Below are 902720 nucleotides of genomic sequence, written 5' to 3' on the forward strand. Positions count from 1 at the left end.
ACCAGAGATCAACCTAGACTCGAACTGGGGGTCTTCAACAATATGGGCAGAATCGTCTAAAAATAAGTAAATAATCAATTCTTGAATAAAATGGTTAAGGAGGCAACAAGAAAGTATAGACACTCGTATCAGGATGTTAAAGCCGATAAGCATCCTTCATGTTTGTCACACAGATTGCAGAGAGATTTGTACACTTTGAGGATGATATTTGCTGTTTGACTATTTAAGTGGTATCTCATAAGAGGAAGATTATTAGCTCCTTTGTGTATTATCAAATTGTTTGCCAGGATTAGGCTTAATTTATTGGTTAAATTGTCCCAAATGTGTGAATCATCATTATTAGAAGCATAGATGTTAACAATGTAAAACTTGTAGGATATTTCACCTGCCATCATAATCTGTTTTGTTAGGAATGACTGCAATATTACCTCTTCTTGCAAAAAAGGGTGACAACTCATTTTTTTGGGATTTCACAGGGAGTAGAATATTGCATTATCAAAACCACCACTTAGGGCTAATTCTTCTTTCTCAACAGGTTTGGTTTCTGAGAATAGAATTATAGTACCTGTGAGTTTGAAATCATTGCCTTAATATTTTTAACATCATGTTTACTGCCCTTTACATTACAGGAAGCAATTTTGCTATGTGTTTTTTTTTATTACAACATTACGTGTTACGTATCGTGATGCTGCTTCTAAATTGACTTAGTTTACAAAAACAAGGGTATAGCGTACGAATGATTGCCAGGTTGAGTAACAAAAGAAGATCTAGTGACTTGTAATAAATCAGATGAAACAGCATCAGCAATTTCTCATGCAAATGGCATGCCAATATCAACATTAACATGCTGGAACATGGATCCAACAAAATAAGAATAGAAAAGAGAACATGAGAGAACATAAAAGAGAGAGAAAACAATGAAAAAAACAGGTAAAATATGTAATACCCGTACAACCACTGTCATTTTTAAATGGTAAAACATGAACACAAACAGGAGAAAGTATAAACCCTCAATCAATTTTTTTTCACGCTATTTTTCATTATTCACTAGGCAAATGCACATTAGGTACAGTTCTACCTCTGAGTGATTAATAGGAACTTGTTCTTGAAATAAACTTTTTAACCCAATGCAGGGGGATCATGTGGAAGGCAGAAACTTGTCAATCACCATTTACGGTCAATAGACTGTATGTTTTACTGTTGGGTTACCCCAATGGGACAATCACTGTGCCTACTAAGAGCTAAATTCAGCTTTCTTTCTTGATCCCTTCATCTTCCCTTTAGTATCAAGGCTAGAGACATTGTGTCCCACAGGTTTTAAGTCAGCTTGGTAGTGGACCTCATTCTACACTTTACTAGTTGTCACATAACTTTATACCCCAGTGTAGGAAGTTGGCTCTGTATGCACTATTTCAAAGTAAGGAATAGTATGCACAGAATCCAAGGGTTCCCCTTAGAGGTAAGATAGTGGCAAAAAGAGATAATACTAATGCTCTATTTTGTGGTAGTGTGGTCGAGCAGTAGGCTTATCAAAGGAGTAGTGTTAAGCATTTGTTGTACATACACACAGGCAATAAATGAGGAACACACACTCAGAGACAATTCCAGGCCAATAGGTTTTTGTATAGAAAAATATATTTTCTTAGTTTATTTTAAGAACCACAGGTTCAAATTTTACATGTAATATCTCAAATGAAAGGTATTGCAGGTAAGTACTTTAGGAATTTTGAATAATCACAATAGCATATATACTTTTCAAATAAAACACATATAGCTATTTTAAAACTAGACACAGTGCAATTTTCACAGTTTCTAGGGGAGGTAAGTAATTGTTAGTTCTTGCAGGTAAGTAAACCACCTACGGGGTTCAAGTTTGGGTCCAAGGTAGCCCACAGTTGGGGGTTCAGAGCAACCCCAAAGTTACCACACCAGCAGCTCAGGGCCGGTCAGGTGCAGAGTTCAAAGTGGTGCCCAAAACGCATAGGCTTCAATGGAGAAGGGGGTGCCCCGGTTCCAGTCTGCCAGCAGGTAAGTACCCGTGTCTTCGGGGGGCAGACCAGGGGGGTTTTGTAGGGCACCGGGGGGGACACAAGTTAGCACAGAAAGTACACCCTCAGCAGCACAGGGGCGGCCGGGTGCAGTGTGCAAACACACGTCGGGTTTTCAATTGGAATCAATGGGAGACCAAGGGGTCTTTTCAGCGATGCAGGCAGGCAAGGGGGGGGCTCCTCGGGGTAGCCACCACCTAGGCAAGGGAGAGGGCCTCCTGGGGGTCACTCCTGCACTGGAGTTCCGATCCTTCCGGTCCTGGGGGCTGCGGGTGCAGGGTCTTTTCCAGGCGTCAGGATCTGAGAGTCAGGCAGTCGCGGTCAGGGGGAGCCTCGGGATACCCTCTGCAGGCGTCGCTGTGGGGGCACAGGGGGGACAACTTTGGTTACTCACAGTCTCGGAGTCGCTGGGGAGTCCTCCCTGAAGTGTTGTTTCTCCACAAGTCGAGCCGTGGGCATCGGTTGCAGAGTTGCAAGTCTCACGCTTCTGGCGGGAAACGCAGTCGTTTTAAAGTTGCTCCTTTGGAAACAAAGTTGCAGTCTTGGGTGAACACGGCTGCTGTTCTCGGGAGTTTCTTGGTCCTTCTAGAGCAGGGCAGTCCTCTGAGGATTCAGAGGTCGCTGGTCCTGGGGAAAGCGTCGCTGGAGCAGTGTCTTTTCGAAGTGGGGAGACAGGCCGGTAGAGCTGGGGCCAAAGCAGTTGGTGTCTCCGTCTTCTCTGCAGGGGTTTTCAGCTCAGCAGTCCTCTTCTTCTTAGGTTGCAGGAATCTAGTTTCCTAGGTTCTGGGAGCCCCTAAATACTCGATTTAGGGGTGTGTTTAGGTCTGGGAGGGCAGTAGCCAATGGCTACTGTCCTTGAGGGTGGCTACACCCTCTTTGTGCCTCCTCCCTGAGGGGAGGGGGGCACATCCCTATTCCTATTGGGGGAATCTTCCATCTGCAAGATGGAGGATTTCTAAAAGTCAGAGTCACCTCAGCTCAGGACACCTTCGGGGCTGTCCTGACTGGCCAGTGACTCCTCCTTGTTTTTCTCATTATCTCTCCTGAACTTTCGCCAAAAGTGGGGGCTGTGTCCAGGGGGCGGGCATCTCCACTAGCTGGAGTGCCCTGGGGCATTGTAACACGAAGCTTGAGCCTTTGAAGCTCACTGCTAGGTGTTACAGTTCCTGCAGGGGGGAGGTGTGAAGCACCTCCACCCAGAGCAGGCTTTGTTTCTGTCTTCAGAGAGCACAAAGGCTCTCACCCCATGGGGTCAGAAACTCGTCTCTCAGCAGCAGGCTGGCACAGACCAGTCAGTCCTGCACTGAACAATTGGGTAAAATACAGGGGGCATCTCTATGATGCCCTCTGTGTGCATTTTTGTAATAAATCCAACACTGGCATCAGTGTGGGTTTATTATTCTGAGAAGTTTGGTACCAAACTTCCCAGTATTCAGTGTAGCCATTATGGAGCTGTGGAGTTCGTTTTTGACAGACTCCCAGACCATACACTCTTATGGCTACCCTGCATTTACAATGTCTAAGGTTTTGCTTAGACACTGTAGGGGCATAGTGCTCATGCACATATGCCCTCACCTGTGGTATAGTGCACCCTGCCTTAGGGCTGTAAGGCCTGCTAGAGGGGTGACTTACCTATGCCACAAGCAGTGTGAGGTTGGCATGGCACCCTGAGGGGAGTGCCATGTCAACTTAGTCATTTTCTCCCCACCAGCACACACAAGCTGGCAAGCAGTGTGTCTGTGCTGAGTGAGGGGTCCCTAGGGTGGCATAAGACATGCTGCAGCCCTTAGAGACCTTCCCTGGCATCAGGGCCCTTGGTACCAGGGGTACCAGTTACAAGGGACTTACCTAGGTGCCAGGGTTGTGCCAATTGTGGAAACAATGGTACATTTTATGTGAAAGAACACTGGTGCTGGGGCCTGGTTAGCAGGGTCCCAGCACACTTCTCAGTCAAGTCAGCATCAGTATCAGGCAAAAAGTGGGGGGTAACTGCAACAGGGAGCCATTTCTTTACACCCAGCTAAAGTGACTCCTTTATTATTAAGAGAAGCCAAACCATGTGACATGACACTACCCTTGGGTGAGCAGTATGCCCACCGGTAAAGCATGCCACCCCAGAGTGGGTAAGAACCCAAAGTCCTTTTACAATAATACCCCTTCCTGAACACACAACCACACACTTAGGATTCATGACACTTGTTAGATCATACAGGATCTAATGTTCTCTTTTGTACAGTAATATTTGTTATGCAGTTCATGGGAGAATTTACTGTAGTTGACTCTCTATCCTCTAGAGGTACTATCATATCCCCGTGGAACCCACCTCCAGAAGCATTTGTAGCCTCTCCTAGGGAAACACCTGAGCAGTCTGCCACTGAAACGTGATTGCATTTTCAGGGTCCTCTGGATAAGCATCACTCCTTGAGAAGCATGGCAGAGCCAGGCTTGGATAATTGGCAACGGGTCCTATGCTCAGGGAGACAACTACCAGATCATCAAAGCGACTGTTATTTTGTTTTTCATGGATAAAGAAATAGTGAGCAGACAGCCAGGGCATGGCCTCCCACCCAACATTTTTTTCTGACCAAAGTGCTTTTTCTGTGTCATGCAAAGTATGTCTTAAATGACCCCAAATTTAACAGATCACTTTAAATAGAGCAGGTGGTCTGCTGCAGGGTTGTTGGCGGCAGTTACCATTAGTCAGGCTCCCAAGACGGACCACCCTCTGGGGTCTAAATTATTTTCCAGTGTCCTTGCAGGTAAAGAGAAAGGCAAAGAGCAAGAATGAAATGGATGGTCTTTCTCAATTCACAAGGTGGTAATGATATCTTTGATGGTAACATTCACCTGATATTTTGTGATGAGATTCTCATTAAAAATAACATCCTGGTGCCTAACTTTCTGAGTTGGAGTTTTTTTCATTCTCAACCTATGCGTGTCTCTCTCATCTACTGGCATACCTGTGAAAGTTCAAGTAGATATTTAAATACAGGCATGTGCATGCCGGTACCACGTGTGCATGCATTCATCCTATGCACATGCCACCATCAATTAGGGTATGCGTGACGTGGATCAGAACTTTCTTTCCTTTTAGCGCTGTTGAGTGTACGGGTGCTATATATAGTGTCCTGCTGGACACATTCTAGTGTTTCCACCAGCCACTCTGCTGAAGGCTGGCTTCCACACTCACCCCACACCCATCCATCACAGGCGTCACCAGTCAGGGGATCCTGCTAATAAAAGGGGCCGGGCGCACGTGCCCTGGGCTTGTTGTACCAACCCTAACTATGAGAGCCTAGAGCCCCCAACAGTACAATGGCGACGAGTGGGTCAGACCCCACCTGTGCGCTGGCAGCAACTCTGCCGTTCTTCCTGGGGGGAGGTGGTGCCTACGCCTAAGGCACCCCCGTACCCACTGCCAGAAAGACACTGTCACCGGTGCAGGGCGACAAGACGGCCACCCAGCAATAACACTGGCGTCCCCGGTGAGGTCCCTGCAGCCGCTCGCCTGTGGCGCGGTAGCTCGCTGACTGATGCTACCCCCCAGGCCCTGAAGTAGAGAAGCCGTCTGTTGCCTTGCATGCCGCCATCTGGTCCTGGTGGCAAAAGGTGGGAGGAGTGGCCTCCCAAGAAAGCGCAGCCCGCAACCAACTTGCACTGCCGACCCACAGGACTACATCGGCTATCTGCGGTGCTGTGCTAGCAATAGAGAACATAGTCTACAGAGAAGTGGCCCAGCTGTGGAGAAACTGGGTACAAGCCACTCTGATATCGTGCAGATCCTTACCGGCCAAGTGGTGAGTCTCCCCCACTCTGACGCTGTGGGCCCCACTGCTGCTGTCTTTCCAGGTGAGACCATGTTCTGGTGGCTGCCTTCAAAGTTTGGAGCACGGTGCTCCCTGCCACCTACAGGCCAGTTGCTATGCTCCACCGGCATCCCCAGCAGCTTGCGACCCACGCAGCACCCGCACTAGCATTCAGAGTGGCCCACGGCATCAGGGAAGCACAGTGCCACCTAGTGGCTGCCCTCCCGCACAGCACCCAGACCAGGGAACAGCACTGCTGCAACAGAGAGAGCAGAAGCGAGAGAAGAGTGTGCCCTCGACACCTTCCTGCTGACACGGAGACTGGCATGCCTTATATGCCACAGTCGCAGTGCCCTGAGGAGAGACAAGCGACACCCGTATGACAACTGCAATGCCAGCAGTTCAAGAAAGCTGCAGCGGTCTCCTGCAATGCCTGCGAAGGGCAGCACAGCCCTGCACCACCAGTAAGGGTGCTGGGGCCCCTAATAAAAGAAGACTGTGAGTGACACATGTGGAACAAAAATAAATAAATAAACTCACCAAGGCGCATACATTTTGCATTACCCTGCACAAATGGAGCCACTCCCCCACCTCCCATGGTTTAGAGGAGAGTGGACCTGAGACCGATACAGAGGATGCGGCACACCCCTGGGGGTGAATGGCTGTCACCACATGCTGCAACGAGGGGAGAAATGATGGACCTGTCTCCACCCTAGAGGGTTTTGATGAATATTGGCAGAGTGGAGAGGCCACACATGGAGAAGAGACAGGTTGGGCTTTGCCTCCCTGACCAAGGGATGAGAATCAGCAGCAACAGAGGCTGCCCACCCTTGCAGAGATCGGGGCCAGGCTCACCAATCTTCCCGAGCACAGCCAAGAAATGAAGCCAAAGGTAGCCAAAGCAACAAAGCCTAAGAAAAGTCAGTGCCTGAGAGGAGAACACTAAAGACCGCTTGGAAGTCATGAGCAGAACTGAGCGCGAAACCCCAGCGACAGTCGAACGTCAGCGGAAGTGAGAAGTTAGTGCTGCATGCACCCAGCAGTAAATGGCCACCACCGTAGGCCCAGAGAATGGGCATTTCAGGTGCCAGAAAAGGGCGCCCATGGACAGAGACACAATGTCAGAGGTGCGCAGAGGGCTGCACCTGCGAACCTGATAACACGGGCAGGAGCCCGAGAGAAAGACAGAGCCCTCTGAGAGCAAGGTGCAATGCCAGTAAGATGAGGCTGCCCCAGCCGGCCACACCAGAGCATCAGATGGCTACCGTTGGCCCATCGTTGAGCAGGTCACAAGGAGTGACCGACCCTGCAAAGCAACCGGACGGAGGCAGGAGCAAGCACTGCAACTGGAAGATCCCAGAAGGGACCAGACCTGCGAGAGGTCCGCAAGGAGAACAAATCAAGTCCTACAGACAGGACTAAGCCAACAAGTGGACCATGTGGTGCAACATGCGACCTGTGGCGCAACGCCACATCAAGAATGGAAACGGAGAGAAGAGGGGAACGTGGCACGATGCCACGACGTGAAGGTGTGAGGAAGAGAAGGGTGTGACAGACTGGTCACATGAAAGATCAGGAACACCGCAAGAGAGAAGAGCGACAAGACTGAGGACTCGTGCCACCATATAAGAGGGCATCCATCCCCACAAGCCACGCACCCGGGTGAACAGACATCACTGGAGACAGCTCAGCGGGTGGACCAACTGTAAGCCGCCAGCATGCACAAACCGCGTCCAAGCCCCTTCTCAGTGCAACCGTCATGCCACCTGTCTCCGGCTGCTTGACATCGATGGCATACCTGCACACTCCAAGCCATGATCTCACATGGCCACGAAGTCCCTCAAGTCATCCCTTCTCCAAGAAAGACACTGCCACCTGTTGATCTAAACAAATAGATGGTAAGATCTAAAGCTGCTCTACCAGTGGATGTTATGATGCACCAAGGCCTTCAAAGACAACGCCTTTTCATCCAGGTTATCCCCAGTCTTTGGAGGTTGGCTATCCCTGGAGCCTGAATTCCTTCCTAGAGATCCTTGAAGTGGACTCCCCACTGCTCCTGATGCACCCACATTGAACTTTGTAAATAGACTCCCACACTGTGAGCCCAGGTGGGACAGGACCTACAGTGCCCGAGTGCATTGTGATGTCATGGACAGGCGATTAAAGTATCCGGACTTCATCAACACTGCCATTTGTGTCCAGAGCAGTCCAGTTAAACTAAAGAGGCGTGAGGTGATGCAGAGTACCCCCAGCTGTACCCATCCACTCAGCATGTCCGGTGGACTGCCTGGAGAGACTCAGGCCCTCATTACAACTTTGGCGGTTTCCAGGCAAGATCGCCATGCAGAATACCACCACCATACCGTCAGTGCTGGCGGTACAGTGACCGACGTATTACGAGTGAAAAGTGAAAACTGCCCAAATACAGCAACAAATTCATGACCGCCAGGCTGACCGATGGCGAAAGAGTGACTGTCCGACCACTAGCCCCGCCACACCGACACCATTCTGTCCGCCCTATTACGTGTCATTTTTCTGCGTTGCGCACCACTGCGGTTGAAAAAGGTACCACCAATAGTAGGCAACACCACATTGGACAGTTTGAATACCCCACACCTGAGACACATACACAAACCACACACACCTGCTCACGGCACTATAAAACACCCCACACACACACCCACAATCCCTTACGATTCCTACGAACAGCAAACATAGCGACAAGCATTTCACACAGTTCCCATACACCACAGGCACCTTTACACTGCACACTCAGCACACAACACACAACTGCACGTATTGCACTAGGCACACATCACACACCAACACCAACACCACTACCCACCTGCACCCACATTCAAACACCCCCACCCCACCAACCACCTCACACTGCACCCTACATGCATTACACCCCCCAACACACAACATGGCACGTCACTGACAATGAGTTGCGGGTGATGGTGAATGAAATCGTCAGGGTAGAGTCACACCTGTTCGGAGCCCAGGTCCAGCAAACATAGTTGGCAAGGAAATAGTTGGCAAGTTATGGCAGGGGATCGTTGACAGTGCCATCAGGAAGAAGTGGAACGACCTCAGGGGGAAGGTGCGTTCCATGGCGTCCAGGCACCAGATCGCCCTGAACAAGATTGGCGGTGGGCCCCCACCTCCACTCCTTGAGTTAACATTCTGGGAGGAAAAGGTCTTGGACATCATGCATCCTGAGGGCCTGGCTGGAATCATTGGAGGGCTCGACTCTGGTAAGTCAACAACACCCCCCAGGCACCAACCACCCCTGCTCAGCATGCGTCCCCACCACCCATCCCTCCCCAATCCATCCCATCATTCTGCACTCCCCAGACACCCCAAACCCGTCCCCTGCATGCCACACCACCCTCTGCCACCATCCCCACACAGTCACCCCCTAATGCACTGATGCCAAGCACAATGGCAAGCACCACAACTCCCACAATGCATCACTCTCTATACATCAGAGGATCACAGTCCCACATCACAGTGGAACACCTGCATGGAAAACCATACCTCATGCCACACCAACTGGTTGCCTCGACTGTGTTCCAACACATGGCAGTGACAGCAATGCGATCCACTATCCTCAACCCTCAATGGCACATGAAAACAATGGCATAATCCGCATTCTCCAAACAATATCTGCAGTACTGTAGCTGTCATTGCCATCACTGTGAAGTAAGTCAGGCTACACCATGGATCACACGATGATGCCAACAATTACATCTCTAAAATGTAACTCTCTCCCTTTCCTTCCACAGGTCCCGCTGCCACTGTCTACCGCCAGCGGATGCCAGGGTCAGACAGCCCTCCCAGGATGAAGCCCCCAGTGGATGTCTGGACAATGATGACTTGCCTGGCCTATCTGGGACGACTGGTCAGTCCACACCCAGCAGCCCCACCTTGGACACACCGGACTCCCCCTCCCATGTGGCAACTACACCGCAGCCAGCCTTTCGTCCCCAAACCAGTGCCCCAGGGACAGGTCAATCAGAAGTGTGCCCAACAGTACAGGGGCCAGAGTCAAGGGCACACACCTAAGACAATGAAGGTCCTTGTGCTACTGGGAGTGGGCACACTGTGCCAGGTGCACAGGCACAGGGGGACAGGGAGGCAGGGGTAATGGGAGGGGACCAGTGGTCCAAGGGTCGGGCAGCCACAACAACAGACTGGCCAGGTGGCCCTCTCCCAAGTTCTGGGTGGATACCACCAAACCAAGGACACAATGGGCCAGATCCTCGCGACCGTGCAGGAAAACCAGAGGCTGCAGATAGAACACCATCAGGAGGCCATGCAGCAGTGGCAGGCCCTCAGTGCCACCATGGCCTCCATTGCAGGGTTGCAGAAGGAACTGACCAGCATCCTGTGTAAGTCCTCCGTCCACTATCAGGCCACTATCAGGCCCCTTCCACTAGCCACATCCCAACAGAGCCCTCCACTTCAGCGGCAGCTAGTGGAACGGAGGCCCTGCTAGAGGACCCGCAGACCACCAGCACCCCTCCCCCTGTAGCTGAGGAATGCCCACGCAAGCGAGGACGTCCAACCAGACATCAGGAACTGATGCCAAGACCAACACCACCGCCAGGAAGTGACCCTCTCCTAAACATTATCCCTTGCGTGCCACTGAGACACCATGTTGACTCTCCACTGTCATCTCTGTTTTCCCATGGCCCCCTATACTGGACCAGGACTACCCACAGCTGGGCTAACTACACTAAAGATTTTACCCACCATGACCCCACACATCACCCTTTGCACTTGTCAGTCACAAATAAACACTATTGAGCACAGATAATGCCTACATGTTTTATTGTAAGAAATACCATTTACTCTGGCATAACATGTTTATCTGTCAACCCATTGTCCTGCAAAGGTTTGTGAGAGTGACAGAAGGGGGAGCAATATGCTGCAAGGATGATAATGGAGCAGGCAGAGGCTGGAGACATGTGTCAAGGGAGGCAACAGGTGATGCAGGAACCAGAGTGCACCACACAAATGCCCTGCAAGTAGAACAAGACAGGGACAACAATCACTATAGGAGTCAAATATGCCCATACAACACACATGCACTACAAGTACAAAGTCCCTATGGTGAGATGGTAAGTGTCAGCTCTAACCATCTGCCCATGCCCATATGGCTAGAGCTGATACTTGCCATCTCACCCTAGGGACTTTGCACTTGTAGTGCATGTGTGTTGTATGGGCATATTTGACTACTCTTTACCGTCAGACCATCATGGAGCTGGTGACCCCGTTGGAGCCTGGTCTGTTGCCTGCCATCAGTCATCTGAATGCCATCCCTCTCAAAGTACATTTGTCCCATGCCCATGTTAGACCCACATTCCTAAAACAACCATCCCCAATGGTCCTTCCATCATAGCAGACAAAGCTAAACTTAAGGCATGTTCCACAGTCAGAAACAGTAATGTAGCAGTGCCTCCCAATGTGGACTCCCAGGATAGGTAGCAATACTGTTGACACCACAATGTTTAGCACACATATTGCAGTTGAAATGGCAGTTCAAGGCACAATGGAAATGCACAAACATGTCACAAGTTAAGCAACACAGCAAGGTGAGAATTGCACTGAAATGTGCACAGTAACAACTCCACTGATGGGCAAAAGTGACCCGCCCTTCCCCAACCCCACCCAGAGGCACAGCTGCTCCCAATACCACCCGTGCTAACAGACACCAGGAGGATCAATGCCACAATGCAGATAGGAGTACAGGTCACGTACCATACATCTGACACATACCTGTAACTCAGTGGAAGTATTGTCGTATTGACTCTGCTCTAGTCTGCTGCATCCTTATCATCTTCTTCCTCATCACTCCCTATGTCCCCTTCATCAGCCACTGAACCAGCTGCCACCTCCTCTGCATCCAGCATTGGGATGTGACATATCAGGGCCAGGTTGTGTAGCATGCAGCAGGCAACAACAATCTGGTACACTTTCAGTGGTTTGTAGAGTAGGGCACCTCCAGAGATGTGTAGACACCGGAATATGGCCTTCAGTAGCCCAAAGGTTCTCTCAATCGGTTTTCAGCATCTGTTGTCGGATGTCTCACAGGTGTCAGTAGCCAGGGAAGGTTGGGATAGCCAAAGTCACCTGTTTGCACAGAGGTAGGACACATGTCAAGACCGGGAGGGAGATAGGGCAGGGTGTGAAGAGAGTTGAGTGTTCCGGGGCACACATACGAATGGATACATACCGATGAGCCAGGCCCAGTCCCTCTGTAGTGGTGCCATCATGTGTGGGACTTTGCTGTTCCGCAGAATGAGGGAGTCATGCACAGAACCAGGGAACTTGGCCGTCACTTGGGAGATACATTGGTCAGTGAGTCACACCACCAGCACATTGATAGAATGAAAGTTTTTTCTGTTCCTGAACACTTGTTCATTTGTCTTGGATGGCACCAAGGCAATGTGTGTGCCATCCATGGACCCTATCACATGAGGGACATGTGCCAAATCGTAGAAGGCAGTTTTGACAGTGGCTAAATCAGCACGTTGGGGGAACCTGATGTAGCAAGGCAGATGTCTTAGCAGGGCACACAGTACATCCCTCAAAACATTACTGAACATCAGCTGTGACATCCCTGCTGCCAAGCCCACTGTCATCAGGAACGACCCTGTGGCAAGAAAGTGGAGGACTGACTACAACTGTATTATGGGAGGGATGGCATTGGGATGACTGATGGCAGGCAGCAGATCAGGCTCCAACTGGGTCACCAGCTCCATGATGTTCTGACTGTTCAGACGATACGTCTGAATGATGTGTTGCTCTTCCAGGGTGGCAAGGTCGACTAGGGGCTGGTACGCAGGAGCATGTCTCATCCTCAACATTGCACCGTATCTGGGAATAGGAGAGAGGAGAAGTCACAAGAATCTGCATTGACTGTGTGGACACAGTAAAGCTGTGCAATAGTCACCAAATGTTACCCATGATGCACGTAACATTCATCCACTATTCACTAAATACATGTAAAATGGAAGCCGCCTGTCCTGCATGCACAGGACAGATAGAAGTGACCTCATACCGCCGGCGTTTGTCATCATGGCGGTAGGCGGTCGCATCTGCTGTGCAACTCCTCATTGGATAACATGGTTATCAATGGGAGACTGGAGCCAATGGTGATCTCCGCCGGTGGTGACGCTGATGTCCGCGGTGGCCGTGACCACCGTTTCATGTGGTAATGCTCAGCTGACTCCTGACACTCCTGCACACAAGACCTCCACTGCGTGTGCTGCTGTGTTCTGACTCTGGTAGCCAAGATGCCACATCCTGCTGGAGACAGGGCCCCAGCCTTCACCCAGGAAGAACTTGAGAAGCTTGTGGACGGGGTCCTACCGCTGTATGGACAGTTGTATGGGGCACCAGAGCAGCAGGTAAGTCTAATGTCACTGTCCTGTCTGATAGGGATGTGTATGGGGATGAAAGGCTTTGGGACGAGGCAGATAGAGTGGATGCATTGAGATGGGTGAAGAGTCTGAGTGTAAGTGGCGTGAAGACATGTGAGTGTGGGCTTGAGATGTGTGCTGTCCAATTCTGTCCCTGTGATGCCACTCTACATGATTTTGTCCTTCTGTCTGTGTCACCCATGCAGGTCAGGGCCCATCTGAAGAAGGGGATTTAGCGTGCCATCACCAAGCAAGTGCGGACCCTGGGGGTCCATGCTTGCAGAGCACCCACTGCAGAAAGAGGTGGGAAGACCTGAGATGCTGGGCCCAGAAGACCGCAGAGGCCCAGCTGGGGACGTCCTCCTAACAAGGGAGGGGTGTCCGTCAGACCCTGACCCCCCTAATGGCCCGCATTTTGGCGGTGACCTACCCTGAGGTGGATGGGCGCTCAGGAGCCACAAGGGGGTAAGTACACACTGTCATCTCGTTAATGTGTTGCTTAGGTGGGTTTGGGTTGAGTATTATTTCGAAGCTGTAGCAAAGGTACTAGGAAGATGCCTGTCCACTATGGGTATCAGCCACCCTGGCAGGATTGGTATCACAGATGTGTGCCCATACCATGCAGACAGTGACTTATGAGGGCAATTAGTTCCAATGTGTAATTTGTGTAGTCACACTCAACCAAGTTTGGGAACCCAGCTCCTGCCAACAGCATCAGTACACCTGAGGTGTCAGGGCATTGTCATCTGTATTTGTCTACCACTGTGCCAGAGGAGATAAGTGTAACACTCTGGGGGTCATTCAGACCCCGGCGAGCGGCGGAAGCCGCCCGCCTGGCGGGAACCGCCGAATGACCGCACCGCGGTCAAAAGACCGCGGCGGCCATTCTGTGTTTCCCGCTGGGCTGGCGGGCGACCGCCAGAAGGCCGCCGGCCAGCCCAGCGGGAAACCCCTTCCCACGAGGAAGCCGGCTCCGAATGGAGCCGGCGGAGTGGGAAGGGTGTACGACGGGTGCAGTGGCACCCGTCGCGAATTTCAGTGTCTGCTATGCAGACACTGAAATTCAAAGTGGGGCCCGCTTACGGGGGCCCCTGCAGTGCCCATGCCATTGGCATGGGCACTGCAGGGGCCCCCAGGGGCCCCATGACACCCCTTACCGCCATCCTGTTCCTGGCGGTCGGAACCGCCAGGAACAGGATGGCGGTGAGGGGGTCGGAATCCCCCATGGGATTCCTCAGGGCAGCGGAAAACCGGCGGGAGACCGCCGGTTTTCCTGTTCTGACCGCGGCCAAACCGCCGCGGTCAGAATGCCCTGCGGGGCACCGCCAGCCTGTTGGCGGTGCTCCCGCCGACCCCGGCCCCGGCCGTCAATGACAGCCGGGGTCGGAATGACCCTCTCTGTGTTCTGAAATAATGGAATGTTTTTGGAATTGTGTGTGTAAGATATTGGGATAGTGGTTTAGGAGGGTAAAACTCAAGCAGCAACCACAATTCTTGTCAGAGTGAGGTCATAAGAAAAACCCACATTAACCTGTGCTCAGCACCCTGTTAGCTTGGCACAGAGCAGTCAGCCGCACAAGAAACATTACACAAATTTAGAAAAATGGAATACAATTTAATAAATAAATCAAGACCAAAACAATAAAAATTCTACTTAACAACAAAACAGTAAAGGTAATTTCTTAGTGAGCAAATACTTAGCAGCAAAGTAGAAAAAAGCGACAAAAAACAAAGTGCCATATAGTGGAAGAGTGTTGGAGGCGGCATGTTCTGGTTGGCTGACGCAGGACCCTACTCAAGCAGAACCCGCTACTCCCGTCAAGGAGTACACTTACTGTTTAACTTGTGCTCACCCTTGAGTAGCTAGGCACGGAACAGTCAGGTTTATCACAGAGGCAATGTGTAAAGCAAAGACACAGCACTTTCCCACCACACCCACACTGCGCAGCACAAAGGAGACTTCACACACAGTGTATGTAGAAAAAGATTGTATTCAACACACATCTGCTCAACACAGTACAGGTATAATGTAACTCCGGGCCTTGGCCCCGATTTGCAATGGAAGACACAATATGAGACCCAGTTGTGTTAACCACTACTACTGTATGTACACATGAGGAAAATTATACATTCCCTCTCCACACCCACAAGATGCCAAACGTTGTCAGCACAAGACCCACCCTAGAATTATCCACAATCAGTGTAACACATAAAATCAGGGTCCACGCCGGTTCCCAACATTACCAGCAAAATGTACATACAAGGTTTACGACACTTTCGCATAGCACTGCGGCAGCAGCCTTAATAGTAAGATGTAATGCCAACTGTACGAACTTCCTGACAGGATAAATGTAACCAGCAGCACCATGGTACTTCCTTCGCATTCACCTGCACTCACTCCTGCACATCCACTATGCTCCACCATGCAGTGCATGGGTATTCAACGGCGTATGCACAGACTCACTCATTCGCACTCCCTCCCAGCACCCTAATGTGGTGCCCTGATACCAGATAGTGGATGCCACTGTGTTTGCGAACGGCCTAGGTCCCAAACCACCCTTCAGCCACCAACCAGCTTCAGCTTTCCGACCCCTCCACGAGCCAAAGATTGCATCAACCTTTCCCGGGTAACAGGACTGCTTGCGGCTTGTCACCAGTCTCAGTGTTCTGGGGTCAAGGTGGGGGAAAGGAAAGAAAACAGGCAGTAAACAATTAAGGATGAGACATTTGGAGGTTCACTGAGAGGTCTGCAAAACACAGGTGGACGGTCACTGGGGCCACCGTTAGATACCAAGGTGCCCATCCCAGCCAGACAGTTCAATGTTACCAAAAAGTTGCCAATTTCAGCACCTCCAGAACAGAGAGGCTCCATTGGAGCTTGTTGACATGAGTCGCCCTCGACATTTGCAGCTGCACATGACAAGTTACTGAACCCGCAACTCCTGTACCAGGAGATGCCGCTTCTGGGGCACGAAGACTCCAGTGACCCCAGCCAGTTGCGATTCCACATGAAAGGTGCTCAGTGCTTTACCTCTGCAAAAAGGAGGCACAACGTCAGGGGTCCAATTATCTGAGTCGCCCTGACTGTAGGTTCACTCACAAGCCAATTGCCAATGTGGCACATCCTCAGGCCAGGCAGAGGCACTAGACTGGTGAATGATGACTTAAACCACACCAGACAGTCCTGGGCTCTCCCATGAAGTATGTAAATCCTGCACCCCTCCGAAGGCAAGCATGTGATGACTTGAGTCACACTAGTCCCTCTGGTCACACTCAGAATTAGGTTTCCATACCTCTCTGGAATGAGTCACGCTGTCTAGTGGGCAATGACTTTAGACGCACCAGACTTCCTGGTCACACACTTTGACACAAGTTCAGCTGTGCAATACAAGGCCAAGTACAGCACAACTCAGGTTGCACCATCACCTCCGAGGGTCACAGCCAATGAACAGGGCACCATACACAATGATCATGCAGCTGAGGTTCACACGAGCTAAATGCGACACACTCGACAATAGCTGGCCCCGCAGGGTCCCACACTGGTGATCCTGTTCAAACCAACAAGATATTTTGTTGTGCAGTGCTCCCCAAGAAGAAGAGCCACTCCCCTGAAATGCGGGCAGTCCTTGGCAAGCTCTGCACCAGGCAATTCCAGTCTCCAGACACAATACTTAGGCCATGCTAACGCCGTTGCTACCAGGTGAAGTCTAGAATACGAGGTAGGCGCAGCAGAGGCACTGCTCCCCAGATGTTACCGGTCGTCAATGTAAGTCCCTCCCAGGAGGTCTTTGATGTCTCTGAGACCTCATCCAAGAACAGGGGGCAAGCTAACGTGCCCTTGGAGAGTTACCCTTTGGGATGCAGTCAGCCCCAGGCCAGTCTCTGAGCAGGAAGTGGAGCGCAGATACCCTCCTTGGACAGTTATCCTCCTTGGAACAACAGATTTCTCAGGCAGTGTACCCTGCAGTCTAGCAGCACTGGTCCAGCATCGCAGGCGTTGAGTACAGCTAGTTATGCTTGATGGTTCCTTTGAAGTTGGAGGTGGTCAAAGGATTCTCCTTTGAACCGCAGATGTCTCCCCTGAATTTCCTCCCTGTCCGCCCTGAGGCTCTGGAATGTAGATCTTTATCTTTAATGGGGCCATGCCCTGTCTTTGAGAGGCCAAGTGCAACAAACCTCTCCCCATCTATCTATCCAGACCCCAAATGGCAGGGATCTGTCGTTCTGAATGCCTGTGTTTTCTAGCGGTCAATTGGGGAATGCACAGATATGCTCTACCCCCGTGAACCATACAATGAAGCCTAATTTACAGGACACCAGAACCATTTCAAGGAACCTAGAAATGCCCACTTCCTAGAAGTGGCATTTCTAGGGTATCGATGACAGAACCACCTTCACCATAAGAAGGGGTTTGTCATCTTGAGTCCAATAATACTAAACATTCTGAGGCTGCTCCTCTGCAATCCACCAGACTTAATAAGACTCATTCTCCCAATTTAACTTATTGGTAGAGCAGCGCTTATATGGAGTGGGAACACACATGGGTGTTCAGCACTTCCTGGGCACATATCCTATGGCACACACGCATGCCCACCGAACATGTGGAACACTTTTGTTAAAGTCACCCCAAAGGTGCAGGTGTGCTCATTGTGGCCTGTTCTGCCAGGCTCAGTTTGTATCTTAGATTACCGGTGAGCAAATGTGTATACTGTGGCAAGTAATGCCAGCTCCACTACCTAAATAGGAAAACCATTAGGGTGCAAGTTGCACAGCCAGGGGAGTGTTACTTCTCTTTTATGCATTTGTCACCCTGGTGCAAGTATGCACCTCAAGGCCAGCAGTGCCATGCTCCCCCATATATATGAGCTCCCACATGCACATGGGCACGGAGAGGTCCTCTGGGCCTCGTTCATTACATGATCTGGTGCACCTTGACAAGGGTGCCCCTATTGGCAAGCTGTGCCAGGCTCAACATATATGAAATCCCCCATCGTGTAAGTGTGCACCCACGGGCCTGGTATGCCAGGCTTAGTACCTTGAAGGCCCATTGGCCTCAGCGCACACCCTGGTCCCTGCCAGGGTGGGACTCACACACATTGGCCTAGGACATGGTTAACAGGGTCTCCTAGGGGGTGGCACACCGAGTTCATGTTCCTCTAGTAGCCAGGCCCATGCCCGCCCCAGGTATGTGGCATACCTGTTTCATAGGTCCCTTCTGGGTACAGCACCTCAGCCATGTCCCTACTTCCCCCGGCATGCCCACTTTCTCACTTCCAGACAGTGGGGAAGTGACCAGGGTCCTAAGGTCACACACAGAGAGTCAGCAAAGAGTGGGAGAAAAAAGCAAAACGTTTCAGGAAAATTCCCTCAGCAGTGCCATGTCCAACAAGAGAGAAAGTGCAAAGTGCGGAAACAGCATTTGTTATAATTGGCTTAAGCATTCCACATAGTATTCATTTTGAAGACCGAAGCGGATATGGAAAAGGCATATGCAAAGACCGGCCAAAGTTGTCCCAAGGTTGCTGCTGATGTATGATGTTTAGTGATGGTGCTGAAATGATGTCCTGCATAGCATTCCTCTTGAGGCCTCAGGCAAAAAGAAAGTAATAAGTGTGTTGAATCCCTGGGATGCCCCAAATATTTAATAGCATCTGTGAAATGAGGAGGACAGTTGTAAAGACCGAGTTCTGCAGCAAGGATCGTGTTTGGGGAGCCCAGTTTCACTGCAGCCATGTGGAAGAATTTAACTTTTTTGACATATAGGGGGTCATTATGACCCTGGGGTAGGTGTTAAGGTGGCAGTAGTACCGCCAACAGACTGGCGGTACATACTGCCACATTATGACATTGGTGGGTTGGCTGCAGCCAACCTGACAATCTACCATTCAAACCGCCAGGGTGGTATGAGCCGCTGGGCCGGGGATGTGAATCCACAGCCTGGCGGCCGACAGAGTACCGCCCCTGGCATTTGGAGCCAGGCTACTGCCATGTTTTCTGTGGCGTTAGCAACACCACGAAAACCATGGCGGTAGGCCCTACCGGTGACAGGGAACTCCTTCCCTGTCACCAGTAAGTGGCTCCCCCACCCCCCAACACTCACCTGACACCCCCACCCGACATCCAAACTCAGCCCCCACCCACCCCTCCATACACACACTAACCCCTCCACCCCGACATCAAAACTCAGCCCCCACCCACCCCTCCAAACACACACTAATCCCCCATCCCCTGACATCCAAACTCAGCCCACCACCCCCTCCGATCCTCACACTCACTGCCACTCCCCTAACATGCACACACCCGCAGACACGTACCATGCATACACCCAATCTCTCACACTGGCATACACGCATTCATACACACACTCACACATTCATGCCCACACTCAGACACACGCACACACAACAACCCCCCTCTCCTGTCGGAAGTCCAATTTACCTTGTCCGAGGAGGTCCTCCGGCAGGGAACGGGAAAGGGAGCTGCTACCACCACCAGCGCCTGCCAGGCCGTATCACAGGTCATGATACGGCTGGCAGCGTTCTACTGGCGTGGCGGTGCTGGTGGTAGCAGGGCCACCTTACCACCGTCCGCCAGTATGACCACTGCCAGATGTCTGCACTTATTGTGGCGGACTTCCAGCAGTGGTCATAATCTGGCGGACGGATGATAGACGCGGTGGCGGTATTTTGGCGGCCGTCACCACAGCGGTAGGTGTTTTTTACCGCCATTGTCAAAATGAGGCCCTTAGTGTGGTATTCTCCGGGTTCAGGCTAGTGATTACAGCCTGACGAGAGGTTCCCTCCCAAGTGAACAAAGTCTCTGCGAAGTCGATGTTTTCGTAACTGTAGCAAAGAAGGGCAGAGGCATAATAGATACATTCTGAGGGTGATTCATCAAGCAGCAATGGTGATTCACCCATTCTGTGGGAGATGTGCCATGCTTCAAAGGAGATGTGTCAGTTCTGCTGGATCCACAGATGGGCTGGCAGAACACCTTCAGGTCCACTACTAAGGGTCCAGGACTGGGGTGGCACATCTTGAGAGGGCAGGACTCACAGATGACATAGTCCAGGTGCTGAGTTCAAGGTTGATGGAAGCCTATTATGTCCCTGAGGCTTCCGATCATGAGGCCAGCCCTTGGAGTGTCAGGCATCCCCTTCCTCCCTGTTCTGGCCCCAGCTTGTCTGTGGTCACAAAAGACTAGTGACAAATTCTTTGTGAGAGTGCTCAGGCAGAGGCTTTGTGATGTGCAAGTGTGGTAGTTAATTGCTCCTCCCCCTCGTTAACTCAGAGTGGCCCATCCTGCCAACACCTATCTTCCATTTGTCTCACAGTCTGGGAGCATTACACAGAGGCCAGCCGACAACTACACCTATTCATGTGACCCAGGAACAGGCTGCAGGCACCAAATGGTTAGGACAAGAAAATGCCAACTTTCTAAAAATTGGCATTTTCAGAATTGTGACTAAAAATCCTACTTTACCATTAAAGAGGGCTTTTTAATTACAATTGTGTTGTGGCCTCTTGCTATCTTATGCATTCTCCCCACTATCTTAATGTTCCCTGCTGCTCAGCCAGTGAGTGAGGTCATTGTATGGTTGGGATGTTGACAGTGTTTGTGCTTGGATGAGTGGACAGTTGGAGGGAGAAGGGCTGAGCGGCAGGATGCTGCTCCTGGTGGGGCTTTATCTGTAACCTACAACTAAGCTAATAAACCTACTTCTTTTATAACCTACGAGTATCCATCATTAATTACAACACATTCTTTAGATGCCAAACTTAATTTGTCCACCTGCAACCAATTGGAAGTTATCACTTAAATGTAATAAGGTAACTCAATGTATTCTATAGGAGAGGTAGGCCAGGCACTGGTGAAGAACTAATTTAAGAGTTTTTCACAACCAGGAAATGAAAAACTTAAAGTACATGTCCTACCTTTTAAATAAACTGCTTCCTGCCCTCTTGGCAGTTTAGGGCCTACCCTAGGAGTGACTTATGTGTATTAAAAAGGAACGTTTGGGCCTGGCAAACGTTGTATTATGCCAGGTTGATATGGCAGTTTAAAAACTACACACACAAGCTGCAATGTCAGGCCTGAGACATGTTTAAGGGCTACTTACGTGGGTGGCACAATATGTGCTGCAGGGCCACCTGTAGCATTTAATGTTCAGGCCGTGGGTACATGTAGTACTACTTTACTAGGAACTTACAAGTAAATTAAATAGGCCAGTTGGATGTAAGCCAATTCTACCATGTTTAAGGAGCGCGCACAAGCACTTTCGTACTCGTTAGCAGTGTTAAGATGTGCAGAGGACTAAAACCAGCAAAAACGTAGTCAGGAAAAACAGGAGGGTTAAAGACAAAAAGTTGATGTTTCATGTTGGTATAAGAAATTAGTGGTTGGGGGAAAGTGGAAGCCCCACTTAGGCAACAACCACAATCTTTGTCAGGGTGAATCACAAAGGTATCTAAATTAACCTATGCTTAACCTTCTGATAGCTTGGCACAAAGCAATCAGGCTTAATTTACAGGCCACGGGTAAAGTATTACTCATCACACGAAACAGTGTGCCACTTGCGTGGGACCAGGTTAGCATAGCTGGAAAATTTTCCTTCTCAAAGCCTGGCACAAAGAGTTCCTTTCACAGTGGAGGAGGCTGCGAGGAGCAGGGAGAGCATTGCAGATTATAGGTGGTCATTACAACCCTGGCGGTCGGTGTTAAAGCGGCGGTAAGACCGCCAACAGGCCGGCGGTAAAACAAATGGAATTACGACCGTGGCGGAAACCGCCAACATAGACAGCCACTTTAACACTCCGACCGCCACGGCGGTACAAACAAACAGCGCAACGGTCACTGCCAACAGACAGGCGGAAGACAATGTACCGCCCACAGTATCACAACCTACCAATCCGCCACCTTTTCCGGGGCGGATTTACCGCGAACAAAAACAAGGCGGAAACAGGACTTCAAAGGGAAAACGCTCACCTCAACACACCCCACAAGGAACCAGGACACCATAGAACCAGAGCTTCACATTTTCCCAGCTTTCATCTTCTTGCTCCTCTACCAGGAGCACGAACGCCGGTGGCAAAAACCACGGTGAGTACTGCACCTACGACACAGGGGAGGGAAAAAACAGGTACACCCACACGCAACACGCCAACACCCCCACCCCCACCCTCACCCACGACAACACACACACTAATACATATTGATACATCACAGTTGCACCCCCCAATCCGCCCGGAAGAATACAAAGACAAAAGGAAATGAGTGTAACCATTGTAATCTAATAAAATCCAGTACGCAAAAATATATATACACTATTAACAAATATATACACCAAGAATAGAAGTCCAGGTATTGCTCCATTTAAGTCCATGGAACACTGGGCCCACACTGCATGGGCGAGGCCCACACAAGGTCCTGGGGAGTGCAAACCCACAGTCTCTCAAGTCTCTACAGTGGGTGGTTTGCCCACTGTTCAAACCTGGGGAGTGCAAAGCCACAGTCTCTCAAGTCTCTACAGTGGGTGGTTTGCCCACTGTTCAATCCTGGGGAGTGCAAAGCCATGGTCTCTCAAGTCTCTACAGTGGGTGGGTTGCCCACTGTTCAAACCTGGGGAGTGCAAAGCCACAGTCTCTCAAGTCTCTACAGCGGGTGGTTTGCCCACTGTTCACTCCTGGGGAGTGCAAAGCCACAGTCTCTCAAGTGGATAACAGTCTCCACTGGTTCTGGAGGGGGCTTTGTGCCCAGAGTGCTTCATCCTGCCAAGGACAGAGGTAGTGGATGTAAATCTCCACTGGTTCTGGAGGGGGCTTTGTGCCCAGAGTGCTTGATCCTGCCAAGGACAGAGGTAGTGGATGTAAATCTCCACTGGTTCTGGAGGGGGTTTTGTGCCCAGAGTGCTTCATCCTGCTTGTGGCGGACTCAATAGCGTCAGTGCTCTTGGCGCTCATGGGCCAGTGGTGCTTGTGGCGGCGGTGTCCATTGCAGCGGTGCTTGTGGCAGCGGTGTCCTTGGCAGCGGTGCTTGTGGCGGCAGTGTCCATTGCAGCGGTTCTTGTAGCGGCGGTGTCCTTGGCAGCGACTCAGCTGCTGGCGGTCCTGTCTGGGCCTGCGGGGCTGCTGCTGGCAGTCCTGTCTGGGCCTGCGGGGCTGCTGCTGGCGGTCCTGTCTGGGCCAGCAGGGCTGCTGCTGGGGATCCTGTCTGGGCCTGCAGGGCTGGTGCTGGCGGTCCTGTCTGGGCCAGCGGGCTGGTGCTGGCGGTCACATCCTGGCCAGCGGAGCTGGTGCTGGCGGTCGCCTCCTGGGCAGCGGGGCTGGTGCTGGCGGTCGCCTCCTGGGCACCGGGGCTGATGGCGGTCGCCTCCTGGGCAGCGGGGCTGGGGCTGGTGGTTGCCTCCTGGGCAGCGGGGCTGAAGGCGGTCGCCTCCTGGGCAGCGGGGCTGAAGGCGTTCACCTCCTGGGCAGCGGGGCTGATGGCGGTCGCCTCCTGGGCAGCGGGGCTGATGGCGGTCGCCTCCTGGGCAGCGGGGCTGATGGCGGTCGCCTCCTGGGCAGCGGGGCTGATGGCAGTCTTCTCCTCCGTGCCGATCTTCTCATACTTGCCGGGTTTCTTGTGCCCCTTCCCCACCTTGGAAGGAGTCGCAGCTGACTCCACACTCCCACCTGTCGCCCCTGGGAGCGGCTTTGGTGGCTGGTGTCTTCCCCCTCTCCCGCCGGGCACTGGCCAACTTTTGATGCTTGACAGGTGGGGGACTGTCGGTGCTGTGGTTCCTTGCCACACTGGCTGCCCTGCTGCCTGGTGCACTCCAGAATCCGGTGACTACTGGCACCACTGATCCCGCCGATGTCGTGGCTGAGGTGCTAGGTTAGGACCTGGAGAGCCGGGCCCTAGGAGACTGACGGGGTGGGGGGGGTGAGGGAAAGAGGTCAAGGGTGGACAGGAAAAGTTTCTTGGGAACACTGGGACGGGTAGCTGGAGGGGGTTTGGGAGTGGAGGAAGAGGTTGTGGTTGTAGGAGGTGTACGTTTGGTAACTTTGGGTGAAGGTGCATGTGCCGGAGGCTGTCGTGAGGTGGATGGCTGTTGGGTGGGTGTGTGCCTGCGTTTGTGTACCTTAGGAGGTGGCGTCACAGACACACTGGGAGAGGACACAGGGGATGTGTGAATTGTAGTGGGGGTGGTGACTGAACGTGAGCGGGGTGATGGAAGTAGTGGCTGTAGATGTAGTGCATGCAGGTGTGAGTGGAGACGAGACTGGGAGGGAGGAGGGAGACGAGGAGGAGGGGGACACAGTGGAGGCAGTGGATGCTGCTATGTCTGCATGTGTGTGATGTTTGCGTGAGTGCCTGTGGGATGTGTGGTGCTTATGTTTGCCTGAGTTTCCTTTGTGTGTTGGGGTGTGTGCATGCTGGTCTGATGGTGTGCTTGGGGTAGGCTGAGGTACAGGGGTGTGGGTCTGGGTAGAGGAAGTTGGAGGGGGGAGGCTAGAGACAGGGACAATGGCTGCCATCAGTGCTGAGGCCAGAGTCTGAAAAGCTTGCTGAAGGGCTGCCTGACCAGAATGAATGCCCTCCAGGAATGCATTTGTGTGTTGCAACTCCCTTTCTACACCCTGGATGGCATTCAAAATGGTAGACTGCCCAACAGTGAGGGACCTGAGGAGGCCAATGGCCTCCTCACTGAGGGCAGCAGGGGTGACTGGAGCATGGCCTGAGGTGCCTGGGGCGAAGGTGATGCCCACCCTCCTGGGTGAGCGGGCACGGCGCAAAGGCTGAGGGGCTGCTGGGAGGGCGGTGCTGGAAGGGGGGGTGGCGGCTGTACCTGTAAATGAGGGGGGCACAGATGGGCCCGCCACCACAAGGGAGCTCCCATAAGAGGACGAGTCCGTATCACTGGTCTCAGCTCCTGTCCCCGCCGTGGAGCTCCCCTCGCCCTCCGTCCCACTGGTGAAATCCGACTCCGTAGTGTCGCCCTCCAGGGCCATGTGGGATGCAGCTCCCTCCTGCTCCGGTGCCACTGCTCCTCCGCCTGATGATGCTAATGCACACAAGAACAGGGAGTACACAAAAAGGGGGACGACGACAGAAGAAAGACATGTTGAGTGCATCCATTACCGCTACCGTTGGCGGACACGACAGACACAGTAGCCCCCTGCACTACGCCGTGCACTTGGGGTCCACTATTCAATCCCTGGGACATGGCCTACAAGGCTATGGCCGGCATCTGCACACATGGGTGTCACAGGAGCCTGACTAGGTGTAGTTGGCACTGTACCCAGGTGAGGTGGGGTGCCACAGGGCCTGCCTGAAAAAGGAGACCTAACTAGCACACTCGCCCTGGCCTAGGGGAACCCACAGCCCCTTGTTGCTGCTGTGATGCCCTCAAGCGCCCATCCAACTCCGGGTACGCCACCGCCAGGATCCTGGACATCAGGGGGGTCATGGTGCGACGGGCACCCCTCCTACGTTGGGAGGCCACCCCCAGCTGGGCCTCCGCTGTCTTCTTGCTCCAGCGGCGAATGTCCTCCCATCACTTACGGCAGTGGGTGCTCCGTCTGTGATAGACCCCCAGGGTCCGGACGTCCTTGGCGATGGCACGCCAAATATCCTTCTTCTGGTGGGCGCTGACCTACAGGAATTGTACAGGGGAAAAAGAGAAGTTATTTCCAACTGCACCGTCACAGTCATTGGCCCGCATCCCTACCCTTGCCATGTGGCACATGCACTCACCGTCGTTTCATGCACGCCTCATTCTCCCCCCCCCCTATCTTTCATCCACCCCACTCCACACAGGCATAGCCCATACATCATGCTCCCAGTGTACTTACCTGTTTGTCTGGAGTACAAATTGAAAGAGAGACAGGGACCAGGGCACTCAAATGTCTTTATAATGAAAATGCTGTCCAAAAACAGTAGAGTTGCAAAAGGTGTTTAATCCAAGATCAGAAAACAGCCAACACGTGTTTCGTCCTAGCGGACTTTTTCAAGGCTCATAAATTTAAGCTTGGATGAAGAGTAGTCCTACTAGGGCTGTTGTAGCCCCTAAAGTATAACATTGGCTCCACTATTTAAGAAAGGTATTGCCATAAATTCTGGCAAGTATTCCTGTCTTTGACACAATGCGGATTGCCGAGTTAGTGGATATCTTGCATCTGGTGTATCCGTAGTTGCATGTAAAAAATGGGGTCCCAATAGGCCCAAACTTTCTTTTACGAGTCACTGTACGGTAGATCGAGTGTGCAAAAGTACAAGTACAATCCGCATTGTGTCAAAGACAGGAATACTTGCCAGAATTTATGGCAATACCTTTCTTAAATATTGGAGCCAATGTTATACTTTAGGGGCTACAACAGCCCTAGTAGGACTACTCTTCATCCAAGCTTAAATTTATGAGCCTTGAAAAAGTCCGCTAGGACGAAACACGTGTTGGCTGTTTTCTGATCTTGGATTAAACACCTTCAACTCTACTGTTTTTGGACAGCATTTTCATTATAAAGACATTTGAGTGCCCTGGTCCCTGTCTCTCTTTCAATTTGTATTTCACAGCACAGTACATAGGTGGTCCTTTTCGGGGTTCCATTTGTGAAATCTGTGCATCTTCAAAACCCTTGGTGGTTGGGTTTTTCTGACCAGGCTGGCACCGTGCTTAAATACATGCTACGCGACTTTAAATTTGATTGGCAACAGATGTGCGACAATAGCATTAACCACCTCCTCTATATGAATGTGTACTAAATACTGTTTGTCTGGAGGACCGTAGAGTAGCGTGTACTGGGGGAGGACCCCATCCACGAGTTTCTCAAACTCCTCCGATGTGAAGGCAGGGGCCCTTTCCCCAGACGCACGTGCCATTGTCTCTTCCAGACTGAGGTCACAGCAGCACTTGCAGTGTAGGTCCTCTCCTTTCGAAGATCAGGTATCAAGTGATTGAACAGATAGAAAATGGCGGTCACGTCCGCGGCGGTGCGTACCGTCACCCCCGGCGTACAACGTCATTGGCTCCTGGGACCCATAGGGTCCAATGTTAACCAATGCAGAATTGCGCCACGGTCTTCGACCGCCTACCGACGGTGTACAACGCCAGCGCAGTTACCTCATATCCCATTGTCCCACTTTACAGGTCAGGCAGTCGCCATTTCAGGGGCCCACATGGCTCTATTTTTAACTGCGTCACACATAACTAGGCCTTGCCTCAACACTCATATGCTTATTTCGGATTATGAATCATGTTCTGTGTAAGCTGTGTGTACGTACCTCTGAGTTGGTTGACTCTGTGCTCGCTGTTGTCCTTCATAGGCACCGTCTGCTGGGACATGTGAGGAGATGGCGGCATCCTCCGGTGTACAGACCGCTGGTGGACCTGTCGACAATGGAGGGAAGACATGTAATCATCACATACAGGCTAGATCGTGCCTCAATCCTGGAACTGTGTGCCCAGTTGGGGCCAGACCTGATGTCAGCTATCTGCCATCCCACAGGAATCCCCCCTCAAGTGCAGGTGCTGTCAGTACTCCATTTCCTTGCAAGTGGGTCATTTCAAACAACAGTGGCCATAGCATCAGGGATGTCCCAGCCTATGTTTTCCAACGTGTTGTCCAGAGTGTTGTCTACCCTGCTGAAACACATGCGGAGCTACATCGTTTTCCCTCAGGTGGAGGATTTGCCTACAGTGAAAGGTGACTTCTATGCCCTGGGACATATATCCAACATCATAGGTGCCACTGATGGGACACATGTGGCCTTGGTCCCCCCGCAGGAGTGAACAGGTGTACAGAAACCGGAAGAGTTATCATTCAATGAATGTGCAGATAGTGTGTTTGGCAGACGAGTACATCTCCCATGTGAATGCCAAATTCCCTGGCTCAGTGCATGACGCTTACATCCTGCGGAATAGCAGCATCCCTTATGTGATGGGGCAACTCCAGAGGCACCGGGTGTGGCTATTAGGTGAGCACCTGGAACCAAATCAGTGGGAATAGTCGCCTGGGTCGGGGGATATCCCTACAGGTTAGTGTGTGTCTAACAGTTGTCCCTCGCCTTTTTCAGGTGACTCTGGTTACCCCAACCTGTCAAGGCTACTGACCCCAGTGAGGAATCCCAGGACAAGGGCAGAGGAACGCTACAATGAGGCCCATGGGCGAACTAGGAGGATTATAGAGCGGACCTTCGGCCTCCTGAAGGCCAGGTTCAGGTGCCTCCATATGACAGGTGGTTCCCTATTCTACTCACCAAAGAAGGTGTGCCAGATCATCGTTGCCTGCTGTATGCTTCACAACTTAGCTTTGCGACGACAGGTGCCTTTTCTGCAGGAGGATGGTCCAGATGGAGGTGCTGTGGCAGCTGTGGAGCCTGTGGACAGTGAAGACGAGGAAGCAGAAGAAGAGGACATCGACAACAGGAACTCTGTTATCCTGCAATACTTCCAGTGAGACACAGGTAAGAAGACAAACCTGCCTACTACATGTAATGTGACACTACTACCTCTCTACTGTCTGTCCTTTTCACCCAGTGTATGGTCACTGAGTTTTCACTTTCCCTTACGATTTCACAGATGTGGGTCCCACTGTGTGACATCTGCTTTGTTTCCTCATGGACTAGAGCTGTGTGACATAGGTATGTTGACATTACAATTGTAAGAGCATTTTGTCACTGTAATTGCTAATACACTATTTCAAAATCACAGACAGACTCCAGATTGTTTTGTGCCTTAAGGGTGTTTATTTAAGTGCTCAATATTGGAGGGTACTGTAAAATGGGGAGGGGTGATGGTGGAGGAATGTCCATGGCAGAGTCCAGTCTATCAGTCTCACAGGTGCATTGTCCAAAGGGGCATAGGAAGTGGAGCTCGGGCAGTTTGAGGATGGACAGGGTGACAAGGTGGGACAAAAGGATGACATTCAGGGTGGTCTCATTTCTTGGCGGGGGTCTTGGCATCGTTCTCTGTCTTTGTCCTGGATCTCAGGGACCGTTTGCAGGGTGGTTCTCCATCTGCAGGGGGTGGGGTGCTGGTGTGGTGGTCCTGTGGCGGTGCCTCCTGTCCACTAGCGCCGGCGGAGGTGGTGGGCAGTTCATCATCCAGGCTAGTGTCAGGGGCCCCTTGTTGTGCCACAGTGTCCCTCCTGGTGGTGAGGACTTCCTTCAGCACCCCTACGATGGTGCCCAGGGTGGAATTGATGGATCTGAGTTCCTCCCTGAAGCCCAAATACTGTTCCTCCTGCAGCCGCTGGGTCTCCTGAAACCTGGCCAGTACCGTTGCCATAGTCTCCTGGGAATGATGGGACGCTCCCATGATGTTGGAGAGGGCCTCGTGGAGAGTGGGTTCCCTGGGCCTGTCCCCCCCCCTGTCGCACAGCAGCCCTCCCAGTTCCCCCTGTGTTACTGGGCCACTGTCCCCTGAATGGTGTGCCCACTGCCACTGCCCCCAGATCCCTGTTGTTGTTGGGGTGGTGGGTTAGCCTGGGTTCCCTGTAGTGGTGGACACACTGCTACTTGACGTGTCCTGGGGACAGAGGTATGGGCCCGCTGGGTGGGTGCTGTGCTGGTGTTTCCAGAGGGGGGAAGCTCTGTGGTGGCCTGTGACTGTGTGAGGGGAACCGACTGTCCCGAGGTCCCAGATGGGCCAGGCTGGTCATCTAGATCCAGTTGGACAGAGCTGCTGTCATCACTGTGGGCCTCTTCTGTTGGTGGTGTGGACATGTGTGGACCCTCCTGTGCGGTGACTTTGGGTAGGGGTCCTGCAGGGGTGTAAAAGCATGATTATTGCATCTGTGTGTACCATGGTGTGCAATGGGTGGGTGACCGTGTACCCCAGTGCTTGCATTCCTGTGTGGGACCTTGTGTGATGATGGTTTAGGGGGGTGTATGGGTATGTCCCGTGGCCATGCATTGGTGATGGGTGTCCATGCTTTGGTGTTGCATGCAGGGCTTGGTGTTGGGATGTGTGGTTTGTGATAGTGGGACATGTGTGAGGAGTTGGAGTGATGGGGGTGAGGGCGAGGGTGGGGGTATGTGATGGCGTGCAGGTAGGGTGGGGGTTGTAATGGTTAAGGTTTGACTTATCAGAGTCCATTCCTCCAGCTACTCCTTCGAGGCCCTCAGGATGCAGAATCGCCAAGACTTGCTCCTCCCATGTTGTTAGTTGTGGGGGAGGAGGCGGGGATCTGTACCGCAAGGTGGTGTCTGGATACCACGGAACGCACCTTCCCCGTAGGTCGTTCCACCTCTTCCTGATGTCATCCCTATTTCTTGGGTGCTGTCCCACTGCTTTGATCCATGTCCACTATTCTGCGCCATAGCTCCATCTTCCTAGCTATGGAGGTGTGCTGCACCTGTGATCCGAATAGCTGTGGCTCTACCCGGATGATTTCCCCCACCATGACCCTGAGCTCCTCCTCAGAGAACCTGGGGTGTCTTTGCCGTGCCATGGGGTGGTGTGGGTGATGTGTGGGGTGGTGTGTGTTGTGATATGTGGGGTGATATTTAGTGGTGTGTTGTGTGGGGTGGATGGATGTTATGTGGGTGATGGTGTTCTGTGCCTATGGATGCCTGGTTATAGATTGTGGTATCTCTCGCTGGCTTTCTATCGCAATTGTGGTCGGAAGGGTTTGTGGGTGATGTGGGTGTGTGTTTTATATTGGATTGGGTGTGTGGGAGTGGTGTGTGTATGTGTATCAGGCGTGTGTATTTCGAATTGTCCAATGTGGCTGTGTTTTGTAAATGTGTGTGTATTTTGAGCGCAGCGGTGTGTACTGCCAATGGAATACCGCGGTTGAAAGACCGCTGCATGGATTCGTGGGTCGTGATAGTGTGGGCGTATTTCTGTTGGTGTGACGGTGGAGGTTTTGTTTTCGCCAGTTTATCACTGACCTTTGGTGTGGCAGACTTGTGTGGGTGTCTGAATTTTGGCGGATTCCGAGCTGTGGGTCATAATAGCTGTGGCGGATTTCCACTGCGGTGTTGGGGGTCTTCTGCACGGCGGTAAGCGGCTTTTACCGCCAATGTTGTAATGACCCCCATAATCTCTGTAGCACAAAGAGCAGGCCTGGCATCGAGGACTTTCAACACTGTAGCACAAAGAGCCGATTGGGCATTGCAGACGGGCGTTGTTGAAGCTTCATATTAGCAGTCACTGCAGGCTATCGGCTGTAGCGGAAAGTGCAGAAAATAGTTCCTAGCTCTATTGGATCAAAAGTTACTAAAAAAATGCAAACGTGTCACAAATGTGGCTGTGCAGTGACAGGCCTTTTACAATGGTTGAATTGTCACCTTTTCTTTGCTGATTGGTAGATTTGGGTGATAAACTGGTACTAATGATGTGAAACCTTTCCCCAAACAGTATTAATGTGTGTTAATATGACAAAGAGTGAAATACAATTGCAACAGAATGTAATAGATTATGCTACATAATTTGCTTTTTCTTGTTGCATTATTCAGTCAGCTCTGCCACATAATTTGGTACTCTGTTGCAGCATAATCCCAGTGGCTTTATCTATACTTCCTTACCCTAAAGTACTAGGAACAAGATGAAATTAAGGTCGGAGTTTGCTTAGTGGGTTTAAAATTGGTTACCAAATTCTAAGTTGGAAACAGCATGTTTTGGGATTCTCTTCCAAAATGTGGGGGGTGCAGTGGACTAGTCCAACTCTCTCTGACGTTTTACAAGATGGAAAACAATTACATTTCTAGAGCAGTCCAACCACTTTTAGTGCCTAGGTTTTCAGTACATGTGACCAATTGAATCAAACAAACAATAACTCATAAAGCAGCTGCATAGTTTGTATTACGACTGTTAATATTTTTTGCAGCCATTTTTATATATTTGTTGTGTTTTCACAGTCTCATAAACAGAAAAAATGACATGACAATTTTCCTAATTCTCAATATCAGTTGACTGTTCAGCTGCCACTAAATGAATGTATTCCTTGATTTACCACAAGGATGCTGTAATTTCAGATTAAATTAAACATATGCTCCTCCTACCACCTAATTCACTACAGGACTTGTAGGGGTGCTCTGGTCCTTCAGCCCTAATATGATGCTGCTCATGTCTCTGGCGACTGCATATAAATACTAATATGAATCAAATTACCACGTTTGGGAGAGATTCACAAATAATTGCACTGGAAGAACATAGGTCATGTCTGGAGCATTTTGGGATAATGACTTGCGCAGGGGCAACTCAGCAGATGTCTGGTTTTCAACTAGACCGGATCACACACACTTGAGAAGTGTGGGGGATTGACTGTTGGTGGTGTACATGTTGTGCGCTGGCCTATGTGTGTGCCAATGGTGATGGAATTGGGTATGGTGGGCCATTTGTGTGACAGGCTGGACTGCTTGTTTAATGGAGTTCTCCTGTTTGTATTACCTCTGCAGGTCAGTGCCCATCAAAAGAAGGCATTATGGCGTGTCATCACCAAGGACGTGCGGACCCTGGGTGTCTATGGCAGCTGGAGCACCCACTGCTGGAAACGGTGGGAGGACCTGAGACGCTGGACACGGAAGACCGTGGAGGCCCAGCTGGGGATGGCCTCCCAACGAGGAAGGGGTGCCTGTCAGACCCTGACACCCCTGATGGCCCGCATAATGGCAGTGGCCTACCGTGAGCTGGATGGGCACTTGAAGGCATCACAGCAGCCACAAGGGGGTGAGTACAGTGGGTTTCCCACTTGAGAGAGTGTTGCCCCCTCCAGAACCAATGGAGAAGTTCCCGTATTCGGCTGAGGTGCCCTCCCCACCCCATCCCCCTGAGGTGCCCTCTCACTTGCAGACTGATGCCCCTGCAGTGTTCTCTCCGGATGTGTCAGGATACAAGTTGGGCCTTGGACTGTGGCCTTGTGTGCCCTTATGACTCTAGACTGGGCATTGGCCCTTTATGAACATTTGTATATATTTGGTTTGTGTGGTGTGTTTTGCTCTGCTAATACATTGACAGTACTTCAACAATCTGGTCTGTGTTTTATTATGCTGTGTGTTGTGTGCCATTGCTTTACGTGTGCAGCTGGTTGTGTGTATGGTGTGTGTGTTGTGCGTGTGTGTGGCACTCTCGTTTTCCTCCCTCCCTTGTGTGTTAGGCGGCTGTACTTACCGTCGTCGTCTTCGTTGGCGTTGGTGTTCCAGGTGGAGCATAAGGTAGAAGATCATCGGGAAGACTTGCAGTTCGGGTTCCATGGCGGCGTTGTTCTTCACTGTCTCTCCAATGGTGAGTCCTTTCACTTCTGAGCTCTGTTTCCGCCAGGCTTTTGTTGGCGTTGCTTCCGCCCCGGAAAAGGTGGCGGTTTCCGGTGTCTCAATATGGTGGGCGGTTCTTTGTCTTTCACCTGGCTGTTGGCAGCTACCGCCGTGGAGAGTGTTGTTTCCGCCCTGGCGGTTGGTGTGGTACATTGGCTGTCTATGGGAGTTATCACCGCCATGGTCATAATTTGGCGGTACTTACCGCTAGCCTGTTGGCGGTATTACCACTACTTTATCACTCACCGCCAGGGTCGTAATGAGGGCCTAAGTCTTCCCTATCTGAATTAGCCAAAGCAGGTGGGCTTTGTGACAGTTAGGTAAGGACAAGATAATATACTGGAAATTGGCAATTTAGAGAAAGTGCAGATGAAGAAATTCCCAACTCTCTTAGTGGTCACAGAGCTGTAAAAGTGTTTTACAGGGTTAGCTGGGAATTCTTTTTGGCAACCCTTAATCAACTTCAGTTAAGCTCACAAATGGAAGGCTTCATACGTTCCATCAGACAGATTTGACCTCAAACCAGATATTAATGAGTCCCCCCGGGCCATCAAGATCCTATCCTTGTTCTTGGGTAGACAGGAAAATCACATTCCTTGCGCTATAAGGAAAGATGTTCAAGGATTTTTTGCAGAGTGATAGCAGAAAGGGAGTGGGGATCACTGGAAAGACATCTGCAAATGCTTTAGAAACAGTGCACTTAGGGAAGCAGCCCACAAGCTAATGTTTCACTAGTAAGTCTCACACTGCACCACCTTAGATATTCCCTGTGCTAAAGAGAAATGCTAGCACTGCAGTTGGTTCACAGGCATTACCATGCACGTTAGAGGCCATAATATTCATAGGTCTCACAGACTCACACAACAGGACAGTAATATTGTTATAATTATCTTATATTTTCTCTTTTAGGTATTCCCCCTTTTGAATCATAAATGCTAATTTTTGTAGCTTTCATATATCAATGCACACTTATTAATTTTGTCATTAATTGCAATGTGATAATTCAGCTTACTTGAATATATATTCATGGTTTTCTGTACTGTTTTTTAATTGTCTTTCCAATGATTGTTTATGAATAATGAACAAGGCTTCATAGAAATTGATATCTTGACTTCTCACGTGTTGCTTTCAAACAATGAGCGAGGTTTCACAGAATGTTAATAAATGATTGTTATTAGTAATTGTTTACTTTGAAAGTGTTTAGTAATGTTCAGACAGAATATATACACTAGAACAGAGCGTTAAGAGCATGAGGGGAACCTTAGCACCGGGGATGTGAGACCGAGGGTCATCCAGAGCCGTAATCACGTTGCCTTGCTGAAGGTTACAAAGAAAGCGCATCCTGCCTTTACCTGGCTTATCAGCTGACTTGCAGACGTAGACGTAGATGGAGAGAGTAGCAGCTGTTTCTTTGCTGTTCTATTGCTCTGAAAAGGTATACAGGTGTGAACCATCTAAGAAACTCAAAATAGGCCTCTTTTGGTGCTAAGCCGTGGCAGAAGAGGGGTTGGGGAAACTAAATGTAAAGAAGCTATATGGTGGTGTCCCAAGGTTACATATTTTCTGTTACTCTGCCTCCGGACAATTATCATTGCCATTATCTAGTTTATTTTTATAATAGCTGCTAATAATACTGTGTGCACTAGGATAGGATGTTGATTTTAATAACTCTTGAAAATATGTCCCTGGTTTCCTGCTATGCCAATTCGTGATGAAAGAGGCTTTAAGGTTCCACTAATTATCCCTGTGAAATCTCACAGGACTGATCATTAAATAGAGCACACCTCACTCAAGTTGTGCTCAGTGGCTTTTGGCATGGTTGCAGTCCACTAGGTTTTTTGTGTCAGGTTGTTATATTGACCTAGTCCTTAGTGCCAGAGGGTCTAGAAAACCAATTTTCCAGGTTTGTTCTGGAGAGAAGTCCAGAAAAATGTATCACCATTACAGTTAGCATGCTGCTCCCAGTGCAGCTGCAAATATGTGATTGCCCTGGGGCAGCACATTACTGGTGGATTGCCTAGCTGTTTGAACCAGTTGGTCTGCCTTTTACTGTGCAGGCGGCAACCGGGCTGCAATTTAAAGGATCCGTTTGTAAACAGGAGCAGTGAAGGGCACCTCTTTGCATCTGGGCCTTTGTCTGTAATACAGTGAGGTTTCATAGGCAAAGTGTTTCCTCATTTGCATGTCAAAGCCCACTGCCATCAATTGCAGAAATGAATAATATCTGAGCAAGTGTTTAACCTCAATAGTATCTGTTTACTACCTGACTGTAATAACCAACATCTGAAAAGTGATCAGTTGACCTTTGCAAAGTCTGCCACTGTGCTGCAACATAAGAGTAGAGTTCCTTTAGCAAGTTTGCATTATTTTGAGGTAGACACATTTTGTTTATTAAATCCACAAATTATCCAACAGACGGTTAAGTGAATTCTTAATTTGCCACACAATCATATTTTCTCACTGGCCCTGTCTAAAACAATTAGTTATTATTAAGCTCGCACTTATACTTTAATTCTTTATTTAACTTAGGGGTTTTATAAACTGAAGTGGACCTCCTTACTGTTATTTCAGAATGCTGATGTCATTAACTAGTAAGATACCTCAGTGTGCTAGGCACTTGCTGCTGCAACCTTCAAGCAACATAGTGGTCACTGGTTTGAATCCTTACAATGCTTACTCAGAACAGATTAAATCCTTTTAACTACTTCCATTTATATCCATCTAGAAAACATATCTACAAGAACTATCAAGTATTTGCATGTATCATCCTTCTATGTAATGGGACCCATTATATCCAGAACAACTTCCTTCCACGGTACATCTGGACACCCTAATGACGACACAGGTGGATTTAATGTTTTCTTAGCTCTAATTACTCATCTCACAATCCACACAGTTACGTACAAATCTCTCAACATCTTAATCAACTTTAGGCCACCAATACAAATTCCTTATTCCTTTCTTTGTATGGGTTTTTCCTGAATATCATTCATGGCTAATAGCTCTCAAATCTTGCCTAACACCACAAGGAGGAATAACTTTCCCACTTCTGCATACAAAAGTTTCCTCAACACCCAGTTTATTCCTCACTTCCCAATATGCTTTCAATTCCTCCTTCATTTTTGATTTCCCACATTCTTCCCATACGTTCACAATCTTGTTTCTTACTTCTTTCAACACTACATCTTTCTCATACTCTTCCATCCATACATCTTTTTGTAAACTTGTTCCAACCCCATCTGTGAAAATTCCAGCTACACACCACTCATTCCAGGGATCCTGATCTAATTGTTTTAGAGGTAATGACATTCTACTAAGAAAATCCGCAGTCACATTTTTTTTTCCTCATACGTTTCGTACTTCATAAAGGAAATCTTGCACTCACATAGACAACCTTGCAATTCTTGCAGAAGCTCTACACAAACCCTCCGTCGTTAAAAGGTTAGTAAGCGGTTTATGATCAGATCTTACAGTGCATTTCCTGCTCCAAACAAAAGTGTGAAAATGTTCCAGCGCCCACACACATGCTAATGTCTCTCTCACTATAACAGAATACCTCTCCTCACTAGGTGATTGTGACCGAGAAGCGAATGCAACAACATACTCCTTTCCATCTTTATTCTTTTGCGTTAAAACTCCACCCAGTCCCTTACTGCTTGCATCACTGGTGACAATTGCTTGTGCCTCCGGGTTAAAACCCTGCAAAAGTGGAGCTTTTATAATCGCCTCCTTTATTCCTTCAAAACTTTTTTGACAATTATCACTCCGTCCAAACTTTGCTTTGTTCTTCAATAACAACCTCATTTCATGCATTTTGTGAGAAAACATTTCTACAAATTTCAGGTAAAACTCTGCTAAGCCTAAAAAAGATCTTAAATCATCCTTCGATTTAGGAGAGGGTGCATTTACAATGGCTTCAATTAATTTCTTTTTAGGTAGAACCCCTCTGTGGTTAATTTCATGACCTAAATATGTAACACTCTTCTGAGCAAACTTACACTTATTACTTTCTGCTGTTATACCAATTTCTTCCAAAATGGATACAACTTTCCTTAAAACCTCATCATGTTTTTTTCTATGTTTTCCCATTACTAAGATGTCAGCCTGAAAGAAAGTTACTTCAGGTATATGCCCAAATAGTTGTGTCATCAGTCCCTGGATACTGCTGCCGCTAAACCAAACGGCATGCTCTTGAATTGGAAATATCCAAAAGGTGTACAAAAGGTTGTAAGATGTCTACTTGGTGGTCAGCTACAGACAAGTCATGTGTAGAACCACCTGGCTTGCCTAGTTAACTATAGCATTTCATCGATCCTAGGTAATGGAAGATGATCTACAATGATGTTGTTGTTTAACTGCCTCAAATCCACACATAAACCTTTCCATTCGATTTCCGTGCTGCCACCATAGGTGAAACCCATTCAGACGCTTCCACAGGTTCAATTACATCAAGTTTAAGCAACTTCTCTAATTCTTTTTTTTACTTCCTCTCTTATTATCAAATGAATATTCCTAGCCTTATGAATTTCTGGTGTGGCTCCTTCCTTCAGCTGAATGCTATGAGTGAAACCTTTGAGTCTCCCAATACCTTCTTTAAAAACGTTAGGAAACTCTTGGAAAACCCACACTTGACTAGCTTCTTCTTCGCACATAACTAAGACTTGTTCTGTGTTATTTGGGTCTAAAATTATATTCAACAACTTTTGATACTTCCAACCTAAAACAGAAGGTCCATTTTTGGCCACATGCAGTTTACCTACTGCAACTCTGTCCTTGAATTTAAAAACTAGTTCTCTGAACCCTAGTATATCTATTCTATACCTAGTATAACTTTCTGGGGAAATATCTGGGAATTCTAGATACTCTCCTAACTTGTTAATGAACAAATTGTGCCATATATTCTCTGATGGTGTATGGACAACCTGAATAAAGCAGCAACTTGTACAGATACTCCTCCAAATGATACCCAACACAATGGCTTAGTACCTTTTTCCCCAGCTATAGTCAACAGTACTTTACTACTTCTTTTGTATTTGGCCATTTCATCATCTTCCTCACTCTCTCCTGACAACTCCTCTTCATCACTTTCCTTAACATGCAACCTTCTTATCACCACTCTTCTTTAACTTCTGTTTAAATACTCTGGCAAAGTGTCCAGTTAAGCCACACTCAATACACTTTCCATTTCTCGCTGGGCATTTTTCAAATCTCCCCAAATGAAACGTGCTACCACATTGATAACAACTTCCGTTAAAGGTATTAAGGCCCATATTTATACCTTTTTAGTGCCGCATTTGCGCCGCTTTTTGACGCAAAAGAGGCACAAACTTACAATTTACAATTGTATTTTGTAAGTTTGCGCCGCTTTTGCATAAAATAATTACGCAAATGCGGCGCTAAAAAAAGTATAAATATGGGCCTAAAACTTTTAACTTGACTTGTGTTGTCTCCCTTTTCTTTAACATCAACATCACGTCCTCCAGTAGGCTTATAATTTTGTCTTCCGGCCGAAACCTAGTTTACCATTTCTAAAAAAAAATCTCTTGTGCTAAAGTGGCTTTAGCGCAACAATCCCACAATTCTGCTTTTTTACCATTGCAATAATGACATTAAGATTTGCTTACCCTTGTACCCATAACCTTTCTTGTATAGCTTTGTTTTCAGTATACATAATATCTGGTCCCGTACTAATTCATCATTCAAATTTCCAAATCTACATGATCTTGCTAACTTCTTTAAAGAGAAAACATAGACCCTCATTATGACATTGGCAGTATTTTCCAATTACTGCCGTGATGACGGCTGCCAACATACCGCCGCGGAGATGAAAATCCGTCCGCCAGATTATGACATACACACACATAACTGACAGAAACCAGCCACAACCACAAATCCGCCAGACCCAATGAACGAGGTAAGCTGTTGGAACTAGCACCCTTAATGTTATGCCAGCAAAACAACGCCCTCCAAATAATGACCCACGAATCACAACAGCAGACATTCAGTGGCGGTAAACTATCGGCAGTGCAGACTGCCACAGCGGAAATGGCCACCCAAAAACAAAACAAGACAACATAGGCCAGTCCAAAAACCCACACCTGACACAAATATACACACCCCACACACCCACCAACAGCACTATAAAACACCCCCCCACATCACCCACAATCTTTTGCAAACAAGAGAAGACGGCTGCACCTTGCCAGGCCAATCCCAGAGATAACTGCACACACACACCACAACTACCCATTCATCCGTCACGCACCACACACCACACACCCCACCACATCACTCAACACCCTCTATACAACACACACACCACACAATATCCATGTCCCCACAAAGACACCCCTGTTTCACTGATGAGGAGTTGCAGGCGATGGTGGATGAAATAGTCAGGGTAGAGCCACAGCTGTTTGGAGCACAGGTACAGCAGATCTCCATTGCCAGGAAGATGGAGCTATGGTGAAGGGTCATGGACAGGGTGAACGCCGTGGGAACAAACCCACACACAAGGGACGACATAAGGAAGAGGTGGAAAGACTTACAGGGGAAGGTGCATTCCATTGTAGCAAGGCACCAGCTCGCCATCAGGAGGACTGGCGGTGGATCCCCACCTCCTTCCCTACAGTTGACAGCATGGGAAGAGAATGTCTTTACAATGCTGCATCCTGAGGGCCTCACTAGAGAATCCGGAGGACTGGACACTGGTGAGTCACCATTACCAACCTACCACCCCCCATACCTGCATGCCATGTCACACCATTACCCTGACTCCCTTCACCCCACTCCATCCCACACAGTGCACCATCCCAATTACCACACCTAAATGTCTACCCCTGCATGCCATACCCACTGCAAGCACACCCCTCCCAGCTCTGCATGCACAACAAGCAGCAAGGCATGGACAGCATGTATTAATACCAATCCCACAATCCATCACCATACACTACCACAGGTGGGAGGACAACACCAATATCATTGAGAAAGGTGGAAATGCAGAATATGTGACAGACAATCACCCTAACAAATCATCTACATCCTCACAGGTGCACCAGCCAATGTCAGCGGCGAGGAGGTGCCACAGCAACCCAGTCCACCACCAGAAGATGCCCTCAGTGATGACAGCAACTATGGAGGACTTGATTTGGATGAACTCCCTGGCCCATCTGGGACCACAGGTCAGTTGGCTACCACATCCTACAGCCAGTCCACCATAGGACCCCCCCTCAGACTCAAACACCACATCAGCCATCCAACACACCCAAACCTCTTTCCCCAGGACATGTCAATCAGTAGTGTGCCCACCTGTACAGGGACCCGAGTCAACACCACACAGACAAGACGATGAAGATCCTGGGGTAAGGGGGAGTGGGCACAATGTTTAGGAGACTGTTGGAAATGGCCTTTCTGCAGGGTCCTGCCTACTACATGTACTTTTACACTACTACCTCTCTCCTGTCTGTCGTTTTCACCTAGTGTATGGTCACTGAGTTGTCACTTTTCCTTACGGTTTCACAGATGTGGGTCCCACTGTGTGACATCTGCTTAGATTCCTCATGGACTAGAGCTGTGTGACATAGGTATGTTGACATTACTATTTCAAAAACATTTTGTCACTGTAATTGCTAATACACTATTCTGAAATCACAGACAGACTCCAGCTCATTTTGTGCTTTAGGTGTGTTTATTTAAATGCAAAATATTGGAGGGGGTAGTGAAATGGTAAGGGGTGATGGCGGAAGAGTGTCCATTGCAGAGTCCAGTCTATTAGTCTCACAGGTGCATTGCTCATATAGGCATTGGAAGTGGAGCTGGGGCAGTTTAATTATGGACAGGGTGACAAAGTGGGACAGTAGGATGACAATCAGGGTGGTCTCATTTCTTGGCGGGGGTCTTGGCATCGTTCTCTGTCTTGTTCCTGGATCTCAGGGACCGTTTGTGGGGTGGTTCTCCCTCTGCAGGGGGTGGGGTGCTGGTGTGGTGGTCCTGTGGCGAGGCGTCCTGTCCACTAGCGCCGGTGGAGGTGGTGGGCATTTCATCATCCATGCTAGTGTCAGGGGCTCCTTGTAGTGCCACAGTGTCCCTCCTGGTGTTGAGTACTTCCTTCAGCACCCCTACGATGGTGCCCAGGGTGGAGCTGATGGTTCTGAGTTCCTCCCTGAAGCCCATATACTGTTCCTCCTGCATGCGCTGGGTCTCCTGAAACTTGGCCAGTACTGTTGCCATCGTCTCCTGGGAGTGGTGGTATGCTCCCATGATGGAGGAGAGGGCCTCGTGGAGAGTGGGTTCCCTTGGCCTTTCCACCCCCTGTCGCACGGCAGCCCTCCCAGTTCCCCTGTGTTCCACTGCCACTGCCCCCAGGTCCCTCTTGTTGTTGGGGTGGTGGGTTATCCTGGATCCCTGTAGTGGTGGACACACAGCTGATTGATGTGTCCTGGGGACGGAGGTATGGGCCCGCTGGGTGGGTGCTGTGCTGGTGTTTCCAGAGGGGGGAAGGTCTGTGGTGGCCTGTGCCTGTGTGAGGGGAACCGACTGTCCAGAGGTCCCGATGGTCCGGGCTGGTCATCTAGATCCAGTTGGACAGAGGTGCTGTCATCACTGTGGGCCTCTTCTGTTGGTGGTGTGGACATGTGTGGACCCTCCTGTCGGGTGACGTTGGGTAGGGGTCCTGCAGGGGTATAAAAGGATGTTTGTTAAATCTGTGTGTGTAATGGTGTGCAATGGGTGGGTGACCGTGTACCCCAGTGCTAGCATTCCTGTGTGGGAGCTTGTGTGATGGTGGTTTAGGGGGTGTATGGGTATGTGCAGTGGCCATGCTTTGGTGATGGGTGTCCATGGTTTGTAGTTGCATGCAGGGCTTGGTGTTGGGATGTGTGGTTTGTGATGTTGGGACATTTGTGAGGAGTTGGGGTGCTGGGGGTGAGGGTGGGGGTATGTGATGGCATGCAGGTAGGGTGGGGGATGTAATAGTTAAGGTTTGTCTTACCAGAGGCCATTCCTCCACCTACTCCTGCAAGGCCCTCAGGATGCAGAATCGCCAAGACCTGCTCCTCCCATGTTGTTAGTTGTGGGGGAGGAGGTGGGGATCCGCCGCCAGTCCGCTGAACCGCCAGGTGGTGTCTTGAGACCACGGAATGCACCTTCCCCCGGTGGGAGTGTGGAGTTAGCTGTGTCACCTCCCAAGGTGGGGAAGGGCCACAAGAAACCTGGCAAGTCTGGGAAGAGTTGCACGGCGGAGAAGACCGCCATCATCCCCGCTGTCTAAGAGGGCCCCGCCAGCCCCAGCCCAGCTGCCCAGGAGGGCCCCGCCAGCCCCAGCCCAGCTGCCCAGGAGGGCCCCGCCAGCCCCAGCCCAGCTACTCAGGAGGGCCTCGCAAGCCCCAGCCCAGCTGCCCAGGAGGCCCCTGCCAGCCCCAGCCCAGCTGCCCAGGAGGGCCCCGGCAGCCCCAGCCCAGCTGCCCAGGAGGGCTCCGCCAGCCCCAGCCCCGCTGATCCATGAAGGACCACCATCCCCAGCCCCGCTGGGCCATGAAGGGCCACCAGCACCAGCCCCGCTAGGCCATGAAGGACCGCCAGCACAAGCCCTGCTGGGCCATGAAGGACCGCCAGCACAAGCACCGCTGGGCCATGAAGGACCGCCAGCACAAGCACCGCTGGGCCGGGCACCGCCAACTCAAGCACCGCTGAACAGGGCACCGCCAACTCAAGCACCGCTGGGCCGGGCACCGCCAACTCAAGCACCGCTGAACAGGGCACCGCCAACTCAAGCACCGCTGAATAGGGCACCGCCAACTCAAGCACGGCTGAACAGGGCACAGCCAACTCAAGCACCGCTGAACAGGGCACCACCAACTCATGCACCGCTAGCCCATGAGCGGCAGGGCCACTGACACAACTGGGTCCGTCACGGGGTGAGTGATGCACTCTGGGCACCATTCCACCTCCAGAACCAGTGGAGAGATCCATCCACTACCTCTGTCCTTCACAGGATGAAGCACTCTGGGAGTGGAGTTCCGGTTCCATGGTGTCCTCGTTCCTTGGGTGTGTAGGTGAGCGTTTTCCCTTTGAAATTCCTGTTTCCGCCGTGTTTTTATCCGCGGTGAATCCGCCCTGGAAAAGGTGGCGGATTGGCCTGTCATAATAGTGTGGGCGGTACATTGTCTCCCGCCTGTCTGTTGGCGGTGACCGCCGCGCTGTTTGTTTGTACCGCTGTGGCAGTCTGAGTGTTGAAGTGGCTGTCTTTGTTGGCGGTTTCTGCCACGGCCGTAATTGCAATTTTTTTACCGCCGGCCTGTTGGTGGTCTTACCGCCGCTTTAACACCGTCCGCCAGGGTTGTAATGACCACCTTTATATCACATTTCAGTGTTATCTCAACATATACTTATTGCATTTTAATAGTTTTGACCTGCATCTTATCAGATATTATATATTTTTCTAAACACTCTGTGATGTATTTTTGTGGTGCTATATGGTGTAATTGTATGATTTATTGCACAAATACTTTACACATTGCCTTCTAAGTTAAGCCTGACTGCTCAGTGCCAAGCTACCAGAGGGTGGGCACAGGATAATTTGGATTGTGTGTGACTTAGTCTCACTAGAGTGAGGGTCCTTGCTTGGACGGGGTAACCTGACTGCCAACCAAAGACCCCATTTCTAACATTGGTGATCAGCGGTGAGGATAGAACTTGTATTTGTGCAGTGACATACAGTAGCTAAGTATTTCACTACCTACCACAGTTGAAGGTCAACTTGATTTTTTATCTCTTTTTGCAATTTAATTTTCCTGACAATTTTTAAACTAAAATCCTCACTCAACATGTCTCAGGCTGGGTCTCAAGCAGGAGATTTTGACCTAGCCCTGTTGGAGACATATACTGTCAAACAGCTAAAAGAGTTCTGCAGGGATATGGGAGTACCCACCCAAGGTGCCTCCAGAAAGAAGGAATTTCAAATGGCGCTGAGGGCCTGGGCAGAAGCCCATTCAGAGGAGGATGCTGAGGAGGAGGGTCCAGAGGAGGGCCCCTCAGGATTTTTTGCCATCAGTGGATAATGTTACCACTGCAATTGTGCCCCCTGCCAAACCAGGGAGCAGTGTCTCTGATCAAGGCCTGACCGCAGAGGAAAGGAGAGAGGAGAGAGAGTTTCAATTGCAGATGGCAAGGTTGAAAATTGAGGCTCAACAGGAGGAAAGGAGGGCAGCGAGAGAAGCCAAAGAAGCTGAGGCTGAAAGAGCAGCCAAGCAGATTGAAGCTCCGAGAGCCTTGGCTGAAAAAAAACTTTTGTTGGCTCATGAACTGAGTCTCAAGGAGCTGGAGATCAAGGCGAGACAGTCTGAGTCCATCAGTGATGGTTGCAGCATACATGCAGGACCTGCTGGAGAAAGAAAGGTTTGTATACCTAATAATGTTGTGCCCAGTTATGTGGTGGGAGGTGACATTGATAAGTGGCTGGCTGCGTATGAATTTGCACTAAGGGCTCATGTGGTTCCTGTAGAGCACTGGGGGGCAGCCTTCTGGTGGTATGTACCAGCTGTGGGGAGGGACACACTTGGGAGGGACACACTTCTTACACTGGATCCTAGGAATCAAAACATATATGCACCCATGAGAACCACTTTACTTGCCAAGTTTGGGCTGACTCCTGAGAAATACCGTCAGAGGTTCAGGGACAGCACCAAACTCTCCACACAAACTTGGGTAGACTGTTTTGATTTCTCTGGTAAGGCACTGAATGGATGGGTGCGGGCAGCAAAGTATTTGATTACACAGGGTTATTTAATTTAATTCTGAGAGAGCATATGCTCAGTCTTTGTTCTACAGAGTTGTGCCAGCACTTGGTTGACAGTAAACTGACTGATGCCAGGGAGCTTGCTGAGGAGGCAGACCTCTGGACTAGTACCAGAGTGTCCAAAAAGGTATCTGAGAGTGACCCCAAGAATGGTGGTTCCGGTTCCCCCCAACAGAGTGAGGGGGAGATTAGAGATGACCCAGACAAGTCCAAGGGTTAGGGGGGAAGAAAGGGTTCCCATGCCTCATCTGAGAAACAGGGTGGTGGTTCTGGTGGGCAGTGGCCCAAAGCATCCCATTCCCAACCCCGCTGCTTTGAGTGTTCCCAGGTAGGACACAGGAAAGGGGACTCTGTCTGTCCAAGGAAATCACCCACTATTGGGACCTCTACAGGGGTGGCCCATGTGGCCTTACGGAAAAGTAGTCCCTAGGGGCAGGTCGTAGACCATGTCTTCATCTCCTTTAGTTGGGAGGCGGACTCAGAGGGTAAACTGGTGATCCCTGAGAGTGGGAGTAGTCACTTCCACCAGGTGGGAGTGAATGGGGTCCCAGTCACCACTCTGAGAGACACAGGGGCTATTCTTACTATGATGCTGGAGAGACTAGTGTCACCAGAGCAGTACACCGGACAGGTGTGTAGAGTGACTCCAGCCATTGGAGAGGATTTCTTTCACCTCATGGCCCTGGTGTCCCTTGAGTGGGGTGGAGAGGTGACCCAGAGGCGGGCCATAGTTAGTCCCCAGCTGCCTATTGACTGCATTCTGGGGAATGAGTTACCCCTAGTGTCAGGAGAGTTGAGAGGGTTGACCCCTAGGGGCACCTTGACAGTTCAGATGTCTGGCAGTACCACTCCCCAGAGGAGGGTATATGAGCCCAGATGTGGAGGCACAGTGAGGAAGGACTCACCCTTGTCCTCTGTTCAGCCTCGGGGTACAGACCCTAGGCTGAGTGACCAGCATCAGGGACCCAGCCCTGAACTGGTGTGAATGGAGAAGGGGTGCAAGACCCCTGGGGCTACTGCCCCCCATTCTGGGATGTTTCAGGAGCCCCTTGGGCGCTCCCTACAAGCCCCCCAACTGGAGGAGAAGCTCATCCAACGGCCCCCATCAGGGTCTCCACTTAGCAGTGGATGGTCAGGGGCCTGGCTCTTGACACTGACAGCTGACAGTAGCATCTGTTGGTTTCTGTCCTTGTGGACAGAGTTTTCCCGGGTTGGGGACAGAAGTCAGACCCAAGGAATGACCCAACGGGCCACATCATTTCTTTGGCCATGATGGTACTGTCTGCATTCTGGGACGCATCTGTGAGCAAATTAAAGTTAGGAGCTTCACAGATGGTGTCTTCAGGTGATGAGAAGGGTTTCCCATGGGTCAGTTCAGTGGCCCCAGAGAGTATAGACAGAGAAGCCTCACTGAGTCAGAAAGATTTAGAACTGGCAAGTGCCCCCGAAGCAGTTGGCCATTGTCCGTGTTCTATCGCCTTAAGCAGGGAAGTCCATCAGAGTATTGATTAGTCTACCCTGGCTTTAGGCTGGAATAGGGATATGTTGAAAATTGCCTTTCTGCAGGGTCACCCCTCAACTTTTTCTGACCTCATTTTTGCTGGCTTTAGGACTCTGTGCACTTTACCACTGCTAATCAGTGCTAAAGTGCATATGCTGTCTCCTTAAAACATGATGACATTGGCTCATACCCAATTGGACTATTTAATTTACCTCTAAGTCCCTAGTAGAGTGCACTATATGTGCCCAGGGCCTATAGATTAAATGCTACTAGTGGGCCTGCAGCACTGGTTGTGCAACCTACTTAAGTAGCCCCTTAACCTTGTCTATGGCCTGCCATTGCAAGGCTGTGTGTGCAGTTTCACTGCCAATTCGACTTGGTATTTAAAAGTACTTGCCAAACCTAAAACTCCCTTTTGTCTACATATAAGACACCCCTAAGGTGTGCCCTAGGTAACCCATAGGGCAGGGTGCTTTGTAGGCAAAAGGCAGGAAATGTACCTGTGTAGTTTACATGTCCTGGTAGTGTAAAACTCCTAAATTTGTTTTTACACTGCTGTGAGACATGCTCCCTTCATAGGCTAACTTTGGGGCAGCCCTCATACATTGTTTGAGGGGTAGCTGCTGATCTGAAAGGAGTAGGAAGGTCATATTTAGTATGGCCAGAATGGTGATATAGCATCCTGGTGACTGGTGAAGTTGGATTTAATATTACTATTTTAGAAATGCCACTTTTAGAAAGTGAGCATTTCTCTGCACTTAAATCTTTCTGTGCCTTACAATCCACGTCTGTCTGGGTTTAGTTGACAGCTCCATGTGCATTCACTCAGACACACCCCAAACGCAGGATACTCAGCCTCACTTGCATACATCTGCATTTTGAATGGGTCTTCCTGGGCAGGGAGGGTGGAGGGCCTGACACTTACATGTCAAAGGACAGTAGCCTGCCCTCACACAAAGGACTGCCACAACCCCTACTGGGACCCTGCCAGACAGGATTGAACTGAAAGGGGACCTTGTGAACTTCCAAGCCACTCTTTGAAGTCTACCCCACTTCAAAGGCACATTTGGGTATATAAACAGGGCCTCTGCCCCTACCAACTCAGACACTTCTTCGGGTAGACACTCTACCTCACAGACACTTCTGGATAAGAAACCTGCTGATGAAGAATCCCTGAACCAGACCTGCCAAGAGGAACTGCCTGGCTGCCCAAAGGACTCACTGGGACTGCTTTTCTGACAAGGACTGCTGCCTTACTGTTGCCCTGCTGCCTTGCTGCTCTATGGCTCTGCTGAGAAGTGATCTCCAAGGGCTTGGATAGAGCTTGCCTCCTGTTCCCTGAAGTCTCAGGACCAAAAAGACTTCACTCTTGCAACTGGACTCCTTGTGCAGCAAAAATTTTACACCCAGCCTGCTGAAAACAACGCACAGCCTGCCCCGTGGTGAGAAATTCCCCGCACGACGAACCAGAACGATGCAGCCCGACTTCGCAAGGAGAAGATCGAAGCAGCGCCTGCGTTGCGACTGGATTGTCAACGCACGGCCCACCGGATCGACGCACAGCCGACCCAGGACGACGCATCCCGACTTCCAGAGAGGAATCAATGCAGCGCCTGCCTTGCAGAAGACATTTCCACGCACCACCCACTGGATCGACGCATCGCTTGTGTCTTCGCTCCGCAAGCCAAGGATTCCACGTACAGTCCCTGGGGCGCCAGAAAACCCCGCAACCCGAAGAGGAACCAAGTCCGCGTGCCGGAAATTGATGCAAAGCCTTCCCCTGAGTGGAAAATAACAATGCAAGTTGGTGTGCGAAGGGGCGAAACCGACTCACTTCTACCCGTTTACCACACAACGCCTCCTCTGCGGTCCCTTGCAGAGATTTTGAATGCGAACCAGGTACTTTGTGCTTGCAAGAGACCTTTATTGTTTTTAAGAGGCATTTATTTATTTTGTAAAGACTTAAGACACTTTACTTCACTTTTCAGTGATATCTCAACATATACTTATTGCATTTTAATCGTTTTGATCTCCATCTTATCAGATAAATATTATATATTTTTCTAAACACTGTGTGGTGTATTTTGTGGTGCTATATGGTGGAATTGTATGATTGATTGCACAAATACTTTACACATTGCCTTTTAAGTTAAGCCTGACCGCTCAGTGCCAAGCTACCAGAGGGTGGGCACAGGATAATTTGGATTGTGTGTGACTCACCCTGACTAGAGTGAGGGTCCTTGCTTGGACACCGGGTAACCTGACTGCCAACCAAAGTCCCCATTTCTAACAGGCACAGGAGGCCAGGAACAGTGGGAGGACAACTGTGCGGCAGGGGGAGGCCAGGCCTGCCTCCACTGTCTCCCCTACCCCTCCTCCCTCACAGTCACATCAGCATTCACACCTGCAAGCACTGCATCAACAGTCCCAGATCCTGCCACCTGTACAGCCTTGCCTACAGTCACCACAACAGCAGACCCGCAGACATGCACCCCACACACCACATGCACAATCACTACCATCACCATCTTATGCAGCACACCCACCACACTTGCAGACACCACCACCACATACATCCACACATCCTGTTTGTCCTCTCCCACTCTGTCTGCCCCCCTCCAAAGACACATAAACGCTCCCACTCTGACACCCAACAGCCATCCACCTCACACACGCACACTGTCCATGCATCTGCACCCAAGTCCGGTACACCTCCTTCTCCTACAACCACTTCCTACCTGCACTCCCATTCCTCCTCCCACACCCACCCCACTTTGTACTAGGCAGTGGCCCTGCTTGAGGATATTTATATATTTATTTATTTGAATTTGATCTCATTATCCAACATGTTTACAGTGGTTGGACCAGAGGTATGTGTCCTAGCTTTATTTGCTCCTGGGTTCTGTTGCTGTTGATTTACGCTGCAGATTGTTCTGGGTGTGTGTATGGTGTGTGTTGTGCGTGTGTGTGTGTCACTCTCCCCTCTCTCCCTTGTGTGCTAGGCGGCTGTACTCACTGTTGTCATCTTCATCGACGTTGGTGCTCCTGGACGGCCATCGTGTGGTACAGCATCGGGATGACTTTCGGTTCTGGCTCCATGGCGGCCGTGGAGTCCTCTGTATCCCTGCAGGTGAGTATCTCCTTTTATATGATGTGTTTCTGCCAGACTTTTGATGGTGGTGCTAATGCCCCAGAAATCCTGGTAGTCTGCTATGTCATAATATGGAGGGCAGATCCTTGTCTTCCGCCTGCATGTAGGTGGCTATCGCCGTGGTCAGTGGTCGTACCGCAGTGGCGGTACATGGGCTTTATATGGGATGGGTCACCGCCATGGTCATAATTTGACCGTCATTATCGCCAGCCTGGCGACGGTGCTACTGCCATCTCCGGCGTGGCGTCACCTGACCGCAAATGTCATAATGAGGGCTATCACCATCAATGTTCTCATGCCTTTCCTGCCTTCGCTGAAAAAACGCATGACGTGTAACCGCAATGCATACAGCTGGTGAAAAATGTCCTTCAAGATCCTAAATAGCATTTGTAAAAACATCCAAAAAGAAAAAGGGAGCACACTGCCTTGCATTCAAGCGGAAAATAGCCCCAAGGCATCATGGTAAATGCAGTCATTTAAATATAAATAGCAAGAATTTTTCAAAAAATTATTCACCCTTAGTAGGTGCAGCAAGTGCCGTATCGCTGTAGAAAGTCTTTCACCTAAGGTAGGTGCAGCGAGTGCTGTATCTCTGGACACGTGTTTCTGGCTTTCGGCCGTCATCAGCAGAGAGCGTATGTAACTGAAGGGGTCGCTTGAAATGCCGCCAAACGTCTTTACAGGTTTTTGTACCACTCAGTAGGCACACAGGTGCATCGCCAGTGCTCGTCAGCAAGAGGCTCACGGGAGCCGTCATTTAGACATCCAAAAAGAAAAAGGGAGCACACTGCCTTGCATTCAAGCGGAAAATAGCCCCAAGGGATCATGGTAAATGCAGTCATTTAAATATAAATAGCAAGAATTTTTCAAAAAATTATTCACCCTTAGTAGGTGTAGCAAGTGCTGTATCGCTGTAGAAAGTCTTTCACCTAAGGTAGGTGCAGCGAGTGCCGTATCTCTGGACACGTGTTTCTGGCTTTCGGCCGTCATCAGCAGAGAGCGTATGTAACTGAAGGGGTCGCTTGAAATGCCGCCAAACGTCTTTACAGGTTTTTGTACCACTCAGTAGGCACACAGGTGCATCGCCAGTGCTCGTCAGCAAGAGGCTCACGGGAGCCGTCATTTAGACATCCAAAAAGAAAAAGGGAGCACACTGCCTTGCATTCAAGCGGAAAATAGCCCCAAGGCATCATGGTAAATGCAGTCATTTAAATATAAATAGCAAGAATTTTTCAAAAAATTATTCACCCTTAGTAGGTGCAGCAAGTGCCGTATCGCTGTAGAAAGTCTTTCACCTAAGGTAGGTGCAGCGAGTGCCGTATCTCTGGACACGTGTTTCTGGCTTTCGGCCGTCATCAGCAGAGAGCGTATGTAACTGAAGGGGTCGCTTGAAATGCCGCCAAACGTCTTTACAGGTTTTTGTACCACTCAGTAGGCACACAGGTGCATCGCCAGTGCTCGTCAGCAAGAGGCTCACGGGAGCCGTCATTTAGACATCCAAAAAGAAAAAGGGAGCACACTGCCTTGCATTCAAGCGGAAAATAGCCCCAAGGCATCATGGTAAATGCAGTCATTTAAATATAAATAGCAAGAATTTTTCAAAAAATTATTCACCCTTAGTAGGTGCAGCAAGTGCTGTATCGCTGTAGAAAGTCTTTCACCTAAGGTAGGTGCAGCGAGTGCCGTATCTCTGGACACGTGTTTCTGACTTTCGGCCGTCATCAGCAGAGAGCGTATGTAACTGAAGGGGTCGCTTGAAATGCCGCCAAACGTCTTTACAGGTTTTTGTACCACTCAGTAGCCACATCGCCAGTGCTCGTCAGCAAGAGGCTCACGGGAGCCGTCATTTAGACATGCAAAAAGAAAAAGGGAGCACACTGCCTTGCATTCAAGCGGAAAATAGCCCCAAGGCATCATGGTAAATGCAGTCATTTAAATATAAATAGCAAGAATTTTTCAAAAAATTATTCACCCTTAGTAGGTGCAGCAAGTGCCGTATCGCTGTAGAAAGTCTTTCACCTAAGGTAGGTGCAGCGAGTGCCGTATCTCTGGACACGTGTTTCTGGCTTTCGGCCGTCATCAGCAGAGAGCGTATGTAACTGAAGGGGTCGCTTGAAATGCCGCCAAACGTCTTTACAGGTTTTTGTACCACTCAGTAGGCACACAGGTGCATCGCCAGTGCTCGTCAGCAAGAGGCTCACGGGAGCCGTCATTTAGACATCCAAAAAGAAAAAGGGAGCACACTGCCTTGCATTCAAGCGGAAAATAGCCCCAAGGCATCATGGTAAATGCAGTCATTTAAATATAAATAGCAAGAATTTTTCAAAAAATTATTCACCCTTAGTAGGTGCAGCAAGTGCCGTATCGCTGTAGAAAGTCTTTCACCTAAGGTAGGTGCAGCGAGTGCCGTATCTCTGGACACGTGTTTCTGGCTTTCGGCCGTCATCAGCAGAGAGCGTATGTAACTGAAGGGGTCGCTTGAAATGCCGCCAAACGTCTTTACAGGTTTTTGTACCACTCAGTAGGCACACAGGTGCATCGCCAGTGCTCGTCAGCAAGAGGCTCACGGGAGCCGTCATTTAGACATCCAAAAAGAAAAAGGGAGCACACTGCCTTGCATTCAAGCGGAAAATAGCCCCAAGGCATCATGGTAAATGCAGTCATTTAAATATAAATAGCAAGAATTTTTCAAAAAATTATTCACCCTTAGTAGGTGCAGCAAGTGCTGTATCGCTGTAGAAAGTCTTTCACCTAAGGTAGGTGCAGCGAGTGCCGTATCTCTGGACACGTGTTTCTGACTTTCGGCCGTCATCAGCAGAGAGCGTATGTAACTGAAGGGGTCGCTTGAAATGCCGCCAAACGTCTTTACAGGTTTTTGTACCACTCAGTAGCCACATCGCCAGTGCTCGTCAGCAAGAGGCTCACGGGAGCCGTCATTTAGACATGCAAAAAGAAAAAGGGAGCACACTGCCTTGCATTCAAGCGGAAAATAGCCCCAAGGCATCATGGTAAATGCAGTCATTTAAATATAAATAGCAAGAATTTTTCAAAAAATTATTCACCCTTAGTAGGTGCAGCAAGTGCCGTATCGCTGTAGAAAGTCTTTCACCTAAGGTAGGTGCAGCGAGTGCCGTATCTCTGGACACGTGTTTCTGGCTTTCGGCCGTCATCAGCAGAGAGCGTATGTAACTGAAGGGGTCGCTTGAAATGCCGCCAAACGTCTTTACAGGTTTTTGTACCACTCAGTAGGCACACAGGTGCATCGCCAGTGCTCGTCAGCAAGAGGCTCACGGGAGCCGTCATTTAGACATCCAAAAAGAAAAAGGGAGCACACTGCCTTGCATTCAAGCGGAAAATAGCCCCAAGGCATCATGGTAAATGCAGTCATTTAAATATAAATAGCAAGAATTTTTCAAAAAATTATTCACCCTTAGTAGGTGCAGCAAGTGCTGTATCGCTGTAGAAAGTCTTTCACCTAAGGTAGGTGCAGCGAGTGCCGTATCTCTGGACACGTGTTTCTGGCTTTCGGCCGTCATCAGCAAAGAGCGTATGTAACTGAAGGGGTCGCTTGAAATACCGCCAAACGTCTTTACAGGTTTTTGTACCACTCAGTAGGCACACAGGTGCATCGCCAGTGCTCGTCAGCAAGAGGCTCACAGGAGCCGTCATTTAGACATCCAAAAAGAAAAAGGGAGCACACTGCCTTGCATTCAAGCGGAAAACAGCCCCAAGGCATCATGGTAAATGCAGTCATTTAAATATAAATAGCAAGAATTTTTCAAAAAATTATTCACCCTTAGTAGGTGCAGCAAGTGCTGTATCGCTGTAGAAAGTCTTTCACCTAAGGTAGGTGCAGCGAGTGCCGTATCTCTGGACACGTGTTTCTGGCTTTCGGCCGTCATCAGCAGAGAGCGTATGTAACTGAAGGGGTCGCTTGAAATGCCGCCAAACGTCTTTACAGGTTTTTGTACCACTCAGTAGGCACACAGGTGCATCGCCAGTGCTCGTCAGCAAGAGGCTCACGGGAGCCGTCATTTAGACATCCAAAAAGAAAAAGGGAGCACACTGCCTTGCATTCAAGCGGAAAAGAGCCCCAAGGCATCATGGTAAATGCAGTCATTTAAATATAAATAGCAAGAATTTTTCAAAAAATTATTCACCCTTAGTAGGTGCAGCAAGTGCCGTATCGCTGTAGAAAGTCTTTCACCTAAGGTAGGTGCAGCGAGTGCCGTATCTCTGGACACGTGTTTCTGGCTTTCGGCCGTCATCAGCAGAGAGCGTATGTAACTGAAGGGGTCGCTTGAAATGCCGCCAAACGTCTTTACAGGTTTTTGTACCACTCAGTAGGCACACAGGTGCATCGCCAGTGCTCGTCAGCAAGAGGCTCACGGGAGCCGTCATTTAGACATTCAAAAAGAAAAAGGGAGCACACTGCCTTGCATTCAAGCGGAAAATAGCCCCAAGGCATCATGGTAAATGCAGTCATTTAAATATAAATAGCAAGAATATTTCAAAAAATTATTCACCCTTAGTAGGTGCAGCAAGTGCCGTATCGCTGTAGAAAGTCTTTCACCTAAGGTAGGTGCAGCGAGTGCTGTATCTCTGGACACGTGTTTCTGGCTTTCGGCCGTCATCAGCAGAGAGCGTATGTAACTGAAGGGGTCGCTTGAAATGCCGCCAAACGTCTTTACAGGTTTTTGTACCACTCAGTAGGCCCACAGGTGCATCGCCAGTGCTCGTCAGCAAGAGGCTCACGGGAGCCGTCATTTAGACATCCAAAAAGAAAAAGGGAGCACACTGCCTTGCATTCAAGCGGAAAATAGCCCCAAGGGATCATGGTAAATGCAGTCATTTAAATATAAATAGCAAGAATTTTTCAAAAAATTATTCACCCTTAGTAGGTGCAGCAAGTGCTGTATCGCTGTAGAAAGTCTTTCACCTAAGGTAGGTGCAGCGAGTGCCGTATCTCTGGACACGTGTTTCTGGCTTTCGGCCGTCATCAGCAGAGAGCGTATGTAACTGAAGGGGTCGCTTGAAATGCCGCCAAACGTCTTTACAGGTTTTTGTACCACTCAGTAGGCACACAGGTGCATCGCCAGTGCTCGTCAGCAAGAGGCTCACGGGAGCCGTCATTTAGACATCCAAAAAGAAAAAGGGAGCACACTGCCTTGCATTCAAGCGGAAAATAGCCCCAAGGCATCATGGTAAGTGCAGTCATTTAAATATAAATAGCAAGAATTTTTCAAAAAATTATTCACCCTTAGTAGGTGCAGCAAGTGCCGTATCGCTGTAGAAAGTCTTTCACCTAAGGTAGGTGCAGCGAGTGCCGTATCTCTGGACACGTGTTTCTGGCTTTCGGCCGTCATCAGCAGAGAGCGTATGTAACTGAAGGGGTCGCTTGAAATGCCGCCAAACGTCTTTACAGGTTTTTGTACCACTCAGTAGGCACACAGGTGCATCGCCAGTGCTCGTCAGCAAGAGGCTCACGGGAGCCGTCATTTAGACATCCAAAAAGAAAAAGGGAGCACACTGCCTTGCATTCAAGCGGAAAATAGCCCCAAGGCATCATGGTAAATGCAGTCATTTAAATATAAATAGCAAGAATTTTTCAAAAAATTATTCACCCTTAGTAGGTGCAGCAAGTGCTGTATCGCTGTAGAAAGTCTTTCACCTAAGGTAGGTGCAGCGAGTGCCGTATCTCTGGACACGTGTTTCTGACTTTCGGCCGTCATCAGCAGAGAGCGTATGTAACTGAAGGGGTCGCTTGAAATGCCGCCAAACGTCTTTACAGGTTTTTGTACCACTCAGTAGGCACATCGCCAGTGCTCGTCAGCAAGAGGCTCACGGGAGCCGTCATTTAGACATGCAAAAAGAAAAAGGGAGCACACTGCCTTGCATTCAAGCGGAAAATAGCCCCAAGGCATCATGGTAAATGCAGTCATTTAAATATAAATAGCAAGAATTTTTCAAAAAATTATTCACCCTTAGTAGGTGCAGCAAGTGCCGTATCGCTGTAGAAAGTCTTTCACCTAAGGTAGGTGCAGCGAGTGCCGTATCTCTGGACACGTGTTTCTGGCTTTCGGCCGTCATCAGCAGAGAGCGTATGTAACTGAAGGGGTCGCTTGAAATGCCGCCAAACGTCTTTACAGGTTTTTGTACCACTCAGTAGGCACACAGGTGCATCGCCAGTGCTCGTCAGCAAGAGGCTCACGGGAGCCGTCATTTAGACATCCAAAAAGAAAAAGGGAGCACACTGCCTTGCATTCAAGCGGAAAATAGCCCCAAGGCATCATGGTAAATGCAGTCATTTAAATATAAATAGCAAGAATTTTTCAAAAAATTATTCACCCTTAGTAGGTGCAGCAAGTGCTGTATCGCTGTAGAAAGTCTTTCACCTAAGGTAGGTGCAGCGAGTGCCGTATCTCTGGACACGTGTTTCTGGCTTTCGGCCGTCATCAGCAGAGAGCGTATGTAACTCAAGGGGTCGCTTGAAATGCCGCCAAACGTCTTTACAGGTTTTTGTACCACTCAGTAGGCACACAGGTGCATCGCCAGTGCTCGTCAGCAAGAGGCTCACGGGAGCCGTCATTTAGACATCCAAAAAGAAAAAGGGAGCACACTGCCTTGCATTCAAGCGGAAAAGAGCCCCAAGGCATCATGGTAAATGCAGTCATTTAAATATAAATAGCAAGAATTTTTCAAAAAATTATTCACCCTTAGTAGGTGCAGCAAGTGCCGTATCGCTGTAGAAAGTCTTTCACCTAAGGTAGGTGCAGCGAGTGCCGTATCTCTGGACACGTGTTTCTGGCTTTCGGCCGTCATCAGCAGAGAGCGTATGTAACTGAAGGGGTCGCTTGAAATGCCGCCAAACGTCTTTACAGGTTTTTGTACCACTCAGTAGGCACACAGGTGCATCGCCAGTGCTCGTCAGCAAGAGGCTCACGGGAGCCGTCATTTAGACATTCAAAAAGAAAAAGGGAGCACACTGCCTTGCATTCAAGCGGAAAATAGCCCCAAGGCATCATGGTAAATGCAGTCATTTAAATATAAATAGCAAGAATTTTTCAAAAAATTATTCACCCTTAGTAGGTGCAGCAAGTGCCGTATCGCTGTAGAAAGTCTTTCACCTAAGGTAGGTGCAGCGAGTGCTGTATCTCTGGACACGTGTTTCTGGCTTTCGGCCGTCATCAGCAGAGAGCGTATGTAACTGAAGGGTTCGCTTGAAATGCCGCCAAACATCTTTACAGGTTTTTGTACCACTCAGTAGGCACACAGGTGCATCGCCAGTGCTCGTCAGCAAGAGGCTCACGGTAGCCGTCATTTAGACATCCAAAAAGAAAAAGGGAGCACACTGCCTTGCATTCAAGCGGAAAATAGCCCCAAGGCATCATGGTAAATGCAGTCATTTAAATATAAATAGCAAGAATTTTTCAAAAAATTATTCACCCTTAGTAGGTGCAGCAAGTGCTGTATCGCTGTAGAAAGTCTTTCACCTAAGGTAGGTGCAGCGAGTGCCGTATCTCTGGACACGTGTTTCTGGCTTTCGGCCGTCATCAGCAGAGAGCGTATGTAACTGAAAGGGTCGCTTGAAATGCCGCCAAACGTCTTTACAGGTTTTTGTACCACTCAGTAGGCACACAGGTGCATCGCCAGTGCCCGTCAGCAAGGGGCTCACGGGAGCCATCATTTAGACATCCAAAAAGAAAAAGGGAGCACACTGCCTTGCATTCAAGCGGAAAATAGCCCCAAGGCATCATGGTAAATGCAGTCATTTAAATATAAATAGCAAGAATTTTTCAAAAAATCATTCACCCTTAGTAGGTGCAGCAAGTGCCGTATCGCTGTAGAAAGTCTTTCACCTAAGGTAGGTGCAGCGAGTGCCGTATCTCTGGACACGTGTTTCTGGCTTTCGGCCGTCATCAGCAGAGAGCGTATGTAACTGAAGGGGTCGCTTGAAATGCCGCCAAACGTCTTTACAGGTTTTTGTACCACTCAGTAGGCACACAGGTGCATCGCCAGTGCTCGTCAGCAAGAGGCTCACAGGAGCCGTCATTTAGACATCCAAAAAGAAAAAGGGAGCACACTGCCTTGCATTCAAGCGGAAAATAGCCCCAAGGCATCATGGTAAATGCAGTCATTTAAATATAAATAGCAAGATTTTTTCAAAAAATTATTCACCCTTAGTAGGTGCAGCAAGTGCCGTATCGCTGTAGAAAGTCTTTCACCTAAGGTAGGTGCAGCGAGTGCCGTATCTCTGGACACGTGTTTCTGGCTTTCGGCCGTCATCAGCAGAGAGCGTATGTAACTGAAGGGGTCGCTTGAAATGCCGCCAAACGTCTTTACAGGTTTTTGTACCACTCAGTAGGCACACAGGTGCATCGCCAGTGCTCGTCAGCAAGAGGCTCACGGGAGCCGTCATTTAGACATCCAAAAAGAAAAAGGGAGCACACTGCCTTGCATTCAAGCGGAAAATAGCCCCAAGGCATCATGGTAAATGCAGTCATTTAAATATAAATAGCAAGAATTTTTCAAAACATTATTCACCCTTAGTAGGTGCAGCAAGTGCCGTATCACTGTAGAAAGTCTTTCACCTAAGGTAGGTGCAGCGAGTGCCGTATCTCTGGACACGTGTTTCTGGCTTTCGGCCGTCATCAGCAGAGAGCATATGTAACTGAAGGGGTCGCTTGAAATGCCGCCAAACGTCTTTACAGGTTTTTGTACCACTCAGTAGGCACACAGGTGCATCGCCAGTGCTCGTCAGCAAGAGGCTCACGGGAGCCGTCATTTAGACACCCAAAAAGAAAAAGGGAGCACACTGCCTTGCATTCAAGCGGAAAATAGCCCCAAGGCATCATGGTAAATGCAGTCATTTAAATATAAATAGCAAGAATTTTTCAAAAAATTATTCACCCTTAGTAGGTGCAGCAAGTGCCGTATCGCTGTAGAAAGTCTTTCACCTAAGGTAGGTGCAGCGAGTGCCGTATCTCTGGACACGTGTTTCTGGCTTTTGCCCGTCATCAGCAGAGAGTGTATGTAACTGAAGGGGTCGCTTGAAATGCCGCCAAACGTCTTTACAGGTTTTTGTACCACTCAGTAGGCACATCGCCAGTGCTCGTCAGCAAGAGGCTCACGGGAGCCGTCATTTAGACATCCAAAAAGAAAAAGGGAGCACACTGCCTTGCATTCAAGCGGAAAATAGCCCCAAGGCATCATGGTAAATGCAGTCATTTAAATATAAATAGCAAGAATTTTTCAAAACATTGTTCACCCTTAGTAGGTGCAGCAAGTGCCGTATCGCTGTAGAAAGTCTTTCACCTAAGGTAGGTGCAGCGAGTGCCGTATCTCTGGACACGTGTTTCTGGCTTTCGGCCGTCATCAGCAGAGAGCATATGTAACTGAAGGGGTCGCTTGAAATGCCGCCAAACGTCTTTACAGGTTTTTGTACCACTCAGTAGGCACACAGGTGCATCGCCAGTGCTCGTCAGCAAGAGGCTCACGGGAGCCGTCATTTAGACATCCAAAAAGAAAAAGGGAGCACACTGCCTTGCATTCAAGCGGAAAATAGCCCCAAGGCATCATGGTAAATGCAGTCATTTAAATATAAATAGCAAGAATTTTTCAAAAAATTATTCACCCTTAGTAGGTGCAGCAAGTGCCGTATCGCTGTAGAAAGTCTTTCACCTAAGGTAGGTGCAGCGAGTGCCGTATCTCTGGACACGTGTTTCTGGCTTTCGGCCGTCATCAGCAGAGAGCGTATGTAACTGAAGGGGTCGCTTGAAATGCCGCCAAACGTCTTTACAGGTTTTTGTACCACTCAGTAGGCACACAGGTGCATCGCCAGTGCTCATCAGCAAGAGGCTCACGGGAGCCGTCATTTAGACATCCAAAAAGAAAAAGGGAGCACACTGCCTTGCATTCAAGCGGAAAATAGCCCCAAGGCATCATGGTAAATGCAGTCATTTAAATATAAATAGCAAGAATTTTTCAAAAAATTATTCACCCTTAGTAGGTGCAGCAAGTGCTGTATCGCTGTAGAAAGTCTTTCACCTAAGGTACGTGCAGCGAGTGCCGTATCTCTGGACACGTGTTTCTGGCTTTCGGCCGTCATCAGCAGAGAGCGTATGTAACTGAAGGGGTCGCTTGAAATGCCGCCAAACGTCTTTACAGGTTTTTGTACCACTCAGTAGGCACACAGGTGCATCGCCAGTGCTCGTCAGCAAGAGGCTCACGGGAGCCGTCATTTAGACATCTAAAAAGAAAAAAGGAGCACACTGCCTTGCATTCAAGCGGAAAATAGCCCCAAGGCATCATGGTAAATGCAGTCATTTAAATATAAATAGCAAGAATTTTTCAAAAAATTATTCACCCTTAGTAGGTGCAGCAAGTGCCGTATCGCTGTAGAAAGTCTTTCACCTAAGGTAGGTGCAGCGAGTGCCGTATCTCTGGACACGTGTTTCTGGCTTTCGGCCGTCATCAGCAGAGAGCGTATGTAACTGAAGGGGTCGCTTGACATGCCGCCAAACGTCTTTACAGGTTTTTGTACCACTCAGTAGGCACACAGGTGCATCGCCAGTGCTCGTCAGCAAGAGGCTCACGGGAGCCGTCATTTAGACATCCAAAAAGAAAAAGGGAGCTCACTGCCTTGCATTCAAGCGGAAAATAGCCCCAAGGCATCATGGTAAATGCAGTCATTTAAATATAAATAGCAAGAATTTTTCAAAAAATTATTCACCCTTAGCAGGTGCAGCAAGTGCCGTATCGCTGTAGAAAGTCTTTCACCTAAGGTAGGTGCAGCGAGTGCCGTATCTCTGGACACGTGTTTCTGGCTTTTGCCCGTCATCAGCAGAGAGTGTATGTAACTGAAGGGGTCGCTTGAAATGCCGCCAAACGTCTTTACAGGTTTTTGTACCACTCAGTAGGCACATCGCCAGTGCTCGTCAGCAAGAGGCTCACGGGAGCCGTCATTTAGACATCCAAAAAGAAAAAGGGAGCACACTGCCTTGCATTCAAGCGGAAAATAGCCCCAAGGCATCATGGTAAATGCAGTCATTTAAATATAAATAGCAAGAATTTTTCAAAACATTATTCACCCTTAGTAGGTGCAGCAAGTGCCGTATCGCTGTAGAAAGTCTTTCACCTAAGGTAGGTGCAGCGAGTGCCGTATCTCTGGACACGTGTTTCTGGCTTTCGGCCGTCATCAGCAGAGAGCATATGTAACTGAAGGGGTCGCTTGAAATGCCGCCAAACGTCTTTACAGGTTTTTGTACCACTCAGTAGGCACACAGGTGCATCGCCAGTGCTCGTCAGCAAGAGGCTCACGGGAGCCGTCATTTAGTCATCCAAAAAGAAAAAGGGAGCACACTGCCTTGCATTCAAGCGGAAAATAGCCCCAAGGCATCATGGTAAATGCAGTCATTTAAATATAAATAGCAAGAATTTTTCAAAAAATTATTCACCCTTAGTAGGTGCAGCAAGTGCCGTATCGCTGTAGAAAGTCTTTCACCTAAGGTAGGTGCAGCGAGTGCCGTATCTCTGGACACGTGTTTCTGGCTTTCGGCCGTCATCAGCAGAGAGCGTATGTAACTGAAGGGGTCGCTTGAAATGACGCCAAACGTCTTTACAGGTTTTTGTACCACTCAGTAGGCACACAGGTGCATCGCCAGTGCTCATCAGCAAGAGGCTCACGGGAGCCGTCATTTAGACATCCAAAAAGAAAAAGGGAGCACACTGCCTTGCATTCAAGCGGAAAATAGCCCCAAGGCATCATGGTAAATGCAGTCATTTAAATATAAATAGCAAGAATTTTTCAAAAAATTATTCACCCTTAGTAGGTGCAGCAAGTGCCGTATCGCTGTAGAAAGTCTTTCACCTAAGGTAGGTGCAGCGAGTGCCGTATCTCTGGACACGTGTTTCTGGCTTTCGGCCGTCATCAGCAGAGAGCGTATGTAACTGAAGGGGTCGCTTGAAATGCCGCCAAACGTCTTTACAGGTTTTTGTACCACTCAGTAGGCACACAGGTGCATCGCCAGTGCTCGTCAGCAAGAGGCTCACGGGAGCCGTCATTTAGACATCCAAAAAGAAAAAAGGAGCACACTGCCTTGCATTCAAGCGGAAAATAGCCCCAAGGCATCATGGTAAGTGCAGTCATTTAAATATAAATAGCAAGAATTTTTCAAAAAATTATTCACCCTTAGTAGGTGCAGCAAGTGCCGTATCGCTGTAGAAAGTCTTTCACCTAAGGTAGGTGCAGCGAGTGCCGTATCTCTGGACACGTGTTTCTGGCTTTCGGCCGTCATCAGCAGAGAGCGTATGTAACTGAAGGGGTCGCTTGACATGCCGCCAAACGTCTTTACAGGTTTTTGTACCACTCAGTAGGCACACAGGTGCATCGCCAGTGCTCGTCAGCAAGAGGCTCACGGGAGCCGTCATTTAGACATCCAAAAAGAAAAAGGGAGCTCACTGCCTTGCATTCAAGCGGAAAATAGCCCCAAGGCATCATGGTAAATGCAGTCATTTAAATATAAATAGCAAGAATTTTTCAAAAAATTATTCACCCTTAGCAGGTGCAGCAAGTGCTGTATCGCTGTAGAAAGTCTTTCACCTAAGGTAGGTGCAGTGAGTGCCGTATCTCTGGACACGTGTTTCTGGCTTTCGGCCGTCATCAGCAGAGAGCGTATGTGACTGAAGGGGTCGCTTGAAATGCCGCCAAACGTCTTTACAGGTTTTTGTACCACTCAGTAGGCACACAGGTGCATCGCCAGTGCTCGTCAGCAAGAGGCTCACGGGAGCCGTTATTTAGACATCCAAAAAGAAAAAGGGAGCACACTGCTTTGCATTCAAGCGGAAAATAGCCCCAAGGCATCATGGTAAATGCAGTCATTTAAATATAAATAGCAAGAATTTTTCAAAAAATTATTCACCCTTAGTAGGTGCAGCAAGTGCCGTATCGCTGTAGAAAGTCTTTCACCTAAGGTAGGTGCAGCGAGTGCCGTATCTCTGGACACGTGTTTCTGGCTTTCGGCCGTCATCAGCAGAGAGCGTATGTAACTGAAGGGGTCGCTTGAAATCCCGCCAAACGTCTTTACAGGTTTTTGTACCACTCAGTAGGCACACAGGTGCATCGCCAGTGCTCGTCAGCAAGAGGCTCACGGGAGCCGTCATTTAGACATCCAAAAAGAAAAAGGGAGCACACTGCCTTGCATTCAAGCGGAAAATAGCCCCAAGGCATCATGGTAAATGCAGTCATTTAAATATAAATAGCAAGAATTTTTCAAAAAATTATTCACCCTTAGTAGGTGCAGCAAGTGCTGTATCGCTGTAGAAAGTCTTTCACCTAAGGTAGGTGCAGCGAGTGCCGTATCTCTGGACACGTGTTTCTGGCTTTCGGCTCTCCACCTCCTCTATCTTCTTCTTGTAGTTGGTTGCAAATATGTAAGCCTTCTGGTCCTAAGCAGTACATAAGAATCCTTTTTTTCCTTTCTGGTGTGAGTGGACCATTGCAATCCTCCAGGTTATCGAAATAGTTTAGGAAATACTCCTTCCACTCACTCCACTGCACCGCTGGTTCATCTGGAATTGCCAAACATTCCTTCGGTGAATTCAATGTAGTTGTGCCAAGCCACTACTAGGTGGGTCTCCACTAGTTGATATGTTGTTCCAGAAGGAAAAAAAAAACAGCAATAACAAAATTGTAAATAGTGTGTCACTGTAAATATTCCTGTACTCACTTGAAGTGCTCACCAACAAACAAAAATAATAAAAATAAGACTTGTTTATTTAAAGTAAATGCAAACACCCACAAATTAATATTAATAGGTAGCATTTACTTCCACATTAGGTCGTGAGTGTTTCAAGATGGCGGACGAAAATAACAAGACTGAAAAAAAAACTGTTTTTGTAGGTGGTGGGGCTTGTTTTGAAATGTGCTGAGCGGCAATACATGCTTTAAACATGCTGTGCGTCTACACACGATTAGGTCCTGAGACCCGTCCTCCCCAGCAACAGCAGTGTGAGAAAGTAGCCTCTTTCTAGCCTTGTTACCCCCACTTTTTGCCTGTTTGTGAGTGTATGTCAGGGTGTTTTCACTGTCTCACTGGGATCCTGCTAGCCAGGGCCCAGTGCTCATAGTGAAAACCCTATGTTTTCAGTATGTTTGTTATGTGTCACTGGGACCCTGCTAGTCAGGACCCCAGTGCTCATAAGTTTGTGGCCTATATGTATGTGTTCCCTGTGTGGTGCCTAACTGTCTCACTGAGGCTCTGCTAATCAGAACCTCAGTGGTTATGCTCTCTCTGTACAAATTGTCACTAACAGGCTAGTGACCAATTTTACCAATTTACATTGGCATACTGGAACACCCTTATAATTCCCTAGTATTATGGTACTGAGGTACCCAGGGTATTGGGGTTCCAGGAGATCCCTATGGGCTGCAGCATTTCTTTTGCCACCCATAGGGAGCTCTGACAATTCTTACACAGGCCTGCCACTGCAGCCTGAGTGAAATAACATCCACGTTATTTCACAGCCATTTTACACTGCACTTAAGTAACTTATAAGTCACCTATATTTCTAACCTTTACCTGGTAAAGGTTAGGTGCAAAGTTACTTAGTGTGAGGGCACCCTGGCACTAGCCAAGGTGCCCCCACATTGTTCAGGGCCAATTCCCCGGACTTTGTGAGTGCGGGGACACCATTACACGCGTGCACTACATATAGGTCACTACCTATATGTAGCTTCACAATGGTAACTCCGAATATGGCCATGTAACATGTCTATGATCATGGAATTGCCCCCTCTATGCCATCCTGGCATAGTTGGCACAATCCCATGATCCCAGTGGCCTGTAGCACAGACCCTGGTACTGCCAAACTGCCTTTCCCGGGGTTTCACTGCAGCTGCTGCTGCTGCCAACCCCTCAGACAGGCTTCTGCCCTCCTGGGGTCCAGCCAGGCCTGGCCCAGGATGGCAGAACAAAGGACTTCCTCTGAGAGAGGGTGTTACACCCTCTCCCTTTGGAAAATGGTGTGAAGGCAGGGGAGGAGTAGCCTCCCCCAGCCTCTGGAAATGCTTTCATGGGCACATTTGGTGCCCATTTCTGCATAAGCCAGTCTACACCGGTTCAGGGACCCCTTAGCCCTGCTCTGGCGCGAAACTGGACAAAGGAAAGGGGAGTGACCACTCCCCTGACCTGTACCTCCCCTGGGAGGTGCCCAGAGCTCCTCCAGTGTGCTCCAGACCTCTGCCATCTTGGAAACAGAGGTGCTGCTTGCACACTGGACTGCTCTGAGTGGCCAGTGCCATCAGGTGACGTCAGAGACTCCTTCTGATAGGCTCCTTCAGGTGTTGCTAGCCTATCCTCTCTCCTAGGTAGCCAAACCCTCTTTTCTGGCTATTTAGGGTCTCTGTCTCTTGGGATTCCTTAGATAACGAATGCAAGAGCTCATCCGAGTTCCTCTGCATCTCTCTCTTCACCTTCTGCCAAGGAATCAACTGCTGACCGCGCTGGAAGCCTGCAAAACTGCAACATAGTAGCAAAGACGACTACTGCAACTCTGTAACGCTGATCCTGCCGTCTTCTCGACTGTTTTCCTGGTAGTGCATGCTGTGGGGGTAGTCTGCCTCCTCTCTGCACTAGAAGCTCCGAAGAAATCTCCCGTGGGTTGACGGAATCGTCCCCCTGCAACCGCAGGCACCACAGAACTGCATCACCGGTACATTGGGTCTCCTCTCAGCACAACGAGCGAGGTCCCTTGAATCCAGCAACTCTGTCCAAGTGACTCCCACAGTCCAGTGACTCTTCAGTCCAAGTTTGGTGGAGGTAAGTCCTTGCCTCCCCACGCCAGACTGCATTGCTGGGAACCGCGACTTTTGCAGCTACTCCGGCCTCCGTGCACTTCCGGCGGAAATCCTTTGTGCACAGTCCAGTCTGGGTCCATGGCACTCTAACCTGCATTGCACGAACTCCTAAGTTGTTCTCCGGCGACGTGGGAGTCCTTTGTGCGACTTCGGGTGAGCACCGTTTCACGCATCCTTGTAGTGCCTGTTTCTGGCACTTCTGCGGGTGCTGTCTGCTGCTGAGAGGGCTCCTTGTCTTGCTCGACGCCCCCTCTGTCCCCTGATGCAATTGGCGACATCCTGGTCCCTCGTGGGCCACAGCAGCATCCAAAAACACTAACTGCACGATTTGCAGCTAGCAAGGCTTGTTGGCGGTCTTTCGGCAGGAAAACACTTCTGCACGACTCTCCACGGCGTTCAGGATCCGTCCTCCAAAGGGGAAGTCTCTAGCCCTTGTCGTTCTTGCAGAAACCTACGCTTCTACTGTCCAGTAGCAGCATCTTTGCACCCACAGCTGGCATTTCCTGGGCATCTGCCCATCTCCGACTTGCTTGTGACTTTTGGACTTGGTCCCCTTGTTCCACAGGTACCCTCGACTGGAAATCCATTGTTGTTGCATTGCTGGTTTGTGTCTTTCCTGCAGAATTCCCCTATCACGACTTCTATGTCCTTTGGGGAACTTTAGTGCACTTTGCACTCACTTTTCAGGGTCTTGGGGTGGGCTATTTTTCTAACCCTTACTATTTTCTAATAGTCCCAGCGACCCTCTACAAGGTCACATAGGTTTGGGGTCCATTCGTGGTTCGCATTCCACTTTTGGAGTATATGGTTTGTGTTGCCCCTATCCCTATGTGTCCCCATTGCATCCTATTGTAACTATACATTGTTTGCACTGTTTTCTAATACTATTACTGCATATTTTGGTATTGTGTACATATATCTTGTGTATATTTGCTATCCTCATACTGAGGGTACTCACTGAGATACTTTTGGCATATTGTCATAAAAATAAAGTACCTTTATTTTTAGTATATCTGTGTATTGTGTTTTCTTATGATATTGTGCATATGACACTAAGTTGTACTGTAGGAGCTTCACTCGTCTCCTAGTTCAGCCTAAGCTGCTCTGCTAAGCTACCATTATCTATCAGCCTATGCTGCTAGACACCCTATACACTAATAAGGGATAATTGGGCCTGGTGCAAGGTGTAAGTACCCCTTGGTACTCACTACAAGCCAGTCCAGCCTCCTACATTGGTTGTGCAGCGGTGGGATAAGTGCTTTGAGACTACTTACCACTCTTGTCATTGTACTTTTCATAAGAGAAAAATATACAAAACAAGTTCAGTGTATGTACACATAACCAAAAAGTTTTGCATTTCCTCTTTTCACTCTTTTCTAAAGTGCTGAAAAGTACTTCTAAACTTTCTAAAAGTTCTTAAAAGTTTTAAAAGTTTTTTTTTCTGTCTTTCTAAAAGCTCTAAAAAGTTTTTCTCACTTTTTCTGTCACTTAAACTCTTTCTAAAATGTCTGGCACAGGCCAAAATGTTGATCTGTCCAAACTTGCATATGACCACCTTAGCTGGAAAGGAGCAAGGAGTCTCTGTATAGAAAGAGATTTGAGTGTAGGGAAGAATCCTTCCTTGGAATTATTGCTTAACATGCTTAGAGAACAAGATAAGGCCAGAAGGGCCCCATCTGTTGAAAAAGCAGCTAATGGTTCCCAATCTGATCCAGGGACCCCCCTAGCAAAAGATTCAGGAAAGAAAATTCAGAGCCTGCCCATTACTAGACAGTCTAGCATAGTTGGTACTGATGTAGAGTCACACCACACAGATAGTGTTGTCTCACATCATAGCAAGAGCATTCATTCTCACCACAGTAGAAGTGATGTTTCTGTTAACCAAGCTGTTAGGGTGCCTTCTGTAAGGGACAGGTCTCCTTCTGTCCATTCTCACCATACTTCTGTTTCAAGGCATGTCCCTCCCACCCACCCTGATGACAGATTGTTAGAAAGGGAGCTCAATAGATTGAGAGTGGAACAAACCAGACTGAAGCTCAAGAAGCAACAGCTGGATTTGGATAGACAGACCTTAGAAGTAGAGAAGGAGAGACAGAAGTTGGGTTTAGAAACCCATGGTGGCAGCAGCAGTATTCCCCATAGTCATCCTGCAAAAGAGCATGATTCCAGGAATCTGCACAAGATAGTTCCCCCTTATAAGGAGGGGGATGACATTAAAAAGTGGTTTGCTGCACTTGAGAGGGCCTGTGCTGTACAGGATGTCCCTCAAAGGCAGTAGGCTGCTATCCTATGGCTATCATTTAATGGAAAAGGTAGGGATAGGCTCCTTACTGTGAAAGAAAGTGAAGCCAATGATTACAAAGTTCTTAAGAATACACTCCTGGATGGTTATGGCTTAACCACTGAACAATACAGGATAAAGTTCAGAGAGACCAAAAAGGTCTCATTGACCATTCAGTGAAGGCCTTGCAGGGGTGGTTACATGGCAGTAAAGTTACTGATTATAACAGCCTGTATAACTTGATCCTGAGAGAGCATATTCTTAATAATTGTGTGTCTGATTTGTTGCACCAGTACCTGGTGGACTCTGATCTGACCTCTCCCCAAGAATTGGGAAAGAAGGCAGACAAATGGGTCAGAACAAGGGTGAACAGAAAATTTCATACAGGGGGTGACAAAGAGAACAATAAGAAGAAAGATGGTGAAAAATCTCAAGATAAGCATGGGGATAAGGGTAAAACCAAAGATCCCACTTCAAATCTTAAACACTCTTCAGGGGGTGGGGATAAAACAAATTCTTCCTCTTCTTCTCAACCTACACAATTTAAAAAGCCTTGGTGCTATGTGTGTAAAAACAAAGGCCATAGGCCAGGGGATAAGTCCTGTCCAGGTAAACCCCCTGAGCCTACCACCACTAATACATCAAGCTCTAGTGCCCCTAGCAGTAGTGGTAGTAGTGGTGGGACTGCTGGCAACAGTCAAGTTAAGGGTGTAGTTGGGTTCACTTATGGGTCCATAATAGAAACTGGGGTAGTCAGTCCCAAGAGAGTTTCTGTCACACCTAGTGGCATTGGCCTTGCCACACTGGCTGCTTGTCCCCTTACAATGGATAAGTACAGGCAGACAGTTTCAATAAATGGTGTGGAGGCCTTGGCCTACAGGGACACAGGTGCCAGTATCACTTTGGTGACTGAAAACCTAGTGCACCCTGATCAACACATCATTGGACAACAGTATAAGATTATTGATGTCCATAACTCCACTAAGTTTCTTCCCTTAGCTATAATTCAGTTTAGTTGGGGTGGAGTTACTGGCCCTAAGCAGGTGCTGGTATCACCTAGCTTACCTGTAGACTGTCTCTTAGGTAATGACGTAGAGGCCTCAGGTTGGGCTGATGTAGAGTTTTATGCCCATGCAGCCATGCTGGGCATCCCAGAGGAATTGTTCCCTCTCATTTCTACTGAAATGAAAAAGCAAAGGAGAGAAGGCCTGAAAACTCAGGATCCCTCTCCATCAACAGGTAAAAAGGGTATCACAGTATCCGCTAACCACCCTGCCATTCAGGATACCATTCCTGTGGTGGGAGAAACCTCTCCTGGGGTGGCACCTGTTCCAAGGGAAACATCAGCTGGCAAAGCTGTACTCCCTGAGGTAGAAGTACCTCTCTGGGGGATAACTAACATTGGTGAGAAAAAGAGCACCATTTTAGTTAACATGGAGCATCCCTCTAACCCTCCCAGAGTAACTTTAGTGCAGAAACCCTGCACTGCCTCACAACACTTAGGACAGCATCCCTGCCCTAGTGTGGAGCTCATAGGACAGCATCCCTGCCCTGCTCCAACTCAAGAGAAACAGCATCCCTGTTCTCTCTTCCAGCCATATGGACAAAGATTTTGCCCAGCTATGGCTTTTCTGAGACAGCATCTCTGTCTGGCATTTCCATCACTACAAATAGGTTCAGTGGACAATTCCCACTGCTCTAAACTAAAACTTACTGATAGAAACTCTGAAAATATATCTTCACATTGTTGCTTAGCTAAAAAACTTCAAACAGTGTGGTTTACATCCCCACAGGGAGGTAACCATATAGTAGATGATAAAGGGAGTAACCAGTCTATTTCAGAGCTACTCTCTACTTATCACCACTTAGACAATAAAGTCTCAACTGGCCAAGGTTAGCCTTATTGTCCTTCGTTTGGGGGGGGGGTTGTGTGAGAAAGTAGCCTCTTTCTAGCCTTGTTACCCCCACTTTTGGCCTGTTTGTGAGTGTATGTCAGGGTGTTTTCACTGTCTCACTGGGATCCTTCTAGCCAGGGCCCAGTGCTCATAGTGAAAACCCTATGTTTTCAGTATGTTTGTTATGTGTCACTGGGACCCTGCTAGTCAGGACCCCAGTGCTCATAAGTTTGTGGCCTATATGTATGTGTTCCCTGTGTGGTGCCTAACTGTCTCACTGAGGCTCTGCTAATCAGAACCTCAGTGGTTATGCTCTCTCTGTACAAATTGTCACTAACAGGCTAGTGACCAATTTTACCAATTTACATTGGCATACTGGAACACCCTTATAATTCCCTAGTATTATGGTACTGAGGTACCCAGGATATTGGGGTTCCAGGAGATCCCTATGGGCTGCAGCATTTCTTTTGCCACCCATAGGGAGCTCTGACAATTCTTACACAGGCCTGCCACTGCAGCCTGAGTGAAATAACGTCCACGTTATTTCACAGCCATTTTACACTGCATTTAAGTAACTTATAAGTCACCTATATGTCTACCCTTTACCTGGTAAAGGTTAGGTGCAAAGTTACTTAGTGTGAGGGCACCCTGGCACTAGCCAAGGTGCCCCCACATTGTTCAGGGCCAATTCCCCGGACTTTGTGAGTGCGGGGACACCATTACACGCGTGCACTACATATAGGTCACTACCTATATGTAGCTTCACAATGGTAACTCCGAATATGGCCATGTAACATGTCTATGATCATGGAATTGCCCCCTCTATGCCATCCTGGCATAGTTGGCACAATCCCATGATCCCAGTGGCCTGTAGCACAGACCCTGGTACTGCCAAACTGCCTTTCCCGGGGTTTCACTGCAGCTGCTGCTGCTGCCAACCCCTCAGACAGGCTTCTGCCCTCCTGGGGTCCAGCCAGGCCTGGCCCAGGATGGCAGAACAAAGGACTTCCTCTGAGAGAGGGTGTTACACCCTCTCCCTTTGGAAAATGGTGTGAAGGCAGGGGAGGAGTAGCCTCCCCCAGCCTCTGGAAATGCTTTCATGGGCACATTTGGTGCCCATTTCTGCATAAGCCAGTCTACACCGGTTCAGGGACCCCTTAGCCCTGCTCTGGCGCGAAACTGGACAAAGGAAAGGGGAGTGACCACTCCCCTGACCTGTACCTCCCCTGGGAGGTGCCCAGAGCTCCTCCAGTGTGCTCCAGACCTCTGCCATCTTGGAAACAGAGGTGCTGCTTGCACACTGGACTGCTCTGAGTGGCCAGTGCCATCAGGTGACGTCAGAGACTCCTTCTGATAGGCTCCTTCAGGTGTTGCTAGCCTATCCTCTCTCCTAGGTAGCCAAACCATCTTTTCTGGCTATTTAGGGTCTCTGTCTCTTGGGATTCCTTAGATAACGAATGCAAGAGCTCATCCGAGTTCCTCTGCATCTCTCTCTTCACCTTCTGCCAAGGAATCGACTGCTGACCGCGCTGGAAGCCTGCAAAACTGCAACATAGTAGCAAAGACGACTACTGCAACTCTGTAACGCTGATCCTGCCGCCTTCTCGACTGTTTTCCTGGTGGTGCATGCTGTGGGGGTAGTCTGCCTCCTCTCTGCACTAGAAGCTCCGAAGAAATCTCCTGTGGGTCGACGGAATCGCCCCCCTGCAACCGCAGGCACCAAAGAACTGCATCACCGGTACCTTGGGTCTCCTCTCAGCACGACGAGCGAGGTCCCTTGAATCCAGCAACTATGTCCAAGTGACTCCCACAGTCCAGTGACTCTTCAGTCCAAGTTTGGTGGAGGTAAGTCCTTGCCTCCCCACGCCAGACTGCATTGCTGGGAACCGCGACTTTTGCAGCTACTCCGGCCTCCGTGCACTTCCGGCGGAAATCCTTTGTGCACAGTCCAGCCTGGGTCCACGGCACTCTAACCTGCATTGCACAACCTCCTAAGTTGTTCTCCGGCGACTCCTTTGTGCGACTTCGGGTGAGCACCGTTTCACGCATCCTCATAGTGCCTGTTTCTGGCACTTCTGCGGGTGCTGCCTGCTGCTGAGAGGGCTCCTTGTCTTGCTCGACGCCCCCTCTGTCCCCTGACGCAATTGGCGACATCCTGGTCCCTCCTGGGCCACAGCAGCATCCAAAAACACTAACCGCACAATTTGCAGCTAGCAAGGCTTGTTGGCGGTCTTTCGGCGGGAAAACACTTTTGCACAACTCTCCACGGCGTGAGGGATCCGTCCTCCAAAGGGGAAGTCTCTAGCCCTTGTCGTTCTTGCAGAAACCTACGCTTCTACTGTCCAGTAGCAGCATCTTTGCACCCACAGCTGGCATTTCCTGGGCATCTGCCCATCTCCGACTTGCTTGTGACTTTTGGACTTGGTCCCCTTGTTCCACAGGTACCCTCTACTGGAAATCCATTGTTGGCATTGCTGGCTTGTGTCTTTCCTGCAGAATTCCCCTATCACGACTTCTATGTCCTTTGGGGAACTTTAGTGCTCTTTGCACTCACTTTTCAGGGTCTTGGGGTGGGCTATTTTTCTAACCCTTACTATTTTCTAATAGTCCCAGCGACCCTCTACAAGGTCACATAGGTTTGGGGTCCATTCGTGGTTCGCATTCCACTTTTGGAGTATATGGTTTGTGTTGCCCCTATCCCTATGTGTCCCCATTGCATCCTATTGTAACTATGCATTGTTTTCACTGTTTTCTAATACTATTACTGCATATTTTGGTATTGTGTACATATATCTTGTGTATATTTGCTATCCTCATACTGAGGGTACTCACTGAGATACTTTTGGCATATTGTCATAAAAATAAAGTACCTTTATTTTTAGTATATCTGTGTATTGTGTTTTCTTATGATATTGTGCATATGACACTAAGTGGTACTGTAGGAGCTTCACTCGTCTCCTAGTTCAGCCTAAGCTGCTCTGCTAAGCTACCATTATCTATCAGCCTATGCTGCTAGACACCCTATACACTAATAAGGGATAACTGGGCCTGGTTCAAGGTGTAAGTACCCCTTGGTACTCACTACAAGCCAGTCCAGCCTCCTACAAGCAGCCGTTACACAAACGTCGCAGCACACAAAGAAAGCTGCAATGACAGCAAGCGCACATTGACCATTAAAGGATGCAGTACAAGTAAGCCCTTCGGTTTTCAGTCTTCAGTTTTATATGTCAGTATTAAACATTGCAGGCAAAATAAAAAATAAAACTCACGATCTGGTCCAAGAAATTCTTCAAGGTCCTCGTTTTTGTTTAAAATTGCTGAACATCCACCACCTGCTAATATTCCTCATTAAGTTCATCGTCCTCGCTCGTCGCCAAAACAGTGTAGTAAATCCTTACACCATCAAGTTGCTCAATTCCTTCTTTATTTGTACAGGATATATACAGAGTTGTAACTGCATTTCCGCACCTCTAGTAGAGTGAATCATAACATTCTCCTCCACCCTTCTCATCCCCCACATCGGAAGGGGGGTTGGGAGCACACTGCCACTGTTTTTGGCAGCATTTGCAGCAACCCAAGATGATTTGTCTTTGTTCTCTACTCTCTACTGATGAAGGTCTAAACCCAGAAACACGTGTTTAGAGATATACAGCAATGTCTGCATCAACTTTGGTGAAAAACTACAGATAATTTTCAAGTAAGTGCTAACTGTGAACTGCATTTACCAGGATGCAAAGTGGCGAACTGTGCTGGGATGTGAGACAGTGTGCTCCCAACCCCCCTTCCTGTTTAAAAGTCTCCCTTGAGCCAGTGAGCTGACGAGCTTTGGAGATGCACCTGTGTGTCTGTGAATGGTACTTGACCTGAGAGGATTTTGGCAGCATTTCCAGCAACCCCAGATGAATTTTCTTTGTTCTCTACTCTCTACTGATGAAGGGCTAAACCCAGAAACATGTGTCTAGAGATATACAACAATGTCTGCACCACCTTTGGTGAAAAACTACAGATAATTTTCAAGTAAACGCTAACTGTGAACTGCATTTACCAGAATGCAAAGGGGCAAACTGTGCTGGGATGTGAGGCAGTGTACTCCCAACCCCCCTTCCTGTTTAAAAGGCTCCCTTGAGCCAGTGAGCTGACGAGCTTTGGAGATGCACCTGTGTGCCTGTGAGTGGTACTTGACCTGAGAGGATTTTGGCAGCATTTCCAGCAACCCCAGATTAATTTTCTTTGTTCTCTACTCTCTACTGATGAAAGGCTAAACCCAGAAACACGTGTCTAGAGATATACAGCAATGCCAGCACCAACATTGGTGAAAAACTACAGATAATTTTCCTTGGGCGAGGTCTCATTTAAAGCTGATTGTGAATAACATTCTTAGTCACTGGGATCCCAGCTCCGGGGACTACAGGATAATGATTCTGAGATCAGGCTTCTCAGGATCTGTTCTGGTGGTTGATCATGGACAATCAGTTGAAGGGGGTTCTATTTCAGCTCCCTCCCACAGTTCTTTTGACAAAGGGTGCCAGCGAGTTGGGTTGGGGGGCTGTGTTCGATCACCTGGATAGGGTGTCTCCTTGGTCTCCTTTGGAGAGTTAGCAGTCATCGAATAACAGGGAATCCACAGTAGTGATGACAGGTTGGTTGTTTTTTAGGAGCATCTGAAAGGTCAGAATGTGGTGGTACCAACAGACAACCAGGTTGCCAGAGCTTACCTGAACAGTCAAGGGGGGCACGCGATGCAGGTCTCTCAATCAGGTTGCATCTCCGATTTGTGAATGGGCAGAGGTGAATGTTCGGGGCCTGGGGGCAATGATTATCCAGGGGTCGAGATGAATTTCTGGGAAGACAGGCTCAGCAGGAACTTGCCATCCACAGTGATGTATACCTGGCACGGCCCCTGTTCCTCAAGGTGTGTTGACGGTTCAGGGATCCTTGGCTGGATATGTTTGCCTCTCCAGACAATGCCCAATGCCTTCACTTTTGCACAAACTTCCATGTCTGCAGGCTTGGACATTGGATGCTCTCTCAATCCCATGGCCAATAGGGTTGCTGTATGCTTTTCTTCCAATCCCTCTCCTGCCTTGGGTGCTGCAGAGAGTCAGAACGGAGCAGGTTCATGTGATCCTCATTACAGTGGAGGCTGCTACCAATCAAGAGTACTGGGGCAGGGCAGTACTGTTGATCGGGAGGGGTAGTAAACTTACCTTCCTGCCGTTCCTGGCTGCCTCCGGTGCTCCTCTCTTCACGGCAGTCACTGGGGCACAGGCTTCCAATACAGACGCAGCTCTCATGCTATATGAAGCATGAGAGCAGCACTGAGATTGGCCTGAACGGGATAGTTTGACACAGCCGGGTTAGAGAAATGTAAGTCTGCATGTCGGTTTGGCCATCTTAAGATGGCCGGCCAAACCGATATGTGCACTTTACAGTACCCACCACTCCTAGGGGCCAGATGTAGAAAGCGTTTTGCATGGTGCAAACTGCGAATTTCGCTGTTTGCGCCATGCAAAACGCACATCGCGATGCTCATTCCCATTTTGCGAGTCGGTAACCTGGTTACCGACTCGCAAAATGGGAATGCGACTCGCAAATAGGGAGGGGTGTTCCCCTTCCTATTTGCGATTCGCATCGCGATATAGAATTGCTCTGTGACCGTGAACGCGGTCGCAAAGCAATTCGCCCATTCGCAAAAGGGAAGGGGTCCCCATGGGACCGCTTCCCCTTTGTGAATGGCTCTGAAAACATTTTTCGTTTCATTTTTTCGTGTATATTGCAACTCGTTTTCCTTTAAGGAAAACGGGCTGCAATACAAAAAAAAAACTGCTTTATTAAAAAGCAGTCACAGACATGGTGGTCTGCTGTCTCCAGCAGGCCACCATCCCTGTGAGTGCTGCGAATCGCAAGGGGGTCGCAAATTGCGACCCACCTCATGAATATTCATGAGGTGGGTCTTTGCGACCCCCTTGTGATTCGCAGATGGTGTCAGGGACACCATCCTGCATCCGGCATTGCGAGTCGCCAATTGCGAGTCGCCCAGACTCGCAATGCCGGTTTAACCTACATTTGGCCCCTACTCCCTATGGCCCGGACCTGCCCTAGACATGCATGGCTCAGTCAGGCAGTGACAAATAAAATGATAGTAAAATTATTTTGTTATCTTATTATTTGTCTCTGCCTGACTGAGCAGGGTGGCGATGCTCCCCTGCAATTACGGAGGAGCCGCCCCACCCCCATTGCCCGTTACTGGCCCCGCTGTCAGTGATTTTCAGGGAATCCCTTCTGGCACTGATAGGGGTTGTAGGAAAGTACCATCTTGCCTGGCATGTCACCCCCATATTTCACTGTATATATGTTGTTTTAGTCTATGTGTCACTGGGACCCTGCCAGGCAGGGCCCCAGTGCTCATAAGTGTGCCCTGTATGTGTTCCCTGTGTGATGACTAACTGTCTCACTGAGGCTCTGCTAACCAGAACCTTAGTGGTTATGCTCTCTCTGCTTTCTAAATTGTCACTAACAGGCTAGTGACCAATTTCACCAATTCACATTGGCATACTGGAACACCCTTATACTTCCCTAGTATATGGTACTGAGGTACCCAGGGTATTGGGGTTCCAGGAGATCCCTATGGGCTGCAGCATTTCTTTTGCCACCCATAGGGAGCTCTGACAATTCTTACACAGGCCTGCCACTGCAGCCTGAGTGAAATAACGTCCACGTTATTTCACAGCCATTTACCACTGCACTTAAGTAACTTATAAGTCACCTATATGTCTAACCTTCACCTGGTGAAGGTTGGGTGCTAAGTTACTTAGTGTGTGGGCACCCTGGCACTAGCCAAGGTGCCCCCACATAGTTCAGGGCAAATTCCCTGGACTTTGTGAGTGCAGGGACACCATTACACGCGTGCACTATACATAGGTCACTACCTATGTATAGCGTCACAATGGTAACTCCGAACATGGCCATGTAACATGTCTAAGATCATGGAATTGTCACCCCAATGCCATTCTGGCATTGGGGAGACAATTCCATGATCCCCCGAGTCTCTAGCACAGACCCGGGTACTGCCAAACTGCCTTTCCCGGAGTTTCACTGCAGCTGCTGCTGCTGCCAACCCCTCAGACAGGTTTCTGCCCTCCTGGGGTCCAGCCAGGCTTGGCCCAGGAAGGCAGAACAAAGGACTTCCTCAGAGAGAGGGTGTTACACCCTCTCCCTTTGGAAAAAGGTGTCAGGGCTGGGGAGGAGTAGCCTCCCCCAGCCTCTGGAAATGCTTTGATGGGCACAGATGGTGCCCATCTCTGCATAAGCCAGTCTACACCGGTTCAGGGATCCCCGAGCCCTGCTCTGGCGCGAAACTGGACAAAGGAAAGGGGAGTGACCACTCCCCTGACCTGCACCTCCCAGGGGAGGTGCCCAGAGCTCCTCCAGCGTGCCCCAGACCTCTGCCATCTTGGATTCAGAGGTGTGCTGGCACACTGGACTGCTCTGAGTGGCCAAGGCCAGCAGGTGACGTCAGAGACTCCTTCTGATAGGCTCTTACCTGTGTTACTAGCCTATCCTCCTTCCTAGGTAGCCAAACCTCCTTTTCTGGCTATTTAGGGTCTCTGCTTTGGGGAATTCTTCAGATACCGAATGCAAGAGCTCACGAGAGTTCCTCTGCACTTCTCTCTTCACCTTCTGCCAAAGGATCGACCGCTGACTGCTCAGGACGCCTGCAAAACCGCAACAAAGTAGCAAAGACGACTACTGCAACCTTGTATCGCTTCATCCTGCTCGCTTTCTCGCCTGTTTCCTGGTGGTGCATGCTCTGGGGGTAGCCTGCCTCCTTTTTGCACCAGGAGCTCTGAAGAAATCTCCCATGGGTCGACAGAATCTTCCCCCTGCAACTGCAGGCAACAAAAGACTGCATCACCGGTCCTCTGGGTCCCCTCTCAGCACAACGAGCGTGGTCCCTGGAACTCAGCAACTCTGTCCAAGTGACTCCCACAGTCCAGTGACTCTTCAGTCCAAGTTTGGTGGAGGTAAGTCCTTGCCTCCCCACGCTAGACTACATTGCTGGGTACCGCATGATTTGCAGCTGCTCCGGCTCCTGTGCACTCTTCCAGGATTTCCTTCGTGCACAGCCAAGCCTGGGTCCCCGACACTCTAACCTGCAGTGCACAACCTTCTGAGTTGTCCTCTGGCGTCGTGGGACTCCCTTTTGTGTCTTCGGGTGGACTCTGGTTCACTCCTCTTCCAAGTGCCTGTTCTGGTACTTCTGCGGGTGCTGCCTGCTTCTGTGAGGGCTCCCTGACTTGCTGCCCCCCCCCCCTCTGTCTCCTCATCCAAGTGGCGACATCCTGGTCCCTCCTGGGCCACAGCAGCATCCAAAAACCCTAACCGCGACCCTTGCAGCTAGCAAGGCTTGTTTGCGATCTTTCTGCGTGGGAACACCTCTGCAAGCTTCTTCACGACGTGGGACATCCATCCTCCAAAGGGGAAGTTTCTAGCCCTCTTCGTTCTTGCAGAATCCACAGCTTTTACCATCCGGTGGCTGCTTCTTTGCGCCCTCAGCTGGCATTTCCTGTGCATCTGCCCACTCTCGACATTGTCGCGACTCTTGGACTTGGTCCTCTTGTTTCACAGGTACTCAGGTCCGGAAATCCACTGTTGTTGCTTTGCTGGTGTTGGTCTTCCTTGCAGAAACCCCATATCACGCCTTCTGTGCTCTCTGGGGGTTATAGGTGCACTTTACACCTACTTTTCAGGGTCTTGGGGTGGGCTATTTTTCTAACCCTCACTGTTTTCTTACAGTCCCAGTGACCCTCTACAAGCTCACAAAGGTTTGGGGTCCATTCGTGGTTCGGATTCCACTTTTGGAGTATATGGTTTGTGTTGCCCCTATACCTATGTGCTCCTATTGCAATCTATTGTAACTTCACACTGCTTGCATTACTTCCTTTGCTATTACTGCATATTTTTGGTATTGTGTACATATATCTTGTGTATATTTGGCATCCTCATACTGAGGGTACTCACTGAGATACTTTTGCCATATTGTCATAAAAATAAAGTACCTTTATTTTTAGTATATCTGTGTATTGTGTTTTCTTATGATATTGTGCATATGACACCAGTGGTATAGTAGGAGCTTTGCATGTCTCATAGTTCAGCCTAAGCTGCTCTGCTATAGCTACCTTCTATCAGCCTAAGCTGCTAGAAACACCTCTTCTACACTAATAAGGGATAACTGGACCTGGTACAGAGTGTAAGTACCCCTTGGTACCCCCTACAAGCCAGGCCAGCCTCCTACATTGGTTGGGCAGCGGTGGGATAAGTACTTGCAACTACTTACCACTTTGTCATTGTGTACTTTTCATAAGAGAATAATATACAAAAAAAGTTCAGTGTATGCACACCTAACCAAAAAGTTTTGCTTTTCTTCTCTTACACTATCTGCTAAGTGCTGAAAAGTACTCCTAAACTTTCAAAAGGTTTCAAAAAGTTGAAAACGTTTTTTTCTCTGTTCCTTAAAAAGTCCTGAAACTTTTTCTCTCTTTTATCTGTCTCTAAACCTTTTTCTATCATGTCTGATGTAGGAACCCCTCTTAATTTGGTCAATACTACTTATGACCACCTTAACTTTAAGAGCCTAAGGAGTCTCTGCATTGATAGAGGTTTAGTAGTAGGTAAGAACCCTTCTAGAGAGCTACTGTCTAATATGCTTATTGAGAATGATAAGGCCCAGGGTGGCACCTCATCTGAAAAGTTGATAGATAGCTCACACTCTGACTCAGGGGAGCCCCCAGTAGGAGTGTTGCAGGGTTCCCTTCTTAATTTGCCACCTAGCATTGCTGGTAGTAATAGAAGCTCCCATCATAGTAGGGATGTTTTTATTCCTGGAGGCCAGGTTGTTAGGGTGCCAACTGTTAGGGACATTTCTCCCTCTGCTCATTCAGATCTTTCTTCTGTGTCAAAACATTCCCAACCCACCCACCCTGATGACAAGATGTTAGAAAGGGAACTCAATAAGTTGAGAGTGGAAGAGACCAGGCTGAAGCTTAAACAGCAACAGCTGGCTCTAGACAGGGAATCTCTAGACTTAGAAAAAGAGAGACAGAGGTTGGGGTTTGGACCCCATGGTGGCAGCAGCAGTATTCCAGATAGCAATCCTGTGAGAGAACATGATTCTAGGGGGCATATTTATACTCTGTTTGCGCCAAATGTGCGTCAAAGATTTTGACGCACAATCAGCGCAAACCCTGCCCCATATTTATACTTTGACGTCCGACCCCGCGGGCGTCAAAATTCCACCATGTGCGTCATTTTTTGGAAGGGGGAACCAGCCTTGCGTTAATTATATGCAAGGTAGGCGTTCCCTTCCAAAAAATGACTTTAAGGCCTGTGCCCCATTTTTATACTCTGACGTCTTTTTGACGCACAGGAGGGGGTGGGCCTTAAAAAACGACGCACAGCCTGATGGGCGCCGTTTTTTAACGCCTGGGTCAGGGCAGGCGTTAAGGGACCTGTGGGCTCGGAAGGAGCCCAGAGGTGCCCTCCCCTGCCCCCAGGGACACCCCCTGCCACCCTTGCCCAGCCCAGGAGGACACCCAAGGATGAAGGGACCCATCCCAGGGAAGTAAAGGTAAGTTTGGGTAAGTATTTTTTTCCGTTTTTTTTTTGTGGCATAGGGGGGCCTGATTTGGGCACCCTACATGCCACTATGCCCAATGAACATGCCCAGGAGACATAAGTCCCCTGGGCATGGTCATTGGGCAAGGGGGCATGACTCCTGTCTTTGCTAAGACAGGAGTCATGTCAATGGAGGTTGGGCGTCAAAAAAATGGCGCAAATCCGGTTTGAGGCCTGAATTTTGCCTCAGACCTGACTTGCCCCATTTTTTGACACACAACCCCCATTTTCCCATACGCCGGCGCTGCCTGGTGTCAGTCATTTTTTTTGACGCACACCAGTCCGCAGCGCAGGCGAACGTCATTCCATAAATAAGGCGCCCGCATGGCGCGTTGGAATGGCGTTAGCCGGCGGTAAAAGTTTTGACGCACAACTGCGTTGGCACAGTTGTGCGTCAAAAAGTATAAATATGGGCCTAGGAATCTGCATAAGATAGTTCCCCCTTACAAGGAGGGAGATGACATTAACAAGTGGTCTGCTGCACATGAGAGGGCCTGTATGGTACAGGGGGTCCCTCAAAGGTAGTGGGTTGCTATCCTATGGCTATCTTTCAGTAGAAAGGGTAGGGATAGGCTCCTTACTTTGAAGGAAAGTGATGCCAATAATTTTACAGTTTTGAAGAATGCACTCTTGGATGGATTTGGTTTAACCACTGAACAATATAGGATTAAGTTCAGAGAAACCAGAAAAGAGTCCTCACAAGACTGGGTAGACTTTGTTGACTATTCAGTGATGGCCTTGGAGGGGTGGTTACATGGCAGTAAAGTTTCTGACTATGAAAGCCTGTACAATCTAATCTTGAGAGAGCATATTCTGAATAACTGTGTGTCTGATTTGTTACACCAATATCTAGTGGACTCAGATCTGACCTCTCCCCAAGAATTGGGAAAGAAGGCAGACAAATGGGTCAGAACAAGAGTGAACAGAAAAGTTCATACAGGGGTTGACAAGGATGGCAAGAAGAAGGATGGTAAGTCTTCAGACAAGGGTGGGGACAAATCTAAAAATGAGTCTTCATCAGGCCCACAAAAACACTCTGGTGGGGGTGGTGGGTCCAAATCCTCTTCTAATCAAGTAAAGAAAACATGGTGTTATTTATGTAAAGTAAAAGGCCATTGGACGACTGATGCCAGTTGTCCAAAGAAAAGCACCAAGCCTCCCACTACCACAACCCCTACTGCAACCTCTAGTGCCCCTAGTAATAGCAGTGGTGGTGGGAGCAAACCTACTAATAGTCAATCCAAGGGAGTAGCTGGGCTCACTTTTGGTAATTTAGTTGGGGTTGGTCTTGTTAGGGAGACCACAGAGGCTGTGTTAGTCTCTGAAGGTGCCATTGATTTGGCCACCTTGGTTGCTTGTCCCCTTAATATGGATAAGTACAAGCAACTTCCCCTAATAAATGGTGTTGAGGTTCAGGCCTACAGGGACACAGGTGCCAGTGTTACCATGGTAATAGAGAAACTGGTACACCCTGAACAACACCTACTTGGTCACCAGTACCAAGTGACAGACGCTCATAACAACACTCTTAGCCACCCCATGGCTGTTGTGAATCTCAACTGGGGGGGGGGGTTACTGGTCCAAAGAAAGTTGGGGTTGCTTCAGATTTACCTGTAGACTGTCTACTAGGAAATGATTTAGAGACATCAGCTTGGGCAGAAGTGGAGTTGGAGGCTCATGCAGCAATGCTGGGCAGTCCTGGGCATATTTTTGCTTTGACCAGGGCTCAGGCCAAAAAGCAAAAAGGACAGGGTGACTTGGATCCTGGAACAATGGACCAAGTGCTCCCTAAAGCTAGGGTTAGTAAGGGTAAATCCCTACCCACTATCCCTCCCTCTACAGATGATTCAACTTCTGAGGAAGAAGAATTTCCCCTCTGTGCAGAACCTTCACCAGAGGAGCTGGCAGCAGACACTGCTGAGCTTTTGGGTGGAGGGGGGCCTGCCAGGGAGGAGCTGAGTGTGGCACAGCAAACCTGTCCCACATTAGAGGGTCTAAGACAGCAAGCTGTCAAACAACAAAATGGAGATGTCAGTGACTCACATAGAATTTACTGGGAGGACAACCTCTTGTACACAGAGGCAAGGGACCCAAAACCTGGAGCAGCCAGGAGATTGGTCATTCCCCTGCAGTACAGAGAGTTCCTCCTAACTCTGGCACACGACATTCCCTTGGCTGGACATTTGGGTCAGATTAAAACATGGGAAAGGCTTGTCCCCCTGTTTCACTGGCCTAGGATGTCAGAGGACACAAAAGACTTTTGCAAGTCCTGTGTGACCTGCCAAGCCAGTGGCAAGACTGGCGGCACTCCAAAGGCTCCCCTTATTCCACTGCCTGTGGTTGGGGTTCCCTTTGAAAGGGTAGGGGTTGACATAGTTGGCCCCCTTGACCCTCCTACTGCTTCAGGCAATAGGTTTATCTTGCTGGTAGTGGACCACAAGATATCCTGAAGCTATTCCTCTAAGGACCACTACAGCTCCTGCAGTGGCAAAAGCCCTCCTGGGAATCTTTTCCAGGGTGGGCTTCCCAAAAGAGGTTGTATCAGACAGGGGTAGCAACTTTATGTCTGCATACTTGAAGGCCATGTGGAAGGAATGTGGTGTAACATACAAATTCACCACACCTTATCATCCACAAACAAACGGACTGGTAGAGAGGTTTAATAAAACTCTCAAAGAAATGATAATGGGACTCCCTGAAAAACTCAGGAGGAGATGGGATGTCCTGTTACCTTGCCTCCTTTTTGCTTACAGGGAGGTACCCCAGAAAGGAGTGGGCTTCAGCCCCTTTGAACTCCTCTTTGGACACCCTGTAAGAGGTCCCCTAACACTTGTGAAGGAGGGTTGGGAACAACCTTTAAAAACTCCCAAGCAAGACATAGTAGACTGTGTACTCGGCCTAAGATCCAGAATGGCTGAGTACATGAAAAAGGCCAGTAAAAACCTTCAGGCCAGCCAAGAGCTCCAAAAGCAATGGCATGACCAGAAGGCTGTTCTGATTCAGTACCAACCAGGACAGAAGGTGTGGGTATTGGAGCCTGTGGCCCCAAGAGCACTCCAAGACAAATGGAGTGGACCCCACATCATTGTTGAAAAGAAGGGAGAGGTCATCTATTTAGTTGACCTGGGCACTGCCAGGAGTCCCCTTAGGGTTCTCCATGTCAATCGCCTTAAACCCTACTATGACAGGACTGATCTCACCCTGCTCATGGCAACAGATGAAGGACAGGAAGAAGAGAGTGACCCTCTCCCTCATCTTTTCTCTTCCACAGAACAAGATGCTCTAGTGGAAGGTATAGTTTTGGCAGACTGTACTGCTGAGCAGAAAGGCAACTGCATAAATCTCCTAGGTCAGTTTTCTGAACTCTTTTCTACTGTGCCAGGCACCACTTCTTGGTGTGAGCACACTATAGATACTGGAGACAGCATGCCTGTCAAAAGTAAGATCTATAGGCAGCCTGACCATGTCAGAGACTGCATAAAACAAGAAGTTCAGAAAATGCTTGAACTAGGAGTGGTTGACATTCTGAAAGCCCATGGGCCTTTTCTGTGGTGCTTGTACCAAGGCCTCACTCAAAAGATGGGAAAAGAGAGATGAGGTTTTGTGTAGATTACAGAGGTCTCAACCAGGTAACTAAAACTGATGCTCACCCTATACCCAGGGCAGATGAGCTCATAGATACACTGGCTTCTGCCAAGTATCTAAGCACCTTTGATTTGACTGCAGCGTATTGGCAGATCAAGTTATCAGAGGATGCTAAAGCAAAAACTGAATTTTCGACTATTGGAGGGCACTACCAATTCACAGTAATGCCCTTTGGTTTGAAAAATGCACCTGCCACTTTTCAGAGGTTGGTGAATACAGTCCTGCAAAGGTTGGAGGCTTTCAGTGCAGCATATCTAGATGATATAGCTGTCTTTAGCTCCACCTGGGATGATCACCTGGTCCACCTGTGGAAAGTTTTGGAGGCCCTGCAAAAGGCAGGCCTCACTATCAAGGCTTCAAAGTGCCAGATAGGGCAGGGGAAAGTGGTTTATCTGGGACACCGATAGGTGGAGAACAGATTGCACCACTTCAGGGTAAAATCCAAACTATCATAGATTGAGTTCCCCCTACAACTCAGACCCAGGTGAGAGCCTTCTTAGGCCTCACTGGGTATTACAGGAGGTTCATTAAAAACTATGGCTCCATTGCAGCCCCACTTAATGACCTCACTTCCAAGAAAATGCCTAAAAAGGTATTGTGGACAGCTAGCTGTCAGAAAGCTTTTGAGGAGTTGAAACAGGCCATGTGCACTGCACCTGTCCTACAAATCCCATGTTACTCCAAGAAATTCATTGTTCAAACTGATGTATCTGAATTAGGGGTAGGGGCAGTCTTATCACTCAATTCTGAGGGCCAGGATCAACCTGTTGCTTTTATCAGCAGGAGGTTGACCCCTAAAGAAAAGCGTTGGTCTGCCATAGAGAGGGAGGCCTTTGCTGTGGTCTGGGCACTGAAGAAGTTGAGGCCATACCTGTGTGGCACTCACTTCATTGTTCACAGTAAGTACCCCCCCCCGCCCAGCCCCTCGCCCTGCCCCGCGCTATTCACCTCCTCTCCTGCTTCTTTCTTCATCTTTGATCTTCCTCTGTGCTCTTCTTCTGTATTCTTCATCTGTGCTCTTCTTTCTTCCCTGCACCCCGTCCTGCGTGTTCTTTCTTCTGTCTTCATCTGTGTTTTTCTTCTGTGTACTTCATCTGTGCTTCTTTCTTTCTCTCTCTTCTGCACCGCGACCTGCGTGTGCTTTCTTCTTCTTTGTCCTTCTTCTAGGCTCTTCTCTCCTCTGCTCCTCTTCTTCTTCACCGTCTTCTTGGCTCTTCTCTCTTCTGCTCCTCGCTCCTCTTCTTCTTTTCCTTCTCCTTGGCTCTTCTCTCGTCTGCTCTTCGCTCCTCTTCTTCTCCACCGTCTTCTTGGCTCTTCTCTCGTCTGCTCTTCTGCTCCTCTTTTTCTTTACCTTCTTCTTGGATCTTCTCTCTTCTGCTCCTCGCTCCTCTTCTTCTTTTTCCTTCTCCTTGCATCTTCTCTCTTCTGCCCTCCTGCTCCTGACTCTTCTCTCTGACCTCCCTCACTCGCCACCTCCTCTGTAACCCCCTATCTTCCTATCTTTCTATCTTTCTCCCTCACTCGCCACCTCCTCTGTAACCCCCTATCTTCCTATCTTTCTGTCTTTCTATCTCTCTCCCTCACTCGCCACCACCTCTGTAACTCCCCCTCCCCTATCTTCCTATCTTTCTTCCTAAACTCCCCGCCACCCTTAACCCCCCCTCCCCTATCTTTTCTCCCCTCTACCTGACCCCCCCTCCCTCCGCTTTCCCGCCGCCACCTCCTGCTCGCCCCCACCCCCCCTGCTCCCATTCGTCGTCCCACTCCTGTCCCCCGCCCCCAGCTGACCCCTCCCCCCCCTCCTCCCTCTTATGGCGGCCGCTGCGCGACAGAGTTAGCGACCCTTGACCCAAGGGTAGGTCGCTCCCCCTGCCGCTCCAGCTCCACCAGCCCAGGCTCCTGAAACCTCCAAGCAAGTCCTGCGAAATCACAGTAAGTACCCCCCCCCCCGCCCAGCCCCTCGCCCTGCCCCGCGCTACTCACCTCCTCTCCTGCTTCTTTCTTCATCTTTGATCTTCCTCTGTGCTCTTCTTCTGTATTCTTCATCTGTGCTCTTCTTTCTTCCCTGCACCCCGTCCTGCGTGTTCTTTCTTCTGTCTTCATCTGTGTTCTTCTTCTGTGTACTTCATCTGTGCTTCTTTCTCTCTCTTCTGCTCCGCGACCTGCGTGTGCTTTCTTCTTCTTTGTCCTTCTTCTAGGCTCTTCTCTCCTCTGCTCCTCTTCTTCTTCACCGTCTTCTTGGCTCTTCTCTCTTCTGCTCCTTGCTCCTCTTCTTCTTTTACTTCTCCTTGGCTCTTCTCTCGTCTGCTCTTCGTTCCTCTTCTTCTCCAGCGTCTTCTTGGCTCTTCTCTCGTCTGCTTTTCTGCTCCTCTTCTTCTTTACCTTCTTCTTGGATCTTCTCTCTTCTGCTCCTCGCTCCTCTTCTTCTTTTCCTTCTCCTTGGATCTTCTCTCGTCTGCCCTCCTGCTCCTGACTCTTCTCTCTGACCTCCCTCACTCGCCACCTCCTCTGTAACCCCCCCTATCTTCCTATCTTTCTCCCTCACTCGCCACCACCTCTGTAACCCCCCTATCTTCCTATCTTTCTATCTTTCTATCTCTCTACCTCACTCGCCACCACCTCTGTAACCCCCTTCCCCTATCTTCCTATCTTTCTTCCTAAACTCCCCGCCACCCTTAACCCCCCTCCCCATCTTTTCTCCCCTCTACTTGACCCCCCTCCCTCCGCTTTCCCGCCGCCACCTCCTGCTCGCCCCCGCCCCCGCCCCCCTGCTCCCATTCGTCACCCCACTCCCGTCCCCCGCCCCCAGCTGACCCCTCCGCCCCCCTCCTCCCTTTTATGGCAGCCGCGCCAAAGGCAAGCCCGTCTGCACCTGGCCCGCGCCCAGCGCCACGTCCCCTGGCCCCCACCACTCCCAAACCCCGCTGCACCACTACGACCCCATCACCCTCCACGCCCTCATCCCGGGGCGCTCCAGCACCTGCTTCTAAGCCAACCCGAAACGTACCCACGGACCCTTCATATGTCACACCTGCAAACTTACCTTCCACCACGAAAACACCACGTCCGCCAGCCCACGCGCCATCAACCACCTCAAATGCATCCTGATCAACGCACGCTCTGTCCACAAGCACGCCGTTGAACTCAGGACCTCCTGGACTCCACCGCACCAGACGTCGCCTTTATCACTGAGACCTGGATGAACGCCTCCTCGGCCCCCGACATCGCCATAGCCATCCCCGAAGGCTACAAGATTTCCAGGAAAGACCGCATCAACCAAGTAGGAGGAGGAATCGCCATCGTCTTCAAGGACTCCATCAACGTCACCACCTCCACCGAAGACACCCCCCTCGCCGCCGAACACATGCACTTCCAGATTCACACAGACCCCAGGACTACCCTCAGAGGATCTCTCATCTACCGTCCCCCCGGACCGCGCGCCCTCTTCAGCGACTCCATCACCGACTTCATCTCCCCGCACACCCTTGCCTCGCCGGACTACATCCTCCTCGGCGACCTCAACTTCCATCTGGACCAGAACAACGACCCCAACACCACCGCCCTGCTCGACAACCTCGCCAACCTCGGTCTCAAGCAACTTGTGAACACCCCCACCCACATCGCCGGACACACGCTCGACCCCATCTTCTCCGCCAGCAACCACGTATCCTTCAGCCACTCCTCCGCTCTACACTGGACCGACCACAGATGTGTCCACTTCACCTTCCGACGCAAGACTCGCCACCTCCACACACAACCCATCCCACGTCGACAGTGGAACAAAATCCCCGAAGAACAGCTTCTCTCCACTCTCATCGACAACCAACCCACCTTCTCCTCCGACCCCAACGACGCAGCCCTCAGCCTCACAAATTGGATCACCAACTGCGCAGACAACCTCGCTCCCCTCAGACGCCTCCCAAGACAGACCAACACCAAAAAACCTCTCTGGTTCACTGACACCCTTAAGGAATCAAAGAAAACCTGCCGCGCTCTCGAGAAAGCCTGGCGTAAGGACCACACCGCAGATAACATGACTGCCCTCAAGAACGCTACCCGCGAACACCACCACCTGATCCGCGCCGCCAAAAGGAATTTCTTCACAGACAGACTGGACAAAAACAGCCACAACAGCAGAGAACTCTTCAACATCGTCAAAGAGCTCTCCAACCCCAACGCCAACGCCATCACACCCTCACAAGACCTTTGCAACTCCCTCGCCACCTTCTTCCATCGTAAGATCACCAACCTACACGACAGCTTCGGACACCAGACCCAGCCGACCACCACAGAACCCACAACCCCAGCCATCACCCTCAACGCCTGGACCCACATCAACACAAAAGAGACCAAAGCCACCATGAACTCCATCCACTCTGGTGTCCCCTCAGACCCCTGCCCACACTTCATCTTCGACAAAGCCGACGACATCATCGCCCCGCACCTCCAGACCATCATCAGCAGCTCCTTTTCGTCTGCTACCTTCCCCGAGAGCTGGAAACACGCTGAAGTCAACGCCCTACTGAAGAAACCTACGGCGGACCCAAGCGACCTGAAGAACTTCCGCCCCATCTCGCTCCTCCCCTTCCCTGCCAAAGTCATAGAGAAGACCGTCAACAAGCAGCTTACCAACTTCCTTGAAGACAACAACCTTCTCGACACCTCTCAGTCTGGATTCCGAGCCAACCACAGCACAGAAACTGCCCTCATCTCAGTCACAGACGACATCAGAACCCTGATGGACAACGGAGAAACGGTCGCCCTCATCCTCCTCGACCTCTCGGCTGCCTTCGACACCGTCTGACACCGCACCCTAATAACCCGCCTCCGCTCCACCGGGATCCAAGGACAGGCCCTAGACTGGATCACCTCTTTCCTCTCCAACCGCTCCCAAAGAGTCTACCTCCCACCTTTCCGCTCAAACCCCACCGAGAACATCTGCGGCGTCCCACAAGGCTCCTCGCTCAGCCCGACTCTCTTCAATGTCTACATGAGCCCCCTCGCCGACATCGTACGCAAACACAGCATCATCATCACCTCCTACGCCGACGACACCCAGCTGATACTTTCCCTCACCAAGGACCCCACCAGCGCCAAGACCAACCTGCAAGACGGAATGAAAGACGTCGCAGACTGGATGAAACTCAGCCATCTGAAACTGAACTCAGACAAAACGGAAGTCCTCATCCTCGGAAACACCCCGACCTCCTGGGACGACTCCAGGTGGCCCATGGCCCTTGGCACCGCACCGACCCCCTCAGACCACGCACGCAACCTCGGTTTCATCCTGGACCCACTTCTCACCATGACCAAACAAGTCAACGCCGTATCATCCTCCTGCTTCCTCACCCTCCGCATGCTCCGAAAGACCTTCCGTTGGATCCCCGCCGACACCAGAAAGACCGTGACCCACGCCCTCGTCACGAGCCGCCTGGACTACGGCAACACCCTATACGCAGGAACCACCGCTAAACTCCAGAAACGTCTGCAACAAATTCAAAACGCCTCCGCCCGCCTCATCCTCAACATACCCCGCAACAGCCACATCTCCGCACACCTGAGACACCTGCACTGGCTTCCCGTCAGCAAAAGGATCACCTTCCGACTCCTCACCCACGCACACAAAGCCCTCCACAACAAGGGACCAGAATACCTCAACCGCCGCCTCAGCTTCTACGCATCCACCAGCCTCGCTCTCGCCGCCGTCCCTCGCATCCGCCGCTCCACGGCGGGTGGGAGGTCCTTCTCCTACCTGGCAGCCATGACTTGGAACTCCCTCCCCACCATCCTCAGGACCACCCAGGACCACTCCGCATTCCGGAGACTACTCAAGACCTGGCTTTTCGAGCAGCAGTAACCCCTTCCCCCTAGCGCCTTGAGACCCGCACAGGTGAGTAGCGCGCTTCATAAATGTTTATGATTTGATTACTTCCTTTTGCTATTACTGCATATTTTTGGTATTGTGTACATATATCTTGTGTATATTTGGCATCCTCATACTGAGGGTACTCACTGAGATACTTTTGACATATTGTCATAAAAATAAAGTACCTTTATTTTTAGTATATCTGTGTATTGTGTTTTCTTATGATATTGTGCATATGACACCAGTGGTATAGTAGGAGCTTTGCATGTCTCCTAGTTCAGCCTAAGCTGCTCTGCTATAGCTACCTTCTATCAGCCTAAGCTGCTAGAAACACCTCTTCTACACTAATAAGGGATAACTGGACCTGGTACAGAGTGTAAGTACCCCTTGGTACCCCCTACAAGCCAGGCCAGCCTCCTACAGGGGTCTCCCCTGGCCCCCTCCCCCTCCCCAGAGTCCTCCCTCACCTTCCCTCTCCCGACCCTCCGCACATTTACACATATTCACACACATACATACACACCCATACACACATGCATACACACATTCACCCATGCATTCCTACACACTCACAGCAACACTCACGAACATACATCCAGGCACACATGCAATATTACGACACAACATGCACGTACACTCACACCCACTCATGCACACACGCATTACACACGCATGCACGCATTCACACACAGTCACACACACCCCCGCACACAACACCCCTCGACCCCTCTCCTGTCGCAGAACCCGACTTACCTGCTTGCAGGGGGTCCTCCGGCAGGAGATGGGACGCGGTGCTGCTGTTAGCAGCAGCGTCCGCCAGCAAAACACCGCCAGGCGGTATCATGGAACACCTTACCTCCATCTGCCGCCATGACTGTAGACGGAATCCCGCCAGCCTTCTGGCGGTATTCCGTCTACGGTCATAATGCCAAGGACGGTGGGTAGCCACTGCGACGGTATGTTAGCTGCTGTCGCCATGGCGGTAGGTGACATTTGCCGCCAAGGTCCTAATGAGGGCCTCAGTCTTCTCGGAAGCAGTCTACCCTGAATCTTATAAGAAGCATTGCATGACTTTCTCTACTTGGTCCAAAGCCCGGTCTGCGGATCCTGCTCGTATTGATCCCTTTAAGATCCTGTTCTTTTTGCAAGATGTTTTTTTTTAAAGGATTAACCACTAGCACTCTTTCAGTGCAGTGGGCTGCTATTCAAGTTTGTTGTTCCTTTTCTGATTACTTCTCTACCTTCTCTCCCCTGGTGCTGAGGTTACTTAGATGTTTCAGGTTACAGTGGCCCCTTGGTTCCTTCTTGGGACTTGTCCATTGTTTTGCTGGTGTTGCAAAGTGCTTCGTTTGAGCCATTGGAAGAAACTGAGTTGGTCTGCCTGTCAGCTAAAGTGATTTTCCTGGTGGCTATAACCCCAGCCAGGCATTTTGGGGGAATTAGAGGCTCTGCTTGCTGTTTTTCCCTACTTTAAGTTTTTCCGAGATCGGGTGGTTCTCAAGTTGGACCCAAAGTTTGTCCCTAAGGCTTCTTGCTCTTTTCATTTTACACAGGAAGTTGTTGTGCCTGTTTTTCCTGATTCTTCCTCTTTCCTTCCTTCTACCCTGGATTTCTGAGGGCTATTTCGGTTTATTGGGATTCTTCTAAATCATTTAGGTTGTTTCAGCCTTTGTTTGTGGCTTATGGTTCTGTTTTTAAGGGACAGAAGGTTTCCTCCCAGACTCTTGATAGGTGGGTGAGGCATGCTATTGCCCATGCTTTTGCTGCAGTGAGAGAGTCTCTCCCGGGGGATGTCCAGGGAAAGGCAACAAGGATGGTGTCCACTTCCTGGGCAGAAGCTGGGGGGTGTTTCCCTCTTGCAAATTAGCTGGGTGGCCACCTGGTCTCCCCTTATATCCCTTTCTCATTACCGTCTCTCAGTTTGTGAAGAACTTGATGGACATTTTGGTCTGCTGTTTTGTCTACTTCTACTAACTGATTCTGGTTTGTTTTCAGTAAATAATCATTGTTTACAGACTGCTTTTTTCCTTTGTGCTTTGTTTCTTCCTCAGTTGTTGGGACTGGGAAGAGGAGGATCCCATGAGAGGGTAATGTTCAGTTACTTACTAGTAATCTTCATTACCCCCAAATAGGGGTCCTCCTAGTCCCAGTCCTCTTCCCTTCCTCCCTTCCTGCTGCACCTTTATTGGCACGGCTTGTTAAAATACAGGAGGAGGCATGGGGGAGCAGATATTTTAAAAAAGGTAACAACAGAAGAAGGACTTCAGTGCTACACCTGCCGTCTGAGGGATCAAACCTCAGTTGCTAGGACTGGGACAAGGAGAACCCCTAATCGGGGTTATGAAGATTACCAGTAAGTAACTGAACATTAAGCAACATGATGGGCTATATGATGTGCTATACAAATCGTTTTAAAGTAATATTTATTGGTTTCAACTTAAAAAGTACATTCAGTGCTTTAAATCATCAATGAATATTTTCCACAGCGATAACAAATCACCACCTCATTGAACTCTACATAACACATTTATGCACCTTGGCATCCATGGAGAACCCAACAAATAGGCACACAACACAAAAGTACAATATTTCAGACTATCAAACAGAGGGTGTTTCCTGTGCCTGGTTGAATAGACATCAATCATCAGGACGACTGACGTATATTGTAGCCATAAGGTACTCATTATTTCAAGTTGGGAATTCATCTGGTCATTGCAGTAAGCCTTGTAGAAAAGAATGCCAGCCTGTTAGAGCATCTGCCAACTTGTTATCTGTTCAGGATGTATCCATATGTATCTATTCTGACATTGCCCATTCTAGGACATCTCTAGCTCAGTCTTTCATTTTAGGTGCCAGATCAGAGAGCCAACTTATCCTTCCCTTTGTCAATAATAAGACAAACTGTGCATCATTACCTTTAGTTATAAATCAGGATATCCCCAGCAGGCTATCTTCTAGCCTCCTGTATCAGACGTTTATTATGATTAAATCTATCTGCCCCTAATATTGTACTGTCCTGCCAGACTGTTGCTTATTGTAAGCAGGTGCTTCTAGAGTGCATAGCACGAAAACAGGGTAAAACAAAAACTGAAGACCATCTCAAAACATAACTCGGACACACAGTAAAAAAGTGTTGCACCTCTTATCACATACATGGTGCTTGGGTGGTCTTCTTTATTGCTAAGTGCAATACTGTGTTTGGGCTGGCTTTAGGTGGGGGGGTGACTGGTGCAGTCGCACTGGCGCTGACCTGGAGGGGGACACCGACAGTAGGTTGGCTGCTGTGTTTAGCAATAAGTTATGATCAGATAACTCCTTTTTTTTTTTTTGTATATTTTTTATTGATTTTATATTTCAAAATATAATACAAATTGTTCAGTTTTCAATCACAGGATAAACCAATACAATAACTAATATCTAGGTCATTTAACAATCACACACCCCCCCATTATGCACTTCACGGAACACTTCTAGTTTTACAGTATCATTTCTGGCTGCACCCTCTATGGGTTTATCCTTTATTATTTATTTTATGTAGGCATTCGCTCATGACCAGTGTGGGCCTTGTTTTGCATGCATGGATTCCCTGGCTGCCTGATGAGGGCGCCATCCGGATTAATGTATGCAGATAGCACCCCTTATTTCCTGCTCCTCACGTGTCGGTGGTACTTTGGTGGCGAAGGTTTGATAGACAATTATTACTAGAAAGATGGAAAGAAGTGATATACATGCGCTGTGGTGCCTGAGTGCCCTATGGGTTTTGTTTCCGTAGCGGGGGATGCAGGGGGATTTATGCCGTGGTTCTCGCGAGTATATGTACCCCAATTCAAGGAGGCATCTCATCGTTTTTGGCCTCCAATTTTGTTACCAAATCCTCCCAGGTGGAGCATCCTGTGTGTTGTCGCCCTTCACGCACCATTCTTTTTAGTACCTGGTATTCAGTGCGAGCCCAATGTATTATTAGAGAATACCAGGATTTCAGATCGGGAGCTTTGGGGGCTTTCCAATGCATTGCTATTAATCTTTTGTACATTAAAAAGGCCAAGTCTATAAATTTGTGCAGATGTCTCTGTTTTTTGGGTCTCTTTCTCAGCCCCAGCAGGCAGGACCCAGGGTCTGCTAACAGTGCAAGACCCGCTAGCCCAGATACCTCCCCTACCACCTCCGCCCAGACCGTTTGTATATTAGGGCAATCCCATACCACATGGTAGAAGGGGGCTGACGGTGTTTTGCATCTGGGGCATATTGGTACTGAATCAGGGAACATGCGCTTTATTCTGGCTGGGGAAAGATATGTTTGATGCGTGTAATTGAATTGGGTATATCTAAATCTGGGATTCCTTGACACACCTCAAATGTGAGACAAGGCCTTAGGCCAGTCTTTCAGTGGGATCGGGGTGGGGAGGACTGCATTCCATCTACCCCATGCCTTCCCTGCCTGTACCTCAGGCGTCTTGTTGAGGATTCTATATAAATTGGATATTATTTTTGTTTGATCACTGTGTTGTAGTAGCTGGTGGAGCACTGGGGAGGTCTCTGGTTCCGAAGTGCCTATTCCCCATATTTTTCTGATTTCATGACATATGGCATGATATGTCAGGAACTGACCCGGATTTATCTCCGTAAGGGCCTGGAGAGCCTCGAACGTCATTAATTTGCCGTCTTCAAAGCAATCTCCTACTGTCTGTATTCCTGCTTCACTCCACAGCTTTACAGCTTGCATTCCTGCTGCAGTCCCCGCCAATAGATAATTTAGCGGTATGTGTGGGGAGTAAGGAAGCTTATCCGCTCCTTTTTGCACATATTTAGCCCAACACGCATGCGCGGCTGCGAGCAAAGGGTTGAACAGTACCACTTTGGGGGGCTTAGACGTCAGCCAGTTTATGAGGGGGGTCCCATTCCGCCGAGGCTCTAGACTCATGGGCTCCGCTTGCTCTGGTCTGTGGATCCAATATTGGACCCACTGAAGTTGTGCGGCTGCATAGTATCTTTAAAAATTCGGAGTTCCCAGGCCACCATTGTCTAGCGGGCATTGCAATGTGGTTAGTGCCACTCGTGCTCTGCCACCTCCCCAGATGAGCCGCAGCAGTGCTGTATTTAAATTGCCCAAAAAACTTTTGGGAATGGTTATCGGCAGGGCCGCAAAGTAATATAAGAGCCTAGGTAGAATCAACATATTGGCAATCGCCACCTTACCGGGTGGCGAGAGCGGGAGCTTGTTCCAGAATTGTAGGGAGCCTTTAATGGAAGTTAGCGCCTTCCCCAGGTTCCCGTCTCTTAAGTCTTCTGTGGCATGATATATGTTTATCCCAAGATACTTAAATGTTGTCGGGCACCACTTTAGGTGCCCTACCTCTGGGGGATCCTGATTGTTGGAGGCCCTTTCTGCCAGGGGGAACACACAGGACTTCTCCCAGTTTACCACAAGGCCAGACAGGCCTCCAAATTCAGCCAATAAAGATATTACAGGTGGAATAGCTGCACAACCATTCCTGATATATATCAAAGCATCATCTGCGTATAGTGAAATCGTGTGATATAACCCATTCCTAATAATTCCCCATTTGCGTTCCATGAGGCGTATTTTTGCCGCTAACGGTTCCATTGCTATGGCAAACAGTAGCGGGGATAGGGGACATCCCTGCTGTGTCCCCCTGGAGATTGGGAAACTATCAGAAATCACCCCGCCTGACTTCACCCTCGCACTTGGATTAGAATACAATGTCCGGACCCAGCGTATGTAATTAAGGCCTATTCCCATACGGGCCATCGTGGCCATCAGGAAGTCCCATTCCAGCGTATCAAAGGCCTTTTCTATGTCTAGTGAGAGCACCATTTCCTCCTGTGCATTCTTGGGGGTGTCTCCTATTATACTCAGCAATCTGCGGATATTTAGGAAGGTGTTACGCTTTGGGATGAAGCCATTTTGATCTACATGGATCAATAAGTGCATGAGGGGAGCCAACCTATTTGCTAATATTTTGCCTAATATTTTGCAGTCCGTATTTAACAGCGATAGTGGTCTATAAGATTTAACATCCGTACGGTCTCGACCCTGTTTAGGGAGTACCACTATCATAGCTTCCCTTTGAGATATAGGTAAGCTTTCTTTAGTCCACGCCTCTTGGAACACTCCTAGCAGATGGGATTTCAGACTGGGTAAATAGGCTTTATAATACTCTGAGGGAAGGCCATCTGCACCCGGCGCTTTGTTCCTGGGCAGCTGTGCAAGGGCTAGTTCTATTTCTTCTATTGTTATGGGGGTTTCAATTCCATCTCTATCTGTTTGTGGTAGTTGGGGTAGGAGGGAGTCCGCCAGAAAAGCCTCAAGTTGTGTAACTGTGCACGAGGTACGTTTAGTGTATACGTTTGAGTAGTAATTCCTAAACGTCTCGTTTATTTCTACTTGTGTAGTAGCCATCTCACGCGCGCCCACCCGGATAGCACCTATTGGAGCTTGCTGTCTGTCTTCACGGAGTAGCCATGCTAGCATTCTACTTGATCTATCTCCTTCCGTTTGCAACCTAGTTAAGTAGTAGTTGTAGTCGTGGCAGCGGAGCCTGCTATCTGCCTCATTGTATTTTGAACGCTTTTCTTTGAGGACAGTGCTAGAGATTTCCCCCAACGCTACCGCTTTTTCCGCAATCCTTAGCTCCTTGTCTAGTTTGCTAATTTCCACCTGTAAAGAGCGTCTCACACCCCACATAGTGGACATGCATACTCCGCGTGCTACTACCTTGTGGGCATCCCATTCTATCGCCCGAGTTGTTACAGTCATAGCGTTTCTTTCCCAGTATTGGCCTATAGATTTTCCCAATATTGCGGCGAATGCTTGATCTCGTAGAGCCTCCGCCTAGAATCTCCAAGTGGGAATTGCCTGATGTGTCCTGCCCCAATTCAGTGTTACTCTCAGAGGCGCATGATCCGAGACTGTCTTTGCTAGGTATTCAGATTCAGTGACCAGCGCCCCTATTTCGCGGGTACCCCATACTATGTCTATTCTAGTGTGGGTGTTATGTGGGACCGAATAAAATGAATATTCTTTTTGCTCTGGATGGCCTAATCGCCATACGTCATGAAGTCCCATAACATTTGCCCATTCTTGCAGGGGACTTACGGGCTTCCTACTAGTTGGTGCGCTCGGGTTGGCACTGGTTCTGTCCATTGCTGCTGATGGGGTACTATTAAAATCCCCGCCCCAGATAGTTAGGGGCATGGGGTGGGACAGCAACGTTGGGGTGAGAGTGGTAAGAAAGCCCGTGATGCCACTATTTGGGGCGTATACCCCGACCACCGCCATTTGTCTGCCGTCTAGTCTGCCCTCCACCACTACGTACCTCCCTCCCTGGTCTATCTTGTGTGATGACATGAGGAATGGAACTCCTGCCGCTATCCAGATCAACACCCCTCTTGCAAAGGCCGAGCATGTTGTGCCTATCAACTGGCCTCCCCACTTCGTGCGCAAGTCGCGTAGGTCCCCCTCTAGCATGTGTGTCTCTTGCAAAATAGCGATATGCACTCCTAGTCTTTTAAGTCGAGCGTACACTCTAGCCCGTTTGCTCAGCGCCCCGAGGCCCCTGATATTCCATGTTAATGTAATATACTGGTTTTTCATATTATTTCGGGAAGACATCATATGGGGTCCTGGGGATGTGTTGCTGTGTTGTGGGTCTGGGCTTTAGTGGTGGCCCACCTGGTCTCTACCTTTTTGTAGCTGAAATTTAAATATAGCGGGTGCAGGTCTATTTTTTGTGTATTAAGTAGTTCCGGTCCTTGCATTTCTACTAAACTGTTAGTCCCCTCCCCCCTAGTTAAACCCCCTATACTATTTACAACTACAGTGAAACTACAAAACTTAAAAGTGTGAAATAGTTCTTATCCGGTTGGATTTGCATGGAGGGATTCTCATATCGTATAGATGTGGCTCTTGTAAGGGGCTCACATCGTGCCGCAGACTTAGTCTGCCAATATCGTCAGGCGCCCCCCCTTGGCATAAATCTGTTCCCTCTGGCCCCGCCCATCAGCTATGTACCGCCTTCTTATGCCCCCAATCACTTAGCTTAGCATTTATATCAAAGATGCAAATTGTTGAAGGCTCTTTGTCCCCACGTCTCGGCAGTGCCGCAAAGTCTCTGCAGATCTTCAAGTTACAGGCATCATCCCTGGTAGTCTCAGTGGGCCTGTATGAATAGTTTAAAGTTCGTCAGCGGTTCTTGGAGTGACCTTCGGCCCACCTAGTTCTCCTGTTACCGTGGATGCGGAGCTGGCCGTGTCTGAATCCGATCCCAGCTCTGGAAGATCACTCGCAATTGTACTGCGACTTTGCATGTGTATTGGCGTCTCTTTTAGCACTTTTGCTCTTTCCTCTGCTGCTTGACAGTCATTGGGCTGGCCTCTGGTGCGCCGTTTGGATCTCTTCCCTGCAGCGGGTTTTTGCCATTTCTCGTCCCCCTCGTCGTCCTCCCGGGGATGTGCAAAGCCCTTGGCGTGGAGCCATGTCCAGGCATCTTCGGAGTTGGTGAATATATGGGTACGGTCCTCCATCACTACCCTTAGCTTGGCTGGGAAGAGCAAGGCATATTTTATGTTCTGTTCCCGTAAGCGTTGCTTGATTTTAACAAAAGAATTGCGTTGGTTCTGCACCTCTTGCGTAAAGTCTGGGTAAGCGTTAATGTTTGAGTCTTCATACTTGAACGGGCCCTTACTGCGGAATTGTTGCAATATTGCGTCTCGGTCTCTGTAGTTCAAAAACCTGGCAATCAATGGCCTGGGGGACTGGCCGGGGGCCGGAGGTCTGCCCGGGATTCTGTAAGCCCTTTCAATTGAGAAAAACTTGGATGGAGCCCCATTTAACACCTCCTTGATTAGCCACTGCTCTAGGGAAATTTCTGATTCCGGTTGACGCATACTTTCCGGAAAGCCCAGAAACCTCACGTTGTTTCGGCGTGCCCTACTCTCCATTTCCCCCGATCTTCTCCAAAGTATCTTCAGCTCCTCATCCATGCGCTGAATCTGTTTTTGGTTCCCTTGCACTATTGGAGTTAGGTCGGCAATTTTAGCTTCAGTTGTTTTCACTTTTTCGGCTAGGCTACGATGATCCACTCGTAATAGGTTCAAGTCTTGCGCAACTGCATCGATTCTGCCTTCCAGAGATGACTTAGTGTCCAGTATTGCCTGCAATACTTTCTCGAACTGAGCAGAGTGCGCAAGAAGTGTGCTTTCCAGTGACTGTAGGGATGGGCCAGATAGTTGGTCGGTGGGCGTTATCACTTGGGTGATACGGTCTGGATTCTTGGTTGATTTGGCTCTGCCGGCCATTTTGGCTGTTCTGAGATTACCTCCCAATCTGCAGTGATTATGCTCTTTGAATCTTCCTGATTCGTTGTTTTAAACTTTTACTGAGTGACCTGGTGTAGGAAAGTACCATCTTGCCTGGCATGTTACCCCCATCTTTCACTGTATATATGTTGTTTTAGTTGTATGTGTCACTGGGACCCTGGTAACCCAGGGCCCCAGTGCTCATAAGTGTGCCTGAATGTGTTACCTGTGTAGTGACTAACTGTCTCACTGAGGCTCTGCTAATCAGAACCTCAGTGGTTATGCTCTCTCATTTCTTTCCAAATTGTCACTAACAGGCTAGTGACCATTTTTACCAATTTACATTGGCTTACTGGAACACCCTTATAATTCCCTAGTATATGGTACTGAGGTACCCAGGGTATTGGGGTTCCAGGAGATCCCTATGGGCTGCAGCATTTCTTTTGCCACCCATAGGGAGCTCTGACAAATCTTACACAGGCCTGCCACTGCAGCCTGAGTGAAATAACGTCCACGTTATTTCACAGCCATTTTACACTGCACTTAAGTAACTTATAAGTCACCTATATGTCTAACCTTTACCTGGTAAAGGTTAGGTGCAAAGTTACTTAGTGTGAGGGCACCCTGGCACTAGCCAAGGTGCCCCCACATTGTTCAGAGCCAATTCCCTGAACTTTGTGAGTGCGGGGACACCATTACACGCGTGCACTACATATAGGTCACTACCTATATGTAGCTTCACAATGGTAACTCCGAATATGGCCATGTAACATGTCTATGATCATGGAATTACCCCCTCTATGCCATCCTGGCATAGTTGGCACAATCCCATGATCCCAGTGGTCTGTAGCACAGACCCTGGTACTGCCAAACTGCCCTTCCTGGGGTTTCACTGCAGCTGCTGCTGCTGCCAACCCCTCAGACAGGCAGCTGCCCTCCTGGGGTCCAGCCAGGCCTGGCCCAGGATGGCAGAACAAAGAACTTCCTCTGAGAGAGGGTGTGACGCCCTCTCCCTTTGGAAAATGGTGTGAAGGCAGGGGAGGAGTAGCCTCCCCCAGCCTCTGGAAATGCTTTGTTGGGCACAGATGTGCCCAATTCTGCATAAGCCAGTCTACACCGGTTCAGGGACCCCTTAGCCCCTGCTCTGGCGCGAAACTGGACAAAGGAAAGGGGAGTGACCACTCCCCTGACCTGCACCTCCCCTGGGAGGTGTCCAGAGCTCCTCCAGGGTGCTCCAGACCTCTGCCATCTTGGAAACAGAGGTGCTGCTGGCACACTGGACTGCTCTGAGTGGCCAGTGCCACCAGGTGACGTCAGAGACTCCTTGTGATAGGCTCCTTCAGGTGTTGCTAGCCTATCCTCTCTCCTAGGTAGCCAAACCCTCTTTTCTGGCTATTTAGGGTCTCTGTCTCTGGGGAAACTTTAGATAACGAATGCAAGAGCTCATCCGAGTTCCTCTGCATCTCTCTCTTCACCTTCTGATAAGGAATCGACTGCTGACCGCGCTGGAAGCCTGCAAACCTGCCACATAGTAGCAAAGACGACTACTGCAACTCTGTAACGCTGATCCTGCCGCCTTCTCGACTGTTTTCCTGCTTGTGCATGCTGTGGGGGTAGCCTGCCTCCTCTCTGCACCAGAAGCTCCGAAGAAATCTCCCGTGGGTCGACGGAATCTTCCCCCTGCAACCGCAGGCACCAAAAAGCTGCATTACCGGTCCCCTGGGTCTCCTCTCAGAACGACGAGCGAGGTCCCTCGAATCCAGCGACTCTGTCCAAGTGACCCCACAGTCCAGTGACTCTTCAGCCCAAGTTTGGTGGAGGTAAGTCCTTGCCTCACCTCGCTGGGCTGCATTGCTGGGAACTGCGACTTTGCAGCTACTCCGGCCCCTGTGCACTTCCGGCAGAAATCCTTTGTGCACAGCCAAGCCTGGGTCCACGGCACTCTAACCTGCATTGCACGACTTTCTAAGTTGGTCTCCGGCGACGTGGGACTCCTTTGTGCAACTTCGGCGAGCACCGTTTCACGCATCCTTGTAGTGCCTGTTTCTGGCACTTCTCCAGGTGCTACCTCCTTCAGTGAGGGCTTTTTGTCTTGCTCGACGTCCCCTCTCTCTTCAGGTCCAATTTGCGACCTCCTGGTCCCTCCTGGGCCCCAGCAGCGTCCAAAAACGCCAAACGCACAATTTGCAACTAGCAAGGCTTGTTGGCGTCCTTCCAGCGAGAAAACACTTCTGCACAACTTTCCAAGGCAAGAGGGATCCGTCCACCAAAGGGAAAGTCTCTAGCCCTTTTCGTTCCTGCAGAAACCTCAGCTTCTTCTGTCCAGTTGAAGCTTCTTTGCACCCGCAGCTGGCATTTCCTGGGCATCTGCCCATCTCCGACTTGCTTGTGACTTTTGGACTTGGTCCCCTTGTTCCACAGGTACCCTAGATTGGAAATCCACAGTTGTTGCATTGCTGGTTTGTGTCTTTCCTGCATTATTCCTCTAACACGACTTCTTTGTCCTTAGGGGAACTTTAGTGCACTTTGCACTCACTTTTCAGGGTCTTGGGGAGGGTTATTTTTCTAACTCTCACTATTTTCTAATAGTCCCAGCGACCCTCTACAAGGTCACATAGGTTTGGGGTCCATTCGTGGTTCGCATTCCACTTTTGGAGTATATGGTTTGTGTTGCCCCTATCCCTATGTTTCCCCATTGCATCCTATTGTAACTATACATTGTTTGCACTGTTTTCTAAGACTATACTGCATATTTTTGTTATTGTGTATATATATCTTGTGTATATTTCCTATCCTCTCACTGAGGGTACACTCTAAGATACTTTGGCATATTGTCATAAAAATAAAGTACCTTTATTTTTAGTATAACTGTGTATTGTGTTTTCTTATGATATTGTGCATATGACACTAAGTGGTACTGTAGTAGCTTCACACGTCTCCTAGTTCAGCCTAAGCTGCTCTGCTAAGCTACCATTATCTATCAGCCTAAGCTGCTAGACACCCTATACACTAATAAGGGATAACTGGGCCTGGTGCAAGGTGCAAGTACCCCTTGGTACTCACTACAAGCCAGTCCAGCCTCCTACATTGGTTGTGCAGTGGTGGGATAAGTGCTTGAGACTACTTACCACTCTTGTCATTGTACTTTTCATAAGAGAAAAATATGCAAAACAAGGTCAGGGTATATACACATAGCCAAAAAGTTTTGCATTTCCTCTTTTCACTCTTTTCTAAGTGCTGAAAAGTACTTCTAAACTTTCAAAAAGTTCTTAAAAGTTTAAAAAGTTTTTTTCTGTCTTTCCAAAAAGTTCTGAAAACTTTTTTCTCTTTTTCTATCACTTTAACTCTCTCTAACAAATGTCTGGCACAGGCCAAAGTGTTGATCTGTCCAAACTTGCATATGACAACCTTAGCTGGAAAAGAGCAAGGAGTCTCTGTATAGAGAGAGGTTTGAGTGTAGGGAAGAATCCTTCCTTGGAACTGTTACTTAACATGCTTAGAGAACAGGATAAGGCCATAGGTGCCCCATCTGTTGAAAAAGTACCTAATAGTTCTCAATCTGATTCAGGGACTCCCCCAGGAAAAGATTCAGGAAAGAAACTTCCTAGCCTGCCCATTACTAGACAATCTAGCATAGATGGTAATGATGATGAGCCACACCAAATAAATAGTGTTGTCTCACATCATAGCAAAAGCATTTATTCTCACCATACTGGTAGTAATGTTTCTGTAAACCAAGCTGTTAGGGTGGCTTCTGTAAGGGACAGGTCTCCTTCTGTTCATTCCCATCATAGCTCTGTTTCTAGAAATGTCCCTCCCACCAACCCTGATGACAGAATGTTAGAGAGGGAACTCAATAAGTTGAGGGTGGAACAAACCAGACTGAAGCTTAAAAAGCAACAGCTGGATTTGGATAGACAGTCTTTTGAATTAGAGAAGGAAAGACAGAAGTTGGGTTTAGATACCCATGGTGGCAGCAGCAGTATTCCCCATAGTCATCCTGCAAAAGAGCATGAGTCCAGGAATCTGCACAAGATAGTTCCCCCTTATAAGGAGGGGGATGACATTAACAAGTGGTTTGCTGCACTTGAGAGGGCCTGTGTTGTACAGGATGTCCCTCAAAGGCAGTGGGCTGCTATCCTATGGCTATCATTTAGTGGAAAAGGTAGGGATAGGCTCCTTACTGTGAAAGAAAATGATGCTAATAATTTCCAAGTTCTTAAGAATGCACTCCTGGATGGTTATGGCTTAACCACTGAACAGTACAGGATAAAGTTCAGAGAGACCAAAAAGGAGTCTTCACAAGACTGGGTTGATTTCATTGACCATTCAGTGAAGGCCTTGGAGGGGTGGTTACATGGCAGTAAAGTTACTGATTATGACAGCCTGTATAACTTAATCCTGAGAGAGCATATTCTTAATAATTGTGTGTCTGATTTGTTGCACCAGTACTTGGTGGACTCTGATCTGACCTCTCTAAAGAATTGGGAAAGAAGACAGACAAATGGGTCAGAGCAAGAGTGAACAGAAAAGTTCATACAGGGGGTGACAAAGATGGCAACAAAAAGAAGGATGGTAAGTCTTCTGACAAGGGTGGGGACAAATCTAAAAATGAGTCTTCATCAGGCCCACAAAAACACTCTGGTGGGGGTGGTGGGTCCAAATCCTCGTTTAATCAGAACAAGGAAAAGAAACCATGGTGCTATTTATGTAAAATAAAAGGCCATTGGACAACAGATCCCAGTTGTCCAAAGAAAGGCACCACAGCTCCTACCACTACAACCCCTACTGCTACACCTAGTGTCCCTACTAATAGCAGTGGTGGTGGGAGCAAACCTACTAATAGCCAATCCAAGGGAGTAGCTGGGCTCACTTTTGGTAATTTAGTTGGGGTTGGTCTGATTAGGGAGACCACAGAGGCTACTTTAGTCTCTGAAGGGGCTATTGATTTAGCCACTTTGGTTGCTTGCCCCCATAACTTGCAGAAGTACAAGCAACTAACCCTAATAAATGGTGTTGAGGTCCAGGCCTACAGGGACACAGGTGCCAGTGTCACAATGGTGATTGAGAAACTGGTGCACCCTGAACAACACATACTTGGACACCAGTACCAAGTAACCGATGCTCACAACATAACACAAAGCCACCCCATGGCTGTTGTAAATCTCAACTGGGGGGGGGGTAACTGGTCCAAAGAAAGTTGTGGTAGCTTCAGATTTACCTGTAGACTGTCTATTAGGGAATGATTTGGAGACATCAGCTTGGTCAGATGTGGAGTTGGAGGCCCATGCAGCAATGCTCGGCATCCCAGGGCATATTTTTGCTTTGACGAGGGCTCAGGCCAAAAAGCAAAAAGGACAGGGAAGCTTGGATCCTGGAACAATGGACCAAGTGCTCCCTAAAGCTAGGGCTAGTAGAAGCAAACCACTTCCTACTATCCCTCCCTCTACAGTGGATTCAACTTCTGAGGACGAAGAATTCCCTCCCTGTGCAGAACCTACACCAGAGGAGCTGGAAGCAGACACTGCTGAGCTTTTGGGTGAAGGGGGGCCTGCCAGAGAGGAGCTGAGTGTGGCACAGCAAACCTGTCCCACATTAGAGGGTCTCAGACAGCAAGCTGTCAAACAGGCTAATGGGGATGTCAGTGACTCTCACAGAGTTTACTGGGAGGACAACCTCTTGTACACTGAGCATAGGGATCCTAAACCTGGAGCTGCCAGGAGATTAGTGATTCCTCAGGAGTACAGAAAGTTCCTCCTAACACTGGCACATGACATTCCCTTAGCTGGGCATCTAGGACAAATGAAAACTTGGGACAGGCTTGTTCCCCTGTTTCATTGGCCTAGGATGTCTGAGGACACAAAAGAATTTTGTAAGTCCTGTGAAACCTGTCAAGCCAGTGGCAAGACAGGTGGCACCCCAAAGGCACCCCTTATCCCACTGCCTGTGGTTGGGGTTCCCTTTGAGAGGGTAGGGGTTGACATAGTTGGCCCCCTTGACCCTCCTACTGCTTCAGGCAATAGGTTTATCTTGGTGGTAGTGGACCATGCCACAAGATATCCTGAAGCAATTCCTTTAAGGACCACTACAGCACCTGCAGTGGCAAAGGCCCTCCTGGGAATATTTTCCAGGGTGGGCTTCCCAACGGAAGTAGTATCAGACAGAGGAAGCAATTTCATGTCTGCATACTTAAAGGCCATGTGGAAGGAGTGTGGTGTAACGTACAAGTTCACAACACCCTATCATCCACAAACAAATGGACTGGTGGAGAGATTTAATAAAACTCTCAAAGGCATGATTATGGGTCTCCCTGAAAAACTCCGCAGGAGATGGGATATCCTTCTACCATGCCTCCTTTTTGCCTACAGGGAGGTACCCCAGAAAGGAGTGGGCTTCAGCCCCTTTGAACTTCTTTTTGGACACCCTGTTAGGGGTCCACTCACACTTGTAAAGGAGGGTTGGGAACAACCTTTAAAAGCTCCTAAGCAGGATATTGTGGATTATGTACTTGGCCTCAGATCAAGGATGGCTGAGTACATGAAAAAGGCCAGTAAAAACCTTCAGGCCAGCCAAGAGCTCCAGAAGCAATGGCATGATCAGAAGGCTGTTTTGGTTCAGTACCAACCAGGGCAGAAAGTGTGGGTCTTGGAGCCTGTGGCCCCAAGAGCACTCCAAGATAAATGGAGTGGTCCCCACACAATTGTTGAAAAGAAGGGAGAAGTCACCTACTTGGTTGACTTAGGCACTGCCAGGAGTCCCCTTAGGGTGCTCCATGTCAACCGCCTGAAACCCTACTATGACAGGGCTGATCTCACCCTGCTCATGGCAACTGATGAGGGACAGGAAGAAGACAGTGATCCTCTACCTGATCTCTTCTCTTCCACAGAACAAGATGCTCTTGTGGAAGGTGTAGTTTTGGCAGATTGTCTTACTGCTGAGCAGAAAGACCATTGCATAAATCTCCTAGGACAATTTTCAGAACTCTTCTCTACTGTGCCAGGCACCACTTCTTGGTGTGAGCACACTATAGATACTGGAGACAGTTTACCTGTCAAAAGTAAGATCTATAGGCAGCCTGACCATGTCAGGGACTGCATAAAGCAAGAAGTTCAGAAAATGTTGGAACTAGGAGTGGTTGAGCACTCTGACAGTCCATGGGCTTCCCCTGTGGTACTGGTACCAAAACCCAATTCTAAAGATGGAAAGAAGGAAATGCGGTTTTGTGTAGACTATAGAGGTCTCAACTTGGTAACCAAAACTGATGCTCACCCTATACCCAGGGCAGATGAGCTTATAGATACACTGGCATCTGCCAAGTATCTAAGCACTTTTGATTTGACTGCAGGGTATTGGCAGATCAAATTATCAGAAGATGCTAAATCTAAGACTGCATTTTCTACCATTGGAGGACATTACCAGTTTACTGTAATGCCTTTTGGTTTGAAAAATGCACCTGCCACTTTTCAGAGGTTGGTGAACACAGTCCTGCAAGGGCTGGAAGCTTTCAGTGCAGCATATTTGGACGATATAGCTGTCTTTAGCTCCAGCTGGGATGATCACCTGGTCCACCTATGGAAAGTTTTGGAGGCCCTGCAAAAGGCAGGCCTCACTATCAAGGCTTCAAAGTGCCAGATAGGGCAGGGTAAGGTGGTTTGTCTGGGACACCTTGTTGGTGGGGAACAGATTGCACCACTTCAGGGGAAAATCCAAACAATTATTGATTGGGTTCCCCCTACCACTCAGACTCAGGTGAGAGCCTTCCTAGGCCTCACTGGGTACTACAGGAGGTTCATTAAGAACTATGGCTCCATTGCAGCCCCTCTTAATGACCTCACATCCAAGAAAATGCCTAAAAAGATATTATGGACAGCAAACTGTCAGAAAGCTTTTGAGGAGCTGAAGCAGGCCATGTGCTCTGCACCTGTCCTGAAAAGCCCTTGTTACTCTAAAAAATTCTATGTCCAAACTGATGCATCTGAATTAGGAGTAGGGGCAGTCCTATCACAACTTAATTCTGAGGGCCAGGATCAACCTGTTGCTTTTATTAGTAGGAGGTTGACCCCTAGAGAAAAGCGTTGGTCTGCCATTGAGAGGGAGGCCATTGCTGTGGTCTGGGCTCTGAAGAAGTTGAGGCCATACCTGTTTGGCACTCACTTCATTGTTCAGACAGACCACAAACCTCTACTTTGGCTAAAACAAATGAAAGGTGAAAATCCTAAATTGTTGAGGTGGTCCATATCCCTACAGGGAATGGACTATACAGTGGAACATAGACCTGGGAGTAGCCACTCCAATGCAGATGGACTCTCCAGATATTTCCACTTAGACAATGAAGACTCATCAGGTCATGGCTAGTCTTATTGTCCTTTGTTTGGGGGGGGGGTTGTGTAGGAAAGTACCATCTTGCCTGGCATGTTACCCCCATCTTTCACTGTATATATGTTGTTTTAGTTGTATGTGTCACTGGGACCCTGGTAACCCAGGGCCCCAGTGCTCATAAGTGTGCCTGAATGTGTTAACTGTGTAGTGACTAACTGTCTCACTGAGGCTCTGCTAATCAGAACCTCAGTGGTTATGCTCTCTCATTTCTTTCCAAATTGTCACTGACAGGCTAGTGACCATTTTTACCAATTTACATTGGCTTACTGGAACACCCTTATAATTCCCTAGTATATGGTACTGAGGTACCCAGGGTATTGGGGTTCCAGGAGATCCCTATGGGCTGCAGCATTTCTTTTGCCACCCATAGGGAGCTCTGACAAATCTTACACAGGCCTGCCACTGCAGCCTGAGTGAAATAACGTCCACGTTATTTCACAGCCATTTTACACTGCACTTAAGTAACTTATAAGTCACCTATATGTCTAACCTTTACCTGGTAAAGGTTAGGTGCAAAGTTACTTAGTGTGAGAGCACCCTGGCACTAGCCAAGGTGCCCCCACATTGTTCAGAGCCAATTCCCTGAACTTTGTGAGTGCGGGGACACCATTACACGCGTGCACTACATATAGGTCACTACCTATATGTAGCTTCACAATGGTAACTCCGAATATGGCCATGTAACATGTCTATGATCATGGAATTACCCCCTCTATGCCATCCTGGCATAGTTGGCACAATCCCATGATCCCAGTGGTCTGTAGCACAGACCCTGGTACTGCCAAACTGCCCTTCCTGGGGTTTCACTGCAGCTGCTGCTGCTGCCAACCCCTCAGACAGGCAGCTGCCCTCCTGGGGTCCAGCCAGGCCTGGCCCAGGATGGCAGAACAAAGAACTTCCTCTGAGAGAGGGTGTGACACCCTCTCCCTTTGGAAAATGGTGTGAAGGCAGGGGAGGAGTAGCCTCCCCCAGCCTCTAGAAATGCTTTGTTGGGCACAGATGTGCCCAATTCTGCATAAGCCAGTCTACACCGGTTCAGGGACCCCTTAGCCCCTGCTCTGGCACGAAACTGGACAAAGGAAAGGGGAGTGACCACTCCCCTGACCTGCACCTCCCCTGGGAGGTGTCCAGAGCTCCTCCAGGGTGCTCCAGACCTCTGCCATCTTGGAAACAGAGGTGCTGCTGGCACACTGGACTGCTCTGAGTGGCCAGTGCCACCAGGTGACGTCAGAGACTCCTTGTGATAGGCTCCTTCAGGTGTTGCTAGCCTATCCTCTCTCCTAGGTAGCCAAACCCTCTTTTCTGGCTATTTAGGGTCTCTGTCTCTGGGGAAACTTTAGATAACGAATGCAAGAGCTCATCCGTGTTCCTCTGCATCTCTCTCTTCACCTTCTGATAAGGAATCGACTGCTGACCGCGCTGGAAGCCTGCAAACCTGCAACATAGTAGCAAAGACGACTACTGCAACTCTGTAACGCTGATCCTGCCGCCTTCTCGACTGTTTTCCTGCTTGTGCATGCTGTGGGGGTAGCCTGCCTCCTCTCTGCACCAGAAGCTCCGAAGAAATCTCCCGTGGGTCGACGGAATCTTCCCCCTGCAACCGCAGGCACCAAAAAGCTGCATTACCGGTCCCTTGGGTCTCCTCTCAGAACGACAAGCGAGGTCCCTCGAATCCAGCGACTCTGTCCAAGTGACCCCCACAGTCCAGTGACTCTTCAGCCCAAGTTTGGTGGAGGTAAGTCCTTGCCTCACCTCGCTGGGCTGCATTGCTGGGAACCGCGACTATGCAGCTACTCCGGCCCCTGTGCACTTCCGGCGGAAATCCTTTGTGCACAGCCAAGCCTGGGTCCACGGCACTCTAACCTGCATTGCACGACTTTCTAAGTTGGTCTCCGGCGACGTGGGACTCCTTTGTGCAACTTCAGCAAGCACCGTTTCACGCATCCTCGTAGTGCCTGTTTCTGGCACTTCTCCGGGTGCTACCTGCTTCAGTGAGGGCTCTTTGTCTTGCTCGACGTCCCCTCTCTCTTCAGGTCCAATTTGCGACCTCCTGGTCCCTCCTGGGCCCCAGCAGCGTCCAAAAACGCCAAACGCACGATTTGAAACTAGCAAGGCTTGTTGGCGTCCTTCCGGCGGGAAAACACTTCTGCACAACTCTCCAAGGCAAGAGGGATCCGTCCACCAAAGGGGAAGTCTCTAGCCCTTTTCGTTCCTGCAGAAACCTCAGCTTCTTCTGTCCAGTCGAAGCTTCTTTGCACCCGCAGCTGGCATTTCCTGGGCATCTGCCCATCTCCGACTTGCTTGTGACTTTTGGACTTGGTCCCCTTGTTCCACAGGTACCCTAGATTGGAAATCCACAGTTGTTGCATTGCTGGTTTGTGTCTTTCCTGCATTATTCCTCTAACACGACTTCTTTGTCCTTAGGGGAACTTTAGTGCACTTTGCACTCACTTTTCAGGGTCTTGGGGAGGGTTATTTTTCTAACTCTCACTATTTTCTAATAGTCCCAGCGACCCTCTACAAGGTCACATAGGTTTGGGGTCCATTCGTGGTTCGCATTCCACTTTTGGAGTATATGGTTTGTGTTGCCCCTATCCCTATGTTTCCCCATTGCATCCTATTGTAACTATACATTGTTTGCACTGTTTTCTAAGACTATACTGCATATTTTTGCTATTGTGTATATATATCTTGTGTATATTTCCTATCCTCTCACTGAGGGTACACTCTAAGATACTTTGGCATATTGTCATAAAAATAAAGTACCTTTATTTTTAGTATAACTGTGTATTGTGTTTTCTTATGATATTGTGCATATGACACTAAGTGGTACTGTAGTAGCTTCACACGTCTCCTAGTTCAGCCTAAGCTGCTCTGCTAAGCTACCATTATCTATCAGCCTAAGCTGCTAGACACCCTATACACTAATAAGGGATAACTGGGCCTGGTGCAAGGTGCAAGTACCCCTTGGTACTCACTACAAGCCAGTCCAGCCTCCTACACCTGGGCATGGAGTGCACATCCGGCGTTAAGAGCGTGAGATTGGGCAGCAAAGCAAATGGACATTTAGTCTTATTCAGGCTTATTGTGGCCTGGATATTCAATGACAAATGCTGCAGTCATTAATGAATTCAATGTTCCAGCTTTGGGTTCTAGTGGGGCTGTTCTCCGGGCCCACTGGAGTATGCGAAGGGTGTAAAAGCTGGGGGGGGAATCACTCGCTTCCTCCTTTATGATGGGATGGCTTGGTGCCAGAGGCTTCCTCAGATAGAGGGGAGAAATACTTGACGGCCGGGAGGGGCGGCGACACTCGGGAGAGATCGCGGGTCAGAGCGATCGCAGGGTGCCGCAGATAGGCTTTGTGCAGCTAGGGACAGTCGCGGCAGGGACCCACTGCAGGGGAGTCCAGGGCGGGCCACACGTCCGCGGTCCAACCCAGCCGTCCATTCTGCGCTGGTTGATTAGTCCGAGCTCACAGGAGCACGCGGTCCACATCAATCTTGCCCTCTTGCGTTAATGGAGTGGCGAGGTGAGGGGGGGGTTGCCCGACGTTCCAGGAGTCTTTCCCCACAGCTTAGTTTTGGTGTTCCCCCCCCCGCGGGTGCCCTCCTTACCTCGTTCCTTTGGCACTGCACCTGAACCCCCGCAGCTTGCTGGGCCGCCGCCGCTGTGCGTCTTCTTTGCCGGGCTGGAGTGCCCCTTCTTTGTTCTTCTGCGGCTTACACACGCGGCTACTGCTGCGGCGAAATTCAAGATGGCGCCCCAGCTCCTCAGGCCGGTACCAGCTTCACGCGCCCCGGGGCGCCCAGCGAAATTTGTCGTGCGGTCCACTTCTGGCCGCGGCTGTATAGCTCCCTCGGCCACGAGCAGGCTTGGAAGCGGGAGGCGGCCGCGCCAGGCAAGAGCGCGAGCGGGGCCATAGTCGCAGCTCCTCCCTCTCAGCGCCTCACCCGGCGCAGACTCGCGAGTCTCAACCCCGCTTCGCCTGCGCACCGAGGGGCGCTCGCGGCCCAAATTGGATGCCCCAGTCTCCCCCCGGTCGGGCCGCTGTCCCGGCCGTCGATACCAGGCCGCGGGGGGCGCCTTCCAGGATGTTTCGAGGTAGCCGGGAACGGAGCGCTCAAATCAAGCGACCGTCACGGCCGCCATTTTGGCTCCTCCCCTCATGATCAGATAACTCCTGATGCAGAGTTCCTTGTGTGTCCAGCTTTCAAGCAGCAATAAAAATGTCAAGAGATTGGAGTTTAGTCTTCTAGTGGCAGTTTTGACTTGCCACAAACTAGACAGAGGGTTAATATGCCTGCAGCAAAGAACACATCTGTATTTTATGTGCATAACTAAGTGGATTAGTAAAGCAAGCCTTTACTTGCACTTTAAAACAAAGGAAATGTATGTAAGAGATGGCCTATGGAGAGATAAGTGGCACTTTTGCTGGGTGGCACTGAGAGAATCCGAGGAGGTGGTCATGGGGGGGGGGCAAAAAAGATTGTTGCACTGGGCACCACCAGCGCTAAAGCCGGCCCTGTGTGTTTCACACAAACTATTTCACTCTGGAAATTAGAAGGAAAAATATTAATAAAATGGGGTTCTTGTGATTCGTTGAAGACAAATGCATTAGTTGTTGCTGAATAAGATGTTCAATAGGCTCTGAGAGCGTGAATATTTGAGAAACCTCTGTACTTTCTAATGCATTTCAGTGCTGCTGGAACAATTGTCAGAGTGTGGACGCCGCCATCAATGTTACATCACTGAAGCCGTAGGGCCTGTGAAAATTGCAAGCATCACACACATTGAGCAAGATAGTGTAAGTGTGTACCTTGTAACTGGTGGTGCTTTTTGGAGAACACTGTCACAAACATATTACTAAAACATGTTGTGGTGCTGCTCTGTCATTTACAGACAGCACATTTCCCATTGAAATTGCACTAAATTTGCTAAGATATACAGGTTTTTATCAATTATTATGTATTTTGACCCTATTAAAATCCTTGTTACTATCACACTTCAGAATTTCACTGAAATTGTGCTCCATTTGTGCTTCCCAAATTTATGATATAGCCTGAAACATGTACAGTTCATTTACAGGTATTTAAACTTTATTATGTGCTTAAAAAAATGACAACTACTGTACCCCCTGCAAAACTGCCAAATAGTTCACTTTACAAAATAATCTCACTTTGCAGTTAGAGAAAGTAAACACCAATATCCATGATAAAAGAAGAAACAGCTGGTGGAGCATTTTTATCCTTCAGAGGAATCAATGGTCATCAAGGTTGACGGACCTTTGGACTCAGCTATAGAGTGTGGTAGAACCATACAACAAAATTTCAATACAGACCAATACAACAGTATGACCCATTTGGCCATACAAGGAAAACTCCAGTCAGGAATAAAGATAAGGAGATTTATTACAATCTCAAGCTTTAAGTCATGTAAAAGTCATGTAAATTATTCTCAGGAAAAAATTATAAAGATATAGTATCACCAGGGGTTGCCCAAGGTGACGAAATACGTTTAATCGAACTAACATTAATAAGACTAAGAATTCAATAGCAAATACCCAAAACATTAACAGAATCATCTGAGATATTGTAGTGAATCCTAGTTTGTTTTAGTAGGAAACAAGAGTTAGCTTAGTCTTTTGCTTGCAGACTTGTGCCCCCGTCACCTAGTGACTTTTACCCTACTTAGCTTGCTCTGTTTTAGCTCATTTATTTAATTATATATTTTAAGATGGCTGCCTTGTTTTTAGTAAGGCTTATGTTTTAGTTTCACGTTATCAGTGCCAACGCGCTAAGGCGTGAATATCAAGCAACAAAGATAAACAAACTGTAGGTGTTCACATTAGGTACTTTCCCTCTTCACGCCTTCGAGGGAATTGTTCCTATAAATTACTGTCCCAAGCATGTCTTGTTATCTATTGTTTGGGAACGGACCTACGTTTGGGGTCCAAGCAGATCTGTATAAATGCACCTCACTTAGACAGATAGTCAGAGGGATTCCGACCAGATGCCATTGCTGCTATTGATGTTGCACTTCGCCTTGACGCTGACCCAGTCTTCATGTCCTTACGTAGTCTGAGCTAGAGACCTCATTCCAAGGTAGCAAGGGTTGGGGGCTCTTCTCATGGACAGTGCATTGGCAGATTAGGTTTAACACACCTAGCTCTCTTTTAGGTTAGAGATTAGGTACATCATATTAGGGTATTAGGACATGTCTCATACTTTATGTCATTTCATGTTATTGCAAAATGGTTGAGGTCTTTGTATTAATAAATCTTGTCTATACCATTCTATTTCTTGAATTATTCATCATCCTAATCATTGCAGCCCATGTAATTTATCGTAGATTGCAGTTTTGTTAACCCCTTCGCTGCCAGGCCTTTTCCCCCTCCTGTGCCCGGCCTTTTTTTGGCTATTTGGGGCAGTTCGCGCTTAGGCCCTATTACTTTTTGTCCACATAAGCTAGCCAAGCCAAGTTTGCGTCCTTGTTTTCCAACATCCTAGGGATTCTAGAGGTACCCAGACTTTGTGGGTTCCCCTTAAGGAGGCCAAGAAATTAGCCAAAATACAGTGAAAATGTTGTGGCTGCAGAAGAAGGCTCGTGGTTTTTTCCCTGAAAATGGCATCAACAAAGGGTTTGCGGTGCTAAAATCACCAGCTTCCCAGCTTTCAGGAACAGGCAGACTTGAATCAGAAAACCCAATTTTTCAACACAAATTTGGCATTTTACTGGGACATACCCCATTTTTACGATTTTTTGTGCTTTCACCCTCCTTCCAGTCATTGACAGAAATGGGAGTGAAACCAATGCTGGATCCCAGACACCTAAACATTTCTGAAAAGTAGACAAAATTCTAAATTCAACAAGGGGTAATTTGTGTAGATCCTACAAGCGTTTCCTACAGAAAATAACAACTGAAAAAATAAATATTTAAATTGAGGTGAAAAAAACAGCAATTTTTCTCTACGTTTTACTCTGTAACTTTTTCCTGCAATGTCAGATTTTCTAAAGCAATATACCGTTACGTCTTCGGGACTCTTCTGGTTGCGGGGATATATAGGGCTTGTAGGTTTGTCAAGAATCCTAGGTACCCAGAGCCAATAAATGAGCTGCACTCTGCAGTGGGTTTTCATTCTATACCGGGTATACAGCAATTCATTTGTTGAAATATAAAGAGTGAAAAATAGCTATCAAGAAAACCTTTGTATTTCCAAAATGGGCACAAGATAATGTGTTGAGGAGAAGTGGTTATTTGCACATCTCTGAATTCCGGGGTGCCCATACTAGCATGTGAATTACAGGGCATTTCTCAAATAGACGTCTTTTTTACACACTCTCTTATATTTGGAAGGAAAAAAATGTAGAGAAAGACAAGGGGCAATAACACTTGTTTTGCCATTCTATGTTCCACCAAGTCTCCCGATAAAAATGATACCTCACTTGTGTGGGTAGGCCTAGCGCCCGCGACAGGAAATGCCCCAAAACACAACGTGGACACATCCCATTTTTTGACAGAAAACAGAGGTGTTTTTTGCAAAGTGCCTACCTGTAGATTTTGGCCTCTAGCTCAGCCGGCACCTAGGGAAACCTACCAAACCTGTGCGTTTTTGAAAACTAGAGACCTAGGGGTATCCAGGATGGGGTGACTTGTGGGGCTCTGACCAGGTTCTGTTACCCAGAATCCTTTGCAAACCTCAAAATTTGGCTAAAAAAACACATTTTCCTCACATTTCGGTGACAGAAAGTTCTGGAATCTGAGAGGAGCCACAAATTTCCTCCCACCCAGCGTTCCCCCAAGTCTCCTGATAAAAATGATACCTCACTTGTGTGGGTAGGCCTAGCACCTGCGACAGGAAATGCCCCAAAACCCAACGTGGACACATCCCATTTTTTGACAGAAAACAGAGGTGTTTTTTGCAAAGTGCCTACCTGTAGATTTTGGCCTCTAGCTCAGCCAGCACCTAGGGAAACCTACCAAACCTGTGCATTTTTGAAAACTAGAGACCTAGGGGAATCCAGGACGGGGTGACTTGTGGGGCTCTGACCAGGTTCTGTTACCCAGAATCCTTTGCAAACCTCAAAATTTGCCTAAAAAAACACATTTTAGTCACATTTTGGTGACAGAAAGTTCTGGAATCTGAGAGGAGCCACAAATTTCCTCCCACCCAGCGTTCCCCCAAGTCTCCCTATAAAAATGATACCTCACTTGTGTGGATGGGCCAGGTGCCTGCAACAGAATAAGGCCAAAAACTTGTAGAGATAGAAGGGATAGCACAGCGAGTTGATAAGGACATATTCTTCTTTTATACATCTTTAGGCTGACTCTGCTTTGGGGACCCACACAAGTGAGGTGTCATTTTACTTGGGAGACTGAGGAGAATGCTGGGGAGTAGGAATTTTGTGCTGGAGCTGTGATCGTACAAACGAAAGTCAGGAAAATATGCTTTTTTAAGCAAATTTTGAGGTTTGCAGAGGAGTCTGGGTAAGAAAATGTTGGGGGATCCACACAAGCCACACCTCCCTGGACTCCTTGGGGTGTCTAGTTTAAAAAAATGTCTGGGTTTGGTAGGTTTCCCTAGATGAAGGCCACACCCAGGACCAAAAACATAGGTGCCCCCTCCCCCCAAACACAGGTAGTTTTGTAATATATCATTTTGATGTGTCCACATACATCTGATGTGCCCAACACTAAAATTGTGAAAAGAAACGCACTTAGGTTATGTGAGAAAGACCCCTCACCCACCAACCAAGTTGGTGGCATGCTTCATCATCGGGGTCCCACCTAAGACACCTAGCGTGTCTCAAGTGTGCTGCGACGCCTGATTACAGCGGAGCAGGTTTTGTCATTTGTACCACACATATTAGTTGGATTTGGCACGAGGGTGAGTGATGGTTCAGTAGATCACATTTTATTAACAAGAGATTTCACAAAAGTGAAATGCACTGTTAATAACTGAAAGGCCAAAAAACTGAACCAATGACTCACAGCTCGTGAGCTGTAAAGCCACGGCAAGGCACCAACCGCTTTACAGTCCATTCACACACCTTTCATACATGACATGCACAAGACCATTCACGCCGCCAGCCATGGGCCCAGCACATTACAACACTCGCATCGACAGACAGCACCAGTCAAGGGCCCATCACTTTCATACGCCCACATGCCTGATACAGCAATCAAACCAGCTGATGAGTGTGTGGACTGGCGTTTGGCTGGCATCGCTAGGCAAGCACCACCCCACCCATACCGCCAGCCAAGCGCCACCCCAAGCACACCGCCAGCCAAGCGCCACCCCAAGCACACCGCCAGCCAAGCGCCACCGCACCCATACATCCAGCCAAGCGCCACCCCACCCATACTGCCAGCCAAGCACCACCCCACACACACCGCCTTCATTTTTTTTTTGTTTATAAACAACAAAGAAACCACTAACTACTTATAAAATAAGTACAAAACTACAAACACAAAAGCTCTAACTAAATACATGACAGTAATGCCAACCGTGAAACCGAACATATGAAAATATAAAATAGGCAGTTTACGCTCACGGTATTTCCCAAAAGTTTTTCCTTGTGTGGTAACTTCTAAAACAGCTGGGCACACACAGCCCAGGCTTTGAAGGGCATTCGGGGCAGTACATCCGGCTCTCCCTCCGGATTGATCTCCGGGCATATACTCTACATTTCTTTGTGGGCAAGTCTTTTTTGGGAGTGGGAGGAATGTGATCTGGAAAGTGGCGATCTTTCAATCTAGCCACATCCTCCACCACTTCTACTCTAGGAACTGTTGCCCGTTCCACCACAATAAGGCTCTCTATCACTGACTCCTGAAATTTAACAAATGTCATCCTTGACTCAGGTGAACAATCCTTGAACACAATAAAAGCATTAAAAGTTGCCAAATGAAATAAATGTAGGGCCAACTTTTTATACCACACGTAAGACTTACGAAGAGCAGTGTAAGGTTCCAACCTCTGATCTACTCTATCAACACCACCCATGTGCCTATTGTAGTCCAAAATGCACGCAGGTTTGCGCACTTCCACAAACTGACCCCAAACAGTCACAGGGGAAGTACTCTCATCATGGATGGTAGATAGTATGTACACATCCCTCCTGTCTGAAAATTTCAGAGCTAGCAGCTCATTATTCCGCAAGGCACTGAACTGTCCCCTCTCAAGTTTTTTACAGACAAGCTCCCTTGGATAGCCTTTCCGGTTAGAAGGGATTGTGCCACAAACAACAGTGTCCACTCTAAACAACTCCTTGAACAACTGCACTCCAGTGTAGAAATTATCTACGTACAAATGGTGACCTTTGTTAAACAGTTGTCTACCAAGTTCCCACACAATTTTTTCGCTAACTCCAAAAGTGGCCGGACAACCAGGAGGGTCAATACTGGAATCCCTACCAGTGTAGACCCGGAAATTATACACATATCCTGTACTGCTTTCTGACAGCATATACAATTTAATCCCATACTGTGCCCTCTTACTAGGAATGTACCGCTTAAAAACTAAACGCCCCTTGAAAAGAACCAAAGACTCCTCCACACTTATCTCTTTGCCTGGAACATAGACCTCTGAAAACTGATCTACAAAATGATCAAGGACAGGCCTACTCTTAAAAAGACGGTCACAATCAGGGTGATCTCGTGGCAAGGCTAAAGCATTGTCTACAAAATGCAGCATACGAAGAAGAAGCAAATAGCGATTACGTGTCATAGTTGCAGGAAATGTAGCCGTTGCCATCAAGGGTCTAGTAGACCAATAAGAAGCTAGTGACGGCTTCATGATCAACCCCATCAAAAAAGTCAAACCTAAAAACTTTTTCATCTCTTCCAGATATGTGGGAACCCACTGAGTAGCTCTAGACTGAGGCTTAAGTCTGGCAGCGTTGTCCCGCAAATATTGCTCTGCATACAAATTAGTCTGCTCCACAATCTCTTCCAAAAATACATCGTCCATAAACAAGTGAAAGAAATGGACAGGCAAAAAGTTTTCCGTATTGACTCTAAACCCTGGGAGACCAGTAAATGCAGGTAACTGTGGCTGCTCCATGTTTGGGGCAATCCAGGTGTCAGGTCTTCTAATGGGAAACCCTTCGGCCCCAGGCTGCTGCACTCTTGGCACATCAATGTCCTCCTCTACAACAGGCCCTTCATCTGCACTGAGAGCAGCTTCCTCATCAGAAGAATACTCTCGGACAGAAAACTCACTGCCAGAATCTCTCACTTCCGCCTCAGATGCAGAGTCAGTCTCGTAATCATGGTCTGAATACGACTCAAAGAGCATGCCAACAACCTGCTGAGCGGTCACTCTGCGGCTAGCCATGATCCTCACTAACAACAAATGGATTGCCAACAACAACTAGCACTAAAATAAGTAATAAACAAAGTGTAGCTTTATCACAAAGAGTTATGTACTAAAAAACTATACCACTCACTTGCCTGAAAAAGCTACTCACCAGCAACTACTCTGCACAGACACAGAAATCACCAATGATATCTCACTAAAAAGAAAAAAGAAAAAAGCAAATTAGACATAAGACAACACAAATAACATTGTGCTCAAATCTAAGGAAATTTCACACACAATACTGCATTTAGTACACCACCTATAAACATGTCATTCATGCATGTCAACAATACTCCTTTGGAGTAAATTGCTTTATCTTATCTAAAACATGCAACTGTGCAAACCGCAGGACAACTACTGCCAAAACCGCAAGGATCCACAGCAAAGGAAGCAAAAGCTTTGAACTAGAACAAAAAGAAGAAATATACTGTTATAATCACAAATACAAATACTTCGCCAGTTGACAAACACCCCACCACCAAGAACTTAGAAATTGTCCCTGAGGCCTAAGTGGCTTCTGCCCCATTAGGAGGCAGATGGGCCTAAAAAAAAAATAGGCCGATCTGCCCCCGGGGGGGCGAAATAAGAAAAACAATTAGGCCCCAATGGGAGCGACCCTTGCCCAAGGGGTCGCTCCCAAACAATATGCAGAAAATAAAACATCCCTGGTGTCTAGGGTTTTTTTGACCCCCCCCTGGGGTCAGATCGGCCAAAAAATCGGCCGATCTGACCCCGGGGGGCCAAAAAAGAAAACAAATGCCCCCCAATGGGAGCGACCCTTGCCCAAGGGGTCGCTCCCAAACAATCTGCAGTAAATAAAACATCCCTGGAGTCTAGTGGTTTTTTGACCCCCCCTGGGGGCAGATCGGCCGAAAAATCAGCCGATCTGCCCCGAGGGGGGGCCGAAAAAGGAAAAAAATGCCCCCCAATGGGAAAGACCCTTGCCCAAGGGGTCGCTCCCAAACAATAAGCAGAAAATAAAACATCCCTGGTGTCTAGTGGTTTTTCGACCCCCCCTGGGGGCAGATCGGCCGAAAAATCAGCCGATCTGCCCCCAGGGGGTCCGAATTAGGAAAAAAATGCCCCCCAATTGGAGCGACCCTTGCCCAAGGGGTCGCTCCCCAAAACAACCAACAGAAGGAAATCCAGGAAATCCCTGGTGCCTAGTGGGGATTTCTGCTCCAGGATCGCGGGCCCTGCCCGCGATCCTGGAGCAGGAATCCACAGAAAACAGGCACCGAGGGAAAGGAAAAGCCCTTTCCTTTCCCACCGTGTCTGTTTTCCCCCCACCCCCAAAGAAGAAAGGACTCACCTTGTTGATCCTTTCTCCTGGACACGCTGGAAGCAAATGGCTTCCAGCACGTCCCTCAGCAATATTTGATGACGTCGCCCGCTGTACGCGCTGACATCATCGGATTGCCGAGGGGGAGGTCGGGGTGGAAGGGGAAGGGCTTCCCCTTCCATCCACGACCCGGGGGGGTGGGTGGGAAGCCCAAGGGGGAGCGCTAGTGCTCCCCCCAGTTCCCGGGTGCAGGAAGAGGTGTTCTCGCCCAAGGCACCTGGGAACAGGTGCCTTGGACGAGATCACCTCGTCCAAGGCACCCTAGGGGTTAAATAAAACCTATTGAAACCTTACTGCATCTCTGTGTTTGATTGAGACATGTTGTTCATGTGAGAAAGGGGTACTCTCCGTTTAACCACGATACTCCCTGAGATGTCACACTCTTGAGTCCATGTGTAAAGGCTGCCACAAATCACCTTTTACTGTTTGGGTTTTTGGTGAGGTGCTGCTTGTAAGCCGGGAGGGTTGGAACGACAGTTGCGATCTGTTGTATGATTAGCATAGTCGCCTACAAATATAAGTACTGTCATCCATGAACCAGCAGTCTTGCCTAGAGCAAGAATCAAACTACGACAATATAGAAAGTAAGTGTTGCTCAGGATTAGCAAGCATCAATTAAGTTCAAAATCGTTAAATTATAGTTTCAGCTGAGCAAAAGATTAAAAAAATCCTATCATGGCCGAATTAGGGATTAACATGTGTGGGGCAGAAAAGACAAAAAGGATAAAAACAATTTGGAAAAGAAAGCTCAGGAAGCAAGGTTCTAACTAAAGTGGACAGAAAGATTGGTCAAAAGAGAAATTGTCAGCATATCAGAAGCTCGGTCCAGAGTCTTCTGAAAGCTGTTAGGAAAATTCTCTAAGTTTACAGGGACAATGCAGAGAGTAAGATACTTCTCTAAGGGACTCAGCAGGCAGGTTTCAGGAACTCCAAAGATCTGCAATCTGACTAAGGTCGAACTTGTCATCGGTATATTAAAGTTCATAAAGCAATTTGGTTCACTCTGGGAAGCAGTCCATATGATGCTGAAGAGGCATCATCCAATAATAATTGATCACAAAACTCTAAGTTGATACTTTAAGGAATCTTCCCAGCTCTTTCCTGGGAACATATTCCATCTGTGTGATTCCATGTAAGTTTGAAACAATTGCATACAATGGCAGTCCATGTTCCACAAGGTTCTTTGCTCAAGGACGCTATAATACATTCTCTCTTTGTCTAAACAATAGGGTCTGTTACTAAAATCCAGTCTTCTCATGGGAACGAAGTCTGAATGAAAGCTCATGTTATAAAAAATGAATCAGCATTTCCTGCACAGTCATGAAATACAAGCTTAGCGGGCCTCACTTAGGCTAACGGAAGAGAATTATAGCCATACATTTAATTAACACTATTTAATAAAACACATTTAATTTGCAACTTATGAGTTCATCAATATTAGTGCTTTAATAATAGGCATGTTACATTCATTTTAAACGGGGAAAGAAATCTGTTTCCACATTTCAATAGATATAATGGAGACCTACATTTCTTCTATTTTTGCACACGTATTTAAATCGTGAATCATCCAAAATTCAATATTCTTTTAATATATTATGCTAATGTAGAGTCTAAATAACATTTTAATATCAGTTTAATCCTGTTAACATTTGATTTAATTCAAATACCACCTATGTCGAACAATACATTATAAATGAATCCACATTGATAAAAATGTGTCAGTGCAATTTCTACTTTCAAACTATTAGCACTTTAATTAACATAAGGCATGAGCTGTCACATATTGATGACGTTTATGACATGAGAGACACCACTAAAATTTCAGCTATATCACAGCCATTTGCCAGGATTTATTGAATGGCATTTGACTACTGTCTTTGAAGCACAACAAATGTTACCAGATAAAAACAAAACTTTGCTCTTTCATCTGCAGCACCCTGGGCACCTCCAGGGACATAGCTTCAGGGGGGTGTTTAGGGTGTTACAACACCCTAATAAATGTATTTTCTGATAGTTGAGTACAGGTGCTTTCAGTCGGGTGTGGTCAGATGTCTGTGGGATTTCACCAGGAATCTGTACGCACACATCCAAAAATGTACCTCTCTCCCACTCTGTTTTGAAAGTCCTAAAAAATTTTGGTTATTTTACAAATTACTCTGTTTTGTCACGTTACTACTCCTACCAATCAGCATTCCTCTCTCCTTTTCCACCGCCCCTAAGCCCCTCCCATGTACCCTGCTTGTCGTATAATGTATTTTAACACTATGTTCCAGCATGATTGTTGGAAAATCTGAAGCTTACCGCCCCTGTCTCCCCCCCTCCAAACTTACTGACCATGCCGCGCCCTGGGCATCTCTATTTCCAGTGGGAATTAAGTATTTGGGATATTTCTCGCATCAATATGTTTTAAAGTGGCAGAATAGTGAAGTAATACAATTAGGGTGACCAGATTTTGAAAAGAAAAAATGGGACAGATTAGACATAAAAGTAAAACTAACTTTTATATCTGGCATGTTATGTAAAAGTGTGTGTGTGAATGTATACACACACACACACACACAATCAAGGGAGCAAGCAGCAGACAGGCAGAAACCAATAAATTACTGTAGGAAAGTACCATCTTGCCTGGCATGTTACCCCCATTTTTCACTGTATATATGTTGTTTTAGTTGTATGTGTCACTGGGACCCTGGTAACCCAGGGCCCCAGTGCTCATAAGTGTGCCTGAATGTGTTACCTGTGTAGTGACTAACTGTCTCACTGAGGCTCTGCTAATCAGAACCTCAGTGGTTATGCTCTCTCATTTCTTTCCAAATTGTCACTGACAGGCTAGTGACCATTTTTACCAATTTACATTGGCTTACTGGAACACCCTTATAATTCCCTAGTATATGGTACTGAGGTACCCAGGGTATTGGGGTTCCAGGAGATCCCTATGGGCTGCAGCATTTCTTTTGCCACCCATAGGGAGCTCTGACAATTCTTACACAGGCCTGCCACTGCAGCCTGAGTGAAATAACGTCCACGTTATTTCACAGCCATTTTACACTGCACTTAAGTAACTTATAAGTCACCTATATGTCTAACCTTTACCTGGTAAAGGTTAGGTGCAAAGTTACTTAGTGTGAGGGCACCCTGGCACTAGCCAAGGTGCCCCCACATTGTTCAGAGCCAATTCACTGAACTTTGTGAGTGCGGGGACACCATTACACGCGTGCACTACATATAGGTCACTACCTATATGTAGCTTCACCATGGTAACTCCGAATATGGCCATGTAACATGTCTATGATCATGGAATTGCCCCCTCTATGCCATCCTGGCATTGTTGGTACAATTCCATGATCCCAGTGGTCTGTAGCACAGACCCTGGTACTGCCAGACTGCCCTTCCTGGGGTTTCTCTGCAGCTGCTGCTGCTGCCAACCCCTCAGACAGGCAGCTGCCCTCCTGGGGTCCAGCCAGGCCTGGCCCAGGATGGCAGAACAAAGAACTTCCTCTGAGAGAGGGTGTGACACCCTCTCCCTTTGGAAAATGGTGTGAAGGCAGGGGAGGAGTAGCCTCCCCCAGCCTCTGGAAATGCTTTGTTGGGCACAGATGTGCCCAATTCTGCATAAGCCAGTCTACACCGGTTCAGGGACCCCTTAGCCCCTGCTCTGGCGTGAAACTGGACAAAGGAAAGGGCAGTGACCACTCCCCTGACCTGCACCTCCCCTGGGAGGTGTCCAGAGCTCCTCCAGTGTGCTCCAGACCTCTGCCATCTTGGAAACAGAGGTGCTGCTGGCACACTGGACTGCTCTGAGTGGCCAGTGCCACCAGGTGACGTCAGAGACTCCTTGTGATAGGCTCCTTCAGGTGTTAGTAGCCTTTCCTCTCTCCTAGGTAGCCAAACCCTCTTTTCTGGCTATTTAGGGTCTCTGTCTCTGGGGAAACTTTAGATAACGAATGCATGAGCTCAGCCGAGTTCCTCTGCATCTCCCTCTTCACCTTCTGATAAGGAATCGACCGCTGACCGCGCTGGAAGCCTGCAAACCTGCAACATAGTAGCAAAGACGACTACTGCAACTCTGTAACGCTGATCCTGCCGCCTTCTCGACTGTTTTCCTGCTTGTGCATGCTGTGGGGGTAGTCTGCCTCCTCTCTGCACCAGAAGCTCCGAAGAAATCTCCCGTGGGTCGACGGAATCTTCCCCCTGCAACCGCAGGCACCAAAAAGCTGCATTACCGGTCCCTTGGGTCTCCTCTCAGCACGACGAGCGAGGTCCCTCGAATCCAGCGACACCGTCCAAGTGACCCCCACAGTCCAGTGACTCTTCAGCCCAAGTTTGGTGGAGGTAAGTCCTTGCCTCACCTCGCTGGGCTGCATTGCTGGGGACCGCGACTTTGCAAGCTACTCCGGCCCCTGTGCACTTCCGGCGGAAATCCTTCGTGCACAGCCAAGCCTGGGTCCACGGCACTCTAACCTGCATTGCACGACTTTCTAAGTTGGTCTCCGGCGACGTGGGACTCCTTTGTGCAACTTCGGCGAGCACCGTTTCACGCATCCTCGTAGTGCCTGTTTCTGGCACTTCTCCGGGTGCTACCTGCTTCAGTGAGGGCTCTTTGTCTTGCTCGACGTCCCCTCTCTCTGCAGGTCCAATTTGCGACCTCCTGGTCCCTCCTGGGCCCCAGCAGCGTCCAAAAACGCCAAACGCCCGATTTGCGTGTAGCAAGGCTTGTTGGCGTCCATCCGGCGGGAAAACACTTCTGCACGACTCTCCAAGGCGTGGGGGATCCATCCTCCAAAGGGGAAGTCTCTAGCCCTTGTCGTTCCTGCAGTATTCACAGTTCTTCAGCCTAGTAAGAGCTTCTTTGCACCAACCGCTGGCATTTCTTGGGCATCTACCCATCTCCGAGTTGCTTGTGACTTTTGGACTTGGTCCCCTTGTTCCACAGGTACCCTCAGTCAGGAATCCATCGTTGTTGCATTGCTGATTTGTGTTTTCCTTGCATTTTCCCTCTAACACGACTATTTTGTCCTTAGGGGAACTTTAGTGCACTTTGCACTCACTTTTCAGGGTCTTGGGGAGGGTTATTTTTCTAACTCTCACTATTTTCTAATAGTCCCAGCGACCCTCTACAAGGTCACATAGGTTTGGGGTCCATTCGTGGTTCGCATTCCACTTTTGGAGTATATGGTTTGTGTTGCCCCTATCCCTATGTTTCCCCATTGCATCCTATTGTAACTATACATTGTTTGCACTGTTTTCTAAGACTATACTGCATATTTTTGCTATTGTGTATATATATCTTGTGTATATTTCCTATCCTCTCACTGAGGGTACACTCTAAGATACTTTGGCATATTGTCATAAAAATAAAGTACCTTTATTTTTAGTATAACTGTGTATTGTGTTTTCTTATGATATTGTGCATATGACACTAAGTGGTACTGTAGTAGCTTCACACGTCTCCTAGTTCAGCCTGAGCTGCTTTGCTAAGCTACCATTATCTATCAGCCTAAGCTGCTAGACACCCTATACACTAATAAGGGATAACTGGGCCTGGTGCAAGGTGCAAGTACCCCTTGGTACTCACTACAAGCCAGTCCAGCCTCCTACATTGGTTGTGCAGCGGTGGGATAAGTGCTTTGAGACTACTTACCACTCTTGTCATTGTACTTTTCATAAGAGAAAAATATACAAAACAAGGTCAGTGTATATACACATAGCCAAAAAGTTTTGCATTTCCTCTTTTCACTCTTTTCTAAGTGCTGAAAAGTACTTCTAAACTTTCAAAAAGTTCTTAAAAGTTTAAAAAGTTTTTTTTCTGTCTTTCCAAAAAGTTCTGAAAACTTTTTTCTCTTTGTCTATCACTTTAACTCTCTCTAAAAATGTCTGGCACAGGCCAAAAAGTTGAACTGTCCAAACTTGCATATGATCACCTTAGCTGGAAAGGAGCAAGGAGTCTCTGCATAGAGAGAGGTTTGAGTGTAGGGAAGAATCCTTCCTTAGAACTGTTAATTAATATGCTTAGAGTACAGGATAAGGCCATAAGTGCCCAATCTGTAGAAAAAGTAGCTAATGGTTCTCAATCTGATCCAGGGACTCCCCCAGGAAAAGGTTCAGGAAAGAAACTTCTCAGCCTGCCCATTACTAGACAGTCTAGCATAGTTGGTACAGAGGTTGAATCACATCATACTGATGATGTGCTCTCACATTATGCTGGTAGCCAAGCTGTTAGGGTGCCCTCTGTAAGGGACAGGTCTCCTTCTGTTCATTCCCATCATACCTCTGTATCTAGAAATGTCCCTCCCACCCACCCTGATGACAGATTGTTAGAAAGGGAGCTCAATAGATTGAGAGTGGAGCAAACCAGACTGAAGCTCAAGAAGCAACAGCTGGATTTGGATAGACAGTCTTTAGAAATAGAGAGGGAAAGACAGAAAATGGGTTTAGATACCCATGGTGGCAGCAGCAGTATTCCCCATAGTCATCCTGCAAAAGAGCATGATTCCAGGAATCTGCATAAGATAGTTCCCCCTTACAAGGAGGGGGATGACATTAACAAGTGGTTTGCTGCACTTGAGAGGGCCTGTGCTGTACAGGATGTCCCTCAAAAGCAGTGGGCTGCTATCCTATGGCTATCATTTACTGGAAAAGGTAGGGATAGGCTCCTTACTGTAAAAGAAAATGATGCTAACAATTTCCAAGTTCTTAAGAATGCACTCCTGGATGGTTATGGCTTAACCACTGAACAGTACAGGATAAAGTTCAGAGATACCAAAAAGGAGTCTTCACAAGACTGGGTTGATTTCATTGACCAGGCAGTGAAGGCCTTGGAGGGGTGGTTACATGGCAGTAAAGTTACTGATTATGACAGCCTGTATAACTTGATCCTGAGAGAGCATATTCTTAATAATTGTGTGTCTGATTTGTTGCACCAGTACTTGGTGGACTCTGATCTGACCTCTTCCCAAGAATTGGGAAAGAAGGCAGACAAATGGGTCAGAACAAGAGTGAACAGAAAAGTTCATACAGGGGGTGACAAAGATGGCAACAAAAAGAAGGATGGTAAGTCTTCTGACAAGGGTGGGGACAAATCTAAAAATGAGTCTTCATCAGGCCCACAAAAACACTCTGGTGGGGGTGGTGGGCCCAAATCCTCCTTTAATCAGAACAAGGAAAAGAAACCATGGTGCTATTTATGTAAGATAAAAGGCCATTGGACAACAGATCCCAGTTGTCCAAAGAAAGGCACCACAGCTCCTACCACTACAACCCCTACTGCTACACCTAGTGTCCCTACTAATAGCAGTGGTGGTGGGAGCAAACCTACTAATAGCCAATCCAAGGGAGTAGCTGGGCTCACTTTTGGTAATTTAGTTGGGGTTGGTCTGATTAGGGAGACCACAGAGGCTACTTTAGTCTCTGAAGGGGCTATTGACTTAGCCACTTTGGTTGCTTGCCCCCATAACTTGGAGAAGTACAAGCAACTAACCCTAATAAATGGTGTTGAGGTCCAGGCCTACAGGGACACAGGTGCCAGTGTCACAATGGTGATTGAGAAACTGGTGCACCCTGAACAACACATACTTGGACACCAGTACCAAGTAACCGATGCTCACAACATAACACAAAGCCACCCCATGGCTGTTGTAAATCTCAACTGGGGGGGGGTATCTGGTCCAAAGAAAGTTGTGGTAGCTTCAGATTTACCTGTAGACTGTCTATTAGGGAACGATTTGGAGACATCAGCTTGGTCAGATGTGGAGTTGGAGGCCCATGCAGCAATGCTGGGCATCCCAGGGCATATTTTTGCTTTGACAAGGGCTCAGGCCAAAAAGCAAAAAGGACAGGGAAGCTTGGATCCTGGAACAATGGACCAAGTGCTCCCTAAAGCTAGGGCTAGTAGAAGCAAACCACTTCCTACTATCCCTCCCTCTACAGTGGATTCTACTTCTGAGGAAGAAGAATTCCCTCCCTGTGCAGAACCTACACCAGAGGAGCTGGAAGCAGACACTGCTGAGCTTTTGGGTGAAGGGGGGCCTGCCAGAGAGGAGCTGAGTGTGGCACAGCAAACCTGTCCCACATTAGAGGGTCTCAGACAGCAAGCTGTCAAACAGGCTAATGGGGATGTCAGTGACTCTCACAGAGTTTACTGGGAGGACAACCTCTTGTACACTGAGCATAGGGATCCTAAACCTGGAGCTGCCAGGAGATTAGTGATTCCTCAGGAGTACAGAAAGTTCCTCCTAACACTGGCACATGACATTCCCTTAGCTGGGCACCTGGGTCAAATGAAAACTTGGGACAGATTGGTACCACTGTTTCATTGGCCTAGGATGTCTGAGGACACAAAAGAATTTTGTAAGTCCTGTGAAACCTGTCAAGCCAGTGGCAAGACAGGTGGCACTCCAAAAGCACCCCTTATCCCACTGCCTGTGGTTGGGGTTCCCTTTGAAAGGGTAGGGGTTGACATAGTTGGCCCCCTTGACCCTCCTACTGCTTCAGGCAATAGGTTTATCTTGGTGGTAGTGGACCATGCCACAAGATATCCTGAAGCAATTCCTTTAAGGACCACTACAGCTCCTGCAGTGGCAAAGGCCCTCCTGGGAATATTTTCCAGGGTGGGCTTCCCAAAGGAAGTAGTATCAGACAGAGGAAGCAATTTCATGTCTGCATACTTAAAGGCCATGTGGAAGGAGTGTGGTGTAACTTACAAGTTCACAACACCCTATCATCCACAAACAAATGGACTGGTGGAGAGATTTAATAAAACTCTCAAAGGCATGATTATGGGACTCCCTGAAAAACTCCGCAGGAGATGGGATATCCTTCTACCATGCCTCCTTTTTGCCTACAGGGAGGTACCCCAGAAAGGAGTGGGCTTCAGCCCCTTTGAACTTCTTTTTGGACACCCTGTTAGGGGTCCACTCACACTTGTAAAGGAGGGTTGGGAACAACCTTTAAAAGCTCCTAAGCAGGATATTGTGGATTATGTACTTGGCCTCAGATCAAGGATGGCTGAGTACATGAAAAAGGCCAGTAAAAACCTTCAGGCCAGCCAAGAGCTCCAGAAGCAATGGCATGATCAGAAGGCTGTTTTGGTTCAGTACCAACCAGGGCAGAAAGTGTGGGTCTTGGAGCCTGTGGCCCCAAGAGCACTCCAAGATAAATGGAGTGGACCCCACACAATTGTTGAAAAGAAGGGTGAAGTCACCTACTTGGTTGACTTAGGCACTGCCAGGAGTCCCCTTAGGGTGCTCCATGTCAACCGCCTGAAACCCTACTATGACAGGGCTGATCTCACCCTGCTCATGGCAACAGATGAGGGACAGGAAGAAGACAGTGATCCTCTACCTGATCTCTTCTCTTCCACAGAACAAGATGCTCTTGTGGAAGGTGTAGTTTTGGCTGATTGTCTTACTGCTGAGCAGAAAGATAATTGCATAAATCTCCTAGGACAATTTTCAGAACTCTTCTCCATTGTGCCAGGCACCACTTCTTGGTGTGAGCACACTATAGATACTGGAGACAGTTTACCTGTCAAAAGTAAGATCTATAGGCAGCCTGACCATGTCAGGGACTGCATAAAGCAAGAAGTTCAGAAGATGTTGGAACTAGGAGTGGTTGAGCACTCTGACAGTCCATGGGCTTCTCCTGTGGTACTGGTACCAAAACCCAATTCTAAAGATGGAAAGAAGGAAATGAGGTTTTGTGTAGACTATAGAGGTCTCAACTTGGTAACCAAAACTGATGCTCACCCTATACCCAGGGCAGATGAGCTAATAGATACACTGGCATCTGCCAAGTATCTAAGCACTTTTGATTTGACTGCAGGGTATTGGCAGATCAAAATGTCAGAAGATGCTAAACCTAAGACTGCATTTTCTACCATTGGAGGACATTACCAGTTTACTGTAATGCCTTTTGGTTTGAAAAATGCACCTGCCACTTTTCAGAGGTTGGTGAACACAGTCCTGCAAGGGCTGGAAGCTTTCAGTGCAGCATATTTGGATGATATAGCTGTCTTTAGCTCCAGCTGGGATGACCACCTGGTCCACCTTTGGAAAGTTTTGGAGGCCCTGCAAAAGGCAGGCCTCACTATCAAGGCTTCAAAGTGCCAGATAGGGCAGGGTAAGGTGGTTTATCTGGGACACCTTGTTGGTGGGGAACAGATTGCACCACTACAGGGGAAAATCCAAACTATTATTGATTGGGTTCCCCCTACCACTCAGACTCAGGTGAGAGCCTTCCTAGGCCTCACTGGGTATTACAGGAGGTTCATTAAGAACTATGGCTCCATTGCAGCCCCTCTTAATGACCTCACATCCAAGAAAATGCCTAAAAAGGTATTATGGACAGCAAACTGTCAGAAAGCTTTTGAGGAGCTGAAGCAGGCCATGTGCTCTGCACCTGTCCTGAAAAGCCCTTGTTACTCTAAAAAATTCTATGTCCAAACTGATGCATCTGAATTAGGAGTAGGGGCAGTCCTATCACAACTTAATTCTGAGGGCCAGGATCAACCTGTTGCTTTTATTAGTAGAAGGTTGACCCCTAGAGAAAAGCGTTGGTCTGCCATTGAGAGGGAGGCCATTGCTGTGGTCTGGGCTCTGAAGAAGTTGAGGCCATACCTGTTTGGCACTCACTTCATTGTTCAGACAGACCACAAACCTCTACTTTGGCTAAAACAAATGAAAGGTGAAAATCCTAAATTGTTGAGGTGGTCCATATCCCTACAGGGAATGGACTATACAGTGGAACATAGACCTGGGAGTAGCCACTCCAATGCAGATGGACTCTCCAGATATTTCCACTTAGACAATGAAGACTCATCAGGTAATAGCTAGTCTTATTGTCCTTCGTTTGGGGGGGGCTGTGTAGGAAAGTACCATCTTGCCTGGCATGTTACCCCCATTTTTCACTGTATATATGTTGTTTTAGTTGTATGTGTCACTGGGACCCTGGTAACCCAGGGCCCCAGTGCTCATAAGTGTGCCTGAATGTGTTACCTGTGTAGTGACTAACTGTCTCACTGAGGCTCTGCTAATCAGAACCTCAGTGGTTATGCTCTCTCATTTCTTTCCAAATTGTCACTGACAGGCTAGTGACCATTTTTACCAATTTACATTGGCTTACTGGAACACCCTTATAATTCCCTAGTATATGGTACTGAGGTACCCAGGGTATTGGGGTTCCAGGAGATCCCTATGGGCTGCAGCATTTCTTTTGCCACCCATAGGGAGCTCTGACAATTCTTACACAGGCCTGCCACTGCAGCCTGAGTGAAATAACGTCCACGTTATTTCACAGCCATTTTACACTGCACTTAAGTAACTTATAAGTCACCTATATGTCTAACCTTTACCTGGTAAAGGTTAGGTGCAAAGTTACTTAGTGTGAGGGCACCCTGGCACTAGCCAAGGTGCCCCCACATTGTTCAGAGCCAATTCACTGAACTTTGTGAGTGCGGGGACACCATTACACGCGTGCACTACATATAGGTCACTACCTATATGTAGCTTCACCATGGTAACTCCGAATATGGCCATGTAACATGTCTATGATCATGGAATTGCCCCCTCTATGCCATCCTGGCATTGTTGGTACAATTCCATGATCCCAGTGGTCTGTAGCACAGACCCTGGTACTGCCAGACTGCCCTTCCTGGGGTTTCTCTGCAGCTGCTGCTGCTGCCAACCCCTCAGACAGGCAGCTGCCCTCCTGGGGTCCAGCCAGGCCTGGCCCAGGATGGCAGAACAAAGAACTTCCTCTGAGAGAGGGTGTGACACCCTCTCCCTTTGGAAAATGGTGTGAAGGCAGGGGAGGAGTAGCCTCCCCCAGCCTCTGGAAATGCTTTGTTGGGCACAGATGTGCCCAATTCTGCATAAGCCAGTCTACACCGGTTCAGGGACCCCTTAGCCCCTGCTCTGGCGCGAAACTGGACAAAGGAAAGGGGAGTGACCACTCCCCTGACCTGCACCTCCCCTGGGAGGTGTCCAGAGCTCCTCCAGTGTGCTCCAGACCTCTGCCATCTTGGAAACAGAGGTGCTGCTGGCACACTGGACTGCTCTGAGTGGCCAGTGCCACCAGGTGACGTCAGAGACTCCTTGTGATAGGCTCCTTCAGGTGTTAGTAGCCTTTCCTCTCTCCTAGGTAGCCAAACCCTCTTTTCTGGCTATTTAGGGTCTCTGTCTCTGGGGAAACTTTAGATAACGAATGCATGAGCTCAGCCGAGTTCCTCTGCATCTCCCTCTTCACCTTCTGATAAGGAATCGACCGCTGACCGCGCTGGAAGCCTGCAAACCTGCAACATAGTAGCAAAGACGACTACTGCAACTCTGTAACGCTGATCCTGCCGCCTTCTCGACTGTTTTCCTGCTTGTGCATGCTGTGGGGGTAGTCTGCCTCCTCTCTGCACCAGAAGCTCCGAAGAAATCTCCCGTGGGTCGACGGAATCTTCCCCCTGCAACCGCAGGCACCAAAAAGCTGCATTACCAGTCCCTTGGGTCTCCTCTCAGCACGACGAGCGAGGTCCCTCGAATCCAGCGACACCGTCCAAGTGACCCCCACAGTCCAGTGACTCTTCAGCCCAAGTTTGGTGGAGGTAAGTCCTTGCCTCACCTCGCTGGGCTGCATTGCTGGGGACCGCGACTTTGCAAGCTACTCCGGCCCCTGTGCACTTCCGGCGGAAATCCTTCGTGCACAGCCAAGCCTGGGTCCACGGCACTCTAACCTGCATTGCACGACTTTCTAAGTTGGTCTCCGGCGACGTGGGACTCCTTTGTGCAACTTCGGCGAGCACCGTTTCACGCATCCTCGTAGTGCCTGTTTCTGGCACTTCTCTGGGTGCTACCTGCTTCAGTGAGGGCTCTTTGTCTTGCTCGATGTCCCTTCTCTCTGCAGGTCCAATTTGCGACCTCCTGGTCCCTCCTGGGCCCCAGCAGCGTCCAAAAACGCCAAATGCCCGATTTGCATGTAGCAAGGCTTGTTGGCGTCCATCCGGCGGGAAAACACTTCTGCACGACTCTCCAAGGCGTGGGGGATCCATCCTCCAAAGGGGAAGTCTCTAGCCCTTGTCGTTCCTGCAGTATTCACAGTTCTTCAGCCTAGTAAGAGCTTCTTTGCACCAACCGCTGGCATTTCTTGGGCATCTACCCATCTCCGAGTTGCTTGTGACTTTTGGACTTGGTCCCCTTGTTCCACAGGTACCCTCAGTCAGGAATCCATCGTTGTTGCATTGCTGATTTGTGTTTTCCTTGCATTTTCCCTCTAACACGACTATTTTGTCCTTAGGGGAACTTTAGTGCACTTTGCACTCACTTTTCAGGGTCTTGGGGAGGGTTATTTTTCTAACTCTCACTATTTTCTAATAGTCCCAGCGACCCTCTACAAAGTCACATAGGTTTGGGGTCCATTCGTGGTTCGCATTCCACTTTTGGAGTATATGGTTTGTGTTGCCCCTATCCCTATGTTTCCCCATTGCATCCTATTGTAACTATACATTGTTTGCACTGTTTTCTAAGACTATACTGCATATTTTTGCTATTGTGTATATATATCTTGTGTATATTTCCTATCCTCTCACTGAGGGTACACTCTAAGATACTTTGGCATATTGTCATAAAAATAAAGTACCTTTATTTTTAGTATAACTGTGTATTGTGTTTTCTTATGATATTGTGCATATGACACTAAGTGGTACTGTAGTAGCCTCACACGTCTCCTAGTTCAGCCTGAGCTGCTTTGCTAAGCTACCATTATCTATCAGCCTAAGCTGCTAGACACCCTATACACTAATAAGGGATAACTGGGCCTGGTGCAAGGTGCAAGTACCCCTTGGTACTCACTACAAGCCAGTCCAGCCTCCTACAATTACTTCTTCAATTATTTAAGACTCTAGAGGTGTAGGAAAGTACCATATTGCCTGGCATGTTACCCCCATATTTCACTGTATATATGTTGTTTTAGTCTATGAGTCACTGGGACCCTGCCAGGCAGGGTCCCAGTGCTCATACGTATGTGCCCTGTATGTGTTCCCTGTGTGATGACTAACTGTCTCACTGTGCTCTGCTAACCAGAACCTCAGTGGTTATGCTCTCTCTGCTTTCCAAATTTGTCACTAACAGGCTAGTGACTAAATTTACCAATTCACATTGGCATACTGGTACACCCGTATAATTCCCTTGTAAATGGTACTGAGGTACCCAGGGTATTGGGTTCCAGGAGATCCCTATGGGCTGCAGCATTTCTTTTGCCACCCATAGGGAGCTCTGACAATTCTTACACAGGCCTGCCACTGCAGCCTGAGTGAAATAAAGTCCACATTATTTCACAGCCATTTACCACTGCACATAAGTAACTTATAAGTTTCCTATATGTCTAACCTTCACTTAGTGAAGGTTGGGTGCCAAGTTACTTAGTGTGTGGGCACCCTGGCACTAGCCAAGGTGCCCCCACATTGTTCAGGGCAACTTCCCCGGACTTTGTGAGTGTGGGGACACCATTACACGCGTGCACTATACATAGGTTACTACCTATGTATAGTGTCACAATGGTAACTCCGAACATGGCCATGTAACATGTCTAAGATCAAGGAATTGTCACCCCAATACCATTATGGTATTGGGGTGACAATTCCATGATCCTGTGGGTCTCTAGCACGGAACCCGGTACTGCCAAACTGCCTTTCCGGGGTCTCCACTGCAGCTGCTGCTGCTGCCAACCCCTCAGACAGGTTTCTGCCCTCCTGGGGTCCAGGCAGCCCTGGCCCAGGAAGGCAGAACAAAGGATTTCCTCTGAGAGAGGGTGTAACACCCTCTCCCTTTGGAAATAGGTGTGAAGGGCTGGGGAGGAGTAGCCTCCCCCAGCCTCTGGAAATGCTTTGATGGGCACAGATGGTACCCATCTCTGCATAAGCCAGTCTACACCGGTTCAGGGATCCCACAGCCCTGCTCTGGTGCGAAACTGGACAAAGGAAAGGGGAGTGACCACTCCCCTGACCAGTACCTCCCAGGGGAGGTGCCCAGAGCTCCTCCAGTGTGTCCCAGACCTCTGCCATCTTGGAAACAGAGATGTTGGGGGCACACTGGACTGCTCTGAGTGGCCAGTGCCAGCAGGTGACGTCAGAGGCTCCTTCTGATAGGCTCTTACCTCTCTTGGTAGCCAATCCTTCTAACTTGGTAGCCAAACCTCCTTTTCTGGCTATTTAGGGTCTCTGCTTTGGGGAAGTCTTCAGATAACGAATGCAAGAGCTCACCAGAGTTCCTCTGCATCTCCCTCTTCACTTTCTACCAAAGGATCGACCGCTGACTGCTCCAGGATGCCTGCAAAACCGCAACAAAGTAGCAAGAGGACTACCAGCAACATTGTAGCGCCTAATCCTGCCAGCTTTCTCGACTGTTTCCAGGTGGTGCATGCTCTGGGGGTACCCTGCCTTCACCCTGCACCAGAAGCTCCGAAGAAATCTCTTGTGGGTCGACGGAATCTTCCCCCTGCTAACGCAGGCACCAAAAGACTGCAACATTTCAGTCCAAGTTTGGTGGAGGTAAGTCCTTGCCTCCCCACGCTAGACTGCAAAGCTGTATACCGCGTGATTTGGAGCTGCTCCGGCTCCTGTGCACTCTTCCAGGATTTCCTTCGTGCACAGCCAAGCCTGGGTCCCCAGCACTCCGTCCTGCAGTGCACAACCTTCTGAGTTGTCCTCCTGCGTCGTGGGACTCTCTTTTGTGACTTTGCGTCGACTATGGTTCACTTTTCTTCTAAGTGCCTGTTGGGGTACTTCTGCGGGTGCTGCCTGCTTCTGTGAGGGCTCTCTGAGTTGCTGAGCGCCCCCTCTGTCTCCTCCTCCACAGCAGCACCCAAAAACCTCTACTACGACCCTTGCAGCTAGCAAGGCTTGTTTGTGGTCTTTCTGCGTGGGAATACCTCTGCAAGCTTCATCGCAATGTGGGACATCCGTCTTCCAAAGGAGAAGTTCCTAGTCCTCTTCTTTCTTGCAGAACTCCAAGCTTCTTCCAACCGGTGGCAGCTTCCTTGCACCTTCACCTGGCATTTCCTGGGCTCCCGCCCACTCTCGACACTGTTGCGACTATTGGACTTGGTCCCCTTGTCTTACAGGTGCTCAGGTCCGGAAATCCGTTGTCAGTGCACTGCTGCTGTTTGTTCTTCCTGCAGAATCCCCCTATCACGACTTCTGTGCTCTCTGGGGGTAGTAGGTGTACTTTACTCCTACTTTTCAGGGTCTTGGGGTGGGGTATTTTTCTAACCCTTACTGTTTTCTTACAGTCCCAGCGACCCTCTACGAGCTCACTGAGGTCTGGGGTCCATTTGTGGTTCGCATTCCACTTTTGGAGTATATGGTTTGTGTTGCCCCTATCCCTATGTGCTCCTATTGCAATCTATTGTAATTCTACACTGTTTGCATTACTTTTCTTGCTCTTACTTACCTAATTTTGGTTTGTGTACATATAACTTGTGTATAGTACTTACCTTCTTACTGAGGGTACTCACTGAGATACTTTTGGCATATTGTCATAAAAATAAAGTACCTTTATTTTTAGTAACTCTCTGTATTGTGTTTTCTTATGATATTGTGCATATGATATAAGTGGTATAGTAGGAGCTTTGCATGTCTCCTAGTTCAGCCTAAGCTGCTTTGCCATAGCTACCTTCTATCGGTCTAAGCTGCTAGAAACACCTCTTCTACACTAATAAGGGATAACTGGACCTGGCACAAGGTGCAAGTACCTCTGGTACCCACTACAAGCCAGGCCAGCCTCCTACAAGAGGTACATACCTTTCACTTCTGATTCTCAGGTTGACCTGACCTGCGTCACATAAAAAGGGACATTTACTTAAAATTAACATAAGCGTTTGCAAGTTGACCCGACTTTGCCCTAAAATCCAGGCATTTATTTAAAACGAACAAAAGCATCTGGACACCATAACAGTCCTCTAACAAGCATTTACAATGCAACGGGTCTCGCGTTTGCTCATGTTAGAGCTGATCGCGTTGTAAACGCCTAACCCGACTTTTCACCTATTGGGCAAAAGTGCATTTATGTACATAACCCGAAAAAGTGAAATTAACTATGTAAAGCGCTCGACTTCTGCCAAGCGAGATCGCGCTCGTAAATTAGAGAAAAAGAAGTCCATTAGCCCGATGGAAAACAGCGAGCCTCGCATGTTTTCTGTACTTGGTTGCTGCGCTCGAGGAGGGCTAGCCACCGGAAAAGGCATGACGTATGCGTGCCTTCGACTAATGAAAGCAAGCATATTTTATTAGGCAAGCCCACGAACCAATAAAAAACACTGACGTGAAGTTGACAGGGCTCCGAGCCCTTTTCTAAATACAAAAGCATCTTGCTGCGATATGCGTGCGCGAGCGCATGCAACGCAGGCTCGACCCTAAAAACAGGGACTGTCCGAGAAAAGCCGGGACGTCTGCTCACTCTAAGTACAATGGACTGCATACATTGCCCTTTCTTCTGGCATAATTTAGTTTTAGTTATTTTTAGGGTCACCAGGCATCCTGGATTTGCAGTAACAGTCCCGGTTTTTCACCAGCTGTTCAGGCAGATTTCGGGAAATTTAGCTTACAGAATATTTCCTAAAAACGGTGGGAGGTTATTTTTTGTTTTGTTTTCCAAAGCAGAGACGTTAGAGGTGTTATCAGAAAGCAGTAATGATGTAATCCTATGCTGATGACCTCTGTCATTCTGTGCCCTTGGTTGAAGTAAAATTGTAGCCCTATTTTAGGCTTTAAAATTCTGGTCACCCTACTTATTCTGCATAGTTCCAGTGGCCCTGATTCAAGTTCCTGTTTCTACTTAACTTGTACAATTCACCAGTCTTTTTTCCGGCTTGTGGCAACCTGTGTCTAAGAGTGCACCTGGCCAGCTGGAACGCCACCTTAGGGATGTGCTCTTAAGGCGCATGGTCAGCGGCTTCCCCTCGCAGCACTATGTGGCAGTGACTCAAGGGTGGGTCGCCCAGCCCTCGTGCAGCGGGGAGCCTCGATCTGAGCCGGGGCAGTGACGTAACGTGCAAGCCTCGGCCTCCCCGGCGAGGGGGCGTGGCCGTCCCAGGCTGGCTCTTTGTGCAGGGAGATGAGCAGCGGAGCGGGGCAGGGATGGAGCCGGCGTCCGTAGGCGGTGGCGGCCGCAGCCCGGGCAGGGTGGGCGCAGCACCAGCAGCGGCGCCTCCGCTCGGGGTCTAGCGGGCACCAGCTGCAGGTAGGCGCTATGCATCCCATGCAATGTCTCATCCTGCTGATGATCCTGTGCATTATTCACATGCCAGGGAAAAACAGCTGATTGTGGCTCAAGCTGTGATCTTTAAGGATAAAACAGGGCGTGGGATCGGAACGTGCAAGGTTGAAGCTTGTTTTTTTGTTTGTGAATGTGTCTTTTTAAACATCTGGCATGCCCTTGATTAAAAACCGGCTGCATCTAAAAGCATCACGGATGCTGGTGTTCTGGATGGTGGCCAGGCTGGGATATTTCCCAGCCGCGCTGCCTGGGAAATAGATTATTTTTGTTCTGTTTCAGGAAGCCGCAAACAGATGATTTTCTGCCTGCACGGATATCAGTTGCATTTATAATGTCATTCACGTTTTATTCTATGACGAGTGCTAGATTAAATGCAAAACATATTGATTATGGAAAAAGAAAAAAAAACACAATTTCTGTCTTTCCTGGCACCTATACCGTTTGTCGCAGTGGTGTCAGTGTTCCATCCTGTTTGTCGCCCCCCACCCCCGGATGCAGCCATCAGATGTCCCCTTTGATGGCTGAGCCTGGGGCGGAAAGGCTCTGTGGATGGTGAATGGGCACGCTATGCAGCTATATTAATCAGGACCGCTGTGCCTGTCACAGACCCACCCAGCAGCTGCCAGTAACAGGAAGGGGTATTTTTTCCTACACGCCAGCCCACCCCCTCGGCTTCCTCCCTCCTGCTCGCCCCATGGCCTCGTCTATTTCTGGAGTCATTCTTCCCATTTTGCAGCAAGCTTGGATGCCTTCTGAGTTTTCTGCAAGATGAGGCAGGCTTTGAAAATAACCCCTCGTTCCATGTCATTTGTGTTAAAGTATACAAAATATCATTTTGATCAGATTATTTATTAAAGTGGGTACTCATTTTTCATTTGTAAAGACTGTTTTTTATCGTGCAGTAGAACATTTGTGTGCCAATTATACTGCCCACTCAAAAATTGTACCAATTTCATCGCCTTCTGGCTACCGAGAGGCGAAGCCACACTGCCGAGATTAGAATGCCCGGGTAAACTCAGCAGTGAAATTCTCAGGAGTATGTCAAATTACTTCTCTTTGCTTCTTACAGTTGCAACAAGCATTGGTAAATGCAATAGGTCTCGCCTATGTGATTAATAGTGATTAATATAAATTTTTTGTTGTTATACGTTTTAGTTTGGTAAGCAGTTGTGCAATAGAATTTACTGAAACTCCACAAAAGTGTGGTGACTTCTTTATTGAGAAAGCCAATATATTGTGCAGTAACTGGTGGTAATATAATGTGGGGGAGATTAGGTAAAGGGTGGAGGACAAAGGAATAAAAACATGCGGCGACCAAGCATGCTGAGAGCATTTTTTGTTGCAACCTTTCAACCTTGGTAGGAGTGGTAGAGGAAAGTGTATCAGTTTTGAGACAGGTCTCAGGTGTTAACAAAGGCTTACGTTACAAAACACAAGTTTATATGGTGTCGGTAACACCAGTAGGGAGGCGTAAGGTTAAAATCTCCGCAGTTCAATCTAAGCTGGTACTCTCAGTGTCCTCGTAAAGCTCAATGACTGAGATGACAATGGCAGGCTCTGAGCCTTGTGACCCACCTGGCACCAAGATGTCAGCAGTAAGTGCTTAACCCACTGATGTTTTGTTTAAATGGCTTCAGTACTAAGGTCTAACACTTGAAACTGGAGGTAACCAGATATATAACCATATCCATTTGTGCTATGTGACTATATGACATAAGAGCGTTATGTAATACGTTCACTTTGCATTGCGTTAAAACAGGAGTTAGATTGGTGACATGCTTAGTATCTGAGAAAATGACATCAGACCTTGTGCACTGACTATGATGTAGACCCTATAATATTTAGGGACTTGCAGAACCCAGTAAAAGCTATGAGTTGAAGGCTTGATAGCCACCAAAAATTCCACATGGGACCTCCAGAGCAACTCATTAAACTGTGCACGCTGTATTTCTCACTCGTCATAAACAAGTGACCCATGGGAAGACGAGAGCACCACCTTGGTCACTCACACACGACACAAGTATTTCCCACGCAGGCCTCATTGCACGTACAACTCCCTTCCAATCAAGCAGTCCCCCAAACTGTAGCGTGCTACCTGCCTATACTGCACCTCACAATGGTGTATGACACGCTATAGAAATAAAATTTTAAAATCATGCATCTTCACTCTGTATCTAATTCAGTCCTTTTCAAGCAGAAGCGGCCAAAGGTGGCTAATTTGTGCATACAGTGTGTACATTTCTGTTTTAAAAAAAACATGCAAACTACAAGCTCTCTTGAAATGCGTGCAGCCAATGAGAGATTAGGAACACGTAAGTAAAGTAAACAAAAAACACGGTGCAGATGAAACCGAATAAAAGAAGTTCCACCCACCAAATTGGATGAGAATGAGTACTTGGTCCCCGAGACACTAAAACACACAAGGAACAATAGAAAACAGCATGCTAGAACCAATAGGAATGGAGGAAAAGTAAGTGGCAAGCACAGGAACCAATGAAAAGCAAGGGCAGGATGTAGACCCTTTTAAGATTTAAATTAAATACAATAGATTTCACAAGCACAGCGTAGGAGCTGTGCAGGCAAAAACAATGTACTGTAGTATTTTTGTAGCACTCGCAGCACTCTAAAGCACTGCAAATTGAATGTGTTCTTATTATTTTAGCTGCGTTGTATCAACATATGAATGATGAAAAACATAGTGGAATAGCTGAGATTCTAAGCTATGTTTTGGCTTTCAGGTTGTACAGTTCTAATAGTAGGTGCTTAGCTCACGATGCTATTTTGTTGGCCTTCACAACTTACGTGTCTTAGTTCTTGATATGACCCAAAGGCACCCCTCATGTAAATAAATTAAATCTGTTTTACTCCTCATTTTCTCAGCAAAATCACCTCTTCCGGTACAATCCAGGATAGACACACTCAACATCCTTGTAAGCGCACTCAAATCTCCGGAATCATCCTTGATAAAAGGCTCACCTTACATTCACAAATCAACACTATGGCCAGAAATGTGAAATATCACTTGCGTCTTCCCTGGGGAATTCGCTGTTTCATTCCAGAGCAAGTTCTGAAAACTCTTGTTCAATCACTGGTGCTTTGCAGAATCGGCCACTGTCGCGCTCTCTTAACTGGTCTCCCCAAGACTCAGCTCAAAGCTCCTAAATCAATCCTACATTAAGCAGCATGTTTCATCTCTGGGGCCAAATGGATGACCACATTTAACCGATGCTGGTTACACCCTGCTGGCTTCCCATGACAGCTTTGCATCACTTGTGAGACTCTACCCATAAACACTCCACCTTGCCACACTGACAAACCTAAGCTATCTGGGGGAACTAGACCATTGCCAAATGCAAAAACACTGCTGCTAGCACCACCGACCTTTAAGAAGGAATGACTTATGGCTCAATGCTTCTCAAGAAGTGTGCTCAGAATATGGAACTCCTTACTCCGAGCTGAACGCCCTTCTTTTTCAAAGACATTTTTGCTAACCTCTCCTTACCTGATTTGACCTCTGTGGTTCAGTCTCGGCCCTGAGATTTAGTGCACTACTTTCATTTCATTAGACTCCATCTTGGAGTGGCACCAGTCGACATCTTGTTGCATGCATTTTATGACTGTTGCAACATACATTATACTCCAATGTTCATGGTTTTCTGTATGATGTAATTTCATGCCTTATGTAATGATGTGCTCATATACTCTAATTTATTTATAAATATTTTCGGATTATGTAAACAGGTACCTTCTGTAATGATCCATTTCTATTGTAAAGGGCTCTAGTGCCTTCAGGTAAGGTCCATGCTATATAAAAAAGCATAAGTGAATACATTTATACACATACGTACCCACACTCACATATCCACGCTCTATAACTTAAATGTGAAAGGTTGTATTTAAGTAAATGGAATCCTACTGTTAGACCCGATTTGATCGTAGTTATGTTTTTTTTAAATTAGTGATTTAAAAGTTTTGTAAAGCGCTCTCACCCCGGTGAGGCAGTTCCGTTTGCGCCAGCAGCTGAAGCCAGGGATTGAATTGTTGATGCCGGCGGGTGCCATCAATAGTAATCATTACAGAGTTCATTGAAGCCCTATAGCCAGGTCTGAAATTGTAGCCCAGGTGATTTTGACGTTGGTTGTCAGAGCATAGCAGGTGTATTGTCAAGCTGTTCAGATCTTTCTAAGGTCTGGTTCCAGGCTGAGGGGACGTGGAAGAGAGTCCCACAGCGTGACGCCTTGGGTGCATTCCGATCACCCCCTAAAACCTTTGCATGCCATGTTATGAAGGGACAGCAGATTCAGGAATGTCAACCGTAGGTGTCCTTTGCGACTGACGGAGTAGGAACACTGAAGATAGGTGGCCTGGTTCCAGGCTGTGAAGAGCTCCAGCCATCAGGGACTGGGGTTTTTAAGTTGTCGCTAACCAGATCTGGCACTTTATTTTTATAGTCTCATGTGTGAAAGAATTAAAGTCAAACATTAATCATGTGGCAATACTTTGTGCCCTCTGCTGGGAGCTCCACACAGCCACTGTTGCAACAATCTAGGCGGGTTAATATTGCCCTTGCTGCAAGAACAATAGGAAACAATTCAGTACCAAACCACGCTTTGCAATACAATTGACCTCCAGCATCAATGAAAGAGTGAGGGTGGCTCCCAAATAGCCAAGTGATGCTTAAGGAAGTCGGCCAGCAAAACAAGAGAGAGGACAGATATGGTGGACCTAGGAGTAAGATCTCAGTCCTTTCCTTAAAGGGTGCAGTGACAGCCACTAGGTATGGATGAGACAGACTGTGCGTTACATTAGGTTTTAGTAACCTAATTAGCAAGGTACAGTAGTTATCACAGTAGGTAAACTTCTCGGGCTGCAACACAGAAACCACCTCAGCAGAATGGGTGTGTAACAGTAAAGTAGTTGGCCTCTGACACCATGTACTAATTTCAGGTGTACTGGCTTCATTTACATCCAGGAGATGAGTTGGCAGGTGCCAATGAGATGCGTCCGGCGCTATAAACAGGTTGAATAGTGTTGGTCATAGGCTCAAACCTGCAGTCCTCCTCACCCGTTCATAGTCAATAAGGGTAGAAGATGGTATCAGTGAACAGAAATATTTTGAAATTACTTCCAGGCTCTTCTATTGTTTCCTTCTTAAGTTTGATGAAAGATATTGTCTAATGTGACATTAATTGAAGCATTTCATCCATCACCTGGCATGTGGCATATTCATAAACAGATCAAAAAGGAATGGTGTGTCACTGGACGAGAGCAGCTCTTTCTCGATGCTCAAGATTGTGGTTTCTGTGCCGTGGCCAGAATGCAATTCTAATTGGTATTGACTAAGTTTGGTCTCGTGGTAGGAGAAGTGGGAAAAGATAGCACATCAAGGGACGGGACAACACAGGGTAACCCAGCTAGTAGTTTACCAGACCTGCATCTGGATCTTGCTTCTTCATGATGTCCATGATGATTGCCAGCTCTCCGATGGTTTTGAAGAGTGCTTTTGGAGGTGTTGTCAGCCTCTGACTTTTCTTTGCCTGGATGACGGTATTTGCAGCACACAAAAGTGGGGGATGTTATCAAATATCTACTTGTCCAAGGGACATGATGCTTCAGAAATGTACTTGTCCTGGATACAAATATCACTTATCCCTTTGGGTGCCATGCAGTGAGGTGACAAATTATAGCCGCATTCTTACATCTGAGCTCTGACGATACCCTCTCATAATTTGTCTGGAGACTACACCAAACTCTATAAATACCAGTTTTCTATTTACATCAAATCTTTTAAGTGTGACTAGCTTGGTTTGTGATTGGGGTCTGTTTAGGTGAGCTTTCTGATTGCGACAGAGCTCTGATCCTGCCAGCCCGCTGTGCAGAGTTCCTATCCAAGACCAGCTCAGGATATATCAGTGTTCTCATTGTACCACTATTCCATCTCTTACTTTAGTTTCTTAGTAGGCATCTTGTGAGCTGCTCAGAGAAGTGTTTACTTCCAAGCATTCACTCAGCTGTAAATAAACCCAAATTATATTTGCCATCCCTCCCCTGCCTTCATTGCTAATGGAGGATCAATATGGCTTCTCGCAGACCGACTTTGTCCACTTGACCACATTGGGTAATTCTTGGGCAAGCCACTTAATTTCACTGTGTCCCCTTGCTTGCCATAATTCTGAGCATAAACCAAGCGCTAGGCCGAAGACTGGTTAATGGACTCTGCAATGTCCTGTGGAGTCAAAGTGTTATGGGCCGGATTTTAAAAGCCATTTACGCATGTGAGTTTGGCGTAAACGTGCAATACTTGGTTTTGCTTTCTTTTAAGGATTTTCTTGCATAAAGATGTGGGTACACATCTTACAGAGGCCGGAAGTAGAAAGCAATTTGTAGTTCCAGGGCTGAGAGTTTGCCTCAGTCACAAACTTCCATGTTAAAGGGTACTTATCTCTCAAACCCATTCCTACAGTGAAAACATGGAAATTTACTCCTGACAAGAGCTTGGGTAAGAAATGTTTGTTTTTTTGTTTTTACAGAAGGGGACAGGATCCACCTCAAATAAAAAGGTGGAGGTGTAGAGAAAGCAATTTCCACTTGAATGGAACATATTTTCCTCTGAAGAAAAATTTCAAAACGTTTAGCAAGTAAATTTGCTTTGCTCTGCAGATTTTGCCTAGAGTCGGTATGCCCTTGTATTTTTCCTCATGCGAACAAGCAGTTTAATAGGAGTATGACTTCTAGACCTAAATCTGTAATAGAACTGCATGCACATGTGTGACTTTTATTAAGGACAAGGCCCCTAATTTATTTGTGTTTTTTACATGTTCCCTATGATGATGCTGTTCATGGTTTTAGACTGATTTAGCATTATTATTTTCTAAAACACAGATGTATATAAAACATGTTTTATTATGACATGATGCCTTAAGAGAAACTGTATTTTAATTTTTCTTAACAATTGCACATTTGTTTGGTAAAACTGTCTATAACATTCACCTTTTTTCCAAAATATTAATAGTATTTGGTACTTTTTTAACAATCACCAATCTTGCTTCTGTTCTTATGCATCTATTTGCTTATAAACAAGAACCATTCTAGGAATATTATAAATAGCCACAAATTGTTAAACTTTGCAAAAGCCTATTCGTTTTATATTGGACTGCTCTCAGTAATGCAAGCCAAGCTTAAGGTTCATTGTATGTTCTTAGAGTGCTTGCATAAAGAGTAAATGCTTTTCAGTAATGAACAAAATATACATTTCTGAACATATATATATGCATGCACACATACTTATCCTAATCCAAGGGAGTAGCCAGATATTGAAAATACCTCCCACTTAAAAATGCCTCTAATCCAAATGAGCACACAAACCAGGCAATCACGACCTTCTTTACAAGACTTTCTTCCACCCTTTATCTTCCTTCCATGATCCACCTATGCATTCATCTATTGACCCTTCATCTAATCACCCATCCATCTGTCCATCTCTTCACCTTAGCATACACGCATTCCCAGCGTCTATACATCAATCCTCTCCACGGCCATCCTTTCAGCCACCTTCAATTTATTCATGATCCATCCATCTGTCTTTTAACCCAGTAATGAGTTCACCTTTCTCCATTTATTCATTCATCCTTTCTTCTATCCCGCCATTCATTCCTTCATCCAACCTGTTACTCATCCATCTACCAATCCTTTCACCTTTCCATCCATTCTCCCTCTTCCACCCTACCTTTCTTTCCTTCTTTCCTCTCATGTTTCCTTCCTTCCTGTGACCTTTCCTTCCTCCTCCTTTTCTTTGCCTTTCCTAGCAACCCATCTTTTTCCCTCATCCTTACTATTTCTTTCTTACCTGTTGCTCTTATGCTAATTTATTCTATTCATGCAACTCTCTTTTTTCTGCTATTTCACTTATTTTTCTTTCTATTTTCTCCTCTGTGCATGCCAGCCCATGACCTAAAACCCTCTTTTATGTATTCCCCAACAGTGATTTTTATAAGCATGTTCTCTGCATATCTGCAGGTAGAGAAGGCTTTTAAACAAGTAATTCACCATCCCACGTGGCCTAGTGGCAGCCCATCTGAAGCTGTTAAAGTGGGGGCTTCCTTACACCTCTGAAATAGTCGGCCAAAGGTTTTGTGCCGCAGCATGTTGGGCCTACTTGTCCAGTGGACAAAATAAACATGAAAGCTAGTTATCCTTGACCCCTAACAGGGTGTCGGGCAATAGAAATTCTACATCCCTGAGCTCATAATGAGAATGCACCATGATCTTCAGTTTAGGGTGGCCAGCTAAGCTTTTTTGAAGAAAAGATCACTCCTTGTGTCAACAGTTCATTAGTCATTAGCATATCAGGACGAGTCTTACTACATACCAGCAAGGAAAAAGAACACGTGTAACATAATGAAAAACACTTGATCACAGACAGCAACTGGATTGGGAACAAAGATGGGTGAATATTGTGGAGTTGCTGGATTTAGAATTCATCTCCGATAATTAGAATCAATCAAAGGATGACAAGAGACAGGTTGAGGAGCACACAGCAACATAAATGAGCTGCTTTTATAGTGTGCGACTGGAAGTACCCAAAGTTTTCTTGGAAAGATGCCACTGATCTTCTCCACATGCGTTGGGTATTCAGTGGTACTGTGACTGCTGTACTATTCTGTACATGCTCAAAGATCCGCTGGGATATGGTGATATGATATGGAGACATATCTATATCCTCGATGAATGCTCAGTCGCGGTAGTCATCTTCTTGTTGACCCAACTGTACCCTGCTGTACTGAGCTAAAAGCACTAAAAAGACCTGAAAAACAACTCAGGAACCACTGCAGTAATCAAATAAAGACTGTATTATAGTAGATATGGTATATTTTTCACTTTTTACACAATTAGTAATCTTTCCACAAATTTGCCAATTCCGATACAGTTTGTGGTCTTGCTACAAGTCTCCCAACATGGGCCACACAACCTATACAATGAGTTTGTTACTTCCTCAATACAGAAAATTATATAAGCGACTTGTCAATAAATAGTTGAAATTATAAGGCATCCTCAGAACTCTTAAATTCACTTTTTTTGCAACTGCAGAGTCAAGTGTTCCCTGTCCCAGTATCCTCAAGTGTGTTCTTTCAGATAGTTTTGTCATCAGGCATTTACATTCGTAAATGTAACATTTCTTCATAACATGGATCCTTCCCAGGTAATCACCACATAGAATCTTGGGTATAATGGCTGAAGATACATTCCTGGAGTGGGCCTCAAACAATTTTTACTTTTTCCTAATAGAAAATTCACTACTCATTCAACTGTGGATTGCCACAGGGACGTGCCAACACAGATAAGCAGCAGAAATAGCCAATAGCATCAATGCCAACCTCTCTACTCCAATGTCTATGACTTACGTTTGCAGTGAAGTATGCATTTCATTAACACCGCTAACTCAGGGGTGATCTTGAATTCAGCTCATGGACATGCGCATGTTCTCAAGGCCATTAGAAGTCAAAGACGCTCCAGTGTGTGCAGTAGGAGGACTTGTCAGAACCTGCTGACACCAGCAAGCAATAATTTCTGTAGCGAAAGGGTTCTTGGGAGGCAACGCATATTAATGACCAAGACACAAGCCCTCGGCTCTACACCTGGCCTATCTCTGCAAGAGTGGGGGTTGCTCTTGCAGCCTGATCTTGGGATAAGGATCACTTTAAGGCAGTATTTTTATCAACCACTGCCCTAGATTTGAGCTAGATTATAAACTCGGCTTGCTAGTAGAGTCCCATTAATTAAAAAGATATACAGCTAATAAACACACTTCAGGCGCGGGTACCTTTATCAGCCAGTCTGTCACATCAAATTGCATTTTGTGGATTTTGTAAAAGTGTCTGGCCATTTCTTTATGTTCTGTTCCTGTACCTAAGCGCACCTTAAAATTTAGCTCAAACCCACCGGGTCCCTCTTCTTAATCGATCCTTAAATTTATGTCAGATTTCTCTACAAACCACCCTTCTTCAGACCGCCTTGCTTAATAATTCAGCGCCCACAGTACAGCGCTTTCCTTCTCTCAGTGAGTGTGCGGTGTTTCTAATGCACCATTTAAAGCTTCTTGAGTTAAAACATGCTCACTGGGTAGCCTAATGTTCACTTCTCTGTGCCACTCCCTCCTTGGATCAGTGCTTCTGGTTTCATTGACCGTAGGGGCATTGAACATTTGTCTGTTCTACTGATCTATAAGAGAGTTGAAAAGTTTGTCTGTTCTGCTGAGATGTGCTACCAGAAAACCAGATGAAAACAGTGTACTGAAGGAGACGTCAAGTGTGCATGAAAGTTCGGAGCCCCTGTAAATTAAGTTGGCTTTTGGGTCACCACCTGTCAACTACTCAAATTCTGTACATTGGCTGCAAACATTTCTGGAAAAAGTACCAATTTCACCTGAAGAATAAAATAACGTACATAAGAATATCAGACTGAACAGCTTAGAACCTGTTAACTATGAATTGTTTTCCAGCTCCAAAACCTGGACTCCTTCCCTCCCAACCAGAGGCATACATACCAACATGTTAGAGCAGGCAAGTGGGAGATTTAAAAAAAATAGTCAAGAGAAAGGAATTTCTTCATTGACTTGGACTGAAGCAGAGACAATCTGTCTGAATCGGTGTATTGTCATGTATGGTGATGGACAATCAGCAAAACATTTTTGCAGTCTAATAACATAGCGCAAACAAAAACAGAGTTCTGAATCCCCCCCCCCCCTTTTTAGGTTGCGCACGCAAGCGATTTGACCTGTTGTAATCTCTCTATGGGCTTTTAACCACGCCCACCGCACGCCCATCACTTTCACTCGTTCCTGGGCTTGCTTTAAAAAAATCCTTTGTTATCGTTGGTAAATGCTTTATGTTTGCCCCTCCTTGGGGATGTTTTGTTACCACCTTGCAGACTGACCCTGTTACATGGATAATTGCACATTTGCTGATACGTTTGACTGTAAGCAAACTTCTTTTTCTTTTTGTGTCTCTCCTTCGCACTCATGGCGGCCGTGGCACTTTGAATGGGCTCGCTTATGTCAACTGTTTTACTTTTAATTTTCAATTTAAATGGCAAGAAGAGTCCAGTTAGGAATTTGCAATGCTAATAGCTCTAACTCAAGCAAACGCGAGACCCACTGCATGCAAATGCTTGTTTTTTTTGCATGTGCTATGTAAAACTGTCAAAAATTAAATGTAGAGGCCTGTCACACTCTCTGATCACTCCATCCAAAAATTAAGGGCAAAGCGTTCTGACTCAGGATATATATTTCCGAGCTCAAGCTGCCTGGTTTCCAGCAGATCATGATTCGGATATCTGAATTGGGTTTTTGCATGCAGGAATTGGGAGGTGGAGACTACCATTGAAATCAGTATTCACCCACATGAATCGGGAGGGTTGGCATGTTTGCAGAGGTGACTGGTTATCAGTGAAGGAGCTCCGGTCTTAATGATAGAGCCGTAATGTATCAAGGAAACGAGTTGAGTAAGCTGCAATGGGATTAGGTGTTTATAGAAAAATATTTATTTTTAAAGAAAGGAGCCCGTCCACAGGAGCACGGATTACTAAACACGTTATGGGGCGGTGTTAGGCTCGAACCGTACTGGAGGAAGGTGCTTTCATGCCTGGGACAGTACTGGGTTGCAGCATGCCTCAGGACCCAAAACTGGTCCTCTGGCATATCCCTACAGACCTCGAAGAAGATCAGCTCACGCTGACACTGCTAAGGCTGGTCTTGACAGTGGCTAAGAGAGATATAACTCATTGATGGATGTATAGTGATCCCCGCTCCATCGAGGAATGGCACAGGGGGTTTGACTGGTACATGAGCAGAGAGAAAACAATATATGAGGCCAGGAGCTGTCCCCAAAAGTGTGTAAAAATCTGGAAGAGATGGGCAGATTATCGGGGTATTGCTGTAGAGTCGGGGGAATCACAAGCCAAGACACTATACATGGAAATTTGGACATACACAGGGTGAATGCACCTGGTCGGAACTGGAGAGACTGAGATACTCATAGTGGTAGGGAAAAGCCTGGGTAAGAGATGCAGAGGGAGGGTAAGGAAGAGAGAGCTATTGAACATTGAGGAAGAAGCGCCTATGTTATATTGTTGCCATCACAGTGATGCAACCTTCTGCATTAAACACAAAAAAAATATACTAAAATGTTTTATTAAAGAAAAAGTATATCGCTAGGTAGCTGAAGATTGTGCAGGCAGTTCTGAGAGAGAATTCGTGAAATATTCAAGCATGGTAGGATCTACCACAGTATAGATTTAAATTTGATTTTATTTGTGTTTAAATTAAAATTACTTTTAGTCATTGACTTATTTACACTTAAAAGTTGAAAGGCATGGCTTCTCTATATCAAGTTACCTGATGCACTGAGTTACAAATACTTAACATTAGCCAAAAAAGTTGATCCTGTAATGTTTGTTGTCAGATATTGCCATACCACTAAAGGAGAGCTTCATTCAGCATCAGCTGGGATTAGTACATTGTCTCATCATGCTCATCGAAGTCTGCAGCAGGATACATAATTTTGATCCCTCATTAATTATTGTGCAGTCCAGTGCAGTGGTATTCAAGTTAGAGGTCACGCCTCTGTCCCTTATTTAGAGAAGATGATCAGCTAATCCAGGTGAAGGCCCTTTCATATATAGGTGTAATACAACACAGGTTTGTCCAAATAAATAATTGGTTCCATTAAAATCTCTCAGAGTGCATTATGGATGTACTGAGAATTGAGTTTTAGATGTACTGAGAATAGGATGTACTAGGAAAAAGTACTGAAAATGTGAAAGTTTGCATGAAGTAGAACAGGGATACATAGGCAATAAGACTGAAAAACACAACAAAGCCAATCTCATCAGTCTGTTTGCATAAATAAGGCAACAACAAATAATTGTGAGAGTTGTCTTTACTTCCACAATCTAGATACTCTGCAGTGTCTATTTGAATTCTGATACGTCTTTTTCCCCAGTGATGAATATGTTAAACACGCCTTCGTTGCAGACAAACCTGTTTTCTTTCTGGTGATTCTTCACTTTCTCCATCCCACGGTCAACAGATATCTTTGTTTTAGAACCACATTGCTGCTGTTTAAGAATACATCATCAGCTGTACTTATAGACTTGGGTATTATTTCATGCTTTTAACATATCTTGTGTCTCCCCCAAAGAAGAGGAATTATAACTGTGGTCGGGAAAGAAGTCTTTCCAGTACCATTCTGTTGACACTACAACTGGTCACCTTGTTTAAAATCAGTGTGGGATATAAGCATGGTGATCTCCAAGAACTCAAACAGAATGGTACTCTGGGACAAAAGAAGGTGGATGCTAGAGCTAAGCCAACCTGTGCCATCATATAATTGACTGCACTTCATATCGTATCTCTGCAACGAAGGCAGAGGAGCTTTAGTCCACGCCTTTGCCATAGTTTCTCCATATTGAATTTCCTGTCACTTGGTTTGTGGACCAAGAGATTGAAATTACAGAGTGTGGAAGTTCCAGCAAAAAAACCAGCAGCCCCCTCCCCACTGCTGTTATTCATGTTAACACCACTATTTCTGTTATTTTGTTGAAAATTGAAGTGTTTTGGTAGGCCCATCTGTTCGAAAGTGGACATCTCTTTGCAGGCATCCCTCCATCTGTTGCCCTCGTGTGAACTACTGGGTGATGGTTTTTTGACTCTGACAGTGCACTGAAGCCTGCTAACCAGGCTTCTGTGTCTGTGTTCTTTCCCCTAAAAATGAACCAGTTGTAACCCAATTGTCAAGGACTTTATCACCTTTGAACAACTGGAAATAGGAAACTCAGAGTCCTTATTGTCCAAGGAGTTAGAGAAAGAACCTTCCTTTTTTGCCAACCATCCAGAAGCCATGGTAGTGTACTTTATTCATCTGGTGTCCTGATGGACTAATGCATCCGCTCCAGGGATCTGTGTTTCACCTCATGGCCCACAGTTCAAATCCCAGGAGGTCTATATATTTTCAATTTTATTTTGATTTGATTTTAATTGCACATAACATTATAGGGGGGGGAGAAGCCTTGCTCCTTCTTAATTTTGGTCTACATTGGTAGAATTTCTTTTGTTTTTTAATTCTTTTGCAATTATTTCAAACTCCTTTTTTACAAAGGCCAAGATGTACTAAAGTTTTAACAGTCACAGTCATTTGGTTCACAAGCATTTTTGGATTTACGAAACCCATTTAACGATTTGGAAAATTATTTCTGTATGTCAAGTCGGTTTTCAGTTGTAAAAGCTTCAAGTTGTGAATAGTCACTTTAGTAGTTATTTGTGTATGTTTTATCTATGCGATCTAGAAATGGACTACGATCTACAGTTTGTAAGAGCTTGCCTGTGGCGTCCCTTCCAAACTGCAGTTTGTACTCTGATGTACCAGTGGTTTGCAACCTGAATTTCGACTGGAAACCTTTTTAAGACCTATTTCATTGGAGAATATCAGACTGCTTTAAAAAATATTTTCAATTTTTAAAATGCAAAGAAAGACATAATGGTCTGTTGAGCCTTGCAGGCCACCATCCTTCCTGTTGTAGGCAATCAGAGAGAGTCAGGATTCGCGACCTGCCTAATTAGTATTCATTCGTCAGGCCATTTTGCAACCCAATCTGATTCCTTATTTGGCGACCTGGGCATTTGTACATAGGTCCATTCACAGAACAAGTTACAGGTCTGTTTTGCTTTCACTAATGACCGAGCTGACAGCAATCTCTGGAATGCACTTCTTAGTTTAAAGAAGACATTTATTATTACTTCACCACGAGGTTCCTGAGAGAGGAGATTAGGAGGTTAGAGGCACACGTTTAAAAATTGTCACAGCAATGAAAGGAAAATATATCAAAGTGATTCTCAATTGCAATGTACACAGCAAATATATGTGATTATATTATAGCATAACTTCAAAGCAAAGAATAAAAGTCAAAATTCCTCACCGTAGGACCTGTCACTGCTCGTCATATTTCTCATGCCGGCAAGTTGATGAGTCCTGTTCAACTGCGAGAAAGAGATTTTCCACCTTTACGGGACAGGTCAGGCAGCTGATGTTCACTCCTGACTGAAGTCTCTGAAAATCCCCCTCGCTGCTGCCCAGGGACACCTTTTATAGATTAATTAATGAAAAAGCTTGCTGAAAGGCCCTTCCCTCTAATAGTCAAAACATGCTGGCTACTGTGGTCAGAGTTGGAAGAAAACAAGCGTTGAAAGTTGGCCAAGTTTTCAAGGCTGTCTTTCCCAAGGCTGCACTAGAGAAAAACACAAAATATGCGCTTCCTTATCATGCTAGTGTTCGGTGAGAGAAAATACGAAAAACACAAGCTTGGTTTATCATGTGGAAAAACACAGTTCATCTGCAATGTCTCAACTGCAATGTCTAACGCCACGTTAAAGCCAATAGGCAGCTAAACTGAATACAAAATGTAATGTGCTACTGGTGAACATTGAACAACTAATATTCGCAGTGGTGAAACACAAAGTCAGTGCCCAAACATAATTATTTTCACTACAAGGTCGCAAAACGTTGGTGCACAGTTTGCAACCGCTTTACTAAATCTGTCCCTAAGAGCCTTGTGACAAAATGTCAAAGAATCTGTGACTTGTTAATACATGATGATGTGCTTTGATATCCATTGCACTGGTTTTATAAAGTTCAGATGATAGTGGTTCTAGTAATGCAAATCTTTATCAAATGAAAAGAAAATTGTATTGGCACCATAGTACTTCATTTTTCCAACTTAGCAGTTGACGTAAATATGTTGCGGCACATTGTACAAGTTACACAGTGTATTACCATATCTTGTGAGAGCAACAGCGGTCAATAACGGAACGTGAACCAATAACCATTCCAGTGAAAGGTCAGTTCTTCCTCTAAGCCAAGCCCTGTTTCCAGTCTTGACATCATGGCAGAAGGCTACAACACTCAACTACTTCTCTTAACATGTTTGTGAATTGTTGCATACTTTAGTCTCGTGTGTTAGGACAATGAAAAACAAAGGTAATTCTTAGCTTGATTTGAAAAAATTGAGAGACTTTATTGTTCATTAGTTAGAAGAAGGGGCAGATATTACCTTTCATGTGCAGACATTAGGGCTAAAGTTACCGGTTCAATATTTTCTTCTAAATTATAAAATGTATGTTCAGGATTATTTTTGTTTAATGCAAAATGTAAGTAAAATAATGTTGACAGTAGTAGACCATGGGCGTTTTCATAGTGCTGCACTGTATTCCAAAAATACTTCAGACAATTGTGGGGAGGGGGGAATCCCTCTGTGGATTACCCCTACTCCAGTCACTCTTTTCTGCACCATCCACTATGTGTCCAGCAATCGTAGTGTCACACTCAATACACTGCTTATGTATATATAAACAATGCAATATAATTCTTTTTTGTCCCTAATTGCCCTTCCTGACACTAAGCCCTACCTATTGATGTCTACAGATGTCCACTCAATGCGTCACCACGCCACCACCTGAGCATTTGTCCAACTAGGCAGCCAGCGACCATACCTAATCAAGCATCTCCCTCATACTGAGAACGTAGCCCAGAAATGCACCCAGCAATAGCCCATGGACCACAACTGAAAGTATAGTCATAGATGCAATGATTGTACGTGGAGCAGGCATGTCATTTATGGAATCAAAGGACATCAGATTTCTAAAAATGTATGGGACATATTTTTTAAAGCAGGGAAGCCCAACATAGGACCAGGATGGCTGGATCCGCTCCAGATTGTCAGATAACCCAATAATGCCTAGATGATTTTTGCTCAGGTTCATTGTATGTGCATTTATCATTTGTGGATATCATGAACGTCTGGCACAGATCCACCCCTTTTGGAGCACACTGGGGTAACTGGACAAGCACCACATCGAGACAAGAAGATTCCAAGTTGGATTTGATTAGCACGCTGCATCAGTAGTTTGGGGAAATATTGCAAATACAATTATCCACCAGGAAAAAAACTCTGTTCTATAATTCATAAAACATTGGGATGTTAAAATGCACATGCAAAATTCTGAAATGGGCTTAAGGTAGGTTTAGGTGGAGGGTGAACGTGTATTCAGGAGGCATTGAGAGGATGGTCATGGTCTTTTTGCTTACCATGCGACAAATATCCGAGTTTACTAGATGCTTTCCCTGTCTTCTTTTATTCCCATTCCTCTGTCTCTTCTTTCTATTTTGTCTGAAGTTGCAGAGTAGATAAGAGCAGCTGCCTCTGAGTCAGCCCCATATTTGCCAACAGATTAGGTCAGTAACAATAGTGTTAATTACACTCTCAAGAGTAGATTATTGATTCAGTTTCAGAGTCTGTTATTTAACTCCCACTCTCCATTGTGCCCCTTAAGTTGTCACCTTAACAATTACCGAGCTGCTACTGGGTTTTCCAGACTTTCTTCTTTCTCACACATTCTCCGTCTTATTTGGTGCCTCATTTATTTTTATTTTGTTTCCACTTTTCTCCCCTTTTTCTTTCTTTCTCTCTTCCTGTCTTACTATATTTCTTTTAATATCTTTTCCTCTTTCTGTTTCATTTTGTTCTTGTTTCCATCTGTCTTTACTTCTTTCTTCCTTCTTTTTTCTATCAACCCTTTGATTACAGCATTCTTTTTATTTCCCTTTCCTTCCTTCCTTTACTGTGCTATTTTCTTTTTTGTTATTTTTCCTTTCTTCTTTCATTGCTTCTTTTTTCTCTACTCATATTTATTATAAACTTTCCTTATTTACTTCATTCCATGTTTGTTTCCGTCTTTCCTTCTTTTGTTTTCCCCTCTCTTCTGCTTTTGATTATTTCTGCTCTGTTCTCTCCAGCACAGAGTACTGCCTTGGAATCCATTGACCCCACCCCTTAGTTCTGTGTTCCATTCTCTTTGCATATTCATGAGCTTCAGTGCAGAGATCTTTGGATCTCCTATCAAATTCAAGGCCATAAATAGCAACTAAATCATTTAATTTCACAGAACAATAGAGACTCTTTGTTATTTTGACAGAACACCAGTCACAACCCCCCATCCACCGCTGCATCTGCTAAAGTGGGTGGTTCACGAGGCCATTAATTTGCTGCTATTCTTCTTTGTGGCAAAAGCATGTGGCTGGTGTAAAACATGTTCATCTGTTAACGACGGACTGTTATTTTTGGTCAATAGGTCCATCTCCATCACCCAAAATATACCTAATGGAACATAACGACCGACTACCACAAAATGTGCTGCATGGCTGAATACTTATAAGGTCCCAAATGCAAGACCAGTTGGCTATGCTAATTCTTGTTTTCATGTGACTGTGAATGCCGAATGAATGAGACACGCATCATTTTCACACCAACCTTGATTACGCACACAGTCGCAACGTGCCACTCTGCATAATGATCACTAGAAATTAATTGATCTACTGACAGATCATATAATAAGGGTGTTTTTCTCACCAGGGTCAATACGTACCCACTACATTGGGACATAACATCAAAATAGATGGCATCCTAAGCCCTGAGGAAGTTATAGGGGTATGCTCTTCTGCCGAAACATATGTTGGTTAGACCCAGATAACCTGTGAAGAACATAATAAAGATTTGTGTTTGTCGAATGGAACTATATTCTTTAGTCTTTTTTTATGTGCTTGCAGGGACAATTTGGATGCTTTGGGACTTTCTTCCCAACCCTGGCAAGAATTGGTGTGGCTGAGCACCCTGTCTAGACTGTCTATCACGTGACTGTCTGAGATTAAGTACTGTTTGGCTGAGGAGCGTGCCAACATAACATCGGGGATGCTGTACTGCATCACTAGAAGCCATTGGCAAAGCCAATAGGTCCCAAAGGTGAGACGTATTGTATTTGCCAATGTTTCTTTTTTATGTCCGGGCCTTTCTCCCAGTATCCCTCAGACTAAAGCTTACTCTTTTTTCCACGCGTATTGGTCATGCCTTTATCATGCATTTGGAATTGTGTGCTTCTTGCTTATTGTGTTGCTCTGTGAAGAGTGATCCGATATCTGGCAAGCATCTGATTGTATGCCCCCTTTCTTTGTCAGTGGATGCCCTGAGCATCATATCTAAAGTGGAATATTTGCTGTGTCAACGTAAGTTGCATGGATATTCTCTGCCTCTCTTACTTACACTATGCATATCTGTTTGATACTTTTGTTGATCCAATAAATGTCATCACTGCCAGTAGCATAAACCCAATCAGCTGGATTTTCTAAAATGTGCCTCTATGGGATTATGCCTATGTTCAGAGAAAATATTCAACTTTTCAGGGATACACAAAGAATTCCTGGAGTACCTGTGCAAAGCTACGAATACTCACATATGTAAAATGTATGGATTTTGAATTTCAAGGTAGAAAGTGCTGCATATGGAAATCTGATGCAAATTTCTAGGACATGTTAGTGTTTTCTTTCTTTACAGGAACACATTTTTCCCTGTGGAAGAATGCCTTTCCGTGAAGATGAGGGTTTTCACTTCCCAGTCCCATGCTGGAAAGCCACCATTGGCATTGACAATTGTACATTTGCACGTGCATCAGGGTGTGAACATCACAAACATATAAGCTTGTGAGTGTAGGACCACACAGGAACGCCCCAAAACCCACCCCTAAGTTTAAATTTGAGTGAAAAAATCTGCCAACCCTCGTGCTTCGAGGGATTTTGCTTGTGTGAGTAGATTTATTTGTGTAAATACCATTGTGAATTAAGCCCTTAATTTGAAAGGAATGGTGTTTGTTTGACGAGGGTGCAGGTGCTTCCCGACCCTCTCCTTTTAAAAGGCAATAGATAGGCCTTGACATCCTGAGTCACTGTGTGATCTTTAGCAAATCTCTTTCACCTCCATGTCTTCAGAAGTGTAAATACAAATCCTTTCAGCAGTGGTCCCTCTGCAAACAGAGACTTGCGAGAAGCAGAGTGGACTGTGTTGGTTGAGTATTTAAACAGGAAATGGCTAAGATTATCAGTTTTGCTGAAACCAGACCCAGGGTGCTTAATATAAGGGAAAAATACACATTTCTCAGTACATAAAGCACCGTGTTTGATAGCAGCACAATGTTTCTGAGCTGAAAGCAGCACAACAATGTTTCATTAAACGCAGCCAGTTTACTGTTTTTGCTCTGGGGCTTTGGCTCCTGCCGAAATATCTGCAGACAGAAATGAAACCCATGTCTGTCTGTGTTTTGATGACAGAGATGGTAGGTAACACCATGTGTTTAGATAGATATGTTATTTAATTGCTATATTTGGATGTCTGCAGTCGCGGCTGGCGACTTGTCAAAGTGGTGGGGCGGGGGAAACAAAACAAAAATAATAAAAAAAATGTACATTAAAAAAAATAAACTTACCTTAAAGTTGCTGCCGCCGCTGCTGCCAGCCTACCCTGCGCCAATCATGACACTGCTCAAAGCAGCGTTATGATTGGCTGGCGTGCCCTGGCTGGGTGCTGTAATGCAGACTGGGAGCCTGTGCGGGCTCTCTCCAACTCAGCTACACAGTGCCTGGTTGGAGAGAGCACTTGTGCGCATGTGTGTTTGGCCGGCCCGAGACGCACTAAAGGGAGTGTTCTTTGCACTCCCCTCACTGCTCGTCACCCGATGGCTTCGCCCCTTTAGAAATAAAACGATAATAAACAGCGTTTATTATCGTTTTAATTCTAAAGTTTTGCAGCTCCTGCTGGCGGTGAGGGTGGTGCTCCTTAGCCCTAACAGAGGAGCCGCCCCTGGATGTCAGGCCTAGAAAGTCTCCCCAGTATGTTGTAAGCTCAAAAGTAAAGTAGTAGATTGCTACAAATTAGGCAGTATCAACATGTGGCCCTTGTAGTGTTTTGCAACAGCAGGATGATTGTGGGAGGTGCCGCGTTTGCCCTTGGAAGAAGATTGAGCTTCAGAGGGGGCTGAAGAGGTGTTGGGCATTTGCGGGTGTGACTGGGTTCTTGAGACTGCACCTGGTTTGCTGTGTGACGGATGACTGACAGTCATGGAAGCACCCAAATAGCTGGCAACTAAAATAAACATGTATCTGCACAAGCAGCTTTTTAGTTTTCTTCTTAGGCTTCCACTTATTGTTTGATATTGCACTGATGTCTTTGACTTCCCTTGCTGTGATGTTCAGCAGCGGCAGCTGCAAATCTCAATGGGAGGGGCAGGTGGGTGTGAAGAGGGATGGGGAAATAAAATAATACGTTTAAAAAAGCAGACCTTTGTTGCTGCTGGCTCGCTCCACTTCCCTCGATGGTGTTGGTGTCCCAGCAGCAGGCTCCCCACGCAATCCTGGTGCTGCTCTTATGCTATACCTAGCATGAGAGCAGCGTCAGGATTGGTCTGAGTGGCTTGTTCTACCGCTCAGACAACAAATGAGAGTCTGTGCAGTTTCTCCAACCCAGCTGTGCAACACAGCAAGGTTGGAGAAACCTAAGTGCGCATGTCAGTTTGGCCAACCTAGATTGCCGGCCAAACTGACATGCGCACTAAGCGCACTCACTCCACTCCTCCTCCTTCCCTTCCCATGGCCCAGCCCCCCCTCTCCCTGCACATGCTGTCTGAGCCAGCAGCTAAAAAATGAAACAATAGTAATAGATTGTTTTATTTTTCAGCAGCTGGCTCAGCCCGTGGGGCGACGCTCCTTCACCATTGTGAAGGAGCCACCCCTGGTGATGTTGAAGGTTAAATGTCATGTGATATGATAGCACTCCAAATGTTATCAATGCAAATGCTAGTAATGTCACTTTGGCTACCCCTTGGCATTTGAGTGAATCGATGTCTAAGTGCAAAGGCCACAATGAATGCTGCCTAGTTGTTAGTTTTGTCATCTCTTCTTTCACACAGGTCTCAGGCTTTGAGAACTGATTTGCATATTTCATGATATCACATGAGGTAATGCCACGTTAATGGGAAATTACAGTAATATTATAGTAATATGATAATAGATTAAAAGAACTTTCAAGCTAAAAAACATTACACAAGGTAGTAAGTAGATCTTTATTGTGCGACTAGACAGCTCCTCATACAATGCCTACCTGAGCTATGGGCATCCACTTTGCTGACCACGTCAACACTTCACTCTAGGATGGATTCTTGGGTCAAATTACTACACTTACCAAAGGAAGACTGATGGCACTATATACTACAGTGGAGCAGCACACTAACGGGGCCAAAGTGGCCCCTCCTATCAACTGAATCGGTCTGTATCTGGGCTTCTTACATGATTCCTGCACCTCCAACCCATATGTCTCCTAAGTGGCTCTGCACACAGCAGAGTCCTCAACTGAGTCACATGTAAAGTTTAGGTTTTACCCCTTCTCACCAAATGTGACATTTACTCTATTATAAGTGACAGCTCATTCCACGTGTCAAATGTGTGAGGCTCACTCACAATGAGTGTGACTTGAAGTCTCTATATTCATGTATCTTTGAAAGATTTGGTTAAAACATATGTTGAATAATTATGATGCAAAAAGTTTAAAGCCTGCTTACCTGCTATTTAAGTCCACCATAAGTTTCCAATTATTTGATGTGGCCTCCAAAACATTGTTTCTTCTTGGAAAAAGTATCGCAGGTATCACACATTAAAATAGCACAAGGCTTCTAGCACTATACTTGTAAACAATAATTCTGTTTAAGTCTTTTCTTGCTGTCCATGTGAAAAGAAACACTGTGTCAAGGAATGAACACTTTTCAATGAGATCTGCATATATTTCCACATGAAAGTTACTTTTTTTTTAAGATGAAGGGAAAAAAGTTTATTCAGCCAAATGGGACAACCACCCCCATAGTTAACCAATTTAGAATATTACCCCAAATTGCTACAACCAATAACCAATTATCCATGTACTCACTTTATGAAAGTGCTCATAAGTCCATATTTGATTTATAGATTTTTGTTGCCGATTTTTAACCACTTTGCAGTTTCTTTACTTTAGTATAAATACAACTATATTTGCACATGATGGTCTTGACAATAATTTTGTATGCTTTATGTGTAAATGCACTTTGTTGAAAATCCAAGTAGTGTTGATGACTTATAAGAACTGAAAACATGCATATTTCAACACTTAGCATCTATTTTATGAACACCTAGTTTGGTAATTATATTTTAATACAGAATTTAAAAATGCCTTTGTAACTTATGATAAGTTTTTATATACGATATGTGTTGCTAGAGCTGTTTCATAAGAAGGCATCACTCAAAATGTAGTTAATTTTGATTGATCAATGATTGAATATCATTTATGCCATAAGACTGTCTGAATATGCAACACATTCACATGTGCACTATTTTTAGTAAAGTTTAGCATGTGTTCAAAGTGCTATTTGTTGCACATAGAAGTGTAACTAGATGTTTGTCTTCTTGTTTTTCACGTTAGGTTAAAAGTGGATCATTTAAAGACTTCAGGGCTGAGAGTTATTCAGCGATAACAAGCTGTAAGTTTCCATGTATATGGCGCCGGAGCCAAGTGCCTAAAATTGAGATACCGTGGACAGATGCAGGGCGATAACCAAGAAAACCGGAGCAGGATGGAGGAACCTGTGCAAAAGGGGAACAGGAGCGCCCCCCAGAGCCCTCACCGTGGGTCCCTGCGCAGGGCCGCTGCGGCCTCCGCGGCTGTGAATTTTGATGGCGAGGCCACCGTGGAGAGAAAAAAGAGGAAAAAGAAGGAGCCCAGGCCTGAGTCCATAATAGTCTACCGGACAGAGAGCGACAAGGTGGAGGAGGAGCCAGTGGACCAGGAAGGTGTGGAAAAAAGTGCAGAGGAAGGATCAAGGTTCCTGGGCACCCCCGTAGGAGAAGGTTTGTATCCTTTTGTAATGTTAAAGCTGGGACTTTTAAGTCTTATGGCTGATGGAAATTGGTGTGGTCTTCTGACAAAAGGTGATGGAAAACCAAGCGCCAGCATAGCCTTATTGCTTTAGATCAGGGTCAAGGCTATAATTATTAATATATATTGATAATGACAGTGACTAAGAAGCTACTGAACCATTTGTAGAATATGATCCAGTGGCACAGAACGTCACCTCTAAATAAATAACCATGGAAAAGTCATTACTGGTATATGCTTTCTATTGCTCTTGCTGCAAATAGATCTTTCCACAAAGTCACCAGTGTAGTGATTAATCCTTTCTTGTTCTGCTTTCACTCGTTTCAAGGGATGATTGCAGTGGATCTTTTAAGGGGGCTTCTAGAGGAGGTGAGGCAGGGCTCTGAAATGAAAGTCTACTCCAGTGTGCTGGGACTTGGGGGAAGATGTAAGAGTTACAATTCTTCACAGTTATTTTCCCTTGAGGGGCCCTCCCCAGATTCATAAGTGTTAGAAATGGGTCTTTTGTTGGCAGTCAGGGTACCCCCTGTCCAAGCAAGGACCCTCTCTCTAGTCAGGGTAAGTCGCACACAATCCAAGTTATCCTGTGCCCACCCTCTGGTAGCTTGGCACTGAGCAGTCAGGTTTAACTTAGAAGGCAATGTGTAAAGTATTTGTGCAATAAATCATGCAATAACACAGTATAACACCACAGAAATACACCACACAGGTGTAGAAAAATATATAATATTTATCTGATTAAATACAGGTCAAAACGATCAAGATTTGTTCACGTAGAAATATCACTTTAGGAAAAGATAAAAATAGTCTTAAGTTCTTAAAAGCAACAAGTGTCTCTTGCAAACACAAAGTACCTGGTTTGCGTCTAAATTATCCGGAAGGGGCCCCAGAGGAGGAGATGCGTGGAAAATGGGGAGATGTGCGTCGGTTTCTCCGGGCGCACACAGATGATGCGTCAATATTTTTCACGCGGCCAGGGCCTTGCATCGATTTTCGGTGCATGGACGTGGATCCTCTTCGGGTTGCAGGGTTTTCAGATGCCTCAGGGACGATGCTGAGAAATCCTGGGCGGGCGGAATGAAGTCACAGGAGCTGCATCGATCCGGTGGGCGATGCGGGTAAATTTCTGTTGCACAGCAGGTGCTGCGTCAATTCTTCCTCACAGGAAGTCAGGCTGCGTCATTCCAGCTCAGCAATGCGTCGATCCAGTGGGGCGTGCGTCGAAGTTCTGGTCACAACGCTGGCGCTGCATCGATCTCCACTCAGGGAGCCGGGCTTGGTCGTTCTGGTTCGGCATGTGGGGATTTTCTCACCGTGATGCAGGCTGTGTGTTGTTTCTGGCAGGCTGTGCGTCAAATTTTCGCCGCACAAGGAGTTCTTTGCAGAGATTACGTCTTTTTGGTCCTGAGACTTCAAGGAACAGGAGGTAAGCTCTATCCAAGCCCTTGGAGAGCACTTCTTAGCAGAGGCAGCAAGGCAGCAGGGCAAGAGCAGCTTCTCTTGGCAGGTTGCAGGTTCTGGTGCAGAGTTTCTTTCCCAGGAAGTGTCTGAGTTGGTAGGGTCAGAGGCCCTGTTTGAATACCCAAATGTGCCTTTGATGTGGAGGAGACTTCACAGAGTGGCTTAGAAGTGCACAAGATCCCCTTTCAGTTCCATCCTGTCTGCCAGGGTCCCAGTAGGGGGTTTGGCAGTCCATTATGTGAGGGCAGGCCACTGTCCTTTGACATGTAGGTGTCAGGCCGTCCACCCTTCCAGCCCAGGAAGACCCATTCAGTATGCAGATGTGTGCAGGTGTGACTGAGTATCCTGTGTTTGGGGTTGTCTGAGTGAAATGCACAAGGGAGCTGTCAGGTAACCCAGCCAGATGTGGATTGTAAAGCACAGAAGGATTTAAGTGCAGAGAAATGCTCACTTTCTAAAAGTGGCATTTCAAAAATAATAATATTAAATCCAACTTCACCAGTCAGCAGGATTTTGTATTACCATTCTGGCCCTACTAAATATGACCTTGTTACTCCTTTCAGATCAGAATCTACCACTCAAAAAGTATATGAGGGTAGCCCTAATGTTAGAAGATGAAAGGAGCAGGCCTCACAGCAGTGCAAAAACGAATTTATGAGTTTTACACTACCAGGACCTATAAACTACACAGGTACATGTCTTGCCTTTTGTCTACATAACACCCTGCCCTGTGGGTAACCTAGGGCCTACCTTAGGGGTGACTTATATGTAGAAAAAGGGGAGTTTTAGACTTAGCAAGTACTTTTAAATGCCAAGTCGAATTGGCAGTGAAACTGCACACACAGGCCTTGCAATGGCAGGCCTGAGACATGGGTAAGGGGCTACTTATGTGGGTCGCACAATCAGTGCTGCAGGCCCACTAGTAGCATTTAATCTACAGGCCCTGGGCACATATAGTGCACTTTACTAGGGACCGATAAGTAAATTAAATAAGCCAAATGGGTATGATCCAAAGTCACCATGTTTTAAGGGAGCGAGCATATGCACTTTAGCACTGGTTAGCAGTGGTAAAGTGCGCCGAGTCCTAAAATCAGCAAAAACACTGTCAAAAAGTGGAGGGAGGCAGGCAGAAAGTTGAGGGTCACCACCCTAAGGCTCTCAGGTCTAACAATAAGTTTATAGTAATTCCTGAATGGGGAGAATTCGCTGCTGAAGAAGCAGCTGTCCCCTCAGGTAATGCAGCTGGATGACAGTGCCTTTTATTATAGATTATTGAAAGTTTAGATAAATTGCATAATTATATATAAACCAAAAGCTTCTCCCATATCTATCTATAATTTCAGTATAAAAATAGCTACATAGTGACAATATCAACAGTAATCTCTGTTACTATGCACCAGTGGTTCTTAACCTTTTGGCTTCTGTGGATCTCCCGTAATCATCACTAAAACCAGAGGATCCCCACTGAATCATTATTAGAGTCAAGGGATCCCCAATTACTCATTACTGCAAGCCGGGGACCTCAGCTTAGCCAATATCGGCAATATAAACAGCAAAACAATACACAATGGCGATCCGCAGCATATTGTGATTAGCATCTAACATTATGGATCCCCCTCCTGGCATTATGCTGGGTTAAGCATTATGGTGGATTTTGGAAGAATACTCTGGGTATGCCCTGGCATTAAGGGACATATAAACTTGCCCAACCTCTGCATATTTTGGGCAGAGCTTGGCTTTATAGAGCACACTCCTAGTGTATGCTTATTTTGTGGAGGCAGTTCTTGGCAGATTTTGAGTATCCTTTGGTTTTATAAAACTAACTCATGGCATGTTGGTGACAACTCTCAGAACATTGTGGGCCTTTCTTTGGGCTTTAGGAAGCACACGCCTGGGATATTGCTGGTGCTGGCAAAATGGTGGCTTTTTTGTGCATATTGTGGACATGCACTGCATTATGGGCCCCAACCGTGGGTTTGTAATCACTATTAAAAGATTCTACAAGTACTAAATATGACACTTGCATAAATGCACTTTCATGGCAACTGAGATCAATTAACCCCATTGTCGGTGAGCAAATCCTCAGCTATTCCTTCCCTTGCAAAAAATATCTTGGAAAAATCGTATGCCATTGTCTGTGGTAAGTTCTGTTACACTTTTAACTTACACCCATCTTGGTAAATGATGAATCAAAATGATGACGTAACATATATGTCTGAATGGATACACTCATTGCCACATCACATTTGCGGAGCCACGGGGCAAGCAGGGGATACTAGGTCCTGGCATGGGATCGTCTGCCTCGGATGCCATGGGGCCTGCCCTGCTATGGCTCTGGAACCTAAGCCAAGTACAACCCCTTCAGCACATGCCTCTCAGCGGCAGCCATGATAAGCACCTACAGGCTTCTCAGGAAGGTTAGTGTGGGGTTGCAGTAATCGCACCACTCCACAAAAACCCAACAGTGTAATAACTTGATTGTCCAGCCCTGTGCCTATGTTTGCAAAAGAAGAATTTTAATGCACAATAAAACTCAATACTACACACTACACATTATTTCAGTACTTAAAGTCTCTGGTGTTGGACAGCTGCATTCTGGTGAGGATATCCCTTTGCCTCCGACAAACCTCCTTTATCTTAAAGTTAGCCCTGTGTGAGTACTAGGCAGTGCTCCCCCCCATCTGCTAGACAATAGGAGACACTCAGTGTAGGAAGTTGGCTCTGTATGTGCTATTTCAAAGTAAGGAATAGCATGCACAGAGTCCAAGGGTTCCCCTTAGAGGTAAAATAGTGGTAAAAATAGATAATACTAATGCTCTATTTTGTGGTAGTGTGGTCGAGCAGTAGGCTTATCCAAGGAGTAGTGTTAAGCATTTGTTGTACATACACATAGACAATAAATGAGGTACACACACTCAGAGACAAATCCAGCCAATAGGTTTTTATATAGAAAAATATCTTTTCTTAGTTTATTTTAAGAACCACAGGTTCAAATTCTACATGTAATATCTCATTCGAAAGGTATTGCAGGTAAGTACTTTAGGAACTTCAAATCATCAAAATTGCATGTATACTTTTCAAGTTATTGACAAATAGCTGTTTTAAAAGTGGACACTTAGTGCAATTTTCACAGTTCCTAGGGGAGGTAAGTATTTGTTAGGTTAACCAGGTAAGTAAGACACTTACAGGGCTTAGTTCTTGGCCCAAGGTAGCCCACCGTTGGGGGTTCAGAGCAACCCCAAAGTTACCACACCAGCAGCTCAGGGCCGGTCAGGTGCAGAGTTCAAAGTGGTGCCCAAAACACATAGGCTAGAATGGAGAGAAGGGGGTGCCCCGGTTCCGGTCTGCTTGCAGGTAAGTACCCACGTCTTCGGAGGGCAGACCAGGGGGGTTTTGTAGGGCACCGGGGGGGACACAAGCCCACACAGAAATTTCACCCTCAGCGGCGCGGGGGCGGCCGGGTGCAGTGTAGAAACAAGCGTCGGGTTCGCAATGTTAGTCTATGAGAGATCTCGGGATCTCTTCAGCGCTGCAGGCAGGCAAGGGGGGGGTTCCTCGGGGAAACCTCCACTTGATCAAGGGAGAGGGACTCCTGGGGGTCACTCCTCCAGTGAAAGTCCGGTCCTTCAGGTCCTGGGGGCTGCGGGTGCAGGGTCTCTTCCAGGTGTCGGGACTTTGGATTCAAAGAGTCGCGGTCAGGGGAAGCCTCGGGATTCCCTCTGCAGGCGGCGCTGTGGGGGCTCAGGGGGGACAGGTTTTTGTACTCACAGTCTTAGAGTAGTCCTGGGGTCCCTCCTGAGGTGTTGGATCGCCACCAGCCGCGTCGGGGTCGCCGGGTGCAGTGTTGCAAGTCTCACGCTTCTTGCGGGGAGCTTGCAGGGTTCTTTAAAGCTGCTGGAAACAAAGTTGCAGCTTTTCTTGGAGCAGGTCCGCTGTCCTCGGGAGTTTCTTGTCTTTTCGAAGCAGGGGCAGTCCTCAGAGGATGTCGAGGTCGCTGGTCCCTTTGGAAGGCGTCGCTGGAGCAGGATCTTTGGAAGGCAGGAGACAGGCCGGTGAGTTTCTGGAGCCAAGGCAGTTGTCGTCTTCTGGTCTTCCTCTGCAGGGGTTTTCAGCTAGGCAGTCCTTCTTCTTGTAGTTGCAGGAATCTAATTTTCTAGGGTTCAGGGTAGCCCTTAAATACTAAATTTAAGGGCGTGTTTAGGTCTGGGGGGTTAGTAGCCAATGGCTACTAGCCCTGAGGGTGGGTACACCCTCTTTGTGCCTCCTCCCAAGGGGAGGGGGTCACAATCCTAACCCTATTGGGGGAATCCTCCATCTGCAAGATGGAGGATTTCTAAAAGTTAGAGTCACTTCAGCTCAGGACACCTTAGGGCTGTCCTGACTGGCCAGTGACTCCTCCTTGTTGCTTTCTTTGTTCCCTCCAGCCTTGCCGCCAAAAGTGGGGGCCGTGGCCGGAGGGGGCGGGCAACTCCACTAAGCTGGAGTGCCCTGCTGGGCTGTGACAAAGGGGTGAGCCTTTGAGGCTCACCGCCAGGTGTCACAGCTCCTGCCTGGGGGAGGTGTTAGCATCTCCACCCAGTGCAGGCTTTGTTACTGGCCTCAGAGTGACAAAGGCACTCTCCCCATGGGGCCAGCAACATGTCTCTAGTGTGGCAGGCTGCTGGAACCAGTCAGCCTACACAGATAGTTGGTTAAGTTTCAGGGGGCACCTCTAAGGTGCCCTCTGTGGTGTATTTTACAATAAAATGTACACTGGCATCAGTGTGCATTTATTTTGCTGAGAAGTTTGATACCAAACTTCCCAGTTTTCAGTGTAGCCATTATGGTGCTGTGGAGTTCGTGTAAAACAGACTCCCAGACCATATACTCTTATGGCTACCCTGCACTTACAATGTCTAAGGTTTTGCTTAGACACTGTAGGGGCACAGTGCTCAAGCACTGGTACCCTCACCTATGGTATAGTGCACCCTGCCTTAGGGCTGTAAGGCCTGCTAGAGGGGTGTCTTACCTATACTGCATAGGCAGTGAGAGGCTGGCATGGCACCCTGAGGGGAGTGCCATGTCGACTTACTCGTTTTGTCCTCACTAGCACACACAAGCTGGCAAGCAGTGTGTCTGTGCTGAGTGAGAGGTCTCCAGGGTGGCATAAGACATGCTGCAGCCCTTAGAGACCTTCCTTGGCATCAGGGCCCTTGGTACTAGAAGTACCAGTTACAAGGGACTTATCTGGATGCCAGGGTCTGCCAATTGTGGATACAAAAGTACATTTTAGGTGAAGGAACACTGGTGCTGGGGCCTGGTTAGCAGGGTCCCAGCACTCTTCTCAGTCAAGTCAGCATCAGTATCAGGCAAAAAGTGGGGGGTAACTGCAACAGGGAGCCATTTCTTTACACAAGCCCCCCCCAGCCCACAGGCCAGGAGACTCAGCCCAAGCTGGGAGAGTCTTCCTAGTCTGTCAGGCGAGGAAGAGTAGGAGAAATAGGCTGGTTAGTTGCAGGGCCTACTCTGCCTTACATCCTTCTGTTCAGGTCATTCCCTTTGGGGAACTGACCTACTTCCACAGTGATAGGACCTAGTCTGAATTGCCTCTTGTCTGCCTCTTCAATGTCTCCACCCATTCTTTCTATTTTGGTCTTAGAGGTATCCACCTCTGCTAACTTTATCTTGGCCAGGGTTACCCCTAGCTTACCCAGAGAGGTTACCCAGAGCTGGAGTAACCCCACCATGACCAATAGGGTCAGGGGGCCTAACTTGCTATTTGGCATGGGGTCAGACCACCATGCTAAGGATAGTGCAGCCATAAAGGCTAACACCCAGCAGAGGCCACTGACAGCTGTCAGTGCCCAGAACCACACCTTTAGCTCTTCACCTAAAGGGGAAGGGGCTAAGTTACAGGCCTCTTTGGGTTCAGGTTGCCTGTCTGCTGTATTAGAGTGGGGGGTTACCACATCTTGTAGTAAACACCCTTCTTCCACTCTTTCTTCTGTTAGCTGAGGAGCCACCCACTCAGGTTTAACAGTTGCCTGACTAGCCAGGACTTCTTGTGGGTCAGGTTGGACTTTATCAGGGCCATTTTTGGAGTTCTCCCCTACTGGAGCAGAATCTCCTTGGCTTGCTGTAACCTTGGCTAAAGGTTGTCCACCCCTCCTACTCTGTTTTCTTTTCTTCTTCTTCTGGGGCCTGCTTGCATTTACTGCACAGGCAGGATTTCCAGAATCCTTGGGAGAGGACTGGCACTGGACCAGTTCCTCTCTTGGGCTCTGACTAACCGCTGGGCAGTCATTTCCAAGGAGACAATCAAGGGGGAGGTCTGTACTGACTACTACCCTTCTCCAGCTAAGAGTGCCACCCACTTCTATGGGCACTAAAGCCACAGGCCTCTTAGTGACCCTGTCTAGGCTAACTCTTACCCTGGCAGTCTCACCTGGGATGTACTGGTTTGAGAGCACCAGCCTGTCATGCACAATAGTGTGACTGGCACAAGTGTCTCTCAGGGCAGTGGTTGGGATTCCATTCACCAGTAGGTGGTGGAAGTGTCTACTTCCCTCTGGAATCTCCAACTCACCTGTTGGGCCCTGTTTCCAGTTGAAGGCTAGGAAGACCTCCTCATCTGAGGAGTCATCTCCCATGGCTACACTGGTTACCCCAGGAATTTTGTTCTGGGGTTTGTTTTTGGGACAAGAAGTGTCCTTGGTGTGGTGCCCAGACTGTTTACAGTTGTGGCACCATGCCTTAGTGGCATCCCAGTTCTTACCCTGGTACCCACCTTTGTTTTGGGTTGTGTCTTGGGGCCCACCCACCTGTTCTGGTTTTTGGGGGCCTACAGAGGACTCTTTTTCTTTGTTTCTAGTGTCACCCACTTTCTCCTGGGGAGTTTTTGTAACCCCTTTCTTTTGGTCACCCCCAGTGGAAGTTTTGGTTACCCTAGTCTTGACCCAGTGGTCTGCCTTCTTTCCCAATTCTTGGGGAGAAATTGGACCTAGGTCTACCAGATACTGATGCAACTTTTCATTGAAGCAGTTACTTAAAATGTGTTCTTTCATAAACAAATTATAAAGCCCAACATAGTCACACACTTCATTTCCAGTTAACCAACCATCTAGTGTTTTTACTGAGTAGTCTACAAAATCAACCCAGGTCTGGCTCGAGGATTTTTGAGCCCCCCTGAATCTAATTCTATACTCCTCAGTGGAGAATCCAAAGCCCTCAATCAGGGTACCCTTCATGAGGTCATAAGATTCTGCATCTTTTCCAGAGAGTGTGAGGAGTCTATCCCTACACTTTCCAGTGAACATTTCCCAAAGGAGAGCACCCCAGTGAGATCTGTTTACTTTTCTGGTTACACAAGCCCTCTCAAAAGCTGTGAACCATTTGGTGATGTCATCACCATCTTCATATTTTGTTACAATCCCTTTGGGGATTTTTAGGATGTCAGGAGAATCTCTGACCCTATTTAAGTTGCTGCCACCATCGATGGGACCTAGGCCCATCTCTTTTCTTTCCCTTTCTATGGCTAGGAGCTGCTTTTCCAAAGCCAATCTTTTGACCATCCTGGCTAACAGGGGGTCATCTTCACTGGAGTTATCCTCAGTGATTTCAGAGGTGTTGGTCTCTCCTGTGAGGGAACCAGCATCTCTGACTATTATTTTTGGAGTCAGGGTTTGAGGGACCCTGTTCTCCCTAGATAGGACTGGTAGGGGGGAATTTTCCTCCAAGTCACTATCCTCTTCCTCTGAGTTGCCACCCTCAGAGGGGTTGGCCTTTTCAAACTCTGCCAAAAGCTCCTGGAGCTGTATTTTGGTAGGTTTGGGGCCCATTGTTATTTTCTTTATTTTACAGAGTGACCTTAGCTCCCTCATCTTAAGATGGAGGTAAGGTGTGGTGTCGAGTTCCACCACAGTCACATCTGTGCTAGACATTTTGCTTCTAAAAGTTGGAATACTTTTTAAGAATCTACAACTGGTTCTAGAATCTAATTCAAACTTTTACAAACTTTTAAACTCTAAAAGAAATGCTAAACAGGATCTAACACAAGGCCCTAGCAGGTCTTTTAAGAATTTAGAAAACTTTTCAAATTGCAAAAATCAATTTCTAATGACAATTTTGGAATTTGTCGTGTGATCAGGTATTGGCTGAGTAGTCCAGCAAATGCAAAGTCTTGTACCCCACCGCTGATCCACCAATGTAGGAAGTTGGCTCTGTATGTGCTATTTCAAAGTAAGGAATAGCATGCACAGAGTCCAAGGGTTCCCCTTAGAGGTAAAATAGTGGTAAAAATAGATAATACTAATGCTCTATTTTGTGGTAGTGTGGTCGAGCAGTAGGCTTATCCAAGGAGTAGTGTTAAGCATTTGTTGTACATACACATAGACAATAAATGAGGTACACACACTCAGAGACAAATCCAGCCAATAGGTTTTTATATAGAAAAATATCTTTTCTTAGTTTATTTTAAGAACCACAGGTTCAAATTCTACATGTAATATCTCATTCGAAAGGTATTGCAGGTAAGTACTTTAGGAACTTCAAATCATCAAAATTGCATGTATACTTTTCAAGTTATTGACAAATAGCTGTTTTAAAAGTGGACACTTAGTGCAATTTTCACAGTTCCTAGGGGAGGTAAGTATTTGTTAGGTTAACCAGGTAAGTAAGACACTTACAGGGCTTAGTTCTTGGCCCAAGGTAGCCCACCGTTGGGGGTTCAGAGCAACCCCAAAGTTACCACACCAGCAGCTCAGGGCCGGTCAGGTGCAGAGTTCAAAGTGGTGCCCAAAACACATAGGCTAGAATGGAGAGAAGGGGGTGCCCCGGTTCCGGTCTGCTTGCAGGTAAGTACCCACGTCTTCGGAGGGCAGACCAGGGGGGTTTTGTAGGGCACCGGGGGGGACACAAGCCCACACAGAAATTTCACCCTCAGCGGCGCGGGGGCGGCCGGGTGCAGTGTAGAAACAAGCGTCGGGTTCGCAATGTTAGTCTATGAGAGATCTCGGGATCTCTTCAGCGCTGCAGGCAGGCAAGGGGGGGGTTCCTCGGGGAAACCTCCACTTGATCAAGGGAGAGGGACTCCTGGGGGTCACTCCTCCAGTGAAAGTCCGGTCCTTCAGGTCCTGGGGGCTGCGGGTGCAGGGTCTCTCCCAGGTGTCGGGACTTTGGATTCAAAGAGTCGCGGTCAGGGGAAGCCTCGGGATTCCCTCTGCAGGCGGCGCTGTGGGGGCTCAGGGGGGACAGGTTTTTGTACTCACAGTCTTAGAGTAGTCCTGGGGTCCCTCCTGAGGTGTTGGATCGCCACCAGCCGCGTCGGGGTCGCCGGGTGCAGTGTTGCAAGTCTCACGCTTCTTGCGGGGAGCTTGCAGGGTTCTTTAAAGCTGCTGGAAACAAAGTTGCAGCTTTTCTTGGAGCAGGTCCGCTGTCCTCGGGAGTTTCTTGTCTTTTCGAAGCAGGGGCAGTCCTCAGAGGATGTCGAGGTCGCTGGTCCCTTTGGAAGGCGTCGCTGGAGCAGGATCTTTGGAAGGCAGGAGACAGGCCGGTGAGTTTCTGGAGCCAAGGCAGTTGTCGTCTTCTGGTCTTCCTCTGCAGGGGTTTTCAGCTAGGCAGTCCTTCTTCTTGTAGTTGCAGGAATCTAATTTTCTAGGGTTCAGGGTAGCCCTTAAATACTAAATTTAAGGGCGTGTTTAGGTCTGGGGGGTTAGTAGCCAATGGCTACTAGCCCTGAGGGTGGGTACACCCTCTTTGTGCCTCCTCCCAAGGGGAGGGGGTCACAATCCTAACCCTATTGGGGGAATCCTCCATCTGCAAGATGGAGGATTTCTAAAAGTTAGAGTCACTTCAGCTCAGGACACCTTAGGGCTGTCCTGACTGGCCAGTGACTCCTCCTTGTTGCTTTCTTTGTTCCCTCCAGCCTTGCCGCCAAAAGTGGGGGCCGTGGCCGGAGGGGGCGGGCAACTCCACTAAGCTGGAGTGCCCTGCTGGGCTGTGACAAAGGGGTGAGCCTTTGAGGCTCACCGCCAGGTGTCACAGCTCCTGCCTGGGGGAGGTGTTAGCATCTCCACCCAGTGCAGGCTTTGTTACTGGCCTCAGAGTGACAAAGGCACTCTCCCCATGGGGCCAGCAACATGTCTCTAGTGTGGCAGGCTGCTGGAACCAGTCAGCCTACACAGATAGTTGGTTAAGTTTCAGGGGGCACCTCTAAGGTGCCCTCTGTGGTGTATTTTACAATAAAATGTACACTGGCATCAGTGTGCATTTATTTTGCTGAGAAGTTTGATACCAAACTTCCCAGTTTTCAGTGTAGCCATTATGGTGCTGTGGAGTTCGTGTAAAACAGACTCCCAGACCATATACTCTTATGGCTACCCTGCACTTACAATGTCTAAGGTTTTGCTTAGACACTGTAGGGGCACAGTGCTCAAGCACTGGTACCCTCACCTATGGTATAGTGCACCCTGCCTTAGGGCTGTAAGGCCTGCTAGAGGGGTGTCTTACCTATACTGCATAGGCAGTGAGAGGCTGGCATGGCACCCTGAGGGGAGTGCCATGTCGACTTACTCGTTTTGTCCTCACTAGCACACACAAGCTGGCAAGCAGTGTGTCTGTGCTGAGTGAGAGGTCTCCAGGGTGGCATAAGACATGCTGCAGCCCTTAGAGACCTTCCTTGGCATCAGGGCCCTTGGTACTAGAAGTACCAGTTACAAGGGACTTATCTGGATGCCAGGGTCTGCCAATTGTGGATACAAAAGTACATTTTAGGTGAAGGAACACTGGTGCTGGGGCCTGGTTAGCAGGGTCCCAGCACTCTTCTCAGTCAAGTCAGCATCAGTATCAGGCAAAAAGTGGGGGGTAACTGCAACAGGGAGCCATTTCTTTACACTCAGTTTCTGTCTTTGGTCAGTGCCCACTTCTGGGCACACGGTTTTGGCTGAAGATTTCAGGCTTCAGCAAGGTCCCCTTCCACATGGAGTGACCAGTGAGTCAGCGATTCAGCTGACCCGGCCTCCTGCAGTCAGATCACCAAAGCGGTCTGTTTCTGGTCTCCAGTGTGCGTGGTGGACCCCAATGGGGTCTTTGGTTGACAGTCAGTTTGCCCCCTGTTCAAGCAAGGACCCTCACTCTAGTCAGGGTAAAAGAGAATCACCCTCAGCTAACCCCTGCTTACCCCCTTGGTAGCTTGGCAGAGCAATAGGCTTAACTTCAGAGTGGTAGGTGTAAAGTATTTGTACCAACACACACAGTAACTTAATGAAAACACTACAAAATGACACAACACCAGTTTAGAAAAATAGGAAATATTTATCTAAACAAAACAAGACCAAAATGACAAAAATGCGACATACACAAGTCAAGGTAGGAATTTTTAAAGATTAAACTCAAAAATAGCACTTAGAAACACAAAATGGTTCGATGAGGTGTTAACACGGCGTTGTGACGGAGTCGTTCCCAACAAGCCGACACCAGCGGCACCGGACACAGAGTCGCGTAGACCCCCAAGTACAGCACCTTTGGTGAAGAATGAAAACAAGTCGATGCCGAAGTCGGGGATTGGGGCGTCTGTGCAAAACGTTGAATCCGTGCACTTCGAGTGGCGTCGGTCACGATGTGGTGCGGCGACTTCCACAGAGTCGCGGACTTCAGTGGGGCTGCAGCAGCGTCGGGCCTGCGAAGAGCGTTGCGTTCCAGCAAAGGTCACGGTGTCGGGTGCAGGCGGCATCACCGGATTCAGCAGTGGCGTCGGTCCGGAGTCGTCCGAAGTTGATTTCCTTGGATTTCCACCAGCTTTCCTTTCAAGGGCCCAGGGACTGGATAGGGCACCACTTGTCAGAGCAGGAGTCTCTCCAGAGACTCCAGGTGCTGGCAGAGAGAAGTCTTTGCTGTCCCTGAGACTTCAAACAACAGGAGGCAAGCTCTAAATCAAGCCCTTGGAGATTTCTTCACAAGATGAAAGGCACACAAAGTCCAGTCTTTGCCCTCTTACTCAGGCAGAAGCAGCAACTGCAGGATAGCTCCACAAAGCACAGGCAGGGCAGCACGTCTCCTCAGCTCTTCAGCTCTTCTCCAGGCAGAGGTTCCTCTTGTTTCCAGAAGTGTTCTAAAGTCTGTGGTTTTGGGTGCCCTTCTTATACCCAATTTCTCCTTTGAAGTAGGCCTACTTCAAAGCAAAGTCTCTAGTGAATGTGAAATCCTGCCTTGCCCAGGCCGGGCCCCAGACACTCACCAGGGGGTCGGAGACTGCACTGTGTGAGGACAGGCACAGCCCTTTCAGGTGTAAGTGACCACTCCTCCTCTCCCTCCTAGCACAGATGGCTCATCAGGAAATGCAGACTACACCCCAGCTCCTTTTGTGTCACTGTCTAGTGTGAGGTGCAACCAGCCCAACTGTCAAACTGACCCAGGCAGGGAATCCACAAACAGGCAGAGTCACAGAAATGGTATGAGCAAGAAAATGCTCACTTTCTAAAAGTGGCATTTTCAAACACACAATCTTAAAATCAACTTTACTAAAAGATGTATTTTTAAATTGTGTGCTCAGAGACCCCAAACTCCACATGTCCATCCGCTCCCAAAGGGAATCTACATTTTAATCAGATTTAAAGGTAGCCCCCATGTTAACCTATGAGAGGGACAGGCCTTGCAACAGTGAAAAACGAATTTAGCAATATTTCACTGTCAGGACATATAAAAACACATTACTATATGTCCTACCTTAACCATACACTGCACCCTGCCCTTGGGGCCACCTAGGGGCTACCTTAGGGGTGTCTGACATGTAAGAAAAGGGAAGGTTTAGGCCTGGCAAGTGGGTACACTTGCCAAGTCGAATTTACAGGTAAAACTACACACACAGACACTGCAATGGCAGGTCTGAGTCATGATTACAGAGCTACTTATGTGGGTGGCACAACCAGTGCTGCAGACCCACTAGTAGCATTTCATTTACAGGCCCTGGCACCTCTAGTTTACTTTACTAGGGACTTACAAGTAAATCAGATATGCCAATCATGGATAAACCAATCACATACACATTTTGTAAAGGAGCACTTGCACTTTAGCACTGGTTAGCAGTGGTAAAGTGCCCAGAGTAACAAAAACAGCAAAATCAGAGTCCAGCACACATCAACAACCTGGGAACAGAGGCAAAAAGTTAAGGGAGACCACGCCAAGGATGAAAAGTCTAACAGTCAGGATAAATATAAATGTCTCCTACATTGAACTTACACAAGCCAATAATGACCCAGAAAAATACAAATTCTGTACAATATTCTGTACAATGCTTACAATTAGGAAATGGAAGAAATTGGCTAATCAGTTGAAATGCGAGAACAATCAATTTGTATGTCCACCCAAACAAACTCCCAATACAGCAATTAGGATACGTTGTTAAAATTCATTGTGTTTTTCTAATTTTGGTATTTTTTAAAATCTTTATTACGTGTAGTTTTGTATAATAGACATTAACTGGTAATAAAATAATCTACAGATGAATGCATGACACTGTGCTCTTGATTGTTAGTGTATTAGTGTTGAAACTGGAATGACCACTCCATGAACATTTATTTCCCCTGCAGGTCTGAGTAAGTGTGCATGCATTCCAGCTTTTTTAGAGTTTAGTTTGGCTGTGCCACATTCTGCCAGGGCACCAAAGTGTAGTGAATCCTAGTTTGTTTTAACGGGATAACAGGAGTTAGCTTAGCCGTAGGCTTGTAAACTCGTGCCCCCGTCACCCAGTGACTTTTAACCTACTTAGCTTGCTCTGTCTTAGTCCATTTAATTATTTATTTCCTTTAAGATGGCGGCCTTGTTTATAGTTAGGCCACTTGTTATGGGTTCTATTATCAGTGTCACTGCGCCAAGGCGTCAAGATCAAGCATGAAAGACAAACATACAGTAGGTATTCACACTTAGGGATTTTCCCTCTCTATACTTTCGAGGGACTGTTGATATTAATTGCCGTCCCAAGCATGCCTGTTATCTACTGTTATGAATAACACTTATGTCAGGGGACCTTGTAGATCTGTATAAATACAACACACTTTAGACAGATAATCAGAGGGATTCCGACCAGAGGGCATCGCCACCATCGCTGATACCGAGGCTGCAGTCATCTTGACGCTGACCCAGTCTTCATGTCCCTGCGGAGTCTGAGATAGAGACCTCATTCCAAGGTAACGAGGGTTGGGGGTTCCTCTCATGGACACAGCTTTGGCAGATTAGGTTTAACGAACCCAGCTCTCCTTTTAGGTAGGAGGTTAGACCTATTCTCCTTAGGGTATTAGGGCATATTCCATCTTATACATATACATATATTTCTTTTATATATTGCACAATGGTGGGGGTCTTTATAACAATGACTCTCTTCTTCACAATACTGTTGCTTGGTATATTCATTATCCTAATCATTGCAGTTCATGCAACTTATCACAAATTGCAGTTATGTTGAATAAAAACTATTATAATTTCACTGCATCTGTGTTATTGCCAATGGTTTGTATGAGACATAATCAATCTGTGAGAAAAGGGTAGTTTCCGTTTAACCACGACAACTCTGAGAGATCTTACTTTGAGTCCATGCGTAAGTGACTGCTACAAATCACCTTTTACTATTGTGTTTCTGGTGAGGTACTGCTAGTAAGCCGGTAAGCTTTGGACAACAGTTACAACTAGTTGTAGGAAGAGACTTAGGGGGTCATTCTGACCCCTGGCGGTCCAACGACCGCGGAAGCACCGCCAACAGGCTGGCGGTGCTTCTGGGGCTATTCTGACCGCGGCGGTAAAGCCGCGGTCAGAAAAGGGAAGCCAGCGGTTTCCCGCCGGTTTCCCGCTGCCCCTGTGAATCCTCCACAGCGGCGCTGCAAGCAGCGCCGCCATGGGGATTCCGACCCCCTTCCTGCCAGCCTGGTTCTGGCGGTTTTCACCGCCAGAACCAGGCTGGCGGGAACGGGTGTCGTGGGGCCCCTGGGGGCCCCTGCAGTGCCCATGTCACTGGCATGGGCACTGCAGGGGCCCCCTAACAGGGCCCCACATTGATTTTCAGTGTCTGCCTAGCAGACACTGAAAATCGCGACTGGTGCAACTGCACCTGTCGCACACCAGCAACTCCGCCGGCTCCATTCGGAGCCGGCATCCTCGTTTCTGGTGCTTTCCCGCTGGGCCGGCGGGCGGCCTTTTGGCGGTCGCCCGCCGGCCCAGCGGGAAAGCCAGAATGACCCCTGCGGTCTTTTGACCGCGGTGCGGTCTTCTGGCGGGTGAACTTTGGCGGGCGGCCTCCGCCGCCCGCCGAAGTTGGAATGACCCCCTTAGTCACCTACAAACTAAAGTACTGTCATCCTGAGACCAGCAGTCTTGCTCAGAGCAAGAGTCCAAACTACGACATGGCGCCACCAACGATGGTGTTTAGGCACTAATTTACGGTTACCCTGACTATCACTGTCTCACAGACAACAGGTACCCTCAGTACCATTATACGGAGACGTCCGTGGTCTTTGGGAGAATCCTCCTCAGCCAAACAGGTAACACCTAATTAGGCTGTAGGTTGTTCGAGCTCGAACTCACAAAAGGAAAAACTTCCCCTATTTTGGTGTTCCGTTTCTCTAAACAACTATGGCTAATACCATAGACATTCCTGCGAATGCTAGACATGCACTTACACAACATTTATTAGCGCATGGCCTTACAGAAGAGGGCGGGGATGTTACTCTGATTATAGAAGCGACTGAAGCTTACCAGACAGAAACGTTTTACTGTTGGGTTGCCTTTCCTGAGGCTGACCAACGAACGCACACATTTCACACTTATGACATTGCGAACGTACCCGTAAGATACGAAGCATACCAGTCTCATGAAATATCGCTCACATATCAAGAGCATCAGAACTGGTTTGAAGGCGCCCTACTGCATGTACTACGACGGGTGAGGCTAGGTCCTTTAAGTAATGAAGGGCCTACATGGCCCATGTTTGCCACATATACACCTCACCCGGGCATACAGACTATGCCGCTCGCAGATTTAGGAATATTATATAATGAATTAGTGGCATTATATAGACGATTGGTTCAGTTCGTAATGCGAACATTGAACACTACACCAGCGCGTCCAGCACCACCAGTACCTGGTGGATATCAATTGGCTACTGGGATTAATCCACAAACAGTGCATACTATTATGGGTAAAGTGCCCACGGAACGGGAAAAAATACCGTTCTGGATTGCTCAGAAAACAAATCAGCTGGAAGCTGTGTTCCCCCATACGGGGCCACAGGAGAAACATAGATTGCTCACTATGTGCTTGCCGTTCGGGATTGTTCCCTCGGTGGATGAATGTGCCACTTGGGGTACAGTCTTCGCTGCCGTTTATACTACCACACATGGTACCCCTACACTTGCCAATTTACCGGAAGTGTTAAAACAAATACAAAATGAGCATGGGGCTGCACCGGCCCTGGATCTGGGGATGAAATTGATGCGTAACTTTGACGCCGTCTCCTCGATAATACTAAGTAATATTAAATGGGAAGCGGTGGCACTGGCAATACGCCAGCGTCTCCGGGAAACTCCAGATATGGAACAAGAGAGACAGCTACCGAAAATAATCTCCGATACCTATACTAGTATAGGACGGGACGGTTTGGGAGCCAAACCTAAAAAATTGGACATACCGAGTACCGCCCATAAGGAAGGTACAAAACAAGCACAAGAGGGCTCTAAAAAGCGCTGGGACAAACAAAAAGATTTCAAAGACAGGAGACATAAAAGAGCTGATTCTCCACATCCGGAGTACTCCGAAAGTAGGTATAATCTCAGGAATAGGGATAACGTTAGAACTCCAGACAGATATACTGATTCACGTCCTTCTCGTTCCTTTCAGGACGCACTGGATAAACGTAGCGAGAGAGGGGGCCGTCAAGATCGACGTCCGGAATACGTGAAAGAAAAGAAAGACTTGACACAGTCTACCATTAAAAAAGAAGAAAAGACTCCTCAGCAAAAGCCACAATTTAAAAAGAAGAAAGTGGCAGCACTGACCGTTAAAAATGCCAGTAGTATTGCGAACACTGTTGAGGAACAAGAGGTGGGCAGTGACTCTGTTGGACAGCGCGGCAGAGGTCACGATATGTCGCCAGAGTCTGAAAGAACATCTGGATGCGACAGCAACTAGCGATTACATCGCAGTTGAGACGGCGGATGGCTGCGTTCTCCCACCCGATCGGGTTTATGATTTAACAATTCAGATAGAGGGAGATGTGGAACGCATTATTAGTGTAATATTTTGGGATGAACTTACTAGTGATATCCTGTTGGCCGAGAGAGACTGGCCACCTGAACATGTCCGCAAGCTCCCACATGGGGAAGATGTAATTTTGCCTTCTTTCTCCGATCTTGTTCCGGAGGCAGACAAAAGAGCCTATGCTGCTGAATGGGCTTTAGCGCAGGCACCTGCATTATACCGTAATCATGTAGGTTGGGATAAGGACTCTCCTTGTCATGTTATTCCCGTTAGGTCTACTCCCCACCCGCAGCCACAATACCCTGTTAAGCATGAAGCAAAAGCTCCGGTGACGGAGATCCTGTCACAACTTGAATATCAGGGAGTGATTGATCCTTGTACATCGGCCATGAATAATCCATTATTTCCCGTTGCGAAACCAGATCATTCATATAGAATAGTGGTTGATTATAGACATTTAAATAGTCATACTCGCACATATGCTATACAAAATTCACACAGCACAGCACTGATAAACAATATAGTGCGTAAAAAATATAAAACTACATTGGATATATCTAATGGGTTTTTCTGTCAGAATTTAGCACATGAAAGTCGGGACCTAAGTGCATTTTCATTTGGCTCTCAGAAGCGCTTTTGTCGTTTACCCCAAGGCTATAAAAATAGCCCAGGACTGTTTTCAGCCCGTGTGACATCGATTTTGCACGAGCTTGATTCCGATGCATTGTCCTATGTGGATGATATCTATCTCACTGACTGACAACGCCCTCGACATTCATCTTGCGAGGGTCGATCGGATCATTTTGGGATTTGCAGAATTCGGTTATAAATTTAACTTTAAGAAAAGCAAGATAGCCTTTCTTAGTGTATTGTTCCTGGGATATGAGCTATCGAACGAGGGGAAGAGCCTGGCCCCGCACTTCCTAGAAAGATGTGCTCAGTTACAGCCTCCGAACACACTTAAGAAATTACAGTCATTACTGGGTTTCTTTAATTTTGGCAGAACATACATTCCAGATTATGCGGAACGCATCAAACCACTTTATGACTTAATTCAGCCCAACTTTTCCAGCAGACGATGGACGATTGAACACACACACATCCTTAGGGACATACAACGGGACATGCTAGAAGCTAGACACTTATACACACGGGACAATAAAACAAATTTGGTCATCAGAATAATTGCTGGAGTCCTTGGGTTTACCTATGTCACCTTTAATGAGGGTGACACAGTGCCGATAGCATACAAATCACACTTATACTCCAATGCTGAGAAACGTTTTGCACCTACAGAAAAGATTCTGACAGCAGTTCAGATGGCCATCATAAAGGAGAGGCCACTTGCCCAGGGGAAACAAATTATTGTTGTCTCCCCGGTGCCGGCCCTAGAGGCTGTCACTAAAGCAAGCGTTCCAAACGCTAAGGCATTACATCCACGTTGGATTCAAGTGGCAACGTCTCTGACCGCCACTGATGTTGATTATGTGTTTGACCCGAGACTTCAGACACAAGAATTTCTCCAGTATGAACAGGAGTACCCCGCTCCTCTACATATCTTGCCAATAGACAGTTATAATACCATCATTTGTACTGACGGGTCGGCACAACCGGCTGTAGGTACTAAACATCAATACTCGGCGGCTTGCGCAGCCGTGTGCGGGACGATGGAAGACGGAGTTTTCCATCCTCACAATACCTACACGCAGACCTTAGGGGACTGCACAGCCCAGTTGGCCGAACTTAAGGCTCTTCTTCTAGCGCTCGAACATACTGAGCCAGGAACCCGGACTTTGATAGTCTGTGATTCATATTACTGCGTCCAGTCATACAATGATTATCTCAATCATTGGAAACTGAATGGGTTTAGAGATTCTAAAGGGAACACCATTAAACACAAAATGTTGTGGGGAAGGGTGGCTGATCTTAAGGAGAAGCTACCATGTGTCCATGTAGTTCATACATTAGGACACCAACATGTAGGAATACACGTTGCCGGCAATACATTGGCTGATGAAGCGGCCAAAGCATCAGTAGCTACGGCTTCTGTGGCTGCAGTGACTCGTTCTCGGACGAGGTTGGATAATGAAATACTGATTGCCGTTAAAGCTTCGGCTGCAGGCAAGACCCTTCCGAAAGGATACCCTACGAACTATACTTATCATATCAGACAGAATGTTGCTTTTGCAACAATTCCTGAGGTAGGTGATCGAGTGATCCCCAATGAAGACCAAAGATTAGAGCTGATAAGAGCTGCACATGAGGGTGTCGCTTCTGCACATGCTGGTATACAGGCCACTATCACCATTCTACAACAACGGTACTGGTGGCCTGGTCTATGCAGACGGACTAAACAGTATGGTGGTCATTCTGACCGTGGCGGTCGGTGGTCGCCGCCCGCCAAGCGGTTCCCGCCGAAAGACCGCGGCGGCCATTCCGGCTTTCCCGCGGGGCCGGCGGGCGACCGCCAGAAGACCGCCGGCCGGCCCAGCGGAACAGCCCCTTCAACAATGAAGCCGGCTCGGAATGGAGCCGGCGGAGTTGAAGGGCTGCGACGGGTGCAGTGGCACCCGTCGCGATTTTCACTGTCTGCTAAGCAGACAGTGAAAATCTCTGTGGGGCCCTGTTAGGGGGCCCCTGCACTGCCCATGCCAGTGGCATGGGCAGTGCAGGGGCCCCCAGGGGCCCCACGGCACCCGTTCCCGCCATCCTGGTTCTGGCGGTGGACACCGCCAGAAACAGGCTGGCGGGAAGGGGGTCGGAATCCCCATGGCGGTCCTGCAAGCAGCGCCGCCATGGCGGGTTCCCTGGGCCAGCGGGAAACCGGCGGGAAACTGCCGGCTCCCCTTTTCCGACCGCGGCTTTACCACTGCGGTCAGAATCGCCCAGGAAGCACCGCCAGCCTGTTGTCGGTGCTTCCGCTGCACTCCGCCATGGCGGTCATGGACCGCCAAGGTCAGAATGACCCCCTATGTCCTTTGCTGTGACATTTGTCTGCAGATTAAGGGCTCAAATATCAAACGCCCTCCGCAGACATCTCTCTTAGTGTCAGACAAGCCACTCCATTGTGTGTACCTGGACCATTGTGGTCCCTTGCAGCCTGATGGTGCATATAAATACATTTTAGTGGCTGTAGATTCCTGTTCTAGATTCCTGTGGGTATGGCCACAGCGGTCGGCTGACGCCCGGACTGTTATAAAAGATTTGCTGATCTTTATCGGTACATATGCGGTTGCAGCATTCCATTCGGACCAGGGCCCTGCATTTGCCTCTAAAGCTTTCAGGGACACCATGAGAACGATGGGTGTTGAACTCCATTACTCCTCACCATACCATCCCGAGGGAAATTCGGTCGTGGAGAGGCGGAATCGTGATCTAAAACAGTCCTTAACAGCTCGAGTATTAGGTTCAGGCCGCAGTTGGTTACATCACCTATATGGGGTCCAGAGAGCACTGAATAATCTGCCAAGACGGTCCTTGGGGGGAAGGTCTCCACATGAGGTACTCTTTGGGACACCTATGTATGTCCCCGATCTTGATGCCCCTGGTATGGTGGCAGCAGAAACACCATTTGACATAAAAGAACGTCTCGCTGTTTTACAGGAGCTTCAACAATTCCGTGATGATAAATCATCTACAAGTGCTGCCACCTTGGGAATAAGGGAATTGGCGAAAACTTCGACTGGCTGGATTCCTAACGTTGGGGATCTGGTTTGTGAGAAGATCGCTGTGAAAAAAGAGTTTGGTCCATCATACAGAGCACCTGTACCGGTCTTGGGGATAAAAGGCAACAGGACTGTCATCCTTCCACCATTGTCTGGTTCCAAATCAAACAGATTCATCTCCATTGATGACATCAAATTACACCATGTGGCCGATTCTTCACAGTAGACCAGGAGGTCCCTTGGGTAGTTCCCGATCCCCTCTCACTACCCAACAGGACATCCATCTACATAGTAGGATGAATATCACTACTACTGACTATGCAACTATGTCAACTGCTGTTCCGAACACTTCCCCGACCATGGGGAGGGCGGAAAATGAACTTTTGTTGGTCCCAGTAACAACTTCGGAGACCACCCCGCTTCAGGATTTGGCTGTGTTTTACACGAACACTTCCACGGCGAATGACGTTGTCTATCAAGAACTTCCACGAGCAATGGATGAGAATTCGACGGGTCCTGTGTTTTCAGAGACTTCCTCTGGCTATTTTGTAGACATTGATGATTTTTCTTCGGATTCATCCTCAACTGAGTCTGACAAACTTTCGAGAAGTAGCAAATTCTATTAATGGCTTAAGGAGAACTATTTGATATATCCATGGAACTATCTCTGGTTCTGTTTGACATTCATTGCATTATTTTTATGGATTGGTTTTGTGACTGTTTTCTTTTTACTAATTAATGGTCACTATATCGCTGATCGCTCCTCTGTGGAGCCTGTTGATGAAATTTTAACACCACATCATTCTTCACATAAGGTCCGACGTGATTTGTCCCCTGTCAATATTACAGCTATACCAATTACTGATGGGATTGTGTGGGACAAAGTTCCGCTCGATATATATGGGCCTACAGAGATTATTCAAATACCGTATGTGTTCAAAATTTCAATGTCTGATGTTATTACACCTAATGTTGTCTCTGATGATTGGGATGTCCAAACAGTTGATTCAATGCTGACTGAAATGAAGGACTATTCCGCTTTTGGAAGTGATGATGTATATGATTATACAATGAATTATGGGGAAATGTTCTGCTATAACAATTGGGGACATCACTACCGACACCGTGCAACTAGATATAGGCCTCTCTTGAATTGTACACAATGAGAACATTGTTCGACACCACAGGTGGGGAGTCCGAAGTATTACAGTGAAAAATTTACATACTTTTCTGGGCATGATACAAAAAAAGCAGAGTCGTATTATTTTAAATTACCTCCGCCACCAATTAGAAAACTGCAGCTAACAGATACGAAACTGATTTATTCAGATCCCTTTGTTTCCCGGCTCTCGATTGAGGGTTACGAAAATTGGAAAGATACTATTGATTTGAAAAGTGTATGAGGGACACAAGATTGGCAGATACAGGGTAGGGAGGCTTTGTTTCGAGCTTGCCTGATTCCTGTGCAAATGATTTTCTTAAATGACACTATTGAGCAGACGTCATGTCTGGGGCTAGCGAAAATCAAAGACCTGAACACGCCCAGTATCCCTACTCCGACAAAATTTAAGGATTGGCAACACTTTCTCAATGTCTCAGAAGACAGGCTAGATGCAATGGTTAAGGCTGGTGCCTATAATTCTTCACTTTCCCGACCCGGCGGGTGGTTGGTTTGGCCCTCCAACACTGATGAGTGTCAAAAGCGTTTCTTAAATTCTTCAGGGGGTTTTTCCATTAACAGGCCTGACCCTTGCTTTATATCAGGTCAACATACAGGTATAATTACAACATACAGTGTGGGTAAGCTGTGCCAGCAATGGGTGCAGACGAACACGTTAACAGCGGTTAAGCAACACCTGAACACTCTTTCTGACAGTGTAGACTTGCAGGATTTCCTGTTAGGTCCTAGGAAACAACGCTCGAAACGTTTTTTATATGCTATGTATAATGAAATTTTGAAACTTTCCCAAATTGAGGCTGCTGCACGTTTAAGGCAACTAGATAAGGAGAATTTGGAAAAAACATTAGCTGTTGTCGACAATGGCATGAACACGCTGTCCAACAGGATTTATTCACTATCAAACATAGTGTCGTCTGCTAGTGATATCACTCGACTGACTGACTTGTCCCGGTTATATCATGGGCAAACGCAGCTACGTTCCATCATACAGCTGGGTTGGACATTACAGACACTGAAAAGTGGCCACATTCCATGGAAGTACATTAATGGGAGTGAACTATTCGCTGCTTTTAATTTTTCCAGGGAACAAGAGACAATGGCTAAAAGGGAGGCTCGTTTCACCCTGCTTCAAGTGGAGAAATTGGATAAGTTGCCCTCCACGGTAGCAGAGAGTGCTTCAACTATCTGGCTCTTGCACGGCATTATTAATTTACCGATTTCAACCTTTCGTTTCTCGAGCTGCCTGAAACATCTTGCGGTGGGATGATATGAGCAGCTAGGAGATAGCTTTATTAAGGAAGAGTGGGAGTTGCCCTTTGACTACAAATGTCTGAACGGTGAACAGGAGGTCTTTCTTAGCGGAAGTGAATGTGAGACTGCTGTTTGTCATTCTATGATATGCAAACAGGTCTTTGCAATGCGGGGGTCGCAAATTTGGCCTGTTTTCTGAAGGGTACTCCCGTCCCCTTGATTTGTCCAGTGTTTCATGTACTTTCCAATGGAAGTTATGTTCTACTGAACGACGAAAGCTGTTGCGGCTTGCGACCTGGAATTGCCTACGCAATTTCAGTCACGAAGGTCGTTACGTGTTGTGGACATGTTTTGTTTCCCCCCACACGAGAGATACAAGTATCTGAAATGTGGCCCCATATAGATACTATTAATATGAACTATGACAAGTTGAGTAGACTAAAGGTGCTATTGTTTCAGAAACAGGTCGCCTTGACATCCGCAAAAGAGACGTATGCTCTCCAGATTGCGAGATCATCAGCCGAGATACAATCCCTTTTAAATACCGATTTCCCCAAACACTTTGGAGAGCTGGTATCCAGAATATTCAATGCTTCAAGCACAACTGGGATTGTTCATTTCTTTAAGGCTGTCGGGTCTGGTTTTGTGTCCATCTTCCAGACTGTCTTCGGAGTCATCCCATCAGCCATCCATTCTCTCTTTTCCAGTGTGTTTGGTGGCTTTCCAATTATTTTGGCTTTAATTGACTACTACTGCTATTTCTTCTGATTCGCAGTGGTTGTTTCTTTCCAGCAACACAGAGCAATGGAGCCTCTCCCGTCAACCCCACTGTGCCGTGAACGCATGGTTCGGATCTTCGGTACACCTTTGCTGGTGGAACTGGAGTTTGACTGCTCAATGTCATTCCGGCCGCTACTCTGGTATGTACAGCCGGTCTTCCGCTGCATATGGTGCCTCTTTGAACATCTGCCTATGGTCTGTCTTGCTGTTGCTCCGACATCTCCTGTGGACCACGAACTGCTGATGTCCCCGATGAGGGTTCATTCACGGTCATGCCCCTTGAGACTGAGGTTGCTCCGCGAGGCCACCTATGAACTTTCTGTTGTAAGATCTGATATGGATGAGGGCGCTGCAGCGAGTGTCGATACACCGATGAATGTGTCTCACTTCTGCTCTGTGGATCCGTTTGTCCGTCCAGCTCTCGATTTCACTTCAGACGATGTTGACTCGTTTTTAAGATCCTTAAATGGTGACTTCGATGACATTCTTCAAGATCCTGCATATAACACATGATTTGATGAATTTGCTTACCAGTTCCCGGTTCTAAAATAAGCGATTATACTAAAAGTTTGCTATACTTGTCATGGTTGATATTAACATCTCTGTATGTTTTTTAAACAAATTTTAACACACAGCAATTATTTTGTCATTAAGTACATTTTTTAGCTTGAGTTTTTGTTTTTTGTTTTTTTGTTCAGTAGCAGCTTTTTTAGCGTTTGGATTGCTTTACCTTCATCATACCTGTTACGGCAATGGGGAGGGTGTAGTGAATCCTAGTTTGTTTTAACGGGATAACAGGAGTTAGCTTAGCCGTAGGCTTGTAAACTTGTGCCCCCGTCACCCAGTGACTTTTAACCTACTTAGCTTGCTCTGTCTTAGTCCATTTAATTATTTATTTCCTTTAAGATGGCGGCCTTGTTTATAGTTAGGCCACTTGTTATGGGTTCTATTATCAGTGTCACTGCGCCAAGGCGTCAAGATCAAGCACGAAAGACAAACATACAGTAGGTATTCACACTTAGGGATTTTCCCTCTTTATACTATGCAGCGCCGCCATGGGGATTCCGACCCCCTTCCCGCCAGCTTGTTCCTGGCGGTAAAACCCGCCAGGAACAGGATGGCGGGAACGGGTGTCGTGGGGCCACAAGAGAAGAAAATGAGCTCTAGATGTGAAGAAAGTGTTTATAGAAGTGGCTCTGATTTGAGAGCAGTGGCTTATAAAAATGTTTAGGGCAATGGTTCCCAACCTTTTGATTTCTGTGGACCCCCATTTTAACATTAATGGAACCCAGGGACCCCCACTAAATCATCATTGGAATCCGGGGACCCCCACCTGAGTCATTACTGGAAGCTGGGGACCTAATTTGTCAATATTTGCTAATATTTTTTAATGTTCTATGCAGTCGCGGACCCCCTGAGAAGGCTTCCCAGGGGTCCCCGGACCACAGGTTGTGAACCATTGGTTCAGGGAATTGGGGCTGATAATGTAAATGAGGACTTGTAGGGCATTCTTACTGCAGTTAACACTGAGGATATTCAGTAGGTTGCGCTGTATGTTCCTGTAGAGGATAAAGCCCTCTGAAGGGTTTTGAAAAGGATACAAGCATTGGATCCTACCTAGTGCACAACAGATGGAATTTGGAGGTAGGGAAGTCTGGGCCCCATCCACAAAACATGTAAACCAATAAAAAATCATTGTATGGTCATCCGAGAGTGTACAGAGATCATTAATAAATTCAGAACAGTCGATTCTGGGGTCGTGGAGATGAATGGTAGAAGAGGATGGTAGCAGAGTTGACGGTCATGGAAATGAGACCGCAATCATATGTTGAAGGTTTAGGTGAGTAGGGGTGAGAGGAGTTGGTCTGGGACAGTGGTTTAGTTCTTCTGGTAATGTGGTAATAAGCCTGTTTAAGCTAGTGCAACTTTATGAGTGTTTGGTTGACCTTGATGAAGGCAGAATGTTGCATTGAGGTACAGTAGTGATCTACACATTAAGTAGCATCAGGGTTGGGGATGTGTGAGAGACTGCAAACATCTGTTCTCTGCCAAGCAGAGTGAGTAGGCAAAGAGGGAGAAACTCTAGCTTTACATCAGGGTGTCAGCTGGCGCAAAGGCTGAGCCTTAGCCTTAGTGCCATTTACTTTAGAGCCTAATAGACTGAACCTGTAGTGTGTGCTGTGTTTTGTGTAGGCGGAAGCTATGTGATGATCTGCATAGAGGGAAGAGGCCTTTACTGTTTTAAAATTCATTTTTTAGTATTGGGGTGTCAAATAGGCAACTATCTTAGGAACTCAACCCTGGGCCACTGACTGATGCCCCAATATTACAGGGTTTGGTTGTTACACATGTGCATTATGAAGTTTGCAGAGGACCTTTGAACTTGAGCAAGAAGAAATGTTTAAAATCATTAGGTGCTGTGACCTTTTTGCTATTTCCTAGGTTTCGGGAGTTAGGGCATGTGGGCAATGCACCAAGGCTTTCAGAGTGTTAGGTCAGTTAGGTGGCAGAGTGAGGTACTCCCTGGCGAGATTGTGGTGCCTTTGTTCAAGACTTTGCTGGGTACAGGCAAGAGCACACTTCAATCACTAGTGGATATCTAGTACTCAAGGGCACCTATGAGCAGTGTTTGCAAAGTTCAGTGCCTTATTATGTGTAATATATTTACATAATGTCCAAAGAGAGAAATATAACCATTACAGACACTAGAATATCAATAACAGACCACTTGTCAGATACATGAGAATAGACAAAAGGCCTACAATGTGGAAGAGAAAGATATGTTGAACAAGAAGCTCGACAGAAAGTTTAATGGAGGTTGACATACAGATTAAAAGAATTGGTACCGTATGGAAGAGAACGCGCAGGAATAGCTGTAAGCACAAAGGTAGTTGCTGCTGGGCTGTACCCCGGCTGGAAAAGTATAAGTGGAACTTTACAGTCTATAATGGAAATGCATTCAGGCATATCGTAAGATAACCCTTCCCTTAGTGTATTGACTTACAGTGGTTATGCAATGTGTGCAGGACGTATCTTCTGTGCAGGTTTACTCTACATAGTTCTGCAAATATAGTAGTGTGTGGTATACATTCAGCATTCCTTACATAGCCATACCTTACTGACTCCCTCAGTTTAGAAATTGACAGATGTGTAGAGGACACACAAATAATGCAGTGTCTCCCCTTACAGGTGGATGGAACATGCCGTTGGACAGCAGGTACGTGACTCTGACTGGCACCATCACCCGAGGCAAAAAGAAGGGCCAGATGGTGGACATCCATGTGACACTTACTGAAAAGGAACTCCAGGAGCTGGCCAGGTCCAGGGAGCCTCTGAAGGATGACACACAAGAGGGGAAGAAGAGGTGCGCTGTTGGCTTGGACAAGGGTCCCCAGATCCTCCTGTGGAGTATCGCCTGCCTCCCAGTCATCTTTGTTCTCTCCTTCGTCCTGTCATTCTACTATGGCACCATCACGTGGTACAACATCTTCTTAGTTTACAACGAAGAGAGAACATTTTGGCACAAGATTACCATCTGCCCCTTTCTGATGATCTTCTACCCCATCATCATTGTTTCTGTGTCCTTCTCCCTGGGACTCTACACCGCCGTCACACAGATTTCCTGGTCATTCAGTGAGTGGTGGCGCGCAGTAAGGGATATGGAGAAAGGGTTCTGTGGCTGGCTGTGCAGTAAGCTGGGGCTGGAAGACTGCTCCCCTTACAGCATTGTAGAGTTACTAGACTCAGATAACGTCTCAGGCAGCCTGTCTGGGAAAGGCTCGGCTCAGGGAGTGGACACCTCTACAGTTTGAGGATTGGATTCATTCTAACTCAGATTTAAGGTCAGATTAAGGTCACTGGTAACTTTCCTGGTTTTAGGCATTTTACCGCAGGTGAACATTGACAACAGTAGTCCTCTGCACGATATTCGGACCTTTCACTACAATACTACTTATGTTCCTGTATTATTTTATATACTGTGACATATTAGCTGCTGATCATGTTTAAAAGTGTTGCGTTTTAGCAAGACTGCACTGCTGTAGTGGGAACCATCATAAACATTTGCAGGGACTGACACAATTGCTCCTTGCAATATGTGTATGCATGTGCCAAAAGGCAGTTGTGTGGATCACTTCTGCTGCTCTGAAGACTACTTCAGGATCTCGCCTCCAAATAATGTTTTTGCCCTCTAGCATTTGAGTTTGTGAAAGCACTTTTGGAATGCATTTGATAGCAGCAGTACTTCTAGAAATCCTGAGAAGATCAAGTTGTTTGTTTGATCTTTTAGGTCATTCTGGGTTCCTCTTTCAGATCTGCCTTTAATTCTTATTTCATACATTACCTGGGCTATTAGTCCTCTTTTAGCCCTAGTTGGGGTTCCTGTTTCAAACTCAGCCCGATTCCCACATGATTCTCCTCTCCTAATCCATTTTGTTAAAAACGAATAAAACGTATTTATTTCTTGGCCGCACCTTTTGTATCTTTGAATCTTCCAGAGGTTGCTTCTATTGGTGGTCCAGAATCATTCACACTTCAATGAGACTGGCATACTAGCAGAGATAACAAATGGGAACCAGCACAGCAGCTCTAAGATGTAACTCAATCTGCAGTACTTGGAGCACCAACTTCCAAATAGTTTAAGGTCCCATTATGTATAGAAATGCCATATGAAAATAGATGGGCATAGTCATGTTTTCTAGGGGTCTGTGATACTTGGGAAACGTAAACCTCCCTTGTTATGAAGCCATTACAGGACATGCTCAGTCCCATGATGCCTCACTTCAGTCTGTAATGCTGCCTGGTGCTAATCCTAATAATGCTATTAATGGGACTGATTTGTATAGCACACACTGTATTGCCTTTTGTCGCTTAAACTATATGTGACTTAATAGTATTCCTTTTATCAAACTCAGAAAGGTTTGAAGGCTGAGTAGGCCTCTCCTCCAAGATTTTAAGACTGGAGGCGTACAATGATTCTGCAGCAGATGTGCATCTGACTGAGTTATCTTGCCACTTTATGTTTGCAACATGTACATTGCTCACCACTATTAACGTGTTTTTTTCCTTTTTCTGCTTCTTTCATTCTCCATTGGTTTTTCAATATTTAAGGACCTTTCATCTTTGTTTTATTTTTCACAGATATTGTTTCCTCCTTTTTGGTATTTTTTTTTTACACTTTATGATTTAAAAATGTTATCAGTCATTAAGGACCGATTTGATTTCTGAAACTCTTGTACTCAGTCAGGTGTATCATCATGGTGTATTTAATCGATTAGCTGTAAAGTCTACGGATCCCACCAAAGCTTGCTAATCTGTGGCCCCCTCCAGGTACAGATGCCTTCCAGGTCGGTGTTCAGGTGTTTAGCACATTAACAGGTGTTTGCTCTGGCAAGTCTTGTACAGTGTCAGGTGCTAGTTAAGAATATTGTAGCTTGCTTTGCAGCACACTGTATGTATGGTGAAAAAGTCCATGGCCCATCAGTTTTGTTTTGTTACACAGCACACCCTGTGAATTTGTCACCACAGTCAACGCATGGATTGTGTTATTTTCCATACTCTACAAGCATCCTCTGTTGTCTAGCAAACAAACTGTACCATACTATATTTGTAAAGTTGGCTTTAATTAAAAAAAAGACAATGTTGTATGTTGTGGGACGTAGACAATGATGCGATGCCAGTCATTGCGTGATGTTATAATCTTTTACCTGGTGGGCATTGGACTGCTTGTTTGCACTTGTAAATAGAGGAATGTTCTGTACATCTGACTTGTTGCAGTTTTCTCTGAGGGTTGCACATGTTGGGTTAAGCACGATGCCAGCCTGTTGAGATGCAAGACACTGGAAAAGCATGTTTGGCTGGTTTTGTATGACACTGATTAAATATGTATATGAGAGCCCAAGGCTGCGTGTTGTTATTCTTCAGAGTCTATAAACAGTGCTCTTTGGTGTCCAGCAGAGTCTGGTTAATGGGGGCACCTTATATCACCTCCTTTCCATTCACATGGTATTGCTGAGCCCAAATATTGCTTTCTTGTTTGTTTTATATATATCTTCTAGTCCCAGAAAGCCTTTATCTCTAATGCATGCTCAAACAACATTCACATCCATATTCATCAAGGCTGGCATAAGGAACTAGTTACTTCAATATTATTTGCAATAAGCTAGTTTCTGACTTTTGTGTATGATGATTTAAATTTAGGGAACCGCCATTCTAATGGTGTGAAGGATCAAAGAAAACTCAGGGGTGCTGACCCAGACATCAGCATTAAGGTGATATTTGTATTCATGTTCAAAAGCCTAAGGTAGAAAGTTGCACGCATTTTAAAAAGGGCTAATATTTTCATTTTGTATTGGTCACTGTTGTGCCCACTTGATTTAACACTGTGCTAAAAAGATTTCCATGCTGCCATAGTATATTTTAGATACTAGAGAAATTCCTAGTCTTGAAACTAATTATTAATTATAGTGTTTATTGTGTGATGTGTGAGCTTAAAAAGACGTGCGCAGAAAAATAAATGCACTTCTTTGTCATATTTAACATGATGCCTTAATACAGTTTTCAATATTAAATGAAATGTATTATTTTCTTTTTGCTAAGATATGTTTAATGTTGAAATTATAGGTTTTAATATTATACATGTTTATTAACTGAATTATTAATGCGTCCATATTGCATATGTTAGCAGTCATGTAAAAAGTGCTGAATCATTCTTCTTTCTCTAACATTATTTTTTCCATTAGGTTGTTTCTTGTGAATAGCAAAGGGTCCCATTGTTCAATGTACAAGCTAAATGACCTTGATTCTGGAACATTTAGGCCGGTGGACTAAATGTTGAAGGCATTCATATGGTTGACAGGAATGTTCACATAAGAACTGATGAAAACATCATACACCATGGGAAGAATTTGTATTGTATCAAGTAATGTACAAAATTGTAATTGACGTGGATTCACACAGAAAAAAGAGATGACTTCAGCCAAACCAAAGAACTATTTGCTCTGTTGCAACTTCGATTTGTTTTCAAACTCTAATTGGACATTGCCCCTTTTGTGTGAGGTGGGGCCACTGCACTGGGGAATCAGGAACTGGTATTCTTTTGATTTAGTGATTGGATTTTGTAAGTTTCAGTCAATTGTCCCGACTTCTTCTTCTGTTGCCCTCGTGTTGTGCTCCTGTTGTCCCCGAGAAATGTTCTCTGTGCAGCCTGTGTTCCGCACTCCCCTGATGATGCTCCTAACAGATTTTGCTGATGGTCTACATGCGTTGCTGATGAAACACTCTTGAATGTTGTCCCTAGGAGAGGTATATTTTTCTGGTAATGCTGTGTTTCCCCTGATTTGTCTTTTCTAATAGAAGTTAGCATGCTGACACCTACCTATTTTATTTTCCTAGTCAGTCTTACTTGCCGGAGATTGGCTTTCCAAATTATTTTTGTCTCTTTTATATTTTTTCCGCATGTGGTAATCCGTTCCCACACATGCATATCCTAATTTGGATAGTTGTAGGGACAACCTATGTCCAAACCCCGATTCTGTTAATTTGATTTGACAAATGCTATCACAGTCTGATTTGAGATATGTTTCTGTTGCCCAGGTCATCTCTTTAATTATTTGTATTCTTCTTCTTAATTGCTTTATGGTATTGATGATAATTAGATTAAATTTATTTCGCTGTTTTGGGAAACCAGTGGTGTTGGTTTATCTTTACAACTTGATTCTGCGCACAGTTTATACTATTTTGGCTTTGTGGTTATAGAATAATGCTTTGAAACTTTCACTGATTGGAGTTTTCCTTCTGTGACCACATTGGTCATGGTGTTTAAATTTGTTGGTTAGCTTGAAATGATGTGTATGGTCAACCACACTCCTTACTGGGTCAAAAGATCCTTAGATCTCGGTAAGCTTTTGATTCCTGCAAAGGATGCAAAACACGTTAACAGATTTGGTAGTAGAGTGACAGTTGTGTCCTATGGGAGGAGTAACCATATTTTTTGTTCAATATTAAGGTGCCAAATTTGATAATAGAGTGGTGGTTAAGTCCCAGAATTTGCCCACACTGTAAGTTGTTTTATGGTTAGTTGAGAAGTTGATGAAGTTCCAGCGTTTTGCCTACAAGTTTGATGTGTTTGCGGAGTTGTGGCGCTTTGTGCTCACAAATTGTCTGTGGTTGTTGTTGATGGGTCAGTCGAGGCCTAAGATCCCGGAATAAAGCACAAGTGTAAGAAGACACTTGGTTAATTTATTGTCTGCAGTGAGGTACATGTCATGAGGCGCCATTGACAGTGCAATTAGTTTTCCTTGGGTGAGTGTGAGTTGTTGGTTTGTATCAGGTGAATCCTGAGTGCATGTGGAGGATCCGTATCAACCAGGTTGAGATTTGCTGGCCAAGTTTCACTTCTGTGCAATTGTGAAAGCCACAGTCAGAAGAAGTAGCCATACAGCTTTCAAAGCATTTGAGTCCTAACCATAGTGTGCAGACAGGTTTTGGGTTGCTGAAGTGCTTGCAATATTTTTCATTTTGTGTATGTGTGAGTAATTGTCTGAGAGACAATCGCAAAGCGACTGCAGCTGCTGAGTGAAGTCAGTGTGACGTCATTTGTACGGCACTGGGATAGGTCGGTCAGTGAGAAAGCCACACTTGTATTGGTGGACAATTCTGCATTGCCATTGGTTGAGAACAGCTTGTAAAAAGGATGTGTGATTGAATTTACTTCCTAGTTTCATTGAAAGTCGTTATTGATTGAAATTGTGTGAAAATGAAATTTGTCAGGACTTTAAGAATTGTGCTGAGAGGAGATGTGTTTATTCCAGTTAGGGAGGGTGAACAGGCAGCACCCGAGAGAACACCTGCATATGAAGTGGCAGAGGCAAGAGGGAGTTTCAGCATACATTTGGGTTAAACAGTGGTTTAAGATCACCAAGAACGAAGGTTCATTGGCTTTTCCATGTTACAGAACCTTCAGTTTGAGTATATTAGAAAATTTGAGGAGGGTATTGTGCGAATTAAAGGCTCCTCCAAGACCCTCACAATTTGAAGGCCTTGCTATTTCGGAACTTGTTGCTAGACAAAAAGAGAAAGCAAAATTTGAGAACAGAATGAGGAAAACAGCAAAAACACTAGCAGAAACGAGATCGGATGAGGAACATAAGATATGGAGAGCCAAAATGTTAGACAGAGTGAGAATGTTTCCAGCTATCACAGAAGAAGGTCATGAGAGTACAAAGCCTAAAACAAAAAGGAAGCAGACAAAAAAGACAGAGCAGACAGTGGATGAGGGTGAAAAAACAGCGATACATAAAAGTGACTCATTAGATGAGTTTATAAATCCACCTTTAATGAATCATCCCCTTCCATATAATTTAGTTGAGAGAGCATTGCAGAATGTACCCCAAGTATTCCACCAGTTCCACTTTCACAAAGCCCGATTCAGCTAGCTCCAAGTACATCTGCAAGTTCAGTGACACAGTTGCCTGCAATCTATCCACCAGTTCCAGTTGTGAGTACAGCACAGCACAGCACAGCACATTACAATCCCCGTAGTGAATCAGGTTGTGCCAAGTACAAAAATGAATCGGATGGAGTCTACACCTAATGTGACAGCATCTGTGCACAACTTTAACTGGCTGAAAAATATGATGAGGATTTGGAAAAATTAAAGCCCTTAAGAAGGAGTTACAAGTTAGAATTCAGTATCAAAGACATTGTAAGCATGAGATCACCCAGCATGAGAATGCACATTAAAGAATTTATTACAAACATTCAAACATGGAGAGCATTAGCTAAATGGGAAAGCAGATGGCCCAAAAGAAAGCAAAGTAGAATTTGCCTCTCGCTGTAGCAAATTAAGCTGAGTGTAAAAATACTGCTAATGAGAGAGATTCCAGGTGGATGTTAGGTACATGTCCCGTGGAGCAGAAGTGACATACTGTCATTCACAAAGGATTACCCAAGATTAAGGGAGAAGCCAGTGGAGTTGTATAAGCAAACAGAGAGATTTGTGAAACTTTCAAAATGTATGCGGGAAGATTTGAACACATTATTTGACATTGTGAATCCAGGTGATTTGTGGGTCGAGCCCAAGCGGAATCTTGATTGGCCAACTCGTGAACTGCCAAGAAATCCAGTAACAGGCGGGTCGTCTGAAGAGGTGATGAAATGGTAATATAAAGTGATTGAGTTTCTGAAAAACAAAGTTGGGACCTTTCACTACAATACTACTTATGTTCCTGTATTATTTTATATACTGTGACATATTAGCTGCTGATCATGTTTAAAAGTGTTGCGTTTTAGCAAGACTGCACTGCTGTAGTGGGAACCATCATAAACATTTGCAGGGACTGACACAATCGTTCCTTGCAATATGTGTATGCATGTGCCAAAAGGCAGTTGTGTGGATCACTTCAGCTGCTCTGAAGACTACTTCAGGATTATGTGCAATTAGACATTTTTTATGTTTAATTCTATCTCGCCTCCAAATAATGTTTTTGCCCTCTAGCATTTGAGTTTGTGAAAGCACTTTTGAAGTCCATTTGATAGCAGCAGTACTTCGAGAAATCTTGAGGAGATCAAGTTGTTTGTTTGATCTTTTAGGTCATTCTGGGTTCCTCTTTCAGATCTGCCTTTAATTCTTATTTCATACATTACCTGGGCTATTAGTCCTCTTTCAGCCCTAGTTGGGGTTCCTGTTTCAAACTCAGCCCGATTCCCACATGATTCTCCTCTCCTAATCCATTTTGTTAAAAACGAATAAAACGTATTTATTTCTTGGCCGCACCTTTTGTATCTTTGAATCTTCCAGAGGTTGCTTCTATTGGTGGTCCAGAATCATTCACACTTCAATGAGACTGGCATACTAGCAGAGATAACAAATGGGAACCAGCACAGCAGCTCTAAGATGTAACTCAATCTGCAGTACTGGGAGCACCAACTTCCAAATAGTTTAAGGTCCCATTATGTATAGAAATGCCATATGAAAATAGATGGGCATAGTCATGTTTTCTAGGGGTCTGTGATATTTGGGAAACGTAAACCTCCCTTGTTATGAAGCCATTACAGGACATGCTCAGTCCCATGATGCCTCACTTCAGTCTGTAATGCTGCCTGGTGCTAATCCTAATAATGCTATTAATGGGACTGATTTGTATAGCACACACTGTATTGCCTTTTGTCGCTTAAACTATATGTGACTTAATAGTATTCCTTTTATCAAACTGAGAAAGGTTTGAAGGCTGAGTAGGCCTCTCCTCCAAGATTTTAAGACTGGAGGCGTACAATGATTCTGCAGCAGATGTGCATCTGACTGAGTTATCTTGCCACTTTATGTTTGCAACATGTACATTGCTCACCACTATTAACGTGTTTTTTTCCTTTTTCAGCTTCTTTCATTCTCCATTGGTTTTTCAATATTTAAGGACCTTTCATCTTTGTTTTATTTTTCACAGATATTGTTTCCTCCTTTTTGGTATTTTTTTTTTACACTTTATGATTTAAAAATGTTATCAGTCATTAAGGACCGATTTGATTTCTGAAACTCTTGTACTCAGTCAGGTGTATCATCATGGTGTATTTAATCGATTAGCTGTAAAGTCTACGGATCCCACCAAAGCTTGCTAATCTGTGGCCCCCTCCAGGTACAGATGCCTTCCAGGTCGGTGTTCAGGTGTTTAGCACATTAACAGGTGTTTGCTCTGGCAAGTCTTGTACAGTGTCAGGTGCTAGTTAAGAATATTGTAGCTTGCTTTGCAGCACACTGTATGTATGGTGAAAAAGTCCATGGCCCATCAGTTTTGTTTTGTTACACAGCACACCCTGTGAATTTGTCACCACAGTCAACGCATGGATTGTGTTATTTTCCATACTCTACAAGCATCCTCTGTTGTCTAGCAAACAAACTGTACCATACTATATTTGTAAAGTTGGCTTTAATTAAAAAAAAGACAATGTTGTATGTTGTGGGACGTAGACAATGATGCGATGCCAGTCATTGCGTGATGTTATAATCTTTTACCTGGTGGGCATTGGACTGCTTGTTTGCACTTGTAAATAGAGGAATGTTCTGTACATCTGACTTGTTGCAGTTTTCTCTGAGGGTTGCACATGTTGGGTTAAGCACGATGCCAGCCTGTTGAGATGCAAGACACTGGAAAAGCATGTTTGGCTGGTTTTGTATGACACTGATTAAATATGTATATGAGAGCCCAAGGCTGCGTGTTGTTATTCTTCAGAGTCTATAAACAGTGCTCTTTGGTGTCCAGCAGAGTCTGGTTAATGGGGGCACCTTATATCACCTCCTTTCCATTCACATGGTATTGCTGAGCCCAAATATTGCTTTCTTGTTTGTTTTATATATATCTTCTAGTCCCAGAAAGTCTTTATCTCTAATGCATGCTCAAACAACATTCACATCCATATTCATCAAGGCTGGCATAAGGAACTAGTTACTTCAATATTATTTGCAATAAGCTAGTTTCTGACTTTTGTGTATGATGATTTAAATTTAGGGAACCGCCATTCTAATGGTGTGAAGGATCAAAGAAAACTCAGGGGTGCTGACCCAGACATCAGCATTAAGGTGATATTTGTATTCATGTTCAAAAGCCTAAGGTAGAAAGTTGCACGCATTTTAAAAAGGGCTAATATTTTCATTTTGTATTGGTCACTGTTGTACCCACTTGATTTAACACTGTGCTAACAAGATTTCCATGCTGCCACAGTATATTTTAGATACTAGAGAAATTCCTAGTCTTGAAACTAATTATTAATTATAGTGTTTATTGTGTGATGTGTGAGCTTAAAAAGACGTGCGCAGAAAAATAAATGCACTTCTTTGTCATATTTAACATGATGCCTTAACACAGTTTTCAATATTAAATGAAATGTATTATTTTCTTTTTGCTAAGATATGTTTAATGTTTAAATTATAGGTTTTAATATTATACATGTTTATTAACTGAATTATTAATGCGTCCATATTGCATATGTTAGCAGTCATGTAAAAAGTGCTGAATCATTCTTCTTTCTCTAACATTATTTTTTCCATTAGGTTGTTTCTTGTGAATAGCAAAGGGTCCCATTGTTCAATGTACAAGCTAAATGACCTTGATTCTGGAACATTTAGGCCGGTGGACTAAATGTTGAAGGCATTCATATGGTTGACAGGAATGTTCACATAAGAACTGATGAAAACATCATACACCATGGGAAGAATTTGTATTGTATCAAGTAATGTACAAAATTGTAATTGACGTGGATTCACACAGAAAAAAGAGATGACTTCAGACCAAACCAAAGAACTATTTGCTCTGTTGCAACTTCGATTTGTTTTCAAACTCTAATTGGACATTGCCCCTTTTGTGTGAGGTGGGGCCACTGCAGTGGGGAATCAGGAACTGGTATTCTTTTGATTTAGTGATTGGATTTTGTAAGTTTCAGTCAATTGTCCCGACTTCTTCTTCTGTTGCCCTCGTGTTGTGCTCCTGTTGTCCCCGAGAAATGTTCTCTGTGCAGCCTGTGTTCCGCACTCCCCTGATGATGCTCCTAACAGATTTTGCTGATGGTCTACATGCGTTGCTGATGAAACACTCTTGAATGTTGTCCCTAGGAGAGGTATATTTTTCTGGTAATGCTGTGTTTCCCCTGATTTGTCTTTTCTAATAGAAGTTAGCATGCTGACACCTACCTATTTTATTTTCCTAGTCAGTCTTACTTGCCAGAGATTGGCTTTCCAAATTATTTTTGTCTCTTTTATATTTTTTCCGCATGTGGTAATCCGTTCCCACACATGCATATCCTAATTTGGATAGTTGTAGGGACAACCTATGTCCAAACCCCGATTCTGTTAATTTGATTTGACAAATGCTATCACAGTCTGATTTGAGATATGTTTCTGTTGCCCAGGTCATCTCTTTAATTATTTGTATTCTTCTTCTTGAATGCTTTATGGTATTGATGATAATTAGATTAAATTTATTTCGCTGTTTTGGGAAACCAGTGGTGTTGATTTATCTTTACAACTTGATTCTGTGCACAGTTTATACTATTTTGGCTTTGTGGTTATAGAATAATGCTTTGAAACTTTCACTGATTGGAGTTTTCCTTCTGTGACCACATTGGTCATGGTGTTTAAATTTGTTGGTTAGCTTGAAATGATGTATATGGTCAACCACACTCCTTACTGGGTCAAAAGATCCTTAGATCTCGGTAAGCTTTTGATTCCTGCAAAGGATGCAAAACACGTTAACAGATTTGGTAGTAGAGTGACAGTTGTGTCCTATGGGAGGAGTAACCATATTTTTTGTTCAATATTAAGGTGCCAAATTTTATAATAGAGTGGTGGTTAAGTCCCAGAATTTGCCCACACTGTAAGTTGTTTTATGGTTAGTTGAGAAGTTGATGAAGTTCCAGCGTTTTGCCTACAAGTTTGATGTGTTTGCGGAGTTGTGGCGCTTTGTGCTCACAAATTGTCTGTGGTTGTTGTTGATGGGTCCGTCGAGGCCTAAGATCCCGGAATAATGCACAAGTGTAAGAAGACACTTGGTTAATTTATTGTCTGCAGTGAGGTACATGTCATGAGGCGCCATTGACAGTGCAATTAGTTTTCCTTGGGTGAGTGTGAGTTGTTGGTTGGTATCAGGTGAATCCTGAGTGCATGTGGAGGATCCGTATCAACCAGGTTGAGATTTGCTGGCCAAGTTTCACTTCTGTGCAATTGTGAAAGCCACAGTCAGAAGAAGTAGCCATACAGCTTTCAAAGCATTTGAGTCCTAACCATAGTGTGCAGACAGGTTTTGGGTTGCTGAAGTGCTTGCAATATTTTTCATTTTGTGTATGTGTGAGTAATTGTCTGAGAGACAATCGCAAAGCGACTGCAGCTGCTGAGTGAAGTCAGTGTGACGTCATTTGTACGCACTGGGATAGGTCGGTCAGTGAGAAAGCCACACTTGTATTGGTGGACAATTCTGCATTGCCATTGGTTGAGAACAGCTTGTAAAAAGGATGTGGGATTGAATTTACTTCCTAGTTTCATTGAAAGTCGTTATTGATTGAAATTGTGTGAAAATGAAATTTGTCAGGACTTTAAGAATTGTGCTGAGAGGAGATGTGTTTATTCCAGTTAGGGAGGGTGAACAGGCAGCACCCGAGAGAACACCTGCATATGAAGTGGCAGAGGCAAGAGGGAGTTTCAGCATACATTTGGGTTAAACAGTGGTTTAAGATCACCAAGAAGGAAGGTTCATTGGCTTTTCCATGTTACGGAACCTTCAGTTTGAGTATATTAGAAAATTTGAGGAGGGTATTGTGCGAATTAAAGGCTCCTCCAAGACCCTCACAATTTGAAGGCCTTGCTATTTCGGAACTTGTTGCTAGACAAAAAGAGAAAGCAAAATTTGAGAACAGAATGAGGAAAACAGCAAAAACACTAGCAGAAACGAGATCGGATGAGGAACATAAGATATGGAGAGCCAAAATGTTAGACAGAGTGAGAATGTTTCCAGCTATCACAGAAGAAGGTCATGAGAGTACAAAGCCTAAAACAAAAAGGAAGCAGACAAAAAAGACAGAGCAGACAGTGGATGAGGGTGAAAAAACAGCGATACATGAAAGTGACTCATTAGATGAGTTTATAAATCCACCTTTAATGAATCATCCCCTTCCATATAATTTAGTTGAGAGAGCATTGCAGAATGTACCCCAAGTATTCCACCAGTTCCACTTTCACAAAGCCCGATTCAGGTAGCTCCAAGTACATCTGCAAGTTCAGTGACACAGGTGTCTGCAATCTATCCACCAGTTCCAGTTGTGAGTACAGCACAGCACAGCACAGCACATTACAATCCCCGTTGTGAATCAGGTTGTGCCAAGTACAAAAATGAATCGGATGGAGTCTACACCTAATGTGACAGCATCTGTGCACAACTTTAACTGGCTGAAAAATATGATGAGGATTTGGAAAAATTAAAGCCCTTAAGAAGGAGTTACAAGTTAGAATTCAGTATCAAAGACATTGTAAGCATGAGATCACCCAGCATGAGAATGCATATTAAAGAATTTATTACAAACATTCAAACATGGAGAGCATTAGCTAAATGGGAAAGCAGATGGCCCAAAAGAAAGCAAAGTAGAATTTGCCTCTCGCTGTAGCAAATTAAGCTGAGTGTAAAAATACTGCTAATGAGAGAGATTCCAGGTGGATGTTAGGTACATGTCCCGTGGAGCAGAAGTGACATACTGTCATTCACAAAGGATTACCCAAGATTAAGGGAGAAGCCAGTGGAGTTGTATAAGCAAACAGAGAGATTTGTGAAACTTTCAAAATGTATGCGGGAAGATTTGAACACATTATTTGACATTGTGAATCCAGGTGATTTGTGGGTCGAGCCCAAGCGGAATCTTGATTGGCCAACTCGTGAACTGCCAAGAAATCCAGTAACTGGCGGGTCGTCTGAAGAGGTGATGAAATGGTAATATAAAGTGATTTAGTTTCTGAAAAACAAAGTTGGGACCTTTCACTACAATACTACTTATGTTCCTGTATTATTTTATATACTGTGACATATTAGCTGCTGATCATGTTTAAAAGTGTTGCGTTTTAGCAAGACTGCACTGCTGTAGTGGGAACCATCATAAACATTTGCAGGGACTGACACAATCGTTCCTTGCAATATGTGTATGCATGTGCCAAAAGGCAGTTGTGTGGATCACTTCAGCTGCTCTGAAGACTACTTCAGGATTATGTGCAATTAGACATTTTTTATGTTTAATTCTATCTCGCCTCCAAATAATGTTTTTGCCCTCTAGCATTTGAGTTTGTGAAAGCACTTTTGAAGTCCATTTGATAGCAGCAGTACTTCGAGAAATCTTGAGGAGATCAAGTTGTTTGTTTGATCTTTTAGGTCATTCTGGGTTCCTCTTTCAGATCTGCCTTTAATTCTTATTTCATACATTACCTGGGCTATTAGTCCTCTTTCAGCCCTAGTTGGGGTTCCTGTTTCAAACTCAGCCCGATTCCCATATGATTCTCCTCTCCTAATCCATTTTGTTAAAAACTAATAAAACGTATTTATTTCTTGGCCGCACCTTTTGTATCTTTGAATCTTCCAGAGGTTGCTTCTATTGGTGGTCCAGAATCATTCACACTTCAATGAGACTGGCATACTAGCAGAGATAACAAATGGGAACCAGCACAGCAGCTCTAAGATGTAACTCAATCTGCAGTACTTGGAGCACCAACTTCCAAATAGTTTAAGGTCCCATTATGTATAGAAATGCCATATGAAAATAGATGGGCATAGTCATGTTTTCTAGGGGTCTGTGATATTTGGGAAACGTAAACCTCCCTTGGTATGAAGCCATTACAGGACATGCTCAGTCCCATGATGCCTCACTTCAGTCTGTAATGCTGCCTGGTGCTAATCCTAATAATGCTATTAATGGGACTGATTTGTATAGCACACACTGTATTGCCTTTTGTCGCTTAAACTATATGTGACTTAATAGTATTCCTTTTATCAAACTGAGAAAGGTTTGAAGGCTGAGTAGGCCTCTCCTCCAAGATTTTAAGACTGGAGGCGTACAATGATTCTGCAGCAGATGTGCATCTGACTGAGTTATCTTGCCACTTTATGTTTGCATCATGTACATTGCTCACCACTATTAACGTGTTTTTTTCCTTTTTCTGCTTCTTTCATTCTCCATTGGTTTTCAATATTTAAGGACCTTTAATCTTTGTTTTATTTTTCACAAATATTGTTTCCTCCTTTTTGGTATTTTTTTTGACACTTTATGATTTAAAAATGTTATCAGTCATTAAGGACCGATTTGATTTCTGAAACTCTTGTACTCAGTCAGGTGTATCATCATGGTGTATTTAATCGATTAGCTGTAAAGTCTACGGATCCCACCAAAGCTTGCTAATCTGTGGCCCCCTCCAGGTACAGATGCCTTCCAGGTCGGTGTTCAGGTGTTTAGCACATTAACAGGTGTTTGCTCTGGCAAGTCTTGTACAGTGTCAGGTGCTAGTTAAGAATATTGTAGCTTGCTTTGCAGCACACTGTATGTATGGTGAAAAAGTCCATGGCCCATCAGTTTTGTTTTGTTACACAGCACACCCTGTGAATTTGTCACCACAGTCAACGCATGGATTGTGTTATTTTCCATACTCTACAAGCATCCTCTGTTGTCTAGCAAACAAACTGTACCATACTATATTTGTAAAGTTGGCTTTAATTAAAAAAAAGACAACGTTGTATGTTGTGGGACGTAGACAATGATGCGATGCCAGTCATTGCGTGATGTTATAATCTTTTACCTGGTGGGCATTGGACTGCTTGTTTGCACTTGTAAATAGAGGAATGTTCTGTACATCTGACTTGTTGCAGTTTTCTCTGAGGGTTGCACATGTTGGGTTAAGCACGATGCCAGCCTGTTGAGATGCAAGACACTGGAAAAGCATGTTTGGCTGGTTTTGTATGACACTGATTAAATATGTATATGAGAGCCCAAGGCTGCGTGTTGTTATTCTTCAGAGTCTATAAACAGTGCTCTTTGGTGTCCAGCAGAGTCTGGTTAACGGGGGCACCTTCTAACACCTCCTTTCCATTCACATGGTATTGCTGAGCCCAAATATTCCTTTCTTGTTTGTTTTATATATATCTTCTAGTCCCAGAAAGCCTTTATCTCTAATGCATGCTCAAACAACATTCACATCCATATTCATCAAGGCTGGCATAAGGAACTAGTTAATTCAATGTTATTTGCAATAAGCTAGTTTCTGACTTTTGTGTATGATGATTTAAATTTAGGGAACCGCCATTCTAATGGTGTGAAGGATCAAAGAAAACTCGGGGGTGCTGACCCAGACATCAGCATTAAGGTGATATTTGTATTCATGTTCAAAAGCCTAAGGTAGAAAGTTGCACGCATTTTAAAAAGGGCTAATATTTTCATTTTGTATTGGTCACTGTTGTGCCCACTTGATTTAACACTGTGCTAACAAGATTTCCATGCTGCCATAGTATATTTTAGACACTAGAGAAATTCCTAGTCTTGAAACTAATTATTAATTATAGTGTTTATTGTGTGATGTGTGAGCTTAAAAAGACGTGCGCAGAAAAATAAATGCACTTCTTTGTCATATTTAACATGATGCCTTAACACAGTTTTCAATATTAAATGAAATGTATTATTTTCTTTTTGCTAAGATATGTTTAATGTTGAAATTATAGGTTTTAATATTATACATGTTTATTAACTGAATTATTAATGCGTCCATATTTCATATGTTAGCAGTCATGTAAAAAGTGCTGAATCATTCTTCTTTCTCTAACATTATTTTTTCCATTAGGTTGTTTCTTGTGAATAGCAAAGGGTCCCATTGTTCAATGTACAAGCTAAATGACCTCAATTCTGGAACATTTAGGCCGGTGGACTAAATGTTGAAGGCATTCATATGGTTGATAGGAACGTTCACATGAGAACTGAAGAAAACATCATACACCATGGGAAGAATTTGTATTATATCAAGTAATGTACAAAATTGTAAATGACGTGGATTCACACAGAAAAAGGAGATGACTTCAGACCAAACCAAAGAACTCTTTGCTCTGTTGCAACTTCGATTTGTTTTCAAACTCTAATTGGATATTGCCCCTTTTGTGTGATGTGGGGCCACTGCACTGGGGAATCAGGAACTGTTATTCTTTTGATTTAGTGATTGGATTTCGTAAGTTTCAGTCAATTGTCCCGACTTCTTCTTCTGTTGCCCTCGTGTTGTGCTCCTGTTGTCCCCGAGAAATGTTCTCTGTGCAGCCTGTGTTCCGCACTCCCCTGATGATGCTCCTAACAGATTTTGCTGATGGTCTACATGCGTTGCTAATGAAACACTCTTGAATGTTGTCCCTAGGAGAGGTATATTTTTCTGGTAATGCTGTGTTTCCCCTGATTTGTCTTTTCTAATAGAAGTTAGCATGCTGACACCTACCTATTTTATTTTCCTAGTCAGTCTTACTTGCCAGAGATTGGCTTTCCAAATTATTTTTGTCTCTTTTATATTTTTTCCGCATGTGGTAATCCGTTCCCACACATGCATATCCTAATTTGGATAGTTGTAGGGACAACCTATGTCCAAACCCCGATTCTGTTAATTTGATTTGACAAATGCTATCACAGTCTGATTTGAGATATGTTTCTGTTGCCCAGGTCATCTCTTTAATTATTTGTATTATTCTTCTTGAATGCTTTATGGTATTGATGATAATTAGATTAAATTTATTTCGCTGTTTTGGGAAACCAGTGGTGTCGATTTATCTTTACAACTTGATTCTGCGCACAGTTTATACTATTTTGGCTTTGTGGTTATAGAATAATGCTTTGAAACTTTCACTGATTGGAGTTTTCCTTCTGTGACCACATTGGTCATGGTGTTTAAATTTGTTGGTTAGCTTGAAATGATGTGTATGGTCAACCACACTCCTTACTGGGTCAAAAGATCCTTAGATCTCGGTAAGCTTTTGATTCCTGCAAAGGATGCAAAACACGTTAACAGATTTGGTAGTAGAGTGACAGTTGTGTCCTATGGGAGGAGTAACCATATTTTTTGTTTAATATTAAGGTGCCAAATTTGATAATAGAGTGGTGGTTAAGTCCCAGAATTTGCCCACACTGTAAGTTGTTTTATGGTTAGTTGAGAAGTTGATGAAGTTCCAGCGTTTTGCCTACAAGTTTGATGTGTTTGCGGAGTTGTGGCGCTTTGTGCTCACAAATTGTCTGTGGTTGTTGTTGATGGGTCCGTCGAGGCCTAAGATCCCGGAATAATGCACAAGTGTAAGAAGACACTTGGTTAATTTATTGTCTGCAGTGAGGTACATGTCATGAGGCGCCATTGACAGTGCAATTAGTTTTCCTTGTGTGAGTGTGAGTTGTTGGTTGGTATCAGGTGAATCCTGAGTGCATGTGGAGGATCTGTATCAACCAGGTTGAGATTTGCTGGCCAAGTTTCACTTCTGTGCAATTGTGAAAGCCACAGTCAGAAGAAGTAGCCATACAGCTTTCAAAGCATTTGAGTCCTAACCATAGTGTGCAGACAGGTTTTGGGTTTCTGAAGTGCTTGCAATATTTTTCATTTTGTGTATGTGTGAGTAATTGCCTGAGAGACAATCGCAAAGCGACTGCAGCTGCTGAGTGAAGTCAGTGTGACGTCATTTGTACGGTACTGGGATAGGTCGGTCAGTGAGAAAGCCACACTTGTATTGGTGGACAATTCTGCATTGCCACTGGTTGAGAACAGCTTGTAAAAAGGATGTGGGATTGAATTTACTTCCTAGTTTCATTGAAAGTCGTTATTGATTGAAATTGTGTGAAAATGAAATTTGTCAGGACTTTAAGAATTGTGCTGAGAGGAGATGTGTTTATTCCAGTTAGGGAGGGTGAACAGGCAGCACCCGAGAGAACACCTGCATATGAAGTGGCAGAGGCAAGAGGGAGTTTCAGCATACATTTGGGTTAAACAGTGGTTTAAGATCACCAAGAAGGAAGGTTCATTGGCTTTTCCATGTTACGGAACCTTCAGTTTGAGTATATTAGAAAATTTGAGGAGGGTATTGTGCGAATTAAAGGCTCCTCCAAGACCCTCACAATTTGAAGGCCTTGCTATTTCGGAACTTGTTGCTAGACAAAAAGAGAAAGCAAAATTTGAGAACAGAATGAGGAAAACAGCAAAAACACTAGCAGAAACAAGATCGGATGAGGAACATAAGATATGGAGAGCCAAAATGTTAGACGGAGTGAGAATGTTTCCAGCTATCACAGAAGAAGGTCATGAGAGTACAAAGCCTAAAACAAAAAGGAAGCAGACAGAAAAGACAGAGCAGACAGTGGATGAGGGTGAAAAAACAGCGATACATGAAAGTGACTCATTAGATGAGTTTATAAATCCACCTTTAATGAATCATCCCCTTCCATATAATTTAGTTGAGAGAGCATTGCAGAATGTACCCCAAGTATTCCACCAGCTCCACTTTCACAAAGCCCGATTCAGGTAGCTCCAAGTACATCTGCAAGTTCAGTGACACAGGTGCCTGCAATCTATCCACCAGTTCCAGTTGTGAGTACAGCACAGCAGAGCACATTACAATCCCCGTTGTGAATCAGGTTGTGCCAAGTACAAAAATGAATCGGATGGAGTCTACACCTAATGTGACAGCATCTGTGCACAACTTTAACTGGCTGAAAAATATGATGAGGATTTGGAAAAATGAAAGCCCTTAAGAAGGAGTTACAAGTTAGAATTCAGTATCAAAGACATTGTAAGCATGAGAATGCACATTAAAGAATTTATTACAAACATTCAAACATGGAGAGCATTAGCTAAATGGGAAAGCAGATGGCCCAAAAGAAAGCAAAGTAGAATTTGCCTCTCGCTGTAGCAAATTAAGCTGAGTGTAAAAATACTGCTAATGAGAAAGATTCCAGGTGGATGTTAGGTACATGTCCCATGGAGCAGAAGTGACATACTGTCATTCACAAAGGATTACCCAAGATTAAGGGAGAAGCCAGTGGAGTGGTATAAGCAAACAGAGAGATTTGTGAAACTTTCAAAATGTATGCGGGAAGATTTGAACACATTATTTGACATTGTGAATCCAGGTGATTTGTAGGTCGAGCCCAAGCGGAATCTTGATTGGCCAACTCGTGAACTGCCAAGAAATCCAGTAACAGGCGGGTCGTCTGAAGAGGTGATGAAATGGTATTATAAAGTGATTGAGTTTCTGAAAAACAAAGTTTCCCCAAAAGATGTTGATTGGCAAAAAATTGACAGGACAGCGCAGGAAACAAAGGAGTCAATTCATGCCTATTATGAGAGAGCGAAAAGACATGAGTCATTTTGTGTCTAGATTTGTTCAAGGATTGAAACCTGAGATTAGCACAATGATCCAGCAGCATTTGATTTGTTAGCAGAATAAACCAATTGATCAAGTACTGCAGTATGCAAGGTACTGTATTGATGAAACTGAATTGAAACATAAAAACTTGAAAGAGAAATTGATGGTGATGAAAATAAAATCTGCTCAGACAGGAAATCAGAGCCCTTGAATGATGGTGAACACTAGTGGAATGCAAGATGTGCAACAGCAGGTTAACAACGTGCCTGCGTTTAAAGGTAGAGGAGGTGGTGTTCGGATAGGTCAGAGTGGTAATGTGAAGTCAATAAAGAAAATTCTGCCATGTCATGCATGCGGCAACTTTGGGCACTGGAGATGGGAGTGTCCGTACAGTAATGTGAATAATTTGATGCAGAATGGTGGTGTTAGTCAGACTGTTGACAGTGGTCAAATTCAAATTCAGAAAATCCAAAGACCCAAATTCAAAATGTAGCTGTTCCTACAAGAGTACAACAGATGAAGGTCCCCCAACAGATTGAAGTCCCTCAGCCAATGTAAGCAGGATTGCATGTTAGTCCCATCCTTAGAGATAGATCAAAGTGGCCCCTATGTAAATGCCAATGTTATGGGCATTTACATAATTCCTGGTCGACACTGGAGCTACACATTCCACAGTCAGAACTGCAGAAGTACCAAATGTGCCCTTGCTGGAAGAAAGGTTTAGGTGGTAGGAGTAGCAAAACAGCATTTAACTGATCTGATTACAGAACATATTCCAGTCAAAATAGGTCGTTTGAGGACCCGCACCAATTTGTGGTTTGCGATTTAAGACCTGTGAGCCTGTTAGATTGTGATTTATTATGTAAGCTAAATTGTTCTATTAGCTTCATCCACAAGGGAATAGCCTTTCAGACAAATAGCAATGATGAAACGTCCAGCACAATTGATGAAATGTACCCTCTTATTTTATTGTTCCCAATGTTGAGAGTTTATGATTTACCCAAGGAGTTGCAAGGAACAGTTATGGTGAAAGTTTGGGAGTTTTAGTGCTAGGACTCATAAGAGGAGTTGAGCCAGTTAATCTTCGTGCAGTCCGCACGATCACACTCCACTGGCGATCACCAGTCCCACCCCCAGTGTAGTTCTGCAGGGGAGCCATAATTAAATGGGGTGGAAGAGGAGGAGGCCCTGCGCTGGGTGCTGCTTTTGCATTTTTCGATTTTTGATTTTAATTTTACTTTTTAATTTGATATCTTGGTCTGACTCTAGACAAGCCATGGGATTGGATCAGGGCTAATGGAGTAAATGTAAGTATGTGTGTATAGGATTAGCAATAGTGTGCATGGTTGTGAATATATTGTTGATTGCTGGATTGGGAGTGTCAGTGAGAGATAAAGTTGAGAGCACAGTTACACCAGTGCTGGAAGAGTCACATACAGAACACAAGCCCCAGTATGATGATGAGATTACTTCATCTTGATGACTCAAGAGGAGTTTTGTCTTCAAATGTATACTACAGGTTATTTTATGAATACATTAAAACTATGGAGGTGCGTGATTGTTATGTTTGCACACAGATCCCTTCATCAGTACAGGAAGGAATCACTTATCACAGCTTGCCACTAACCTACCAAATTTTTTGTAGCCTGTCTAACCCAATTGTATAACCAAGAGTGTATATACAATATTTTTATTCTAATTATGATGTGTTTTCTTTCGTCCCTATAAATTAGTACTTGAAAAGTATTGCTAAAGCAAAAAACATTGACATTATGGGAGGTTTCTTTGAACCGGCCCTGATTTTTGGAACTGCATACGCACAGAAAAACAATTTAACATGCATGCTCACATCAGCTACATCAACAATCAGCACATTACAGGTAGTAATACACAAGAACACTGAGCTTTAGATTGGCAGCATGTAGGAAAGCTGTGTATATAGAGACCTTAATCAAAAACAGATACAAAATATGTAGAGAATAGTGAATGTAGACGTGTTTTTGTTTAAAGGTGTTTGAGATTGTATGCTTAATGGACATGACCCTGTCATACCAGGTGTTTATTTCATTAGTGGTAAGAATGCCTATTACAAGCTGCCGAAAGGCTGATATGGTAAATGTTATTTAGGGGTAGTTTTTTCAAAAATCTACCATGTGGACAATTTTGACAATCCAGTCTGGAAAGAGAAACCGAATTCCAGAGTGAGGAGAGTAGCTAGTGCAGCAGAGATTACACGTGATATATTAGGTGCTGTTATTCCATCAGTTGGTGTAATATTGAATGATCTCAAGATTACAAAGTTGTGAACTATAGTGGACAAAATGTATACTGATTATGCTAGAGGTATGCTTCCAATAGATACAGAGATGGCTGCTGTGAGATCAATGGTTTTGCAAAATCGTCTTGCGTTAGACATATTACTGGTGAAGGAAGGTGGATTCTGTGAAGTTTTACAGGTGCAACATTGTTGTACCTTCATACCTGACAATAGTAAGAAGATAAGGAAGTGTATCTCTAACGTGACAAATCTGAAAAATGACCTGGAAGTCTTAAAGAAGACAAATGCCTGGGAAACAATAAGTGAAGGATTTCCAAACATTGGATCATGGTTTGGAGACTTGGGAACGGGAGTAAGGATGATCGTGAGACCTGTGTTAATTGTGGCTTTGTGTGACTTGATTGTAGTTGGAGTTTACAAGCTATACAAAATTTGGAAAGTTTAAAGAGCTAAGAGTAAACAGAGGAGGAAAAAAATCGAAATGGAGAAAATGAGGAGCGCTTACTACAAGAACTTGAAGAGAATTGAGAGTTTCAGTAGACCAAGACCCATAAGTTATTAAACCACAAGGCTTTGAGTTGTCTCATTGAAATAAGTGCCCTTTTTGCAACAGGATAGATTGACGTTAGAGGAGGGATTGTTGGAGCCAAACATTTTGGTAATGCTTTTAGTGACCCTCACATAAGCATTAAGTGACATTTGTATTCATGTTCAAAAGCCTAAAATGGAGAGTTGCACTGACACGCATTTTTTAAAAAGTGCTAATGTTTTCATTTCTTATCGGTCACATTTGTGCCCACTTGATTGAACAATGTGCTAACAAGATTTACATGATGCCAAAGAATATTTTAGACACTAGAGAAATTGCTAGTCTTAAAACAAATTAATAATTATAATGTTTAATGTGTGATTTGTGAGCTTAAATAGACATCAGCAGAAAAATAAATGCACTTCTTTGTCATATTTAATGTGATGCGTTAAGACAGTTTGCAATATTAAGTTAAATGTATTATTTTCTTTTTGCTAATATATTTTTAACGTTGAAATTATAGGTTTGATGTTTATTAACTGAATTATTAATGGGTCCATGTTTCTTACATTAGCATAACTAGACCTGCAGACCTCGTATTTGCAGTCATGTAAAAAGTGATGAATCATTCTTCTTTCTTTAACATGACATTTTCCATTAGGTTGTTTCTTGTGAATAGCAAAGGGTCCCATTGTTCAATGTACAAGCTAAATTACCTTGATTCTGGAACATTTAGGCCTGTAGAGTAAACGTTGAAGGAATTGATGCTGTTTAACACTGTGCTAACAAGATTTCCATGCTGCCATAGTATATTTTAGACACTAGAGAAATTCCTAGTCTTGAAACTAATTATTAATTATAGTGTTTATTGTGTGATGTGTGAGCTTAAAAAGACGTGCGCAGAAAAATAAATGCACTTCTTTGTCATATTTAACATGATGCCTTAACACAGTTTTCAATATTAAATGAAATGTATTATTTTCTTTTTGCTAAGATATGTTTAATGTTGAAATTATAGGTTTTAATATTATACATGTTTATTAACTGAATTATTAATGCGTCCATATTTCATATGTTAGCAGTCATGTAAAAAGTGCTGAATCATTCTTCTTTCTCTAACATTATTTTTTCCATTAGGTTGTTTCTTGTGAATAGCAAAGGGTCCCATTGTTCAATGTACAAGCTAAATGACCTCAATTCTGGAACATTTAGGCCGGTGGACTAAATGTTGAAGGCATTCATATGGTTGATAGGAACGTTCACATGAGAACTGAAGAAAACATCATACACCATGGGAAGAATTTGTATTATATCAAGTAATGTACAAAATTGTAAATGATGTGGATTCACACAGAAAAAGGAGATGACTTCAGACCAAACCAAAGAACTCTTTGCTCTGTTGCAACTTCGATTTGTTTTCAAACTCTAATTGGATATTGCCCCTTTTGTGTGATGTGGGGCCACTGCACTGGGGAATCAGGAACTGTTATTCTTTTGATTTAGTGATTGGATTTCGTAAGTTTCAGTCAATTGTCCCGACTTCTTCTTCTGTTGCCCTCGTGTTGTGCTCCTGTTGTCCCTGAGAAATGTTCTCTGTGCAGCCTGTGTTCCGCACTCCCCTGATGATGCTCCTAACAGATTTTGCTGATGGTCTACATGCGTTGCTGATGAAACACTCTTGAATGTTGTCCCTAGGAGAGGTATATTTTTCTGGTAATGCTGTGTTTCCCCTGATTTGTCTTTTCTAATAGAAGTTAGCATGCTGACACCTACCTATTTTATTTTCCTAGTCAGTCTTACTTGCCAGAGATTGGCTTTCCAAATTATTTTTGTCTCTTTTATATTTTTTCCGCATGTGGTAATCCGTTCCCACACATGCATATCCTAATTTGGATAGTTGTAGGGACAACCTATGTCCAAACCCCGATTCTGTTAATTTGATTTGACAAATGCTATCACAGTCTGATTTGAGATATGTTTCTGTTGCCCAGGTCATCTCTTTAATTATTTGTATTATTCTTCTTGAATGCTTTATGGTATTGATGATAATTAGATTACATTTATTTCGCTGTTTTGGGAAACCAGTGGTGTTGATTTATCTTTACAACTTGATTCTGCGCACAGTTTATACTATTTTGGCTTTGTGGTTATAGAATAATGCTTTGAAACTTTCACTGATTGGAGTTTTCCTTCTGTGACCACATTGGTCATGGTGTTTAAATTTGTTGGTTAGCTTGAAATGATGTGTATGGTCAACCACACTCCTTACTGGGTCAAAAGATCCTTAGATCTCAGTAAGCTTTTGATTCCTGCAAAGGATGCAAAACACGTTAACAGATTTGGTAGTAGAGTGACAGTTGTGTCCTATGGGAGGAGTAACCATATTTTTTGTTCAATATTAAGGTGCCAAATTTGATAATAGAGTGGTGGTTAAGTCCCAGAATTTGCCCACACTGTAAGTTGTTTTATGGTTAGTTGAGAAGTTGATGAAGTTCCAGCGTTTTGCCTACAAGTTTGATGTGTTTGCGGAGTTGTGGCGCTTTGTGCTCACAAATTGTCTGTGGTTGTTGTTGATGGGTCCGTCGAGGCCTAAGATCCCGGAATAATGCACAAGTGTAAGAAGACACTTGGTTAATTTATTGTCTGCAGTGAGGTACATGTCATGAGGCGCCATTGACAGTGCAATTAGTTTTCCTTGGGTGAGTGTGAGTTGTTGGTTGGTATCAGGTGAATCCTGAGTGCATGTGGAGGATCCGTATCAACCAGGTTGAGATTTGCTGGCCAAGTTTCACTTCTGTGCAATTGTGAAAGCCACAGTCAGAAGAAGTAGCCATACAGCTTTCAAAGCATTTGAGTCCTAACCATAGTGTGCAGACAGGTTTTGGGTTGCTGAAGTGCTTGCAATATTTTTCATTTTGTGTATGTGTGAGTAATTGTCTGAGAGACAATCGCAAAGCGACTGCAGCTGCTGAGTGAAGTCAGTGTGACGTCATTTGTACGGCACTGGGATAGGTCGGTCAGTGAGAAAGCCACACTTGTATTGGTGGACAATTCTGCATTGCCATTGGTTGAGAACAGCTTGTAAAAAGGATGTGGGATTGAATTTACTTCCTAGTTTCATTGAAAGTCGTTATTGATTGAAATTGTGTGAAAATGAAATTTGTCAGGACTTTAAGAATTGTGCTGAGAGGAGATGTGTTTATTCCAGTTAGGGAGGGTGAACAGGCAGCACCCGAGAGAACACCTGCATATGAAGTGGCAGAGGCAAGAGGGAGTTTCAGCATACATTTGGGTTAAACAGTGGTTTAAGATCACCAAGAAGGAAGGTTCATTGGCTTTTCCATGTTACGGAACCTTCAGTTTGAGTATATTAGAAAATTTGAGGAGGGTATTGTGCGAATTAAAGGCTCCTCCAAGACCCTCACAATTTGAAGGCCTTGCTATTTCGGAACTTGTTGCTAGACAAAAAGAGAAAGCAAAATTTGAGAACATAATGAGGAAAACAGCAAAAACACTAGCAGAAACGAGATCGGGATGAGGAACATAAGATATGGAGAGCCAAAATGTTAGACGGAGTGAGAATGTTTCCAGCTATCACAGAAGAAGGTCATGAGAGTACAAAGCCTAAAACAAAAAGAAGGCAGACTGAAAAGACAGAGCAGACAGTGGATGAGGGTGAAAAAACAGCGATACATGTAAGTGACTCATTAGATGAGTTTATAAATCCACCTTTAATGAATCATCCCCTTCCATATAATTTAGTTGAGAGAGCATTGCAGAATGTACCCCAAGTATTCCACCAGCTCCACTTTCACAAAGCCCGATTCAGGTAGCTCCAAGTACATCTGCAAGTTCAGTGACACAGGTGCCTGCAATCTATCCACCAGTTCCAGTTGTGAGTACAGCACAGCACAGCACATTACAATCCCCGTTGTGAATCAGGTTGTGCCAAGTACAAAAATGAATCGGATGGAGTCTACACCTAATGTGACAGCATCTGTGCAAAACTTTAACTGGCTGAAAAATATGATGAGGATTTGGAAAAATTAAAGCCCTTAAGAAGGAGTTACAAGTTAGAATTCAGTATCAAAGACATTGTAAGCATGAGATCACCCAGCATGAGAATGCACATTAAAGAATTTATTACAAACATTCAAACATGGAGAGCATTAGCTAAATGGGAAAGCAGATGGTCCAAAAGAAAGCAAAGTAGAATTTGCCTCTCGCTGTAGCAAATTAAGCTGAGTGTAAAAATACTGCTAATGAGAGAGATTCCAGGTGGATGTTAGGTACATGTCCCGTGGAGCAGAAGTGACATACTGTCATTCACAAAGGATTACCCAAGATTAAGGGAGAAGCCAGTGGAGTGGTATAAGCAAACAGAGAGATTTGTGAAACTTTCAAAATGTATGCAGGAAGATTTGAACACATTATTTGACATTGTGAATCCAGGTGATTTGTGGGTCGAGCCGAAGCGGAATCTTGATTGGCCAACTCCTGAACTGCCAAGAAATCCAGTAACAGGCGGGTCGTCTGAAGAGGTGATGAAATGGTATTATAAAGTGATTGAGTTTCTGAAAAACAAAGTTTCCCCAAAAGATGTTGATTGGCAAAAAATTGACAGGACAGCGCAGGAAACAAAGGAGTCAATTCATGCCTATTATGAGAGAGCGAAAAGACATGAGTCATTTTGTGTCTAGATTTGTTCAAGGATTGAAACCTGAGATTAGTACAATGATCCAGCAGCATTTGATTTGTTGGCAGAATAAACCAATTGATGAAGTACTGCAGTATGCAAGGTACTGTATTGATGAAACTGAATTGAAACATAAAAACTTGAAAGAGAAATTGATGGTGATGAAAATAAAATCTGCTCAGACAGGAAATCAGAGCCCTTGAATGATGGTGAACACTAGTGGAATGCAAGATGTGCAACAGCAGGTTAACAATGTGCCTCCGTTTAAAGGTAGAGGAGATGGTGTTCGGATAGGTCAGAGTGGTAATGTGAAGTCAATAAAGAAAATTCTGCCATGTCATGCATGCGGCAACTTTGGGCACTGGAGATGGGAGTGTCCGTACAGTAATGTGAATAATTTGATGCAGAATGGTGGTGTTAGTCAGACTGTTGACAGTGATCAAATTCAAATTCAGAAAGTCCAAAGACCCGAATTCAAAATGTAGCTGTTCCTACAAGAGTACAACAGATGAAGGTCCCCCAACAGATTGAAGTCCCTCAGCCAATGTAAGCAGGATTGCATGTTAGTCCCATCCTTAGAGATAGATCAAAGTGGTCCCTATGTAAATGCCAATGTTATGGGCATTTACATAATTCCTGGTCGACACTGGAGCTACACATTCCACTGTCAGAACTGCAGAAGTACCAAATGTGCCCTTGCTGGAAGAAAGGTTTAGGTGGTAGGAGTAGCAAAACAGCAGTTAACTGATCTGATTACAGAACATATTCCAGTCAAAATAGGTCGTTTGAGGACCCGCACCAATTTGTGGTTTGCGATTTAAGTCCTGTGAGCCTGTTAGATTGTGATTTATTATGTAAGCTAAATTGTTCTATTAGCTGCATCCACAAGGGAATAGCCCTTCAGACAAATAGCAATGATGAAACGTCCAGCACAATTGATGAAATGTACCCTCTTATTTTATTGTTCCCAATGTTGAGAGTTTATGATTTACCCAAGGAGTTGCAAGGAACAGTTATGGTGAAAGTTTGGGAGTTTTAGTGCTAGGACTCATAAGAGGAGTTGAGCCAGTTAATCTTCATGCAGTCCGCACAATCACACTCCACTGGCGATCACCAGTCCCACCCCCAGTGTAGTTCTGCAGGGGAGCCATAATTAAATGGGGTGGCAGAGGAAGAGGCCCTGCGCTGGGTGCTGCTTTTGCATTTTTCGATTTTTGATTTTTGATTTTAATTTTATTTTTTTATTTGATATCTTGGTCTGACTCTAGACAAGCCATGGGATTGGATCAGGGCTAATGGAGTAAATGTAAGTATGTGTGTATAGGATTAGCAATAGTGTGCATGGTTGTGAGTATATTGTTGATTGCTGGATTGGGAGTGTCAGTGAGGGACAAAGTTGAGAGCACAGTTACCCCAGTGCTGGAAGAGTCACATACAGAACACAATCCCCAGTATGATGATGAGATTACTTCATCTTGATGACTCAAGAGGAGTTTTGTCTTCAAATGTATACTACAGGTTATTGTTTGAATACATTAAAACTATGGAGGTGCGTGATTGTTATGTTTGCACACAGATCCCTTCATCAGTACAGGAAGGAATCACTTATCACAGCTTGCCACTAACCTACCAAATTTTTTGTAGCCTGTCTAACCCAATTGTATAACCAAGAGTGTATATACAATAGTTTTATTCTAATTATGATGTGTTTTCTTTCGTCCCTATAAATTAGTACTTGAAAAGTATTGCTAAAGCAAAAAACATTGACATTATGGGAGGTTTCTTTGAACCGGCCCTGATTTTTGGAACTGCATACGCACACAAAAACAATTTAACATGCATGCTCACATCAGCTACATCAACAATCAGCACATTACAGGTAGTAATACACAAGAACACTGAGCTTTAGATTGGCAACATGTAGGAAAGCTGCGTATATAGAGACCTCAATCAAAAACAGATACAAAATTTGTAGAGAATAGTGAATGTAGACGTGTTTTTGTTTAAAAGTGTTTGAGATTGTATGCTTAATGGACAGGACCCTGTCATACCAGGTGTTTATTTCATTAGTGGTAAGAATGCCTATTACAATCTGCTGAAAGGCTGATATGGTAAATGTTATTCGGGGTAGTTTTTTCAAAAATCTACCATGTGGACAATTTTGACAATCCAGTCTGGAAAGAGAAACCGAATTCCAGAGTGAGGAGAGAAGCTAGTGCAGCAGAGATTACAGGTGATATATTAGGTGCTGTTATTCCATCAGTTGGTGTAATCTTGAATGATATAAAGATTACAAAGTTGTGAACTATAGTGGACAAAATGTATACTGATTATGCTAGAGGTATGCTTCCAGTGGATACGGAGATGGCTGCTGTGAGATCAATGGTTTTGCAAAATCGTCTTGCGTTAGACATATTACTGGTGAAGGAAGGTGGATTCTGTAAAGTTTTACAGGTGCAACATTGTTGTACCTTCATACCTGACAATAGTAAGAAGATAAGGAAGTGTATCTCTAACGTGACAAATCTGAAAAATGACCTGGAAGACTTAAAGAAGACAAATGCCTGGGAAACAATAAGTAAAGGATTTCCAAACATTGGATCATGGTTTCGAGACTTGGGAAAGGGAGTAAGGATGATCGTGAGACCTGTGTTAATTGTGGCTTTGTGTGACTTGATTGTAGTTGGAGTTTACAAGCTATACAAAATTTGGAAAGTGTAAAGAGCTAAGAGTAAACAGGAGGGAAAAAATAGAAATGGAGAAAATGAAGAGCGCTTATTACAAGAACTTGAAGAGAATTGAGAGTTTCAGTAGACCAAGACCCATAAGTTATTAAACCACAAGGCTTTGAGTTGTCTCATTGAAATAAGTGCCCTTTTTGCAACAGGATAGATTGACGTTAGAGGAGGGATTGTTGGAGCCAAACATTTTGGTAATGCTTTTAGTGACCCTCACATAAGCATTAGGTGACATTTGTATTCATGTTCAAAAGCCTAAAATGGAGAGTTGCACTGACACGCATTTTTTAAAAAGTGCTAATGTTTTCATTTCTTATTGGTCACATTTGTGCCCACTTGATTGAACAATGTGCTAACAAGATTTACATGATGCCAAAGAATATTTTAGACACTAGAGAAATTGCTAGTCTTGAAACAAATTAAAAATTATAATGTTTAATGTGTGATTTGTGAGCTTAAATAGACATCAGCAGAAAAATAAATGCACTTCTTTGTGATATTTAATGTGATGCGTTAAGACAGTTTGCAATATTAAATGAAATGTATTATTTTCTTTTTGCTACTATATTTTTAACATTGAAATTATAGGTTTGATGTTTATTAACTGAATTATTAATGGGTCCATGTTTCTTACGTTAGCATAACTAGACCTGCAGACCTCGTATTTGCAGTCATGTAAAAAGTGATGAATCATTCTTCTTTCTTTAACATGACATTTTCCATTAGGTTGTTTCTCGTGAATAGCAAAGGGTCCCATTGTTCAATGTACAAGCTAAATTACCTTTATTCTGGAACATTTAGGCCTGTAGAGTAAACGTTGAAGGAATTGATGCTGTTGACATGAACATTCACAGGAGAACTGATGAAAACATTGTACACCCTTGGAAGAATTTGTAATATACAAAATTGTAGTTGACTGTTGGATTCAAACAGAAAGAGGAGATGACTGCAGAACTGGTGAACCAGGAACTGTTATTCTTTTGATTTAGGGATTGGACTTTGTAAGTTTCAGTTAGTTGTCCCCGACTTCTTCTTCTGCATCCCTTGCGTTGTGCTCCTGTGGTCCCCAAGAACTTTTTTCTGTGCAAACCGTGTTCTGAACTTCCTTGATGGTGCTCCTAATGGATTTTGCTGATGATCTACATACTTTGCTGACAAAACACTCCTGAATGCTGTTCCTAGGAGAGGTATATTTTTCTGGTAATGCTATGTTTGCCCTGATTTGTCTTTTCTATTAGGAGTTAGCATGCTGACACTTATCTATTATATTTTGCCTAGTTAGTCTTAGATCAGTGGTTTTCCAAATTATTTTTGTCTCTTTTATATGTTGTCCGCATGTGTTAATCCGTTACCACACATGCATGTCCCAATTTGATTAGTTGTAAGGACAACCTATGCCCAAACCCCGAATTGTGTATTCTGTTAATTTGATATGACAAATGCTATCACAGTCTCATTTGAGATATGTTTATGTTGCCCAGGGCATATCTTTAATGATATGTATTATTGTTCTTGAATGCTTAGTTGTGTTGATGCTAATTCGATTAAATTTGTTTCACTGTTTTGGGCAACCAGTGGTGTTGATTTAGGTTTACAATTTGATTCCGCGCACAGTTTATGACTTTAGCTTTGTGGTTATAGAATAAAACTTTGAAACTTTCACTGACTGGAGTTTCCCTTCTGTGGCCACATTTGTCATGGTGCTTAAATTTTTAGGAGAGCTTGAAATGATTGTGCATGATAAATCACACTCCTTACTGGATCAAAAGATCCTTAGACCGCGGTAAGCGTTTGATTCCTGCGCAGGATGAGAAAATGCGTTTACAGAGTTTTTATCTCACATTCAGCTTTTCTGCCTCTAGCCCCCTTTGGCCTCTGTCCACCCACCAGTGTGTTCTACTTTTGCCTAATTATACACACTGTCCATTGTAACACAGAAGGAATTGTGGTACCTTTGAAGTGCTCACTAGTGCAATATTGGGATTCCTATTGGATTTCAATTGGGCATTGTGCATTTCTTACTACTAATTATATTGCAAGTTTGCAATTGAAATTTTCTCTGCTACTGTGTGCACCTCTTTATCTTTTTTATCAGTCTCTACCTGTATCTCTAACTCAGGGGTGTCCCAGTGCTTGACAACATCAGGTGTTGCAGGTGAAAATGTCCAATAGAATCTGGCAGATCTAGCACAGCAAGGGACACATGACCAGGTTTTTTGTGTAATTCCAAACCGGCTAGCATAAGGATGAGTGTGGCAGAGGCCTGATGGTTTATGCTCTTTTTCCCACCCCTGTTCTTTCATCGACCCCGGTAGGTGTTTTAGCTTTCTGGGAGGATGCAGGTTTCATGTTGCTTCCTGCTTGGTAATACATGATCCTAGAAATGTATGCATAAATGCCAATTCACCAATATGCCAGGGTTAGCGGAAGTGACATCACATGTCCTTTGACCATTAATTTCACTCAAACACACATGCTTACACATCCACATTATCTTTCATGTAAACAAACACTCAGAAGCGCACACTCAACATACATTTAAAAGCATTTTTTTTACTTCCCTCAACTCCTCGGAAAAATCATATTCCAGCTAATTGTACTCCATTTTCTATTACACTAATTACACTAGTAATGAAGCGTTACTCACTACTAATGTAATTTTAAAAAATGAGAGAAAACAAAGCGGATGAAGCCACAAACAACGTACATAAGGACGAGCTGCCACTGTGTTCCTGGCACTGATTTTGCAACCTCTGAGGCCAGGGGTCACAATGGCTTTGTCAGGTGTTCCAGGGGTCGCAAGAAGCAAGCCAGGGGACACCGTTGCAACCCCTGGCAACCCCTAAATGACATCCATGTGTTTGTGGCTTTTGCTGTTAAGTGATTTATTGAAAAGACATAGGGGGTTATTCTAACTTTGGAGGAGTGTTAATCCGTCCCAAAAGTGACGGTAAAGTGACGGATATACCACCAGCCGTATTACGAGTTCCATAGGATATAATGGACTCGTAATACGGCTGGTGGTAAATCCGTCACTTTTCCGTCACTTTTGGGACGGATTAACACCTCCTCCAAAGTTAGAATAACCCCCATAGTAATTTAAATTGTTTTCTGTATGCCAGTGGTAGCAAATATCTCATTTTAAGTATGGGTCTGCTATTTACAAATTGTTGACTATTTTACAAAAAAGATCCAATTTACTTAACAGTTGTGTCAAAACCTTATAGTTCCTGACACTATATTAGAACTGAAGCCCTTTCTCCATGGATAAAAACGCTATTTCAAATCATAAGGTTACATGCAGTCCAAATCTACATGTAGCTTAGGTTCCACTCTATTTTATTAATTAAAAGTGTACCATAGAGATCATCTTAAAAATTCACTTGTTTCAACACATTTTGTCCTTGGGAGTCTCTAGTCCTTTTTCAAGTTCAAGAATATTACTTTGTGTCACTGAACCTAATTAAAGGGCATGTCTCACCTCCTATTCAGTTTACCTCTAAGCCCACAGTGTATCCCACATCCTGGATTTTTAACCCAATTTTCAGTATATACACATTAAGTTTGATAACCTCCCTAACACTAGAATACAATATGTTTACTTCACTAATGCCAATCCAGTGAATATGTGCATACATATAGTTTTTTCTCACTGAATAGCATTGATAAGCTAATGGTATCAGCCACTAATCTTTAGCCATGACACTGTCCTTGAAGCTGAGTTCATCACTTTATAGAGTCCTTCTATGCTTTTCTTACACATGCTGTTTAGGGGAGACAGTGAAAAGAGTGACTGCATATGGTTTGTGGAAACCTTCACTTCTAGACCTCCTAAGGCATGTGCAACCGTGGCCTTTGTTGTATTGCAAATTCCTTGATTCCATCTCTCTGTGAAGCAAAAAATCATAGTAAATATTGGAAATGGGGTCTTTGGTTGGCAGTCAGGTTTCCCCCTGTCCAAGCAAGGACCCTCACTCTAGTCAGGGTAAGGAGAATCACCCTCAGTTAACCCCCACTCACCCCCTTAGTAGCTTGGCATGAGAGGGCAGGCTTAACTTCAGAAGCAATGTGTAAAGTATTTATACCAACACACACAGTAACTCAGTGAAAACACTACATAGTGACACAACACAAGTTTAGATAAATAGGTAATATTTATCTAAACAAAACAAGACCAAAATGACAAAACTACAACACACACAAGTCACGTTATGAATTTTTAAAGAATAAAACTCTTAAATCCTTTAGAAAACAGTTAGAACACTGTTAGCGTGAAAAAGTACCTGGGTTGCATCAAAATAACACCACACTGGCGAGTGTGTGTCGGAAAAGGCCAGCGATGCATCGATTTCTCACTCGCAAGCGAGACCGTGCGTCGTTCCTCCTCTGGTCTGGTCGGCGTGCGTCGTTTTTCTTCCCTGCAAGAGAGCGATACATCGATTCAGACAGGCACCTCGGGTCCGGGCAGGCTTTGAGTTGATTTTCCGTGCCCAGCGATGTTGCATCGAAATCTGGTCGCACAGTGTCAAGAAACCGCGCTGTATGGGGCTTGCGTCATTAACAGCAGCCACTGCAGGTGTTATGTGTTGTTTCCCCAGCCACGTTGCGTCGATCTCCCAGCCGCGATGCAGGAGCGACGATTATAGCCGCGAGGCCGGCAGCGCATCATTTTTCAGCCGCAAAGTGGGTGGTGCAGCGAAAGTTTCCCCGCACGGCGGTCTTTGCGTGGATTTCTGTCCTTTTCCACCAGCTGCGCCTTTCAAGGGCCCAGAGACAGGTTAGGGCACCACTTGGCAGGCAGGACTCTAAGCAGAAAGCCCAAGTGCTGGCAGACAGAAGTCTTTGCTGTCCCTGAGACTTCAACAACAGGAGGCAAGCTCAGTTTCAAGCCCTTGGAGATTCTTCACCAGTGGGCAGTCACACAAAAGTCAGTCTTTGTCCACTCTCAGGTAGAAGCAGCTACTGCAGGCCACCCCAGCAAAGCACAGTCACAGGGCCAGCACTCTTCCTCCAGCTTCTCCAGGTCTTTTCCTTGGCAGATGTTTCTCTTGGTTTCAGAAGTAATCTAATTTCCAGGGGGTTAGATGCTCTTCTTAAACCCATTACTGCCTTTGAAGTAGGCCTACTTCAAAGAAAAGTCTCTGTTGTTTTCAAGATCCTGCCTTGCCCAGGCCAGGCCCCAGACACACACCAGGGGGCTGGAGACTGCATTGTATGAGGGCAGGCACAGCCCTTTCAGGTGTAAGTGACCACACCTCCCCTCCCCTTAGCCCAGATGGCTCATCAGGATATGCAGACTACACCCCAGCTCCCTTTGTGCCACTGTCTAGAGGAGAGGTGCAAATAGCCCAACTTGTCAAACTGACCCAGACAGGGAATCCACAAACAAGCAGACTCACAGAATGGTTTAAGCAAGGAAATGCCTACTTTCTAAAAGTGGCATTTTCAAATACACAATCCAAAAACCAACTTCACTAAAATATGTATTTTTAAATTGTGAGTTCAGAGAACCCAAACTCCAAATGCAATCTGCTCCCAAAGGGAATCTACACTTTAATCATATTTAAATGCAGTCCCCATGTTAACCTAGCAGAGAGATATTTCTTGCAACAGTGAAAACTGAATTTGGCAGTATTTTACTGTCAGGACATATAGGCCCTCATTACAACATTGGCGGTAAATGTTGCTGATTGCCGTGCTGACGGCCGCCAATATACCACTACGGGTATTATGACCCACACTGAGAAATCCTCTACAATAGAGACACCCACACAAGTCTGCCACACCAAAGGTCAGTGATAAATTGGCGGAACCAAAACCCACACCATCACGCCAACAGGAATACGCCCACACTATCACGACCCATGAATCAACACGGCAGTCTTTCAACCACGGCAAAACATTGGCGGTACACACCGCCGCACTCAACATACACACACACTTACAAAACACAACCACATTGGACAATTCTAAATACACACACCTGACACACATACACATACCACGCCCACACACCCAATCCAATATAAAACACACACCCACATTACCCACAACCCCTTACACTGAAAAATGTTGATGAAGCAGAGAGAGAGAAAAGCAAAGACCACACTCATACACCATCCACGCACAAAACACCGCACACCCCAAACCATCACCCCACACATCACATCTAACATCATCTCACACATCACTCACACCACATCATGGCACCTCAAAGACACCCCAGGTTTTCTGAGGAGGAGCTCAGGGTCATGGTGGAGGAAATCATCCGGGTAGAGCCACAGCTGTTCGGATCACAGGTGCAGCAGACGTCCATTGCAAGGAAGATGGAGCTATGGTGGAGAATTGTCGACAGGGTCAACACAGTGGGACAGCATCCAAGAACACGGGATGACATCAGGAAGAGGTGGAACGACCTACGAGGGAAGATACGTTCCGTGGTATCCAGACACCAGGTAGCCGTACAGAGGACTGGCAGTGGACCCCCACCTCCTCCCCCACAACCAACCACATGGGAGGAGCAAGTCTTGGCAATTATGCATCCTGAGGGCCTTGCAGGTGTATCAGGAGGACTGGACTCTGGTATGTCAAATCTTTACTACTATATTCCCCACCCTACCTGCATGCCATAACAAACTCCTACCCCTACTCTCACCCCCATCACTCCACCACCTCACATATACTCCACTACCATAACCCACCCATCCCATTACTAAGCCCTGCATGCAACACCAATGCATGGACACCTATCACAGACCTGCATGGACACCCATCACCAAAGAATGTCCGAGAGAGAGTCACCCAGGGCACACAATCACCACTCTCACAGGGGCCAAGGCGTAATTGCAAGCACAGTAATAGAGGGAAACACACCCATTGCACAAGATGGCACACACAGATAAAATAACAATGCATTTACAACCCAACAGGACCCCTACCCAACGTCACTGGACAGGAGGTTCCAGCCATATCCAGTCCTCCCACAGAGAGGCCTACAGTGATGATAGCAGCTCTGCACGCCTGGATCAAGATGACCAGCCTGGCCCATCAGGGACCTCTGGACAGTCGGTTCCCCTGCCACAGTCCCAACCCACCACAGAACCTCCCCCCTCAGGAAATACCACCACAGCACCCACCCAGTGGGCCCATGCTACTGTCCCCAGGACACATCAATCAGCAGTGTGTCTACCACTACAGGGACCCCAGGAAAACCCACTAACCCAAGCAAATCAGGGACATGGGGTCAGTGGGCACACAGTTCAGGGGACGGAGGCACAGGACAACAGGGAAGCTGGAAGGACTGCTGTGCGACAGGGGGAGGACAGGACAAGGGAACCCACTCTCCACGAAGCACTCTCAAACATCATGGGAGCATACCACCATTCCAGGAGACAACGGGCACGGTACTGGCCAAATTTCAGGAGACCCAGCGGCTGCAGAGGGAGAGTACCTGGGGATCAGGGAGGACTTGATGTCCATTAACACCACCCTGGTCACTATTGCAGGGGTGCTGGCAGACATGGCCAACACCATGAGGGAGACAATGGCATACCACCGGGCCCTTGACACCAGCCCAACCGATGAACAGCCTTCCACGTCCACCGGCGCTAGTGGACGGGAGGCCCTGCCACAGGACCAACAGGCCACCAGCACCCCCTGCAGAAGGAGAACCACCCCGCACACGGTCCCAGTGATCCAGGCAGAAGACAGAGAACATTGCCAAGACCCCCGCCAGGAAATAAGACTCTCCTGAATGTCACCCTCCTGTCCCACTCTGTCACCCTGTCCATCCTGGAGCTGACATTGCTCCCCTTCCTATGCCCCCTTGGACAATGCACCTGTGCTACCAAGAGACTGGACTCTACTATGGACGTTCCTCCACCATCACCCCAGCCCCTTCCACATACCCCTATACACATTAGCCCATAAATAAACACCCTTGAATCACAAACCAATCTGGAGTCAGTCTGTTCTTTCATAAATGTATAATTACAACACATCCACTAATATCAATGTAAATGTTAATTTTCTCATACCAATGTATGACAGTTGTTGGGCAGCAGTAAATATAGCAGAAGGCAGAATGAGGTACCCAGATCTGTGAAATGGAAAGCCAAAGTGAACTGTCAGTGTCCATAGACAGAGGTTAAGAGGCTGAATTATACAATGTCCTACAGTAGTCAGATATGAGAGGTGCAGTGGCAGTCTCTTACCTGTGTGTTACTGGAAGTAAGGCATGATGATGTTAGTTCGGTTGTCAATATCTTCTTCCTCTGCCTCCTCTTCCTCACTTTCCGTGGCTCCACAGCTGCCACAAGACCATCATCAGGCCCATCCTCCTGCAGAAAAGGCACCTGGCGTTCCAATGCCAGGTTGTGCAACATACAGCATGCCACGATTATCTGGCACACCTTCTTTGGTGAGTAGTATAGGGAGCCACCTGTTAGATGTAGGCACCAGAATCTGGCCTTCAGGAGGCCGAACGTCCTCCCAATAATACGCCTAGTTCGCCCATGTGCCTCGTAGCGTTCCACTGCCCTTGATCTGGCATTCCTCACTGGGGTCAGTAGCCATGAGAGGCTGGGGTAACCAGTGTCAACGTCCAAATGTCGAGGGATATCTGTTAGACACACCCTTAACACTTAGGGACTACCCCATGCCCAGACACCTATTCATACTGTGTGGGGACCTTGGGCTCACCTATTAGGGATACTGCTATTCCTCAAAATGTAAGTGTCCTGCACAGAGCCAGGATACTTGGCATTCACATGAGAGATGTACGGGTCTGCCAAACACACCATCTGCACATTCATAGAATGGTAGCTTTTTCGATTTCTGTACACTTGTTCATTTCTGTGGGGGGACAAATGCCACATGTGTACCATCAATGGCACCAATGATGTTGAGGATATGTCCCGGGGCATAAAAGTCAGCCTTCACTGTGGGCAAATCCTCCACCTGGGGGAAAACGATGTAGCTGCGCATGTGTTTCAGCAGGGCTGGCAACACTCTGGTCAACACGTTAGAAAACATTGGCTGAGACCTCCCTGACGCCATGGCCACCGTAGTTTGAAAGAAGCCACTTGCCAGGAAATGGAGCACTGACAGGACCTGCAATAGAGGGGGTATTCCTGTGGGATGGCGGATAGCTGACATCAGGTCTGGCTCCAATTGTGCACACAGTTCTTGGATTGTGGAACAATCAAGTCTGTAGGTGATAATGATGTGTCTGTCTTCCATTATCGACAGGTCAACCAGGGGTCTTTGCACTGGAGGATGACGCTATCTCATCATCTGCCCCAGCGGATGGACCATATGGAGGAGAATGGTGAGCAGAGGGTCATGTACCACATAGTTTGCACAAGTGTGTTTTCAGTAATGTGAGTAAATCCGTGTGTGGCGTTGTTTGTCCGTATATCTGCCAAATAGTGCTGTGACGCAGTTAGGTGCCATGCCATGTGTCCCCCTGAAATGGCGGCTGCCTGACCTGTAAGGAGGGACAAGGGGAAATTAGGTAACTGCGCTGGCGTTGTGCAGCGTCGCGGTAGGTGGTAGAAGACTGCAGCGCAATTTAGCATTGGTTATCATTGGGCCCTATGGGTTCCAGTAGCCAATGACGGTGTGCCATCGCCAAGGAAGTGCGGATCCTGGTAGTCTATCATAGACGGAGTTCCCACCGCTGCAAGAGATGGGAGGACCTGCGCCGCTGGAGCAAGAAGATGGCGGAGGCCCAGCTGGCGCTGGCCTCCCAACGTGGAAGGGGTGCCCGTCACACCATGACCCCCCTGATGTTCCGGATCCTGGCAGTGGCATATCTGGAGTGGGATGGGCGCTTGAGGGCATCACAGCAGCCACAAGGGGGTGAGTACAGTGTCATTCAGCTCACTCTGCGCGCTTTAAGTGTCTGGGTGGGGGATGTGGGCTGTAGGATAGGTCCCTTGTTAGGCAGGCTCTATTGGCACTCCAACCCCAATAGTGTTAGTGGGCATCTACAACTAGACAGGCTCCTGTGGGTTCCAGGTGTGCAGCAAATGGTGTTAGGCATAGTACCCCATGGGCAGGTGATTTTCCTACTAACTGCTAGTGCATGGCCTAGTGCATGGGGCTGCTCCCTGTGTGTTGTGTTCGCCAACGGTAGTGGTGTTGCTGGCATTGACCATGTGTCTCCTCTGTCTTTCCCCCCCTTCTTCTTTTGTCACCCTGTCCTTGTGTGCATTAGCATCATCTGGCGGAGGAGCAGAGGCACCGGCGATGGAGGGAGCTGCATCTCACATGGCCCATGAGGGTGAATCTACGGAGTCTGAAGGCACCAGTGGGACGGAGGGCGAGGGGAACTCCACGACGGGGACAGGAGGGGACACCAGCGACAGCGACTCCTCCTCTGATGGGAGCTCCCTTGCGGTGGCGGGCATCTCTGTGCCCACTGCAACAACAGGTACAGCCGCCACTCCCCCCCCCTACCAGCACCGCCCTCCCAGCAGCTCCTCAGCGTGTTTCCCGTGCCCACTCACCGAGGAGGGTGGGCATCTCCTTCGCCCCAGGCACCTCAGGCCCTGCCCCAGTCAGCTCTGCTGCCCTCAGTGAGGAGGCTATTGACCGCCTGAGATCCCTCCCTGTTGGGCAGTCAACCATTCTGAATGCCATCCAGGGTGTCGAGAGGCATTTGTAGCAAACAAATGCATACCTGGAGGGCATTCATTCTGGCGTGGCGGCCCAACAGAGAGCATTTCAGGCACTGGCCTCAGCACTGATGGCAGCCACTGTCCCTGCCTCCCCCCTCCAACTTCCACTACCCAGACCCAATCCCCTCTACCTCAGCCTATCCCAAGCACACAATCAGACCAGCATGCACACACATCAACACACAAAAGTGGTTCAGGAAAACATAAGCACCACACATCCCACAGACACTCACACAAGCACCATACCCATGCAGACACACCAGCATCCACTGCCTCCACTGTGTCCCCCTCCTCCACGTGTGCCACCTCCCTCCCAGTCTCGTCTCCACTCACACCTGCATGCACTACATCCTCAGCCACTACCTCCATCACCAGCACGCCCATCACTACACACCTCTCGCAGTGTGTCTGTAAGCCTTCCTCCCAAAGTACACAAATGCAGGCACATACCCACTCAACAGCCATCCACCTCACAACAGCCTCCAACCCATGCACCTTTACCCAAACTCAGCAGACCTACACCTTCTACAACCACTACCTCTTCCTCCACTCCCAAACCCCCTCCATCTTCCCGTCCCAGTGTGTCTCCAAAACTTTTCCTAGCTAACTTTGACCTCTTCTCTACACCTCCCCCCTGTCCTTCCCCTAGGGCCAGGATGTCTAGATCACAGCCCAGCACCTCAGCCCCCACATCTGCATCCGCTGTGGTCCGTGCTACTCCAGTACGGTACAGAGCTGCAAGTGTGCCACTGACAGAAAAGAATGACCATCCTATTCCACCACCCTCAAAGGTCAAAAAGGGGCCGGCTTCCAGCAGGGGACAGTCACACCACCCACCCAGCTAGGCCTCGCACAAACACCGAGTGGACAGTACCAAGGTCCCTGCAGCGACTGTCAAGATGGGGAAGGGCCACAAGCCAAAGGGCACATCACCTCTGGGCACGGTGTCACCTGGTTAGGGGCTGGTGACCACCAAATCATCAGGGATGGCAGCCACATGCACCACAGTCACCACTGCCGCTCCAACCGCCACCTGCACCGCTGCAGCCACAACGTCAGTTGGCAGCATCCTCCCCAAGGATCAGCCATTTGAGGCTGCCGGAGACGGTATGGTGTCTCCATCCACCGCAACAGTCACTGCACCATGGCCAGCACTGGCAGCATCTCCGCCGCGTCCACCGCCACCTGCACCACCATCAGCACTGCCACGTGTACAGCCAATGCCACTCTGTCGGACGTCAGCAGCATCCCCAGTGTGCAGCCGTCAGAGTCTGCAGGTAACGTCCTGGACCCTGGACACGCCACTTGAGACAACAACTCCAGCACTGACATGAACCAGCAATTGGCAGCCTAAGTCGCCGCAGGGTGGAGTGTGGGTCTGCCTCCATGGAGTATCATGCTACCTGTTCCAGTTACATCGCGTGGCTGAGACACCCAGTTGAGACGAAGTCAACTGCCACACCCCTGGTTCAATATCACTGGGCACAAAACCCCCTCCAGAACCAGTGGAGAAAAGCATCCACTAACCCAGTCCTTGGCAGGATGAAGCACTCTGGTCACAAAGCCCCCTCCAGAACCAGTGGAGAAAAGCATCCACTAACCCAGTCCTTGGCAGGATGAAGCACTCTGGGCACAAATCCCCCTCCAGAACCAGTGGAGAAAAGCATCCACTAACACAGTCCTTGGCAGGATGAAGCACTCTGGTCCCAAAGCCCCCTCCAGAACCAGTGGAGAAAAGCATCCACTAACACAGCCCTTGGCAGGATGAAGCACTCTAGGCACAAAGCCCCCACCCGAACCAGTGGAGAAGGCATCCACTAACACAGTCCTTGGCAGGATGAAGCACTCTGGGCACAAAGCCCCCTCCAAATGCAGTGGAGAAAAGCATCCACTAGAGAGACTGTGGCTTTGCACTCCCCAGGGCCAAACAGTTGGCAAACCACCCACTTAAGAGAATTGAGAGACTGTGTCTTTACACTCCCCAGGACCAAGCAGTGGGCATCCCACCCACTTGAGAGACTTGAGAGACTGTGGCATTGCACTCCCAGGACCAAGCAGTGGGCAACCCACCCACTTGAGAGACTTGAGAGACTGTGGCTTTGCACTCCCCAGGACCAAGCCATGGGCATTGAGCCCCCTCTAGGAGCAGTGGCATCGTACCATCATCTGGCTGTGGTGCCCCCCCTCCCTTTCCCCCTGAGGTGCCTGTTATTTTTTTCGACCTGATGCCCCTGCAGTGTTCGCTCTGTTTTGAGGCAGGTGTCATGTGTGGGCTTTGCACATGCTTTTTGGGACCACTAGTCCACGGACTTTTCATGGGGCAATGTACAGACTTGTGTACTTGCTGTGAATATTTATGTATACTGATTATTTGCTGTTCTCTTGAGCTATCTGATTGTTTGAATATTATACTAGTTAAACTCATTTAGTTTTGTCCTTGTTTTCTTCCAGGGGGTGACGGGTGTATCTGTGATGTTTTTGGATATGTGTGTGCATGTGTTGTTGTGGGTGGGGGTGGTGCATTTTGCAGTACTCACCGTCGTCGTCGCCACCTTCTTTCCACTTCGTGGTGTATTAATAGTTACAGCAACATATGCAGGACCTGTAACTCAGGTTCCATGGCAGCCTGGTTCTACGCTGAGTGTCGAGAGGTGAGTGGTTTCCCTTCTGTGTACTGTTTCCGCCGTGCTTTTGATGGCGTTGGTACCGCCCCGGAAAACTGGCGTATTGGTGCCTTGTGATAGTGTGGGCGGTACATTGTCTTCCACCTGTCTGTTGGCGGTGACCGCCGCAGTGTTTGTTGCTACCGCCGTGGCAGTCGGAGTGTTAAAGTGGCTATCTGTGTTGGTAGTTTCCGCCACGGTCGTGATTCTATTTTTTTAACCGCCGGCCTGTTAGCGGTATTACCGCCACTTTAACACCGACCGCCAGGGTTGTAATGAGGGCCATAAAACACATTAGTATATGCCCTACCTTAAACATATACTGCACCCTGCCCATGGGGCTACACAGTTCCTACCTTAGGTGTGTCTTACATGAAAGAAAAGGGAAGGTTTAGGCCTGGCAAGTGGGTACACTTGCCAAGTCGAATTGGCAGTTAAAACTGCAAGCACAGACACTGCAGTGGCAGGTCTGGACCATGTTTACAGAGCTACTAATGTGGGTGGCACAACCAGTGCTGCAGGCCCAATAGTAGCATTTGATTTACAGGCCCATGGCACCCCTAGTGCACTTTACTAGGGACTTACTAGTAAATCAAATATGCCAATCAGGGAGAAGCTAGTGTACACATATAATTTACACAGGGAATACTTACACTTTAGCACTGGTCAGCAGTGGTAAAGTGTCCAGAGCAAACAAAACAGCAAAAATGGAGCCCAGCACACAGGAACAACCTGGGAAGTAGAGGCAAAATGTTAGGGGAGACCATGCCAATGATGCCAAGTCTAACAGTAAAGAACAAAAGCACAGTGTGTTAGGTGCACTTAAGACATTTCATTCTTTGATATTTACATACAATATAAGGGTTGCTGCCCACTATGTTGCATGGTAAGTTTAAGAAAATTGATTTTGAGTTAAGAATCCTGAATATATATATACCAGCCTTGTGATATGGTGGTAGGCGAGGTAATGATTATGATATTTTTGTAAGTTGATATTGTAGACCTCAATATAATGGCATAAGAACTCTTCGCCTGATGCAAAGTTATTCTGGAACATAATTCAAAGCACACACTACTCCAATTACAAAATGTATAAAATGTAAGAGAAGTGTAGACGGGTCGCGGAGACCGCGTCTTACTTACCCCGAATCCGCCATTACTCGGCAGGCTCCCCGGAGACGACGTTGCGTTCCCCTGGCAACGAGGGGACGCCATGCTGTAACAGCTCCGACGACTTCCGGGTTCCGGCAGAAGAAAAGAAAAAGGACAACGATCCAGGGAAGAGGGAGAACGCAACGGAGAAGCAGAACGAGAAGGAGAGAATGCCGACCGGGAGACCAGAGTCACCAGCAACCCCATCGAGGAAGCAGGAATCAGACCGCAGAAGAAGTGAAGAAACGCGGGAAACGGCGAAAGGAGAGACGCCGGAGACGTGAGAATGCTGCCATGACCCCGGAGGGTCGTGGCTTAACAAGGTACGGTCCCTCCTAGGGACAGGAGGGTTACGGGGAATCACGGGCACTGGGGAAAGGCCTCAGGGAGGCGGGAGGAAGGACGGGGAGGGTGAATAAGTCACAAGGGAAGGGGAAGGAAGGGAACCAGGCACTATACGAACACCAGGAGCCCTAAACCCCACCCTTGACCACCCCCTCACGGACCTACCCTGCTTGCTACCCTTTCCCTCACGAGCACAATAAACAGCCCGTTCCCGCAGAAGGACTTACCTGTTCCTTTCTTTTCTCTTCATGCCCGGAATCCGAGAGAGACGCCCACATCCTTCACAACCGGGATAGACCAAGAGGGAGAGGAAACCTAAGAAAGAGAGAAAGAAAGAAATTGAGAAGAGCAGAAAACCCGAGGCTTACCAAATATCTATAAACATTGAATAAGTGAATATCTTGTGAATAAAACAGAGAATAAAACTTCAAGCCTAAAACGCATATACCACTTCTCTGACTCTACTTGATCCGCTCGTATAGCAGCCTACCACAGTGGTGTCAGAAGTGGGATTTAATTCCCAGGTGGGCTTACAAGAGTGCTTCATCATGAGTGAATCCCCATCCCTCGAGGATATGATTAAGCAACTGGCAGAAGGACAAAGACATCTGCAGTTGGTGTGGGAAGCACACCAAAGAGATGCCAAGGAAGACCGGGAGGCCTTACAATCGGCCTTAAAAAGTCAGGCTACAATCTTAGCCAATAACCAACTAGTACATGAGACCGCATTACAAAAGTTAACCGATACAATAGCGACCAGTAAGGTGCATCCAAACGTTCCCAGTTCGGTCCTACAAAAGTACAAGGAAGGGGAAGACCCAGACTCGTTTTTTACTAACTTTGAGAGGGTAGCCTCGTCTGCTCAATGGCCAGAGGACCGCTGGGGTCAGTATGTGGCACCCCTGCTTACTGGATTCCTACAGACTGCATACCAGTCCGCCAACCCTGACGGTACTACCCCTTACAAAGATATAAAAAAAAGTATCCTGGGGCGAGTCGGACATGATACGGAATATTATCGTTTAAAATTTATAAAAATAAAGTGGAGTACGAACGAAGACCCTCGCTCCTTCTACTTTCGGGTGAAAGACTTGGCTCTAAAATGGTTGGGACCCATAGGGACAACCCGGGAAGATGTCATTAAGACAATTACTTTAGAACAGTATTTAGATTCCCTGCCCCCTAGTACTAAGAACTGGATCCGTCAACACCCAAAGGTGGACACTGAGGTTGCTATTGATTTGGCTTGTGCTTTCCATCGTTCCGCAGAAATTAAACCCTTGTCTCCGAGACCTTTCCAAAAACCTCCCACCCCTTCATCAAAACCAGTTCCCAGGTATTTCCCAGAAGAAACCCGGTTCCCTAAACCTGTAGAACATCACCCTATGCAGTCCCCACAATGTTTCCACTGTGGAGAGTGGGGCCATATTGCAAGAATATGTCCAAGGAAAGCTGAAGGACCAGAACCCATGGAAATTGGGGTCACACGACGTAGAGTTCTATGTACAGGAAAAGGGAATGAGAAATTTAGATACGCTGTCACCATAAATGGACAGGTCATTTCGGCATTAATTGATTCAGGATGCAGCCAATCTGTAATCCGGAAGGGTCTAATCCATCTTGATACTTCCGTTACCGACAGCTGGGTCTCCATCTGTTGTATACATGGAGACAAAGGAAGTTATCCGCTCACAATGGTTAAAATTGAGTGGGGTCTCTTTCAGGATATGGTTTCGATAGGGGTTATGGATCGATTAATCAAGGACTGCATTATAGGGACTGATTATACTCGATTCTATGACCTATTAGACCAAGTCCGCGGACCCACTGTGACTCCCGAGTGGTGGACCGAAGCCCCTTTTCCCGATTCCTCCATTGAAGTTCCACCCCACCGAAAGAAACTCACACGAAATGAGAAAAGACTTGAGAGAAAACAATATCAGGAAGCCCGAAAGATGAAGGAAGTTCCTAAACTAGTAGCAGAAATTAGCAGCAGGCCCATCTCCTTCCAAACCAGCCAGAGAGAAGATCCTACCCTTTCCCACGCCTGGAGCTCGGCTAAAACAGAGATCACCAATGAGGTGGGTCCCTATTTTCTTGTCAAGAAAAACCTCCTATACCGAATAACTATAACTGTTACGGGAGAAACCAAGCAACAATTAGTAGTCCCTGAACCATTTCGAGCCCAAGTACTGTTTTTAGCCCATAATCAACCCGGGGGAGGTCATTATGGTCGGGAAAAAACAGAAGAATATCTTATGCGAAAATTCTATCGGCCCGGAGTGTATGCTCAGATACGCAGATACTGTTCCCAATGTCCTAGATGTCAATTAACTGAACCAGGAATGCCCCGGAAAGCACCACTATACCCTTTACCCATTATTGATATCCCTTTTAAACGGGTGGGTATGGACCTCGTAGGGCCTCTACTTCCCTCTTCTAAAGGACATACCTACATTTTAGTCATAGTTGACTATGCGACTAGATACCCCGAAGCCATACCCCTCTCCAGCATGACAACCAAAACAATAGCACAAGCCATGATAACAGTGTTCTCCCGAATAGGTTTTCCCCAGGAAATACTGACAGATCAAGGTACACCCTTTATGTCAAAACTCATGAAACAGATATGTCAGATATTAGGGATCACCCAACTACGGACCTCGGTCTATCACCCCCAGACAGACGGGTTGGTAGAACGATATAACCGCACTATAAAGACATTGCTGCGGAAAACTGTGGACGAGTCCGGTCGCAACTGGGATCAGAAGCTTCCCTTGGTCCTGTATGCCATACGAACCCACGAACAGTCTTCTACGGGACACAGTCCCTTTGAATTGGTTTTCGGGAGACAACCTCGTTGTCTCCTGGATATGGCCGCCGAGACGTGGGAGGAAGAACAGGAAGAAGGGAAACCCCTGATTGACTATACCCACCAACTCAAAAGTCAGTTACAGACCCTCTCGGACGACGTCCATAGTCATTTAGTCACGGCTCAAAAACAACAAAAATCATACTATGACAAGGGAAGCAAAATACGTTCTTTTCTCCCCAATGATCAGGTCCTCATCATGCGACCTACATCTGATCATAAACTGATTGCTAAATGGCAAGGACCCTATAGGGTTATTAGAGCAGTCTCTCCTGTTACTTACCTATTAGAGATAAACACCTGCCAGAGGAAAACCCAAATTTACCATATAAATTTATTAAAACAATGGAGACCTTCAGAAGAGACTGAGGAACAAACAGACACTGGTTGTTTTGTCTCCTCTACCAAAGAACGGGAACTAGATCTATGCCCTTTAAGAATAACACATCCAGAAGAGAAACCCAGTATTAATAAGGAGCTAACCTAAACTGAAAAAAAACAATTATACACCCTAATCGAACAACATCCCCATTTCTTCTCAGAAATACCGGGAAAAACTTCATTGATATATCATCACATTAAAACACCTGGAGGACATGTAGTGCGTTTTCGTCCTTATCGCATCCCTGAAGCACGAAAACCCATCATTGAAACCGAAGTCGAAACAATGTTAGTGTTAGGGGTCATTGAACCCTCTAACAGTCCCTGGAATTCCCCGGTAGTGTTGGTTCCTAAACCAGACGGATCGATTAGATTTTGTATTGATTTTCGCAAACTTAATGAGATCTCCCTGTTCGACACCTACCCTATCCCCAGAGTGGATGACATCTTAGAGAAATTAGGGAAGGCTTGTTACTTATCCACCCTTGACTTAACCAAGGGGTATTGGCAGATACCCCTCCACCCCGATGCCAAAGAAAAAACAGCCTTTTCAACCTCCTCCGGTCTTTATCAATTCACGGTTTTACCTTTTGGTCTTCACGGCGCTCCCGTGACTTTCCAGCGCCTGATGGATCGAATCTTAAAACCCTTCCTGACCTTTACCGCAGCCTACCTAGACGACATTGTCATCTTTAGTGAAACTTGGCAAGATCACTTATTGCATCTGCATACAACCTTCTCCGCCTTAACTGAGGCCGGTTTAACTGCCAACCCTAAGAAATGTTTACTAGGAAGCACTGAAGTCTCATATCTAGGTTATGTCATAGGGAGCGGCACTCTACAACCGCAGAAAAGCAAAGTTGAGGCCATACTCCAAGCAGCTAAACCAAGAACGAAGAAAGACCTACGATCATTCCTAGGCTTAGTAGGATACTACCGCCGATTTATCCCCAATTATTCTACCATTGCTGCCCCTCTGACTGACCTCCTGACTAAACAAAACCCCACGAAACTGGCCCCATTTACCAACCCCCAACAGAGTAGTTTTGATCGATTAAAACATTCCCTTACCACAGACCCAATACTAAAATGTCCCGATTTCTCAACCAGTTTTCACTTATATACTGATGCTTCGGACGTCGGTCTCGGAGCTGTACTCACCCAGCCCGATGGAGAGGGTTTTGACCACCCTGTGGTTTTTCTAAGTAGAAAACTGTTTCCGCGAGAGACCCATTACCCAACTATCGAAAAAGAATGTCTTGCCATCAAATGGGCTGTGGACTCCTTGCAGTATTATCTTTTAGGCAGGTCCTTCGTTTTATTTACTGACCATGCCCCTCTCACCTGGCTTGCCTCTCGCAAAGACACTAACTCCAGAATCTTGAGATGGTTCCTAGAACTGCAACCATTTACGTTCCAGGTACGCCACATCCCTGTTTCCCAACAAGGTCCTGCCGACTACCTCTCCCGGTTTCCTCCTTCGCCCTCCTCGGTCCTCGAGCAGTCCCGATCATGGGTAGGGGACTGTAGACGGGTCGTGGAGACCGCGTCTTACTTACCCCGAATCCGCCATTACTCGGCAGGCTCCCCGGAGACGACGTTGCGTTCCCCTGGCAACGAGGGGACGCCACGCCGTAACAGCTACGACGACTTCCGGGTTCCAGCAGAAGAAAAGAAAAAGGACAACGATCCAGGGAAGAGGGAGAACGCGACGGAGAAGCAGAACGAGACGGAGAGAACGCCGACCGGGAGACCAGAGTCACCAGCAACCCCATCGAGGAAGCAGGAATCAGACCGCAGAAGAAGTGAAGAAACGCGGGAAACGGCGAAAGGAGAGACGCCGGAGACGCGAGAATGCCGCCACGACCCCGGAGGGTCGTGGCTAAACAAGGTACGGTCCCTCCTAGGGACAGGAGGGTTACGGGGAATCACGGGCACTGGGGAAAGGCCTCAGAGAGGCGGGAGGAAGGACGGGGAGGGTGAATAAGTCACAAGGGAAGGGGAAGGAAGGGAACCAGGCACTATACAAACACCAGGAGCCCTAAACCCCACCTCTGACCACCCCCTCACAGACCTACCCTGCTTGCTACCCTTTCCCTCACGAGCACAATAAACAGCCCATTCCCGCAGAAGGACTTACCTGTTCCTTTCTTTTCTCTTCATGCCCGGAATCCGAGAGAGACGCCCACATCCTTCACAACCGGGATAGACCAGAGGGAGAGGAAACCTAAGAAAGAGAGAAAGAAAGAAATTGAGAAGAGCAGAAAACCCGAGGCTTACCAAATATCTATAAACATTGAATAAGTGAATATCTTGTGAATAAAACAGAGAACTACTTGATCCGCTCGTATAGCAGCCTACCACAAGAAGGTATAAGCGTTAGAGTCAAGAATATAGGTGGGTGTAGAGATGCTTAAAAAAGATGGGAAGTTTTAATATCTGCCTGCACATTTAGCAAATCCACACTACCAACTTGCACAGTATCGTCAAGGTGAGTAGATGTGGAGTTAGAACAGTAAATCCGTACCACTCTATAACCAAGATAGTGGTAGTTGATATATGCAGGTCTGATATAAAAATTGCGACACACAGCCATGTGACAAAGGCTGACACTAATAACATCATGGCCATTATATTTAGTTACTGATTGAAACAGTGAAGCAAAAAGGTTAGAAAAACTTAAGACAATATGTTAGACCTGACAGCCTTAGGGTGGTCACCCCTAACTTTTTGCCTGCCTCACTCCACTCTTGAGAAACTGTTTTTGCTGATTTTTAGACTCTGCACACTTTAACACTGCTAACCAGTGCTAAAGTGCATATGCTCTCTCCCTTTAAACATATACCCAATTGGGCTATTTAATTTACTTATAAGTCCTTAGTAGAGTGCACTATATGTGCCCAGGGCCTGTGGATTAAATGCTACTGGTGGGCCTGCAGCACTGATTGTGCCACCCACTTCAGTAGCCCCTGAACCTTGTCTCAGGCCTGCCATTGCAAGGCCTGTGTGTGCAGTTTCACTGCCAATTCGACTTGGCATTTAAAAGTACTTGCCAAGCCTAAAACTCCCCTTTTTCTACATATAAGTCACCCCTAAGGTGTGCCCTGGGCAACCCATAGGGCAGGGTGCTGTGTAGGCAAAAGGCAGGACATGTACCTATGTAGTTTACATGTCCTGGTAGTGTAAAACTCCTAAATTCGTGTTTACACTGCTGTGAGGCCTGCTCCCTTCATAGGCTAACATTGGGGCTGCCCTCATACATTGTTTGAGTGGTAGCTGCTGATCTGAAAGAAGTAGGAAGGTCATATTTAGTATGGCCAGAATGGTAATACAAAATCCTGCTGACTGGAGAAGTTGGAGTTAATATTACTGTTTTAGAAATGCCACTTTTTGAAAGTGAGCAATTCTCTTCACTTAAATCTTTCTGTGCCTTACAATCCATGTCTGGCTGGGCTAAGTTGACAGCTCCCTTGTGCATTCACTCAGACAAACCCCAAATACAGGATACTCAGCCTCACTTGCATACATCTGCGTTTTGAATGGGTCTTCCTGGGCTGGGAGGGTGGAGGGCCTGACACTTGCATGTCAAAGGACAGTAGCCTGCCCTCACACAAGGTACTGCCACACCCCCTACTGGGACCCTGGAAGACAGGATTGGACTGAAAGGGGACCTTGTGCAGTTCTAAGCCACTCTGAAGTCTCCCCCACTGCAAAGGCACATTTGGGTACTCAAACAGAGCCTCTGCCCCTACCAACTCAGACACTTCTTGGGGTAGACACTCTACCTCACAGACACTTCTGGACAAGAAACCTGCTGGTGAAGAATCCCTGAACCAGACCTGCCAAGAGGAACTCCCTGGCTGCCCAAAGGACTCACTGGGACTGCTTTTCTGACAAGGACTGCTGCCTTGCTGTTGCCCTGCTGCCTTTCTGCTCCTTTGCTGTTCCTGCCCCGTGGTGAGAAATTCACCGCACGCCGAACCGGGACGACGCAGCACGACTTCACAAGAAGAAGATCGATGCGGCACCTGCGTTGCGACTGGAGCTTCAACGCACTGCCCACTGGATCGACGCACAGCCGACCCGGACGATGCAGCCCGACTTCCAGAGAGGAATCGACGCAGAACCTGCCGTGCGGGAAATATTTCCACGCAACGCCCACTGTATCAACACAGCGCTTGTGACTTTGCTCCACAAGCCCAGGATTCCACGCACAGGCCCCAGGGCGCCAGAAAACCCGGCAATCCTAAGAGGCACCAAGTCCACGCGCCGGACATCGATGCAAAGCCTTCTGGTGCATGAAAAATAACAACGCAAGTCAGTGTTCGAAGGGGCGAAACCGACGCACACCTCCCCGTTTTCCAAGCATCGCCTCCTCTGCTGTCCCTAGCAGAGATTTTGAACGCGAACCAGGTACTTTGTGCTTGCAAGAGACCTTTATTGTTTTTAGGAAACATTTACTTGTTTTTAAAAGACTTAAGACACTTTGGGGGTCATTCTAACTTTGGCGGGCGGCGGAGGCCGCCCGCCAAAGTTCCCCCGGCAGAATACTGCTGCGCGGTCAAATGACCGCCACGGTAATGCTGAGTTTCCCGCTGGGCGGGCGACCGCCAAAAGGCCGCCCGCCCAGCGGGAAACCCCCTTCCACGAGGATGCCGGCTCCGAATGGAGCCGGCGGAGTGGAAGGGGTGCGACGGGTGCAGTTGCACCCGTCGCGATTTTCAGTGTCTGCTATGCAGACACTGAATATCTTTGTGGGGCCCTGTTAGGGGGCCCCTGCAGTGCCCATGCCATTGGCATGGGCACTGCAGGGGCCCCCAGGGGCCCCACGACACCCGTTCCCGCCAGCAAGGTTCTGGCGGTCAAAACCGCCAGAACCAGGCTGGCGGGAAGGGGGTCGGAATCCCCATGGCGGCACTGCCTGCAGCGCGGCCATGGAGGATTCCTCAGGCCAGGGGAAAACCGGCGGGAAACCACCGGTTTCCCTTTTCTGACCACGGCTTTACCGCCACGGTCAGAATTGGCCTGGATGCACCGCCAGCCTGTTGGCGGTGCATCCGCGGTCCCCGACCCCCTTTATGTCACTTTTACAGTGATATCTCAACATCTACTTATTGCATTTTAATCGTTTTGACCTGCATCTTATCAGATAAATATTATATATTTTTCTAAACACTGTTGGTTATATTTTTGTGGTGCTATATGGTGTTATTGTATGATTTATTGCACAAATACGTTACACATTGCCTTCTAAGTTAAGCCTGACTGCTCAGTGCCAAGCTACCAGAGGGTGGGCACAGGATAATTTGGATTGTGTGTGACTTATCCTGACTAGAGTGAGGGTCCTTGCTTGGACAGGGGGTAACCTGACTGCCAACCAAGACCCCATTTCTAACACAATGTAACCAAACTTTATTAGCATTCTACACAGTGATAGAGGACAGGCAGCGATGCATACAAAGATGATCATAACAACATAGACATCAATGGGTGTACTGTCCGCCCTAGCAGGTAATAACAAACAAGTCATCTACAAATACCCAATCTGGGGTATGCATATCAGGGAGTAGTGTTCTCCTCATAGCTGTAGAAAGTCTACAAGATTACCATCCTGGTAGTAACAAAAACAAGGATTTGCAATGCAATAGGTCTCGCATTTGCTTGAGTTAGAGTTATTGGTGTTGTAAATGCATAACTGGACTTTTCTTGCCACATAAATTGGTGAACCCTGCTGCATAATTTGGTCCTCTCTGCCTCATAATTCCAGTGGCCCTGCATATAATTAAACCACTTCCATTTACCTTCATCTGCAGGAAAAAAAAGAAAATATTACCTTTATTATATTTTTTTATATTATTATTTTGGGATGACCTAGACAGAAAGAGCAGGTCATGCAGTGGGTTATAGGCAAAAATGCTTTGTAAAAGGAATGCCCTGCAAAGCATTATGGGACAAGCACTCACACCGCTCCTCTGGGGAGTCCCAGAGCACAGCCATCCACAGCACTGCTGCCTGATGGCAGAGGGCGCGCCTTCAGCAGTATTGTGCAGGTCCACCAGAGCCACGCAGCTGTATTGGGTGTTGGGGGGGCTGCTTAATGTGGCAAGCTCCAGTGGCACTCTCCAGTCAGCGTCCTCCATAGCGAGGTATCGGTGAGCAGACCTCGCAGCGCTCCCATGGCTGGGCCACATAACGGGTTGAGGAAAGTCACTGTGCGCCCCCCAAGCAAACATGGGGTAGATAAACCAATGCCGGTGGGCACCGAGGTCTCCTGCGCTAATAGTGATGGCAATTCACGCCAGGTCTGGGCCAGATGCAGGAGCACCGCCAAGAGCTTCTGTAGACTGCATCCTAATCCATCAGCATCAAGTCACACCCCCTCTTTACACTATGTTAATACATATATTTATTATATAGTAATGCTGCTAATAAGATCTGCTCAATCTTTCACTCCAGGTTGCAGTATATTCATTACTCAATTTTAGGTCATGATGTTTTAAGTCATAATGTTTTAGCCATAACAAAGAACCTATTGATAGCATTACAAACCCAAGAACCCATTGTATTTAACCCCTCAGGTATAAAAAATACACCCTAACTTACGTGGCCAATCAAAGCGTGACTTGGAGCTCATCTAGTGTCCCTAGAATCAGGACCTCTTTGGGCAACTGGAAATACCACGTTGGAATTGTGACAAGAATCTCTGAGTCGGGAAGGAAGCAATGGATGTTAGTATGTTTTTTTTGGTTTGGATACATTTGTTTGAAAATTATTTGTGCTGAAAAAAAGTCCTAGAATTGATACAAGGAACGTTGTCTGGCCGAAACATGCTTGTTGTAAAATGTCTGAAGGACATTAAATGACCTATTTCCAACAAAAAGTTCAAATGAGAGAAACCGTCACTGTTTTATAGAAGCACCCCTTTCTATGTACCTTGACATAATTAAAAATGCTTATTTGGTTTCAGACAATGTTTATTGAACATTCAGTTCAAGCACAGGTTACATTCAGATAGACTGTACGCTTTTAACAAGTTGACACATGGATCGTGCAGCTTCAAAATGGTTTTTAAACAACACATAATTGCCAAAAGTCTTTTTAAATTCAAAGTCGTTTTTTTAAAGTGTACTAAAGATTTTATTGTTTTATTTGCCTCAATGATTAAATAAATCTATCGTCGAGCCATCGGAATTATGCATCTTTAGAAGCCATAGGGCCTGATTTAGAACTTGGCGGACAGGTGATTCCGTCACAACGGTGGATAATGGGATTCAGATTTCAGCGGACAGGACATCCATCATCATTGAGAAGGAGTAACCCTTCCACCAAGATCTAAATCAGGCCCTTAGTTATGTGGCAAACTAGACTGAAATATTGACAAGAGAAGACAAAATAGGCAGCAAATTATGTAATTTATGGAAATCTATGATACCACGCTGCAGCATCATGATATAGTTATTGTGCTATTTTAACATGCATCGCTATTGATACAAAATGGATCCCATTGATTTAGAAAAGCCAGAGGTTTGTTAAGAAAGAACACTTGTATTTCATGTACTATTCACAATGTAATTTTCCAACAAAAACAATACAGACATCACATTTTCCATTTATTGCCATGTAATGTGCAGACCTGCATTTTTAGCTAAAACTATGGGGCATATTTACAACAAAGTCGCACAGCACAGCACTGCCCCAAAATTATCAGCGCCACACTGTATCATTTCAGAAACGCAGGGATGTGCCATATTTGCAAAAATAGGGCACACCCCTGTGTTTCCCCTAGCATTGTTTCAGAAACGCAGGGATGCGCTGTATTTACAAAAATGGGGCACACCTCTGCGTTTCCCCTAGCAATGGTGCTCAATTTAGCTGCCTAGCACTAATGCAGGCACCCTTGCACCCTAGTGCAAGGGTGCCTGCGTTGCAGGGAATTATTGTTTATGTGCAGGAAGGTGTCCTTCCTGCACATAACGCATAGGTGTAGCAAATCATCATTATTTAAAGATTGTTTATGTGCATGAAGGAGCACCTTCCTGATCATAGACAATGCAGAATGCAGCACACACAGAAGAAGCAAAATCAAGGAGAAATAAAAGTATTTCTCCTCGTTGTGCCATGCTAACTCCACTTTTGGGATGGCATTAGCTTTTTGCCGCTGCCTCAGATTTACGTTTCCTTCTAAACCTGGGGTGCGCCCACAGCAACACCCATTCCACACCCCTCCGTCGCAGAAAACTGCTGGGGCGGCCAATAGGGACTTGTATATATTCCCCTATATAGGGCACAAACAATAAATAATGTGATCGATTCAGTGAGCATCATTTGTGCATCACCATGTAAAGTGCCTTGATCATATTGAAATCTATATTTCTATCACACTTCAGAATTATAAAAAATAGTGCTTCAGTTGTGCTTTCCTGACTGTTGAAATATTTTCAAATATGTGAACAGTTTATTTACAGGTATTTCAATTTTGTTGTGTTAGTGAAAAAATTGACATTCTACAGCCTTTCCTTTCACGCTCTCTGCCACATGGTACACTTTACAAAATGCTCGCAGGGCCTAAAAAGACAAACAAAAGTAAACACTAAACTCCATGTTAAAAAAATAGACAGCAATTTGTCAGAAGACATAGCCTTACATTTGACTTGCAAATGTGACAAGATAAAAACAATGGACCAGATATATGATTGGATTGCGTTGTTCTTGCGTCACGCAAGGTGACGCATGGGCAATGCAATCCAAAATTCAGATTTACCAAGGTCTTCCTTCCTGCACAAAACAACTGTGCCTGCAAAGCAGGCATCCTTGTGTCATGGTGCAACGGTGCATACATTGGTGCTTGGCTGCACGTATGCGTCAATGCAGGCAGAGTGCCGGAAAGCACCATATGTTAATAAATAATAGATATGGCACATTCCTGCCCTCTCCCTGTCACGCAGCGCAGCAAGGTGTCTTGTTGCATTGCATTGCATGAAAAAATGATAAATCAGGGCCAAAATTTTAAAGCATCTTTACAGCTCATTCACCTTCTGAATTCTCGCATGGTTATTTTGGGGGTTCTGCAGCACTCCCAGAGTCTAAGCATGGAAGCACAAAAAAATCTGTTGTCAATCATTTTTAACTCCTAGAGAGTAGATTAGTTTGTTTAAAATGTATTCAAGGTTGAACTCTGCATATCACTCTTCTACCTTGAATACTCTGCATATCATCAACATACATGTGCACACCGTGTCTAGAAACGTGCGCCTGTTTTAGTCCAGGGGGTGGTTCCTGCTGTGTTTGAACATGTGTGTAATGGAGGTCAGTGATGGGTTTATTGTGTGTTCATACTGTGAGATTGGCTACAGGCATCGGATTTGCAGAAGACTACTGTACATGTTTAATATTTAAGTGCCTGGCAATGAGGTATGTTACATCTCACGATATTAGAACTTTCCTAATGCCATCATGAAAGGGTACCGCTTGGGCAACACAGAGGCCCATGTTTATACTTTTTTAGCGCTGCATTTGCGTCATTTTTTTACTCAAAAGCAGCGCAAATCTGCAAAATACAATTGTATTTTGTAAGTTTGCGCCGCTTTTGCGTCAAAAAGCGGCACAAATGAGGTGCTAAAAAAGTATAAATATGGGCCACAGTGTGAATAAAAATTGACATCAAATGTGAAGGATTAAAAGCAGTTTAGCTGGACGTGGATGAGACTTGGATTGAGGAAACAACAGTGTAATGAAGCAACCTACCAAACCAGTTGGAAGCTGTAAAATTCTGAACTATCCAGATGTCAAACTCTTCTAATCGCATTGCATCATAGCAACTCCCTTATTGTGAGTGTGACTCTTGGCCGCGTTCTGTGCAAGATGCTTTTTTTGGTCAACTATGTAGTTATAAAAATTAATGACACAGTTGCATCACTCATAGTCATTTAAATGTTAATTATTAGTAATAACATGGTTTTCATGACAAAATGAGCTTCAGTGGTGCAGAAGGGAAACAGCTTACTGCCTGTTTTCCAAGTTATGTTGTCTGCAGTGTTTGTTAGTTGCCATTGTTAGGGCATGAATTGCCAATAGACTGATGTTCTTAACCAGCATCAGCAAAGCCAATAGGTCTTGTTGACCTACTATCTTTGCAATTTTTTTCGGGGCTGGGGTACAAAAAAAAGAGAAAAGAAAAAACAAAGGCACGATGATGCAGCTGCTGTTGATGGTCGTGCAATTCTGTATACGTGCACAAATGTGAATATGTATGTGTCCCTATGTATGCACACTCATATTTTTTTTTATTTACAAATCCAATATAGCTGACAGCAATTGGACCAGTAAATAACAAGAAATTACATTTTACTTGTTCAGCACTGCTTTTTGGAATGTGGAGCAGCCCAGCAGTAAATGACAGCTGCCAAGCCTTCCAAAGAAATTCAGTTGACACTTTGGTGATGGAGGAGCATGTGAGGAGGGGTGCCTGAGGGGGAGTGCAGCAGCCGAGAGAGCAAGAAAACACTCATTGAGTGCCTAATGAAAAAGAAAAAAAGAATTTCCCTGAATATGAGCACTGGAAGGATGAATGGCAGCTAATCAAAAGGATTTTAAAGTTTTAAAGAGGCTGTGCTCTAGGAGTGAGAAAACACAGGAAGAGGAAGGCCAGCTGTGGCATGTGGCTGGAATACGGATTGATAGAATGTGTGTGTGGACAACTAGGAAAGTTCTGTTGGAGTTAGAAGACTGTGGGCCTAATTACGACCCCAGCGGTCTGACCACCGCCAAAGCGGTGGTCTAACCACTTTGGCGGCGGTCTGAGTGCCACATTACGACCGTGGCTGTTGCGCCACGATCGGACCGCCAGCACTGCCAGTTTCCCTCCACAGGAGGGGCTGGCGGTGCTGGCGCTCCTAATCTGCCAGGGCAGCGCTGCATGCAGCGCCTCCCTGGGGATTATGACACCCCTCTCGCCAGCTTTTACATGGTGGTAGCACCGCCATGTAAAGGCTAGCAGAGATGGGGTGCAGGAGGCCCTGGGGGGCCCCTGCCCTTGGCATAGGTGGTCCAGGGGCCCCCATGGCCAGCTCCGTGGAGCAATTCTCTGTCTGCATTGCAGACAGTGAACTGCGCGACAGGTGCTGGCGAACCCTGTGCACCACAACATTGCCGCCGGCTCAATTATGAACCAACGTCAATGTTGTAGGCTGTTCCCCTCTGAGCCAGCGGGGAACTCATAATGGAGCCCGCGGGAAGGCGGCTGCACTGGCGACAACCACTGAAGTTTGGTAGTTGGAAAACGCTGTCCGCCAAACTCGGAATGACCCCCTGTGTGTGTGTTTCAAAGGGAAGGCAGTTGTAGGTGAGGAGGGGTGGTAACAGCTACATTGGTTGCTCTCATAGTTGGATCTTAAAATAAAGACTCACAACCAACTCCTCAATGTGCATCCTACTTTACAATAATGGTGATGCTTGGGAAGAACCATTGTGCACCCAGGCTGCGTGTCCTATACCACCATTTTATCTCAGTCTCATCTTCCTTAAAGGATTCTTTTAAGGCTTGAAGTTTGCACCAGTTTTGATGGTGTTGTCTTGCTGGTGGTGATTAGTGAGGAATCTGAAATTGGATACCCGAAGGTTGGTGTGGCCAAATTGACTATTGGTGCACAAGAAACCATTGATAAATGTATAGGCACAGGGAGGGGTTAGATCAGTGACACCCTGATTGGCATTTATAGTACAATTTTGTCACTAGGCTATGGAATATCTGCCAAGAGAGTTGAATGTGCTGGCAAATATATTATCCTGGTGGCCATTGCAAGTGTATGATGAATCCAATGAGGAAGGAGAGGAGTGTTAATTTGCTGCGACTTCTAAGAACGTGGAGGAGAGTCAGAATGGTAGGAAGCAATGAAGAAGGATTGTGCTATATCCTTGACGAAGGCATTTAGTGGCAGGGCGACCATCTGAAAAGAAGATGTATGGTGAATGGGTTGCATGCAGCAAATTTAACAATTAATTGATGTTTAGAGGAAACATTGCAGAGTGGCTTGCTTCAAGAGGAACACAATAGAATATTTCTGGTGGCCCGGAGATGAAATAAGGATCATCAGGAGAAGGAGGAGCTGCCAAATGTGTGGATGTAGTAATAAATCTGTCTGTGAGTTGTGTGTCCCTGTGTGTGCTGTAGAGTTGCGAAATAGTCTGCAGGGGGAGCTGGCTATTGATATAATGGGCCCATTGGCAGTTTTATCTCAGAAAGAATCTTATGCATAGTTGTTGACTGATTATTTTTCAAAATGGCCAGAGGTATGTATGGTGGGCAGCGTAACAACGGAAGTTGTTGTAGGTGTTTTAGAAGACGTATTTTGTCTGGAAGGTATTTCTGATAATAGAGTGAAATTTACTCAGGATACGATGCAAATGTTTTTGCATTTGAGTAGTAGAATGCATACAAGCCTAGCTTTCTATCATCCTGAAGTGTGTGGTGGATACAGGAGTGGATACAGTTTGTGCTCAAGCTAGGGTTCTGTGGAAGGCAACCTTCAAAAGCCACCTTGTTGTCATATAGGGTAACTCTGAGTTCAGTTGCTGGAAGGTCGCATTTTGAATTGTTGGGAGGATGGAAACCAAATGTGTTCTTTGGTGGCTGATGCATCCATAGGAAATGAGGACAAACTTTGCTGATGATGTGGAAATGAAGGAAAGAGTGAAGAAGTATCTAGAGAAGATGAAATGGTTGATGGGTGAGAAGTGAGGCTGCAATGGTGGATCTTCCATTGCGTATGCTGATCTCTGATGAAGTGGAGAACCATGATGAACTATTCTAATGTCAGTGGCGTATCGAAGGACCCCGCAGCCTCCGCGGTGCAGGAGGCCCCTGAGTTCCAGGGGAACCCCTCAGCACAGTACCCTGTGCACGGGTGGGAGACCCCTGACTGAGTTCAGGGTATAGGAGGCCCCATCAAGGTTCTTGCGGGGGGGTCCCCTCAAGTTTAGTTACGCCACTGTATAACGTCCAAATGGTGGGTCAAATTCAATTGGTAATTTATCACAGAAGATAAAGAATGTATACCAGTGACTCAGGTCCTTATTTATTTTTAGGCAGGTGGCCCGTTTCTCTGCCAGTGAGATGGAGTAAATTGCTTTGTCATCCTGATGGAGGTACTGCCTGCTAAATTGTGAAATGACAGCCAAGCAGGTGGCCATTTCCTAAAGCATTGGCACTGTCACGGCGGTTCCAGTCAATGCTTTTGAAGTTTGGTGCACAGCTCCGTAAATATGACAGAGTCCTGCACTAAACTGTTTTCTATTTTATTTAAAAAAAGAAAATGCTCCCCTTGTCATGGGAGACATCTCTCATAACCAGGGAAGCATTTACATGCCGCCAGAGTTTTCCTGGAAGTGACAGGCAGTGAAAACTGCCCTCTATTTCCATCCTTTTAATTTAGGTCCGCAGGGGCTACGGAGGGATTTAAGCACAGCAGAGACAGAGTAGTCTCTGCCGTGGTTAAACCAAAAGTCCACCCACTTTTCATATTTGGTAGGCAAACCACAGTCTTAGTGGTATGTATACTCTGTCACAACGGAGTAAAAATACCGTCAAGATTTAAATCAGGCCCTCTTTCTGGAACCATGGCTGTGGTGGGACACGCCTGTGCCTGGACTCCTGACTGGTTACCAAAAACACAAGGAGAAGGGCAGCCTGCTGAGGAATGACCTAACTTAGGGGCACACTATGGGCCTGATTTAAAAGCAGCGCCACGTTCCTTGCACCCTTTACCACCTCCCCCCTAATGCCACCATATGTGCGCTGTATCTGAGATACGGTGCACCATGGCGGTAGTAAGGGAAACTAGCATCAAAATCTTTGACGCTAGTTAAGAAAAAATGTGATGCTAATCCTGCAAAGCTCATTCAGGCCCACTGAAAACAATGGTGGGCCTCTTTTAAACGCCTACCCTGAGCAGACATTTAAAGTGCTGAAAAAAAAGACGCAAAGAAATCTCCCAGATTTCTTTGCACCATTTTTTGGGCCCCCCCTAATGGTGGAACGCTCCCTTTGCATACATTATGCCTGGCGCAGGCATAATGTAGCACAATGGGTTACAAAGTAGCGCAATGCATGCATTGCACCATTTTGTTAATTTGCCGCCGCGATTTTGTCCTCGTTGGGCCACATTAGCTTAAAAAAAATGACACTAATGTGGCGCAAAGAGGCGCTAGGGGCTCCCCTATATGTCCGAGCATCCACCTGCTAAGGGCTAGACTACACTTACCACAGATCTCGAATACTAACTATTCTATTTGACTGTAACCTGCACTCATATGCCCATACTCAGCATTTTTAATGTCAGGAAACTAAATTGTGTATGTAATGTAGCTGTTCTCTTGTAAAACGCTCTGTCGCCCATTCGGGACACGTTTGGGCAAATTAAAACTACAAAGGAGAAATATAAAAATAAGGCAGGCAGTTCCTCGTGCCTGTGACAGGGCAGTTTATATTTAATCTCCCTCCTTTTCCTGTGCCAAGCACTCACTCATACATTACCCCTCTGTTCTGAGGAAGGGGTGATGGATTCATAGGATGTACCTCTGTTTCTGTAGATTGCTTCTTTATTAACTGACGGAATGATTGATCACTAAGTCAGTCTCTCCATAAAGAATTGAGGGTCAAGTGTCTTATTTATTAATTGGTCTCTCCCTCCTCACAAGGGCAGGGTGACTGATGGATGAACTCCCTCTGCTACTGAGTCACGCAGTGTCTGTGTATCACACCTGGTATTTTAGTCTTATGTAGCACTTCTGCACCGACAGAATATTTTGACGCTATGCGGGTAATTCATTAGCACATGCGTAAGTGAAAAGAGAGTTAATGTTGAAAACGGGATATGCAAATGTGATAATATAGTTGCGTAAAGGGAGTGTCGTAGAGCAACGACAGAGTAAACCAGCCTCGTGGTGTCCAAGGGAAAGTTGCCAGGCGTGCCCAATTGTCTTCTGAAGGTAACAAGCATTGGCAAAGCCAATAGGTCTCGCCTATGTAAAAGCCATTGGCTTTATTAATGACTTTTAACCATGTTGTAAGGCAGAATGGCCATAAGCAAAGTTTGAAAAAAATTCCAAGTACCCCCACAGGCACAAGCACCACCGTCTTTGCTATAGATTGGTGTGTGCTTCACCAACATGTACATAATTCAAGCATCCTCCCTGTGTCTACCACCTCAACCTTCCTGTTGACTTCTGTAGCCATGGAAGGTCCAATAATCTCTGATGTCCCCTTTTTTCACCACCCTCGGTTTTTTCACCCAACCACCACTTATTCATCTTGATGTGTATCTGATCACACCATCCTGGTACATCTTCTGGTGTTCCACAATTCTACAACTTGTGCCAGACTTCTCAGATAAACACTTCTTTTCCCATGATTTTAGGCATGAAGGATTCAGCTTGCTTCCAGCCGAATGTCCCTCTAAAATTTCAAAGGGCAACACTCCCCTCACACTGTGAGGTGTCGTTTTAAGTTCCTGTAACTCTTTCCTCAACACAACACAGCCATCAATGACCTTCAACCTCACGGCCCTAGCACCACCCTTGATAGGTCTGTTCTTACTGGCCACTGGCTTGCCTGTTGGTACCCATGGACTTGCGCTTGCTACATCTAGCCTGGGGTCACAGCCACAGAAGCAGGGCTCTGCTTGGCCTTCCTTCAGGCCCCACGTGAACAAATAGGAGGATGCAGAATAGACAGTGGGATGGAGGACGACCTATGATGTCAGAGGTCACAATGTCACTTCCTGTGCTCTCGGAATTTGTGGCACTTCACAAATAAGCGAGAGTACGCACGATTAAATCAACTTGCAAGATGGAAATAACAAACCTTAATATTATGCTTTTAGGTAGAATTTGTGGGTCCCAGTTAATCAGAACGTAGGTTCATGCAGAGCTCTCTAATGAATCTGCCGCTCCCCTAGCAGCATTCATCTGCACGGTATTTTACTCGGGTCCTTAAAGTCTAAGATTAAAGCCCGCTTTGAATCTTCTTTTTTTAAGGACAGGAGGAGCCCACAAATAGGTCATTGCTCACTGAAGCGCTCTGAGTTATCACGAGTCCCCTCACCGCAGACACAGACCTGTCAACCAGATTCGCCGGGACCTGGAGATTCGGGGCCTGGCACTGAGCCAAAGTGAAAGACATCAGCATCTTCGGAGACGTGCCAGGAGGGAGATGCTGTCCACCGAGGGATGCTGCGTGACGTCACAGGCAGGCAGCGCCAACCTCGAGCTGCCCGGGATCGTCCCCCAGCAATCTGCAAAACATCTGTGCAATTCAATGGTGTCTAAATCTCTACAAATCCAGGCCGCCCCCTCCCCCCACTTGCACAGCTGGTGCACAGGAAAACCCCTGAACCCCGGAAAGATGGAAGCCTGAATGAATCAGCATTGCCACGACTGGAACTCATTACCTGCAGATTACCACGTCTGTCAGAGGCAATCGTGCATCTCACTGAGTTCTTTCCGGCTATCGGAGCCTGGCATCACATGAACAATACTCCCTCAGTCAAAACTCCTCCTCGCTAGGCATCGCACAGCTGAACCCAGGGTCGGTCTGACGGCCTTTCGGGCACAGTGGCCCGGCCAGTTTTGCCAGTGTGTTTTGATATCCTGGGCCGTAATGGGACCAAAAACACAGCCCTCACACTGGCCCATCTGGCATTGCCACAGTGCCCGAAAGGCCAGTCCAGCACTGGCAGAACCAGATAGGTATTTTAAAGGGTAGGTGCTTGACTGGTGATGGGTTCAAGGGCACCGTCTGATCTCAGCTGCGGCTCGGGTACTGCTCCAGGTGAATCACAGATTCTGTAGTTAACTAAAGCCTCGTAAAATACATTTATTTTACCGGAGATGGTATTGGGATGTTTAGCTAGAGGGCAAGGAGACATTTGCATCCATCGGCCAAGGGATGCACGTTCCCTACACCGTTTCAGCAATTTTAATTCTGACCTAAAGACAGCTTTGACTGTTTTGCCAGCCTCATATTTAAAAAAAAAAAAACTCATGCTAATAATTCATGCATAGTACCTTGCAGAGACTTTCATTCAGCTCTTTTCATCCATTAGTATATTCGACTGTCATTCACATTTTGCAGACACCCACAACAGGATACAGATTAGAGCAATGCCTCAGCCCATTGCAGCCATCGTCTCTCTTCACTGTGACTAATGCCATTTTGACAGAAGTCACTTTTGCCAGGGATGGTGGGGCAATCTCTACTGTGTTTTCATGTTTTTACGATATTTTTAAATTGGCATTTTTAAACTTTTTTTGCAACAGCACTATTAGGTTGAGCCATTTTTACCTTTTACCGCAGTGTAGGCTTCCAAAGACCAGGGATGTTGGGTTTGCAAAGGCTTGTTTATGTGGTAATCCACTTATTTTTCAGGAGAAACAAGAATATAAAAAAAATGCTCATGGGGACAGCAGAAAGAATCATGGATTCACCTTAGTAAAACGCTACCCAACTCTCTAATGTCTCTTTGAATGCAATGTCCAAATCAATGCTTATTTCGTGCCTCTTTCTTCCACCTCCCTACACCTCCTGTCTCTTTATCTCACTCTTGCAGGATCTTTTTCATCCCTGCTGTCTTCCCTTTTCATATCATTCCTATCAGTCACCTCCACCTCTCAGTCCCCAGAACCCAGGGCCTCTAATGGAGGATAATTCAACTGGGATCTTTCTCCAAACTGAGAAATCACCTCCATTCCGGGCAGAGCATGAGAAATGCCAGGCCTCCTTCCATTCTGTCTCACTTGATCCATCACCCAGCCTTCTCTGAAGAGGACTGGGGTACTCAAGACCAGTGTGGTGCAATGGGCAGTATCTCTTGCATCCCCTCCCCATCGTGCCCCCAATGAAGAAATATCAAATAATAGAGCTGGTGAGGCAGTAAAGCACCAATAAAAGATGCACATTCAATGTCTTGAGAAAAATATTTTCTCAGATGAGAGATTGCTTTAAGGCAGCCATATTGCAAGCATCCAAACTAATGGCCGGATTTACATCTTGGCAGAGGGGAATACTCCATCACAAACGTGACAGATATCCCATCTGCAGTATTACAATCCCATTATAGCCTATGGAGTTGGTAATACAGCGGATGTATCTCTGTCACGACTGATTTACATAAAAACCCCAATACGAAGGAATCCCCATCTGCCCCAGTCCACCAGTTTAGGGTTGTATTTACAAGGCCCTGTTGTGCAGGGCAGCAAGTGCCTTGCTGCACCGTCCTGCGCCACTGGTAAAGGGTGGAAATGTGCTGTATCTACAAGACACAGAGCATTTCTGTCCTCTCCCCCTGCACTGGTGCACAAATTGCTGCCATGCACCAGTGCAGGCACCCTTGCATCATGGTGCAAGGGTGCTTGCGTTGCAGCATGCAGCACACAAAGAGAGAGGAAAAAACGGGGAGAAATAAAGATGTTTCTCCCCGTTGCGTCACTCTTACATCACCCCTGGGGTGGTGTAGGCTTTTGACGCATTCCCAGGTTTACTAAACCTTTATCGTGTAAATCTGGGAATGTGTCAAAATCCATGGATGTTGCGTGAGAACAGCCACGCAACATCCATGGAAACGCCTCCGTGGCGCAAAGTAAAGCAACTCAACAACTTGCACTGCGGTGCCTTACTCCATATCTACAAGGCCATGAAAAGACACGCAGAGTGGTTTTACATGGCCGTGTAGATATGGGTCAGCATCCTCTGTTGCCGGTGCGTCACTGAAAGTGACTTACCGGCAACACAAGCTGCTTGTAAATATGGGCCTTAATGTACAAGGGGAGGGCAGTAGACCTCACAACTGGATGCAGCTAGGCACCCCTTTAAAGTATAATGATGATTCCATCTAAGGAGTATACCAAGGGGGTGGAGGGATCTACCTGGGCATGGGGGAGGGGGCAGGTGAAAAGAGTGCGATCCTTCTCATGGTCTATCAAAATTATGATATCTCTGTGAAGTGCTAGATTAGCAATTTAAAGGGTCTCCGGATTGCGAGCCGCACAAACAGTTTTCAAAACAAACATACAGAGAGAATTGCAAGTGACAAAGAAAACAAGCTTTGGCAAAGCCAACAGGTCTGGGTTTTATGTGCTAATGCTTCTTGCATTAGTACACTAGAGAAAGATAAATATGAGAGATCTAGCAGGAGCATACAGACTGGGCTGTAGCTGTAAAGTAGTCCCTCATGCAGTTCGATACAGCAGCCAGTTGGAGATGGAATGATACTTCCAAATATCTAATAGCATTAGGTGAGAGATGCATTCTCGATTGGTCTGAGCAAAGATATGACTGACAACGTTTCAAGCCAATGGTTGAAATAGACAGGTCAAAGAATGTCAATGATTGAAAGGGATGGACACACAACCCACTGTATGGATATTATAATTTTGGAAGGGATGTTACTGCTGCACAGATGTTTGGGGACTTTGGGGGTTATTACAACTTTGGAGGAGGTGTTAATCCGTCCCAAATGTGACGGATATACCACCAGCCGTATTACGAGTTCCATAGGACATAATGGACACGTAATACGGCTGGTGGTATATCCGTCACTTTACCGTCACTTTTGGGACGGATTAACACCTTCTCCAAAGTTGTAATAACCCCCTAAGTTCCTACAGCTGGCCTTACCAAACTTCTGAAGTACAGAAATACAGCCAGTCAAGTGCTTTGTGGTAAGCAGAATAAAACAACTGTCACACATGGTAAAACATCTGAGGGCATATTTACTAAGATTTCCCGCAACGCAGTGCAGCATGGTAAGGTTGCTGCACTACGTTGTGTGAACGGGAGGGAGCTGAACTGTGCCATATTTACGATAATATGGCGCAGTTCAGTTCCTTCCTAGCTCTGGAGAACTTGTGGTTACCTGGCGCCAAAGCAGTCATCTTTACGCCATGGCACAAGGTTGCCTGCACTATGGGCCGGATAGTTTTCTGCGAGAAGGGATACTTTCCTGAAGGAAAACAATCCTCCGAGGTGTATTGTTCGTTCTTTATGGAAAGAGGAAAAAAGTAGGAAAATAAAGATATTTCTCCTCGTTGCGTCTCAGTGGTAGGCACACCATTTTGACACAATCCCTAGTTTACTGTTTTTAGTAAATCTGGGACTGCATCAAATTCCTCAGGTGGATGCACTGGAACGGCCATGCTCCATCCAGGAAGCATGGGCGAAACCCGCTGCGTTGTGCTACATTTCTTCACCCTTGTGTGGCATTGTAAATTCCTTTTAAGGACTTGTGTTGCCTTGTGACAACTTGGCACACAAATCCCTAGTAAATCTAACCCTCTGTATAAACCATGTACAACTGTGGATTGTCCATGAACAAAAGCAACAGAGTGAATAAGTTTCACCAATTGGTATGTTTTTCACGATGGTCTACAACCTGGGCATTGCAGTAGTCAAGATGTGATATTGTTATTGGTTTGAGAATATTTTACCTTCCTTTAAGCAGAAAGGGGGATATTACTTCCCATTCTTACTGTGTACAAGAGTCACAGGCTTTTGTGCATTTAAGTTTAACATGAGTGTGAAAGAGGAATTAACGCTCGGGTTTCCAATTTCAAAATGCACTTATGAGGCCGGGAAATCCATGAGTATTGTGGATTTTCATCTGTTATAAATCTAAGGGGGCCTGGGGGGGTTGGGTAAGAGGCATTCAAGAGGCGGGGCCAGACTAAACGCAATGATTCAAGTTATGGATATTCACCAACACTTTACAGATAATGTACGTCACTAGAAATGTGCCTGAAGGTATTCCAGGTTTAGCTGCCTTTCCATAGGAGGAAAGGGAAAGTTACACGTGTATATTTAGATAGAGATGATTTGCTTGAAAGAAAATTAGAGATGAATGTATTGATTTGTAAGCTAGAACTTATGCAGTGCTCAATCCCTCTGGCAAGGTATCACACGACCTCTTTGTGCTGGAAAGTCTGCGTGTGTAAGGGTCAGATGTATCAAAGGGTTTTACCCATTCTGTGTCTATGGGAAAATGTGTTGGTACATATGGCCCTAAATCTTTAGGGTGGGCGAGCCACTTACTACTCGAGCCAGGGCCCTGGCTAAGCTCGGGGTCATCATGGAGCCGGAGGCCCCATAGGCACTGGAAGTAGAGATGCGCAGAGCGCCACAGCACCCCCAAAATAACCATGCTGGATTTCAGAATGTGAATGGGTAATAAAAATGTTCACTTCAGGGGACCCCCAAACTTTCAGCGATCACCCTAGGCCAATTTATCTAAATGGAGGACCCAGGGCCCCTCATCACATTCTGCATCATCTTGCCTTATGGCACTGCCAACATGATGTGGAGCCTGTGAAGAAAGATGGGGTGCATAGCCTAGCGAGGCACTGCTGCACCTTCGTAGAGTGCCTGGCGAGGCAGTGCAACACATTTATAGAGGCCTGGCCAGGCACTGTAGCACATTCATACAGTGCCTGGTGAGGGACTGCAGCACATTCATACAGGCCTGGTGAGGCACTGCAGCACATTCATATCGTACCTGGCGAGGCACTGCAACACATTCATGCAGGCTTTTGTGCATTTAAGTTTAACATGAGTGTGAAAGAGGAATTAACGCTCGGGTTTCCAATTTCAAAATGCACTTATGAGGCCGGGAAATCCATGAGTATTGTGGATTTTCATCTGTTATAAATCTAAGGGGGCCTGGGGGGGTTGGGTAAGAGGCATTCAAGAGGCGGGGCCAGACTAAACGCAATGATTCAAGTTATGGATATTCACCAACACTTTACAGATAATGTACGTCACTAGAAATGTGCCTGAAGGTATTCCAGGTTTAGCTGCCTTTCCATAGGAGGAAAGGGAAAGTTACACGTGTATATTTAGATAGAGATGATTTGCTTGAAAGAAAATGAGAGATGAATGTATTGATTTGTAAGCTAGAACTTATGCAGTGCTCAATCCCTCTGGCAAGGTATCACACGACCTCTTTGTGCTGGAAAGTCTGCGTGTGTAAGGGTCAGATGTATCAAAGGGTCTTACCCATTCTGGGTCTATGGGAAAATGTGTTGGTACATATGGCCCTAAATCTTTAGGGTGGGCGAGCCACTTACTACTCGAGCCAGGGCCCTGGCTAAGCTCGGGGTCATCATGGAGCCGGAGGCCCCATAGGCACTGGAAGTAGAGATGCGCAGAGCGCCACAGCACCCCCAAAATAACCATGCTGGATTTCAGAATGTGAATGGGTAATAAAAATGTTCACTTCAGGGGACCCCCAAACTTTCAGCGATCACCCTAGGCCAATTTATCTAAAATGGAGGACCCAGGGCCCCTCATCACATTCTGCATCATCTTGCCTTATGGCACTGCCAACATGATGTGGAGCCTGTGAAGAAAGATGGGGTGCATAGCCTAGCGAGGCACTGCTGCACCTTCGTAGAGTGCCTGGCGAGGCAGTGCAACACATTTATAGAGGCCTGGCCAGGCACTGTAGCACATTCATACAGTGCCTGGTGAGGGACTGCAGCACATTCATACAGGCCTGGTGAGGCACTGCAGCACATTCATATCGTACCTGGCGAGGCACTGCAACACATTCATGCAGGCCTGCCCAGACACTACAACACATTCATACAGAGCCTGGGGAGGCAGTGCAACACATTCATAGAGTGCCTAGTGAGACCCTGCAGCACATTCATAGAGTGCCTGGTGAGACCTTGGTAAGACCTTGCAGCACAATCATAGGGTGCCTGGTGAGACCCTGCATCACATTCAGAGAGTGTCTGGGAGGCACCCATCACATTCATAGAGTGCCTGGGAGGCACCCATCACATTCATAGAGTGCCTGGTGAGACCCTGCAGCACATTCATAGAGCGCCTGGTGAGACCCTGCAGCACATTCATAGAGTGCATGGGACGCACTGAAGCACATTTATAGAGTGCCTGGGAGGCACTGCATCACATTCATAGAGTGCCTGGGAGGCACTGCATCACATTCAGAGAGTGCCTGGGAGGCACTGCATCACATTCATAGAGTGAGCTCTCGTCAAGCGGTCTGCGGCTGGTTCACAGCGCTCCAAGGACACCCTTCACAGCAGAAATATAATGATATTCAGACGATGTCAGGGAGCACAGGCGACCTTCAGAAAACTGCATCTTATTCTGCAACGTGGAGACTGGCCCGAGCCCAGGAAACTCGTGACTGGATGCAGTCAGTTCCAAAGCACGTGAAAACGTAGGCAGAGCTGCAAAAAAAAAAAAAAAAAAAACATTGGCAATGCCAGACGTGTTGGTCTTGGTAAAGTGGTGCGATGGTAAATATATATTTACTTTTTATTGCAAGCATATGCCTTAAAAAAGGGAAAAAGGAAACACACCCACCTTACACGTGAAAGCCAAAGCCTTGCAATACAAATTGAACATATAAAAATAAATTAGGTATCGCATACATTTTTTATTGAAGTTTACCTATAGGAAGTATGTAAACATTTTTTAGTTCGTGCACAATACAGAAACATATGATTCCTAATGGTGCTACGAAAATGTGTGCTATTTATTTTGCATCAGTGAAGATATAGCTGACACACCCGAGTGACTAAAGAAACAACCATTTGAAATGCAATAGGTCTCGCATTTACGAGAGTTAGAGCTATTGACATTGTAAATGCATAATTTGACTTTTTTGCCACATGTACAGTATTGGTCAACTCTGCCTCATAATTTTGTCCTTTCCTGCCACATAATTCCACTGAGCAAGCAGCCTCTGCAAGACAATGCGTGATAAAAGGGACATTTTAATGAGAAACAGTAAAACAAGAATTGGTATGGATAGAGCATCATAGCGCTATACAATCATGAAGAAAATGAAATTGCTTAACTATAGTTAAACAAGCTTGGCACTGTAATTTTGTAAGCTGTGTGCAAATAGGATGCACTAACTTCTCCTTAACTGTAACATCAGGTAACTAAGAAACAATGTGAAGTAACTGGCACTCATGCAAAGCGCTACAATACTGCCCATTGTGCTGTGTAAAACTTGAAAGCGCCATGGCCGCCAAGAGGGTGAACGAAAAACAAATTAAACAATGAGAAGTAACTGGTCGTCATGCAATGCGCTCCAATACTGCCAATCATGTTTGCGCTGTGTTAAACTTGAAAGCGCCATGGCCGCTATGAGTGTGAATGAAAACAAAATAATCAATGAGAAGTAACTGGTAGTCATGCAAAGTGCTCCAATATTGCCCATTGCACTGTGTAAAATGTGAAAGCGCCCTGGCTGCCATGAGTGGGAATGAAAAAGTAAACCACAAGAAGTAACTTGTAGTTATGTAAAGCTTAGCCGCCACGACCGCGAATGAAAAACAAAGTTAACAATGAGAAGTAAGTGATAGTCAGGAAAAGAGCTCCAATACTGCAGATCGAGTTTGCACTGTGTAAAATGTGAAAGCTCCATGGAATGCAAAGAGGAGACAGTACATAAAAAAGTCATTGGCTCACAGTAAAACATATCAGCAATTATCCCTGTAACAGGGTCGGTGTCCAAGGTGGTAACAAAACCGCCCCAAGACGGGACAAACGTAAAGGATGTAGCTATGACATCAAGGGATTTTTGAAAGGCAAGCTGACGAATGAACGAAAGTGATGGGAGTGAGATGGGTGTGGTTAAAGCCCACAGAATAGAATACAACAAGTCTGAAGTGCTTGCACGCTGGACCTAATAAAAATTATTTCAACAGAGGAGAGAAAAAACATTGGTAAAATAAAGTGCTGAATCAAACAAAGGAAAGGGAGCAACTGTGGACAACTCCACCGCTATCCCTGAATCGCCTTTCAGTAATTTACAGATTAGTTGTCACCTCGCTGGAGTGGTTGCCAGGGCACACAAATATTATTACATAAAAATACTCGTTTATAAGCCCAAGAGGAACTAATAAGGAACTTAAAGTCCATTAACTTTCGTGGAAAGCGACTTCACACATTTCTCAACAAACTTTATCCTTTTCTCCATTGAGGAGTGTTTGACCATGTTATGCCAACTAACACATTTTTTACATAACAAAAATGTGTCCAGGTTGCAAATTACAATAACATAAGTACCATTTTTAAAAAAGGCCACTTAAACTATGGGACTGTGCAGACCCTTATATTAAAATCATAACTCCAGGTTACGGATACCTTAACTTAATATATACAAATGTAATACGCCATGTGGACATCATAGTAATAAGAAACAGCGTGTACTTAGTTATATCAAATATATTCACAAACATGAAGCCTTTCAATTCATTGTTCATCTTGAATAAATCATAAGAGTTCTTACGACTAACATCATTATTCAGGATTACACAATGCTTCCTCACGGTCAATTGTTGGACCATTTCACAAAACATTTAGGCCCTCATTACAACCCTGGTGGATGGTGCAAAAAGGGTGGTAGGACCGCAAACAGGCCGGTGGTCATTACCGCCCCAATATGACATTGGTGGTTTGGCATATGCCAAACTGCCAATGTCCCGCACCGCCCGCCACGGCGGTAACGACCGCTAGGCTGGAGACAACGGTCTCCAGCCAAGCGGCCGTCACTAGTCTGCCTGAGGTATCAGGACCCCGCATACCGTCATGGATTTTGTGGCATTTTCAACCGCCACAAAATCCATAGCGGTATGCACCATCAGTGCCAGGGAATTCATTCCCTGGCACTGATTGGGGTCTCTCCCTCCACCCACCCCCTCCCCTGAGTCCACCCCCAACACCTACTACCCCCCTACCACCCCCACAGGTAGTAGGACCCCCTCCCCACCTCGACCCCCATAGAACCCCCCCAAACATACCCCCCACACACCCTTCACGCACACACCACTCACACACATACACGCGCACATACATGCACACATACATACACGTTACATTTCCCCTACACACATTACACTCCCCGCATACATACACGCACTCACACAACCCCTCTAAACACTCACATGCACACCCCCATGCACGCACACAACACCCCTCACCCCCTCCCCTAATGGACGATCACCTTACCTGTTCCGGTGATCCTCCGGGAGGGAGCGGGATCCACGGGGGCTGCTCCGCCGCCAGCACCCCGTCACCAGAACACCACCACGCCGAACACTGAGTCGTATTACGGTGGGCAATGTTCTGATGACGTGGCGGTGACGGAGGAGCAGCCTCCACTACAACTCTGACCGCCAATATGGCTGCTGGCGGCTCTCCATCCAAAAAAGGGCAGAGGGTCGTCAGCAGTCATAATATGGTTGGCGGAAGACCACCAACACTGGCGGTCTTCGGCCCGGTGGAACCTCAGCGGTCGTTGAAATGAGGGCCTTAATGTCATTTTAGTGTCGAACCTAAGCAAGGTAGAAGAATAACAGCTGGAAATCTCACCTACCTTTTAATGCCTCTCCGTTCGGGTCTCCACAGACCAAATGAAGGTGGAGGAACACAGGCGATAACTTCCTGTTCTGAGACACAGGGAGACAAGAAGCTCCAGGGGTATCCCTACAACTGCCCAGCTGACCTGCTGTGCTTGATCTGCTTGGACCTGCAACTGGACCTGCTTGAGCCCTGCTGGCCTCTGTTGGAGACACTTCCTAATTTCCAAGAGGGGCCCCACAGGCACTGGACCCTTGGTGTTGCATCAGTGGAGCTTCTCCTAGAAGAAAGTGAGAAATCCTAAAGTTGTGGGCTCTTCAGGACTGCGAACAGGCCCATTTCTACAAAGACCTTGCCACCTGGCCCAACCACCATCACAAAGCTTGGGTGAACCTGGCTCTTTGTGCTACAGCAACCGCCAGTGATGGCTGGCAATGCAAGATCTGCACTTCGCTCTACAGCAGTGACAGCCTGTGGTGACCGCCAAAGCTCCAGCAACAACTGATTACAATGCCTGACTGCATGTTCCTGCTATAGCAATGGCCATCAGTGACGCCTGGCCTGCTCTTCGTGCTACAGTGATGACCATCTGCGAAGCTCTCCCTGCTCCTCTCAACCTTCTCCACTGCAAACAGAACTCTTCACGCTGAACTTTAGAAGGTAACATTTTCAGCTGGTCTTATCTGGTCTCTTTATCCGGCCCATGCTCCATCAAGGTAAGCCTTAACTTGTGTCTTTCACCTTGTCTTGCACGACCAGATTAACTGTGAGTGGCGCTTTGTGCTTTTAGGCGCTGTACTTACCTTAAACCTTTGAAATTGCAAATCTCTGGATCTGCTGATTGGAGTTTTGTCATTTTGTTGTCATTTTATTTATTAAATCTTACTCTGTTTTTCTAACTTAGTGTGGGATTTGTCTTGTGCTGTTTTTTAAAAACTTTATTACTGTATGCGTTCTGCATAAATACTTTACACATTGCCCCTAAATTAAGCCTTTCTGCTTTTGTGCCAAGCTATCAGAGGGTTAAGCACAAGTGAATTTAGTGACTTTTGTGATTCACCCTAACAAGGATTGTGGCTGTTGCTTGAGAAAGGCTCACACCCCCATGAAGACTGTAATGAAACAATATATGGCATATGTAGTTTCTGCTATTTCGTTGAATACAAGTGGGACACCATGGTGGCAGAATACATTGGGTACTAATAAATGTGCCAGAAGCACTTGAGGCCAAGAGAGCAGAGTTCCTCACTGGGCCTTGAGGGAGTGATATTTCAATAAAGGCATAAGCACTATCTATGGTAGATGTCTTAAACTTGGGCCCGTATTTATACTTTTTTTAGCGCCGCATTTGCGCCGCTTTTTGACGCACAACGGCGCAAACCTACAAAATACAATGGTATTTTGCAAGTTTGCGCCGTTTTTGCGTCAAAAAACGACGCAAATGCGGCTCAAAAAAAGTATAAATACAGGCCTTGGTTTATACCTACTCTTAATGGCAGATCCAAAACGTTTTCTGACAATTGGACAGATTATACGTAACGCCCGGATGTACTGCATAATTTATGTTTATGGAATCAGTCTTTTTCTGCTGTTGATAACTTCTTCTTCACACATCCAAATTGCATGGATTCCTTACTAGTCTCTTGGAAGCTGGAGCTACAGTGGGTTTAGTAGGATACTCAGTACAACCAACCTCAAATTGTCTCTCTTTTCTCCTGCGTGCATGCTGGTAGTTGTTCGGTAACACTACATCAATGACAGCTAACTAGGTTAACAACCAATGACTGCATTCTTAAGATACTAATGTAGGCCCCTAAGGATTGGTGCTCTTAGCCATTAGACTGCTGCTTGTTCGTTGGTCCAGGAAATCTCCAAATACACGTTCTTATTTATGTAGTAGTTGTGTCGCTTTTGCACCCCACAGCAAGGTGCAAGCGCAACGCAACGACTAAATGTGATTTATTAAGACACGAAAGGCCACCTTGCTTGGCCCTGAGTGGTTTGATAAATCCAGATTAACGCAAAGCAGCAAAAATCACTGTGTTGCGTTACTCTGCCCCACAGAGGCGTACCATGGGTGGTGCATGGGTGTTCCCACGCAAAAACCACAGATTTTGACACACACTTTCTGAGATTTACCATATGTAGTAGACTTGGGAATGAGCCAAAACAGCAATGCCTCCCCAGGTGAGGCCTAACAAGGAGCAATATGTTTATTTATCCTCGTTTGTTCCTCTTTCTAAGTGTGCTGCATGTGTAAAGTGCCTCAAGAGAATATTTTTGTGCAGGAAAGCCCCCCTTCCCACACAAAAACAATCCTGGTCACAACACAGGCACAATACTAATACCAGGAAAAGGCATTGTCAAAAGTGCTGGTGTCAGCCTACTTTGATATACCTGGTCCTATAAATGTGCAAATTCCATCCTAGCATTTTTCGTATCTATTTATATTTTGGATTGCTTGAGACAATGCCAATAGGCGATTAGTTGCAGTATCATTACAGCCTGCAAACTGTCAGGAACCAGGGATATGAGAAGTGAACACCAAAGGTAACCCAGAGTTTCCCAGCAGTCACACCTTTCCCAGGAAAAATATTCCCTGTATGAAGCAATGAAAGAACCTCCCGAGTGTGTGAATGTCTACTTTCTCTAGCAGTGCTATTAGCCTCTTCCAGCAGCAATTGGAGCAACTGAGTTATCAATACACCACTATGAAGGATCACATGGCATCTTCAACCTATATTTTGCTGCCATTTTCTTCCAGGCCCAGCCTGCCACCTCCCATACATTTATCTCTGAATGATGCAATGCACTCTTGCTCACGATAGTCCCTTCATCAGAATCTGGAGAAGCCAAGGCTCTATGTTATTGTACACATAGTAGAACCCACCCCTCAGGAAACCAGACTGAGGCTTGACCTGCTTGAGTCACCAGATAACATGTTTGCAAGATGGAAGCTACCAGCCCCAACTAATGGTATGGGAGTGTAAATGTTCCCCATCTCACCATTTATCTCAAGCCTTGGCACAAACTAGCCTGGACTCTGACTAACTTTAGTGAAGACCTCAGCAGGAAGTTGCAATAGAATACCCATGAACAGTTAGGGAAAATTGGAGTTATCAAGAGGAGACAGATGTAGCCTACCACTAAGGTCTCTAATCTGCCTAGAGCAGTGGTTTTCAAACTTTTTAATGCTGCGCCCCCCAGAGGAAAAAAATAATTATTGCCCTCACTCAGAATTTTTCACAATTATTCTATTAGGTTGGCAGTTTAAATATGTCTAGACTTATTTAAACATTGAAGTTAAGTCCTGTTACCTTTTTAAAAATACAATACAGATACACTGTTTCTGCTTAAAACAAAGCACTGTTATCTGCATTGGCCAGAACCTGGCAGCCCCCTCTGTTGGTCGGTTTACAACAGTGGGACAACCCTCTCCCAATGTCAGGCACATTATTGGGCCTCCCAGCTCCAAGTAATAAATGATTGGACCTATGCCCCAAGAGATGACCCCGCAGTGCGCCTGAATAGGTGCTCCATGGAACGCCCCATTGGAGACACCTCTTTTACAGTGACAATGGCAGATCTGAGATACAGGCCCATATCAACCAGTGCTGTTTGCCTGGGACAGGACTAAGGCCCATGTAGGATGGAGAAGAAGGGTGACTAAAGCTGCACCTCTGTGGGAGGGTGGTATGCTCCAGGAGATCAGGAAGCTCCACAGCTTTGGTTACTGGGATCTGATAGGCATCTCCACCCGTGGGGATACGATTGAGACTGTGAAACTTGAGAGTCTACAAAAGGAATATGACCTGGCAGCCATGCGGTACTACAAATATGCACAACTCGCCCTGATGGCGGAAGAAATAGACTGGTTGGACCTCCTGGACATGTCTCCTCTGGACAGCCCCACTAGATGTCCCACTAGGGCAGGGAGCTGTCTTTGTCACCTACAGAGTAATTATCAACCTTATCCCTGACAATCTTTGGTAACCTTAGGAGCCACTGGGAGAGCGACATGGAGGGCATAGTTTGGGAGGGGGCCGTGATGCACCCCAATGAGGTGGCAATCAGGGCCCGTTCTGACTGATACAAATGAAAATTCTCCACAAGGTATACCTAGCTAGGGACAGACTACATAAAATGGAGAAATTCTGAGAGCAGGCTACCTACGATGTGAAGCCCTTAAAGGTCCTTTTTCTTGCATATGATATGGGAATGCCGAGCATCCGTGCATATTGGCACAACATCCTGGAGGAACTAGGAAACATATTGAAGGAGTGGATCTCACTAAACTTGCATTTGATCCTCCTGCAGATCCCGGGGGACATCAATGTACCCCTCATAAAATTGGTGTTATGTTCCCTGGGTCTAATGGTCCCTAAGGGAGATATTCCACAGGTATTGAAGGTAAGAACACTGCAGAATAAAGACCAATGGATAGTAGTAATGGTTGTGTGCATGGAGGCAGAAAAAGAGGTGCATGCTGCCAGAGGATGTCCTCAGAAATTTACGAAACTTTGGAGGCAAAGGAAGTCGTACTATGGACCGGGATGAGATGATCCTCCGTCAAATCAGGCCGAGACACTGGACTTGATTCCATCAACCTCAGAATCTGAGAATGGGCTTTGTCATTGGTCTTCTCCTCTCCCAGGTCCTCCTCTTCCACCACTGGTACCCCTCCTGAAACCCTTCTGATCACCTTAGAAGTGTTGTCTCAAATGAGTTCACAGTGGCGCCATGTTTTATACCTGCTCTGCTTGTTTTTGGCTGTGTTAAGTAAAAAAAATGCAAATAATAAATAAATTAGAAAAAATAATAGTGACCACTGGGTGGTAGGATTTATTTTTGCAGAGCAGATCCCACCTTTTTAGGAAACCGATACATTTTGAACATTTTCCTAATTTGAAGCATGCAGGTCAGAAGGATGCTAACCGGAGAGCTGGGATGCTTGGACTCTGAAGCCTCTTCCTCCATTGTGGGTTTTGGTGAATGTCTGAGACAAAGTTTCCTTCAGCCATGTTAGGGGCTACACTTTGAAGAATGAGCACCACCCAAATGAAATCAGTTCTGTTCATGTATTCAGCACCGTGCACATCAAAAACAAACACTCACTGCAATCAGAAATTGATTTGCCTCCAGCCATTGCATTCCATCTACATAATAAAAAGATAAACCACGGATGGATCAATCACTGCCCTTTGTTTAATAAGCCTCTTTCTGGAACGCAAAACAAGCACTAACGATTCTGAGCTATCAGGGGCCCATTGTTAGCCCAACATCGCAAAGAGCAGCTGCAGAATCCAGCGATTCAGTCTCTAAACTGTGCTGTCTGGACAGACAAGCTAATATCCCCGGGGCTTCCACTTCTTCCAAAAGTCATGTTTTGTATTCTTTTTATCACAAATTAGAAATTGTAGAACATGCAGTTTAGCACTTTCAATGGGCATGCTCCTGTTTAAAGAATAATAACACTCTCTGTTCAAACTAAACATAGAATATTACTAAATGTGTAATGTAGGATGCAAGATTTCCAACACCCGAAACTGATCAGGAATAAACACAGAAGTAGGACTACAACGTGGCAGCGATCGTGGGCATACAAGGCGGCGATTAACACAGACCAGTGGAAACGGAGCCTTTGTACAGCAATCATAAGGAAAAAAAATGAAATGGCGTCTGATTTTATATTTGCATATTGTGTGCTTTTAATAGTTTGCAGAATTGCTCCGCCCTGACACCTGGGGGCGGGTGCGCTTACCAGGTGCACAGAGATCAGTCCGATGGGTGACAGTCACATTGCTACAGGTGAGGTGGAGAGACCTGTTTTCATCACGTGACCTTGTCGTGCTCACATCGGGTGCAGGCAGCGCTGCCTCTAGCAGGTGACTGCGGACCCCCTGCCTGTCCCGGGCACTGTCACATGTTACCTGCTGAGAGCGGAGACACGCATGCCTGTACCGGGGCCAGGGCTGTGTGCGAGAACATCGACTGCAAGAAAGTTCTGCTACAAAACCATCGTAGCAGAAAAGATAGTAAAACGTGGACTTATCTGCCTTTACCAACCTTGCTAGTATGATAGACATCAGTATTTTTGTACCACAATATGGAGTACTTGATATTCTGGTACCATCTCATATAGAGGCGATTTACTCACCTGCCGTGCCGGGAGTAACCTGGACAGGCAGAGTGTCCTTCCGTACAGAAAAGTTCGGGATGCCCAGGCAGACAGCCAATAAAAAGTACTGTCCTGGAAAATGTGGGATGTCTGACCAATTATTGGCCCATTAATGCACTTTCTGAGCTCTGGTGACGTCTACAAATACTCAAAATGAATTACCATGGCATTGTAACACCTTCGGACCACCTTATTGGACCACAAAACGCAGGTACCTGTCATTTACTATCACGACTATTGAGGCACAGCTATCAGTAGTGCAGCAGCTGCAGTAACACCGGGGCCCAGGTGTGTCAGGGTCCCTTTTACACCCGAGTTTTGACTGTATTTTAGAACTCGGTGGTGTGCAGAGCGCCTATTTTCTGTGCTTGCATTATGGCTCCGTGAACACTTACTCTGTCATCAAGCCTGGCAAACAGTGTCTCTACTGACGAGAAGGCTGTGCAAACGAAGGGTCGGACTGTGGGAGGCTTTGAGCCTGGGCAGGTAATGCAGGCCCTACGACCGCGGGCTCTTTAAGAAGCACTGAGCCTGTGAGCCTGGGCAGGTGATGCTGGCCCTGTGGTTTGGGGCTCTTTAAGAAGCATTGAACCTGTGAGCCTGGGCAGGTGATGCTGGCCCTGTGGCTGGGGCTCTTTAAGAAGCATTGAGCCTGTGAGCCTGGGCATGTGATGCTGGCCCTGGGGCTTCGGGCTTTGTAAGAAGCATTGGCGCCTGGGCAGGTGATGCAGGCCCTACGACCGCATGCTCTTTAAGAAGCACTGAGCCTGTGAGCCTGAGCAGGTGATGCTGACCCTGTGGCTTGGGGCTCTTTAGGAAGCATTGAGCCTGTGAGTCTGGCCAGGTGATGCTGGCCCTGGGGCTGAGGGCTCTTTAAGAAGCATTGAGCCTGTGAGCTTGGGTGACAACCCGTCCGTAAATTTCACGGACTGCCCGTAATTTCGCCCTGCCGTCTGTTGTCCGTGAAGAAAGCCTTAACGGATGGCATTTGTCCATCATTTTTGCGTTTCACCAAAAGGACACCGAAGGCAGGGCGAAATTAGGGGTAGATTTGTTTCCCCAGCTGGATTGAAAGGCAGGGAGTCTCCTGTGCTCGGAGGGAGGGGCAGACATATAAGAAAAGGCCTTCTTGCCAGGGGGTCTCCTTCCCTAAAGAAATGCAAATGTGCAAACTGGTAAATCTGCAAATGTAAAGGGGCTTGAAAACCTGCACTGACTTTAAACAAAGGAGTCACCTAAAGCTTTCTGATGGCAAAGATTTTTTCTTTTAGAGAGGTACCTTAAGGGTGTTCCAAGGTGAGCTGTGGAGTGTGTGGTTTTATTGGAGTGTTATAAAAAAAAGTTAGTACTAGGTATAAACTGTATTTTCCTGTCTTTCTTTTTCTTCCTGTCTCTCGGAGAGCGGAAAGCGAAAGCGGAGTCAGGAATCGGAAGCGGAATCAGAGCGCGGGCGGCGGCCAGTGCTCGTGCAGCGTTCCGCAGCGTTGGCTCTGGATTGTTAGAGCTGGCAACCAGCAACCTGGCAACCCGGCATCCCGGCAACCCGGCAATCTGAGGGCCAGGAGCCGGTTTCAGCAGCCCAAGCCTGGTCGGAGCGGTTGAGGCTTTGCAGCGGCCTGCCCGGCCGAAAAGCTTTGGAGAGTCTGGGCATTGGAGACGCTGACCTCCTCATAGGCCTCGGGCTCCTCCCCCCCTGGATCCACCAAGTGAGGCCCTGCCGGGTCAAGGGCGAGAGCAGATGGCGACAGTGAGAGTCAGGTGGCATTCTGGCCCCAAGGAAGCGGTAAGAGGACTAGGAGCAGCACAGAGCCGATCACAGTGCACAGTGCCGACACTCTGACGACAGGAGGAGTGAGGCGGGGGCGAGGGAAGTGTGAAGCGGAGCATAAGTGGAGTATCAAGGAGGCGTTGTGGAGGCATTCGCCTCTCCTTTAGTGTGGCAAGGGGGAAAAACAGTGCAGCTAGCAGCAGTGGCGGTGGCGCAAGGAATACGCCGCAGGGCATAACAGCATGAGTAAGGATTGGAATGAAGTGGGGAAGGAGAGGCTTTTGCACGAGTGAGCCTGGGATACATCTCTCATATACTGTATGTGTTCCAAACACAACGGCTGCAAGCTAAGAGGCAGAGGAGGAGCGGAGGAGTTCTGCGTTTGTTGTGGGCCGTGACATGGCCGTGAGATTCTACCCACCAGCACCTCCAGATCCCGACGATCCCGCAGGGCAGTCTCCGTGCCTGGACCCCTACCACTACAAGCTCTGAAAACTACAAAAGTATATTCCTAGCAAAGGTACTGAAGTACTGAAGTAGTACAACTATTCCGCTCACATCTGATACAGTTCATGCGATGTCACGGAGGTGCGCAAGGCAAGGCACATCCGGTTCCCAGGTCACCAGGCACCCGCAGACTGCAAAGCCTAGATTTCCTGGGACAAAGACCACACAACAAACACAGTGAATCTTAGTGCCTGTGTTGGAACTGGCAAACTAGCAGCAAGCCAGTGATCACGAGTCTCCTAAAGCACTTGGCGGCACGCCGCCTTTTCAGCGCTGAAGCAGCCAGAAATAGATCATCGTGATTCGCACACACATAATCTAAAATCAATCACCAGTTGAAAGCACTCAGATATTGCCTGTTAACCCAGGGGTAGCAGCAAGGATGACATTAACACGTGGAAGGAAAAAAGTAGCAAAGAGGTAAAGGCAAGACTCCCCAGGGGAAAGCAAGCACAAGCTAAGAAATTAATCTACAGAAAGAAAAGTACTCCCAAATCCGGCACAAAGAAATCGCCTTGCAAATCTCCAAGCCAGGGAAAAAAAGCAGGATACAAAATCACAGACTTCTTGCTTACCAAGAAGGAATCGAACCCCACCAGCGCCTTAACGGGTATGGCTCTTGCTAACGACCCCGAGACAACATGTGCAGCTGACGCGAAGACTGCGCTGGACATTGAAAGGACCTGTGCAGATGTGGGAAAAATCAACATACCAACTCCCAGTCAAATAAAACCAGTGTAAAGATCAGCGCAGAAATTCACAGATGTTACCTCGATGATACTTTTTCCACTTTAAACCTCAGTAATTGGAACAACTGGGGTGAGAGCCTGTGCCACACTCCTCTTCCTAAACAATCTTTGCAAGTAGAGAACGACACAGACTGTATCATAATTGAGGAATTTCCGCTGATAGATCTTTCAGACACTTGCTCAGATACACCTTAGGGCATTCAGATCGCAAACAACAAAACAAAAATGAGATCTACCTGTAGTACAATCTCACCACGAAAAGATCTTTCATCTTGTAATATAACAACTACAACAACATTCGACACGCATGTATCCCCAGCTGTCATGGCAATGGAGCAACCAGAGCTTCTAGATTTACTTGAAGACTCATTAGACCATACAACTGGGGCTAAAGTAAATGCAGCACCATCAACATCTGGAGACTCGTGGAAGGCCTTGTTAGCAACAATGGACGCGATATCAGAAGCCATCCAATTTCAAGCAGACAAGCAAGACACTCAGGTAGACTTACTTAACATCCTGGCCATCCACATTGTGAGCATCGACAACAAGCTACAATCCTTGAATGATCTGATAAAGATGGCTCAAACCCACTCATATACCCAGCAGGTGACATGTCAGTGCTCCGTCACAGGTGATAACTCACAAAGATCCCTGGTTATCCTAAATGACATCTTGAAGTAGGTAAAAATCCAGACCCTTAGAACTGAAGAGCATCTTAGTAGCAGTGGCGAGAAGATCCCCAAAAACCTAGCGAACAAGGAAAACCCACAAAACGTAAAGAATTCCCATGAGAAAAGCAATAACATCAAGGATATTCATTTATCCGGACAGGGAATGTCTCAGAGCTACACAGAGGGCAGATCATGCCTTAGTACACAAGAAATGGGACCCCCCACAGGCGGATTAAAGGATATAATTCCCAAGAACTCAATAGCGGAGAAATCATCCCTCACAAAACTGGAAAAGAAACGAAAAAGGAAGGCACGGAAAAAAACAAAGGGGGTCCAGCAAAGCTGTATATGGAAATCGTTTGCTAAATCAAATGGTACGCAGTCTAAGGAATCAGATAACACTGAAAACAGAAATAAGATCTTCCACTCTAGACAGATCAGGTCAGAATGGCCAGCCAGCGAGGAAAGTTCCACGGGCGAACCAAGTGCTTTAGTTAATCAATCAACATCGCAGCAACAGTCTCCGAAAACCCCCCGTTCTAGTATCAAGCAGGGTAGCAGCTTACAGCACGGAGAGATGGCCTTAAGAGAATTCCAGGGAAATAGAATAATCATCAGGCAGTGCCCAGAACAGGCAACTCAGCGGTCTACTGACAGGCAGGAAACTGGCAAACCCTTTGAGTATAACCCTCAATGCACAAACACCGCACACAACACGACTGTAACAAATCAACCTGTAGGTAACAACAAACAGACTCCAGATCATGGTTACCATCCTCGGTCAGACGACTGCACAAACAGTGCGGCACAAAAAAGAATCACAGGACACCAGATTACGCAGGACAATGCGGCCTCAGAGAAAAATAAATTACTTTTCATTTCTTGCTATAACTCGAAGAGGGCTTTTGACATTCTAAATAGAGGCACCATACTGAAGTTAATAAATGCGATTTTGCCCCTGGCTCACATTTCAACAACAGAACTGATGACTGTGGAGTTTACTCCACATCCAAACAATAAAGACAAAGAGGCAACGCTGACATCCTGGGCTACGTCCGCCATCATTGATCAAATTCTAGTACATGAAGATATGTTTAGTGCATGGGGCATCGTCCTGCAAAAACCAGAACTGCCCAGATACCCTAGCCTTCTGGTACTGCAACAAAAGAAGGGCGGCTCAGTCTTAAAAGGGCCGTGGGAGTAGAAACCTCCCCAAGCAGTTGGGACCATATAACAATCCGTGTCGCATGCACCAACAGATCTTTATTGACACTTCCTCAACAGTCAAACAGGCTGGAAGGCAATACTTAAAAGACAACAATCATAAATGGTCCTGACGAAAACCCAGAATATATCCACATTTGCTCCTGGAATACTCACGGTTTAAAAAATCTGGTCACCGACAGGGTGGCCCTGAATTTCCTTCAGCAGTTTGAAATTGTCATGTTGCAGGAAACATGGTGCATGGAGCCGATACAAATTTCGGGTTATTCTGGGATAGACGTCTCTGCCAAACAAGCTCAAAAACATAGACACCCCAAGGGGGGACTTACAACGTACTGCTCCACAAAAATCAACTGGGTGATCAACAGATTGACCTGGGAATTGACTGGCTGCTACCAATAAAATTAGAACATCGGGCGCCATCAGGCAACAACAGAACTTTACTATTGATCAACGTATATATACATCCTAACAAAACCCAAAACAGTGAAAACATTGAAACATACCTTAAATATGCTGCAGAAGCAAAACAAGGACGCAATACTCATTTTGTCTGGCGACTTCAACTTTGATTTGATAAAAGGCAGCACAAAACACCCTAACAGAACATGCACATATACTAAGTTTGAAACCCTGGGTTTGCGCTGCCTATCACCTCTCCTGATGACGCCACATCCGCACAAGTAACCTTTTCAAGCGGCACAAAAAAATCCAATATTGACTTTACATTAATAAACTAAATCGCATTGCCACTGGTCTCAGCATATAAGATCCAACAACGCACAGAGAGTGATCACTTTCCACAACTTATTAAGATCCGGAATGAACGGGATCGGCTCCCCCGCCAATATCCTAATTTCAGCCCCAGTGACTTATGATACCAAAAAATTTAAATGGAAGGGGCCAGGCCTAGACAAAGTAATGGAAGTAGTGTATCGCAGTGCAGGCACAACAAAAGAGCTCAAAGAATCGCTAAGAGTGCAGGAACTAGTAGACCACCCCCTGGGAGAGCGAGTGATCGCTTGGACGTACTTGTGTGATTCCCTAATAAATACATTTTCCATAAAAAAACGTCTCCCAATTTCAGTCACAGAGTCAAAAAACAAAGTAAAGAGTTGCATAGGAGAAAAGCCATGGTTCAATGGGACACTGCGTAATCAGAAAAATCAAGTCTCGAGAGAACTAAAAAAAGTCTTAAAGGACGTACACCGGGGGAGGCACTCTGATGACGCAAGGCTTTCTAAATTAAGAGCCAAATATAAGAAAAACTGCTGGATGGCAAAACAGAGTTACTACGAGGATCTGTGGGCCAAGTTGCTTATGTCCAACAAACAGAAAAATAATAAAAAGCTCTGGGAGCTAATAAACGGACTAACTAAGGGAAACAATCGACACACGAATGCAGGTATCGATGCAGCCACATGGAAAGCCCACATACAGGCAATTTTCTCACTCCCAGAGCAACATGTGAAGGAGGAGGCCACAGAGATAGCCAATGACTTAAGCAAGATTAATTTTGGCTTCCGAGTGACAACGCAAACTGACTTACTTCCAAACGGAAACGAAGGAAAGCACGCACTAATGACCATTGATATAGAAATGCTGACAGGCCTTATTAAGAAACTTAAAATGGAAGGGGCAACCAGTCACAACGGTATTCCGAACGCCTTGTTTAGAGGAGACCCTTCATTCTGGGCGTATTATTTGGCACTGCTTTTCAACGATCTCCGAGGCACTACAGGTCTCCCAGGCGCATGGAAAGGCAGCATAATTCACCCCATATATAAAGCAGGAAACCCTGCAAATCCCTCAAACTACAGGCTAATTGCATTGATAGATGTGGAAGCAAAACTCTACGCATCCTGTCTACTGCAACAACTAGTAGAATGGATTCATGACAGACAATTGATTCCATAATGCCAGACAGGTTTTAGAGCTGGTATGGGTGCTTCCACCAACCTGGCAACCCTGGCCTTGCTGGGAAACAAAGCCAGGCTTAAGAAAAAAAGGCTATTTGCCTGCTTCAGTGATCTAAAGGCAGCTTTTGATTGCATACCAAGAAACTGTCTATGGGAGAAACTGAAAGGTTGGGGCTTACCATGCAGCCTTCTTGGCGCAATGATGACTTGTACACAGGTACTTGGGCGCAAGTAAAAATCGGAGAGGGCAGCCACCTCACCAACAGAACATTAACAGCAAAAGGACTTAAACAAGGGTGTGTATTGGCCCCCACGCTGTTCAACTCATATCTTGCAGACCTAGCCGAGGCTCTAGCTCCTGTAAATAGCCACCCGCCAGTCTTGGCCAAGAAAGGAATTGCATGGCTACAGTACGCAGACAACATAGTTTTACTCAGCCAAACACCTGTTGGGCTACAGCATAGCATCAATGCATTTTATACATACATAACAATGCAAGGCCTAGAATTTAATTTGAGTAAAACTAAGGTTGTCCGTCTAGTTGACAGGAAGTTTAAATCTGCTTCATGGTTCATAAACGGATCCCGGGTGGAGGTTGCACCCACATATAAGTACTTGGGATTCACTATGGACCGTCTCTTGACTTTTAAGCCGCAGCTTGCAGTCGCTTAAGCAAAAGCCGTCTCACTGACCTATGGTTTTAAAGTTCTAAAACAAAAACTGAGCTGCCCTTCATACAGTCACCTGCTTGCTGTTATGGCAGCGCGGCTAATGGTGCACCTATGGTGCCGAAATCATGCTGGGGAAGGAGGCAGTTTTTCTCAATCAAGTCCAGACGAAGGCCTACAAAACTGTTTTTCGGATATCACGATCAGCATCTCCAGCTCAGGTCCGTTTGGAATTGGGTCTGAAAAACTATGACTATCAGAGTATCTGTGCCTTCATTAAACTATGCTGGAGGATGCGTGCAGCTGAGACTGGTACTCTAAACAACCTATGTTGGATGGAAATTGAGGAGCAACAGCGTCACAATGACAAAAGCACCTGGGGTCATCACTTAAACAACTGCATTAATGAACTAGGTCTTCTAGAAGCCTGGTACCGGAACCCGGACAAAAAGGAGTTTCTTCAGAAGGCAAACGCTGTCACCAAGAAGAAATCTTTAAATTCTGAAAAACAGAAATTGGCAAGCAGACAGCACGCCTGGACTATAATAACATCATACAAAACTTTACGGGCACAGGAATATCTAGCAGCAACCTTCAACCAGTCGCTGAAACATCGGTTCATGCTCTTCTGCTTTGGGTCGATGGAAACGAAGAATATGATCCCTTCATGGAAACAGCAGGACCCAACACTTTCCTGTCGACTGTGTGGGTACAGAAAAGAGTCATTAGAACACATTTTTTGTGTGTGCCCGGCTTTGCTAAGCCACAGGACATTATATTTGAAAAAAATTTTTAAGACACTGAACTTACGCTCATGCAGACCGGCCATCATTAGCTGGCTTAGCGGACTTTTTATCCCGTTTTCATGTCGAGGGACTAAATTCATGGTACAGGCACAGAAAGAATTAGTGAACAAAGTCGAAGCCGAGTGTGTAAGGGCCACTACTTAGGATTCTCACTCGGCTTTACTCATTTACTATTATTGTGTTCGCAAGGGAGCAAGAAAGTCCTAAAGTTAAGTTCAAGATCAAGGTTGGAAGTAGGGGAGAACATTTTACATTGCACAACTCTTTAATTATGATGTTTTAGTTTTAATAAGCTTTTATGTTTTTTATTATGGCTCTCCACCAACATATTGAATAGGCAAAGTATTTCTATTATTATGCATTTTAGAATTGTGATGGTTTTAATTAACCGTGTCAATAAACTTACTTACTTACTTACTTAAACTGTATATTATTCAAATCTGTATTTGAGAAGAACTTTTTAATATTTAACCGAAATGTATTTGTGCATTTTGTAGCAGCCTATATTATGATGTAATTGTATTTATATAGCGCTTACTATCTCTGACGAAGCGTCAAATGCATGTTTAAAATAAGGACTTACACATTCACAGTTCTTCCAGGGGGCTCGGTACCTCATAGTACTAACAAACACTGGCAAAGCCAATAGGTCTCATCTGCGCAAGAGTTATTGGCTTTGCCAATGTGTTTTAGCCATATTATACATCAGAGTGGCTGCTGTACATGGCTAAAAGTTAATGGCATAGTGGTGTGGAGTGGAGTAGAGCGGCATAGGAGCAGTGGTGTAGAGCTCAGTGTTGCAGGGTACAGTGCAGGTTTTTAGAGTGCATTGGCGTTAAGTGCAGTGGTTTAGAGTGGAGTGGCGTGGGACAGAGTAGAGTGGAATAGAGTGCAGTGGAGTAGAGTGGCATACAATAGAGTGGCAGAGAGTGCAGTAGTGTAGAGTGGTGCAGTGGCATAGAGTGCAGAGTAGACTCGTGGCAGAGAGTGCAGTGGCGTAATGTAGAGTGGTGCAGTGCAGAGTATAGTGCTGTAGAGTGCAGTCGCGTAGAGTGGAGTAAAGCAGAGAAGGGTAGCATAGAGTGCAGTGGCATTGAGTGCAGTAGTACAGAGTGGATTGGTGTACAGTGCAGTGGCGGAGAGTGCAATGTTGCAGAGTAGAATCAGTGCAGTGATGTAGTGTGGAGTAGAGTGGCACAGAGAGCAGTGGCATAGAGTGCAGTGGTGAAGAGTAGAGGGCAGTGGCGTACAGTGCAGTTGTTAAGAGTGCATTGGCACAGAGTGCAGTGGCATAGAGTGGTATGAGGTAGAGTAGCATAGAGTGCAGTGGAGTGGAGTGGCATACAATAGAGTGGCAGAGAGTGCAGTAGTGCAGAGTGGTGCAGTGTCAGAGTGCAGAGTAGACAGAGTAGACAGAGTAGAATGTAGAGTCCCAGGCATACACTCTAGTGCTGTGTGACTACAGACAAGTTGTGGCTTCCTCACATCCTGACATTAGGTGTGAGACTGTCGGCCACACCATCTGCCCTGCCTCCTTATAGTTTTTTTTGATTGAAAATCCATGGGTGGTTGGGGTAAGCCAGATGTTTATGTTCAATGTGTTTAAACTTACATAAGGTTAATTACCTTAATGTTTCCCAAACTGTTTGCCAGGAGTTTTAAAACGTTCAGAAACATTATAAAAAATTTGCTGTTACTTTCTCCTCAAGAAAGATTGGGTAGATTTGGGTAGGGGTGGTGGCCTTGCCGCAGTACTGAAGGGCATTAATTTACTACTGAACAAGGACGTAATGTGACACCTGAATGTAGCATACCAGGAGGCAATCACAAAAAGATCACAGTGAATAAATAGTGCTATGTTAAAAAGTAAATAAATTCACTGACAACATAGTGAGGCATGGCCTCCCTTGCGTGTGTCTGTAAAATTGACATTTGTTCTTGAATTTGTGTCCTGAATTTTGACCCTTTGTCCTGAGTTTTTGTCCTGAATTTTGACCCTTTGTCCTGAATTTTTTACAGTCCTGTCCAGAATTTCCATCAATGCCAGGTGGTCACCCTACTGTGAGTCTGGGCAGGTGATGCTGTCCCTGTGGCTTGGGGCTCTTTAAAAAGCATTGAGCCTGTGAGCCTGGGCAGGTGATGCTGGCTCTGTGGCTTGGGGCTTTTTAAGAAGCATTGAGCCTGTGAGCCTGGGCAGGTGATGCAGGCCCTATGGTTTGGGGCTCTTTAGGAAGCACTGAGCTTGTGAGCCTGGGCAGGTGATGCTGGCCCTCTGTCCTGGCGCCTGGGCAGATGATGCTGGCCGTGTGGCTGGGGGCTCTTTAAGAAGCATTGGCGCCTGGGCAGGTGATGCAGGCCCTATGGTTTGGGGCTCTTTAGGAAGCACTGAGCTTGTGAGCCTGGGCAGGTGATGCTGGCCCTCTGTCCTGGCGCCTGGGCAGATGATGCTGGCCGTGTGGCTGGGGGCTCTTTAAGAAGCATTGGCGCCTGGGCAGGTGATGCAGGCCCTGTGGTTTGGGGCTCTTTAAGAAGCATTGGCGCCTGGGCAGGTGATGCTGACCCTGTGGCTGGGGGCTCTTTAAGAAGCATGGCGTTGTGTGATTTTCGCAGACTGTGGGGACAGGCCTTGGGGCGAGGCACACACTGGCTTCTTTCACCGTGACGTCACTGGATAATGCAGCTGCAGCCCAGACAAACTGACCCTTGTGAGAAGACAGAGGACAATTATCCGGCTTCTCATTTCTGCTCCTGGCGCATGAGCCCTTTGCTGTAGTGGTTTTCGGTTAGAGGGCACTGCTTCTGAATTTATAGTCTGTTATTAAAAGCCAATGACTTAATATCAAATTAAACCATTTTGAATAGCTAAAAAATCCAGAGGCTTCTAGAGAAAGGGGAGCTCTCAACGACTGAGATAAGCTTTGTAGGAAATGGAAGCGTCATCTTTTTTTATCGTTTTGTTTTACAATTATGCTTTACACAGGATGCGCCTGGTGAGCCATGTGAAGGAATAGCTGTCAAACCTTGCGTTAGAAGTGTAGATTGAGTCAATAGCGCACCCTAGTGGCTAGAAATATGTGTGTTTAAATACGCCAGGTAGGTAAACGAATAAAGTCACACAGCTCAATGCACGATTGCAAGGTATTCACAAAAATGGCGTGCACTCGCAAATGTTATTCAGGTCATATGTCGTATATTTATTTACCCACTATGGTGCATTATTGCACATAAGTAAATCCGCTCCTTGCCTATGGTAGGTTGGCTAATAGAAAAGCCAAGTCTTCAGCTTCTTGTGGAATTCAAGGGAGGAGGAGGGTCCGATGTGGGGTAGTTGGTTCTTCCATGATTTATGAGCAATGTAAGATAATGCCCGTCCTCCTGATATGGTTCTTTGTATGCTTGAGATGTGTGCAAGTAGGAATCCTGCAGAGCCCAGGTGTCTAGGTGGGCTGGTGGAAGGAGATGCAACCTTTCAGGTAGGGCCTGAGTTGTGCAGAGCCTTGAATATGTGTATGAGGAGTTTATGTCTCAGGATCCAGTTTTGTTCACTGAGGTGTGATATAAGTTCTGTGTGGGAGGCTGAGGATGAGTCTGGCTGCAGAGTTCTGGACAGTTTGTAGTCCCTTATTGAGTTGCATCGTAATCCGGGTGTGGAGGGTGTTTCCGTAGTCCAACTTGCTGGTGAATAGGACGAGTGACAATTTTCCTAGTGTTGCTTCTGAGCTATTTGAAGATCTTCCTCAGCATCTTCAGGGTGTGGAGGCAGGATGTAACGGCGTTGACTTGCGTAGTCATGTCCAGTTTGCTGCTGCTGATTATTCCGAGGCTCCTGGTGTGGATTTTCGCTGTGTATATGTGTCCGAGTTTATCCGGCCACCATTTGGAGTTCTACGGTAAGGTGTTCTTGCAGAAGATGACTACTTCTGTCTTGTTGGTGTTGAGCTTGAGATACGTATTGTTCATCCAGTTAGCGACTTCTGTCCTGCAGCTATTAAACTTGTTTCTTGTGTTCGCGTTCTTGTCCAAGAGGGAGAGTATGAGTTTCATTTCATCTGCGTAGGAGAGGATGTTGACGTCATGTGCCCGCATTACATTTGCCAGTGGGATTATGTATGTACTGAAGAGGATGGGGCTGAGCGATGAACCTTAAGGCCCTGCACAATTGAGTTTGCAGGCATCCGACGAGTAAGGTGCCAGGCTGCCAGCTTGTGCGCTATCTGTAAAAAAGGAGCACAGTCAGTGAAGACCAGGTCCTTGGATGCCAATCTGTTGCAGGTGCCTGATTCAGAAATGCTGCGGAAAGGTCCAGAAGAACGAGTGTTGCCTTGTCTCCTCTGGGAAGGATCATGCAGACGTCATCAGTGGTCACAACGAGGGCTGTTTCTGTACTTTGGTTGGGCCTGAATCTGAACTGCATGGTGCAGAAGAGTTGGTGGTTGCTGAGGTGGTCAGAGTGAATTAGTTTCTCTAAGACTTTTGGCGGGTATAGTAGGAGGCAGATGGGTCTGAAGTGGGAAAGCATGGGTGGGCCAGCCAATGGTTTCTTGAGCAGATACCTGGTGGTGCCATGTTTCCAAGTGTCTGGGAATGTGGCTGAGTTGATGGAGGCATTGAGGATGGGTGTTAGTGCTTCACTGATCAGTAGGAGCCCTCAGGTGTGGTAGGGACAATGGTCAGATGGCCCGCCGAGTGGATGGTCATCATGGGAGCAGCGATTTCAATGGTGGTGACTGAAGGCCACGAGGTCAGGGTTCATTCATCAGTCGTGATGGGAAGTTGGGTTGTGACAGAGTCCAGTTGACGGTCAAAGTTGTGTTATATGGGGATTTTATTACAGAAGAATTCCGAGAGCCTCTTGCAAAGGTCTTGTGAATGGGGAACATTTCTAGAGGCAGCAGGAGGCATGGTGAAAAGTTTGATGATGGTGAATATTTCCGTGCTGCTGTTCGTGATGGTGTCAATGCGATCTGCAAGAGCTGTGCACTTGGTGTTCCGTATCTGCTGGTGGTAGTTGTCTTCTGTTAAGAATTTTAAACCATGGAACAGAGATCCTCAAGAAAGTCAGGAAAATCACAAGATATGTCCAGCAAGGCCAGGTCATCAAATCAGCGCTCCTGACTATACCAGTCCTCCAGCATTGGAACCTGTGGAAGGAAGGATCAAGGATTTTTACCAAACTTGGCAAACTTCTACCATGGATCAATGAGTGTTGAGCATCGTTCAAAATGGCTACTTTGTAGAATTCCACTCACAGCCTCCGAATTTGGGGTGCATTGTGGTCAGCGATAAAAGCCTTACTTCGAGGGAGGAGCTAAAATGGATGGCCGGGACGGACGCCTGAGAGAGCGCTCTGTCCAGGGCCCGCCTGACAATATCCTGTAGGGCGCCCCCCTGGGCCACCACACCTGGAACATGCGGGGCGGACCGCTCTGGGACCACCGAGGCGCCCTTTGGGGGTATCGCGCTGGCCGCATGTAGGCTGCGGCGCCGCCACCCATCAACGAACAGGGAGGCCGCGAGGCGGTATCCGTTGCCCGGCCGGGGCAACGAGGCTGGGGGGAGGCCGAGCCGCGCCGCCCGCATCGGACGCGCTGAAGATTGGAGGCGCGCCTCCGTGCCTGCTGCTCGCCCTCCTTCTTCTGGTCGCCTGGGTGCGCCTCCGACCGGGATTTGCCACGCGGCCGCGGCTATCTGGGAGCTGCGCTCGGCGCTCCCGATTCAGGAGAGGCGCCAGTGGGATAGGACGCAGGGGGCCCAATCGGTTATCCTGGGTCCGACGACCAAGGCAAAGGCACAACTGCCAACACCCTACAAGGCTGTTCTGCCCTGGAGGAGGGACCGCACCAAGGGCAGAGGCCACATATACGGGCCCACAAGGCATAACTCTACAAAGTGTGCGCAGCTGTCTCTTGCTCTATTAGAGTATTGCTAACGTTTTTAAAGGCGCACCCGGATTCCGGCCAGAACCCAAACATTTGCTTTTTCCTTGGTGGTTCGCCCGGCCACACATCCCGTATCTTGCTGCAAACCCCCCCCCCCACGTCCCACGCACACAGTAATAATCCACTAGTCTACCCCTAATCAGCCATAATGGCTGGCAGGGCTAAGTCATCCAAGAACTCGGACCGCAGTACTCTCGGAACAACACCCAATGACCAGCAGACAAATCTGTCCCTACAGTTCTTGGAGAACACCCTCACATCACATTCAGCACAGTTTGAGAAAGTCTTACAGGCAATCATGGACACTAAGGCGGTCATTCCGCCGCTCGCCATGCGGTCACCGCCATCTGGCCGCACCGCGGTCAAAAGACCGCGGCGGCCATTCTGGCTTTCCCGCTGGGTCGGCGGGCGCCCGCCAAGGAGCGCCCACCGGCCCAGCGGGAAAGGCCCTGCAACACAGAGGCCGGCTCCGAATGGAGCCGGCGGTGTTGCAGGGGTGCGACGGGTGCAGTTGCACCCGTCGCGATTTTCACTGTCTGCTAAGCAGACAGTGAAAATCATGCTGGGGCCCTGTTAGGGGGCCCCTGCACTGCCCATGCCAGTGGCATGGGCAGTGCAGGGGCCCCCAGGGGCCCCACGACACCCGTTCCCGCCATCCTGTTCCTGGCGGTAAAAACCGCCAGAAACAGGGTGGCGGGAAGGGGGTCGGAATCTCCATGGCGGCGCTGCTTGCAGCGCCGCCATGGAGATTCAGCCCAGACAGGGGAAATCCGGCGGGAAACCGCCGGATCCCCTTTTCTGACGGCGGCTTTACCGCCGCAGTCAGAATGGGCAGGGAAGCACCGCCAGCCTGTTGGCGGTGCTTCCGTGGTCATCCACCCTGGCGGTCGATGACCGCCAGGGTTGGAATGACCCCCTAAGTCCTCATTGGAAAACAGGATAGATGCAGTCTCACAAGACTTGAATCTCCTACGTGTGGATCACCGCAGCTTAGTGGATAGAGTTAAAACCACTTCAGGAAGGGCTGTCCGATATAACCCCCATGTCTCAAGATAACCGAAAACAAATACAGCGCATGGACGCAGAGTTGAGAGTACCATGGAGGAGATCGGAGGAGATGGAGAGTAGAGCGCGTCGCAACAACGTGCGTTTTCTAGGGTTCCCGGAAACCATGCGACAACCCGACTCGGAAATTGCTCTGGAACAATGGCTCATCAAAGAGGTGTTGAATGGAACCTCAACTAAGTTTTTCTCTGTAGAGCGGGCGTACAGGGTACCGGGTAGACCCCCGGCCCCAGGTCAATCACCTAGACCTTTAATTGCTAGATTTCTTAACTACAGGGATCGAGACGCAATATTACAACAGTTCCGCAACAAAGGCCCATACAAATACGAGGACTCGACTATTAATGCCTACCCTGACTTCACACAGGAGGTGCAGAACCAACGGAACTCATTCGCAAAAATTAAATTACGCATGCGGGAACACAATATAAAGTACGCCTTAGTCCCTGTGAAATTAAGTGTGATATCGGAGGACCGCACCCATATTTTCACCACTCCTGAAGACGCCTGGACCTGGCTGCATGCCAAGGGACTTGCCCGCCTAAGGGAAGACACGGAAGGGGATGAGGAATGGCAAACATCTACCTCGAGAAAGCGGACCAAGAGGCGCACAAGAGGTCAACCCAACGTCCAACAAGTAGCAGAAGAAAGAGCAAGAGTACTAAAAGAAACTCCTTTACTCACGCAGAGCAATTTCGCGCTGGTTAGGAAGCTGCCTGAGATGGGCACGGAATCGGACACGGCCAGCTCCATATCCACAATAACGAGCAAGCTAGGAGGACCGAAGATTACCCCCAGAGCTGCGGACGAACTTTAATCGAACTCACCCGCTCCCATGGACTAATGCCACTAATATCAGCAGATAAATGCAGATGCAGGGGATTCTGAGGCGGGGGCAGGAGTTCAGGCGAATGCACCACCAGCAAAGGGCACCCTAGGTGCAAATGAACAATCAACCACGGCGGGCGACGTGGGGGGCGACAGGCGGGGGGGGACCGGGGCTTAGAGCGCACATAATGCTGGGGGGCGCCCAAACAGCATTGGCAGACTCAGTCTGCGGAAAGATGTGAGCCCTGCAAAAGAGCCACATCTGGTAGAAATGATCACTTCACCATTGAAATCCAACCGGATACGGGTTTGTTTCCACTATTATAGTTTTAGTATTTGTACACTAGTTGTTAGGGGGGTTGAGGATCCACTTGGGGGTGTTGGGGTTAGTAGATTAGTAAATTCACACACGCCGGAATCACTCAAAGCACAGTTTAAACTACTGCGCATGCCCCATCTAACAATTAGCTATGCCAAAGGGGCAATGACCAAGCTTGTCAAATTCAGGGACCGGGACCCATGCATAGTAGGACACCCCAAATACTCTAATGGCGCCACGCGGGAGGAATAATGTAAATCAGTTTACCATAGTGACATGGAATGTGAGGGGACTAGGTACATCGAGTAAGCGGTCCAGAGTACATGCACGCCTCAGGCGTATAGGAGCACACATTGTCATCCTGCAAGAAACACATATAGTAGAGGCGGACCTAAGGGAGCTGCGCGCGAGATGGGGGGGCCAGATTATAGGCACTACATACTCAGCCTTCGCGAGGGGGGTGCTGATCTGGATCGCAGCGGGGGTCCCATTTTCCCTGTCAGCGCACAAGATAGACCAAGGAGGAAGGTATGTGATAGTGGAAGGCCGACTGGATGGCAGACAGCTGGCTGTAGTTGGAGTATACGCTCCAAACACTGGGATCGCAGGATTTCTGGGCTCTCTCACACCTACATTATTGACTAACCCTATGACTCCGGCCCTCTGGGGCGGAGACTTTAATAGCTCCCCAATGGCAACGCTGAACAGATCTCACGCTCAAAAGTCCTCAGGGGTAAATAGGAATACCCCAGGCCCACTGCAGGAATGGGCAGGAGCTATGAGACTATATGATCTATGGCGCTTGGGGCATCCGCATCAGAGGGAATATTCATTCTACTCAGTCCCACACAAAAACCACTCCAGGATAGACATATTATGGGGCACTCAGGAAATGGGAGCATTGCTCGGCGAGTCAGAATACTTAGCGAAAACACTGTCTGATCATGCACCACTGAGAGTAACATTGAACTGGGGCAGGACGAGACAGGCGGTTCCTACTTGGCGCTTACAGGTGGAAGCCCTGCGAGACCAAGCATTTGCAGATACACTGAAATCCACACTAAGTCAGTTTTGGGAGGCAAATGCCATGACAGCTTCGACGCAAGCTATTGAGTGGGATGCACACAAGGTAGTGATTCGTGGTTTATGCATATCCTCCACGTGGGGAGTAAGACGCACGCTACAGACGGAAATTGGCAAGTTAGAAAAGGAGCTTAGGGCGGCGGAGACGGCAGTAGCGAGAGGAGAAATCCACTACGCAGTCCTAAAAGAAAGGCGCCTAAAATATAATGACACGGATAGCAAACTCCGCTGCCATGATTATAACTACCATTTAATGCGCCTGCAGACTGAAGGAGACAGGTCGAGTAGAATGCTGGCGTGGTTGTTGCGCGAGGATAGACAGCAGTCCCCAATTGGGGCCATCCGTACTGACGCACATGGCATGGTCACCACACAGGCGGAGATAAACGAAACGTTTAGAGAATACTACTCAAATTTGTACACCAAGCGCACTCATGCACCCCCATGCAACTAAATTTTTTTCTCGCAGAATCCCAACTACCACAGCTGGCACAGACCGATAAGGAAGCAATAGAAGCCCCCCTGACAATGGGGGAAATAGAATTAGCCCTAGCTCAGATGCCCAGGAATAAAGCGCCTGGCTCAGATGGCCTGCCAGTAGAGTATTACGCTGCATACTCGGCTTGCCTAGGACCCCATCTCATGAGGGTGTTCGAAGAAGCATGGGTTAATGAATACCTACCCACATCACAGAGAGAAGCAATGATAGTGGTGCTCCCTAAACAGGGTCGTGATCCCACAGATGTCAAATCCTATAGACCACTGTCACTCCTGAACTTAGATTGCAAAATACTGGGCAAAATACTGGCAAATAGACTAGCCCCTGTCATGCACACTATAATACATGATGATCAAAACGGCTTTATACCAAGGCGCAACACCTTCTTAAATATTCGCAGATTACTGTGCATAATGGGAGACACGCCCCCAGACGCACACGAAGAAATGGTACTCTTGCTGGATATTGAAAAGGCGTTCGATACGCTCGAGTGGGACTACCTGCTCTCTACAATGCACCGAGTAGGGATAGGCCCCAACTTCATACGCTGGGTCCGGACATTGTATTCTGGCCCACAGGCCAGGGTGAAGACGGGTGGGGTGATCTCAGACAGTTTTTCGATTTCTAGAGGCACGAGACAGGGATGCCCACTATCCCCGCTATTGTTTGCAATAGCAATGGAACCATTAGCGGCGAGAGTGTGCTCCATGGAACAAAGCTGGGGTATAGTCAGGGGAGGGGTCCATCATACAATCTCACTTTATGCAGATGATGCATTAATATATATCCGGAAAGGCCACATGCTTGTCCCATCAGTAGTATCCCTTTTTGCCAAATTTGGTGCCCTGTCAGGCTTGGTGGTGAACTGGGAAAAGTCTTGTGCGTTTCCGCTTGTCAAGCGGCCACTTGAAAGACAGGGGGCCCCTTCGATGGGGCACCTGAAATGGTGCTTTGAAACATTCAAGTACCTCGGGATAAACATATACCATAATATAGAGGACCTCAGAGACGGGAACCTGGGCAGGGCGTTGGCTGCTATAAAAGGCTCGCTGCAGTTCTGGAATAATCTGCAGCTCTCTCCGCCAGGGAAGGTGGCAATTGCGAACATGTTGATCTTGCCCAGGCTGTTATACTACTTCGCGGCTTTGCCGATCATTGTCCCCAAAAGTTTATTCGGCAACTTGAACACAGCACTCCTGCAGCTCATCTGGGGAGGGGGCAGAGCTCGGGTGGCTCTGGCCATGCTGCAGCGGCCAGTAGACATGGGCGGCCTGGGGGCCCCAAACTTTGAATGCTATTATGCAGCCGCACAGTTACAGTGGGTTCAGAATTGGATCCACAGACCGGCCCAGACGGAAGCCATGCAGTTAAGGACCTGGCTAAAAGGAACCCCCCTGTTAATGTGGCTGTCGTCTAGGCACTCAAAGGCAGAGAAGGTTGTCCCGCTGCTGACAGTGGCGCAGGCCTGCTGGGTTAAATATGTGCAGGGCGGGAGCTTCAAGCTCCCTTACACCCGATACATACCGCTGGACCACCTACCAGGGTGGACTTGGGCACGCACGCAGGCACTGGCGGTGTGGACGGAAGCAGGGATGCAGACAGTGGGCGATTGCTTTGAGGACGGTAAGCTGATGTCTTTTGAGGCCTTACAGGCCCTATCCGATATAAATCCTGGTCAATTCCTGACATATCACGCCATATGTCACGCAATTAAAAAAGCATGGGAGACAGGCACCACAGAACCAGAATTTTCCCCAGTAATTCACCATATATTACAATATGACGCCCAATCAAAAGTAATATCAAACCTATACAAAATCCTAAATAAGCCCCCCGAGCCGCATGCGGAGAAAGCCAGGGAGAGATGGAACGCCGTTCTCCCAGTCCCGATCGCACTAGCCGAGTGGCCGAACGCTCTGCAACACGTACGTGGAGTGTCAAGGAATCCCAGATTCAGGTACACCCAGTTCAACTACACGCATCAAACATACTTGTCACCTGCTAGGTTAAAAAGCATGTTCCCAGACTCCGACCCGGTATGCCCTAGATGTAAAGCGCCGCTAGCACACTTCTATCACATGGTCTGGGAGTGCCCTAACATACAAAAAGCTTGGATAGAGGTGGTACAGGAGATCTCTGAACTAACGGGGCTGGCACTGGAGGCAGAACCCAAATCCTGTTTGCTGGGACTCAGGTCAAGATCTAAAAAACAAAGACACTTGCACAAATTTGCAGACCTAGCCTGCTTAATGTACAAAAGATTAATAGCTATGCACTGGAAGGCACCCACAGCACCCATCCAGAAAGCTTGGAGCACCCTAACATTACGCTGGGCTCGAACGGAATACCAGGTATTAAAGAAGCTGGCACGGGAGGGACAACAGCACACAGGGTGTACCGCTTGGGAAACACTGGTAACTAAACTCGAGGCAAAAAATTATGATAACCCCCCATGAACCGGGGAATGCACGGACTGAAAAACCAGCTTATATCCCTTAGTGCACCTACCACAGGAGTACAACTCAACGTGCAATACATCAGCGTTAATTAGGCCAGCACACTCCCTCACAGGTACACAGTCAGCACACTAACTCACCGGCATAGGCACAATTATAACACACAGGGTTAACACCTAATTCCTGTTAGCATCTATACTTGCAGGACCCATAGAGAGCCCCTTACAGGCGACAGGCAATACAGTTCCAGCAGCAAGAGGGCTCACACTATACATACGCGAGATCCCCTAGCAGGCACCGTGCAGGAGCTAAAGTTTTCAGCTAATGCAGTATATAAAGATACTGAAGGATAAATAGCGATCCGAGACGTGTTTGTTGGGTGTGGTTTGGGGTTATTAGATGTTTTCTTTTAAGCAGTTAAGTGGAATCCTGTGGGCACTAATTGTATTGCATGTTATGTGATTCGGATATAAAAAATCAATAAAATAAAATAAAAAAATAAAAAAAGCCTTACTTCTGAAGAAAGCAAACATATCTGCTAGCAGGGTCCCAGTGACACATAACAAACATACTGAAAACATAGGGCCTTCACTATGAACACTGGGCCCTGGCTAGCAGGATCCCAGTGAGACAGTGAAAACACCCTGACATACACTCACAAACAGGCCAAAAGTGGGGGTAACAAGTCTAGAAAGAGGCTACTTTCTCAGAGCCCTAGAGAGGGCACACATTCAGCAGGCACGCAGAATGGTTAAGTCATAGCAGCCTGTGTGGGCTACCCGCTTCGGGGTAAGTAGGAGGGTCCAAAGGTCCTGTGAGCCAAGGGGCTCAGTCAGGCGCTGTAACACCGGAGCCTGCCACCACGGAAACCAGACCGCAGCCCGTTGTAAATGGAATGTTAAACAGTATAGGTAAAAATTAGGTGCATTCGTACTGTCATCTGTTGTTGCACGTTGTACTTTAACTAAGGCTTTACGGTGGCGAACTTTGTTCCATATGAGATCAGCCAGGATGGAGTCTAGGTCACGGAACGTCACATGCGGGATCACCAATGGGAGTACTGCAAAAACGTACAGGAGGTGGGGTAGTGCCACAATCTTAGGCACCACTATGCGGCATGCAACCAAAAGGGGAAGGGTCTTCTAGAACCTCACACTGTGATGCAGGGCCGGGGCATCCCCATTGGTTCCCACCGAATATCCCCTAGTTCTGAGGGTCTCTCTGTGCTGTCGCTCATTGGGAATACATTTGTTTTAAGCTAATTAACCCTCAAGGATGGAGGCCTCCCCAAAGGACGAAAGGAGGTGGATTATTTTTGCCGCCTCCGTATGCAGATCATGAGGGAAGATCACCATGTTAAATAGGTCATTCCCAGGGTGTGCACCCCTGCAAAAGGTAAGCCACTGCGCGCCCTACATGCCAATGGCTCAATAGCAAGGGCGAAAAACAAGGGCAACAATGGGCAACTCTGCCTGGTGCCTCAGCCCACTATGCACTGAGCAGAAATAGTGCTTCCCATGTGTATCCTGGCTATAGGGTCAGTGTATAACAGAAAGGTCCACGCCACAAGTCGTGGGACAATCCCTAAATGCAGCACAACTACACTGAGAACGATCCAGTCCAAGCTGTCAAATGTTTTCTCTATATCAACAAACATGCAACCCGCCCTGTCTGGGAGTCTTGCGCCATGCCGGGAGCCACTGAATATTAAGGGCCATGCTGCGGCCAGGTATGAAACTGGATTGGTCACGATGAATCAATTTGTTCACATAGGGGAGCAGGCATTACGCCAGAATTCCAATTAGAATTTTTCCCCAGCCGCAAGTGCAGCTTAATATAAGTCTACTAAGCAGGGGCAAGACTGAATAGGTGGCATTGAACTCCACCGGCAGGCCATCTGTTCCCGGGGACCTTCCCATGGGCCATGTGGCGGATCTCAGTACGGATCTCTCCCTCAGTGATTTCTGCCCCCAGTGACTCTACATCTTCCCGGGTTAACTGATCCCGTGGGAGAGTAGTGAGCCAGCCTCTATTTTGTCAGCAGGTGGGAGTGGTCACACCGCATATAGTTGGGAATAGAAATCTGCGAAGGAGGCATTAATGTCTCTCTGTGTGTAGAGGTGGGTGTGACCAGGGTTAAGCAGCTCTAAGATTGGGGACCCATGACAGGAGGGGTTGTCCATCCAGGCCAGTAATGGGCCAGATTTGTCCCCCTCAGTGTGCGCCGGTACCATATAGGCCTTGTGACCAAAGCGGCAGAGATGCTCCACCTGTTCCGCCACCTTCTCCCTGACCTCCAATAGGTTGTGCTGCAAGTCTGGGCGCTCAGGGCGTCGACACTCAAGGTTCATGGACAATAATGTCTTGGAGCAGCGATTTCTGTATACATGCTGATTCAGAAAGACACCTCCCCGGAGAACAATCTTGAATGCCTCCCACTCCACCAGAGAGGAGAAGGCTGTGCCAGTGTTCTCCAAAAATATCCTTGGATACCTGTTCGGATCAAATCCCGAAACACTGAGAGGGTTATTTTGACCCGAGCGGGCGGCGGGCACCGCCCGCCTGGCGGGAACCGCCAAATGGCCGCCCCGCGGTCAAAAGACCGCGGGGGCCATTCTGACTTTCCCGCTGGGGTGGCGGGCGCCCGCCAAGGGAGCGCCCGCCGGCCCAGCGGGAAAGGGCCTGCAACACAGAAGCCGGCTCCGAATGGAGCCGGCGGTGTTGCAGGTGTGCGACGGGTGCAGTAGCACCCGTCGCGATTTTCACTGTCTGCTATGCAGACAGTGAAAATCATGCTGGGGCCCTGTTAGGGGGTCCCTGCAATGCCCATGCCAGTGTCATGGGCAGTGCAGGGGCCCCCAGGGGCCCCACGACACCCGTTCCCGCCATCCTGTTCCTGGCGGTAAAAACCGCCAGAAACAGGCTGGCGGGAAGGGGGTCGGAATCCCCATGGCGGCGCTGCTTGCAGCGCCGCCATGGAGGTTCAGCCTAGCCAGGGGAAATCCGGCGGGAAACCGCCGGATCCCCTTTTCTGACCGCGGCTTTACCGCCGTGGTCAGAATGGGCAATGAAGCACCGCCAGCCTGTTGGCGGTGCTTCCGTTGCCCGCGGCCCTGGCGGTCTTGGACCGCCAGGGTCGGAATGAGGGCCTGAGTCTTCCAAGGTCAATACTCTTCATTTCCAGCTAGGAATACGAGTGTCCCCCCCCCCACATCAACGTCATCAGCAAGAGGTTGTGCTCTGATACTGCGCGTACAAGATATTCAATAGCAGTGACGGCTGTTGACATTTGAAAGTGGTGGGGCGTAATAGTCTGGGTACGACTTTTATGTAGCGAGCAAGCTCAGTGGACAAACCTGGAGTCCAGGGTGGGTCCTCCACCCAAGAAAAAATAGAAAAAAGATTGACAAGTGGTCCATTTGAAAGGAAATAAATTTAGTGAGAAAGTAAGGCTTATAAAGCAGTGGGATTGTATAGTCTTGAAATATTAAACACATATCTTACTGCATTAATACGTTCACCCTTTACTTTAATGTGCAAATTGTACACTGCAACAACTTCAGGCCCTTTAAAGTGTGTGTTTAGCCACTGTCTTGCACTCCATGCAGCATCAACTTTGGAAGAATATGTTCTAACCAGGCATCAGGAAGCACACACAACTGCTGGCTGCAACCAGTCATACAGAAATATGTGCAGACAGGTCTTTAAGTGGGATGAAAAAAGTGGGGGCTCTCTAAAAGGGAAAATGCAAAATAAGATGTTATTACATCCAGAAATATAACACAACAATTGACATCACGTAAAGCCTGTCAGTACAGTTGACTTTGTCAATGGTTGCTAGCTGTGGAAGATAAATGAGTAACAACAATGATTAGTTATAAATAATAAACATTGAAAATGTTTCAATTCTGAAATTGTGAGACTATGAATTAAATATTGTTGAGGCCTGCGGAAGGAGTAGGGCCTTCAGTTATTTGTTCTTTAATGTTAGATATGTTTGCCATATTTCTCTTCACATCTCATCCATCTGCACATTTTCATCCTCCTCTCTCCTCTTCAGCACCCTCTTTTCACTCTCCCCTGAATGCACTCCCTGCATCTCCCTCATTTTACCACCCCAAACATACATTGCACTCATTCACATATAAGCACTTTATTTCCTTTTGCTTTTGTCTTCTAAATATTATGACCTCTGTGCATCCTCTTCACACACATTTCCACTAAGGGCCAGATGTATCAAGGTTTTTTGCATTCGCAAGCGGTGCGAATGCTGGTTTGCGAATGCAAAAAGCCAGTTTAGAATGTAAGAAAGACATTTTGGAAATGCAAAAAATTCGCAGATATGGGCCATCAGGCCCATAGGTGCGAATGGGGCCGGTATCGCAATTTGCGATTCGGTAATAGCATTTGCGATTTTTAAGAAATCGCTATTACCGATTCGCAAATGTGATACATGCCATTTTGCGAGTCGGAAATAGCGATTTCTTAAAAATCGCTATTTCCGTATCGCAAAAGGCCTTCATGATTCATCTGGCCCTAAATGTAAAATGTAACTGGAAAACGTGACCATTGTTCTGTGTGCTTTGTGAAGACGCCATCACACTGACAGGCACTTTGCTTTACCTTCAGCCTCAGCACCAGCACTCTCAATGAAAGCCCCTCATAAACACCTGGCACGAATCAAAGTGTGCACTAGGCAAGACAGGAACAGATCATGATGAAACAGTTAACTCTCTTGGTGAAAGCAACATTAATTAAAACATGTGAAATAAGAGTAACTAAATCACTTTTTAATATTCATTGTTTGCATATCAATTCATGTTTTTGGCATTAATGCTAAGGGCATGATGATAGGGACAGTTTTAAGGCCATACAGCAGAGAAATTCCTTTACTGTAAGCACATATTTCTCCCTGCTCGTCTTTTGGATCAATTTCATGAGGGAACAAATGCAGCACCTCCACTTCTAAAGGCGCCAGCGATTTGCATCCAGGGCCTGGGGCGTCACAGTGGGGGAGGTTAGTGTGGCAAGGGGTCTCAGTACCATAAAGATAACATAAGATTAGCATTATAACACTTACCATTACCCAAGACAAGACACCAAGTTACTCATGCTTGCATCCACTTCTACTGCGTGAGGAATGGGGGAAAGAGTGGGCTCTATGTCAGTGAATGTTAGACGGCTGGGATGAAGAAGTTTCAGTGATCAAAGGTACACGTTTATTTGAGCTGCGGATTACATGTTTAATATGACATATCAAGTGCAGAAAAATAAAACGAGCATAACTAGCCATGATAAATTACTGGAACCATTACTGCCTTTGAGAGATGAAATCACCTACAGAGGCAGTGAAAGGAGAGGAGAGCTGAGAGAACAGATTTCTTTCTTATTGTCTATAAAAAAAAGATAGAGCTCCAACTTACTTGTGTGCAGGGTTGTCTTTGGCATATTTATGACTTGAGGTCTTCAGGTCACACTCCTGTCTCCCAGAGAGCCCTGGATGGAGTTATTTATTGTATTTATTCCATTTCTCTGCCACAGACTGCTTGTAATGCAGGAAAAGGGGATTTTCTTTGCGCAATGCCACATTCTTTTAATATAATGTGACCTCTGGTATGTAGACCCTTCTGATCACACCCCACCTTTTGAGTAAATAGGAAAGGGTAGATAATAATATCGGAGTGACATGAAGTTTTCAGAAACCCGGGCTGAACAAAACACGCTCCAGGCTGTTTACTATCAGGGCTTCTGGTGGAGGAGGAGATAAGCCAGGGACGTCACTGCGTTCTGAGAAAACGTAAGGGCTTTGCGTGGGCAAGCCCTGTCAGCCCTACTGTGCAGCTTTCAGCCACATACTGACGCAGGCGCAGTGGGGCTTTTCAAAGTGCACAACTTTCACTCGGAAAATGTTGTGCAGAAAATGTTTTACTTTCATCATGTAATTAAATATCTGCTTCACTAGAGAGGCCAGAAAAGGCTAGGGGCGCAGCCCCTTAGCCCATAAATGCCAGCCGCCCCTGTTCAATAAATGAAAGAGCAGTAATAATATCTGGGGGCAGAGGAATGAGTCAAGTCTCACATACAGGGAGTGCATGGTGGAGTGAAAGGAGTAGTCTTGCCCCATGGGATGGTGGTGCCGCCAGCTATCAATCAGGCCCCAGTAGCCCTGCCATGCAGTAAAATGCTGGGCCAGCTGGAACGCAGGGGAGTCGCGGAGTGGCGGGTGCAAGAGATCAAAGTCAATGCAGGGATGTGGAATTCCTATCGCCAGACGCCCGGGACATATTGTTTGGGGTCAAGGGCAACAAGTTTTCATGTTTATTTTGCCCTTGGGACAAGTAGGCCCAACCCCCGCAGCACAAACCCTTTGGCTGTCAGTTTACAGACAAGGGAACGATCTGCAGTTGAGGTAATATGTGTCCATATGGTAATGCTGTTCGAACTTGTATGTATGGTTCATTAATGAAAAGCCTTCACACTGCACTACTGACAGTGGTTCCAGTAAAAAAAAAAAGAAAAAGTGTACACATGTTTGAAAAGTTTAACAAAATGAGGCTAAGTATAATGCTCCCGCAATGCTCTCTGATTAGATGCAAAGTTTGCAGAAGCTTGTAAGCAAGAGTGATGATTCTTTGCTTTCAAAATAAAAGGTTCAGAAAAATAATAAGTAGAAAAAAAAACACGTTTCGCTACTACGAAATTTAAGGTGCTATTTCTTTGAAGCGTCATTTAGTAAAATGTGTTGATGCATGCTAGTATTTTAAAAAAATATTCCTAATGGAAAATCACTGTACCCCTTTTCAACAAGATTATGGGAAGCATGAAAATAAACAAGCACTGGCAAAGCTAACCAATCCGACTTTTTTATTTTCTTTTTGAGTCTTTTGGTTTCGTCAATGCGTGTCTTGTTTTGACATGGCTTTTGTAACACTTTACTGAAATGGGAGCTGCCAGCCCCTCACCATTGTAGCAAACACTGGCAAAAAGCAAAAAACGTTTTTGGTCTCAAAAAGCACACACGGTCACCAGGGGGGCGCTCTCAGCACAGCACCTGCCCTGAGTGAGTCTGGCGGGTGGTAGCCTCCATGTTCGTTGCAGGGGGCCCCCTCCAGTTTCATTACGCCACAGATTGCCACAGTAGTTCCTGGCACTGAACAAAACTATTTTGTGTGCCAATATGCTCCGTGTGGAAGAGCAGAATGTGATCACTCACAGTAAAGCCAGCCGACAGATAGAGAGAGAAATAGAAGTTGTATAAAAAAACTAAACGTCTTTGTTAAAGCCAGACCTAATTAGGGGGCCAATTCTTAAAGAAAGATACAAAAGTGCACCCATGGTATTTGTGTTTGAATTAGTGGCTTTCATGAATTCACAAGAACTTACAGAAGTAGACCAGGAAATCGTACTCCTAGAAAATATTTGTGAACTGTATTTTAGCATGAGCACATATGCCTGTGTAGCTGTGCTCAGGTGAAAATCTGTTGAGCGTTTACAAGTTCACTTTCCCTCCACTTTTTTCCCAACCCTGGAAGAATTTTCACTTCTGCCATTGTCAGGAGTAAATTTCCAACCTTTCTTATTATGGGAAAAGATTAGAGAAGAGCTGGTGAAAATCCTTAACACATGCAGGTTAGTAGGATTGCAGACTCAAAGGCATTCCAGCCCTAGAACTATTGCTCACTGCTTCCTCCAGCCCCTGTGCATAGCTCTGTGAAAAAGTGGCAAAAGAAGGAAATTGCTGTAGTAGGGATTGAAATTACAAGTATTCAAGCCCTACAATAGTATTCCTGGCATAATCAGAGCTCTTATATAATGGGATTGCTGCCATAATGTGTGGCGGCACTACATGGCACCAAAGGGACAAGTAGATTTTTCTACAGGACAAGTAGATTTAAGAAGCAACGTGTCCCATGGACAAGTAGATATTTTAATAAATTCCACCCTCCTGCAATGTTAACTGCACAGTTAAAATCTCCTCCAATTATGAGTGCATGTGGCAATAGTGGGGTCAACACCCGGGACAGTGTGTCCAGAAATATGACCTGGTCTGTATTGGGGGTGTATACGTTGACCAGGGAGCTATCACTGCCATCTAACCGGCCTGTCCGCACTGAGTATCACCCATCCACATCCACCAGGCTATTGGTAAGCTGGAATGGTACCCCATGTTTCACCCATTTAAATGTCCCTCGTGCAAAGGCTGAGTAGATAGTCTAAACGCCCTATCCTCGCCCTCCACAGCATTTAAATGGGTTTCTTGTAGTAAAGGGATATGTATCCCCCTGCGTTTTAGGTAAGCCAACACCTTAAATCGCTTTTGCATACTATGCAGGTGCCTGACATTCCATGTGAGATTTTTATAGGTGTTATGGCTATCCCACACTAAGAAACAGTGAAAGTCCAATCAGCCCAAGGGGGGAAGCAAATCAAGGTAGGTGGTCTCTGGATTGAAAGCACATGCGTGGGGGATGGGAGGGAGCAGTCGAATTTAACAAAACAACCCTGAAAACAATTAAAACTACCCAGAACCCCTTCCATAGGACAGTTAGGTAACATCCCCTCATACAAACTACCACTTAACTAAGTGACTGAGTAGGTCAAGTTATACCTACGTACTAACTGGTGGGCCGGTGGGAGTGAGATACAGTACCCCAAAGTAGGGGTTGAGAGCCCCGGCGGGCGTCCAGCGCAGGACCCTCAGTGAATGTGACAATAAAACCTCCATGGTTATGATGACTGAAGCAGTATAAGACCAAAGGGGCTTGGTCGGCCCACTTCCCCCACTCTCCGTGTGCGAGTATAGTAACCAGCTAAATAGGTTGAGCATAACGTCAGAGGACGTAGGAAGAAATAGTCAAGAAGAGAGACAAAGCATGGAAAAAAATAATCATGGGGATAAAAGTATAGGACTAGGGATCCAAAACATCAAGCGAGAAGGTCCGCTGTCTGAGGCGTGATCTCTAGCTGGGCCCAGATTTGCAGTGAATTCGGAGTGGCATCAGAATCTGAGTCCACATCCGGGTCACCAGATGAGTCCTGTTCTGCAGGTGTGAGACGTTCTGGGCTAGGCACTGAAAGTTTAGCAGCCATTTCCACAGCACTTGGGCAATACTCATGTATTTGTTTGAAAGAGGGGACAACTGGTTTCCCCTGCCTATGCCGTGGTTTGCTTCTGGGCTTCTGGGGTCAACCCCGTGTTTCAGGGGACAATCCAAGCCAATTCCACGCTTCCTCCAGTTCCATAAATAATTTTGTGCCCTGTTTGGTAATGACCCACAGCTTTGCAGGATAAAGCACGGTGTACTGAGTATTAAGGTCACAAAGTTTCCAGTTAACCTTCAAAAATGAGGTTCTCTGCTTTTGAACAGCAACAGTGAAGTCAGGAAATAATATTACCCGGCTGTTGTCCAGCATGAGTTCCCCAGTGTTCCTGCTGCATTGTAGGATATGGTCCCTATCCTCAAAGTGGAGGAAACAGGACACTATTGGCCAGGGTGGAGCACCAGGTGGTGGTGCGCGGGCCGGCACTCTGTGAGCCCTTTCAAATGCAAAGAAGGGAGACAAGCCTTCAGGAGCCACCTTTTCCCGCAATCAAGTTTCCAGGAAGGCTACTATGTCCTCTTCTTCTGTTTTCTTGGGCATGCCAACCATCCTTATATTGTTCCTACGAGGACGGCCCTAGGCATCTTCAGCTTGGGCTTCAAGGACCTGAATTCGCCCTAGGACATCATGCATCTGCGTAGAGAGGGTTGTAGTTACAGGTGTCAGTTCATGCAATGTAAGTTCACTCATGGTAATATGTTCCCCCAGCTTGCGGTGGCCCACTCTGAGTAAGCCTAGGTCTATCACCACTGTATCACTCTTATGTTCAAGGATGTCCTTGGTATCCTTAATGGCTAGAAGGATGAAATCGACTTCATCTAGTGGGATCAATGCAGAGTCAGCATGAGAGCAGGTACCCTCTGGTGATACAATAGGTGCCCCCTGGCCCAGGCTCCGTGTTTCCTTTCCTTGGGTAGAGCGAGACATGATGGGGTGTGCCAAGCAGCTGGGGGACAAATGTTTTAATTCATGACGCACATTTGTCGCATTTATTGTAGAGTGGGCACACCTCTGAGTTTCAAGGGTCTTTCACTGTTATAGCGCAGGTTGCCCCGGGAACAGTAGCTGGTATAGGTGAGCACGCTTCAAGGCATCATGGAGGCATCAGGATCCTACTTCATCCATCGATTGCCTGAGCAGTGTGAGGGAGCCGGGACAGGGGGGTATGGGCTCAGTGCAGGGTGCTCTTGGGTAGGGCGCTATGGGCCCCCTCCGTGAAACAAGTGACAATAGTCTTGGGGATCTCAACAACTATGGGTAAGTGGTATTTCCCCCTGGTTCCTTCACAGTTGTCTGCAATGTGGCGTATTTATGGTATCTCCCCGCAGCTCCCCCTGAGTTACTCACAGGTGTGCCAATCAAAGCTCAAGAAGTCCAAGGCTTTCGTCGTGCCTTGGTGTCTGCCAGACACTTGCTCAGATTCAGGAGAGTAGTGCTGATGGCATGGGCCAGGTAAGGCCTGCAATGGCAGCGGGCACATAGCAGCATCGCTGCCTCTTCAGTCTGAGCAGATGCCTCTGTGGTGCAGACGATCGAGTGGGTCCATTTAGGCAGGGCTGGGACCCACAAGGCAGCACTTCCGGTAAGAGCCCCCGGTGTAGGGGTAACTAGACACCGACCCGGCCTCCACAGGGATTCACAAGGCCCTCAACTAATCTCGGGCCATCCCCCCTTGCAGCGGCTTGCAGTCAGGCCCGCATCTGCAGCAGGCTGCCAGAGGCGCAGGTGGGTTTTGGCAGGGAAGGCCGCTGCCGGCATCCAGCTCCTACCCGTGACAGACTCCATCTTTGTGCCTGCGCAGGAGCTCCCTAGGGCAGAGGCACTCTGCTAGCACCACCACACCAGGGTCTTCATTGCTAGTGTTTGGCACAGCTCACGGCAGGGGTAGCAGCTCAGTGCTGCAGGTAGCCGCCATCTTGGGTCCGCACAGCCTGTGCATCGGGTGGATTTCGACAGCAGCAGGATGTTTCCAGCTGGTTGTGGGTCATGGTGTCCCCAGGGTGCCAAGTCAAGATTGGGTTTGTCAACCACCGGGGGTGCAGGATGTCAGCATGATTTGTTTGGGCAGGAGGACCCTGCCGGGAGCTCAGAGAGAACATCTCTCACTCCATCAGCTGAAGGCCACACCCCGTCTAACTTCTGATATTTATCTGTCTCCGTGGACTTCACTGCTTGATTTTGCTCATGAGAAAGTATCACTGAAAGGGCTTGATTAAGATCTCAGTGGAGGGGTTGCCACAGTGGCGGATATCCTGTCTGCCAAAATCTAAATACCATTGTTTTCTATGGTATTTATATTTCGGCGGACGGTATAGCTGTCACCGTTGCGACGGAGTAACCCCTCTGCCAGGATCTAAATCACTCCATAGGGGTCACAAATTTGGTCATTGAATGACACTCATAAGTACACTGAAACTATGAAAATGTCACACACAGACAATGTGAAACCTTGGCAGCTTGTAGAGCTGAATTGTAACTGGTTCCGCTTGTTCATTCCCTTCACTTTATTCTGAGCACAATGCTGTTATACACATAGCTGCCAAGGACTGAGATTGCACTTGTGCGACATTTTCATGATTTCAGTGTACTCGTGAGTGACATTCAATGTGACACTGGAAGTGACACTTTCTTGTGAGCAAAACTAAGCCGTGAAGTCCATTACACATCCTCTACATCATTGCGCTTGATTTTACACCTCCTTTGACCACTACAGATGAGCTGCTTGCAGTATCATGGGCAATTAATAACATTCATTGGTTTCTGCGAACAGACAGTGTAAAATTGCCAGGCCATTGTAATTTGGCTGCATAAAAATCTTTTATCACAATTTAGAAGTTATAAATCCAACCCCTGTCCTATGTCTATACAGTACTACCACATTAGTATGCTATCAATCTCAAACAGCACAATGGCATACATCACTGACTCACTCTCTAAGGGCTGGGATTAGCACTGGTGGTTCCCGGTGCTACAATGACCACCTTCACAACAGATTCCCTCACTAACATGCTCCAACAGTGCCCTTGATCTCCTCACAGCCCCTCTATCACATTCAATTAATTTATTTTATAGTGATACCCATACCAGTGTTGGGTGTCAGAGCACTTTACTTCACACACACAGTATGCACAGACAATGAATTATTAATGCGTAAATCAGTGCAGGAAATGGTACATAACACAAAGAGGACTACAAGGTGTAGGAATCTAATGTCATCCATACTAGTAGACAATATTTTAAGAGTGTTTGACTGGAGAAGCAGAAGTGCAGGATTTAATACCAACCACAATGGTTGGCATTGGCTATGCTAATAGGAATGCATTTCTACCCAAGCAAACCCCTTTTAGTAGCATTAGGATAACGAAAGACTGAGGAAAAACATAACATTCTAACCTAAACCAAGCAATATACATACAGATGAGCACTTTAGTGACAGTTTAGGTCACTGTGTTATTAGGTGATTGTAACTAATGAATTGTATGTATTAAAAGGATCTCTGTGACAAAAGCAGTAACCCACTGCATTATTCACATAAAATACAGTTCCATCTGCAAGGTACACATTCTGCATCAGGCATTTAATGAACATATGTGTGCTAGTTTATCAGGAGCTAAAACTGCCACTAAAACTCTGATCTCTCTACAGTAGGAGCCATAATCACAACAGTTGTCTGAGCTATCTCATTCTTCCCTGGACATTGTTATTGTTGCCTGGAAACTGTTGGACACACAAGGGATCTCTGCAGAGAGTGCTTCCCACAGCAGCACTTTCAACAGCAGTACCTCCTAGCTCAGTGCCAGGTGCAGCTGCACACCACCGGTCTGATCGCCCTTAAAAGTCGACCCCTGCACAGCAATAATAGTGCTGCCTTGCCCTGCGACCAGCACTTGGTAGTTTGAACTACTCTTTGTCCAGTAAAGTTAACTGGCTTCAGTTAGACTTTCATTAACACTTAGCAACATTAAAGTGCAACAGTGAAAGAGCTCCTGGCGCTCGCCTCTAGCCTCCGGTCATCACCTCCTCCAGTACACACGGAGTACGGCAAGAAAAACAAAACTGCTGCCCGCCGCCTCAGTGTCTGCTCTCGGCCAATCCCACAGTATAGTCACATTGAGTCAGACACCTTGGCATAATGGTATATTATCATCAGGCACACCCCTGGATCCATGTGCCGGCCAAAGCACTGTCTCTGCTGGCAGGGCTGATTGTATTCTTGACTGAGAGACCACATGATACTCTCTTTAGCTGGGAATGGCTGCTCACGACATAAAACTGCTTCAACTGAATAAACAAAGCTGCTCTCCCTGAGAGTTTGCAAAGATGCAGCAAACTGCTTGTGCCTGTCACGTGGGCCCCAAATTGATTGAAAGCAGTCTGCAGTAATATATGTGGAGTCAAAGCCCTACTCCAGCTCATACACAGACATTGAAGAAGTTGAAGGCCCAGCAGAGGAGCACATTTTAAAAGCCTGCCAAAACCCGCTGGTAAGGCTGAAAGAACAGATACTGCTCTTCGCCATAACACAGAGCCATCATCAATACAAAGTAAACTCTAAAGGCAGTGACAACCAGGAAGAAAAACAGAATCTTACTGCCACAAGCGAGTGCATTTCTATACCACCTTGAAAAATCAGATGAGACGACCAGGCCCAAGCAACAGGGTGTTGCGTGAAGAGGTTACCGGTCCTGCTTTGCAACAAGAACGCTGCCTGAACAGCACATGGCCTCAATGGTGACAGGAGGGAGCGCAAAGTTAAAGGTGAAATGTCGCCCCATAACCTTCATTATAGACAGTGGTGCATCGATTAACTTCATGCCAGTAGAAAAGTTCAACAGCCAATCTCCTGTTCCACGACTTACTCCATCAAACATGAAAGTATACAAGAGGCTGCTTCTAACTCGTTACAGAGTCAAGGGTCATTTACAGCAATCTTACGACATAAAACGATGTTAGTGCAAGTACCAATTCAATTGAAAGCATGCACAACAGGTTGAATAACTCAGCTAATAACATCCTGAAATATCTCCGCAGCGGAAAATACTCCTAAAAACGCTGCTACATCACCACAGTTTGACATCAAAAGTGGCGGAAGAGTATCTTAACTTCATTGTGAGGTTCAGCACGCCAGGAGCTCTATCCATTGAACAGATTATTGCTGCTACCATAGCAGAAAACATGCTCATCCTCAGATACCTCACTACAATGCAATCTTGGAAGAAAAGTATTTGATCTTTTTCTGATGATGTTGAATTCCAAAAATTCAAAAATGTGCAGGATGAACTACCCATCACCCAAGAGGGTATCATATTGAGAGGCTTGAGAATTGTCACACTTGAGAAAGCAAGTAATTGAGCTAGCCCATAAAGGACTTTGTGGCATTGTAGCCAGCAAAAGAGCCCTAAGGGACCCAGTGTGGTTCCCTCGCCTAGATGAACGAGGTAAGAGCTAAAAGCAAGCCACCTTTGTCACTGTTTATCCTCCAAGGTGATGCAGCACCTATTGAGAATGTCTGACCTTGGGAAAAAGTTGCAGTTGATTTCTTTAGGCTTCTAGAAAATGGCCATTATCTCATGGTAGTCATTGATGAATACTTGTGTTTTGTTTTGGTGGAACACTTATCATCGGCAACCAACGATAAAGTTATTGAGCGGCTTGATGTTATCTTTGCAGCATGGGGCATCCCTGCTAATCTCAAATCTGATAATGGCCCGCCTGCCAGTAACAAAGAATTCAGGGAGTTTCTAATTCTACTCAATGTCAAGCATCAACAGAAAACACCTTCCTAGCCCCAAGCCAATGGTGTTTTATAACAATTTATGGGCATCTGTAAGAGGGTAATTCAGCGAGTGTCGATGGTGGGAATTGATCTAAACCAAGCCCTGTGCCAAGCCCCTCGTGCCTATCGATCAACTCCTCACTCCACAACTGGTGAGAGCACTGCCACCTTGCTGTTTGGCAGAGCCATCAGTACCACACTACCACAATGGACATCGGATTGATCAATAAATGCCGATAAGGTTTGTGTCACAGATACTTCTCAAAAGAGCAAAATGAAAACATATGCCAATTGTGAAAGCTGAATTATTTATTAATAAATTTGTATTAATAAAGGGGTTAAGAATTTGCATAGAATTAGGCTAACAAAGAGAAATAATGTGTGACTTGGATAATGTTCCCACTTGAGTGGCCACCACAAATTACACGTTGTTATTCGTAAATGCATATTAATTAAGTTAATGTGTACGTGTAGAGAAAATGTATTAGTACACCATATTAGTGAGTTCATGCTAGGTATGTGCTTTAATTAACATTTAGGACATCAGTTGGCGAGGTTTTGTCCTGATTTGTAAAACCTCATATCAAACTGCAATGTTTAATAAGATGTTAGAAAGAGTGTTGTAAGCCTAGAGAATTAATTCTTTCATTGTTCACACTGTGATGACCAAGTGATTTGCAAATTTCCTAAACTGTCTCATGAGAACTGCTTGTGTAGATGTGCTGTACTAGAAGTTGTTACAATGTGTATTCGAAGCGTGAGACAGAGACTTTCTCAGGCTTGAACAATGGCCATACTGACTGGAGTATGGATTGCAACAAAAGAGTTACCTGACGAGTCTGACGATGGGAACAGGAGAAGAGGAGCCAATCATCAACATGTGAAAGACAGTTTGCTATGTTTTAGATATAGGTTTTAGTTTCTAATGGATCTACCGTAAACATATGATTTTCTGACCAATGACGTTGTGAGAAAATACTTTATGCAAGTTTAATTTAGCCTGATCGCTTTTAGGCAAGTCAGACCCTTTTCTGATGCCTTAGAGTTCTTTTCCTGATTCCTTCGAGTCCCATCTTTCCTATTACTGTTAGAGTCCTTATGTGGAGCACCGCAGTTCCATGTATTCTTCTAATTGCGAAATGCTGATTCCTTAGTTTAATGCCTTTAAATTGGTTCAGCTAACTTAGAGCACCACCGTGGCTGAGCCATCCCCTTTGACTGTCCCATTGCTGACGCTGACCAGACAGATGTCCAGCTGACAAAGAGAAAATCGCAGTTTGCTGATCCCTTGAGGAGAGGTATAATGAAATGCCATTATTTCAGTTGTAGATCTTATTTTTCTTTTAGGTACCAACCGCTATGTTGATAGAGCCATAGTTAGATGTTTTTCCAAAATAACTTCTGAGTAAAATTTAGTTTTGCATGAAGCCCAAACATGCGATTCTAATTGAACGGTTAGTTAGCATGCATGAAGGGATTGATAAATATTATTAATGAGAATTGATTTTGTTCAACTGTTGAAATCTAGATGTATGCTATTTCTGTTGCTCATTTATTGATTTTATTAGTTTGCACTGTGACTCTTGAATGCTTGATCAAAAAAGCATCAGTCACGTTGAGATTATTTCTACGCTTTGGTCAGCAAGTGCTGTTTATATGTGTCTATCATTTAGTATTAAGACTAATTTACGTGATATTAGCATTGTTAATATAGGGAAAGAAAATTTCTAACTTTAACAAGAGGTGTAGTTATTCATGGCCAAATGGGTCATGGTGTGTGAAGATTACTGACTCAAAGCTTTGATAATTAATGATGTTGGTTATATTATGTTGATGTTGAATAAGTCATGACTAGAGATTTGATGTATGGCGGAATCACTCTAAGCGCAGTCAAAAGGTCCACTGAACCTCTAACGCGTCCCATTATCAATTAATTATAAAAGACCAAATAGGGCCAGACGTGCTAACACAATCAGCGCTGACGCTGATAGGAAACAGTCTTTGACAAAGGGGACTGGGCACTGGCCAAACAGAAATAGAAGCGGAAAACGGACACTCCGTTGGCTTTCAACCTTTTGTAGGTCGTGACTTGCAAAGAATACATGGTGATAGAGCATTGTCCTGGAAAATTCCGGAACTCGTCCCGCTTTAAACACCTACCTCAATGTTCGTCAGTTCCAGAGATCATGAGTAAGGCAATCTCCGCCTGAACATCCAGATTGCACATCTGATCCTATGTCACTGATACATAATGAGAGTGCATCTCAACTACATCATACCCATAGCTGCCAACTTACCCAGGTCCATGCATGATGTATTGCTCCAGGTCAGGTTTTCTGAATTCTGGGACTTAAAGTCCTGTTTTATAATGGAAGGAACAAAACTACAAGTCAGATTTCCAAGAAAGTACCTGGACTCGAGCTGCATGCCAGGCTTGGACCTGGGAAGCTTGGCAGGATCCTATACCACCAATCTAGCAGACCGGTGCGAGTGCCTGGGCGACTCATTGAGGAAATTTGATGCTAATGTTGTTTGTACATTTTGTTTACAAAGGGGGAGATGTAGTGTCCTTGATATCATGCGCACTAGCATCCTTGCAGTCCTGGGTGGATTCTAGACAGGAATTACATAATCTGATGGGAGGTGTTATGGTGTGGTTATGAAATTTAGGACGTAATGCATGCAGAGTGTGATAGTATGGTGAAGAATAAAGATGCCTGTTACAGAGCTCCGTGTGTGGCGTGTTCATTGGTAGCTCCTGGGCTGGGTAAGATACAAAGTTTAATTTTAACTTTTTGCTTTGTCTTCATTGTAATGCCTAATGTACTTAACTCTATGTAAATTGCATTGAAATTTCTTCAGCAGGTCCAGCTGAGGAGCAATAAAATCCTTAGGGAGCTATCTTCTTTATCAGCCTATTAGCTGCACTTTACATTCAGAAAAAGCGACATCTGGATCTTCTGGATAATATGGCACTCTCTATTCAAGTTTTGGATTGTCTTTTACGTGCTACATTTTAATCTTTATATGTTTAACAATTATGGCAAGTTTGAAAAATAATTGACTAAATGAGAAGCAAAGTAGTGAGCTGCTCTCCATACTTGACCAAGATGGCCGCCCCCTTTACCCGACGCTCCATTTGTGTCCTTCTTTCCTTTCCATACCTTGCCTGTCCCGTCCCACGCGCGCAAGAACTGGTTCCGCTGCCGGGACCAAGTTACACTTCTGACATCTGCCCGGGCGGGTTAGAGGGGGCGGGCCGGGTGCAGGAGCTGTCCGGGCGGGGATCCTTGATCGTGGACCATGGCGCGCGCAGCCAAGGTGAGGGGAGGGACGGTACGGGCAAGAAGGGAAGCACACCGTGCCCCGGGGGGAGGGGGGGGGGGGGCATCAGAGGCTCTGGGGTTAGAGGCCATGTGGTGGTATTGGTTAAACACTGTGGCATTGGGGGTGGGCAGTAAAGGGGCACAGTAAGCCATGGGAACCAACAAGGGTAATAAGTGACGGCGAGATAATCCAGGAAGCGTATTGTAGTGTCCACTGAAAGTAAATTAAATTTTACTTGGAGCACGCGTTTACGGTTTAGGGCTGCATTTGTAGCACAAATAACTGATTTTCGGATAACTATCGTTAATGTTACTGATTTGTAGAGAAGAATCAGCAAAACTTTGTAGTGCGCCTGTATCGACATGAGAAGGATTAAACGGTGAGTCAGCCCTGGAGGTTTAAACCTGCGATTAGATCTGCAGGTTTCTACAGACTGAGTACTAACCCTGCAGCCCTGTTACAAAGTCGCGCAGTGCCACATGCATCATTTGAGAACACGCACGAAGGGAAAAGTAATAGTGAAAAGGAGCATAATTATTCAAAAGTGCAAGTACTCAAACTATTGGGTGAAGCGTTCAGCCAGTCCTGCCTGTCACATATAACCTCAATCAATCAATCAATCAATGACACTTATAAAGCGCGCTACATACCCGTAGGGTCTCAAGGCGCTGGGGGGGGGGGGTGCCGCTACTGCTCGAATAGCCAGGTCTTCAGCTTCTTCCTGAAGGAGAGGTGGTCTTGGGTCAGGCGCAGGTCGGTCGGGAGGGAGTTCCAGTTCTTGGCGGCCAGGTAGGAGAAGGACCTTCCTCCTGTAGTCGCTCTTCGGATGCGGGGGACGGCGGCGAGGGCGTGGTTGGCTGATCGGAGGTGGCGCGTGGGAGCGTAGAAGTTGACTCGGCTGTTGAGGTAGCTCGGGCCTTGGTCGTGTAGGGCTTTGTGTGCGTGGGTGAGGAGGCGGAAGGTGATTCTCTTGTTGACGGGGAGCCAGTGCAGGTCTCTCAGATGTCCGGAGATGTGGCTGGATCGTGGGATGTCGAGGATGAGTCTGGCTGAGGCGTTCTGGATCCGCTGGAGTCTCTTCTGGAGCTTGGCGGTGGTACCGGCGTAGAGGGCGTTACCGTAGTCCAGTCGGCTGGTGACGAGGGCCTGGGTGACGGTCCTCCTGGTCTCGGTGGGGATCCACCAGAAGATCTTCCGAAGTGTGCGTAGGATGTTGAAGCACGCCGAGGAGACGTTGTTGACCTGCCTGGTCATGGAGAGGGAGGAGTCCAGGATGAAGCCCAGGTTGCGTGCATGGTCTGTCGGTTTGGGTGCGGTGCCCAGGGCGGGAGGCCACCAGGAGTCGTCCCAGGCGGAGGGTGAAGAGCCCAGGATGAGAACCTCCGTCTTGTCCGAGTTCAGTTTCAGGCGGCTGGTCGTCATCCACTCGGCTACCTCTTTCATCCCTTCGTGCAGGTTGGCTCTGGCGGCGGCGGGGTCGTTGGTCAGGGAGAGGATCAGCTGGGTGTCGTCGGCGTAGGAGATTATGCTGAGGTTGTGTTTGCGTACGATGGCCGCGAGGGGGCTCATGTAGACGTTGAAGAGGGTGGGGCTCAGAGATGATCCTTGTGGGACGCCGCAGATGACTTTGGAGGCCTCTGACTTGTACGGTGGTAGGCGGACTCTCTGTGTTCTTCCGTCGAGGAAGGAGATGATCCATTCCAGCGCCTTGTCCTTGATTCCGATGTTGCTGAGGCGCCGTACTAGGGTGCGGTGGCAGACCGTGTCGAATGCCGCGGAGAGGTCTAGGAGGATGAGGGCCGCTGTTTCTCCATTGTCCATCAGGGCTCGGATGTCATCGGTGGCGGCGATGAGGGCGGTCTCGGTGCTGTGGTTGGCTCGGAAGCCGGACTGTGAGGGGTCGAGGGATCCGTTCGTCTCGAGGAAGGCGGCCATCTGCTTGTTGACGGTCTTCTCGATGACTTTGGCTGGAAACGGGAGAAGCGAGATGGGGCGGTGATTCTTGAGGTCGGTGGGGTCCGCTGTTGGTTTCTTGAGTAGAGCGCTGAGTTCGGCGTGTTTCCAGCTCTCGGGGAAGATGGTGGTGTCGAAGGATGTGTTGATGATGTCTCGCAGGTGGGGTGCGATGACAGCGTCGGCCTTGTTGAAGACGTGGTGAGGGCAGGGGTCGGTCGGTGATCCGGAGTGGATGGAGTTCATCGTGCGGATGGTGTCTTCGGTGCTGATCGGGGTCCAGGCGTGGAGGGTGGTGGTGGGGGGTGGTTGTTCGGTCATGGTGTGCGTTGGTTGGTTGTTGAAGCTGTTGTGTATGTCCGCGATCTTGTTGTGGAAGTATGAAGCGAGGGAGTTGCAGAGGTCTTGTGATGGGGTGATTTCGTTGTTTCCTGCGCTGGGGTTGGAGAGCTCATTCACGATGTTGAAGAGTTCCTTGCTGTTGTGTGCGTTGTTGTCCAACCGGTCCTTGAATGCTGTTTTCTTGGCGGCGCGGATCAGCTGGTGGTGTTTCCGGGTGGCAAGTTTGTAGGAGGTCCTGTTGTCCGGTGTTGGTTCCCTTTTCCAGACTTTCTCGAGGGCTCGGAGGTTCTTCTTGGAGCACTTGAGTTCGTCGGTGAACCATGGGGCCTTCTTGCTGCCGGGTCTGCTAGGCGGGGTCCTCAGCGGGGCGAGCTCGTCCGCGCAGTTGCTGATCCACTTCGTGAGGTTGTCGGCGGCCTGGCTGGGGTTCGCTGAGCTGGCAGGAGGGTGCTGGCTCAGGGAGGTGGCGAGCTGGTCTGCTGTGATCTTGTTCCAGCTTCTGTGGGCGGCTTGTTGCTGGTGTTGGTGGGTCGTCGTTCTCTTGAAGGTGAAGTGGACACCTGAAGGTGAACCTCAATATACTGGAGAGCATTACCTCGGTTTGGCAACTGAATTGTAATGATGAAACTAGAAAAATATGGAAAATAACATTTTAAGTAAAAAAAATCGACCATCTCAGTAGAAAAAGTGGCATATGTAAAACTAAGAACAGGAATGTTGTTATATCACTTAATTGGAGAACGTTGATTTTACAGCCAACCTTAGGCACAGTGATCTTTGTAGCCACAATCATAGCACCTTACCTTTCAGAAAGCAAACCTCGACCCTGCTGTCAGTGAAGGAGGGTGACATAATTGTTGAGCCTCTTGCCCTAGACAGAGACCCTGCTCATAGTTCATCTGTGAACCTGCTAACCACTGTAGAACAAGCTGCAATAAACAGTGAGCTGAAGCCACATGATGGGGTGGGGGAGCAGAAGTAGGTCCACAGCCTTTGTGGATGGTTAAAAGGGCATAAGTGGCTTATCATGTCCCGAGTGGGTTACAGTGGGAGAGTCCATTACTGAAAAGGGCTTATAGGTACAGGATGCACCTAAACCGCTTTAAAACTAAAGGGCGTAAAACAAGTAAATGTGTAGGAAAATAAAGTGTTTTAGCGTTTTTACTGAAAAGAAAACATTTCCTTTGGAGGACTTTAAGTGGTTGAGGTCCTTTTTAACTGAAAATCGGAAACCATAAGTATACTCGAGATAATACGGTAGCCAATTAAGTCAGTATAGACATGGTGTATTTTTTATATAGCATTTACTATCTCTTAGGAATCTCTGGAGTTCTTTTTGCAGACAGGCAGCATGCTACTCTGTGGAGACCCAATATTAGAGATTTTACTTGTAAAGAAATATGTAGTCATGCTGTGATTTGATATTAGCAGTTGATTTCATGCAGGTTTCTCAAGTTTGAGCGGGTTCCATCGCTGTGTGTTAGATAATGCAGTAGGTTTAGGAGAGGGAAGTTATTACTTTGGGAAGATTATTAGAAGAAGGGGTTATTATTAGCTTTCGAGTTAGTGTCAGTAGAATGGGATAAGTATTATAAGATAAGTATTTCACGTGAGTGGTTTGTTTCTCGTGCACGGTATGGGTTTATGGTAGTTAATTATGATAATTTGCATCAGGCAAGCCTAATGATTATAGTGTTCTAATTTGATAATCTTTCCATAAAGAAAGTTGTGTTAGTATTTGTTTTTGGAGGGAAAGTTTTTTTGGGGGAGCTGATGCTCTTGATTGTAATCTGTTAGTGGTGGCTTAGTGGAGAAATCTGTAGACTCTACTAGGAACAACCCGTGTTCATAAGAGAGAACTCAATTTCTTAGCAATGATGTACCACTAATGATTAATAGACTGCAGTGCGGTCAAATAGGAAAGAGGCAGGTCCTCATTGAATTACAGGTGGTTTGAGATACTTCATGACTTTCTGGAAGTGAGTTTCATATTTTTGCAGCTTTGACAGAGAAAGAAGTGCCACTGTTTATTTCTTATATAAAGGACTGGGTAGCTGTGCTGCTAATAGTGATTTTATGAGCTTTCTGTGAAAGAAAGTCTTGATTTTATTAAAGACACGGAGGAGGATTTTATGCAATCTTCTCTTGCTTTTAACTCAATAGCAGCCAAGATACCACTACAACTCCCAGCATTCCTAGCTGGAAAACTATAAAACATGTCATAATGAAACAAACCAATCAGCACACAAAATGAGTATAAATGTCTTGACTTGAGAGCAGCAAGTCCTCTTTTCTTGCAAAAGCAATTAATAAACTCTGAATAAAGGAAAAATAAGCATAAAAATGGAAAAAGCAAATACAATCGTAAAAAAGCTCTCTAGACGATTGATAACTTTGAAAGTCTTTACGTCGAAGTCCGGAACCATGGAAATATCCTTGTGCCCATCCATGAATGACGGCTTGTGAGCAGTCGCAGCCAAACCCGGAAGAGGACTGAGGCGAGGATGGAGATCCTTCCTAAGACATCTGGTTAGGAGTAACGGTTGTACCTGATAAGACAAAGGGAGGGTTAATGAAAAGTGGAGGTATAATACTCGCCTCCGTGTCTTTAATAAAGTCAAGACTTTCTTTCACTGAAAGCTAAGATAATCTCCATTTTATTACAAGGCACGGAGGCTCCTACTATGCTAGTTCAAAGCATAGAAACTAACAAACTGGCTATGTGAGAGACTGGTTTGCAATAAAACATTCTAAAAGTTGCAACATTTGACCAATCAGCCGTTTTGAGAATGTCAGCTAAACTCAATCCTGCCCAAAAGGCCTTGGATGCTATAGCGCCTCTGGTAGAATGTGCCCCAAAACGGAAATGTCAATACCCACGAGATTCATGATCCTTTTCACCCAGCGGGCAAGAGTGGTAGAAGAAACAGAGTTTTGCAGGGTTTTGAAGGAGACTAGGAGTTGAGGTTCAGTTGACTTTCTCAAATCTTTTGTTCCAGAAATATATTCTCTTAAACAGCTTCCAACACACAGATTTGGATGATCCGGAAAATACAGATAAAATACAGACATCAAATTTGTTTTTGTTCTTCTTCGAACCTGAAAGAAGACACCTGCAGCAGTATACTATACTGAGGAGACGTCTAGAGCTCTAACATCTGAAATGCGTTTTAGAGATACTAGGCAGAGGAGCATAGTCCATTTTGCAGAAAGGAATTTCAGGGACAAGAGGGAATTAGGTTGTTCTTTAGAAAAAACTGTAAAATAGCATTAACATCCCACATAGAAGTATACTTAGGTAAAGGAGGTTTAGAAAATCTTACTCCCTTTAAAAGACAGCATATTAGTAGATGTTCTCCAGCCGGTTTATCATTAACTCGAGCATGTTCAGCAGAAATTGCTGACCTTTATGTATTAACAGTTCTATACACTCTACCCTGAGGGGCTAAGGGAGACAAAATATTGACTATCAAAATTATATCCGCTGAAAAGGGATCGGCACCCCTGTCAATACACCAACTATGCCACACTCCCCAGGCTGACTTGAAAGCCTTGGTCGTTCCAGGAGCCCAGGCTTGATATATGAAGCTTGCAGCTTCCTGCGAAATTCCTGGGGTTCTCCAGGAAGACCCGAAACCATCCATGCTACCAGCCAAAGCGATTGGTCAACTATTAGATTGTGGGTCGCTCCTAGAGGGTTCAGAAGAAGGGAAGGAAATTGTGGGAGAAGGACTGGAAAGTCTGTTGACGATTCCAGAGCTGACAGGAACCACGGTTGACCCTGCCAAAATGGGGTGATTAGCAAAATCTTCGTGGCTTGGTGTCTGATCTGCGCCAAAACTCTGGATATCATACTTAAAGGAGGAAAAGCATAATTTGTTTGATTGGACCAATCTTGTAGAAATGCGTTGGTAGCTAAGGCTTGAGGGTCCGGTCTCCAACTGTAAAAACAAGGGAGTTGGGTGTTCAAGCAGGAGGCAAAGAAAATGACAGAAAAGGGACCAGTCTATCATGTTCATGTTTCCCGGAAGGTATTCTGCTTGAAGGGAAATCTGATTCTGGAGGCAAAATTTCCAGAGACTCTTTGCTAATTCGGCTAAAGGTTTGGATCTTGTGCCTCCTAAATGATTTATATACGGAACCGCTGATAAGTTGTCCATTCGGAGGAGTATAGAACAACTTACCTTGTCTTTGGCAAATGTTTGGATCGCAAAGGAACCTGCAAGAATCTCTAAACAGTTTATATGCAATGATAACTCCTCTTTTGACAATACCCCTCCAGTCGAGAACTGACCACATCTTGCGCCCCAACCAGTCCGACTTGCATCGGATTGTAATACAAGATCTGGTGCTGTAGAGAAAATTGCTCTCCCGTTCCAGGCTTCCAGATGATCTAGCCAGCACTGGAGTTCGATGTGTGATTCTTGATCTAGGAAGACTAGGACTTCGGAACCGCGACCCTTGCAAAGATGGTGAATTTTTTGACGTTGAAGAGCTAGATAATGGAGCGGACCCGGAAAGATAGCCTGAATGGAAGAGGCTAGAAGACCTACTATGCGCGCTAAACACTTGAGCGTAAGCACAGACTTGTTCAAAACATAGAGAATCTCTTTCCTTATGGGTGAAATTTTCTGTGCCGGAAGCTGAAGAATGGATTTGTCTGAATCTATAAGGAATCCTAGAAATTCCATCTGACGAGAAGGGTTGAGATCCGACTTCTCTTTGTTTATGAGAAATCCCAGACTCTGCAAGAAGGATATAAAACTCGTCAGGACGGCCCTGTCCTGATGCAAAATAAGAAAATCGTCTAGTTAAACCAGAAGTCTGACTCCCTGAGCTCTCATATGTGTTACAACTGGCTTCAGAACCTTGGTAAAACACCATGGAGCTGAAGGAAGACCGAAGGGAAGGATTTTGAAATGGAAGAACTGGTCCTTCCATTGAAATTGAAGGAACTTTCTGAAAGACTGGTGGATTGTTATAGAAAGATACGCATCCTGGAGGTCTAAATGAACCATCCAATCTTTTGCCAACGACGAGTCCCTGAGACGTGGGATAGTTTCCATCTTGAAATGGTGATATACTACAAAATTGTTGAACAATTTCAAATTTGTTACCGGACAATATTTTTTGTTGTTTTTTTGGATTAGAAATAAAGTACTGACAAATCCTAAAGGATGAGGGAAGCATATTTCTATTGCCTGTTTGTGAATTAGGGACTTGATCTCTTGAAAGAGAAGCTTTGCCTGTTCTTTGGAAAACACCAGCGGTTTTGGAAAGCACTGTTGCACAGGAGCGGAGTAAAGCTCTATGCAATAACCTGAAACCATTTGCAGCACCCTCGGATCTGCAATTATCTTTGCCAATTTGATAGAAACAAACATGTCTGCCCCCCACTAACAACGGGCCAGAACACTGATCTCTTACCTGAATTTTGGAATCCTCTAGCTCTGTATCCACGTTGTCTGAACTACTAGTTCCTTCGTGGGTAGAATTGTGGCTTGAAATCCTGCTAGGATCCAAAGGAGCCTCTGGTCAGATTGACCGCACCTCTGTGGCCAACTCGGCCGGCAAAGCGGCTCCTACCTTTGCCGGCCCTGCCAAAAACACGAGAATGGAAACATTTTTGTATTGAAGATTGCGCCTTGTCAATGGACACAAAAGTGGCCACATATTTGCTGAGCTCCTTGATAAAGGAGTCTCCAAAAAGCAATCCATTAGCATCCTGACCAATCTCTAGGTTGCTTAATTTGGGATCAATTTTCAAAAGGAGGCTCTTCCGTCTCTCCTGCGCCATAGCCGCACTAGTATTACCTAAAAGACAAATAGCCCTCTGAGCCCAATTTGATAATATGACAGGGTTGACTTTGGTGCCCTCCATTCTGGCTTCTTCTGCTAAGTCTAAAATCCTTGTGAGAGGACCAGAAAGATCCAACAATCTGTCCTGGCAATTTGTCCAGGCTCTGTCCACCCCTTTTTTGGGGTCTGTGCCAAACTTGGTAAAGAACATTAACATATTCAGATCAATGACAGGAGTGGCTGAAATGTTATTAGCTAAGGAAGGACGGTCTAGGACATTCTGATTTTAGTCTATTATTTGACAATTTATCCAAAGGTTGACGTAATTTATTGGAGACATAAGTGGCAACATGATCACAAAGTATCCACTCAGTGGAATTTGGGTGACGGATAAGCACAGGATCAAACATCAGTTGACCTGAAAAGTCTAAAATAGATTCATTAGTATTAGAAACTTTCAAGGACTCTCCCAGTTCAGAAAAATAAGTTTTATGCCTCTTCTCCACAGGCCCTGACCAGATCATTATGCCTGGATCATCCTTCTCCTTGTCATCATCCATGTCTACCAATAGAGTAATATGTAGGGAAAAACTAAGGTTAGAGGATGTACCAGGCTCAGAGAAAGACAAATTTGAAGAAGAGTCAATATTTGTAGCCAAATTATCTGCCAATCTTTTCTTGGGCTTTTTAGAACCAGTACCAGTGGTATCTAATATTAGTAATTTTTTTTACAGAAGCCTCAAAAGATGTAGTAAAATCTGACATAGAGTTTGATATAGCTTTTTGGACAGAGTCCTTAATAAAGGAATCCAAATTGTCCTTATCAATTTGTGCCTCTTCTTCTTCAGAAAAATTCTCCATATTTATTAATTTATTCAAATTATCAAAATTCAACTTTTAAGGAAAAATGCGAGCACAAAAGAGTCAACCGGCTGAACTAAATAGAAAGAATAACCCACCGGACTAAGAAGGGTTAACTTTCTAAGACGCCCAAGGCGGAAGAATTTCTGTCACGAAAAAAGAAAAGTGGGTGTGAACTAGCACTCCGGAGCAGACGGAGAGACACCACCTAAGCCGGTGAAGAAAATACAAAATACCGGCTATTTTAAAGTTCCTGAACAAGGAAGGAGCCACAGCTGCCTTCACTTAACGCGACAGGCAAAAGCCGGGAAGAGCGCTACCGTTGGGGATAACGGCAGAGGAAGCGCGCGCAGCCAGACGACGACGCTTGTTATAGAACGTTGCGTTCTATAACGAGCAGAAGCAATTAAAGTGAACAGATAGAAACTACATTGATACAAAACATAACTGTAATAATAAATATAACTATAAAACATTAAATACTGCAAAACAGACGTAATATAAACAGTAGAAAAGTGGTACTTATCTTGACTGCGAGCAGCAAGAAAAGAGGACTTGTTGCTCTCAGTCAAGACGTTTATACTCATTTTGTGTGCTGATTGGTTCGTTTCATTATGACATGTTTTGTAGTTTTACGGCTAGGAATGCTGGGCGTTGTAGTGGTATCTTGGCTGCTATTGAATTAAAAGCAAGAGAAGATAGCATAATAGGAGCCTCCGTGCCTTGTAATAAAATCTGGAATGCATCTTACTTTTCCGGGAGTACCTCTTGATCTTGATTTGCAGGAAGACTTGACCCTTTCCATTTATAGCCTAGTAGATAGCACAAAGAATTTTGATAGTGGTTCGTCTTTTTGATACAGATCCAGTAGAGGGCCTTGAGAGCAGGAGAGATATTACCTCATATGTTTACATTTAGAAGTTATCTTACTTCTGTATTCATGATTGGTTGACACTCCTTGGTATAAACAATTTGCATAGTCCTTTTGTGATATGACAAGGCGGGTCATTGCTTGAAATTCATGTGGGAATCGTAGGTGTGCAAAGGTACGTGTTAGTGTTGTTATGTGAGTTCCGGCAGTGGTTTTATCTACAGGTTGAATAGAAGTGGTGAAATGATGGTGCATTGAGGAGCTCCTGCCTTAATGGTGTATAACGTGGATGTGAATGCCTGATGTTAGTAACTCGTCAGGGTGCAGGAGCATCTGAATGCTTCCAGTGACACACGACAAATAGTGCAGTGCAGCTTTATTGGCAGCACCTATAAGTAAATGTTAAGCATAACCTCAGTACATATATATTAGTATTGTTCTATCCACAGAGCACCGACCCAATTAGGTATACAGGTGCATGTCTTCAGATTCACATGGTTAACCGTGGTGTGCTTGGTTATCAACAGCATAAACACACAAGCAATACTCGAGCCCACCTTTACTGCACAATTCAGGTCAAATAAGTTATCCTGGTCCCTCCGCCTCCTGATTGGTTACGGTATTTCAGACTCTGCGCAATGGTATCAGGTTTTCTTTTTTGAGGATATAGATATGCAACACTGTTGTGTGTTTTTTTTTTTTTTTTTTTTTTTTTTAATATATTTTTTTAAATATATATAACCAATTTTATTTTATTTAAGCACGAGAACCGAAAGAAAATGCAAAACAAAGACATGACAGTGAGTACATGATAACACCATTGAATGAGGCAGGGCAATACTGTTCCCACGAATGACAACCCTCCCCTTCTCACCAAACAAGACATAATAATACTGTTCAAACATGCAGCCACTGGTGTGCCTGCCATTTCCCCCAGATTTTTTTCATATTTTTGGGGACTGCCCCACACCTCATAAATTGGCTTTTCTAGTTGAGAGTACCAGTTCACTCCGGCTCGCCATTTCAAAATTGACGGCACCACTGGGGTTCTACAGAGCTGTGCAGTGCCTCTTTTGTCCACCAGGCAGGCAAACCTTATGAATATTCGGTCAGCTCTCAGTCCTCCCCCCCCAGCTCCTCCAGATGGCCCAACAGCGGAACCCTCACACTCAACCCAATGGAACACCCAAGGACCTCCAAGATCTCCAGCTCCACCCCCACCCAGAAGGGACGCATCTCCTGACACTCCCATGCTACGTGCAGCAGATGCGAAGCCAGCTGACCACATCTCAGGCAATCACGGGGGTTGCAGGGCGTATGTGTCGCAGTCGCCACGGGGACAGGTATGTCATATGAAAGTAATTTATCTGGACCATTCTTAACCTGGCGGAAATGGCCAGTTCCCTGGGTGCTAGGTAGGCCTCTCTCCAATCATCCTTGTCCACCTCTCCCACCCAGGCCACCCACCTGCCCTGCAGCCTGGCAAAGCCATCGGGTGCCTTTGTAAGCAAGGAACGGTTGATATGGATAATGGCACCCTTCCCCAAGCTCCCCAACAACAGTTTCACCTCGAGCGGGGTATAATCAGTGAGAGAGAAATTGGATGACAGGTGAGCCCGCAGGGCGTTGGCGCATCTGGTGGAAGCAAAAAAAACTGGAAGTTGGATAGGGCATAATGCTCCCTCAGCTGCTGAAAGGCCATCAGATTGTCACCAGTGCAAACGTCTCCCAGGTAGGTAATTCCAATGGCGTCCCATTGCCTAAAGCCGTCCAATCGGGACACCTGCTGCCATTACGTTCCATGCCACAAGGGTGTCAGCTTGGTCCTAGCTTGTTACATGACAGTAATTGGATTTAGAAATTAACTCACTTTTCCTTTACATAACTCTGTGGTAGATTTGTGCTACTTTTCTCCAAACCTTGGAAGTAACTAGGTGAAGAAAAAATATAGTCACAGCAAAATTTCTCTTTCATTGTGTGATTTCTTGTCCATTAACCCTGATATTCTTGGGAATTTTTATTTAGAGTGCGGTGGTGCTGTGCATGGATGTTGGCCATGGCATGAGCAATGCTGTCCCTGGGGAAGAGTCTCCTTTTGAGCAGGCTAAGAAGGTGATGGTGAGCTTCGTTCAGAGACAGGTATGTCCACTCTTCGGTTTGATGACATTTAGGTAATATTTGAGCGTTTAGCGACAATCATGTTAAATTAAAACAGATGTATGTTCAGATTTACTACATGGGAAAAGTATATAGTGTGTTATTATGTTGTCTGAGTGTACGGCTTTGAGGTCCTTCTTTCGCAATATGTGATTTATTAATTTTCTTGGTGCTCGAAGCATCATCCTAGGTCCACGTGCTGTTGAAAAAAAAATAGTTTTAGAAATCTAAAATGTGTCTTTCCATCACGGAGTTTCAGAAAAGCAAAGTGCTTGTCTTTAATTTTGCTGAAGTGACACCACAAGAGCATATGATCTGCTTTTTGCAGCAGACGAAGATGGAGTACAGCTAACTAGAGGGCTGACAAACATCCAGTCTCCTTCGACCCGATATTTCAGCTGCCCCCTTTAGAACTCCACTTATGGTCCTCTGTTAAACTAAATGCTTTAGAAGGAAGCCTACAAAATTGTGCAAGATAGGGAAAGCAGTTAAGTCGTTGCTGAATCAGCTGTGATTAATTGTTGCTATGTAGAGGAAATGGAACCACATCTTGGGTGAAACAGAGTGCCACTAAATACACAATGTAGAAAATAACTTTAAGGGAATTGAGTCTAGAAAACAATTAACATTCCCTTGTAAGAATATGAGTAAAACTTAAAACTGGATGGGATTGTGGTAGATCAGAGATGTGAGATTGTGTTGGTAAGTTGTTTGAGACCATGAAATTGAGAAGTTCTTCAGGCCTTCATTGGGCAGTTGATCTGAGGTGGGTTTCTGAGTTCCTTAGGTAAAAAGGCTGTTTTTACTCTTGTTTTTCTTGCTTGATGTATGTCCAAGGTGAGGCTTGATGTTGCTCTGCCTGGAACCCCCAACTGTTACTAGATTATCCTTCGAACAAGATGGACTGTATAGCAGATACAGCAACCCTAGAAGTAATAGTTGTTGCTACAGTAAGCCAGTGAAAGTTGCAGTCAAAGGAGTGATGTTGCATCACTTGTTTCTTTTTAATCTTGACTCCAAGAACTAGTCATGTAGCAGATCGAATGATCACTTTGATGGTGTGATGTTTGAAGACTATTAATTGTATTTATCACGATCAGCGGGCAAAAGGTCCAAAGGTTGTACCACTGGCCTTTAATGCACCTGCTGGTGTGGTGCAGGTTGATACTCCTGATTCACTGGAGTTACAAAATGTAGTTTTTGAGTCCTGGCTTTGGGAGGGAGGCGAATAGACCTCTACCGTTAGGGCCAAATAGACTGTGTTTGGTGGTGGGGGAATTCTTTGTTTCATTTGGACCAAAAGCGAGATTCTCTTTTTCACCAAGCTGACGTTTATTGTCACCTGGAGCAAAACTCAGTTAGCTGACATCCACAGATTGGGTAACTGGAAAGACCTCGTGTTTGCACCTCCAACAAGACTAAGCCCTTCTCTTAGAAGTTGCACTTCTTTCTACCTCCACATGCCCTGGGTGCGGTCTGAGGTGGGAAGATGGCACCTGCAGACAATGTTCAGGGGTACAGCTGTTCCTCACACCCTGCTGGACTTGGAATAAATTTAGTGGGGAGGACATGGGAGGTGGTAAGTTATTATTCAGTAATGCGACCATACATTGGTCTCTAGGCTGCTTTTTTGCATGGGAACATTGACACTTCTGTCATAGCCCAACCTCAGAAAGGGAGTCGTCCTTGCATGAGTGGTCAGTGGTGTCGGGTACAGGTGGCAACTGCTAGCTCTGGTTTGCCGTTAAGTCCTGCTACTGTCCTTGCTGTGTGTTGTCTGCGGGGTCATAAAGGCATCAGCAAGTACAGAAAGAAAATAGTTCCACTCATTTCCTTCCGTAGTGAGAGGGGTCTAAGGACGGAACAAGGTATCAACCCCTTTGATGTTATTGGCTGTCGTAGAATGCATGATCTCATTTCTTATACCCGCTATCCATTGGATTTTGTGAATGGACATTGATGTGTGTAGGCATCATTTACACTCTTTTGGACACAACACAGCACATGACATTTCACATGCTTGCGTGGAATTTACTTTTACTTTTAAAAATCTGTTGATGTAAGCAAAGAGAATATTTTGAGCCTTGATTATTTTCTGGAACGGTAGCATAACATGAATGAGTTTAAAAAAAAAAAAACATTCTCAAATTGAAATCTCATATGATTTAGGATGAATGATAACATCCTGTGGTTCATTGAAACCTCTGCATGTGTACTTATCAACCACATTTTCATGATGGACAATAAAAAATAACTGTCAAGTTTTTACTGTGTGTGTGCTTACCATTTACTGACTACACTAGCGTGCATGCTAATCAACTATGAAACGGTGCAGAGATATATGTCTAAGGAAAGTTTAGGCTGCAATCCATGCATAGAGCACCCAAGGCTAGGAAAGTCAACAAATTAACATGACCCACAAGTTAAGCAATCTACTGGCCGAGTTCTCCCACCCTGATTTTACTGGAGGAAGATTTTTCTAAGTTGATATTTATGTTAATTTGTCGAATTTGCTTGATATTTAGTTTCCAGCATGCAACGCAGAAGGCTAGGGCATACTCGGTCACATTTAGGATGCCTGACAAATTGAACGACTCTTCACTAGCCACTTGTCTCTCTCATCAGTCAGTCTATCATGTGAACACATTTTTCTCCAGCTCTGTGGGCCCTTCAGGTACTTCATGGGAGGCAAATCAAAGATATTCTTCACCTCTTCTTGTAATGTGATGCTGATTTAAGTACTGAGATCTTGAGTACCTACAGAGCCTGGTTGGCTTCAGCTTCTGTGTCAGAACCATAACTGATAGAGGGTTGGTTAACAGAACAAGCAACCAAGGCAAAATCTTAAGTGACTTCACTTAAAGGTTTCGGTCTTTTATGTCTCTAAAAATGTTTTTATGGTGCTGTGATAAGCCTCAGTGTAGGTATTTTTAATCTTTTTGTTGAGTGAATGATCAGGTGGTTCATCCTCGAGCTATAAAATGATATGGTGGATAAATCCACTTGACTGAAGAGTGTATGGTGTCTGATAAAAAGACATCCGCACATGAAGTCTCCACTCTGTTAGGACAGTTGCGATTTGATGTCTGAAGAGTATGGATGTGACCTCCCTCCCATGCCCAATGCCTAGGAGTCTTGGTGCTTGAGGTTGCTGCTACATTGTCTGCCGGAAAGACATCTACAATCCCTCTCTGTTCCAAAGGGTTTAGTTTTGTGTTTTGTTTCTTATCAGGTGTTTGCTGAGAGCAAGGAGGAGATTGCTGTTGTCCTGTTTGGCACGGATGGCACAAATAATAACCTTGCTCGTGGAGATCAATACCAGAACATAACCGTGCACCGGCACCTCATCCTGCCAGATTTCGATCTGCTAGAAGAAATTCAAAATGAAATTCAACCTGGATCTGAACAAGCCGACTGTATCTTTTATTGGCTGTTGGAGTGAAAGCCTGCTTGCTGTGGTCATTAAATGTATGTGTGTAAGTATGCAGTATTTGTATGGCGCAAACCTAGCTGGAGGGCAGTGAAGTGCTATACAGGTTGACATGTGAAGATGTAGTCAGTATGTGATTGGAGGGGTAGCAGACTTCGAAGCACAAAAGTGGACTGGTCCTACATCATGATGTAGTTCTCTTTAAAGAGTTAACTTTTCAGCTCTTTCCTACATCACTGGAGCAGGGCTGGGCTAATCCTGGTGCACATGGGATGTTATTCTATACCCTGGAGGCATAGATGAAGAGGGCCTGTTGCCTGTTTTTTTTGTTTTTATTAACACTGTTTGACTTTAGTCTGATGGCTTCCTGGCTGTGTATGTGACGAGAGCTGCTGGAGGTTGAGAGCTTGTCAGCCAGCAGTGCAAGGGTGCAAGTTGTGACGGCTTTGTAAATAATGCAGCTGGTTATGAAGATTATGCAGTCGGCCAGCGTGGTGGTGATGTCACATTTTTTGTAGTAACGCTTTAGTGCCAGCAGAGCAATTCAATGAAAACGTTTCCAAAAACTTACATTTTCCCCAAACCCTTGTTTATGTAGTCAGTGCTCTGAATCTGTCGCCTGATGAGATGCCACGCGTCTCTGTGGTACCTCCCTAGCTTCACGGTTCTACATCACGGCAACTTCTGCTCACTTGGCTTACAAATAAATTTTTAACTAAAAGCCACATTTTGAGGAAGACAAAAATACAATCTCTTTGGTTCACTAGCTCAAATCAAACGTCCTCTCGAGTTTAGTCAGAAATACTGATAGTGTCTTTACTGGGTCTGTAGACTGTGAGGCCAATGTTACATGGTTGCTGTAGTATGTTGTTCAGTCAGACTTTATTTTAATATGCACAGTCTAGAGTTTATACTTGTGTTATGTGCATACAGTTTTACTAATGGTTTATGCTGCTCCCATGCATACGTTATACAATTTGTTTTGGTCTTTACTGTCACTGTGTACTGTTGATAATTGATGCTTTTGCTACTTGGTTACTGTTTTGTTTTTGCTTTGCATGTTAGTGCCTTTAATCTCTTTTGATATATTTAACTATTTTACTTTATTTAACTTTAGTACTGTTTCTTCGTTCCTTTCCTTGATTCCTTTCCTCCTCTCTTTAGTTTCATTTTACTCTTTTTGTTCGCCTCTTTTTCCTTTCACAACATGAGTCCATTGCTCCTTGTTAGCACCTTAGTTAATTAGATTCTTGACAGACATAATGCTTTCCTATTACTGGCGGTGCTGTGCTGGTAGGTAATAGTAAAAGCAATGCCTGCCTCTAGGAGGACTCCATGCCATCTTCTAAGGGGCCAGAGGGGTGGGCTTTTGTTGATTTGACATGGCACCTGTGTGGTAAGCTGGCAGATGCATGGTGCAAAAAGGCCTTCTATAGCAGCCAGGAGAGTTCAGTTTGACCTTTTTTTTAATGTTTCGTCAAAGATGTTACCAGTGGTTAGAAGTGATGAGCTCGTTGGTGTGTCGTGGAAAACCTACTTGGATCATCTTGGAGCCTTGAGTGTTTTTGCAACAGTAGGAGTAGAGCTGTGACTCACAGGGCTCTCCTCGAGCTTCCCACCAGCCAGTTGATCCTCCCAGGCAGGGAATGGACTTTGGCTGGACTGAGGTGCCATCTGTCTGATATGTTGTAGTGGCTGGCAGGGTTTCTGGAAATCCACTGACTACCTGTGACCAAAGTAGTAAGTATCTGTGCCTAAAGGAGAGAGCCACAGACCGTGGGTGTTTCCTTGATCAATCTGCCAGCCACCACGGTTTCTGCCTGTGAGCCCAGCGGGAAAGTGGCAGTAGCCTTGTGGCCTGCTTGTAATCGAGCCAGAGGCAATGGCATCCTGAGGGTGCCGGGCAGGAGGACCCCCTACACTGCCCATGCCAAGTGCATGGGCAGTGCAGGGGCCCCCTTTTGGTCCCCTGCACCTGTTCTCCGCTGGCCTTTTCATGGTGGTGATACTGCCATGAAGAGGCTGACAGAGAGCCAGGTCGTAATCCCCAGAGCGGGACTATATGCAGCTGATTCTGACCTCCGCCACTGTCAGCCCGTCAGGATCACTGATCCCGGTGGAGATGGCAGTGCCCTGGCGGTCTGACCGCCATGGTCTTAATGTGGCGGTCAGACTGCCACAGCAGTGGTCCTGACTGCCACCTCAAGGCTGGCGGTCACAAGATGTAATCAGGCCCTTAATGGCAGAAAAATTTAAATAAAGCAATACATTTTATGACAGAGCCTTCTAATTGCAGATCTGCACATTTAGAATATTCCCAGGTGCCATACTGAACCAGTTTTTTTTTTTTTTTTTTAAACCAGTAGTCACAGAAAGGAGCCACATATAAGCTCCCAACATGTTTGTCTTCTGTCATCTTTGAAATTTATAAGACAGTGTACTAAGGAAGGAAATGTTTAAGTACAAAACAGGATTCAAGCAGTGCCACAACTGCGGGAAGCAGATTTTGGCCGTGGATATCCACAACGTGTGCCTCTGATGTTTGGGATCCGGTCGTAACTCATTTATTAGAAATGCACACCCAGATGCTCCAGAAAGTGATCAGTGAGTGAGAAGCAAAGTTATCCACTGCAGAAAATACAACAAGAGCACTTTCTAAGCAGCAGTCCCATTCCTGCTCCAAGTTTCGTAGTAGCTTTCCGCCAAATCCCAGTCCTGCCTGAGGCCCTTTGATAAGTAAAAACCTAAGGCACAATTGCAAGAACACCTCGCCTTCACCACTCCAAGTCAGATGCCAAACCATGCAGTTGGCATTTTAAGGACACTTTCTCAGATGCCGAGCCCATACAGATGCTGTTCCTGGCACATTCTGAGTTCCCTGGTCTGTTGTTTACCCCACAGCAGTTAAAGGCCTTTAAGGAGGCCATCCTGTAAATTTTAAGATGTTGTTTATTCTTTCTGCAGTGCCGTTGAGACCCACAGAGCCGCAAGACCACTAGTTACACTTCTGGTGGGCCTTCCCTGACACTGCAGGGCCAATGCCCAGGTCTATGCTGAAATTATCCATACTTCCACTCCGGTATTCAGGCCCACACTGGTCCTCCATCAGTGCTCAACCCGGTTCTTAATCCGATGCCAGTGTCTGACCTGAGCCAATGTCTGCGTGCACCAGGACTATGCTGCCAAAGCACTGACAACCATAACTGAACTTGGCTCCTAGGCACTACTATCGGAGGTTGGAGGCCCTGTTCAGCTCTGATTCCGACGCCATCCGAGGCTTACAGCATGTTCTCCGTGACTTCACTGATGAAGAAGTGGACAGATTGTCCATTGTCATTATACTGATAAAGGCCTTCATTTCAACCTACCCAATGGATTAGATACCTCTCAAGAAAGTTAGAGGGAACCCCTTACATGGTACTGCAGTGGGAAAAAGTGCTTATTTTGAAGTTATGGTCACACTGCAGCGAAAGTCCTTGATATTCATCTGCCCACTATGCTAACATAATCCCGTCCAGTCTTCCAATTAGGGCCGGCCTCTACAGAAGCTCTGTTTCCCTTCAGTGAGGGACTTCGGATGCTCTCATAACCAATTGGACAAAAAACATACTTGACTGCTGTAGCCAGTGTGCTTGTGGCAATGGAGGCACAGACTGGCTTTTGTTGACTGCCATTTTTCACTCAGCTCCAGAAAGCCTTGTGGTGCAAGATTCGACCAGCAGTGTGTTGTTGAATTCACAAAGCTTTTTTTCCTCGACGATCCTGGCCTTTGTCCCTCTGAATGCAGCTTTTTTTAGATTGTGTGGTTTGTACCTTGGGCACCAGCATTGTGCTTAGGCAACGCACTTAGATGTGCTCAGCAGGATTTTTGGGGCATGTCCTGGCATCCCTGATGGACAAGCCCTTCGATGGTGCCAGACTTTTTTGGGAAAAGGCGTTGGAAAGATTTAAAGGCAGTAGGGTGATGGCCCATTCCGTAGGGTTGCTCTTGCTGGCCCACCAATTTCATGTACAGCTCAGGAAATTCAGGGGCTACTTGTGACCCCTCGTATAGAGTCAGTGCAGTAAACGACCCAGGCCTTTTGCGGCTCTAAGGAACATGGTGGCTGCTGAAGCTACTTAGATCAGCAGGGTCAGCAGTCTTATACCTCCGTGTCTCCTGCCACATTGGCCACCAGCCCCTCTGAATCTCCGTTAGAGAGCCACAGGCAGCCGGTAGGTGGTAGGATCTGATTTTCCCCAAGACATTCAGGATATGAACCTAATGTTTGGGGCTCAGTCCTTGGTCTTGGTGAGGATAGTTCTGACGCTTCTTGTGCTACTGGCTTCGGGCATCCGCTGTGACCCATCAGCCACACGACATAAGTGGCCTTAAAGTGTGTGGTTTCAGTGACTCAGCATCAGGGCAGTCTACCCAGCACCTTCTTTATCTGAGAGGAGACACCCTGACCCCGTTGGTGGTGGCAAGAGGATACTAACTAACCTGTGACTTGCTGCTTTCCCTGCCTAGCCCAGAGCCCACAGTGGTCTCTCTGGGTTAAGAAGGCCACCAGGGAGAAGTAGAAAGCGGAGGTATGTGGTCTACAGTTGAGCATTGGCTCCACCTTAGCCTATTGGAGCTTCAGGCTCAGAAAGCCTTCCTGCCAACCATCAAAGAGAGGCTTGTGCAGGTTCTCACCCACAAAGCAACATGCGGTACTGTCACAAGTAGGGTGGAGTGGGCTCCTGGATCCGGTGCCAGTAGGTTCTGCCTCTTTTGAGCTGGGTCAATCTAAAGGGAATTTTCATGGTGCCCACTCACCTGGCTGGGTCTCACAATATCAGAACAGGCCAGTTGAGCAGATCTCAAAAAGCATCTTCACCTTGGGATGGCTCAAGACAACTCCATAAGTAGAGAGATTTCCTGTTAGTGCTGTAAATGGAAAATAAATATATTCCATGGGGTTTCACGATCACTAAAGGCAAGGTTTTCACTTTTTGAGAGTAGGGTGTTTTGTTATCTGGAAGCTGATTAGCTGTGAAGGAAAATTCACTTCCACAGTCATTCGTGCTATCATCATATTAGTGCTAGCACATCTCAAAAATGCCTACTATACTTTTCAGTACAATGCCCCCACTTCTCAGTGGAGTTTATATTTTTATAGGCCAATATATACATGCAAATGTTTCTCAGCACTGCTGTCATCATTATTTTTTAGAGAATGACAACACCACTCTGCACGGATTTAATACTTCTATTGGAAGACATTAGCAGTTCTCATGAAAGAGTTTGTTCATTCATTCATTGGACCGTGCAAATATGTTTTGCTGTCATTCTCAGCAGGAAAACCTTCTCAGTAGGGCATCCATACACCTAGACATCTGTACCAGCAGGCCTCTCCTAACTAATGCGACTCCACCTTTCCTCAGCAAAACCGCCATACCTAGGACGGCAGTAGCACTGCTTTTTGTCAGGGCAGCCGCGCTTCTAATGAAGAGTCAAAAAGGCTTCCAAGGCTCCCCATGTATTTATTTGGTAAGACCAACACTTCTGAGCAAGGCTGCGGTATACTTTAATTTACAGTGCAATAAAGGTACTATTGTTTTTATAGATGGTGCCAACACTTCTCACCGTGGCCGCAATATCTTGATAGAAAACATCTGAGCAGTACTGTAAAACGTTTAATGAACCATACTATCGGTTCTCCACAGAGCTACCATCCACTTACTGAACTTTGCCAATATCCTCCAGTTAGGCTTCAGGGCTTTTACAGGTACAGCAGTTCTAACAAGGATTTCTATAGCATTTATGGAGAGTGCAAAAATTAACTTTGCCAACAGTGCCAGTGTGATTATTATGCTGTAATTTGGCACCTCAAAACAAGTCTAAGAAGGACTGCCAAAACTTTATGAAACAGTACCAACCTGAATGTTTGACATTGTTCAGCGTTCCGTCCATCATCTGTTCTTTTTACATTTGTTGCCGTAAGTGCCCAGGGTGTGCCCAGGCTCACTGTGTCACTGGATTCAAGCTAGCCTGGCTGATGAGGAGTGATACCCCGAAACCAGCCCCACAATGCTTGTTTCGGGTCCAGGGAGGACCTGGCTGGGCAGTTCGGGCTGGACTGTTCCCATGAGGAGCAGGGTCAAGACTGATTTGTATATGGCTAGGTCCTAACTAGGGTGGGCAAAAAATGATGGATTTATCCCCAGATCTCCGACTGGGGGTAAATGTTTGACGTTGTTCTGCATTCTGTCCATCATCTGCTCTTTTTGCAGTACCAACATCTCGCGGTTATGCATTTCATGGCTCAGGTCTTAACGTTTCAGCATAGCTGACATATATTTATTAGACAGCACCAACAGTTCTCAGCAAGGCTTCTGGCACTGTTATATATAGGGACAAAAACTAATCACCAGGACTGCTTTGCTTTTTGCAGAACAGTGGCAAAATTTGTAATATCTTCTAAGTGGGCAGTTATACTTTATATAGGCGGTACTAATATTTCTCAGCAAGGCTTCATATAAATGTACTATGTAAATAAGACAATTGTTAGTATTATTAAATAATGTTTAAAGGTAAAATGCTGCTAATGTATTCATTCCTCCCGGTCTTGTAGTTTATAATAGCAGGAAAAAGAACAGAGAGCCCAGTGTTCGGTTTAGTTTTTTCTATTACAATTGGTTACAATCTAAACAGCATATTTTGTGCAGAGAGCATACTCAGTGCTACTAAGAAATGGTCTCTTGGCCTGCTAAGGATAGTTACTACGAGAGATAGTGAGCAGTCTTATGGATGTGGCCAATAGGGTTACTGGGTGACTAAGAGTGAGAAAGCGATGATGCTTTATTCTTTGTAGAGCTGAAGAATCCATGATGTGATTTCATCTCCACCGGTCTACGGTGCAGGACATGCATGGGTTGTTGTAACCAGAAGCCCCCTAGGCTGCTGTGCTCCTGGGTTGAGAGGTTTTCTAATGTGATGCACTCTGCTGGTTCATGTTTGGGTAGATGCTAAAATACAGTGTAAGGTGAACATGTAGGGTCTTACTCACAAAGCGGGTGTAAGTTATGAAATGTGTAGGGTGGGCCAGTGCATGGTTATCATTTACATTTGTTGGGTTAATCCTCGATGCATTCAAACCTAGGCTTGTTTAATGTATGCACATACTAAATATCAGATTTGGGTCATGAAATTCATGAAAACAACCTTCCCCTTGTTTTCCCAAACCTACTTGTGTCTATCCTGTGTATTGCATAGGCTACCCTTTATTGTTGTTAGTAAATGAGGAAAGCACTCTGTTTAATTATTTATTTCTCACCCATTTTCCTTGCCTGCTCATCTTTTCAAAAGTAGAGAAATTGCAATCAGTGTCCAAAGTTTCAGCTTTGATCCTCCAAGCTGGATGAAGTTGACAACTTTTGCACAGTCTGCAGAGTTTTCTGAGATTGTCACCTTAAGTTATGAGTGAGATGTTTGGTGCAAAATGAAACTGTTTGGTGGGAAAATGTTATCAAAATAACGTCTGTTAGAGAATTCCTAAGTTAAAATTAGATTGTGTTGAGTTTTCTCTACAGACCTGATTTTGGTGGACGCTTCCTTGATTTATGTTATTGTTTTTCTTATCTTGTGGACTTTGTGAAGTTCTCAAAGATTGAGACGAATAAAAGGAACCTAAGAACATCAGTGAGGAAAATGTTTAAACTCCCTGTGTCTTTAATAATTGCGCCCCCCCTCCTCCCATCCGGTCGCCCACCCTCCAATTGTTGCAGCCTTTACACTTCTGTCTAACTAAGATGTTCTGAAAAGTGTTGGTAATTCCCTTTTGCAAATGTCTCCATCATCACTAGGTTCAGACTGTGTGTGAATGTTGATATGGAGTGTAACATAAGCTGGAGTATATTGATACTTTCAGGGCTTGATGGGCTGAGGGATGCATATTCCATTCAGCCCTGAAAGAGAGCCACACAGTGTTGGTACAGTGAGACACTTGCTGCTGATGTCTTCCATACTGTGCCACAGTGAAAATTATTGGAATATTTCACAAATTGCAGTGTAAACCCTTCAACATTTTGACAATATATCAGAAACATTTGGCTGTAAAGTGCATTGTTTGATCATTTTTAAAAACATTTCTAAATTCTCTAAAAGAGGGTCGGACACACTCTCCATGCATGAAGGATTGGTGCAGTATCGCGTTAGTATTACAATATTTTCCAGTGCTACTTTTCGCTCCACATCCTACATTAAACTGAGGCATGTTTTACCCCTATGCAGCATTTTCATTGTACCATGCTTTGACGTCCATCTCATCATTTCCATTTAATATCTGTGATTATGCTAATAAGATGGTCTTAATTAAAGAGAAGTTTCCTCACCTTGGAGTGTTTAACAATGCAGAGCATGTTTTTCACCTTCACTCGCACGCTATCCTTATTTTGACATAAACGAAGCTTGGACATGACCAGAGATGTTAAATTAAAAAGTCACCCTGCCAGTCTTCCTGTCATGAGCGAATTGTAAAGAGGCTCAGCAAAAATGGTGGCTGGCCCTGTCCTTTCAGGTTCCCCAGACACATAGCTAATGCCATGAGCGATTGGCTTTGGATCTTGGATTGGACCTGTGGTGGGAGCAGGCTGTGTCCCAAAGATGCAGGAGTAGAGACTGCGGAGGTTGTGGTGGGCATCGGCAGAGGCTGGGCTTTTGCCACCACTAGCTCTGTCAGGTCTTCCTTGAATATCTGACACCTTAGGCTGCTCTACTGAGGGAGGATGATAGTGAGATGAGGCGATTGGGTCCTGCACTGTGGCCTGCTACATTGGTCTGGATGAAAGGCAGTGTGGTATGGTGCGACATTTTGAAAGTCAGGCGTTTAGTGTTAAGAAGTCCTCGCTCCCTCTGCCTGGGGGTCTTTTGCTGCTAGGTATGCTTCCTGAGTTGTTCAGTTATGCTGAGAGTTGCAACATTTGAAAGCACGGTGCAGAACAGCTCACATTCTGGTAATTGTTTTTGACCACTTTCCTTATCTTAGTTTAGACTGCCCGGGATGCGTTTAAACCCTGGACGGAGAGCGCACTAAGCAAAGGTGGCTTCTTTGCAGGTTGTCTCCTGCTCCCCCTTCCCAAAATCTCATTCCAGGGTTTCTGTCTTAAATCCTCCTTAATTATACCTTGCCACGAAAATGTTGGATGGTGCTGCGTTCTTAAAATAGGATACAGTTGTGTCTTTGTACTGTGAAAGCAAAATATTGTATATTTCAGCAGAAAGTCCTTAACTCTTCTAGTCTTGGATGCCCTGGTGGTCTGCATGGACCTTCTGCAAAATGAAACCCTGTAAGTATTGCTCTTTCTGTGCACGCTTGAGTTCTGATGTATTCCCTTGCCTTTCACCCTCTTGTTACATTTAGAAGGTGTTTCCTCCAAAGTCACTACATGATTTCTACAGATATGAAGCCAGCACACAGTGACTGTGCAGCAAGAAATGAACGTGGTGGAAAGTAAATGCTTCTTAAAGCGGGATTCAAAAGAACATCGGCTGGGGGTGAAGTGGTAACGAGGGGAAAGAGAGTCCCATATCTTTGATGTCAGAGCAAAGGAGTAAAAACAAGTACAAGTGTGAAATGAATGAGAAGTTGAAAATGGATCCCAACGTTTATTTTAAACAAAATTGTTTTTTTTAAATATATTTATAATAATGGGTTATTTACAAATGTTTCATTGGAACAGCAATAATATACCATCAATATGTTAGCTATTTTACAATCGGTTAATTTTCAACCCGTTCTTTGTCGGAATTACACTGGTCCCTTGGTCTCATGGTTCTTTAAATCTACACTGTGACAGTTGTAGGACATAAATCAACAAAAACTGCATTAACCTCACTTGGTATTGTCTCTCAGTTCTGTTTGTGTGCTTGCATTCTTGGTGCTGATTGCCCCTCCTGCTCTGAGCAGGGGCCAGAGACTGCCTGCCTATCTGTGGGTGTACTCCTGATAGCTCTTGTTAGATCATACTCGGGTTGCATTTTTACTTCCTCTGCGCCTAATGGTGTAGTTTAATTATCTTTCCACCATCATTGTGCCATATGCCTGTTCTTGTATTTTCTAAGTCCCCTTTTTGTCTCCATGTGTAGCAGAGTGCTTTTGCATTCTTCTCATTCCAGTGTTTACCACTGCCATTTCATTCTGTGGAGTTCATCGTTTGCATTCCGTTGTATTGCTAACTGGCTTTTAGCCAATCCTAAGGTGAGGTCTATTAATCTGTCGATGGCCTTTTTATTTCCAGGATGTGGATAGGAGCCTAGAGAACATACCTCTGGAGTGTAGGTTTTCTGTCTGTCTGTGAAGTTGATCTATGATTGATCACCATATTGCTCTCAGATTTAAAAATCCACCCCTATCTTTCAGAAGCCAGGGCAGCCAGCGGGTCCCCTTGACAGAATCTGTTGAGTCTCTTGGATGTAAATGATGCCCGATGTAGATAACTAAGATGTATTGGCTTGAATTTAGTGTTTGTTGAAATCTGAGGTGCAGAGATATGTCTCTAGTCCACATCTCATAGGGGCATCCCAAAGTCCAAAGCCCATTTGTCTTTTGTCTAATTTAATATTCCTTAAGCTTTGCCTCACTACGCAATATGAATCTGTAGGTGGCCTTTTTATTTCTAGGATGTGGGTAAGAGCCTAGAGAACATACCTCTCCTGTGCAGTATTGCAATGATACTGCTCTCTGATGACCTGTATTTGTGCCTGTCCATTGTAATCCCTTATGTGTAGGTGGTTCTGAGCATCCTGACTTTCACGCTCTTTGGATCGTGCCCCGTACAGTAGGAAATGTCTGTTAGGTGTCCCATAATCACTAAGTCACGGAAATGTATAAGTCATCTATTTGTATCATCCATTCCTCTTCCCATTGTTTGAGCCCCCACCTAAACTCTTGCAATCCCTGTAATGAGATCATAGGAGTGCATGGGATCTTTATCTTTGTATCTGGAAGCACTAATTCCAAATGTATATGAAAAGGTCTAACAATTGTGGCTGTTTCTCCGCCCCTTTTTGTATCATTACTCTGTTGTTCGGTCCAGTAGAGTTTTTTTATGTTTCCAAAACCTGCTAATCTTTCATTCCTCCACCTTGCTACCCCCTGCAGTTATGTAATATATTTTGTAGCCTGGGACAGCTAAACCGCTGTCACTGGCACTTTTAAGTTTAATGCCACCCTCCCATCCTCCGTCTTTTTTAACCCCATGTTAATTCTAACAGTATTTGGTTCTGTGAAATGTTTCTTTGGGGATCCTTATTGGCAAGGTAACGAAGTAATATATAATTACAAGAGTATCCCATCTTGCAGTTGGGTAAGATATAAATTTTTCCAGCCACTGAATGTGGTAGTGTCTTCGAGAAATCAATTCCCACTTTGCTCTCAATACTGATCTTATACTGATCTTATAGTTCTGTTTAGAGGTTGTTTTCGTTTCCATATATTTGTTTCCCTAAGTAACATATCATTGTTGACTCTTATTGCAGCCTATGGACTGCTTTGTGTATTGGTTAGCAAAGGCCCCCCCCAAGGTTTGGGGGGAGGAGGGGGGAGCTCCGTGGGGTGGGGGAGCCCCAGCACAGTACACTACATACGGGCGGCAGGTCCCTCACTGGGTCTAGAGGGGACGATCCCCCTACAGGCACTTTGCAGGGAAGGCCTCTTAAGTTTGGTTACACCACTGATGTACTGGAGTTTACTTTAAGGCCAGATGTTGCACTAAAGCTTTCTCACTCTTTGATTGCATGCTCTATATCAGCCTGCAGGTTGTCCGAGAATAGTTTACTGTCATTGGCATATCACGCTATGTAATAGATCTTATTGCTCACATATATTCCTTTTAAAGGCACTTGACTTAGCTGATTTGCAAATGTCCCCATTGCAGTTGCAAAGAGGAATGGAGACAAGGGGCACGTCTGCTTCATTCCTCTGCTCGTTGGGTCTGAACTTTCTCTCCCTATCTGGGTTCTTGCTATTGGGATTTTGTATTTTAGAGATGTCCAGTCCTGAAACTGATTCCCAGTCTCATTCCAACCGTCATTGCATTAAGGTATGTCCAGTCAGGTGTCTTGTGCTTTTTCGCCTCTGTGCATAATATTACTGTATGGGCAAGGGGTCTGCTTCTTCACTCAGTGCTCATGATGTACATTGCCATGTTACAGCATTGGATAAACCCGTTTTGATCTGAGTGAATTAAGTGTTGCATGTATCACAGTTCTGCTCTCACAGGAGTTTACTTAGAATTTGCAGACCTCCAGGTTTTTGTTTCTCTGATGTTTCCTAGAGTTCCGATATTTTACTGGGTGAGTCTTGTCAGTCTTGTAATTTGCGTCTTTCCTTTTCCAATTCAACTAAGGTCCTGATTTAGAGTTTGGCGGAGGGGCTACTCCATCAAGGCCTGACGGATATCCCGTCTGCCTTATTACAAGTTCCATAAGCTATATTGTACTTGTAATAGGGTGGACGGGATATCCTTCACGTTTGTGAGGGAGTAAAACAAGGGGGGGCAAACTCTCCATCAGGCCCTAAGTGTATGCCTGAATAATGCTTTGCAAAAGCTTAATTGATTTCTGTCTGTGAGTGAACTATGCTTCACAGTTTTCTTTTTATGCTCTTTGGTAGATGGTCAACTTTTTAATTTATCTTTATTTGTTTTATTTCAGTCGGACGATCATCGCATATGAAGGGGGGGTGACTTTTGTGGCTGGGCTGTCCTGGTGATACATGCGTGTTATATATATATATAAATCAGACCTTAATGCATGCCAACATGAAGAGCACTAATGCTTTACAGTGTGTAGGTATGAGGCTTAGAACCTACAAAACTAATGAATGCTAATGTTAGCTAACAAGTGTTGTATTATTTTAGCAGCAGATTGACATTAGTTGCACTAATGAAAAACCCAGAATTATAGTGGAGAGTAATCTTCCATTCTGCTGTTCAGAGGCCTGCATGTAGTGATAAGCATTTCAAGTCCATCCGTCCTCTCGTTGAACAAGTTCGAAGAAAAGAGGATGCAAAATTCATTTTAGTTACTTGCCTTATTAAATGTATGAAGAGCCACATAGCAGTTCTCCCTCCGCTCTTCATAGAGAATGAAAGATTTCCTAGCTGTCTTATCGGAAAGTTTCAATTCTATTAAGGACATTAAGGCGAGGATTAGGATGTCTCTCTCCGCTTTATTTTTAACCAGCAGCCTTCCAACAATATAAGAAAAAACAACTTTAACAATAAAACTGCAAGTCCCATGAATCTTCACTCAGGTCAACCAATCCGATGTCTGCATGACCCTCAAGAGCCTCTCCTGATTACCTCTTCTTCCTCTTTCTTCCTGTGACCTCAGCCGAACTTCATTATTTATTCCCGTTTTCCAGATTCCATTCCTGAAATTTGAAAATAAGTCAATATTTACCTTCTTACATTTACCTTGATAACATTTTCAGTATTCTATAAACAACTAAATCCCCTTTCTAATGTCCTTATGTTTTTGTTATTCTCAATTTGATACATCAAGATATACCAACATGCAATTATCTAGAACAATCAACAATGTCAAGTTACTTACATATAACTCGAAATATTTCAGAATCTTAATCCTCCATTGGGTGGGTATAACATTTATGGCGGGGAACTAATTCTCGCTTCCGTGTCCTTAATAGAATTGAGACTTTCCATTATGATAGCTAGGAAATTTTTCATTCTATTTCGGGGCGAGGATTAGGTTGGTCTAAAGCTTGTCCACTACCAAAGCTGCTAGATTTTGTACCAGCTTAAAATAGAATCTCTTAAACGTAGAATCCGAGGACTAGTCCACCGCATTGAGAGTGTCCTCTAGGCGGGCTCCTAAGTCAAAGGCTTTTGAGGCCACAGCTTCCCTCACCGAATGATCTCCAAAAATGGAAGTATCAATTCCAGCTTCCTGTGATACCCATCTGGCTATGGTAGGAGAAGACACCGCTCTGTGTGGTTTAGTCAGAGCTATCAGGAGTTGCCGTTCCCCGTGGGGACGGACTTCCTCCATCATGGATTCATATGCTTTCAAAGCCCGAACCACGCACAACTTCGGATTTGTGTTAAAACTTGGGTGGGAAACGATTTTTGAATTGCACTTTGTTCGTCTTGAGATGTGAAATGTCACTCCATCCGGGGCAAAGATTCTGCCTTCGATATCTAGCGCATGGACATCGGAAACCCGACGACAAGATATCAAACATAGCAGGGTAGCCAGCTTTGCCAACATCTGTTTCCTCAATAGATACTTGTTAGCTGGCCATGATTTAAATAGGTGGAGGACTTTGTTTACATCCTAAAGAGTAGAATTTCTTGGACCCGGAGGAAGGGCCTCTGAGAAGTTTGTAGACAAATGGATGTTCTCCAATTTGTCCACCGGGATATAGCCCGCTGAGATGGCCTAACGGAAGGTACTGATTGATACGTAAGCTAGACCCTCACATGCCAAAAAATTCAGTATATGGACAATGTCTGCCCCCATGGGATCAAGCTGCCAGATAAGATACCAACCCAACCATCTTCTCCAGGCTGATCTTTATCTTTATTGTTACTATCCACCCAAAACTTTGCGAGTAGGATTGCAGCCTCTCGCAAAATGCCCAGGATTTTCCATCTTCTCCGGCGATCCTCCAGGCCATGAGGTGGAGACGCCCCTCCATCACCAGGTGGTGGCGATTCCCTAGTGGATCGAGAAGGAGATCCGGAAACGGGGGTAGACTGAATTGGAAAATCCCAAGAAAGTTCCATCAGAACTGGAAACCAGACTTGAGATCTCCACAAGGGCATGACCATCACTAGGTCCGCCCTCTGCCCCCGAGCTTGAGCCGCGAGCCTCTTGATCATCTTGAACGGGGGAAACGCATATCCCCTCTCTTGGCTCCAATCCTGTAGGAGGTCATCTGTCGCCATCGCCAATGGGTCCGGTTTCCATTTGCAATACCTAGGTAGCTGGTGGTCCAGACGCGAGGCAAACCAGTCCATCGAAAAGGGACCCCAATGGGATTTCATCCCCTGAAACACCTGTGGATGAAGCCGCAACAGGCTGACATCCTTCCAGTGACGTGAATTCCAGTCTGCCACCTGATTTGACTTCCCTGGGAGGTGTTCCGCCACCAAGATTTGGTTGTCTAGACAGTAAGCCCAGAATTCGCGTGCCAGATTCGCCAGGGTCTCTGACTTGGTTACCCCCAGATGGTTTATATAACGGACTGCCGCTACGTTGTCCATTTTTAGCAGTACGCATCACTGGGCTTTGTCCTTGGTCTAGCATTTCACTACAAAGGACCTCGCCATGAGTTCCAAGCAGTTGATGTGCAGTCCTCTCTCTTCGGACGACCAGCTTCCTCCTGTAGAATACTCGCCGCATCGGGCTTCCCAGCCCGTCCTGCTGGGTCCGGTTCGATGACCATGTCCAGTTGGAAGCCAAAAATGGGCCAGCCATCCATATGCGAGATCCACCATCTCAGTTCCTCTTTGGCTTCTTCCGACAGGGGCAGCAATTGATAATATGTGAGGCCCTTTCTCAGGTGAGAGATCTTGAGTCTCTGGAGGGCTCGAGAGTGGAAAGGGCCCGGGAACATTGTCTATATCAAGGATGAGAGGAGCCCAAAAATACAAGCGGTCTTAGATCTGGTCAGAGTCCTTTTTAACTCCTGCTTGAGTTTGGACAGTTTCCACGACGGCAGGCTGAGGGTGGCTTGGACCGACTCCACCATAAAGCCCAGGAATTGTATGGATTAGGCTGGGTAAAGAGCTGATTTGGATTCATTGGTCACAAATCCGAGGGATTCCAGCAAGGACACAGCCTGTTGCAGGTACTCCACCAGCCTCATGGGGCACTGGTCTAGCAAAAGGCTAACGTCTAGATAAACGAGCATCCTTATCCCTTGAGTTCTGAGGTGTTTGTTTTGCTTTACTGCTGTCCGAGCCAAAATACACACACTCTGAAAAGAGTCAAAAAGAATCTCTGGAATGTACATCTTAATCTTAAGAAGACATTTATTAAATCACTTCGGAAGGTTCGTAAAGGAAGGTCAGTAGAACTGAAAGTGCACGTTTAAAATGTGCTCAACAATAAAGTGAGAACATGTACAAAGAATCTTAAATATATAAACAGCAAATATATACATGCAAAGGTACAGATACCTATATTTATTTATTTTTATATATATTCATACACAATGCACAACAAATAATTAGTAAAAATGAATCACTGAAGGGCCTATCTGGTGCTTCATCTTTCTCTCAGTAACTTCAAGCCGTGGACTTCGAGATCGTCCGCGGGTGAGAGATTTATCTACCCTCATGGGGTGTCAGGCATTCGATGTCAAAATCCTGACCCAAGTTTCTGAATCTCCCACTGTCAATCCTGGGTCTCTTATATACCGTAAACAAGCCAGAGGGGACAGTTCTAGAACCCCCCTCTCTTCTTGTTATTCTAAGCTACTTCAGGTCAGCGTTGAAAGAAACGTGTTGTAACCGGCCAGTTTCCCAAGGTGTCCCTCCCAAAACTAAACCGTTCCCTGCCGTACCATAAACATCATCCTAGTACATCCTTATCTTGCTGACTCCTCCACGTTATGTCCTAGCCCTTGGTGAGAAAGAACACGCAGCCATGCGGAATAAAAACATGAACGAGAAAAAACACATTGTATAATGTGGGTGTGGAAAAATACTTGCAGCTTTTAACGTGGTGGTGGCTAATGCTAAAATAAAGACAATAGGCAAAATTAAGCTGGTGGTCACTAATGTGACGGTGTACTGCTAGGCTAAGTGCAACGTGGAGCCAGTGGTCAAAACACAAATATCATTACAGTGTTCCACCTCCGACTTCAAGACCTTTGTGAAGCACCCGAAAGGAAGGGAGGTGAAATTGAAGATTTGTCTCCTCCATTTGAATTGGAGAAACTAGCTGTGGAAGTGGTGGGGGGGGGAATGGGAATTGTGAGGTCAGCATCCTTTAGATCGAGCCGCACCATCCAATCGTTCACCTCTAGGAGGTCTCTGAGGAGGTGAAACCCTTCCATTTTGAAGTGGCAAATAACCAGCCACTCATTACATTCTTATAGGTTTATTACCGGGCGTTGTCCCCATCTCAGGAAGAGGTTGCTACGAAACCCAAAGGGGTGTTCACAGGACTGGACAATGGCCCCTTTCTTCAGAAGTTGGGTTATTTCTGTATCCACCAAAGACGCCTGGAGGGGAGAAAAATGTAGAGGGCGTTGTTGTGACATCTGAACCGGGGAACCATAAAATTCTATGTGGAACCCTTGGACTGTCTGTAAAACTCAGGCATCTGTCTTCAGTTGCTCCCAGTTGTGGAGAAACTCTGCCAACCTGCCCCCCCAATCTGAGTCCTGCCGGGACATGAATGCTCACCTTGGGTAAACTTGTTGGAGGCTCCGTTCTTGAAGCCCTTCCTGGCACCTCATTGGCATGGCTACCCCCAGATGGGGTAAAAAGTCCTGAAACGAGCAAGATCCTGCAATTGTCCTTGACGAGGCCCTTGACTGGAGGCTTGGAAGGTGCCTCTGCCGATCGTGAGCCCCCACCATGACCAGCTGAGCCAAAAACACGGGGAGTGAAAACCTGCTTCATAGACATCTGGGCCTTGTCTAGGGAAGTGAAAGTGTTAACAAACTTCCCTAGCTCCAGGATTAAGGGTTCCCCAAACAAACCACCTTGGGCCACACGGCTGGCCTCCGAGAACGCCAGATCCCCCCAGCTTGGGGTTGACCTTGATCAGTAGGTAGCGTCGCCTTTCCATGGAAATGGCACAATTTGCATTCCCCAAGAAGATAATTGGGCCGAACTGCGCAAAGCCTCAGTGAAAATAAGGGATCCAGAGGCCTTGGCATCCCCCCGCTATGTCCAAAATTTTTGTAAGTGTCCCTGTGACATCCAATAATTTCTCTTGGCGGGAGCGCCAGGATCAGTCAATCCCTTTTTTTTAGGATCCCATATAAATTTTGCTAAGAAGGTGGCCATCTTGGGGTCTATGTCCAGGGTGGCTGCGACCTTACCCTCCAAGGATGGGCGGGGCCATTCCGTCCTTAGGCAGCTCTGGACTTCTTTGTCTAGGTCTTTCAAAAGTCTCCCTGCCACATAGGCCACAATCTTTGGGGTTGGCGGCCAGTGGGAAGAGTGAGGATGTAGGAGATCACCCGGATCTAGCAGGCCCACAGGTGGAACGGACAACTCTTTTCGGCTTTTAGGTCTTCCCCAGCAGAGGAAGTGGTAGCCGAAAGGAACTAGGATCTGGAAAGTTCCCAATCCCCCCTCCCCATCTGTAGCTGAGAGAGAATCCGAACCGTCTCACATCTGGAAAAGGTCATTCGAGGTAGAGGGAAGGGGAGAGGGAGATCTTGGGGAGGGGTGAGACTCCATAAATGCTCTTTTGAGCCGCAAAAATGCACCCAGGCCCACACCTGGTTCACAAGGGTGTTTGCGTGCCACCTCTAATGATGCTCAGGGCTGCCCTGGAGATGATGGGGCCAGAGGCCCAGAGGTGTCTTTCCTCCCGGAGAGGGGTTGTAGGCATCTATGCTGTAGATTAAGGAGTTTCCTTTTCAAGGGTGCCACATCCTGCAAGACTGCTGTATATATGGACATAGCCATAATATGCCAGAACTCGCAGGCTATGGGGAGGTTTGTAACTTCCTCCTCCTCTAGGCACTCCTGGGAGTCGTCACTCAGGTATTCTGCAGGGTCCTGCATAGTAATGGTGGCACAATGCCGTCAAGAGGGCAATAGATTATGCCAAAAGCACCTAATCGATCGTAAAGGCCTCAAGGCCTGCGGGACACTAGCACACCGTTGATTACTAAGGGGTTAATGTTGTTTGCCTGGGTCGTGTCTCTTTATTTATTTCTTTGTTCGTTCTATCTGTTAATTCACATGGGTGTTCAGACTCCAGGCGGGTCCAAAGAATACAAATCTGACAGCCCCCGATCTGCTTGTTAGCAACCTGCATCTCTTTCACTCTGAATCTGACAAGTGAAACAGACTCTGGACACGTGGGGGTAGTGTGCGACCCTCTTGCGGTTGGCTGACCGCATCATGCCTGAGGACCGATTGTGTTCAGAATTAGCAGTTGCGAAGGAGCTTTGAGCGTTCCCACGGCCGCGCTGTGTAAAGAAAACACTAACAATCAAAATTAACGGCGCGTAGAGCACTTATCTGATGGCTGCTGGAGCAGCGAAGAAAGAGTAATAAGGTCAGGAGAGGCTCTTGAGGGGCATGCTGACACTGGATTGTTTGACCTGAGTGAAGACTCATGGAACTTGCAGTTTTATAGTCAATCGTTTTTTCTTATATTGTTGAAAGGCTGCTTGTTAAAAATAAAGCGGAGAGACAGCCTAATCCTCGCCTCCAGTCCTGACATAGAATCATTTGAGAGAAAGGTATAAAGAGACCCGGAAATTTTGGAGGAGCAGACATGAAGACTGATTGCTAGAGAGGACATGCCAGAGTGCTCTGTGGCTGTAGATTCAATATGCTCTGTGATCTGGTGTTGGCCCTGGATGTTTGCAACTTGATCTTCCAAGATGCTTCAATCACAGGAACTATTGCGACTCTACCCTTGGTCCACAATGCACCAGGTCACCAACTCTACCAAAGACTGTTTTCTGTCACCATCAGGCTCGGATGTGCAAGAATGCAGCTCTGGGGAAATGCATATTCTCTGCTGGATTCATTGGTGCCAGATATTCGGGCTTTCATCCTCGTGACTGGAAAACATCACCCTGGACTTATTTCCTGAATTATTTGCTGACAGACATTGACCGTTATCCCTCAATGTATTACGCCGGCCTTCGACAACCCTTAATCCATCTTGAGTCACGTCTTTGAGAATGCACGTAAGGCAAGGTAATGGTAGACACTTTCCAATTTTGCCTTGGGTGTAGCATGTGGTACCCTGGAGGGATCACCACAGCGTCTGTAATCTTTGCCTATTGCCAACACATGATGAAGGCTCCTGTGACGTGTTCTGTGCCTCCTGCTACAAGAAGACTCTCCGATACAAGATAATATGTGGTGGGCTCATCACAGGATACAGAGGCAAGCACCCACCAAAATTCCCAACATCTTCGGAGCCAAAAACCTGTTTGGGATTGAAGGCTGTCCTGGCCATCCAAGGAGGTGAGAGTCCCAAAGCCCAGTTCTTGGAAGAAATGAAGCAGAAGAAGATGAGCATGAACACATGGTAGGGCAGAGACTGCACCAGACAGTGGATACAAAACAAGACTGACCGTGCCTCAAATGCCACAAGGTGTATTTTGACACCCAGAGCACCCTCTGCCCAAGGTGGAGCACTGCTCCCGGGGGAGTCTGACTTTGAGCCCAGAGTCAAGTTGAATGGGGCACAAGCCTTTGGGCCCAGCTCAGCTGACTGGCACTCCCTCATATCGAGAGATGCCTGGCCAGGCTCTGCCATAAAGGTGTATTTAAAGCCAAAATCAACATCAAAAGCTCCACCGGCATTGAAACTAGTGAGTGCTGAAGCCGCCTTTGATGGTGAGATCGGACATCATCGAGGGATCCTTCATATAGAGACTATAATATCCCACCAGCTTCTAATCGCAAAGAAGTGCCGACCTGCCTTCGAGGAGAAACCGTGCCTTCGAGGAGAAAACATGTTTCTAGTCTCCATAGTACCTCCCCTGAAGATGGTTAGAGTCTTGGCTATGAGCCTTCCACTCTTCCAACCCTTGCCTCCACTACCATCCTCATCCTCACCCTCACCCCCTCACAAGCTGCAGGACACTGACCTGGGCCCTGGCAATTTCAGGCTAGGTACTAGAAAATGTTACTTACTCTGTAACCATCTTTGGTGCTGTAGATTCCCCAGAAGCCAGCAGCGATAACAGATGTTTCAGCACTGCACTCACTTATTCTATACACCTGCTGAGTGGACAACAACCCCAGGGGATTAGTTGGTGTCCTAGTGCATTGTGGACCAAGAGTGGAGTTGCAACAGGTCTTGTGACCCAAACTTCTTTGAAGATAAACACGTTGCATATGCCTGGGGTCCAAAGCTAAATGGCAGGAGTATGCAGGCCAAGTTAATCTACAGCTCTACACTCTCTGAACACTTGGTGTTATGGTGAGTAACATATATATATATATATATATATATATATATATATATCTTGGTGTTATGGTGAGTAATATATGTTCGATGGCATGTGTAGCTGCAGATACACATCTAGTGTTGGGCTCGGAGTGTTACAAGGTGTTTTTCTTCGAAGAAGTCTTTTCGAGTCACAAGACTGAGGGACTCCTCCCTTTCGGCTCCATTGCGCTTGGGCGTCGACTCCATCTTAGATTGTTTTCTTTCCGCCATCGGGTTCGGACGTGTTCCTCTTCGCTCCGTGTTTCGGTTCCAAAAAGATAGTTATCCATCGGAAAATTTGACGGTATTGTTTGTGCTCGGTACCGGGTTAGTGCTAGCACATCGACACCGAAGAAAGAAGAGCTCCGGCACCCTTCGGGGCTTCCACTCCTCGGCGGGGCCTGGTCGGCCCGACCGCGTCCATCTTCAAAGCTCATGGAACGGACCCCCTTCCGCTTCTGCCCCAACTGCCACGCTAAGTATCCTTATACAGACCAACACTTGGTTTGTAATCAGTGTTTGTCCCCCGAACACAAAGAGGATACTTGCGAGGCCTGTCGGGCATTTCGATCCAAGAAGACACTGCGGGATCGTAGAGCTCGAAGACTTCATATGGCGTCGACACCGGCCGGACACACCGACGTCGAAGAAGAGAAGACATTCTCCATTCGAGACTCTGACGAGTCCGAGAGTGAGCAGCCGAAGACGCAGCAAACTGTGAGTAAACCGGCAAAAACTCACTCAAAAATCATGAAGGCAAAGGGGACGCCACTGCCGACAGGCCATGGCTTTACCCGAAAACACGGTGACAAAACATCGGCACTGAAAAAGGCCTACCAGCAGCCGAAGACATCCGACTCCGGTCGAGATACCGGCTCTGAACATACTCGGCACTGAGATACCGGCTCCGACCAGACTCGGCACCGACAGATTGGCACCCCGAAAGCCAAAAAGGTTTCCTCAGAACTGAAAAAGACTGCCGAAAAGGTTTCGGTGCCAAAACATGCAGCCTCGGAGCCGAAACACAGCTCCTATACAGACGAACAAGGTCTTTCCACACAATTACAAGGCCACAGGTTTGAACAAGAACTGGGCATGGGAGAGCCAGACCATACCCAGAGGAGGCTCCATATACAAAAAGACACGGGGAAAATTAGAACTCTTCCTCCAATTAAGATGAAGCGGAAGCTCGCATTCCATGAGGCGGAAATGCAGCCAAAAGCAAAAGTGGCTAAAGAAAAAACACCACACATCACCACCGCACTTGCCACATCTGTCCCCTGTAGCAACACCCCCAATGATGCAGTCACCAACGCACACAGGGATGAGCCAAGATGACCCGGATGCATGGGATTTGTATGATGCACCGGTCTCAGATAATAGTCCGGATTGCTACCCGGCAAGGCCATCACCACCTGAGGACAGTACTGCTTACATGCAGGTGGTTTCCAGGGCAGCTACTTTTCATAATGTAGCATTGCATGCAGAGCCCATAGAAGATGACTTCTTGTTCAACACCCTGTCATCTACGCACAGCCAATACCAAAGTTTGCCAGTGTTACCAGGAATGTTACAACGCGCCAAACAGGTGTTTCAAGACCCAGTCAAGAGCAGAGCCATCACACCTAGGGTGGAGAAGAAATATAAACCTCCCCCTACGGACCCTGTATACATTACACAACAGTTAACTCCTGATTTGGTGGTAGTAGGAGCAGCCCGGAAAAGGGCAAACTCACAAACGTCTGGAGACGCACCACCGCCCGACAAAGAAAGTCAGAAATTCGATGCAGCAGGCAAGAGGGTGGCAGCACAGGCAGCCAATCAATGGCGAATTACCAATTCGCAAGCTCTACTGGCAAGATACGGCAGGGCACATTGGGATAAAATGCAACATCTCATTCAACACCTTCCCAAAGAGTTCCCTAAACGTGCACAACAGGTTGTCGAGGAGGGCCAAACTATCTCCAACAACCAAATAAGGTTGGCTATGGACTCATCAGACACGGCAGCCAGGACAGTAAACACGGTAACCATTCGGAGACACGCGTGGCTACGGACCTCCGGATTTAAGACAGAAATCCAGCAGGCTGTGCTGAATATGCCTTTCGACGGACAACAATTGTTTGGGCCGGAGGTGGATACAGCGATAGACAAACTGAAGAAAGACACTGACACAGCCAAAGCCATGGGCGCGTTCTACTCCCCACAGAGCAAAGGCACTTTTAGGAAGCCGCACTTTAGAGGGGGGTTTCGGGCCCAGACCACAGAGCCTTCCACCTCACAAGTCAGACCCACATATCGGGGCCAATATCCGAGAGGAGATTTTCGAGGACAATATAGGGGTGGACAGTTCCCTAAAACGAGGGAAATTCCAGAGCCCAAATACCCCACAAACTGAACAGTGACTTCAACGTCACAAACCCCCACCACGCAACACCAGTGCGGGGGAGACTCACAGATTATTACCACAACTGGGAACACATAACTACGGATGCGTGGGTCCTAGCCATTATCCAACATGGCTATTGCATAGAATTCCTACATTTGCCACCACATGTGCCTCCAAGAGCACACAACATGTCCAAACAACACTTAGATCTGTTGCAACTAGAAGTCCAAGCATTGTTACAAAAAAAAGCAATAGAACTAGTACCCAACCATCAAAAAGGAACAGGTGTTTACTCCCTGTATTTCCTAATTCCAAAAAAGGACGAAACACTGAGACCCATATTAGACCTCAGAACACTAAATCTTTACATCAAGTCAGATCACTTTCACATGGTGACACTTCAAGACGTGATTCCCGTGCTCAAACAACAGGACTACATGTCAACATTAGATCTCAAGGATGCTTATTTCCACATACCCATACATCCTTCCCACAGGAAATACTTGAGGTTTGTAATCCAAGGCGTGCTTTACCAATTCAGTGTTACCGTTCGGCATAACAGCAGCCCCAAGGGTATTCACAAAATGCCTTGCAGTAGTAGCTGCTCACATCAGGAGGCAGCACATGCACGTATTCCCTTACTTAGACGATTGGTTAATAAAAACCAACACTCAGCAACAGTGTATTCTACACACAAAATATGTCATAGAAACCCTTCACAAACTAGGGTTCTCTATAAACTACCAAAAATCACATCTACAACCGTGTCAAATACAACAATACTTAGGAGCAACAATCAACACACAAAAAGGGATTGCCACTCCAAGTCCACAAAGGGTACAAGCCTTCCAAAATGTAATACTAAACATGCACACAAAACAACACTATCAAGTGAGGTTTGTGATGAAACTCCTAGGCATGATGTCTTCCTGCATAGCCATTGTCCCAACGCAAGACTACACATGCAGCCCTTACAACAATGCCTAGCAGCACAGTGGACACAAGCACAGGGTCAACTTCAAGATCTAGTGTTGATAGACCGCCAAACACACTCCTCGCTTCAATGGTGGAATCCTATAAATTTAAACCAAGGGCGGCCATTCCAAGACCCAGTGCCTCAATACGTGATCACAACAGATGCTTCCATGATAGGGTCGGGAGCACACCTCAACCGGCACAGTATACAGGGACAATGGGACGTTCAACAAAGGCAACTCCATATAAATCATCTAGAGCTGTTAGCAGTGTTTCTAGCATTGAAAGCATTTCAACCGCTAATAGCCCACAAACACATTCTTGTCAAAACAGACAACATGACAACAATGTATTACCTAAACAAACAGGAAGGGACACACTCATCACATCTGTGTCTCTTAGCACAAAAGATTTGGCATTGGGCGATTCACAATCACATTCGCCTAATAGCGCAGTATATCCCAGGGATTCAAAACCAGTTAGCCGACAATCTCAGTCGAGATCACCAACAAACACACGAATGGGAAATTCATCCCCAGATACTAAAACTTACTTTCTACGTTGGGGAATACCAGAAATAGACCTATTTGCAACAAAAGAAAACGCAAAATGCCAAAACTTCGCATCCAGGTATCCACACCCTCAGTCCAAGGGCAACGCGTTATGGATGAGTTGGTCAGGGATATTTGCCTGCGCTTTTCCCCCTCTCCCACTCCTTCCTTATCTTGTAAACAAATTGAGTCAAAACAGACTCAAACTAATACTGATAGCACCAACCTGGGCTCGCCAACCATGGTACCCAACACTACTAGACCTGTCAGCAGTACCTCATATTAAACTACCAAACAGACCAGATCTGTTAACTCAACACAAGCAACAGATCAGACACCCGAATCCAGCATCGCTCAATCTAGCAATCTGGCTCCTGAAGTCTTAGAGTTTGGACGTTTAGACCTTCCACAAGAATGTATGGAGGTAATTAGAAACCCTACTACAAGACATTGTTACGCAAACAAATGGAAAAGATTTGTTTATTAGTGCCATCATTATCAAATTCAACCACTACACGCTTCTGCAAAAAACATCGTAAGCTATTTATTACACTTAGAAAAATCAAACCTAGCCTTTTCTTGTATCAAAATACATCTCACAGCAATATCTGCCTATCTGTAGATTACACATTCAACATCACTCTTTCGAATCCCAGTCATCAAAGCATTTATGGAGGGTCTAAAGAGAATCATACCCCCAAGAACACCACCAGTTCCCTCGTGGAACCTCAATATTGTATTAACATGACTCATGGGTCCACCATTTGAACCCATGCACTCTTGTGAGATGCAATACTTAACCTGGTAAGTAGCCTTCCTAATAGCTATCACATCTCTTAGAAGGGTAAGTGATAATCAAGCATTCACTATACAAGAACCCTCTATACAAATACATAAGCATAAAGTGGTTCTCCGGACAAATCCAAAGTTCTTACCAAAAGTTATATCACCGTTCCACCTAAACCAAACAGTGGAACTCCCAGTTTTTTTTCCACAACCAGACTCAGTAGCCGAAAGAGCCTTACATACGCTAGACATCAAAAGAGCGTTAATGTATTACATTGATAGAACAAAACAATTTCGCAAGACAAAACAATTGTTTGTAGCCTTTCAAAAACCTCATGCAGGAAATCCAATATCCAAACAAGGCATTGCCAGATGGATAGTCAAATGTATTCAGACCTGTTATATTAAAGCAAAAAGAGATCTGCCTATTACGCCAAAGGCGCACTCCACTAGGAAGAAAGGCGCCACAATGGCCTTTCTAGGAAATATACCTATGACAGAAATCTGTAAGGCAGCCACATGTTCTACGCCTCATACATTCACAAAACATTACTGTGTAGATGTGTTAACAACACAACAAGCCACGGTAGGACAGGCTGTTTTACGAAAATTATTTCAAACAACTTCAACTCCTACAGGCTAAACCACCACTTTTGGGGAGATAACTGCTTACTAGTCTATGCACAGCATGTGTATCTGCAGCTACACATGCCATCGAACGGAAAATGTCACTTACCCAGTGTACATCTGTTCGTGGCATGAGACGCTGCAGATTCACATGCGCCCTCCGCGTCCCCGGGAGCCTGTAGCCGTCATAAGTTGATGAAACTTGTACATTTATAAATTTGTAAATATATAATATTTTTTATACACATTATGTACATACATACTCACTCCATTGCATGGCCACTTTTACTATATACACAACTCCTACCTCACCCTCTGCGGGGAAAACAATCTAAGATGGAGTCGATGCCCATGCGCAATGGAGCCGAAAGGGAGGAGCCCCTCGGTCTCGTGACTCGAAAAGACTTCTTCGAAGAAAAACAACTTGTAACACTCCGAGCCCAACACTAGATGGCAGGATAATGCACAGCATGTGAATCTGCAGCGTCTCATGCCACGAACAGATGTACACTGGGTAAGTGACATTTTCCATCTCTGGCACGGTTGTCTAATTCATCACACTATGAATATAGATGAGCCTAACTCATCATAAAGAAGATTGAGAGACACATAGCCGCTCTCCCTTTTTTCCAAAGGTGGTGTGATACTGCTCATCCCCAGATCTAACTATGTATTTTTTCCCACCCCCCAAATTGGATGGTTTACGTCACATCCTCTAGATCAGCCACTGCACCCAGCACCAATAGGTGGTACTTTTTTAAGATTTAGAGGGTTTGGTGGCACATCCCTTCCTAAACTTAGTACCCCCAATCCCTTGCGTTTGGCTCCCATTGGTTTCTGAATGCTCAGCCTGCTATACTATGGTTTCCTAAGGTACCATGTTTCACACACCAGAGGAAACTGGTAGATATTAGCAGAAGTCAAAATATTGCAGTGGCAGATCTCATCGGGTACCATGGGTTAGCAACAGGATTATGGTCCTGGGCAGGTATAGTACAAAGTGAGTTGCACAGGTGAATTTTTCGTCCAATCCAGTTTTCATGCATGATTATTATAAGATTGTTATACGGTGGTTCTCAGTACACAGGAGGAGGCACGCCGAAAATATGATCCATTGAGAGACATCTGGGTACTTTTAGGTACAGCTTTGGAGGCCACACTAGTGGAAGGCATACGGAATGGAATTTCAAATAACATCCTATTTTGCAAAAAAAATAAAGTTTTTAGGTTTTTGCTTGTTTTTGCTATTCAGTTTTAAAAATCTATAATTGATAGGATTCTATCTCAGAATGTTGTTTCATAGTATGAAGTTGAACGGACTATGATGGTGATGTTTACCATTTGGATGAGGTGGTCAGCTGATAAGATGACCAGATGCCTTTAAACTTTGAAGATCAGCTGCTGTACCTATAAGGCAATAGCTAGGGAGTCAATCTTTGGTACTGCTGTGAGCGATGTACTGTCTGGAATTTCAAGCTGCTTAACCCTAAGGTGTCTGCTTTCTTTTGACAGGGGGAAGAAGTACGATAGACGTCACATTGCTGTGTTTACTGACCTGAGCAGCCCATTCAGCATGGACCAGGTGGACATCATCATTGCCAACATGAAGAGTGCTGGGATCTCCCTGCAGTTCTTGTAAGAAACTGTTTAATTGGTATTATGTGAGGTGCATTATTAGTAGTTTTTGTCTGGGTGGTGAGTGCTGCGTTAAATGCTTGACAGGTGTTGTGGTATCAAAGGCCATTATATCAGAGGCTGTGGTGTATAAGCGTAACACATGGAGCAGAAAATTGCCAAGCTAGTGAAGGATAGTTGAGCATGATGGACCTGAAGTCTTTCGCTGGGAGACTGGATCTTACAAAAGCAAGTTCTAAACACTACCTTGCACTTCATTGATCAGATCTTGTCTGAAAAGAATGTCTACAGGTTAGATCACCAGAGGGACATTTGCTCATTCAGACATTTATCAAAAGAACAAACAGCAAAGTGTGTGGCAAATGGTGTGAATTAGTGTTTAAGTGGCTACTGTGTACTTTCCGGAGCACAAGGGTGGGATTTTATGATGGTGTTGAAGTACCTCTATAATCAATGTATATTTTCAGGGTTGTAAAGCATGCAACCATGCAGGACAGAAGGCCAGCCACACGGCCAACCCCGTAGGCTCATTAGCCTTTAGAGTCTATAGTACAAAAGCAAATAATCAGCTTAGGAATTGTAAAATGCCTGCAAGTTGCACATTTAACCTCTAAGATTTCTAAAGAAACCTATCCGAACAATATTATCATTGTAAATGTGAGTGCTCGTTCATGGTTAACATACTTCTATTAACTGATATCTTACTAATGAGAGGCATAGCTCACAGAAACCTAATTGTTATTTCTTTTAGAGGTAGAGTTCCTACAGGATCCTGCCTATAGAAACAAAACAGACCAGAAGATAAACAAGGAGATGCTACAATGGTTGTGAAACAAGGATTTAGGGTGACTGGTGAATCTCTCCCCAGTATTTGGGATGTAGCCTGCTTATTTGAGTATATCACCATTCTCCAGATAATGACATTCTCTTCCTCACTTATTTACCCCTCCCTTCCATCTTAATATCTTGAAAGTTGTCCTTTTGACTTCTCAGAATTCTTAGTCCTTTAATGACTTATACTACTAGATTAATTAAAATTAGAGACTTGAAATATTGGGCCAAAAATGTTGACTCTGCCAAATCTAAGGAATTTTGTGGTCTGCTGATATCATTTAACATGACACAAAAAGTACACATAACAAGGAACATACCCTAGATCATGTGTGGACCTACAAATTTAATATAAAAGAGCAAGACAAACTTATGGACTGACTATTACACCATAGATTCCGTATGCCTGTGAACAAAGCTAGAAACAGCTTTAAAAGGCAATGTTCCCTGGTGCAAAAGTGGAACAACCTGGACACTTACGTTTTTTCAAACATATTTAAATGCAAACCTGCCTCCTCTAGCATTTAATAGTGAAGAACAGTGTAGAGTGTACAACCAGTTCATTACTCAAACAACCAGTATGATAGTTCCTCTTCAGACCAGAGTGATAAAGAAAAATGCAATCATTTAGCTCCTTAGTTCTCCAGTGAGATTCAATTTGTCAAAATGAACTTTAAACAAGCTGAAGCAAATTGAGACACAAATGCAAAGAAGCTGATAATAATTACTTTCAGAAAATCCATGGCACATTATAAAGTTTTAATGAAATTAGGTAACCAAAAATACTTCTACTTCTGATAACCCCCAAGAAGGCAATTTTTCAAATAGTTATGGAACTATGATAAATCTAGATCATAAACGACACCATAAATTTGCAATGATCTCAACAATGTTTTTATTGACAGAATTCCTCATCTATGACAACAAATCGAGAAGGAAAACGTTCTACCTGTGATTTCAGAAACCTATCTCATTATCTCTTTTCAGTATTAAACCAGATAGCTGCATAAGACCTCTGTGAAACTTTAAACAAATTAAAATATGGTGCCTCTTGTGACCTGTGACCAGCCTCTGTTATCAAACTTTCAGAAAATGTAAATGTTTACCCACCCCTGAAGGTAATAAACTTATCTTATGCACAAAGTGTTGTATCTAAAAGTTGCCACGGGCAACCCGATATTGAAGTACCTGACTTAGATCCTAAAGTAATGAAACATTTCAGCTCTATATCCTTACTACCTGTTGCTGCAAATATTTTAGAAAACTGTGTAAGTTTACAATTACGGAGCTGTTTGTTGTCTAGAAACCAGTTGTACCTTATGGCTGTGGCCAAGGACCTTAGAGTTGAGGCTGATGGAGGCAACATTGGCTGATTGACTTAATTGGGCTTGTCTGTGGCTTTTGATTTGGCAGACGATTCCTTCCTTGCAAAATGGCCAAGCGCTGCAGGCATTTCCCATATTTCACTGAAATGGTTCATATAATTTCTAGAGAATTATTTTCAAGCCATTAGTTTCTCATTTCACATCATATGAAGTAATTATGCTGCACCACATGGATCTGCATTGTCATCTCATCTGCTCAACATGTATACGTGCCCTTTAGCAAAACTCCTCCATTCTGAAGGGATGAACTAGTACATGCAGATAGCATACAGCTGCTTGTCTGTCTAAATAGAGATCTTGCTTCAGCTTTCACTTCAAGCAAAGTGTGACTTTCACCTGGAAACTGATTGGTAGCGATTTCATAAAATGTAACACAGAGTAAAGAGGAGTCATGGCCATTAATGGATGCTGTGACCTTGGCTAAATTCCTATTGTCCTTCACAGATGTGTGAGATCTCTGCCCCTGTAAGTACTGTAAAAAACCTAAGAGTTAAGCTTGATAGTGATCTTTTCCTCCGGACTCAAAAATCTACGTTCGTCTCCTCCTGCTCGTTCCACCTCAAAAGTCTTACAAACGTTATTCCTTTTCTTGATGAGAATGGAGAAAACAAAACTGCCATTACAGGAAAGATCAGCTCTTGGTTTTGCTATACGAATTCTCTTCATGTGGAACTTCCATCTAAATTCATTCGAAGTATCTAAGCCATTCACAATTCTGCAGGATGACTGGTTATCGGGGTCCCCTAGTTTTGTCATAAAAACTGTTGCTATTATTATTAAAGTTACGCTGGTTCCCTCTGCAATATTGTATTGAATTTCAAGCTGTGTGCATCACCAAGAGGGCTTTCTATGGTTCTAGGGCGATGTATTAAACAATGTGAGCCTCTGAAAAAAACCTCTGATCCACCACTGCCAAGTTAGTAACAGTTCCTAAAAATATGGTTGAAGCTGTTTTCCTGCCACTTAATCCTGGAGCTCTCTTCTAGGTGATCTCCACTCTGTTTCCCGCTTCAGTATTTTTGGACGAGTGTTGAAGACTAGAGGAAATTAATGACTATCTTTTGCAAGGTTTCCCCCCAATTTCTGCCCTATCTATTTTGTTGTTTTAGAACTCTGTATACTTTATCCATGCTAACCAGGAATAAAATACCTGTACTCTCCCTTTAAACATGTCGAAAATACCTCAATCCTAACTGTCACATGTAACTTTCCTAAAGGGTATGTGGTGGAGAATTATACCGATAATACGGAACGTTAATTGCCACTTGTGGACTGCAGCACTGATTGTGCCATCCACTAAAGTGACAGAGAAAATATGGCTTAAGGCCTACACTATGTAGTCTTTGTGCAGCAACATAAAATCTGCTGTACAGACCTGCCAAGATAAACCATTTTGACAGGCTGGAAACCTTACTGTTAAATATTTGTATGTCACTTTTAAGTACAACTTGTCACCCACAAGGTAGAGTGCCTGATATTTAAAAGTGGAATGTGTCTGAAATTAAAATAGGCATGTTTCTCCAGTGACTAGACCCAAAAGATATTTTCACTGATAAGGCTATAGCTTAATCCTACAAATGTCAAAGTACTTATAAACTTTATCTGTAACTTTTGACGGAAACCGCTACAAACGTCATTCAAAGACACCTTTTTAACATTTAGCAAAAGCCCAATTTAATGATAAATTAAGATGTTCATTACATTTTTAGGAAAAGTAACATTTAGAGCCTCCCTGAACCTCTAGTTGACTAATTAGCAGTAGCCTATTGACAGCTGATCAGCCAGTGCTTGGCCTTAATGAGACTGAAAAATGCTGCCAGAACAGGAAAACGACCTTGGTGTAGGGAGGTGTTTTTCTTCCCCTTGCAGGAAGACAAGTCAAACTGGACCAGGAACTTCATTAACTGGCCTTTCACAAATACATGTAAGGTCAGACTTGGAGGAGGCAAACCTTTGTTCCCCAAGCCAGGCTGGCACCAAACACACTGGCAGGGTAGCTACTCCCAGAGCCCATTTTGTGAGACCACAGAGGAGCTGACAGTTTGTTTCTTTGGCCACATCTCTGGAAGACTCACAGAATCTGCACAAGAGAGAACACGTTTCTCCATCTTGACTTCTATGAATTTGAGAAGTAAGGCACACTGTGGGATTGTTTGCTGTAGTGCAAACATGAACTGATGGAGAAGTGGGTAGGGTTCCCCTTGGTAACTTTTGCCCCATTGGTTAGGGCAGAGCCAAAAATCACTTCCACACACTAGCTGGTGCCAATAATAAACATGGCACCCTCCTCAGAACATTTTCTGGACCTACAGAAGGAAACTAGTCTCTGCTTGCTTTGACCTTGAGGAGCCCTGAAGGATTCGACCTGCTCCCTCCTGTACCCAGGATAAAGGGGCGGACACCAAGGGCGAATTGGAGGACCTCTGGTGTGGCTACAGGGGCAGGAAAAGGTGCAAGAGGCTGTTGTTTTTCTTAAGTGACCAACACCAACTGAACCTGAACTAGACCCTGCTGGTGGTCTCTGTTGGAGTGAGTCCTGACTTTTAAGTGCTGTTTCTGAGGTCTTTGGACTTTGAGAAGTGACCCAGATGAGCTGCTCCAAAAAACATGAATAATTGGGATTTTCAGACTTGCTTTGCTGGAGGACTTTGGGTTCCATACAAATGACTAAGTCAGAAGGTAAAATCTTTGACCTGAAAGAACCCGCTTGGTGTGTTTGTCCTGCATTCCGTACCATTTGGCCTGAAATAACGCCTTGATCCCGGTGTACCACTTCCATAGACTCCCCTTGGCGCTTAGTGCTTTTTGGTGCTATTTTTACTGAAAACTAGGGTTCCCAGTTTTCGATTTTTACAAATAAATGCAGATAGAAAACAGTGTGTTTTCTGTCTGTATTTATTTTTAAATGTGGAAAAATGCTGAAATTTGAGTTTCTTGTGAGTGAATCTCCATCCTGTGCTTCATGAATTAAGGCAAAATGCTGAACAGATAGCATAGGAAGTTAAAAACAGGATGAGATTTCCTTAAATACCGGCTTGTTAACATATTTGTGTATGTAATGCTAATAGTTACATGAGAGTGCTGTATTGTTTATACTTGGCTGCTTAATTTGCTGAAACGTGACTGGCATTAAAGTAGGAGTGTATGTTGATCAATTAAATAAATGCGGAAATATAACATTTTATTGCTCCATTTATTCTCCAAAAACAAAATAAATACAGATAAATGCCAATTACAGCCACAAAAAATAAATATGGATAAATACTGACAGAAATGTTAAAAAGAAATACCATAAAGCCTGAGCCCTACTTGTAACTTCTAAAATTCATATCTCCGGTTCCCCTTATTTTCTTTTTGTTGTTTTGGTGTCATTTTGTTTAAGTTTTACTCGTTTTTTCTATTTTGGTTTGGGATTTTTATTGGGTGATGTTTTGACTGCAATACTGTTTTGATGCTGTATAAATAATTTCCACATTGCCTTAAGTTATGTCCTGTGTAATAGCTACCAGCGTGGGCAAAATAATGATGGATTAAACCGAGATCTTTGTGACTGGGGGTGAATGTCTGCATTGTTCAGCATTGTGTCCATTGTCTCTTCTTTTTGCTTCTCATGCATTGTCATGTTGTTATGATTTGTAATGCCACCCATGCATGAAGCGGACACTGGCGAGGGATTCGAAAGGGAAGGGACTCGGTTGCAGTCAGACTCCGAGCCAGCTGGACGTGGCCTGTCCTGGGTGACTATAACCTGTGAATAAACAGCTAAACCTGAATCTTCACTACGTGGATTACTTACTACATTTGACGACGAGCGGATGTCACCCACGAGGCAGCATCATTTTGGTCCTTGTTTGACTTCAGGCATGCAAAGCCACAGTGGCCAGACTCCCGGGGCTCCCGTTACAGTGGGGTGCGAGACAGGTGTGTGCTCTGCTATTTCGGGAGGAGGCGCACGTGCACACCAGCATCCTTGAGCACGCATTCATCAGCACATAAACTCGTGATGTAGGCAGTCACCGAACTGACAGCAAGGGGCGCAGCTTTAGTGGGGTGTTTGGGGTGTTACACCCCCTTAATGGATATTGTAATAAATATTTGGGGGAAGGTGCTTTCAGTCAGCTATCGTGATGTGTTGGGCGGATTTCACTAGGAATGTTTACATACACAAAGACAAAAACGCACACTCTTCCCCCTATTTCTGTTTGCAAAGACTACAAAAATGTTGGTTATTTCACAAAATGTGTTTTCTCTCACTTAGTACCCGTCTCAATCCGCATTCGTCTCTTTCACTGCCTCTTAATCCCCTCTGGTGTGCCATGCTTGTCGTATGATGTATTTTAACAACCTGTGCCAGCATGATTGTCGGGAAATCTGAATCTAACACCCCCATCATACTAACCAAGCCTTGCCCCTGCTGACAACCACGTGGGGATGCTCTGGTTCGGAGCTGTGCGTTGCACAATGTGTGCACAATGCAGAAGTCTGTGGCAGCATCGTGTGCAAATACGAATCGGTGCTTAATTTAATCCGGTGGTTTCCGTTGCGGGGCACCAGCACTTATTTTTCTGCCTCAAGCATTTTCTGCAAGCAAAAGACCCTTGTGGGAAAGGCGGAGGAAGAGAAAAACGAAAAAGCTTCACAAATGCAGAAAGTTGCAGGATGAGCTGAAGGGGCAGGGAGTGGCTGTAAATGGATTGAAGAGCCCCGAGATGGTTTTAGGATCACTCTGCCTCAGTATTGCGTGTTCGCACATTTAATTGCAGCAGCCGCATGTTTCAGAGATGAGTTTGGGCACCGACACGTTTTTTGTTTACAAATTAAGCACTGAAACGAAGAGGCCACACGGAGATCTCGGCTGCTACTAAGTCACTCACGCCCGAAGTGAAGTGAAGTGAAAATTCGCCTCTTTTTTTTACCGACTTCAGGACGGCTCGTGCTTTGACAGGTCAAAGTTTACACGACTGACTTCTTAAACAATTACAACTTTTAAAAAACGTAGACACTGAATGGTACCAGAGAAATGAGAATCACCGAGTTTAATTTCAAAGACATTTGTGGCAAACGTATTATCCATTTAAATACCCTCATGAGCTCGTTACCAGACCGTCCATTAACCAGTGAGGGAACTCTTACCGCTGCGTTGCTGTAACATTGGGCATATGTGTCGCCAAAGCTGTTTACGTGGCTGGTAGCATTTTGTTTTCGTTTTCTTCGATGGAACTAAAAAGACTGATGCACCGACTAAGAAGAGCCATTTGACATTTCGAGGATGTCAGTTTAGACTTCTATTCTTAAATCTTTTTTCAGGTTCCTTACAAAAAGTTTGACCTGTGAATCGTATTTATGTGGATGGCGCTCCCCCTAGTGGCATATCCGTTCAATTGTTGAACAATGAACACTCACTTCTTCACACCTTGTCACAGGGTGTCCTTTTGGCTCCCCGCCCCATAGGTCTGGACCAGTGGCCTTCAACCTTTTTAAACACCCTCCTCCCCCCAAGTGCTAAAAAAATCATCGGGGCCCCCTCCGAAATTTTCACATTTATTCTATTAAATTTGCAATGTTTAAATACGTCTACACGTATATAAACATTGAAGTTTTGGTACTGTTTTAAAAATGCAATCAAATACATGATGCCAAACATACTATTCTGGTCAGGCAGGCCTTACTAACGTGTACAAGTATCCACAGTGTGATTATTAGAAGTGGCGGGGAGAAGTGTTTTGAAGAGTATTTGGAGCCCCTTCCCTTTTGACACATACTCCCAGCTTGGAAATAAATGACAAAACATGTTAGTGATGGCCTTTACAGAGCGGTTTACTACTGCTCATTTTTTCAACTTAAAATAAAGCCCTGTTATTAGCATAATGCTTATTTTGGCCAGACCTCTACAAGCCCTCGACTGCCACCCTTATGCCATCAATGCAGCCCTCCGTCGCATGACAGACCTAACTTTTTGGCCCTTGGGGAAATGTTTGTGAGTACCAATGCTTTAAGGAGTCTGACCAAATCCCTCAGCAGTGGGAGGTCAACTCATGGATCTGGCTCTGCCGCTTTCCCTCTTTGGTTTATCATTTTTGTGTGCATTCCCAGCAGTGCTAAGATAGTGTATGTAAATTGTCAAGTTGTAGCACTTCTGAGCCACAAAATTAACGTTTCGTTCATATATTTAATACACTGCCATATATAGCCAGAAGTGCTATATATATATATATATATATACATATATATATATATATATATATAAAACTGATGAGGGAACGTATGTCTAGCTATTTGACCGAGCCACATTGATTGGCAGAGAGTTGCAAAAATAATATTTAAAATCCCGTGCATGGGACAAATAAACAACCTGGGTTGTACAACTTAAACTGAGGAGCTAAGCTTCATGCCAAACTCTCAGGTCGGTTTCAAGACTTTTTGAGTGCAAATAACCAGAGTGCATAAACAAAGGATGGTGGTAGATCTTTTGCTCACTTTGAAACTAAGTCATGGAACAGCCTGCCACTTTCCATAAAGAGAGTCAGTCTGCTACATTTTCAGGAGGAAACTGAAAACCTGGTGTGGCCTTCAGTTACTTAGGGTCGAATCCCGTAGTGCATTAAGCTCTTTGTGATGCTATAAGTTGACGTTCTCGGTTTGTCAGTTGCAGCTGAAGTGGATGGGACTCTGTGAAGAAAACCACATCTTCAGACCACTGCTGTGTAGTAGCATCTTTTAAAAGCGGCTGAGTGTGGAGGAACACAGCGCCTCAACATACCAATACTGTTATCTACCACGACCATATGTTCATTAATGTACACCGGAGATATGAACCACCATGAGAATAATACAAAAGAGCAGAAGATCCGTTTACTTCAAAACAAAGAGTCTGCCCACACATCTCGTGACATTAATCATGGCAGAGGAAGTGAAACCACATACATGTTGGCTCTGCAGGAAAGTTCTTTTAAAACTTCTCCAGCTCTTTGGACTGCTCCAGGCCCTCGAGGAAGGTGGTTTCTGAGTGGATAGTGACAGGAAGCAGAGTACTGGATTAGTAAGACTGAAGACAGTGAAAGGAGTGTGAGAACTTTTTCCAGGGTCAAGATGTGTTTTTTGCAACCATCAGAGTACATTAGCTCCAGTGTCCTGGTGTTTAACCTTACCGTTGAGCCCAAAACTGAGCACAAGCACATCCCTTTAACACTTAACCCTCAGGGTAGTGAAGTCGAGCGGTACTTAAAATAAAAGTACTTTACCTCAGTCTCACTGCACAATACTGTACCTAAAACATTAAAGGGCCAGAACAGTGCAGAATGCAGTTTTCATTGGGGACAATTACTGTGTGGGGAAACCAGAGATTACGAACAAACCTTACTGTAGTAATGTCTTAGCCCACAGTTGTTTTATTGCATGGGAGTAGAAAAAGGTATGTGAATGTTACAGAGCAGTTTTTAAAATACTGGAAATGCATGATCCTTACAGTGCAAACCCAGACACATGTCCTGTGATGAACTAGGTTGGGATAGGTCTTCTGGCCCCCCTCTCCAGTGTTCCCCTCATTGTATCTACTGCTCTGCAAAACAAACCCAGTAAGTGTTGAATTAGTACCCATCAGTCTCAAAAAGACGAATATTCCAGCTCCTTTGAAGCAGTTCCCTAGCACCATGCCTTAGTCCTTGTAACTCCAGGTTGGATTGGTCCACTCTTGGTTGTGGTTGAGGCCGGCCCCGCTGGTGTGTGGTCCTGCATTGCCCACAGCTGAAGCAGGCTCGGCACAGATGAGACTGGTGGAGCCTCATGCCCAATATCCAGGGCACAGGTACATGCTCCGGTGAGTGAGGCAGGGTGGCACGGGCCTCCATGTGAGGTGCTCGTATCCACGCAGGCGCGTGCCCCGGTGAGTGAGGCAGAGTGGCACGGGTCTCCATGTGAGGTGAAGGCTGTGATCTGCCGGTGGCTCGGGTCTCCATGTTATGTGAAGGCTGTGCTCTGCCGGTGGCACGGGCCTCCATGTGAGGTGAAGGCTGTGATCTGCCGGTGGCTCGGGTCTCCATGTGAGGTGAAGGCTGCGCTCTGCCGGTGGCACGGGTCTCCATGTGAGGTGAAGACTGCGCTCTGCCGGTGGCACGGCCCTCCATGTGAGGTGAAGGCTGTGATCTGCCGGTGGCACGGGTCTCCATGTGAGGTGAAGGCTGCGCTCTGCCGGTGGCTCGGGCCTCCATGTGAGGTGAAGGCTGCGCTCTGCCGGTGGCACGGGTCTCCATGTGAGGTGAAGGCTGCGGTCTGCCGGTGGCACGGGTCTCCATGTGAGGTGAAGGCTGCGCTCTGCGGTGGCACGGGCCTCCATGTGAGGTGAAGGCTGTGGTCTGCAGGTGGCACGGGCCTCCATGTGAGGGGAAGGCTGTGCTCTGCTGGTGCTGCTCGTATCCACGCAGGTGCGTGCTCCGGTGAGTGAGGCAGGGTGACAACAGGCCTCCATGTGAGGTGAAGGCTGCGGTCTGCCGGTGGCACGGGCCTCCAGGTGAGGTGCTCGTATCCACGCAGGCGCGTGCCCCGGTGAGTGAGGCAGAGTGGCACGGGTCTCCATGTGAGGTGAAGGCTGCGGTCTGCCGGTGGCACGGGCCTCCATGTGAGGTGAAGGCTGTGCTCTGCCGGTGGCACGGGCCTCCATGTGAGGTGAAGGCTGTGCTTTGCCGGTGGCACGGGCCTCCATGTGAGGTGAAGGCTGCACTCTGCCGGTGGCTCGGGCCTCCATGTGAGGTGAAGGCTGTGCTTTGCCGGTGGCACGGGCCTCCATGTGAGGTGAAGGCTGCACTCTGCCGGTGGCTCGGGCCTCCTTGTGAGGTGAAGGCTGCGGTCTGCCGGTGGCACGGGTCTCCATGTGAGGTGAAGGCTGCGCTCTGCCGGTGGCACGGGTCTCCATGTGAGGTGAAGGCTGCGCTCTGCCGGTGGCACGGGCCTCCATGTGAGGTGAAGGCTGTGATCTGCCGGTGGCTCGGGTCTCCATGTTATGTGAAGGCTGTGCTCTGCCGGTGGCACGGGCCTCCATGTGAGGTGAAGGCTGTGATCTGCCGGTGGCTCAGGTCTCCATGTGAGGTGAAGGCTGCGCTCTGCCGGTGGCACGGGTCTCCATGTGAGGTGAAGGCTGCGCTCTGCCGGTGGCACGGCCCTCCATGTGAGGTGAAGGCTGTGATCTGCCGGTGGCACGGGCCTCCATGTGAGGTGAAGGCTGCGCTCTGCCGGTGGCACGGGTCTCCATGTGAGGTGAAGGCTGTGGTCTGCCGGTGGCACGGGTCTCCATGTGAGGTGAAGGCTGCGGTCTGCCGGTGGCTCGGGTCTCCATGTGAGGGGAAGGCTGTGCTCTGCTGGTGCTGCTCGTATCCACGCAGGTGCGTGCTCCGGTGAGTGAGGCAGGGTGACAACAGGCCTCCATGTGAGGTGAAGGCTGCGGTCTGCCGGTGGCACGGGCCTCCATGTGAGGTGAAGGCTGCGCTCTGCCGGTGGCACGGGTCTCCATGTGAGGTGAAGGCTGCGGTCTGCCGGTGGCACGGGCCTCCATGTGAGGTGAAGGCTGTGGTCTGCCGGTGGCATGGGCCTCCATGTGAGGGGAAGGCTGTGCTCTGCTGGTGCTGCTCGTATCCACGCAGGTGCGTGCTCCGGTGAGTGAGGCAGGGTGACAACAGGCCTCCATGTGAGGTGAAGGCTGCGGTCTGCCGGTGGTACGGGCCTCCAGGTGAGGTGAAGGCTGCGGTCTGCCGGTGGTACGGGCCTCCAGGTGAGGTGAAGGCTGTGCTCTGTCGGTGGCACGGGCCTCCATGTGAGGTGAAGGCTGCGGTCTGCCGGTGGCACGGGCCTCCATGTGGGGTGAAGGCTGTGCTCTGCCGGTGGCACGGGCCTCCATGTGAGGTGAAGGCTGTGCTCTGCCGGTGGCACGGGCCTCCATGTGAGGTGAAGGCTGTGCTTTACCGGTGGCACGGGCCTCCATGTGAGGTGAAGGCTGCACTCTGCCGGTGGCTCGGGCCTCCTTGTGAGGTGAAGGCTGCGGTCTGCCGGTGGCACGGGCCTCCATGTGAGGTGAAGGCTGCGGTCTGCCGGTGGCACGGGCCTCCATGTGGGGTGAAGGCTGTGCTCTGCCGGTGGCACGGGCCTCCATGTGGGGTGAAGGCTGTGCTCTGCCGGTGGCACGGGCCTCCATGTGAGGTGAAGGCTGTGCTCTGCCGGTGGCACGGGCCTCCATGTGAGGTGAAGGCTGTGCTTTGCCGGTGGCACGGGCCTCCATGTGAGGTGAAGGCTGCACTCTGCCGGTGGCTCGGGCCTCCTTGTGAGGTGAAGGCTGCAGTCTGCCGGTGGCACGGGTCTCCATGTGAGGTGAAGGCTGCGCTCTGCCGGTGGCACGGGTCTCCATGTGAGGTGAAGGCTGCGCTCTGCCGGTGGCACGGGTCTCCATGTGAGGTGAAGGCTGCGCTCTGCCGGTGGCACGGGCCTCCATGTGAGGTGAAGGCTGTGCTCTGCCGGTGCTGCTCGTATCCACGCGAGTCATCTCCTCAGTCCCAGTCACCATAACAAGTGCCCTCCCCAGTAACAGGGATGCTTCAGCAGAGGTTGGTGCAAGGCCACTGATTTCAGAGGCACACTTGTGGTTGGGGCCGCTCTACCAAAGCATTTTGGTTTCGTTTGTGATAGCGAATTAGAGCTCAGAAAGTGTACGAGAATGTGGCAGAGTATGTTACAAAACTACAACGATGTACAGCATTTTGTAAACGTGGTGGGCAAAGTAAAGAAAGAATTTGAGACCCCTTTATTGTACATTGGGGGATGAACAAGCATTGGCTAAGCCAGTATGTCTGGCCTTGACAGGCTAGTCCTATGATTTTTTTATTTTTTTATTGCAAGCCTGTGTCACAAAAATAAGTAATAAATGTGGTGCTAGATGCCTGTAATAAAAATAATTATATTTGAAAGCATTGACTCATGTAGACGATTTAGTAGTGATTGTCACCAAAACCTTTTTGTGGTTCCAATTGTATTATTGACAATGAGCAAGAATAAATCACCACACAACCAAGCACCTGAATCACAGATAGTTTTAACACTTTTAACAGCAGCAACTTAAACAAGCATTTGTAATGCAACGGGTCTTGCGTTTGCTCATGTTAGAGCTGATAGCGTTGTAAACTCCTAACCGACTTTTCACCTATCGGGCAAAAGTGCATTTATATACGTAACTTGAAAAAGTGCAATTAACTACGTAAAGCCCTCGACTTCTGCCAAGCGAGATCGCGCTCGTAAATTAGAGAAAAAGAAGTCCACGAGCCCGATGGAAAACAGCGAGCCTCGCATGTTTTCTGTACTTGGTAGCTGCGCTCGAGGAAGGCTAGCCACCGGAAAAGGCATGACGTATGCGTGCCTTCAACTAATGAAAGCAAGCAGATTTTATTAGGCAAGCCCACGAACCAATTAAAAACATTGACTTGACGTTGACAGGGCTCCGAGCCCTTTTCTGAACACTAAAGAGTCTCGCTGCGATACGCATGCGCGAGCTCATGCAATGCAGGCTCGACCCTAAAAAGGAGTAAAAAATGAATCCCCATTTGACTACCACTGAAGAGAGGACCAAATGAGAAGTTTGTATTTAAAGTTAATATTAAACAATAAATGAAATAAAAAGCAAACTTTGAACCAGCTCTGTCACTGACTTAACGGAGCTGCTTTTAGGCGGATATGAACAATGTGCACAGACTTTTTCAGTCTCTCCAGATGGAGGCAACGAGTGAATAAAGTGGGCGGATCCACTGCCCGGTGCTGTGCTGGGCAGAAGCAAAATGTGCATAGCAATGTACCAGACCGATGGTGACACCTGCTGGCCAGAGCACTCTTATGCATCTACATTATGTGTGAACTGGTTGGAAAAACAACAGCCTTGTGAGACGGCTGAAACTGTCCCACTGGGCCAGAGCTAAAAAGAGTGTGATTGAAAGCTGATCTACTGATTATAGGTGCTAACAGTGGCTATGTGAGTGTAACACGCACACCATGACCTGTGGGGATGAACTCAACAAGGATGTGGAATGAAACATTCAGGGCCTAATTCACTAGAATGGATCCTAAGGTTATTCTGACTGCTTTGTAATTGCATTTTGAACCTTCTCTAGGTTTGCTCTGATCCATACTCCTCTAAAGGCTTTCCTATTCCCTTTCTTGTATCTCCCCATTTTCTCTGTCTTCTCTCTCACAAGCCCCAGCTCAGCCTTCGCTTCATTGGGGTTCAACAGATTCCTTGCACCTGGCGCTCGCCCTGCATCTGTGCTCTTCCTCTGACCCTCCAGCTGTTTGATCCCTGTGAGCCCGGAAGGAAGCAGCTCACAAGTGTCATCTACTCAGTCTCCTTGTGCTCCGTCATGTTCCTGCTGCTGTCATTCCAGGCTTGTTGTTTGAGTCTGTTTCCCTGGTGGCTTAGTGGACTAATGCATCCACTGTAGGGGCCTGTGTTTGACTTCATGGCCACAGGTTCAGATCCCAGTGGGTCCACTCAGCCTTTAATCCATCTGGGGTCGATTCAATGAGTACCATTGAACTGGGTAACAATAAACATCTGTTATTCAGCACCAAGACACCTTTCTGGGTGAACGTGCACTTTACAAATACACATGCTATTTCCTGAACCTGTTTTCCTGATTTGGGCTATTTCGTAGTATCTGCTTCTGTCCTTTTTCCCCCTACACCTCTGTTCCTGTGTTAGCTGTTATTTATAGTCTCCTCCCTGCACTCTTCTTGATCTTCCCTGTTCTATGCAGACTCCTTGCCTATTTGCATATTTTTTCTTTAGCCTTGCTTGCGTGTAGATCTTTCCTAAGCTTGTTTTCGGTATTTCGGCTCTGTGTGTTCCAGTCCTGTTACTGACCCTGAAACCAGTCCCGCTGTTCCCAGAGCTGAATTTCTGTTTTGTTGTTCCTTGACCTGGTCCCTGTGTTTTTTGTGTGTTGCATTATAGTCTGGATTATCTTTGTTACCGAGGGTGCCAGTGTGTTTTGAGGCCTCTTTTTCCTTAAGAGCTGCTGGGTGCCCCCCAGAACCTTGTGAGATTAATCCGCTCCTGGCCTTCTTGTAACATCTTTTTTCAACTCACAGAGAGATCACTTCAGAGGAGCAGACAAACTATAATTTATGAAAGTTTGTCTGTTGTTTCCCTGCTTTAGCTTACTGTTGTTTTACTTGCGTTATCTTCACAGTTTTTCTTGCAGACTTCCATTCCCCTCTTCACTTCCATTTCCACCTTCCGATTCTGTTTTGCTTCCGTTCCAGCCTCAGGTACTTTCTTGATTATTTTACCCCTTCAGAGAACACACACAACCTCAGTTATCTATTCTTGCCCCGATCTTACCCAGCAAGTCCCTTAACGCATAGTTGATACATATAGTACTAGAAATATGGTTATTTTGCAATGTGTACTTTGATAGGTGTTGGTCTGGCTTACATCTGTTCACATGTTTTTTGTCATTGAGCTCTAGGAAACCCTTCGGGATATCAGTATGCTTTATAAAATGAATTCCCTAATTAATCATGGAACGCTCATGGGGATCTCTGAGTGTATGTGTGTGTCCGTCTCCCCCCTGCCCCTCCAGGCAAGACATGTTTTGGCCTCTCCCTTCCCCTGTATCCACATATAATTTGTCAGCTTTCTGCTAAATGTAGAATGCATAATGCCAAAAAAATATTGCATTCCAGATTAAACTTTCAGATACTATGCACATAAAAATAGCTGAAACCTCATGCTTTGCAGCGTCTTCCGGCCAAATGGGGACAAAAGTAAGCTTGAATAAGCATTGATAAAACATTTTCTTTTCAGTTTTGGATCTAGATTTTGTTTGCTTTGAAGGAATTAACCTTTTCAGTCCTTCTAGTTTTGACAGTTGCAGTTTTAATTTTAGTGGACTTAAACCCACATATCTTAAAGTAGATTTTAGAGGTCAAGGTTAGCCGTAAATTATATGATGGCTTCAATAAGTTTAGCAGCATTCAGTACATTGATGATTAAAGGAGACCATCATTCCAAGTTTGATTCGTAAAGGCTCCTGGAACATGGGCTGTTGTATGCGCCAACACTTAAATCGTGTCTAAAGAAAAATAAAAAGCATTTTCAATGGAACGGGTCTCGCATTTGTTCGAGTTAGAGCTATTAACGCTGTAAAGCAAAAAAAAACGCAGCGTGATCGCACTATGTAAAATGCACAGCGATCGCTCTGCTTGGAAAATAAACAGGTAAAGTAGTCCGGACTTCAGGCTGAAAACATCGAGCCTCGTATGTTTTTGGTACTTTACCGGTGCTGTGCAGGTGGGCTAACACCGGAAAAGGTATGACGTATGCATGCCTTTCACAAATGAAAGCAAGCAGATTTTAACAGGCAAGCCCACGAACCAATGTAAGTGACTGATGTGGCAGGGGTGTGTTTTCAAGCCCAAAGAGAGATTACAGAATGGACGGAGCACTTTGTGCTCGCCCATAAAAAGGAATGAGTATCCAGAGAGGAAAGTGGCAAATTAGCTAAAGGTAGACCCTTGAGAAAGTTAATATGTGCCTGAACAAAGAGACCTATTGGTCAGGCTATGCATTAACTTCTAAGAGTACTCAGTGCTAATAAAACAAGCATTTGCAATGCAACGGGTCTCACATTTCTCCGAGTTAGAGGTATTAGCAGTTGTAAACGCCCAGCCTGACTTTTCTTGCCACATTAAATGGAAACAGAAGAGCACAATCACGCTGCTACAGTTCACTCGTAGTGAAACCTATCGGCAAAAGTGCAATTATCTACGTAACCGGCAAAAGTACAATTAACTATGTAACAGGGTCGATGTCATGGAAAGCGCTCGACTTCTGCCAAGCGAGATCGCGCTGCGAAAAAAGATTTAAAAAAATAGTCCATAAACTAGATGGAAAACAGCTAGCCTCGCATGTTTTCAGTACTTGCCCGCTGCGCTCGAGGAGGGCTAACCAACGGAAAAGGCATGACGTATGCGTGCCTTCCACTAATGAAAGCAAGGCAATTTTACCAGGCAAGCCCACGAACCAATGAAAGACACTGACATGACATGGATGGGGCTCTAAATGAGCCCTTTTCTAACTCCTAAAGCATCTTGCAAGCAAAACGCATGCTCAAGCGCATGCGACGCAGGCTCGACCCTAAAAAAATTGCTGTGGATGATAAAAGCACAAAAAATTAATTTCAAGACAGTCAAATACTTTGTTTAAATATACGCAATACATTTCTTAGGAAGTTACTGGATTCCAACAAGTCTTATTACATCTCATGGAATTATTAACCTTGTAAATGTACTAGAAAAATTAAAATAATGGTAAAAACTAGTATTTTGGTCACTAAACCGGAGTTCCAATTTAGTCTAAGTAATAATGTTAGCCAACAGAGTTAGGGAAACAAAGAGATAATTGATGACTGAAAAACAAGCTTTAATGAGTTACATGGGAATAATATTGTGCTTGAGGGTGGAGAGCTTTAGGTTGAAGACACTCATGTAAGTTTACAAGAGTCTTCTGTATCACTAGATCTCACAGAGCCTCACCCAGTCGACCAGATCTCCAGTTCTTACTCGGTTGCTCACAAATAAATAATTCCAACTCAAACATGTTAAACTGTCACCTAACTTTACACTGAAGTTGTCTGCTAAAATTACTGATGAAAAATCAGAACGACCATGTTTATCAGGTGATCAAATAAATCAATCCAACTAAGCTACGAGGTAATATATTGCTAAAATTACTTAGATTAAAATTGTAGACATTAAGGGCCAGATGTAGCAAAGGTTTTTACCCATTCTGTGTCTATGGGAAAAAGTGTTCGTACATATGGCCCTAAGTAACAAAAAACTTTGGTCCAATTATCCTTGAATATTAAGGATAGAGTGTTAAGTCTTTGAGAGGATATATTGGGGATGTTTAAACCTAATGAAACAGCAGCCCATTCTGCAAAGCCACCCTTGGCTCGCCCTGAAGAAGAAGAAGGAATAGCAGCAATTCCAAAGGAGGAAAAAACATCTATAAAGGTATTGGAGATGGCTCAGGTTTCCTGGGAAAAGAGGATATTGTACTGCTTATTTAGGGAGATCTAATTGTTGTTTTCGAATTGAGAAGACAACCCCACAGTATTCTAGGAGAAGATCTAATCTGCTCATTTCCTAGAGAATTAAATGGTCCTTTCAGTGGTATTTACTGGGTTATAGGTGTATGAAGATGTATCTTACTTCTGTAATCACCAGGGCCTGGTGAAGGATAGGAAAGATCTGGACTTTCCAGTTGACAAGGAAATCAGTCCTTATCCTCCTGGGAGGCTGGCGGGGTAAACTGTTTAGGCAGATTTAGGAGGTCTTACAATAAGTGAGGTAGTACTAATCTTACTAATTAAGGGAAGGGAAGGTTTTGAGGGAGACGGCCTATAAAAGTAGCATGATGGGATACGTTTGATCATACTGGGACCAGTGCTTTAATGGTACAGTTAAAAAAAAAAAAAGTTCTGCAACTGAACTGGGTTTCTAACATTACACAGTCCCCGCTCTCACACAGTGAGATGATTTCTTTAGTTGATCGTAGCTGCTATTTTTCTATGGCTAGAGGTGGGACCTTAGTCAAAATCGTTGCAGATAGATTGGAGGGGAGCATTAACAACATTTTGTTTTATGTGGTGATGTATTGCTACATGCACTACATGCAAGGTAAACAGTGGTGCAGTGTAAGGGCAACAAAATAATGCATGGTAATATACGATGGACCTTGGCCTCTGCTTCTGTTTTACATTGGCTCAAGACTCCATCTTGTCGAGTCTGGTTCTGTGCGTGAAGCACTGTTCTGTGTTTTTCCACAAACTTCTGCAAGCTTCAGGGTGGGGTGTTTTTCTGCTCAGCTTTGCTCCATCTGCCTGGTACAGAGGGCAGTATTTACATTCCACGAATCAGTTAGGACAGTGGGATGCACCTGTACTCAAGGAGGAATGCAAGCTTCACCTTGGAGCCCTCTTCTGGGAACCTGGCCCGTTCCGCAGAGACTTCTCGAAGGGTGAACAAGGTACCACCGATTGCACAATTTGTAAAGGAGGGGGTCTTTTTCTCAAAGACTCCTGGGCGGTAGTAAATACTATAAAGGTCAGGAGCCCTGATGGACTGGTTTTGGAACTCTCTTCTGGGTTGTACGCAACACCAGGAGGACTGATTGTCCCGAATGAGACTCCCTGCGCTAGTCGATTTGGGTTCCCCGGCTTGGTGTACGGCGGAGGGATGCAGAATCTGTTTTCGGTGAAGCCTTTCATTTTATAATCATTTGAGCATGGTGTGTGTGTAGGTGTAGTATGCATTTATTCTTGCAGCTTCTTTCATGTTATTTTTCCTGATATCACAGAGTGCTTATATTCCTGCAGTTATTCTCATGTTATTTTTCATGATATTTTAGTGTGGTCAGTTTAGCTATATGAGAACTTGTCCCATAAATAAACTTGATTATTCTACTTATTAAGGTGTCTGGGAGTGATTGTTTCACATTGTGCCCTAAATGGTCCTGAAGTGCATAGTTATGTTATTCTGAAGTGTAAAGCAACACAGGTGGCCCATTAAAGAGGGTGCTTTCGGAGAAAGACAATAATTGAGCTTCAGAAACACCAGCATTAACCAAGGGGTTGGCTACAGGTTGCATGGGGGTTGTTAACAGTAAGTCAGCTTGGGAAGTGGTAGCATCACGGGAGACCTTGATGTGTAAAGAAGCATAACAAGGACAAGAAATAGCATTTCCAACATAGACATTCTTTCCAATATATTTGTCAAAATAAGGCTTAATTAAAGATAACAATTTACCAAAATATCACGTTTAGATTGAATAGGAGTCCCAAGATTTCATACAAGCCTCTGCTGGGCTTTTAGGGAGAACCCCTGGTTTTGGGTGGACCCCTTTTCCTTTTGGAGGAGGAGGAGTGATGGAATGAAAGTTTGAGGAAGCACATCATGTATTTCAACCTCAATAGTCAGGTTAGCTTCACTTACATAAGCGTTTTCTGTCCTGGCCTGGGGCTGGATCTGGAGGAGATTTGAAAGTTCATAAGCTCACGGTTAATCAGTCTTGAAGAAACAGATAACCTGCCTTGGCCCATTAATGATTCCAACTAATGGTCCCCACAGCATGTTCCAAAAAATTGTCGGTGGTAGATACTTAAAGACAAATACATACTCACTCCTCAGTTTCCTGGTGTCTTTCTTTTCTCCATAGTAGAGACGTAAGAGAACCAAAATTCACTGTTAAAGTTGAGAGAAGGCAAAAAGGGATGGCCCAGCCTCTGAAGGGTCGTAAATGGGTCCATGCAGAAGGAAGGATGAACGCTCCATAGTGCAGTAGAAGCAGGCAAGTTCCCCTCCCCCCATCCCTCCAGTGCAGCTTGGGAGATGTAATCTCCCCAACTCAGGCCAACAAACAAGCAGCCAGGTGTCCCACATAGGTGCAAAGATGAATGTGCTAGAGAGCAGTGTGGGAGCTCGGAGGTTGCTTCTCTCGCCTTCCCTGCAGTTTAGCCCGGGAGATGAAGTCCCCTCTCATTCAGGACAACAAGGTAGAAGTCCAGTTTCAAGTTAAATCTTTTTGTCCAACTTGCTGAAGAGATCAGTTCAAACCAGAGCCTCCACCCTCCTCCGCAGACACTGTTGTGCAAAATGGGTCATCTGTCTCCTAGGCTTCTGTATCTAGACCCTGGGTCTTCTAACTACTGGCTTCATTGCTCTGAGGGGCTGCAGAAAATGTCTTCTAGTGGTGGTGCACCTCTTCAGTCTTCCAGACCCCTGGATCAGGTTGATTGTCAGAAATCAGAAAGAATACACAACTTTGATTTCAGATGTTATTACCACATCTTCCACCAATTAATGTCATTTTGGTGGTTAAACTTTAACTTGTCATCTTATAAGGGGGAAATGGGAAAGGGAATGGTAAATAAGGCATAGGGGGTAAAGATGAGTCTCACATTGGTCGGGGTACTCTAAACAATACATTGATAGGCTCGCAAAATCAAGGCACTACACTATGAAGAAAATATATATGTACTTGATCATTGGAAGAACACAAAGTACATGTACTATTATTTACCACCCTGCCACCAAGATCTTGCAGTTCTTTCCATTGAGGTGTCTGCTGACAAGCTTCAGGACCACCGGGAATGAGTAAATCCTCCCAGAAAAGGTCACACACTGTGGTGCAGAGAGTAATTAGGGGAGACAAATACTTCATCAAGTATCTGACCCCACCAGTCCCCCGGGGAAATTCAAAAGTGCTGGGAATGCAATGAGTTCGCGAACATAGCAGCCACATAACTGCAGCAGATCTGTGTATGTAGGCAGCAGGGCACTGTGTAGGGGCTATACAAGCATAAAGTAACAACTAGTAGGAGAAGTAGCTGGTTTGTGGACTGTCAATGCATTGCGATGTAGTGTTCTTCAAAGAGATGCATCTTCAACTCTTTCCTAAATTGGAGCAGTGTTGGGGTGGCCTTGAGGTATATGGGGTTATGGTTAAAATTCTATCCTAGTTCACACAATTTGAATAATGGTTATAAAAGTAAAAAGGATAGCGACAATGACATTTGTGAATAAGCTCAATAGCAGAAAATACTGTGACAATATGGTGGTATATTAGGGTCTCTAAATCATTAATCCCAATCCCAATCCCTTCCCTCTCTTGGCTAACTAAGCTGATCTTAGCACCAAAGAGGCGCCTGCTGGAGTTATAGACAGCCTACACCTGCATACCTTGTCCACACAAAAGAAACAGCATTCCTTAAAGAGAAGCGTTTCAGCGACAAGGTTGTTCGTAAGCCACTTGGAGGATGGTTTGTGTCGCTTCCTCTACCTTCAGCAAGGCCAGGTACTGCTTGACCCTCAGCCTGGATCATGGTTCCTCTCGATCAAGTAATGCTTCATTCCATTTTATATACTCTGGCTGAACACTGTTGAATATTCTTAAAATAAACACTCAGTAAAGAGACCCATCTATTCTTTCACCTACTTAAATTCTTTCAAACATTATTTACTGTTAAGAAAATAAGTGATCATTTCAGTGAAATACCTTACTGACATCCACTCGCTTTTGAAAACCTACACCTGACTGAATGCACATACATTGTGTCCCAGCAGCTGAAGGCTGGTCTCATCCCCCACACCCCAGCTCCATGTGCTGATCTCCCATCTGCACCATGTCAGCTGGGAAGTGTATGGGATACCAGTTGGGTATTTCATAACATTAATATCCAAAAAGTTTCAAGTTGCTATATCACAGCTGACAAATATGTTTAAATCCGTGTACTTACTGTGTGCTGGTATTTACCCTTAAAAGCCATCAGTCTGAAATCTCCCTGAAAAAGATCAAGTAGACTGAGCTAGGGGAGATCTAAAATAATTATTTCCCACCAACTACTTCCTGCTGTCTCATTAGTTGCACATTCCAGGAATCTACCTGGCCTTTTAGTTGTCCATCTAAAGAGACTGGGGAATCTAGTGATTTCGGTCACCTTCCTCTTCCTAGTTCATTCAAAAATAACCATCCTTGTAGAATTTGGAATGTATCTCTGTAGTAGAGCATCAGTTCTCAGTGAACAAAATGGTGCGCTCTCCTCATTTATGACAGCCCTGGAGCTTCTTGTCCCTCATTCAAAATAGCCAAGAAAATATACTGTTAGAAAGTATTTCACCAAACCAATATGAAACAGTTATTACAGAATACAGCCACTGACCTCCAGGTGCATCTTATTTGGTGTATGACACAGATGTGTGTAATAAGGCAAAAATTATGTTTACAAAAAAAAAAAGCCATCTTTTATTTTCTGTTGTTCATGTTCTCTGATGAGATGGGCTTATTGTAACTAAATTCAGATTGAGGCATCTGGGGGCGCATCAGAAATAGAATAGTCTTCATGTAAGATTTTGAATTGTGTAAGTGGTTGTATTGGTGGGTTCACTAGGTTGTTGTGTCTGGGACCGTGTGTGTGTGTGTGTGTTGGGGGAGGGCTGGGCCAACATTCAGGTGTTAGGAATGTACCAGGGTACATCGTACTGCATCTTAGACCGTAGGGAATGGTGGTCTATGTGAGGATGTTTATGTCCTATACAGCAATGTTGTCTGGTGGTGAATGGGCTGACACAACATTCACACCATACTGGGTTGGAACAAACGCTTACCACATTTTGTCATCATTTGCAGTGTACACCTCATCAGAACAACCTCCCTCTTTTTCCCTCAGTTTGCCCTTCCCAGTGGACGAGGAGGAGGATGATGAAGATGGAGCTGGAGGTGGAGACGGCTACAACAGACCTCGAAGTGCCCTTTATGGGAAGGGATTATCGGATCAGCAGAATGAGGGAATAATAATGGTTAAGAAAACGATGATGTCCTTGGATGAGGAAGATGGCCTGGATGAAGTGTACACCTTTAGGTAAAGTGCCATCAAGGTCACTGTGCTAAGAGTGCATAATGGGTTTGCTGCAGAGCAAGTAAATTGCTTACTGTCCACAGATGTGTCCAATATTTGTCCTCCATATGGGAAAATGTCAAATTGTTGGTTATTCCCACGTGTGCCCTTGAATCCCCCTGAATCTAACACGTGGAAATTAAATGAGTCTGTAGAAAAGTCTCCCTTTCTGCACGGTGACCTCTTTGACGCCCTACTTTTACTGTTATTGAGACTCTAAGCGCTGTAAGACAACAAAACAGTGCTGCAGTGCGTGCGCTCTGGTAACGAAATGGTACTTTCAAAATTAATCTCAACCAAGTGGTCTCTTGAACTTTCCTGTAAAGCCGTGGTTGATGGGCTGGAATTGCATCCGTGAGGTGTAAGTTAAATGCCCTATGTAGTTTGCAGTGTGTAATTACCCCACCCACATATATGACAAAAATATGTAGCTGCCAAAGCCACTGTTGTAATCTGGCTGGACTACATTTTAAAATCCTGCATTGCAGCAACACATGGAAACAAAACCTGCCCTGGAGAAAAAACTATTTGTTCGTAGCCTTTGTGGCTGTAGATACTTATGCTCTGCATACCACTGCCAACTACTGTTGGGACCGGATGTTTGCAAGTTATTTTTCTTTAAGAAAGCATTTTGCTTTGGTCCACAATGCGCAATGCTCCATCATGTACTTTTTTTTTGCGGGCATCTTTATCAAACACTGAGCATGCTCTGAGTTTGTGCACCTTACACATTTTTAGGGCCCACTGGTTCAAATTGGAAACCGAAGTTTCGGATTATCAGCCTGCACTTCAACAACCATATTGCTCTACTCTGCTGCAAACCTCTGGACGATGGCCGACTACCGCTTGATGCCCCAGACACCGGGGGCCTTGTCTCAGCCTTTGGGAACCAAATGTACTCCTTCGACCATTGACTCTGGAGAACGCAGACCAGAATGGGAGCCAGAACAAACAGTCTTCAAACATTGGCTCCTGTGCAATTTGAAGGATCCATGGTGATATCACCCTGACATCTGTAATCTGTGCCTTTCCACTGACCATGACCGTGCCTCTTCTGAACCCTTCTTCATCTTCCATCTAAAGAAAATCATAAAGCACTGCAGAGAGAAGCGCTGGGCACACTGCAAAATGTACCAAAAAGCATCTTGAGACTCTGGACATTTTCAGGGAAGATGATCCTCTCAGTGCAAAAGAAGGTGGTGAGGCAGGTCCATCAAGAGTCCCAGCAGCTGTGCTAATGTCCAGGCCAGAAGCGGTGTTGTTGAGCGATTCAGAATGTAAAGAAGAGAAGGAAGTTGAACTGACGCAGCACACATCTGGCTCTTGAACCAAGAAGAAGCCCAGGGTCGTAAGTACTGCACTCGTCTCTGAGACCCACATGACCAGACCAGGCTGCATAAAAAGTCCCGGACGTAAGTAGAGCGCGTGTCCTGTGGAAGTCCCCGACGGAAGTAGACTAGCGCCTATAGGGCCTCTGATGCACTGGGGCTCTGGTTGGCACTGAGAAAGTGGTTTGGAGGCGACCAAGTCTCTGCCAAATGACATCCAACCTCACTCGCGAGAACAATATATCTGCACACCTAAAATCATACACCGTCTTCTACTGTTTATGGAAGTCTGTCTTGCGTGCTACACTGGGACGTGCACTGCCCAATGCACGAACCGACGTAAGCAATGAAGATTCCAAGCCACCAGACCTGGGACCCAGTGTGCACAGCAGATAAGAAATGTTTGCAATTTTACCAAATTAGTTAAAAAAGTATTAACCTATTAGTACCAGTTGAGATATATTTAATATACACACAAGGCTTTCAAATGGTGTCCCTTGCACTGTGTGCAGCCATGTTTGTAGGCCCGCAGTGGTCTCCATTGCTTTGACAGCCAATGCAAGGTGCTGTATGCAGTCCAGTGCGCTGTATCATATTACTACAGGAAATAAACATAATTAAATCTTAAGGTCAGTCACTAATGGGGCTACCAGTGGAAAACAAAGCAGTTCTCTTTGGAAATATACGTGTGTTTGAAGGCCACGTTTAAATTGGAAGTCTGCTTGCTTTATCACTTCATGACATGAAGGTCTGCTGATGTCTGACCAAGCTCAGTGCTGCAAGGCTTGACGAGTAGGGAGTGAACTGCACACTGGACAGTCATGAAAGGATAATGCAAGGTCACTGACAAAAAGTCAATCACAAGCGGTGCCCACAGCCTCCAAGAAGATCCTGTGGAAGGGTTGCTTTAGTTTCTCCTCTTCTTGGTACTTTACGCTGCGTTTTTCTACTTGAAGATTATTTTAAATAGTTTTCCTCTATTGATCTCCCATCGCTGGACAAACTATTTGTTGTGGCTGCTTAAGAATGTTGGGTACAGTCTGGAATCTCTGTCATTGAGATTCTAACTGAGTGGTCTCGAGGACGGTCTGCGGAGTGGAGAGATACTGGACGGTTGAGGAAATGGGAGCTGACGCTGCTGTTTGGGTTGGTGGTTTTTGAATAAAGCTCTTTACACTAAACTACCGTGTCAGAGCTTAACACTGGCGACGAGGTGACCACCAACCCAGAACCCACGGATTTCTACTCTTCTGTCGCGACGCCATTTCCCAGGGACTTGCTGCGTTTTTCCTACCTGATCGAACGAAAGTGCCTGTTTTCCTGGTTGAACGGATGGTCTTCTCCGTGTTGTTGGCAGAGTGGGCGTCTCCGGCGACCTCCATCAAATTTTCCCTGTGTCAGCGGCAGCGTGGACGTTTTTCGCGGTCTCCACTAGGTGGGGGTGAGAACACGTTCCAGGAACGATTTCTGTCTGCTCTGGACAGTGGATTTGTTTGTGTTTTTGTCCTTTCTTGCCGGCTACAGTTTTTTTTCAGTTCAGCGCGAGCCTCCAACGGACCCAGCGCGCTCGAGTGGGCACGCACATTTGTTGCTACAGGAGCCTAGCAACGCGGCCCTGGCAACGAGAAGTATACGGAAGGCCCAATAACGCGAGCCTGCATTGCGTGCGCAGCCATAGCAACGCTGCCTAGCAACGCGCTTGCGTCTCAATCGTCCAAGCCAGATTTATATATATATATATTTATATATATATATATATTTTTTTCCTTTTTCTCCTCTTCGTTGTGCAGTGCTACATTGTGGAACAGTTTAAAGGGATTTTCTTCTACAGTGGACTTAAGGCGCGTTACAAGTTATGGCTACTCCTACAATGTCTCAGCCTCCTCCTTTTCTAACGGATAAAGGCGACCCGATTCTTCTGTGGAAGCGTTGGAAGAATCTTTTTGATTCCTATTTAATAGCGATAGGTGGGGAAAAGTTCTCTCCTGCAAGGAAACAAGCAGTCTTGTTGCACAATTTAGGAATTGAGGGCAGGAATATCTATGATAGTCTAGAGACCTTGTCCTTTGGAGGGGCAGAAGTTGAACCCAGAGACTGTTATGAGATGTCTGTGGCCATTTTAGCAGCACACTTTGAATCCAAACTCAATGTTGTTCTTGAGAGACACAAGTTTTTTGCACGCTCACAAGGGAAGTCTGAAAGTGTGGGTAATTACATTGCTGTTTTGCGCACGCTAGCACGCACTTGTGATTTTGGTGACATCACGGATTCCTTAATCCGTGACCAACTCGTCCGATGTACTAACAACAAGAGAGTTCAGGAGAAGCTACTGACGAAAAACCCAGGCTTAAGAGAGGCCATTGCAATTGTTGAAGGGATGGAGAGCACCAATAGTTGGATTAAGGAGATGAGTGGAGACAATGATTTGTGCATGGTTCAAGCACCGCATTTTCGCGAGGAGGTCTTGAGGGTTAGCTATGACAGTGACAGTAAAACCCCAGGATTTACCCAAGAGAGGAAGAGAGAGCCTAGACTTCAGCGTTGTTTCCGTTGTGGTAATACAGGACATGCTGCGAACAGTCCTAATTGTTTCGCACGGAATTCTCAGTGTAGGAAGTGTGGGAAAAAAGGGCACTATGCTAGAGTCTGCAATAGTGACAAGAACAATATAGATGCTGTCACTGAGAATGTTAACAAGATGATCCTATGCATTGATTCGGATTCCGGCAACATTGTGAATGAGTCTGGAATGGTAGATGTAGGACCTGTAACCATGCCTGAGTGTGCTATTGAGCTTGATGGAAAAATAGTAACAGTATTAGCTGATTCGGGTTCTCCTTATACTATGGTGGGTGACAAGAATTACCGGGCAATTTTTGGGGAGGATTTCCATTCGTTAACAGCACCTGATATCAACCCTGTCAGTTATGGGGGGTCTAAAATAGAAGTGATAGGCTATAAGATCATGCGTATTCAATTCCAAAGTAAGGCCACTGTAGGGAAAGTTTATGTAGCAAAACGTGGGAACAATCTACTAGGTTGGCGTCACCAACGTGATATGGGGATTAAATTGGACCCCAATGCCAAGAGTCAGGTTATGGTAGTGAATGATAGCAACTTGGATCTTGATATTCTGAAGGATTTCCCTACTGTGTTCAGAGAAGAATTAGGTTGTCTGTCCAATTTTGAACACAGAATTATTCTTAAGAAGAATGCCACTCCTTCTGTGCATAAAGTGAGAGGAGTTCCAAAATTAATGTTAGAACCTCTCAAAGTGGAGCTTAACAAGCTTTTGGATGCTGGTGTGATTGAGGAGATAGAGTCCTCTGAATGGTTGGCTCCCATTGTTCTAGCGCCGAAGGACAATGGGAGACAAATTCGCATGTGTGTGGACCTCAGAGACCTTAATAAGCATATTTGGGTTGATGGCCAACCCCTGCCCAATATTTCTGAGGAATTGTCAGGGCTTGGTGGTTCAAAAGTATTTAGTGTACTAGATTTGTCGTCAGCATATCACCAGGTTGTTTTACACCCAGACTCTAGACACCTCACGTCATTTGTAACTCCGCAAGGAGCTTATCAAGTTTCGTAGAATGCCTTTCGGGCTATCCTCCGCTGCTGCCTGTTTTCAACGTATTATGAGGAAAGTTCTGGAGGGGGTTTTGGGTGTCCTAATCTTTCAAGACGACATTTTGGTTCATGGCAAAACGTTAGAGGAACATGATGAAATCCTTAGAGAAGTATTGTGTAGACTGGTTGGTTCTGGCCTCACGGTTAAGAAGGAAAAATGCAAGTTTAGAGTTTCTTCTGTGACCTACCTTGGTCATACTATTTCCAGTGAAGGGATTAAACCCAAGCTTGAGTTGGTTGATTCTATTGTCAGCGCCCCTGAACCCAAAGACAAGGAGGGTGTGAGATCCTTTTTAGGGCTGGCAGAGTATTATTCTAAATTTGTTGCCAACTTTGCGAGCGTGACACAACCTTTGAGATCCCTGTTGAAAAAGGGAAACACATTTGCATGGTCTAGAGACTGTGCAGCTGCTTTCACTTTTGTGAAAGACTGTATTGGGAAAATGCCCACAATAGGCCATTTCGACACACACGCTAAAACCTTCTTGTACACTGATGCTAGTGTAACTGGATTGGGAGCAGTGTTGATCCAAAGAGAAAATCAAGAGGAGAAGGTCATTGCCTTTGCTTCCCGTTCCCTGAAGGGGTCAGAGCAACAGTATTCCGTTATTGAGAGGGAGGCTCTTGCGTGCTCATGGGCAGTCAAGCATTTCAGATTCTATCTGTGGGGTTTACCCTTTGTTGTGAGAACTGATCACAGACCCCTCGTACAAATTTTTTCTTCAAAGAAAAGTGAGGGATTGAGACCTAGAATAAAGAGGTGGGTTGAAGGGTTAATGGAGTATAATTTTTCTGTTGAGTATGTGCCCGGGCCGAAGAATACGGTAGCTGATTTCTTGTCTAGGAGTTCGATTGATGGTCATGACGAAAGCGAGGATGAGGGTGTCATTAGTTGGGTGAATGAGTTGGCTATAAGTGAAGATGAGTGGAAGACTGCTGTGGATCAAGATTCCATTAGACATGATCTTGCTGGTTACATTGTAAGAGGGTGGCCGGATTACAAGGACATTCCTGAACCTTTGAAGAGTTACTGGAACATTAGGGATGAACTGTCTTTAAGTGGTCGTGAGGTATTAAGGGGTACTAAATGCATACCTCCCACTGGTTTAAGAAATAAGATCATCAATTTGGCTCATGAGGGTCATTTGGGCAGGAATCTCACCAAATCAAGGTTGAGATTGATATATTGGTGGCCAGGGTTGGATCGTGAGGTCGAAGCGACCGTTAAAGATTGTGTGACATGTGCACGAAGTGACAAGAGTAAAGTGGTATCGAAACCCCCACTTTCCCCAGTTGCTGTGCCAGAAAGGCCCTGGGTGAAGCTAGGTTTAGATTTCATGGGCCCTTTCCATCTTCTCCCTGCTAGTGAACGGTATGTCATTCTCATGGTGGACTATACTTCAAGATGGGTAGTGACCAAGTGTGTTAACTCCCTAGATACCAGGACGGTGATTGAGTTTTTAATGGAGGAGTTCTCACGAGAGGGTGTACCCAGCCATTTGGTTACAGATAACGGGGTACAGTTGACATCCGTGGAGATGAAGTCCTTCTTGGACTCTTTAGCTATTGTGCATTTGAGAACTGCCTTGTACTTACCCCAGGCCAATGGTCTTGCAGAACGTATGAATAGGATGGTGAAGTACTGTGTCCAGGAAGCAGTTGAGACGCGAGTTTCTCTTGGGAGTCTCCTAAGAGACCAATGGTGGGCATATCGTAATACTCCCAATAGCGTTACGGGAATCGCCCCTTTTGAGTACATGAGGGGAAGGTTGGGTTGTAACAAGATGTTCCCAGCATGGTTCAGAGATAAGTTGGGATCATGTATTTCAGAGAAACTTGACCAGGAGAAACTTGGTAAAGCGTCCATGCGTAGGAGCGATCATCAACAAAAGTACAAATTGCGGTATGATTTCAAATCTTGTGTGTCCGATGTTGCATGGAAAGTTGATGACTTGGTATGGTTGAAAGACCCTAATTACAAAACTAAAGGGAGGTCAAGTTTCAAAGGCCCTTTCCGTATTAAGGAGGTGAGGGAAAATGTGGTTGTGCTGGATAATGGTGAAGTGTGGAGTATGTCCAGAATTGCAAAATGGAACTGTCCCAGGATTGATTCCGATAATCTGTCTAACCGAGGAGCGAACCACACTGCAAGGACAGAGTCCAAGGTAACACCATGCAAGACAACTCCTGTCAGACTCCGTTCTAAACCAGTGTGGTGGAAGGACTATGTTTCTTGAATTCTGATGTTATTCCTGCATACTTCTGTGCAATTTAAATATTCTGTATTATCCTGTTATTCTGGCCATTACATTGTCATATTGTTGCTTATTTGTTTTATCCACACACATATGTTATATTTTCTTTTTTTTCCTTTTTTTGTTGTTGTTCCTTTTATGCATTCCATCTCTAGTGTAATAAGGGGGATGTGTTGTGGCTGCTTAAGAATGTTGGGTACAGTCTGGAATCTCTGTCATTGAGATTCTAACTGAGTGGTCTCGAGGACGGTCTGCGGAGTGGAGAGATACTGGACGGTTGAGGAAATGGGAGCTGACGCTGCTGTTTGGGTTGGTGGTTTTTGAATAAAGCTCTTTACACTAAACTACCGTGTCAGAGCTTAACACTATTCCATGTGCATTGCAATGCACTAGGCTGTTGTGGGGAGTCTGGCAAACCCTCTTAAAGGGGCACATCCACATGGAAAAGCACCAACCCCGGCCTCCCTTGTCCTTTCTAGGTACCTGTCATGAAGCATGCTGAGGTCTGTTGCAGAAGAACTAGGTGGGAGCCCACATTAGGGGGTTTGGCTGTCTGCCTTGAGGCCTTGTGATGCTCAGGTGCCAATGAGGAGCCTGCGGTGCCCTCAGCACAAGAGCCCGCGGTGCCCTCAGCACAGGAGCCCGCGGTGCCCTCAGCACAGGAGCCCGCGGTGCCCTCAGCACAGGAGCCCGCGGTGCCCTCAGCACAGGAGCCCGCGGTGCCCTCAGCACAGGAGCCTCATTGCCACCTTAAGCAGGGAGGGGTACCGGGTGAGGTTGCATAGTTTCAGGCACAGGTCGATTAGTGTTCAGTTGAATGCAATCTGCTCCACAGGATGAAAAACCGAAGAACATGTATGTGTGAGGTGGGACTGGGGGGCGCTTGCGACTGATGGCGAGGATCTGGGTAGGAAAGGGAGGACCTGTATTGGGTAAGTCTTTCTCCACTCCTGATGCTCCCGCTGACTTCGCCTCCTCTGTCTCTTGCTCCAGGGACAGCCTGCAGCGCCTCTCCATCTTTAAGAAGATTGAGCGCAGGCCCATGGCTTGGCCCTGCCAGCTCACCATCGGCAGCCACATCTCCATACGAATCGTGGGCTACAAATCCGTTAAGTATTGTTGCCTTTTGCTTCACTTTGTTTTACATTTTTATGTCTAGTTTAGTTTGTGTTGAATCTGAATTTTCTCAATTAGAATGACAATTTTAATTGTGCTTCATGGCTGGTTGGGAGAATTGCAACCTTGGCAGAGGGTCGCACAGTCATATGTCTGACACCCTGAAAGGCAGGTGCAGTTACTTTAAAATGAGGGGGTGGTGATCCAGCCAGCTGCCCCCACGTGCCGTGAAGAGATCATGGGCAAGCGGGCACCATGGACCAAGGTGACAATGTCTGCCTGATGCGTAATCCACCTCCTGCCACCATGTGGGACCTGACGCAGGGAGGTGCGGGCTTATGGGTAATGTGGATCGGAGACACTTACGATTGGATGTCATTGGTTCAGTCACTTAAGGAGATATAAACAACCGGAGGAGTCTCAGGGAGAGATTCAGAAACCACGTGCCATGTGATGAGAAAAATGTACTGCTAACAGTTAAAGCTTTAAGAACAGAAACAAAATTAGCATGCAATGCAGCACAACCACATGGTGAAAAGGAAAGTTACTCAATATTTATTTAAGATTTTGTTTTATACAGTGCTCCTCTTATTCTGGGAAGCCTCAGTGGACTCTACATGTGATAAAACACAAGGCTGAGGTGTCAGAAATGCTTAAAACATAGAGAAACCCCAAGGGAAATGTGTTTTCGGCATCGAGTCACCCACAGCACAGAATCCGAGAATCATCCAGGCTCTTTTTTTTAGCCTTGCGGGGCTGAATTGGCTATAGTACTCGACATGAATTAGCAAACACGTGTCTTGCAGCTAAAGTGTATCAGATAATATCACGAAGGGAGAAAGATGGCAGGTGCCACGAGTTTGGTTTGAATATTAGTACTTGGACTGTTAGTTTGTCCCGTAGCTTCGATGATTGGCATATGTTTAATTCTCCCATATGCGCAACAGACAAGTCACTTAAGAGCAGCTGATGTCTTTCATAGTAACACAGTAAACAACAGACATCCCCAGAGACCAGTTACAACTGCCTTTCTCAGTGAAGGGTTACACTACTGCTGTGGTGTTTGCATCATACCTGTTACATGCTTTGACTTCGTCACCGTCAGGATTAGGGGCTTTATTGTATTGTAATAGTATTTATATAGCGCTTACTACCCCTGACGAGGCGTCAAAGCGCCTTTCAGCGAGTAGCACACTACTCCGGAACCCAAAAGGAATTAGTGGTGGATTAGTATAGGGAAATATGAGTACAGTTTTATTATGGGTTAATTTGAGCTCCGGGTATGTGAGTTTGTTAGTTGGATTTACTGGAGTAATGGAGGGGTGGAGGAGGAAATAATCCAGCAGTGTTAATTGGGAGTTTATAGTAATAGGATGAGGCTTGGGATGAGTAAAGGTGGGATGGAGGAGGGAAGAGTCTGTGGAAAAGGTTATGGAGATCATAGTAGCAGGAGTGGTTTTGGATGAGTCAAAGGTGAGATAAATGAGGGAGAATTTAGTAGGTCTGTTTGGAAGATCATGGTAGTAAACTGATGTTTGGGTGAGTTACACGTGGAACAGAAGGGAAGAGCTTAGGCAGGGTTATTTAGGAGATGAAAATAGTTGAATGGGTTTGGGATGAGTCAGGGTAAAGGAAGGATGATAGATTGATAGAGACATGACATATGGTGATGGGTAGACAAAGTAAAGCTTACAGGAGAGTAAACCATAATATTTTTGTATTTATAATTTATATATATATATATGTACATATATACACACACACATTTTTGATCATTATCTTTATTTAATTTAATTTATTTATTCATTATTATTAATATTTTTGTAATTATTTATAATTTGAATTTTATTTATAGATTTTATTTTATGTTTAATTTTTCTCTAGTACAGTAGGACTAGAGTAATAAAAAAATAGATATATAAATACAAAGTAAGGGAATATATGTTCAAGGAATATAATGGGTGTAATATGAGAAGAAAAGTAGTATTGTATAAACACATACTTTCATGATTTGTAATATTTGAAGTTAATGAATAAGTGTACTTTTCTAACATCTATCTTCACTCAATTTTTGAATAGCCAAATGCTTATGATAATAAAACATTTGATCAGTGTGATATAAAATGATCAGGAATTCATAAGTATCTAATATAACAACTTATCTAGGAGCTATGCAATGATCTATGAACATGTTAAGCAGAGAATAACACACACACACACACACACACACACACACACACACACACACACACACACACACACACACACACACACACACACATATATATACACACACACACACACACACACATACATACACACATGAATACACACACATATATATATATATATATATGTTCGATGGCATGTGTAGCTGCAGATACACATGCTGTGCACATCCCGCCATCTGGTGTTGGGCTCGGAGTGTTACAAGTTGTTTTTGTTCAAAGAAGCCTTTTCGAGTCACGAGATCGAGGGACTCCTCCCATTTCGGCTCCATTACGCATGGGTGTCGACTCCATCTTAGATTGTTTTTTTTCCGCCATCGGGTTCGGACGTGTTCCTTTTCGCTCCGTGTTTCGGGTCGGAAAGTTAGTTAGAATCTCTGAAAAATCGTCGGTATTGTTTGCGTTCGGTATCGGGTTAGTTACAACAGATCGACACCGACTTTTGAAGAGCTCCGGTGGCCCTTCGGGGTTTTTTCGATCCCCCGTCTGGGCCTGGTTGGCCTGGCCACGTGTCTCTTCAAGGCTGATCGAACGGACCCCATTCCGCTTCTGCCCAAAATGTCATAACAAGTACCCGTATACAGATCAGCATCTGGTCTGTAACTTGTGTCTGTCTCCAGAGCACAAGGAGGATACCTGTGAAGCCTGTCGAGCGTTTCAGTCGAGGAAGACATTAAGAGACCGAAGAGCAAGAAGACTGCAGATGGCGTCGGCGCCGACAGGACAAAGGCGTTTCGAGGAGGAAGAAGAAACCTTCTCCATCCAGGAATCTGACTCGGACGAGCTCGATCCAGAAGAAACGCCGAAAACCGTGAGTAAGACGTCGAAACATAAAACTCACGAGAAGACAACAAAAGCCCAGGGGACGCCACCGCCAACAGGCCATGGCTTAACCCGAAAAATAGGTGACCGATCATCGGCACCGAAAAAGGGCATGCATGTGGCGAAGTCATCCGACTCCGGTCGAGATACCGCCACACAGCAATCTCGGGCCCGAGACAGCGGCTCCGAGCAGATTCGGCACCGAGACAGTGGCACTGAAATGGTTCGGCACAGAGACACCACGACGCCGAAAATAAAGAAGGTTTCCTCGGAGCCCAAAAAGGCGACCGAAAAGATTTTGGTTCCGAAACATCCAGCCTCGGAACCGAAAACCGGTTCCTACACAGAGGAACAGGGATTGTCCTCCCAAATGCAAGGACATAAGTTCGGAGAGGAACTTGAATCAGCTGAGCCAGACTACACTCAAAGAAGGCTCCACATTCAAAAAGACACAGGGAAGATAAGCACTCTTCCCCCAATTAAGATGAAAGGAAGACTTGCCTTTCAAGAAAAGGACAAGCAGCCACAGGCAAAAGTGGCAAGACAAACAACTCCACCACCATCTCCACCACCATCAATGCACACATCACCGGTAGCCACTCCACCACTGATGCAATCCCCGACTCATACTGCAACGAGTCAGGATGATCCCGATGCATGGGACCTTTATGATGCTCCTGTATCAGATAACAGCCCAGACTGTTACCCTGCAAGGCCGTCACCACCTGAAGACAGTACATCCTACACGCAGGTGGTCTCAAGGGCAGCTGCTTTTCACAACGTCACCTTGCATTCAGAACCAATTGAGGATGACTTTTTGTTTAATACACTATCCTCCACTCATAGTCAATACCAAAGCTTACCTATGCTCCCGGGAAAGCTAAAACATTCCAAACAAATATTTCAGGATCCTGTAAAAGGCAGAGCCATAACTCCAAGGGTGGAAAAGAAGTACAAGCCACCGCCAACCGACCCTGTTTATATTACGCAGCAATTACCACCAGACTCTGTGGTTGTTGGGGCAGCTCGCAAGAGAGCAAACTCTCATACCACGGGAGACGCACCACCTCTAGACAAGGAGAGTCGCAAATTCGATGCTGCTGGTAAAAGGGTTGCAGCACAAGCAGCAAACCAATGGCGTATTGCCAACTCACAAGCACTTTTGGCAAGATACGATAGAGCTCATTGGGACGAAATGCAGCATTTCATAGAACACTTACCCAAAGAGTTCCAAAAAAGGGCACAACAGGTGGTAGAAGAAGGACAAAGTATCTCCAGTAATCAGATACGGTCAGCAATGGATGCAGCAGATACAGCTGCAAGGACAGTAAATACTGCAATAACGATAAGGAGACACGCATGGTTGCGTACGTCAGGATTCAAGCCGGAAATACAACAAGCCGTGCTGAATATGCCCTTTAATGAACAGCAGTTATTTGGGCCGGAAGTCGACACTGCTATTGAGAAACTCAAAAAAGATACTGATATGGCAAAAGCCATGGGTGCACTCTACTCCCCACAGAGCAGAGGCACATTTCGCAAAACACCATTTAGGGGAGGGTTTTGAGGTCACCCTACAGAGGCCACAACCTCACAAGCAAGGCCCACTTATCAAAGCCAATATCAGCGGGGAAGTTTTCGGGGGCAATATAGAGGGGGACAATTCCAAAAGAATAGAGGGAAGTTCCAAAGCCCCAAAACCCCTCAAAACAAGCAATGACTTCCAAGTCACACATCCCCAACAAATAACACCTGTGGGGGGAGACTAAGCCAATTTTACAAACATTGGGAGGAGATAACAACAGACACTTGGGTACTGGCAATTATCCAGCATGGCTATTGCACAGAATTTCTCAAATTCCCTCCAAACGTCCCACCGAAAACACACAATATGTCAAAACAACATATAGATCTCCTAGGACTAGAAGTTCAGGCTTTGCTACTGAAAGAAGCAATAGAATTAGTACCAAACCAACAGAAGGGAACAGGAGTTTACTCTCTGTACTTTCTCATACCCAAAAAAGACAAGAGTCTGAGACCTATATTAGATCTCCGAACATTAAATACCTACATCAAATCAGATCACTTTCACATGGTGACATTACAGGACGTAATCCCACTGCTCAAACAACAAGACTACATGACAACACTAGACCTAAAGGATGCCTGTTTCCATATACCGATACATCCTTCACACAGAAAGTACTTAAGGTTTGTATTCCAAGGGGTACATTACCAATTCAAGGTGTTGCCATTCGGAATAACAACTGCGCCAAGAGTTTTTACAAAATGCCTGGCAGTCGTAGCTGCACATATCAGAAGGCAGCAAATACATGTGTTCCCGTACCTAGACGATTGGTTAATCAAAACCAACACGCTACAACGGTGTTCACAACACACAAAGTATGTCATAGAAACCCTCCACAAACTAGGTTTCTCAATCAACTACACAAAGTCACACCTTCTGCCGTGTCAAACACAGCAATACTTAGGGTCGACAATCAACACAGCAAAAGGGATTGCCACACCAAGTCCACAAAGGGTTCAGGCATTTCACAATGTAATACAGGCCATGTATCCAAAACAAAAAATACAAGTCAAAATGGTGATGAAACTCCTAGGCATGATGTCCTCATGCATAGCCATTGTCCCAAACGCAAGGTTGCACATGCGGCCCTTACAACAGTGCCTAGCATCACAATGGTCACAGGCACAGGGTCAACTTCTAGATCTGGTGTTGGTAGACCGCCAAACATACACCTCGCTTCAATGGTGGAACAGAATAAATTTAAACCAAGGGCGACCTTTCCAAGACCCAGTGCCACATTATGTAATAACGACAGATGCCTCCATGATAGGGTGGGGAGCACACCTCAATCAACACAGAATCCAAGGACAATGGGACACTCAGCAAAGACAGTTTCACATAAATCACTTAGAACTACTGGCAGTATTTCTAGCGCTGAAAGCATTTCAACCCATAATAAGACACAAACACATTCTAGTCAAAACAGACAACATGACAACAATGTATTACCTAAACAAACAGGGAGGGACACACTCAACACAGTTGTGTCTCCTGGCACAGAGAATATGGCATTGGGCTATTCACAACCACATTCGCCTAATAGCACAATTTATTCCAGGAATTCAGAATCAGTTAGCAGACAATCTCTTTCGGGATCACCAACAAATCTACGAATGGGAGATTCACCCCCAAATACTGAACACTTACTTCCAGAGTTGGGGAACACCACAAATAGATCTATTTGCAACAAAAGAAAACGCAAAATGCCGAAACTTCGCATCCAGGTACCCACAAGATCAGTCTCAGGGCAATGCGTTATGGATGAGTTGGTCAGGGATATTTGCTTACGCTTTTCCCCCTCTCCCACTCATTCCATATCTGGTAAACAAGTTGAGTCAAAACAAACTCAGACTCATACTGATAGCGCCAACATGGGCAAGACAACCTTGGTACACAACACTACTAGACCTCTCAGTAGTGCCTCATGTCAAACTACCAAACAGACCAGATCTGTTAACGCAACACAAACAACAGATCAGACACCCAAATCCAGCATCGCTGAATCTAGCAATTTGGCTCCTGAAGTCCTAGAGTTTGGACACCTAGACCTTACACAGGAATGTATGGAGGTCATAAAACAAGCTAGGAAACCTACCACTAGACATTGATATGCAAATAAGTGGGAAAGATTTGTTTATTACTGCTATAATAATCAAATTCAACCCTTACACGCATCTGCCAAAGATATCGTTAAATACTTACTGCATTTGCAAAAGTCAAAGCTAGCTTTTTCTTCCATTAAAATACATCTCACCGCAATTTCAGCTTATCTGCAAATTACGCACTCAACTTCACTATTTAGGATACCAGTCATAAAAGCGTTTATGGAAGGCCTAAGGAGAATTATACCACCAAGAACACCACCAGTTCCTTCATGGAACCTCAACATTGTCTTAACACGACTAATGGGTCCACCTTTTGAACCCATGCACTCTTGTGAAATGCAATACTTAACATGGAAAGTTGCATTTTTAATTGCCATCACATCTTTAAAAAGAGTAAGTGAGATTCAAGCATTTACCATACAAGAACCATTTATTCAAATACACAAACATAAAGTAGTTCTACGAACAAATCCTAAATTTTTACAAAAGTCATATCACCGTTCCACTTGAATCACACAGTGGAATTACCAGTGTTCTTCCCACAGCCAGATTCTGTAGCTGAAAGAGCACTACATACATTAGACATCAAAAGAGCGTTAATGTACTACATTGACAGAACAAAACTAATTCGAAAAACGAAACAATTATTTATTGCTTTCCAAAAACCTCATACAGGAAATCCAATTTCTAAACAAGGGATTACTAGATGGATAGTTAAATGCATTCAAACCTGTAATCTTAAAGCAAGAAGAGAGCTGCCTATTACACCAAAGGCACACTCAACTAGAAAGAAAGGTGCTACCATGGCCTTTCTAGGAAATATTCCAATGACCGAAATATGTAAGGCAGCTACATGGTCTACGCCTCATACATTTACCAAACACTACTGTGTAGATGTGTTAACGGCACAGCAAGCCACAGTAGGTCAAGCAGTACTACGAACATTGTTTCAAACAACTTCAACTCCTACAGGCTGAACCACCGCTTTTGGGGAGATAACTGCTTACTAGTCTATGCACAGCATGTGTATCTGCAGCTACAAATGCCATCGAACGGAAAATGTCACTTACCCAGTGTACATCTGTTCGTGGCATTAGTCGCTGCAGATTCACATGCGCCCACCCGCCTCCCCGGGAGCCTGTAACCGTTTAGAAGTTGATCTTGAACATTTGTAAATTTGTAAATATATTAATTTAAACTACATTATGTACATACGTATTCACTCCATTGCATGGGCACTATTACTAGCATACACAACTCCTACCTCACCCTCTGCGGGGAAAACAATCTAAGATGGAGTCGACGCCCTTGCGCAATGGAGCCGAAATGGGAGGAGTCCCTCGATCTCGTGACTCGAAAAGACTTCTTCGAAGAAAAACAACTTGTAACACTCCAAGCCCAACACCAGATGGCGGGATGTGCACAGCATGTGAACCTGCAGCGACTAATGCCACGAACAGATGTACACTGGGTAAGTGACATTTTCCATATATATATATATATATATGTGTGTGTGTTCGATGGCATGTGTAGCTGTAGATACACATGCTGTGCATTATCCTGCCATCTAGTGTTGGGCTCGGAGTGTTACAAGTTGTTTTTCTTCGAAGAGGTCTTTTCGAGTCACAAGACCGAGGGACTCCTCCCTTTCTGCTCCATTGCGCATGGGCGTCGACTCCATCTTAGATTGTTTTCTTTCCACCATCGGGTTCGGACGTGTTCCTCTTCGCTCCGTATTTTGGTTCGGAAAAGTTAGTTAGCTATCGGCAAATTCGATGGTATTGTTTACGCTCGGTACCGGGTTAGTGCTAGCACATCGACACCGAAGAAAGAAGCGCTCCGGCGGACCTTCGGGGCTTCCACTCCTCGGCGGGGCCTGGTCGGCCCAACCACGTCTATCTTCAAACCTCATGGACCGGACCCCCTTCCGCTTCTGCCCCAACTGCCACGCAAAGTATCCATATACAGACCAACACTTGGTCTGTAATCTGTGTTTGTCTCCCGAACACAAGGAGGATACTTGCGAGGCCTGCCGGGCATTTCGATCCAAGAAAACACTGCGGGATCGAAGGCTCCAGATGGCGTCGACACCAACCGGACACATCGACGTCGAAGAAGAGGAGAGATTCTCCATTCCAGATTCGGACTCGGACGAGTCCGACAGTGAGCAGCTGAAGACGCAACAAACCGTGAGTAAACCAGCCCCGGGGAAAACTCACGCCAAAATAATGAAGGCCAAGGGGACGCCACCGCCAACAGGCCATGGCTTAACCCGAAAACACGGTGACCAAACATCGGCACCGAAAAAGGCCTCCCAGCAGCCGAAGACATCCGACCCCGGTCGAGATACTGGCTCCGACCAGACTCTGCACCGAGAGTTCGGCACCCCGAAAGTCAAAAAGGTTTCCTAGGAGCCGAAAAAGACAGTTGAAAAGATTTCGGTGCCGAAACATGCGGCCTCGGAACCGAAACCAAGCTCCTATACAGAGGAACAAGGCCTTTCCACACAATTACAAGGTCACAGATTTGAACAAGAACTGGGCATGGGAGAGCCAGACCAAACCCAGAGGAGGCTCCATATACAAAAAGACACGGGGAAAATCAGAACTCTTCCTCCAATAAAGATGAAGCGGAAGCTCGCATTCCAAGAGGCGGAAATGCAGCCAAGAGCGAAAGTGGCTAAAGAAAAAACACCACCACAGTTTTCGACACAACAATCGCCAGCGCATTCACCACATCTGTCCCCGGTAGCAACACCCCCAATGATGGAGTCACCAACACACACAGGGAATGAGGCAAGATGACCCGGATGCATGGGATTTGTATGATGCACCGGTCTCAGACAATAGTCCTGATTGCTACCCGGCAAGGCCTTCACCACCTGAGGACAGTACTGCTTACATGCAGGTGGTTTCCAGGGCAACTACATTTCATAATGTAGCATTGCATGCAGAGCCCATAGAAGATGACTTTTTGTTCAACACCCTGTCATCTACGTACAGCCAATACCAAAGCTTGCCAATGCTGCCAGGCATGTTAAAACACGCCAAACAGGTGTTTCAGGACCCAGGCAAAGGCAGAGCCATCACGCCTTGGGTGGAGAAGAAATATAAACCTCCCCCCACTGACCCTGTATACATCACACAACAATTAACTCCTGATTCGGTGGTAGTAGGAGCAGCCCAGAAAAGGGCAAACTCACAAACGTCTGGAGACGCACCACTGCCCGTCAAAGAAAGTCGGAAATTCGATGCAGCAGGCAAGAGGGTGGCAGCACAGGCAGCCAATCAATGGCGAATTGGCAATTCTCAAGCTCTACTGGCAAGGTACGACAGGGCACATTGGGATGAAATGCAACATCTCATTCAACACCTTCCCTTTAGAGTTACAGAAACATGCCGAACAGGTTGTCGAGGAGGGCCAAACTATCTCCAACAACCAAATAAGGTCGGCTATGGACTCAGCAGACACGGCGGCCAGGACAGTAAACACGGCGGTAACCATTCAGAGACACGCATGGCTACGGACCTCCGGATTCAAGCCAGAAATTCAGCAGGCTGTGCTGAAAATGCCTTTCTATGAGCAACAATTATTTGGGCCGGAGGTGGATACGGCAATAGAAAAACTGAAAAAAGACACGGACACGGCCAAAGCCATGGGTGCACTCTACTCCCCTCATAGCAGAGGCATTTTTAGGAAGCTGCACTTTAGAGGGGGGTTTTGTGCTCAAACCACAGAGCCTTCCACCTCACAAGTCAGACCCACATATCAGGGCCAATATCAGAGAGGAGGTTTTCGAGGACAATATAGGGGTAGACAGTTCCCTAAACCAAGAGGGAAATTCCAGAGCCCAAAAACCCCACAAACGAAACAGTGACTTCAATGTCACAAACCCCCACCACGCAACACCAGTGGGGGGGGAGACTTACAGAATATTACCACAACTGGGAACACATAACTACGGACGCGTGGGTCCTAGCCATTATCCAACATGGTTATTGCATAGAATTCCTACATTTGCCACCAGATGTGCCTCCAAGAGCACACAATATGTCCAAACAACACTTAGGCCTGTTACAACTAGAAGTCCAAGCATTGTTACAAAAACAAGCAATAGAACTAGTACCAAATCATCAAAAAGGAACAGGTGTATACTCCCTGTATTTCCTAATTCCAAAGAAAGACAAAACACTGGGACCCATATTAGACCTCAGAACACTGAATCTTTACATCAAATCAGATCACTTTCACATGGTGACACGTCAAGACATGATCCCCTTGCTCAAACAACAGGACTGCATGTCAACATTAGATCTCAAGGATGCTTATTTCCACATACCCATACATCCTTCACACAGGAAATACTTAAGGTTTGTAATACAAGGCGTGCATTACCAATTCAAAGTATTGCCATTCGGCATAACAACAGCCACAATGGTATTCACAAAATGCCTTGTAGTTGTAGCTGCTCACATCAGGAGGCAGCACATGCACGTATTCCCTTACTTAGACGATTGGCTAATAAAAACCAACACTCAGCAACAGTGTATTCTACACACAAAATACGTTATAGAAACCCTACACAAACTAGGGTTCTCTCTAAACTACCAAAAATCACATCTACAACCGTGTCAAATACAACAATACTTAGGAGCAACAATCAACACACAAATGGGGATTGCCACTCCAAGTCCACAAAGGGTACAAGCCTTCCAAAATGTGATATTAAACATGTACCCAAACCAACACTATCAAGTGAGGTTTGTGATGAAACTCCTAGGCATGATGTCTTCCTGCATAGCCATTGTCCCAAACGCAAGACTACACCTGCGGCCCTTACAACAGTGCCTAGCAACACAATGGACACAAGCACAGGGTCAACTTCAAGATCTAGTGTTGATAGACCGCCAAACACACCTCTCGCTTCAATGGTGGAATCAAAATTTAAACCAAGGGCGGCCATTCCAAGACCCAGTGCCTCAATACGTGATCACAACAGATGCTTCCATGATGGGGTGGGGAGCACACCTCAAACAGCACAGTATACAGGGACAATGGAACGTTCAACAAAAGCAACTGCATATAAATCATCTAGAGCTGTTAGCAGTGTTTCTAGCATTGAAAGCATTTCAACCGCTAATAGCCCACAAACACATTCTTGTCAAAACAGACAACATGACAACAATGTATTACATAAACAAACAGGGAGGGACACACTCATCACAACTGTGTCTCTTAGCACAAAAGATTTGGCATTGGGCGATTCACAATCACATCCGCTTAATAGCACAGTACACCGATCTGTTAACTCAACACAAACAACAGATCAGACACCCGAATCCAGCATTGCTCAATCTAGCAATCTGGCTCCTGAAGTCTTAGAATTTGGACATTTAGACCTTACACAAGAATGTATGGAGGTCATTAAACAGGCTAGAATACCTACTACAAGACATTGTTACGCGAACAAATGGAAAAGATTTGTTTATTACTGCCATAATAATCAAATTCAACCACTACATGCTTCCGCCAAAAACATTATAGGCTACTTATTACACTTACAAAAATCTTAACTAGTATTTTCTTCTGTTAAAATACATCTCACAGCAATATCTGCCTACCTGCAGATTACACATTCAACATCACTATTTAGAATCCCAGTCATCAAAGCATTTATGGAGGGTTTAAAAAGAATCATACCCCCGAGGACACCACCAGTTCCCTCGTGGAACCTCAATGTTGTATTAACACGACTCATGGGTCCACTATTTGAACCCATGCACTCTTGTGAGATGCAATACTTAACCTGTAAAGTAGCTTTCCTAATAGCTATTACATCTCTTACAAGAGTAAGTGAAATACAAGCATTTACTATACAAGAACCCTTTATACAAATACATAAACATAAAGTGGTTCTCCGTACAAATCCCAAATTCTTACCAAAAGTTATATCACCATTCTGCCTAAACCACCTAAACCAAACAGTGGAACTCCCAGTTTTTTTTCCACAACCAGACTCAGTAGATGAAAGAGCCTTACACACGTTAGACATTAAAAGAGCACTAGTGTATTACATTGATAGAACAAGACAGTTTCGTAAAACAAAACAATTGTTTGTAGCCTTCCAAAAACCGCATGCAGGAAATCCAAAATCCAAACAAGGCATTGCCAGATGGATAGTGAAATGTATTCAGACCTGCTATATTAAAGCAAAAAGAGACCTACCTATTACGCCAAAGGCGCACTCTACTAGGAACAAAGGCGCCACAACGGCCTTTCTAGGAAATATTCCTATGACAGAAATGTGTAAGGCAACCACATGGTCTACGCCTCATACATTCACAAAACACTACTGTGTAGATGTGTTAACAACACAACAAGCCACAGTAGGACAGGCTGTATTAATAACATTATTTCAGACAACTTCAACTCCTACAGGCTAAACCTCTGCTTTTGGGGAGATAACATGTATCTGCAGCTACACATGCCATTGAATGTAAAATGTCACTTACCCAGTGTACATCTGTTCGTGGCATGTGACGCTGCAGATTCACATGCGCCCTCCCGCCTCCCCGGGAGCATGTAGCCGTCATACGTTGGATGAAACTTGTAAATTCGTAAATATATACTATTTGTTACACACATTATGTACATACATACTTACTCCATTGCATGGGCACCTTTACAATATACACAACTCCTACCTCACTCTCAGCGGGGAAAACAAAATAAATATACATTTAGTAAATATACATTGGTTAAACAGGTTTAACCCCTTCGCTGCCAGGCCTTTTCCCCCCTCCTGTGCCAGGCCTTTTTTTGCATATTTGGAATAGTTCTTGCTTAGGCCCTCATAACTTTTTGTCCACATAAGCTACCCACGCCAAATTTGCGTCCTTTTTTTCCAACATCCTAGGGATTCTAGAGGTATCTAGACTTTGTGGGTTCCCCTGAAGGAGGCCAAGAAATTAGCCAAAATACAGTGAAAATTTCGTTTTTTCAAAACAAATGGGGAAAAAAGGGCTGCAGAAGAAGGTTTGTGGTTTTTCCCCTGAAAATGGCATCAACAAAGGGTTTGATGTGCTAAAATCACCAGCTTCCCAGCTTTCAGGAACAGGCAGACTTGAATCAGAAAACCCAATTTTTCAACACAATTTAGGCGTTTTACTGGGACATACCCCATTTTTACGATTTTTTTGTGCTTTCAGCCTCCTTCCAGTCAGTGACAGAAATGGGTGTGAAACCAGTGCTGGATCCCAGAAACCTAAACATTTCTGAAAAGTAGGCAAAATTCTGAATTCAGCAATGGGTAATTTGTGTAGATCCTACAAGGGTTTCCTGCAGAAAATAACAACTGAAATTAAAAAAAAAATGAAATTGAGGTGAATAAAACAGCCATTTTTCCATACGTTTTACTCTGTAACGTTTTACTGCAATGTCAGATTCTTGAAAGCAATATACTGTTAAGTCCGCTGGACTCTTCTGGTTGCGGGGATATATAGGGCTTGTAGGTTCATCAAGAACCCTAGGCACCCAGAGCCAATAAATGAGCTGCACCTTGCAGTGGGTTTTCATTCTATACCGGGTATACAGCAATTCATTTGCTGAAATATAAAGAGTCAAAAATAGGTATCAAGAAAACCTATGTATTTCCAAAATGAGCACAAGATAATGTGTTCAGGAGCAGTGGTTATTCGCACATCTCTGAATTCTGGGGTGCCCATATTAGCAGGTGAATTACAGGGCATTTCTCAAATAGACGTCTTTTTTACACACTGCCTTACATATGGAAGGAAAAAATGTAGAGAAAGACAAGGGGCAATAACACTTGTTTTGCTATTCTATGTTCTCCCAAGTCTCCCGATAAAAATGATACCTCACTTGTGTGGGTAGGCCTAGTGCCCGCGACAGGAAATGCCCCAAAACACAACGTGGACACATCACATTTTATCACACAAAACTGGTGTTTTTTGCAAAGTGCCTACCTGTGGATTTTGGCCTCTAGCTCTGCCGCCACCGAGGGAAATGTACCAAACCTGTGCATTTTTGAAAACTAGAGACCTAGGGGCATCCAGGACAGGGTGACATGTGGGGCTCTCACCAGGTTCTGTTACCCAGAAACCTTTGCAAACCTCAAAATGTGGCTAAAAAAAACACCTTTTCTTCACATTTCGGTGACAGAAAGTTCTGGAACCTGAGAGAAGCCACAAATTTCTTTCCACCCAGCGTTCCCCCAGGTCTCCCGATAGAAATGGTACCTCACGTGTGTGGGTAGGCCTTGTGCTCGCAACAGGAAGTGCCCCAAAACAGTATCTGGACACATCAAAATGATCAAATACAAAACTACCAGTTTTTGCGGGGGTGGGGGCACCTGCGTTTTTGGTCCTTGGCACAGCAGCCATCTAGGGAAACCTACCAAACCCAGACATTTCTGAAAACTAGACGCCCGAGGGAGTCAAGGGAGGTGTGACTTGCGTGGATCCCCCAATATTTTCTTACCCAGAATCCTCAGCAAACCGCAAATCTAGCTAAAAAAATCAAATTTTTCCCACATTTCCTGTGTGGGATCACTGCACCGGGACAAATTTCCTACCACCCAACGTTCCCCTCAGTCTCCCGGTAAAAATGATACCTCACTTGTGTAGGTAGGCCAAGTGTTTGTGACAGGGAAGAGCCAAAAACACGTCGCAATTGAGGGGGAACCAAAGTGGGTCCAAAAGGGCAGTTTGAAAAAAAAAAAATTTTTTGGCTGACAAGTGCAGCAGACATTTTATCGGTATAGATGAGACAATGCTGGGTGGCTTACTGCAGATTCCGGAAGGTTCCATCACAAAAATGTGGGGAAAATGTTTTCTTTCCAGCAAAGTTGCAGGTTTGCAGGGCATTGTGGGTAAGGAAATGGTGTGGGTGCATGTGAAGCACACCACCCTGGAATCAACTAGATGTTTAGTTTTCAGATGTGTCTAGGTCTTGTGGATTTTTCTACATGGCAGCATCCCAAAGTAAAAAAAATGTGCAGCCCTCACCATTCCAAGTGGGACGATTTTGAGAGTTACCAAGCTCTCATGGCCCACATGTAAAACAAAAACCAAAAATAATCAAATGTCCTCTTGCTTGCCATGGGATAAGATGTTTTAGTGTGCGGGGAGAGCTGAAAGACTGTTAGCCCCTTCAGTTCGGGTGGGGGCATAACCAGGCCCATACTGGTTGGTAGCCACCACCCCACTATTTTCTTTTTTTTTTTTTATTCCCTGGCATCTAGTAGACTTTCTGTCCCCCCGGGGTGTGGATCGGGGGTAATTGCTCAATCTGCCCACTTTGGCCCCATTTATTTCGGGTGCGGGTATGGCCATACCCCCAACCTCTTATTTTGAAAAAAAAATCTTCCCTGGTCTCTGGTGGTCTTTCTGCCCCCCTTGGGGACAGATGGGCCTTCCAAAATAGGCCAGTCTGCCCAAAAGGGGGGCAGTTATGGCCAACAGTAATGTGCCCCCATGGGGAGAGACCCTTGCCCAAGGGGCTGCCCCTCCAAACAAAACACACACATACACCAATCCATGGTGTCTAGAGGTTTCTGCCCCAAAGGGGGCAGATTGGCCTTACAAAAATAGGCTGATCTACCCCCAAAGGGGGCAGAAATGGCCTAAATACAATTTGCCCCCCAGGGGAGCCACCCTTGTCTAAGGGGTCGCTCCCCATACATAAAAAACCTAAGGTAAATAAAAAAATATATATATCCCTGGTGTCTGGAGGTTTCTCCTAGAGGGACAAATCCGCCTAGTTATATTAGGACGATCTGCCTCCAGGAGAGGCAGAAAAGGCCTAAAAATATTTTGCCGCCCCCGGCGAGTGGCCCTTGCCAAAGGGGCCGCTCCCCTTACGCGTTAGTATAAATAAAATAACAATTCCCTGGTGTCTTGTGGTTTCTGCCGATCTGCCCCCAGTGGGGGCAGAAATTGCCTAATAATAACTTGCCCTCCACCCCTGGAGCGACCCTTGCCCAAGGGGTCGCTCCCCAAACATAAAAAAAAAAAAAAAAAAGAACATTTTCCTGGTGTCTAGTGGATTGGCAGAGCAGCCTAATATTAGGCCGAAATGACCTAGAAATAATTTGCCCCCGAGGAGCAGCCCTTGCCCAGCCCCTTACTTCAAATAGCCCTCAAAAATAAATAAATATTCCCTGGTGTCTAGTGGTTTCTGCCCCCCCGGGGGCAGATCGCAAAACCGATCTGCCCCAGGGGGGGCAGAAATGGCCTGATAATAATTTCCCCACTCTTGCCCAAGGGATCGCTCCCCAAACATACAAAATACAAAAAAAGAACATAAACAGCCAAAAAACAAATTGCCCTCCTGGAGAGCGGCCCTTGCTCAAGGGGCCGCTCTCCTTATTTAGTGAATGAAAAAATAAAAAAATCCCTGGTGTCTAGTGGTTTCTGCCCCCCTTGGGGGCAGATTGGGCTAATAAAAATAGGCCGATCTGCCCCCCAAGGGGGGGCAGAAATGGCTTAGAAAATGTTTTGCCCCCAGGGGAGCGACCCTTGCCTAAGGGGTCGCTCCCAACAAAAAAAAAAAAACAATCCCTGGTGTTTGATGCGATCAGGCAGCAGAAATGCTCAGAGAAGCCTGGAAGGAGAGGAAAAGCCTTTCCTCTCCTTCCAGGCCACTCTGACCCCCATCCACGTGATCGGAGAAGAAATGCTTTGCATTTCTCCTCCGATCCGTCACTGGAAGGCCTCTGATGAGGTCAGCACGCAAAAGCGCACTGACATCATCAGACGCCACGGGGGGGGGTTACGGGGAGGGCGGGGGTGGAAGGGGAAGCGATTTCCCCTTCCATCCCTGCCTAGGGGAGGGGTGTGCCTGGCCATCGGGGGGAGCGATAGCGCTCCCCCCGGGGGCCCATAGCAGGACAAGGTGATCTCGTCCAAGGCACCGGGGAACCGGCGCCTTGGACGAGATCACCTCGTCCCAGGCACACGAGTGGTTAAAGAGTGTGTGTGATATTTATTGTTAAGACATAGTAGCAATACATATTTCCTAAAGAACTATACATATCTAGAATATACACATAATCAGATTAAAAATATTTATCAGCAGTCCGTAGCTGTTTGAATATGGTGGTTATGAAGGAAAGAGACAACTCTTGAGTAGTCTTCTGAAGACAAGATAGTTATCTGTGGATCTTATATTTGGGGGTAATGAATTCCATAGTTTGGCTGCTTGAACAGAGAAGGATGTACCACCTATAGTCTTTTTCTTGTATGGTGGTGTTCTAAGGCGGGGTGCCAATAATGAGCAGAGGTTTCTTTGTTGAATGTATTTGGTTATTTTGTTTCTGATAAAGAGCGGTCCTGTTCCATGTATAGATTTGAGGATGATGCAAAGCAGCTTGAAGGTGCATCTTCTGGCAACGGGTAACCAGTGTAGTGCTCTCAAGGCAGGGGAGATGTGGGCTTGTGGCTTTACATGTAATAGTAGCCTGGCTGAAGAGTTCTGTATACGTTGCAGTTTTTTCATAATAGATAGAGATGATCCATGGTAGAGGCCATTGGCATAATCCAGTTTCGTAGTACAAGCAAGATAGTAGCCTGCACCTTGTGTGGAAATCCGAGGTGGGGGCAGATGTGTCGTTGAGTGTTCAAGGTGATGAAGCTTGTTCGTGCTAATTTGTCCACTTGGGCATTCATTGTTAACTTGGAGTTCATGGTAATTCCAAGGTTTTTAACCTCCTCAGATAATTGAGGAGGTGGTCCGAGATTGCCGGGCCAGGCGCACAGTGGGTCATAATTTTCCAATCACCACATATGAGTATTTCTGTTGTGGATGCATTTAGTTTGAGATGGCTCCAAGTCCTCCACTGATCAACCCCTCTGAGGCAACTGAAGGTTTGTGAGTTTTCAATGTCTTTGGGGCATTCCAATTTAAGTAGTATTTGTGTGTCATCTGCATAGTTGTAGCATTTGAGTTGAAAATCATTGATCAGTTCTGGCAATTATATCATGTAGATGTTGAAAAGCAAAGGTGAGATGATTGATCCTTGGGGGACCCTTGCTTTTGTGAGGTAGGGTTGGACGAGAAGGGGGAGAATAGATGATATTAGTACTTTTTTGAAGGTAGGATGTAATCCAGTCAAGAGCAGTCCATTCTATGTTGGCTTCGTGGAGTCTTTGAATTAGGGTGTCATGGTCAACCGTATCAAAGGCAGCCAAGAGGTCCAAGAGAAGTAGTGCAGCAACTCCATTGCGGTCGACTGTGTTTTTAAGATCATCCCAGATTACTAGGAGTGCCGATTCAGTGCCTCTTCCTGGGTGGAATCCAGTTTGGTAGTCTGAAAGTATGGAATTGTCTTAAATGAACTGTGACATCTGGGCGAATGCTGCTCTTTCTATCTGTTTGCCCAGGAAAGGTCCAATTGTGATTGGTCTGTAGTTGTTGAGGTACTGCGGGTCTAGGTTTGTTTTCTTTAATAACGCTTGTATGTATGTTTTTTTCAGGTCTACAAGAAAAGTTCCTGTAGTTAAAGAATTGTTGATGATTATTCTTATATGTGTGGCAGAAGAAGTAGATAATATAATGTTCTTGAAGATGTGTGGTGGGCAAGGGTCAGAAGGGCAACTGGAAGGTCTGCTTGCTTTGACCAAATCCATAAATTCACATTGTGATATTTGTTTTAACGACTGTAGAGGCTGGATTGGTTTATTCTTAGAGGGTCTTTTGGGAAAGAGATTGGTGCTGATGGTTTTCTTCTGTTTTAAATTGGAGTCCAATGTGTCTGCCCTGGTTATGTAATGAGTTGCCAGTTTGTTTGTGAAATCTTGAGAAGTGGGATGACTTCCTTCCATGCATTTTGGTTTTCGAAAATTCATTGAGAATTTTATCAAATTCTTTGGTTGCAGATTTAGCATTTGAATTCTGAGTAGTAACTTTTTTTAGCCTTTTTGATTGATGATTTGTATATTCTGTTAAGATTGTGTAGCTGCAGTTTGTCTTGACTGTTGTTTGTTTTGAGCCAGGTCCGCTGCAACTTTCTGATTTGTTGCTTTATCTTTTTAAGTTCTGTGTTTCTCCAAGGTGTTGGTTTTCTTTTGTCCTGTTTAGTTTTTTGTTTAGTTGTATTAGGATATCAAAAGCTTCCTGTAGCCACTCATAAAGTTTTGGAACAGAATTAATTGCATCTAGATCTGTGTTGGCTGTTAGTTGTGTTTCTAAGTCACCAAAATTGAGTTTGCTCCAAGGTCGATAGGTCCATGTTGGAAATAGTTGTGGGGTGTGTTGATTTGTGGTGTTTTATGTCGGAAAGTTATCAAATGGTGGTCTGACCATGTGATTGGCGTGATGCTTTGAACGGTAACTAGTTCAGGCTTGGCAAAAATGACATCTAGGATGTGTTCCGCGATGTGTGTGGGATTTTGTACAATATGATGTAGGTTCAGTGCGACTAGGCCAGTGGTGATAGCTTTTGGATGGGGCCTGTTGGGTTTGTCAAACCAAATGTTTAGTTCCCCAAGAATGCAAAGGTTTGAGTATAATGAAATAAGGTTTGAGACTGTATCTAGAAAAGCATCTGGGAATGTTGAGTTGTTAGGTGGAGGTCTGTGAAGGAGGAGAAAGTTACAGGAGGAAGTTGGAGTAGGGTGGCATCTGGTGAGGGGGGCTTCAAAACCTTGTACGGAAATATTGTCTGTTTTACTGAGAGTTTTTGCTTATTTGAATATAATAGCTAGTCCACCTCCTCTCTTGCCTATACGGTTTTGTGTGATGGTTTGATAGTCTGGAGGAAGGGCTCCATGGAACACTAGGGCCATGTCATCACCCAACCATGATTCTGTTATGAATAGTAAGTCAGGTTGTGTGTCTGTGAGCAGGTCATAGATGTGGTGCTTGTTTTTTGAGAGTGACTGAGCATTTATGAGCTGGCAGTTTAGAAAAAGTGTGTTAGTGGTGGTGTTGTTTTGTTTAGGAGAAGGGTGAGCAGTACATTTTGAGCTTGTAGCAGGTGTGTTGTTGTGATAACTGTGTGAGGGTCACAGTAGTCTTGTTTTTCAATATAGTGTTCTTCTTCAAGCAGGCTTAGGGGGCATTTTGTTGGATCTGTGTGTGTGGGTGGTGGACTTGGTGGCCGAGAGAGACATGAAGAGTGTACTTTTTTTTAGTAGGGTAGCCTTATGCAATAGACAAGGGGATGCAAAGTTGTTACGAGTGGCATGTTGTTTATTTTGTTTGCGTCTGTTTAGTGTGGAAAGAGTATGGGTTGGGGGTAGTGGAGGAAGATGTGGATCATTATGTAAGGCTCTAAATTATTCAGTGGATGAGAGGCGGGTGAATGAATGTTGCTGTGTTGGAGTACTTGTGGTAGATGTTTGTGACGAGTGAGAATGTAGGGGTAAAGATTGGTCAGGATTTGTATTCTTTGTGTAGTCATGAGGGTGGGAGTGGGTGTGGCGATAAGTAAAATGAAAGTTTGTGTTGATTTGATCTGATGTGTGTGGTCTGTATTGTTTTTGTGAAATAGTAAGAGGGAATATTGATGTACTGGTTTTCTGTGAGGGATTTGTATGTGAGTTAGTGCTGGTGAGTGGAATTAGAGTATTACAGGGGGTGCTGATGTGTTTTAGAGATGAGTGTATGAGGTGTGTAAGGGGGATGGATGTGTTAGGGGAGTTTGTGTTAGTTGTGATGACTGGAAGAAGTAATATGTGTGGTGGAGTGTGAGGATTGTATGGTTGTGTGTAATTGGTGAAGATAGGGAAAGGGCGTTTGTAGATGGTGTGTTGGAAGGCTGGGTTTAGGTACTGTCATGATGAAAGGGGGGTCTGTGTTGAGAACAGGAAGTGTGTATCTGGATGGCTGAAAGTAATGTTTAATGTGGCTTTGTGTTGTGTGGGCGATGGCAGGTTGTGTTGGTGGGAGTGGACAGAGTAGTGTTTGCTGTGAGAATGAAGGTGTTTTACTGTTGTAGTTGTGGTGGATATGTGTATAGGTGTTGTTTATGGGATATTGTGTTGGATGATGAGACATTGCAATCTCTGTGTGGTCAGTTTGTGATGCAGGAGTTGGATGTCTTTGCAGATAATGTGTTTGCATGTTGATGGATGTGTAGGGAGTATGTTCTTCCCAATAAATGGGAAATTGGGAAGCATTTCTGGCCCTAGGCCTGACCAGTCCCGAAAAGGCCCAAACAGACAGCTGCCCTTCTCCTCTCTGACCTTCGCCTCGACGCCTGCGCTGAGACGCCCTGAGCCCTAGGCTTAAATAGCCCCACTGGCCAATAGAAACCTAGTCCTAACCCTAACCAATCAGATTTGTAACCCTAAATCGCACAACCAATGGTAGACCTAATCCTAATCACCAATCATACCCCTATTACTGACAACCAATCACAACCCCAACCCTAGAACCAGAAACCAATAGGAATCTCAACCCTACTACCAATCAGAATCCCAACCCTACTACCAATCACAAACCCAACCTTAATAACCAGGAACCAATCAGAATCCCAACCCTACTACCAATCACAAACCCAACCCTAATCCCTAAGCAGTTAAAATGCCAGCCCCAAACAACCTATCACAGCACCATTTCAACAACCAATAGAAACTTATATAAGGGCCAAGTTAACTGAAGCCCAAGTTGTTGTCTTGTTAGTTTCATGTATATTGCCTCCACAGCTGCCCTTTCTGGCACTTCCCCAGTCCAGCTGCTTGCCTCGGGAACCTCCGTTGGTAACTCTCCCAGCCGGGTAAACTCTGCCTTTACACAAGCCTTAGTTTTTATACTCAATGTTGAGATGGTGTTATGTTCTACTGTGTGATAGACTGGTAGAATGCTCAGCATGTGACAGGGAATGCTGCCAATTGATAAGTTCTTTTACTGTGTAATGAGAACTTTGGGGGCTGAAGGTTCTGGGGCAGTTGATGCGAGCTCTTGGATGATCTGCCTGCTCCGGTTGATGGTTGCTTATTAAGGACTTCGACTAACAACTTATATGTGACAGTCTTTGCAACACTTACAATCCGGGCCATGCTCCATACGTTATTCTTGTCTAAAACAACCACATTTCTTCTCACTTCTTTGGTACGGAACGGACCCATAAATCCTGAACTACCTTTCCTCCCAAAACCATTTTTCTTTACCAACACATTCTCACCCACAACCCATTTAACCTCAGAGGCACCATGTTTGGAATCGTACCTAGATTTATATTTTTGCTGATAAGCTCTCCTGAGCTCAAGCCCCCTGTTAAATTTCTCACCTCCTTGTTCCAACTGTAACGGCATCCTCTTCATCCATGCTGGATTCATTTTTGTACAGCCCTTCCTGCCTCTCAAATACTCAAAAGGGGCAATCGCAGTGATGGCATTAGGAGTATTGCGACATGCCCACCACATCTCTCTAAGAAGGTCAGACAAAGGAGCCCTTGTTTCTACAGCCTCTTGAACACAAAACTTTACCATCCTATTCATGCGTTCAGCAAAACCATTGGCTTAAGGTAAATACAGAGCCGTCCTCGAATGCACCACAGCTAATGATTTCAAGAAATCCTGCATCTCCTGGGATGTCAACTGCACTCCATTGTCCGTCACAAGGTGACTAGGTATACCTTCTCGAGAGAACTCCTCTTTAAGAAACTCAGTCACAACTCTAGTATCTAAGGTGCTCACGCACTTTGTCACCACCCTTCCCCTGTTGAGGTACCTGAGAAACCCTGGATGAAGTTAGGGCTGGACTTCATGGGTCCATTCCAGTTATTACCTGCCAATGAGTGCTATGTCATACTTCTTGTTGATTATGCCTCAAAATGGATGGTGACAAAGTGCGTGAGCACCTTAGATACTAGCTACCCCTCTAAGCCACTCTGTAAATGGGGGTAGGCTTCCCGAGACCTCAGTGACTCGCAAAGTCATGTTTTGTAAGCAAGCACCCTACATTTATCAATTGCCTCTGTTCTGAGTTGCTAGTCTACTCAGGAAAACACCCCCAGTATTGCCATCTTGGGGTCTCGATCAATTGCCATTCCAAACACTTCTTCCAGTGTGTTGAGGATTGTGGCCCAATATCTTTGGATGACAAATCATTCTCACATCACATCCAGCAGGGTACCCCCTTGCTATCCTGCATCGAAAGCATTCAAGTCCACTGCCTTTCCCCATCTTCCACAGTTCTACTGGGGGTGTAATAAATCCTGTGGGAGTATTTAAATTGAATAGGTCTTAACCTGGCAGTGATTACCAATTGTTTTGATGCCACCTTGGCCCCAACCCATTCTTCTTCATCCAGTTTACCCATATCTGCCTCCCAACACTTTCTCAATTTTACCATGGGAATTTGGGACATTAATCACCACGATTCTGTACAGATGGGAAATGCCCTTTCCCTCTTCCTCCACGGTGCGTTTAAATTCCAGCGTCCAGTGAATTTTGAATTGGGTGGAGGCGCCCTCTAGAGGCCCATTCGACCAACATGAAAAAGGCAACCCTTAAGGGGTATGTATGACTGCTCAACCTAAAGATAACTTATTCCTTGACACCCATCTGGTGTTTTTTATAGGACTATCAACCTCAGTCAGAGACAGGTTTAATCATTGAGTCCGCATGTCCATGTTCCAGCTGGTTTGGGGTCTCTAGAGATATTCATTCCCAGGTATTTGCAGGGTCATCAGTCACAAATAAAGGAGCGAGGACCATGGGGTAGGAGTGGGGAATTCCCACCAACAGGATAAAAGCCGATTTGCACCAGTTCGCCTGTAGGCCAGGTGCTTCTCCATAGACTTTCAGTAATTGTATCTGCTTAGAGACAGATACATCAGGCTGTGTACAGGGAGATGTCATCATCCCACCGTAGCCCCCATAGCTGAACATCTCTTTATATTCATTCATCTAGGAACTCAGTGGTTTGGACGAAGAGGAGGGTGGGGGGAAGAGGGCAACATAGGGGGGTGCCTTGCCTTATCCAGACTTCCCTAGACACTGCACTGTTGACACAGAGTCTTGCACATGTGGCACAATATAGCAGCTTTGTACAGTTTCAGAAGTATGGATCAAAGTTCATCCTTTCCAATACTTTTTGAAGAAAGGGCCATTCAGCAGAATCAGACGCCTTCTCACTATCTGGTTCTATCAGCTGTTGGCTCCGACACAACATCCAGTTGTGTGAACAGTATGTGGAGTCTGCAGATACTGTCCCTGTGCCAGCATAACAATTTGATCTTTAATAACTAGAAATCTCACTAATTTCACCAGTTTGTTGGTCAGAATCTTTGCCACAATTCTGGCCTCTGTGTTGAACAGTGAGAGCGGCCTATATGAGGTGCAGCCTGCTAGCGGTTTATCAGGTTTAACCATAACCACCACAGTGGCCCTGCAAATGTCCAGCAGTGATACCGTTGTCTGGAGAGTTTTTCCAAATATTGAAAATAAAGGTGGCATGAAGCTGGCTGACAGTTTTTTTAATATATTTGATAGGGAACCCACTATGGCTTGGCGCCTTCCCATTTTGCATGTCCAGCATGGCCAACAGTTGTTCCTCTTTTGTGAAAGGAGAAGCTAAATCAGTCCTGTCGGCTGAGGAAATCGAAGGCATTATCAAATCTCAGGCTAAGGGGTGTTGCCTTTTGACCAGCTCTGCTGGGTGTGGTTGGTAAATTACTTTGCAATAATCTGCAAAGGCCTCCGCTGCCTCTAGCGTCATCATAAACTACTTTCCCCTGATGGCCTGCTTATGTTGGGTACAAAACCAAACTCTATGTTCCTGTTAGCTCACCAAAAGATCAGTTTCCCTGCCTTGTCCCCTAGCTCATAGAGCCTATGTTGCGGTTGTGTTGGCGCTTTGGTATTGTCTAGCATTTGTTATTTTAGGGTAATCCTGGATGCCTCCAATAGGTACCACCCCTTCTCCCTCCAAAGTTCTTTTTTTTAAAATCTTTTTATTGTAACACAACAATCAAACATTAACTGTGAATAGCACATATTGCAGCATTAAAGCAGAGATACCACACAATAGTTTCACATTTATCTCCATAGCCCAGCTGTCCGCCCCAGCCCCTTCCCGTTTGATCAGTAGGTAGCATCAAAGACTGAACGCATCCGATGTGAGATACTCATTTGTGCCTATAATTGTTGCACATTCGTTTGGGCAACCTCTACTTTCATAAACCTCCCTTTCTGCCAACATACACCAGTCCATATCATGCTTCCAATCAGGTAGGAGTGGTACCTGTACTGCCCTCCACATTTGTGCTATGTTGCATTTACTGACCATTAGTCCCAGTATCATCCAGAGCTGGCCCACATGGCTGAGGTCAGTAGTGTCCCAGATGTTAAGAAGGCACCACTTTGCGGACACCCCCGTATTTCTATTACAAATGTTATTGAGTATGCAGATTCTCAATATTACTGAGGCATCGGGCACGTCCAAATCAATTGGAAAAAGGACCCTTCCCCCTTACATTTCCTAGTACACATTGTGGTTTCTGCTTTGCCCAGCTTGGCCATGCAGGAATAGTAAGATCGGTATAGGATTTTTAACTGTATAAGATGGAACCTCAACCTTATAGCCACTTCACTTGGAGATGCCACTCGTCATCTTCAATACCGTTGAGATCTTGTAGCAAACATTCTCGAAGGCGGGTTAGTGTGTCAGGGGATTTATTTAACGGTTTGTGGTAATTGAGAGAAAGCACTTTTTTAGACAGATGGCCATCTAGCAGTCTGTCCTCAAGTGGGGATGGCTCATGAAGGTCTATGCCCCTCTGTAAGGTGTGCCATATTTGTAAATATCTGTAGATTTCTGTGGACGTCAGTTGATACTCATTCTGTAGCTCGGCATAGGAAATCACCCCATCCTGAGTCCATTGAGTTTCCACCCACGACAAACCTATCAAGTCCCATTTATTGAAGCCCCACTGTGTATCGAGAGTGCCTAGTTGTGCGGAGTCCCACAAGGGAGTGACTTGGGTTATCTTGCTTCACCAAACTAGGGCACTCAGTGCAGTGTGCCAGAGGGTAATTATAACTGCGGTAGGACTGGGGAGGGATGCTGTGTGGGTATTGCCATAGAGGGCTCCAAGATATTCCCCAGGAGTCATGTTTTACCTGTCCATCCCGAGGGCCGACTCATCCTCAGGAAGGTGCGCCCAGTAGTTGACGGTGACCAGCTGTGCTGCCAAGTAGTATTTCTGTGTGTCAGGCAGTACTATCTTGCGGTTGTGGTTCCAGCTCCTGGTTAATTTCTTGAAGACAGTGGGGGGGGGCGCCCACATTCCAGAGCAAGGAACAAATTATACTGTTAATTGCTAGGAAATCTGTGTGACAGGGTAAGGTGTGTTTTGTAGCACATCCAAAAAACTGGGTAGAGCCATTATTTTATATAGGGTTGCTCTTCCCGGGAGGGTTAGCTGTAAGGTCTGCCAGTGTTGTACGTCTCTTCGCAGGCGCATAAGTAGGGGCTCAAGGTTGTGGGTATAGAAGGTATATGGATCTCTAGATATATAGATCCCTAGGTATTGGAATCCTTCTGTAATAATCTGGGCGGCACAGCCCCTGAGTAGCTTTGGAATGGGCCATGAAGGAGGTAGATCAGTGACTTACTCCAATTAACGATGTAGCCCCAGTATTCTCAGAATAGAGCAAGTATGTGCATTATTCTGTCTAATGTTGGCACAGGGTCAGCCACGTGAAGCAGGATGTCGTCTGCTTATAGGGAGATCCTATGTTCCCAACCTGCGATCCATCTCAGTCCTTTAACAAGAGGGCTCCCTCTGATCCATGATGCCAACGGCTCCAGAACCAGGGTGCAGATTAAGGTGGGGAGAGAGCATCCCTGCATCGCACCTCTCTGCATCCGTAAAGTGGGCGATGATACTCCTTTAATCGCCACATGGGCCAGCGGACCAGAGTACAATATCTGTTTAAGTAGAACCTCCAACATAAAGGGCCATTCAGTGGTGTTGACAGCTATTTTGGGGTCCAGGGAAAGCACAAGGGCGTTCTCCTGTATTGTGGCCGCACAGCCTAAAACTCCATGTAGTTGTCTCAGATTGAGTGAAGTGCTCCTCCCTGGCATGAAATCCGACTGGCCCAGATGGACCAGCATCTGGATTTCCTGTACTAGTCTTGTGGCCGGTAGCTCTCACTCCAAAGTTTAATTTATTTAGTTGTTCTTGGATCATTATCTGCTGCTCCTGGGCTTCAATTTTCTGCTCTGTCCCTGTTCCCTCCAGCCAAGTATGATATAGTTGTGTCCCGAAATATGGCTTTAATGGATACCTAGAGTGTGATGTGGGATATTGCAGAGGTGGAGTTAATTTTTTTCTTGTATTCATCTATCTCGCCTTTAACACAGTCTTAGAACTTGACCTTCTGTCCCCAGGCCTGCAGTCCTGCGTTTCCTGCAGATGCTCCATCCTGCAAAGTTATAGGCTCTCCTACTATCACAATGGGAATCTTACCCTAGTTGAGAAAAAGAACCAAAAGTCTGGGGTGGCTCACTTACCCCTTTGCAACGTTTGTTCCAGGTCATTGTTTCAAGTGTTATTCATTGGATCCTTCCTTAGAAGATTCTTCGCCCAGGTCCATTGTTCGCCAGCGTGAGCCCTAGGTGTCTTCTCTTCCCTCTTTTGGGATGTCATTCTCTCTGTAGAAGCTCAAGGCCCGCCACCTTTTTGTTCTGGGTTGACTTTAGCTCTACTGTGGTTCTGGAGAGCAATTCACCTTTAATCACCAGTCCCCATGCTGACTTCGGGCTTTCAAAGAAGAGTGACCTCCCCTGGATAATGACCTTTAACTTTGCTAGGTAAAGCAACATATATTGAACTTGCACTGCTCTGAGCTTTTGCTTCACTCCAGAAAGGATTTTCTCTGAAGCTGTAATTTGGTTAGATCATCTAGTAATATCAAGAGTTTTGTCATGCTGCAAAGGACTCCTAGCACACCATTAGGATGATTGTGTCTCCGTCAGCAAAGTAAAGTACCCTTATTATTTAGTGTAAGGAGAGCACCCTTGTGCACCCTCTCAAGCACAAAGCAGGACTATAGTCCCATGCCTGTGACCAAGGGTGTAAATCAGTCAGTGAAGAATATCTCAGGTCTTGGGCCTTCTTCTTACTTGGACATCCCCACCAAGTGAAGGTTGTTTGTGTGTGACAGGCTTTCTGTGTCTTCTGTTTGCATGACATGGCACACCTCCTGGGTAGACAGTTATTTAAGTTCATTAGTAGACACACCCACCTCATCCTCTGTGGAGAATCTTTGTTCTGCTTTGTCCATCCGAATGGATATGTTTCTCAGGTCTTGGCAGAGGAGGGACACAACCATCCCCCTCACTGTGGATTTTGGCATACAGGTGTTTGTGGGTATCTTTTGTAGCTTGGAGTATTGTGGCCAGGGAGACTGATACTTCCTCCAAGGGAGGGAGCCACGCTCCCACACCCCCTGCCCCTTTCAAGAAATAGGTTTGTTTTAGTGAACTTGTCAAATTTATCAGTTTCCCCCTGGTTAGAGAACACTAGTGTCTTGCCCTTCACCATGGTGCTTGGAGTTTTTAGATTACAATGTGTATGGGCAGGCCACAGGAAGTTGCCAGGGTATATTCGTTTGATGGCACAGTCCCTGGCTGGCAGTCCCAGCTGCACATCGGTTGTGCAGCTGCACCATGTGCTTGCTTCAGCGCATGCAGGACTTCTTCTTCAGATATTGTCCGATTGGTCTTGGAGATGATTGGCCAGGCTTCCCCTACTGTGGTATTGTTTGTTAGCCACGCATTACTCATCTGCGTGCCTCGGAGGGGCCCACTTGTCCCTCTTACCCCACCATGCAGTCACCTGGCGAACCAGAACCCAGCCACTCTTGAGGGACGATTGGAATGGGGTTGGGGTGGGGGCAACGCAACACCCAGCCACCATAGTCACTTCAAGCCACTCACTGTGCAGCCTTAGCACAGCACTACCCAGTACTACTGCTCTCATGGTCTCCTCCAGTGCCAGCCTTGGCCCGCCTCTGAGGATTCTCTCCTTGCTGGGGCTGAACTCCTGTAACAGGAACTGATGTTCTCTCCCCAGCTCTTTTGCCCAGGCCTGCCCAGTTCCAGCTCCCCTCGGATCACCCCACCCCACCCATGGACCCTTGCCTCCCTGAATGGGGAAAAAAAACAAAATGAAGGCCACCTCCTGGCCCGCTGCCTATGCCTGAAAGTATTTTTGAAAACTCACTTCTCTCTATTTGTAAGGCCAACTGCTGGCCTTACTGCTGTATTCTGTACTTTTATGTACTTTTGTTTCTAGTTTGATTGTTGTGTGTGTATGTGTGTGTGTGTGTGTGTGTGTGTGTGAGTGTGTCTGTGTGTGTGTGTCTGTGTCTGTGCACGCCTTTAAGCCTGCACATAACTGAAAGAGTTGATATGTCTCTCTTTAGGATCTGTTTTGCAGAGATACATGTGCAGTGGTGGTAAATAGAGGCGGGGTGAGTTGTGAAGGATGGGAAAGGTCTAAATCTCTGATAAATCAAGACAGCCGAGTTGCATAGTGCAAATCCCAGCTACATCATTGGTTGGTTCAAGACTGTCTGAACATGAAAACAGCAATTAAACAAAACAATGTTGAGAGTAGAGGAGAGTCTGAATAAAGGAGTGCACTTTTGGTACTTTTTAGAGTATCCTAATGATTTTTTTTGATTACCAAAGCCTAGCCTTCTTACAAAGATCAGGTTCGCGTTTTTTTTTTAAGATCGACCCTATAGTGGGGCACTGAAAGGGGCGTAGTTTTAGAAGTCCTGGGCACAGGCTGTGGCCTCTGTCCTTGCACTGTGGTAAAGCAGTATGCACAGTTATTTGTCTCCCAGTTTGGTCATAAATAGCATTTTATGGATTGTGTGTAGTGCAGGAAACCTTGGTGTAAACACTTATGTTTCTTTTCCTGTCCTTTTAAGGTCACAGAGGAGAAAGTGAAAAAATCATGGACGGTTGTGGATGCAAAGACTTTACAAAAGGAAGATATTCAAAAGGAAACTGTTTACTGCCTGAATGATGACAACGAGACAGAAGTTCCCAGTGAAGACACTATCCAAGGTAAGTCGCTGTGCAGAAAAGTCTTTTAACACACTGATGATCTGAGAATAAATATACCCTCTTCAGGTTATACCCACTTTAGGACTAGAACCATTAGACTAAATCATTGATGTGGATATATGTATATAATGTGGGTCCTAACATGAGCCTTACTCAGATTAAGACAACTTAATTGAACTAGCAAGAGTTCTGAGCTTACATAGCCAAGAGGAGCTGAGACTATCATGTGTGGTGCTTTGGCAAGCGAATAGGGTTGTGAAACAAATACAATGCTGTTCTTTAATCCCATGAAGGATACTAATGGCTGTGTAGTAAGTGACTTTCTGAAGCTATTGACATTGGTAGGCTGGTATATGTTTCTGATTAATTTAAAATGTTATGGAAATGATGTAAATATTCAAGATTGTTATTCTAATTGTACGGCATAATCAGTTTACTGTGTTCAGTAACACCTTCTATCAGTACATTGCCAATACGGTGGCAGAAAGCACAAGTAAATTAGTCTGCAGTCCAGATTTTACTATTGTCTAGTTTATATATTTTCCTTTGGATGTGAGAGGTCATCATGCGTTTGTTCCCAAGATTCTGGTTGAATCTAATTATTATGCATTGTTTTAGTTTTTTTTTGTAAAGCATAATTTACCCAGTCTCAATAATCTCTGGATTATTTCTATGAATCTTCATAATTAAAACAATTTGTTCAACCACCCGCCAGGAATAATTGTCCTATTATTATCAGATTACTGAACAGAGTCAGACATCTGCAGATTTTTGGAGATTGTAAAACTATGTGCATAGGAATTTCTTCACTTTCACTCTCTACTCAGTTTAGCAGTTCATTGGTTAACAGATAGACGTATAGGCATTTGTGTTTCGCATGTTATTAATTGACAATTGAATTTCTTATACCTTGCTTCAAAAGGATACTAATCCCCTTGAGAAACAACTAAATCTTTACATTTATGCCTGTTAACTTCGCGTTACAGTATTCAGTTAAATCATCATTGTAGTGTAGTGGATCCTATTTAGTTTGAATGGGACTGAGAAGTTTAGCTTAGCCTTTTGGCTTTCAGGCCTGTGCTCTGTCACCTAGTGACTTTTAACCTACTTAGCCTGCTCCGTCTTAGCCGATTAATTTTATTATTTCCTTCAAAATGGCTGCCATGTTTATAGTTAGAGAAATGTTTTGATTTTACGTTATCAGTGCCACTCTGTAAAGGTGTCACTATCGGCGTCAAAGTCAAGTGATATATGTAGGCATCATAGGCATGCCCCTGAGAGGCAATATAAAATAGCCAACGCTGTTTTGACCCTGTTGAAGACTGAATTTCTAAGTCGGGTCATTATTCATGAATGTAGTATAAAGCTTATGCTCCACTAACGCATAAATTCCATCTATTGGAATAATAACCCTTGATATTCCAAGTTAATGTAGTATATATTTTCAGGCGGCCGTGGAGCAGCCTGGGCCTCATCCTTTTACCTTTTCTGTTCCAGCATCTGTCCTACTGTGGTTCTGCAAACTGAGCCAAGTACAACCAACCATTCATGCCTTAGAATCTGAGAAACAAGGGTGAGCTGTTTCAGGCTTCTCATGGAGGTAGTGTGGGGTTTCTTGTGTTCAAAGGTCAACTGTCAACCAAGAATGTTGTACTCGGTAGTACACACTGCAGAAGTCATCAAGAAATCAGTGTCTCTGTCTCTGGCAGGCGCTGCACCAGCCCCACTGTCCCTCCATTATCTTTTAGCCAGGCTCTGTCCCTTGGTTCTGGGTTCCCTCTTCTCTGGGAGCTATTCGGAAGTAGTGCGAATAAGACTTAGGTGCAGTTTGAATCACTCGTTTTCAAAGTGCTGAGCCTTCAGGCCTTACAGTTTTATCCCATCACCATTGAATGAGTCTTCTTGGAATCAGTGTAGGCCTGCCTGCCACAGCCACACATCTGCAAAAGCAGTGGTGCACCAGCAGTCTTCAAAGGAGTTTCCTGGGTACCGGGCACAGGCCTGAGAGCACAGTCCTCGCCCTCCATCGTAACAAGATTGGGTCAAATACAAAATGGATCCCACTGACCTTCATTACACTGGCTCACTCACACGCCTTCATGTACACACACCGCATGTACCATGGAGACGCTACACACCAACATACTTAATATGGGCTCAGGATGTTAGGGCAAGGGATGTGGCAGGCGCATAAAAGTAAATCTTTGCACTGGTGCTCCAGGAGGGCTTCACTTCAGTGATACAGATAAAAAGGTCTGGTCACACGTTTGATCCTTAAAACACAATATGCGGCCACCACTACTCAATGCACTAAACCCACTGACAAGGACAGTATTCCTCAATTTCAAATGAGGGTATGTTTAATGTGCTCCTCCCAGACACAAGACAAGTCCAGATCTCTCATAGTCTGGGACAAGACTAGGCCACTGCGCACATGCTACATTAGTGTGGCAACATGCCCAAAATTGAAACGTTAGGATACCAGATACTGGCATTCTGGGCAGTGGAACACACCTGTCTCCCATGCAGGGAACATTCACACCCCAACAAGCATTTATGCTCACAACTACAATGGGCTGTTCTTTATTCTGTACACATTTTAAAATATTTACTAAAAGGTATTACCCTGTCATAGGGTTGGTCATTATAGTGTGAGCATATGATTCTGTGGCCACTCCTGACCTGTCCTGAATACTACCAGTCATCCTAGTGCTTTGGGACACCGTGTTTGCTGGGAAGCTATAGTTCTATGACATCAGCTGCTGCCGTTCTAACTGTGGTGTGGATGGTGCCTGCTGAGCCTGGGTGCTAGTATTGCACTGCCAGGCTGGAGCTCAGAGGCCTTATTCAATTCAGCAGTTGCAAATTGGCGCATGAGAAGGTCTACCTACTGCCCTGTGAGAAACATGTTTGCTGTTGAGAATGTGGAGAGGGAATAGGAGGTCTGGGCTTGAGATGATAGGAGCTATCCTGTGCTGGTTGGCAAAAGCGAAAACAGAAAGGTGCTAGATGGAATGCTTGAATTAATCTCAGCTATTGCGAATTGCTCGGGCCGCATCCTAATCCATCATGTCTTGTCCAACGTGCCACCTCAGTTTGGAACGAGCCATATACAAATCAGTGTTGACCCTATTCCTCATGGAAACAGTCCTGCCCAAACAGCCAGGCCAGGTCATCTCTGAACCAGAACACAAGCAACCTAGGACCGGTTTTGCCCAAGTTAGGGATCTTCAGCCAGGCATACCTTGGTTCCATTGGCACAGTGAGCCCAGGACCCACGTCTGAGCATACCCGGTGCACTTAGGGCTGCAGAAGCAAAAACAAGCTGTAGCCTCCTTGACCATTTACTCAGTCTTGACCAATTGCATCCTGATGTATGTACACCTACCATGTGAAGAGTGACTTTAATTATGTGTCTGATATCAACCTAGACCGGTTGTTTTCACCTTTACTGAAGGCAGCTGTGAACGACCTTTGATTTGGATATGGACTACTAACTGGTTGCTAAAAGATATTTGCATCTGTGTTGCTGCTTTTGCTGAAAGTCTAGAGCGCCCCCTTCTCTCAGCTGTGATGAAGGCCTAGGAACCTGTGTGGGAGTCAAGGTGGCAGACAGTCCTGGATAATGATTACCCGGGGAGTGGTTTTAATTTGATGAGGACCTGCCCTCAACCATACATACAAGAGGTGATGGCACTCTTCAACAGAAAGAGTCTGAAACCAAGATGGTGCCCAAATGAGAGACTACACCCAGTAGCCTAAAGTGAGGCGGTAAAAGAACATCACCATTGAGTGGAACTGGCAATGGAGGGATCTTGGACCAACGTTCCACAGTGGTAATGAGAGGCTTGGTGAAGGAGCCTGCCTAGAGGAAGCCCACAGCTGTGCAGTCAAGCAGAGCACTGTCATGCCCCAGCAGAATGAAGTCCTGCACCGGAGAAGAGCTTCTCAGCTTTGAAAAGCAATAGTGTGCTAAAGAGGGAGTCAGACCCCAGTTGGTAGAGAACGTATAAAAGATGATCCACCATGTTCCCTAAGGAGACAACACTATGAGCCACAAAATATAACAAGCATTTGCAATGCAATAGGTCTCACATATATCGAACAAGTTAATTCTCATCTTTTGACAACAGCGCCCGCGAGCAAAAACAAAAAGAAATCATGAGAAGAAACTGAGAAAAGTCGTCTTGGCAACATAAAATACAGTTAGCGTTAAAAAATGCAACTTTGTAATTTTGTGCCTGCTGGGCACGGTTTTGCCAGCCACAAGACTTTTGTTTGCGGGACACTCGAAGTTAAAAACAGCAAATAGTACCTCGATCACGCCGGGAACAGCAGAAGGGCACTAATTAAGTTGCATTAATCAGTGCTTGATCCCTGCGCCACACAGAGAAACAGAAGTGATGCCAGGCGTGCCTTGACGAATTACAAGGCTGTAAAGAAGAGTGCCACGCAAACCAATAACAGCTGGGCACTGCACTCGCAGGCTTGATCCTAAAAAAAGATCTTTTTAGTCTGATGCGTGGGGCACTGATGGAGCAAAAGCACAAATGTGGGAGGTAAGAAGCCAGAGGGACTTGATCTCACCTGGGAGAAACCATTACTCCTGGAATCAGTGGGAGACCTCAGAACACCCATATCAAGACAAAAGTCTCTGCTACAAGAGGCTAAAGGACAGATGTCACATATAGTTTCTTTCTAAGCTGGAGAAGGAGAGAGCTAGTCCAACCTGTAACCCCAAACACAGGGCAGATTAAACAGTGTGCCATCTCAGCCCTGCCCAGATTGGAATTTAATGTGGCGATTGTGGAGAACGCTGGAAGGGTGGCCCGGCTCTGAACCTTTAGAGGTCTCCCTAGGGACACTTGTTGGGTGTTAAATATGTAACAGACCTGGAAGTAACAAGAGTTGTTTGATTAACCATAAGGAATTCTGCTGCCTTTGCCTGTGGAAATGGCTGTTTGGGAGTTGAACCCTTGAACCTATAAATAGGATCAGGGGACTGAACCGACAGCATGGCGCCCAGTCACTGACTGTGGGTGATGGGAATCCACATTTTTTGTGACCTGAGCAGGATGATACTTCAGCAAAAACAAGAGATTTGACTTCTAAAGAAAGACACAGTTAATAAAGGGCTTGTAGCTTCTCTCTTGGTCCCAGCATGGGAGTAAGTGAAGGGGCAAGGAATATGCTTTCACCTGCCCGGATGCAGCAAAGCAGTTCTTGGATTCTTGTTTACACAATTGAGATGAGAGAATGCCTTAAGCTGTTATCTTTACGGTGATATTGTTCCTTCTGGTGCTGACTACATGTGTTTTCTCCTCCTGTGTCTGTGTGAGATGTAGTGTTGATTAGACTGCTGATAGATGTATGACAAGTTTTCTCTCTCATTATGTCCCCCAAACTCTTTCCCCACCCCTTATTTCTTGGAACTAGGTTTGGCAGACAGGGCTTCCTATAGTCCTAAAAGGAGGCATGCAAACCCAGAGACTTGAATCTGAGATGAAACACAAACTGTGTAGATTCAGAGGCTTGCATGTTGTATTTTGACTGTGTGCTATAGTACCAGTTTGTATTATGCACGTGCCACTAAAAGTTAAAAAGTATTGAACCATTAAATATATTTGCAGGACACTGACTCCTTCAAGAGACAATATTTATTTTATTTTATACATATTTTGCATTCTAAGGGCCAGATGTAGCAAGCAGTTTTGCCCATTCTGTGTCTATGGGAAAATGTGTTCGTACATATGGCCCTAGGTTAGACACGTTCCTCATCGCCCTACACATGATTAGTCTGACCTGCAACTCTGAGTATTTGGCTTTAGACTATCTGTGACAATTACCCAAAGCGGAGTTCATTGGCACGGGATAGGTCACCCACTTGTATAACTTCCTAGAGGCTTCAACCTAGTCCTTTATAAGACCTATTTTATAAAAGTGTGTTCTGAGATGTCATATTATAGTACATTACAGTGGATCAGTGAGTGAGATTGGGTTGCAGTAGATCTTACGGCGTGTCTTGGCAAGGTATAGGGGACCCAGGGCTATAAATGGGGTAGTAATTCTTGGAGAATGGCTGAGTAAATGGGAAGTGAAGTGGTGAGTGATTCCATTGTGCTGCCTACTGCACTGCTAGCACAGCTATGCTGTGTGGACTATAGTGAATACTTGCTAGGATGCATAATGAGGGCGATGGATCCAGTTGCATGCTGGCACAACTGATTAGAGCAAAAGGTGATAGGCAGATGCTGATGACGTTGAGTGGCACTAAAGGGGAAATCTGCTACGGGCAATATAACATTAATTCGGTCTTTGCGCAGCATTACTCCCATTTTTGCTCCTTACATTCTCCCCACCACCCACAGACCTGATCACATATGAGGGAGAAGCGCCTCTCCGAGTGCTTACACTTGAGCTGATAGAAACATTAGATACACCACTCACGCAAGCTGATATGAACACCATTAGAATGTTTCAGAGGAGAAAGACCCCAGGCACTGATGGTTTCCTTGGAGAATTATATATAGTGTTTGAGTCCCTGCTGGTCCTGCTTCTGTTAAAATTATATAACTCCTGTCTGTCATTAGGAACTTTGCCCTCACTGACCAAGGAAGAATTGATTGGGGTAGATCAAAAACCTGGGAGGGAGCCGCTGGACAAGTTTTCCTACAGCCAATAATTAATGCTTAACTAGGACTATAAACTATTTGCCAAAGATTGCAAATAGAATCCTGGAAGTATTACTATCTCTGTTTAACAGGGATCAGAGCAAGTTTATTCTTCAAAGTAGCATATCTCATAATCTGTGGAAGTTGTTACATATTAGGTAATAGTCTCCCTGAGGGAGTCAGGGCACCATCTGTGGCATTGTTTGACATCTGAAAGGCCTTCGGTTTCTTAAACTGGGATTATCTCTATGTAGACTTTTGGGCCTCTTATAAAACAATGGATGAAGCTTCTTTATGCCATTCTGCCAGCAAGTCTGTGGACTAAGCTTGTGATTTTTCCTGGCCCACGGTTCAGTAGGGCATACCACTGACCATTGTTGCCATTGTTGTTAGCGCTGGCCATAAAATCTTTGGCATGCTATGTGTGACAAGAAAATGCTGCTCAAGGACTGGGGGTGTATGCTGTATGCTGATGATGTTTTGTTATATCTGTGTCACCATATTAGTGCTGTTGCCCCAATGATTCACTATATGCCAAATGTTGTACACTCTTGGGTCTTCAAGTGAACCAGACCAAGTCATGCTTCCTCCCTTCGTGGCTCGGCATTGATCAGTACTAGTGTTTTCATGATGACGTATTTCTACAGCAGGCAGCTTCAACTGTTAAATACTTTGTGATTAAGGTATATATATCACTCTGCAGCAATAAATACAACACCAAACGTTTGGGAGTGGTGTGGGTGTACCAGGGCCAGTGTCACTTTGGTAGCACCTTCCTCTCGCTGTGATAGGACAAGTAGCTTTGTCTAAGATGGTTATGCCTCCATGTTTGCTGTTTGCCCTTGCAAATCTCCAACTAATTTTGACTCCTAGATTTTTCAAAGTAGCGAAAGCCTTGCTGGTTGACTTGGACTGGGGATATTGTACGATAAGGTTTCTCTTGCAAACCTGATGTTGCCTCTTGCTGAAGGTGTGCTAGGTATTCTGATCTTTGACTATTGATTTCTGCTGCCCAGCTTCAGTGTGCTGCATGTTGGATAGCCCGGAATTGACTTAGTGGGTCGCAGTACATTTGAACTTGCGTTGGAGCCGTTATCCATTGTGGTTTTGATCTGGGACAACCCTTGCAAGAGTCTGACACTCTTATTTAGTACATGTAGAATGTCACTTCTGGAGACACTTCTTAGCCCTCATGGAATGTAGGGGTGGTTTATGCTCATGATATAGTGTTGGTTTTCCAAACTTCTGCCTGTTTAGGGCCCAGGTGAGGCTCTGTGTTTTTGTGCCTGCAAGGTTCCAGGAGGTCATTTCTTTATGCATAACCACCTGAAGCATGGGCTACACCATTCCTAGGGGTTGTGAAAACACTGATCCTCAGACCAAAGGAGCCTACAAACAATCTTGGCACTAGGTGAAAGCTATGATACAAGTGAAAATTGCTTTGAGAGCCATTCATGATACTAGCCTGTCAGATATTAGGGAAAATTGGGTAAATTTCCCAGGCACTGATATATCTTGATGATTGGGACTGACTGAAACTATATGTTGCAAGAGTATCCTGGAATGCTTGCTTTAAAGTATTACCTAAACCAGGCGTCCTCACCCAAAAGTGCCTTGGCGGGATGTATGCGACAGCATCTAATGGATGCACGAGATATGACAGACATCATAATGGCTTTTACCACATGGCTTGGGCCTACCCGAAACTCAAAATGTTTTGGAAAACAGTGACTGATTTGATTTTCATTTCAATGGGCAGACCTGGGCTGTATAACTCTGAGATTTGCTCAATGGTGATAATGACTGAACCAAAAAAAGCTTGTCCAGTGTGAAAGTTCATTATCTTAGCTTTAATGATTGCTAAACGGAAAAAAAGCTATGGTCTGAAAATCTGCCATAGCTCAGAACTTTGTGCACTGGTTATTTGATGTGATCCGTTTGTTTGAAGCGGAGTGCAAACTGCTTAGGACAGTGTGTGCTAAGACAAGCACTAGAACTATGAGCCTCGCATGCGAGGCACGCCTGATTGAAATATGGAAGAATGGTGATAGGTCATTCTAGGCTTTTCTGTGGGTTCTAGAGCATAAAGAAGAACTAGCTCCTTGATGTGGCCTCATCGGGTAGGTCATACCAGTGTACGAGTCATGAGGCATGTGTGTGCCTATGCATAATATCTTGGGTTTAGATCTTGTGGTAGTGTTGGCCACTATTATCTCTGCGTCTCTCCTCTCCCTCTTTTGTCCCCTATGATACTGCTATGCTGCACATATATTATTCAGTATTCTCTGTATCATTGTTCAAACACTCCACCACTGCATGTTTCCCATTGGGAATAGTTTTTGTTATGTTATATGATTTTAATGTATTGAAGTGTTCTCTTTGTTAGCGCCTGAATGTTGTATAATTACAATTACATACCAGCTGAAAAATGTATTTTCACGTTAAAACTCAATAAATATATATTTTTTTAAAATCATAGCTATGATGCCAGTTCAAGACATTCAAATAAAACAGTAGCTCCTTGAAACACTGGTGTACTCCGGGTAGGCTTAACCTGATTTAGTCAATATCCATGAACAAAAAGGAAGAAGCTGCCTTCTGATTCACGCAATTGTAAAAGGAACTGAAATTAAAATAGACTGATAAGGCTTCTAGCAGGAAAGACTTTATTAAATGTATGGATATTGTGAAAACTAAATCAAAATTAATGAATACCATATCAGAAAGACATAGTTCGCATTATTCAAACTAAAGCAGCAATGCTGTGATAATGCAGAGAAGTGTGGTAAATTGGTAGCCTATTAAATCTAACCAAGGCAGGCCATTAGTTGGGGGGGAGGGGGGCACATGTGGACCATTAGTAAAATGTGGTGCCATCTCATCCTGGTACCAGGACTAGAGTGAGAGACTCCGGCAAAAATTGTGTTTGGCATCCCTTAAGTGTGCAAGATGCAGCCACCAGTATGGGAATGTGCTGAGGTCCTCGCTGCTGTCCTGTGTGACTTTGGCCAGCGGAGACACATGCGGTCTCTAGGAGTCTGGAAGTAAATAATAAGGCCACGGTGGGCTGAGGGTGATCTTTGGCTTCTAAAACGTAATTATATATTTGCCCACTTGTTGAAATGAGCTTCTAGATCATTAATTTATTTAAATTATTTAAATTCTTTTGGTCGTTTATAAAGGCTAGGTGTCCACTGCAATTCAGGATGTAAAATAATTCCTTGGGCAGAAAAGAATTGTTTTCTGACTAAATTTTAAACTCAATATGAAATAAATATTGTGGAAGGACTCAATCACTACCTCCCAGGTGAGTTATCCATTCAGATATGCCATACAAACATACATTTACTAGTCAAATTGCTTTAAAGCAGAAACCCGTAGGCTAAATGTAAGTTTCCTATGTGACCTTAAAACAGGCTCTATTGTAACAATAACGTTTGTGTCACTAGATAGAATCCTGTGTAAAATTATTAGCAGTCTTGATATCCATGGTAATGCAACATTTACAATTCCAGGCAGGTAAGTTCTGCTTCTCCTCAATGTGGTCATGCATCTCAAAAGTGTCTGTTCTTGGTTTCTCTAAATTCTCAACTGGAGTACATCTTTGTAGCTTTTAATCCAATGCTACGCTAATGTTTTAGTAAAAACACTGTCACTCTTAAGTGCATCCTGGTGCTAAGAAAATGGTCACTGTACCCACAAAGCAAAAGTCATCAAGAAGGCTTAGGGAAACAGCAGGAAAGAGATGAGCCTTGAAGGCCCATCAAAAGGCACATTATCATTCAGGCGGGGATTGATGGAGTGAGAGTTTCACTCCTTTGTTGCCAAAAACCAGAATGAACGGCCCTCGACTCAGCAGTGTTTGTTCTTGGGACAGCTAGAAGGCGATGAGAAGAGGATCTGAGAGTGGGAGTTGGTGTACTGTACAAATCTTTGTTGAACAATATTCATACCAGAGTGAAAGGCACAGTGGCCAATACAGAGAGCTTTAAACATAATGCAGGTGGGGGATTGGTAACCAGTGAAGAGACACCCCGTTAGTGGAGAGATGAGAAAAGCAAGAAAGCAAAAATATCACTCCATGTACTCTGGACAGTCCAGCTATAAATGAGGAAGGTATGTTCAAATAGGGATAGTTACAGTTGTCTTGGCATGAGAGAATTACTGCCTGGACCACAGTTTGTTGTGCTGCTTAGGGGAGTAAAGGGGTAATTTTCCATAGTAGCCGAATATGGTGGAAGCAGGAGCAATAGATTATGCTGATTCCAGGAGAAAGACAGAACAAGGTTTCCGAATAGAAGCCTACAGTTCTGACTATACGTACCAGCATAAGGTAAGGGTCTAGATCCTAAGGCCTCCAGTTGGGAGGCCGGGTGGAAGTGCCAGTGCTTTACTCTTTTAAGACTGATCCAGTCTTGTTTGGAAAACTACTGAGAATGGGCACAGAACATGGGTCTAAAATGGAACCAGATTTGATTGCCTCAGGTGATGCAGTGAGGAGTACAAAGAAAGAGGGGGGAACAGGTAAGCTAAGGAGTGCTGCAATTGACTGTGACTGTAGAACCAGTCCCGAAGAGCAGAAGGGAAATGTTTCGGGTGGTATTGCTAAGTTTCTTATGAAAATACAGGGAAAGTGGATCACGTAATTATCCAGATGTGGCAATATGAATATTACAACAGGCAGGATTAGTAAGGGAATTGGCTACTTTAAAAATAAATGGGGTTGGGAGAGGTGGTGGCATTCAGCTGGGCATAATCAGAAGCCCCAAATAAACGAGTCTACCTCTTAAGATCCTTAAGCGTGACATTTTAAAGACTGCGCTTGGCACAGAATAATCTATTCTTCAGGCTTTTTGTATTTGTTTACAGCTGAGTTTGGATGAGCTAAGCTCAGGAGTAAACCAAGGTGCCGACAGAAGTAGTCAACATTTCTAATGGTTTTAGTAGGGATGGGTAGGTCAAGAAAATTGATGATCCTGGTATCTACATGCTTTCCTGCCTCATAAGGCAGAAGAAGGGAGGCATTGACATCAGATGGACTAAGTTGATACCAGTGCCTTGTGGCAGTGGGCTGAGAAAATGAAGGGGGACATGAAACCAGGGCAGAGAAGCGAGACCAAACAAAAACTAGCACATAATGATCATTCCATGCCAGTGGTAGAGCATTGTGAAAACTGACCTAGTGGAGCAGAGCCAGAATTAAGTTGGATGTATGCCGGGTGGCATTTGTCAGGCCTGTCGCTGGTTGGAAAAGGAATTGAGAAAATTATGGGCCTCAAATATGGGTAGCGAGACACCCTTGATGTTGAAGGTGCCGACTATTAAAGAGGTGAGAAACTAAGGAAAAGTGGAGCTTGGAAGTTAACAAGAAAAATAAATTGACCGGTGGACAATAGACCACAATGATTAAAAATGAGCAGTTGGTGGAATAATACATTTTAGAATGGATATTTTTGGAACACAGCTAACAAATCTTTAAACATAATAGATGAACCCTCCTTTTCTTATCCTGATGTGGAAGATGGAGGAAGCGCCACCTCCTCACCGTTGTTTCCTTTCCTTTAGCCAATTTCCCCAGCCGCTGCGTCCCCTGCGACCCCTCCCGCCTCCTCCCTCCTCCTCACCCCCTTTTCCTTTAGCCAATTTCCCCTGCTGCTGCGGCCCCTCCTACCTCCCCCCTCCTCCTCACCGTCTTTTCCTTTAGCCAATTTCCCCAGCCGATGCGTCCCCTGCGGCCCCACCACCCCAGCCTTCCCATTCGACCAGCCTTCCCTCCTCCCAGCTGCCACTCCCACCCTCCCCTCCTTTTATGGCAGCCGCAGCACGGTCGCACCGCTGGCGCGCCAAAGGTGCGCCAAAGGCAAGCCTGTCTGTGCCCATCCGCGCCCAGCGCCGGTCCTCTTGGCCCTCTCAGACAAACCTACTCCCCCCTCACCCTCCACTCACTCAACCCAGCCCCACCTGCAACCCTTCCAGCCCCACACACACTCATGGCACCTTCACCTGCCACACCTGTCATTTCTCCTGCTCCTCATCCCTCACACCACACATCAACCATAGCGACCCCCGACAACAAACACAACACCCCCAACGCAATACTCACCTGCTTTGCCCCCACCCCCACCAACCAGCCCCGCCGCACACCAGCCCACAACCAGAACACACCCGCAACAACACCCTCATGCACCACACCAATACCACCCACCACAACCACCTCAGCTGCCTGCTCCTCAACACCTGCTCCCTTCACAAACATGCCATAGAACTCTGGGACCTCATCACATCACACTCACCTGACATTGCCTTCCTCACGGAAACCTGGACCAACCCCTCCTCAGAACCCGACATAGCCATCGCCACCCCCAAGGGATCCAAACTCCAACACAAAGACCGCCTCAACAGACCAGGTGGTGGCATCGCCATCCTACACGGGGACACCATCAAAGTCACCACCAGCTCCCAAGACACTATCGACAACACAGAACACATGAACTTCCTGATCCACATTAACAACAACTCCACCCTCAGAGGTACATTAATCTACAGACCACCAGGACCACGCCCCGCCTTCTGCGACACCATCGCCGACACCATCAACTCGCACGCCCTCACCTCCACAGACTACATCCTCCTCGGTGAGTTCAACTTTCACTTGGAAAACCTACAAGACCACAACTCTACCTCCCTCATAAACAACCTCGCCAACCTTGGACTCAAACAACTGGTCACCGCACCCACCCACTCAGCAGGACACACGCTTGACGCAATTTTCACCTCAAGCCAACACATAGCTTACACCCACACCACTGAACTCCTCTGGACTGACCACCGCTGCGTCCACTTCTCCTTCACCAAACCCCCCACACACCACCATCAACACACCACACCCTACCGCATGTGGGACAAGATCGCCACAGAACGCCTAAACTCCCAACTGGCTCACAACCCCCCCCACACACCAACGACCCCAACACAGGAGTACACAACCTCTCCAAATGGATCACCACCTGCGCAGACACACTAGCCCCCCTCAGAAAACACATCGCCACCTGCAACATCAAGAACGCCCCATGGTTCACCCCCGAACTCCAAGACTCCAAGCGCAAATGCCGCCAAGCTGAGAGAGCATGGCGACTAGAACCCTCTACAACCAACTTCTCCACCCTCAAGACCACCATTTGCACCCATCACCAACTCATACGCACCGCCAAATGAGATCACTACAAGACACGCCTAGTCAACAACTCTCAAAACAGCAAAGAACTCTTCACCATCATTAATGAACTTGCCAAACCCAAAGCCAGCAACATAGACCCCTCACACACACAGCCCCTATGTGACGCCCTCTCCAACCACTTCCACCACAAAATCCTGGACATCCACAACACCTTCATACCACACACACCCACCACACACACCCAACCCAACCCCCACTCATGACCCCCCCACCACACTCTCCACCTGGGCCGCCACCACACACGAAGAAACCGAAAAAACCATGAACTCCATCCACTCCGGATCCCCCTCCGACCCCTGTCCACATCGCATCTACAACAAAGCCAGCCCAACCATCGTACCCATACTCCACGACATAATCAATTCCTCTTTCGACTACGCCACCTACCCAGACCCCTGGAAGCATGCGGAAATCACCGCTCTCCTAAAAAAAAAAAACAAAGCCGACCCGGAGATCCTCTCCAACTATCGCCCCATCTCCATCCTCCTTTTCCCCGCCAAGGTTGCTGAGAAACTAGTCAACGCCCGCCTATCCCACTTCCTCGAAGCAAACAACACTCTTGACCCCTCACAATCCAGGTTCCACAAGAACCACAGCATGGAAACCGCCCTCATCGCATGCACTGACGGCATCAGGACCAAAGTCGACAAAGGCGAGACCGTCGCACTCATCCTCATCCTCCTAGACCTCTCCGCAGCCTTTGACACTGTCTGCCTCCACACACGCCTCCACAACTTAGGAATTCGCCACAAAGCCTTCGACTGGCTCACCTCCTCACCGACCGGACCCAAGGAGTCCGCCTTCCACCTTTCCATTCCACCACTACCAAGATCATCTGCGGAGTCCCCCAAGGGTCCTCACTCAGCCCCACACTCTTCAACATCTACATGATCCCCCTAGCCAACATCCTCCGAGCACACAGAATCCCAATCCTCTCCTATGCAGATGACACCCAACTCATCCTCTCCCTCACCCGCACCCCACCACCACCAAAACCAACCTACATGCTGCTCTCCTCGACACCGCCAACTGGATGACTACTAACCACCTCAAGCTTAACTCCAACAAAACCGAGATCATCATCTTCGGCCCCAACAAAACCACATGGGACGACTTCTGTTGGCCTACCACCCTAGGCCCCGCACCCACCCCTCAAAACCACGCACGCAACCTCGGCATCATCCTGGACCCCTCCCTCTCCATGGCACAGCAAATCAATGCTCTAACCTCCTGCTTCCACACACTCTGCACTCTAAAAAAATCCTTCAAATGGATTCCCCCAGAGACCAGGAAGACAGTCACCCATGCGCTCATCAGCAGCTGACTACACTACGGTAACACCCTCTACGCCGGCACCACACTCAAACGCAAACTTCAGAGAATCCAGAACACAGCTGCACGCCTCGTCCTTGGCCTCCCCTGCCACGAACGAATATCACCACACCTCAAATCCCTTCACTGGCTCCCTATAGACAAGAGAATCACATTCAAGATCCTCATCCACGCACACAAATCCCTCCACAACACCGGCCCAACCTACCTCAACGAAAGAGTGAACTTCCACACGCAACCTCCGATCAGCCGACCTCGCCCTAGCCACAGTCCCCCGCATCCAACGCACCACCACAGGAGGAAGGTCCTTCTCCTACCTCGCCCCCAAAACCTGGAACTCCCTCCCCACCAACCTTCGCAAAACCAAAGACCTCCTGCTCTTCAGAAAAGAACCTCAAGACATGGTTGTTCGAACAGTGACCCTCCCTGCCTCCCTCTTGATTTCCCCCCCGCCACTCCCAGCACCTTGAGACCCTCACGGGTGAGTAGCGCGCTCTATAAAAAAAAATTGATTGATTGATGAGTCCAAGATTCAGTAATAAATAGGATATCTAAAAGGTTGTCATGCACTAGAGCACGAATTTCATTTAATATATATTTTAAAGACCTGGCGTAACTTGGTGTGCAGTTGAGTAATTCAAGAGTGTAGGACTGAGCAGCAAAGGTATGTGTTAACATCTTGGCCGGGAGCAAACAGGAAGAAGAACACTTTACTTTTAGACAAACTATGAAGTTGTCTTGGGCATCCTGCAGGAGGCACGGTTTGCTTGTAAGTGGAAAAGCAGAAAGTTTAGATGGAGAATTAAGGGAACGCAGCGGAGAACAGGAGCAGGCAGTGCCCACGTGGGTTTGCTTGTAGCATGCCACAGACGTGCCAAATGGCGCTTTATATATAGTAAAAAGGTAGGACTCATGTCCTCTCCCCTCCAACTTTCTCCTAGTGGCTTGTCACATCATTCATTAATATGATATGATATAAATGCTACCCATTATTATTTTAGCTAGCACAGCTGTGCTGTCAAGACATGTTGAGGTACATTGTAGATTCCCTTAGATATTTTAAGGGAAATGTAGCTTTTAACATTTCAGTTCTTGTTTATTGCTATGACTCAGAATTGCAGCCATATTTAAACATCTTACAATTTCGCTACAGTTTTTATGCATTCTTGTGGTGCATCCAAGTTGTGCTATCCCTGTCCAAAGGTTTTTTAACCTTGCACATGTTTAGTGGTTCTAGTGATCTCTTCTGCAATTACCATATTTAACCTCTTATAACAAACATGCACCACAGTCTTATTTATCCATCCAAGCTGTATATTTTAAGAGCCTTCTTGTGGGATGTTATACTTGGAATATTTGTTTGAATAACAGCCAACATAATGAGTCTGGTATACGTTTTGTATACCTTTCTATAGATATTCAAATTTCATGGTTGAATATTCAGTGCTTGCAACAATTTAATCTATTGTTCTTTATACTCTGCGAGTTTTGATTGAGTTGGTGAACTTTGTTCAGTCCTTTCTGCCGACATTTCATACCTTTGTTTTACAGAAATAGCATTTACTCCTGAATGTTTTTAATTATTTAAGATCACATCTTATGGAATGAATGTGTGTTAATATGAAGAGAAGCAGGGGATGCTGAGAGATATTTTAGGTTACATGTCAGTGCTGCCCTTTTGCAGTGGTGAGAAACTAAATTTGTCAGGCAAGTAATTAAGTGTAATTGTTCCATCTTTGTGGGCAAATTCCCTTGAAAATGATCGATTTGGAGTTTTTTTCAGCACAACTAAATAGTAAAAAAATGGAATGTATGTATTACAAAGGAATTTCTGGAAGTAGATTACTTTTATTGTAGCTTTGAAGTACAGGCTGTATAGGCATCTCACCCACTGCCCCTCCTGTTCACGTCCTCTCTCCGCTGGTCTCCTTCTTTCAAAACCTCACGTTCCTTTCAGAACCTAAGCAGGGCAGAATTCTATTGTGGAGGGCTAACCTACAACATTAACATATACGACAGCATGCTTTCATCATTTTGCTAAAACAAAACCTGTAAAAAGTATGAATGTTTTCTCAATTAAGGTATTTTTTTATTTTCTAATGTCATTGATTAGAAAAACTTTGCAAATTGCATGAAATTTCTATATTTTCAATAAATTAGTATAAGACAACCCCATCTTTTCACTCAAGCCTGCCTAAAATACAGTGTTCACCTCCACTGTTTGACAGTTTCTCTCCCATCTGCAAAAAATACAAGTTGCATTGCTGAAAACAATGTGTATTAATTTTACTGCATGTACATGTGTTAATTTGGGGCTTATCTGGTTTTCCACTCATGAGCCCTGGAATACTGAAGGTTTCTGTAACATGGCTATGTAAGTGGACTTTAGCGACTCAGAGGGACTGCGAGTATATACAATCATGCATATTCGTGCATATGTTTTAATGTTGTATGTGTACAACTTTCCTAGGCTGTTCTGTGTTATGTCAATAAGGGAAGGAGTTGTAGTTATGTGTAGAATCGTTCTCGGTGGGAGTAGGTCAGTTACTGCTGTGCACAATTGAAAGCTTAGTGTTACTTGGAGGTGATGGAACATTTAGCTTCTTGGAGTTCATTCATCAAAATCTCTCCTTTTTTTGTAGGATTTCGTTATGGCAGTGATATTGTCCCCTTCTCGAAGGTTGACCAGGAACAAATGAAGTACAAAATTGATGGAAAGTGTTTTTCTGTTTTAGGATTCACAAAGTCCCAAAATGTAAGTGCATAATAGAACGGTGTTCCATTTTGTTGGCAGTCTCACCAGAGGTCCAGAGAAGAATCAGTGTGCAGCTTGAGTTGTCTGAGCATGTTCAGTGTGTGCTGGGTGACTGTGGTGACTCTGGACTGCCGATGAAGACTTTTACTTCAAGTGTTTGCAGAACAGTCCTTTTTATGAGTCCTTCATTCTAACAAATACCAATAGTCAATTCAGTTTACCCCAAACAGAAAAAAACATATTGCTGATCTATTGATATGAAAAAAAGCATATAAAAGGAAAGAGAAATGAAGAGACCTGTAAGTCAATCAATCAATCAGCACATTTATAAAGCGCACTACATACCCGCTAGGGTTTTCAAGGCGCTGGGGGGGAGAGGGGTGGTTGCTGCTACTGGTCGAAGAGCCAGGTCTTGAGGAGTCTTCTGAAGGTGAGTAGGTCTTGAGTCTGTCGTAGGTTGGTAGGGAGAGTGTTCCAGGTCTTGGCGGTGAGGTAAGAGAAGGATCTGCCGCCGGATGTCTTTCGATGGATGCGGGGGACGACGGCGAGGGCGAGGCCTGCGGAGCGGAACTGTCGGGTGGGGGTGTAGAAGCTGAGTCTGTTGTTCAGGTAGCCAGGTCCGGTGTTGTGGAGTGCATGGGTGAGGAGCTTGAATGTGATACTCTTGTCTACGGGGAGCCAGTGCAGGTCTCTCGTGGGGTGTGATGTGGCTGCAGCGGGGTACGTTGAGGATCAGTCGGGCGGAGGCGTTTTGGATGCATTGGAGGCGATGCAGGTGTTTGGCCGGGATGCCTGTGTAGAGTGCGTTGCCGTAGTCTAGCCTGCTGCTGATGAGGGCCTGTGTCACTGTTTTTCTTGTCGGGATCCACTTGTAGTCCTCCTGGTGAGGACTGGAAGCATGCTGCGGTGCGGCCAGGGTTGATGTCGCTGGCAGTGTAGCGGCGTCTGGAGGTGTGGGGATTCCGTGGATTAGAGGGGGTGGCGCTGGGCGCGGTCCAGGCACGGGGGCGCAGACGGGCTTGCCTCTGGCGCGTCAGCGTCACGGTTGCACAGCAACCGCCATTAAGAAGGGGAGGAGGGCTGGGAGGCGTGAACGAATGGGGGCTCGAGGGGGGCGGGGCCGCAGGGGCGCAGCGGCAGGAAAAGGAGACGGCTCAGGGGAGCCGAGGTGCTGGGGGGGCAAGGGGTCACACAGAGCGGCAGAAAAGAGAAAAAGACAGGTGCAACAAGAAAGAGGCAAAAGACAAGGTAAACACAGCAATTACAGTCCTACAAAAGTTAGGCGCTTACCACTAGACACCAGGGATGACCAGCAGGAAGCAGCGAGGGCAGGGAGGGGGAACACGGGGACAGCTGGGTGTCGCTGTATGCATGGGGAGTGATCCAGTGGCCACAAAGGTCACTCTCTGTAGCGCGCAGCGACCGCCATTAAGAAGGGGAGGAGGGAGGGAGGAGCAGCTGGGAGGCGTGAACGAATGGGGGCTCGAGGGGGGTGGGGCCGCAGGGATGCAGCAGCAGGAAAAGGAGACGGCTCGGGGGAGCCGGGGCACTGGGGGGGGGGGAAGTGGTCACACAGAGCGACAGAAAAAAATCAGGCGCAACAAGAACGAGGCAAAAGAGAAGGTAAACACAGCAATTACAGTCCTACAAAAGTTAGGCGCTTACCACTAGACACCAGGGATGACCAGCAGGAAGCAGCGAGGGTAGGGAGGGGGGACACGGGGACAGCTGGGTGTCGCTGTACGCGTGAGGAGTGATCCAGTGGCCTCAAAGGTCACTAAGTGGGAAAAAAAGTGATATAAAGACTTAATAATAACTACAAGACAGGGTTCTAGCATTGTTAAAAATATGATAGCAAAGGTGTGTATTCACAGTAAGCAGTGTACAACTCATTCCAAATTGTTTCCGAAAGACAGAGGGGGAAATCAACATAGATCCAGTGCAAAGGCTGATAAATGGTGCTCCCCCTATGCTCACACTAGACCAGCTCACAATTTCTTTCATCCTTGGGTTCAGCTACCTCTACTACCAAATCAGTGTAAGTGAATGCACAAGATGAGATAAAAAAGACTGGAATATTTAGTTGCATTATTTGAGCTTCTCGTTTTAGTGAAGCATGTGAAATCATTTTAGTTCAAAATGTGATTGGGATAGTATTTGGGAAAATGAAATCTTCATCTCTTTCCCATTTGCAGTACATGGTGGACCCTTTGTGGTTCTCTATTTAAAATATCACTGTTTCATAAACTCATGTTTGTTTTTCAGATAAAGACGCATCAGTTCATGGGCAGCCAGGTGCTGAAGGTCTTTGCGCCCAAAGACGATGAGGTTAGATTTAAATTTTATTATTTACTTTCTGTGACCTGCATTTGAATCCATAGATCTGATGGAGGCCGGATTGAGCTGGTTTGAATCAAAATGTACCCACTTTCTCTGTAGTAGTCTCTTGACAGTACCTGACTTCATCACCACGCGACTTGGTTACGTGTTTCGGTACAAATGGGCACCAGAAAATTGCCTGGCAACATTGGAGAACAATGATATAGTCTAATGCAAGAAAACTTAAGAACTGATTATAAACAATAACTACATTAATCGAGAGAATGGATCATGACCATTAGGAACATCTGTACTATGCAGCTAATCCAGCATCACATGGTAACATCTGACTGAGCGCATTGTCACGAATGTACTGAAGACCATGCGGATGTGTTTTCAAGAAGGGAAGAAAAATTCCAAGTGCTGCCAATCAGCATGTCCCAAAATGTTGTGCTCAGTGCCTGGCTGAGCATCCGCGTCACCCATTTGCTGTCACCTAGAGAGCTGTTCCATGAGCTGTCTGGAGCAACAGACATTAAGGGTGACTGCCTAACTCTGGAATTCAGTATGAAGCAAAAGACATCTCACTTTTGGCTCTTCATTTACCAGCTAAATGGGGCGTGGACAAACCAAATAACCTGCCCTTGGCAAGATTGTTTAAAAAGATCTTTGGGTGGGGGGGGAACAACATTGTTCCCACTGAAAACAATGGGTTCCCTTCCTTATTTTGGATATTCAGTGGTATATACCAAGTTTTTCAGTTTGGTCATAGTGCAAAATTATTTGGTTTGTATGCATTGGGGTAACAACCCTTGTTTCTTCATTTCACTGGACTCTGTATAAGCTGAGGCTCCCATGGCAAACAATCAACTCTCAACAACTTCAGAAACACATTTCGGAGGAGCTCATTCCACTGTCCAGGCTTGCCCCTCCTTTTGATTCTCCACCATGTGGCAAACTTTGAGAAATATCCCATATGCCTGAAACCAAAGCACCTTAGAGCTGCACTTAAATACCTTGTTCATTGGCCTGCTCTGCGCCCTTCACTTTGCTGGTGACATCCGAGCCCTACCTGCCTGAAGCATTACAAGAATTACATACATGCACAAGTTGATGAAAGACCACATCTCGTTTCCTGATCAGGTGAAGCTCACTGCTTCACGCGTAAATTCAAAATGTACCCATGCATCCTGGAGCATGTCCTTGATCTTCGTAGGCCATGGACCCTCAGCGATAGTGTATTATCAACTGTATTCCTTTCCTTGTTTCGCAGTTTTATGTATTTATTTTTATTTTGACGTTTTAATCAACTTGCTAATTCTGAACCCAAAGCTGAGGTTCTTGAACCAGAATCAACCTAATTAAACTCCGACATGCACCAGTAGGATTTTAATTTCTAAATGGCGCCATTGTGTAGGGTCTGTATAAACCGGTCAGTGTAGGTGACTGAGATAACACATAATGGCTAACATACAGAGGCCGACACAATATTGTGTTCCAATATTTACTTTGGTGCTGGACTCCAGCACAACAGATGTGGTGAGTAAGCTAAAAGCTCTGGCACAGCTTCTCTGTTTCATTATGTGCTGCTTACGTATGTTGGCCAGCAATGTATCTGCTTCATGGATTACTTAAGAGTGCCAACCAGTGTCACACTCATTAATAGTTCACTCGTATACATGCAGTAAGGAGAAAGGGACACACTCATGTAATGTAGCTTCCCAGTGATGCCCCATCACAAGTGCATTATGTGTACAATCTAGCTGTAGGTGATCGTCTGATCCCTTGGATAACTACATACACATGTAAATATTCTTCACTTTTATTTCCTCAGGCTGCTGCGGTGGCTCTATCTGCATTGATCCAGGCCCTGGACCAGACCGGCATGGTGGCAATTGTGCGATATGCTTACGACCGAAGGTCCAACCCGCAGGTTGGCGTAGCCTTTCCACACATCAAAGAGAAGTATGAGGTAATAGTTGAACACTTTTAATTTAGCCCTTAATTTATGACTTGCAACTGAATTACAATGCAAAATAACTACACACTATTTCTTGATCATTTCCTGTTATTCAAAATCAAAATTATTTCCATATATGGATGGAAATGCATAGTAATCATTTTTAAATTGTAAGCCTAACAACTTCCTAGTGAACCTCAGTTACTGCAGCAGGTACTTGTATGGAAGGCCAATATTAATTTGTTTGGAACAATTATTTCATGCCAAACTAAAAGGACATACTTGCAAGTCATGTGGGGTTTAGTTATGCCTTTTACAGTATGTGTATCTGAGGTCAATATAATAGAAGTTCTGTTGGAAAAAGCATTTTATGTGTGTTCTGTGTTTGGTTGGCTGTTGCTGCTTGTCTGGAGAACCTGGAGAATGTTTCTTGCCTAAACAGATGCCTGATAAGATAGACGTATTTACAGTAATGACAAGTGGTTGTTTATAGGTTACCACAGGGGTTTGTTCTTTATTTCAATGTAGTTGCAGTTCAGAATAAGGGCAGTTCTATAACCTGAAAGACAGCATATGTCTGAGGGGAGGGTAGTCGAACACTTGTCACACAGAGAGGAGGCAGGCGAAAATGTTGAGAGTAACAAATATTCCAGTTCAGTTAAAATGCTTGAAAAGCGATTCAGTCCCAAGAAAACTGTTATATTAGAACAGCATGCTGCCATTTTTTAAAAAGGATATAGACACTAGGCAAGAGAGTGGAGCTGTATATGTAGCCCAGTGGGCATTGAATTAACATGTGGTTAGTGAGATTTTCAGCAAGTGATCAGGGACCAGTTAAAACCCAATAGCAAGAAGTTTTAGGAGAAACATCTATCCACAGAAGATCCTATAGCAGAGCAAGCTTTAGAAATAACATGGAAGGTTTGACGACCTTTTAGAAAAATGGCTTTCCAGTAGTGTAGTTTAGTTTTGATTGAACTTGAAAATATGTAAAAGGGATATGCCATTCAGAATTGATAAATGGATGCACCTTTTTTAGAGTGTTCATTTGCAGAAAAATGGATATAGATCTATTTCTGTGAAGTGATCACAGTTACAAGAGTTTGCGTGTGAGGGGCACAGGGTACAGTATTGTGGAATACAGCAAAACAAAGCAATGAGGAAGGAGTGAGTAGAGGGGCAGACAGGTGATTGTTATAGGTTTAGAAGTAGGTTCCACATGCCTAGTGCTGAAAGTTGTCCGGACGTTCCCAAACTGTGGAAAAATACAAAATGCAGCATCTTACAAGAATGTGTAAAGTGCTCAAGCAGACAGGCCTGTGACTGTTGACTGTGGGAGAGACTCGGGGGTGGAAGCCGGTGATGAGAAAGAGGTATATGTAATGCATGCAGTGGTGTAGTGTTGAGAATGATGGCAGATGTTAGCCCTCTCTACAACGTGGTGTATTTGTTGGAGTGCGGCAAGGCCAGCAGGATGAGTGAGACTGTGCACATGGTGAAGTATGGTTCATGTCCACTGCATTGTTGTCTGTAACGACTTTTGAACATAATTGCTGAATCCCAGTTACCTAGATAAATGCTGTGTGAGCGTGAAGTGGTTAGAGCCAGTATGGCTAATTGGTAAGACACATTTCCTGAGATATTCAAAAACTGGGTGCGGAAGTACCTGAGGCAGTCAGGAATGGGGCTGAGAAGGATTTGGAGAAGATATGTGAGGAAAGTATTACAGACAAAACTGAGAGTCGGGTAGGGCTGGTTTCATCATCAGAAGTTTTTGCTTAAGGTGGTGAAACAAGATCCTTCTGGAGCAGATGAGGTCCGTTCTTGGTTTAACTAGATCTGGAACAACATTGCGTAATCATCAGGGCTGCTCCAATGGTGCTCCAATTTACGAAAGAGTTGAGACTCGCCTCTCTCTTGAGACACTACATCACAATGCATTAATCATCCAGAATTCAGCCACCTCTCCTGCCACTTGTTGCCTTTATGCTTATCCTTGACCCTGTGCAGCCCTTTATTACCTTTTGTCCAAGGTTTTGCTGCCGAAATACCATATACATACATACATCCATACATAACTGAGTTTCACACCAGGTTGGTTGTGCAATTTGCAGAGAAGACTTTTATCTATTACATGTTCTGTTGAAGTAGAATGTGAAGTTTGCGGGAAGTGAGAAGCTCAAGAACACGTTTTAATAGGCGAAGTCTGATATTGTGAATTCCGCACCTTTGAAGACTTTTGACATGCTTGATTGACGTCTTGTATTGACAGATACCAGTCATATTGATTGGGTGTGGTTCTGATGCAGGTAAGGCATGGTGGTTTTAGTAGATGTAGTAACTGTGGGTTAAGAGCCCATAGAGTTGCTGATGATGGACCACAATGCTGTAGCGTGTTTGTGGGTGTACTCCACTATTGACCATATTTGGGAGGCTATAAATCACTTTAAATACAAATCATAAACCTTTAATTGCTTTGTTTAGCACCAAATGAGAAAATCGAGCATAAGAGCACACCTATTTCCAGGGTACCAAGGATAGCAACGTCACAGTAAAGGTTACTAGAGTACTGTTCTGAATTGGACTGTGTTTGTGGAGTTCGCAGTTTCAAGGCATGTTTCTCATCTCATTTGCTGTGGGGAAGACAGACGTTCTGATGAATACTTTGAATGTGTGGTTAATCAAATGAGTATTATATTGGAATTGTACATATTGTTCACCTTTTCAAGATCTGAAAAGATATAGTCCTTGCTATTGTGGATTCGGCAGAGCTTTGTGGGTTGCAAAAGTCAAATCTAGATACCTTATTTATTTATTGAAACACAATAGGGTATGCACAATGTCTTAAGAAAACAACATACTAGATACAACAGTGCCATAAACAATTCCCGGTACAATGCTTCGCTCCATAGCACACCTTATAATGCCTGAGTGATACTGTTGCTGGGTCAAGCTGAGCAGAGAGTGACATCAGAAATCCAAGGGGTGAAAAGCAGGCTGCAGGAGCCGAGGGTCCGCCGCGAGGCCTAAAGTCCTGGCCATAGCAAGAGAATCCTTGAAGCTCTTGAATGCCGAGTCTGCTTTCTCTCCGAAGAGAAGGGTGCCATCAAAGGGCATGTCCATAAAGTTAGCTTGGACATCCCCCAAAAAGCCAGACATCCTCAACCAGGTGTGGCGCCTCAAGACCACTGTCGAAGTAACCGCTCTTCCCAGTGAGTCGGTCGTGTCCAGTCCACAATGGATTGTGAATTTTGCTGCGTCCCTCCCATCAGCAACTGCTTAGAAAAGGACAGGTCGAGCCTCCTCCAGGACCTGTGGCAGCACAATCGTATCCCATAGCGTGTGGGAATAACGGCCCAAAAGGCATGCGGTGGTCACGGACTGCAATGCCATGCTGGCTGCAGAGAACATCTTCTTCCCAAGTGTGTCCAGCCTCTTGGATTCCTATCCGGGGGTGCAGAAGGGCACGTGCTCTGGGAAGTGGAGGCTTGGATAACCAAGCTGTCAGGGGTGGGCTGTTGTGTCAGGAAACCTGAGTCACCCAGTACAGGGCGATGGCGGTGGGCAGCAGTCCTGTTCACAGGAGCCCCTGTGCTTGGTTTGGGCCAAGTACCCAAAAGGATATCCGTAAGGGCTTCAATAAAGGGGAGCAATTGTTCAGAGGATGAAGCCCCAGGCTGAACCACCTCTGTCAGGAGGTTAGCCCTGACTGCCACCGAAGGCAGCTCAAGGTCCTGAACCTCAGCTGCTCTCCGCGCCACCATTGACTATGAAGCTCCCACTTCCATAGCCACGGAAAGGGAAAAGAGCATGCCAGTATTTGGGGAGGTATTTAGTTCACTTGATTCACCTAGGTCCATGGGGTCTTGGAGCTGGTATTCTAAAGAGTCCAGCAACCCCCTTTCTCACTGTAACCTAGCCCATAATAATAAGGCTCAGGATCTGACATAGGGTCCAAGGCCTGTACAACTCCCATCCCATCCATGTCGGAGTCGGCAAGGAGGATGGGGGTGGCGCTGCCCAGGGCGGAAGGCCGAAGTTGTCCGACCAGCGCCGATTCGGATCCATGAATGGATCCCTTGGTGCCCCTTGGACCGGAGTCTGAAGCCGCCGGCGTGGAAGCCGAAGGGGCCCCTTCCTAGACCGCAGGCCAGCTCCCGGAATCTCCAGAAGATGTGAAGTCGGCCCAGACGCAGGCTCCGCAGATGAGACCTCGATCGACAACACGTCTGTAAGCAAATGCCTCCTTGGCATGGTTACCCCCTGACTTTTTGCCTTTGTTGATGCAATGTTTTGAATTGAAAGTGTGCTGAGGCCTGCTAACCAGGCCCCAGCACCAGTGTTATTTCCCTAACCTGTACTTTTGTTCACACAATTGGCACACCCTGGCATCCAGGTAAGTCCCTTGTAACTGGTACCCCTGGTACCAAGGGCCCTGATGCCAGGGAAGGTCTCTAAGGGCTGCAGCATATCTTATGCCACCCTGGGGACCCCTCACTCAGCACAGACACACTGCTTGCCAGCTTGTGTGTGCTGGTGAGGACAAAACGAGTAAGTCGACATGGCACTCCCCTCAGGGTGCCATGCCAACCTCACACTGCCTATGCAGTATAGATAAGTCACCCCTCTAGCAGGCCTTACAGCCCTAAGGCAGGGTGCACTATACCATAGGTGAGGGCACCAGTGCATGAGCACTGTGCCCCTACAGTGTCTAAGCCAAACCTTAGACATTGTAAGTGCAGGGTAGCCATAAGAGTATATGGTGTGGGAGTCTGTCAAACACGAACTCCACAGCACCATAATGGCTGCACTGAAAATTGGGAAGTTTGGTATCAAACTTCTCAGCACAATAAATGCACACTGATGCCAGTGTACATTTTATTGTGAAATACACCCCAGAGGGCACCTTAGAGGTACCCCCTGAAACCTTAACCAACTACCTGTGTAGGCTGACTGGTTTTGGCAGCCTGCAACACTCAAGACATGTAGGGCACACCAAACAAAACAATATCTCTACTTAAGAGATAATCAAATATCTTAAAAAGACCAAATAACGTATCACAATAAATTCCCCTAGAGTGCTGATGGCTATTCATTTGTTTTCTTTATGTTTTGTATATATATGTATTTGTTTATGTATATAAGAAAATTTATTTATTCTCTTTGTATTAAAATTTCTACTTGCACGGACATATTCTTCTTTTGGTTAGTTGTATATTTGTACAGTATTTTCTGGTCAGATTTATGATCGTTGATTTCATTCGAGGAAGAGAGAGGATCAAACAAGCACTCTAGGGGAATTTATTGCGATACGTTATTTGGTCTTTTTAACATATTTGATTATCTCTTAAGTAGAGATATTGTTTTGTTTGGTGTGCCCCACTGGTTTGTTTTTGTAGTATTAGAACGGGTTTATTTATAAACCCGGCTTTACACATCAGGGCAACTATGTGTTTCAGTGTATGAGCACCCATAAGTTTCTTCTTACACAATTAGAATGTGCATTGATTTCAACTAATGAGTTGCCATTTGTTTCTGATTACACTCGAGACATGTTGCTGGCCACATGGGGAGAGTGCCTTTGTCACTCTGTGGCTAGTAACAAAGCCTGCACTGGGTGGAGATGCTATCACCTCCCCCTTGCAGGAGCTGTAACACCTGGCGGTGAGCCTCAAAGGCTCACCCCCTTTGTTCCAGCGCCACAGAGCATTCCAGCTAGTTGTTCCAGCGCCACAGGGCATTCCAGCTAGTGGAGTTGCCCGCCCCCTCCGGCCACGGCCCCACTTTTGGCGGCAAGGCCGGAGGAGATAATGAGAAAAACAAGGAGGAGTCACTGGCCAGTCAGGACAGCCCCTAAGGCAACCTGAGCTGAAGTGACTCTGACTTTTAGGAATCCTCCATCTTGCAGATGGAGGATCCCCCCAATAGGGATAGGAATGTGACCCCCTCCCCTTGGGAGGAGGCACAAAGAGGGTGTAGCCACCCTCAGGGCTAGTAGCCATTGGCTACTGCCCTCCCTGACCTAAACACCCCCCTAAATCTTGTATTTAGGGGCTCCCCTGAACCTAGGAAATCAAATTCCTGCAACTTACGAAGAAGAGGACTGCTGAGCTGAAAAACCCCTGCAGAGAAGACGGAGACACCAACTGCTTTGGCCCCAGCCCTACCGGCCTGTCTTCCTCCTTCAGAAGAAAACTGCTCCAGCGACGCTTTCCCCAGGACCAGCGACCTCTGAATCCTCAGAGGACTGCCCTGCTTCCAAAAGACCAAGAAACTCCCGAGAACAGCGGCCCTGTTCAACAAAGACTGCAACTTTGTTTCCAGAGGAGCAGATTTAAAGACCCCTGCAATCCCCACAAGAAGCGTGAGACTTGCAACACTGCACCCTGCGACCCCGACTCGACTGGTGGAGAAACAACGCTACAGAGAGGACCCCCTGGCGACTCAGAGACTGTGAGTAACCAGAGTTGTCCCCCCTGAGCCCCCACAGCGATGCCTGCAGAGGCAATCCCGAGGCTCCCCCTGACCGCGACTGCCTGACTCTAAAATCCCGACGCCTGGAAAAGACCCTGCACCCGCAGCCCCCAGGACCTGAAGGATCGGAACTCCAGTGCAGGAGTGACCCCCAGGAGGCCCTCTCCCTTGCCCAGGTGGTGGCTACCCCGAGGAGCCCCCACCCCCCCTTGCCTGCCTGCATCTCTGAAGAGACCCCTTGGTCTCTCATTGAAACCTATTGAAAACCCGACGCGTGTTTGCACACTGCACGCGGCTGCCCCAGTGCCGCTGAGGGTGTACTTTTTGTGCTGACTTGTGTCCCCCCCGGTGCCCTACAAAACCCCCCTGGTCTGCCCTCCGAAGACGCGGGTACTTACCTGCTGGCAGACTGGAACCGGGGCACCGCCTTCTCCATTGAAGCCTATACGTTTTGGGCACCACTTTGAACTCTTCACCTGACCGCCCCTGAGCTGCTGGTGTGGTAACTTTGGGGTTGCTCTGAACCCCCAACGGTGGGCTACCTTGGACCCCAATTTGAACCCCGTAGGTGGTTTACTTATCTGCAAGAACTAACATTACTTTACCTCCCCCAGGAACTGTGAAAATTGCACTGTGTCCACTTTTAAAATAGCTATATGTGTTTTATGTAAAAAGTATATATGCTATTGTGATTATTCAAAGTTCCTAAAGTACTTACCTGCAATACCTTTCAAATGAGATATTACATGTAGAATTTGAACCTGTGGTTCTTAAAATAAACTAAGAAAATATATTTTTCTATAACAAAACCTATTGGCCTGGAATTGTCTCTGAGTGTGTGTTCCTCATTTATTGCCTGTGTTTATGTACAACAAATGCTTAACACTACTCCTTTGATAAGCCTACTGCTCGACCACACTACCACAAAATTAGCATTAGTATTATCTCTTTTGCCACTATCGTACCTCTAAGGGGAACCCTTGGACTCTGTGCATACTATTCCTTACTTTGAAATAGTGCATACAGAGCCAACTTCCTACAACGTCTGCTCCCTCGTCTCGTCGGCTGACGGATGAAGTGAAGTCGAACGTTTAGCCTTCTTGGACTTCTTCTTATGCCTCGACTTACCTGAACGACCCAAGGACTTGGAGTTGGACAAAGAAGATGGGGTGGCTACACGACAGAGACCTTCCTCTTGACCAAGATCGTGACTTACACGGAGCCGAGCGCTGGGCAGCAATCCGCTCTAGGGGCCTCTCCCTCAAAGCATTAGAATTCATGGCCCAGCACTCGGAGCATGACTTCGGGTGGTGATCGAGCTCTAGACACCAGAGGCACACGAGGTACAGATCAGTCACGGACATCACCCATTGGCAGAATCCTGAGGGACATCTCTCGATGCACCAGGAGTAGAAACGCTCAAAAAGCTTTGACAAACATTGAAAAGAGACCAGCCAAAAAGTGACTATGGGTTTGCGCTGAAGCTACTCTTAAGAATGTCAGCACGCTGGGGTGGCAACTATATAGAATCCCTGGCGTCATATCCGGTGCAGATGACACCGACGACAGACGCAGAGCCGATCAACACCACTTAACGGCAGACAGTGGTACTGCTCGAGTAAAATCGCAGGATTCAGACTGACACCTGGGGGGAATTCTAAGGTAAGTAATCTGCAACTATATATAGTCTCTACCAGATAAGGCATCACCAAAGGTAAGTGACTTGTCCATTTACGCCCTTCCTGTGTTATGTTTTGAGCGCAACCCAGTAGGGCCGTTTTAGATTATGGTGATCGGAACATATCAGTCATTTCGGATAAGACCTGAAACACTTAAGACCAGTGTGCAGCCACGGGGGCTGGGAGTGGGGAGGGGGGGGTTGAGGGCAGCACCAAGCACTGTGAATAAAGTCAGCCCCTGAGATGCTGCTGCAAACACAGTGAGAGCGTAGTCCCCACATATATAACTGGAGCAGTTTGCGATAAACACAGCAGAGGATCTTAAAATAAATTAGGCACAGACGGCCATTTGGGGTGAGAGCCCCAGTCTGCGCATAACAATAGGACCATTCCTTAGAGGTAATAGTGTCACCCAAATCCCTTTCCAAAGCAGCTCTGGTTTCTGGTGTAGTGACTGGGACGTGGCCTGTATGGTGGTGTACAGGCAAGTGTGTGGGGAACCCCATGCAGTGGAGTACTGCAAAGAGGTAACCCCATTCCACAGAATCAAACGCTTTGTATAGTTATGAATAAAAAACAAACAATATTGGCAACAATAACAACTAATAAAGCAGAAATAATTGCACCATTATAACAGTATTTTAGATTTCCCCAGCATATATTTTCCAACCCCTCCCTTCTTGGCTCTAACTAAACTAAGTTGCTAAGATAGCCTCGCCTTTCACCTGCATATCATGAGCCTTAGGCCAGGGAAAGAGGGCTGGCATTCCAGAATGAGCCTGTGCTGAACATTCCCTTGGGCCCTACAGCACCTCCTAAAAGACTTAAGGACACAGCCACCAGCCCTCATACTTATCCTCTTCCTCCACTGCCACCTACTCTGCAGCCACCTCCACCAGAATTACCCCCTGGAGTCTCCACGGTCCTTTTCAGACACCGCTAGCCCCAGCTTCTGTGGTCCCTCAGAAGACTGCGAAACTCCTTTCTGCCCACGTCCCACAAAGGACCGATAGGACAATTATGACGTGGACACCCCAGGGTATCCAGACCTAGAAGCGATTCCCTTCAGGGCTTCTCCCATGGATGACATTGTAGCATTCCATGAGGTTATCCAAAGAGCAGCATGAAAAGATGACACCACAGAACTCCACGCACACCGTGATTGAGTGGAATTGTGGTGGGCATAGAACTAAACCCAGGTCAGCATTATATCACAAAGTAGATATGCATGCCATACCCAAGGAAGACAACTTCCTCGTCGAGACGCGGACTAAGTCGGTATGCTCTGTGCAGTTCCTGCCCATGTTAAAATATATGCTTAAATCGGCTATCAACCCCTTTTAAGGAGGATGTTAAACCTGGGTTGGTTACTCCCAAACTGGAAAAAAAGTTTAAACCTTCTTCCTCGGACCCCACTTACACCAAGGGAAACATTCCCCAAGACACCCTTGTAGTCCATCCCACCTATAAACAGGCTGCTTTCCAGGGTACAGGCACTGCCCACGCCTGACAAAGAGAGTAAGAGGATAGATGCCTCTTGTAAAACGGTGGTAGTAGGGACAGCCACCCATTGGCATAGTCCAAATTTGTAAGCCTCCTCTCACTGTGCAGTAGGGCAAAGTGGGAGGAAATAGAGGGCCTGTCACACCTCCCTGAGCTGTTCAGACATAAAGGGAAGGAAATTGTATTGAAAGGAAGAACCATCTCTAGTGTCCCCTTATGAAGTGTCCTGGATGCTGGAGAGATAGCAGCCTGATGAGTAAACACCCCCATAATACTCCATCATTACTCCTTGTCATGATTCTCAGACATTAAGTCTGAGGTTCAGCAACACCTCATTAATGTACCATTGGATGTTGAACATCTCTTCAGCCCCCAGGTGAGTGTGATGCTAGAAAAGCAAATAAGAAAGAAACACGGATAGCCAAGTTGATGGATGCCCTCTAGATTCCATCCACCAGGGGCTCCATTCATAAACAATAATAGACAGTGGGAGCAAAGGCCACTTCTCCCACACAGCCCCTGTCAAATCAAAGACTCCAGCAAAAGGGCAGGTGTTACATATGAGGGTTCTACCGGGGTAACAACTCTAACAAGGGCAGGGGTAGAGGTACTCTCAATAAGGGAGCCTTCACGTCTAAACATTAACTTTCCACAATCCCCAACACACACACACACACCCCACACCCACCCACCCCATGGGTATTGCCTACAACTTGTTTCAACCCCTGCAAACTTTCCACCCTGTGTACACACCCTAAGTGCAGAACATCTCTGCCTCCTACAAGAGGGGGTGCATCATGTGCTCCTGCTCAAAGGGGCCATATAACTGGCACCATCATAACACCAAGGCAAAGGGATTTACTCCCCATACTTCCTAATTTTAAAACGAAAAAAGACTGCCTCCTCAGTTTAAACCTCAATCTCTGGATCCTCAACAAAAACATCCTGTCAGAACATTTTCATATGACGACACTACAGGATGTCGTCCCCCTCTTGCAACAAGGAAACTTCATAACTGCACTAGATCTGAAGGACCCCTACTTCCACATACCGATCCACCCAGCTCAGTGGTGCTATCTTTGCTTCATGATAAGTGGCCAACACTGCCAACTCAAAGTGTTGCCTTTCAGGGTTATCCTATCCCCAAGAGTGTTCACAAAATGTCTAGTGGTTGTAACCACTTATCTCAGGAGGGGAGACACCCATGTCTTCCCTTAACTAGACAATTGGCTGATAAAGACCCTCGGCAGGCAGCAGTGCCAAGGAGACACTCAAGCTGAAATCTCCTTGCTCCACAGCTTAGGACTTACAATAAACACAACCAACTCTTTTCACCAACCCCTACAGATTTGGCCCTTTATAGGATCGGTTCTCAGTGCCATTACCAGAAAAACATACCCCAACGGTCAAAGAATGCTAGCCTTTCAGCAGCCTTTGTCACCTCTCAGTCAAAATAGGGATGCACTACCTAGCAGTAATGGATTCCTGCATCTCTGTAGTCCAACTTGCCAGATTGCACATGCGCCTGTTGCAGGAGTGCTCAGAGATCAGACACAGTGTCATCTAGTGTTGATAAGAACTAATGCCCATCACTCTCTGCAGTAGTGGAGCAGCAAGAATCTACTGCAGGACAGGCTCTTCATACACACCCTTCCACACCTGGCCATTACTGCAGACTCATCCCTTTTTGGCTGAGGTGTGAATCTACACAACATAACAATTCCCGGCCTGTGGTCCCCCCAGCATCAGGGAATCCTCAACACTACCAGATGTGCAAAGAGTTTTAGCATTCACAAACCTCTGAATTGGTAAATCAGAGGGTTTGCAAATGCTAAGACTCTTTTATATGTACTAAACACATTTATGGATTCAGAAAAGTTTTTCTTAATCTCTAAATAAATGTGTTTAGAAATGGATACTGATTTGTATTTGGAAGAGGTGTGCTGTAAGCGTGCCTTCCAAATCCTGATTCGGTATGTATCAATGTTTTGAGGCTGAAATCCGACTGCAAAACATTAAAACTTTACACCATCAAAGGAGCTTGTAACCGGTACTTCCTCTTAAATAAACAGAAGAAAAAGAAACTTTCCTTTTTAAACACATCCAGTTTTCTCTTAAGGAAATTGCGCTGCGTTTAAATTAAAGAATGATTACTTTATTTAAAAAGCAATCGTAGACATGGTGGTCTACCAACCCCAGCAGGCCACGAACCTGTGATGGTAACAAATCATAGTGGGTTGCAATGTACAATTGCAATGTGCAATTCGTAATACTAGTTACGAATTCTGACCAGTATTTTGTGACCAGTGTTTAGTACATCCATCCCCTAATTATCAAAGCCAGCTTTCAGAATATTCAGGGGAAATTAGTTCTGGTAAAAACAGAAAACATGACCGCTAAATATTAATTAATATATTACTTGTAGAAACAGGGCAGCACTCCTCATTCACCGCAGCTTTCAGCACTGGTGCAAACATTTGGCCAGTGAATGCACCTCCTGGGAGAGTACTTGTCAAGGTTGGACATCAACTTTGCAGTCCTCCTCAGCAGGTCACATCAAGTCCACAAGAGGGCACTCCACCTCCAAGTACTACACCAGTGCTTCGAACACTGGGTGTTTTACTCAAATAGAACTGTTTGCCCCAGGCAACTCATTCTAGCAATTTAGCACCTAAGGTCTTAGACATTGATTGCCTAAGTCTGCCTCAAGAATGTATGGATATCTTAAAAGAAGCCCGCTGGCCTACTACTAGAGCCTGCTATAAAGCTAAATGGAAAAGGTTTGTTCACTGTTGCACCTCCAAGCATCTCAATCCCCTAAAACCAGTTTACCAAGACACTGTTACTTGCTTCACCTACACAAATTGAAGTTGTTATATACCTCCATAAGACTGCTCCTTGCTGTTATTGCTTCACACATGCGGAATAGGAAACATGCCTCAATCTTTTGAAATCCAGTCATTAAAGAAAGACCTTTAAAGCATTATCCAGTCCAGAGTTCCAACAGCTCTTTTCTAGAACTACAGTCTAATCCTTACAAGGCTCATGGGTCCCCCATTTGAACCACTACATTCTTCCTCTTTGCAGTTCTGGTCTTGAAAGGCAGCCTTCCTTTTAGCTATCACATCTCTAAGGCACATCAGTAAGCTTCAGTCTCTCACCTTACAAAAACATTTGTCACGGTTTCCTACAGATCGGGTTTGTCCCAAGGACAACCCTAACTTACTTCCCAGGGTTGTCTCACTTCCCATCTCAACCAGACAGCTGACCTACCGGTCTTTTTCCTTAAACAAGTTTTGGTAGCAGAAAGATCCTTTCACACATTTAGATGCTAAAAGGGCTCTAACAGCTCTTGTTGCATTAGTGAATCCCCACAAATGTCCCCCAGTATTAAAATCTTGCATATCTAGGTGGTGGATTGACCAGTGCGTCCAAATATGCTACCTAAAAGCCAAATAGACCTCCCTATTTCTTTTAGAACACATTCTTCCAAGAAAAAGGGGGCAGCCATGGCTTTTTAAAGAAATATTCCCATAGCTGACATTTGTCAGGCTGCTACTAAGTCAAATCCACATACCTTTACAAAACAGTACTGTGTGGATACTGTAGTGCAATGGCAGGCAAGGGGTGCCAAACAATTTAAAGAACATTAGGCCAGACATCTGCATTATCTGCTGACTAGCCACTACTTTTGAAGAGCACTGCTTTACAGTCCGTGCACAGCGTGTCTGTCTACAGCCACACATGCTCTGAATGGAAAATATAACTTGCTCTCTAAGCATCTGCAGCCTGTTGTGTTGTACATTTACATGCACCGCCCACCTCCCTTGTGTCAGCCATTTGCTGCAGACCTCTTTCATTATTTACACCTATTACTGTCTTAAAACGTCTGAATGGACACCATGTTCTCACCAATCACAACTCCATACCTACCCTCACCAGCTTTGAAGAAAACAATCTGACACTGGAAGTAGTGCCCATGCGTATTGCCAGATAAGGAAGGAGTTACAGTCCGCCTCGTCACTCAGGCTTTTCTTCAAAAACAAAACAATTTGCATCATCCAAGCCCAACACTAGATGGCAGGAGTGTGCAGAGGTTGTGAATCTACAGCACCTAAAGCTACGAGCAGATGCTTAAAAGGTGACTAATGCTTTCCTTTCAGATTATTTGAAAAGGATGGAACTTTTTTTAATGTTAGCAAAAACAATAATCAGCATACACCTTCACCTGTTTCTGCTTCTCGTTTTAAAAGTAGTGATTGTTTTGAATTTTAAACAAGGCAATATACAATTAACTGTTTGGATTATGTATATAAACAGTTGCTGAACTATCAAATCATACTAAAACAAGCCTTAATCAATATATGTTTGCGAACTAAATCAAATTCATTGTGTGTTTATTTTTGAAAAATATGCTGTCAGATAAATGAAATATGAAATGCAATATGGGCTGTACAAGCAGTAGACATGCGAAGATTACATCGTTTGTGTTATGGAATATTTCCATTGGTCTTACGCCTTCTATCTGAGACTATAAGACTGCTTCTCTTAATTGTGTTATTTGTCCATATAGATTTCCCTATCCAAATCTAGCATTTCCATCACCCAGTTGGCTATTAAGAACGTAATGTCATCCCCTGCCAACTTTTTGAGGGGCGTTGCAGCATCCTTATCTGATTTTCTTTTTCTTTTTTTTGGCTTTCTCTAAGGCTTCCGCCTTAATGCTAAAGGCTTTAGTCTATTTTATTAGGAGCTGTGTTCTGTAGTCTGCTCCTCCAAGTATGGTTGAGCCCTGAGCCTGCTGTCGAATGAATCCTACTGTTGTAATCTCATTGTTGCTTGTCTTGATTGTAACTCTTTTGGTTAATTTGCCAAATTCTTGTCTCCAGATTAGAGGTTTTTTCCTGATCTGGCCAGATGCTGCAAGGGCTAGGTCTCAAGTAGGTGATGACAGGCTACTGGGGATGGCTTTCGTGCTTTTAACAAACATTTATAGCCTTATGATAAAAAAACTCAGAATCTGCTCACTTTTTTTCTCTTGGCTTGTTTTTTGATGATGCCATTTCCTGCACCTGTAGCTTTTTAAGTTGATGCTTGTTTATGGATCTGAGCTAGATTGGGGTGGTCCTTTCAAACCCAGACGTAGTCGCTCCTTCTCCATGAGGTAGGTTTTCACTCCACCCGTCTCCTCGAAGACACCAGAGAGGCTGGAAAACCACTACTTCTTACTGCACTCCAAGGCAAACCGGGACTGTGAGAAAAGGCTTCTTTTTGCATGATCAACCTCTTTTTTGACTGATGCTGCTGTGTTTTTTAATTCCCTGCATTGGTACTGTGCTAACCAGGCATCTGCTCCAACCCCTAAAATAAGCTGAAATTGGCAATACTCCTATTTGACACACCTATAAGTTCCTAGTCTATGGCACAGGATGTACCCAGGGCCTGTAATTTTCAGCACCCATTGTGTCACCTACTACAGTGACAATGCAAACATGATTACAGACCTACCAATGTAGTAGCCTGTTTGTTTAGTTTTAGGCCTGTCAAATTAACTGCTTTTAACAGGCCTAAACCCTGCTTTTAAATACTAATAGGATCATCTTAACTGGCCCTACTGCCCAAAAGGCGCAGTGCATGATATTTAAAAGTAGGGCATGTAAAGGTTTAATGTTAATTATGTCCTTACAATAAAAAGGCACCTAAAGATATTTTACTAAAGCAGGGTTAGTTGTCTGTCAAACTTTTCTTTTTTTTGTGGAAAAAAAAAAACATCGCCAAATGGGACTTTATTTTTTAAAGTAAAAAAATGCTCTCCTCAACAAGGGAGCCCTCTCCCATCGTGAGGGGCGTATTAAGCAGTTTTCACTGCCCCTCCATGCCAGGGCTTTACTGGCAGTGAAAATAGGTGGGCGGACATAGATGTCAGTCTCTGACCTTCCTTACTCTGTCAGAGGTGTGTAGTCCCCACCATGGATTCACCAATAGTCTGCCTGCATAGAAAATCTGGTGGGTGGGCCTTTAACTTGTTGGTAAGGAGTACCTTTACCGCAAAGATATATATCCGGCCCTTATTTTCCAAAGCACAACGCAAGGGGGAATGCTTTTTTGATCAGTTGGCCACTTGTTTATTTTTCTGTGCCTTTCTACATATTTTGTTTCTTCTGAAAACTATTGTGAATCTCATAGGATCCATTATAAGTTAACCCTCATCTGTGAGACTGGCGGCTGTAGTTCCATCATTCTCCCAGTAAATGTTATTTTAGACTATAGTCCCTCTTCTACCTCTTGATGCACTTAAATCCCCACAGCCAGAAGAGCAGTCTGACTATATCAGGCGTGGATGGTAAAAGACAGGGAAAGTGGGACTCTGGAACCTGGACTGTGACGAGGAAGACCTATGAGTAATTGAGAATAAATGATTACTAAGTAATCTGTGACATTAACTCCTCGTCCTGCCATCCTTGCCTCATTAATTATTGAATAAAAAATGCCTGGATCTTGTCTAGTGCAGTGAACATGCTGACACTTTTTTGACATTTTTCAAAATAGGGTCACAAAAAAACAAGCCATCAATAGATTGGCTTTCCTCAGAGGTGAATTGGTACAAATCTTAGGATCACTCATAACAACAGATGATATGTGCCTGTCCATGGACAGCAAAAGCAAAAAGAACAGATGACGGACGGAATGCTGAACAATTCAAACATTCACCACCAGTCACTATGATCTTGGTTTAATCCATTGTTTTTTTTGCTCACCACACCACCCCAGTTTATACCTTATGCAAATCAGTCTTGGCCCTGTACCCTATGGGAACAGTCCAGCCCAGCTGCAAGGCCAGCACCGTCCTGGCCTGGAAACAAGCATTTCTGGGATCAGTTTCAGGGTATCACCCCTCATCAGCCAGGCTAGCTTGAATCCAGTGGCGGAGTGAGCACTGGACCCACGTCTGGGCAGTCCCTTCCCACTTAGGGCAACCAAAGCAAAAAGAACAGATGATGGACGGAATGCTGAACAATGCAAACATTCACCCCCAGTCACAAAGATCTGGGTTTAATCCATTATTTTTTTGACCACCACGCCACCCCAGTTTGAACCCAGCCATATGCAAATCAGTCTCGACCCTGTTCCCCATGGGAACAGTCCAGCCCGAACTGCCAGGCCAGGGCGTCTCTGGACCGGAAACAAACATCATGGGACCGGTTTCAGGATAGCACCCCTCATGTGGGAATGTTTTTGTCAGCCAATCCTCCTCCTATTTCATTGATTCAATACCTCCTAGAAGAGAGGTGTCTTACATTTGTTTCTCGGGAGATTAGTATTTTGGAATGGAGCATGTAGCAAATGTTATTACTTTTTTCAGAGACAAAAGAATTGATTTGGAAGCATAACACTGCTACCGCCCGTGAACTTAACCAGAGTCGCCTTTCAGTGACAAGGATGTTTCCCAAATTGTACCAGCAGCAGCTGAATGGGATTGTTTTGAGTAATAAATTAAAACCTTTGCCGAAGGAGGGTGTATCACTTTGGGGCCTAATTCAAAAAAATGCATGCATTCGGAAACTCAATGGTTTTGCCTTTTATAAAAATCTTTTTGCTTTTTGTTTTTTTATACATTTATAAAAATGTTTGATTGCAGTTTTTATGAAGCAATGAAACATAAAATGGCAGTGCAGCGCAATCACATGGCCACTGAAGGGCCTTACAACATTAGAGCAATCCATGAGGCATGTTTAGACTTTAGACTCATCAAGGGAACTGACTAATTGGGAACAATACATTCATAAAGGTGTTGGTCTGAAGCGCAGTTTTCCATAAGTTTCCCCCAGGACTACTCCCCCATCCCCTGAAATGAGCTCCATGGGGACCAGAGTTTTTCCCACTTTTTAGGGCAGCCTACACCTCTGTATAATGATTTTTCCCCCAACATGCACTTGTCCAGGTCCTTTTTTCCCAGTCGGCCACTACTGGTGTATTTTGCACACCCCACATGCGTGCTATGTTACATTTTGCCACTGCCAGACCTAATGATAACCAGAGCTTATTGTATCTGGGTGGGGGTCATCAGGACGCAGGTTTTTGCATTTTCAGGGATCCCTACTCCCAGGACCTCTCATCAGGCCCTGTAATGTCAACCAATTGGGCCGTATTGCTGGACAAGACCAGAGCATGTAGCAATGTACCTTGTTCCCCCTCATTCCCTGGCGGCAGAGATATCTAGGACTTTGACCCATGGCCTGTATGGTTGTGCAGGAATAATAGGATCGGTGCAAAAGCCTATTTTTATGGCTTCCTCCCATACACCATCTGCAGTCTCCCACCTCGTTTTCCTGTCTGGTCCTCGGGCTAGTTAGGATGTCTGGAGAGTTATTAATTAGTTTCTTGTATATGAGTGAAATGGTCCCTTTAGGTAGTAGTTCTACTGGGTGCGGTCCTTTAAAGGCGAAAAAGTCTTCAACTAGTGTATGACTGGGAATGTGTCAGTACTGCATGGCATATTTGGATGTACTTGAATGACTTAGTAGGTGCTAGCTCGTATTGTGTCGGCATTTGGGTCTGGCTGAGCATGGAATTATTTTTCCATTTGTCTCCTACAGTTGATATACCAATGAGGTTTCATTTTGTAAATCCTCACCTTCAGGATGTCGCTAGACCATATGGAGGGTCATTTCTGTCAGTTTTCCCTTCCAACTCAAAAAGCCAGTGGCTGCCCTCCAGGCTTGCACTACTGTCAGTGTCTGTGGTAGGAGTGGGTCTAAGGCGGCAGGTCTGTAAATTACCCCCTGGTAGCCCTCCTGTCCCCAAGTTATCCTCTCCAACCTAAATGCAGGGTCATCTCACGTTGCAAATACCCAATCTGTAACCACTGCAGACTGATTGGCCCTGTAGTACTTTCTAATGTCCGGCAGGCCAATACCCCCATCATATACTCCATGCATGAGTTTTTGAAGGGCTGTGCACGACGGGCTGGTGTCCCATAGGAGAAGACGGAGTAGATACTCCATCCTCTGGAAGAAACCCTCGGGTACACTGTATGGAGTGTTTTGGAGCACATATATCACCCTGGGTCTGTCATCAATTTTAACATTGCCGCCCTACCCAGCAGTTAGAGCGGCAGCTTCCTCCAGTGCTGCAGATCTGCTGCAAAGCGATCCAGTGAAGGGGCTAAATTTTTTAGGTAAAAGAGGTGCGGATCCGTTTAAACGTTCGCCGATCCCCAGATATTTAATGCCCTTACTAGACATCACTGTAGAAGGTGGGTGTGGGACCTGTGATCAAATGCATAAGGGACTTGCCCCTGTTAATAGTGTACCCAGCATATTGCCTGAAAATTCTGAGGATCTGGGGCAGCCGGGAGATTGTCAGGTGGGGATCAGTAACATAGAACAGGATGTCATCTGCATGTAGGAAAATACGCTCTTCCCAGGATCCCCCTGTGGATACCTCGCACGAAGTGGTCTTGCCTGACCCAGGCAGACATGGGCTCCAAGGTAAAGGCAAATATCAGTGGAGCTAGCAGGCAGCCCTGTTTTATCCCCTCGTGTAGAATAAATCTACAGGACAGCGTCTGGGTCACTGTACAAGAGACTCATCCAGCCCAGGAAATTAGACCCTTGCCCAGCCTTTCCATCACCCCAAACATATAGTTCTACTTTAGTGTGACAAAGTCCATTGAGGTGTCCGTGGACAACCCCATTGTGGACACTGTCTCATCTCTTGACCCAGCCAGCACCCCAAAGAGTCATTGGAGATTGAGTCTCGTCCTCCTGTTTGGCATGAAACCTGATTGGTCCGGATGTGGAAGGGATGTTATATCCTGATGGAGGTGATTGGCTAATAGCTTGGCTTGGTGTTTTAGCTCCATGTTGAGAAGGCAGATGGGCCGATAGGAGCTGCAACTGTCCCGGGGTTTCCCTGCTTTGTGAATTACCACAATTGTGGCTTATCGTTGGTCTTCTGGAAGTTGACCCACATATTTGGCTTCCAACCACATCTTTATTATTTGGGGTTCTAGCTTGTTGATGAGGTGCTTATAAAGCTCAATCACTTTGCCGGAGTTGAGGGACCACAGCGTTAGGCCTGTCTCGTTCAATGTTGAGGAGTTGTCTATGCACCTCTGTGAGTTGGGGAGTGTTATGTCAGCTGGGAAGGCCTTAAGGTCAGAGGGTATACAGTGTGTCTTTACGTAGTTAAGATTTTCATAAAAATCTGCAAATCCTTCGGCTATTCCTTCTCTGTCTGACCTTAACTCTCCCCCCTTGGTGGTGCATTGCAGGACCCAACTACGGGCTCTGTCATGTTTTTCCAGCCAAGCCAGCAGCTGTCCTGATTTGTTGCCTACGACATGGATACGCATCTGAGTTAGTATGTGGCACACCTTTGCGTTGTCATCAGCCAGGTCCCAGTATTCCTTTTGCTTGAATCTAAGGGAGTGTGCGCTCTCTGCAGTCTCTCCATCCCACACCTCCATTTCTAGGGCTGGGATCTCTGCTTCTAGGGTCTTGATTTTCTTGTTTGTTTACTTTTTGCCCCCACAGCAATCAGGGAGTACTCTTGGCCTCAATCTTTGCTTTGGAAGCCTCCCAGAGTGTTAACTGTAAGCTAACTGATCTCTCATTGGTCACAAAATAGGACATAGTTCCCTTTTTGAGTTTGTGCCTCAGTGTTTTATCTGTGAGGTGCCAGACACTAATAGGTCTAGGTCCCATAGGTCTGTTGGACTGCCTCCATAGCTCTAGCCATATTGGTTAGTGGTCTGATATTCCCCTACCTAAGTGGTGGATGTCTGCGACTCAATTCATGTTGGTGGCTTGGGTGAGCTGTGATGTGCTCCGGATAGGAAGGTGTATTGGCGTTCTTCCGGTTGACAGAGGCACCAAATGTCAGCCAGTACTGGTGCAGTGACAAAGGAGGCCAAAGTAGGGTCCCAACAGGTGGATTGAGCCTGAGTGTGTTTGTCCATGTCCTTAGACAGGACTGCATTAAAATCCTCGTGCATCAGCATGAGCAAGATACTGTTAGGCAGTTAAAGAAAGAGGACATCCAGCCCTAGAATCCTGAGCCGCTGGTGGCGAGGTGGGATGTAAAATAGAGCATAAGTTAATGGGGAGTCCATCCCAAGTGCCTGTCTGAGCCATGTATTACCCCAGGTGTCAGTCCAGGTTTTGTGTGGAATAAATGGGACTGTGTCTTGGTAGAATTCCCACTCCTCTGAAGTCGGTATTGTAGCCAGCATGTGAGGTCATTGTGTATCTACATCTCGACAGGGCTTTACAGGAATTACCCAGGAGGTGAGTCTCCTGTAGTAGTACAATGTCAGGGCTGTGTTGCTTGAGATATTAGAGTACCATCCTCTGTTTGATCCTGCCCGCTAACCCATTTACATTCCACGACAGGGCATTGAGTCTGGTGCGACGATTCTATGCCATTGCAGTTTCCTGCATGATGAGTCCTTATATATCTCTTATGGGATGGGTCCCCTGCCCTGCGTGGTGTGTCTGTGATTAGAGTTGTCACTACCCTGTAACTTGAAATTGAACTTCCAATTGTCAATAAATCTCCCCACCCTGCGACCCTGACTGGTGAATTCCAAACTCCCCACCTGTAACCTAACTAGCAGAGTGCCTATCGTCCTTTCAACATTTTTGCTACTTAGAAATGGGGTCAGTCTTGCCAATCAAGCCCCCCAGTCCTTTTTCCCCATCCGATAGCATTTAGTATCTAGGCGCCCCGCTCTGGGCGCAGTATTGTGGTAAAGCATGAGATTGCTAGGTTGTAACCTTGCCCTTGTTATGAAAGTGAAGTTCTGAGCATGGAATTATATCTGGAAGAAAAAAGTAAAAAGATGGGGGTTGGTGGAGAAAAGGGGTCAGGTCCCAGTAGGGTGTGATGGTTGTCTGGAGCGTTTGCCCAGTTTATCCGTGGCTCCACCATTAGTTGTCGCAGGCTCATGCTTGTCCGCTTCACCTCCTGCGTCTCCCCATGTCTAGTGGGGGCCACCCCTCCACCTGTTATCAGGAGCTGGGCGCAAGCCCTCCAGCCATTACCAAGCTGCCTCAGGGGATTCGAAAGTAACACGTTTTCCCCTCAGTGAGCACTTGTAATTTGGCCGGGAAGAGCTGTATGTACTGGTGTCCCTTGTTGTGGAGTGCCTTTTTTACTTCAATAAAGTTGCACCACTGTTGCTGGTCTTTGAGGGTGGAGTCTGGATATAGACTGACTGAGGCGTTCTCTAATTTCAAATCTGGTTTGCGTCCTGCAGCCTGGAGTTTGGTGTTTTGATCTCTGTGGTTAAATATTCTTGCTATTATTGTTCGGGTAGGGGGGCAGCCTGGGAGCAGTCATGGGCACCCTGTGGTCCAATTCCACGGAGAAGAACTTTGAGAGACCTTTTGGTTGGAGAACTTTGAGGATAACATTTTTCGCAAATAAGTCTGCACTCAGTCCCTCTGAGCGGTCAGGCACCCCTACCAGACAAAGATTATTGCACCTAGACCTCCCTTCTATGTTCTCCAGCTTTGCTTGCATAAAGACATTATCTTTCCGGAGGTAGCTCTTTTCTTTTTATGAGCGTAGCGTTGTGTCATATATCTGCCACCTGCTTTTCTGTATCTTGGAGGCGGTCTTTTGTTTTGTTGAAGTCAGCCCTGAGTAGGGCCTGGTTGTCCATCCATGGTTAGAGATTCACCATCTTGCTGCGTTCCCATGGGGACCGTGTATTTGTCCATTTTGTTCTGTTGCATAATTTTGTTTCCCTTTCCACCCACCATTGTGGGCTCCCCCTGTGAGGCACCTAGGAAAGCTACAGAAGGGAGTCCACACTTGTGGACTTCCTTCTGTAGCTTTCCTAGGTGCTAACCTCCTCCCCACCCACCACCCCTCCGCAGGCCCTCTCGGCTGTCTGGGCCACAGCTTTGCCTGTGCTGGAGGGGTTGTGTGAGGGTGGCACCTGGCTTCCCGCAAGAGTCAGTGCCCATGCTCTTGGCTGTATGCCCACCGCACCGTTGGTCACAAGGCTCTCTCACCCCAAAGCTATGAGCGTCGCTGAGTCTTCTCCCCTCTCCTCAACCTCAGACCTGTGTGTCCACTGGTGTCTGGGGCTCGATATCCGTGCCCCTCTTCGCCAATGGGGTTGATTCAGGCAATCCGGTCGGCCTCTTTTCCACTATTAGGACACAACCCTCGTGGCCACTGGCGGTCCTCGATGTGCGCGGCGAGGCCGAGACGAGCAATCTATTTTGGGAGGGACAGAAAGTCCAGAGGTCCTGGGGCCCGCCATGAGCTCACCTCTATGGGACAGTTAATGGTGTGGGAATGGCGAGGTAGACTGCATGCAGGATTGTCTCTCGCAGGTGAGTGCCCTCTCTGCAGGCCTGGTACAGGCCAGGCCTGCCTTAATCCATTTCACCCCGCCTGTGAATGTAAGGGTCCATGGGCTTTAGGTGGTGTTCACAGGTGCAGGGATGATGGGGGAGACTGCTCCTGCGATGGACTTTGGCAGCTGTGGGTCCCCCCTTGCAGGAACGTTCCCAGACTGGGCCACTCCGGCTCAGTTTGCACAAGATGACCACCTCAGCAGGCCGTTCGTCCAGCTACAAAGTTCTCTGCGCTCCTCGTCTGCTGATGTGCCCCGGGTTGGGCCTATCTTGCAGGATCGCTCTTCTGCTGCTGCCAGCTGGTTGTCCAATATCCGCACGCTCTCCGTCTGCCGGTGGCAGCACTTGTGGTATGGCCCAGCACCACAGCGCCATATCCTCAGCTATGTTAGGCCATTATCTTTGGTGCCCCACACCGAATCGTTGTGTGGGGGTCTCCATTGGATTGTCCTCTCTCCTGTGCGTCTTTGTAGAAGCCGATAGAGCAGGGGTGAGAGCGGATTGCGGACGGATGAACTGATGAGGTGACACGAGACCGGGAGCTTCGCTAAGTCGTAACTGCCATGTTGGGCTGCTGGCCACGCCCATTTATGTTGCTTTTTAGGTCAAGCCTCTCAGACAGTGAATGCTGACTCATTGCGAATGATTTGTGGGCTTACCAAGAACATATAGAGCTGTGCAGCCTGCCCATTGGTTAGCTGTATTGTACCTGACATTTGCTTACTTCAAATTTGAAGGCTTCCCACCTCCCAGCAGGTCTGTCTTAAGTTTGTCCCTCCCCTTGAGCATAGTCCCTTTACCATTTCTCTGACTGGCTGGCCTGTATCCTTCCACTGCTTTGTTAGAGAACTGCTTTTTTCTTCTTGCTTAAGTATTGTTTTCCATCTGTCTGCCTTATGTACTTCTACCGCCGACACATACCTGCTTCCCTACACCTGTGTGGTCTTCTCCCTGGTTTTGCAAGCTCTATCTTGTGTGCTTCTCCCCCTAGCAAACTCCTTTCCATCCCCACACTCCATGTTGTATTCTCTCTCCTGTGCATCTCCCCTATGCTTCTCCCCCTGTGTTGTCTGCCTTGTGCTGATTTCCCCTCTTTGCCAACTCCCTGGTGTCTTCCCCCACCTGCTCCTGCCTTGCCCAATTCCATTTTTTTATTTTTATTTACAGATCCATTTAGGATTTGTAAATAAAAGAACATGGCACCTGCTTTATTTTATATGCATGCATGCGCAGTGCCACTCATGCACATACAGAATGACGTGGCTGTCGCTTCATTGCACTTTCCTTCTTTTTGTTCCTTTGGCTATGCTGTTCAGCATCACCAAAAGGCATTGGCAAAGCCAGCAAGCCTCAAAGGTGAGACCCATCAGCTTTGACAGTGCTTGTTTTAATAAGTGTTCCTGTAATCTGCAGTTAGATAATCTGTTGTTTTTTAATGTAATGAGAAGCCAGTGTTGCAGAATCTAGATCACAAGTCAGTAACCTTTTTATTCGCCTGAATGCAAACAGGGGTGAAACTAGTGAAATTGCCTCTGTTCACCTTAAGATATTAAAAATTCAGTAATGTGATTATTCATATTTACTGGAAGCTGGCATTTCAGTTACACAACAGCATTCTTGGCAAATGCTTTGGAATGCCATATGGAAAAACAAGATTTTCAGATGGCTAGTTTGTGAAGTGTGATGAAGCGGACAGCTAATGAATGTTTTTTCAGTGAACATATGTAATGTCTTGAAATAAACCGAACTAGAAATGAAATACCAGATTCATTTACTTTTTAAAAACATTTTCGCAGTGGATGTGTGCAGAAAGAAAAATATCGTCTAGTGGTATTCACAGATATTTTGCAAAAGTTTCATTTTGTCTCATTCTTAGCAAACGCAAGCTCGTATTACTGGAAGCAGATCTGTTTTTCGCAAAGACATCTTCAAATGTAATATAAATGTGTAGATCCACCTCTTTGCCCCCACACCCCCCCTCCGCCACAGAGGGGAATGTCCCTTCTACTGGAATATCTGTTGGGGTGGTATTGGTATTCATCTTTTGCGCCATGTTGTCTTTGTTGGAAACTTAAGATTTAATTGTCCCCTGCACAGAATGGAGGTTTAATTTCATTTTAGTTTTAAATTTTTATATGGTGTGAACTAGACATGAGGGTGCCTGGACACTTTACATTAAATTCCAGTTTCACACATCCAATCATGGAAAAAGCCAGGGAGAAAAAACCGAGCTGCACTTGGCCTGGATAGATGAAGAGCAACACTGCTCACTGGCATCATAAGTTGCAGGTTCCATGCAGTACATATAAGAGATAGACCAGTATATGTTCCACAGATCTCAGTGAGATGCTTTAAGCAGGGTAAGGATGCTGAGTGTGCCTTAGTCCATGAGGTAGTTCTGGATCAAGAAGGTTATTAGCTCTCTTTTTATGGAGGAGTTGGTGTGGATTTCCATGGGGATGGAGTTCCACATTTTGGATGTGCTTCCCAAGAAGCAGAGAGAGAGGTCGTTTTTTGTTTCTTGAATCTAGGTTGTTCTGAAGAAGAAAAGAAGTTGCTCTTTGCCTGGAACAGTAGATGACAGGTGGTGTGCGTCTTTGAGCAAGGTGTTCCGAGGTGCCACATTGCAAGGCTTTGTGCATAATACATGTAACTTTGAAGATGGTTCTAGAGCAAGGGAAATGTGATCATAGTGTCTAGCTTTCATCGTTCAGTACTGCCGTCATAGGGGCCTGCTGAGTTTGGGGAATACCAGAAAGGAGAGCATTACTGTTATTGAATCTGGAGATGACGGTAGCTTGCACAGCATGTTTAAGGTCTAAGTCTGGAATTAAATGTTTAATGTTTTTAGAAGCATGAGTTGGAATTAGAAGTCCATTGTTGTTTGTGTGCTTGAAGATTCAGATGCTTGTCAGTGGAGAGCCAGAAGATTAGGAGCAGTCAATCATTTTGGGATCGCAGCTTAGTGCATTTAACAAAGGTAGCCAATCTTGGACTGAGGCTGAAGTCTTGAGGGAGATGATGAAGAATGTAAAATTCCCTAGCTTTAATAATGGAATGTTTAATTGCTATTAAGCACACGAAGGCGAGGATTATGCTTCACCTTTCTCAACTGTTTGATAGAGCAGCCTTACAACATAAAAAAACTTGCTTCCCCATGAACCTTTTGGAAAGGAAAAAGAAACAACGACGACCAATCAGACTCTCTCTATCTGAGTCTAGTCCATTAACAGTATCTAATATCCCTCTTTCTTTGTGCAACAGATTATCAGTTATACGTTTTAAAGTCCTGTTTAGAAGATTCATTCCCTGCAAGAAAAAAAACTTTGTAGCTCATCCATCGTAGTACCACTGAAGGAAATAACCAAGCGCAATATCAGAACAAATATACATGAATATCATTATTATACTTGACAACATACCAATTTCGCCCCCATCGATCAAATCAAAATATTTTATACTTAGATCATACACCTGTCAGACTCTTATCGTCCAGAGTTTCAATGGGGGAGGGAGGCTTTGCCCAACTCGGGTGGGAATAATCCTCACCTCGAAATAATAGAATTCAAACTTTCCGTTACTAAAGCTAGGACATTTTGCATTCTATATCGGGACCAGAGGCGAGGATTATGCTAGTTCAAATTTTATTGATGACCAGTGTGGCCATGTTTATTAGTCTACTAGTTTAAAATGAAACATCTTGAACATAGAATCAGACAAAGTGTTGGTCGCATCCAAGATATCTTCCAATCTAGCACCTACAGTGAAGGCTTTGGAAGCCATAATCACTCTAGCTGAGTGAGCTCCCAAAACCAAAATATCTATGCCTCCCTCCTGCATGACATACTTCACCCACCTGGCAGTGGTTGGAGAAGAGACTGCCTTAAATGGCTTACTTTAGTAAATCAAAAGTTGGCATTCCCCAGCTGGGCAAGCATCCTCTGTCATAACCTTAAACACATCTGACCACACCTAGTTTGGGTTTTGCAGGGTAGGAGACAACTGTGGAATTAGATTTTGTCCTTCTATAAATGTAGAGAGTAACTCCTTCTGGAGTGAATACCCTACCTGTAATATCCAGGGCTATCACTTCAGATACTCATTTACATAATATTAGACATAGTAACCTGGCCAACTTACCCGACAATTACTTCCTCATAAGATATCTATTATGTGGCCATGATAGAAAAAGGTTGAGAGCCTTATTTACATCCTATGGAACATAATATCTAGGTTCTGGCAGAATAGACAACCTTATTCCCCTTATCAATTTCTTGACCGAAAGGAGTAGGTCCTGCCCATATGGCTGACCTAAACGTGTTTACTGACATATAAGCCAATCCATCCAACACCCAAGAAGATAAAAAATGAGGAATGTGGACCACACTGGACTTCACAGGATCTGTATTCCTCTGAATTCACCAACATAGCCATTGTCCATTTGTTCTATCCACTTAGGCTTTTGACAAGAGACACTCAGGTTCCTCTGAAAGTCCACGATCCTCCATCAACTCCTGTAATCCTCCATGCCATTAGATGGATCATGTCATGGGGTTCCCCAGATTGTCTCAAAGGAGATCCAGCCTGTGGGGGAGAGGGATTGGAAAATCCCAGGAAAATTCCATCATCACTGGAAACCAAATCTGAAACCTACAAAAAGGAGTGATGCCCACCAGTTCCGCCCTCTGGTGTTGAACCTGGGCTAGCATCCGCATTATCATTATGAGCGGGGGGAAAAGTATACTCTTTCTCCACACCCCAGTCCTAAAGGAAGGCATCTGTGGCCGACGCTTATGCATCTGGCCTCCAACTAAAGTACTTGTCTACCTGATGATCCAGACGAGGTCAAACAAGTCCACTGTGAACAGTCTGCAGCGTTTCTGTACTTCCTCAAAAACATCTGGATGAAGTTTTCATCCACTGAGTTCCTGAAGGTTCCGTGAGTGTCAGTTGGCCATATTGTTTGATGACCGTGGGAGCTACTCCACTGTCACAGAAATGTGGGGGTCAAGGCAATATTGCCAGAACTCCTTCACCTGTTCCGTAACATCCTGGATCGGGGCACTCCCAGATGATTAATGTAATGGACTGCCGAGATCTTGTCCATCTTCAGCAGTACACAACAACTTGTCTTATACTTGGCCCAACAGCGACTGCAAAGCTCCAAGCAAAATATTTATATATATATATGTTCGATGGCATGTGTAGCTGCAGATACACATGCTGTGCACATCCCGCCATCTGGTGTTGGGCTCGGAGTGTTACAAGTTGTTTTTCTTCGAAGAAGTCTTTTCGAGTCACGAGACCGAGGGACTCCTCCCATTTCGACTCCACTGCGCATGGGCGTCGACTCCATCTTAGATTGTTTTTTTTCCGCCATCGGGTTCGGACGTGTTCCTTTTCGCTCCGTGTTTCGGGTCGGAAAGTTAGTTAGAATCTCGGAAAAAACGTCGGTATTGTTTGCGTTCGGTATCGGGTTAGTTACAACAGATCGACACCGAATTTAGAAGAGTTCCGGTGGCCCTTCGGGGTTTTTTCGATCCCCCGTCAGGGCCTGGTCGGCCCGGCCACGTGTGAATTCAAGGCTGATGGAACGGACCCCATTCCGCTTCTGTCCAAAATGCCATAACAAGTATCCGTATACGGATCAGCATCTGGTCTGTAACTTGTGCTTGTCCCCAGAGCACAAGGAAGATACTTGTGAGGCCTGTCGAGTGTTTCGGTCCAGAAAGACGTTAAGAGACCGAAGAGCCAGAAGACTGCAGATGGCGTCGACGCCGACAGAACAAGAGCATTTCGAGGAAGAAGAGGCAGCTTTCTCTATCCAAGAATCGGACTCGGAAGAGCTCGAGGCCGAAGAAACGCCAAAAAGCGTGAGTAAAACGTCGAAACATAAGACTCACGAGAAGTCAACAAGAGCCATGGGGATGCCACCGCCAACAGGCCATGGCTTAACCCAAAAAAGCGGTGACCGAGCCAAGGCACCGAAAAAGGGCACGCTGGTGTCGAAGTCATCCGACTCCGGTCGAGATACCGCCACACAGCAATCTCGGACCCGAGACATCGGCTCTGAGAAATTTCGGCACCGTGACAGCGGCACCGAACAAATTCGGCACCGAGACACCACCACGCCGAAAATTACAAAGGTTTCTTCGGAGCCTAAAAAGACCTCCGAAAAAGTTTCGGTTCCGAAACATCCAGCCTCGGAGCCGAGAACAGGTTCCTATACAGAGGAACAAGGATTAGCCTCACAAATGAAAAAACATAGATTTGGAGAGGAACTTCAAGCTGTAGAGCCAGACTATACTCAAAGGAGGCTCCACATTCATCAAGACACAGGGAAGATAACCACTCTTCCTCCAATTAAAACAAAAAGAAAACTTGCCTTTCACGAAAAGGACAAGGAGCCACAGGCAAAGGTGGTAAAGAAAACAACTCCACCACCTTCTCCACCACCATCAGTGCACACATCACCAGTATAGCAACTCCTCCACTGATGCACTCCCCGACTCATACTGCCATGAGTCAAGATGATCCCGATGCATGGGACCTTTACGATGCTCCAGTATCGGACAACAGCCCAGACTCGTACCCTACCAGGCCGTCCCCTCCTGAGGACAGTACATCTTACACACAGGTGATCGCAAGGGCAGCTGCTTTCCATAACGTCACCTTGCATTCAGAACCAATTGAGGATGACTTCTTGTTTAAGACGCTAACCTCCACTCATAGCCAGTACCAAAGACTACCTATGCTCCCAGGAATGCTAAAACATTCAAAACAAATCTTTCAGGATCCTGTTAAAGGCCGAGCCATAACTCCAAGGGTGGAGAAAAAGTACAAGCCACCGCCAACCGATCCTGTTTATATTACAACGCAGTTAACTCCAGACTCAGTAGTTGTCGAGGCAGCTCGTAAGAGAGCAAACTCTCATACCTCGGGAGACGCACCACCTCCAGACAAAGAGAGTCGCAAATTTGATGCTGCGAGCAAAAGGGTTGCAGCACAAGCAGCAAACCAATGGCGCATTGCCAATTCACAAGCGCTTTTGGCAAGATATGACAGAGCTCACTGGGATGAGATGCAACATTTGATAGAACACTTACCCAAGGAGTTCCAAAAAAGAGCACAACAAGTGGTGGAAGAAGGACAAAGTATCTCTAATAATCAGATACGGTCTTCAATGGATGCAGCAGATACGGCTGCAAGGACAGTAAATACTGCAATAACAATAAGAAGGCACGCATGGCTCCGCACGTCAGGTTTCAAGCCGGAAATTCAACGAGCCGTGCTAAATATGCCATTTAATGAACAGCAGTTGTTTGGGCCGGAAGTCGACACTGCTATTGAGAAACTCAAGAAAGACACTGATACGGCAAAAGCCATGGGTGCACTCTACTCCCCGCAGAGCAGAGGCACCTTTCGCAAAACACCTTTTAGGGGAGGGTTTCGAGGACAACCTACAGAAACCACAACATCACAAACAAGGCCCACTTACCAAAGCCAATATCAGCGGGGAAGTTTTCGGGGGCAATATAGAGGGGGACAATTCCAAAGAAGTAGAGGAAAATTCCAAAGCCCCAAAAGTCCTCAAAATAAGCAGTGACTCACAAGTCACACATCCTCATCACATAACACCTGTGGGGGGAAGATTAAGCCAATTTTACAAACATTTGGAGGAGATAACAACAGATACTTGGGTACTAGCAATTATCCAGCATGGTTATTGCATAGAATTTCGCGAATTCCCTCCAACAGTCCCACCGAAAACACACAGTATGTCGAAACAACATATAAATCTTCTAGGATTAGAAGTTCAAGCATTGCTCCAAAAAGAAGCAATAGAATTAGTACCAAAACAAGAACTAAACACAGGAGTTTACTCACTGTACTTTCTGATACCCAAAAAAGACAAAACTCTAAGACCTATACTAGATCTCAGAATATTAAATACATACATCAAATCAGACCATTTTCACATGGTTACATTACAAGAAGTAATCCCACTGCTCAAACAACAAGACTACATGACAACACTGGATCTAAAGGATGCATATTTCCATATACCAATACATCCTTCACACAGGAAGTACCTAAGATTTGTATTCCAAGGGATACATTACCAATTCAAAGTGTTGCCATTCGGAATAACAACTGCGCCAAGAGTTTTTACAAAATGTCTAGCAGTAGCAGCTGCACATATCAGAAGGCAGCAAATACATGTGTTCCCCTACCTAGACGATTGGTTAATCAAAACCAACACGCAAAAACAGTGTTCACAACACACAAATTACGTCATAGAAACCCTACACAAACTAGGTTTCTCAATCAATTACTCAAAGTCACACCTTCTGCTGTGTCAAACACAGCAATACCTAGGAGCAACAATCAACACAGTAAAAGGAATTGCCACTCCAAGTCCACAAAGAGTCCAAACATTCCAAAATGTCATACAAGCCATGTATCCAAACCAAAAGATACAGGTCAAATTAGTAATGAAACTCCTAGGCATGATGTCCTCATGCATAGCCATTGTCCCAAACGCAAGGTTGCACATGCGGCCCTTACAACAGTGCCTAGCATCACAGTGGTCACAAGCACAGGGTCAACTTCTAGATCTGGTGTTGATAAACCGGCAAACATACATCTCGCTTCAATGGTGGAACAGTATCAATTTAAACCAAGGGCGGCCTTTTCAAGACCCAGTGCCACAATACGTAATAACGACAGATGCATCCATGACAGGGTGGGGAGCACACCTCAATCAGCACAGCATCCAAGGACAATGGGACATTCAGCAAAAACAGTTTCATATAAACCACTTAGAACTGTTAGCGGTATTTCTAGCTCTGAAAGCATTTCAACCCATAATAACCCACAGATACACTCTTGTCAAAACAGACAACATGACAACAATGTATTACCTAAACAAACAGGGAGGAACACACTCGACACAGTTGTGTCTCCTAACACAAAAAATATGGCATTGGGCGATTCACAACCACATTCGCCTAATAGCACAATTTATTCCAGGGATTCAGAACCAGTTGGCAGACAATCTCTCTCGAGATCACCAACAAACCCACGAGTGGGAAATTCACCCCCAAATACTAAACAATTACTTTCAAATTTGGGGGACACCTCAAATAGATCTATTTGCAACAAAGGAAAACTCCAAATGCCAAAACTTCACATCCAGGTACCCACAAGATCAATCCCAAGGCAATGCTCTATGGATGAACTGGTCAGGGATCTTTGCATACGCTTTTCCCCCTCTCCCTCTCCTTCCATATGTAGTAAACAGGTTGAGTCAAAACAAACTCAAACTCATACTAATAGCACCAACATGGGCAAGGCAACCTTGGTACACAACACTACTAGACCTGTCAGTAGTACCTCATGTCAAACTACCCAACAAACCAGATCTGTTAACACAACACAAACAACAGATCAGACATCCAAATCCAGCATCTTTGAATCTAGCAATTTGGCTCCTGAAATCCTAGAATTCGGACACTTGCACCTCACACAAGAATGTATGGAGGTCATAAAACAAGCTAGGAAACCTACCACTAGACACTGCTACGCAAACAAGTGGAAAGGATTTGTGTATTACTGCCAGAATAATCAAATTCAGCCATTACACGCATCTCCAAAAGATATAGTAGGATATTTACTACATTTGCAAAAATCGAATCTAGCTTTCTCTTCCATAAAGATACATCTTACCGCAATATCAGCTTACCTACAAATTACTCATTCAACTTCACTATTTAGAATACCAGTCATTAAAGCGTTTATGGAAGGCTTAAAGAGAATCATACCACCAAGATCACCACCTGTTCCTTCATGGAACCTCAACATTGTCTTAACAAGACTCATGGGTCCACCTTTCGAGCCCATGCATTCTTGTGAAATGCAATACTTAACGTGGAAAGTTGCATTTTTGATTGCCATCACATCTCTAAGAAGAGTGAGCGAGATTCAAGCATTTACCATACAAGAACCATTTATTCAGATACATAGAAATAAAGTAGTTCTAAGAACAAATCCTAAATTTTTACCAAAGGTTATCTCACCGTTCCACTTAAATCAAACAGTAGAATTACCAGTGTTCTTCCCACAACCAGATTCTGTAGCTGAAAGAGCACTACATACATTAGACATCAAAAGAGCACTAATGTACTACATTGACAGAAGAAACTAATTAGAAAAACAAAACAACTATTTATTGCCTTTCAAAAACCTCATACAGGAAATCCAATTTCAAAACAAGGCATTGTTAGGTGGATAGTTAAGTGTATTCAAACCTGCTATCGTAAAGCAAAGAGAGAGCTGCCTATTACACCAAAGGCACACTCAACCAGAAAGAAAGGGGCTACCATGGCCTTTCTAGGAAATATTCCAATGAACGAAATATGTAAGGCAGCAACATGGTCCACATCTCATACATTTACCAAGCACTACTGTGTAGATGTGTTAACTGCACAACAAGCCACAGTAGGTCAGGCTGTACTGAGAACATTATTTCAAACTACTTCAACTCCTACAGGCTGAACCACCGCTTTTGGGGAGATAACTGCTTACTAGTCTATGCACAGCATGTGTATCTGCAGCTACACATGCCATCGAACGGAAAATGTCACTTACCCAGTGTACATCTGTTCGTGGCATTAGTCGCTGCAGATTCACATGCGCCCACCCGCCTCCCCGGGAGCCTGTAGCCGTTTAGAAGTAGATCTTGAACATTTGTACATTTGTAAATATATTACTTTAACCTTTATTATGTACATACGTATTCATTCCATTGCATGGCCACTATTACTAACATACACAACTCCTACCTCACCCTCTGCGGGGAAAACAATCTAAGATGGAGTCGACGCCCATGCGCAATGGAATCGAAATGGGAGGAGTCCCTCGGTCTCGTGACTCGAAAAGACTTCTTCGAAGAAAAACAACTTGTAACACTCCGAGCCCAACACCAGACGGTGGACTGTGCACAGCACAGCATGTGAATCTGCAGCGACTCATGCCACGAACAGATGTACACTGGGTAAGTGACATTTTCCATATAGTGTCTGTGTGTGTGTATATATATGTATATGTGTGCATGTGTGTATATTTATATATATGTGTGTGTATATATATATATATATATATATATATATATATATATATATATATATATATATATATATATTCATTCCTTTCTTCTGATGACCATTTCCCTCCTGTAGACACATTTCCGCAACTGGTTCCACAGGATGTTTTGCTGGCATTGGATTCTGTCACAATATCTGTGCTGGAACCAAAGATTGCTCACTCGTTCGAGACCTCCTTGTTTTTGAGCCACCACTGTACCTTTTGTCAAACTTCCTCCTGATTCATCAGTAAGATGTTGTCCAAATAAACAACCATTTGGATACTTCAGCTGCGTAGAAGTTCCACCACCCGCTTTAGAACCTTGTAGAGCACCAAGGGGCAGACAACAACCTGAAGGCTAGTGTCTGGAACTCAAATGCCTGCTGCTGCCACAGCAATTGCAGGAAACGCCGGTGCAGGGGAAAAATCTGAACCGCCAGACAAGCATCCTTAAGGTCCAATCTCACTAACACCTCCAGCCCCAGGTCTCAACAAAATCCAATAGATGGATACACTCCATCTTGACGGTATACAAGCCACTCGTTTAATTTTAGAAGATTTATGACCGGACGATAACACCCCACCCTCCCCCCACCCACCTAACTCTTACTTTTTTCATTCCACCAGGTTGCTTACGAACCCCTTGAAGTGTAAAGTCATACTGACTTTCACCCCTTTGGTCAACAGGTCCGACACCTCTTAAGAATTCCATAGGGAAATATTGGATGCATCTGATGTCAAAGCTTGCCAGTTCTCCAGAAACAGAGCCAAACCCCCTCCCACTCTTAGTTGGAAAGAAAGGAGAGTTCTCACCTTGGTTGGATTCTTGGATTCCACGGCCTCCGCTGCTGGCTCAGAGCTTCCATTCAAAACGTCTGGATGGGAGAAATCTCCCATACTTAGATTGGGCTTGCCACTGCGCAGAGTGGAAGCCTTGGCCCCTTGGACAGGAAGTGGTCGGACAAGCGCCCCTTTTCCACAACCGGCCCCTGCAAAAACTTTAAAATTGAAAATCTTCTTGATGGAGGCCTGCACCTTATCAAGGGAGTTGAAGTTGGCAAGAAACTTGCCCAGTTCTTTAATGAAAGGCTCGCCATATAGACCTCCTTGCGCAGAGGGGCAGGCCAGCTCACCTAATTTTGGGTTGACCTTTATGAGCGAGGAGCAGCGTCTGTCGACAATGGGCAGTTCACAATACCAGAGCTGCCAACTCACATGGTCTCCCAATGAGGAGCCAATATCAAACAGTGGCAGGGAAAACGAGGTGAAAACCACTGTGAACAGTGGTTTTCAGCTCATTTTCGTACACTTTTAACTGCTCATGTCCATTAATGGGTGTGAAAACATCCCAGGACATCGGCAGCCGCCTCAGAAAGCTTTTGTTTATTTTTTTGTTGGGGGGGGGGGAGTTGGGCCGGGTTGGGGCAACAGTCTCAGCACAATACCCCCTCCTCACACTGAGATTTTTGGTGACGTTGGCAGGTCAAAGATGTTGACTGTTTCGCCTCCTCCGCCATGCCCAGAATCTTGGTCAGGGCACCTGTGTCATCCAACAGTTTATCCAGGCACGATGGTAAGGACCTTCTCATGCTAATTATTCTGACAGTCGCAGCCTGGGCCGGTCCTGCAGTGTTAAGAAACTGGTGAGTAAAGTACAGTAAATACAGACCTGCTGGAGCGGGCGATCACTGTTACACCAAAGGGTTACCCGGAAGGGAAAATCACGTAATACAGACCCAAAAAAATATGCCTGGTTTCAGGTTGCCTTCGGGGCAAAGCGACAAGCCAAGGCTCCGCCGTGTGTGTTTTGGCGTTCCCGCTGACAAGGAAACCGGCGTGTGGCAGCGGCGGAGCCCGAGGAGCGACTCTATGGTCCTAGAGCTCCCTTTAGCAGCCTACCAGCTCTACCACACACCTCCAGCCCTGGAAAAGCACCAGAAACCTGTGTGAGGATCAGTGAAAGCAATCTAACAGGCACTGGCAAGAAATATAAAGGACAGCACAAATAGTAGCAATAAATCACAACAGCATAGAAATAATGACAAAATCAAGCTGCACAAGATCAGATTGAGAGAGAGAAGGAGCACTTAAATGAATGGCTGCTGAAGCAGTGAAGAAAGGGTTACCTTGGGTACTGTTGGTGGACTATATTCAGATGGAGAGACTCGGATTGGTCGTTGTTCCTTTTTTTTTTTTCCCTTTTCCAAAGATTCATGGAAAAGGACGTTTTTTGATGTTATAAGGCTGCTGTACTAAATAAAGTAGGGAAAGGGGAAGCATAATCCTCGCTAGAATTGCATTTTAGGAGGGTTCAGTTTAATGTGATTGGAAGATAGCCATTCTTGAATTTTATGATGATTTGACTAGGATGAAAGATGTAGGATATCTTGTTTAGAATGGAGGTTTGCTGTTTCATGTAAAGATTAAAGAGAATCTGCCCTGGTAGACCCATTCATCTTGACTTGTGATCAGTTGACTAAGTAGGAGTAAAACCATTTGAGGACAAATCCATTTATCCCCATTCTGAACTAGAGATTTTGTGATTGACTGTGTCCAAAACGGCAGGTAGGTCTTATAGCATGAGTAGACAGGTATCTTCCTCATCAAATGGACACTATGCATCACCCGTAATAAAAAGTATAGCTGTTCCTGTGCTATGTCCTGGTCTGAAGCCAGGAGGAAAGTTATCAAAAGGTTATGCTCCAAGATCTATTGATTAAGCTGAGTTGCGATACAGCATTTCATAATTTTGGCTAGAAATGGAAGATTAGCTTCTGGGCGAAAGTTGTTAAGGTGATTTGGGTAGGCATTAGGTGTTTTCACAAGAGGAGTCGCCTGTTGTGTTACACTTGTTATATTTCCAATGGTCGTATATGCCAGGTAGTGGCAAGCCTATAGAATGTAGTGAGATCCTGAGAATGTGACCTCACTTATGGAAGGTGGTGGAAAGATTCAGAGGTGAGACAGTTGGGAGAAGGACCGTGTCTATCCTGCTGTTGCAGGGGGTTTGGATCAGAGAAATAAAACATGAACTAACTTTATGAGTCTTTGGTATTATCTCAATAAAACTGGCGACGAACGGTCCAACCCATCATCGAACCCACTTGAGGCTAAGTAATCTTCCTATACGGTAAGAATTTGAATTTCTCTGCGTACGCGCATTGCACTGAATGCTATGCCAAGAAAAGCCTGTGTTTGGTGCGTCCAGCATCAGCTAGGGATCAAAAGTATTTTACCATGCTCATTCTACATACGGACAAGCCGCCACACAATCACTTTTTATAAGGAAATTATGCTCTGATATATTAGACCACATGTATTGGAGCCAGTGCGAGGAGAAGCAAACGGCAACGGCGGTAGCTTGTTTGACTCAAGCAGACTGCGCGAGAGAACATAGTCAGTGCATGGAGAGGAAACGGCGTTAGCGCATGAGGCACCAGCAAAGTGTGCCCAAGAGAAGAATATTCAGCACGACCTTAGTTATAACTCGATGCTCAACCATAGTGTTGGCGTATGGTTACGAACGACTTAACATACCTTAATTCAGCACAAGCTGAATTGGTTTGTGCCTCACTTATCCAGCACAAAGTGTTACCTGTACAGTGCGTTTGAGAGCAGAGTAGTGAACAGAAAGCATCTGTGTGGCAAAACATCCGAGTATACGCCTCCTTTGGAGCTGGAGACATACACGAAAGACTACGTCAGGATTTACCATATTGGCTTGGAGTGATACGAGACAATAAACATAAAGTAGGGACTCTGTAAACATCACCTTTTATTAAAAAAAAATATTTGTAAGCCTACATTTTTGGTGACAGGCACACCATTTAAGTACTGCGTGTCTGTTCTAAATGAACTATTTGCAAGCCTGCATCTGCGGTGACAGGCACCCCATTTACGTACTGCGTATCACCTGCATCTGCGGTGACAGGCACACCATTTAATACACAGATTAAATTTCTGTGACACGCACACTCGTTAGTTGAGGTGACTCAACCTTTATTTTATTTTTTAATTTTAGTGGTCTGGAAAGTACAGTTTCCGCTTGTTACATAATTTTAGCAGTGATATACACACCATTTAACCATTTTAAGAAGTGCAGTATAAGTTTAATTTCGTTAGAAATTCAATATGGCCACAATTAATCTTACTTCTCCACAACCTTTTATGGTAAAAGATGAATTAAGTAATTTAAAATAGGAAGAATGGAAAGATTACTTTATTAATTACATAGATACATTTTGAAGTGAAGATATGACACCAGAAAGGAAAACAACATTTTGTTACGTTGCTTAGGCACAGGAGGACAGAAAGTGTGCAATCACATGGAGAAAAAAAAAAAGCTCGCTCAGGAGATGAAGGAGATGTTTTCACTCATGCTTTGGCAGATTTAGATGCATACTTTGCTCCTACAGTATGTAAAGCAATAGATCGGTATAGCTTCTATCATAAGAAAGAAGGAGCAAATGAAAAGAAACAGGTCTATGTGGCTGCTTTAAGGAAGTTAGCTCTATCGTGCAAATTTGGGGCGTTAGAGGATGAGGTAATAAGAGACCAAGTGATAATGCATTGTAATAATCCAGGTTTACAGGACAAAGGTTCATGGCGAGTCCTGTTTACAAGAAGTCACTGGTATTATAAGTAAGCCTGAACTTACATCTAGATGTGCAAAAGCAGTGGTTTCCGCTAATAAAAAAACTGAGGGTGACAAATTAGTTAGGACTGTCAAAAAGAAAACTTACAAAGGGAAGAACAAAGTGCCATTAAAAAAGAAACAAAGAATATGACAAAACAGAAATTTAATAGAAAAATGGAGGATTTAAGAGGCACATGTTACTGTTGTGATAGTGCAACTCACCTAGCTCAGAATAAAAAGTGTCCAGCACTAGGACAAAAGTGTGCTAAATGTGGTATCAAGGGGCATTATGCCAGAGTGTGTCGTAAAACCAAAATGGTCAAATGCATTATCGAGGAGTGGGAACAGGATGGTGATCACTCCAGTTCGGATGTTGAGAGGCCACACATTTTTGTGTATACAGGAGGGTGTGTTAAAAGTGGATGAACAAGAGCAAAAGAAAAAGAAACCCATTTGTAATTTGGTGGTTGGAGGAGTTCAGGTAGCATTGGTAGCTGATTCTGGGTCACCATATACCATAATCAATAAAAAATAAAAAAACATGGAGAAGGTCATTTTGCAATAAAGTAGGCATGGATTTAGAGGAATCTGACATTCATCCACAAAGTTTCACTGGAGAAACTATTACTCTGTGTGGTTTCTGTAAATTGTTGTTCAACTTCAAAGGGAGAGAGAGAGGCTGAATGCAAGTTGTACGTGGCAGAATCGGGCCCTTGTATTTTAGGATGGTGGGATCAAGGGAAATTAGGGATAATGCCGGATCCTAATAGCACTGACCCTGTTTCAATAGAGTGTGATGACAAAAGGAAAGGGTCTGATGTTGTCGGCAAATATTCTAAAGTGTTCATAGGCAAAGTGGGTGAACTTTAAGGATTTTTACATAAGATTGTTTTAAAAGAAGATGCACATCCATATATACATAAATTAAGGAACATTCCGTTAAGCGCGAAGCAGGATGTTATTAAGGAACTTAAAAAGTTAATTGAGAATGGCGTGATTGAACAAGTGGAATCGTCTGATTGGGTATCTCCCCTTGTGGTAGCTAGGAAGGCAAATGGTTGCATCCGGTTTTGTGTGGATTTGCATGAATTAAACAAAAACATTTTTGTGGGCATGTTTCCTTTGCCCCATATTGGTGAATTGCTATCGGTAACAAAGGGGATGAAGTGGTTCTCAGCTATTGACCTCACATCAGCCCATCATCAGGTGCCTTTACATCATAGCAGTAAACACCTCACTGCATTTATTATTCCAATAGGATGTTTCCAATTTAAAAGGGTACCATTTGGGCGAGCCTCAGCTGCCTCTATGTTCCAACGTCTTATGTACCAGCTATTCCAGGATAGGAAAATGTTTATATTTTTCCAGGACGACATTTTGGTAATGGGAAATGACAAAAGAGTACATGACTTGAAGCTGAATGAGGTACTGAAAACATTGGCACAATATTGTTTAACAGCTGAAGAAACCAAGTGCAGGTTTGCTGAAAACACTATAACATAATTGGGTCATGAAATTAATTACAAAGGTATTAAGCCCAAAACAGAACTGGTAGATGCTATGAGGAAAGCTCCCACTCCACAAAACAAAGATGAGGTACGGTACTTTTTGGGGCTGGCAGAGTTGTATTCTAAATTTCTTTGCAAATTTTCTAGTAAAATGTTCCACATCAGACAACTTCTGAAGAAAGGTTGTAACTTGACATGGTCTGATGAATGCAAAAGGAGTTTTGAATGCATCAAAGAAGAAATTTGTAGTATGCCAGCTATTCAAGGCTTTGATCCCAAATGCAAAAGCATTGTTACTGCTGGTGGGAAAGGTTTGGGACAGTTTTGTCCCAAATGTAAGAAGATGGTACAGAACGTGTTGTTACATTTGCTTCTCGATCATTGACTGTGGCAGAGGAGGAATATTTAGTCATTGAGAGGGAAACTTAGACGTTTTAGACAATTCATTGGGGAACCAAAGTTATTGTTAGAACTGACCACAAACCTCTCACCCAAGTTCTCACTTGGCATGGACTAGGTAATGTGTCTCCAATAATAGCTAGGTTATCGATGCAGCTATTGAATTGTGCATATGAGGTACGCTATGTCCCTGGTGCCCGCAACAAGACAGCCAATTTTGTTTTTAAGTAGACTACCTTTACCCAGTAGTGAAGAAACTAGGAGTGAATGGGATGATTGATTGTTGGTGGCTATGGTATTTGCAGAGGAACTACAAAGTATAGCAGATTTTCTGAACCTTTAAAGGTAATCAACATTTTATTTAACTGCTCTATTCAGTTACGGAAAAGTGTGGCATGTAAAGAGATTCGCACTGTTCAAAGGTGATAACCCCGATGTATTGTCAGGAACAAAGAGTAATGAGCTACAAATTAAACAATATGATTGGATTTATATATAGTCAATACCGAGTCAAGTACCTGTGCCAATTCAAATGAGAGCTCTCAGAGCAAGGTCCTATAATGACACAACAAGAACCAGTGAGAGAAAGGGAGGAAAGCTGTGCTAACAGTAATCAGGGGTTGGGTAGATTAAGTGTGAAACCCAAAAGCTTTGATGACTTTGTCAAGTAGTGCTGGTATATATAGTGTTTACATGCAAAATATAATTGCAATATTTGCTGTTATTTTGCTGTTATTTATTAAGTATTACTTCAATGTAAATAAGTGGAATAATATTGTGTTGTAAGGATTTATGTATCAAATGCCATAAATAGTTTCCTTGTTTAAGATACCTTTACTATTTATTATGGATACTTTAATCAGGTTTTAGATATCTTTATTCATTATGTATTAGATAGCTCTGTTTTTGTATTAATATTTAAGGGGGAGGATGGTGTTGTGTTACACTTGTTATATTTCCAACGGTCACATATACCAAGTAGTGGCAAGCCTATAGAATGTAGTCAGATCATGAGAATGTGAGCTCACTTATGGAATGTGGGGAAGGAATCGGAGGTGAGACAGTTCAGAGAAGGACAGTGGCTATCTCGCTGTTGCCAGGGGTTTGGATCTGAGAAATAAAACATGAACTAACTTTACGAGTCCGTGGTATTAACTCAACATCACCTGCCCTCACTTTAAGACAGTTCGGAATGGCTCGCTGGGGCATTGATCCAGTACGGTGCTATATCATCACCGCATTCTTGAATTATTGCAGGGGGAATCTGGTCAGGTGTGTGTGTGTTTTTTTTTTTTTTTTGATTTAGCGTTTGCAGTAGTCATAACAATCTCACTTTCATTGGCTTATCTGAACTCGTTTCATACTGCATTGCTTTTTGAGGTCAGCCGGATGCTTGATGAAGTAACCGTGGTGGTTGGTAACAATAGTTCTCTCTTTATAATTTTCTCATTGACGAAATCTGATATCTCTTTACTTCTCTCTTTCGTAGGCATGATCATAGGTTTCATTTGTTGCTTGATGGCATTGTATAGTCTAATCGGCCAGTTTCCTGCATGATAGAGTTGGTGGCTTTAGCTTTCCAGACGTTGACTTTGTATTTTTGTCTTGTGGAGCTCAAGATTGAGGGATATTGTTTCCGCCTCTCTTCAATCAGTCCCATTTGTCTTCTCCCCTTCTTTACATATTCAGTTTTATGTTGAAGCTCAATAAAATGCTAACACCTCCAAATGTCATGTTGTGTGATTCATTTTTGAATTCTTCGTCCTCGCAATTAATATGCCCTCATCCTCTCCTCTTTACAGTGTTTGGTGTATGTACAGCTTCCATACATGGAGGATATCAGGCAGTACATGTTTGCTTCACTGAAAAGCAACAAGAAAGCCATTCCCACAGGTGAGTTGGTGTTCTTGGTGCAGTTTTGTGTGTTTGTCTGTAGTTGTAGGTGAGTGTTAGGGAGAATATCAGTTATTGAAAAGCTAAGGGAGGATATGCTGGCACCCGTGACCTGCTGTGAATCAGTGTCCATTTCCAAACCTGTCTGGTGATATGAGTGGATGAAGCTATTGATTTGATGTTAGAAGTGGTTTGATGTCTAATATAAGTCCAATGACTCTTTGGCAGGTTTGTCAGGCTCTCGTAGAGTGCCCTTTGCAGTACTTTGTGTTTGGTGCTGTGTAAGTTTAGTGGCCAAAATAAAAGGAACCTCATGTTTTTCTGCAAGATTTGCAAACACGTCCTCTTCATGTGTAAGCTCTAAAATGTGAAATTTACATCTCTGCTCTTCGTTTGAGAACAGCAAGTCCTATATTTCAACTAGTCTGTTTTCTAGTATGAAGGGACCATTTCTCCAGTTATCATTAGAGTTTTTCAAACATAATTCCTAAATTTGCAGTGGATTTTCATTTAGTTCCATGTCAACCGTTGTATTTTTAAACATCTGTTGTCAGGGCGTCTTAATTTTGCGTTTCAGGTTCAGTGGCTGTAGTGCATTCCGTAGGTAGTGACACTTTTATTAGACAAGAAAAATGAGTATATGCATTGTGGCACCTGAGCCCTTGTACCACCCAATCTCCAGCGTTCAGTCTGTGGGAAGGAGTCTCTCTGTCATATTCACCTGATGAGAGACAGATTTCACCATCAGGAAGACCTTTACAATAATCCAGAACCGTCATTGGTTATTGAAACTAATGCAGCTGAAGGTTCACATACAAGTCTCACTGCTCTGCCCATCATTACTTTGTGAGATGATAAGCTTGCCTTTCCCATCAGGAGCACTTCTCATTCTACAAAACAAGGGGACGAGTGTTGGGTCCTTTCAGACCAGTTGAAGCACAGACTTTTGCCAGTTTATTCTTGAGAGTTCCATTTGTATGCCCCACTGAACCAGAGGATGTGGTCTGTAACTACAAAGAAATCTCTGCTTGAGCTCAAAAGCTCTGTAGATTATCTGTAACACTTCATTTGTAAAGTGCGTACCACAGTCAGTCTCAGTAGAAGCCGCAGGACCTAATCTGGGAATCCACTCCCTCCACATCAATGTGGCAACTCTAAGGCTATCTGCTCTCCTGGTGGGAAACACTGCCACCCATTTGGAGAACAGGCAGACTATTACTAAGACATATTTCACGCCATTACAATGTGGCACCTCAATGAAACCTACCTACCTGTTATCTCCTAAATTTACTTACTGATTTGCCAATGTGATTTATGACCTGAACAGTTTTCTTTCCTTTATTATTTAAATGGCATATCAAATGACGACTGTGCACATCTTCAGCAACATGTTGGAATCCTGTATTTTCCCACTACTTCCTAAAAATCCCAACCAGACTGTTTCTTCCTGCATGAGTTTGAATATGCACATATTTACACATGGGCTGCAACAAAGAGGGTCTAATTATGACCTTGGTGGATGGGAAATTCGTCACAAATGTGACAGATATCCCACCTGCTGTTTTACAAGTTCCAAAGGATATAATGGAACTTGTAATACGGCGGGCAGGATATCTGTCACGTTTTTGATGGAGTATCCCATCCGCCAAGGTCGTAATAAGGCTCCGAGTCTGGCAGGACATATTTGTGCTCTGAATGTATATACAAAACCTTATTCTTTTTATAGCCCAGTTTTTCCCATTTCTTTTTCTCATTTTCAGCAGCATCCTCCTGCAAATCTTAGTCCAACTAAAGATGTTTGCATTGAATCCATAAAGAGACAATTGACATTATTTGAACCCAAATAGTATAATCTGTGAAATCATCATTTCCATTCAACTGACTGTTCTTGTAAGACACTAACTTGCCATGTGATCTGCATATGAATTTCCTAATGTAACAATACCCGTGTGGCTATGCATTTGAAAACGGCTTGTGAACATCTTGTGGATTCTGAATTGCATTTAAAAATAAATCCAATTTATTCATGCTGCTTTTATTGGTGCTCCTGAAGTTGTCATAAATCCCTTTTGGTACTGTAGCCGTCCATAATAATGAAGAACGCCAAAACCACATTGGCTATCTATGTAGATTGTCATATTCAAATTTCCGCATAAGCAGCAAGCTCTCGTTAAGGCAATCAATCCTGCCACTCACGCTGATGTTACATTTGGTAAGGCGGATGCTCCAGGTGTTTGTGATAGAGCACACTGCACGGGCAGCTTTTATACCTCAATACTGGTCTCAGACAAGAACAACCAACAAATAATGTAAAATCTGCTGGTTATAATGGAAGTTCATTTATGTCTGGTCTTGGTTTTGTGCATAATTCAATCACTTCTATACAATCATGATCCAAATCATTATCATTTTTATCTTCCCTTTCTTCATAATTCTTGTTTGAAATTGGAAGAGTTCTTACTTTAGATCGTTTCTGCATGCGTTGTTGGTGTTGTCTGCACCGAAAGTGACGTCAATGATAACTATTTAGGCGCCAGCCAGGCACATTGATGTCAGTTCTTTTCTTTCCTTGCCAGCCAACTCAGATCCGGGAAGAGCTACCCCTTCAGTCAGTTTTTGATTGAGCTTTTTTCGACATTTGTCAAAGATTTTTTGAGGTTTTCCTCCTGGTGTGCATTATGTCATCTAGGAAGGCCGGCTTCAAGCCTTGTGGCACCTATCACAGGTCTATATCACTGACAGACCTGCACCTTGTTTGCCTGTGGTGCCTCGAGCAGGACCCGTCCGACTGCCATGGGATGAACCCGAAGGCTTTGAGGTAACACTCCCTCAAGCTAATGCGGCCTGTCGTATGACTCCGCGCTGGTCGAGAGGAAGGTGATGAGTTCTGTTGCAGAGACTGAGGTTGTCGTCCCATTCAGAATCTTTAGGACACTTTGGTAAGTCCAAACATAAGAAGAGGTCAAAGCGTGCTTCAACTTCTCCGCTTCAGTCGGCTGATAAGACACGGGAGCATCCGCATTCTACACCTCAGTCAGTCGTTAAGCCTGGGCCGACTCCATGCTTCCCTGAGTTTCCGGGAGCTGGAGCAATCCACGCCCAAATCAAGGAGTTATATGATGCCATGTGTGTCATATTTGGGTGGTCCGACCCCTCTGGCGAGCATTCAGGCCCTGCAGGGGCCCCCTTGCGTTCTGTGCCGGCGGCTTTGGCCCTGGAGCCAGTGAGGCTCCATTAATCCACTTCTGGATTTAGACCAACGCTGGTCTTTCCATTTCGACCTTCCCCCGTGCCGGTCCCGATGCCGACCCTCCCTGTGCCACCATCCCCATTTTGATCCCAGACTCCAATACGGAGACAGAGGGGTGTTGCTTTACACCGTATCCTGCGCCATTGGGAGCCTTGCCTCCCAGATCAGATCCTGAGCTCTCCTGTTATGGGGTTGGCCTCGAGGAGGAATGGGAAGGAGTCACTGGACCCTGAAGTCCAGCCTTATGAACATGTCATGGACTGGTGAGAGGAACTGAGTGAAGCCACTCGTCTGCATACTTCGCCAGATGCTGGCATGCTATCTTTCCCTACTGTGGCTACAGAGGAGAGAGAGCGTCTTTTGTAATGGTGGTGCGGAGGTCCTCAACCTTCACTTGCCCTCGGTGGCGATCAAGACTAATGTCTTGACAAAGGTGTTTCAGCCGGGAGTATCCCCATCAGATGTCCTTTTGGGTTCCTGGTCCAAACCCAATACAGGGGCTCCTGCGAACAGTACAATTGCATGTCACCATAGTCCGACCACAGGGGACTCAAGTTTTCTTATGCAGCACTCCACCCCTGAGAGTTTGGTGGACCAGGCTTCAACCTCCCATGTCAACCATGGCGGGTTCCTTAAGGCTCATCTGGATAGGGAGTCCAAGAGGCTGGAGACCCTCGGGAAGAAGATGATGTGGACTCGATACGCACAACTCATTAGGCAGAGCACTCTCGTCAACGTTGGCCCTCCGGAACCATACCTGGCTATGTATTACTGGCTTTTCGGGGATGTCACGTCTTCTTTGTTGTACATGCCCTTTGATGGCTCTGGTCTCTTCGGAGACAAAGCGGACTCGGCGCTTGAGAGATTTAAGGACAGTTGGGCTATGACCCGGTCCTTGTCTTAACTTCCCCCTCCGTGCCATCACCAGTCTGCTTTTCGCTCCATTTATGGCTATGGAAGGGGCTACCAACTGCACCATACCCACTTAGCCACTGTGCCTTGCATGCTCCCCAGCTCCAGTGCGGCCAAGGACATATCTACAAGCCACGTAGATCAGGGAGCCAGAGGTCGGCCCAATCCACCACCTCTCCCGCAGCTGCAGCCTCCAAACCCTCCTAATCTGCCCTTAAACCATCAGGGCACCCAGTTGGTGACAGGATACGTCATTACCTGCCCCACTGGTAGTCCATAACATGGGACAGGTGGCTTTTGCAGTTGGCCCAAAAAGGCTACAGCCTCCCCTTTCTGACTACCACTCCCCCATGCCATCATCTCAAGAAAGGCTGACAGAGGATTATCTTTCTCTTCTCCGTAAGGAAGTTGCACCTCTCTTGCCCAGGGAACCATAGAGAGGGTCCCGACACCAGAAGTAGGTCATGGTTTCTGTTCACCCTACTTTCTGGTGATGAAGAAGGACTGAGGCCTTCATCCTATCCTAGAACTGAGGTCCCTCACCTAATTCCTCAAGAAGGGGAAATTCAAAATGCTCACCTTGGCTTAGGTTCTCTCTGCCCATGAAAGAGGAGATTAGATGGTAGAGTTCAACTTGTAGGATGCATATTTTTATATTCCTGTCCTGCCTGACCACAGGCGTTACTTGTGGTTCACAGCCAGCCACGAGCATTTTCAGTTTGCTGTGCTCCTCTTTGGTCTGACCAGTGCCCCTCTGTTGTTCACCAAGGTGATGGCAGTAGTTGCAGCTCATCTGCAGAGATCAGGGGTGTCAGTCTTCCCCTGTCTCGACAAATTGGCTTTTGAAGGCAGGGTTGCCCCAGGCTGTTATCGCCCACCTCCAGACTATGGAAAACCTCCTGCACTAGCTGGGGTTCACTATAAACTTTCCGAAGTCACACCTGACTCCTGCTCAGATGCTCCCTTTCATAGGAGCTGTTCAGGACTCAGTGCAGTTTTGGGTTTATACTTCCGATCGGTGAGTCCAGGATATTCAGGCTATAATACAGATGTTTCAGCCTGTTTTGTGGATTTTGGTGAGACATACTGTGAGGCTGCTGGGACTTATGGCCTCCTGCATCCTGCTAGTAACAAATGTACGTTGGCATATTTGAGTTTTGCAGTGAGACCTGAAGTTTCAGTGGGCTTGGCATCAGGGGAATCTCTTCAACATGATTTGAAGGGAACTGCAAAAGATCTGCAATGGTGGCTTACGAATCGCGATTAGGTTAGCAGCAGACCCCTCTCCCAGATCTCACAATAGTGGGGAGGCCACCTGGGAGAGGAATCCAGACTCCACATCAATCTGCTGGAATTGCAGGCAATCTGACTAGTATTGCAGGAATTCCTACCTTCCATGCGGGTGCACATGTTCACGGATAACACCACGTCCAACGAACACGTTGAGGTGGGGTTGTGGACCCTATGTCAAGAGGCCCTGCGTCTCTGGACATGGCTGGAACATCAGGGCACTTCCCTGGCAGGCTCTTTGAATTCCAGGGTGGACAAACTCAGCTGCAGATGCCTAGCAGTTAAGGAATGGTGTCTCCATCCGGAGGTGTCACAAGGTGGGGAGGGCTTTAGTTATATCTGTGCGCCTCCACCGAGAGTGTCAGCAGTTTTACGTGCTGGAATTTTCAAGGCGGCTAGCTGTAGATTCCTTACTGGCCCGCCTATTTGAATCCCCCCTCCCGCCCCACTCAAAAAAGATTTTTAGGAACAGGGCCCTAGTTATCCACACCAATAGTCGGTGTTCTTCGTGGCTTTGCACTTGTGGTATAGAAAGTCGTGAAAAGAAACTGACGTTCACACACCTGGGTGGCGCCTATAGAGGTGCCGCGGACATCACTTCCAGCATGGACGATGACGCATGCAAAGCCGAACAACGCCACCTATTGGTGTGCAGGGATGCTGCTCACAAAAAATCTTTCAAATCCAGTCTGACGCCTAGGATAATTCTAAGGTAAGGAATCTGCAGTTAGATATCGTCTCTGCCAGATAAGGTGTCACCAAAGGTAAGAAACGTAATCTGTAGGACATTAAATCTTCGGATGATAATATATTCCTCTGCAAGAATGGTTTTCTCATTAAAATGTGAGCCTACTGTTCAATATGAGCTGTGTTCTATTTAAAAGGATCCCAACTGAATGAGGGGCATAAACAATTAAAGTATGACCCATCACAATTCTTTACTTGTTTCAGTTGCCAAACAGCTGAAGCCGATTTTAAACCTGAAAGATACGCCACTGGTGCCTAACTCCTCCATGTTTGAGTGGGAACTGAAAGTGCACATCCACCTTTCTCAGAAAACAGAAAACACATCATAATTGTAATCAGGTATCCTGAGTGTGGGCATGTGATAGAAATTCTCTTTCAGTTTCTTAAACGCACCAAGACCCTCATCATCACATGGTACCTGATCCAGTGCATGATTGCATGTTAACAATACTAAGGGTTTTGCAGTCAAGGAAACACTGACAACAGTATCCATCAATTCCAAGAAACATCAGAACTTTCTTCTGAAACATCAGAACGCCCTTCTGGGTGGTTAAGTGACTTAATTTCAGAATTGCAGAAACATGTTCTTCAAAGACTTTCCTAACACCTTTCTCAATATGGTGTCAAGATAAATTACCTCTTGTTTTACAATATTGCATTTTAGTCGGGGAGACTTTATGCCCATTCTCAGCTAAGTGATTTAATAAGGCATTTGTATCCAACTTACAGTCCTGTTTTGTCTTGGATGCTGTTAGCAAGTCAGCAGTATATTGGACTGATACTGAATTACATGGCAGCTTTAGATTTTTTAAATCTTTCTTCAGAGTTTGGGAACAAATTGAAGGACTCGCTGTATACCCTTGTGGGATCCTGCACCACACAAGAACTCTCTTCAGAAATTGAAGAGGAACTGTGATTCCTTATGTAGTGGAATTGAAAGGAAATCTTGGCATAAGTCAATAACTGTACGTTCGATGGCATCTGTTGCTGCAGATACACATGTTGTGCACAGTCCGCCATCTGGTGTTGGGTCGGAGTGTTACAAGTTGTTTTTCTTCGAAGAAGTCTTTCGAGTCACGAGACCGAGGGACTCCTCCTCTTTGCTTCCATTGCGCATGGGCGTCGGCTCCATCTTAGATTGTTTTTTTTCCGCCCTCGGGTTCGGACGTGTTCCTTTTCGCTCCGGGTTTCGGGACGGAAAGATAGTCAAAACTTCAAAAAACTACGTCGGTATTGTTTCGCTCGGGATCGGGATAGTTAGAATCGACACCGAATCGTGAAGAGCTCCGGTAGCCCTTCGGGGTAATTTCGATCCCCCGTCAGGGCCTGGTCGGCCCGACCGCGTGTAACATCGACACCGATGGAACGGACCCCGTTCCGATTCTGTCCTAAATGCCACAATAAATATCCATATACAGACCAACATTTGGTCTGTAACTTGTGCCTGTCACCCGAGCACAAAGAAGAAACTTGTGAGGCCTGTCGTGCGTTCCGGTCCCGAAAAACGCTCTGTGACCGTCGAGCCAGAAGACTACAGATGGCGTCCACGCCGACAGAACACCGAGAGTTCGAGGAACAAGGAGAAGAGGAGGAAGCCTTCTGCATCCATGAATCGGACTCGGATGAATTCGACGTCGAGGAAACTGTGAGTAAGACGTCGAAAAGCACACAGCACAAGAAAACAGACAAGGCCCAGGGGACGCCACTGCCAACTGGCCATGGCTCAACCCATAAAGGTGACCGTCCATCGGCACCGAAAAAGGCCGAACTGGTGCCCAGATCGTCCGACTCGGGTCGAGACACAGGCACGCAACATTCTCGGGACCGAGAAAGTGTTGCCGAAAAAGATCGACGCCGAGAAAGCGGAGCCGACGCTGCTCGACGCAGAGACAGCAGCACCGAGGATGATCGACGCCGAGAAGGCTCGACTCCGAAAAAGAAGAGATTCACCTCTGAGCCGAAAACAAAAAAAGACACAGTTTCGGTGCCAAAACAACCAGCAACCGAACCCACTACCGGCTCATATTCAGAGGAACAATCATTGTCCTCTCAAATGCGTAAACACAGGTTTGAAGAGGAGTTACAGACTACTGATGTAGACCATACACAAAAGAGGATCTTCATCCAGAGTGGAACAGGGAAGATTAGCACTCTCCCACCAATCAAGAGAAAAAGGAGACTAGAGTTCCAAACTGAACAACTGACACCACAAGCAAAGGTGGCAAAGAAAGCAACTCCGCCACCCTCTCCTCCACCTGTAACTCAGATATCACCGGCACAAACTCCGTCACATTCACCGGCTCACACCACCATGAGCCAAGATGACCAAGATGCTTGGGACCTATACGACGCCCCAGTGTCAGACAATAGCCCAGAGTCATACCCTACCAAGCCCTCACCACCCGAGGACAGCACAGCGTATGCGCAGGTGGTAGCTAGGGCAGCAGAATTCCACAACGTGTCGTTACACACAGAACCTGTCGAGGATGACTTCCTTTTTAACACCCTCTCCTCCACCCATAGCAACTACCAAAGCCTGCCTATGCTTCCAGGAATGCTAAGGCACGCGAAGCAAATCTTCAAAGACCCTGGAGCGATCACTCCAAGGGTAGAGAAAAAATATAAAGCACCTCCCACAGACCCTGCTTATATCACCTCTCAACTGCCACCAGACTCAGTCGTGGTAGGAGCAGCTCGCAAAAGAGCCAATTCACATACATCGGGCGATGCACCACCCCCGGATAAGGAAAGCCGAAAATTCGACGCAGCTGGGAAAAGAGTCGCTGTACAAGCTGCAAGCCAGTGGCGCATCACAAACTCTCAGGCGCTCCTAGCGCGTTATGACAGAGCCCATTGGGACGAGATGCAGCATCTCATCGAGCATCTACCCAAAGAATTTCAAAAGCTGGCAAAACAAGTGGTTGAGGAGGGACAAAACATTTCCAATAACCAAATACGCTCCTCTATGGATGCAGCGGACACAGCTGCAAGAACAATAAACACTGCAGTAACCATCAGAAGGCACGCATGGTTACGCACATCTGGCTTTAAACCAGAAATACAGCAAGCAGTACTCAATATGCCGTTCAACGAACAACAATTGTTCGGACCAGAGGTTGACACGCCGATTGAGAAGCTGAAAAAGGACACTGACACAGCCAAGGCCATGGGCGCGCTCTACTCCCCGCAGAGCAGAGGCACTTTCGGCACCTTCCGTAAAACAACCTTCAGAGGGGGGTTTCGGGGTCAGGCCACACAAGCCAGCACCTAACAATCAACACCGTCTACCTACCAGGGACAGTACCAAAGGGGAGGTTTTCGGGGCCAGTACAGAGGGGGACAATTCCCGAGAAACCGGGGGAAATTTCAAAGCCCCAAAACCCCAACAACCAAACAGTGACTTACAAGTCACTCAACCCCTCCACATAACACCAGTGGGGGGAAGACTAAGTCAGTTTTATCAATCGTGGGTGGATATAACAACAGACACTTGGGTCTTAGCAATTATCCAACATGGTTATTGCATAGAATTTCTACAGATCCCTCCAAATATCCCACCAAAAACACAAAAAATGTCAAAACAGCATTTAGACCTCCTAGAAATAGAAGTTCAAGCACTACTGCAAAAAGAAGCAATAGAACTGGTACCATGTACAGAAATAAACACAGGAGTCTATTCACTGTACTTTCTAATACCCAAAAAGGACAAAACACTGAGGCCAATCTTAGATCTCAGAATACTAAACACCTACATCAAATCAGACCACTTTCACATGGTCACACTACAGGAGGTGTTACCACTGCTAAAGCAACAAGATTACATGACAACCTTAGATCTCAAAGACGCGTATTTCCACATACCGATACATCCTTCGCACAGGAAATACCTAAGGTTTGTATTCAAGGGAATACACTATCAATTCAAAGTCTTACCGTTCGGTATAACAACCGCACCAAGAGTATTTACCAAATGCCTAGCAGTAGTAGCCGCACACATCAGAAGGCAGCAAATACACGTATTCCCGTATCTAGACGATTGGCTAATCAAGACCAACTCGCTAACAAAGTGTTCACAACACACAGAGTATGTCATACAAACCCTCTACAAACTCGGGTTCTCCCTCAACTACACAAAATCACACATTGTGCCGTGCAAAATACAGCACTACTTAGGAGCGGTAATCAACACAACAAAAGGATTAGCCACTCCGAGTCCACAAAGGGTTCAAAATTTTCACAAGGTCATACAGCCAACACTAAAAATACAGGCAAAAGTGGTCTTAAAACTCCTAGGCATGATGTCCTCATGCATAGCCATTGTCCCAAACGCCAGACTGCACATGAGGCCCTTACAACAGTGCCTAGCATCACAATGGTCACATGCACAGGGTCACCTTCTAGATCTGGTGTTGATAGACCGCCAAACATACATCTCGCTTCTATGGTGGAACAGTACAAACTTAAACAAAGGGCGGCCGTTCCAAGACCCAGTGCCACAATACGTAATAACAACAGATGCTTCCATGACAGGGTGGGGAGCACACCTCGATCACCACAGCATCCAAGGACAATGGGACGTACATCAAACAAAACTGCATATAAATCACCTCGAATTACTAGCAGTATTCCTGGCACTAAAAGCATTTCAACCCATCATCACCCACAAATACGTTCTTGTCAAAACAGACAACATGACAACAATGTATTACCTAAACAAGCAAGGGGGAACACACTCGACACAGCTATGTCTCCTAGCACAAAAGATATGGCAATGGGCAATTCACAACCACATTCGCCTAATAGCACAGTTTATTCCAGGGATCCAAAATCAACTAGCAGACAATCTCTCTCGAGATCACCAACAGGTCCACGAATGGGAGATTCACCCCCAAATCCTAAACACTTACTTCAAAATTTGGGGTACACCGCAAATAGACCTATTTGCAACAAAAGAGAACGCAAAATGCCAAAACTTCGCATCCAGGTACCCACACAGACAGTCTCAAGGCAATGCCCTATGGATGAACTGGTCAGGGAAATTTGCATACGCTTTTCCCCCTCTCCCTCTCCTTCCATATCTAGTAAACAAATTGAGTCAAAACAAACTCAAACTCATATTAATAGCACCAACATGGGCAAGACAACCTTGGTACACAACACTAGTAGACCTGTCAGTAGTACCACACGTCAAGTTACCCAACAGGCCAGATCTGTTAACACAACACAAACAGCAGATCAGGCATCCAAACCCAGCATCGCTCAATCTAGCAATCTGGCTCCTGAAATCCTAGAATTCGGACATTTAAACCTCACTCAAGAATGTATGGAAGTCATAAAACAAGCTAGAAGACCATCCACTAGACACTGCTATGCAAGCAAATGGAAAAGGTTTGTTTGCTACTGCCATAATAATCAAGTTCATCCATTACACGCATCCCCAAAAGATGTAGTGGGATACTTACTACACTTACAAAAGTCAAATCTAGCCTTCTCTTCCATTAAAATACACCTTGCAGCAATATCTGCATACCTGCAGATTACCCATTCAACTTCACTGTTTAGGATACCCGTCATTAAAGCATTTATGGAAGGCCTAAGAAGAATAATACCACCAAGAACACCACCTGTTCCTTCATGGAACCTTAACATCGTCTTGACAAGACTCATGGGACCACCTTTTGAACCCATGCATTCTTGCGAAATACAATTCTTAACCTGGAAAGTTGCATTTCTCATTGCCATCACATCTCTAAGAAGAGTAAGTGAAATTCAGGCATTTACAATACAAGAACCTTTTATCCAAATACACAAAAATAAGGTTGTACTAAGAACCAATCCTAAATTCCTACCAAAGGTTATTTCACCGTTCCACTTAAATCAAACGGTAGAGTTACCAGTGTTCTTCCCACACCCAGACTCAGTAGCTGAAAGGGCACTACATACATTAGATGTCAAAAGAGCACTAATGTACTACATCGACAGAACAAAGGAGGTTAGGAAAACAAAACAACTGTTTATTGCATTTCAAAAACCTCATACAGGAAACCCAATATCAAAACAAGGTATAGCCAGATGGATAGTTAAGTGCATCCAAACCTGCTATCTTAAAGCAAAGAGACAACTGCCCATTACACCAAGGGCACACTCAACCAGAAAAAAAGGCGCTACCATGGCATTCCTAGGAAACATTCCAATGCACGAAATATGTAAGGCAGCCACATGGTCCACGCCTCACACATTTACTAAACACTACTGTGTAGACGTGCTATCCGCACAACAGGCCACAGTAGGTCAAGCCGTACTGAGAACTTTGTTTCAGACTACTTCCACTCCTACAGGCTGAGCCACCGCTTTTGGGGAGATAACTGCTTACTAGTCTATGCACAACATGTGTATCTGCAGCAACAGATGCCATTGAACTGAAAATGTCACTTACCCAGTGTACATCTGTTCGTGGCATTGGTCGCTGCAGATTCACATGTGCACACCCGCCTCCCCGGGAGCCTGTAGCCGTTGGAAGTTATCTTCAACATTTGTACATTTGTATATATATATATATATTACTTAACCTTAATTTGTACATACTTATTCATTCCATTGCCTGGGCACTATTACTAACACACACAACTCCTACCTCACCCTCTGCGGGGAAAACAATCTAAGATGGAGCCGACGCCCATGCGCAATGGAAGCAAAGAGGAGGAGTCCCTCGGTCTCGTGACTCGAAAGACTTCTTCGAAGAAAAACAACTTGTAACACTCCGACCCAACACCAGATGGCGGACTGTGCACAACATGTGAATCTGCAGCGACCAATGCCACGAACAGATGTACACTGGGTAAGTGACATTTTCAATCATTCTGCAATTTTTTCAGTCTTTCTGAGATACCATACAATTCTCCATTCTCCATTTTTAAATTTCCATCAATGTAGTGTTGCAAGGACTACCAATCACTTTTCGCAGAATTCCCTGCTCAAACAGTTTGTCAATATCTGGCTTAATTCCTTCTTTTGCCTCTTTTGTAAGTTTATACTGCCTATTTCTAGCAAATATTGCATTTACTTTTATTTTTATTTTCAGTGGTTCTGCACTTTTAATCAGTCCATTCTCTTTTCCAGTGTAATCCCGTACTTCTTTCACAGTATGTTTTAAATCCAGAGGTAGAAATTATTTTGTCAGAACTGGGTACAGCTCACCTCTTGTCTCTTCTGAACTGAATTTAAAAATGGAATCCTCATCTTGCGTTTCAATTACTACAACATCCGGAGTGCACTATATCATGCTATTCATCTTACAAAGAAGGTTGTTCCAAGTAAATTCACAGGACTTGAATCACATACTATCAACTGATTTTTATTCTCCATTTGCCCTTTTTTAACTGAAGCATCTCCTTTAACCTGATTAACAATTTGCTTATTGTTGATCCCTACAACTTGAACTTCTCTTCGAGAGGGGTTGGTTTGGGACTTCTACAGCACCAACTGTAGAACTGGTAGCCCCTACAGGATGTCCATTGACTTCTATGACAGTACATGAGCCACTCTAGTCTAACTCCAGGACTGCTCCAAGCAAGCAATCCTGCTGCCTCCTCAGGCACTGTCATTGGGAACTAATTCTTGCCATCTCATCAGCCAAAACTATAGTATTTTGTTGATATCTTACACTATATGGCATTTTGTTTCTCATAAAAATGATACCTCATTTACATTTCTGCCCTGAATATTGCATATTCAACATCATATTTCTCCTGTGTCTGCTGAATTTGTTCCATATTAACCTGAATGCTGTTAGGTTCTGGTCTAGAATTCTTTTTTCCAGTGTCCAGTCCTCCCACAACGACACATTGTATTATTTTTTAACATTTCTACAATTGCATTCATCCCTTCTCCTCTACCTCCTTGCATCACTTGATTTATTCCATTAAGCACAAAATTCATATTTAAACCCATTTGATTCCACAACCCTTTTTCAAACTGTTTTGTTTGAACAATCATCATCTTTTTCTTTACCTTCTTATTCCTTGTCTCAAAATAGTCAGTACTATTTTTCGCCAACATCAAAATCCCATCAGTGCCTTTTGTCTGCCAACTCAATTCTCTGTTGAATATGATTACTAATCTCTGATCTCTAACCATTCGCGGAAGCAGAAACAAAACCCTTGACTCCCTCTGTTTCTGCATTTACGGCCCGCTATGTTTCTTGTAAACATGTTTCTACTTCTCATAATAGGAATGCACTAATTCTTTAGGTTCCTGTGCTGTTGTCAAAATCATCTCCAAATTTAGATCCCTCTCTGCAGTTTGCGTTTTAAAATATTTGATCCTAGCCTTTTATTTGTCTGCTGTCTGGTCTGTTTGGCTTTCACTTGTGTTAGGAATTGTCATAGTCACAGTAACGTTTATCAGGGCACTTGGTACAACTCCAGTGGGAACGTGTACTATTGCTGTATCTCTCCTATCAACCCCTACAGCAGTCTGGGTTGCTCCCGCTGATCTATATGTATACGGGAGAGGTCTAACTGTCAACAACTCACTTATGAATTTGTCATCATCATCTCACTCTTCAATTCCTTTTTAGTTTTTTCCCTTTCTCTTTGTCGTACTCCTTTCCAGTAACTATAGGATAAAAAGTTTTTAAAATTCAATCATATCTTCTCTCCAGCCTTTCTCGTGATGATCTAGTTTGTTTTCTAGCCAACTTCTGAATTACTTTTTTTAGTTTTATCTCTTTTCCCTCTCCTTTTCTGTTGCCATGCGATCCCGTTTATTAAGTGCCTCAAACTGTGTAGTTTTAAGCATTGGCCTCCTATCATGCAAGTTTTAGAAAATCTAACTTTTGAATATTAAAGGTATCCTCCATTGGAAATTGTAAAGCCTCGTTATGTGCTGTTATTCATTCAGAATATTCAGAGATATTTGGTGCAGGTATAATACCCAACCTATACGATCCTTTCATATGCTGATGTTCCTTCACTCAGCAACTTCTGACCTTCCTTAGGTTCTCTTATACTTAAATTTGGGTTTTATGAATACACCACCCAGATGTTATACTCAAACAAACTTAAAACAACTTCAAAATCACAATAAAATACTATATACAAACCTAGCAAACCATAACCAATAGCATCATGGCTTTGGCAAAGTTCAGCCTATTATAGCACGACTATGCCAGCAAGCAGCCAGTCAGAGCACAGCTATATGGTGACATCTGATCAATTCCAGAATGGTTCCTGCCTGAGCAGCCAGTCACAACGAGACTTCTTTGTGAACAGGAGGACAATTACAAAACCACATTAAACCACTAAAATTAATAAACCCTTGGTCTTTTAACCCTAGAAAGGAAATAAAAGTTAGATATTAAATAGAGCAACTCAATCAAAAAAACATAGAAACTCAAATACAAGCAATATGAGAAATATGAACAAGAATGAACAGCACAATAATCTGCAAAGGTTCTCACTAGGCAAACTCTGACTAGCAGAAATGTACCTCCATGTCAATGTACTCCACTGCATGCATTCAGGGTAAGTACAATAACTCAAGTTACATCTCCAGACTTAAAAAGAAAATTGTTAATTTAGAGTTCCCATAGATGTGTATGTGGTGCCTCGCTCTACACACCCCAATAAAGACAAATAATCAAAATCTAAAGATCTTGGCTTTTCAACAGATCTGATAACCAACTCATTTCAATTCGATAACAAAATGAGCTTCAAATGGGATTACATCAACACAGCAGTAATCAGTCCACCAACTGGACCCATGATCATCACATATCCAAGCAACTCTGCACAGAAATAGAGATCCATCATTACAAACCCCTACTTCAAAACACACTTACAAGCTCAATTGCTCACTATTGATACTTCCACTCCAAGTTCTCTCAAGACCCACAGTCAGAACAGCTAGTCACATCTCAGGAGGATCCAACACTGAAATATTGGTGAATTTTCATAACTCTTCACTCTTTCGAACTGGGCATTAAAACTCAAAAAACTACTCTAAGTTTTTGGGGACCCATAAAAGAGGAGGCACTCCCATGCTAGCCATTCTCTACTTCCAAAATGTGTGCTGAACCTCAGTATTATATGCACCCTGATTTTTACCTTAGGTATTTCAGCTTTGGGAGTAAAAGTCAGAATAGAAACTGGAAACATTTAATAACTGGGTTCTGGATCAAAATAGAGTTAAAGATTTATTACAGCATTATTAATGAAAACGATACAGAGAAATGTTTAAATTTGCCATGAAGGCTCAAATACAGACTCACAAATCGTATTAAAATCCTATTTAGGCAATTAGATTTCTCTAGAGTCTAAGGGCCAGATGTAGGTAGCTTTCATTTTGCGAGTTGCAACTTGCGAGTACTAGCGACTCGCAATTTTCAACTCGCAAAATGAAATGCAGAAAGGTGTCTCAGACACCTTCTGCGACCCGCTATGGGGTCGCAAAGACCCACCTCATGAATATTAATGAGGTGGGTCGCAGTTTGCGACCCCATAGCGAGTCTAAGCACTCACAGGGATGGTGGCCTGCTGGAGACAGCAGACTACCATGTCTGTGACTGCTTTTAAATAAAGCAGTTTTTTTTTTCTTTTTGCAGCCCGTTTTCCTTAAAGGAAAACGAGCTGCAAAAAGAACAAATACCGAAACCATTTAGTTTCGTTTTTTTCAGAATAGGCAGTGGTCCATAGGACCACTGCCTGCTCTGAAAAATACTTTTTTGTGGCATTCACAAAGGGGAAGGGGTCCCATAGGGACCCCTTCCCTTTTGCGAATGAGTTACCATCCACTTCAAGTGGATGGTAACTGCGAGTTGGTTTGCGACCGCTTTCGCGGTCACAAAGTAACTCAACATTGCGATGCGGTCGCAAATAGGAAGGTAACACCCCTTCCTATTTGCGAGGCGGAATCACATTTTGCGAGTCGGTACTGACTCGCAAAATGTGACTCTGCATCGTGTAAGGCCTTTTGCGCCTTGCAAACTGCATTTTTCGCCGTTTGAGAGGCGCAAAAGGCTTCCTACATCTGGCCCTAAGTGTCAAATTCATAAAGAGTACTGACCGCAACCTAGGGAGGAAAAGGAAGTATCAAAATAATCAGACCGTCTCGGGGAAGAAAATGAAGTTGCCCCTGATCTTTCAAACCAGTGTTTTTTATACACAATGTATTCATAATGATTAATTATAAAACTGCACATTCAGCATGGTATGATAATGTTTAGGTTGCCTTATCAAATCAAAAACAAACAGGCAACTATTAACCCCTTCGCTGCCAGGCCTTTTCCCCCTCAGGCGCCAAGCCTTTTTTGGGCTGTTTGGGGCAGCTCGCGCTTAGGCCCTCATAACTTTTTGTCCACATAAGCTACCCACGCCAAATTTGCGTCCTATTTTTTCTAACTTCCTACGGATTCTACGGGTACCCAGACTTTGTGGGTTCCCCTGGCAAAGACCAAGAAAGTAGCCAAAATACAACGATTATTTTGTTTTCTTAAAACAAAATGGGGAAAAAAGGGCTGCAGAAGAAGGCTTGTATTTGTTTTCTCTGAAAATGGCATCAACAAAGGGTTTGCAGTGCTAAAATCACCATCTCCCCAGCTTTCAGGAACAGGCAGACTTGAATCAGTGAACCACTTTTTTCAACACAGTTTTGGCATTTTACTGGGACATACCCCATTTTTACTGTTTTTTGTGCTTTCAGCCTTCTTCCAGTTAGTGACAGAAATGGGTGTGAAACCAATGCTGGATCCCAGAAAGCTAAACATTTCTGAAAAGTAGACAAAATTCTGAATCCAACAAGGGGTAATTTGTGTAGATCCTACAAGGGTTTCTTACAGACAATAACAGCTAAAATAAAAAAATATTGAAATTGAGGTAAAAAAAATAGTCATTTTCCTCACGTTTTACTCTGTAGCTTTTTCCTGCGATGTCAGATTTTTTAAAGCAATATTCCATCACGTCTGCTGGACTGTTCTGGTTGCGGGGATATATAGGGCTTGTAGGTTCATCAAGAACAATAGGTACCCAGAGCCAATAAATGAGCTGCACCTTGCAATGAATGGGTTTTCATTCTATACCGGGTTTACAGAAATTCATTTGCTGAAATATAAAGATTGAAAAATAGGTATCAAGAAAACCTTTGTATTTCCAAAATGGGCACAAGATAAGGTGTTGAGAAGCAGTGGTTATTTGCACATCTCTGAATTTCGGGGGGCCCATACTAGCATGTGAATTACAGGGCATTTCTCAAATAGACGTCTTTTTTTAACACGCTGTCTTACATTTGGAAGGAAAAAATGTAGAGAAAGACAAGGGACAATAACACTTGTTTTGCTATTCTGTGTTCCCCCAAGTCTTCCGATAAAAATGGTACCTCACTTGCGTGGGTAGGCCTGATGCTCGCGACAGGAAAAGCAACATGGACACATAACATTTTTACATTGAAATCTGACGTGTTTTTTTTGCAAAGTCGTAGCTGTCGATTTTGGCCTCTAGTTCAGCTGTTACCTAGGGAAACCTACCAAACTGTGCATTTGTGAAAACTAGACATCTAGGGGAATCCAGGATGGGATGACTTGTGGGGCGCTCACCAGGTTCTGTTACCCAGAATCCTTAGCAAACCTCAAAACCTGGCCAAAAAAACATTTTTTCCTCACATTTCGGTGGCAGAAAGTTCTGGAATATGAGAGTAGCCACAAATTTACTTCCACCCGACATACCTCACTTGTGTGGGTAGGCCTAGTGCCCGCGAAAGGAAATGCCCCAAAACACTTGGGGGGGGGGGGGCACCTGCATTTTTGGTCCTGGGCTCAGCAGGCATACAGGGAAACCTACCAAACCCAGACATTTATCAAAACTAGACACCCGAGGGAGTCCAGGGAGGTGTGACTTGCGTGGATCCCCCTGTCTTTTCTTACCCAGAATCCTCAGCAAAGCTAAAATTTTGCTAAATAAATCTCATTTTTCCCACATTTCTGTGTGGGATCACCGCACTGGGACAAATTTCCTACCATTCAACGTTCCCCTCAGACTCCAGGTAAAAATGATACCTCACTTGTGTAGGTGGGCCAAGTGCCTGTCACAGGGAAGAGCCAAAAACATGTTGTCGAAACTGAGGGGGAACCAATGCAGATCCAAAAGGGCAGTTGGTAAAAAAACATTTTTAGGCTGACAAGTTGGGCAGAATTTTTATTGGTATAGATGAGATAATGCTGGGTGGTAGGAATTTTGGGGATTCCTGCAGATTTCGGAAGGTTCCATCACAAAAATGGGGAAAAAATGTGTGAGTTCCAGCAAAGCTGGAGGTTTGCAGGGCATAGTGGGTAAGACAATGGTGCAGGGTGCATGTGAAACACACCACCCTGGACTCACCCAGATGTTTTGTTTTCAGATGTGTCTAGGTCTTGTGTATTTTTCTACCTGGCAGCGTCCAAAAGTCCAAAAAGTGCAGCCCTACCATTCCAAGTGGGATGATTTTGAGAGTTAGCCAAGCTCTCATGGCCCAAATGTAAAACCGAAACCCAAAATAATCAAATGTCCTCTTGCTTGCCGTGGGATAAGATGTTTTAATGTGCGGGGGAGAGGTGAAAGACTGTTATCCCCTTCAGTTGGGGTGGGGGCATAACCAGGCCCATACTGGTTGGTAGCCACCACCCCACTATTTTTTTTATTTTCTTTTTTTAATTCCCTGGCATCTAGTAGACTTTCTTCACCCCTTCCCCCCCCTCGGGGTGTTGATCAGGGGTTATTGCCCTATCTGCCCACTGGTGGGAACAACAACTTTGGCCCCATTTATTTGGGGTAGGGAAATGGCCATACCCCCACCCTCTTATTTTGTAAAAAAAAATCTTCCTTGGTCTCTGGTGGGCTTTCTGCCCCCCTTGGCGGCAGATGGGCCTTCCAAAACTAGGCTGATCTGCCACACACACACACGTCCCTGGTGCCTAAGTGGTGTCTGCCCCCTCCCTAAAAATAGGCCTAAAAATATTTTGCCCCCCTGGGTTGCGGCCTTTGCACAAGGGGTTGCTCCCCTTATTTAATAATACAAAAAAAAATTCCCTGACGTCTAGTGGTTTCTGCCCCCATTGGGGGCAGATTGGCCTAATAAAAATAGCCCGATCTGTCCCCAAGGGGGGCAGAAATGGCCTAAAAGTAATTTTGCCCCCCCAGGGGTCGATTTTTGCCTAAGGGGTCGCTCCCCATTTATAAAAAAATAATAAAAAATAAAAAAACATCCCCGGTGTCTAGGGGATTTCTGCCCCCCTGGTGGCAGATCGGCCTAATTATATTTTGGCCCCCTGGGGAGCGGCACTTGCCCAAGGGGCCGCTCCCCTCATGTCAGTAACATACAACAACAAAAAAATCCCTGGTGTCTAGTAGGCATTGCGATTGGGCAGCAGAAATGCTGAGAAAGACATCAAAGGAAAGGAAAAGCCTTTCCTTTCATGCCTTTCTTGGCCCCTCCATGTGATCGGAGGAGAAATGCAATTGCAGAGGGGCAGGCATCAGACGCCACGACGGGGGGTGGGGATGGGTGTGAAGGGGGCAGGGGTGGAAGGGGCAGCGATTCCCCTTCCATCCCTGCGGTGGGGGCACCAAGGCGAGGCTCATGGGGGGAGCGCTAGCTCTACCCCCTATGAGCCAGTCCTAGGACGTAACGGTTCGGTCCTTGGTGCCGCAGCCAAGGACATAACCGTTACGTCCTTAGCTGCCAAGGGGTTTAAGTCTCTTAACACTAACCTATTTCCTCAGGTAATAGAAATCTTTTGCTTTCTTCCTCAGCAAATGCACTCGAGATACCACATATTATTAAACATTTCTCAAGGAATAGCTCATAGAATTATGTTCTTTTGCATAATCAATTTGTTTCAAGTTCATTGGTTACAACTTTATGCATCATTAATTATTTCGCCGTAGTAATGACACACACATTTGCACATCAGAAAAAACGTCTACACCAGGATGTAGTATGTTTATTATATGTAACAGTTTCTTTTAGTGTGATGGTACAATCGCCATTTTGATGGTTTGTCATATAAGCCACAATTAATGACATTATTTAGAATGACCAGCAAAACAATCTGCACAAGAGAATGGTTGGTGGCATGTCTGGTAACTTCATAAAGCAAAATTAGTCTGGGTGTAGATGGACAGATGTGTTCATAGATTGGTAGGAGTGGCATTGAAAGATTGTTTTTTAGTTTAGATTGTTTAGAATTTCAGAGTTTACATCTGTAGTGAATCCTTGCTCCAAAGATCCATTGTGTGAAGTAGATATTAGGAAGGCGGGCCAGATATGTTTTTTATGTGGATTCAACACCACAGTTCTCCTTAGCCTGACAACATGAGGTCTGTCATGTTTAGATGGTCAAGTGAGAGTTTTTCTTTACAATCTAACAAAGAAATGTCAAAAAAGTAAGTGAGAGCAATTGCTTCACCACATGGACATATGCACATGTGAAATCAGATTAAAAATGTATCCTTTTCCAAGACCTCACATCTGCTCATGATCACTAATGGTCCTAAAGAAAAGTATGGGGTTACTACACCACTTTACAAGTGAGAAACGTTGATTTATTTTCAGAATTAATTTCATGCCTCTTGTTTTTAATCTTCCGTCAGATGCAACTTTAATCATTAAAGACAAGACTTTCTGATTCCTGATTACTATTCTATTTTAAATTCAGAAGTCGTCACCTCGTAGTGCTAAACTATGACCCTGGCAAAAAAACACTAACAAATTAAGAAGTGTTATATTTTTTAGGTAAAAATTGAAAAACAACTATTATAAAGGTTGTGTTTTTGAGTGATTGCACACCGGTGCTCATTTAATACTCCTGAAAGGAACCAATAGGAGTTTAGATTAACATAATATAATATATTTGTTTACGTTTTATTGTACTCCATCCTACTCAGGGTGGCCTAGTAATGAGACCAGAGAGCTCAAATGTCAGTATGCCTGCTGTCTCTTTCCTTTGTTCTCATTGTTTCACAGAAGGGTCCATATACAGACTCCGTCCTAAGATAAATTGTCCACTCCCGTGGATACCATCCTTACACTGAGCAAAGTCCAGACTAGGTCTTTTGGAATGCCCAAAGTGATCCACCCTGATGCTCATATTGAAGTGAAACACAGCCTTCAGACTCTTGTGTGAGGGTTAATGGGTGTCAGACACAATTGCATTGCCCAAGCATAAGGAGAAAATTATGAAGGCATGAGCTGATGCTTTCAGTTGTTTAGGAGAAGAAGCTAGATTTTCTTAAGTGATAGCTGATGAAAATTGGCAAGTTAGGCACTTCGTGTATGCCCACAGAGAGAAGCCATACTTTCAACAAAAAAGCTCAGTGCATTTACTGTGGAGATTGGAGTTAAGGAGTAACTTTCTAACCTGAGATCAATAAGAAGTGTTAAGTCAAATATGTTTCTTTTACATTTGGATGTGAAGAAGAGGGATTTCAAATTTTTAGGAGTCACCATCATAATGTTGAGCATTCACTGCTAGAGGTTCATGAGACAAGGTTGAATAGTGAGGATGTTAAAAATGAAAAGTGTTTTAGGTAGATGGTTGTTGCCATCCCCTTACAGGTGGATGGTGACACCGTCATCAACTGAATATATATACCCAGTAGATCTACATATAGATTGGATTCTTTTTCCAGGAACAAAAGATTGCACTAAACTACTGTGAAATATAACGATTTTGGGTTTAATTCTGAACTTCAGGCGGTCATACAGAGTTTTTTTTTGCATTGTTGTGTTGATTGTAATTTTCAAATAGATTGAATGTAACAAACAGAGAAACTTAGTATTCTGACCATATTACAATCATGAACAAATGGAATGGACAGGTGCTAGAAAAGTTGGAAAACAAGACCTTACTGATCAGTAATCCATACTCCTACATCAGCCAAGCTTTCGATTGTAATTGTTTCCAATTCCTGGCTGCCTGCACATAAAAAATGCACAATCCACCTTTTGGACCTACTTACATTTTAGAATGACAGGAAGCAATCCGATCTGGATCTTAGTGTTATTTTTAGGGACACTAAGCTGTAGTTTGTTTTACATTGAGTTGTGATAATAGAAGATCAATAGTAGCCCATTTGTATAATTCCCATAGATTTTGAACACAATCCTTTGGTTCCTGGCTATCAGTGATGAATCGTGCTCTGATGAACAGAGGGCAGAAACTAAATGTGTCCTGGTTTACTCCTTAAGCTATGAATAGGATCATTCTTTTTCAGATTGCCCAAGTAATGCATGGTTTTCCTAGTTGAGCCTAAATTTGCACCCAAGATTCAATGCTCTGGGGCAAAGCATGGCAAAATATGTTTAAAAACTTAAGATGAATAAAGCCTGGTGTGGTATTCACCTTGAAAGTGGAGTTATTTTTTGAATTATGTTGAAATGCATATTGGCTTCCTGTATCATGCAGGGGTTCTTAGTTTATATTATTACCTCCAGTCAGAGAACTGATAATGGAATGCATGTGAACGATGACATCTGATAGATACTTCTAGCCGCAGATTTCTTACCTTACAATTATCTCCAGGCGTCCGACTCGATACGGACATTTTTCGTGAGCACTACCCTTGCACGCCTGTAGGTGGAGTCGTTCGACTGCGTGGCATCATCTGCCCCGGAAGTGAAATGTGCTGTGCCTATATAGGCGCCAACCAGGCGCTGACGTCAATTATTTTCTCTCCACGCCAGTCAGCGCTGATCAGGAGAGCACTAACCCTTAGTCACCTTGTGACAAACATTTTTTGGACATGTCAAAGTCTTTTTTGTGAGAATCTTCTCCTGGTGTGGCAAGGATGTCTTCTTGGAAGACCAGCTTCAAGCCCTACGGTGTCTGTCACCACTCGATGTTGGTGACGGACCAGCACCTTGTATGTCTTTGGTGCCTCGAGCGCGACCACTATCTGAAGGCCTGCTCCTATTGCCATGCCAGGAACCTGAAGGTCAGGAGGGGGTGACAAAACTGCAACACTCTCAGATCCTGGTACCAGGAGCAGTCATAGAATTCCAAGATCTTTGTCACACTCAAAGTCTCAAAATCTCAAAGAAGAAGAGAAGGTAGTTGAAGAGGTCTTTGACTTCACTTTGTTTGTCGGCCGACAAGACGAGGGAGCGTCAGCATTCAAGAACTCTTCTGAGCCAGCACCTAAGCCTTCTCTGCGCCCCCCTGAGTTTCCGGGAGCCGGAACGACCATTGCTCAACTTCAGCCGTTTTATGAAATCATGTGCTTCATATATGAGCAGCTTGCTCCTTCTGGCATGCCTTTGGGCCCCGTGGGTTCCGGTGGGGTCCCTACTTGGATCCACGCTAGTGCCAATTGGGCCCCTTGGATCCACAGCTGCATCTGAACCGGCGCCGGTCGTACCATCTCGCCCTTCCCCTGCGCAGGGCCCTATGCCGCCACTGGACCCTGAAGAATACCAGCCTTTCAACCCCAAACGTGGACTTATGTGAGGATTTGGCGGAAGCCAGGGGATGGGACACTTCTCAAGAGACTGGCCTGCTTTCTTGTTGCTACAGAAGAATGGGTGCCATTTTCAATGGTGGTGAGAAAGACAGCAGAGATCTTGGACCTTAGCCTGCCTTTTGTGGCAGTCAAGACGAATGTCTTGACAAAGTTATTTCAGCTGGGAGTGACCCCCTCAGAACAGCTGCTCCCTTTTAATGAAGCCCTTTCAGATGTCCTGTTTGGGACCTGCACCAAGCCCAGCATAGATACTCTTATGAGCAGGACGACTGCCCACCGCCACCGCCTGAGGTCAGGGGACCCCAACTTCCTCACACAACACCCTACCCCAGAGAACTTGGTAGTCCAAGCCATTATCTCCCACGTAAGTCCTGGCCCATTCCCTACTGCACCACCGGATAGGGAATCCAAGAGATTGGACACCTTAGGGAAGAAGATGTTTTCTTCCACCAGACTGACACTGAGGTCCGTTACTACTGCGTGCCCTTTGGACTACTACTCCTGCACTCTGGGATACAATTGCACAGGTGCTGTCAGTGGTTCCGGAGGAGGCCCATGCCATGCTCTCCCAGGCTGTTGCTGACAGTAGAGATGCAGCTGAGTTCACAATTGGATGTGGACTGGTAACCACCCACTAGCTGGGCAGAGCGGTTTCATTGACATGGCCTTACGGTGCCATACCAGGCTGAGGGCAACTGGCTTTTTTAGGGCTGTCCAAGCAGTGCTTATGGACATGCACTTTGAGGGCTCCCGTCTCTTCTGAGTCAAGGTGGATTCAGCGCTGGAGCGCTTTAAGGACAACAGGGCTACGGCCAGGCCCTAGGGCATTTCCATGGCTACTTACCACCCTCATTCTGCCTTCCTGGCCATTAAAGGCACTTTGAACTCTGTCTCTTTACTCCTAGCCACCGTGGCACGCAAGCTTCCCAGCCTCTGGTCGGCCGAGGATGCAGTACCCACAGACTCTGTGATTCAGTCATCCAGAGGTCCGGCAAGGCCAGTCCGGGCATTATCCCAGCAGCCACAGCCTCCAAACCCTTACAGTCTGCCCTCTTACCATCATGGACACCCAGTAGGAGGCAAGATACGCCATCACCTGCCCCTGGCAGTCTATCACATCGGACAGATGGCTTCTCCAAATTGTCCAGAGGGGATACTCCTTCCCATTTGTGTCTAATCCCCCGCACCACCAATGCCACCCATGTACGACAGGCTGACTTAGGACCATCTATCCCTTTTCCACCAGGAACTGCCAACTCTCTTGGCCAAGGGAAATATTTAGAGGTTGCCGACGCCAGAAGTAGGTCGTGGTTGCTATTACCGCTACTTTCTGGTGCCCAAGAAGGATGGAGGCCTGCATCCTTTCCTAGACCTGAGCCCTCTCAATTTCTTCCTCAAGAAACAGAAGTTCAAAATGCTCATGCTCATTCAGGTCCTGTCTGCCCCTGGACCCGGGAGACTGGATGGTAGCGTGGACCTTGCAGAACACACATTTTCACATTCACGTCCTGCCTGCCCACAGGCGTTATCTGCAGTTCACGGTGGGCCACGAGCACTTTCAGTTCACCATGCTCCCTTTTGGCTTTACCAGTCCCCTTCGGGTATTCACCAAGGTGATGCTTGCCATGAGCTACCAACCACCAGCTCACATGCACCCTGCTCAACACTCGCTCAATCAGCAAACATCCCACCAGGGTCTGGGACTTTATCGACACTTGCGCCCTACATTGTCTTCCTCATGGAGACCTGGCTCAACCCTGTGTCAGCCCTGACATCACCTCTGCCATACCAGCAGGATACAGTCACCCACCACAACTGCATCAATAGCCCAGGCGGAGGAATCTCCATCATACACAGGGACTCTATCAAATGCACCACCACCAATGACAACACCATCCCAGCAATGGAACACATCAGGTTCACAATCCAAACGGACGAGAAATACGCCATTAGGGAAACCCTCGCATAACCTTCACCAGGACCTCAAACCACTTTCTGTAACCTCCATCACTGGTTTCATTGCTCCCCTCACCGTCGTCTCAAAGAACTCGTTTCTGGGTGACCTGAATTCCACCTCGATGACAGAACTGACCCTGACTTTGCCACACTCCTTGCGAGCCGGAATAACATCTGCTTCACTCATCTTGTACACAACCTCATGCACATCGCAGGACACACGCTCAACCCCATATTCACCTTTAACAACTGCACCAAATACAGCCACATCTCACATGGACCTACCACTCAATCGTCCACTTCATCATCACGACCCCTGTGCCCGCCTCCACCCCCGACACAACCTGTCGCTGCCCATCACAGCTGGAACAAGGCTTCAGAGACCGAATGGACCAACAGCCTTACCCTCAATCCTCCCATACACCACAACAACATTAATCAGGATGTCAAAAACATCAAACCAACATCAATGACTGATGTGACATCATCACTACCATCAACAAGAAACACAGCAGATCCACAAAGCAAGCCAGCTCGTACACTGAGGACCTCAGGACAGCCAAGCGCCACTGCTAGCACCTCGAGAGAAGGTGGTGTACCAACAAAGACCCAGCCAACAGAACCTCCTACAAATCTGCATTCAACCTGTACCACCACTGACTATATGAGAAGAAAACAACCGTGGCATTGAAGCGAACCCCAACAACAGTAAGAAGCTCTTTTGCAGAGTCAAGGAATTCACCAACCCCACAATGGCAACAAGCAACATCTCTCTCTCTCTCAGCCTCACAGATATCTTCCACAACAAAATTGACAAAATCTACAGAAACTTCAATCTCCAACTCGAGCCTGTAGACTTTTTCAGCATGTATACACACAAACACACACACACACACACACCCATACCCCCCCCACCCCCCCAACACACACCACTTCCCACACAAGACTAACCACCTGGACCCACCACAGCAGTCAGAACACCATCTTTGGCATGAAATCCATCCACTCAGGGGCCCCATCTGACTAATGCCCCCAGTATGTCTTAAACCTAGAAGCATTCCGGATCGGCCTCAAACTTTCCATCCTACTCAACACCTCATTGGATTCTGACACCTTCCCAGACGACTGAAATCACACATTCAAAACTCTGCTAAAGAAACTTTCAGCGGACCCCACCAAACACAGCAACTACAGACCTATCTCCATGCTCCCTTTCCAGGCTACAGTAATAAAAAATGCCACCAACCAACTACTCACCATCTACCTGGAACTCAATCACCTCTTGACTGATTCCCAATCCATATTCGCAGCAACCACAGAACCAAGACTGCCCTGATCACGGCCACAGATTACATCCAAGCCCTCCTCGACAAAGAAGAGAAAGCCGCCCAGATCCTCCTCCTATCTCTCAGCAGCCTTTGACACCTCTGAACCCACACCAATCGTCTGCAGAGTCCCTCAAGGCTCATCACTCAGCCCCACCCTCTTCAACATCTACATGTCCCTTCTATGCCTACGACGTGTAACTCATCTTCTTCCTTTCTGAAAACTCCACCGCCGCCGGCACCAGCTTCCACCAATACATGACCAGCCATGCCAAATGGATGAGTGATAACTGCCTCAAGTTCAACACAGACAAGGCAGAAGTTTTGATCTTTGGCAGCTACAGCTCCCCCTGGGATGCCTCCTGGTGGCCCATAGAACTGGGGCCCACTCCAACCCCAGCTGAGCACACCAGGAACCTCAGTATCATGCTGTACAGCAAACTAACCATGAGGTCCCAAGTCAACGCAGTGTCATCCTCATGCAAAACGCGAGACGCACCATCACCCAAGCCCTTGTCACCAGGTTAATGGACTATGGAACACCCTCTACGTGGGAATCGAGGCCCACCTAGTTCAAAGACTACAGACCACCCAGAATACTGCAGCAAGACTCATCCTGGATCTCCCTTGTCGCACCCAGTCCACCTCCCACCTCAAAAAACTCCACTGGCTCCTGGTTCAGAAGAGATGCCAGATCATGCTCCTCACCCACGCGTTAAAGGCCCTGCATGGCTACGGACCCTCCTACATTAACCACCGCCTGAAATTTCACAAATCCTGCAGACAATTCAACTCCGCCTCCCTCGTCCTGGTCAGTACCCTCCGCATACAGCACAGCAGAGCAGGAGGACGCTCCTCACACCACTCAGCCAAAGCCTGGGATGGCCTCCTCCCTCCCTACTCTACATTAGTTCCATAGGATGCTGAAAACCTGGCTCTTTGATTGAGACCCTGGACTCTGCCAATGCCTGGATACCCTCCTGGGTGACAAGTCGCGCTCTACAAGTTGGCTGATTTATTTTGATTGATTGTGGCGGTTGCAGCTCATCTATGGAGATCAAGGGTGCCCATTTTTCCCCATCTCGACAACTGGCTGTTGAAGGCAAGCTCACCTCCAGACTATGGTGGAACTCCTACACTCGCTGGAGTTCACTATAGGTGTTCCAGAGTCACTCCTGACTCCATCTCATGTGTTCCATTTTATCAGAGCTGTTCTGAGCATAGTGCAGTTTCACGTATACCCCGTTGAACTGCGAGTCCAGGATATTCAGGCTATGATACTGATGTTTCAGCCTCTATCCTGTATTTCAGTGAGACTGACTCTGAGGTTGCTGGGCCTCATAGCCTCCTGCATCCTGCTTGTGACACATGCCCGCTGGCATATGTGGGTTCTGCAGTGGAACCTGAAGTTCCAAAGGGTGCATCAGGGGAGTCTCTCTGCTATGGTCCAGATATTGGAGGGAACTGCAAAGGATCTGCAATGGTGGCTATCAAGTCCTGATTGGGTCAGCCGCAGACTCCTCTGCCTTCCCCAAGTAGATCTGACAGTAGTGTCAGATGCGTCATTCCTGGGATGGGGCAGTCATCTGGGTGAGGTGGAGATCAGAGGCCTCTGGTCTCCGGTAGAATTCGGACTCCAACTCAACCTTTTGGAGCACTGAGTGATCCGACTGGCCTTGAAAGCCTTTTTACCCTCCATCAAGGGAAGGCTAGTGCAGGTGTTCAGACAACAGGACTGTTTGGCTTGAAATTATTTCACTGGCCCACTTCCAGGGAGATATTTCTTGGGTACCTATTCTAAGGTACGGAATCTGCGGCTAGAACTCTCTATCGGATGAACATGATACTTACCTTTGGTAACCCCTTATCTGGTAGAGACACTGTCTAGCTTTAGATTCCTTACTGACCCACCCTCCCTGCTCTGCAAGCAGATTTCTAGGGACAGAGTTTTTCCTCTTTAAGTGCCGTAGTTTTCCACACCAATGATCAGTGTTCTTCATGGCTCCATTCTCCTGGGGTGCAAAGTCACAAAAAGAAACTGACGTCAGTGCGCTAGGTGGCACCTATATTGGCACCTCACTTCCAGCACGAGCGACGCCATGCAGAACCGAATGAAGCCACCAACCTGCACACACAGGTACTTCTCACAAGAAATCTCCAGATCCAGTCTGATGCCTGGAGACAACTCTAATGTAAGGGATGTCTCTCTACCAGATGAGGCGTTTCCAAAGGGTAAGTAACTTGTTCATTTTGACTGGTGGGGCAAAAAAAGAAAGATGACCGTGGCAGGGATAAATCTTGTACGACCTGAAGTCACTAAATATCTGGTGAGACAGGATAACTATTCTTCGCCAGAGGCTCAAATAAAGACTCCTGCGTGTTGCTGTTTTGTTCCATAGAGGAGCAGCTTTCTGCTGTCGACTCTCTGATTGATTCGATGAGCCTAGTAGAAGATGATGGCGAATCTGTTGAAGATCTATTCAAGCCTAGCAAAATCCCCAACCCTCAATTCCAGAGGTTGTTTCAGGTAAGGCTTGAATGGCTGCTTTTTGTTTGTCTATTCTGTGCTGTTTGGAGTAATTTATGTATTGTGTTGTGAATGAGTCGTATCACGTATGTCTATCTGACATAGAATTTTGACTTTAATTTCAGTAACACTGTCACACTTTTACACTCAGTCTCATCTGAGGAAGAACCTGCAGTAGAAAAATGTAGCCTGTCTATCGGCGATGTTTGGTTTAGATATTTGCGTTAATGTTGTGCTTTCACTTCTGCAATGCCCCCTCCGGCTGCTTTTGTGGAAGATTCTGAAATTAATTGTAGTCTCCTATCCCTTTTTATTGATTTATTCAGTTGGTTTTGTTTTGGTTTGCTGCCAAACAATGAATTTTCTTTGGTCCTGCCACTATTTACTAGTCATTTTTTGAGCCTTGCAGACACATCTTGCTGCTAGAGCACATACATCAGCAAAGAATTTAAATTGAAGGATGTGAAAACCTAAGTACCAGGCTCAACATCTTAAATCTTATTCTATCCCTTACTGCCAATGTTGATGTGTCACGATTTACGACTGGTGAAAAGAGCTTCACAGTTACTATTTGTTACTGCTCTGCTAGTAGTGCAACTCAAGAGTTTTGCAAGATCTGCATTTCCTCCACATTAGTTTAGCATATCCTCACATGAAGGATAGTCTGTTAATCCAGTCTTGCTCCTTCTATCATCATGACATCTGTGCCTACACTCTTGTGGAACACAAAAGGTTGAATCCTATTCAGGTAGTTCCAAACGGTAATAGTGCTCGAGATTAAGTAGATGACTTGATCATAACCTTTAGTTACAAGCTATGGGTTAGTTATGAGCTGTGAATCTGGTGTGCCTCCCACGTTCTTCACCTTGTTGCTTTCAGTGTTTCATCAAGTAAGAATCATAGATATATCTTCCTAACTTTATCGTGCAGTGCATCAGAAATAATCAGCATAAGTGGTGGTTTTGAGTCATTCAGACTCAAGTAGTTGCTATCCATCCGCATCAAAAACACTTCTACCATTCTTCTGTCTTCATCTGGGTCTGCCAGAACAATTTTTAAAATTTAGAAGCATGTGATGTACTTCTTAAGTAGATGTCGCCTAACCTATCTGTCCGAGGTGCAGAGGTTTCAAAGACATACACAAGGGGAGGTTTGAAAGCCCTCCCCCCCCCCTCCGGACCTGCAAAACAAAGCTTTTAAAAACAATATACAAAATGGCAGATTGTACGGTAGACATCACTTTGGTTGAAAGATACGATTCTACAGTCTGTCTTTTGAAAAGGTCGATTTGGGCAGCGAACTCACAAAAAAAGTACAACAAAAAAAACCACATTCGCACTTTCAGTTCACATTTCGTTCAGAACACCTTTGTAACAAGTATATCTTAAATATTCCATCTATGCAGCACTCACTATTAAAATGCACCCATAGACTCTAGGGAGGCATCCAAAGCACCCCCACCCCTCCATCCCTGTCTTTCTGGCCCAGGTATGCTTCATGCCCACTGCCTTAAGGATTACAGATCCCCTCCCTTCAAGCATAAGACATTGCTAGGTTCAGGCTTGTATAAGTGACTTTGTACCAAACCGTTGTCCAGAGATCTTTGTCGTTGCACGTGTCATATCAGGATATCTTCAGTATGCTGCTAGGAAGTGCTGTACGCAGAAACCCAAATTAGAGGGGAGTAGGCTGGCTCTGGGAAGCATTGCCTACCTGCGATTTGTTACCCACAGTTCTGGGCCACAAATGGAAGGAGCACCATTACTTTTTTAAAGCAACACGCTAGAGTTTGGCATCTGCAACCCTGCCCAAAGAACAAGGTTCTGTTTCACCTGTAGGTTTCCTTTAGTTCAGTAAAGTTTCATGGTGCTGAATACCCAGATAATCTCAACAGGACACCTAACTTATAAATTGAATAGATGGGTTTTACTAGTTTCCATTAGTGGAGCAATAAAGTTTCACTGTGCAGAAAGAGGAGGATAATTCCATGTTGTTGCTCTTGAAATAGATAATAGAAATAGCTGAGCAAATCTTAAAAGAGCTTACAAACTTGTGCCACTTAAATGTAGTGGCCAGAAAAAGCTGGAGAAGAACCAGAATGGACATTTTTGTGGCCATTAACTCTGGATCGTAAAGGCAGCCAGTGTCGCTGTCGTAGACTAGGGGAAAAGATGGACTGCTTTAGGGGTGCAGCTAATGAGCTGGCGACTGTATCCTGCACCAACTGAAGGCGGCTAAGATATTTTCAGGAGAAGCTGGATAAATAGCATTGCCATAGTCCATTCATAATTAAACGAGTATTAATCACAGGACTATGAAAATGCGTTTCAAAGAAAGGAAAGATGGAGCTCAGCATTTCAAATAAAAAAACAGGAGTTAATTACTTTACTACCTCAGTACACAGGATACATTTGAATCAAAGTAAATGCCCAATCTACAGACTGAAGAAACAAGAGTAGAAGGCGGTGCCATAACAGAAGGTCATTGAAGGTCTCTAACAGATCTTGAACCTCTCAATCTCCCAGCACCAGTGAAACATAAACCATCTGCCAAAGTGGAGGATGACTGCATGGTACGTGATCATAAAAAGATCACGTTTCATTGGCATACATGGGAAATCTGCCCCCACAACGATTAACTGGGCCACAAGCAATATTGTAACAAAGCTTGAGGGGGTCCCCATGCAAAGAACATGGAGGACCCCCAACCTCTCCACTCTGTCAGGAGCTCTCAGGCCAGTGGCCTGCCACCCGTATTCAGTGTACTGTGCTGAGGCGGCCCCCTGGAGCGCACCGTGGGGGAGTTTGTTACTCCACCGGCCACAGGATGCATATAGATTTTAAATAACAGGGTGAGAGTATCGGCACTTGAGGGACACCACAACTGAGAGCTTTGGTTTTACACCTACATGGGGCACATATTTGTTCAAAAGGAAATTAGCCAGTTAAGCACTGCTCTTTTGATGACTGTATTGGTGATTCTGGTGGTGATGATGGCGTGGTTGATGGAGTTGAAGACAGGAGGTATGTCTAAAAGGACCTGCGCCCTGACACCACCAGAATCCACCTGTCTCCACGAGTCATCAAGTACAGATACCACGACTAGCTTCATACTTTTTCCAGGGCGAAAACCGATTGAAAGGAATGTTGTTCCAAGTAACTGTGGAGGAACTTGGCCAATAAGGTAAAGGTGAATTGGCTCTAAAATTGTTTAAAGCCCAAGGGGAGAGCTCTAGAATATTTATTTGTATTTATTTCTTTTTTTTACGATAAGCTTAACAACATCTGTCTTCTAGCTATAGAGAGTGTTCTTGACACAAGAGAACTATTGAAGACATATGTGAGCTTTGAATAGAGGTTTCATGGTATGCAACTAATTAGCAGAGGAAAGGTCTTAAGGGAGAGCCTGAAATTCTTAATGATTTTCAGGACTGTGCCATTTAGAACATCATAAACCTGAAACATAAATAGAGACACTGTGCAGTGCCGGGAGGAATCGGGGCTATACATGCTAGGATGTGTTTTCAGTGACAGATAATAATTTGCAGATAGAGGAGAGGAAGGTCATATAGAGGAAATAAACAGATATTGTAAGCTGATGAAGGGGTTTGCAGTCGGTCCAGCTCAAAACAAAAAATTGTAAAGGGAACACGACTGGAGGCGCCTTGTGTTGGTGAACCTGAGATTGACGTAAATGTTATTGCGTACTGTGAGCATAGTGTTCGCCAGAGAATCCTTTTTTTCACGGACTTCAAGGCAGGAAGAATACTTTATATTTTTTTTAAAGTAAAACGCAATTGTAACTTCGTTGCCATACCTTGCTAATCCTAGAGTTAAATACTAGGAAGAATTACGTGCGGAAATGAAGCACATGGTAATGGAGCGTTAAACCTGACCATCTGGGTGTGCTTACACCATCTATGCGCATGGTAGTTTGTGGTGGCAAGCCTGTGTTGCGGGGGATGGCTTACTTGAGAGGTGTTGGTCCCTGGCTACTTGCTATATACCAGTATGGTTAATAATAGCTTCTCTTTACACAGTGTAAATGATTGATTTATTAACATGGAGTTCCATGACCATTTTAATGTTCTTTGTTCAATAATCTTACTATGTGTATATGTTTTTAATATGTGAATATTCTAATAAAAATCTGCAGTCTCCAAATGTTGAATGTAAAAGCCTGTCCGGATAAATAACAAAATATGATTTCTTACTAAAACTTCTCATGAGGGTGACAAGTAGATAAAAAGAGGTCCAATTCCTCACTAATGAAGATCTGCAAAGCTGCCTCTGGTTTGTCTAGCATAGTATCACAACTAACTTCCAGGAGCAGTTCCAGTCCCTCAAATCTGAGATGGTAGAAGGAACAAAGGACATAAAATTAGAGAGCCTGCAATTGAGGAACAGACTAATCCTCAGGGAAGGTTGTCTTTATACCATGGACATAACAGCAAAATATTGCATGTATTCATATTCTAAAATTCAATGCCATGTTGGTAGGGCCCTGAGAAAACATTTTCTAAAATTCCAGGAGGCAATGTTGAAAGCTCTCACTAAGGTCCGTGCAAGTTTATCATTTAGTCCAGTGGTTCTCAACCTGTGGTCCGGGGACCCCTGGGGGTCTGTGAAGCCTCCTCAGGGGGTCTGCGACTGCTTAGAAATGTATATAATATTAGCAGATTGGGTCCCCAGCTTTCAGTAATGACTCAGTGGAGGGGTCCCCGGATTACAATAATGATTCAGTGGGGGTCCTCGGGCTCCAGTATTGATAGAGTGGGGGTCCACAGAAGTCAAAAGGTTGGGAACAACTGATTTAGTCAAAGTGACTACCTTTATCACTAAACCCAAATGGAATCTCCATTTGGGTTTAGTGATATAGTATAATAAGTTCACGTTTTTGACAGATTAAGTGTATTGTCAGTGTATATTGCTTTTTCTTGACTGGATGGAAAGGTCAAGGCCCCGCCGAAGTTTGAGAAATTTATAATTCAGGGTTGCAATATGATAACCCTAACTTCCATTCTCAATTAATACTGAAGTCACCTGTTCTCACATGGTGCACATATAAAACTTTGGTAACCCAGGAAACTGTAGCCACAGCTCCCGCCAAAGTCCCATGGTGATCTGGTTGAATGGAAACAACTGCCTGTGTTAATAAACACTAGATGACCCTTTTGAAAGCTCCAGCCAAATGAAGGTATTCCATTGTTACCAGAGTTGTAAAGTGAATTGAGTCAGGTTGTGACTCTCGTGAACCCAGAAGTGGTGCCTCCATATGCTGAAAACGGACTTACTTTGTCAAGGTTCGGTCACCGAGTTTCATACCTGGAGTATCAGCTCCAGACTGCCTAGGAACAGCCTCTGACATCTCCGAGGCTGTTTAACCTCTTGGCTGCCAGGCCTTTCCCCCTCAGGTGCCAGACCGTTTTTTGGCTATTTGGGGCAGTTTGCGCTTAGGCCTTCATAACTTTTTGTCCACATAAGCTACCCACGCCGAATTTGTGCCTTTTTTTCCCAACATCCTAGGGATTCTAGAGGTACCCAGAGTTTGTGGGTTCCCCTGAAGGAGACCAAGAAATTAGCCAAAATACAGCGAAAAGTTAGTTTTTTAAAAAAACAAATGGGAAAAAAGGGCTGCAGAAGAAGGCTTGTGGTTTTTTTCCCTGAAAATGGCATCAACAAAGGGTTTGTGATGCTAAAATCACCATCTTCCCAGCTTTCAGGAACAGGCAGACTTGAATCAGAAAACCCAATATTTCAACACAATTTCTGGCATTTTACTGGGACATACCCCATTTTTACGATTTTTGTGCTTTCAGCCTCCTTCCAGTTAGTGACAGAAATGGCTGTGAAACCAATGCTGGATCCCAGACAGCTAAACATTTCTGAAAAGTAGACAACATTCTGAATTCGACAAGGGGTAATTTGTGTAGATCCTACAAGGGTTATCTACTGAAAATAACAGCTGAAATAAAAAGAAAATTGAAATTGAGGTAAAAAAACAGCCATTTTTTTCCACGTTTTACTCTGTACCTTTTTCCTGCGATGTCAGATTTTTGAAAGCAATATACTGTTACATCTGCTGGACTCTTCTGATTGCGTGGATATATAGGGCTTGTAGGTTCATCAAGAACCCTATGTACCCAGAGACAATAAATGAGCTGGACCTTGCGGTGGGTTTTCATTCTATTCTGGGTATACAGCAATTCATCTGCTGAAATATAAAGAGTGAATAATAGGCATCAAGAAAACCTTTATATTTCCAAAATGGCCACAAAATAAGGTGTTGAGAAGCAGTGGTTATTTGCACATCTCTGAATTCCGGGGTGCCCATGCTAGCATGTGAATTATAGGGCATTTTTCAAATAGACATATTTTTTTTACACACTGTCTTACATTTGGAAGGAAAAAAAGTAGAGAAAGACAAGGGTCAATAACACTTGTTTTGCTATTCTGTGTTCCCCCAAGTCTCCTGATAAAAATGGTACCTCACTTGCGTGGGTAGGCCTAATGTTCGCGACAGGAAACACAACATGAACACATCATATTTTTACATTGAAATCTGACATGTTTTTGGCAAAGTGCCTAGCTTTAGATTTTGGCCTCTAGCTCAACTGGCACTTAGGGAAACCTACCAAACCTGCGCATTTTTTTAAAACTAGACACCTAGGGTAATCCAAGATGGGGTGACTTGTGGGGCTCTGACCAGGTTCTGTTACCCAGAATCCTTTGCAAACCTCAAAATTTGGCCAAAAAAACACCTTTTCCTCTCATTTCAGTGACAGAAAGTTCTGGAATCTGAGAGGAGCCACAGATGTCCTTCCACCCAGCGTTCCACCAAGTCTCCTGATAAAAATAGTACCTCACTTGGGTGGGTAGGCCTAGCACCCGCGACAGGAAATGCCCCAAAACACAACGTGGACACATCAAAATGATCAAATGCAAAACTACCTGTTTTTGCGGGGGTACACCTGTGTTTTTGTTCCTGGGCTCAGCAACCATCTAGGGAAACATACCAAACCCAGACATTTCTGAAAACTAGACACCCAGGGGAGTCCAGGGAGGTATGACTTGCATGGATCCCCCAATGTTTTCTTACCCAGATGTTAGTTTTCAGATGTGTCTAGGTCTTGTGGACTTTTCTACATGGCAGCGTCCCACAGTCCAAAAAGTGCAGCCCTCACCATTCCAAGTGGGACGATTTTGAGAGTTAGCCAAGCTCTCATGGCCAAATGTAAAACCAAAACCCAAAATAATCAAATGTCCTCTTGCTTGCCGTGGGATAAGATGTTTTAGTGTGTGGGGGAGAGCTGAAAAACTGTTACCCCCTTCAGTTGGGGTGGGGGCATTACTAGGCCCACACTGGTTGGTGGCCACCACCCCACTATTGTTTTTTTTTTTTTATTTTATTCCATGGCATCTAGTAGACTTTCTGCCCCCCGGGGTGTGGATCGGGTGTTAATTGCTCCATCTGCCCACTGGTGGGCAGAACAACTTTGGCCCCATTTATTTGGAGTGGGGGTTTGGCCATACCCCCACACTCTTATTTTGAAAATAAATCTTCCCTGGTCTCTGGTGAGATTTCTGCCCCCTCTGGGGGCAGATGTGCCTTCCAAAAATCCCTGGTGCCTAAGGGTTTTCTGCCACCAGAGGGGGCAGAAATGGCCCAAAAATATTTTGCGCCCCCAGGGAGCGGCCCTTGCCCAAGGGGCTGCTCCCCTTATGCGTAAGTATATATATAAAAAATAAAAAAAATCCCTAGTGTCTAGTGGTTTCTGCCTCCTAAGGGGTCGCTCCCTACACATAAAAAAATATATATATATATATGTTCGATGGCATGTGTAGCTGCAGATACACATGCTGTGCACTGTCCGCCATCTTGTGTTGGGCTCGGAGTGTTACAAGTTGTTTTTCTTCGAAGAAGTCTTTTCGAGTCACGAGACCGAGGGACTCCTCCCATTTCGATTCCATTGCGCATGGGCGTCGACTCCATCTTAGATTGGTTTTTTTCCGCCATCGGGTTCGGACGTGTTCCTTTTCGCTCCGTGTTTCGGGTCGGAAAGTTAGTTAGAATCTCGGAAAAAATCGTCTGTATTGTTTGCGTTCGGTATCGGGTTAGTTAGAACAAATCGACACCGAATTTTGAAGAGCTCCGGTGGCCCTTCGGGGTTTTTTCGATCCCCCGTCGGGGCCTGGTCGGCCCGGCCACGTGCGACTTCAAGGCTGATGGAACGGACCCCATTCTGCTTCTGCCCAAAATGCCATAACAAGTATCCGTATACGGATCAGCATCTGGTCTGTAACTTGTGCTTGTCCCCCGAGCACAAGGAGGATACTTGTGAAGCCTGTCGAGCGTTTCGGTCGAGGAAGACGCTGAGAGACCGAAGAGCCAGGAGACTACAAATGCCGTCCACGCCGACAGGTCAAGAACGTTTCGAGGACGAAGAAGAAGCTTTCTCCATCCACGAGTCGGATTCTGAAGAACTCGACGCCGAAGAAACAACCAAAACCGTGAGTAAGACGTCGAAAATCAAGACTCACGAGAAGTCCACAAAAGCCCAGGGGACGCCACCGCCAACAGGCCATGGCTTAATCCGAAAACTAGGTGACCGATCCAAGGCACCGAAAAAGGGCATGCTGGTGTCAAAGTCATCCGACTCCGGTCGAGATACCGCCACACAGCAACCTTGGAGCCGAGACAGCGGCTCCGAGAAACTTCGGCACAGAGACAGCAGCACCGAAGAATTTCGGCACCGAGACACCATGCCGAAAACAAAGAAGGTTTCTTCGGAGCCTAAAAAGACTTCCGAAAAGGTTTCGGTTCCGAAACATCCAGCCTCGGAGCCGAAAACTAGTTCCTATACAGAGGAACAAGGATTAACCTCCCAATTACATAGATTTGGAGAGGAGCTTCAAGCTGTAGAGCCTGACTACACGCAAAGAAGGCTTCATATTCATGAGGACACAGGGAAGATAACCACTCTTCCCCCAATCAGGATAAAAAGGAAACTTGCCTTTCAACAAGGGGACAAGCAACCACAGGCAAAGGTGGCAAAGAAAACAACCCCACCACCTTCCCCACCACCATCAACACATGCATCACCAGCAACAACTCCACCACTGATGCACTCACCAGCTCATACCACAATGAGTCAGGATGATCCCGATGCATGGGACCTTTACGATGCTCCAATGTCTGACAACAGCCCAGACTCCTATCCTACAAAACCCTCACCACCTGAGGACAGTACATCCTACACACAGGTGGTCGCAAGGGCAGCCGAATTTCACAACGTCACCTTACATTCTGAACCAATTGAGGATGACTTTCTCTTTAACACCCTATCCTCCACCCATAGCCAGTACCAAAGCCTTCCCATGCTCCCAGGAATGCTAAGACATTCAAAACAAATATTTCAGGATCCAGTTAAAGGCAGAGCCATAACTCCAAGGGTGGAGAAAAAGTACAAGCCACCGCCAACAGATCCAATCTATATTAAAACACAACTAACACCAGACTCAGTAGTTGTCGGGGCAGCTCGTAAGAGAGCCAACTCTCATACCTCAGGGGACGCACCACCTCCAGACAAGGAGAGCCGCAAATTTGATGCTGCGGGAAAAAGGGTTGCAGCACAAGCAGCAAATCAATGGCGTATTGCCAATTCACAAGCACTTTTGGCAAGATACGACAGAGCTCATTGGGATGAAATGCAACATTTCATCGAACATTTACCCAAGGAGTTCCAAAAAAGAGCGCAACAGGTGGTGGAAGAGGGACAAAGTATCTCAAATAATCAGATACGGTCTTCCATGGATGCAGCAGATACAGCTGCAAGGACAATAAACACTGCAATCACAATACGAAGGCACGCATGGCTGCGCACTTCAGGGTTCAAGCCGGAAATCCAACAAGATGTGCTCAATATGCCATTTAATGAACAGCAATTGTTTGGGCCGGAGGTAGACACTGCCATTGAGAAACTCAAAAAAGACACTGATACAGCCAAAGCCATGGGCGCACTCTACTCCCTGCAGAGCAGAGGCACATTTCGGAAAACACCTTTTCGGGGAGAATTTCGAGGTCAACCCACAGAAACCACAACCTCACAAACAAGGCCTACTTATCAGGGTCAATATCAGAGGGGAGGTTTTCGGGGGCAATATAGAGGGGGCCAATTCCCAAGAAATCGAGGAAAATTCCAAGGCCCCAAAACTCCTCAAAATAAACAGTGACTCACAAGTCACACAACCCCATCACATAACACCTGTGGGGGGGAAGACTAAGCCAATTTTACAAACTTTGGGAGGAAATAACAACAGACACTTGGGTCTTAGCAATTATCCAGCATGGTTATTGCATAGAATTTCTCCAATTCCCTCCAAACGTCCCACCGAAAACACACAATATGTCAAAACAACATATAGATCTTCTAGGACTAGAAGTTCAAGCATTGCTACAAAAGGACGCAATAGAATTAGTACCAAATCTACAAAAAAACACAGGAGTTTACTCACTGTACTTTCTAATACCCAAAAAGGACAAAACTCTGAGACCAATACTAGATCTCAGAACACTAAATACCTACATCAAATCAGACCACTTTCACATGGTCACGTTACAAGACGTAATCCCACTGCTCAAACAGCAAGACTACATGACAACACTAGACCTAAAAGATGCGTATTTCCATATACCAATACATCCTTCACACAGGAAATACCTAAGGTTCTTATTCCAAGGAATACATTACCAATTCAAAGTGCTGCCATTCGGAATAACAACTGCGCCAAGAGTTTTTACAAAATGCCTGGCAGTAGTAGCTGCACATATCAGAAGGCAGCAAATACATGTGTTCCCGTACTTAGACGACTGGTTAATCAAAACCAACACGCTAAGACAGTGTTCACAGCACACAAAATATGTCATACAGACCCTTCACAGGCTAGGTTTCTCCATCAACTACGCGAAATCACACCTTTTGCCGTGTCAAACACAGCAATACTTAGGAGTGACAATCAACACAGCAAAAGGGATTGCCACTCCAAGTCCACAAAGGGTTCAAACATTTCACAAGGTAATACAGGCCATGTATCCAACACAAAAGATACAAGTCAAAATGGTAATGAAACTCCTGGGCATGATGTCTTCATGCATAGCCATTGTCCCAAACGCAAGATTGCACATGCGGCCCTTACAACAGTGCCTAGCATCACAATGGTCACAAGCACAGGGTCAACTTCTAGATCTGGTGTTGATAGACCGCCAAACATACATCTCGCTTCTATGGTGGAACAGTACAAATTTAAACCGAGGGCGGCCTTTCCAAGACCCAGTGCCACAATACGTCATAACGACGGATGCTTCCATGACAGGGTGGGGAGCACACCTCAATCAACACAGCATCCATGGACAATGGGACATACATCAGAGGCAGTTTCACATAAATCACTTAGAACTACTGGCAGTATTTCTAGCGCTGAAAGCATTTCAACCCATAATAACCCAAAAATACATTCTTGTCAAAACAGACAACATGACAACAATGTATTATCTAAACAAACAAGGAGGGACACACTCGACACAGTTGTGCCTCCTAACACAAAAAATATGGCATTGGGCGATTCACAACCACATTCGCCTAATAGCACAATTTATTCCAGGGATTCAGAACCAGTTGGCAGACAATCTCTCTCGAGATCACCAACAAACCCACGAATGGGAAATTCACCCCCAAATACTAAACAATTACTTTCAAATTTGGGGAACACCTCAAACAGATCTATTTGCAACAAAGGAAAACTCAAAATGCCAAAACTTCGCATCCTTGTACCCACAAGATCAATCCCAAGGCAATGCTCTATGGATGAACTGGTCAGGGATATTTGCGTACGCTTTTCCCCCTCTCCTTCCATATCTAGTAAACAGGTTGAGTCAAAACAAACTCAAACTCATACTAATAGCACCAACATGGGCAAGGCAACCTTGGTACACAACACAACTAGACCTTTCAGTAGTACCTCATGTCAAACTACCCAACAGACCAGATCTGTTAACACAACACAAACAACAGATCAGACATCCAAATCCAGCATCTTTGAATCTAGCAATTTGGCTCCTGAAATCCTAGAATTCGGACACTTAGACCTCAAACAAGAATGTATGGAGGTCATAAGACAAGCTAGGAAACCTACCACTAGACACTGCTATGCAAATAAGTGGAAAGGATTTGTGTATTACTGCCATAATAATCAAATTCAGCCATTACACGCATCTCCAAAAGATATAGTGGGATATTTACTACATTTGCAAAAATCAAATTTAGCTTTCTCTTCCATAAAGATACATCTCACCGCAATATCAGCTTACCTGCAAATTGCTCATTCAACTTCACTATTTAGAATACCAGTCATTAAAGCGTTTATGGAAGGCCTAAAGAGAATTATACCACCAAGAACACCACCTGTTCCTTCATGGAACCTCAACATTGTCTTAACAAGACTCATGGGTCCACCTTTCGAGCCCATGCATTCTTGTGAGATGCAATACTTAACGTGGAAAGTTGCATTTTTGATTGCCATCACATCTCTAAGAAGAGTGAGTGAGATTCAAGCATTTACCATACAAGAACCATTTATTCAAATACATAAAAATAAAATAGTTCTAAGGACAAATCCAAAATGTTTACCAAAGATTATCTCACCGTTCCACTTAAATCAAACAGTAGAATTACCAGTGTTCTTCCCACAGCCAAATTCTGTAGCTGAAAGAGCACTACATACATTAGACATCAAAAGAGCACTAATGTACTACATTGACAGAACAAAACTAATTAGAAAATCAAAACAACTATTTATTGCCTTTCAAAAACCTCATACAGGAAAACCAATTTAAAAACAAGGCATTGCTAGGTGGATAGTTAAGTGTATTCAAACCTGCTATCTTAAAGCAAAGAGAGAGCTGCCTATTACACCAAAGGCACACTCAACCAGAAAGAAAGGTGCTACCATGGCCTTTCTAGGAAATATTCCAATGAACGAAATATGTAAGGCAGCAACATGGTCTTCGCCTCATACATTTACTAAGCACTACTGTGTAGACGTGTTATCTGCACAACAAGCCACAGTAGGTCAAGCTGTACTAAGAACTTTATTTCAAACTACTTCCACTCCTACAGGCTGAACCACCGCTTTTGGGGAGATAACTGCTTACTAGTCTATGCACAGCATGTGTATCTGCAGCTACACATGCCATCGAACTGAAAATGTCACTTACCCAGTGTACATCTGTTCGTGGCATTAGTCGCTGCAGATTCACATGCGCCCACCCGCCTCCTTGGGAGCCTGTAGCCGTTTAGAAGTAGATCTTGAACATTTGTACATTTGTGAACATATTACTTTAACCTTTATTATGTACATACGTATTCATTCCATTGCATGGGCACTATTACTAACATACACAACTCCTACCTCACCCTCTGCGGGGAAAACAATCTAAGATGGAGTCGACGCCCAGGCGCAATGGAATCGAAATGGGAGGAGTCCCTCGGTCTCGTGACTCGAAAAGACTTCTTCGAAGAAAAACAACTTGTAACACTCCGAGCCCAACACCAGATGGCGGACTGTGCACAGCATGTGAATCTGCAGCGACTAATGCCACGAACAGATGTACACTGGGTAAGTGACATTTTCCATATTATCCCTAGTGTCTAGGGGTTTTCTGTCACCCCTCCCATCCAGGGGGCAGATAGGCCTAATTATATTAGGCTGATCTGCCCCCATGGGGGGCAGAAATGGTCTAAAAATAATATGCCCCCCCTAGGGAGCGACCCTTGCCCAAGGGCCCGGTCCCTTTATTGATATTCCCTTAAAAAAAAAAAAAAAACACAATCCCCCGGTGTCTAGTGGGCATTTCTGCTGACCGATCGCATTGCGATCAGGCAGCAGAAATGCTGTAAGAGACAAGAAAGGAAAGGAAAGGAAAGGTCTTTCCTTTAATTTCTTGTCTCTCCCGCCCCACCTCCCGGTTGGAAGAGAAATGCAAAAGCATTTCTCTTTCGGGATCGCACTGGAAGCATGCGTCCGGCGCGATCCGAGGTGACGTCTGATGATGTCAGTGCGCAAATCGCGAGCTGACCTCATCAGACGTCACTTTGGGGGGGGAGGGGGGTAGGCGACCATTCCCCCCGTGGGCCGGGTGCAGGACGAGCTGGTCTCGTCCCAGGCACACGAGAACTGTGTGCCTGGGACGAGACCAGAGCACCTGCGGCACCCAAGGGGTTAAGAGGCCGCAGGCGGCTGGTTGTGCGGCGGGTGACATGCATGTCACTACGACCCCCGCAGTGATTCATGGGAAATGTAGTCCAGTGGAGTTATTACCAAATGCAGTCAGGCGCTTTTGATGCCGCAGCGTTGTCTATTCCTTTGAATTTAATTCTTTATAATCAGACTTTCTGAAGTGTTCATATTCTATATGGACTTCATTGTAATATTTTGCGTGAAGCATCCACCCAATAGTGCTTATGACTTTAAAAGTGCTACGCCTTACGTGTTGAATCTTATGCAACGCTGTGATGTTTGGGCATGAGTATCAAAACTTCTTGCCATTATTTTAAATGATTTTTAGATGTTCATGTTCAAATTGTTGCACAAAGGGGTACTACCTTGTAGAAACTAATTGGATACCGTGGGCTAATCAACAAAAGTGGCAGAGGCACTTATAGTATGTGGTAATGAAATCACTATACCTATTGGGAGGGAACTCAATTCAGGATTCACTCAGGACATTCGTTCATCTTATCATGGTATTCGTCTGAATTAAAATGGATCATGAGAAGTACTCCAATATCAGAGTTTAATTAGAGTACTGCACTGACGTGTATGTTAGAGGCAGATATGAAAGATTCATGGGAAGAGCTTGATTTGAAAGGTACATAAGACAGGTGCACATGGTAAGAGCTTGCACTATAGACATCTTTTTGCAGTTCGTTGTGTCCGGGAGTTTTCTTAGTTAAGACTTGTACTCATACTTGACAGTTTGTAAAGAGACACCTGGAAAGTCCTTGTACTACAGAAATCCTCTTCCAGTTAGCTGGGTCCAGGGGATTTCATCATTAAGACCTGTACTCAGACTTGACAATCTGTAAATCCATCTCTGTTCATCTTTAAAAAGTTGTTGTTCTGTAGCAATTTGTAGTTTCTCAGTAAAATATCATGTGAAGTCATTTTCGGAATGGCCTGTGGTCACAAAATAGCACGTAAGTTCAGTGACTTTCCTTTTGCACCTGAAAGTACTCCTCTGTTCATTGCTAAGTATTCTGATTTTCCTCGTTGTCATACATGTATATTTTAGACCACAGGGGCAGATCAGTATACATACACAGTTGGTACTATCGCAATTTGTGTGGCGTTTGAGGACCCATGGTGTTCTTAGGCCAAGATCCAGTCCCTGTGCTGGTTTTGTGCATGAACACACATCGCAGTGACTGTATGGGAAATGGCCTACAACCAGGGGGAGTTTACATAATGTGTGTATCGTTGGATCTGGGGTTCTGGGTGCTCGGTTTCTTTGCTTTTGCGTGGACTATGATCCCTTAAAGACTTACCTTTTTTATATGCAAATAGAGGTTTTTCAAAATCTAGTGGTTCCACATTTAGAATCCTCTAATTTCTCTAAATAAATCTCTTTTTATCTGACTAGAATGTGTGCCAAAAGTGGTGACACACATCATGTGCTCATTTTTTTGTTTTTCAAAGGTTTGTAGTAATAGATCCCTGGAATAATTGCAAGCTCTCTTTCTGGTTTCTTTGATTAAATGGTCTAGATACAGTTTTGCCTTTAGTTTGTTCGATAGAAATTTAGCGTGTTTGTCATAATCACTTCTGTCTGTACAGTTACTGTGTAGTCTCAGAAACTGTTCTACTGGTAGATTGTCCTTCAGTGCTTTTCGATAAAAACTGTCATACCTTAGAGGGTTATTGCAGTCAGTTGCTTTCTAATAGTTCAGGTGAGACCAATAGGCCTCACTATAATGCATGGAGTACATGCGTGCACAGGCAGTGACAGTTTGACAGCCCTGAGGAAGGCCCCAGACCCGGATGGGCTCTTGGCGAGGGCCGAAACATGTTGGCGCAATAAAAGTTTTTGGGGGACACTAATTCCCTTAAAAAACAGATTTATTTTTGTTATCTATACCCATGGAACTCTCAAATAAAAGGAACTCCTAAGGCTATACCAGGAGGTTTTCTTTAACAGTTTCCTTTATTCTGGAACCCTGTTTCTATCCAGTAAGATACTTTATTGAAGAACTCCCAATTCTGGTTGACTCCGCCTTGGTGGTATCATCCTAACGGTTTGGATAGACACCAATAATGAAGCATGCCACTACAAGTGGGTGAGTTGTCTATTTCAATTATTTTGAGACACTAGAGGTAACCCTTAATAGTGGTTCCTTCCATTTATTCTTACCCCCCTTTTTTGCAAGCGTAGTTGCCATTTTGTTTATCAGAGCTCGTAAATTCCCTGCTTGCAGAAAAAGTGGGAGTTTGTCATTTAGTTTAAAAATGTTCCCTTGGAGGATTATTTTGCATTCCTTCTTAAATTGCATGCATTTGCAGACTTTTCTAGAAGTTAACAAGCAGCCGCCTTGAGCATTAAGAATCCAGAGGGAAAGTGCAGCACTGTTGTCACCTGGCCTCTCTTAGGTGAAAGCTCAATTGATCCCTTTTCTCAAGTAAGATGGAGCATAGACATCATAGGAATTAGATTTGGGCAAACTTATACAGAACCTGATCATGTTTGTATTTGATTCATAAACATCAGAAAGCTGACTGCCAACTCCTCTCAAATGTCTTGAAAGATTTAAAAGTGTTTGTGGTTTTATTTGAAGTCTTTTTGTACCTTTAAAAGTGCAAAGGAATTGGTAACACACCTTGACAGTAACCCGTTAGCTGTTGGGCCTTCAACAATTTTCCTATTTTTCGTGCTTTTAACCTACTGCCAGTTTGTGGTGGAAGCCAATGTAAAAACTATATATTTCTGAAAAATTGGCAAAATTCAGAATTCAGCAAGGGGTCGAATGTGTAGATATCTCAAGGTTTTCCCAAAGAAACTAAGTGGACCCGGGGTACCCAGAGCCAACAACTGACCTGCACCGTAAAATCATTTTTCATTGTTTACTGAATATAGACCAATTTATGTGGTGAAAAATGTAGAGTGAAAAATAGGTATCATTGTAACGCATGTATTTCTGAAATGGGCACAAGATATGGAATTTAGGAACAGTGATTATTTGTACATCTCTGAATTTGTGGGTACGCGTAGGAATATGATTTAGAGGGTATTTTTCAAAATGTCTTCTAATTTACACACTGGCTAACATTTGGAAGGCTTATATGCAGCAAGATTGTAATGGTAATAACAAATATCCAACTATTCTATGCTCCCAAATGTCTTTTGATAAAAATGGTACCTCATGTGTGGATAGCCCTCATGCTTGTGACAGGAAATGCCCAAAAACGCAACATTGATACATCACATTTTTCCATTCAAAACTGACCTTTTTTTTTTTTTTTTTTGCAAAGTGGGTGGCTGTGGACTTTGGACCTTAGCTGAGCTAGCATGTAGGGAAACCTAGCAAATATGTACACCTTTGAAAACTAGGCAGGATGGGGTGACTCCCCAAAAACCTCAAGCTATGAATAAAAAATACAAACATTCCTCACATTTCTGTGATCGAAAGTTCTGGAATATGTGGGGGGCAACATACTTCCTTCCACCCAGCGTTCTCCTAAGTCTTCTGGTAAAAATGGTACCTCACATGTGAGGGTAGACCTAGTGCCCAAGACAGGAGACGGCCCAAACACAACATGGATACATCATATTTTTCCACTCAAAACTGATCATTATTTTTGCAGTGTGGTAGCTGTGGATTTTAGGTCCTAGTTCAGCTGGCACCTAGGGATACATAGCAAACCTGTACATTTTTTAAAACTAGAGGAATCCAGGATGGAGTATCCTTTGTGGCTCTCACCAGGTAGTTTTTTCCCAGAATACCTTGCAAACCTCAAACTTTGACAAAAAACACATTTTCCTCCCATTTCTGTAATAGAAAGTTCTGGAATCTGTAGGGAGCCGCAAACTTACCCAGCATTCCTCTAAGTCTTCCAATTAAAAACAGTACCTCACTTGTGTGGGTAGGCCTAGAGCCCAAGACAGGAAACAGCCCTGCAAGCAATCACATTTTCCCACTCTTGCAAAGTGGGTAGCTGTGGATTTTGGGCCCTAACTCAGCCGGCACCAAGGGAAACCCAGAAAACCTCCAAATTTTTTAAAACTAGACACCTGGGTGAATTCAGGATGGTGTGGCTTGCGTGAATCCTATGAGGTTTATTTTACCCACAAAGCCCTGCAAACCTCAAACTTTACCTGCAATCATGCATGTTCCTTAGTTTCTGTGATCGACACTTCAGGAACCTGCAGGAATCCACATAATTCCTACCACCCAGCAACTCCCCACTGTGGTGATAAAAATGCTGCCCCATGTTTGTGGCTAGGCCTAGTGTCTGCAGCAGAGACAGATCAAACCAAGCTAAATGGGATCCCCTACTGGCCCCCCAGCACATATTCAGTGAAAGTAAAATGAGCCGATCGATTACAATTATGCCCACCATATAAATAATCTGTTCCTTTCCCTTGCCTGTTGGCTTCCTCACATGTTCTCCACAAGTGGGCAGACGAGGCCCTGTTCCATTGGAGTGAGGAAGCAGATGTGCTGCCAAGCTATCCATTAAAGGTGCTGTGTGTGCATGTCCTGGCTGCACATTCACTATACATAATCCAGGCCAGCACAGAGATAAATGAAGAGGTGGCAGCCGGTGTCTTCTTGCGTCTTAATGCTCTCCGTACAAAGAAATGAGACGTGTGCATACAGGCCATTACATCACTCAACGCAGCTGAATATTATGGCTGTTCCTGTAAAGTATTCCCCAAAAGCATGGAATCGCCTACTGTGGACAGCAAGGCAGGTCATAAATATGTCTGTGTACAAAGACAATATAAATTATTAAGTGGTTAAGTGCAAGCCTCCATTTAGGGTTGTAAAGATGTCAGACATTTTGTGATTTAATCAAATTTTAAAGAGTTCTCGTAGGGAGCCTGTATGTGTGTAAATTATTTTTTCAAGGTTACACTGTGAACTATATTTGGGAAACTGGATCAAAAGTGTAATCATAAAAGTTAGACCTTATCCAGGGGACTGATTTATTTCCAGGAGTTCCAAGATTAATTTAACTGCAAGCCAAGCGGAGAAAATCTGGCGACAAGAACCCTCTACAACCAACTTCTCCACCCTCAAAACTTCCATTCGCACCCACCACCAACTCATACGCACCACCAAAAGAGCTCACTACAAGACACGCCTTGACAACAACTCCCAAAACCGCAAAGAACTCTTCACCATCATTAAAGAGCTATGCAAACCCAAAGCCAGCGACATAGACCCCACACACACACACAGCCCCTATGTGACGCCCTCTCCAACCACTTCCACCACAAAATCCTGGACATTCACAACAGCTTCATACCACACACACCCACCACACACAACCCTCACTCGCCCAACTCAAACCCCGCTCATGACCCCCCCACCACATTTACCACCTGGGCCCCTACCAAACACGAAGAAACCGAAAAAGCCATGAATTCCATCCACTCCGGATCCCCTCTGACCCCTGCCCTCATCGCATCTACAACAAAGCCAGCCCATCCATCGCCCCCCATACTCCGCGACATAATCAACTCCTCATTCGACTCCGCCACCTACGCAGACCCCTGGGAGCACGCAGAAATCACCGTTCTCCTAAAAAAAAAAACAAAGCCGACCCGGGGGTCCTCTCCAACTACTGCCCCCATCTCCCTCCTCCCTTTCCCCGCCAAGTCGCCGAGAAACTAGTCAACGCCTGCCTATCCACATTCTCGAGGCAAACAACACACTTGACCCATCCCAATCCGGGTTCCGCAAGAACCACAGCACGGAAACCGCCCTTATCGCATGTACTGACGACATCAGAACCAGAGTCGACAAAGGCGAAACCGTCGCACTCATCCTCCTAGACCTCTCCGCAGCCTTGGACACTGTCTGTCACCACACACTCCGCACACGCCTCCACAACACAGGAATTCGTCACAAAGCCTTAGACTGGCTCACCTCCTTCCTCACCGACCGGACCCAAAGAGTCCGCCTTCCACCCTTCCACTCCACCGCTACCAAAATCATCTGCGAAGTCCCCCAAGGGTCCTCCCTCAGCCCCACACTCTTCAACATTTACATGACCCCCCTCGCCAACATCCTCCGACCACACGGAATCACCATCCTCTCCTATGCAGAGGACACCCAACTCATCCTCTCCATCACCCGCAACCCCACCACCGCCAAAACCAACCTACACGCTGCTCTCCTCGACACCGCCAACTGGATGACAACAAACCACCTCAAGCTTAACTCCAACAAAACCGAAACCATCATCTTCTGCACCAACAAAACCATATGGGACAACTCCTGGTGGCCCACCGCCTTAGGCCCCGCTCCCACCCCCGCAAACCACGCACGCAACCTCGGCATCATCCTGTACCCCTCCCTCTCCATGACACAGCAAATCAATGCAGTAACCTCCTCCTGCTTCCACACACTCCGCACACTGAAAAAATTCTTCAAATGGATTCCCTCAGAGACCAGGAAGACAGTCACCCATGCACTCATCAGCAGCAGACTAGACTACGGTAACGCCCTCTACGCCGGCACCACACTCAAACTCAAACGCAAACTCCAGAGAATCCAGAACACAGCTGCACGCCTCATCCTGGACCTCCCCCGCCACGAACAAATCTCACCACACCTCAAATCCCTTCTCTGGCTCCCCATGGACAAGAGAATAACTTTCAAGATCCTCATCCACTCACACAAATCCCTCCACAACACCGGCCCAACCTACCTCAACGAAAGAGTGAACTTCCACACTCCCACCCGCAACCTCCGATCAGCCGACCTCGCACTAGCTACAGTCCCCTGCATCCAACGAACCACCACAGGAGGCAGGGCCTTCTCCTACCTCGCCCCCAAAACCTGGAACTCCCTCCCCTCTTCATTTTTTGGGGCACTGTCTCACTCGTGTGAGTTTCAGGGCTTTAATATCTGGGCAGAACTTTCTGAGCTCACTGAGATGAACTGTTTACTAGACTCCATCAACTCCTTCACCATTCTAAATCTGTGGCCTCTCATATCATATACAACTGATGCAGCTGGCTATAGTCTCCTCTTACAGACCCTGGTCTAACTTTTTGACAGTAGACATAACAAAATAATCCCATTTGAATGTCCTTGGAACTGTACATATCTTTTTAACAGTTAACATTCAAGGGGCTTTGACCTCTGCACTCTGGCTTTCCCTGGATGCAACATCAATTAAAACATCCTGTTTGCAGGTGGAACGTGTGTGCTCAATAATTATGATGCAGATCCTTAAGCCAAATTGCGTCAAAAGCTCAATAACTTTAAAAAGCTCACTTTTTTCACCTGGAGTGCCTGTTATGATGAACTTACATTCAAGTACCGTAAGGCAGTCTGTAAAGTTTGCATTGGCAAGATTACTAGGGATTTTCACACTATCATTAAAGCTGTCCCGTGGACCCCTGTCATTAGCTCCTATTGCGTCAAAATATGCACATTTGTGTTTATTCCACATTTGTCTCTTTTATACTTAAGTAAGATTTGAAAAACACGTTCATATCTGACAAATCTTTGGATTTTCTACCTTATCTCAATTCTTCCTCTCCAGGCTAAGAGGTAGAGAAAACAACTAAGGGCTGCCTTCACCACCTTTGACCACACCAGGTGGATGTGGCGGTTCTGTGAAATGTATGTTGACGCCTATACACCGGGCTCAGTCAAGTCTATTCTGATTAAGAGTGTTAAAGTTGTGTCATTCTGAAGACCATCTCAAACCCTTATGCTTTTCAGTGTTCTTTGGCAGCCCTCAATATATAACATAGGTTCCTTTCGTTGCAGAGGACACCAGACTTCTCATTCAGCTTGACCAAGTCACTAAGTCTTACCTCAGACACTACAGAGAGTCTAGTCTTAGGTGGTCTCCCACTATCTGGGCTCCTGTGGGCTCTCCTCTGATTCTTGTAACCAAACCTCATCCTTTTATCCTTCCCCCATAGGTAGGAGCCAAGGAGCACTCTTCAATGCTCATCCCCCTCCTCTGGAAAATGGGGTCAGCTTGTTTTCTTCTTAAAATGCTTAGGAAGATATTTTTTTTCCTTCCTAAGGGCAAGCAAATGAAAATCCAGATGGTAATCCCTTCATGTCATGTTATGGCAATGCCCTTCAACTGGGCCTTCCAGAATTGCTTGTTCCAAAGCTTTAGACCATGCAAATATTGGCGACCCAAATCTTGCGTGGCCTCAACCATCTTTCCCTAGTCTCTTGTCATCACTGGTGTCCTGAGATAAGAGGAGCTCCTTTAAGTCTGTCTTTTCCTTCAAGCAATTCATGAGCAGCTCTGGCATCTTTGTTAGTTTCGCCTTCTGGTTCTAAATCCTCTTCCATGACTTTCCGAACTATGATGCGCATCGACTATGCCTTCCCTCTGAAATACTCTCTCTCAATGCCTGCTATGTTTTTGATGACTTTCCAGAAACAACTTAAAACCCATATGTTTCTGACATATTTCTTTCTCTCTCACTGGCTTTGCTTCTTCTCACTGACCAAGAAATCCCTGCAGGCATTTCAATATGAAGCGCAAACAAAAACGCATGTTTGGGACCCACATACAACTTCTTCCTCATTTGACCAATTTGCGTTCAACTTTACAAAATAAGTGGGTATATTTTGGGTGTTTGTTTGATTTTTGAGAAATGTGTGCAGGTTCATTCATCGTAAATGGCCATACGTGTATGCAGTTGAAAAAAATGCTGTTCCTGCGACTGCATGCGTCTCACCATCACCTGCTTCCTCCTATGGTCTGTACTTAGGAGTATCTCTTTTAGCATCAAACCTCCAGAGTCTCTGCATATTTTGATGATCCAGTCCAGGGCAACAACATGTCCAGGCTCCTTAACTCTCCCCCCCCCCCCCCCCCCCCCCCCCCCTCCCCCCCACCCCCCCTAACCCCCCCCCCCCCCCCCCCACCCCCACCCCCACTGTCTGGGCACCACATTGACAGTCTTTTATCTGGATAGGGTGTTAATGTGTCTCTTTATAAATAACCTCTCTTCGCTGTGTGCAGGGTGGCATGTACCATGACCTTAAACAGTTCCAGGAAATGATGGCTTTAATATTCACATCCCATGGGGCATAGTTGTGCCAATGACTCAAAGGCCAGACCAAAGTCTTTTTCTCCGCCGTTGTAGCTGGCTTTGTGCTCATTTCTCTTCCCTCTCGAGCCAGGAAACACTTACTGACTGCTCGTGTGAAGTGCCGCTGTTTCACCACTTCTCACGTACTCGGGCCAAGCACAAGAGACTACCACGACTCCGGCTATAAGCGGGACTCAGTACTTAATACTGTAGGAGCGATCCACAGGGGCTTGCTGTGGCCATCTTGACTCGCATTCTGCTTCAGTCTATTAACAGAAGAACTTCAGACTTAGTAACTCAGCTACTTAAGAACTTGTGAAGGAAATTAATTACCGCCAATTTACATTGGTGGCTTTACTGGTTTAATTGAGCATTTCTGTTCAAATCTGAAGTTCAATCAAAGTGTAATGTTATTATGAACTAAATGAAAACGGAAATACGTTTTCAAACGAATGCAGGTTATTTTAAGTAACGCAGCACGTTTCGAGCTAGAGAATTAAAAACAAAACAATTGAAGGACACTGAAGATTTGAATTAAATCCTCCCCTCCCTCTTCCTCAGCGCCTTGAGACCCTCGCGGGTGAGTAGTACGCTTTACAAATTCCTTGATTGATTAAATTGTATGGTGCATTTAGCGCCATCACGTCAACAAGTGCATAGCATCTTAACTCGTAGTGTGTGTTTAACGTTTAACAATTGAGAAGCAAAATCAGAGTTGACTCAGAGGCAGGCACTTTCAGTAAAGGCGTAGAGTGATTTTTTGCACTGGAGCAAGGAGTGGACCAGCTGTAAGTGTCCCATGCACTTAGGACTGTGCAGTGAATGAGCAGACTACAGGCCAGGGGCATTCCTCGGATGCAGTTAGCTCTGTGGAATGGAGGAGCAGAGAAGGGGGTCATTGGAAATCTTGGCATTTACCTTCGAAGTGTGGTTCAGCTGAGCTCCGATAGTCTATTACAGCTTCAGAGTCAAGAATTACTGAGCATCATGTCATCCCAGGCACCACTGCACCAAGGTGCCTTCTCCGTCTGTCCTCCCTCACCTGGAAAAGACCACCCGCCCCACACAGGGGCGCCTGAGGGATAGAAAGAGAGGGGCGTGCCAGCTTTGGAACTGGAGGAGCATACAAGGACAGCTCGCACAATGAAGCCTAGGCCTTTGAAGGGCAGATGTTTTAAATGCTAGAACGAGGGAAGCAAAAATCTTTGCTAAATGTGCAAATGAAACCACATCAGTGAAGATGAAAATGGCATAGCCGTAAAAGGTTCCTGGTGGAGTGCTGCAAATTATATATTTAATTCAACTGAAAGGTAGAATTGCACACCTGACATGTAATGATTTTAAAATAGGTAGAAAATGGGAGCACAGCTACCAGATTCCACAGTATTAAAGAATCTACTGGATGTAGCTTACTTTTGGATCAAGATGGATTTGTGTTCTATAGCTCCTCCTAGAGGGCCCTCTGGTCATCGAAATAACACATCTGCATGACCTTTTGGACCATCTATGATAGCGTTGAATTATTCTTTCACTTCATCGAGAGGTGGTTCCTGAAAATGTGAAGAATACTTTAACGTTCATGCCTGGCCACAGAGTATAAGGCTTTGTGATGTTGAACATCGGAATTGTATTTGGCCAACAGGAATCCATAAACCTTCAGAATGGCAGCGAGGCAGGCTCAGGAGATGGTGTTATCTTTCACCTGCCATGGACCAGTTGTAGACATTAAGAATATACAGCTGCCTACTTCAGCTGCAGTCTAGCCACTGACGGGCGAACAGTTGGGCCACACAATCCTGTACTCTCTCCATATCCCTGTATGTAGTTTACGGGTATCTTGCTTATCGAGAAGATAACGTGGTTGAGTGCTCAAGCAGAAACCCCTGGTGACTAGTGTATGCACATAATTCCCATGTGAGTGGCTCCCCAACTACCTCTGTAGCACCCACAGAGCCTTACAAAATGTTTGTCCCCCATCTCCCCAGCACAATTGGCTCTGGCCAGATTGGACAAGAATACTGATTTAGCAGCAACACCAGTGATCATCTTTAAAACCCAATCTCTAGTCTTGTCAAGACTTGATTATTGTAATGTCATTAATTTAGGCATTCAACAAGGCCCCTTAAATAAACTGCAGAGGCAGCAAAATGCAGCAGCAAGGCTTCCCAAGAAAATCCAGAAAATCTGTTTGGTTTCCAAAGCATTCGAGGAGCTTCTTTGGCTCCCAATAAAAACAGAGGGCGGCCTTTAAAGCACTATGCACAGTGCGCAGAGCTCTCCACTGCACTCATCCGGAGTATCTAAAGGAAAATGTTTACGGTACACGCCAAGTTTGCATTCTTCAACATCCAAAGAGGTGATTGTCCCCAAAACTAAAAGGTTTCCTGGGGTGGGAGGAGTTTTGTCCATTCCTCCTGCCTACTTTAGAATCAGTTGCCTTAACATCTGAGGGATAAGCCAAATTTGAACACTTTTACGAAACATCTTAAATCCTGGCTCTTTTCCTCCTGTCTCTAGTTTCCTTTCTTTTCATTCTATCACATTACAGTTTCTAACAGACATCAGCACCAAGGCGCCCATGGGTATTTGTTGTGCTTTATAAATAGTTATCAATATCAACAGCCACTATTGGGCCAGAACCAGTCATGCCACGAAGATAGATAAAAATATAACCCTGCAAAATTTTGTGGGGTAGCAGATGAATGCCCCAGCATACTTCATTTCGAATCCAACGTAAGAACCAGATGGAAAAACTGTTAACTTTCCAAAAATCAAAAACCGAGTTACTACATAGGACTGGGCATTCAGCAAAAATATGAACTGCATCTGCCCCATCCGCGTCACACCTGAAGCACTGGTCCTCCCCTTTAAGCTTCATAATAAATGTTGGGATGTGCAATAGAAGTTAATGCATTCGTTGTGATGGACCTTGATTCAAGAAACATTGAGGATGGTCTGCACCAAAATATGTAAAGGGACTGCCTGTTGAACCTCATGCAGTTTGCAATGAAAATGCCCTGTGAATTGTAGACCAGCCTTATTGGAGGTGAGACAGTCCTCCTGATCAAGGTTATTTAAAGAGCGCCCAAATACCTCCCTGATGTCAGCTGAATCAACTACATATTCACCCATTTCATTTCTAATCCGCTCAGTAGTATTGGAACTAGTACTGTCCCTTGGTCTAAAGGAGAATAGCTGTCCCATCTCCTCGCTATTTTCAAAACTTAACAGCTGCCTACTACAACACTTTTTGACTGCCCGGTTCCATATATTCTTCTTAGAGATGCTTGTAGAATGGCTAGTTGCTCTGAGAATAATAGCGCCCGCAGCCCCTCCTTGGCGATTATCAGGCTAGCCTCTAAAGAACTGAGGGTTGAGCACATTTGAGCCTCCTCCATAGTGGCTACCCTCCGCTGATAGGCAGCAAACTTCAACGTGTGTCCCCGGCAGAAGGCCTTAAGCTCATCCCAGATGACAGTGGTAGCTGCAGAGGCAGCTATAACCTTTAAGTACTCCCTCAGAAGCAAGTTCATTGGGCAAATATAATGATTTTCCAGGAGCAGTCTTCGCTCAGATGTCCAAACTTGTGCCCAACTCCTTTGACAGTGGTGTTTGTTCCAGGGGAAGGTGCGTCTCCTGGAGAAAACTGTTTGTGGTTTGAGAGTGTGCAGTCTTCCCTGGCTGTCTTACGCTGATGAGGCGCTTTGACCCCATTAATATTCAGGAAAGAATATGCAAATTCTGGTCAAGGCCACTATCATTACCAGACATTGTCACAGTATGTCAAGGCCCACACGCTTCCTTTAAAAACACCGCGCTCCTGCCTTCAGTTTCCCTGAGACTGTTCCCCCAAAGTCAAATGCTCCAATTTGGTGCTTCACGTTTGCATGTGTAAGATGGTGGCTCGCGACTAGTCTCTGGGCCCTCTCAGGACGAATCCTAAAATATGTTAAGCTGTGAGGCTCTCTGCTCCCCGCTCCCTTGTTACATTACCCCGTGGGGGGGATTGGAATCCAGGGCTCCCCTGTGCTTTCACTGGATCTAGGTGACTCAGCTCGGCCGGCGGTCTGGGAAGCAGAGTTGGCATCTTCCCATAGTCTTCAGCACAGCGGAGAGGGAAGTGCCTCTCTCCCACGGCTGAAGGTTTCTTGCGACTCGGTTGAAAGGCGTCAAGTTGGCTACCGTAGTGCTGTCTCACCATCACTAGGGTGCAAGAAACTGTGGGACAGTATTCCTATTGCTCGCTATATCGGCTGTCTTTTCTTTTGCATGCAGAATCTGCTGCTCTCTAGTTTGGTATACAATTTACCTGTATGGGGGTTCCCTTTAAGGGGGGAGGGGGTACTATTTTGTGTTAAAGGCTCTGCATAGAAAATTGGCAGGTGTTATTTCTTTCTTTAGGCTGTGATGCACTTGGAGAGGGCTCAGGCTCTGTGCCTATCCAGGAACCTGAGCTATCTAGCTAGGTGGTTGGGTTATGTGGTTGATGGGCCTTCTTGAAGGACATGGATTTGGGGGGGATAGAGGATCTCTCAGTTGAGGGGTGGGGGAGACTACTTGGTGTCAGCATGGTTAGGTGGGTTTGCTGTTTGAGAGTGGTGAAAGGTGTGAGGGGGAACTGGATAAAAAGTTGGGGGAACTGTCACTCTTAAGAAGTACTTCTCAGTGCTACAATGTGACTACTAATTTTGAAGAAGCTTTGTCATATTTTACATGATGTTTGTTGTATGATTTCCATAGCAGACATTTTCAGGGCTCGAAGACCCGAGCCAGACCCTTGGTTTGGCTATAGCTCGGCTCTCCCTGTTAATTTGTTGGTTCTTCCATCTCTATATGATACCCATATGAATATTAAATTGGCTAGATCTTCTGAGATGCCCATGTATTTATTCAATGGATTATATCTCAAATACCAGGCCCATTTATAGGCTGCCTTGCTGAAATAATTAAGCATTTAGCATGTATTGAGACTATAACTATTACTTTTTATAATCGTTTTTAGTCTCTATACATTATAGTTACATTTTAATTCTCTATATAACTTTAGTGATTACATCATACAGTATTGCAAGGACCTTTTTACATGTATACTGTTTGCTGATCATCTAGCACAATTCATGCAGTAATTATCAAATTATAAATGTGATTGTTTCCCATGCGGCATGCCAGAGTGGCACACATTTTAGCACAATAACATTTAGAATGTTGTATGCATTCTTTTAATTTCAATTAACTACATTTATATTATGGTAACATTTTGTGGACCGGATCTCTGTTTATGTATTAATTCAAAATGTTTGATTGCACTTTCATGTGTCTGCCTTCTGTGTCCACTTTGTGTACTTGCTGCGTGAATCTGTGGCATCTAGTTCAGTGGATAATGAACCTGCACCCTGCTCCATAACTGCAGTAAAAACAATGTTGTCCTCTTTAAACTTCTGCTACCCTTGTACCTCTATTTAAACTGAAAACTGGAGGCCCTAATTATTGGATGCTCCAAGAACATGTACTTTTGCAAATGGTACAAGTTCCTCCTGTGTAGCAGGGGTACTAGACACAGGTGTCCATTGCACACTTTTTTTCTCCTAACCTTAGAGCTCATTCTTGATATGCGTAATAGTAAAAACGTAAAGGTCATCTCATAAAACAGAGATTTCACAATTCCTACTTATGCCAACGAGCTACTAATCTTTCTCTCCAGTTTCCTTCCTGGCTGATGAATATTCTCTCAAGAGATACATGCTTTAATGTTAGTAACATTGAGTTGCTGCATTCCCGTCTGCTTGCTACAGGGATAACATATTAGACCTTGGCCTTCTGTAAAAAAAAAAAAAAAAAAATAGGAATAATGTTACCTGATACATAAAACAGAATTGTATATTTGAACAAATCAAAACCAAATTAATTACCCGCTCACTCCTTAATATGTGTTGGTAGGAAAGGTTGGAAGGCATCAAGATGATGCAGGTGCCTCGTGTGTTATATCCTCCTACCTCTAACTTGTGGTCTTATGAAGGGTATAAAGATGTGAACAACATCCTATCCATAATCTTATGGGCAAACACGTATCCTAGGTTATCAATGAGCCCAAGACATGAAACTGAAAACAACTTTTCTGTTTTTCAGGTGTATTATTACACTTTCTGATTTTAAGTACATCTCTCACTACTTCATGTCTCTAACTTGTTTCACATCTCTTTGGGTTGACTTCAGGCATAATAAGCATTGTGCATGCTTTGATATCTAGAGATGTTATTATTTTCTACTATCTAAACATTTTGAAATGTACATGGTAATTGGGCCTCCCTAATGAGGAACTTAGCTTATGACGAAAAGCTTCCTCTTACTAAATATCGATAGATGCCTGCAATCTCCCCCAGCCCTCACAACATTGCAGCCAATTAGGGAAAGCATCACTGTTTCATAAAATAATTGGAATCTAACTTCCTTGGAAACAGAAATGACCTAAGAATCAAAAAGGATGATGGTTGGGCGTTCAGTTGAATCTTTTTTTTATGGCCGACTTTCCTCCAGACTCACTTCCCTGGATCTCTTCCCTTTTCCTCATGTGCTGGAAACTATGCCATGCTCACCAATCCATGTGCCTGGAATATTTCCTCACAGCCACAGCTGTGCTACTAACTTGTATAGGTGCAAAGGATTAGCCCCTCCATTCCATTCTAGACTGTTGGGCTCTCCTGGTTCTCTTACCTCCCACTAAATAAGGTACCTGGTTTTGCTACCAGAACTCCTGTGCAACACTACATCGGTTTACTGGATGACTCTGCCAGAAACAGGGCCCTCTGTGAATTGCTGATACGTGTATTCAAGGCTTTCAATAACTCACTTCCAAAGGGCATTTGTGTGTCTATATCTCGCTACTATCCCACCCACGGTCTAAGTGTAACCAATCAGAACCTTTTAATAGTGCCTAAATGTCCCTGTGTCGCATCTAGGTTCCAACCATGTTATCCCATTCCAGTGAAACTCTCCTCCTCTACCAAACCAGGCATGAACCCCACTCTAGGGCCCAGAGTCTGATGCATGTCACCCAGAGTCTGATGCATGTCACCCAGAGTCTGATGCATGTCACCCAGCGCAGCAGCCAAAAATGCTGTGCTACGTGACAAGGAGAGAGCAGGAGAGCGCCATATTCTTATAGAGATGGCCCTCCTCTCCCCTCTCCTTAGCGCTGGCGCTGATTTTAGCTGCCGTGTGCCACGCACACACCTTAGCGCTATAGTGCTAGGGTGTGTGCATGAGCTTCGCATAGGTTTTGTACAGGAAGGGTACCCTTTCTGTACAAAATACTATGCCCAGACCAGTGCAAATGTTTTTCCCATGTTGTATGTGTGCTGTACAGTGCAGCACACATGCAAAGTCGGAAAAGCAGGGAGAAATTAAAACATTTCTCCGTATTACACCTGCTTTTCAAAGGCGTTCATTTTTGGTGCTAAATTCTTTCTTCTGCCGTTTCAGACTAGGGTTTAGTATCAAAAAACATGTGTGGCAGCATGGGTACGCCCATGTACCACCCATGCAATGCCCTCTTGACGCATAGTAACGCTAAGCAGAGTTTCACGCTTTGTGTTAATTTGCCACATAAACCAACGCAAATACCTATTTTCGTTGGTTTGTGAACACCCCAAAAAAGTTTTGCATTGGTTGAGCGTTAAAAAAAAAAGCGTTGAGAATCTGGCCCTAGGACCTTAAAACAACCCTAATGTACCTAACTGATACTTACAGTAAAAGAGTGAGCACAACCTACTAATACTAGTTTTGTTCACCTAGTAATACTAGTTTTGTTCACCTAGTAATACTAGTTTTGTTCACCTAGTAATACTAGTTTCATTCATTGCACTGGCTCCTGTGTGCAGTAATACATTTAGAGATGTCTTTCAATTGCATGTCTTCGCTGCTCATATACAGGCTCCTTGCTCATTTTCTTGTTCTTTTTAATCTACTTCTCTGTGTTCCACAAATATTCTTGTTCTAAATACTCTTTGGCCAATATATTAATAAACACATATTTGTAAAGTAGACTGTTCCAGACGCTGCTGGATTGAGGCTGTTTTAAAGTTATTAAACTATCATGCAATAAAACTTGGTGACTGTTAGTTCTAATGGAATTGGCTTAATTCCTTTTGAAAGTTCCACACCTTATGGTACCTCTGTTCTCTCCATGTACTTCTGACCCTTGTTGGATCCTGTGAGGGTGAAAGGCTGCATCCCGATTAACAAAACCTGTGTGGATATAATTTCAACCTCGGTGCGTAAATAGCATGATTTACAGTGTACGGTCAGATTTGGGTTTCACAAAACATGCATTTACACCCTTCAATCTTTTGCATTTCCCTTGCGCCAGACCTCTTTGCCAGGTCTGTTCTGAAGGCTGTGCTGCTCTCCATCTAAGCAGAGAGCCAGTGCTTGACTGACAGGCTCTCCGAGAGACATTGGAGCACCCTGAGATTCATTCATGATGTAGAACAGTGAGGGAAACAGTCCTGCATCAGAGCCGTGAATACCCAGGTTTAGAACCTGGTATTCATGATAATGGTACTCATAGAGAGACCTACATAGCAATTAAAATGATGCACCACACACATGTACAATACCTGATACATAAGAAGCCTGAAGAGCTAAACATTATTAATGCCTATTGAGTATCAAGCTAAACAGTCCCAGTGTTTTATTCCAGTGGTTCCCAACCCTTGGCCTGGGGACCCTTGGGGGCCACAAAGCCTTCTCAGGGTGTCCGTGACTGCTTAGAAAAGGAAATAATATTAACATATTAATAGTGTGTATATAAATAAGTGGATAAATGTACATTTTTTTTTAATGTACTGTAAATGTCAAGTAATTTGAAATTAGAGGCTAAAAATTAAGTTAGTATCCTCAGAATGATTTGTGGGCGCCGTGCTGGTGCGTCAAACAGAATATAGTACGGACGACGTGTGGCTTCAATTGAATTTAGAAAAGCTCCAACCTTCCTATTAAAATAACATTTTTATTTATATTTGTTTGCTAGTTAATTAAAATGTGTTATAATTTGTGTATGTGTGTGTGTGATGAATTATATTTTTCTGTATTTTTTGTGTATTGTTGTGTGTTTCAAATCATTCACAATGTTTAGGTCTGGGTCCCCACTTCCAGTAAGGACTCAGTGGGAGTCCCCTTATTCCACTAATGATTCAGTGGGGGTCCCCGGGTTCCAGTAATGATAAAGTGGAGGTCCACTGAAGTCAAAAGGTTAGGAACCACTGTTTTGTTCTATTCATTATTTTCTAGGGCACATATATAAAAACGTAATTCTCATTTGAAGGAAGCATCCTTAACCGTCTGTTCAAAGAACCCCTCCCCCCCACTTTTTCTTTCTGATTTCACCCTCTTCACTTTGTTATAATCTCTATCAAGTACATAAACAAAAAAATAGATAGTAAAACACAGTGGCGTAGCGTGGGTTGTCAGCACCCGGGGCAAGGCAAGTAATTTGCGCCCCCTAACCCGTGGATTTTAGCACTCGCGAGTGCGAGCGCCCCCCCCCCCCCCCCAGATGTTGCGCCCCGTGCGGCCGGCCCCCCCTGCACCCCCCACGCTACGCCACTGGTAAAACACTAGCCTCATGTAAATTAACAGTAGTCCACTCATCACGGCATTTTTAGCACCGACAGTTTACCTCGTTCAGCCATTGTTCGAAAATTGTACCGAACATCCTTTTGACATCCAGGACACAAGACTGATGCCTTTGGCTTCATTTCCTAATTCGTTCTGCAGCCCATGATTGTCTGGAGCACTTCACTTTTCTCTACTTTCTTGTGTGCATTGATTCCTAGCCCGCATTCTGGGTCCTCTTGTGGGGATTGCATGCTTCATTTTCTGGTCCAGGTTCCTGTTTTTAATGTTATCCCTGCGGTTTGCGAATCCCTGCTCCCTTTCTGTCCCACCACTGTGTGGCTTTACTTTATATTCAGAATTTCCCAATTGCGTCTCTGTTGCTCCTCCTACTACATTCTTAATTTCCCTAACCATTTATCACATTTTACTTTTTCACTAAATGGTTCAGTGATTCCTGTCTCCAGTGTTCCTTTTTCGACGCCTGTAACTCGTATCCTCAATGACGAGGGGAAAAAATATATTTGTTGTAATCCTGACACTCCCAAACAAAACAATGTGACCATTTTGCGCAGCTTTCATCACCACTAGTTTGGGTTTCTTTAGTTTGCAAAGTTACGTAAGAGACCCGGAGCAAAAAAAATTTAAGGACCGAAGCACTTTTCAATGACACTTTATTCCATCCTCACGCGTGGCCCTGGTGAGGCTGTGGTAACTCTTGCATCTGGTGAAAGTGGTTTCAAACTTGCCCGCTCCATCAGCCTCTGATTCCAAGTTTCCTCACTGAGAAGGAGAAGTGACATGCAGACTTTTTACTTTTCACACCAACTCCACATGTCTTGAAATTTAACCAACATTTTTCCGCTGGTAAATTTACTCCGGATGACATGCCAGAATTTACCCAGGGAAGAATACGAGGCATGAGGTAATTCCCACAAAGCGTATAATTCTGATCCGTGTTCAGACAGGCACTGCAATAAGCCGGGCCTTGGTTGATCCATTTCTAGTTAAATCAATCACTGTATTTGTAGAGCGCGGCTATTCACCCATTAGGGTCTCAAGGCATGGGGGGGGGAGGGGGCAGAAGTGAAGGTCAGAGGGGATCAGGTGAAGAGTCAAGTTTTGAGGTGCTTTTTTTTAGCTCAACAGACGCCTCAGCTTCTACGTCCCCACCCGCCCCCTCCGCTCCGCTGGCCTCGCACTTGCTGCCGTCCCTCGCACCCGCCGCTCCACGGCGGGTGGGAGATCTTTCTCCTTCCTGGCGGCCAAGACCTGGAACTCCCTCCCCACCAGCCTCAGGACCACCCAGGACCACTCCGCTTTCCGGAGACTCCTAAAGACTTGGCTGTTCGAGCAGCGATAACCCCCCCTTTCCCCCCTAGCACCTTGAGACCCGCACGGGTGAGTAGCGCGCTTTATAAATGTTAATGATTTGATTTGATTTGATTTAGGTACATGAATTGACAAGTTGAAATGGTGAGGCAGCACATAATCATGTTTCTTACTGTATTAACAATAATGGTGAACACCTGAATCAAGCAGTTGACTGCTGCACCCAGATGACTTAAAGTGGCGGCCAGACTGTGAACGAGATGCAGATGGAGCTACTTTCATCACCATAAGTCCATATAGGTGTCAATCTCATCAAAAGCCATGACTTGCTGTGAAGTTTCCTGTTAGATTTTGGCCTGTAAGATACATATCAGCCTCACGAAGTTGTTGTTAAGACCTGTGTAGAATAAGAACCATCCAGCTACTCTTCAGTTGTTAGCTGGGTGAACATGACTTGAGCCTACATTTTAAAACACGACATACAGGTGTTGGGAATGGTAGACGAACACATGAATGCAATGTGCGTGAAGTTTCAATAGAACCTGTACCACTGCTGTGCTTTGTGCTCAGACACTTATTGGATATCCTTTCCTTTTTTAAATGCTTAAAGACCTGCAGATCAACTTTCTATTGATAGCAATGAGTCAAATGATGGATATAAAATTGAGAAAGGGGGATGAAATGGTAGTTTATTGTGGTGGTTCTTACATACCACTATTCAAATAAATGGCAACCCCAGACAAAAATAAAAGAAGTTAAGATGGGCCTTTCATGCTTTTCAAAGTGTAACACCAGGCGACTCTCTGGCTAGTAACAAAGGCATCGCGATGTTAGTAGGTCATTTGAATAAGAGAGTAGAGGCGTGATGCATGTTGTTTTAAGGGAAAATTAAACACCACTTGGTGTAAATTCCTAATCTCACTGGCACCTACTACAGGAACTGTGATGCTACCAAGCTCTGCTTTACTGGTAGATATTTATGGTGGTACTGCAAAAAATGTTAAAGTGAAGTTATGGTTAGCTTTGGCTGGTATTCCTGAACACATGGCTAAAAACAAAAACTCAAATTCTCTGAAACAAAACATAGTTAAAAGTGCAGTAATGTGTACAAAACACAGCCTAAAAACTGAAATGTACCAGTTATTGTTGGGTAAACTGACCATAACTTGTGCCACTCTCATGTACTGCTTATGAGCCTACTCACTACATCACTTATGACATTTTAAATTACATCATTGATGACAGCACTGATCAATCAGTACATTTGTAGAGCACGCTACTCCCCCGCGAGGGTCTCAAGGCGCTTTTGGGGGGGAGTTAGAGGGGGAATTGCTACTGCTCAAACAGCCAGGTCTTGAGATGTCTCCTGAAGGTCAGCAGGTCCTTGGTTTGCTGTAAGTGGATGGGGAGGGTGTTCCAGGTCATGGCGGCAAGGTAGAAAAATGATCTGCCGCCGGTTGTTGTCTTGAGGATGCGTGGGACGGTGGGGAGGTCGGCGGATCGGAAAACCCTTGGTCCATTTTAGGGGCGGGGGCGCAGAGCTCAGTTCCGTCGCTAGAGGTCAGGCCCCCTCAGTCCATACAGAGTTGGCCGTGCTTATGAGCTCTGCCTGCTTCCCTTTGGTGCGGCCACCTCGCCCCGAGTCTCCTCGGCTGCCGCCGGCATGAAGGCACCCGCGACAGATACCCAGTGAAGGTGCCATTACGCAGCAGCAGAGGGCCTTTCACGAGGCACCTAAGGCCGGGGTTCTGCCCAGAGCACCCCAGAACCCTGAAAAAGTCTGGATGGGCCCGCCTCATGAGAGGAGCCCTTCTGTGGGAGAGGAGCGAAGGCGCCGGTGCTGGGCAGGGAGGCGCTGCAGGAGAGAGCCGCTGCCCGGAGAGGGACCTGCCGCTGGTACATCCCTCAGGATCGCACCGCTGTACGGGGAACCAGAGGGAAGCAGAGAGGAGACCGCCGGCACAGCAGCAGCTGTGGGAGGTCTGAGGGTAGGGGATTGGGACAGGATCCCCGGCTGCTCGAGGGGCCCCTGGAGTCCAGTGTGAGGGGCCAGAGACCCCCAAGTAAGGAGGAGGGGTCCCGCCGCCGCAGAAGTTACTGCACCCAGCGGTGGTGCAGCGCTAGGGTGCTGGACCTAGTGCCGGAGCGCGGAACGCAGGCGCTAGATCCAGTATCGTGGGAAGAGAGGAGACAAGACTCGGTGCTGTGCAGAAGACCCGACGATGCTGTGGGGACCTGGCCGCCAGTACCTGGTGCTGCTGTAGTGAAGAGGGGGCGCGCTGGTGCAGTGCTGCTGTAGGGGGAGGCGGTGCAGAACTTTGGTGCCAGTGAAGAAAGAGAGGCGCTTTACTCGGGGGTCCCCAAAGAAAATTGAGAGCGGATTGGGTGGAACAGAAACAGAGCTTGTAAACTCCGAAGCTCGGAACGCAGCGACCCAAAATGGCGGCCGCAACCCAGAGAGAAGCCGGAGCACCGCTTACCCAATAGACGCAACTCAGACCCCGCTGAGGGTAAGAAGCGATGACAGAGAATACCCTCGGTAGCAGAAAAGTAAGTGCAGTTAACCTCCCACCTTCGGAATCGGAGATGTGTGGAATGGGGGGGAGCATACAGCAACACGCACGGAGGAGCGCCGGCCGTTCTGAGCAGAGTGAGAGGCAGAAATGACTTGTAAAATAGACCCTCCTGCTAACGATCTGAGGGAGCGGTGGGTTTCAGAGACATCACTCTTCTTCCCTGTAACGATCCAGTTGGGAATAAACTGATTTTGGATCGTACATTTGGAACTCTGCACTCAGTAGTCAGAGCTTACTGTTATATGCAATCCAGGGCGGAGCCTGGGGGCCCTGAGTGCTGATGCTACCTGCTTCATTCATCCAAGACTGCTGAGTGGTTGAGTGGGAGAAAATCATCAGAAATCCATACAGGGTAGCTAGCGGCTGTGAACTTGCCCCTTAAGTCGCTCCCTTGACCCTTCAGAGCATTGCTTTAAATACATGCTGTACAGAATAGTGACATCTGTACTTTTGGGGTCACTGAACTCACCTAAATAACTATCTAGTCCCTATTAATTCCACAAGAGCCTGTAGGTGAAACTTTCCTGGAGTGTCTCTTGCATAGCTAAAAACTAGTATATGCCCTCCACAACCAACATTTAAATAACTGAAAGGATAACTCATGCACTGCCACGATGGGAAAACCAAAGAAACGTGAGACTCAGGAGCAAGAAGAATCGAGTGTGGCTAATCCCCGGATCATACCCCTAATATAAGGCTGCTTGATAATCCGCAGAAGCAAGAATCTACTTAGCCAGTTGACCAGGGGGTCTTGGTGGTTTGTAGGGCGCCAGGCCCCATTGTGTCTTTGTGGTGCTAGGAACTGTATTTCTTGTAGTTTGATTTTCAAACCCTGTTCTGGCTATCTCTAAACTGTGTTTTATGATGTTGAGGGTGTCTCGCATACTTTGGGTTATACTAGTGAAACTATGTTCCACCCTGTGTTTTTTGCCCATAATGTTGGTGATACCTAGAAAGTAAGTGTCTAATATTAGACTGTTGAGATTTTGGGCGTACAATGCGTTTGATACCTATCGTGATGCTGTGCTTTATGTGGTTTTTATCGCAGGATGATAAGTACAGTGATTTTCCTCTTTCACCACTCCATCTCCTATCCTATCTTGTTGAATCAGCCCTGTTCTGAAGTAACAACCTATCCCTAATCGCCTCACTTTCCTGTCTCCACAATAACTCAGGTTCCTGCACCCGACGTCTGGATTATGTGCCCCCCCTTGCCCTCATACTTCTCCTCTCCACCACCGTCCTAGTAACACCCTTCCCTTATCCCCACCACCCTCCTCCTCCACAATTTCCCATCATGGCCACCGCTCGAATTAAGTCTGGAATTAATTGCTACAAAATCATCTACCCTTCTAACCTGACTAAAGCTGCAACAAAACGTTTCAAGCATAACACCATTGAAAGTTTCCCTGATTCTCTTTTTGTCGATCAGTTTTACAATGGTCGGTATGGGGGGCTCAAAAACGATCTAATTTTTTTCACCCACGACATACCCTCTTGGTCTACCAGCTTTTACAATTCCTTTAACGTCACCTCCTCCTCCTCTATCCCTCATGGGAAACAGCTAAAAATGTCCCCATCTGTGGGTTTTAACGGTTCCCTCACTATCTCACTCTATAACAACGGTACTGTTATGATCCAAGCCAAAGACTCCTATCTCTCTCTCTTTGACCGCCTCTTCCCTTCCCTACTCCCCTCCCCTGCGACCGGGCTATCCCTTGACTCTCCATCTAGCTCCACCAATTACTCCCTTTCTCCTCCCTTGACCCCCCCACTCTCCAATAGGCTGCACCCTGGGGAGGCACAGGTCGACCCTCTTCTCTCCCCTCGGACCTCCCCTCCCATTCTTCCCCCCTCACAGTATGCCCCTCCCCTCTTCACTTCAGCCTCACCTCTAGCTAACACGCTCCTCGTCCATTCTGCACCATTCCGCCACTCTATTCTCATCTCCTCCCCCCTATCCCTTACGGCCACCCCCCTCCTTAGACCACCTCTCCTCCAGCCCTCTCCCCCTGTCTGTTCCCTACGTTGCCCTTGTTCCCTCCTCCTCTCTGCTTTTCCGCCCACTCCTCCCCTCACTATGTACCCCGATTTCCCCACAAATACTTTCCATCTCTCTCCCTCCCCACTCTCCTCCAGCAATGCTGTGCTACCCCCTTTCCTCCTCTGGTAACCCCTGCCCTCCCTCGGACCGAGCAGAATCGCTTCCTTTCTTCAACTTCCCTTTCTCCCAATCCCCCCCACTCTGCCTGATACCCGCTCCCTCACAGCCACCTCACTTAGCTACCAGGACCTATCCAACCCCCTCCCCTCCCTTCCTTCCATACCTCCCTAATCCCTATGACTCCTCACACTCTTCCCCTCTCCTACCGCCCCACTCCTCTGCTATCGCCCCCTAATTCTGCCCTTTATTCCTATCCTTCTTGCAACGCCAACAACGTCAACTCTCCTCTCACCCCTGGCGCACCAACTCATGCTCTCATCCAAAACCGTTAACCACCTCTGAACCCTATACCCCTACTCCCCTCCCATTCCCCCACCTCTCCCTGCCGTACACTGCCTAGTGCACCCCCTCCTGTTTCCATCGAGTCACCCAACTTGCCGTGCTCTTCCTTACTCTCTCTGGAAAATAAGCTAGGCTCTCTAATCACCGCCATCTCCCAACTTGAAGCTACCATTCTAGTTTTAAGCTCCAAGATCTTGACTTTTCCACACACCTCAATTCCTTTGGCAAACACTCACCCTTCCACGAGATGTACCTCACCCTCACACCCCATTATAGCTAAGCATTGCCTGTCGTCTGCAAATCCACACAAGCACTCGATCGCCACCCTTCCTTCACTTCCACTTCCCAGTAACCCTGTTATCTACACTATTCCGACCATCTCCTCTATCAGAACCACTCACCTACTTAAACCCTCCCGAGCGACCTCATATAAGTACAATATCCCTATCACCCCTCATAGCCCAAGTGCCCCCGTCACCAAAACAGTTGCGTCAGAGCTGCGCTGTTTACTCCACAACTGCAGATCTGCAATAAAACACAAACTTGAAATCTCCGATACCATCAACTTGCACAATATTGACATGCTCTTCCTCACAGAGACCTGGTTCAACGATACCTCTCACTCTATGTTTGATCTCCTTGTGCCCACAGGCTATTCTATACTTAGAAATGACAGAATTGACAAAATTGGGGGAGGTGTTGCAGTCATCTTTAGAAACTCCCTTCAACTTAAGGCTCTTCCTAACAGCTCCTTTCACACCTTTGAATGCCTATCTCTTGAGCTTCAATTGCACCACCGCTCACCCCTCAGATTCCATGCTATTTACCACCCGCCTGGTAGCAGCCCTTCGTTTTTGGAGGAACTCAGGGACTGCATCAGCGACCAATACACACAAAGTGACAATCAGATCTTCGTGGGTGACTTCAATGTCCACTGGGGCTCGCCTCAAGACACCTATGCGAACTTGCTGGCCACCTTCCTCTCTGCAAACGATCTTATCCAACACTGCACAGAAACAACACACTCTAAAGGCTCAATCCTGGACCTTGTTATTTCTAAAGCAGGCTTGCTGACTATCGCTACCCCTATTCATGTAGACTGGTCGGACCACCTCCTCATCCTATTCTCTCTTCACCCATCACACTCTATAACTCTTGGCCAGCCTAAGAGGGCTACTTCCTGGTTCCGTGACACTAAAAATATTGACCTCAGTACCCTCTGTGATTCTGCTTTGCTATCACTTCCAAGGCTAGACCCGGACCTTGATGTTAACGATCTCACCTCCCAATGCCTCACAGTCCTTGCAGTCGAAATCGATAATGTCGCTCCTCTCCAAAGCAAAAAGAAAAGGCCCACTCCCTCAGCACCTTGGTTCAACAAATCCCTCTATGAAGAAAGGAAGCTCCTAAGAGCCCTTGAGAAACAATGGAGACAAGTGCCCTCCACTGAAAATTTGGCCACGCTTCGTTCAGCAAGATCCAAGTACCACAAACTCATCTTCCTTGGAAAAGCGTCGCACTACAAATCCCTCCTTGACTCAGCCAAAAATAGACCAAAAAAACTATTCGACCTCATCAAGAACCCAAACAGCTCACCCCCAAACTCCAAATTGGAAGATTCCACAAAGAAAGCAGAGGAATTTGCTGTATTCTTTGACGATAAGGTAAAATCACTTGTAGATCAGGTCATTCAGCCTACCCCTACAGAGGAGTGCAAATCCCTAACCATTTGGCAAAACTTTGACCCCATCTCTGACGATGCTCTCCTTAAATGCATCCTCGATACAAAGCCCTCTAACCATTCTCTTGACCCCATCCCTAGTGCCATTGCCATTGACTTCTTTACTAATTCTCTTTCCTATTGGACCACTCTGGTCAACCTCTCCCTCAGTCAAGGCTCCCTTCCTGTTTCCTTCAAAACTGGGCAGGTCACCCCTCTGCTTAAAAAGCCCACCGCTGATGCGAACGACCTTAACAACTACCGTCCCATCACTAACCTACCCTTCCTTGCGAAAATCACAGAAAAATGTGTAGCGAAACAACTCTCTCGCCATATCAAGGAAAATGATCTTCTTGACAATTTCCAGTCCGGCTTCATTCAAAACTGCAGCACTGAAACAGCCCTGCTGCTAGTGATTGATGACGCGCTGCGGATACTCGATTCAGGGGAGTCCTGTCTTCTAATTCTTCTGGACCTTTCTGCAGCCTTTGACACTGTTAATCACAACACTCTCCTTAACACTCTTCAACAGAGAATGGGCATGGAGGGCACTGTGCTCAAATGGTTTGCCTCCTTCCTCTCTGATAGATCCCAAATGGTCAAAATTGCGAACAGTCTTTCAGCTCCTTTAGTGGTCAGGCAGGGTGTTCCTCAAGGCTCCATACTTGCACCCACACTGTTCAATCTCTATTTAGAACCGCTGGGAAATCTCCTGAGTAAATCCGGGATCCACTATCATCTATATGCGGATGACACTCAGATCTACCTTAAGGTGGCCTCCACTCACGATCTCTCCTTCCTTAGCTCTACTCTCGACTCCATTCAAAACTGGATGTTAACTCATCAACTGATTCTGAATCCCTCCAAAACAGAATTCCTCCTCCTCTCCTCCTCACTTTCTCATCCCCCAGTGCAATCATGGATGGATCAGATCAATCTAATGAACAATAAACCCATCATTGTCGAGAGCGCAAAATCCCTTGGTGTCATACTCGACAAAAAACTCAATCTACTCTCCCACATCGACTCCATTGCAAAGTCTGCTCGACACCAACTGCGCCTTCTTTGGGGGATTCGTCGCTTCTTCCCGGAGCACGACCTTAAGACCCTGGTCCAATCGCTAGTTCTCTCCAGATTGGACTACTGCAACTCTCTTCTTACTGGCCTTCCCAAATCCCACCTTTCCCCCCTGAAGTCTATTCTCCATTCAGCAGCTCGTTTCATATATGGGGCCAAAAGAAGCGACCACATCACACCCATTTTATCCACCCTCCGTTGGCTTCCCATAGAGGCAAGATCTATCTACAAAACTGCATGTATCACCCACAAAGCCTTGCACGCCTCCTCCCCTCGCTACCTGGTGAATAAACTGAAACTCTCTGGGGGCTCCAGACCATCACGTAATGCAGAAATGTTATTACTTGAACCACCCATTGTCAAGAAGGAAAGATCGATGGCCCAATCCTTTTCAGGCAACGCGGTGAGAATCTGGAACTCACTTCCGCCTCAGCTTCGGACCACCACCTCTTCCCAGGCCTTCAAAACCGACCTCAAAGCTCTCCTCCTTCAAAGACACTTCCAAATTTAATTCAAGCCCTCTGTTTTCTGAAGGAAGTCCTTCCATTATAGGAAAATCTGTTCTCCATGCCTATAGAAGTGCCTTCCCAGGGTGTTTTTGTGTTTTGAGTGTCTGCCATTTAGTGCAGTATTATACCTCTACCTGTATTTTGTACTCTTTTGTAACTTGCACACGGCACCTTTCCTTTTACAACGTATCATTTGCTACCTCTTATTTCTTGTGTGCTTTTGATATATGCACAACGGCCACCACTGCCTCGTGTAACGTAACTATAGTTTTAGTGTTTTGAGTGTCTACCATTTATTGCAATTTTATTTCTTTTTTTACCTCTACGCGTACTTTATTTGCTCTTGTATCCTGCACACGTCACTTTTTCCTTTCGTAACGTATCGTTTGCTACCTCATGTATTTTTTGCTCTTGATACTTGCACAATTATCACTTGCCTCATGTAATGTAACATTTGTTTTTGTGACAGGCACACTTGTAATTTTTCTCTTCATGTATCTTTACTTTGCCTATTGTGAAGCGCTCTGACACCTTCGGGTAAAGTCCGCGCTATATAAAAACGCATTAAATAAAAATAAAATAAAATAAATAAAAAATCGGAGCTGTCGGTTCGGGGTGTAGAAGGTGAGTCATTCATTGAGGTATGCTGGTCCAGCATTGTGAAGTGCTTTGTGGGTGTGGGTGTGGGTGAGGAGCTTGAAGGTGATACTCTTGTTGACGGAGAGCCAGTGTAGGTCTCTCAGGTGGGCTGTGATGTGGCTGCGGCGAGAGATGCCGAGGATGAGGCATGCGGAGGCGTTCGGTATTGTAGTCTTTTCTGGAGATTGCCCGTGGTTCCCGCATAGAGAGCATTGCCGTAGTCCAGTCTGCTGCTGACGAGGGCCTGGGTGACCGTCCTTCTGGTTTCGGTGGGGATCCACCTGTAGATCTTGCGGAGCATGCGGAGGGTGTTGAAGCAGGTGGATAAGATGGCGTTGACTTGTTGTGTCATGGAGAGCGATGAGTCTAGGATGAAACCCAGGTTGCGTACATGGTTGTGTTGGTGCGGCTCCCAGTGTGGTTGGCCACCAGGAGTCGTCCCAGGCGGAGGGGGTGGGGCCGAGGATGAGGACCTCTGTCTTGTCGGAGTTCAGTTTCAGGCGACTGTTCTCCATCCAGTTGGCGACAGCCTTCATTCCTTCATGGAGGTTTGTTTTGGCGGTGGCGGGGTCCTTGGTGAGGGAGAGGATCAGCTGGGTATCATCGGCGTATGAGACGATGTTGAGGTTGTGAGATCGGATGATGTTGGCGAGCGGTGCCATGTAGACGTTGAAGAGGGTCGAGCTGAGGGAGGATCCTTGGGGTACGCCGCAGATGGTCTTGGTGGCTTCAGAATGTAAGGGAGGGAGGCAGACTCTCTGGGTTCTGCCAGTGAGGAAGGAGGTGATCCAGTCCAGGGCTTTGTCGTGGATCCCTGCATCGTGGAGGGGTGTGCGTAGTGTGTGGTGGCAGACGGTGTGAAAGGTGGCCGAGAGGTCTAGGAGGATGAAGGCCGCGGTTTCACCTTTGTCCAGCAGGGTTCTGATGTCGTCGGTGGCAGCGATGAGGGCGGTCTCGGTGCTGTGGTTGCTGCGAAAACCGGATTGGGATGGGTCCAGAGTGTTGTTTTCCTCAAGATGGTGGGTCAGTTTCCTGTTGATGATCTTCTCTGTGACCTTCGCTAGGAGCAGGGAGATGGGCCGGTAGTTTTTGAGGTCCTTTGGGTCCACCTTGGGTTTCTTGAGTAAGGCGTTGATCTCGGCGTGCTTCCAGCTTTCTGGGAAGGTGGCAGTCTCGAAGGAGCTGTTGAGGATTATCTGGAGTTGGGGGGAGATGATGGAGCTCGCTTTGTTAAAGATGTGGTGCAGGCAGGGGTCAGATGGTGAGCCGGAGTGAATGGTGTTCATGACTTTGGTGGTGTCGTCGTTGCTGACGTGGGTCCAGGAGAGCAGGAGGTTGCTGTGGCTTGGGGGCGTGAGTCTGAGGTGTTGGCGACTGCGGGTGGGGACTTGGAGTTGAAGCTGTTATGGACATCTGCGATCTTGCTGTGAAAGAAGGTGGCAAGGGAGTCGCAAAGGTCTTGCGAAGGTGGGATGTTGTTATTGCTGGAGCGTTCCTTCACGATGTTGAAGAGCTCTTTGCTGTTGTGCGCATTGTTGTCGATGCGTTCCTTCAAGGAGGTTCTCTTGGCGGTCCGGATGAGCTGGTGGTGCCTGCAGGTGGCGTTCTTGAGGGCCGCATGTGTGGCCGGAGTCTGTTCTTGCCACCACTTCTTATCGAGTTTTCTGCAAGTCTGTTTGGAGGTCCGAAGGTCGGTGGTGAACCAGGTGGCCTTTCTGGCAGTGCTGTTGCAGGGGTGTTTCTTGATTGGGGCGAGGGTGTTGGCGCAGTCGTTGATCCATTGGTGACCTTGTTCCAGCTGCAGTGGAGAATCGGTTGCGGGTGGTGGCACGTGATGGGTTTCTCGAAGGTGAAGTGGATACAGTGGTGATCGGTCCGGTGGAGTTTGGTGGTGTTGCTGAAGGTGACATGGCTGCTGGCGGAGAAGATGGGGTCGAGCGTGTGTCCGGTGGATAGGGTGGGTGACGTGACGAGCTGTTTGAATCCGAGATTGTCGAGCACGGTGGTGGAGTTGCTGTCATTGGTGTTCTGCAGGTGGAAGTTCAGGTCTCTGAGGAGGATGTAGCCTGTAGATGCAAGGGCTTGAGTGCAGGATGTCGATGGAGTCACTGAACTGTGGTCGGGGCCTGGGGGGTTTGTAGATGAGGGTGCCTCTGAGGGTGGTCTTGGGATTGATGTGAATTTGGAAGTGCATGTGTTCGGCGGTGCTGTGGGTGTCTTCCGTTTTAGTCGAGATTCTGATGGTTTTCCTGTGGACAATGGCAATTCCTCCTCCCGGTCTGTTGGTGCGGTCTCTGCAGGTGATCTTGTAGCCGTCCAGGATGGCTATGGCAATGTCGGGTGCTGAGGATGGGTTCATCCAGGTCTCCGTCAGGAGGGCGACGTCCAGGTAGGATGAGTCGAGAAGCTCCCAGAGTTCGATGGCGTGCTTGTGGACTGAGCGGGTGTTGAGAAGGATGCATCTGAGGAGGTTGCGTCCAGCTCTGGCGGACGGGATGGAAGCTCAGGGGCTAGTGAAGCTGCAGCTTTGGCAGGAGAAAGGTCTGTGGATGAGCTTTGGTGAGGCCTGGAAGCAGGTGTTTGATTGGCCGGCGTTGAGGGCGTGGAGATTGTTGGCGTCATAAAAGCGTCGGGCGACGTGGCAGTCACAGGGGCCAGGGGGTCTGGCGCTGGGTGCGGTCCAGGCGCGGACGGGCTTGACTCTGGCATGCCCGCTGTGCGCAGCCACCATTAAGAAGGGGAGGTGGGAGGGAGGAGCTGCTGGGAGGCGGGCAGTGGAGCGCGAATGGTTGCGTGAGGGGGGCGGGGACGCAGCAGCGGGGAAAACTAAGGGGAGAGAGCGTTTAAAATGGCAAATAAACCGAGAAAGAGGCAAAAACAGGGAACAGCAGTGGAAAAGGCAAAAAAAAGAAAAAGACACACACAAGGAAGGCACAAGATACTTACCACTGGCCACCAGGGATGAGGTGCAGGTGGGAGCCTGCGGGTGGATGAGGGCCTCAGACTCGCAACAGCAGCGAGGGCGGGTAAAAGGTCACGGGTGCAGTCCGGTGGAGCTGCGTGGCGTGGGGAGCTTCTCCTGACCAAGCACTGATGACATGCATGATGCTGATGTTCACGTCAGTTTTAATTTTTCAGATGATGTGAATAATGAATTTAGATAAATTTATATTGGAAGAATAAAATCTGGTTTTGTAATACATTTTGGATCCACTATTTTTGACACAATATTAAAAACAACTAATGAATATAAGTTTAGTAGTCATATGGTATTTTGCATCATAATGGCGGCTGTCTTGTTCTGTAATAACAGTTGAATATCTAAAGTTTATATAGGCCTATGTTGCACTGTGTGTAAACTAATTAATATACGTTTAGTAGTCATATGGTATTTTGCATAATAATGGCGGCTGTCTTGTTCGGTAATAAAAGTTAAATGTATAAAGTTTATATAGGCCTAAATTGCACTGCGTGTGGTTATATGGTTTGTGCCTACTTTCCACTAGTATGCTTATGCATATGAGAATGAATGTTACATGGCGATAGTGTTTGTGGTAGTCCAATTGTACGTTTTTCTTTGTGTTCATCACTGGATGTGTGTTCATATAATACTGGTGTGATTTTTATATTACAAGGAGCGTCTCTATATCATGTTATGTGTGCTGTAGTATGATATTGAGTTTCTTTACAGCACTTGTGTGGTTTACTATATTTTTTGCTTGATGTTATGATAGAGCATTTGTGGTAGTGAGATGTCTAGGTTGTTTATTCCCCATGGTTTCCAGGAATCGTGATCGTCTTCAATATTGCTGCATGAGTTTTAAAACTATTTTTTGCTACGCTTGTAGTAGGTTAGCGTGCAAAGAAGTTATGTTTCTTTAGTAGTGGTTACACTAATATTTCATGGTGCACTCGTAGGCCGCTTTATGTGGAATAAAAGTTCTGCAGTTAGTGTATCAGACGTTGTGATAGTATTTTAAGTGAATAATGATCTATTGAAAAATAATTTTCTTATGGAGAAATAAGGAGGATCATTGCGGCTGCTCTGCAGTTTTCTCAGACATGTCTAGCAGATCAGAGTGTGTTGGATTAATGAATCCAGCCGATTGGAGAAAAAAAAGCTCTCTTGTCCAATGTGTGCTCTTAATTTTTAATTGAGTTCATGAATCCTCTGTGGAATCACAAATCCTCAGAGTATCGGAGAATTAATGTTTCCAGCATGTCTAAAAGTTGTTCCACCTGAAAATGAAGAGGTAACATTTATTTAAACACTGAGTTGTGAGAATGGATTTACACCAGACAAAGGAAAAACACTTGCTTGAGCAAAGTTTTGCTTACATGATGAAGTTTGGTGTAATCATGTAGTATCAAGGAGCAAAGAATTCTATGAGTGTTAAAATGGAAAATGTCACTTTTGGTGGCCCACTCTCCCCCTTTGTCTCTGCCTGACAGAGCTGCAAGAAACTTGCTATAAAGGTTCCAAAGTTAAAGGACTTGAATTTCATGCAAATCCATCCAGGAGAGGAACAGTTAAGCGGGGTGGGTCAAAAAAGTGTTCATATGCTAATTACTTTAGAACTGGTCAATAAATCAACATGTTATTGACAGGCTGTTAACAAGTTAAGCTCACTGCAAGATTCTTAAATGTCAGGCGGATCTGACAAATGGAGAAAAGTTAAAGCCAAACTCTATGCAGTGCACTAAAGTTATTGACACATGAAAATGTTTTAGTCCCTCCTTTGAACTTTGACCCCCGGGATGGATCTTGCTGTATGTGCTGAAGGCTAACATTTCTGAAGGTCTCATTTTGTATAGATTTGTCAAATGATGTCAGCAAATTAACACTATTATAATCGCCTCTTAATTATGCCCCTTGACAAATCTGCACAAGTTTAAAAATATAAAAAGTGATTTAAATATGCTTAGTATACTGGTTTTTTTTTGCAGATTCAACAGGGAGCTAAATTAAAGTTATAAGCATATCAAAAATAACATTTCCTCCCGTTAACTTATCTAAGAAATGTAACCTTTTTATGCCCAGAGTAGAAGGGTTTTTAAACACCAATTTCATTAAATATAGTGGCCAAATTCACACCAAACCAAGCAAAAGCGCTTCCTTGAGTGAAATTCACATTACATGCCAAGTTTAGTGTCATTTTGTATCAAGCAGCAATAATCCTCATGGGAGTTAAAATGAGAAAATTCACTTTTTTGCCCTCCCACTTGAAAGATCCCTCTGAAACTTGCCATAACAATTTTTTATCGGAAGGTTACAACACAAAAATTAAGACAGTAAAAATACTTGGACTCCTATAATCCCAGTGTTAAAACCTGCCTCTAATTTCCTTATTACAGTTTGTGAGATGTGTATAATTTCCTTACTACATTTGAGTTTTGACATCTTTTGTTGCCTATAGTAATAAAATTACATAGCTGTGTAACAGTAATAATGTATTCATGCCATGAAAAATCAAACATTTTACAATACCTGCAGGTCTAGTGACTTGAATAATCTACTCAACCTGACTGGAATGTGCTTCACCCATAAACTTGTTTCAAATTAGGTGATCCTAAGCAAAAGGTTTCCTTTTTCTTAATTATCAGATATGAGAGCACCTTCAAATATGTGGGTTCAGCATGTCTTCTGTGCAAAAAGCACTCTGTTTGATTTAATAGACGAAACTTTTGCTCCAAGTGTAAAGAAGTCTAGCCCTCATATAGGGTACACGTGAACCCTGACTTGTCTCAGTTTACTAATAGCATTGTCATCAAGGCAGGGGAGGAATGTTTCTCAGTTCATATTTAAAAACTCTCACTTTTAATCAATATATTACTAAAGCATGATGTGGTAGAGTACTGTGATTCATAAGTCTAAACCAAAAAAGGGGGGGAGGGACCGGGAGATTATATGGTCCAGTGTACAGTCTCCCAATTATGAGGAGCAATTCCCGATGATGATGCTAGTCATCCATTGTGATGTTTGAGGGCTCTCGCTCCTGAGACCACTGGTCTCCTAGGTTGGCAGCCTTTTTTGGAACAGTGTATTTTATACTTATTTACTGTGATTCATAGACAGATATTTTGCATTTAAATATTCAGACTTTCCCTCTCACATACAGTTTTACTAATAAAACTGTGTAGCGTACAAATGATGATGTGTGGAAATCGGGTTTCAACAAATATTTATCCCTTGCAAATCACCTAGTGAAGTATTCCTATTTGTTTTGATACTATTAAAATCTTTGTTTCCATCTCACTTCAGAATTACAAAAAAGGCTTCCCTAGCTACTGCAATATATTTTGGAATATTGGTACAGTTCAATCTGATAGAGACGTCTAGCCTTAGGTTCCTTACCTTAGAAATATTCCCAGGTGTCTGACTGGATCCAGAAATTTTAAGCAGTACCCCTGTGGGCCAGGAGGTGCTGTTGTTCGGTTCCACATCAGCATAGTCGGCGCTGGAAGTGACATATGTAGTACCGATATAGGCACCACCTCACCACATTGACGTCAGCTCTTTCCTTTCCGTGCCAGATAGCGCAGATCTGTGAAGAGCTTGATAGTTTGTTGAACACTTTTTGAGAAAAATCCTTTCTTCTAGTGTGACAACGGTGTCCCTCAAGAAACAAGCTGTTTTCAACCCATGTGATGCCTGTCACAGACAAATGTCTGTGACAGACTCTCACGTCTATGGTGCCTGGGCCATCCTCATCATCCTCAACTCTGACATGGAGTAGGACTGGCGTCGTCGAGCCATGCTTTTTGGGTCAGAGCCAGGGGCTTTTGTCTTGAACGGTACAGGGGTGGAATGGGAGGGGTATGGCGACCCTGATGAATATCACCACACATTGGATGAGACAGAGGACACCTGGTATGAGGGTCTGGCAGATGCCAGTGGGTTAGACACCTCACCTGGCATGGCCTTGGTCTCCCCTTCCTGCGATGGCTACAGAGGAGGGAGCCTCTTTTGCTAAGGTGCTGCATAGGGCAGCTGAGGTCTTGGACCTTTAGCCACACTGAGTGGCAGACAAGCCTAACTTCTTGACGAACGTGCTTCAGCCAGGGACTGCCCCCTCCGAACCCTTGCTCCCTTTTAACGAAGCCCTCACCAGTGTCCTCCTCAGGGTTTGGTCCAAGCCCGGCACAGTGGCTCTTGTGCACAGGACGATTGCCCACTGCCACCATCCTGCTCCAGGAGATCCCAGTTTCCTCGCCCTGCACCCCACCCCAGAGAGCCTGGTTGTCCAGGCATCCACTTCCAGAAATAACATGTTGCCTTCCACTCCTCCAGTCTAGCACTACAGTCAGTCAACACCCCATGCCTCTCACCCCCAAACAATCTGGAACTTGGTTCTGCAAGTGCTTCCAATGGTCTCGGATGAGGCCCGATCCATACTGTCTCAGGCTATTGCTGACAGGAGAGATGCAGCAAAATTCGCCATTCATTGTGACCTGGACATGACAGATTTGCTGGGCGGAGTGATTTCTTCATCGATGGCCCCTCAGCACCACGCCTGGCTGAGGACTACTGGTTTTCCAAGCATCGCTTATGGACATGCCCTTTGAGGGCTCCTGTCTCTTCAGAGAGAAGGCATACTCATAGCTAGAGCGCTTTTAGGACTCCAGGGAAATGGCCAGGTCCTTGGGCCTCTCTATGGCTCCTCGCCACCTGCAGTCCACCTTTCACCCCTTTTGTGGCCATGGAACAACCTCGTTAGTACTCTCCCAGCCATCACGGCCAGCAAACTTCACACCTTTTCATGGCCGAGGACGCAGTTCCCGCAGACCATGTTGGACAGGTAGCCAGAGGTCGAGTCAGACCACCATTCCCCTGACAGCCATAGCTTCCAAGCCCCTTTAGTTTGGCCTCCTACCATCTTGGGCATCAAGTGGGGGGATATGCCTTCACCTGCTCCACTGGAGGTCGGTAACATCAGACTGTTGGGTACTACAGATTGTAAAAGGGGACTACTCCATCCTCTTTGTGGCTGCCCCTCCACCCATGCCACCCACTTGGGAACGGTTGGCTGATAATCGTCTTTACTTACGTCACCAGGAAGTGTTGGTTCTCTTGGCCAAGGGAGGTATTCCCTCTACTTTCTGGTGCCCAAGAATGACGGAGGCCTTTGTCCTATACTAGACCTGTGCTTTTTAAATCTCTTCCTCAAGCAGGAGAAATTCATAATGATCATGCTTGCTCAAGTTCTGTCTGCCCTGGATCTGGGACACTGGATGGTAGTGCTGCACTTGCAAGATGTATATTTTCACATTCCTGTGCTGTCCGTCCACAGACATTACCTGCGGTTCACGGTAGGCCACCCACATTTTCAGTTTGCTGTGCAGTCCTTCAAGCTTTGCCAGCACCCCTCTGGTGTTTACCAAGGTGATGGGTGCAGCACACCTGTGGAGGTCTGGCGTGGCAGTTGCCTCCCATCTCTGGACTACGGTGAACTTCCTGCACTCGCTGGGGTCACTGTCAACGTGCTGAAGTCATGCCTGACTCCCTCTCAGTTGCTCCTTTTCATCACAACTGTTCTGGACATGTGCAAGTTCTGGCTTATCCTCCCAAATGGCGGGTCCAGGATCTTCAGGCTATGATACCGATGCTTCATCCTCTATCCTTGGTTTCGATGAGACAGACTGTAAGGCTGCTGGGTCTCATAGCCTCCTGCTTTCTGCTGGTAACCCATGCCCTTTGGCATATGCGGGCTCTGTAGTGGGACTTGATATTCCAGTGGGCGCAGTATCAGGGAAATCTCTCTGACATGGTCCAGATCCCGAAAGGAACTGCAAAGGTAAGGAATCTGCAGCTAGATAGAGTCTCTATCAGTTAAGGAGTAACCAAAGTTAAGTAAATGAAGTCCTTAACATTAACATCAGTCTTTAGCTTGTCACATAATGTGATGAGTCAAAGATTGCTAGAAGCGCAGTCCCTCATGAGCGCTACCTGGATGCATGCCAGGATGACCCCGTTAGACGATTGCTTCACCTGTAGGTACACTTTTTGAATGTGTGGACCTGTCGACAGGCCGATACATCAACCCTGAGCCCGAAAAATATAATCCTGAATGTCACTGGTTGAATTCATAGTTTTTACATATGTTGAGGCAACTTGAGAATGCAGGTTGAAATTGGCGCTATTCCTCTCTTTTAACAATGCCAGCTCAAGAAGGTTTTTTAAAATGTTAACCCCAATATAATCTGTGGATTTATTTGTTCAGCCCCATCGCTTTCCTTTGTGAACCCTATCCCGCGCCTGTGTTTACAGTTTCTATCCGTTCGCCATATTGGTGTCACTGCTGTTCTGCTCAGGCAGACTGGCACTTTACAGACACATTTGTTTTTGACAGAGTTCTTTTTTTAGTCGACTAATGACTGTTTTTTATACTGATAATGTATAAATCCAGTGATTTTAACTGCTTATATAAGGTGTGTCGCTGAATTACAGTCTTCCCGTCATATCTGCAATTTCAGCTGTGTGTACACTTTCTGGCACTGTTCGGCACTTTCTAAAGTGCCTAAGTAAGCTTTAGTTTTAGATAACATTTTCTTTTAAGTTTCAATATAGTGAATCTGTACTGATTTTATCTTGTTTCTTCGCTCACTGTTTGTCTGATTGTAGTTTTTTTTATTTTATTAATCATGCAGTAAAACTTTATATATAGGTATACATACATACATATATATATATCTCTATATAGATAGATGGATAGATATATCCTCCTCTACCACCTCGTTTGGATATATTTGTCCTGCTACTTAACTTTAACATGCAACTGATACACACGTGATCTAACTTTATCAACCATTCTCCTTATCTCACTCCTGAAATATTTTCCTGTGTGGTATAGCATTCATATAATTACGGGTAATTAATATATTTGTGGAGTCTAGGTTTGAGTATGTTTCCAAATTAATAATTTCTACCTGGAGAGGGTGTATTCATAGCCCTGTGTTTAGTTTTCTTTGAAAGTGTAAGACAGGTTCATTCTGCAACAGTTCCCGACTCGATTTTCTTTTGAGGCTCTGTCAGGGGTTGTATCCTGTAAAACGAGCATCTTCTGTCCTATAGGTCTTGCCGCTTTTATACTTGACATGTTGTCAGCCTCCCCCGAGCATCCTGAGACCTGTCGAGCACACAGGGGAAGGAGCTGTTATCTGAGCGCTGCTGGAACTGGTATCCTGGCAGCTCATCTCAAGTCCTGGTGACCCCTGGGCCCACCCCTCATCCAGCAGCAACCTGTGCAGAGGATGGGAATGTGGTTCATGGAAACCCATTCGCTGCCTCGGGAAACATGGGATCTTTAACAGAATGAGCATGGACGTCACTTAGGGGTCGCCAGGGGTCGTAGCTGCGACCCCTGCCCTGCCCTTGCGACCCCTGGCGCTGCCTTTGCGACCCTGGCCTCAGAGGTAGCAAAATCAGTGCCAGGAACACAGGGGCTGCTCGCCCTAATGGACATCGGTTGGGGTCCTTTCTCCCTGTTTTGTCTCATTTTTATTACACTAATAGTGAATAATGTTTAATTCTTCTCTATTAGTGTAATAGAAAATTGAGTACAGCTAACTGGACTATGGCCCTCCCTTGTAGCTGAGGTAAGTAACAAAAACAAAGGGTTTTAAATGTATGTTGAGTGCATGCTGGTGAGTTTGAGTGTGTTTACGTGACAGAATGTGTCAATGTGCGTTTATGTAAGCACGTGTGAGAGTAAATGTAATTGAAGGTCAAAGGGCATGTGATAGGGTGACCGGATTTTGAGGATCAAAAACCGGGACAGGTCAGACATAAAAGAAGGACTAAGTACTTTACTCACTCTTATGTCTGGCCTGTCCTGTTTTTTTGCGTAGCATTGTGAATGTGTGCTTAAACATGTGTGCGTGTACACACACACACGTATAAAACTCAACCTCCCACACTGCACCCACCCCCCACCCCCACTCCTTCTCTCTGTTCGGAGCAGACAGGTGACTGTGTTGCCTGACAGTAACAGGTAAAATACTTTAATTATTTCATATTTTGTATGCCTCTTTAACTTATGGCTCACTCGATAATCTGATCTTCGTCCCAAAAACCGGTACATTTATTTAAAATTAGGAGAAGCGTCGGGACCCCGGGACAGCCCTCTAAAAACCGAGACTGTCCGGGGAAATCCTATGTCTTCCGCTATTCCTAGCATTTTGGTGAATTGAAGTTCATGAGAATAAGCCTGAGAGGCGCCCGACTAACTTTCAAACAAAAGCTGAAGTAAATACTGTCCGGGCTTTAAAAAAAACAAAACACTAAGTGGTGGATCAGCATGCTCTCTGCTGGAGCAGTCACTCACTCCTTTGTCAGCACTTTACTTCCAGCGGCCGGAGACAGCGTCAGCGAAGTAGCGCCTCGCTTGCACCACCGCCTTCAGTGCGCTGTGTTCACCCTCCGCCGCAGCGCCGCGCGTGGGGGGGGCTCTCTCCTCATTGGCTGTTGATACTCCCTCCCGCTGACTGACTGCCCGCAGCCATCACGCCGCTCACGTCCCACTAAAGCGCACATTAGCCTTTCCCGGCGAACTCATCAGCGCATCTCTTCGGGCTCGGAAACTAATTAGGAAAGCGCCGCAGACAGCAGAGGAGGGGGCGGACATTCACTCGGGCAGGAGGAGTGACTCACTCCTGTTATTGTTTGGTGTGGATGGGGGGCGTGGGGGGTCCTGAATGTGTGGCTAGCCCAGGGGCGCGCCCATGCAGACATGCTGCATTTACACGAACAACGCGAAAACTGCAAAAGATGTGAACCCAGGGGATGGACAGGCCCAGGGCCTAGTTAATTGGCATTTTAAGAAATTAGTCCTTTGCCTGCTGACGTAGGTGTTATTTGCCGGCAAAGGAACGTCGGTGGAACCTCACCTCACACCCTGGGAGGATGAACGCCAAGCACACCCCTGTACTGCTGACTAAAAGCGCCAGTGACGGTGAAACCACTTCTGGTTGGACGGTGAATGGGCCTCATTTCTCGTTCTGTGAGGCCCCTCCACTGGCACCAGCCTGGCCCTAGGTGCGAGCACTGGCACAGGCCGAATGTGTAGTTGAAGCAGTTCGTTCACCCAGGAGACAAGACCCTAGAAGACTTGCTGTCAGGGGTCTTTGCAGCAAGGGCTGTGCGTGCACACGGCACTGAACCAGTCACCTGCTCCAAGGAACCTCGCGTTTAGCAGTTATTGTCCCTGCAGAGGATCACACATTGCCGTGCCAGCCACCGCGCTGTAAATAAACTACATTTCGGTTCATAAAGAGGTAGCACTGACACTACCTTGCAAAGTACTATGTATTATTGATGTATTGTCTATATCCGAGTCTGAGTACACAAGGCGGACACAGCCAGACTGCCAAACATGGAGGTGAAGGGGCAGGCTGCTGGGTAAGCTTGGGGCGGGGGAGGTTTCTAGCGCTGCAGAGGCGTGGGAGCAAGCTGCTGGGTAAGCACAGGTATGGGGTAGGCCGTTAGGCAGGCACGCTTGGGCGCAGACTGCTATATAAGCACGTGTTGTGGTCGGCTGCTATGTACGCATAGGCGTGGCAGCAGACTGCTAGGTAAGCAGATGCGTGGGTGCAGGCTGTTAGGGTGCAAGCACAGATGTGGGAGCAGGCTGTTATGTAGGCAAGCAGAGGTGCGGGAGCAGACTGCTGGAAGATGGGGTGCAGGCTGCTAGGTAAACAGAGCTGGGGAGTAGGCTTTTAGGGTGCAAGCACAGATGTGGGAGCAGGCTGTTATGTAGGTAAGCAGAGGTGCGGGAGCAGACTGCTGGAAGATGGGGTGCAGGCTGCTAGGGGCTGCTGGAAGATGGGGGAGCAGGCTGCTAGGTAAGCAGAACTGGGGAGCAGGCTGCTGGGTAAAGACTAAGTAGGTCGCTAGGCAATCAGAGTCATTGGAGAAGGTTGCTACACTAGCAGATTTGTGGGAGCAGGCTGCTATGTAAGTTTCGGTTAGGGGGTGCTAGGTGAGCAAAGGTGATGGGGGGAGTAGGCTGGTAGTTACGCAGCAGAAAGAGGATATTCTGCTGGGTAAGCAGAGGTGGGACATGCTAGTAGGGACGCAGAGGTGTGGGACAAGCTAGTAGGGAAGCAGAGGTGGGACAAGCTAGTAGGGAAGCAGAGGTGGGACAAGCTAGTAGGGAAGCAGAGGTGGGACATGCTAGTAGGGACGCAGAGGTGGGACAAGCTAGTAGGTAAGCAGAGGTGGGACAGGCTAGTAGGTAAGCAGAGGTGGGACAGGCTAGTAGGTAAGCAGAGGTGGGACAGGCTAGTGGGTAAGCAGAGGTGGGACAGGCTAGTGGGTAAGCAGAGGTGGGACAGGCTACTAGGTAAGCAGAGGTGGGACAGGTTAGTGAGTAAGCAGAGGTGGGACAGGCTAGTGGGTAAGTAGAGGAAAGGGAGTATTCTGCTGGGTAAGCAGAGGTGAGACAAGCTAGTAGGTAAGCAGAGGTGGGACAAGCTAGTAGGTAAGCAGAGGTGGGACAAGCTAGTAGGTAAGCAGAGGTGGGACAGGCTAGTAGGTAAGCAGAGGAAAGGGAGTATTCTGCTGGGGGTAAGCAGAGGTGGGATAGGCTGGTAGGTAAGCAGAGGTGGGATAGGCTGGTAGGTAAGCAGAAGTGGGACAGGCTGGTGGGTAAGCAGAGGTGGGACAGGCTAGTGGGTAAGCAGAGGTGGGACAGGCTAGTGGGTAAGCAGAGGTGGGACAGGCTGGTGGGTAAGCAGAGGTGGGACAGGCTGGTGGGTAAGCAGAGGTGGGACAGGCTGGTGGGTAAGCAGAGGTGGGACAGGCTGGTGGGTAAGCAGAGGTGGGACAGGCTGGTAGGTAAGCAGAGATGGGACAGGCTGGTAGGGAAGCAGAGGAAAGGGAGTATTCTGCTGGGTAAGCAGAGGGAAGGGAGTATTCTGCTGGGTCAGCAGAGGTGGGACAGGCTAGTAGGTAAGCAGAGGTGGGACAGGCTAGTAGGTAAGCAGAGGTGGGACAGGCTAGTAGGGGAGCAGAGGTGGGACAGGCTAGTAGGTAAGCAGAGGTGGGACAGGCTAGTAGGTAAGCAGAGGGAAGGGAGTATTCTGCTGGGTCAGCAGAGGTGGGACAGGCTAGTAGGTAAGCAGAGGTGGGACAGGCTAGTAGGTAAGCAGAGGTGGGACAGGCTAGTAGGTAAGCAGAGGTGGGACAGGCTAGTAGGGGAGCAGAGGTGGGACAGGCTAGTAGGGAAGCAGAGGTGGGACAGGCTAGTAGGGGAGCAGAGGTGGGACAGGCTAGTAGGTAAGCAGAGGGAAGGGAGTATTCTGCTGGGTCAGCGGAGGTGGGACAGGCTAGTAGGTAAGCAGAGGTGGGACAGGCTAGTAGGTAAGCAGAGGGAAGGGAGTATTCTGCTGGGTCAGCGGAGGTGGGACAGGCTAGTAGGGGAGCAGAGGTGGGACAGGCTAGTAGGGGAGCAGAGGTGGGACAGGCTAGTAGGGGAGCAGAGGTGGGACAGGCTAGTAGGGGAGCAGAGGTGGGACAGGCTAGTAGGAGAGCGGAAGGTGGGACAGGCTAGTAGAGAAGCAGAGGTGGGACAGGCTAGTAGGTAAGCAGAGGTGGGACAGGCTAGTAGGTAAGCAGAGGTGGGACAGGCTAGTAGGGGAGCAGAGGTGGGACAGGCTAGTAGGGGAGCAGAGGTGGGACAGGCTAGTAGGGGAGCAGAGGTGGGACAGGCTAGTAGGTAAGCAGAGGTGGGACAGGCTAGTAGGTAAGCAGAGGTGGGACAGGCTAGTAGGGGAGCAGAGGTGGGACAGGCTAGTAGGGGAGCAGAGGTGGGACAGGCTAGTAGGGGAGCAGAGGTGGGACAGGCTAGTAGGGGAGCAGAGGTGGGACAGGCTAGTAGGTGAGCAGAGGTGGGACAGGCTAGTAGGTAAGCAGAGGTGGGACAGGCTAGTAGGGGAGCAGAGGTGGGACAGGCTAGTAGGAGAGCGGAAGGTGGGACAGGCTAGTGGGTAAGCAGAGGTGGGACAGGCTAGTGGGTAAGCAGAGGTGGGACAGGCTAGTGGGTAAGCAGAGCTGATGGGACAGGCTAGTAGGGAAGCAGAGCTGATGGGACAGGCTAGTAGGGAAGCAGAGCTGATGGGACAGGCTAGTAGGGAAGCAGAGCTGACGGGACAGGCTACTAGGAAGGCAGAGGTGGGACAGGCTGGTAGGGAGGCAGCGGTGGGACAGGCTGGTAGGGAGGCAGAGGTGGGACAGGCTGGTAGGGAGGCAGAGGTGGGACAGACTAGTTGGGAAGCAGAGCTGATGGGACAGGCTAGTAGGGAAGCAGAGCTGATGGGACAGGCTAGTAGGGAAGCAGAGCTGACGGGACAGGCTACTAGGAAGGCAGAGGTGGGACAGACTAGTAGGTAAGCAGAGCTGATGGGACAGCCAACCAGGCGAGCAGAGGACGGGGAGCAGCCTGCTGCATAAACACAGAAGGGGCAGGAGCTAACTGCACAGCATGTGGAAGGGGGGAGAAGCCTGGTAGGATACCCGAGGCGGAAGAGCAGGAATTTATTTACGCAGACTTGAAGGAGCAGGCCTGCAGGGAAACCGAGAAGCAGGCTGGAGTTAAGCAGCAGAAGCTGAGGCAGAGTTCAGAAGGTTTTGTAGAGTAAAGAAGAGCATAGTGAATGCCAGGATGCAGAATCCAAAATCTCATGACACTGACTCATAGTGCACTTCTGCTCAAAGCACCTGCTGTCCGTCATTGCAGGGTAGTGACAAATTAAGCAAAGATCTTATTTCTGATGGATTCGTCCAATCGCAGATTCCTCATCTTGTGAATATCCGTAGGTGCATGAATTGACCCAGAAACTGTTGCAATATCTTCTGTATGTCAAGTTGCACTGGGAGGCTGCACCAGGGCTCCATTCAGATCTGTCACTATGGTGACAGGTAGCCACACGTATGGCTGACACCCATGCACCAACATCAGCTCCTCATCACAGGGCCCTTCGACACTCATCCAGTCGTCACCCTTACCAATTTCAGTTGCAACTGAAGCCCTCTCGGCTCAATTTGTTTTTAGGGTGCAGAAGTTTCAACCCTGAAGATGACCGGCTTCAAGCAATATTGCATGTGTCAGAAGCTGATGTCGGTTATGGACCTGCATGACCGCGGTCTCTGTTATCTTGGCCCCCTATATGGATCCAAGACCTGTGACTGATGCTTACTGATGCATCCCAGAGCCATCAGAGTGGGAATGTCCCAATCCACATCTCCCTTGTGAGGTAAAGCAAACTCAAGAAAAAAGTTTTAAAAAAAGTATAGGAAGAATAAACAAGACACGTCGACCTCCAGACCTTCCCACTGTTGGGAGAGCCCACGGAGTGTGAGTTCCAGAAACCCAACGCCGGCTTTGTGTTCTTCTTTGGATCAAATGCTGCCTATGGAGCTTCAAAGGCCATTGTTGATTCCAGAGCAGATTGTGGCCTTAGAGGACACTTTACTGCAGATCTTCTAATTTATCCCTGCTCCCTCTCGTGTCTATCTTCTGGTGTCACAGACCTGGTGAGGCCTCCAGTCAAACCTCCACTGACGTGAGGTTTTCTGCTGCCGGCTGACCCTGGACAAAGTTAGCCTGCTCTGGGCCATGCGTCAACACATTTGTTATTGGACTCTAGTCAGTTGTCTATTAGTGCTGCCTCTTAGGTCTCCAGCCCCAGATTCGGATCCACCTTCAGCAAGAGTTCACCCCATGCTATGCAATAACATTACCAAGGCATAACCAATTGTATACTGACCCTTCAGTCCCTCTACCCTGGCAGCAATGCTTCTGGAGAAGGGAGGACATCTTTGGGTTGGATTATTGTTGTATACAAGACCCTCTGCCTGCCCAGCGTGATGATGATAATGGAGAGGCAGATGGCTTGTCGACACCTCAGCACACTGATGCTGAGGTATATCTCGACCCGTGACTGCTTCCAGTGGCCTAGCCACCTCCCCAGTATCTGTCTTGAATACTTCTTTTGGGGGACAATTGAAGAAAGTGCCTCTTTCCTTGTTATAATCAGAAGTCAACCAGAAGTTCTGGAACATCCTCTTCCCACTTAAGAGACTGTGACTGATCATCGGACAGATTTTGCAACCTGGGTCGTCTTCTTCAGAGCCTCAGTTGCCGTTTAACAAGAATGTGGTTGACTTGATCATGGTGGATTGGTCAAAACTGATTTCCGGACCAGTAGTTAATCTCTTAATTGATAGGCGCCATCGGCCATCACAAAAGGGCTATTGAGTTTGGACCCGAGATGGAATGAAAGATGGCTGCTGCTTCCATTTTGTCCTGGACACCAAGTAGGACACAGGTTTGAGACTAATCTTGATCCTCCGATTACTGAACAAGTTTCTCAAGAAGCGGAAGTTCAAGATGACCCTTGTGCCTGTTGTGCCGACCTTAGACCACAAGGACTAGATGGTGTCCCTGGATCTGCAGAACTCGTACTTTCATGTACAATCCTGCAGTCTCATAGGAACTGTCTCAGTTTTATCAAACCACTTCAGATCATGGTCTAAACTTTCAGCCTTAAATCGGCTTCTCAGGTGTTTATAAAAGCCATGTTCTGGGGTGACCAGATGTCCAGAACAAATAAAAGGGACAGCCATAAATGTTGACACTGCAGTGACCAGTGCCAGCATTTAGTCATATATATTTATATAAATAAATATATATATATTCTTCATAACAATGCTGCCACACACCGCGACGCGCTCATCAGTTGGTGCGATGATCGAAAGCTGGCCGAGCCTTCACTCAATATTTTAAACAAAGACTTCTGGCAGCACACTCCGTTAAGGAAAATGTTCTTGATTTATTAGTGCAGTAAACAAAAAGAACAACGTGTTTCGACTTAACAGTCTTCTTCTCGGTTTGAAAGTCCTTTCTTTCTGTTACTATTTATACGTACAAAATTAGTGAGTTTTTACAATGCATTATGAATATTGCAGTGCACTGTTTCTTCCAAAACACAAAACTATTCTTTTTATGCCTATTCATAATAACTACATTAACCAAAATATAACAGTATTTATACTTCAAAACATTTAACCCTTCATTTATCAACATTTTTTACAAGAAAGGAACATCTCATTAATATGATAAGAATACTCTAAATATAATTCATCAATCCACTCAAATATGGTAAGTCATTTTTACACAATTATTTCAAACTTAATTAGTAAGTACTTTCATTTAATTAGATTATGGCCAATTTATATAGCTGTAAATTATGTTTTATATGATTACTTTTCAATGTCATTATTTTAATAATCATTGAAACAACATTGCTCTCATCCTTAATATTCAAAATAATCAAAGATGTACAAAAAGTTCCTCATCATTGTTGATCCCAAACGGTATCTTAGTTCTTAATTTAATGTACCTGGATTCTAGTTGCCTTAGTTTCCTAATCCTGTCACCACCTCTTTCATGTTCTGGAATATGGTCCAAGCCAAAATACCTTAACGTTTTCCAATTATTGTTTCCATGTATTTTTAAGTGTTTAGTAACTGCATAGGATAAATCATTATGTTTAATTGCCCTGATATGCTCTAAGATTCTCTTTCTCAGCATACAGATTGTACTACCCACATATTTTGCGCCACAATAAATATATAATGTGTGTATGTATTGTATGTATATGTGAACCTTCAAAGCACAGTGATAAATGTCTCCTGTATGCCTTTCCACCTAGGCCTCTGATTCTGCAGGTGCTGAAGTAAGTCAGATGGTACGGCGCATAGCTCATGATGATAGCTCCAAACTGGCCTTGGAGGGTACAGAATTCTGAACCCGTGACTGATAATATGCCCTCCACTCCAGCTGCCGCTTCAGGTTCATCTGCTGTCCCAGTAACAGGGCAGAGTTTCACACCAGAACGTCCCAATTCTCCACCGCCAAATGTGCAAATTGATCAGAACCAACTAAGTGTTTTTGATCTTCCTTTGGGAGTGACCCAAACAGTATCTGAATGCAATTTGCTACAGGTAGAGGGAGACCTCTGGACTTAGACATAGGGACACCAGCTGGACACCAGATGGATGCACCGTACTGAGGGCCATTGATTCGTCCAAGAGCTGGTGATCTGTTCTCAGACTGGAGTCCGGTACGATGTTGAAGTCTAGTAGCAAGGGACTTAAGATCTAGTCTGTGATGGATAATGGGTACAATATACCAAACATATTGTTTTGGTTGTGTTGGTCTCTGGAGGTCAGAGTCCCCACAGATATGTTAACGTTTCATGGAGTGGCTCTGTGAAGAACCTACTTTTAGTGGTGCAATAAGTGTGTTTAAATAGAGTAGTGAGACACACATACACATTTATTATTTGTAAACGCCATACATGTGTCTGTCCCAAACGATTGTATTAGATGGTGCTTGGTCGAATAGTCAGCTCGTGCTAAAACTGATTCCCCCAAACAATCGGCTGGTGATTAGTCCAATATCAAATTCCTTTCGCCCCGCTGTGTATTAAATGGATCCAGACACATTACCATTTTACATGGCTTCATCTCAGCAGTATGTAAACGTTGAGCGTCAGTTGTGTATACTCTACTAAACTGAGTGATGTTGGAAAAGAAGACAGTGGAGTTTTTCAGAATATTGTAGCCTCAGTGGGTGGAATCTTCTAATGCACTTTTAGCCCTTGACGTTTGGCCCCACCGGTTAAGAAAGGCAAGATAAGACCCCAACACCAGTCAGTGATGCTATATGTTTTTTTTTATTTGAACAATAAATGTTGTGAAGTTGCATCTATGTTACTTATCATTGGCGCATTTCAGGGCAGCACCGCAACTGCTGGGACAAAAGTGACTATCTTAGTAAACTATCTTTCTTGTACATTTCTTGTAATATAAGACATTTGGTAATCTGTGTTAAGTACTACACACCTGATTTAGCAATTTTGTTTTCTAATATGCTGATGCTCGATTTGCAGCCAATAGATAAATGAAGTGCGTTGTCAAAACAAATGTGGGCCACCATTCCTTAGCGACATGAATTGGTGGTAATGAGACTTCAGTCCTGTCTTTGTTACAAGAGGAATGTGTTTGAGACTTTAATTTACTTTGTGTTTTGGGATTTCTTCTTCGACAGTGCTTGCAACACAAAGCCTTTAATCCTGATGAACCGATCCCACCAATTGACGACCATATCACATACATGTTGGACAAACCTGAGGAAGTGACGGCGCAGTGCCAGGCTCCTCTGGCGAAAGTCAAATCGCGATTTCCGCTGCAAGAGGCAGTGAAGAAAAAAGATCTGAAGACGGGGCAGGATATCTTCAAAGACGCGTAAGTAGTGCTATTTGGGTATGGTTTGGGGAAAGCATAAGATCTTACATGTGCAGAAATGTGACATTTTCCCAGGAACAGCTCTTTTTTAGTACCCACCCATTTGTGGCAGGAAGAAACCTGCTGCTGCCAGTCTGGGTAAAGCTCAAGAATGTAGTGTCAAGGGTTCCATTTGCTAGAAAGGCTTGACAATTACAATTTGTACAGCTAACGTAGAGCTGCAAGGTCTGGTATAGTCTACCTTCAGATAATGCATGTATTTAATTCAGTGGTACTTATGTGGAGTGCCATCCATACATTGTGGATTAGGTACAGTGTTTCACGATCTACACAGAGTTTATGGAAAGCAATTAAACATCCCTGTAGATTGTAGAGAGAGTCTTCCATGTCTTTTGGTTTTGAAGATTAAGAAGGTTACCTGATCACCTGAACCTGGGCAGGTTGAACTTTTTTGTTGTCCGTCCTAATGAGCACAATATTTGCGTGTATTGAGGGCAGTGGAACCCATGCCTTGGCAATGGGCATGGTTCGTTTCAACCAATAATCTGTTCTCAAGGTATTCCGTCTGTCTAAGGATGGAGTAGTGTTCGTTCCTCTGTGATCCAACGGTGCCACCATCACTGACTGTGCTAGAAGGGGGAGGCTGTGTTTTACTTCCTAGCTTCCAAGTTGACTGGTAGGCTGAACATGTCTGGCTCACCTGAATCTATTGTTAGTATGCCCACAGGGCCTCCTAATGCGTCAGTCATCTGAGAAACCATGTGCAGTAGTGGGAAAATTATGTTTGCTGACTTTGGATTCACGAGTCAAGGGCTTCTTATAAAGGAGCACATCTTCTCAGATGACGTTAGGGCGTCCAGACATTTCTTCTTCACACTCCACCTGGGTATTGAATTGTAACCATTCCTGCGGTTAGCAGATTCCTTGTTGGCTAGTCCTCCCCCTGGCAGGCATCTCTTGCAGTTTGGGAAGACGCTCAAGGTTAAACACTAGGGAGTCTTGCTTCTCAGCAGCTTTCCCCCGTTTAAGGGCTTGCAACTCCTTGGTCCTTTGGATGGCCTAGCAGTGGCAGTGTCCTGTTCACCAAGTTTTCTACCCTCAGTTAAGTCTCCGCTCTAAAATGTTGCACATAGTCGGGCTGAGAAATACTCAGAATGACATCCACCATTTCCAATTCGATGAGGTAATTTCTCAGTCAATTGAAAGGATGCCTTTTCATGACTTCACTCATCACTGACGTGGTGGGCCACTGGTACATTTGTTACTTTTAGATCCTTTGGCTTAGGATCTTTCACTCCGTAGATCTCTCTCATATTCAACAAACTTTAAGATCACAGATGGTGATGCCGCCCTTTGATTCCCTGGGTCGGTGAGCCATTGTCCTTTAATATGAATAGTCTGAGAAAAGGATGCATACTTCTGGGTAGCGTCCGCTGAAATATCTGGGCCTTTGGCCCGTAACCCCAGAAGACTGTGGCTACCTCGGCAGTGCTCCCTGCTGTGAGTCATGCCGCCATATTTCCAAGTCCAAATAGTGGTGCAACCGGAGGTGCTGTTGTCACCATTACATGACTTCCTGCATTGCTTAGGTCCACTTTTTCATTGTTTCTCACCTTGCTAAAATCAGTAGGGGTTGCGAGTACTCAGTAATGTTTTTTAACCTAGATCTCAGAACAGGTTCCCCCTATTTACTGCTGGTTACAGTTTACCCTACTCAGAGGTATTTACTGCACTTTATTTACAGTGATACAGGTGTTTCCCAAAGTCCTGTTCCAGATCTCATTGGTAGCTGCCAATGTCATGCCTTTTCTCTCGACCCTGTCTGTAGGCAATACTGGGTAGGTTCAAAGGTGTAACCAAATGCATAGCTTTCTTGGCACTAGCAGTGCTGCATGATTCTAAACACTAGATCTGCAATTGGTAGGGCCCTCTATTGTCCTCTGCTTTTCAGTGGTGGCGGTAGGCACTGGTCGGAGCCCAATATATAGGAGGTGGTGTGAAGGCTGTTCCCATAGGAAAGTTGGTGTTCTTTTAGGTATAATATTATTTTATTATTATGTATTAGAGATCAATGTCTTTATTGTTAACCCCGGATAAAAGTGCAGTTACATTGATGGTGTAGTTCAAAAGGTACGACCTGCCATCATTGTTACTAGAAAGTAACCTACCTAGGAGCGACAGAAGTTGATGTCTGTTAAATGAATGACACTGTGTTCCTGTGAGGGCCTGGCATCCTAAAGCATTGACTAATCTCTGCACAGTCCTTACCTTCACCTGTGGTGGACAGTCAGGAGGCCAGTATTACAGTGGAGGAGTACAGATAAGCCTGAAGCAATACTCTTCTGCGAACGTGTCGGTAGGCGACTGACAGACTTTGGAGATGTAACACAAGCTGAACCGACGTTCATTTAAAGTCTGTAGTGGCATGATTCCTGATAGGGTTTTACTAATGTGTGTACGATTTGCAAAGTATATCAAAGTTTTTGAAACAGGGGTTTGTACCCATTTCTTTGACTGTAGATTATCATAGTTAATATAGTCCTGTGCCCATAGGTGGCCCAGAGCATCATTGCGCTCATAGGTATGTTTTTAGGTGACTGAAGGCCAAAACATGGGAGTATGTCAAGATCCCTATTGCTGGGTTAGGGAGCTCGAGTCAAAAACTGGTACTGCTGGTCGCTGCTCATTGGAGAGCTACAGGGTTCAGTAGGGCCGGTAGGGAGGCTCAGCAGTGATCGGGATTGGGAAAGCGTCTGCTCCTCAGGCAGGCATTCCAAGTTAAGATTCTGAAGGACAGACAGCTCACAGCTCCAACATCCCCACTCTTCGGGGCCTGCAGGTCTGTGCTCTTCTCCATACTGGTTCCAGTAGGAGCCCTGCAGGAGGCCAGCTCCTGATAAGCAATGATCTCGGTATAAATATTTTGGCAAATACCTTATCAAAAGGAGCATTTTTTTGACAAACTGGCTTCAGTGAGCAGTATGTATTCCAGACCAAAGTCAAAACTATCTCAAACTGCTTGGAGAAGGATTTAATGTCCATAGATTTAACCCCTTTTGAGGATTAGTAGACCTCAAACATTCATTCGAGTAGGGATAGTCTACGTGTAACATTGCAATCTTCACACGCACTCTGGGGAGCGAGGAAGGGCTCTGAGACACTGCATGAAATTAACACCGGATGTGCAGCAGAAGAACGGTCTGTGGAAGAGCAGAAAACCTGTCTGTGGTATTCTGCGCTATGCCATTGTTTTCATTAAGGATGTGGGGTTCCAGGGTTCTTTGTTTGGCAGTTGCGGGTGGTCCCCCTCCTTTGATAGATGTCTTCTTGATCCCAGAGCTCTTTAACCCACCTGGTGGTGGAAGCCATTTCTGGCTGCCCTAGAAAGGTTACATTGTGGCCTTGATAATGTATACATTGGCTGAAGCCACACCATGGACAATGTCCAAGGTCAGTGAAAGGAGATGAACTTGATTGTTTGTTCAAGCTTGTGCAACTACTAGTAGAGTCATGTTTACACTACAACGATAACAAATGCACTCAGAGCAGTAGGTTCTTCTTCATCCATCAGTGAACACTGCAAAGACCATGGCATCTCTTGTATGATAAAAGTTCAGTTCTCCATGACCTGATAACCCCACAAATGGTGTTGTCTAAGGTCCCTTGTAGATCTAATCCAGCAGATGATTCCTCGGTCTTCAGAACACTCTCTGTCCCTCCCCCTTTTCTCTATTCTTATTTACTATACCATAGAATAGTGCTGTTCCATTGGCCCGCCACCTTATTCTTTTAAGATAATCTTGCTTCTATACAAAACATCAAGTAGAGGGTGTGCGCAGACCAATTGTCAGCCCAGCATCTGGCTGTATGATAATTCCCCTTCTGGACTTCGTATGGCACCTTACGGTTGAGTGTTCCAGGCTCTTTAATGACCTGCCCAGTTTCCACCAACCCCTATAGTTTCCTGGCATTTGTCACAGTTTCATTTTTCCTGTAGACGCGCTGAAGTGTGACTTTGAGTTTTCTCATACTTTACCATTTGTCCATTCACCTCATACCCCATTCATCCACTGAGCACCCCGGCGAACCCCTGGGGAGACAGAGATCTGCAGCCTCACAGAAGCCAACCGGTGGCTCCTCTGGCTTCTCTTGAGCTTGTCCCGCAACAGGCTGCTGGTGTAACCACGATCCATCTTGGATTGCGATCCCGGCAGGTCCGATCACCTTACGGCACACTGGCCAGTCAATAACCTCAATGCGTGCTCCTGATATGAAATGTTCACACCATAAGACTGTTGTTAACAGTTGCACTAGTTAGTATCCTCAATGCACGCTTTGGTCCTTATGAAAACATCTTCTGCCGAATAGGTACCATCTTAGTGACTGCGTTCCAAATACAACACATTTTTAGAGCAGACCAAACCTCTTTCAGGAATTCAAGCTCCTAAAAAAATAAAAACAGTTTTACATTTGGGGATAGAGTCACAGGGATGATTTCTTGCTGTGCCTTTCAGGCCACCATTCCTGTGTTTGCCAATTACAACCTTACTAATAATTATTAATTCAGGAGTTCATCCTCCAGTCCATTCTCACGACTCTAACCCCCCCCCCCAAAACCAATTCTGTATTTTGTGAACTAACCTATTAGCACATAGAATAGTTACCAGAATAATTCACAAAAAGTCGGTTCACCTTTTGCAACTGCTTTTTGTAAACTGATTCTTAGTACATATGGCTCTAGTTATGTTTTTCTACTGGCCTGTTTTCTGCGTACAAACTTCTCTGTTTATGAAGCATTAACAAAATAATAATGTAGGTAACTGTAGTACCGCTGCTGGTCAGTCTCATCTGAGAGTGTTCCTTTATTCATGGAATGGCCTCAAAAAAAGAAAGTTGTAATCAGTAGTGCTGTCGCTGGTCCGTATCCCCAGTACAAGCTTCTGTATTTGTGGACTGTTTAAAAAAGAAGACGTTAGTTAACAGTAGTCAAGCTTTCTATATTTATGTAATTGTCACAAAATAATAAAGTTAACAAAATAATATAGTGAACATTTACCCTGTTGCTGGTCTGTGTGTTCTATTTCGATGAGGACCCTCTGCGTTATCAATCGAGACAGCGTGTAGCTGTATTTGAAGGCTTTATGAAGAGACCAGTTACCCATACTAATAGCGAAGTGACCACTCCGATCATATTGCACTTAATTTCCGGAGGTGTGCTGGCATTTTGCCTTTGGGTGATATGGGGCACATCAAGACCACTGACTCCTTGTATGTGTGAAAAGGGCCACGTTATTGAAACAGGTGCGCATCACAAAAACAGCCTCTGCCTATTGCCTTACAAAACTAAAACCTCTCTAAACATTTGTTAACCTACACTTCATCCCTAAACCTCCCCCATAAACATAACCCTCCAGATTTGACATCATGACGTGTTAGCATTTTGTGCTTTTATCACTTAAAACTTCCCCTCCTGCTTAACATTGAACCAATTAACATTTGCTCAACTAGATATTCCTATGTCAAAACCTTTAACTTCTAGGACTTACGGTGCTGGCTTGTTGACACCCTCCCTTTCCGCCTGCCTAGCCTATGTTAACCAAAATAACCTTAAGTAAAGGCCTACAAACTTGTGGGCCAGCTACCACCAGAAACAGTCACTCCCTGACTTTTTCTGCCCCCCCCCCCCTGCTGCCCTTTCACCCCTGTCTCTTTAACATCCGAAGCAAAAATTCCATAATCTCCAACAAATATAACTTCGTCCCGTACAGTGAGAGATGCACCCTGTCGTCCCTGAAAAATTCCACCACCTTGTAATGCAGGTTTACATGCTCCACTCTGCCCAGGCCTTCCTCCATGCAAATATGTCTGATTTCCCTGTTAACCTTACACCAGGCTCGGTATATAGCCGAAGGCCTGTCTGCCCCTCACCAACACCTTCTAGGAATCCGCTCTGTCCATGCTATAACACACCTTGCCCACTGAGATTTAATTTCTTTCAAATCATGTTTCATAGTCTTTAACAAGGCAATCCCCTTTTCGACTACCATGTCCTTTTCCCTTAACTGTATTAATATATCAGGACAGACACCCCTTTGCATGATCCTATTCAATGTGTGCAAAAGCTCCCTCCACCTCAAGCTTCCTTTATACTATCACTCTACCGACAATGTGTTAGTGGCGAAACCTCGATTCCTTCCCCATGCATTCTTCCCAGATGCCCAATGTGCCCACTTTATGAATGAATGCCTGACGATTCACACCAACAAGACAGCAGCCAGCAGGCCTGGAACCACACTTGCAACAAAAAAACTGAATCAGAAACCAATTATGAGCTGAGCATCCGCCCCTCCCTGCCTGTGCTCCTAACATACCTCTTGAAACAATCAGATGACCATCTACCCATACCCAATATTTGCTCCCCTGACCACCCTCTCCTGTCTGCTTCTGTCGCTGTCCTGATACAAAATCAGTGTGTACCAAAATCCGTGGCCACCAAACCCATCTTATTTACTGCTGTTCTCATGATAGCCAAAAGTTGAAACACTGTCATCCGGCTACCGTTTTGGTGCCAGAACATCATACCTGTGTTTTCCAAAACCTGCATTCTCAGTTGACTACCCTATGTCACTGGGCAGAGTGAGCCATTTTACTCTGTCAAGATTACTGTTGCTCCCCTTGCCCTTTGGTCTGTTTTGGACTTACTCAAGCGGATTACCAAATCCCCTGGCTTAAATCAAACATCTTCCCAAAACAGACCACATTTGCTGCTTCCCCCCAACAACTCTGAGATCCTGAAAGATCTGAAAAACATCCATGTCATTAATGTGCAAAAGAGCACTTTTTCCTCCTGGGATGAGCAAACTGCTGGCAGGTGGCTGATCAGCCAAGTTAAGATCTGCCAAGTGAGTTGCCTTCTCTGATGTCCTACTCTACCTAGCTCCCTAGCCCAACCCTCTAACATTCTATTACATAATTCCCCTGCTGCTGGTACATAACCCCTTAACAGTTTCCCCATAAAAGCAATGCCCACCAGTTTCACCGCAATTGTGACTCTAGATAGGCCTTTTTCTCTCAGCCACAAGCTGAGCTGTACTGCGTCCTCTACTCTTTTCCCATTCCCTAACACGGTGACACACTTCTGTGCTCAAAACGTCCTCCCAAGCCTGGTAACAAGCCTTCCTAGTAAATGTAGCCAGAGACCCTACTACCAGCTGAAACATCCTCTGACTCCTATGCTCCAGAACTCGGTGGCATGCGAGTCCCGTCCCTGACCGTGTCCGTGGGAATGCGACAAAGTGTCCGCAATGTCATTGTCCACACCATGCACATGCTGAGCCTTAAATGAGATATCTTGCCGCAGGCATTCCAGAACAAACACCCTCAGCAGCTTGAGAACCTGTGGCTCCCTGGCAGACTGCTATTGACCACTTAAACTACTGCCATATTGTCAGTTCTGAATAGTAGCTTCTTATGCGCAAGCAATCCACCGCAAAGCGTGACCGCTACTACTAGAGGAAACTGCTCAAGGAAAGCGATACTGCCCTGCCTTCCAACTATCTGGCCACTCCTCCACACCCACCCTTCCTTGCCAGTACAAACCAAAGCCGATACCTGCAGACGCGTCTGAGAATATCTGAATGTCCCAGTCTGATTCCTGCTTTATCAAAATTGGAGTACCAATAAATAATTCCAGGAAAAAGCACCACATCCTAAGGTCTTCTTTTACCCCTGAGTGCCAATCTCAATTTTCTGCAAAAATGTCCTACCATCCCTCACTACCCGACATGCAAAATTCAAGGGCCCCAAAAGCACCTGCACGTCCCGCACAGTGACTTTGTTTTGTCAACATTGTGTCCAGCAAAACCTGTATCTCCAATTTTTTTCTCCAATGGCAGGCGAGCCACCATCACCTCTGAATCCAATTCAGTTCCCAAAAAGGGCATGCATGTCACGAGTCCCACCATCTCCTCTGGTGCTAAAAGGACACCAACATCCTCCATGACCTCCTGAAAACTTACCAGCAAATGCTGACAGTCCGCAAAGCCTGAATCTGTCAAAAAGAACAAAAAATGAAAGAAAAAACATCACCTAAGTAATGTGTTATGTCTCTGTGCCCCATTTCCTGTGTGAAAAGCCATTGTGGGAAAGTGACGAAATTCTCAAAAGAGTGCATGAGATACAGCATCCCATTGTGAGTCCTTTGTCAACATACCAATGCCCTTCAAGTTGAATACCCAGTTACTGAAGGTCGTCTGGGTGCACTGATAATAGTCTGAATGCAGATTTGATGTCACATGTTGCCATATAAGAGCCTGTCCCTGCGTGTTCAGCCATGGGCTACAGCCATAGACTGACCTTCCAGCCACAACAGATGTTGAATCAGTATGCATTGCCCCTTCTACTTCTTGGGCACCAGCTCTATCGGTAAAACAATCAGGTTTTCCATTGCCCACTCCACAAAAGGAACAGCCATTCTCCCTTTGCTTACCTCAGTTTGCAACTTGTCCCTCACCACCTGCAAGAGGGCTTTCAGAGATCATAAATTCTCTGCCCAGCGTCGCACCCTAAAACCATCATACCCCATCCTCAATCCCCATGTAAAACACTCCAGTAAAATTAATGCGCCTCTCCCTATTAGAGTAGGAGCTCAGCCAGAATCCGGCCCAGTCTACTTTAACCAGTGTAGGAGCCTTTTCCATTAGGTCCACATGGTCCCCCAACCCTCTGTAGCTACCAGTGCTGTGTCCTCCTGCTCCTAAGCTCTGTTGCCAATGTGAGTTGTTCCCCCCTGACTGACTTCCCAGTGCCCAACCTGTGCCTCCATAACACTGGACCAACGCATGTTTCCTCGTGCACTTTGAGCATTCATGTCGGAATCAACAATACTCCTTTGTGCACAATTCTTTATTGAAATCTCATCACGCTCCTTGCGCGCTGCCCTAACTTTAACTTTAGCTCCCACCCCTCCTCAGGTGGGGTGGCCTCAAAGGGCCAAGAAACTATTGGTAAACCACTAGCTGTAAATATGCTCTTCCCAAATTTGGCTGGGCCCGTGGTTTGTTGTAATAGATAATGTCGATCTCCACCCATTTTGCCTCAGACTCGTTATACTGTGCTCAGGCATTACCCTCAAATGATATTTGGGCCTTGCTGTTAACGCCATACATTTTAGAAATGCAGCACTTCTTTCTGAATATATTTTTCACAATAAATGCTGGCGTAGATTAAAAACGGCGCCCTTCAATTTCCAGTGGTCATCAGCACCTTTGCGCGCTTGTCCAATTCATACTCCTCTTCTTTCGAGCCTTTCTTGGCCCGAAGTCCCTGTAGAGAAGTTTAAACATTTCAACATACTCACCTTTCCAAATCTGCTCCTTTGTTGATAATGGTAGGTGTGCCACCAGTGGCTTAGTAACCCCCATGTACAGCAGTTTACTTATCTTAAGCGCTTTACTCTTCATGCCTTCCGTGCCAACAAATCCTGTTCTTCGGTTGTCCAAAGATTCTTTCTGTTGTCTATCCCTTGGGCATTACATTCCATCTCTGATTTTTGCATCAGTGTCTGCGTTTGTCGCGCCTACACCCTCCATCCTCTCTCCCCCCTCCCCCCTGTGCTTCCTGACATACTTACCCTTCTGCAGTCTTGTTCCCTCCTGGTCCAATCTGCACCCCGCATCAATACCATCACCAAGGGAGACCCTGCATGCTGCATTGTAATCTTACATGGCCGTAAGGTCAGTGCCCACTGAAGCTTGCTGTCTTGCCAGCGGAAGATGACGCTGTGACTCTGGCCTATCAACCAACCGGATCATTGCCTTCTTGGGAAGCTGTAAAATATCACTAGATGTGGTATTAGTTCCCCCCACTCCCTTTTATACGTCCCATCCTGTCACCATGGGGCCAATGGCCCCGGGCATTCATCATCCACAGTCTCACCCTTCTCTAGGGTGTCATCACCCTAATCAACTCCACCTCTTGCAAATTAGCAATCTCCAGACCATGCTCTATAACATCCATAATGTGCATTTGCCGGGGGCCCACCTCTCGGGCTACACAAAGCTATACGCTAAGGGCTGCACTAAACCCTCTCTGATGCTCTGGCGAATAGGCCCATCGTGACCCAACGGTCCCCCTTTCAATGGTGTCCGCTCCATTCCTGCGATCTCTGTGGCGAGTCCTCCCTGGATCTTCATGTGCTATGATGAGCTGCGTCACATGATGCAGTCGGGCTGGCAGTACAGGGCCATGCCTTCAGGTCTCCTTGGAGTGTGGGAGCCGCAGTTAGCTCTTCCGGGTCCGTAAGACACCTTGCAGGGAAAGCCTGTAAATGAGAAGGCAGGCCCGGTGTGCAGCGCCCCAAGGCTTCATCCCTATCCTCTAACTGCCCTTTCAGTCTGCCCCCTTGGCCCCTTAAAAATCATTCTCACCCTCCTGACTCCCCCTCCCTAGCTTTGTTGCTGTAAATTTCCTTGGGACGGATAGAGGGACCAGCCTCCCCTATCTCCGCTGAATCACTCCATTCAAGCATGGTGGCAACAATGTCTGAAGCTGCGCCCCTCATGACTGCTTGATCTGGCTGGGACTCTAAAAGGTTGCTCCGCTCCTCCTGTGAATCATCTGATGTCCAGGCCCCCACTTTGTTTGACATACCCCCTGCCAAGCCTCACGAACCCCTTGTTTTGCTCTTTGCAGCCACTCACACTCCCCCAAGTTCACCTTTATCTAGTACCCAATCCACCCCGTGCCTCCTGGTTATGTCCTTCCTGCCCACCGCCTGCTTGCTGTGCCTCACCCTTGCCGTATCCTGCCGCCAACCCAGGCTGGGCCCAGTCGTCATGGTCAATGACCTGCTCCAACAGTTTGTTCCTATGCCCCACCCTGCAGTGACATAGGCGGAGAATGCGCCTGCGCCTTGCGTTGTCCATTCATGCTTAAGACTGCCTTGTGCTTTTCTTGGGCACCCACACCACCACGCTTTGCAACCCCCATGCAGCTTTTCTCGAGCTGCCTCTCCCTTTGTGGGCATTGTTCATGCCCCGACCCGCCTGCCATGTCTGGACCTCCCCTCTCCCTGAACTTTCTCTAGTGTTGCCACTTATTCCCCGCGACAACCCCAAGCCCCCATGACCTACCCCTGCCAGAAGCCACTGAAGCTGCCATACTGTGTTCACGCGGACAGCCCTCCCACTCAGCTGAGCCTCCCTAGTTACTCGGGCTGTGCAGCTGCTGCCACACCACTGGGGGCCCCGCTGTGCTGGCTGAAGGGCCCCACCGCTGCCCACCAAGAGATCCAGGCGCCCAGCTTCTCTCAACAGCCAGAGCGCCTCCTGCACCTTTGCTTCCGACATCACTGGCTGAGTACACTCTCCTGTTAACACTGTGCTGAATACTACTAAATATACCTACACCACTAAATTGTTGAACTGGTACTTATGAGGGCATCTGTTGCTAAGGGGTTTCTCTACCAAATTTACTGCTGTCAAAGTAGCAAAGAGAATTAACTGGCGCTGGCCAAGTAACTAGAAAATTAACTGACGCTGCCACTGTGTACACCTACCAACAAAATGGTGGGTGGCAGCCCGAAATGGCGGCCATATATCTATTGGGCTACATTCTTTAACGGATGTAGCCCAAGGTGTACAGCTAATCTAGACTGCGCCTAATCCCACCATGCCACCGGGGACAGACCTCCCTCTGGTTGGCGGTACCCCCAAAGCCTGATTTTCCCTCTCTTCTCCCGAATTTCTGAGATTATTTTGAATTTGGGGTCCTTTGAAGTATAGAGGAGATTCTTGAGTGTCTGCACAAACACCCTCACAAGAAGTGAGAGATTTTAAAGAACTACATTAAAGGTCTTCTGGCGATAAGTTTGCGATTGGACTTTATGTGGCTTTCCTGATGAAGGCGTGTGCCGAAACATGCGTAGATATTAATAGCCACTCAACTAATATAAATAGATGCATGAACTAAGCAATTATCTGCAGAATATATAGGGCCCAGTCACTACAGAGCTTTGAAAAAATTGAATTGACTCGTGATATATTGAGGAAAGAATATTGACAAAGCATTTTTGATTAGTTTGGCGTTTTTGATTCAGTTGTCAACTTGTGAGATATCATAAACGGTTCTTTTCACTGGCTGTAAGAGTGTGGAGTATAGGGGGGTTAGTATGACTGTCATGCCTGGCGTGTGTGAATTCTGTGTTAGTGAGATTGGAGGGCTGCATTTTTAGGATGTCTCTATCACAAAATTGAAGAATTTATTAAATGTATTTCTAAAAATGTACTGCATGCAAAAATAATTCTTATGTGTTCATACAAAAAGAATAATGAAATTTATTGAAAAAAATTAAATATAATTTGTAATAAAAAGACATGTATGTACAATTGAACCTTTTCAGCGTGTGGTGTACAGGCATTGTTGGTAGGGTTTTAATGTAGGAGAGTTTAGACGGGGGTGTTCTTGTTAATTTGTTAGTCTGTGTGACGTTATCAGTATAAGAATAAAGTAATGTTACATCGTTAATAATAGAGCTATCTCTATTTTGTGCCCTGATTGTGTTTCACCGTTTCTGGAATGTTCTCGAAATAAGAATGTAGCGCACAGAACTGCTATCGCCGGCTCCGCAGAGCGCGCTTCTTCAGCCGCCCTTAATTTCATTCACAAAGTTGAGTTATTCACAAACCTGGGGAAGAAAAAAAAATAATTGCGTCCGGCATTGAATTTCTAGCGGAAATTAAACGAGGCCGGTTATTGGTATTGCATGCTTGAGAATGAATGTTGGAAATGAGATTATATTCTTTTACCTCGTGCGTCCGCACCCTGGGCCAGAGATGGTATCTTTTAATTAGCGCGCGCGAGGGGGCCTCTCCGGGCCGCGTGGCGCGCGCTCCCTCCACCGCCGCGCCTCTGCCTTGTGCCGCGTGCGTGCACGCGCGCGCGAGAGGGAGCAGGAATCCTGTGTGGATTATTTTATGTGCAAATGCACTAGTTGTGCGTCCGAGCAAATATGCAGCCTTTTTCCAGATTATCTCCCTTGAAAATGTCCAGCTTCACAATTCATCTGGTGTGTGCTAAGGTTGAACATATCGCCACTGTGCGTATTAAAATGTTTAGTTTGAGCATCAAAGCGTAATTATTAGGTTCACTGAAAGTCTTTCCCTGGGTTGCTGGATTTCTGTGCATCTAATTTTCCCTTCGCGGGCCTCTTAGAGTTCACTCAGTGTCACTTCACAACTTTACTGTCTCATTCTTACACAGGCAAGGTTGCCACCTTCCCAAGAGAAAAATATTGCCCAACCCCTTCGCTGCCAGACCTTTTTCCCCTCAGGTGCCAAGCCTTTTTTGGGGCAGTTTGCGCTTAGGCCCTCATAACGTTTTGTCCATATAAGCTTCCCACGCCAAATTTGCATCCTTTTTTCCCCACAGCCTAGGGATTCAGGAGGTACCCAGAGTTTGTGGGTTCTCCTGGAGGAGACCAAGAAATTAGCCAAAAAACAGCAAACATTTAAAAAAAAAAAACTTTTTATTAAAAAGATGGGGGGGAAAGGGCTGCAGAAGAAAGCTTGTGTTTTTTTCCCCCTGAAAATGGCATCAAGAAAAGGTTTGCGGTGCTAAAATCACCACCTTCCCAGCTTTCGGGAACAGGCAGACTTACCAGAAAACCAAATTTTTCAACTCAATTTTGGCATTTTTTTGGGACATACCCCATTTTTATGGGCGAGTGCAAAGTGCTCCGTCACATTCTGTAATCTCTCTTTGGGCTTCCAACTACGCCCATGTCATGTTAGTCACTTTCATTGGTTCTTGGGCTTGCCTTTTAAAATCTCCTTGTTTTAATTTGTGACAGGCATGCATACGTCATGCCTTTTCCGGTGTTTAGCCCACCTACACAGCACCGGTCAACTACTAAAAACATATGAGGCTCGATGTTTTCAGCATGGTGTCTGGACTACTTTATCTGTTTATTTTCCACGCAGCGCGATCGCGCAGCGTTTTTTTTTCTTCACAATGCTAATATCTCTAACTCGGACAAATGCGAGACCCGTTGCATTGAAAGTGCTTGTTACTATTGTTTGTGCTTTTAGCCTCCTTCCAGTTAGTGACAGAAGGGGGTGTGAAACCAATGCTGGACCCCTGACAGCTAAACATTTCTAAATAGTAGACAAAATTCTAAATTCAGCAAGGGGTCATTTGGGTAGATCCTACAAGGTTTTTCTACAGAAAATAACAGCTGAAATAAAAAAAAAATTGAAATTGAGGTTACAAAAACAGCCATTCCAAAAGGGCAGTTTGGAAAAAAATGTTTTTAGACCGACAAGTGGGGCAGAATATTTATCGGTATAAATGCAACTATGCTGGGTGGTTGGAATTTTGTGGATTCCTGCAGATTCCGGAAGTTTCCATCACAAAAATGTGGGGAAAATGTGTGATTTCAAGCAAAGTTGGAGGTTTGCAGGGCATTGTGGGTAGGAAAATGGTGTGGTGTGCATGTGAAGCACACCACCCTGGAGTCACCCAGATGCTTAGTTTTCAGATGTGTCTAGGTCTCGTAGATATCTCGAGATGGCAGCAGCCCAAAGTCCAAAAAGTGCAGACCTCACCATTCCAAGTGGGACGGTTTTGAGAGTTAGACAAGCTCTCATGGCCCAAATGTAAAACCAAAACAATCATATGTCCTCTTGCTTGCCGCTGGGATAAGATCTTTTAATGTGCGGGGGAGAGCTGAAAAACTGTTAACCCATTTGGTTAGGGTGGGGGCATAACCCCACTGTTTATTTTTTATTTTTTATTCCCTGGCATCTAGTAGGCTTTCTTTCGCTATGTGATCGTGCTGCAGGAATGCTCAGAGAGACATGAAAAGGGAAGGAAAAGCATTTCCTTCCCTTTTCATGCCTCTCTGCCTCCCATGCCCCCGTACAGAAGAGAAACAAATCTGTTTCTCCTCGGATGGGAGGCGACCTCTGATGAGGTCAGCACGCGATGGCGAGCTGACGTCATCAGATTTCATTGGGGGAGGAGGGGTGTAAAAGGCAGCGATTCCCTTTCCAGCCCTGCCCTGGGGGGGAGGAGGGAGAATGCCCTTGGGAGAGCGCTAGTGCTTCCCCTGAGGGCCTCCACCAGATGTAATGGTTACATCTGTGGCGCCTCAGCGCTGCACCACTGGACGTAACCATTACGTCCGTGGCGGTATAGGGGTGAAAAATGCATAGGGCCGCCCTGACATGCTACTTAAGTAAAATTTTACACAAAATCATCTGTATTAATTTGTAACGTGACGTACTGTCTTTATTTTCTTCGCATTATTAGTCAAGGAACATTAACTCAGCCCTAGAACACAGGTTAATGTGCTTTCTTCATATGTTTTCTGTTTGAAGTGAGTACTGATAAGGGTGTGAAATACCAGCATTAGGTGATTTACATAATGTTTGTACCGACTCAGACTTTAAAATACATTCAAATACTGGCCATGCCGGTAGAAAAACGGATAGGAGGCAATGCTGCGCAGAGGCATCGTTCACCGGCCGAGGGAAATGCCGAGGCTGTTTGTAGATGTTAACCAGGAAGGCTTACCAAGGCTCTTCATTGATTGCTACCTAGAAATTCCGGCATATGATTTTACTGACCAGTATTGATTGGAAACGAGACTCATCGTGCCCTTCGATTATAAGAAGGTTTTTCTCATGCTTTTTTCTGTGAAGGCTCTTTGACTTACCTATGTCGGAATTTGGAGGCTATCAGGATCCATATTGACTTTTCATCTTTGAGTAACACATTTGTGGTACAGGTTATTGCCTTGAAGAAGTCTCCTATTAGGGGCGAAACACGTTTTGGCTGAATCTCCAACTCGACTAAGAACACTAACACAGATTGCAACTTCCACTCATACTATGATGGATACAAACCATCATTCTACATACATTCTATGTGTAAAATTAATGTAGGAGAAAGTTGGGTTCTATGTAAATTGATGTTTTCCATTGAACTATAGGAGTGTGTTCCTCTTATTCAATGTATATGTCAAATTAAAGCACAGTGAAATATTTCTCTACAGTTTTGATTTTTGAGTATTCATATATCATTATCTGAGTGCCCTGTTACCTTTTGTTGGTATTAGCAGTCTAAACGGAATTGTTTTCTGGTTAGACTTTTCACATCAGGGCAACAGGTGTGTTGTGACATGTGAGCACCTAGAATTTAGAAGAACATTTTGGAAGACAAACGGGATGTTCATTACTTTGGACCATTGTTGCCTTTTCTATGATAACCTGAATCAAAAGGCCTGCTGCCTTGTCTTTTTCTTCTTTATACTTCATAGTCTCTTATCTGAAGGTGTCCTGGCAGTGAGTGTGCTGAGAGCCTCCAGAGTTGGCGATCATATCCCAAAGATAAATAGGCTCTTGGTCATCATAGCCTTGTAAATAATAGATCTGCTTTTGAAAGTGGTGCGGGCTAGAAAGGGGAGCTACTTGAGTTCTATTAGAATGGGGTGATGTGATCATATGTTCCATTCCTGAATGAGATGTGCTGCAGCGTGGGGTGCCAGTCTGGAGGAAATGAAGCAGAGAATTACCACCATCCAGATACCGGAGTACGAGGGCTTGAATAACAGTTTTGAAGTCACTTTCCGGAAGAAACAGTTTCACTTACTTTAGGTGAGGACGCTGGTACCAGGCGATATTTGCTTTTTTGCCAATGTGTTCCTTGAGTCTGAGATTGGTTTGTAAGGTGGGCCCAAGCGACCTGACATTTGGTGAAAGTTGGAATCCATCAAGTTGCTGATCATTGCCAGAAGGAGGTCAACGTTGGTCGTGGATTCACAAGCTTCTTAAGACCCTTAAAGGGTCAACCAGCATGAGCCTTAGCCTCATTCTGGCCTAGACCCAAGGTGAACGTGTGCTCTGCATGTGCCTGAGAGAGACAAGACGCTGCCCAAGGTAACAATGAATCAAGCTGTACAGTGCTGTCCAGGCAATGAGAACGACCACACAGTGCCCTATCATCACAGTACTCTGCCCTCGCTCTTAAGCAACCCGCAGGGGCCTCGCCTCGCCTTGAATCACTCTACAGTGCTCTGTCCTCCCGCTTAAGCACCCTGCAGCGTTCTGTCCTTGATATTATTCACTCAATGTGTTCTTTTGCTGTCATCTTGCCTTGAATCCCCTTGCAGTGCTCTCCTTTTCTCTAACTACTGCTTAGGGGTTTTTCTTCCCCTTTAACAGCAATACAGTTATGTGGCATCGCTGTCTTTGAACTTGTTCGCCCTACAGTGAGGTGTGATTGTCCTTAATCACTCTATGGTGGTCTCTCTTTGCCCACATCTACCCTCCAGGGCCCTCACCGCTTTCTTAACAAGCCTTCCGTGTTCTTCTAGCCACACAATAGTGCCCCTCCTGCCTCTTAACCAGTCTACAGTGCTTGTTCACGCCAGAACCCGCCTCTGGGCACTGTGTAAGTCAGCTGACTTCCATCTGTTTCTTTCCAGGCTCTGTCACTTATCTCTTATGGAGGGTAGTCTTTCAGCTGAATGAATGGTGAAGTCTAGCCGTAGGCAGGCGGTAATGTGGTTCCATCTTTTGCGTTTCTCTCGGTAGGACCCCAGCGCCATATGGAGTTGGCAGAAGGTCGTTTTTCTGTTTTCTGTGAGAAAGGTTTGTCATTGAGTACTGAAACTCGTGCTGTGCATGTTCAGGGCATGGCAGGGCTCGATGCCTCTCCTTGTCACCTCTGTCTTACCACCCAAAGCCTGGAATCAGCACAGCAGCTGCCAAGGTTTCTCCTACTTTATGTCCTGCCTTGAACCAGTGGTTCAGATACACCAAGGGCATTCCAGGGCCCACAGTACCTTCGCTGTTCAGATCGGTGAGGCGTCCTCTGTTGCCGTCTCTCCAGGGGCGTAGCTTCGTAGGGGTGGTGGTGTTTGTGGTGTTACACCCCCTCCCCCCCAAAATAAAATATATATGATATAGTAAATAGTCAGTTACCAGGTGCTTTCAGTCGGGTATAGTGAGGTGGGTGTTGGATTTTTATATGCCCACACGGGAGGGGAGGGAGTCAGTGTCTCTCTCCCTCTCCCTCTCTCTCCCCCCTCCCTCTCCTTTTCTCTCGCTCTCTCCCTCCCTCTCCTCTGTTTTGAAGGCCTTAAAAATGATTGGTTTGAACAATATTGTGTTTAAGTACCCCTAAAAATGTCCATTCCTCTCTCTTTTCACTTCACCTTAAGCCCTTCTCATGTCTTGCTTGCATATAATGTATTTTAATAAGGGACTCCAGCGTGATTGTTGGGAAATCTGAGGCTCACCCCGCCCCTGTGCCTCTCCGCTACAGAAACTCTTATGGTCGAACTGGGACAAAAGGTAGGCCCGGGCAAAAGTGACTCCCAGTAAGTCAGGCGCCAAAAAGGTGGCCCACAATTACAGGTCGGGGCAGATTTAGTTGGTTTGCAAAGTATGACAGACTAGAACCATTTGTGCTTGCTGCAGTGTTTGTGGTAATATTAGAGAATTAACAGTTGAAAAAAAAAAAGTAGCCAATTCATCAAACAGTCAGTAAACCATCCCAGACGCTGATCTGCCTGACCAGCCCTTCTGGCACTGCCAAATTGCCCCCGGGGATGGCCACTTAAATTATCTTACATAGTTGTCTAAATTACGCAACAACAAAAGGCAAATGTGCAGTGTAATGCAGCACATACTGTGATAGTATTACTTCATTATTTGTCATTTTTACACTGGTTAATTTTGTCTGGACATTGCACCTCGTTAGTACCAGTTTAACACAAAAATATAGCAATACTCAAAAGAAAGTTAACCCGTCAAACTTCGCCTACTCGGCAAAACGCGTCGCTGCGGTTTTCGTAACTTTTTAACCGTTTACGCTTGAAACTATTTTTTTCTTCAAATCTGCAGATTATGGGTCAAATTATGTATCATGTGGCAAATGCATCAAATCTATAAGTGTGCAAAAAAGCATCAGATTCACAATAACATAATTCCAGTTGCCCTTCCTATGGGCAAGTCCAGCCCTGCTGTTAGTTCCAGTTCTTTCCATCCCTGGTTTGTGTTTTTGTAATCCAGAAAGGTGGTTGTCACGATCTCTTCACTACCAGTCCACATTTGGAACTTGTGATGTTGCAGCACATCCTCTGGCCTGTAATCCCACCTTTGTATGGTTAGTTGTGACCCTGACCCCTGCGGCTCTCCGGCGGATCTCATTTTCTGCTCTCTTTGGGCTGCAGACCTGCTGAGGCTGCACAGAGAAGGATCCGAGCGTTTTCATCAGTGACGTTCAGTGGGTCATCCATCATCATCCCTGGAGGTAATTATTTAATTTTACAAGTGCTGCAGCTGCCATCTCTATTTTGTAACTCACTGATCAAATCAGTGCTCTCCACTACAGGCTCGCGTAGAGGTTACCCCCAAAGTAATGCAATCTGTAACCCCTTCCAAGCTTCCAACGAGTTGTTCTTGAAGATGGGTTTCCTCTGATGCCCCTGATTTCCAATCATCATTTTCATTTTGGGCGCCTTTCTGCTAACACCATTCTGTGCAGAAAGAGCTGAATTGTGAGATGGCTGTTTGAAGCTCATCTTCTGCTCTGAGACAGTGATGAGTTGCATGTTTCCCGCCCCGTCTGTGTCCATCCCTTGCCATTGACTTTCCAGATGCTGTTTAGAATTGGCCATACATAGAGAAGGCTTGCAAAGGATGGAAGGTAATTAGAGGGTCATTCAGTAGGAAACAAGGAGCGGGAAACAATCAATAGTTTTAAGTTGAGGGCAATTTTCAGTACAGGGTTTTAGGAATATAGTGGGAGAAGGATTTTTGAGAGAGCATACTATCTAAGAATGGACACTGCAGATAGAAACATTATTTTGTGAGATTGTATGTTGTATAGTAGCATTTGAAAAGCACTTTACTCACATGTGAGGCACTGATGTGTTTATTCATATGGACAGCATGTGGGTGTGTGGTTGAAGGTTTGTTCTCTTTGCTTTGAGATGATATGAAAAGTGTTTCCCTGGCGTGTGCAGTTACCACAGTGGTGCGATATCACGCTATGGAACGCAGCGCTTGGTGGTGGTATGGTGGATGAGGAAGTGCATTTTCTTTGTGCTAAGCTGGCAGACTGATTAGTTCTGTATGTCTCTTTATTGTGTTGGTAATTTTTCTTAGTTCCTATGCTGACAGTGAGAGGAGCTTGTTTACGCTGCAATATTATGGATCTGGGGAAAGTAACAGGTGTGGAGAAGTCGCGAGTGGGAATTAGAGCTGCTTGGGTAGACTGCATTAGATTTCTCTGTTATAGGATTGTGGTTATGCAATGTCAGATGCAGAGATTTACCACGGTAATGTCCCCTGCGTGGCTAATGGATATGTATACCTAACCTGATGTCTGCCGGTCTCCTAGGGGTGAGGGAACATCCCCTGAAGACTACAGCTTGCTAGAGAAGCTGAGGAGGACCCTAAGCACCTAGAAAACTGCTGGTTCAGAGAGGGAAAGAGAATGCCTGGCCCTGCAGGGGAAGAGTCTGTCTAGGAGGAGAAACTGTGTGTTTCCATAGTGTGGGGAATCCAGAGGTAACTAACTGTTAAGAAGGAGTGACAGTGGCGGTTCGCGGGACGCAGGCGGGGCAGCGCGGGGGGATACAAATTAAATGAAGAAAAAAAAACGTAACTCCTCCGTCGCACCGCTCCACTGCTGCATGCAAGCACAGGCTCCCAGCCTGCCCTGTGGCCAATCCTGACGCTGTTCTGAGCAGTGTCAGGATTGGCTGGGAGCACCCAGCCAGGGCGCTCCCAGGACGACTGGGAGCCTGCGCAGGCTCTCTTCAGCCCAGCAACAGTGTTGCTGGACTGGAGAGAGCCCTGTGCGCTTGTGTGATTGGCCGGCCAAACATACATGCGCAGTGAGGGCGAGTGCTGTGCACTCCCCCTCTGTGCACATCACCCACGTGGCCCCGCCCCTTTCAAAGAAAAGGATAATGAACTTAGTTTATTATCCCTTTTTTTTTAAAGGTTTTGCAGCTGCCTCTGCTGGCGGGGGAGCAATGCTAATGGAGGACCCGACCCTGAGGAGTGAAACTGGTTCATAGTGAGAGGAAGCGCTTAGGTACACTCTACTTGTGCCTGTTTGTAGAAAGAAAAGACGGGCTATGTAAACAAGAAGGCGATCCTGTTGTATTGAGCAAACTCTGACAGAACAGCATTCCCCTCCCCCCACCCACTCCCACTGCCCTCTCTGGAATAAATGGCGGGGTGTATGCTTTATGGACCATTTCTTCCACTCAGAGCCTGTGACATTTTTTTCCCTAAATTCTACACAGTGGGGAACCCACAAGGCTGAGACTGGCTCAGCTTCCGATGGAGGCTTGAAATGAAGATCTAATACTGAAAAAATCCTAAATGAATACAAACAGTGGGGCTGGTGCAGCGGCTACGATGTGTATTTATTTAACATTTTTATGAAGTACCCTTCTACTAGGAAGGTATTAGCACACTGGGCATAGGACTACTCGAGAGATGGGTCAATGTGCCACGAAGAATCAAAAGGAGTTTCTGGTGAACCATGCCTTGGTGACTACTGCCTGCAAATGAAATAGATGTTCAAAAGCCCCTTTATCAGATCTTACAAATCAGTGGGGGCACTCAAAGTCCAGAAGAAAAAGTACCTCCAGTAGTGTGAGAAGTGGAATGACACTGGGTGAGAAAGCAGTACTTTGGCTATGCTGCAGGGGAAGGACAAACACACAAAGGAAAAAATTAAGCCAGCACATGCTGTCCAAAGAGAAGCATTGATGATGAAGCCAACCAGTGGTAAGCAATGGGCAGTCTCTAAGCCCCTTGCAAGTAAACAAAATGTCTTGCAAGCGATCACGCATGCACTGCCTCAGCTGAGACCAAAAAAAGGATAAAAAAATAAATCTGTGTTTTAGCTGAAAGCGATATTTGGAGAGTCGGCAGTTAATTGATGGACAATTGCAGGGACACAGACACCCAGTGGGTGGCAGAATCCACTGATTCTTAACCGGGTGGTAATAAATCACATTGGATAGATGTTTCCTACTGATTGTTCGCCAGGGATACGCCTTGCCCTTTGTGTCTTCACAGCACACCTTCCACCGTCTCCTCACCAACTTATAGAGGACCATCTCTCCATTTTGGCTGCAGAAAGTGCAAGCCCTTTTGGCCAAAGGGGCTTTTGAGAGGGTGCCACTGCCAGAAATAGGGTTTGATTGTTATTCCTACTACTTTCTGGTGCCAAAGAACAATGGAGGTCTTTGACCTATTGTAGACCTGCATCCTCCCAATGTCTTCCCCCAGAAGGAGAAATTTAAGATGGTCACCGTTGCCCAGGTCTTACCTGCCCTCAACCTTGGAGACGGGGCAGTAGTGTTGCACCTGCAGGACTTCTTTTTCCATATTCCCGTCCTGCCGGCTCATCAGCCCTACCTGCAGTTCATGGTGGGCGAGGAGCATTTTCTCTCTCTGCTCCACTTTGGTCTCACCAGCACCCCTTGAGTGTTCATGAAAGTGGTGGTGGTAGCACGATTTCAGAGGTCAGTGGGCCCAGTGTATCCCTTTATTTACAATTGGCTGTTGAAGGGGGGTTTGCCCCGGATAGTCTTCAGCAACCTTAAGACTATAGCAAGCCTCCTGTCGTCTTTGGGGTTCATTATAAACGCGCGGAAGGCACACCTGACTCAGTCTCAGACACTCCCCTTCATAAGAGTCATTCTGGATACAGTTATGTTTTGTGCTTTTTCCCCCAGGGAAGAATCCAGGACATTCAGGCTATAATCCGACCATTCAGCCTCTGTGCTGGATTTTAGTGAGGTGAACCCTGAGGCTGCTGAGGCGGATGGCCTGCTGCATCCTACTGGTCGGGCACACCAGGTGGCCTATGCAGGCACTAAAGTGAGATCTGAAGTCTCAGTGGGCTCAACATCATGGAGACCTGCTGGACCTCGTTCTGATTTATGAGGAGACCTCAAATTATCTGCAGTGGTGGTTACTGGATTGCGATTGAGTTAGTGGTCGACTCCTCTCCCTTTCCCACCCAGTGCTCATAGTGGTGACCAATGCATTTCTTCTGTGTTAGGGCAACCAACTGGGGAGGTGCAGATTAGATGCTTCTGGTCTCTTGCAGAGTCCCAGCTCCACATCTGGAGCTGAGGGCCATCTCCTTGCTGTTCCTCTTCCTAAGGTCCATCAAGTGGAGGCTGGTTCAGGTGCTTGTGGAGAACACCACTGCCATGGAGTACTGCAATAAACAGGGTGGGTAGTGTTGTGGACCCTGTGCCAGGAGACCTTGCGCCTCTGGAAATGGCTGGACCCTCAAGGAATTTTCCTGTTGATGAACCAGCTGGTGGGAACTTTGAATGCCAGGGTGGCAGAGCTCAGCTGTTGCCGCCTAATAGGTCACGAAAGGCAGCTACACCAGGAGGTGACTCTAGGTATCTTCAGCGAATGAGGAAAATGTTGGCTCAATCGGTTTGCCACTGATGAGAATGCTCAGTGTTGGCACTAGGGAGTCCTGTATGACTTTCTGTCAATACCAGTCATGAGTTCTCAAGAAGGTCAGGAAAGACCGGGCACAAATTATTTTAGTGGCTCTGGATTGGGCATAGAGACTTTAGTATCCAGAACTTCTGAGTCTGTGTCCTCCGGTTAGGCTGCCCCCCTGGGAGTACCTGCTGTCACAGCAACAGGGCAGGTTTCTGCGGTCTTGCTTTTGCAATCTCCACCTTCATGTGTTACCTTTCTCCGGAGGTGGTTGATGTCATCTGGGCAGCCTGGCGTCCCTCACCGAAAACTTTCTGTCTATTGTTGGGACAAATTTGTCGATTGGTGCTTCATACTCTAGATTTGCCTCTGCAGTCCAAGTTATTGACGTTCTGTTATTCGTTCTTTCTCTTGCCCGGCAAAGCTTTGCTGGGGCACAGTTAAGGGTTATCATTCAGCTTTCTCAAGGTTTCCTGGTCAGCACTCATTGTTTAAGCCACCGTCTGAAGTGATTTTTATTTTAAGTGCCGCTTCACAGCTGTCCTTTACGACTCCTTACTATCAAGACGTATTACCCATTGCCATCACCTCTGCGCAATGTATGAGTGAGCTTCAAGTTCTCTGTCACTTTGCCTTAGACTTCTTCCCAGACAAACTCGTTCTGCAAAAATAGGCATCCTTCCTGCCAAAAGTTGTGATGCTGTTCCATGTCAGTCAAGCCATCACCCTGCAGGCGTTCTGTGCTCCACCTCACCCCTCCGAGGAGGAGAGACTTCCGTCTCTTCGACCACAAGAGAGGGCTGAGTTTCTACATAGATTGTACCAAAGAACGCTGAGTGGATGGTCAGCTCTTTGTGAGGTTCACTGGAGTGAAAACATACAGGGTAGTGGCGAAGAGAATCCTCTCCCGCTGGATTGTACTCTTTATTAAAATCTGCTACACATTGGCAACGAAGCAGTCTCCGGAAGGACTGCATACTCGTTTTACCAGGACCAAAGCTGCTACCACAGTGGTGGCATGTGGAGTCCCTGTTCTAGACGTGCAGGTGGCTACGTGGGTATCCTTCATAAATTTGCAGGGCATTATTTCCTGGTCCCTCATATGCACTGCGAGGGCCTTTTTGCTCTCTAGGTCTTTTAAGACTTCCTGGTTTAAGTCAATCCACATACCCATCTCCGAATAGGTATTCCTGTGGTATCTATTCAGAAGGTGAGGAATCAGCGGCTAGAAGTCTCTATCAAAAGAACGTTACTTAACTTCGGTAATGCTCTTTCTGGTGAAGACTGTATCGAGCAGCAGATTCCTCCCTTCCTCCCCATCCTTCTGTGGTCAGACGCTACCCATTGATAAAATACCAAGTCTAGGATTCTGCATGCTGTCAGCCAATTTGCTTTTGGGGCTCTGCATTTGAGGGTTCAGACAATCTTGAAAGCAACTGACATCATCATGCAGGAATTCCACCTACATAGCCTCTCACGTCACTTTCAGAGCATGACTGTGTCAGTGCGAAGCTGGAAGGTGCGACTGGGAGGTGTGCAGAAGTACTGCTGAATAGTTTCTGAATCTAGGGCCAGATGTAGGAAGCAGTTTTACCAGTCGCAAACGGCTTTTCGGGCCGTTTGTGACTGGTAAAAGGCTTCTGGCCATGTACTAACCCTACTTTGCGACCCTGTAACCTTTTACTGACTCGCAAATTAGGGGTTCCGACTCGCTGTTAGGTAGGGGTGTGCCCTTCCTAATGGCAACTCGCAGGGGATGTAAGAATATTTTGTGACTGGTAATGCGGTTGCAAAACATTCAAGGTTACCACCAACTTCAAGTTGGTGGTATCCCATTCGCAAACGGGAAGAGTCCCCAAGGGACCCATTCTGCTTTGTGAATGTGGGTGCAAGCATTTCTTAAGAGCAGGCAGTGGCCCCACTGACCACTGCCTATTATTAAAAAAAGAAAAGAAAACTTTTCATTTAATTTTTTTTTTTTTATAATCGAGTACATTAAAAAAAAATGCTTTATTTAAAAATATATTACAGACCTATTGGCCCCCAGCAGGCCACCATCCCTGTGATTGTGGCCATTCCCAAATGGGTTGCAAATTGCGACCTGCCTCATGAATATTAATGAGGCAGGTCTCTTGCAACCCATTTGAGAATCGCTAACAGTGTTAAACACACTGTAATACAAGGCAGTTTGCGATTTCCTAATAGCGAATCTAAAAAATGTGCTTTTAGGAAATCGCAAACCTCCAGGTATATCCGTCTGGCCCTAAGTCTGTCGCCTGGGGTATAATCAAGAGGTGAGGAATGTGCGGACAGCTAGTCTCTGCAGAAAGAGCATTACTGAAGGTAAATAACTTGTTTGCCAGGCTCGTAATAGAAAGAATGACTAAAAGTCAAAGCTTCTTAGAATAGAGGAGATAAAAGAAGGACTTTCTGGCTCCTAAGAGCAGGGGAGATGCAATAAGGGCTAAAGGTCTAGCATCTTAATAGCAGGAGATGTAAAAGAAGGCTGAAACTTCCCATTTGGTAGCAAAGTAAAAAAAAAAAAAAAAAAGAAACATATATGTAATCTCAGAAAGGCACCTTTCAATATTAAAAGCTACACCAGTAAAGTAAGAAAAATGCGTGATGTAAGATTAAGGAAAGAAGGTACAAGCAGTACAGTACTTGTTAGGTCTCATGTTTCCATGAAAATGTTTGTATTTGTGTTGTGAGCTTTATATGTGCATGCAAAAATTTGCATTCAGAAAGTTACTGTAGTATGTTCACATACCTATCCAAATAATTTAAAGGAAACATTTGGTTAGCTTGCGCAGTGTATTGCTTTTAATTGAGGGGGCCTTCGTTCTGAGATGAGTTCTGGATTCACCAAATAGGCCTTTCAGCTGCTCCTGAAACCCGTGAGTACTACATTTGTAGTGCAAGAAACCCAGAGGGTTTTGATAATAGTCAGATCATGTGTTCCAGACTTGGCTTAGTGGCATCTACTCACATATTTGGTTGTGTTTGTAAGGAAAGGAATCTGAGAACAGGACCGCAAGCAGCTTATTTAAAGCAGTTTGTGATTGTGAAATGGGTTTTTTGGGTCCAGAATTTAGAGAAAACCCATCATCCGTAGTGTATGTATGGGGAAGAGAGTTGTTAGTAGCCACATCTATTAGTGTTAAGATTTGTTGTGTGTGAAGCACAGAGATTGTGCTCCAGATCTGGGGTGGCAGCATAAATGTGTGGCGGATGCTTGTGATTCTAGGCAAAGGAGTGTGTAGATAGGTTCATAAACATTCTAGCACTGTTTCTGTAATCGATCCTGGACGGTGGCTACATTCTCTGTGCGGTAAGCCTGGCAAAAGAGGGATTCTTCCTAGAAGGATTGCAAATTATACCTCCTGCTTTTTTTCATGGCTGTAAGACAAAGACTGCATGTCTGTAGATCTGGTTAGCTTCTAAAAATGAATTTCCCATTTTTCGAATAAATGTAGATTGAGCCATTTATGAGTGATGCAGTGCCTTATGTCTTGCAAACATAGAGGCAAAAGTGGGGGCAGATAAGAGTTTTGTCAGGCTATATTAGGAGTTGAGTGCTGTTATTGCACATATGGAAGACGATGCCATATGAACAGATTAATGCAGGAAGGTGTTTGTGGTAAAAATGGAAGAGGGGAGGCTGTCTGAGGGCCCTGCAAAACAGGTGCTTATTTAGGAAGTCAGAGAGGCACTTTATGATCCGGGCTTCAAAATCCCTGCTAGTGAGAATTTGCGCTGGACACAGCGGGCCACGTCGAGCACCCATCATGCTCGTGGCTGAGGCACTTCAGGCAAACCAACAGCAGTGACAGCGTCCAAGATGGTGTACGTAGCGTTCGGAGGCACCGCTGAGCTTCCGGACTGAAGTTGGGCATCTCTTTTGGGTGCGCTATCAGCGCATTACCGTAAGACTTCCATTCCCCTGACTCGAGCAAGTGAGATCAGCTGCTGCCGGGAGCATGAGATGGGTTGCGACGAGGGAGCTGAGTGAGACAGCAGCGGCACTGCCCAGTGAAATTGCCTGACCAGAGACCGAGTTTTTCCACACTCCACAAATATTTACATCCCCTCTTGCCGGGGAAAGCTCAGGAGCCACAGGGGCCATAGGAGTTGGACCATGTCAAGGAAGCCAGCTGAGACCCCGCTGGTAGTGCAGCACCCCGATGCAACTCATTCCTGTTTTGCACATCAGCCCACAGAGATCGGACGTGCAATAGAAGCCCTGTCATGTCTACGGGAGTGAAGCCCCTTCCAGGAGTGAGTCTTCAAATAGAAATATGCCACATGGCTGACACAGTGGCATGACACAGATTTGCTGAGGTAGACCAGCGCTTATTCATGTGAACTCAAGTGTGTGGAAGATAATCTCTGCAATTTTATTACCAGTGCGCAATGACTTACAACAGCAAATAAAAACAAGCATTTGCAATGCAACGGGACTCGCGTTTGCTCGTGTTAGAGCTAATAGCATTGTAAACTCCTAACCGGACTTTTCTTGTGACATAAACCATGTACGTAACCGGAAAAAGTGCAATTAACTGTGTAACAGGGTCGATATTATGCAAAGCGCTTGACTTCTGCCAAGCGAGATCGCGCTGCGAAAATAGAGAAAAAGTAGTCCACAAACCGATTGGAAAACAGCGAGCCTCGTATGTTTTCTGTAGTTGGTCGATGCGCTCGAGGAGGGCTAGCCACCGGAAAAGGCATGACGTATGCGTGCCTTCCACTAATTAAATCAAGCAGATTCTAACAGGCAATCCAATGAAAGACAATGACGTCACGTGGACGGGGCTCCGAGCCCTTATTAATCCCTAAAGCATCTCACTAGCGAAACGGAAGCGCAGGCGACGCAGGCTCGACCCTAATTAAAGACTTGGTTAAGTTAAGCATTTATAAGTGCTTTGTGGAAGGGAGGTAGGAAGCTCACATGACGCAATATGCCCCAAAGGGTGTGATTGAAGCTTCTAGAACTCCTAAGCGCCAAGAAGGCCCTTCTGCAACATCTACAGTGTCAGTATCCTTATAATGTACATAAGCCAAAATCTGCACTACTTTTTATTGAACTGGGTCATAAGCCCGACAAATATAGGTAGGTCCGCAGCCAAGAGGCGAGCGTTAGGCATGTCGCTAGGGAGAGCAATACCCTAGGGTTGTTTACAGAAGTGGCTCTTGTAGCTATGGGTGCAGTTTTCGACAGCCTGGTGCGCTCCAGCAGTGGCTCCTATTTATGGCAACCAATGAAGCGGTTCTAATGAGACTCACTTTCGAAGAGCCGGCAAACCTCTGCGCACAGCAAAACATCGCAGCCATACCTCCAGAATGAAAGGCAGCAGACCTAGACTTTTGGGGTCGGAATCTTCTAATGTCATACTGGATCAGTCACTTTATCAGTGACCCGACCGCGTAGGGCACCAAGAGCCAGGCGGACCTCCCCCCTCCCCGGTAGAAGAGCCCGTCTCAGGAAGTGACGTAGACACTCACATGGTGGTCGAGAGAATTGGTTGGAGAGTTCTCAATGCCTCTCAGCCTATGGCCATGGTAAATAATGGAGGAGAGAGCGGGAAAAACGCAGAAAAACCCTTGGTCCTCCTTGGTATAGTTAGAAGCACATCAAACTCTCCACCTGCAACATGCCATGGATGGTGAAAAAGCAGGCATACCCCTTATTTTCAGCCATGGGGCCTAAGGCGCAAGGAAAAGACTTCAGAGAGGGAAGATACTGCATCTAATCTGGAATATGAGATTGAACAGACAAACTACCATATTGTTCCCAGTGCAGTGTGCTCATTACAAGCAATCTCCACTGTGCCTCAGTCGGCATTGAGTGCGGTTTCCAGACATCGACACGCAGGAGAGTAATGCATGAAGTCTACAAGCAACAATTCCTTCTTCCTAAGAGGGACCTTCAAGTAGGGGAGTAGCATCCCAATTAGTGAACGAGTTCAACATACAAGGTCGGTCATCAGACATTATTTCTGATACTAATTCAGTCCTTCTTCAGTTCTTAGGTGAACTCAGAGGAATGGAAACCTCCCAAGACGCACAAAAAAGAACATAGCAGCAGCTTTGTCAAACCCATACTACTGTGCAGCAACTTACAGTACGAATATCACAAGCTCAGCACCAGGTCTCAGACTTGGAAGATGCTAGACCTTGGCAAGACGTGCTTTCCTCTAAACTACAGGCAGCGTTGATTGATCTGCAAATAAAAAGATCTTGTTATAATAATTTACGGTTTACAGGGATTCTCCAGGGGCTCGAAGTCGGGCAGTTCGTGGACAGTCTCATTGCAGATCTCATCCGTAAGCAAGTATACCCAGAGGGTGCTACCCAGAATTTAGAACTGACAGTAATGCAAGCGCACGCTGTTCCCGCAAGTCAACCTCCAAATGCAAAATATCCACAAACAATCTTAGTCAACTTTGAAGATTTTCGTATCAAGGAACACATTCTTGCTAATGCCATCAGGGACAAAATGTATAGGACTTCAGAAAACTATACATTCAGTATCTTTTCTGATATGTTGGTGACATCTGCTTGGTGCCGATAGGAATTTAAAAAACATGATTAACACCTTCCAGAATCTGTGGGCCTGCACAGGCATTGTCCAGCAGTGCAAAGTGAAAGTCCCTCACAAAGAATGATCACATATTTTTCATACAGTAGAACAAACAAGAGATTTTTTACGCTTCGTACAACAATCTGGACAGGGAGATGGTGGGCGGGGAGAGTAGAATTAGATTTCCTCCAAATATGAACTTTAAGGTATAAGCAGATCTATCTCTTTTATTTATTCCTCTTTTTCAGGTCTTTGATACTTTTGATCTTTGGTCTCCATCTTTGGTTTAGTCCTAGATTTCACTATCCCACTATCGGATGTCTAGGTGCTATGTCAAGGCACCCTCTTGTTGCTAGGGTAACTAGGGTGGCTGGTGGGATGTGGAGGGGGAAATGGGGCACTGAACGGGATGGGTTGGGGTTAGGAGCTCCCTGGGAGGAAGGGAGTTAGTGGCTGGGGTTTTGGCACAGAGGGAGGGGGGATTTGGGCCACTTTGGGTGGGGGTTAGAAAAACCAAGGGAGAGAGGGCGGGGTTTTCTCGATCCTCATGCTAGAGGTGGGTTTGGAATACATCAAAGCCATAGAAGACTCTAAGGGTGATAAGCAGTCAAGTAGGGAGAAACAACTAAGTAGGGCAAAGTTGGTTGCATATCTGCCACCATGAATATTAAATCTATTAGAATAGCTTTGTGTAGTGTCAATGGGCAAAGTTAAGTTTAGGTCCATACTCAAATGGCTTAAGGTGTCGCAAGCGCAGGTAATCCCTCTTCAGGAAACCCATCTCAAGGCACGAGCCAAAGTGCCTAAAATGCCTAACTTTATTTCCCAAGCATTTTACTCATAAGTCAATGTGGCTGTTCATGGTGTGGCAATTTTAATTTTGCGTAATTTCATGGTTGAAGTCCAACAGCTTGTTAGGGATCCTAAAGCCAGCTGGATTTTAGTTAGCTTGAAAGTAGAGAACCAACTTTTCCACCTGGTTAGCTTCTACGGGGATTAACATCATACAAGACATCAGACTAGACTCATCCTGCAGGAATAAACTACAGAACAAACCTAGAATTTCTCATGTTTTAGATGAAGTAGTCAGAGATTTAACTTTAGTGGATCCTTGGTGTCAAGAATACCCACAGGCACAAGAATTTACCTATTTTTCAAAATGGTTCAGTTCGGCTTCTAGGATCGATTTCTGTCTACTTACATGTCAGTGGGCGAGGAGAAATGCTTGCATATTGGCAAATCCTTTTCCTGATCATTCGGTTCCCTCACTTAATGTCATTATAAAGATTAATCAGGCACGGCCATGATGGTCGCTTGATGAATTACTTCTAGTAGATTCCAGCTGGCTAACAATCATCGACCCGCCCTTGAGGACTTACTATCTAGGAACATAGGCTCTGCCTCTACATTTGCTGTCTTGGGGCTTGTAAAGCTTTTATTTGGGGTGAAGCGATTTCGTATAAAGCCCCAATAGAAAAGCTGAGAAAGGAAAAAATGGTAGCTTTGCAGCAGGAATTAGACAAAGCACCGCTAGACCGTTCAGTACTTTCTTCTCCAACCTCAGGGGCCAGAGTGAAGAAAGCAAGTCAGGGTCTGAAGGAGCATTACATGTCTCAAGAAATTATAAACCAGAACACATGTTTCCAATGATACTATGAAGAACGCGAACACGCCAGGAGGTTCCTTGTGTGGTCTGTAAAGAAAAGACGAAATAATTAATCTATTTAGTACACCTATGAAGAGGCGAGGCACCAGATGGCTAACCAACCTGGAGATATTAACAGGGTGTTACTAGAACACTATACCAACCTATATGCTTCCACGTCCATAATCACCTCAAAACAAATAAATGAGCATCTTGGGGCGATTGAACTGCCATTACTTAACAGCGAGTTTCAGGCCTTTTCAACAGCGCCAATTACACTTGGTGAAGTAAAAGACGCCATCAAAACATCTCCAATGGGAAAGCTTGAGGGAACAATGGGCTACCTGCAGAAATGTATAAAATCTTTGCAGCCCACATCGCTGAATTTCTGGTCATACTATTCAATGAAATACTTGATGGCTGCAAGGTGCCTAGTAAACTGTACGATAGGTTGGGTTCATATCGCCCCATTAGTCTCTTGAACAGTGACTACAAGCTATTCACAAAAATTGTAGCATCTAGGTTAACCCCATTAGCACAAGCTGTGTTCCATCGAGATCAATGTCGATTCCTAGCAGGAAGAACTATTTTGATGAATACTAATTCTTTGTTGCAGGCTATAGGTTATTTTTCAAACAACAGAATTAAGGATGCTGCCATCATGCTTGATGCAGAAAAAGCTTTTGACTTGGTTCAGTGGGAGGTCCTGTTTGCTATTCTCGATCGGTTCAGTTTTCCTCCGAAACTGGTGCGTTTGTTGGAAAATCTATACCCTAAGCAGAAGCCAACGTCATTCGAGCACAGCCTGAACTTTGTCTATTAGCCAGGGTGCTGCCAGGGTTGCCTAATGTCCCCAGTTCTATTTGCCTTATTCATTGAGCCTTTAGCTGCTGCTCTGCGCCAAGATCCCCAGATTAAGGCCTCTCTACAGGATGCATCAAAGATCAAGTTGTTTGTGCACAACATGATTCTGTATTTGACTGCAGAGAAGCAGACCATCGGCAGAGCGCTTGCTAAAATGAAAATATTCACAGACTTAGGGGGATATAACGTGACTCATACAAAATCAGAAGCTCTTCTCTTCAACAGCTCCAAGCTAACTCTGCCCATTGATATTCAGCCACATTTTTCAACTACTTGGCTGATTAAATATCTGAAAAGGAAGTCCTGTATTCAGGAGCAAGAAACCTCACACACCCAAATGGGTGTCATGCTTCATCATCGGAATTGCTCCTCGTCTGACTGGCGCTGCAATGCCTGATGGGCACCCCCCGCAGGGGGGCTCTTTGCCGGAGATCTTTACTCGATGATGCCAAGACCCCTAAAAGGTGAGTTTGGAAGGAGAAAAAGAAGGAAGTTGTTAGCAAAAAAGTGTTAAAATTGGCTGAGGACCTAAAATCTAGGGATAACCATTTATTCAACCAAAGAGGGTGAAGGCCCAGATTAAAACAAATGAGGAGAGTGAAATGAATACAATGATCAAAACACTCTCTACCACATATAATGGAGTAAGGGTGGTGTGGATATTACCAGACCATCCCTGGTAAAAGGGTCAACATGTTTTGCGTCTTTATTGGTCCAAATGGATCCGGCGACACTTCTTCAGGACCAGATGAAATTAAACTTCTCCTTCTCTATGAAATGGAAAAATGCCTATGGACTATGACTGTCAAATGTCAGTACTTCTGTCACTTACACTAGTGTGTGATCTGGACGTCCTATTCCTAATCGTCGCCCTGCAAACAAGAGAACAGGTGACAAAACCAAAATATAATTGTAACAATATGTTTACCGAGATCATGTATTTGGTGAGAAACACGCTGTGATGGTGCAAGTGGTAGCACACTTGTGCATGCAAAAAATGTCAAATAGCTTACCCCCTCACTAGAGGAACGAGCTTCCTGGGATAGCGGGGGCCCACTGACCGGGCATGAACTATCTGGTAGAAGGTTAGACAAAGAAAAATAATAAACTGTTAATAAAAATGAACAAGGTATAGTACCCAGACAGTCTTACAGTAAAGGGGCCCTTATAAGGGAAGTGTAGCTACTGCTGGATCTATTAGTCGCTTATAGCAATGTGAAACTGGAAATCCGAACCCATTAAGATCTTAGTCAGTAAATACATAATCACCAAGTCACTTATGATGTAGAAATGGGGTTGCAGATAGGCCTCTCAAAAAAGAGGATTCAAGCTGTAGATAACATAGTCCCCCAATATTGAAAAAGAAAGAGACAGTGGTGATGTGGTGCCGTCACAACTCATAAACTGAAAATAGTGCTTCCGAATACGGAGAGCTTAAGGTCACAGATATCGCCTGTGGTCACGTGAAATGCGCTGTCAACACAAGAACGGAACCGCTATGCAGTGCCCCTGAGAGCCGATCAAAAAGTACGTGCGGGCCGTTAGCGTTACTGAGTAAAACTTACTAGTGCAGTTCCTGGTCGCAGCTATGCATCTACCCCGGGCCGTGCTCCCGAAAGAGTGACGAGAGCGCGGCATACAGGGAGGAAAAACGCGCTTGCCGGAAGTGGGTGCGTCGGAATGACGCAAGTGTTGCTAAGCAACACTGATCCGGCTTCCGCAACACGTTTTCGGTTTTCGGTTTTCCTCTTTGGAACAGTGTATCTTGGTGTCTTGTACATTCTATTAGGGAGGCTATACACTGGACCATTATCTCTCCCTACCCCTTCTTTTGTTGATTGATTAAATATCTGGACATATTTCTGTCCCATAATTTTTCTGACTTATACCAACTCAATTACGTTACAACTCTTGACAACGCGGAGCTTATTGCGGCAATGGCAGTCTTCTCCCCTAACAATCATTGAACGTATAGCTCTGATTAAAATGATGATTTCTTTTGATTTTTTCCAACATTATGATTAAGGTTCCTCAAACATATTTTAACGAAATAGATCAGATGCTGCGCCATTTTTTGTGGCAGGGGAAGAAAGCACGCACCAAGTTGAGGACATGACAACTGAACATTGAAGATGGGGACTTAGGGCCAGATGTAGCAAAGGTTTTTTCCCATTCTGTGTCTATGGGAAAAAGTGTTTGTACATATGGCCCTTAGTGTTACACCATTTCAAGAAATATTACCAGGCTGCCTTTTTAGATTGGACCATGCGGGCAGTGACACCTTGTAACCTACTTAACCTACTTAACTATTTCTGTCTTTAGCAAATGCTCTTCGAAGATAGTATTTGGCTCTCCCACTTTCTTAAAATTCCCAAGCTTCCGTTATGGCACCACGTGTAAGTTTCCCCATATATTGTGGTTTTGATAGACACAACTTAAACAAGAGTTCCATTTTCCCCAGTTCTATCCCTCCATGTTCATAAGGGAATGTGGCCTCCTAGGTTTACAGGTAGCAACTAAAACCATGAAGGGCTGGGAAAAGGTGGGACTTTTTTGGTTCAGCGATTTCACATTGGCATGGACTATGGAAACCTGGGATCAGTTGGTAACAGGCTATCCTGCAATCCCTTTGGAACAGTTTTTTTCTTACCTCCAAATTTATCACTTTGTGCGAAGCATTCAGCCATCAATGAATTCATTAGCTCTCACTATTAGCCAAGCTTATTTTATAGGTGGCTTGACAGGAGTGGGCAACTGGTATTGAATGCTTCATCAACCGATTTGTACGACCGTAGTCCCAGCCGCCTAAGATTGAAGACACCATTGGGTGTAAGACCAGCCCTCAGACTTGGAATCATTATAATCAAATGGCTCATAAAGCCAATAGAGGGGATACTTTTAAAAGAATGTATTTTCTTTATAAATGGATGCTTCATTACACACTGGTTCACATACACAAAATGTTTCCTACCACCTCTGGGGAGTGTTTTAGAAATAGGCATAATACAGGAGACTGGTTACACACGTATGCTTCACCTGTCCAGCCCTAGACCTTCTCTGGCGGAAGATATTTCAGTGGATTAGTGCCAAAGTACAGGTGGCTGTGACTCCAGACGCCCCGGGGGCCCTTTATGGAATGTCGATAACACAGAACCTCTCATTATGATAGCAACAGCTTTTTTTTTAGCATCTTTAGTAGCTAAATCTTTAACATTACAAAAGTGGAAATTGGTGGACATTCCTTCTTATGATTCTTGGGTAAACAAAATGGTACCGGTTAAATCAAAAGAAAAACTATATGCACAAAGAGTGGGGGCACTACAGAAATATAGGGATATTTGAGAGTTCGATCCTAGCCAATGCCTAGACAATTATTGGACATAATATTATTTATATTTATTAGAATCTTTTTAATGAATTTGGAGCACAGGAAAATTTCTTTTTATCTATTATATATAATGTCCAGACCTTTCTCCCCAAATAACTAAATAAAATATTTAAAAAAAAGAGAACTTTTGCTGACCTCTGTCCGAGACCATGTTTCAAGTACCTAACTTTTCCTGAGGGGGTGGCCACTTTAGCACCTGGCTTTGCCACTTGACAGCAAACAAACCATGTGATCTACATGCTCAGAAAAGAAGTTTGTTTTCATCCATCTACTAAAATAGAGTTCAAATTTTTTCCACTCGCAAAGATCGTGGTGAATGAAAGGGTCATGCGGAGTGATGGTGGGAAACCAGAGAAATCTAAACATGATATAAATGTACATATGGGAGTTAGGTTGAGGGTGCCTTTAATTTGGGAGTCTGAGTTGGTAGCTGTGTTGGGGTTCAGTGTCAATGAAATGGTCTTTCAGAGTTTTCCAGAAGAGATGGGGTGGCCCTCAACATATTTGGGATTGCGTTAGAGTGGAAGGAGTTGAGCAGCATGTAGTGTCTCAATAGAGTTGAGGTCCAAGAAAGTTTAGGGACTGAGAAGTGAATGTGGTTAGTGGAGTGCAGGTGTCAGGGCAGACTTTGTGAGTGGTAGAGCTGGTAGGTGCTGTGCATTCCATTATTGATCTGACCTTGGACTTTTAAAGCGCCCTGTCTTTGCAGCCACCCAGGATGGTGTGTGTAGTAAGAGGTAGGATTATTATTGCAGAGGTTGAAGAAAGAATATTGTGGAAGGGAAATGTGGTTACAGGAAGATGGATCCCCTTCAGTAGCTGATCTCATCATGAACGCCTTGAGATTGGAAGGGGGAATGTGTGCAAATTGTCATACATTGAAAGCAGGGCCAGAGTAAGGTCGAAAGAGTGCTAAGGAGTGAGCTTTTTAGATGTAAAGCTATTTTATGTGAAGCGGCTCCTCTCAGAAAGCGGCAATCAGACTGGTCCGAACTAGAAATAGGCACAAGAATCTCAGGTCCTAAAGACCATTGAAAGTGACCTACATGCTCTCAGTTACCAGGCACTTAAAGACCAAGTACCCATAGCTTCTTAGAATTCATCGAGCGCCGACCTACAGTTTTAAATAACATCTAGAGCAGTCCAACAGAATCCTAGCACAGCACAGGGCGCATCCCAGTCTTAATTCGCGTCTAAGAGAATCCTACATATGTTTTTGGGATACCCACATGGGGCAAAATTACAATCTATAATGCTGCATATCACTGGGGAAAATATTTTAATATCACTGATTACCTTCACTGCGGTGGAAAACCCCAAACACAGGCAAACACTCACCAAATACAAACTAAGCGCTCTCAGACTAGAAATAGAGACTGGCGGACACAGTTGAAATCACAAAGCCAGGGAACATAGGAAATGTAATCACTGTGACCTCGGAGATATCAAGACTGAGGCTCTTTCTCCACGCGCCCCTTTCAGCGACGCCATCGCCGACTTCATCTCCCCGCACGCCCTCGCCTCACCGGACCTCATCCTCCTAGGCGACCTCAACTTCCATCTGGAACAAAACAACGACCCCAACACCACCACCCTGCTCGACAACCTCGGCCTCAACAACTGGTGAACACCGCCACCCACATCGCCGGACACACGCTCGACCCTATCTTCTCCGCCAGCAAACACGTCTTCTTCAGCCACACCTCCGCCCTACACTGGACCGACCACAGCTGCGTCCACTTCACATTCCGACTCGAGACCCGCCACCTCCGCACTCAACCCATCCCTCGTCGACAGTGGAACAAGATCCCTGAAGAGCAACTCCTCTCCGCACTCGCCCCAACCAACCCACCTTCACCACCGACCCCAACGACGCAGCCCTCAACCTCACAAACTGGATCTCCAACTGCGCAGACAACCTTGCTCCCCTCAAACGCACGCATCGACAGACCAACACCAAAAAACCTCTCTGGTTCTCTGACACCCTCAAAGAATCTAAGAAAACTTGTCGCGCCCTTGAGAAAGCCTGGCGCAAGGACCACACCGCTGACAACATGACCGCCCTCAAGAACGCTACCCGCGAACACCACCACCTGATCCGCGCTGCCAAAAGGAACTTTTTCACCGACAGACTGGACAAAAACAGCCACAACAGCAGAGAACTCTTCAGCATCGTCAAGGAGTTCTCCAACCCCAGCGCCAACGCCGTCACACCCTCACAGGATTTGTGCGAATCCCTCGCCACTTTCTTCCATCGCAAGATCAGCGACCTCCACGACCGCTTCGGACACCAGACCCAACCAAACACCACCGAACCCGCATCCCCGGCCATCACCCTCAACAACTGGACCCACATCAACACGGAAGAAACCAAATCCATCATGAACTCTATCCACTCCGGCGCCCCTTCGGACCCCTGCCCGCACTTCATCTTTAACAAAGCCGACGACATCATCGCCCGCACCTCCAGACCGTCATCAACTCTTCTTTTTTTTCTGCTACCTTCCCCGAATGCTGGAAACACGCCGAAGTCAACGCTCTACTAAAGAAACCTACAGCTGACCTGAGCAACATGAAAAACTTCCGCCCCATCTCTCTTCTGCCTTTCCCAGCCAAAGTAATAGAGAAGACCGTCAACAAACAGCTGACCACCTTCCTGGAAGACAACAACCTGCTCGACCCCTCACAAACCGGATTCCGAACCAACCACAGCACTGAAACCGCCCTCATCTCAATCACAGACGACATCAGAACCCTGATGGACAACGGTAAAACAGTCGCCCTCATTCTTCTCGACCTCTCGGCTGCCTTTGACACCGTCTGTCACCGCACCCTAATCAACCGCCTCCGTTCCACCGGGATCCAAGGCCAGGCCCTGGACTGGATCGCCTCCTTCCTCGCAAACCGTTCCCAAAGAGTTTACCTCCCTCCGTTTCGCTCAGAACCCACCGAGATCATCTGTGGCGTACCTCAAGGCTCATCGCTCAGCCCGACACTCTTCAATGTCTACATGAGCCCCCTCGCCAACATCGTACGCAAGCACGACATCATCATCACCTCCTACGCCGACGACACCCAACTTATACTCTCCCTCACCAAGGACCCCGCCAGCGCCAAGACCAACCTACAAGAGGGTATGAAGGACGTCGCAGATTGGATGAGGCTCAGCCGCCTAAAGCTGAACTCTGAAAAAACGGAAGTCCTCATCCTCGGCAACACCCCGTCCGCCTGGGACGACTCCTGGTGGCCCACGGCCCTCGGCACCGCACCGACCCCCACAGACCACGCCGCAACCTCGGCTTCATCTTGGACCCTCTTCTCACCATGACCAAGCAAGTCAACGCCGTACCCTCCGCATGCTCCGCGAGATCTTCCGCTGGATCCCCGCCAACACCGCCTGGACTACGGCAACACCCTCTACGCCGGGACCACAGCCAAACTCCAAAATCGCCTGCAACGCATTCAAAACGCCTCGGCCCACCTCATCCTCGACGTACCCTGCAGCAGCCACATCTCCGCACACCTGAGACACCTGCATTGGCTCCCAGTCAGCAAAAGGATCACCTTCCGACTTCTCACCCACGCACACAAAGCCCTCCACGACAAGGGACCGGAATACCTCAACAGACGCCTCAGCTTCTACGTCCCCACCCGCCTCCTCCGCTCCTCTGGCCTCGCACTCGCTGCTGTCCCTCGCATCCGCCGCTCCACGGCGGGTGGGAGATCTTTCTCCTTCCTGGCGGCCAAGACCTGGAACTCCCTCCCCACCAGCCTCAGGACCACCCAGGACTACTCCGCTTTCCGGAGACTCCTAAAGACCTGGCTGTTCGAGCAGCGATAACCCCCCCTTTTTCCCCTAGCGCCTTGAGACCCGCACGGGTGAGTAGCGCGCTTTATAAATGTTAATGATTTGATTTGATTTGATTTTCTCCTATACCGTACTAACTACGAAGACACTGAGCACCTTCTTCTGCACAGTCTATTAGAAAGAAGTAGTCTTTGCTAGCAAAACTGAAGAAGAAAACCTGCCATTCCCAGGAGACGAGGTAGGAACAGTGGAGCGACTTTAAATTATGTCTACGCATGTCATCAAAAGCAATGTGGCGTATAAAACATGATTTCAGTCTGTAATCTGAAACAGCCTAAAGTGGACATATACATGTTTACTTTAGCAACTCTCATCTCACATGTCACGGCATTAAAGTACATTGTCTTTTTTTTGTGTGCAGTTCTCCTCCTGCATGCAGTCCTTCTCTCACACACACACACACACACACACACACACACACACACACTCACACTCGTTAAAGATGGCAGTCATGTTACCAGACTTTGAGAACATTGTTACAGAAAGTGAGAAGACTGACTAGTTAGGTCGAGCATGCAAGTGCTTTTTGACCTGTTGTAAGTATTCTGTGGGCTTTTAACCACGCCCACCTCACACCCATCACTTTCACTCGTTTGTGGGCTTGCCTTTCAAAAATCACTTGATGTCATTGGTAAATGCTTTACTTTCAACCCGCCTCAGGGATTATTGCACGATTGCGGATATACTTCAACGTGGGTGAACAATTTTTTTTTTGTCTGTCCCCTTCGTGCTCCATGGCAGCCATGGCAATAATAGCGCAAACTCCATTGCGATATTGAAGCTCTGGTCACATTGCTCACACTGTTACCCAATCAGAGTTTTTTCATTTGGCTCCCCCCTCATGCTCCAAAGCTTTCACAACAACACTTATAATTGATAAAAGCTTTACCTAAAAAAAAAAAACAGAAATCCTCAAACCAGCTCTCCTGACACAGCAGGAGAGCTGATACTACAATATTCACTGCACTCGGGAAACTCGCCCCATAATGCTTTGCAGGCCATTACTTTTAGAAAACATTTTGTAACTCAGCCTGTTATGGTCCTAGGACAATGGCACCACCACCAAAACTTTCACAGCAACGTGCTCTTTCTATCTTATCTACATCATCTCTGGGTCCCCACACTAGGTTAGTGGAAACCTCAAAATAATAATCCCTCCCACCAATCAGTCTTTTTAAGCTTTCTCATGGCTGGGACTTTTGTTTTACAGCTGAGAGCAGTTTGTGTTTTAAGGGCTTTGTTTGTAATATCATTGCAGTAGGTCTGTTACCTCAAAAAATGTGTAAAGCACTATGCCCTCTAGAGGCTAAATATATGGTTACACTGTATTACTTTCTGCCATTTTCTTTTCATGTGGTTATACACTCTAGGGGTTAACTATATGGTTACATGACCGTGTTTCTTGCAAATGCTGGTTTCATTGTGGTGTTCTTTAGGGGCTGTTCTAAGCAGTATAGTCAGCATATCAACATAGTGCAGTATTCGCAGCACGGAGCGTCGCCCCATAATGCTTTGCAGGGCATTACTTTTACAATTGTTTTTGCTCATAACGTAGCCTGTGGTGGTTCTAAGACAATGGGACCATCTTAACAACATTCACCATTACGTGCTCTTTCTGTCTACATCATCTCGGGGTTCCCACAGTAGGTTAGTCGGGACACCAAAATAATAACCCTTCTCAACATTCAGGCCCTCATTACGACCCTGGCGGTCGGCGATAATTTGAAGAAAGGTACTGCCAATAGGCTGGCGATACCTTTTCCCAAATTATGACATTGGCGGTTTCACTCCGTCCGCCAGGGTGGTAACGGCCGTTGGGCTGGAGACTTTGGTCTACAGCTAGGCGGTCGTCACAATCCCACCCTCGGGATTATGACCCCGCCTACCGCCATGGTTTTCATAGCAAGCCTACCGCCATGAAAACCATGGTGGTAGGCACTATCAGTGCCATGGAATTCCTTTCCTGGGACTGATAGGGGTCTCCCCCGCCCTCTTCCCCCTCCCCAGAGTTCTCCTCCACCCTCTCCCTTCCTCTCCCACCCCCTGCACATTTACACACACGCACACATACACACTCATACATACACATTCCCACATCCACATTCCCACATCCACCCACGCATGCACACATACATAACCACACACCGCAACACACACCAACATACATTGTCTCACACACGCATTCACAACATACACGTACATTCATTCCGTCATTCAGGTACTCATTCAACGCGACTTACACCCGCATGCACCCATACAAAAACAGACACCCCCCCCCACACACACACACACACACACACACCAACCCCCACTCCCCTCTCCTGTCGGAGAACCCGACTTTCCTGCTTGTAGGGGGTCTTCCGGCAGGAGACTGGACGCTGCGCTGCTACCAGCATCATAGTCCGCCAGCAAAACACCGCCAGGCCGTATCGTTGCTCATGATACGGTCGGTGATGTTTTGCTGGCCTGGCTCTGCTGCTGACAGCAGCGCCACCTTACCGCTGTCTGCCGCCATGACCGTCGACGTTATTCCGCCAGCCTTCTGGCGGAATTCCATCTACGGTCATAATGCAGGTGGGCGGCTCATAGCCACGGCGACGGTATATTGGCTGCCGTCGCCGTGGCGGTAGGCGGTCAATACCGCCAATGTTGTAATGAGGGCCTCAGTGTCTTTTTAAGTTCTTTCATGGCTGGAACGTTTGGTTTGCAGCTGGCAGTAATTTTGTTTTAAGGGCCTTGTTTGTTACTGCAGTAGGCCTGCTAGCCTTCAAACTGTGTTATGCACTACAACCACTAGGGGCTAAATATATGGTTACACTGCATTACTTTCTGCTATTCTCTTTTCATGTGGTTATGCCCTCTAAGGGCTAACTATATGGTTACATGACCAAGTTCTTTACATGTGCTATTTTTATTGTGGTGTCCTCTACAGGCTGTTCTGGACATTACAGTCAACATACTACAATATTCTCGGCCCATAATGCTTTGCAGGACATTACTTTTACGAAACATTTTTGCTCATAACTCAGCCTGTGTGGTGGTCCTAGGACAGTGGGACCACCTTCAAATCATTCACCATGTGTCTTTCTGTCTACATCATCTCTGGGTCCCCAATAATAACCCCTCCCACCATTCAGTATGTTTTTAAGCGCTCTCATGGTTGTAAATTTTGTTTTATAGCTGGGAGTAGTTTGTGTTTTGAAGGCCTTGTTTGTAATTTCATTGCAGTAAGCCTGCTAGCCCTAAAAATGTTTAATGCGCTATGCCCTATAGGGGCTAAATATATGGTTACCGTGCATTACTTTCTAACATTTTCTTTTAATGTGGTTATGCCCTCGAGGGGTTAACTATATGGTTACATGACCATGTTTCTTACAAATGCAGGTTTCATTCTGGTGTCCTCTAGGGGCTGTTCTGAGCATTACAGTCTAATGCCAAAAGTTTATTTCTGATAAAGGTTTTTATTGGGCTTACACGATAATTGTACATGATTCAGGCCAACTTAACATCCTTATTACACTGTGACTGTTTGAACACTCTTGATATGTTTGGGTGACCCTTCTAGTTTATTTCTTTAGTTACTCCTCTGTGGCTGTCTTGTGTCATTTGTTTTGGGAATTCTGTTAGCCAGACAACAACTCTGATGGTCGGGTGGTGAAAGTGGTATTGTATTGGAATTAGCATGGCAGATTTAACTTAGGATGCTAAATGACAACATTTTCATTGCTGGCTGCAGATAGAGGAAGAAGGTAAATGGAAGTGTTTTAGTTATATGCAGGGCCACTGGAATTAAGTGGCAGGAAAGACCAAATTATGAAGCAGGGTTGAGCAATTTATGTGGCAAGAAAAGTCCAGTTATGAATTTACAACGCCAATAGCTCTAACTCAAGCAAATGCGAGACCTATTGCATTGCAAATGCTTGCTTTTATCAGTTGATGGTTTTCGCTGAGCTATTTAGTTGGACTGAAGAGGGTTGATGCACCCTTTGCACACACCCTTTTGGAAAGATTTCACCGGTCCCCTGCATGAGAGCGGTGCCTAGGCCCCTGAGGTGACATTCCACCTCGTTCAGCATCCTGGCCCCTCCTTGAACACTCCAGAAAAAGAACATTATAAACCATACACAGGCTGCCATCAGCTTTACTTAACTTGTCATGGCCTTGTCACACCAGCTTCTTTTATTTGACTTTCTGAGACAACCTGCTTATTTTGTCATCACTCAGCCCTGGCACAAACTGTGCATTGATTGCCCACTAACTCATCCTGCTTAGTGATTACTGTTATCAGACAGCAATTTAGAGGCAGGCATCTTTGTACGCAGGCGGGCTCCTTTTCAGTGTTTATCTGCAGGTGACTTGGACGTTTAGAGGCAAGGAAAAGATCAACATCCTGCCTGTAGTAATGCCATTGGGAAAAAAGTTTCCAGAACTTGAATGTTCTTATATGACTCGAAAGTTTAGGAGGTCATTTAGAGTAAGCCCAAGCGAGCGGTCAGCCAAAAACCAGAAGATGGAGGACTTGTGGTTTCCACACCTCATTTAAGGATGGGGAACTCTGGATTTCTGTTGGCACCTCTCAGCTGGCTCTGAAGGCACAACAGTTTGCCACAGCCACCTGCCACGGTGATGGCTCCACGGCCCCAGACACTCCTTACTCATTGTGGACCTTCTGACAATCATGAAAGGCATAGTCCTAGCAAACAGAAATGATGCTATACGATGGAAGAAAACTCCTAGTGCCTCAGAGACACTGTTTTTTGTTTTATAGAAACAACACTGTTGTTTGCGCAGGTTGTTATTAAAAAAAATAATTAAAAACATTGACTGGGCAATTCTACAAGTACTTTCAACCATAATTCCCTGCTGACACAGTGGGAATCTTTAAATACTGCGAACCAAGCTCTGCAAGCTGGGGTGGGGGTCTAGGTGTGGGGAAAGAGGGCACTCGAGTTAGTGGCTGGTCAGCCAGGCCTCAATCAGACCACTAAGGTTATCTACTAAACTGATGCAGAAGTGTTTATCAACTCTACAAGGTATGTTTGTTGTGTGGGCCAAAGTATGATTTCACATCGTGCAAAAGATGCAGCCTCATCCCTTCTTAACCACAGAGGCTTAGTTTAGTGACATTCGGACAGTGTGAATCCCAAATTTCCCAACTGAAAAAAGCAGGGGGCAGCAGGGTGAATGGGTGAGATGACCAATGTTCGGGATGGACTGTTCCTATGAGGAGCAGAGTCAGTACTGATTTGCTTTAGGTGGGTCTCTGGGGCTGATTTAAATATTTGCGAATAGGTACTCTGTTGCAACGTAGTTACCTATCTGCCATACTCCAGGTCTTCCTGTCCAATTTTGAGTCGGGCTGATCTCAGATTTTAACGCGACGGAGTAAAATTTACTCTGTTGGTGTAAAAAAGTTGTCCGATGGCCTGATGAACTAGGTGTCATCCAAGGTAAGCCATCTGACTGTATGCCTATTTAGAGTGGACGGTGGGTGGAATGGCGTTTTTTTTTTACATTTTTTTTTTTAGGTCTCAGCCTACCAGACAGTGGATCTGTCTGGTTTGCTAAAGACATCTTGGGGACATTCAAAAAGTTGACCTAGGAATGCATTCTGCCCATTGCTTGTCATTGGCTTTGTGGTTTGTAACTTACATTTTCTTGCTTTCCGTTTACTCACTTTATTTGTTTTACGCTGTTTTGTGTTCCGTCCTTCCCTTGCCAAAACCTTTTTTACAGAGTCCTTCCGAGTGCTCCCTTTCTGTAAAAATGCCTTTAAATCCTGTTCTTATCTCGTCACATTTGGTCTGCATTCAAAGGCCGCGGTCAAATGCCAGGCCCCGTCTTCTGAGGGAGCTTTTTTACTTTTCTTTCTATGACCTCAGCGTGTGAGGATTATTTGACAATCTTGCTGGATAGTAGGGGTATGAAAGAGTTTTTTTTCCTAGCACACAACATTTAAATGAACAGTGTAAGTATTTCAGAATATATCAGAATTAGGAAAACAAAAGAAGCTAATTTTTTGTTATTTTTGAAGCGTGTTGGAAACATACTTTAATATGATCAAAACAAATTATTAAACTAGGTGATGCAATTTCCACACATTTTTGTCTGTGCACTCTATAGTTTAATTAGTCAAACTGTATGTATTGAAAATGTGTTGTCTGTAATGGTGGTGTGCTAACACACCTTGAATACTCCATTCTACGCCCACTCCATTCTACTCTCCACCGCTCCACACCACTCTTCACCCCTCCACTTTACACCACTCCTGTCACTGCACCCTTCACAACTCTACTCTAAGTTACTAAGCTCTGACACTTCACGCTATGCCTCTCTTCTCTACCCTGTCTATGTCAATGCACTCTTCCCCAATCTACTCTACACCATTGCTATATTTGCCACTGCACTCTACACCACTCCAGTCTAGGCCACACAGATCTTCTCTGCACAGCTCCACTCTGCACTACTGTATTCTACACCACTCTGCAGCACTGCACTCTACGACACTGCACTCTATGCTGATAAACTACGCCAGTGCACTTTACTCTGCAAAACTCAACTCTATGCCCCTGTACTCTCTGCTAATCCACTATAGCCACTCTAACGTACTCTGCAACATTGCACTCTATTCCACTGCGCTTTGCACCACTATAATCTACCACTACACAGCTGCACTCTACTCTGAAACAATATACTCTACACCACTGCACTCTGCCACTTTGCGCTGCACTTTATGCCACTCTATTCTTAATCACAGCACACTACACACACACACCCTGTCACTGCGCTCTACGCCTCTACACTCTGCATCACTGTACTCTACACCACTGCTCTCTATGCCACTCTGCTCCACTCTTCTCCACTGCATTCTGACACTTTACTCTGCAACACTGCACTTTCCACCACTAAACTCTACTCCATTCTACTCCACTCTGTCACTGCACTCTGTGCCACTGCACTGTATGGCACTATACTCTACACCACTCTGCACCACCCCACACCACTTTTTTCTATGCCACCCAACTTTACTCTGAACCCTATGCCACTGCACTCTATGCCACTCCACTCTGGAACACTGTGTGCCACTGCACTCTACGTTACTGCATTCTATGGCACTGTATTCTGTGCCACTCTACACCACTGCACTCTACGTCTCTCCACTTTATGCCACTCGACTGTACTCTGCGTCACCGCCCTCGGCATCACACAACTCTATGCCACTCCACTCTGGAACACTGTGCACCACTGCACACTATGTCACTGCATTCTATGCCACTGCACTCAATGCCACTCTGCGCCACCCTACTCTGCGCCACCCTACTCTGCGCCACCCTACTCTGCGCCACCCTACTCTGCCCCACCCTACTCTGCGCCACCCTACTCTGCGCCACCCTACTCTGCGCCACTCTACTCTGCACCACTCTACTCTACGATACTTCATTGTACTTCACTAAATTCAACGCCACTGCACTCTACGGCACTATACTGTGCAACACTCTGCGCCAATGCACTCTACACGAGTTCACTCTACTTTATGCCAATCGACCGTACGACACTCTGGCGATTCCACGCTATGCCACTCCAATACACAACATTGTCTGCCACTCTACCCTACAATACTCTACTCTTCGCCATGCCACTCTACGATATTCCACGCCACTCGCCTCTATGCTACTAACTTTTAGCAATGCTGAACAGCTGCCACGCTAATGAACAACATGGCTAAAACACATTGACAAAGCCAATAGGCCATGCATAGAGAAGACCTATTAGCTTTGCCACTGTTTTTTTTTATACTGTCTGTCACCCCCAGGTATATTCTGGCAACGAAGGACAATAATATAAGAAAAATGGCTCCGAATCTATGGGACAAAGCTCCAATGGTGTGGAACTCATTTGTTTTTTCAAAAACAAACTCCTGCTTTGTTTTTGAAAAATAAAAAACTTTCAAAAAGTTTGACCACCACTGGTCATGCTTTTTGTATCTTAACAAGAGCTGTCACAAACTCCTGCTTTGGGCGTTTGTTTTAAAAAAATAAAAAAACTTTGAAAAAGTTTGAAGGCCACCGGCTATACTATCTGATAGAGACATCTAGCCGCAAATTCCTTACTTTAAAATCCTCCCCAGGCGCCAGACTGAATCCGGAAACTTTTTTCCCCAGCAGGTCAATGCGTCGGAAAAGGGTGTCACGCGACTCCGTATTGACGTAGTTCACCGGATGTGATGTTGACAAAGTCCATATAACCCCCTTGCTTCAAATGTGGTTCCTGAGCGGTTAGGGAGCTGTTTTCCAGCCCATCCCGACATTTTGTTGAAGAAACTGTGTGCTTTTTTCATGATGACTTTGGGATTTAAGCCCTGTGGATCTTGTGGCCGACATATGCTGGTTACGGATCCTCATACCATTTGTATGTGGTGCCTCGAACACCATGACTCTAAGGATTGTGGTTCCTGTCGTCGTCTTTGACCTAAGGGGTTGAGAGAACGTTGAATTAAAATTCTGGTGGCATGACTATTGGAGGCCTGCAGTATTGTCGGTCCTCGTCGAATTCCAGAGACTGATTGAGGAGGCATTCATGCAAGGGGGCATCACTGCCAACGGCCACAGAGACTACAAAACAGAAACCGTCAAAACCGTTGAGTAAGTCTGGCATCTCCAACACTGTATTCCACTCTTAGGTTGTGGAGTCTTGACAGGAGTTAACCCCGTGCGTCCCTGGGGCCGGGGCAGCTATGGCCTAAATGCAGGAGTATTACTGTTCCTTGCATGAAGTCTTTGGGCCTCAGCTTCCATCTGGTGTGCTTGGAGATGTCCTAACTGATTCACAATGACTTGTTCATCCTCTGTGTCAGTTAGAACCTCTGGATCTGTTATAGGATCCTTAACAGCACTGGTGCACAGTCCTTCCGGATTCCCACTTGTGACGTTGGAGTCTGTTCAGCCGATTACATTGACGTTGGCAGTGCAGATCAATGTCGAACTCATCACCCTTTCCGAGGCCGAAACGACTGCAACGGCGTCAGATGCGGTGCAGATGGAGCCTACTGATTTAAATAACTCTCATGTTCCTGTACAACCTATCACTGTTTTTCCTGCGGGAGCACAAAGTTTTGAAGGAGAGGATATATCCATCTTTGGAGGGAAATTGGCTGACAGAACTGGATGAGGCTAGTGGACTCCTCTCCAGTTTCAGACTTACTCTCTCCCCCTGCTATGGCAACAGAGGTAAGTTCTTCTTATGCTGAAGTGTTGAAGAGAGCAGCTGTTGTCTTGGATTGGCAGCTTCCTTCAGTGGAATTATCCACAGACACTTTAGTGAGTGCACTTCATCAGGGTGAGACGGAAGTGAAGCCCTTACTTCCATATAATGAATCTCTATTTGACCTTTTTTTAGGAGCTTGGGCCCATAGGCATCGACACGCCCCTGGCGACCCTGCCTGTCTACTAAGACATCCCACCACAAAAAGGTCTGGTTGTGCAGGCAACCATGGCTTCTGCAGACCCTAGTGTCTTTCCTCTGGTTCCACCAAATAGAGTCCAGTTGGCTGGAAAATTGTGGGCGAAAAATTTCTCTTTGGTCAGTTCAGCATTGCGGTTGTTAAACACTGCATGTATTCTGGGCAGGTTTACCCATGCATTAGGGGACTCAGTGGCGAGTGTGCTGCCTTCTCTTCCAGAGGAAGCCAGGGGTGAACTCCAACAGAGTCCTTGGCCGAGAGGCGGCTAAATTCACCATAAAATGTGGTATGGATACCACTGATTCAGTGAGTTGAGCCCTGGTTCAATCAGTTGTGCTGCATAGACATGCCTGGCTGCGTCAGTCTGGATTTTCTGAGGCTGTCCAGAATAGCCCAAAAGATATACCATTTGATGGCATACATTTGTTTGGTGGACTTACCTATTCTGCTTAGCAGCAATTTAGAGCTAGTCGGTGAGACAAACACACCTAGACATATCTTAGAATGTTCTGACAGGCTTCCTTCTTTCTGAATTTTGAGGAAAGGGATGATCATTAATTATTACATTGGAATAAATACCTTCTGGTGGCATCTAGTGTCGTGTTTCTGCTTAAGGCTGTTAATTGATATAACCCTGTTATTTACATGTACCCCTTGTTAGTGTAGTAAGGGGGATATATATATATATATGTTTGGTGGCATGTGTAGCTGCAGATACACATGCTGTGCATTATCCTGCCATCTAGTGTTGGGCTCGGAGTGTTACAAGTTGTTTTTCTTCGAAGAAGTCTTTTCGAGTCACGAGACCGAGGGACTCCTCCCTTTCGGCTCCATTGCGCATGGGCGTCGACTCCACCTTAGATTTTCTTTCCGCCATCGGGTTCGGACGTGTTCCTCTTCGCTCCGTATTTAGAATCGGGAAAGTTGGCTAAATATCGAAAAATGAACGGTATTGTTCTCGTTCGGTACCGGTTTAGTGTTATTGTATCGGCACCGATCGCAGAAGCGCTCGGGCGGCCCTTCGGGGCTTCCGTTCTTCAGCGGGGCCTGGTCGGCCCGACCACATCCACCGTCGAAGACTAATGGACCGGACCCCCTTCCGCTTCTGTCTGAAGTGCCACTCGAAGTATCCTTATACAGACCAACACCTGGTCTGTAATCTGTGTTTATCACCAGATCACAGGGAGGATACTTGTGAGGCTTGTCGAGCGTTTCGATTTAAAAAGACCCTACGTGATCGAGCGAGAAGACTGCAAATGGCGTCGACACCGAGAAAACAACTCGACGTCGAGGAGGAGGAAAGAATTTCCATCCAGGGGACGGACTCTGACGAATCCGAAAGTGAGCGACCCACGACGATGCAGAAAACAGTGAGTAAAACTGCCCCGTCCAAAACTCACACAAAGATCGTTAAGGCCAAGGGGACGCCACCGCCAGCAGGCCATGGCTTAACCCATCGAAAAGAAGGTGACCAAACATCGGCACCGAAAAAGGCCAGAGATTTGCCGAAGACTTCCGACTCCGGTCGAGATTCCGGCACCGAACGATCTCGACACCGAGAGTTAGACTCACCCAAGGTGAGAAAAATAACGTCGGAACCGAAAAAGACTTTATAGGAAACATCGGTACAGAAAAAAGCAGCTTTGGAGCCGAAAAGAAGCTCTTACACAGAAGAGCAAGGCCTTTCCAGCCAAATGCATGAAAAACACAGATTTGAGCAGGAATTAAGTATGGATGAACCAGACCATACGCAAAGGAGGTTGCATATCCAGAAAGAGACTGGAAAAATACAAACTCTTCCTCCAATTAAAACCAAAAGAAAACTGGCATTTCAGGAGACAGAAATGCAGCCGAATGCGAAGGTGGCCAGAGAAAAAACCTGACCACCAAGGTTTTCTCCACAACCTTCCCCACTACACTCACCACAGCTGTCTCTGGTGGGAACACCTCCAATGCAGTCACCTACGCATACAGGGATGACACAGGATGATCCTGATGCATGGGACTTATATGATGCACCAGTATCAGATAACAGTCTGGATTGTTACCCAACAAAGCCGTCACCTCCAGAGGACAGTACTGCATAAACGCAGGTACTATCCAGGGCAGCTACGTTCCACAATGTAGCAATGCATTCTGAGCCAATAGAGGGTGATTTCCTGTTTAACACCTTGGCATCCACCCACGCTTCCTACCAGAGTCTGCCAATGCTCCCGGGTATGCTCAAACATGCAAAACAGGTATTCCAGGAGCCAGTTAAAGGAAGGGCTATCACGCCTAGGGTGGAGAAAAAGTACAAGCCTCCCCCAACGGATCCTGTGTTTATAACACAGCAACTTACACCGGACTCGGTGGTTGTAGGAGCAGCAAGAAAGAGGGCAAACTCTCAATCGTCAGGAGACGCTCCACCGCCTGACAAAGAGAGTAGGAAGTTTGACGCAGCGGGCAAACGAGTGGCAGCACAGGCAGCCAATCAATGGCGGATCGCTAATTCGCATGCCCTACTTGCTCGCTACGATAGGGCACACTGGGACGAGATGCAACACATTATACAACACTTGCCCAAAGAACACCAGAAACGTGCCCAGCAGATTGTGGAAGAAGGACATGCAATATCCAACAACCAAATAAGGTCCGCATTAGACTCGGCAGACATGGCAGCACGAACGGTCAACACTGCGGTAACCATTCGCAGGCATGCATGGTTACGAAGCTCTGGATTCAAGCCAGAAATCCAACAAGCGGTGTTGAACATGCCTTTTAACCAAGAACAATTGTTTGGGCCGGAAGTGGACACTGCAATTGAAAAATTAAAGAAAGACACGGACACGGCCAAAGCCATGGGCGCGCTCTACTCCCCACAGGGCAGAGGCACATTTAGAAAGCCACAATTTAGAGGGGGGTTTCGAATGCAAACACCAGAGCCTTCCACCTCGCAAACCAGACCCACCTATCAGGCACAATACCAGAGGGGAGGGTTTTGTGGCTCATATAGAGGAGGACAATTACCAAGAGGAAGGGGAAAGTTCCAGACACCTAAAACAAGCCAAACCAAACAGTAACTCCAATGTCACAAAACCCCAACACTTAACACCAGTGGGGGGGAGACTTACCGCATACTATCAGAACTGGACACACACTACCACGGACGCATGGGTCCTAGCCATTATCCAACATGGTTATTGCATAGAATTCACAAATTTCCCGCCAGATGTGCCCCCAAGGGCACACAATTTTTCCAAACAACACTTAGACCTATTACAAATAGAGGTCCAAGCACTATTACAAAAACAAGCAATAGAGTTAGTACCCAACCATCAGAATGGAACAGGCGTCTACTCACTATATTTCCTAATTCCAAAGAAGGACAAAACGTTAAGACCTATCTTAGATCTCAGAACACTGAATCTCTTCATCAAGTCAGACAACTTCCACATGGTAACACTTCAAGACGTGGTTCCCTTACTAAAAAAGGAGGACTACATGTCAACATTGGATCTCAAGGATGCGTACTTTCACATACCCATCCATCCTTCTCACAGAAAATACTTAAGGTTTGTGAACACTATCAATTCAAAGTGTTACAGTTCGGGATAACAACAGCCCCAAGGGTATTCACAAAATGCCTTGCAGTAGTAGCCGCTCACATAAGGAGACAGCACATGCACGTATTCCCATACTTAGACGACTGGCTAATAAAAACCAGCACTCAACAACAGTGTCTTCTTCACACATAATACGTTATAGAAACTCTACACAAACTAGGGTTCTCTATACATTCCCAGAAATCACATCTGCAGCCATCCCAAATACAACAATACTTGGGAGCAACACTCAACACACAAAAAGCAATTGCCACTCCAAGTCCACAAAGGGTCCAAGCGTCCCAAAATATAACATCAAGCATACAGTCAAACCAACACTACCCAGTAAGGTTTGTAATGAAACTTCTAGGCATGATGTCTTCATGCATAGCCATTGTCCCAAACGCAAGATTACACATGCTGCCCTTACAACAGTGCCTAGCAAAACAATGGACACAAGCACAGGGTCAACTTCAAGATCTAGTGTTGATAGACCGCCAGACACACTTCTCGCTTCAATGGTGGAACCCTATAAATTTAAACTAAGGGCGGCCATTCCAAGACCCAGTGCCTCAAGATGTGATCACAACAGATGCTTCCATGATGGGGTGGGGAGCACACCTCAACAAGCACAGCATACAGGGTCAATGGGACAATCAACAAAAACAACTTCAAATAAATCATTTGGAACTGCTGGCAGTGTTTCTAGCATTAAAAGCATTTCAACCACTAGTAGCCCACAAACACATTCTTGTCAAAACCGACAACATGACAACAATGTATTATCTCAACAAACAAGGAGGGACACACTCGTCACAACTGTGTCTCTTAGCACAAAAAATTTGGCATTGGGCAATTCACAATCACATTCGCCTAATAGCACAATACATCCCAGGCATTCAGAACCAGTTAGCCGACAGTCTCAGTCGAGATCACCAGCAAACTCACGAATGGGAAATTCATCCCCAGATCCTTCAGGATCACTTCCTACGCTGGGGAACACCAAAAATAGACCTATTCGCAACAAAAGAAAACGCAAAATGCCAAAACTTCACGTCCAGGTACCCACATCCTCAATCCAAGGGCAATGCGTTATGGATCAGTTGGTCAGGGATATTTGCTTACGCTTTTCCCCCTCTCCCACTCATTCCTTATCTGGTCAACAAACTAAGTCAAAACAGACTCAAACTAATACTCATAGCACCAACCTGGGCTCGCCAACCGTGTTACACAACACTGCTGGACTTACCAGTAGTACCTTACATCAAATTACCAAACAGACCAGATCTGTTAACACAACACAAACAAAAGATCAGACACCCGAATCCAGCATCGCTCAATCTAGCAATCTGGCTCCTGAAGTCTTAGAATTTGGACATTTAGACCTTACACAAGAATGTATGGCGGTCATTAAACAAGCTAGAAAACCTACGACAAGACATTGTTACGCAAACAAATGAAAAAGATTTGTTTACTACTGCCACACTAATCAGATTCAACCACTACATGCTTCCACAAAGGACATTGTAAACTACTTATTACACTTACAAAAGTCTAATCTAGCATTCTCTTCCATTAAAATACATCTCACTGCAATATCTGCCTATCTGCAGATTACACATACAACATCGCTTTTTAGAATCCCAGTCATCAAAGCATTTATGGAGGGACTAAAAAGAATCATACCCCCAAGGACACAAACCAGTACCTTCGTGGAACCTTAATATTGTATTAACACGACTCATGGGACCACCATTCGAACCCATGCACTCTTGTGAGATTCAATACTTAACTTGGAAAGTAGCCCAGTGACCGTCCTTAGAGGAATGGCTTCTGGGTACCGTGTGGCATGGTCCACCAAGACCAGGATGAACCTGTTGCCCATGGCTGTCTTGGGGTCCAGAGGCCCCACAATGTCAATCCCTACCCATTCAAAGGGGGTACTGACTATAGGTAAAGGTTGGAGGGGAGCTTTGCATTTCCCCCCACTCTTGCCACTTGCCTGAAAAGTCTGACAAGACCTACAATAAGCAGCTGACTGCTTGTGCATCAAAGGCCAGTAAAAGTGGGAGACAAGCCTCTTATAGGTCTTGTCCTGCCATAGATGTCCTGCCAAAGACACATCATGAGCCAAACCCAGTAGGAAGGCCCTGAAGCACTGGGGTACCACCAGCATACGAGCTGACCCAGGCTCAGGAACCTTAGGCTCACTATACAGGAGGCCATCCTCCCAATATATCAGGTGAGTACCTGGCGCCTCGCCAGCCGCCTGGGCTGCAGACCGCTGCCGCAGCCCCTCAAGAGTAGGGCACTCCTGCTGCGCTGTGCAGAATGCTTCCCTGGTGGGTCTCCCTTCCTGCTGCTACTGTGACAGCTCAGGGACCTCCCCCAGTTCAGCCACCTGCTCCCCTGTAGGTTCCGGGGCGTCACCCTCAGGCTCCACCTCCTCCCGGACCGTGGGAACCTCTGGGGCCGGTTTCCCACGCCCCCTGCCCTTCCTCTTCTTGGCGGTCCCCTGGGCCACTGTTTCAGGCTCCAGGGGCTCTTGACTATATCCTGATTGGCTGCCATAGACCAGGTGGATACGCATACCCACCCAGGCAGACCCAACATCTCCAAGTGAGACCTGTGTTCCACCTCCTTCCAAGGGGAATCCTCCAGGTCGTTGCCTAGCAAACAATCAACAGGCATGGTTGGACTCGCAGCTACTTTCCAGGAACCTGAGACCCCCCTTCCCCCCCCCCCTTTATTCAAAGGGAACCTGCGCCACTCTGCAGAGGCGCTCAGAGTTGTCTACCGCAACTACTTGGTGAAGTACCCGGGGATCAATCTGCTCTTCAGACACCAGGTGACTCCTCACTGTAGTCACACTGGCTCCTGTGTCTCTCAGAGCCTCCACCCTCTGTCCATTGATGGTCACCCATTGTCTGTACTTCTTAGTGTTATCAGGCACTAGGTTTCTCTGGACCATCTCACTGTCCCCTAGTGTGACAAGGGTCATTTCTGCTGGCTCCCACCCACCTGGAACCAACTCCTCCCCAAGCGCTACACTGGCCAAACCCTAGGATTGCGCACCAGTGGGTGCCGGTGTATATTTGGGTCATTTGGGGTCCCCCCTCACATGACCAATCTGGTCACATGAATAGCACTTATGTGGGGGACCACCTACCGGTGGCTTCCCTTTGGAGAACCACGGCTTCTTTTCACTGGGAGGTTGGGAATCCTTTCCCTGGGGATCAGTTTGGGGCCCTTTAGAGAACTCCCCCTGTTTACCCTTGCCCCCCCCCCCCCTTTTCTTCTGAGAGGGACCCTGCACTACCCTTGGCGTGGTCTCCCCCGTACCTCTTTTGGAACCTGGTGCTCTCCCAGCGGTCCGCTTCCTGTACAAGCTTCCTGGGGTCAGTCAGCTTGCTGTCAATGAGGTGCTGGCGCAGCTCTGGAAAACATAAACTGTACAAGTGCTCCCAAGCAATTAAATTGTAAAGCCCCTCATACGTGTTTACCTTACTGCCCTTCTCCCAACCATCCAGTGACCTGCAAAAAGAATCAACACATTCCAACCATGTTTGGGATTCCTTTCTCTTGTAGGATCTAAACTTCTCCTTATACTGCTCAGGGGTGAGACCATACCTGGTGAGTAAAGCCTCCTTCATGACAGGGTAGGTGAGACTCTGAGCATCCCCTAAGGCTGTCAGTGTGTCCCTCCCCTCTGCCTCAAAATGCTTCCACAGGGCTGCCCCCCAATGAGCTTCAGGGACCAGGTTCATGTGGAGAGCTGACTCATAACCCTTGAACCACAAGTAGATATCATCCTCCCTCTTATAATCCCTCACAAGGTCTTTTGGGATGTGTACCCTTCTCTCAGGCTGCACTGTAGGATTGCTGCCACCATCCCTACTGGACTGGCTCCTCTGATCTAACTCCTTTAAGTTAAGCTCATGAGCCAGCTGCATCTTCCTTTCCTCAAGGACTGCTCTTCTCTCATCTCTTTCTTTCTCCAGATTGAGCTTCTGCAGCTCCAATTGGTATGCCCTCTCTGCCTGTCTGTCCTGCAATTCTTCAGGCGTCAGACCTTTGGAGGATACACTGCTACCTGCCCTAGAGACTCTTTCCCTGGGAATAACAGGTCCCCCCACTATACCATTATGTACTGATTGCCCTCCCTCCTCATCCTCATCCTCAGTGTGCCCTCCAGTGCTTCTGGTTCTCACCCAGGCCCTCAGCGCCTTTTTCAGCTCATCCTTCTTGGAAGAGCTCTTAATGGGACAACCAGAATTTTTACAAAACTGCTTTAGCTGAGCCTTGTTATAACTATCCAATTGCTTCAGGTCAAAAACAGCTTCAACTGATGCATCTCCAAGTTGAGACATGATGAAAGGTTAAAAGAGTGCAAAGTTCCAAATGCAGAAACAAGTTCCCAAATGAAGTTCAAAGTCAATCAAAGATCAGCGAAGAAAAACAAAGTGGAAGTAGGGAAAAATCCACAAAAAGAGAAAAAGCAAAAATCTCAAGACAAGCAGTATGTGGTCACGTAGTCGTCTGCAATCAAAATAATAGTGTACACTTAATCACTGTATGTCAAGTACAAATACAAGTCCAAATCCAAACCGCTGATCACCAATGTTAGAAATGGGGTCTTTGGTTGACAGTCAGGTTAGTCAAGAGCCCCTGGAGCCTGAAACAGTGGCCCAGGGGACCGCCAAGAAGAGGAAGGGCAGGGGGCGTGGGAAACCGGCCCCAGAGGTTCCCACGGTTCGGGAGGAGGCAGAGCCTGAGGGTGACGCCCCGGAACCTACAGGGGAGCAGGTGGCTGAACTGGGGGAGGTCCCTGAGCTGTCACAGTGGCAGCAGGAAGGGGGACCCACCAGGGAAGCATTCTGCACAGCGCAGCAGGAGTGCCCTACTCTTGAGGGTCTGCGGCAGCAGGCTGCAGCCTAGGCGGCTTGCGAGGCGCCAGGTACTCACCTGATATATTGGGAGGATGGCCTCCTGTATAGTGAGCCTAAGGTTCCTGAGCCTGGGTCAGCTCGTATGCTGATGGTACCCCAGTGCTTCAGGGCCTTCCTACTGGGTTTGGCTCATGATGTGCCTTTGGCAGGACATCTATGGCAGGACAAGACCTATAAGTGGCTTGTCTCCCACCTTTACTTGCCCTTGATGCACAAGCAGTCAGCTGCTTATTGTAGGTCTTGTCAGACTTGTCAGGCAAGTGGCAAGAGTGGGGGGAAATGCAAAGCTCCCCTCCAACCTTTACCTATAGTCAGTACCCCCTTTGAATGGGTAATAATTGACATTGTGGGGCCTCTGGACCCCAAAACAGCCATGGGCAACAGGTTCACCCTGGTCTTGGTGGACCATGCCACATGGTACCCAGAAGCCATTCCTCTAAGGACGGTCACTGCTCCTGTGGTGGGACGTGCCTTGATGGGAGTTTTTACCCGCATGGGGTTCCCCAAGGAAGTGGTATCTGATAGAGGTACAAACTTCATATCCACTTATATGAAGTCTCTGTGGAAGGTGTGTGGGGTAACCTACAAGTTCACCACACCTTACCACCCCCAAAGTAATGGTCTGGTTGAGAGATTCAACCGCACCTTGAAAGGCATGATTCAGGGCCTGTAAGAGCCCTTGAGGCGTAAGTGGGACGTCCTCTTGCCATGCCTTCTGTTCGCTTACAGGGAGGTGCCCCAAAAGGGACTTGGCTTTAGCCCCTTTGAGCTCATCTATGGCCACCCTGTGAGGGGACCGCTCATTCTGGTGAAGGAGGCTTTGGAGAAAGCTCCTAGTAAACCACCCCAGGATGTATTTAGCTACATGCTTGCACTAAGAAACCAGTCTGCCCGCTTCAGGAGTCTCGCTCAGGAGAACCTGGAAGCAAGCCAGGAGGATATGAAACGGTGGTACGACCAGAATGCCACTCTGGTTGAGTTTCAGCCTGGACAAAAAGTGTGGGTCATGGCACCAGTGGAGCCTAGGGCTCTCCAAGATAAGTGGACTGGGCCTTTTGAGGTGGTGGAAAGAAAGAGCGGGGTCACCTATCTGGTAGACTTGCAGTCCCCCAGGAACCCTTTGAGGGTCCTACATGTCAACCGCCTCAAACCACACTTTGAGCGAACTGAGCTATCCATGCTCCTAGCGACAGATGACGGGGTGGAGGGAGTGATCCTCTCCCCCTCCCTGACTGAGGAACAGCAGAGGGACTGTCGCCACGTGTTGGGACAGTTCGCCTCGCTGTTTTCCCTGATCCCAGGAGTCACACACCTGTGCACACATGATGTGGACACCGGGGACAGTACACCTGTTAAACATAAGGTTTACAGGGTGACTGACAGGGTCAGGGCTTGCATTAAGGAGGAAGTCTCCAAAATGTTAACCCTAGGGGTAATTGAGCACTCCAGCAGTCCTTGGGCCAGCTCAGTGGTATTGGTCCCAAAGGCTGCTGCTCCTGGTGCCACTCCGGAACGTAGGTTCTGTGTGGACTACCGGGGTCTCAATGCGGTCAGCAAGACTGACGCACACCCCATCCCCCGAGCTGATGAGCTCATTGATCGGTTAGGAGCTGCCAAGTACCTCAGTACGTTTGATTTAACATCTGGGTACTGGCAGATTGCCTTAACTGAGGGGGCAAAGGAGAGGTCAGCATTTTCTACCCCAGATGGGCACTTCCACTTCAACGTGATGCCCTTTGGGATGAAGAATGTCCCTGCCACCTTTCAGAGGTTGGTCAACCAGGTGTTGGCAGGACTGGATGAGTTCAGTGCTGCCTACCTGGATGACATTGCTGTGTTTAGTTCCACATGGGAGGAACACCTACAACACCTCTGGAGAGTGTTAGAGGCCCTGCAGAAGGCAGGCCTCACTATTAAGGCGAGCAAGTGCCAAATAGGGCAGGGTTCTGTGGTGTACTTAGGACACCAGGTGGGGAGTGGCGAGGTGGCACCCCTACAGCCTAAGATTGACACGATTCTGGCTTGGGAGCCTCCCAAGACCCAGACTGAAGTGAGAGCCTTTTTAGATCTCACAGGATATTACAGGAGGTTTGTTAAGGGATATGGTACCATTGTTACCCCCTTAACTGAGTTGACTTCTAAGAAGCAACCCAAGAAAGTGATCTGGCCAGAGGCTTGCCAGAACGCTTTTGATGCCCTGAAGGCTGCCATGTGCACAGCACCTGTGCTGAAGGCTCCTGACTACTCCAAGGAGTTTGTTGTGCAAACAGACGCCTCAGAGCATGGTATTGGAGCAGTACTCTCACAGCTTAATGAAGAGGGCCTAGATCAACCCGTAGCCTTCATTAGCAGGAGGTTACTACCCAGGGAACGTAGGTGGAGTGCCATAGAACGCAAAGTGTTTGCTGTGGTCTGGGCACTGAAGAAGCTAAGACCCTAGTTGTTTGGGACTCACTTCCGAGTTCAGACCGACCACAGGCCCCTCAGATGGTTAATGCACATGAGGGGTGAGAATCCAAAACTGTTGAGGTGGTCCATTTCCCTACAGGGGATGGACTTTACGGTGGAACATCGTCCTGGTACAGAACACGCCAATGCTGATGGTCTGTCCAGATTCTTCCGCCTTAGTGATGAGAACTCCCATGAGGTTGGGTAGTTGCTCCCCACTTTTAGCTGGGGGGGGACACGTGTTAGACTTTTCATCCTTGGCGTGGTCACCCTTAACTTTTTGCCTCTGTTCCCCAGGTTATTGATGTGTGCTAGACTCTGATTTTGCTGTTTTTATTACTCTGGGCACTTTACCACTGCTAACCAGTGCTAAAGTGCAAGTGCTCCTGTTTAAAATGTGTATGTAATTGGTTCTCCATGATTGGTATATTTGTTTTACTGATAAGTCCCTAGTAAAGTGCACTAGAAGTACCCAGGGCCTGTAAATCAAATGTTACTAGTGGGCCTGCAGCACTGGTTGTGCCACCCACACACGTAACCCTGTAATCATGTCTCAGACCTGCCACTGCAGTGTCTGTGTGTGTATTTTTACACTGTAAATTCGACTTGGCAAGTGTACCCACTTGCCAGGCCTAAACCTTCCCTTTTCTTACATGTAAGGCACCCCTAAGGTAGGCCCTAGGTAGCCCCAAGGGCAGGGTGCAGTGTATGGATAAGGTAGGACATATAGTAATGGGGTTTATATGTCCTGACAGTGAAATACTGCCAATTTCATTTTTCACTGTTGCAAGGCCTGTCTCTCTCATAGGATAATATGGGGGCTACCTTTAAATATGATTAAAGTGTAGATTCCCCTAGAGAGTAGATGGACATGTGGAGTTTGGGGTCCCTGAACTCACAATTTAAAAATACATCTTTTAGAAAAAGTTGGTTTTGAGATTGTGTGTTTGAAAATGACACTTTTAGAAAGTGAGCATTTTCTTGCTTAAACCATTCTGGTGACTCTGCCTTGTTTGTGGATTCCCTGTCTGGGTCAGTTTGACAGTTGGGTTGTTTTTCACCTCACACTAGACAGTGACACAAAAGGGAGCTGGGGTGTAGCCTGCATTTCCTAATTAGCCATCTCTGCTAGGAGGGAGGGGTGGAGTGGTCACTCTCATCTGAAAGGACTGTGCCTGCCTCTGACAATGCGCACTCCAACCCCCTGGTGTGTGTCTGAGGCCTTGCCTGGGCAAGGCAGGATTTCACAAGTAGGTGTGAGTCCCCTTCGAAGAAAGGTGACTTCAAAGACTAAAATGGGTATAAGAAGGGCACCCAAATCTACAGACTTTAGAAACACTTCTGGAACCAAGAGGAACCTCTGCCTGGAGGAAAGCTGAATAGCTCAGGAAGAAGAGCTGCCCTGCCTGCGACTGTGCTTTGTGGAGCTATCCTGCAGTTGCTGCTTCTGCCAGAGTAAGAGGGCAAAGACTGGACTTTGTGTGCCTTCCATCTTGAGAAGAAATCTCCAAGGGCTTGATCTAGAGCTTGCCTCCTGTTGTTTGAAGTCTCAGGGACAGCAAAGACTTCTCTCTGCCAGCACCTGGAGTCTCTGGAGAGACTCCTGCTCTGACAAGTGGTGCCCTATCCAGTCCCTGGGCCCTTGAAAGGAAAGCTGGTGGAAATCCAAGGAAATCGACTTCGGACGACTTCGGACCGACGCCGCTGCTGAACCCAGTGACACCGCCTGCACCTGACGCCGTGACCTTCGCTGGAACGCGACGCTCTTCGCAGGCCCGACGCCGCTGCAGCCTCGCTGAAGTCCGCGACTCCGTGGAAGTCGCCGCACCATGTCGTGATCGACGCCGCTCGAAGTGCGCGGATTCAACGTTTCGCACAGACGCCGTGATCCCTGACTTCACGCATGGGCTTGTTTTCACTCTTCACCAAAGGTACTGTACTTGGGGGTCTACGTGACTCCGTGTCCGGCGCCGCTGGTGTCGGCTTGTTTGGAACGACTCCCTCACGACGCCGTGTTAACACCTCATCGAAGCATTTTTGTTTCTAAGCGCTATTTTTGAGTTTAATCTTTAAAAATTCATAACTTGACTTGTGTATGTTGGATTTTTGTCGTTTTGGTCTTGTTTTGTTTAGATAAATATTTCCTATTTTTCTAAACTGGTGTTGTCATTTTGTAGTGTTTTCATTAAGTTACTGTGTGTGTTGGTACAAATACTTTACACCTAGCACTCTGAAGTTAAGCCTACTGCTCTGCCAAGCTACCAAGGGGGTAAGCAGGGGTTAGCTGGGGGTGATTCTCTTTTACTCTGACTAGAGTGAGGGTCCTTGCTTGAACAGGGGGTAACCTGACTGTCAACCAAAGACCCCATTTCTAACAGCTATCACATCACTTAGAAGAGTAAGTGAGATACAGGCATTTACTATTCAAGAACCCTTTATACAAATACATAAACATAAAGTGGTTCTCCGTACAAATCCCAAATTCCTACCAAAGGTCATATCACCATTCCACCTAAACCAAACAGTGGAACTCAGTCTTTTTTCCACAAACAGACTCAGTAGCTGAAAGAGCCTTACATACGTTAGACATTAAAAGAGCACTAATGTATTATATTGATAGAACAAAACAGTTTCGCAAAACAAAACAATTGTTTGTAGCCTTCCAAGAACCTCATGCAGGAAATCCAATATCCAAACAAGGCATTGCCAGATGGATAGTGAAATGTATTCAGACCTGCGATATTAAAGCAAAAAGAGATTTACCTGTTACGCCAAAGGCGCACTCCACTAGGAAGAAAGGTACCACAATGGCCTTTCTAGGAAATATACCTATGATAGAAATCTGTAAGGCAGCCACATGGTCCACGCCTCATACATTCACAAAACATTACTGTGTAGATGTGTTAACGACACAACAAGCCACAGTAGGACAGGCTGTATTACGAACATTATTTCAGACAACTTTAACTCCTACAGGCTAAGCCACCGCTTTTGGGGTGATAACTGCTTACTAGTCTATGCACAGCATATGTATCTGCAGCTACACATGCCATCGAACGGAAAATGTCACTTACCCAGTGTACATCTGTTCGTGGCATGAGACGCTGCAGATTTACATGCGCCCTCCCGGCTCCCCGGGAGCCTGTAGCCGTTATAAGTTGATGACATTTGTAAATATATACTATTTTGATACGCGTTATGTACATACATACTCACTCCATTGCATGGGCACTTTTACTATATACACAACTCCTACCTCAACCTCTGCAGGGATAACAATCTAAGATGGAGTTGACGCCCATGCGCAATGGAGCCGAAAGGGAGGAGTCCCTCGGTCTTGTGACTCGAAAAGACTTCTTCGAAGAAAAACAACTTGTAACACTCCGAGCCCAACACTAGATGGCAGGATAATGCACAGCATGTGAATCTGCAGCGTCTCATGCCACAAACAGATGTATATATATATATATATATATATATATATATATATATATATATATATATATATATTCGATGGCATGTGTAGCTGCAGATACACATGCTGTGCACATCCCGCCATCTGGTGTTGGGCTCGGAGTGTTACAAGTTGTTTTTCTTCGAAGAAGTCTTTTCGAGTCACGAGATCGAGGGACTCCTCCCATTTCGGCTCCATTGCGCATGGGCGTCGACTCCATCTTAGATTGTTTTTTTTCCGCCATCGGGTTCGGACGTGTTCCTTTTCGCTCCGGGTTTCGGTTCGGAAAGTTAGTTAGAATCTCGGAAAAATCGTCGGTATTGTTTGCGTTCGGTATCGGGTTAGTTATAACAGATCGACACCGACTTTTGAAGAGCTCCGGTGGCCCTTCGGGGTTTTTTCGATTCCCCGTCGGGGCCTGGTCGGCCCGGCCACGTGTCTCTTCAAGGCTGATGGAATGGACCCCATTCCGCTTCTGCCCAAAATGCCATAACAAGTATCCATATACAGATCAGCATCTGGTCTGTAACTTGTGTTTGTCGCCAGAACACAAGGAAGATACTTGTGAAGCCTGTCGAGCGTTTCAGTCCAGGAAGACACTAAGAGACCGAAGAGGAAGAAGACTGCAAATGGCGTCGGCGCCGACAGGACAAGGGCGTTTCGAGGAGGAAGAAGAAACCTTCTCCATCCAGGAATCGGACTCGGATGAGATCGATCCCGAAGAAACGCCGAAAACCGTGAGTAAGACGTCGAAACATAAAACTCACGAGAAGACCACAAAAGCCCAGGGAACGCCACCGCCAACAGGCCATGGCTTAACCCGAAAAATAGGTGACCGATCATCGGCACCGAAAAAGGGCACGCTTGTGTCGAAGTCATCCGACTCCGGTCGAGATACCGCCACACAGCAATCTCGGGCCCGAGATAGCGGTTCCGAGCAAGTTCGGCACCGAGACAGCGCACCGAAATGAATCGGCACTGAGAGACAACGACGCCGAAAATAAAAAAGGTTTCATCGGAACCTAAAAAAGTAGCCGAAAAGGTTTCGATACCGAAACATCCGGCCTCTGAACCGAAATCAAGTTCCTACACAGAGGAACAAGGACTGTCCTCACAAATGAAAATACATAGATTTGGACAGGAATTGGAGACAATGGAGCCAGACTACACCCAAAGAAGGCTCCACATCCAAAAAGAAACAGGGAAGATCAGCACTCTCCCTCCTATTAGAATGAAACGCAAACTTGGCTTCCAGGAGAAAGACAAGCAGCCACAGGCAAAGGTGGCTAAACAAGTAAGCCCGCCACCGTCTCCACAACGATCGCCGCAAACATCACCGGTAGCCACTCCACCTATGATGCAATCCCCGACTCATACAGGGATGAGTCAAGATGACCCTGACACGTGGGACCTTTATGATGCGCCAGTGTCCGATAATAGTCCTGACTGTTATCCAGCTAGACCGTCGCCACCAGAAGATAGTACAGCCTACGCACAGGTGGTGTCGAGGGCAGCGGCATTTCATAATGTCAGCCTGCATGCAGAGCCCATTGAAGACGACTTTCTATTTAATACATTGTCGTCCACACACATCCAGTACCAGAGTCTTCCCATGCTACCCGGAATGCTAAAACACTCCAAACAAGTGTTTGAGGAGCCTGTAAAAGTAAGGGCCATTACTCCAAGAGTGGAGAAAAAATATAAACCGCCACCAACAGACCCCACACAACAGCTAACACCGGACTCAGTTGTAGTAGGGGCAGCTCGCAAGAGAGCGAACTCACACACTTCAGGAGATGCACCACCTCCAGATAAAAAAAGTCGAAAATTCGACGCAGCAGGCAAAAGGGTGGTGGCACAGGCAGCAAACCAGTGGCGTATTGCTAACTCACAGGCTTTGTTGGCCAGATACGATAGGGCTCATTGGGACGAAATGCAACACTTTATAGAACATTTGCCCAAGGAGTTCCAAAAAAGAGCACAGCAAGTAGTAGAAGAAGGACAGAGTATCTCCAACAATCAGATACGGTCAGCAATGGATGCAGCAGACACAGCTGCTAGAACTGTCAACACAGCAGTGACAATAAGGAGACATGCATGGCTGCGTACATCTGGATTTAAACCGGAAATACAGCAAGCTGTGCTGAATATGCCATTTAACGGACAGCAGTTGTTTGGGCCGGAGGTGGACACTGCTATCGAAAAACTTAAGAAAGACACTGATACGGCCAAAGCCATGGGCGCACTCTACTCCCCACAGAGCAGAGGCACATTTCGAAAAACACAGTTTCGAGGGGGGTTTCGAGGGCAAAGCACAGAACCCACGACCTCACAAACAAGGCCCACTTATCAGAGCCAATATCTGCCGGGAAGTTTTCGGGGACAATATAGAGGGGGACAGTTGCCAAAAAGTAGAGGGAAGTTCCAAAGCCCCAAAACTCCTCAAAACAAGCAGTGACTTCCAAGTCACACATCCCCAACACATAACACCTGTGGGGGGGGAGACTAAGCAAATTTTACAAACATTGGGAGGAGACAACAACAGACACTTGGGTACTGGCAATTATCCAGCATGGTTATTGCATAGAATTTCTCAAATTCCCTCCAAACGTCCCTCCAAAAACACACAATATGTCAAAACAACATATAGATCTTCTAGGACTAGAAGTTCAGGCATTGCTACAGAAAGAAGCAATAGAATTAGTACCAAACCAACAGAAAGGAACAGGAGTTTACTCTCTGTACTTTCTCATACCCAAAAAAGACAAGACTCTGAGACCTATATTAGATCTCAGAACATTAAATATCTACATCAAATCAGATCACTTTCACATGGTGACATTACAGGTCGTAATCCCACTACTCAAACAACAAGACTACATGACAACACTAGACCTAAAGGATGCATATTTCCATATACCGATACATCCTTCACACAGAAAGTACTTAAGGTTTGTATTCCAAGGGGTACATTGCCAATTCAAGGTGTTGCCATTCGGAATAACAACTGCGCCAAGAGTTTTTACAAAGTGCCTGGCAGTCGTAGCTGCACATATCAGAAGGCAGCAAATACATGTGTTCCCGTACCTAGACGATTGGTTAATCAAAACCAACACGCTAGAACGGTGTTCACAACACACAAAGTATGTCATAGAAACCCTCCACAAACTAGGTTTCTCAATCAACTACACAAAGTCACACCTTCTGCCGTGTCAGACACAGCAATACTTAGGGGCGACAATCAACACAGCAAAAGGGATTGCCACTCCAAGTCCACAAAGGGTTCAGGCCTTTCACAATGTAATACAGGTCATATATCCAAAACAAAAAATACAAGTCAAAATGGTGATGAAACTCCTCGGCATGATGTCCTCATGCATAGCCATTGTCCCAAACGCAAGGTTGCACATGCGGCCCTTACAACAGTGCCTAGCATCACAATGGTCACAGGCACAGGGTCAACTTCTAGATCTGGTGTTGGTAGACCACCAAACATACACCTCGCTTCAATGGTGGAACAGTATAAATTTAAACCAAGGGCGGCCTTTCCAAGACCCAGTGCCACAATATGTAATAACGACAGATGCCTCCATGATAGGGTGGGGAGCACACCTCAATCAACACAGCATCCAAGGACAATGGGACAGTCAGCAAAAACAGTTTCACATAAATCACTTAGAACTATTGGCAGTATTTCTAGCGCTGAAAGCATTTCAACCCATAATAAGCCACAAACACATTCTTGTCAAAACAGACAACATGACAACAATGTATTACCTAAACAAACAGGGAGGGACACACTCAACACAGTTGTGTCTCCTGGCACAGAGAATATGGCATTGGGCGATTCACAACCACATTCGCCTAATAGCACAATTTATTCCAGGAATTCAGAATCAGTTAGCAGACAATCTCTCTCGGGATCACCAACAGATCCACAAATGGGAGATTCACCCCCAAATACTGAACACTTACTTCCAGAGTTGGGGAACACCACAAATAGATCTATTTGCAACAAAGGAAAACGCAAAATGCCGAAACTTCGCATCCAGGTACCCACAACATCAGTCTCAGGGCAATGCGTTATGGATGAGTTGGTCAGGGATATTTGCTTACGCTTTTCCCCCTCTCCCACTCCTTCCATATCTGGTAAACAAGTTGAGTCAAAACAAACTCAAACTCATACTAATAGCGCCAACATGGGCAAGACAACCTTGGTACACAACACTACTAGACCTCTCAGTAGTGCCTCATGTCAAACTACCAAACAGACCAGATCTGTTAACGCAACACAAACAACAGATCAGACACCCAAATCCAGCATCGCTGAATCTAGCAATTTGGCTCCTGAAGTCCTAGAGTTCGGACACTTAGACCTTACACAGGAATGTATGGAGGTCATAAAACAAGCTAGGAAACCTACCACTAGACATTGCTATGCAAATAAGTGGAAAAGATTTGTTTATTACTGCCATAATAATCAAATTCAACCCTTACACGCATCTGCCAAAGATATCGTAAAATACTTACTACATGTGCAAAAATCAAAGCTAGCTTTTTCTTCCATTAAGATACATCTTACCGCAATTTCAGCTTACCTGCAAATTACGCACTCAACTTCACTGTTTAGGATACCAGTCATAAAAGCGTTTATGGAAGGCCTAAAGAGAATTATACCACCAAGAACACCACCAGTTCCTTCATGGAACCTCAACATTGTCTTAACACGACTCATGGGTCCACCTTTTGAGCCCATGCACTCTTGTGAAATGCAATACTTAACATGGAAAGTTGCATTTTTAATTGCCATCACATCTTTAAGAAGAGTAAGTGAGATTCAAGCATTTACCATACAAGAACCATTTATTCAAATACACAAGCATAAAGTAGTTCTACGGACAAATCCTTCATTTTTACCAAAAGTCATATCACCGTTCCACTTGAATCAAACAGTAGAATTACCAGTGTTCTTCCCACAGCCAGATTCTGTAGCTGAAAGAGCACTACATACATTAGACATCAAAAGAGCGTTAATCTACTACATTGACAGAACAAAACTAATTCGAAAAACAAAACAATTATTTATTGCTTTCCAAAAACCTCATACAGGAAATCCAATTTCTAAACAAGGCATTGCTAGATGGATAGTTAAATGCATTCAAACCTGTTATCTTAAAGCAAAAAGAGAACTGCCTATTACACCAAAGGCACACTCAACTAGAAAGAAAGGTGCTACCATGGCCTTTCTAGGAAATATTCCAATGATCGAAATATGTAAGGCAGCTACATGGGTCCTCTAAATCATCCAAGCCATCTGAATATATTTCTGAGGACACAGAAATTCAACCCATTCTTGAAATCATGGATAAGAGACAGTCAAAGGATCCATATCCATAAAGAGACTGGCAGAATAATGACTGCACCTCCTCTACAGACTAAAAGAAAGTTGGCTGTTTAGGAACATTTAGATACTGCTCCACCACCAGCAAAGATTTTCAAATGGAAGGAGAAGCCATTACCTATGCATACTTCTCCCCCGCATTCACCACAACTTTCATTTTCACCACCACCCACTAGCCCACGACCTTTGCCTTCACCAACTCATTCACAGACGTATTCTCAGGGTGATAACTTTGATCCTTGGGATCTGAATGATCCAGATCCTATACCTGCTAATGACCCAGACTTATATCCTTCCAAACCTTCCCCACCAGAAGACACTACTGCATACACGCAGGTCATTTCTAGGGCAGCAGCGTACCATGGGGTACTTATGCACAGTGAGCCTTTGGAAGAGGATTTTCTTTTTAATACCTTATCCTCCACGCACTCACGTTACCAGTGCCTCCCAATGCTACCTGGCATGATAAAACATGCAGATGAGATAATCAGTGAGCCGGTTAAAGCTAGGGTTTTAACACCAAGCATTGACAAGAAATATAAGCCTGCACCTACAGACCCTGCTTACATTACCCACCAGGTACCTCCAGACTCAGTGGTTGTGAGTGCTGCTAGAAAAAGGGCTAATAGTCAGTCGTCAGGGGATGCCCCTCACCCTGACAAAGAGAGTAGGAAATTCGATGCTGCTGGCAAGAGGGTAGCTACACAAACAGCTAACCAATGTCGAATTGCAAACTCACAAGCCTTGCTAGCAAGGTATGATAGAGCCCACTGGGACGAGATGCAGGAGCTATTACAACACCTGCCAAAAGAGCACCAAAAAAGAGCTCAACAAATTGTTGAGGAGGGTCAGGCCATAAGTAATAACCAGATACGGTCTGCCCTTGATGCTGCAGATACGGCAGCTAGAAGCGTTAATACTGCTGTCACCATACGCAGACACGCATGGCTACGCTCCTTTGGATTCAAGCCAGAAATACAGCAGGCAGTACTGAATATGCCTTTTGATAAAAAACACCTGTTTGGTCCTGAGGTGGACACCACAATTGAAAAACTAAGGAAGGACTCAGACACTGCTGAAGCAATGGGAGCCTTATATACAGCACCTTACAGAGGCTCCTTTCGTAGGCAGCAATTTAGATGAGAATTCAAGCCACAATCCACAGAGGCTTCTACCTCCCAGTCTAAACAAGGGCAACAACAGCAGCACCAGGAAGGGGGATTTAGAGGCTCTTAAAGAGGCCAACACTTTAGAGCCAGGGGCAAATTCCAGGCCTCCAAACAAGTCACTACCCCATCAAAACAGTGACTTACTAAGCACGCCACAACCCCACACATCTCCTGTGGGGGGTAGACTGCAGCAATTCCACTCCCAATGGCAAAATATCACCACAGACCAATGGGTACTTTCAATTATCCGCAATGGTTTTTGCCTCAAGTTGATTTCTACCCCTCCAAAAAGTCCTCCACGTTATCACAGGTTATCCCCAGAACACAATATTCTATTACAAGAAGTACAATTGCTACTACTAAAGATGCAGTAGAATTAGTCCCAAAATCTCAACAAGGAACAGGGGTATACTCACTATTCTTCTTCATTCCCAAAAAGGATGGCACTATCAGACCCATTCTAGATCTCAGACCACTAAATCTATATATCCTGTCAGAACACTTTCACATGGTAACTCTGCAGGATGTCATTCCACTACTACAAAAACAAGATTACATGACTGCATTAGATCTCAAAGATGCGTATTTCCATATACCCATCCATCCAGCTCACAAAAAATATCTAAGGTTTGTGATAGCAGGAAAACATTACCAATTCAAAGTTCTGCCATTCGGCATAACAGCTCCAAGAGTATTCACGAAATGTCTAGCGGTAGTAGCAGCTTACCTAAGAAGACAGCACATACATGTCTTTCCTTATCTAGACGATTGGCTAATAAAATCAAGCAATTTTATACAATGTCAACAACACACTCAATACACAATAGAAACCCTACATACATTAGGGTTCACTCTCAACTACCAAAAATCCCATCTTCAGCCAGCACAGGTGCAACCTTACCTAGGTGCTATTCTCAACACGCAAAAAGGTTTAGCCTAACCAAATACACAAAGGATACAAGCTTTCCAAAATCTCATACCACAAATGCAGCCAAATCAACGTTACACAGTAAGATTTATCATGAAACTATTGGGAATGATGGCATCCTGCATAGCAATAGTGCTGCATGCAAGTCTAAACATGAGAACACTACAACAGTGCCTCTCACAGCAATGGTCTCAAGCACAGGGTGAGTTGCAAGATCTAGTGTTGTTAGAACGCCAAACGCACAGGTCCCTTCAATGGTGTAATCTCAGCAATTTAATGAAGGGGCAGTCGTTTCAAGACCCTGTGCCTCAGACCACAATAACAACAGATGCATCAATGATAGGTTGGGGAGCTCATCTCAACAACCTTACCATACAAGTGGAATGGGATTCAAAACAAACAAACAAAAAATTATCACATAAACCACTTAGAATTATTAGCTGTGTTCCTTGCACTAAAAGCGTTTCAACCACTTCTCAAACACAAGACTGTCTAGATAAAAACAGACAATATGACGACCATGTATTACCTAAAGAAACAAGGTGGGACACATTCATCTCAACTGTCCCTTCTAGCCCAAACAATATGGAAGTGGGCAATTAACAATCACATTCATCTACTAGCAGAATACATCCCAGGAATACACAATCAGCTAGTGGATCTCCTAAGCAGAATACACCAACACGAATGGGAAATTCACTCTCACGTACTTTAGCAGTACTTTCAAAAGGGGGTAACACCAGAAATAGACCTGTTCGCAAAAGCGAAAATGCAAAATGCCAAAACTTCGCATCCAGACACCCACACCCTCTGTCCAAGGGCAATGCTCTATGGATCAACTGGTCAGGGATATTTGCTTACGCTTTTCCCCCTCTCCCACTACTTCCATTTCTGGTCAACAAACTGCTTCAGACCTCTTTCACCATGATACTCATAGCCCCTACGTGGGTACGACTACATTGGTACACAACACTCCTAGACCTGTCAGTAGTACCTCACTACAAACTTCCAAACAGACCGGATTTGGTAACACAAAACAAAGGACAAATGAGTCATCCAAATCCCAGTGCTTTCAACTTAGTGATTTGGCTCCTGAAGTCATAGAATTTGGATACTTGCAACTTCCATTAGAATGTATGGAAGTTCTCAAACAAGCATGCAAACCTACAACTAGACAATGCTATGCTAACAAATGTAAACTATTTGTTTATTACTGTCAATCTAAAAATACTGACCCACTTACAGCATCAATACAAGATATAGTATGCTACCTACTTTATTTACAGAATTCAAATGTAGCTTTCTCATCTATTAAAATTAATCTTACGGCCATATCCGCATATTTGCAGATTATACAACATACCTCTTTCTTTAGAGTTCCAGTTATCAAAGCCTTCATGGAAGAACTAAAACATATTATTCCACCTAGAACACCACCAGTTCCTGCTTGGAATCTCAATATTGTACTCACAAGACGAATGGGCCCACCTTTTGAACCCCTGCATTCCTGTGAGATTCAATTTCTAACCTGGAAAGTTGCTTTCCTAGTAGTGATTACTTCTTTAAGAAGAGTTAGTGAAAACCAGGCATTCACTCTTGAGGAACCTTTTTTCCCAAGTACACAAACATAAAGTTGTACTTAGAACTAATCAAACATTTCTGCCAAAGGTTGTATCACCTTTTCACATAAACCAAACATTGGAATTGCCAATCTTCTTCCCACAGCCAAATTCAACCGCAGAAAGAGCACTTCACACTCTTGACCTTAAAAGAGCTCTAGTGTATTATATGGATAGAACAAAAGATGTCAGAAAAACTAAACAGCTTTTCGTTGCCTTTCAAAAGCCACATAAAGGTAATCCTATCTCTAAACAAGGATTAGCTATATGGATTGTTAAATGTATCAAACGTGTTACATTAAGGCAAAACAACAACTTATAGTCACACCTAAAGCTCATTTCACTAGGAAAAAAGGTGCCTCTATGGCATTTTTAGGAAACATACCAATGGCAGACATCTGCAAAGCTGCCACATGGTCTACACCACATACATTTACAAAGCATTACTGTGTAGATATATTTTCAGAGCAACAGGCCATTGTTGGTCAGGCTGTCTTAAGAACATTATTCCAAACAACTCCAACTCCTACAGGCTAGCCACCGCATTTGTTGGGAAGAGCAACTGCTTTGTAGTCTATGCATAGCATGTGTATCTGCAGCTACACATGCCATTGAACGTAAAATGTCACTTACCCAGTGTACATCTATTTGTGGCATGTAGTGCTGCATATTCACATGCACCCTCCCTCCTCCCCGGAAGCATGTAGTCATTGCAGTTTTTCTTATGTATATACGTTTACATTTGCATGGACATCTATTTTTACTTAATATTTTTTCTACAACGTTTATATTCTTACACTCTATCAGTCCTTCCTACACCCTTTTGCGGGAAAACAATCTAACAATGGAGTCGATGCCCATGCGCAGTATGACCTAGAGGAGGAGTCACTCGATCCTGTGACTCTAAAAAGACTTCTCAGAAGAAAAACAACTTGTAACACTCCGAGCCCAACTCTAGATGAAGGAAGCAATGCATAGCATGTGAATCTGCAGCACTACATGCCACGAACAGATGTACACTGGGTAAGTGACATTTTATATAAATATGTATACATATATATATATATATATATATATATATATTTAAAAAAACAAAGGTTACGGGGACGTTATAGTTAGGCTCACATTTGAACCTTACCAAACCATAGAAATTCACCTGTTATAGTTAGTTATCTCAAGTAACTGTACCTCGTGCCCTCAGTTAACTATAACTTGCACCCCTCCCATGCACAGTTTTTCATCAAAAATTTTACTGCAAATATTACATTGATATTAGCAATGATGTTATCAAAGATGTCACGAGTGCCATAATTTGTGAGGTACTTAGCACTGCATGGCAAGGGTGCGAGTTGTAGTTACCTTAGGGCATGAGTTACAGGCTGATCTCAGCCCAGGGGACCTCTTCCGCCAGAGTGCAACCTAAATATATATATATATATATATATATATATATATATATATATATATATATATATATATTTTTTATTTTTTTTTGCAGAGGGGGGCAGTGTGGTCCCCCTCCCCAGGCCGATTTCAGCCCCAGGCCCACTATCCCCCAAGGCCCGGCCTATTTAATTGTGTTTTGGGGGGTGGGGCATGCAGCCCCCCTCCCCAGCCCAATCTTGGCCCCGGGGACCCTATCCCCAGAGGAGCTGCCTAACTATTTCTTTTGGGGGTGTGGCCCTCCTTCCCCAGGTCCATCTCACCCAGCGGACCCCATCCCCCTGGGCTAATATTTTTTTTTCCCTCCCCAGGCTGATCTTGAGCCCAGGGACCCCGTCCCCCTGCCTAATTATTGCTTTTTGGGAGGGAGTTTGCGTGCCCCCCCCCCCCCCCCCCCCCCTTCCCAGTCCCAATCTTGGCCCTGGGTACCCCATCCTCTGTGGCCCAGCCTAATTATTATTTTTGTTAGGGGGGGGAGGGGTAGTCGTGTGCCCCCCCACCTTCCCCTCCCCGGGGCTGATCTCAGCCCATGAGACCCCTCTTCCGGGACTGGACTAATTTTTTTTGTGGGGTTGGGAGGGGAGTCTGCGTGCCTCCCCACTTCGGGCTCCCCATTAGATTTTGTAAAAGCCCTTTGGTGAAAGTTCCGGGGAGGTGGCCTTCTCTGGGGCTGAAGGGGGGGGGGATCTCAGCACAAGATCGGGAGAGATCGCAGAGTCTTCACGTCGCTATAAATACAAATTTGTTTTTTCTTTAATTACTAAAAAAAACGACTGGATTTACACCACTTAACAAATAATAGCTTTTTGGACCAAGAGCTTCCTTTATGCCAAATTTGGTGTAATTCCGTCCAGTCGTTCGGGCACTATCGCTCTTCAAAATCCCTTTGGAAAAATGAATGAAGAAAAAGCGTTTTGGGACACCCTGTCTCTCAGGCCCGCTTGACGGATCACCCCGAAACTTTCCAGACAGCAGTTCACGTGAGCATCTAATTTTTTGGGAAAAGTTCATGAAGATTCATCAACTGGCGCCAAAGATATAGGCAAGTAAAAAACGCAATTTCTATAGAAACTAGTTCCTAACTAGAACTACCTCTATATTATATATATATATATATATATATATATATATATATATATATATATATATATATGCAATTTCAACAGAAAAACACAATTTCTATATAAACTAGTTCCTAACTATAACTACCTATTGGTGACTGCCACTATGGTGTTTTTATATATATATATATATATATATATATATATATATATATATATATATATATATATATATATATATATATATATATATATTCATTAAGGACTCATTTCAAGTCATATACTTTGAAGTTAGAGCCTACTTGTAGGAAACTGGCCCCTTGTTGCAGTATTCCCTCCCCCCCTACCCCTCCCCAAATAAACACATACGCACACACTTTTTGCTTGATATTTGATGTTAACGTGACTGAGTGTGTGCTGGGATCCTGGTAACCAGACCCCAGCACCTGTGTTCTTTCCCTAAAAATGTACCATTGTTTCCACAATTGGCCCACATCTGGCACACAGATAAGTCCCTTGTAAAAAGGTACCAGTGGTACCATGGGCCCTGTGGACAGAGAGGGTCCCTAAGGGCTGCAGCATATATTGTGCCACCCTAGGGGACCCCTCACCAAACACATGCACACTGCCATTGCAGATTGTGTGTGTTGGTGGGGAGAAAAAGTAAAGTCAGCATGGCATCCCTCTCATGGTGCCCTGCCCACAAACCGCTGCCTGTGGCATAGGTAAGTCACTCTTCTAGCAGGCCTTACAGCCCTAAGACAGGGTGCACTATACCACAGGTGAGGGCATAGCTGCATGAGCAATATGCCCCTACAGTGTCTAAGTCCATTCTTAGACATTGTAAGTGCAGTGTGGCCATATTGAGTACATGGGCTGGAAGTTTGTCATTACAACCTCCACAGCTACATGATGGCTTCATTGAAGTCTTTGAAGTTTGGTATCAAACTTCTCAGCACAATAAACCCAAAATGATGACAGGGTTGGATTTATTGAGAAATGCACACACAGGGCATTTTAGAGATGCCCCCTGTATTTCACCTAACCTTCCAGTGTAGGGCTGACCTGTCTGTGCCAGCCTGCCACTAACAGACCAGTGTCTGACTCCATGAGGTGAGAGCCTTTATGCTCCCTGGGGTCAATAACAAAGCCTGCTCTGGGTGGAGGTGCTTCACACCTCCCCCTGCAGGAGCTGCAACACTTGGTGATGAGCCTCAAAGGCACATGCTTGTTACACTGCCCCTGGGCACTCCAGCTAGTAGAGATGCCCCCCCCCCCTCCCCCCAGACCAAGCCCAATTTTTGGCTGGAGGTCCAGTGAAAAACGTAGGAAAAACAAGGAGGAGTGACCACTTCAGCTGGGACCACCCTTAGGGTGCACAGAGCTGAAGTGACCCACTCATGGCAGAATCCTCCATCTTGCTTTGGAGGGGGACAGCCAATAGGGTTAGGAATGTGCCCCCGTTCCCTAAGGGAGAGGGCACAAGAAGGGTGTAGCCTACTGCCCTCTGACCCCAGTAGCACCCCTAAATCTAGTATTTAGGGGCACACTGAACCTTGCTTTCCAGATTCCTGGTGACCTCAAGAAGAAGACAAAGAAGGACTGAAGAGCCGATCCACGCAGTGAAGACTCCAGGCGACAACTGACTTTTCCCCAGCCCTACCGGCCTGTCTGCAGGTTCAGAGACTCCTGCTACAAAAAGGTGACACATCCTGCAGGGCCAGTAGCCTCTACAAACCCCCAGAGGACTGACTGCCTGCAGAGGACCAAGAACAAAAGAGGACAGCGGCCCTGTTCAGAATGAACCTTCCAAAAGGACTCCAGAGCATCACTGGATACGCAAGTCCTGCTTACTCTGCACTCAACGCCCACGGTCCGTGTCAAGGTGGCCCACTGGTCCAGAGTAGGTCCCTAGGCAATTCGACCCCAAGTCCACCCTAGGTTGACCACACCTGGCCAACATGACAGCACCTGCAGCCTGAATCTGGAGGATTCCACCCCTTCCCCTGACCGCAACCAGATCTGATGATTCCTAACGCCTCAAGGTACCCCTGCAGCCTCCTGGCCTTATGGAATCCAACCCACGCTCCAGCAATGTCCAGTGGGCTCCTTTCCTGCATGTCCAGCCTTTGGTTTCCACAACCGACTCCGTGGACCCAACCTGCTGCATCTTTGTGACCCCGGGTTCCCCCATTGAAAAGCATTGGGCCCCAACACTGTGTTTGCACCATGCATCTGGCTGCCCCTGAGGGTGTGTGTTTGGTGCTGACCTGTGGCCCCCCACCGGTGCTCATCTAAACCCTCTAGGTCTGTGCCCTGAAGTCATGGGTACTTACCTGCAAGCAGTTCTTTTCGAGTGCCGCAGTCCTCATAGGATTCCATTGAAAACCCAAAACCAACTTTGACCTCTGCACCCGGCTGGCCCTGTGTTGCTGCTGGTGTGCTTTTGGGGTCAACTTGAACTTTGACCCATGGACATCCTAAACCCTGAATACTGGGATTGTAAGTAGAGTACTTCTCTGTTAACTGTGCTAACACTTTTCCTCCCCTAGGACTGCATTGGTTCCTATGAAAAATTGCTCTAAGTGTCAGCTTTTGAAATTGAAAAGTGTTACTTACTTGTAAACTGTTTTAACTGCAAAACCTAAACAAGGTGCATTTGATACATAAGCTTGATGTAAACTTACAACTGTTCTTACCTGCAACAAGATCCTTTTGGTTCTAGAAATAAAGTAACAAAATATATTTTTGCTATAGACCAACATTGACCTGGAGTTAGTCATTGAGTGTGTGCCTCATTTCTTGACTTTGTGTGTACAACAAATGCATAGCACTACCCTCTGATAAGCCTAACTGCTCAACCACACTACCACAAAAGAGAGCAATAGTATTATCTACTTGAGCCTCTGTTAAGCCTCTGGATACACTGGACTCTGTGCACACTATTCCTCATGTTGGTATATTATATACAGAGCCCGCTTCCTACACTACTATTCCATGATAAGTGGCTTTTATTTAAGTTATTAGTACCTACTTGGTACAGATGCGGTGATTTTCCATTTAAGATCTGTCGATGACAGCTTTCCATATATATTTCTTTTTGATATACTTAAGGGGTTAATACCTGATAATACAGGCCATACAGTTTTTCTTTACTCTGAGGAAGGGCTTGTGCTCGAAAGTGGATTACCTCATGGTATGTACCTTAGTCTAAGTTGAGTATCTTTTGTATGCTTAGTGAGCATTTATATATACTGATTCGGGATAACCCAGCAAGTAAACTATCCCTCAATTTGAGGGGACAGAGTTCCAGTCTTTGTAAGATGTGTATTCCTTTTAAATTAGGATAACGTATATTCAGGAGATTTAGTTCCCTTGTGGGGAACCTTTGCTCATTATGACTCCATGGGAGTCTCTGCATATGAGTTATCTATTTGTACGAGGGGTTAATTACAATAAACCTTCTTTTTCCCTTGTTTAATATTTTGGTGTGTAGCCTATTCTTTTATCTAGATAGTATTTGTGCGGCCTTACGCTTCCTTTCTGTGCTATCTTCATGTCCATTAATAGCACGAGCTTCCATTGATGGTATTTGCTAAACTGAGGTTATATGCCGCAAAATTCCTTCTTGAATTTCAAGAAGGATGGCTTGTGACCTAGATTAGTAGTCTATGTGGTTTCCTAGTTCTGCCTCTGGTATTTCACTTTGACGTGTGTAGTAGTACGTATTGTTGGTAGCAAAGTTCTGTACTTAACATCTTCCTGGTCCCTAAGACATTTATATGTTTTGTCTTAAGGGTCTGCCATATAGCCATTTCATTTTTTGTTGGCTATTCTTCACTTGACCGTGTGGCGGTTATGATGACGTTATTGCGTTACTGTTAAAATTTCTCCTTTGCTGAAGGAGTTTCACCTCTGGTGGTGTATTTCTCTTCTTTAGGGCAATATACATGTACATTTGTAAATGAGGGGAATAAGTGTTCGCCTTACAACCTATGGTTTTGTACTGTCTCCTAATTTGGTAGAGGCTTGAATTGTATATTCAACAATTGTTGTTCTTCTATAGGTGGCAATAATTTCCAACATTCAACTTGTTTGAAGTTTTTTCTAGTTTTGGGCTTACACCTTGTGGGGTGTTTGTCCCTAGACGGAATATGCAATTTGATTATTGTTCTGTGATTGTCGGATTCTTCTTTTATATAAGATCCTTTAACATTTTGTTTTAGGTGCGGAAGATCTATTTTAGGCCTTCTGTATATGGTCTCTATTCATTATTATGGGTCAATGTTGTAGCCTTGTTTTCACTATGCAAACATGGTTTCTTTTTCATATTTACTGTTTTATTCAATATTATGTTAGTGGCCTGATGGTGAGCACCTCACAATTTACATTGCTCTAACAACTTGGGTAGCTGTTACTTTCATGAGTTTTATGATGCCTTTCAGCACTTCCATTCTGTTATGTCGGCACTATCTGGCTGATTATTCGGTTTGTATTTATATATATATATTATATTTTATCTTGTTGGTACATAGGCATTTATTAATTTTATTCCTATGTGTATTATATATTATGGGCGATCTTAAAGGTATTCATTAGATCCCTTGTTACTTTTCTTAGGGAAAACACTGGTTCTGTACTGATAGTTAATGCTGTGGTCTTTGACTTCTTTTAGTAAGCATTTTATCATATGCTTTCTCGATGGGAGATAGTCTTTTCTCTGTGTTTTTTACAGAGTAGATCTGGCTAGGATGGGTTTTTCTATAGTAAAGGGGTATTGCTCATTGGCATGGCCTGCTAATCCTGATTCGCTGAGCACTAAGCACGCATGGGTTTGGATCCCATTATGAGTGCGAATAGTTTTGTATTTGTGGTGTAAGTTGACTTCTGACACAAAGTTGTCCTACTGCCATGGCTAATTTTATTCCCATGCTTTTCAAGGTCTTATAACTTTACTTACCTGTGGTCCCTTCTCAGGTTTTTATATTGTAGATTGTGTTATTACTCACCTAAATTATTGCCATGGGTAACTCTATTCCCGACCTTTTCAATACCTGTTTGGCTTTGTTTACCTGTGTTCCTTACACAGCTGTTATGGGTAGGCTATGTGACTGCTTACCTAAATTCTTATGAACGTCTGGTATTTTTCTCTTGTTCTTGACTGGTTTTGTCTAGTTAGACACTTTTAATGGAATTAGTTTGCAGACCCTCCTCTGGGGCTGGTAGGCCTTTGGTATCTGATTCTAAAGTAAGGAATCTGCTGCTAGAAGTCTTTATCAGATGAACAAGTTACTTACCTTCAGTAACGCATTATCTGGTAGAGACAGGATCTATCCGCAGGTTCCTTAACGATCCTCCCCGCTTTGCGAACTGAGTTCTCTTTTGTCTCAAAGATTTTGTTGTGGAAATTTACTTCCTGCATTTTGAATTCAGTGATTATTTGACACTAGAATGTCTTTCGTTTTGGCACACTGTTTCAATAGGCACTTTCTATATGTGGCTCCACGTTTTGTGTGTGGAATATTGTCACGGAAGAAACTGACGTCCATACATTGTCGAGGGAGTTGTATGGGCTCTGTTGATGTCACATCCGGTGGACGGCGTCGATATGGAGTTGCGTCACACCCTCAACCAAAGTGCAGACGTGCTTGGGAAAAACGTTTCCGGATCCATTCTGGTGCCTGAGGAGGATTCAAAAGTAAGGAGTCTGCAGCTAGAGCCTGTCTCTACCAATCTGATAGAGACATTTAGTTGAAGATTCCTTACATCAGAATTTCCCCCACGCATCAGTCTGGATCCAGAGATTTTTTCCTGTGCGTCGTTAGGTGACGTCGGTCGGCTCCGCATCTGTCGTTGGCACCGTGTGTGCCAGAATGAGGTTGCGGGACATACATAGGCGCTACCCCGGCACTGACCTCTCTTCTTTTCTATCCGTGCCAGTCTTGCGCAGATCTGAAGAAGAGCTTCCCCGAAAGTCACTTTTTGACTGGACTTTTCAACTTTTGTTGAAGCCTTTTTTGACACTTCTGGTGCGTCAAGATATCGTATTGGAAGACCTGGTTCAAACCATGCGACTCCTGTCTTCGGAAGATGTTCGTTACGGATCCGCACCTCGTGTGTATGTGGTGTTTAAAGCGCAACCATGACCGAAGTCATGCGCCGGTGCTCTGCGTTGATCTCGGTCGAGAGGAAGGTCTCAGGAACGATTGTGGAGCCCACACTCTTCGTCGGCCCTTTCCAAGACCTCGGGATGTTCGGTTAAGCATGAGCAGAAGTTGAAAAGGAAGAAGCATTCTTCAACTTCGCCCTTTCGGTCGGCTGACACGATGTGGGAAAAGGAGCATCATCGCTCTTGGCCTCCATCTTCGGAGCCTGCTTCTGGGTCTGCTCCACGCCTCTCCAAGTTTCCGGGAGCTGGGACCATCCCTGCCAAACTCCATGAGTTCTGTGAGGCCATGCCCTCATATTTGGGCAGTCTGACCCTTCTGAAGTTCCTCCGAGATAACTTCAAGCCTGTCCTGATAACACGGTACTAGCTCCAGGTGTAGGCAGTATGCCAATGCAAGGTTCTCTGCACTGCACCCAAGGGTTACAGGGGTAAAAGTCCTGCGGAGTGTCATAAATGAATGATAATGAAGGGGTTAGTGGGAGGATATCAATCCAGTCTACGTTGTGGCAAGGTGTAATTGAACAAAGTGAACACGAGTATTTCAGTGTCTATAAAGGTGAGAGAAATGGGCGATGATTCATTTAAGACCCGGTGTCTCTAAAAATGGAGAATTTACAAATATAGTGAACCTATGACAGTGGTTATAATCAGTAGACAACACTTATGCTGTGCAAGATGCTAGAGTGCGGAATGTCAGACGTATTTATAGATTTATTGTTAAGGAGGGCATCGGGAGTACAGTCTCCTAGAGCTTGGAAGGATCTGTGAGACATTGAATGGTATGTTTAGTAAAGGTTGAGTGTTTTAATAGGGCACAGTGTAGGTGTCAAGTATGATAGGTCGACATGCTGCGTCTTTTGTGACTATGCACGACTGTTAGATTATGTGGGGACATGATTATGTTTCATAGGTGATGGATACGTTGTATAAACTTTATGCTGTCTTATGTTTCAGTAAGGATTCCTGTGGGTGGGATCGGGCGGGGTGTGTGTGTGTGATTTGATGGCTAATTAACCGCTACGTGTATGTGCCCTCTACTTGCCCCATTGATGAGGAATTAAAGGTTCCATGATAGGTCCTTGGAATTGTGAGAGGGGAAGAAGAAAAACTTGTGCACCTAAGTGACTGTCTCTGCACTGGTTCAATTAACGTATGGCAGTCCTAATTTAAAGGTGTGTTGCATGCGTAATTTCTTCTGTTTTGTCTTCTAGAGATGATGGGGAACCAGACGCAAAGAAAGGGAAAATGGAGGATGACGAGAATGAATTTAGTCTTGCAACTCTGGCTGAAGGAAACATCACATCTGTAAGCACTGCCCTCAAATCCTTCTTGTACAGCAGACTGAAAATCAAAGCAGGAGCATGTGCCTACTTATTGTAATTCACTTTATAGTTTAATCTGTGTTTTGTGGTAGAGGTTTGCTGAACCGACAGGGCTTTGCACTCCAAAGGGATCATTACTGGCAACAAGGCATGCACCATACTCACACAAATAATAATGAAAATACAAGCATTCAATTAAAATCAACAGAAGTGAGAAAACGTTTGCCATTCGATTGCCAGGTGAAATTGTTAAAGGTGTTTCAATGAATGCCTAACTTAATTATGTGGAAAATTCTCAAAAGCTATATGAATTGTTAGTAGCTGCTGTAAGGTTAATTCCTCCTGGAGTGCGATAGGCCACCACACAATGTCTCCCTGGGAAAAGGGCAAAAAAGACAGTAGAAAGCATAAGATTGATAACAATAAGACACCTTGACTTGCCCAAGCTACTTAGAAAAGATAGCATCCCAACCTTAGCAAGGCTTTATACACATCCAGTAATTGTCTCCGTTTGTATTACGCCTCCATATTAGAGTCTAAAACCAGCAGTATACGCCTCTGAATTGTACGTCTTGACTTAGGCCAGTGGTTCTCTCTACCACTGATACCATTGGGGATCACACAGTAGCTCCATGATTGTTCCTCCTTTGGGAAGGTAGCAGAACCAGACTGCATGGAAGGTGAGTGAAAACCCATTTTACCAAAGTTGGGCCAACATGATGGGGGAGGAGGAGGTCAAATTACCTGTTAAGTGGGTGCATATGGTGACCACAAAATCTTTCTTGCTCATCTTTTGGAAACCCCGGACCCTAATGTTACCCACCCCTCAGAAATCCTGACACTTTAATCCTGGTTTCCAATTGTAACATGATGATAGGTAAACCATGTTTAAAATCCGCAAACGTTCTGCTTCCTCACCTACAGGGGTATCCTGACTCTCCAAAGCCAGCAATCTGGGCTTCAGTTTAGTCTTCTTGTTTGCAGCATCTCGGCTCTTCTGCACAGTTCCCAGTCGTGCCTACACAGAAGCTGCGGTTTCGCCTTTCTGTCCAAATTTTGTTAATGCCAGTTAGTGCTTAGAACTCTTTTAGTCCTTTGATTACTTCAAAGTTAGTATCCTTTTGAGTCAGGGAGTCCTGTTTTTTTCTAATACATTGGTATGAGTGCATGCAGGTGATGTACATATAACCGGTCTGTAACATTGTTTTCCTTACCTGTTTACTGTAGCATAGTTTGCACAAGGCATCACGCGCCCTGCTTTTGTGTCTACATACAATGTTTGATTATGAGCGCATTTCCCTGCACGCTCTGTGGGGATTTGAATTCCTCTCAGTTAGTAGTGGCACCGTGCCGAATAAAAACATTTGTACCTTCTGCTCCTGGCCATCTGTTTTCTACAAGCTTGAAGTGATGACCATTTTAATTATAAGGTGCTTTAATATGATCATTTGTTGATGTCAATGAACTTGTAACAAATTTATGAACAAGTTTATCCTTAAGCAATGAGTTATGCCTCAAACTACTATCTGAAAGATTCAGGACGTTCAGCTGTCCCAAAATGTTTCATACTCAGTGTTGTACATAACCGCTTCATGGTGGTAGATCATCTTTATCTTCACTAAATGTGGACATTACCATGTCCTGCTTGTCTTCAACTTTCTGTTTTCGGTTTATAATGTGTTGCATGATATGAAATTCAGTCTGCAGATGCCTATTTTTTCACATCCATTCTCCTCATGTGAATGGGTGATATATTTGCAGCCTCCCAGCTCACTTCAATTCTACATTTGGCTAAGAGAGATGTTAAAGCAACTTTTCCATTTCATTGGATGATCAAACAAACCCAATGAGCACACTCCTGGGTTAACCTCAAGTGAACACAGAGTTGTCTCCTTGTGTATTTTCAATCAATCAATTAATCAGGCGTTGCTTATATAGCCAGCTACTCACCTGTTAGGGTCTCAAGGTGCTGGTGGAGGGGGGATGGGGGGGATTGTGTAGCTACCATCAGTGATGTGGTTCTCTATAAAGCCATGTCTTCAGCTCCTTCGTGAAGATGAGGATGGATGTAGTTTGTCTGAGGTGAAGCAGGAGGGTGTTCCAGGCCGTGGCTGCGATGTGGGAGAAAGAGCATCCCCCTGTTCTTGTTCCTGATGCGGGGTACTTTGGCGAGGGAGAGCTGGGCTAATCTGAGGGACCTGTGGGGTGTGTGGAAGTTTAGTCGGCTGTTCAGGTAGGCTGGTCCGCTGTCATGGAGGGCTTTGTGGGAGTGGATGAGAATCTTGAAGGTGATTCTTTTTTCTATTGGAAGCCAGTGAAGTGTTCGCAGGTGCTGAGAGATGTGGCAATGTCGGGGCAGGTCGAGGACCAGTCTGGCAGCGGCGTTCTGGATGTTCTGTAGTCTGCGGGTGAGCTTCTTGTTGATCCTGGCATAGACCGCGTTGCCGTAGTCCAGTCGGCTGGTGTTAAGAGCGTGTGTGACGGTATTTCTGTGTTCCAGGGAGATCCACTTGAAGGTCTTGCGTAGGAGGTGGAGGGTGTGGAAGCAGGTGGATGTGACTTAGCTGATTTGGTGGTCCATGTTGAGTTTGGCATCCAGGATGACCCCGAGGTTTCGGCCTTAGTTCGTGGGGGCGGGGTGGGTTTCCGAGGGTGGGTGGCCACCATGAGTCGCTTCATGCTTTGGGTTGTGGGCCCATGATGAGAACTTCTGTCTTGTTTGCGCTGAGTTGGAGGCAGCTGTTTTTTATCCAGTTGGCTACTGCTCCCATGCCTTCGCGGAAGTGTGTCTGGCTATGTTGGGTTCGTTGGATAGTGAGAGGATGAGTTGGGTGTCGTTGGCGTAGGAGACGATGTTGATTCCGTAGCTTCTGATGATGGCGGCCAGTGAGGTCATGTAGATGTTGAACAGAGTAGGGCTGAGGGAGGATCCCTGGGGGACTACACAGGTGGTGGGTGTGGGGATTTTCACCACAGCTTGCTTATAGGATGTCAGTACAAAGCGGTTTGATGCATGTGAAGGCATTCAGAACATTGTGCAGAATATCTGAAGTATCTTACTGAATTTGAGTCAAATATAGTACTCAGTTTAGAGGGAGTTAGATAGGTTTAGTGTAGGTAGTCAAACTGCAACAGTTTGTAACATGTATTTCTGGATATGTCTCCCCCTTTCCTCTGTTTCTCTGCCAACAAGTAATCCTCATTTATCCTTAATTGGTATTAAAGGTCGGACTGTAGTTTGAAATAGTCTGTATAGGGTGGAAACAGCCGTACCATCTGAGCCTACTGACAACAGGGCTTCTAAAATATTTTCGTCCATTGATTGTACTGTACCCATACACCATGCCAATCTGGCAGCTTTAGTTAGCTTGCTCTAGGAAAGGAATTGTCCCCGTGGGGTGTTATATATAATCCTTTCCAACATCTGCAGATTTTCTCAAGAGATCATTACTATGTATATCTTTCACTGTTTGAATTCCACAGATTATCAATATTTCTTTAACATTAAGGAAAGCCAATTCCACAAATAAAAACAGGCACTAGTGATAATGCTGATGAGTACAAGAACACTGCCCCACATTTTTTTTAAATATACCTGCTCCAAATTTTCAAGCTTTATTGAGCAGTCTGGGCATTGCACAGCCATCCTTCTTCGGAGTACCCAAATAAGTATCTAGGTTCACCTCTACCTTTATATATTCACCCTCTTGTGTAGCAACTGGAGCCATCCATTTAGTTATTGCTGCATCTGTTCTGCTATGTGCTACAATTCGAAGTCAGGTACTCCCAGTCCTCCTCTTCGAAGCTTGAGGCAAATCTTATCTAGAGTTACCCTGTGTCCATCATTGTTCCAAATCAGTCCTAACAGTGACTTGTCTAATTGCGTAATCAAGGACCTTCATAATTCTGCTTGCCAGTTAATGAAATAGTACAGCAGGCAGGGAAGATTTTTGACAGGGCAGTCCTGCCCATGACTGATGCAAGCAAACTTTTCCAGAAGGCTCCTAGGTTTCATATCACACTAAGCGCTCTACCTGTTTTACTAGAATTTCTATATTATTCAGCATGATATATATTAGAATCCATATGTATTTGAAAGTGTTTCTAGCCCATTTCAATGGACCCTGTTTTACTGTGTCTAGAGTTTCATCTGTGACTTGTATTCTTTTCTATTCTGTTCTGTGCTGATTTCTAAAGTGCATGGTTACCCGGAGGCCTCACCATGCTACCAGGGGTCACTAAATGAGCATGAGTAATAAATGGGGGCACAGCCAGGCTTTGCGCTGTTTCCTAAACCGTATCTAACGATGTTGGGTTCTTAGTTCTAAGGGCAGTGTATTCCACAGTTTAGGGGTGAGGTGAGTGAAGGATCTTCCATCCCATCTTGTTCTTCTGATTTTAGGCACCTTCAAGAGACGGACAGTAGAGGATCGTGATGACTTACTGGAGGTGTAAGGTGTCAACAGTACTCTAATCACGGAAGGTCCTTTAGAGTAGATTGCTCTGCGCACCATACATAGCAATTTAAATGTTCTTCTTTTTTCTCAACAGGGAGCCAGTGGAGGAAGGCCAAGGCATTTTTAGCCGAGGTGAATTTCTGGACTTTCAGTAGAGTACTTGCGGCTGCATTTTGGACTAACGGGTGTCTTTTGGAGACATATTTAGGTGCGCCAATGTATAGTGAGTTCCCATACTCCAGACAGGAGAGCACCAGTGCCTGGACCACTGTTCTTCTGGACTTGGTGGGTAGGAGGGCTAGGATTGTTCGGAGGGTTCTGAGGATGCCAAAGCAGGTTGCTACAAGCTTTTTGCCTGTGCATCCATAGAAAGAGTTGTCCAGCCCCATACCTAAACTTTTTATGGTTGGAGGAATGCCCCAAACACTTCAGCCAATCTAGAGATATTTTGCGGCCTGGTATGTTCCCTAAAATCATAAACTAAGTCTTTTCCCCGCTCATTTTAAGGCAGCAGTTTGCATCCAACTGGTCACTTTTTCTAAGCAGGGAGACAACTGTCTGATGCTTGTCCCAGGAGTGAGGGAGACCAGTTGTGTGTTGTAGGCATATGAGATGATCTATGGCCCAAATTCGTGGGCAATGTCCTCTAACGGGCGCATATAGATATCAAAATGTGTGTGACTGAGGCAGGAGCCCTGCAGTACCCCACACATTTGATAGAGATATCTAGTTGCAGATTCCTTACCTTAGAATTTCCCCAGGTGTCAATCTGGATCCGGACAGTTATCTCCCTGGTGTGCCGTTAGGTGGCATTGAATGGCTCTTTGTCCGTTGTTGGTTGTTGTCTGCGCCAGATATGACGACGTGGGTCCTATATAGGCCCACCCGTATGCACTGATGTCAGTTCTTTTATTTCCGCGTCAGCCAGCGCTGATCCATAGAAAGAGCTACCCCTCAGTCGTTTTTTGACTGGCCTTTTTAGACTTTTGTCAAACCTCTTTTGGTTATACACTTCTGGTGCGTCGAGGGATGTCTTCGTACAAGACCGGTTTCAAGGCCTGCGAATCCTGTCTTCGGGCAATGTCCATGATGGATCTCCACCTCGTGTACCTTTGGTATTTGGAGCATGACCACAACCCAAAGTCGTGCTCTCGGTGCCAGGCCATGAATCTGAAAGCTTTGAGGTAGCGCTTTCTAAAGCTCATGGCAGCCCATCACTTGGCTCTACGCAGGTCCCAATCTCAGTCTAGAGGAAGGTCTCTAGACCAGTCGTGGAGCCCCTCCTCTTCGTCCTCCCACTCCAAGTCCTTTGGACGATAGCGTAAGTCGAGGCATAAGAAGAAGTCGAAGAAAGCTAGATCCGGACAAGCACTGATCGTATCACCTGAACGCTCCCGGCGCCACCCATGCCCCCTAATGGCATTGCCCCCATCCTCATTGCCGACTCCAGCACAGAGCCAGATGGGCATCGTACAATGGCGAATCTGGCGCCAACAGATGGCTTGCCCTCCATGTTGGACCCTGAGCCTTATTGCTATGGGCTATGTTACGATGAGGAACGGGAAGAAGTCGCTGGACCCTTTGGAATGCTAATTTCAAGACCCAATGGACTGGCATACAGACTTGGATGAAGCCAGTGGACTGGATACTCCACCAGATACTGGCATGCTCTCTCCCCCTACCATGTCTGCGGAGGAGGAAGCTTCATATTCTGTGGTGGTGCGGAGAGTAGCCGAGGACCTGAACCTTGAGCTGCCTTCAGTGGCAGTCAGGACTAACCTCCTAACAGAAGTGCTTCAGTCTGGGGCTTCCTCCTGTGAACCCCTGCTTCCCTTTAATGAAGCCCTTACAGATGTCGCACTGGGTACTTGGTCCAAACCCAGCACAGGGGTTCCTGTGAACAGGACAGTTGCCCGCCGCCAACACCCGACACCCGGTAACCCAGGTTTCCTGATACAACACCCCACCCACGAGAGCATGGTTATCCAAGCTTCCACCTCCCGGGCGCATTTCCTTCCGCACCCCTGGATAGGGAATTCAGGAGGCTGTACACATTTGGGAAGAAGATGTTTTCTTCCGCCAGTCTGGCATTGCGGTCCGTGAACACCATATGCCTTTTGGGCCATAATTCTCATGCTGTGGAATATGGTTGCGCAAATGCTGCCGGAGTGCACAGGTCCCAGAGGAGGCCCAGGCTGTACGTTCCCAAGCAGTTGCTGATGGAAGAGACGCAGCAAAGTTCACAATCCGAAGTTGACTTGACACGTCCGACTCACTGGGCAGATCGGTTGCATTGACAGTGGCCCTTAGGAGCCACGCCTGGTGTAGGACGACTGGCTTTTCAGGGGATGTCCAAGCCAATCCTATGGGCATTCCCTTTGATGGCACCCGTCTCTTCAGAGAGAAAGCAGATTCGTCGCTCAAGCGTTTCAAGGATTCTTGTTCTATGGCCAGGTTCTTGGGCCATGCGGCGGCCTCTCATCCCTCTGTCTGCTTTTTCAGCCCTTTTGTGGCTACAGAAGGGGTGCCCAACCATGTGTGTTCCACTCCAGCCACTGTACCACACATGCTGCCCAGCCTCAGTGTGTCCGGGGACGTGGGATCCACCGTCCTCCTGAACCAGGGAGCCAGTGGTCTGGCCAGTTGCCGACTGCCCCGCTGCTGCCTCCAAACCTTTCTAGTCTGACGATTCCCCAAGAGAGACCAGTCGGAGGCAGGATCCACTTTCACCTGCTCGGCTGGCAGTCCATCACGTCAGACAGGTGTGTTTTACAGATAGGCCAAAGGGGCTACTCCCTCTCCTTCAAGACTAATCCTTCCATCCATGACACCATCCTACGATCAGATGACCGAGGATCACTTGGCACTTCTCTGAGAGGAAGTTATATCTCTCTTAGCCAAGGGAGCCATAGAGAAGGGTCCCTGTACCAGACGTAGGTCAAGGTTGTTATTCCTGCTACTTTCTGGTGCCTAAAAAGGACAAGGGCCTTCACCCTATCCTAGACCTTCGGCCCCTCAATCTCTTTCTCAAGAAGTAAAAGTTCAAAATGCTCAATGTGGCTCTGCCTTGCAGAGTACTCTAGCATTGGACTTGCAGGAGAGGTAGGACTTGCAGGAGAGGTATTTCCAAATTCCTGTCCTGCCTGCCTGACCAAAGAGACCACTAATAAGTTCAGTGAATATCCAAGTGCATCTGCTCAGCCCCTGCTGATAGCAAAGTGGAGTCTTACAGTTGTGGGGTCAGCCATCCATGTCAGCATATTTCATTATCTCATGGAGATGAGGTTTCAGTACCTCATTTTACTGCACGCTATCAGAGATCATAGGTGTCAAAACTGGTGCCATCCAAAGGGAATCTCTAGGTCTTCTTGGTCCTCAAAAGACTGGGGGGCATAAACATCCAAGAATGGTCCTGCACATGGTCCTGTAGAAGTGAACACCTCTACCAGTTTACACTGCATACTGCTGGCAATACAAGACCCGTGCACTGCTCGGGGAGAGATATCTGCGCCCCACTCAGCTCCTTACAGAGGCCCGCAGAGGCCTCCTCTCAGTCACTCTAGCCTCTCCTCGGATCTGCTAGGTTCCCACTTGCCTCACTAAAGTGCCTCTGGTTTCCTCGCAGCTCCATACCATCAGGAAATAAGTCTGTTCGATGGCATCTGTCGCTGTAGATACACATGGTATGCATGAGCTCGCCATCTGGTGTTGGGTCGGAGTGTTACAAGTTGTTTTTCTTCGAAGAAGTGTTTTCGAGTCACGGGACCGAGTGACTCCTCCTTCTGTGCTCATTGCGCATGGGCGTCGACTCCATCTTCGATTGTTTTCTTTCCGCCATCGGGTTCGGACGTGTTCCTGTCGCTCCGGGTTTCGGAACGGAAAGATAGCTGAAAACGGAAGATTTTCGACGGTATCGTTGCGATCCGGTTCGAGATAGACACATACGACGACGCGTTGAACATCGAAGCGCTTCGGTGCCCTTCGGGGTAGATTTCGGCACCCCGTCGGGGCCTAGTCGGCCCGACCGCGTGGAGAACAACGCCGATGGAACGGACCCCGTTTCGATTCTGCCCCGAATGCCACAACAAATATCCTTATACGGACCTACACTCGGTCTGTAACCTGTGCCTGTCACCCGAGCACAGCGAAGAATCCTGTGAGGCCTGTCGGGCGTTCCGGTCCCGAAAAACTCTGCGCGACCGTCGAGCGAGAAGACTGCAGATGGCGTCCACGCCAAAGGAGCGTCGACAGTTCGAGACAGAAGAGGAACAGGAGGAATCCTTTTCCATCCAGGATTCAGACTCCGACGAGCTAGACTCTACAAAAACTGTGAGTAAGACGTCGAGATCAGAACTTAAAAAAGGAAAGAAGGCCCAGGGGACGCCACTGCCAACCGGCCATGGCTCCACCCAAATTCTCGGTGACCAACAATCGGCACCGAAAAAGGCCCATTCAGTGTCGAGATCGTCCGACTTCGGTCGAGACACCGGCACGCAGCCTCCTCGGGACCGAGAGAGTGCTAAACAGAAGCATCGACACCGAGAGTTCGGTGTCGACACGGATCGACGCCGAGACAGTGGCGCCGAAGACCATAGAGGCCAAGAATTTTCGGCACAGAAAAAGAGGAAGGTTACCTCGGAGCCGAAAAAACAATCAACAGGGTTTTCGGAGCCGAAAAAAGCGACATCAGACCCTGTTTCAGGCTCCTATACTGAAGAGCATTCTATGTCTTCACAAATGAAGAAACATAGATTTGAACAAGAACTGCAATCCACTGACGTGGATCACACGCAAAAGCGTATCTTTATTCAGCAGGGGACTGGGAAGATCAGTACCCTTCCACCTGTCAAACGAAAGAGAACGCTTCAGTTTACTCCTCAGCAACAAACAGCACAAAAGGTAACACCTCCTCCCTCGCCTCCACCTGTAACTCCGGCTTCACCAACTTACACCCCGTCACATTCGCCAGCTCACACCGCCATGAGCCACGATGACCAAGATCAGGATGCGTGGGACTTGTACGACGCACCAGTGTCTGATAACAGCCCAGACACATACCCAACTAGGCCATCACCACCGGAAGACAGCACAGCCTACTCACAAGTGGTGGCTAGAGCAGCACTATTCCATAATGTGGAACTACACTCGGAACAAGTAGAGGATGATTTTTTATTTAACACCCTCTCTTCAACCCACAGCTCCTACCAAAGCCTGCTGATGCTCCCAGGCATGCTACGCCATGCAAAGGACATTTTCAAGGAGCCAGTTAAAAGTAGGGCAGTGACGCCTAGGGTGGACAAAAAGTATAAGGCGCCTCCTACGGACCCTGTATTCATCACCTCTCAGCTGCCACCAGATTCTGTGGTGGTAGGGGCTGCCAGAAAACGGGCAAATTCACACACTTCTGGGGATGCACCTCCCCCAGATAAAGAAAGCAGGAAGTTCGATGCAGCCGGGAAGAGGGTTGCTGTCCAAGCAGCAAACCAGTGGCGCATCGCAAATTCACAAGCGCTGCTAGCGCGATACGACAGAGCCCACTGGGATGAGATGCAGCATCTCATTGAACATCTCCCAAAAGATCTGCAAAAAAGAGCAAAACAGGTTGTTGAGGAGGGTCAAAACATTTCCAACAATCAAATACGCTCCTCCATAGATGCAGCAGACACGGCCGCAAGGACCATTAATACGTCGGTTACCATCCGTAGGCACGCATGGCTCAGAACGTCTGGATTCAAGCCAGAAATTCAGCAGGCAGTGCTTAACATGCCAGTAAACGAAAAACTTCTGTTCGGTCCGGAGGTCGACACAGCCATAGAAAAGCTCAAGAAGGACACTGACCCTGCCAAGGCCATGGGCGCACTCTACTCCCCGCAGAGCAGAGGATCTTATAACACCTTCCGCAAAACACCTTTTAGAGGAGGGTTTCGGGGTCAGGCCACACAAGCTAGCACCTCACAGTCCGCACCGCCCACCTACCAGGGACAGTACAGGGGAGGTTTTCGGGGCCAGTATAGAGGGGGGCAATTCCCTAGGAATAGGGGAAGATTTCAAAGCCCCAAAACCACTACCAACAAGCAGTGACTCACACGTCACTCACCCCTCCCACACAACACCAGTGGGGGGGAGGATACGTCAATATTACGAAGCATGGGACAAAATAACTACAGACACATGGGTCCTAGCAATTATCCAACATGGTTATTGCATAGAATTCCTGCAATTCCCTCCAGACATACCACCAAAATCACAAAATTTATCAAAATACCATTCACAGCTTCTAGAGATAGAAGTTCAAGCACTACTGCAAAAAAATGCAATAGAATTAGTACCAAGCACACAAATAAACACAGGAGTTTATTCACTGTACTTCTTGATACCAAAAAAGGACGAAACACTGAGACCAATTCTAGACCTCAGAGTAGTAAACACATTCATCAAATCAGACCACTTTCACATGGTCACACTACAAGAAGTGTTACCATTGCTCAAAAAACACAACTACATGACAACCCTAGACCTCAAGGACGCATATTTCCATATACCAATACATCAATCACACAGGAAATATCTAAGGTTTGTATTCAAAGGAATACATTACCAATTCAAAGTATTGCCTTTTGGTTTAACAACCGCTCCAAGAGTATTCACAAAATGCCTAGCAGTAGTCGCTGCACACATCAGAAGGCAGCAAATACATGTGTTCCCGTATCTAGACGACTGGCTAATCAAAACCAGTTCGCTCACACAATGCTCAAACCACACAAATCAAGTCATACAAACCCTCTACAAACTAGGGTTCACCGTCAACTTTGCAAAATCAAACATTCTGCCAAGCACAGTACAGCAATATCTAGGAGCCATAATAGACACGACAAAAGGAGTAGCAACGCCAACTCCACAAAGGATCCACAATTTCAACAGAGTCATTCAACACATGTCTCTAAACCAAACAATACAAGCAAGAACAATACTACAGCTCCTAGGCATGATGTCCTCATGCATAGCCATTGTCCCAAACGCAAGACTGCACATGAGGCCCTTACAACAGTGCCTAGCCTCACAGTGGTCTCAAGCACAGGGTCACCTTCTAGATCTGGTGTTGCTAGACCGCCAAACTTACCTCTCGCTTCTATGGTGGAACAGTATAAATTTAAACATAGGGCGGCCTTTCCAAGACCCAGTGCCACAGTACGTAATAACAACAGATGCTTCCATGACAGGGTGGGGAGCACATCTCAATCAACACAACATAAGAGGACAATGGAACATACATCAAACAAAACTGCATATAAATCATCTAGAATTATTAGCAGTTTTTCAAGCACTAAAAGCTTTCCAACCAATCATAACCCACAAATACATCCTTGTCAAAACAGACAACATGACAACGATGTATTATCTAAACAAACAAGGAGGAACACATTCAACGCAGTTAAGCTTGTTAGCTCAAAAAATATGGAAGTGGGCAATCCACCATCAAATTGGTCTAATAGCACAGTTTATTCCGGGGATCCAGAATCAGCTGGCAGACAATCTCTCTCGAGATCACCAGCAAGTCCACGAATGGGAAATCCACCCACAGATTCTGAACACCTACTTCACACTCTGGGGAACACCACAAATAGACTTATTTGCAACAAAAGAGAACGCAAAATGCCAAAACTTCGCGTCCAGATACCCACACAAGCAATCCCAAGGCAATGCCCTATGGATGAACTGGTCAGGAATATTTGCTTACGCTTTTCCTCCTCTCCCTCTCCTTCCTTACCTAGTAAACAAATTGAGTCAAAACAAACTCAAACTCATTTTAATAGCACCAACTTGGGCAAGACAACCCTGGTACACAACACTGCTAGATCTGTCTGTAGTACCACACATCAAACTGCCCAACAAACCAGATCTGTTAACGCAACACAACCAACAGATCAGACACCCGGACCCAGCATCACTGAATCTAGCAATCTGGCTCCTGAAATCCTAGAATTCGGACACTTACAACTTAGCCAAGAGTGTATGGAAGTCATAAAGCAGGCCAGAAGGCCATCCACTAGACACTGCTACGCAAGTAAGTGGAAAAGATTTGTTTGGTACTGCCTTCATAATCAGATACAACCACTAGACGCAACTCCAAAACATATAGTAAATTACTTGCTCCATTTACAAAAAGCAAAGCTAGCCTTCTCTTCTATTAAAATACACCTTGCAGCAATATCTGCATACCTGCAAACTACCTATTCAACTTCCTTGTATAGGATACCAGTTATCAAAGCATTCATAGAAGGGCTTAAAAGAATTATACCACCAAGAACACCACCTGTTCCTTCATGGAACCTAAACGTGGTTCTAACAAGACTCATGGGCCCACCTTTCGAACCCATGCACTCTTGCGGAATACAATTCCTAACCTGGAAAGTTGCCTTTCTCATCGCCATTACATCTCTAAGAAGAGTAAGTGAAATTCAAGCGTTCACAACACAAGAGCCTTTTATACAAATACATAAAAATAAGGTCGTCCTACGACCTAATCCAAAATTTTTACCAAAAGTTATTTCACCATTCCATCTAAATCAAACGGTAGAACTACCAGTTTTTTTCCCACAGCCAGATTCTGTGGCTGAAAGAGCACTACATACATTAGATGTCAAAAGAGCATTAATGTACTACATTGACAGAACAAAAAACATCAGAAAAACTAAACAGCTATTTATTGCATTCCAAAAACCTCATGCAGGTAACCCAATATCAAAACAAGGTATAGCCAGATGGATAGTTAAATGCATCCAAATCTGCTACCTTAAAGCAAAAAGACAACTGCCCATTACTCCCAGGGCACATTCAACAAGGAAAAAAGGTGCTTCAATGGCCTTTTTAGGAAACATCCCAATGCAGGAAATATGTAAGGCAGCCACTTGGTCTACGCCTCACACATTCACCAAACACTACTGTATAGATGTGCTATCCGCACAACAAGCTACAGTAGGTCAAGCTGTATTAAGAACTCTATTTCAGACAACTTCTACTCCTACAGGCTAAACCACCGCTTATGGGGAACTAACTGCTTACTAGTCTATGCATACCATGTGTATCTACAGCGACAGATGCCATCGAACTGAAAATGTCACTTACCCAGTGTACATCTGTTCGTGGCATCAGTCGCTGAGATTCACATGGACCCACCCACCTCCCCGGAAGCCTGTAGCAGTTCAGAAGTTACCTTCAATTTTGTACATTTGTATATATATTATTTAATCCTTTAATAGGTACATACTTACATTTCTCATTGCGCGGGCACTATTACTATAGTACAACTCCTACCTCACCCTCTGCGGGGAAAACAATCGAAGATGGAGTCGACGCCCATGCACAATGAGCACAGAAGGAGGAGTCACTCGGTCCCGTGACTCGAAAACACTTCTTCGAAGAAAAACAACTTGTAACACTCCGACCCAACACCAGATGGCGAGCTCATGCATACCATGTGAATCTCAGCGACTGATGCCACGAACAGATGTACACTGGGTAAGTGACATTTTCATTTTACCGCACGATGAGAGAGATTTCTCCATTGATTTCCACCAACCCCTCTCACCTAGAGGACTTCCTATCCCACTTGGATGCAGTTCATTGTTCAGGGTTCCAGCGATGCAATATGGTGCTTTAGTGTCAGGATGCAGTTTTTGGTTAGTGCCCACGTAGGATGCAGTCTGTTGGGTTAGTGCTCCTAGGATGCAGTGTGATGGGCTTAGTGGCCCTAGGATGCTGTGCAGTTTTGGTTAGGGCTCCTAAGGTGCAATGTGGTGGGTTAGTGTCCTTAGGATGCAGTGTGGGAAGCCAGTGTCAGGATGCCGTGGTTTGTTTTTGGTTAGTGCCCCTAGTGTGCAGAGTTTTGGTTAGTGTCCCTAGGATTCAGTGTGGCCGGTGTCTCTAGGATGCATTGTTTTGGTGAGTTGGCCCTAGGATTTAGGGCCAGATGTACCAAAGGATTTTACCCATTCTGTGTCTATGGGAAAAAGCTTTCGTACATATGGCCCATAGTGTTGTGGGTTAGTATCGGGATGCAGTGCACTGTTTTTAGTTAGTGTCCTTAGGATGCACTGTGGAGGGTTAGTGTAACCAGGATGCAGTGTGGTGAGTTAATATCAGGATGCAGTGCACCGTTTTTAGTTAGTGCCCCTAAGTTGCACTGTGAAGGGTTAGTGTACCCAGGATGCACTGTGGTGGGTTAATATCACGATGCAGTGCACTGTTTTGGGTTAGTGCCTCTAAGATACAGTATGGTGAGTGAGTGTTCCTAGAATACAGTGTGGTGGGTTAGTGTTCCTAGGCTGCAGTTTGGTGGGATAGTGGATGCAGTACATTGTTTTGGCTAGGGCCTTTAGACTGCAGTATGGTGGGTGAGTGTTTATAGGATGCAGTGTTCTGGGTTAGTGGCAGGAGGCAGCATAGTGTTTTGGTTAGTGTCCCTAGGATGCAGTGTGGTGGGTTAGTAACAGGACGCAGTCTTGTGGTTTTCATTAATGTCCCTAGGATGCAGTGTGGTGGGTTATTGTCAGGGTGCAGTGCACTGTTTTTAGTTAGTGCCCAAAGGATGCAGTGTGGTGGGTTAGTAACAGGACGCAGTGTTGTGGTTTTCATTAATGTCCCTAGGATGCAGTGTGGTGAGTTATTGTCAGGACGCAGTGTGGTGAGTTAGTGTCGGGGTGCAGTGCACTGTTTTTAGTTAGTGCCAAAAGGATGCAGTGTGGTGGGTTAGTGTCTGGATGCAGTGTACTGTTTTTGGTTAGTGTCCCTAGGATGTGCTGTAGTGGGTTAGTATCCCTAGGATGCAGTGTTGTAGGTTAGTGTTCCTAGGATGCAGTGTGGTGGATTCGTGTCTGGATGCAGTGTACTGTTTTTTGGTTAGGGTCTCTAGGATGCAGCGTGGTGGGCTAGTGCCCCTAGGATGCAGTGTGGTGGGTTAGTGCCTTAGGATCCAATGTGGTGGGTTAGTGTGAGGATGCAGATTTTTGGTTAGTGCCCCTTGGATGCAGTGTGGTTTATTAGTGTCAGGCTGCAGTGTGATTAGTGGCCAAATGAAATGCACGGTTTTTAGTTAGTGCCCATAGTATGCATTGTGGTGGGTTAGTGTATATAGGATGCAGTGTGGTGGATTAATGTTCCTAGGATGCAGTGTTTTAGTTAGTGTCCCTAGAATGCAGTGTGGTGGGTTAGTATCAGGACCAGCGCAGTGTTTTTGATTAGTGTCCCTAGGATGCTCTCAGGATGCAGTGCATTGTTTTTGGTTAGTGCCCATAGGATGCAGTGTGGTGAGTTAGTGCCTATAGGATGCTGTGTGGTGGTTTAGTCTCTAGGGAAATGTAGTATGTTGGTTAGTGTCAGGATGCAGTGCACCATTTTTGGTTAATGTCCATAGGATGCCATTCCCTGGTTTTGGTTAGTGTCCCCAGGATGCAGCGTGGTGGATAAGAGTCCCCAGCATCAGTGGTTGTTTAGGTGTCAGGAAACAGTGTGCTATTTTTGGTTAGTGTCCCCGGGATGCAGTGTGGTTTGTTTGTGTCGGAATGCAGTACACAGTTTTTGATTAATGCCCTTACGATGCATTGTGGTGGGTTAGTGCCCCCTATAATGCAGTTTAGTGGGTTAGGGTCTCTAGGTTGCAGTGTGGTGGGTTAGTGCCCCTAGGATGCAGTGTAGTGGGTTAGCGTCAGAATGCAGTGTGGTGAGTTAGTGTCCCTAGGAAGCAGTGTAGTGGGTTGGTGTCAGGATGCAATGCACTGTTTTTTGGTTAGTGTCGCTAGGATGCAGTGTGATGGGTTAGTGGCCCTAGGATGCATTGTGGTGGGTTACTGCCCCTAGGATGCAGTGTAGTGGGGTAGTGTCAGAATGCAGTGTGGTAGGTTAGTGCCCCTAGGATGCAGTGTATTGGGTTAGTATCAGGGTGCAGTGCACTGTTTTTGGTTAGTGTCCCTAGTATGCAGTGTGATGGCCTCGTGTCCCTAGGATGCATTGTGGTGGGTTAGTGTCCCTAGGATGCAGTGCACTGTTTTGGTTAGTGGCCCTAGGATGCATTGTGGTGGGTTAGTGTCAGAATGTAGTGTGGTTGATTAGTGTCAGGATGCAGTGCAGTATTTTTGGTTAGTGTCACTAGGATGCAGTTTGGTGGGTTAGTGTCCCTAGGTTGCAGTCTGGTGGGTTAGTATCAGGATGCGGTGCACTGTTTTTGGTTAGTGCCTCTAGGATGCATTGTGGTGGGCTAGTGTTCCTAGGTTGCAGTGTGGTTTACTAGGGCTCCTAGGATGCAGTGTAGTGGGTTAGTGTCAGAATGCAGTGTGGTGAGTAAGTGTCCCTAGGATGCAGTGCGGCTGGTTAGTGTCCCTAGGATGCAGTGTAGTGGGGTAGTGTCAGAATGCAGTGTGGTAGGTTAGTGCCCCTAGGATGCAGTGTATTGGGTTAGTATCAGGGTGCAGTGCACTGTTTTTGGTTAGTGTCCCTAGTATGCAGTGTGATGGGCTCGTGTCCCTAGGATGCATTGTGGTGGGTTAGTGTCCCTAGGATGCAGTGCACTGTTTTGGTTAGTGGCCCTAGGATGCATTGTGGTGGGTTAGTGTCAGAATGCAGTGTGGTGAGTAAGTGTCCCTAGGATGCAGTGCGGCTGGTTAGTGTCCCTAGGATGCAGTGTGTAGGGTTAGTATCGGGATGCAGTACATTGTTGTTGGTTAGTGTCCCTAGGATGCATTGTGGTGGGTTAGTGTCAGGATGCAGTGCACTGTTTTTGGTTAGTGTCCCTAGTATGCAGTGCACTGTTTTTGTTAGTGTCCCTAGGATGCAGTGTGCTGGGTTAGTGTCCCTAGGATGCATTGTGGTGCGTTAGTGTCAGGATGAAGTGCACTGTTTTTGGTTAATGTTCCTAGTATGCAGTGTGGTGGGTTAGCGTCAGGATGCAGTGTGGTGGGTTAGTGTCAGGATGCAGTGCACTGTTTTTGGTTAGTGTCCCTAGTATGCAGTGAGGTGGGTTAGTGTCAGGATGTAGTGCACTGTTTTTGGTTCGTGTCCCTGGGATGCAGTGCACTGTTTTGGTTAGTGTCCCTGGGATGCAGAGTGGTGGGTTAGTGTCCCTAGGATGCAGAGTGGTGGGTTAGTGTCCCTAGGATGCAGTGTGCTGGGTTAGTGTCCCTAGGATGCATTGTGGTACGTTAGTGTCAGGATGAAGTGCACTGTTTTTGGTTAGTGTTCCTAGTATGCAGTGTGGTGGGTTAGCGTCAGGATGCAGTGTGGTGGGTTAGTGTCAGGATGCAGTGCACTGTTTTTGGTTACTGTCCCTAGGGTGCAGTATCTAGGGAAATGTAGTGCGGTAGATTAGGGTGCCTAAAGCGCAGTGTGCCGAATTAATGCCCTTGAGTGCAGTGCAGTGGTTTAACGTAGCTCCCCTACGCTGCAGTGCAGTGTGTTGCTGGTTTCCTGTGATGGCTTAAATAGAGGTTAAGATATTGCCTCCAGCGGTTAAGGGCTTACATGACCCCAGATAAATGTTGTGAAGAGTTTTAAATGGCCCTACCTTACCCGAGGCAGCGCTGCTGGGATCGAGACTGTAGAATTGCTTGCCTGAGCTTACGGATGCAAGCATTTCACAATAGGTTTTTATTTTTTTGCTCAATGGTTCTTGGTGGTGTTCTGTGCCTTCTACGATTAAGGCTGTATAGTTGTCTTTTGCGAAATAGAAATATATAAAATATAATTTTTTTTAATGAATAAGTGGTGACCTGCTAGAATACCATTCAGTGAAATGGATTAATGCCCCTTGAATGCAGTGCAGTGGGCTTTACTTATGCATTAATTTCTTCAAGACACGCAGAAGTGTGCTGGAAGAAACCGGGAAGATGATTGAAGTTGACTGTCATCTTCAGGTCATGAGTTCATATCCCATCAGGGTCAACAGAGCCTTCCACTCTTCCAAGGTTGATAAACAGGGCACCATTAAATTGGGTAATAGTAACAGCTGTGATTTACAGCGTTTAGAAGCAGCAGAAACAACAGTGTTATGTGAAGCACTATACAAATCAGGATATTCTGATGTTCCTTCAGTGCTTAATTTGTGCTTGTTGCTTCCGGTGCGGGGCATCAGCACTTATTTTTGAGTGCTGGCACTTATTTTTCTGCTTCAAACATTTACTGCGAGCAAAAGACACATATCGGAAAGACGGAGGAAGAGAAAAACGAAAAAGCGTCACAAAGGGAGATAGCAGAAAGCTGCAAGAGTGAGCTGAAGGGGCAGGGAGTGACTTGAAATGGATTGAAGAGACCCGAGATGGATTACGCTGCCTCAGTATTCTGTGCTCACACATTTAATTGCAGCCGCCGCATGTTCAACAGGAAGGCTTTGGGCACCGGCACTGTGTTCCTTGGAGGCACTGCTGCTTAGTTGGCTGGCGCCACTGTGGTGGAGTGAAATGTTGATTGTAGCCCACTGTAGTTTGTTACAGTGGCGGCCGGCAGCTTTAGGAGGGAGGGGGGTGAGCGGGAAGCACACACACACACTCATTCTTTCACACACACACAAGCACATCCATTAACAACACTCATAACATTCAAACATGCACGCACACACCAAACATTCATTTTAAAAGAACATACACACTTACCTTCAGCCTCGGAGGTCCCAGGAGGGTTGGGACTGCTGCCTTCAGCCAATGAGAGAAGGCAGCAGTCCCAGCCTCGTCACAGAGATGGATGGGGTCAGTGAGACTGCTGACCCCACCCCACCCCACTCTGTGACGAAGTGTCACTGATTGACACTCACCCTGGGCGCTTCAGGACTTAAACCTGAAGCGTCCAGGTCGAAGTCAATGGGTGACGCTTTCCTCATCACCCAGGGGAGGGCCTTGAGGCACCTTTGCTGAGCCGAGGAGGTCACGTCCATAGGAGCTGTGACCTCCTCAGCCCAGCAAAGTTCAGATCAGGCAGCCAGAAGTCTGCGCAAATCACGCAAATCACGCATGTCTGCTCCTGGCTGCCTGAACATGAAGAGTGTCTGTCAGGCTGACCTTTGTTCAGCCTGACAGACACTTTTCATGAGGGGTAATAGGTGGGGGGGGGCAAAGGACGGGCTGCACCTAGTTTGTTAGTATCCCTAGGATATGCTGTGGTAGCTTAGTGTTGCTAGGGTGAAAAGGTATGTGATAGGTTTATGTTTAAGGTGTATTAGGCTGCTGACTATAGGATACACTTCAGATCTGGTGAGGCTGTAACCCTTGGTTGCTGTTGATATCCCACCGGGATAGTGCAGTACAATGCAGTGTGATTGATTAGTGCACCTAGGCTGTAGCACAGTGCAGTGAGTTGGTGCACCTAGGGTGCTATGCAGTGTGATTGATTAGTGTACCTAGGCTGTAGCACAGTGCAGTGAGTTGGTGCACCTAGGGTGCTATGGAGTGTGATTGATTAGTGTACCTAGGCTGTAGCACAGCACAGTGCAGTGAGTTGGTGTACCTAGGGTGCAATGCAGTGCGATTGATTAGTGTACCTAGGCTGTAGCACAGTGTGGTGAGTTGGTGCACCTAGAGTACAATGCAGTGTGATTGATTAGTGTTCCTAAGCTGTAGCACAGTGTGGCGAGTTAGTGCACCTAGATTTAGTGTACTTAGGCTGTATCACAGTGCGGTGAGTTGGTGCACCTAAGGTGCTATGCAGTGTGATTGGTTAGTGTACCTAGGCTGTATCACACTGCGGTGAGTTGGTGCACCTAGGGTGCTATGCAGTGCAATTGGTTAGTGTACCTAGGCTGTAGCACAGTTCAGTGAGTTGGTGCACCTAAGGTGCTATGCAGTGCGATTGATTAGTGTACCTAGGCTGTAGCACAGTGCAGTGAGTTGGTGCTTATGTGGTAAGTTGGTGCACCTAGAGTGCAGTGCAGTGCAGTGTAATTGATTAGTGTACCTAGGCTGTATCGCAGTGTGGTGAGTTGGTGCACCTAAGGTGTAGTGCAGTGTTATTGATTAGTGTACCCAGGCTGTACCACACTGCAGTGAGTTGGTGCACCTAGAGTGCTATGCATGTGATTGGTTAGTGTACCTAGGCTGTATCGTAGTGCAGTGAGTTGGTGCACCTAAGGTGCTATGCATTGACTGGTTAGTGTACCTAGGCTGTATCACAGTGCGGTGAGTTGGTGTACCTAGGCTGTAGCACAGTGCGGTGAGTTGGTGCACCTAAGGTGCTATGCAGTGTGATTGGTTAGTGCACCTAGATTTAGTGTACTTAGGCTGTATCACAGTGCAGTGAGTTGGTGCACCTAAGGTGCTATGCAGTGTGATTGGTTAGTGTGCCTAGGCTGCATCACACTGCGGTGAGTTGGTGCACCTTGGGTGCTATGCAGTGTGATTGGTTAGTGCACCTAGGCTGCATCACAATGCGGTGAGTTGGTGCACCTAGGGTGCTATGCAGTGTCATTGATTAGTGTACCTAGGCTGTAGCACAGTGCGGTGAGTTGGTGCACCTAAGGTGCTATGCAGTGTGATTGGTTAGTGTACCTAGGCTGTAGCACAGTGCAGTGAGTTGGTGCTTATGTGGTAAGTTGGTGCACCTAGAGTGCAGTGCAGTGTGATTTATTAGTGTACCTATGCTTTATCACAGTGCAGTGAGTTGGTGCACCTAAGGTGCTATGCAGTGTGATTGGTTAGTGTACCTAGGCTGTAGCACAGTGGAGTGAGTTGGTGCTTATGTGGTAAGTTAGTGCACCTAGAGTGCAGTGCAGTGTGATTGGTTAGTGTACCTAGGCTGTAGCACAGTGGAGTGAGTTGGTGCTTATGTGGTAAGTTAGTGCACCTAGAGTGCAGTGCAGTGTGATTGGTTAGTGTACCTAGGCTGTAGCACAGTTCGGTGAGTTGGTGCACCTAAGGTGCTATGCAGTGCGATTGATTAGTGTACGTAGGCTGTAGCACAGTGCAGTGAGTTGGTGCACGTAGAGTGCAGTGCAGTGTGATTGATTAGTGTACGTAGGCTGTAGCACAGTGCAGTGAGTTGGTGCTTATGTGGTAAGTTAGTGCACCCAAGGTGCAGTGCAGTGTGATTGATTAGTGTACCTAGGCTGTATCGCAGTGCGGTGAGTTGGTGCACCTAAGGTGCAGTGCAGTGTGATTGATTAGTGTACCGAGGCTGTAGCACAGTATGGTGGGTTGGTGCACCTAGGGTGCAATGCAGTGCGATTGGTTAGTGTACCTAGGCTGTATTCCAGTGAGGTGAGTTGGTGCACCTAAGGTGCTATGCAGTGATTGATTAGTGTACCTAGGCTGTATCGCAGTGCAGTGAGTTGGTGCACCTAAGGTGCAGTGCAGTGTGATTGGTTAGTGTACCTAGGCTGTATCGCAGTGAGGTGAGTTGGTGCACCTAAGGTGCTATGCAGTGATTGATTAGTGTACCTAGGCTGTATCGCAGTGCAGTGAGCTGGTGCACCTAAGGTGCAGTGCAGTGTGATTGGTTAGTGTACCTAGGCTGGATCGCAGTGAGGTGAGTTGGTGCACCTAAGGTGCTATGCAGTGATTGATTAGTGTGCCCAGGCTGTAGTGCAGTGAGTTGGTGCACCTAGGGTGCATATGTGGTGAGTTAGTGCACCTAGGGTGCTATGCAGTGTAATTGATTAGTGTACGTAGGCTGTAGCACAGTGCAGTGAGTTGGTGCACCTAGGGTGCATATGTGGTGAGTTGGTGCACCTAGGATGCTATGCACTGTAATTGATTAGTGTGCCCAGGCTGTAATGCAGTGAGTTGGTGCACCTAGGGTGCATATGTGGTGAGTTGGCGCACATGTGGTGAGTTGGTGCACCCAGGATGCTATGCAGTGTAATTGATTAGTGTACCCAGGCTGTAGTGCAGTGAGTTGGTGCACCTAGGGTGCAGTGCAGTGTGATTGATTAGTGTACTCAGGCTGTAGTGTAGTGAGTTGGTGCACCTAGGGTGCTATGCAGTGTGACTGATTAGTGTCATAGGTTGTAGCACGACGTGGTCAGTTTGTGTCCCTAGCTGATGGTTGTAGCATTAAGCGCTAAAGTGCTCTTCAGTGAAAACCAGTCTGAAGCACTGACTGGCATCCATTGACATTGATTCTGTTCTGTTCACGTGCTTTCCACTGACAGCAACAAGAGGCGCTGTATGCAGTGAGACCTGAGTCCACAGGTGAAATCTGTCCTTCGCCTGTGACCCGAGAACAAACTAAAACCATTCCTCGTCCCTGGAGGAAACCAAACAAGTAAAAACACTGTCCTGAGGTCCCTGCAGCAGCAAAGCGTGCATCTACTCTGTCAGTACACCACAGTAACATCAGCAGGGGGATAACTCTGTCCTGTCATTGTAGAACGAGAAACCATGAAAGCACTGCTTGAAGGAAGGCCCCTGCAGACCAGGGTCCACCCTGAGGGCACAGCTGTATATGTGAAGAACATGGGGAAATGGGATCCTCCAACACATAACCTCTACTGGGTAAATAATGTAAGAGCAGATCTAGAGCAACACACCGTGGCATCAAACCTGCAGGAAGACACGAGCACATCACATGTAGAGTCTTATTCCTCGTGGCCAGGTCTAAGGCCACAGCCTTCTAGGATAGCCTGCTGGATCTTCTCTTATGCACAAGCTCCAGTAGCCCCTGCCTGCTCTGCAGGGCCCTGCTTGCAATTCCTCCTTCAGATTGTCCCACTTCAGCAGTCCTTTCCGTCCTGTGTGGATCCGTCTGGGTAAACCAAATCCCACTGCTGTGGATGTCAACCATCCTGCCTGTCAGCTTTTCAACACTTCCTACCTTCCGCCATTTTTCTTCTTTAGTTAGTCTTGGGCGCCTGGTGTGTAAGCCTGTGGGCGAAGCGCTATGAATACACATAAAAATATCCTAAGTGAAGAGAGGATGTGGGAACTCAATCATCCACCGTAACTGTAATGTTGAATAGACATTCCTTCCATAAATTAAGTTACTAATGTATCATATCATTAAAAAATTCCCATGAATGTCTATCTCATTCCACGTTGTCTGTTACTCTCACAGCAGTGGACGCGCACCATGCACTCCGCGCGCTAACTGCGTCATCAGTCCTTTTCCTTTGTCATGCAAAGATGTCTGCCCTCAGAACATTGGAGTGGTGACCCGCTTTCTTGAATTGAATCCGGTAATATCCATCTCTTCTGATCTTTGCTTTTGGTTACCCTATTAGCAGTGGGGAAAGGCTCCTCTGTTCTTTAATTCCTCCTAGGCAAGGCCTCTTAACCTGAAGACTGTGAGATGCAGTGACTCATCTTTCAGACCGCTAGGACGCTTTCTGTGGTTGCTCATGTCAACCTTTGAAGCACATTGTTCTCTTTGGAGAGGGTTGTAAGTTTTCAATTCTTTCCCTCTGGCCATTTCTACGCCATTCTTCTGTATTTCTTTAGCTTGACCTGCTTAGATTGGGTCTGGCCTCCGAGACGGATTGCCTTTTGAGATGTTATCCGGGACCACATCTGTATGACTCAACAGCAGGTTCAGCCTTTGACTTCGTATCTCTCAACCGAACAGCGAATCTCTTCATCAGCGATTCTTTGAAGGGTTAATTGTTGAAAGATGAAAGCTGTGCACTCCACCAGAATGGTAACCTCTGGATTCTCAAGCCCTGGTTAGACACAGCTGAAGTAAAATGACTTTTGAGGTATCAGTTGCTCTCTCACATAGTCTCAGCAGTCTGCATTTAGAAAACCTGCTAGTTATCTCTGGCTTGCAGCAGTTCTAAAGAAAGGCGTGAGCTTTTAAGATTCTGCTCTGCAATGGTCACTTGAGGGAAAATTCTGAGGAAAGGTCAATTGCATACAATATTGGGGTGTCCTATAGCCCTTCGATTTCAGAGGACATGATTTGTTTGTATCAATGACAAGGGTTTTTTTTGTAAATTTGAAAGGCAATAATGACCTCCTTTCTCATCTGCATCTGCGGCTGACCTTGTTATTCTAGATTTGATAACTACTATAAACCAAAAGATTTGAGAATAAATATAGAGAAAACTAATATATTGGTAATAGTTTAAAAAAAGCCAGACATTTACTTGGTCCGTAGGAAAAATGATTATAGAAGAATCCCTCTCCTATAAGCACCTTGTTCAGTAAAAAAGAATTACACTAGAAAATGCACGTGGGACACCTTAAAAACACAACTCTCTGTGGGAGCGGTAAAGAAATTTGAAAGGGGCTTTGGTGGCCCCTCAAAAATGCCAGTGTTCGCTGCATATAAAGTTATGGTCTCTCCACGAATCCTACATGGTGTAGAGATCCTGGGCCTGGGTTTGAGACAAGACTGGGAGAAAATAGAGGGTTACTGTCTTAAAACCGTAGTAGGTCTTCCTCTGTGTGCCGTAGTTCAAGCAATTCGAGAAGCCGGGATGAACTCTTCTTCTGCTTGCACACTACTCACCCAGGTGTCACGCTGGATACGGAAACTCAGTAGGGGGTGCTGGCTTTGTTGATGCCCAAAATGATTTCCGATGACAACCCCAAAGCCATATAGCACCTTCTCCAGCACACGGACATCAGTTTCCTTTTTTATGTGCCTTTAACGCGGATTAGAGCTCGCACTCTCCTGAGAGTCACAAATTTTCCCTAATACAAAACAATCTAAATTTTGCATTTCCTACCTAGCGACTCCATAGAAATCGCTAATTAGAAAACTCAAAATGCTATGTACAGAGATACCGATTTCCTAATAGCGAATCCTACAAAGTAGGAGGAGCTGTTAAGAAATCACAAATAAGAAATCCCATTGCATTTGTGCCAATGGGCCGGTTTTGCATTTCCCAAATAGCGATATCCTATTAGGAGATCGCTGAAATGCAAAACCAACGATGGCAATGGGCAAAAGGTCCCCACTTGGTGCACCCCAAAAATAGTAGTGCACATGTAGAGCACACATGTGCCCAAGGGGTATGAATTTAAAAAAAAAAACATTTGGGATGTTTTTTTTAAACTGCTTATGCTTACCTTCGATTTCAAGTCGATGGGAATGGAATTTCCTAAATGGCCAAATCACATTACGAAGTGCTTTGTACATCAGAATAGGAATTGCAAATAGATCATCCTATTTTTGATTTCCTACTCTGGGATCGCAAATTGCGATTTCTGCAGGGTAGAGATCGCAATTTGTGATTTCCTAAAGGCCTCTGTACATCAAAAAAGTCAGTTTTGCATTTCTTAACAGCCCAAAATACTGATTCGGACTGTTGAGAAATGCAAAAGGGCTTTATGAACCTGGCCCTATCTCTCCACCCAAGCGTTTGAGCTTTAAGCCCTGTAGGGACTGCAAGGGCCAGAGGTCCATCAAGGACCCCCATGCTATTTGCTTATGGTGCTTGGGCTCCGACCATGATTCTCAGCATGAACCCAAAGGACATCCAGGAGAGAGAGAGGTAAAGCTCTTCATGGCCAGCATTTGTGACGAGAGGAAACATAATAGTCTTTCTGGGCCCCACTCAAGGTCTCCTTTCCCATCCTAATCCAGAAGGAAGAAACATAAGAAGCACTATAAGCACTTTATGAAAGGTAAGTTTACTAGGCTGCCCCGGACTCCCACAGGATCTTCTTCTTTGGAGCCGAAGTTAATCCTTTTGGAGCCTGACAAACCTAGTCTGGACAGGTCTGTGCCTGTTTTGGAGCCGGACCCGATCTCTGACTTTGTCTTACTGGCCCTGGCACCTGTTGAGTCGACTCCATCAGCGCTGGCCCCCTCCTTCTGGATCCTTCAGTGTTGGTACCTTCCTTAATGAATGCCCCTGTGCCTTCATCAACTCTGTAAGATTTCCCACGTCCAAGCACTGATCATGCAGCCTTCCTGAACGCCATGTTCAATATCTTGCCAGGATCCAACTAGGCCCGATGTTCTTGCCCGTGATACTGTACGGCATCAGTCGTATTGATAGCGACTCTGGCCTTCATTACCGGTGACCACTACTTGTTGCCTCTGCACAGAAGCTGCTGACACAACCTCCACCGGGGCCTCAAACAGAGCTGAAAATAGCATCATCATATCCTCATCCACCTGCAGACCCTCTCCAACACAGATCCCAAAGTGAGACTCAAAGGTTTACAGGGAGAGGTTATACCAGTTATTTGCTTCTGACCCTCTGCCTTCATATGAAAAATAAATAACAGAGAACCCCTATGAAATGTTTGGGTTGTCCTCTGTAGGTGACCTAGATGCTTCTCCAGAAGTGCAGATGGAATTCCCTTTGGGCCCTCTATTCTGGAAGTTCTGTCACATTATTCAGTTATAAAAAAAGAAAAAAAGCAGGTCTCGCAGTTGACCTCAAGACAAACATCAAAACTGAGGTTCTTCCCCCAGCTCATCCAGCCTCAGAATCATTATTGCCGTTCTACAAGGATTTGCTGGATCCCATCCTGGTGACTTGGGAAAAGCCATCCTTCCTCCATCGGCAAGCAGACTAGTGGCCAGATGTTACCTCTCACCATCATCGGAGAGCATTGTCATTCAAGCATTCTGCTCCTCAGGCCAGTTGCAAAGAACGTTTTCGGCAGATAGAGAATCCTAGGGAAAGAAGGTGTCACTCCCAGCAGTATGGTCTTGAGATCCCTGAACGGCAACTGTCTGTTGGCATGCCACGTCCGTGCCTTGCTGGGAATGGAACAGACAGTTGTTCTGCATGTTCCAAAGACCCTGCAAGACGACTTTCAGGAGGTCCTTAACTGGATACAGCTGTGTAGCCTGTTGCATGGACATTCCGGTGTCCATCAGATGGCATGCCTGGGTCAGCTTTCTCACTGGACGTTAAGAATTTAATGGATCTTCCATTTGATGGCACCAAGTTATTCTGAACGGCTTAAAGCCAGTAAGGCCATGGCTCACTTATTAGGACTCCAACAAACCCAGGCTGAACAAGACTACCAGCAACATCACAATTTTCATGGCTTTGCCAAAGGGTTATTCTTTCTATGACAGTCCTATCAACCTCAAGGACACCCACCACAAAACCTGCTGGTCCACCAGTACAAGGGCATAGGCAGAGGTCGAGGTCATGGATCCCTCCAGTAACTTGTCCTGGGAGGCCATTAATTGACCCAGTGGGTCCTTCAAATTTCAGAAAGACATTAGGCTCTTCCATTCCTTCAGGTTTCACGCTCTTTCCCTCCTCCATCTTCCAGCCCTCTGCTAGACCACTTGGTCATCCTACAAAAGGAAGAGGCTGCATTCCTATTAAAAGTGAAGTTAGTGCCAGAACAGAAAAACGGCCTAGGATGTTATGCATGTTACTTTCAGCTATCCAAGCAGGCCAGAGGTCTGCATCCGATCAGGACTTGCATTTCTTCTTCAAAAAGGAAAAGATCTAGATGCTAACCCTGGCTCAAGTTCTACTGGTGTTGGAAGTTGGAGACTGGATAGTGCCCCATGACCTGCAGACATGTATTTTCACTGCCCCTATGCTGTCATTGCACTGGAAGTACTTATGGTTTTTGGTGGGTTCTATGCACTACCAGTTTGCGGTACTTTACTTTGACTTAACATCGCACCTCATGTCTTCACAAAGGTGATGGCAGTGGTTGTGGCCCATCTCAGGAAGTCGGGCATCCCATTTTTCCATACTTGAGTGCCTAATCAGATCCACTACCCCAGAGGTGGTTTTGTGACCATCTGCAGTCAACAGTGTCTTTGCTGCATATCCTGGAGTTTTCCATCAGTGATCTCAAATCTCTTCTGTGGTCCTACCAGCGACTCCAACTTATAGGGTTGGTACTGGATTCCACCTTCTCCTTTGACCTCAGAGAATCGCTTCCATCCAGGAAATGGCCCCATCCTTTTGTCAAGGAGCAACTGTCCCAGTCCTGAGAATTCTGTGATTCCTACTTCTGCTGGCTTCCTGCATTCTCCTAGTCACACATGCAGGGTGGCACATGAGGGCCCTGTAGTGGTTCCTTCACAGGCAGTGGCTCCAGTATGGGAAGACCTGCCAGATTCTATTGTAATCTCCCCCAGCGCTACGTCAGAAGTGTCTTGGTGGAGGAGGAAGGCAAACCTAAGCTGCAGGATGGTCTTCACTCACCCTTCAAATGTGACTATGGGAATGACTGATGCGTCCAACCTAGGGTGGGGAGCCCATCTGAAGAAGTCTCAAGTCTCCAGAAGAGGACGTGTTTTACATCAAGCTACTGGAACTGTGGGTGAGTCAGCTGGCCCTCAAGGCCTTCCTCCCCTCCATTTGGTTGGTTTGTTAAAATCTTTACAAACAACGCAACAGCGATGTTTATGAATAAACAAGGAGAGTAAGGCTTCGCCTCCTTTACCTGGAAGCGTTAAAATTGTGGTCTTAGGCGCACCTCCAAGGAATCTGGCTCACCACCAATCGTCTGGAAAGGTCACTAAATGTCAGAGCCTGAGACAGCATTGTCTTACCGATCACGAGTGGAGTCTTTAACCAGATGTAGTCTAGGACATCTTCGCCCAGTGGGCACTCCTCATGTGGACTTCTTCACCTCTTCAGTGCCTAATGCCAGCAGTTCTGCCCCCTCCAGTATCCCTTAAGGGTAGCCTTGGAGGACATTATGCACTTCTCCCCATGTCTCCCCCTTCACCTTTCATTCAGGACCGACCTTCTCTCCCCGTCGGGGTGTTGGCAATGGGTCTATAGTTGGCAGTGATTTGCACCTTGTCCAAGTAGGGACCCTCACCCTAGTCGGGGTAAGGGTGCCACATAACTAAAATAACCCCTGCTCACCCCCTTGGTAGCTTGGCTCAAGCAGTCAGACTTATCTCCGAAGCAATGTGTAGAGTATTTGTACACATACACAGTAACACAGTGAAGACACCACAAAAGTACTCCACACCAGTTTAGACAAATAGCCAATATTTATCTAAATCAAACAAGGCCAAAATGACAAACATCCAACATACACAAGCAAAGATATGAATTTTCAAAGATTAAACTTCAGTATAGTGCTTAGAAACACAATAGATCCAACTGGGGCTATCACAGCATCTTGACGATGTCGATCCCAACTGTCCAACACCACTCGCGAGGGAGTGCAGGCGGGTCTTGGAGTCGCCCGGACCCCAGGTACAGTACCTTTGAAAATGATGAAACAAAGACGTTGCACAGAGATGGGGAGATGAGGCATTGCAGAAGCCGGTATGGTGTTAACTCCTTACTGCTACCAGGGAGGTGAGGCATTGGTTCCTTACTGCTAGGCAGGGGAGGTGATGTGTTGATTTCTTATGATTGCAGGGGATGTGATGCAGCATCGGTGGCGAGGCGTTGGTTCCTTACAATCCAGCAGGGTCGATGAATCCAGTAGGTCAAGACGCAATGCGTTGACTTCACTGTGTCACAATCAGGCCACGGCACCACAGATGCTGCAGTGGAGTCGGGTGTCCTGAACATAAGCGACACGGCACTCAGGACTCTCACTATGGTGGGACTTCAGAGGCGCTGCAGCGGCGTTGGTTGCAGTTGTTGCACTCAGCGGGGACCATGGCTCCTGTGTAGGCACAGGTGCAGAGTCGGACAGTGCACCAGTTCCAAAATCGCTCTGGAGTCGATGTACTAGGTTTCTTTTTGGAGTCACCAGAACTCACTCCCGAGGGGCACAGGTGCTGGATTTTGCACCCCTTGGGGAGTTAGGACACTCACACAAGAGAGCCCAGGTGCTGGCAGATGAAGTCTTTGATGTCCCTGAGACTTCTAACAGGAAGCAAGCTCAGTCCAAGACCTTGGAGAACCTTTAGAAGCTAGATGTAGAAAGCAAAGTCCAGTCCTTTCAATCCCAGACCACAAGCAGCAGGCCAGCACAGCAAAGCAACAGACAGAGTGGCAGTCCCTCCTACAGTATTTAGCTCTTCTTCCTTGCAGAATGTCCTCAGTCCAGAAGGATTCTAAAGTTGTGGTCCACAGGTGGAATACGTATACTTATTTCTGCCTTTGAGGTAGACAAACTTCAAAGGAAAGTCTTTGTAGTGCACAAGACTCTGCCTTTCCTGCCCTAGAGTGACAAACAGCCCAACTGCCATCCTGACCCAGACGTGTATTCTAGCAGTCAGGCAGAGGCACAGAATTGTTAAGCCAGAAAATGCCTACTTTCTAAAATTGGGATTTTCAAACTTAAAATCTAAAAATCAACTTCACCAAAAGATGTATTTTTAAATTGTGAGTTCAGATACTTCAAACTCCATATCTCTATCTGCTCCCGATGGGAAACACCGCCTAAAAGATATTTCAAGGCACTCTCCATGTTACCCGATGGGAGAAGTAGGCCTTACAATAGTGAAAAACGAATTTAGCAGTATTTCAGGACATGTAAAACACATAGTACATGTCCTACCTTTTAAATACACTGTACCCTGGGGCTGCCTTGGACTTACCTTAGGGGTGACTTACATGTAGTAAAAGGAAAGGTTTGGGCCTGTCAAGTGGGGGCACTTGCAAGGTTGAACTTGCAGTTACAACTGCACACACAGACACTGCAGTGGCAGGTCTGAGACATTTTTACAGGGCTATTAATGTGGGTGGCACTATCCGTGCTGCAGGGCCAATAGTAGCATTTGATTTACAGGCCCTGGGCACACATGGTGCACTATACTAGGGACTTACTAGTAAGTCAAAAATGGCAATCACAGATAAACCAATTACCTATATATTTTATACAGGGAGCACTTTTACTTTAGCACTGGTCGGAAGTGGTAAAGTGTCCAGAGTCCTAAAGCCAACAAAAAAAGATCAGAAAAAATACGAGGAAGAAGGCAAAACGTTTGGGGATTACCCTGCTAAAAAAGGACCATTTCCAACCCAGGGATATTGGTTTTCCATCCTAATCTCCAAGGCCTCCACCTATATGCTTGGAGATTTGTTGGGGCCATCAGATTTCCTTTCATCTGTTACCGCAGGTGGTAGGCATCATCTTATTGGCATGTAGCCCCCCACCAAATCTGTTTACTCAGGCAGATGGAGTGACTTTGTTGCATGTTGTGCAGACAACAATATGGACCTCTGGCAATTTCTGGGGCTCTTTTAATCACAGATGGGTACACTTCCATTATTTGTGTGCATATAAAGGCCCTCAACCATATTGGACTGCACGCTCACATGAGGAGCTACAACTGTTCCCTTTTTCACAATTACTTCAGCCAAGGAACACTGGTACCAGCAGTTGCCCATCTAATGTGAGTGACACTTTGTAGGCTGCTGTTCTGTCGCTATTGTCTGTGTTTGAGTGTGTGTGTGTGTACCAGACTTATGTTTATACTTAAAGATTTTCTGGTGAAGTGGCACGACCACACCCTTTGGTTGTGCAGCGCTATGTTAGAGCAGATGGAATAAAGGTTCTTAAGAGTCCTTTATAAAAGTTACAAGATGTTTAACTTTGAAGGTCACTACCGTCTAACCATGGTAAAACATGGTTAAGTGTGCAGTTATGAAACTGTGAGTAGGGTTTGAGATGCATATGGAATTAATAAACCAACTTATTGACAAAAGGGATGTTCTCAAACTGAGGTTGGGTCATTACTGGACTCTAAATTTGTACCTTGGATGGAAAGGAATCCCAAAAGGCTATTGTAAATTGATGATTGTCATCTTACCTAAATAATTTCTCAGAAAACATATTTGGAGAGAATTGTAAATGAGAAGGTAATTTGTAGATCAACCAAATAGTTCTAAAATGTACTTCGATGTGAGACAAAGGATATCCATGTTTTCTACAGAGTTCTAGAGGCCATTAATAACAGCAAATATTTTAATAAGCATCCTCTAGTGGCACAACAGAGAATCTTGCAGAGGATAGTTAGCTCTTTTCTAATTGTATGACATTGAAATACTGTATTTAAATTGATGGATAAGTTTAAGATGTACAGGCCAAAGGCTAATCATGTACTTTTAAGAAATTTGTGAAACATGGATTATTGAAAGATGAGGGCTTACTAGAAGTATGGTATGTATCATTTTAGTGGATAGAATGTGATATTGTGAGAATTGATTTGAATTTTTAAAGTTATTTAATGGCCTGCCGCCGCCTGTGTGTGCTCTGGAGCAGGTTGTAACTTTTGTGTGTGTGGTGGCTGCCACTCATGAACTTTACAAATGAGTGAACTCTAGCACTGCATGATAACAGAATGTCCTCCGCATGTGTAGATAATAACCACTAGTATTGTTGAAAAGTTAGAATCTTTTAAGGGGGCAAGGAAGAATTGTTTGAGTTTCCGGGAGTAGGAATTCAGCTACTCTGGCCCAGCTGCACCTTCCAGCGTTGTAAGATGTTAGTAAAGTTAAGCGAGGGTAAGCAGGTGTTTCAGGAAGAAGCAAGAGTGGACAGGTAGAAGAATGTACAACTTTGAGTTTCTAATCACTGTCATGTGCCTTGAAGATATGTAGGAAGGTGATGTGAGGAGGATTACTGCTTCTTTTTTTCCAGGAAACAGGAACTTCTCATTGGGTGCTGGTGCTATATGAAGTCCTTTAAAGTGTGTCTGTCCTTCTATTTGGTATCATAATCCACATAGTGAACAAGAAATGAGAAGTTGCACACTAATCAATGTGCGGTTGTCTTGTAGGTGGGAAGTGTTAATCCAGATGAAAACTTCCGTTACTTGTTGAAGCAGAAGAATGTCAACTTCAGTGAAGGTGAGTCATGAGCCATTCTGGTGAAATTTAGGTAACAATAAATGTGACCACCAACAGCCTGGGGTGATGTAATAAACTTCTCCCCCAGAGTACATTACTTTAAAAATGCAAAGGCTTACAGTGATATGTTAATATTAAAAAAAGAGAATAGTTAAAGGTTTCAAACGCAACTTCAACTCACTTTCTCTTTTCCAAATATTGTCCCAAGAAGGGAGTTGCAAGTGGTACACACCGTGGTGGACAGCCGCAAGGAGCTCTGAAGGCATATACTTTGGTATGCCACGCGTTTGTGTGGAGGTAGTCCTTGCAAGTTGCTTGACTTAGGATTTTAGGGTCAACTCACTACATTCAAACTCATTGTGACAGTTTATTTTAAAGTGTAACATATACAACTAGTTGTATTTTTGATAAAATGAGCAAAAAAGGAAGCTTTATCTGAAGCATGAGCTGTTTCACTTGGAAGTAGATTTAGTTGTAGTAGCATCAGCAGTAGTTGAGCCACTGCTAATAATAGTAGTGAGATAGGGTGAGTTTGTAGCATCGGAAGTACCACTGAACTGCTAGTACACCACATTCTAGTAGTACTTGCATTAGGTTGAGTACTGGTTGTCACAGTATGTGCTTTAAGCTATTAGTGGAAAAACTAATATTAGTGATGTCAGTAGTATTAATAACAGTGGAGGTAATAATAGCTGCAGTTTCAGTGGTCGTGTTAGTAGTACCATTAATAATTGCCATACTGCTACTACTAGTAGTAGTTATAGTAGTAGTAGTTACAGATGTATACTGCTATCTGAGCAATATTAGCTTTAGTAGCAGTATTTTTTGCATTACTACTAGTATTAAAAAAGCAGCAGTAGGACTAATACTACTAGAAGTTGACGCAGTATGCCTGGTACTTTTAATAATAGCACTGTGTAAAGAGAAAGGAGCACTTGTTGTTCAAGTATATGTATTAGCAGTAAAGCTGATTGTCACAACTAATGACAGTGCTCGCAGTAATAGTGACAGGAACCTTTTTGATGCAAAAAAAACATTTTTGATCTTTATATTGAATGAAATAATGCTTTATTTGAAAAAGTAGATAAATATTAAATTTTAGATAAGAGTAAATTAACTTGCTTACTGTGTTCAGTAATATATGAAATGAGAGATAATAAGAAATAATAGATTTGGTTTTGAGAAGAGGTAATCATAGGAGACATGGAGCTGTGAAGATTTGCTGTGGTGGGAGCTGCTTGCGTCAAGCTGCAATGGTCTTTGAATAGCGCTTTGTGGCGGTCTGGAAAGAAAGCGGTTACCAGCCCATATATGGTCTCTGGCATGTGACGTGGCTTGCAAAGGATCTTTATTTCAAATCTTGCACTTTGCTTTGTGTGAATGGGGTCTGACAGGTCAAAAAGTATATTGAGGAAGGCAGAAATTCAGTACTCATGTGTCCCTGGTCATTCAGAGCAGATGCATATGTATTCCCCCCACTCTACTCAAATGAACTTGGCCTGAAGGGTGTAAGGACTGTACATTGAAAATGCTTTATTTAGCAGTTCTGTTGCTTTCTAATACTTCTACTGGGTAATCCCACCTACAGTCCTTTCTCACTTTTGTTTGATTTAAGCTGTTTAATACTGAATCCCTGTCAGGTATATCATTTCCTATTCAGTCTTAACCAATCTTTGTACATATTTCTTGCAATCTGTCCTTACTCACTCACACAAGTGCGCTGGGGTTACCAAGAAGGTTACCTCCCGGATATGCATACTGGCAAGAGTGACACACAGGACTCCTGTCCAACTTTCTGCCACTGCCTCTCCTACCCCGAAGTCTGAAGTGAGGGCTGATATGATTCAAAATTCTATTGTGCCTTTGAGAAGTGTGGAAGCGTGATGTGAGCTGGGAAGACCCGACGTTCATGAAAGAGTTACTCCTTGGATTGGTGAGGAGGACCACTTGGGAGATGGGAGACTTGATGGTCGGTGTTGTTTGAGTTTGTGATGTCTGCTATGGACGTGTGTTCAGGGAAGTCTCAGATGACATCTATATTGTATCCAGGATGGCAGTATATGAAGTGTATCATGGTAAACTAAGGACCTGCAGGGTAAAGTGATATGTGACGGAGGTGCATGGTCTTAGTGGCTACTGTTTGTTATGTGGTGACTTCATGTTGGGATAAGGCTTGATCGAGGATTGTAGGATGGAGTGGGGTGATAGAAAATATACAGTGTCCTACCTTGTGGAGCAAATGCAGAGGTTTGCCCGATTGCCTTAAACGCTTCTAACTTCTTTTCGCCCTTTACTACATTTTGGGCTTAGCTGTAACACTTGAGCGGGGATGCCCTAAATGCATTTTAAAGTCACATGATATGGTTCGTGTGTGTTCAGAAGCCAATAAGGGTAGCCAATTTTAAGAAACATGGTGTATGAATAAGCTAACTTTGCGTATTGTAAAAGACTGATACAGATTTAATCTTCTGGAGTTTCTAGAGGGACTCCTACTTCCATCGCTTTCAACAAATCAGACCCAGTTGCTCAGAGTAAACCCAGGAGGCAACCACATGCTTTTTCACTCCCCACCTCAAATGCATTCGAGCGCTTGGTTCCAATGGTCCTTTTCTGTTCACAGTTTGGTCTCTATTGGCACCATTCTCTAGTTCAGCCAAGGGGAAGTCCACAATAGCAATCACTCTGATTTTTCATTGGACATTGGATGATCTGGTTAATCTAATGATAGATCATAATAATGATGGTGCCTGGTTTTATCCTTGGTGTCAGTGGATATGCTGCTATGTAGTCTTTTTCAAAACAGTACCAGAGTCAAAGCCACTTTGCCGGGCTCCAACATTTTTGCCCGTCTACTGGGAACCCACTCCTAGTTTTTTAATGTGAATGCTTTAAGTTTGACACAGAGTCTCCGTGAGCTCATAGTCTGTATTATCTAGCCTAAAAGAATCCCAAAGCTAGCAAGCTTTAGGCTATTTCTGATGGGCAGTCCTTACCTTTCTTTGAAATGAAAGGGTGATTTGTAAATTCCGGTCTTTCTTTTCACTTTAAAGTTTATCTGATCTTCACATGAATCATGAGGCTTATTTTCATACCTTCTTGCATGACTTGCACTATTCGATTCTTTCAGTAGGTTGTTACCCATATTGACCCGAACCTGAAGAAGCAGTCTCTATTTCTTTCAGGATTATATCTTCTATATAAGAGTCTATCTAGCATATTTCTCCAGACAGGGAATTCCTATTCATTCTTGTAGTGCCATTATTTGATCAGAGGCTTTTACATTCCTTGTCCTCGAATAAGCCACTTCTTCAAGTCGAGCACTGAGTTAACATTTAACAAGTGTTCTAAGATGATAGCGTGTCCTTGGCAAGGGATCTTACTCGCCACCATGCAGCCTATAGATGCGTCAAGAGTATTTCATGATGCCTATGGAACCTGACAGATCTAATAATATTAGCCCATGACCCAACTGATCGCTTAAGCCACATGAAAAGCATTTAAGGCCGCTACTACGAGGAAGATTTCAGGTGGAGAGAAGAGTGATCTCTGTAGTTGCTAAAGGGGTGAAGGAACAGGAGCCCCAAGCAGGAGAGCTTAAGATAATGGGAAGTAAATAGGATCTACCTTGATCATTGTCCTGAGCTGGCTTGGCAAGCAAGGAGTAAGGCGAGACCTCATTTGAATCTAAATGGGCTGAAAATGTCTCCTTCGAATTAATCCCCGCAGTAATGTCTGATTTGTCCCTTCTGCCTCCATTTCTTAACTCAGTTAGTCCTCTATCCCTTCAGCTCTGAATCTGCATGATTGGGACATCCTGTTTGAGAGGGCCAAGAAGGTGGCAGGGTATGGGTATGACAGTACGTGAAGCAGGAGGTCACCCAAGACTTAAGAACCTAGGAGGGGCGTATCGACTCAGAATTAGATGTTGCTCCAAAGAGTAGCTTCCTTTATTTTCAGGAGACAACCCTCAAGCAGGAAGTGGCTGCCTTTGCCGCCAATATGTAGCTAGAAAGGTCTGACATTTGTAAGTGTATATCTTATAGAGCAAGCATCTGCGCTTTTAATTTAACACGTGAGCGAAGAAACAGCACTGAAGGCAAAGGGTTGAAGGAGAACAACGGGAGGAGGGTTTTACGACCTTAATTTGAAAGAAATTACAACTTCTAATGAGAAAATCGTTAAGCATGAGAAAGGTGGACCATGATTTGAATAGGGAATTTAAGTGCTTGGTGCCTAACTGCGCTTACCAGCTCTCGGCATGTACCAGGAATGAGTGAGAATAGGATAAAAGAAATGTCAGCATAAAAGGGTTCAGGTACTTCGTGGCAGCGCTGTAGGAAAGTCCCCCCCTTTTTCTGGCATGATTACCCCCCACTTTGTGTCTGTCAGTGTGCTTAGACCGTTTTTCACTGGGATGCTACTGACCAGGACCCCAGTTATTGTGCTCTCCCCTCTAAATTTGGTTGTCTTGGTACTTTTTACACCCCACAATTGGCATACTGGTGTACCCCTGTAAGTCCCTAGTATATGATACTTGGGTCCCCAGGGCATTTGTCACCCGGGGTCCCCCGTGGGCTGCAGCATGTATTGTACCACCCATGGGAGCCCATGCAAACTGTGTCTGCAGGCCTGCCATTGCAGCCTGCGTGAAAAGATGCATGCACCCTTTCACTCCAGGTCACTATAAGCCCCTCCCCCCTCCCCCATGGTAGGCCCTTTCAGCCCAAAGGGCAGGGTGCAGGTCCCTGTGTTTGTGGGCACCCCTACATTACCTGAGATGCCCTTGTAAACTCCAGCCTCAATTTCCTGGACACTGTAAGTGTGGGGAAGACGTTTTAGCTATGTACTGGCCATTGGTCAGTACCTGTGGTCCAGCTACATAATGGTAACTGAACCTGGGCATGTTTGGTATCAAAAATGTCGGAATCAGACCTCAATACTGATTCCAGTATTTGTGGCATGATCCCATGACCTTGAGGGGTTCCCTATAGGAGCCCCTAGTTCTGCTCCTACCAGTCTTCCAGGGACTGCGGGCAACCCACGCTGCTGCAGCACCTCCGACACAATTCTGCCCTCCTGGTCAAGCAGGGGACAGCAGAACAAAGGATTACCTGTAGGAGAGGGGTGCAACCTCATCTCCTTTGGAAATAGGAGTTACTTAACTGGGGAGCAGTAGCCTCCCCACCCCACCGGTCTGCTTTCAAGGGGACATTTGGTGCCCTCCTTGTATAATTTGGTTTCCATCAGTCGAGGGAACACTGGTACCCTGCTCTGGCACTAAACACACAAAGGACTCCCCTGTCCAGCTACACCTAAAGGGTGGTGCCCAGAGTCTTCCATGTGGCCACTTGGTTCTCCCATCTTGAAACCAAGATGGGCAGAGGCCTCTGGGAGCATATGACTGGGTAGGCCAGATATCTGACATCAGAGACCCCTCCTTATAGGTGGTCACTCCAGAGAGTAACCAAACACCCTTTTTTCGTTATTTAGGGCTTCTCTTGAGGGTGGGTGGATCCCGTCCCCAGATTCGTCGTGCAAGATTCCATCAGGACTCTTCTGCAAAGACCTCTTCTGCTCCTGGCCTCCGGAATGGCTACTGGGCTATACAGGAACCTAACGAGACTGCAGCGCCTGGGAAGACTTCTCCTTGCAACATTGTTTCTGTGCCTCCTGTTGGCAATCTGTGACATTTCCACGGCTATGCATACTCTGGGTCGGCAAGACTTCAGCTGCAGCAAGAAGGAATCTCCCTTGGAGTGAAGAACTCACTCCCCTGCATCCGCAGGCACCTAGGGCAACAACGTCCGGCTTCTGTCCTCCGAATCTGCGAAGATTCTCCAACACAGGTGTTTGGTTCTGAGGGATCCCCTGGGTCCTCTCTGCCTTCTTTCCAATGAGGGAGATAGTGAGACCTTGCCTCTTCCATCTATCAGTCAGGACTTGTAAAGCGCAGCTAATCATCCATAGCGTCTCAAGGCGCTGAATGAAGGCGTTGCTCAGTCGAAAAGCCAGGTCTTGAGGTCCTTCCTGAACTGCTTCAGTGATGCGGTCTGCCTGAGCTTGAGGGGGAAGTGTGTTCCATGTTCAGGCTGCTGCTCCTGTTGTACTTCTCCGTATCTTGGGGACAGCTGCAAGGGCGAGCTGGGAGGAACAGAGATGTCTGTTCGGTACGTAGAAGGTGAGGCGGTGGTTGAGGTATGCTAGTCCTATGTTGTGCAGTGCCTTGAAGGTGTGGATCAGGAGTTTGTATGTGATGCGCTTGTTGACTGGGAGCCAGTGTAGGTCTCTGAGGTGGGAGGAGATTCGACTGTGTCGGGGGATGTCCAGGATGAGTCTGGCTGCTGCATTCTGGACTCGTTGTAGTCTTGATTGAAGTTTCTTGGTAATGCCAGCCCATAGTGCCTTACCATAGTCCAGTTTGCTGGTGCTGAGTGCGTGGGTGACTGTCTTCCTCGTATCCGGGGGAGGGGTGGGGGTTGGAGAATCCATTTGAAGATCTTCCACAGCAGACGGAGGGTGTGGAAGCTTGATGAGGAGTTGGCGCTATCTTTGCGGGTCATCAATAGAGTGGAGTCCAGGATGATGCCCAGGTTGCGTGTATGGTCCGGGGGTGGGGACGTTTCCCAGTGCAGTGGGCCACTAGGAGTCGTTCCAGGCAGAAGTGGTGGAGCCGATTACGAGGATCTCTGTCTTGTCCGAGTTGAGCTTGGGTCAGCTGGCCTCCATCCAGGCGCGGCAACTGCTCTCATCCCATTCTGGAAGTTCCTCTTGGCTTGCCCAGAGTCCTCGGATAGGGAGATGATCAGTTGGGTGTCGTCAGCGTAGGAGTCTATATTTAGCTCATGTTGTCTGGTGATCTTGGCAAGTACATTTTTATCTGATAGAGACTTCTTTTTGCAGATTCCCTACCTTAGAATTTCCCCCAGAAGTCAGACTGGATCCGCAGATTTTTCTTCAAGCAGTACCCTTGCACTCCGTCAGGTGGTGTCGGTCAACTATGAGTCCGTTGTTGGCGTTGTGGTCGACGTGATGACGTCGGAGTCATAGATAGGTGCCGCCTCGGCGCAGTGATGTCAGTTCTTTTCTTTCAGCTCCACGTTCTGATTTGGAGCTACCCTAGTCGGTTTTTGACCAAATTTCTGGTGACTTTTGGTGCGTCGAGGATGTCCCTGAAGACCGGTTTCAAACCATGTGAGGACTGTTACCGCATAATATCAGTGACGAATCTACACCAGGTCTGTTTGTGGTGCTTGGAGCGCGACCGTGACCCGAAGTCGTGCTCCGAGTGCCGGGCCATGCACCTGAAGGCTTTGAGGGAGCGGTCTCTAAAGCTCATAGCGGCCTGGCGCTCGACTCCACATCGTTCTCGGTCTCGCTCGAGAGGAAGGTCTCGAGACCGCTCGCGGATTCACCACAGCTTGTCAAACTCCAAGTCTTCAGGTCACTCGGATAAGAAAAAGAAGTTGAAGAAGGCTAGGCATTCTTTGACTTCACCCCATCACTCGGCTGATGGGACGAGGGATGAAGTTCCAGGCCTCCATCCATGGAACCTACTTCTGGGTCCACTCCGCACCTCCCCAAGTTTCCAGGAGCCAGAGCAAACCCTGCCCAATTAAAAGAGTTTTATGAGGCCATGTGTCTCATATTTGGGTATTCCGACCCCCCTGCAGCGCCTTCGGTGCCTGGGGGTTCGGCTGGGGGCCCTTCGGGTTCCGCACCAGCAGCTTTGGCCTTGGCCTCCGAGAGCCCCTCCGGATGGTACGACTGGCGTCGGCACGATCATGACCTTCCCTGGCGCCGGCTAAGTCCTCGACGCTCCTGACGTCGATTAGACCTACGATCGGCGTCAAACCAATCCTGATCCTAGACGATCCGGAGCCAGAATGGCGCCGGCCAACGCCGCTTCTGACTTCGCTAGGGCCCCAGGTCGGATTCAGACCCTTTTCCTATGGGTATGAATACAAAGAAGGATTGGAGGGGTCGCTGGACCCTTATGAATACCAGCTGGATGACCCTAACATGGACTGGGCACAAGAAGTGGGCAAGGCCAGTGGTCTGGATACTTCTCCAGATGCTCGTATTCTTTCTCCTCCTACTGTGGCTATGGCATAGGAGCCTCCTACTCAATGGTGGTCAGTAAGGTGGCTGAGGTACTTGGTCCAGACCCAGCACAGGGGTGCCTGTGAACAGGACAATCGCCCACCACCATCAGCCCGTCCCGACTGACCCTAAATTCTTGTCACAACACCCCACGACTGAAAGCCTTGTCAATCAGGCTTCCTCTTTTTCCGGCACATTCCCTTCCGCTCCCCCAGATCAGGTATCAAAGAGACTGGACAACTTGGAGAGAAGCTATTTTCTTCCTCCAGTCTGGCATTGCCGTCAGTGATCACCACATGCCTTTTGGGCCGCTATACCCATTCACTGTTGGATACGGTCTTGCAGGTCTTACCGCAGATCCCGGAGGAGGTCCGGACTATCATCTCTCAAGCTGTTGCTGATGGGAGAGAGGCGGCGAAGTTCACTATTTGGTGTGAGCTGGAAACAACCGACTCTCTGGGTAGATCGGTTGTGTCGATAGTGGCCTTGAGGCGCCACACCTGGTTGAGGACATCTAGTTTTCAGGGGATGTCCAACAAACCCTTATGGACACGCCCTTTGATGGCACCTGTCTCTTCTGAGACAATGCGGACTTGGTGCATGAGAGGTTCAAGGAGTCCCGGGCTACGGCTCGGTCCCTTGGCCTTTCGGCTGCCCCTTGCCCCCAACATTCTGCTTTTCGCCCCTGTTGTGGCCACAAAAAGGGCTCCCAGTTGCATCCCTTTCCCAGCCACCGTGCCTCCCACGCTACTCAGACCCTGCGTAGCTGGGGAAGCGGAATCCCACAGGCTCGTTGGACAGGGATCCAGAGGTCTGCCCAGTCCACCTTCCTCCCTTCTGCAGACCTTCCTAGTTCGTTCCCCCATCTCGGACTAGTTGGAGGCAGGATTTGCCATCACAACGGACAGGTGGGCTTTGCATATGGGCTAAAGGGACTACTCCCTCCCCTTCGAGACTGCCCATCCAGCCATGCCTCCATTCTTTGGTCGCTTACCGGAGGATCATCTGGCACTTCTCCGTGAGGAAGTCTTGGTTCTCTTGGCCAAGGGAGCCATAGAGAGGGTCCCAGCGACAGAAGTAGGTTGTGGTTGTTATTCCTGCTACTTTCTGGTGCCCAAAAAGGACAAGAGCCTATTGCCTATCCTAGACCTTTGGGCCCTCATTCTCTTCCTCAAGAAGTTCAAAATGCTCACTCTGGCTCAGGTCCTGTCTGCCTTCGACCCATGAGACTGGATGGTAGCATTGGACTTGCTGGACACATACTTCCATATACCCTTCCTGCCTGCCCACAGACGTTACTTGTGATTCGTGGTAGGTCACAAGCACTTTCAGTTTACTGTGCTCCCCTTCGGCCTTACCAGCAACCCCTCGGGTGTTCATGAAAGTTATAGCGGTGGTTGCAGCTCATCTGCGCAGATTAGTGGTTTCAGTCTTCCCCTACTTCGGCGACTGGTTTTGAAGGCGAACACGCCCCAGAGAGTCAGCTCCCACCTTCAAACTACGGTGAACCTTCTGCACATGCTGGGGTTCACTATAAACATGCCGAACTCATACCTAAATCCCTCTCCAAGGTTGCTCCCCTTTATCGGAGCTGTTCTGGACACAGTGCTGTTTCGGGCCTATCCTCCCTAAAAGCGAGTCCAGGATATTCAGGCTATATTCCAATGTTTCAGCCTCTAGCATGGGTTTCAGTGAAAATGACTCTGAGGCTTCTGAGCCTAATGGCCTCCTGCATTCTACTGGTGACACATGCCAGATGGCAAATGCGGGCTCTGCAGTGGGACTTGAAGTTCCAGTGGGCACAGCATCAGGGGAATCTCTCCGATATGGTCCAGATCTCAGAGGGTACTGCAAAAGACCTGCAGTGGTGGCTTTTGAATCAGGATTACGTCAGCGGCGAATCCCTCTCCCTTCCCCCACCAGATCTGACAGTAGTGACAGACGCGTTGCTCCTGGGATGGGGTGGCCACATGGGAGAGGCAGAGATCAGAGGTGTCTGGTCTCCGGTGGAGTCTGGACTCCACATTAGTCTTCTGGAGCTCTAGGCGATCAGGCTTGCATTTAAAGCATTCCTCCCCTCTCTCAAAGGGAAAGTGGTGCAGATTTTAACGGACAACACTTCCGCCATGTGGTACTGCAACGAGCAGGGCGTAGTAGGGTCCTGGACCCTTTGTCAGGAGGCTCTGCTCCTCTGAACGTGGCTGGCACTTCAGGGCATTACCTGGTGGTTCAGCATCTGGCGAGCTCTCTGAACACCAGAGCAGACAAAATCAGCCGCGGATGTGTAGTCGATCACGAATGGCGACTCCATGCGGAGGTGGCGCAAGGTCTCTTTCAGCAGTGGGGAGACCCTTGGTTAGATCTGCTCACCTCCGCAGAGAACACACAATGTCAGTTGTTTTGCACGTTGGAGTTCCCAAGGTGGCTTTTTCTCACAACGCTTTTCGTCTTGAGTGGAACTCAGCCTCCTGTACGCCTTTCCGCAAATATCACTTTTGTCCAGAGTTCTGAAGAAGATCAAGAAAAACCAGGCCCAAGTAATCCTTGTGGCTCCGTACTGGTCACTGAAAGTATGGTATCCAGAGCTATTGAGCATTTCCACAGATCCTCCAGTAAGACTGCCTCTTCAGGAGGATTTTCTGTCACAGTAACAGGGGACGGTCCTCCAACCTAACCTGTCCAATCTTCACCTTCATGCGTGGAGATGTAGCAGCGGCAGTTGACAGCTTTTGACCTTCTGCCTGAAGTCTGTAACGTTATCTTGGCAGCCAGGCGTCCCTCCACCAAAACGGTATTTGCCTATCGTTGGCATAAATTTGTGGCATGGTGTTCCAACAAGTCTGTCGATCGCCTTTCTGCAAATCTCTCTGAGGTTCTTTTGTTCATCCTTTCCTTAGCCCAGGAGGGCGCTCCTGAGGGCACCCTTAAAGGTTATTTATCGGCTATCTCAGCCTTTCTTAAATTGCCAGACCAACCTTCCCTTTTTAAGTCTCCTATTGTTGGAAGATTCCCTAAGGGGCTCACCCATTAGTTTCCTCCCACTCCATTTATCATGGCCTAGTGGGATCTCAGTCTTGTCTTCATTTACTTAATGTATGCCCCTTTTGAGCCGTTACACAATTGTCCTTTGTGGCTCCTTAGGCTCAAAACTGCATTTCTTGTTGCAATCACCTCTGCTCGCAGAGTGAGTGAGCTTCAGGCTCCTTCTTCAAAACCCCCATTTTTGTCTGTTCACCCTGACAAAGTGGTGCTACATACGAGGGCCTCCTCCCTTCCCAAAGTAGTTAAACCGTTTCATGTAGGCCAATCCATTATTTTGCCTACTTTTTACGCACCTCCACATCCTTCTCATGAAGAGGAGAGACTTCACCGTCTGGATCCAAAAAGAGCATTCGGGTTCTATCTCAATCTTACCAAAGATTTCCAGGTGGACGATCAACTCTTTGTTGGATATGTGGGTGCGAAAAAAGGGAAGGTGATGCAAAAGCATACCATCTCATCTCATGATGGGTAGTACTTGAAGCAACCCCCTGAGCGCTTTGCACGCATTCCACCAGAGCAAATTATTTTTAGGCCATTTCTGTCCCCCTTGAGGGCAGATATGCCTATTTTTCTTAGGCCAATCTGCCCCCAAGGGGGACAGAAACCACTAGACACGAGGGATTTCTTTTTGTCAATTTCACGCAAGGGGAGTGACCCCTTAGGCAAGGGTTGCCCCCCCCCCCAGAGGGAAAAATTTTTTTAGGCCATTTCTGCCCCCATTAAGCCAATCTGCCCCCAAGGGGGGGCAGAAACCACCAGAGATTATTTTTTTGCGCCTATTTCACGCAAGGGGAGCGACCCCTTTAGGCAAGGGTCGCTCCCCTGGGGGGGCAAAATAATTTTAGGCCATTTATGCCCCCCTCGGGCAGATCGGCCTATTTCTATTAGGCCGATCTACCACAGGGGGAGCAGGAACAACTTAGGCACCAGGGAAGGGTATGTATGTGTGTGTTTTGTTTGTGGGGCAGCCCCTTGAGCAAGGGTCGCTTCCCTGTGGGCACATTACTGTTGGCCATATCTGTCCTATTTTTGGAAGGCCCATCTGCCCCCAATGGGGGCAGAAAGCCCACCAGAGACGGGGAAGATTTTGTTTTTCAAAAAAGAGGGTAGGGGTATGGCCATACCCCCATCCCAAATAAATGGGGCCAAAGTTGTTCTGCCCACCGGCGGGCAGATGGGGCAGTTACCCCTGATCCACTCCCCGGGGGGGCCTAAAGCCTACTGGATGCCACGGAATTTTAAAAAACTATATATAGTGGGGTGTTGGCTACCAACTAGTATGGGAATGGTTATGCCCCCACCCCAACTGAAGGGGGTAACAGTCTTTCACCTCTCCCCACGCACACTAAAACATCCCACGGCAAGCAAGAGGACATTTGATTATTTTGGGTTTTGGTTTTACATTTGGGCAATGAGAGCTTGGCTAACTCTCAAAATCGTCCCACTTGGAACAGTGAGGGCTGCACTTTTTGGACTTTGTGAAGCTGCCATGTAGAAAAATCCACAAGACCTAGACACATCTGAAAACTAAACATCTGGGTGAGTCCAGGGTGGTGTGCTTCACATGCACCCTGCACCATTTTCTTACCCACAATGCCCTGCAAACCTCCAACTTTGCTGGAAATCACACATTTTTCCCACATTTTTGTGATGGGACCTTCCGGAATCTGAAGGAATCCACAAAATTCCTACCACCCAGCATTGTCGCATCTATACCGATAACAATTCTGCCCCACTTGTCAGCCTAAAAATTTTTTTTTTCCAAACTGCCCTTTTGGACCCGCTTTGGTTCCCCCTCAATTTCGACATGTTTTTGGCTCTTCCCTGTCACAGGCACTTGGCCCACCTACACAAGTGAGGTATCATTTTTACCGGGAGACTGAGGGGAATGTTGGGTGGTAGAAAATTTGTCCCGGTGCAGTGATCCCACACATAAATGTGGGAAAAAAGTATTTGTTTTTTTTTAGCTAAATTTTAGTCTTTCTGCAGATTCTGGTTAAGAAAACGCTGCTGGGGGATCCACAAAAGTCACACCTCCCCAGACTCCCTCGGGTCTCTAGTTTTCAGAAATGTTTGGGTTTGGTAGGTTTCCCTTTATGGCTGCTGAGCCCAGGACCAAAAACGCAGGTTATCTCGCCCCCCCCCCAACCCAGCTAAAACAGGTAGTTTTCTATTTGATAATTGTGATGTATCCACATAGTGTTTTGGGGCATTTCCTGTTGCATGCACTAGACCTACCCACACAAGTGAGGTACCATTTTTATTGGAAGCCTTGGGGGAACGCTGGGTGGAAGGAAATTTGTGGCTCCTCTCTGATTCCAGAACTTTCTGTTACCAAATTGTGAGGAAAAGGTGGTTTTTAGGCCAGATTTTGAGGTTTGCAAAGGATTCTGGGTAACAGAACCTGGTGAGAGCCACACAAGTCACCCTATCTTGGATTCCCCTAGGTGTTTAGTTTTAAAAAATGCACAGGTTTGGGAGGTTCCCCAAGGTGCCGGCTGAGCTAGAGATCTAAATTCACAGCTAGGCACTTTCCAAACAACACGTCAGTTTTCAATGTATAAATGTGATGTGTCTATGTTGTGTTTCCTATTGCGGCATTAGGCCAACCCACGCAAGTGAGGTACCTTTTTTATCAGGAGATTTGGGGGGACACAGAATAGCAGAACAAGTGATATTGCCCCTTGTCTTTCTCTACATTTTTCCATCCAAATGTAAGACAGTGTGTAAAAAAGACATCTATTTGAGAAATGCCCTGTAATTCACATGCTAGTATGGGCACCCCGGAATTCAGGGATGTGCAAATAACCACTGCTTCTCAACACCTTATCTTGTGCCCATTTTGGAAATACAAAGGTTTCCTTGATACCTATTTTTCACTATATTTCATTAAATTAATTGCTGTATACCAGGTATACATGGAAAACCCATTGCAAGGTGCAGCTCCTTTATTGGCTCTGGGAACCTAGGGTTCTTGATGAAACCTACAAGCCCAATATATCCCCGCAACCAGCAGAGTCCAGCAGATGTAATGGTATATTACTTTACAAAATCTGACATCGCAGGAAAAAGTTACAGAGTATAATGTGAAGAAAAATTGCTTTTTTTCTCCTCAATTTCAATATTTTTTATTTCAGCTGTGATTTTCTGTAGGAAAACCTTGTAGGGTCTACACAAATGACTCCTTGGTGAATTCAGAATTTTGTCTACTTTTCAGAAATGTTTAGCTTTCCGGGATCCAACATTGGTTTCACACCCATTTCTGTCACTAACTGGAAGGAGGCTAAAGCACAAAAAATAGTAAAAATGGGGTATGTCCCAGTAAAAAGCCAGAATTGTGTTGAAAAATGTGGGTTTCTGATTCAAGTCTCTCTGTTCCTAAAAGCTGGGAAGATGGTGATTTTAGCACAGCGAACGCTTGGTTGATGCCGTTTTCAGGGGAAAAAACACAAGCCTTCTTCTGCAGACTTTTTTTTCCCATTCTTTTAAAAAAATGTAACTTTTCACTGTATTTTGGTTAATTTCTTGGTCTCCTCCAGGGGAACCCACAAACTCTGGGCACCTCTATAATCCCTAGTATGTTGGAAAAAAAGAACGCAAATTTGGCGTGGGTAGCTTATGTGGACAAAAAGTTATGAGGGCCTAAGCGCGAACTGCCCCAAATAGCCAAAAAAAGGCCAGGCACCTGAGGGGTGGGAAAGGCCTGGCAGCGAAGGGGTTAAAAGTCGTTGATACACTGTAATAGAAGAGTCAAGAGATCACTGCTGTAGGTCAACATAAATAATAGATGGCCTGGGGGTACCAGAGAGCCGGCAGCCCTCACAGCCGAGCGCTGCGCTAGGAGCATCGGAGGGCCTGGAGCAATGAACTGCATTTCAAGATGGCAGCCTGGTTGCACTGAGCCGAGCATCAGGCAACGCTGACTGAACTCTGGACGGGAGGAATGCTGCTGCAGTGGCCATCCATCCCCCAGACTGGGGCAGAGTGAGATCCCAGCGGCAGGAGCCAGCAGGGAGAGCAGGGGAGTTTGCACTGCTGGAGGAGCTGCGGGCCCTGCGGGATAAGCAGGGGCCACAGAGGTCTGGCGGGGACTGAAAAGCATCGCTCCCCATCGGGCATCTGTTGCGGCCCATGGCTCTGCAGCAGTCCCGGTGAAGATGGGGGTTGACAGAACAGACCAGCTCATGCCTCCCCGGCGGTGACCGGGGGGTAAGACGTGCTGGACCCCAACATTGCAGAAGGAGGGTCGGACAGTCACTGGACTCCCTCCAGCCACTGTGGATAACCTGGAGCGACTGCTGCCCGTGCACCATGAAGGAGCCGATGCCACTGAAGGGGGCGGTAAGCGACACTGTACAACATGGACAGCGTCCCACAGTTCATTGCTGCAGGAATTGAGGACTCGGAGGTCCGTTCCCGTCGGAGCATCCCCCGAATTCCAGAGTACTGGGGTCCGCCAGCACGGGCAGACCTGGAGACTTCATCGGGCGGATGCGGAGCACGTTCTGTGGCCAGGAGGCGTTCTTTGGGTTACTAGTGGTGGGGTGAGCGCACAGACCACTGGCCCCGCGGCCCACCCCGGAGCCCCCGCCAGGCCCATCGTTTCTCTGCATAGACTAGGGCAGTGGTTCCCAACCTGTGGGCCGGGGACCCCTGGGGGTCGGCGAAGCCTCCTCAGGGGGTCCGCGACTGCTTAAAAAATATAATAATATTAGGTCCCAGCTATCAGAAATTACTCAGTGGGGGTCCTCGGGTTCCAATAATGATTCAGTGGGGTACCCCGGGCTCCAGTACTGATAAAATGGGGGTCCACATAAGTCAAAAGGTTGGGAACCACTGGACTAGGGTGCTGCGGGCGGCCAGAGAGCACAGACTGTTAACATCTCCCGACCAACGGGCCTCCTTATTACCAGACTTCACGCTTATGGCGCAGAGGCGGACCACAGGTAAACGGGAGCTTAACAACAATTGGTAAAGGCACAAGTGTGGCTCGCAATGTTACCCACCTCGCCTCAACAAGCACTGCAACGCCCACTCTGCAAAGAAGATCACAGCACCACATACCGGGGCATCGGCTCCCAGCGACTGTGATGTACAGCTACTGAACAACTAGGCGGGGGACGGACACCACTGAGCCAGTGCTTCATTTGTATTTGTTGTTGCCGGTGCGGAGCACCGGCACTTATTTTTGAGCGCTGCGCTTATTCTTCTGCCTCAAGCTTTTACTGCGAGCAAAAGACACATATGGGAAAGACGGAGGAAAACAAAAACGAAAAAGCGTCACAAAGGGAGAAAGCAGAAAGCTGCAAGAGTGAGCTGAAGGGGCAGGGAGTGGCTGCAAATGAACTAAAGGGGCCCGAGATGGCTTCAGGATTACGCTGTCTCAGTGTTTCTTGCTCGATCATTTAGTTGCAGCAGCCGCATGTTTCACAGGAGAGCTCTGGGCACCGGCACGTTTTTATTTACAAATTAAACACTGCTCACCTGCAGCGGGCTCGCCACAGAAGCGAGATGGGCACAGATGGAGGTAGTTTGACAAGTCGTCCGGAACCGATAACTGAAATCATACACCCTATTGAGACAGGTTGTAACACATGAACCCTTCGGCCCCCACCCCACGTCAGTGGTAGTGGGACAGAGTACCTGGCTGGCGGTCACCCCCAAAAACCAGCTAAGCACCCCTGGCCCTTATGGCCATCAGCAGGATCTAGTGTTGTCAAAGTTGGAAGTTGCGGATGAGGGTTGACCTGGTGTCTACGTTTTTCAGTTAAGCACCAGTGTGGGAAGGGGGAAAGTTGGGAGAAAGTTCTTACTTTGTGTACTTGTTCTGCTAGTAGCATGTTAGGTGATAGCAGCCTCAGCTTCTCGCCGCCCTGTGTGGGAGGGATAACGCACCACACTGCCCGACAGTTTCAGAGACTGTTTCAGCAGACTCCTGTCAGAGGTCCATTGATATCCTGGCCCATTGCGCATGGAGTATTCTCGTGGACGCCAATTCACCAAAATGCCATGGGTAGCGGAAGTGACATCACGTGCCCTTTGCCCTTCTCATTCACTCTCACACACACTTATACATACACACTCACCGACACACAACACAACATACATCTAAGAAGCATTTTTTTATGCTTACCTCAGCTGCCACGGAAGGTTATATTCTACCTAATTGAACTCCATTTTAATACACTAATAGTGAAAGATAATATATACACACACACACACACTGCACTATTAGTGTAATACAAAACAGAACAATACCATGAGTGCAGCCCGAACTGACGTCCATAAGGAGGACCCGCCTATTCGCTCCTGGCACTGATTTTTCCTCCTCCGAGCCCGGGGGTCTCAGCTGCGACCCCTTAATGACGTCCATGAGTATTCGATGAAGCGCATAGACGCGATGTACTGCCCTTCTATGGGGGAAGCCTCCATAATCCCACTCCCAAAGCCTGGTAATCCCGCACATGGATGCAACCCTCACAAACCCCTCTCTTATGAACTGCGATGCCAAAGTACTATCCCAGTTAATGGCCAACCTCCTCGCGCTGCTAGTGCCAGCCCGGTGGGGCCAGGCCAGGCCAGGCAGGGCACGTGCCGTCCCGAGTCCCACAATCTACGGAGCATCTTTGCACTGCTCGGTGTTCCGGATCCACCTGCAGCCCCCGCAGTACCAGAGCGCCCGACTCCCTAGAGAGGACCTACCGCACCACGGTCCTCGAGCTCATGGGGACGCCGGCCCAAAGATGGATTAAACTGCGGTACCCAGACCCCGCGGCCACGTCAGCATCATTTATGTCAACCCCAGACCCGTCCTGATCACCAGGGCCGCTCGTTATGCTCAAAACTACTGACATTGGCGCAGGACCCGCTGGCGGCTGAGATGAGACTCTTCCAGTGAGTGCGGCCGGGGCATCATGACTCTCATATACTCCTGTCACTGCACTCCGGGCATGACTCGGCATTGGCGCGATTCTGCCTTCAACCTCTATCCGGTGATGAGAGAATGTCTAATGTAACTCGGCTACTCAGAAAGTGGGCAACTCACAGATTTTACCATTAACGCACGTGGCCAGTTCATCCCACAGTATCCCAGGTATCCCTTGGAAGGGTGGACACATCGTAACGTACTTAGGCATCCATATCAGTAGGGACCCACAAATTGTTATACGAAGAAAGTACGTGGTGGCATGGACGCCGATAAAGTGGATGGCTTTACCGCCACCCATAGTGGGGTGTATTAGCCTTCTAAAGGTGGTAACCATGCCCCATATACTGTATCTCCTTCTGAACACCCCGGTCCATCCCAACAAAAGCTTACTTTGCACACTGAAGATGCAGTTCTTTTCTTGGTGTGGTCGGAGAAGCCTGTGTGGGTGTGGTGGGATACTCTTAATACTAAGGTATCATGTGGGAGGATTAGAAGCACCAGATCCCAAGCTATATCATCTGAGCACGCAGGCCCACTTCGCACAACACTGGCACCCCCTCATTCCACACACGTCATGGAGCGATAGAATCCGATAGTGTCAGTCCTGTTACCTCCCTCGTAGACAGGTGACTTCCGCACCTGACAGATACAACTCCACAGTTACATGCACTGTCAGAGCCTGGGAAGGACTAACTACCAAAGCAGGGCGAGACATTATACACTCACCTGGAGTGCCCCTATGAGGCCCACCGCCAATGCCACTGCACAAGAACCCGAAGCCTGCGGCACATTGAGTGTTGTGAAATGGGGGACCTTTATCTGAATGGTACATTCTGCACACTGGAACAATCTGTAGGACGCCTCCTCCGCGACTCCTGGACGGCCTCCTGTGCCACAGACAGCCAGGAACTTGAAGAACGATGGACCTGGGGTTCTCTTCTGAGTCGCCTTCACAGCCACCAATTGACACGTTACTTGCTAACTCCTCTGCCAGACACACAGTGCTTAATTTGAACCGGTGGTTTCTGGTGTGGGGCACCGGTACTTATTTTTGAGGGCCGGCTCATATTTTTGAGGGCTGGCACTTATTTTTCTGCCTCAACCATTTACTGCGAGTAAAAGACAAAGAAAAGACAGAGGAAGAGAATAATGAAAAAAAGTGTCACAAAGGGAGAAAGCAGAAAGCTGCAAGAGTGAGCTGAAGGGGCAGGGAGTGCCTGTAAATGGATTAAAGAGGCCCGAGATGGCTTCAGGATTACGCTGCCTCTGTATTCTGTGCTCCCACATTTAATCGCATCAGCCTCCTGTTTCAGAGGAGAGCTTTGTGCACCAGCACGTTTTTATTTACAAATGAAGCACTGCAGACACCTGGTTTCAAGCCTCCACCAGGTGGCTCTGGAGACGTTGCCGGAGACACCATATCAAGCGAGAACTGAGAAGAAAACCAACACCGTCCTGGAAATCACACAGAGAACACGGGCATTTTGCTACATTCAAATGAAAATTTTGTCCGCCAGCGGCAGACTGCAGATCATACACATTAAGCTCCTCAACAGGACGTTTTTCACAGCGAAGGCTAGTGCTTAATTTGTAAATAGAAAAGTGCTGGTGCTCAGAGCTCTCCAGTGAAACACGCGGCTGCTGCAGTTAAATGTGTGAACAGTAATACTGAGGCAGCTCTAATCCTGAAGCCATCTCAGGCCTCTTTAATCCATTTAAAGCCACTCCCAGCGCTTCAGCTCACTCTTGCAGCTTTCTGCTTTCTACCGTTGTGACGCTTTTTGGTTTTTCTCTTCCTCCGTCTTTCCCATGTGTGTCTTTTGCTCGCAGCAAATGCTTGAGGCAGAAGAGTAAGCCCCCGCCCTAAAAAATAAGTGCCGGGACTCAGCACCGGAAACAACGAGCACAAATTAAGCACTGGCGAAGGCCTTGGAGTGCGTGCACTGTAGAGTGCTAGAGGCGAACTCCTGCGTTTGGCCTGGTCGTGCCCCCAGGCGCTGGCATACTGCGTCGACATATTAGACACTCGCAGGCAGATGTTGGCCTGCGACATCGCATTGGACCCAGGGATGGGCCTCTTGGCATGAATTGGACAGATTATTACAACCTACAAAAAATGTCTGGTGTGCAAGTTGGGGCACGGTCATTGTCCCATGCTCAAACCAGTGCTTAATTTGTGCTCGTTGTTTTCGGTGCTGAGCACCAGCACTTATTTTTGATGGCCGGGGCTTATTCTTCTGCCTCCAGCATTTGCTGCGAGCAAAAGACACATATGGGAAAGTCGGAGGAAGTGAAAAACGAAAAAGCGTCACAAAGGGAGGAAGTAGAAAGCTGCTAGAGTGAGCTGAAGGGGCAAGAAGTGGCTTTTTATGTTTTGAAGAGGCCCGAGATGGCTTCAGGATTATGCCACCTCAGTATTCCCTGTTCGCACATTTAATTGCAGCAGCCGCGTGTTTAAGAGGAGGGCTTTGAGCACCGGCATCTTTTTATTTACAAATTAAGCACTGACTCAAACAATGGCTTTATGACATGACTGACTGGAATTAGGGTGACCACCTGGCATTGAGGCAAATTCTGGACAGGACTGTAAAAAATTCAGGACAAAGGGTCAAAATTCAGGACAAAAATTCAGGACGAAGGGTCAAAGTTCAGGACAAAAATTCAAGAACAAGCGTCAGTTTTACAGACACACCCATGAGAGCCATAACCGATTACTTTATCAGTGAATTGATTTACTACTTTTTGACGTAGCACTTTTTATTCATTGTTGTCTTTTTTTGATTGCCTCCTGGTATGCTCTATTCAGGTGTCACATTACGTCCTTGTTCGGAAGTAAATTAATGCCCTTCAGCACTGTGTCAAGGCCATCACCCCTACCCAAATCTAATCGATCTTTCTTAAAGCGAAAGTAACAACATCTTGATTATGTTTCTGAACATTTTAAAACCCCTGGCAAACAGTTTGGGAAACATTAATGTAATTAACCTTATGCTAGTTTAAACAAATTGAACAAAAACATCTGGCTCACCCCAACCACCCATTTACTTTCAACCTAAGAAAAAAAAATTAATGAGACAGGGCAGATGGTGTGGGCGACAGTCTCACACCTAATGTCAGGATGTGAGATACCCACAACTTGTCTGTAGTCTCACAGCACTAGAGTGTATGTCTGGGACTCTACATTTATCTCAGAACTGGGAGCCAGGACTACCAATCAAAGATAATAAAAGAGGAGGATGAAATCAAGCTCAAATGGGAGGTTGTTGCTTAGAACCGGATAAATAAGGAAGAGAAGAACAAGGTGGGACAACTCCTAAAAATCAGTCAAGATGTGTGCACTAAGACTACCAGAAGGTATTGGGTACCTGGAGAGTTGTCTCTGCAGACAGGAGAGAAACGGAAGAGGAACTGTCAAGTGGTTGAACAAGCAGCACCCACCCACCCACCTTGGCAAACTCTTCTGGTGCAACGGTCCGCTGTTCGTGCTTGTGAAGGGTGAGCAAGGGCCTGACCCCTTGCAAGGTTGGGCAAGGCAATTGCCCGCTTTGTCCATGTCTTAAAATGGTTTTGAAATTGAGCAAAAGCCAAACTAGTGATCTGGGTTATCCCTAAGTGTCAAGTACACACAGAATCTTCAAAATATTTGGGATGTAAATTACACAAACAAAATGGAATTAGTGTTTCTTTAACATATGGCACTATTTTCCCCTTTATATACAATTAGACCTCAGATTGATCTGGGAACTAGTTACCTTTCGATACCTAGTGATTAATATCTACCATTCTCCCACTGATTTGCAGGATGGAAATCTTGGCTGAGAGTCACGGTCCCTCCAAGCCCAGTTTACTTTTTGGTCTCCTCTTCTGCTTTCTGTAGTGGGACACGTGGCACTAGTGAAGATGGTGTGCTACCATGATAGTATTATTTTGCAAAACTTCCCCTGCTCATCCTTTCCTTCTTCAAACATGGCATACATCTGATTTGGTCACTGGGGCGCCGTTGGGTAGCTCTTTCTAATCTAAAGCTACCCGTGACTGCGGGTGGATTAGGCCTTCTGGATTTAGAACGCTATTATTCAGCTGTACAGGTCCAATGGGTGGCTGGCGCCTTTACAACAAACTATTCATGGTAGATGCACGCATGATAAAGGCATATGCGTAGTAAAAAAAAAAAAAATGTTGTACGTGTGGTAATGACGCATGCGTTGTACTTACCGTGTTGTTAAGGCGTGTGTGGTAGGGGCATGCGTTGCTCCATCATAACCCTGTGACCCTAACCTGATAAATGAGGGTTGCAACATCACGCATAGGTAGCCAACCCTATCACTGCACTGATTTAGATAGACCAGAATCTCACAGTCTGCTTCCTTGCATCCAGTCAGCTGGATCCCCGCTGGACCTCGCTCCGTCCAGGCAATATCCTTCTCCTCATACGGTCCACTGGTCTCTGGTCAGTCAGAAGCTGACGATCCAGGCTCCTGGACAAGTGTTTTTTTTTGTTTCTTTGATTTCTCTGTATTGATTTCATTACCTTATAACACAACTTGCTTAAACAGCATATTAACAGTGCCCCAATCTCTTTCCGCTGTCCAGTCAAGGAAGGTCCAGTACATTGCATAGGACAAAACATGACAAAAAACACAATCAGAACAAGGTGCACAGACTCTGACATGAGTATCTGGTCCAACGTTGCAAGACTAAGGGCCTGATTTAGAGTTTGGCGGAGGGGCTACTCCGTCACAAACGTTACGGATATCCCATTCACCATATTGCAAGTTCCATAGGTTATAATAGAATTGTAATACGGCGGAGGTGATATCCATCATGTTAGTGACAGAGTAACCCGTCTGCCAAACTCTAAATCAGGCCCCAAGACTCTTCGCCCTCAGAGAACAGTTGACGCAGCTACTTGCCCCATATTTGATCATATTTTGCAGAACAACCCTGGTTGTGCACACAGACTCCTCAAGCACTGCACATACATTGACACCTCTATACCAATCCGCAATGGGTGGTACAGTGGGGCTCTCCAGTATTTTGCTATGTCTCTCTTAGTGTTTACTAGGCTTGTAAATAAAGATCGTCTCCTGTCTATTCACCACTTTCATCACCCATGATCCCAGGTAGGGCAAGTTGGGGGTCAACAGTAAGTGGCCTCCCACTGATTTGTGCCAGGACATTGTGCATTCATGACCAATATACGTGGATCACCGGGCGGTCCCGCACAGCAGGGAATAAAGTGCTTTATGCAAGTGGCATCTGATGCAGAGGTCATCTGTACATTTCCCCGTTTGAACAGACGAGATGGTGTGTGTATGATATTCTGTGAAAATACTTTAACTGTATTAGGGGCAGCTGACAGGCGGCCATCTTGGCCTCATCCCAGTTCTTGTCGTCCAGGGGGCCCAGGTGACGTTCTCACTTCTTTGACTGATTGAAGGAGGTCCAAAGTGTTTAAGGCAAACACCTGTAGATGCAAGAGACACACTTGCCTTCCAGCCAGCCCATAACTAGTTTAGATTCTAGGAGATTAAATTTGGGAACCATATTCATGTCCCTCCTATGGTAATCCAGCGCATCCCATAGTTGTAGTTATCTAAAAAACTGTTATGCAGCTCGAATTCAGTCCCTAGTTGCTCAGAGTACTTCATCTGGTCAGATTCCTATACAGCTCCAACCTTGGCGATCCCATAAGTATCCCCCACCCTGAATCCTGTAAGTCGCCCCACAACCAGCAGCCTGTCCCCATACCATAAGCACATTTTCCTGGTTACCCTGTCTTCCTGCCCATTAGCTTAAGCGCCCAATGCGAACTGTTGAAAATCTGGAAACCAGTGAGTTGATCGGGGTGATCTTATTCCTACAAAGCTGCAATAGTAAGTGTGGAGGGCCCAAGCTCTCCATCTCAAGACAAATTGCTGGGTCCGTTCTCAGGGTAAGTGTTCTTGATTCTCCTGGGTGATGTCCCCTCATCCAGCAGGGAGATGACTATATGAAATAGTTGGTACCAGTTTTGCTTTCATTACCCTTATGATAGCGTTGGCAGATGGTCTATATAGCTTTGTGTTTTGATGACAAAGTGCAAATATTTACTTGCAAGCTTTTTCTTTCAGTAATCTCAGCTGAAGCTGTGGTTTAGTTGTGTCAGTTCGCAATATTCCTAAGTAGTTTTAAGTATTGGTGTAATCGATTTTCAGGGAGCCAAGTTTTCACACTTTCTCGGCTTTCGATTTCCTGAATAGATTTACTTTTGTTTTACTGGCATTTGACCCAAACTTATTGCTCAGGTTGTATTGATATAGCTCGTCAAGAGAGTGCTGTAATCAAGAGAGTCCTATTTTCGTATGAACTAAAATGACAAAATCTGCACATTGTAGGATCGATATCTTGTATCCTCCAATTCCAGGTGGGAATGAATTGGCCTTCTCTGTTGTGGTCCTCAGATCAGCAATATGTAAACAACTTGGAAGGACACAGCCCTGTTTTATGCCTTTATTTGTGGTGATTTTTTGGGTGGTCTTGTTTCCTAGTCCAAGTTTTATTTGTACCGAGGTGTTTGTGCTATAATTGTGTTGAGCAGATGCCTACTCCGCCGGCTTCTTCCATATTTGACAGTCCACCCCGTCTAATGCTACTGAGTAGTCTAGAAAGCAGTCAGTGGAGGCTTTGTGCCTGAATCCAGTTTGTTAGAAGGAAATCAAGTTTTCCTTCTCTGCCCAGCTTTCTAGAACTCTTAAAAGGACACTTGTGAATGCCTTGGCCTCTACGTCGAGTAAATCAACAGATAGTTTGCAGGATCCTGTGTGCTCCCTTTCTTGTGGATCGGGTGCAGAATATGTTCACACCGTGAACATGGGACCTGTGCCTAGGTAAAAGAGGCCTGATACAAAGGTATTGAGTGCTGGCTCCAGAAATCGGTTTTAAATAAATGCCCAGGTAGGCAATTTAGTCCTGGTGCCCTGCCGGCTCTTATTGTCTTTAGGGTCTGTTACACCAGCCTTTGGTTGATGTGGCTGTCCATGAGCGTCGTTGGCTCCTGGCGCGTTTTGGGCATCCTTATGAGTTCCTTTGAAGCTTCGTCTCTGGTGTACAGATTATTTTCTATGCCACCCATGTTTCGTGTGGCCTTAGCCTTTTCACGAATTGCCAGAATTCAGACAGCATACTGGGCCTTAGTAATGCGTGCACCCCTCACCATTTATCAATATAATATTTCTTTTTAGACTCCCACGGGGCTTTCTGATAGAATCCCCTTGACATTATTAGCTTGTGTTACCTTTCTTTGTTTCCTGATTTAAGTTTTTTGCATTTTGTTTGCTTTTTATTTTTTAAGTGTATCATTATATCATGGTTTCTGCCTCAGGTGGCTAAGACCCGGGACTTTGTTGTTCTGTTGTCTGATCGTCTTTTCCGCCTGTGAGTTGTGTATAGAGGCGATCTTTATTGGCCAACTTCTGATGTGTCGCTGCCCTTGGGCAATGAGAGGTTCAGAGTTTTCTTGTATGAATTGAAGTTGCAGTTATTTAAACAGGACTGTGGATGTTCTACCCCATTTTAGTCTGCCTAGTTGTTTTACAAGTTTCCGAGCCATCTGTGGTGCGGATAACTGGTAGAGTTGGACCTTCCTCATGCGTTATCCTAAAGTTAGCGATCAGGGGTTGGTGGTCACTTTCCTTGTGTTTCAGAATGGAGATACCTCCTGGGGACCTTAGATGGAACCATGTAATCTAACATTGATCAACTTATACGCATGAGTTGTTTGCTCGTTCCATGGTTGGGCCAGCATCACTAGTATCCAGTAAGTGCCAGTTATTTGCCTGAACAATATTGTGGCCTTTATAAGGCTTTGTACCAGAGCAATCAGACATATTTATAGATTGAGCAAAGATTTTTTTTAGATTGAAATTACCAGGAGTAAGACCTCATATGTGGGAGAGGCACAAAGTACTTCTTCTAGTGACTGACCGAACCTCTCCAGGGTTTCCTCATGCTACTTTTTGTAAAACTGACTCATATGTTGATCATGAGTGCTAATTTTTTCACTATGCCAACATTGTCAGTTGAAAACTATTGCCTGATATGTTGAGTTTTGCCTCAAAACCACTAACCTTGCATTTATGGCCGTGGCTATAAAGATTACCAGTCCTCTCGGTGGTCTTCTATACTTCTGTTTTTTTTCTGCTGGATAATACACTTCCTGGCATCCATCCATCGGTAACAAACATGTGACCCATGTTTCTAAAATAAAGTTTATATCTCCAGACTTTAAAAATTCTAGAGTGTCCTATGCTGCGTGATTTGTCTGAGCCCCACTACATTCCAAGAAATTACTGTGAATTGTGTTCCCACCGATTTATTTCCAGGCGCATTTTGGGGGTCTGTGTTAGGAGTGCAAATTGGTCTTTGGGGAAAGTGTGTGCGCCAACCAGCGCCAGCCTTGCTCAGGCCCTTCCTTGTGTGTGGTATGGCATCCAGCTTCTTTCCCTGTTTATATTTAATTGAACTAGTAGTTTGGTATTCCCTAATTGCTACAGGGGGGTGTGAGGATGTCGCGCTTTCAAGTATGCTATGCTCATCTTTCATTTTGTCGACTGGCCGCCCTGGACCAGACAGTACTGTGGGATATCTCTCTGGCTCTCCGGTACTGATTTTAATCCTGCATTGTTCGAACTTATGTGCTTCCCCTAGTACCTGGTTTTCTATTTCCCCTGTTTCCCAGGACACTATTGTGGTATCTGAACCAGGTGTGTTTTTGGAGGGAACAGATCTAAATCTTGTTATATTATCCTATTTTATATGAATTAGTAAAGGTAAGTGATAGCGTAAACATATTACATGAGACCTGGTTGGTACATCTGGTCGTCCTCGTGAGATGTATGCTGGTATGTATTAGTTCAAGGTGTGAGGGCCCAAGTCTTCATTCTGCTTCCCTGTGCAGATCCGCAGCAGGTTACCCTTTCCTGTGTTTCAGCTGGACGGGGGTCTAGTCTCCAGGTTATTGGATGAACCCATGTTAATGGTTTGTTTTGGTATTTCTTTACTCGGTTGTCGATTTATTTCAGTGGGATCCTGATTATTAGTTGCCTAATTGTGTGAGCTAGGAAGATGCTCAGTGGCCCATATAGTCATACCTGGTTCATACTGATTTTGATTGTTATTTCCCCGATTATTTGACTTGGGCAAACTACTAAAGGTCCATGCATCCTTGCTTAGTTCTTTTTGTTCTGGAGCAGGGTACCCTCAACATTACTGGTCTTTTCAATAACTTCGCAGGCTAGAGACGCTTCCTTTTCCCCTTCTGTGGGATCACTCCTATCTTGGGTTTTTTCAAAGGGGGTGACCAGGGATCCTCTCTGCTTTTGTAGCCTGAGCTGCTAGTAAGTTCATTATAGATTTGGTTTATTTTACTCTTTCCTCTGCGTCAGTACTGAATTCAGGTGTTCTAGTTTTATGATTTGTTTGGGTTGGAAGCGTGGCAGCTCCTTTTTTATCTGTTTCACTCTTTAGGATGCCTGTGATGTTTATAGTTGCATGGGACTCCTCATGCATCTTCCTCTCCTTGAAGATTGGGTAGTATTTAATCTTTTTATCCCCCTTGTTGCCATCTTGGCTCTCTTGGTCAATTTGTAGTTGATACCTGGATTGCGTTTTTTTTGTTTTTTTTATTTAATTTGTTTTCCCTCCTAGTTAGTGTTCTGACTCCTTGCGTTTGTTCTTTTTGTTAATTTTAAGTCATTATGTTGATTTCTGCGTGAGTAGGTTCTGATGGTTCTTCCGTTTGTTGGGGAGCCTACTCTGTTACTTGGTTTTAATTTATTTTCTTGTTTATTATTTCATTGGACCTTGTGGGCCGCTTGTCTGCGGATGGAAAATTGTCAATAGCTTTAATGTCTGAGTTGGGTCCTGTTGGGGGCCTTTCTGAGCTTGTTAAACTATCAGTGGCGGTTGCCAGCTCCCTCAGTGTCGTGTCCGCAAGGGCGTTCACGTGCTTCGTGCTCTCCACCAGTTGGTGTAGCATCTCTGCGAGTGTGCATAGTCTATCTACTATTGGCGTGCGTGCACTGGATCCCGCACCACCTCTTGTTTCTTCACCAAGTTTCAATCTAATGTGGTAATTTTTGTTTAGATCTCAGAGATGCTGTCTGACAGGGATTGCAGCAAGTCCACCTGTAGTTCAGGTTTGTGTGCCGGCTAGGGCAGAGCGTTGATTGCTGCTAGCAGAGCCGTGATCGTAGATGCTACTATTGTTGTATCTGTTGGGTAGTTACTAGTTCAATGTATCGGTTGCATTGAGGTCACCCCTCCTTCCTTTAGTTATTCTGTTTCTGTTTCATGCAGTAATTTAATGTTAGCTTCACCTAACACAAAACTACCAGAGTGGTTTATGCTGCTATTCAGGACTTTCCCAGCCAGAGCTGAAGGTATTTCAGTGGCTGATAAATCCATTAATGTCCCTAGTTCTTCACCGCAGAGGTGAGCCTGGGCTTTTGTTGTTTGTTGTCCTGTGGAGGATATCATCCCCTCTGTTCGTGCTTGCTGTTCTCTCTGGAGGCTCTGGGCACAGTTGTAGCTCTTTCTGAGTAGTTCTGCGCCCCATTATCCGGTTGTATACATCAGTTCTATTTACTGGGGGTGCACAGAGCCACTTTCTGGACTGTGCCCTTATTTGGGCTAATGGGGGTCCCGGATTATTGAATTGATTGCCTCCAACAGGGGGATGCCTGTTACAGTATGTGGTTCATTGTATGTGAATTTCGGGTAGTGGTACGCCAAATGAATAAGAGGTAATGTTTCCCTGCTGCAGGCTTCTTATTTATTTGCCTTGTCCTCTTGATTTGATATTCTATATTTTTTATTGCACCTCCTCAACAGCACTTTATGGGACAATTTCCAGTTGCATTCAAATGGTGTTGGTTTCCTTGGGCACTGCATTTTATTTTTGGGGGGGGGGATTCGGCATACTAGCATTATGAAACTGTCAACTCCTCCCCCCACTTGATACCTAGTCCAGGATACACTCGGTCGCAGTCACTTTAGGGGTGGGTGTCGGAGGCTGGCTCAGTTTATGGTGTGCATCTACGGTGTGGCACTCTATACTGAGCCCAGGCAACCCTGAGTGATAGTGTGTTGGTGCCTAGATAACCAAAGCTCCTTAGGGGTAGCTGTGGCAAGCAGCTCAGACTTATCAAGGAGGAGCGTAAAACACTTACAGTACCACAGTAGGCAGTCAGTAACTGTTCATAAGGAAGAACCACACCAGGTGTTGCAAAAAATAAAGTATTCTTTATTACAACATTAAGATTATATTAACGTTGATATAGCTCCACTTGGAGATATCTACACACAAAATATACACTTAGTAACAACCTGGAAAAGCATAGAAATACAGGGAGCCCTATGGGTGGGGGTGGAGAGGTGCAAGCGATATACTAAGAAAGTGGTAAAAGAATGGAGGTGCCCAACCAAGGTAAGTGTGTTAGAATCATAGGAGCTGGGGGAGTAAGAAATAACCAGAGGTAAGTACTAGTTATCCCACAGGTGCCCGGGTGCAGAGTTATTGAGCCAGGTGTCCCATAGGCTAACACAGGACTGTCGGAGTTGGATGTTTATGGATTCAGGACCCTTCCCAGTGGACCCCGAGGGAGCCAGTTGTCACTATGAAGGTTTGATAGTAACCCCACCCGTGGATGCCCAGAAGATTGGAGTATCATGCAACTAGCACTGGAATTGGTTTAGTTGCATGATTCCAACATGTTTGATACTAAACATGCCTAGGTTTGGAGAAGTAATTTTGTAGTTGGACCACTCGTGTTGACCAGTGTCCACTACATACCTTAAGATGGCTTGCGCGTACTTGCAAAGCCCAGGAAATGGATTCTGGAGTTTGTAGGGATACTTCTGCCCATGCAGGTGTACACTTACACTTGGGAGCATGCACCATGCCCTTGGGCTAAAGGGCCTGCTAGACGGGTGACTTAGTGTCCCAGTGCAGTGACCACGATATAAGGCAAGCCTTATATCTTAAGTGAAAAGGGGCAGGCACCCTTTCAAGCATGCTGCAATGGCAGGCCTGCAGACGCAGGTTGCATGGGCTCCCATGGATGGCATAATGCATGCTGCAGCTATTGGAACACCCTGGTGTACCAATGCCCAGGGTACCTAAGTACCACATACTAGGGACTTACATGGGTGCACCAGTATGTCAATTGTGGGGTGTAAAAGTTAGTCAACAACCAAATTTAGAGGAGAGAGTACAGACACTGGGGTCCTGATTAGTAGGATCCCAGTATACTACTGTCTAAACACACTGACACCAGGCAAAAATTAAGGGGGGGTACTACAACCAGAACCCAGCTTCCTACAGTGGGTGTTGGGGCGAAGGCTGAGAAAGGGCTGGGGTGGCCTTGAAAGCTCAGCAGGTAAGCAAGCGCAGCAGGTGGCAAAGCGGCAAATGAGAGGCAAACTGGAAGGCTATCCTGCTCAATCTCCAGGCTTGAAGGTGGAGGCCTCGGAGATTGTGGTTCAGCACCAATTCCCCCTGACTGGGAGAGACAGTCCAGTCTGAATGCTAGCATGAGTGGTGGACATAGGGAGAAGCAGCAAAGGTCTTCATACCACACCTTCCTTGGCCAATCTAGAGCAGTGAAAATGACTTGGGCCTTTACTTAGCGAATCTCCCTCGGAACTCAAGGAATCAAGGAATGGGAGGAAGAGCTTAGTGACGCTGAAAGTTCACCCTCAGCTGAGATGCAGAGGCTCCTACCAGCAGATACTGGAGGGCACAGAACTGCTGCATTGAGAGTTCTCAGAGGAGGGAACAAATCCACTTGAAGAGAGCCCGACTGGGTAGATATCCTGAACTACCCCAGGTAGGACATGCTACTTATGATCCGCAAGATCACACAGGCTCAGGCTGTCGGCTCTGACATTCAGAGGCTCTGACAGATGATTGGCTGCTAACCAGATCCCTTGACAGTGGGCCAGCCAAGACCACAGCCTTAGTGCCTCTAGGCAAAAAGGAGTTGAGCATTTAATTCCCTTTGTTTGTTCAGGTACCACATTGCAGTCATGTCTGTCAAGATCTCACAGTGACCTCTTTAGGTCATGGTTCTGTTTCACATCCGTTAATTACAAGGTGAGCATGAAGAAGAGGGTAGAGCCAATCAGACTGCAGTATCCCTGCTCCGCTCACCTCCTGCCTGTAATGATTCTGTGGTGGTGCTCTCCTCCTGAAGGTATTATGGGTAGAGGTAAGAATGTCAGTTCATGTCCAGCAGGCAGTGGTCTCTCAATGTATGACTTCCGGCTAGGACATCAGGTAGGACTGGTGCATCAGGTAGCAGTGCTTGGACCATCTACTATTCACCATAACTAAGCTGCGACTGCATTTGAGGGCGATTACCGTGGAAGGATGTGCAAAGGTGGAGGGTGAGGTTTACCCTCAAGATTACACTTTATCTGAGCGACGCAGCCAATTAGCAGTGGTCATTATCTCATATCTGACCAGGCCATAATTGCACCTGGTGGGATCTGTACCGTAGTCCTCCAACAGCTGGATGGCCCTTCCACCACCACCCACCTGTTGGAGCAGTGATCCCACCACCATCCACCCACCTGCTGGAGCAGTGATTCCACCACATCCACACACAAAGCTGTTGGAGCAATGATCCCACCACCACCATCCACCCACCAACCCGTTGGAGCAGTGATCCCACCACCATCCACCTACCCACACGCTGGAGCAGTGATCCACCCACCAACCCGTTGGAGCAGTGATTCCACCACCATCCACCTACCCACCTGTTGGAGCAGTGATCCCACCACCAACCACCCGCTGGAGCAGTGATCCCACCACCAACCATCCGCTGGAGCAGTGATCCCACCACCAACCCCCCACCCACCCGCATGAGCAGTGATTCCACCACCATCCACCGGCTGGAGCAGTGATCCCACCACCAACCACCCACGCTGGAACCCACCTGTTGGAGCAGTGATCCCACCACCAACCACCCACCCGCTGGAGCAGTCATCAGATAGAAAACCGAAGCTGTGCTCCTCATGGGGTTGTCGGATCTGAGGTGTGAATTGAAGCTATTTCTATACGCTTCTTTACACGTTTTCGTAAATGCAAGTATTGTTTTTCTTCTCTGCCAGGGGCATTGTGTTAGCAAACGTGCTCACACTCGCCCCCTCCTCATTAGCATTGATGACAAACTGTTGAGAATTGAGTCCCATTTTCACAGATCTCCAGGGTATCATGCTGGGCGAACCTGCAGGTTTAGTGTGAAAGTAACAGCACCGATCACATTCATGCTGGTGCTGGGTTGTATCGCCTTCAGGCACATCTGTTTATAGTTCACAGCGGGGGGAGGTCGGCGCACAGTTTGCACGAATGCCGAGGTTTACCGAGTTTTTGTGAGTTGTGAGAGGTTGTGCAGCAGCCATGGGTACCGGCGCTCCTTATTTCACAAAGATCACACCAGCAGAAGGGCGCAGCCCGGTGCTTACAAAGAAGCACATTTTACAAACATCTGCCCGAGGATGATCCGCTGTAATGGATACAGGAAATTAATATTGATGGAGTGCCACGAAGCAGCTACCTGAGGATATCTTTAAAGTTTGCACTTGTAAACAATGGTATTTAACGTTTGGTTAAAACCCAGAATGCAATCGGATCTTGACCGAGGGACTCTTGGGGGTCCATCTCTGTTTGGAAAATTAAATAGCACCAGCAAATAATTATTAAAGTACATATACAAAACAAGCAAAATTCAAAGTTTTAAACTTTAGGTCGGCATCCTTGTCGAAGCACAGCAAAGGGGTGTGGATTGGCGGCATCAGTTGAAGCAGCACTGGGAGAAAAGCCTGCATTATTAGCAGAGAAGGCAGTGTGGTAAGCTTGTTTCTAGCATATCGCTTGGGCTTTTAGAAATAAAACTACATTTTGAAAAGTTTCAACCTTCCCCTTAAAAATTCGGCCTGTTCATATTTTTTGTGTATGGATTGGATAACTCGGTGTTTCGAACTCTGTGTGTGTGTTTGATGTATACTCCTTTCTGTATTGTGTGTATCATTTGGATGTTAAAATTGTAAACATTGCTTAGGTGAGAGAACCACTACCATAGGACATATGTTAAAAGGGGAAAGTACCCTGTTGCTTAAGCCTCGATGACTTGACCCTATAAATTTCAAAGAAAGTCAACACGTCTGATCAAAGAAAAACATGTTAAGGAGGCTCAGTGGCTGGGTCTGTGGACTCAGTGCACTAATGCATGGACTGCAGGGACCTGTGCTTGACAGCCTTGTCATAGGCTCGACTCCGAGCAGGACTGGTCAGCCTTTCATCTGTCCGAGGTCGATAAAATGAGAGTACTTTGAGTTTGGTAACTCTAAACATCTGTTAATTCAGTCAGCGCCACTATACCCTTGCTGGGGTGAATGTGAACTTTACAAATGCACTTTATCGTGCCCTCTTAAAACTGTGATATCCATCCCATGCGTGAGAATGAACCAGTACTAAGTGGAGCGGGAGGCCTGTAAAGAGCGGTTGGTTGTGTTTTACCCAGTGCACTCAAACCTTGGGTTACCAGGGAGTAACAGGCTGAGGTGCAAACAGACCTCAGGGTTAGTTCTTTGGTTAGTATTGTCAATCTCACATACTCTACCACTGCCAAGGTTATCAATGTTTCAACAATCTTCACTTTAATGGAAGGCAAAGGGAAATAGCTTAGTAAAATACCTTTCTGGCTATTAAAGACTTCTTATTTTGGGCACTTAGTACTTATAGTCAAGTAAAGGGCGTTTTGCAATGCACAATGCTGGGTTTTTGTAATCGTAAAATATTTTCAAGCCAGCATTACTGCATGAGAGACGTATTACAACTACAATTTATCAAAGAGCCTCCATTCAGAATTCAGTCGCTTTGAATGGCTAATGAATGACTGCAGCTATTTTTATGTTACTTTGGCTTTTAGGTCTCTATGGCAACCTAGAGATGGGATGGGATTGTGTGTTAAAGGGGCTCTGCGTGCCAGTCCGTGTCAGTGGATGGGCTCGTTGGCCGGAGGGAGGCTCCCAGGACCTTGTCAAGCAGTGTTTAATTTGAGCCGGTGGTTTCCAGTGCTCAGCACCGGCATTCATTCTCAACACCTGCACTAATGATGGTCCACCACATAGTGGTGCTGTCTGTCTAATTTTGAGATGATCACAACAACAGCTTTTAATAACGCCACATACATTAAAAATGAATAATATCTGCTACCTACACTATTCCTAAAGCTTAGGGTGGCCGTGAATAGTCTGAATTGTCACTTGCAGGAGTGCGATGGTTAGCGGTCGTGTTGGTACTGTCATATCAGTCATGCCCTTAAGTTTGTGGAGGGAAGCCCAAGACCGCCACCTCCATTTTGTGAGCCTCTGTGCATCTCCCCTGTGTCCTGATACAGCACAGTGTTCAAGGATTGCAAAAAGACCTAGGTAAGGAGCCCTGAGATTTTTCTGGGTAAATAGTATTATTTGTTCAAAAGTGTTTATTTCAGCTACCTGTGTCTGTTTTACTGTGGACTCTGTGTTTCAGGCACCCTGGCCTCTTTTAAAGTGGTGTTTTTTTTTGTTTTTATTTGTTTTTGCCGTGACTGTGTGAATTGCCTTGCTAGTTTGTGGTACCCCCTCCCTCCCTTTTTTTCTCTTCTAAGTAAAAAGGCTACATACATCTTGCAGAATGTGTTTTTAGGAGACTGTTTTAATCTGTTTCTGTGATTTAAATTGTGCTTAAAAACTGTCTGCCCCCCCTGTATTTTTGCCTTTAAAAAGCCCAATTTCAGAGTGCGCGCCCAGCAGCATTCCAGTGTTTGTTTCTTAAACAATCTCTCCCTTACCTGGAAAGTAGACTCTGCTAGCTTGAAAGTGTGGATTCAGCCTGTCTGTATCCAAGGAGATTCTGAATAGAGCAGCAGTTGCCTTTCCCCCTGGCCACAGGGACTGGACTTCAGTTAACTTGCTCCTTATATAAGTTCCTATTGGTTGTTGCATATGTTGTTGTGATAGGTTGTTGGGAGATGGTCTTTCATTGGATTCTGGCTCCAGGGCTGGGGTTATGATTTGTGGATAGGGCTGGGAATCTGATTGGCTGTTGATTCTAGGGCTGAGATTCGGATTGGCTGTTGGTTCTAGGGCTGTGATTGGTGGAGATTCTGATTGGCTGTTGGTTCTAGGGCTGTGATTGGTGGATAGGGCTGAGATTCTGATTGGCTGTTAGTTCTAGGGCTGTGATTGGTGGATACGGCTGGGATTCTGATTGGTTGCTGGTTTTAGGGCTGGGGCTGGGATTGGTGGTCGGGAATAGGGCTATGATTGGTGAATAGGGCTGGGTCTCTCATTAGTCGTTTGAATCAGGGCTTGAAATTGGATTGGCTATGGTTAGGACCAGCTTCTTATAGGCCAATTGGGCTATAAAAGGCTAGGACTCAGGGCGTCTCAGCCCGGGCGTCGAGGATAAGGGCAGTTGCCTGTTTGGGCCTGAAGGGCGGAGAGGACAAGGGCAGTTGCCTGTTTGGGCCTGTTCGGGACAGTTATGGACTAGGGCCTAAGGACAGAAATGCTGCCCAATCCTCAATTGACCAGGAATGGTTTCAGCCCTTACACATCCCTCAACATGCAAACACATATTCTACAAAGGCATCCAACTCATGCATCACAAATTGATCACAGACAGATCCATCTGTCCCATCACCCAACACAATACCCTTTATACAACACATATACACATATCCTCCACAACTACAACAGTCAAACACCTGCATTCTCACTTCAAACACTACTCTGTCCACTCCCCCTAACACAACCTGCCATCACAGCACAACACAAAACTACAGTATACATTTCTCTCAGTCTCAGCCTTCCAGATACACACACTCTGCTCTTACTAACCAACAACACTATCCGCTGTTTGCTCCACACAGACCACCTGTCATCATAACAATGCCCAAACCCTGCCTTCAAACACACCATCTACAAACACTCTTCCCCTCTCTTCACCAATTACACACAACCATACAATCCCCACATTTCACTCCACCACACATATTACCTTATCCAATCATCGCAACTAACACTAACTCCCCTGGCACACATCCATCACCTCTTACACACCTCGTACATCCATCTCCAAAACACATCAACACCCTATCTAACACTCAAATTTCACTCACCAGTACTAACTCACATACAAATCCCTCACCAAAAACAACTACACCAGTATCCCCTCTCACTATTCTACAAAAACAATACCGACCACAAACATCAGCACATCAAAGCAACACAAACTTACATTACACTTATCGTCATACCCACTCCCACCCTCAGGACTACACAAAGAATACAAATTCCATCCTATCTCCACCCCTACTTTCTCACTCTTCACAAACACCTACCACAAGTACCCCAACCAAGCTACTTTCATTCACTCGCCTCTCCTCCATTGCACAACTTAGAGCCTTACATCATGATCCACATGCTCCTCCACCACCCCTAACCCATACTCCATCCACACTAAACAAACACAAACAAAATAGAAAACATACCACTCATAGCAACTTCGCATCCCCTTGTCTACTACATAATAAAACTACCCTACAAAAAACAGTACACTCCTCATGGCTCCCTCAGCCACCAAGTCCACCACCCACACACACAGACCCAACAAAATGCCTCCTTAACCTGCTGGAAGAGGAACACTATTGAAAAGCAAGACTATTGTGAGCCTCAAACAGTTATCACAACTAGCAACACTCCTGCTTGAAGCTCACATTATACTACTTACCCTTCTCCTAAACAAAACAGCACTACCACTAACACACCTTTTCTAAACTGCCAGCTCATAAATGCTCGATCACTCTCAAAAAACAAGCACCACATCTACGACCTGCTCACAGACACACAACCTGACTTACTATTCATAACTGAATCCTGGTTCGGAGATGACCTGGCCCCAGTGTTGCACAAAGCCGTTCCTCCAGGCTATCAAACCATCGCACAAAACCGTATAGGCAAGAGAGGAGGTGGACTAGCTATTATATTCAAACAGGCATTGAACCTCAGTAAAACAGACAACATCTCCATACAAGGTTGTGAAGCCCTCCTTACCAGATGCCACCCTACTCCAACTTCCTCCTGTAACTTTCTCCTCCTTTACAGACCTCCACCTAACAACTCCATATTCCCAGATGCTTTTCTAGACACAGTTTAAAACTTTATTACACTATACTCCAACCTATGCGTTCTTGTGGATCTAAACATTTGGTTTGACAAACCCAATATGCCCCATCCAAAAGCTATCACCACTAGCCTAGTCGCATTGAACCTACATCAGATTGTACACAATCCCACACACATCGCTGGTCTCATCCTAGATGTCATTTTTGCTAAGCCGGAACTAGTTACTATTCATAGCATCACGCCAATCACTTGGTCAGACCACCATTTGATAACTTTCCGACATACAACTCCACAAATCAACACACCCCACAACTACTTACATACATACACCTATCGACCATGGAGCAAACTCAATTTGGATGACTTATGATGACTTAGAAACACAACTAACAGCCAACACAGATCTAGATACAATTAATTCTGTGCCAAAACTATGAGTGTCTACAGGATGCTTTTGATATCCTAATACCACTCAGAAAAACTAAACACAACAAAAGAAAACCAACACCTTGGAGAAACATAGAACTTAAAAAGATAAAGCAACAAATCAGAAAGTTGCAGCGGACCTGGCTCAAAACAAACAACGGTCAAGACAAACTGCAGCTACACAAACTTAACAGGATATACAAATAATCAATCAAAAAAGCTAAACAAAGGTAGTACTCAGACAGAATTCAAAATGCTCAATCTACAACCAAGGAATTTTATAAAATTCTCAATGAATTTCGAAAACCTACATGCATGGAAGGAAGTCATTCCACTACTTAAGATTTCACAAACAAATTGGCAACTCACTACACAACCAAGGCAGACACATTGGACTCCTATTTAAAACAGAAGAAAACCATCAGCACCAACCCCTTTCCTAAAATACCCTCTAAGAATAAACCAACCCAACCTCTACAGTCCTTCCAACAAATATCCCAGGATGAATTTATGGATTTGGTCAAAGCAAGCAGACCTTCTGGTTGCCCTTCTGAACCTTGCCCACCACAAATCTTCAAGAACATTCTTTTATCTACTTCTGCTGCCACACCTGTAATAAGAATCATCAACAACTCTTTAACTTCAGGAACTTTTCCTGTAGACATGAAAAAGGCATGCATACGACCCTTATTAAAGAAAACAAACCTAGAACCCGCAAGACCCCAACAACTACAGACCAATCACAAATGGACCTTTCCTGGGCAAATTGATAGAAAGAACAGCTTTCACCCAGATGTCTCAGTTCATTGAAGACAATTCTATACTTTCAGACTTCCAAACTGGATCCCGCCCAGGAAGAAGCACTGAATCGGCACTCATAGCACAGTTGACCGAAATGGAGTTGCTGCACTACTTCTCTTGGACCTCTCAGCTTGCCTTTGATACGGTTGACCATGACACCCTAATTCAAAGACTCCACGAAGCCGGCATACAAGGGATTGCTCTCGACTTGATTATTTCCTATCTTCAAAAAAGATCAAATATCATCCACTCGCCCCCCTTCTTGTCCGAACCCTACCTCACAAAAGCAGGGGTTCCCCAAGGATCAATCATCTCACCTTAGCTTTTCAACATCTACATGATAACTTTACCAGAACTGATCAATGATTTCCATCTCACATGCTACAACTATGCAGATGACACACAAATACTACTTAAATTAAAATGCCCCAAAAACATTGAAAACTCACAAATCTTTAGTTGCCACAGAGCCGTTGATCAGTGGATGACCTGAAGCCATCTCAAACTAAATACCTCCAAAATAGAAATACTCATATGTGGTGACTGGAAAAGTTATGACCCTCTGTGCGTCTGGCCTGACGATCTCTGACAACCTCCTCAGTTATCCAAGGAAGTTAAAAACCTAGGAATCACCATGGATTCCAAGTTAACTATGAATGCCCAAGTGGACAAATTAGCACGAACAAGCTTTATCACCTTGAAGACTTTACAACGCATCTTCCCCCACCTCGGATTTCCACACAAGGTGCAAGCTACTATCTCGCTTGTACTATCCAAACTGGATTATGCTAATGGCCTCTACCATGGATCATCTCTATCTGTTATGAAAAAACATAACAGATAACAATGTATCCAGAATTCTGCAGCCAGGCTACTATTACATGTAAAGCCGCAAGCCCACATCTCCCCTGCCTTGAGAGCACTACACTGGTTACCCGTTGCCAGAAGATGCACTTTCAAGCTGCTTTGTATCACCCACAAAGCTATACATGGAACAGGACTGCTTTTTATCAGAAACAAAATAACCAAATGCATCCAACAAAGAAACCTCCGCTCAAGATTGGCACCCCGCCTTAGAACACCACCATACAAGAAAAAGACTATAGGTGGTACATCCTTCTCCGTTCAAGCAGCCAAACTATGGAATTCATTACCCCCAACTATAAGAGCCACAGATAACTTTGCTGTCTTCAGGAAACTACTCAAGAGTTGGCTATTTCCTTCATAACCACCATATTCAAACAACTATGAATTGCATATGCCTATGTTGATAAATATTTTTTTCAGATTGTGTATATTTCTAGTTATGTATAGTTTCTATAGAAAATATGTATTGCTGCTATGTCATAACAATAAAATACACACACACTCTTTAAACCTGTTTGACTAAGTATATTTTACCCATGGTTCTAATTATGTATTGTATGTGCATATATGTGTGTATTCATGTGTGTGTGTGTGTGTATGTGTGTGTGTGTGTGTATATATATATATATATATATATATATATATATATATATATATATATATATATGTGTATGTATGTGTATATGTTGTTTCTGTGCTTGGCATGTTTGTGGGTCATTGCATGGCTCCTGGGTGGGTTGTTATACTAGATATCTATGAATTCCTGCTCTCATCTTATCACACTTATCTACTCATCACTCTTATGTCATGTCTCTATCAAACTATCCTCCATTCTCACTCTGACTCATCCCAAATCCTTTCTACTACTTTCATCTCCTAAATAACTCTGCCTAAGCTCTTCCCTCCGCTTCCACATCTAACTCACCAAACCTCACTCTACTACCATGACCTCCCACACAACCCTACTAAATTCTCCCGCATTTATCTCACCCTGCTACTATTCTCTCCCTAACCCTTCCACATACTCTTTCCTCCTCCATCCCCTTTTACTCATCCCAGGCCTTTGGATTGAGTAAATTAAGGAAATACTCCAAATTAACACTTCTGAATTTCTTTCCTCTTCCACCCCTCCATTACTCCAGTCAATCTAGCTAACAAACTCTCATATCCGCGGCTCAAATTAACTCATAATAATACTAAAACTGTACTCATTATTTCCTGATACTAATCCATCACTAATTCTTGTTGGGTTGCAGAGTACCGTGCTACTCACAGAAAAGTGCTTTGACGCCTCGTCAGGGGTAGTAAGCGCTATATAAATATGATTACAATACAATAAAATATCGCTGGCGGGGCTGCGGGTGGTGCAAGCTGCAGTGGCCTCCTGCGAATTGTCCTACTGTGCTTTACAAATGAATCACCGATGGGAGGGACCGTGATACAGGACACTTGTCCAACATGGCTTGCAGACAGGTGGTCACAATGAGGCAAACACTGTGACTATGTATGGGCTGAGCCACAGGCCCCTTTTGGTGAACCTGCAATGGTGGCCCCTCTGGGAACGCAATCGACTCTCTTTTATGATTGCATTGTAGAGTTCCATCCATGAAACACTGTCTCTAAACAATGTTATATATGCCAGACTCTTCCAAATTAAATATCTTTAAACACTGAACATGTTCGGAATAGTTCACTGATGTGTGAGCATCCTTTAGTCAATGTCATTCATTGGACCAAAGTGATGGTCCTGTTTTACGTGGTACTGCATCTGGGCACCAGTCTTCCTGAAGGTGTCTGTTATAAGTGAGTGTTGCTTCATGGGTGATTCAGATTATAATGCAGTTTTGAGAGTAGCAGTGGGTCTCTTTTGTGAGACATGCTTGTCACTTATCCACATCTTTTTGTTGACATAGAAAATTCAGCCTTATTTCTGTATGTGTGTGTATGTATATATGTGTATACGTATGTAGACATATATATATATGTGTGTGTATATAGATATATATATATCCATGGTGACTGTAAGCCATCTTTCTGCATTTCATGTCTAAAAAGACACGTAACGCAGGGGCTATTGCACTTTAAAAGGACATTTGCTTGTCAGTGGTAGTCCACAGCCATCTTCACTACATTTAGATGCTTATCCCTGCACCTGCAGCCTCCTGGAGACAGGTGAAGGTCGTGCCCTGAGTGCTCTGTTGGCAGGAATAGGAAGTGGCGGGTCTGGGACCGGAGACTGCAGTGCATTCTCCGAGTTTGAGTCCCGGGGACTCGGTGCATATTGGCATTGAACCGCTTCTCTGAGGTCCGTAATGATGTGATGATGATATATGTTGTCACGTGTGATGCCACTAATGATGTTGTAGGTGACACCTTTTATGAGATTTTGAGTGATGCACTATGGGAAGTTATGCTTATGTAATTCAACAAATTAGCCTTTTCGTAGGGAAATTGGCATTTAACGTGCCTGCAGACGCCTTGCATGTAGGTGTCCGGAGGAGGTTTCTTAGTGTTGAATGGGAGTGCTGAAACAGGCACAATAGCCAGGCAGCAGCCCTGTGCTTAGGTATTGGTACTTTTGTCCCCTGCTGCCTAGTGCTAAGGCGTAGGCACACCTGTCCCCAGTGCTGAGGAGTGGCACACTTGTCCCCTGCCACCCACTGCTGTGCTGGGCACTACTGTCTTCTGCCACCCAGTGCTGAGGTGTGGGCCCGTCTGTCCCTTAGTGCTGAGGTGTGGACATGCCTGTCCCCTAGTGCTGAGGAGTGGCACGTCTGTCCCCTGCTACCCACTGCTGAGGTGGGCACCACTGTCTCCTGCCACCCAGTGCTGAGGCGTGAGCCTCTGTCCCCTGCTGCCAGTGCTGAGGTGTAGGTCCGTCTCTTCCCTGCCACCCAGTGCTGAGGAGTGAGCTGGCACACCTGCCCCCTGCCGCCCAGTGCTCAGGTGTTGGTACACTTGTCCCCTGCTGCCCAGTGCCGAGGAGTGGAACAGCTGTCTCCTACCGCTCAGTGCTGAGGCATGGGCACTTCTGTCCCCTAGTGTTGAGTAGTGGGCGCATCTGTCCCCTGCTGTCCAGTGGTGAAGAATGGTCTGGCACACCTGTACCCAGCTGCCTAGTGCTGACGCGTTGGTGCACTTGTCTCCTGCTGCCCAATACTGAGGCGTGGGCACACCTGTCCCCTAGTGCTGAGGCATGGGCACACATCTCCCCTAGTGCTGAGGTGTGGATTTGCCTGTCCCTAGTGCTGAGGAGTGACACGCCTGTCACCTGCCACCCACTGCTGAGGTGGGCACCACTGTCTCCTGCCATCCAGTGCTGAGGTGTGGGCCCCTGTCCCCTGCCGCCAGTGCTGAGGTGTAGGCCTGTCTGTTCCCTGCCGCCCAGTGCTCAGGTGTTGGTACACTTGTCCCCTGCTGCCCAGTGTTGAGGAGTGGAACAGCTGTCTCCTACCGCCCAGTGCTGAGGCGTGGGCACACCTGTCCCCTAGTGTTGAAGTGTGGGCACTTCTGTCCCCAGCTGCCTAGTGCTGATGTGTTGATGCACTTGTCCCCTGCTTCCCAATACTGAGGCGTGGGCACACCTATCCCCTAGTGCTGAGGTGTGGGCCCGTCTGATCCCTGGTGCTGAGGTGTGGACATGCCTGTCCCCTAGTGCTGAGGAGTGGCACGTCTGTCCCCTGCTACCCACTGCTGAGGTGGGCACCACTGTCTCCTGCCACCCAGTGCTGAGGCGTGAGCCTCTGTCCCCTGCCGCCAGTGCTGAGGTGTAGGTCCGTCTCTTCCCTGCCACCCAGTGCTGAGGAGTGAGCTGGCACACCTGCCCCCTGCCGCCCAGTGCTCAGGTGTTGGTACACTTGTCCCCTGCTGCCCAGTGCCGAGGAGTGGAACAGCTGTCTCCTACCGCTCAGTGCTGAGGCATGGGCACTTCTGTCCCCTAGTGTTGAGTAGTGGGCGCATCTGTCCCCTGCTGTCCAGTGGTGAAGAATGGTCTGGCACACCTGTACCCAGCTGCCTAGTGCTGACGCGTTGGTGCACTTGTCTCCTGCTGCCCAATACTGAGGCGTGGGCACACCTGTCCCCTAGTGCTGAGGCATGGGCACACATCTCCCCTAGTGCTGAGGTGTGGATTTGCCTGTCCCTAGTGCTGAGGAGTGACACGCCTGTCACCTGCCACCCACTGCTGAGGTGGGCACCACTGTCTCCTGCCATCCAGTGCTGAGGTGTGGGCCCCTGTCCCCTGCCGCCAGTGCTGAGGTGTAGGCCTGTCTGTTCCCTGCCGCCCAGTGCTCAGGTGTTGGTACACTTGTCCCCTGCTGCCCAGTGTTGAGGAGTGGAACAGCTGTCTCCTACCGCCCAGTGCTGAGGCGTGGGCACACCTGTCCCCTAGTGTTGAAGTGTGGGCACTTCTGTCCCCAGCTGCCTAGTGCTGATGTGTTGATGCACTTGTCCCCTGCTTCCCAATACTGAGGCGTGGGCACACCTATCCCCTAGTGCTGAGGTGTGGGCCCGTCTGATCCCTGGTGCTGAGGTGTGGACTTGCCTGTCCCCTAGTGCTGAGGAGTGGCACGTCTGTCCCCTGCTACCCACTGCTGAGGTGGACGCCACTGTCTCCTGCCGCCCAGTGCTGAGGCGTGAGCCTCTGTCCCCTGCCGCCAGTGCTGAGGTGTAGGTCCGTCTCTTCCCTGCCACCCAGTGCTGAGGAGTGAGCTGGCACACCTGCCCCCTGCCGCCCAGTGCTCAGGTGTTGGTACACTTGTCCCCTGCTGCCCAGTGCCGAGGAGTGGAACAGCTGTCTCCTACCGCTCAGTGCTGAGGCGTGGGCACTTCTGTCCCCTAGTGTTGAGTAGTGGGCGCATCTGTCCCCTGCTGTCCAGTGGTGAAGAATGGTCTGGCACACCTGTACCCAGCTGCCTAGTGCTGACGCGTTGGTGCACTTGTCTCCTGCTGCCCAATACTGAGGCGTGGGCACACCTGTCCCCTAGTGCTGAGGCGTGGGCACACATCTCCCCTAGTGCTGAGGTGTGGATTTGCCTGTCCCTAGTGCTGAGGAGTGACACGCCTGTCACCTGCCACCCACTGCTGAGGTGGGCACCACTGTCTCCTGCCACCCAGTGCTGAGGTGTGGGCCCCTGTCCCCTGCCGCCAGTGCTGAGGTGTAGGCCTGTCTGTTCCCTGCCGCCCAGTGCTCAGGTGTTGGTACACTTGTCCCCTGCTGCCCAGTGTTGAGGAGTGGAACGGCTGTCTCCTACCGCCCAGTGCTGAGGCGTGGGCACACCTGTCCCCTAGTGTTGAAGTGTGGGCACTTCTGTCCCCAGCAGCCTAGTGCTGATGTGTTGATGCACTTGTCCCCTGCTTCCCAATACTGAGGCGTGGGCACACCTATCCCCTAGTGCTGAGGTGTGGGCCCGTCTGATCCCTGGTGCTGAGGTGTGGACTTGCCTGTCCCCTAGTGCTGAGGAGTGGCACGTCTGTCCCCTGCTACCCACTGCTGAGGTGGACGCCACTGTCTCCTGCCGCCCAGTGCTGAGGCGTGAGCCTCTGTCCCCTGCCGCCAGTGCTGAGGTGTAGGTCCGTCTCTTCCCTGCCACCCAGTGCTGAGGAGTGAGCTGGCACACCTGCCCCCTGCCGCCCAGTGCTCAGGTGTTGGTACACTTGTCCCCTGCTGCCCAGTGCCGAGGAGTGGAACAGCTGTCTCCTACCGCTCAGTGCTGAGGCGTGGGCACTTCTGTCCCCTAGTGTTGAGTAGTGGGCGCATCTGTCCCCTGCTGTCCAGTGGTGAAGAATGGTCTGGCACACCTGTACCCAGCTGCCTAGTGCTGACGCGTTGGTGCACTTGTCTCCTGCTGCCCAATACTGAGGCGTGGGCACACCTGTCCCCTAGTGCTGAGGCGTGGGCACACATCTCCCCTAGTGCTGAGGTGTGGATTTGCCTGTCCCTAGTGCTGAGGAGTGACACGCCTGTCACCTGCCACCCACTGCTGAGGTGGGCACCACTGTCTCCTGCCACCCAGTGCTGAGGTGTGGGCCCCTGTCCCCTGCCGCCAGTGCTGAGGTGTAGGCCTGTCTGTTCCCTGCCGCCCAGTGCTCAGGTGTTGGTACACTTGTCCCCTGCTGCCCAGTGTTGAGGAGTGGAACGGCTGTCTCCTACCGCCCAGTGCTGAGGCGTGGGCACACCTGTCCCCTAGTGTTGAAGTGTGGGCACTTCTGTCCCCAGCAGCCTAGTGCTGATGTGTTGATGCACTTGTCCCCTGCTTCCCAATACTGAGGCGTGGGCACACCTATCCCCTAGTGCTGAGGTGTGGGCCCATCTGTTCCCTGGTGCTGAGGTATGGACTTGCCTGTCCCCCAGTGCTGAGGAGTGTCCCCTGCTGCCCAGTGCTGAGGAGTGGCACACATGTCCCCTGCCGCCTAGTGCTGTAGGATGGCACACTTGTCCCCTGCCGTTCAATGCTGAGTGGCACACTTGTCCCCTGCCACCCACTCCTGAGTGGCACACCTTTCCCCTGCCACCCAGTGCTGAGTGGCAAGCCTTTCCCCTGCCACACAGTGCTGAGGCATGGGCCTCTGTCTCCTGTTGCCCAGTGCTGAGGCGTGGGTCTGCCTGTTCCCTGCCACCCAGTACTGAGGCATGGGCTCACACATCTGTCCCCTGCCGATCAGTGCTGATGCATTAGTACACTTGTCCCTTGCTGCCCAATACTGAGGCGTAGGGACACCTGTCTCCTACTGCGGAGGTGTGGGCTTGTCTGTCTCCCTAATGCTGAAGAGTGGACACGTCTGTCCCCTGCTGCCCAGTGCCAAAGCATGGGCCAGCAAATCGGTCCCCTGCCACCCAATGCTGACGACTGCACGCCTGTCCGTTCCTGCAGAGGAGTAGCACGCCTGCTCCCTGCCGTCCGGTACAGAGGAGTAGCACGCCTGCCCCCTGCCGTCCAATGCTGAGGAGTGGCATGTCTGTCCCCTGCTGCCTAGTACTGAGGATTAGCACCCTTGTCCCCTGCCACCCAGTGCTGAGGAGTGGCACACCTGTCCCTGCCATTCAGTGCAGAGGACTGGCACGCCTGTCCCCTGCTGCCCAGTGCTGAGTGGCACACCTGTCCCCTGCCGCCCAGTGCTGAGTGGTACGCTTTCCCCCTGTCGTCCAATGCACACTTGTCCGCTGCCAGCCAGTGCAGAGTAGTGGCACGCCTGTCCCTTGCCTTCCGCCTTTCAGTGCTGAGGTGTGGGCCTGCCTGTTACCTGCTACCCAGTGCTGAGCAGTGGCACTCCTGCCCCCGTTCCGCCCAGTGCTGAGGCGTGGGCCTGCCTGTTCCCTGCCACCTAGTGCTGAGCAGTGGCACTCCTGCCCTCTGCTGCCCAGTGTTGAGGAGTGGCACGCCTGTCCCCTGCCGTCCAGTGCTGAGTTGTGGCACGCCTGTTCCCTGCCACCCAGTGCTGAAGTGGCACTCCTGCCCAGTGCGGAGGCGTGGGCCCTCCTGTTCCTGCCACCCAGTGCTGAGGAGTGGGCCTGCCTGTTCCCTGCCACCCAGTGCTGAGCAGTGGCACTCCTGCCCCCCACTGCTGAGGAGTGGCACACCTGTCCCCTGCCGCCCAGTACTGAGTCGTGGTACGCCTGTCCCCTGCTGCCTGTTCTGAGTCGTGGCAACCCTGTTTCCTGCCACCCAGCCCAGTGCTGAGTCGTGGCACGCCTGTTTCCTGCCACCCCACCCAGTGCTGAGTCATGGCACACGTGTTCCCTGCCACCCAGCCCAGTGCTGAGTTTCTGGCACACATGTCCCCTGCCGCCCAGTTCTGAGTCGTGGCACACATGTCCCCTGCCGCCCAGTTCTGAGTCGTGGCACGCCAATTCCCTGCCACCCAGCCCAGGGCTGAGTCGTGGCACACATGTCCCCTGCCGCCCAGTTCTGAGTCGTGGCACGCCTGTTCTCTGCCACCAAGCCCAGTGCTGAGTCGTGGCACGCCTGTTCTCTGCTACCCAGCCCAGTGCTGAGTCGTGGCACACATGTCCCCTGCCACCCAGCCCAGTGCTGAGTCGTGGCACACATGTCCCCTGCCGCACAGTGCTGAGGAGTGGCATGCCTGTCCCCTGCCGCCCAGTACTGAGTCGTGGCACGCCTGTTCCCTGCCGCCCAGTTCTGAGTCCTGGCACGCCTGTTCTCTGCCACCCAGCCCAGTGCTGAGTCGTGGCACACCTGTTCTCTGCTACCCAGCCCAGTGCTGAGTTGTGGCACACATGTCCCCTGCTACCCAGCCCAGTGCTGAGTCGTGGCACACATGTCCCCTGCCGCCCAGTGCTGAGGAGTGGCACGCCTGTCCCCTGCCGCCCAGTACTGAGTCGTGGCACGCTTGTTCCCTGCCACCCAGCCCAGTGCTGAGTCGTGGCACACCTGACCCCTGCGGCCCAGTGCTGAGGAGTGGCACACCTGTCCCCTGCGGCCCAGTGCTGAGGAGTGGCACGCCTGTCCCCTGCGGCCCAGTGCTGAGGAGTGGACCCCTGTCTCCTGCTTTCCAGTGCTGAGGCGTGGGCCCCTGTCTCCTGCCGCCCAGTGCTGAGTCGTGGACCCCTGTCTCCTGCCGCCCAGTGCTGAGGCGTGGGCCCCTGTCTCCTGCTTTCCAGTGCTGAGTCGTGGACCCCTGTCTCCTGCCGCCCAGTGCTGAGTCGTGGACCCCTGTCTCCTGCCGCCCAGTATGAGGAGTTGGGCCACTTGCCCCCTGCCGCCCACTGTTCCGGCGTGGACACATCCGCCGTCCCCCCGCTGACCGCTGGCTCTAGCAGACTGAAGGGGGCTGGCAGAGATAATACCTGCCTTGCTCACGGCATCAACCCCCGCAGCCATGTCCAAACGGCCCCATGGCAATGCTCAGACTTTGAAGAAGCTCCCCGCAAAAACCTCTCCCCCTTATTTGGGTTTTTGTTTGTTCCAGAAGCCTGCAGCTGCCGCAGCATTTTTAATTCCTGGAAAGCGAGGGCTCCAGCAGGCCGCTGATTAAAGCGTTTGAGTTTAATTTGCAAGTGAGCCTGTTAATTGGCACCAGGCAGCGGGTTCCTAGAGTTGAATTTGCAACTAATGGCGCTGGAGCGCCCCGCGCTCGCTGCTTTCCATGTTTCAGCACGACTTCCTCTGCCCCCTCCTATCCGTTTTGCGCGTGGTTTAGCAGGCCTTCTGGTGTGGGATTTAAGTGTTTTTTTCATTCCGCCTATTTCAGTAGATGGAAGGCGGCAGATTTCCTTTGAAATAATTAATATGTCTCAGGGACGCCGCGGCTCTTTTGTTTTAGCTGCTAAGCTGGTAAGATCTGTGCTCACAGGAGGCTTGAAGGCTTAAATTCATCCAAGGTAGTTAAAATAAGAACATAAGAACCCCCTGCAACGGATGAACAAGCCTTGGCAACGCCGGCAGGTCTGGCTTACACTCTGAAAGTGCCTCGTTAGTGACTGGTGAGTTTAGGCACGTAGTAACTCACATATGTACTGTCACTCATCCTTGCACTCATGCATACATTCAGCTACTCACTGACTCATTCTTTCGTCACTCACTCGTTCACCCACATTAAACACCCACACACACTCAACAAAATAATGCAAGGGTAAACTAGAAAAACAAAAAATTACATTGCGACTTAATTGAAGCAGACATACGGGTTCAATAAAAAAAAAAAAAAAACAGTAACAAAATTAACTGTAGCAACAGGCTGCCATCTTGGATTGGAATTGTTAGTGCATCATTGTTCTAAAGTCCAACATGGTTGCCACATTTAGCATTCACAAGCGTTGTATGGCCGGATTGAAACGGTGAAACAACGATGCGTTATGGGACATACCATTCCAAGATGGCCACCTGGTTTAAACACACTGCTGCATGATTTCAAGGTTCTTTTACACACTGTAGTAACAACCCACCCTTATAGGCTTATTGCCATTAAGATACTCTTTCCACAGTAAATGAGTCAGGCTTACTCCCTTTACATAACTTTTCATAATAAATAGATCTGGTCTGTGGTACATGGTATAACTTTAACCAGTGAACCAGCCAGGGCTACAGCCTTTATCATTGTCTTGTAACCATCACCAACTCGCACATACTGTTTTAAAGATGCATTTTCCCACAAGGCAGCCATCAGTCATACAGCTATAAAATTACTAATATGTACACAATTATATTTTACAAACCCACATATAATCGCTCCTGTCCTAAAAGAATTGCCCCATTGCTGATCCTCTACCTGCATTGTTTGTTAAGGGTCGTGACCAACACCAACCCCCTTCTCTTCTACGGTAATTGGTGAGATTACATGTAATAAAATACCCGTCTACAGGCTTTTACATCGTCTAATAACAATCTACCCTTTAAGGCCTATTGGCTTTAGCATAATCTATTCACAATTAATAAGTTGGGCCTACTGCTGCTGTTTTAACTTCTCATAATGAACTTATCATATCTAAGGCATCTTACCTAACTTTTCCCAATGAACCAATTAGGAATATTGCCTTGATTATTGGCTTGTCACCATAGCCAAATAAAACTACTGTAATGAGCACATTCTGAGGTATTCAAGCACTCTTTCGTGGAGGCACACAACGTCTGTCTAATCAAATCATGTATGAAGAAAGAACTGAGCTGTAATGATTTTAAAACTCTTTATATTTTCATCACATATAGTAAGGCGTCAGCTGCGCTGTCAAGGCAGACTTAAAAGTGTAGACAGTGAAATTGTTGGGATATGAAATGAGGGATAGTTTGCCCTTGAAGAAGAATATCGGATTTTTTTTGATTTACCTAGTGCTACTCGTCATGGGGTTCTGACCCCGAAATAGTGTCACTTGCATGGAAGTTTATTATTCGTTTCCTCTTTTTCTGTCTTTGAACACTTCCTCTGCATTTTTCAGATTCTTTGCTCCAAGTGCACCACTCCCTACTCAACAAACTACTACAGTAGTCCTTGCAGTCTTAAATATTGGGGTTCTTTCAAGTGGGAAGGGCCTTAGCAATGGAAACATGTTAGCATTCTCTATATGTGACATGCCACAAGCAAGCCTGTTTCCTCTGACGCGCCTTTGAGCCCTGAGGGTTTTGGAAGGGTCCCCTTCTGGTTCCGCACCGACCCTTCCGGCCTCAGAGCCAGCCCTGGGATCCATTCCTGGATCCGGACCGAAACCAGTCCTACCATGTTGAAAGGTGCCGATCCCAATGGCGACACTCCCTACTCCAGTGGTGCTACCTCAGTCATTAGTTCTGACTCCGACACGTAACCTGAGGGGCGTCATCCGGCGTTGACGCCCTGTTCCCGCAGGCTATGACTTGGGGAGAATTGGGAGAGGTCACTGGACCATGAAGTATTCCAGCACTATGAAGACCCTAACATGAACTGACGTGAGGACTTTGATTAAGCCAGTGGACTGGATACTTCTCCAGGTACTGGTATGCTTTCTCCCCCTACCGTGGGTACGTAGGAGGGAGCGTCCTTTGTAATGGTGTTGCAGAGAGCGGCCGAGGTCATGGACCTCAGCCTTCCCTTGGTGGCAGTCAAGGCTATCAATCAATCAATCATTTGTAAAGCGCGCTACTCACCCGCTAGGGTCTCAAGGCGCTGATTGGGGGTGGAGGACTGCTACTGCTCGAATGCCCAGGTCTTGAGGCGTTTCCTGAAGGTCAGGAGGTCCTGGGTCTGTCGTAGGTGGGCGGGGAGGATGTTTCAGGTCTTGGCGGAGAGGTGGGAAAAGGATCTGCTGCCGGCTGTAGTTCGATGGATGCGGGCGATGGTGACGATGGCGAGGCGAGGTTGGCGGATGGGAGTGTGGAAGGTGAGGCGCTCATTGAGGTAGGCATGGCCCGTGTTGTGAAGAGCTTTGTGGGCGTACATGAGGAGTTTTTGAAGGTGATCCTCTTAGTGACGAGAAGCCAGTGTAGGTCTCTGAGGTGGGCTGAGATATGGTTGCAGCGTGTAATGTTGAGGATGAGGCGTGCGGAGGCGTTCTGTATACGTTGTTGTTTCTTCTGGAGCTTGGCTGTGGTTCCTGCGTAGAGCGCGTTGCCGTAGTCCAGTCTGCTGCTGACGAGGGCGTGGGTGACCGTCCTTCTGGTTTCGCTGGGATTCTACTTGAAGATCTTGCGAAGCATGCAGAGGGTGTTGAAGCAGGAAGATGAGACGGCGTTGACTTGCTGGGTCATGGTGAGCGATGAGTCTAGGATGAACACTAGGTTGCGTGCGTGGGTGTTGGTGCAGTTCCTAGCGTGGCTAGCCGCGAGGAGTCATCCCATGCGGAGCGGTTGGAGCCGAGGATGAGGATCTCTGTCTTGTCTGAGTTAAGTTTGAGGCGGCTCTTCTCCATCTAGTTGGCGATGGCATGTAGTCCGTCGTGGAGGTAGGTTTTGGCGGTGGCGGGGTCCTTGGTGAGTGAGAGGATCTGCTGGGTGTCGTCGGCGTAGGAAACGATGTTGAGATTGTGGGATCGGACGATGTTGACGAGCGGTGCCATGTAGATGTTAAAAAGGGTTGGGCTGAGAGAAGATCCTTGGGGAACATCGCAGATGGTCTTGGTGGCTTCCGACAGGAAGGAAGGGAGGGAGGCGGACTCTCTGAGTTCTGCCGGGGAGGAAGGATGTGATCCAGTCCAGGGCCTTGTGGCGGATCCCGGCGTCGTAAAGGCAAGTGCAGAGGGTGTGGTGACAGACGGTGCCAAAGGCAGCCAAGAGGTCCAGGAGGGTGAGGGCCGCAGTTTCACCTTTGTCGAGCATGGTCCTGATGTCGTTGGTTGCGGCGATGAGGGCGGTCTCGGTGCTGTGGTTCCTACGGAATCCGGATTGGGAGATGTCCAGCGTGGTGTTGTCCTCCAGGAAGCGGGTCAGTTGGCCGTTGACGATCTTCTCGATGGCCTTCGCCGGGAAGGGAAGGAGGGAGATAGGCTGGTAATTCTTGAGGTCTTCGGGGTCAGCTTTCGTTTCTTTAGCAGGGCGTTGACTTCGGTGTGCTTCCAGCTCTCTGGGAAGGTGGCAGTCTCAAAGGAGCTATTAATGATCATGCGGAGTTGGGGGACAATGATGGGGCCTTCTTTGTTGAAGACATGGCGGGGGCAGGGGTCGGAGGGAGATCCGGAGTGGATGGTGCTCATGGTTTTGATGGTGTCCTCCTCATTGATGTGGGTCCAGGAGAGCAAGAGGTTGGTGTGGCTGGGTGCGTTGGAATTAGTGGTGGTAGTGGGAGGCGAGGAGTTGAAGCTGTTGTGGATTTCCGTGATCTTACGATGGAAAAAGGTGGTGAGGGAGTCGCAGAGGTCTTGCGAAGGAGGGGGGTCGGTGGAGCATGACCTGGGGTTGGTGAGTTCTTTGACGATGCTGAAGAGCTCTTTGCTGTTGTGGGCGTTGTTGTCGATGCAATCTTTACAGAAGGACCTTTTGGTGGTCCGGATGAGCTGGTGGTGCTTGTGGATGGCTGTCTTGAGGGCGCCCTGGTTGCTTTGTGTTGGTTCGTGGCGCCACTTCTCGATTTTCTGGCACTCCTGCTTTGAGGCCGGAAGGTCGTTGGTGAACCAGATGGCCTTGATGCTGGTGCGGTTGTTGGAGGATTTCCTGAGAGGAGTGAGGGTGTTGGCGCTGTCGTCTATCCAATGTCTGAGGTTGAGGACGGCTGTGTTGGGGTCGGTGGTGCTGGGTGGCAGGGCCCGGGCGAGGGTGGAGATCAGTTGGTCTTCCAAGATCTTGTTCCAGCTGCGGTGGGGGATCCGTTGTGGGCGGTGGTGGGTTTCTGGGAGGTGAAGTGGACAGTCCAGTGGAGTTTGGTGGTATGGCTGAAGGTGACGTGGTTGGTGGCGGAGAAGATGGGGTCGAGCGTGTGGCCGGTGGAGTGGGTGGGCGTCGTGACCAGTTGTTTGAGGGCGAGATTGTCGAGCAGAGCAGTGGAGTTGCTGTCGTTGGCGTTCTCAAGGTGAAAATTCAAGTTGCAATGAGAATGTAGTCTGTAGAGGCAAGGATCTGGGTGCTGATTATGTCAGCAATGGAGTCGCTGAACTGAGGTCAGAGGCCGGGGGGGCCTGTAGACAAGGGTTCCTCTGAGAGTGGTGTTGGCGTTGATTTGGATCTGGAAGTGTAAGTGTTCGGTGGCGTCGAGGGTGTCATCGGTGTTAGTTGAGATTCTGATGGTGTTTTTGTGGACTATGGCGATTCCTCCTCCCTGTCTGTTGGTGCGGTCTCTGGGGGTGATCTTATAGCCTTCGGGGATGGCTATGGCGATGTCAGGTTCCGAGGAGGGAGTCATCCAGGTTTCGGTGAGGAAGGCGACATCTGGGGAATATGAGGTGAGTAAATCCCAGAGTTTGACAGCGTGCTTGTGGACGGAGCGGGTGTTGAGGAGGATGCAGCTCAGGAGGTTGTGTGTGGTTGTGGCGTGGTGCTTGGTGGGAAGTGAAGCTGCAGATCTGACAGGAGAGGGTCTGTGGGTGTGCCTCGGGGTGGCTTGGACACAGGCGGTGGAGTGACCTGGGTTGAGGGCGTGGAGGTCATTGGCACTGTAGTAGCATCTGGCAGCGTGGGGAGCACGCGGGCTAGGGGTTCTGGCACTGGCCGCCGTCCAGGGGTGAACGGGCGCAGATGGGCTTGCCACTGGCGCGCCCCAGCCGCGCCTTCTGCACCTGGTCGCCATTAAGCAGGGGAGCTGGAAGGGAGGAGCAGCTTGGAGGCGGGAGCGTGGGCGAATAGGGGGGCGATGCCACAGGGATGCAGCGGCGGGAAGGGAACGGCTTAGAAGAGCCGAAAAAACAAACGGAAAGCGAGCGCAAGGGAAAAAGGCTACCAAGGGCTAAAAACGAAGAAAATAAAGCACATAAAAGGCACAAAACAAAGACAGATATTAGACAAGCAGACAATACTTACTCAAACCACTAGACACCAGGGATGAGGCGCAGGTGGGTGCCTGCGGGTGGTGGAGGGCCTCGAACTGGCGGCAGCAGCAAGGGCGGGGTAGGGGGCACGGGCACAGTCTGGTGGAGCTGCGCGGCGTGTAGAGCGAACTCCGACCTTAAGAACAGGTCAGGGGTCACTCTGTGCACCGCACCGGCCACCATTAAGAAGGGGAAGGGTGAGGGAGGGGCAGCTGGGAGGCTGGAACGTGGGTGAATGGGGGCGGGGCCGTAGGGACGCCGCGGCGGGAAAGGAACGGCTTAGAGCCGAAAAAACAGGCATAAAGCGAGCGCAAGGGAAAAGGCTACTAAGGGCTAAAAATGAAGAAAAAAAGCACAGAAAAGGCACAAAACAAAGACAGATATTAGACAAACACACAATACTTACACAAACCACTAGACACCGAGGATGAGGCGCTGGCCTTGACAGAGGTGCTGCAAGGAGGAGTCTCCCTCCTCGGATCCGCTAATCTCGTTCAGTGAAGCCCTCAATGACATCCTCATGGGGACATGGTCCAAAACTAGCCTAAGGGTTCCTTTAAATAGGACGATTGCCCGCTACCACTGCCCCATACCGGAGGACCAAAACTTCATCACTCAACACTCTACCCAAGAGAGCTTGGTGGTCCACTGTGTCCTACTAAATCTTGTCACATTTCCAACTACCCCCCAGAGAGGAAATCCAAGAGGCTGGATGCTTTGGGGAATAAGATTTTTTCTTCCACCACCCTGGCATTGCGGTCCGTGAACACCACATGCCTTTTGGGCTGCTAGTCCTATGCCTTGTGGGAGAAGATTGCACAGGTGCTGCTAACAGACCCAGAGGGCGCCCCTGCCATATTCTAAGGCTGTCACAGACAGGAGAGATGCAACAAAGTTCACCATACGCTGTGGACTTGACACAACCGACTCACTGAGCAGAAGTGGCCTTGAGACACTGCACATGGTTGAGGGTGACTGACGTTTCTGGGGATGCCCAATCATCTCTGATGGATATGCCCTTTGATGACACCCATTTCTTTGGAAACAAAGCAGATTAAGCGCTGGAACACTTTAAGGACAGTCGGGCTACTGCCAGTTCCTTAGGTCTTTATATGGCCCCTCGTCACCCTCAGTCCGCCCTTTTCTCATTTTGTGGTAACGGAAGGGGCTTCCAGCCGCACCTTTACCTGCCCCCCAGCCACTGTGCCATGCATGCTTCCCAGCCCCTTTATGGTCAAGAATACGTATCCACAGACCTCGTGGATCAGGCAGCCAGCGGTCAGGTCAGTCCACCACTCCTTTGGTAGCCTCCAAAACTTCCCAATCCGCCCTCATAGCATCATTGGCATCCAGTTAGTGGCAGAATTTGCCATCACCTGCCCCACTGACAGTCCATAATATCAGACAAGGTGGGTTTTGCAGATCGTCTGAAGGGGCTACTCCCTTCCCTTCATAACTACCCTCCCCGATGCCACAATCTTACAACAGGCTGACAGAAGATCACCTATCCCTTCTCCTCCAGGAAGTCACAGCTCTTTTAGCCAAGGGAGCCGTAGAGAGTGTTGTCAGTGGTGGAAGTTGGTAGTAGTTGCAATTCCCGCTACTCTCTAGTGCGAAAAAGGACAGAGGCCTTTGTCCTTTCCTAGACCTATGTCCTCTCAATTACTTCCTCAAGAAGGAGAAGTTCAGAATAATCATGTTAGCTGAGGTCCTGGCTGCCCTGGACCCAGGATACTGTATGGTAGAGTTAGACGTGTAGGACACAGGGGGGTGGAATTTTATAAAATATCTACTTGTCCATGGGACAGGTTGCTTCATAAATCTATTTGTCCTGTAAAAAAAATCTACTTGTCTTGTTGGTGGCATGTAGTGTGCCGACAAATTATGGCAACAATCTCATATTAGAACTCTGATTATGCCAGGGCCCATACTATTGTAGGGTTTGAATACTAGCAACTCCCTTATTTTGCACCTATCAGCAGATTTACATACTAGGGCTGGAGATAGGGGTCAGCAATAGTTCCAGGGTTGGAATGCCCTTTCGAGTCTGTCCAAACCTACAAACTTGCATATTTTAGGGGTTTTCACAAGCTCTTCTCTAGTCTCTTCTCATACTGAGAAAGGTTGGAAATTTACTCCTGATGTGGGCAGAAGTAAAACTTATTCCAGGGTTAGGAGGAAGTGAAGGGAAAGTGAACCTGTAAACGCTCAACAGATTTTCGCATGAGCAAATCTTCCCATGAGTATTTGCTTGTGATAAAATGTAGTTCACAAATATTTTCTAGGAGTACGATATCCTAGCCTACGTCTGTAAATTCTTGTGAATTCAAGAAACTTGTAAATCTGCATTAATGCAAGGACATATACCATGGATACACTTTTGTGACTATGTTTAAGATTTAGGCACCTAATTGTTTTCCAAGACCTTTTGTTTTTATAAAAATTATTTCTATTTCTCTCTCTCTATTTATCAACTGCCATCACTGTGAATTACATCATTCTCCCCTTTCCCAAGGAGCATGATGGCACATGAAGTAGTTGAATTCAGTGCCAGGAACTACTGTGGCAATGTGTGCTTTTTGTGACCAAAAAATATTTTTACTTTTTGCCAGTTTGTTATGATGGTGAGGGCCCAACCCTAACAACAATACAGTTTTACAAAAACCCTGTCAAAACAAGATATGCATTGACAAAACCAAAAGGCTGGCTGCCAGTGTCAGATCTATTGGCTTTGCCAATGCTTGTTTTTTTCATGTTTCTCATAATTATATTGAAATTGGTTACACTGATTTGTCTGTTAAGATTTTTGTTTTGGAAATACTAGCATACATCAACACATTTTACTAAATGATACTTCAAGGAAATGGTACCTAAAATGTCACAGTAGTTTAACAAAACATGTTTTACCTAGTTGTATTGTTAATGAGAATTTTATTTTGAAAGCAAAGAATCACTCTTGCTTTCAGGCTTCTGCATATATTTTCATCTACCCCGAGAGCACTCTGGAAGCGTTATATGTACCCCCTGATTGTTAAACTTTGCAAACATGTCACAGTTTTTATGCTGCAAATGCGTAGTAGTGCAGCCCGAGCTTACAACATTTTCTTAGAGTGCTCACCGTCTCAATAATAAAGACTTAGCACTAATCAACCATAAATACAAGTTCGAACAGCATTAGCATACGGACACAAATATTACCTTAAATGCAGACAATGCCCTTCCTTGATCTATAAACGTGCAGCCAAAGGTTTGGTGCTGTAGGGGGGGTGGGCCTGCTTGTCCTAAGGACAAAAAAGAGCTGAAAACTTGTTGTCCTTAACCCCAAACAATATGTCTTGGAGATCGGGCAATAGAAATGCTGCACCCCTGGGACACACATTTCCACATTTCCGTCCTGCTTGCCCACAGGCGTTATCTGTGGTTCATGGTAGGCAAAGAACATTTTCATTTCATTGTGCCCCCATTTGGCCTTACCAGCACCCTTTGGGTGTTCACTAAGGTGGTGGCAGTCATTGCAGCTCATTTGGGTAGATCAGGGGTGCACATCTTCACCTGTCTCGACGACTGGCTCTTGGAGGCAGGTTCGCCCCAGGTTGTTGTGTCTCACCTCCAGACTACAGCAGGCCTCTTGCACTTGCTGAGGTTCACTATCAAAGTGCCATAGTCACACCTGACTCCCTTTCATATGCTCCCTCTCATTGGAGATCTTATGGACATGGGCAGTTTCGGGCCTATCCTCCTAAATGGCGAGTCCAGAATATTCAGGCTGTGATACTAATATTTCAGCCTCCATCTTGGATTTGCGTGAGACAACCCTTGAGGCTGCTAGGACTCATGGCTTCCTGTATTCTGCTGGTAACATATGCACGCTGGCATATGCAGACTCTGTAGTGGGACCTGAAGTTCCAGTAGGCATAGTATCAGGGCAATCTCTCCCACATGGTCCAGATCTCGGAGGGAACTGCAGTGGTGACTAACAAACTGCAATACAGTCTGCGCAGACCCTTCTCTCTTCCCCAACCAGATCTCAGTAGTGACAGATGCCTCACTCATAGGATGGTGTGGCTATGTGGAAGAGGTGAAGATCAGAGGACTCTGTCTCTGACGGAATACAGACCCCACATCAACCTGCTGGAGCTCCGAGCGATCTGGTTGGTATTGAAAGCCTTTCTACCTTCATCAAGGGAAGACTAGTGCAGGTGTTCATGAACAACACCACTTCCATGTGGTACTGCAACAAACAAGGCATGGTTGGGCCGTGGACCCTCTGTCAAGAGGTCCTACGCCTATGGACATGGCTGAAGCATATCCCTGATGGTTCAACATCTGGTGGGTTCACTGAAAGCCAGGGCAGACAAACTCAGCCGAAGATGGCTAGTGGATCACAAATGGCGTCTTTACCCGTAGGTGTTGCAACGTCTCTTTCAGCAGTAAGGAGAGCCTTGGTTAGATCTGTTTGCCTCTGCCAAGAACACGCAATGTCAGCAGTTTTGCACTGCAGTTTCTAAGGCAGCTCTCACTCTGAGACACTTTTAATCTCAAGTGGAGCTCAGGCCCCTTATACCCCTTTCTCCCATTTGATGTCATCTTGGTAGCCGGGCATCCATCCATCAAGACAGATAGGCATGCTATTGGAAAAAAATGTTGGCATTGCGAGCAGAAAAAAATCCCCTTTCTTCCTCTTTTTCTCAAGTCCTTCTTACCATTCTCTCCCTTGCCCAGCAGGGCTATGCTCTGGGCACTCTTAAAGGCTCTCTTTGTACGATCTTTTTTGCTATTGCCTGACCAGCCATCCCTCTTCAAGTCCTCTAGGGTACATAGATTTCTAAAAAGGTCTTGTTCATCTCTTTCCTCCTTCGCCATTTGGTATGCCTTAATAGGACCTTGTACTTGTTTTGACTTTTTTGAAGTATGCTTCCTTCGAGTCACTTCATAATTGTTCCCTCAGGCTTCTTATGATTCCTAGAAGAGTAAGCAAGCTTCAGGCTTTACCATCCAAACCTCCATACCTTTCCATCAGCCCTGAAAACTGGTGCTTCGCACTAGGGCCTCCTTTCTACTTGAAGTGGTCATTCCATTTCACGTAGGCCAATCCATCACTTTGCCTACTTTTTACACTTCTCCACATCCCTCTAAAAAAGAGGAATGACTCCACTGTCTGCACCCAAAATGAAAATTGTCATTCTACTTTGAGATCACAAAAGAGTTCCAAGTAGATGAACAACCCTTCATGGGGTATAGTGGAGTGAAGAAGGGACGGGCTGTGCAGACCTGGACCATCTCCTGGTGGGTCATATTCTGCATTAAAATCTGCTATCCTCTGGCACAAAAGCAGCCCCCTAAGGGATTGGGATCTCATTCCACCAGAGATACACCTCAGACCACTGTGTTGGCACACGGAGTTCCGGTCCTGGACATCTGCCAGGCAGCAACGTGGGCATCTTTGCACACGATCACAAAGCACCGCTGCCTGGACAATCAGGTCAGTATGGATGGGCACTTTGCCTGTTCCATCCTGCAGGATCTTCTCATCTGAAATTAGTCCAGAGACGCACTTCTACATACTTGTGCCATGCCATGGCCCTAGTCCAATCCTCTATTTCTCATAAGTCCTTCTATCTTGACGCTGTGTTAGAGGTAGGACGGTGTCTATACAAGGTGGAAAAGGCCTTTCTCCCACTGTCTATTGACAAAAGGGCACCTAGAATCTTACCATCCGTTGACTGTGTCATATCCATCTTCCATGTTAACCGGGCAGCGGTAGGATAGAAATTGAGCCACCAGTATATAATGGTCCTTCCTAACCTCTGCAGATGTTCTTGTGAGGCCATTACTGCTCATGTCCACCACCGCTTGAACACCATGTACCCCTGTCGATCAGTGAAGCCACTTCTGCGAGTAAGGGGGTGCTCCGCAGTGGCAAGGCTAGGGAGTATGACAAGACCCTCCCCTCTTTTGTATGCATCTACTCCAGCAGTAGTGTAAAGTAACTTGTTTAATTAAGTAATCATTTAGGTAATTTACTAGCTAGTTACTAAAGTAATGCAGCAGGTGAGGAAGTATCACCATTTTTGACTACACAGTCCTGCCGGTAAGTGACAGGGAAAGACTCTTCCAGAAGACTACTGAGTTTCTTATCCCCTTCATCACTGCTGATTGTCTTATCCCATTCATCGCTGCTGATTTTCTTATCCCATTCATTGCTGCATTTATATTTCTTGAAATCGTATTTCTTGCTCATTTCAATGCAGCTGGATTCATAATTATGCCATACTGCCCAGTGCTCCGGGCATAAGCAGCTCTTAATTGCCTACCACACAATTACGGACCAAGTCATTGGCAAGGGTGCTTATGAGGGTATTGGCAATTAACAGCTGTTAAGGCCCAACAGTATATGGCATGTATACATATTAACATCAGTCCCAAAAATCTCAAGTCAAATACAGATAAACACACCAGTTGGCATGTCTGATCTACACCCCTGCATCACACTCAAGCTATAATGCAGGCAAGCAACAGCATTGAACCCCCTGCCAGCAGCTGCAAAACTTTAAAAATAAAAGGGTAATAAACAATGTTTATTATTGTTTTCGTTTTCTAGGGGGCGGGCCATGGGGGATGACAGGCAGGGAGGAGAAGTTGGTGCACATGTGTGTTTGGGTGGCCGTCTCAGAGCTCTCTCCAACCCGATCTGCGTTGCCGGGTTGGAGACAGAAGGCGCAGGCTCCCACTGTCTGGGAGCGCAAAGTGAGGGCGCTCAGGTCAATCCTGACGCTGCTCTCATGCTTCCAGGGGCATGAGAGCAGCTTTAGGATTGGCTGTAGGGCAGTCTGGGAGCCTGTGCCTAGTGGAGCCAGAAGAGCAGCGATGCGGATGCGCCAGGGATTCAGGTACGTTTATTTATTTTTGTTCACCCCGCCATCAGCCGCGACTGGTATTCGGTGCCTGTATTCAACACCTGCCCATTGCTTATCCAGAGTCCAACATGCCTTCATTTTTTGCTACACTCTGTACCTTCTACTCTTCATTTAAGGATGTCTTCACCTCCCTTCTGTTGTAGTGAGCCAGCAGCTCATAGACCGCATCTACGAGTTTCTGGAAACCAAACGGCTGCAGTACTACATGAAGAGCATAAACTGCATCAGAGCATTCAGACAAGCAGCCATCAAGGTAAGGAGAGTGGCCACCTCAGTCCCATTCATTCAGTTACGGAATGTCTCGGCCGCGAGCAAAGTCTCAATGCAATTCAAATTTTTTTCATCTTTGCCAAAAGTAGTTTTTTATGAAAGATATAGAAGTACTATATAGAGAATCTTTTCCTCCTTCGTAATTAATGAGTATTTCTACTTTTTAAACTTAGAATTCACCAACTAGCAGCTCATTTTAAATGTATTTCTTCTACCAATCAAGGTTTTTATTGTTTTATACACAACACTGCAAAGTGAGGGCTTGTCAATTTCCCGATTAATTCAGTGTGTGGGTTGTCGATGTTAACAATGTTTTACCTCTTGTGATATAACATACAACGTTTCGCACATGCCCTGCCCTTCGTATACCCTTCTATAAAGGAGAATTAAATGAACAAAAGGGAAGAAAATACTGGGTCTGCATCCAGAGCTCAGTATCAGACAACGAGCCCTCTATTTATTCCTTACTGAGAATACTCTGTAGTGCCTGAGCTATCGGGAAGCCTCTCACTTCTGGTTTGATCAGCCAGGATAGTAACTTATCACATTTGTCGGCCTCACCATGTCTCTGTAATCCAAAGACCTCAAGCGCTAGATGAATAGAAGCAGCCTTTCCCTTCTCTGTTGGATTGGCCCTCTCTTCCTCAGACACTGCATACACAGCCTCTGTTTCTTGTAACCACTATTCTAAGAGTTCCATTCCCTGTTCAGCTACATTTTTGGCTCCATTATTCGTCCCAGTGCTACCTTAAACATCTGACACGCGCCTGAAGCTGTGCCCTAGTTTTCTTCAAAGTAATGCTTTATTTGTTTTCCAATCATTCCTCTAAACTTTGGGTCTTCTAAAGCAAACACATGCAGCTTCCAGCTAGGTTATGCACAATGGGTCGTTCTCCACCTTACACCCAAAAACAGTGGGGTGTGTAATGCCCTAGTACAGTAAGTATTTTCTAATCTTAAATACAGGTCGTGGACACTTAAGCAATATAAAAACGATGGGTTGGAATGCTTCTCCGAGTGATTGCTAGGGGATAGACATATTGCGAGCATTCTTCTCATATTCTTTTATGTGTTAGTTAGAACATCACCTCTCACAAATGGGTACTGCAGATTGTCCAACTGGGTTACGTCCTGATATTTCTTAACCGCCACACATGCCATCTGTGGTGGAGCGCCTGTCAGAGGACCACTTGTCTGTCTTGTGCCCGGAAGAGCAGGCTTTTTTGGCCAAAGGAGCTGTAGAGATGGTTCCGGCATCGGGAGCAGGGATCGGTTGTTATTCCCATAACCTCCTAGTGGTGAAGAAGGGCAGAGGCCTCAGTTCTATTATAGGCCATAGGCCTCCCAATTCCTTCCTGCATAAATGGGTCATGAGTACTTTCAGTGTGCCTTGCTCCATTTCAGCCCCACCTGTGCCCCTCGACTTCACAAATGTGATGGTAGTGGTCGCTGTCCATCTGAGGAGTTTGGGGGTACCAGTCTTACCCTACCACAGTGACTGGCTGTTGAAGTATGTCAGTCTGTCATGGCCACCTCCAGATGAAGGTGAGCCTCTATACATTGTTGGGGTTCTCAATCAACCTGCTGAAGTCACATCTGGCTCCGTTTCATCTAAGCCATCCTGGTTACAGTGCCCTTTTGAGCTATTTCTGTAGATGAGCGAGTCCAAGACATAAGTGCTGTGATCCAGATGTTTCAATCTCTGTTCTGGGTCTCAGCAAGGATGGCTCTGAAGCTCCTAGGCCTATTGGCTTCCTGTCTCATGGTTAATGATCATGTCGGATGGCACATAAAAGCATTGCAGAGAAGCCTGAATTCTCAGTGGGCCCAACACAAAAGGAGCTTACCTGATTCCGTTCAAGTGTTGGAAAAGATGAAACAATCTGCAGTGGTGGCTGCTCGACTGCGACTGGACCAGTGGCACACCTCTCCCACTGCCGGGACTTCTGGGAGTATCTGTTCTCCAATCAAGCTGCCTCTTGGGGGAGTATCTATTGTCACATCAACAGGCAAGGGTCCTGCACCCGGGCCTCTGCACTCAGCACCTCTCTGCTTGGAGATTGAGCAGCAGCAGCTAGTCACTGTTGGTCTTCCTCCCGTAGTCAATGATGTTATTCTAGCAGCCAGGCACCTGTCTACGAAATTAGTGCACAGTAGGCACTGGGACAAATTTGCATCTTGGTGTGGTACCTATCAGATTGACCTGTTACAAACTTTGCTGTCTGAAGTATTGTTTTGTCGTTGACCCAGCAAGGACCTACACTGTGCACTTTTAAGGGATATGTTCTTGCTGATGAGATTTCTTAAGTTTACAACATATGTTTCTGCCAAAGCCATTTTTGGTGCCACGGTGAGACCTCAGTTTGGTTCTCACTTTTTGCACCCCAGTTGAGCCAACGCTTGTTGTCCACTATATCTCATGACCCTGGAAAACGGTCTTTCTGGTCATGATAACGTCAGTGTGCCGCATGAATGAGCTGCAGGCACTATCAGTCTAGCCAATTTACACAACGTTTTCCTAGACAAACTACTGTTGAGAACTCGTGCTGCACCTCTGTTGAAAGTAGTAACGCCTTTCCATGTTGGGCAGGCTAGCGCCTTTCCAAGTTTCTTTGCCCCGCCCTACCCCTCTCTCTAAGAAGGAGGAGGAGAGACTCCATCGTGTGGAGTCCAAACCATCTCACAGTTTCTACAGTCATCATACCAGGGACCATGTGGTGGAGAATCAACTCTTTGTAGGCTTCTCGACAGCAAAGAAGGGCAAAGCAGTGCAGAAAAGAGCTATCTCTTAGTGGATATTCCTCTGCATAAAAAACGCCAATGCCCTAACTAAGAAGTCGTTACCTAAAGGATTAAGGGCCCATTCACCTTGAGCTAAGTGTCCTTGATATATGTAAGGCTGCTACAAGGGGATCAGTCCACGCATTCATGAAGCACTGTTGCCTTGATAGCCAGGTATGTCGAGATGTACATTTGCCCGTTCGGTCCTGCAGGACAATTTGGTCTGAGCCACTCCACAGACCCACCACCTGGTGAAGTACTGCTTTGGTATCTATTCACACGGTAACACTCTTTCTGGCGGCTACTCAACAAGAGACCCTTACCAACTGTCCTCGTTCTGTGGAATGGTCTCCTTTTCAATCTAGAGAGTTCCCAATTTAAAGATATGCACACTAGTAAAGCCAAGTTGCTGATGGAAATTATGTTTGAAGGCATGGACAAACCTTAAAAAACAACTGATGCCAGCTCACCCGGGGCGGAACGACGACTGTGCAGAGCTACACAACACCACTTGCCATATTGCAAGAGTCCTGCTTTTGAGTTTCCGGATCCAGAGGCATCGGCGATTAGCTAAAGTATCCACCAGAAAGAGCATCAGTGAAGGTAAGTAATATGTTTGTTTATGTCATCAGTATTATTACTCACTATACATGTTATATACGCAGTCTGGTTACACCAGTGTTGAAGGCTAGGGTCTAACACAGTTACAAAGAACATCATTTAGATAACAGTGTTAAATATATGTGTGGAAATAGAGTAATCTTAGTAATTTTGCCACTAAGCCTCATCTTTTCAGTTAAAGTACACATGCTGTAGAAAGAATCTGATAGAGACTTCTAGTTGCAGATTCCTTACCTTTGAATTCTCCCCAAATGTCAGACTGGATCCGGAAGATTTTTGTGAGCAGTAGCCCTGCGCGCCATGAGGTGGCATTAATTGGCTCAGCGTCCGTTGTCTGCATCATCAGTGCCAGTTATTACATTGCGGGTCCTATATAGGCACCACAGCGGTGCGCTGACATCAGTTCTTTTCTTTCCGTTCCAGCAAGCACTGATCTGAAGAGAGCAACCCCCTCAGTCAATTTTTGACTGGCTTTTTTCAGCTTTTGTTGAGTGTTTTTCACGTATTGTACTCCTGGTTACTCAAGGAAGTTATCCCGAAAGACCAGCTTCAAGCCCTCTGGATACTGTCATCGACAATGTCTGTGCTCGATCTGCACCTCATGTGTCTTTGCTGCCTGGAGCGTGACCATGACCCGAAGGCGTGCTCTGAATGTCAGGCCATGCATCCGAAGGTTTGAGGGAGCATTCCCTGAAGCTGATAGTGGCCTGACGCTTGACTCTGCGCAAGTCGAGATCTCAGTTGACAAGAAAATCCTGGGATCGGTCGCAGAGTCCTCTTTCATCGTCGTCCCATTCCAAGTCCTCGGGGAGATTCGGTAAGTTGAGCCATAAGAAGAAATCCAAGAAGTGGAGCCTCTTTTTGACTTCTCGTCAGTCAGCCGACAAGACGAATGGAGTGTTGATGCTCTAGGCTTTGTTGTAAGGGACCTGTACCTGAGCTGACTCCGCACCTCCCCGAATTTCTGGGAGTTGGAGTGATCCATGTCCAACTCCTTCAGTTTTATGAGGCCAGGCACCTCAGTTTTGGGCAGCCCGGCCCCTGGTGGAGCACCTTCTGGCCCCTGAGAGCCAGAAGGGATGTCTTCGGGTGAAGAGCCAGAACGGACGCCTTCGGGTTCCGCGCCAGTGGCTCTGGCCTGATGCTGAGGGGCACCCACAGCTCCGTTCCTGGATCTGGACTGGCACTGGTTGAACCACCTCCACCTTCCAAGACACCGGCCTCGACATTCCCAGCGTTATCCATGCTTTTTTTTTTAGAATATATTTTTATTAACATTTTGCTATTACAACGTTACATATTTATTCATTTCACATGCACTTTTATATCTGCTTCTTATTTTGTACTTTTTCGCTTATTGCTCGATCTTTATTAACAGTCGTTTTATTTCTCTTTATTCAACCAGTTACTCTTTTACTTATTCAATCACTTTTCTTTGTTACAGCTCTTTGTTCTGCATAAGCAATAGTCAAGCAACAGGTTTAAACCCCTTCTTCCTTGTAACTTGGAATAATGATATAGAGGGTTAGGTGCCACCCAATTGGGTGTGGGAGGAAGGAGGAAGAGGCGGGAATAAAAAAGAACAGGCCACACAGGGCCAACCATGCGGCTATGTGCAAATGATTTTTATAGTTGTTGAACTGAAGGTGCTATGTCAGATCCATTTTTTATTTTAATTTTAAGCAGGGGGTGATATCGACCCAGGGCGCAGGGACGCGCCGTGTAGACGGAGGGGCACGCACACTGCCTATCATGTTCGATGGCGAGGTGGGGATCCACGGCCCAGCTGCCTTCAGGCCTCTACACTTAATGAAAGCCACGTGGAGGTCGGGTTTGTTCTGGGCGCCTATCTATGTGCTACAATCGCCTGGCTCCGACCTCGGCGTGGGTTGGGAGTCGCTGGTTTCTCTTGCTGGGTTCACCAATCTCCTAATTATACTCTCCCAATTCGTCACTAAGTTCTCCCACCCCGGAGCTATGGGAACCCGGCGGATACTCCTGGCTTCTTCTGCTTTTAGGACCTGTAATTCAGCTCTAGCCCACGTTAATGTATCATTCTCCCAGACAGTCAGTAAAGGACAACCCGCAGCTTTCCAGCCCCTCGAGATTAGTCTCTTATATAGTGCCAGGGTGAGGTCCAAAAAGCGCCCCTTCACTTTTCCACGGAGTGCCGTTGGTCCAAGGCCCAGCAAGCACATCTCGGGGCTGGGTCTTAACTCAATCTCAAGCAATTCAGTTAAGGTAGTCAACATTTCCTTCCAGCCAGTCTGGATCACCGGGCAAGTCCAAACCATGTGGTCGAAATTCGCCCCACCCCCCCCGCACCTCGGGCAGGTCGCTGGAGATCCACCGTATATACGGAACAGCCTGTGGGGTGTGAGGTATGTTCTATGCAGGTAATTATATTGAAGGTACCTTAAGCGTGTATTACGGGACACCATCCGGGGGTAAGCCAGTATCTTTTTCCACTCTGAGTCTGTGAGTTCTCGACCAACCGTGCCCTCCCAGCCTCCTCTCAGTGAACGTAGGGGGTCTAAAGCTGCCTCAACCTGGGACCGATATATCTTGGTGATGAGACGTGTTTCCTCACCTAATGTCATCAGTGAGTGCAAGACCCCGTGTGTGTCAGGTTCCGCATTTGCCGTGTCCCAGTGAGCCCTAAGGGTATGTACCAGTCTCCCGTACAGTAGAAACTGTCCACCGGGAACACCCTCCTCCATCAAGTCAACAAATCCCCTCAGGACTCCCTCTTTGAAAAGTCCTCCCACTACTTCTATTCCCGCTGCTAGCCAATGACTGAGTCCCATACTTCCCGGCCCCCTCCCCCTGGGTTCTATAGCAAGTACTGCCAGCGGCAGAGCTGGAGAATACGGGTGACCAACTCCTACTCTTTTCGTGCATCTTTTCCAACATCCTATTGCCACTTTTATCATTATGTTGTTCCCAGGGAGAGTTATCTTCCTGTTTGCCATGTTTGCCGCAATCCACGCCGTATCAATCACTCCCTGGGCCGTATATAAATCCAATTGGCCCGACCCGTAAGCCACCCGGCTATCCACTGCAATTGGGATGCAAGGTAATATGCCTCAAAGTCAGGTGCCCCCAGGCCTCCCGCTTGGGGAGGCCTGCAGATGGTCACGAGAGTGGTACGTCTTCGCCCACTATCCCAAATTAGTTCTCTAAGCAATGTGTTCAGATCACGGAACCATGCCCGGGGTATTAGCAGCGGTAAATTGGCAAAGTAATAGAGCAGTCGGGGGAGCATGATCATTTTGGATAGCGCCACTCTAGCCATCACTGACAATTTTAAAGAGCGCCAGAATGTTACTGATGATCTCAGCGAACGAAGCGCTCCACCTAGGTTACCCTCTCTTAGGTCAGCCATACCATGGTAGATCTGGATCCCCAAGTATCTAAATGTACGCGGAGCCCATTTCAGGTCCACCGGGCACGCTATGGGGCGACCATATCCAGACGTCAGGGGGAACACATATGTTTTATTACGGTTAAGTCTTAATCCTGATACTAAACCAAATTCCTCAAGTACGTTCAGGGCCCAGGGGAGTCCACTCGCCCCGTCTCTAAGGTATATCAAAATGTCGTCTGCATATAGCGAGATAATGTGATCCCCTGGTCCCCACCGAATCCCTCTGCCCGCTCCTTCACCTCGCACCCACGCCGCTAAGGGTTCCATCGCCAACGCGAACAACAATGGAGACAGGGGGCATCCCAGTCTAGTTCCCCGATGCACTGGGTAAGCAGCTGAGACCGTCCTACCCGTCTTGACCCTTGCCAATGGGGACGAATATAACAGGTCCACCCAGGCAACCCAGCCACCACCCAGGCCCATTTTTAACATTGTCGCCCTCAAGTAATCCCATCTGATCGAGTCGAAGGCCTTTTCAAAGTCCACAGCTAGCAAGGTCCCGGCTGGTGGCTTCGCCTCATCAGGCATATGCATTATAGAGAAAATCCGCCTAAGATTCAAGGAGGTGCTGCGACCAGGAATAAAACCGTTCTGGTCAGGGTGCACCAGGGTCGGCATAAGGGGCAGTAACCGATTAGCTAGTATCTTACTCAAGATCTTAAAGTCGCTATTTAGCATTGATAGTGTTCTAAATTCTGTTACCGATGGATCACTAATGTTTGTTTTTGGGAGCGGCACAACCAATGCTTCACGGAGCGTGGAAGGGAGCACCCCATTCTTTACCGCCTCCATATACATTTCCTTCAGTCTGGGAGTTAATAAGGATTTATACTTTTTATAAAAATCCATCGGAAGACCATCTGTGCCCGGGGTCTTCCCAGGAGCCAGCTGCGTGATTGCTTCGTTTATCTCTTCTGCAGTCACTGGACCCCCCAGGCCGGCCCGTCCTCCGGGCTCAAAGCCGGCAGAGACATCCGAGTTAGGAAACCATCAAGGATCCCCACCTCCAAGTCTGTGGGCTTCCTATACAAGTACGTATAATAATCTTTGAATGCGTCGTTCATGGATTCTGGACTAATTCTGCGTGTCCCACCCCTGTCCAATACACTTGCAATAGGACCACTATCACCATTCGGGCGCACTAGCCATGCCAAAAGTCTACCGGATCTCCCCTCCTCTGATTGCATGGATACCAAGTATCTTTGGACACTGTGGCATCTAAGACGCTCTTCTATTCGGGAGTGCTCCCTACGCGCACTCTCGTACTCTTCATCCGCTTGTCTTGTGGGGCCCTGTCTCAACTCCCCCTCGTGGATGACCTTCTCCAGTGCGTTTAATTCTCTCTCAAGTGTACGTTTTATCCCCACTGACTGTCCCAGACAATGACCCCGCGTCCCCACCTTGAGTGTCTCCCACTCTATGCCTCTGGAGGAAGTGGATCCCCGGTTATCCTCTATGTGTTCCTCTAAGTAGCTTTGTACCCCCTCCCTGTACGCTTGGTCCTCCAAGGCCGACGGAAGCATTCTCCATGCCGGTATAGGAGGTCTGTCCCGAGATACATTCAATGTCATCAATAGAGGATTATGATCAGATATTGTGCGGGCAAGGTACTCCGCGTGGGTCATATTTCGGGCCAGCCCTGCTGTGCAAACTATTCTGTCGATTCTAGTATGTACCTGGTGGAGGCCCGAGTAAAACGAATAATCCCTGGCAACAGGGTGTTGTAGCCGCCAAGCATCCACCAGTCCCCAGGCGTCCAGCCACTCTGCTCGTTTTTTTGCTGCTTTAATTGATGTTGCTCCCTGCAGTGGGGGGTTAGACCTATCTAGGTCGATATCAAGCACTGCGTTAAAGTCTCCTCCTATTAGTACTTCCCCCGTGCATTGACGAGTGAGATGCCCAGACAGGCCCGTCATGAATAATGCTTGTTCCTGGTTGGGGGCGTATATACAACTCAGGGTCAACTGGAGCCCCTGTAGTTTCCCTTCTAGAATGACAAATCTTCCCTCCCTGTCTATGTTGGAGGAATCTAGCACAAATGGAACTCCCGCTCTAATCCAAATTAGGGTTCCTCTTGCGTAAGCTGAATATTCTGTGGCAAATACCTGACCCCTCCATCTCCTCCGTAATTTCTCCCCCTCTCCGGGCGCGAGGTGAGTCTCCTGTAGCATAGCTATATGCACCCCTCTTCTTTTTAAAAAGGAAATAATTCTATGTCGCTTACTCGGAGTGCCCATCCCCCTAACGTTCCAGGTCATAGTGTTGTAGCCCCCCATCGTATTCTTAGAACCCGTTGTACATGGAGTCTACGCGCCCCCGGCCCCGGCCAAGCCCCCCAGAAGCTTGCACCTTCATTATGATCAGCCCACATCGCACATATAGCCGGTATAACTAATAACAAAAAAAAACAACTCCCCTTCCCCAGGGCGCCTCCAAAACTGTAGGCTGCCCAATAAGTCCTACAACACTGCAGATCACACAAACACATCAAGTCAATACTCGCCGGTCAGGGTTGACAGGCGAGAAACAGGTCCGGGGGGGCGGCCAGGTCCGGAGGGGCCACCGTACTTCTTATCTTGACTCGCCTTTCAGCGCCGGTGCGGGTTCTGTTTAGATCAGTTCATCAGCCGTAACTAGGGTTACCTCCGGCGCACTAGTCGATCCCCCAGAGCCCTCGGGCGAGGACACCACTATGTCTTCTGATTCCTCTTCAGAGACCGCCGGCGGAGACGATTCCACTCCCATCTTGGCTGCCGCTTTTAGGGCTTCTCTCTTTCCAGTCTCCCTTTGTGCCTGCGTGGGTGCTAGCCGTCGGCTGCCCCCTGGCCTTCTCCCTCTCAGGGCCCGCCGGGACCCCCCCCCACCGCGGCCCCCCGGCGCAGGCCGCGCCGGGCCCGACCCCGAGCTCTCAAGCCACTCCCATGCCTCCTCCGGAGTCTGGAGGAAAGTGGTTTTCCCCTCCACAATCACTCGTAGTCTTGCTGGATAGAGCAATGAGTACTGTATCCCTTCTTCTCGTAAAGTTCTTTTAACGGCCAGGAAGGAGGCACGCTTGTTTTGGACCTCCAAGGTGAAGTCAGGGAACAGTGTTGCTTCGCCATTGGCCACTTTAAACGGACCCAATTCCCTGGCTTTCTGCAGGAGGATGTCTCTGTCACTATAGTGCAGGAGTTTAGCAATTACAGCCCGGGGCGGTCTGCCAGGGGCAAGCGGTCTAGCCGGCACCCGGTGTGCACGTTCCAATGAATAAAAGGGGGTCAGGCATCCTGGTGCCACAACCGTACTTAGCCATTTCTCCAGAAACTCCAACATGTTAGTCCCCTCGACCCCCTCAGGGAGACCCACCACGCGAATATTGTTTCTCTTGTTTCTGCCCTCTGCGTCCTCAGCTCGCCGTTCGAGCTTCGCCACTCTGTCTGCCAGAGAGGTCACCTCCGCTGATACTTCTGCTTGTTTTGGAACAACTTCCTCTAGTGTTGCTTCTGCCTCCTTTACTCTGTCGGCCAATTTGTGGTGGTCGGCTCTCAATAGCCCCACCTCTATCGCCACCTGATTAATGTCACGCTGTAGAGTGGATTTGGTGTCCTCAATGGCACCCAGTATCTTGTCCAGGGTGTCCTGAACCTTGGTTTGTGACTGGCTCTGTGTGGTCAGCTCGTTGTCCGCCATTGGTATCAGTGTCGTGGGTTCCATGGCTTTGTTCTTGTGTCTGCCCTTGGAGGGCATTGGATATGCAGAGGAGGGCGTCTCAGCGAGGCCGGCGCGCTGCGCAGGTAATTATGCTGCCTGCTGTTGGCCTGCCCGTTCACCCAATCTGTTGCCGTCAAGATCTCAGGTTCTGGTCGCTCTAGGAGGAGTCTCAGACACCAAGCCAGTCATCCCCAGCTCGTTGGGCCACAGTAAGCAGGTGCGCCCAGGATCCTCGATGTCGCCGTGTAGCTCGCCTCCGCCGAGCGTCCCCACCAGCGGCGCAGTCGGAAACAAGGTGGTTTGGATCGGGTCGGGGGTGGCGCCTCCCCCAAGACCGCGCCGCCCTGCGCGGGAGGGGCAGCCGCGGCAGCCCCCAAGGCCGCGCCGTCTCCAGCAGCCAGGAGGGACCCCAACCCCGGGCAACAATGGTGCGCAGTCTCAAATTTCGGATGATAATAGCAATCAGCACGGGGCGGACCCTCGCCGCCACACCCCGCGACGGGCGATCAGCGTCCAACTTGAACCGTCCTAGGCACAGGGGGCCCCCCCGCCACCATACAGGGGGCACCCGGGCAACGACCACCGGCACCGCAGTCGTACGGCCCCCAGGGGGCACAGGAGAAGTGGGCTCCCTATCAGTCCTCCTCGGGGCGCCTCTTGTCCCCTTGTCTCCTCACCGTCCGTGCCCCCGCAGCCGGGAAGCACCAGGCCCCGCCTCCCGGGTGGGAGGCCAACTTCACTCCGTCCGGCATCCCCACTCGGCACTCCGATCTGCCCCTCACACCTCGGGGCGGGCCCGCGCACAGCCTCCGCGCCCGGCGCGGCACGCCGCACGTCCCAGGACCGCGGCCGCAGCCCGCCAGCAGGCCCCCGGGCACGATCCCCGCCGGGCCACACGAATCCGCAGGGGGCCACCCCCGGGGCAACGGCCCCTCGCCAGTGGCCCCACCCGCAATCGCCGCTCACCTCCTCCTTCGCTCCGAGCCAGCGGCACCTCAATTCAGCGCGGGGCAGCCCCGCCCGTCAGCTAGGCCGCAGCCGCTCCGCAGCCCCGATCGGCCCCGGGAACCCAGGCGCTCACCCCGGGGGCCAAGCCGCGCCGCCACCGTCTCCCCACGTCTTCAGCAGTCGTTACGCTCCACTTTGAGCGCGACACTGCCCGCCCCAGCGCGTCTAGGCATACGTTTGAAGTCGGCCCCTCCGGAGCCGAGCGGTTAAGCGTGCGCCATGCTCAGCTCCGTGGCCACGCCCCCCCAGCGTTATCCATGCTTATGGGTGCCCCCATCTCCATTGTGATCCCCAACTCTGACACGGAGCCAGATGGGCATCGTCTGACGCCGACAGGAGCCTTGCCTCCTACGTTATATCCTTAGCCTTTTCCTATGGGTTAGGCTTCGGAATGAATGGGAGGGTCGCTGGACCCTTTAAAATTCCAGCTTCATGAAGACCCTTGGACTGGCGTACAGACTTGGGTGAGGACAGAGGATTGGATACTTCTCCAGATATTGCTGTGCTTTCTCCCCCAACCATGACTTTGGAGGAGGGACCATCTTATGGTGTGGTGGTGAGGAGGGCAGTTGAGGTCGGTCCTGGACCTTGAGTTGCCCTCGGTAGCTGTCAGGACTAATCTCTGGACAGAGGTGCTGCAACTGCGAGCTTCCACCTCAGAACCCCTGCTCCCATTCAACGATGCCCTCACTGATGTCCTACTGGGTACCTGGTCCAAACCCAGCTCAGGAGCTCCTGTGAACAGGACAATAGTCCTCCGCTATCGCCCCACTCCTGGGGACCCAGGTTTTCTGATGCAGCACCCCAACCCTGAGAGCTTGGAGATCCAAGCCTCTGCATGCCAGGGCATGTTCCCTTCAGCTCCCCCCGGATAGGGAATCCAAAAGGTTGGACTCGCTTGGGAAGATGTTTTCATCTGCCAGCTTTGCATTGCAGTCTGTGAATGACTGACTCACTAGGCAGAGCTGTTTCAACCTATCGGACTGCCCCTTCTCGAGGATCATCTGTTGCAGCAGCACGGGAGGGTTCTGCACCCAAACTTCTTGAGTGGAGACAGTTGACGGCCTTTGATCTTCCTCCCGAAGTCTGTAAAGTAATCTTAGCAACCAGGCATACCTCCACCAACATAGTTAGACGCCTGCTGTTGGAAGAAATTCGTAGCATGGTGAACAGAGAAGTCTGTTGATTCCTTTTCTGTCCCTCTTTCTGAGGTCCTGTCGTTCATCCTTTCCAGGGCCAGCAGGGCTATGTTATGGGCACTCTAAAAGGTTATTTGTTTGCTATTTCTGGAGTAGCCTGATCAACTTTTGTTTACGTCCCCTATTGTGTATAGATTCCTTAAAGCCTTAAGATTCTTTTCCCTCCAGCCCCATTCATTATGCCCCAATGGGATCAGAATTTGGTTTGGACCTTTCTGATGTGCGCTTCTTTCGAGCCTCTTCACAGTTGTTCTCTCTGGCTTTTCACTTTGAAGAAAGCCCTCCTCATGGCCATTACATCTACCCGCAGGGTGGGTGACCTGCAGGCATCATCGTCTAAGTCACCGTACCTTTCCAACTATCCTGACAAAGTAGTGCTTTGCAATAAGGCCTCTTTTCTGCCGAAAGTGGTTACTTCCTTTCATGTAGGCCAATCTATCACCTTGCCTACTTTTTACGCATCCCCACATCCTTCTAAGGAAGAGGAGAGACTCCACTATCTGTACTCAAGAAGAGCGTTGGCTTTCTACCATGATAGTACAAAAGAGTTCTGGGTGGACGACCAACTCTTTGCAGGTTATGCAGGTGCGAAGAAAGGTCGGGCAGTGCAGAAGCGGATCATCTCCAGATGGATTTAACTCTGCATCACAATCTGCTACGCACTGGCCAAAACGCACCCCACTCCCCGAGAGTGTGCATGCTCATTCTAGCTGAGCTACAGCTGCGACCACTGCGTTAGCATGTGGGGTTTCTTTCCTTGACATATGTCCGACGGCAGCATGGGCATCTCTGCACATGTTTACCAAACACTGCTGCCTGGACATGCAGGTCCGCAGGGAGGGCTACTTTGCCTGTTCGGTCCTCCAGGACTTTTTAGTCTGAACTTGGTTTGCAGACTCACCTCTGGGGATGGTATTGCTTGGGTATCTATTCAAAGGTAAGGAATCTGCAGCTAGAAGTCTCTATCAGATGAACAAGTTACTTACCTTTGGTAACGCCTTATCTGGTAGAGAAAATAACTAGTTGCAGATTCCTTAGTGACCCACAAATCCTTCCCGCTCTGACCACTGATTTGTAGGGAAAGGGACTCCCAATTTTTGAACCTTAATTTTGATGCAACAGTAGTCAGTTTCTTTATGGCTGTGCACTCCTACTGTAGAAAGTCATGAAAAGAAACTGATGTCAGCGCACTGGGTGGCGCCTCTGTAGGACCTGCAATGTCATATCCGGTGCAGATGACGATGGACGCAGAGCCGATCGACACCATCTAACAACATGCAGGGGTGCTGCTCACGAACATCTTTTGGATCCAGTGTGACACCTGGGGAAATTACAAAGGTAGGGAATCTGCAACTAGATATTTTCTCTACCAGATAAGGTGTTACCGAAGGTAAGTAACTTGCAACCATTTCACTCTGTCTAGCATTATACTTGGGGAGCACGTCACACCAGAGCCCTCTCACACCCAGGCATCAACATTCAAGATTTATTTTATGTCCACTAACACATCTGTGCTTATGCTTTACCTTCAGTGTCTTGCTTGGGCCCTACTCTTACACGTCACCTTCATTGATTTCCTCTGCTTGTAACCCATGTGGCAGCCCTGTGTGCGAACAGTGCTCTCCGCTGTCGATCACACTGTAAGTGTTGTCTAGGGTCAGGGAGGTAGCTTGGGTAGTAAGATTGGAGGGCTGTGAACTTCAGAATACCCAACAATTAAGCAGGGCATGAGGGGGGCTAAGGAGCAGTGCATATTGTTAGATAATATTTTTTTTAACTAACTAACATTTTTTAAGACTTTCAAAACAGACGAGAGTGTGAGTGTGTATGTAATAATCCCAGGTGAAATCCAGCAGACACCTCACCATACCCTGCGTGTACCTATTTACAACAGTATACATTTTTAGAAAGTCCTCAACTCCCCAATTCCACCCAAACCCCACCTCCCCCCAGCTAAGCCTCTCTCTAGGGTCTGTCAGTGGCTTTAAAGCTTTGCTGAAGAGCAGTGGTACCCAACCTTTGGACCTCTGTGGACCCCCACTTTATCATTACTGGAACCCAGGGATCCCCACTGAATGATTTTTGGAATCCAGGTACCCCGCCACTGAGCCATTACTGAAAGCTTGGGACCTAATTTGTTAATATTATTTCATTTTCTAAGCCATCACGGACCCCCTGAAGACGCTTCCCGGACCCCGGGGGTCCCCAGACCACAGGTTGGGAACCACAGCCCTAGAGTGCTTTGCCATGATTCCAAACGTCGGCCCTCAGCAGCGCTAGAGCACGTGTGCTTCGTCGAGCGCAAAGCGTGTAGTGTGATGCACGGCTCTTCCCAGTCACTCTGGAGTCCTGGAGATGTGCCACCACAGTGTGCGAGGTGCCGGCCCGCCATTGAAGCCGACCGAATTAGAAGGCAAATGTAATTTTATCTTTTAAAAGATCAATAGTTTGCTTAGCTAAATTACGGGCGTTTTTAATTTCCGTATGGGCTTTATTTGAAAAAGAAGCAGGTAGCGGGTGCAACCACTGGCTGTCCTTAGATGACACCTGTAGCGATAGCTGGAGGTGGGCGAGACAAAAACTTAACAGGGAGAGCCGAGCCAAGGGTCTAGCTCAGAAATAGAGCCTATGCACGAGCTGAGCCCTGAAAATTTGTGTTACATAAATCATACAATAAACATCACATAAAATACGATAAAGTCTCTTTAAAGTAAAAAAAAAAAGTGTATTTCCTTAAAATGTGGTCACTTTGAAATTAATAGGGCACATTATAGCACTGCATTGAGAAGTACTTATTAAGAGTGATAGTTTAGTACAACGTTTAGTCTGAACTTACAGATTTAAAAGTGCTTTCATACGCAACAATGAAGAAGAAACGGGTTTGATGAAATAAAAGATTTGCCCAGAATCACAGGGTGCTGAGCCAACGCCAAGACTCTAACCTGGTTCCTCATTCCATAGTCGGCAGCGCTGGCCCTAAGGCCTCATCCTGGGTAGAGGGAGCGAGGCGGATAGAAGCCACATGAAAGCCTGGCTCGTTATGGGCTCGAGGTTCCAGCAGGATCTCAAGCCGAGCCAGGCTTCAGGCTCGAGCTTTCAATGGCTCGCCTGCCTCTAGCGAGAGCGCCGGTCAGTTTGGTGTCTGCGTGGGTGCAGAACATCACCCAGTGTTGGAAAGTCCACGTCTAGATGACCTTTATGTCCCTCTGCAGGACCAAAGCCCCGCTATCGCCATGGCACAGTGTCTGCTTGCTTGAGTGCCCTCTCATGCAGCACTCACAGAGCTGTCTCTAGACTGCATCTGTGAGACATTGGCAAGAGACCGACAGGAAATTTGTAAAGCGCACTACTCACCCGTGAGGGTCTCAAGGCGCTGAGGAGGGGATTGGGGAGAAGGGGGGGGTGCTGCTACTGCTCGAACTGCCAGGTCTTGAGAAGTTTCCTGAAGGTAAGGAGGTATTTGGTCTGGCGCAGGTTGCCACAGCCACGCAAACGGGCAGTTTTCCATGCACTGTCTGGATGCCATCTGAGTCCCTCTTTTTCTCAGTTCGGCTCAGCACAGTCTGAACTGAAAGGGTCCTCCTTCTCTAAAGGAATCACTTTGAGCAATGCCAGCACCCAATTCCTCCCCTCCCACCACAAGTCTTCAAAGGTACCTCAGGATTTTGGTGCAGTGATTTCGGGCATCTGCAAACATAACGAATGAATCATTCACTGTACATGATTTTGGGCTCTTCAGACACTGGAACCATGGTCGCGCTTCTTTCGTCCGTCCCCCAGCTTTCGGAGGTCGTCGCGTGAGGTCCCAGCGCTGTCACACAGGCCTGCAGACAGTGGTCCCAGTCAGCATCCCTCATCTGCAGCTGTCTAGGTGTTCAGCTCTGGCTTTTATCCACTCTTCTGTGTGTTCTCAGCTCCCCCACAGGTTCTGTGTCTGAGGTCCGTTTTATTTGTGGACTTGATTTCACCCTTAATTAATGTACTTTTTAGTTGTGTTACCGTGTGCTTGGCTGTACGCTACTCCTTCAAACGTTTGACAGCAAACTTGACTATGATGCAGTAGGCCTCTGGCTAGGCTCCGGTGCCACTGCTCCTGCTGCACTAGTGATGGCTGTGCTCTTTCGGCTGAGAGTAACCACTGTCCTGCAAACAGGTGAGTAACTCTGATTGTAAGGTATGCCAGATACATCTGTGCAGTGAGCAGTGGCCTCTTTTTATCATTCTGTAATAGGAAGCCTAGAAGGTGCCCCCTCACCGCCCAAACGTAGTCCCGTGGTTCGGAGCAGCGTCAGTGCGTGCTCCTGATTTCCTTTTATCTATTTTTTACCTCCAATGTCTCGTCCTGTTTTCCTATTACTTATGCTCCTATTACAAGTGTTTTTCTGTTTTCCTATTACATATGTCCCTTTTACAAGTGTCTTTCTTTGTTCCTATTACCTATGTTCTATTACAAGTGTATCTTCTTGTTTTCCTGTTTTCCTATAACCTATTTGTTTTATTATCAGGCCTTCAGTGTGTTTTTCTATGTAATAATTGCAGAGCACCCTTCACCCCAAGAACCCGGGTACAGAACAATTAAATTCAATCTGCAGCCAGACAAAGCGGGGCGCCCTCGGAGGGGGCGTTCTTTCACCGAGAAGCTGTTCACACGCCGCATCTGCACTTAATTATCTGTCCTCTCTGTACTTAAAGTCCTGGCTCGGTGCTTTCAGTCGCGGCATCCTTGAGACAGCGAAGGCCACACCGGGTCTCTCTTGAGAAGGAGGCACACGCCGTGATAACCCTGCTCTGATTCCCTTGCTTTTCAGCTGTCCAAGGTCGAGCAGTTCAACTCCTTTCTGCGTGTCCTGAAAGACAGAGTGGAGGAGAGGACACTGACCGAGTTCTGGGACATTGTTGTGCAAGGTAAATAACGAATAACTTCTGGCATGTGAGAGAAGAGAGTACAACGATTCATTGTGACCTGCAGTAGAAGCGCTCTGACTGCCCGTGTTCTTCTAAGCGCAAGACCTGTGATGGCACCTTGTGAGGTCTGCTGGTGCATGTGATGTAATGGAAGCTTGTGAGGTCTTCTAGTGCATGTAATGGGATGGCACCCTGTGAGATCTGGCAGTGCATGTAATGGGATGGCACTGTGTGAGGTCTTCTAATGCATGTGATGGCACCTTGTGAGGGCTGGCGGTGCATGTGATGTAATGGAAGCTTGTGAGGTCTTCTAGTGCATGTAAAGGGATGGCACCTTGTGAGGTCTGGCAGTGCATGTAACGGGATGGCACCTTCTGAGGTCTTCTAATGCATGTGATGGCACCTTGTGAGGTCTGGCGGTGCATGGAATGGGATGGCACCTTCTGAGGTCTGCTGGTGCATGTAATGACATGGCACCTTGTGAGGTCTGGCGTTGCATGTAATGACATTGCACCTTATGTGGTCTGCTGGTGCATGTGATGTGATGGCACCTTGTGAGGTCTTCTAGTGCATGCGATGGCACCTTGTGAGGTCTGCTGGTGAATGTAATGTGATGCCATTTGTCAGGTCTGCTAGTGAATGTAATGTGATGCCATTTGTCAGGTCTGCTGGTGCATGTAATGACATGGCACCTTGTGTGGTCTGCTGGTGCATGTGATGGCACCTTGTGAGGTCTTCGAGTGCATGCGATGGCACCTTGTGAGGTCTGCTGGTGAATGTAATGTGATGCCATTTGTCAGGTCTGCTGGTGTATGTAATGTGATGGCACCTTGTGAGGCCTGCCAGTGCATGTAATGTAATGCAACTTGTGAGGTCTGCTAGTGCATCTGATGTGATGGCACCTTGTGAGGTCTGCTGGTGCATGTAATGTGATGGCACTTGTCAGGTCTGCTGGTGCATGTAATGTGATGGCACCTTGTGAGGTCTGCTGGTGCATGTGATGTGATGGCACCTTGTGAGGTCTGCTGGTGCAGTGTGATGGCACCTTATGAGGTTTGCCGGTGTATGTGATGGCACTTGTCAGGTCTGCTGGTGAAAGTGATGTGATGGCACTTGTCAAGTCTGCTGGTGCATGTGATGGCACCTTGTTAGGTCTGCTGATGCATGGGATGGCACCTTGTGAGGTCTGCTGGTGTTTGTTGATGTGATGGCACCTTGTGAGGTCTGCTGGTGCATGTGATGTGATGCCACTGTGTGATGTCTACTCGTGCGTGTAAAATGATGGCACCTTGTGAGTTTTGCTGGTGCATGTAATGTGATTGCACCTTGTGAGGTCAGGTCTGCTAGTGCATTTAAACTCCCTTCCTTCAGCCTAATGGGGGATTTTTGGGAAATGTTCTTGTCGATGCGTTATTTACATACTGATGCAAGGTGGCATTTAAAGTGGCATGGCAATATAGGCAGGGCAATGTGGCTACTGGGAAGAAAATGTGTGCTTTACATACGTTCTCACCATTGCAGTATCTGAAACCAGATAGATAATTTTATGTATGTGACCTCAGCTTGTAAGGCTAATAACCTAAGTGTAACAAGGGACAGGTACCTAACCAGGTGCTGTCTTCGTCTGCCCACACCCTGTGCAAATGTGCAAGCTCCTGGCACCATGAGAGCCTTGGTCTGTTGTCAGCATTAGCACCAAGAGTGCACATGTGGCATATTTGCACTTTGACCTGTGACACATTGAATATCCTATCACTAGCACAACTCTGGAATATTTCACCATGGAATATGTGAGCAAAACTCACAGTTTTTGGGTTGTATCTCAGAATATCTATAACAAAAATATTGTCTGTCAAACACCGTAGCCAAAGCAGTTTACTAAAATACCACTCTTCACTATAGACTTACTGTTATTAACAATAATGGGGCGTTTGCATACATGCATATTTGTCAGACGATATTTGAACTGCAATAATATGGTACCAGATCATATTTTTGGTGTGCAGTGGCATGTATTTGCAGCAACCTGGCATTTATGAGCATCAGTACTGGTGTTTGTAAGGTTGAGCACACACAAGCTCTCTGGACCATGTTGTAATCTCTCTGTGGGCTTCTAACCACGCCCATGTCACGCCTGTCAGTTTCATTAGTTTGTGGGCTTACCTTTTAAAAATCGATTGATTCCATTTGTGAAAGGCATGCATACCTCATGCCTTTTCTAGTGATTGGCCCGCCTCAGCGCACTGGTAAACTGAAATCATACGAGGCTCTGTGTTTTCAGCTAGTTTCTGGACCACTTTATCTTTTCATTTCCTGTGGAGCGTGATCTCGTTGGGCAGAAGTCGAGCGCTTTGCATGACATTGACCCTACTACATGGCTAAATGCAGTTTTGCTGGTTATATGGGTAATTGCACTTTTGCCGGTAACATGGATAATTGCACTTTTACCGATAAGTTTCACTGCGAGCAAACTTCTGTTTCATTTTCTCTGTCTCCTTCATGCTCATGGCGACCATCGGCTCACATATGTGAAACTGTTTTAGTTTTCATTATTAGTTCATGTGGCAACAAAAGTCCAGTCAGGAGTGTACAGTGCTAATAGCTCTAACGCGAGCAAACACGAGACCCATTGTATTGCAAATGCTTGGTTCACTTTTCTGGTAGCAACATTTTGTTTGGCTATTCAACGGTGCAGGAACAGTGATTGGCATTATAACCTATCACACTACTTAAAACTGGTATTTATTCCTGTATTAAAGTTATCCATTGCTTTTGCCCATTGGCCACAGTGTATCAAACAGGAACTAGTTCTTCAGAGCCACAGAACTGTTTGCCTGCTGTGCACTCAAGTGATTTCTATTGGGCGCACATTTTTCTCACATGCATAATTTGCACCTCAAGAGCAAGTGTTCCTGGTTACTGTGGCACTTGAATAGTGGACTATTGCATTATTTTCCCTTTCAGAACTGCCTGTAAAATTTTGTTGCATAATTTTGGCCCTGTTTGTCTGGCTCACTTCATGCAATTAGAGACTTTAATACTTTCTTCACTAGGGCAGCTTTTTGTTCTGCTTCGGCCCTGGGTATTGGTCCATCCAAGGCAGTAGCTATCTGAGTCCCAAATAATGGGTACATGGTTAAAGGGCTTATACGCCGTCACAAATGCTGCAGGGTGCCAGTACTGGTACCTTCTGTCACCTTGCCCAGTTCCAGTGAGTGGCATGCCACAGGGATCTCAGTGCCACCCCTTTTATTGCCTTCTCATTATGCACTTCAAGGTGTAGGTAATCCTCATGGGGTCCTAATGATAAGGGTGACACTACCAATGAGGAGAATCTCCAAGGTGGAGTATTTATTTGGTCTTCTGACATTTTGGTCTATATGTTTTTCAAGCAAGTGATGAACGTGTTACTTTTGGTAGCACTCTTTATGGTATAGACTTTAACCACAGAATTCTCACCTTTTGAATATTTCCCAGGCATCATACTTGACCTGAAATCTTTTCACCAGTATCTTGGCGGCCCGTCAGGTGGCACCAAGTGGCTCAGCACTGACGCTGTTCAGCTCTGGAAGTGACGTATGTGGCCCATATAGGTGCCACCTCTTTGCGCTGATGTCAGTTGTTTTCGAGGCTGTCCATGCACCCAAACACAGAGCCCCAAGAGCAACTTGGTCGTGAACAGCGTGCAGATTCCTAGGCATAGAATGTTATTGATGGATAGAGTCCAATCACAGAACCGGGAGGGTGGGAGGGAAGGGGAGGGCTCTGCAGCTAGATAGTCTCTACCAGAAAGAGCGTTATCGGGGGTAAGTAAGTTGTTCTTCCGATAGAGACTTCTGGCAGCAGATTCGTCACCTTTTTAATAGATACCAAAGCAGTACCTACTGGATGTGGCTCTGTAAATAGACTCAAACCAGAAAGTCCTGCAGGACTGAGCAGGCAAAGAAGCTGAGGGCTCTCTTGGGGTCCAAACAATGGTGTCACTCCACCTACTGAGAGGAGTGAGGTAAAGTGTAGAGCTCTGGCAGGGTGATGTTTTGACCAATGTGGAACAGCATCACATATTTTGGCAGCAAAGATGCCCGAGTCCACTGAACTAGTTTGTCTGGGAAAAAGGTGGTATATGGTGGATTAACACAAACTACCTGAAGCTCACTAACAAGCTGTGTCGAGCTACTGGCAATGACCGCACAGTCTTCATACGGAGGAGCTATAAGGGGTAGCTGTAAAGCAGCTCCAACAGAGCACAGGATGAGATTATGGTCCCACTTGGCCACTGATAAAGGGAAACATGTGTTGAAGCCCTTCCAAAATTTGTATCACAACTGGTGACTTAACAAAGGAGAGCAGAAGGCCGAAAGGGCTGAAAGATAAGTTTTAACCCTGCCTAAAGCAAAGCCTTGGCAGGCAAAAGCCAAAAAGCCAAACAAGAGAACGTCATGGAGGAGATCCATGTGGTGTGTGCTTCCCAAACCACAAGTTTGTCCCACGAAGTGTGTAGTTTTCATTGAAGGGCACCATATTTGTCAGTGGTGTAACGAAACTTGAGGACCCCCCACAAAGTAAATAGAGGAACCCCACCTCCCCCAGCCCACCACCTGCCTCTTTTGCTGAAGGGGCCCCTGGAGCTTGGGGCCCCCTGCACCGTGGGGTCTCCGGGGCTTATGTTACACCACTGCTAGTTGTCTAGATGGCATCAGCCCACCTTTGGAGGAAGGTTGAAGGTGTTCAGCTGTCACTACTCAATCTCCAAGCATCAGGGTGCAGATTGCAAAGACTTTCTTGCAGAATCCTGCCCTGTTGCTGCGACAGCAGGTTCTCCAGGAGGGGCAACCTGATGTTATGTCATGCTATGTTACAACATATTTATAAAGCGCACGCCCATCAAAAACGTCTTATGGCGCTGAGGCATAGAGGGAAGGAAGAACCAAAAGCTTAGCCAAAAGCCTGTTTAAAGAGCCAGGTTTTCAATAAGGTCCTGAAACTTGTGTATGAGGTTGTGGCTGTAATTTGTGGGGGGAAAGAACTCCATACATATGGGACAATCACAGCAAACCTGTACACCACACAACTCTCTTCCTGTTGAATGTGGAGACTTCTAATAGATTTTGGTGAGCTGATCTAAGATTATATCTGAGAATGTATTTCCGGATTCTAGAGGTCTCAGAAGTTGGGCTTTTTCTGTGTTGAGATTTGAAGATGATGCACCCGGTTTTAAGGAGGGTCCTCTGAGCAACTGGAAACCAGTGTAAGTTTGCCATCAGCGGTTTGATGTGGCAGTATCTAGGCTGGTGTCACACCAGCCAAGCTGCCTGATATTGAACCAACTGCAGCCTCTGACTCAATCCCTTTGGAAGTTCCAGATAGAGGGAATTAGCTAAATCAATCCGGGACATAAGAAGGGCAATAATGATCTGAATAATGGTAAAGTATTTTCAAATTTTCCTTAGCTGGAAAAAACAAGCCGAAGTTACTGCGCCTATTTGACGTTTCATAAAGAAGTCTTCATCCAAAGAATCTAGATGCTTTTGACCGCTTTTTAAGGAATAGGAGGCACACCCATCTCCAAAGGCCAGAAGGAGAGGTTTTAGTTATACAGCTTGGTTCGATGGCATCTGTCGCTGTAGATACACATGTTGTGCATAGCCCGCCATCTGGTGTTGGGTCGGAGTGTTACAAGTTGTTTTTCTTCGAAGAAGTCTTTCGAGTCACGGGACCGAGGGACTCCTCCTCTTTGTCTCCATTGCGCATGGGCGTCGACTCCATCTTCAATTGTTTTCTTTCCGCCATCGGGTTCGGACGTGTTCCTTTCGCTCCGGGTTTCGGAACGGAAAGTTAGCTCAAAATCGGAAAATTACGTCGGTATTGTTGCGATCGGGATCGGGTTAGATAGCATCGACATCACATCGAAACGATAACATCTCCGTTGCCCTTCGGGGTAGTTTTCGATCCCCCGTCGGGGCCTGGTCGGCCCGACCGCGTGTGACACCGACGCTGATGGAACGGACCCCGTTCCGATTCTGTCCTAAATGCCACAACAAATACCCATATATAGACCAACATTCGGTCTGTAACCTGTGCCTGTCGCCCGAGCACAGGGAAGAAACTTGTGAGGCCTGTCGTGCGTTCCGGTCCCGAAAGACGCTCCGTGACCGACGAGCCAGAAGACTGCAAATGGCGTCCACGCCGACAGGACACCGAGAATTCGAGGAACAAGAAGAAGTAGAAGCCTTCTCGATCCATGAATCGGACTCGGACGAATTCGACGACCATGAAACAGTGAGTAAGACGTCGAAGATAGCACATAAGAAAACTGACAAGGCCCAGGGGACGCCACTGCCATCAGGCCATGGCTCAACCCATAAAAGCGGTGACCGACCATCGGCACTGAAAAAGGCCGAAATAGTGCCGAGATCGTCCGACTCGGGTCGAGACACAGGCACCCAGCCATCTCGGGACCGAGATAGTGCTGCCGGCAAAGATCGACGCCGAGAAAGCGGCACCGAGGAGGATCGACGCCGAGAGTGTTCGACTCCGAAAAAGAGAAAAATCGCCTCGGAGCCGAAAAAGAGCGTGGACATAGTTTTGGTGCCAAAACGACCCGCAACCGAGCCAACTACCGGTTCCTATTCAGAGGAACAATCACTGGCCTCTCAAATGCGAAAGCATAGATTCGAAGAGGAATTACAATCCACCGAGGTGGACCACACTCAAAAAAGGATTTTTATACAGAGTGGAACAGGGAAAATAAGCACCCTTCCCCCTATTAGGAGGAAGAGGGGACTTGAATTCCAACAAGAACTGGCACCACAAACAAAACTGGTGAAGAAGGTAACTCCGCCACCCTCTCCTCCACCTGTAGTTCACATTTCACCGGCACAGACTCCGTCACATTCACCGGCTCACACCACCTTAAGCCAAGGTGACCAGGACCAAGATGCTTGGGACTTATACGACGCCCCAGTGTCAGACAACAGTCCAGAGGCGTATCCTACAAAGCCCTCACCACCAGAAGACAGCACAGCATATTCACAAGTGGTGGCTAGAGCAGCAGAGTTCCATAACGTGTCTCTACACTCGGAGCCTGTCGAGGATGACTTCCTCTTCAACACCCTCTCTTCCACACATAGCACCTACCAAAGCCTGCCTATGCTCCCAGGAATGCTAAGGCACGCAAAGGACATATTCAAAGAGCCTGTCAAGAGTAGGGCAATAACACCGAGGGTGGAAAAGAAATATAAAGCACCTCCCACAGACCCAGCTTTCATCACCTCACAACTGCCGCCAGATTCGGTTGTGGTAGGGGCAGCTCGCAAGAGAGCAAACTCTCATACATCGGGCGATGCACCACCCCCGGATAAGGAGAGCCGCAAGTTTGATGCAGCCGGTAAAAGGGTCGCAGTACAGGCTGCAAACCAGTGGCGCATCGCTAACTCTCAAGCGCTCCTAGCGCGATATGACAGAGCCCACTGGGACGAGATGCAACACCTCATTGAGCATCTACCCACAGAACTACAAAAGAGGGCGAAATAGGTGGTTGAGGAGGGCCAAAACATCTCCAATAACCAGATACGCTCCTCTATGGACGCAGCGGACACAGCGGCAAGAACAATTAACACAGCAGTAACCATACGAAGGCACGCGTGGCTACGAACATCTGGTTACAGCAGGCGGTGCTCAATATGCCATTCAATGAGCAACAATTGTTCGGACCTGAAGTGGACACGGCAATTGAGAAGCTAAAAAAGGACACTGACACTGCAAAAGCCATGGGCGCGCTCTACTCCCCGCAGAGCAGAGGCACTTTCAACACCTTCCGCAAGACAACCTTTAGAGGGGGGTTTCGGGGTCAAGCCACACAGGCCAGTACCTCACATTCAACACCGTCCACCTACCAGGGACAGTACCAAAGGGGAGGCTTTCGGGGCCAATACAGAGGAGGACAATTCCCTAGAAGCAGGGGAAGATTTCAAAGCCCCAAAACACCTACAACCAAACAGTGACTCACACGTCACTCATCCCCTCCACACAACACCAGTGGGGGGAAGAATAGGTCAGTATTACCAAGCGTGGGAGAAAATAACAACAGACACTTGGGTCTTAGCAATTATCCAACATGGTTATTGCATAGAATTTCTACAAATCCCTCCAAACATACCACCAAGAACACAGAATATATCTAAACAACATTCGGACCTCCTAGAAATAGAAGTTCAAGCATTACTGCAAAAGAACGCAATAGAACTGGTACCGGATGCACAAAGAAATACAGGGGTTTACTCACTGTACTTTCTAATACCATAGAAGGACAAAACACTGAGACCAATCCTAGACCTCAGAACACTAAACACATACATCAAATCAGAACACTTTCACATGGTCACGCTACAGGAAGTGTTACCATTGCTAAAGCAACAAGATTACATGACAACCTTAGATCTCAAGGACGCGTATTTCCACATACCAATACATCCGTCGCACAGAAAATACCTAAGGTTCGTATTCAAAGGAATACATTACCAATTCAAAGTATTGCCGTTCGGTTTAACAACTGCACCAAGAGTCTTCACAAAATGCCTAGCAGTAGTGGCTGCACACATCAGAAGGCAGCAAATACACGTATTCCCGTATCTAGACGACTGGCTAATCAAGACCGACTCACTGACAAGGTGCTCACACCACACAGATCAGGTCATACAAACCCTCTACAAACTCGGTTTCACCATCAACTATGCGAAATCACACATTCTGCCGTGCAAAGTACAACAATACCTAGGAGCGACAATAGACACAACAAGGGGAATAGCCACTCCAAGTCCACAAAGGGTTCAAAATTTCCAAAAGATTATACAACGCATGTATCCAACACAAAGAATACAGGCGAAGATGATATTACAACTCCTAGGCATGATGTCCTCATGCATAGCCATTGTCCCAAACGCAAGGTTGCACATGCGGCCCTTACAACAGTGCCTAGCATCACAATGGTCACAAGCACAGGGTCAGCTTCTAGATCTGGTGTTGATAGACCGCCTAACATACCTCTCGCTTCTATGGTGGAACAATATACATTTAAACAAAGGGCGGCCTTTCCAAGACCCAGTGCCACAATACGTGATAACAACAGATGCTTCCATGACAGGGTGGGGAGCACACCTCAATCAACACAGCATACAAGGACAATGGGACGTACATCAGAGAAAGCTGCATATAAATCACCTCGAACTACTAGCAGTTTTCCAAGCATTAAAAGCATTTCAACCAGTCATAACTCACAAATACATTCTTGTCAAAACGGACAACATGACAACAATGTATTATCTAAACAAACAGGGGGGGACACACTCGACACAGCTGTGCCTTCTGGCACAAAAAATATGGCAATGGGCAATTCACAACCACATTCGCCTAATAGCACAGTTTATTCCAGGGATCCAGAATCAACTTGCAGACAATCTCTCTCGAGATCACCAACAAGTCCACGAATGGGAAATTCACCCCCAAATTCTAAACACTTACTTCAAACGTTGGGGAACACCTCAAATAGACTTATTTGCAACAAAGGAGAACGCAAAATGCCAAACCTTCGCATCCAGATACCCATACAGGCAGTCTCAAGGCAATGCCCTATGGATGAACTGGTCAGGGATATTTGCGTACGCTTTTCCCCCTCTCCCTCTCCTTCCATATCTAGTAAACAAATTGAGTCAAAACAAACTCAAACTCCTACTGATAGCACCAAGGCAACCCTGGTACACAACACTGCTTGACCTATCAGTAGTACCCCACGTCAAGTTGCCCAACAGGCCAGATCTGTTAACACAACACAAACAACAGATCAGGCATCCAAACCCAGCATCGCTGAATCTAGCAATCTGGCTCCTGAAATCCTAGAATTCGGACACTTAAACCTCACACAAGAATGTATGGAAGTCATAAAGCAAGCTAGAAGACCATCCACTAGACACTGCTATGCAAGCAAATGGAAAAGATTTGTTTGCTACTGCCATCAGAATCAAATTCAACCATTACACGCATCTCCAAAGGATGTAGTGGGTTACTTACTACACTTAAAAAAATCGAACCTGGCCTTCTCTTCCATTAAAATACACCTCGCAGCAATATCTGCATACCTGCAGATTACCCATTCAACTTCACTATTTAGGATACCTGTCATTAAAGCGTTTATGGAAGGCCTCAAAAGAATTATACCACCAAGGACACCACCTGTTCCTTCATGGAACCTCAACATCGTCTTAACAAGACTCATGGGTCCACCCTTTGAACCTATGCATTCTTGCGAAATACAATTCCTAACCTGGAAAGTTGCATTTCTCATCGCCATCACATCTCTAAGAAGAGTAAGTGAAATTCAGGCGTTTACAATACAAGAACCTTTTATCCAACTACACAAAAATAAAGTAGTCCTAAGGACCAATCCTAAATTTTTGCCAAAGGTTATTTCACCGTTCCATCTAAATCAAACGGTAGAGCTACCAGTGTTCTTCCCACAGCCAGATTCCATAGCTGAAAGGGCACTACATACATTAGACGTCAAGAGAGCACTAATGTACTACATCGACAGAACTAAAAACATCAGAAAAACTAAACAACTGTTTATTGCATTTCAAAAACCTCACGCAGGAAACCCAATATCGAAACAGGGTATAGCCAGATGGATAGTTAAGTGCATCCAAATCTGCTACCTTAAAGCAAAAAGACAACTGCCCATTACACCAAGGGCACACTCAACCAGAAAGAAAGACGCTACAATGGCCTTCCTGGGGAATATTCCAATGCACGAAATATGTAAGGCAGCCACATGGTCTACGCGTCGCACATTTACCAAGCACTACTGTGTAGACGTGCTATCCGCACAACAAGCCACAGTAGGTCAAGCCGTACTAAGAACCTTATTTCAGACTACTTCCACTCCTACAGGCTGAGCCACCGCTTTTGGGGAGATAACTGCTTACTAGTCTATGCACAACATGTGTATCTACAGCGACAGATGCCATCGAACTGAAAATGTCACTTACCCAGTGTACATCTGTTCGTGGCATCAGTCGCTGAAGATTCACATGTGCCCACCCACCTCCCCGGGAGCCTGTAGCCGTTTGGAAGTTAGCCTCAACTTTGTACATTTGTAAATATATTAAATCTTAAATAGGTACATACTTATTCACTCCATTGTATGGGCACTATTACTAACAAACAACTCCTACCTCACCCTCTGCGGGGAAAACAATCGAAGATGGAGTCGACGCCCATGCGCAATGGAGACAAAGAGGAGGAGTCCCTCGGTCCCGTGACTCGAAAGACTTCTTCGAAGAAAAACAACTTGTAACACTCCGACCCAACACCGGATGGCGGGCTATGCACAACATGTGAATCTTCAGCGACTGATGCCACGAACAGATGTACACTGGGTAAGTGACATTTTCATTTTCAATCATCATAATTGAGGTTTTGGCAGAGTTCAACGTCAGCTAATGGTGGCTTATCCAATTCTGGATGTTTAACATAGTAGTCCAAAAGAACTCTATAGATTCCTTTGTGTCATCAGTGTTGAAGAGCACCTGCATGTCATCGGCGTAGTTGTATATTTTCACCACTTTCCTCTGTAAAGCACGGACCAGCGGGCGAATACCGATGTTAAATAGAAAGAGGGGATAAAGAAGAGCCCTGTGGTACTCCGCAGTTAAGCCTAACCTTGGATGAGCAGAAAGGAGCAAGACAGACTGATTGAGAGCGATCCTAGAGAAAGGATTTCATCCAGTCTAATGCTGATCCCTGCAGAACCGCAGCCTTGATGCACTCAATTTGGATATCATGATCTCCTGAAAAGGCCTCCGATAAGTCCAAAAGGACAAATGCCTTGGCTAATCCTTTGTCTGCATCTTTTCTCATATCATCAAATACGGATAGTATGACAGTTTTCGTAGAGTGGGGGTTACAAAAACCCACCTGGTGGGGATCTAGAGTGAGCATAGAAATTGGGCAATATGTGCCTCTAAAATCTTTGTTAGATAAGGAAGTAAGGGGATGAGACAGTAGTTCTTCAAAACAGAAGCATCTTCCTCTACTTTTTTTTTTTTAAAGTGTGATGACTACCACTTCCTTAACGGTGTGAAGAACAATACCCTGACGTAAGGATAGGTTAAGCAGGGAGGTCACTGAATCTGGAAGGTGTGAAGCAATCTTTTTGATCCGAGGGGGTTGCAGATATCTTCAGGGGATCCAGATTTGGCTTCAGTCATCAGCTTCAGAAAGCAATCTTTGGTAATGGCTGGGATAGCTGTGAGTTTTGTAGGATTTATATGTTCTAAGGGAAAGGCACAGGTTATGGTGCTGGGAGGAATGCTTAGAGGACAGATGTTCAAGCCCAGGAACTCTGGGTACCAAACTCTCCGTGCCCAGTTGGGAGCCAGTAGTCACTTGGGCCCAATCACTCATGATCTTCTTGAACTCTGGGCAGGAGCGGTATCATGGAAAAGTGTACAGCAGTCCTGAGTTATGACAGGTGGAACACTTCTCTGAGAGAGATGCATCCAACTCACAGAAGTGCCAACTTTGCGTGTTTTCTGTATTGGCGAACAGGTCTAGCCAAGGTTCTTCCAAGTCGCTGAAAAGACCTCTTGCCACTCGTGATCTGCTAGGCGCTGACAGGTGACCTGGTCCTCCCTGGCATTTAAAGATCCTGCGATGTTGTTCACCACCAGGAAAATTCATTGGAAGTCCAGCCACTTCCAGAGGAACATGGCCTACTGGCACAGGGTCTGTGATCCCACCCTACCCTGTTAGTTGCACTACCACAAGGCAGTGGTGTTTTCCATGAGCACCTGAGCCATCCTCCCCGTGATAGACAGAAGGAAGGCTTTCCGCTCCAAGCAGATAGCCTACAGCCCCTGAAGGTTGATAAGGAGCTGGGACTCCGCTGGAGACTAGAGGCTTCTGATCTCCACCTCTCCCAGGTGGTCGCCCCAGACCAAAAGAGATGCATCGGCCAAAAGCACCCGCACTTTCTGCTGCAACATGGAAAGATGGTCCACCGTTGGTCATTGGGGGGGATGGTGGAAGATGCGATAGGGAGGAAAGGAAAGGTAAGGCATTGCCCTTGTGAATAATCTGTGGAACCCACCTGTTCGGGTGTGCTCCTGTAAGGGCATGCTAAAGAGATTTGACAGGTGGGGAAGCAGACTGAACAGCTCTTTGACCTTCGCCACAGGGGCATTAAGCACCAAGGCCACCACAGCGAAACTGCTAGATTCCCTGCGGAGACTGAACAGGCAGGTGGTAGGGGACAGCACGGCCAAAGCCACCAAGGAGCGGTGGAACTGTTGCGGATGGTAGCAAATGGCAACAGTGATGTCTCTAGCCAGCCTGATGGAATCATTGGTGTCCAAGCCACAATGAATTGTGAATTTAGCCGCGTGCTAGTCATCTTGTATCACCCGAGTGAGAACAAGTTGAAGGTCTTCCGGCACAGCAGGTAGGACTTGTGCCACCAAATGCCAAAGGGTGTGGAAGTAACAGCCCACCAACATTATCAGATCTTAGGGTCAGACTCGCCGATGAAAACACACGTTTCCCAAACATTTCTACCTTTTTAGATTCCCTGTCAGAGGGAGGGGCAGGAGAGGTTTTAGGATTTGGGCAACTAATGGAAGCTTGCACCTCCAGACTGTTGAGCGAAGGATGCTGTGAAAGAAAAGCAAGGTCACCTGGAGCAGGGCAAGGCTGCCTGGCTATTTGTCGATTGAAGGTCCAGGGTAAGGTTTGGCCTAGGCCTCAATAAGGTGTCTGTCAGTGGCTTATTAAATGGAAGAGTGGGGCTCAGAAAATGTTTACCTTGTTGGAGGGCTTCCATCAAGACATTAGTCTTAGTCTTCATGGTGAGGAGTTGACGGTCAGAGGCTTCAGCCGCCCTACACATCACCATGGCATAGAAGCAGATTCCTCTGAGGCAGGTCCAGGGGGTGAGAGGAGGCCAGTTTCAGGGGAGGTAACAAGACTACTAGCCTCCTATAGAACCTTGTACTGATTGTCATCATGTTAGGGTTGAGCGAACTCATCACCCAAATCATAGCCATTGTCATAGTCTGTTCCAAAAAGCAATTACAAAGTGTGTTGTTTCCTTTGTGGTGCAGGGGTGGCAAAGCAAGTAGAGCAAAAAGGTGCCTTGGATTCAATCAGACTTGACTTGGTTTGAGGCCCCCCGAGGTTGACTCTGCATCTGAGAGAACAAAAAGGACCTTCTTAGGGGTCAGTGGAATCTGCATCGGCGTCGAAGAGCCCGGGGCCGGTGTCGGAAGCAGGGTCAGTAGTGGAGCTCAGGGCATGATGGGCTCAAAGGGTCTAGCTAGCATCAGGGGCGATCCTGTTTGGTGGTACTCCGGATGGAAGGCCCATTGACTCCTTGGGGCTTAGAGGCGCATCAGAGGGAGTCAATAAGGAGCCGGAGCGCGACCACGCGGAACTGCTCGATCTGTTGTGGTGTGGCTGACGGCCCCGGAAACTCTGGTTGTCGGAATTAAGTGCAGGTTGCCATCAAAGTCTGCTGACTCTGAGAATGAGAGCAAGAAGGGTGGCGCTGCCCCCACGCCTGCCGAAGCGAATGCAGGTGACACAAGGATGCGGAATCTTGCTTCAATATATTGTGTTTCTTCTTAGTCTTGCTTGATGACTTTGACCACAATGAAGATCGACATCACGAGCTGCTTTGACAACTCTAGGACAAGAGACATTGATTTCCAACAGTCCCTGTAGGGCTTGAAACCCGTTGTTTTTGGGGGTGACACCCCCTGCACACTGGAAAAAAAATTGAGGAGATGTTTCTTAAGAGACGAGAAGGGAGCAGTATATCCACGTTTGGTGGCGTAGAAAGAAAGGACCTGATGTCAACTTGCAGGGTTGCTGCCTGTATCAGCCCCGCTTGTCATTTCCAGACTGGAACTGTTTATATGCAGAACTGCACAGCAGCACCTGATGGCGCATCAAGGTACAACTGAAAGGTTTCTTGATCCAGTCTGACCCCTGGGGAAAATTCAGAAGGTGATGAATCTACAGTTAGAAGTTTCTGTCAGAACCATTCTTCTCCACAGACCACAGTCATTGGGCCTATGTTATGCTTCAGATCCTCAAAGAGGTCCAGTGTTTGTGGAGTTCTTTCATTGTAGGTGTGTACCCTGAGTGAGAACAGGCTGAAGGTGTTCAGGCACATCAGTAAGGACTTGCTCAACCAAATTCCAAAGGGCATGGGAGTAACGGCCCAACAAGCAGCTAGCGTTAGAGGATCTGGGGATCAGACTGACTGATAGAAATGTTTGGCAAACGTGTGTTTTTATCTATTTAGATTCCATGTCTGGGGGAAGGGTAGGAAAGGTTTAAGATTCGAGCAACTCGTGGAAGCTTGCACCACCAGACTGTCAGGCGAAGGGCTCTCTGAAAGTAAAGCAGGGTCGCCTGGGACAGAGCAGATGACTCATTCTACCACTTCCTTCAGAGATGCATTTTTTTCTCCATTGATTTCTTTCATTGGAAGTGTGTTGAACATTGAGTTTGACGTGATATGTCACCATGCCTGAAAGAGTTTGCTAGTTTCTTCCCCAGACACTGTAGGGAGCTTTTTCGCTCATGGCCTTGTGTGCTTCGATGTCACTTCATAGTACTACCCGTTGGAGTCACAAGACCTCCTAGAAAATTGTCTCCAGTCTTTTGTCTCTTTTACACCTCTGGCCTGGCCTAAGGTCTGCTTAGAAGCACCAGTAGTCACTATTTGATCTGTATAAAGTAGCATTTACCTTCCTCAAAGTGCAGCCCCTTCCACTGTGACACCACCATGACATGAAGTCAGTCTCTCATCTGGTACTGCTGTGGCACGCGACAACCTAGCTCATGACTAATGCACATTTTTTGTGATCATTCCAAGTCACTTTGAGATTTTAATGCTTGCTGTTATGTTTGTCTGTTGTCTTGTGTTGTAGATGCCATTTCCTTGATTACTAAAATGGAAGCAGAGGGAAGCACGGTCTCCAGCGAGGAAGCCAAGCAGGTATGCTGCTGCGCACTTTCTTTGGGTATTAACTGCTAGTCCTTTGATGATGCTTCATTGCAGTATGGCGCCAGCGGCCAGGCCCTCAGTGGTGAAACTAAAACATTGTCCACCACCTCCACTAGTGTTGACACAATCCCAGCCACAGCTGTCTCAGTACAAAATAACCTAACAAAACAGACTTTTTAAAACATTGTAGTAAAATAGTTAAAGAAGCTTTTAGCTTTTTTTGCTACATCGGTTGTGATTGTTCTTGTCATAGATGCGTAACCCAAAACTTGCATTTCTAGTAGGCCTGTGGAAGCGATTTGTTGGTTAGGTTCACCTTCATAATTTATTGATTTTAAAGTGGGAACTCAGAAAAATGGGGTAAGTGGACCATGCCCAAAGTTCTTGACTCATGACCCCTCTTATGTGTTGAGTACAGTTGAATGTCAGTCTCAATAGTTCAGTATGTTGTGCGAAGTGATTTGATCTACTACATTATCCGTCGGATATGCCTGCCTTGTGTGCGATAGTGCATGGTAGAAAGCGTTAGAGTCTGCAGATAGTTATGAAGTATAATAGCAGTTTTGAAGTCCTCGTCTAAGGAGCCAAGGCAACGTCTGGACACCATGCAGGGCAGAATGCATTCTGGTGGTTAGGCAGGAGCTGGTTTAGATCCATGTGCTCTCCACGTTGTCTCATCCATCACCTCCCTTTTCATGATTTCAGTAAGGTAAGGGTGGTTGGAAACAGGGCTGTGGTCGGCTCTGGATCCGCTGATGTTTTTTTCAGAGGTGGAGTGGTAATGGCATGTTACAGAGGGCCAGGCACAATACCTTCGAGCGGGGAGGTATTAATGAAGTTGGTTGTGTCTGCTGCAAGAATGGGAAACAGATTTTGAGGCAGGAGCCCACAGTAGATTTGGTCACTTTCGTTTTGAAGACCAGGTCAAGGACTTAACGGCTTTCCAAAAGTTTGAAAGGGCTCAAGGTGTATTGCATGGGATGAGGAGAGTTAAGATAATAGAGAAGCATTTGCATGGTGGTGTTGAGTTTGTAAACTTGGGAATTTCTGGACTTGCAGAACACCAGGAGGGCTTTTAAGACCTAATAATGAAAGGGGTCAAATTGAAAGTATTTAAAAAAAAAAAAAAAAAAACCTCCCTCAATGTACTAAAGCGTAAGTGCCAAACTACTCAAAAAGCAATACTTCGATGATCCTACCTGTGAGGCTTCTGATCGCGAACTTGATTGACAAAGCTGTTTGGGCACCCAAGATGCACTTGGCTCATTTTATGAGTCTAAAATTCCCATTTCATATTCACAAAATAGGAATCTGCATTTACAAAGTGGTTTGCATTCACATTATTGTGCAACAGTATGGTATAATAGTATATGCAGGCAAACCTGCTCAGGAGGTCCGGGCAGCGTGTCGGGGGCACAGAATAGTTCCACAATGCAATCCAATATGTACTCTTGTCAAGGGCAGGAGTACCTCTATCCAGGGTGATAATGAGAAAAGAACAGCCTCAAAATGTACCTTTTTTGTTTAGAATGTGTGCTTCTTTGAATTTCTGTATCTATAAGACATTTCTCAGTTGTAAAGGATTGCACCCTTGCTTGGTTCACCTCTGCCGGAGAGCAGCATCAGACCTTCTGTGGTTGGAGAAAGGTGGGCAGATGTCATGTGCACAAAAGGTTAATAGAAAGTGGCTTCTGCTTCCAATGTTTGTTTTTCTTTTTCAAGGAAGCTGAAAGCGAGAGAAATGATATTTTCCTGTGGAGTGAACTCTTTGTTGGCTCAGGCTAGAACGGGAGTCACAAAGGGGAGTAGTTTGATCGTGAACATCTTGTATAATTACAGGGAGCCAAGTTTTGTCTTTCTGCTGCCCTGCTGTGACACTGGTGACTTGACATTGTCTGGATATATTTGTGGAACCCTCCTCACCCTGCCCCCGCCAGCAGCAGCCGCTGCAAACCGTTAACAACGAAAGGATAATCCACTATGTTTTAATCCTTTTGTTGTTAAAGGGGCGGGGGCCAAGGGTGTCGAGGGAAGTGCACTGTGCACTCCCCTCAGAGCACGTGTGTTTGGACGGCCGTCTCGGGCTGGCCAAGCATACATGCGCACTGTGCTCTCTCTCCAGCCCGGCACTGTGTTGCCGGGCTGGAGGGAGCAGACACAGGCTCCCAGTCTGCCTCGGAGTGCCCTGGTTGGGCGCTCCCAGACAATCCTAACGCTGCTCTGAGCAGTATCAGGATTGACCGCAGGCTGGGAGCCTGTGCCTGCTGAGGGGACGGAGGAGCGATGGCCCGGCACTCAGGTAAGTTTTTATTTTTTTTATTTTTATTTTTTACAATTTTTATATTATATTCCCCACCTCCACCCCTTGTAACCTCCACAAGCCGCGACTGCAACTGATCATCATGAAGATCAGCTCTTGATAGGGTTTTCTGGATCAAGAAAGGGAAGGCAGCGCTGAAGAGCACCTTATTCATGTAAAATGCTGTGGAACTGTGTAGGTATCCTCTTGGTTTACATTTTCTCACTCTGATTTGCAACAGCTCTGCGCCATATTTCTTTCTGCAGTTCTGTACATTTCTCCATCCCACTCGCAGTCTGCTTTTTAGCGGGCCTTTCGGCAGACTTGTGGAAATCATTTTATTTGTTCTAGACCGCCCTGCCAGAATTCAAGTAAGCAACATTACAGGTAAGTCTTGTTTTTTTGCGGTTGTTCTGTTTGTCATGTGCTGCATGAGTAATCTATCATTTCATTTTGAGATGGATTTATTTTTGGGAGAAGCTTATCCTGTTGGAGCGCTGCAGATCTATGTGACTGAAAGCCAGCAGTGAGATCAAGTAATTATTGCAGTTGAGTGAAACTGGCACTGGTAATGGAAAAACAAAACATGTCGGAAACTGTGATAATGAAAATGAATGAAAGGAAAATAGACGACTGGTACTATGATGACAAGCATAAAATGCATTGGAAAAAAACAACAAATCTAACTGAGCAGGGACGGCTCCTCGATTAGGGCAGAGGAGCGCCTCCCCGCCAGTAGCGGCAGCTGCAAACCTGTTCCCAAAAAAAAGATGATAAACTGTGTTTATTATTGTTTTGGGGGGAAATGGCAGGGCCTAGGGGGTGACGAGCAGTGAGGGGGAGCGTCTCGGGCCGGCCAGACACATGTGCGCAGTGGGCTCTCTCCAACCCAGCAACACATACTTTTTGTGTATATGTTTTTTGATTTTGGGAGGCAGTATGGGGGCTACAACCTTCCTTGTCTCTCTTTATATGCAAGAAGCCGGGCTGGAGAGAGCCTGCACAGGCTCCCAGTCTGCATGGGAGCGCTGTGGCTGGGCGATCCCAGTCAATCAAACGTTGCTCTAAGCAGCATCAGGATTGGGGCAGAGCAGGCTGGGAGCAGAGGATGGAGTGGTGCGGCAGAGGTAAGTGTTTTTTTTTTAATTATTTTTAATTCAATCCCCCTTTCCTCCCCCCCAACCCTCCAGCCCAACCCCCACCCCTTTTGCATGGGACGAGCCGCAACTGACTTTGAGATGCACAGTATTGAATTAAACTCCAGCTGGTTTGCCTGAGTGTGTCCACGGTATGTTTTCTACCATTAGTTCCAGATCGCTGGTTAACATTGTAGTTCATGTACCAGAAGTAATCAAAAAGTAGACTATTGCATTTTAAGCAACACATTTAAGATGGACAATCTTGCACCTCTAGTCTGATCATTCAGGTGGAAAGAACGTTTGGATGCAGTGTCACACCACCACACATAGGGTTTTTGCTGCAGTTATCGACAGTATGAGTGTTCAGCTTGAGGGGCCGGACACTTATGAAGGGCTCCATGTAGTATTTCACAGGAGCATCAAGGGTGTGCTCAGATTTTTTTTTGTCATATTCTGATTTGGTTTTGTGCATCACACATTTGTAACAATTTTATTTTGTTTGTAGTTTTTGGCTCCAAAGGAAAAAAAGGAAGACATCTCTTTCAGCGCAGGAGAAGAAGGCGGAGATGTGGATGATTTGGTAAGTATGGTATGGGATACAAGGAGAGATGGACCGCACATTCCTTAGTGGGGAATTATGAGCATTCTCGAATGACACACTTTGCTATTTCCACATTCCATGAAAATAGTCCAAAGGCGCACTGTCATTGTTGGCAAACTCCTCAGCTTGAACCATTTCAAAAAGCCAAATGTATCAAAATCTTCAAAAGAGCTCATTTATTGCATCATAAATTCCTCAGAGGAATTCGTCAGTCACTTCTGTGGGGTGGTTGCTAACAATTGTTTAGACTTCTTCAGCTTCTTAGTCTGTGAACAAGGTGTTCTCAGTATCTAAACCTCATGCTTTACCACCTTAAATCATGTCTAGTTACAAGTATAAAACTGCTCCCTTAACAGAACTCAGATTATCCTATAGAGCCCATGCTGGCTGACTGGTTAGCAATAATGCTGGGCAATATCCTCCTGTTTGATGCAAATGCTCGAGTCTTTTATTAGCCTCTATAATTGTTCTCTTGTTCCTAAAAAAGACAATTGTATTGCAACCTTCCTTGCAGCCCAAATTCCTACCCAACTTTTTCCAGTTTCTGTTAGCTTCTTCAAAAGTTGTAAAAACAGTGCAAGTATCACTGGGGATTTCTCTGAATCTTTGAACTTGTTAGCTGATTGTCAAGTTGGATTTTGGCACTGAAACTGCTGATCTCAGTGCAAGTCACTGTGGACAGCCAAAGGCAGTGACGTTTCTCTAATTATACTTATCAGTAGCTTTTGGCACTGCTTGTTGCCCACCTACCGGAAATCGAAATGGGAGATCCTGTTACTTCCTGATCTCAGTCCTTCTGTTCACCACTCTTCAGCAGTTGTCTCCCTCCTTTTACTTCCGCATTCTGTACCATACCCTTGAAAGCTGTGGTGCCCACTTCTCTCCACTATTTTCATGAGTGGTGAGCCACTTACTACACGTATTCAGTCTCAGAGTTGCCATTTATACATGTACACCAGTAATGCTTGGATCCGCCTCCATTTTGAAGGGCGATGCAGAGACCAAGGGACAAATGCTCACCATTATGTTGAGGGACTAAACAGTATGCAGCTGTCTCTCATCTTAAGTGGAATACTCTTGCTGGATCCCCACAGTGTAACCTGTTTGTTCAATTTGAAGAACTCTTCCATATTTCATGATGGAGGAGAGTTATACTGGTGTGTCAGCCAGGAATTGAGCCAGACCATATAATGGCAGTACCCGCTGTCTTGGTCTTCTGACACAGGTGGTCAAAAGGCTACAAACATTTCAAAATGTAACCCACCGAGGTAGGAAATATGACAATGCCATCCATCTGCATTTTCACTCCACTGGTTGTGTCTCAAAAGCGTCTAATTTAAAACCTCATTCCTCAGACACTGAGAAGTGATGTGCCTGTTATTTTTATAAAAAACAAGCAAGGAAACGGTTGCATTTAGGTGTGCCTTCACCAGCTGCTCGGAGTTCACTTTGAGGAGCCAATCGAATTGTAAAGTGATGGGGATACAGAGATTCCTAACCTTCTCAGATAGGCCGCAACCATCATGATCATCTTGTTGTGTACTCGGGGTGCTGATGTTAGGCTAAACGGGAGGGTTGTAGTATTGGAAGTCCACCACAATCTGATACCCCCTATATGACTGCAGGATTGAATGTGGAATACGTATCCTGCAAATCGGGGGACACTATCCAGTCTTATGCTCCCAGATCCAGAAGAACGTGAATTAGGGACAGCATTTTGAACTTACACAGTTAACATTTCAAGACCCCAAGGTCCGTTATCAGATGCAAACCGCTATGCTTTTTGGGGGCAAGCAAGTACTAGGAATAGCACCACTGCCCAAGTCCCCGGTCTAAGACCACCTATATTGCGCATTTCTGCAGCATGGCTGCCACTTCCTGCCACGGTATTCATAAGTGATCCACTTAAATGAAGAGATTGGAGGAGGAATGTGGGGAAGATCCAGCTGGAAAGAGAAGCAGTGCCCCCTTTCTATTATCAGCAAGCCCCACTGGTCTGAAGTTAGGGCCTTCCAGCTAAGCAGAACAGAAAACACCTTCCCTCCAACTGGCCACATGAGGTCCTTTAAGGGGAAGCTAAAGCAGGTTTCTGGGTGATGTGTGGGAGCATGCGGAGAGCTGCTGGGTTTGATGGCCCTTTCCTTTGTCTATGACTCTCTACTACCGCAGAAGATAGGTCAGCTATTGAACCAGCTGACACTGGCGAAAGGGAAACCCTGTGTCTCTAGTCTTGGCTGAGTCTGAAAGATCGGGCCTTAACGTTTCCTACATTAAACCCCTCCAAGGCAGAGACAGTCTCCAAACACGCAAGCTCCATACGACTCATATGTACATCTCTATAGAAACCTGTAGATCTAAGCCATGCATGCCTCTGGGCAAAGAATCAACTATATCCGGGTCTGCTCTCATGATTTGTCTGGAGGCGTCCTGCCTGTCCTGTCCCTCATCACTTGGCAAAATGGTCTGTCAGGTATCTGGCAAAGTCAGGGCCAGCAAAATTCAACATGACCAGCATAGCATTGGTATACCTGGCAAGCAAACAGGTCGCATTAATGGATTTAAGGGCTACATTGTTTGCAGAGAACGCTTTCTTACCAACGTCTTTCAATTTTTTGGAGTCTGTCCTGTGGGGCCGATGAGAACCACTCTGGATTCTGCTTCATGCAAATGCCTGCATTGGCTGTCAAGGAGTTGTTTGCCAGCCAGAGCAGAGGTGACCTGTCCCAAGCAGCCTTTATGGGATTCAAGCAATGCCTCATTACATGATGCCAGAGTCTCTTCTGCTGCCAATGCGAGTTTCAATACTTTGATTAAAATGTTGATATTGAACATGGTTTCCACTGTCAGCAGGGACAGATGCAATACTTCTGTTCCTTTCCTCAGGAGAGTATGGAATTAAGTTTCTTCTAGAGGGTGCTCCATCTCAGTCTTATTAGATGCGTCCAGCCCACTGGCATTCTACAATGCCAAGTAGTCTGCAGTGTCTAAGGATGGGGGATAGGGAGTTGTGGTTGAGGGTAGAGAACAGCAAATTAGCTACCGCACTGCTGTCATCATCATCATGTACCGCCTCCTTCGGCATCTGATTGTGGCCTGATTTGGATCCAAAGCAACCATCTAAAGTTTGTCAATAATACATGCAAGGTCTGAACTTGGCTTTTTTCCATCGACCTGCCCAAGTCTCGCTGAGAGTCCTCTCAGCACCTCCTGATCGTAGGGACAGTAACTGACACAAAATGGTTGAGATTCCTCCTCCTTCCTCGAAGCATCCAGGACATTGGGGATATGATTCCAATGGGTCTGGCGGGCACTTTAGCTCCTGCCCGGATAGTTCTTCACCTGCTAGCATCCTTCATCACACTGGTTTCATTTGCACTTTAGCCCGTGAGGGTTCTCCAGTGGTGTAAAGACCCATCAGGTTGCAGTGCTTCCAGCATGAGGGAAATTGGTCAGACACCATCAAGGTACCTTTTGGCACTGCTGTGCAATTCAGATGGTGGTCATCCTGCTTTCTACAGCTCAAGACTCTAAAGGCGGTGCTTCCATATATTTCTTTTAAGCATAGGTAATTTTAGCTCTGGTTATGTCAAAGATTGACTACTGTAATGCTTTTTATATGGGAGTAAGACAAGTGGTACTTAAAAAGTTACAGACACTGCAACATGCAGCTGCACACCTCTTAAAGCATATGTCAGTAGCAAATGTGCTAAGTGATCTCAACTGGCCTTCAATAAAGAATTGGGTGGCATTTAAGGCTCTTTGCCTAGCCCACAAAGCTCTCCCCAGCACTAAATCAAACTACTTGGCAAAGAAAATCAGGTGGTATCAGCCAACCCGAAATCAGAGATCTTCTGCATCTTATTTTGTGTCGACCTCCAGGATAAATAAAGCTTCTTGGGGAGGGCGTGGTTTGTCCACACCATCAGCCAACTATGGAATAAAATGACATTTCATCTGAGAAATCAACCAAGTCTCCTCAATTTTCGCAAACCGTTGAAATCCTGGTTGTTTATGAGTTGTCCCAGTATGTCTAGATCATTAGCACCAAGAAACACTCGGGTATTCACGCACTTTAGAAATTATGCTCATTCATTCCTAATTGTTGGCTTCCTCCCCTCCTTTTGTATCTTCAGATCTTCATGAACAATATTGCTGCGACTTATCATGTCAGCCAGCAGTGTGGAGTGGGGTCTCAGCTTCTCTGCCAGGTAGCTCTGAGACTATGGGCCTGAGCTTGCGAGTATGGGGTCTTGCAATTTGCCATCCAGCTGGCAGGATGTTTGAACTCCAGGGCCAACTGCCTGAATCTACTTCATCTTGCCAACCATAAGTGTCATCTCCATCTGGAGGTGGTGGTGAGGCCACAGTCCTTTTATTGGGCTTTAGACAATCAGATGTTTCTTCACATGTTCCACAGGTTATTGCTTTTTTCACAACTCTTTGTCGTGTCCATTGGGGGAAGGTCCATTAGGCCACAAGCTGACTCTCCTGGGTGATACCCACGTTGCATCATACACCAAACAAAAGAAGATTCTGTTCCTAAATCTGTTTGCGCACACATGCCCTCCCAGCCTAATACACTAGAACTCACTGTTCAGAGGAGCCCTTCTAGGTGACATTGTCCAGCACTTCTGCAGTGGATTCCCAAGTGCCTAACAATCCTAACTTTTCTGTCACTGGAACCCATTTTTTAAAATTTAATTTAAACTGGGATACTTACCATGCCAAATCATGTGAGGCTCATTTTTTGGTTTCAAAATACAGTACCAAGCTGTGCTGTGGAAGTGACTTTGCAGGTTCCAAGTGTCTGTTTCTTAGTCCTGATCTGTATTAGAGCACCACCACTACTAGTGTATGCCTAAAAGATATATTGAACCAGTCCCTAACATCTGGTCGTGTACCTCAGCTTTCAAAACATGCAGTTGTTAAGCCTCTATTAAAAATAAAAAAACTTGATCCATCTCTGTGTAGCAACTATAGACTTATTGCTCTCCTTCCTATTGTGTCGAAGATAATTGAAAAACATGTCAACAATCAACTAACGTGCCTTCTTGAAGATCCCAAACTTCTTCATCCTTCACAAATGGGTTTCAGACTACAACATACTACAGAGTCAGCTCTGTTAGCCATTATGGAAGAAACTCGCCATCTACTGGATTTAGGCAGACATGCAGCTATCATTTTATTAGCCGTCAGTGCTGCATTTGATACGATAGATTACAGTATACTACTTCAAAGACTTTTAGCAATAGGATTTGAAGGTACCACACTAAGATGGTTCTCCTCCTTCCTGAAAGATAGGACTTTCCAAGTCCTTGACTGCTCCTTCCTCTTCAGTACATTTTCCCTCACTTGTGGGGTCCCTCAGTGCTCCTCGTTGAGCCCCACTCCTTTTAATGTCTATATGTCCCCTTTAGCTAAACTTGTTGAACCTCACGGCCTCTCCTTGATATCATATGCCGACTATACCCAGCTGGTAATTTCTCTTTCCAGTACCAGTAATACTACCCAATCCAGTTTATCCTCTTGTCTTGCTGACGTAGCTAGATGGATGACTATTTCTAAACTTAAAATTAATGATAAAAATTAGAAGTAATGATAGTTGGAATCCAAGCTCTCCTTAAGTCTCCAGCCTTGGCATTGGAAGACCTTAAAAATCTCCCTCCTCCCAAAGAAAACATAAAAAGCTTAGGCTTCGGGTTAGATTTGCGTCTCACGATGGACTGTCAATCTAAACAACTGGCTGCAACCTGTTTCGGCTTACTAAGAGTACTCAAAGTCCTACCTTTTTCGGCTAGAAGACTTATCATTCAGGCCCTGATACTGTCCCGCTTAGACTATGGCAACTATATTTTTCTTAGCTCTCTGGGCTACGTAGTAAAAAGACTGCAGGTTGTGCAAAACACCGCCGCATGCATGCTTATGAGCACGCCCAGACATCTGTCTGCTAAACCTGCATTGGCCTTACTCCATTGGCTTCCTATAAAACAACGGATCAATTTCAAGGCCATTTGTATCACACACAAAGCCCTCCATAATAAGGTTCCGCTGTTTCTCAGGAAATGTATTGCACCCTATATCCCTCAGAGGCCACTTAGGTCCTCTACTGCCTCGTTGGTCAACACACCCGTTTCAGGAAAGTAACACAGGGAGGCAGTTCTTTTTCAGTTAAAGCCGCATACCTTTGGAACTCACTTCCATTGGAACTCCGACAAGAGCAGCTGGAATCTTCCTTTCATAAGAAACTATTCACAGCATAGGTTTTTCTGAGTTTGGTGGATTACCTTCAGCGCTGGGAAGCCCCCGGGTAGCCATGCGCTCTAAAAATTAATTAAACTAAACTAAACTAAGGGCTAATCTGGCTTGCACATTTGCCACCAGTCCCAGGGTAAGGGCTATCTGTTTTGCACTCAATCCAAGTAATCCGTATGTAGGTGGTATATGATAAGATATCAATCCGTCTTATTCCAAAGAACTAAAATGGAGATGATCTGTACTGGCAAACTGTTGACACCAAGGGCTATCTAGTTTGCAACAGAGCCCTTGGGATTTACAAATGTTCCCCTGTCGATCTGACCTTGGACAGTGGAGTATTATGACTCCATGGAAAGAAGCTAGAAGGTCCACATGGTAGGACTCAAGTTAACTGAGCTTGGAGCTTTTGGCATTTAGAGAAAACCTGGGTAAAAGAATTGGAGAAAATATTTTGGTCATGGTCCATTGAATGGTTACCAGCATGCTATGCAAAAAAGAAAGAAATAAAGGGTATGACAGATTTTTTCACAGAGCACTAGAGAAGGGAGGACAGGAGTATGAGAATTATGGTTTCCTAAATGGCTCCAAACTTTGAAATGTAGTGTTTTGCTGCTGGATGAAGTGAGGGGTGATACCCTGAAACCGGTCCCAGGATGCTTCTTTCTGGTCCAGAGAGGACCTGGCCTGGCAGTTCGGGCTGGATTGATCCCGTAGGGAGCAAGGTCAAGACTGATTTGCATATGACTGGGTCCAAACTGGAGTGGCGTGGTGAGTAAAAAACAGATGGATTAAATGCAGATCTATGACTGTGGGTGAATGTTTGACAATGTTCAGCATTCCGTCCATCATCTTTTTGTGTTGCTCAATGAAGTGAAACATTTGTAATGGAAGGTTTTCTTGGGATTTACCAATGCATGATAAGAGCAAAGCTGCAAAGGAATCTTGTGGGCATTTTGGTTTCCTCACAGCTATAAGGACCAGGTAGCATTTGTAAGAAACTGCAATAGATGTATGAATAGCAACACAAAGCAAGGTAGTATGACAACCATGTTAAGAAGGTGTTGACTCTCATGGTGCGTCCTTTGAGGAGGATAAGCATTGTCTTTCCTACCATGTTCAAAAGTGTAGAGGCTCCTTTGCATTCTGACTGGAGAGTAAATGCATTTTTACAGAGATACCGCTACAGAATATGATAGTTTGAGTTTTGGTGTCCTAACAGTGCAGAGTGTAGACACGGAGTCAGCCCAGGCAGTGTGCTACTTGTATGGTTACACTCTAGCCCTGTGAATAGATCTCAGACTGGTCATTTCTTTGACTGGGGAGAAAGTCCCATTCTGCAGCAGCACACTCTTAGTCTGCCTGCAGGATGGCAGGTGTTCTCCTGGAAAGATCCCCACTTTTAGGCCCTCTGTTGTCTGTATTTCTGTTTGCTCTTTAGAACTGGCTCTGCAGGCCTGATTCTCGAGATTTGTGGAGCAGGTACTTTGTTACTTGCTGTCTCTGCCAAACCCTCAGTCCACCCACCTGATGTGCAGGCAGGTGGAAATTAAGTATGCTAGCGGCAGAGCCTACTCTGTCTCAGTCGCTTACATATCCGCCCAATGGAGAATGGGCTGTTGGAGGTTTGCATGTAACACCATCCGCTTGATTTAGAATTGACTGTTATTTTTTTCTGTTCATCTCCACCATGTAAAGCCTGGCAGTGAGGGAGAGTAAAAATACAAATATTGATCCCCATATATAAAATGTGGGGCTCATTTGATTTTGTTAAAAACTTGTTAAACGTTTGCCAGGTGGCTGTCATGTTTGATGGAGCCATCCGGCAAACCTTTAACACATTGACAGGAACCGCTGTGACAGCCAATGACTAGAGATGTATGCCAGCAGACATCTCTAAATGTGGAGAACAAGTACTCTGTGAAGGTGATGGAGTATTTTACTCTGTTGCCCTGACGGAGTAAAGCTGCACTCTACAATTTAAATCAGGTCCTGAATTCATTCTGACCTGCACTGTTCTAGATGCAGATTTTCTTGATTTTCGTGTTTGTGTTGCTCCTTCACTTCGGGGAATTTTTTTCTTGTTTTGTTACCACCTCTACAGCCCAGTGGCAAGAGGTTCAGCACAAACACATACATAGATACATGCATACTAACAAATAAATCAACACGATTGCTCTCTACCTGCCGTTTGAAAGCAGCAGTTTGTGTCTCTTTAATTGTATTTCTTTCTTTTTATTTGCAGCTCGACATGATGTAAGCTGTGTCACTGTATCTAGGATCCCCAAAGATGAGTTGCTGAACACCTGTGGTAGCATCACAAGCCTGGGGATCACATCAGAGGAGCTTGCAAGAAGCCGGCACGTTTAGTTGACAACTGCTGATTCCTGATGTGCCACGGAAGCATATTCCAGTGCTCAAGCACCCAATTACCTATACATGCCTTGTGACAGATTTGGACTGATGAAAACTATTTTTCCTTTCTCTTGTATTTCATGCAACTTTGAAATCACATATTGCCTTTATAATCCCTGGGCAGGCCAAAGGAGGATTGGTTGTTCAGTAGTGATGTTGGTTATGCCACTCCAGCCTCGCAGATTCCCTCAAGTTCATGTAACCACATCTCTTGCTTTGTAGATAAGAGGCAGTCTCTTTGATGAGGTCCTATTATCTTAGTAAGCATCCGAGTATACTGTTGTGCACATGTCATACCATGTTATGGTGGGTTGACAGGAAATCCCTAAGTCTCAGTGGCTCACTCTTCCTTTCGTCTTTACTAGCCTGGGTGGCATTTACTGTCTGGCATATGTTTAATGCGCTGGAATAAACACGTTTGTTGACCAACCCCACACACAATCCACAATTACACTTAGCACTTATCGGAACCCTTGTCCTGTCTGTTCCTGCAGGGAGTGCATGGATTCAGAGTGCACAGAATACACACTCACCTGTTCAATGTGATGCCGCATACTAGGATTGATTACTGGTGGGTGCTTGATTCCTGTCTTAACTGTAGATAGTTAAAGGACTCCCTCAGCAGCCTGTCTCCTCATTCCAGCCCCTTGCCCAGGCAGTAAGTCATAGACTGCGTTAACTCCTCCAAGGAAAACCTCTGTTGTTTTGTCTCTTGCTTACCTTACCAGTGTTGCATGGGTGAGAGAGCACACAACTAAGGCTATGAGCGTTCCAGCCAATCAGCTTAGTGTTTCTTATCTTGGATATTATGGTCACACTATCTAGGAATATTACACAAGCTAGAGAAATATGGGTGAGGTAAATCAGCCCAGACTCTATGCCTTGTCCTGTGTGTAGCGCCCCAGATAGTAGTACGAGTTGTAGTAATGTGGTATGTACCTGGAGGGGTTACCACTGGAGGGGTTAGATAGAAGCTAGTCCTTGAGACCAGAACACAAATCCTATGTCTGTTTTCATCTTGTTACTGGCACTGTATGTCCCTAAATGTAGTTAGATAATCTTTTGTACCAAGAATAGACGTTTACAATAAAATGTTGGTAAAACTGAGCACGTTGTCCCTTTAGAATCTCAGCAATGGCCTCTTAAAATCACTAAACTGTGTGGGAATTCCTCCCTCCAAAGGCGATTGGAAGTGGTTTTGCAGATTATATACAAGTACAATAAATCATCATTCTCCACACTAACTCCAACTGGTAAAGTGCCTCTATTTTGGGATAGCTACTGCTTCTTTGCTTTCCACTTTGAGCCTTGACTATGGATGTCCTTTTCAGGTGGCACCTTTTCTGGTAGCAACAACATTTACTTGCATCCATCCCTGGCACTGAGGGGTTGTTGATTGAGTTCAGCAGATCCACAGTGACAGGGAGAAGATGAACACCTGAGAAACAGGGCCAGATTTAGGGTGGTGCAACGACACCGGGAGCCAAACTCAGGGGTGCTGAGTTTTGAAATATCTTATGGGTTTAAAAACACCTGCTTTAGAGTTCCTTGTGTGTCCAGCAATTTGCAGGTTGCAAAAACAAATGTCATGATAATTCTGGTGATTAATGTACCAGCTGGAGCGAGATCAGAGTTTTGTCTAGTGGCAGTTTTGACTGATGATAAAGTAGTGCAGAGAGTTAATATGAATGCCTCAAGGAATATCATGCAGATCACAGAATTGTATTTTATGTAGACCGCTCAGTGAATTACTCCTTAACCCCTTGGGTGCCCTGGACGAGCTGGTCTCGCTCTCGGCCACGGTTGGCGTGTGCCAAGGACGAGACCAGCTCGTCCTGCACCCAGCCCACAGGACGACCACTAGCGCTCCCCCGTGGGCCTCCCACCCAGACCCCCTGGTCAGGGATGGCAGGGGAAGCGCTTCCCCTGCCTCCCCCTCGTCCAAGCAATCTGATGCGACTTCATCACATGCTGCCGGGGATGTCAGAGGAGAGAGGACTTGTTAAGGTAAGTCCTTCTCCTGGGATGACGTTGGGGGTGTGGAAGGGAAACTGACAGAGGGGGTAAGGAAAGAGTTTTTATTTTCCCCCAATGTCAGTTTTCAACATATTCCTGCTCCACTATCGCGGGCGAGGAATCCACCCACTAGGCACCAGGGATTTTTTTTGTTTATTTTGGGGAGTGACCCCTTATGCACCATGCACCATTTTCTTACCCACAATGCCCTGCAAACCTCCAACTGTGCTTGAAATCACACATTTTCCCCACATTTTTGTGATGGAATCTTCCGGAATCTGCAGGAATCCACAAAATTCCTACCACCAGGCATTGTTGCACCTATACCGGTAGAAATTCTGCCCCACTTCTCAGCCTAACTTTTTTTTTTTTTTTTAATTGCTCTTTTGGACCCACTTTGGTTCCCCCTCAATTTCGACATGTTTTTGGCTTTTCCCTGTCACAGTCACTCGGCCAACCTACACAAGTGAGGTATTATTATTGTGAGACTGAGGGGAACTTTGGGTGGTAGGAAATGTGTGCCGGTGCTGTGATCCCACACAGAAATGTGGGGAAAATGTGATTTTGTTTTAGCTTAATATGAGGTTTACTGAGGATTCTGGGTAAGAAAACACTGGGGGATCCAGGCAAGTCACACCTCCCTGGATTTTCTCGGGTGTCTAGTTTTTAGAAATGTCTGGGTTTGGTAGGTTTCCCTAGATGGCTTCTGAGCCCGGGACCAAAAACGCAGGTCACCCCCACCCCCCTCCCGCAAAATCAGGTAGTTTTGTAATGGATCATTTTGAGGTGTCCACGTAGTGTTTTGGGGCATTTCCTGTGGCGGGCACTGGGCAAGTTTTGACCTCAAAGAAGCTGCATAGCACACCATCAAGAGCTCATGTATGCACTCACAAGAAACTCGATCCTAAAGGTACAGTGCCCAAAAATGGGTTTGTCTCGAGTTTCAGAACTGAGATCCTGACAAACATCATAGATATGCCATTCACAAGTAATCGTTTATTCAATCCTGCCCTAGACCAGTGCCTGGAAAGTATTAAAATGGCTAATGACGTGGTGAAAGCAGTAAACGTTGCAAATCATAACAAGAGGAATGTATAAAAGAGGATACTGCAGACAAAAGAGGTCAGTCTATAATACATACCAGTTCCAGAGACAAACTACAGGGGCAGTTTTCCCAGACATCACAGTGGCATCAATCACACCATCCCAAAAGTACTATTTTGTCAGAGGTAAAACAAAAGGTAAGATTTTCCTGCACCTCTCCAGAATGACTTTCTATCGCAGCCCCTGCAACACACAACACCAGTAGAGGGCCAGAATAAAGGACTTGCTAAGCTCCTGGAACTCCATAACAACAGACAAGTGGATGCTGAACCTAAACATGGATACTGTATATGTACCCCAACAATAAAGTAAAAATCAACAGATAGAGGAAAGAACGAATGCAAGTCCTTTGAAGGAGGTATAGGAGTTACTACAAAAATATTAAATAGAGGACGTACCTGTGCTGGAGAGAAACACAGGTTTACATTCAGTGTAGACTTCCTAATCCCCAAACCTGAACTAACGTTGCAAAGAATATTTGGCTTTCAATTTGTAATCAGATTCATCAAAATATAAAGGTTACAATTGGCAATACTGGGCATCATTATGCCATTACAAAAAAAATATATATTACACGTCGATAATATAACTATTTGGAATGACTTCTTGGCCAAGAATCTTTACAAAACCACTGGCAATGGTAGTTACACCTTATAAGGCAACGCAGTCTCGGCTGTTCCCACTTCTGTGTGAAGACAAGGAGTTCCATTTCCAGCTGGTGTAACTTCTTAGAGCAGGGGATATAACGTGATATGCAGTGTGTCAGCAGCAACATAGTTTATCATTATTGAATACGAAGCACCCCATTCCCTGTAATGTTGATAGATGGGCCTTCTAGCCTCTAAACCCCAGCTGTGCAATGTTGTTTCTGCTAAAATGAGAATTTTGGAGGACCAACTTTCAATCACATTTACAGTCTCGGTTTTTAAGGTATTGTTAGGTGACCTGTTTCTTTCTGTCAATAACAAATGGCCACCTTAATGGAGTTTAGAAACAAAAATCATATTGTAACACAATACATGCCCAAGGCCATTCAGTACAACGGGTTAAATGTACATTGTTTTCTTCGTTTATGTACACCATAATGGATGGATAGAAATAACATGTTTATGTCGACAAAGTTCCCTAAACAAGTTTATTATTAGATGACTACAAGTTCTGAACCTACAAGAGACCTAATGTAGCATATCGACTGTAGTCTGATGAGTCAATGTAAGACCAGAATCCAGGTCTTTAAGGCAGAAGCTGAAAAGGTGCTCTTAGTAAAATCACTAAATAAGGAACTGTTGGATTTGTTTAGAGGGAGAAGGGCATGTGAACGGACAGCGTCGTGGATCACTGTCCTACTTCAAGAGGAACATTTTACCTACCTGTAAGAATGCTTTTGCAGATTCTAGATTCACGTGCTATGAAGTGTTGTGGTTGTAGTGATTGGGTATGAAAATGTTTATTTACAAACTCTCCTAGTTGGGCATCAACAAAGCGGAAGTCATTATGGCTCAATGTGGCATCGGCCATAGGCCCACAATGCTGCCCACCATCACCTCAATTTTTTTGTTTTTTAAAGAAGCTTATTTGATAGAGACATCTAGTTGCAGATTCCTTACCTTTGAATTCCCCCCAGGCATTAGTCTAGATCTAGAGATTTGTCTCGAGCAGTACCTCTGTGCCCCCTCAGGAGGCATCCATCAGCTCTGCATCAGTCATCTGCTTTGTCTTTGCCGCATATGACGTCGCAGGTCCTTTATAGTCACCACATCCGCACACTGATGTCAGTTTTTTTCTTTCCGTTTTCTTTCTGTGCCAGCACTGATCCACAGAGAGAGCCACCAAGCAGTCAATTTTAGACAGGCTTTTTTTGACTTTCTTTCTAAGTTGTTTCGAGTTGTTAACTTTTGGTGCCTCGAGGAATGGATTCATACTTGGATCCGGGACAGCGTTAGTCATAGCACCTCGACCTTCCCCCATGCTCCCAGGGCAGCCAATGCCCCCGGACGTACCTCCCCATTCTCATTGTTGACTCCGGTGCGGAGCCAGATGGCCACTGTACAACACCAACTCCGAAGCCAGCAGAAGCCTTGTCTTCTGTGTCGGATCCTGAGCCCCTTTCTTATGGACTAGGTTATGGTGAGTAATGGGAGGGGTCGCTGATTCCTTTAGAATACCAGCTCCAAAACTCTATGGATTGGCGTATGGACTTGGGTGAAGCCAATGGACTGGATACCTCCCCAGATACTGGCATGCTTTCTCCGCCTACCGTGTCTACAGAGGAGGGAGCGTCATAGTCTATGGTGGTGCGAAGAGCAGCTGAGGTCCTGGACCTTGGGTTGCCTTCAGTGGCAGTCAGGACTAACTTCCTGACAGAGGTGCTCCAACCTGGAGCTTCATCCTCTGAACCCATGCTCCCCTTCAATGAAACCCTTACAGATGTCCTACTGGGTACCTGGTCCAAACCCAGCACTGGGGCTCCTGTGATCGGGACAATTGCCTGTCCGCATCGCCAAGCTCCAGGCAACCCAAGTTTTCTTACACAACACCCCAACCCTGAGAGCTTGGTTATCCAAGCCTTCTCCTCCTCCCATGGCACATTCCCTTTTGCACCCCCAGATAGGGAATCCAAGAGGCTGGACACACTTGAAAAGATGTTTTCTTCCACCAGCCTTGCATTGTGGTCCTTTAACACCACATGTCTTTTGGGTTGTCACTCCCACATGCTGTGGAATAGGGTTGCAAGTGCAGCCACAGGTCCTGTAGGAGGCCCGGGCTGTAATTTCCCAAGCAGTTGCTGATGGGAGAAAGACAGCAAAATTCATGATTCGATGTGGGCAGAGCAGTTCATCGACATTGGCCCTGAGGTGCCATGCCAGGTTGAAAACATCTGGCGTTTCAGGGTATGTCCAAGCCAATCTTATGGACATGCCCTTTGATGGCACTTTTCTCTTTGCGGAAAATGCACACTCAAGCGCTTCAAGGATTCTCCTGCTACAGTCAGATCCTTGGGCCTCACGGCGGCTCCTCGTCCCCCTCAGTCTGCTTATCGCCCCTTTCTTGGAAATGGAAGGGGCGCCCAACTGCATCCGTTCCCATCAAGCCACTGTGCTGTGCATGCTTGCCAGCCTTTCTGTGGCTGATGACGTGGGATTAATTGTCCTTGTGGATCGGGGAGCCAGTGGTCCAGCCAGTCCACCATACGCCCCCCCTTCAGCAGCCTCCAATCCTTCCAAGTCTGACTCTTCCCCACCTGGGACCAGTCAGAGGCTGGATCCGGTATCACCTGCTCTGCTGCCAATCCGTCACATCAGACAGGTGGGTTTTGCAGATAGTCCGAAGGGGATACTCCCACCCTTTAGAGACTACCTCTCCATCCATGCCACCATCCCACCATTAGGTGATGGGGGATCACTTGGCACTTCTCTGAAAGGAACATACAGCTCTCTTAGCCAAGGTGGCCATAGCAAGTGTTCCTGTGACAGAAGTGGGTCGTGGTTGCTATTCCCTCTACTTTCTGATACCCAAAAAGAACAAGGACCTCTGCCCTATCCTAGACCTTCGGTCCCTCAATCTCTTCTTCAAGGGGATGTTCATAATTCTCACTCTGGCTCAGGTCCTGCCTCTCCACAGGCACTACTTGTGGTTCACAGTAGGTCACAAGCACTTTCAGTTCACCGTGCTTCCCTTTGGCCTTACCAGCGCCCCTTGGGTATTCACCAAGGTGATGGCAGCTCATCTGCGCATATCAGGGTTATCAGTCTTCTCCTATCTCGTCGACTGGCTGCTGAAGGTGAGCTCGCCCAGGCTGTCGTCTTCCACCTTCAGACTACGGCAGACCTCCGGCACGTGCTGGAATTCACTATAAACATGCCAGTCACACAGTGCAGTTTCAGGCTTATCCTCCTGAGTGGCAAGTCCAGGATATTCAGGCTATGATATTGATGTTTCAGCCTCTACCCTGGATTTTGGTGAGAATGACTTTGAGGCTGCTGGGCCCCATGATCTCCTGCATCCTGCTGGTGTCTCATGCCTGGTGCCATATGTGGGCTCTGCAGTGGGCACACAAAGCAACATCACAAAATAAAATGATGGATGAAGTGTTGAAAGTTTTCAAACCCTCACCCCCAGTCACAGATCTGGGTTTAATCCATCATTATTTTGCTCGCCATCTCACCCCAGTTTAGATCCAGCCATATGCAAATCAGTCTTGACGATGCTCCCCATGTGAACAGTCCAGCTAGAACTGCCAAGCCAGGTCCTCTCCGGACTGGAAACAAGCATCCTGGACTGTTTTATAGGTATCACCCCTCATCAGCCAGGCTAGCTTGAATCCAGTGGCGCAGCGAGCAAGGGGCCCATGTCTGGTCATACCTGAATGCAACGTTTTGGTACTTTTTGTGTTTTTTTCATTTGGATAGAGGTCTACCTTGTGTGTTTGCCCAATTGTGGAAACAGCACTTGTGAAATGTGCTTGTTGCCTACTTAATCTCTCTACATGGACAATTTCTATTCCTGGCATGATTTACAACAATGAGAATATCTCTTGCAACTGCCCAACTGTAAATCTTCTGTGCTAGCTTTGAAAGTGTATTACCTGTCAAAATGTCAATACATTTGTTGAGGATCTGAATGTGAAAAGCTTCAGTGCTAGTAAGGTAGTTGTAGCCTCTAGGAAAGAGTTCTACCATTTCAATTCATCACTGATCATGCCTGTGATAACTGTTAGGTCCTCCTAATCCCACTGCTTCTGTGACTGCTGATTGTCCAGCCTTACCTGCATGCGTGTCATATGCAGTCTTTCATTTAGAACCAAAGGAAATAATGAAGCCATCATGTCTAACAACTTCATAATCATCCTTATCTTCAGAAACATAGTCATCTGGTAGAGGCAAATCGGCTACTCTATTGCTTGCATCTTTTTCATTCTGAGTCTTCCTTCACTGTGTCATATTATGCCCTTCAGGGATGTCTTTTCATCCCGGGTGAGCGGGTGATTTTTTTTTTTCCAGTTGACTATGAATCCAAACTGAGGAGGTTCACCACTGTCTGCAAATTTTCTTTGCTTCTTTGTTTCAATGTGTTCGCCTTTACCATCAAGTCGAACCCTAGAAGCTAAACAGAGTCCAGAAGGCATTCAGAAATCACGTGGGTGTAGTGTGCAGGTTTGATGCTATGTATATGCATATAACATAAAATATGAGAACTCGGTGGACAGAATTTAATTTTGAACCATTTGCAAAATGAATCAAGAATCAAAGGATAAAAGCCAAGCATAATGCAGTGAGCACGTAAAAGATCTAGATGAGATTGGACAGAGAAGGGGTGCATTTAAAGACCAGGCAGAGAAAGAAAAAGCTTAGATGGGACAGGAATGGTCGCCAGAAATGTGGATTAAGAAGAAGCGGTGTACTGTGAAGGGAAGATTTTAAGGTTGTTGGAGTTAAAAATAACACAATGAAGAGGCGTTAATGATAGAAACGAGGAGCAAAGAGTGAAGAACAGCAATTATTGAGGCAGCAGAAAAAAGGATAACGGTTTTAGTAGCTGAGAAGGTTACAAGAAAATGTATTTTATTAATATTATACATTCAATATTGACTATATTGACTGGTGTCTCTGCAGGATCACCCCCAAACTTGTGCCTTCTCTCATCCTATCTTGATGAATTTGTTTTGATGACCTTTGGACTCTGTGCCTGTGCTCTCTCCTTTATACATAGTAACATTGGCTTACACTATGTTGGCACATTTAAGTTACTTGCGTCCATAGTATCATGGTATTACAGGTACTCGGGCCTGTAAATCAAAATGCTACTAGAGGGCCTGCAGCACTGATTGTGCCACACCTTTTAAATTGTGTCCCAGGCCTGCCATTGCAACCTGTGTGTGCAGTTTTAAACTGTCTTTTCAACTTGCCAACATAAACCTTTTGCCATACCTGTACCTCCCTTTTTAATACATATAGATTACCCCTAAGGTAGACTCTAAACAGCCCACAGCACAGGGGTATAGTGTATTTAAAAAGTTGGACATGTATTTTTAAGTTTGACATGTCCTGGTAGTGACAAACTCCTGAAATTGTTTTTTATTACTGTGAGGGCTACCTCTCCCATTGGATAACATTAGTTTACCTTATTACATTTATTAAGTGATAACATTTGATTGGGAGCAGGTAGTAAAGTCATGTTTGGTGTCTGAAGATTTATAATTTAAAATCCTCTTTAATGGAAAAGTCGGATTTCATGTCACTATGCTGAAAATGCCACTTTCAGAAATTTGGACTACTTCTACCATGCAAACAATTTGTTTGAGAAACTTAAAGAATGTAGATATCTAAAGAAGTTATTAAGAAACTCCATGAGGAGAGCATGGTTCACCCCTTGCGAAACACTTCTGGTGAAGAAAGAAAAAACAGCACTAGAACACTTGGTCTGTTTGACAACATTCTGCCCACAAACAAACCATTTAAAAAAAACTTTTTTTTACAAAACTGGCACCTACTTTCCAAATTGGACAGATACTTTTGAGTCCCCCCTTTTGCTCTTAAAAAAGATCAAAGTATTTGCAATCATCTAATTAGAGCGTATACACCCCGTAAACATTGAAGAGCAACTTGAGGTGAACTTGTGATGTCCTTCAGTTGAAGGACATCACAAATGTGGCACAAGCACCTATTGCAGCCAGACGACTGAAGGAACTGAATTCACACATAATAATACTAGATGGATGCACAAAGTATTTATTAATCGTAAAACCAAAAATGTGTGGTATGGAATTCTTTGCCGATGCAATAAACTTCATATAGGAAAAAACAATCAAGAAATCAGGCAGAGAATGACTCCAAATAAGTTGCGTATCCGGCAAAAAGTAGCCACTATACCATTGGTCAACCACTTGATAGAGAAACATAATGAAGAGTATGATTTGAAATGGACAGTTTGGGCAGTGATTCAGTCTGATTCAAGAGAAGTGATATTGACAGGGTTTTGAAACAAAAGGAAGCATATCTTATACTTCGTTTTAGTACAACTTCAAATGGCTTGAACGAGAGGAGAGAACTGCACAATTTATGATTGTTAGAATCCCAAGAAAAAAACCCACAGGGGATTTGTAACTGTAGTATAAGTGCTTAATTTGTGCTTGTTGTTTCCGGTGCGGAGCACCTGCAGATGTTTTTGAGGGTCGGCACTTATTTTTCTGCCTCAAGCATTTAATGCAAGCAAAACACACATATGGAAAAGACGGAGGAAGAGGAAAACAAAAAAGCGTCACAAAGGGAGAAAGCAGAAAGCTGCAAGAGTGAGCTGAAGGGGCAGGGAGTGGCTGTAAATGGATGAAAGAGGCCCGAGATGGCTTCAGCATTACGCTGCCTCAGTATTCCGTGTTCGCACATTTACTTGCAGCAGCCGCATGTTTAAGAGGAAGGCTTTAGGCACAGGCACGTTTTTATTTACAAATTAAGCACTGTGTAGTATTATATGACACAACTCATTATTAACAACTTGAAGTAGCAGGAAGGAATGCAAAAGTCGCACCTACATTGGCGTTTGCCCAGATTTCAGATCCTTCCCAGTATGTAAGAGACGATAACAGAACTACATGTCCCACCACGCAGTATTTTGATACGAGCACGGTTTATGTAACACATCGCACCTTGACTGGCGCTGGATTGACTCATTACCAACAACTTGAAGTAGCAGCAAGAAATGACAGTCCCATTTACACTGGTGCCCGCCCAGATTTCAATTTCAGATGCTTCCCGGTATGTACACAACTCATTATTAACAACTTGAAGTAGCAGGAAGGAATGCAAAAGTCACACCTACATTGGCGTTTCCCCACATTTCAGATCCTTCCCAGTATGTAAGAGACGATAACAGAACTACGTGTCCCATCATGCAGTATTTTGATACATGCACGGTTTCTGTTACACTTCGCACCTTGACTGGTGCTGGATTGACGTCACGACCGCTTACTTAGTAACTATGGGACTCCTGCCATTTTGTTACACTGACGGCGTTCCAGGCACATGAATATGCAACTCATTGGAATTATTTCCTTCTCAGAAGTAAGTGCAGGTGTATATAGCTTTCTTCAAAACAATTCAAGTACCCGCCTCAGCTTTTAGCGAGGTTAGACATGGTGTCTAATTGCGAGCCGCGCTGAGACCGTGGCGCATAATATTTTGTATCCATACTTCTGTGGGACACTGACAGAGCTGCACGATTAAACATGGTGATACAATGTAGCTTAAACCTTGCTTACAGAAATAGAAAGTAAAGTATCCTCATGTCTTCTTGCAGAAATAACCGCCACTCGCAACATAACAGGACAATGGAAAATGGTGAAGTAGTGTCTACTCCTCCGAGGTAAATTTCAGCCTTACTCACAGTGATTCGACTGAGTATGCCATTCAAAGATTTGTTCTTGACCTAACAAGTGTATTTCTATGTATTGTATTGTAATCATGTTTATATAGCGCTTACTACCCCTGATGAGGCGTTGAAGCGCTTTTCGGTGAGTAACAACAAGAATTAGTGATGGATTAGTATTGGGAAATAATGAGTACAGTTTTAGTATTATTTTGAGTTAATTTGAGCCGCGGATATGAGAGTTTGTTAGATTGACTGGAGTAATAGAGGGATGGAGGAGGAAAGAAATCCAGAAGTGTTAATTGGAAGTATATCCTTAATTTACTCAACCCAAAGGCTTGGGATGAGTAAAGGGGGATGGAGGAGGGAAGAGTATGTGGAAGGGTTAGGGAGAGCATAGTAGCAGGGTGAGTTAAATGCGGGAGAATTTAGTAGGGTTGTGTGGGAGGTTACAGTAGTAGAGTGAGGTTTGGAGAGTTAGATGTGGAAGCGGAGGGAAGAGCTTAGGCAGAGTTATTTAGGAGATGAAAGTAGTAGAAAGGATTTGGGATGAGTCAGAGTGAGAATGGAGGATAGTTTGATAGAGACATGACATATGATGATGGGTAGATAAGTGTGATAAGATGAGAGCAGGAATTCATAGATATCTAGTATAACAACCCACCCAGGAGCCATGCAATGACCCACGAACATGCCAAGCATAGAAAAAACATATACACATACATACATACATATATATACATACACACACACATGAATACACACACATATGCACATACAATACATAATTAGAACCATGGGTAAAATATACTTAGTCAAACCGGTTTAAAGAGTGTGTGTGTATTTTATTGTTATGACATAGTAGTGATACATATTTTCTAAAGAAACTATACATAACTAGAAATATACACATAATCTGAAAAACGACTTATCAACATAGGCATATGCAGTTCATATTTGTTTAAATATGGTGGTTATGAAGGAAAGAGACAATTCTTGAGTAGTTTTCTGAAGACAGGAAAGTTATCTGTGGCTCTTATAGTTGGGGGTAATGAATTCCACAGTTTGGCTGCTTGAACAGAGAAGGATGTACCACCTATAGTCTTTTTCTTATATGGTGGTGTTCTAAGGCAGGGTGCCAATATTGAGCGGAGGTTTCTTTGTTGGATGTATTTGGTTATTTTGTTTCTGATCAAAAGCGGTCCTGTTCCATGTATAGTTTTGTGGGTGATACAAAGCAGCTTGAAAGTGCATTTTCTGGCAACGGGTAACTAGTGTAGTGCTCTCAAGGCAGGGGAGAGGTGGGCTTGCGGCTTTACATGTAATAGTAGCCTGGCTGCGGAATTCTGGATACGTTGTAGTTTTTTCATAACAGATAAGAGATGATCCATGGTAGAGGCCATTGGCATAATCCAGTTTGGATAGTACAAGCGAGATAGTAGCTTGCACCTTGTGTGGAAATCCGAGGTGGGGGAAGATGCGTCGTGAAGTCTTCAAGGTGATGAAGCTTGTTCGTGCTAATTTGTCCACTTGGGCATTCATAGTTAACTTGTAATCCAGGGTGATTCCTAGGTTTTTAACTTCCTTGGATAGTTGAGGAGGTGGTAGAGATCGTCAGGCCAGACGCACTGAGCGTCATATATTTTCCAGTCACCACATATGAGTATTTCTGTTTTGGAGGTATTTAGTTTGAGATGGCTCCAGGTCATCCACTGATCAACGGCTCTGAGGCAACTGAAGATTTGTGAGTTTTCAATGTTTTTGGGGCATTCTAATTTAAGTAGTATTTGTGTGTCATCTGCATAGTTGTAGCATGTGAGATGGAAATCATTGATCAGTTCTGGTAAAGATATCATGTAGATGTTGAAAAGCAAAGGTGAGATGATTGACCCTTGGGGGGACCCCTCCTTTTGTGAGGTAGGGTTCAGACGAGAAGGGGGGCGAGTGGATGATATTCAATCTTTTTTGAAGATAGGAAGTAATGCATGTAGGTTTTCGAAATTCATTGAGAATTTTATAAAATTCCTTGGTTGTAGATTGAGCATTTTGAATTCTGAGTAGTACCTTTTTTTAGCTTTTTTGATTGATGATTTGTATATCCTGTTAAGTTTGTGTAGCTGCAGTTTGTCTTGACTGTTGTTTGTTTTGAGCCAGGTCCTCTGCAACTTTCTGATTTGTTACTTTATCTTTTTAAGTTCTGTGTTTCTCCAAGGTGTTGGTTTTCTTTTGTTGTGTTTAGTTTTTCTGAGTGGTATTAGGATATCAAAAGCTTCCTGTAGCCACTCATAAAGGTTTGGCACAGAATTAATTGTATCTAGATCTGTGTGGGCTGTTAGTTGTGTTTCTAAGTCATCCAAATTGAGTTTGCTCCATGATCGATAGGTGTTTGTATGTAAGTAGTTGTGGGGTGTGTTGATTTGTGGAGTTGTATGTCGGAAAGTTATCAAATAGTGGTCTGACCAAGTGATTGGCGTGATGCTATGAATAGTAACTAGTTCAGGCTTAGCAAAAATGACATCTAGGATGTGACCAGCGATGTGTGTGGGATTGTGTACAATCTGATGTAGGTTCAATGCGACTAGGCCAGTGGTGATAGCTTTTGGATGGGACATATTGGGTTTGTCAAACCAAATGTTTAGATCCCCAAGAATGCATAGGTTGGAGTATAGTGTAATAAGGTTTGAGACTGTGTCTAGAAAAGCTTCTGGGAATGTGGAGTTGTTAGGTGGAGGTCTGTAAAGGAGGAGAAAGTTACAGGAGGAAGTTGGAGTAGGGTGGCATCTGGTAAGGAGGGCTTCACAACCTTGTATGGAGATGTTGTCTGTTTTACTGAGGTTCAATGCCTGTTTGAATATAATAGCTAGTCCACCTCCTCTCTTGCCAATACAGTTTTGTGTGATTGTTTGATAGCCTGGAGGAATGGCTTTGTGCAACACTGGGGCCATGTCATCTCCCACCCAGGATTTAGTTATGAATAGTTATGAATAGTTAATCAGGTTGTGTGTCTGTGAGCAGGTCGTAGATGTGGTGTTTGTTTTTTTAGAGTGATCGAGAATTTATGAGCTGACAGTTTAGAAAAGGTGTGTTAGTGGTAGTGTTGTTTTATTTAGGAGAAGAGTAAGTAGTATAATGTGAGCTTGAAGCAGGAGTGTTGCTAGTTGTGATAACTGATTGAGGCTCACAGTAGTCTTGCTTTTCAATTTAGTGTTCCTCTTCCAGCAGGTTAAGGAGGCATTTTGTTGGGTCTGTGGGTGTGGGTGGTGGACTTGGTGGCTGAGAGAGCAATGAGGAGTGTACTGTTTTGTGTAGGGTAGTCTTATTAAGTAATAGACAAGGGGATGCGAGGTTGCTATGAGTGGCATGTTTTTTATTTTGTTTGCGTTTGTTTAGTGTGGATGGAGTATGGGTTAGGAGTGGTGGAGGAGCATGTGGATCATGATGTAAGGCTCTAAATTGTGCAATGGAGGAGAGGTGAGTGAATGAAAGTTGCTGGGTTGGGGTGCTTGTGGTAGGTGTTTGTGAAGAGTGAGAAAGTAGGGGTGGAGATAGGATGGAATTTGTATTCTTTGTGAAGTCCTGAGGGTGGGAGTGGGTCTGACGATAAGTGTAATGTAAGTTTGTGTTGCTTTGATGTGCTGATGTTTGTGGAATAGTGAGAGGGGATATTGGTGTAGTTGTTTTTGGTGAGGGATTTGTATGTGAGTTAGTGCTGGTAAGTGGGATTTGAGTGTTAGATGGGGTGTTGATGTGTTTTGGAGATGAATGTACGAGGTGTGTACGAGGTGACAGATGTGTGTCAGGGGAGTTAGTGTTAGTTGCGATGGCTGGAAGAGGTAATATGTGTGGTGGAGTGAAATGTGGGGATTGGATGGTTGTGTGTAATTGGGGAAGAGAGGGGAAGAGTGTTTGTAGATGGTGTGTTTGAAGGCAGGGTTTGGGCATTGTTATGATGACAGATGGTCTGTGTGGAGCAAACAGCGGATAGTGTTGTAGGTTAGTATGAGCAGAGAGTGTGTATCTGGAAGGCTGAAACTGAGAGAAATGTATACTGTAGTTTTGTGTTGTGTGGGTGATGGCAGGTTGTGTTAGTGGGAGTGGACAGAGTAGAGTTTGCTGTGAGAAGTCAGGTATTTGACTGTAGTAGTTGTGGGGGATATGTGTATATGTGTTGTATAAAGGGTATTGTGTTGGGTGATGGGGCAATGCAATATGTCTGTGGTCAGTTTGTGATGCATGAGTTGGATGCCTTTGTAGAATGTGTTTGCATGTTGAGGGATGTGTAGGGGCTGGAACCATTCCTGGTCCGTTGAGAATTGGGCAGCATTTCTGGCCCTAGTCCCTAGTCTCTACCTGTCCCGAACAGGCCCAAACAGGCAACTGCTCTTGTCCTCTCCGCCCAAACAGGCAGCTGCCCTTGTCCTCTCTGCCCTTTGCCTCGACGCCCGGGCTGAGACGCCCTGAGTTCTAGCCTTCAATAGCCCTACTGGCCAATAAGAAGCTGGTCCTAACCCTAGCCAATCCAATTTCAAGCCCTGATTCAAACAACTAATGGGAGACCCAGCCCTAATCACCAATCATAGCCCTATTCCTGACCACCAATCACAGCCCTAAAACCAGCAACCAATCAGAATCCCAGCCCTATTCACCAATCACAGCCCTAGAACCAAAACCCAATCAGAATCACAGCCCTATCCACTAATCACAGCCCTAGAACCAACAGCCAATCAGATTATCAGCCCTACCCACCAATCACAGCCCTAGAACCAGCAGCCAGTCAGAATCACAGCCCTATCCACCAATCACAGCCCTAGAACCAGCAACCAATCAGAATCCCAGCCCTATCCACCAGTCACAGCCCTAGAACCAACAGCCAATCAGAATCCCAGTCCTAGCCACCAATCACAGCCCTAGAACCAGCAGCTAATCAGATTCTCAGCCCTATCCACCAATTACAGCCCTAGAACCAGCAGTCAATCAGAATCCCAGCCCTATCCACCAATCACAGCAATAGAACCAGCAGCCAGATTCTCAACCCTATCCACCAATCACAGCCCTAGAACCAGCAGCCAATCAGAATCCCAGCCCTATCCACCAATCACAGCCCTAGAACCAGCAGCCAGTCAGAATCCCAGCCCTATCCACCAATCAGTCCTAGTACCAGCAGCCAGTCAGAATCCCAGCCCTATCCACCAATCACAGCAATAGAACCAGCAGCCAGATTCTCAGCCCTATCCACCAATCACAGCCCTAGAACCAGCACCCAATCAGAATCTCAGCCCTATCCACCAATCACAGCCCTAGAACCAACAGCCAATCAGATTCCCAGCCCTATCCACCAATCATAACCCCAGCTCTGGAGCCAGCATCCAATGAAAGACCATCTCCCGAAAACCTATCACAACAACATATGCAACAACCAATAGGAACTTATATAAGGAGCAAGTTAACTGAAGTCCAGTCCCTGTGATCAGGGGGAAAGGCAACTGCTGCTCTATTCAGAATCTCCTTGGATACAGACAGGCTGAATCCACACTTCCAAGCTAGTAGAGTCTACTTTCCAGGTAAGGGAGAGATTGTTTAAGAAACAAACACTGGAATACTGCTGGGCGCGCACTCTGAAATCGGGCTTTGTTAAAGGCAAAAATACAGGGGGGCAGACAGTTTTTTAAACACAATTTAAATCACAGAAACAGATTAAAACAGTCTCCTAAAAACACACTCTGCAAGATGTATGTAGCCTTTTTACTTAGAAGAGAAAAGGGGGGGGGGCACAAACTAGCAAGGCAATTCACACAGTCACAGCAAAAACGATTTAAAAAAAAAACACCACTTTAAAAGAGGCCAGGCTGCCTGAAACACATAGTCCACAGTAAAACAGACACAGGTAGCTGAAATAAATACTTTTGAACAAATAATACTATTTACCCAGAAAAATCTCAGCGCTCCTTACCTAGGTCTTTTTGCAATCCTTGAACACTGGGCTGTATCAGGACACAGGGGAGATGCTCAGAGGCTCACAAAATGGAGGTGGCTGTCTTGGGCTTCCCTCCACAAACTTAAGGGGCCAGAGCAGGTGTGGGGGGCGGGTCTCAGGTGCAGCAGGGACTCAGGGTGCCAATCAGCTAAGTCCAGTCCCTAGGTCTTTTTGCAAGAACTGAAAATACACAAACATAAGAGGACTGTTGTAACTCTGATGGATACAACTACCTCTGGACTTTTCACCTTATGAATTCTCCCAATGTGCCAGCATTCGACTGACATTTTGTAGCATAAAGCTGATGGACCCGTGGGACCAGCCGGTTCACCAGCAGGGGCTAGCTCTGTTGAAAATGCTAAACATAGCATTGAGGAATGCTGATGGATCCGCTCCCAGAGTTGGGAAGGCAAGAAATCTCTGCTCCTCCTGAGGCGCTTGAACCGAATCCTGCACACCCGACTCCTGACCATGAGTGGACACAGGAGAAATGTGAGCCGGAGTGCTCACCGGGGACTCGAAGGCCTCTATCAGTGTCGGCGCTGGAGAAGCCTGTGGACTCTGACGCTGAGGACTGACTGTAGGACTGACCTCCCACGCCGTACAGCGCCGTCTCGGAGGGGACTGACACCGATCTCTGGAAACATGGCGTCGAAAATCGTGCTGGCGTCGATTCTTATGCGACTTCGAGGACTTGTGCGAAGATGACTACCCTCCCCTTAGATCTTCCATGACCCTTATGCTACTTTTTAGCTTTTGCAAAGAAGAGATTAGCCTCTCTCTCCTTCAAGGCCTTCGGGTTCATCCACTGGCAGGACACACACCCCTCCACATCGTGGTCCGAGCTCAGGCACCACATACAGTTCTCATGAGGATCCATAACCGACATACGCCCCCCACACTCATAACAAGGCTTAAAGCCCTATTTTGTCAGTGGAGACATTGTAACTCAACAACAACTACTCCTCGAAACAGTAACTATTCGAGAGCCAGGAAAAAAAGGTTAGCGTATAAAGCACATAAAAAATGGTGAAACTGACGTCAGCACGCCAGCGAGGACTTCTTATTGCCACAATGACATCAGACGGAGTCGTGTGTGGAGCCGGGGAATTGTGACGTCCTCGTTGACGTGGAGAGCTAGGAAGAAAATGTCAGTCGAATGCTTGCGCATTGGGAGAATTCATAAGGTGAGGAATCCACAGGTAACTACTATATCCACCAGAAAAAGCATTACCGAAGGTAAGATACTTGTTCTTTTGATCAACATCATTGGCGTGAATTCAACGTAAGTGATATAATGAAGGTCGTAATTGGTTCTATGCCCACTACGTAGAAGTGTTATGAAATTAGAAAGTTGGCATATTCTTGTGATAACCATTTGGTGCCTGCAGGTTGTTCCTGGGTCACGACTAGGTGTAGGTGGCCTTTGTGTATTTCTGGGCATTGACTGGATGAGCCATCTCTGACTTGATAAGGCACTGGAGCTGTGACCTACCACACCAGCACTTCAAAGGCACTAGCTCGGCTTACACACAACACATACTGTGAAAATGGGATTGACTGTGCTCGTGGTCTCCTTGTACACAGATGACGCACTGGTATATTTGCACCAACCAGAATATTCAGTTCCCATAGTGTTGGCCGCATTAGCAGATGTCGGGGAAGTGTTGAGGTTGCACGGGAACAGGGCAAAATCCAAATCGTTCCTGTTGGGCACCCTGGCACAAGCGCAATTGCCAGAGCTCCCATGGGTGGGTCTTCCCTGGGAGCTCGATAGTGTAAGATACCTCGGCATCCATCTGGCGAGGGACCATGAGACGTTTCATGGAATTAATATGTGCAAAGTATTGGTGGGTCTCAGGTCCTTGATCCAATTTTTAAATGCCCTCCAACTCTCCCTAATGGGTAAGATAGCCTTGGTCAAGATGATCATTTTACCCTGGTGTCTATACATTTTTCAGGGCACTCTATACAATATACCCAAACAGACCTTCAGAGAACCGGATAAACTGGCCACGGGAAGAAAGAATTTTGGGCTTACCATGCTCAAACAAACCTGGAAAAGGGGTGGTATGGAGGTGCCCTACATGGAACTTTATTACGTAGCAGCCTAACTGCAGCACTCGGTCCATTGGCTGGATGAGTGGTGCAACTGGTGGAAGAGACTGTTAATTAGTATGCACGGGAGGACTTTCCTGCCAGAGCTACTAATGATGGGAACAAGTGTCCCTAGCATAGTGCCTTTTGTCGTGGAACAGGTTTGCCAAGTGTGGGAGCGAGCTGTCAGGAAGGTGTTGAGACAGATGCCGTATGCCCCAGATTTGAGTGTTTGGACAATAAGATCCTTTGCACAATTTGCGCAACTGATGTTGGTAGATCATTGGAGGGTGGGGAGCCTATAAGACACTGCAGGATGTAAACCCAAATGACAGGTTCATTACATTGACGGATGCTGTGGCTATTTTTGTCTTGAGGACGGGGCAGTTCTTACAATTTGCCAAGATAGTGGCCACTGCTACAGGTATATGGCCCTCGTTTCCAGAGGTACCACGGGAGTCACAGACTGGTGGCCTTAATTAACCTGGTGGAGGCACAGCAGCTGGTGTCACAGGTTTATAGGGTCCTGCAGGACGACCTTCATGCACCTGCACTAGCAATTGAAAATAAGTGACATGAGGCTGTGGGAGACCAACTGACAGATGCTGAATGGGAGGCTCTACAGGAAGGTGTAAGGGGGATGTCTACTAACACCAGGATCTGATAGAGACTTCAAGCTGCAGAGACCTTACCTTTGAATTTTCCCCGGTGTCAGTCTGGATCTGGAAGATTTTTATGGGCAGTATAACTCTGCATGCCAATAGGGGGCGTCGATAGGCTGTGAAAATGAGTTTGGCCATGCTCGTGGTCTCCTTGTACGCACATGACGCACTGGTATATTTGCCCATATCAGAATAGTCAGTTCCCATACTATTGGCTGCATTAGCAGAGCTTCTAGCGGCCTGGCTAGCAACTCTGTCATGCAACTCCTCGTGGGTCTCAGTCCCTGGACCGCTTCAGGACCCCCAAGTCCTCTTCGTCTCACTCTAAGTCCTTGTGACATTCAGGTAAGAGACACAAGAAACACAAGCGTGCTTCGACGTCTGTCAGTCGCCCGACGCAACAAAGGAGCATCAGCGTTCAAGGCATGGTTCTGCAGAGCTTAAACTTGCGTTGACAGTGCGGTACCCACTTTTCCCAGGAGCTGGAGCAACCCTAGCTGAGATAATTCTTTTATGATGCCATGTGCCTAATTTTTTACCAGGCTGACCTCTCTGGAGGGCCAGAGAGGGGCTCTCATCTGCTTCCACGCCGTTTGCTTCAGCCTCTGCTTCGATGAGCCCCCATGGGTTTGATCAGGGATACGGATCATAACCATTCATGCCAGCGCAACCTTCCCCAATGCCATTGGTGGTACGAGCCTCATTTAGATTCCAGAATCCGACACGGAGCCGTAGCAGCATCGACTGACGTCTAGTCTGGCACCGACAGGACCCGTGTGTCCTAGGTCAGTATCTCAGCCCTATTCAGAAGGGCTAGCCCTCAGGGAAGAATGTGAGGGATCACTAGACCCTTTAGAATACCAGTCAGAAGGTCAGAAAATGGACTGGACTATTGTGAGGAACTGGACGATGCTAGCAGACTGGACACGTTTCCAAATACTGGCATGCTTTCTCCCCCTACCGTGGCTAAGGAGGAGGGAGCTAAACACGCTATGGTGGTGTAGAGGGTAGCTGAGGTCCAAGACCTCGAGTTGCCATCTGTGGCAGTCAAGACTCACCGGCTACGGCCAAGTCCTTGGGCAACTCAGCTGCCTGCATCAACCCCCAGTCTGCCTTTCACTCTTTTTGTGTCTACTGAAGGGGCGTTCAACAGCGCCAGCCCTATCCCAACCACCATCCAGCGCACACTTCCAAGCGAAGGCATGGGTCTTACTGACGCCGTGAGTTGGGTAGCCAGTGGTCTGCTACAACCATCACCCCGTCAGCTGCAGCCCCCTAAACCCCCCTAATATCCCCTAATCTTCCCCTTCAAGATCATGAGCATCCAGTTGGTGACACACTCCGCCATCATCTCCATCCCTGGCAGTCCATAACATTGGACAGGTGGTTCTTACAGATCATTCAAAGGGGCTACTCCCTCCCCTTCGAATCTAGCCCTCCCTCCATACCTGCATCTTACAATTGGCTGACGGAGGATCACCTGTCCTTGCTCTATGAGGAAGTCAAGGCTCTCTTGGCCAGAGGAGCCATAGAGAGGGTTCCATAGCCAGAAGTAAGCTGTGATTGCTAATCCTGCTACTTTCTGGTCCCCAAAAAGGTCAAGGGTCTTTGTCTTATCCTAGACCTCCTAACGCACAATTTCTCCTTAGAAAGGATAGGAAGATGCAAGAGTACAGTGCATTACATCAGTTACAGAAACTTTTCATACAGTTCTCATCATTGTCTCCAGATGGCATTCACTCCTCGGAATTCTTTGTAGGTGACAAGAATAAGAAACTCATTAATCACCTATCAACTATTGATTAATGAGTTAGGAAACAAAACTAAATATTACACAAACCCTTATCAATTTAAACCCATATAAATATATAAGCTGTTATCCGTCTCAACCCCAAGAGAGTGGTATTGTTCTATCTAGACCAGACACAACCGTTCCGGATGGACGATCAACTCTTCAACAGGTATGTCCGAGCCCAGATAGGAAAGGCCATGCAGAAACAAACCATCTTGAAATGGATTGTGCTCTGCATTAAGATATGCTACGTATTGGCCAATAAGCAACCCCCGGAGGGTTTACATGCTCATTCCACTTGAGCAAAGGCTGCGATCACTGCATTAGCACACAGTTCCAGTCCTAGACATCTCTCAAGCTGTAACGTGGGCTTTGCTGCACATGTTCATCAAGCACGAGTACCTGGACAGTCAGGTCTGTCAGGATGGGCACTTCTCCTGTTCAGTCCTGCAGGATCTTCTAATCTAAATCGGGATGGAAGACCCTCCTGCAGGGGGGGCTATGTCTCTGGTATCTACTCTAAGGATAAAGCATCCGTGGCTAAAAGTCTCTAAAACAGGGATACTCAAAGTACGGCTCGGCCTCATGCAGCCCTCCTAACCTTTATATGCTGTCCCCCTAGTGAACAGCAGCACTGGGCTACTATTTACTTGACAGACAACAAACAATCAGGAAGTTGTTAAATAGGCAAGCATTTATTTACATGTTAACTAAAGTAATATTAAAGAAGCAAAATGGGTGCTCTGCACATCTTAATTTTTAAAGACAACATGCACTAAACCTGTAAGAATATGATACCGTTTTTTTACTTTTGTAGAGCGTTTATTTCATTAACATGCAGAAGCGTTTCACCTTAGTAATTCAGATCATATCACTGTATTGAGGCATTTATAAGAAGTGATAATTTTCAAAAATGAACTATGAACATTCATGCCGTCTCATCCAGACAACAATGCCATTAGTGAACCAAGAGGCAAGCCATTTGTCTGGTACACCCTCTTTGTGGCCTAGGTTGAGATAACTGGAACATAGTTTACTAAATCAAAGACATGAGAAGGTTTTGTACAGTACACATACTGAACTCATATTTCAAGATGCTCTCATGTGGTAATGAAGAAAAAGGAGGAAAAGTAAAACAAAAGAATTGTCTAGGATCACACAATTGTGTCCAGTGGGGAAGCTGGGATTGGTCCCAGGTTTTCTGGTTTCACATTGTGCAATTTAGCCATTAGATGAGTATCTCCTTCCCTCTCATGTTTCACATTTAAAGTTAATAATTTGTCTTTAATTCTTGGGGCATAAGGTTAGAACATGAATGATAGACAGAAGCCATGTGACGGCTCGAATGGTTGTCCACACCATCAATGTGCTTCACTTCCTTCTATCCACCTCACATCACTCAACCCACTGTGGCCCTCAGGCATGCCAAAGACCATATTTATTGGCCCCTGAGGAAGTGTTTGTGAGGACCCATGCTCTAACAGACGAACAAGTTATTTGCCTTCGATAATGCCTTATCTGGTAGACACTAGCCGCAGATTCCTTCCTAACCATCCAATCCTCCCTGCTCTGCAAACAGATTATAGTGCAAAGGGTTTTCACCTTTTCAGGGCACTAGCTCATGCACCAGTGGTCAGTGTTCTTTGTGGGTCTGAGCTTCTGATGTGAAAAGGTGCAAAAAGAAACTGACGCCATTACGCCGGGCTGATGCCTACTAGGGATCGCTCAAATTACTTCCAATGCAAATGGTCCAGACAACTCCACACAGAGTGAAACAATGCCTCCTACTGGCACAGAGGGGTACTGCTCAAAAAAGATTTCTGAATCCAGTCTGACGCCTGGGGATTATTCTAAGGTAAGGAATCTGTGGCTAGATGGTCTCTACCAGATAATGCACTACTGAAGGTAAGTAACTTGTTTTTCAGACCCCCTCACAAAAATGGGTGATGACACACACTGCTACTGGAGTTCCAAATACTTGCAAATAAACTGCTTTCAAAACAGATGGTTTGCATGTCATGAGAACCCCCTGAAAGACCAGATTTACTATTGAGGATTTTCAGTCTGGTGTAGATGGCCTGGCCTAAGGATGCATAGGCCAAACCAGCATCCAACTATTTCCCAAATGCTGGTTACAGGGCCCATTCCAGTCACTGTTTTCTGGAGTTGGTGGTTGGTTTGAACATTTTTGCCAGGGCTAATTTTGGTTTCCAGGCTGGTCCTGGCCTGGCCTTTTTCATGTTGTGCTTTGAACATCTTGGATACCGTGCTGCCAGATTGGAAAGAGTCCAAACTTTCTGAACTGCTGTTAGGCAAATTTTTCCCACTGCCTTTAGCCTTTTTTTTATTTTTTCCTAATTGGCTACATTTATTATTTATTGGTGTTGAGGTCTAGCTACACTGCATGTGGTGGAAGTAAGTTATGAACCATGGTTATGACCATGCCTTGTATTTTGTGCTTTCTGATGTTGACTGCTGAAACATATCCTCATGAGGTTGGCTATTTTTGCACATTCCTATGCTATTTTAGATGTGTTTTTCCCAGTCTGTCATTGCATTTTTTTTTTTTTGCAGTAGACTTTCATTGATATTCTCAGGTGTTTGTCATCACCCTCCAGCAAGCCACCGTTTGAAATATTCAGCACACTATATTTTCCCGCAGGCAGATGTGTGACATGTTTGTGACACCGAAAGCACGCACCTGCTTGCAGATGTATTCACAGCTATACTTGCGGAAGAGCAGCTGGATCAAATATTCGACATGCTGGCAGATAGAGCTTACTAGGCGGACATCTGATTCCTCAAACACAAAATACAATATGTGGGCAATCAAGGGTAAAAAGTAGGAGACTGGAGAGAAACAAGCCCCCGAAAAATGATGAAAGCACTGGAGGAAGAGAAAGCGCCAACATATTTTGGGAATAAGTTGGGAATTCAAAATATCACAGTTTGGCGATTTTTTTTATTGGCTCTGTATTCACAGATGCCAATAATTAAGAAGAGGAAAGTGGAATATTTTAAAAATTAATCAGAATTATATATTTCTTCCAGTGAAATGAACAGGGTTTATTGTCATGTATGGGACTCGCAAGTGTGCTGCTGCAGGATCGATATCAGAAATGCAAATATAATTTATTTTTCCCCGTCCCTGTCAGGAGCACAAAGAAAGTGCCATGGCAGGCAGAGAGAGCATTACAAAACTGTTGTGCCCTGGAATGCAGGAGCAGGTTACTGGCAGTGCATACGCGGGACACAGAAGACCAGTCCCTGTCGGCCGAAGCCCGTCGAGGAATTCCGACCTGCCAACTCACACAGTCCCACAGTGTGACACACGATATTGGATCCCTTCCCATAATCTCCCGGTGAGCAGCCAATATCACACGGTGGCAGGGAAAACGAACTGAAAACCACTCCGTAGACAGCGGTTTTCAGCTCGTTTTCGGTGACTTAAACTATCAATGGCCATTAATGGGTGTGAAAACACCCCAGGACATCGCAGCAGCCTCCGCAATTTTGCTTTTGTTTTTTTTGACGAGGGGTTTTGGGTCCAGGGGGGAGGGGAGGAGGGGGGGCAGTGCTTTACTTGTACCCGTACTGAAAACCGGCACTTTTTTATTTTGAGAGGAAGAGTACCTGCATTTCTCAAGAAGAACATAATACTATTCATTGGAGAGTACCGGCACTTCTCAGAAACAAGCAAGGTACTCTGACACAGAGTACCTGCACTTCTGTTTTTCATTTCAAGCACTGGGTGGGGGCAGAAGTGACTCTTGGGTATTTCTCGGCACGAAGCCATGCCCCCTCCAAAGCCCCTCCCCCCGCCCTCTTCACACTGTGAGGTTTTTGGTGAAGTTGGCAGGTCTGGGAATTTGTTTTTCACATGCAGCAACCAGGAGAGCAGCCCTGGAGATCGGGAGGGTTGGCATATTGCTTGAATGAGGCAAGAAGCTGCAATGGATGCCAGAGGCTGGAAATATTTACAATATGTGAGGGCTGCCGCTACACAAGGCCTCATCTTGTTTTTATGGAGTTGGCTGAACGGCCCCAAAAGATGGCGCTGAAACATGTCTGATGGCAGCAGGGTAACCGATTGTTTAGGTCGCCCTTCAGTGTGGTGGAGAACAAAACTGCGCACAAATTGAAGTGGCTGCGGTGTTCGCCTTTGTGCTGGCCGCAAGTCTCTGCAATCCGTGGAGAATGGGGGGGCCCGCGGAGAGAGAGACTCGCTCTAGTCTCTCCGCGGGTCTTTTCGGGACGACAGGAAGTGGCGCGGGTGCGCCTGGATTGGTGGACAGGTAAGTGGGGGTGGGCTTTAGGGATGGGTTAAAAGGGGGTAGAGGGGTGGGGTCGGCCTCTTTCCAGGCCGACCATTACAGGGAGGAAGTTTTGGAGCGGCAGGTCGTAGTGCAGCGGGAGTAGGTTGGAGCCAGGTAGGTTAGTGCAGGTAGCGCGAGGTAGGGCCGGGTGCATTGCAACCGGCTGGCGTAGGGCGCGCACTGGGGAGGTTTCAGGCCGTGCGCGCGGGCCGGGCAGGCAAGGTAGTGGGCAGCGTCCCGCTGTCATCTGGGACGCACGCGGACTCGGCCGCGCCCCTCGGGCGCCCCCGGCTGTTTTCGGGAACCCGGGGACTGCCTTTCCGGCCCCGGTTTTTAGGACACGAGGGGCAGGTGCGCGGAGGCCTGCGGGGGGCTGCACGGTTCGCGGCGCGTCACGCCGGAGCCGGAATTTGGGCAAAAGGCCGCGAGGCGGCAATCAATCGGGTGCAATTAAACAGCACCACGCTAATTCCAACACAAGAGGGACACAGCAGCAGCGCCTGGGCGGGCCCTGCACAGAAGTTCCATGAATCAGGAGGTGTATTAAGGTGGGGGGGGGGGCAGGCACACGGGGCAAAAGGGGTGGGGGCCACTAGTAGGCAGTAGGGCCCACAGCAACAAGGGCCTTGGGATATATAAAAAAAAAAATATATATATATATATATATATATATATCATAAAAAATAAAAAAAATCTTTTGCGGTTCCAATAGGGAGGTATACAGGGCAGGGCATTAGGGGACATGGCTAATGTTCCTGATGCGGAGGCTGTTAGGGCAGCGCTACGGGTACTGGGAGAGGCGGGCAGGGCAGATTTGCTTAGGCCCGGGGTATTGGAGCAGGCTTGGGTGGGTATGACACGCCCAGCTCGGGCTGCGTCAAGCGGGGTAGCGGCGGCAATAGCAGCATGCGATTCCCAGGACTCAGAAGGGGACACAGAGGCGGTACCAGTGAGACAAGAACGGGCCACGGAGGCACGGCCAGAGACCCCCAGAGTGTTGAGCCCGCTAATGTTTGGGGGGGAGACTCAGTGCACTCAGGGCCCGGGCGCAGGCGACACAGGAGCAGGCCCGGCACACGGGGGGCCCACAGGCAGGGCAGGGGATGACATGGTAGGGCGAGACCTGGGGCAACAAGGGGACGGGACTGAACAGCCAGCGCCAGGGCCCAGTGGGATGCAGTCCCCATTGGATTTGTCACGCCCTAAGAGCGGGAATACCGTACACGTGGGCCACGGGCCACCAGCCAAGAAAAGAGGTAAAGACTTGGGGAGACCCAGGGCTGGGGCGGGTCGGGCCAACCCAACCAAACGCCAGGCGAAGTTATCTAAGCAGGCCAGGGAGGAGGTTACGGCTGGGGGGCTACAGGGACCTGCCCCCCAGGCAAAGTGGGACCAGTTAGAAACAGGGGACTTAGATGCCAGGATCCGCGAACAGCGCAGGGTCGTGGCAGAAACTGAGGCCAGATGGACGCAATTATGCAAGGACAGGGAGGAGCCAGGGAGGCGACACGAGGGTAGCAAAAAGGTCAGAGAGGTCACGGACAAGAAGGGGGCTCAGACAGCAGGGGTTAGCGAGGGTACCTGGGTTTGGATACCACAGGCAGGAGAGGGTAGGTTTCAGGAGGCTGGTGCGGCCGAGGGGCAGGTTGGCTTGGAAAGCCCCGGTGGTTCAGGCAGCCACAAGGGGAGAGGCAGCACAATGTCAACGTTGGAGGTTGACAAGAGAAAGGTGGCACCAACGGGGCGCAGTACGGCCCTAGTGCGTTGGAACGAAGCAATAGAGGGGTCTACGGCGGCCTTCTCTACACCGCAGGAACGGGGACATCAGCAGGTTGGCGGACGCCATGTGGGTCAAAACACAACAGAACCACCGGCAAACAAATCTCAAGCATATATGGAAAACAAAAGAGGTGGGGAAGAGGAAGATGAGTTGGATTTGGTTTATGACGAGGAGGAAGGAGAGGGGGAAGATGGACAATGGCGTGATGAGGATGTGAGCGGGGTTAAGAAAGGGGGGGGGTGGGGGCGCAAGTGCGGCGCAACCCTGCCTCTGCTTTTCTGTTTCAGGATGACATCATGGACGTAGGGCCGCCAAGTACAAGGCTAACAAGGTCACGCGGCGGAATGACACGGCGTACACCGCGTTATGTCGACGAAACAATTGGAGGTAAGGGGAGATGGTGGTCAGTCTGGGGTGACGGGGGAGCAACTAACAAGGTGACGCGCACAAGCAAATCAATAGGCGTGGGAGATGGGTCAGTATTGGACAACTCAGGGGAGGTCGTAGCACAGAAGGGCGACATAAACAAGGACAAAGAGACTGCATCCACCAGTACTACAACGGTGGTTAGCCCGCCCACAGGGGAGGGCAAGAACGCAGAGGATAAAGAAGGGGGAGCGCACAAGAAGCGCCTTCCGTACATGGGTTTGGCCATGCCTTTAGGGTCACATGTTGCGGGAAAAACCAAGGCAAGAATATGGAAGCACGAATATGTGGATGTTTTCAAACTATTACATAGGGACATACAGGCCAAGGAAGGCTCCAAGGAGGAGGAGTGGGAGTTAGCACGCAGGCCTAGGGTTCCCATTACCATGGACAATTGGACGTCCGCATTTTTGATTTTCGCCAGTATATACTGCGAAAAATACCCAGACCGGGCCATCGCGCTCTTCAAATATATGGATATCATTAGAAAGGCTCAGATGCATTTTGGGGGTTTTGCATGGCTAAGTTATGACGAGGAGTTTAGGGCACGAGTGAGCATCAACCCCGAGAAACCATGGGGGGACGTAGATCCGGAGCTATGGATGCAATGGATGGCATCAGCACAGGCAGCGGCATCCACCCATACGGCGAGCGGATTGCCGGTAACATATAAGCCCTTTCAGGCGCGCCCCGCCTTGGGAGGGGCGGAAAATACTACAAAAACGCAGGCGGGTAACTCAGGGGCCTGTTGGAATTTCAACAAGGGTTTCTGTTCAAGGGCTCAGTGCAGTTTCAAACATGACTGCTCCAAGTGCGGGGGTCGTCATCCAGTCATACAATGTTTTTCCCTCAACAGCCCAGCTGAGCAATGGAGGGCGACAAGAGGAAGAGGATCACAAGGTGCTCCTGCGCCAAAAGGGGCCTACGCCAGTTAGATTAGAAGTCTGGTTGCCATGGCTGCACAGGTACCCGGACAAGAATAGGGCCAGACATTTGGAATGGGTTTTTTCGTGAAAGTTTTCAGGGTAGGTTATCAAGGTCCTCGGCAGAGGCGATGGGCAGACATTTTGCGGTCTGCAAAAGAACAGCCGCAGGTAATACGCGACAAAATAGACAAGGAGGTAGCATTTGGGAGAAGAGCGGGTACATTCTTCGACTGGCCACCGGAAAAGACTGAGGGACTGCTGTCAATCATGACTTTCTTGGGCATAGAGCTAGATGCGGAATTAATGGGGCAGGATTGCCAGCATCAAAAGGAAGGAAATTCTAGAATGCCTAGCAGATGGGCGAACTATGCACAAAATGGAGTTACGGATGGCACAGAAATTACTAGGCTATCTCAATTTTGCGTGTAGAGTAGTGAGGGGAGGACGTACTTTTTGTAGAAGACTCGGACTGTCCATGTCACAGAAATGTATGAGTTTTGCGTTTGTTGCATCAATTTATACGGCAAGGTTTATCTCTTAATGTTATCTTTCAAGCTGCACATACCCGGGGTATACAACGAGATTGCAGATTCACTATTTCGTTCACAGTAGCGGCGTTTCGCGACCTGGCGCCAGGAGCGGAGCAGACCAAGACTACGGTCCCGGCAGACATTTGGGAGTGGGGGGTTTGAGGATCTCGGGGTCTGGTGGTGATGTCTCTAGCAGTCTATACGCGACGAAGTTACAGGCTGGCATGGTTGGGGTTTTCAATCTTTTGCAGAGTTTTAGGGGCAATTTCTGGGCTCAGGGGCCTGAGGGTTTGGAAGCACGGGCCTTGCGGTTCACGCTGTTTTTGATCAAGGAAGGGCTATCCCCGGCCACGATAGGCAGGAAATTAGCAGGTTTTTCATTTTATGGGCCCCCCCCCCCCCCTTTTTTTTGTTGGGTACGGATCCGGCTCGGGATGATTATTGGGAAAGATGTTGAAAGGATGGGGCAGGTTTAGGGCCGGGGAGGGAAGTAAGGCAAGAGAGCCCATTATTTTGGGATACTGAAATAATTTTTGCATGTTTTGCCAGTATGCTGCACGGACGAACACGAAGTAGCACTCTTCAGTTTGTGCATGGTCTGGATGTTTTTTGGGGTATTTAGGGTATCAGAATTGTTCGGCATTAGGCAAAGAGTGCGGCGTGAAGGAGAGGGAGATCTGCATGCATTAAGGGACTGGTCGGCAAGTAGGGGATTTTGGAACGCACTCCTTTAGGATCGGGGCAATAACAGCAGCAGCTCATTTAGGATGAGATTGGGCTAAGATTGAAGCAATAGGTAGACGAAATCCAGATGCTGCGAGCGCTATGTTAGGCCATAATGAAACCCAGGTTGGGGGGGGGGGTTTAGAAGTACATCACAGTTGTTATAGTGTTTTTTCTTTACAGGGTGTGTGGCCGGACCGAGGAACGATAAGACAGTGACTTGGCTGGTCGGCCATTCATTCGTACATGGGGGCAGCAAAATTCGCTGAAAAACAGATCTACGGCAGATCAATGGGGACTGCCCAGCAGACACCACGAAGTGCGTTGGTGGGGAAAGAGCGGAATTAGGTGGGGGAGTTTACTCCCAGTTTATCACAGGGAATTTGCCGCAGTGGGGATGCCCGGATTTGTTGCTGATACACTTGGGTGAAAATGGTTTGGTGAGGCAACCAGGGCTCATATTTATACAATTTATGCAAAAAGATTTGGTGCTATTGAAGCAAAACCTGTGCGGGACATGTCTGGTATGGACAGAGTTTATACCCAGGCGGGTATGGAGAGGGGCACTCAATCATGGAGCCATTGAGCGGGCTCGGAAAAAGTTGAATAGGGCAATGAGGGTATTTTGCTGGGCCCAAGGGATTAAGGTGCGGAGGCACGAGGATACTACGGAACATGAGGGGACAGTGTTCAGAGATGATGGAGTACATTTATCGCAATTGGGAAATGCGTATTATTTGATGGGTTTTGAGGCCGATGCTAGAGAAGTTATGCGGGGAGAACCTGTGGTTTAAGAAATGAGTAGCAATCAGGGGGCAAACGGAGATTTGCCGGGTGGGGCAGAAAAACGCCACATGGGTTTTTCTGGGTGGCAGGAAATGGGGGAGGGGGGAGAGCCAGATGCGGGCTTGTTCCCCCCTTCCAGGGGGAAAAAGGAGGTGAAGGATCAGAATGGGGAGAGGTTTGTTTACAAACAAGGAGGGCATGGAAGGAAGAGGGGAGTGTCTAGGGGAGGGGATTGGAAGAAAGCTATTAGAAAAGAAGGATGGGCATGAGGAAGCTTTTAAGTTGAAAGTTGGGCGAGAGGGATTTCATACAGTTCTAAGTTGTTGTTGTTTATGTAAAATCCTGTCCTAAATAAATGACCTTTTGCACTAGAAATGAGTGTCAATGTATGTTTGTCCCGATGGGGGGGCCCGCGGAGAGAGAGACTCGCTCTAGTCTCTCCGCGGGTCTTTTCGGGACGACAGGAAGTGGCGCGGGTGCGCCTGGATTGGTGGACAGGTAAGTGGGGGTGGGCTTTAGGGATGGGTTAAAAGGGGGTAGAGGGGTGGGGTCGGCCTCTTTCCAGGCCGACCATTACAGGGAGGAAGTTTTGGACCACCCACCCACCCTGCATAGAAGGTAGGCAGCAGGGGAGGGTTTGTCAAGGGAAGGCGTGATTAGGTAGGTAGGTTTAGGTTTGACGTCAGTTAGGACAGGTGCGGTGCATAAGAGTTGGCAGGAAATGGGGGAGGGGGGAGAGCCAGATGCGGGCTTGTTCCCCCCTTCCAGGGGGAAAAAGGAGGTGAAGGATCAGAATGGGGAGAGGTTTGTTTACAAACAAGGAGGGCATGGAAGGAAGAGGGGAGTGTCTAGGGGAGGGGATTGGAAGAAAGCTATTAGAAAAGAAGGATGGGCATGAGGAAGCTTTTAAGTTGAAAGTTGGGCGAGAGGGATTTCATACAGTTCTAAGTTGTTGTTGTTTATGTAAAATCCTGTCCTAAATAAATGACCTTTTGCACTAGAAATGAGTGTCAATGTATGTTTGTCCCGAGGTCGCGGCACGCGTTCAGTCAGATTCCCGGGCACGCAACGCCCTAGGAAAGGAAGGCCCGTGCCGCGCGTGAGAAGACGGCACTAATGAGATCTTACTCAGTCCTGGAAGGCGGGAAAATGCCTCTGTAACTGGCAGTGGGTGCCTTTAGGAGCCGTTCACCCACGAATTCAACAGGTCGTAGTCCGTTACTGGCCTAACGGGAAACTTCCCGGGCCCTTTTATTGACATATGTCCATGACGTCATGGACGCATCTATCCCGCCTGTCAGACGGGGGGACATATACAACCCCCTGTTTAGGCAAAGCAGATACGACAGTCCAGGGACAACGTAACATTCCTCCTTAACCCAAACGAAACACAAAATCATAACGACAAAACATATATACACCAAAACTACACTTTGAGTGTTAAAAAGTAAACTCAGTACAGAACATTCTATGATGCTTCAACCAATTGCAGAGTTCACTTCGGTAGAAATCCTTGCAAACGCGTAGTAGCCTGTGGTCGAGGACATAAATATCGCTCCACCCCTCCTCTCGGAGGCACAGGGGAAGCTGCAATTGTAATAGGTTCTTCCATTACAGGTGATCCGGGTGGCTCAGTATTCTGTAGTTCCACCTCTGAGCGAGGTGGAGAAGGATGACTCGAACTGTCCATCGACTGCCCAGGGGCCATTAGAACAAAACCTGGAGTTTCAGCAGCCTCGGCTCCTCCACTGTCATACCGATCCCCGGACATGGCCTCATCCATGCACACCATGTCCAGATCCGTCTGCCTAAACAGTTTGAAAAATGAGAAGTTCTGCGTGAGGCTTTACTGACCTTTACAAGCGGTTACCATGGTGCCTTTGATGGTGCTTACAACCCAGGGATCTTTTTCAAACGGCAGCAGAAAATTGCTCCCTGTCCGTCGATTCTTAACCAGGACAAGATCACCGACCTGAAACTCTCTTCGTTTAGCTCGTCCTTTCCTTGACACCTGCTCGTGCCTGATTCTCTTCTCAGACAATGCCTTAGCCTCTCTATCCATGATTTGGGCTAATTCACCCACATGAGGAATGTTGTCTCCAACCATCCAATTCATGCACAAGGTGCTTGGTGGGACCCCTGTGGTGACGTGGGAAGTGAAACGATACTCACCGAGAAAAGCATATATCGCACAGTCCACATTCTGACTATTGAACATGGCAATTCTCAAAACCATATTGAGAGTTCTCATGAGGCGTTCCGCTTCTCTATTTGCCTGAGGCCAGCGCAGAGTGATATTCCTGTGAGTGATGCCGCAAGATCTCAGAAAGTCAGCAAACTCTTGGCTGGAGAAGGGTGACCTGTTATCAGTTCGAATTTCACGCAAGAGCCCATGAGTGGCCATTACCTTTTCTTGGTGAAGAATAGAATTTCCACTTCTGGATATTTAGAAAAAAACATCAGTCACCACAAGCATGTGGCGACCATCAGGCAAACTACCAAAATCCGCACTGGCTCTGAACCAAGGCACAGGGGGAATTGTCTCAGTGAGGATAGGCGGGAGAGGTTCCACAGGACCAACAGCTTGGCACATGGAGCACTGACGCACCACTCGCTCCACTTGTTGATCCAGCCCTGGAAACCAAACCTTACTCCTTAGCCTTGATTTTGTCTTGACCACCCCTTGGTGGGAGGAGTGGGGCAGTTCCACCACTTGCAGCTGTAGGGAAGCTGGAACCACAAGTCTTGGAACCTTCAACAGATATCCATCCTGGGATACAGCCAGTTCATGTCGAATCTTGTGTAGTGAGGACAGTGTCACACGGGCCTAAACTGTTCTTCGAGCCACATTGTGGAGAAGGTGGTGCCAATTCCCAGAGGCCATCGCAGATATAACAAGCTGAAGACACTCATCACCTTCAGTGGCTGTTTTGATTTCTTCCAAGGAGATGGGCAGAGGTCAGGAGCATTCCACCACCAAACACACACATTCCTCCACATCGTCGGCATTTGAGATCTCTCAAGGAGTAGCCGACCTAGCGTGTGGAGACAAATAATCAGTAGGGTTAAAAGAGCCAGATCGATACACTACCGAGAAGAGGTAGTCTTGGAGCTGTAGCATCCACTTCTCAAGCCTACGAGGAGGTTTAGATGATGATCAGTTGAAAAGCTGTATGAGGGGCTTATGATCAGTGTAGGCTGTGAATGGCTGACCCTCTAGATACAAATGGAAATGGCAACAGTCCCAGTGGACGGCAATAGCCTCCTTTTCTATCTGGAATACTGCTGCTCAGTGTCGGTGAGCGCACAACTTGCATATGCCACTGGAGCCTATCCTCCATCTCGTTGCTTCTGAGGCAGAACATCTCTCAGACCGGTTGGACTCGAATCAACCGACAGTTCAGACTCCTTCTCAGGATCAAAGTAGAGTAGTGTTGTATTTTTGGAAAGAGCCACCTTGATAGCCTGAAAGGATGCTTCCTGCTTGGAGTCCCACTCCCACATGGTATTGGACTTGATAAGTCTTCTTAAAGGTGCTTTCAGAGCAGTAAGATTCTTGATGAAACAGCCACAGTAGTTGACCATTCCCAAGTAGCTACGGACACCTGAAACTTTGGTGGGAGTTGATACTGATTGAATGTCTTGTACCTTAGCTGGGTCAGGCAGGACCCCTTCTCCTGAAAACCGATAGCTGAAGAAAGCCACTTCTTTCTGTAAGAAAGCACACTTGTCACGATGGAGAGTAGGAACATTGTCTTGTAGTAGCTTAAAAGCGGATTTCAGACGGTCAAGATGCAGCTTAATGGTGGGCGCGTGTACCAGAATGTCATCGCTGACATTAATGACTCCTGGCAACCCAGCAAGCACCCCTCTAATGACATCCTGAAACACCTCAGCTGCGCTGGATATCTCAAAACTGAGGCGTTTGTACCTCCTCAGGCCGACATGGGTGGAGAAAGTAGTGATGGCCCTAGAATCGGGAGCTAACAGCAGTTGATGATTTCCTGTTTGCAAGTCCATTTTAGAGAACCATTTCAAACCGGCCACCTCAGCGACAATGTCATCTACGGTGGGTGTCAGATGCCGTTCCATTTTGATGGCCAATTGGGAAGCTGCATGTCAACACAGTTCCTTACCTCGCCAGGATGCTTGGGTTTGCGGGCAATCACGATTGGAGATACACACTGTGTGGGGCCCTCAACCTTTTCAATAATGTCTGCTTGCTCCAGCTTCCGCAATTCGTCTTCTACTTTTGGACGTAGATGAAAAGCCACCTTGCGATGTTTCAGCGCCACCGGCTGAACAGAGTTGTCAATGTGCAAATGTATTAAGGGATCTTTCAGACATCCTATCCCTTCAAACAAATGTTCATATTCAACTAGAATATCTTCCACACTCACCAGGTTCGTGCCGAAAGCAAAAGATAGAAGATGGATTTGTTCTGCTGTTTTACAGTTTAACAGCATCCCAGACACGGCCCTGGTCACATACACTTTGGGTGAGTGTTGATTGACCTTTATGAGAGAGATCGGATGTAAAAACTCCTGCCAGTGGTAAAGGTTTAGAAGACCCGAATGCGTATACTTGGCTGGAGGTGGATGGTAGATGTAGTTGTATTGGAAGGGTCTGCAGCACCAATTGTGCTAAAATGTTAATGGATGCTCCTGTGTCGATTAACGCTGGGACCTGGTGACCAGATAGGAGCACTGTGCATCTTGGTATGCGCCTTCAGGGGCATCCTCCTGGTTGCATTGCATGCATGATGTGGACTGCTCCTTCCCCATCATCACTGTCACCATCATCCATGTCATCATCAAGCCTCGTGGTTATGGGTTGTTGCACTACATTGACTGGTTTGGGTTTTTGTGGTTACTGACGGGTGGACGATTGGCATACCTTAGCAAAATGATTCATCTTACTGCAACTGGAGCATTTCTTGCCTTGGGCAGGACAATGCTCTTGATGAGGGTACGGGTCTCCACATCAGTAGCATGTGCGGGTGCTTGTGGTGGGCTTTCGACGAGCTCTCTTTTTGCCTGCCACCGCTGATGTCACTTCATTTACAGGTTCTGTTTTGATCTGGCTCTGCACTGCAGCGTGTTTATGCACAGCCCACACCTTTGATAGCTCTTTGGAGCGACCCAAAGTAAAAATGTTCACCATGGGCATTCTGGTCACCTGCAGGATGTTCTCTCGTAGTTTAACAAATGCATAGCCCTGTATGAATTGTGCCCGGATTTCATCATCCACATCAGATAGCGTACAAGTACTTGTGAGCTCTTTAAGCTCAGCTATCTGGCCTGCCTTAGTAGGAAGCATTCATAGTCCGAGTTCGCAAGAGGTTCCAAGTGTGCCGTTAGGGCCCTTTTGAGTGATTGGTAATTGAGAGGCGGGCGTCTTCACCCAAGGACCTGCTTAGTCTATGAATAGCGGCACCCCCTGTCCCAAGTGTTTTTTTAAATTTTATATCCAGTTCCTGGATTTATAGGTTGAGTCACGTGCCTCCCCCCACAGGCCAACACCAGCAGTCAGAGAGAAAGAAGGAAAACACCAGCCTCCTTGATTACCGCCGAGGTGAGTATTTGACAAATGTCAGCAGGCAGTAAAAAGAAAGGGAAAAAAAAAGCTTCTTGGACGTCAAGGGTGGCAGTGCTCAGTCACTCTTGGACGCACAACAGGAGGAGTAGTGCTCGTCCCAGCAGACGTGCATGGGGCCTGACAGGAAATGAAAACGGAGCTCCACGTCTCACCATAGTAAAGGGCCACCAGAGGGCGCTGTGAGGCTACACAAGGAAGATCGTCACCGCCAGCCGGTCTCCAAAGCGGGGTTGCGGTGCAGTCGACAGCAGCCGGGCCGTTGAGGAAGAACCAGGCCAGCCGCCTGAGGCACACAGCGGGTGAAGAGATTTCTGCCGGCGGCGTCATGCACCAAACCGTGCTGCGGAGCAGAAGGACCAGGGCCGAGACAGGGAGATGAATGGAGAACGTACTATGCAAGGTACGACATGCATGGGAAGCAACACCAGCTTCCCTTGTCGCCAATTTGTGGTGTGTCGCAGCGCATTTAACACAGTATGGGCGAAGCGCACATCACAAATTCACCAGGTCGTATTCAGTTACAGGCCTCAGGGGAGAATTCCCGAGCCCTTTTATTAACATATGTCCATGATGTCATGGATGCACCTGTCCTGCCCGTAAGATGGGGCGGACATATACAAACCCATGTTTCGCACAGCAGGTACGACAATCCATGGACAACATAACAGAGGTCACGTGCTCAAATCGGAAGTGGTGCTGGGAGAAGCATTGTGTCGAGCTGCCTAAGGAGCCATTGGTGATGAGCCGCTGTTCCTTCAGCGCTCAAAATTTTGCTGAAGAGTTGATGCATCATTTACCCCAATGCAGTTAACTTTAGCAACACAAATGGATGATGGACTGAGTGTTGAAACTTTTCAAACACTCACCCCCAGTCACAGATCTGGGATTAATCCATCGTTCTTTTGCTCACCGTGCCACCCCAGTTTGGACCCAGCCATATGCAAATCAGTCTTGACCCTGTTCACCATGGGAACAGTCCAGCCCGAATTTTAGGCCAGGTCCCCCCGGGATCGGAAACAAGCATCCTGGGACAGGTTTCATGGTATCAACCTTCATCAGCCAGGCTAGCTTGAATCAAGTGGCAAAATGAGTAAGGGACCCACGTCTGGGCATGCCCTTCCCACTTAGGGCAACTTTAGCAACACAAAAGGATGATGGACAGAGTGTTGAAACTTTTCAAACACTCACCCCAGTCACAGATCTGGGTTCAATCCATTGTTCTTTTGCTCACCATGCCACCCCAGTTTGGACCCAGCCATATGCAGTTCAGTCTTGACCCTGTTCACCATGGGAATAGTCCAGCCCGAACTCGCAGGCCAGATCCCTAGACTGGAAACAAGCATAAGTATGAAAGAGCCAATCACCTTCAAGCAGAATCACCCATCAGTCAAAAAAACGTTGCAGATCATTGAAATCAAATTTACAAATGAGTTGAACAACCTCACTGTCTGTCACCACATAACTCATCATCACTCAGTCAATATATATCACTCATTGGTGCCATAGTTACCTGTTTCAATCTAAGAACGGTGATACACTATTGTTGTATTGTAAGTATCTTCTCTGTTCCAATGGAAGCAACACAATGGCAGTTTTGTAAATTAATGAACTTTACTGGGGCAGCCTTATTAGGGATTGAAAAAAGAAGGATAGGCATGGGACAGAGACAGGCATTGTCTTCATGTCCTGTAAGGGAATGGGGAGGCTTGTTCACTACACACGGGTCCTACTCCAATCAGGCCATCCATGTGAATAAATAGTGGCACTGCATAAATTAGACACAAAATATATATACTGTTCCTCTAGCTATGTTCCTTTTTTTTTGGCAAAGCAACTTGATGGTAATTTAAACGTTCTATGGTGGCCTACTCAGGGAAGCAGAGTTCATCATCAAACACAGGGGGTTCAATTGGTCAGCTAACCCACTTGAGCCTAACCAATCACCCTCATTCTCCTCCTGTGATGTTTCAGGCACAGTGTAATCGTGTAGTATGAAGTGTTGGTTCATTTTAATTATGGTCAATCACTCCACTTTTTCACAAAAGAGACTGGTCCTACTGACTGATAACTGAGCCGGCTGCAGTGAACACATGCTCAGCAGACTCCCTGGCTACAGGAAAAGCTAGATACTTTATTGCCAGTCTGCTGAGCTCTGGCCATTGGGGCATCTTTGCACACCAATAGACCAATTGGTTTTGGTCCACGTACACCTCTTTTGGGTCATCCAGAGAGTCTTGAACAATCCTCTGAATGATCATTCGTGCTGATACTTGCTCAATCTCTGTTGCCTTTGCCTCTGCACTTGACTTAAGCGCTGCCACTTGAAACCAAACCATTGCAGAAGTTGGGTCTGATTCTTCTGTTGCTGTAACGGGATACTTACCGTAGTGTCCTCCTTGCTGACTTCCCATATGAAAACCTCAAAAAGAAGTAGCATTTGTGTCTGGCATTTGACTAGGGTCCATTTGTCCATCTCCATGGTCATGCTTTTCCCAGTTGCATTCCCTCCTCTTTGAAGGACATGCCGATCGGTCTGCACTGCTCAAATAGATTTTGCAACATGTAGTAAGTAGGTACAGTTCCAACATGTTGGCACCTCCTGTATGAGGGTTGTAGGAAGCCAGCCTGGTGTGTGGTGGGTACCTAAGGGACTTACACCTTATACCAGGCCCAGGTATCCCCTATTAGTGTAGTGGAGGCAGTGTCTAGAAGCCAGGCTCTCTAGAGGTAGCTGTGGATGAGCAGCCAGGGCTTACCTAGGAGACATGCAAGGCTCATGCAATACCACTGTAGTCACACAGCACTTAGACACATGAAATAAAACACTTAGGCCCTCATTATGACATTGGTGGTAAATCCCACTTACCGCCACGCTGGCTGCCGCCAACTTACCGCCACACTGGCGAATATCCGTTCACCATACATGACACACACACACCAATCTGACAGAATACAGCCACATACACACATCCGCCAGCCCAAAGGTCAGTGATAAACTGGCAGTCCCAAAACCCACACAGTTACGCCAACAGAACAAAGCCCATCACATTATGACCCACGAATCACCACAGTGGACATTAAAAGGCAGTAAACCATTGGCGGTACGTACGCCACGCTCACAATGGACACCCACAGACAAAACAACACCACATTGGCCAATTCAAACTACACACATCTGACACCAATACACACACCACACCCGCACCACTATAAAACACACACCCATGTTACCCACAACCCTTTACCAATAACTATTGGCACCATGAGACTGAGAAGAGCACAGAGCCAACTAGACACACACACCACTCCCACCCATACATCCCTCATGCACGCCACATCCCACCCCAACACATTACCCAACACACCCTCACCAACACACATCACACAACAACCATAGCACCACAAAGGCACCCCCGTTTCACTTAGGAGTAGTTAAGGGTCATGGTGGAGGAAATTGTTAGGGTGGAGCCACAGCTATTAGCAGCACAGGTGCAGCAGATATCAATAGCAAGGAAGTTGGAGCTATGGCTGAGAATCGTGGACAGGGTCAACGCCGTGGGACAGCACCCAAGAACAAGGGACGACATCAGGAAGAGGTGGAACGATCTGCGGGGGAAGGTACGTTCCATTGCAGCAAGACACCAGCTCGCTATACAGAGGACTGGCGGTGGACCGCCACCTCCTCCCCCAAAACTCACAGCATGGGAGGAGCAAGTCTTGGCAATCCTGAATCCTGAGGGCATAGCTGGAGTAGGAGGAGGACTGGACTCTGGTAAGTCAACTTTCTACTACTAATACCCCCCTACCTGCATGCCATCACTGACCCTCACCCTCACTCCCATCACTCCACCACTTCCCACACACCCCACCATCACATCTCACTCATCCCAGTGCCAAGCCCTGCATGCTCTACCAATGCATGGATACCACTCAGAGACCTGGATGGGCACACATCACTAAAGCATGCACACTATAGAGAACTAACTATCCCACCATACACCAACGTACACAAGTGAAAGCTGCCAGGGCAAATCCAACCAAAGAGGGCAAGCCACGGATGCACAATATGTCAGACACACAAACCATAACACATCATTTACATCCCCACAGGTACCCCAGCCAATGTCAGCAGAGAGGAGGTGCCAGCGCTATCCAGTCCACCAACTGAAGAGGCCCACAGTGATGACAGCAACTCTGGTCTTCAGATGACCACAGGACAGCCGGTTACCTAGGCCCAGTCACACACCACCACAGAGCCTCCCCATCAGGATCCAACACCACAGCACCCACCTAGCGTACCCACACCTCTGTCCCCAGGACATGTCAATCAGCAGTGTGCCCACCTGTATAGGGACCCCAGGCCACATCTCCCAGCCAAGACAAACCGGGACCTGGGGTCAGTGGCAGTGGGCACACCTTTCAGGGAACAGGTGCACAGGCCAACAGGGACATTGGGCAGACTGCTGTGCACCAGGGGGAGGACAGGACCAGGGAACCGACTTTCCAGGAGGCACTCTCCGAGATCATGGGAGCCTACCAACATTCCCAGGACACGATGGGCCAGTTCCTAGACAACGTGCAGGAGAACAGCGGCTGCAGGAGGGACAGTATTAGGGGAACAGGGAGGACTTGCAGGCCATTAACAACACCCTGGTCTCCATAGCAGGGGTGCTGGCAGACATGGCCAAGATCATGAGAGAGGCAGTGTCACACCAGTGGGCCCCTACCACTAGCCAGTCATCTGACCAGCCTTCCACTTCCGCTCCGCTACGGGTAGTGACCAGGAGGCCCCGCCACAGGACCAGCCAGCCACCTGAACCCTTCCCCCTGCAGAAGGTGAACTACCTCGCAAACGTTCCCTGCGAACCAGACAGAAGCCCGAAACACTTGCCAAGACTACCGCAAGGAAATGAGACTCTCCTGATTGTCCCCCTTGTGTCCCACTCATTCACCTTGTCCACCTTGAACTGCCATTGCTCCCCTTCCCATGTCCCCATGGACAATGCACCTGTGCTACAAACAGACTGGAACAATACCCTGGACTTTCCTCCATCATCACCCCATTCCATTGCACTTTCCCCTCTCTACCACTAGTATTTCATGTATTGCAAATTTGTATTGATTGAAACAGCTACAACCATTGCAAATGAACTGTACATAGAATGAGCATTGAATTTAATGACCTGTAGTTGGCTATTGTGATCACACCAGGAGAATGTTGTCATATCACCAACATCTGCAAAATGAATATCCATAGGTAACAGTAAGTAGGGCAAAGAAGTGGGTAATGCCAGCATGCCAATGCCACACAGAATACAACAATACTCGTAGAAATGTGAAGTTGCACCGTCTCACCTGTGTGTCATTGGAAGTACTGACGTATCACTGATGTTCTGTTGTCCACATCCTCATCCTCTGCCTCCTCATCCTCACTATCCTCAGGGTCTACTGATGCCACAGGGGCATCTCCAGTCTCCTCCTCCAGCAGAAAAGGTACATGCCGTCTGAGGGCCAGTTTGTGCAACATTCAGCATGCCACTACTATCTGGCAAACCTTCTTGGGTGAGTAGCACAGGGATCCACCTGTCAGATGGAGGCACCTGAGTCTGGCCTTCAGGAGGCCAAAGGTCCTTTCTATGATCCTTCTGGCTCCCCCAAGTGCCTCATTATAACGTTATTCTGCCTTTGTCCTGACATTCCTCACAGGGGTCAGCAGCCATGATAGGTTTGGGTAACCAGAGTCACCTGCAAATATTGAGGGACAATATTTAGCTACACACTATCCTATAAGGCCAACACCATAGGCATACACCAACATATACTGGGTGGGAACCAGGGCTCACCTATTAGCCACACCCTGTGCCTCTGTAGTTGGGACATCACATTTGGGATGCTGCTATTCCTCAGGACAAAGGCATCGTGCACCGTCCCAGGATACTTAGCATTGAAGTGGGAGATGTACTGGTCCGCCAAGCACACCATCTGCACATTCATGAAGTGGAAACTGTTACGATTCCTGTACACCTGTTCATTCTGCCGGGGGGGGGGGTACAAATGCAATATGTGTTCCGTCAATCGCCCCAATTATATTGGGGATATGTCGCTTTGCATTGAATCCAGCCTTCACAGTGGCCAAATCCTGAACCTGGGGGAAAGCAATGTAGCTGCACATGTGTTTGATCAGGGCAGACAACACTCTTGTTAGCACGTTTGGGAACATTGGCTATGACATTCCTGCTGCTAAGCCCACTGTCACTTGGAAAGAACCCGTTTCCAGGAAATGGAGCACAGATAGCACTTGCACAAGAGGGGGGATCCTAGTCGGATGACAGATATCAGATATCAGGTCAGGCTCCTATTGGGCCCACAGCTCTGTGATTGTGGCCCTGTCCAATCTATAGGTGAGTATTATGTGCCTGTCCTCCAGTGTAGCCAAGTCCACCAGGGGTCTGTATATGGGGGTATGACTCCATCTCCTATTCATCCGCATTGGTAGGTATCCAAGGGACACAAGAGTGAGTAGGCTGTCACAAACTGAACTATGGAGCCACAACAGCAGTCCACAATGTGCAAACATGTTATGGGACAGTGTAATTAGTGAAGTATGTGCCTATTGATCCTGTGACGCAGCAATAATCAATAGGCCTTTTCACCCCCCCTGAAATGGCGACCACCTGTCCTGTGTGGAGGGACAGGTGGAAGTGAGGTAATGCCGATGATGTTGTGCGCTGTGGCGGTAGGCGGTCGTGAACCGCAGTGCAATTCCTCATTGGCTAATATTGGGCCCTGTGGGGTACAGTGGCAAATGGTGATCTATGCCAGCGGTGACGGTATGCACCGCCGTGGACGTGACCGACATTTTCTATCTGAATCCTCACTTGTTTCCTGACCTTCCATAGGAGAGGACCTACACTGCATGTACTGCTGTGACCTCTGTCTGGAACCTACCATGGCCCGTGTGACCAGGGGAAAGGGCCACAGCCTTCACTTCTGAAGAGTTGGAGAGACTGGTGGGTGGGGTCCTACCCCAGTATGGACTGCCAAATGTGGGGTGCAAGTGGTTAAAGTAATGAAGTTTGAATGGAGAGAGCATAATCTCTGGGGTCCTGGTTAGCAGGATCCCAGTGAACACAGTCAAACGCACTGCCAACAGGCAGAAAATGGGGGTAACCGTGCCAAGAAAGAGGGTACTTTCGTACAAGGGCTTTAACTGGTACTCTATAAGCATGTTGAATGATCCTCAGCTGCTTCAGCGCTTTAAAGGAATTGCTGAAATGTGTGCAGATTCTTCTGCAGGTGGCCTGTATGTTGCTGACTATATCTTCTTTTTTAGTAAAGTCCTCCACAATCAGGTTGATGCAATGCGCCAAACACAGGACACTGAAATATCCACCTGCCATGGCCTTGACTATACTACTGCCGTTGTCTGTGACAAAGATCCAATTCTGAGACCTCTGGGTCACAGCCATTCAAACACCTTGCTGTTAAAGTCTTTCAAGATGTTTGCAGCTGTATGGGATCTCTCCATGGTAAACATTGCTACTGTTGCATGCTGCCAAATGCCGTTAAAGGTTTATTCAGCACTGAGACCTGCTGATAGCTGTTGCTTAACCCCACAGAAGAGATCCAGTGTGCATTGATACACATGTAATCAGTTGCTTGACCACTGGTCCTCATATTTGTCGTCAGATGGATATTGTGAACAGAACCCTGCTGCAAATTTTGTCCAACCAATTGCAGCATATTGTGATGGAACGCTGGAACACTCTGGGGAAAATAGGTCCAGCTGGGAACCTCCCATTTCGGGCAGATGGCCACCACAAATTCTAAAAATGCCACTCCTTCCACAATAGAAAAAGGGAGGAGGTCCAGCGCTATGTTAGCCAGATTCCCATTGTACAACTGTGCTGTTGGGTGGTTGCACTCATAGTGTCAACATCAGGGCAGTGCGCGCTCTACGGGCGACTAGAATGCAAAAACCCAGCACTTTCAAGATAACGTAATTTCTGCACTGTGCTGATATGCTGTTGTTTAACCTTTTGCATTGGAGAGTTTAATCCTGAAGACTTATTTCAAGGTGCTTATAAATACTGTTCATTTGCAATGTATTGCTGCAGGCTTTCAGAGTGTGTTAGGGTGTGGTCCATTTCCAGGGCCTTCTAGAAGCTTTCCCTGCAGCATGCCTGGGTGTGGTTTGTGGGCTGGGCCAAAACTCTATATAAGGGAGCCAGGCTAGCTCCACATGCTCACTATTCAGAGGTCCCAGAGCAGCAGCAACTTCCTGAGCTCCTGTCCCTGAGGCCTACTTTGATCCTCCAGACCTTGCCCTTTCACTTTGTTGGTGATTCTTGATCAGGGCGGTAGGACGGAGGTCGGGCTGGGCCCCCGATCCCGTTCTCGAAGGCTTTCGAGTTCTTGGGCCTAATTTGCATGATAAAACATTTTGGTGCGTGTGAATGTGCGCTTGGTGTTTCATGGCATTTACATGCTGACATTTGAATCGGCAAGACGCGCGATTCATTGCTCGTGTACAACTCTTGATATTCATTCTGCATTACGATTTCAAGGCATTTACAGGGTGGCATTCGAATCGGCAAGACGCGCGATTCATTTTTTGTGCTTAATTCATGTTATTCATTGTGCGCTACCATTTCACTGCATTCACATGGTGGCATTCGAATCTTTAAGACACTCGATTAATTTCTTGTGCTTAATTCACGTTATTCATTGTGCGCTACCATTTCATGGCATTCACATGGTGGCATTCGAATCGGCAAAACGCGCGAGTCATTTCTTGTGCTTAATTCATGATGTTCAATGTGTGTTACCATTTCCTGGCATTTACGTGGTGACATTCGAATCGGCAAGACGTGCGATTCTTTTCTTATGCTGAACTAATGTTACTCATAGTGCGCCACCATTTCATGGCATTCCCATGGTGGCATTCGAATCGGCAAGACGCGTGATTCATTTCTTGTGCTTAATTCATGTTATTCAATGTGCGCAACCATTTCATGGCATTTACAAACTCTTGTGGAAATCCGCATTGTGCGCAATTCATGTTCCTGCATTCTAAGAAACTAAAGTGCTAGAATTCTAGATGTTATATTGTGTGTGCTTAATAAGTCCCTTAAGTACAATTCCTATGGTGTTCTAGAATTCATTCAGATTATTTTCTTGTCCTCATGCAAAAGACTATGCTTGAATTTGAAAACGTAATTCTAGAAGGTTCTGATGTTTTCTAATCCATGTGTAACATTTCACTGAGAGGTTCATTGAACCGTTGTATTAATCCTTCTTGATTCCTTCACAGGTATCCAGACATCTTGAGGCCTAGCTATTTAGTCCATGCTTAAGTTATCCATTTTTCTAGTATGACAATGCTTAGAATCATAGTCTAGTAATGATTAATATGATATAATCTTGATATTGTGTGTTTAAACCTTTTTGCTTCCTACAGGTCTCCTTCCCAGCTGTTCCCTTCCTAATCCCCTTTTCCCCACTTGGACTCTCTTAGACTCTGTGACATTCTAGTCAGAGTATTGGAGCTGTCTTGTGGTGGACGTGTTGGAAACGTGCGCAGACCCGAGGATCTGGTGACTCTGACACATAGTGCTTCTCCTGCCTAATCATGCTCGTAATAGTAGCTTGTATTTTTTTCCTTTTGTGCTGTCACTGACACAGGCGACTTCCAGAGAGAAACAGGAGGTGGTAGATGCAATGTGCGTCTTGTGGGTAGTCATCACTGTATGCAGTGGTTTCTGCATCTGAGTCTTGTGCCGTTTTGAGGTTGCTGATGCGGGTGATGATGCTGGTGCACTGCTGGGGATGGCTGCTTTTGTGTAAAGCGGACACCCTCGTTTTCCTCATCACCTCCCACCTTGATTGAAACTAATTCCCCTCTCTCATCACCAACATCCACTTGCAGCAATTATATTAAAATGCTCTTCCAACCGGATTGCGCAGTGTTTTTTCAGATGGGTTGTTTGGCTTCCAGTACCATAGTGTGAGTCAGGCTTACCTCGCTGAACCCTCACATGGCAAATTGAGCATATTGCAATGTTATCCTCCTGCTTGCTAATCATGAAGAAGTCTCAAACTGGGGAGGAGAACTTTTTTAGTGTGCCACTGGTGTCACTGCCTTTGCCCAAAGAACTGGAGGTAGGTGGGTGTGTCGATGATTGCCTCTCTGCAGTGAGTCCTTCGACTGAGGTTTTGTGGATGCAGGTCTCGATGGGGGCTTTACAGATAAGATATGGAAGCTGGTGGTGGAACCATGATGAGAGCAATGGCGCAACCTAGAGCATGTTCGTGGCCTGGGAGCTGGATTAGTACTAGGCACATGCAGCACTGGATGAGGTGGAAGCGCAGGTGCCGGAAGTGGGACCGACTGCACCAGAGATAGTGGAAGTCCTTGAGGAGGCAGAGACTGTGAAGGAAGTGTTGCAGCCAGTGGGGGAGAAGAGTCAGGCGAAGGAGATGGAGGTGACTTCACCAGTACCAGAAAAGGAGAAATATCTCTGGAATGCTGTGACTCAAATGAAGAGTAAATCCTCCTTCGTTTTGAAGATTTTTGTGGTCTTCTCAATGTTGTGGGACTTTTCAACGTCGACTTCTCTCTTCAGTGTCTAGGTATCGACATTGATCGACTCAACGTGGATCCCCCACATTGACGTTTAGCCCTCAATGTCCTTCATGGCCATGACAAGCCAGCATCCATCAATGTAGATGCACTCCTAGACGTCAGGCGCTGAAGTGCAGAACTCCTCGATGCCTTGCTGTGTCTTGACGTCAAGCAACGACATTTGTACGATGTCGAGCCAGTCTTCGACAGTGACCTTGTCGGTGCCGTACCTTCTCTCGATATCGGTCGCCTCGACGTTGAACGAGACCAATAGCGTTTTCTCCCTGAGAAGCACCTCTTAGACCTTCCATGTCTGCTGGAGGCTGAGGGAAGAGCTCTGGTGGAAGACTCATTTTCCCCTCGCTCAGAGGTCCCACTTGCTTCTTGCTGGCGCCATCTCTCTCTTCTCTCGCCTTGAAAGCGAATCATCTCCTTGTCACGCAGGGCGCGCCTGGAAAATGTTTTGCAGATATTACAGGAGGCAGGAAGGTGTTAGGAAGGCAGGCAGATGATACTGACATTATGGGAGTCTGTTTTGGCCTTTTTCAGGCCACAGCGAGGGCACTTGTCAAACAAAGAAGTCATTTTTTGAAGAACAAATGCCCCAATTCCTGTCAGGAAAAGACAAAATCCAACAGGAGAAGGAAAAAGTCGTTGAGTGAATCTGTTGTCACTTATATCTATAGTGAATTGTGGAAGAAAAACACTAAAAAGTTTGAGTTCAATGCCCTAGGGTCCTGTCAACAGGAGCCAGAAAAAAGAACTGAGGTAGCTGCCTCTGACTAGGCATGATAGGATATTGGAGGTTGCAGTGTTCTTAAAGACACAGCCTCCTTTTTTCTTCCTTTTTAATGGCAGCCTATAGGCTATACTGTCCTGCACTCCTTATCTTATATTGCAAAAGGGTTTGTGAAAGATTTTTTCTGTTATTTTACAAAATATTCATACATTTGAGTGCATGTCTCCTTGTCCAATTTACCTTTTGTATCACTAAGATGAGGAATTTTGTCCAGAGTAGCCTAATGTTTTAGGCTGCATAATGACATTCTTAAGTGACTATGCAGGCCTTCCTGAAAAAAGGCGAACATAAGAACACATACTGGAATAAGTGCTCCGGCGTCCCCGCAGGCAGGCAAAACTATTCAACGCTTATGACTATCACGAAAACACCCCTACGAGAGAACTGGAGTTACAGGTAAGAAACTAAACCTTTTTCTTGTTGGAGATCAGGAAGCCAATGGTTCACGGAGAGGTTCACAACCTTGCTCAGCAGGGAATTCAACCTCCTGTTCTGCTCCTACTTCAGAAAGAACTATTGTTGGCTGAGGTTCCTGTTGTCCACTTTGCTCAGCTTGGTACTAGTTTGTGGCTGAGACGACTCCAAATTCAGACTCACTGCTCATTGCCATGATTGCAGTGTCTGCTTCACTAATAGTCTTGGGGTTAGGTTGGGGTGGTGCAGTTGTTGATGCATGAGTGGTGCTCCCAGCTTGCTGCCCGGAGAATGGTGCAGCAGGTACACTATGCTGCCTAACAAAGGCACCATGTTGCCTGCCAGTGATGGCAATCTGCTTCTTTTTCTCCTCTTCACTGTCCATTTTCTTGATAACACCTTTCTTTTGGGCCATCTTAAAGCCCTTGTCATTTGGCACTTAGCTGCACATGCGGAAACAGAGGAGTCGCGTGTTGTGGTCATGTCACTTTGTGCCAGCCTTCTGTCTGGCAGTACTGTGTGTGATGTCTCTTGTGCACCTAAAAGCCAACAAAAACATTTAGTGAATTATTCATAGGACACACAATATAAGTTAATGAGGTTATCCCAAATAATTAACAACAATAATGTATTGATTCCAGTCCACACCGTAATATAATATTTCAATCAGTATAATAGCATAAAGAAGTGGTTGCTTTATGTGCATCTAAGGGGTGTGCGCCTATGGCACGAGGGGAGTGTGGAGAAAGTGGAAGGATCCTAGGCTCGTACTGGAACTCTAGGCTACTCACCACAGCCACAATTAAAAAAAAGTATAAATAAAAATACTGGTGCATGCCTGCTATCAAACAATACCATTATCCAAACCTTTTTGAACTTACTTGTTCCGGTGTCACAGAAAAAAGTCCTTAAAATCCAGTAGCATATCTGCAGCATGAATTGCAGACAAAGAGAGTGATATTTTCACCTTGAAATCCGAATGAAAAGTGACCAGGAGAGGAACAAAGCACTGGTAGGAGTCTTCCGGTCAGGCGGAGGTAGTTGTAGTCTCTAGGCTCTTCCTTCCTGTTGATAAAAAAAAAAGTGAAATAGAAAAAAATGCTATTCACACTAAAAAAGAAAAACAGTTTCAACCATCCGTTTGAATAGAATAACAACTTGAAAAGGTATTTTAGAGTTGATTTAGCTGTTTCTCGAGTAGAAACTCAGGAATATAATTCTGCCACGCACCAGATGGTGGATTTTAACAGAAACTCTGCATCACATGCATGTTACCCAAATTCCACCAACTCTGTAAGCAGAATTATATTTCCACCCGGGCCTAATTCGAAGTTTTGGGGGTGAGCCTTATCGTCCGATGGTTTATTTGGTGCTATGTGAGTTTGTCTGGTGGAAAAGTGGTCGATCACTGCCTAAGTCAGTATGTCTAGTAAATATTATACATTCCCACTTTGCAGAGGTGAAGCTCCAAGCAGCTTGGCAGTTTAGTGCACAGCCAGATAGTTCTAGAGATCCCCAGTGCTTCGCAGTGAGCTTAGGCACTATCCGCATGGCTATTTCCAGCCTGTCTTCTCGTCTGATGCCTCTTCTGGAAATGCGTCTGCCAGAAGGAATCACATCACACCCTTGGGCTTTTGTGCAAAACCCCCTGCCCTGGTCGGGTGTTACATTTCACTTCCCTTGGTAGTATGTATGGGGATTGATTACTTTCTGCTGTGTTTCCCAGAAGACCTAGATCCAGCTCTATTACTGAGTGAGTGAGGAGCGATCCACTCAGTGTGTCATGGATCCTAGTGCAAGGACAGAAATAAATTGTAAAATGCATCAATAACCAGGGTTCAGTGGGCCTCTCAGGTCTCTAGGCCCCGGTGCCACTGTACCTGCTGCTTAATTGGAAGCTACTCCTCTGATCTAAACTGTTTGTCGTTGACTAGCACGCCAAACACCGAATGACTGCACTGTTTGCTGTTCCAAAATGTGAATGACACTTTCCATCAGTGTGTGAAGGGAGCTGACCAAAAAGCGCCTCTAATGTGTTTGCTGTATTTTTTGTGCTAACGCTGCTTCTGAACCACAAATAAAAAAGGCAAATTCTTCTTATGGAGTGGCAGGCCAGGCGATAGCAGCCCAGCCTCCCCAGTGCACCATCCTGTTAACCAGCATGGCCCATCTTTTAGGGCGGAGGGGCCACACCCCCCCACCTTTTGCCCCTCATGAAGAATGTCTGTCAGGCTGAACAAAGGCCAGCCTGACAGACACTCTTCATGTTCAGCTCAGGCAGCCAGGAACAGACATGCACGATTTGCGCAGACTCCTGGCTGCCTGAGCTGAACTTTGCTGGGCTGAGTAGGTCACAGCTCCTATGGGCGTGACCTCCTTGGCTCAGCAAAGGTGCCTCGAGGCCCTCCCCTGGGTGACGAGGAAAGCGTCATCCATTGACTTCGACCTGGACGCTTCAGTTTTAAGCCCTGAAGTGCCCAGGGCGAGTGTCAATCAGTGACACTTCGTCACAGAGTGGGGTGGGGTCAGCTGTCTCACTGACCCCATCACACTCTGACAAGGCTGGGACTGCTGTCTTCCCTAGGGTCAGCCAATGAGGGAAGGCAGCAGTCCCAACCCTCCTGGGACCTCCGAGGCTGAAGGTAAGTGTGCATGCATGCATGTTTGAATGTTATAAGTGTTCTTAATGGATGTGCGTGAGTGCGTGTGTGTGTGAAAGAATGAGTGTGTGTGTGATCTTTTAAAATTAATGTTTGGTGTGTACGTGTTTGAATGTTATGAGTGTTGTTAATGAATGTGCATGCGTGCATGTGTGTGTGAAAGAATGAGTGTGTGTGTGCTTTCTGCCCGCCCCCTCCCTCCTAAAGCTGCCGGCCGTCACTGATGTTAACACACTAATGAGAGATGGGTCTGCTCCACAGGGTCAATGGCTGTGCTAGCTTGTGATCCCCAAGTGCTGAGAACTAAGGAGTACCTCACTTTGGGGGTAATCTCAGACCAAGAACTTGAAAGGGCCAGGCCTGGAAGCAGCAGATGTAAGGGAAGGGTTTCACCAAAGGAATTACAGAAGGTCATTCTGCGCCATACATGAAAACGAGATGGCTTACAATGGAAAGGAGTGCCACCGTAGCCGTTCTTCAGGGTTTTTACAATGGAAAGGAGCACCACCAAAGCCGTTCTTTATGATTTTTACAATGGAAAGGAGCGCTCCATACCCGTTCTTTAGGGTTTTTACAATGGAAAGGAGCGCCACCATACCCGTTCTGAAGGGTTTTTACAATGGAAAGGAGCGCCACCATACCCGTTCTTCAGGGTTTTTACAATGGAAAGGAGCGCCACCATACCCGTTCTTCAGGGTTTTTACAATGGAAAGGAGCGCTCCATACCCCCTCTTCAGGGTTTTTACAATGGAAAGGAGCGCTCCATACCCGTTCTTCAGGGTTTTTACAATAGAAAGGAGCGCTCCATACCCGTTCTTCAGGGTTTTTACAATGGAAAGGAGCGCCACCATACCCGCTCTTCAGGGTTTTTACAATGGAAAGGAGCGCCACCATACCCGCTCTTCAGGGTTTTTACAATGGAAAGGAGCGCCACCATACCCGTTCTTTAGGGTTTTTACAATGGAAAGGAGCGCTCCATACCCGTTCTTTAGGGTTTTTACAGTGGAAAAGAGCTCCACCATACCCGTTCTTCAGGGTTTTTACAATGGAAAGGAGCGCTCCATACCCGTTCTTCAGGGTTTTTACAATGGAAAGGAGCGCCACCATACCCCCTCTTCAGGGTTTTTACAATGGAAAGGAGCGCTCCATACCCGTTCTTCAGGGTTTTTACAATAGAAAGGAGCGCTCCATACCCGTTCTTCAGGGTTTTTACAATGGAAAGGAGCGCCACCATACCCGCTCTTCAGGGTTTTTACAATGGAAAGGAGCGCCACCATACCCGCTCTTCAGGGTTTTTACAATGGAAAGGAGCGCCACCATACCCGTTCTTTAGGGTTTTTACAATGGAAAGGAGCGCTCCATACCCGTTCTTTAGGGTTTTTACAGTGGAAAAGAGCTCCACCATACCCGTTCTTCAGGGTTTTTACAGTGGAAAGGAGCGCTCCATACCCATTCTTTAGGGTTTTTGCAATGGAAAGGAGCGCTCCATACCCGTTCTTCAGGGTTTTTGCAATGGAAAGGAGCGCTCCATACCCGTTCTTCAGGGTTTTTACAGTGGAAAGGAGCGCTCCATACCCGTTCTTTAGGGTTTTTGCAATGGAAAGGAGCGCCACCATACCCGTTCTTTAGGGTTTTTGCAATGGAAAGGAGCGCCACCATACCCGTTCTTTAGGGTTTTTACAATGGAAAGGAGCACTCCATACTGGTTCTTTCGGGTTTTTACGGTGGAAAAGAGCACCACCATACCCGTTGTTCAGGGTTTTTACAGTGCAAAGAAGCTCTCCATACCCGTTCTTTAGGGTTTTTACAATGGAAAGGAGCGCCACCATACATGTTTTTCATGGTTTTTACAATGGGAAGGAGCGCTCCATACCCGCTCTTCAGGGTTTTTACAATGGAAAGGAGCGCTACATACCCTTTTTAAAAAGTATGGTTATATTAGAGCCACTTTAAAAACATTAATTTGTTTTTACGTTGCGAAAGCTTTTAACAAAAAAACACATAAGTAGTGTTGTCATGTGTTTTGAGAGCAGACAGGTTCCTTGAACGCCTGAGACAGTTTTGTCATCTGTGGGTTCCTTTATCCTCCGCTATTCTGATTTAGTGCGTGATTTTCTTTCTCTGCTCCACTGACATTGCTGCTGTGTTCTTGTATTTCTCATTTGCACCCGAGCTAGGTTTGCGCAAACGAGGAACCAATAGACACAACACTTTATAAACACTTGGGGTATCCATGACGTTCCCCCCAGGTGGGAAGAATCCCCACAACTCGGGTCCCGTTTGACCTGCTTTTGCCCCCACCCCAGCACCATGGAGCTAAGCTGTTTGACCCGGGCATGAAGCTGCCCACTTCCGGTCAGCTCTTCCAACTCCGCACAGCTGGGCACGTCACTTTTACTTTCCATTATATTCTTTCTTTGCTTTTTATTTAAACAATCTGCGCACGAGGCCTCTGATTATCGGCCTCTGTGTTGTTTTTCACCAACCTGTTTTTTATTTTATCTCAAGTTACGTTTCTTGGCTATGAGGCGCACCGTGTTTGCTCTCATATATGCAGAAACGTGTTGCAGTGGAGTTACAAGAAACTGATTCCTAGAAGTATTTCTAGGCTTCTGCAGCCCTTCTTTTCCAGAGGAGTGTTTCCATTGCGGTGCATACAAAGCAAAGTGTCTTGCTATTGAGTGGGGAACTGATTTAAAGTTTTGCAAATCAAACTCATCAGACGAGAAGCGAAGGACTATTGAGCAGGGAGTTGCTCTCTGCCTTAAGTGAGCAGTAAGTGTCTGTGAAGAAAGAGTTAATCACGCATCAAGCCTGACGAAATATGAGCTGCAGTAGCCAGTGTTAGCAAGATCAACAAAGTGCAGTCAGACTTTTCCAGTTTGTGGAGGTCTGCTGTGCACTGCGCATGCGTGTCTCTGGAAGCTACCAATCTATTATTTCCACAGCAGGAGGCATATTCCACAGTTATCTATCAAGATTATTTAACACGGTTCTAGGTACAAAATTATTTCGAATCAAATCACAGAAAGCCCTTTTAAGCACACCAGCATAATTACAGAGTGCAGTGGCCAAATGTTGTGCAGTCGCAGTGTCATAAGCTGCGTGGATGGGATCAACATATTTGTACGTCCCACCCATGTTTCCGTGTCTGAACAAAATGCAAACTGTATAGACCATTAACACGGCTGCGTGTATTTATGTAGCATTGGTATAGCTCAAATCTAGTGAAACAAGCATTTGCAATACAATAGGTCTCGCATTTTCTTGAGTTAGAGCTACTGACGTAAATTCAGAACTGGACTATTCTTGCCACATAAATTGGTCAACCCTGCCTCATAATTTCATCTTTTCCTGCCATATAATTCCAGTGGCCCAGGTTTTAACTAAAACACTTGTATTTACCTTAAACCTTTAGCAGAAATAAACTTTTGGCAATAGATGATAATGCTCAAAACACCATAACAAAAATATAATTTGGGTCAGATTGGAGGGAGAAAAGAAAGAGGGAGTTGGAAGTAAAGCTGGAGAGGACAAGTAGCGTAGTAACTGTGTCATGGGCCCTGGAGTAAGAAAGGAAAATGGTTGCCTGGAATTTTGGCAGGAAAATACAGCAGTAATTAAAGTTGAGTGAGGTGCATAGGTCTCTGGGCCCTAGTGCCACTGCACCTGTTGCTCCATTGATAACTAGGCCTCAGGAGAGAAAGCGGAAGGGGCAGAAAAAGAGAAGCGAAAGGAATTCAACAGGCAAAAGGAAGAAAGAGAAGGGAAAGAAGAAATAGAGCAAAAGGGAAGGAAGCTAGCAAACAAAAGACCAAGACGAAAAAATAATGAAAAGTGTAAAAAGAAAGAGAAAATGAACATTAGAGGAAAAAAAGAGAGATGAGAGAAACAAGCAGCGAAAGAGCCAGGGCATGTATGTACTAACGCATTTCCCAGAGACACAGAATGGGAAAACCACTTTGACACTTCGAGTCCCTACAAGTAACTTGTGACTTCCACATACAGAGGGGAAAAAGAGGAATTTATAGTAAAACATTAATTGACAGATAAAGATAAGAAAAACACAAGCGCAAGGAAGGAAGAAAGATCTAAAAAAAAAAAGTGAAAGGACGCGTAACAAGCCAAAGGAAAGAGCAAATAAAAAAAAAGAAAGAATGAAGGACAGAGAAAAAAGTAGTGAAAGAATGAATGCCTGATGAAGAAAAAAGAGAGGAACGATACATGGACAAGAAATAGCCACGTTTTTGCGAGTTTGGAAGAGGAGGTAGCAAGAGGAAGAGGGGGGAAAAAAGGGAGAGGAATAGAAATAAACAGTTGAAAGAAAGAGCGAAACTGTTAATGTATGTATTTTTAAGAGATGGAAAGATAAAAGTGGGGGAGAAAGAAAACATTGACAGTAAACAGAGTAAAGGAAAGAACGGAGTGAGATAGGTGAAACAGACCATCCCAATTAAAGGTGGCAGCTAAGAATATATTTAATTGGCTCTCCCACGCCCTCAAACAGAATTCAGAGTGTGGAACAGCAAGGGGTACTGTAGAACAGCAGGCGGTATAGTTCTATGTGAACCCCAGTACAGCAGTTTTGGGGCGCTTCAGATCAGGACTGGGGGGTATAGACAGAGTTGTGTCCCGGCCCAGTGCTGGCATAACAGAAAGGCAGCGGGTGAAGAATGAGAAACAGAGTGCCATGTAATTCCTGGTATTGGAATAATGGGGCCCTGCAGGGTTGAGGTGCACTGACAGAGTTGTATGTGGGCTGCAGTACTGGAATTGTAATGGGCACACAAGGTCAGAAGTGAGGTATGTTAATGGAGCTATGTATGGCACTTAGTAGTGGCGTGCCAGTGTTGCCGAGTGTTAGCCTGGAGGTGCACTGGTGAAACTGCAAGTGGGGACCAGTATGGGAGTGGCATTGCCTCTGAACCACAGAAGTGAGGAGTCCTAAAGGGATTGTGTGTGTGAGCCTTAGTACTGAGAATAAATGCGCACTGAATGTTAGAATAGATGGATTCTGGCAGAGCTGTGGTGGTTCCCATTAACAGTGACGTTAGGTGTTAGACTTGAGGTGCACTGGCTGAGCTGTGTATTGTTCTTTTGGGTCCAATATTGGCTTAGCAGTGGGACTGAATATTAGAATTGAGCTGCTGTAATGGAACTGTATGTGAAGGGGGTCCCAGTATAGGAAAGGAAGAGACCTCGGGGGGATAGAATTGAGGTGCACTGATGGAGCTGCGCCCAAGGTCCTAGTACTGGAACAGCAGACAGGGTGTGTGGGCTTCCTGGCATGGTTGAGGGCTTGGAGTTTGTGAACTGATCACACACAAATGAAATAGCTTGAAGCCCACAGAAGAAGTATACTTAAAAGTATACAAGAGGTTGAACGCTTACGCTCAGCGTAAAAAGTAGCGTTGGGCTGTACATGGTTAAAAGCAAGCATACAGTCTATAAGTGGTAGGATAGGTAGTTGGCTCATGGATTGCTACTGCATTGTGATGTATTCTTCTTTAAAGAGATGCGTCTTAGGCTCTTTTTCGAATTGGAGCAGCATTGGCACGTTCCTTATGGATAGAGGTATGTTCTTTCAGATCCAATGTGCATAGATGGCATTCTGCCTTGTTTTTCTTTTCTACACTCATTGATCTCCATTCCTATGGTGTCCTGGCTGTGGGTGTGCTGAGAGCCACCAGAGATGCTGAGCTTGTCCGCAAGATAAGCAGGGGTGCTGGTCATGATGGCTGTGTAAATGGAAAATGGAGCCAGGATGGGGACTGATGTGTTCATATTTGTTCTGGCTCTGGATAAGACGTGCTGTGTTGTGTAGGATACCCTTAATGGGTGCCAGTGTGGCATCTGGGAGCCATGGATCAGGGTGTTACCATGTCTGGATGTGAGAGTATGAGGGTTTGAGCAACAGTTCTGAAGTTGCTTTCTGGAAGAAATGGTTCCACTTTCTTTAGGATGTAGCGTGGCAATATGTTCCTTGAGGTTGGGTTGTCAAAGGTGAATCCAAGTGACATGCCATTTGGTGAAAGTTGGAGTTTTAAGCCATAAAGGTTCATGTCACTGAGCCTGGTTTGTAGAATTATGTTCTACTTGCTGAACTAAAAGTTTGGAACAAAGGGTATTTTAGTTTGAACAGTCTTGCATTTCTACCTAGATTTTGTGTAAATATTGCATAAGTCTTTTATTCCGTCACCACCTTGACTTAATTGGTAAACTAATACATTCCTGATAAGATGCAAAATATAACTAATTTAAGGGCTATCACAACCAAACTTCGTTTTATGCTTGAACTGATACTGGAATAACTCTGGTTACTGATTTCCGAAGGGCTGGAATATTATATGTACCAAACCGTATTCATAGCTCTTAAATATCAGCTTTAGGTGCTCAAAATGTGCCCTTCCCTCCCCATGGCCTGGCCAACAGCTTCCTGGAGGTGCTGCAGCCATGATGGAATTCTAGACACGTAACCCTCTCCATGTGATGCACACTTCGGCTGCCATGTTGTATATTTATTTTGCTCTTGGTTTCTGGCATCTTCAGCTTCTCTGGTCCTTACTTCACCCCAAAGTAACCTGATGTTTTTCCGCTGGAGTTGCGTGCTCCCTCACTGCTAGAGGAGCAATCAAGGTGCATTGCATTGGGTAGAAGAATTTCTTGGTGTGAGGCTGCTACTGTAGCCCTTTCCCTGGTACTTAATTTGTAAAAAAAAAAATTAAGACCCAAGGCACGTCATAGGTATCCAATCCAGCTGGCATCACCAGCAGTCTGCCGCTGCTCTCAAATGCCAGTACCAGTATTACCTATGTGCTAGTTTTATCAGTTTTAAATGCACACTGCAGTGATAACTTTAGCAGAATAGACTCACAGCACCACCATGTGGTGTAATCCCTTGACAGGCACCACTGCTGAGCACTGAAAAACAAAAGGCACAAATTAAGCACTACCTTTTTCCTGATGCTGAGCAAGAGTGGCGGCCACAGCCAAGTACAGCACATCCATGTCCAGAACAGTGTCTCCTCTCTTCTGGTGGCCATAGCTGTGGGGAGACTTAAAGCAACGCAATTTCTCCCTGCCTTTAACTTCAGGTGAAATCCCTCAGGCTATTAAGATACCATGAACTTTATTTTTGATTTACCACTTTCGAATGTAAAGTGTAGGAAGGGTCCTGTGACATAATTGGCCAATCATTCATCTAGAGAAGAAGGGAGACTAGGTGTTGGTGGGTCTTGACTGAAGGGCATGTTTGTTTATAGTTCAGGTTGTTTACTTCTTGGTACTATGAGAAGCACACATCCAAGAAAGCTATGCTAGTTTGGAAGCTGCCACTATAGTCAGAGACTGGCCTCTGATCCCTAGTCACACTAGTCACTACCTCACAAGGGGTAAGGGGGTTCGCCTAAGACTTATTTTGGGAGCCAAGCATCAACGTTGTTCCGTCCTGGAAGGGTAAAGCCACATATCTTAATTGCATTTTACATAACGATCCATGCACATGGGCAAAGGATTTGGAAGAAATAGATGGAGACTATTAGGAGGGAATATACACATTTGAAAATTGGCCATATGTAAGTAACACAGGTGAGAAACCCCCAAAAGTCATAATTTAAACAAACAATGTCTACCTATATAGAAAAATACAAAAATGAAGCCAGCAACAAAACTGCATAACCAACACATTGAATAAACATTCAGCACAAAAATATTTCGGCCATTACATTCAGCATCTACATGAGACATCACTTCGACCAAAACCATGACCATAAAAAGATAAGAAATTAAAAAAATACAATACCAATATGCAAAAACACTATCACATGGAACAGAAAGGGCATGCAAAAATATAAGCAACAACACCCATCAATGTAAGGCTCTTAATGACCACAGAAAGGAGCACTTGAAAAAGCCAATTTCAGAGACCTATTGAAGCAGTCTTCAGACCCACCGCATGGACCAATCTCTGATCAGCCACTACACCACACTGCGACAGATATCACTGAAGTTCCTGTTAGCTCTGTTCCTCCAGGGAGAGGAGCACAAACCAGAAGATGGAGATCAATCCATGGATGGAGAACAGTGAAGATACAAAGGATAAACCCATTGAATACAACACCATGCCTGAACACCTGAAAACATCTCCTGGGCATGAAGATTATAAAACACACACTGTAGGTCATAGATGACCTGGAGCCTAACACTGATTCATTGTCTGTCTTCACACCCCCTCCTCACCTAATTATGAACTCCTCGAATGAAATAGACCAGTGTCCTCTACTGGCCCTCGATAATTCCCATAAATACCCCAGCCCTTTCAGACCACCAAAGCATCACTGAAACAGCCACCCAACCAGCAGAGAGTCAGGCTTAAAGCCACATAGCCAAAAGCCAGGCGGCCCCAGGGTACAGGCTTGAAGTAATAGAGCGAGGCAAAATAGTTGGTGTTTCTGCACAAATCTGCCACGCGAACAATTGTACGTTTGGTAGGAATCACTGAATCTTACTTTATCAGATAAAATAAGAGTCATGCTGCCTCTGCATCACTGTTTACTACCTTCCTCATAACATTTCATTATAAATGATCTGATGTATGGCACCTGATAAAACTTTCTCAGTGGACCAGTCGGGCCTGTATCCTTCATCAATGAGTTCTCACAATAACAAACCCAGACCTATTGTATTGAACATACGCTTTCGCAAATGCAACCAACACGTATTCAGTCTTAAAAGAAGAAGTATGTACAAAAGTACAGTTGCCAAAACAATATAAAACTCCTCCTGAGTTTCCCACAGCACAAATATTCTGCAGGGTTTGTCAAAGTGTTAACCAACCCTAACTTTCTTGCCCACTACCATATTGTGTTATATCCATGTAACAAAATACGTGTGTACAGGCTTTAACGCAGAATACCAATCCACCCTTAGAAGCATAATAATGTTAACATATGCTTTTCATAAGAAATAATTTACGCCTACTGCTTTTGCCATATCTTTTCATAATAAATAGGTCAAACCTATGGGATATGACGTAAATTTCCCCAATGAACCAATAACATAATGTGTATTTGTAGAGTGCACATTTACCAAGAAGGGTATCTTGCCACTGAATAACAAATGGTTATTGTTACCTAACTCAGTGGTACTCATTTTATCGAACTCAGAAGGATGAAAGGCTGAGTGGACCTACCAGAATTTCAACCTGTGACCATGAGTTAGAACACACGCCCTTATAGTGACTCATTAGTCCACTAAGCCACCAGACCTGGCTAACCGGCCTAAATATTTTTATCATTGGCTTGTCACCAACTTAGAGCAACTGTAATGTGCATAAACATTCCCACATGGCAGCCCTCAAGCATGCAGTTATAAAATTACAAATATGGAGAAACTGAAGTTTACAAAAACATATACAACCCCTTCTAAGGTAGTTTAGAAGGTTAAACACTGAAACACTACCACTAGTGATTGCCAGAGGGGGTGGCCAACAGCCAGTGCTTAATTTGTGCTTGTTGTTTCCGGTGCTGAGCACCAGCACTTATTTTTGAGGGCCGGGGCTTATTCTTCTGCCTCAAGCATTTGCTGCGAGCAAAAGCCACATATGGGAAAGACAGAGGAAGAGAAAAACTTAAAAGCGTCACAAAGGGAGAAAGTAGAAAGCTGCAAGAGTGAGCTGAAGGGGCAGGGAGTGGCTGTAAATGGACTGAAGAGGCCCGAGATGGCTTCAGGATTACACTGCTTCAATATTCCATGTTCACACATTTAATTGCAGCAGCCGCATGTTTAAGAGGAGGGCTTCGGGCACCGGCACCTTTTTATTTACAAATTAAGCATTGCCGGCTGCAAAGCCCTTGCTTACTACAGTAATGCTTGAGATACCATGTAAAACTATACCTGTCTACAGGCTTTAACAGAATGTAATACAATCCACTCTCCATGGCCTACTTCTGTTGTGCATAAGCATTCCCAAAAGGCAATCATCAGACATACCTTCACAAAATAAAAAATATGTCCAAAAGCACAGTTAGCAAAACAACTTACAACCCTCACCAAGACGATGTAACAAGAATTCTTAGATGGCCATCTTTCACCCTAAGGGTCCGTCAAAGGGGGTAGTCATCACCACAACCCTTGCCTTGTAAGATAATCTTTGGGATGCCAGTCTACAAGCTTTAACACAGGGGTAACAGAATTCACCATGACATTCTTATGTGATTTGAAATGCGCTTTTCACAACAAACAAGGCAGGCATATAGCCTGTTTCATAGCAAGGGATAATAAAAAGATGAGGTGTTTAGCCTGCAGCATTGGCCATAACCTCTCCGATATATGAGTATACTTGTGCGGGCCTGCGTACACAGCATTCCCCTAATGCAGGATTTCTAAGGTGAGGGTGCCAACCTCCTGTGCCCTTCTGGTGGCAGCTATGAAGGGACCTGTTTCCCTTTGCATGCACACTAGAAGATGGAGACATACTGCACGTGCCTTCTGAATATGCACTTCCAAAGAAAAGGCTTAGTCAAAGGGAATTCCCAGATCTTGTGCCTGTTTGGTTGTGAACAGCATGTCACCCATCGATTGTAACAAGAACCTTTCTGAAGAGAAACTTCTCCAAATATCAACATCTTGATTTTGTTGCTGTTCACTTAAAGAAGGCTGACATCCAAGACTGTCCAAAGGGCAATCGAAAGAGAGTCCCTGCGGCAACTTATATCCTGAGGGGATTGGTCAAATCTCAGAAGCTTTCGCAGAAACTTAGGGGCCTATTTACAGCAAACAAATATAGGGGGACAGCATTGCAGAAATAATGATGCTGCTCTCTTCCCATGCTGCCTAGCGTCGTGCACACACCTTTGCAGCATAGTGTAAAGGTTTGTGTATGATGTCTAACAAGGTTTGTACTGGAAGGACACCCTCCAAAAAGGAATGCTGTCACTCATAGGGAAGTCAGTAAGTGGCTGAAGTGGGCTGATCCACTGCCTCATGCTGTATGGTGCAGGGGACGGAAGGAGAACGTGAACGACAGAACAGCTGACCAATGGATGAACACGTCTGGCTGAAAGTCTTTTTAAGGAAGTAAACTGTACATATATTTTACAAAAATCATAAGAATTTTACTAATGCCAAACCTAAAAATGTCTGCATAACTGCAGCTCAGCGAGCATGCACATTTATCGCCCAGCACATTTACTGACCTCGAGTTGTGCTGACCTCTCCTTTTCATCACTAAAAGCTAGATTTCGTCTTCAGTAGTTTTGGCTTGGTAACCAATCCCAAGTTATTTGAGGCCTCCTGATCCCACCGGGCCTCATTATTATTAGAGCTGACAGTGAAAACAGCAGCAGCTTTAAAACATCAGCAATATGGTCTGTGGAAAAAGGAAAACCGCGTTCAGTCCTTATCAGTGACAGGGAACTCATCCCCCAAAGTAACACAGTCCAAGAGTGTACACAAACTTTATTGCTGACTTCACTGTTTCAAAGAACAACAGATGCTGAAACACTGCAAAGTTAATGTAGAGAACTTTAATATCTTCTGGGACAGGCTGTCTGTAATCCACCCACTTCTGTCTCTGACCTAAAATAAAAGCACACGTTTCAATTCAGAGTCTTATTTTGAGTTCGACAATGGTCACTTTATCAAAACGTGACAGATGCTCCGTCTGAGTGCAGAGAAATCCCTGACTTATTTACTAGCATAATTGCATTAATGATGAATTGTGTTTGCACGAGAGGAAATCCGCATTCTTCTGATTAAGTGTTGGTCTACATTTAAACCACTGTCCAAGATTATTAAAGATCTAAAACATACCGTCTTTCATGAATCCCGGTGTCTATTATCAAAAAAACTTGTTCTCAGAATTATGGTGGGAATTTATAAATGTCTCATGTAAGGAAGGTATCCCCTGACCAATCACTACATTAAAGAAAAGTGTCCCAACTCACCATCATCGAGGATGCCTTTGGTGTCACAGGCTGGGGTCCTGCAGCAAGGTTTCACAGGCACTCCTTGGAAGCAGTGGAAGGCGGCCAGTCGATGCGCGGGTGCACCTGGGAGGAAACACATAGCGGTATGAGGCGACCCACCAAGGCGCTGCTGGGACGATTTAAGGAGAGGCAGTCGGATGAGTAAGTTGCCTCGCAAAGCCCTCTGTTTACTTGTTGGCCAGTTTCCTCTCATATTTTATGCCCCTTACTGTTTTTGTGTTCTCCCTTCCCCGTTCTCTCCTTTAGGTCCTCAACTTTTTTTTAGGGTACAATTTATAAGGGTGGCGGTCTAGTCTACTCCATATTGCAGTTTTCCCTGATGGTACACACAGCTTGTTACATCTACTGTCGGAAACCTCTGCCTAATCCTGAACAAAGAATGATGGTGTAATACATATTCATAGAACATTTTCCCTACCATATAGAGTCCTGCTATGCGTGAAAATTACCCAGCTCAGGCCTCTTCATGAGTGGCCACGTTCCAATGCTGATTTGTTTTTTAAAGGCTGGGGCAGTGTTTTTTCAATATCCTCTCTCTCCCTGTCCCCCTTCGGTTATTTCTCAAACAAGATCTGTGTAGTTCTTGGGGAGAGGCTACAGTGGAGGATTGTGATTTACACTAGCTAAATATATCACACGTTTAGAAGCCTGGCAGAAGGCACAGTCCCCCATTATGGGTGCTCATGTAAATCCATTACAGGTGATAGCTTTGCCAATTTCCACCATTCAGGGTGGATTGAAAGTAGCACAATAGGAAGGCACGAAGGGGCATATTTATTAATGTGTTGTGTCACCCTTGCACCATGCAAGGGGGGTGCAAGGGTGATGCAACACTAAAGTAGGAATTTTAAGACTACACAAGCCCACCACGTGTGGCCTTGAGGGGCTTGATAAATCTGGAGTAACGCAGTGTAAATTGCTTTGTTGCATTACTCCGCTGCTGGGAGGCGATCCGTAGGTGTTCCCACATATCCAACCACGCTTTCAAATCAAATCATTAACATTTATAAAGCACGCTACTCACCCGTGCGGGTCTCAAGGCGCTAGGGGGAAGGGGGTTTACTGCTGCTCGAAGAGCCAGGTCTTGAGGAGTCTCCGGAATGCGGAGTGGTCCTGGGTGGTCCTGAGGCTGGTGGGGAGGGTGTTCCAGGTCTTGGCTGCCAGGTAGGAGAAAGACCTCCCACCCGCCGTGGAGCGGCGGATGCGAGGGACGGCGGCGAGCGCGAGGCCGGTGGAACGGAGGAGACGGGTGGGGGCGTAGAAGCTGAGGCGTCTGTTGAGGTATTCAGGTCCCTTGTCATGGAGGGCTTTGTGTGCGTGGGTGAGAAGTCGGAAGGTGATCCTTTTGCTGACTGGGAGCCAATGCCGGTGTCTCAGGTGTGCGGAGATGTGGCTGTTGCGGGGTACGTCGAGGATGAGGCGGGCGGAGGCGTTTTGAATACGTTGCAGACGTTTTTGGAGTTTTGCGGTGGTCCCAGCATAAAGGGTGTTGCCGTAGTCCAGGCGGCTAGTGACTAGGGCGTGGGTCACGGTTTTTCTGGTGTCGGTGGGGATCCAGCGGAAGATCTTGCGGAGCATGCGGAGGGTGAGGAAGCAGGAGGAGAACACGGCGTTGACTTGTTTGGTCATGGTGAGCAGAGGGTCCAAGATGAAGCCGAGGTTGCGGGCGTTGTCTGAGGGGGTTGGTGCGGTGCCAAGGGCCGTGGGCCACCAGGAGTCGTCCCATGCGGTCGGGGTGTTGCCGAGGATGAGGACTTCCGTTTTGTCAGAGTTCAGTTTTAGCCGGCTGAGCCTCATCCAATCTGTGACGTCCTTCATGCCATCTTGTAGGTTGGTCTTAGCGCTGGCAGGGTCCTTGGTGAGGGAAAGTATAAGTTGAGTGTCGTCGGCGTAGGAGGTGATGATGATGTTGTGCTTGCGTACGATGTCGGCGAGGGGGCTCATGTAGACATTGAAGAGTGTCGGGCTGAGCGAGGACCCTTGAGGGACGCCGCAGATGATCTCGGTGGGGTCTGAGCGAAAAGGTGGGAGGTAGACTCTTTGAGAGCGGTTGGAGAGGAAGGAGGCGATCCAGTCCAGGGCCTGGCCTTGGATCCCGGTGGAGCGGAGGCAGGTTATTAGGGTGCGGTGACAGACGGTGTCGAAGGCAGCCGAGAGGTCAAGGAGGATGAGGGCGACTGTTTCACCGTTGTCCATCAGGGTTCTGATGTCGTCTCACACATTCCCAGATTTACCAACGCTGGTAAACCTGGGAATGCGTCTACGCCTCCTGAGGAGAGGTACAACAAGGACACATCTCTTTATTCCTCCTTGTTGTTTCCTCTTTCTAAGTGTTGTGCATTCTGCAACACTTAGAAAGAGGAAAATGGCTCAGAGGATTGTCTTTGTGCAGGAAGGTGTTCCTTCCTACACACACCAAGCCTGCCTACAAAACAGGCACCTTTGCACCATGGCACAAGGGTGCCGGCGTTGGTGCTAGGCAGCCAACAGGGCGCCAGCACAAGGGAAGGACAGGAATGCGCTGTATTGTGGTAAATACGGTGCATTCCTGCCCTTTCCCTTTCATGCAGCGCAGCAAGCCACAGCCTTGATAAATTAGGCCCTTACTTTTTTCTTTAATTAATTCAACTACCATACACTTCCTAGGGGGGACCTGCACACCAAACCCATCCACATTCCCCAACCACAGGGTACTACCAATTCGTGCTCTGGTGAGTGGTTCAAAAGAGGCTGAGTTTGTATCCAAATAAAATGTTGAAAATCAGAACCCTTTGTACACTCATTCCATGGCTCCAGAAGAAAAATACTAAGGAGATCCTCCAGCTCTTAATCCTTTTGCAGCAGAACGTAGGTTATTCTTTCTGGCCCAACTTCATGCCTGTAACATGGCGCAAGTAAGAGTGGACTTTGTCTGGGAGGCTTTACTATGGGTACACCTTTGCATCATGAATGATAGCTCTCTGTTAATCCATTTTGACGAGTTTGTGAACATCTCTACCAGTAGTTTTAGAAGAAGGACTGCATAGTCTGGTCTTGTAGTATTATTCACTTTAGGGCAAGGAAACAAGATATTGAGGTCTTATATTTACATGAGTCAGTTTGAGGAATTGCAGGCAGAGGCCAAATAAACTAATAAAGCTGTGGCCACTGCTTTTTTCTAAAGGTTTAAGGAAAGCAATAAAAAAATGCCCTTTCTTTAGTGGTTATTGGGCCAACCATATTGGGAGCAATATTCCACCTGACTCTACAAATCATGGCACAACAGTGGATAAAGAAAGTGGCATCTTCAGGTCGTTAAAGCAATGCCAGAGCCAAAGGATCTCATAATAAATATATGCAGGTTAGTTCTTTCACAAAGACCTTGCCACGTGAAGAAAAAGAAGATCTGCACTACAAAGACATATACCTTTATTGTGTAAAGACACTTTGTAGCAGCCTATCCTTCCCTTTAAGGAAACTAGATTCTTCATCAATGTTTTACAAACCCAGAATGAGATTCACTTCATCACAAGTTTTTGCAAAAAAATAAGACATGTTTGCATTTGGCTGTAATAGTGAATACTCTAGAGAAAGTGCATCTTACCTTAGAACATCTTGACATGGAGCTTCTGGATGTGTTATCAGTCTGGTTTCCAGCAGAAGAGTTCCTTTCCGTAACAGCCTAAAACCTGCCAGAAGCTATTTGTAAAGGGGATGGCCAACTGTTAACATATTTGATAATATTGATGCTGCTGCCTTCATTGTCATCTTAAGAATATCATAGCAATGCATTCAAAAATGAGCTGGCAAAGTCCTGTCCTTTATTCAATTCCCTCAATTGTAGGGGGGGGCACCGTTCCCCCAACCTCAAAACATGAAAAGAGCACAGATCACGCTTGCTTAGCCTTCCAATCTCAAGTGGTTGAAGAAAGTTCCTTTCTTTCTCTCCCTCCGGTATATAAATAATTGTAAGGTGTTTTCAGCAACAAAAAATAGCTTATAAATGCACCACCAACTTTATTCTGTAAAAAAAGATAGATGCCTCATGGTTATGAAGAAGATGAAGTACTCAGGGAATATCTTATTGAAAACCTACAAAGGTGATTTATACTGCATTGTGTTTTCCCCTTAGGGGCCTCCATCTTCTTTATTACCAAGCCAGGCACAGAATTCGAACCCTGCACTGATTAAATGCTACCGCCATCAGAAACCAGAAACTCTCAGATCTCTATCTGCTAGATCATCTGAGTATCCCACCTCTTCGAAGCTACTCTTACAATGAGCCTATGATTTTATATGTATATAAGAAAAGGAAAGAATGGAAAATGGCATTCAGTATAACGTGTGGATACTATGGATATTGGGGATGCGATGCCAAGACTGCCTTCTCACATTTTGTAAATGAGGTATGTCATGATATTCTAGACTCATACGTTATTCTACCATATTCTAGTTTTCTCAGCTCCTTGATTGAAAACCAACACCAAATGATGGATGTTTTTAAGGCAGCTCGCCAAAGTACCCTGCATAAAGAAGTCCTCAGCTGGAGGAAGATCTTTCGCCTTCCTGGCAGCTAAAGGTTGGAACACCTTACCTCTCCACCTCAGTCAGTCGCCATTGCTACCTCAGTTCAGGAAGGACCTCAAGACCTGGCTCTTCGACTGAACCCTAAGGACATTCCCCATAGCGGCTTGAGACCCTATGGGTGAGTAGCGCACTCTAGAAATGATTGATTGATTGTATGAGCCTGAGTCTCTGAGAGCATGTATGAGTGAATGAATTAGTATATGAATGAGTCTGTGGTTTTTCTTTCAAATTGTTTATATTTGCGAATATTTTGCGAATAATTAGTGAAAACTTGCACATTTTCTTGAATACTCCGCATGGTGATGAAAAATTATTTTAAACCTATAATTTGCCCCTAAAACACACCTATATCACACCCCAGTGGTCAGGGTTCCTTCACACTGATCCCTTATGCCACTTTCAATTTGGATTTTCCGCCCCGGGCACTGTTCCCATGAAGTAAAATGTCAGCAGCAACTTTCTAGTCAGGTTGCAGTCAGCCAATTGCCACACTTCTTTTCACATGTGTATTCGTGAAAATTCACGAATTTTCATGAAATATTCGTGAAACAATTGCAAGGTCACCATGGTCAGAGATATATACATTTATTTCCCTGTAACCGGGTGTCTGTCGCCATGGTTACACATCAAAACTCCAAACCCGACGGCACATACCCCGGGGGCACGGCTGCGAGGAGCGCTGACCCGGAAGGGAAATCCGATCCGGATATCCGGGGACAGGAGGGAAAAGGAGACGAAGGACGGCACGCACAGGAGTGACGGGACGAGGAGCGGAGCCTGGAGAGCGAGGAAGCAGTTCGGATGCTGAACTACAGAACGAAGAGGAAGACACGGAAGAGGACGGAGAAACCGACGACGAAGACACCGGGAAACCCAGGGAGAACGCGCAACACCGCCACATCCCAGGAGGGGCGTGGCTCTCACAGGTATGAGCGTACCTAGTTGTGAAAGTCCTACCCGAATGGATGCGGGTAGATAAAAGGGGAGGGAAAGGGAGCGAGGAACCGGGAAGGGACCGGGAGGAGGGGAACTAAAAAGGAGAGGGTTTTAAATAACTTAATAGCATGTCAGGAGGGGGTGAAGTAAACCACCCTCATATAGCACAAAGGAGGAAAAGAGAGTGAGAGAAAAATAGTCACGGGACGGGTGAACCACGATATAAACAAACAGCTGCCCACACCTACCCACACCCTATCCTCACCTTCCTACTAACCTATATAGATATATATATCAAAACCCCAAAACGTCTACACTTACCTGCTTTTCTTTTCATCTTTCTTTTGGGGAACGTCGCATTCCTTTTTGAGAGTGGGATCAAGACGAACACCTGGAATCCCTAGGGAAAAGAGAAAGAGATTATCATCTTCCTGACTAACCGAGAAGAAGGCAATAACAGAGACACGGGTCACGAAGGACCCCGAACCACGTATATAAACTCACTCAACCCATACCACAATAAAAGAGTATTACCACCGTACTAGGTGTTTCCATAGTCTTTATAAACCTGTCTCAACAAGAACCCATTACAGTGGTGTCAGAAGTGGGATTTTGGAAACACCTACAGTTACAGGACATTAACCAAAAATGGAGGGCACCCCAACCATTGCCGACATGATGCAGCAATTAGCTGAAGGACATCGACACCTCCAGATTGTGTGGGAGGAGCAGCAGAAAGAGGCTAAAGTTGAACGGGAAGCCCTACAAAACACCATTAAGAGCCAAGCTACAATCTTGGCCAACAACCAGTTGGTGCATGAGAACGTCTTAAAATCCCTGACCGATACCATTGCAGCCACCCGGGTCCACCCTAATGTACCTAGCTCGGTATTACAAAGGTACCAGGAAGGCGAGGACCCAGATGCCTTTTTTACCAACTTCGAAAGAGTTGCTACATCCGCTACTTGGCCCCAAGATAGGTGGGGACAGTACATAGCCCCTCTCTTGACGGGTACCCTCCAGGCAGCCTATCAAGCTGTGAACCCTGGCTGTCCTGCCCATTTTGGCCAGGGTGGTACAGGCATATTAGCTCCTGTAGAGAATTTTCAGTGGCACTAATCGAAACCTTGCTCGCATGCCAGCCCTATTAGGGGATGCTAAGGCCTTCTGCCATTCATCATCATCCCCTATATCATGTGCCCAGCTTGCTCTCAGGCCCCCACATACTTAAGGTACATTATTGATAATTTTACGATATGTGAGGGACGTTTTCTTTTTAGGCATGTGTTCGGATAGTACTCAGTCTTCAACCGGGGATGACTCAGGAGGCTCTTTCCCTCTAGTTAACACTTTTTAGTGTGCATGCCGGATTTGGAGATACCAATACGCCTCCGTGGGGGCAAGGTAAAACTCCACCAGGAGATCCTCGAAGGTAAGAACGGCACCCTGCATCCACAGATCCCCGACTTTTCTGAGGCCGATAAGATCCCATTTATTGAATTCTGGCTGGGTCCCCCATTAGTGGGGTGCTTTGCATGAATAATTTTCCACCCCAGCACGTGCAATGTTTGATGCCAAAGAGTTAGGGGAACCACTGTAGGAGTAGGAAAGGTCTGAGGTCTTTGCCTGCCATACAGTGCATACATGAGCACTCCAGGCCTCATGGCATCATGGTCCTTTCGATAGGCTGAATCCGTTACAGTCAGGAAAGTCAATTGATTGATAGCTGTCAGCTGGACTGCTCGATAATAGTTGCGTGTGTCTGGCAGGGCAATTCCTCCATCATACCAGCTTCTCGTTAACTTAGCAATATCTATCCGTGTAGGAGCCTCCAACCCACAAAAGAGTACTTATCTCATGTTCAATATCCCGGAAATACGAGGAATGGATTGCGTATGGGGTATTATGAAGTATATAAAGGAAACAAGACCGTGCCATCATTTTAAACAGTGCAGCCCTACCCAAGAGTGATAATGGAAGGTATCTCCATTGCGCTACGTCTCTCCGAAAGCGCTTCAGTGGAGGCTCCAAATTGTGGGTGTAAAAGCTGGCTGGAGCTCCGGTGACATAGCTACCCAAATATCGGAACACTTCTGTAGTGATGCAGGTGCAGCAGCCCACTGGAAGACGTGGGACTGAGCCATATAGTAGGTAATTCACAGATTTGTCCCAGTTAATAGTGAAGCCGGAGTAGTGGGGGAAGGGTGTAAGGATGTGCATCACCCTATCTAGAGAGGATGTCTGATCCAAAATGTAGAGCAGGATGTCATCGGTTTAAAGGGATATTCTATCTTCCCATTCTTCCGACCATCGCAAACCTATAATCAGAGGATCTCTGCGTATCCACGCCGCCAGAGGCTCTATTGCCATTGCAAAGATAAAGGGGGAGAGTGGGCAGAAGTCGGAAAATAGAAATAGCTAGGATCTTTACCTCGGCATTAAGGAGCGAGATGGGCCTACAGGAGGCTCATCTCTCCGGAAGCTTGCTGTCCTTGAGTATGACCATTATGCTGGCGAGCCTTTGGTCCTCAGGCAAGGAGCCTCTGTCTCGACTCTTCAAAAACGTGGCCAGCAAGTGAGGGGCAACCTTGGATGCATTAAGTTTATATAATTACTTGGTAAGCCTGTTAGGTCCCATACTTTACCCGGGGGCAAGTCTTGTATTGCTTGCAGTATTTTGTCTTGCGTTATCTCTTGCTCTAAGAGATCCTTGTCCTGGTGGCTGAGGCTCAGTAAGTTGATATCAGATTGTAATTCCCAGATGTCAGTATCTGAGGCTGATGGGGTCTGGAAGTACAGGACGGCGTAGTAGTCTGCAAATGCTGCCGCTATCAACTGCTTGTTACACACTCGAACTCCGCTATCAGTCTCTTTCTCAGGCACCCATCTACTGGCTCTCCTTTTTCCCTCTGGCCAGGAATTTACCAGCCATGTCTCCCACTTCGTATAGCTGATGCTGTTTAGCGACATAGTATTTGCGCGCTGATTCTGTCTTGGCGTCTCTGTATTCTTATTGTTTGAGCTCTAGTTGATGCGCCCTAATCACCTGATCCGAACCCACCAGCCCAGCCTCCAGGTCTTTGATCTCACACTTTAGGGCCTCCGCCCTCATACTCTTTTCCTTTCCTGTGGCCCACTATCGCCGAGACCCCATGTCCCTTCATTGTCACTTTGTAGGCCTCCCATAGTATCTGCGGGGACTTAACCAATCCTACATTTTCAGTAAAGTAGTGTTGCATTGCTGTAAGAAAGTTAGTGCGGATCTGGGGTATCTGGAGATACCTGGGGTTGACCACTAACCGTCGCTGTCTAGGTGGGGTCTAATTGCCATATGTTGCCCAGACCGACGAATGGTCTGATATTCCTCGGGCCAAGTGTTGGATATCTGATGAGGGAAATTTAGGATGTAATCAATTCTCGAGAGGGTACAGTAAGCCCCAGAGAGAAACGTATATTGGCGCTCTAATTAGTTACATGCATGCCACGTATCAAAAAGCCCCATTACTGAAAGTCTGTGAGGGAGTGGTAGGGTTGGACCACCTGCCGAGGTGGCCATCTGTCTTTCAGCTTTCAGTGTGTTCCTTTAAAGTCTCCTCCCGTTAAGAGTTCCCCATTTGGGAGTTTTAAGAGCAGGGCACCAAGCTCATCATAGGCATCAGCATGCAGGCGCAGCAGAATATATACCAAGACTACTTTTAGCGTAGTTTCACCCCAGGTCCCGGTGAGTGCTGCATATCTACCATATTTATCCACCCATGTACATTTGATTGTGAAAGGCCAGGATGTACGTAAAAGTATACTAACTCCCCGCGATCCTGAAGTGTATCCTGTATGATCAGTCAATTTATATCCCCATCGGTTTAGAGATCGATATGTATTTCCACTTTTGTGTGTCCCCTGGAGGAGAGCAATATCTGGGGCATGCCATTTCATGTATTGCAGCACTTCTCCCCTATTTATTCTATATCCCAGCCCAATAATGTTCCAGGATAGTAATTTAATATCCATGGAAGTAGGTGTCATTACCCCAGGGAGAGGGGAGCAAGGACCAGAGTGTCCATGTGTGATGGCGGGATGGCACAGCCGGCCTGTCGAGCGGGGGTGAGGGGGGATGCCTGGGTCACGGTAGTGTCAATTTGCTGCAGATCAAAAATAACCGTTCAAACTACCAACTTACAACATAATCATATTGTTCCCCACTCCCTGCCTCTCTGCACGGTGGATCCAGAGCTACCTAGCACCCCTACTCTGCAGAGCGCCTGTCGCCCCAATGTGTTTTCACACTTTCTCACCAAGGACAGGAACTTAACATGGAGGAGTAAGGGAGATAAGGATGTACTAGGCTGAGAATGTTTATGGTTAAGCAGGGTACAGCTCAGTCTTGGAAGTACACCTTGGAATCTGGCCAGTCTCTAGCGTGTCCAGCGTTTGAACAACAACTTACTCGATGGGAGCGGGTTTCTAGAACCTTCCTCTTAAGTTTGTTTAAAGTATATAAGGTAGAGGAAGCTTGACGGCTGGGAAGAAGGAACTCATCTGAGAAGGGACGCCTTGCTCAGAAAATAATGCCATTGCGGGTAGTCTCCTTCTTTTCGGTTGTCCAACCTGAAGTTGGCAGACAGAGGGATGATGTCGGTGTCAAGACCCATGGTGATGCATTTTAAATTTTTATTTTTAGCTTTGCGTTGTGCAAGCATGAATACGTAGTCTAAATATATATACATAATATCCATTGTTGAAGTATTGCATTTTCTTTGTTTCTGTGATCCTTATTATTCTACTGCTGTGATAATTTTTAGAATTGCATGTGTTTCTGCATTTGAAATAAAAGCTCATGTTATTCTTTCAGTGTATGAAACTTGTGAAGTGCCTTAATAATTCATTACTCAGACTAAGAGTGCTGCATTCTTTGCTTAAATTCAATGCGTTTCCTCTCAGTCTGCAGGAGAACAGCTTCACCCATACATTTAAAGATCACACCTCATTTCTACTGAACAATACAGTTTGGCAACATTGTCATATCTATCTAGTTCTTCCCTTCATTTATGGGGCTGAGAGGCCTGAGGTCCACCTTACCCGCCCTCCAACTGCAGTCTAGGTGTAATTGGGGTGGTTTATAAAGCACCCAGTTTATCAAGAGAGCTGTTCAGTTTTGGGGTCTCTAAGGAGGACTTTAGGTCGCTGCCAAATCCGGGGTTGTGCTCCAATCTTCTTGCTTGCCATCCCCAGGCCTCCGCAGCATCTCGTCACTTTGTTGGTATCGTTGTCCTCCTCTTGTCCTCCTGTGCGGTTTCCCCGCTGTGCCCCAGCTCTCAAGCCAAGTTCAAGCATCTGTCGGGGTCTCAAAGAACCATGTTTTCCCTTCAGCAACTAGTCGCAATCTGGCTGGAAAGATCATTGAGTATTTAATTTCACGTTGTCGTAATGATCTTTTTACTTCCAGAAAATTCCACCTCTGTTGCTGCACCTGCATCAGAAAGTCTGGAAAAAAAGTTATCTTCGTGTTTTCATAGTGGACTGGTGGAGAAGCTTGTGCAGTTTGCAAGATCACATCCCATTCTCAAAAGTAAAAAATTCTGCCCATGATTGGACGAGGAGACGCTCCCGGACGGGGAGCCACTCCAGAAACTCTGTGCGCATGCTCCACTGAGAAGAAATTGGAAAGCCCTCTAGGTTGCAATTCCTTGAGGATAAGATCTTCAACAAACACAATCACGCGGCCCCTCGGATCTCTTGGGCACCCCCACGATCCGAATATTATTCTTTCTAGATTGACCCTCGTAGTCTTCCAGCTTGGCCTGCATATTGGTAGTGAGTACTTGCAACTTGCTGACTTGGGTCTTTAAAGTGTTGGTGTCTGTCTGTAGGGAGACAGTGGGATCCTCGACTTCTCTCACTCGTACACCCATATTGCAGAGATCAACTCACAATAGAGCTACTTCCGATGTCACTGAGTTGATTCTAGACTCCAGGGAGGTATGGACTCCTTTTATGGCCTCCATAACATCATTGAGCGTGAGAGGCCTGCTTCAGTCTCGGCCTGAGCCAGCACAGCTGTATCCCGGTCTGGAGGGCCCTCCGCATTGGCAGTCACCTTTGGTATGGCGTATTTGTCTACCTTTGTTTGCTGTGCTGCTTTTCCTCTTCCTCCTCCAGTCATGGCACCCTCTTCGGGCTGTCGCTTTTGTTGGGCCAAACGTCTAGTCTCAGGAATCAACAAGAAGGTAGAGTAGGGGGATGCAAGCTCGGTACTCGCCGCCACTAGCCCAAGAGGAATGTCAGCGGCCTGTTGGTTTTCCCACCACGCAGCCCCAACCCTATAAGAGAATTGTTACTGCCGCTCCACTCTGGGTGCGGTGTGCGCGAGGTGGGATCGCCGCCTCAACCCACAGTGGCTCTGTACCTGGTATAGCTGAGGGTCCACACCCTCTACACAGCAGTCAATGACCTCCAAGTCTTGAGGCGCGAGTCTCGTTTCACTTCGCAGTCGAGGGGTGGAAGGCCTCAGGTTATTCAACTTGTTCTCTCGGCCGTCTCTGTGGTTCATGGCATTTTCCCCCCAATTTCATTCCCTCCCCTCTTGCGTAACGTCCAGCACACCAGGAAGGGCAGGGGCCCTCTTGTACTCCCTTATGAAGAGTTTCAGTTCTCCGAGGCAGGCGGGGACCTCATTTCAGGCCAGAGGGGCAATTGGGAGAGACCCAGGAGCGCTCTTCCCTGGCACAGTCCGATCCAATCGCTGACTCTTCAGGGCCCCCCATGAACATGGCTTTCAAGAGAAAGGCCCTTGAATTCCTCCCTCAAGGGCGGGAGGGATGGTCCCTTGGCTGACCAGGGGCCCCATCCCAGGCTCAGCCAGCCCCAGCAGTCACTCAGCCTCCTCCGAGGCCAATGGGATGTTTTTCTCGCTTCCTCGTACCAAGGCCCTCACGGTGGGGTCCACTTCCCCCCGTCCACCGCCGACACCCCAAGGCTGACGGGCTCTCCAGGCTGCCTCAATTTACGGGTGGGGGTCTCCTCTCTCGATTGTTTTTCCCCCATCACGAGGGGTCGCAGCTACCGTGGCTTGGAGGTCTGAGTCAGCACCGGGCTTACTCACCACCAGGCCGCAACACGGCACTCGCCATGCTCTTCCAAACTCGACAAATGTCTTTATAGGGTCCCAGCTCGTTTCTGTATGCCAGCATGCTTCATATCTTTAATTTGCCAGATAACTGATCAGATACTTATGGATTAAAGCGAGTTAGGGGAACAGAGCCTTGCTAGCTTGCTGCCATCTTAGAAGGTGGTTGGCCAACGGCTTCCATAATTTAATGGCCAGAGCAGCCAAATGTTTTGAACTTCCACTGCTTACCAAGGAAACAGAATATTTTTGGTATGATTTTGAAGAACCAGCTAAAAAATAAGTGAGAGCTATCCTGATTATAGATTTAATTTGGCCGGAAGGTCTTAAGGCCATGAAGAACCAGGCTACAGTGTTAGCAGTCATCCCGCAATTAGATAAAAAATACAAACTTGTCTTATTGGACAGCAAAACCAGACTCTGTGGTGTTGCAAGCAGTGCAGCGTCGCTCTAAGAACCCCTCCACACCAGTTTCCTCTCCGCCTGACAAGGGTGGCCACGACAGTAAGAGCAGCAAACCCTCTAGCTATATTGGGCCGTTATGACCACCAGATATGGTCAGATATGTCAACATATATAGACTTACTTCCAGAGGACACTAAGCTGGAAGCTTGAAAGATTCTACAGGAGGTGGAACGGATATCTGCAGAAATGATTGATAGTGTCATTGATGTGTTGACTACTGAGTTCATGCAGCTTGCAGGTGCGGCTGTTCTCTGCAGACAAGGATGGTTAAAATCCACTTCCTTTGCCCGGAAATTCAGAGTAAGACACTAGACATGTCATTTGATGGTGAATTATTGTTTGGCAAACACATGAATAATGCCATACAACACGGGTCTTCAAACATTTTAATGCCGGGACCCCCTCTCAACCCACTCCTGATAAAATCTCTAGAACCTGGGACTCCTCATCATCGACAATCATAAATGGCCCCAATTCCCACAGCAAATAATTTTTACCATGAGGAAATAATATTAAACAGTGTTTAGCAAACCAAGGGCGTGGTCAAAGGTGTGGCTAAAAACAAAGGTCCTCATTTATGAGGAATTGGTGTAGGGCAGTGCCGCAAGTCTTCTTGCTACACTGCTTTACGCCAATATAAAAGGGCAGGAAAGCACTGTATTTATGAAATACAGTTCAGTCCTGTCATTTCCCCTGTGCTGGCACACACATTGCTGCCTAGTGCCAATGTAGGCAGGATTGTTTTTGTGCAGGAAGAGGCACCTTCCTGCACAAAAACAATCCCGAGAGGCATTTTCCTCTTTCTATGTGCGCTGCAGAATGCAACACACATGAAAAGAGGAAAAAATAAGGAGAAATTAAAACATTTCTCCTCATTACGCCTTCTCTGGGGAGGCGTAATGTTTTGGCACTGCTCCAGTTTAGGTGATTTTGTAAAACTGGGGCAGCATCAGAATTCATGGGTGTTGCTTGGGAACACCCACTGCCAACGCCCATGGAACGTCTTCTTGACGCAGAGCAGCGGCTTGAACTACTTTGACGTACTCCATATCTATGAGGTTATGCAAAGCCATGCAAGGTGGCTTTGCGTTGCCTCATAGGGATGACTGAGGCTTGTGCCACCGGAGCGTCAAAAAAAGTAGTTCTCCGGCAGTGCAAGCCTCTCATATATATGCCCCACAATATTCTGTACGTTTTTTTAGGTCTTTCACTGTCAAGTAGCTACATATAAAATAACAGGCAGCTCAAATGAAAAATAAATAAAAGAAAGTGGTTACTCATTGCGAAATGCACTGTAGTGCATTATAAAAACCTCTTTTAGTTAATGCACTGCAGAGGTCTGTGTGTAACCAGAGAGCCACATAATTAAATCTTGGTTGGTGTAGTGGAGAATAGTGACTTGGTTATTTTGAGTGCCTGAGGTCATAGCCTGTGACAGAAAGCATTGTGAATATGCAAGTCATTATTTTATATTTGAATTACACAGTATAAGATAGGCCACTACAAAATACACAAAAAGGTTTAAGATAAAATGGTGCTTCCAAAATGTAGATACCAGACCATATGTAATACCATTTTTTAATAGCTGTCCCTCTAACACCTCCTCAGGGGTAGTAAGCGCTATGTATATACAATTTCAATTAGAAGCACACACTTCACTCTTTGCACTACCACTCAAAAAGAACAAATCTTTGTCATCACAAAGCTTTGAGTGATTTGATCTATTAAAGCCAGAAGCGGGACCCAAGCATGCTTTACATTTGCACTTTTTACCCTTTGCATTAGCAGATCAGATCGTAGCTCACATTTGCGTTTCATTCGGGAAGTAGGCACCCTGGCACGAAGGCTTCTTTAGCTGTCTGTGTGGCTACGTTTCACAGCAGAGGAGGCTCAATGAATGAAAGTTCAGCTGAAGCGTTTTTACAATTGGCTGGAGGAACTCCTGCCCCCCTTCCCAGGACTCCACGGCACCCCTGGGGATCTCGCCCCACAGACTGAAGACCTCTGCCCTACAATCTATCAAGCCTGACACGGATTCAGCGAACTCCTTTGGAACACTCCAGTATAGAAAGCAGTCCTATCAAGGAGCTAGAGGAAGAGGGGCTTATTCCTTTAGAGGTGGTTACCAACCCTACAGACAGTATCAGTCAGGCCAGAAACACTACCACCCCCAATATGTTCAACAGCAACAATATAGACAACCGCCAGCAGCTGCATATAAGCACTCCACCAAAGGAAAATTGTCTGTTCAAGGTAGCGATACAGGCAGAAAACAATGACCAAATTTTGCTGCCTACTACCCCACACTGTCCAACATCCCGGATTGGAGGTCGCATTATACACTATGGGGCATATTTATACTCCGTCTGCGCCGAATGTGCGTCAAACTTTTTGAAGCACATTCAGCGCAAACATTGCCCCGTATTTAAACTTTGACGCCCGCGGACACCAAAATTCCACCCTGTGCGTCATTTTTTGGATGCGGCAACCCGCCTTCCGTTAATCATATGCAAGGTAGGCGTTCCCGTACAAAAAATGACTTAAACGGCTGTGCATCGTATTTATGCTTTCGGGTGAAAATGACGCACGGCCCGGAGGCGGAGCCGGAAAATTACGCACAGCTCGATTTGCGTAAAAAATTAACACCTGGGTCAGGGCAGGCGTTAAAATGGGGCAAACACACCTGTATTTAATCAGAACACACAGTAGCAACAGCAGAGCAGCAGAGCAGCAACAGGGAGACATGGAGGTGATTCTAATCCAGCGTGCACGCAGACGCAGGGCCCAGCAGCAACAACAGCAGCTACAACACCAGCAGGGACCCCAAAGGCAGCGCAGAAGGCAGGAGAGGATATTCCGCCCAGAACAACCCTTCATGGCCTCAGGGAACACAACATCATCCCGATGTACAGGTTGAACTGGCAGGCCGTTCAGCAGCTGCTGCGCAACATTGAACCGCAGTTGGCACCCACTTTGCTGACACCCCGCACCATCCCAACAGAAACCAAGCTGCTTGCCGTACTTCATATGCTGGCAAGTGGCTCTTTTCAAACAACTGGTGCCCTGGTTGCTGGAATATCACAACCCTCATTCTCCGCCTTTTTGCCCAAAGTACTGGATGCCATCATTGGACTTACACCCCGCCACATCTGCTTCCCTAACACACTGCAGAAGCAGCAGGAAACAAAACAGGGGTTCTACCTCATCAGTGGCTTTCCACATGTCCTTGGTGCAATCGACTGCACACATGTATGCCTTGTGCCACCTGCTGCAACTGAACACCTCTACCGCAACAGGAAGCACACACATTCCATCAACGTGCAGGCCATTGTCGATGGCCAGGGATTGATCACCAACATCGTGGCTAAATATCCTGGGAGTGTACATGACTCATTCATCTTCCGTCACTGCACCATCAATGAACACTTCCAGGATGGACGGTATGGCAATGGACTACTTGTTGGTAAGTACAAAAACCTACTTATATACACACTGCACAGCAACCCTCTAGGACACACAACACATACACCACAACAGCAACATGTGAACAGGAACACACTGAGGTCGGGACATCGCTAGCCATGTTTCTTAGGTCTGCAGTGAACCTGTCACACATCTGAAATTACTGTACAGCCTAATGTTAAGATGTCAAAGATCACAACGTGTGGAGTGGGTTGCCTAAATGTCACCTTGCAAAATGTAAGTGTCCCAATGACGTTTACATGAATCCATTGCATAAGACTAAAGGTATGGGATGTCCAGGGTACATTGATTTAAACGTGTTAACAACACTGTCAATTTTAACCTGTGTATGGAACTATCATCTCAACCCCAGTGAAGCAAGTATCTGCAAGCACCTGTATCACAAGTCACAATGCTGGGAGGGCACACTGTACTGCAAATCCCAAAACATACTGCTGACAACCGGTCAGCAGACAAACACTCGTTCAGCCAAGGAAACAACACAATGAAGATGGTACATCCTACAAGCTTAGGATGCTACATTATAACACAAAAGAGTCACAGACAAGACAACTACTGCCATGCAAGGTCATTTCAATAGGGCCAGCTACATCAACATGATCCCATTCATTTTCTCTTGCAGCTGATCAGGGGTATGGCATCCCGCCATGGATCATGACACCTATTGGCAACCCGAGTACTGCTGTAGAGCGTGCCTACAACGACGCACATAGGAGGACACGCAGCATAGTCGAGAGGACCTTCGGCATCCTCAAGTCAAGGTTCCGGTGCCTCGACATCACTGGTGGTAGCCTCCTATATTCCCCGGAGATGGTCTGTAAGATCATCCTAACATGTGCAATATTGCACAACATTTGCATCAAAAGGAACATTCCCCTCCTGGAACCAGAGGCACACATGCCTGAAGAGGAGGAAGAGGAGGATGCTGACCTGCAACATGAGGGAGAACTACAGAACACGGCCGCTAGTATACGCAGGCGGCAACATATTGTCAACAACTTCTTTTAAATATAATCACCTTCACCACTTTAGTTAACTAATTTAAATAAACACTTATAATAATCACCATATCATGGTCTGGCTATTCATTTTTGCACACCTTCATCTCTACTTATCAGAATAAGAGTGTTGCCTCATGGAGCACTGCTGAGATACTGATTAGGACACTGAAAATCCCAGAGCTAATGTGATGCCTAACATACAATGGTCACATACACACACACTGTAAATGACATCTATCATGTACATTTCTCATTTGAAGGCCAATAGCAGAGGACCACACCTATTTCACACATACATGTTGAAATCAAGGTCCAACGCAGCATATGGCACACAACTAAGATACCATCACTCAATAAGGGGAAAACAAGCCTCATACATGAGGCAGTCAATGTGCTTTTGCATCAGTAAGAGGAATGCCTGACCAGACCCTTGACAGCAGTAAGTCCAACTGCATCCAATATTTGCAAGGACTATCTGTGACCAGAGTTCCATAGAAGCAGAACATAGACAGTGCAAGTGCCACACATATGAGCAGCATTGCACACATGACATTCTATGTACATGTCAGCCCATTTCCTAACTCCTGACACACGCATGCACCTGGTCACAACCCACCTGTCTGAAGAGGTCCCTGGAATAGTGAGATGTGTACCCTGATATTACCTCCTCTACACACACAAACTAACAATAGCAATCCAGTGTGCTACACCGTTTCCTATGGTATGCCATTGTCATAGAACATCTGACTGCATGGACGTCAGGTTAATTTATACACTGTCTTCTAGTTTCAAAGCCCTGTTAGCACCTGTAGATTGCTTCCCGTGTGAAAATGTCTGTTGGCCCTTAGAATGCAAATCTCACCTACAGGACTGGTGAGAAACAGATGCAGCCCACACCTGTGATCACCTCCATGTACACCACCCATTTAAAAAAGCACTGCCCTGCTGATGCCTGGAACAGCATAGGAGTTGCCATTTTGTCAAATAAACTGTTAAGCATTGATACTAATTAAGCTGTGTAACACATCCCTTGGGTTCATTTGTCACCTTAAAAAACACAGGACATACACAGTTTGACATGTCAACTGTCTAGTTAGTCCTCCAAACAGTGTGAGTCAGACCACTGATTATGTAACTTGTCAAATTGCTGGATCCTGAATCACCCAGCATTCTGTCAGCCTGACTGGCATCTGTCTGTGCGTCACACTAAAGTATCCCTGTGTCTACATATGTACCACACTTTTGTTAGCAAACCTCTCATTCATCATGGGGTATTGGGCATGGGCTTCTTCAATGCATACCCAAATACATTGTATAGCATCATCTGCCTTTTAACTGTACCATTTGAGTAAAACCCTCTGGGAAAAGCAAAATTCATGGCTCATCCCTTGTCTGGGTCTCATTTATGCATGAATGACAAAGTGTGACAGTGTCCCAGGGCCGTAGGCAGGGATTGGTTATGGGGCCTTCAGCAGAACCAGCAACCTCTGATAATGTCCATGAAAAATCCACACATGTCAGGACCCTGACAGTTCACACACAGAATCACAGTACTCACAACATATTTATGGGCCGTGTGTGGTGAATAGCTGCGAGAATAATCAGCACAGAGGCTATGATGTTCCCAGATGCAGTGGGAATTGCAGAGGCTAACCTGTGTACAAATGTTGTAATGACACCTGCCGGAACATGACACCTGAGACATTATCTCACTCAGCACACCAAGGTTGCCCTGTTGACTGTCTCATTACACGTCTTTAGTGACAGGGTTGGGACCATCCCCATGTAGGTTCACATGTCCTCATCCACTTTACTCACATTGATCAACCAAGGATACTCAGTAGATACAGGAATAGCTGCCACTGACTCATCATGAGTCCTGGACCAAACTGTGACAAATTAAACCCCAAACTATATACAGGATCATTATTGGACCACACACATGAACAAGACACCTATGTGCAATTGATCACTGGAAATATGTGGACATGTGCTGTCTTGTATGCTGGTCCACCACAGCCACTTGATAGTTGGGGCTCACTTCTATGGCCTCAACTGTGGTGTCATCATACATTTGAGATTCACCCTTGTCTGTCTGTGCAAACCACATGGTACCCACTTCCTCAATGCATCAGTATGACTCACTGTGGGATTCACCAACTAGTGCCTAGGAAGCTGTTACCAAAACTCTAGGACATAGGATGTTGAAAATGTGGACCATTGACATGAACAAGCGTCTGCCATCTATCTGGTGCATGCTTTGTCACATGTGGTGTCTACGTTACCCTAAATCTTGGAAGTCCACATTACGGATGTTGCTACATGTATGACTAACACATGCCCTCTCTCATTTCCACAATGACTTGCATCTAAGGATTGGACACATGGACGTCACATTCATACAAGCATATGTGCAATAATGCTTCATGTGATACACACACACTTGGTCAACAAATACATTAGTTGCCAAAGCACACACTTTGAGCCAAAGGCATTTAGGTATTGTACATATGTGCGTCACATTGCGATCCTCTCCTTATGCCAAACATGCCCAATTTGTGCAACACATATATGTAGGCCACACTTATGACCTACTATTGCGCCAGCCAACCGTAAAAATACCGTGAAGGGAGTAGCGAATTATGGTCCGCTGCAGTATGATGTCACACATGTGAACATACACCATCAACACCACAGTGTGTTCAATCAGCCTATCTCTGATGTGTCCCAAATGTAACATAACAAAAAAACAGAAAAATTGCCCAAAACCAGTTAATGCACTGAAATTTTTACGTTCCTAGCGTTATGCGTAATTTTTTGCCCACCAATACTGTATTTGCGTCATTTTTTTTAACGCACAGGAGTGAAAATTAGCCCGCATCCAGATATTTGTACAAGCCATGTACTATTATTTGGATGCAGGCTAATTTTCACTCCTGTGCGTCCCAAAAAATTACGCAAATACAGTTTTGGTGGACAAAAAATGACGCATAACGCGAAAAAGGGCGGACATTTCATACAGGAAGTGATGTAATAGGATATCCTGTTTACAGATCATGTACAGTGGGTGTACTTTCACTTTCACTTTGCAGTCTATGATTCTTCTAGACTGTGTGGCTGTATAGAGAGTGGTGTCCTGAGATTTTGTGCTTTTTTTGTCCTGTGTGCTATCTGTATTGTCAATTTGTGAAATAAATATTGTTGGTGTATACTGTCCTAGTGTGTTTTGTGTACATTTGTCCATTTACCTAGTGTTTTTGTTGTTTGTGGGAGTCTGTTGTGGGTAGTGGTAGTTTGGGGATAGTTGGACTCTCTTAGTGGTTAAGTTTACTTTTCATCTGTATTTGTACCCCTACTTTCCCCCTTTTCCCCTTTCTATTTCTTTTACCCCTATTCCCTTTCACATTTCCACTATGTCTGGTAGGCCACATCTTGGCAGGATGGGTGAAGAGGAGTTGGGGGGGTTCATATGGCTTGTGTGCCATTTCTTGCCACTCATGATCGAGGCAGGGGGCAGGGTGATACAGGGGTATCCAACAGAGGCGCGCAGAATCCGGTGGGGAAAGGTGCTGCATCACCTGCAGCATGTGTATGCCAGCCAGAGGAGTGACCACCAGCTGAAGCACTGGTGGGCTGACCTCATCACCAGGGAGCAGGACCTCTTGGACCACCTGGGAATGGTGATTGGTGGCACTGTTGGTGAGTACTAATCATGTAAAATTGCACGATTAAATGCTCTGTAGTGACATAGGAGGATTTGTACTATGTCTGCCAGCTAACTTGCTGACTGTGTGTAATGCTGGGGAAACATACAGGGATAATTGATGCACTATGGTAAGGATAACAATTGCTAGCTGTCAGGTAGCACGTGCTCAGCAAACTTACAGGATACTTTTCCATTAAGTAAATTGGTGCGGCCTTTGTGTCAGACAACCAAACAAAATAGGAGCCAATCATGTCTATATAGGGTACTATTGACAGAGAAATAAAGATGTACCAACATATTGGCTAGCTTTGTTGACGCAATAGCTAGACTGACTTTAGAATCACTACATGATGCAGAAAATGAGTGCTGCCTTCACGTCAATTGATAATAGCAAAGTGGCTCAGACATATGTCTCGTGAGTCTGGTGAGTGTGGAAGGAAAGCGTTCACGGAAGTACTATGAATGTTTGGGATTATTGTGTTCCTTGATCTTTTTGGATACATGTCAGATCTGGATTTGAAAACATCGTGAAAAGGTGTAAGGTGCCCTCAGCTAACATCTTAGAATGTTTGTTGGAGTTAGTTGTGCCACATTCCAAATATGGATGGCAGTCCAAAGGTATGCACATGGCTTCACATCTCCATGGTTGGTGCAAATCACCATAGCTGGGCCACATCAATTGAATCAAATGTAACAACAGGAGGGCTTACAAAAGTCCCTGCCCCTCCCTCTGTACATTGTACCTATGTGTAATAACTGTGTCATGGCCACAAGGCATGTTTGACTGGTAATTCAGTCCTCAAGTAACCAGGCTTTGGATGTCTCTCTTGGATGCACATGATGAGACGATTACACTCCATATTTTTTTTCAGGTCACCAATTACGGGGCATGTTTGCAACCACATGATAGTTAGGGCCAATGTATGTGTGTAACTGTCACAGGAGACCCATGCTATGTACAAGTTGGCCGTGATATATCAGATGCAGTATCATCATGTCTGAATTGCTGCCATTTCCTTATTCAGCCTACACATTGTATATGTTTATGAAATTGTTGCTCTGTGCACAGATTCTGAGCACATTTCTTCCTTCCATGCCGTACAGGTGGACCGGCACTTACACTGTGGGAGAGGTGGCAACATTTGAGGACCCTGACCACTCCAGTAAGTGTTGATATGTCTGTTATGTGTTGTGTTTGCTGTTTATGGACTCGTGTGTGTTGAACGCATAGCAAGGTGTGATGCATTGGGCAATCATTTCTCTTGTTCCATGAGTGGGATTTCAGTTTCTCACATGTTTTGAGTTGGCCAATGCGTATCCAATGGTATTATGTAGGGATTGTAGGCCATTCCTGTAGGCCATTCCTGTAGGCCCCACTGTGAGTACTGGGGTTAGTCATGTGGATGACACTTGTATCAACAAGAGTCACACTGGAAATTCAGCTCCGATTTAGTCAGCCTGTCAGACCCACATTCTCCAAGATTGGTACAGCAAATGGCTTTCCAATAGACTTCTGCTTCCCTATTTACCAACATAATTATGAAACTGTAGGTAGAACCTCCTAGCAGCATGTACTTCCACATGTAGTGCTACAAGTATGTGGAACGTGAGTGCAATGGCCTAGGTGTGCATGCAAATCATGATCATGGGTGTTCTTGCAACTCTGTGTCTGATGTAAGTCAGGCCTTACTGGAAGTATATGTTGTGTACCAAGTTCTGCATTTCCTGACATGTGTGGCCCTATGATTGCTCTAGGGTTTGCTGACTCCTAATTGTTGATAGACCTTACCTGTGGTGTGTGTGTAGAGCCAAACACGTGTGGAGTTTTCTATACACTCCTCGGTGTACATGTCGTTGGAAATTGATAGTTGTTTATCCACCCCCCCACCCTCAAACACCGGCATGGGTTTGTGAATGGGGTACCTAGTACTGATGCTACCAGTATGTTACACATACATGTGAATAAGTGACTGTTTGGTTGGAACCTAGTATACACACTCAGGTATGGCACTTGGTACTATACTGGCAAGTCCTGTTACAACTTGCAGACCATGTGGCTTTAGTTTTGCATTCTGTACACTGACATTTGTAGCCCAGGTCTTGGCGGAGGATATGCAGCATGATTCTTAGCTGATAACTGGCAAAACTTAGATGGCAAATCAAAGCCAGTTGTTACCCATCTTGTAGGTTATGGATGTGCTATGTGTGATATGACCTTTGTAGGCTGGCCTGCCATGTACTTTCTCAGGGACATTCAATGATCTGTATTGTGATATGAGCTGTTACACGTACTGTAGATGTATTGTCTGATTAACTTCTTGTGCCATTTCACACAATGCAGTTACTAATGTAGAATATTTACATTTGTCTTCACAACTGCAAACATGACTCCAGATCAGGTCCGTGAATTCCAGCGCCGGGCCATGAGATACCAGCACATCCTGCTGGTGGATTCGGGGTTCAGGAGAATGGCCCTTCGATATCGCCATGAACGGGCCTCTGGGGCATGGAGAGCCTTCCCACAGGGTGGGCCTAATTTGCCCACCACAGCCACCACCAGCACAACCATCACTTCAAGCCAGGTGGCCCCACCCACAGCTGGGACTGTTGTGCCTACATCTGCTGGACTTCCAGGCCCCAGCATTGCTACAGGTGCAGGACAGCCCACTGGCCCTGGCACCACACACACACACACAGACCTCCTCCACCAGTACCCAGACTGCCACAGCTCCATCTGTTGACCCTGCAGCCTTCCACAACATGGAACGGAAGATGGACCGTGTGTTGCGCAAGTTAAGCCACCTGAGCCGGGATTTGCGCCACATTAACCGGCGTGTTAAGTCAATCAAGAGGACCCTCCGCAGGGCCAACCTCTAGACTGTATTTGAAATGGAAATGATTCCCTCGCCTCCCTCCTCTTTCCTTGTTCTTATGGTTTGTGGGCTTAGGGGGCTTAGTGTTAGGTTAGTATAGGCTGTTAGTTTAGTTAGTGTTGGTGGGTGGGGGGTCCTGATTCTTTCTATTTTTACTTATTAAGTTTGTGTTCTATGTTGGGGTTCTTGTGTGTTTAAAAATATATATATATATATATTTGTTTAGGATAGTATAGTATGTGTTTAGGTTATTATGTGTTGTCCTCCATGTGTCCCGTCTCATAAGGGGGTTGGGGGGTAGAAGTTTAGAAAGTTTCGTTACATGTGATAAGTAAGTGTAGCTTAGGTTAGTTAGGGACAGTTGTGGGTAATGAGTAGTCAGGGTAGATTAGGGTAGGTAAGATTTTTCCCTCAGTTTCCTCATCTGTGATTAGCATTTAATAAATATTTGGTTAACCCTTAACAGTATGTGTTAAATGGTACTTTATCCTGGGTTTGGATTCAGTGTACATACATTTTGTACTATTACATTTGTGTCCTATGCTACAAACAAATCCCAACTGAGCTGTACGATTGGCAGCTAGCCCAGAGCTACCTTGCAAAGTGTCCACCCTTCGTTGCAACCACCAATCACAGTTAATATGGATGACAATGTGTTTCTGTTGATAAGTGTGTTTTCAAAGTCACAAACAGTGCTTTCAGAACAGTTTTAGGTCTGACTGCAGTGTGATGATCAAGGACACCGTTATAAGATGAGTTCTCGTAGGCACTCTTGTATTCTTGTCTTCATGACTCTCATAAATCATTTGTGACACAGTTCAGCATGATTACCTATTTGTATGTAAACTCAGACACCTTCATTTATGCAGTTTTTGTAGTGTTTGCTTAGATTAGTGTGCACTGTTATATGTGTTATTATTGCATGTTGACAACATTTTGCGGCCACTATTTGATGACTTAGATATCCCTTGAGGAAGCATTATTCTGTCCAACACAGCATGATGATTTCTCACTTCATCAGATCTTACCCTCAGGAAGGGCAGAGTATGATGCAATCATGGTCACTGTGCAGATTTATCTGACTACATAATATCAGGACAGTTGTATTGACCAGCTACGTAATTTGACAGTAGGCACATTTCAGTTATCTACTGCACAGTTGATATGTCACATTACCCAGAGACAGATTTGTTGTGTAAGTGCTATTTATTGAAAAGTGCTGTAGTGCTATCTGTACATTGTCCATGATTGTAAGTCCATTATAGTGACATCTTACATTGTGATCCTACACAAGGGTTTACCGAAATGCTTTAGACATGCTGGGGTTGATGTTTCAGACAGTGCAGAGGGACAGAATTTGCCAATGAGTAAGAGAGAGACAATCACTGGGCTGGGTGACAAGATATACAGTGGTTTGCAGAACAGTGCTTGAGTACAGTTGTTGCAAGACTGGCAAGTTACAAAGCGCAGGACCTTGGTAATAGTTGGCCATGTGGCAGGGACTAGTGCTTCCGGGTCATTTTCCTTGTGAATGTTATCTGTTCCATGTCTTCTTCTTCTGATGTGTGTGTTGCCTCCTCTGTCCTTGTTGTTGTTGGTTGTGAAGGGGCAACACACACCTCAGTGTTAGAAGACGTGGAGTCAGACATCCCAGTCGCTGCTCCCTGTGAAGGTCCTAAGGGCAGTACTGCAGCAAGGAGTATCTGCTGGTTCTTGAGAATAGAAGCCACATCACGATGGTAGGCAGCCAGGTCGGCCCTGAGGGGTTCAATGTTGTATTCGTGCACGCGTTGATAGGATTGCTGTTGTAGGTGTTGGGTCAACTGTATTACAGCTGTGCTGATTTCCTTCTGGGTTTTTTGCAGTTCCTGCAATATAGATGTTAGGGCTTGCATAGCTGCTGCCTGATCTGCAGATGACATCATGCACGAACGCACCCCCTCTAGGCTGGCTGCCATAGTTTGCATCCCCACCCGCACCTCCTTGGCCAGCTCCCGCTGTACTCCAACTACAGTTCTCTCAAAGCTGGTGCCAGTGTCGTCTGAGTCCTCAGCTGTATTGGAGCTGGCAGGTCTTACAATTGGGGTGGTGGGTGGATCCTCTGTGATGGCTGCTTGTTCTGTGCTCCTCCTTGTGACTGAAGGTGTGGTCTGGAGGGTTTCAAGGACCTTTTGGATAGTCTCCTGGGGAATGTTTATCGGCTCGTCATCCATGTCATCAGGGTAATCTGGGACAGGCATATCCGCAGGAGATCCATCTTCCTCTGCAATGAAACAGGGTACAATTAGTGTGTCTGTGTTGTGGCAATTTTGATGTGACATGCCTGCCTTGTGATGAATTCACATTGTGATCTTGTTTCGGGTTCATTGCTCCAGTCCTTCAGATGGGCAGGCCTATGGCCCACCTGCATGTCACATGTATGTTATTGAGTTATTAGACTTGTCGGCATCATCGCCTCTAGGTGTTGGTTTAGGCCAAATAGAGAATTGCCACCTTCTTGTCCTACTCAAGCCTCCGTCTACATCCATTCTCATGGTAAGACCTTTCACTGGCTGTGGGTGTTCTGATGGCCCTGGCAGCACACTTAACAATCTGGACCTGCCCCAATCTCTGATCTTTCACATCCACTTAAATGTATTTGACATGTGGCATATCCTATGCATAGCAATGTTATGACACGATATGGATGTTGGCATTGGTAATGTGTACTGCTGATGTTGGGGAATGTGTGTTACATTGGATTGCCCTGATAATCGTATCAGTGTCCTATTTCCTCCTCTGACTGTGCAGGTGTATTTCAGTGACCAGTTACATGTGTCCCCCCCTCAATGCTGTTGTCTGAGCAGTATGACATTTGGGATGTTGCATTGTTACCCAGGCACAGGATGGACCCTGACATATGCAGCATGGGTGTGTCCTTAGAGCTGTGCCTATTGTTGTTGAAATTGGCTGATGTTTGCTACAACTATGGGCATTGACATTTGACAGTACAGGGGCCTTTGTCTTGTTTCAGTGGATTGTTGAAGTTGTCATCCTCAACCCCCTAATTTAGGTGTGTATGATCCATCAGGAGGTTACTGCCATTGGCTACTTGAGCTGCACACAGAGCGGAGGTGGTAGTGGCAACTGTTGTCGCAGTTACATTCCAGTTGTCGGTATGGCTAGAGGTTGTTTAGAGGGCCCTAGTTAATGTAGGGGGTATGGTGGCTGACGTGTGCCGGGATGTCAGTTTGACCTTGTGCCCTTCCCTCCTGGCGTGGCTTTCCCTTTGCTCCATCGTTGGCATGACAGCATGCCCCCATGGGACTGTTGATGGTGTAGTGTAATGGTGTGCCCCAGCTTCTGTCTGTGCAGGCCATGCCCCCATGCCGTGCCCCTTTACCCATGCCACTCCATGTATATGATGACTTCCGTGCATTTTGTGGTCAGTATCCCCCCCGCTCACAGTTGACATTATTGCAATTTAATTCCCCATGCGACTTACCCTGCATGTGCGTTGTCTCCTGGTAGTCTGCGCTGTCCTGTCCTTGAATCCCTGTGACGATCTCCTCAGGGATGACGGCTGCGACCATCTCCTCCATGTGGTCCAGGGCCTCCTGGTGTGCTGGACTCCCACCTCCAGTCTGCAGTGCTGCCTTCCTGTTCCTGGCCATCTTTTCCTTGGTCCTGCGCTTGCAGTCATGCCAGCGTTTCTTGCACTCGATGACTGTTCTGCGTACTTCTGACACACTGTTAATCTTGTCGACAATTTGTTGCCATATAGCCTCTCTCCTACTAATTGGCAACTTTGAGGTGACAAACAGTTGGTGCTGGTGTTCCGTCACCTCTTTCACCAGAATTTCCTGCTCCTCTGCACTGAAGCGTTACTTTCTTTTCTTCTTATAAGTGTCCTGGTACTTGTGTGGGTCCTCCTGGCTGGTTCCTCGTCTGTTGTCATCTTCCTGGGGTCTGTAGTGGCATCTGGGATCCCTTTTGGCTCTCCTCTGGTGAAATGGCAGTGTTCGCGTTTTCTTTTACGCTATTGCGTCAAAAAACGGCGCAAATCCGGTTTGCGGGGTCGTAAATCGACCCACAGTCATTTCCGCCGCGTTAACGTTGTTTTGCTTTATGACTTGATGCTGCGGTGTGCGTCAAAATAAATGACTCCCACCTGTGGTTTGCCCTGTTGTGCGTCAAAGTATAAATTTGATGCCCACATGGCGCACAAAAATGGCGTTAGCCGGCGGTAATATTTTTGACGCAAAACTGTGCAGTTTTGCATCAAAAAGTATAAATATGGCGCTATGTCCACCAATTGTCCACAATAACATCAGATAAGTGGGTTCTAGATGTGATCTCCAGTTTACACACCCTGGAATTCCTCCAAAAACCTCCAAACGCTCCACCATCAGGACCACCTCCCTCTTGCTTTAAAGAACTCCTTAAAGAGATATCCACCAAGATGAAAAAAGGAGCGATAGAAAATTTCAGAAGGGACTGGAGTTCTACTCCCGTTTCTTTCTCATCAGGAATCCCTCAGAGGATTGGTATCCCATTCCCGACCTCCGAAGATGGAACACATTTCTAAAGAAACAATCTTTTCGCATGGTGACGCTTCAAGATATATTACACCTTCTGAGTAAGGAAGATCATATGACTTCACTGGATCTCCAAGACACATAATTCTATGTCCCAATACATCCAAAACACTGTAAATTCCTCAACTTTCAGGTAGGCGGTACCCATTTACAACTCAAGGTCCTCCCATTCAGAATAAAATCCGCCCCCAGAATTTTTACCAAGATGCTGGTCCCAGTAGCAGCTCATCTCAGACAACAAGGATTCCAAGTTTTTCCAAACTTGGACAGTTGACTCATAAAAACTTCTACGCATCATCAAGCAACAACAGCCACGTCCATCTGCCTCTCGTTGTAAATCAATCTGGCCTCACAGTCAACAACCAGAAATCTCACTTACAACCCACAGCATGGTTAATAATCTTGGGAGCTGTTCTAGACATGGTTAAAAAAAAAACAAGTATTTCCCTCTTAAGACAGGCAGATGAAGATTTGACAACTAGCTTACAGACTATCCACAAGAAAGCCAGTTTCTGATTGGATCTACAATTTATTGATGGGAATTATCTCTTCTTGCATTCCTCTTGTCCCAGATTGCCGATTACATATGTGTCTACTTCAAAATGAAATGGACAAACAATGGCTCCAGGCACAAGGTTTATTCGACGACCTCATTCATAAACGTCAATAATGAAAACAGCCATGTCTTGGTGGACACAAGCTGCAAATCTGTCCAAAGGGCTCTTGTAACTACAACAAATTCCCAACTTTATCATAACAACAGATGCTTCACTAGAGGTTTGAGGTGCCTACCTCCAGGACTTACAAAGCGGTGACAAGTGGAGCCCAGATGAAACAAAACTTCACATCAGTCAACTGGAGCTCAGGGCTATTGCTTTAGCACTGAAGTCGTTTCTTCCCAAGATAACACAATCATCCGTCCTGATACACACAGACAATACCACCAGTACATTCTGTCTCAGCAAGCAAGGAGGAACACGCTCACCAGTGCTATCCGCTCACTTCAACATCAATTATCACTCAAAGCAGAACGTGTGCCAGGATTGTCCACCCTCCTCCCAGACTCGCTAAACAGGACCACTGTCCCGTTCCATGAATGGGAACTGAATCAACAAGTTTTGAAAAAACTCTTCCACAGCTGAGGCAAACCAAACCTAGATCTATTTATTACGAGGGAGAACAAGAAATACCCATTCTTTGCAAGTTGGCATCCTCAAAAGAGATCGTGGGGGAATGCGTTTTCCATGAGATGGTCAAGAATCAGTGCCTACGCATTTCCCCCAATCCCATTGATCCCAAAAGTACTCAAAAAATTGAAAAGAGAACTTTGCCGACTTCTCTCCGAATAGCCCCCCCAGTGGGCCAGACAATTCTGGTTCACGGAACTCCTGCTCCTCTCTGTACAATCCCATGTCCAACTCAAGATGACACCAGAGTTGTTGACCATGAACCAGGGCCAGATCCAGCACCCAGACCCAACATCACTACACTTATCAGCCTGGATCCTGAGTACAAATGGGTTCTCCACGAAAGACTTTCCATCAGACTGCAGGGAAATTCTTGCCAAGGCAAGGGCGAACACAACAAACAGAATTTATAAATTTAAGTAGAAACGCTTCTGCCTTTGGAGTGTAGACACTAACATCTACCCTATTACATCACCGCCAGAGCGAATCCTGTCATATCTGCTACACCTGCCAAGATATGGATTGTCTCATTCATCAATAAAGGTGCACCTGGCTTCAGTTTCCAGGTTTAGATGTTCCAGTAAGGCAGCTTCTTTATGGTTTAGTCGCATCATGAAATCATTTCTCAAAGTTCTCTTCAGAGCTTTTCCTCCTGTACGAAACCCCCCACCATTGTGGCACCTGAATGTAGTACTAGGACAGCTCATGAATGTAGGAAGGTAGCCTCTTTCTAGCCTTGTTACCCCCACTTTTGGCCTGTTTGTGAGTATATGTCAGGGTGTTTTTACTGTCTCACTGTTATCCTGCTAGCCAGGGCCCAGTGCTCATAGTGAAAACCCTATGTTGTCAGTGTGTTTGATATGTGTCACTGGGATCCTGCTAGCCAGGACCGCAGTGCTCCTAAGTTTGTGGCCTATATGTGTTCCCTGTGTGGTGCCTAACTGTATCACTGAGGCTCTGCTAACCAGAACCTCAGTGTTTATGCTCTCTCTACTTTCTAAAATTGTCACTGCAGGCTAGTGACTAATTTTACCAATTCTCATTGGCACACTGGAACACCCCTATAATTCCCTTGTATATGATACCTAGGTACCCAGGGTATTGGGGTTCCAGGAGATCCCTATGGGCTGCAGCATTTCTTTTGCCACTCATAGGGAGCTCAGACAATTCTTACACAAGACTGCCACTGCAGCCTGAGTGAAATAACGTCCACGTTATTTCACAGCCATTTTCACTGCACATAAGTAACTTATAAGTCACCTATATGTCTAACCCTCACTTGGTGAAGGTTAGGTGCCAAGTTACTTAGGGCCATATTTATACTTTTCGACGCACAACTGCGCCAACGCAGTTGTGCGTCAAAAAATCTAACGCCGGCTAGCGCCATTCTGAAGCACCATGCGGGCGCCGTATTTATTCAATGACGTTAGCCGGCGTTAGCCGGCGGAGCTGCCTGGTGTGCGTAAAAAAAAATGACGTACACCAGCCAGCGCCGGCGTAGGGGAATATGGAGCTTGGGCGCCAAAAAATGGGGCAAGTCAGGCTGAGGCAAAATTTTCGCCTCAACCCGATTTGCGCCATTTTTTTTTTACTCCCAACCCCCATTAAAATGACTCCTGTCTTAGCAAAGACAGGAGTCATGCCCCCTTGCCCAATGGCCATGCCCAGGGGACTTCTGTCCCCTGGGCATGGTCATTGGGCATAGTGGCATGTAGGGGGGCACAAATCAGGCCCCCCTATGCCACAAAAAAAAAAAAAATTACTTACCTGAACTTACCTTATGTTCCCTGGGATGGGTCCCTCCATCCTTAGGCGTCCTCCTGGGGTGGGCAAGGGTGACGGGGGTGACGGGGGGTCCCTGGGGGCATGGGAGGGCACCTCTGGGCTCCTTCCGAGCCCACAGGTCCCTTAACGCCTGCCCTGACCAGGCGCTAAAAAACGACGCAAAAGCGGCTGGACGTCATTTTTTTTGACCCGCCCACTCCCGGGTGTCATTTTTGCCCGGGAGTGTAAATACGGCGCACATGCCTCGGAGTCACTTTTTTAGACGGGAACGCCTACCTTGCATATCATTAACGCAAAGTAGGTGTCCACGCTAAAAAATTACGCAAACTCCATGGAATTTGGCGCTAGACGCGTCTAACGCCAGAGTATAAATATGGAGTTCGTTTTGCGTCGAATTTGCGGCAAAAAAAACAACGCAAATCCGGCGCAAACGGAGTATAAATATGGCCCTTAGTGTGTGGGCACCCTGGCACTAGCCAAGGTGCCCCCACATTGTTCAGGGCAAATTCCCCGGACTTTGTGAGTGCGGGGACACCATTACACACGTGCACTACATATGGGCCCCTTCCTATATGTAGCGTCACAATGGTAACTCCGAACATGGCCATGTAACATGTCTAGGATCATAGAATTGTCACCCCAATACCATGCTGGTATTGGGGTGACAATTCCATGCATCCCCGGGTCTCTAGCACAGAACCCCGGTACTGCCAAACTGCCTTTCCGGGGTCTCCACTGCAGCTGCTGCTGCCAACCCCTCAGACAGGTTTCTGCCCCCCTGGGGCCTGGGCAGCCCAGTCCCAGGAAGGCAGAACAAAGGATTTCCTCTGAGAGAGGGTGTTACACCCTCTCCCTTTGGAAATAGGTGTGAAGGGCTGGGGAGGAGTAGCCTGCCCCAGCCTCTGGAAATGCTTTGATGGGCACAGATGGTGCCCATCTCTGCATAAGCCAGTCTACACCGGTTCAGGGATCCCCCAGCCCTGCTCTGTTGCGAAACTGGACAAAGGAGAGGGGAGTGACCACTCCCCTGACCAGCACCTCCCAGGAGAGGTGCCCAGAGCTCCTCCAGTGTGTCCCAGACCTCGGCCATCTTGGATGAAGAGGTGTTGGGGTACAATGAACAGCTCTGAGTGGCCAGTGCCAGCAGGTGACGTCAGAGACCCCTCCTGATCAATGCTTACCTCTCTCAGTAGCCAAGCCTCCTTTCTCAGTAGCCAAACCTCCTTTTTTGGCTATTTAGGGTCTCTCCTTTGGGCTATTCCTCAGATTACGAATGCAAGAGCTCACCAGAGTTCCTCTGCACTTCCCTCTTCGACTTCGGCCAAGGATAGACAGGTGACTGCTCCAGGACGCCTGCAAAACCGCAACAAAGTAGCAAGACGACTACCAGCAACATTGTAGCGCCTCATCCTGCCGGCTTTCTCGACTGTTTCCTGGTGGTGCATGCTCTGAGGGCTGTCTGCCTTCACCCAGCACTGGAAGCCAAGAAGAAATCTCCTGTGGGTTGACGGAATCTTCCCCCTGCTAACGCAGGCACCAAACTTCTGCATCACCGGTCCTCTGGGTCCCCTCTCATCCTGACGAGCGTGGTCCCTGGAACACAGGAGCTGGGTCCAAGTGTCTCCCACAGTCCAGTGGCCCTTCTGTCCAAATTTGGTGGAGGTAAGTCCTTGCCTCCCCACGCCAGACAGCAAACCTGTGTACTGCGTGATCTGCAGCTGCTCCGGCTTCTGTGCACTTTTCCAAGGATTCCTTAGTGCACAGCCTAGCCCAGGTCCCCAGCACTCCGTCCTGCATTGCCCAACTCGCTGAGTTGGACTCCGACGTCGTGGGACCCTCCTTAGTGACTCTGAGTCGACCGCTGTCCTCAGATCTTCTAAGTGCCTGTTCCGGTACGGGTGCTGCCTACTTCTGCGGGGGCTTTCTGAGTTGCTGAGCGCCCCCTCCGTCGCCTCCTCCAAGGGGCGACATCCTGGTCCTTCCTGGGCCCCAGCAGCACCCAAAATCCTCAATCACGACTCTTGCAGCTAGCAAGGCTTTTTTGCGGTCTTTCTGCGTGGAAACAACTCTGCATCCTCCAGCACGCCGGGGGCCATCTTCTGACCAAAGGAGAAGTTCCTGGCACCTTCCGTTGTTGCAGAATCTTTGGCTTCTTCCACCAGGAGGCAGCCCTTTTGCACCTTCATCCGGGGTTTAGTGGGCTTCTGCCCCCCCTGGACACTTGCGTGACTCTTGGACTTGGTCCCCTTCCTTTACAGGTCCTCAGGTCCAGGAATCCGTCTTCAATGCTTTGGTAGCAATTGTGGTTCTTGCAGAATCCCCTATCTCGACTTTACTGTCTTTCTGGGGTAGTAGGGTAACTTTACTCCTACATTTCAGGGTCTTGGGGTGGGGTATCTTGGACACCCTTACTGTTTTCTCACAGTCCCAGCGACCTTCTACAACCTACACTAGGCCTGGGGTCCATTTGTGGTTCGCATTCCACTTTTGGAGTATATGGTTTGTGTTGCCCCTAGGCCTATTCCTACCTATTGCATCCTATTGTGATTCTACATTGTTTGCACTAATTTTCTAACTCTTACTTACCTGATTTTTGGTTTGTGTGCATATAACTTGTGTATATTACTTACCTCCTAAGTGAGGGTATCCTCTGAGATACTTTTGGCATATTGTCACTAAAATAAAGTACCTTTATTTTTAGTAACTCTGAGTATTGTGTTTTCTTATGATATAGTGCTATATGATATAAGTGGTATAGTAGGAGCTTTGCATGTCTCCTAGTCTCCTAAGCTGCTTTGCTATAGCTACCTCTATCAGCCTAAGCTGCTAGAACACTACTAATCTAATAATAAGGGATAACTGGACCTGGCACAAGGTGTAAGTACAACTTGGTACCCACTATAAGCCAGGCCAGCCTCCTACAATGAAACCACCATTTGAGCCAATTCATAAGGCAGATTCGAAGTACTTTACTTGGAAAATGCACTTCTAGTGGCTCTCACATCTGCCAAAAGAGTAAGTGATACTCATGATTTTACCATCAAAGAAACTTTTCTTCAATTTGCATCGGGCAGCGTTATACTGTGAGCCTACCCTAAGTTCATTCTGAAAGTCTTCTACCTGAATGAACCAGTAGTTCTACAAATATTTTTCCCAAAATCTCTGCATTCTCTTGACCTCAAATGATGCTTCAAGTTTTACTTACACAGTACCCATCAGATTTGGAAAGCAGTCCAAATGTTTCTGGCATATGAAGGTATCAGGAAAGGTCTTCCAGTAACCAAGCAGACCATCCCCAGATGGATTGCATCCACTATACAATTTTGACATTCACAAGCCAGAAAGCCTTTGCAGGTTAAGGTCAAAGCCCATTCCACCAGAGCTGTTTCCACATCTACAGCTCTTTTTGCTGGAGTACCGATACAGCATATCTGCCGAGCAGCAAGGTGGTCCAGCAGACACATGTTTATGAAGCATTATTGCCTGGATGAAACTCATAAGACCGATGCAGCTGTGGGACAGGCAGTGTTACGACATTTGTTTAAATAAAGTGTGCCCCGTTACTTTTCCCACCATCCGCTGAATGTATATTACAGTGATGTGAGAGTTCTTCTTGTACTTTATTGCGTGGTATTCTGATTAAATCATGTGAATCTATGAAAGATCCAATACTAGAGAAGACAATTAGTTTCTCACCTGTAACTGTAGTTCTCCAGTATTGGTATCTTTCATAGATTCACTTGTGACCCACCCTCCTCCCCTCAGACATAAGAATTATTCATTTCACACTTGTGCTTGAAAATCTGGGGGAATCAGCCTCTGTTGGGAGTGTTCTAGATGGTGCACTGGATGGTGCTGTGGCCTGATTAGCTAAGGTTTGTGGTTTGGTCCTTTTTAAAAAAGGACATAGATAGGCTATAAAACCTATGGCTAAAAGCAAGTCTATCTATTAGACTAATGCACGTTAGTTTATTATAGAACTGTGGGACTTCCCCTTCGATGATGGAAAATGATTCAAGCATGTGAATCTATGAAAGATACCAAGACTGGAGAACTACAGCTATGGGTAAGTAACTAATTTTCATACTACACATGTTTTAATATATTCTTAGTAATATTATTATATATTTTTCAAATATATTTTATGCTTAGTTGGAGTGTGAATAGTAAATTTGGCTCCTCCAAAGTTCAAAACTTTCCTTACTGGTGCTTATGTTGGAGTATGAATAGTAAATCTGACTCTTCTAAAATCCAATACTTTCCATATTGGTATTCGGTTTGAGTGGAAATAGTAAATCTGCCCCGTTCAATGTCCAACAGTTTCCTTACTTTTGCTCAGTTTGACATGGGAATAGTAAATCTGATACATTCAAAGTTTAACACTTTGTCTACTGTTGCTTAGTCTGGATTTGGAAATATTATTGAACCCTTCCAAAGTCTACGTATTTTTTATTTGAATTCCTTTTGTTTTTTTACATACATTTTTTCGTGATTACATTTTAAAAAGTTATTTTAGGGTTAATTCTTTAAGGTATTTTTTATTGTATATATTTTTATTTTTTGGGGTAATATTATTTTTATTGCATTATGTTCTCAATTTTATTAAGTGCATTGTATATGTTTATTTTTATATCTTTTAATATTTTGTGTTTTTAATGATTCTTAAATATTATTACTATTTGTTATTTTAATCCTGTTTTTATTTAATAATGTTATTAATTCCATATTTTTTACATTTATTTTAATGTATGCCTTTTTATTTTAGATTATACCATGTATTTATTTATTTTTATATTATATGTATATTATTTTTAAATGATCTATATATTTTTTAATGTTTATACTTTTCGAGTAAATATCATACTTACCTCCTTAATGATGATATTTTGGTCTACTATTGTTTCTCTAGTAAACATTTTTGTTCCTTCCATAGAAACTCCATAGAAAGTATTTAAAGTTCATAAATATTCTCAATATTTTTTTGCTATATTTAGGGCATCATTTACGAGGCCTTAACGGCACACTGCACCACCAAAGTGTCATTTTTTTTAATGCTCCGGTGGCGCAATGTGCCAGCCCATATTTACAAGGCCACGCAAAGCTACCTTGCATGGCTTTTCATGGCCTTTCAAAATATGGTCCTCTTTCACGCATAACACTGTGTGAAAGCGGCGTTCCTTGGGTGTTGCTTGGCGTGTTCCCATGCAACACCCATGGAACCCAAAGGAATCTGACGCATTCCCAGATTTACAAGTTTGGAAATGCATCAGATTCATGCGCCACCACAGATCTGTCCCAATCCTTGGCAAGGATATGTTTATGCTTGAGGACGACTGGATGGAATTGCCAGTTAATCAGGTCGAGGAAGGCCGGGCACCCAAATCCCACTTACCTCAGCAGAAAATCTACCATACTGATGGGAATACAGAGAAAGGGAATGAAAAGGCAAGAAAAGGAAATGGTTTATCACCAGCTAAAAAGTAAAACTAAATACAGTTCAAATCGGCAGCAATTTTGCCCAATGGCAAACACAGAAGTATTAATGAGCTCATATTTTGCAAATGATATGCAGATTTTTGCACATTTCATCTGTTAGCTGATATATAATAAGCACAGAGAAAGAGTTGAAGATACACCTCTTTAAAGAACACTAAGGCCCTCATTATGAACTTGGTGGGAAAACCCGCTGAGTTCGGCGCTGGCGGTCAACAAAAGACCGCCAGCGCGTAGAAGACCCCGCCGGCCACATTATGATCATTCATCTGGGCTGGTGGGCTGTTTCCGCCAGCCGGCCCAGCTGAATGCTGGGCCTGTACATTGACGCCGGCTCCACATGGAGGCGGCGGCAATGTAGCACTGCTGCGGGTGCAGTAGCACCCATCGCACATATCACTGCCTGTATATCGGGCAGTGACATGCGCGACGGGCTGTGCACGGGGGACCCTGCACTGCCCATGCCAAGTGCATGGGCAGTGCAGGGGGCCTCGAGGCACCCATTCCTCCAGCCTTTCCCTGGAGGGGTAAACCGCCAGGGAAAGGCTGGTGGAATCAGGTACATTATCCGGCGGGCAGCGCTGCCCTGTCGGATATGTAACTCCGCCATCGCCAGGCTGCCTGGTGGCGGAAGCCTGGCGGTGGCAGAGTAACTCCAGTGGCGGTTCTGCCACAAATATTATATGGCAGTCTGGGCCGCCATCGTGGCCCAGACCGCCATGTTCATAATGAGGGCCTAAGTCACAATTACCACAATCTAGCTACCTCATAAACCATTTGTAGACTGAATCCTTGCCCTTGACTCTATACAGCGCTTTGCTGGCTTTGCCTAGGTTTATGGTATACAAATAACACCCACAAACACATACATATAAAATGCAATTTTGCTACTAGAAGCATCGGGAAGGAAGGAGAAATGACTGGAGTCAGTGAGCCAGCGCAGAAGAGGAGCTATCACAGTTTGTCCTTTGCTGATAATGTCACAGACCAATCCGAGTGTAGGGTACTCTTCCAAACTGTTTGAATTTATATTATATTATTATATTGTTGAATATTGACCTTCAACTGGAAAGCATATTTTCATCTGTTGTAATTGTAGGGCTGTCCACATGGAGGATGAAAGCGTTAACATACATTTTCACATTAACTCCTGTGAAATTTAACCAGTGAGAACTCCACCATTATAGGGTTACATATGTGAAAGGATAATGAATACAAATATACAATATTCCTGAGGAAAGGCATTTTTGTGATTTCCTTAAAACTTTAAGACCCATATTTATACTTTTTTTGCACCACATTTGCGTCATTTTTTTAAGCAAAAGCGGTGCAAACGTACAACATACAATTATATTTTGTAAGTTTGCGCCGTTTTTTGTGTAAAAAAATGACAAAAATACGTGCAAAAAATGTATAAATATGGGCCAAAAAGTCACAGGCATAAGCCTATCTCTCATAAGGTGACTAATTTATGATGATATTTGGTGCAAGGTAAATACTTTGCAAGTGTTGTGTTCGTCTTTGGTCATTTATTGTTAATTCTGCTCCATCCTGAACAAGTATAAGGAACTGGCAGTGCCCAATATTCCTGCAAAGATAGAAAGCTCCTATTCCACTTATCTTAATCAGGGGGGAGCTAATATCTATGAGATTCCAGTTACATGCCATCTGACACTATTAGCCCTTCAAATAAGGGAAGTTAGTGTACAGCCAACAGAAGACAACACAGGGTGAAACAGTTAGACCAATCTATGTTAATGCCATATCTTTTTGGTTCCTGGCTACAGGAGAGGGGGTTTGGATGAAATTCATCTGATGTCCATCACCACTGGCTTCTGGGGCCCTACATTGAAAAGGGTTAGCCTCTTCGGCATATTGTGGACATTCTATCCAGTGTTGTGGCTTTGTTCAAGGTGGTTCTGTTTGTCATCTTAAGGAAGTTCAATGCATAATGGTCATTCTGGCATTAGCTTGTGTTCATTTACATATTTGTGGCACTGTGGTCATAAAGGTGGCCCTGGCAGAAAATGACTCATATGTGTATATTATCTGCATTCTCTGTATTATGATATCTCTGGCATAGGTTAGCTTTTATAAACACACTGGGGCCATT

At 46.3% G+C, this 902720-nt stretch overlaps 2 protein-coding genes across 3 annotated transcripts; both read left to right on the top strand.

Annotated features, from left to right (window-relative positions):
• Nucleotides 1-138407: 138407 nt before the first annotated feature.
• Nucleotides 138408-194108, top strand: TMEM169 (transmembrane protein 169). 2 transcript variants are annotated; one of them, XM_069227049.1, is made up of 3 exons: nt 138408-138796; nt 162209-162633; nt 191405-194108. In XM_069227049.1, exons 2-3 carry the CDS (start codon nt 162327-162329, stop codon nt 192025-192027), a joined length of 930 nt encoding a protein of 309 aa, XP_069083150.1. In that variant the 5' UTR covers nt 138408-138796; nt 162209-162326; the 3' UTR covers nt 192028-194108. The 2 variants fall into 2 exon arrangements, with proteins under 2 accessions (XP_069083150.1, XP_069083151.1); XM_069227050.1 differs by lacking the exon at nt 138408-138796 and adding an exon at nt 157486-157678.
• Nucleotides 194109-310550: 116442 nt separating this feature from the next.
• XRCC5 (X-ray repair cross complementing 5) lies at nt 310551-800944 on the top strand. The gene is made up of 21 exons (XM_069227051.1): nt 310551-310695; nt 322553-322666; nt 325917-326100; nt 335378-335426; nt 354097-354219; nt 377690-377881; nt 386124-386238; nt 416908-417046; nt 434929-435041; nt 437307-437369; nt 439195-439332; nt 481843-481933; nt 512301-512428; nt 575866-576062; nt 658808-658901; nt 691924-691993; nt 753311-753420; nt 770972-771068; nt 787055-787122; nt 791075-791149; nt 799668-800944. Exons 1-21 carry the CDS (start codon nt 310678-310680, stop codon nt 799680-799682), a joined length of 2193 nt encoding a protein of 730 aa, XP_069083152.1. The 5' UTR covers nt 310551-310677; the 3' UTR covers nt 799683-800944.
• The last annotated feature ends 101776 nt before the right edge of the window (nt 800945-902720 follow it).

This window comes from Pleurodeles waltl, chromosome 3_2 (genome assembly GCF_031143425.1).
Source record: "Pleurodeles waltl isolate 20211129_DDA chromosome 3_2, aPleWal1.hap1.20221129, whole genome shotgun sequence".
Lineage (NCBI taxonomy): Eukaryota > Metazoa > Chordata > Amphibia > Caudata > Salamandridae > Pleurodeles > Pleurodeles waltl.

Excerpts from the sequence above, each read along its gene's own strand:
- TMEM169 (XM_069227049.1), top strand. The coding sequence starts at position 162,327 with ATGCAGGGCGATAACCAAGAAAACCGGAGCAGGATGGAGGAACCTGTG. Across the intron at positions 162,634-191,404 it reads GGGCACCCCCGTAGGAGAAG|GTGGATGGAACATGCCGTTG; the intron begins GTTTGTATCCTT and ends CTCCCCTTACAG.
- XRCC5 (XM_069227051.1), top strand. Across the intron at positions 354,220-377,689 it reads GGGATCTCCCTGCAGTTCTT|TTTGCCCTTCCCAGTGGACG; the intron begins GTAAGAAACTGT and ends TTTTTCCCTCAG. Across the intron at positions 658,902-691,923 it reads CTGAAGGAAACATCACATCT|GTGGGAAGTGTTAATCCAGA; the intron begins GTAAGCACTGCC and ends GTTGTCTTGTAG.